General features: G+C 42.4%; 5 protein-coding genes and 1 non-coding gene across 8 annotated transcripts; 3 read left to right on the top strand and 3 right to left on the bottom strand.

The window, feature by feature from the left end:
• Window positions 1-74551: 74551 nt before the first annotated feature.
• LOC145342994 (zinc finger protein GLIS3-like) lies at window positions 74552-668156 on the bottom strand. The gene is made up of 11 exons (XM_080188697.1): window positions 667842-668156; window positions 662929-663434; window positions 522235-522430; window positions 502976-504011; window positions 268073-268234; window positions 262353-262463; window positions 214359-214500; window positions 187330-187495; window positions 165347-165528; window positions 102077-102259; window positions 74552-78108 (listed from the first exon to the last, which is right to left on the bottom strand). The coding sequence occupies exons 2-11, from the start codon at window positions 663320-663322 to the stop codon at window positions 77972-77974; spliced, it is 2709 nt and encodes a 902-aa protein (XP_080044823.1). The 5' UTR covers window positions 663323-663434; window positions 667842-668156; the 3' UTR covers window positions 74552-77971.
• On the bottom strand, window positions 101843-102041 carry LOC145343574 (U2 spliceosomal RNA). Its single transcript, XR_013886733.1, has one exon. It is a non-coding gene; the product is annotated as a U2 spliceosomal RNA (small nuclear RNA).
• Window positions 668157-755825: 87669 nt separating the features above from the next.
• On the top strand, window positions 755826-819918 carry slc1a1 (solute carrier family 1 member 1). Its single transcript, XM_080188696.1, has 12 exons — window positions 755826-756003; window positions 783310-783450; window positions 787212-787304; window positions 787702-787816; window positions 790016-790058; window positions 793659-793727; window positions 800756-800940; window positions 801565-801672; window positions 803181-803303; window positions 803987-804181; window positions 810580-810714; window positions 817196-819918. The coding sequence occupies exons 1-12, from the start codon at window positions 755874-755876 to the stop codon at window positions 817437-817439; spliced, it is 1581 nt and encodes a 526-aa protein (XP_080044822.1). The 5' UTR covers window positions 755826-755873; the 3' UTR covers window positions 817440-819918.
• Window positions 819919-853336: 33418 nt separating this feature from the next.
• LOC145343426 (spermatogenesis-associated protein 6-like) lies at window positions 853337-922743 on the bottom strand. The gene is made up of 13 exons (XM_080189654.1): window positions 922656-922743; window positions 919231-919368; window positions 906445-906496; window positions 902532-902573; window positions 896643-896767; window positions 892422-892514; window positions 891758-892006; window positions 886424-886535; window positions 884233-884264; window positions 865022-865179; window positions 863690-863789; window positions 860882-860958; window positions 853337-854142 (listed from the first exon to the last, which is right to left on the bottom strand). The coding sequence occupies exons 1-12, from the start codon at window positions 922701-922703 to the stop codon at window positions 860923-860925; spliced, it is 1185 nt and encodes a 394-aa protein (XP_080045780.1). The 5' UTR covers window positions 922704-922743; the 3' UTR covers window positions 853337-854142; window positions 860882-860922.
• A 2436-nt stretch (window positions 922744-925179) lies between these two features.
• Window positions 925180-966444, top strand: plaa (phospholipase A2-activating protein). Its single transcript, XM_080188695.1, has 14 exons — window positions 925180-925372; window positions 932403-932596; window positions 938737-938837; window positions 939192-939312; window positions 940487-940654; window positions 942678-942813; window positions 944975-945144; window positions 952567-952724; window positions 954728-954947; window positions 956460-956528; window positions 960227-960298; window positions 961978-962094; window positions 962310-962477; window positions 965511-966444. The coding sequence occupies exons 1-14, from the start codon at window positions 925230-925232 to the stop codon at window positions 966077-966079; spliced, it is 2406 nt and encodes an 801-aa protein (XP_080044821.1). The 5' UTR covers window positions 925180-925229; the 3' UTR covers window positions 966080-966444.
• Window positions 966445-975658: 9214 nt separating this feature from the next.
• caap1 (caspase activity and apoptosis inhibitor 1) lies at window positions 975659-1010230 on the top strand. Of its 3 annotated transcripts, none has more exons than XM_080188694.1 (6): window positions 975659-975769; window positions 979759-979947; window positions 980636-980720; window positions 984995-985076; window positions 1002069-1002142; window positions 1008367-1010230. In XM_080188694.1, exons 1-6 carry the CDS (start codon window positions 975665-975667, stop codon window positions 1008723-1008725), a joined length of 894 nt encoding a protein of 297 aa, XP_080044820.1. In that variant the 5' UTR covers window positions 975659-975664; the 3' UTR covers window positions 1008726-1010230. The 3 variants fall into 3 exon arrangements, with proteins under 3 accessions (XP_080044820.1, XP_080044819.1, XP_080044818.1); XM_080188693.1 differs by having other exon boundaries at window positions 980633-980720; window positions 1008370-1010230; XM_080188692.1 differs by having other exon boundaries at window positions 980633-980720.
• Window positions 1010231-1030943: the final 20713 nt, after the last annotated feature.

Below are 1030943 nucleotides of genomic sequence, written 5' to 3'. Positions count from 1 at the left end.
GGAAAGGGGAGGGGGGAGGGGGGAAAGGGGAGGGGGGAGGGGGGGAAAGGGGAGGGGGGGGAGAGGGAAAGGGGGGAGAGGGAAAGGGAGGGAGGGGGGGGAGAGGGAAAGGGGAGGGGAGGGGGGGAGAGAGGAAGGGGAGGGGAGGGGGGGGGAGAGGGAAAGGGGAGGGGAGGGGGGGGAGAGGGGAAGGGGAGGGGAGGGGGGGAGAGGGGAAGGAGAGGGGAAGGGGGGGGGAGAGGGGAAGGAGAGGGGAAGGGGAGGGGAGGGGGGGGAGAGGGAAAGGGGAGGGGAGGGGGGGAGAGGGAAAGGGGAGGGGAGAGGGAAAGGGGAGGGGAGGGGGGGAGAGGGGAAGGGGAGGGGAGGGGGGGGAGAGGGAAAGGGGAGGGGAGGGGGGGGAGAGGGAAAGGAGGGGAGGGGGGAGGGAAAGGGGAGGGGGGGAGAGGGGGAAAGGGGAGGGGGGGAGAGGGGGAAAGGGGAGGGGGGAAAGGGGAGGGGGGAGGGGAAAGGGGAGGGGGGAAAGGGGGAGGGGGGGAAAGGGGAGGGGGGGAAAGGGGAGGGGGGGAGGGGGAAAGGGGAGGGGGAAAGGGGAGGGGGGAAAGGGGAGGGGAAAGGGGAGGGGGGAAAGGGGAGGGGGGGATGGGGGGAAAGGGGAGGGGGGGGAAAGGGGAGGGGGGAGGGGGGAAAGGGGAGGGGGAAAGGGGAGGGGGGGAAAGGGGAGGGGGGGATGGGGGGAAAGGGGAGGGGGATGGGGGAAAGGGGAGGGGGGGATGGGGGGAAAGGGGAGGGGGGATGGGGGAAAGGGGAGGGGGGGAGGGGGGAAAGGGGAGGGGGGGAAAGGGGAGGGGGGGGAAAGGGGAGGGGGATGGGGGAAAGGGGATGGGGGGAAGGGGAAAGGGGAGGGGGAAAGGGGAGGGGGAGGGGGAGGGGGAGGGGGGAGGGGGGAAAGGGGAGGGGGAGGGGAGGGGGGATGGGGGAAAGGGAGGGAGGGAGGGAGGGGCAGGGGAGGGAAAGGAGGGGGAGGGGGAGGGGAGGGAGAGGGAAAAGGGGGGTGGGGAGGGAGAGGGAAAAGGGGGGTGGGGAGGGAGAGGGAAAAGGGGGGTGGGGAGGGAGAGGGAAAAGGGGGGTGGGGAGGGAGAGGGAAAAGGGGGGTGGGGAGGGAAAGGGGAGGGAGGGAAAGGGGGAGGGAGGGAAAGGGGAGGGAGGGAAAGGGGAGGGAGGGAAAGGGGAGGGAGGGAAAGGAGGGGGGGAGGGGAGGGAGGGAAAGGAGGGGGGGAGGGAGGGAAAGGAGCGGGGAGGGGAGGGAGGGAAAGGAGGGGAGGGAAAGGAGAGGGAGAGGGGGAGGGAAAGGAGAGGGAGGGGGGGAGGGAAAGGAGAGGGAGGGGGGTTGGAGGGAGGGGGGGGTGGAGGGAGGGGGGGGTGGAGGGAAAGGGGGGGGAGGGGGGAGGGAAGGGAGGGGGAGGGGGGGAGGGAAAGGAGGGGGAGGGGGAGGGAAAGGAGGGGGAGGGGGGAGGGGGGAGGGAAAGGAGAGGGGGGGGGGAGGAGGGAAAGGAGAGGGAGGGGGGGGAGGGAAAGGAGAGGGAGGGGAGGGGGGGGAGGGAAAGGAGAGGGAGGGGGAGAGGGAGGGGGGAGGGAAAGGAGAGGGAGGGGGAGGGGGGAGGGAAAAGGGGGGGAGGGGGGAGGGAAGAGGGGGGAGGGGAGGGAGGGAAAGGAGTGGGAGGGAAAAGGGGGGTGGGGTGGGGAGGGGAGGGGGAAAAGGGGGGAGGGGGAGGGGAGGGAGGGAAAGGAGTGGGAGGGAAAAGGTGGGGTGGAGAGGGGAGGGGGAGGGGGAGGGAGGGAAAGGGAAGGAGGGAAAGGGAGAGAGGGGAGGGACGGGAGGGAGGGATAGGGGAGAGGGGGAGGGAGGGAGGGAAAGGGGAGGGGGAGGGAGGGAGGGAAGGGGGAGGGGGGGATGGAGGGAAAGGAAAGGGGAGGGAGGGAGGGAAAGGGGAGGGGGAGGGAAAGGGGAGGGGGAGGGAGGGGAGGGGGAGGGAGGGGAGGGGAGGGAGGGAGGGAAAGGGGAGGGGGAGGGAGGGAGGGAAAGGGGAGGGGGGAGGGAGGGGGGGAAAGGGAGGGGGGGAAAGGGGGGAGGGAGGGGGGGGAAAGGGGGAGGGGGGAAAGGGGAAAGGGGGGAGGGAGGGGGGGAAAGGGGGGAGGGAGGGGGGGAAAGGGGGGAGGGAGGGGGGGAGGGGGAAAAGGGGGGAGGGAGGGGGGGAAAGGGGGGAGGGAGGGGGGGAGGGGGAAAGGGGAGGGAGGGGGGAAAGGGGAGGGAGGGAGGGAGGGGGGAAAGGGGGAAAGGGGAGGGAGGGGGGAAAGGGGAGGGGGGAAAGGGGAGGGGGGAAGGGGAGGGGGAAAGGGGAGGGAGGGGGGGAAAGGGGAGGGAGGGAGGGGGGAAAGGGGAGGAGGGAAGGGGAGGGAGGGAAAGGGAGGGAGGGAGGGGAAGGGGAGGGAGGGAAAGGGGAGGGAGAGGAGGGAGAGGGGAGTGGAGGGTGAGGGAGAGGGGAGTGGAGGGAGAGGGAGAGGGGAGTGGAGGGAGAGGGGAGTGGAGGGAGAGGGGAGGGTGAGGGGAGGGGAGTGGAGGGAGAGGGGAGTGGAGGGTGAGGGGAGGGGAGGGGAGTGGAGGGAGAGGGGGAGGGGAGTGGAGGGAGAGGGAGAGGGGAGTGGAGGGAGAGGGGAGTGGAGGGAGAGGGGAGTGGAGGGAGAGGGGAGAGGAAAGGGAGGGGAGGAGGAAAGGGAGGGGAGAGGAAAGGGAGGGGAGAGGAAAGGGAGGGGAAGGGGGGAGGGGAGGAAAGGGAGGGGAAGGGGGGAGGGAGGAAAGGGAGGGGAAGGGGGGTGGGGAGGAAGGGGGAGGGGAGGAAAGGAAACGAGGTGGTGGGGAGGGGGGGAGAGAGGGTAGGGAGGGGGGGAGAGAGGGTAGGGAGGGGGGGAGAGAGGGTAGGTAGGAGAGGGTAGGGGGGAGAGACAGGGTGGGGGGGGGAGACAGGGTAGGGGGGGGGACAGGGTGGGGGGGGAGAGAGGGTAGGGAGGGGGGGAGAGAGGGGAGGGAGGGGGGAGAGGGGAGTGGAGGGGGGGAGAGAGGGGAGGGAGGGGGGGAGAGAGGGAGGGAGAGAGGGAGGGAGGGGGGGAGAGAGGGGAGGGAGGGAGAGAGGGAGGGAGGGGGGGAGAGAGGGGAGGGAGGGGGGAGGGAGGGGAGGGGGGAGAGAGGGGGAGGGGAGGGGGGAGAGAGGGGAGGGGAGGGGGGACAGAGGGGAGGGGGGACAGAGGGAGGGGGACAGAGGGGAGGGAGCGGGGGAGAGAGGGGAGGGGGGGAGAGAGGGGAGGGAGGGGGGAGAGGGAGAGGGAGGGAAGGAAGGGGGAGGGAAAGGAAAGGGGAGGGAGGGGAGGGAAAGGAAAGGGGAGGGAGGGGAGGGAAAGGAAAGGAAAGGGAGGGAGGGGAGGGAAAGGAAAGGGGGGAGGGGAGGGGAGGGAAAGGAAAGGGGAGGGAGGGAGGGAGGAAAGGAAAGGGGAGGGAGGGAGGGGAGGGAAAGGAAAGGGGAGGGAGGGGAGGGAAAGGAAAGGGGAGGGAGGGGAGGGAGGGAAAGGGGAGGGAGGGGAGGGAAAGGAAAGGAAAGGGGAGGGAGGGGAGGGAAAGGAAAGGAAAGGGGAGGGAGGGGAGGGAAAGGAAAGGGGAGGGAGGGGAGGGAAAGGAAAGGGGAGGGAGGGGAGGGAAAGGAAAGGAAAGGGGAGGGAGGGGAGGGAAAGGAAAGGGGAGGGAGGGAAAGGGGAGGGAGGGAAAGGGGAGGGAGGGGAGGGAAAGGAAAGGGGAGGGAGGGAAAGGGGAGGGAGGGGAGGGAAAGGAAAGGGGAGGGAGGGGAGGGAAAGGAAAGGGGAGGGAGGGAAAGGGGAGGTAGGGAGGAGGGTTGGGGGGGGGTAGGGTAAGGGGTCAGAGGGAGGGAGGGATGGAAAATAGGTGGGCGAGAGGGAAGGTAAATGGGAAGGTGGGGGAAGTGGCGAAGGGGAGGGGGGAGAGAGAAGGGGGAGAGAGAAGGGGAAGGGGGAGAGAGAAGGGGGAGAGAGAAGGGAAGGGGGAGAGAGAAGGGGAGGGGGAGAGAGAAGGGGAGGGGGAGAGAGAAGGGGGAGAGAGAAGGGGAGGGGAGAGAGAAGGGGGGAAGTGATGGAGGGAGAGGGAAGGTGGAGGAGAGAGTGGGAGAGGGAAGAAGTGGTGGAGGAACGGGAGACGAGGAAAGGGAAGGGGGAGAGAGAGAGTGAGGGAAAGTGGAAGGAGGGAAAGTGGAAGGAGGGAAAGTGGAAGATTGGAGGGGAAAAGAAAGGGAGGGTGGGGCGAGCAGGAGAAGGGGAGGTAGATAGTGAGGGGGAAAGGAAAGGGAGGAGGGCAGCGGGAGGGTGTGGAAATGGGTAGGAGAGAGGGAAGGCAAGCGATAGGCAGGCAGGTAACGATGTGTTGAAAAGGGGCAGGAGAGGGGAAATTGGGGAGGGAGGAGATAGAGGGGAAATTAGAGGGCATGAGAGTGGGGAAAACTAGTGGGCAAGAGGGACAAAAGCTAGTGAGAAGGAGGGGTAGACTAATGGGAACAGAAATGGAGAGGCAATTTTGTGGGAGGAATGGATGGACGAAAAGAGGGAGGGGGAAAATCTGGATTGCTCGCAATAAAAAAAATCTGTGTTGGATTTTAAATTGGAATAGAGATAGGGCTTGACGTTAGAGAGAAGAAAAGGGAGTCTTTTACTGCTTTATTGGCCGATTTTTCAGACTGCTGTTGCATTAAGTTGATCTTTCTCTACACCCTAGCTACGACTGAAATACTACATTCTGCACTGTCTTGTTTTCTTCTCTACGAATGGTATGCTCTGTCTGTATGGTGCACAAGAAACAATACTTTTCACTGTATGCTAATACATGTGACATAATAAATCAAATCAAATCAAAATCAGCTTTATTAAAAATACAATCAGCTGTATTAAAAACGATTTCATAAATGGTTATTCCAGTTACATGATCTCTCTCCCTATAATGGCCTCCTTCTGCACTATGTTAATTCGTGATTCATGATAATGATTCCAGAATTGCTGATATCTGGGCATGTCTTTTGTTTATTGGCTGAGGACATTAGATTCCCAGCCATTAGCTCCTGATTATCTATTGTTCAGTTTGATGAGATAGGAAGAATACCTCTCCATATGGCTATTTTCCTAATAGACTTTCTGTCTCCACTTGAGAAAGAGCTTTATAGAAATAAAGATGTAAAGTCCAGTTTCATAAATCTTTTGAAGTCGTCATTAGCATCAGAAGGTGTGAAATTGCATGAGAATTGTATGGCATGTCTGAATTATAATTTACATTGGAACAATCCAAAAACTGGTCGGCACAATAGCACAGTGGTTAGCACTGCTGCTTCACAGCTCCAGGGACCTGGGTTCAATTCCTGGCTTGGATCACTGTCTGTGTGGAACTTGCACATTCTCCTTGTGTCTGTGTGGGTTCCTCTGGGTGCTGTGGTTTCTTTCCACAGCCCAAAGATGTGTGGGTTAGGTTGATTGGCCATGCTAAAAATTGCCCCTTCGAGTCCTGAGATGTGTAGGTTAGAGGGATTAGCGGGTAAATATGTAGGGATATGGGGCTGGGCCTAGATGGGATTGTGGTCGGTGCAGACTCGATGGGCCAAATGGCCTCTTTCTGTACTGTACTGTTTCTATGATTATTTGGTCAACTTGCAATACCAAACATCAGCTGATGTGTGGCAGCCATCTTAAGCTAGTGTCATTTCTTGCTTTTAAAAAGTCCTTTCTACAAATGTTCAAGAAAATTTGATCAACCAATGAAATTAGAGATTGATATCACTTTTACAAAAAGTCACATCACTGTGATACCTTCACCTGACAAGCAACGAAACACAAATTTTATGAACATTATATGATAATGTTCCAAATGTAAGAACTAAAAATAACACTTGCACAGTAATTTACACTTTTAATCTGACTGCATCCATTCTACTCCACTGTGGTTTTGATACCCAGATGATCCTGAACTGCATTAGATTCTGGACTACATTGCATTTCAAGTAGTCTCACAACACCAGGTTAAAGCCAACAAGTTTATCTGGTCGCACGAGGTTTCAAAGCGCTGCTCCTTCATCAGGTGAGTCACCTGATGAAGGGGCAGTGCTCTGAAAGCTTGTACTACCAAATAAACTTGTTGGGCTTTAACCTGGTGTTGTGAGACTACTTACTTTATAGACCTACTGGACATGCTTGTCCCAGATCAGGATACCCCCAGTCACCAATCACAGATGCCTTCAACTAATTTAAGGACAAGAGGATGTCCTGATTACCAGCAATGACATAATGTTCATAGTGACAATCGCTGTGTGTATCTCTGCTGAACATTATGATAGAGGATGCCAACCAAAAATGTCCAAGTCATGCTATAGGATATGGTGTTGCTTTGTTGCAACACGACAGGCAGTAACTATGATTACTTCCCTACCAAAGTCCCAGATTTATAGTATCTCCCATAAAGCAGGCAAACATTTCCAGTTGGTTGGGCAGAGTTGCCTGACAAGCTGGGCCACTAGGGAAGTGAAGGCAAAAGCATATTAGGTTGCAGCAGCCCAAATCTCCATTATACCGACAGAATGAAAGATGCACACTTAGCAAATATCCCCTGGTAGCCATTGAGGGATCTCATGGGACAGAGCAATCTCAATCTACCACTCGCGAATGAGTCTAATACCCCTTATAATGGATGGATTGATGTCGTCTTCCAGCTAGCATCGAACCCAATATCAGGATCACTGTCCCGTTTGTGGAATCTAGAATTATTTATTAGTATCACAAGTAGGCTTACATTAACACTGCAAGTTGCCACGCTCCAGCACCTGTTTGGGTACACTGAGGGAGAATTTAGCATGGCCAATGCACCTCATCAGCAGTCTTTCAGACCGTGGGAGGAAACCGGAGCATCCGGAGGAGGTCCATGGGAAGAATTAGAGGACCTAGTTTAAAAAGTAGTCGTCTCGCATCTAAAACTGAGAGGAGTAGAAATAATTTCTCACAGGAGATTGTTATTCTATGGAATTTGCTCCCCCAGAGACCAGGAGGCTGGTTGAGTTGGATAGATTTTTAATCAATAGGAGAGTCAAGGGCAGGTAGGAAAGTCCGAATCAGATCAGCCATGATCTTATTGAATTTTGGCAGATTGAGCTCAATGACCTACTCCTGTTTCTACTTCTAGTGCTCTTGTGTCCTAATTCTTGTGACCAAATCAAAGACGTTCCTGTTATTGGCTACAATGTAATAGAAAAGGTGATAAGGAGAAACACCAGTGAGTTACAATCAATTCAAATAGTCAAAGCAGCATTTCCTAAGACGAGAAACAAAGTAGCTAATGCCCTGGTCTGGCAAGAGCCTTCTAAAAATCCTAGATGCATATCAGTGAAGGAGAAGAAAGATGTCACCATTCCAAAATGCAGATCTGTTGCTATGCCCTGCAAAGTTCACTCAACCCTCTCAGTTCAAGACTTCAAAACCATGTTCACATCAACAGCGCCTCTGCCATTAGCTGGAGACCTACATGTTGTATCTTCACTTGCATGACTGCAGCAAAGGGAATGTCCCTTGGCATATGTCTCTGTCCTTGTGCCAAAGAGAGCCAATTGTGATGTAAAATACAAACCCCCATTAGGCTCTCTACAAATGGTTGATGCAATCAAAGCATTGCAACCCACAACAGCACCAGATAAGCTGAATTCTAACACTGCTTCTCTGAAACTAGTACAGGAGGACAGGACTGTAATTTGGATTAATTCTTAAAACAGAAGATGAACGTTAAGGTGTCACCTGGTTGTTGAGAGAAGAGGCAGGAGAGGTGAGCATGACCTTCAGACACATATTTGCCTCAGAGATGATCAGCCTGTGCAAGAAAACGTACATGCCTATGCCCACATCACTGGATAGGCAGGGGTCAGAGCATACTTCAAGACTTGGAAGTATAGCATCAAAGAGTTCTACAGTTCAGAAGAGGCCACTTGGTTCAACAAGTCTACACCAACTCTGACAGATTATCTTACACAGGCCCACCCCTCCACTCGATCACTGTAACCTCACACACATTTTCTATAGCTGTTCCCCCCAGCATATACATTTTGGGTCACTAAGGGGCAATTTACTCTGGCCAATCCATGAAACCTGCACATCTTTGGGGTGTGGGAGGAAACCAAAACCCCCGAAGGAGACCCACGCAGACATGGGGAGAACGTGCTGACTTCAGAGTCACCGAAGCCCCTGGTGCTGTGAGGCAGCAGCGCCAACAACCATGCCACTGTGCCACTTGGTAAATTGAATGGGATTACGAATCTGAATCATCCTGTTCGTCCCCAGTCATGTGTCTGGAAAAACATGAGACCCTTCACCTCTATACCAGACCCAAAAGAAATGTTGGCTTGAATTTTATGTTCCGAGGTACAAATGAGCCGAATGAACATAAAATTGCGCAAAATGCTGTCAGGCATGCATTCTGACATCATTGTGCACAATGCAATATTGAGGTCAGTGAGTGCGCAGGAGCAAGAGACACACTCGCTGACAATTAATGGGCCAATTAAGGCATTCAAAAAACCTATTGACTGAGATTTTACGTTGCCTGTGCGATTTCGTGCTCATCACTAGGGCAATACTGGCAGGCAGGCAGCATGTTTTATCAACCTGTCATCCAAGAGTGGGATAAAAGGCCCCTGGAGCACAAGCACTTTCAGTTTATTGGCAAGTTTGCTGCTGTCATAGTTCAGAGTTTTGCCAGGTTTCCTTTCGATTGCTGTTGCTTTTTAAGCCTAACTGGCTCTATTTGAGCTCATTCTCTTCTCGGGAAGCTTTATCTGAGGATTGCAGCACAATGTATCCTTAGTTACAAAGCACAGAACCTTGTGTATCTCATCCAATGGGGATAGTAAACTCGGTGAGATCTCCTCCTCTGAATAGGAAGCGAGGGACAGGAGGAGAGGAGACCCGGTGAGCAGTGGCAATATCCCAGGGAGAGGCCTTTGGTAGGAGTGACAAGAGCTTAGTTGGTGCAGTGCCACCAGAGAGGCCAAGGCAGTAGAGTCAACAGAAGCCACCATTATCCTGTGTCTAGAGTCCACACGCAATGGTCTAACTATTTCAACATGTCTGAGGTCCAGTGGCGAGAAAGACTCTGTCTCTTTAGCGACACAGTGACAACCATGTGCCAGATGATTGGCCTGTAAATCGCTTCCAACTGCATGGGCACACACCCCATGCCAGTGGATTTGAAGGTCACAGTGGCTTCAACTTCTACTCCACCGATTCTTTCCCAGGTGGGTGTGGAGGCGGGCATTGGTGAGGTAGGATCTGTGTGGTGTGCACCAATTAGCAGCCATTTCTGGACCGGACAGACGAGGCCAGCCAGGCTGAGAGAGTCAGAGACTTTGCAGTGATTCTAGGGTTATCCCATATCCAGAGTGCCATAGTTTGTACTCATGTGGCCATCACGGCAGCAGGTAAGTTGGATGCTTTTGTCAACTGAAAGGGCTTTTATTCAATGATCGTCTGTGACCATAGGACAGAGATTTGCACGACTGTCCCCAATGTCTTAGCGACTCACATGTGCTTACAACTTGCAATACCACATGTACCAAGGCTGTTTGTGACTCCTGCAAGATTGGATGGATGGTTCCTGGGTGACAAGGACCAACCCCTCAAAAGGTGACTCATGATCCCACTGCAGTACCCATGATCAGAAGTGGTAGAGTCATGCTCCCATGAAGGTAGTGGAGGAAAGGGCCATTGCGCTGCTCAAATTGCACTTTAGATACCTAGACCAATAGAGGAAGCATTGTAGTATCCTCCAGAGTGCGTCTGGCTTATAGTCATTACATCGCTGCACAATCTGGCTCTGGCATGATGGGGATCCATTGGAGGCTAAACGTAGAGAGGCAACTCCACAAGGCACAGAGGATGATTGTAGTGATGGGTCTGAGGAGGAGCCTCAGGGTGATGATGTGGAGGCTGATGGGAAGAACCATAAGGGAGGCAGGGACACCAGGATGCCTTAATCTTGAGATTCTTCAGCTAGGCCTCTAAGATACTGATGCTTCCTCATGCCAATGGCACAGTCTCCTTACCAAACCATCATGATTTGCTAGACCAGCCTCAACTTCCATCTGCAGACAATGCAATTGAGTTACAAGCCTGTGCTGCATCCAGCACTTATAGTAACGACCAAACCAACTTAGCCTATTAAAGCAAAAATCAATGTTTATGTCATTTTCAATGCACCAAAGGAATTCTGGCATACAGAAACATCAAAATATTGAATGCAAAGATTGTCACCCATCAGAAGCCTTTGTTATGCTCAAAATGCTTTACATTTGAGGATGCTGCAATTTGGGAGGATGCATCTAGCCCCAAGGTTGGGCATTCCTCTGTCACTGCGGCACCACCAGATGCAGAAGTCACTGGAAGAGGGCAGAGGTGAGCATCCTGAGAGAAGCCCACTCAGAGGACAGGCCACCATGTATGATGGATCTCTGGTGATGGTGGTGGTGGAGGAAGGAGGGAGGTGGGTCAGATTGTTCTCTGGTGGGGCTAGAGGGGGGTCCGCTGCCATTCTGTGCGCAAATCGGTGAGGGGAAGTGAGGCAGGGGGCTGCGATCGGTCTGGGTAATGGAGGGATGGGTGGATAAGGGGGGCAATTATATTGTGGGGCGGGGCAATGTCTATGGGGGACATCTTCATGCGGCCCAGAAGCAATGTGGCAGGAGAGTGTTTTTTAATTTTTTTTTACTACGCATGCTCAGTTGAAGGCTCCAATTGGAGCAGCAGCGTTTCAGCCATGTTAAGCCCTGCCCACAGGCTTCTGCAGCACAATTCAGAATCACTGCTTTTTTTTCAAGCAGAGTGCGTAAGGGGTCTCCGGAGAACAGGTTTACAAGTTGGATCTGAAACACACCCGGATTCAGCATTTAGAATCAAAGTGGTAAAATCGGGCCCTTTGTGCAGGCAGGGGTCACCAGCCTGAATATCATTAAATTTCAGAGGGGTGGGGTGGGGTGGGGGATGGCGGGACTTGCTGGAGAAGCAGAAATTAGCATGCTGAGTGGGCTACTGCGCATGCACCAATCTGTCAGCATTGAGATCGGCCCATGTGCATTAGTCCCGCACTATTGGCCTCCCAATTGTTGGATAGTTTGGTTGTTGGCCAGTCCCGTGACCCCCACAATGCCGGCACTTTGCCCCTCCTAGCCTGATTGCTGGTCCCCCAACCATTGCCAGACCCAGCCCTGACCCCCCTCCTCCTGGCCCGCCACGATCACCAAGCCTCCCTGACAGTAAATCACCCTCCTGCAGTGCTGACCACACCACCCCCCCAGCAGGCTGACTGCCGCGCCCCCCCCCCCCCCCCCCCCCCCAAGGCTTGCCCCGATCGCTGGCATCCCTCCTTCCTTGACCAATCCCGACTGCAGAGTGGCAGTGGGACCCCTCACTCCCACCTTGGCTCTCCCCCAGCAACCCCCCTGCCCTGCCTTACATAGGCCTTGCCTCCTTGGCAGTGGCGCATGACCAACGGGCCAAGTCACCCCCTGGACTTTGGCACTTTTCCCCTTGGGTAGCGGCAGAAGGCACAGGCCCATACTGCCAGGTAGCCATGCTCGTTGTGGGGGGGGCAGGGGGGGGGGAGGATGATGTTGGCACCATTCCCACATGTGTGCAAACAACATACACGCGCAAACCCAACAAATCGGCTGCCGTAGGATTCTCCAGGCCCGCTGAGCTTATTTCATTCGTGTAGTGGGAAGGGAGAATTGCGGAAACAATCATAGAATCTCTATAGTGCCGTTTGGCCCATTGAGCCTGCACTTACAACAATCCCAATCAGGCCCTATCCCCATAACCCCATGTTTTTACCTTGCTAGATTTACTCTGCTAATTTAGCATGGGCAATCAACCTAACCTGCATGTCATTGATAAAGCAGGAGACATATATATATATCAGCTGAAGTAGAATAAAGGAGTGGCCTTTGATTTAATACACAATAGTACAATTGCTCATGTAATACAAGCTCATCAAACAATCAAGTAGATACAATAATGCAAACTCATTGCAGTGTACCTTTACACATCTCTGTAGCAAGTCAAATGATCCAAGCTTCAATAATAAGTCCAGCTTCACATTAACTAATGATTATAAATGTGTGTTGATGCTGAAATAATTATAGTTATGGCTTATTGAACTTTAAGACTACGTCCCAAGGATTATCGTAAACGAAGCACTAAATAAGCATTCTAACATTGAATTCTATCTTTACTACATCTGTTATGCTATCCTAATCACTGGAAATAATAAAATTGCAACTTGGTTCAATGCGTGGAATAATACCAGGTTTTTTAAGTAAGTCAATGTGAATCATAGTTAACAACCGTCCAGAACATCTTAAACATAGTCAAAATTACACCACTTGTAAGCATCTTTCATTATTTGGTTATAGAATACAGCAATTTATAAATAAAAATATATTAACTTACCGAAAACAAAAGAAAGAACTGGACATACTTACACAGGTTGAAGTAGCACAAGGGACTGGCAATCTGACAACAGCACAGTATCTGAGCAGACTGGTCCTTGTGTTTATGGGGGTGATTGTCTGCGGAGAAGAGGGTTGTGCAATCACACAGCCTTGTTTGATCCCAATCCAGACTGAGAGTCGATTTGTGCTGGTAAGGATCACAGCTCACATATCATCGTGGTGACAACTCAGTGAGGATGCTGAAAGATCCTTACAAAACCATTCCAGTCTATTGAAATTAAAATACAAATGATTTGTAAGTAGCACAAATATTATTCAATTAAATAAAAAAAAATCAGCTTCAGCAATGTCATGATTAGATCAAGGATTTGCTATGTTAGACATTCCATTTCCCCTAGTATTGATGTAAGTGTACATAATTGATTGACTGTACATTCATTTTCTTATTCACTCTGATTGCGTTCGAGATAAATTAATCTGCTTTGTGACAAATCAAATGACATTTACTGGTAACCCTATCAATTGGGTTTGTGTGAGAGTGTGGCACTGCAGCCATCAAGAAATTCCAGATTTCTTGTCTCAGATTTTTTTCAAAAATCCAAGGCTGAACTACAAAATTTACTGCTGGTGAAAACCTCCGAGCGACATTAAAAAGTTAAAATAAAAACAAAAAAAAGCTAGAAAAAACGTGCAGGTCTGTCAGCATGTGTGGAGAGAAAGAGTTTGGAAAATTGTAGGTGAGGGGAGATGACTTGGTGTTGGCTCCCCAGGACATGGGATCTCCACTGAGGACTCCTGTGCAGAAGCCACAGAATGCAGCCGAGACTAAATACGGTGAGGGTAAGGAAACTGACCATGAGGCCACAGCTCTGTCCAGATGAGGAAGAGGAACTTGGGATGCATTCATTGCTGCCAGATATATGGAGGTTGATGAGGATATCCAGTGAGACAACTCCATTATCTTCATGTGACATCTGTGAGCATTGTACTTGCAATTGACTGATAGCAGCACATATGTGAGAAGGCTTCTGTCATGCAGATGCAGCAGATGTCCATAGTCACTGCACCGCAGAAGGATGATGATACTGATGGATGCCAGCAAGTTCCTTAGCCATTGAGTACAGCCTCTGCAGTATTGAAGGATAGATGTCCTAGACCAAGGTCTCCATGGTGGCCAACACACCACTAGTATTGACCTCAATCCACTACTATGACAGTGCAATCATCTCAGTCTGAAGGTGGATGGAATCATCCATTGTGCATTGCAATCCGAGGAGTGCAGCAGACATCTCTTGCCGATGTTCCTGAGCTTGTCTTTGCAGCTCCAGCAACTGAGGTCTGATTGAGTCCAGAGATCCCTTATCTGATTTGGACTCAGCAGATTCCTGGCCTCCACAATTCTTTGTGTGCTGTCTGTCAATATGGATCAGATAGTGAGTTATACTCTCCAGATTGTGACCTGAGGCATCTCTAGAACGAGGTTCCACCAAGGAGTGTGTAGATGGAGGGTGTGGATGAGCGCTGCGACAGTTCTGGTGGAGGGAGCAGGTGAGCGCTGCTACAGTTCTGAGAGGGTCCGTGAATCCCTCTTCTGTGCTGTTATCAGACTGGAGTTCAGGAACTGTTTGTAGCCGCCCTCAGTTGATCCCACTATGCCTGTAAGAGAAAGGAGAGGTTATTAGTGCATGACAGGAGTCTGAGAAACCTGACATATGATTCCCAACATGGCTGTCTGGTGAGTGCTGCAGTCTGGATCCTCATTTGGTTGAGCAACGTTGACCTCACCATCAGTACAGAATGGCCCACATTCTCACCGGCCAGCTGAATGGCTGGCTCTCCAACATTCATGAGGACCTTGAGTTCTAACATTCCTCTACCCATCTGAGATTTCTCTCTCTTGTGAACCAGCTTGTCCTGCATGAAGACAAATGGAGAAAGTATAAGCAGGGCATATGCAAGGGCAGACGATAAGGATGCCTGACATATGTGGATGGTGAGTGGGACCAGCGAGATGATAAGGACATGACCTGTAGGGGAAATAAAGATGTGTGTGGGAGATTTAGTGATGGTGTCCATTGTGCTGACATTGATTGAGATCTCTGTAGATGTGTGATGGGCTTTTAAGTGGTAAGTGATGAGAAGAGTGACTAACCCTGACTGAATGGAGAGGGAGATCATTTATCCTCTTGTTGCACTGGATAGTTGCCCTCTTTTGCTGGGCATTTGTGCTGACTGCCACTGCCTCCCATGCTGGATTAGTGACCCTGCTTATACTCTTCATCAGAGTGTGGGTAGTGCAGTTGAGGGCAGTCCTCCAGCAGGTGCTCAAGGGAGGTGTCAGTGCACTTGGATGCCAAATGTTTCCTGGGACTGGTACCCATAACTTCCCAGCTGCTTCCTAAGTGTGCTAGCTGTGCGCAGGGTGGCTTTTAAACATGGCGCCTGGATCATTGAAGCACTGAGGTGATTGCAGGGCAGACAAACAAAAGGTCAGCTTCCAGTGGTGTGGAACCGTGCCTGCTCATTCTTTGAATTTAGTGCCATACGATACAATGGAAAAAGCCACTATTGCCGTCAACTGGTTCAACTCTACTTTCCCTGCCTGAAATCGGACTTTGCCAATTTCTGGGATGATTCTGCCCTGTGTCTTGGGTGATATCGCTGAGGGTCAGAATGTAAATGAAAACGAGGAGGGGGCCAAGCACTGAGCATCGGGGGACATCAGAGGTAATAGTGTGGTAGCAGACAGAGAAGCCATTGCACGGGGATACTCTAACTATGACTGGACAGATAAATATGGAACCAGGTGACAGCAGTCCCAACCAGCTAGATGATTGGGAGGCATCGGAGGAGGATGGTGTGGCCAACCATGCCAACAGATCGAGAAGGAGGAGGAAGAATAGTTTACTATGTCACAGTCACATAGGATGTCACTGGTGACTTCAATATGGAAGAGGAAATACAAAGTGAGATCAGAGAGAGCATGAGGGGCAATAGAAGTGAATATATGAACATACGAACTACGAGCATGCTCCACCATTCAATGAAATCATAGCTTATCTGATTGTAACCTTAACTACATATTTCTCCCCACCCCTGATAACCTTTCATCCCTTGCTTATCAAAAATATATCTACTTCTGCCTTAAAAAATATTCCAACACCTTTTGAGGAAGAGTTCCAAAGATTCACAACTAAGAAAAATATCTCCTCATCTCTCTATTAAATGTGCAACACCTTATTTTTAGACAGTGACCCCTAGTTCAGAAGAAGAAACATCCTTTTCACATCCACCCTGTCAGACCCCTCAGGATCTTACATGTTTCAATCAAGTTGCCTCTTACTCTTTCAAACTCCAGAAACTGGCAAAAGGTTTTGAATTCAGAGCTAGGGACAGGGGGATGCTTTGGTGGAAGTTTGGTTCAGATGGTCAGTGGAAGGGAAAAACATGATAAAGCTGATTGGATGATTTTGATTTTCGTCAAGAAGATATCCATGACTCTATCTCACGTGTTATTCGAGGCGATGGTGAAGGAGACAAAACAGAGGGATTTAAAACACCATGTTTTTTAAGCTCTTTCATGGGCTGTGGGTGCCACTGGCAAGGCCAGCATTTATTACCATTCCTAATTGTCCATGAGTTGAGTGGCTTGCTGGATCAATTCAGACAGCAGTTAAGAATTAACCACATTCCTGTGGATCTGGAGTCACATGTGTGCCATCCCAGGTAATGATGTCTTTCCCGAAAGGACAACAGTGAACCAGATGGGGTTTTACGACATTCACTCATAGTTTCATTGTCATAGTTACTGCGACTGGCGTTTCAATTCCAGATTTCATGAACTAAATTTAAATGCTATGGTGCAATTTGAACCCCAGCTTCCAGAGCATTAACTGGGGCCTTTTGACTGTTAATCTAACGATGTTACCACTGCATCATCATCAAGACTGCAAGAAACTACAAGAGGTTGTGAATGTAGTCCAATCCATCACACAAATCAGCCTCCCATCCATTGACTCTGTCGACACTTCCTGCTGCCTCGGAAAAGCAGCCAGTATAACTGACTCAAGAACAGCTTCTTCCCTGCTGCCATCAGACTTTTGAATGGATCGACCCTGCAACTAAGTTAATCTTTCTCTGCACTGAAGCTATGACTGTCACATTACATTCTGCACTCTCTCCTTTCCTTCTCTATGAATGGTATGTTTTTTTCTGTATGGCGCATAAGAAACAATAGTTTTCATCGACAATAATAAGTCAAATCAATTTATTTTGAAGAGTAAAAGAAGCCAGGGATTATGAATAGATTCTGGAGTAGTAAGAAGCTTAGCAGATGAGGATAAAACTTAATAGTGCTTGTAGTCCAGTCCGATTTGGTGGCCGATGGCTAAACCAGTTGTCCGTTATATCCTTTCAGGTTTGTGCGAGTTGAACGTAGAGGAGTGAAGATAAGGGCCATGCCAGGAGGAATGGTGTGGGTGAAACAGGGTAATGCTGTTACCGGAAACTATGGCGTCAAAGATGGAGGTGAGGGTGCCATTGAACAAAGCAGCAGCTTCAGAACCGTTGCAGCAAATGGAGAACCAACTGAGAGAGGCAACTGGGAGTTTGAAAGTGCTACTGTAAGTGAACTGAGGGATAGTTTTTTTTAAAAGCTGAGAGGGTAAAAATGGAACTAAGAAAGATTAACTGGGAAAAGAACTCTAAAAGAGATAGAACAATAAAGTTTAAATTAATATTTTAAACTTTGATCAATTGTTGATTCAAAAACCAGCCCACAATAAACATCATGGACGAAGGAGTAGAAAAAGCCAACATTAAGATTAAAAAATGGCATAAGGTGTATAAACAAAAGGAGAGGATAAAAAAAGGGAATACAAAGAGGTGGAGCAAGAAGATAAAAAACGTTAAGAAAGCAAAGATAAACTGCAAAATATATTATTAATGAATACAGAAATAAATAATAGAGTATTCTGCAGGCAGATTGGCAGAATAAATAAGAAAAGAAAAATCGTGATGCGTTTAGGGCCATACAATAAACACATAGGTAACGACAATTAAGTGGTAATTTAGATTAACACGTCAGAGCTGGAATTGAAAACAGCTGAAGTTAGGACATTTAAGACAGAAACAAGACAGTTCATTGATAAACCAATTAAATTCAGAAACAACCAAACCCCTGATCTGGAGGGATTCCACCCATGCATAGTAAAATAAGATAAGGAAAAGACAGCAAAGGCACTATAATAAATTCATGAGAAAAGGGAATAGTGTGATATCTGATTTCCTATGGGTACCTTTTCGCTTTTGATTATTGACATTTCTCCCCCAGTGACTTTCAATTCAACCTGTAGAATTTAAATTACACCAGTCATTTTTATCACACAATGAGCAAGACGTTTCTGGTTCCAGAGAGGAGGCTGGGCGATGGAGTTGGGAACCAGAAAGTCGTGAGTGGCCATGCCGGGTCATCTCCCTGAGGCAGACCCGCCGCCACCAGGGAAGTTTTCCAGCAGAGGGACTGGCACAGAGATGGACAGACAATTTAAATAAGGAAAGGCCCTCCTAAGGGCATTTTCATCAGCTGTACAGGGGTCCCGCCAGGGGAAAGCCATTGCCTTCCTGTTGTCAGCTTCCCTGCGGACATCACGCTGTGATGGGGGGAGGGGAGGGGATCAGGTGGCCTCTGTGAGGAAGCCAAAGGTAGGGAAGGCTCCAATGGACCAATTGGAGGGGCCTATCTGAAAGTGCCTCTTGTTTTTGATCTTTGACTTACCTAGAGCATCTCAGAATTGAGACATCTTCTTGATCCTGACCTACCTCAGCTCCACCCACCTCTAGTAAGGACGCTGACACTTCAAGGTTGTCAGCTCTCTGATTAGGCCAGCAGCATCTATATCCTCTGGAGCTAGGAGGCCACCTCTGGGTAAATTGCTGAGCTGGTCCTGCTGCTGGCAAGGTTTGGCTCAGGGCACCCACAGAGTCCTGAAGCCTGTGGTAAAATCCAATAACTCAAAGGGCATAATTGTACAGTTCCCTGCTGATGGGTTTGCATGCAGTGAAGCCCATAAAGATCCATGGGTTGCCTTCTATGTTAAGCATGCCCTGGGGTGTGGCTCAATAGGCTTACACTGACCCTGCTACATTTTCTGTGGAGGAAGACAGTGGCTAAGAAGGTGAATGATTCACTGGCCTCTATTTACTCTGGGCCCACCACAACAGTTGAGGTTTTTAAAATTTCTGTTCATCTCTTCCAATACCTTTCCAAACAGTAAGCCTCTAGAGGTCATGATTGTCAGTAACTGTCCTCCAGTGGTCAGTGTCAGTATCTGACATCTTCATATCTTGCTGGGAGGTGACATTCTAGTAAAGATATGGACATTTATGAGGTTGTGATCCAGTGTCCAACTCACTGTACGTAAGTCTTTGCATATATGGCAACCATCCATCTGATGAATATGGCAGAGCCAGCAGAGACATCATTGGCCTGAATGTAATGAGCGTATGCTGAAAGAGTTAGCATGTTGCAGGACCTCCGAGATGGTGACCTTGTCCTGCCAAGAGATGCCGAGGATACAGCTGAGATAAAGGCAGCACGGGTAAATACTTCTCCCACAACGTTCATCAGGGAGATGCCTTGATATTTGTTGCAATCACTGGGATCACCTTATATTTATTATTATAAATGGTCATCATTTTTAAATTGTGTCTATCCTGGGCACTGCCACCTCCTTATAACAGGGATAGAGCAGTTCATGCAAATTCTGCAGGAGTGCACATTTCTCAGGCTTGATAGGTTCAGGCAGTATAACAACAGCACTGGAGCTTTCCCCATGGCTAGTGATTCCAAAGCTTTAGAAACTCCTCCACTGCAAGTAGCCAGCTCTGCCACGACAGGTTAGCATTTTATAGTATCTGGAGCTTCCATGGTGACAGTGTTCTCTGCAGAGTGCAGTTCAGGATAGTGTTCCACCCATTTCATGAACTGGTGATGACTTCCCCACATTTGTTTTTGATGGAGACTTTTTTTTTTGCTGGTCCCTTCACATATCCCTGACATTCCCTGTGTTGAAGGATATCTGGATATTCTGGCAGAACTGAAAGCAGTAGTCATTGGTGCACCAGCTAGCAGTCTGTGGGAGTTTACTTTGATTGATTCTTGGTGTGTGCAGAGTTTTCTCACACTGATCGGTCTGGTAGTGAATAGACTGCTTGGTTTCAGTGATATTTTCCATCAGAGTGGTGTTAACCTCAAACTACTCAGGATTCTTCTCCTCTTTCTTCCTTTGCGTTGGGAGTATGGTATTGTAGATGGTGTTGAAGTTTGCATCTACACTCTGTAATGGAGTGCGGGAGAGCGTGTGTTGAATTGAGTAACGGAACTGTTGATCGTTGTCTGGGTAGGCAATTTGGCTGACACTGATAAGGAGTACAGTATCTCTGCTTTGAATGAAGAACCTTCCAATGTATGCCTGAGAGTGACTTGCATCATACTCAGCACTGTGATAGCTGTGTGTGTTGTGATTGCTGTTCAGAGAGCCCACTCTGGTGATGATTAGATCCAACTGGTGCCAAGGATCTTTCTTGGACATCTCCAGATTATAGTGTGGCATGACTTGTTCTAAAAGAAAGTGTTAGTCACATAAAGCTCAAGTAATAATGTAAGCGTACTTGTGAAACTAATAAATAAACTAAACTCGTCTCGAGTTACGATTATCATTTGTAACTTGTGTCTCCCATGTTGTATTAACTCTGTAACAAAACTGGAGTGTTCTCTCTGGTGCTCAAGCCTGGGCAAAATTTAGACCCTGGGTTGCCTAAACATCAGGGTCTCCATCTCGACCTTCCTGGTTGAGTCCAAAGGGTTGCAAAGCATTGCCTTTGACACTGGTTGGTGGCAGGAACTGCTGGAAAGATGGCACATTCAGACATCAGTATGCCTTTGGGCTCCTGTACCAATTTTTTTTGTCAGGGTTTACTCTCTTAGCCTTCAACTCTCCTGAGGTGACCACAAGGCAGTGGAACTCATTGCCCAGAGCTGGGAGTTTATTTCATGAGTATCTGATGTGTCCAAAAGCCAATGGGCCTTCACACTGCCAGTCTGGAGGCCAAACCTCCTCCAGCTTCCACTGAAGTTTTAACCAATGACTGTGGGGGACTGTGAGGGACACACGCAGTCATGAGGAGGCACAGTTGAGGACTTGCTGATGGAGTGGCTGTGAACACATAGAGGAGGCTCTCTGTTTTCATGTTGCTGCTGGCAGCAGTGTGGGCTGAAAATGAGAAGCAAACTAGCACCAAAAGCAGAAAGCATACTAACCCTCTTCACTCACACACCAGATGCTTCACATTGACCTTTTGGGCATACAAGTGGTATTGGCCACATAAGAGCCCCTTCCCACCAGGCCTTAATTTTGAGGCTAGCAGGAGCAGTGCAGGGACAGGGGAAAAGCTTGGTAGGTCATCCTGCTCAGGTCTTGGGTAGGAAGTGTGTTGGATGGCTCAAAGGCCTCCTTTCCACATTGATGCCATTCCCTCCAAAGGTCTGTCTCTCATGGTGCTCCCTCCATCCCTTGCCTTTTCATCAAGGCCCACACCCCTACATCCCACTCGGGCTCCAATCTATCTGGCCCTGGATTCCACAACTCCTATTCTGGCAATTACTTGTAGTTCCAGTCCTAGTCAACAGTGCCACAGGCACTATTAGGACTACAGAAAGCAGAGTAACTCCCTTCACCCCACATGAGACATATCACATTAACCTTTCGGACACACAAAGCTGCAGAACAACCATTGGTGATAACTTTCTGAGGCAACATTTCTGCTTGAGCGATATGCAGAAGTCTTATCTCCAGACAAATTCAATTGATCTAGGGCTGCTATGATCACCAGGAATGTGTTCGCTGACAATTCTTCAGGTGATAGGGAAGATAACCCCCACCCATCCAAAAATGTCCTGCCCCAAATCCTACTTTACAATTGAACAATATGTACAATGATCTTTCCACATCTTAGCCCCTTTGCACCTGGTTCCTCCCTCTACTTGCAAAAAGTTTCACAGTTACTGGCCATCTCTGATATCTCACACAAAGGACTATTCTTCTTGTGTTAACCTAGGCAGCAAGGATTGGTAGATTATTCAACTTTATGGAGCATTTTATCCTAAATCAGTGTTCACAATGGCATTGTGGGTAAATCCACAACTCGTGGACCGCAGTGTTTCAAGAACACACTCCCCACATCTTCTCAAGGGCAACTAGGGATGGGCAGTAAATGCTAACCAGCCAGTGACACCCATGGCAGTATGGTGGCACAGTGATTGGCACCAGGGACCCAGATTCGATTTCTGGCTTGGGACATTGTCTGTGCATTCTCCCCATATCTATGTGGGTTTCCTCCAGGTGCTCTGGTTTCCTCATACAGTCTGAAGTATGTGCTAGTTAGGTGCATTGGCCATGCTAGATTTTCCTTCAGTGCACCTGAACAAAAGGCAGAGTGTGGCAAATAGGGGATTTTTGCAGTAACTTTATTGCAGCTGCAATGTAAGCCTGCTTGTGACACCAATAAACAAACTTAAACTTAAACCTGTCCCACAGCTGAATAATAAAAAAAACAAGATCTCCAAATCAGGGATTGACAGTAGGGATCCTCATCTTTAGCCAGGATGTTATTGCCAGCTGTGAAATCCTCACTATTATCTTAGCTGAAATGGATTAAGTCAGTGCTGAAGACAACCCACCATTTTTGCATTTATATAAGAAAAATTGAGTTGTATCAAACGGAGGATCTATGAAATAAAATATAATTCTGCAAAATTATTAACTTCAGATTTTGTCTCTCCTGTGTTAACATATCTCCACATCCTGCATTATCCAGTCGCTCTCCCCATCGAGTTTAGAAACATAGAAAACAAGAGCAGGAGAAGGCTATTTGGCCCTTCAAGTCTGCTCTGCCATTCATTATGATCAGGGCTAATCATCCAACTCAATCCACCAGCTCCCCCCCCTCCATATCCTTTGATCCTCTTTGCCCCAGGTACAATATCTAACTGCTTTTTGGAAATGTACAATGTTGCGGCCTCAACTATTTTGTCTGGAAGCAAATTCCAAAGGCTGACCACTCTCTGAGTGAAGACATTTCTTCTCATCTCTGCTAAATGGTCAACTCTGTATCCTTAGATTGTGATGCCTAGTTCTGGACACCGCCACCATCGGGAACATCCTTCTTTCATCTTACATCTATCTAGCCCTGTTAGAATTTTATAGATTTCTATGAAATCCTCCCTCATTCTTCTGAACTCCAGTGGATACAATTCTCAAAGCATCCAACTCAATCTCTCCTCATACATCAGTCCTGCTATCCCAGGGATCGGTCTGGTAAACCTCCTTTGCACTCCTTCTAGAGCAAGAACATCCTTCCTCAGTTAAGGAGACCTAAATTGCACACATTATTATAGTTGTCGCCTCACCAAGGCCTGCATAATTACATCAAAACACCCCGCTCCTGTACTTGAATTCTCTCACTATGAAGGCCAACATACCGTTTGCCTTTTGTAATACCTGCTGCACTTACATGCTTATCTTCAGTGTCTGGTGTATAAGAACACCCAGGTCTCATTACACATTCCCTTCTCCTAATTTATGGCCAGATAGTAATCTGCCTTCCTGTTTTTGCTACCAAAGTGAATCACCTCACATTTATCTAAAGTATACTGCATCGACTATTCATTTGCCCACTCACTCAACTTGTCCAAATCACACTGAAGGATCTCAGCATCCTCCTCACACCTTACCCTCCCATCAGCTTTGTGTCATGTTTCCACATGTGTGCCATGGACGTTCACTGTCAATGTCACTCTGTATTCATTTCCTCAGGAAAGCAGCTTAGATGGAGTTGACAAACTTATTTTTTCTCATCTTTATTTGTTCCTGTGCATCATTTTTTAAAGATTTTGGAAAGTCTCCATGTGAGAAATGAAAGGACCTAACATTTGGCTTATGAACAAGCATTGCAACAAATGCCATTACTGTAACATAGAATAGAATCATAGAATCATAGAATCACTACAGTACAAAAGGAGGCCATTTGGCCAATCGCGTCTACATCAACCACAATCCCATTCAAGCCCCATCCCCTCAAGCCCACATATTTACCCTACTAGTCCTCTTGACACCATGGGGCAATTTGTCCTGGCCAATCAAACTAACCCATACGTCTTTGGACTGTGGGAGGAAAGTGGAGCATCCGGAGGAATCCCACACAGACAGTGACCCAACCAGGAATCGAACCGGGTCCCTTGCACTGTGAGGCAGCAGCGCTAACTGCTGTGCCACATCTTTTCCACAATCCTTCCTTGATTTATCTTAGTACTGTTTTATTGTGTGTATTGTTTTAGCTGCTGTAGACACAAAACCTCTGATTAAAAGTTGAATTCTGTGGGATTGCTCATATACCTCTGAGCCAGCCAGCACCGTCAAGCTTCCCATTTTCAGCAATACTTATTTCCTTCAACAGGTGTCACTGAAGCTCTATTTCTTACCTTACATTTAATGTTATTGAGCAGTCAAGGTTAGACGGAAACACCATTCATTTCAAAAGATTAACATTTCTCTATAATGTTCACTACGGCAGTTAGTTTTGCAGCAGAGATTATCCAGGGAATGTGTGTCCTAGGTTTGGTTACAGCAGGAACATTTACATACCTATTGTACACTGAGCTGCCTCATTAGCTGATTGCAATCGGCTGTGTACCTGACAGAGATTAACGTGTCGATTTCAAGGAATTGATTTGTTCAAAATTAAATAAGCCGCTCCTCTCAACAGGATACATTTCGATATATTTTGCATAAACGTAATAATAACTTCAAGGAGACTCACTTTCTCTATTTCTTGCATTACGTCAGTTTATTTAAAGTTTATGCATTAGTGTCACAAGTTGGCCTACATTAACACTGCAATGAAGTTACTGTGAAAATCTCCTAGTCACCACACTCTGGCGCCTGTGCGGGTACACAGAGAGTTTAGCATGGTGAATGCATCAACCAGTCTTTTGAATTGTGGGAGGAAACGAGAGCACCCAGAGGAAACCCATGCAGATATGGGGTGAACATGCAGAATCTGCACAGTGGGCCAGATATTATCGTTGTGTTGTGCCTGTTTTTGGGCGTGAAAACTTGGAGATGATCTGTGCCCACCTCTGCTCCAGTTCCCCCTTTACCAAAACCCGAAAATGGCTGCAATCGGGACCATGCTAGAAATGGCGCGATGGCCATTTAAATTTAAATTTACTTAATGGGCTGCACGCCCAACTTTACCGGCACTTCCCCCTTTATCACCACGTTCAACCATCCAGAATCGGTGCAAAACAGACATGCTCCATAGAATTCCGTTTCGGGTGCTCCAGTTAGTGAGGAGATAGGTGCCTAGTGTCTGATGGCTTTCTGCTCGAGATGGGTGGAGGGAAGGGGGAGTCCATTGCCACTTTGCTTGAAATCGGTGGGGGAAGGCAAGGAGGGGTCCGCTGCCACTCTGCTTGAGATTGGTGGAGGGAAGGGGGTGTCCACTGCTACTCTGCCTGAGCTTGGGCGGGGGGGGGGGGGGGGGGGGCACAGGGAGAGAGGGGACCGCGATCGGTTTGGGTGGCGGGCGGTGGGGGGACAAGGGGGACGTAATGTTGTGGGGATGGGGCAATATCTGTGGGGGCCAGGGGGAGTCATTATCCGGCTTGGAAGGATGTGGCAGGGGAGCTATCATTTTGTTTTCCATACATGCGCAGTTGGAGGCGCCGATCGGAGCTGCAGAGTTTTGGGATCGTTAAGCCCTGCCCACAGGCTTGTGCAGCACGATTCAGAATCACTGATATTTTTTCCAGGCAGAGTGTGCATAGGGTGCCTCACAATGGGTCTAAAAGTCGGATCTGAAACACTCCCAGTTTCAAGACCACCCGGAACTTACAGCACTATGTCCCAAGCCGGGAATCAACCCAGGTCCATTGCACTGTGAGGCAGCAGTGCTAACCGTTGTGCTCCTATGCCTTGTGTACTTAGTTTTGAATGCATTTCATTTCAGTTTAACTTTACACCTGAATTGCTCAAGAACTCTTGACAGAAAATATAGATTTGCTCGTTGACTTAACAAACACTGGCCTTTACGGACAAATGCATTCATGTTAAGTGAGAATACCTTTTGCAAGCAATAATTAAGGGTTACTTAATTAAGCATTGGGAGCTGGATAATCATTCAGTGGGTTTAGTACATTGAACCGCATCCACTCAAGAGATTTTTTTTATTGGATTGTGTTTGGACTAAGCACTGCTTACATTGAAGTGAAATCAAGCAAGCAGCCATTCATCTTAAATGAGCAAAATTGCCCAGTGATTATCATTAACAAAAAAATGATATGGAATGCTTTTGAAAAGTATAAAACTGAGCACATCATCATGTTTGCTAAATCAGTCCAGTGAACCATTGCAAAATGTTACTTACCTTGCCACTGAAGTCTTTTAATGTTTTGTTGTTGGTTAAAATAAATTACAAAATACCACCAGATCATTTATTTAGTGGTTTTGTTGCAAACATAGAATCCCCACAGTGCCTGTGAGTGAGGCCACATGGCCCCGAGAGTCTGCAATCCCACCCAGACTCTATTCCCGTAACCCCACATATTTACCTTACTAATCCCCTGACACTAAGGGGCAATTTATCATGGTCAATCAACCTAACCCACACATATTTGGACTGTGGGAGGAAACCAGAGCACCTGGAGAAAACCCATGTAGACATAGGGAGAATGTGTAAACTCCACACAGACAGTGACCCAAGGGCAGAATTGATTTTTTGAGTTTGATTTATTGTCACATGTATTAACATAGTGAAAAATATTGTTTCTTGTGCAGCTTTACAGACAAAGCATACTGTTCATACAGAAGGAAGCAAGAGAGTGCAGAATGTAGTGTTACAGTCATAGCTAGGGTGTAGAGAAAGATCAACTTAATGCAAGGTAAGTCCATTCAAAAGTTTGACAGCAGCAGGGAAGAAGCTGTTCTTGTTGGTTGGTACTTGACCTCAGACTTTTGTATCATTTTCCCCAATGGAAGAAGGTGGAAGAGAGAATGTGTGGGATCCTTAATTATGCAGGCTGCTTTGCTAGGGTAGCGGGAAGTGTAGACAGAGTCAATGGATGGGAGGCTGGTTTGTATGATGGATTGGGCTACATTCACAGCCTTTAGTAGTTCTGTAAAACCTGGGTCCCTGGTGCTGTGAGACAGAAGTGCTAACCATTGTGTCACCCCTATCAATCATGCCCCTTATCAACCTTGATAAGTCCCACTTTTTCCTTGCTGGAGTGAGTTGATTTTCAAATATTTTTGTATAGGTACTCAAATATTTAAGCATAAAGCCTCAGTTATTACTTGCATTATGGTGTTTCAGTTTTTAAATAGTTTTGTTTTCCAATGGGATTTGGGATATTGTTTGGTTTTTGATTATGTCTGTCTACTAACCCTTCACTATGTGGTGTGCTATTAAATCAAACATGGATGTGGTGACAGAGTGGGTTAAAATCCTGGAACTCCCTTCCAAACAGCAATGTGGATGTACCTACACCACATGGATTGCAGTGGTTCCTGAAAGTGGCTCACCACCACCTTATCAAGGGCAGTTAGGGATGGGCAATAAAATGCTGGTCGAGCCACCGATGCCATGATATCCCATGAATGAAAAAATGAAGACAAAAGCTTGAAGTAGGAAGCTGTAAGCATGCTTACAGAGTACTGTAAATAAAGAGTACTGTAGATAAGAGTACTGTAAATAAGAGTTTTAAGAGTACTGTAAATTTTAAGAGTACTGTAAATAAAGTTCCTATTTAGAAATAGAGACTATTGTATCATTTCTACTTTGAGGCAATGCTAAGAATACCAGCATTTATTTCCCATGCCTAGACCCAACACTTCGAGTTACACGGTCTAACTATTGTGAGCGTTAATACAACAAGAGCAATTCATTGGTTATTTTGTGTAAAATTGAAAGCAGTAATGGATATTGATATAATATTTTTAAAAATATGCTTTTTGCCAATTGAATAGCAAGACAGTACACATGCCTAATAAATAAAACATTTCCAAATTGTTGTAATAACTGCTTATAATGTAGTTGGAACACACCAGGCTGCAGATGAATGCAAGAGCTTGTACATTTTTACTCGGTCCCAAAGAACACAGAGTTAAAATAATGTAGAGAGAGTTAATGTGGTGGCTGTTTTTCCTTCTACCTGAGTTGGGCCCCCATGTATTTGACAGTTCAATCAGTTCAATTCTTTTTGTGCGGCTGAAATAGATTAGAAGGTCCTGTGAACCAAAACTATTACCATATTGCAGCTTTTTAAACAAAACATTGGAAGAGAATGAGAATATTTGGTGCTCAGTGCTCCGTTTGGTCAGATCTCCACTCACCAAATAATGATTCCGAATACTTCCTCCCTAATTAATTTTGGTTAATTTGTGTCTTTTGTATGAGATGTGTTGTATTGAATATTTTAAGGTGGCACAGTGGTTAGTACTGCTGCCTCGCAGCATCAGGGACCCAGGTACAATTCCTGTCTTGGATGACTATTTGCTTGGAGTTTGCACATTCTCCCTGTGTCTGTGTGAGTTTCTTCTGGGTGCTCTGGCTTTTGCCCACACTCCAAAAGATGTGTCGGTTGGGTTGATTGCCCATCCTAAGCTGTCCCTTATTGTTAGGGGGACTAGCAGAGTAAATATGTTGTGTTATGGAGATAGGATCTGGGTAGGATTGATGTTGTCAGTGCAGGCTCAATGGACCAAATGGCCTTCTTCTGCACTACAGTGATTCTATTTGATGAAAAAAATTAAAACTTGTATTTTAAATATTATATTATTTTAAAAATGAATACAGTGACAGAGATTTAATTATAATATAAAAGATAGATTTATCACTCCATCAGAGTGAGGAGAAGCAACTTAGGCCCTCCGGATAGAAGAGCATCAAGCCGGTTACTCATGATTGCACCAAAGCTCTTGAAAGCAGGCTTCATTCAGTACTAATTCACAAAACTCCATTCAGATACACTGCAGGGTGAGACTTAATTTTCTATCATGATTTTCACTCCAGTTAAGCGAATCTTAATTAGTTAAGTTGCATATCAGATCAAAACCTACCCTCCACATGGAAATAATGGCTGGAATTTTACTGCTCCAGCCACTATGGGAATTGGGACGGGGGCGAGGGGCGAACGATGGAAAGGTCCATTGACCTCAGGGGGGCACTTTATGGTTACTGGACGAGCGAGGCAGTAAAATCCCATCTCAGCTGGAGAATTTTGAACAGAATGGTCACTCTAATTTGTCACCTTGGCTTCTCTTTGCAGTTTTATTGGAAATCTCACTTTGCTTCAGGAGGGCTGATTTATTTTAAAAGGCCAGCTTCCAAATAAAACCTAAAGTGGTTACACTTTGACAGTTTGGGACTGTACTGGAAAATTGCTGCGAGGTCCCATGGAAGTGTTCACTGATCCCACTGGAATTGTTTAACTGTAAACAGAGTAAGTGAGGAAGCCGGATCTGAGCACGCTCAGTTGCTGAGGCCTGCATTGTTTGAGTCAATTGAGTTGTCTCCTTGTTTGCAATGAAACTTCAAAGAACAGGATCAAACTTTAAAACATTTCTGTGACAAAAATCACAATCAGCATGCCGTGCTTCCCTTTGAAAGTTTCATTTCAGAAAGCAAAAGAGAAAAACACTGCATTTTAGTCATCCAGTAGCAGCAGTGTTTACTATCTACAAGATGCACAGCAGCAATTCACCAAAGAACCTTAGACAGCACCTTACAAACCCTTACATTTCCATCTAGAAGGACAAGGGCTGTACATATATGGGAACACCACCACCTGCAAGTTCCCTTCCAAGCCACTCACCATCCTGACTTGGAAACGTATCGCTGCTCCTTCGCAATCGTTAGGTCAAAATCCTGAAACTCCCTCCCTAATGGCATTGTGGGAGGATTTACAGAACATGGATTGCAGCATTTCAAGAAGGTAGCTCACCACCACCTTCTCAAGGGCAACTAGGAATGGACACTAATTGCTGGCCAGCCAGTGACGCCCATATCTCGTGAATAAATAAAACAAAACAACAAAAAGATAGTAGCAGATCGCCAAACACCTTCCTCCCTGAACAGTTCTCTTCACAGCCCAGCAGACAGAATGATTTCTAAATGGTAGATTTTTGTTAAGGTTTAACCGTCTTACAAAGACCCAGTGGGCCCATCTACATTTTAACAGTGTTCTTTGGGATCAATGTATGTTGTAGGTAAAATAATACCTCAGACAGTTAGTCAAAATACAGTATTTTTATTTCAAAATGCTGGGGTCTATTCCAGAGTTTTGGGAGAAGCAGGGATACCAAACTTCTCATAGAACACAAACACAAATAGGCATTTATACATTACGAGTCTTAGTGTCAATCACGATTCCAAGTTTCCCATTCAGGCCAGAACTCCAGGTCTTCCTTCCTTGGTCGTGATACAGCCCCAGATTTAATCACAATTCACAGTCCAGCTGCAGTCATGATGCAGGCTGAATCCGGTCAGACCCCTTCTGCAGCAGAATCGGCATCCCTGTCTTTGAAGTTACTTGTGCGATCATGACTGTCCCAGCAGGACTCTTCCTGTTAAAAGCCGGTATTGCTATCTGCCGTCAGCAGCTGTTAAAAGCCAATATCGTAAACTACCATCTGTGTAACGATGTCTAACTAACACAAATAGGTGAGATTTGCAAAGTCTACAAAATAACAGCCACATTAAACTATCTGCCTTTAACAAAATGAGTGTTAAAGCATGTAAGACATGAACAAATAAATTTTATTAATGCCAGGAGCAGCATAGGCTAAAGGGGATCAGTCATGATGAAGGGTTAGGTTTGTGACATATTCAAGGTACAAAATCCATTAACTCTTTCCCTATTTCAATGTAGAATCTCTTGCATTCAATTGCAGCCTAGTGTATTAAGAGCAGATGTTAGAACAATTTTAAGATGTTTTGTATAATAGGCATGTATACTGTCCAGCTATTCAACTGGGCAAAAAGCATATTTTTAAAAACATCAATGAAGTCACTGTGAAAATCCCCCAGTTTCCACACTCCGGTACCTGTTCAGATACACTGAGGGAGAATTTAGCATGGCCAATGCACCTAACATGTGTGCAGGTTTCACAGCCTTTCACTGCAACAGATTCCAATTTGCAGGCTTGCCAGCAAGGAAACATTACTGGTGACTCTGGCAAAATCCGTATAAAGAATAAATCTAAAGTGAAACTCAGGGATAAATTTTCTACTCCTGCCCGCCATGTGATTGTCACGGGCAGGACGGACAATTTAACGGGTTATTAAAAGGTCCATTGACTTTGTGGGGAATTTCTGATTGCCGAGTGGACGGGACCGGAAAATTCTGCCCATATTTTCGGAAGATTTGCCAGTCTTTTAAGGGAATTTTGTCATTTCATACTTGTGCTTGTGTTCTCAGCAAGCTCCTTCAGAGTAGCAAGGCATGGACAACTTATGCAAGCCAAGAAAAGCGGCTGAGCCGCTTCCAACTCTGTTGTCCTGGATGAATATTGAGCATTGCCTGGCAAGGAATGACTCCAGTGTGTCAGGAACATCAGCATGCCTGCCCGCTTGAGTCTGCAGCCACCCTGTTGGCTGGGTCGTACAAGCTGAATGCGTAATGGCTGCATCCCCATAGACGTACTCTCTGACTTGCTATCAGCACAAGATCAACAGTTTACTCATGTTTATGACACAACGATATCTGCAAGTGAGATTTTAAGTTCTTCCATCCTGCCATGCTAATTTTCCAGCATAGCGTGATGGGAGAATCTTGCATCCAGGCATGCGTGGGATTCGCACATGCGTTTTTGTCGTGCTTGCATCTCCCATGGCGCCATCTGATTCGCGCTGGAAATCAGCAGGAATACCAGGTAAGTACTTTACACCTTATTACAATGACCGAATTCTCCGGGCCTGCTCGCATCTCCCACACTGCCAATTTCACTTCAGCTGTGAGGTTCAGGCTAGCTCCCCACTTTTGGGGAATTAGCAGCCTGACTCCTCTGGAGTGAAGGAGGGGCAATTGGAATCCTCCAGGGGATCAGGCACTGGGAGGTGGTGTCCCTTGGGCATGAGCACTTTGGCAGTGCCAGCCTGTGCCCTCTGGCACTGCCCAAGGGGCAAAGTGCCCATGCCTCAGGGGCACTTTGACACTGCCACTGAGGGCAGGGCCTGGTGGGGGCAGTGCTTAAGGGGATGGGGGTCCAGCTGCCACTCTGCACGGGTGTTTGAGACTTCTTACTCTGCATGGAGATATTTGGGGGCAGGAGGGAGGCCAGAGAGCTTCAAGGGGTGGGGTGAATCTGTTTTGCATCAGGTTGGAGATCAGGGCAGACTGGGGAGGGGTGCCAGCTGGGGAGGGGGCTTTCTGTGGAGGGGTGCTGGGGGGGGGGATCACCACTGCTAGGAGGATGGTACTGGAGGTCAGGGCAGTCCAGGACAGGGGGCGGGGGGGATCCAGGCTGGCCCAGGAATGGTCCTGGAGCTGCAATCAGGCCATGGGGGGGTTTGGTGGGGGCAGCACTATGGGGGTCCTGGACTGGCTAGCAATCGAACTGACCAGCAAATGGGAAGGTTGACATTTCGGGGCTACTGCATATGTGCAGAGGCCCATTGATTTCAGCCTCTCCAGCGTGTACAGGCTCCACCCCCTGAAATCTAATGATCTTCACGGTGGTAGCCTCTGCATTGCACAGAGTGTGGGAGATTCTGGTGTAAATTTGCATGAAAGAAACCAATGTGATTTACTCCAATTTGTCCATGAATTCAACAGTTAGAACTTTTTTGGGAGAATTCCACCCAAAGTCTCATTGCTGACTGGAGTCTCTAGAGCCAAGCAGTTCAGAAGGCCATGGGAAAAGCAGAGGACAAAGGAAATGACCAAGCAGCAGAAAAGAGAGCTCGCTGGAAGGAAAGAAACATCAGTCAACCTCTGTGTCAACTGCAGAATGGAACGCCACTCACAAATCAGCCTCAACAGCTACAAGAAACAATCTTCAATCTAGAAGTCCTGGGAGCAGTCCATCGTTTCCCGAGCTATATTTTCAATACCAGAGAAGTTGCTTTGCAGCAATTAACAATTACCATATTGTTAAATGATACATGGACTGGAATGGGCAAGACATAACGTTGTGTGAAAAATTTAGTCCATATCTACAAAATCAGGACAGGAACTTCATGATGTTAAAGACACTTGAATGTGGAGACAACACCTTTTTCACACAATTTATGAAGAAACTCTACATCTAAACAGCAACTTCCAGCTTTTCATGTTGAACTGCCCGTCTGTGTCCTTTGGAATTTGCTGCCAATTTGTGCGTAAACAATGGTGAGCACTGTTAGCCTCACTATTATTTTCACTGTAAAATCCAGTGGACATTGTCCTTTTCTCAGTTTGATTTTATAGCTCTTTCTTTAAAATGTAGTCATTGTGCTTAGTTTAACAGCAAATTAAAACAAAACTCATTGTCACATTATCCTGATGTGGTAAAAGAAAGAAATAGAAACTTCAATTTATATTGTAATGTTTATTAGCACCTATCAGGTAGAGGTAGGTCAGCATATATTTTGCTAGGATGTATGGACATGATAACTGGTTCCAATTATTTTTGACAGTCTCTTTTTTGAAATTGTCTGCATGGCTACTTTTCATGCTCATCGAGCCCCATTAATTATTCTGCCAGCACAGTAACTGATAATCTCCGAAGAAACATTTTAAAAACATCAGTGAAATCATCAGATATTTTTAAAATTTGAATTTAAAATTAAAAGATGGATAGTCCTGAAGTGAACTATTCTCTAGATTTAAATGTTATGTATAAAATTTAATTGAATTCATTGAGTTGTCATCTCTGACATTATTTGTTTGAAGAGTTGTTACCACCACTTACTTGCAGCTCACCACCATTTCCTCAAAGGCCAGAATGGAAGCTGGCTTTGCCAGTGACACTCACATTCCAGGTACAAATATTAAAAGGATAAAACATGCTGTACTTCATTGTATTTTTACCACTGTGAAGTTGTTAATTCATTTCTTGTTCATTTAATAAATTTGCTTGCATTTTAAACTTTTAAATTGCATCTGCTATGATACTCTATAGTTCTGAAAGATTTTGAAATTAAATTTTATAGATGTCCAAGGCAGTCCCAAAAAGTTACCTGAAAACGAATTAGGAATCAAGGTCTGCTATTTTTTTCTTTACTGTGGCACTTTACCTGAATCCCAAATTAAAGATAAACCTGCTTGGATGAAAGTTGGGAGTCATCCATGAAATTGCATTAAGATGGGAAAGCCAAATTAATTCATGGTAAGAAGATTTTAAAACACTCAGAGAAATTCCTATTAATTATTATATGATTTGAGCTGGAGATATTAAGCAATTTAGACATTCGGATTGAAAAATGGTCTGGAAATGAGGGAACAGGAATCAGATTATCTGGTATTCAGAGAAAATTCAAACAGGAGAAGCCAGGAGAAAGAAATATAAATGGAACTAGAGTTGAGGTGCCTGGACTTCACTGACATCATTGCTAGAATTGAGGGACTATAATGGCTCACCAATGTTTTTTAATTCATTCATGGGACATGGGCTTTGCTGGCTGACCACTATTTACTGCCAATCCTAATTGCCTTTGAACTGAATGAAATGGCTAGCTATTTCAGAGGGCACTTGAGAGTGAACCACATTGCTGTGGCTCAGGGGTCACAAGTAGACCAGAACACGTAAAGATAGCAGATTTCCTTCTCTACAGGATAATTACTGAACCAGATGGGTTTTCCTGACAAGCGACAATAGTTTCATGGTCATCAGTAGACTCTTAATTCCAGATATTTAAATTCCACTATCTTCTGTGGTGGGATTCGAACCCAGGTCCCCAGAACATTAACTGAGATTCTGGATTAACAGTCTATATACAATACTGCTGGGCCATCACCTCCCTATAGATTGGACTTAGCAGTCGATATCTTTTTGAAATTATGCCTTTCTACTCAAGGAGCTCGGTAAACCACGTCAATACAAATATGTAAGAGTTAAACTCAACAATGATTGGTGAATCTCAACCAGAGCTGCGTTGTTTTGAGTCTGACTTTGGTCCTATAGTGAGTGATTTTTGACTGTGGAAGCAACAGAATGATATATTACTTTACAGTATGCTCACTGAGTTGTGAGAATTGACTGGACTTTTAAAAACTTGTGATTGAGCAAATGAAAAAAATACAATCCATATTTTTTCATTCCCCTAATTATCCCATAAAAAGGATTTAAAAGTTGGAAAAGTTCCTGAAACATTTGAAAATTGAGGAATTCAACTCTGAAGTGAAGGCAGTGAAAGGAGATTGAAATTGACAGACATTAGGAATTTGCTAAAATAAATTGGGAATAAACATGTGGAATCTTTTCTTGGTGCACTTTGTCAACATCTCCAGTCTGATTATGCTTGGTGTTACAATTGTTAGATTTGTATGAGTAACACATTTTGTGAATGTAGCTTTAAATTTAGGCTGAAGGAATGACCTGTTCTGAAGTCTGCAGGACAGTAAGCCAGTGGGTTAGTTTGAGATCAGATCGAAACATAGACGTTTTTGTGAGAGGATAGTGCATGGTATTTGTATTCAGAAACAATTGGGCTGAATTTAATGGCCCAATCATGGAGGGACTGGGGCTAGAAAATGTGGTGAGCCATTCGAAAGTCCATTGACTTTGGTGGAAGCAGAAAATTCCACTGGTGGAAAACTCCACTCAGTGGCAGCAGATTCTGTTTACAATGCGCAGACTTTGAGGGAGCGATCTTACCTCCTTGTCCCGCCAGTCAATGGGCAGTGTGAGCTGGTAAGATTGTGAGACAGTTGCAAATCCTGGCTTTCACGATCTTACTGACACCAGATATCGGGCAAGATCAACCTCGTGCCAAAGAAGGGCATGAAGGTGATCTCAATATTTAAGTTCTACGTAAACTAGAATTTAATTATTATTAGTGAGCCCAGGATAGCATCGTCTGGGGTCACATGCCTTAGCGGCTGCGCCGGTGATCGACTGAGCCAAACCAACGAGGCTGATCGACCAGGCTGGGGTTGGGAAATCAACTGGCCTGTGCAGGAAGTGGGGGACAATTGGCCATGGAAGTCAGCGATAGTGGGCGGGAGGCAATGATAGAACTCTGTTCTGTGTAACAGCACAGAACAGAGGGATCTGCGCATGATTGATTGTGTGCTCCGCTGTGAGCTCCCGGCTTTTGGGTGAGTTTAAGCCCCACCACCTTCCCCTGCTGGTGGGAAACAGATTTTGCTTCTTTTTTTTGCTCGGAATGTGATAAGATTGGATTTTTAAACGGCCAAAAATTTGATACGATTCACTCCCGTTTTCACGCCTGTTCGATGCTTAGAATGTTTTTGGTAAGATTGCCCCCCGAGTCTCCCAAAGTCTCAGAACAGTATTGTACGAATTAGGTTGTAAATAGTTGTGCTGTAAACTGTCCATTTACTTCGAAGAGGAAAGAGAGTTGGGATCAAAAATAGCTAGTCATCATTTCTACCTAGGTGCAAGCTTAATGTATTTCACATTGTTGGGGGGAAAAGGACAGAGGAAGGCATTTTTGAGATCAGGTTGCAGGTTTCCCTAAAAATCAATGAATATCACAGACAGACAGAATGAAAGTATATTGCTGTGGATACTGGAATCTGAAACCAAAAGAGAAAACGCTGGACAATCTCAGCAGATCTGACAACATCTGAAAGGAGAGAAAGAAGTTGATGTTGAGTCCAGATGACCCTCTGTCAAAGGTCATCTGGACTCAAACATCAGCTTTTATCTCTCCTTACAGACAGACAGAAGCTTGATGTGGTCAGCAGAGAATAGAGGCTGTTTGACTTTGAGTTGCCACAACTAGATTCAGGAAACAGACAGCCTCTAGCCAAAGATATACATCCTACATCCAGGAGAAGGTTCCAGGAGATTTGTCCTAGCATGGACATGGTGAAGAAGAATTAATAGAACAGACTTTGCTGCTACTGGTGGTTTTAAAGAACTCTCTGAAAATGGAGGGAGGCGCCCAGAGATGGTCAGTCAATGTTAGTACTCAGCAAAATGAAGATATGGGAACCTATTGGAAACAGAGAGCAACAGTGGACTGTTTGCTAAAATGACTGTTTGCTAAATTCCATGGTGTGCGCAGCAGGTGCTAAGTGTAACAGGGAAATGCTCCTCTCTATAATTTGAAGTATAGGTTGCCTTATTTATTCATTTGTGTTTTTTTAAAGTCATTTGTTACAGTAAAAATTTTAAGCTGTGAAATCTTGTTGTCTCATTCTTTCAGCTAGTAATTAGAAGCTCAAATCGTATAAAATATCATTAGTCTCTATGGAGATTGTTACATTGGCTCTTGATTCTTTTGGAAACGTTTTTCACACTGCCCATCTCTTTTGTTGAAGGTGTTAATCTTATGGGATAAATTTTATTACCCTTGTCTGACATTCTTGGGTAGAAACTACCTCAATGGGAGATTGGAGTGTTACTAGCCCATCAATGCTTGCTTTGTAGTCAGCTTTACTTTAACACACGGCTACTGCTGCACCTGCCTGATTCAACCAATAGGCCCTCTTTATATATAAATCAGGGCTTCAGACATGAAATGTATTGATACCAACGGCCAGTTTAATGCAGCGTAATAAGAATATGCTGCGACAGAAATAAAGTGGGCACTGGACCAACAAAGCCGATTTAATGGTGGTAAAATTGTCAGTCAAGACTAGGATTGGTACTCAGTTTCCTCATTGAGGGTCCAATGTTGTAATAAAATCATAGTATTGTGCTTATTCAAGCTGACTGTTAAAATTCCTTTATTTGAGGTAATTTATTACATCTCATTTATATATAATCAATCAGGTATAAAGTAAAAAGGTCTGGCAGCAATTGGTTGAAGCATGCACAGCATAAAATGGAAGAGCTTCACCATTGCAATAGATGGCCCACCAGCATACTCTGTTAACTGGCTACCAGAAAGTCAAAATTAACCTCCCTGCTTAATCTGCACATGGCTTCTAAAACCTCACCCAAGTAGCATTCTTCCTATATGGATCCATACAGCAAACATCAGTAGCTAATTATTAGCTAAACCTGATCCTGTTCTCAGCTGAGATTCCCGTACACATATCTAGTGGGAATCACTACACATAGTGACCAGGAGCCATAATTCTTAGCCCACTTTCCCATTCTAATGATTGTTTAATGGTCATCTGGCAAAACGCTCTCTAAGTGAAGCCAGACTGTAATATCTCATTAATATTGCCTCTCTGGGATCAGCGCTTCAGACATGAAATGTAATGATGCCAATGGCCAGTTTAATGCAGCGTAATAAGAATATGCAGTGACAGAAATAAAGTGGGCACTGGACCAACAAAGCCAATTTAATGGTGGTAAAATTGTCAGTCAAGACTAGAATCGGTTCTCGGTTTCCTCATTGAGGATCCAGTGTTGTAATAAAATCATAGTATTGTGCTTATTCGAGCTGACTTAAAATTCCTTTATTTGAGGTAATTTATTACATCTCAGAGGAATTTTAAAACTGAAATAAAATGGGCATAAATTTACTGTTAAAATTCAAAGCATGTAGATAATTTGATTATATTTGTACACAATGAAAGCCATTTTTGCAAACATCTCTTATCTGAACTGACAGGTTATTGAAGCTGGCTGCACTCCAATTATTCCCTGTGTAATTGATTATTTCATTACACTATATTTAAGTAGCTGTACTGCATATGCTTTCATATAGTCTGCAGTAGAAATAGTATGTAATTCATTATGCAAATTATTCCCTGATCAAAAATGTCTGAATAAATGGTGCTCCACTGTTCTGGCTTTGATGACTTTAATATTTATTGAATATGTCTGTGAAGGAGAAATAGAATTAAAAATATATAGTAATAACCTCAATTAGTCTTGTAAAGAAACTCACTGTTCTTACCTCTGCAATTTAGATTTGCACCCAGCCCAAACTAATTAACACACATACAAACATATAAATCAGGAGCAAGAGTCGGCCATTTGAATCCCCTCCCCCCCACCTAGTCTGCTCCACCTTTCAACAAGATTATGGCTGATCTGATTGTGACATGAACTGCACATTCCCACCAAACCTGATAACCTTTGACTCCATTGTTAATCAAGAATCTATCTTAAAAATAGTCATTGACTTCTCTCCACTTCTCTCTGCAGACGAGAGTACCAAAGATCCGCAACCCTCAGAGAAAAGAAAATCCTCTCATCTCTACCTTAAATGGGAGCTTCCTTCTTTTTAAACTGTGTCCCCTAACGCTAGTCTTTCCCACATTGGAAAACACCCTTTCAGCAGCCACGCTGCCTAGTCCCCTCAGGGAATGAAATGCTATAATAAGACCATCTCTTGTTCTTCTAAGTGACGCATTGGTATAATGGTTAGCATTGCCACCTCACAGGTCCAGGAACCTGGGTTCAATTCCTGGCTTGGGTGACTGATCTGTGGAGTTTGCATGTTGTCCCATGTGAATTTCCTCCAGGTGCTCCGGTTTCCTTCCACACTCCAAACACGTGTGGGTTAGGTGCATTGGCTATGCTAAATTGCCCTTTAGTGTCACAGGATGTGTAGTTTAGAGGGATTAGTGGGGTAAATATGCAGGATTATAGGGATTGGCCCTGGGTGGGGTTGTTGTTGGTACAGGCTCAATGGGCTGAATGGCCTTATTCTGCATTGTAGGGATTCTGATTCTTCCAAAAGCATATGGATACAGTCCCAACTTCTCCAACTTTTCCCCATTAAAATAACCGCCCATCCCAGATATCAGTCAAGTGAACTTTCTCTGGACTGCTTCTGACACATTTATATCCTTTCTTAAAGACCAAAATTGTACACAGGACTCCAGAGGTGGTCTCACCATTGCCCTATAAAACTGCAGCAAACATCCCTATATTTCTCTTGCAATGAAAGATAACATTCCACTTACCTTCCTAATCACTTGCTGTATCTGCATACTAATGTTTTATGATTCATGTACCAGGACACACAAACCCTTTTATACCTCAGAGTTCGATAATCTCTTTCCATTTAAATAATATGCTGCTTTTCCATTCTTCCTGCCAAAATGAACAATTCCACATTTTCACTTATACTCCAGCTACCAAAATTTTGCTCACTATCTTAACTTACCTCTTTTCATTCTTTGATTTCTGGAATTTTCTATTATTTTACTTCTGGGACTTGTTTTCTGCCCCTCTGTATTGTCCCACCTGTACTAGCAACTACTGGGGAAAACTTGTTGCTCCTTAGGTCACCTGGTTACAATTGAACTCAAATGCTTCTGCTTTTCAGTGTGAGCCTCTGGTTGCTAAGCAACAGCATTTTTTTTAAAACCTGTAATTGCTTTTGCATCAGAAACCTTCAATTATAAAGCAGACAAAATTTAAAGTGGAAAAAAAGCATAGAATTGCAGGCACTTTTGTTTAACACAAAGTAAACTAAAATTTTAACGTTGTTAGCATGCAAATACAGAAACACAAATTAAGCTTGAATTTAAATTTATACCTTATTCCTAAAATCCACAATATAAGTATTCATTACTTAAACTATCACTCTTTCCTATCAACCTCACTGCAAATTCCTTACTTTCTCTTCACAAAACCTTGCTATCTATCTTTCTAACATCAACATATTCAGCAACCATATATTCAGTCTCTTCATCCAAGTCATTGATACAAATTGTAGGTAGTTGAGGCCCCAACACTGATCCCACTTTGTCACATCTTGCCAGCAAGAAAAGGCATCATTTGTGGCTACTACATTTTCTTATTAGCTACCCAATCCTCTAAATTACTAATATATTACCACCTGCACCATAAACATTTAATTTGCATACTAACTTTTAATGTGGCACCTTGAAAACTGTCTTTTGGAAATAAAGTACAGGAGATTCACACATTCTCCATTTTCCACATTGCTTGTTACTTCTTCAAAGAAACCAATAAACTAATCAAACGTTATTTTCCTTTTACAGATCCATGTTGACTCTGTCTAATTGTATTGAGAACTTTGAAGTACCCTGCTACAACCAACTTAATAATCGATTCCAGCATTTTCCCTATAACAGATGTTGGCGTTGATTTTCCTGGCCCGCTGCACTACTGGAGTAGCACAATGGACCAGGAGACATCAGTGGGAGGCCTGTAGCAGGACTCGCGACTGGCGAGTCAATTATCAATTCTGATCATTTTCTTGGCAAGGCTGATTGTAATTGTGTTAAGTTCCTGCCTTCCTTTCATCTCCTAATTCTTTTCGCCTCCTGATTATTTCTGGGATGTTACTATCCTCCTTTACAGTGCAGACACAAAATATCTGTTCAATTCATCTGCTATTTTCTTATTTTCCATTAATAAATTCCCAGAGGACCCAAAGGTTCTATAGAAGACTAACACTCATTACTTTTCCTTTTCAAATATCCATAGAAACTCACTCTGCTTTGATTTTTTTTTGCTTTTTTTGTGATTATTTTTGTGAATTATTTTTGTGAATCTCTTCTGTCATGCTGTCCAATGCCTATTGTTCCTAAGCATGGTGACAGAACTGGACGCAGTACTGCAGATGAAGCCTAATTAATGTCTTGTGTAAGTTCAACATGACCTCTTAATTCTTGTACTCAATGCCCCTATTAAGAAAGCATTAGATACAATATGCTTTAATAACTACTCCCCTGTCCTGCTATATTCAATGTGCTGTGTACATACACATCAAGATCCCTGATCCTGCACTTCCTTTAGAGTTTATTATTGCTACCAAACTGAATGACATCACATTTCTCCCCATTGATCTTCATCTGCCGGCTGTCTGCCCAATCCAGCAACATGTCCAACTCCTTTTGAAGTTCGAGACTATCCGTACCACAATCTTCGTGTCATCTGCAAACTTTGAAATCGTGCCCTGGTGCCACAGTCTATGTCATTGTCATATATCATGAAGCGCAAGGGTCCCAACACTGACCTCTGGGGAACTCCACGACAAACCTCGGTTTTCTGCCATTCAGCCAACCTTCTCTGTTAATTCTTCAAAAATCTCCATGCTGGTTAGTTAAACATGGTTTTCCCTGAATGAATCCATGCTGGCTTTTCTTAATTATCCTGCACTAAGTGGCTACTGATTTTGTCCCAAACTATCGTTTCCAGAAGTTTCTGTCCCACTGAACTCAAATTGACTGATCTGTAGTTGCCAGCTGTATCCTAATACTCTTTTTGGACAAGTGGGTAACATTCACAATTCTCCAGTCTTCTGTGTTGAAGGAAGACTGAAAAATTATCATGAGTGTCTCTGCAATTTTCACTATCCCTTCCCTCAGTACCCTTGGATGCAACTCATCAGGTCCTGGGATCTCATCTATTTCAAGTAAAGATGACAGGTGGAATTCTCTGTTTTTGAGACATGTGGTGGCCGGGGGCTCTGGTGGCGCCTTTCCTGCTGGCCAGAATGGCAGGATCCCATTCCAGGTTCTGCACTTGGAACATTCAATTACATTAAATATTTCCTCTCCTATCTCTGGAAAAATTGGTAGAAGCATGCACAACTCTACTAAGTGTTTGAGGTTACCTTTAATGGTGTGGTGACATTTAACCAGATTCAAAAACTTTCTAGTCTTATCTAATCATAACTTGCCTGTTCAAATATTACATTGATTACATTAATTATGCACAAGCAAACTCCCTCTGAATTTTATAACTGTTTGGAAGCTGATTTGTCCACCCACCATCAGCTGGTCGGTTTGAATGTCCCATGCCCAAGTCCAGCACAGTCATATCACTCTCTCTAACCCATCGGTCTTCACCAGATCATACAGGATACCAGAAATCCAGAGGAAAAAGGTTAGCAGCCTCAAGAACAAACTTGTTCCGCAATTCTGAATTGCAATTATCAGGGAAATCCAAGAAACTGGAATATATTCTGTGGGTTACATTCTGGGGATATATTTTAAATTGTGGGGATATGTGAGTAAGATAATTAAGGCAGGAACAGAATGACTGTGTGAATGGAAGGAATGCATTTGAGATGTTAATGAGCTGAGCAACACAGCAAACAGATATTTACCCATGGCAATTTAGTAACAATGGATACAAAGCATGAACAGGTAGTTAACAATTCACAGGAAGAGATGCAAGTTGTGAAGAAAATATGTCATTGGGAAAGTAATTAGAGTGAGTTTACTTTGCTTTAAAGCTCTAAAAGTTAAAGTAGAGAGATGAAGGTAAGTAAGTCTGGGAGGGGGTAGTTCTAACAAGTTAAGTCAGATAACGGAGAGATCAAAGGGGAAAAAGTATGTGGGGACACTGAAACATCTGCAAGAGAAATGTTTTTAGATCTCAGCCAACAACAGGAATGACTGTTTACCTCCAAGAAAGCAGTATGTGTGAAGGAAACCTAATATGAAAAGAAAGCTGCTGGATTACCTTCAAGGCAACAAGAGACGTAAAAGCCATGTGTGGTAACAGTTGCTAGATTTTTATAGATCTTAAATTCTGTAGGTGGAACAGAATGGGGAGAGTTAACTCTGAAGGTAGTTAAGATTGTTTGGAACTGTGTCAAGCATTGTCTTATTTCCATTTTACTTTATTGTTTTTCTTCTATTTTGTGATAAAGGTTTACTTTACTCAAGTCATCACAATGAGTCATCACTGGTACCATTCCCTGAATTCCAAACATCTCCTCATACTTGGGATATTGAGGCCCTGGTTAAGAAGAAGAAAGGGGCACAAGACATGCATAGGCAGCTGGGATCAAGTGAATCCCTTGAAGAGTAAAGGGGGTGTGGAGTAGAGTTAAGAGAGAAATCAGGAGGGCAAAAAAGGGACACGAGATTGGCAGATAAAGCAAAGGAGAATTCAAAGAGCTTCTACAAATACATAAAGGGCAAAAGAGTAACAAGGAAGAGAGTAAGGATCAACAAGGTCATCTATGTGCGGATCCAAAAGAGATGGGTGAGATCCTAAATGAATATTTCTCATCAGCATTTACTGTTGAGAAAAGTATGGATGTTAGGGAACTTGGGGAAATAAATAGTGATGTCTTGAGGAGTGTACATATTACAGAGAAGGAGGCGCTGGACGTCTTAAAGCACATCAGGATAGCTAAGTCCCCTGAGGAAGTGTATTCCAGGACATTGTGGGAGGCTAGGGAGGAAATTGAGGGTCTACTAGCCGAGATATTTGAAGCTTCGATAGTCATGGGTAAGGTGCCTGAAGATTGGAGAGTGGCAAATGTTGTGCCCTTTTTTTAAAAAGGGCTACAGGAAAAAGCCTGGGAACTACAGACCAGTGAGTCTCATATCTGTGATGGGTAAATTGTTGGGAGGTATTTTGAGAGACAGGATCTACAGGCAATTTGAAATGCAAGGACTGATTAGGAACAGTCAGCTTTGTGAGTGGAAAATCATCTCTCACAAATTTGATTGAGTTTTTTGAAGGGGTAACCAAGAAGGTAGATAAGGGCAGTGCAGTTGATGTTGCCCACATGGACTTTAGCAAGGCCTTTGACAAGGTACCACATGGTAGGTTGTTGCATAAGGTTAAATCTCATAGGATTTAGGGTGAGGTATCTAAGTGGATACAAAATTGGCTTTTTGACAGGAGCCAGAGGGTGGTTGTAGAGAGTTGTTTTCCAAACTGGAGCCTGTGACCAGCAGTGTGTCTCAGGGATCAGTGTTGGGTCCACTGTTATTTGTCATTTATATTAATGATTTAGATGATCATATAGGAGGCATAGTTAGTAAGTTTGCAGATGACACTAAGATTGGTGGCATAGTGGACAATGAAGAAAGTTATCTCCAATTGCAACAGGATCTTGCTCAATTGGGCCAGTGGGCTGATGAATGGCAGATGGAGTTTAATTTAGATAAATGCGAGGTGACGCATTTTAGTAGATTGAACCACAGCAGGACTGACTCAGTTAAAGGTAGGGCATTGGGGAGAGTTACAGAACAAAGAGATCTAGGGATACATGTTCATAGCTCCTTGAAAGTGGAGTCACAGGTGGACAGAATGGTGAAGAAGGCATTCAGCATGCTTAGTTTCATCGGTCAGAACATTGAATACAGGAATGGGAATGTCTTGTTGAAGTTGTACAAGACATTGGTAAGGCCACACTTGGAATACTGTGTGCAATTCTGGTCACCCTATTATAGAAAGGATATTATTAAACTAGAAAGAGTGCAGAAAAGATTTACTAGGATGCTACCGCGACTTGATGGATTGAGTTACAAGGACAGGCTGGATAGACTGGGACTTTTTCTCTGGAGGGTAGGAGGCTGAGGGGTGATCTTACAAAGGTCTATGAAATAACGAAGGGCACAGGTCAGCTAGATAGTCAAGATCTTTTCCAAAAGGTAGGGAAGTCTAAAACTAGAGGGCTAGGTTTAAGATGAGAGGGGAGAGATACAAAAATGTCCAGAGGGGCAATTTTTACACACAGAGGGTGGTGAGTGTCTGGAACAAGATGCCAGAGGTAGTAGTAGAGGCAGGTACAATTTTGCATTTTAGAAAGCATTTAGATAGTTAAATGAGTACGATGGGTATAGAGGGATATGGCCAAATGCGGGCAATTGGGATTAGTTTATGGGTTTTGAGAAAAAGGGTGGAATGGACAAGTTGGGCCAAAGGACCTGTTTCCATGTTGTAAACCTCAATAACTCTATGGCTCTATACAAATTGCAAATACACTTGAGGATAGTTGTTTCAAGTTTTCCTTATTTATCATCAGCCGTGCCCTTAACAATTCAACACCCCCCCTTTCCCTCCCCCACCAAGACCATCATCTGTGAGGCACCTTTGCCCACTTGACCTCCAACCCCGCATCTGGAGTCTTTGTGGTTCCTCTTTGTATAAACAATGTGGTATCCCTGTGACCCCCTTGTTTGTGGACTTCTCATGCATCCTTGTTGGGGTCCAGCTTCCCACTCTTCAGTCTTCCCTCTGCCTTCCATTGTTTATCTCCTTCACCCACCTCCTTGCCTCCCTACCTGCCATTATGAGTCTTTGCCCTTCCCTCACTCCTTGCTCAGCCCTCCTTTCACATTTCTCCCCTTGTCTTTGTCAAGCCATGTCCCCCCCAACCCTCCCGCCCTGGTCTCATCTTGCATCCCACCCCTGGTCAAACTTTGGACCTTTGTTAGCGTGGCTGCAAGGGTCCCCCCTCACGGTACTGTCCAGATAGACACTGATGTGTGGCAACCGTGAAAAGGAGATCCCTGTATTCCCCAATCCCTGACAAATACTGAACTGAGACGGTGACATAGGAGGGTCCATGGGTCCAGCAGCTGCCTATGAAGACCAGCCCCCAATATGGAGATGGAGGTAGAAGCCAATCTGGCCTAGCAGAGTGGCATACAGTGCATCAGGAGCAATGCGGCACTATAGCAGAAAGACTTTGTTGCACTCACCTTGATGCCTCTTGCCAATTAAGGACCATCTGGAGTACATACTCCTTATCCATCGGGTTTGCTTCTGAAGTGGTTTCCTGTTGGCGTGATCCAAGATTGGAAAGATTGATGGGGTTCCGGCGGGCAGCTGTTTTCATCAACATTCATGAGATGCAACTGAATGCAAATGGTGCTCGCGCCACTAGCCAGTAGTAAGACCAACCCACTATTAACCTGCCGTTGGGAGAATTGCAATATGTTTTTACGGCAGCAGGTTTCAGGCTTTATATCTCCTGCTAGATTTTCTGCTTCTGCCCGCCAAACCCACTCAGCTGGAATGGGAGAATTCTGCCCAGTGATTTTAACACCTTCTCCTTTTCAATTGTAAATCATATGAATGTACCAGTTATCTCCTCTCTTACCTTGGCCTGGGTAACATCTCCTTCCTTTGTAAAGACATATGCGAGGGACTTGTTTAGTACCTCCGCTATTTCTCCTGCTTCCACGTGCAAGTCCCTTTTCTAGCCCTAATTGTCCCTATTCTTTCTTTGATTGTCCTTTTATTATTTATATGCTTACAGAAGGCCTTGAGATCCTCTTTTATGTTAACTGCCAGTCTCTTTTCATGTTTTTGTTATTAGTTTTTCACTTCCTCTCCAGTTCTTCTATATTCAGCCTGATTCCCATTTTATTTTCTACCTGACATCTATTGTATACACACTTCTTCATTTTCATTATCATCTCTATCTCTCTCGCCGTTTATGATGTTCACTGTCCAACCTGTCCCCATTAGGCAAATAAACCTGAACATTGCCGACAATACCTTTTCTTTGACGGTGATCCATTGTTCAGCAGCCATCTTTTTTGCCAGCATTTGATGCTAACTCACTCGACTCATTTGCATTCTTATCCCATCGAAGTTGACTTTCCTCCATGTTTCTTGTCTTGTTCCGTGGCCAACTTAAACCTTATGATAAAATGGTCACTTCCTTTAATGGTCTCCTACTGATATATGATCCACTTGGGCCAAATCATTCCCCAGAACTAGAGCTAACAGTGCCTGCCTTCTCATTGGTCCAGAAACATACCACGCAGGAAATGATCTTGAACACATTCCTCGGAACTCTTGCCCCTCTCGTCCCTTTGCACTATTCTTAACCCAGTCTTTATCTGGATAATTGAAGCCCCCATTATAATTACTTCATAATTTTTGCAACTTTGTAATTTCTTTGCAAATTTATTCCTCTACATTACTTCCACTTCTTGAACAGTTCTCCCCTGCCCTAGAATTGATCCCAAAGCCTCAGAAATCTCAACATCTCCCTACTATTCCATTTCTCCTACCACATGTTGAACTGCTGAAGCTTCCTATTCTTACATTCACTACTGGGTGGTGCTGGGAGTAATCCAGCGTTGACTGCTCTTCAGGTCTTGCTTCTTAATTCCTTTTCTCTCCCTAAAATCTGCTTTCAGGACTTTATCCCTTTTCCTATCTATCTCACTGGTCCCAAAGTAGACCATGATCTCTGCCTGTTCACTCTCCCATATAAGAATGTTCTGCAGTTGTTGTGTGACACTCTTAACTGTGGCACCAGGGAAGCAACATACTATCCTGGAATCATGTCTACTCCCCTGACTATGGAATCCCATAATGCTATAGCAGTTCCTCTCCTCCTCCCTGTTCTGGTGCGGCTGTGTCACCCGTGGTGCCACAGACCTTGTTCTTGCTACAGTCCTCTGAGGAACCCCTCGCTCGCTAGTGTCCAAAATAGGAAATGCTTAGAGAGCCTCTTGCACTTCCTGTCAGTTTAACTTAAATATTCTGGTGGTCACGCATTCCCTCTGCCTCCTTAGCTGAGGTGTAACTATCTCTCTAATGTGCTATCCACACAATCTTTCTCCTTGTGGATGCAGCACAGTGACTCCAGCCACTGCTTGATCTTGTAACCCAGAGCTCAAGTTTCTGCAGCTGGTGACACTTCTTGCAAATGTAGTAACTGAGGGCACTTTGTGCATATACAACTTCCCACATCCCACAGGATGCGTATTCCCGTGCACTGACATATCTTAAACCTTATATAAAATGTTTACTAAAGTAGGGTATAATATAATAATCCACTTACCAATTGCCTCTGTCTGTGTCGAGTCTGGAAAGGCCTATAATGAGCAACCAATTTACAGGAGCCCTGAGATTTTAGATTTTATCCAGTCTTTCTCTCTCTCTCTGCTAATTTTTGGACTCTCTTTTTCTCCAAAGTCCCATTACATTATGAGTTCCCCACAAAGCAAAATAAAACTCAGATACTAGAGGCTGAGAAAAGGTGGAAAATGAACTGAGCACCTCTTGCCCCCCACCCCCTTCACCAAACTCTCTCACTCATCAAACTCCAACTTAACCACTCTATTGCAGTTCAAAGCATCGCTCTATCAGCACACAAGGTTGCACTGAAGGTGACTGTCGCAACATGTATACTGACCTATCCCTTAACCAAAGTTCCCAGTTCATTTTAGCTGAGGTGAATGAGATGAAAATCTTTTAGTATACCTGTAAGAATCCTAGATGAGATTTGTTTGGGCTGTTTTAACCTAAGTTAATGAGATAGAGAATCCGGTGAACTGATGCAGCAACAATAATCTCTCCCTCAATGTCAACAAAATGAAGGAGACTGTCATTGACTTCAAGAAGCGCAAAGGAGAACATGTCCCTGTCTGCATCAATGGGGATGAAGTTGAAACGGTCGAGAGCTTCAAGTTTTTACGTGTCCAGATCCCCATCAATCTGTCCTGGTCCCCCCATGCGGACACTATAGTTAAGAAGGCCCACCAACACTTCTACTTTCTCAGAAAACTAAGGAAATTTGGCATGCCAGCTACGACTCTGACCAACTTATACAGAAGCACTATAGAAAGCATTCTTTCTGGTTGTATCACAGCTTGATATGGCTCACGCTCTGCCCAAGACCGCAAGGAACTACAAAAGGTCGTGAATGTAGCCCAATCCATGACACAAACCAGCCTCCTATCCACTGACTGTGTCTACACTTCCCACTGCCTCGGCAAATCAGCCAGCACAATTAAGGACCCCACGCACCCCGGACATTCTCTCTTCCACCTTCTTCCATTGGGAAAAAGACAGAAAAGTGAGGTCACGTACCAACCAACTCAAGAACAGCTTCTTCCCTGCTGCTGTCAGGCTTTTGAATGGACCTACATTGCATTAAGTTGATTTTTCTCTACACCCGAGCTATGACTGTAACACTGCATTCTGCACTCTCACATTTTCTTCTCTATGAACGGTATGCTTTGTCTCTATAGTGCACAAAAAAATACTTTTCACTGTATGTTAATACATGTGACAATAATAAATCAAATCAAGTCAAAGTTTGAGCAGATTAAAATAAATAATATATAATTGCCCATTATTTGCAACCAGTTGCCAACCTTTGAGAAATCATCATTATTGTTTGTGTGAGAACGGCAGCATTTCATTGATGCTCTACTAAGACTGCTTCTGAGGATATGTTCAAACTGTTTTGCTAGGACAAGTTAAAGGTCATTTTCTCCACACTTAATAAACGTTACAGTTTAAGTTTAAAATTTATTTAATAGTGTCACATATAGGCTTACACGAACACTGCAATAAAGTTACTATGAAAATTCCCTAGTTGCCAAACCCCAGCACCTGTTCGGGTACACTGAGGAAGAATTTAGCATGGCCAATGCACCTAACCTGCATGTCTTTCAGACTGTGGGAGGAAACTGGAGCACCCGGAGGAAACCTACTCAGACACGAGGAGAACATGTGGACTCTGCATAGACAATGATGCAAGCCAGGAATCGAACCCAGATCCCTGGCACTGTGAGGCAGCAGTGCTAACTACTGTGCCACTGTGTCACCCCTAAAAACAATGACACCCAACATGGGGCTCGAATAAACGACCCTGAGATTAAGATTCTCATGCTTGAGCAGCTGAGATGGCTGGGCTGCTGTAACTGGGAAGAGATTGACACTGAGACCATTGGAAGGATATTGCATCATATCAGGAGCATAATGCACAAGGGAAAATAAATATAAACATTGAACATAGTTTGGTTAATAAGAATTATTTCCATATTTAGAAACTAAACTCTCAACCATGCTATGGAAAATACATAATTAGCACAAATATTTCTATGGAAACACATACAGTCCTTACTTTTGTCTATGGTTTCTTAATGGGCTCCTGGTTAGTTCATTACACTCCGTGATTTAGAGAACAAAATGTACCAACTTTAACCACCTTAATTAGAAAGTGATAGTTATGTCAATCGGCCTTGAAAAATTGAGAAGCATTTCTGAATTTGTTCAGGGGTTGTTAATACTGACAAGTTTAATTTTACATGTGTGACAGGTCTCATTCTAAAGTAAATTGTTTCAGTCTCAGCGATGGCAAAGACTATCTTCAGGCACACACATTTCAAATAGATGATTAAACCGTCAACTTTAATCTTAATTGCTTTTTGGATCCTAAATTTATTTAGATTTATTCAGATTTTGAAGGTTTCTGTCATGTTTAAAGCCCAAGCGTCCGATAACAGGCTCCTCCTTTAAACATGGTGCAAAAAACCGATGTGATTTGAAACAAGATTGTTTGTAAACTATTAGCACTGACAAATGCATTGTCATAATGTTGAATACACGAGGAGACTATTTATCCCGTAAGTCTTGTCTCAACGAAACACCCAGAGAGTGTGACATGGGGCTAGCATGCATTCATTGCGATGCCAGCTTTAGCATCAATAACAACCAACACAACAGATTAACTCTCTTCACTGGCATACAAATGGTGGCTACACTTAGACATTAGAATCAGCTAATGGTCCACTCTATGTTGACATTAAATTGAGTTAAAATTAAGCTTACAAGTATTCGAACATAAGATTGCAGCAAACCACAGGTGTAAAGAAATTACTCTCGAGAAGTAATTTGCAACAAATGCAACAAGACTGTCTCCGAGAACTGGTCTCCTATAATGTGGTCTGAAGTGGATCACTGACTTGTCTCTCAAATGGTTGGTTGGAAATTGGATATCCCATTTTGTACCTGGCAACACTCTCAAACTGTGTGCTACACTGCCATCACTTGCCCAGCAGTACTCTCTGACACTCAAGACTCAAGTCTACTATCCAAATACTTTACCTCAGTCTCTCACAGCTTTCTATGCTACCAGCCTCACACACATTTCTCGCTGTCTCCCAATATCTCCAGTTATTCAGCAATAGCAGGCGGATCACTTAATCACAGTGGTATACAACCATTGACATTCTGCCCTCTCTCCTGTAGGACGGCCTGATAAAGAATGGAAGGAAGCAGAACCATTGAGGGGGCAAGAAAACTTGCATCTCTTTCTCCTAATGGAGGAGATGGTTGTCTCTATCATGGAAACAGCTGCCCTGGGACTTGTGACATCCACTGGAAGCATTGAAAATGATGGCATGTTCCTGTTTTATGTCCCTTCTCAACTCCCACCTCAACCTCACTCATGATGAGCAAGCTCTTGATGATGTGACCTCTTCCTCTACACCCACCGCTCTTTTCTCAAACCAACACCCCTCTTCTGAATTCCTACTTTCAGATACCTAATGGAATGTTATCCTTCATTATGAAAGGAATTGAACATTACAGTAAGGATGCTATGCTTCATTTATGCAGGAAAATACATTTACAATACTGTGTGCAGTTTTGCTCTCCTTAGTTAAGGACGAAAGTGTGTTGAAGCTGGTTCACTGGTGACTTATTAGACTTGATACCTGGAATAAGCAGGTTGTCTTCTGAAGATAGGTTGGACAGACTGGGCTTGTTTCCACTGGAGTTTAGAAGAGTGAAGTGTGACTTGATTGAAGTAAGAAAGATCCTGAATGGTCTTGACAAGGTGGATGTGGAAAGGATGTTTCCTTTTGTAGGTGAGTCCAGAACTAGGTGGGGGGCACTGTTTTAAACTTAGAGATTGCCCTTATAGGACAGAGAAAAGGAGAAACTATTTTTCTCAGAGGGATATGTGGCTTTGGAAGACTCTACCTTGGAAGGTGTTGGTAGTGGGGCAATAAAATATTTTTAAGGCAGCGCTAGATAGATTCTTGTTAGGCAGGGGAATCAAAGGTTATTGGAATAGGTGGGGATGCAGAACTCAAAATACATACAGATCAGCCATGTTCTTATTGAATGGTGGAAAAGGCCTGAAGGTTTGAATGGCCTATACCTGTTCCTATTTCATACGTTCATATGTTAATTGCTACCTGCCCAGACACAATAGCCCCAAAATTTTATGTAAACAACACATCATTAATGAAGAATCCCCCATCACTTGGTCTGACATTAACAGCCACCAGTTCAAATACCGATGATGTACATACTTTGGGGGCTACTATCAGTTTGGGATCAGCACATGGTAATACAAGAGGGGCCTGTAACCAAGCAAGGTAAAAGATGGTTTATTTGTAAGCTTACTGAAAGACAGGGTTTCAGATGCGTTACACTGCAGAGGGTTCAGAGAAGGGGTTCAATGGCACAACATGCGTGAAACCAGTGAGGAGTATGCACACTGTGTTCGCTGGGTACATCGACTGTCAACCTCTTGCCACTGTCAAGGCCCCAGCTTGGCAGAGGTGCAGAATTTTCCCTCTCCTCAGCCTCTGTGCCATTTCCCTATCATGTTGCCGGCACACAGGCATAACCATACCATTCCTAGTCTTGTTGTGTGGACAGCTCACCAACTCCTCTGGCCACCCCAGTGAGGATTAAACAAAACTCTCTGGAAAATCCAGGAACTCACTAAATATCTCCCAAAGCACTTCAGAGTAATTCCAGGCACTCAGCAATTTTTTAAAAGTTCCTGTACCTGAGAGTTGGGTGCAGGAAGACACTCCCTGCACGTTGGCGGACTAAACTTGGAATCCTGCTGATGCATCAGTTGGTTTGGCTGTATAACATCAAGTCAGCATCCTTTCAAGGTTTTCTCATGCATATAGGGGTTGCACCTCTTTGTGGTATCCATATCTAACATCAGGATCGGCTACGCAACACAAGAATCGGCTAACTGTGTGGGGAAGAGAGAGAGAGCAATTTATGGCCCCCTAAAAGTACTGCTGTAATTGGTGCTATGTGAGGCAACTTTTCAGGCCACATATCTGTTTTTGTTAGCTCTGCCACTGAAGATTGTCTATGGTCAGGATTTTTAGGATGGTAGTTTCCCTTCCTGCCATTCGAGGAGTTTGCAGAGAACACATCCCCACTGTTATTGCTAGACCTGCAGCCATTTAATGCTCCATAAAGCCTTAACTGTAGGAGGACATGTAGAGGCCAGTTCTTTGGTAGAGGGGAGGGGAGCGGAGGGAGGTGTGGTGTGGTGCTGCCAATATTAAAAGGAGGCTGCTGATGGAGCCAACCACCCCCTCCCCACCCCTCCCAACCTCCTGCCCAAGGCACGAACAGGATCAAATTTCCACTCAGCCCCTTCAACCAACCTGAAAATTGAGGCATGGCAGGGATGGCCCTTAAGTTGTCAATAATTGACCACTTAATGGCCTTGTTGGGGCAAGGGTGGATGAGCTGGTCAAGGCCTCACCAATCCCAATGTAAAATTGTGAAGAGGTTGGGGAAACACCCCCTGCCTACCAAACTGCTGGTGGGGGAATGGAAAATTCTGCCCCACCTGTCTGCAAACCAACACCGGGATTCTCTGGCCCAAGCACGTTATTTTTCTCAGCGGGGTAAGTGGTGAGCCATTGTTTGTTGTGGGATCTTCTGGTCCTGTCTCTGTCAATGGGATTTGCTGTTGATTCCACTCCATTGGTCTTGATGAGATGGCATCTCTTAATAAAGTGATTTCTCTTTTCAACTTTGTAATCATAGAGCATCAACCACGTAGGAAGAAAACTCAAGGAAGAGATGTATAATTTTAATAACATTAACACACAGTGGAGGAGATATGTGCTTTACTGAGTGCCCTCTCTACTTCTTTCAATGTGTGGCTGAAACTAACTTGCTTTGATGCAAAATTGGAAATTGAACAAACACTTTTAAGTATCATTAGGCTTTGGATGTAATTTTACCATCCTGTCCGCCATGGGAATCAGACTTGCAAGGGACAGAACATGGGATGGTCCATCAGGATTTTATGGTTTTGGGGAGAGAGAGGCCATAAAATCCCACCCTCTATGTCAGTTTGCAACAACAGAAAATCAGCGCCGGAATAGGAAGAAAAATGATATTGAAAAAATTCTCAATTTTATAAAGATTGTGAACATTAAATGGCTTCTTGATGATCATGAGATAGCAGTCTAGCATCAGAGCTCCGACAAACAACGTAATGTGGAGTGACTGGCATTGGACTGGGGTAGGCACAGTAAGTAATCTCACAACACCAGTATCACCTGATGAAGGGGCAGTGCTCTGAAAGCTCACGCTACCAAATAAACCTGTTGGACTTTCACCTGGTGTTGTGAGACTACTTACTGTACAAACAACATATGCTGCTCCACATTTGAGTTTGTGGTTTAAGGCATAATCTTGACCTTAATTTGAATTATCATCTTACATTTCGCAGATGGGTATCCATTAGCCTCCAATGAATTTTGGTCAGACAATGTACTGCACCTGGTATCTTGAATTTATTCTGAATATATTTTATATATGGTGAAGTCACTGAACTAACCACACCACTATGTCTGTATCTGCTCAGAAGTATTATACTTGCATTCTTGCTTTGTTACAAAATCAGGTGTGAAGAGAAATGAGCAGGTTTTATTTGGCTAATTGATTATAACTCATGTATAGATTCTAAATCAAACATTGCAAGCCAGCCCTTCATATATTCCAAGATTTCACAATGGTTTTGGTGATCACTTTGGTTTTGTTCTTGACTTTGTATTTCATTGAAATTCAATTATCCTAATTTTTACTGCTTGACATTCCTGGATACGTTTTTCCCCTTCCGCGATTAATTATTTCAACTAGCGTGACTCAGTGAAGCAGCTAACCCAGAATGGCTTCAGGGTACATACTGTGCATCACTGGCAATTGATCCAACTCAAAAACTATGGACAAGAAAGAAAATGGAGAAAGTTGGACACCTATTAACTTTCCGTATGGTACCACGTGTGAATAGGGTGAGTAATGATAAAACACCAGTGAAAGTAAAAGTTGATTAGAGTACTTCTAGAACCTTGCTGTGTACAGCATCTGTCTTTACTTATCAAAGACATCTGGGTAAATGATTAACATTTCATCAGTCAGGTGTCCTTTGTCCTACCTCCTCTCTCCTTTCTGATAATTGGTCATTACTCAAGAATACTGCCTTTGTGAAATACTTGCTGGGTGAAGTAACTCTAGGACAGTTGCCAGCATTTCTAAATTCACCCACTAGCAGCAAAAAGAGAATGTTTAGCCAGGAGCTTTGGTAGCGAAAGTGCATTTTTCTTTCTTTTGCGGTAAGTCAGCATATTTCCTCATTGCTCTTGACAATTTAGAACAACACATTTTGCTGAGGAAAGGATTTCTTATTCCAGGCTGTTTACTGTTACAAGGACAAGCCTCATCAGTCACTGGCAATGATGGTGTTAACAATAAATGCATCCTTGCATGATATTGGTATTTTCTGGTCACTTTCAAAAGTACGCTGTGAAACTTTAAAAAAAGACCATACTTTCATAAACTAGTCATTTACTTTGTGAATCATTAATTTCTTCCATTGGCAGATCAATTCATTGTATATTTACAAATGGCATGAAAGGATATGGTACACTGATTTTCATGGGTAGATTTAAGCTAAATTTAATTAAAGATGTATTTTCAATGATCAGCAGGAGGACGGCTATGAAGCTGTCTACTCTTATTTTGCCTTATTGATATTGCAGTTAACTGGTAATGCCACAACACAGTTTTATATAGTTCTGACGCACAAAGTTTCTGCTGAGCTTGCATAATGTTTAGCGATTTAAGTAATTGGTTAAAAGCAGAAAATATACGATTGGTTTATCAGCATCTGAAAAAGGCAATTTAGTTGGAACATTTATCAAACTAAAGTTTTTGTGGGAGTCATTACGAGCCCTCAGTAATGTTACATAAATTGTCGAGCAGAACGTAAAGATATAACGGATGGAGTAATGTTGTTATGAAGCTTCTACTTTTACTTTGACAGGTCACAAAAGAATGTGAATCCAATAATTAGGACATTGAAGGCTAAAGATATTTTCCCTGAGATTTCAGTCAGCCTCAATGTCAAATGAGCCTATGGTGAAGAACGAGGATAGATCACTCAATGAGATTGAGTGTGTAGCATTTGCTTAAAAAAACGATGACATTAAATTCTTCTGTATGCGTGAAGACAATGGGCAGAGTTTTCTCGGAAAAATTCTAAGGGTTTTCTCACTTCTAAACGAGAGGTTTTCTCACCCGCTTTTCGAGCAAGAATTCACTTCACTACAATACAGAGGCCATAATGTGATTCCCACCAGTAGGGGGGTACAGAGCCTATTCACGCTGGGAACCGGCTGCAGACTGCTAGGCATGTTGCCCCAATCTCCTAGTATAGTGTGTTCACCGTGTACACAGTGTACTGGGGGATCTGTCAACTACCCCCACCGCACCCACAAACATTGCCTCCGCCATCCTTCCACAGGCCTCCCCCCCAAACATCACACCAACCCACATGGACCGTTGACTCCCAAATCACCGGCCCCTCAATCATCAGCCCCTGATTGCCTTCTCAGGCAAGAGGCTGATTACACTGGCAGAACCCAGATGGCAATATCAGAAGAGTTAAGAAATCGGGCATGGGCCTGATTTTTCGCCTCTCCTTCCTATTTCCTGCCCCGCTGCACTACTCAGCCAGTACAGCAGAACGGAAATATTATATGCAATCATACCAAATCTTTGTGCACAGCTTATTAATTAAAGTTATAAATTGAAAATCACACTGATATATTTTTTGACTGCATTACTATTTGTAATGTGTTAAATTACACTATTTACCGAGGAACATTTTTGAATTGCAACCTGGAATGTTGTTGCATGTGGTCGAACAGACTGATGATCTTTATTTCCTGTGAGGTTGTCAGTTATTATCAGGGGGTGTAAATTTCTGCATGAGGGTCACATCATTCCATCTCAACATTGTACTTCATGGCACATGGACGCGGTGCGAGAAAGGGAAAGTAATTGCAGAGCTGTGAAGACATTAACACAGCTCCCTTTGTATCTTTTTTCATTAAAGCTGATTGGCTAGGCCTGATTTTGTTTCTTCGGGTGATTATTTCCTTGACTACAATACAGGAGTTCTACAATTTTAGCTGCTTTTAGAGCCAGAGAACTGAATTTGTTTACGAGCTGATGTAGGATGAATCTGGCTGGTCCGACGTCAAGCCCAGGGTAAATAAGTATTGGCCTCTCCACTGATGCAAGCATCCCATGAATGAGTGAAAAAATGCCGAGGGTAAGGACTATATAGTGTTGCATAAACTCAATTTGCAGGCATGCTGTGGGTTAAGTATTTGGCTGCTGATGTAAGCATTTCTTTCTGGACGGCTTGTGTGCTTATGGTTCATCTTGATCTTGAATTGCAAATTGATTTATTTTGTAGCCACCACTGAGATTGGGGAATGTGTTTAGATTTGGTTAAAATATTCAGATTTGACTTTTGCTTCATGCTAATCTCACAATTCCAAAATATTAATGATGCAGGTAAGAGCTGGAGAATTGTTAATGGAAAACAAGAGAATGGAGAAATAATAAAGAAAATGCAATGTGTCAGAGTGCTTCTTCAGGCTGACTTATTAACTATTTCACATTGTGTTAAGAACTTTACTTTTTAAAACTCAATGTTGACGTGTTGCAATAAATGAATGGAACTATGAAACTAAGGCAAATTACAAATACCAGTGATGCATAACCCAAGGTTATCTTACGCCATTGATTATAATTTAGGTAAAAATAATTCGAGATGATTCATGGGCTGGGATTTTCCGGCCCCATTGTGGTGGGACACACTACAGGAGATTCAACAGCCCAGCCAAAAGTCCACTGACCATCAGTGGGACTGGACAATCCTGGCAGTGGATAGGGGCCGACAATCCCAGCCACTATCCACAAATGTGGTTTTGTATATAGCTAGGTTTGGGTAGTTCATTGAGTTAGAACAACCTCTTTCCATCATGTGTTAAAATAGCCATCTCATCCCTTCACTGAATATAAATATTCAATGTAAAATAAACTCAAACAATCTCAAGTTATTTCAGGGTGGCCATGGAGCAAATATAGAATCAATAAAATTGGCCATGTATTGGCACTGAATGGATCATTGGGTTAAATAAGATTTTTAAGCAATGGGAAACAGCTTGCAATTCTAACCAAGATACTGATGAAGCACTTATATATTTCTAAATAGTTATATTAAGAGAGGAAACCCGGAGCACCCAGGGGAAACCCAGACCAACAGGGGGAGAATGTGCAAACTCCACACAGACAATAATACAACCTGGAAATTGAATCCGGGTCCCTGGTGCTGTGAGGTAACAGTACTAACCACTGTGTCACTGTGCCACTCCTGTAGTGAGGAGATAGAGTAAATAAGGTGTGATGGTTTATTTATTGGAGAACTTTAGCAAGAAAATTCTTGTGACTATAGAGGTGGATTAAAGGCAGGTCAAACTTCCCAATGAACAATATCAGGAAGCCCTTTTTGCATGCATTAGCAACTTACACTCGCTCATTAAAAGCTTACCTTGCTGGAAGTAAGCACGGTCTCCAAATTATATTCCCCACCAGCAAAGAATAGAGTGTTGGCATTTATGAGCTTGACTGTTCATGAGTTTGAAATGAATAGTCGCTGCTTTGGCTTTCTTGGCCACCACTCACAAATCACAGTCTCTTGATTCAGGTCAGACGCCAACAGGATAAGCTGCATGAAGGCTATATGTGGGAGGCAGGAGCGGAGACTGGACATGGGAGGCAGGGACGGGTGGTATGGAGCTGGACGCTGGAGAAAGGCTGAGGATTGAGTGGAGGTTGGGCTTGAGAGGCTGGCTCAGGGGGAGGGTAGGATGGAGCGGAGGCTGGGCACTGGAGGCAGAATAAGGGTGGGGCAGAGGCTGGACATGAGAGATAGGGGAAAGATGGAATGAAGATAGACACAGGAGGATGGCTAAGGGGCATAGGACAGAAGGGTTGACCGGAGGTGGTGATGGGAGGCTGGCTAAGGGTGGAAGTGAGGGAGGCTGCCTGAGGAAGGAAGACAGATTATCACATGGAGAATGACAGTGAGGGAATTCAAGGGTACAAGGGATGTGTGATAGATGGAAGTACCATGCTTGTTGAGGTGAGGATCCTTTGGTTGGATAGATGTTTTCTGGTGGTAAAGAGATAGTCCTGGTGGGTGAAGTTGGTTCTATCTACAGTGAGGTCCTTGGAGTTGAGCTGAGGGTACTGGAGCACTGAAGGTACTGGTAGTTGAGGATACAGGGGGAGTGAGATGCAGTAAAGTGGCAAGTCCAGGGTGATAGTCAGGTAGCTGAAGGTTTCATGGGGGTGAGATAGTCTTAGAAACAGTGGCTCAGCTAACAGGTGGTGTCAGGGGCTGGGTGGACATGCGGAGGGAATGAGTGCTACTTCAGAGGGAAGAGAAGACAATTGGAGGGTGATAGTTAAAGGTGCAAGGGTAATCGGAGGAGGTTCAATGGTGTCAGAAAGGAGAAGAAAGTTATATTGGGTGGGTCAAGGATGGGGGAAATTGGTAGCTGAAAGGGTTAGGGTAGAAGTTGATGGAGTGAGTTTTGAATGTGACGCACACACCATTTTGCAATTTCACAGCTACACAACGGCATCACTTTGAAACTGATCTCTCAAAGTGGGAGGAGAGTCTTTTTAGCTGGGCGGGATTTCAAGACCAGTGCAATTGGCCAACGAAAGGGGCATCCTAATAAACAGGAAGCATGAGAATCATGCTCAGTTGCAATCTCCTCTCTATGGTGAAGCCCATATGATCACGGGTTTGTTCCCTGATCCATGAGTCTCATAACATTGAGCTCTGAAGAAGAGTCATAGAGACTCGAAATGTTAACTCTGTTTCTCCCTCCACAGATGCTGCCAGACCTCCTGAGTGTTTCCAGCACTTCCAGTTTTTATTTCAGATTTCCAGCAACCACAGTATTTTGCTTTTATATTAGTAAAGGCTTTTTCTACATGATATTTTCCTCCTCACAATCACTAAACTTTTAACCCATCTTTTTGCCTTCAGGGGGTTATAAAACTTAATTTAAAAAGTATTTTACAAACAAATGCAAAAGACCTGACCTTTCAGTCAGCAGTCCATCCTGATTTCTCAGCACCAAGCTTCACAACGAAAACAAAATAAAACTGGAACCCTTTCACCTTACTTAACACACATACATATATTATATATAGTCAACTTAAAAATTATACATTGTTCTTAACATTAGATTGACATTTCAATTCGTGCGGAGATTCACTGAGGTCTAGATGATGCAGGGGGCAGGTAAGCATGTCTTTCTATTAGTTTTATCCAGAGCAGGAGGAGGTAGTGTGAGCAGCACAGGTTGGCACAGTGCCAGGAGCAGCAATGACCTGCAGCAAGAAGCTGTGGAATCTCAAGAAGGTCAGAATGCTTGTGACCAGAAACTGGAGTGATGGCGTGCATTGGCTTTACCCCGGGTATAATGCAAGGGTATCTGCAGATCAGCGAAATGCATAAGGTGTATTAGAACGTCTTGGAATTTGGCTGCTCACAACTGACAGCTTCTCCAAGGTGACTTGGGGTCTGAGTTTGCCGTTGTGTTGCGCCCGGAAACGGGTGCGAAAATTTAGTAAAGTCGGGCACGAAGTCTTTAACGCGATCCGTGCCTGCGTCTGCGGAGATGCCCACTTTACCGAGACCCAGAAATGGCCACGATCTTTGCACGCATTTAAATTGAATTAATGGGCTGCCCGCCCAACTTCACCATCATTTCCCCCTTTGCCATCGCGTTCATGCACCAGCTTCAGGGCGAAACAGACATGCTCGGCAAAGATCTGTTTCAGCTTCTGAAGAGGTGAGTTCAGAACTTCCAACAGCTCTCTGACTCAGATCGATGGTAAGGGGCATGTGGGTTGGGGGGGGGGGCGGGGGGGGAGAGGGGAGGGAGGGTGGCGTGTGAGGTTGGAGGGGAAGGAAGCCGGCCAGATCATTCTCTCATGAAGGAGAGGTGGGAGGGGAGGGAGGGAGGAGGAGGCCAGATCATTCTCTGGTGGGGGAAGGGGGGTGGGGGTGGGAGGCGGTTAAGATGTATCTCTGGTGGGAGGGGAGGCCCGATTGCTCACTGGTGGGAGGGGGGAGGGGAGGACAGATGGATCTTTGGTGAGGGATGCAGGGGGCAGGGGGGGACCGCTGACACTTTGCAGGCAATCAGTGGAGGGGGATGGGGGGGCGCGCAGAGAGTCGTGATCGGTCTGGGTAGCCGGGGTGGGAAGGGGTGGCTGGGAGGATAAGGGGGACAGTTATGTTGTGGGGGTGGGGCGTTGTCCCTGAGGGCCATCGCTCACGTTTTATCTGCTTTTTGCAGCCCGGGAACCATGTGACAGGGGTGCGTTTTTCAGATTTTTTTCTCACTGCGCACGTGCAGTTCAAAGCTCTGATCGGAATTACAGTGTTTCCAGTGCAATAAGCCCCGCTCACAGCACGACTCAGACTCGCAATTTTTTTTCAGTCTAAGTCCATACAGGGGGTGCCTGAGAACAGATTTCCAAGTCCGGATCTGAATTGCGCCCAGATTCAGCACTTAGAATCAAAATGGTAAAATTGGGCCCTTGGAGGAAATCCCATGACAGTGGCATTGAAAGTCACTGCTGCCTTTACCAGCGGCTCCTTCCAGACCTCCTGTCCTGCATCTCCCAGCCAGCGACATACCTGTGCATTGGGGAGATGATAGATGTCCTGTTCAGGACAGCAAACCAATGTTTCCAAATCTGCCTGAATTCCATCTGGTGTTGTCAGACTTTTTACTGTGAATTCCATCAGCCAGGCTGCAAGAGCTTTGGATTTGTTCTCGTTCTGGTGGACCAGTTTTCTGTTCAGCATCATACAATTCCCCCCGTACAGATGGAGTACATATTTGGCCCATCAAGTCTGTGCCAACTCTCTGAACAACATTTTACTCAGACCCACCCCGCTGCTCTATCCCTGTAACCCTGCACATTTACTGTGGCGAGTCCACCTAACCCACAGATTAAGGGACTCTAAGGGGCAATTTAGCATGGCCAGTCCACCAAACTTGCACATCTTGGATTGTGGGAGGAAACTAGAGCACTTGGAGGAAACTCCACACAGTCACCCAAGGCCAGGATCAAAATCAGCTCTCTGGTGCTGTGAGGCAGCAGTGCTAAACACTGTACCACTCTGTCGCCCCTCAGGCACAGTGGCACAGCGGTTAGCATACATTCTTCAGTTTATCCTGCTGGAGGAAATGGGACTACTGGCAGTAAGGAGGTGGAGCGGCAGGCACCCTTGAAGGGTGCTGGGGTGAAGATCTTGGGGTGTCTAGCTGGTGTTCCTCCTTGCAGTGGACGTCCAGTGGAGGGAGGCATACATACAGTGCACACATCCCATCTGCTACTGCATCCTGCAACCCTGTCCAACATCCCTATGTACTGGTGCACTCACAGTTCCTGAAGCCCTTATGGGTGTCACTTTGTAGTGAGTAGGATGTGCCACTGGCAAAGGACTGAAGATCATTCATTCACTTCCAGTACTACTGGGCACTTCTTTTGCCCATGGGTGCGAATCTCTACTGCCAAATCCACCCATGCCACAATAGTCAGTTGGATGGGAAGCCTTTCTGTTGCTGTTCCAACCAGCACCTCCTGCCTTTCCTGGACGAGCTGGTGAAGAAAGCCTTTCAGGAAGCTTTCAATGAACTGCGTCTGGTCTGCAACGTCCTGGCCTTGGCAGAATCCAGAGCTCCCAGCTGGCAGTGAATGAAAGGCTAACTAGGTGCCCTTTAAATATGGCACTGGCACCTCCAACTCAATGAAGTAACGGCGGGGACAGTGACTTCCTGCCTGCCTCGCCATGGCATTTTGCAAATTCCTCAGGGATATATATGTGATGAGCTGACCAGCGTGAGATTGTGCATCATTGGCTTTCTCACCCATGGAGAGAATCATTCTGACATCTGTGCCTGCCACCAAACACAGACTCTGGAACACAGGATTCTAGCCATTATTTCTCATTTAATTGCTTGAAGGAAAGCTCTGCAATTTTGTTTCCCTGATCTCGAAAGACATTTAATTGAAGATCTTATCTATCCCTATCATTTACATTATATTCAACCCTGTGATCACTTGCCTTCTATTGGTACTTTCATAGTTCCATTAAATCTGTACCCTTCTGGACCATTGATGTGAGACAGGTTCCAGATCTCTATCATGCTGAAAGGCAGGTCCATTTAATAGTCTAGTGATAATACAACTAGGCCATTGCAAACACCAAGCTAACATTAGATTGATAATTCCAATTCATTGAGAGATCCACTGAGGCCTAGGTGATGCAGGTACAGGTAAGCCCATCTTTCTATTGGTTTTGTCCAGAGGAGGCCTAGCGACGGCTGAGTGGTATTGTTGCCAGACTATGAATCCAGATACTCAGCTGAGTTCGAATCCCGCCACGGCAGATAGTGCAATTTGAATTCGATTAAAAAATATCTGGGATTACAAGTCCACTGATGGCCATGAAATCATTGCTGATTGTTGGGAAAACCCATCTGGTTCACTAGTGTTCTTTAGAGAAGGAAATCTGCTGTCCTTATCTGGTCTGGCTTACATCTGACTCCACAGCAATGTGGTTGACCCTCAACTGCCCTGAAATGGTTAGGCAAGCCACTCAGTTCAAGGGCAACTAGTGATGGGCAATAAATGCTGGCCAGCCAGCAACGCCCAAGTCCATGAATTAATTTTAAAGAACTAGCAGTATGATGATGATTCTGTCACTCAATTGGATATGAGCCATTTCTACTTGGTTCATGCAGAAAGCAAGCTGATACGACTTACCTTGTGTCATTTGATATTAATGTAAATCTGGATTGATTGCCTTGGAGAATGAAGTCTGTTTTTTTTTGTTTAGCTGTGTAGTATAAAGGGTTAACAGGTGAGCTATGCTAATATGTGACGTGGACGCTGATGTACCACTCACATCAGTCAGGCGTATGTGTTAGACTCTCTCACACCTTCTCTGTAACCTGTTTAGATGGAGCACTGATAAACAAGTATTAAGCAGGTACCAGAATATGTCTCCAGTCTGTCTAAGAGCGAAGTCACATGCTAAGAGTCCAAGTCCACTCACTCTCCTAAATACAGCTTCATCTCCCCTGTAGATCATCTCCTTATCATCTCACTGCTCCCACTCACCACCCATACATGCCAGGCATCCTTAGCGTCTGCCCTGGCACATGGTCTGCTTACACTCTCTCCATCTGTTTTCATGCAGGACAAGCTGATACATAAAAAAAGGAGAGGGATGCCAGATTGGTGGAGGGATGTCCAAGTGGAAAGTCCTTCCTGATTTTGAGTCCTCTAGTTGGCCGGAAGGAACTTGTCTCCTTTTGTGTCAAGTGAAGTGGATGGCGATAAACTCAATGAGGGTCCAGGATACCATCATCCATCACACAAAATTAACATGAGTCATTTTTCCTGTGTCTGAAGACCCCTGCCACGTAAGAATGAAATCTCCATTCTCTTGCAGGCACATCAGGGAGAAGCCCAGCCAGTCCACCAGCCAGGTCCAAGGAAGCTCTGAGACCAGCGGTGAAGATTTCTCTGAGACGGAGGTTGGAGACTGGTCGCAGTGTTCACCCACACCCTCCACACCTAGGTGGGATGTTGTTTTAGAGAGACCTCAGGGTCTTAATATGTTGAGGACCTCACTCTCTCTAATCCACAGCAGGCGGAAGCAGGAATGTCCCAGGGTGCCAGAACTTGGAGGATGGCTGGAGGCCAGGAATTGGCTGAGGTCCACTCAAATGACATGCCTCTGGACTCAGAAATGCCTCAGTTGCTGGAATTCCATAGGCAAATCAGAAGAGATTTCAGCTACGCTGCTTGGATTGAAAAGCATTCCGAGGCAACCTGGTCAACACAGTGAGGGTGGCAGCCACAAGGGATTAGTCGTGTAGTATAAAGTGGTGCAGGACTGCTGTCCCCCACCACTGCTGTCCTGCACCATGCACTCCGTGGTTCAGGCACTTATGGGCATCTCATAGTGCCAACACCAAAGGATGGCGGGACTCCTTGAATTCACTCCAGCTGCCCCTCTATCCTAGGATGAAGGCAGGGACATCCACAGTGAGGAGAAGAGGCTAGTGCACAGCCCAGGGCCACACACCCAGGGGACCCCAGGGGTATCCAGTTCATTTGAACCACCTCTTCCTGTGACCACTTCAGCTCCAGCTCCACAAGTCAGGGCAGGTGGCACTGCCACACAGCAGCACTCCGTAAACATCTCAGGGTCCTTCAGGACTCAGCCCTCAATAGGACTCTTGCTAAGGTCATCACAGACAACAGGGTGTGAAAGATCCACCACCGCTGTGGATCCTGGAGATACACCAAGATGTGGCAGGAATGGTTAGAAAGATTAAGAGTGTCTAATTTCACTGTGGACATGGGCATCAGGCACTTGTAGATAGCATCTCCCTCTGTAATAAACTCCCACCTCTGTGAGTAAACTCTCACATACTGCAGCATCTCTATGGCTCCTTGCTCGGATGAGTTGTCTTCCTGTTGAGTCACTCAAACAATGGGTTCCTGTATCACAGGAGCTCAGTCCAGTTCTTCCTCCATGTGCTTTTTGCAAGGTTACCAGTACATTAGTGGCAACCCTTCACAGAGACTAAACACGTCAGTTAGGCTATTTCTTATGGGGAATGAGAATATCTCCCACAATGTGCAATGTGGCCATCACTCATCCCAATCAGTGTGACTCTCTGCACATATTATTCTGCTGCTTGTCCCCATAAACTGTTAGTCTTGGCCTCCGTCAACACTGGACCTCAGGGGCACAGATCACTAAGGTGGACCTTAGATCAGGAGAGGTGAAAACCTCCACATCACATTGCCATGGTTTGACCCAAGATGCTGAAAGTAAACAAGCTGCCATCAGCCAGTTAGGAGTCAGACATTCATGATAGTTCTTTAAGGATCTATGCAATAAAAGTGGTTAGCACTACTGCCTCACAGCCACACAGGGACCCAGGTTCAATTCCGGCCTCAGTTAATTGTCTGTGTGGAGTTTGCACATTCTCCCCATGTCTGCATGGGTTTCCTCCAGGTGATCCGGTTTCCTCCCGCAGTCCAAAGATGTGCAGGTTAGGTTGATTGGCAATGCTAAATTGCCCCTTAATGTCAGGGGAACTAGCTAGGGTGTATATGTGGTGTGACAGGGATATAGCCTGGATGGGATTGTTGTTGGTTTAGGCTCAATGGGTCAAATGGCCTCCTTCTGCACTACAAGAATACTATAATTCAAAGTTATTGTTATCCTTCTGCAATGTAGGAACTATAGGCGACCTCTCCTCCTCATTTTAGAAGCCTTATGAATGCGCTGTCAGCAATCAAACAGGAGAGCAATGCTGATGGAAGGAATGCTAGGATGATGGAATGTGTTCAGTAGTTTGTGTCATCACATCCATGAATCAGGCAGCTATGAGCATGTCTGGAGCTTGTCTGCCCTATCGGCCATCACCATTGTCTCATGACTGAGCCCCTCACTTTCTAGGAACTCCTCTTCATCAGACACCTCAATGTCCTCCTCACCTGAGGAAACGCGCTGCTCCTCCTTTTCCTCCTCAGACACTTCTCCCCTCCCATTGCTGTGCGTGATTGTGTGGGGCCCAGCAGTTGATCACAATGAGCAGGACTCTCTGTGGATTGTATTGCAGGGTTCCACCAGACCTGTCAAGGCACTGGAACATCACCCTCAGCATCCCTTCTGCTCCACTGTGCGAGTTGCAGCATGAGGTTCATTGTACATTGTCTCATTTACACTCTGTGGCCTCCGTACAGGTGTCATCAGCCACCTCCTCAGTGGGTGTCCACTGTCCCCCGAGGGGCCAACCTTGGAGCCATTGTGGACTGGCAAAAATGGCAGGGATCTGACAGTAGCTTAGAACGTCTGATTTGTGCACAGTGCCCAGGAATTTCACCCACACCTGGAGGATGCACTTCATGTGGTTGCAGACCAACTATATATTAAGGAGTGGAAACCTTTGTGATTGACCCCTTCATGCCATGGAAGTCCAAGACCCATGTGAGTGCAGTTGATGGCACCCTGCCATCTATGGAAAGTCAGACATCGGACAAATCCCATGGCTCTTGCATCCTTGCTAGCCTGATCCTGCTCAAAATGGATGTAGTTGTGTGCCCTTACAAAGAGTGGGTCCATCATCTCCTTGATGCATGTGTGTGAGGAGGCTTGCAAGATGCTGCAAAGGTCGCCCTTGGAGCTCTAGAAGGAGCCAGGCATGTCAAAGTTGAGGGCAACTGTGAATTTCAACACCTCTAACTCCCTGTGGTACCAACGCCTGCAGAAAGCGCATAAGTGAGCCACCAGTTTTCTTGATGATGAAATCCTCATAAACACTGTTCCTCATCCGTTGGAATTTCAGCCACTGCCTGTACACCCTGGATAGTGGAAGGCACCTCTGACTGACTGCTCTCTGGGGTTCCTCGTGCCTGTGGTCTTGCCACCCTTTCCTCTTCAGGGTTTTGATCGTGCCTCTGGAGAGCCAGGCGCCTCTGACAATGTCTTCCCTCTCTATGTGTCAGAAGATTGATAGCTAATTCCACAGAGTCCATCTCTCTCTTGGGTTAATCACTGCAAAACTAAACAGAGAGTTAACAGTTAGTTTTTGCCTCCAAGGATTCACCCTTTGTCTATTCAGCTTCAGTCGCTGTATCTTGATGGCCAGTGATTCATGTGCTGGCCACCACATTGATGAGCAGTCCTTTATTTACTCATGCTACACCTTTGGACACTGTATCTCATCCAGATGTCATCTTAGGCAAGAGCATTTTCCCAAGCTTCACCCTAAGGCCTTGCGCACAATGTTATCAATAGGGAGCACCTGTCAAAACATAACTCTACACACATCTGATGGGTCAGAGTGTTCTCCTCAGCCAGTGCGTCCTCGTTCGTTGTCAGAGGGGATGTATGTGTTTTCCCACTTGGCCAAAAGTGCAGGGAAACCATTGCAGTAACTGAATATGGAGGTCAGTGCACCAAGGGATAACTTCTGAGCAGTAATCAGTGGCACTCTTACACATTAGTGGGCATAATTGGATGACTAGTCAGATTACAGGCATGTTAATTGAATTGTAGCTGAACAATTTCAGCTGCAACAGAATGTTTATTGCTGACATGCGGTCACCGTGATGCTTGCCTTTTCAGATATAAGCTCTCAGCATCCCCAAACCGCGCCCCCCCCCCACCACCACCCCACAAAACATACCAGTGAATCCACTAATCTGGCCACCCACCCTCCGCTCTAGCCCAGGTTTATCTTTCCAGTGTCAGGAATCTCTGAGAAGGCAGAGACCCAGCAACAGTAGATTGCAGCCTCAGGAAGGATCACTTTTAGATTTGGTTATCTCTCCTTTCTGGGCCTGAGTCCTCCCCCACACCTGGATCTAGCTCTTCCCGCTTCTGGCCCTGAGGCTTTTGCCACTGGTGCATACTGGCCATTAAATTCTTGGCCCTCATTGCTCACCCCCTCACAGTCACTGCTACCCGCTTCCTCCATGCTGCTACTCACCTCACCTTTGGTGGCATCCCCCCCCCCATCACCCACAAAGCCTCCATTGGCACCACATCTTCTCCAAGTCCATTGCTGGCACTCACTGAGCCCTCTGCTTGTACACCCTCACCTTTGCTGCTGCCCTCTCCCCCCTTGAAGCAGTGGCATTGCACAGTGAGCTGTGCGCCTACCCCCAAACTCCCCTGTGATGTGAACCCACTAAGTTCCCATCTTTTGAAAATCGTTGAGATTTGTGCCACCATGACATTGCACTGCTGTAGATGGATCTTGAAATGTGGGGGGTGATTTTTGCGGGGAGACCCAATAATGAGATGTAAATGAGGTTTACGCATTGCAAAGCATGAAACCCTTTATGTCACTGGCGGGGAGAGGGAACGATTGCGATGGGACTTCATGTGGACATAATATGCAATTTGGACCTCTTGAGATTTTCCAATCCCATTGCTAATATTGCCCGAATGGGAGTGGAAATTCCTGACCATTAGCACAGATTTTGCTACATTGTTTGAATTATTTAAAGAAAATTACTCCGAATTTAGTGAAGGAATGTTTAAAAGAATCGGTGCATAAAATGTCATAATACAGGTTTGTTCAATAAATTATAAGAGGTATTGTGAACCATTGGGCAGAACATCTGAAGGGTGCAGCCATATTTGGATTGCCACTCTGCTCTTTATTACTCCCTTTTTTGGAAAGTGAATTCTTCAACAAACACTTAAGATCTATTATATCTCAGCACGGGTCCTGAGATCTGCCCACAGTGGATACTGAGTGAGTGAGCAGCGTCGGTGAAAGGGCAATGGATGGTACTGGGAATACTGGGTTGGCATTAAATGCCACTGGGACTGTCAAGAGGCAAGGGAGATAGGTAGAGGGACACAGGATATCACAGTGGATATTGAGGGACCATGGGGGTGGGGCATTAGATGGCATGCATTGGCATGAATGGGGTATGGGGAGTGTATGGGGGCTGAGGGGCTGTAAGTAGAGAGGGATAGATGGCTGTTTTATATTTGGTTTTATTTAAAAGCTTTGGCACAGTGCCAGTGCCTGGCAGCAGGCCTTCTAGCAGCCTCTGCATTCCAGGGTCACCCGCCACAATTCCAATTTTAACCCTACAGTCCCCTGCACTAAAAATCAAATCTTCTGGGGGACCTTGGCGGAGTTGTGAATTGTCCTGACTCTGCACTCCCAACTCAGGAGGGAAAGCTTTGGCTGACGTTGGGCGGCACGGTAGCACAGTGGTTAGCACTGCTACTTCACAGCTCCAGGGACCTGGGTTCGATTCCTGGCTTGGGTCACTGTCTGTGTGGAGTTTGCATGTTCTCCTCGTGTCTGCGTGGGTTTCCTCCAGGTGCTCCGGTTTCCTCCCACAGTCCAAAGATGTGCGGGTTAGGTTGATTGGCCATGTTAAAATTGTCTCTTAGTGTCCTGGGATGTGTAGGTTAGAGGGATTAGTGGGTAAATGTGTAGGGATATGGGGTTAGGGCCTGGGTGGGATTGTGGTCAGTGCAGACTCGATGGACCAAAGGTCCTGTTTCTGCACTGTAGGGTTCTATGTTTCTGAATTATCAACTATAGATTAAGTTGAAAAGATATATAATAATTGCACTGCACATTATCACAGAGATGGGGGCTCTATTTGTTCCAATTTTAGCTTAAACAATAGTTGGAGTCAAAAGGCTGGAAGACTGTTTTAATGACAATATTGTGGCTTTAGAACTGGCTAATATTTTAAATTAGTTTTTTGCTTGTTCCTGGTGCTTCAGGTCATTGGTTTCCAAGGTGTCTAACTTGTAGTACAGCCACATACAACTTCCAAAACTGACAATATGGACCTTGAAGCTCAAGCAGGAACCTGGTCCTGTTTCTGATTATTATTGAGTTTAATTTATTTAGTAGTGTCACAAGTAGGCTTACACCAACACTGCAATGAAATTACTGTGAAAGTTCCCTAGTCGCCACACTCCAGCGCCTGTTCACATCCACTGCAGAGAATTTAGCAGGACTAATGCACCCAACAAGCATGTCTTTCAGACTGTGGGAGGAAACCAGAGCACCCGGAGGAAACCCATGCAGACACGAGGAGAATGTGCAAACTCCACGCGGACAGTGACCCAAATCGGGAATTGAACCTGGGTCCCTGACAACAAACCTATTTGCCCCATTTTGGATTTTGTGAGCTTGACAACCTGAAAAGGGCAAGTTTTTACTATTGCTTCACAATTGGATACATCTTAAATCAGAATGCTGAGACCTATTAGTATCAGAGACTTTAAGTATGTGCAGATTAATAGGGACACAGATTTAAATTTCATCCGAAGCTCACGACCACACTGATATGTAGCTGTATGGCTCATGAAGACAAACGCTTGGCTAACACCAATCCATTGTATAACTAACCACAGTGCCACATTTATGATATAGGAACATCTGAATGTGAAAAAGATGGAATATTTGAGATAAATACTCCAGGCAAATCCTGAGCACCATAAATGCAGCTTATTTTAATGGTTTAGCCTCATACAGAGTGATGGGTGATCTGTGGCCTGGAAAGAGGTTGGGGGGGGTGGGTGGTCACATGCGGTCCATCTAGGTTCTGAGTGCGGACCCTGGAGACATTTTGTTGACCGTTGCCCATGCATAGGGTTGCCACGTTCCGCTGATTTCCTTCCATGTAGTTTAATCCCTATCTGTATGACTGAAGTGATACATACATAAAGCAACAGCAAGTAAACTGAGGTGCATGCGGATGGCACACAGCATTGACCGTGTATTTTTACCCTTTGAAGTTGATGATCATTCTATTAAAACATAAATGATTAAGCAGTTTTTATAACTTGTTATGAAATAGCTGGTGCATATCATATTTAATCTTATTCATGGTGTCATAGGCAGTGAACATGCCCGATTTCAATCTTGCGGCCCACTGAGATAAAGGAGGGTCAGTCAAGTGGCCCACTCACCAGCCTAGGTTGCCCATTACTGCTCACACTGCTATGATCTGAGTGTAGCACAGAATCCCTACAGCATCTGCCTAAAGAGTAACCTTAAATGCTTAAACATCCCTGCTTTACTCCTTAAACTATTTATCAGGCATGCTTCCAGTACAGAAATCCTAAATTTAACAGATTTTGACGTGAAATAAATTTTGGTAAATTTTCACCTTGGTGCTGATCATTAACTTGACTCAAATCATACTGAGGCAGGCCAAGTCTCAACCTGGGTGAAAAGAGTTGAATTAAACAAACAAGAAACTAACATTAATCACTTTTATCCATTTCAAAAGTTTTATTTGGGGTAACTCCCATAGGGAAAAAAGTACAAAAAAATGTTCACTCCAGGTGCTGCAGTTTTATGACAGTTATTTCACAGCAATATAATCTACATTTCTAATCAATTCCAGTCCTAGAACTTTGGCCAAGAATAAAAACAAACCTCATTAGCAAAGACCTTAAAGCATTTTTTCTGTTTCTGATTATATAAAAAAGTAGCACAAGTACTCAGCAACAATAGTAAAACAAGTGAAAAAACTGTTTTATTTTTCAGTACATCCTTTAATTGTGTATTTCGGTTATTTAAGTGCTGACAGATTTCCAGTTTCAATCTTGTACCATTTTTAGGGAAACAATTCTGCAATTTATTTTGTGCTCAAAGTAGTGAACTAATATAGCAAATGAATAACATAAACTTAAGGGAAAAATAATTTATCAAAATAGTAATAAACCACAAGACTACATTATGTGTGTAAATGAAGATGTAGCCATTAACCTATCCTGTTGCAAACTCAAGCTCTAGCCACACAATTTACAGGATGTCATAAGCATGGTATTGGACAAGAAAATCAACCAAATATACAACCAAAATTGTTGTTAAAAATCTACAAGTGCAGATCGATGAAATATATACAAGCTCTACAAAACCATGCAAAAACATGATACATTTTCACATCATTTCCTATCAAAAGTGCTTCCAGAACTATAATTATGCAGAAAGCTCTAAGGTATGTACAAAATTATTTAAAAATGTTTTTAACATGCAATAATTACTGCATTTTATTATGCCATTAGTATCCTCAGTGGGGAAATACAACTGTCTTGCCAGTGAGGACAATGCAATGTCATCTAGGGGAAACACAGCAAAAGAACCATTTCTCATGAAATATATAAAATAATAATCAAAGCTATATAGATGAGCAAAGCAGCATCTGAGCTAATTTGAATTGCAACGTGGCATTTACAGGGGGCTGAAATCTCAACACAGCGTCACATATTATTGGGAATCGGTTCATATCTGACATTGACTATTATAATTGGGGAAATATGGCACACAATTCCTCACTTTTGATGCAACTCAAAATATTTTACGTTGGCTACTGTTGCAACTGATGTAAGAATGGTTGACGTCCTTCCAGGAGGACATGACAAAGATTGAAAATAGTGCAATAGAAGACGAAGTAGTGGTTAATACCAAACTTGCATTTCAAAAGCCTGCCAATTATACCAGCAAAAGGAAACAGAGGGAAGTAAAGACTTTGATGGTATTGAGGCCATGCCAAAAGGGTGAGTTAGAGACAATGATAATTTTTGATTTCAAAAGTCAAATAATTTGAGGCAACATCATGTGCTGAGTACTCGAGGAATAAGGTTCTGTGACAAGGTGTCAAGGTTTAGTCGACATTCAATCCTTGCTCTGCTTACTCCCTAATTTGGGCCAACACTAAGCAGTGTCTCCAACTTGAATGATGGTGAATCAGCAGGAAATCTGAACTGATCAACAACAGGAAGATTGGCAGGGAGAGTAACAGGATGAGTGCCTGCAGTCTCATCGGCAGAGGTGTGAAATCCAAGAGGACCTGAAGCTCAAGACTAACTTACAACAAAATTATTTGTAAAAGGAAACCTAAGAAATGATAAATAACCGTGCACTAAAATAATCTTTAAAACTGCAGAAATTGGTCATTAGTGGATGATGATTGGGCTGGACTTAATGGCAACTGTGGCCCCAAGGACAGGCTTGAAAGTCGGCTTGAAGGGAGGGAAGGAAGAGATTGGGTGGATGGGTGTGCGAGATAGTGGATCCACGGTTCAATGGTCATTGGGCAATTAATTGCCTGGTATTGGGGTTACCACCCCTTTAAGGGTGAAGATCCGGCCGAAAAGAACAGTTGTCTGGAGAGGTGACAATATTCTGGCGGGGTGGGGGGGGGGGGGGGGGGTCCCTGTCTGAAGAAATGGCCTTGCTGCTAGGGGGCACCTCCATGGGTTACAGGGTGCCTGATTAGGAGGGGGGCACCCAGCTCACAAAGAGTGACTTCTGTTGGGCAGCTTCCCGAAGTCGTGTATGATTCCCTACTCAGTACAGGTACTCTACAGCGGGATGAGGCCCTCAAGTGGCCACTAAGTGTCTCAACTGGCTTTTGGATGGGAAGGCCATCTTCATTCATGCCTGCCTGCCCGCCCCCTCCCCCCAAGCCCCCGACTATATCACAGGGCATCAGGAAGATAGAGGCACTCAAACCATGCCTACCCTTTGAATTAGATTGTACTCTTGCCTCAGAACACTCGCTATCCCCTAACCCCGAACCCCCCCAACACCCACACATCCCGCTGAGGGTTGTATTAAGTTCTGCTCATTTTGTGCAAGGTAGAGCATTTTGATATTTAACTCGGTGTGTGAGTCAGCCTTGCTCAATGGGTAAAATGCCCTCACTTTCCTTCTGCTACATACATAGTCATCCATTTCAATGCTCGAGTGATTTTCAGACCCTGTAAATAGAAGTCATACTTTCACATTGATGAATGACACAGTGAAATGGTGTCATCACTGCATGCTAAAGAATAGCATTCAATACTTCCCTGCAACTCTGGGCATTCGCTTCAGCCAACTCTGGCGTCGGATTTCAAGCTTTAGGGCTTCTCAATTAATTCAGATCGTCAATGGGAAAATTCTCACGAGAGTCAAAATCAGCACTGAAATCCTCAGGGCTTGCCTTTATTATAGGGCTCATGATCCTAGCACCTATTCTCTCCTTCATTCTGTGTGCTATCATAAAACACAGAACACACCATACAGAGTTGTTATGCATATTTTATTGTTACTTACTACGAAACTAAAAATCCTTTCACATAGATCAACCCCCATTCCATTATGCATCCTCTGTGTATTTAGAATCATAGAATCCCTACAGCACAGAAGGAGACCATTCGGCCCATTAAGTCTGTACTGATCACAATCTCATCCAAGCCCTCTTTCTGTAACCCACACATTTATCCTGCTAAACCCCCGACACTAGGATCAATTAAGCATGGCCAATTAACCTATCCCGCACGTCTTTGTACCCCATCTAAGCCCAAAAAATTGGAGTGTTATCCAATTGCTGTGCAGCAAGCAATTTTCTTGAAACTAAACAATGCCCTTGAATGATTTTTACTTCAGTTTCCTCTTGTTCTCTTTAGATGTGGAGTCACCCATCCAAAAGGAGAATTTTGCTGAATTGCTACACAGTCATAAATGTTACAAAGTGACTCGATTGGTTTTATTCCCTTCTTTTGGACTGCTGGTTAGTGGCAGGCTTGGTACAGACCTCCTGTGTAAAACCTCCTTTAACGTAATATCAAAAATTCTTTTCCATTACAAACGGGGACAATTGTAAGAATAAATTCCTGTATTGTCACTGAAGCAGAATTTTGTGATTGTTTGCCAGCGGAAATGTTAGACAAAATGTTTGCCCCTAGAATGTCTTGTGCAGGAAGTTTCAGTGATGCAGTGATTCAGGGAATTGGACTTTGGTAAGTGTACATATGGACCGATTGATCAGAATACCGTTTCTCTTTAAACACCCGTCGTAATTTGCACAAATTGTGGTGAACGTTCAAGTAAACAAGTCCTTAAGGGGTATAAAGGGAAAAATTCTGAATATTGTTCTATGCTAATATTTTTTCATTTCAAATAATGGAAGTAGCAATGTATGACCCATTAGGAACAAATTTGTATAGCACACATTCAGACTGTGGAGAATTAGAGTGTTATTGTACTGTTTTGAGCACAGGATTAGTTTAAGAGGATAGAACAACACAAAAGGTGGTTGAGATCATATGGGCGAACTGAAGTTACCACATTCCTCTCAGCAATCCTTCTCCATGCATATGTGATCCCTACATTCTACCACAACAGACAAGGTACTTAATTAAAATAGTGCAGTGTGTGGGATGCTGTATTACATCTCATTTCTTATTTTCAGCTCAGAAATAGAACAATATAATTAAAAATAAATAGATATGTGCAATTTTGCACTCTGTACAACACAATAGACAGGAACTTGCTGGACAGGGGCATCTCACAGTATACACAGCGAGACTTTCTGCTGTTTACAGCTTAAAAATATTTGCAATGCTGCACTTAGTGAAATAAAGGACCAAAGTCCATTCAGTTAACCTATGAGATTCAAGTACTGAGAAAGACACAAAGGAATGATAGAGAAGGACAGCAGATTAGAGTCAAATTAGTAACAGAATGAGAAATAAAAAACAAGATTAAAGGAGGAAAAGAAAATTGATGCTGATAGAGAGGGAAAAGAGACAAGGGAAAAGTAGGTTTCTTTTACATTTTTATAATAATAAAAGATTATTTTTATAATCTTTACCACAATAGGATTGAGTCGTTCAAATTGATCTTTGTCTGGAACAAAGCAGTTGATTGGTATTGTAGCAACACAGCTCAGTTCCAGTCTTAATCTTGATGGCAAGTTTAATGGTCAATTAATGTGTATATCCAGCAAGTTCTTAATAATAACAGGGAGGTTATGAGAGTGGCATAAATCAAGCAACAAGTTCTGGAGATTTGCAATTCATGGCATAATCCCCTATTTCTCTGAACCTGGTGGCCAATTTGCACATTAATAACAGCATGTGTTGTTAACATACCATTATTTCTCCAGCAAGATCCGGCCCAATATCTTTATTAGTCTAAGTTGGACAGTGATTTGCAGGTGTGTGTACATTACTGTACATATATTAGAGCAATAAAGGTATTAGGCTTTAGTTAAATTACACTTTCCATAGTGTTTTAGTAAAAGCCATAGCATACAACTTGCACACTGCAAATCTAAGGATGTTAGTTTTTATTTTATTTGCTCGCTCTGTTTTTAATAAAACAAACTTGTAAAAGTAGTTTGTGACACATCTTTGCATGTCGAGAAAGTGTAACGTTTGCCAAACATTAGGGGAGAAACTAACACATTCTAGTTAGTGTGCTTTGAAAAAGAACCCTGAAAAATGTAAATTTAATGGTTTGAAAAGTGAGAAAATAAAAAAAAAATTAAACATGTGAGATATGTAATACATATGTAAATAGAAGATTGTGTAACAACAAAATAAAAAAAAGATAACTGTTCTGGAAGCTTCTCTCCGCATGCAGTGCTACCTGCTCCACTGTTTTTAATGTTCAGGCTGCTTCAACACTAGGTGGTGCTATCATCCATTTTACCAGCATCCACTGTAAAAATAAATGGGTGGCTGGGGTGCACAATAGACAAAGTTCCCATTGTACTGTGGCCTTAGCTTTGGAAGCACTGTAGCACCATTCCTATAAGACTGATTGTGAAAACTCATCATTGTTTTCAAAACGTTCAAGTTTGAGGAAAGAGCAGAACAATGAAAGAGAAACAAGGGCTCTGCAGAACAACATACCACCATTCCTATAAATTCTGGTTCCCTTTTCTTTTTGAGTAGTTGTAATGTGGCCATGGGTAGATTAGCAGCACCTTGACTCCATGGACTACTTCCCTTCCGTGACACAGCTTCTGGGTTTCACTTTTCTCCTCTCTCCGGTACTGGGCTTCATGTGCAAAGAGAAACTAGAGGTGAACACTGTGCTTCTCTCAACTGGGAGAGGTAAGGCTGCAAAGTCTGAATTCACCAGAATAACCTCATTCAGAATCAAAACTTTTAAGGATTGGTTCAAAACAGAACAAAACAAAAAATGAGTGAGGAGTTGGGCTCCTTGTGGTCCATCTCTGTTCTCAACCCTCTGTGTAAATGGAAGAAAGCTGGCTGGGGCAGCGATCAATTGCATTAATCTGGAGGAAACTACTGTCCTCAGGACAATTCCGTACAGAGTCACCAAAAACCCCAGGAGAAGTTGCTTGAAAGTCGTAAGCTGCAAATTAAAAAGGAATATTGTTAATGCTTTGCATAAAATAAGAACACAAAAACTCCAAACTTCGGTATCTGGATCCACCATTCCAATTTCAAAGGGTTGTGAACATAGCCCAGTCTGTCACACAAACCAACCTCCCATCCATTGACTCCACCTATATTTCCCACTGCCTCGGAAAAGCAACCAGCATATCAAAAATCCCATCACCCCGGACATATTCTCTTCCACCTTCTTCTTTCGGGAGAAAGATACAAAAGTCTGAAAATGCGCACCAACAGATTCAAGAATAGCTTCTTCCCTGCTGTCATCAGACTTTTGACTAGTCCTTTCATATCATAAATCTCCTCTGTGGTTAGCACAGCTGCCTCACAGTGCAGGGACCCGGGTTCGAATTCTGGTTTGGGTCACTGTCTGTGTGGAGTTTGCACGTTGTCCCATGTCTGCATGGGTTTCTTCTGGGTGCTCTGGTTTCCTCCCACAGTTTGAAAGATGTGCTGGTTAGGTGGATTGGCCATGCTAGATTACGCCTTGGTGTCAGGGGGGCTAGCTGGGATAAATGCATGGGGTTGTGGGGATAGGGCTGGAGGGGATTGTGGTTGGTGCAGACCTGATGGGCCTCCATCTGCACTGTAGGATTCTATTTATTACATTGATCTTTCAGCTTAATCTACTGTAACAGAAACATTATATTCTGAACCCTATCCTTTCCCCTTATGTATGTTATGAATGATGTGTTTTGCCTGTATAGCATGCAAGAAACAATACTTTTCACTGTATCCCAATACATATGACAATAATAAATCAAATCAAAAAAGTAGAGCCCAGCTGAGTTCTTATGAAGGGGGGTCAAGTAAAATCTAGAACGTTGATTGGCCGTGAAACATCCGGGGCTGTGATTTTTTGCCTCTGTACATGGCCAAAAGACATGGTGGACTGGACCCAATCTGGGATTCACATCCGATCTCTAACACTGGCAATTTTAAGCAGCATGGGATAGTGGGTAGTTAACTTGCACGAAGTAGTCCTGGCCTTGCTGGCTTCACTGCGGATGTACGCAACGGGTGAGGGTTCATAGGAATTATAGCATGAGGACATGCGAGGAGAAGGAATAGAGGTGGGGAGGTGAGGATCGCCCACTTCTGCTGCCTCTGCCCGTGTCTTGAGCTGATTCCAGAAAAAAATGACCCCGACTCAATTCTGTCCATGCCACCCCACCACGTAAACAATATGGACAGATACTGCCAGGCAGGAGGCATGATCACAATGTTGGGAAACTGCCCAACTCACAACTCCCACCTTGAAACTGAAAATCTGGCCCCAGGAAGCTTCTAATCCGCATGGTTCCCAAGGGTGGGGAGTTGTGGGTCGGGCAAAGGAGAGGAAAATGCAATGTTAGCCTCCCTATTGCTTGCTGTGTGTGATGAGTTCAACAATGTGACTATATCTGTGGTGGAAGTGGGGCTCAGTTACAATCTTATCTTGTTTTCAGTCTTTGACGAATATCAGTCCACTTATAGAGGTGGTGTATTCAAAAGATGTTCTCAGCAGGTGGTGCTCAGAGGCAATGCGATTTCTTCTGTTTCCCTTCTCCGTCGGGCACTTAAAATGTGTTCACAGTGGTGGAGACATCTTCTCAGCCTGCATACAGGTGATCCTGCCCTGACTGTGCAGACTCTGGCACCGCTGGTGTCTGAAAGGGACCATGTTTTTTTTACCTGTGTGTTCACCATATGTGACATATGGAACAGACACAATTTTAAATACAAGTATCTGCACTTTCATTTGGTGCGCGCGAGTCTTCAGTAAGTTGCTTGCTTGCAGTCTATTTTAAAACTGGAAGGCATAGAATCATTGGAGGTATATGGCATGGGAAGAGGCCACTTGGCTCATCGTGTCTGTACTGGTTGAAAAACGAGCTACAAAGCCTAATCTCTCTTTGCAGCATTCGATCCATAGCCCTGCAAGTTACAGCATTGCAGATGTATATCCACACATCTTTTAAGTGAGTTGTTGGTTTCTGCCTCTATCACCCTTTCAGACAGTGAGTTCCAGACCTCCACAACCCTCTGCATGGAAAAAACAACCCTCATCTCCCCTCTAAACTTTCTACAAAACACTAAGTCTTTGCTGCCTATCCATTGACCTTATTCTATAGTAAATAAATCCTTCCCATACACTCTATCCAGGCCCCTCATAATTCTGTATGTCTCAATCAAATCTCCTCTCAGCCTCCCCTGTTCCAAGAAGAACAACCCCATCCTATCTAATCATTTCTTACTGTCCTGGTAACATCCTCATACTCCCTAATGCAATTAATTACATCCTTTTTTTGTAATGAGGTGACCAGAACTACATATAGTACTCAAGTTGTGGTATAACTAATGTTTTACATTGCTATTTCCAGCCTAAACTCTCTGTTCTTATATTCAGTATCTCTGTGAATGAATGAAAGTATTCCATATGCCTTCTTAACCACCTCATCAATGGCATGGTGGCACAGTGATTAGCACTGCTGCCTCACAGGGTTTGAGACCTGAGTTTGATTCCTGGTTTGGGTCACTGTCTGTGCAGAGTCTGTATGTTCTCCCCATATCTGTGGGTTTTCTCCCACAGTCCAAAAGATGTGCTGGTTAGGTTGAATGGCCACGCTAAATTGACTCCTAGTGTCAGGGGATTAACAGGGTAAATGTGTGTTTATGGGAATAGGGCCTGGGTGGGATTATGGTCAGTGCAGACTTGATGGGCTGAATGGCCTCCTTCTGCACCGTAGGGATTCTATGATTGCAGTGTTAGTGTAAGCCTACTAGTGACACTAAGAAATAAACTTAAGCTTAACCTGCCTAGCTACCTCAGGGATCTTGGGACAGTCACTCCAAGGTCCCACACATCAGTATCCTCACATTTATTGTGTAATCCTTTGCCTTGTTTGCCCTCTATAGATGCACTCACATCATACCTCTCTGAATTGAAATCTATTTGCCACTTCTCTGCCCACTTAATCAGTCTATTGTTATCTTTCTGCAGTTTACAGCAATCCTTCTTGCTATCAACCATATGGCCTGTCGTATTGTCTGTAAATTTATTGATCATTCCCCCTACATTTACATCTAAATTACCCAAGGGCAAACCTGGGTCCCTGCTTCTGTGAGGCAGCAGTGCTAACCACTGTACCTGCATGCCACAGTCCATTCTCAGTGAGAGGCCTTATTGGCGTGAACAGAAATGGCAGCCTACAATCAGGTTACCTCATGGTAGAGTCACATGACTACAGCAAGTCAGGTGTGACATGTGGACTGATTGCATTTCAAAACTCAAACACGTCCCACCTCCTGTCAAACCAGTCCCAATATCCCAGGAATCTGAATCCCCCCTTCCTACACCATCTCTCCAGCCATGCATTCATCAGACCTAATCCCCTATTTCTGTGCTCACTAGTGTGTGTCACAGGTAGTAATCCGGAGATTGCAACCTCTGAGGTTCTGCTTTTTAGTGCCTTACCTAGCTTCCTAAAATTTGCTTTCAGGATCTCATCCTTTTTACCCATGTCATTGGTACCAATGTAAATCACAACTTCCGGCTGTTCACCCTTCCCCTCAAGAATGTCCTATGGATGCTCTGTGATATCCTTGACCCTGGCACCAGGGAGGCAACATACCATTCTAGAGTCACGTCTTTGGCTGCAGAGATGCTGGTCTGTTCCCCCAAAGCTGCCAAATTCCCTTTCATTACTCCTCTTCCATTCTTCTTCCTTCCCACAATTGCACCCATGGGCCACCCATGATCCCAAACTTGGGCCTTGCTGCACTATCCTGATGAACCATTGTCCTCACTGACACCCATAATGGAAAACCCGTTTGCGAGTGCAATAAACTCATTCTGCTCGACATGCGGACTGCTCCTAGATTTTGTATTGTTCACCCACTCTCTCTGCCTGGACGCTCCTAAGCTGTGGTGTGACCACCTCCCTGAACACGCTATCCACATAGTCCTAACACTGCGGATGCGCCTCAGAGACTCCAACTGCCGTTTGAGTTCTGAAACCCAGAGCTCACATTTCTGCAGCTGGCAGCACCTGAAATGTCCCCGACTCCACAGAACTGTGAAACAATTCTCAATTTCTAATTAGCAGTGCGATGATAAAAAGAAGGCAAAAGCAACTGGAAATGCTGAAAATCTGAAATATGAAACAGAGATTGCTGGAAGTACAGGTCAGTCGACACTCTTAAAACTGAAAGATGCCTTAATGTTTAAAATGCAAGTCCTTAGTCAGAAATTGGCAAAATAGAAGCTGTGTCAAAGGGTCATCCAGACATAGAACATACTAGAACATTACAGCGCAGTACAGACCCTTTGGCCCTTGATGTTGCACTGACCTGTGAAACCAATCTAAAGCCCATTTAACCTACACTATTCCAAATCATCCATATGATTATCCAATGATCATTTAAATGCCCTTAATGTCGGCGAATTCACTACTGTTGCAGGCAGGGCATTCCACACTCTTACTACTCTCTGAGTAAAGAACCTATCTCTGACATCTGTCCTATATCTATCACCCCTCAATTTAATGCTACATCCCCTCCTGCTAGCCATCTCCATCCGAGGACAAAGGTTGACACTGTCCATCCTATCTAATCCTGTGATCATCTTATATGCCTCTATTGAGTCACCTCTTAACCTTCTTCTCTCTAATGAAAACAGCCTCAAGTCCCTCAGCCTTTCCTCATAAGACCTTCCCACCATACCAGGCAACATCCTGGTAAATCTGCTCTGCACCCTTTCCAATGCTTCCACAACCTTCCTATAATGCAGCAACCAGAACTGTCTGCAATACTCCAAGTGCGGCCGCACCAGAGTTTTGTAGAGCTGCAACGTGACCTCATGGCTCCTAAATTCAATCCCTCTACCAATAAAAGCTAACACACCGTATGCCTTCTTAACAACCCTTTCAACCTGGATGCCAACTGTTACTCCTTGCATAGTGAATCACTGCACACTTTCCTGCATTAAACTCCATTTGCCACCTCTCAGCCCAGCTCTGCAGCTTATCTATGTTCCTCTGTAACCTGCAACATCCTTCTGCACTGTCCACAACTCCACCGACTTTAGTGTCATCCGCAAATTTACTAACCCATCCTTCTATGCCCTCATCCAGGTCATTTATAAAAATGACAAATGGCAGTGGCCCCAAAACAGATCCTTGTGGTACACCACTAGTAACGGAACTCCAGGATGAACATTTCCCATCAACCACCATCCTCTGTCTTCTTACAAACTGCTAAATCACCTTCAATCCCATGCCTCTGTATTTTCTGCAATAGCTTACCATGGGGAACCTTATCAAACGCTTTACTGAAATCCATGTACACCACATCAACTGCTTTACCCTCATCCACCTCTTTGGTCATCTTCTCAAAGAACTCAATAAGGTTTGTGAGGCATGACCTACTCTTCACAAAACCTTGCTGACTATCCCTAATCAAATTATTCCTTTCTAGATGATTATAAATCCTATCTCTTATAATCCTTTCTAAAACTTTGCCCACAACAGAAATAAGGCTCACTGGTTTATAATTATCAAGGTTGTTTCTATTCCCCTTCTTGAACAAGGGGACAACATTTGCTATCCTCCAGTCTTCTGGCACAATTCCTGTAGACAATGATGACATAAAGGTCAAAGCCAAAGGCTCTGTAATCTCCTCCCTAGCCTCCCAGAGAATCCTAGGATAAATCCCACCTGGCCCAGGGGACTTATCTATTTTCATACTTTCCAGAATTACTAACACCTCCTCCTCCTTATGAGACTCAATCCTGTCTGGTCTAATAGCCTGTATCTCAGTCTTCTCCTCAACAACATTGTCTTTTTCTTATGGGAATACTGACAAAAAATATTCATTTAGTGCCTCTCCTATCTCTTCAGACTCCACGCACAACTTCCCACTACTGTCTTTGACTGGCCCTAATCTTATTCCAGTCATTCCTTTATTCCTGACATACCTATAGAAAGCTTTAGGGTTTTCCTTGATCCTACCTGCCAAAGACTTCTCAGGTCCCCTCTTGGCTCTTCTTAGCTCTCTCTTTAGGTCCTTCCTAGCTAAATTGTAACTCTCAAGCGCCCTAACTGACTTGAAACATTCATTCTGTTCTCCATCTTTGGGTGCTGCCAGATGTGCTAAGATTTTCCAGCATTTTCTGTATATGTTGTACAAGTTAAGCATGCTGCGGACTGAATAACTTGAAGGCTTTGGAGAGAAACAACAGATATGAAACCAAGAATGCTGTCCTCTGGATGTTTGTTCATTATTACATATTGTACACAATACAGAAACAGACCACTTAGCCAATTAACCCGTGCTGGGATTTATACTGCACACAAATCTTCTCCCATTCATTTTACCTCATCTCAACCTTTCAGCATACTTTTCTATTCCCTTTTCTCACATCAACATATCCGGTTTCCTTTTAAAAACACCTTTCATCTTTCAGATGAGATTTTAAATTAAGGCACCATCCCCCTGCTTGACTGGATGTAAAAGATCCAATGGCAGTGTTTTAGAGAAGAACAGGGGCGTTTCCCTGATGATCTGGTCAGTATTTCACCCTCACTCAGTGTCACATTAGGCAGATTTTTCTGGTCATTATCACCTTGCTGCTAGTGGGAGTTTGCTGAGTGCAAATTAGCTGCCACATTCCCTACATTATAACTGTGACTGCCACTTCATTGACTATAAAGCACTTTGAGACATCTGGTGGTCACAGAAAGCACTTTATGCATGCAAAGCTTTCTTTTTTGTAAGTTCTTTGCCTTGACTATTTTTGGTGATAGTGGGTTCCAAATTCTAGCCACTCTCAGAGTAAAGAAAATTCTCTTTATTTCTCTGTTGGAGTTACCTTGCATTTTCTATTATTCTTCTACATTTAGAGCCCCTAGTTTTTGATCCAACTAGTTCATTTTTTTCCCAAATGGCTGTAATCTCTCAGTTCTGTTATAATCTTTTTCTTATTTATTAGTGTCACAAGTAAGCTTACATTAACCTTGCAATGAAGTTACTGTGAAAATCCCCTAGCCGCCACACTCTGGCACCTGTTCAGGTACACTGAGGGAGAATTTAGCATGGCCAATGCACCTAACCAGCACATCTTTCAGACTGTGGGAGGAAACAGGAGCACCCAAAGAAAACCCACATAGACATGGGGAGAACATGCAGAATCTACAAAAACATTGACCCAAGCCGGGAATCGAACCTGGGTCTCTGGCATTGTAAGGCAGCAGTGCTAACCACTGTGTCCTCTAGTCCTTCATGTACTTTCTCTGATGTTTCAATGTCCTTTTTATGTAGGGCACTTTATATATAGGGCACAGTTACCACGCTGCTGTGCAAGTTTATCGAATTTTACTACTTTTGAATACCACTCTAGGAAATAAAATCTCAGTGATTCGCCGATATTTTTAATTGCTTCGCTGACATATGATGCTGCTTTTAATGATTTGTTGACCTGTATCCTTGGAGCCCTTTGCTTTTCCATCCCGTATCAGATTAGTTTTTTTGAAGATTTAAGTGATGTTTCTGTGTTTCCAACCAAAGTGCATAATTTCACATTTATCTCCATTAAAGTTCATTTTCCACTCAACTGCCCAGCCTACATGTTTCCTCTTGTCTTTTGTCAAATATTGTCTTTCCCAGAGTTTGTTTGAATAGTCCAAAACCTGCAGTACAGTTTCTGATCTTTACCATAATCCGACTGGAACCTAAACATACCAGCAATTACTGATCGCTATAATATGGAAAATGTACTGAAGCAATGCAGAACATAACCATTCCATAGAATTGTGTTTACTGTGGACACAGAGTCCGTACCAGTTTAGTCATACTCACTAGAATTCCCTGAACACTCAGTCTCACTATTACTCTGCCTCCTCTCCTCTTTGGATTCCTACAGTACAGAAGGAGGCCATTTGGCCCATCAAGTCTGTACTGACTACAATCTGACCCAGGCCTTATTCCTGCAACCCCACACAGTTACCCTGCTAATCTCCTTGACATTAGGGTCAATTTAGCATGGTCAATCAACCTAACCTTTGAATTGTGGGAGGAAACTGGAGCACCCGGGGGAAACCCATATGGAAACGGAGAGAATGTACAAACTCCACACAGGCATTAACCTGAGGCCGGAATTGAATCTGGGATCCTGACACTGTAGGGCAGCAGTACTAATCACTGTGCCACCTTGACCTTTGAGATCTTTGTTGATCTTCTTAGATCAACTTTTTGATCACCCATTGTGATCTTCTTCGGCTCAGTATTCAATTTCTATGTTTGTCTGTGAGTTAATATGCAATTATTTTTACTTTAAATGTGTTACCCTTCTGATAGCCTGTTACTATATTGTGACACTGATCTAGTCATATTGAAACCTTCAATTCCAATGAGAATAGATGAACTTCCTCGTGAAACACTGACAACATGACACATGACATGACTGTCAGCTTATTAAGTTGATTATTGGCACATATGTTGAAGCTGTCATTTGTGTATTATTACATTTGAGACAATCTCACTATCGAAAATCTCCAACAGCTGACACCTCGAAGAATAATCTTTGTAATTGTGCACAGACTGAATCTGGCTCCAATGCTCAAGTCGACATCATAGCACGTTATAGACAGCCAGTCATCTGACCCTGTACAAATAATAGACAAATTTCTGTATGATAAATAGGCTTCTATGGACCACACTAGTTTACATCTATTTCCTCTTTCTCTTAGAAAGGACGCAGGTGAGGTTATCTAGGATGTCAGCAGGGATGAGGGAATTTAGTTACATACTGCAACTAAAGAAGCTGGCTGGCTCTCCATATTGCAGGGAAGTTTAATGGCTATTTAATGGGGGTCTTCAAATTTACGAGTGATTTTAGAAGAATAGATAAGGAGAATGCGTTCCCACTGATAGGAGGGTGGCACAGTGGTTAGCACTGCTGCCTCACAGTGCCAGGGACTCAGGTTCAATTCCCGGCTTGGATCACGATCTGTGCAAAGTCTGCACATTCTCCCTGTGTCTGCGTGGATTTCCACTGGGTGTTCCGATTTGCTCCCACAGTCTGAAAGACGCACTGGCTGGGTGCATTGGCCACATTAAATTCTCCCTTAGTGTACCCGAACTGGCGCTGGAGTGTGATGTTTAGGGGGTTTTCACAGTAACTTCATTGTGACACTAATAAATAAAGCTAAGGTGAATTCGAAGACACAGATTTATGAAAATTAGCAAAAGAACCAGGGTGTGGGAAAGGGGGTGGTGTAGATGAGGAGAAACGTTTGAGCAGTAGGTTGTTGTGATCTGGGATGCACTGCCTGAAAGGGTGGTGGAAGCAGATTCAATAATAACTTTCAAAGGGAAAATATGTGAAATGATTATTTTTCAAGGCAGTGAGCAAAGAGCAGGATTAAGGAATTAATTAGATAGCTTTTTCAGAGTTGTCACAGGCACGATGTGTTGGATGGCTTCCTCTGGACATTTTCCGTGATCCTGACACAGATACAAACATATCAAAAGGAGCTACAACTCCCTCACCCTTTTCCAATGATCTGCCTTGTGATGTGGATTATGGCAGTGCATATTGGATGTTGTAGTTGCACAAGGATGAAAACCTTGACTCTCAAGGTGCAACTCACTTTATAGAAAGCAGAAATCCACAGCATCCAAGGCTCAGGTAAACTTTACAGGTTGAATTCCTAATGAGCAACCACTGGCTCTCTGAGCGGGATTTTCTGGCCACCTCGTCCCAGAACCAGAAAATCCTGCCCGAGGTCAACGGGCCTTTGCATGGTCCAGCCCCACCTGTTATGATTCTTGTGGCGGGCAGGATGGGAAAATTCCTCCCTCTAACTCCCATTGCCATTTCCTATAAACAGATTGCTGACAGCTCTTCAACCCACTTGGCATAGCACAGAAGTGGTACTGCAGAGCTCTGCCTGGGGCTAAGACCTGGGAACTTGGAGAATGAAAGCCCTCAGGGTCTGGGCAGGAAGGTAGGGGTTGCCTGGATGTGTTTGGGGGGGGGGGGGGGGGGGGGGTGGTAGAGGTGGGGGCAGATGATCACAATGTTGAGGTTAGGCCATGGGGTGAGGGGGATACGCTCCAGCACTTAGGGGAAGATGGCCCCCACTTTGAGGGGCCATCCACCCACTCCTGCTTCCCGCCCAAGATTGGGAAAGGGGGAAATGTCCATTTCCCACCAACCTAAAAATTGAATTTGCGCAGGATAAGGCCCTTAAAGTGGCCACTTAAGGGTGTTAATAGGTGAATGGGCCGCCTGAGGCCCAACTCAGCCAATTGTGAAATTGGGCAGCTGGTTTCAGGGAGAGTCCCATCCATTCAATATTATGCTCCCCCACTCTCGCTTCAGAACCTGCCTTGGAGGAGCATAAAATTCTGCCCTACGGATATCTTTAGCGATTTTTTCTTCTGTTTTTCTCATGTAACTGTGGCTATTGAATGCTTCTGAGTAATGAAATTAGTTTGTTGCTTTCCATTTTCCCACCACAAAAAGTATCCTTTCTGAAAACAAATAGATTCTGAATGAACCTTTTCCTTCACTATTTTTAATATAAAAATGCAAGAATTCTGTAGGCCCTGATTATATTTTTCCTTCAGGATCTATAAAATATTTATAGGTTTTTTGAACACATCTTACAGGATTGCTTAAAAAAAATACTGTATATTTTCCCATTACTTTTACAATGTGTACTAGGGTCCATTCAAATCTAATAGGCTGGATGATAAATTCTGCAGGATTTCTCCCAAGGGTCCTAGCACAGAATCTCTAGTGGTCTGTGGAGGTTTCAAATTGATGTTAACAATCTGGCCTTTGTACATCCTTCCAGAATCAAAAACAAGGATAGTTGGACTCAAAATAGATATTTGTACTATACAAAATCGAATGCCAGGGTAGAATATAAGATTCATGCTCCACAACCTTGTGTAAGTCTACAGCCATGGTACTCAGCTTGTTTATTTCTCAAATGAGAAGAATTAAGTTCCATATAAAAATTAGTGGCTGAGTCACCCTCACATGCTTTTATTCACCTCCAGCAGCTGGTCCCGGAGGGCTATGGTCAGTGGCTTGGGAGCTGGTCAGCTGCATCGATGGAATAGTTTAAGAATTTAAAACAAAAATTGAAAATTGAAAACATGTCAGAATGTGGGAAGGAAGAAGGATTACACAATGCACTCAACTCCTTCCAATATATTGTTATTAAATAGCATTTTTATTGAGTCATTTACTTTTTGTTTATCTTTTTATCTCCCTCTTTCTCTGCAACTCCTCAAGTCATATATTTTCCTTAGCTGAGAAAATGAGCTAAAGAGCTGCTTCCAGAATTCCATGACCTTGGAGTCAAATGTTAGGATTTCAGGAGTGACCCAGCATGCCTCAGACATTCCTTCACTCTCATGTGAATGAATGGGAAATCTCTAACTGGTGCTTGGTCATGGTGATACCTGTGGAAAATATGAAGCACTTGGGGTGGGATTTTACAGCTTCGCTTGTTCCAACACCACAAAATTTTCCCAAGGTCAACGGACCTCTCCACGTTCTGTCCCTTGCCCCCTCCGATTCCCATGGCAGGTGGGGCAGTAAAATTCCGGCACTGGTCCGAATTTTGTCTGTTTTTCATTCATAATCAGGTATGAGACATGAGATTGTAAAAAGCCATCTCATAGCCTCAACCTACTTTGTTAAATGTGCTCTAAAGTTTGTTTTGGTCTTCTTGGTAGCAGCCTTGAGAAATGCCTTACACATGATTTCCAATATAGATGGGCTTTATAATCCAGTTAGGAGTAGACCATGTATCTTTTACTTAAGTTTAGCTCATTCATTTAGTTTAGTCACAAGTGGGTTTACATTAACACTGCAATGAAGTCACTGTAAAAATCCCCAGGTCGCCACACTCTGGCACCTATTCAGATATACTGAGGGAGAACTTAGCATGGCCAATGCACCTAACCAGCACGTCTTTCGGACTGTGGGAGGAAGCTGGAGCACTCGGAGGGATCCCTCACAGGCACGAGGAAAACATGCAGACTCCGCACAAACAGTGACTCAAGCTGGGAATCGAACCTGGGTCCTGGTGCTGTGAGACAGCAGTGCTAACCACTGGGTCACCATCCTGGAAGTTATGAATTGTGCTTCTTGGCAACACGTTATGAATTATAAAAAGCAATGACCAGAGAACAGTCATTTGAGACTTGGGGCTTCATAGTGAGATACACAAATTTGTTAGAAGATAGATAATAGCATTTTGACTGTTATTTATATGTATAGAGATGTTGCATATTGGCTTGTGCGTTGTTCAATTGATGAACTTGCTTCACCATTTAAACATCATGCTGTACTATCATTTTAAAAATATACGGAGATTGACCTCATGGAGATAGAGAAATCATTTTAATACCTTAAATATAAGGAGCAGGCCAGCATGGGCTGTCTGTTGTCTCAGATACATTAGTGAATATTTACCCCAATAGGAAAGTTGCTGAAGTGTAGGGACTCACTGAGGAAAGTGATGTTAGAAGAGCCAAAACATCCCAGACAAAAAAGAACAGCAGCAACAGCTTGCATTCATTTGGTGACTTTTCCTGCTTGTTGTTGGAGATGGAGATGGATTCAGTTGGGGAGAGGGTTTTAAGGAAATGGTCAACATTAGAGAAAGGTAGGTATGGCTTATTTTTGAATTTCAGATTGATAATTGAGTAATGAGCATTTCCAGCAAAGGGGAGCAGGACCTAATTGTGGTTGAAGTCGCCCAGTCAGATCAAACAATGAGTATCAGTAAGCTTGTAAAACATCAGATACTTTCAGGTTTTTGCCCCTTGCCTGATGGAAAGGAAGGTGGGACAACTACTAGGCTGGGTCTCATAACTGAATTCCTGTGAGCTCACAAAGAAGTTCTTACAAATGTCAAGAACTGACTTGCTTAGGGCTCCTGAGACATGCAAGGGAGCATTAGTATGGGCTGCCAAATTGGCTTGAAGGATAGGGATAGTTGGACACTTTTAAAGTCACTAAACTAGTAATCTAAGGGTTAGGATAATGTTCTGGAGATACAAGTTCAAATCACACTATGGGAGTTGAGGGAAATTGAATCTAATCAATAAATTTAGTATTGCATCCCTACTCACTTTAATAACGATTAACAAACTACTCATTGATCATGAAAACCCATCTTGTTCACTAAGGAGAGGAAGTCTGCCCTTTATGGGAGAATTCTGCCATCCCTATTTGGTCTGAACTATATGCAGCAACATTGTTTGCTCTTAACTGCACTCTGAAATGGTCTAGCAAGCTACTCAGTAGTGTCAAACTACCACAGAAAAGTACCTTGGGAATATCTGTACGACATGGATTGCAATGGCTCCAGAGGTTGCTCATCGTCACCTTCTTGAGGGTAGTTAGGGATGGGTAATAAACGCTGACATGCCAGTAATTCTCACCTTCAAAGAATCAATGCAGAAAGAAACTGTTCCTGCTTCTCTCCCATGACATGCCAAAGTGGAAGATATTCTCCATCATTTCTAAGGTTTCATTTTAAACTTTGTCTTGCTTAAGCAATATCTCAATTTTAAAATTCTGATCCTGGTTTTCGAATCCTTGCTTCTCCTGGTAATCTCTTCCAACCCCACAATTGTCCAAAATTTCTGTGCCCCTGAAGTTCCAGCCCCTTAATTTTAATCACCCCTTTTTATGGCCATGTCTTCAGCTCTGGATTGCAGAGGGATATGGTCCCTGGAAGGTAGGAGGTTTTAGTTCAGTTGGGCAACATGGTTAGTGCAGGCTTGGAGGGCCGAAGGGCCTGTTCCTGCGCTGTAATTTTCCTTGTTCTTTGTTCTCTGGAATACTCTCCCCAAAACTTTCCATCTCACTTTGCTGCATGAAACCTACGCCTTTGACCAAGCTTTTGGTCATCATCCCTAAAATCTCCTTATTTGGCTCGGTGTCACATTTAGTTACATAATGCCCTTCAGGCGCACCTTGGGTATTTTACATTCTGTTACATTAAAGATGTTATACAAATACAAATTGCTGCTGTTTATATTTAAAGTGTAAGAATAACTAATTGCTTATACTTTGCAATCTTGCTGTCAACCTTCACTTTTACAGGCGCACCAATAGGGATTGTAACATACATGGGACAGACAGGTTCCTCACAAGGAGCCATCTCTTTTATCTGTGCTAAGCTTGGGCAGCAGGTGGCACAGTGGTTAGCACTGTTGCCTCACAGTGCCAGGTACTCAGGTTCAATTCCTGGCTTGGGTCACTGTTTATGTGGAGTTTGCACATTGTCCCTTTGTCTGCATGAGTTTCCTCTGAGTGCTCTGGTTTTCTTCCACAGTCCAAAGCTGTGCGGGTTAGGCGCGTTAGCCATGCTAAATTGCCTCTTAGTGTCAGGAGGAGTAGCTAGGGTAAATGCATGGGGTTATGGAAATAGGGCATGGCTGGGATTGTGGTTGGTACACACTCGATGGGCTAAATGGCCTCCTTCTGCACTGTAGGATTCTATGATTGATTCTTAAAAGGGTAGGTAGTGCAAAATGCAGATCATGCACAACAAAGGAAAACAAGAGAGAACATTTCTTGGTGTACAGAATTCTCGCTTACTTAATAGCTCTACTTTAAAAAGACAGATGATATGTATACCTGGCATTTGAATGTGAGTGGAAGTTAAAACTGAAAAAAAGTATTACTGGCAAATCTCCAAAGTTAAGTCTTGTTCTGGTACAATTGAATCCTGATAAATGCGTAACAAGTTTGCCAAGAAATGTTCCGCTTGAGTCAGGATTATGCTTCATCAGAATTTTTATCTAATTTAGATTAAAAAAAATAGCCAGTTGGCAAACTCTTGTACCACAACCCATTTAACCTTACAGCACTTGAGCTGAAACAAAAAGAAAATGATTAATAAGTTACATTTCACACAAAAGAGATTAGTTTTCTAAAATGCTCTGGCATCTTGTGGTAAAATATCACAGTTGGTTTGCTTTCATGTGATGAACATAAAAATAGAGTTGGATGAAACAGCCTGTTGAATAGTTTTGTCCAGAAGTGTATATGACAAAAATCAGTTAAACGAGCAGCAATTCTATACAATGGGAGTGAATTGGAGTCAGTTCAGTACATGGGATTCAATGCAATGTAGGTGATATGAATTTAGGGTCACATCTTAGCTGCAAGCTTTTAGTCAGTGGCACTCTTTAAGAGCTCATTTAGAGCTGGGGTTGACTCACAGTGTTCGGTGTCTATTTATATGATAGTGTAGGTCATGGGTGCTCTAAAAGCGTCTGTTTGTTCGACAACAAATTGAATATGCCAATCAATTTCTTACAAACATATCCATCTAACGTACTCAAAGGTGGGCAGAAAACACAGGGTAAAATGAAACAAGATATGAATTGTTAAGCTGCTTATGTCAGAACAAGTGAACATTCAAAGCAAGATGTGGTCAGTTTTAATCAGCACAAATTGTTTCTCTGCACTATTAAAAAATAATGATCATGCGAGGTTTTTACACATCAGTGAACTACCGTGCTTGATTTGAATTAAAATAACTCCTAACGATTCTCTTGTTTTCTGCTTCTGAGCTTGCCAAATGTTTGTCCTTGGAGCCTTCTGTTTTAAAACCTGACTGACTGCCTGTGTCTTTGTCTTTTATCACTCCCTGGTCAAAGTTAACTGAAGCTTGCCAGATGTTTGCTGCCAAGTAGCCAGGTCCAGAGTCTTCTGAGCACAATGTGTGTGAGGCGATAATGCAAACAGAATCAGATTAATCCATTTCTTATTGGGCAAAACAAGTGGATTTCAGCCCAGGCAAACGTGATGTCATCCATTTTGGAGCTAAGAAAGAAAAAATTGGGCACTTTCTAAATGGTGAGAAAATAGAAACAGCGCAGCTCCAAATTAACGACAAGAGGTGGGGTCTGGGGGTGGGGTGTACAGTGGGTGGCAGAGTGAGAAATGTTTATATGGGTATGTAGATAACTAAACTACAATGGACAATTATAGAAATCAAAGAGCTGTGGAATTCTGGTCTTATATCTGGAGGACTAGAATACAAGGTAGTAGAAGTCAAGCTTCAACTATACAAAGCCAAGGTGTGACAATGCCAAGGGCAGCATTTTACAGTTTCCCACCAGCACCTCTCCTGCAGGTGAGGCGGGGGGTGGGGTGGTCTGTAAAATTCATCGGGAGGCCTTCCTGCCTCATTCCTGCCCACCCCTGGCCTGTTCATAATTCTGGACGAAGGTAAGGGATGAGGTCTAGGATAACTGGTCTACATTTGTCCCCAGCCTATCATATCATAGGATCACTACAGTCTAGAAGGAAGCCATTCCACCCTATCATCAGAAACCCAAGGGTTTACCCTGCTCGTCCACCTGATGCTAAGGAGCAATTTAGCATGGCCAATCAACCTAATTTGCACATCTCTGGACTGTGGGAGGAAATTGGAGCACCCAGAGAAAATCCACACAAACAGGGGAAACTGTACAAACTCAACATGGGCAGAACGTGCAAACTCCACAGTCACCCAAGGCTGGAATTGAACCTGGGTCCCTGGTGCTGTGAGGCAGCAGTGCTGACCACTCTGTTGCCCAACCTCGACACTTAATTTTTAAAAATTCTTTCATGGGACATGGGCACTGTTGGTTGGCCAGCATTTATTGCCCATTCCTAGTTGCCCTTGAGGAGGTAGTGGTGAGCTGCCTTCTTGAAATGCTGCAGTCCAGTTGCTATGGGTTAACCCACAATGCTGACAGGGAGAGAATTCCAGGATTTTGATCCAGTGATTGTGAAGGAACAGCGACATATTTCCAAGTCAGGATGGTGAGTGGCTTGGAGGGGGAACTTATGTATTGCCAATTTTATGCTGCTTAGAGGCTACTTCCTACTCAGCTACAGTGTTTTGGCCAGTAATGGAGTTGGAGAGCCTGCTCAGGCCTAGGGTGGGAAAAGAGAGGGGTGTGTGGGACTGGCTTCATCACTGGCTTCCTTTCTACAACAGACACCCTTTCCCCAAGTTATATCTCCTGAGTGCTCCTTTCCCACCTGGCATTGCCATAATGACCTCCGCCATCCCAAGCTCTCCCCGCCTGCCCTGCTGCGAGGCCCCTCAGCCACCTGTACTTCAGAGCTCTAACATTTAGATTGCTGGGACTGCTTGTAATTCCAGCAGTTGACACCACTCAAGGTGGCGCTGTTGGGACTATGGAGCTGCTGACCAATCACATTGCCCAGCAGCTCTTTGTGGCACGACTTCCTCCTCAGTTAATGATAGAAATATGGCCTCTAGCCAATTATTCCTCCTTGGGGCAGTAAATAGCTGAATGGCTGCAGTGATAGAATCATAGAATCCCTACAGTGCAAAAAGAGGCCACTCGGCCCATTGAGTCAGCATTGACTCTCCGACAGAAGATTCCACCCAAACCTTTCCTGTAACCCCAGATATTTATCTCACTAATTGGCCTAACCTACACATCTTGGGACACCAAGGGGCAATTTATCATGGCCAATCCACCTAAGCACATCTTTGATAAGCTGAGTGCATTGTGGGCATTGTGAATGTGTGGTCAGCAGCAAAGGCAGGAAATTGGTTTTCAGTGGGCCACCTCTTCCTGATGTGGGTGCCTCAATGAGACACTGAGTAATTTGGAATGAGCAAGGCTTTGCTTGTTGTGCTCCCCGTGTGCCAAGTACCTCACCATTCTGACCACAGATGGGTTAATGCCAGCAATAGCGGGATGAGGCTCTTAAGTGGGTAGTGGTTGTGCATGTAAGGGACTCAATTGGTAACAGGGTAGGAAGGTCATCCACGGGCCAACCTGTCATGGACTTATTCAGAGGCAGGAAGGTGGTGGAGTGCCCACCAGCCACCCCACCCAATTAAATGTCCTTCACACCAAACTTGACATAGGGGGAAGGGGAGAATGTGGAAGGGCACAAGATTTCAGCCCTAGATTCCTTGGGTTAAATTATGAGGGAAGCTTATAAAATGGTTATAATACCTGGAATTTAGAAAGTTAAGAGGTGATTTGTTCCAAGCTATTAAGGGCAACAGATAGGATAGGTAGAGAAAAACTATTTCTACTGTTGGGAAGTCCAGGGCTGGAATGCATTGCCTAAAAATTATAGGCAGGCATTTTGGATGCGAGATCAGGGAACACTTTTATACACAAAATGTGGTTGAAGTTATGAACCCTCTTCCATACACTACCTTAGCGGCGCAGACGCACAGGGTTAAGCACTGCTGCCTCTCAGTGCCAAGGACCCGAGTTCGATTCCGGGCTTGGGTCACTGTCTGTTCTCCCCGTATCTGCGTGCGTTTCCTTGTGGTGCTCTGGTTTCCTCCCACAACCCAAAAGATGTGCTGGTTAGGTGCATTGGCCATGCTAAGTTCTCCCTCAGTGTACTCAAACAGGCGCCAGAGTGACGACACGGGGCTTTTCACAATAACTTGATTGCAGTGTTAATGTAAGCCTACTTGTGAAACTAATGAGTAAACTTCAAACAATCGATGCAATATCAACGGCAAATTTAAATCTGAAGGTGATAGGTTCTTGTTAACCAAAGGCCAAATGGAGATTGGTCGCAGATTAGCCATGATCCCATTGAATAACAGCAGAACAGGCTTAAGGAGCGAAACACAAGAATGCAAGAAACAGGAGCAGGAGTTGACACTGCTCTGCCATTCAATATGATCATGACTGATGCTGAGCGATGACTCTATTTTCCCAGTGCAAAGATGAGGGGGTTAGGTTGACTAAATATGCTCCCCATATTTCCTTAATTCCCTTGGAGACCAATAATCTGTCCATCCAGCCTTAAATGTATTCAATGGTGGAACATCTACAACTCTCTGAGATAGAAAATTCTCAAGATTCATAACCATTTAAGTGAAGTCATTTCTTTTCATCTCTCCTAAATAATCGGCCCCTAATTCTGATACTGTTGCCTCCATGTTTTTGATTCCCTGACCAGCAGAAACAATCTCTTAGTGTTTACCCTATCAAGCCCCTTCACAATTTAATAGGTTTCCATGAGATGGTCTCATGTTCTTCTAAACTCGAGAAAAAAGAACACCAATTGACTGAGCTTCTCATTATAGGACACCTACAGGAGCCTCTCACCTCAGGGGCCAATTTAATGAACTTTCGCTGTATCACCTTCAATGGAAGTGTATCTTTTTTAAATATAGAGACCAATACTGCACAGGGTATTCCAAATGTGTTCTCACCAAAGCTTTCTACAATTATAAGAAGATTTCTTTATTCTTTACTCCAATCCCTTTGCAATAAAGGCCAACATACTATTTGTCTTCTTAATTGCTTGCAGCACCTATTTCTAACTTTCTATGTTCCTTGGATGAGTACACACAAGTCTCTTTGATTGCAAGCAGAGACAAGTTTCACACCTTTTTAAAATATTTTGCTTTTCCATTCTTACAACCAAAGTGAATAATTTCCCAATTCCCTATGTTATACAATATCTGTCATCTTGCTGCCAACTCACTTAGCTCATCAATATCTCTTTGCAGCCTCTCTGCACATTCCCCATGGCTTATATTTCATCTACCTTGGTCCCATTAACAAACTTGGATACATTATTCTGTCTCATCGTCTAAGTCATTGATATAGATTGCAAATAGCTGAGGCCCCAGCACTGATCCTTGTGGGACTCCACTACTCACTGCTTGCCAACTTGAAAAGCCCTGTTTATGCTTCACTCTGCTTTCTTATCCATTAACCAATCTTCTCTACATGCTTATATATTACTACCAGCTCCATGAGCCTTATGTTGTCTATTAACCTTCTGCACTGTGTTAAATGTCTTTTGGAAAGCCAGGCATACGACACCTACTGTTTTTCTTTTATCTATTCTAGTAGTTGCATCCACAAAAAAAGTAATAAATCTATCAAACATTGGGGGTGATTCTTTGGGGGACGATAGCCCCTGGTGGGAATCACAATAACCTGTTGAATGGGTGGGATTTGATGCAGGTCCTGACAAGCATGGACCTGGTATATTGGACTCTGAAGGTCAATGCCACAGTGACATAGCCAGGGTGGCAGGGGCAATGTTGCCCACCTCTACTATGGCTGAAAGCCACCTCCAGTGCAGGCAAACAATTCCAGCTCGAGCGTTTGAAGACGGCTCACTATGGAAAAAAAGTCAGCCAAGGTCCTCACATCAAAGAACAAGCCAGTTTGTAAACATTGTGGTTAGAGAAGAGGAAGTGAAAGCTCCTGCTTGCTGTTTAATAGCCTTGACCTGTCAGCCAGAACAAGCACGCTTATAAACATTGCAGTTAAGAACAAAAACTCGAGATGCATTCAACCGTGACGGAAACAAGAACAAATAAAGCTCCTGCTTGCTGTGTAATGGCCTCAAGCTGTCAATCAAGACACTCCTTAAAGGTACTGAAGCATGAAATGGAATGTAAACCAAGTATTTCAAAGGTCTTGTGGTTTCAAGGATGGTTCATAGACCAGAAGTAAAAAACAGTGTTAAAAGAATAGGGCTGAGTGAATAATGTGGAAGAAAAAGAGGAAGTTAAAATAAAAATAACTGCGGATGCTGGAATCTGAAACAAAAACAGAAAATGCAGGAAAATCTCAGCAGATCTGCCAGCATCGGTGGAGTGAGAATGGAACTAATGTTTCGAGCCTGTATAACTTCATCAGAGAAGAGGAATTTCTTGAGGCTTACTGGATTATATCAACAATGAACTGCTTGATCTGCTCTGGAGCTGTCAATCAGAGCAGTTCAAAGTGGTCAGGCTGCATCTGACCACTTTGGTCATGCTGCATCATTTAGGCAAAAAAAGGGAATCCCACCACTGAAACTAACATCTCCTGTCAGTCAAAGACCTTCAAAGGGCCCCAGTCACACCTGGGGCTTCTGTGAGTGAGCAAAGGAATCCCTTCTGTAGAACTGACTGCTGCTATGTAAATGAAGGCTTTCAGGTGTCGATGGGGCATGGAAATTAAAGCGACCAGTCCACTTCATAAGGTTCATAGTACACAGAGAAGAATGAAGATTTTGAACAGAAAGCTGCCCGAGATCACCATGCCAAGAGCGATCTCCATTTTTTCCAGGGCTCAAGGGGGCAGTCCAGCCACGAGACCTCCATCCCAGGAGAAAGTCCTGAGGTCAACACCTTAACCTCCGAGCCTGAACCCACTCAACACCCAGGTCCCTTGTGGGGGGCCTTCCCTCTGCAGATTGGCAGTGGCACTGGGGTGCATGGGCACGTAACTTAACTCCTTGGCAACTCTTGGAGTCCAAGATGCCAGGTCAGGGTGTCACTGCCAGTGGGCAGTGCAAAGTTGGCACTGTCAAGGAGTGGAGCTAGAAGAGGGGGTGGGTGGGTGGGGTTTCTTCTTAAAGAATGGTGTAATTCTTGTTAACTTCTATTCTCATGGGACCTTTCACAAATCTAAGGAATCTGCTATCTATTTGCAATATGTTTATAATTTTATACTTCTGTGTTTATTTATGTATTCTGTGAATTTCTCTTGGATTTCTAAATCTTCCTTCACCCATTCCCCCTCCCCTATGCCCCCATTAGATTACAGCCCTGTCCAATGCCCTACACTTGTTCCCAGCCCGGTTCAAGTCAGCTCATCCTAATGGATTGGCTCACTCCTCCCTGAGTACTGCTGTCAATGAAACAAGAACTGAAGCCTGAAAATGCTGGGGGAACTCAGCAGGTCTGACAGCATCCGTGGAGAGAGAATAGAGCCAGTGTTTCAGTCAGGATGGCCCAGCTCTGATGAAGGGTCATCCTGGGTCGAAATGTTGGCTCTATTCTCTCTCCACAGATGCTGTCAGACCTACTGAGTTTCTCCAGCATTTGCTGTTTTTGTTTCAGATTCCAGCACCAGCAGTATTCTGCCTTTTTCTTAAGAACTGAAACCCCTTCTTCCCACACCACCGCCTGCACCCTGCATTTAATTCACTCATCTGTTTGACCCTCTGCCAATGGTATGAAAGACCTTCCCCTGTCCTTAGGTTGGGGAAAACAACCTAGTCATTCGCAAATTAACCATCTTTTGTTTCGGTATTTTCTTGTCCCCTAAACTCGTGGGAAACACTTTGGCTCACAATGCTGTAGAAGTTGCTTTCATTTCCATCTTATGCCTGTGTTTTTACTGGAGATGTGGCGGGAATCTTGTTTACGCATGGAATTGCGATTTACGCAGCAATTCCAGCTACATTAGGAAGGCACAGTGGGAGTCGCTCTGCGTGCCACTTGAAGAGCTAACATTTAAAGGTAACTGCTTTTCCAAACCCTTTGCATGGAAAAGTTGTCAAATAAATTCCCATAATGTCACAGGAAAGTATAACCAGCTTGAGTTTCTTGGCCATTTCACAACGTGGTTGGAACCACTTGTGTATAGTATGAGCGTACTAATGCACTTCCAATCAGCTTTAATTCTCTGTTTAATGGCCTTTGCCACATTTGGCCTCCTGTCTGATTTTGTAAAATGAAAAATAAACAAAGCATAAGAATGAAATAATAGCAACATTTTCATTAGTGATTCGGATATCTCCTGAGCAGGTGTTGAAGTGGTTATTCTGTTTGACCGCTTGAACCCTTGGGAAAAGAAAAGTCTCTTAGTTTAAAATAATAATGTTGATGCTGATATAGCTGTAAATGATGTAAAATTTGCTTGCATCATTAAAATGATAACACTGCAATTGAAAAATTATTCAGGGGCTGGACAAGCACCTAATTTTCAAATCAAAATTGCAACAAGGAGCAACACTGTATTCTTATTATTAATGATTGCTTAAGTGATTTAAACTTTAGTTCACCCTCCTTTTAATTCCCCCACCCAATTTCTTAAACATTTACACCCGCACCATACAATATTACAAGACCTCTCCCCACCCCCAGGACCCAGGGTGAGAATTTCTCAAAATTCTTTGACAATGTTCGTCTTTAACCCAAGTTTAGAGATAAAGTTTATATCACTTGACTCTCCCTCTTTTCCATCAAAGAAACAACTTAAACCATCAGACGTCGCGACTGAAGCTTCTGAGAATGAACTTTTATCTTTTATCTTTGATCTTTTCCTGCAGGCAACTGAAGGGTAAGCAGGGACGGGCAATAAATGCTGGCCTAACCATATCCCGTAAAAATGAATATATTAAAAAAAGTCATAAGGTCCATTCCGAACACTGAGGATAGTTTCATAACTACAGCTTGAAAAATATTTCTTTAACTAGTCACATTTTTATGGCTCATTATAGGGGAACTATGCTTCTGTTGCATTGAATGAAAATGGGCAGCAAGGCAGCTAGCACTGCTGCCTCTCAGCACCAGGGACCCAGGTTCGATTCCTGGCTTGGGTCACTGTCTATGTGGAGTTTACAGATTCTCCCCATGTCTGCATTGCTTTCCTCTGGGTGCTCCGGTTTCCTCCCACAGTCCAAAGGTGTGCAGGTTAGGTGAATTGGCCATGCTAAATTCTTAACAGGTGCCAGAGTGGCGACTTGGGGACTTTCACAGTAATTTCATTGCGGTGTGAACATAAGCTTACTTGTGACCACTAAATAAACTTTTTTTTAATTCTTTATTCCAATTCAATCCAATCAAATCAAATCCAATTCAGAGTCCCAACAAGTTGAGACATTCCCGATCCAAGCTGACAAGACAGGGCTCTCACCTCCTGTCTTGGGCTTGATCTACATGATCCAAGCTGATTGGAGTAGGTATAGCTCCTCCTATAAGACTTGATCTCATTTGCATCTTCACCAAAAGGCCGAGATGCCACTTTAAAAAATTGTTTTAAATGAAGCTAAAATGTAACCTAATGACTTCGACCAAGTACGGCATGTCAATATTACACTTGATCTTAGCCAAAAGGCTGAGAAGCAAATAAATAAACTTTACATTAAATAAACAGATATTTACCTGGAAAACTGGGATGGGCAGACAATGCTCTGTGGAAGGCATCAAATCCAGCTTGTCCCACTGTTGTAGGAAGTACACAGTCTTCAAATGAAGGCACCATATTGCGAGGACTAGCTTGGCATATATTTCTAGAAGTTTCATTATACTGGGGTGGGTAGAAAGTCTGTAGCTGGCCATAATAACCTATGAAGGGAAACAAAGCAATTAGGTAATTAATTAGACCTAATTGTAGAATTTTATTTTTGCTGCGTTACTTGTGACATTCATGTTGTTAATTCTGAAAGTTGTCATAACTTCCCTCACAATCAGACAAAGACAGAATTCTCCTCCTTGACTCTGAAAGCTTGACACCCTCTCGGTAGCTGCCAAATATTAAGAAAAATATATAAACTGTAATGTCAGCAGGTTAGCCGAGATGGAGGAGAAACTTGGAAAATAGTTTTGGGGGCATCAAAACTGACATTTTGCCACTCTTTGCACGAGCGATGGGCAAATGAATCGAAACTGAAAGTGATCTAAATTGACTAACGTGCATTTTCAAGTATTTACAAATAATTTAAACCAAATCAGTTTTCTAGCTCTTTTCTGCGCTCGACTCAAGTCGGAAAAATCACTGCAGTGCAAGTGAAGTCAATTTATTTTATTACATTATGATACACTATTACAAGATGACATATTGTAAATACTGAATTCTCTATATAAATACCTGAATCGAAATAAGTGCCAATCAACTTTAGAGACAACACTTCTTTGCACATGACTAAAAGCAGCTGTTCTCAATGTTCAGCAGAAAATTACAATGAATTAAGTGCTACACTTGCTGGAACAGGACTGTTTTGCAAAAGGTTACAGCTGAGTCCTATTACAAGAGAAAACTGCTTCTATCGAAGCCATGCCAGCTGGCAGGGCCAATCGGAACGCATACTCTACACATCTCTCATACTGCCTTGCCCTCATTCTACATGTTTGCACCCTTCTACAACTTCCTATTCACAAATCAGAGAATCCCATAATATTGTCTGCTGCAACTAATCATAGCTGAGGATCGAGAAACCTAATATTGTGGAATAAAAGTTACCATGTCCAATATCATGTCCAGTATGAAAAGTGCAGAATAATTTAATAATTTCAATAAGTTACATTGAACAAATTAATTAATAAAACAAAATGTTCCCTTGCCCCGTTCTTTCTAGTCAATGCTTTTGGTCTGTTTGATTGTTCTGTTACATTTATAAGGTTTATAACATTATATTTTAGAACTGTGGGCAAATGAAACAGGTTTTGTGACCTGTTCTGTAGTCTGCCTAACAGTAAGTCTAGGTGGTTTGATTGTTAGAGATCAAAGGAAAGCTTAGGTTGTTTTACTGAGCAAAAGGTACAAGCTATTTATGCTTGGAGACACAAGATGTGGTCTCTGAGTTTACAAAGTATAGACTCTCCCAAAGCCCGAGAAAGGTGTTGAAGGTACTGGGTTGTAAACAGTGGTGCTGTAAACTGTCCATTAACTTCTAAGATGAAAAGGAGTTGGGGTGAGGGAATTAGCATTTTTACCTAGATACAAGGTTGATTATTTCAAGTCGCCATGGGGAAGAGGGTAGAGAAAGTCATTTTTGCGATCAGTTATAGGTTTTCCTCCAAATCAATGACTAACAATGACAGCAAGAAGTTCTGCATGGTAAGCAGAGAGAAGAGGCTGTTTGGCCTTATGAGCTACACCTGCCGGATATGAGAGGGAGTTACCTCTTGTAGAAGAAACACATCCTGTGTTACTTATGGATTCTGGGAGATTTGTCCTGGCTTGGCCAATGGGAAAAGGAATTATTAGAACACACCTTATTGCTGATCACTGGGACAGGCTTTTCTACTGCAGCCAATCCAATATTAAAAAATTGAGCAAAGTGCCTGGAGATGGCCATTTGAAGTTACTTCTCAGAGAAATGGGTATACAAGAGTCCACTGAAAGCTGGGAGCAACTGTGGACTGCTTGCTATAATTTCCGTATTTCTGTGGGAAGAGTGACGTTATATAAGAAAAAATAAGGAAACAAGGAAAAGTATAAATAAGGAAGATTCCTCTCTGCAGTTTATAGTATAACTTGTCTACAAAAAAGTAGTGTTGAGTCATCATGCTTTTAGTCATTTGTAACAGTAGAAGTTTTAATCTTGCCATATCAGTCTTTGCACAAGTAACTGGAAATTCAAATTTTTTGAAGTTATTGGTCTCTATGAAGATTGTAACAAAAGCTAAAATAATTCAGGGTTTTAGCACAAAACAAGTACATTTTTACCATTATGTTATTGGTTAATTGATGATGGACACGAAGTCCAGGTTACAATGAAGAAAAGATAATTCAATTGCTGACGGTCTGGTTGTGGTTAATATAGAGAAAATGACATTTACTTCAATCTATGATACATGTATGGCTTTCATTATGCTGTCTTTTTTTATTTCCGTGTTATTTTCAATTAGAGTCATAGAGTCATTGAGGTTTACAGCATGGAAACAGGCCCTTCGGCCCAAATTGTCCATGCCGCCCTTTTTTTTAAACCCCTAAGCTAATCCCAATTGCCCGCATTTGGCCATATCCCTCTATGTTCATTTTACCTATGTAACTGTCTAAATGCTTCTGTACCCGCCTCTACTACTACCTTTGACAGCTTGTTCCAGACACGCATCACCCTCTGTGTGAAAAAATTGCCCCTTTGGACACTTTTGTATCTCTCCCCCTCACCTTAAACCTATGCCCTCTCGTTTTAGACTCCCCTACCTTTGGGAAAAGATATTGACTAGCTAGCTGATCTATGCCCCTCATTATTTTATAGACCTCTATAAGGTCACCCCTCAGCCTTCTACACTCCAGAGAAAAAAGTCTCAATCTATCCAGCCTCTCCTTATAACTCAAACCATCAAGTCCCAGTAGCACCCCTAACAAATCTTTTCTGCACTCTTTTTAGTTTAATAATATCATTTCTATAATAGGGTGACCAGAATTGCACACAGTATTCCAAGTGTGGTTGTACCAATGTCTTGTACAATTTCAATAAGATGTCCCAACTTCTGTATTCAATGTTCTGACCAGTGAAACCCAACGTGCCGAATGCCTTCTTCAACACTCTGTCCACCTGTGACTCCACTTTCAAGGAGCTATGAACATGTACCCCTAGATCTCTTTGTTCTGTAACTCTCCCCAATGCCCTACCATTGACTGAGTAAGTCCTGCCCTGGTTCAATCTACCAAAATGCATCACCTCACATTTATCTAAATTAAACTCCAACTGCCATTCATCAGCCCACTGGCCCAATTGATCAAGATCCCGTTGCAATCAGAGATAACTTTCTTCACTGTCCACTACACCACCAATTTGGTGTCATCTGCAAACTTAGTAACCGTGCCTCCTGAGTAACCATGATCCCTGAGGCTCACCGCTGGTCACAGGCCTCCAGTTTGAAAAACAACCCTCTACAACCACCCTCTGGCTTCTGTCAAGAAGCCAATTTTATATCCATTTAGATACGTCATCCTGAATCCCATGAGATTTAACCTTATGCAATAAGCTACCATGCGGTACCTTGTCAAAAATACCTACGCAATTACCTGTGCAAGCTTCCAGAATGACCACATAAGCATACATTCCTTCACCACCTATACAGGTATTTCAGACATCTCATCTATTACTCTCTGACTCAGCTTTAGAATCTTTCTCTTTCTTTCTCACTCTCATTATTTTCTGTCTCTATCCCTAGTATTTTTAGTACTTTTGAGGGCATTGTCCAAAATGCAATCTACGGTCAAATGTGATCTGCAAGATCCTTGATCTGGATTACAAAGTCTTTTCTGATTCTTGACATTTTTCTGTGCGGTGAAACAGGTAACCTTAAAAAATCTTTTAGCTCCATTGTTTAGTGGATGTCAATCAAAATAAAAGCTGCAATTCTGCAGGGCAATGTTTTCAGAGCGAAGTGTTTCTAAGACCATCAGAGAAAATGCAGAATCAAATTAAATGTGTCATAGAATCATAAAGTGGTTACAGCACCCAGGAAGAATTACAGCCCATCATGACAATACTAGCTGTCTGTAAGAGCAAGTCAGTTAATCCCACTCCCCCATCGTTCCCCTGTAGCCTTGCAAATTTTCTTCTCTGCATGTAATTATTCAATTCCATTTTGAAAGCTACAATTGAATCTGTCACCACCACACTCTCAAGCTGTGCATTCCAGATCCCCAAAATACTTGCAAAATAAATCTTCAAATCACTTCTGGTTCTTTGGTCAATCACCTTCAATTAGAGTGCTCTGGTTCTCAAGTCTTCCATCAGTGTGAACAGTTTTTCCCTCCACTCTGTCCAGACCCTTTATGATTTTGAACATTTTAAGTTCAGGATCTCATATGCCTTACTAATCACTTTCTGAACCTGCCCTGTCACCTTTAGTGATTTGTGGGCGTTTACCCCCAAGCTCATGTACCTTTCTACAATTGCACTATTTTATTCTTTCACAGGACATGAGAATCAGTGGAAAGGTCAGCATTTATTGCTCATCTCCAGTTGCCCTTGAAAAGGTGGTGGTGACCCAACTTTTGAACGGCTGCAGTCCATGTGGTGTAGGTACAGTCATACCACTGTTAAAAAGGGAGGTCGAGGTTCGAGACCCAGTGGCAGCGAATGTATACAATTCTAAATCAGGGCAGTGTGTGGATTGCGGGGAGGGGAGTGAGGCCTTTCAAGTGATGGTATTCCCATGTGTCTGTTGTCGTTGTAGAGGTTAAGAGTCATGTGTTTGGGAGGTGCTGTTAAGGGTGGGTTGGTGAGTTGCTGCAATGCATCATGTATATGGTACATGCTGCTGCCACTGTGTGGCAGTATTGGTAGAGGGCGTGAATGTTTATCAAGTTAGCTGCTTTGTCTTGAATGGTGTCAAACATCTTGAGTGTTATTGGAATTGCACTCATTCAGGCAAGTAGAGAATATTCCATTATGTTCCTGATCTGTGCCTGTTTAAAGACAGAGTCAGGAGGTGAGTTATTCAGTGCAGAATTCCTGGCCTTTGCCTTGTTCCTGTAGCCACAGTATTTATATGGCTGGTTCAGTAGTTCTGTTTCTAGACATTGGTAACTTCCAGGATGTTGTCAGTGGGGATTCAGCAATGGTAATGTCATTGAATGTTAAGGGGTGATGGTTAGATCTCGCGTTGGAGATGGTCAGAGTCTGGCACTTGGCTTTCCTCCAAATTAAGTGCCCTGCCAGTGGGACTTTCATTTTCACAACTGTAAAGAAGTGGAGTGCACCTGGTGAGATACACATCTTCCTGGACTTTGAGGCCAGTGGACACTGCTTTTGCCTTTCTTTCACACAGTCACAGAGAGATGTCAGCTGCCTAGATTAATGGGATGGTAATTGGCCAGATTGGATTTGTTTAGCTTTCTGAGGACAGGACACATCTGGGCCATTTCCACATTGTTGGTTAGATGCCAGTGTTATAGCTGTACTGGAACAACTTGGTCAGGGGCACAGCTAATACTGCAACTAAGATTTTGAGTATTACAGCTGAAATGTTTTCATTTCACTTCTGCAGTGGGAGCAGCGAGAGCGGAAACCCAGGGGGCTGTCGGGAAGGTAAGTTCTCCATTTAAAAACTTACCAGAGCGCAGAGGCTTCTGGGACTTTTCTCCCCCTACAGGTAGAGAAGTTGGGTGTTTGGTAAACCCGAGACCCTACGCTTGTAGGGTCTCCCACCCACCCACCCCACCCACCCCACCTACCTCCCCACCCCACCCACCCCACCTACCTCCCCACCCCACCCACCCCACCTACCAACCCAACCCACCCACCCCACCTACCTCCCCACCCACCCACCCACCTACCTCCCCACCCACCCACCCCACCTACCTCCCCACCCACCCACCCCACCTACCAACCCAACCCACCCCACCTACCTCCCCACCCACCCACCCCACCTACCTCCCCACCCCACCCACCCCACCTACCTCCCCACCCACCCACCTACCTCCCTCTCTAACCTTACACCACTAGAGGGAAATCACAAAAGCTTTCTTTCTCTTTTGTTTCTTAGTAAGGGAAGTTAGCAGGGATGGCAGTGCAATGCTCCTCCTGTGGGATGTTTGAGGTGAGGGACACCATTCATGTCCCAGCTGAGTACACTTGCAGGAAGTGCACCCAATTCCAGCTCATTGAAGACATTATCAGGGAACTGGAGCTGGAACTGGATGAACTCAGGATCACTTGGGAGGCAGAGACAGTTATAGATAAAAGCTACAGGGAGGTAGTTACTCCCAGAATGAAGATACTTGGGTGACTGTTAGAAAGGGTAAGAAGAAGCAGTCAGTGCAGCGATTCCCTGTGGCCATTCCTCTATATAACAAGTACACCATTTTGGATACTGTTGGGGGAGGGTAATGACTTACCAGGGGTAAGCCATGGGGTACAGATCTCTGGCACAGAGTCTATCCTTGTTGCTCAGAAGGAAAGCGGGGAGAGGAATAGAGCATTAGTCATTGGGGACTCCATAGTTAGGGGGACAGATAGGAGATTCTGTGGGAACGAGAGAGACTCGCGGTTGGTGTGGTGCCTCCCAAGTGCCAGGGTCCGTGATGTCTCGGATCATGTTTTCGGGATCCTTAAGGGGGAGGGGGACCAGCCCCAAGTCGTGGTCCGCACAGGCACCAAAGACGTAGGCAGGAAAAGGGATGGGGGATAAGAACATAAGAAATAGGAGCAGGAGTAGGCCATCTAGCCCTTCGAGCCTGCCCCGCCATTCAATAAGATCATGGCTGATCTGTCGTGGCTCAGTTCCACTTTCCCGCTTTCTCCCCATAACCCTTAATCCCCTTGCCTACCAAAAACCTATCAACCCGCGTCTTAAAAATATTTAGCGAGGCAGCCTCCACCACTTCAACGGGCAGAGAATTCCAGAGATTCACCACCCTTTGAGTGAAGAAGTTCCTCCTCAATTCTGTTCTAAACTGCCCCCCTTTTATCTTGAGGCTGTGCCCCCTAGTCCTACTGTCTTTTTTGAGCGGGAAGAGTCTCTCTACCTCTATCCTATCCATCCCATTCATCATCTTATACGTCTCAATGAGATCTCCCCTCATTCTTCTAAACTCTAACGAGTACAAGCCCAGTTTATTCAGCCTCTCCTCATAGCTCAACCCCCTCAACTCTGGTATCAGCCTAGTAAACCTCCTCTGCACTCCCTCCAAGGCCAAAATATCTTTGCGCAGGTGCGGCGCCCAAAACTGCACACAGTACTCCAGCTGCGGCCTCACCAATGCCCTATACAGCTGCAGCAAGACCTCCCTACTTTTATATTCAATCCCCCTCGCTATGAAGGCCAGCATCCCATTTGCCTTCCTGACCACCTGCTGCACCTGCAAGCTGGGTTTTTGCGACTCATGCACAAGGACCCCGAGGTCCCTCTGCACCGTCGCCTGCTGCAGTTTTTCGCCCCGTAAGTAATAGTCCTTCCTACCATTATTCCTACCAAAGTGGACCACCTCACACTTGCCAACATTAAATTCCATTTGCCATTTCCTGGCCCATTCGCCCAGCCTATCTAGATCCTTCTGCAGACTCTCCACACCCTCCGCACAATTTGCCGTTCCCCCAATCTTGGTGTCATCAGCAAATTTCGACACCCTACACTCGGTTCCCTCCTCCAGATCATCTATATAAATGGTAAAAAGCTGAGGCCCCAGCACCGACCCCTGGGGCACTCCACGAGTCACCATCCGCCAATCCGAATAGCACCCGTTGACCCCCACTCTCTGCCTCCTATTTGACAACCAATCCTCTATCCACACTAACACCCTACCCCCAACTCCATGTCCCTCGACCTTCTGCAATAACCTCTTGTGAGGTACTTTGTCAAACGCCTTCTGAAAATCTAGAAAGACCACATCCACCGGCTCTCCTCTATCCACCGCCCTAGACACATCCTCATAGAACTCCAGTAAATTTGTCAGACACGACTTCCCTTTAATGAAACCGTGTTGCGTCTGCTCTATCAAGCAATTCCCTTCAAGATGCCTCGCAATTTCCTCCTTAATGACAGACTCTAACATTTTACCTACCACAGACATTAAACTAACCGGCCTATAATTCCCCGCCTTTTGCCTGGCACCCTTCTTAAACAACGGCCTAACATTAGCCGTTTTCCAATCATCCGGCACTTCCCCGGAATCCAGCGACGTTTGGAAAATAACCACCAAGGCATCCACTATCACCTCCGCCATTTCTTTCAGAACCCTCGGATGCATTCCATCCGGTCCTGGGGACTTGTCCACAATCAGCCCCTCCAGTCTGTCGAGCACCGCCTCTCTAGATGTAAGGCAGAAATTCAGGGAGTTAGGGTGGAAGCTTAGAGATAGAACAAACAGAGTTGTTATCTCTGGTTTATTGTCCGTGCACGTGCTGGCGAGGCGAGGAATAGGGAGAGAGAGCAGTTGAACACATGGCTACAGGGATGGTGCAGGAGGGAGGATTCTGATATCTGGATAATTGGGGCTCATTCTGGGCTAGGTGGGACCTCTACAAACGGGAGGTTAACACCTGAACCAGAGGGCTACCAATATCCGGGGGAGGAAATTTGCTAATGCTCTTCGGGAGGGTTTAAACTAATTCAGCAGGGGGAGAGGAACCTGAATTGTAGCTCCAGCGTACAGGAGGTTGAGAGTAATGAGCTCAATAAGGTTTCAAGGTCGCAGGAGTGTGCTGGCAGGCAGGAAGGTGGTTTGAAGTGTGTCTACTTCAATGCCAGGAGCATCCGGAATAAGATGGGTGAACTTGCAGCATGGGTTGGTACCTGGGACTTCAATATTGTGGCCATTTCGGAGACATGGATAGTGCAGGGACAGGAATGGTTGTTGCAGGTTCTGGGGTTTAGATGTTTCAGTAAGATCAGGGAAGGTGGTAAAAGAGGGGGAGGTGTGGCAGTGTTAGTCAGGGATAGTATTACAGTGGCAGAAAGGACGTTTGATGAGGACTCGTCTACTGAGGTAGTATGGGCTGAGGTTAGAAACAGGAAAGAAGAGGTCACCCTGTTGGGAGTTTTCTACAGGCCTCTGAAAAGTTCCAGAGATATGGTGGAAAGGATTGCAAAGGTGATTCTGGATAGGAGCAAGAGTAACAGGGTAGTTTTTATTGGGGACTTTACAAATATTGACTGGACAAGCTATAGTTCGAGTATTTTAGAGGCTTCAGTTTTTGTCCAGTGTGTACAGAAGGGTTTCCTGACACAGTATGTAGATAGGCCAACAAGAGGCAAGGCTACATTGGATTTGGTACTGGGTATTGAACCAGGCCAGGTGTTAGATTTGGAGGTATGTGAGCATTTTGGTGATAGTGACCACAATTTGGTTATGTTTATATTAGTGATGGAAATGGCAAGAGTTATAGCTGGGGGAAAGGAAATTATGATGCGATTAGGTGAGATTTAGGATGCATAGGATGTGGAAGAAAACTGCAGGGGATGGGCGCACTTGAAATGTGGAGTTGTTCAAGGAGCAGCTACTGTATGTCGAAGGAGACTTACGTAAAGACGAGATGTGAAGGCTCAGTTCAGGTGCTTGAGAGTTACAAGTTAGCCAGGAAGGGCTTAAAGAGAGCTAAGAAGAGCCAGGAGGGGACATGAGAAATCTTTGGCAGGTAGGATCAAGGAAAACCCTAAAGCTTTCTATAGGTATGTTAGGAATAAAAGAATGACTAGGGTAAGATTAGGGCCAGTCGCGAACAGTAGTGGGAAGTTGTGCGTGGAGTCCGAAGAGATAGGAGAAGCGCTAAATGAAAATTTTTCATCAATATTCACACAGGAAAAAGACAATGTTGTCGAGGAGAATATTGAGATTAGACTAGACGGGATTGAGGTCCATAAGGAGAAGGTGTTAGCAATTCTGGAAAGTGTGAAAATAGATAAGTCCCCTGGGCCGGATGGGATTTATCCTATGGGAAGCTAGGGAGGAGATTGCAGAACCTTTGGCTTTGATCTTCAGGTCATCATTGTCTACAGGAATAATGCCAGAAGACTGGAGGATTACAAATGTTGTCCCCTTGTTCAAGAAGGGGAGTAGGGACAACCCTGGTAATTATAGACCAGTGAGCCTTACTTCTGTTGTGGGCAAAATTTTGGAAAGGATTATAAGAGATCGGATTTATAATCATCTAGAAAGGAATAATTTGATTAGGGATAGTCAACACAGTTTTATGAATGGTAGGTTCTGCCTCACAAACCTTACTGAGTTCTTTGAGAGGTGCCCAAAGAGGTGGATGAGGGTAAAGCAGTTGATGTGGTGTACATAGATTTCAGTAAAGCATTTCATAAGGTTCCCCATGGTAAGCTATTGCAGAAGGTATGGAGGCATGGGATTGAGAGTGATTTAGCAGTTTGGATCAGAAATTGGCTAGCTGAAAGAAGGCAGAGGGTGGTGGTTGATGGGAAATGTTCATCCTGGGGTTCAGTTACTAGTGGTGTACACAAGGATCTAGTTTGGGGCCACTGCTGCTTGTCATTTTCATAAATGACCTGGATGAGGGCATAGAAGGAAGGGTTAGTAAATTTGCGAATGACACTAAAGTCAGAGGAATTGTGGACAGTGCGGAAGGATGTTGATGGTTACAGAGGGACATAGATAAGCTGCAGAGCTGGGCTGAGAGGTGGCAAATGGAGTTTAATGTGGAAAAATGTGAGGTGATTCACTTTGGAAGGAGCAACAGGAATACAGAGTACTGGGCTAACGGTAAGTTACTTGGTAGTGTGGATGAGCAGAGAGATCTCGGTGTCCATATGCATAGATCCCTGAAAGATAGCTCCCAGGTTGATAGGGTTGTTAAGAAGGTGTACGGTATGTTAGCTTTTATTGGTAGAGGGATTGAGTTTCGGAGCCATGAGATCATGTTGCAGCTGTACAAAACTCTGGTGTGGCTGCACTTAGAGTATTGCGTATAGTTCTGGTTGCCGCATTATAGGAAAGATGTGGAAGCATTGGAAAGGGTGCCGACGAGATTTACCAGGATGTTGCCTGGTATGGTGGGAAGGTCTTATGAGGAAAGGCTGAGTGACTTGAGGCTGGTTTTGTTAGCGACAAGATTAAGAGGTTACTTAATAGAGGCATACAAGATGATCAGAGGATTAGATAGGGTGGACAGTGAGATCCTTTTTCCTCGGGTGGCTAGTACTAGGGGACATAGCTTTAAATTGAAGGGTGATAGATATAGGACAGATATCAGAGGTGGGTTCTATACTCAGAGAGTAGTAAGGGTGTGGAATGCCTTGCCTGCAACAATAGTGGACTCGCCAACATTAAAGGCATTTAAATGGTCATTGGATAAACATGTGGTTGATATTGGAATAGTGAAGAATAGATGGGCTTTAGATTGGTTAATTGTTTATTTATCCACTGCCATACATGATTGAAAGTGGCAGCACTGCAGAACTTCTTCTTAACAAAATGTATCACTTCACTGTTCCCTGCATTCATTTTTTGTTTATGCCCTCTTGAGGTCTGTCACATTTTAACATACAATATTTTTGGGTTTTGTGTCATCTGTCTTGTGCACACAAGTCTAAGTCAATATAGATGAAGAAAAGCAGTGGTCCCAATCCTTGAGGAACCCACAAACTCATTCCTCCAGGCTAAAAAAAAGCTGTTCAATCTAATCTGTTTTCTACCACTCAGGCAATTTTATATCCAGGCTGCCACTGTCTCATGTATTCCATGAACTCCAAATTCCTTTTGGACATCATATACACCATTTCAACTGCATTACTTCATCAACTCTTTACATTAACATATTGAACAACTCAATCAAATTAATTCTCCCTTCACAAAATCTATGCTGCTTTCTTTAATTGATCCACATTTTCCCAAGGGACTGTTATTTCTGTTCTGGCTCATTGTTTTTAAAAGTTTTCCCACCAACAAGTTTACACTAACTGGCCTGTAGTTATTGGTTCTACGTTTATACCTGTTTTTGAACGACAATGTAATATTTACTATTCTCCAGTCCTCTGGCGCCATCTCTGTATTGAAGGAGGAGTGGAAGATTATGGTCAATACCTCCGCAATTTCGACTCTTCTGTCTCCTCAGGTAGATTTCATTTTGTCTTGGTGACTAATTCACTAAGTACCAACAGTCTTTCTAATCCTTTCTCTTTATCAATTTTAACCCATCCAATGTCTTAACTACCCAATCTTTCACTATGACTTTTGCAGCATCTTAATTCTTTGGTTTGGATGATACTTCTTGGGTGTGATATCTGTTGGTGAGATTTACTTTAATGAAAATAGACTGTGTTCAACTAAACATAGATCACATATTGTTTTATTACTATCAGAAAGAAAAACTTAACAGGCATTTTCATGGTGCACGTTGATGACTTCTTGCGGGGTGGTTCTGTGAAATTTGAGAAATGTGTAATGAACGTGATTTAGAGTAGAATTTAAGATTGGAAGGAAAGTTTGTGGGGTTTTAAAATTTATTGGTTTAGATATTAAGCAAAGTAAGCCTTGAATAACTAAGTTGGCAATTCTATTCGGGGAGTGTCAGTCTCGTTCCGATACTCATCTTACATTCTCACAAAAAGATGGAACAGAGCAATAGCGTAGCTTGATTGTTCAGTTGAACTGCTTGGGCACTGAGACTGGATCAGATGCTCATGTTGATGTGTTGGATTCAAGTACAATAATAAAACACCATAAAGTTGAGAATGTTTTGAGGCTTTCTAGATCAGAACACCATTGTACGTTATTTCAGAAAAAAATAAACCTGGGAAAATGTACACTTAAACCTTTGGTAATCAAAAAGCCATGAACTAGTAATTTTAGTGATATGTCACCTTCCTGTTGGGTACTCTATTGTGGCTGGTTTCAGTACAGTTCGGATGGATTGAAATGAGAAATGCTATCCTTAGTTTTGGGAATTCAAAAAAATAAACGGGATCATTAAAAGTACTTTGGCTGCTGAAACACTCATTTTCATGGTGGTATCGGGTGTAGATTTCTATTTGTCAAATATATTTAATTCGATTTTATACAATGGACAGTGGAGGTGATGGCCTTGTGGTATTATTACTAGACTATTAATCCAGAAACTCAGCTAATGTTCTGGAGAGCTATGTTCAAATTCCGCCATGGCAGAAATTTGAATTCAATGAAAAATATCTGGAACTATGGATCTGCACAAAACCATTGTCGATTGTTAGAAAAAAAAGCCATCTGGTTCACTAATGCGCATTAGGGAAGAAAATTTGCTGTCCTTACCCAGTCTGGCCTACATGTGAATCCAAAGCCACAGCAATGTGGTTGACTCTCAACTGCCTTTGGGCAACTTGGGATGGGCAATAAATGCTGGCCAGCCAGCGACACCCATGTCCCACAAATGAATTAAAAAAAGGCATATAGAAAGTAGTATTGAGGGGAAAGGGTTAATGAATTTTGTACCTGGAATTTGTGCAAGAGCATTGCAAATCTTATCTATTTGTGCAGGCTTGTGTGCAAACTAAACATGGCTAAACAGCTGCAGATGCTGAAGCGCAATAATGGCTGTTTGAAAGGAGCTGCGATTGTGATTGGAGCCGGAAGAAGTGTGGTTGTGATAAGAGCCAGGAACTGCGTCATGACTGGGACTGGGAACCATAATGTATAAATACCCACACTTACTTGTATTTGGGGAAAGTCTGGCAGACCACTTTAGGAACTGACTTCTCCCAAAAGCTTTTGTAATAAAGCCACTGTACTTTGACTCATTCACCGTCCCAAAAGTATTATTCTACCAACAACAAATTGGCGCCATGAACTGTTTGCGGACCCAGTGAATGGCCACAACTGGGGCACCGGAATAGAACACTGAGCCTAATGGAGTGGGTCAAACTATAATGGACAATCATCTGTGAAGAGAGAATGTGGAAGTGGAAGACGTCGGAACTGAACATATGTGGACAAGGAGGCATCCGTGTCTAACCCACAGTCTTAGGCTGGTTGTTAAGAGGGGTAGCCCCCCCACGCGAAGGTCAGGAATTTGAAGTGGGTGTAGAGACTGGAGAAAGAGGTGCTTAGGAACGTGATGTTCAGACGTGAATGAGAAAGAAACTGTCTGCGGAGGGAAAAGGAAAGCCGGCTTTATAGTGTAAGCGGTGGTGCAGAAGAATTTGATCACCCTTAACAGGTATCACCGGACTCTGGTAAGAGCGACCTAGGAGTGGGGGGGGGCAAGAAGGGAGAATAGAAGACTCCAGGTGATGAGTATAAACTTATCGATAATATGGCGGAATCACAAGGGCAGTGGGGACCCCGGGGGTCCCTGATAAACCAGTACATGACTGAAAGAGACCGACTCATTAAACAGATAACAAAAGGCCGGCGGGGGGAGGACTCATCCCACCTTCTGGATCATCAGCGTAAGTTGTTGGAGAAAGAAAAGAAAGACAAGACCAAGAAAACTGGAGTTCTGTTGGCGCATCAAACGAGCCAGACTGATTAAGCAGGTCTCTGTCTTGAGTAAAAGATGGGCCGATGATAAGGAAAGAATCAAGATGTTAGAATCACATGTTAGAGAATTGGAAAACAGAGGTCAAATATTAGGGGACCATTCTTGGGGATCCCTGCCCTCATATCCCGGTAGCCGGATAATAAAGCCCACCGCGCTGGTGGGAGATTTTGACCCAGATGAGGAGGAGGTTCATAACTTAGCCCCTGTAGTTCGGGGAGGTGCTACAATGTAAATGCACACAGAGTGGCCAAAATTAGTGGGGAACTAGAAGATTGGGAAAGCTTTAAAAAGAACTACTAAGAAAGCAATAAAGAAAGGAAAGATAGATTATGAAAGTAAACTAGCATAAAATATAAAAACAGACGGTAAAAGTTTTTACAAATACATAAAGCGGAAAAGAGTGGCTAAAGTAAATGTTGGTCCCTTAGAAGATGAAAAGGGGGATTTAATAATGGGAAATAAGGAAATGGCTGAGACCTTAAACAAGTTTTTTGTGTCGGTCTTCACAGTGGAGGACACAAATAGCATACCGATAATTGACGGTCATGGGACTGTAGGGGGTGAGGACCTTAACATGATCACTATTATTAAAGAGGTAGTGCTGGGTAGGCTAATGGGACTAAAGGTAGACAAGTCCCCTGGTCCGGATGGAATGCATCCCAGGGCACTAAAAGAAACGGCAGAAGTAATAGCAGATGCGTCAGTTGTAATTTATCAAAATTTGCTGGACTCTGGGGAGGTGCCAGCTGATTGGAAAACAGCTAATGTAACGCCACTGTTTAAAAAAAGGAGGTAGACAAAAGGCAGGTAACTACAGGCCAGTTAGCTTAACACCCATAATTGGGAAAATGCTGAAATCTATTATTAAGGAACAAATAGCAGGACACTTCAAAGAATGGTTCAATCAAGCAGACACAGCATGGATTCATAAAGGGAAAGTCATGTTTGACTAATTTACTGGAATTTTATGAGAATATAACGAGTGTGGTTGACAGAGGGGAACCGGTGGATGTGGTGAATTTAGATTTCCAGAAGGCATTCGATAAGGTGCCTCACTAAAGGTTGCTGCATAAGATAAAGGTACATGGAGTTGGGGGTAAAGTGTTAGTGTGGATTGAGGATTGGCTATCTAACAGAAAGCAGAGAGTTGGAATAAATGGGTGCTTTTCTGGTTGGCAGTGACTAGTGGAGTGCCGCAGGGATTGGTGCTGGGGCCTCAACTATTTATCATACATACAGACGATCTGGAGGAGGGGACCGAGTGTAGAGTAACAAAGTTTGCGGGTGACACAAAAATGAGTGGGAAAGTAAATTGCGTGGAGGACACAAAGTCTGAGAGAGATTTGGATAGGCTAAGTGAGTGAGCAAGGATCTGGCAGATGGAGTATAACGTTGATAAGTATAAAATTATCCACTTTGGAAGGAATAATAGTAAAATGGACTATTATTTAAATGGTGAAAAATTACAACATGCTACTGTGCAGAGGGACCTGGGGGTCCTTGTGCATGAATCGCAAAAACCCAGTCTGCAGGTGCAGCAGGTGATCAAGAAGGCGAATGGAATGCCGGCCTTTATCGTGAGGGGGATGGAGTATAAAAGCAGGGAGGTCTTGCTGCAACTGTACAAGGTACTGGTGAGGCTGCACCCAGAGTACTGTGTACAATTTTGGTTCCCTTATTTAAGAAAGGATATATTAACTTTGGAGGGGGTACAGAGAAGACTCACCAGGTTGAATCCAGAGATGAGGGGGTTAGCTTATGAGAAGAGATTGAGTAGACCGGATCTGTACTCATTGGAGTTCAGAAGGTTGAGGGGAGATCTTACAGAGACATACAAGATAATGAAGGCGCTAGAAAGGATAGAAGCAGTGAGGTTATTTCCAATTACAATGGAAAGAAGAACAAGGGGGCATAGCCTCAAAATACGGGGGAGTCAATTTAGAACAGAGTTGAGGAGCAACTTCTTCTCCCAGAGGGTAGTAAATCTGCCCAATGAAGCAGTAGAGGCTACCTCGTTAAATGTGTTTAAGTCACAGATAGATAGATTTTTAACCAATAAGGGAATTAAGGGTTATGGCGAGCTGGTGGGTAAGTGGAACTGAACCCACTATCAGATCAGTCATGATCTTATTGAAAGGCAGAGCAGGCTTGAGGGGCTGGACGACCTACTCCTGCTCCTATTTCTTATGTTATATGTTATGTTATAAATGCCCCCACTGCCCTATTTAAGCCCTTCACCCCAGGGGAAAGACACCAGATCCTGATTTCGCTGGGGAATCTTCAGCCCCAGGGCGCGAATGCCAAATTTTGGTCAGAGTTGGACACAGTCTGGATTGGCCACGAAATATACATCAGTTGGTATGAGCCGCCTGCCCACAGGACAAATGGAGACTGGTGGGTGACAGGGCGGAACAACAGGACCCTGCCTACCGGCTTCGGTTTGATTACGGGGGAGGAAGGTGGACACACACACTCAAGTTAAGAGCAGAAGTGGAGACACAACAGAAACCATTTAATTGGTTAAGGCAGAAGTGTGTACTGCGTAATGTGCCAACCAATTGGTCTAAAATTACAAATACTAAACAACAGAAGGGTGAAGGGGCCTCCGAATATGGGGAGAGACTTCTTAAGGTCTACCAGGAATGCTCAGGGATGCCCGAAGCCACCCATATCGATAGGGCATTTATCCAGACATTTAAAGATGGGCTGTCACTGGCTCATCAGAAAATCCTTAAAATGGGAGTTATTAGTTCCTGGGATTATGACGAATTAGTGGAATGGACTTCTGGAATTAAGGACGGACCACATGAAAAGCAATACCCAAGAATAACGCAGGAGCACATAGCCTGAACTAATGGGACCAAACCTAAGGGGACTTGTCATAATTGTGGGAAGCCAGGACATTTCGCTCGGGACTGTAGAGCCCCAAAGGGGAGTAAGAGGAAAATGTTTACATGTCAATTTTGCAACAAGAGCGGACATACAGAAGCCACTTGTTGGAGCAAACATGGTCGACCTAACCCAGCCTCCCCCACCGCAATGGAGGAGGCTAAACTGATGGTTGGCAGTCCCCTTGGGTACGGATAATAAGGAAGGTAGGATTTATGTATCTGCACTAGTAGGGGCAGACAATGTGAGATGCTGGTGGACACGGGAACCTCCATATCCATCATGGACCTACCCCTACCCACAACTAATAAAATGATTTATGTGAGAGGAGTTAACGGACAGAAAACCCTAGCCTATCTTAGTGAGACCACTCTGGTAGAATTAAATAAGTTGTATATACCCATCCGATTTTATGCGTGTAAGAGCAATGAGGGAACAATTATGGGGAATGATTTAATGAAGGAACATGAAGTTTTAATGGATTGTGGAAAGGGCAAAATGATTTGGCCATGTCCCGATGGAAAAAAGGAAAAGGTGGGAGCCTATGCAAATCATTTGGGAATCGCCCATGCCACATCTGTGACAGGATGTGATTGGCGATTAGAGGACAGTGGGTTTGGTTGCATATGCGCCTCTGTCCCAGGGATGTGGGCAAAAACTAAACTAGATATTGGGCTAATTAAAATTGACCCCATAATAGTGGAAGGTCTGGAGCATAAACCTCACCGACAATATTCGATTGAGCCCGAAGCCAAGATGGTGGTCGAGGAAATTGTGAAGGGATTGGTGGAAAAAGGGATCCTGCGGAAGACCACCATTACCATCAACTCCCCGCCTTGGCCGGTGCCCAAACTGGATGGCAGTTACCGATTAACCATTGATTATATACTGCATTAAATAAAGTAACTCCTAAACTACATCCCATCGTGGCCAGCCCCTCCACTGTCCTAAACAGATTGTCACCATCCCATGTGATTTTTATAGTATTAGACATTGCCAATGGGTTTTGGTCCATCCCTTTGGATTTTAATTCACAGGGTAAATTTCCCTTCACAGTAGATGATAAGCAGTATACGTGGACTAGGCTCCCTCAGGGATTCCATAACAGCCTGGCCATATTTCACTGGGTAATGAGTAAGATACTGGAATAAATGGAACTCCCGAAAGGGAGCACAATTTTACAGTATGTAGATGACATCTTTATAGTCTCTGAAACTAAAGCAGAACATCAGACGGCACTGTACTCAGTCTTGAAGCTCTTAGAAGGTCAGGGACTGAAGGCAAGCCCCAAAAAGGCCCAAATAGGAAAACTACATTTACTATATTTGGGACATTTAATATCCAAAGAGACCAAAGAAATGCCCATAGACAGGAAAATGGCGATGCAACAAATGCCCAGGCCAATAACCGTCTGAGGGTTAAGGAAGGTTTTGGGATTGTTTAATAACAGCTGCAACTTCATACCAGAATACGCCAAATTAGTTGAGCCAATCCAAAGGCTATTAAAAGGGGGGAAACCCGCTCTAGAAGCTGTGGAGTGGGTATCAGAACAGGAAGAGGCATGTAGTAAACTAAAAGCAGGATTAATGTCGGCCCCAGAACTTGGGTTACCAGACGCTAGTAAGGATTTTCACATCTATTGTAACAACGAAGGAGGGTTCTATTTGGCAGTAATAATCCAAACAGTAGCCAGTGGGATATCATTCTACAGCTGAGGGCCCTGTAGTAATTGGATTACCCCGATGTATAGCCGTGCTGGATTGCGCGGCATGGGCGGTAAAAGTCACCAAGCCTATTGTAATGACGGGAAATATAGTCTTGCACACCAAACATACCTTGGTGGAAATGTTTAATACAGGAAAATTACGATCCGTCTCAAATATGAGAAGGGCGAAGTGGGAGGCAGTACTTCTTCCCCCCTCAATCACCATCGTATGAGACATGAGAGAGAACCCCACTGAAGGAGTGTTAGGTGAAGGGAAACCACACTCATGCAGAAACATAGATGAGGAGATAGGGGAAAATAGAATAAAGGATGTGCCCTTGGACGCACCGGAGAAGACCTTGTTTGTAGATGGGTGACCGTGAATGGGATGGGCGGTGGTAAACACGGACTTACAAGTGGTCCGAGCAGGAAGGATAGAGGGAGGTATGTCAGCACAAGTGGCAGAACTAGTGGCCTTGATCTAGGCTTTTATTGAGGTGGTGGGGAGAAGGATCAACATTTACACTGACAGTAGATATGCATTTGGAATTGTGCATGACTATCTGACCGTATGGGGAAGAAGGGGATTTGTTACAATGGGAGGCACTCCAGTCAAGCATGGACAGATAATCAAAGCCTTACTGGATGCCAGCGCGCTCCCTTTGGAAGCCATGGTTTGGAAGGTAAAGGCACACCAAAAGGAACTAGATAATCAAAGCCTTGAATGGTATATTTTTAAGGGAAGCCTGGTAGCCGACAAAGTGGCACAAGCAGCCTTAGGAACAGGAGAAGTGCAAGCCGTGTCGGCTGCCTCGGTTACAGTTGTACCCCCAACAGACATCTCACAGCTATATGCTGATACACCTGAAGAAGAGCGTGCAAGGTGGAAAGCTCAAGGAGCTACACCTGATAAAAAGGGTGTATGGAGATTAAATGATAAAGTTCTAGTGCCAGAATGTATCCAGCATACTCCGATGCAGTTACATCATGGACTGTCACATGTGGGAACAGATGCCATAACCAGCATAGGGAAGGAGTGGTGATGGAAAGCAATGGGATGGGACATTGCACGATATTGTTATCGGTGCGTAACCTGTGCCCAGTATAACCCAGGGAGGCCTGTAAAAATCAGGGTCGGGCACCAGCCTCGCCCTAAGGGTCCCTGGGAACATCTACAAATTGACTTTACAGGACTCTTCCTCAGTCACACAGGAGAACCTACTGCTTGGTCAGAATTGACCAATTCACCAGATGGGTAGAAACATTCCCGACTAAAAACTGTTCTACTATTACTGTGGCAAGAATATTAGCTGAGGAAGTTATCCCAAGGTGGGGAGTACCTTTGCAAATAGACTCTGATCAAGGCACACCCTTCACGGGGAAGGTAGTGAAAACCATATGTCAACTGATGGGATAAAACAGAAATTTCACATACCCTACCACCCTCAAAGTTCGGGAATGGTGGAGAGTATGAATAGAACACTTAAGACCTCCCTGGCAAAGGCCATGCATGACTTGGGAAAAAGATGGACCGAGGTGTTGCCCACCATATTAATGAAACTCAAAGCCACTATGAATTGAACCACCGGAATGACACCATATGAGCTAATGACCGAAAGGGCTATGCAACTGCTGGAGTCCATTATTACCGATGGCACAGATGTAGGCTCATTGCGTGATAGGATTAGACGATACATTTTAGAACTAAGTGCCCAACTGAAGGATATGCAAAAACAGTAAGGGAAAACCAAATAGTGAAGGACGAGCAAAATGAGCTAGAACAGACACCCGAGGTACCCCCAGTGGACAGCAAGGTTATGGTGAAGACGTTACCTGGAAAGCCTGGGTTCACCCCCAAATGGAATGGCCCCTATGAGTCATAATCAGTGGTGATACTTGTGCCTGCATAGATACGCAAGGCAGGGGCATCTGGAAACATTGGACTCAGTTGAAAGAATATACTGGCACCAATTGGAAAAATATGTAATGTACTCAATTCACAGGTCTATGGGATGACTGATCTCCAAACAAGCTGAACGGATGCACGGGAAGTTGCGTGCGGGCAATATAGCCTTTGGTCCATTGTATAATGGTCGTGCAGGTTATAATTAAGTGATAGAATGATTCTCTTGCCGCTTCTCATGACTCCTGCCCTGCCAGCCACGGAAGGAAAGTATAGGTGGAATTGTGTAGACTTGGGGACAGAGCATCGCAAGCATCTCTGTAATGATGACTCTGTCTATTGTAACCTTCTGACACATGGAATAGGCCCCTGAGAGGTAACCCATAGGGACTGCTGCTCGGGGTTCCTTAACCGTACCATGTTTCCAAGTCTGTTGGAGGGATGAGGTGATTGGGGTCTCCCATGTAATATAACGTGGTGTAACTGGAATTTCCGGTGTTTAGCTGAGGGACTGGATGGACTTTTGCCCGGCAACAGCAGAGGGCTCGGGGGAATGAGTACATTAACATGAGATTTGGCCAATCCAAGCGATCATTGCACCAATCCATTAAAATCGGATCCCATCATGTGTATATGCCTCACTTGTATGCATTACAGTCAAATTTGAGCAAGTGCTGGGCCTGGTCACACATTCCCATGCACAGAGGAAAGGGGGAGGAAGTCCTTTATTCCCTATCCCTTTGTTAACTCCGGAAATGGTAGAATGGGTTTTGAATCAGAATGGAACCCAGGATGGGACAAGGAAAGTGACATTTAAAACCCCACTATGCAAGGTACTTTCAATGTCAGTGATAGCAATGCTGTTTTGGGGTTAGGAGGCAGAGGGTATACTCCATCAGTCTTTAAGAACCATTACCGGCCTAGCAATAACAGATCAGACTCTCCTCCTCACTTCGTTGTGAAAAACCAACAAAAGAGGTCTATCTGCTTGGTAAGAAATGGAACCATACCTGTTGGCCGTAGCTACTGTACACAGCAGGGTAAATGTTATCAGTGATGCCTGAACTTTACAATCCGTTGCCCTACAGCTGATGTCCTTGTCAACCTCTCCTCTGCTTATGTGAGCAGTATGACTGCACATAATAGTACCTATATACCAAACCGTGGCTTCCATGGGATTGGGCAGGATCGTGTTATTTAGCATATGTGGTGCCCTATATTCACCATTACACTGACATACCGTACCACCCCGAGATACACCTGCTCAGGGCTAAGCGAGCCACTCGTGAGACAGCACGGTTCTTCATGATAGCCTACCCGCCTTATGGGACAGCAAAAGCAGCTCAGGAGCTCATACACATGGCCTCAACCTTAGAGAGAATTGCAAATGAAACTAGAGACAGGTTCGAGGAGGTGAGCACAGCCATCTCTGAGGTATCAACCGAGGTTGTAGCTTTCTGTTGCTTTACAGAACCGGTTGGCACTCGATTATGTGTTAGCCTCCCAGGGTTATAATTGGATCTGAATGCTGCATGTTTATCCTAGATGATTTGGAAAATATAACTTGTTTGGCAGATTATATCAAATGAAGAGCGAAGACAATACAAGATGAAGGGAGCCAATATCAGAATTATAACCCTCCAGGACGACTGGGGCAATGGTTCGGGTTGTGGGGATCATACCTGATGTATGGGTTGATTGTATTAATTGTCATTGTTATTGCTTGTTGTGTTTGTATTATTAAATGCTTGTTGTAAAACGGTAATAGCCCGAATTATGCTGAGTGCAAATGTACAGGCAGAAGGGGCAGACCTCCTGATGAAGGAGGTAGGCCCATATGCTGGTAACATTTGGCTCTGAATTGGTCATGGGGCCATGCTTGAACCTGGCCCTGACCAAAAGGGTGGGACTGAAGAAGGGAAAGGATTAATGAATTTTGTACCAGGAATTTGTGCAAGAGCATTGCAAACCTTATCTATTTGTGCAAGCTTGTGTGCTAACTAAACATGGCTAAACAGCTGCAGATGTGAAAGCGCGGTAACGGCTATTTGAAAGGAGCTGCGATCGTAACTGGAGCCGGAAGAACTGCAGTCGTGATTGGAGCTGGGAGCTGCGATCATGACTGGAGCCGGAAGAACTGCGGTCATGATTGGAGCTGGGAGCTGCGTCATGACTGGCACCAGGAACCATAATGTATAAATATCCACATTTACTTGTATTCGGGGAGAAGTCTGGCAGACTGCTTTAGGAACCAGCTTCTACCAAAAGCTTTTGTAATAAAGCCACTGTATTTTGACTCACTCAGTCTCAGAGGTATTATTTTACCTACAACAGTATGCTCATTGAAATCTATGTAGACTGTTCACTGTGGGATAATATACACGCTATGAGAAATGTGAGTGGCCGTAGGTTACAGATTGACCTTGGTGGCTCAAAATGAATAGTAAGGAGAAAGGAAATTTCTAACATTATATGGGTGGGTGCAAGTCATCAACTGTGCTTATTTTACAAAACTAAAAGCATAAATTGTTAGAGGTTCCAGAGGACATCTGCCTTTCAGTATGATGTTTTGCACTGAAAACTGAGGTTTTGATTTATCATTTCACAGTTTGAGCTGTGCACATAAACTCTAGTTTTTATTTAGATAAAGGGGAATGTGCTAATTGCAATTTAATGGTGTTTAGCACTCTGCAGGTGGTGGGTATAAGCAGGGGATTCATTTGGTCCCTTTAGACACAGACTGAAGCTGTAGTAGTTTGGATTAGAAGGTGATTGCATGTGATATACAGAATGTATAATTAAAAGCTTATAACAGTGTGTATAGATTGATTCCATTAACTAACTGGCTTTTTGGATCGAGCATCATAGTGTTATTGTTGGCGAGTGATACACAGTGCACTGCATTATAATGGTTTTTCTTCCTATTCTTTAAAGTTGCAGATTTCTTCCTATTCCAAATTCTCACTTTCAATTATTTTTGTAAAAAGCATTCTGTCTTTATTTTTCTCTCTTGCTTTAACTGTGACTATTTCTGTCTGCTTACTGCTACCATTTTTCAGTTCCCCCCCCCCTTTATTTTTGATGACTTTAGATGGAATTTTGTGGAGGTGATGGGTCCTGGCCGTTAGATGGAGAGCTACAGAGAGCTCCACGCTTCCTCTTTATAGGAAGGCCTGTTCCATCTTCTGCCACTCAGGCACTTGACAGGCCTTCTCCAAGACTCAAGGAGCCCAGGGGGGAGATGTACAGCTTGCTAAGAAGTGCTAGCCAGTCAGAGACCAGCAGCTCCTCTGCCTGAGGAGGCAGTGGCTGATGCTGGTACAACGCCCACCTCAAATCAAGGAGGGATCCAAGCACAGTTGAGTTTGGTGGGAAGAGAGATGGGGGGGTGGGGGTGGGGGCTATTGGGAGAAAGAGGGATGTGGGGTGGGAGTTATGAGAAGCAACGGGGTTGCCAGCGAAGGCAAAGGGGTGACGCAAAGCAGAGACCTTCCTTCCTGATGTTAGATTCCTTGTTCAGGCACCGAGTGCCTTTGAATGACTGACTCCCTGGCCCCTGGGAGCCTGCAAGCAAACATGCTAGGGATTGCAAGGTGTGCTAATGGATTTTCTCATTTTCCTGCTCATTCGGCACTTAGTTTCATTTTTGAGAAAATTGTCCTTGACCTATCCTTTATGAATCCATACTAGACTTCTTTGATTATTATCCATGCTAGACTTCTCTGAATATTTTTAAGGCACTCAGACATCCTATCCTTGATTATATACTCTCGTAATTTTCCAACAACAGGTATTAGATTAACTGGCCTATAACCCTCTGGTATTCCACTATCACGTGTCTTAAAATAGGGAAGTGAAATGCTTAATTTTCCCATATAAAGAAATAGTTCCTGAATTAAGAGTATTTAGGGAGAGTATAGTTATAGCATCTGAATTGTTTCACCTAATCCCTTTAAAACCATGGGAAGGAAACAAACTGATCCTGCTAGTTTGTCACTTTCGAGTGCCTTAATTTCTCCATTACTGTTACCTTACTTATACTCAAGTTGTTGAGGCCCTTTCCCTGGTTTGTTAATAATTTTCTTGGGAAGCTTGGTATGCTCTTCCTCTACAATTATTACTGATGCAAAATAATTACTCAACATGCCCATCATTTCCTTATCTTCCTTGATGACACAGCCATTATCAGTTTTCAGGAGGTCCATGTTATCTCCGACCGTTTTCTTTTTCCTAGTGTACTAAAACATACGTTCCATACACTGAACAATGCAGATTGTGCTGGAGGCCTGGAGATGGTGGAGTGGAGTTTTGAGTTAAGTAATGAAACAGCTTGTGGGCAAAGAGAAGAATTTTTAAATTCAGTTGTACTGGATAAGAGGGACTCGGTAAAAGGTTGGGCACAAGAGGTGTAACGGCTGAGCAGCATTTGACACAGAAAGAAGATTTGGGAAGTATAGTTTCTGATGGGTTTAATTTTGTGCAGGGCACAGTTGAGGTTCTTGCGAAGAAGTCACGACTGGAGATATAGGTCAGTGTTTCAGCAGTAATGGGGTGTGATTGGGACAGAAGTGGGCTGTGTTGCAGAGGTGGAAGTAAATGATTTTGGTGATGGAAAGGATGTGGGATTTGAGGCTCAGTTCAAGAAGACAAGAGAGGCTATACACAGAGGCAATACACCATCTGTTTCAATTTGAGAAAATAGCCAGAGAAAGCAGTATTTTGCATATGGGCTGTTTATTTCTGCATGCACTATAAAAATAAATCCTTAATAAATCAGAGAATGCCACTGCAATAGGCGATGACATTATTTGTGTTCTGAAACTCTGAATCCTCAGGGGAACTAGATGTAGGCCTCATAGACTCTACTGCCTGATCTTGAAAAGATCCAAAAGAGCTCAGAATGGATACTCCTTAGGGCTATTAGAAGTAGGAGGCCAACTAGTTCCTTAGTTATGTGCATAGCCAACCAGTTTCACCAGTTGTGTTTAACCATATTGCTCATTGGAGGATTACTAGTCTACATACTGTCACAGATATATTGAATGGTCTTATGAAACGAGCAATTACCTTCCTTTCAAATCCCTTGGGTTTGTGATCAGGGTGTCATAAACAGTACCTGTCAACTATGATGCTTTATCCTGTCTGTTGTAGTATATCTTCTGGCTTCTTGCGCCACAGGTACAAAATTACATCGGGGAGGCATGAAAGGCATAACTTTCTAAAGGTACAGAGGAAATGTCGGGGTAAGTTTTTTAGGGTGGTGGGTGAATGGAATCAGCTGCTGTCAGCGGTGGTGGAGGCAAATTTGTTAGTGTCTTTTAAGAGACTTCTGTATGAGTACATGGGACTTAATAGGATTGAGGGTTATAGATAAGCCTGGTAGGTAGAGATATGATCGGCACAACTTGTGGGCCGAAGGGCCTGTTTGTGCTGTAGTTTTTTCATGTTCTATGTTCTATTCCTAGTGTGTGAAGTTTTATGCTGGAAGCATAATGCCATAAAATTTATCACTATAACGCGGGACAGTTTCTTTTTCATTGCTCAATCTTGTGTAGATTAGATTTAAAACAGCATTGCAATGAGATCCTGTTTATTCCAATGGGTTTGGGCTGTATATGTAGCCTGCCCGTTAGTAGTGGCCTTTCAGAAGTATGTGATAAACAACAACACGCACACATACAGTGCCTCTCATGGAAATGCAGTTTGGGAACTCCAGCTGTGCTGTATGAAGTTTCTGTACGTTTTTGGAGGTGAAAGAAAATAATTCAAGTAATGCGAGGGAGGTTCTTTCGCAAAAAGATGGATAATCCAAAGCCTCCTTGAACCACATAGATATACGAAGAGAAATGGAATATAGGAATATAGAAGCAGGGCTGGGCCATTCAGCCCTTCCAGCCTGTCCTACCATTCATCTAAATCATGGCTGATGTTTTAAATCAACACTACCTTCCCACACTATCCCTGTATCCCTTGATGTAACTGGTATCTAGAATTTGGGCGGCACAATAGCACAGTGGTTAGCACTGCTGCTTCACAGCTCCAGGGACCTGGATTCGATTCCCAGCATGGGTTGATTGGTGAACAGATTAAAAACAGAGTAGGGATAAATGGATCATTCTTAGGTTGGCAGGCCGTAACTAGTGGGTGCTAAAAGGATCAATGCTTGGGTCCCAACTATTCACAATCTATATCAATAGTTTTGGATGGCGGGACCAAATATTTCAAAATTTCCATCCTGCCATCCAAAACTATTGATATAGATTGTGAATAGTTGGGACCCAAGCATTGACCCTTTTAGTACCCACTAGTTTTTAATCTGTTCACCAATCCTCTACCCATGCCAATGTATTACCCCCGATTCCATGTGCTCTAATGTTGCTTGCTAACCACTTGTGTGGGATCTTATCAAAAGCCTTCTGAAGATCTGAATAGACCACATCCACAGGTTCTCCCTTAACTATCCTGCTCGTAATATCCTTGAAAAACCCCAAAAGTTTGTCAAACGTGATTCCCTTTCATAAATCATGCTGACTCTGCCCAATCCTATCATTGTTTTCTAAGTGCCCAGGTATAATAGGTTCTGGCATTTCCTCTGTTACTGATGCCAAAGTGAACAGGTGTCTATTTCCCCATTTTCTCTTTTCCTTCTTAAACTATGGGGCTACACTTACTACCTTCCAACCTACAGGCACCATTCCAGAATCTACACAATTTTGAAAGATAATCAATGCACCCACTACCTCTACAGCCACTTCTTCCAACAATTTAGGATATAGATTATCAGCTCAATTTTCAGACTCATTAATTTCTTCAGCACTACTTTTTTTTAACCAAATACTAATTTCTTTCAGGTCGTGCCACAGTGGTTAGCACTGCTGCCTTACAGTACCAGAGTCCCGGATTCAACTCCCGGTTTGAGTGACTGCCTGTGTGGAGTCTGCACATTCTCCCTGTGTCTGCGTGGGTTTCCTCCGGGTGCTCTGGTTTCCTCCCACAGTCCGAGAGGTGTGCTGGTTAGGTGCATTGACCAGGCTAAATTCTCCCTATGTGTTCCCAAACAGGCACCGGAGTGTGGTGACTGGGGAAATTTCACAGTAACTTCATTACAGTGTTAATGTAAGCTTACTTGTCACTAATAAATAAACTAACTTCAATCTCCCTTGACTCCCCAGAATTTCAGGGAGCTTTTTTGTATTTTCCTCTGCGATGACAGACTCAAAGGGACGAAAATGCCACCAGTGATAGGAATCCCTTTAAGTGGCCCTCACTGGCTATTTAAGAGTATCAATTGGCCTCCGGTGGGAGGTTGCCCTCTACCTTCCCTGCCGCTGCTCGAATTCCTTGGCATTCGGAAGGCAATGGATAACCAACCCCACCTTTCCCATATGATTGTTTAGGCCCATGCTTCCCAACCATTCCCATTAAAATCTGTTCACCATGTGCACTTAATGGACCAAAATGGCTGAAATCATTCATCTAGCCGCTACTTCTTGGTTCCGCATTGTTGCTTTGTCCATGTTTTTAGACAACTATAACCCATAAAGTTTTGTACTTCATGAGATTGACGTAAGTTAAATATGGAGTCTGACTGGCATTCGGAAAGGTGGTGGTGGGGGCGGTGATAGGGAAGATTTAAATTGTACAAATTAGCAGGCATTAACAGATGAAAAATTAAAGTCATCAGTTCATTAATGGCTGAAAATGAGGCAACACTTCATGGGCCTCTAAAAAGCTCTAAATATTTTTTATGTATATTATGATTTTAACCATTGGTGCCACTGCCATCTCGAAGTCATGTGGTTGTGGGTTCAAGTTTTACTCAGGGACCTGAGCACAAAACTCAAGGCTGACACTCCAGTGTTGGACTGAGGGATCACTGCACTGTTGAAGGTGCAACTGTTTAGATAAAACGTTGAACTCATATTCTATTTCCCTATTCAGGTTGATGTAGAGGTGCCATGACACTGTTGCAAAGCAGAACAGGGAGATTATCCATTGTGTTCTGGCCAATATTCATCTCTCAATCAACATCACAAAGAAATACAGATTACTTCATCATTATGACATAGGATGGACATTTATTTCCTCCCCCAGCCCCCCATTACACCAGTGGGAGAGTGGGGGAGTGCTGGGAGTATGGTGAGGGGTGGCTTTGTTTCATCAGGTGGGAACATACAGGCTGCAGACTCCATTGCTTTTCCGACTCCCCTTTAGAATGTGGGGCAGGAAGGGGTGAAGATGGCCTTTCTGCTCGGAAGCCAATTGATGCCTCGAAGTAGTTAAAAAACTCATCCTATCACTGCAGGTATTCAAGACAATAATGCATGGGGGCCATGCCATGTGGGCAACCCATCAAGTAGATGCTGGTGGGTACGCCTATAACTTGTTAGGAGTGGTCTCTTCTATCTTGGCAGTCCATACTCAATGGACACATTCACAGGATGATGCCTTTGGGTGAATTCCCCCAGTTGTCCAAAATATTAAACCCCCTATTTCCCCTCATTGGTGCGTTTCTCTTAGCTGCAATTCTCCAGGCTCCAGTAATGACTCTGTAGCTTGGACCTACTGTAATACTAGTTGTGAACATTGCGGCCTGTGGCGTTGCAAGCATTGGACAGCTGCTGGCCTCTGATTGGCCGGCCGCTCTCAGAGGTGGGACATTCGCCCCCCCACCCCCGGGGCGACAACGATGACCCAGACTCAGCAAGTGCCTGATTGACATTAAATCAGGTCAGGGGTGCGTGGAATGTTTCTGGCAGGATTGCCAATGGCTGGATGGGTCCATTAAACTTTGTCTGCAGTGTTCGTGGGAACCTTTTTAGTGCAAATTGGTTGCCAGGTTCCCACATTGCACAAGTGACCACAGTTACAAAAAATGTACTTTGCTGGCTGTAAGATGCTTTGGGATGTTTGTATTCATGAAAGTCTTTGTACAAATGTAGATCTTCCTATTTTTCTTTCTATAATAGTCTTTTCCAATTATCGTCTGGTCAAATTCTGGTGGTTGACACAGTGGGCCATAGCTTCTGACTAGCATCAGAAAGTGATAGCCTGTGGAAATAGAAGAATTTCCTAGTCTTATAGAATTTCCTAGTCTTATAAAATGTGTTGCGCACTGTTAGAGGTTGGGGTGGCACTTGGAAGTTGGGATGCGGTTGGAGGTCAGGGAGTTGTGTCCTTGGGTTGGGGGTGGAGAGAAGTGTCAGCTCAAGTTTGTTCCACAAGTCGTGGTAGTGGGGAGAAGGGGGTGGTAGTAGGTCTGCTCAGGTTTGTTGGGGGGGAGCGGTCAGGTCCGTGGGTCAGGGGGAGTATCTTTGAGGGGGATGGGTCTTTGTGGTGAGGAAAATGATGGGGAGGAAAAGATGGTCAGTGGTAATTTCAGTGTGGGGGGATCTTCTGGTGGGGGATCAGGGGTTTGGGGACAGAGTCCTTTGAGGAGATTGGTCTGGCTGTTTACAAATAGTTACCCAACATTAGAAATGGTTTTAATTCTTCTAACTTTTTAGGTGTATTCCTGTTGGAACGATCTGATGGTGATGTTTTGAATCTCACTTTCGGATGGTTCCCAGCTGTACGATTGTCCCGAGGAAATTTGCACTTTTGGAATAACTGCCATGCAAACACATGAGAGAAATTCCCCAGTACATCTTTGGGGTAACCCCATATCTGACACTGGGGTGCTCAGAAGGTATGGCCCAATAAATATATAGCAAATAAATATAGTTTGTGACACGGTATGGAGTGGCTCAGAATCTACCTTCCCATACTGAAGAAGTGAAGGTTTTGCTATAAGGCGGCACTTTGTCCTATTTGTTACGCTGAGGCATTCTCCCCAGTGTTTGAAGTGCCTGGCCAACTTATATAATTCTGGGGATGCACAGGGACACATGGATGCATTCTCTGTGCAGAGCTTTTATTTCATTATTATTATAGTCCAATCTTTAGATAATAATGATCCCACTCCAAGAAAACTGGGCCATGTATAATACTGCATGTTGACTTTGCCCAGGTAGCAAGGGCATTGCTTTTGCCTAATTTTCTGAGTTTCTACCATGTGCAGGGAATCAAGTTCACGAGCTAATTGGCTGGCAACTAAGAGGCAGAGTGAGCCAGCAGCTCCTAAAGGTATACTCCTATCGCATAAGAACATAAGAAGTAGGAGCAGGAGTAGGCCATCTAGCCCTTCGAGCCTGCCCCGCCATTCAATAAGATCATGGCTGATCTGAAGTGGCTCAGTTCCACTTTCCCGCCTTCTCCCCATAACCCTTAATCCCCTTGCCTACCAAAAACCTATCTACCTGCGTCTTAAATATATTTAGCAAGGCAGCCTCCGCCACTTCAACGGGCAGAGAATTCCAGAAATTCATCACCCTTTGAGTGAAGAAGTTCCTCCTCAACTCCATTCTAAACTGCACCCCCCTTATCTTGAGGCTGTGCCCTCTAGTCCTACTGTCCTTTCTGAGCGGGAAGAACCTCTCCACCTCTACCCTATCCATCCCATTCATCATCCTGTACATCTCAATGAGATCTCCCCTCATCCTTCTAAACTCTAACGAGTACAAGCTTAGTTTATTCAGCCTCTCCTCATAGCTCAACCCCTTCAACTCCGGTATCAGCCTAGTGAACCTCCTCTGCACTCCCTCCAAGGCCAAAATATCCTTGCATAAGTGCAAGAACATAAGAAATAGGAGCAGGAGTAGGCCATCTGGCCCCTCGAGCCTGCCCCGCCATCCAATAAGATCATGGCTGATCTGCTGTGGCTCAGCTCCACATTCCCGCCCTCTCCCCATAACCCTTAATCCCCTCTCTTATCAAAAACCCATCAACCCACGTCTTAAAAACATTTAGCGAGGTAGCCTCCACCACTTCAACGGGCAGAGAATTCCAGAGATTCACCACCCTTTGAGTGAAGAAGTTCCTCCTCAACTCCGTTCTAAACCGCCCCCCCTTTATCTTGAGGCTGTGCCCCCTAGTCCTACTGTCCTTTCTGAGCGGGAAGAGTCTCTCCACCTCTATCCTATCCATCCCATTCATCATCTTATACGTCTCAATGAGATCTCCCCTCATCCTTCTAAACTCTAACGAGTACAAGCCTAGTTTATTCAGCCTCTCCTCTTGGCTCAACCCCCTCAACTCCGGCATCAGCCTAGTAAACCTCCTCTGCACTCCCTCCAAGGCCAAAATATCCTTGCGTAAGTACGGCGACCAAAACTGCACACAGTACTCCAGCTGCGGCCTCACCAGTGCCCTGTACAGTTGCAGCAAGACCTCCCTACTTTTATCTTCAATCCCCCTCGCTATGAAGGCCAGCATCCCATTCGCCTTCCTGACCACCTGCTGCACCTGCAGGCTGGGTTTTTGCGACTCATGCACAAGGACCCCCAGGTCCCTCTGCACCATAGCATGCTGCAGCTTTTCGCCATGTAAGTAGTAGTCCGTCCTACCATTATTCCTACCAAAGTGGACAACCTCACACTTGCCAACATTAAATTCCATTTGCCATTCCCTGGCCCATTCGCCCAGCCTATCTAGATCCCTCTGCAGACTCTCCACACCCTCTGCACAATTTGCCGTTCCACCAATCTTTGTGTCATCAGCAAATTTCGACACCCTACACTCGGTTCCCTCCTCCAGATCATCTACATAAATGGTAAACAGCTGAGGCCCCAGCACCGATCCCTGGGGCACTCCACTAGTCACCAACCGCCAATCCGAATAGCACCCTTAGCATAATGAGAAAGAAAGAAGGAACATGCATTTGTATTATGCCTTTCATGTCCTTAAAACATCCCAAAGTACTTTGCTCCAAATGACATTGTTTTCTTGTCTAGTCACTATTGTAAAGTAAGAAATTGCATGCAACAAGGTGCCACAAAGATCAATGACATAAACTATCAGTTAATCTGTTTTAGTGTTGTTGGTTCTGGGACACTGCCAGAACACTTGCTTTTCTTTGAACAGTACTGTAGGATCTTTTATAACTACCTGAGAGGGTAAAGATCCTGGCGTAATAACTCATCTGAAAAAGATGTCATAGATGTGTGGTGGTGGTGGTGAAGCAGCATACATGTGGAACCTGAGTAATAACGGCTATGACGAGATTTCTGGCATTTAACAGCAATGCCTTGAAGGTCCTGATGTAGGAACTGTGGTGAACCAAGGATGATTCTCTTAAAATACAGGATAATCATAGACATGGTTGGAATTCTTTGGGCAAGTGAAATCAGTGTCTCAGGTTCACCAGGAATGAGCAAAATAAATGAGGAGCAACATCAGCCGTGCCAAGTTAAATACAGGTACGTTGACATACATGTGTACCTGTATCCTTTGTTACCCTGTGCTAGGATTGGCCTTGTGTGTTATGGTTAGAGAGGTCATTTGAAAGGTTGTTATAAGATGTTGTCCTCTTCTTACAACACATTGCTCTGTAGAGGATGTATGGCACATTGTCTGTGGGAAATAATTATTCTATGCACAGAGCTCTTGGCAGGTCTGGCAGGAAGACCCATGCTCGGAAAGCACCATGAAATAGGAGAGATCTAGGCCAACAAGAGACTTTGTCGAGTGAAATTCATTGTGGGCTTTAAAACGGGAAAACCTCTGGTCAGAAAATCAGGTGCTGTGGGAATTCAAAGTTCATGTCTTGAGATACATCAGCTGCCACCGATGCTCTGCCTTGCATTCAGAACCCCCAAAAATATGCCCTTTAATTTAACTACTTAAGTCAAATTATTTGGAAGATTCACATTAGTTTAGAAACTTCTCAAACATTATATATGGAGATGGTCGAGGTTTTCAATGGTCTTCTGTTGTCAAAGCTGCAACAGTGCCAAGCCAAGCATGATTGAACCCAATGTACTGTTTCACCAGTACAAACAGTTCAACTTTACGGAAACATGCTGTCCTATGTTCGAGTTCTCCTCCTCTGCCAATTTTCACCTCTTTACTGCCACCAGTGTAACACATCACATTCATATTTACGTGCCAAGGAACTAATTTCCCCCACTTCAGCAATAAATTTGAATAATGTCAGCTCACATCTGACAGAAAGACAATCAGTGGGCCAGAAAATATAGTATTAATGACTCAGTTATAAGTGCATGTGATTGCTGCCAAAGAGCTGTCTACAGTGCCTTTTACACCCAACAGTTCAAGTATCTGTCACATACCCTGGGTTCATTTCAAAGAATGAATGGATGGATTCAAAAATGACAAAAGTTGTTGTTTCCATATAATTAGCGTAGCCATGTCGTTAAAAGTGAGGCACACTCAAGGGATGCGCAGATTGGGAATATTCCTGATTCACTGACCTGTGCTCCCTTTGAGCGTAGCTCCTCAATGAGAGTAATGGAGGGCAAAATGTGGGGGGCAATTAGTTTTATCTCAGTGAAGTGAATCACCTTTCAAGAGAGGTAAGCCCATGGTGTTGGGAGTGATATATTAGCACGGGTAGGAGACTGACAAACTAAGAGGAAACAGAGTTGGGATAAACGATAATCAGATTGGTAAACTGTGACCAGTGGAGTGCTGCAGGGATCTGTGCCGGGGCCTCAACTATTTACGATCGACATTAATGACTTGGATGAAGGGACTGACTGTACTGAAGCCAAGTTTACTGACAATCTGAAGATAGGCAAGAAAGAAAGTTGCGAGGAAGATACAAGAGGGGAAATTATTTGGGCCTGCCAGTAGCACAAAGCTTGGCGAGCGGGGAACATAATTTGGTGGGAGGCCAAACGTCAGTTACCCAGTAACAGGATGAACTTTGGCCATTCTGTTTTCTGGGCTTTAAAGAAGGGTTAAAGGCGGAAGGTACTGTGCAATCTGTTGGGTGCCCCTCAAATATGGCACTCGGACATTTGACCTCATGAGGTAATGATGGGAATGGGAACTTCCTGCCTGCCCCACCATGAGAATCAATGAGCTCATCACAGCTGCATATGTGATGAGTTTAGCAGTGCAAGATCGTGCATGATTCACCGTCCACCCCCCTCCCCACTGGAAATCACACTCGCTTCCACGCCCGCCACAAACCCAGGGCAGAATTCTCCATTTTCAAGGCCAAATGTGCTGGCGGTGCTTTTCCTGCTGGCGAGAATGGCAGGATTCCGTGCCAGATTCTCATTCATTCTGCACAGTTGAGTTCACCTCCAAATCTCCTGGTGAGCAAGCAGTAGATTTTTCCATCCGCTGTCAGCTGGTGAGTTTGAATGTTCTGGCACCGTGTTTAAACACGAGTCTGGCACATTCGCGTCAATCTCTCCAGCCCACCTGTCTTCATCAAACTGTGCAGGATGTGAGCATTCCAGATCGAAAAGGCGAGCAGCATCAAGAAGGCGGCAACACCAGTTTTCACTGCCAGGACCCTTGAAGCCCTCCTTCAGAGAGTCTAGGCCCGCTGTCACATGCATTACACCAGGAACAGATCAAAGAAGCACACCAACTTCACCTCTCCAGCTTGGGAGGTCATTGCCTAAGAGGTGAACTAGCCCAACTGGCTGCCACCCACCTTGAAGAGCCATGCAATGCAGAAAGTGAATGAATGATCCATGTTGCCAGGGTAAGTCCCCTCTCAGCTTTCATAAGATTATAAGATGTAGGAGTAGAAGTAGGCCATTCGGCCCATTAAGTCTATTCAATGAGATATGACTGATCCACTCCCACCACCACCAAACTTTCAGCCTGGCATCATATACTCCAATGGCTACCATTCCACGGATCAAACATTCAGCCGCGGGGGACACATATCACTCAATCTTTCAACAAAACTTTCATGACGTCACCATCCCATCTGTCTTGTTGCTCACACTTGATTCTCTGTGCCTTCTGGGTAGGGCACACCACACACAAGGCCATGTATTTCACCCAAACTTCTGCTCCATCCCCTCGGATCACATGTCTTCTATCTCCACACAGGACAAACCTGCGCACAACAAACGAGAGCAAGCCCAGACTGGGGATTGGGGGGGGGGGAGGTGGGAACAACAGGGAAATTCACCCTCACTGAGGTTGAGGAGGCTGCAGCAGAGCTTGCCAGCGAGCACAGGGCCTGGGGCTTCTTGCAACAACCTAGTGTGGATCATTAAATCCTGAAATTCACACTGAGCGCAATGTACTCAAACTAGCATCAGCTCATTCACTAAAATATCCTTTTGTCTTTTTCACGTTCCAGCAGACCACAGCCAGCTATCCAGTCTAGCAACTCTTAAAGACCCAGACGCTGAAGAGGAGTGGGCGCAGACAGGGTGGATTCAGAAAGAATGTTCCCAATGGTGGGGAAGTCCAGAACTAGGGGATCATAATCTGAGGACAAGGAGTAAACCTTTTAAGGCTGGGGTGAGGAGAAATTTCTTCACCCAGAGGGTGGTGAATGTGTGGAATTCACAACCACAGAATGTAGTTGAGTCTAAAACATTGTCTGATTTCAAGAAGAAATTAGACATAGCTCTTGGGGCTAAAGGGATCAAAGGAAATGGGAAGAAGGGGGGATTCAGGATATTGAATTCAATAATCAGCCATGATCAAGATGAATGGTGGAGGAGGCTCGATGGGCTGAATGGCCTACTCCTGCTTCTAGTTTCTATGTTTCTAACTGTCACAGCGCTCACCTGCACCCTCCACCAGCGCAGAGATACAGATTTTGGTGGGGTGTAGTTCGAGGCTAGTCTTGGTGATTTTCTGGAGAAAACCTCCCAGACATGTTTCTGCAGCAACTAGGAGGCAGGGACAGCCCACTCTGGCACCAGTAGGTGGAGACTGGCAGATGATGAGCCTCCAGGAGTGGCCGTCAGTTCACAGGTGTAGATGCAAGAGCAGGCAGTGAAATGTCAGGGTCTCTTAGCAGACTAGAACTCATGATGGAAGAGTCCCGTCTGCATTCTGTATGATGTGGTGGCTCCAACATGAGAGGGCCTCAAGGCACCATGGGAAGGTTGGCAACCACCATGGAGATGTTGGTCCAGCAGGTGCTGCAGGATTTGCAATCGGCCCTGCACTCCATGGCCACAACTCTGGTGGGGACCGTCAGAATGTAGGATAGGGCACTTTGACCTCCCTCCAGGTGCCCCATCTCCACCACACCAGGAATTGTGGGAGGATGAATGTCAGCCAGACACCCTGAGTGTCTCCACAGACCCATTATCACTTTTACCTCTTCCCTAAGATGATATATTAAAGATCAGAATGGTTAAAGGATGCTGAACAAAAATGATGTAAATGAGAGACCTATGGAAGAAGAGGGGTAGTTAACCTTTGGCAGCTTATATTGCTTTGTTCCTCATGTTATCTTATCCCTAGGAGTCGAACAGATGGAGTACAGTTTGGGAAAATGTGAAGTTGTCCATTTTTGCAGGAAGAATAGAAAAGCAGATTATTTAAATGGAGGGGGACTGCAGGATGCTATGGTAGAGAGGATAGTGGGTTCAGTTAGCATGCAAGTGCAGCAAGTAAATAAGACAATCGGAACGATGGCCTTTATTGCAGGAGGATGGAGTGTAAAGGGAGGGAAGGCTTACTACAACTGTACAGGGTATCGGTGATATGAGACCCAGAGTGGTATGTGCAGTTTTGTCACCCTTCTTAAGAAGGGACATACTTGCAATTCAGAGAATGATTACTAGGCTGATTGCTGGGATGAAAGGATTGACCGATGAGGAAAGTCTGATTAGTCTGAACTTATAGTTATTGGAATCTGGAAGAATGAGAAATTAACTTATTGAAACATGCAAGCTTTTGAGAGGATCTTAACGAGGTAGATGGTGAGAGGATGTTTCCCCTTGTTGGGGAATCTGGAACTAGGGAGCACCCTTTCAGAATAAGGAATCTCCTATTTGAGTTGGAGATGAGTAGAAATTTATTCCCTCAGAGGTTCATTAGTATTTGGAATTCTCTTTAACGGTGAACAGTGGAGGTTAGCCATTGAATATATTAAAGACTGCGTTAGATTTTTGCTTGACAAGAGTTAAGGGTTATGGAGGACAGGCAGGAGAGTAGAATTAAGGTTACAACAGATCAGCCATGACCTTATGGACAAGTGAATCAGAGACTCAAGGGGTTTAATGGCCTACTTCTATGTTCCCCTATTTTTTATGGTCCTATATTTGTATGTTTAAGGAGACCTAAATTGATTTATACATTTACTAAGTGCCTAAGTCCAACAGTGGTAAATATTACCTTTCAAATTGAGTTCTTTTATCAACGTCGAATATACCGTTATGAGAATGGTTTGGAGAGAAAAATACATTTTAGATCTATTTAGTCCCAAGATATTAAAATGAAACATTTATTGAATACATATCTGGATGATAACTGAACGATTCTGAAATGTTGACAGTTTGACTTGTCAGTCAGTCTTCCAGTTCACAGCTGGAATAGAGTGTGGGGGTGGTGCAGGGAAGCAGTGGACTGTTAGTGGGTTAGCTGTCTTGAATATATATCCTTAATTAGAAATAACTCAATAAAACAAACAGGGAAACACACAAAAATGTTCTCCCCTCTGGGGAAATTAGCAAAGATGGAGATGGAGATAAAACTGAACATGAATTGTCGGGGAAAGACTCCAATTTTTCCCAACCCCCCCCAACTTAGAGAAAACAAGCAAGGCAGATCTTGGAAGGGACAGCGAGATAGTTTAGAATTCAAGCTGGTTTTGCTTATACAACATTCGTGCTTTTTATTGACTTATAATCATATAATTAAAGTCTGGAGAAAATATCAGCGATCTGCAGAAACACTGGGACACTGAATGGGGCTGGGGGAATGGGTGAGATGGGTGATATTGATGAATGACAAAGGCAGGTCATGTAGAACAAAAAAAAAGCAGCTTTCTCTTCTAAGTTTGTAACTGTAATCTTACTTTAATATATGCATGCAATTTCAGAAAAGAACATTTTATTGTTATTGGTGATTCCTACGCAAATCCAACAATGTCTTCATGTTTCGCTCAAGTCTGGGCATGCATTTACTAAGCGGACCATTAGGGCAGCCATTTATTTAATTAAAACATTCTGAGATACAAATTTAAATTACTGCAGTGCTCCGAAAGGATACATAGAAAATACTGACAACGGGGAGATTCTTGTGTGGAAAGAGATTGATGCATTTGAATTGGCATAAGCCAAACGATCTGCTACATTTCAATATCAGCAGAAACTGATTGCCACATGTAACAGAATATTCCTAAAACTACAAAGGATTAATTGCTATCATGTTGCAAGTTCGCAACCTATGCGGCGAACACTAACTCCCAAAAGGATCGGGTGGCATATAAAAATATAAAAATCTGAAATCTGCTCACAGTGTGTTTACTTGCAGTTTTCACAAAGACAAGATGGGGTGAGGGAGTGGCAACCAACCCCCTTGCAAGAGGCAGGTATGAATAGGATAATTTAAATATCATAATGTGCTACATGCTTTACATTTAACTACCATTTAAAATTTAATCCTGTCCAATAAGGTTCCTCAGGTCTCAGAAAACCCACTGGCTAAGGGAGGCACAGGCTGCTGAATCTAGGAAGCAATGTCATTCCATTTATGCATTGGATCCAGTTTACCTGTTTTCAACCCCTGCAATCAGACACCCCTTTAACTCTTCTGATTTCCTCTACCTGACCCTTCTGATCTCCCACTCTTCCAGTCTCTCTACAAGGTCTCCGGTCTCCCTGTTGACCTCCAATTCAAACTTCCATCCCAACTCTTCCGGTTCTCCCCTCCTCTCCCAAACTGCCCGAGGACATCAGTTGATCTCTTTCCTACACTGCCCCTTCTCCTCCATGGTCGCTGGTCCCTCCATCCTTCCTCTTCTCTCTCACACCCTGGGTGCAACTTAGTGCTGAAGGCTTATCTGCCTGACAACCAGCTAGTCTCACAGTCTGGTTGACAAAGGAGAAAAATGCTGATTCAGGACTGGGTTTCCAGACCATAAAACAGCACCCCACAAGCTCTCCACACCTTTGAGCTAATATCCTGTCCTATGTATGAAACAGATATGGAGAACTGGCAGAATTGAAGAAAATACTTTTTGAAATAGCCATGTTAAATTTTACAATGTATCAAAGTATAAAACAAATACCTTTCCAATGTTACATTCACTACTATAAATAGCAAAATTGGGACAATAACTTCAAATGTCTGGTAACAGACCTCATACTTTAGATATCTGGCTTGGGTGTGCAGTGCACATGGTCTTCTAGTCTTTGTCCTCTGGTGAATCATGTGTAGTTTTGGAAGGGGGTGGGCATTCAAATGGGTGAGGATGGGAGACAAAAGTCCATATGAATATATATGGGAACATGTGAATTAGGAGCTCGAGTAGGCCATTCGCCCCTTCAAGCTTACTCTGTTATTTGAGACTATGGCTGATTTAATTGTAGCCTCTACTTTCCTGCTTAGCCCTGTATCCTTTAACTCTAGTGTCAGTCAAGAATCTAACTCAGCCTTAAAGTTATTCAAAGACCCTGCCTCCACTGACTCGTTACAGAACAGAATTCCACAGGTTAAGTGGCATGGTGGCTAGTACAGCTGCCTCATAGAGCCAGAGACCTGGGTTCAATTCCAGACTCGGCTCACTGACTATGAGGAGTTTGCACATTTTCCCCGTGTCTGTGTGGATTTCCTGCGGTTGCTATGGTTTCTTCCCACACTCCAAAGATGTGTAGGTTAGGTTGATGGGCTATGATAAATTGCCCTTTAGTGTCAAGGAATTAGTAAGGTAAATATGTGGGGTTACAGGAATAACGTCTGGATGGGATTGTTATAGGTGCAGCCTTGATGGGCCAAATGGCCTCATTCTGCACTGTCAGGATTCAATGATTCTATTATTAATGACCTGCAAAGGGGGAAAAAAAAATTACCTGAACTCTATCTGAGACACCACTTATTTTTAAACTGTGTCCCTGAGTTTTAGTCTGTTCCACAAGGGGAAAAATTGCTGTGGCCACTTTGGCTCTTTACTCAAGATATAACAGGAAACGTCAACCTGTGGATTCAGGTCCACAATGGAGGCTCCAACCCTGGGAGAGATAGGAATCTGAAAACAGCTACTGGTCTGCTGTAAAGTAATTGGGTAGTTGGAAATGTCACACCTGCTGAACAGAAGTAAGGAACCTTCTTGTAAATTCTGGTTCCCTTAATAAGCTTACCTATTAAGGCAATCTCTAGCAATTCGACTGTGGAAACCATCACAGCTGCAGAGGCAGCTCTACAACCTCAAGACCTTAATTTCAGATGAAGCAACACTTCAGCTTCAAAAAACATCAGGTCTGCATCAAATCCAGACTAAACTCGATTTACATTTCTAAGTTTTGTTTTACCTTCATCTTAACTAATCTTTGTTAGCAACGTAATCTTTTCTTAGATAACTTCCAGAGCAATGCACTGAAATAAACTACCCTTTCCTTTAAGTAAAAACGCTTTGCTGCTGGTTTTTCTTAAACTGAATTACTCTGATATACACATACGTTGTTCATGGGTGACTTTGAGAAAACACCTTTGAAGTGTCTGTTACACACATTTTCTCCAGGATAGAGGATAATCCCTCTGTACTCTGCTGAGGGACATTCTCATGCTTTGCTGGAATATCCTATTTTGTGGAAAAAGCGAAGTATCCTCATTACAGGGCTCTCTATGGTCCTTGCACTCACAAAAGCTGGGTTCCTGATGCAAAGTGCCTGAACAAGCTTTGCAAGAACTAGAGGATGTTTAGTGTTCACTGTGGGCATCAGAGCTTTGCTATTGCAGGAGCCAGGGTTTGGTGTATAGAAACTAAGCTAGGGAGCCATATGGTCTGGAATCATGATATGGATGTTGGTGATCATTTCAGACCCTATAATGTGGGCTATTTTAACTTGCAGTTCTCATTAAATTGATTTAAGAATAGCACTTGCCCAAACTCAGCAAGAAGGACAAACAGTGAAAACTTTGAGTGATAGCCATTGGAATACAGTCCCTGATTAATCGAATTTGATGGGCGTGGGGGAGGGGGTCCTGGAGACAATTGTGGCTAGGAGACGGGGTGGGAAGGCTGGAACAGAACAGACCAAAGGTGAGCGGCCTGGAGAAGGACTCCACCTCCTCCTCACCCAAAACCAAACCTGAAAATCATAAAAACTCTCAGTTCCCTGGGCTTCTTCTGGCCGGGGTCCTGTTTGTTGCCAACTTCCACTCGTAGCACAAGCACAGACCATCAGTGCTGCGATTGGCAGGAGCATTGGATCCAACTGACATCATCCTAATATTTAAATACAATTGAGGCCCCTGCCTGTCTGGTGGTGGGCAGCCCAAATAATGTCAAAAATCTTAAAGTTAAGATGGCAATGGATGTAATTAAGTCAGGAACATCATAGGTGGTATCCAAATGCCATTTTAACTTGCCATTTGCCTTACATTGAGCAGGCTGGGTTATAATTGGGACTTAAATGCCTGTCTTTCTTTCCATCTTTATTTTAAAGTACTATTGTTAAATTTACTATTGTTAAATCAAGTCAAAGGCTGTTGGCCTTCAGACTCTCATGCTGATATGTTTCTTTCTAACATTCGTAAAGCTTGTCTGTATTATCCAAATGACTGCTTTTACTTTAAAAAGAAACTTGGAAGAAATTTGTCTTTGACCTAATTAGCAGCAAGAATTTTTCTTAGAATAAGTTTCCCTATAATTCATCGTGACAGAGAAATGTGATGAAGGAAATAAGATGTGAATGTTAGGACATGTGTTCATCTTTCCTATTTTGATTCCATTGAATTAAATTAAATAGCAATTGGAAAGGTTCTGAAATGGGCTCGTAATCTCTTCCCTCAGATTACTGGGGATAGGGTGAAAATCAAAATTTGTATCATATGGTGTTGTTCTTGCTCATCTTGATCATGTATGGGTTTCTGCTTCTTTACCTGTTCCTCCACTGTTATAGACTTTAACTTTCATGTTTGAGCTCCTTTCACCTCATTGTTTTAGATTTTGAGTAGGAGGATATTGATGATGAATTGTGGGAAAATGAGGTAGCAAGAGACAGCATTGGCCATCCTTGGTATCAGTTGTGAAGTTTTCGGTAGGGGGAGAAAATAAGGTAGTACAATAATCTAGAAGATGAGAGGTCACACAACACCAGGTCATAAGTCCAACAGGTTTATTTGAAACCATAAGCTTTTGGATTGCTTCTCCTTCATCAGGTGCAGCGCTCTGAAAGCTTACGATTTCAAATACATTTGTTGGACGATAACCTGGTGTTGTGTGATCTCTCATCTTGTCCACCCCATTCCAACACCGACATCTCCACATCAATAATCTAGAAGATGGTGGATAGGGTATTTGAGTGTTGCTTATTGCACTTGTTGCCAACACCCTCTACTCCCTTCTCCCATGACGCCTCCCACTTCCTTGTAGTTTGCTGGGCCTTCCTGAAAGCAGGCAGTATGGATCTCTCATCAGTCATCCAGCCAGCAACTCAGGCACCAAATTCCAGACACCCACCACCCTCTGTGTAAAAAGGTTTTTCCTCATGTCCCCTCTAATCCTTCTGCCACATGGCTTGAAACTATAACCTTTGGCTTTTGAACTCTCTGCCAAGGGAAACAGATTCCTCCTGTCTACTCTATCTCCACCCCTCTCAATTTTGTATACCTCTATCCTGTCACCCTCTCAGCCTTCTCTGTTCCAAAGAAAACAGTGTAATCTCTTCATTCACTCCTTGTAGCTACAATTTTCCAGACCTGGCAAAATTTTAGTAATTCTGCACTCTCTCCAGACCAATTATCTTTCCTATGCTTTGACAAAAGGGTTATCTGGACTTGAAACATCAGCTCTTTTCTATTCTTAATGATGCTGCTAGATCTGCTGAGGTTTTCCAGCATTTTCTCTTTTGGTTTCAGATTTCAGCATCTGCAGTAATTTGCTTTTATCTCTTTCCTGTAGTGCGGTGACCTGAACTGCGCACAATTCTCCAGTTGTGGCCTCCCCAGTCCCTTTTACAGTTTCATCATTATATCATTACTTTTGTATGCTATTACCTCTGCCAATGAAGGACAGCATTCCACATCCCTGATTTATCTTATCTATCTGTAATGCTGCCTTTAGGGACCTGCGCACTTGCACATCAAGATCTCTCACTTCATCGATCTCTCTCTCCATTTTCCCTTTTATTGTTTACTCCCTTTCACTGTTTGACCTTCCTAACTGCATTACTTTATACTCGTCAGTGTTGGACTCCAATCTGCCATTTTCCTGCCCATTCCACCTACCCATCTATATCATATTGGGACTTACAGCTGTCCTCTATATTATCCACTACACGGCCAATGCTGCACATTTCCCATCATGCCTAAAGTTCACGTCTAAATCATTAATGTATAAAACAAACATCAGGGGTCCCAACACTGAGGCCTGTGGAACACCACTTGAAACAGTTTTCCATTTGCAAGGGCAGCCATCTACCATTACCCTCTGTTTCCTGTGAAGTCAACTTTGGATCCAATTCACTGCATTACCCTGCATCCCATGGGTTTTTACTTTGACAAGTCTGTGATGTGGGACCTTGTCAAATGTCTTATTAAAATCCACGTAGACAACATCCACTACCCTCATCAATCTTTCTTGTCACTTCTTCAAAGAATTCAATCAAGATTGTGAGGCATGACTTTCCTTTAGCAAAGCCTGACCATCCCTGACTAGTCCATGCCTTTCCAAGTGACAGCTTATCCGATCTGCCTGGATTGATTCTACCAATTTGTCCACCACTGAAGTAAAGCTAATCAGCCTATAATTGTTTGACATTTCCTTCACACCTTTTTTAAACAATGGAACCACATTTGCATTCCTTCAGTCTTTCCACATCTCACCTGTGTTTAGTGAAGATTGGGAAATAATCCTCAGAGCATCCGTTATTTCCTCCCTTCAACATTGTAGCAAACAATCCGTCTGGCCCTGGTGACTTATCCACTTTCAAGGATTCCAGCTCCTCCAACACTCCTTTCCTTGTTATGATTATTGTATCTAATATTTTACACTGCTCCTCTTGGATTACTATATCCGCATCATCCCTTTCCTTTGTGAATAATCATTTAAAACTCTTCCCATATTATCTCCCTTTTCAGACCAGTTCCCCTCTTCATCTCTGATAGGTCCCACTTTTTCCTTAACTATCCTTTGGTTTCCTTATTTCTTTCTTTACTTGATCCCTGTATTTTCTCTACTCCTCTATGCTATCTGCGATAGAGCTTTTGGTGACTCCCATGAGCTTTCTTTTTCTGTTTAATCTTTCCCTGTAGTTTTCTATACAGTCATGGGGGTCTCGATTGAACAGTACCATTCTTATTTATGAAGGGTACATGTCTGCTTTGTACCCTATGTCATCAAAAATGTAAGTTCTTATAACTGTTCACACTTCTGCTTGCTTCCATATATTTTTTAAAATTCTTGTGACACTTGGAATATTTAATAATAACCCAAGTCGCTCCTGAAGTAATAACTGTGTACATTACTACTAATGGAATCACTTTGGGTGGGATTTTCCCATCGGTGCTTTAAGAATGATGGCAGGTGGGAAAACTGGCCTCTCCTGCTAGTTGCAAAGATTGGTTTTTACGCTGTATTGTGCGCTGCCCACCATGTTAATAATGTGATCATGGGTAACACACCGCATCCGGTGTGGGCAGCCTCTGATGTACCTGTCTCGCTGTGAGTTTACCAGTCCCCCCGTGAGTTTACCAGTCCCCCCACTCCAGGCGCCATATTTAGAGAGCTGCTGTGCACAGAATCCCACCACATGCACTGCTCCACTGGAAACATAGCCCTGAAAGGCAAGAAGATGGCAGCCCTGAGGTTTAGTGGCCCCTCCCTGGGCCACCTATTGGACACCATGGAGGGCCAACACAGTGTCTTCCACTCCCATTTTGGCTGCAGGAGCTTCACCAACATTACCAGTCTGGCTCGGCAGGAGGTGGCAGATGCATCTAGTGCCAATGCTCCACAGAAGAAGTCGTCCATCCAGTACAGAAAGTGAATTTTGTTTTACTCATTCATGGGACATGGGCATTGGACTGGCCAGTATTTATTGCCCATCCCTGGTTGCCCTTGACTAGGCCATTTCAGAGGGCAGTTGAGAGTCAACCGCATTGCTGTGGCTCTGGAATCACATGTAGGCCAGACCAGGTAAGGACAACAGATTTCCTTCTTAAAAGGGTTTTAGTGAACCAGATGGGCTTTTCTGACAATATTTTAATGGTCATCAGTAGAACATAGAACATAGAAACGCTACAGCACAAACAGGCCCTTCGGCCCACAAGTTGCGCCGATCATATCCCTACCTACTAGGCTTACCTATAACCCTTAATCCTATTAAGTCCCATGTACTCAGTAGATTCTCAATTCCTGATTTTTTTTATTATTGAATTCAAATTCCACCATCTCCTGTGGCTGGATTTGAACGCAGGTCCCCAGAATATTAGCTGAATTTCTAGGTTAACGGTCTAGGATAATATCACAAGACCATGGCTTCCCATAACGGATGAATGGCCTCATCCATTCCACCAGTCTAAGTCAACGAGTTCATCAATTTCAACTCCCATACTTACAAGCCATTCACAAGATGAAATTCCACAGGGATTTCACATACTGCCACCTCAAGGGACACCACCACTTACTCACTCACATGTATCTACACACCTCCATCTGCTTGGAGCTCATGTTTTCATCTTGTTCATGGCTCTACTCAACACCGCTCACACAAGGCAGGCATCTTTATTCCCCTGCTCACAATCTCTCCATGTCTTTATGCAGGACACGCACACACAAAATTGGAGGGAGAGATCCCAGACCAGGAGTAGTGTGTCTTTCATTAAGTGTGTCTTTCACAAAGTGTATCTTTCATTAAGGGCCTCACAGGGCATGATAACAGAGCCATCAAGCTGGAAGAACAGAATGTAAAGCATTCCTCCATTGACGGAGAGGCCAATGACAATCAACCAAGTGGGAATCCTGCATCAGCTCAATCCTCAGGCAATCTCTCTATGGGTTAATTAAATATGTATCAAAGTACTTGGCTTGCACTAAACATTTCTACTTTCTTCCAGAGGCACCTCTGCGAAGTATACAATGCCCTCAACCAGCCGGGCTCTCAGCTTGAGCCTAGAAGACACCACAGATGAGGAAGCTGAGTACGGCACCCCCGTAGACTCATCCAGCACTCATCCACACCCTTGACCAGCACAGAGACACACACATCAGCGGGACCTAGAATCAGGGCAGTCTCTGGGTCATGATCTGCTGAGCACAGTGTATAGTCGGGTCCACAGTAGGTGGAGGCAGGGACATCCTGGGTAGCTGGCACTCAGAAGAGAGCTTGAGGCTGTCTCTTCAGCTTTACTGAAAGGTAAAGGTTTGGTGTACAAGTAAAGATGTTGGATCGCATTGAGGAGGTTCATATGTACTGGAATTCTATGTTCTCACTGTTATCCAGCAAGGTTTTCATTCAAGGAGCAGAAAATATCCTGATTAATGGTCAAATTACAAGCAATGGAATAATGTGTTTGGAAATTGATATTTGGAGCAGGATCTGCAATCGTGAGAAAGTCTGAAGTGGAGTAAGTGTGGATGATTAGAACACAAAGTGGGGAGTTAGCGAGAAGCTGGGTTGATATTTCTTATGGGGCAATTTTTAGAATGGATCTGCAGCAAAAACAACGCGGCCTGTAACAGTGGACAAGTCCTGATCTAGAGTTTGGAATGAAGGCCTTGCAGTAGTGGAAGTGGGAATGGTGGACCAAACAGCAAGAGCTGGGGCAGTGCTGGTTTTTGGGTGAGTGCAAAGGAGGAAGGGTGGAAGAAGGAATACAGAGAGTTCTACAGGAGAGCTGGGGAAAACGTAAACAGAATTATGTGCCAAGACAAGGCTCAGATGCAATGGTGGGCACTTGCGGCCCAGGGGACACATGCAGGCCATCTGGGTTCAGAGTGTGGCCCACAAGACATTTTCTTGACCATTGGCCATGCACAAGGGTTGTCACATTCCACGGATTTTTTCCTATCACTATGACTGAAGTGAGATGCATGCTGATTGCATACAACATTGACCGTGAGAGCCGTGATCTCCCTCTGTGTCCAAAATGTAAATATTTCTTTTGTCTTTACCTTTGAAATTGATGATAGTTCTATCAATATATAAATGATTAAGCATATTCGATAATTTGTTATGAAATATTCAGCATGTATTAAATGCATTTAATCTTATTCATGGGATCATGGTTAGTGAACAAGGCCAATTTCAGTCTCGTGGCCCAATGAAGTGAAGGAGCTCAACTCATGTAGCCAATTCACTAGCCTAGCTTGCCTATCACAGTTCAAAGGTGTGGGACACAAAATTCATTGGGTGGAGAAGGTACAGAAACTCAATAACTAAAGATTTGAAATGCCCTGAACTGACTTAATTCATGGCAAAAGGTGAAAAACGGGTGGGTTTGAATGAGATATCTTGTGCCATCAGTCAGGGAGGAATAAAAGAATGGTAGGTACAACATGAGAGATTTATTAACTTCTACTGAACAGCTGCTACATATACATACGTTAGACGAGCCCAGGGTTTAAGGGTGGCACAGTGATTAGCACTGCTGCCTCACAATGCTGGGGACCTAGGTTTGATCCCTGGCTTGGGTTACTGTTTGCGTGAAATTTGTACGTTCTCCCCGTGTCTGTGTGGGTTTCCACTGGGTGCTCCGGTTTCCTCCCACAGTCCAAAGATGTGCAAGTTAGATGGATTGGCCATACTAAATTGCCCCTTAGTGTCAGGGGGACTAGCCAGGGTAAATGCATGGGGCTACAGAAGTAGGGCCTGGGTGGGATTGTGGTTAATGCAGACTTGATGGGCCGAATGGCCTCTTTCTGCACTGTAGGATTCTATGATTCTGTACAGTGGTGGAGGATTGCCAAGCATATACAAGAAATAGGTTTCATGAGTTGTTGCTATAGCACTGAAATAAATTGGAAAATAAAACACCTTCCAAATGATTTTATTCACCAAGTCAAATTATAATTACAACGTTTAAAGGTTTTTCCTCAACTAGCACCGAAAATGGTGAGTAGTAAACGCTTGCTTCAAGATAGTTCAAAACGAAAAGAAAATGTGCTGACAGCAACAGCAAAAACTGTTTTCATTCTATTTTTGTGTTAAGTCCAGCAACACAACAACAGGGAAGAGTGAAGAAAAAAATCTCTAATTCTCGGTCTTTGGCAAGATTTACTTTAGAAATACTGAAATGTTGCTGCAATCTTCAGAATAACGGCACGTAAATGCGAGATAAGGCCTAAAAGTCCATGAGTAATGCCTTTAGAAAGACATTATGATCATTTGAAAGCCTTTTATTCTTATGAAGAAAACATAGCTGAAAAACACAAGTAGTTTATGGAGTACATAGGACAGTTAATCTTGGACTGATTTCATGACTGCTTGCTATTTAAGCGCTAACACTTGGAGATTCACATAGGCTTCCAAGACATCCAGTGTTCAGCAGGGAAACTGTTTACTGCTCTTTGTTGAAAAGGCATGTTGGCTATGGAACGTTCTCGCCTGGTACGGCCAATTTAAACTAAACTGACAAGTTTAAGACTGCACATTGAGATAGATAAATGTCACTATTGTTTGGTACCAGATTGAGCTGAAAGTTCAGTGACCATGGCTACAGCTCTTTAAATCATTCGAAACAAGCTGGAACAGCAAGGTAGTGAACTGCAGGAGATGGTGACTGTTAGAACTGGCTTCCCACAGCCACCTGATATTATGAAATAAACCAAAACTGATGAAGCAGCACCATTGTGCACTTTCTAATGCATTGAGATGAGACAACGAAGGATAATTAAAATTTTTGCCCATGCCTGGGTGGTGAAGTTCAACTTGAAACTAATAAACTGCTGAAAGTCATCCATCTTTCTCAGCTGAAAATGGTTAGATCTGCTGTGCGCAGGAATGGGAGTTTTGAACTTATTTATGGCCATAGTTTTCATGAGGCGACTAAAATGCAACGACTGCTTATAAAATAAAGACATACATAAAGGGTTTACCATTGTATCAGAAAGCACATCCCAAGTTATCCAGGCCAGAATACATAAGCAGCAACTTCAGCATCATTATGTTCTTATGTTCTTATTCAGGTAGTATAAAATCTCTTGTGTTTTTAAACTCACTTAAATTCTGTGCATCATGTGAAATTGAGTTCCCCAATGCCTCTGCGCTGATGTGATCTAATCTGCAGCTCTTCCAGCTTTGCATGTTGTGGCCTGAGTAGTACCCACACTGAGAAGGGTGCTACTGTGGACAAGACATGCTCTTGCCATAGAATTTCACAGTGGGCAGATCTGAATGCCAAGCAGCTGTTGCAGCTGATTGGACACATGTTCCGGAAACCACACAAGTCCATTGAATGCCAGTTCTATTCACGCACAGCTCCAGTCCCAACTAAGAACTAATGATTCAACTTTCAGGTGAGATGTTTGTGACTCAGTGCGTCTCTGGCGGAGTTTCTGCGAGTATTATGTTTGTATAAGTGTTGCGCCTTACCGAATTTAGCGGCAAACCCTACTGCATCCATACGGGGGCAGAGACATTTTGTCACCCGTCCCGAATAAAAATTGCAACAATTATGGGGGCTGTAGTTGCAGTACCTCTGATAAATGGAGCAAGGTGACAGGTGAGAGAGCACAGTAAGAAGTCTCACAACACCAGGTTCAAGTCCAACAGGTTTATTTGGTAGCATGAACTTTCGGAGCGCTGCTCCTTCATCAGGTGATTAATATTTGCTTGCCTGTAGAAGCTGTCCTGTTCATCCTCTCCTTGAGAGCGCTCACCTCACTCCAGTCCCTCAGATCCCACAACAAGGCCTCCAAATCTTATCTCCATTTCTGTGGTCATCGCAGCCTCAAAATTCCAACTGCTAAGTCCAAGTTTCTAATCCATGTCATGTTTCTTTGATTTGATAGCCTTCCTTTGGCAGAATGGATATGTATTCCGGCCTACTCTCCCTGATAGATCAAGGCACCTGGAGGTGGGACACTAACGCCATGGATAACTTAAAGAGATTCAGCAAAATTTGCCCCAACTGCCAACAGGCTCTTGATTGGCAAAAGGGTCCACCAGACGAAGATTTGAAAATTCCACCACTATTTCAGCTGAGGCCTTTATAAATGTTTATGATGAAGTCCTTATTTTTGTACGTGATGTTAACAACCCCCAGAATGGGTGTGAATGATTCAGGGTGTGGTGGAGTGGATATGAAAAATTAAAAATTGTGTCTGTGTTACTATCTTTCTGTCTCAGAGAGATTGGACACTTCTTCATTATTTTGTGGCTTGTCTCATGGCCATCATCTAAACTGGGAAGGCTTCCCTCTGCTCGTGTGTAACTCTGGTCTGCCTCAGGTAGGTTAATTCTAAACTACTTTATTAATGCTATGTACAGGACTGGCTACTGAGTCAGTATATCTTTCTTGGGTACAGACAGAGATTCAAGCACATGATTGCTGATGTTACATCAGCATAAACATGACTATCTCATTAGCATTACTATTAATTCATTATGCTACAATTATTATTTTAACTTCTGCTTAGATCCGGATGGGTTTTACAGGATTTGGGAAGCCCAGCGGCTAAAAGGAAACACAGGGTTGAATTAAATCCAGTCCCGCTCAAACAGGAATGGAAGCAAGGTCAAGAAAAAAAAGTGGCTACCAAGACAGGCTGCTGGAATTCCCACCTCCATTTTCACCCCTTTCTCATTTTCTCAAGGGCAGGGATGGGCATAGGCCCCACAAAGGCACTATTCCTGTTACGAGCTAACTCACATCATTGTGTGTTCACTGACAGCCTGTTCCCCGTAAGTTTTTAAAACTTTAAAATCAAACCAGCTGCATAGACACAAGAATCATATGAGGCAGGAAGAGTTTTAAAATGATTTTGCTTCCTAGAATTTATCATAGTCAGGAACTAATTCTCCCTGTGTTGCACTTTGCCTTTGATAACTGATTGATTTTATTCTCCCTACATGTAGTTCTCAAAGAAATAAGTGGCTGAAGTTTGTGACTCTACAATCAATATTGCATTCAAACGTAGGATAGAATCATAGAATCCCTGCAGTGCAGAAAGAGGCCATTCAGCCCATTGAGTCTGCATCAACCATAATCCCATCCAGGCCCTATTCCCGTAACTCCTTATATTTACCCTGCTAAGCCCCCGAATACTAACAGGCAATTTAGTATGGCCAATCTACTTAACTCCCACATTTTTGGATTATGGGAGGAAACCAAAGCACCTGGAGGAAACCCATGCAGACACAAGGAGAATGTGCAAACTCCACACAGACAGAGACTCGAGTCCGGAATTGAACCCAGGTCCCTGGTGCTGTGAGGCAGCAGTGCAAACCATTATGCCATCCCTAAATATCTTACATTTAGAATGGATAGCTCATCTTTTCAATCTGAAAGTACTGTGACTTTGCCTCAAATTGGGATGCAGCTGACCTCATATCCAAATTTAAACTGTTTGAACAACGTACAGAACTATGGTTTTGTGATTCAGGTGTATCTGACAGAGACCAGCAAACCATAAAAATTCACCTACCGATTGCTCTACACAGGCTGAATATGTCAGGATTAACAGCAAAAGAGCTAAAGGATCCACAAAAGACATGGACTATGTTGGAAGACTGGTTCAGAATCAGGTTAAACTTCTGTATTTGTTGACTAAAAGTCATTTTGACAACAGCCTACAGAATCCCTCGACTGCTTTGACAGCTGATGTAGAGAAGAATATGTACTATGATTTTTCAAATGCAGAGCTAGTAGACAGAATTGTTGAGTTTGTGATCACATCCATTCCCATAAAAGCACTCCAGAGGGATCTACCTGACAAGTCCAAAATGTATAGCATTGATGAACTATTAATGGGCGTATATAAGTATAAAGTGTTCCCTGCAGGTCAGTGAATGCAATCCCAGTTGCTGAGGCACTTACTTAAGTATTTAAAATGAGCAAGCCATGTGGCCTTCTGCATGTACCAAGGAAATGCTCAGTTTTCCATCAACAATATAAGGCATGTGGCAGGAAGGACCTCTGGCAGTGACAATGCACTAGAGTAAAGGTTGAAGTAGCCACAAAAACCCGTGCACTGATTCAAACAGACCATATACAATAGGAATTTTCAAGCAGTAAAAATAGCCATTCGATATTCCGTCAGGAATAGATACATGAAGTGATCAACAAACCACAAAAATGACAATAATGTGCACAATGAAACAAGAGTGGTGAGCACAGGTTTCACACTGTCAATCTCATTGAAAACACCATCCAAAATGTTTGCCAAGATTCAAATGATCTGCCTTCAGGAAGTGTGCAACTACTCATTATTGGCCAACATTGACATAGGGGTAAATGCCAAAATACTACCCCTGCAAACTCAGAAAGCCATGTACCCACAGCTTTGGAAGGCCATGGCAAAACCTAGTGCTGTGTAACTATCAGCGTACAATGGTTCACTAATGCCATATCCTTCTGGGTAGAACATGGAGACTAAACGTCCGGCGATCGCAAGTCTACCAGCATGCCTTGAACTCGCACTCGTGACAATCCACAGAATTAGTCAAATAGCAGATAACTTCAGGAACTATTCCTATCACCTCAGTTCACCTTGCCTAACATTAACACTTCCAGAATGTTTTAACAATATTGACAGTCTAATGTAAATTGCTATACTATCTTTGCAGGAGAATGCAAGTCTGTCCATTGATCTGGTACATTTTGTGCATCACAAATGCCAACAGCAATAAGAAGAAATGATGAACGGTCCCACACTACAGAAACTGTGGAAAATCATCATTGAAGAATGGGTTGATTCAATCCAACATATCTACGAATACGCAACACCACTTTGGCCTGACTGGGGCATGCTAGGCATCTCCCAGGGAGTCACTTTTAAAGGTGGTCAGATCAGTATACCAGAGTCTTTGCAACCTGACATTCTTGAACAACTTCATCACTTACACGTGGGCATAGATTGGATGAGAAGATTTACAAGGGAGTCAGCCTACTGGCCAGGTTTTAACAATGATGGTCTAGCCAGCGACACCCACATTCCAGACATAAATAAAACAAAAATTGCAGTTATCATCAAGAAGTGCGAGACGTGTCAGAAGTGAATGCCAAGTCAGTACAAAGGACAACTTATTCCACATGAAGTTCCTGCCTATCCTGGGTTCAAAATGTCATCCAGCCTCTTCCATGTCCATGACATTGACTCCATCATTATCGTTGACTACTTACCAAGTATCCCATTATTCAACAATTGCACAATATGTCAAGCACAATTGCCACATGCACTCTCAGTGCTATTTTCAGTTTATGTGGTGTTAGAGAGACCATGATGGATAACAGTTTGTAGTTTAATGGTAAGGCATTTCAGAATGTGTGTCAGAAGTGGAAAATTGATCACATACATCTTCTCCTCATGATTCACATGGTAGCATCCTTAGTTTTCAAATGTGGACAGACCAAGCAAAATCTACACATTGCAATGTTACATCTGACAGTGACATCTTTAAATGCATCTATTCCATCACCATCAAAGTTATGTTCGGCAGACCAGCACGTACCAATGTATCTACTCCTATCCATTCTACTCTCTCAGAAACTAGAGATCAACTTTTAAAAACCACACATGACAGCCAACTCACATGCTAAAAATGTGGGTATAGAATTAACAAGTTTACATTTAGCACAAAAGTTCGCATCCAGGGTCCCACATACGGTACATGGAGATCAACTGAGGTGACATGGCTTTGTTCAGAACCCAGGTTCTATGGAGTCTTTACACACAAAGGTGCAATGTGAGCTGTAAACGAGGACAAATCAGATCTACTTCAGTTCCTCAGTCACCATACAGTCCTATTGCATCTCGGACTCAATCCCAAATGAAACCCAAGAACAACATTCCAAGAATGACAATCCACCAGGTCACTATGAGCATGAATGACACCTCCAGACAAGTTTACCTTTACAAGATCTGGGTGTATCAGCAGATGACCTCTATGTTTTAGAAATGCATCAATTCATCAGTTCTGTGCACTCATGTAATGGTAACTAGACATGAACATGTACTGTGCGTAGACATACTTCTTTGGAAGAGGAAAATTATTAAGAAGGGGGATTTTGTATTCTGCCTTTAAGAGATAGCAGCATGAGATCATTAGAAGGGAAGTGTGTCATGTGATCCAGCCAGTGTGTCACTTTAAGCAGGAACAGGAAACACATATAGCCCTGCAGTTCTGATGTCCCCATGCTTTCTGTTCACGAATGTGTGTTAACATGTGCCTAGAATTAATAAATGGACCTAGGTGGTCTTTGCACAATCCCTTATGAACGATTCTTGCCTTTTTATCACACTACATACACAACACCATCTATGCCTCCCATTAAAACCCTATTCTTTGCTCTCTCTCCCTCTCACTTAATTAGTCCTGACATGCTTCTCCTATGCTCCTTCTGAACTTGTTAAGCTCTTGGCACCCTCTTAATATTTTCACTCCTCTTTACCACCCTGCCCACCTCCGAATGCCACTCTCAGCTTCTTCCCTTTTCATCCAAAGCTTAGCTTCAAACTTGTACCCCTTTCTTCTCTCCTTGCCATCCATGTTTTTTCCATTCAGTTCACCATTGCCATTGCCATCTCATTGCTTTCCTCACCACGTCCCTTCAATGAATGGTTCCTCTTTCATTTCATTACCAAATAAAATTTCTCCCCTGTTATGTTGGGGCATAGCCCCTTTAAGGGAACGGGTAATGTAATTTTGGGTGTGGGGTGAGCTGTTGGAAACCGCCCTGTGTCGGCAGTCAACATTTGGAGGGTGGAGCGAGTAGATATAATAAAGAGTTGTGTTCCCTGATGCTTGACTGTGGAGGCCTCAGTACAATGTATTCAACATCCAGCCTCTCCTCTTCAATGTTATCAATTTCCATTTAATTTCTATCTTCCCTCTCTTTATTCAGCTCTTATGTTCTCTCCACTTTCTATTCCATCACCTTCACTTATTTCTGCTACTTCCTTCAGTGCCGTTTCTAATGCTGTTGATCATAATGTAAGTGATGCTCGCCACTGCATATCGCAGGTGGCAAATCTTTTCCTTGCCTGAAGATTTGTCTACGCTGCATCAGACAAGAATCATTTGCATTAGCCACAGGGCAGTCAAAAATAATGGCACTGAGGAACATTTGTACTGATTTCTCTCCACAATCATTGACACGGTGACTGCCCACAACACCTCCCCGCCCAGCGCCAATCCTCCTGCATTGTGTGGAGGGTTTGTGTGGGAAACCAAACTGCTTTAAAGGATCAGGGCAAGAAGAAAAGGATTTCCTTTGTGGCAAAACTATGAAGGATTTTCATACTTTAAATGGGAAAAAGTACTGCGAAGGATCAAATTAATGAGTGGTTATATAAATATTAGTTGTTGATTTGTGTTACAAGAAGGGCAGGTGTTATATCAGAGAATAGAGTGAAGTCAGCCACCATTTCAGGCATGTGGAAGAAAGGCCAGTTCATGAGCAGTAACAGGAAAGCTGTGTGCTGCATTGGTGACAGGTCTGTGGTAAAGTGGAACTTGCAATGTGGACCATGCTAGCACTCGTCACCAGGCCAGTTACCAGGGGTGAGGGTAATTAGCAAGATTTGAACGGGTACAAGTGTTGTTGACATCCTGGCTGCAACCTCCACCTCGGACGGATAAGGGGGATTGCTACTGCATTCAGCTGCTCTGTACTGAGACTTTGCATGAAGATCGTCCTTTTGAAGCTCATATTTAAACTGCCCCTAAAATCGCAAAGCAAAAACCCTTTGTAGTAAATTGTCCTTTCCACATCTGCAGGGCTGCTGCCTGCCCGCTAGCCCATATCAATGATGGACACCAGGAATGTATTAGCATTCTTGCAGCGAGTGTTGCTGTTGCAAATTGTGGGAAATATGTCAGGTGACATATTTCCAATGTCCAAAAATGTGCGGGTTAGGTTGATTGGCCATGCTAAAATTGCCCCGTAGTGTCGTGAGATGCATAGATTAGAGGGATTAGCGGGTAAAATATGTAAGGATATGGGGATAGGGCCTGGATGGAATTGTGGTCAGTGCAAACTCAATGGGCCGAAGGGCCTCTTTCTGCACTTTAGAGTTCTATGATTCTCTGACATCATCCCATCATTTACATCTTACTGTAATACATGTGCTTGGATATCCAGGAAATGATAGTGCTAAACCAGAAGGAGGCCACCTGCTCTGATCCATCCCTGAAGAGGATATGAGATAAATAGGAATGTTATGCAGTGAAACATCTGCCTTAAGGTTTCGGAACGGTCCTTTCATCAGTATCATTCTCAACTGCCTCATTAATACCATTAAAATGACATAAATGATGTGGAAAGTCCTGCTCTGAGTCTCAGCAATGTGTCTGCCCCAGCATGAAGGAGGGACTGGTGTGCTCTGCCAACTTTGATGGCATGGTTTATTGTACATGAAGGAGAAGTTGAGGCAATCTTAGCTATGAACAAAGGGCACTGTGCAATAATATTTGAAACTATAACAGGCCCAAAATGATTGTTGTCACATCTGTGGATTAATATTTTTAATTCATTAATAGTTAAGGGTGGCACAGTGGTTAGCACTAGTGCCTTACAGTGCCAGGGTTCAATTCCAGCCTTGGGTGACTGTCTGTGTGGAGTTTGCATGTTCTCTCTGTGTCTGCATGGGTTTTCTCCAGGTGCTCCAATTTCCATCTAAAGATGTGCAGGTTGGCCATGCTAAATTGATGCAGGAGATTAGCAGGGTAAGTTTGTGGGGTTACGGGTATAAAGGCCTGAGTGGGATTGTTATAGGTACAGGCTTGATGGACTGAATAGCCTGCTTCTACAGTGTAGGAATTCTATGATTCTCTGATGTGATATTTCTGTGTTGTTATTTTAATGGTGTTATTAATCTGCTTGGGTCAAAACCTGAAGGCAGAGGAATGTCATACAAATGTGTTATGCATTTATTCACTAATACCAGTAACAGCAATTTCTCGAATCACGTATTTTGGCTTTCACTGAGAGATTTATGTGGGTTCGATTTTCCACCTATTGACTATTAATGGGTCAAAATCTGCTACAGCTGTAAGGGTACGAGGCCAATTTTACTTCAACTGACAAGAGCCAAAGCTGCAATTTTTAAAAATATGAGAATCCATAGTCAAGTGCCAAGGCTATTGTAGTGTACACCATCACATTTGATTGGCATGAAAGAGAAGAGGAAGTAACTCAGGAAATTATAACTTGATGATTGCAGGCTTAAATTTTATGTAGCGTGGAGAAGATTGCAATTGCCCTGCAAACAGCATGGAAATTATGTATATTGAAGCCATGTTATATAAAGGAAGTCAATGCAGAATTAAGTTCATCAGCAGAAGGGGATATTATTGACTGATAAAAGTGGAAAATGATTGAAAAGAATGGGGGAATAGAAACGTTGGAAGTCCGAGTTCATGGAGAAAGCTCAAGGGATGAACCACTAATATTACCACAGATCACAGCACAAAGGAGCGGAAGCTAAAAAGTCACGAAAACAACTTTGGTGAAAGGAAATATGATAAATAACACCACAACAGACCACATAATATATGGCAAATGTTGATTTTTCATGCTGATGGTTTGTGTTCTGTGAGCCCAGTATGTGGCCCAGATTTTTGTCACTTTGGAGGGGTTCTCTCGCCACTGTGGCAAACACCTGGAAATGGCTGAAATTTTACCTCCCAATCCTGAACGCAACATTTGCTATCTTTGTGTGGGGAGGACTGGAGTTGGGCCAGGGTTCATGCACACTCCACTTACAGAGGCAGCTGACCATTTAAATCACCAGTTGCTTCCACTGAAGTGGAATTTTGTATGGCCAGGAGCATGAAACACAGAGTGTGTTGTTTGGGCCAGGTAAGAGGATGTTTGAATCTTCTGGATTCATTTGGATAGCCAGGATACTCTTTGGAGTGGTAAGGTACCCCTTTGGATAGGGTCTTGAAATACCACTGAGAGATGTAAGGAATTCTTTGGGGGAGGTAATGGACCTTTTTGGATAGTTAAAATTAAACATGATGATGCACTTTGTATGCGCAAACTCACCGGAATTGTTATGCTTTCAAGATACTATTTAAGGATCGTCCAGCTGTCAAGGAACTGTCCAGGAAGTGTCCAAGGATATTAGGTGAGTTGGCATGGAGGGTGAAAGAGCAAAGGGTTTACATGTTGGCATCTGGGCATGGGTTGAAATAGGGTGTTATGAGGGACAGTGGGGCATGGGTTGGCAAAATAAGTATCAAGCCCTGGGGTTGAGTAAAGGGTCATGGTTGGCATGGAGTATGGGATGTTAAATGGTGAACTTGGGTTGGCTTGGATGAGGCATAGGAACTGTGTGACAGGGGATAAGGATGGGTGAGGGGTAAGAACTGGAGGGCTGTTATAATCTTTCATTTGTACTCACAGACAGGTGCCTTCCCCAGCCTGCCTCAACATCTGGAAGCTTCTGCACTTGTTTCACAGTTGTCCGTCCTCTCTCCTATTTTAGCCTGTTCCCCCACCCAGCCCAACTGAAAATCCAACTTCTGGGAGGACATTTTTTAAAGACGGGGTTTGTAGAGCGAAGCAATCTCCTGACTCTGCTCTCTTGACCTGGGGATGAAAACATTGGCTTGTGGGTCAGTTCTGTGCACAAAAATCTCTTTTGCATTCCTGCTGTCAATCAATGTGATTTCTGTCAATGCAAACCTCAGGGTGGTATGTACAAGAGTTATCTCCCACTGTATGCAGTAACCTGAGTCCCTCTCATTAGCAGCAAAACATGAGAAGGTCAGACAACGAAGGGTGAAGAAATTGACTGCACTGAAGAAGAATAGTCATTGTGATTTACAGCACAAGAACAGGCCATTCACGCCATCGAGTTCCTATCATTAAAAGGAAGTGAAATGGATGGTAATGGCTTGGGAGGTGAATCAAGAAAGTTAAGAGGGTCAGATAGTCGTGAGCAATGGTTTGTGGATGGAACAGCATAGAAGCTGGGACAGACAATCTTGAGGAAAGAAATGAGTGTTTGAGGAACAACTGAGGAAGTGGAGAGAGAGCTAAATAGAATATATACCACAAGACCTGGCCATTTGGCTCAAACCAGCCAACGCCAGCTTTTATGCTTCATTTGAGCCCTTTCCCATCCTTCCTCATTCTCTATCACTGTAACCTCCTATTCTTTCCTCCCTCATATATTTATCTACTTTCCTATTAAATGTACCTGAATGATATGCCACGTGGTAGCAAGTTCCACATTCTTACCATCCTCCAGGCAAATAGATTTCTTTTGAATCACAATCTGAAATAAATACTTTGAGATCTCCTTGAGGACTACAAAAAATGGGGCTGCTCCTCCTGCCCTCAAAAGGGTGCCCCGAGCGTCCCTTACCTTGAGCTCTGCCCTTTCCCTCAATTGTGGCCCTCTTGCCCTCACTATGAAGCCTGATCAATTGACAGCCACAGGCTCTCTGCTGTGGCCTTCTGCGACTGATCCCCTGTTCCCAATGTGGACCAGGTCATGGATATGGCTGAGTTCAGAAGGTTTTCCTGGGAAATTGACGTAAATCTGATCCAGCCACGTTAAGATCAGCTGGATTTCCTGGATTACTCATCTGCTTTTGAGATAGCATGCTCAGTTCTTATTCCCTCTTGAAACAGTGCCTCATGTGTTTGTAAATCAATCAATCTAGCCTTTTCTTTGTATTTCTCAGAAAAAAACTGCACCAAATATTGCAACATTCTGTTTTCAGTTATCATCAGAATTTAAAGGCTGCCATCATTATGTCATTACTGCTTCACTAATACTGAACTTTATTTCTGGCACCAGAAGTTCAACATTCTTAAAAAAATTCAAGGGGGTGACGGATGGGAAAGATCAATGTATTTCCGCGAGTGTTTGCACCGTGCTTGCATCTGCCTGGATTTCCAGCAGCGCCTGTGGACCTGGGATTGAATTCTCCGTGAATAGGCCCCACCCCCTAAAATTTAATGAGATTCACGTTGGTGGCCTCTGCAGTGCACAGAGTGTGGGAGAGTCTTCTCTGAACTCCCGCTGGAAAAAACAGCGTGAATTACTCAAGTTTTCCCGTGAATTCGACACAGAATTTCTTTGAGAGAACCGCCGCCCCCACAAACGCCCAAAGGCACTTGGTGGCATCTTTCTGTCTTGTGAGATGACAGTTTGCACCATAAGCGGCACAATGGTTGACACAGTGGCACAATGTTTGGCACTGCTGGCTCACAGCGCCAGGGATCTGAGTTTGATTCCTGACTTGGGTCACTGTTTGGGCGGAGTGCAGAGTTTGCAAGTTTCTCTCCTCCCCTCGCACCCTTCCCCCCACCAAATTCTCCCTCAGTGAACCCGAACAGGTGCTGAAGTTTGACGGATAGGAGATTTTCACAATAACTTCATTGCGGTGTTAATGTAAGGCTGCTTGTGGCATTAATAAATACATTTAAACTTAGTAATCAACTCTGTGTTAACTCCAGAAGCATAAGTTAAGTAAGTAAAGATACAATGGATTTGTCTTTCCCATGTTCCTTTTCATTAAATCTGCACAGAGATAGCAAAGTCAGTTCTCTCTTGAAAGCTGTCTGATGTTAGAAGCTGCTTCCAAATCCCACTGCAGCTGCCATTTTTGGTCCCTCTCAACGATGAGCTCCTGAAGACAAGGCAGCAACGCCACCTATTACCCACTGAAAATATGCATGGCTGTGGAAAATTCACTGGGTCAGTGCTAACGGCCTCAGGAAGGGAAAATACCTGACTCACCAATCTTCTGTGGATTGCACAGGGGGAGTAAAATCCCAGCTACCTCTTGTTCTGCATTCAAATGAACTGCCCTACTTGAGATTTTAAACAATTCACTTCAAGAAAATGTTGAACTAACCCTTGTTAAGAGCTGCTCAGTTGAACTTTGAAAAATTGGGAATTTTTCTTCATGTTTATTAATCTTGCAAGAATGGGGTGGGGTGGGTGGGGGGGAGTTGTATGCAAATAGATTTACCTTGCAGAGTTGAGTTTTGCCATTCTGACTATTAAAAGAGGACCATGGGAAAGTTTAGGGCAGTAATTTTCAGCTGTGCTTGCCCCAAAACTGGAAAATTCTACACAGAACATACAACATTACAGCACAGTACAGATCCCTCGGCCCTCAATGTTGTGCCAGGCTATGTCCAATCCCAAGATCAAGCTATCCCCTCCCTATAATTCTGGAGTGCTCCATGTGCCTATCCAATAACCATTTGAAAGTTCCTAAAGTGTCTGACCCCGCTATCACAGCAGGCAGTCTATTCCACACCCCAACCACTCTCTGGGTGAAGAATCTACCTTGGACATCCGTCCTATATCTCCCACCATGAACCTTATAGTTATGCCTCCTAGTAACAGCTACATCCACCCGAGGAAATAGTCTCTGCACGGCCACTCTATCAAACCCTCTCATCATCTTATAAACCTCTATTAAATCGCCTCTCCCCCTCCTCCGCTCCAAAGAGAAAAGCCCCAGCTCCCTCAACCTTTCCTCATCAGACCTACCCTCCAAACCAGGCAGCATCCTGGTAAATCTCCTCTGCACTCTCCCCAATACTTCCATATCCTTCTTACAATGAGGTGACCAGAACTGAACACAATATTCCAAATGCGGTCTCACCAACGTCCGGTATAGTTGCAGCATAACGCCATGGCTCTTAAACTCAAACTGTTAATAAACGCTAACATACTATAAGCCTTCTTCATGGCTCAATCCACCTGAGTGGCAACCTTCAGAGATCTGTGGATATGAACTCCACGATCTCTCTGTTCCTCCACATTCCTTAGAACCCTGCTGTTGACCCTGTAATCCACATTCAAGTTTGTCCTACCAAAGTGAATCACCTCACACTTATCAGGGTTAAACTCCATCTGCCACTATTCGGCCCAGCTCTGCATCCTATCAATGTCTCTTTGCAGCCTGCAAGAGCCCTTCTGCTTGAGGTCAATTGACCTTTGCATGGCTCCCCCCAACACCCACCCCTCGCCCTGCTCCCCCCGGCCATTACAATTCCCACAGCAGGTAGGCGAGATGAGAAAACTTCCCCCCTTAAGACTTTGCAATAGGATATTGCAGAACTTTGCATCTATCAACAAGATTTCCAGTGTGGATTTGACTGTGTTTTTGCTCTTAGTATTCCTTCGTTCTTACCTTGGACATGGATGCTGCTGGAGTGTGCTGAAGAGGCGGTGATTGGTGGGTAGGGTTTGAGGTGGGATCCTGAAAACTGCTGGATTTGGGGTGGCTGTGGTGTCCTTCTGTGCATCAGGGGTGGAGGTGCTGTAATTCTCCTGGGGCTGATGTGATGAGGAGAAGGATCTGAGGCTGCAAATCTGCTGGACAAATGGGAAATGACATCAATTTGACATTTTCACTTTACACAATTATCCCTTTCATGTGAGGGGTCCAATGCCCACTTACTTTAACAAGAACCATGGGATGTCTTTAATGCACGTAATTGTGGTGGAAGTCCAAAGATATCAAAAATAGAGCACACAATCTGAAGTATTTCACATTGGGGTTTAGCATCTGGGAAACAATTGCAAGTCATTTTGTACTACAAGAGAATGGTTTCACTTAACAGTACTTTCTGGCATTTAAAATAGTTCATGAATTACTTACTGAGATCCTGGCCTGCTGACATTGGTGACTATAGCCATTATTAAGAGTCCCATTTGCCTAATAAAAAGGGTATGTTGGACAGCTTTCAATCTACATCTGAATTTCTCCATTTATCAGAATTTTCCACTGGAAAACCGTAAACCTACTGCTGCTAAAATGAACAGTCAATAGCATTTGACACCATATGGATGCTGTTTCAAAAATGCTCATAGATTGCTCCCCTCTGTCCCTCAACAGTTAGGAAAAAATTGTGTTTCATATATCAGTATTAAGAATTTTCAGATTCATGTGACTACACAATGTGGTGGGATAGTGAATTGTTTGACTTGCCCCTTAACCATCTTTGCTGTTCTGCTTGTAGAATTGCCAGTTGAATTGGAAGCGACATCGAATGAATTGCAGCCACATTGGAAGCAGATACTTTGATATTTATATCAGATGTGTTCTCTCTTCCCCTATCTGCTGCCAATTCAGAATCCCTGTATTTGTAACATGCTAACAAGTAACCCCATCTCAAAGCCTGAACAATTCTTGCAGTAGATGTGGTAGGATCTGAAAGTATCCTTAAAGTTGCAAATATTTAACAGCTAATTGTAGACTTTAAGCTTTCGTAATTTAGTCTTCCTTATGTTATCATCTCATTCCATCTTCATTTTGACCTTCTTATGCTGTTTCTCAGGATAAGACTATATGACACAGGAGCAGAGTTAGGCCACTTGGTCCATCGAGTCTGCTCCACCATTCAATCATGGCTGGTATTTTTCTCATCTCCATTCTCCTGCCTTTTCTGATCAAGGATAACTTGCTTCCACTCTGGGTTGATGGGTTCCAATAAGTGATATGCAGAACCTGCCACATATAGGGCAAATGGTGCATGAAGCATTGGGCAGGTGGGTTGTTTGGAAGTTTATGTGCTCCCTCTGAGAGATTTTGTCCTGTTTGAATCTGGGAGATGGTATTCCAACTATAATTAAAGTTGCTTGGAACTGAGTTACTGTGTATGAGGAATTGTGCCTCGTGGGATGAGATTGATAAGATCACTATACTTTATTGTGGCTGGGGCAAAGGGAACTTTGCATTGCTTCTGGCCTGCACTGTATCTCATCTGGATGCACTTGACATTGATATACAATCACAACTTAAGCAGCTTTACACTCAAAGTACATTTTATTGGATGATGTGGATGTTTGGGCTTTATGCCTAAAAACTTAAATTCCAATCTATCATCAATTTCATTTTGAAATTTTTTGTTTTTAATTACAAACTTTGCTCACTTTTATTGTTCTGCTCTCAGGCCTCTGACTTTGCACTCCATGTCTGATTTCTAAAGAGTGTTCAAAAGTAACTTATTTCTCATCCTCCTTGTACAGAAATGTTAGTCTTCTATCCAACACCATCTCTGATGGGAAGCTGAGATTGAAAACTCCCCAAGTGGAGAATTGTGGACTCAAAATAAACCATTCTACGGTGCACCAAACCATTAGACTATTGGCACCACAGAGTAGAACAAAGATTTGCATAGTTGGTTTCATTAGTTTAGTCTGTTGGCGTCAAAAGTCTTGGCTGAACTGGGTTTGGGGAAATCACCACATGGTCCCTACAATCTACAAACATTTCTATTGGGGTGCAATTTGGGAAATGTTTTTTTTCACTCAGACAATCTCCCAGAAACCTTTCCTCTGTTATTTAAAGGATTACATCCCCAACTGCTTAAGCAACATTACAGTGAAAGGAGGGCGCAGGTTTGATATTATGGTATTCCCAGACAATGGATGGTTGTTCTGCCCTGGCGCACCCAGATTCAGGGATTTTGAAGCCTTTTTTGATAAGTGAGTGAAGAAACTCTTTAACGTTTGTACACATCCCAGAGGAATGGTGAAATAAATTCTGGAGAGAAGAGTTGACAGGGTAAGTGCTACCAGCTAAACCCAAGAAAACAAACGAGGAAGAAAATGGCAGACTTCAAGAAATTTACCAAATGAATCTATCCATCAAATAACTGGTTAAGTATGTCTGCTACACAGTGTTTCCTCATAATCCGTTACTCCTAAGCTGTTAGCCACAGAAAAACAGCTTTGTAAGAAAACTTTTCTGGACTGCATCGAGCAATTTGAGAGGCATCGGTACCTCAGCTTCTAGTGATATGATCCAAAACACATTGAGATATTCTCTCATGAATCTCAAAGTACTACTACAATGACCACGGGCTTTGATCTACAAAAACTCTATTACAACAAAAACAGAAAATGATGGAAACTCTCAGAGGGGAGAAAATAGAGCCAACGTTTCAAGTCTAGATGACCCTTGTCAGAGCCACAAAGGGTCATCTAGACTCAAAATATTGGCTCTATTCTCTTTGCGCAGATGCTGTCAGACCTACTGAGATTTTCCAGCATTTTCTGCTTTTGTTTGCAATTCCAGCATCCCCAGTATTTTGCTTTTATAAAAATAACTCACTTATCTGTTTTCAGCACATTGTAGGGTTGAGTTGAAAGAAACTCGAGTCTGAGACTCATGTTATTTGTTGCTCTCCCCCACCATGCAGATCACTAAATACGCTGCAGGGAAGCCCAGTAGCAGCAGCGTGGCCAGACAATAGCAAACATAAGGATGGCATGATGGCACAGTGATTAGCACTGCTGCCTCACAGTGCCAGGGACCTGGGTTCAATTCACAGCTTAGGTCACTGTCTGTGTGGAGATTACACATTCTCCCTGTGTCTGTGCATGTTTCCTCTGGGTGCTCCAGTTTCCTCCCACAGTCGAAAGATGTGCAGGTTAGGTGGATCGGCCATGCTAAATTGCCTTAGTGTCAGGGGGACTAGCTAGGGTAAATGCATGGAGTTACGGGAATAGGGCCTGGGTAGGATTGTGATCGGTGCAGACTCAGTGGGCCAAATGGCCTCATTCTGCACTGTAGAGATTCTATGAGATTCTTCTCAGGGCAAATGGCATATTCAGCCTTCCTGGCACAGTAAGTGTGTCAGAAAGTGGCTTATTTAGTTATAGCGCAAACTCAAAAGCAGCCCAAGGAAGTAGAGAGCTAACAGAATATCACATAAAATTTACTGAAATTTGAATTTGTATTTGGAATTAATCACTGATAATGAGTTGAAGTTGCACACAATACATGACAATTGAGAGGATGTATCATGGGAAAATATACAAACATAACTGGCACGTGACAATGAGAAGGGGAATAAATCAGTTACATTCTATTTCAACTTCCTCTCTATTTACTCTCTTTACAACAACCTGAGGTCACTATCTGCTTTAAGAAGACGACCATCATCCTGGCACCTAAGAAAAGCCAAGCAGCGTCCCCCAATGACTATCAGCCGGTGGCGCTGACATCCATCATTATGAAATGCTTCAAAAGGTTAGTTACGGCATGAATCAATTCCAGCTTCCTGGACTGCCCAGGTCCACGCGTTTGCCTACCGCCGCAACAAATCCACAGCAGATGCCATCTCCTTGGCCCTGCACTCAACCCTGGAACTCCTAGATACCAACGACATCTATATCAGACTCCTACTTATTGACTACAGCTCAGCCTTCAACACTATTCTTCCCACAAAACTTATCTTTGAACTCCATGGCCTGGGCCTCAGCTCCTCCCTCAATCAGCAAGGATAGGCAACAACACCTCCTCCACGATCATCTTCAATGCCAGTGCCCCACAAGACTGTGTTCTCAGCCCCCTAATGTACTCCTTATACATCTATGACTGTGTGGCCAAATTCCCCTCCAATTCGATTTTCAAGTTTGCTGATGATACCACCATAAGAGGTTGGATCTTAAACAATGATGAGACAAAGTACAGGAATGAGATAGAGAATCTGGTGAACTGGTGACAATAATCTCTCCCTCAATGTCAACAGAATGAAGGTTATCATCAATTTCAGGAAGCATAGAGGAGAACATGCCCTTGTCTACATCAATGGGGACAAAGTAGAAAAGGTTGACAGCTTTTAGGTGTCCTAGTTTCCCCATGCCAGCACTATAGTTAAGAAAGCCCACCAATGCCTCTACCTTCTCAGAAGACTAAGGAAATTTGGCATTTCAGCTACAACTCTTACCAACTTTTACAGATGCACCATAGGAAGCATTCTTTTTGGTTGTATCATAGCTTGGTATGGCCACTGCTCTGCCCAAGATCGCAAGAAATTATAAAAGGTCATGAATGTAGCTCAATCCATCCTGCAAACCAGCCTTCCATCCATTGACTCTTTCTACACTTCCCAGAAAAGCAGCCAGCACAATTAAGGTCCCCATGCACCTTGGACATTCTCTCTTCCACCTTTATCCATTGGGAATATGATACAAAAGTCTGAGGTCACGTATCAACCAACTCAAGAATAGCTTCATCTCTGCTGCCGTCCAACTTTTGAATGGACCTACCTTGCATTAAGTTGATCTTTCTCTACACCCTAACTACGGCTATAACACTATATTCTTCATTCTCTTGTTTCCTTCTCTATGAACGGTATGTTTTGTCTGTATAGCACGCAAGAAACAATACTTTTCACTGTATACTAATACATGTGACAATAATAAATCAAATCAAATCAAAACTTTGTTCAGAAGTTTATGTTTGATTGTCTAGAAAAAGGAAGCAGCATTGCAAATTATATGCCCCGATGTTAGCTGGGTAAATACAGAGGATGCTGTATCAGTTGCTCATAATTACTTTCTTGGCACCACGTGGCTAGTTTTTAAAGCTTAGGCATTAAGTTGAATGTCTCTCAAACACTGGATGCATCAGTCTTCCTTATCGTTTTATTGTTCTTGCAATGTCCCAATAATAGAGGGAGTAGGGGGCGTGAGTATGGTTGGTGGCGTTGCGGCAAATAGGGTCCAGGTGAAGGCTGGGATGAAAGCACTTTATCTGAATGCATGAAGCATTCGGAATAAAGTGGATGAGCTGGTGGCGCAGATCGACACAAATGGATACGATCTGGTGGCCATTACAGAGACGTGGCTGCAGGGTGACAGGGACTGGGAGCTGAATGTACAGGGCTATCAAGTGTTTAGGAAGGATAGGCAGGAGGGAAAAGGGGGGGGCGTAGCTCTGCTGATTAAGGATAGCATCACGGTGGTAGCAAGGGATGATATTGGAGCCAAGGAGCAGAGGGTGGAATCGTTGTGGGTGGAGATTAGGAACAGCAAAGGGAGGAAGACGCTGGTGGGTGTCGTCTATAGGCCTCCGAATAATGATCTGGAGGTGGGGCGGGCTGTTAACGCGCAAATAAGTGCGGCGTGCAGGAATGGGACGGCCGTAGTTATGGGGGATTTCAATCTGCATATTGATTGGTCGACCCATGTTGGACGTGGGGGGCTCGAGGAAGAGTTCTTGGAATGCTGCCGGGATAGTTTCCTCGAACAGTGTGTGTTGGAGCCGACGAGGGAGCGAGCTATCTTGGATCTGGTGCTATGTAATGAGGCGGGTAGAATTAGGGACCTTGTGGTGAAGGATCCTCTTGGGGAGAGTGATCATTGTATGGTGGAGTTTCTGGTGCAGATGGAGGAGGAGAAAGTGGGTTCCCGGACACGCGTCCTTTGTTTGAATAGAGGGGAGTACGGTAGGATGAGAGAAGAATTGGCGAATGTGGACTGGGGGAGCGCGTTGGAGGGAGGGTCTGTTGAGGAGCAGTGGAGGATCTTTAAGGAGATCTTTCTTGGTGCTCAGCGGAAATTTATTCCGATGGTCAAAAAGGATAGTAGGAGGAGAGGTAATAAGCCGTGGATAACGAAGGAGGTGAAGGAAAGTGTTAAACTAAAAGCGGAGGAATTTAGAGTAGCTAAGAGTAGTGGGCGAGAAGAGGATTGGGAGAGGTTTAAATATCAACAAAGATTGACAAAGAAGTTGATAAAGAAGGGTAGGAGAAACTATGAAGCTGGGCTAGCGCTTAATATAAAAAAGGATAGCAAGAGTTTTTATAAATATATAAAAAGGAAGAGGCTGGCTAGGGTGAATGTTGGTCCTTTAGAGGATGAGAAAGGGGACCTAGTGGTAGGGGATGGGGATATGGCTAAGGTATTGAATAACTTTTTTGTTTCTGTCTTCACGGAGGAGGACGTGAATAATTTGCTGGGTGTTAGCGATGGAAAGGTGGTAGGACTGGAGGGTCTTAATGACATTACTGTTACTAGAGAGGAGGTGCTCGACAGACTGGAGGGGCTAATTGTGGACAAGTCCCCAGGACCGGATGGAATGCATCCGAGGGTTCTGAAAGAAATGGTGGAGGTGATAGTGGATGCCTTGGTGGTTATTTTCCAAACGTCGCTGGATTCCGGGGAAGTGCCGGATGATTGGAAAATGGCTAATGTTACGCTGTTGTTTAAGAAGGGTGGCAGGCAAAAGGCGGGGAATTATAGGCCGGTTAGTTTAACGTCTGTGGTAGGTAAAATGTTAGAATCTGTCATTAAGGAGGAAATTGCGAGGCATCTTGAAGGGAATTGCTTGATAGAGCAGACGCAGCACGGTTTCATTAAAGGGAAGTCGTGTCTGACAAATTTACTGGAGTTCTATGAGGATGTGTCTAGGGCGGTGGATAGAGGAGAGCCGGTGGATGTGGCCTTTCTAGATTTTCAGAAGGCGTTTGACAAAGTGCCTCACAAGAGGTTATTGCAGAAGGTCGAGGGACATGGAGTTGGGGGTAGGGTGTTAGCGTGGATAGAGGATTGGTTGTCAAATAGGAGGCAGAGAGTGGGGGTCAACGGGTGCTATTCGGATTGGCGGATGGTGACTAGTGGAGTGCCCCAGGGGTCGGTGCTGGGGCCTCAGCTTTTTACCATTTATATAGATGATCTGGAGGAGGGAACCGAGTGTAGAGTGTCGAAATTTGCTGATGACACCAAGATTGGTGGAACGGCAAATTGTGCGGAGGGTGTGGAGAGTCTACAGAAGGATCTAGATAGGCTGGGCAAATGGGCCAGGAAATGGCAAATGGAATTTAATGTTGGCAAGTGTGAGGTGGTCCACTTTGGTAGGAAGAATGGTAGGAAGGACTATTACTTACGGGGAGAAAAACTGCAACAGGCGACGGTGCAGAGGGACCTCGGGGTCCTTGTGCATGAGTCGCAAAAACCCAGCTTGCAGGTGCAGCAGGTGGTCAGGAAGGCGAATGGGATGCTGGCCTTCATAGCGAGGGGGATTGAATATAAAAGTAGGGAGGTCTTGCTGCAGCTGTATAGGGCATTGGTGAGGCCGCAGCTGGAGTACTGTGTGCAGTTTTGGGCGCCGCACCTGCGCAAAGATATTTTGGCCTTGGAGGGAGTGCAGAGGAGGTTTACTAGGCTGATACCGGAGTTGAGGGGGTTGAGCTATGAGGAGAGGCTGAATAAACTGGGCTTGTACTCGTTAGAGTTTAGAAGAATGAGGGGAGATCTCATTGAGATGTATAAGATGATGAATGGGATGGATAGGATAGAGGTGGAAAGACTCTTCCCGCTCAAAAAAGACAGTAGGACTAGGGGGCACAGCCTCAAGATAAAAGGGGGGCGGTTTAGAACGGAGTTGAGGAGGAACTTCTTCACTCAAAGGGTGGTGAATCTCTGGAATTCTCTGCCCGTTGAAGTGGCGGAGGCTATCTCGCTAAATATTTTTAAGACGCGGGTTGATGGGTTTTTGATAGGAGAGGGGATTAAGGGTTATGGGGAGAGGGCGGGAAAGTGGAACTGAGCAGCGACAGATCAGCCATGATCTTATTGAATGGCGGGGCAGGCTCGAAGGGCTGGATGGCCTACTCCTGCTCCTATTTCTTATGTTCTTATGTTCTTATGCATGCTGATCTGGGTTTGTTTTTATTTTGTCATCCACCTCCACAGCTAGGCTATTTTATATTGCTATGTAGTCTGATCTTGTCGCAGATAATAATGATCTTCAAACTTTGGTGGGAAGGGTTTAAACAGGCAATTGCCTCATGATCTGTTGGCATTTGAAGAACTGCTTCAAGATGCAAAGAGCATACCATATGAAACTTCTGGTGGTGCTGGGGTGGCACATTGATTAGCACTGCTGTCTCACAGTGCCTGGGACCCAGGTTCAATTATGGCCTCTGGTCACTCTCTATGGAGTTTACATGTTCTACCCGTGTCTGCATGGGTTTCCTCCGGGTGCTCCCGTTTCCTCCTACAGTCCAAAGGCGAGCAGGTTAGGTGGGTTGGCCACAGTAAAAATTGCCTCTTCGTGTCCCAAGATGTGTAGGTTAGATGGATTAGTCATGGTAAATGTGTGGTGTTACAGGGATAGGGAGGGGGAGAGAGCCTGGGTAAGGTACTCTGACAGAGTCGGTGCAGACTCGATGGGCTGAATGGCCTCCTTCTGTACGAAGGAATTCTATGATTTTATGAGTCTCACTGCATCTGTCCTTTGCTTCTTTCCAAAAGTGTCATAGAATTTCCTTAGCCATGACTAAAGAACGTCTTTGAAGCCTGCCTTTGATGTCAAATAAATCGAATTTACCAATGATATGAGCAGATCATGAGACTTCCTGGCAAGTGATGACTGATGATGATGATGATGACAAAGATGCTACTGTTACATAAACAACATATACTTAGAGAACATTTTTAATCCATCGAATTTCCCAAAGGCAATTTACTGGAGAAAGAGGTCTTAATCAATTATAGAAGAGTTTAAAGAGATGACGATAGACCATAGATATGCAACCAGAGTCTTTTGACCTGACTTTCACCCTTAAATATAACCTTATGGGTTTTATACAAACAAGCAATCAAGTTCCAGAAATGACCGTGAATATGGATTTAATAGGTGGATTTTAAAAAGTTCTGATTCATGAGGAAGTAAAATGATAGCAAGTTACCACTAAAGGGAAATAACTATGCCCTGATTAATGATTTAAACTTTGGCTGAATTGAACTTTTCTTATGCCGACCTCACTTTTCTTTGGTTCACTCTGCACTTTAGTTGCGAGAATTCAATGTCTGAATAAATAAATTATGTTGAAAAGTGAAGAAGAAGTTCACTTTGACAGGATTAGCTCAGTTTCGGAAAATACTTCAGAAATATTAATCTGTAATCCTTTAAAGCTGACAGTTACACAAGTTATTTTACAATGCAGTGCCAATATCATCATAGCAATCTTTTAATATTGCTGGCTAGGGCAGCATGATGGCACAGTGGTTAACACTGCTACCACACAGCGCCAGAAACCTGGGTTCAATTCCCGGTTTGGGTCAGTGTGCAAAGTCTGCATGGTTTCCCCGTGTCTGCCTGCGTTTCCTCTGGGTGCTCCAGTTTCCTCCCACAGCCCGAAAGATGTGCTGGTTAGATGCAATGGCACCTCAGTGTACCCGGACAGGTGCCACAGTGTGTCAACTGGGGGATTTTCACAGTAACTTCACTGCAGTATTAATGTAAGCCTACTTGTGACACTAATAAATAAAATAAGGTTTTGATGAAATGGTAAGAGCAACAGTGATTTTATGTCACAGAGAAATGGGAGGCATTGCTCAATATGCCACATGCATGGAAAACAAAACACGGGTGCAGACACTAGGTATGGCATAGTGCTACCACCTTATTTTTTGGTGTTTATAGGACTAGCAACACATTTTGTCCTGTTACCCTGATTCTTGTGAAAGTTTTTCATTTTGTACCCTTTCCCAATCAGAAACTCATTTTAGGCCACAGTAGGTTAAGATAAACTGTGATTTTTTTTTCTACTTCAATTGCAAGGGCTCCTGTGGACCAAGAAAATCTCTATTTTTAATTCAGAGCTCACATTATTGGTAATGCGAATTCACCTGGCATAAGAGATGCTTTCCCTTGCCAGGCATTTTTAAATGCTGAAGTTTGCAGACAATATTGATGGTTCATGCTTTGGGGACCCTGTAACACATTATCTGAGTGGTTCACAGCTTTCAAAATAAAAATAAAACCACAAAAATGACATTTAGAAAGATGAGTCTGTTTTTAGCTATTTGATTACACAGGTTTGAGTAACATTACACACATGTAACCTAACTCAACAATACCCAGTGGTATAGCGACTGAATTCCTTTCTAAAACACCAGAATCAAAAGACAAAATAAAACATTGAACGCATTAGTGGTGACAGAAATACCAAAACTTTGCTGAGGCACTAAGCTTGCTCCCTTCTTTGGGAATATTGAAAATAATCAAGACATGGTGGATCAGGTCAACCAGCAAACCAGATCCTAGAATCCCTACAGTACAGAAGGAGGCCATTTGGTTAATCGAGTCTGTACCAACCATAATCCCATCCAGGCCCTATTCCATAACTGCACACATTTACCCTGCTAATCCCCCTGACATTAGGGTCAATTTACCATGGCCAATCCACCTAATCTGCACATCCTTGGATTGTGGGAGGAAACTGGAGTACCCAGAGGAAACCCAGGCAGACATGGGGAGAAAGTACAAACTCCACACAGACGGTGACCTGAGGCCAGAATTGAACCCCGGTCCCTGGCGCTGTGAGGCAACAGTGCTAACCACTATGCCACCCTTACTCTCCTTTAATCATTTTTGATTGATGTTGTCACGTGGAAGTTATACTATAAGTGCTTTTCCTTTTTTGGGAACCCATCTGAACCAGATTCTTCAATCTATAATCACAGGTCTAAAAGTTATTGAGTGTAGAAAACTACAGGTTGGCTGTCCAAGAGCTGTAGTTTAATTACTTCCAGCCCTGAAATGCTAAAACTGTTCTCTAAGCATTGCCTCGGACTTACTCTGATGAACAGTTCAGAGCATCTGTGCAAACAGAATATCCTTAGAACCATTCCTGACTGTAGTGTGGTAATTGAGTGAGAAAAGAGCTGCTGATTTCATAGAATCCCTACAGTGCAGAACAAGGCTGTTTGGCCCTTTGAGTCTGCAACGACCACAGACCCACTCCAGTAATCCTACGTATTTACCCTGCTAATTTCCCTGACACTAAGAGGCAACTTAGCATGGCCAATCCACCAAACACGCACATCTTTGCACTGTGGGAGGATACCGGAACACCTGAAGGAAGCCAGCGCAGACACAGGGAGAATGTGCAAACGCCGCACAGACGGTGACCCAATCCGGGGATCGAACCAACGTCCCTGGTCGCTGTGAGGCAGCAGTGCTAACCACTGTGCCACCTTGCCGCTCTGTGCCCACTCAATAACCATTGAAGAAGGAAATAGTTATCAGCTTAAAACCTTGGAAGATCTTTTTCTGGAGGTGAGTAATGAGTTGACTAATTCTGAAGTTTATGTATTAATATCACAAGTAGGCTTACATTAATACAGCAATGAAGTTACCGTCAAAATCCCCTCGTCACCACACTCCAGTGCCTGTTTGGGTACACTGAGGGAGAATTTAGAATGGCCAATGCATCTCATCAGCATGTCTTTCGGACTGTGGGAGGAAACCCATGCAGACAAGGGGAGAACGTGCAAACTCCACACAGACAGTGACCCAAGCCAGGAGTTGAATCCGGGTCTGGCACTGAGAGGAAGCAGTGCTAACCACTCTGCTGCCCCTTCAAGAAAGTCCACAATTCATAAGATTTTGTGGTGTGGTAATTATTTTTTTCCCTAAAAGTTCAGTTCAGTAAATTGTTTTAAAACTTGAGATCGGCTGACCTGAAGGGTTCTTTTAACTATGTAAAGTCACCCACATTTAGAAAGCAAGACTTGCATAATCCTGGGAATGAACATTCTGAATACATCCCCTCAGGCAGCAATTAATAGTCTACGTACACATGGATGTCCCTGTTTCTGTATTCTCTTGAATGACAGAACAAGAGACAAGAAATTAGGATGCATTTTCAGCTTCGCAGACCTCAGAACGGCATTAAATGCATTGGTCACAAGAGAAATGTCACCCAGTCTTTCTTCGTGATGAGTATTAGTCATATAATCCTTTCATTTTTGGAATTAAACACAAACTGAGGAATTTCATTGAGGCTTCAATTAACCACAAATTATATGTTGTTAGTTATTTAAGGAGTTATTTTTCTAGCTGTGCATTGATGGTTCAATTGGTACATCAGCAAAGTGACACAGGATGACATTTGTAAAATAGAGTCAAAGCCTCTTCATGAATTCATGATGGCTGCCACATCAGTACATCCAAAAACATGTTGGTACAAGATGTACAGTGGAATATACTTTAAAAGACACTGCAGGTTTTTTACTCTTTTTTTCAAATTAATTATTTCTTATATTTGTTGACAGTATGATGTCTAGGCAGGCTTCAGGTAGGGCCTACACTGGGTTTTACAGAATAGTTGTCATTGAAAATACTACCAAGGTATTTTGATGAAAATTAACCAAAATGAAGTGTGTTTGGGACGTATCCTTTCTCTGAAGATGTTAGCCTGGCTATCTCAATTCAACTAAAAGGTGAACATCCATCACCAAATCTCAAATAAACATTCCATCAATTTACTAAGTTTTGCTGAGATGCTAAAATGTAAACTTATCCATTTAGAATTTATCTCAACAACTTCTTCCAAAGGCTATTTACATGCCGACAATTACACCTCAGCACTTTCTGAACCCAGGTTATCTTTAAAGCTGGCAATGTTCTTCAGCATCTTAACAGGAAACAATTACAAATTGTATTGGCATATAACATAAGGGCCGATATATCTCTACTGTTTCTGGGTCAATAATGGCCCACTTGTGTCCAGAGAAAGAGTTGTGGTTTGTGCCCCATTGTGGACAGCCTCACTGAGTGGAGCAGTGGCTCTGAATACCGACTTGATATTGAGCAAGGGTGCTTGCTGTGAATGCCTTCCTCGCTCAACATCCCATCGTGAAAGGATAGGTGTAGTTCCTTAAATCTGGTTGCAGCCCATCTAAGAGAAGGTACTCCAATGAAAAAAAATGACAAAGGCAATGGGAAATTGCATCAGCCACTCTTCAAGAGTCACCGGGTCAAGAACCTCATGGCAGAAGCTTGAGTTAGGACTAGCCCAGAGGCAGAACAGAATGGAGTGATGGATTTCACTTGTGTAATGTGTTCTCCCTGGTTAATCTTCCTCTATGTTTAGTGTTCAGGCGATATAATGATACCCAGGTTGAGTAAGAGGAATATCTGCATTATGCAATCAAATAAGATACAAAACAATCAAATAAGTGACAAAAGAATGTCCTGCTGTGGCCATGGAATTGTTAATTCTGGAGCCTGGATTCTTTCCCACGCAGCAATCAGTCCCAGGTCTGTACTAAGTGTTTTTTTAAAGCACTAAATTTGAGGCAGCACAAAATTGCACTGTATGATATTAGAGCGTGTTCAAATAATTAGGTTCATGCCTCAACCGACAGAGGGTATTTCATATGAACATTTTAAACATTCATATGCATTTTCTCCTCAGTCGGCATTTGATGAATTTTGTCGTCATCAATATTTTGCAGAGTTCATGTGACTTGGATTGGAAAATTGCAAATATGACTTCCATCTTCAAATGAAGGATGAGCGATCAAAATATAGACCTGTAAGCCTTGCTTCTTCTATTAGGAAGGTGAGTGAGGGATTACATGAGGCAGCATCTGGAACAGAATAAACTAATTCAAGACAGTTAGCACGGCTTTAAGAGCACGAGGTCATGCTTTGCTATTTCTTTGAGAAAATGGCAAACCTAGTAGATTGAGGACAGACAGGAATTTGGCACCGTCACACATGATAAGCTGCTGCATTAAGTTCAAGTGCAGAGGATAGATTGGAAGGAATCACAATGGTCTGATAAATGTTTGGCTGATTAAGTAGCAATGCATTCCAATGCTCTTCCCACACCCAGTAGTGCACCAAGGCAGACTTTCATCTGTTACTATAGCTAGTAATTCCCAGAACAAGTCGTTAATCTGTCGCCAGGGGCTTATAGCTTATGGGATGCCACTCCACATCAAGCGTGGCTGACCAGAAGTCTCTCTCACTCTTACCGCCAACCAATGGCATGTTGGAAGGATCTGCAGGTTGATACTCAACCTGTTATTACGAACACACCTTCTTTAACCATCAAGTCCTGGGGTGGGATTTGAACCTGGAGCTTCTGGCTCAGAGGCAGGGATCCTACCCACTGTGCCACAAGTAGCAATGCTTGGAGACAAATATCTAGTTAACAGCTAGTTACCAGTGGAGCTTCTGTACTGAAGTCACTGTTGTCCATATTTTTTATATATGATTGAGAGGAAGAAATTGTGTCCCATTTGCTGATGATAGCAAAGTAGGAGTAGTGGTAAATAATGAATATCAATGTGCATAAATTCAAAAGGATTGTGATGAGATTGTTCAGTGGGTGAAGAAACTGTGGGTGCAGTTTAATGCATGGAAATGTATGATTACTAGGGAAAGCTGGTTTGGGTCATGTTCTAAAAGCAAATTACTGGAGAAATCAGTGCCGGTGAAAAATCTTGGAGTATTACTGGAAAGGTCACTAAAAGCATCGACACAAAGTTCCAAGGCTTTTAACACTGTTTTGGAATGCATAGCAAGAAGCATAATGCATAAATCCAGAGAGATCATTTTCAAACTACAACTGGCCTTGGGGAGTTCAAATCTGGACTACCATGGTCATATTTGGTTTCTCGATTTCTAAAAATGAGGGCACTGAGCTAATAAATGAGAGTGCAAGATTTTTGATCACAGAGTTTAATTGAATGATGCATCAGGATGAATTGATCCCTGTTACGACCCGAGTCTTTTCCTCATCGAAACACGGAGTCAGAGAAGAGGAAAGACAAGTCCTCAAAATTATGTAAGATTTGGTCAAAGAGATCCAAGTTACCTTCCTTGCTGTCCACAGAATACCAGCATAAGGTATCTTATTTACAAATTGAGGATAACAAAATAGCAGGCATAGAAGAAACATTTTTTTTTACCCAAAAGGGTGTTCAGTGTATGGGTAAGGAAATCTTAGTGGCCAGTATTTTCTGTGGGGCGGCAAACATGATTGGATTGCCCCTCTTCTCAGATCTTTGTCTGTCTCAATGCCGACCCACATTTCTTTCCGGCTCTTCAAGTCTGGCTTTTCCAGAAATGAGGAGCTCAGTGTCCTTCAGAGAACTCCATTGCAGCGCTGTAGTGTTGGAGAAGACAAGACACTATTGAATGAATGAACAAATGGGTGAGTCAGTGAATGATAAGGGTGGCAGGATGGGTTGGTGGATGAGTTCAGTGGTAAGTGGTTAGGGTGGTGAGATAGGTAGTTAATTGGTTAGGATGGGTGAGATAGGTGCGTAAGTGGGTTGGGTGGGTGAGATAACTGGGTAGTGGGTAGGGTGGTGAACAGAGAAGTTTGTAGGTGACTAAGAGGGTAGGTTGATAAGGTGGCAGATGGAAGCGTGTAGATGGCTGGGGTAGGTAGGTAGGTTGGGGAGGTTGCACCAGGTCAAGGGTTAACTAGGTTGGGTTGGGAAGGTACAAGCATGCTCCCCTTCATGCTCCACCCCTACCCGACCCCACCTCTGTACGAGCCTCCCTGCATGGCCACATCTGCATAGTCCCACGGCATAACTCCCATTCAGCTCCCGCATCATAGCCCCCACTCAGGCCCCAGGCACAGGGGGCAAACTGTGTCCTACCAGGCGGGAACTGCCTGATGGATACTGTCTGACCATGCCTCTGACCACACAGGGTCTCAATGGGCTCCGAGTTCTCAAGCTTGGCATCGCGAGTGCTGTCTGTGGAGACAGCAGTGATTCTCATTGTTCTTGCGCCACTCCCAAAGGTTTGGTCCTGGGATCAGACCCAATTTTTAGGCCTGTGTGCTATTTTCTGGGATTGGTGCAATCTGTGCCAGGCACGGTGAGGTCAGAAAATCACCCCACATGTTACAATGTTGCTATAATCAGGGCTCCAGGCCATTATATGCTCTAAAGGCATACAATCTAACATTCCCAGCAGTGTGAAGCCCTGTGTTGGCGTTACCATCTCTTCACAAATGTGCTGTAATTGTTAACTGGAAGCAAAACTTGAAGGTTTTGTTGGCCAGTTGCTGTAATGACCCATGTTTCACGAGATGATTGCTGCATAGCCCAAACATCAAATAAACCAAACATTTTTACATGTTTGTACAAATACCTAAAATATTACCGAATGATATGAAGAATCAGTATTATAAAGAAACCACGGCTAACTGTGAACCTATAAAACATTAACACAAACAGATGGTCTCACAAATGGGAAAGAAAAACAAAAATCAGATGCATTCATTCCTAAAACCTTCAAGGATTGGATTGAAGAAAGGCCTATGGCTCCATGCAGAACATAGAAACAGAAAAACTACAGCACAAACAGGCCCTTTGGTCCACAAGTTGCGCCGATCATATCCCTATCTACTAGGTTTACCTATAACCTTCAATTCCATTAAATCCCATGTACTCATCCAGAAGTCTCTTAAAAGACCCTATTGAATTTGCCTCCACCACCACCGATGGCAGCCGATTCCACTCACCCACCACTCTGAGTGAAAAACTTACCCCTGATATCTCCTCTGTACCTACTCCCCAGCTCCCTAAACCTGTGTCCTCTCGTGGCAACCATTTCAGCCCTGGGGAAAAGCCTCTGAGAATCCACCCGATCTATAACCTCTCAACATCTTATACACAAACAAACAAAGAACAAAGAAAAGTACAGCACAGGAACAGGTCCTTTGGCGCTGCAAGCCTGCACCGACCATGCTGCCTGACTGAACTAAAACCCCCTACCCTTCTGGGGCCCAAAAGGAAAGGAATGAAAATTAGAAATCGAACCACAGTGAACAGCTTTTGCAGACTTCCTCGCAGCTGGTTCAGGAGTTGTAATAGTAGAAGCCTCATAACACCAGGTTAAAATCCAACAGGTTTATTTGGAATCAGGAGCTTTCGGAGCACTGCTCCTTCATCAGGTGAGAAGGATGAAGGAGCCTGATGAAGGGACAGCGCTCCAAAGCTTGTGATGCCACATAAACCTGTTGGACTTTGAACTGGCGTTGTGAGACTTCTTACTGTGCCCACCCGAGTCCAACACCGGCATCACCACATCAGCAGCAGTAATGACAGACAAAATGCAAATTTTAACAAAAACAGAATCGCATCTTGTTTTAAACTGTAAAATCTCATTTTACATGAAGTGTTGAATAGACAAGTACATTATGAACACTGTTACCTGCAGAGTAATGCTGATGATGTATGAGGGAGAGATGGAAATCCTCGCTAATGAAGCATTAAGAGGTCAGACGTAAATTCAAATTGTCTTTTGAAGAAAAATTGGACAAGGCTCGGAAACAGGAATGGGAATTGCGATGCCAGTTCACTGCAATGTAGACAGCGTGCAAATCTCATGCTGCTGGCTAATATAAATGGCAGTAGCAGTTCTGTCCAGTGTTAAGTATGCTGCTGAGTGGCAGCACATCTCAGCAAAATGCCCAGGATGGTGCAAAGCTAGCACCACTTAAAGTTAGCCTGCACTTCTTAAATGGGAGGTACATTCTGACTGCAGCTGGTGTTGGGAGTGGCTGGAGAAGAATGTTTGACCTGCAAGGTGTGTGAATGTAGTGCAACAGACAGAGAGCTTGCTCCAAAGTTCTGTGACGCAGCGTTAAAGACCTTGATATAGTGGGTGGACAGGAGGGAAGAAGGCCTCTATCCACAGGGCTGGGGGGGGGGAGGGGGTAGGGGATGGGGTGACAGGAGGCCCTCCAGACAAAGCCTTGGGAGGATGAGCAAATAGCTCTCACAATTAAAGCCAACTGAGTAGCCCCAGAAGTCTGGATGCAGTGTTGCAAGGAGTTCAATGCTTTCACATGTCAGTGACTTCCTTAGAATTTATTTATGGGACGTAGGTGTCACTGACTCAGTCAGCGTGGTGCGTTTCCTGCCGCGAAAGCCAGCAGGAAAACATGCCATATCTTCCGGCCTTCACCTCGTTCATGAGGGTTTGTGCCATATTCCGTGGTGGACCAGACCTGATGACATGTAGTCTGCTGTTGTGTATGAGTGCCGCATTAAAAAGGCGCCCAACATCAGTGACCCATCATGGAAAAAAGAGACAAACCTCCTGAAAATGAAGCTGGATCTCCAGGAACATTCTGTGTCTGGAATATGGACCTCTTCCAGGACACTGAATCTGGAAGATCCATTTGTAGATGTTTCCTCCCTATCCACTGCTGTACTTCCCTGGAGCCCGGGTTGCTGGTGGCCTCCATTCCAGAGCTCCTGTGGGCAGCCCCCAGCATTGCTCAGGTGAAGTCCCAACAACAGCATGTCTGTTGTTGCAGGTGTGTTTTGGACTGTTGTGTTTTCCCACTGCCACTGTAGAAATCAAGCATGGGTGGTCGGGCCTTCTGCAACCTATTAATGGGATGCAAATCAGTTTCACACCAGTCTCCACGGGTTTCCAGATCCTGTGGCGGGAAAGGATCTCTCGGTACTCCCAATTCAAGGACTCTGTGGAAACTGCTCAGGAGGTGTGTACTTCCGGTGGGTAATTCCCCTGTTCCCTGAAAAAGTCGGACTTCAGGCAGTTCCACTTACTTACCTGGATAATTACCCAAGAAGTGTTAGACAGGGAGAACATCGTCTTGGGTAAATGTACAACTGATCCCCAATCACTCACAAAACTCCTCCTAAGCACCCCGAACCCCCGATTACACCCGATTCCCTAGTCTGACATGTCTAGACCTCACCTCTTAATTCCAGCGCTCTAAAGCCCCTGATCCAAGCTGACTAGCCCTCAACATCTGACTACTCCCAACCTCCAGTCTGACCCAACTCCCCGATCCAATTACCCACCTCCCCACTTACTGCCTGACCAACCTATCACTGGTCCACCTACTGCTCTCTCACTCTGTCACCCTTGCCCAGCCTACCCCCTTATCCATTTACCTTACAGACGCTACGTCCTTGCCCACTTTGCTTACCTACCCTATCCGCTTACCCATCTTACTCACCAGTCATCCTAACCATTCACCCACCCCAGCAACCTGCCGAGCCAACACCCTACCTACCTATACACCTCATACCACTCTCTATCCAGCTGCCACCCACACACTTGCCTTACACACTTAGTTTCTCTCCGTATCTGTTTTCTAAGCAGCTTTGGGGCATTTGAACCCTTTACTTATTGGAAGATGGCAGCCAGTGTGATTGGAAGAGGGCATGGTTTCTTGCATGGATTCCTCTGTGTGGTTCCATGTGTGGCTTGTCATACTGAGTCGAACAAGAATGCTTCTTCATCGAAAGCCCACACAGTAAAATTGGAGCAAGGTAACTATTTTTCTTTTTGGTCAGATCAGGGGCCGCAATACTTCCATCACTACCTACAACTTTTCTGGTGGGTTTGCGGTGGGAGATGTTCATCACTGGCCTTGTTCCGGGATTTGCGCAAGCACCGGGAAGCAGACATATCTCCCAGAGCCGGCAAACGGTCGCTGGCCAGATCACACTGGGGAGGGGGGGGCGGTCTGACTCTTTGAGGGGGGGATGCCCAGGACAGTGGGATGCTCTGGGGTGGGACGGGGGAGGGGGAGGGGATTGGGGCTGGCCTGGGAATTGCTGTGGGGGCTGCAATTGGACCGTAGTGAGGGAGGAGTGCTGCAGGGGCAGCACTGCAGAGGTCCCGGGCTGGCCAACAAATGGCAAGACTGACAGATTGCGCCTGCGCAGTGGCCCCAGAGTTCCAGAACTGTCAGAGTCCGGTGCGACTAGGCCCCGCTCCCTGGGTTTTAATGAGATTCACGACTGGGGCCTCTGCAGTGCACAAGAGTGCAGAGATTCAGGGGAGAAGCAGCACTGACAAAACAGTCGCGACCTAGACCAGTTTTCCCACCAATTCAGCATTTCTGGGAGAATCGCAGCCAGGGATTCCGATCCAGCTCGGGTGTCCTGGGGCGATGATTTACATAATATTGTGAAGGTTAATGCAAAAATTACATTTTGTTGTTGATTTCATGTTAAAACAAAATTGGCAGATAGTGGACAGATCTTGTAAAAGGATGTTTAAAAATCTCCTTAAGAAGATTGCCAGCTGAGTGGATCCTGAGGGTATTTGAATTCAAGTGATTGAGTTATCAAGCAAAATAAGATAAAGGCAAAATACTGCGGATATTGGAATCTGAAACCAAAACAGAAAATGCTGGAGAAACGCAGCAGGTCTGACAGTATGTGGAGAGAGAATAGAGCCATTGATTGCCCTGATGAAGGGTGATCCATTCTCGAAACATTGGCTCCATTTTCTCTGCACAGATGCTGTCAGAGCTACTGAGATCTTCCAGCAGTTTCTGTTTTTGTGTGAGCTATGTAGCAAGTTACTTTCATTTAATAGAGTATGAAAATGTTATAGAAAATAGTTTTATGATAATTGAGCTCTAGTATTAAATGTAAACCAAGTATTAATGAAAATAAAAATGATATCAAATAATGGGGGTGATTCTCCCATGATGCTGTGCTGTTTTTGTAGTGCAGGGGCTCGGGAGACTCAAGTAGAGGCTATTTCATGGCTTCCCACTGGGCGCCTCTGCCTCCTCGAGTCTCTGGCAGCCAGATTCCAGCTAAATAATTTATGTAAATTAACACTTCAATACTATTTAAGTATCATTAGTGGGCCTCAAATCTCGGGCTCACTAGCACCTCCCTTTCATTGCCAGAGTGGTTCACTCCAGCGGGGTTTACAATAGCTCACCATTTGCGGGTAACTATTGGCAACCTCGCAGGAGTGAAGGGAGGGCAACCAGGGGCCCCCTCAGAGAGTCAGGCACGGGGTGGGGGGGGGTGCCCCCTAGGCATTGCCATCTTGGCAGTGCCAACTTGGGTCTGGCACTGCCCAATTACCAATGCCCAAGGGGCACTTTGGCACTGCCGACTGGGCATTGGGCAGTGCCAAGGGGATGGGGCTTAATGGGGGCGGGGCCTCTGGGGCGATTGGTGGGGGTGGGGTGTCCTGCTGCCACTCTGCAGTCAGGTTGAGTGATAGAGGGAAGGAGGCTAGCCATCAGGGGGAGTCAGACTGCTGGGGGGGCGGGGGTGGTGCTGTGAGGTGAGGGTTGGGGCTGCCAATGGCGGCCGGGGGAGCAATTGGGAGATCAGGGCTCTGCAGTGAGTGGGGGGGAGCAGGGAAATCAAGGCTAGCCTGGACATGTTCCGGGGGGCGTCAGCCTGCTGGTGTGGAGGGGGCATCGGGGGCTATAGGAAGCGGGTGAGATTGGGCTGGTCCGCACCTGTCTGGAGATGCCAGTGATCGAGCTGTGTGGGTGTCGTGGAGGGCTACGGGGATCGGTCAATGATTGGAAGGCCAGCACTATGGAGCTATTGCGCATGCGCTGATCTCAGTGCTGACAGATTGGCGCAGGCGCAGTGGCCCACTCAGCGTTATGCTGCCGACCTCTCCAGCGGCAACAGGCCCCACCCACAGATTTATGCTGAGGCAGTCTATGACGCAGAGTGTAGGAGATTCACTTTGAAATTCCTGCTGAAAAAACCTGCAGGATTTACTCCAGTTTTGATGCTAATTCAACATTTGGAATTTTTTTTGGGAGAATCACCCCCCCCAATATCTAAATCACCTACCTCTCATTGCCTTCTTCCACCACAGGGAGTTGGGGTAGTTGTGTCTGTGGATTGTGCGGACTCCCTTGCATGTTATGCACAGGGGATGGATGGTTTGGAGGATGGGAGGAAGAAATGATGCCTGTTGCTGTTCCGCATCGGCTTGAATGTGTGCTGGAAAACATCCCTGGAGAGAGAAATAAAAATGTAGCATTAATGAATCCAGGCAGAACTGCTCTCAATAACAATACAGTCACTGCGATAAAATGAAATACTTTTCTCTCCAGAGAATAACAAATGTTCTCTTGGCATGAAAAAGTTCAGATTCAATTTCAATAATTGAGAAAATAATTTTGTAAATGTTCCTTTTCAAAAGAGTTATGAATTTGAAAATAGGGTTGCTAGCAGATTTTTGAAGAAATCAACATGGCTACCTTTCTCAATTTCTACTCGTCAGTTGAAGGATTTTCAATTATACACGTTTGAAATATCCTAAGAAAATTGAGTGCCTACTGCTTGGAAAATTCATCAATGTGTGTCGATTCCAGATTTGCAAGAGAACATATAAACTACAAACATCACAATGTATGTAGATTGCAGTATTAGCATATTTGGATTACAATGCTCAGATTACAGTGTAAGTGTGTATGGGTTATATTGTTAGAAATGTAAATAGATTCCAATGTGTGCAGAAAATTGCATTGATCTGTGCAGATTATAAATACATATTGTCTTGCTGAGAATGTGAAAAACATCAGTACAGTGCAAACACAGACTTTAAATTTTGGGTGGGATTTTCCAGCCCCTCTTCTCCCAACCCCCGTACCCGCATAACGTGTTTTCCAGTGGATGAAGCAGTTCATCATTGGCCACTGATCCTGCTGGTGGGATGAGCCAGAAAATCTTACCCTGTTATGTTTCGGGCTAGATTTCTGAAGGGAGTCAGGAAAACTCTGTACACCTTTAAAAATGGGAGTAGTCCCTGGATTTGTAAATTCAGTCCCACCATTTGCAATTGAAACCATTTTTCCCAGTATGTGATTTCCACAGGAGTGAATCGTGATTCTAATTGTCCATTTAGAATTGGTTGCGAATTCCAACAGATCCCATTTTGGCTGTTGCAAGGGTTTTAAGCTGCCGCACTGTGGGGAGTCACAAACTGAAGGAGTAGGAGAGCGCAGAATGTGTGCATGACTGTCATGATCTGAAATGTTTCAAATCCCCTGCTCTTTAAATTAGATCGTCAAACAGTTCAACAATAATTGAGCCAGGCAGAGGCCTGCACCTAATCTGCGCAACGACTGAACTACTGCTGACATGGTTAAGGCACTATGTAGCCATCGCTGGTGACCACCTGAAATGAACACAGTCCTCCTGTCCCCCATTGGAAGGCTAAGTCTGTTTCATCAAGTCCAAGCTTGCACTGTGCTGGCCCCAATTCATATTTGTTGGCTCTGGGCAGCCTAACTTGTATTCTCTGGAGACAGCCCAAAAAAACGGCCCTGAAATGTACAGGAACGTAATTTCTGGTGGAGCTGGGAGTAGCAGATGTGTTTGGCTTGGTTGCACAATACAACTGAGGACTATCACTGTCCGTGTGTCTTTGTCCTATGATGGGTTAGTATCCCAGACCAACCCGTGGGCCATGGCCTAGAAACTCACCTCAGTCATAATGTTAATCATTAATTTTATGGAAAAGCATATTGTAAAATAAATCATGTGGTGTTGTCACTGAAAAACAGTTGTTTCTTTTAATTCTACTCAAATGGTACCTCATTAGTGTTGTAAACCAATGGAATCCACAAATACAAATGTAATTATGTTTACATTTAAGAAGTTATTCACATAAAATTATTTCTGCCGCAGCATTGCTTCAGACAATGAGAGGTGAATGGATTTATATGTAACAAAATATACTTGTAACAACCTATGGTATGCAGGACAATAACGACAAGCATGCTGCAATACATTTACATTAAGCGCTGCCTTAGGGGGTTATGTTCATTGTCTGGATCTTTAAGATTCGTTAAAGTCACCCTTTTTTTCCTGCTGAATTGCTTTTAAGTTAGTTTTGAGACACTTAAAATGACTGACGGGTGGAACAATTGATTGGGCATGGCAGGAGAACATAACTGTAATTTTCATTGCTTGTGTGACTGGGAGATTTTGAGATTAATCTGGTGCTGGTACTTGTGGTATTAATAAGAATTTAAGATTATAGTATCTGGTTGTAGACCATTTTACCTTTAGACAACATTAATATCGGATTATTATTTCAACTGAAACAAAATACCCTAATACGGTGTTACGTAGTTACGCATTGTCAACTTCTACACAACTTTAAACCATACATATTATATATATATATATATATTTATATAGTTTTTTCAGGGAATTGCTTATTTTAGTTTTTTTAGTTTTATTAGTTTCACAAGTAGGCTTTAAGACTTCATTATTGTGAAAATCTCCACATCACCACACTCCAGCGCCTATTTGGATACACTGAGGGAGAATTTAGCACGGCCAATATACCTAACCAGCATGTCTTTCGGACTATGGGAGGAAACTGGAGCACCAGGAGGAAACACCGGGAGAAAACGCCAACGCTGTGCTGCAGTGATCCAAGCTGGGAATCGAACCCAGGTCCTGGTGCTGTGAAGCAGCGGTGCTAACCACTGTGCCACTCCATGCTAAACTAGTAAACTTACAGAGCCCATTGAGGGCCACTGCAGCATCATTTCTCATTATTTCAGAATTCAATTGTGGTCACAAAATATCATTTTATCACACAGATCTTTCATAAGTCGACTATTTCAAATTTGTACATGAGGTTTGATTGGTAAGTGTACTTAAAATAGTGTCAGTGGCATTTAAAAACAAAATGAAAACATGAACTTAATTTCCTCGTGTTTCTCCATGTTCAGATTGCAATAGGCACTGCATCTTCTGCCACTGAGGCTGGGTGATCTGTTCCTAGGCCTCGACAAGTCTACTTTGCAATCAGCTGCAAGGAGACACGTAACAATGATTTACACTGGCAAGATTTCATGTTGCAATTGTTCCCGAATCCAGCCAGTTACATAGCGGAGATCCCAATGGTCAATACGTTCATGCCTAACAGTCCCCCTCCATTAGATTAGATGGCGTGAGGGCATGACGATGTGAATGATGACAGATTTCCCACAGCACGTACTTGTGAGGAGCAGAACCTGCCACGGGAGTTCAAGCGAGTACTTGACCCAGGAGGGAGAGGGTCTTCTGGCACTGCCTGGGTATCACCCTCTTCTCCCTGTTCCCCCCGGCAATGCAGGGGGAGGGGGGTGTTCCTGGGAGGGAGATATTCAGTGTTTGGGAGGCATTCTATTTTTAATTTTTTGACCATTTAGAAACTAAGTTGCTCACGGGACAGACTCATTCAGAGCCCAGTCAGCCAGTGTGCTGAGGTGGGACCCATCCCATTTTTTTTATGGCAATGAGCCAAACGATTGGGGTAGGAAATTAGCCTTTGGAGTTGTTGTTGGTACATGCTGCATGCATTGAATGGCCTCCTCCTGCACTGTAGGATTCTATGAATGACACTTCACCAAAGATATTGACCACTTTCTTGCTGTTGTTGCTGGAAGATAATAAAAATTGGTCTCTATGATGAGAAGCAGAAAATCACATCGTATAAACTTTCTAAATCTCCTTATTAATGATGTGTAAGAACACAGATTGCAACATTAGTGTGGATGTTTAATTCACTCATTAAAATGACCAATTATTTACCTTTGCTACAGTTAGAGTCAGAAAAAAATTACCCGGGTTATCCTTGCTTCCCTTCGCCAGATAAATGCGAAGTGATGCATCTTGGTAGATCTAATGCAGAGGGAAGCTACACAATAAATGGCAGAACCATCAGGAATATAAACACAGAGAGGGATCTGGGTGTGCAAGTCCACAGATCCTTTAGGGTGGCAACACAGGTGGGAAAGGTGGTGAAGAAGGCAGATGGTATGCTTGTCTTTATTGGACGGGGCATAGAGTATAAAAGCTGGCATGTGATGTTGCAGTTATATAGAGCGTTGGTTAGGCTACATTTGGAATACTGCGTCTAGTTCTGGTCACCACACTACCAGAAGGATGTGGAGGCTTTGGAGAGAGTGCAGGAAAGGTTTACCTGGATGTTGCCTGGTATGGAAGATCTTAGCTATGAGGTGAGATTGAGTAAACTAAGGTTCTTTTCCTTGGAAAGACAGAGGTTGAGGGGTGACCAAATAGAAGTTTATAAAATTATGAAGGGCATAGATAGGGTGAACAGTTGGAAGCTTTATCCCAAGTTGGAAATGACAAACACAAGGGGTCACAAGTTCAAGGTAAGGACAGCAGTGTTCAATATAGATACGTGCGGAGTGTTTTTTAACACAGCGAATGGTGGGGGCCTGGAATGCACTACTAAGCAAGGCGGTTGAGGCAGAAATGTTAGGATCATTTAAGACTTATCTAGATAGCCACATGAACAGACTGGGAATAGAGGGATACAAACGAATGGTCTAGTTAGGGACACATGATCGGTGCAGGCTTGGAGGGCCAAAGGGCCTGTTCCTGTGCTGTATTGTTCTTTTGTTTGTTCTTTTAAAGGACTTCTTTCTATAATCTCAGAAAATACAACTTGCTTTATTAAAACAAGTTGCTAGACTTTGTTAACACACAGTATAATCATGTATCCCTTTTAAAAATTCCCCAGCATGCGCACACAAGCACAAATATGGGGGCAGAATTTTACGGCCTCCTTCAGGCGAGACTGGAAATCCCTGCCCTAGGTCAGTGGAGATTTCTGTTGCCCGACGCTTGCTCGCTTCAATTCTGTGGCGGGCAAGGTGGTAGAATTCCGGTCAGGATCTCTGTAGAAATGGGCAGCTGAAGGAAGACTTTATATAAAAAAATGAGAGTTTGCAATGTTTTGGCATTCTCAATGTAGAGCTCCCTTGTATGAAGATAGATTGCTAGTCCCAGTAGATGCCTGGAAGTTCTCAGAAGGGGAAAAGAATCAAATCAATCCTTCTTGTCTCCGCTTCTCGCTTTGCCAAATACAGGCAAGTTCCATTGTGATGAGGATTCCTGCCTGGACACTGGTAACCACACTGTTTCAGGCAAGGCAGAGATCGTGAATCATGCAGCTTTGCTTCTTCTCAGTTCATTCACAACTGAGTTTAAAAAAACAAAGCTCATCTTCATCAGGTGATTTCAGTAAATCACCAGGGCCTTCGTGTTTAAAATTGTTTTTTTCCTCCCAGCCGTTAAAGTAGTTACTGTTGAAATAAGCAAATAGCTCTCCCCCACAAGTACCATGCTGGGCAATGAATTTTTGGAAAATGCATTCATTCCTGCTCCCAGTCCAAAGACGATCATATGACCTATTTTTTAAAAAATCCATGTGTCCAAATAATGCAATTCCCTTACAAATTTTAAAAGAAAAATACAGTTCTTGAAGATATGGGCTGTGATGTAGCAGTCACACTAATCATGGGTGCAAATCCCAGAATGGCCATTAAATCTTGCAAGAGGCCAAAAACAGGATTTGCGCCACTGTGATTTCTAAACATCGTCTTCCCAACTCTTCCCTGATGATGGTTAATCAGGTTTATGCGCAGGAGAGGAACGGGCCTGATTAACACATACTGATACATATTTTAACATCCCTCGCAAGTTTAACACCACTACTTTGGGACGGCACAGTAGTTAGCACTGCTGCCTCACAGCACTAGTTACCCAGGTTAGATTCCAGCCTTGGGTGATTGTGTGTGTGGAGTTTGCATGTTCTCACCGTGTCTGCATGGGTTTCCTTCTGATGCTTTGGTTTCCTCCCACAGTCCAAAGATGTGCAGGTTAGGTGTATTAGCCAAGGTAAATGTGCAGGGTGATTGGGATAGGGTGGGTGGGCCTGGGTAAGATAATCTTTTGTAGTGTCATGCAGATTTGGCAGTCTGAATGGCCGACTTCTGCACTGTAGGGATTCTATGATAATGTAACTTCTGCCCTCCACATATGATCCCACACAGATGGCATGATGTCACGCCAGCACAAATAATTTCTGATTTTCAAAAATGAAAAGCAGTCACGATGACTATGCTGGTGTTGCACAGGTAAGCACAGCCCCTAAGGGATATACACAGAAAGCACCTTAGCACTACCCTGGCATCCTGTTGGGTGATGCATGAGAGGTGAGGGGGTAAGGAGGCAGAATGCCCTGATGCTTGCGTGGTCTGAGGGAGGGTCACCCGATGCTTGCACGGTGGGGGGCAGTTGCCCCGATGCTTGTGTAGGGATCCTCTGTGTCCATGCAGGGACTGGGGGGGGGGTAGCTTTGCCAACTCTAACAGGCCCTGCTCTAGCAGAATAATGGCACAAACCATGCCCCCCAGAGTCTCTGTGCAGTGAGGCCCACAAAATCTGAAGTGAAAACTCAGCTGTGCGTCTGGAGAGTTTCACATAGATTCAGACTGAAAACCAATCATTCTGACAACATTTGAGAAAATTCTGCCCATGCTCTCTCAACATTTCTGACAAGAGACAGAATTCTGTTGACTTTTAAAATTCCCTAAAAATATTATTGAGTGCTGTATCAGAATTGGTGCATCAATTTATTAAAGGGTAAATTGCTTCATACAAATTTGTTAAGCACCTACTTTGTTTGGGATGGAAACCAGCAAACAAAATGTGCCCTCATGACTTTGATGTTACTGGGTACTGTCATGCTGTAATTTTGGAAAAATTAAGAATATAAAACAAACCTGTTCTTTCATGAAATCCCTTAATTCTAATTTTTAGCATAGGTTTTCACAATACATAGTTGTCAACATTTTAGTCACTAACTATTTTTACAATTCGGTGAGAGGAGAATAGGTTTACTTCTCTCTATATTCTACGGTCTGGTCGAGGAAAATAGACAGCAGCAAAGCACCACACAACTCATGGGATATCGAATATCTTCGACTACCATATCTGACTGATAACCTTTACAGGATATTTGTGGAAAAAAAGTAATCAAACAGCAGTAATCCTCAAGCAACATCAGCAATCATGGATCATCATGTTCATTAGATAAATATATTTTGTTTATACGACTACTGCACCTTATGTGGTATATAGAAATCTTACAGTTCAGAAGGCGGCCATTTGGTCCATCAAACCTGCACTGATAACAATCCCACCCAGTAAGGCCATGTATTTATTATGCTAATCCCCCCGACACTGATCCCTGAGTTTTACTGCCCTGCCTGCTATGAAATCAGAGCAGGCAAGGGACGGGACAATGGAAATGTCCATTGTCCTTGGGCGGGATTTTCCAGTCTCGCTCAAGCGAGGCCGTAAAACATCACCCAATGGGTCAATTTAGCATGGCCAGTCAAACTAACCTCCACATCTTTGGACCGTGGGAGGAAAGTGGACCATTTGGAAGAAACGCAGATGGGGGAGAACGTGCAAACTCCACACAGACAGTCACTCAGGTCTGAAATTGAATCCGAATCCCCAGCGCTGTGAGACAGCAGCGCTAACCACTGTGCCACCTTATGTACAAGAATTAAATGGTGTGTTTGCTTTTAAACAAAACAAATCCATCAAAGTAAGCACACACAAGAAAATATGACAGGTTAGATTTTTGAACTTAGAAAATATAGCTATTATAGATCTCGATGTTGAGAGGAAAAATATAATTGGTGTTTGTCAGTAATGAAAAGGTGTTCATGAGCAAAATGGCAAATGTTGCGATCATTGTGGTTCAGGAGATGAAGAACAACAAAGAGGATGTGTTTCCCTAGTCCTGTGTTTGATTTTGGCCAATTCTGCTGCAGTTAAAACATCGTTAATAAGCTATATGCTAGGGCTGTTGACTGAGCGTATTTTGACATAAAGACCACAAATAATCAACGTAGTTGACTCTCAACTGCCTTCCAAGGGCAACTAGGGATGAGCAGTAAATGCTGGTCAGCCAGTGACACCCATGTCCAATGAATAAAAAAAAGTCCACCTCCGACCAAATCTAAGTAGCCCTGAGTACAGTTACAATGATTTGCGGACAACAAATGCAACCGATGAAGCACCTTCATTAGTGCTGCTGCTGCTGTTCTACTTTGCATTCTGCATATTCTCAGAAGGCTACAGAGGAGATAAAAGTAAGAATTTCTGTGTAAATTGTTGATGGTCTGTGACATCTTGTGTATTGAGGCAGAAGTTCCCAAGTGGCGAATATATTGGGTGGGCAGTAGATCATGCCCTCTGCCTCCCGATAAAGTTGTGGGGAGGCACCATTATTTTTGTGGTTGGGTCCCATTTGAATACAGCTGGTGTTCTGCGAGCACTAATCCGGCTCCTTATACAACTAGAAGGGCAAGAAAACCAACCTAAAGGGAACTGCTGCCATATAAGGAAGAAGGCACTTTCCCAAGGACAGTCAGTCCAGCACCACAAGTTGTTCAGGTGAAAGTCAGCATGACAAGGTCCCAGGACCCTATTTCCCGGAATCTTCCATGGAGGCGCTTGTGCTTTCCATATTTTGCTATATTGAACAGACTTGAGACAGACATAACTGTTAAATAGTCAATACAAAAAGAATGAGAAAGAACTGAAATCCCAACTCCTTTCCCTTACTGTCCATGGTTAGTGTGTTTTTCAAAAAGAAGTCATGTGTGTTTCTTAACCTTGAGTGTATGGTCAAATTGGTCAACAAGCGAGATGCTTTTCATGGATTAGAATCCCTACAGAATCCCAAAAATGCAGAAAAAGGCCACTTGGCTCATTGAGCCTGCACTGACAACAATCCCACCCAGGACCAATCCCTGCAACCCCACTCATCCACCCTGTTAATCCCCCTGATACTAAGGGCAATTTTAGCATGGCCAGTTAGCCTAACCCGCACATCTTTGGAATGTGGGAGGAAACCAGAGCATCCAGAGGAAACCTGTGAAGACATGGGGAGAATGTGCAAACATCACACAGATGAGTCTGGAATTAAACCCAAGTCCCTGGCATTGTGAGGCAGCAGTGCTAAGCACTATGCCACCCCTAAATGAAGATTTAACTGAACAGGATTATTTATTCACTGATGCACCCCGAAAGCCTAACTTTACATCACTAACTCAGCATTCTCTCTCTCTAACTTATGCACACACACATACAATACAACTAAAGAGAATAGTGCTCTTCTACAAGTCATAAACAAAATGATAGTTTGTAATTCACGTGTTTGGCTTGTCTTAGGATGAAGATGTGTTGCAGGCGCAGGAAAGAAGGTGTTACGTTCCTGTAGGATTGTCTAGGTGTACTCCATTAGTTGGAATTGTACATGAGAATTTTTGCAAGAACATAGAACATAGAACATAGAACATTACAGCGCAGAACAGGCCCTTCGGCCCACGATGTTGCGCCGACCAGTTACAAAAACAATGACCCACTAGCCTATACCAATCCCTTTTCGTCCATAAACCTATCCAGAGATCTCTTAAACGCCCCCAAACTAGACGCATTTACAACTGCAGCAGGCAGGGCATTCCAATCCCTCACCACCCGCTGGGTAAAGAACCTACCCCTGACATCCGTCCTGTAGCTACCCCCCCTTAATTTAAAGCCATGCCCCCTCGTGCTAGCTTTCTCCATCCGAGGAAAAAGGCTATCACTATCCACCCTATCTAAACCTCTAATCATCTTATATGTTTCAATAAGATCCCCTCTTAGCCGCCTTCTTTCCAACGAAAACAACCCTAGATCCCTCAGTCTCTCCTCATAGGACCTCCCCACCATACCAGGCAACATCCTAGTAAACCTCCTCTGCACCCTCTCCAACGCCTCCACATCCTTCTTGTAATGCGGGGACCAGAACTGCACACAGTACTCCAAGTGCGGCCGCACTAGAGTAGTGTACAGTTGCAACATTACACTGCGACTCCTAAATTCAATCCCCCTACCAATAAACGCCAAGACACCGTACGCCTTCTTGACAACCTTATCTACTTGATTCCCAACTTTCAGGGATCTATGTACACACACACCTAGATCCCTCTGTTCATCCACACTATTCAAAGTCCTCCCGTTAGCCCTATACTCGACACATCTGTTGCTCCTACCAAAGTGAATTACCTCACACTTCTCCGCATTAAATTCCATCCGCCACCTCTCGGCCCAGCTCTGCAACCTATCTAAGTCTCCCTGCAGACTATGACACCCTTCCTCACAATCTACCACACCTCCAACTTTGGTGTCATCAGCAAATTTACTAATCCACCCAACTATACCCTCATCCAGATCATTAATAAAAATTACAAACAACAGTGGCCCCAAAACAGATCCCTGAGGCACACCACTCGTAACTGCACTCCATGATGAATATTTACCATCCACCACCACCCTCTGTCTCCTATCTGATAGCCAATTCCTGATCCAACTTCCTAGATTACCCACAATCCCATACATCTGCATTTTCTGCAGAAGCCTACCATGGTGAACCTTATCGAACGCCTTACTAAAATCCATGTATACCACGTCAACTGCCTTACCCCCATCCACCTCTTTGGTCACCTTCTCAAAAAACTCAATAAGGTTAGTAAGGCACGACCTACCTGCTACAAAACCATGCTGACTATTTCTAATCAATTCATTACACTCCAAATAACTATAAATCCTATCCCTAATAATTTTTTCTAAAACCTTGCCCACAACAGAAGTAAGACTCACCGGTCTATAATTCCCGGCAAAGTCTCTGTTCCCCTTCTTAAACAATGGGACAACATTCGCTATCCTCCAATCCTCCGGGACTACACCAGAGACCAATGACGACCTGAAGATCTGAGCCAGAGGCTCTGCAATCACCTCTCTAGCCTCCCAGAGAATCCTAGGGTAGATCCCATCCGGACCAGGGGACTTATCTATTTTCAGCCCCTCAAGAATTTCCAGCACATCCTCTTTATCAACCGTAATACTGTCTATTTTACACCCCTGCAACCCAATGTCCTCCTCAGCTATATTCATGTCCCCCTGCGTGAACACCGAAGAGAAATATTGGTTCAATACTTCTCCAATCTCCTCCGGTTCCACACACAACTTCCCCCTGCTGTCTGTAACTGGCCCTAATCTTGCCCTGACCAACCTTCTGTTCTTGACATACTTATAGAACGCCTTAGGATTCTCCTTAATCCTATCAGCCAAAGTCTTCTCATGTCCTCTTTTAGCCCTTCTCAACTCACTCTTCAACTCCCTCCTAGCCAATCTAAAGCTTTCTAGTGCACTATCTGAGCCCTCCAATCTCATCCGAACATAAGCCTCCTTTTTCTTTTTAACCATCGACTCAACTCTTTTAGTGCACCACGGTTCCCTAGATCTACCAAATCCACCATGCCTGACAGGGACATACCTATCAAGGACTCGCAGTAGCTGCTCCTTGAAAAAACTCCACATTTCAGACGTTCCCAGTCCCTGTAATCCCCTAATCCAATCCATGCTTCCTAATTCACTCCTGATAGCCTCATAATCGCCCTTACCCCAGCTAAAATTGCTGACCCGAGGTTCATGCCTATCTCTTCCCATCACTAAGGTGAACGTAACCGAATTGTGGTCACTATCACCAAAATGCACACCAACTTCCAAGTCTAGCACCTGGTCTGGCTCATTTCCCAGCACCAAATCCAATATAGCCTCACCTCTAGTTGGCCTGTCTACATACTGAGACAAAAAACCATCCTGCACGCTTTGTACAAACACTGACCCCTCTAGCGAGCTAGAACTATAGCAACTCCAATCAATATTCGTAAAGTTAAAGTCCCCCATAACAATTACCCTATTACTTTCACTCCTAACCAGGATTGTCTCCGCAATCCTTTCCTCAACCTCTCTAGAACTTTTAGGAGGTCTATAAAAGACTCCCAACAGGGTGACCTCTCCTCTCCTATTTCTAATCTCCGCCCATACTACCTCAACTGACAAGTCCTCATCAAACTTTCTCTCCGACACTGTGATACAGTCCTTGACTAGCAATGCTACCCCACCCCCCCTTCTACCTTCTTCTCTACTCCGACTAAAGCATTTGTACCCCGGAACCTGCAACATCCATTCCTGACCCTGCTCTATCCATGTCTCAGAAATGGCCACAACATCAAAGTCCCAGGTACTGATCCACGCTGCAAGTTCATCCACTTTATTGCGAATACTCCTCGCATTAAAGTACACGCATTTCAAACCCTGCTCCGCCCCACCCCCACTATGCCGTGCCTTGCATTCCCCAACTATGCCCCCCTCACTTTCACCCCCTTTCCTCACTATCCCTCCCCCCCTCCGAATCAGTTTAAACCTTCCTGCATCGCTTTTGCAAATTTACCCCCCAGGATATTGATTCCCCTCTGGTTCAGGTGTAGACCATCCCTCTTATAGAGGTCCCACCTTCCCCAGAATGAGCCCCAATTGCTCAAGTACCTGAACCCCTCCCTCCTGCACCATCCCCTCAGCCACGAGTTCAAACTTTCCCTCTCCCTATTCCTCTCTAAACTATCCCGTGGCACAGGCAAGAGTCCAGATATAACTACTCTTTCTGACTTCGCCTTTAGTTTCCACCCCAACTCCATAAATCTTTGCTTAATATCCCCTTCCCTTAATCTCCCTATGTCATGTGTCCCCACATGAACTATAACTTGGGGTTGATCCCCCTCTCCCCTAAGAGTCCTGAATACTCTGTCCGATACATCCTGGACCCCAGCCCCTGGTAGGCAACACACCAGCCCAGAGTCCCTACCCTTACCTCCAACTCTCCTATCCGTCCCCATAACTGTGGAGTCCCCAATCACGAGGCCCAATCTCTTACCCCTAACCACCTGAGGCTTGCCAATAGGCTCACCCCCAGAGACCTGCTCCCTTTGGCTATCCCCAGTTGATTTCTCCTCAACTGTAGCCTCCAGGACCGAGAACCTATTTTGGAGGGGAACAGCCCCAGGGGATTGTCCCCCCAACTGCTTTTTGCCCCTCTTCCTGGCAGTGACCCAAGACTTATTCCTAGGAGTGACTATCTCCTTATAACTCCTTTCTATGTCCGCCTCCACTTCCCGAATTATACGGAGCTCCTCTAATTCCCCTTCCAGCTCCTTTACACGCTCCTCCAGAAACTGCAATCTAACACACTTCCCACAAGTAAAATCACCTGAAACACTGTGGGAGTCCCTCACTACATACATCCCACAGGAGATGCAGCTTACAGCCTGAACTGCCATCCCTGAATCAATTACCAGCAGAAAAGTAAAAATATAAAAAAAAACTTCCCTCACACTTATAATTAGGTTAGAGGAGGTGGAAGGGTGGGATTCTCTACCAGTGTAGAGAATCGGGAATCCTCTCTGCACTAATTTATAGTGTTAGGGGCACGAGAAAAAAAAAACTACAACTACCGGTAAGCGTCCTAGTGACGACTTCCGGTTTCTAACTAATTAAAAAAAAACCGCCGAAACTCGCGACTTAACACTAAAAATAAAAAGTTAAACGGAATAAACAGAAAAATATACCTTATTTTTGCCTCCTCGCACGCCCAAAAATCGCTGCCTCTCGACTCAGCTCCACAGGAACAATGAGGCCGAGACACGGAGGTAGGTGTTTTTAAACCCGAAAAAAAAACTACAACTACCGGTAAGCGTCCTAGTGACGACTTCCTCAAAGATTCCCTCAAAGAAATGGATTTTCAGCAGGCCTCGAAAATACTTATAGACTTCTTACCAGGTGGTGAGTTTTGGTCCTGGTGGATTTGAAAAGGAGCAGGCTTGGAGACTATAAGATGTTGTAAGCTTTAGTTTTTACAGATAAAGAAGCTGCTGCCCTTTTCATTGCAGTTTGTGTAGCCATTGTTCACAGTTTTCTCTCCAGCTCCTGGAGTAAAAGGTTTGTTATCTGAAGGTAATTTCAATCATATGATGAGTATTTATATTGTCTAGCTAGAATTGTTCAAATTAGAAGCCATCGTTCTATGATTACTTATGATTTAACTCATTTCGCAGTCGCTCTCATTTTTATGGTTTAAGCTCAGAGACAGTGGTCAGGAGTTTCTGTTAAGTTTAGACATGTGCCTGACCCAGAAGGGTGTAAAATTGCGAGACCAAGTGTTGGGGTGCATGTCCCAGTGTCATCACACCCTGCTGTAGTATTTCAGTTGGGGGGCACATATGCATGAGTCACCAAAGTGCCCAAGAAATCAATTTCAATTAAGCAGGCAGCAATTGAGTGGGATTTTACATTGCCCACCTGCCTCTATTGTTGGCGGGTGGGCTGATTGGCATGGCAACCTTTACGTTAAAGCTGCAACCACAATCCAGGGTGGATGAAAGGTCAGGGTTCAAATAAAATTAACAAACGTGTCTGGTGTCTGGGTGTGACAGTGCTGCCTAGAAACCCATTCATTCATACTTGTTTACAGGTCAGCAGCTCAGTCAGATAGCACGGTGGTGGCTGCCCCCTGGGGAGCACATTGGTACCCACAGCCTGCACGCTCCCTTTTCTTGCCACTGAATCATCCCTCCCTGGCGCAGCTCAGTCTTGATGTAGAGATGCCGGTGTTGGACACAGTAAAAGTCTCACAACACCAGGTTTAAGTCCAACCAGTTTATTTGATAGTAAACTCACAAGCTTTCAGAAACTGTGTTCCTTCGCCAGGTGTGGGACAAAGGAACACCGTTTTCGAAAGCTCGTGGGATTACTATCAAATAAACCAGCAGCTCAGTCTTTTACAGAGTGCCTTTCGCACCAGATGCCTGTTAGTTGACCAGCTGGCATGAAATTGCATTCTGAGGCTGGGAACATGTTTCACACCCAGTCCCGGGACTACCAACAGTCAACGGGTGAAAAAGTCAAGCCACTAAGTCTCAGGATGGAATTTTCCTATTTTTTTCCCCATATGATTCACGCCGAGATCTTGGTGGACTGCCTCTACTTTGCTCATCCTGGAAAAACTTTATCTGTGTAATCAGTGGAGCGCTCTCCAGTCAGGGGGATAGCTGCTAGGAAGATAATCACCACATTTCATGGAGGGAACTCTCACCAAACTCCTGGATGACATGGAGCAGAGGCGGGACATCCTCTACCCGTGACTGGGCAGAATTCCAGCAAGTCACCAACCCCGCCTGGGCCGTTCTGTAAGAGGACAGGGCAACAGTGCTGAAAGAAGGTGAATGGCCTTCTTCATGCAGCCAGGTTATGTCTACCTTCTCATGTCTTCTACAATACCCCTTAACACACCCTTCACACACCATGTTGATCTCTCTTCAAGCCATTTCATGGGGTCCCAGCACATGTCATGCTGCCCACTCCCCCGCCTCCCAGTAACTAATCTGCTCCTCACATGTCTGTTCCCACTCATCTCCCATGCAAGTTCGACTTCATCACCAACTGACCTTGCAGGACAATTTCAAGCACAAATGACTGAGTGGACACAACCTGCCAGAGTCACACCTGAACTGAGAACCCTTATACCCTTTGAGAAGAGAGCCCTTGAGCTGGCCAGTGAAGAGCAGAACTGCACCTGTGCAGAGGGCGAGATGGGGGCAAGAGGCAAAAGTGAGAACCCTCAACACATCCAGCCATAGTGCAAGCCTCACATGATGAACTTTCTCCTATAAATCTGTCCCGCAATGCACTAATCTTGCTACCCTTGCGAGTCAAATCAACCAACCAGAACATCCTTGCATTCTCTGGAGACCACAGATCAAGCAAATCTAAGAGACATCTCAGAGACAAGCATTGAGGAGGTATCACAACTCTTACTCGCACCAGCCCAGACACTCACATCTTGGTGAGAATAATTAGTAGGCAAGCTTCTAGGTCTCTCAATGCTGGGTATCTCATAACTGAAAATCCACAGCAAGTGGAGGAAGGAACATCCCAGGGATGCTGGAATACTGGACTCTGATGAGCCCAAGGCCAATGCAGTGTCCCTGGGTATGGTTATCCCAGAGATGTTGGAGTTTCAGAGACAGAGTCGCATCAAGAAGGGATGACTGCATCCATCCTCGGACACAAGGCCAACTGGAGGAGTCCCATCACCTTCTGTCTGAGAAGATGGTGCTGTCACTTGTATGCAATGAGGTCAACACTGTAAAGGGCAGCATCCATAATGGAGACCTTGGCGCAGGGCAAGCATTCTATGGTGGGAGATATCTGCTGCATGGTTCAGCTGAAGGCATGAACTCCATACTGCAGGGCTTCAACTACGTGGTACAGGGACTGGTGGGAATACACAATTGTTAGCACCAGAGGACAACTTGGCTTCTGGATCTCTCTCCAGCTGCTCCTCTATCCCATTGAGGAGCCCAGGGAACCCTGGGCACACCAAAGGACAAGGATCGGCAAGAGTACAGCCCTGGGCCCTCTATCCAGGAGAGCCTGGGGGTGTCCAGTCCTTCTGACACCAACCTCACTGTGAGTAACACCAAGAGAAATGAGTTTGACATTTGATTCCATTCAATGAACTTATTTTCTAACCACAAGGGGGAATGAGACCTTATCACTCATCATCTCCTGAAGGGGGCAACTGATGAGCATTTTCACCATAACACTTTGCACTGGGGCGGTGGGGGGGTGGTGATGGAGTCCAATGCTTGGGTTCCAAAGGGTTGACAATTGGGCGCCAACCAGTGGCACACTCACACATTGCAATGCTGACTAAAGATACCTCGGTTAGCAGGGTAAATATGTGGGGTTACGGGGTAAGCCTGGGTAAGACTTGATGGGCTGAATGGCCTCCTCCTACGATTCTATGAGTGGGTCTAAGACAGCGCTCTGGCAATGTAGATAAGCTACTATTGTTTGGCTTTGTGATTTCAGGATGAATTGCTTGATTGAATTAAGTGAATTGAATTTTTTGAAACTCATTGCCAACTATCCCAGAAACATATACTAACTCTCAATTGGAAAAAGCCTGTCAGGGACTGGAAAGACAATGTGTTGGGGAGATTGGTGGACTATGAAATGCTGTAATGCACAAAGATATTCAAGAACCCACAGGTTTCATTAGTCAATAACATTCAAAATAAGAAAGTAGAGACAAAAGATTTAGCCATTATGTGTCTGTGTTTCAAAGATTCATGTCTTGGACTAAATCCCTTTTGGTCGTAACAAAAATATTCAATTACGACACTGTATAAAGCCAAATTCCCAGTTTTGAAAATTCAGGCTTTTGTTATTAAAATATATTAATTTTACTTTCTTAGAAAGACAGCAGGATATTGATGTTCATTCTTCCAATGTCTGCCATATGAAAAACCAGCTGGCTTGAGGAAGTGGATTCACCATTTTAATCCCTTCATCATCACAGCATTAATAATGTATGGAAAATGTTATTTTAGACAAAAGCTGAATTCTTTTCAGTCCTTTGGAAGCTCTCGTTTATTATTATCCATGAGGGAGATGACGAGACAAGTTCTTCTGGCTGCATCAGATGCCCATCAGTGTGACAGGACAAGAGCTGGTTTGTCTTTAATGCCAAACTCTTCGCTAATTTGATGGCAAACAATAGCGCCTGCCACTTGCACTCCATTACTGGGAAAACAAACACTTGTTGGCTGACTGATTGCGACTGTGAATGTCAAACGTACAAATTTAGTTAGCTGTTCTATTAATTAAAATATATGACAAATAAGTGTTTCACTGAAATTTCCATTACATTTTAAGTCATAGGCCTGAATTTTTTCCAGGACAGGGAGGGTTTCTTGCTTTTCCAAAATGAGAGCCTGAATCCAGAATTCCCGCTCTGAATTTGGCACGCAAGGTTCTTACCAAGGGGAACGGCAGTGGCAGGAGGAGGAGGTGGAAGGAGGGTAGTGGTTTGCACATCTATGGTTCACAGAAGCAGCTGCACATGTTAAAGTGCAGCAGCCTTCAATCAGAACCAGTTTTCACTAGTGGGATGTCCAAAACATACGTCGTGTCTTTTGGATCTTTCAAGAGAAGGTCAAATGGTGCTAGGGTTCTGTGGAGTGATGTGCACCCCTTTGGATCAGTGCAAGGACATCTTTGGGACAGGTACGTTGCACATTAGTAGAGGTCCGGTGCCCTTTGAAAGAAGTTGTGTGCCTTTTATAGCTAAAAGTAGACACGAATGTGCATATAAAGTGGATAAACTCACTGGAATGTCAAGACTTTTAAGTTTTGGCCTTTAAATTTTTGAAAACAAAAACTGTCTGCAGTTTTTTAAAAAAAATTGGTTCTTGGTATTTTGCTCTGTCTGTTAACCTAAACTGGAAGGTTATCATTACAGGATTTGTTCAACATGACTGATTCCATAACCTACCATTATCGCAGTTGGGTACCTCTCAGTTCACAGTTTGACCGACAGTTCCAAGTGCTTATAAAGTCTTCAAAGTGAAACTATGTTTTCACAAAGGATTAAATAGCTTAAAGAAGTTAAATGTAATGAAACAGGTTTTTTAAAATCAATGAGTGTTTTTTTTAAAACAGTAAATTTATCAGTATACACTTGAGACAGGTAACTCCGATCTTGTTCATCCCACCACTGCTGCCAGTGAGTCTGGAGAATTTGGCACTCCATCAAAACTACATTCACAGCAGTGGGACCGGAGAATCCCCGTTGCAGGAAAGGTCAGAGAATTCTGGCCAAGAACTATTTCATTCACCTCAACTTGAGTCCCGACATCTGCCCATGGTGGGTACTAAGTGAGTTGACATAGAGGACGTAAGGGCAAAGAGTGGTGGGTGCAGGGACATGGTTCAGCACTCATTGACAAAATTAGCATAGGATCTTAGTACCTGATGAGTCATAAATAGTGCTGAACATCATGCAATAATCTGTGAACAATCCCACTTCTGACCCTATGATGGAAGAAAGATGAAGCAGCTCAAGATGCCACCCTGAGGAACCCCTACGGTAATGTTCCTGAATTAAGACGTCAGTCATCTTCCTTTGTGCTAGAAATGACATCAACTGGTGGAAGCTTCCCCTTTGATTCCCATTGGTTCCAGTTTGCTAGGGCTTGCAGAGCTGGGGCTTTTTCAGTGGTGGGAGCAGGTAGTCCTACAGGAATCCCAAAACATGGAAGACAATGGCCTGATTTCCCATTCCAACTGTCCCTGCACCCCATCCACCCCCACCAATGATGTAACAGGAATATCCCCATTTGAAGACATGCCAGTCAATCTGTACCCTTCCTATTGCCTAAATATCCTCTCTACAGTGTGGAGCCCAACATAGCATCCAGTATTCCAAGATGAATCCACCAAGGTACTAAGCACCAACTCAAGTACTAATACCATTAAAATGCTAATGAAATATGGTTTTAAGACAAGGGTAAATATTTTTTCTTTCCTTGCTTGGGTCATCATCTAGAAGAGCGATCACCTACCTGCTACAGAACCAGCCCAATTTTCATTCCATTAAAATTACAATTTCTCAGTGTGAGCTCTTAGCAGGCAAAGTTTCACAGCATCCATCAACATTCAAAAACAGGGAATTAAAATACATGAAATGGAAGAATGTATTTTATGAACCGTTTCAAAAGTGATGGAAATTTGGATGGAGTGAGCTTTAGGCACTATGTGGTAAATCTTTACTTTGTGTGATAGAATAAAATGGATGATAGTGAGTTAACAGCTCGTCTTACATTGCTCCTGATCTTTCCATTTATTTTGAGATCTGCTCTTCATAAAGTAATGTGAAGAGAATACAAATTCCCAGCCTTCCAGATACTTGATCCCATCCAGAACTAAAGGTAAGGAACCAGAGCTATATTTTATAGCCATGGGAAACTCTTCACACTGCCACATTTCTTAAAAAAATGCAAACAAACTGGAAGTTTAAGAGGTCATAAGATGTGAATGATCATTTCCCAAGTATATTTCTCTCAGGTAGATTTTCATGACTGAAGTAGATTTTCCCCTTGCCTCAGTATTCAGAGAGGTTATCTTCTCCAGTCTGTCAACTTACATATGTTGTTGGTTCAGCTGAGCTACTTCAACAGAAAATACTTTTATTTAATCAACTTCTGAACAAAAGTATAGACAGAGAAAATGAAAACATATTTTGGGTAGATGTTAATCACTGCATCGACTGTAAAGCGACCTGGCCAGTTAAATGGATTTGTTATCACTAACATAGAAATAATGGGAGTCCTTTAAATGTACAGCTGGCTGAAGCCATTTTAAAACTAATTATTGAATTTGCATCAAATTGAACAACACAAAAACCTAAGAATCCTTTTGCTTTATTAAATCCCTTACTGCTCTTTGCAGTGTTTTCTTTAAATCAGGTGACAAACATGATATGGGGAAAATATCACTGGGTTAATGATAAGCCATCAAGGTGCCTTGTTTAGAACATGCTAAAATGAAGGAATGTTCATGTGATACATTGCTCAGTTTCATCTGAATGAAATGCATACCTCAAATTGATGTACCGTTTGACAAGGTGGATTATGTTTGTAAAATAAAGCTTATTATTGTGAAAATACAGAAACCAGTATCATTGCAATGTACAGCCTATCATCTAATTGATTTTAATTCAAGTCATATTTGGAATTGCTCTTGGTCATGTAAAAGTACTTTCCCAATTAAGCCACCTTTTTGTCTCCGTTAAAGCTAAAATAAAAGAAAAATCATGTGTACACGAATGGGTAAAATCCATTAAACCGTTTCAATTCAGGAGTTTAAAAGGCAAAATAAATAGTGTCGTGGAAATGTTAAAAGATAAGATACTACCAGAATGTTAAAATCAAGATTTCAGCAATGCTTCTTTGCTTAAGAAAATGTGTTAATTTTCTGAATGTGAGTCAATGTGTCTTTTATGTATTGATAAAGAGGTTATATTTATCTTTTTTCCTGCTCTGGTTAACTTGTGCCATACTGAACCTGGCCAACAATTTAACAGGCAGACGACCAGCTCCAATTCTTGCCAATTGGAAGCCTTGTGACTTGCATCTTTGAAGGTTCTTCAAAGCTCTTGTATTTGACAGGATCAAGAGAAGGCTGATTACCTAAGGGGGTAATTTTATTATTGTCCACTGTAACTCATTCTTTCCCAGGACATGAAAAGTGTACAACTCCTTATCTCCCTCAGCCCTCCCTTCCATTTACAATTGGCATAATTTTAAAGCACAAGTTTGGTCATCTTCTGGCACTGACCTTTGGCTGCTGTCATATGCCTTCAGGTCAACTGCAGAGGGTACCTACTGAAAAAGTAAATCTGAAGGAAAGCTGTTTAATTTTGCTCACCTGAGATTCAAGAAAAGGGTATGCCAAGCCTGCATCAGAGAGTTGCTCGATGCTGACAATGTTGCACTAATGTTCCCATACTGAGAACCATCTGAAGTGGAAAACAGACAAACTCTCTCACACTTGTGAGGAGTTCACTTTGACCATCTGCATCAGGAAGACAAACTTCATGGTCCAGGATGTTGACATACTGTCACCTATCAGAACTGACAATGTGACCCTGGAGATTGTTGATAGAGTCACATATCTTGACTCCACAATCACCAGTAATCTGTCACTTGATGCTGAAATCAATACAAATATTGCAAAAGCTATAGCTGTTTATGTCTGAGATGAATAAGAGAGTTTGGAATAACAGCACCCTGACTGAGAACACCAAACTTGAGAGTCTACCAGCCCTCAGCAAACCCCTCTACAGTGCTGAGGCCTGGACAATGTATGCTAGACTGGAGAAAAGGCTGGACACTTTCCACCTTTGCCACCTCAGATATATTCTTGACATCACTTGACAGGGCAAGGCCACCAGCTCAGAGGTCTTGGGTGTGCTATGTCCATCAGCATACACTCACTACTGAACCAATGATGTCTATGCTGAGTTGGATCAGACATTTCAGCTGTACACTCAAATATCTTCTGTATGCTGAACTGTCCACTGGGTCATGACTGCTCAGGTGTCCATTCGCTTGTTACAAAGATAACTGCAAGCGAGATATAAAGATGGTGAATATTGATCCTGACACCCGGGAAACAGTTGTTGATGCCACAACCTTTTTAAATGGCTGACTACTTGGAATAACATTAAAGAGGTGAACAAAAATGAAACACTCAAAGGGGGCTGAAAGAATAGAGAGGCCAATGATTTAGTGCACTTTCTCACCCCAATGTCTTCCTCTGGATCAAAAACAGCAGAGGCTGTTACACCAGACTTGATGGGCTGTATGGTCTCTTTCTGCACTATAGGGATTCCTATATTCAACAGGAAACTTCCATGATTACAGGCAGAGGCCATTCAGTCCAACATACTGGGTGGAATTTTCTCAAATAAATTCTAAGTGTAAAATGAAAGGTTATCTTAAGATCCCACCCACTAATTCCAATTTTCTTGCCACACCTAGTGGTGCACTAAGGCAGATTTTTGTCACTTTATATAGCTAGTAGCTGCAGCTGGGCAGCATGGTGTCACAGTGGTTAGCACTACCACCTCACAGGGCCCAGAGTTCGATTCCTGACTTGGGTGACTATATCTGCGGAGTCTGCATGTTCCCCCACCCCTTGTTTGTGTGGGTTTCCTCCGAGTGCTCCGGATTCCTCCGAAAGACGTGCTGGTTAGGTGCATTGGCCATGCTAAACTCTCCTTCAGTGTACCCAAACAGGTGCCAGAGTATGGCGTCTAGGGGATTTTCACAGTAACTTCTTTGCACTGTTAGTGTAAGCCTATTTGTGACACTAATGAACAAGTTTAATTTAGTAATTCACTGGTCTGTCACCAGGAGCTTAGAGCTTGAGGGGCACCACTCCACATCAAGCGTGGCTGAACTAGGAGTCACTCTCACTCTTACCACCAGCCAATTGTCGGAAGGATTTTTAAGTTGGCACATTCAACTTGTTTGACCGTGTTAGAAACGCACTCCCTTGGTCATCAAGTTTGCAGGTGGGACTTCAGAGCTTCTGGCTCAGAGGCAGGAATGTTACCCACTGCACCACAAGACCTCCTCCCAGTGCTGGTGTGAGTTTAAAATTGGAATTAATTTTTCCAATCCAAATTCCTTGCTCTTTCCTCAAGCTTTTTATACGATTCTTTTAAAAGAGCATATCCAATTCTTTTATAAATGCTGATTAATTCTGCTTCGATAGCTGCACAATAAAGCATTCCATATTTTAATTATAATTATATTCTCCTGAACTAGACTACTCATTGTACAATGTTCATCTACATTTGAAAATTAAACTTGTATTTTTAGTCTAATTTTATTCAATCAAAAAATCCTTTCCATTTCCCAGGCTTCTGGTAAATCTATTTTGAAAGCTAATGCAGGCATATGACCGGGTGAGTTGTCTCTTCTGTTACCTTTTCTTAAAACTTGGTGCTCACCATATGATAAGATATGAATGTAAATTATCATCCTTGTCGATGCTACTTACTAGCAACCAGGTATAGGGACAAGGTGGCAAGCTGATGTAGTTGGTTAAGGAAATGGTTCTTTGACCACCAGGGACTGGCTTAATTTCAGCTCAGATTAATGAATAAAATGTCTCCTCTCTGTGCTGACCACTGTGGTTCCATGTAAAAATAGATTGGAATTGTCTCAAACCAGTTCCTACTCATTTGCGGCACAGCCTGATATTGAGTTTGTATCCAATTAGCAATGCTGTAGCGACCATAAGGATATCGCATGCAAAAACTGGAAAATGTCACATTGGTAAGCTGTAATTGGGGCTTTTCTAAAGTAGGATTTCAAGTATATTGTGGGGAAATTTCTCAGTCGGCTATTTGTAACAAAATTGGAAACATGCTTACTATACATTGATTTACAATTTTGCTATGGATTTTGAGCAGCATGGTTTTGGCAGATCAGGAGGAGTTTCACTCTGCAGCACTTTGCATTAGATTTGACTAGGGAATTCTCAATTTTAACTCCGGGGCCCAGATATTTACGAAGAGGCACAGAGGTATGTTTGCGTGAAGGAGGATGCAAACCAGAAACCTAAGGAAGGCTGGCAGAGTAGAATGCCAGTAACACATTTTCACTGTTTTACTGCCAGGCAGCTGCCCAAATGACCACTAGGGATGTACCTTGCAACTCAGAAACAACAGTGGGGAAATGAGGGGGAACCAGGAGAAGATAAGAATTGCCTTGATGGGGAGACAGCGACAGGTCATAGAGGTTTACAGCATGGAAATGGGCTCCTTGGCCCAACTTGTCCATGCTACCCTTTTTAAAAAAAAACCCCTAAGCTAGTCCCAGTTGCTCGCATTTGGCCCATATTCCTCTATATCCATCTTACCCATGTAACTGTCTAAATGTTTTTTAAAAGACAAAGTTGTACTAGCCTCTACTACTACCTCTGGCAGTTTGTTCCAGACACTCACCACCCTCTGCGTGAAAAAGTTCCCCTTCTGGATAACAGAGGGGCAAATGGTGGTGCGGCTGATGGGACAAAAGCTTCAAAGGTTTTGCCTGAGAGGTGTACCCTTGGTCCTCCTACATGGGAACATACAAACACGTGAATTAGGAGCAGGAGTAGGCCACACAGCCCCTTGAGCCTGCTCTGCCATTCAATAATATCATGGCTGATCGGATTGTAACCTTAACCCCACATTCCTGCCTATCCCCGATAACCTTTCACTCCCTTGTTAATCAAGCTTCTATCTAGCTTGGCATTAAAATATTCAAAGACTCTGGTTTCACTGCCTTTCGGGGAAGAGAGTTCCAGAGACTCTCAAACCTCTGAGAAAAACTGTTTCTCCTCATCACTTTCTTAAATGAATGACCTCTTACTTTTACACAGTGACCCCTAGTTCCAGATTCTCTGACAAGAGGAAACATTCTCTCCTCACCCACCCTTGTCAATACCCCTCAGGATCTTAACGGTTTTGATCAAGTCGCTCTTTCACTTCTAAACTTTAAGGGATGCAAACCTAACCTCTCCAACTTTCCCTCCCAAGACAACCTGCCCATTCCTGATATTAGTCCAGTAAACCTTCCCTGAATTGCATCTAATGCATTTACATCTTTCCTTAAATAAGGAAACCAATACTGTACATTAGGCTCCAGATGTGGTCTCAACAATGTTCTATACAACTGATGCATCACTGCATTCAAATGAATGCTGCAGGAAAGAGGTGTTTACCAAGCCATGAGTGGCTTCTGACAGTGCACACTCGTACTTTAATACATTCCAATCACAATATTGCAGACTTTCAACAGTACAACCTGAAAGAAAGCATTACAGGTAGAGCACATTTCTGGATTGGCTGTTCATACTGTCCATAATGGAAGCTCAACAAAATTCCACCTCTCAAATTGTGCTCACTGGACAAAGACCCAGGAAAAACACTGGGATAGCTAAATCAAGCACACAAGGCATTAGCAGATTACACAAGGTGATTATTCTTGTTAACTTTTAATAAAACTGTAAGTAAGTTGTTGAACGATTTTTGCTTTGTTCATTTGGTGTTGGTGTTCATGTTTGTCATGGATTGAGGGCAAGACTGCAACGTCCTGAATGCTATCAGGTGGAGGAACACAGAACAGAACTCTTGGTGTATTTTCTGTACAAAATGAGCAAGTATTGTGCACTGGGAAGGTGATGGCCTAGTGGTCTTATCAGTAGACTATTAATCCAGAAAACTCAGCTAATGTTCTGGGGATCCGGGTTCAAATCCCACCACAGCAGTTAGTGGAATTTGAATTCAATAAAAAATACCTGGAATTAAGAATCTACTGATGACTGCTTTAATTGGGAATGGGTTAAAGGGTTATAGGAGAAGGCAGGAAAATGGGGCTGAGGAGCATATCAGCCATGATCAAATGGTGGAACAGATTCAATGGGCAAAATGGCCTAATTCTGCTCCTATATTTTATGAACTTATGACCATGAAACCATTGTCACTTGTCAGAAAAACCGATCTGGTTCACTAACGTTCTTTAAGGAAGGAAATCTGCCATCCCTACCTGGTCTGGCCTACATGTGATCCCAGAACCACAACAATGTGTGGTTGACTCTCAACTGCTCTCAGGCAACCAGAGTTGGGCAATAAATGTTGGCCAGCCAGCGACACCCATGTCCCATGAATGAACAAGAAAAAAATGAAAACTGTTCTTTCTTTGTAACTTGGTCTGAACAATTCAATATGAATGGAATTCAGACACTTAGAAAGCCAAGAGGAATGAAAGTACTGCAACGAGATCCTCACTAGCAAACCAAGCCAAAGTGAGGGACGCGATATAATTTTCTGCTATGTGTTAAATGAAACACAGCTGGGTGGTCATTCTTAGTGTCAAGAATATGAGTGTGAACTAGAGCTCTAATGTGTTAGAAAAACACCTATTGTGAAGCGGGCACTGAAATAAGAAAGGCGCAGGGATAATTCATGGGTTGAATTTTTGGTGCGAGGGGGCATAGTGCAGTAGCTTCTCCCTCCCCCCAACATAAAAGTCACAGGCTAGCCCATCTGGACTTGGCCAGCTTTCCCCTGCAGCTGTAGGGCCATTAATTGGCTTGAAGTGGGACTTCCATCCCCATCGGAGAGTAGATCCCGAATCAGAGAGCTGTTGATCAATCAAATGGCTCGCAATAATTGTTCTGCAACAGTAACATCAAGAGTCCTGAAACAAAATGAGTGCTGCCCGGAATTGACAGGACAGGGGAAATATGATGGAGAGAAATTCCTTGAGGGTGAGGGGGCTCCAATGGGTATAGATGTCTGGCCAAGAAGACACCAAACTCCTCCATCCCAGCCATGATGAGCTAGGTGACTTATGGCACCAGTCTCCCTGACTCAGGTAAAATCCCCATGGTGGTGGGAGCAGGTTTAGGGCCTCAATTTGTCCATAGGTGAACAGGCCGGCTGGTGCCTCTTCTTTGGGTTAAAACGTGCACAATGGACGGAAGTGGGTAGACAATGCTAATGCCATGGTGCCAAATTTTACATTGGAAAATTCCAGGCAATACATTGAAAAATACCTACTCTAAAAGCTGGTGAATAATAAACTCTGAACTGTCTCTGAAATAAGTGCATCATTGGGTTTAACTTCTTGACCATATAGAAGCACAAAATACAAAAATATATATCATGTAAAGTACTTGGGAGGTTTTTCAAAGCTTACCTGAATAGATGTCATGGGGTGGGCCTGGTGAGCAGCCCATAGCGCTGTCCACAGCATCTTGCGGTGATGTAGCAGGCTGCAGTGGTTGAATAGTGAGGCAGTCATTGAGCATTTCCTGATCAGGCTCGTTGCTGGATCTTAACTGCATGCAGAATTAAAGCAGATTGAGTAAAGAAGAAAACAGTGCTCATACCCAAGAGGCATCAAAATAACCACGTTAAACATTATCAGATGGGTCACTGCCCGGTGAGTATATTCTTGAAATGGATCATCAGCTGAAAAAGACTGACATTACAAACCTCAAAATGTTTTTAGCACGACTACTCACTGTTCTATGCAGAAAAATTTGCAAAGTGGTTACACACTCAAGAATACATATGAAAGATTGTTACAAAGCAAAAATATTCATTCTAATTTGACCTATAGATTTGTTGTAATTTTTGGACAGACTGACATTTCCACATGGAGTCCGTGTGAAATGGGAAGGTTCATCTCTCTGCATGAGAAAACGCGGCTGTGCAGGTGGTGATAGGCCCTTAGTGCAGGAAGCCAGATCGGATGCAACATGTACATCTCCCATTCTCAGCAGTAAATCGTTATTAGGCCACTGGGAGGCCATATTAAAACACAGTGTTTTCTTTCTCTGCCACTGTACTGCTCAACTCTTCGGGATATGTACTCTGTGCATTTTGCAGGCTATGGCTCATCATTTTTGTGTCATTTTGTACTTTGCAGCTTTTGCAACGTTCCCAAAGCTGGTTTCAAAGATGTAAACACAGCAAAAAAATCATTAATAGTTAAGTAAGCTGCCCTTGCACTTCAAGGTGGTTTCTGAAATCCATTCCAGATTGGTGGAATGAAGCCTTAAGTGAGTTACACACAAATTAAAGCTCGGCAATGAGTAATTCAAAATGAACAGGCTAATTAAATTGAAATAAGTGGAATAGGAAATGGAAATGTCAGATTCGCGCAACAGGCTGCAGTTCTGAACCTGGGGTTGTGCAGATGAAATTTAATTTCTCACTTTTGAGTGGGAGAAATAAGAGTAGAAGAAGCAGTTGTGAGGATTCACAGATAATTTGGGGCAAAGGAGGGAGGAACAAAGTGAACATTTTTCTTTTGAAAATTAGCATTTACTGACATCTTGCAAGTGTTATAATTTAATTGTTTAAACAGGAAATACTGTCGAACTTGAGCATACAGAAGGGAACAATGAAACATATTTTATGACACCAGTGAGGATATTGAATAAGTTACAAGGTTTTTGCCTTGAGTAAAATCAGTCAATTTGTTATTCCACTGCTTAACATTATACATTCTATTTATACAATAAAAGATTTTATACAGCAGTTACGCTGCACATTTGTATCTTTATGACATGGTTTCAGATTCCCAGTCACGTACCATTTCTTCCATGTATTCAGAAAATTTGAACACCAGCTTTGAATGTGAAATTAACTTGAACAAGTATCACATCTTCCCTTTTCAGTTGGAAGGAACTGAGGCTAGTCAGAAGCTGGCCAGGGGCAATCTGTGCCTGCAATTAATAGCCTAAACATACAGTTTTGCTTTATTCTTTCTGACCAGACCTAGAAATATGAGGTGAAACACCCAAGATGGCAGAGGGGTCAGTAAATTGCAGTGAAAAACCTAAAGCACTCCCTACAAACATTTTACTGCACACACAGACAGCTATATTTCCCTCCAGTGATGTGAATAGCCATTCATGGAATCACAGATTCTCCACATGGCAGTGGCTGCATGGAGAATAATCCAACTGTGCTCTTTCCCACCTCTGCCCTTTTTAGAATGTAACCAATGATGACATTGGATTTGTTGTAGTGTGACCAATGGTCAGCTGACCCAGTAAACTATGTAACCAATGACAAAAAGATGTGGTGGTCGGCTGACCATTGTCTCAGTAGAAATAAGAACTTGTTGGGAATTGTGGAGAGCTTGGAATAGCTCAGGGTGAAGTCTCAAGTGTTGGAGTAATGAAGTTTATTAAATTTTTTCTTTGATTTATCAGTTGGACTAAGTTTTGTTTTATTGCCTACTACTGAAGGGTTCCTTCTGGAGAATCAACACTCTTGCTGGTTGGTGCCAATCATTCAGCCAGCCTAGATATTGCCCTCCATGCTGAGCTGTGCAGTCTACATCTAAGCCTTCTGGAGCTAGAACTCTGAGGTCATACTCCAACATCATTTGAAATTACCTTTACTGAAATTCAACAGCCTTCTACCTACCATGGTGCAGGCACCAGCGCAGTGCTGTATTGGAGCACTAGCACAGGCAAAAACATACAAAAAGACTGCAACTGAGTAGAGAAATTCAATGACCTCCTTTATGCAGTTGTGGATGGCAAACTGGGATATGCTGCAACTAACAAAAGTCTAGCCTGGAAGGAATCACATGCATAAAGGTTCATTGCCAAAGTAACCTTAACAGCTACTGGTAATTGAGTCCAGTAAGGAATGCAGATATCTCATGTTCTTTTTCAGCGAGGGTCAGGTAGGAGAACTGTTCGCTCAACACCAAAGGGTAGATAGGGCCTCCTGCTGATAATGTGAATGTTGCGAAAGCTCTCTCTCTTCTTCCCCCTTTTTTAGTCATGATCCTTGTGTTGTATATCTGCAGTTCAATCTCTACGTCATGTTGTATTCCAAGTGTACTCATGTCTGAGAGCAACTGATTTCTGCAGAAGACTTGAAGTCAACAAAAAGTCCCTTAACACCTGCCACACAACTCCTCTGGAGGCTTTTGCAATTTTATGCACCTATAGAAAGCCCCAAACTGTTGAAGCTCAGCCAGAAGAAACTTAACAGAAAATAACCTGTAAGTAGATGATGTTACCTTTTCAATGGCATTGGTGCAGAATCCTTCCTCCTTCAGCTATTAGTGGGGGATTGCTTTTAGCTGGAGCACTGAGGTCCAAAACAGTGCTGCAGATATCAAATCCATATTGTACACTGATTGGCTTCATGATTTTCCTGCCCTCGATACTTCTGGTCAACACTAACAGTGTGCACAATAACCCCCTTACCAATATGGTATCAGGTGTGATCTGCCCACAAGTGCATCACTTGCTCTATCACCATTTTGGACCTCTAAAGGCACCTTAGCACCTTTTGTATGGATCCACGTGATCCCAGTTTTTTGCCCCTGATGTTTTTAATATACATTAATGAACTTGAATTTAGAATGTAAACTGGTGAAATCAGTGCCATTGGTACCAAATTAGGAGTGGCAGTTAAATCTGAGGCAGCAGCTTAAGAAATAAAAAGAAACAAAGACTTTTATTTCTGTGACATCTTTTATGATTTCAAGATGACCTGAAGCACTCTGAGGGGGACTTTGGAAGTGTAGTGTCAAGAAATGCAAATGCCAATTGGTGACCAGCAAGATCCCACAAACATCAAGGAGATAAAAAATATCAAACCATCTGATTTTGTAACATTGTTTGAAGAGTAAATATTGGCCAGGACACTAAGGAGAACTTCTCTGCTGTTATTGTAGAATCCCTGCAGCGCAGAAAGAGGCCATTCAGCCCAATGTGTCTGCAGCAACCACCCAGGCCCTATCCCCTCATGTATTTACCCTACTAATCTCTCTGACGCTAATGGGCAATTGAGTATGGCCAATCAGCCTAACCCATGCATCTTTGCACTGTGGGAGGAAACCGGAGCATTCGGAGGAAACATGCAGACACGGACTTCAAATACCGTTCTGGAAACTTTTGGGAAGATGGGAATCTCCATTTAACTTTTCAGTTAAAAGATGGTATCTCCAACACAACAGCCCAGGAATCTCAGCTAGATTTGATGCTCAAGTATCTGGAGTAGGACTCATTTCTCATGAGGTGCTGAGATTTCCACTCAAAATGGCACACTGTGACAAGTTCATCAAAATGCATTATGCTATAAAGTAGGACAGCTCACTGCTCAAACCCTAAGCAGAAGTTGAATGCACATTTAAAAAGTAACGGTCAGAAAAGAACATGCACTGAGTATAGCCAAATTTCTTATGTTTCTGGTTGGGAACTCTTCCCGCTGAGAGTGCAAAGTTTGGAGTTACCCCCAGTATTTAAGTAGGCTGAACAATAGCAGATGAAATTTATTATGAACAAACGTAAAATATTGCATTTGGCAGAAAAAAATTGGCCACATGAATGGCGAGAAAGAGCTATGGAAGAAGTTAAAAGAGATCCAGGAGTATAAAGTATTTCATCACTCAACACATTCAATCACTGTAGAGAAATAGTCCACGATGCAAATAGAATACAGAACTGTATCATTGAAATGCAAGTTGAGGGAAGACATGCTCAAATTATAGCGTACTCTGGTCATCACATCTTCAGTCTATCACTGACCTCTGGGGACTGAGGCACAAGAAATCCAATCATGCCTTGAAAGCACTATAACAAGTCATGAAATGGATCCCTCCAACAATGAAGAAAGCAAAATGAGGGAACCTTTTTAAGCCTTGACAAAATGTAACTGAGTCGTGCTTCAGGTAAGAATGGTACAGCAAAGAAAACCCAGAGCCTGACTTAAAAACTATGTTGTGGCGGCAAGATAAGGAGGCACATGTTCAAAATAGCAATAGGCAAATTTGGAATCAATGTCATTAAACAATGAGTGATCAAAAGTGGAATAGAGGTCTGGGGCTAGATCTTCATGTCTCTGTCTGTAGTGGAATGGAAGTGGGTGAAATTTAAAGATGGTGGGTATGATCCAATTCTAACCCCCATTTTCATTGTGTGGAACTTATAAGGATGTAAGATAAGGTAAGTTGCAAGCTAATATGCCACAATCCTGCCTTTGCCTACTGCATTTCATGAGTGGGTATTTAGAACTCTATCTCCCACAATTAGTTAGGCTTGTTTTGGTAGGAGTCATGAACAATGGGGGAGACTTAGTCTGGGATCATGAACATTTGATAGGCAAGTTGAAAAGGCATTGACAACTTCACGTATCATAATGCAATAGCACATGATGAGCAATATATTTTAATATAGTGATTGATGACAATGGTTTGATTATAAAAGGTAACTGACCGTTAAATTGACTAGCATTGTGAAAGTAATCGAATTCATTAGAGTTCATCATCCAATGGATAAAATGATATTGTGAATTCAAAAGTAGTAAGATTTTAATGTGTTGTTTTTCCCATGATTTAATATTTTCTTTGATTGAGAGCGCAGCCATCTGAAGAGCTTTTAAAATACATTTTTGCAATTGTACCCGATTATGCATACTTGGCTGAACTCCAAACCCCACTAATGGATTCAGCTCAACAAGGGAGATGTGATAAGGCAAGATGGATGGGTGGAGGGGAAGGGTGTGAGTTGTAAGTGTTAGAGTGCTTAACACTCAAATTTACAACTGGTACAATGTCTGTGTGATGGGGGTGAGCCTTCTAAACAGCCCACCCTGTTTATATCTCAGCCCTGCTTTAGGTGATGGAAGATCCAATTCCAGCCAGTTTCCACAACCCTGCATGAAAATAGTATGGATAGGCATTTCTGGGCAGGAGGTGTGAACACAACTTGGGAAATGGCCTGCCAAATATCCCTCCTCAAGGATGACAATTTGGGTCTTGGTTTGGTCAGTAGAGCCAAAATCAACTCTGGAATCATTTAAAAAATAGCTGGATGAAGTGATGGGAATATATGTTCTTTATAGATTGTTGAGCGATGATATGTCTAAGGATCTAACCCACTTGCATCAATTATCCAATTCAATCTATTTGCTTTAGCTTCTTATAAGATATGTGTCTAAATATAACAGGGAGGAATTCTGTATTGGCCCTTCATCTCAATGGATTGACTCTGTTATTATGAACCCTGTGGGGGGTCTGTAAAACAAAATAACCACATTTTCTGAATGACCCATAACTGAAGAAATTACCAACAAGATTTCACTTTTTGTAACTTTTACTGTAACACAAATCAGGACCAATGCAAACTACACATGAATAAATGGGTAAATGATGATTCAAATAAAAAGGTCAATTTCATTTTAAATATTCAATACAACACTGAAACACCTTACGCAACCATAAGCACCCATATTATTCCTGTACAAAGTGGCATTGTATGCACTCTCAGGAACCAGCCCACCCACCAGGATTGTCTGGTTCTGCTGAAAGTCAATGACTTTTGGCTGGCCTGCAAAATCTCCTGCAGTAGGTCACCGCCATGATGGAGCTGGAAAATACCGACCTCATTCTTTTCAATTGAATTTATTCAGCCCTTGAGTTGTATTCACCGGCAGACACATTCCATTTGAGGTTCACAGATATGGTTAGCGCTAACATTTTTAAAAATTCTTTCATGGGATGTGGGCATCACTGGCTGGGCTAACATCTGTCACCCATCCCTAGATGCCCATTTCAGAGGGCATTTTAAGTCAACCATATTGCTGTAGGCCTGGAGTTACATGTGGACCTGACTAGGTAAGGATGACAGATTTCCTTCCCTAACAGACATTAGGAAACTAGGTAGAATCATAGAGACCCTACAGTGCAAAAAGAGGCCATTGGGCCCATCAAGCCTGCACCGACCACAATCTCACCCAGGCCCTACCCCCATATCCCTACATATTTACCCACTAATCCCTCTACACATCTCAGAACTCTAAGGGGCAATTTTAGCATCGCCAATTAACCTACCCATACATTTTTGGGCAGTGGGAGGAAACTGGAGCACCCGGTGGAAACTCACGCAGACACGAGGAGAATGTGCAAACTCTGCACAGACAGTGACCCAAGCCAGGAATCGAACCCAGGTCCCTGGAGTTGTGCTAACCACTGTGCTACCGTGCCACCCCATGATGGTTTCTTTTTCTTACGACAATCAACAATTGGGGCGGCACAGTGGTTAGCACTGCTGCTTCACAGCTGCAAGGACCTGTGTTCGATCCCTGGCTTGGGTCACTGCCCATGCAGAGTTTGCACATTCTCCCCGTGCCTGTGTGGGTTTCCTCCAGTTGCACCAGTTTCCTCCCACACTGTCTGCGTTAGGTTGATTGGCCATTCTAAATTGCCTCTTAGTGTCCTGGAATGTGTAGGTTAAAGGGATTAGCGGGATAAATATCTGGGAATAGGGCCTGGCTGGAATTGTTGATGGTGCAGACTCAATGGACCTCAAAGAACAAAGAAGAAAATTACAGCACAGGAACAGGCCCTTCAGCCCTCCAAGCCTGCACCTCCTTCTGCACTGTAGGATTCTATGATTATTGACAAGGTTTCATGGTCATCATTAGTTTTTTAATTCCAGATTTTTAATTGAATTCAAATTTCACCATCTGCTACGGTGGGATTTGAACCCGGGTCTCCAGAACGTTGCCCTGCGTCTCTAGATTACTAGTCCAGACCACCACTATGCCACTGCCTCCCCTTAAACATGGCATACACATACTAACCATCTCTCACTCGGGTCATTTCAGCTGATGAAGTAGCTTTACAGAGTTCCTTTTCAACCAACAGAACCTGGTTTACAATCTGATCGTCTGTTACAAACTCTCAGCTCTTTTGCACGCCTGTGCTATTCACATCAGTTTTTTGGAATTCACTCCCTCCCATTTAACTGGCTCATACATTGGCTCCCCAAAGCTCCTGGAATTCTATGTTTCTTCTTACTGCCAAACAGAAAACTGATCTTCTCAGAGAGCTTTTTTTTGGCTTCTCCTCGCAAGAATTGTGTGTCCCTACTTCTGTTTCTACCTACTTTCTCTTGGTACCTGCATGTGTGTACTGATTACCCACTGCCTCCTGCTCTCCGTTGTGTCTGCCAACCACATGGCTTTCGTATGTTCTATTCCTCCGTGTTGGCACTGCTTCGGAGTCAACTGTTGCCCGTCACGTAGACTGGTACTCACATTTTCACTATTTTTCCAGAGTTTTAGCGTTTAATCAGAGAATCCCAATAGTGCAGAAAGAGTCCATTTGGCCCAGCAAGTTTGCACCAATTCTCTGACAGAGTATCTTACACAGCCCCTCACCTCCGCCCTATCCCCATAATCCCACACATTAACCATGGCAAATTCATCTAACCTACACATCTCAGGACACGAAAGGGCAATTTTATTGCAGCCAATCCACCTAACCTGCATATTTTTGAACTGTGGGAAGAAACCAGAGCACCCGGAGGAAACCCGCGTAGACAAGGCGATAACGTGCAGACTCTACATTGAGTGTGACCCTAGGCCAAATCGAATCCCGGGTCCCTAGAACTGTGAGGCAGCAGTGCAAACCATTGTGCCATCTTACCATCTCTTGCCATTTTCAGTGAAATTTAAGAACACAGAAGAATGTTAAAAATAATCCTTGCAAGACACTCATCAGGATGTTGAAACAATTCAACATTGGAAATTCTGCGGACATTACATTCAACACAAAATTATTTCATTTATTCATAATTGTGTGGAATTGATACTTGTTTCCAGCTTTGTGATTGGCAGCAACTGAAACGATGATGCCATTGTAATTGCAAACAATATGTATTCAAGTCTTATTGAATAAAACATAAAAACTTCTCTGGCATAAATTACATTAACAATATTTGTTTGGCATGTTACATATATTCATTTAGAATATAAATATATCTGAGACCAAACTATTAAACTCTATTAGGAGTGTCATGTGAGATACTTTTAAATTAATAGTTAGGGTACATTGAGACTACACGTCTAAATATTAATCACGTTTAGTAGGAGAAATTTATAAGCTGTTGAAATAAACAGTTAGAAATGGACCAAATGACAACAGCTGTATTATTTTTAATGCTGTCATCTTGCATTTAACACAGAGACATTTTAAATCCAACAGACTGACCAACTTCAGACTGCCTGGCTGAGAGACCAGTTCCTGTTCCAATCCTGCAAAGTTGTTTTCCTGACACACCAACTTCAATTTTTGCAATGTCTGTCAATGAATGGCCCAGAAGCAGACTTATCTTAAAATTGTGGATGGCAGACAGGCTCACACAGCTCGCAAGGCAATGGGTGGCCCTCCAGCACTGGCACACCTACTGGCCTTGGTGGGAATTGCCAATTCATAATGCAAAGTGAGAAGTTGCCACAACATGGAAGTTCAGATTTTTTAAAATGTAAATGGCCACAGCTGCTTGGCTGTGATTGTGGAGGGGAAAAAAACCAACAACAGGGCAGATAGTGATATCATAAAACCCCTACAGTGAAGAAAAGGCCATTTGGCCCATCGGGTCTGCACCAACTCTCTGACGGATGATCTTACCCCGATCCTCTCCACCCGCCCTCTCTCTGTAACCCATTTACCATGACTCATCCATCCGAACTACACATCTGTGGACAGTGGGAGGAAACCGGAGCACCTGGAGGAAACCCATGCAGACATGGGGACAATGTGCAAACTCCACAGAGACAGTCACGGAAGGCTAGAATTGAACCCAGATCCTTGGAACTGAGATAGCAGTGCTAACCACTATGCCACGTGCTGACATCAGCTGTGGCCTGGCGACCTTGAAGTGTAAGGGTGGGGGTGGGGGAGTCCCTCGAGGGATTATTCATATCTCTCCCCCCCCCCCACCCCCCACACAATCTTTCTTACCACAAGGTTGCCTTAATGCACTGCCTGTGTTGATGTGCGAAGTCCATATGCCAACTGGAAATTCCAATTGGTACGGGAAAGGGGTCTTAACAAAGTTTTTAAAGTTTATTTATCAGTCACAAGTAAGGTTTAAATTAACACTGCAATGGAGTTACTATGAAGTCACCACAGTCCAGTATTGTTCGGGGCAATGCATCTAACCAGCACGTCTTTCAGAATGTGAGAAGAAACCAGAGCACCCGGAGGAAACCCACGCAGATACGGGGAGAAAGTGCTCACTCCACACAGACAGTGACCCATGCCAGGAATCAAACCTGGGTCCCTGGCGCTGTGAAACAGTAGTGCTAACCACTGTGCTACCATCCCTTAGTTGTGCTCAGTTGACTACCCACCACTTGTGGGCAGTCAATTTTGTTCTGACCCTGATCCAGCCTCTGTAAAAATGGCTCAGGGTTGGATTGTGATGTCTAACTGGTAAGCCTGCCGGAGGTGTAAGACAACAGGTCCACCCTCATCCAATTCCGACTCCATGGCCCATGGAAAATCCCATCTCCTATTTTAAACTGAATCTAAAACAAACTATCTAAATTAAGGAATGCACATAAGTAAGGATAAAATATGCATGAGCATTTGGGAGTTCAAATTCATAAGGAGGCTGTTCAAATACAAAGGAACAGAAAGTGGCTGAACCAGATACTTCTGAATTCACCTGGGGCCATTTCAGATCCTTAATTAAAATCAATAGCTGAAGTCATCAAACTGGATCGAAGTTCCTAGAAAACCCAACACACGGGGCTTGGGATGCACAATTACCTGTGTCGATATTAATAAATAATACAAATCGCTGACGCAGTTGAGACAGCAGGTTGAATTTTACCGACCCCTGGGTGACAGGATTGGAGGCATGGCCGTGAAGAGGGGGGAGGGGTTTGTGAGAGTGGGAACGGAGTAAGATAATGAGAAGACACACCACGATTTCTTTTCATTATTCTTTTCATGAGATGTGGACATCACTGTCAAGAGCACCATTTGTTGCCCATATCAAATTGTCCTTGAACTGAACGGCTGACAGACCACTTGAGAAGGCAGTTAGGAAATCAAACAAAACGGTGTGGGTCTGGAGTCACGCGTAGGTCAGACAGGGCAAGATTTTACTTCCTCCTCTGCAGGGCATTGATGAACCAAACAATCAACAATAGTTTTATGGTCATCATTACTGAAACTAGTGTTATATTCTGGATTTAGTAATTTAATTTAAATTCCAGCAGCTGCTGTGATGGGTTTTGAATCCATGTCTCCAGAATTTTTCCCTGTTCCTCTGGATTCCGGTCACAGTATCACGGCACCACAAGCTCCTCATTGCTGTCCCACTGGCAGGGAGGATTCCCAGTGACAGGCAGGAGGTGGACTGCAAGGCAGATTGTTACTTGCTCCATAAAGGTGGGCAAGCTGAGTTGCATTATTCATGGTTTAATTAAAGTCAATTTCATGGGGCTGTGGCATTATGCTAATGGCAGAACATCTCCCAGGATCGGCACGGAGGGACTTCCCTCTCCCCATCCTGTGGGAAGTATCGCCTTTGGTCCCCTAAATTTTAATTGTCAAATACCTGTCCAAGGGTGTTTCCGTTTTGAGGTTCCTCGTCTCAGTGGCACTGTTGAGGTTTCAGGGCTGTTGTTCCTCGGAGGGTCAATGGGCTTTAATTGGATGGTGGGCCTGCAAACAGCCTGTGGTAAAGTCATGGAGTCAGTCCTGCTGCCAGCCAGTGTGGGCTTGGATCCCAAATTTGCCCCAATGTCAGGAACCCAAAACTTGCAGGAAAATACAGCCCAACAAGTCAGGAAACTAATTTTTATCTTACAAAATATTGTTGTTTGGAAAATATAGCCTCAAACATTCCTGAATTATATAAAGAACCTGAATGGTAAAACAATGTTTATAATGTAACAAACAGTGAATCCAAAACAAAAAATATGTATTTTAGTGACTCTAACAGAATTCTGTGAAGTCACTGATAAACATATAAGTAATAAAATGGAGGTAAAAGAAAGAGGAGGACTGATTAGGGATAAAAAGGGGACTTGCATGTGGAATCAAGAGAAATAGTGGAGGTATTAAATGAGCACTTTGCATCTGTCTTTACAAAGAGGAAGATGTTACATGTGAGAGGGAGAAGGTGTTCAAAAGGCATCTTTACTTAAAATAGATGTGGTAGCAGGACTGGACAAAATGCATCCAAGGTTAATAAGGGAAATGTGAGTGGAAATTGCAGAGGCCCTATTGATAATCTTTCAGTCTCCCTTAAACACAGGAGTGGTGCCAGAGGACTGGAGTGTTGCAAATCTTACACTCTTGTTCAGAAAGATGCGCAAGGGTAAAGTCAGCAACTACAGACCAGTCAGTTTGACTTCTGTGGTAGAGAAAGTTCTGGAAACTGTGCTTTGTATTAAAATCAATAGTCACTTAGACAAATGCAGAATAATTAAGGAAAGCCAGAATGGATTAATTAAGGGAAAACCATGTTGAACTAACTTCCTGGCGTTTTAAGAGGTAGCAGGGAACGTTGATCAGGGCAATGCTGTTGATGTGGTGTAGGGGGGTTTTCACAAAGCATTTGATAGAGTGCCACACAACAGACTTGTGAGTGAAATTCCAGAATAAAAGGAAAAGTAGGCATTTGGATAAGAAATTGGCTGAGTGACAGGAAACAGAGATTAGTGATAAATGGTTACTTTTTAGATTGGAGGAAGATTTGTGTTGGAATTCTCCAGAGCTCAGTGTTGAGACCCTTAGTCTTCCTGATATATAATAATGGCGAGACTCTGGTATGCAGGGAATGATTTCAAAATTTGCTGATAATGCAAAGACTGGAAATGCTGTCAACTATGATGAGGATAATCTTGAACTTCAAAAAGACATAGGCATGTTGGTGGATTGGGCAAACAAATGGCATGTAAAGTTAAGTACAGAGCAGTATAAGTCAATTCACTTTGGTAGGATGAATATGGGGAAATAGTATAAGACAAAGGGAGGAACAGAGGGACTATGGTGTATATGTTCACAAGGCATTGAAGATGACAGGGCTTGTTGAGAGTAAGGGGGTCACACTGAATTTGAATAGGACAGCTGGTTAGATCTCATCTGGAGCACTATGTCCAGTTCTGGACGCCATAGTACAGGAAGGGTGCGAAGACATTGGGGAGGGTACAGAGGAGATTCACAAGAACAATTCCAGGGATGAAGAACTGTAGCCATGAGGTTAGATTGGAGAGGTTGGGACTGTTTCCCTCGGAGAAAAGGTGGCCAAGAGGAGACTTGATAGAGGCATTCAAAATACCAAAGGTATGTACAGGATAAATAGTGAGAAACCATTCCCATTCAAGAAAGCATCAAGAACTAGAAGGCACAGATTCAAAATAATTGTTGAAATGTAAAAGTGATGTGAGAAAATGTTTTTCAATTAGAGGGTGGTTGGAGTTTGGAATAAACTTCCTGAGAGGTCGGTGAAGGCAGATTTGATTAAGTTAGTCTAAAGGAAATTATATTGCTTTCTGAAAGATTATAGGGTTCAGGCAGGGAAGTGGGACCAGGTAGAATGCTCTATCAGAGAGCCAGGGCAGACTCAATGGGCCAAATGGCCTTCTTCTGCACTGTAAAGGTTCTGTGATTTGTTAGGTAACTCACAACTTCACCATTTTTCCATAACCCTTATTATCCCTTTGAGCAACCTTAAGTATTGGCTTCCAGACCTACCAGCAGATGAAAGTGATTCAACATTTTTTTAAAAAATGGTGGGACCCAGAGGAACACTTTTACTCCTCCTGGGCCCATGATGAAAAAAAATGCTGATTTCAGGTACCCCCCAATCCCACTCCACCAAGCAGGGATTGCATTCTTCCAGCCTACTTGATGTAGGGGGGGCAGCAGACTTCCTACTCTCCAATTCTGGTGAGCTGCAACATTGTGCCCAGAACTTTCTTGTGACAATTAATTAATTAATTAAAGATTGAACATTAAAATGGCTCAGATCTTGGAACTGATAAGAATAAGCACATAGTGTGGCAAATCCACTGACTGCACATGCATTTCAGACAAAAATTCAAAGACGTGTGGGATAGGTTGATTGGCCATGCTAAGTTGACCCTCATGTCAGGGGACTAGCAGGGTAAATTTGTGGGGTTACGGGAAAAGAGCCTTGGTGGGATTTTGGTCAGTGCAGACTCAATGGGCCAAATGGCCTCCTTCTGTACTATGAGCATTCTGTGATTCAAGATTGTCTCATTTGATGTAATTCTATTTTGAAGGAACCTTCCATTCCTTCCAGTACTGAGTACTTCTGAATCGAACCTGTAGAAGAAAACAATTATGCTGTGGTTTGTGGTCAACAGTGGTTAAAGGTTTAATTTCTAATATGCAAGCACAATGTTTAGACCTTAACAGGAATGTTAATGCTTAAATATATTCTAACTGCATTTATACCCAATCTGTGAGTGCTTAATAATGACAATGGACATCTAAAATGGAAAGTGCCAATGTTCCTCAGTTTCAATATACAGAAAACAACTGTTTAAAGTGTCAGAAAAAATCAGTCTGATATGCAAACATAATAGGGCAGTAGGACATTAGGGACTTACTGACTTGTAATTAACAAGGAAGATTGAAAATGCCAGGAAACAAGGCAAGATTGCACCATTTTGAGTAGTGGAAATACAAACTTAGAATCACAGAATTCCTATCGTGTAGAAGGAGGCCACTGACTTTGCACCAACCTTCTGGCACAGCATCTTACTCAGGTCTGTCCCCATAACCTCACAAACTTACGCTGCTAATCTCTCTAACCTACACATCTTTGGACACTAAGGAGCAATTTAGCAGAGCCAATGAACCTAACTTGCACAACGGTGGACTGTGAAGTGGAAGCTGGAACACCCAAAGGAAACCCATGCAGATACGGGGAGCGCATGCAAACTCCACACAGAGTGTGACCCGAGGCCAGAATTGAACCCGGGTCCATAGCAACATGAGGCAGCAGTGCTAGCCACTGTCCTACCATGCTTCCTGAAAGCCTTCCAAAACAGTTATTAACAATCAGAACAAGTTTCTATGAAGGCTGACTAAAGCCATGTTACTGGATTCATTAAAGAAGTAACTAGCTGTAATCAAAGCATGATAAAAATTGCTTCCCCATCAAGAAACATATGTTATTTGATAGGTTATAGCATCTTCCTGAAAAGCAAAAAATGAAATGGCATGAATTACCTTGAATGGTATTTTTGTTTCATATCTTTGTGACATTGTCACAATAGAACGTTATGCAGCTCTACTCCTTTCCAAGCAAAATATAATTTGCTAAGTATTTTTCCATGATGGCATGCACACCTATATTATATTACCTGGCTGCATATCAAACTCTCACAATCTGCAGTCAACCTTTTTGCTTGAAATGTTTTGGGAATGTACATTTTCTCAAAGCATTTAACTTAATTTTAAGTACATTTAAAATTATCTTGAAAGTCCAAGAAAGTGCCCAAACACTTTTCAAAACCAGATTAGACATCAAATTGGAATTATTTTTCCATGTAGTTCCAAGCACAAAACTGAGATTGCCTTCTACATTAAACAACGACAACGTTTCAAGTGCTCTTTATTGGCAGTAAAGCCCTTTGGGATATCTTGAGATCATGATAGGCACTATACGGATACAAGTCTTTTTTTTCCCTTCCTCCCTCTGGGGATCTCTCATCACAGGGATCTCAGGAGTCAAAACAGGCACCAGCTTGAAGGCTGAGGCTGGATTTTGCCATGAGCAACAAATGAATGACACCTCCCATTCTTCAGACGAGCATTTGCCCACAGACTTCCATGAGGTTACACATGACAAACTGCTATCAGCAAGCATCCTCTACAGGGTGGGCAACCATGAACTCCCTTAACCAGTCAAATTGAGGAATAGTTAATAAGCAGGTTCTGAACCAGGAAGTGTTTGCATTATGAATTCAATGTCGAATAAGGTACAAAGTAAAATAATGAGATGGAAAGTAAGATTGAACTGAGAAAGAGAGCAAAACAAGGCAGAGTGTTTCAAGGGAAGCGTGGCATCAAGCAGTATAAGTAAATTCAAATCAACCAAATGGACCAAACCTCACACAATGGAGGAGAGTTGTGGTTATTGAAGACCAATTATATCAGGCTCAGGACATTGCTGCAGGAGTTTCTCAGCGCAGGGTCCTTAGCCTAACCATCCACAGATGCATTTTCAATGACTTTCTCTCCAGTATAGTGCCAGAGATGAGGATAACACTGGTGCCCATACAGTGTTCAGTTCCATTTGCAATTCTTCAGATAATAAAGCAATCCATGCCCTTATACAGCATGGCATAGACAACTTTCAGGCTTGGGCAAATAAGTGGCTAATAATGTCTACACCAGACAAGTGTCAGATAATGATCACCTCTAACAAGAATTCATCTCTAACGCTTCTCCTTCAATGGCATAACTATCATTGAATCTCTGTGGATTGACATTCTAGGAATTACCATTAATGAGAAACTTAACTGAATCAGCCATATCAATACTGGAGCTCTAAAGGTCAGATGCTGGGTATTGTTTGCTAAGTGAGTCATCTTCTGACTCCCCAGAGCCCTTCCTCCTCCTTGAAGGCACAATCTGGTGGAATACTCTAAATTTGCCTGGACAATGGCAACTCCCTCAACACTCAAGAAGCTCAACACCATCCAGAACAAGGCATCCCACTTGAAGGACATACCATTCACCTTGTTGAACATTGACAGCACCATGGCAGCAGTGTATACCATCTATAATATGCAGTGTAACAACTTGCCAAGAGTTTGCCAACAGCAGCTCCCAAACTCATGACCTCAACCAGTTAGAAGGAGAAGGACAACTGGCACATAGGAACACAGTGATCTGCGAGCTCCCCTTCCAAGTCACTCATCATCCTGAGTTGAAATACATTGTCCTTCCTTCATTATCATTGAGTCAAAATCCAGGAAATCCCCAAAAAACAAGTGGGAGATCCTTCAACATATTGACTGCGGTCATTCAAGAGGGTGGTTCATCACCACCTACACAAGGTCAATAAATGCTGGTCTTTCCAACAATGCTGATATCCCGTAAATGAATCAATTGAACAAAAGGATTCTTAGACTGGAATGACCATTTTGCGGTGAGCTTAGTCCATATCTATGACATCAGAACAGGAACTTCACACTATTCGATATATTTGAATGGGGTGGCACATGGCAAAATACCATTTTTGCAAAACTAGCATTTCTGACATCTTGAAAAGCAACTTCTGGAATTTCGCATTTGCTGGCCCATTGTTACTTTCACTTTGTGCAGTGGAAACTGTCTGAAGTTGTTGCTGCTTTACTGCATGTCATGCATCCTTGCAATATTAGTTTCCCAATGGGATATTGCATACTAATTGCTGAACAATTGCTGAACTATCATTGGTATGTCGACATGCCTCAGCTGTGCAAATACTTAGAAGTGTCAAATCATGATAAAACCATCAATGATACAAAAGTCTGAGATCAGGTACCAACCGAATCAAGAATAGCTTCTTCCCAGCTGCCATCAGACTTTTGAATGGACTTACCTCGCACTAAGTTGATCTTTCTCTACACCCGAGCTATGAGTGTAACGCTACATTTTGCACTCTTTCCTTTCCTTCTCTATGAATGGTATTCTTTGATTGTATAATGTGCAAGAAACAATATTTTTCATTGTATATTAGTACATGTGGTAATAATAAATCAAATCAAAATGCAGCACCCTGGTTCCAGAAATCATATAAAAGCTACCTATTACACGTTAAAATTAAAGGCAGTTTGACATTGGAAGCAATTACTTCATGAGAAAGACTTTGATGTTTTTGCTGATAGAAACAATCGGCGACATGCTCAATTATTTTCTAAATTAGAAAAGCCACTGGTATATGGAGACTGGTGAACAAAGTTCCCATGCATTTAAATACAAATTTGCAGAACTTCACATTCTCCTAAGGTGAGGGGCAACAAAATGCAGAATGACTGTGCAACTGCTCCAAAAATAGGTACACTGGTTAAATATAATTTCAAAGCCAAAATTTGTTTTTCTAATCATAGAATTCCTACAGTGCAGAAGGAGGCCATTTGGCCTATCGAGCTTGCACCGATGACAATCCCACCCAGATCCTTTTCCACTATGCACATATTTACTCTGCTAATCCTCCTGACACTAAGGGACAATTTAGCATGACCAATTCATCTAACGAGCACATCTTTGGAGTCTGGAAGGAAACCGGATCACCCAGAGGAGACCCACACAGTCACAGGGCGAATGTGCAAACTCCACACAGACAGTGGCCCAAGACAGGAATTGAACCCGGATTGCTAGTGCTGTGAGACAGCAGTACTAACCACTGTGCTACCATGCCACACATATCTATGTAATGGTAGGGCAGAATAACTGACATAAACTTAATTAAAAATTCCTCAATTGAATAATGCATATATTGTCAGTCACTTTTAAATTCTGTAATGCTTCATGACAAAAGCTTTAAAACGCTGCTTAAAAAAAATTCTAACGTTGTAAATAATGTGAAATGCCAAAAAGTATGACAGATGCAACCATATGAGTAATATGTTTCTGCAGCCAATGAATTGTGTAAGATGTTGTCATACATTCATTCTATTCATTCAAGCAAGTTCACTTCCATTTTAGGTTTCGATTAATGTTACGTCCATTTCAATTTTTTCTTCAATTTAATTAAGATGACTATCAGACTCTTGATTTATCCAAGTTTTTTTTAACAGAGACAGCAAGAATTCATTTCATTTTGGCTATGGTCATCTTCAACTACCTCTCATATTGTGGATAATGTATTCCGGCAACAACACCCAAAATTCTGAAGCTGCAGCTTAAGCTTCATTTAATCTTTATCGCTTTCTTTATCATTTTAAAACATCCAATTTTATCCTACCAGAAAAAAACATGAAGAAGCTTGTGATTATTTCTGTAATGCTTAAGAATCCAAGTTGTTACGGTATCCACAACAATACTGGTTTCCAACAATATCCATAAAGGTGAAGGGCACGAGCTTAAGAAAAAAATTCTAAGTGACGAACGAGTGAGCAAATGGGAGAGAATTGCACTGTTTTTTTGGGTGAACCACGAATCGCAATCTTATGGCACTTTGAGCAAAAAAGTGGCAGGATGTGATTTTTGCCAGCAGTGAGGACGGAGCTGGCTGCTAAGCCATTGCGCAGGCACCCACCCCCCCCCACTTCCCAGTAAATTGGCAGAATTCCTTTTGCCACTTCCCCCGCCTAAGCCACAGATATCAGACAACCCCCCACTGCTGATTGCCCCATACCAGTCTACACCCGGTCGATCACCCCTGCCCGCAGAGTTCTCTTCCCTCCCCCTGCTGATCTGCAGAGTTCCCTCCCTCTCTTCCCGATCGCCACCCCTGCAGAGTTCCCTCCTTCTCTGATCACTGCCCTCGCAGAGGTCCCTCCTTCCCTTCCCTGCAGAGCTCCCCTTCTCTCCTTCCTTCCAATAGCTTCACCTCCACTCTGTCTCCGTCCCCTTAACACTGTCCCTGACAGTGCCCAGTTTCCACCTTTCACCCGATCATCCCACCTCGCCTCACCGAAAGTCGGGAGGAATGAGGTTGTAAAATCATGCCCACAGTCTTTTAAATAACACTGGAGTTGGAGAAATTAATCCATGTCGTTGTCAGGCTCGAGTTCTATTTTACTTTAAATCATTCATCTCTTCTTTTCTACTTTCAATGAGAAGTAACTTTAACTTGTAATTTTCTCCACTGTGGGGATTTAATTTGGCTTTCTTTGGAACTGGGAGTGTTCTTTTCCTTATGACATTCAGACCTTAATACTGTTTCAGGAAAAGTGCCAATGGCTTCATGTTCTGCAGAATTGTATCATTCAACACAGACAATTCTAATATTTACATTTATGAAAATTATGAGTTGCAAAAGGTCTGGGTGAACTTATTTTGTTCTTTATTTCCAGCAGTGTTCAACTCCATTCAATCATCATTGTTATACTAATTTTTTTTACAATGTACTGCAGATCACCAAAGTTAATTACTATAGTATTTCGACATAAATGCTGAGAGGAATTCTTCTACAAAATAGTTATGGACAAATCCTCGAGGAAGCACAATATATAGCATTACATTTTCTGCTTGTGAATGTTCCAAGCCAAAGTGCACAAAATATCACTCAGGAATTACTGTGCAGAATGGTAATTTATCCTTTTGGAAGAGCCAAGTGTCAGCATTTCCATAGTAACATGAGCACTATTTTCTCTGGCCTGACCATTATAAATAACTTTTTCCCATTAGTTGTTTGGTATGGTCGTATAATTGCACGAATGGCAGAATCACAGAATTATTATAGGGCAGGAGGAAGCTCTTTGGTCCATCATGTCTGCACCGGTTCTCCCAATGAGCATCCTGGCTGAGCGCCATACCCCTGCCTCCTCCTTGTGAATCTGCACATTGTTTCTATTCAAGTAATCATCAAAGCCCCACTTGAATGCTTTGATTGAATCTATCTCCCCAGACGCTGTATTCCAGGCCTGAACCTCTTGTTCTGCAAAGAAGTTTTCTCTCTCATCACGGGCTGCGATTCTCCCAAAAGCGCTAAATTGGCGGGAAAGCTGTTCTAGATCCTGACTGTTATCTCAGTTCAACTCCTTACTCGAATCTCCCCACTCTGTGCACTGCAGAGGTCCCAATTGTGAACCTAATTAAAAACCCGAGGGACTGGGCCTATTCGCGTGGGGGGTCTGATAGTTTCGGAACTCTGCGCATGCACAGAGGCTTCGATCTGTCTGACTCCCCATTTGCTGGCCAGCTTGATCGCTGGCCAGGCTGGGACCCCCCCAGTGCTGCCCCTCCAACACACTCACAGCTCGTTCATGGCCCCCACGACAACTCCCAGGCCAGCCCTGACCCCTGCCATCCTGGAGTGCCCCAATGTCCAATGCACCCCCTCCCTGCAGCGGCAAGCCCCCCCCCCCACTGACCTCACTCCCCAGGTCAGACCCCACCTGGGAGCAGGTCAGACCCCACCCAGGAGGGAGGCAGGCCCCCCTGCCCCAGCAGACCACCCCTTCAGACCCTCGACCTCCCCAATCGCTGCCCTCCCTCCATGCCAGACCTATCCTTTCTGCAGAGTGGTAGTGGGACCTACCACTCCATCAATCACCCTTAGGCGCTGCTTGCTGGGCAGTGCCAAGATGCCCCCTGGGCATGGGCATTATGTCCCTTGGGCAGTGCCAGTGGGTGCAGATTGGCATTGCCAGGGTGCCCAGGCCTAGTGAGCACCCCCCACCACCCGAAGGGGGGGGGGCCTTCATTCTGGAGGGGTCTCTCACTAGTTCCCCGAATGTGGGGAGCTACTCTAAACCCCGCTGGAATGAAGTACTCCTGGCAGGGTGGGAGATTCAATGGGGACTGATAAGTTCCCAATAACGAAAAACAAAAGCCAGTTAAAACATATTAAAAACAAATTTAAATTACATACCTGCCTTCCTGCCGGTTTCCAGTGTGGTCTGACTGATGACTGCTCGCTGGCTCTGGGAGATGCGCATGCATTCCCGGCGCATGTGCAAATCCCGGAAAATGGCTGGTGATGTGCATCTGCCACCCCGACCCACCAAAAAAGTTGCGGGTCGGGATGGGAGAATTGCACCCACATTTGTTTTTTTTTTGCCAATCACTAAATCAGTGTTAACTGTTAATCTTGATCCTTTTACCAGTGGGAACAGTTTCTCCCTTTCTACTCTGTCCAGCCCCTCATGATTTTGGTGAGTTGTTTGAGACTTGGCAAATTTCTGCAAAGATAACTATCTGATATGGAATTACACTCAGACTACAATTACACAAACGTACATGCTTTTGGAAATACCTGCAGATAACACAAATGGTTCAACACGAAACTATGCAGTTCATTGAGCACGTATATTTCCTGACCTTGATCTTGTTCTAGTTCTGTATGGCTAAAGTTCAAGTAAAGTATGAACATTGATTTTTGTATCTACTCAAACAGCGTATTAGACCTTTGTCTCTCAATGATGTTTTTATAAGAATCAGTTTACTGGTGACTCAGAGCCGAAACCAATTCTTGCGCAGTCAAGATTGCTAGAAGAATTTCTAAAAGGAAGTCACCAATCTGACTGATAATTCATAGAATCCCTGCAGTGCAGGAAGTCACTCGGTCTGTCAAGCCTGCACAACAATCCCACCCAGGCCCATAACCCGATGTATTTACCCTGCTAATCCCCTTGACATCAAGGGTCAATTTAGCATGGTCAAACAACCTAACTTCACATCTGAACACTCGTGAGGAGGCTTTTGTTTATGTAGCTGGTAAGTGACGTAGAGTTACTTTTATTACGAAGTATTGCTGCCTTGCACTGCTCTAAAGAAAGCATTAGTGTTTAAGCAACGCAGCAGTGACAGAATAAAAAATGATCGAAACATTACACTTTGGAATGCTTGATCAAGTGAAGAGTTGTTTGGTTATTTAGGATATATTTTATATATTATAGCAAACTTGTTTTTGTCCATAATGATACACTTTGATAACGTTTTAAATAAGAGTTTTCTCGGCTTTCAAAATGCTGCAGGAATAACATTACGTGACCAGGGAAATAAACTTAATAATTTTGGATGGTTTGATATACCTCAATGTAACACCAGTTAGTCTGCTCAAAATTTACAGATCTTTTACAATGTCCAGTGTTAGTTATTGTTCACATAAGTGGAGAACTATGGAATTACAAAAACATCTGAAACATATAATAACTCACAGGGCTGCTTGTAAATTGAAATCTTTAACAGTGGTCTTCCATTCCTTGACATTATGTGTTGTACAAACACTGAGACTGCCTGCTATAATTTCGAGCTAAGTGTCAGTCGGAACCAGTTTCTAATCACGTTCAAAGTGTGTTTTGTTTTTCTTCCTTGGCTGCACTAAAAAGAATTGGTCAGTCATGGCCTGAAAAGTTTTACAACAAATTGTGTGATTAAATTCCTTAAACACTTTTACCCATTACTAATCCTCTTTTGCCAACATCCTTTTCAGTAAAAATTGCTGCACACCACGGTGCCTGATTTATATTTCATTCCTGAACAGGAAGTAGGGGGGATTAAAGTTTCAGGATTAGAACACTTGCTCTTCATTGCATTTTTGCACAGAATGTATCCTAGATACCATATGCACTGTTCAGTGACCCTGAGCCTTTTAGTGCACCTCTTTACACATACATAAAATATTTTAAATTAGCTTTAGGAATGTTTAAATATCCTCAGTGACTGCAGTAGAACAAATTAGTCTTGTTTCCTTATGGCATTTTTTTTTCAGTTTAACAGCAACAATTATAACCCATTGTTGATTTGAGGAACAGAAAGGCAGAGAGAGAAGGCAATGAAAATACAGTGGGATCATTTTTCAGTAATGAGTTTCTTTTTTAGTAATCAGAGGATTAAACGATTAGTTATTTCCTTCATGAAAAAGATACGAATTTTAACTTAGGTGCAACATACTGCAGGAAAGCGTGGCCTTGATTTTCAATCGTGTGTGAGGGCAAGAATGCAAGTTAGTAGACTTTGAAAATAATGCTTCCGGATGGCGTGTCGGTATCCCGATGTCTCTGGGATGTGTTGTTCATTTCAAAGCTTGTCAATGGGCTGAGGAGGGCTAGGTGATTTTCAAATCACCAGATCACCAAACACAGTCTGGCGTACGTTACTACATAGCTGTCCTACGCGAGGCCGGAAGCCATCAAGCAGTGTGTTTTCTGATGAACAATTTTTGGCAACAAGGATTATAGTGTCATTTGGGTGCAATTGGGTCCTCTGATACCCTGCCTGCACCGTTCGGCAAGCTCCATCACGGCTGCTGTCTGCTTTTCAGGATCATCCTCAGCAGGCCGATCCCACCTTCTGGCAATGCTTGATGTCACTAATTGAGTATCAAATCCATTCTGGCCTAATTGGAGCAAGTGCACATGAAGATAGCACTGTGTGAGTGACACAGAAGTAGTACAGCGTTGGGATCCAGAAATTAGCCGGGCAGCAAGTGGGTCCCTGACCACAGGTGGAAAATCTAGCTATCGTTCGCCTTAAAAACATAAATTAGTAAAAGGACGATGTACCATTTCTGGGTTTCTGTCAGATTATGTACAAATGACCTCCATTTAAAAACTTAGCAGCTGATTTCTTATGTGAAGTGATGAAAAAAAACTATTTGTGTTATTGTTAATTTTTGAGCTGATAACCATGGAGCAATTCATTCAATGAAAAGGCTGAACATTTCTAGCCATGATGACTGGGTTGGAGCTGGAAAATAGCGGGGAATTGTGCTAGATGTCTTCCTGATCCATGGACATGGACAACCATTACACTGGTTATGGCTTCAATTAGAGCTGATTTTGTGGTCTCACTCGCACTGTGTTGCCAGCAGGGTGGCCCCCACCATATGTGGGTGCCTACAGCTCATGGTCTGCCTGGGGCAGAGGGTAGTTATCGGGGCCAGAGGCCCCATGATGTGTTGACAAGGCCACAAACATAAAACTTCACAATTGTGGCTGTTCCCAACCCAGCAGAGGAGTTGCCTGTCCATCTCAAACAGACTTGCCAGCCTAGATTATCACTTGGAAAGCCATCATGGCGCCACCCTGTTGGGGCTCCTTTTTGGATCTGACTTGCTTCAGCAGCACCAAGCTCCCAAGGTGAGGCTGTCGAAGCTCCAAAGCTGCTGGCACTCTGATTAGGCGTGTAGCTTTAAGAGCCCGCCCACCATCCTTAATAGGGTATTGAACTAGAGGCAGCCAATTAGGAGGTCATGACCTAGAAGATGGCTAAGCTTGTCTCACCACCATCAAATGCAAGTCCGAGGTCACCATTTAGTCATGACATCGGGATCCCAAAGCCCACGGGAACATCCATTCCAAAGGTTTTACCCAGCCGAAGTAATGCTCAGTAAATGCATAACCATAATTATATCACTAAATGTGGAAATATATCAATATGATTGCTTCCTATTTCTGAAAAAACACATCCATGAGTTCAATTTCTTCCATGTGCTTTTTTTTGTTGACTGGTTAAAATGTTTCCTATGTTTAACACAGTTATTAATGCATTTAGAATAACTTAAAATAGTGTAGACTCCAACATGTTAACTAGTCTGTTAAAAACAGAGGAAATTAAACCCAGAAGAGGGCTATTTGGAATTTTTAAATCAGCAGCATTGCTTGGACTTGGATGAATTCTGGCTATGATGATAATTAATCTTTTGAATGGCCAAACTGCACACACCCAATTTTGCGTACAAGAGGGGGTGAGATTTGATGACCTTTGTTAATTGTGGCCACTGGAGTCCAGTTGCAAAATGTGACAATTATGAAATTCTAACTTTTGCTCAATTGGCACAGAAGACCCTCCACAGTTTTGAAGGGCATTAAATTGGATAGCCCCTGTGCCCCTCTCAAATGAGCACGGGAATCACAATGTGTGATTACCCTACTCCTCTTTAACTGTAAAGTGGGCAGCAGGGCATTTTCATGCTACCTGCTCATTCTCATGATGTGTGTCCATGGCCAGTGCTAACTTTTTTATTGATTGGCTGCATGCATGAGCAAGGAGATGAGAATCAGAACTTGCTTCCACAAATAAGTCTTGCCTGCATCTCTTAAGAGATTGTGGCTAAAAATAGACTAGGGGCTAACGTCGCAAAGTTTGAACCACACACAATGTAGCCTGATGGTCAGGAAGAGTTAAAAGTCAGGGTCCACAATGTGCAAGCAACAATAAATGTTCCAGAGGTGAAAACTGCAGACTTGAGAAACAGAGAAGCTACAGCACATCACACAGGCAAACAAAATAACTTTTCTCAGAAAAGACCCGATGAGTGGTCAAGTTACAGATTTGGTTTGTTGACTGTAACTTCTGTTTCTTGTTAAATGTCCTGATTTACTGCACCAAATCATCTCCTGCTGCCTTCCTGGTTTGTCTTGTTGAATTAAATCCTGAATGAGCTATGAAACTCACATTGTGGCTGATGCAGCTGCTGAGAGTCTTTTGAGTTGAGTTGGGAAAGTGAGGAGAATGGCTGAACATAGAAGAATCAGGGCATCAAAGTTTTCAGACACTGTAATGGAGGTTCTGGTGGATGAGATAAAAAAGGAGAGATAACTCTACGCACAAGGGATACAAGGCCACACAGTGTTGAGGTACTGGGAGCGGATAGTCATGGATCTCAATGCCAGAAGTTAAGCCCCAGGAACCTGGATGCAGTGCTTGAAGAAGTTCAATGACCTTATGTAAGTAATCAAGGTCATTGAATGTATTTTCAAATGATGTATCCCACTGACTGCACCACTCGCCTCAAACACCATGCAAATCGCCACATCTCCATCATTCATCCACCAAAAATCTACATCAGGGAGGACTCATAACTAAAATTCATATGTTTCACCTCAATGTTTAGCACTGCTAAATGTAACTCGACCAGCCATATAAATACCTGGGCTGCAGGGGCAGGTCAGAGGTTGGGAATTCTATGGTGATTGAGTCATCTCCTGACTCCTTTAAGCATGTCGAACATTTACAGGCATACGTCAGGAATGTGATCGAATACTCTCCACTTGCTGGATGAGTGCAGCTGCAACAACACTCTAGAAGCTTGACACCATCCACAACAAAGCAGCCACTGGAATGGCACCACATCCACCACCAAAAATGCAATCCCCCTACCATTGGTATGCAGTGACAGCAGTGTATGGAATATACCAACATCCAAATTCAAAACTGGAGAAGGCCATTCAACAAGATCATGGCTGATCTGATTTCAACTCCACATTCTGTCTATCTCTAAACATTCACCCCCTTGCTCATCAAGAATGTATCTACCTCTGTCTTAAGGATATTTAAAGATTCTGCCTCCACCACCTTTTGAGGAAGAAAGTTTCAAATATTCATGACGATTGGAGAAAAACATTTTCCTCAACTTTGTGTTAAATAGGTGACATCATATTTTTAAATAGTGACCCCCTAGTTCTTTTTAGGCTCATTTCAATCACGGCTGATGATGAACTGTCAATGCTGGGTGTCAATGCAGACTTTGATACAAATGATTCTGAATTCCCCTCCCTTGTCAATTACCAGTGTGTTGTCTGTCAACAAGCACAAGCATTTGCATGTAATGACAGTTGCTGTCAAGATCGTCAACTCAATTCTTGTCAGAACTCTGCGACATTGCTTGTTCAAATCATTACTCAATGAGCTTGATGCCACCTACAGTGAGCTAATCCTTCAAGCAGATATGAGGTGGTAAATTCAAAGAAAAGTCCCCCAGAGATTTTTAGATCTGCTCTCTGAAATTATTACCTTTCTTGGATCAAGAAGTGAGGTGTAAAGCAAGCTGTCAGATAATGGGTGGTTGCAAGACTTGGCATTGCTTACAGACTTAAGTGCAAATTGAATGAGCTGAATCACGAACTGCAGGGACTGAGACTTGTCACACACGATCAGTGCAGTGAATGTGTTCAAGCTGAAACTGGGCCTATGGTCCTCCCAATTAAAGAAGAAAATCACTGAGCACTTCCCAAATCTGGAGAAAATCCAACAACAGGTCAAAGAGAAAAGCTTCCATCCAAAAAAATTCTGTGATCACCTCAACAAATTGTAAAAGGAATTCAACAGATGATTTCACGAGGTGAACAAAATGAACAAATCATGATGTTTGTCTCAAATCCTTTTCTTCAAGTGGACATTGGAGAAATAACAGCAATATTTCAGCATGTGTTCAAACAATGCAGTGGAGTTGACATGGCAATCAACACCATGCAAAATGACAGAGCTGAAAGCTAGGTCAAGGGACAAAGTCTTTTAGGGATTTGTAAACAGAGAGAAGTACCCTATTTTGACACCCTGTGTACTCAAGGTGATGGCTTCCTTTGGCTCCACACACCTCTGCGAGGTGGCTTTTTTCCTACATGAAAATAATCAAGTCAAAGTATTGCACTCATCTTACAGATGCCCATCTGATGGACTGTATGAGACTACCCATCTCAAACTATGACTCAGACTTCACAGCACGCTCAGATAGTTACAAGCACAGGTGTCACACTAGGAATAGGTGAGTTTAAGCACAGCATAGATTTTTGGGGGTTTTAGTAAAGTCAAATTTTTAAGAACTGATCTTGTGCAGCATTTAGAGTGCAAAAGTGATCTTGCGTTTAAAAGGGTTGGCGACCACTGAGATAGAAACTCTTATTATCTATCTTTTATTTCTAGCCATCTTTCTCTCAACTCTAATTGTTCCCTCATCTTTTTTTTGTCTTTGCTGTTGTTTTACATTCTGTCCAAACTTCTGATCTGCTACGCACTTTCATACATTATATTATTTCTCTTAAAATTTGATACTATCTTTAACTTTTTAGTTAACCACGGATGGTGGATGCTCCCCTTGAAATTTTTATTTCCTGCTGGGAAGTATCTATTTTGTGTATTCTGGAATATCCCCTTAAAGTTCTGCCACTGAATTTCTATTGACTGATCCCTTAACCTAATTTGCCAGTCCACTTTAGCCATATCTGCTTTCATGCCTTCATAATTGCACTCATTTAATTTTAAAATACTAGTCTTAAGCACCCCCTTCTCTCCATCAAACTGAATGTAAAATTCAATCATGGAAGATGCAGTGCAACAACTCACAAAGCCCGCTTTGACAGCACCTTTCGAACCCAGGGTAATTACCACTTAGGAGAAAGAAAACAGATGCATGAAAATATCACAGTTTGCAATTTCCCCTCCAAGTTACACACCATTCTGACTTGGATCTATACTGTTTTCCTTCACTATCAATGGGCCAAGAACCTTCTAATTGCACTACTGTGTGTCGACACATTGTGGACTGCAGTAGTTTAAGAAGACATCTCACCAGCACCATTTCAATGACAATTAGGGATGGGTGACAAATGCTGGGAATGCCAGTAATGCTCACATCCCATGAAAGAATAAAACAAAACAATTCCCACTGTCATGCTCAATATCAATTGAATGGCCAACTGATGCATCTTTGTTTGGGAGCAACTAATTTGTAAAGGTGCCTTCAAGTAAGCAAAAGGTCCTTCAGTTCACACCACACTATTCCCTGTGGATTTTTGAAACTTGAAACAACTATAGAACACATCAACTGTAGCAATTATTCTGAACCAGGACTGCAAGAAACTACAAAGGATTGTGAGCATAGTGCAGTCCATCATGCAAACTAGCCTCCCATCCCTGACTCAGTCTACAGTTTCTACTCCCTCGGAAAAGCAGCCAGCATAATCAAGGACACCACATACCCTGTTCCACCAGGAAAAAGAACGTAGCACAGAAACAGGTGCTTTGGCCCTCCAAATCTGCCCTGATCACGTTGTCCTATCTAGACCAACTACTGTATCTCTCTATTCCCCGTCTGTTCATATATTTATGCAGGTAAGTCTTAAATGTCGCTAATGTGGCTGCCTCACTTGGCAATACATTCCCGGCCCCATCACTCTATGTAAAAAACTATCCCCGCTCATCTCCACTGAACCATTCCCCCCTTACCTTGAACTTGTGCCCCCTTGTAATTGTCATTTCTGCCCTGGGAAATAGCTTCCAACTCTATACCTTATCTATACCACTCATAATTTTATAAACTTCCATCACGTTGCCCCTCAGTCTCCATTTTTCTAGGTAGAACAATTCCAGTTTATACAATCTCTCGTCATAGCTAATACCCTCCCTGCCAGGCAACATCCTAGTAAATCTTTTCTGTTCTCTCTCCAAAGTCTCCACATGCTTCTGGTAGTGTGGTGACCAGAATTGGACACAGTATTGCAAATGTGGCCTAACCAATGTTTTATATAACTGTAACATAATTTGCAAACTTTTATACTCGATGCCCTGTATAATGAAGGTAAGCATGCCATATGCTTTCTTCACCAGCTTTTCCACCTGTGCTGCCACGTTTAAGGATCTGTGGACCTGCACGCCCAGATATCTGTGTGTTCCTAATGGTTCTACCGTTTATTTATAGTTCCCACCTGAATTGGACCTATCAAAATACATCACCTTGTATTTGTGCGGATTAAATTCCATTTGCCATTTCTCCGCCCAATTTTCTAGCCTATCTACACCTTGCTGTATACTCTGACAATCTTCATCGCTATTCAAAACTCCAGCAATCTTAGTATCACCTGCAAACTTGCTAATCAGACCAGTTACGTTTTCTTCCAAGTCATTTATTCATATTACAAACAGCAGAGGTCCCAGGACTAATCCATGCAGAACACCAATAGTTACAGGCCTCCATTCAGAAAAACACCCTTCCACTGCTACTCTCTGTCTTCTATGGCCAAGCCAGTTCTGAAGCCATCTAGCTGGTTCGCCCCTGATCCTGTGTGATTTAATCTTTTGCACCAGTCTGCCACGAGGGACCTTGTCAAATCTTCACTAAAGTCCATGTAGACAATATCCACAGCCCTTCTCTCATCAATCATTTTTGTCACCTCCTTAAAAAAATCAATTAGTGAGACATGATCTCCCTGATACAAAACCATGCTGTCTGTTGCTAATAAGACCATTCAGTTCCAAATGTGTATAGATCCTATCTCTAAGAAGCAAGATACAAAAGTCTGAGATCACGAACCAACCGACTCAATAACAGCTTCTTCCCTGCTGCCATCAGACTTTTGAATGGACAAACTTTATATTAAGCTGATCTTTTTCTACACCTAGCTAGGACTGTAACAGTACATTCTGCACCCTCTCCTCTCCTTCTCCCCTATGTACTCTATGAATGTTTGTATAGACTGCAAGAAAGAATACTTTCCACTGTATGCCAATACATGTGACAATAATAAATCAAATCAAATCAAATCAAGTAAGAAAAAGAGGTCAACCTGTAACTATCATCTAAGGCACTAAGGATCCCTTTAATAGCATTTTGGTGTTGCAGTGGAGGGGGTGTGTATGGGGTGGGGGAAGTTATTCATGCTGCTTAACAAGTGTTGGACTATTGGGCCAAGTGTATGGAGTGTTAAAATGGCAGCAAATGAATGTTGCGTGCTGATTGAAGAAATGATCTGTCTGCTTACTATCCTTTTGACAGACTTTAGCTGTGTATAATGTGATGTACTTACCAAGAAGATGTCCAACATGTTTCAAGTCATGCATTACTATTTTTGGATACATAATGGAGCTTGTTGTGCCAACAGAATTTCTCTACCTTAGTACATCCGCACTTTTTTTACTGTGAGCAATATCTTTAGTCTGGCGATTTGATCCTCACGTGCAGTGATAACAATGCGCTAATGAATCCTAATCTAATTATTCATTTTATAATACATTTTCAAAATGTTCTCCTGTGCAATGACAATGAAGAACTCTACATAACGGGGTGTAATTCTTCCTTCCGTCTGTTAAGTTCCTGATAGCACCTTTTGATCAATCCAAAGTATTTATTTGTTATTTTCGGAAATTTCAAAGGAATGTTTACTGAAAAGTGGAAGTCAAATGGTCGTCAATTCATCCTAAAGAACAACAATTATATTTTGCAGCTAATTTCTCTTCTTAACATGTAAAATTAACATCTGCACTTAAAGACATAAATACTATCTGTATTAATTATTTTAATATTTTGGAATAAACAAATGTGGTGAATTTATGGCATTCACCATCTATAATCCAAGCTCCATAGAACATCTTCAACACGTGCTCTGCATCCTCAACTAAATTACCTTAGAAAACTATAACCCGATTGTGCATTGGTGAGTATTTTGAAGCAAACGGGATATTTGCCTCACAGACATTAATGGTGAAATGGGCAGCTGAATGTTTGCAATATGCTAACTTTGAGAAATTGCAGAGAGTATTGGGATAATGTTCATTACCTGAACCTTGAATTGAGTTTCATTATGATGGACAGCCCGACATGCGTTGGTGGGATGTCAAAAAGCTTTTTAAACTCTTCTTTACTCCATTCATAAACTTACAAAGCCAATGCTCAGAATGGACTGGGCAGACCCAAATCCATTCCTTGCCTGCTCCAAAAACCAAATTCAAGACGCAATTAAATCCAGTTCATGGTCCTCACAAGACAGACAAGCAAGGTCCAAGCTGACAAGATAAGTCATTGCGCCCCATCTTGGGCTTGATCCAAGCCAAAAGGCCAAGAAGTGATGCCCAAAATCTTTGACACAGTGCTGGTGCTTTCAGCTCAGGCTGCCTCTGCATTTGTTATAGGGTCACCCACCATGACTCCCATCTTGGAGGGAATCCACCACACCTCTGGATTGAAGATCTGATCTTCTAGGGCACACTTTCCCCTGGGTTGGGTTTGCAGACCTGATAATTGTCCCAATACTTTGTTCCTCACCCAAGAGCGACAATTAAGGCCCTTACGTCTGGTCCGCTGCTCTTTAACAATAAAAACGGGTTGCACATGCATTGTTTGTGTGTGTGTGTGTGTGTGTGTGTGTGTGTGTGTGTGTGTGTGTGTGTGTGTGTGTGTGTGTGAGAGACAGTGGTTAGCACTGCTGCCTCAGTGCCAGGGACCTGGGTTCGATTCCCAGCTTGGATTACTGTCTGTGTGGAGTTTGCACATGTCTGTGTGAGTTTGCTTCAGGTGCTGCAGCTTCTTCCCATAGTCCAAAGGTGTGTGTTTTATGTAGAATGATCATGCTAAATTGCCCCTCAGTGTCAACGGGATTAGCTAGGGTAAATGCATGGGGTTATAGGGATAGTACCTAGGTGGGATTGTGGTTGGTGCAGACTTGATGGGCCAAATGGCCTCCTTCTGCACTATAGGAATTTTATGATATATACTCTATGCACACACATACATATCACTCACACACTACCATTGGTCATGGGACTTAACTTGCAGTCTTATTGTAGAGTACAATAAATTTAATCTTAGATCTTTTTGACAGTAAAACCTGTTCTTCAAACATACATCTTTGGAAGTAACTTGAGAACTGCCTTTGTATATAATTGGTGACCTGAACCAACAACATACAGGTGACAACCTATTCTAGTTCGCTCAACATTGTGAATAGTTACACACTGTCCTTGTGCATTAATTGTACATACTAGGTCAGAACTGCAACCAGAAAGATTAATTGTGTTCTGTATAATTTTTAAAGACATTTTAAAAACCACTTCCATTGAAAGTAATGCTAAATGACAAATTAAAGAGCATTTGTAAACTTGCTATATAAATTAATCCATGACTAACAGGATGTGACAGCAGAGGTCTTTTATCCATTTGTCGGACTCTGGTAGCCTACTGCTGCAAAATTACTTCACTGAGCCTTCATCACCATGGAATTTTTATGGCGATTTTCGTTTTATGAATTTAACATTTTTGTATAAGGTTGCTTGGCCTCATGCCATTATTCAAGTTTAATTAAAGTCATAATTCAGTTTTGAGACAATTTATTGTTTCTTCAGCTTTCATTGTTATTAGCCGGGAATGTTTGTCCATGCCAAAGTGAGACTCAAGTTCTCAACTAAACTAAAACAACAAAGATGCCTCAGGAGCTTAGCATACTGATAGAGTCTGAGTTCACTGGGGCTTAAAATATTTGAACTTGTCTGCACTATCGAAGACAAGCCACTTAGTGTGCACTGCAGAAATTATTCCACGTATCTAATCTATTTTTAAGATACTGATGGTCTACACTGGCAGGAATGGAGTTCAAAAATAATTCATTACATTAGGAATTAACAAAATTGGAGCATTTTACAATAATGGGAACAAACTGAGAGGTTTGGACATTGAGACAGCGTAAGCTAGTTTGTACAATTATCTAAATCTTGACAACATCCTAAAGGAATGAGCAGTATTGACCCTTTTTGAAATTTCTAATTTAATGTTATATACCAGCCCTGAGTTCCTAAAGGAAAATGGATAAAATGAAGTTTCTAATCCTGGGGTTTAGACAGCAGGACTGGTATGCAGCAATTGATGTGCCTTATTCGGAATCCACATGCCCAGCCTGACTGGAAGTTAGAGGATTGGACTAATTAGATAGACATGCAGTGTGAGCTCCAGTGCAGAATGTGCCTCCTTCTGGGAGCTTGTCGAGTGACCTGTGAAGGGAAAATCTTTGTGCGGCTGCAGTCATATAAAACCGTGCAGAGCAACTTGAAGGATGCCTAGCATTTGGCTGGCCAATGAATTTTGGTGCTTAAAAAAAGCCAGAGGGAAATAAGTAATTGGCACAGAGCTTAAACTTTCCATCAATGTGCAGCGAGGTGGAGATGCCCCTACATGAGACAGGTGTCAGGAAGATGCCTTCATTGACACTGCAGAGTGCACCTTCCCTAAATAAAGACTGCAGTAGGAGGGGGAAGTGTTATGGATGATAACAAACCTTAACAAAAAGCTTCAACGGAATGCTAACCAACAGTTCCATAATGCCAAATGTATCACCCAAGGACACAAGCTACAAAGTGTTGCCCATTAACTTGCTACACATTTACAGATGGCTCATTTTCAGTCCTTAACTTTTCAGTTTCCCCATTGTTGATCATGCATGTTCATAATGCAGTATATTCAAACTCTGACTTACAACTAAAGCTCGAGAGAGCTTGATAACTGAAAAGAACTTCACCCGGTAAATTACTGCAGCACAAGTGCAAGGTGTTTATTTGTACGTAGGTCGAGCTATAGGCTGAGCACATGACTATTATGTATGTGCTCCTTAGAATATCCTGATACTCTTATTCTGCTTGTGGGTCATGATGGAGAGTAATACAAAATAGGCCTTTCTCCTACACCTGATTGATGATCAGCCCAGAAAATCTATTTTCAGCCACACTAAATATCCCAGCCTGTCAGAGCATTAAGCGCGGAGTGGAACACGTTACCTGAACCACATTCTGTCTTGTTTCCCTTCTTGCCTGCTACTATGTTGTTACTCATGTTAGCACAGATACATCATCCATAATGTTTTAGAATAAAGCTCGTTATGAATCAGCTTTCTGAAAGTATGTTCCTCTTTGGGTATTTTAGACTTGAAGAGCAGTCTGGCAGCACAGACAATGGCCCAAAATGCCACATGACTGCTGGCACCTTGTGTTACTCTCACCAACACTGTCATAGGCAACAAAGCTGCACACATCCTGGGGGATTCAGCTTCAGGAGGCATCACCGTGATGAGTCAGAATGGACCGGTAAGGGCAGCAAGTGACAGTGCAAGACAAAACAAAAAAGGGATTTTCCAGTTGCACTGGCCCCAGTGTTACCGGAAAAGTCAGTTGTTGCGTAAGCTATAAGGTACCTCTGTGCCTTCGAGAAATTCAGTAACTGTTGTAATTGTACTGTTGCTAGACAGAAAAGAAATGAAAATTTTGGAAAAATCATCAGTTACTTTTCTTGTTATGTATTGCACTTGTAGGATAAAAGAACATGGTGACAGTACATGGGGTAAGGTGCAAAGAACAACAGAAATGTATTTAATAGCTGTTCACTCTCTGATTTAGACTGTGACAATGCCCGTGAAGCAACAACATAACATCCCTCCCCCTTTACATCTAAGGTCCCATAACAAACAAACATAATACTTTTAAATAGTCATCAGCACATACACAAAAGGGCAGACAATGAATCGATACACAGTAAAATAGTTAAGACGATCAGGTGGGTGTCTATTCCACACTGGTTGCCTGTGCACTTCAGGGATTTTGTTGTTCTAATCCTCAGAGATACGTTCTTCAGAGGATGTCTCTATTCTGGAAAACATAACGATTTATTTCGAAGAAGGAAGGTCAATAGCAACAAAGGATTCTTCAAGAATCTCGGTTTCTGCTGATTGACCAGAAGTGGCAGTTACAATATCTTGTGGTTCATCCTGACGTAGTTCTGGCATAACCAATTTTGATACAATGGTGTATGCACATAATAACTGATCCACATGTCACCTCCATAATAGTTCATCTTCAATTTGCTAGTTTGGCATTGCTGCATGCCAAAACTTGCCCTCCTTGTCAAAAGAAATGTCTTTTCAAATCACCTTCTTTTCTCTTTAAATTTTTGACTGCTGATTGTGTTCTATTATCTCAGGCATCTCCTGTGGTAAGAGTAGATCAAATATAGTCCTCAGCTTCCTCTTCAGTGGTGGTAAAGCTGGGGAACTCTTAAGTAGTCGCGTGTGTGGTATTGCGATACGTCCTTGGAGGCATTTAACAAATGCTTCAAAACCTTTTAGCTAATCCATTTGTTGCTGGTGATATGGTGTTGATTGTGTGTGTTGGATACCACTCACCATTAGTCAGTCTTAAGTCATTTGTCATGGTCTATTATCACTCAGGATTTGTTCTGGTTTCCCAAATCTAATGAAAATCTTATTGGGTTTTTCAATGGTTTGTTTTGCAGTTGTTGACTTCATTTTAACAAATTCCAGTTCTTTGGAGTGTGCATTAATAACAACCATGTACACTTATATTGACCTGAAAAGTTTGTTTGTAGATGTTACCAAGGCATCTCAGGCAGTGGGGACAAGGATGGTGCATTCCTTACCCATGCACATGACTGGCACAGTCCTGCTTTTTCCTTGATCTGAACATCAAGTCCAAGCCACAAGAACTAACCCCTCGCAAGTTCTTACATTCAAACTATGCTTGAATGTCCTTCATCTAATTACTTTCATACTCCTTGTCACAAATTTGGAGTAACTATTACCCTCATCCCCCACAGCAGGCATCAGCCACCACTGTCAGCTCGAGTTTTCTGAAAATATATGGCTTTAATTTGGGATGTGTTTCCATTGTCCTCCCTTTTAACACCATTTCCAATATGTTCCCCAGCACAGGATCATTTCTGGTCTGTCGTTGGACTTGGCTTGTAGTCACTGGGATGCGTTCTATCTGAGAAGAATAGAAAATATGGGAACCACTTCTAGGTGATTCTTGACAGTAGGCAAAGATAATCATAACAATGCATTAGCATTGGCACGGCTTGTGGACTGATGCTACTTGATCTCGGTGGAATGTGCTGATAATATTAAAAACCATCATTGAAGTCTGCAGGTAGCAGATGATGGAATATCTTTATGTGGCCTAAACAAGTTAAGGGATGTGGTTCATCAGTAATATGTTGTGATGATCATAGGGATATTGGTGAAATTTCCACACTCCAAAGTTGCTCAGTGTTTCCTTCTTCAACTGGACATAATATGATTCAACACTTGTTAAGGTACGTGACGCAAAAGCTATCGGTCTTTCTACCCCTAATGGTATGAGGTATGACACTACCACTCCAACTCTGTATGATGAGACACCATAAGCAAGTTGTATTGGCAACTTTGGGTTGAAGTGTGCCAACACCTCTTACTTCCTCGGTTTTGTTGCACAATGAACTTTGCAATGGTTTCAGTAGGGTTGCTAGATTAAAAACAGATTTGCCATAATAAGTTACGAACCCTAGGAACAATCTAAACATTGTTGGTCATGAAGCCTCCATGATAGTCTTCAACTTCACAAGTGCCTTGTATAAATCCTTGCTATCCATCATATGATCTAAATAATGTATTGATAGTTGAAAGTTGTCTCACTTATCTTTCTTCATATGAATACAATGCACCTGAAGGCATTTCACTGTGGTTTCTAGGTTACATAAGTGTTCTTGCTCATTGGTACTAGTGATCAATGTGACATTAAGGTAACACTGTACCCCTTGTAGGCTGTTTAAGGTCTGGTCCATGGACTGTTGGAATAAAGCGGGTGCTGATGTTGTTCCAACAGGTAATCTCTTATAGTGGAATATGTATTATAATGGTGAGCAGGTGTTACAATTCAGCTGCAACATTAATTTGCAGGTAGATATGCGATAAGTCAATTTTGCTGAACTTCTGTCCTCCTACTGGGCTGGCAAACAAATCCTTAATCAAAGAAAGCAGATATAGATTTGCCCACAGAACTGGGTTGCTTGTTGTCTTGAAATCTCTACAAATACGCTTAGTCCCATCCTGCTTCATTACAGGCACAATTGAGGCTGCCCAGTAACGAGTAGTGATGGGTTTTAAGTCTCCTGTAGCTACAAGTCCCATTATTTCAGATTCTACCTTTGGACATATAGTATAGGGTCCTGTTCTTGCCTCGAGACTCTTTATGCTGATATATTTGATGGATTTTAAATGTCACTTATACTCCTTTCATTGAACCGAGGGTGTCCTTACATACACTATTGTATTTCTCCAGGATATTCTGTAGATCTGTTTCAGCATTATCTTCCCTAGCCAAGGCTGGCCAAAGAGAGCTGGAAAACCCCCTTGGACAACGTTAAGTGGCAGCTTCGCAGTTTTCCCACAACTTTAATTTGACTACAATGTATCCTCTTAGAGGCTCTATTTCCTTGGTGTAGTCCTCAGTAAAACATCTGCTGGATTTAATGGTAGGTGATTAAATTTTTGCTTATCGGTGGTCTTGGGGATTAGGGAGACAACAACCTGTGTGTTGACCTCCATTCTGATAGGCTGTCCTATTAGACCTATCAGAATTACCCAGATCTATGTGATTCACTTTGAACTGAAAGTACATTTAGTTTCGATTCCCTATGAGATTTGTGTGCTGTCTCTTCACTATTTGCATCATCTCTTCCACTCTGTAAATTACTTTAGTGCACTTCCTATTATTCTTCCTTTTTGGTGTGCTCTGCTTTTTTCTTTGAACAGTGCCTTCTGGAGAAACAGGTTTTTTCCAGGAAACTCGTGCTATGTAGTCAATTTTGCCACAATTTTTGCATTGGCTGGCCTTGATCTAGCATTTGGCCTGTGAAAGGTCCATTTTTGCACAGCAATGATATGTTGTTTCTGGGAAAACTTTCTCTAAACAGCAGCCATTTTATATATCCTCATGCCTGCTCCGAGATCTGAAGCAGCAAGCTCCATTGAAAAGGCTATTTCTGTTTTCACATGTAAGTTTCATTCAGTTAGCAATCTTTGCTGTATAGCGTCATGCCTCAGTCCGCAAGCCAGATGGTTTCTAATCGCATTATCCAGAGAGTCACCAAATTCTCAAAGCTCCATAAGTTGCATTAGGATTGCAACAAATCGTGCGACATTTTCTCCTTTTAGCTGATTTGTCTTATGGAACATAAAACGCTTCACAATAATTAATCGTTTAGGTGAATATCAGTCTTGTAGTATCTTACTAATTCCAAATGTTTTGCTACCGGGTTTCTTGGACTGGACTGAACTCCGGAGTAAATTAGAAGTTTTCCTGACAATGCTGCTGGAATACTATATCCTCAGCAATCTTGCTTGCTCAGATATAAGACTGAAATCTTTCTGCAAAGGACTTCCAATTCTCAATTTCTTCCTCAAATGGCACCAAACTGTCCCACCATTTTAATGATTTTGAGATCTGTTCAGCAATGTTCCTTCACCAGCTTCTCTTAATCTCAATGATCCAGCTTAGTTTGCAAATTGTAATAAGACCATAAGTCATAAGAGTAGAATTAAGCCACCCAGCTCATTGAGTCTGCTCCTCCATTCAATCATGGCTAATATTTTTCTCATCCTCATTCTCCTGCCTTTTCCCCATAACCCCAAATCCCCTTATTAATCAAGAACCTATCTATACCTATCTTAAAGACACTCAATGGCCTGGCCTCCACAACTTCTGCAGCAAAGAGTTCCACAGATTCACCACTCTCTGGTTGAAGAAAATTCTCCTCATCTCTGTTTTAAAGGATTGTCTCTTTAGCCTGAGGTTCTGCCCTCTGGTTCTAGTTTTTTCTACGAGTTGAAACATCCTCTCCACACCCATTCTACCCAGGCCTCGCAGTATCCTGTAAGTTTCAAGAAGATGCCCCCTCATCCTTCTAAACTCCAATGAGTACAGACCCAAGTCTTCAACCATTCCTCATATGACAAACTCTAATTCCTGGAATCATTCTTGTGTACCTCTTCTGGACCCTTTCCAAGACCAGCACATCCTTCCATAGATATGGGGCCCAAAACTGCTTATAATACTCCAAATGGGGTCTGACCACAGCTTTATACAGCCAGAAGTTGCTCCCTGCTCTTGTATTCTAGCCCCCTCGACATGAATACTAACGTTGCATTTGCCTTCCGAACCGCCAACTGAACCTGCACGTTAACTTGAAAGAACCTTGAACAATGACTCCCCAGTCCCTTTATGCTCCTGATTTTCTAAGCATTTCCCATTTAGAAAATAGTCTATGCTTCCATTCCTCCTTCCAAAGTGCATAACCTCACATTTTGCCACATTGTATTCCACCTATGTCCTTGCGCACTCTCCCAGCCTGTCCAAATCCTCTGCAGCCCCCCTGCTTCCTCAATACTACCTGTTCCTCTAATACCTTTGTATCATTTGCAAACTTAGCAACAGTGCCTTCAGTTCCTTCTTCCAAATCATTAATGCATATTGTGAAAAGCTGTGATCTCAGCATTGACCCCTGAGGCACACCACTAGTCACAAGCTGCCATCCTGAAAAAGAGCTCTTCATCCCCACTCTCTGTCTTCTGCCAGTCAGCCAATCCTCTATTTATACCAGGATCTTGCCCTTAATATCATGGGCTTTTAGCTTAATCAACAGTCTCCTAGGGTTTTCTGAAAATCTAAATAAATCATGTCTACTGGTTCTCCTTTTTCTAACCTCCTTGTTACCTCCTCAAAGAACTCTAATACATTTGTCAGACATGACCTCCTCTTGGTGAAGCCGTGCTGACTCAGTCCTCAGCTTGATCACGCACTGCCAAGTACCCCACAATCTCATTTTTAATAACGGAGTCTAAAATCTCGCCAATAACCCAAGTTAGGCTATTTTCCAGTGATGCGTGCCAAATGTATCAGCTTTTCTTAGATTTAATGCAATCACTCTCTGTCTTACTCTACTTCCATGCCCCAATCACTGCATGTGGTGAGCTTGGCAGTCTGAACCTCTCGGGCTGCCGGCTTCAACTTTCAGTATGGACCTTTCTTTGCTTCTACCCAACAACTGATGCAATGACCGACCTGCTGTTGATTCTGATTCAATGTCGAAAGTATTGAAATTTCCAGCTGGTAAATAAAACTCTGAATTTCTTTTTCCTCCTTTGTTTGAAAAGAATTTAACTTGCTCCTCATCGCCATATTCTTTTTCTCCTGTTATAATACTGCACTTGTAGGGCAAAACAATATAGCACCATTATCTTAAATCTACGTCCCCTGGTTATTCACCTCTTTGTTAAGGTGGTTAGGTCATTTATTTCCTTGCTGTATATGACCATAAATCCTTGAAGATAACAGGACAAAGGCATAAATACTACTTTCCTTTATGAGCCAATACGTAAGATATATAAGATTAGAGAAGTTATGCGACAGCTGTATAAAACACTAGTTACTTGTCAAGACATTACAGGAAGGATGAGATAACAAACGAAAACAGAGATTTATTCAATAGCTGTTAACTCTAGAAAGGCTTTATTTAAACTGCAGCAAACTTATGAAGCAGCTGATAGCATCACAAACTGTACACCTGACTAGACTCTTAAAATGGCAGCACAACAACACAATAATAATCCCAAATATCTAACATTTCCTGATGTATCAAAGTCCATCAAATTGTGAGAACATCAGATTAGAAATCCCTCTGCTAGAATGAAAGGTGGAGAAGCTGAAAGCGGGAGTTAACTGACTGCCACTGGTAATACTGTATCGTCATAATAGTGGAGACTGATTGCATCCCCCCTGTAGCACAGTGTTCGCCTAAAGGCACAGAGAATGCTTCTTCAGTTTTTGCCCAATATATTTGTGCTATAATTTAGAAAGGCATAACAGAGTGTGTGCCTCTGCTGACAGCTGACTGTCTTGATAGAAGATTTTTTAAAATCCTATCACTTCAGCCGATGAATATTGCAATTAAGGTGCATTAAAATAACCCCCAACACTAATTTTGAATTTGCCAAACAGAAAAGGTGGTAAATTGTATCCAAATTTGGCTTAGTGGCAGAAAGCAAAAGGGAATTGGTCAATGGAAGTCTTTGTGACTGGAAGGTTGTTTCCAGAGGGCTCCACAGGATTTAGAACTGGTTCTCTTGCTTTGCATGCTTTACATCATTGGTTTAGATAGAAATGTAGGATTAAGATTTTCATAGCTGATTCAAAGACTGACCATGTGCGTGATAGTGAGGAAGAGAGCTGTAGATTGCAGGAAGATATCAATGGACTGGTTATGTGGGCAGAAAAAAAATATCAGAAGGAATTCAACCAGAGACATTTGAGGAAATGCATTTGGGGAGAGCCAAGACGACAAGAGTGTGGACCATAAATAGACGGATACTGATAATTGCAAAAGAACAGAGAGACCTTGCTGTACGTGACCACAATTCCTCGAACAGGGAAAATGCATAAACACTACTTTCCTTTATTAGTCAAGATATAGGATATTAGAAAAGTTATGCTACATTTGTATAAAACACGTAACACCATTTGCAATCAGGACCCAGACTTTCCAGTCGCTTGCCACTTCAACACACCACCTTGCTCGCCAATCCAAATGTCTGTCATTGGCCTTTTGCAATGTTCTAGTGAACCCCAATGCAAATTGGAGGAACAGCATCTCATCTTCCGAATGGGCACTTTACAGCCTTCCGGACTTCAACAACTTCAGAGCATGAACTCTCCCCTTCACCTTAACCCCATTTCCATTTACTTTATTTCATTTTCTTTAATCTCATTCATCTATTTTATCATCCTTCTCTCTCGCTTCCATTTTTCCACTTCTCAATTCCAGCTCTCCTTCATTCACCTCCCCTCTCCCCCAAAACCCCTTTCAGGGCAACTGCCACATTCCCCAGGCAGTCTTTTAACAACCTGTACCTCTGTTCTGCCATTTTCACATTCTGATCTCTTAATGGACATTCTTAGCATCTTTTCAGCTTTCTGTATCTTATTTACATTCCCTTTGTCCCATTCCACCCCACCCTCGTAGTACAAGTCTCCACTGATCCTCTTTGCTCTCAGCAGTGATGAAGGGTCATCTAGACTTGAAACATTGGTCCTATTCTCTCCCCACAGGTGCTGTCAGACTGTTGAGGCTTTCAAGCATTTTCTGTTACTAGTTACTGATCTGGTCAGCTCACTACAGGAAGGATTTGATTGCAGTGGAGAAGTTGCAGAGAGGATTGACAAGGATGTTTCCAGGACTTGAGGATTTTAGCTCAGATTGGATAGGCTGGTGTTCTTTCTTTTGGAATAAGGGAGGTTGAGTGGAGGTCTAACTTAGGGGTCTTTAATTATGAGGGAGGGATGGGGGGCATATATAAAGTTGAAAGAAATGACCTAACCACCTTAACAGTGAGGTCAATAAACAGGGGATATAGATTTAAAATAATTGCCAGAAAGATTAGAGGGGAGTTAAGATCAGTATGTCAGTTATTGCGGGTTCATCTCAGGATTTGTTGGTTTCTTAATCTAGAAGAAATTTTGCTGGAGGCAATGGTCTTTTGTTCATTTATTTGCATGCTAATGATTTACAAAGGTTAAACAAGTTCAAGTTGGAGCTACCCTCTGACATGCTGCACACTCCTCTCAGTGAGTAACATCACTGTGACATAGCTCCTCAAGCACAAGATCAGTAACTGTCTTTAGTGTTAACCCTTCACTGTACCGTAGGGATTTAGAACTCACTGCCTGAAAGGGGAGTGGATGCAAATATCCTCACTGCATATACTGAGAAATGCACTTGAGGTGCCATTACCTATAGGGCTACAGGCCAAGAGCTAGAAAGTGGGATTCGACTGATAGTTCTTTTTTTGGCCAGGACAGGCATGAAGGGATAAATGGCCTCCTCCTATGCCGTAAGGTCTGTGATTACATTTGATTCAGAACTAGGTGAACTATCGTGTCACCTCCAAAGTTGGAACGAAAGTTCACATTTCAGGAACATTTGACATCCTCTCATCTTAAGAGAATCAAATCACTTCTCCAAAGTAAAGCAGCTAAAACAATCTTTAAGAAATGTCTTCCACACATAGCTTGCCTTTAATGCCCAGCACAATGCCATAGACAATGAGTAAGTCTTTTTTTAATAAACTTCAAATTTGTTCAATCTGCTTTCGGTTTTTACTTACATGTTGGATACAAGCTTAGTTAAGCTATTGCACATTCTGTAACCACTTATGTGACCATCACTGTTAATGATGTTCCCTCCTTCTTTGCCCTCCACATGCATGGAATGATGGAAACTGAAATACAGTTGTCTACAAAATGAGAGGACACAACAAGCAACTGACTTTACATCCACTACCATTTCACCCCTTTTGAATCAGTTCTCTGGAACGCATATTAGTGCCAGATGAAAAATTATTTCAACTACTGGGATTGATTACTGAAAAAAATGGAATCTTACAGCAAAACGTAACCATTTTCTAATACAAAGATCAATATTCTTTGTCAAACACAATCTAATATTGGCCAACGTGAGATGACATTTGAACAGGTGACCAAAAAGTTTGACCAAAAAAATGCTGGGAGGGGTAGTAAGGCAAGAAATGTAGGGGGGGATTTCAGAATTTAGGGCTAAGCTACTGAAGGCATGGACTGTAGTGAATAGGTGGATGTGCAAAAGGCCAGAATGGAAGGAGTATGTTGATCCTGGAGGATCTGGGCTGGCACAAAGTATATACACTTTGCTGAAAATCAGTTGCACAACCGTGCGGTCATATTCAATTGCAAACATCTCCGAGCACATCATTTGACTTCAACAGCAGTGACATTGCAACATGCATTATACTGCAGTGTTCCTCTCCATGTGACTCATGATGTGGACTTTTGTTCCATTGAATGAATCAAGAAAGCAAAAACTATCGTTTTTGATAATGGATACCAGGGAGTGGTTATATGATTAAAATCTTACTAAGAGGTTCAAACAATGTCATTAATTATTAAGGCAGAACAATTTATGGCAATTATCTCCCCAAAATGAAACTACAGCCTTGAAATTATACTCATTTATCTGTATGACTTACGCGACGGAGTTGATTAGGGAAGAGATTTGTTTGTTTTCAAAGTGGCAGTAAGTGTCTCAGTAGAATGCAAATGGTCAGTGTGTTTCACTTATTTGATTGTGTTGCTGTCATCTTGGAAGATTAATGATTGTTCTGCAATATTTGATTATTTCAAAATTATATTTACTCCCACAACATGAAGGATTAATGCCCTTTGTAACTTACCGATGTGTGGTCATTTCACCTTAGAGTTTGGAAACTTGACTAAGAATAGACGTAATGTTAAGTGGAACACTGCTTTTATTCAAAATCAGGTTTTGTTAAAATTGGCCAAGGAATTTCACCTCTTATGTTTCCAGAGTTTGTACATTTAACACGAGGTTGAAATAATGCTGATAAAGTAACTGAAGTAATTTTGTTGTTGTGAACTCGACTGTCTGATGTTCAAAACCACAAGATGCCCATCATTAGAGTTAGATCTATAGTTCATTCTGCAGGAGAGAGTAACTTACCACAACATCAGTCCATAGTGAGCTGATCATTAGCTCTTCAGACTCATTTTTAGCCAACTGTCAGAAATGTAAAGATTTGAAAGTGTAAAAAATATAACCACGTAAAACCTGGATGGGCTTCCATTGGATCAGTAGTGGCACAGTAAGCTCAATTATGGCCAGATAAGATCATTTATCAGTCTAGGCATGTGAGGGTGTTGTTGGGGTTGGGGAGGGAGTGTTGATTGGAGGGGTGGGGTGGGAGGGTGTTAATCGCAGGGGGAAGAGGCAATTGCCTAGGTGGTCTGCTGATTTCGATTGAAATGGGGGAACATAACAGGTTAAAGTAGGTGGGTGGCGGTAGGGTGCTGAGGGGTTGATAAGGATGGGGAGTTGGGGTGGGGGTCAGAGGCATTGTGATGGAATCAAAAGGCTCAGGGACAAAGGCACATTTAATCATTGCCCATTGAGTACTATACAGACAGCACATAAAACGTGCACTGCCTTTGATATTACATGATCGCATCATCCAGTCAGTACCCTCACTATTGATTAGCTGGATAGTGCGCCAGTTAAATCCTCAAAACTAACCTGTCATTGAGGCTGGTGCAAATGCTGAGGGTCCTTTGTGAGCTGAATCAGACAGAAAGCAGAAGAATGTGGCAGCTTAGCAGACAGATTTTCAGATGCTGTACTGAATGCCTTGGTGGAAGAGGTGCAAGGAAAGAGAGATGGCATGCATATATAGTGCATCAGTAAGGCCCTCTGGATATGTTCAGAAGACCATCATGGCTGTCAATTTCAGGAATGAATGCCTAAGGACCTGGATGCACATATTCAATGTGCTCACATAAATAGAGAAGGTCAGCGAACACATCTTTGAATTCCATATCCAATCAGTTCCACCACTGGGCTCAGACACCGATCAATTCAACACAGCTTCATCATTCATCAACCAACAATTTGCAGCAATGCCTTTTCCCTTTTTGCTTAATATCACTGAAAGGGAAATTCATGGAGGCAGTGTAATGGTGAGCAATTCACTTCTGCCTGTTACATTCTCTTTACCTACCAAAGGTGAAAGTTCAGGTAACATTTGTTAAAGTTATACTAGTCCTGAACCCATCTTTGTTTGGGATCAAGTCTTGGAGCAGCCAAATATTCCCGAAGTTCTCTATTATAGGCATTTCTACCGTCATAGTCATTGGAATAAATGAGAGATTCAACCCAAGAAAGTTGGAATCCACTTCTTTTCGAGATGTTAAAAAAAAGTGCCAATTTCAATATCCCAAAAAAAGTTTGCTGTTTCACTGACTGTTGACATAAGCCTGAGGATACCATTATAGAATTTGTATTGAATGACTCAGTTTACAACATATCATTCCACAGTTTGATAGCTCCAAGTTATGAAGTCCATGATGTAGCGTGTTGTTAGTAGAAATGCTTGTTGTTGTAAAGGATTTAGTGGTTGAAGAAATTTAAATGTAGTGAATGGGTTTTTAATCAATGAAAGTGCTTTTTAATAGTGTCGGCATGGGAGTATGTGGAACCATGGGGACTGTATGGAAAACATAGGTTGACATGGAAGGTATGGGAAGGCCAATGGAAAGTGGGTGGAGGACATGCAATAGCATGGTTGGTATGGATGGAGCGTGAGGAATGTATGCAGGGGTGAACACTGGAGGACTGTATTTGATTTTCTTGTTTTTGTGCAGGACCACTGAGTCTGGCCTTTCGCCTGGCCCATCTTTGCAATTAGCATCCCCTATGCTGCTTCCAATAGTTCTTCTGGGTTGTTGCCCTAACTCCTAAGTTTATAGCCAACCTGGAACAAAGATCCAAGTTTATCTAGTTTGCAGAGCCAGGAGGGCCCAGTTGTAGCATTCCTTCATAACCCTGACTCAGATAGCTTGATCTAACATGGACCAAAGATTGTAGCTAGATCCTTGCACACTGTCTGATTCAAGTTCACAAGGATTATGCTTATCAATAAGTTGATAGAAAGCCATTCTATCTGTTTTTGGATGTTGTGGCATTCGTGGGACACAGGCATCGCTGGCTGGCCAGCATTTATTGCCCATTCCTAGTTGCCTTGTTCAGAGGTCAGTTGAGAGTCAAACACATTACTGTGGCTCTGGAATCACGTGTAGGTCAGACCAGGTAAGGACAGCAGATTTCCTTTTCTCAACGACGTTAGTGGACCAGATGGGTTTTTCTGACAGTCGGCAATGGTTTCATGGTCATCAGTGGATTTTTAATTCCAGATTTTTTTTATTGAATTCAAATTCTGCTGTGGTGGGATTCGAACCCAGGTCCCCAGATTATTTGTTGAATTTCTGAATCTAGCAATGATACCACTATGCCATTGCTTCCCATGATCCATCCTTTCAGTTTGAAACCTGTAGTCTTATTAATAAATTTTGAGAATCTTGCACATTACTCCTCACATTATTGGTGAATCTAAATTCTCTTACTTCAGAATAAAGTAATCACAGGACACCAACTAAGGGTAATTTTCTCTGTTAGAACTGCAGAGACTTTTATTGCCCTACATTGCTGAGAATTTAATAATGTTAAATTAGAAATCTGTTCAGCTTCTTTCTATGACTAACCTAGCAATTAAAAAAAAGTCATCAACTGACTTAAATAAACTCACTGGATTAGTGTGGTATTTCTTATTTATAGATAGCAAGAGTTATGCATTCATTGCGTTCCTGAATATTGAGGGTCATAACTTAAAAATTGAAGATTTGCATCTTGCATGGAAAGTACCGTTAAACTTGCAATAAGAACTATGTTTTTACTATAACAAGAGAATCAACATTCTTTGTTGTTGCTGCTTCATTGCAATTCATTTCTTCAATCCCCCCTAATTAACTCACCTTTTTTCTAGCCTGCTGTTCTTTTGTGGAGTGTGCCTTCACATGCTTTCTGAGAGAGCTTGGGTCAGTGTACCGTTTTGTACAGCCTGGGATCTGACATGCATATGGTTTCTAAACAAAGAGAGAAAACAGCACTAGCTTTAGTGCAGTGAACGCTGGTTGAGGCATCGAATCAAGAGCTGGTTAGGAGCATTCTGCTGTACTGTCCACCAGTCTGATTGCAAATAAATTAACCTTACCTGGATCATATACTTGAGTACTTGCATGCCCTGGCTTTAGTGTAAGTCAAAGATTACTGAGAAACACCCATTTCCCAATTGTAAATGAATTTAACACACCTCATCAGCTGCATGCGAACCATTCTATTGATTGACATGCATTCCCTACCAAAGCAAACTGACTATTAAAATACAACTAAATTCTGTTCCTTTGTACCTTTTACCAGCTTTGTGAATTTAATTTATTTTTCAGTGAAAGCTTGCAGCTGACTTTTATAATTATTGTAATTATATACTTACAATTATTTCAGCCCCTGAGACTGCGGCATAGTCAGAAACGATTAGCAAGAGAAAGCATTTAGGGTTTCAGCTCAAGAAACAGCAGAAAGTTCCATGTAACAGTATCTGATCGCTACGAGAGAAAATAAAATCTGCTCGGAAAGACAGAAAACAAAAGGCAGAAATAAGAGGTTAGTCCCGACAAACACAGAAGGCTTAGAACCTTGGTCATGTTTTCCGAAGCAATTTAATTTAGTTAACTAACTAGTACAGTTGTCAAGAACAATTTAAGGAGAAGTAGCTGTCTCAGCAAGTACCATCTATGAGCTATTTCTACAAGAGGGGGCTAACTATGATTAGGTGGTTAGTACAGTCATGATTAATTAAAGGGGGAGTAACTCCTCACAACACAGGAGGAGGCTATTTAGCTACTGTTCTTGCACCAGTTCCTTGTAAAAACTATCCAATTAGTCACATTTTCCTGTTCTTGCCCAAAAACTCTGAAACTTCTTCATTTTCAAATATATTCAATATTCAATTCCCTTTTGAAGCTTACTATCAAATCTTCCAGATTATAACAACATGCTGAATTTTAAAGATTCTCTGCATTTTCCTTTGGGCTTCTCCCATACTTCCAACGCACCCCAGCTCTTTGGTCAAATGGTATAAATCTGTGCCTTTGGTACCAACTTAATTTCCTGTGGAAACAGTTTCATCTTACCTAGCTAAACACAGCACTTCTCTTACATCCACCCTTCATTTATTCTGCTCTGAGAAAAGTATTTCCAGCTTCTAGGTCTCACAGAATAGAATCATAGAATCCTACAGCACAGAAGGGGGCCATTCGGCCCATTGAGTCTGCACTGACCACAGTCCCACCCAGGGCTATCCCCGAAACCCCATGTATTTACTGGAGCTAGTCCCCCTGACACTAAGGGGCAATTTAGCATGGCCAATGCACCTAACCCACACATCTTTGGACTGTGGGAGGAAACTGGAGCACCCAGAGAAAACCCACACAGACACAGGGAGAAGGTACAAACTCCACACAGACAGTGACCCAAGCCGGGAATCGAACCAGGGTTCCTGGTGTTGTGAAGCAGCTCTGCTAACCGCTGTGCCACCATGCCTCTCAGCATAACTCAAGTCACTTATCTCTCTCTGCTTTCATTCTGGTAGATCTATTCTGCACCCTCTCCAAGGCCTAGACGTTCTTCCTAAAGTGTGGGGCCCAGAATTGTGTCCAAATACAATCAATTTTAAATAATTTGTGGAATGTAATTCTATGGTGAATGACACAAAAAACTTGTGCTTTGCTTGCTAGAGCAAATATGACAGAGCTGTTTAAAACTATGAAAGCATTGGACAAGATCAATACAAGTAGAATTGCTTCCAGTAGTTAAGAGATCAATAACCAAGGGTCATAGATATAAGATTAAATGTGGATTCAGAACAGCTTTAGAATGGAACTCAAGAGAGACTGTGGAATTCAGTTCTTCAGTTAGTGGTTGAGACAGAACGAATGTCAATACCCTGGACTAGATTGGACAGAGGGATGAAGGAAATGGGAATAAGATGGTTAAATGTAATTGAAGCTATATGATCATATGGATGGAAAACATTGACGTGAACTAGCCTATCTGTGTATTTTAATTTCTATCTATTTCTACAGTTAATTCTTCTGGCAACCAGCAGCCACTGAATAATCTCCTTAGACCCGTTTTACTTTCGAGCTTCTAAATTTTCTCACATATTCAGTCTGTTAGTGATGCCAATGAAAAAATGTAAGATGTCTCCATATTGAACACTGATCTGTACTAAATGTGAGAAGTGCAGGTTCTGCACCTTGCCCTGAATAACAAGGTAAGCTAAAAATCTTTTCAAATTCCTATATTCTCGAACATTGATGGAACAAAAATAATTAACATTAAATGAAAGAGATGGGAACGGCATTGGAGGTTGTGCTCCCAAACGTTAATAGTTTACATTAACAAATAAGAAAAGTAAATGAATTTCACAATGAAGAATTAGATTCTGGTGATTTGGCACATCTTCACTTTTTCTTTGATCCATTTCACAACTCCAAGGACTGCTCCAGCTCTGTGTGTTGTACACTGTTACATTTGGGAACATTGTCTGGAAATTATTGTTGTTGTCAGAAGGGAATGAACAATTGGAACATAATTTGGTATTCTTCATACTATTGAACACATGCATTTCTATTCCATTTCATGAGTGCTCTGCCCAAAGGAGATCCTTGGCTCATTGTCTATTAATACTTCATCCTAATGTTTTCTTGCCAGTGATGATCTGCTGTTGTCTACCACTCGAAGGGGAAAGGTGAAGTGGCAGGTCCTAAGTCTACCCCGGGTAAAATGGGAACCCATTCCATGCTGTTAGCTTGCTCACTATCTAGCCAATTGAAGTAGCCACACACATTAACTCATTTATTTTAAGATAGTAATGTGCGTCTGCTGTATTCCTAACCAAGATTTTGGAATTGTATTTTTTTCAGTTTATTTGTTAGGGTCGCAAGTAGGCTTACATTAACGCTGCACTGTTTCAGAAGGGAGGGAGGTAGCAGATGGGAAATTACAGGCCAGTTAGCCTGACTTTGTCATTGGCAAGATTTTGGAGTCCATTATTAAAGATGGGATTGCAGAATTCTCGGAAGTGCATGATAAAGTACGACTGAGTCAGCATGGCTTTGTCAAGGGGAGGTCATGTCTGACAAATCTGTTAGAGTTCTTTGAGGAGGTATCAAGGAAATTAGATAAAAGAGGATGAATGGACATGATTTATTTAGATTTCCAGAAGGCCTTTGACAAGGTGCCACATAAAAGACTGTTAAATAAGTTAAGAGCCCATGGTGTTAAGAGTAAGATCCTGGCATGGAGAGAGGATTGGCTGATCGGCAGAAGGCAGAGAGTGGGGATAAAGGGGTCTTTTTCATGATGGCAGCTGGCGACTAGTGATGTGCCTCAGGGGTCAGTGCTGGAAACACAACTTTTCACAATATATACTAATGGTTTGGAGGAAGGAACTGAAAGCACTATAGCTAAGTTTGCAGATGATACAAAGATATTAGAGGGGCAGGTAGTATTGAGGAAGCACGGGGGCTGCAGAAGTACTTGGACAGGTTAGGAGAGTGGGCAAAGAAGTGGCAGATGGAATACAATGTGGAAAAGTGTGAGGTTATGCACTATGGAAGGAGAAATGGAAGCAGAGACTATTTTCTAAATGGGAAAATGCTTAGGAAATCAGAAATACAAAGGGACTTGGGAGTCATTGTTCAAGATTCTCTTAAGGTTACCATGCAGGTTCAGTTGGCAATTAGGAAGGCAAATGCAATGTTAGCATTCATGTTGAGAGGGCTAGAACACAAGATCAGGGATGTACTTCTGAGGCTGTATAAGGCGCTGGTCAGACCCTATTTGGAGTATTGAGAGCAGTTTTGGGCCCCATATCTAAGGAAGGATGTGCTGGTCTTGGAAAGGGTCTAGAAGTTATATAAGAATGATCCCTGAAATGAAGAGCTTGTCGTATGAGGAATGGTTGAGGATTCTGGGTCTGTACTTGTTGGAGTTTAGAAGGATGAGGGGGGATCTCACTGAAATTTACAGGATACTACAAGGTCTGGATAGAGTGGACATGCTGAGGATGTTTCCAATAGTGGGAAAAACTAGGATGAGAGGGCACAACCCCAGGCTGAAGGGCCGAACAGAGATGAGGAGGAATTTCTTCAGCCAGAGAGTGGTGAATCTGTGGAACTCTTTGCCGCAGAAGGCTGTGGAGGCCAGGTCATTGAGTGTCATTAGCATTGGGGCGTCCCTGGTAATGTAAATGGGTATAGTATGATGATAATGTTTTTTGTCTTTTCATTCACAGGTTTTAAGTCGGTCCACCTCGTGTCCAGCGAGGGGCATACACGTGATGGGTCGTACCGGGGCTGCTCTTGGTTGTTCGAGATTGGCCTAGTGCTTCATGTCGTTAGTGTGTGCCTAAACTGGACAAGATACTGGGCAAGACGACAGCTCAGTGACTATCGCTGATTGCTGTGCAGACACATGGATTTGGGCCGGTGTCTGTGGGAGTTTGCGCATTCTCCCCGCGCTTGCGTGGGTTTTCTCTGGGTGCTCCGGTTTCCTCCCACACCCCAAAGATGTGCTGTTAGGCTGATTGGCAGTAATAAATTGTCCCTAAATCAGTTTCCCTCAATCTGGATGGCCATAAAACATTAGACAGGGGTCGTGGGTAGAGAGGTGGACTGGTGGTGTTGAGATGGCGGCGCGGGCTCGTTGGGCCAAAGGGCCTGTTTCCCAGGCTGATTTTGTTCTTTGTTTTTTGTTCTTTGTCTTTAATAAGGGGATCTGGGTTATGGGGAAAAGGCAGGAGAATGGGGATGAGAAAAGTATCAGCTATGATTGAATGGGGGAACAGACCCGATGGGCTGAGTGGCCTAATTCTGCTCCTATGTCTTACGGTCAATGAAGTTACTGCGAAAATCCCCCAGTCGCCACACTCCAGCGCTTGTTTGGGTACGCTGAAGAGAATTTAGTGTGGTTAATGCACCTAACCAGCATGTCTTTCAGATCTTGGGAAGAAGCTGGAACACCAAGAGGGGACCCACGCAGGCACAGTGAGAACATGCGGACTCTGCACAGATAGTGACCCAAGCCAGGAATTGAACCTGGGTCCCTGGCTCTTTGAGGCAGCAGTGCTACCCACTGTGCCACCGACACTGTGTCTCTTCTCCAGCAGAGGCTGAATGGGATGAGACAGAAAATTGGATTAAGGTATTCAACTCCTATGTAAAGATCAAATCTAAACAAGTTTAAATATTTAATTGAATAAATTTAAACTCACGTAATAACAGATGGAAACAATTAACTGTTATCAGTTATTTCGGGGATTTGTCCCAGCAAATAAGGCTAAATAGTCAATGTGCTACAGGTTATGTAACTTTAATATTATTTCCCAAGCAATGTTTAAAAAAATATTAAATAACACGGAAGCATTTTTGCAGGGCTTTTCGTGGATTAGAATTGCTCTGTTTTAGATACCAGGTGATGATTACGAAGAAGCTAAAAACTAAATTGAAGCAAGACCAGAAATACGATGACAGGATTATTTTTGAACAAGATTACAACATATTTATTTACAAGTTTAAAAGCTTTTATTTCTTAATAATAGAGTGCTGATTTCTGAATTAGAGACTCTTACTGTGTCTAGATGTGTTCTCTGGTGCTTGGCACGGTCACTTGAGTTGCTAAAAGCTTTTTGGCATCCTGGATGCTGACAAAGGTAAGGTTTTTCCCCTGTGTGACTTCGTAGGTGAATCTTGAGATTTTCCAGTCTTGAGAAAGCCTTATTACAGCCTTCAAACTACAGGGAAAGATGTGAGAAACTGTTGTTAGAAGAAAGGCTAGGATACAATTTTTAAAATCAGGAAACGCTAGCGTTCTGCAGACGTCCACTTCTGGTAATGGGTCACATTCAACAGATTAACTTCCTATCCTTTCCCTTTGGAAGGTAGCTGTCTTGCTGTGCATTTCCAATATATGACATCTTACCTCCAATTACCAATACTTGTAGGCTTTCTTGATACTCTTCAGACTTCCACAATAGGTATAAGTATTTCAATTCTTATTTTTAAGCTGAATATCTGGGTTGCCTTGTCAAAAATAACATAATCGTGGCAATATTTCTGAATATATCAGCAATGTGTTTACTTATAATATTTTTCAATCTTCTGTTTATCTTTAATAAATACGACTTATAGATAAAATGTATAGAAGCTTAGTTTTGACAAAAAAAATGAACAAAGCCGCTTCTTATGCTGTCCACCCCAGAGATACTTAACTTCATTCAAAAGGGATAAATTACAAATGGCTAAATTATGGAAAAATAACATTAATGAACGATGTGCACCATTATTGTGCAAATTGGCTATCAGGATCAGGAGATTAGAAGAAACACTGTGGAAAATGTATCTCCAGATTTGCTATCAATTTATGTTGTCCTTCTATTTGCTTGGTTCATACAGCATCTCAACCTTTGCATCTTCCTATATGTTTATCAACTTGCTAGATTTTCACAGTTTCTTCATTCCAAAAAAAGTTAACTCCATTGATTAATAGTATAAGTAACCTTTGAACAATCTCATTATTATTATTATTATCATCATGATACCACTAATCTGGCCTTGAAAGGGAATAATTTAATTTGTGGATTCCTTCAGGAATTGAATTCTTCTAAGAGATTTTGGGTCAATATAAACTTTTTCTGAATTTTTCTTTGCCTCTTTTTCTCTCTCAATCCAATTTTTCCTTCCCTTTATTTGCTTTTCTTGATTTGACTGTGATACATCTTGTTTCCTTCCCCGTTGTTTTTCATTTGTTTTGTTCTCAATCCTTAAATAACATTGGTTGAGGAGGTAAATCCATTGGTTCTATCATTCACCAAAGTCCATGATGCCATGTTGCCCTTGCTGCACTGTTGACAGCTTGCATTGCAGCAATATTCAGTGCAAATATTTTCAACACTTGCATTTAGCTAGCACCTTCAACATCATAAAAACATCCGAGGAACAAGCTGAATACGGAGAGAAAAAGCTCTAAAGTGTTCTGATGTGACCATCATGGTATACAGATGAAGAAAAAAGTGCCAAATAATATATTAAGGTTTCAGCAATAAGGGAGGCATTTATAGTTGGATTCAATGGGTCATATTTTTGTGCAGTCAGAAGGAGACTGAAGCCATTAATGATAGTGGGCAGGACCCAGTTTTCAGATTCCAGCCTCCATTCACAGCACCACCATTTTTTTAGTACTGCAGGATTAAGGTGAAGTAGTGAGTCCAGTCTCTGCACCCTTATCTAGCTGGCTCCATTGCAGGGGTAGGCATCTCCCAGCCCCTGCAATTTTCATGGAGTCAGCCCAGCATTGTTACTCACTGCTTATTTGCAGAGCAAAAGAGGATATAGATCCAATCTTTATTTAACATATTTATTCAAAGAATGAAGGAAGCTACAAAAGACCACCCACTGCTGCTACCACCAGCACTGTCGCCGCCACCCACACCAACCCACAGCCACACACAGAATAGATTTCTAGATATCAAGGTATATGGGGATAGTGTCCAAAATTACATTGAAATTGAAGATCAACCATGATCTAGCTGAATGGCAAAGAAGACTCAAGGGTTCAAATGGCCTATTCCTGTTCCCATTTCCTATGGTCATGTCCCTCACCATCCACAGTGGCCCCTCATATCATCTAGGCTAGAAGAGCAAATGATCCTGTTAGTAAAACAGCATGTGTGAAACTGCTGAGAACAAAACATTCATTCATAATTTCAAACAACTTCCTACAATGCTATAAAAGTGTCAAACAGACCATTAACATTTTAAAGTTTTAATAATAGAAACTTTAAGCACTCTTAACCCTGAGCAAAAAATATTGAGACACTGACAAAAGAGATCACATAAAATAACAATAAAACTCCGTAGAGATATCAATCAAGCAAAGTTAATAGTTCTCTGCGTCTGTATCAACAAACTCACTGCCACAATGCTTTTATAAGATTTTGGCCTCTCAGCCACGTTTTATTATTGAATGTATTAACATTGAGTTGGCGTGGAGGTAGTATGGGGGTAATATGATGTGAGAGGTGAGGGCTAGAGAGCCAAACAATGGGGATGAAGTCCAGAGAACCAACTTGGCTGTTCCTGTGGCCACTTCTGATCTGCTCTTGGCCTGTCATTCTTCTGCCCCTGCCTTCCAAGAGTGAAAATAACACATAAATGGTCACTTTATCCCAAGGTGGGTCTGCTGAATCGGAAAATTTTCTGAGTTGAGCGACCCATTTCGATAATGAAATCTGGCCTACAAGAAATCAGCAGGAATAGATCATATGATCCACCCAGCCTACTCAATACTATCATGTCTAATCTTGGGCTCCAACTTCAGTTTCCCCATATCGCCTAATTCCCTGAGAGACCAAAAACCTGTCTATCTGCCCATTATCTGCAAGTCTTTTCTGCTTAGTATAGAAATCAGTATCCTAGTTTTGTCTTCCTCCTCTGTATTACTCATCAGTAGCAACATCCAAAAAAAAGGCATCAACTTCTACATCTATATCAACAATGCCCACTCTACCTTTCCACCATCTTTCTCAACTCCTCTTATTTGCTTCCTATTGTCAGGTTGTTTATTTAGATTCTAACCATTCATCAGCTCCAGTTAAATCACTGGGAACACCAAAATCAAACTGCCTTCTAAACCTGTCACAAACTCCATACAATTGTCACTGATTCCATCCTAGAGCAGCAGGGTGGCGCAGTGGTTAGCACTGCTGCCTCAGAGCGCCAGGGACACAGGTTCAATTCCAGCTTTGGGTTTGTGTCTGTGTGAAATTCGCACTTTCTTCTCGTGTCTGTGTGGATTTCCTCCGGGTGCTCCGGTTTCCTCCCACAGTGAAAGATGTGTGGGTTAGGTCGACTGGTCATGCTAAATTGACCCAAGTGTCGGGGGACTTGTAAGATAAAAGAGGGTTGCGGGAATAGGGTCTGGGTGGAATTGTGGTCAGTGCAGGCTCAATGGGCCAAATGGCCTCCTTCTGTACTGTAGGGATTCTACGATTCTTTCTTATCCACCTTTCTGTCCAAAGGTGGATAGACCATTAACACCTTGGCATCCTGTTCAACCTCAAGCTGAGCTTCAAATCCCACATTTTCTATACAAAATCAGCCTGCCTCCACTTCTGTAACATCGCCCAATTCTGCCAATGTCTCAGCCTATCTGTTGCAGAAATCTTCATCCCCACCTTTTCCAATTGCAGTCTCCACCATTACGGTGTCTTCTTGAATGGTCTTCCAATTCTCTCTCCCCTACATTATATACTGCACTAAAACCTGCTCACCCATTATTTGGTGTCCCTGCTGACCTAATATGGCCTCCTGTCCTCATATCACCTCCAATTTCAAATAATCACAATTTTACTTCAACCTCTTTAACGTCTTGTCTTTCCATATCTCCGCAACCTCCTCCATTCTATGCTCCTCAAACTCTCTGTCCCTCTGACTCTTGCCTCCTCCACATCCCGTCGCCACTTTGTTCCCCCATTGGTAATTCTACTTTTAGTCATCTTGTAACCTCCCAGCCATCACCCTGTAGAATTTCTCCATAATCTATTCAATTCCTTCCTTGAATATCTTTGTTAAGCACTTCTCTCTCATCATGAACTTACGCAACCTTTTCATCAGGGCAGGATTCATGAACTGCTTACTCGTAAAAACCCCCATTAAAATGTTATTACTAAGCAGAGAATTGTTTTTTTTTGCTTTTGCTTTTAAAATTAAACTCAAATATATTTGACTGAAGTGACAGGAAAACCATTTGCACAAAATGCTCCTGTAGAACATTTTTAAAGGGCAGAAGCTTTCGCTTAAGAATACAATCTGATTGTAAGAAAGTGTCTTTAATTAATAAAAATGGTAAATTATTCAGGTGAAGTGGGAGCTAACACTATAAGTTGTATGAAATTGATCATCAAAAGTCCTGTAGTCATCTGTTGACTAATTTAAATAGGTTGGGGGAAATAACAAATGAAAATGCAAGACATGCCACGAAGCCAAGTATACAAACATCTGCCTGTGATCTAGCAATGCCTTGTGTTGGCTCATCAACATAGTGCACACATAGGCCAGAAGAAGGTTACTTCCTGCAAAGTAAAATTGGAGGGCAAGTGAAGTTGGCAAGTGAATTTCCTATGCCTCCTGGCAATCATAATGTGGAGATGCCGGCGTTGGACTGGGGTAAACACAGTAAAAAGTCTGACAACACCAGGTTTAAGTCCAACCGATTTATTTGATAGTAAACTCACAAGCTTTCGGGGTTTGCCCCTTTGTCTAGCGAATGGCGAATTCTCAATCATTCTCAATCTGACAATCATAGGCAGAGAAATGAGGATCACTGGCTCATTTCGTTCAATTGAGGAATGGTCTTTGAGGGAGAAGGAAATGGAATTTTAAGAGAAAAAATAAATGATTGGGGAAATGTAACATACATTAAACTTACTTAAACATCACGGCCGCGATTCACCCATCCCACTGTGTTAATTTTTTAGCACAATGGGCTGGGAGAATCCCGCTGATTCGAGACGTTTGCACGAGCATTTGTGCCCTGCTTGCATCTCCCAGTGCTGGATTTCCGCTGGTGTCTGCTCCATTCGGGAAATCAGCAGGGATATGCAGAGACCGCGAAACTGGTCACTTCAATATAATTTGAATCTCATTAGCACACCCAGGACTGAAGTCTCCGGGCCCGCGAACATCTCTCACCCCGCCAGAGTATTTCACTCCAGCAGGGTAGAAGAGCTCCCCACTAATGGGAAAAAAGCAGCCCAACACCGCTGAAGTGAGGGGAAGGGGGCAATCAGGGCCCTCCTGACTATCGGGTGGGGGAGTACCCAGCTATTGGCATCCTGGCAGCGGCAGCCTATGCCCCCGGCACTGCCCAAGGGGCAAAGTGCCAACCCACAGGGAGAACCTTGGCACTGCTCATTGGGCTTGGGGCAGTGCCAAGGAAGCAGGGAATAAGGGGACAGGGCCTGATGGGGCAGGGTCCAGGAGTGATGGGGGGGGATGAAGGGGTCCTGCTGACTCTACAGTTGGGATTGGTGGGGGAAGTGGGGTGAGGCCAGTGATTGGCACGAGCTGGGGTGAGATGGGGTGGGGTGTCAGCCAGGTGGGCGGTTAGGCAGCTGGGAGGGTGGGGCACTGCACGGGTTGGGATCGGTGGAGGGGTGGGGCTGGAGATCGGGATGGGATTGGGGGGGTGTTCATGGCTGAGCCTGGGAATAGTCGGGGGGGTCGGTCAGCGATTGCACTATTGAGAGGGGACAGAGAGTTGGCTTTGTGGGGCAGGCCAACAATCGGGAGGCCATCAGTGTGGGGCCGCTGTGCATGACCCAATCATGGCACTGACAGATTGGCACATGCGTGGTGACCCACTCAGCATGCTGATTTCAGCCTCTCCAGCAGGATTATGCCCTACCCCCTGAAATTTAATGATATTCACACTAGTGGTCTCTGCAGTGCACAAGAGTGTGGGAGATTCTTCTCTGAACTCCTACTGGAAAAAAGTGTTAATTACTCCAGCTTTCACGCAAATTCGACACTTAGAATTTTTTTGGGAGAATCCCCCCCATTTTTTTCTGTTCTAGGCAGTGGATGGTCACTGCTATGTGGCACAGTGTGTTGTTTTCATAAATTTAAGCGCAATCAGTCTTATGATACTAGGCATTTTGGCTCCAGTTATCATTCCAGCCTTTGCGCAAATATGGAGGAAAGACCGGAATCCCAGAGTGAAGTGGGGATGACTACTCTTCGTATCAAGGGTGATGGAATGTGGCATCAAGGAGCACAGGCAAAATTGGAGTCAATAGGAATCAGGGGGAAAAAAAACTCCGCTAGTTGGAGTGATACCTTGCACAAAGGATGATGGTTGTGGTTGTTGGAAGTCATTCACCTCAGCCCCAGGACATCACGACAGGAGTTCCTCAGGGGAAGTGTCCTTAGCTCAATCAACTTCATCAATGACCTTCCCTCCACAATAAGGAATGAAATGCAAGTATTTTCTCATTATTGTGGTATTCAGTCCTGTGTGTGACTCCTTGGATAATGAAGTAGTTTTGATCACCAACAAGATCGATACAACATTCAGGCGTGGGCTGTATTGGCAAGTGATATTCATACCACATAAATGACAGGTAAAGACCATCTCCAACAGAGTCTAACCACCTCCCCTTGACATTCAATGGCATTGCTATCATTGAATCCTTCACTATCAACTTCCTGGGAGTCAGGATTGAGTAGAAACTTAACTGGACCAGCCACATAAATACTCTGGTTACAGAAGTCACAAAATGGCTTTCTGCTTCAAATAACTCATTTGAACAATCCCCAAATCTTTTATACCATCAACAAGGCATGAGTCAGGAGTGTGATGGAATATCCCCATACTGGCCTGGCTTGGGTACTATGGTAAAGGTTTTCCTCTCTACATAGATGACCTGGTGCAAAAGCAAATAAAAAAGTCAGAGATGAGGCATCACCATTTTGAAGCACCCCCTCCCTTACCTGCCATCACAACCTGCTGCTCCTCTCAACCTGGGGCATCTTAGACAGTCCAGTTTTGAGATCAGTTGGCCACTCAGGAGAAAACACATTGAGTGACTGTTTCCCACACAATGTGCCTGATGGCACGATTAGAAGCCCAGAGGAAAAGATCCTTCCCTACATTCTGCTCCACATCTTCGATGGCTCATATTGCTTGACTTGAAGCTAATTCACCAAACTTCTTAGCCCTTTTTTTCTATCCACCTATTGGCCTTGTCTGACTAATATCTACTTGTTTTTGCAGCTTTGTTTTTTTTCTAAAAAATAGTCTGACTCCAGTACCAGTCTCAGATCAAGCTGATTACCTCCTCACATTAGAATCCATCAGTCTAACCAACAATGACCCATCCTGAGTTCAAACAGGCAGAATTAACCAGCTGTGTGAAATATCACGAGAACTGTCGACTTAATATTTCTTATCTACAGCCTGTTGTTTCAGCTGTCCCATCTGAAGTGCATTGTTTGTATAAACCATCTGACAGCAAGGTTTAGCCCAATGGTAACATTTCTTACACTAAGGTACCTTTGTATTTCAATGTTGTAGCAGCAGTCTGAATTACAATCACAGCAATCAATAGATTGAGATCAGACCCATTATTTAGATACAAATTATACATAACGGATCTACATAATTTATTCAGATTAATATATACTCGTCACAGGATGTCCACTTAGCTCCATCTACACAACATTGTCTGTCTCAGCTTCTCTGCCACTTATCCGTTCCTTTCCAATTTAATGGAATAGAGTTATTCCACTACTCTACAAAGTCTTCCACTTTGTGTAAAGCTTGGCTCATCCAAAGCTCTGCTGCCAATATCCAATCCAGCGCCAGTTTCAACTCACCTCTCGGTCCTGTTCCTGTTGGCCAAGTTGATGCTTAGTCCCCCATTATTTCAGTTTTAAAATTTACATTTTCACATTCAAGTCTTTCCATGGCCTCCCTAGTTGTCATCTCAGCCCCGGGACATCACTGCAGGAGTTCCTCAGGACAGTGTCCTGGAGCCAACCATCTTCAGCTGCTCCATCAATGACTTGCCTCCACCATCGGGTCTGAAATGAAGGTGTTTACTCATGACCGCTGTATTCAGTCCCATTGGTAACTCTTCCAGCTCTGTACCCTTTGGATGCTGCAGCTTCTCCTTCAAGATTCTCTTTAAAACCCAACCCTCTGAACAATACTTTGGTTATTTGTTCGAATATTCCCTCCAATTACGAATGACAGTGCTTCAGTGAAATGCTTTGAAGTGTTCTTCTATGAAATTTCATTATGCAACAGCATTATGTAAATTCCAAATTATTGATGTTTTATAATGTGCGTGGGAAATTAATACGGTAACTCATTTCTAAAATTAGAATGAATTATTTAGTATTCTTTTGCCATTTATGTTCAGCGTGTAAATGTGGGGGTGGCACAGTGCCTAGCACTGCTGCCTCACAGCGCCAGGGACCCGGGTTCGATTCCTGGCTTGGTCACTGTCTGTGGAGTTTGCAGATTCTCCCTGTGTCGGCGTGGGTTTCCTCTGGATGCTCTGGTTTCTTCCCCCACAGTCCAAAGATGTATAGGTTAGGTGGAATGACCATGCTAAATTGCCCCTTCATGACAGGGGGATAGCTAGGGTAAATGCAAGGGTTTATGGGGATAGGACCTGGATGGGATTGTAGTCAATGCAGAGTCAATGGGCTGAGTGGCCTCCTTCTGCACTGTAAGATTTTATGAATCTATAATCCATTGCTCCCTAATGTGGGATTAAAATGTTAATATACATAATACAGAAAATACACATTTATTTCAGTAATTGCAACATGGCATGGAGACGGCAAAAGAAATTCAATCTTGTTTTGCCTATTTTTTGGGTGTAGAGAAAGGGAAAACTCTCCAATGTCAGGCTAAAATCTTTCACACTTGAACTGCATCTGAAATTCAGTGACTGCTATTTGGATTGCTCCCAGATTCATGGTCCCTTGCTAGATTTGCTAGTCACTAGAGAGGGTTTAAACTAGTACGGCAGGGGGATGTGAACCATAAATAGTAGGTCAGCAGGAGGAATAGCTGAGGGAGAGCTACAGATTAAAGCCAGTATGATTAAGAGGAAGACCAGGCAGGGAGCAGTTGTGCAACACAGTAGGACTGTTGGTTTAAAGTGCATTTGTTTCAATGCGAGGAATATAACAGGTAAGACAGATGAACTTAGAGCTTGGATTAGTGCTTGTTGCTATTACAGAGACTTGGTTGAAAGATGGGCAGGACTTGCAGCTAAACATTCCAGGATTTAGAAATCTCAGGCAGGATAGAGGGGGATGTAAAAGGGGTGGGGGATTAGCATTACTGGTTAAGGAGAATATCCCAGCTGTACTGAGGGAGGACGCCTCGGAGGGTTCAGGCAGCAAGGCAATATGGCTAGAGCTCAGGAACAGGAAGGGTGCAGTCACAATGTTGGGGGTTTATCACAGTTCTCCCAACAGCCGACGGGAGATAGAGGAGCAGATGTGCAGGCAGATTTTGGAAAGATGCAAAAACAGCAGGTTGTTGCGGTGGGTGATTTTAACTTTCCTTATATTGACTAGGATTCATTTACTGCTAGAGGCTTGGGTGGGGCAGAATTTGTACGGAACGCCCAGGAGGGTTTCTTGAAAATCACCCACTGCAACAACCCTGCTGTTTTTGCATCTTTCTAAAATCTGCCTGCACATCCGCACCTCTATCTCCTGTTGGCTGTTGAGTAAAATACTGCAGATGCTAGAAGTCTGAAATAAAAACCAAAAATACTGCAAAAACTCAGCAGCTCTGGCAGCATCTGCGGAGGAAGAAATAGAGTTAAGATTTCAAGTCCATATGAGACATATGGACTTGAAACATGGACCCTACTTCTCTCTCTGCAGATGCTGCTAGACCTGCTGAGTTTATTCTGCATTTTCTGATTTTATTAATCAAAGTGTTCCTACATCCCATTTCCCTCCCCACCTTTTTGTTTTCCCTTCTCCATCTTCCCCTAGCTGGACTTACTTAGGAGCTAAGCAGGCATTTGAAACTGCTGATCTTCAGAAGTGTGGGATCAATTTACTACTGATTGGTGTCCGTAGTTCACCAAATCGGAGGTCCTACTTGTGGTAATAGCCTTGGGCTTCTGCCTCTTGTAGAATTATAGCACCAGGAGGAAACTCACGTAAACACAGGGAGAACATCCAAACTCCACACAGACAGTAATCCAAGGCCAGAATTGAACTAGGTTCCTGGTGCTGTGAGGCAGCTGCACTAACCACTGCACCACTTCTCGGTGTATATTTTCAACACATTATTGATTTCATGCCAGTGCCACATGAGAACGCAGTTTCTCCCCCAACGATATCTGAAAGGTGGTTTAACAATTTCAACAAATCATCGCGCAAAATGGTAACGCATGGATTTGCATTCTAAATCACTCATGTAGTGCAATAATGCCTGATCTCTGTGGTGCCATCCTACAATGAAGCAACCAGAGATCAATTATTTCTTTACAGCACAGTACTCACATATGGAAATTAATAAGAGAAACGTTTCCTGGGTCGCTGTAAGGATGCCCTGGTTATCATTCTAGCCTGGCAAACGAAAAAGTGCATGGCTGTTTTGACTACTCGACCTGTCAACTGTACATGAAAATATGGGAAAGGAGGGAAAAATATTGCTTCATTCTCACCATATATTCTTGGTGAAATATGATTATAAGGCAAGGCATAAACAGAGTATAAGTCTTCAGTAAACATATTAAAGAGGGAGATTCTATGATTTTGCTGACATAAGAACAGGGAATAGCCAATTCATAGAATTCCTACAGTACAGGAGGAGGCCATTCAGCCCATCGAGTTTGAACCGACCACAGTCCCACCCAGGTCCTATTCCCGTAACCCCACACATTTACTCTGCTAATCTCCCTGACACTAGGGTCAATTTAGCATGGCCAATCAACCTAATCCACACATCTTTGGACTCTGGGAAGAAACCTGAGCACCCAGAGGAAACCCACGAAGACAAGGAGAGAACACACAAACTCCATTCAGTCACCCAAGGCTGGAATTGAACCCGGGTCCCTGGCAGTGTGAGGCAGCAGTGCTAACCACTGAGCTATCATGCCACCCAATTGAAAAGGAAGAGATTGTATCTTATTCATGGAATCAGTATTTCTCAGAAGCATTTCATAGTCTACTCTTGAAATCTAACCACTACTTTTTTTTATTAATGGGATGTGCGCATTACTGGCTGGACCAGCATTTATTGCCCAACCCTGAGGGCATTTAAGAGTCAATCACATTGCTGTGGATCTGGAGTCACATCAGGTGAGGACATTAGTGAACCAGATTTTTTTTTAATGATAATTAACAATGGCTTCATGGACATCATTAGACTTTTAATTCCAGATTTTTATTGAATTCAAATTTCACCATTTACCATGGTGGGATTTGAACCTGCATCCCCACAGCATTACCCTGGGTCCCTGGATTACTAATCCAGTGACAATACCACTACACTACTGCCTCCCCATTGTAACAGAAGGAAAGACAGCAACCAAATCGTTCCCAGTAAGACTTCTCAAACGGTAATGGAACAATAGTCAGATCACTCATATTAGTGACGTTGGCTGAATGATGAATGTTGCCCAGAACACCAGGATAACTCCAACATACTCTTTTCTTTCCAAATACTGCTCTGGGAAGCTTTACGTCCATCTGAGTTGGCAGATGGAGCCTTGGTTTAACATTTTATTTGGAAGGCAGTACCTCCAGTGGTGCAGCGCTCCCTCAGTGGTAGCTGAGATTGTGTGTCAAGTTTCTAAAATGGGCTTCAATCCATAACCTTCTGACTGATGAGTGCTCCTGCTGTAACTGTAAACGGCAACTATTGTGAAAATATTTAACCCGAATGACGTTAAAGAATTATCTTTTGATTAAATACTCCTGACCTACAGTTTATCTTATCTATGTGAACCTTTAGAGTAATCAATTTTCAATTCTTATTGACAATCTTCTGCATTAGGTTAAAAAAAATAGTTGTCTCATAAGGCAACCAATGTGGAGTGGGATTAATTTCACATGTCCAATCAACAGTCACACGTGATCCCAATTCATCTTATTAATATGTTATTTCGCTGCCCTTGCTTTATGCATACACGCTGTTTAAAAGCTAACAGCATTGATATTCTTCAGATCAGGTTTCAGCACCATCTCCGGTGTCAGTGAAACTGAAAACATGAAGGATTGTATGTCAAGTAGACCTATTCTATACCATTTGACTTCAATTAGAAGCAGAAAGTACAAAGTCGGCCAATTCCATCAGTCAAAGTCCCACACAGCCCTATTATTAGACACAGGTCAATAAGAGATGCAGTCTATATAGCTTGACAGGCAACTTTATACCCGAGACTGTATTAAAGCGTCTGACAACTTAATTACATACATGAACAAACTTGGAAAGATGAAGTGTTTTGCAGTCCTACGTTAGAGTAACACTTGCAAAACTATGGAAATAAGTCACAGTTTCAAAGCGAGCTTCAGTTTCATATTTTCCCTCCACCAACCTTGAAGGTTACAAGTTAGATTGCAATTTATTATTCTTTTCATCACTACAGTTATAGGCCTGCCACAGTTTAATCATTCAGTCACCAACACATTTGTAATTATATTACCAAGCTGTCTGTGGTGTACAGGAGTTCAAAAGAGCTCCATATCAGCTCTGATTGAGAGTGTACACACCAATGCCAAGCTTTACTCCATGGGCAGGTTAAGTTGCATGGTTGTGGCACTATAGTCGGAGTTATTGCCACAGATTTAAAGAAAGCAGATTCTGAAATTTAAAAGACTTAATGTTAAAGATAATTAATTCTTCCCTTTGCCCTTCAGGATTATTTTTAATTAATAAGAGTTTTAATTTTGAGAAGACTCCTAAACTAAAGGGACTTGAACTCATAGAACATTGTAATATCTTAGAAGTGGTAGTGAGCACCAAGGAAAGTAATAACAAAACTACTAACTAAACATAATAACTGTTTACAGAGAGCGAGAATGATGATATAGATTGCTTTGACACAAAGACTTGGACTGCCATAAAGAGCTCGCATTCAGCCCAGGATTTGCTTGCTTCGGCCTGATTGACTGACCAGGTGACAGGACCCTCCCAAAACCCTTGCCCCTTAAAGGGGTTCTCTGCTGGACATGTTTCACGGTCATTGGATTTTTCAAAGCACTCAATGATGTATGTAGTCATTGTTGTAACGTAGGAAATGTGGCAGCCAACTTGTATTCAGCAAACTCCCCAAAACAACAATAGAAACATAGAAATATAGAAACATAGAAGATAGGAAAAGGAGGAGGCCATTTGGCCCTTTCAGCCTGCTCATTACGATCATGGTTGATCGTCCAACTCAATAGCCTAATCCTGCTTTTTTTAACTGATCAAATAATTTGCTTTATGTATTCTAGACTGAGGGGCAAATATGGCAAAGGCAGCAAGAATTACACCCCTGTTCTTCTTCAAAACAATGCCATGAGATCTTATACACTCATCCAAGGAGGCAGCTGGTTTAAAAAGAATTGAAGACAAAAATAATATCCAAAATAATGTTTTCAGTATTTTTCCCTTTGTGGGGAATGGATGTTGTTAGCTCGGTCAGAATTTATTGCATACGCCTTATCATCTTCAATAAGGTGGTAGTGAGATGCTTTCTTGAATTGTTGCACTCCGTGTGGTGTAGGTACACCCACAGTGCTGTTAAGGAGGAGGTTCCAAGATTTTGACCTAGCAATAGTGAAGGGACAGCGATACAGTTCCAAGTCAGGATAGTGAGTGGCTTGGAGGGGAACTTCCAGTTGATGTACATACTGCCCTTTTCCTTCTAGATGATCATGGTTGTGGATTTGGAAAGTGCTGTCTAAAGGAGCCTTGGAGTTCCTGCAATGCACCTTGTAGATGGTTAACATCGCTGCCGTTGTGTGGCCAGTGATGGATGGAGTTAATATTTGTTTAAGAAGTGTCAATCAAGTGGCTGCTCTGCCCTGGATGGTGTCAAGCTTTTTGAGTGTTGTTGGAGCTACATACATCCAGGCCAATGGAGAGTATTCCACCACTCCTGACTTGTGCCTTGCTGATGGTGGACAGGCTTTGGGGAGTTACGAGGCGAGTGACTCACTGCAGGATCCCCAGCCTCTCACATTCTCTTAGAGCCACAGTATTTATACAGCTGGTCCAGCTCATTTTCTGGTCAATGGTAATGCTCAGGATGTTGATAATGGGGAATTCAGCCATGGTAATACCAACTTATTGAATGTCGAAAGGTAATGGTTAGATTCTTGTTTGTTGGAGATGGCCATTGCCTGGCACTAACGTGGCACGAATGTTACTTGCCACTTGTTAACCCAAATCTGGATATTGGCCAAGTTTGGACATGGACTGCTTCAATGTCTGAGAAGTCACAAATGGCATTGAACATTGCACAATCATCAGTGAACATCCTCACTTCTGACCTTATGATGGAAGGAAGGTCATTGGCGAAGCAACTAATAAAGTTGGACCTACGACACTATCATGAGAAATTCCTGCAATGATGTCTTAGAACTGCAACGTTTGACCCCCGAAAACTAGAACTATCTTTCTTTGTGTTAGGTATGACTCCAAACAGCAGGGAGTTTCCTACCAATTCCCACTGACTCCAATTTTGCTTGGACTTGTTGATGTCACACTCAGTCAAAAGCTGCCTTGGTATCAAGGACAGTTACTTCTCACCTCTCCTCTGGTGTTCAGCTTTTGTGTCCATGTTTGAACCAAGGCTGTAATGAGGTGAGGATTGGAATGACCCTGGCAGAACTTAAACTGAGTGTTAGTGAGCAAATTATTGCTAAGCAAATGCCACTTGATAGCAATGTTGATGAATCCTTCTACTACTTTACTGGTGATCGAGGGATACACTGACGGGGCAGTAATTGGTTGAATTGGATTTGTCCTGTTTTTTGTGCACAGGACATAACTAGACAATTTTGCACTTTGTTGAGTAGATGTCAGTGTTGTTGCTGTACTGGAACAGCTTGGCTAGGAGCATGGCAAATTCTGGAGTGCACATTTTCAGCATTATTGCCAGAACAATGTCAGGGCCCATCGCCTTTGCAGTATCCAGCTGTTTCTATCATATGGAGTAAATTGAATTGGCTGAAGATTGACACTGGGGACCACTGGAGGAGGCCAAAATGCATCATCCACTTGGCACTTCTGGCTGCAGATTGCTGCAAATGCTTCAGCCTTACCTTTTGCACTGATGTGCTGAGCTCCTCCATCACTGAGGAGCTTTCTCCTCCAATGAGTTGTTTTATTGTCTCCCACCATTCACAACCAGGTGTGGCAGGACTGCAGAGTTTAGATCTGCTCCATTGGTTATGGAATCACTTCACCCTGCCTAAAACCATAAAAGTAATTTTAAGAATCCCACGTTCAGATTAAAACAACTATCATCAGCCAGGTCAGAAAGGATAGTAGGACTAGGGGGCACAGCCTCAAGATAAAGGGGGGGCGGTTTAGAACGGAGTTGAGGAGGAACTTCTTCACTCAAAGGGTGGTGAATCTCTGGAATTCTCTGCCCGTTGAAGTGGTGGGGGCAACATTGCTAAATATTTTTAAGACGCGGGTTGATGGGTTTTTGATAAGAGAGGGGATTAAGGGTTATGGGGAGAGGGCGGGAATGTGGAACTGAGCCACGACAGATCAGCCATGATCTTATTGATTGGCGGGGCAGGCTCGAAGGGCTAGTTGGCCTACTCCTGCTCCTATTTCTTATGTTCTTATGTTCTTAACTAAGTTGACATGTGGGGTCGAATTTTCCTATCCCGCCAGCCATCAGAATCATAGTGGGTGGGACACGGACTATGCAAAGATCTGTTGACCTTGGGCGGTATTTTCCAACGTTGGTGCGAGCAGGGTCGGAAAATCCAGCCAAAGGTTGCATCACCAAACCATTCTTAAATTCCTTTCCTTAACTTCCTTCATTTTGCAAGAACGAGGAAACAAAACAGAAACAGGATGAAAAGGTTGAAAAGTTTTGCTGTTGTTTAGCAATCAGGAGTTGATAATTCATGCAAACTGCTTTTTCAAGAAAAGGTAGGAATGGTGAAACTCAGTCCAACGCCACGGTGTTGGCAAAATAGAAGCAAATGATTTGCATTTTGGCATTAACTACAACCCAAACTGCCAGAGAGGGAACAGTAGTTGTACACACCTTTATAAAGTGCTGTGATAAGAACGGCGATGCAGTTTGTAAGAAATACAACACCTCTTTATTTGGGTCATCTTTCACTAACAACAATTACATCGGGCTGCAAATCATTTCTCTCCATGGATTTAACATAATTTCTAATGCGGACAGAGAAAAGGACCAACTGATCACCAAATGGCAACAAAAAGGCAATCCCGTTAAAGGAGCAGCATTTCTTCAAAGCAGTTTTTGAGCAAGATTTTCACTCTTTTGTGAAAACAGAACCTTTAATTAATACAATGGTAAATTAGCCATTTGTCAATTTTTCCATCTCTCCCTGCCAACTAAAAGATATTAAACCAATTTTCCTGAAACAGGTTATGCTTCAGATGAAATAATGGAAAGAAACAATTCATATAATGAGATCGACTTTTAGTGTGTTGGTATCCCAAAGTGCGATTTCAACACTGGATGCAATGACATAAACCACACTGCAATGACAGTGTGGCCGTCAGAAAACATGGTTGTATCATAGAAATTCCATAGCGACACTTTTGCATAATTTTCATAACATGCCGATTTGCTGATTTTAAAAACCTTCCTTCTTTAAAATGAAGCTGATTTCTGTTAATTGGCTTGTTTCAGCACAATTCACCGAAGGGAAACACAAATAATGGCAGAACAGACAAATCGAAAGTGTGTAAAAGTGTCTTTCCCCCTCCATTGAAAGGCGGATCTGGAATGGCATATTAGATTGCTGGGCTAGTTATAGAGAATAAGTACAGCTTCGGTGTTTTTGCACTGATTCACTGAAACCAGAAGTTTTCTTAATCAACAATAGAGATCCCAGCAGAATCATTTTATTTGTTCAGTAATGTTTTGTTAAGATTTTATTTGTCTTGTGGTTAAAAAATTAGATTACATGCTGAAGGTTTCACTTTATCCTAAAGCTGGTTTGTGCTACTCGTATTTGTGCAATCGCATACAAATTCAAACCATACAGAACCCCATAAAATGTAATTTCCTGACTGCATTCATTTCCTGTTTTCCTGGCTCTCTCTTAATGAGCCTCAAATAAAAGGATTATACCTATTTACATTACATGAATTGTGCTCAGAATATAAAGTGGAGACATTCTGAGCCTTTTAACAAGCTAAACATTTGATGCCAAATTAACTTACAACGAAATGCATCAGAAATTGTTTCAATCTATATGTCTGCCTGGGCTTCACCGCCCCCCTCCCCCACCCCCCGAAAAACAATCCCACTCTCACAATTTCAGTCTGCTTTATTGTTGATTTGCCTCAACATTGCAATTTAGTCTGGTTTTGATCAAGACAGGCTGGTATGATCTTTTCGTTTCTCTGTTGCATTGTCTTTAGGTGTTAACGTTTTTTTCTTTGCAAGCCTTCAATATTAAAACTAAGATACGATTTTTCTATTGTTGCACTGAGAATCTTGAATTTTAAAAAAATTACTTAAGTCAGTCAGTCCTTTCATTTTAATTGTTTGAACATTTCAAATATTTGTAAGTTAATTTTGAAAGGCTAACATGGTGGATTCCTATTATGCCACATTTGTACAGCAGACAAAAAATAGACAATAGATCAAATTCCTGTCGCCCCGCATGCATGTGGATGCAAAATTGTAGCCAAACAGGTTAGATATAAGCACATGTACTCTGCTTAAAAGTGGAAATCTGCATCAGATAAAATGGTTATGCATTCAGCTGACTTCACCAGTGTTACCCACTACATCTTTCCAGTATTGTGGGAATAAACTTGGGTTTTAGAATAATTCTACAAACTTAGGTCAATTTCTTTTTACTTAAAGAAACTTGAGAACATTTTATTTACCCAGACGTTCAGATATTTTTGATTTTAGAAATGATTTATTAGACATTTTGGACATAACTTTAACCTAACCCAGCCAGTTGAATTGAGTAGAATATCCACTTGGCTGCCTGTTCATATTACTCCCTACTGTTTTTAATAGAGATTAAATTGGGAATGGTGTTAAATCAGGATTCAATTTAATCCTGACTGTTTACTGTCATATATGAGTTAAGTTAAAATTGCCCTCAATAAGTAGGTAATTAAATGATAATTGTTATTTAGTAATGAACTCTTTATGCACAGATATGATTGACACATTTACACATGAAACTGTTCACATTTCTTTCAGGGCATTCCATACTTTTGCGAAGAATGAGATACTCTGTGAGTTTCAAGAGTAACGTGGAATAATCAGCATGTTCACAAATGCATTAAAATTATTACCTGTACTTTGCAAACATGCTTGATTACGGTGATTGAAAAAAACTGCTGTAGTAAACAAAGGAACCAATAAAATGTTTTCACTGTTAGTTTATGCAGACATATTAAAGAATACAATTCATCAATAAAGTTGTAGTAAAATAATCCAGGCAATGCTGGTTTCATCAAATGTAAACCAGATAATTCTGACTGCAGCAGACCTGACACCTTCTGAATTCAGGCAAACCAATTTCCGGTTTGGATCCTAAAACAGGCACTAGGTCTTTTATTAACATATTCAAAATATATTTCAGATAACTTGAACATGTCCGAACCAATGTGGTATGGAACATTTTTTTTGCTGATTCAGTTCACGACCAGGATATTGGCTCCCAAAATTGTATTACTTTGCACCTGTTTTCTATTTTGAATGCAGTGTGCCTTTAGAATTAGATCTGATGATTTACATCAAAGTACAAACTTAATCAAAAGTAGACCAAATGTACCAGTACGAGTGCTATACTCATTGAATTCTGCATTGTTAGAGATGCTGTCCTTCAGATAAGACATTAAACCAGAATCCTGTGTGCTCCTGTGTGTTGGATGAAGATCCCAAGACATTATAAAGAAAAGTGGGAACGTCTTCGGGAATTGTGTCTAAAGGATTCCTCCCTCAGCCACCACAACTAGAAATGAGCATCCATTTCACTCACTAATGACACCGAGTACCTGTCATGTTTGCCTACCTATTGACAGTCGCTACTTTTCAAAAATCACTCAGTGTGTGAAATGCTCTGAGATATTGGGCGGAATTTTACGGCCTCACTCATCCCAAAACAGTAAAACCCCACCCGAGGTCGATGGATATTTCCAGGATCCACCTCTCGCCTGCTCCGATTCCCATGGCAGGCAGGACAGTAAAAGTTGCCCCATTGTAACAATATAAAGTGACCTACAAATGTAGGTATTTTAACTGAGTGTCAGTAATATGAGGTCTCAATATAAGAAACGGTGTTTGAGAAACAATAAAAAGTGATGCCATATGATTGGAATGTAAATGCTAATCCACTGAAAAATCATCATGACCTCAGAAATAATTGACAATGGAAAATTCTTCCAAACTTATTAAATAATACTTACCATTGTATCAACTCCTAAAAGAATACTTCATTCATTTTTAAACTGAGTAGAAAGAGTAAATTTCAATTCGTCTAATCCATCAATTTAAATAAAGTGGTATTCAGGAGAAGTAAGGTGTGTGGATTGTATTGTTTTACTTATTTTCAGCCATTTGGCTGCATAGTTTTCACCATCAAAAGCCTTAGATTAAACACAATGCAATTGTGGACCTGTTCAACACATGGAACAAATCCACAAAGTAACTGTTTATCATGCAGAGCTTGAAAGGAGTCCCTATTACCTGTTAACCAAATCAAGGCACAAGTCCAGGCGAGGAATTAACAGTTTGGTTCTGCACAAGAAAATTCGAAAAGTACACACATGAAGAACATCTGTCATATGTTAGAGCAACACGGTGGCATAGCCCTGTTGCCTCACAGGGCCAGGGACCCGGGTTCAATTCTGGCCTGGGGCGACTGTCTGTGTGGAGTTTGCGCATTCTTCCCGTGTCTGCATCTCTGGATTTCCTCTGGGTGCTCCAGTTTCCTCCCACAGTCCAAAGATGCGCAGGTTAAGTGGATTGGTCATGGTATATTGCCTCTTAGTCTGTCCAAAGATATGTAGGTTAAGTGGATTAGTCATGGTAAATGCACAGGTTACGGTGATAAGGCAGAGGGGAGGGCCCGGGTGGGATGCTCTTTCAGAGAATCGGTGCAGGCTCAATGGGCTGGATGACCTCTTTCTGCACTGTAAGGATTCTATGAATGTAGGCCAAGTAGCATATTGAAGGATAAATAACACATCTATAATCATTAGCTTTCTCTTCATATCCATTTTTGATAATATTTTCTTTTGGCTGCAAATTATTTATTCCAACTCTCATATACACATTTAACCAGTCTAACAACATCTGTTACCAAGACTAAAAATAGACTTTAGCAGGGCAGAAATTAATGTTTGGAAAATGGGTTGTAATTTGCTATCACCCATTTTGCGCTCCCATCTACGCTTAGATTCTACTAAACAGTGAAGTATTTGAGCAGAATATTTTATTGTTTAAAATACAGTTTGAGCTCAGAAACTAACAGATTGAGAAATTCTTCCCAGTATTACCATTTTGAACCCGTATTGAGGGATGAGTTTGCTTTTGTTCAGATGAACCTTGATGCTGTCACTGTCACCAGTATGCTGAAGATTACTGAACCTTCAAACAACTGATCAGCTGTAACATTGAGGCTTTTTAATCTTGTGAAGCTTTTTTATATGAATGGCCCTCATTAAAGTTGTGGGAAATTGAAACTTTTTCACAAAATAAAGAGAATTGTCATTAAAATTTTATTTATGCTGTCTGCATTTTGAAAACACACTAATTTATGCTCTATAGGCCCAATTATAAATATAAAATTAAACACCAAAATAGGTTTGACTAACTTGAGGTACAAATTTCTTTTGCCAAAAGAAACAGTTCTAGCTAAAGGTAAAATCAAGGTCAGCCCAGAGTCCACAAAACCAATCCAGCTCCTATCAAATTCATGATGACATCTTGTGTGACTGTGACAAAGGTAAACCTTCCCTCCTTATTCTTCTCGACTTGTCTGAATCCATTAACTCAGTTGACTGCAATATCAGACATCATGTTCGAAGAAACTTTTCAACAAATCTTTGCAAAAGGATACTTGCCAATGGTGAATTCACGGGCAACGGTGTTCCACGTCAAAGAACTTTGTTTATTGATTCTGTGACATGCTTTTACCAATATTTCTTTATTTTTTAACTCATTTATGAGATTTGGGCATCACTGGCAAGCCTACATTTATTTCCCAACCCTAATTATCCTTCAGAAGGTGGTGATGAGCTGCCTTCTTGAATCATGGAATTCCTGTGGTGTAGCTACAGTGCTGTTAGGGAGGGAGTTCCAGGATTTTGACCCAGCGACAGTGAAGGAACGGTGATACATTTCAAAGTCAAGTGTACCCCTCGCAGCATGGGTGTACCCCTTGCAGTGTTGGATATAATTCCAGGAGAGTATCCCTTGTGGTATGAATGTATCCATTAAGATATTGAGTATAGTGACTTTCTTCTGACTCTAATAGTTGGAGGGTGATGTTCCAATGTGTCTGCTGTCCTTGCCCTTCTAGATGATGGTGGTCATGGGTTTGGAAGGTGTTGCCTAAGAAGCCTTGGTGAACTCCTACAATGCATCTTGTAGGTGATGCCACTGTTCATCATTGGTGGAGGGAGCAGATTGCTTTGTCTTGGATGATCTCAAGCTTCTTGAGTGTTTTTGGAGCAGAATTCATCCAGGCAAGTGGACAGTTTTCTATCATACTCCTGACTTGTGCCTTGTAAATGGTGAACAGGCTCTTGAGAGATGGAATAGACAGGAGGAAATTGAAACAGAGGTCATAGATTCAAGCTAAGTGGCAGAAGGGTGACCGTGGACATGAGGAAAATCTTTTTTCACGCAGAGGGTGATGGATGTTTGGAAATCGCTGCCTGAGTTGGTGGTGGAGGGAGAAACCATAAACTCATTTAAAAAGCACCTGGATCTGCACCTTAAGTGATGCACCTCAGGTGTGCAGGAAGTTGGGTAGAAAGGGCACCTCAGAATGGATACGATGGGCCAAATGGCTTCCTTCCACTTTTCCATGGTTCCTCAACCAACACAGTCCTATTACACAGAGGACAAGATCCCAAATACAATCAGGAATAACATCCAAGAACGATAATCCAACAGAATACTGTGAGCTATTAAAGAAATCTCCTGACAAAGTTATCATTGCAAGGTCTGGGCATGCCAGCTGATGACCAATATGCTTTAGAAAGTCATAGATTCAAGTTTTCTGCACTTATGCAACTAAACATGTATTGTGAATAGTTATACATCTTTGGAAGCAGGGTAAGTAACTTCAAAAAAGTTTTTTTTTAAATATACCTTTAAGGACTATTGGCATGACATCACCAGAAGGGAAATATGTCCAATGATCCAGTCTTAGTTTCATTTTTGCTTTGAGCAGAGCATGACTTTGAGCTTTATATCTATGTATAGCTGTTCCCATGTGCTGAGTCTCATTAAACAAAGCCACAGGGTGGGATTTTCCAGCTGTGCTCACCCCCAGTCTGGAAAATCCTGCCCAAGATCAGCCGACCTTTTCATGGTCTGTGTCCCGCCCACTATAATTTCTGTGGTGGGCAGAACAGCAAAATTCTGCCCACAACGTGTTTATCAAACGTCTCATGAGCAATTGGTGCCTTGTGCCTTATACAGTAAAGGGCCTTCAGGCATTATATCATTATAATAACAATGTTTTTTAGCTCCACCACATCACGGTAAGTTCTAATGTACCATATGCCGAATATTGCAGTGAAACTATTGAGTGTAACTAGATGGGAAAGCTGAACTAATGCCTTGAAACCGCTTTGTTATCAGTTCGGTCATATCAATAATGCACGCATTGAAATCTCTGATGGTATGACCCTGACAGCAACATTTGGTAATTCTTCACAATTAGATGCACAAACTCTTGCAAAAAGCATTTCTACTTTGGAGTCTGTAGTTTCTCTTATTGGGCAGGATCTTACAGCCTCGCTTGTCTTGTACCAGTAAAATCCCCCCAAGGTCAACTGACCTTTTCATGGTCTGCTCCGATTCATGTGGCAGGCAAGACAATAAAGCCTGGCTGTTGTGTGGGTGCCATTCTCTTTGAGATCAAAGTGACTAGCAAATGACTTCAGGCTAAGGAATTTCCAAAACAATGCCCTCTAGCAATTGAAAGAAACCAAGAAATTTCTTGTAGCCTGCAGGTACGACAAAGGGTTTGGTGGATGCACAAGAACCTGCTGAGAATTTTGAGATATCCACATACTTTGAATCAGATGAAGTCTATTATTAAGAGAAAGTAGTTCATATATTAAGCAGGCAATGAGCCTTTTCAGAGACCTAAGTGGACTTTTACCTCCTCGTTCTTGACACTGCAGTACAGTCAGTTGAAGAAAGATTCACACAGATGCATCAGATTAGTTCTGTATTTGGCTTCCTCTCTGCTGTTTGCAGTTTTCAGAAGACCACATCAAAGCAGATTATCGAACATTGCTTGAAGCTAGAGCAAGTTTTAAAACATGAAAACTTCATGATTTTGATGTTGCAGAGGTGTGCAGTGAATTGTGAGCCTTTGCAAGACGAGTTTCAAGTCCATATCGGCATTACCACAAGATAAATTGAATTATGTGTGTAAAAATAAACTCGAGAGATAATGTCCCCAACACGTTTGGATTGTTGAGACTCTGAATTGGACTTGATTGGATTTTAAAAAAACACGTTTATTGTTCCATGCACCCTCCTGACCTTCATTGTTTCTTTGGCCATTCATGAGCAAAGCTTTTCTGAGCTAAAAAATGCTCAGAGCAAACATTGGTTCTTCATGATGCAAGCATGATTTGTTGGACCTTCCACCTTGCAAATAGAACATGAAATTGCACAAAGCATTGGCCTGAAGGAACCTGTTTCTACATTTGCCAAACTGGAAGAACGGAAAGTCGAATTCTAAACCTTGAGCATGCTTTTTGCAGGAAAACAGAGAGGACTTGAATATTCACAGTGGGTATGGATCTAAATAATGGCTGCCCAGCAGTTTGAAACAGTTTTAATTCTTAAAGTAAAGTAAAAGTAAAAGGTAAAATTTATTGATTAGTCACAAGTAAGGCTTTCATTAACACTGCAATGAAGTTACTATGAAATTCCCCTAGGCGCCACAGTCCAGCGCCTGTTCAGGCCAATGCACCTAACGAGCACATCTTTCAGAATGTGGGAGGAAACTGGAGCGCCGGGAGGACATCCATGTAGACACGGAGAGAACGTGCAAACTCCACACAGTGACCAAGCTGGGAATCAAACCCAGGTCCCTGGCGCTGTAAAGCAGCAGTGCTAATTACTGTAATTCTTCTAACTCTGTATGACAGTCAGAAACATCCAAAGTTTGCAATTAAGTTGCAATTTTCAGATATTTCCATGTGCCGGACTGCAGGGCGATCGCTCATGGGCAGTTTGCACTTGCCAGACAATTGCATGAAATCCATATCTGGGAACCTCAGAGTTGGCAGAAGATTCCCCATTACATTGTTGGAATCGCCTCCCTTCCCCCACCCGCCACGGTGCCCTGAAGCTTGGGAGGTACAGCCCATTCATTTTCAATATCATGACATGCGAGCCATATTACACATTAGACACAACAATGAGATTGTACAATTAGCATTATAGTAGTCTTCGCTTGTAAAATAAATATATAATCTAATTAATAAATGCAGAATACTAATTCACATTAATGCAGAATATGTTAATTTATATTATCCGATGTGTTTGTAGAATGGGTATTGCCACCAGTTATCAAGGTTGTGTGTTTTCAAGTTTCACCATTCAGAAAATTCCTGGGTGATCTTGCTACGCAGGTTTATGTGTTGTGAGAGGTGTGGGAGCAGAGCACATGACCCTAATGAGTAGCAACGAGGGAGTATGGTACTGCAGAGGCAGAGCAATTGAGAAGCTGAGACTGGAGTGAGGGCTGAGGGCAGACTGTAGATAATAACTACGCGTGAGGTGACAATTTTTAGCAGTTATATGAAAGTGGGGCCATTTTTGTGTATTCGTTTCTGGAAGTTCATTACTGGGGATGGTGTGCATCAAGCTGAGGGATTGCCTAAGGTGTCAAATATTAACTGGGGATAGCAGACTGACTGAGATCATTTAGATGAAGCCTGAGAGTCAAATTTTTTTTGTGCCCCATGATAGGAAGGTTGGGTCTATTTTCCACTCTGACCCTCCTCACCCTTTCCATCAACAAGTTAAAATGAGGGCTCACGTCATTCATTTTGCTCTCGATAAGGTTCAGAACTTTTACTGTTATATCCATAAAGTATAAAATACGTTTTCATTCCTATTGATAATTTTTGTTCTGTCGGATTTACCGCACTAATTAGATTAACTACTCAACAAATAGTTTACACATTTCAAAACAAAAGGAATCAAGAAGAAGAAACTATAGTAACCTAATTTTGGTGTGAGGAGAGGGTATTGGTGCTGAAAAGGAGAAATGCAGATGGTTGAAGAAACATTTTTCCAATTAAAATGTGTCAATTATTTTGCAAAAAAATGTCTAGTTAAATGGGATTTAAGGCACATGAATGTGGCTAAATAACATTTTTGAGATGTTTTCATAGAATCCTACAGTGCAGGAGGCGGCCATTTGGTCCATCAAGTCAGCACCGACCACAATCCCACCCAGGCCATAACCCCATACATTTACCCTAGCTAGTCTCCCTGACACTAATGGTCAATTTAGCATGGCCAATCCACCTAACCCATGCATCTTTGGACTGTGGGAGAAAACCACAGCACCCAGAGGAAATCCACGCAGACATGGGGAGAATGTGCAGACACCACACAGACAGTGACCCAAGCTGAGAATCAAACGCAGTGGCTGTGCTAACCACTGTGCCACCACGCCACCCTTTTCTTCTGCTTAAATAAAACTCTCAACACCTACCACTAATGATAAAACCCATTCTTATTCAGTTATTTAGGGAGTGGGGCAAACTCTCGATCTATGCTGAATCTTCCACTCGTTAATAATTTTCTTTGTGATCACGCTCAATGCCACACGACAAACACACACGCTCCAGAGAACTGACAGCTTTCAACAGAACATGACTAGTTGAGGGTATGTAGAAGCAACTGACACAAAGCTCCATGTTGAAAAAAGCATCGGGATTTCTGAATGGCAGATTTCTGCAAATACTTTACGTAATTCATCTTTTGGCACAAGTTATATTTTAGTTAGGCCCAAAATTCTTCCTGAATTGCATTAACCAATATTTCAGCTTGCTCCTGTACTCCTGTACCAATCAATTCCATTCAGGTTTCTGCTAGAAGCTTCTGCCAAACACAACTCGGGTTGCACCTGCATCTTGTTAATTTAGTGCAGTCCAAAGGAGTTCGCATCTGTCTTAGACTTTATACTAAACACACATGAAATGAATGCAGTTCAATTCAATTAAATTCCAGCGAAGCAAAAATGCCTTCTAAGGTAATATTTGATTAAATTATTCAAAAGAGTAAATTAAATTAAAATACAAACTCATAACAAACTTATGTCCCAAATTTGATCAAGTGAAACTAGGTGGTTTTATCATAGGTGGTTTTATCATATCATATCCTTTTGAAACATTTTGATTTTTGTCCTACTCCTGAGCCTTTGTTTTTATTTGTTTGGGGCTGCCTGTCACAGATACCAGAGAGCCCAATTTTAACTCACTCAATACCCATTCATTTACACAGACTTAGAATCAGGCCCAAGTCTCTGGTTAAGTTGATTATATGTAGATTTTTAGAATGGCCAGAATCTGGTTCGCAGTTCTTACATGGACTGTAGGAAAAAAAAACAATGGACAGAGATCAGAGGTGGGATTTTTAGACTCATGGAGGTGAACTGCATGCCAGCATTCTCCACCGTCCCCCTGGACCATTTTCCAGGAGGTGGGATTGGGTAGCAGGGCTACCTGCAACAAGCAGCGGGTAGCCAAATCAAGGGATTTAAAGGGCAATTTGTGTTTATAGGCTGACTGGAATTTTCCACGGAGGCATCAGGGACTGGGCCAGCTGCTTGGAGGCTGCCTCCTGGCAGCGGACCAAGGTAGGCTTGGACACCCTCCCTGACTACCTAGTCACAGTTTAGGCAATAGGCTGCCCTGTCAAGAAATACCTCCTTAAAACACTGGCTTGGCAGCTGAGTCAATTTTCAATACTCAAAGATTTAAAAACCAGAGAGGACTGAAAAGTAACAACTGGAAAAAAATATAGTAGCAACTGGAAAAAAAAGGGACAACAGCGCTTCTTTTAAAAAAGGGGGATATTTAAAGATGCACAAAATGAGCATTCCATAATGTAACAATAATGCAGCCAACTATATGGATAAGAAAGTATTCAAAATAGAACTTTGCATTCATATGTGGCACATACTTTCTCTCTTATCAGAACTTCTAGCTGCTGCTCTACCCATGCAAGTGTCTCCTTAAGGCCCTCGAAATTAGAGCATCTGCCCACCAATTTCAACTGGATGGCATGCCCCAGGTCACTAATTGGCCAATTCGGAGGGGGCACATTTCTGGATGGCTGTTAGCCACACAGTGCGAGGTTGTGATACCCTTTAGACCCCAACATCAGTGCTGCAACTCCTCTCATACAACCACCAGCTGCCAGTGAGACAGCATTTCCAATTGATGCCTCATCTAGAAGATTGAATTTGCTGCTTTGGGGTTGGGGACTGAAAACTAACAAATGGAAAAATAAGGTTAAAAGTAGGAACAACATTGGGTTTTTTTTTTCAAAGGGAGCTATTTAAAGACTCACAAAATGAGCATTCCACAGAGTAACAATAATGCCACCAAGTATATGATTAAGAAAGAAAATATTCAAAATAGAACATTGCATTTATATGTTTCCCATCACAACTTCATTCATAAATATTTGGGGATGTAGTTACACTCGGAAATGGTGCAAAATTCCAAGTAGAAATAATCAGAAAACTAAAAATATTGGCAATGTTATAAAATACACTTCAGTCAATTTCAGAGATGAGTCATGATTCCAGTGATTGCCTCTTGATGAGCTGAAAATAAATTTTTCTGACATTTGCGAAATAGTGCACTGATTTTTTAAAAACACCTCACGATCTTTACTTTCTCTGCAACCAATTTTCAGAGGATTTCAAACAACCTTGATCAATTGAAATGTTGAATTAATAATGGAACAGTAATTGAAATTGTAAGGCTGATGATCTTAATTCTTTTATCTTACAATAGCGCATGCATTATTTTAAATTTGTTTTTTCACTGTCTCCTGCCCATGCAGTATGGCCACCTGCGCACATGCATTGGTCCATGCAGACATCACTGCGCCCAGTCTGCCAAAAAGCCTTTAAATGAAAAAATGTTTATCCTTCAGCAACAGTAAGGGAGAAGGATTTAGAGGATAGAGTTAGGGACAGAGCCAGGGTGAGTTAGGGCTGTGAAGATGTAGGCCGAAAAATTTCCACCTCATCCACTGTGGGAATCGTAGCAGGCGAGATAGAAAATTCTGTGACCGTTTAAAGGCCTATTGGTCTCGGGCAGGAATTTCGGTTTTGGGGGACACACAGCTGGAACATTCCACCTGTGCTCTCATCTCTCACTGATATTGTATCAGAGATAAACATGGTATTGATTCCACACTTTACAAATTGGGGGAATCCCCGGAAGTGACGGGAACTCTGCCTGAGGGACTGGGGGAGTGAGGGAGGATTGAGGGAACTCTGCCTGAGGGACTGGGGGAGTGAGGGAGGATTGAGGGAACTCTGCCTGAGGGACTGGGGGAGTGAGGGAGGATTGAGGGAACTCTGCCTGAGGGACTGGGGGGAGTGAGGGAGGATTGAGGGAACTCTGCCTGAGGGACTGGGGGGAGTGAGGGAGGATTGAGGGAACTCTGCCTGAGGGACTGGGGGGGAGTGAGGGAGGATTGAGGGAACTCTGCCTGAGGGACTGGGGGGGAGTGAGGGAGGATTGAGGGAACTCTGCCTGAGGGACTGGGGGGAGTGAGGGAGGATTGAGGGAACTCTGCCTGAGGGACTGGGGGAGTGAGGGAGGATTGAGGGAATTCCACCTGAGGGACTGGGGGGGGAGTGAGGGAGTATTGAGGGAATTCAGCTTGAGGGACATAGCGAGGGGGATTGAATATAAAAGTAGGGAGGTCTTGCTGCAACTGTACAGGGCACTGGTGAGGCCGCAGCTGGAGTACTGTGTGCAGTTTTGGTCACCGCACTTACGCAAGGATATTTTGGCCTTGGAGGGAGTGCAGAGGAGGTTCACTAGGCTGATACCGGAGTTGAGGGGGTTGAGCTATGAGGAGAGGCTGAGTAAACTAGGCCTGTACTCGTTAGAGTTTAGAAGAATGAGGGGAGATCTCATTGAGACATATAAGATGATGAATGGGATGGATAGGATAGAGGTGGAGAGGCTCTTCCCGCTCAGAAGGGACAGTAGGACTAGGGGGCACAGCCTCAAGATAAAGGGGGGGCGGTTTAGAACGGAGTTGAGGAGCTTCACTCAAAGGGTGGTGAATCTCTGGAATTCTCTGCCCGTTGAAGTGGTGGAGGCTACCTTGCTAAATATTTTTAAGACGCGGGTTGATGGGTTTTTGATAAGCGAGGGGATTAAGGGTTATGGGGAGAGGGCAGGAAAGTGGAACTGAGCCATGACAGATCAGCCATGATCTTATTGAATGGTGGGGCAGGCTCGAAGGGCTAGATGGCCTACTCCTGCTCGTATTTCTTATGTTCTTACCCAAATTTTAACCCTTTCTTGCCGGTTGTAGTCCAAAAGATGTGCTGGTTAGGTGCATTGGCTACGCTAAATTTGTCTTCAGTGTACCCAAACAGTCACTAGAACATGGTGATTAGGGGATTTTCACAGTAACTTCATTGCAGTGTTAATGTAAATCTACTTGTGACACTAATAATAAATAAACTTTAAAACTTTAACAGCTGCAGATTTCAGATAGAAATGTTTTTTTAAATGAATGCCTCTGTGATGGTACTTCTGAGCACAGTTATTCACTTAGGCACGGAGTCTACACGTTCTCCCTGTGTCTGCGCGGGTTCCTCCAGGTGCTCTAGTTTCCTCCCACAGTCCAAAAAACATGCTGGTTAGGTGCACTGGCCATGCTAAATTCTCCCTCAGTGTACCTGAACAGGCGCTGGAGTGTGGCAACTCATAGTAACTCATTGGGATTTTCATAGTAACTTCATTGCAGTGTTAATGTAAGCCTGCTCGTGACACTAATGAATAAATGTTTAAACTTTAAGTGAAAGTTGTGTGAGCAAGATTTCCAAGGAGAACAAGGACTTTGAATAGTGTGGATGAGCAGAGGGATCTAGGTGTATGTGTACATAGATCCCTGAAAGTTGGGAATCAAGTAGATAAGGTTGTTAAGAAGGCGTACGGTGTCTTGGCGTTTATTGGTAGGGGGATTGAATTTAGGAGTCGCAGCGTCATGTTGCAACTGTACACTACTCTAGTGCGGCCGCACTTGGAGTACTGTGTGCAGTTCTGGTCCCCGCATTACAAGAAGGATGTGGAGGCATTGGAGAGGGTGCAGAGGAGGTTTACTAGGATGTTACCTGGTATGGTGGGGAGGTCCTATGAGGAGAGACTGAGGGATTTAGGGTTGTTTTCATTGGAAAGAAGGCGGCTAAGAGGGGATCTTATTGAAACATATAAGATGATTAGAGGTTTAGATAGGGTGGATAGTGATAGCCTTTTTCCTCGGATGGAGAAAGCTAGCACGAGGGGGCATGGCTTTAAATTAAGGGGGGGTAGCTACAGGACGGATGTCAGGGGTAGGTTCTTTACCCAGTGGGTGGTGAGGGATTGGAATGCCCTGCCTGCTGCAGTTGTAAATGCGTCTAGTTTGGGGGCGTTTAAGAGATCTCTGGATAGGTTTATGGACGAAAAGGGATTGGTATAGGCTAGTGGGTCATTGTTTTTGTAACTGGTCGGCGCAACATCGTGGGCCGAAGGGCCTGTTCTGCGCTGTAATGTTCTATGTTCTATGTTTAACACATTGGACAACTGTCTGTCTCTGAGGTGAAATTTGGCTCCATGTTTCATGTGACAGAGAAACACTTGAACTCTGCACTTGTGGCGTTGGCAGCAAATGCACTTGCTCTTTTGGAGAAACCCTGCCTCAACTTCAAGTAAAGGAGGGGAGATTGGCATGAAGGAGGGGGTAGATGGGAAAGTGAAGGGGGAGATGACAGTGTGAAGGAAGGAAAGTGGAATGAAGGAGGCGGACATGGGGAGCGGTGAAGGAGGAGTAGGCAGGGCAGACTTAACTGCTTTCCCCCCCCCCAAATCCTCCCCCCTCACTCAAAACGCTCATGTTCCCCCCAACCCCTCAAATTTTCATCCTAAGGTCACACAAAGTCTGAGGCATTAAAGTGGGAAATATTTGGGAAGTACTGTCCTGGGTTCTAAACATATTCAAGATAAAGAAGTTTCTCCTGAATTCTGAATTGAATTTATTAATGATTATCTTATGTTTCTAACCTGCTACTGCCCCATTTATTCTGAAACAAGGTAATAATGGGATGAAATTTCCTTAGTACATCAAGTAAGCCATGACAAGCAATGATAATCTGATCTGGCATTTATAAATCATTCAGAAGTTGTACAGAAAATGGAATTTGTAGTATTCATGGGGGACAGAATCCAAGAGTCACAAATACCTAGCCTAAGTCAGGGATACAGATGGATAAATTTTAAAAAGCTAAATTTCTTGAGACATTGGAACAACTGATATCAATAAATAACTAGAGACTGCTCAACACATCAGCGGAAAAAAATGACATACCATTAATAATACAATATGTACAGGATGAATGCTTATACAAATGCATAAAAAACAATGGGAGCTACAAGAGGCGTTGACCTGAGCGTTCCCGTTTGGAGAATGCTGGGGAAGTCAGAGCATGGGGCATCTGAAAATGATATGCCACTCATCTTTCCAATTGCCCTCAGACCCTGAACTCTCCCTTGATGCACTGGCTCTCAGCTGGAGGGACCTCATTCATCTGCTGACTTCCTTTGCCACTTCCTGCTTGGTTAGAGTGGTTGGCCTCCTCCACCCACGCTTTGGAGAGTTCACCTCACTGCAACCACTCAGATAATGAATGATGACCTCCGAGTAAGTGACAGTGACCTTCCTAGATCTCCTTAACAGTCTTGTGGTTACTAGAGCCTCATAAGTTCAAGTGATGGTGAGCCCCAGTAACCCATGCTGAGGTCCATTTAATTAAAGACTTTTCCCTTGTCAGAATGGACCCATCCTCCTGCCTGCCCAAAGATGGATGCCAAAGTATTTGCTTCGGGAAAGAGCCTTGACAAAGCACACCCAATTAAGATATCGGCTTCCTGACCCAAAAGGAGGTCCATCATTCCGGCAGGGACTAAATGGACAAGATTCCGCGCTATGGGGCAGCTCAGTTAACTTTGATAGATACAATCGTTGATACACAGCATTTCAGTGACTTCAGTAAGCATGTAACTTAATTCAATCCAGAGTACAGAACCCAATACAGCCAATTTCCAATTATGACTCATTTTTCAATCCAAAATATTCAGAACAGAGCACATAGTCAGTGTTTCAGACTGAGACTCACGGTTCGCGCATTATCATTAAACTGTAATTTGGCAACTAAGATATTACACAGGTTTTTAATTTTGTAAATTATACTTTATATTTCCTAAACATGAATGAAATATGAAGTAGGGCCGTAACACAAGCAAAACATGAACTGGCAAGAAGGGTCAAATTAGACATCTGTCTCTCTGCCAACCAACATCTGCTGTCAAGTATCATCACTGCAACTCTTTGACATACTTGCAGCTTTTCATATTGACCAGAATGATTCAATAGATAATCAGATAAAAGATGGGCATATCAAACTTCAAAGGCTTTAGAAACACCATATGAAACTGGTTATGTGTAACACAATATTTTTAGAGTGCTGAAATGATCGGACAATTTACAGATAAGTGCCATTGTACATTAAAGTATTTGGAAGTGAAGTGCACAGATGTGCTCTTTAATTTATAGGAGCTGTTTGAAAAGGCCTGAATACTTACCTTCAATCTGTCATCTTTAAACTTTCAGTATATTGAACTTTCTCAAGAATATTTCTCCGTTTGAGGATAAAATGTTCCTACTGTTCCCCTCGTGCAGCTATGAGGAAAATAACTCAACAAAAGCATGCTGTATTCTTTTTGCCAATAAAACTTCAGTTTGTAAATGTAATTATGTAGGCAATCTTTTAGTGCGGACATGTATCTATTACTGTTTTATTGCTAAATGTGCAGGTGAAGTTATAAAGACTGACAATAAGCATTGGGGTGTTTAAATATTCAAACTCAAATAATACCATAATAACAACTTCCTGTATTTCACAGCCAGCTCACAATTCAACACAGGACATTACTTAGCCAACAATTACACATTCAACTCGAACAGTTAGCTGCCTCAGACCTGACTTAGTTATCCATAATTTAAACAGCACAATGTTAACGTTCAAATCATCTTTAAAAGGATCCATAAAGTACCATGGCATTAAATCAAACATGGGCTGGTGAAACCACGCACTGTCCTCCCTCAGTTGGTGAATTGGTACTCCTCCACATTGAATGTCACACAGAAATGAATGGTAAGAACTGAATACAAGAGGTAAAATGAGCGTTACTGCCCTTAACATCAAGACAGCATTTGAATGCAGCACGAAGGAGCCCAAATAAAATTGAAGTCAATGAGATTCAAGGGAGAGCTTTCCATTATCTGGCTTGAGTCCTATCTGGTACAAAGGAAGGTGGGTGTAGCTGTTTAAGATCAATCACCTTGGCCCCAGGACGTTGCTGCTGAAGTTCCTCAGGAGAGTGTCTTAGGCTCAAACATCTTCAGCTGCTTCATCAAAGACCTCACCTTCATTGTAAGTTCAGTGAGAAAGGTTTTTATAGATGTTTGCACAGTGTTCAGTAACATTCACAATTTCAGATACTGAGCAGTCAGGACAATTGATTTTTAGTTTTATGACTTTATTATACTAAACTGGTCTCTGCAAAACTGACACAGCAACAGTCAAGCAATATACTAAGGGATTTCAACAGTAATGGAAGGTTTGGAACTCTCTTCATAAGTTAGATAGTGACACATTGCTGTTAACTCTCAATTATACATATGACTAATCAATTGAAACATCTAGTGCTCAGACCTTTCAAACTCACGAGTTCCAAAATACACAATTATCTGCCCTCGTACTCTCGATCACATTGCTATTCAGCACAGCTATGGAATGACATTGAAAACAAAATGGAAGTTGGACAGAGCAGATGTGGAGAAACTGTTCCTGCTTGTAAAAGGATCAAGTACGAGAGAGCACAGGTTGCAAAAGAAACAAAGTTAACGCAAGAAAAAAAACATATCACATAATGCATGATTCAGGTTTGGAATGCACTGCCTAGAACGGTGGTGGGGGCAGGTTCAGTCGAGACATTCAAGAGGGTATTTGTTGATTACTTAAATAGAAACAAAGCACAGGGAAAAGGAAGTGGAAATGACACTAAGCCATGCTTTCGTTTGGAGAGCTAGGTCAGACATATCAGGCCGAATAGCCTCCTTCTATGCTGTAACAACCCTATGATTCTGTGATTGTTTCTTCATGCTTCTTATATTCCGGTTATTGTTCTACCCACAACCTTTGTTTAGACAAAGTTTAAACCTTTACAGCTAATGTATCTGCAGATATGTTTTACATATTTCCCACATTCCTTCCATTAGTAGATGTGATGCTTTTACCAACAGTTTTATCCAGTGACTTCTTAAAACTATCTCAGCGACAGAAAATATTAGCTGAAAATCCCATTTCCAGGATTTTTCACAACAGATGTTTCTCTGGAACAAATATGCAGTTCTTTATCTTGTTTTGAGTATTATCTAAAATCTTGTTACATTCAAAAATGAGCTGAATGCTTATGTCCTCTATTTTATAAAGCTATTACATTCTTCATGGCTTCTTCTCTTTTATGATTTGTACAATGGAGAAAGTGGAGGAATCAACTGAGCAGCAGGAAGGAAATTGAATGAATAGCTATAGATTAGCATGGATCACAGAAATAGCGCTTTCCAATTCTGCCCAACTGCTTAACCGTAAATTACATTTTGCCTGCAAAGTTATCATTCTGTGCATTTGAAACAAACATTTACTGCTGAAAAGGATAAGACATTTTGTGATTGTACTTGTTTAAATAAAAAACTATGAATAATGACTGTGATCTTAAAATTCAACTGGATGATGTTGTTGAGTGATCTTGTAAAACAAAACATTCTCATTGTAGTCTGGCTACTGTAATCATGAAGATACAATCTTGACTGACGTCTAAGGGATGAATTTTATTTCAGATGTCAGGGCGAGAGGCAGGTCCCAGGTCTGTGCTTATTGGCAGCAGGATCGGCTTCTTGGCTATATTACAGGGGGCCTCCTAAATATCTGCCTCCTAAATATCTAAGAATGGCAGGAAAGCTCTTGATGTTGTTGGCTCAGTAAGAGGACTGGCAGCTTTGCAGCACCATCGGGATAGGTGGTCATTGCCTCAGCATGCAGGAGACCTCAAGCATCCAACTGGTAGTGAAAGAAAGGAAAATAGCAGAGGAGAACCTCTCCAGGGAGGTGACTGGGGCCACAGGGGTTGTCATGGAGAGGCTGCCTCCGTGGTTCACCTTCTGGATACGCTGCGCATATTTATGCAGTAGAATCATGAGCCACATGGCCAGTAAGTGGTCATTATTGCTTGGTACTTTGTGTCCAGTAGCCACCGTCATGTTTATTGTGTGACAGCAGCTGTGGAGAGAGAATAGAGCCAAAATTTCAAGTCTGGATGTGCTCTGACAAAGGGTCATCTAGACTCAAAACATTGGCTCTATTCTCTCCCCACAGTCGCTGTCACACTTGCTGAGTTTTTGCAAATTTTCCGCTTTTGTTTCAGGTTCCAGCATCCACAGTATTTTGCCTTTATCTCATGTTCATTGTGGTAGCTTAAATGCAGATGGTACAATGGAAGGCTGCAGAATGACAGCATCATAGCTGCTATCAGAAGACTGGACACAGACCTTGTGACACACTATGTATGTTCGCAAACTTTAGATATATATATATATGAATTAGGAGTAGGCCACTTGGCCCCTTGAGCCTACCCCAGTATTCAATAAGATCACAATGTTCCGACTGTAACTTCAACCCCAAATTCTTGCCTACCCGATAACCTTTCACGCCTATTAATCAAGAATCTACCCAACTTTGCCTTAAAAATATTAAAACTCTGCTTCCACTGCTTTTTGAGGAAGTGAGTTCCAGACCCTCAGAGAAAACATTTCTCCTTATCTCTCTTAAACAAGAGACACTTATTTTTAAACAGTGTCCCCGAGTTCGAGATTCACTGACAAGAGAAAACATCATCTCCATACTCACCCTCTCGATATCTCTTAGGATCTTAAAGATTTGGATCAATTGCCTCTTACTTTTCAAAACTCTAGTGGATACAGACCTAACCTCGCCAACCTTTCCTCACCCATTCCTAGTGTTAGTCTAGTAAACCTTCTCTGAATTGCTTCTAACATTTTTACATCTTTCCTTAAATAAGGAGATCAAGATTGTACACAGTACTCCAGATGTGGTTTCACCAATGTCCTGTACAACTGAAGCATAACCTCCCCACTTTTGTAATCATTCCCCTCACAATAAATGATAACATTCAATTAGCTTTCCTAATTACTTGCTGTACTCGTATATTAGCCTTCTGTGACTCCTGCACCCACTCCCCTACTCAGGGGCCCCTCCTCATCCCCCTTCAACCACAGGCCCCTTCCCCCTCAGACCACCTAACCAGCCTCCTGTCAGAGCACGCGCCTTGTTAATGCCCATGGTGTACTGCCTCTGGCATCTTGGCACTGACACCCTGAGCCCAAAGGGAGCCAGAGGAGGTATGTCCAGTGGCCATTTGCTCCTCTGCTGCTGCCAAGATGCTCAGGAAGGGTGCGTCAGGGGTCCTCGGGATTGGGTGGGTTCAAGCTGGGGGGTGGGGGGGGTGCGGAGAAGGGGTTGATCTCGCCACTGTCTCCCCAGGATAGGGGTGTTGTGGCTAAGTGGGCAGTCTGATGGCTGAAGGTAGCTAAATGGGGTTGGGGGTGGGGGGGAGCAGGACTGAGTAGTGGTCTGAGGGAAGAGGGAGGATCTGGTTGGGTCACCCTCACTCCTGTATGATTTATGTGTGAGGAGGAATGACCTGTAATTTGAACGATGAGAGGGAATGCCCCTGTTTCCTCAGGTGCTCCCCTGGACTCTTGAGATCCAGTGACCATGACCCACTTGTGGCTATCAACTATAAAGTCTGCCTGGTGTTATTCCCATGGGGGGGGGTTGGATGGATGAATGGCAGGAGGCAGGTGAATGGCATGTCAAACCCACTAATGAAATTCCAGTTAGTGGGTTTGCATATTAAATCGGGTTGCTGCCTGCTCTGGGCAGGAACCTGATTGGGGGCTAGTGGAGCAGGTCAGGTGATTTTCGAGAATTCTCAATTGTCCCCACCCCCCCAAAACTCGGGAATCCCGATTTTTGGCCGATGCCCCACTCACTGGAGCATCAGGATTCCCGCCGGATGTCTGAAGAGGTCGGAGAATTGGGTCCTATACTCCATTTGCCAGAAATTTTACCCACTCATTTAACCTTTTGGATATTTACGACTGGAATCACTTCCAGTTGTGGCACATCTCTGAATTAACATGCGGTGTCCACTAAATAAGGTGTGCATAGATAGAAAACCTAAGATCATAATAGAGCAGTGTGCTCCCTCCGTCTGCTTCCCTCAGGGAAATGAGAGTTAGACGTATTCAGCTTTCTCTTAGCACAGCCCCCCTTGTTTCACAGTGGTAAGCACAGTAGGAGACATTGCAAATATTGCTTCCTGCAGCCCAGGAGGAGCTTAGTGCAAAAAAGCTCATGGCCCCTGTCACCTTCATAGCCACTGCCAATTCCATTCTCACCATGTTAGGGGGCTATAATTTTGTCTGCAGCAGGTTAGTATCTTCTGAGTGAAGCAGAGATGTCTATCACTCTGTGTCTTGCTAAGATTCAGGCAGGTGATTGGCGCATGCTGGGCTGGACATAGTTTCCTGCAGATATCCCTCTCCATCTTCCTTTAACTTGTCCTCCCCTGTTGACTCTGCTCATTCTCCTTGTCAAGGTGTGGGCCAAGAGCAATGGAAACAATAATACCCATGCCTAGGAGCAAATGGTCGATGCAGAATCCTTGAAGTCAGGGCGAAATCCTTGAGTTACATGACGCTCTGTAGACCTCAGCAACTTTAAAAAACAGTATAACCCACCAAACACACCTACAAACTCAACAACAGCCAGAGAAATCAATCAGCAACTAATTTATCAGTTGAGGACCTGTTTAAATAATATGTGGTTTGTGGGTGCATGCACATGCGTGCATGTTTGTTGGAAGTTCAGGGTTTTTTCCTACATTTCCAAGAGAGGACATTAGTTGAAGCAATGAGCTCCGTAATGACATTATTGCATTACATTCTGATTAATATCATAAGTTGCCTACTTTTGATATTTCTGCTACATGCTCCGAGGGCCCATGCCAATGCCCGACTCAAGATCCGGAATTTTGGGACCAAAGCAGAACCCATTGTACCAAATATGCTGGTGCTACAAATCCAAATTTTGTGGCCCGTGTCCAGTTTTGGATGCCTTACTTTGGAAAGGCTGCAGGACGTGTGCAGAGGTGATTCATCCAGGAGGACAGGCTTTAGTTTTCACCAGAGGGACTGAGACGTTTATTTCTTGGAGCAAAAAAATGTCAAAAGATGATCTGATACATGTGTTCAATATGATTCTTGTCAGTGGAGGGGCCATAAATTTGGGAAGATGAACACAGAAATAGATCATTTGGCATCTCAAGACGTTCAGATCACCAGCAAAAGAATACAGAGGCTTGAAGATTTTGTTTTAAATGTAGAGAGGTTAAGAAATGGAATGCCCCATCAGAAACAATAGTGACAGCAGAATGCAAAACAGCTATTAGAAGCCTACAAATACTTGAACTAGCAAAACTGAGAATGGTATGGAGAAAAAGCCAAGGAGTAAGACTTATGCACAACTCTTTCAAAGAGCTGCATGGTGCAATGTCTTGAATGGCACTTTATATGTTGTAAAATGATTCTAGTTTATTATTCTCGCTCTTCCTTTCTCTTCTCTACATTCCCCTTCTGAATCCCAACCCCATCAATATCCCAGAGCTAGGAGATTTCCAGAGTAGTCGTTCATTTGAGAGCACTACAATTGAGGAGAGATGGGCCTGAGTCCAGCTAATAAATAACACTGCTGCAGAACACGGAAATACAGACTGAAGTCTTATTACTTTAAGATACCGGTTTGTGTGGAAGGCCACTGTGATTGATCAGAAACTATACCTTGATCACATACTTTGTTTACTGATTTCTCTCAGGACTGAATGTTCTTATATTTAGCCTTATTTCAAAGAAATCATGACATTGTACTTTTCGAAACACATCTCTATAAGTTTCCTTATGAAATAATTAAAATTGTGATGAATATCCTATTTTGTCAATGCTATTCTAATGTAGAGAGGAAACAAAATCAAGAAGAAATCAAAATGGGAGAGATTCAGAAATCAGAAACTCAAAGAGACTTAGGAGTCTGAGTTCAGGATTCTCTGAAGGTTAACTTGTAGATTGAGTTGGTAGTTAGGAAAGCAAATGCAATGCTAACATTCATTTCGAGAGGACTAGAATACAAAAATGGGGTTAGGTGCCTTGGACATGCTAAATTCTCCCTTAGTGTAGCCAAACATGTGGAGTGTGGCGATAGGGGTTTTTCACAGTAATTTCATTGCAGTGTTAATGTAAGCCCACTTGTGACAATAATAAATAAACAATGAATTAGAATGTACTGCTGAGGCTTTATAAGGCTCTTGGTCAGGCCACATTTGATTGAGAGCAATTTTGGGCCCTGTATCTAAGGAAGAATATGCTGGCTAGAGATGGTTCAAGAGAATGATCCCGGGAACGAAAGTTTGATGTATGAGGAGCATTTAAGGACTTTGGGTCTGTACTCAATGGAGTTTAGAAAGATGAGTGGGGATCTCATTGAAACATCTCGAATAAGTCTGGATAGAGTGGACGTGGGAACGATGTTTCCATTAGTAGGAGAGATGAGGATCCAATGGCACGGCCTCAGAATAAAGGGACAATGTTTAGAACTGAGGTGAGGAAGAATTTCTTCAGCCAGACAGTGGTGAATCTATGAAATTCATTGCCACAGAAGGCTGTGGAGGCTAGGCCATTGAATTTATTTGAGTTAGATAGATAGGTTCTTGATTGATAAGAGGGTCAAAGATTACAGGGAAAATGGGGTTGGGGATCAAAGGTTACAGGAGAATGAAGTTGAAAAATTTATCAGTCATGACTGAATGGTGGAGCAGAACTGATGGGTTGAATGGCCTGATTCTGCTCCTTCATCTTATGACCGTATCTCCTATCAGTTTGCAGTACTCAGCAAAAGAACAGGACTGGAATGATTGCTGTCTTGTTAATTATTTTTGAAAGGAAAATTAAAATCAACTTAATACAAAAGGTTCAAACTGGCAGTGACTTGGATAGTTATAAGGGTTCCATAATTGGATTCTGATTTCAGGCTGCAGAGGGACAAATATTTTAAAATTCCTGTTCCTCATTGTTATCCAGTGACCCTTGCTGGAAAATAGGTGGGAAGGTGTGTAAGACACAGAGGATCAGGGTAGGCTATGGTGGCTCATAAGAATGTGTAGTTAACTGAAGCTTATCTCAACTTATGCACAAAGTTGACTTGAGTGAGATATTCCTTTTCGAGTGTCTCACTCCAAAACAATATTAATTCCATTAATTCAATGTGTTGATTTTTTAAAAAATCTGCAGATCTATGAATGCTAACTACTCTGTTTGATGTGCAATTGACCTGCCGGTGAGGATCTGGAATTTTAACACATTCCTCACTTGGCTGGGTTGACCAATTATTCTACCGTTTCTATCAACACCAGAAACTTTTCTTCTCTGGGGTCATTAAGCTTGTCAAAACTAATTTGTCACCACAACTGCGGACACTCGGTATATTTGACAGCAGTACAAGTTTCCACCTGCTCTGTAAAACAGCACTGGGCACGACAAGGAGAGCGAGTGACTGATTAGCTGCGGCATGTTATGTTCATAGGTCAATCTAGTCAACTTCAAAACCATTGGAGCAACAATAATCCAGTGCATGATATTGTTGTGATGATACAAAACCCCAGCTTAACTTTACCTTAAAATAATAATCCTAGTGCCTGTGGATTCAAAAGCCTTAGAAATGGGATTAGAACACTGGAAACAATCACTAGCTCCTGACTGACTCAATTATATTCATTCTTCGTTATCCATCTGATTTCCAGAGTTTTCCAGCTATTTATTGATGTAATGAATACTAACGGAAGTACTTTTTTTTCTGAGCAAAAGCTTTTTCAGAAAGGAACGGACTTCAAACTTTCCCAGTCCTATCCCTGCCCCCTTTTGTAATGATGTCATTGCTTCCATAATCTGTTGCATCAGCATGTTTTTCCCTCCTTTCTTTACTAATTGCCGCTCAAAACTTGGCAAACCCAGTCTTAATGGAATTTAGCCATTTCTCACTGCGCTCACAGCCAAAGCCTGCTGAGATCTGAATTTTAAGTTGTTTTCCTTTGTTTCTGCAATAGTTGATGTTATTGAGGTCCAGCAATGACTTATGCAGAGGTTATTCTCATATTTCATTCAGCCCCTGCTCTCTTTGCTCCTAGAATTCTTGTTCGAATCAATTGAGGTTTATTTGAAACTTCACAAATTTAAGATGTTGCCACAGCACACAGCGCAGAAATAGCATTGTACAAATGACCCACAAGTGACAAAAAAACTAATGTTTTGAGGCTACAGCATGCAACGTCAAGCAATTGCACAATTCATAACTGCTACAGAAAAATAGTCTTGCTTGCATTGCAATATACATACACTGAACTTGGATACATTGCAAATATTTAACAGAGCAGAAAAGAGGAAACCCAGAGGAGTGTAGAAAGGTAAAGACAAAGTTAATTAATTACTACAGAACGCATAGTTTCTGCGAGTGTAAAATTCATACTCATGATCTGTACTGTGGATAATAAAAGTATGAATGCAAGCATTCCCTAAATTTCCCTTGTGCCTACAATTTTCAGGCTTTAAAATCAATGCTTGGCGTGATCTAATCACTACTTTCTCATTGACCTCATCTTCTCTGATACCTTTCAATCATGATGTGGGTATGCCGGCGTTGGACTGGCGTAAACACAGTAAAAAGTCTGACAACACCAGGTTTTAGTCCAACCTATTTATTTGATAATATACTCGCAAGCTTTCGAGGGGTTACCCTCTTCGTCAGGTGAATGGAGAGTTCTCCATTCACCTGACGAAGAGGGTAACCCCTCGAAAGCTTGCGAGTATATTATCAAATAAATAGGTTGGACTAAAACCTGGTGTTGTCAGACTTTTTACTACCTTTCAATCATGACAGACACCAAATGCTTGCCTTTTCTCTCAAAGTTCTCAACAGAAAATTACCATGTAAAAGTGTTGAACAACAAGGCTAATGGAAACCTGGAAACATCTGTGAGTGACACAGTTTCCGCATTAACGACATAGAAGTGTATTCCGATACTGTATCCTCGATTGGCAGAAATATTGAGTGCTATAGAAGTAATGGTTTTGCCGGCTGTTTTGTAGCAATAATATTCTAGTGGATTTACTTAGATATCTGACACAGCAAAATCACTGACAACAGAAAAAACTTAAATAACAATGAGATAAAATTGTTTGAACATTCCACTTTCTTCATATGCAGTGACACAATGTTACTTTCATAGCTTATGTGATTTTGATATTGAAGGGTGTAAAAACTATGAGTGGAATTCTCCCCAAAAAATTCTAAGTGTCAAATTTGCGTGAAAACTGGAGTAATTCATGCTACTTTTTTTCAGTGGGAGTTAAGAGAAGGATCTCCCACAAGCTGTGCACTGCAGAGGGCATTAACATTAAATCATTAAAAACTAGGGGGTGGGGCCTATTCCTGCTGCAGAGGCTGAAATCAGCGCCCTGAGCGGGCTACTGCGCACGTGCCGATCTGTCAGTGCTGAGATCAGCACATGCGCAATGTACAAAAATGGCCTCCTGATTTCTGACCAGCCCCATGACCCCTGCCCCCCCATATCCCCACAGCTCGATCGCTGGCCCCACGACCATTCCCAGGCTCAGCCCCGACTCCCCCTCCTGGCCCGTCATGATCTTGAGCCCCTCGCCCTCTCCTTCCAAACATTCCCCTGACAATTACCTTCCCCCTTAGTACCTCTCCCCCCACCCCCAAAGTGCCAACCCCTCCGGCAGGCTGACTGCCCCCCACTCACCTCACTCCCCCCCCTCAACCCACCCACCACTGGCTAACCCCATCATCAGCCTGCCCCAATCGCTGGCCACCCTGCATCCCCCACCGACCCAGTCTGCAGAGTGGCAGCAGGAGCTCACACAGATTGCTTGTAGGCCCCACCCCATCAAACCCACCCTATGCCACTGCCCCATGCCTGATGGGCAGTACCATGTGTTGGCATTTTGCCCCTTGGTCAGTGCCAGGGATTACAGGCTGGCACCACCCACCCCAGTTGCCCAACCCCTTGGGGGTTCTGATTTCCCCCCTTCACTCCAATGGGGTTGGGCTTCTTGCTCCCCGAAAGTGGGGAGCTACTGTAATCCTTGCAGGAGTGAAACACTCTGCAGGGTGGGAGATGTTATCGTGCCGGAGACTTCAGTCCCAGGCCTACTAATCATATTTAAACTAAAGCAATCATGTAAATTGTCTTTGCACCTCCCCAACAATTTCTGGCTTGGGGCCGATGCAGTTGGAAATACAGCACTGGGAGATGCAAAAGGTGGCATGAATGCTGGTGCAAATCATAGAGTCATAGAACCCTGCAGTGCACAAACAGGCCCCTTGGCCCAGTGAGCCTGCACCGACCACAATCCCACCCAGGGCCTACCCCCACAACACCACACATTGACCCGCTAATCCCTCTAACCTACAAATCCCAGGACACTAAGGGGCAATTTTTTTAGCATGGCCAATCAACCTAACCCATACATCTTTGGACTGTGGGAGGAAACCGGAGCACCTGGAGGAAACCCACACAGACACGAGGAGAATGTGCAAACTCCACACAGACAGTGACCTGAGCCGGGAATCAAACCCAGGTCCCTGGAGCAGCAGTGCTAACCCCTGTGCTACCGTGTCGCCCACGACAATCTCCCAGGATGGGACAACCGTGGCCTATAACTATGAAATTAAAATTATGCTAATTACATTCCAATGGTCTGTTCCACAAAATGAGTCAGAGTCTTTCTTTAACATTGAAATGAAGCATCATAGAACCTCAAACAACAATGTATATATACATAGCACCTTTAACGTTACGGAACAATCCCAAGGCTTTTTACAGAAGCAATGATAAAACAGAGCGTGACACTGAGCCATGTAAGAAGGTCAGATGATCAAAAGATGTTTTTAGTTCTTCTAACTTTCTCTGAAAAACTATCAGTGTGAGCCTGGTGGAGTTTGTGATTTCACTCTCATTTTTGGACGGTTCACAGCGTGTGACAATTACCCAGAGGAGGTGTGCATTTCTGGGCAATTGCTGTGCAAATGCTTACTTGGACAGTCCCAAGAGCAGTGGTGGGCAACTGGGTACTGAATGCAGCAAGTGTGACATTTTGTTGACGGTTGCCCAAGGGCAGGGTTGCGACATTCTACTCATTTCCATCCATACAGTTTTCTTCCTACCGATATAATTGAAAGTTGATGTCTGAAGCAAAGGCAAGTGAAGTGAGGTGCATACCAATTGTACAGAACATTGACTGTGAGAGCCATGCATTCATTCTATGACTGTAAATATTTCTTTAGTTTTTAACCACTTGAAGTTGATGATATTTCTATCAACATATAAACGATTAAGCATTTTCTATAACTTGTTATGAAATGTTCGGCATGTATTAATGTTTCTCACCTTATTCATGGGGTCATGGTAAGTGAACATGCCCGGTTTCAATCTTGTGGCCCACTCCAGTTGAAGAAGTGTCTCTCAGGTGGCCCACTCACTAACTAGGTTGCTCGTCACTGTCCAAGAGGGATTCCCCAGCACATCTTTGGGGCAACTCCCAATCCAACACTGGGGAAGTTGGAAGTTACAGCCCCAGATAACTGTTCAATATACCTATTTTCTAACAGCAAAGTTTATTTACAGAAATAACTGAAGGATGTACATTTGATTTTTTACTGAAAACACACACACCTTTCTAGAACAAAAATGATTGATGCATTTCATAACAACAAAATAACAAGGAGAACTATACGCCAGGTAAATAATGTCACTGGGAATAAAGTTGCAAAAGGGCATTGACGGAGCAAGTGGGTGGGCAAGACTATGACATGTTCTTCAATGTGGAGAAGTATAAGGTCATCCACAGTGGACCCAAGAAGGATGGATCAAAGTATTTTCAAAATGATGGACAGCTCGGAACTGTGGAGGAGCAGTGACATTTAGGAGACCAGGCAGAGAAGTCACAAGGCTGATGAGCAGCTCCAAAAATAATTCAATAGGGTAATGGAACGAGAGCCTTAGTTCAAGGGGTTGGAATAGAAGCAACTACAAGAAGCTGCAGCAACTGAAAATGCATCTGGAAACACAAGGTTCTGTTTTTGAGCATTGCGCCCTGGAAGGATTTAATGACCAAGGAATGGAGGTAATGCTAAGTCACCAGAATGAGAATGGAGCGTAAAGAATTAAATTATGCAGAGTCTAGGGCTTGTATTCTCCTTAATATGGACGACTAAAGAGTGATCTAATTCAACTGTTTAAAATGATGAAAGGATTCAATAAAGTTGGGAGCTTTCCTCATAAGCACTCAAAACTAAAATTAATGCTAGGTAATTCAGAGAGCACTTATTCGCAAAGAGGCTAGTAGCAATCTGGAATTCCCTCCCACTAGAAGCTATTGAGACTAATTCAATTAAAAAATTAGAAACTGAGATGGATGGATTTTTATTGGATAAGGATATTAAGAAATATGGGGCAAAAATAGGTAGAATTGAGATCAGAGATGGGGACTTACAAGAAACACACTGTGCCTAATCAATGTATTTTTAAAAAATGTTCGACTCTAGTTAGCTATCTGTACAATAAAACCTGAGTTTAGGATCTTGACAAAGGAAGGTTTTGCTGCAGAAAGCCTTGGACTAACAATATTCTCCACAACACTCCAACTATGTCAGGTCAGACTTGCACAGCAGGCTCTGGAATCCTCAATGGATGTTTCCACAATGTACAAGCCACATAGAATGGTCTGAGATGACAAATGCTGATAATGAGCTACCAAAGAATATTTGTAATGAGGTTTTGTGAAGCCCAAATCTGCAAGGATAGCAGCTGAATTGTACTGCCACCTGGATATATTTATGTTTGCAATTGTTGGAATCGGTCACTGGGAACTGTGAGATGCTGGAACAAGGTTACACTGTTGGCTCTGTCATCCCCTCCTGCTGGGAACCCAGGCAAGGAGAAGAAACTACTTCAAAAAGCTTGTCATGCTACATACCTCAAAACTTCACTACTTGTTGAAAATGATTGAATTGTATTACACTGAAATAGTACAATTATGTCTGCTAAGGGTTGAGTGAATGAATGAATCTGGAAATAAGCAATGGAAAATAAAGATACTACCAATGAGCTTGAGATAAAATTCAATCATTTTCTTCACACTGTTGTCTTCATGTCCATGCCTGTGGGGAAAGTTTTGTTACGAGAAATTATAGGACATGGTTTTAGTAACCAAATGCCTCACCCTCACTTGATCTGCTGCTTCCTGTTATATGCAGCCTTCATAGAATCCCTATAGTGCAGAAAGAAGCCATTCAGCCCATCAAGTCTGCACCAACCATAATTCCACCAGGCCCTATTCCCGTAATCCCATATATTTACTCTGCTAATCCCTATAATTTATGCATCCCGGGACACTCAGGGGCAATTTAGCATGACCAAGATATAAGAAAGATATAAGAGAGGGTCGTAGAAGATGTTGGAGTATTAGCTCTATCAAAGTGTCAAGAACAAGCATGTTATATGAATATGTTAACATGCAGTTTTAAGGAACTGTTAAGTTTTATGCTTGCTGTTTGATGGATTTAATGGATAACACGGGCAACACTACGATAGCGGAGATCTGGCACAGCAGAACAGAAAGCAATAACTATATTTGTGTACTTACAATGATCAGGTGTTGGCAAAGTGCTCTTCATTCTCCTCTGTTTTGGTTCATCAAACTGATTATGTGAAGCCATAAAAATGCAATTTACTATCTTGGCAAAACTTGAATGGATCAAAAATGCTTTCTTCACCTGTACTCGGGTTCAGGCAAAAGGATTGATGTGCTGTTTGGTGAGGTGGGGATAGTTGAACCTGAATTGTGCTCATCAAGGTAAGAGATATTAGTGCTATTGGAGAAACCCTACAGTGCCGAAGGAGGCCATTCAGCCCATCAAGTCTGCACTGACAACATTCTCACACAGCCCCACATCCGTAACTCCACATATTTACCCTGCTAATCCCTCTAACCTATGCATCCCAGGACACTAAGGGCAATTTTTACCTTGGCCAATCAACATAACTCGCACATCTTTGGACTGTGGTAGGAAACTGGAGCACTTGGAGGAAACCCTTGCAGATATGGGGAGAATGTGCAAACTCCACACCGACAGTGACCCTAGCCGGGAATCGAACGCAGGTATCTGGAACTCTGAGGCAGCAGTGCTAACCACTATACCACCATGATGATCAGCAGTTCTTTTGCTCTAGCAGTCAAACGTGGAATGAAGGTTTAACTGTTCTGCCTCAACCACAGCATGATGTGAAGATGCCAGCATTGGACTGGGGTAAACACAGTAAGAAGTCTCATAACACCAGGTTAGAGTCCAACAGGTTTATTTGATAGCAAAAGCTACTAGCTTTCAGAGTGCTGCTCCTTCGTCAGGTAAGTGGGAGTTCTGTTCACGAACAGGGCGTATAAGGACACAAACTCAATTTACAAAATAATGGTTGGAGTGTGAGTCTTTACAGGTAATCAAGTCTTAAAGGTACAGTTAATGTGAGTGGAGAGAGGCTTAGGCACAGGTTAAAGAGATGTATATTGTCTCCAGCCAGGACAGTTAGTGAGATTTTGCAAGCCCAGGCAAGTCTTGGGGGTTTCAAATAGTGTGACATGAACCCAAGATTTTCGGTTGAGGCCGTCCTCATGTGTGCGGAACTTGGCTATCAGTCACTGCTTAGCGATTCTGCATTGTTGCGTGTCGTGAAGACCGTCTTGGAGAATGCCTATCCAAAGATCAGAGACTGAATGCCTGTGACCGCTGAAGTGTTCCCCAACAGGAAGAGAACACTCTTGCCAGTCGAGCGCCATATCCTGTTTATCTATCTTCACCGCACAGGACCTTCAACTGATGCTATACACTAGATACATCAATGACATTTTCTTCCTTTGGCCTCATGGTGAATGATCACTGAAACAACTATATGATGACATCAACAATTTCCATCCCACCGTCAGACACATCATGGACTACTCTCCGGAACGGGGAGCATTCTGTATCGGATCATCGACACAGATGCCATCATCTCACGTCAGAACGCCATCCACCAGGTACACGGCACGTACACTTGCAACTCAGCCAACGTTGTCTACCTGAGATGCTGCAGGAAAGGATGTCCCAAGGCATGGTACATTGGGGAGACCATGTAGACGCTATGACAATAGATGAATGAACACCGCTCGACAATCACCAGGCAGGAGTGTTCTCTTCCTGTTGGGGAACACTCCAGTGGTTACAGGCATTCAGCCTCTGATCTTCAGGTAAGCGTTCTCCAAGGCGGCCTTCACAATACATGACAACGCAGAGTCACTCAGCAGAGATGATAGCCAAGTTCCGCACACGAGGATGGCCTCAACCAGGATCTTGGGTTCATGTCACACTATCTATAACACCCACGACTTTGCCTGGGCTTGCAAATTCTCACTTACCATCCTGGCTGGAGACAATACACATCTCATTAAGATGTGCTTAAGCCTCTCGCCACTCACATTAACTGTACCTTTAAGATTTGATTACATTCCAACCATTATTTTGTAAATTGAGTTTGTGTCTTTATATGCCCTGTTTGTGAACAGAACTCCCACTTACCTGATGAAGAAGCAGCGAGTGCTCCGACAGCTAGTGGCTTTTGCTACCAAATAAACCTGTTGGATTTGAACCTGGTGTTGTGAGACTTCTTACTGTGCCAACCTCATCATTGTAGTCCATGGGTGCATTGTTATAACATTTGTCCCACTAGCTCCATCTTTCATTTTTCTGAGTGAAATGGTCAACTAGTAATAAATTAGGGACAGTTTTATGTGGTTGGCCCTTGCTGATCAGCAGATGGATTGAGAGCGCCCAAATCATTTTTTCAGAGGAACCTTCGGGACAGCACAAAGAGGAAACTTCCATCATACCAATCTGGGTTTATTTTTGAAATCAAAACATTAAACCCATAAAGTTCCCATGAAGTTCACTTTTAAAGGCAATTAGCAAACAGCTGCTTCCAAAGCCTTGGCACACTTCTGATACATCAACAAGTAAAGTCAGAATGAAGTCGTGAATTTACTTGACATTAAATCAATGATGCTCAAATGTCTGAAAAGGCAGTTCCAGTGGAACTGCATATTATCAGCCCATCGTTACAGCATCATAAGAATGAAATTGGAATAAATTGAAAATGTACGGACATTTTACAGAAGGAAGGAAATTATACAGTGCCTTTCATTACTGGACATCTCAAGGTGCTTTCCAATTAATGAAGTACTTTCAAATTTTGAGTCACCAATTAAGAGATGGATTCTGTAGTGTTGATTAACTGAGTGACAGAGGCAAGGTGATGGCGTAATGGTAATGTCACTGAACTAGTGATGTAGAGACCCAGGCTTAATGCTCTGGGGGTGTGGGTTCAAATCCAATCACAACAGCAGGTGGAATTTAAATTCTAGAATAAATCTGGAATACAAAGCTAATCTCAGTAATGATGACCACAAAACTATCATCGATTGCCATAAAGACCCATCTGGTTTACTAGTGTCCTTTCATGCAGGAAGTCTGCCACCATCTTTTTACGCTGTGACTCCAGGCCGACAGCAACTTTGTTGACTACTTGTTGTCCTCTGAAATGTTGAATTCAGGAACAGGGGCAATTAGGGACAGACAACAAATGCTACCTTTGCCAATGATCCCCATATCCCATGGAAAAATAAGGACTAATTGCTTAACGTTTCTGTAACTTATTTAGTCACATATAGTTCAACCGTCAAATAACAGATAACTTTTAAATTTTAATTTCCCTTAAGTATTACAATCTAAGTATCATTCTTAAGGAACAAACAGTTTGGTAGTCCCTCAATCAACAACATTACAAATACATTCTATGTTTTGTGCTTGACACATTGATGATACAATGCGTTGATACCCTGTGCCACAGAAATAGGTTCAGGTTTGTGCCTTGAACTCCCCGTAATGTTTTCTAGTATCAGATTGGTCTTTGCAAACCATTCTTCAGGAGTTCAAAGATGCCATGATTGTTCGCTTATACAAAAATCAATGTCTGACAACTATTGAGAACTAGCTGATTTCAAAAGTTGGCAAGACTTTTGCAAATGTTCCACTCAATAGAACTGGTAAGCTACTTGACAGAATGTACACTACTAAAGTCAAAGTGGCTCAGCAAAGGGAGCCACCTATGGGATCTTCGCCTGTTAGCAAGAGAAATGCCAGGAACAATAGATAGGACTCTGCTGTGCCTTTGTTGACTTCACAGAAGTTTTTGACGTGGCAATTGGTAAAGTTTTAGACAAATCTGGATGTCCGAATAGAGCTGTACATCTGACCCAGGCAGTTTCATGGTGGAATGAAGACCACTGTTACTGAATACACTGACCCCTGTGATGTAACAAGTGGTGTGAAGCAGGTTATGTCATGGTCCCCGTGCTCTTCAGTATATTCTTTGTTGTCATACTGAGATATTTGAAGCAAACGTTGCTGGAATATACATCCAATTCAAAACGGATGGCAATCTCTCCAACCTGAGACAACTGAAATCCTCAACTAACATATCAAAGATGACAATATGGGAATTTCTGTCTGCCAATGACTGTGCCTTTGTGTTGCACCGTAAATGCGGCTTTCTAAGGATCATGGACTATTTTCCAAATGAGGCTGAAGACTATGGACTAATTATCAGTTTAAGAAAGACAGGGATCCTTCACTAACCACCATCAAATTCAGACCATCCCCACTTACTTTAACTATCAATAACACAACCCTGAAGGCTGTAGATTATTTCACCTATTTCAGAAGCAGACTGTCCAGAAATGTCTGCATTGACAGCAAGGTGGCAAATATAATTGTCAGAGCAAACTCCGCATTTTCCTGTTTACACAAGAGACTGTTGAGGAAATTAGTTTTTTTTTAAGTTTATTTATTAGTGTCACAAGTAGGCTGATATTAACACTGCAATGAAGTTACTGTGAGAATCTTCTAGTCACAACACTCTGGTGTCTGTTCGAGTACACTGAGGGGGAATTTAGCATGGCCAATGCATCTAACCAGCACATCTTTCAGACTGTGGGAGAAACCAGAGCACCCGGAGAAAACCCACACAGACACAGAGAGAAGGCCCAGACTCTGCACAGACAGTGACCCAAACAGGGAATTGAATGCAGGTCCCCGGCGCTGTGAGGCAGCAGTGCTAACCACTATGCCATCGTGCCCCTTGAGGTATCAAACGTTCAGCAAAATTTCCAGCATATAAATAATATCTACCTTCCTATACACCCGAGAGACACGGACTACCTACTCCAAACATAAAGAGCAATCAGTTCCATGAGATGCATTTGGAACATCATGGACATTAAAATGTAGGACAAAATCTTGAGGTACTTCAAAGGGCAAAAATATCTGGATTGAAGTGTAGTATCTGAGAGTGTTTGTTTTCCTTTTCTGCTGCCCTCTCTGTTGGGGAGATGTAAATAAAATTAGTTCAACAATGTCTGCCAGCAGTTGATGTTTTCTGGTCTTACTCAGTGCGAGACATTATCATTGGAGCACAGGTCAGATGGAGTGCATATGTAATGTGCGTGACTGATGATAAAATTCCTAATACGGTCATATATTCACAACTTATATTTGAATACTGCCTACAGGGTAACTCAAGATTAAGTTCCGAGGACTCCTTGAAGACAAACTTCAGGAAATGTGGCATGTGCACTACAGAGCGAGAGAAAAATGCAGAAGAACCTGGGGAGCAATCTCATGGAGTGGAGTTGTTTCCTTTGAACAGCAAAGAATACAAGCAGCAAAGGGCAGGCTAGAAAGACCGGAGAGTCCTAACAAAATCCAATAGTTCATCCTTGTCTACACTGCAAACCCACAGGTCTGAAACATAGCTCCACAGCCACATTAGAATTCTATGTATGCAAAAAATGAACACATTTGATAATGAAAGCAAACCACTGCATTGCTGCCTCACAGCGCCAGGAACCCGGGTTCAATTCCAGCCTCAGGTCACTATTTGTCTGGAGTTTGCACATTCTCCCCATGTCTGCCTGGGTTTCCCCAGGTGCTCCGGTTTCCTCTTACAGCCCAAAGATGTGCAGGTTAGGTTGAGTGGCCATGCTAAATTGACCCTTAGTGTCAGGGATTAGCAGGGCAAATATGTGGGGTTACAGGGTTAGGACCTGTGTGGGATTGTGGTCGGTGCAGACTGTATGGGCTAAAGGCCTCTTTCTGCACTGTAGGGGTTCAATTAAAAAAAACTTCAAAGACAGAGACTGTGCAAACAACAACTCAACCAGTTGCTGGATTTAAGAGTTGTATTAAGCAACCTGGCAGTTGGCCATAGAAAGAATAAAAAAAAGCCCTGTGTTTATATAGTGGACCATTATATCCTTAGAATATCCCAAAATACCCTATGTCAATGAATTATTCTTTGAAATATATTTACTGTCATGTAGGCAAGATGGCAGCCAATTTGGACCAACAAGACTTTACAAGAATGCAAATAATTGAATGACTGGATGGATAAAACAACACACTACATACAAAAATCAAATAAACATCTATGTTCAATTTGAGTTAAATGTTGCTATAATCCTCACTCATATTTTGTCATCTGCAGCTGATTATTCCAATGCCGTCTTTGCTGGTCGCTTATCCTACAAACTCCAAGTTATTCAAAGTGTAACCATCCTTTACTGTGTCTAAAAATCATCCTGCTTTTGTGAACTATATTGACTTTCGGTCTAACATGCAATAATTTCAAAGTTACATTTGATTGCACAGTGCCTGTATCTTTGATCTTACAAGTGCCATTTCAGATCCAAAACGATATCCACTGTGCATTTACACTTCTAAGGCAATTCATGTTCCATACCCATCTCCATGCCCTCTTATACCCCTATGCCGCCCCCAGAGCCACTCTCCAAGTATCCACCAAAGGCAGGCCTCGGGAGCCACTTGGGAAATGAAAAGCTTCTAACAATCTAATTTGGCTGTCGCTTATAAACAGTTGAAAGTGAACAATTCTCCTATTCATGAAACTTATTTATTTTTAAAAATCACCTCAAATGATCAATCTCTTATAAAAACAAACTTCTATTCAGACTGAACATCAAGGACAGCTTATTCTTTAATATACTCTCAACTATCAATCAAACTGTGAACTCAAAACCCCTTGCTGAGATAATGATAGCTTTTGAAAATCAGCCAAGCATTCAAAATGACTTTTAGCCCTTGGAGAAGGGCCAACACAGACCTCTATTGAAATTGCATGACCATATCCCCAATGTATTCATAGTGGGTGGAGGTGGTGGTAGTAGATACCATTAAGCTGGAGAAGATGAGATGCACACTACATTGGCCCACTGCTAGATTCTTTAAGACCTGACAATCATTTACAGCGCATGTATGGACGCTGCAGTTGGAGCGGGGTAAATAGATACTTGATGGCCCCGGGTGCTCCCACAGAACGCTCCTGCCACCACCCCCCCGCCCAATTCATGGATACACCCTGGCCCTTTACCTGTATACCCGCCCACCCTGCCGACATGTGGGGACCAACATGAGAACTTTCCTCTTTTCCCTCACTCTCTTTCTTCCCTCTCCTTCGCTGTCTCTTTTCTTTGCTTGCTAGTTTATAGCCTGGGTTGTTTGGGCGCTCAGTTGGTTCTCCAGAGGCATTCTTCTGCCTTTTTGTTGTTATATTATTACTGTCATTACCGGTGCAATTAGATGGGACTAGAGCAGGGTGGTTGCCGGGGGTACCAGAGGCTTGCCCCCGGCCACAGGGAGACCTGTGCCCAGTCGTGTTGGAATATACACACAAGCACTGTGTGGATCTGTATCTAGGTTTGTTTCCTATGTAAAATAAGAAAATTTTCAAGGAACATATTAAAAAATAAATTGAATAATCAGATAGCAATGCTTTTTCCTAAGCTACATCAAATGCCTGACAATCAAAATAGTTCGGTAGAGGCTTATCCAACTCCCATTGATAGCTTCAATCTGCTTTTGAATGTATGAAAACTTCAGCTCATGGCACTTAAATAGATCACATCCATCCTTCAGGATGGTTTGTGTCGATTCCATCAATGTGTGACTCCCACATTGTGAATTAAAGCCATTTCAATAGTTAAAGTAGGATCAGCTTGAACTCAGCAATAGGTTCATTTGGCCTTGCTGAGTTTGGGTTTCCCTCCTGTGCGAATCATAACCTGCTTCTTCCCCTGCTGGCAAAAACTGGATCTGCCAGAAAGAGGGGAGGGAGGGTGTGAGTTTTCTGCATCTGTCTTGACCACCATTTTTAAACATCTGTGCAATCTTCCTGACTCCATGAAAATTCAGCCTCCAATCTCAACTAAAGGTAATGAATATGTATTTGGAAAGGCAATAAAGGTGAGATAAAATGTGGTCATTAGAATTCTGAAATATGCACTGAAAATCTCTGAGAAGCATAAATACATGTGTAATTCTGCACCTTCAATAAAGGAAAGCTATGATTACAACAAGACAGACCACCCATACTGAGGAAATACGTGAATCATAGAAAGAGATTCTCAGGGGATCTGATGTTCTCCTCTATGTTCAAAAGATTTGGTTTAACAGCTGCATAATGATCTGCAGTTGCAGTATTTAACATATGTTGTTATTTGGAAAATGCAATCATTTTTGCCTCAAAACCTTTAAGGTCATTGAAAAAGGCCACTGAGTCCAGTAGCTGTAGCAACTGAGCACTTGGACTCCCAACTAGACAGCCTACATTCGAGTCCCAGCTGAGGCTGACACTTGAACCTGTATGCACTGAATGAGTTTTATTAGTACTTGCCTTGCTAGATGCAGTGTTTTTTTCAGGCAGGGAGCACTCCATCTCAGAGAAAGGGAAGTGGAGGGAAAGGTGAAATGTTTAGCTAAAGATACGATACGAAGGTAGGTGGCAGTAGAGAGGAGTCGTGAATGGGGATAAAATGATAAAAACATAACCGGCTGAAAATTCATTACATCTCTTTAAAATCAGAAAAGTAGCACTGACATTGTACATTTAGTAGAATATTGAAAGCAAGATGTGCTTTGGCATTTTTAAAAAATTAAAGAATCTTTCATTAGGTTCAGAAATAAAAAGAAATAACACTTTGTTGCAGCCAATGTTGGCTGTGTGCCCTAACAATTAACACGTCCACATTCCAGGACTACTTCAGAATAAGTCAACAAGAACAATTCAATCAACCAACAAGACTTGACCTGTACTTGGTGACCCTAGCTTGAAACAATTCCACATCCCCGAAATGACGTCTTAATTCTGCATAGTTTCTCTTCAACATTGATTCGGCTGTCGTGAACAGCTTTCTCAGAAAAAGATTGACTGAGTTTCAATTTTAACAGAATGATTTATGTATGTGCGTGTAGATTTAATTTGGTCATTATAATGGACACAACAGTCAAATAAAACAAGTTACTGCAGTAGTTTTCAAAAGATCACAAAATATAAAGTAAAGGGCGTTTAAATAATTCTTTTTGATAGACTTTAGTAAAAGCCAATAAAAAGTTATTGAACCAGTGAAGATACAGAATTCCTTTACGCTTGCGTATTTAGCTGATATGAATGTTTTTCACTGCCTGCATCCAGCTCTTAAATCATTCAGCAGAAAAGCATTATTCTACTAAAATTGACAATATCATCACACCATAGACGGAGTCATCAAAATAATCTTTCTTAATAATGGTTTATACAGACAGAGAGTCAGAGTTTTACAGCATGGAAACAGGCCTTTCAGCCCAACTTGTCCATACTGCCCTAAACTAATCCCAATTGCCCGCATTTGGCCCATATCCCTCTATACCCATATACCTATCTAAATGCTTTCAAATAGTAAATTGTTTAACACAGAATTTAATTGCACGTTTGGGTACAGTTTGAGCAAAAGTCATTTCAAACTACTGGTGACAGTTACAAATTTCAGTTTTGGACTGGGTATTCTCTGTGGTTCAGTCTGAATAGTCTCTCTTTTGGAGCATCCTGCACTCTTTACACTTGGGAGTTTGCTGCTTAATAGCTGATTATATGTTAGCATGACCTGTCAATGCAACAAGTAAACCACTGTGCTACATGAACTGAAAATCATCAACTCAAACATGTCTCTGCATTTGCTTCTCAACTTTTGCTTATCTGACTAATATTTTTGTGACACTAGGCCCTGCTTAATAGCAGAGAGAAGAAAGATCTTGGAGTGGCTCATAGAGAAAGAGATGAATGTTCTATTCATATGTAAGAGCACAAAATAAAGAGAGAAAAATCCCCTTTTAAGTGAGGGGGTTGGGGTGGGGATGAGGGGGTGATAATATGCATGGAATTTTCATTGCTGTGCTGTATTTTGATCATCTTGAGGATCTGGATGGAAAGGCAGAGACAGAATAACACAGTCACAGCAAGTTGAAGAGAAATAAGTGCAAGAAATATCCTTGTTGGCATGGAGATAGAAAAAGAGAGAGAAACCTGTCAGAGAGGGGGACAGGAGAGAGGGAGATACGTACCTATCAAGTAGGAGTAGAGTGGGAATCTATTTGCAGGAATGAAGGGGAAAGATTCTGTTGAGAGAGAAAAACAAACATTGGGCACAATTTTCAGGGTCCCCAGGAGACAGGGATGGAGGTGATGATTACTAATATTACTGGTGCCAGGCAGCATGTCATTTCAAATCACTGCTCCTGGCACTGGAGATAATGAGCATCATAGGGGGAGGGCAGGACTGGAATCCCACTCTCTCTCTGTCATGTTATTATAGTGATGTAATACATTGGGCCTATTTACTGCACAAACCTCAAGACACCAATCACTCATAGGGGATTGGATAAACACATTGTGGGTTAATTTATGAAGCCAAGGCACATGAAAACAGTTAATCTCAAGTATAAAGGTTAAAGGCTTCAGAGCTGTGTGCGCGCACTGTGCTCAAAGCAGAAGTGAAACTAAGTCTTGATCATTTGATACATTTTCTTCCAGTGAATCTTTCAGAATCTCACAGAATTGTTATGGTACAGGAGGCAGCTATTTGTCCCAACATGTCTGCACTGGCACTCCAACCAAGTATTATGACTTTGTGTCATTCTCTCTGCCTTTTCCCTGTAACCCTGTGCATTGTTTCTATTCAAATAATCTAATGCCCTCTTGAATGCCTCATTTGAATCTGCCTCCACCACACTTTCCAGGTTGTGCATTCCAGACTCAAACCATTCACTGCATGAAAACATTTTTTTCTCACATCACATTTGCTTCTTTGGAAAACCATTTTAAATCTGTGCCCTTTCATTCTCAATCTTTTATGAGTGGGAACAGTTTCTCCTGATTTGCTCTGTCCAGTCCCCTTATGATTTTGAATATCTTTATCAAAGTCAGGCTGATATCCCTCAAAGACATATTACTACATCCTTCTGTCTTTTTAAAAGATAATTTTCCCCTTCCAAAGAATTATAACTATTTACATCCATGTTCATGTTTAGTTATCATTACATAAGAACATAGAACTGATGAAGGAGTTTCTAAAATATAATGATACAGAACTGCCATAACAGTAATCTGCTGGTATGCTCAGATATTGCGATGGTAACATTATCTGGATGTCTCTTTAATTGCTCACAGCGATCTGTGGGATTCTCATTTTTGGATATTGTTCCTGATTGCATCTTGGACAAAATTCCAAATGCAATCAAATGCAGGTTAAGGAGCTGGAATGGATTGGACTGGTCTTCAGTTGCACCTCATCATTGTACCTTTGTGTGTGATTACTTCAGGGCAAACACTTCGGACGGAGAGATGTATTTATGTTCTCCAAGAAATGTGCTCACTGCAGTTTGTTTTGTTGTGCACATGATCATAATTTACTGGTTTGCTGATCACCTCAAATATATGTTCGTGACAGGAAACTGGTTGACAATTCTTCCTGCCTGAAGATACCCATTGAGTATGGTTTATTTTGACCAGTGCATGGCTGTTTGTAGCTGCATCAGCCTTTGTCTGGTGCACTGTTGCTGTCACATGTCTTGCAAAGTTGATGAAAGGCTGGGCATTTCCTTGGTGCATGTAAAGGTTCACACCTTTCAACTGTTTTGCTCGGTTTGGGTGTTCTTGCGAGCGTGCCAACAATTGGGATAAAATTTAGGACTTGTAAGCTTTGTCAACCAATGAGGATTATCTCATATTTACATTGATCTTGGAGTAGCTCTTCATGTTGTATGTTTTGAGCTTGTCTAGCAGGTCATCATGGAGTACTTCATTTTGAATAGAAGTGATCATCAACTCAACAATTCTGTCGGCCAACTCTGCGTTGGCAAAATGATAGCACGTACCATTTTCTAAATCCGATGAAGTGGATTCTGTTGGTTGCTGTCGAAATTACACGAACTCCAATTGATGAATATGGAAGTTTAATCTGATACTGAACTAATTTCCCAATGTAGGACATATCTTCTGGGGATCCTCTCGCTGTTCTTCAGTTAATCTTGACATGTTCAGTCTATGTAGACTTTGGTTCCCAATTGCTAGGCAAAATTTTAGGGCTTGCTTGTCTGGTTCAGATATAATAAATCAAGATACCATACCTTCGGACATAGAACACTACAACACAAACAGGCCCTTCGGCCCACATTGTTTAAACATTGTGAATTCATTTAAAAGGTCAACTGCATCCCAATTCAAATTGGGGAATTATGTGGACATTCGTAATGTCATTTTGACCTTCCTTCTTCTATTATATCTGGGTGAGTGTCACGGTAGCCACTTTTGCATGCTTTTCCAAAATGTTGTGTACTAATACATGTTGTGGTGGGAATGCGCCAGGGAATAATGGCATCTTTGCTTTTTATTCAATTTACTGGGCAACATCTCCCAAAGGAGGAAGTGGCTGAAGGCATTGGACACGATAAAGGCTATGGGCTCCGACAGCAATCTGGCAATAGTACTGAAGGCCAATGCTCTAGAACTAGTTGCACTCCTAACTAAGATGTTCCAGTACCACCACAACACTGGTATCTACATGGCAATGTGGAAAATTGCCCAGATATATCCTGACCATAAAAAGCAGGCCAAATGCAACCTGGCCAGTTACCACATCATCAGCCTAGTCTTGATCATCAGCAAAGCAATGGAAGATATCCTTGACACTGCCATTAATTGGGACTTAGCAATAACCTGCTCACTAACACTCAGTTTGAGTTCCACCAAAATCACTCACCTCCTGGTCTCATCCTAGTCTTGATCCAAACATAGACCAAAAAAAAGTTGAAAACTCAGGAGGGGAAGTGAGAGTAATTGCTCTTAACATCAAGGCAGCATTTGACCGAGTATGGCATCGAGGGGCCCCAGCAAAACTGGTCAGTGGGAATCAGGGAATAACCCTCCATTGGTTGGAGTCATACTGAGTACAATGGAAGATGAGGGCTTTGGGGAATCAGGAGGTGAATTACTCTTCACAGAATTCCCAGCTACTGATCTGCTCTTGCAGCCATAGTGTTTATACGGTTGGTCCAGTTCAGTTTCTGTTCAGTGGTATCTACCAGAATGTTGATAATTGTGCATTCAGCAATGGGAATCCCACTGAATATCAAGAGGAGATGGTTACATTCTTTCTTGTTGGAGATAGTCTTTGTGTGGTACTTGTACAGCGCGGATGTTGCCTGAATTTATTGCCCCTCATTGATTGCTCTTGAGATGGTGGCGGTTGGAAGTTAATCATCTCAGCTCCAAGACATCACTGCAGAAGTTTGTTGGGGTAGTGTAGTAGGCCCAACCACCTTCAGCTGCTTCATCTATGACCTTCCTGCCATCATAACTTTAGGAGTGAGTATATTGGCAGATGCTTGCACAATGTTCACACCATTCACCACTCTTCAGAAACTGAAGCATTCTTCCAGGTTTCCTTCCAAGTCACTTACCGTCCAAACTTACAACTATTGCCAGTGCATCATTATCAACATTCTGGTGGTTCCCATTGAACAGAAACTGAGTTGGATCAGCCTTAGGAATACTTTGGCAACAAGATCAGGTCAGCAGCTGGGAGTTCAATGAAGAATACCTCACTTCTTGACTCCCCAAAAACTGTCCACCATCTACAAGTCTCAAGTCTACAATGTAATGGAATACTCTCCACTTGCTTGAATGATTTCATCTCCTAAACACCCGAGGAGCACAACACTGTCCAACACAAAGCTCTCTGTTCAATTGCACCTCACCCAGCACTTTCAACATTCCATCCATCCACTACCAATGCACAGCAACCAGAAGCCACATTGCAGCAACGTACACAAACTCCTCCAACAGCATCCCTCGCCAAGCTGCTCCAGTATAACTACAACACTGGCATCTACTTGGCAATGTGCAAAATTGCCCAGGAACATTCTCTTCACAAAAAAAAGACGAATCTAACCCAGACAATTACCATCCCACAGTCTACTCACGATATCAGTAAAGAGATGGAAAGACTTGTCAACATGCTATCCAGTGGCTTAGCAATATCCTACTCACTGACGCTCAGTTTGGGTTTTGCCAGATTCACTCAGCTCCTGACCTCATTATGGCCTCAGTTCAAACACGAGCAAAGGATCTGAATGCCAGAGGTGAGGTGATAGTAACTGCCCTTGACATCAAGGCCACATTTGACTGAGTGTGGAGTCAATGGGAAGTAGTAGGGGAGGTCCTCTTCTGGTTGAAGGCATACCTGGCAAAAAGGAGGATGGTTATTGAATTATAATGGTTATTATAATCTCAGTTTCAGGACATCACTGCAGGAATTCCTCAGGGTAGTGTCCTCAACCCAACCATCTTCAGCTGCTCGATCAATGTCCATCCTTACATTGTAAAGTCAGAAGCGAGGATGTTTGCTGATGATTGCACAATGTTCAGCACCTTTTGTGACTCCTCAGATATCAAAACAATCCATGCCCAAGTTCAACAAGACCTGGACAACATCCAAATTTGGTCTAACAAGTGAGAAGTTACATTTGCATGTGCTACACATGTGGTAGGCAATGACCATTTCCAATACGTGAGAATCAAACCGTTGCTCCTTGACATTCAATGATATTACTGAAACCCAAAATCAAAACTCTGGAGGCTACCATTGACCAGAAACTGGACTGGACTAGCCATATAAATATCGTGGCTACAAGAGTAGATCAGAGGCTAGAAATTCTGCGGTGAGTAACTCACCTCCTGACTTCCCAAAGCCTGTCCATCAACTACAAAAGACAAATCAGGAGTGTGATGGAAATGTCTCACTTGCCTGGTTGTGTGCAGCTCCAACAACACTCAAGACGCTTGATACCATTCAGGATAAAGCAGTCCATTTTGTGTGCATCTACACCCCATGGACTGCAGTGGTTCAAGAAGACAGCTGGCCATCATGTTCTCAAGGAGATGGACAATAAATGCTGGCCTGGCCAACGATGCCCACATCCCCATGAATAAATAAAAATAATCATTAGCGACAGCACACTACTGCAATAAGGCGGTCACCGATTCTCTCTTTGCCAGAGCTGTACAACACATTTTGCTTAATGCCAGCTGTGGCATTGCAGGGACAGAGGCACTGAGTTTCATCTTCATCGCCTGGAGAAATTCGGCACAGGACATAAATTGCAGCCATGTGGCCACAGGAAGGGTCTTCACTCCCTCTTGTCCAACCTTTGTGCAACCACAGCAAGAGCTTCCTCCATGTTTTCCCATTACTCCTTAATTTGCACCAGCCCAAGCTGCCTCAGATCTTCACTTGAGTGCCCAAAATGCGTTGATGGGTTCTCGGGGGAAAAGGAAACTGCCTTGAAGAGATGACCGTTGCCCCCTCAACAGGAGCTTCAGACAGAGGCACAGAGGCTTACAAGCAAAGTCACCTGCTCAGCATGACATCGGGCTTCTGAATGCATGACCGTGGCACCTGGACCACATGAGTGTTGGTGAATTCCAATACCCTCATGCAAGGGTCTGGGTCATTGTGGTGGTCTGCTACACTCCACAGTGGTGTGGACCCAGCTCATTTGGGGAGGTGCACAAGCAGGGAAAAAGTGAAGAAGAAGAGCTGGTGGTAGATGGAGATGGCCCTGAACAGAAAGATGCTGCTGTTGCATGATGAGGTGGCCTCCCCCCTGCCCTTTACTCAAGAAGAGAACCTTCTTCAGCTCCTTCGCCTCCAGCGTTGGATCCAGTCTGGCATCAATAAAGCAAGAGGCTGCTCTGCTGAAATGCCAGGCTTCTGGCTTCCCTGTGAAGCCTCATTCCCCTCTGGTGAACTGGAAAGCTCTGACAAAAACCGGAGATCGCTCCCTCAGGACAGGCAGCAGGTTCCGTGATGGTTACCATGGGATGCCTAAATTAATCTCAAATTCATCTGAGCCACCTCCATTCCTGACTGCGCTGGCTCTAATGGACAGCAAACCTGTTTCCATAATCAACAGAGGGACACCAACGCAAAAATCTGAACTTTAAATACTTTCCCACATGAGGTGGATTTCTGGTTCTAAAACAGGTTTGGCTTCTACTTCCTGCCCCTTCCCAATTCAGTTGGTCATGTTGAGCTGAATGGGACAGAGAAGGTATCCTTGGATCTGCTAGCAATGAAGGGGCAATTGCAGTTGGTGCTTACTGAACACATGAGATCAATGAAACAACATCACTCAAATCACTATCAGCAATGCTGGGTAGAGGTCATATATCACATTCCTACAGAAATGGATATTTGCAGTTTGCCTTCTGGTATTTGGCTAAAAGTACAGTAATAGTGATTGAGGAAGCAGACTCTTCACTCAGCTTAGGTGTGGGAGGGGACATCACAGGGGAAATATTACAGGAAAAGCAGAAGTTCACTTTCATTAAACTAAAGCATTCAAAACAAACACAAGTCAGAACAGCACTGCCATTTATAACTATTCCAGTGTATCAATCACAGAACAATCATTCACCACTTTAGACTTTAAGCTATTTGGTCATTCCCAATTTAAATTTGGTTGTTATCTCCTATAAAAATGTTTTTTGTTTTTGCACTTATTCTCCTCTTCAAAAGCAAATGGTCCTTTGTTGACATGGTGATTTGAAATGTATATGAGTGTTAACTTAATCAGCACCACCTTCTCAAGGGCAACAAATGCTGGGCAGCCAGCGACGCCCATGTCCCACGAATGAATATAAAAAATGTAAGCGATTATAATTTAATTACACAGCCGTAAAAGATTGTCAATAAGCATTAGGTAACTATCTGAGTCCAGACAATTGTTTTGCATCATCGTCTGTTGTTACATTCCTCTCTAGAGAAATCAAAGAACCACATGGTGGCACAGTGATCAGCACTGATGCCTCAGTGCCAGGGACCTGGGTTCAATTCCACTCACGGCTCACTATCTGTATGGAGTTTGCACATTATCCTTATGTCTGCGTGGGGTTTCCTCCCACAGTTGAAAAATGTGTAGTTTAGGTGGATTTGCGATGATGAATGTTTGGGTTTATAGGGGTAAGTGGGAGAAAGGGCCTGGGTAAGATACTCTGTCAGAAAGCTGGTACAGACTCAATAGGCTGAATGGCCTTTTCTGTACGGTAGGGATTTAATAAAAATCTAGTGACCTATTGAAGATGTGTTCTTATCGTGAGTGTCAGTGAAAAAGGTCATTCTCACGAGAAAAAACATGTTTTATCTACCTATTCCCAGGCTCTGCTTGTTCCACGGACTTTGTGGGTGAAGGTTTGCACTAACACTGGAAAGCAACATGCCGAACAGCCATTGATCAATATCTTTATCGGTTTTTGTTTTCATTAACCAAAATTACTCTCATATACTATCAGTAACTATTCTGGAACCTATGTAATGCAAGCCAACATACGATCAACTGCAAATTCCAGGAGTGTTTCCTCAAATGGAGCGTTACAACATGAAAGAGAATGTTTCAATGGCACTCACGAAGAGATTTCTTCTAAATTCTCAAGCAGAATCTTGCACTATTCTCAGCAATACATTTACATGCTCTGCAACTGAGTAACAAAGCATTGAGTTAGAATCATAGAATCCCTACAGTGCAGAAGAGGCTATCCAGCCCATCGAGTCTGCACTAACTTACCCAATATCTTACCCAGGCCCTATCCCCGTAACCCGACGTATTTACCCCACTAATCCCCCTAACCTACACATCTTTGGACACTAAGGGGCAATTTAGCATGTCCAATCCACCTAACCTGCACATCTTTGGACAGAGGGGGGAAATCTGAGCACCGGTAGGGAACAGATGCAGGCATGGGAAGAATGTGTAAACTCCGCACTGACAGTCACCCGTGGCTGGAATCCTTACTTAGCACTGCTCACCCTAGTTAACACTGCTGCCTCTCGGTGCCAGGGACCCGGGTTGAATTCTGGCCTCGGATCACTGTCTGTGTGGAGTTTGCACATTCTCCCTGTGTCTGCATGAGATTCTCCTGGGTGCTCCGGTTTCCGCCCACATTCCAAAAACGTGCAGGTTAGGTTGACTGGCTGTGCTAAATTGCACCTCAGTGTCCCAGCATGCGTGGGTTTGGTTGATTGGCTATGCTAAGTTGCACGTCAATGTCCCAGGATGTGTGGGTTAGGGGGATTAGTGGGGTAAATATGTGATGTTACGGGGATAGGGCCTGGTAGGATGATCTGTTAAAGAGTTGGTGCAGACTCAATGGGCTGAATGTCCTCCTTCTGCACTGTATGGATTCTATGATTTACAAATGAATGTTTTACTTATTGGCACCTGATATCTGGCACAAACAGGAGATATGGATTATGTACATTTGCAACACTTGTATAAGACAGTTCCATCCTTTGCATTCAATGCTGATGACATTTCAAAATGGTGACCACCCACACCCACCCTCACGGTTCATTTTATACTTGGCATATAATCCAATGCCAGTTTTGGAGAAATTACATACAAGATTGTGGAGGGACTTTAAGAAGCTTCAAAAGTCTATTTACATGCTGGCATCTATGGTATGTGATATTTGTCAGTACCTCTCTTTCACAGCATGGTTTAGATTACAAATTCAGCAAGTGGAGACTCAATGGCAGCTGGGTTCTGAACCGCTGCTCATCTTTCTTTGCTCCATTTTATTAATTATGGTAATCACAGAATGTACGGACTGAGAAAGGCACTCCTCAACACTGGAATTCGCTCTCAAAATTTATTAAGAGGACTACAATTGGAGAAAGTCAAAGGTGATGGAATGAGAAATGCTGGAAGCAATCTGAATTAATTAGAGATGCACAGTATAAAAGAATCCTGTGAAATAGGTGGAACAGAATTGAAATGAAAGTCAAGAATAAATCACAATGCTTCACAATGGAATCACACCGAGTTAACCACTGGAAATATATGTGTACTAATCTTGTTCTCTGGATGTTGGCGAGGGGGTTCTCACCGAAGTTTTGCTACTGATGCCATCTAATCTGCACAATTAAATAAGGAGCCCCACTAACGAAACACATTTGTCATTCTGAATAGTACAGACTGCTCACCAAACACCCACAAAACCTTACAATGAAGAATTCATTTCCAGCATACATTTTAAATCAGCCATTTTACTACTCTCAAATACTGTTGGTTGTGCAACATAATCCTACTGAGTTAGGATGCTTAAGCAGTGATTTTTAATCGCTTCACATGTTACTTTGTTACAAACAGAACGGCTCAGAGTTCATTCAAAATTCTGGCTCCAAGAGTGCAAATTAACCACAAAAGGTTTACTTTGGAAGGGACCATAACTCCAGCAATTACAACCTGTTTGACTTGGTCCGGACAGTGCAGGAATCTAACAAATAAAAGCCAGATTGGATTCTAGATTCCACATTGATAATACATTAAACACTGATTTAATGATCGGATGTGTCTTATTAGTTTAATCATGCTGTGTGCCTGGGGCAAACCATGCTTAAGATGGAAAACACTTCTCAGCTTTTATCAAAGCTACAAATATTAAATTAAAGTCCATTTTTTTCATTCTAACTGGAACTTTATACATTCCAAGCACCACAATTAGACTCACCTCATAACAGGAATGAATATGCCACTGACTATAAAAGGGTTTTCACTCCATAGGTATTTTGTGACCTTATCCCTTGCTTCAATTCATCCTTTTTGCTTTCTATCTTGAAGCTATTTATACTGATTGTTTTCTGTATCTCACTCAAATTGTCTGATTGGCCCTCGACAGAAAATCTTGGCAGGCCTGCAGATGATGGAGATCCAACTCAGTTAAGCCTCTGATGAAGAGTCATCCAGACTTGAAACATTAGTTCTGTTCTCTTTCCACAGATACAGTCAGACCTACCGAGATTTTCCAGCATTTTCTTTTTTTGTTTCAGACTCCAACATTCACACTAATTTGCTTATGCATCGGTTCAGCTTCATCCTGGTTTAACCAAACATTCATGTGCACACACTTTCATAGGCTTGTAAAGGAACCAACAGAGGAATACAGATGCCTTTTACTTTCCCTATCTGGGGTGAATTATATCCAGTCATCGGAGCCCTACTGTCACCCTGACTGAGATAATCTAGCTTAGTACAGATCCCAAGACTAGGATCTTCAGATGACCATGGCTAACTTAGATACAGCAAATGAACAATTGGGATAGATCAGCATGGTATCATTTGGCAAGTGATGACATAGAGTGAAATCAGATAGAAATCTCAGGCAGTTCAGTAGAGATCAATGTACCTTCTTTTTTGTAGAGTCTATTTGTTTCAGTATGAGGGCCTATATTTCTTTTTGCAAGGCCCATGCATGTGCAATAACTCACCGGAGTTGAAATGTAGACAGGAATTTTTGGGTTGTTGCGTGGTAATGCAGCTTAGAAGGAACATTAATAGGGGAATTGCTCAAGCTCTTAATGACTAGCAATATGTATTGTATGACATTAGTACAACTAAAACCCCTTTCCTGGAGATCCTGTGGCATAGTGATAACCTTGTCTCTGACTCAGAAGCTCTGGGTTCAAGTCCAACATTGGAGTAAGCCATTTGGCCCACAGACCCTGTTGCGCTACCCAATTAGAGTAGACCATGGCTGATTAATTACTTCCACACCATTTTCTTATGCTATCCCCATTTCCTTCGAATGAAGTTAGTATTCAGAAATCTATCAATTTCTCTTGAACATATTCAATGTTACTTGCCACTTATTAGCCAAAGCCAGATTATGGTCCAGATCTTGCTGCTTTATGAACATTGATTGCTTCAGTATCTTCGGAGTCACGAATGGTATTGATCACTGTGCAATCAGCAGCAAACATCCCCATTTCTGACTTTATGATGGAGAGAAGGTAATTGATACAAAGAACAAAGAAAATTACAGCTCAGCAACAGGCCCTTAGGCCCTCCAAGTCTGCACTGACCATGTTACCTGTTTAAACTAAAACCCCGATTCTTCTAGGGATCATATCCCTCTATTCCCATTCTATTCATTTATTTGTCGAGGCATCCCTGAAAAGTCACTATCACATCTGCTTCCACTACCTCCCCTGGCAGCAAGTTCCAGGCACCCACCGCCCTCTGCGTAAAAAAACTTGCCTCATACATCTCCTTTAAACCTTGCCTCTCACTCCTTAAACCCATGTCCCTTAGTAATTGACTCTTCCACTCTGGGAAAAAGCTTTTGACTATATTCTCTGTCTATGCAGCCCATAATCTTGTAAACTTCTATCAGGTTGCCCCTCAACTTCCATTATTCCGTTGAGAACAAACCAAGTTTCTCCAACTTCACCTCATAGCTGATGTCCTCCATACCAGGCAACACCTGGTAAATCTTTTTTGTACCCTCGCCAAAGCCTCCAAATCCTTCTGGTAGTGTGGTAACCAGAATTGAACATTGATGTTTGAACTGCAGTCTAACTAAGGTTCTATAAAGCTGCAACATGACTTGCCAATTTTTAAACTCAGTGCCCCAGCCAATGAAGACAAGCATGCCATATGCCTTCTTGACAACCTTCTCCACCTGTGTTGCCACCTTCAGTGACCTGCATACCTGTACAAGAATAGCTTCTTCCCTACTGCCATCACATTTTTGAATGGATCTACCTCGCATTAAGTTGATCTTTCTCTACACCCTAGCTATGACTGCAATACTACATTCGGCACCCTCTCCTTTCCTTCCCCATGTATGGTATGCCTTGTCTCTATTGCATGCAAGAAACAGTACTTTTCACTGTATACTAATACATGTGACAATAATAAATCAAATCAAAACATGATGCAGGAATGTTTAAGCAACACTAAAACTGACTATATGTTGAGATGGGCTGGTCATAAATCTTGGACTGATAATGGATTGTTTGGATTTACTCGCTCTTGTATAATGATCAACAGTTATACTGATGTTATTGCGTCCGTAACAGTGTTCTCAAGTGGTATTTAAATCGCATTGTTTGTGGTCACCAACGAAATTGTGGTTTGTAAGAATTCCTTTGAAATTGTGTGCATTTTAAACAGAGTGCAAGATGGACAGAAGTATCCTTACATTTAACTATAGTGGATATTTCATTGTCTAAAAATAATGGAACGTCGAAAGGGCATAAAACAAGGTTCTGACAATGCAGCAGGTTTTACCCATCATCAATTGACTGTATACAGTGCAATTAGAGTAATACACCTCCAGGCCATCAAGGGGTCAGAACTAGTTTGGAAACTAATGTATTCAGCCTTCAGTGTGTTGGCAAACTAAGTTACTCACGGAGATGCACTTTTATTCTTGAGGTGGTTGATAATGTTGCTTATTTATAATAATGAACTGCAAAAAAATGAAAAGATTGATCCGGTTGCACCATGTACTTACTACAATATGTGAACTCAAAACTTGCCAATAGATCTTCTATTTGTGGAATCAGAGAAAATGTAAGGGTTAATAGTTCAAGAATTATTGTCACTACAAATACAACTATTATATATTGTCTTTAACATGGTAAAGTGTCCTTGTCACTTAAGGGTGTCTGATTAGTTGAGGAGTAGGGATAATCAGCAGTAAGGAGCAGTTAGGGAAATAATTAGAGGGAATGTCTAAAGATATGGTTGAACAGTTTTTTTTGTTCATTCCTGGATCAGCTTTTGTTGTTCTTCCCGAATTGCCTCAAGGGGATTAAGGTGAGCCACCTTCTTGCGTTGCTGCAGTCCATGTGGTGTAGGTACACCCACACTGCTGCTAGGAAGGGAGTTCCAGGGTTTTGATCCAGCAATGGTGAAATAGTTCCTTGGCCAGTGACTTGAAGGGGAACGTGCAGGTGGTGGTGTCCCAACGAATCTGTTGCTCTTGTCCTTCTGGGTGGTAGAGGTTGCCGGTTTGGAAGGTGCTTTACAAAGCATCAAGGCAATTTGCTGCACTGCATCTTGCACTAACTCCTGAAACTGTGTGCCAGTGATAAAGTTGTGATTGAGGTGCCAATCAAGCCGACTGTTTTGTCTTGGATGATTTCCTGAGTGCTGTTGGAACTGCACTCAGTATTTTTCATCATACCCCACACTTGTAGATAGCGGAAAGGCTTTGAAGAAGCTTTACAAGGTCAGGCAAAATACAATGGTGCAAATTAAGTTAGGAAACCGCTTTCAAAGTGTGGTGGTATAACGGTTAAAAGCGCTGCTAGAATGTACGCAAAGTTTTGGAAAACGGATTTTGTGTAGGATAGCTAGGGTAGCATTTGGAAAATCAGTGCGGAAAGGTTTGAGAAAGTTGAGCTTGTAAATGATGAATGCATCAATGACGGGAAGGGGTAAGGGCAGAGGTGAGTGTTTTACAAAGGTGTGCACCATAGGTGGCCATGGTGATATACAAGATATAGTACTGACTATTTCGTCTATGGACATGTACACTCGTGGGCTGGGAAGCAGGTATGCAATGCGTTTCTAGCCGCGGTTGGCTCTGGAACATGATTTTGGCCAACTCACTGGCAGCCAGCATGAAAGGTGCCCTGAGAAAAGCCCCGTGTTGCCAGGGAGGGTGGAAAGAGAGCAGACGGTGAGCAGAAAGAGCATGCAGGCTGGCACTTTTAATGTGCTGCAGCCCTGTAAAATAGCGACTCAAAAACGATGCAGAGTGTCTCGGCAGCACATACACACACAAACTAAAAAAACCTAAAAAACCGTCTTTAATTTTATTCCACCTCGGATCGAGGTTGAAGCTGAAACACAAAAGCTGTCGAAGCAGATGGGCCATGTAAAATTGCGTTCCGTTCGCTCTTCAATGGGCTAAATTGCCTGTTGGGTCACCAGCGGATTTCCAAACGCATCCGCTGACCAAAATACTGCTCAATTACACAACAATGTCGGGACCCGCAGCCGAGGTCTTCTCACACGATTTCACACACACTGCTGGGCTGGGTCGGGGTGTGCGGCCGCCTGAGCAATGTAAAATTCTGGCCTTGAGGTTTGAAGGCTCGTTCGGGATTGACAGGACTCTGAAATCAGCAGTCAAAGCAGTGACTGGAATGGGAGCTAAATGCAGAGTCAGTCAGTCACTGTTAAACATGTGGAAGTTACTGTCAGCTACAGATAGGCAATCTGTCACATCCCTGCGCCATCCTAAACTAAAGCAATAATATTCCTTATAGATAGTCTTGAACCAGGAGAGCAGTTTTTGATATTTACTGTGGTTCCTGTTGTAAACGAGAATCAGCAGCAGTTGCACATCATTGTGGTCACTGACACATCTTTTACTGCAGCAACCTGAATGATATAAGCTATCATATATCTTGTTGATGCAGTTGTTTTAGATAGCGTATTTACGACAAAATTTACTTCTCACTTTATAAAACTTGCAAAACCACCTCCTTTTTGTTAAATTATTTATTTTTGGCTTGGCTTTGTTTTCTATGCTGGATTTATATTATTTGTTTCAATGCAACAAGTTAATTTATTTCTATGTTTATTTTTCCCTTTTCCTCTCTGAAATCTTCCTTCTTCTCAGCTGATTTCCAAATGTTCAACTGCTGCCTCACAGAGCCAAAGACCCGTGTTCAATTCTGGCCTCAGGTGACGGTGTGGAGTTTGCACGTTCTCACCGTGTGTGTGTGTGGCTTTCCTCCAAGTGCTCCAGTTTCCTCCCACAGTCCAAAGATGTGTGGGTTACATTGATTGGCCATGCTAAATTGCCCCTTGGTGTTGGGGTATTTGTAGAGTAAATGTGGAGGTAAATACGCATAGGGTAAATATACGGCAGTGGGCAGCACAGTGCCACAGTGGTTAGTACTACTGCTCACAGGGACCAGAGTTCAATTCCAGCTTGGGCGACTGTGTGGAGTTTGCATGTTCTCTGTGTTTGCATTGGTTTCCTCTGGGTGCTCAGGTTTCGTCCCCACTCTAAAGATGTGCAGGTTAGGTTGATTGGCTATGCTAAATTGCCTCTGAGTTACAGGGGATATGCAGGGTAAACGTGCGGGATAAAAACACGTGGGGTAAATACACAGCACGGTGGCACAGTGGGCAGCATGGCTACCTCACGGCGCCAGGGACCCAGGTTCAATTCCCATCTCAGGTCACTCTCTGTGGAGCTTGCATGTTCTCCCAGTGTCTGCATAGGTTTCCTCTGGGTGCTCCAGTTTCCTCCCACACTGCAAGGTTAGGTTGATTAGCTGTGCTAAATTGACCTTAGTGTTGGGGAAATTAGAATGGAAAATGCAAGGGGTTACGGGGATAGGGCGTAGGTGGGATTGTTGTTGCTGCAGGCTCGATGGGCTGAATGGCCTCCTTCTGCACTGTAGGAATTCTATGAAGCCCAGCTCACTCAGAATTTCACTACTTGGTCCCTATCTCACACTCATCTATATCACTCTAATCCCTGATGATCCTCATGAGAATCATTGGATCCTCATCTTCTAGCACATAAATTCCTCATCAAATTAATTCAGTTTCCTTCTCAATATCTTTACATCTCCTCTAGCTCAGTCTTCATCCTCTGTTCCCCCAATGTGATATCTTTCCATTGACCAAACAGCATCAAAGCATTTGGTAAAAAAATCATGACTTTCCCTCAACAGCACCAAAAATATTATTCAAATAATGTTAAATTGGATTTTTAAAAATTTCTTAGAATGTCAAGAAACTGAAATCTTTTATATCTTTGTTTTTTTCTGCTGGTTGCACCTCGGTTGCTTGTAAGTGTTCTATCTAGTTATTACATTACATTTTGAATGTTGGTAATTTCACAAGAATGGCACAGCCACATGTACAATTTCTCCAATTCCACATGACAACTTTTGTAGCTAAGAGTAGTGGGTGAGAAGAGGATTGGGAGAGGTTTAAATGTCAACAAAGAATGACAAAGAAGTTGATAAAGAAGGGTAGGAGAAACTATGAGGCTGGGCTAGCGCTTAATATAAAAAAGGAGAGCAAGAGTTTTTATAAATATATAAAAAGGAAGAGGCTGGCTAGGGTGAATGTTGGACCCTTAGAGGACGAGAGGGGGGACTTAGTGGTAGGGGATGGGGAAATGGCTGAGGTCTTGAATAACTTTTTTGTTTCGGTCTTCATGGAGGAGGACGTGAGTAATTTGCCGGGTGTTAGCGATGGAAAGATTGTAGGAGTGGAGGGCCTGAATGACATTATTGTTACTAGAGAGGTGGTGCTCGACAGACTGGAGGGACAGATTGTGGACAAGTCCCCAGGACCGGATGGAATGCATCCGAGGGTTCTGAAGGAAATGGCAGAGGTGATAGTGGATGCCTTGGTGATTATTTTCCAAACGTCGCTGGATTCCGGGGAAGTGCCGGAAGATTGGAAAACGGCTAATGTTACGCCGTTGTTTAAGAAGGGTGGCAGGCAAAAGGCGGGGAATTATAGGTCGGTTAGTTTAACGTCTGTTGTAGGAAAAATGTTAGAATCCGTGATCAAGGAGAAAATAGCAAGGCATCTTGAGGAGAATTGTTTGGTAGAGCAGACGCAGCACGGTTTCATTAAGGGGAAGTCATGTCTGACGAATTTATTGGAGTTCTATGAGGATGTGTCTAGGGCGGTGGATAGAGGAGAGCCAGTGGATGTGGTCTTTCTTGATTTTCAGAAGGCGTTTGACAAGGTGCCTCACAAGAGGTTATTGCAGAAGGTCAGGGGGCATGGAGTTGGGGGTAAGGTGTTAGCGTGGATAGAGGATTGGCTGTCAAATAGGAGGCAGAGAGTGGGGGTCAATGGGTGCTATTCGGATTGGCGGTTGGTGACTAGTGGAGTGCCCCAGGGGTCGGTGCTGGGGCCTCAGCTATTCACCATTTATATAGATGATCTGGAGGAGGGAACCGAGTGTATGGTGTCGAAATTTGCTGATGACACCAAGATTGGTGGAACGGCAAATTGTGCGGAGGGTGTGGAGAGTCTGCAGAAGGATCTAGATAGGCTGGGTGAATGGGCCAGGAACTGGCAAATGGAATTTAATGTTGGCAAATGTGAGGTTGTCCACTTTGGTAGGAATAATGGTAGGAAGGACTATTACTTACGTGGTGAAAAACTGCAGCATACGACGGTGCAGAGGGACCTCAGGGTCCTTGTGCATGCGTTGCAAAAACCCAGCCTGCAGGTGCAACGGGTGGTCAGGAAGGCGAATGGGATGCTGGCCTTCATAGCGAGGGGGATTGAATATAAAAGTAGGGAGGTCTTGCTGCAGCTGTATAGGGCACTGGTGAGGCCGCAGCTGGAGTACTGTGTGCAGTTTTGGTCGCCGCACTTACGCAAGGATATTTTGGCCTTGGAGGGAGTGCAGAGGAGGTTTACTAGGCTGATTCCGGAGTTGAGGGGGTTGAACTATGAGGAGAGGTTGAATAAACTAGGCTTGTACTCGTTAGAGTTTAGAAGAATGAGGGGAGATCTCATTGAGACGTATAAGATGTTGAATGGGATGGATAGCATAGAGGTGGAGAGGCTCTTCCCGCTCAGAAAGGACAGTAGGACTAGAGGGCACAGCCTCAGGATAAAGGGGGGGGCGGTTTAGAACGGAGTTGAGGAGGAACTTCTTCACTCAAAGGGTGGTGAATCTCTGGAATTCTCTGCCCGTTGAAGCAGTGGAGGCTACCTCGCTCAATATTTTTAAGACGCGGGTTGATAGGTTTTTGATAGGCAAGGGGATTAAGGGTTATGGGGAGAGGGCGGGAATGTGGAACTGAGCCACGACAGATCAGCCATGATCTTATTGAATGGCGGGGCAGGCTCGAGGGGCTAGATGGCCTACTCCTGCTCCTATTTCTTATGTTCTTATGTTCTTAAATTAGCGATACGCTGATGGACACAAACATTTTAACAATGTGGATGTTAATACAGTAAAAACAATGGGAGTTAAAGGTGCAAAATGTGTATGTAGTGAATTCATTTAGTGTCTGCAGTGCTGGGAAATAAGTCTTATAGTCAAACATGAAGTGGCTTGGTCGTTGTTCAACTTCATACACTTCAGCCGTAAAATTGAATCATAGGACCCCTACAGTGCAGGAGGTTGCCATTTGGCTCATGAGTCTCCACCGATCACAATCCCACCCATGCCCTATCCACATAACCCTAGCTAGTCCCCCTGACATTAAGGGGCAATTTAGCATGGCCAATGCACCTAACCCTCACATCTTTGGACTGTGGGAGGAAACCCATGCAGACAAAGGGAGAATGTGCAAACTCCACAAAGACAGTGACCCAAACCAGGAATCGAACCCCGATCCCTGGCACTGTGAGCCAGCAGTGCCAACCACTGTGCCACTGTTCTGCCCAATGATGATGATGAAAATTGATAAGATCAATAAAATCTGGATAGGGTGAGTTAGACTCCTGGGTAGAAGCCCAAAGCTTAAATTCTATTATCTGCTCAAATTGCCTGACTGAAAGGGTGGTGGAAGCAATTTGAACAGTAGATTTAAAAAGGAATGTATTTTTGAAAAGGAAAAATTTGTCAGACTATGGGGAAAGGGGTAAATTGGACTAATTAAATGGCCATTTCAAACAGTAAGCATCAACATGATAGAATGAACAGGTTCCTTATTGGGTTTTCAACTCCATGTTTGAACTTCTACTTTAGAATGAACTTCAACTTTAGGGTGAACTTCACCAGAAGTCACAGGAATCATCTGAAGGAGGGCAAAATACCTAGGGAACCTTAATTTCTGCTATTTACAAACATTTCCAGCTAAGCTAATAGCATCCAGGGAGATGTTTATAGGAATATTTGGATGATGCAAGAAGAATGAGGAATGAAATAAATCGCAAGGCAAAAAGAAACATATTCCGATGAGAGGGAGGGAATAAAGATAGTTGTACCGAGAATTTCTGTCAATCTTCTACTGAAGATGGACACTCCTGGAAATTCTACTCTTCGTTCGCTCGAACACTGTCATCAAGATTTTCTGATTGGTGTTATTTAATATTGGTGTCAAAATATTTAACAAAAATTGGTTTACAAAGCCATCAATGGTATGTTCAAAAATTTTCACTCGTGTGTCAACACAGAAACTTGATTTTCTTGAATTGTTTACATCTCTTAAGTAGGTCTATAATTGTACAATTGGTATTGTGGTATACTGTGGCCCCTCAAGGAAGACTCTGCCAAGTGCTAGTCAGGCTATCATTTTGGTCAGCTGTATGGTAAGAAACAGGTTCTCAAATAATTAGGACCTGCTGTTAAATTCTGCAGGATTGTCCTTTCTGTAGCCTTTTGTGTTCTTCAGCTAGTTCTGGCCTCCTTACACCCTCTCTATAATTAAATGGGCCAATATTTCAGTGTGGAAATAACATTACTTGATCTCATCCTTCACAAGCTGCCGGCTGCAGATGCATCTGTCCATGACAGTATTAGTAAGAGTGACCACCGCACAGTTGTTGCAGAGACAAAGTCCCGCCTTCACATGGAGAATAACCTCCATCGTGTGTGTAGCACTATCACCATGCTAAATGGGGCAGACTTCGAACCAATCTAGCAATTCAAGACTGGGCATCCATGTGGTGCTTTGGGCCATCAATAGCAGTGGAATTGTACTCCAGTGCTATCTGCAACCTCATGGCCCAGCAAATCCCCCACTCAACCATTACCATCAAACTAGGGGATCAACCCTGGTTCAATGGAGATTGCAGGCGGGCATGCCAAGAACAGAACCAGGCATACCTAAAAATGAGGTTCTATCTGATGAAGCTACCAAACAGGGCTACTTGCATGCCAAATGGCAAAAACAGCAAGTGATAGACAGAGTTAAGCGATCCCATAGCCAGTGGATTAGGTCTAAGTCTGCAGTCCTTCCACATCTAATTGAGAATGGTGGTGGACAATTAAACAACGCACTGGAGGAAGAGACTCCACAAATATTCCCATCCTCAATGATAGAGGAGCCCTGCACTTCAGTGCAAAAGTTATGGCTGAAGTATTCACAGCAGTCTTCAGCCAGAAGTGCCAAGTGGATGATCCATCTCTTCCAGTGGTCCCCAAAATCTCAGATGCCAGTCTTCAGCCAATTCGATTCACTCCTCATGATATCATTGAGACATTGGATACTGCAAAAGTGATGGACCTTGATAACATTCCAGCGATAGTACTGAAGACTTGTGCTCCAGAACTTGTCACTCCCTTAGCCAAGTTCTTCCAGTGCAGTTACAACACTAGCATCTACCCAACAATGTGATATTTCCTGTACACAAACAGTAGGATAAATCCAATTCGACCAATTATCGCCCAGTCTACTCTCGATCATCAGTAAAGTGATGGAAGAGGTCACTACAGTATTATAAAACAGCACCTGCTCAGCAATAACTTGCTCAATGATGCCCAGTTTGGGTTTCACCAGTGTCACTCAGCTCCTGACCTCATTACAGCCTTGGTTTAAATATGGACAAAAGAGCTGAGTTCCAGAGGTGAGGTGAGAGTGACAGCCCTTGACATCAAGGCCGCATTCGATCAAGTGTGGTGGAATCAAGGAGCCCTAGCAAAACTGGAATCAATGGGTATCAGGGGGCAAACATTCTGCTGGTTGGACTCATACCTGGTACATAGGAAGATGGTTGTGGTTGTGGAGGGTCAGTCATCTCAGCTCCATGACATCTCTGCAGGAGTCCCTCAGGGTAGTATCCGAGGCCCAACAATCTTCAGCTGCTTCATCAATGACCTTCCCTCCATCATAAGGTCAGAAATAGGGATGTTTACTGATGATTGCATAATGTTCACCACCATTCGCGACTCCTCAGATACTGAAGCAGTCCATGTTCAAATGCGACAACATCTGGCCAATATCCAGGTTTGGTCTGACAAGTGGCAAATAACATTCATGCCAAACAAATGCCAGGCAATGACCATCACCAAAAAGAGACACTCTAACCACTGCCCCTTAATATTCAATGATGTAACCATCACTGAATCTCCCACTGGAAGCATCCTTGAGATTACTATTGACTAGAAACTCAACTGGACTCACCACATAAAAAGTGGCTGCAAGAGCAGGTCAGGGGCTAGGAATACTGACTTCCCAAAGCCTTTCCACCATCTACAAGGCACAATTCAGGAATGTGATGCAATATCCCCACTTGCCTGGGTGGGTGCAGCTCCAGCAACACTTGAGGAACTTGACACCATCCAGGACAAAGCAACCTGGATTGGCACCACATCTACAAACATTCAATCCCTTCACCACTGATGCTGAGTGTGTACGATCTACTAGATGCACTGCAGCAATTCACCAAAGATCCTTAGACAGCACTTTCCAAACCTACGACTACTTCCATTTAGAAGGACAAGGGCAGCAGACAAATGGGAACACAACCACCTGCAAGTTCCTCACCAAGCCAGTCACCATCGTGACTTAAAAATATATTGCCATTCCTTCACAGTTGCTGGGTCAAAATCCTGGAATTTCCTCCGTAACAACATTGTGGGTCAACCCATACAACATGGTGATTCAAGAAGGCAGCTCACCTACACTTTCTCAAGGGCAATCAGGGATGGGCAATAAATGCTGGCCAGCCAGCGATGCCCATCTCTCATAAATGAATAGAAAGAAGTGTGAGTGATTAATCTATGGAACAGACTCCACAGAGAGAACCCACGGTTCCTTGTGTCTGTTGCAGATGTATGCACGGGAATTTTACCACCCCGACTACCACAGGAATCGGAGTGGGCGAGGGGCAGACAATGGGAAGGTCTGTGGACCTAGGGCGCGATTTTACAATTTTGGGATGACTGAGGCTGTAAAATCCCACCCATGGATTAAAAGGCAAATGTGTGTTAATAATCAGCAATTCCATTAACATTTGTATGTGATCACGTTGGATTATCGAAGGCAAACTAGATGGACTTTGATCTTTTTTCATCTAGTAATTTTAAAGTTCTTTTGGACTGGTTAAATATTTTAGTATTTCAACTGATTGAAAAATACAAAGTGGTCTATTTATCTTTCTCTTTACAATTTTTGCTTATTTTGTAATGCAAAAGATGAATGAATAACACAATAAGTTGAACCTTTTTTTTCCCAGTGGGTGAAAAAACACAATTGGTTCACATTGCAATAAATGTGCTCAAGAGTTGGCCGTAGTTTTTATAAATAGCAGGAATCAAAGGTCATTCAGTGTTTCTATCTGTTTCCATATTATAGTTTAAGTAACAACAGATTAATTTGGAGTAAATGTGCAAACTCTAAACCTTTTCCATCTGTAAAACAAAAAGGCCCCCGCTGCCAACTCTTTCTCAGTTTGTTCACTGTGAAATCGGTGCACTGGTGCTGAGTGCCAGAACACTTTTTGTATCGCATATTTATTTTATATTGCAAATTCTTTTGTTGGCTTTCTCACTGAAACAATTGTAATTACCCACTACCACAGTGAATGGATGAGAACATTAGTTTGCCATGTTCTTCCTCCCCTGATTTGCTCTGCATTAAACAGCATGTGGCAACTTTATACCACCAATTTAGAAACAGCTGCATAAATAATCAAATACAGCAGATTTATTAGCATCTGTTAAAAAAGAAAGGTTTTAGCTGAGGGCTTTTCAAAAGTACAGAACACCTAGGATAGTTTTTGGCCTAGATTCTGTACGTGAAGTCATGTCCATTTGTGCCAGCTACTTACAAGGATCTTTGTCATGGCAACTTTAATAAGTCAGTTAAAATGCTGTAATGTACAGAAATATTATTACCTGCTGGGTCACCTTGCACTAACAAGCTACTAATTTTGGAGTTAGCGATACCTTCTTAAACAGTATTAATTGCATTTAAATAATTTGTCTGCCTTAATGGCAAACGGAGTCTTTCTTTTCGGGCCCAATGCAGCTTTCGTGATTAAAGGGTTATTAGTCTTTGGAATTCTCTTAAACAAAGCAGTGGGACATGGGTCACTGAATGTGTTCAAGGCTATGTTAGACAGATTTTTGATTGACAAGGGAGTTAAAGGTTATGGGGACAGGAAAAGAAGAGTTGTCATAACCAGATCAGCCCTAACTTTATCATGGTGGAGCAGGTGCTACTCCTGCTCCTATTTCTTATGACCTTATGAAGCAAACACCATAGGACCACAACATATTTCAAAACGTTAGCAAAGTAAATGATGCAATGCTCTTAAATCTATTCAACTTCCAGCAATGCTAAATAGATTTAACAGCATGCTGAGAAGCAGTTTTATTTTTAATCCTGGCAGAAAATAGTTTTGGACTCCATTCTCACCGACACCATTCGCACTACCCCTCCGCTGCAGATCCCACTGCCCCCAGACTTGCCCTCCCACCTCAAGCCCAAACCATGCCTGAAAAAGTTCTATGTATACCTGTTGGAAAGACTGTGTTGTGAGAAGATGTACATGCAACTTGAAGGAAGCATATCTTAAATGACTGTTAATCAATACCACCTCATCAAGAATGATGTATCAGCTCCGTGACTTGCAGGTAGTCTGTAAGCAGCAGTGGTCGAGGTTATACATGTACCTCACAGCCTACCAAGTGAACACTATCGGTATTTGGTCTTATCGTCAAGTAAACAACCTGCATTATTGTTTCACTAATTCTCAAGTATGAATGGTCTGTTTATGTTGAAGAACGTAACAGGCTGCCGTGACAAAAAAATCCACGTTAGTGAGCATGGTGGCAGAGAAAAACGATTTTCCAAATTGGGTGAACTGAAACTAAGCCAATGAGTCTGATTTGGCTTCTGGACACAAAATTGTAGGTCAGCAAATTAAAAAATGTAAATTTCCTTTCTCATCTCTCCCTTCCCACAGCTCCCCCCCCCATACACTTTTATTTTTAGACATTTTGTTATAATGCCCTCGAGAGACTTCTTTCTCCATTTTTCTATTGCAATGTAATCACTCTTCAAACTGCATAAACTATATGGTAAGGAACCGATCTAACCTGAATACCTATATGTGGTTCTGCTTCAGATATCCAGCACACTGCATGAGTTATGCATTAATAGCACTGTGGATTTATGTAAATGAATTGTGGATCAGAGCCAGCTCATTTGTGTGCCTCTATGGTCCATACATCAGCAGTAAAATGTTGGTGACACTGTGCAATGACTGCAATTGAACTTTGTGTTACTCAGCTTGTATTTTCTGGAGATTAACTGCCATTGAGTTCACTCTTACTAAAGTTTCTGGCAACTCCCTTCAAATGTTCTTCAATTTCTGTATGTATTGACAGAAGAAGTCTCAAATTCAACCGTACTCAAACTCTACAATCTTTGCTTATAATTTACATTTTGTTCTATGTTCGAGGCTATTTCGAAATCCAAGTCCTTACTTTTGCAAGAGACTTGCTTCCACATCATACTTTCAGAGGGCATGAAATCGTCATGGTATCACTTATTGATTGGACATTATGAGTGCTGATTGGGATCAAATTCTACCTATGCTCACTTCTGTCGCAAGTTGCACTGGGCACCACCTTTGTAAGGGTTTCATTCTCCGTGCACCTAATGTGTGCTAGATGAATGCAGAGCAGACAGATCATGGTGTCAATTAGGGTGCAAAACTGATTGGACTCCAGTGGTGCCATTTTGGAGCTCAATGCTCCAGCTGATACCCTTTATTAAACTTGCACACCTAAGCAAGCTTCTGGCAGCAGTCCATTCCAAAATTCAAAGGGATCATCAACTATTTACAAGTTGGTTGCAGATTGAATTCTTTTGGCTGTTGTCATGTTCTACAATTTTTTTTAAGTTTGAAGGACACTTATTGACTTTAACATGTCAAAGGTTGCAGACAAGGTCGAGAGAGACAATAAAGGAAAATTTACCTTTGATGCACTCTCATGGGATATCACTTGTGACTTTGACAAGAGATGTTTTGGTACTGTGGAGCGGCTGAAACCTGAATGAAAGCATTCAAACACGAAGCTCAGGGAAAGATTAGAATGGATTTAGGAGATGAGAGCAAGCTGGAGGACATTGAAAAGGAGCGGGAGATTAGAGATGGGAAATTGTTTGGTTTTTGAAGAGGGGGCGATGGTAAAATATTTAAAGAGAGGGACAACACCCGAGGAGAGAAAACCGTTAACAATATCGGCTAACATGGGGACCAGAGGGAGAAGTTGGGCGGTCAGCAGTTTAATGGGAAAAGGGTAGAGGGGGTACATGTTAGATGCCCTTGGATAAGATGAGTTGGGAGAGGACACAAAATGAGATAGGAGAGAAACTGGACAAAGATGCAAGTTCAAGGCTAGGGCACACAAGGAGCTTTGGATGAGGTTTGACTCAGTGAACTAGTGGAGGGGTGGAACTCAGCAGTGGCAGCTAATATCATCTCCATCTAAGTGATAAAGAATTTCATGAGCTACTGACTTTTATTGTTGGAACTGAGAGTGGACAAGGCAGGGACGAGGAGTTTAAAAGGATGACTTGCAGTAAAATAAGAAGCCAGGGATTATTTTTGCATTCCAGGACAATAACTGAACAGTTTTAGCAGGCCAGAGCAGGATTCAAACACTGAATTATGTGCTCCAGTTTGATCTTAAACTAGTTGTCTGCCACTGTCTGTAAATTCTGCATTCCTTGGGCTTAAGTCAGCAGTGATGAGGACCATGCAGAGGGGGGATGGTCAGGGCGAGAGAGAGCAATTATTTTTCTGGGGAGTATATGGCATCCAAAGTGGAAGTGAGGGTATGGATGAGCAAATCAATAGCTGCAGAAATGCGGTAGCAAACAGGACCATTGGGATTTTGAAACTGCAATTGGAGTGAATTGGAGGATAATTCTTTCCAGGGATGAATACAGAGGGAGGCAAGATTGGAATATGGAAGCAGGATTTTTTGGTGCAGAATGACGTAACAAAGTGATTAGAGATAGCCTCATCTATCTATCATTGATATGGTGGTATTTGTAAGACCACAAGGTGGTCAAGGGAGTGACCGGGACTATAGATTGGGGAGTTTACATGGAGGGAGATACTTCAGGAAGATGAGAGATCAGCGAACACAAAGGTTGGAGATGGAGATTGAATTGACAAAGGATGAGAAGTCATTTGGTGGAGAGGTTGAGGTAGCAAAGCAGTGAAGGTGTCTAAATGGGGAAATTTTTCTCATACTTAAGAAGGTAAGAGAAAATGAGGACTTTAAACAAGAGATGAGAGGAGTGGAACAGGTGGTATGCTGAAAGAAGGTGAAACTGCTAAAAGAGTACGGGTTCAGTCCAAGGGTTGATGTGATATTGACCCCAAACTGTCATCATGCTGGTCTTGAAGGAGCAAATGGCATGGCCAGGTGAGGTGGATTCATAAAGGGTAGCGTGTCGTCACCCCTCTGCCAGATTTCCATTAAGTCAATCCAATCATTCAGTGATGGTCATGTCCCATGGACAAATGATAAAAAAGTTGATTATTCAATGGCAAGGGTTTCTTCCATCTTTCAATCTGAGCCAACTGCCTGAGTTTCACTCATTTTGACTGTTTCAATTCATTCCTGACAACAACCTAAGCTTTTGGCAAAGAGAATTTCCACAAAGGCCATATAGACAGTGGGAATGGTGCATTCCATGAATAACACATACCTGAATTAGGTATGTGGCAATGAGCTCCAGCTCTGGATCAGAATCCTATAGAATGAGCTCCCAGAGTGATCTGAATCAGCTGGGAGCTCACACCATTGGAGGGTGCAGGAATTCCTGCACAATTTAAAGGCTGCGCCATGATTTTTATTTGCTGTGAAGTTAAATAGAGTACAGATTGAAGCTGCGATGGATCCACATGAAACAAAATCTGCACATTTCTCTGGAATCAGAACAGCAGTTATAGTTGCAAGGTGTGCGCCAAATGAAAGTTGCTCTGTTACTCCTCAGAGCCAAGATGCACAAAAGTTATGGTAAATATGTTGAACAGTCTATCATATTTGTACTTTATTCATATGGTGGCATTTTCTAAAGCTGGATGTGTGTAATTCTTCCTGGCACAATCAGGATTATATATTAAAAAAAAAACAAATATCCCCCCTCCTTTTCCCATTAACTTTCACCACTTTTTCTCTTCCCTTCCCTTCCTTCTCTTTCCAATGGATTGGGATGGCACAGTGGCACAGTGGTTAGCATTGCTACCTCACAGTTCCAGTGATCTGAGTTCAATTCTCAGCTTGGGTCACTATCTGTGTGGTGTTTGCATGTTCTCCCTGTGTCTGCGTGGGTTTCTTCTAGGCGCTCCAGCTTCCTCCCACAGTCCCAAGATGTGTGGGTTAGGTGCATTGGCCATGCTGAATTGACCCCATAGTGTCCCAGGATGTGTAGGTTAGAGGGATTAGTGGGATAAATGTGTGGGATTGTGGGATTGGACCTAGGCTGCGATTGTTGTTGGTGCAGAGACGATGAGCCAAATGGCCTCCTTCTGCACACTTCATGTGTGCCAGCTGTTCTCTGGCATCTTGTCAACTGACATTCTTCAGATGTGATACTAGAAAGTGAGTGCTGCCAACAATGGCAACATCACAATGGAGGCCAATCCTACCCTTGTGTGATGTGCATGTTTCCAACAGCAGACAGTCAACGCAACTGGGAGTAGGGGCCACGGTCAATTTTTCCTTTTTTAGCTCAGCAAAGTTGTAACCACTTTGAAAGCCACTAAGTGACATCCTTGGTTAACTCTACATAAATTGGAGGTTTGACTTGAGATCTTCCTGGTCTGTGTGATCTGGTCATTCCTAATGTTAACTAGCTTAAGTCATTAGCTGCCATTTTTGAATTAAAATAGGAAATGCTGTGGTGTCAGACCATTAGCTTAACAATCTGAGAATTTTGTCAGCAGTGCCATTCACAAGGTAATGTTACAAATAGTTTTACTCTGGTTGTGGGAGTAGTGGCATCTCTGTGTGCTCGTTTCAAAAATACAACAATATTTTTATGGATTGTTCATACCACCGTCCTCCTGCTTATAGAGCACATTTTGATAAGAAGATTACGGCACACTAATGAGTGGATATAGTAAAACAAATGATGGAATGACTGAATTGCCAATCTGATGACTGAGAAATGTATGCTGCATTAGCAGATCTGCCAGAGGTTCTGTTCTCACTATTAAGGGACATATAAGTGTCTTGCTCCAACTTGGCACAGGGTATCATGCAGAGCTCAGAGTCCATCTGTTCCAGCATGGGTTTGGTGGCCAACTCCAAGGGAACACTTGTGAACCTAACAGTGATACAGTGTCTGATGCCCGATGTCTCACTTTCCATTGTAGCATGGGTAGAATCCAAGCAACAACTGAAAGTTGCAATGTAGTTCAGAATAATGTGATGAAATCTCTGCTTGTTGGCATGCAAGGCTAGCATGCTGCCAAACAAGCTCAGGCTGCTGCCATTATAGCTGTGGATATTAATGCCTAAAAAAGGGGCTTCCAGCATCTCACGGCAGTCCAACAATCCATACTCCAACAGTTTATGATACAATCCATGTACAGACCATAATTTCTAAAAGGAAATTCCAACTTCCAATGGCCCTACAACAAGATTTCAAGTTTTAGTACCGTTACTGTAACAAACAACCAAAAGCAACATTGACTAAACATTATTTTAATAGAATCCCACAATGCAGAGGGAGGCCATTCAGTCCATTGAGTCTGCACCAACAACAGTCCCACTTACCCACAAATCCCTCTAGCCTATATGTCCTGGGACACTAAGGGGCACTTTAGCATGGCCAAATCAACCTAACCCACACATCTTTGGATTATAGAAGGAAACCCACGCAGACACAGGGAGAATGTGCAAACTCCACACAGACAGTGACACAATCCTGGAATTGAACCCAGGTCCCTGGAGCTGTGAGGCAGCAGTGCTAACTACTGCACCACCATGTCGCCCATAGGCATCTTATACTCAACACTGCAGAAAAGGTCCCATATTTAACTGTTACAACAACCAAAACTCCATGGTTATATATTAATTTGTTCCTTAGGTGGACAAACAGTCCAAACTATTCTCTGCTCCTTTTTCTTTTCCAGCCAGATAACTTCTACTCCCTTAACTTAATTTTACACCGAGGGACAAATTGGAGATCCCTCCCTCTAAGCATGAGCTGAGACCTGCATCCTGCGTGGTGAACAATCGAGAAATGCTGCCCATATCTCTCTGTACTCTCTCCCTCCCTCGGATTCTTGCAGACTGACTCCTGCTGTGGGGTTCAGTGATAGTTACAGAAACCTGCAACCAAAGCATATAATGACTTCCCGATGGACTCTTCCCCTCTTAAGGCCCATTCCCATGACAGTGTGAATCACACGTGTCTTGTACTCAGGTAAAAATGTTAATTAACTAAACTCTGGACTTCCAACGCCATTCCAACTTCTACTTAAATAGACAGTTTAAAGCATAACTGTTTATAAAACCTTGATTCATAACACTTCCCTGGAACTTGCAGACTAACAGTGCACCTGCCATCAGTACAGCTACCCGAATCATTGTTTACAGGTGTAAAATTCTTGTATGTTCTTCCCTATAAAATAACCTGGGCTTCCCTTTAACCAAACCATTCATGCTTGCTGCCTGGCAGAATGCAGAACAGGTCGCATGACCCAGTTAGCCCTCCATATTACCCTAAATTAAGGAGACAATTACAAATCACAGCATTCTTATAAACCTCATATTTGTAACAATTCAGATAGCATGCCTCCACCCCAGAGTGTGGTAATGCCTTTATGGTTTTTAGATCTCAGAATGACAGCATTTGTGCTCACATCACTTCACCAATGCCTTTTCTATTCTCCCTCTGGTCCTCAAAGTCCAGAATTGCTTGAATGCATCCTGTAAGGCCATTTAGACTCTCATCTATTCATCATCTTCCACCGCTGAAGACACTGGTGGTGTGCTGCATAGGACCACTTGGACAGGCAAAAATACTTTCAAGACAGGAAGCAACAGAAAGTACAATGGTGAATATTTGAGTGTTGCACATATTACTAGAAGTGTTATTGGCAGTGGCCATCAAGGATACCGTGGACTTCCATGGTATCATTGTTGGATAAAGTTGGTATGGTTAGTTTGTGGTATCTTTCGTTTCAATATTTGGCTAAGAGGAAACTGATGATCATGAGCACTGGGGTAGACAGGTGGGGAAATGTGAAGCTATGATGATGTTGGAATTTTTCTTGGGAATCCTTGTCTGATAGGATATTTAAGACAACTGTCTGGAGTAATGGGCATTCTGGCTGCTCCTTCCTTTCTCCTTCTCAGGTGATTATCAAAGACACGATAGAAATGCTTTCACTAAGATGCCAGTTATAGAAGACATAACCAATTACAACACATCACAAGACACCCTCTTGTGAGCAAGTCCCTCAATGGCCCAGGCAGTGGTCTTAGGATGCTGATAGTCCACTCCACGCTATTCCAAGATGCAGCATGACTCTTGTTGCAGGAACAGTGTCCAGGTTTGGTAAATGGCAGACGACAATCATGATCTATAAGTACAAGCCCTTGCCATCCAGCAGCCACTGTCTGGTTCAACATGGTGATGCAGGAATGGCTGGAATGACTAACTGGCGTAGAATATAAGCATTATGACTCCTGCCAGGATAGTGGGTATTCGCCAACATGACAGTCCTTGTGGATCCAGTACATCTCCCTCTTGAGATCTGGAAATCGTAGACGCTTGTGAATGAGGTTGATTATTCCCTGCATCAGTGAGAAGCCCATAACCCCAGTAAAGCCATATGCCCTTTCCTCTTTGTTTAGAAACAACAAAGTCCTCTCACCTTGCGCTCAGAGCGACAGTGACCTCCCTATTATTGTGATTTGTGACAAACTAAGAAACGTTGACAATGTCACCAGGTCCAGCCTGGAAGTTTCTGACACATAAAAATGGAGGTCCAAGGTATCCTTGATAGCCACTGCCAACCCTGTTCACCCTGCTCTAATCTGCAGGTCATGTTTGCGGATGTGGCGCAGTTCAGTGACCAGCTGCTTGGTGATGTGTAAGATGCAGACACTGCTGTTAGATGAAGTGGAGAGGTATGAGAGGTGCTCTGTGAAGATGCTAGGTGGATATGGATTTAACCTCTTCTCACAAACAGCTTTTTCTCTCTGCTTTATGGATTTTATCACTGCCCCCAAGTGGAACTGCATTCACGGCTCAAAGTACATTTGCTGTTTCGAGGCCTTTCAAACCATACCATTCCTTGCAAACGTTTAGCACCACTCTCTGCTGACTGAAACAATTTGTGTGAACTCCTCCAATAACCGAGTGCAAAGTATTTGCAAATACAGCAGCAACATAAAGACAAAAGCACCTCACCACAGATTTGCAAGGTGATCCCTTTGAACGAATGGTCCCTTCTGCAGTTAAACACATGTTCAACTATGCATGCTTAACAGAGGCCATTGACTAGACATGTCGGGCTAAATTTGCAAATAGTCTAGGACACTCCATGGATCTTGGCAACCGAGACCTGACTCCAGGATTTCTGGCATCACCAACTTTCATCAAGGTGGGTAAGGGTGCAGGTTAATGTGGGTTGCGAGCCCTACACTCCCTACCTGCCTGATGCCATTGTAGGGTAAAGCAACCCCTAGCCCTCTGCAATTTTCATGGAGTTGGTTCAGCATTTCAAAGAGTTGTGCTTCATTACCCCTCAGAAATGTCATAAATCATTGTCTGGAGGAGGGAAACCTTTGACAGGTATGTACAAAAATCCATGCCTCTTCTACCAATTTATGCCCCTGCACTCACCCCAATGTCCCCTTATACTCTATGCAAACCTATAACATGTCAATGTCTAATTACCAGTACACGCAGTACAGACAGCTGACGAATCCTAAAATAAACAATGTCATATATGGAAACACTTTTTAAAAAGTCATTAATTTATAACTTTCTTACTAAAGACTCCTTTTACTACAGTTCTATAAATGTGTCAATTAAGCAGCCTTTTAAACTATCAATAGCAGAAACTGCAAGCACTTGAAACCTCTTTATCTTGTGTAAATAAATATTGTACAATTGAGAAATACATCCAAGTCAGTGAGCTATCAATCAAGCAATGGTTTCCTTTGGGCACAACCCTTTCAACAGACTTTTGGATGTTGGGCTCTTAGCCAATTATGTATTCTTGGCTAAGAGATTAGATATCCTTTATTCTGATGAAACAGCTGTGCCCAAGGGAAAAACATTCTTGATTGACAGGTCTTTCTCTCATAAATCTCTTTCTCAATTGCCTAATATTTATCTCCACAAAATAAAGGGCTTGCAGTGTCTGCCATTGATAATTTAAAGGATTTGTTAATTGACACTTTTTGCGTCATAGTAAACAAAAAAAAATTTTTTGCAAGAAAATTATGAATGAATGACTGATTTTTAAAGCTTTTTTCCACATGTGACATTGTTACGATAGAGTTAATTGATTCTGTACTAAGTGCATGCTGGGTAAACGTATGTTGAAGTGCCATAAGTTGGCATGGAGAATATGAGGGGCCATTTGGGATGGGGGGCATTGGTTGGCACGACGAGGGCATGGGGAATGTCTGGGATGTGAATTGGTGTGAGATTTGAAGGCTAGAGGGTTATTTTCTGTATTCTCTTTATTGTGCTTGGGTATAGTCCCAGAGCACTAAGATGAGCCTTTTAAACAGACCATTTCTGCACCTAGCAGCCTCTCTGGTTGCCTTCAAACTCTTTCCCAGGGTAATGGGCCTGACTCCAGCATGCCCTGGAACAAAAATTACACCTTTTTACCCGCTTTCTCCCAAGGCTGAGCCACAGGCAATTTCCCAACTCCCACTACCCACCTCTAGGATGAAAGTCCAGCCTGTGAAGTGGTAGATCAGGTGACAGGCCAGCCTCAGATGCTGCCTAGTGTCATAATCTCCCCACTCTACACATTTCCAGTGCAGTCGGAGATACTCATTCTGTTGCCCTTCCTACAGAGCTAAATTTAGTAGCCCATATTTAACAACTACACATTCGTTTTCACTGCACGTCCATTTCTGTACACTTTTGCCATCTCGGTGTCCTAATAGCTGGTGTGCATCCAACTCACTAGTTTACAATTGGGAATGTATTTGATTACTGAGATCATCGTAAAATTTAATTTGGTTTCTTAGTGGCCTCATGAATCTTGCTTTATGATCTGCTGACTATAAGCTCAAAGGTCATTTGTTTATACTTCAAATCTAAACTTGAACAATCAAAATGTTCAATGTTTTTCATCCAAGTTAATTTTAATCTGGAATTCAGGCTCTGAATTGTATCTAACCTGTGGAATTCTACAGTACTTGAAACGCAAGAAAAATGCTTGTCTTAGATAAAGAAAGCAGCTTATTATGTATGCTTATCAATCAAGTGGTAAAGTTTGAATGTCAGATTGGCTGAAAAACATAAGTAACTTTTGTGCTTTGAGCATTTAAGTGTATAAATGCCTGAAGTCATGATTTTTTTTGATGGGTAAATATAGGGTGTGCATCAACATGCTGGCTTTTTTTCAGAGGGTGCAAATCCCTTTACATTTTCCAGAATTTTCCTTTATCTCACAGCAGTGCATAAGACCATAAGATGTAGGGGTCGAAGTAGGCCTTTCGGCCCATCAAGTCTGCTCAGCCATTCAATGAGATCATGACTGACCTGGCATGATAATTCTCACCTCCACTTTCCCACCTTAGCCATTGATTCCCTTACTGATTAAAATCTGTCTCTCTCAACCTTAAACAAACGTACTTAGCAGCCCAGCCTCCACAGCCCTCTGCAGTAAAGAATTCCACAAATTCACTACCCTCAGAGGAGAAATTCCTCCTCATCTCTGTCTTGAATGGGTGACCCCTTACTCTCAGATTATGCTCTCTGGTTCTCAGCACTCCCATAAGGGAAAATGACCTCTCAATGTCTCCCGTGTCAAGCCTCGAGAATCCTATATGTCTGAATGAGGTTGCCTCTCATTCTTCTAAACTCCAATGAGTACAAGCCCAACTTACTCAAGCTCTCCTCATAAGAAACCTCCTCCCTACCAGGGGTCAACCTAATGAATCTTCTCTGGACACCCAATGCTGATATATCTTTCCTTACGTCGGGCACCAAAACATTCACAATATTCCAGATGTGCTCTAATTAGTACCTTGTCTAGATTCAGTAAGGCTTCCCTACTTTTATATTCCATTCCCTTTGAAACAAACATTCCATTTGCCTTCCCTATTACCTTCTGAACTCGCATGCTTGCAATTTGTGATTTATGCAGAAGGATCCCCAAATCCCCCCTGTGCTGCAGCTTTCTGCAGTCTTTTTCCATTTAAATAATATTCAGTCATAGACCTCTACTCAAAGACATGGATAGAAAACTTCCTTTGACATTTTCCAATGCTCTATGTAGTATCACTGTGCACAATAATTGCACGGTTACGATAGCTCTTCATTTGTTTTGTTTAGTTCACCGAGCAACAACATTGTATTTTGTAAATACAGTGTGATAAGCTTTTGTAGCTGTATCTCTTGACACACTATTGCTGCATCTTGAGGAACTGTGCAACACAGCATTTGTGTTGATATCTTCTCTGGAAATCAAGTAACTCAAAAGGTTCAGGTATATTTCCAGAGGATAGCTAATTATATAGCACTAAAAATTTTTACTTATAGAAGAAGAACAGTACAGCACAAGAACAGGCCTTCGGCCGACCAAGTCTGTGCCAACACAAATGTTCCTCTAATCTAATGTTTTCTTGCCTCTACGTGGTCCATATCCCTTTATTCCCTGCCTATTCTTTAATCTATCTAGATACCACTTGAACATTGTTATAGAATCCGCTTCCAACACCTCCTCTGGCAGTGCATTCCAGGCATTCACCATTTTGTGTGAAAAGCTTGTCCCTTACATCTCTTTTAAACTTTCCCCTCTCACTTTCAACCTATGCCCCCTAGTAATTGACCCTTCAACCTTGGGAAAAAGACTCTGACTATCCACTCTATCCAAGCCTGTTATAATCTTGCAAACCTCTATCAGGTCCCCCCTCATCTTCTGACGCTCCAGTGAAAACTATCCGAGTTTGTTCAATCTTTTTTCATAGTCCATATCCTCCAAACCAGGCAACATTCTGGTAAATGTCTTCTGCACCCTTCTGGTTGAGTGGCAACCAGAATTGGACACAATGCTCCAAATGTGGCCTTACCAAAGACTTATACAACTGCAACATGAGTTTCCAATTCCTATACTCAATGCCCCAACCGATGAAGGCCAGCATGCCATATGCCTTCTTGACCACCTTATCCATCTGAGTTGGCACCTTTAGGGAACTGTGGATCTGCATGCCTAGATCCCTCTATATACCAATATTTCTAGAAGCTGTACCATTGACTGTATACTTTTCTTCTGCAGTAGACCTTCCACATCTCATCAGCTCACATTTGTCTGGGTTAAATTCCATTTGCCTTCTTTCGGCCCAAGTCTCCAGCCAATTTGTATCCTGCTGTATCATCTGACAATCCTACTTAGAGTTTCTATGTAAATGTTATTTGGTTTGAGACTAGTCTCTGGTAAACGTACACCATCTAAAGGATTACTTTCTCCAAAAACTACAATATGAATAAATAAGTAAATAGTTAAACTGAGCAAAGAGCATCAGACCTAATAATTTCTCAGTGTCTCAAACGTTATAAAATCAACACATTCTGAAAAATCCGGGAACATTCTGGAATCTAGCTTAGCACAATGCTGGCAGCTTTTGATCTCGTGAGATGATAGTTTGCACCTTGACGATCAGCTCTGTGTTCATCATTGCCTGGTGTGGCTCAGGAACCCAACATTGCCCTAAGAGGCTCTGCTGCACTTGCACAGGGGCTGTGCTGAATAGATGCAGGAATTTCTGGTCTCTAAACACATTTCTTGGTCCTAAGCAACCTGTTTCTCCAGATCCATTCCAATGCACCTCCAAACAGTCAGCCAGAGTCCAAGCTGCCAGCGACTGTCCAAGAATCCTGTGTTGATGTCCACCACCTTAATATTTCACTTACATTGTCTTTGTAGTGCAGGTGTGGGTGTCCAGCAGATCCTGATTCAATGACCAATAGGTCCTGACTCAGTGACCAGATCACCATGTATACATCCTTTGGTTACAAGGCCATCATTCAACCGATGAGTAAACTTTGTTTTTCATCTTTAACTGTATTGATATAAGGTCTTACCATATATCATTGTTCGCAACAGGAATAATGTTAAACATATAATGGTAAACCCACAGAAATGATCCAGGAAAGTGATGTATTCAAGGGGTTCAGGTGACACAATAAGCTGCAGGTCAGAATACAAATCTTAAAATCACATATTTGTACTTGTTTCTATTAATAGCATATAGATTTTTTTACTCTGAAGTTGTTTGTAGGTGCAGAGATACTACAGTTTTTTTTAGCTTCATCAGTTTCAGCTCATGCCCAATAATAAACCTGATTTACTAAACTACCAATGTTAGTAGATATAGGTATTATAGAGATGGCACGGTGGTTAGCACCTGGGCTTTGATTCCCGACTTGGGTTATTGTCTGTGGAGAGTCTGCACTTTCTCCCTGTGTCTGTGTGGGTTTCCTCTCAGTCTGAAAGTACTGGTTAGGGGAATTGGCCATGCTAAATTCTCCCTCAGTGTACCCCAACAGGAACTGGAGTGTGGTGGCTAGAGGATTTTCACAGTAATATCATTGCAGTGTTAATGTAAGCCTACGTGTGACACTAATAAATAAAGTTTTAAACTTAAATCAGTATTAACAAAGAACAAAGAAAATTACAGCACAGGTATAGGCCCTTCGGCCCTCCAAGCCTGCACCGAACATGCTGCTGGACTTAACTAAAACCCTCTACCCTTCTGGGGACCATATCCCCCTATTCCCATCCTATTCATGTACTTGTCAAGACGCCCCTTAAAAAGTCACTATCATACCTGCTTCCACGATCTCCCCTGGTAATGAGTTCCAGACACCCACCACTCTGTGTAAAAAAGCTGACTTGTACATCTCCTTTAAACCTTGCCCCTCACACCTTCAACCTATGTCCCCTAATAATTGACTTCCACTCTGGGAAAAAGCTTCTGACTATCCACTCCATCCTTGCCTCTCATAATCTTGTAGAATTCTATCAGGTCTCCCCTTAACCTCTGTTGCTCAAGGAAGAACAAACTAAGTTTCTCCAACCTCTCCTCATAGTTAATGCCCTCCATACCAGGCAACTTCCTGGTAAATCTTTTTTGTACCCTCTCCAAAGCTTCCACATCCTTCTGGTAGTGTGGCGACCAGAATTGAACACTATATTCCAAGTGTGGCTTCACTAATGTTCTATAAAACATGACTTGCCAATTTTTAAACTCAGTACCCTGGCCGATGAAGGCACGCATGCCACATGGTTTCTTGACTACCTTCTCCACCTGCATTGCCACTTTCAGTGACCTGTGTACCTGTACATCCAAACACCTTTGCCTATCAATACGCTTGAGGGTTCTGCCATTTACTATATATTTCCTATCTGTATTAGACCGTCCAAAATGCATTACCTCACATTCGTCCAAATTAAATGCCATTTCTCCGCCCAAGTCTTCAACTGATCTATATCCTGCTGTATCCTCTGATGGTCCTCATTGCTATCCACAAATCCACCAACCTTTGTGTTGACCATAAACTTACTAATCAATCCAGTTCCATTTTCCTCCAAATCATTTATATATATTGCAAACAGCAAAAGGTCCCAACACTGATCCCTGAGGAACACCACTTGTTACAGCCCTCCATTCAGAAACGCACCCTTCCACTGCTACTCTCTATCTTCTTTGACCGAGCCAGTTGTGTCCACCTTGCCAGCTCACCTCTGATCCCATGCAACTTCACCTTCTGCACCAGTCTGCAGTCCCATGAGGGACCTTGTCAAAGGACTTATTGAAGTCCACGTAGACAATATCCACTGCCCTACCCTCATCAATCATATTTGTCACATTCTCAAAAAATACAACCAAGTTCGTGAGACATGGCCTCCCCTTCACAAAACTATGTTGCCTCTCAGTAATACGTCCACTTATTTCCAAGTGGGAATAAAGCCTGTCTCAAAGAATCCTCTCCAATAATTTCCCTATCACTGATGTAAGGCTCACTGGCCTGTGATTCCCTGGATTACCCTTTTTAAACAAAGGAACAACACTGGCTATTCTCCAATCCTCTGGGACCTCTCCTGTAGCCAGTGAGGATATAGAGGTGTCTCTCAAGGCCCCAGCAATTTCCTCCCTTGCCTCTCCTTGGTATTCTGGGGTATATCCCATCAGGTCCTGGAGACTTGTCTACCTTAATGTTTCTCAGGAACCCCAATACTACTTCCTTTTTAATCTCAACATGATGCAAACTATCTACACATCCTTTCCCAGACTCATCATCCACCAAGTCTTCTCTTTGGTGAATACTAAGGCAAAATACTCATTTAATACCTTACCCATTTCCTCTGGCTCCACGCATAGATTCCCTCCCTTGTCCTTGAGTGGGCCAACCCTCTTGCTCTTTATATATCTATAAAAAGCCTTGGGATTTTCCTTAATCCTGCTGGCCAATGCTTTTCCTAAAACATTAAGAATAGCCTTATTACTGTAGTATTGAACTAAACTTCAACTGAATTTGCTTCAAAAATGTTTTTCTAATTTTCCTTCTCTACTTACCTCCAACCTTTCTAAAGTACAACTCTTTTGTATGCTTTCTAACTAATATTGTGGTTATTTTGTTCATTTTTCAAATACAGCGTTATTTTATGAATAGGGAAATTCAAAAGCAGATGAAAGATGCTAAATTGAAAGAGACATGGTAAAAGCTTTCAGAGTCTCCAAGGATGGTTGCACCATATTTTGTTACAGGCATTTTAAAAGCAGCTTTTAATTGAATTTCGATAAGTATGAGTTACGGCTGAAAAAAAATAGTAGAATTGAAACATGCAAAACAGTAAATAAATCTCTTTCCTCTTTTTCCCAGAGCTCAAAGCATTGATTTGGCGATCAGTTTGAATAATAAGAAAATGTAAATATTTAATATCTTCCAAAATGTTTGCTCATGTTGTCCAGCTTCTACCACAGTGATCTCGGGGGATCCTTAGCCACAGCTCATCTGAGCCAACACAAGTTACAGTTAAAAGAAAAATTGGCAGAAAACTTTTCTGATGTATTTTCTTCTGCGCATTAGAAACCGCCACCAAAGAGAAATGCTGGCCGTGGGCTACACTGAACACCCTCATTAACATCCTTAGTGTTGGTGCCATCCTTCATGAATAATGCTTTCCAGTTCTGATGCAAAATGATTGACCTGAAATGCTGGCTCTGTCTCTCTCCCTCCACAGATCCGGCCGAACCTGCTGAGAGTTTCCAGCATTTTGTTTTAATTTAAGATTTCCAGCAACTGATTATTTTCCTTTTGTTTTAGAGATCCTTACAAGCTAATTCAACAGTACAAGCATAAGTAAAATGCCAGGAAAAAGATATTGGCAAGACTTTTGGCAATACACAATAGCCTGATGACTCAGGGCACTGACTGATGAAATATATGGGGGGGGGGGGGGGTGCAATTCGCCTAATCCGCTGCACATCAGGCTGGGAGACTCAAGTGGAACCAGTGCAGCGAGCTTTGAACTGGGCGCCTTGGTCTCCGCACGTCTCCAGCTGCAGGATTTCTGGTGTCATCAGCTCCGCGCCACAAATCAGCATGAATTATATAAATGCTGCTTTTAATCTAATTAGCGGGCCCAGAGACTGAAGTGTACGAGTCCACTAGACTCTCCCGCCACACCGCCATGAGTGTTTCACTCCAACAGAGTTTATAACAGTTCCTCAGTAACGGGGAACTGGTGGCCCGACCCCACTGGGAGTGAAGGGAGAGGCCAATCAAGGCCCTCCAAGAGGTCGGGGTTAAGGAGGGGTGCCCCTGGGCATTGCGAGTCTGGCAGTGCCAGCCTCAGTTCCGGCACTGCCAAAGGGCAAAGTGGCAATGATCAGGAGCACCTTGGTACTGCTCACCAGGCAGTGCCAAGGGAATGGGGCCAGAGGGGGTGGCTGTCCTGCTGCCACTCTGCATTTGGCAATGACAGAGGGAGGCAAAAAAAAAGTCAGGATGGCTGAGGGTGGGAAGAGATCGAGGCGGGCCAGGGGAGTCAGGGCTGGCCAGCGATTGGGGCATGGGATGGTCGGAGGGGTAGCGATGTGGAGGACGCGGGGCTGGCCAACAATCAGGAGGCCAACAGTGCGGGGCTACTGTGCATGTGCCAATCTTGGCGCTGACAATTTAGCACATCTGCAGTGACCTACTCAGCGTTGTGCTGCCGGCCTCTCCAGTGGGAATAGGCTCCACTCCCTGATTTTTAATGAGATTCATGCTAGTGCCCTCTCCAGTGCACAGTGTGTGGAAGATTCATTTTGAAAATCTTACTGAAAAACTTAACTTCAGTTTTTACGCAAATTCGACACTTAGAATTTTTTTGGGAGAATGGCACCTATGATTCCTCACGTTTTTAATATTAAATAAGTTGTCTGGAACAGGCACAGCGTTTCCTCAAAGAGGAAAGGCAAAAAATAGACGGCATATGCATTTTGCAGCATGCATTGCACTATTTACTGTGCAAAGAGAATGAATTACCTTGATTGTCAGTTGGGAAATAAATTGCAGTGTAGTTCAAGTGTATTCTTACCCTTTTAAAGTTCATTCATGGGATGTGGGTGCCATTGGCTCAGCCAACATTTATTGCCCATTCCTAATTGCCTTTGAGAAGGCGCTGGTGAGCTGCTTCTTGAACTGCTGCAGTCCAGGTGATGTAGGTACATCCATTGTGTTGTTAGGGAAGGAGTCCAGCATTCTGACCCAGGGATAGTGAAGGATATATTTCCAAGTCAGGATGCTGAATTGTTTGGAGGGGAAATTCCAGGTGGTGCTGTGGCATGTGGATTCAAGCTTAAAATATGATTTGTCTCAACAATGGATCAGACACAAGTGGAAAGAGCATGCTGCTATGATTAACTGGCTAATTTTTATGGTCTGGCTTAACTAGCATACTGGCAGCAAGTTGCTTTGACACTTGTTGAAGTTGTTTAGTCATCGAACTGCAGCACCACTTGAAACCCTAGACAATAATCCTCCTGATTCCAAATAGAATTTATAAACCCCATTTAAAACATTTTTGAGAGGCCCACAGCTGTGCTTTTGAAGCCACCTTTTGACCCTTTTTTAATATTCATTCATGGGACACGGGTGCCACTGGCTGGCCAGCATTTATTGCAAATCCCTTGTTGCCCAAAGGCAGTTGAAAATCAACCACATTGGTGTAGCTCTGGAGTCACATGTAGGCCAGACCAGGTAAGGATGGCAGATTTCCTTCCCTAAAGGACCAGATAGGTTTTTCTGACAATTGACAATGGTTTCATGGTCATCAGTAGATTCTTAATTTCAGATATTTTTATTGAATTCAAATTCCACCAACGGCTGTGGTGGGATTTGAACCCAGGTCCCCTGAATACCAACTGAATTTTTGGATTAATAGTCTAGTGATAAATAACACTAGAACATCTCCTTCCTAAGTGTTCAACTTTGCATAGAGGTCCCCATGGTATCATCGGCTATCTTTTTCATGGCTCCCATTGCGATGGGCACAGCACTCGGGAGCAAGTGAAACAGAGTGCTTGTACTGTCATTTTAATCTGTTACCACCTCAATTCTGTGCACCTGTCATATTGCAAATTGGCCTAATTTCTTCAGGACAATGTGTATATTCACTTCAAACATGGTGGGAAAGTTTCATGTTCCCTAATTCCACAAAGATCGGGTCATATTCTTCACAAAACATGTTGCACAACATTTCTGCAAATAGTAACATATGAAATCTTCTGGCTGTACTTAGGTGTTTGTTTCTAACTGTGAAAAAAAATTTCTGTCTGAATCTAATTCATGTTATTATAGTCTTGAAGTAATTTGATGATGACACTAGGAGCTTCAAGTAGAAAAGCACTTCTGTTATCTGGCACCAACATTAAGTTTTAAAAAAATGCAACATCACTGTTTCTTTTGCTTTCAACAGAGACTTTTCTAAAAAGCGACATGTATCAGACACGCTGTCAATGAAATTTAGATACAAATATTAGATGGCTTTGCTTCGTAGAAAGTATTTAAAAACTTGGGAAAGCCTGCCGACTTGTAAAGATTAATCAAAATGCTGGCTTTACCTACAAAATTAAACTGAATACTCTTTGCACACCAATGTCAAAAGGATCCCTTGTTTGTTCTCAGCAATTAAGATTCCTTTCCTTGTCACATCGGGAACCTGTCATTATCTCTGTCACTGTACTTTCTGTGTCTGATCAAATTGTTAACTAAATACATATCAAAGGGCAGATAATAATTAGCTCAAATTGATTCTGACAGTGACAGTTCCAAATCATCACCTAACACCTTTCAGCTAAATGCTCTTTATGGAAAGAAATTTGTGTTTCAAAGATTAAAGGTGTAACGTAATCTTTTCCCTGTCAGATCAAGAAACTTTCGCAAAGAAATTCATTTAAGCGTAAATTGTCTTTCAGGTCAGATAGTAATCTTGGCAGTACACAGAAAACAAAATGTATCAGTGACCAGCATGGTCTTTGTCTGCAATCTGCATATAGAGCAATTCAGATATATCCTGTAATGATCACAGATGTTCTGTTTTCACTAAAGTCACAGAATAAATAAAAATATGCATTTTACAAAGGGATCATTTTTCAGGTGTGACAGGCAGCCATACAAAAGGATATCTGGGAAGGAGGTGATGGCAGAAATTAAGACAAAGAACTTGCATTTTTAAAGCAGCTTTCACTAGGAAGTGTCAAAATGCCTTGCAGATACTTTTGAAGAGCACTCACCTTTACAATGTAAGAACCCAAACAGCCAATCTGCAAACTACAAAGTTCCAAAAATAGCAATAGAGTGAGGTGATGGCTTCTTGGTATTATCGCTAGACTATTAATCCAGAAACTCAGCTAATGTTGTAGGGACCTGAGTTTGAATCCCACCATAGCAGCTGATGGAATTTGAATTCAATTTTAAAACTTTGGAATTAAGAGTCTACTGATGACCATGAAACCATTGTCATTTGTTGGAAACACCTATCTGGTTCACCAATGTCTATTAGGGAAGGAAATCTGCTGTCTCTACCTGGTCTGGCCTGCATGTGACTCCAGAGCCACAGCAATGTGGTTGACTTTCAACTATCCTTGAAATAGCCTAGCAAGTCACTCAGCTGTATCAAAGTCTCAAAGAAATGAAACTGGATGGACCGCTTGGCATCAGCCGAGGCACTGGAAAAGACAATGGCAATGGCCCCGTCAACCCTGCTAAATCCTCCTTACTGATATCTGGGGGCTCGTGCCAAAATTGGAGGAGTTGTCTCACAGACTAGTCAAGCAACGGCCTGACATAGTCATTTTCATGGAATCATACCTTACAGATAACACCCCAGACACAACCATTACCATCCCTGTCCTGTCCCAGCAGCAGGACAGACACAGCAGAGGTATTTAGTCGGGAGGGAGTTGCTCTAGGAGTCCTTAAAATTGGCTCCAGACCAACGGGCCAAATGCAGGCAATTGGGACTAGCTTAGTAGTTAAAACAAAAGGGCAGCATGCACAAGTTGGGCTAAAGGGCCTGTTTCCATGCTGTAAACCTCTATGACTCTATCCCATGAAGTCTCATGGCTTCAGGTTAAACATGGGTAAGGAAACCTCTTACTGGTTACCACGTACCATCATCCTTTGGCTGATGAATCAGTACTCCTCCACGTTGAACAACACTTGGAGGAAAGCACTGAGGGTGGCTGGTACACAAAACGTACTCTGGGTGGGGGATTTCAACATCCACCACCAAGAGTGGCTCAGCAGCAGTAGCACTACTACGGAGCTGGTCAGGTCTTAAAGATATAATTGCTAGACTGGGTCTGCAGCAGGTGGTGAAGGAACCAACAAGAGGAAAAAACATACTTGACCTCATCCTTACCAACCTGCTGGCTGCAGATGCATCTGTCCATGACAGTATCGGTAAGAGTGATCACCGCACAGTCCTTGTGGAGATGAAATCCCGCCTTCACATTGAGAATAACCTCCATCATGTGTGTGGTACCGTGCTAAATGGGGCAGAGTTTGAACCAATGTAGCAACTCAAGACTGGGCATCCTTGAGGAGCTGTGGGCCATCAATACCAGCTGAATTATACTCCAATACAATCTGCAACTGTCTGGTCTGGCATATGCCCCACTCAACCATTACCATCAAGCCAGGGGATCAACCCTGGTTCAGCAGAAAGTGCAGGAGGGCATGCCAGGAGCAGCAGCAGGCGTATCTAAAAATGAGGTGTCAACCTGGTCAAGCTTCCAAACAGGACTACTTGCATGCCAAACAGCATAAACAGCAAGTGATGGACAGAGCCAAGTAGAACCAGTAGATCAGATCTGAGGTCTGCAGTTCTTCTATATCCAGTTGAGAATGGTGGTGGACAATTAAACAACTCACTGGAGGAGGAGGCTCCACAAATATCCCCATCCTCAATGATGGAGGAGCCCAGCGCATCAGTGCAAAAGAAAAGGCTGAAGTATTCACAGCAATCTTCAGCCAGAAGTGCAGAGTAGTGGTCCCCAAAATCTCAGTCTCCAGTCAATTCGATTCACTCCATGTGATAGCAAGAAACAGTTGGAGGCACTGGATATTGCAAAGGCAATGGGCCCTAATAACCATTTGCGACTCCTTAGATAGCCAAGCAGTCCATGTTTGCTACAAATGCAATAGTACTGAAGTTCCAGAACTTGCCGCTCTCTGAGCCAAGCTCTTCCAGTACAATTACAACACTGGCATCTACCCAACAATATGGAAAATCGCCCAGCTATGTCCTGTACCCACAAAGCAGGACAAATCTAACCAAGCCAATTACCACTCAGTCTACTCTCAACCATCAGTACAGTGATGGAAGGGGTCATTACAGTGCTGTCAAACAGCACCTGCTCAGCAATAACCTGCTCATTGATGCTCAATTTGGGTTCTGTCAGGGTAACTCAACTCCTGACCTCATTACAGCCTTGGTTCAAACATGGACAAAAGAGCTGAACTCCAAAGGTGAGGTGAGAGTGACAGCCCTTGACATTAAGGCCGCATTCGACTGGGTGTGGCATCAAGGAGCCCAGCGAAACTGAAATCAATGGGTATCGGGGGCAAACTCTCTGCTAATTGGAATCATACCTGGTACATAGGAAGATGGTTGTGGAGGGTCAGTTATCTCAGCTCCAGGACATCTCTGCAAGATTCCCTCAGGTTAGTGTTCTAGGCCCAACAATCTTCAACTGCTTCATCAATCCTTCCCTCCATCAGGTCAGAAGTGGGGATGTTCACTGACGATTGCACAATGCTCAGCACCATTCGCGACTTCTCAGATACTGAAGCAGTCCATGTTCAAATGCAAGAAGATTTGGACAATATCCAGGCTTGGGCTAACAAGTGACAAGTAACATTCGCACCACACAAATGCCAGGCAATGACCATCATCAATCAGAGACACTCTAATCACTACCCCTTAACATTCAATGATGCAATCATCACTGAATCCCCCACTGTCAACATCCTTGGGGTTACCATTGACCTGAAACTCAACTGGACTCACCACATAAATAGAGTGGCTACAACAGCAGGTCATAGCTAGGAATACTGCAGCAAGTAACTCACCTCCTTACTTCCCAAAGTCTGTCCACCATGTACAAAGCACAAGTCAGGAGTGTGATGGAACACTCCCCACTTGCGTGGATGGGTGTAGCTCCAACAACACAAGAAGCTTGACACCATCCAGGACAAAGCAGCTCACTTGACTGGTACCACACCTGCAAACATCCACTCCCTCTGCCACCGACGCTCAGTAACAGCACTGTCTACTATCAACAAGATGCACTGCAGGAATTCACCAAAAGATCCTTAGACAGTACCTTCCAAACCCGTGCCCGCTTCCATCCAGAAGGATAAGGACAGCAGATACCTGGGAACACCGCCACTTGTAAGCCCCCTCTAAGCTGCTCAGTGTCCTGACTTGGAAAGATAATCGCTGCTCCTTCGCAGTTGCAGGGTCAAAATCCTGGAGTTCTATCCCTAATGGCATTATGGATCAACCCATTGCATGTGGACTGCAGCGATTCAAGGCGGCAGCTCATCACCACCTTCTCAACGGCAACTAGGGATGGGCGATAAATGCTGGCCAGCCAGTGACGCCCATGTCCCAATGAATGAAAAAAAAAACAGATCATTTATCTTAGGTGTTCGTTGAGGATGATGAATAAATACTAACCAAGATTGAGTGGGATTGTCCAATTTCTTTTCAAAGTGCTGTCTCAGGTGGGAAAAGTGGAGGGCAACCCGCCATCTGCCTTGCCGGGTTTTCCAGGCTGCTGTAATTTAAAACACTTTGGGGGATAAAAAGTGAAGAGATGGTTCCTGCGACGTCGCACTGGCATCTTGGCTCCCGACAGAACAGTGTGCCATTTTGAAAGGACACCCCGATCTAGAATATTTTTGAAAAAAGAACGCAACCCCCCCTCCATCAGACATAATGGAAATACCCCTCGGAACTCACCCCCTCACCACAGACGCTGAACACCCCCAGATACATCGTGTCCAACCCCCCGGGAACCCCCCCTCCAGGGAACCTACCCCCAGCAGGAGTGGAATTCCCAACATGGGGTGGGGGCCGGGTATGATACAGCAAGGAGACCTGCTGAGTATATGTTCATATACTTAAACAGAGTTCCCACCACTGCATGGCAGAATTTAATACATCACTGTCGAAGTTGGGAGGGGGGCCTTGAGCAGAGAAATCCCTCTGGTGTGAAAACCTCCTAGCTTCATTCTCCGCTCTCACAGCCATTCCACCCACCAAAACCCCTCAAAAGGAAACAAAACTACCCTGCTCTGATATAACCCCGTGGGATCTCAGATGTCCACCTGGGAGGTTTAATGTCTGAAATAGTGTAAGGATATAAGTGGGAGCAAGAGAAGTCAATCTGTCCCTTCAGCCTGCTCCATCATTTATCCCAATCTGAAGAAGAGTCATAAGGACTCAAAACATTAACTCTGTTTCTCTCTCCACAGTTGCTGTCAGACCTACTGAACTTTTCCAGCATTGTCTGTTTTTATTTCACACTTCCAACAATCGCAATACTTTGCTTTTATTAAGATCTGATCCTCAGCCTCAACCTTACCTCCATGTCCTATCCACTGACCCTTTAAAATCTAAAAATCTATGGATCTTGGCCTTGGACGTGTTAAATGACTGAACATTCACAGCTTTGTGTAGCAGAGAATTTCAAAGATTCGCAATCCTCTCAAATCAGACCGGAATTGTTGTCCGTTTATCCTGACGCTATCTCAATGGTTCAAGATTCCCTTCCCAAGCAGGGGGAATATCCTCTCAGCATCTACCCTGGTAACCCCGCTATGTTTCAATGAAATCACCTCTCGTTCCTATAACCCCCAAGGAGTATAATCTCCTTCTATTCAATTTCTTCTCATAGGACAATTTTCGGATTAATCTAAACTTTTCTGCATCCCCTCCAAGCTAAGTAAATCCTTCCTTAGATATGGAACCGAAACTGCATACAATACTCCAGATGTGGTCTCACCAGAGCCCTGATGGCTTCTGCAATATTTCCTTATACTTGTGCTGCCACTCCTTTGTGACAAAGGCAATACACCATTTGCCTCCCTTATTGTTTGCCATACTGGCAAGTTACCCTTTTGTGTTCTTGGTTAAGGACACAATAATCCCTATGAACATTAACGTATCATTTCTCATCATTTAAAAAAATGCTCATTTGTTCTATTCTTGCGACTATAGTTTATGACTTTACATTTTCCACACAATACTCATCTGCTACTTCTTGCCCACTCACTTAAGCTACCTATTTATATCATTTTCAGTTCTTGGGGCACTGACCCTTGTGGCATCCCACTAGTAAAAGCCTGTTACTATGAAAATACAGTTAGAAGTCTCACAACACCAGGTTAAACCAACAGGTTTATTTGGTAGCACTAGCTTTCGGAGCACTGCGCCTTCATCAGGTGAGTGAGGAGCTGTGTTTACAAACAGGACGTATATAGATACAAACTCAATTTACAAGCTAACGGTTGGAACGTGAGCAACCAGCAGCAACCAAGCCTCCCCTGGTACCACAGTAGAAAACAGTACTGCTGCAGGAAGTCTATTGTCAACTTGTCGGACTACACACTTCAACCAGATGAAATGGAAGTTCTCAGCTGAGGGCTCAATTTCTGCCTTGCTACTAAAATAGAACCCATCTATCTCGCAGCAGAATCAAAGGAATTCATCAGGCGAATGAGGTTGCGGGAGCTCTTCCACAAACCCCAAGAGGCTAACAGTGAACACAATGAGACAACCAATGAACTGGAACAGCCAGAGAGATTGGCAGTGCAGCAACCTAAGAAGAAAGAGTCGAATTAGACTCCTCCGGAAGGCTGCTGCTCTCGACTTGAGATGTATGCCCAAGCCGTCAGGAGGTGCATAGATGCCAGATTCATCAGCCGCACTCAAGACTGCCGCGAACGTCACCCAAGCACAACGCAATGCCGTCCAACACTCTCAAGACCAACCACAACATTGTCATCAAACCAGCCGACAAAAAAGAGGGGCCATCGTCATACTGAACAGAACAGATTACACAGACATGTACTGACAACTGAACAATGAGGAACACAAAACAGTTACCCGCAGATCCGACCAAAGAACACACGCGTCAACTCAACAGACTGATCAAGATCTTTGATCCAGACCTTCAGAGCACCCTTTGTGCTCTCATCCCATGTACTCTCCATGTTGGAGATCTCTACTGCCTTCCAAAGATACACAAGGCTAATACACCCGGCCGTCCCATCGTATCAGGCAATGAGACCCTGTGTGAGAACCTCTCCAGCTACGTCGAGGAGTGTCCTGAAACCCATTGTACAAAGACCCCCCAGCTTCTGTCACAACACTATGGACTTTCTATAGAAACTCAGCACACATGGAGCAGTTGAACCAGGAGCACTCCTCGTCACAATGGATGTCTCGGCATTCTACACCAGCATCCCCCACAACGATGGCATTGCTGCAACTGCCTCAGTACTCAACGCCCACAACTGCCAATCTACAGAAGCAATTCTCTTCTGCTTCATCCTGGACCACAATGTCTTCACCTTACCATTTCTTCATCCAGACACATGGAACAGCCATGGGGACCACATTCACACCTCAATGTGCCAACATATTCACGCACAGGTTCAAACAAGACCTATTCACCGCACAGGACCTTCAACCAATGCTGTACACTAGATACATCGATGACATTTTCTTCCTTTGGACTCATGGTGAACAATCACTGAAACAACTATATGATGACATCAACAAGTTCCATCCCACCATCAGACTCACCACGAGCTACTCTCCAGAATCGGTTGCATTCCTGGACACACGCATCTCCATCGAGGACGGTCACCTCAGCACTTCAGTGTACTGCAAGCCCACAGATAACCTCACAATGCTCCACTTCTCCAGCTTCCACCCTAAACACGTAAAAGAAGTCATCCCCTGTGGACAAGATCTCCATATACACAGAGGAGGAGGATCGCAACAGGTACCTCTAGACGCTGACAAACGCATTCATAAGATTGACAGTTCCGACCCACCACAGTGAAAAACCGCACTGACCTCCTCAGAAGACAAACATGGGACATGGTGGACGGAGTACACTTCGTCATCCAGTACTCGCCTGGAGCAGAGAAACGACAACATCTTCTCTGGAATCCTCAAAATGTCATCGATAAAGATGAACATCTCACCAAAGCCATCCCCACACACCGACTCCTTGCCTTCAAACAACCACATAACCTCAAACAAACAATTGTCCGCAGCAAATTACCCAGCCTTCAGTGGAACAGTGACCACGACACCACGCAACCCTGCCACAGCAACATCTGCAAGACGTGCCGGATCATCGACATGCATACCATCATCTCACGTGAGGACATGGGAGCGCCAGAACTCCCAGCCACCTGACTAAGGGACAGGCTGTCCCGAAAGCTTGCGGCTTTTGCTACAAATAAACCTGTTTGGACTTTAAGCTGGTGTTGTGGGATTTCTATTATATTCTTCATCATTGTTTACAATAATTTCTTAAAAACATAGAAAGTAGGAACAAGAAGAGGTTATTTAGCCCTTTGAGTCTGCTCCACCATTCATTATGATCATGGCTGAACATCTAACTCAACAGCCTGATCCCCCCTTCCCCCCACAACATTTGGCCCCCTTCGCCCCAAGAGCCAAATCTAACTCCTCTTTGAAAACATGCAATGTTTTGGTCTCAACTGCTTCCTGTGGTACAATTTCCACAGGCTTGCCACGCTTTGGGTGAAGAAATTTCTCCTCTTTTCAATCCTAAATGGTTTACCCTGTATCCTTAGACTATGACCCCTGGTTCTGGACACCCCCACCAATGGGAACATCCTTCCTACATTACCCTGTCTTGTCTTGTCAGAATTTTATAGGTTTTTATACAAGTCCCAATCTCTTTATTCGTCAGTCCTGTCATCCCTGGAATCAGTCTGGTAAATCTTTTCTGCACTCCCTCTCTAGCAAAAACATTCTTCCTTAGGTAAGGAGATCTAAACTGCACACAATATTCTGGATATAGCCTCACCAAGACCCTATATAATTGCAGCAACGCATTCCTGCTCCTGTACTCGAGTCTTCTTGCTATAAAGGCCAACATACCATTTGCCTTCTTTACCACCTGTTGCACCTGCATGTTTGCCTTCAGCAATTGGTGTATAAAGACCCCCCGGTCTCGTTGCACATTCCCTTATCTTGATTGAGCGCTATTCAGATAATAATCTGTTTTCCTGTTTCGCTATCAAAATGGATAACTCCACATTTATCACATTATACTGCATCTGCCATACATTAGCCCATTCATTCTGCTTGTCAAAATTACACTGATCCTCCTCACAGCTCACCCTCCCACCCAGCTTTATCTCATCTGCAAATCTGGAGATATTACATTTAATTCCCTCATCTAAATCATTAATATAAATTGTGAACAGTTGGGGTCCAAGCACCGATCCCTGTGGTGCCCCACTAGTCACTGCCTGCCATTCAAAAAAATGCCCTGTTTATTCCTACTGTGTGTCCTGTCTGCTAACGAGTTTTCTATCCATCTTAATACACTGCCCCCAGTTTCACGCTCTTTAATCTTATATGCTAATTGTTTATACGAGACTTTCTCTAAGTTCAAATAAACCATACCCAATGACACCCCCTCATCAGTTCTATTAGTTCAATTCCAGTAGATTTATCAAGCACGATTTCCCTTTTGTAAATCCACACTGTCTCTGTCTAACTCTGCCACTTTTTACCAAGTACCCTGCTAGAAAACCATTGATAACTAACTCTAGGATTTTCCCCACTACTGACGTCAGGCTGATGGTCTATAATTCCATTTTCTCTTTTCCCTTTTTAAATAGTGGGGTTAGCTACACTCCAGTCTGAAGGAACTATTCCAAAGTCCATCAAATCTTTGAAGATGACTACCAAAGCATCCACTATTTCAAGGGCCACTTCCTTAAGTACTCTGGGGTGTAGATTATCAGGCACCAGGGAATTTATCAGCCTTCAATCCCATCAATTTCCTCAATGTCATTCCTGTATTAATGCTGATTTCCTTCAGATTCTTAGTCTCACAAAACTCCCCCTGTTTCTGAACACTTCTGATGTGTTATTTTGTGCTGTCCTTTGTAAAGGCCACTAGTAAATTGATTAGTGACCTAACATCACTGATTTTGATTTGATTTATTATTGTCACATATATTAGCACACAATGAAAAATATTGTTTCTTGGGCGCTATACAGACAAAGCATACTGTTCATACAGAAGGAAAGGAGAGAGCTCAGAATGTAGTGTTACAGTCATAGCTAGGGTATAGTGAAAGATCAACTTAATTCAAGGTAGGTCCATTCAAAAGTCCAATGGCAGCAGGGAAGAAGCTGTTCTTGTGTCGATTGATATGTGACCCGAGACGTTTGTACCTTTTTCATGATGGAAAAAGGTGGAAGAGAGAATGTCTGGAGTGTTTGGGATCCTTAATTATGCTGGCTGCTTTGCTGAAGCAGCGGGAAGTGTAGACAGAATGAATGGGTGGGAGGCTACTTTGCGTGATGATTGGGCTACATTCACAACCTTCTGTAATTTCTTGTGGTCCTGGGCAGAGCAGGAGCCATACCAGAAAGAATACTTTCTACAGTATATCTGTAAAAGTTGGTGACAGTCGTAGCTGACATTCCAAATGACAGAACCAAAGTAAGTATTTACTGCTGACTTCTGAAGTCAGGCTAATTGGCCTGGCGGTTACTGTTTACACTCTCCTTTCTCCCATGGATAGCAGTATTATATTTGCTACCTCTCAATCCACTGGGACCATTCCAGAATTTAGGGAATTTTAGAAGATCACAACCAATACATCCACTTCTTTTAGAACTCTGGGATATAGACAGTCAAGTCCAGGGCATTTGTTAGTTTTCTTCCCATTAATTTCTTGGAATTTTTTTTCTTTGCTCATGTAAATTACTTTAAGTTCCTCATTCTCATTAGATCATTGATTCCCCACTATTTCTGGTATGTTTTTTGGATCTTCTGCTGTGACTACATGCACAAGATATTTGTTTCATGTCTCTGCCAATTTTTTATTCCTCACTGTAATTTCTCCTGTTTCAGCCTCCAAGAGAGCTATGTTTACTTTGGCAATTCAGAGAGAATTCAGAAAGCCATGAGAAAGGCAAAATAGGAATAATGAAATTAAATTATCAAGGAACATGAAGCAAAATAGTCAAATGTTTTCAAGGCACGTTGATAAGCTAATGAAGGCCGGGGTGAGATTAAGACCATTGGCTATCCAGGATAATATTATAGGCAATGATAGAGAGATAGCAGAAGTATTTTTAATAACTATTTTGATTGATATTTACCCGGGAAATGTGACATGGTGGCACAATGGTTAGCACTGCTGCCTCACCACGCCAGGGACCGGGTTCGATTCCTGGCTTGAGACACTGTCCGTATGGAGTCTGCATGTTCTCCCCGTGTCTGGGTGGGTTTCCTCTGGCTGCCCTGGTTTCCTCCCACAATCTGAAAGACGTTCTGCTTAGGTGCATTGGCCGTGCTAAATTCTGCCTCAGTGTCTGAAAAAGCGCCGGAATGAGGTGACTAGAGGATTTTCACAGTAACTTAATTGCAGTGTTAATGTAAGCCTACATGTGACACTAATAAATAAACTTGTGACATTAATAAATAAACTTTAAATTTTAGCCTTAGGTAAATGTGGCAGTGAATAATGAGATGCATAATAAGTGCAATTAAAGTAAAATAAAGGGGATGTATTTAGTAAACTAAAGAAACTCATTAAAAAACCCTGGTGTAGCTGAATTGCAGCCACACATTTTATAATAATCTCAGGCAGAGATGGCAGGGACATTGCTACACATTTTTATTAATTAGTTAGAAGAATGTCGTGTGGTTGAGGTCTGGCGGACAGCTAACATATTTCCTAAATTTCAAGGGGACAGAACATGCCCAGGAATTTTACGAGTCAGTTTAATGTTTGTGGTTGGAAAAATAATGGAATCACTGCTAATGAAGGGAATAAAAGAAGATCCCCAAAAAGATAAATATAATTGTGAATAGTCAGCATGGATTTCAAAACACAAAATCATGCTTGACCGACATTGTTGAAATTTTTTGAGGAGGTCACAGAGAGTAGACAATAAAATGGATATAATTTATGTGGACTTTGAAAACACTTTTGATGAGATGAACCAGAACAGACTAATGAATAAGATCGAAGAACATAGAGTCAGGGGACAAGTGACAGAATAGCTTGAAGTCAACTGCCTTCAAGAAAGAAAACAGAGAGTGGGAGTAAAGGATGTTTATTCAGAGTAAAAAAACGTGAGAAGTGATTGTCAAGGATCAGTGTTGGGACCACTGTTGTTGACAATTTAAATTAACCATATGGACTTTGAGATCAATAAAGACAGGCCAAGCATGTAGGCCGGACTCCTCACAGGCAAAACAGTACATTCAGAGAGACAGTCAAGTGCCCATTGACTTTGGGTGGAAATTTCCAGTTCTGTTACAGGTGGAGTTGGAAAATTCCAGCCTCAGTTTCTAAATTTGTGATTGATACAAAATTGGGAGGGGTTAGTGGGAGATACTGAATATCAAGGGAGGACTGTGGAGGGCGCTGATAAACCTTTGGAATGGACATTTCATTGGCAAATGAAGTTAACACAAATATACGGGAGGGAGCTCATTTCGGTAGGAAGAATAGGGAAGTCTCTTATTTGGAAGGTGTAAGTTTGATGGGTGCATTAAGGGTGGAAGAACAAAAGAATCTAGGCAGACAGAGACACCAAACACAAAGTGTCAATCTCATGTCAGCAAGGTCTTAAACTAAAAGAGTGCCAGGCATTAGACTTTATTTCTAAACGGATAGAATTGAAGAGTTGGACAATAATGCTGAACCTGTATCAAACCTTGGTTCAATAACATTTAGAGTACTGTGTGCAGCTCTGGTGATCATCATAAAAAGAATGTCGAGGCACTGGGGAGTTGCAGAGGAAATTTATAAACATTATACATATTAGGAAAGGATCGACAGGCTGGCCTCTTTCCTCTTGAGAAGTGACCAGAGTGGATAAAGAGAGAATATTTCCGCTAGTGGGGGCAAGCATAACTGGAGTCTATTAATATAAGATAATCACCAAAGAAACCTCATAGGGAATTTAGAAGAAATTTCTTTATCCAAAGAGTGGTGAGAATATGGAACTCTGCAACAAAGAGCGGTCGAAGAAACTATTATTGATGCATTTAAGAGAAGCTGGACAAGCATACGAGAGAAAAATGGAGTAAAAGCCTACAATGATTGATTGAGATGAGGAGGAAGCTCAAGTGGTGAATAAATGTGGGCACGGACTGGGTGGTAAAATGGACTGTATCTTATATATGTTTTATAATCAAATGCACCAACTTGCCTGTTAATACTTTTGTATTTGGCTTTATTTAAATCCAACACTCTAGCATCACCACTGTTTGACACAAGGCAAACAGCACTAGGATTTTGCTGTCTATGTTTGATGTTGGCTCAGAATGCCCACGAAGTGGCAATCACTATCAGATCACCACTTTACTCCTTTTTATCTATGCAGACTGCACATTTCTTGCCTGATCCTCTGACCCAGGCTTGGTGAGAAAAGCACAGAGCAGCAACTCCAGACTCCTTCCAAAGCGAGGCAGCAATGATGGGGGAACTGAGGCCACGCTCCCTTTTTACAGCACTCGCTGCCATAAAAAGGAGTGGGGTAAGTGGGCAAATAATCAGGAGGGATTGAGAGGATGGTTGAGGAGTTGGGAGGGTGGGAGAGTCGTCAGCGATTGGAAGGATAGACAGGGATGGGGGCTAGATTGAAGAGTGGGAGGGGGAGTATGTAGAGATAGGAATGTAGACTAAATATAGGAGGTAGTTAGAGGTTTGAGAGGGTGGTGAGGGGTGTTGTGGATTGGTATCATATGATCTGGTGGTTTGGTGGAAGGTGTGGGATGAGGGCAGTACCATATAGTTACACAGGAGTTAGAAGTGATTTTAATCCTAAATTTTCCTGATAACCATTCTGCTAAGAGGGCCAGAACCAGCCAAAGTCACGGGGACACAGTGACTAGCATTGCTGTCTCAAAGCACCAGGGATCCAGGTTCAATTCTGGCCTTGGGTGACTGTCTGTGTGGAGTCTGCATGGGTTTCCTCCCACAGTCCAAAGACATGTAGGTTAGATGGATTAGCCATGCTAACTTGCCCCTTAGGTGTGTAGGCTAGGTGGATTAGCCATGGTAAATGGTTACAAAGGTAGGGTGGAGGGGAGAAAATTCCTTGGTGCAGACCCGATGGGTCAGACAGCCTTTTTTGACACTGCAGGGATTCTATCATGTTATGGCTCCGGGTGCAAAGTAACTTCTTATTGAAGTTTGAACAATTCCATGCATTTACTGCCTGGGAACTTCTGGGGGTCCCCCAGTGCATCTTCTGGATACCTCCAGGCCATACTTTGCGCTGACTTTGATCTGGTGTGAAATGGTTACTCGCCCATAGATATTTGTACTAGTTTGCACCTGAAGATTGTTTTAGTTATTGTATAAAGCACATTATGTAAAGATATTGTCAGTGATGCACTGTAATAAAATCTAAAGAATGGAAAGTTTGGTTATGCAGATGAGAATTTCAAATTTATTTGGCACGTTAGATTCCTCTAAAAATGTTATTGCATAATCCATATCTGAATCTAGCTTTTAAAAACACTTCAATAAGAGGGAGTCAACCTTCCTGGGCATGACAAGAAACCACATTCCTTAAAGTCCAACTCACTGACCACTGGGAAATGAAACATTTACTTGTTTAGGTGCCCCCAACCCTCCCACAATCAATCATCACAAAAGTTGTCATTTTCAATATACAGTCTTCAGTGGTTACATATATATTGGACCCATGACAATTAGAATCAGTGCTATGTGTGAAGATAAAGAAAAATGATTTTATGAAACTGGGAAGGTTTATCCTCAGAGCATAATCTATCCACTAATCTCCATGGAACCTAAGTAGATCAGAAACTTTAGGATACAGAAAGTAGGAAAAAAATAAACAAAAGATACTCCATGATCCACGTAATTAGAAATACAGAAAAATACAGGTCCCCATAAACACCACATGCCTTATTTGTAAGAAGGTGTTGCAGAATACATGTCGCAGTATGAATGTGTCATCCAGCTTTCCTAAATATGATGTGATTTGATTCTTAATTCAGAACATTTCTGATTTCAAACTCATTGGGCTGAATTTTTAGGATGACAGAGGGCCTTTCCATCATTGCAAAAATGGAAGAGGACAAAATATAGGAGGTCTCACCCCTGCCTTCTTAGCTGAAAGCCCAGACCTCCATTAGAGCAGTGAAATACCCAAATTCTGGGGGTAGGCAGGGGTGGGGGAGGAGGCGAACATCACTTGATTGGAAGCTCTGGCTCTCTGATCTCGTGTGAATAAACTTTCTGAAATTGACAGAAGGTAGGAGATTTCTCAAGTGCTTGTAGTTTTAGCTATTGATATTTTATGGGCTCTGGAAAGCAGAAACTTTTATTGACTGGTAGTAAAAATGAGTAATTTTAAAGAAGTGGAACAGTATCAATAAATGACTATTTTGTTTAAAGCTTTTTTCACACATCCTATTTTCACTAGTTTCTTTAACAGCATCTTCCCAGTTGTAGGTGGGCCTGCAACCATGCGAGGACTGATTGTCCCCCACAGAGGTGACAATCCATTAGATGCCACCCCCTCCCTTTGCTAATGACCCCTGGGCAATCCTCCCCACCCCCCACCCCTTCCCAACATTACTTACCTGCCATCCGAGTTGTTAGGTGATCCCTTGACTTGGTGCCTGTCCTTCCAGAAACAGCTATGGCCTCCCCAGTGGCTGGCAGGTCTCTAAACCTCCTCTAATCTCTCCCATGGTCCTTTATAGCCCCATGCCAATGTCTCCCATCAATCATCTTTTACCTTTATACATGTCTCCTAGTATTCACACTGGGCAGATCTCCCATCAACCAGCCTTCCATCCATTAACTCTCTCTACACTTCCCACTGCCTTGGCAAAGCAGCCAGCATAATTAAGGACCCCGGACATTCTCTCTTCCACTTTCTGTCGGGAAAAAGATACAAAAGTCTGAGGTCACATACCAACTGACTCAAGAAAAGCTTTTTCCCTGTTGCCATTAAACTTTTGAATGGACCTACTTTATATTAAGCTGATCTTTCTCTACACCTAGCTAGGGCTGTAACATACATTCTGCACCCTCTCCTCTCCTTCTCCCCTATGTACTCTATGAATGGTATGCTTTGTTTGTATAGAGTGCAAGAAAGAATACTTTTCACTGTATCTCAACATATGTGACAATAATAAATCAAATCAAAATCAAAATCTCAGGGATCATGCGGAGGTAAAATAAAATGAAGTTCTATGGGGGTGATTCTCTCATCCTATTGCATTGCTTTTGTAGTGCAGGGGGCCAGGAGATTCGAGCAGGCTCCCTGCTGAGTGCTGGGACCCCCCCTCTTCACTTCAGAGGGATCGGTCTACCATCTCCCCACAAATGGGGAACTATACTAAACCCTGCTGGAGTGAAGCATTCTTGGCTGAGGGGAGAAGATGCTAGTGGGCATGAAGATTTCAGACCCAGGCCCACGAATGATATTTAAAAGAAATGTAAATTAACATTTGTATAATTTCTTCAGCTTTGCATCAATTTCTGGCACGGAGCTGAACGCACCAGAAATCCGACTGCCGGAAAACTGAGGCGGCTGTGGCACCCACCAGGGTGCCTGTGAAATGGCCACCGCTCAAGTGTCCTGGTTCACTGCACAGCAGGATGGATGAATCGCCCCCATAGATCTTCATTTTATTTTACCTCAGCATGGCTCCTGAGATCTGCCCAAGGTGAATATTGGGTGGGTTGGCATGTGGTCTTCTTGCCTCCTGGGCCTTTTTCTTCTTGTATGAGAGGGTGAGGGAGTTTCAGGGGTTAGGACTAGTGGGCTGTTTTAAGTGCCGGTGCACCGAAACAGGCAGTCTGTCGAGCCCATCTCTACACCCAGAAACCTGTGCACTGCACTCAACCTGGCCCAACACCCAGAGAACTCCGTCCTCCAGAACAAAATAGCAACTTCTGGGGCACTTTCTCCCAGGTCAGATCAGCAGAGGTGGAACATATCCTGACCTGGGAGCAAAAATTCACATCATTGTCTTCATTTCAGCTCAAACTTCAAATCCGATTTCGAGGTAACCCACAAATTAACACAAGGTGAGATATTTTAGTTCAGATAAATATATGTGTTATGTCGGCTGTAACCCCTACATAATATCTGGACAGTTTTAGTATTAATCATGTATAAATGGTACAATTGTAGCTATTTTCCTTAACTATCTTCTGAAAAAGTAATAGATTGTAAGAAGGACTCTATCATCGCCATGGCAACAGTCTTATGATTTCATCCCATTTTTTGCTTTCTCTTAATCTTCAATGGTTTCTCCTCTTAACCTGTGGATCACCTCCTGCACTCTTTGTTTAGTCCCTCTCTTCATTATTTACATGTTGTCCCATTAACTACATCATTAGTAGAGTCTGTTTAACTTGTGCAATGATGAAACAAATTTTACCTCTCCACCACTTCTTTCCCCACCAGTACTATTTCCTTCCTTTTCAACTGTACCTTTGAGACTATGTTTGGGGTGAGGTATGACTTCCAACAGCTTGATGTTGGTACGGTCAACTTTGGCTACTGGACAGATCTGTACCATCACCCTAAATTCCACCAGTCTACTACATTGCATCTCAAGGTTCATAAGAACATAAGAACATAAGAAATAGGAGCAGGAGTAGGCTATCCAGCCCTTCGAGCCTGCCCCGCCATTCAATAAGATCATGCCTTATTGTCCTGCTTCCTTCCTGACTTCTGATCTATCTCTGAAATATTGCCCTTTATCTTTGCCTATAATTGTCAAAGTCTTAGTCCATAACCTCATCATAGGCCTGGGCTATTGACTAGCTTCACTGTTTAGCATCTGTCTCCAATCTCTGCAACCTAACTTTTCAAGACTGTAACAGCCTGCAACCTCTTGTACATGAAACTTGGCACGCTGATTAGCTCCAACAGTATCCCCGTTTTAAAAAAGATTGATTGTACACTTACCACTTTGATGATCAAATTGGTTCATGGCCTAGCTCCACTTATCTTGAACCTCAATGAGAGGTATGTTCCACACACATTCCCTCCACTAATCAAGCATCAGTCTACTTCTCTATATTCACTGTCTCTGCTCCACAGGCAGCCACTCCTTCAGCTGTGTTAGACCATCCTACGAAACTCCTTCCCGACATTTCAACAGCTAGGTAACTCCTTCTCTGCATTCAAAAACCTCTTCAGAAGGCTTTGGTTGTACCAGTTTATCACCTTTTCCAATCCTTGATTTCCACTTTTTCTTTCTTTACTCAATGTTTCCTTTTCCTGTAAAATCCTGCAATTTGTTCTAGATGAGAAGTATTCAGTCAGTGTAAATTCTAAACATGATTACCTTCCTACTTGAGGTAAAAACATTTTAGCAGCAAGACATCACTAAATTTGTTTTTGAACAAAGCTGCTGTTTTGAATTAATTGCAAAATGGGTGTATGTAGATAAAAATAAATTAACCTATGTGGCTATCTTCCTAGCGGAGAGAGAAATTTTGTTGCAGTAGTGAGCATCTTTAAGGGGAGAGGTTGAGGGTCACCTGATCCAGTAGGCGAATCGGGCCAAAGTGTGTGAATCCTGGGGCTGAGTGTGGGCTCCCACAGAACCATACAACACTGCAGCACAGAAACAGGCCTTTTGGCCCTTCTTGTCTGTGCCGAACCATTTTTCTGCCTAGTCCCACTGACCTGCACCTGGACCATATCCTTCCACACTCCTCTCATCCACGTACCTGTCCAAGTTTTTTTTAAATGGTAAAAGTGAGCCCGCATTTAGCACTTCATCCAGCAGCTCATTCCACACTCCCACTACTCTGTGTGAAGAACCATGCCCCCCCCCAAACAATATTCACTTTAAACTTTTCCCCTTTCACCCTTAACCCATGTCCTCTAGTTCTTTTTCTCCCCTAGCCTCATTGGAAAAAGCCTGCTTGCATTCACTCTGTCTATACCCATCATAATTTTATACACCTCTATCAAATCTCCCCTCATTCTTCTATGCTCCAGGGAATAAAGTCCTAACCTATTCAACCTTTCTCTGTTACTCAGTTTCTCAAATCCCGGCAACATCCTTGGAAACCTTCTCTGCACTCTTTCAACCTTATTAATATCCTTCTTGTAATTAGGTGACCAAAACTGCACACAATATTCTAAATTCGGCCTCATACAGCCTCACCATAACATTCCAACTCTTGTACTCAATACTTTGATTTATAAAGGCCAATGTTCCAAAAGCACTCTTTATGGCCCTATCTACCTGTGACACCACTTTTAGGGAATTATGTATCAGATCCCTCTATTCTACTGCATTCTTCAATGTCCTACCATTTATCTTGTATGTTCTACCTCGGTTTGTCCTTCCAAAGTGCAATACTCACACTTGTCTGCATTAAGCTCCATCTGCCATTTTTCAGCCTAGTTTTCTAGCTGGTCCAAATCCCTCTGCAAGCTTTCAAAACCTTCCTCACTGTCCACTACAATCTCTGTATCATCGGCAAATTTGCTGATCCAATTTACCACATCATCCAGATCATTGATATGGATGACAAACAACAATGGGCCCAGCACTGATCCCTGTGGCACACCACTAGTCACAGGTCTCCACTCAGACAAGCAATCCTCCACTATCACTCTCTGGCTTCTTCCATTGATGTGGATGTGCCAGCGTTGGACTCGGGTAAACACAGTAAGAAGTCTGACAACACCAGGTTTTAGTCCAACCGACTTATTTGATTAGTAAACGCACAAGCTTTCAGGTTAGTCCCTTTCGGGTTAGTTCACCTGACGAAGGGACTAACCCGAAAGCTTGTGCATTTACTATAAAGTCGGTTGGACTGAAACCTGGTGTTGTCAGACTTTTTACTGTGTTCTTCCATTGAGCCAATGTCTAATCCAATTTACTACCGCTCCATGTATACCTAGAAACTGAACCTTGCTAACTAACTTCCCATGCGGGACCTTGTCAAAGGCCTTCCTGAAGTCCATGTAGACAATATCCACTGCCTTCCCTTCATCCACTTTCCTGGTAACCTCCTCAAAAAACTCTAATAGATTGGTTAAACATGACCTGCCACGCACAAAGCCATGTTGACTCTCCCTAATAAGTCCCTGTCCATCCAAGTATTTGTAGATCCTATCTCTTAGTAGTCCTTCCAATAATTTACCTACTACTGATGTCAAACTTACCAGCCTATAATTTCCCAGATTACATTTTAAGCCTCTTTTAAATAACGGAACAACATGAGCTATCCTCCAATCATCCGTGGATACCGATATTTTAAATATATCTGCCAGGGCCCCTGCAATTTCAGCACTAGTCTCCTTCAAGGTCTGAGGGAATACCCTGTCCGGTCCTGGGGATTTATCTACTCTGATCTGCCTCAAGACAGCAAGCACCTCCTCCCGTTTAATCTGTATAGATTCCATGACCTCCCTACTTGTTTGCCTTATTTCCATAAAGTCCATGCCAGTTTCCTTAGTAAATACGGATGTAAAAAATCCATTTAATATCTCACCCATTTTTTTGGTTCCATTCAAAGCCAACCAATCTGATCTTCAAGAGGACCAATTTTATCCCTTACTATCTTTTTGCTCTTAATATACCTGTAGAAGCTCTTAGAATTATCCTTCACCTTGACTGCCAAAGCAACCTCATATCTTCTTTAGCCCTCCTGATTTCCTTAAGTAATTTCTTCACTTTTTATACTCTTCAAGCATCTAATTTGTTCCCTGTTGTCTATACATGTCATACATCTCTGTCTTCCTCTTTATCAGAGTTGCAATATCCCTCGAGAACCAATGTTCCTTATTCTTATTTACCTTGCCTTTAATCCTGACAGGAACATACAAACTCTGCAGTCTCAAAATTTCTCCTTTAAAGGTCTCCCACTTACCAATCACATCCTTGGCAGAGAACAGCCTGTTCCAATCCACACTTAAGATCCTTTCTCATGTCTTCAAATTTGGCCTTTTTCCAGTTTAGAACCTCAACGCGAAGACCAGATCTATCTTTATCCATGATCAAGTTGAAACGAATGGCGTTATGATCACTGGAACAGAAGTGTTCCCCTACACACACTTCTGTCACTTGTCCTAACTCAGTTCCTAATAGAAGATCTAATATTGCATCCTCTCTAGTTGGTACCTCTATATATTGATTTAGAAAATTTTCTTGAACACATTTTACAAACTCCAACCCGTCTAGACCTTTAACAGTATGGGAGTCCCAATCTATATGTGGAAAATTAAAATCTCCTACTATCACAACCTTATGTTTCCGGCAGTTGTCTGTTATCTCTCTGCAGATTTGTTCCTCCAATTCTCATTGACTATTGGGTGGTCTATAATACAATCCCATTAATGTGGTCTTACCTTTCCTGTTTCTCAGCTCCAGCCATACGGCCTCGGTAGACAAGCTCTCTAATCTGTCCTGCCTGAGCACTGCCGCAACATTTTCCCTGACTAGCAATGCCACCCCCTTTTCCTTCATCCCTCTGCCTCTGTCATGTCTGAAACATTGGAACCCTGAAACATTGAGCTGCCAGTCCTGCCTCTCCCATAGCCAAGTTTCACGAATGGCTATAATGTCATAATTCCATGTGTCAATCCACGCCTTCAACTCGTCCGCCTTCTCCACAATACTTCTGGCAGTGAAATAGACACACCTTAGAAGGTATCACCATCACACACAACCCTTCTATGTATGATTTTGCATGAACTGGACAGTCTGGAATCAAAGTAATTGGTAGCATCTTTCCCACTCATTGTATACAGTTACTCCTGTTAGTAAATAATTCTTTAGATATTCCACTTTGTGACCACCACTCTTTCCAAGATATTACAATTGCTTTCTCAGATTAGATCAAGCAAGATTAGTTTAATTTGTAAATGGAATCAGAATTTGCATAGAGATGCTTAAAAAAAGCAATGTTATTTTTTAAAAATCTATTTTTAACTCAAAAAATAACATTGCAGTGGAACAACTATTAAAGACTGCATTGGTAAAGGGATGTTTTCTAGCCAATTCTGAAAGCCTCATATAAAACCACATAATTGGTAAGCACCTGTAAGCAGTTACTGGTGTTTTTCTTCCCCCTTTCTCAAACTTTTAATGTGCAGGAGGAACAATCACAAAAATGTATTGGATGCTTGAAATTCTTCGGCAGCCCTTCATTGTGTGAATCTATTGAAGTGCATGACGCTACAGACTAGTAATCCATTCAATGTCTCTTTGTCACTTATCTTGACAACAGTAGGGTAGTTATTATGCTCAATTATCTTTGCTATTGCTTCTGAGAAAGCTGCATTAACAGCTGCATTATTCTGCTAAACCATGACTGAATGGTATGTTCACACCAATGCCAATTGCATCAAGCTTTTACACAAGGATCAGGCCTTTTATAGACAAACTGAAATATACTGAGTCTAAACTGCATATTTGACAGCTGAAAGATTTTGTACGAGACAAGATTAATGAGAATGGCCAATTTTTGGGCTTTATTTTAATGAGACAGTGAGCACAAATTCGGCATAAAATTATTTATTCAGGCCAATCCTAGATGCAAGGAGTAATTTTATTAATCTGCTCTTGACAGGCAAAGCTCCGTACTGCGAGCATAAATTTACAAAATTGTTCTTGTAACTTCAAACCCAGAATCAAACTGGACATCTTTGAAAGATTCGCTTTGCTAAAATGACCAGAGATCCTGAAATGGCACCATGGAATAGGAGAAAATTAAAGCTCAGTGCATTTGTCCGAAATTGCACTCTCTGCCATTTATTTCAAATAACTCCACTAAATGAGTCAGTAGAAGAATTCCAATTCATATGCTAGCAATTTCAAAGCCTACAGATTTTGTTTCTAATCCAACTGTAAGCTTAATATGAAACTGTCATGTTAAAAATATCCAAAGCTTTCCAATTAATCAGTTGGTTCACGTAGTGCAAACCTGTGCCGTTCAAGTCAAGAAGGCTTTGTATTTGCTTTTGAGTTATTTGATCTCCATTAGCCTGTATCTTAGGTTAGGGAGGAGGATGCAGTTGATAATTATTATCCAATTACTTCTGCAAAAATGCATGATTGTGAAGATCAGGTGAGGGAGGTTTGGAGTTGGCCTTGATTCTACAATTAAATATCCTGTCAACAATCATCCCAGGCTCATAAAAAATGGTCACTATGGCGCCCAAGCATGGAGTTGACACCTTAAAGACAAGGAGAAGATCGACAGTAAGAAGAAAAGAAACAAAATATGTATGGGTAATCCAATGATACAGAGTAAAAGCCGTGACTCATGGTAGTAGTTTGGAATCTTAGCATTTGACGTTTAAGGGAATTAACTCATCCCTCTCCTCACTCTGCCATTCCAAATTCAATTTTCATGGCGTCAACTTGATCCATTATTTCAAACGTTTATCGCTCCATAACTAAAGAAGCCTTCCTAATTTTTTCAGTTTGCTTTCAACAATTATATGTTTGTACTTTTGTCTGACTGCCCTTGCTCAATTTGATTTATTGTCACATGTATTAATATATAATGAAAAATTTTTTCTTGCGTGCTATACAGACAAACTATACCGTACATAGAGATGGAAAGGAGAGACGGCAGAGTGTAGCATTAGCCAAACTCAGGTGTGGAAAAAGATCAACTTAATGCAAGGTAAGTCCATTCAAAAGTCTGATGGCAGCAGGGAAGAAGCTGTTCTCAAGTTGGTTGGTACACGTCCTCAGACTTTTGCATTTTTTTCCCGGCGGAAGAAGGTGGAAGAGAGTATGTCCAGGGTACGTGGAGTCCTTGAGGCCATGGATTTTGGAGATGAGTAATATTCTGAGTCTGCCTGGTCTCAATCGTTAACTATTCTATATTTCTCAATGAGGTTTCTCTCAGTAACCTTTTGTCACAACTCGAGGCTTCCAAACTTATTTTACTGAGCTGCACTTCAGAGATTCTCTTTTCACACATGCTTCCCCTTTTGAAGGAACAGTGAGGGAGATAAATTGACAGATCTCCAACTTTGGGCATGGGTACCATGATGTCCAATTACCCCGCACCCATTGTTAAATTTGTTGGCCGGGTCTGGAGATTGACTGTGCCCCTAGTTAAAGCCGGAGAGGAGGATTCCACTAGCTATAATTCGGGCCAGTTGTTCACACCTTTTCCTTTCTAAATTTAATACTCCTGCTTCTTACTGACTCTTTGGCAGGTGGGGCATCTTCTTCACTGTTTCTTTACCTGTTGGAGGACTTTGCAGATCCTTACTCAGATTGAGGTTATTTGGAGAAGCTATTTCAGATTCTAAGGATCTTCTTGGGAACCTGTTTCATTTTATTGGCCTGGCTTTGACCTAGCTACCTTCAAGCAACCCTTGCTGAGGTCTGTCAGGGCAATTCCACCCTTGTGAACCTTTTGCTTTTCTCTAGCTTTCTGCCCTTTGGCTAATTTCTGTTGCTTGGCTTCAGCTTCATGTCTTTTCACTGGCTAACATCTGTTTTCGAGGCAAATCGTTTCCAAGAAGGAAATCACTTCTTGCCGCTGGTTAGTTGGGCCTGGAACAAGGGCTGTGATTCTTCCATCGCGACCTGCAACTTTTCTTGCGGGTCAAGGTGGGAGTTGCGTCTCACTGGCCTTGAGCCAGGATTTGCGCATGCACTGAAACGCATGTGCATCTCCCAAGGGGCAAAGTGCCCATGCCCGGGGGGCACCTTGTTACTGCCCATCAGGCATTGGGCAGTGCCAAGGGATGGGACCTATTGTGGACAGGGCCTAGGTGGTCCTGCTGCCACTCTGCAGACAGGATCAGTCTGGGATGGAGGGAGGGCAGTGATTGGGACAGGGAGGGATATCACCACTGCTAAGGGGTGGGGGAGGAGGTTGTGTATTGGAGCACTCTGGGATGGGAGGGGTGGTCAGGGCTGGCCTGGGGATTGCTGTAGGGGGGCTGCGATGGGCCATGAGGGAGCTGGAGGAGCAGCACTGCTCTGGTCCTAGGCTGGCCAGTGAGTGAACCGGCCAGCAAATAGGGAGTCTGACAGACCGGGGCCACTGCACATGCGCAAAGTTCCAGAACTGTTAAACTCCAGTGCCAATAGGCACCCCCTCTCCCCCCGGGGTTTTTAATTATATTCATGACTGGGACCTCAGCAGTGCACAGAGTGCGGAGATTCAGGTGAGAAGCTCAACTGACAAACAGTCAGGATTTAGAATAGTTTTCTTGCCAATTCAGCACTTTTCAGAGAATCACCCTCAGCGTTGCACTCTAGGTGGACATTTTTAAAAAAATCTTTTACAGCATGTGTGAATCACTGGCTGGGCCAGCATTTATTGTCCATCCCTAATTGTCCTTGAATGGAGTCCATTCCAGAGGGTATTTAAAAATCACACTGTTGCGGGTCTGGAGTCTCATGTAGGTCAGATCAGGTAAGAATGGCAGATTTCCTTTCCTAATAGGACATTAGTGAACCAGATGGGTTTTTACAACAATTGACAATGGTTTTGTGAATTTCATTAGACTTTTAAGTCTAGATTTTTATTGAATTCAAATTTCACTATCTGCCAAAGCCCCCCAGAGCATTACCCAGGGCCTCTGGATTACTCATCCAGTGACACTATCACTACATCACCACCTCCCTCCCATTTCCCACACTACCTCATGGGAGGGTTGCAAGCACAGATCCTCCTCCAACTCCACTGATTTGTCCTGGGTGGTGTTGAGCTCCTTGTATATTGTTGGGACCACAGTCATTCAGGCAAAGAATATTCCATCACATTCCTGACTTGGTCTTTGCAAATGGTCAATAGATTTAGGGAGTCGGGAGGTGAATTACTCACTGCAGAATTCCCAGCCTCTTGTAGCATTCATATGGTGGTCTGGTTCAGTTCCTGATCAAGTATAACCCATAGAATGCTGATAGTGGGTGTATTCAGTGATGATAATGCTGTTGAATGTCAAGGGGAGATGACTGGATTCCCTCCTTTTGGTGATGGTCATTGAATGGCACTTTTAAATGGCACTTATTAGCTGAACTCTGAATGTTGTCTAGGTCTTGCTTCATATGAAGATGGACTACTTCAGTGTCTGGGTAGCAGCATATTGTGCTGAACATTGTGCAATCATCTGGATACATCTTATTTCTGATCTTATGATGCAAGGAAGGTCATTGATAAGACAGCTGAAAATGTTTGGGCGTAGGACATTACCCTGAGCAACTTATGCAGCAATGTCCTGGGACCGATTGGCTTCAAACAATGACAATCTTCTTCCTTTGTGCCAGGTATGACTCCAACCAGTGGACAGATTTCCTCCTTATTCCCATTAACTTCAGCTTTGCCAGAGTGCCTTGATGCTATACTCAAATGCTTTCTTATGCTCTCACTATTACTTGGAACTTCTGATTGATTTGGAGAATTTTAATTGCAAAAATCAGCGTCTACATTCAAACACTTCAATATCTGGTTTTTTTTCAGATAACGTCTTAATCCACCCTGATACACTGACGCAAAATGGAGAAGTATTTCAGCAGCACTTTGGAACAGAAATGCTTTTATAATTGAGAGCCAGAAGTGATTAAGAAGTGCAACTTCAAAATTGTCCCTTGATTCACCAGCACTGAACAAATTCTATTCTTGCACATCATCCCACCATTGTTGACAATCCCTTGAGTAAATTCTGTCCACGTAACCTCTTTTCCCTTCTTAAAACCTACCTCTTCGACCAAACTTTTCGTACTTACTGTAGTATTGCCCTATATGCTTCGGTGTCAAATTTTGTTTTGTAATGTCTTTTGTGGTGATTGTAGTGCAATTGATATATATTTAGTATAGTATTTTATGTTTCTGCAGAAGGTTTAAAATTTCAGCTTTACTCTGCAGGCAGTCGGTGTGTCTGGTAGACATTTAGGTCAAGGGTTGTAAAAGCAAATTAATTACTCATTTCAGGAGGGATTTATTGCTTTGATAGAGCTAATGGACTTTTGTTTATACAATCTATTCCTTGGGAAGTCAACTGACAGGTAATGTGGTTACTATGCAGAGCTGGGTCTGCGATAGAGAAAAATGAGCTTTTAGAGTTTCAGTTTGTGCTATGCTAAAATAAGAGGCATGTGCAGGCTATTCCTAAGATCTCTCTCTCGCTGCGAAATTTCTCTCTAAAAGCTTCAAGACTGTTAACATAATTTATAGCAAGTATGTCTGGGTTCATTAGCTGTATTTATTTGAAAGTGGTTTCGATCTATGCACAAAATGGGACTTATTTGGAACTGGAACAGCATTAAACTCAAAAGTGGAGTCGCTTTCTTTCATTTTGAAATATTGTTTGACTGTTAATGGTGAAGCTGATTCATTTATTAGAGTTATATTTAAGAACATAAGAATATAAGAACATAAGTACATAAGAACATAAGAAATAGGAGCAGGAGTAGGCCATCCAGCCCTTCGAGCCTGCCCCGCCATTCAATAAGATCATGGCTGATCTGTCGCTGCTCAGTTCCACTTTCCCGCCCTCTCCCCATAACCCTTAATCCCCTCTCCTATCAAAAACCCATCAACCCACGTCTTAAAAATATTTAGCGAGGCAGCCTCCACCACTTCAACGGGCAGAGAATTCCAGAGATTCACCACCCTTTGAGTGAAGAAGTTCCTCCTCAACTCCGTTCTAAACCGCCCCCCTTTTATCTTGAGGCTGTGCCCCCTAGTCCTACTGTCTTTTTTGAGCGGGAAGAGTCTTTCCACCTCTACCCTATCCATCCCATTCATCATCTTATACGTCTCAATGAGATCTCCCCTCATTCTTCTAAACTCTAACGAGTACAAGCCCAGTTTATTCAGCCTCTCCTCATAGCTCAACCCCCTCAACTCCGGTATCAGCCTAGTAAACCTCCTCTGCACTCCCTCCAAGGCCAAAATATCTTTGCGCAGGTGCGGCGCCCAAAACTGCACACAGTACTCCAGCTGCGGCCTCACCAATGCCCTATACAGCTGCAGCAAGACCTCCCTACTTTTATATTCAATCCCCCTCGCTATGAAGGCCAGCATCCCATTTGCCTTCCTGACCACCTGCTGCACCTGCAAGCTGGGTTTTTGCGACTCATGCACAAGGAGCAGGAGTAGGCCATCTAGCCCTTCGAGCCTGCCCCGCCATTCAATAAGATCATGGCTGATCTGAAGTGGCTCAGTTCCACTTTCCCGCTTTCTCCCCATAACCCTTAATTCCCTTGCCTACCAAAAACCTATCTACCCGTCACTTACATATATTTAGCAAGGTAGCCTCCACCACTTCAACGGGCAGAGAATTCCAGAGATTCACCACCCTTTGAGTGAAGAAGTTCCTCCTCAACTCTGATCTTAACTGCCCCCCCCCCCCCTCAATCTTGAGGCTGTGCCCTCTAGTCCTGCTGTCCTTTCGGAGCAGGAAGAATCTCTACCTCTGCCCTATCTATCCCCTTCATTATCTTATACGTCTCTGTAAGATCCTCCCTCATCCTTCTAAACCCCAACGGGTACAGACCCAGTCTATTTAGTGTCTCTTCATAGTCCAGTATCAGCCTAGTGAACCTCCTCTGCACTCCCTCCAACGCCAAAATATCCTTGTGTAAGTGCGGCGACCAAAACTGCACACAGTACTCCAGCTGCAGCCTCACCAGTGCCCTATACAGCTGCAGCAAGACCTCCCTACTTTTATATTCTATCCCCCTCGCTATAAAGGCCAGCATCCCATTCGCCTTCTTGATCACCTGCTGCACCTGCAGACTGGGTTTTTGCGACTCGTGCACAAGGACCCCCAGGTCCCTCTGCACCGTAGCATGCTGCAGCTTTTCGCCCTTTAAATAGTAATCCCCCCTACTATTATTCCTGCCGAAGTGGATAACCTCACACTCACAATTTAAATTGTGTTATTAAACAAAGTTTGTTTTACTATAAAAGATCCCCACTTTATCAATGGAATCAGTCCCTGAGAGAAATATCCTATCCTCATATTTATGCCAAGAAGAAAAATTGTTGGGATCTAGTCTGGCTTCCTAATGTAACTTGGGGTTCTGATCTCGAACTTTACTATGTTAAAAATGCTCCATGAATAACGATTGTTATTCTTAATGTCATTATAGATTCATTGCAACCCTGAGCTTTGCTAAAAAATCCTCTGAAAATACATTTTGAATCCAGGCAAAATCGTGCAATTCATTTGATTCTGAGTAAAATATTAACAGAATTTTGAGTAAAGCTCACATTAGTGCTCCAGAATTGCACCTTTATCGTCACTTCATGTTCATCATGACAGGAGACAATGACTTGCAGCACATAATTATTCCATAAGTAAAGCTTCTTGGTGAAGCTCTATACTTCTTCATGCCTGATGAAAAGGCTGCTCTTCTTTGCAAAGAGAGGTTAAACTTCATTGAGTCTGTCAACTCCACTGCTCTAATAGCCGAATAAAACCTGAAGGCTTTGAATGAAGAAATGATGGTGAAGCGATCACTCGGAGTTGATTAAAAACAGGCAGTTCTCCTCCTGAGTTTACAGGTTCTTGCAGCAGCTTTACCACGAGATAATCATCACATTTTTGTACAAAGTGAACTTGCCAGTGCAACAACCCCACCTCTCCACACAGCAAGAGGAAAAGGCAGGAGTTCAAAAGCAAAATACTGGAGATTCTGGAAGTCTGACAGAAAAACAGAAAATGCTGGAAATACACAGCAGGTTTGGCAACATGTACAGAAGCTGAGAGGGAGAGTTAAATGTTTCAGATCGATAAAGTTTCAGATCGATAACCTTTCTTCAGAAAGGAAACAACATAAAATCTTAATTCTATTTCACCACCAAAGCACAAGGTCATTCATTAAGCTTTTAAATGATTTGCAACCTTGACAGTAGAATTCAGTATACATCTTGCAGCTTTTTTTGGGGCAATATTTTTGTGGCTAACACCTCCCTTTATACACACGTTGACACTTAATGCCACATGATGCAATAAATTTCACCTGAGCAGCCAATCCACTCAACATCCTAATTCCATGAGCCCCATTAGTTCATATCTCAACAACAACAATTAGCTGGACACAATAACCCATTTATGTTTTAGTCTGTCACGAACCAGTTTTGAAATGTCCTCATCAGTAGTGTTGGTTAACAGTGAAATCAAAATTCTTCTTTGATCTCAAACGAGCTGATGTAACAAACATAAAGAAACCTGCCATTTTTCCTGCATTCTTCAATTGCTCCTGTCAGGACCAGGATTTCATCAAGCCTATGAGATTCTTCCACTTCTTGCCATTTGATACGAGATTGTGTAGTGTGATTCAAGTACTTTGGCAGGGATAGCACTCTGTTCTTTGATTGCATTCATTTTGTCATTTCAGCTGAAAGAGCTTTTGTTTGAAAAAAAAAGAAATCCCATGCTTTATTTTTGAGGGAAGGATGTTTGGTGTCCAAGTGACGTTTTAGTTTGCTTGGCTTCATACAATCCTGAGCAAGAACTCCAGCACAGACAACACATTACAGTTGATGATTTTTTGCAGAGCACGGAGGATTGCATTTCATCTTTTCTGTCTGCTTGGCTCTCCTCGTTTCTCACACAAACTCAACACCTTCGACTCTTTATTTCAAAATCTGATCCATTCCTGTATATTTATCAATGCCAGATATCATACTCATGCCAGTTCTATCACACACTGGGGGGCGTGTGTGTGTGTGTGTGTGTGTGTGTGTGTGTGTGTGTGTGTGTGTGTGTGTGTCGGGGGGGGGGGGGAGCGGGGTGGTGGGAGGGGTGGCTGCTAGGGGCACTGGTGAAATACTTCCACGTTAAATGGCAGATTAATGCGGTTATCAATCATGCAAGGATGATCTTCAGTTCTCTGCCCAAAATCAGGTGTGACTTCTACCATGGGTAGGGCTTGGAGGCAGATCCCAAATCTACCCCAACCGGAATGAAGAACACACCCTTTGCTGTTGGTACCAATCTAACCTAATCCTCACTAACTGCCCAGCCAACTCGGCCACACAGCTCCCCAAAGACTAAAAGTTGCAATGACAACACGTAATTTTTTTACAGTGCAGACCTACAAATAGAAATAGTAGGGACCCTAATAGTCTTTCCATCACATGGCTAACCAGGAATCACTCCCACTATGACTGCCTGCTGTTGGCAAATGTTGGAATGATTTGCAGATTGCCAATCAACCTATTTGACCTTGTTATGAATGCACCTTCCTTGGCCACTAAGTCCTGAAGTGGGACTTGAATCCAGAGCTTCTGGTTACATAGGAGCATCAAAAATAGCAGCAGGAGAAGGCTGTTCAACCCTTCAAGCCTGCTCCACCATTTATTTTGATCATGGCTGATCATTAATCTCAATTTCCTGATCCCATCTTCCCTCCATACCCTTGATCACTTTAGCCCCAAGATTTATGTTTGATTTCTCCTTGAAATCAGACAACATTTTAGGCTCAACTACATTCTGTGGTAGTGAATTCCACAAATTTACCACCCTCTGGGTGGAGAAATTTCTTCTTACTTCAGTTCTAAAAGGTTTACCCCTTATCCTTGAGCTATGACACCTGGTGCTGGATTCCCTCACCAAAAGGAACATTCTTTCTGATTCCATCCTGTCTAATCCTGTTAGACTTCTTTAAATTTCTATGAGAGGACCTTTTGAGACTGGGTCACAAGACATCTGTTGCAAGGATGATATGGACTAGTAAAAGAAATGATATCAAAAGACACTGCTCACCTTTGAGGTGCCTGTATCTGCCACTGGTGCAACCTCAAAACCTCTTACATTATTCTAATCAAGTGGCATTCAAAACGCTTAATTTTTTTATATTTTAAATTAAAGCTTACTTCCAAAGAGGAAATAAAGATCACCTTGCATTGGATAATCGTTCATTACTTTCGACAAATGTTTTTCTTAGCCATTGTGCAATACTTTGTACTTAGATATCATAAATTTCATTTCACAATTGTCTGCCTTGTTGGATATCCACTCAAAATGTTCCATAAATCTTTTGTTCCATCTTCTGTACGTATTACTCTCACTTGTTATCAAATTTGACGAGCTTACATTTGGTTTTGATATCCAGGTCACTCATGCGGAATGAAAACCAAGAGGGCAAGATACTGTATTATTCTTCCACATTAAAAGACAGTGTGGTGGACTTTGACACTGATTCACTACTGTCCATGGTGGGGAAGTCAATGTTCCAGGATCTGTGTCGCTATCATTATTTGGTGGGCTCCTGGCTGAATTCCCACCTGCAATAGAGAGCCTGCCTCAGCGACTGAAATAGCTGTTAACAATTTGAAAAATTGTGGAATGTGGGAGAATTGTCAAACCTTTTAAATGTTAAATCCCTTGCTGTTTGCCAAGGCAGTACTGGAGGCCAGTAACATGCAGTCCTGTCCCACCCAAATCCACTCAACACTGGGCAGGAAAGGAATGGAAAATCTTGCACCGCGTATCCGAGCACTGATGCTTATAAAACTTCATTTAAAACTTTTCCTCTCTCTCACTCCAGGGGCTGAACTTTCAGCCACAGAGATGGGAGACAGGAGCTATGTCTGTTTTTGGGTCAGGGACCTGTCTCTGGTTGAAGATCAGGAACTGAGCATTTAATTGATACAAAAAAAAAGGGTTTTTTATCCTCTTAAAAAGTGGAGGAACAGCAATGGGTCGGATGAGATTTGGGACTCACTCAAACAGCAGTCATCACTGATATACTGTTAGTTGTCTGGAGGGACAAAACTTCTCATTGTGCCAAAGCCTTCCAGTTTGGTAGAAGGAAGTGAGATGCCACCACGGAGGAGGCCTGGCACCGAGGACAAGCTAGATCCTCATGTCATTCCTGAATCAAATGATGGTGATCATGAAGCAAAAGGGAAGGGGTCCTCTTCTCAGAGGGTTTCAGGAAGGGAACATGCAGCCATCTCACTGTGCAGTAGGGACACCTTTTTGTTTAGCGTTTTCTTTCTTCACCTCCAATACCTCCTCCGCTCTTACATCCTGCTTTTCCCAGACAACTTGTCTCCCACCAGGGTCTCAGTACTCTCAAGGTCCTTATCTCTCTGAAGAATAATGTTACAAAGAGCACAGCAGACTGCCAGACCCTTGCAGAAGAGTACTCAAGGCCACCACCTGACTGGCCCAGGCATTAGAATTGTATCTTCAGAAGTCTGACAGTTTGCTTAATGGCTGTCCTACTAATAGGAGTTATTGGTTTTGTTGCCTGTCTCTGTGTCACGAGTGCCAGTAGGGGGATCACTGTCCATCTCATCCAATGATGTCCTTTGTCCCTCAGGATCCATCTGCTCACTTTGGGCATTTAGAATGAAGATCTGAGGCAGCCTGGACTGATGGAGGATATAGGAATCAGGATCGCTACTTGGAAAGGAAGTGGCATCCACGGTGCCACTGAGGACTGCAGCTGATTAGTGAAATGAGAAGGTCACAGCGTGACAGCAACGGGCACGGCATGGCATCAATAGCTGTAAGATGCAAGATTTTCAATGATGACGGCACATGTCTGTGACCATCTGCCAGGAGAGTCGTAGCCTCCAATGGCACTGGCTCTGGGTCTGGGTCATCTCAGGGTAACTCCATCTTTGGCAGTCAATTCTGCATTGAGGATTTTACCTCTGTTGTCTTCCTGCTGTTCTTTCCTTTCCCATGCCCTCCTGATGCTAGAGGTTCTGCCCTTCCTGTGAAGTGCATTGCCCCACATTGCGCACTGACAGTTGTGCCATGCCCATCTGGACCTTTTCTGCTGGGTGGGTGAGCAGCCAGTCATCTTTGGCAGCCATACCTACCGCAACCTCTGCCCTCGGTGCCAGGGAAGTGATAATCGTTTTAGAAACTATGGTGCTCAGTGCCCATTCTCCCTGCCATCTGTACAGCACCAAGACAGCCAATCAACACTGGCATCAGTGCCTTGCAATTGCTACGCTGCCTGATGCCGCTATTTTTGCAGCCTCCCTAGCTTTCATTTCCATCTTCTGGGGCCCTGTAAATTCAACCCCAAGCCTCACACATTTTCCTACTTAATCATGTTCTCACTCAGTGTGTGTTTTACTTTGGATACTTTCAAGTTTAGCTTAATTAGACATTTTACAAGTAAAACTTATTGATAAAGATTTGACATTCCAAATAAACAATTCAATATATAACAAAAGTTTGTAATAATGTCACTGAATTTGAATATCAGATCGACAGCATCAAGCTATGTCACTGAGTGAATGGAAAGTTCTCTTCGCCCATTGATCTGCAGGCGCTAATTCCTGACACGTACTTTTGCTGTACTATGCTCTGCACCAGAGTGAAAATTGTGTAAAGTTTATCCTAGTAATTCTGAGATGACTATTAATGACATTATCTAAAACACCTTCAAAGAAGTCAACAAAGTTTGTCAGATGGGATCTTTCCCTGCGAAATGCATGCTGGTCATTTATTATCATTTCAATTCATACAAACCACACTTTAAAATGATGCCATAGTTTCAATTGTTGATATTTGCCCTTATTCACTTCATATTCTAACTCTTTTATCTTCTTCAGTTTCAAGATTTGTATCTTTATGTATAATTCTAACTTGTTTTCTAATCCCCATGTGGAGCAATAGATACTCTAAATTCCTAAATATTGGAAAGCTGCACCACAATTGGGAATTGTGATAGACCTATAGGTTTGCTATTGCATTCTGGGAAACAGCTTTCTGAGAAAATATAGTTAGAACTGAATCCCTACAGTGCAGCAAAGGCCATTTGGCTGATCGAGCCTACACCAACAACTTCACCCAGGCATTATCCCAGCATATCCACGTATTTACCCTGCCAGTCTCCCTGACACGAATGAGCAATTTAGCATGGCCAATCAACCTAATCTGCACAGCTTTGGACAGTGGGAGGAACTGGAGCACCCAGAGGAAACCCACACAGACATGGGGAGAATGTACAAACTCTACACAGATAGTCATTCAACAATGAAATTGAAGCCAGGTCCCTTGAGCTGTGAGGCAGCAATGCTAACCAGTGTGCCAGAAACTTTACTCAAATATTATACCAAATGGCTGAGAAAAGGAACACAATTACTATCGGCACCCTATTATGAACTAACATCTACCTTAAAAATGTTAACTGGGTGAGTCAATTTGGCTGTAAGCTCGTCAAGGAACTCAGAAGTGATAATTACCAGGAAATAAAAGTACTGATTAATGATTCTAGTTATAATCAACAAGGTGTGCTTTGTTAATAGGCAGGGATTGATGGTCATAGCACACTAAAGTTAACCATCAATAATTCCTAAATAAAATCCTTTCAATTTGAATCGTCACATTTGAAGGGACTACCCCATAACCCAGTTCATTCTATTTAACTGGACATTGAACTGTGTCAATAAAACTCAAGATAGAGAAATGCCACTTTTAACTGTCTCCTCAAAGTGCACTTAAACTCATCCAGAAATATTCTGCTGTATTCTTTGCAGAAATTGATATTTCTGTTATTGCATTTGCCAGTTTGACAAGCTTACATTTGACTTTGATGCCCAGGTCATTAAAGTGTTTTGGAAATAACAGGGGCAACGTTTCCCACTTCAGTGGAAAATTCACATAAATATTGTACTATGGACTTTACTTCCTGACTCACCTGTCACTGTTCATGGAGAATGTTTCCAGATCAAAGCCATCACTACAATTTTGGTAGGCTCCTTGGTGGATTCCTACCAGAGGGAGGAAAAGGGGAAAAAAAAGTTTTAAAAAATTGAGCGATGAGGGAAAATCCACCCTAAACTGGGCAGAATGGGAATGGGAAATCTTCCTTGATGTAATTGAGCTGAATATATTTGGAAAGGATATTAGTCAACTCTAGTTTTGGATCTTGAAGTTTTTTGATTAGGAGGAAAGTAGTCTGACATTAACAATACCAAACCGCTTCCCTCGGCGATCTACAACTAAAAATATTTAAACTATTAATTTTTGCTTTGACCTTTTCTATTTGCTCCTTTGACAGGTGAACATCGAATCAGATGACATGTCAGAAAGCTTAGACCTCCCAGAGAAACTTGCTATGTTGAATAATTGAATAGGTGCACCACAATCTTGAAAGGGTCAAATGACATTTGCCACAGAATTGAATTGTCAGGTGAATTAGTGAAGAGTATTTGGTAAAATAACTCACATTGTCACTATGTCTGACATCGACAGTTGCAGAAGTCAATCTTTTCATGGCTGTCAGGTCATAGGAGAAGATTGCATTAACATTCAGACAATTGATAGTCAGCTGGGTTATCCATTGAACATCACAGTTCAGAGTTTGGGGCTTGGGTGCCAGGGTACAGGAAGTGACTTGACATTAGAATAATACAATCACATGTTTTGGCTTGCGTCATTCCCATGAGGTATTATAAAAAGAGCACAAAACACACGAAGTCACATTCCTTCTCTATTTCCCTGTTTATTTTTGCATCTAAATAGCTCTTGAACCAAATGGAACAGCACAGCAGACAATTCAAAGGTATTGATAGAGAATTGAACATGTGTAGGAAAATATGGATATCAGTGCAAAGCCTGTTAAATCTCTTAGTACTGAGATGTCTCCTCAAGAACTACTCCACAGCCAGGCATTGCTGATTTTTTCCTGACACATTCCATAAGGATTGAATTGAAAATTGTACACAGCTCATTATTTTCAGAATTCATGCTGCCTTAGTACAAATTAAACACTCGCATATTCCAGAACACAAAACTCAGCAACAAATGCATGAGTTGCTATTCATTAATTGTTTGAATTTGATTCTAATAACTAGAAAAATCATAAACTCTAGAGCGTCTTTAAACAGTTGTTATACTTTTATGTGGTAAGCGGCAAGAACAAAGAAGTGAAATTGATATTAAGTTACTTATTTGCTCAGCCTTAATGACTGGCTTCCCCCTATATTTGTAACAAATGTTCTAAACACATTTTATCAAGATGTTATTTTGCCTCAAATGCACACATTTTACTGGAAAACAGTAGGTGGGGAATGTGTATTAGTTATACAAATGTAATGGAAAATATGAAATTCAAGTATGGTTTTAATAAGTCAGCTACCTTAATTGAAGTGGTGTATGGAACTAATTATATTTTTTCAATAGTTCTTTACAGTAGTAACATTGGCTTAGACTATAAGATATAATTAATTTGGGGTTTTATAACCAAAGCATTTTTTTCAATGTCAGAAGCAATTACAAGTTCAGGCCTCAATCCTCACATTCATATAGTGAGCTCAAATTTTAAATGTTATAATTAAGTGGGCTTTATAAGACGAAGTAGTTTTCATTGGTTCAGATTCAGAAATCTCGTGTGATTAAGTGATGCTTGAAGGCATGCTCAGTTGTGACAAAGATCATTGTTCCAAATTCTTTTGATTGCTTCTGAAAACACTTGAACTGCTATGACAGCTGCCACATTGATGACCAATTGCTGTGTATTTATTTCTATGAGCAACTGTTCTTGACCTATAATATTCCCATCAATTTGTATTTCTTTCTTCTGTTGTTGAGGCTCCCCACTTTTGCAGTATCGTGTTTGCTTTCTTGATTTGCAGGCTGTATCAAACCCAGCCAAAAGTTTCACTTCTAAAACTCTACTTGACCACCCTGCGCGAGTCAAATTGGGAACTTGGTTGCGCAGCTATTGTTGTTGAAAACAGTGACTATTCTGTGGCACAATACTTGGGTTGTGGCTCACTGCATCATCACATTTTCTAACATAACTTTCAAAAACAGATTTAAATAATGACTCAGTAAATGTAGCATTAGTGGGACCACAGGAGATGGCACGGTGGCACAGTGGTTAACACTGCTGCCTCACAGCGCTAGAGACCAGGGTTCAATTCCCAGCTTGGCTCACGGTCAATGCGGAGCCTGCACATTCTCCTAGTGTCTGCGTGGGTTTCCTTCCACAGTCTAAAAGTGGTGCTGGTTAGGTGCATTGACCACACTAAATTCTGCATGTTATCATGCAGAAGAATTTGTACATTTGAAATTAAATCAAGATTTTAAGCTCTTTTAGTAAAGAATAAAACATGAGCTAATTGTTTTAATAGATTTTATTTCTTTTTAAGGAAAGTGTTCTGAGATAGTTTTTAAAGCAAAATTGATAGTTGGAAATCATTGTTTTGTTGAATCCAGGTGAATACTTTCAATTTTGTGGATTTAACGCATGCAGCAATTCAGACTGGGTAATTACTGCTATTTAGTCAATGTGCACAATTTCCTTCCTGTGTCACAAATCTAATTCATTTTAAAAAATATTCCATTAACTGGAAAAAAAAACTGATTACTTAAGACTTGGGGAGTATAATACAGAGACATAAATCCAAGTTTGCCAATGACAAAAGATGGATGGTATTGAAAGAAGTGTGCAAGGGAAGATTAAATTACAAAGATTGTTAAATTAGTAGGCAAAACTGGTGGATGGCTGTCAATTCAGGAAACTATGATGTCATCTCAATTTGGATCAAAAGGGAATAGTTCAGAGGACTTATCCAAGTCTACTTTAAGCAGCGTAAAAAGATAGGTACAGTGGCAATCCAAAGAGACTGAGGTGTTCATGTACACAGATCATTAAAATGTTATGGTCAGATGCTATAAGTAATAAAAATCGCGCCAAGGATTAGCTATTATAACAACAGGGTTTCAATAGAAAGAGAAAGAAGTTTGCAACAGCTACACATTGCCCTAGTTAGACCACATCTGGAGTGTTGTGCGCAGTGCTGGTCACCATATCTTTGAAAGAATATAATGGTCTTAGGAAGGATTACAATGTAGATTCACCAGAATGTAACTACACTTCAAGAATTAGTTTATGAAGAGAGATTATATTTACTTGCCTTGTATTTGCTGGAATATAGAAGTTTAAAGGATTATTTAATAGATATTCTTTGGATTTTGAAAGAGATTAATTTGCCTTTGAAAGACAGTGAATATTATGTGTAGTGGCCAGTTAACGGCTGTCCTGTATCTTCTTCCACTGGTAAGCGAGTTTAGGACAAGGGAACGTAACCTTAAAATCAGAGCCAGGTCAGTTAGGATAAAAATTTGAAAGCATTTCTGACATGTGGGTTGGTAGAAGTGTGGACCCCTCTCCCACAAAAAACAATAGATGTTTTGCAATTAATCATTTAAAATCTGAAATCAATAGATTTTTGCTAGTAAAGGGTATTAAGAAATATGGAGCTAAAGTGGGTGGATTAGTGTATAGATTAGCCACGATTTCACTGGATAGTGGGTTGGGCTCGAGGGGTTGAATGTTATAACCCCCCCATTTCCTGATGGATACCTTTTGCTGTAGGTTAATTTTGTGTAGAGACTAGTTTAAAATCTTGGCTGGAATTCTACCACCCCTCCCACCATGGGAATCGGTGCAGGCGAGAGGCGGACATTGGACGTTGACCTCGGACAGGATTTTATGGTTTTGAGATGAGTGAGGCTGTAAAATCCCACCCCTTGTGTTTCTTGGTTGGATTCCTTGCAAGTCAGGATAAAGTACCAGATTATACATAGGTTACATTTTCAAAGATGGTGATGACTAGGATTGGAATGATAATGTGGGGTTATTTAACAACACTGATGAAAAATAGAATGTTTTTAAAACTAACTTTATGCAGAGGAGGTTCACTTGGTTATTCAAGGGCAATTAGAGTGCTCAAAGTTTTTCCTCTTCCTTTGCTCTCCGCACAGGTAGTGAGGCTACGTGGGGATGCAATATGGCTGATGGTATGTGTACATTATACGTTGTTGGGATGTAACAGGAATTATTGGCCAACTGAATTTTGCTTGGTCTTTTTTATTCACTGAAAATTCACAATAATGGTCGCTTTAAGATCAGTAATTCAGCACGCAGACAGTAGTGCACTTTCTACTATGGGCTGTTTTACTTCCATCCAGCTCTGATCTGTGTAAGTTCTAGATTCAGCGGATCATTGACTCCTGTCCCTGTCTTTGGGAGATGATGAGTAATCTATGTAGCAGCCCATTAATGGCTGCCCGACAGGCAGCCGGCAAACAGCATTAGGCAATGCTGTGCCTAAAGGCGGGATGTCCAAAGATAGAAGCACAGGTCATGATGCGAAAGGAGGTCACAGCCACTCATTTAAAGGCACCCGGCTATAGGATTGTGGCAGATGCACCAGGAAGCATTATTTGGGCACATCAAAACGTTTTGTTGAAGATTTAGATAAATCATTGAAGTTGGCAAGTGCTTATTTTTAAATACTTATGATGATTCTGGTTGGGAAGTATTCAGGACGCTTGGCAGGGAAGAAATAACATCGGAAAGTACATAAGCTATAACCCTGAGGAATATCAGGTGTTTAGGAAGACATAGAACGTCAGACTGTTAACTCTCAGTGTCTCTCCAAAGATAGCCGCACATGGTCTCAAGAAGGTGCAACTGTGCTTTGGAAACCCATCTGAGCGTATCCCTGCTCAGACAGAATTTCACATTGCTCATAAACCCAGACTCTCCTTCCCGGTTGGACGTCTCAAGGAAATATCCTTTGCCATTGCATGAAGGGATTTCCTATATGCTGCACACCTTTCATTACCAGGCCCTTGCCGATTGTCCACATACACCTTGGCGGACCTTGTTGCATTCCAGCGGCAGAGGTACCCAGTGGATGTCCCGCTGTGGAGGGATCGTCCCCCACTATGTCAGGGACCTGGGATAGAGGCTAGTGAACACAGCAGTACCATACAACCGTAAGCTGTACCAATTCATGGGCACGCCAGAAACTTGCTCCTTTTGTGGTCTTGTGGAGTCCGCGGACCATGTCTACGCTGAATGTTACAGGTTGCAGTCTTTTTAGTCATCTAAAAAATCTTTTACTGATGTTTTGTTTGCATTTCAGTCCCACGCTGCTGATTTCCAGGCACTCAGTGTGGAGGGGGAGTGGTGGGGAAGGCAGAGTACCTCCTTGTCAACCTGCTCCCGGGCCTGACCAAGCTTGCATAAATAGGTCCAGGCAGCGGGCCTCATCTGACCCGACTGTCTGCCCTACCTCTGTGGACTTATTTGCAGTTAGGTGTCCCTGGAGAGGGAGCATGCAGTATCTGAGGGCACTATCGAGGTCTTCCGTGCTCATTGGGCACGGCAGGGACTGGGGTGTGTTACTGACCCTTTAACCGCATTTTGATATAATGTTTAAATTTCCTTTCTGCTTTGTTTTTTTGGTTCTGACATTTCCCTTGTTATTGGGGCCCACCCTTCTTTCTTTTTCCCTTAGTTTGTTCAATTTGGTTGGCATCAAAGGGTATGTAACTTTTAATGCCACTGGCATTAAATTGGAGGCAATCTCAGGCACAAGCATGTCACACAAGGATGTGATAGTCTCTTGTGAAAGGCAAAGTCTGCAGAGACACTTGAACTCCATTTTCTGAAGAGATAACATTTGCACCCGGTAAATTCAGTTGGCAGGGTCCACAGCTTTTGCATTTGTCAAAATGCCTGCTCCTGCTATTGCCCTACAGCCCCTCACTCCCAAGTAGCTTACCCATCTTCCTTCACTCATTCCATTCCTGATCGGATGGCCTTCTCCTTGCCTCCTCAGTGGGGAGGGAGCTCCCACAGTGTATACAACACCACACTGCATACACACACACACACACACACACACACACACACACACACACACACAGTGTATACAACACCACACTGTATACACACACACACACACAGTGTATACAACACCACACTGTATATACACACACACACACAGTGTATACAACACCACACTGTATACACACACACACACACACAGTGTATACAACACCACACTGTATACACACACACACACACACACACACACACACACACACACACACACACACACACACACAGTGTATACAACACCACACTGTATACACACACACACACAGTGTATACAACACCACACTGTATACACACACACACACACACAGTGTATACAACACCACACTGTATACACACACACACACACACACAGTGTATACAACACCACACTGTATACACACACACACACACACACACAGTGTATACAACACCACACTGTATACACACACACAGTGTATACAACACCACACTGTATACACACACACAGTGTATACAACACCACACTGTATACACACACACACACAGTGTATACAACACCACACTGTATACACACACACACACAGTGTATACAACACCACACTGTATACACACACACACAGTGTATACAACACCACACTGTATACACACACACACAGTGTATACAACACCACACTGTATACACACACACACACAGTGTATACAACACCACACTGTATACACACACACACACAGTGTATACAACACCACCATTTCTCAAAGATGACTTGAGCACCAGTATTTTGTACCCTTCCTTGAGGAATGGCCCTGCTTCTGATCAAAAGTATATGAACAGCAATGATTTCCAAAATAAATATCAGCAGCCTCCCCTGCTAATATTAGGCATTGACTGAACTCCAGCCTTTATACCCACCCTTTCATAATATGAAAATAATAGTGCTTCTCACCAGGCATGTCTCACGTACACCCATCTTAAATTGTGTTGAGAGTCAATTGGACTATGACCTGACTTAAATGACCTCTAATTAATTATTTCAAAATAGTGGGTGGGCTGCCATCGTATTATTGTGCACCAATGTGATGATACAAGTTTCATGGCCCACCGTCATTATGCTGGATACTATGCTTCTGGACGATATGTCAGTCCCACTTTCACAATGTAATATACTGTCTAATGTGTTTGACATGGCAGACTCCAATATGCCACTCTATCAATTTGCCCTATTTATTCAAAAATGTTATTTCTCCTCTTCTCCACTACTGACAATTGACAGAATTGGAAGGACGATCTATGTTACTTCTAATCTTTGAGGAATCATCATAAGAATTCATCTTCTGCATTCCTTTTACTCTGTGGGCAGCACGATGCTACAGTGGTTTGCATTGCTCACTCACAGTGCCAGGGACCCAGGTTCAATTCCAGCCTCGGGTGACTGTGTGGAGTTTGCATGATCTGCCCGTGTCTGCGTGGGTTTCCTCCTAATGCTTCGGTTTCCACCCAGAGTCCAAAGATGTGTGGGTTTGGTGACTGGCCACGCTAAATTAACCCTAATTTCAGGAGGATTAGCATGGTAAATATGTAGGGTTATGGGGTAGGATTGTTGTTGGTGTAGGCTCGATGGGCCGAATGTCTTTCTCCTGTACTGGAGGAATTCTATGATTCTAGAGACACAACACGTATCTTATTTATCTACCTACTGATGTCGGAATAATGTGGGGGGGGTGGTGGTGGGGAAATGTGTAGTCAAATGTCAGCATACATGATATACTTGTTCACCAGATGGTACAATGTATTAAAGCATCATTGCAATGCACCAATTAGCTCCTTGTAAAGAAATTACTATATGATTAAATCTCTTGAAAGTACACATTTTATCCTGTGTAAATATGTGCACAAGACAAATTCTGAGTTATTTCCATTAACTGTCCTGATTAGAAAAAAAGATAAACATTGATAGCTCTGTACACAACTTGTGTGTTTTTCACATGCTTCTGTTTTGATTGTTGGCTGGTGGATCAATAAGTTTCATGAGCAGAATGGGGAAATGCTCATGAATGTTTCTGCTACTTTGGTATTTATTAAAATCAATCTCTGAATTGTGGTGGTTACCACTGAACAAACCTGTATGACCTTGGAGAAGATCTATAGTTTCAGATTGGTGAAGATTTTTTCCCTTTAATACCTGTGCTTGTCCTGTTAAAGCAAAACCACTGCAATTATCTAAAAACTATATTTTTTTTACAATACTGTGTTTTTTTAAAAACTTTTATTTGACGACAATGCTACTCCTAATATTATGGAATAATAGAATCCCTACAATGCAGGAGGAGGCCATTTGGCCCATTGAGCCTACTCTGACAACAATCCCACCCAGGCCCTATCGATGTATTCCCACATATTTACCCTGCTAATCCCACTGACACGAAGGTGCAATTTAGCATGACCAATCAACCCAACTCACACAAGTGTCACTAACAGTATGGAGTACGAGAGGAAACCCTCACAGATATGGGGAGGAAGTGTAAACTCCACACAGTCACCCGAACTGAACCCGGGTCCTTGGCGCTGTGAGGCAGCAATGCTAACCAATGAGCCATTGTGTTGCCCTAAGATTTCATGGCCATCCTCGTTAGACTTTTTAATTCTGGATTTTTATTGAAAAATTTCAACTTTCACCATCTGCAATGGTGGGATTTGAACCCACGTCCCCAGATCTTGCTCCGGATCTCTCAATTACTAGTGCAGTAACAATCCCACTCTACCATTGCCTCCCCATAAAAACTAGTGCAAAATTCTTAATTCAAATTTTTTTGTTATATGCAGTACAAGGAAGATCCTTGAAATGTCACAGTCTAGAAGTCACTATTAATAACAGTGAGCAAAGCTTAATACAGTTGTGCAGCAGTGATTTTCTGCTGTTTGGTGACCCAAGTTATTGATGCCCTTATTTTAAATGGGTCAGTCAAAATAACAAAGGTGTATGATACAATAACATTCTTTTTGTCCACAAGTATCACTAACAGTGACAAATACAGGCAACGTTGAATCTATGGCTACATCTATGAGCAGTGTTGACATTTAAAAAGTATTACAATCCAGATATATATGTTCACATAAACAATACTATTAAATGCTTAAAAGAAATTATGCTGCACACATCACCCACAACTTTTGGCAGTCTAATTCTCCACAGTTTGGCTGAAACAGTGACCTAGTTTATGGTAAAAATAACGATGAGTCCCACAGAATTCATCATTGTTAAGGAGTAAATCTGACAGCAATATCTAACATTTGCCCTGCAGTTTAACATGTTCAACTTGCCTTGCTCTTTCTCAAGCGTTGTTACAGCAGTATTGTACTTAGACAAAAGCAGCAGCAACTTTTATCAAAATAAAGCAGCCCAAGACATTTCACCAAGTCATGAAAGAATATTTGGCACTTGAGATGTTTGGATGGATGACCAAAAGTTTGGTCAAAGAGGTTGCTTTTATGGAGTATATGGAAGGGAGATAAAGCAGCAGATGCTTTTAGGGAGGGAATTCCAGACCTTAGGGCCTAGGCAACTGAAGGGACAGCCACAAATGCTGGACTGATTAAAATGGAGGTTGCTCAGGAGGCTGGAATTAGAAGAGTGTCTCAGAGGGCTGCAGTGCAAGAGGAGATAATGAGGAATGAGGGCATGTAGAGATCTGAAAACAAAAATTCAGTGAGTATGGGAGGAATGTAATCATATTGTTTGGTGCAAATCAGGTTAATGGAAAATAGAAGATGGGAGGATGGCCAGGTGTCCAATAGAACAGTTAAGCCTGGAGATAACAAAGATACGACTGTATGTTTCAATCAGAAAAGCTGAGGCAGAGACAGATAATAAAAGGAGACGGTGGTCTTAGTGACACAGTGTAAATATGTGTTTGACATCTCATCTCGGGAGTCAAATATGACAAGATTGTGACTAGACTGATCCCCATTGCCCTCAGTTTCCAAGGCGGGGGATAGAGTCAATGGCTAGGGAATGAAATTTGAGCCTGGGCTCAAGCACAATGAAACAAAGACTTTAGTCTTCCTCATATTTATTTGGAAGATATTTCTGCTGCTCTAAGGAGTAATGTGCAGAGGAGAAATAGGGGTGATCCAAGGATAAATCTCTCAGGGACAGCTGAGAGATCTATCCCAACCTATGGGAAAGTATGTGAATGAGAAGAGAAGCCATGATGACGGTCTCCTGGCTACAATGAGGTAGAGAGGAAAGGAACCAGGTGAGTGCAGTGTCACCCTGCTGGATGGCAGTTGCGAAGCATTAGAGAATGATGCATTTAACAGTGTAAAAGATTGCAGACAAGTCGAGATGGATGACAAGGGTGAGCCTGTCTTTGTCGCAGTCACGTAGGATGTCATGTGACTCTCATTCACCGTTTCTTCCTTGCAAAAAAAAGGGCAGATAATCACAGGTGTGAATCAAGGAATAAGCTCTTTTGGTCTCCATCCATAAAGTAAACAGCTGGTTGCAGGCAAATTGTGAACAGAAATGCTTTTCATTATCGATGCCTCCAGGCACTGCTTGGCTCCCCTACCAGCTCTCCTGCTTCTGCATTCCAGCTCAAGCCTCAGCATCCACAAAATTCCTCCTGCCAGCAACCCACTCTTTACTCTGACTCCAGGCACTGCCCTTCCCCCATCCCAACTCCACAGTCTCACCAAACTCTGTTCCCCTCCATCGAGTGCTTTTGATATTGGTGGGACGAGGAACAGGGTCATTTGGAGAAGAAGTGGGGGAGGCAGAGAAAGGAGGGAGATGGAGTGCGGAGGCCAATCTTTGGAAGATTTAGGGAGGGTAGGATGAACCAGAGGAGTGAGGGAGGGGGGCTGAAGATGCCAAGTGAGGCAGGGGAGGCTGAGGAAGAGGAACTGGGATGTCAGCGTTACGGGCTGAAGAGAAGTATTCATGTCCAAGGGGATAGACACAGCAACTTTCAAAAACTGTTACAAAATTAAGTATTTAAATATAAGGTTTTTAAAAACACCATTATACTTTTAGAAATACTTAAAAAGCATTAAAAGAAATACCTGCCATTGAGCCGAAGGATTGAGGTCAGCTTGTGATGAGGAAAGGGGACACAGTTTTGCCAGCAATATGCTACTCTGGAACCCTTACAGTTTGTCCCATGTGGGCTCTGTTGCAGGAAAAAGTTGACGCTTTTGTTGCAGTTTATAGACAAGGTAAATATGGATTTTTTGGTTGTCAGCAATGAATACTGCAGATCCGCCAAACAGAGGGAAATCCAAGCCTAGTTATCCTCTAAACATGATAGAAAATCAAGCTTTGCCATGCAAACCTCAACGCATTGTTAACAGCATTACTATCAAATTACTATCAAACAACTTTGCTGGCATTGAAAATTTATTTACACAAGTGTATCATTTTTTCAGACTTTAATTATTGTTGGAGATATAAAAAAAAAACTCCAGTCTTTATGCACTGATTTCTCCTTTCCTGACATTAATTTCATCTCGGCGTCAACTGTAGGAAATCGCCAGATCCAGCAACAGTAATATCAAACAGGCTAAGCAGTAAATGACATTGAAGCTTTCTCACAAACTGCAAACCAGGAAGCAAAATGCAATTATTATCCTTCACTTTTTAACCATTTTACAAAGAGTGAAATGAAGTTTGGGATATACAGATGTGATGAAGATCAATGTTTAAAAATCATAAACAAAACTTTTAAAAAATACTTTAGTATGTTAAAGACTAATGGAATATTTATCAAAATAAAATGATCATTTTACACGTGTTTTCCAGGGCCCAGGAGTTGTTCAGCAATAATTATGCCGTTTGTATATTGTTGAAAGCCCAGTAACTTTTCAAGGGTTTCACAGCAAGGTTAATAGCATAAGAGTTGAGGTTTATGTCAACTGAACTGATTTCTAAGATTTCCAACTGTGAGGACTTGAGCACTCTGAGGTGGAGTTGAAAATCACTGACAGCAACTTCTGAATTTTCAATTTAATTACCCATATGTCGACACCAGGAGTTGCTATCAGTTTCACAACTGTTATGACAATGAACATTGATACTTTTGCTGTCATTACAAATGCAGAATATAGACAAAGTACTAAAATCTCTTAACTCTCTCTCCATTTCATCTTTCTTACCCTCTCTTATTTTGCTTTCTTCACATGATTTTACATTTAAATGTTTCAGCTTGCATTTAGACTTTCCATTTCGCACTCAGGGTCTTTTCAATAGCATTGACTGCTCTGTTCCCAAAAGACCCACATCCACAGTACAGATTGCTGCCTGGTATTAGACTCTTGGTAACCATAAGTTGATGTTCAAGGACTAACTATAACCTGGGCAGACAGCTCTTAAAATCGGGCTGTAAACACAGAAACACTTATAGAAATTGTATTGCTATCTATAGGCAAGGAACACAATTTTCAACAGCATATCCTACGAAATGTAGCTGCAATAATTCTTACCATTAAAAATGTTGAACAACGTTAATTTTGGAGGTGCTGGTGCAGTGGAATTGTTACTGGCCTAGTAATCAAGAGATCCAGGATAATGTTCCAGGGATCTGGATTTGAATTCCACCACATCAGATGGTGAAATTTGAATTGAATAAAAATCCAGAATTAAAAGTCTAATGGTGACCGTGAAACCACTTTCGATTGTTGTAAAAACGCATCTGGTTCACTAATGTCCTAGAGGGAAAGTAATCTGCCAACCCTTACTTGGTCTGATCTAAAAGTGACTTCAGATCCCCACACAGCAAGCCATTCAGTTCAAGGACAATTAGGGATGGGCAATAAATGTTGGCCTTGCCAGAGATGCCAATATCCCATAAATGAATAGAAAATATTAGAAAATTGGGAATATTCTCATTTGTTTAAAAAAAGGTCTTAAACCTTGACCACGCTTTGTCCTACTGATTAATATTTGATATATGAACAGAGCTTTTGTTACAATCCTTAATCTTTTAGTGTGGAGATCAACACATGAGCACACATCAGTTTCAGACAGCAAGCTAACTACTGCAGTCTGCTTTAACACAAAATGATGCAAAAATCACACACAGCAATCTGTAAAATCACTCATGCAATTCATAGCATATATTAAAAAAGTGAAAATAAAGCACAGCAGGTATCGGAGGTTCGTAACACATTTTAGGGACTCAGGTGAAGGTTACAACAACATTTGAATTCTTCAGTAAAATTATTGCCTCAGAATCATCAACAGGAATTGAACATTTCCTTTTTAATTATGAAATATATTAGATTCAATTGAGTTGTAACAGACACATGTGATTTATCCTCCTATAGTTCTTCAACAAATTTTGCTATGCAAAGCAGGAACGTGGCGTCGGCAAATCTCAAAATGGTTGCTACGGGGAATATTCTGCTTATGCAGAAGTTTTGAATTCCTGTTCACATCATTTATATTGAATTTAGCTTGACATTTCTGCTGCACAAGTATCACAGAGAAGTTATGCCTCCATGTTTGACACTACCTCTGCAACACACTATTAATGGTCTTGCCCCAAGGGGAAAGAGTGAAATATTGTTTGGTAACCACAACTCAACCTGCTCCCAATTAGAAAAACTGACAGGATCCATGTAACACAGGTGTGCTAGATTTATTCAAGATGCCTTAATTTGGCACCACTTGAGAATGAGTAACAATGCACTGCAGGTACTGTTGCTTAAATTTAATATGAAAAATAAATGTTATCTAATGAGGTAAGTTTCAGTTTTATTAGGTGTGTTAGAAACATAGTTAACTTGCCAGCTGAAGAGAAACTAACTAGCACTAGTAACATCTGGTTCAATTTCCAGAACCGATATTTCCACTTAGTCAATAAATTCAGCATTTTGTTTTATCAGAGCTGTTTTATTTAATTTTCAACCATGAGGTATACCTGGCAATTAAGGCTTTTAGGATAAGACTGTCAATGCAAAGAGTTTAAGAACTAATCACTGCATGTTGCAGCTAAGCAGCACAGAAGCCCCTCATCTTTCCCTCAGGGATCTGTCTGCCACCTGTGACTCAGTTGGTCGCACTCTCTTTTTTCTGAGTCAGATAGCAGGAGTCCCATTCCTAACCTGTAGCATAAAACTGAAGGCTGAAACTCCAGTGCAGTACCAAAGAACACCATCTTTATATGAAGCACCTCTTGTTGAAAGTGCTGTCTTTTGGATGGGATGTTGAAGGATGGCTTCACATGCTCTCTCATGTAGATATAAATGTACCTTGGCACTGTTTTGAAGAAGGGAGCATTATCCCCAAGCGTCCCAGCCAATATTTATCCCTCAAATCAAAAACAGATGTTTTATTATTCACTCGTGGGATATGGGCATCTCTAGCTGGCCAGCATTTATCGCCCTTCCCTAGTTGCCTTTGTTTAGAGGACAGTTGAGAGTCAGCCACATTGCTGTGGCTCTAGAGTCACAATGTGGATGTGCCAGCGTTGGACTGGGGTAAACAAGTAAAAAGTCTGACAACACCAGGTTTTAGTCCAACCGATTCGGTTGGACTAAAACCTGGTGTTGTCAGACTTTCTAGAGTCACATACAGCCCAAACCAAGTAAAGATGGCAGATTTCCCTCCCTAAAGGACATTAGTGAACCAAATGGGTTTTTCTGACAATTGACAATGGTTTAGTGGTCATCAGTATGTTCTTAATTCCAGGCATATTTTATTGAATTCAAATTATCTGCTGTGGTGGGATTCAAACCCAGGTCCCCAGAACATTCACTGAGTTTCTTGGATGAATAGACTAGCGATAATACCACTAAGCCACTGCTTCCCCTAATCTGGTCATTATCAAATTGCTATTTGTAGGAACTTGGCGAGCACAAATTTGCTATTGTTTTTCCTATATTACAACAATGAATATACTTGAAAAAACAGTTTTGGTCTCTTTACTTAAGGAAGCATAAACAGTACTTTCATTAGAGGCAGTTCAGAGAAGGCACATAACATTGATTCCTAGGATGAAGGTGCTGTCTTATTTGGAACAGTTTAGTAGGTTGGATCTATACTCACTGGAGTTGAGAAGAATGAAAGATGATTTTATGAAATATATATGATCCTGAGGGGACTTGACGGTGTAGATATTCCAAGGATGTTCCCTCATGGGGAAATTTAGAACTAGGCAGCACAAATTCAGAACAAGGGGCCTCTCAATTAAGAGAATTTCTTCTCGCAGAGGTTCAATAATCTTTGGAATTCATCACTCCCGAGAGCACTGGAGGCTGGGGACATTGAATATAATCAAGGCTGAGCTGAACAGATTGCTGATCTACACAGCAGTCAGAGGTTACAGGGGGCAATCAAGAAAATGCTGTTCAAGCCATAGTCAGATCACAATCATTTTATTGCATGGTGGAGAAGGCTTGAGGGGCAAAATGGCTTACTCCAGCATTGACTTCTTGCATTCTTATCCCTGAAGACCCTCAATTAATACAAATCCATCAGAGTTTGGAAAATTTACTTCAGTTTCCCAGCATTTATGACCTTTTCATAGGATCACAGAAGCATACAGAATGAAAGGATATATCTGAACTACTTTTTTAAAAGAGCCATTGTGTTTAGTCCTAAGTCCCTGTTTTCTCTTTCTCACACAGGTAACGATACCCACGACTTTGTGGCCAGACTTCCCTCCAACTCGATCTTCAGATTTGCTGATGGCAGCCCTGTAGTGGGTCAGATCTCAAACAATGATGAAATCAGGAAAGAGATAGAGAATCTGGTGAACTGGTGTGACAACAATAATCTCTCCCTCAATGTCAACAAAATGAAGGACACAGTCATAACTTCAGGGAGCGTAGTAGAGGCCATGCCTTGGCTACATCAATGGGGACATGGTTGAGAGTTTCAAATTTTAAAGGTGTCTAGATCACCAACAACCTGTCCTGGTCCCTCCACGTTGATGCTATAGTTAAGGCAGCCCACCAACACTTTTACTTTCTCAGAAGGCTAAGGAAATTTGGCATGTCCGCTATGACTCTTGCCAACTTTTACAGATGCACCTTAGAAAGTATTCTTTCTGGTTGTATCACAGCTTGGTGTGGCTCCTGCTCTGCCCAAGACTGCAAAAAACTACAAAGGATCGTGAACCATCCACTGACACTGTCTATGCTTCCCGCTACCTTGGCAAAGCAGCCAGCATAATTAAGGACCCTACACACCCCGGACATCCTCTCTTCCACCTTCTTCCATCAGGAAAACGTGACAAATGTCTGAGGACACATATCAATCAACTTAAGAACAGCTTCTTCCCTGCTGCCATCAGACTTTTGAATGGACTTTCTTTGTATTAAGTTGATCTTTCTCTACATCCTAGCTATGACTAACACTACAGTCTGCACTCTCTCGTTTTCTTCTCTATGATCGGTATGATTTGTCTGTACAGTGTGCAAGAAACAGTACTTTATCTTAATATGCGATAATATTAAATCATATCAAGTGAATCCCTGATCACCAGTTAACCTGAAAATAACTGATGATACCTTTAAATAGTGTTAGTGTGCGTTGGGGAGTCTTCTTCCTGCTGTTGAAAGCTGTTCAGCTGTGCATTAAGACTCTGTTAGTCTCAAAAATAGCTTCACTGTTGAAAATGGTGCTCGAAAATAACTTCATTGGCACCAAATCAGCAATTCACACTGACTGGCATCACAATTTATAACTTACACGCTTCCTGCAGGCGTATTAATACTTTCACTGAAAGGATGTCTGGTGTAGCTAGCATCAGAATTGTGCGTGCAGGCGGCCAACACCAGGTTTGAGGTAGCTGCAGTGATGAAAAACCACGTGCTATCAAGTCCAATTTTGTGGCTGCTGTATTGTGCTTCCAATTTCCATTCCTGCACACTGCTATTTGGTTGTAGAATATTACACTCCCATCTGCCTTTAATCTGCAAGCTTGTAGGCAAATTAATTTGAAGATATTATGCATTCAAATAAACAGACCTTGCACAGGAAAAAAAAAATGTATTGCGATCACTGCTACTCACGTCACAAAGAGTGGACGTTCATGTGCAAACTGTAATTGTCTCATGTCAGGAATATTGCACCCTAGCCCCACCCCATGCTTACCATTCCTCTGTCACACTTTATTTATTTGTATCAAATTAGGTTTACATTAATACTGCAATGAAGTTAGTGAAAATTCCCTAGTCAGGGCCTGTTCGGGTAAACTGAGCGGGAATTTAGCATGGCCAATGCACCTAACCAGCATTTCTTTCAGACTATGGGAGGTAACCAGGGCACCAGGAGGAAACCCACACAGACACAGGGAGAATGTGCAGACTCTGCACAGGCAAGGAACCAAGCCAAGGATTGAACTCGGGTCCTTGGCACTGAAAGGCAGCAGTGCTAATCACTGTGCCACCACATAGTTCATGGTGTCAATTTATTCTCCATTTTCTACTCAATCACATGGTTCCCTTCCAAATGCCCAATATGGTCAATGTTTCTTGTTTTCTTTGCTAACTCACTTGTCAAAAATAGAGAGAATGGACAGATGCTTCTCTGAACCAGAACAACTTGACCATATTGTAATGTGTGGTTTAGGCACACAGACTGCACAAAAATTAAAAAGCAGGTTCCTTTATTCCAGCAGCATTAAAACTGTGGAAACCAGGAAGGGAAAGCTTAACTCCAAGAAACAAAAATTATAGATTATATCCAGACAGACATGTTCCGGATATCTGTCCCAGTTGGGGCCTTGATCAGCTCCTCAGCACAGCAATCAATAAGCATGTTTGGGCTTGTCTCGCTTCCTCTCTCCGTGAGACATCTCAGACTCAGGGGTGCTGCCAGTCAGCCTGACTTGGCCCCAATTTCCCCATTCTGGCTCTTCAGCCCCCATCAGGGTGGGGTCCAAGCTGCCCAAGGATTCTGCCACACTGCCATTCAAGTTCTCGCTGCTTTCTCTCTCCCATCATGGCCTCTGGCTCCACCCCTCTGCCCATCAAAGACACCGTTCCTTGCACAGAGGGGCTCACGGGAGCTGGGTGTTTGACCAGCACATTGCTCTGCCCACCATTGCCACCTGCTATCAGAGGTCCCACTACAGTATAGATTGTCTGCCAGAGTTTATCAGATAACATCATAGTTGGGCACTTTCTAACTACTTTCAAACTGGAGAATACACCTCAAATTTCCCCTCTGGAGCCTTTGTGAGCCAGAGCTGTGGACAAACATGATCTTGTCAAAAATAGATGTTCACCCACCACATCTTAATGAGGACAATGTGGAGGAACTGGGTGACAGAGGAATGGTAACCTTGGGACAGGGTTAGGGTGCAATATTTCTGACACAAATGTGGACAATTTTAAACCTGTTCTGCACCGCTCTATCATGATAATTACATTAACAATCTATCTAGTGGTCAATGAACTTTGGATGATAGCAAGAGTGTAAGATAGCAAGATTTTTCTGTTGAAACTGCTGCATTATAAATTAAATCCAAAGCACAATAAAAAAGAGAGAGTTTGGGTCAGAAAATCATTTTTTTAAAAGTATGTGCTGACATGCTGCCATAGATATTTATCAACACAGCACACGTATTGACTAGGCAACAAAATTCACCCTTCTTTGGGTTAATAAGTAAAACATTAAACCTGCTAAATTAATCATTATTTTTCATTCATAGAGGTAGATCCACAGTAAACAAACACATCACATAACATGAAAAATGACACAAAATGAGGAAAGGACTGTTCCTTTCCCAAACCAAATACAAGTTGCTGTCTCATTGACTCTGCCCCATTTTAGCTCCATGTAAAGTTTATGCAAGTTTTCCTGTGCACCAAGTCTATTAAAACAATACTTTAAAGTAGCATTCTAACCTGTGTCAAAAGGGCTATATGCTGGAGAACTGGTATTTCAAACCCTCACTCCTCCATTTTCAAGTTTTCATCTGTCCCTCGCTCAACATGGCTGCTGTGTACAGCCATTCCTCACACAAAATGGCTACTGGTAATCCCAGAAGGAACTAGTTACTGTCAACCCGGAAGTGCTTCCACCTCAACCTCAAAAGATGAGGTTCAACTGGAAACCCTTGGATTCACTGTAAAAGTAGATAATTGAGCAATAGTGAAATATGGAAATCTTAGGGAGGAAATCCTAGAGTAAAACCAAGGAGGGTGTTAGAATCCTGTGTGGATTGCTTAGTCTGTGCAATTTGCTGTGTGCTTTGTTTATACACCCACAAACTTGGCCATCTTTATTAAAAGACTGTCTCTTTTCATTATCTGGGTCAGTATGTTTCCTTTCTTTCGTAAGCAGACTAGTTGCCCAGATATAGTTAGGGAGTCATGAAAAAGTCAAGGTAGGTTCAGTATTGAACTAAGTGATTATTTGCTTTGTTTTTGGCTAGGTGCCCTCGTGTGCTAATCAATAAATTGTTTATTGGTTTGACTTGTCTGGTTGCTGACTTTATCTCTAAATCCCACCTGTATTGTTGCCCAGCCATTTGCAACGTCGTAAATCCTGCAATGAACATTATATATTATTGATCAAGTATTTTCTTCTTATACTCAACAAGCCCACTTTTCTGTGGCCCATTACCTAACTCATACCAAGTCTCATTAATCCATCATCCCAGTGCTCATTAAAATTGGTACCTCCTCGTTATTGAATCTCTCCCATGGGTTCATCCCTCCCAGTGGAATCTCCTCCAGCTCTGCAAACCCGGTGATATCTAGATTGATCCAATTGCACATTCCTATTGTAATTGCTTCACCAATGGTATTCAAGCTTTCAGCTGTCAGCTCCCTGAGCTCTGAATCTCATTCCTTAACCTCAAACTACAGAGAAAGCCAATGGTTACAAACAGCAAAATTCTTGATACATTGGCAGGCCTGCTAGAAAGTTTCAAGGAGCTTGGAAAAGACTGAAACTAACTTAGCATGGGGCCTTAATCAGACCTGGAGCCTACGCTTTTCAGCATGAAACTGATGATCAACTCCATCAACACATCTGTCAACCCAAGCTTGACGCTGCGGTCAGTGTATCAGTTTCCACCGCAGTGCTAGCGCCTTGCACCAAAGGCCTGAGTGCTGCAGTGGAAGCTAAGATGGCAGTTAACACTAGGGCAGCTTGCTGTCATGCAAATGGCATGGTGCCACAGTGGTTAGCAATTCCAGCCTCGGGTCATTGTCTGTGTGGAGTTTGCACATTCTCTCCGTGTCTGCATGGGTTTCCTCCAGGTGCTTCGGTTTCCTCCCACAGTCCAAAGATGTGCAGGTTAGGTGGATAAATGATAGATTGACCCTTAGTGTCCGAGAGGGTAAATATGTGGGCTTGCAATGATAGTACATGGGCGGGATTGTTGCTGGTGCAGGCTTGATGGGCCGAATGGCCTCCTTCTGCACTGTAGAAAATAAACACTCACCTTGTGTGGCTGTAGATATTAATATTCAAAGGCATTTGCAGATTGTCACAGCAATTTGTTATTCAACAGATTAGTATGGTTGCTGTGGTGCCAATTGGCAATGGTAGCAGGGAGCACAAACCGGCTGACCTCTCTCAGGATGACAGTATTCATGATCCCACCCCTGCCACTTTACGCTTGCTGTCGCCCGTCAGCCAAGCAACTCGGATGCTGTCAACTACACCATTATTATGCAGTCTGAAGCCAACATTCCAGACTCAGAGATGCATGAGTTTATCCTCCTAGTTTGATTCCCAGCTTGGATTACTGTCTGTACATTCTCCCCGTGTCTACATGGGTTTCCTCCAGATGCTCCGGTTTCCTCCCACAATCCAAAAGATGTGCTGGTTAGCTTCATTGGCCATGCTAAATTCTCCCTCTGTGTACCTGAACAGGTCGTGGAGATGCCGGCGTTGGACTGGGGTAAACACAGTAAGATGTGTTACAACACCTGGTTAAAGTCCAACAGGCTTATTTGATAGTAAACGCAACAAGCTTTCAGAACGCTGTTCCTTTGTCAGGTGAGTGGAGAGTTCTGATCAGAGAAGGGCATATAAAGGCACACACAATTTATAGAATACTGATTAGAATGCAAGTCTTCATAGCTAACAGACAACTCAGACGCTGAAAGATGCCCTCATAAGAGCAGGATATGGCGCTCAACTCATCAAATCGACAGTTCCAACGTGCCACAGCGAAAAACCACATCGACCTCCTCAGAAGACAAACACAGGACACGGTGGACAGAGTACCCTTCATCGTCCTGTACTTCCCCAGAGCGGAGAAGCTACGACGTCTTCTCTGGGGTCTTCAACATGTCATTTATGAAGACAAACATCTCACCAGGGCCACCCCACACCCCTACTTCTTGCCTTCAAACAACCGCACAACCTCAAACGGACCACTGTCCGCAGCAAACTACCCAGCCTTCATAGGTGTGCATGCTAACCCCTGGATCACTATGGCGTTGGACATGTTTCATGTCAGTAGTATGCTTTTGTACAGAGGACCACATTTTAGAGCCCAATTGGCCCTCAAAAATGGGTAAGACAAATCTCGACTTTGCCCCCAACCTCTCAAAATTGAGAGCCATTCCTTATTCATCAGTAGGTGCATAAGGCTCGGCTTTCTGGTACACCTGCCTATCCTTCCCTTAACACAAAGTCACATCCAAAGTGTGGGAAAAAGCGTTGTTGTGCTGAGGATTAATGTCTTCAGAGAGTAAAAGAAGGTGAAAACATCAAAGCAAAATAATAAGCAAATACAAAACTTGTTCAGTTCTGACGGAAGATCACCTACCTGAAACTTTAACTGTTTTTAGCTTCACAGATGCTGCCTAATCGGCTGAATATTTGCACCGTTTTCTCCTTTATTTCATAATTCCAGCATTTGGAATATTTCTCTTTGGCAAAACATTTGTGTGTGTTTCAAACTACTTGTTATTGGGACTATGCTGTATTGGTTTATCCTTTGACTTCACAGGCTGCACATATGGGGAGAATACTCATGCAATCTGTGGCTGTAATACATTTCATAGAATTTTGGGTCATACAATCATTACTAACGGCTTTATTTATGCAGCATGATTCTTAGGCATGGTTTTATAAGATAGTAAATGGGTCATTTTCAAATCAATAGTTTATTCCAAATATGTTGGGGGCTGGGCATGGGTGGGGGGGGTGGAGAATCACCAGCCTCAATTTTGGGTGTAGAAGGCCAGATCTGGGTTACATGTCAAGAGGTGGTTCTTTTCCCAGAAAATAGTGGATCCCTGGAACAGACTCTCAGCTCTTGCACTGACTGCCAATTCTCTCAAACAAAAGCTGGAGCTCTTTCTGGCGAGGGCTGAGATCATCTCATATAAAAAGGTAGATACTGTATAGAATTATCAAGGCATGAGTGACCCCTTAGAGAAATGTTCCAGATTTATTTTCCCCAAATGGTTTGGATTGTTTTTTAAAAATTTGGCTTTGTGCCTTTCCCAGAGCAGAGCACATGCGTGCGGTTGGAAGTATAAAATATATGCATCTAGTGATGGGCAGTGTATTATGAAATGTGTGGTGTAACCTTTTCCTGTCCATCATTGTTCAAACGTTTCATAGCAAAACTTTAGATCACAAAGTTAGAGGCACTAATGTCATTTCCTAACAATGCAACATATGCAAACACACCAATGGTATCACCATGTCAATGAAAAGAATTACTCAGCAATGTGCAATTCTGCAGACATTGCACATAAGTGAGTATGAACTAAGGGTGGAGTCTTGTTGAAACATTGGGGCCCCACCTACCAGCTGGAGGGCTGGCAAGAGTCCCATGTTGCCTGTTTTTTGGAAGGCTCATTATGCCACATATCAATCAGGCAGTGGTGAGGCCAGTGATGGACTCAGCGGTTCGCGCTGTTGCCCCACAGTGCCAAAAACCCCGAGTTTGATTCCCAGCTTGGATTACTGTCCGTACATTCCCCCCGTGTCTACATGGGTTTCCTCCAGATGCTCCGGTTTCCTCCCACAATCCAAAAGATGCGCTGGTTAGCTTCATTGGCCATGCTAAATTCTCCTTCTGTGTACCTGAACAGGTAGTGGAGATGCCGGCGTTGGACTGGGGTAAAAACAGTAAGAAGTCTCTCAACACCTGGTTAAAGTCCAACAAGCTTATTTGATAGTAAACGCCACAAGCTTTCAGAACACTCTTCCTTTGTCAGGTGAGTGGAGAGTTCTGATCAGAGAAGGGCATATAAAGGCACACACAGTTTACAGAATACTGATTAGAATGCAAGTCTTTATAGCTAACAGACAACTCAGACGCTGAAAGATGCCCTCATAAGAGCAGGATATGGCGCTCAACTCATCAAATCGACAGTTCTGACGCGCCACAGCGAAAAACCACATCGACCTCCTCAGAAGACAAACACGGGACACGGTGGACAGAGTAGCCTTCATCGTCCTGTACTTCCCCAGAGCAGAGAAGCTACGACATCTTCTCTGGGGTCTTCAACATGTCATTTATGAAGACAAACAGCTCGCCAGGGCCATCCCCACACCCTACTTCTTGCATTCAAACAACTGCACAACCTCAAACAGACAAGAGTCCGCAGCAAACTACCCAGCCTTCAGAGCAGCGACCATAACACCACACAACCCCGCCACAGCAACCTCTGCAAGACATGCCGGATCATCAACATGGATGCCATCATCTCACGTGAGAATACCATCCACCAGATACACGGCACATACTCTTGCAACTCCGCCAACGTTGTCTACCTAATACGCTGCAGGAAAGGATGTCCAGAGGCATGGTACATTGGGGAGACCATGCAGACGCTACAACAACGGATGAATGAACACCACTCGACAATCACCAGGCAAGACTGTTCCCTTCCTGTTGGCAAACACTTCAATGGTCACGGGCATTTGGCCTCTGATCTTTGGGTAAACCTTCTCCAAGGCGGCCTTCATGACATACGACAGTGCAGAGTCACTGTGCAGAAACTGATACCCAAGTTCCCCACACGGGGATCTTAGGTTCACGTCACTCGATCTGTAACCCCCATGACTTGCCAGAACATGCAACATCTCACTTACTGTCCTGTCTGGAGACAATACAGATCTCTTTAACCTATGCTTAATACTATCTCCACTCACACTGTCTGCACCTTTAAGACTTGAATAGCAGATTAGCTGTAAAGCTTTACATTGTAATCAGTATTCTGTAAACTGTGTGTGCCTTTATATAGAACATAGAACATAGAACACTACAGCACAAACAGGCCCTTCGGCCCACGAGTTGCGCCGATCACATCAACACCTACCAACCTACAGACCTATCTATAACCCTCAATCTCATTAAACCCCATATACTCATCCAGAAGTCTTTTAAAAGACCCCAGCGAGTTCGCCTCCACCACCACTGACGGCAGCCGATTCCATTCACTCACCACCCTCTGAGTGAAAAACTTACCCCTAACATCACTTCTGAACTTCCCTCCTTGCACCTTAAATCTGTGTCCTCTCATAGCAACCATTTCAACCCGGGGAAATAGCCTCTGAGAGTCCACCCTATCTATTCCTCTCAACATTTTGTAAACCTCTATCAGGTCGCCTCTCAACCTTCGTCTCTCCAGGGAAAAGAGTCCCAGCTCCCTCAACCTAACTTCATAAGGCATGCCTCCCAGTCCAGGCAACATCCTTGTAAATCTCCTCTGTACCCTTTCAATAGCTTCTACATCTTTCCTATAGTGAGGCGACCAGAACTGCGCACAATACTCTAAATGAGGCCTGACAAGGGTCTTATAAAGTTGCAGCATTACCTCCCGACTCCTAAACTCAATCCCTCGATTAATGAAGGCCAGTACACCATAAGCCTTCTTGACCACCTCCTCCACCTGCGAGGCTGATTTAAGAGTCCTGTGGACCCGGACCCCAAGATCCTTCTGCTCTTCAACACTACTCAGACTTCTGCCCTTGATAGTGTACTCGTTCATCCCGTTGGTTCTGCCAAAATGGACGACTACACATTTATCCGCGTTGAAGTCCATCTGCCACTTCTCCGCCCAGTCCCCGTTTCTGAGATATGTATATGCCCCGTTTCTGATCAGAACTCCCCACTCACCTGATGAAGGAACAGCGTTCACTATCAAATAAACCTGTTGGACTTTAACCTGGTGTTGTGAGACTTCTTACTGTGTTAACCTGAACAGGTGCCAGAGTGTGGCTACTAGGGGATTTTCACAGTAACTTCGTTGCAGGGTTAATGTAAGCCTATTTGTGACACTAATATATAAACATTAAACTTCCTCTGGAATCAAGACTCCAGGGTGGAATGCTCGTCTATGGTGAGCTGCTGGCTAGGCAGAGGTTAGCAGCTCCTGTGCTTAGCAGCAACACTAGGAGGCTGTAATTACTGCCAGTAGGACAACCACAGGAGTCTCAGGATCACAGAGTGACCCTGAAAACAAGTAACTGACCACAAGTGTAGATTGAGTAGATTGGGCCTGTACTCGTGGAGTTTAGGAGGCCAAGGGGGGATCTTATAGAGACTTACAAGATAATGAAGGGGCTATATAGGGTAAAGGTAGAGAGATTCTTTCCACTTAGAAAGGAAACCAGGACTAGAGGGCACAGCCTCAAAATGAGGAGGGGGGGGGGAGCAGTTCAGAACAGAGTTGAGGAGGAACTTCTTCACTCAAAGGGTGGTGAATCTCTAATTCTCATTAAAGTGGTGGAGGCTACCTCATTGATCATGTTTAAGTCACAGGTAGATAGATTTCTGATCGATAAGGGAATTAAGGGTTATAGGGAGCAGGCGGGTAAGTGGAACTGATCCACTTCAGATTAGCCATAATCTTATTGAATGGTGAGCAGGCTCGAAGGGCCAGAAGGCCTACTCCTGCTCCTATTTCTTATGTTCTTATAAGTGGGGAGGAGGGGTTTGTGGGGAGATGAGTGCAGGGAGATTGCAGCAAGGGAAGAGGTGTGCCTCTCAGTGAGCCCTCCTTTATCCTGCTGTCGAGTCCTCGATCAGCCTCTGATGGAGGGACCCGCCCTCCATGATCCCCAATCCCTCCTTCCCCATTTTTTGGGAACTTCATGAATCTAAAGTCCCCGAATTTGCATTTAGACCATACGATGCAGAAGCAGAAATGGGCCATTTGGCCTACTGAATCTGATCATGGCTAATCTGATGTCATAATCCTCAACTCTACTTTCCTGCCTTATTCCCAATACTCTTGATTCCGTTACTAATTAAAAGTCTATCTATCTCAGCCTTGAACATACCTTACAACCCAGCCCCTACAGCCCTCTGCCAGCTACAGTATAATACCAACATATCTCTCTCTTTTAGTTCTGATAAAGAGGCAAACAGACTCGGAACATAACTGTTTGCTGTCCCTGCAGATGCTGCCAAACCTACTTCGGTTTTCCAGCATTCTCTCTTCTTGTTTCAGCCACAGCAGTTTGCTTATTTTGGCTTAGCAGCACCCTGGCTTCTGAGTCAGAGGGTCATGGATTCATGACCCAAAACCCAAGGCCATGAGCATTTAACCTCAGCTAACTCCTCAGCACAATACCGAGAGTGCTGACCTGCCAGAGGTACCGTTTGTCTGTAGGGTGATAAACCAATGCTCTAACTAGCCCTACAACTGGACAGAAATTAATCAAAATAAGAAACCAAGAGTACCACTTGATGAATAGCAGAGTAGTCCTGATGTCTTGATGAATAATTAATACCAGCAAAGCAAATTATCTGGCCTTTGTTATCTCATTTCTCTGTGAGACTTAGTTGTGTGCAAACTGTTTGCCAGATTTACCTACATTATTTCAAGTGACTACATTTCAAAAAAAATACTTTCACTAAGTATCACAGAGTTGGATGTCCGGAGGTTGTGAAAACCACTATATAAATGAGAGTTTAATGGCAATGGAAAGTCAGAGCAATGTGCAATGACAAAGCAACTTTTCTCCAAATGTGCACCATTGCATCTGCCAATGCAGAAAGCATCCCATTTACTTATTGTGTGAAAAATGAAAATTCTCTCTGACTCTTGAATACAAAATAGATCTATTTCGGTTTTGTATCACTCCAGTTTCTTTGAAAAAGATGCATATTGCAGTTAGAGACCATTAGGCTTACAATGATCATCTCCATTTAATCAAAGAATGTATTCCACCTCCTTGTTCCTCAAGCTAAAGTAGTTCCTATCAACATGTCAGTAAATCAGCAATTACTACTTGAAAAATTTGCTGGAACAGAATTCTAAAGAATTGAAAACTTTGTTCACTTTTTTCAATAAAATATACACCACTGTTAGAATTCACACGTTTAAATGTCACCTTTAATCTGTTGCTGGAATGTTTATCTACTGTGAGTATTGGAGAAAGTGACCTTCAGTAACAGAGCTAAATTCTCAGGTTCACCGATGAGCAGAGTTGTGGAGAAAGTGAGCAGTTAATAGTTTAGTCACATGTAATGGATACTTGTGAGTGTTTCCAACACTTCAGTAAAAAATCCTTTCAGTGTGGTAAGCACAGCTCTATAAATCTAAGCTTCTCTTGATTCATATTCAGTGTTAGAAAATGAATAGCTTGGCCATATGGCCAAATCATATGAGAATGTTTATTTTGTGGTAGTTTTTTTTATTTTTGCATTATGGTCAAGAAAATGTTGTGATTGCCAGTGACAGGCAAAAGGGAAAGTCTGTGAAAGCTGTTCAAATGTGAACTAGAGTTGCGCTCACACGCAGAGTAAATCACTGACAGTCTAGGACTATCTCGGGTGCCTCCTCCCCATCTTCATATCCACAGCCCTCCGCCATAGAGCTGGTAGTGAGGATTATGCATTGATGATGCACATTGTGCTGTCTAGAGATGATTAAGCTTAAACACCTTACCTGGTAAGTACTGCAGGGTTCGTCCCAGTGCAGTGCAGGTGGTGGAAGTATTGTTGCAACATGGCAATGGTACACGAGTGCGGAAAAGATTTACTAGGATGCAACTGGGACTTGATAGTTTGAGTTATAAGGAGAGGCTGAATAGACTGGGACTTTTTTCTCTGGAGCATAGGAGGCTGAGGGGTGATCTTATAGAGGTCTATAAAATAATGAGAGGCACAGATCAGCTAGTCAATATCTTTTCCCAAAGGTAGGGGAGTCTAAAACGAGAGAGCATAGGTTAAAGGTGAGAGGGGAGAGAAACAAAAGAAGTGTCCAGAGGAGCCATTTTTTCACACAGAGGATGGTGAGTGTCTGGAACAAGTTGCCAAAGGTAGTATTAGAGGCAGGTACAATTTTGTCTTTTGACAGTTACACGCCTAAGATGGGGATAGAGGGATATGGGCCAAATGCAGGCAATTGGGATTAGTGTAGGGGTTTTAAAAAAAAAGGTGGCAAGGACAAGTCGGGCCGAAAGACCTGTTTCCATGCTGTAAACTTCTATGACCACATTTGGTGTGGCAGCATGGCTTTAATTGTATGCATGCTGTACATGGGTATGTGGGTTGTACACTGGAGTCACCAGCTATACCAACATATAGAATTGCAAAGTAGCCACCCTTTGGTTTGCCCTGATGGCTCAAATGCAGCTGGCACACTAATGCTGCAGAACGAAGGCACCCTGAGTGTTGCCAGGCATTGGCTCTATAATCCTCTGCATGTGGTCAGTCACGCACCAATTGGTTACTAAAGAAGTAGGATCATGCAAACCAGCCTTCTATCCATCGATTCCATCTACACTTCTCATTCCTTTAGAAAAGTAACCAGCATAATCAAGGACCTCACTTAGCTCAGACCTACTCTTTTCCACCTTCTTCCATCGGGAAAAAGATACAAAAGCCTGAGCTTGCATACCAAACGACAGAAGAACAGCTTCTTCCCTGCTGCCATCAGATTTTTGAATGGACCTTCTTAATATTAAGTGGAACTTTCTCTACACCTTATCTATGACTGTAACACTACATTCTGTACCCTCTCCTTCCCTTCTCTATGAACAGTATGCTTTGTCTGTATAGCGTGCAAGAAACGATACTCTTCACTGTATATCAATACACGTGACAATAATAAATCAAAATCAATGCTTTTTTGTCTGATATAGGGCAGAGTTGCCAGGAGGTAGCCACACAGCGATTGCTTCATCAACTTGTCCAATTGAAGACCAACTGACGTAGTTAACTGTGAATGAATAGTGACAGTGATCTCCCTCATGCAGCAGTAGATGGTAAACTGCAAGATATGATAAATAGCTCCAGCTTGAGAGGAGCCAGGCACATCAATGATCGTCACCACGTTCAACTTCCCAGCCATTGACAATGTTGTCCTCAGCCTGTTCTGTGCTTGCAGCAGGTGGCAGCTTTCAGTGAGGATATCCTTATCGAAACACAAATGTCACATCAATTTGTTTTTCACTGAGGTTCAGCTAGATACATTACTTTCAGAATACCATGGACATATATGGCCTCCCTCTCGGAGCCCTTCTCTATGTACTCCACCAGCTTGTCCTGCCCTGCATGACTTTTTCCTCATTCTTTGATTTGATTTGGTTTATTATTGTCACATGTATTAACATACAATGAAAAGTATTGTTTCTTGCACGCTGTATAGCCAACACATACCTTTCATAGAGAAGGAAACGAGACAGTGCAGAATGTAGTGTTATAGTCATTGCTAGGGTGATCAACTTAATGCAAGGTAAGTCCATTCAAAAGTCTGACAGCAGTAGGGAAGAAGTTGTTCGATAGTAGGTTGGTACGTGATACCTTGTGTATCTTTTCCCTGATGGAAAAAGGTGGAAGAGAGAAAGTCCAGGGTGCTTAATTATGCTGTCTGCTTTGCTGAGGCAGCAGGAAGTGTAAACAGAGTCAATGGATGGGGGGCTGGTTTGTGTGATGGATTGGGCTACATTCACGACCTTTTGTAGTTCATTGCGGTCTTGGGCAGAGCAGGAGCCATACCAAGCTGTGACACAACCAGAAAGAATGCTTTCTTTAGTGCATCTGTAAAAGTTAGTGAGAGTCATAACTGACATGCCAAATTTCCTTCGTTTTCTGAGAAAGTAGAGGCATTGGTGGGCTTTCTTGACTATAGTGTTGCATGGGGGGGACCAGGACAGGTTGTTGGTGATCTGGACACCTAAAAACTTGAAGCTCTTGGCACTTTCTACTTCATCCCTGTTGACATAGGCAGGAGCATGTTCTCCTTTACGCTTCCTGAAATCGATGACAATCTCCTTCATTTTGTCAACATTGAGGGAGAGGTTATTGTTGCCGCACCAGTTCACCAGATTCTCTATCTCATTCCTGTACTCTGCCTCATCATTTTTTGAGATCCGGCCCACTATGGTGGTGCCATCAGCAAACTTGAAAATTGAATCAAAGGGGAATTTGACCACACAGCCATAGGTTTAAAAGGAGTATAGTAGGGGGCTGAGAACATAGGCTTGTGGGGACACTGGGGTTGAGGACGATCACGGAGGAGGTGTTGTTGCCTATCCTTACTGATTGTGCTCTGTGGGTTTGGAAGTTCAGGATCCAGTTGCAGGGGGAGGTGCCAAGGCTCAGGCCACGGAGTTTGGAGTTGAGTTTCATGGGAATAATGGTGTTGAAGGCTGAGCTGCAGTCAATAAATATTCAGTAGAGCTGAGCTGTAGTCAATAAATCCCAGTCATGCCGTATTCTGAGGAGAATGCCGACAAGTGTACCAGTTCCTGGGAACAACTGAATTGTGCAGAAGCCTTTTCTGAGCACTTGCTACACCAATCTATGTAGATGTTGGAAATTTTAAACAACTGTAGAAAGCATCAGACATCAGTAGGTTCAAAGCTATTGCCTGAACCCGTAATCAGCTGATGGTTTTTTTTTAAGTAGTGCTGTTTAGGTGGGGTATAATATACACTGTTGAACCCATGTGCAGCTGTGTTAGGTTAGGACAGGGCAATAGCTGGAGCACTGAGCTCCAAAATAGGAGTGCTGGTATTAAAATCAGTGTGAACGCCTTCATCAGCCTGCTTGGCAAACTTCCAGAAAATGTTCATTTCATGCACTATGATGCTCCCACTAATTGAGCGCATCCCACCTCAGAAGTATGCATGTGTGCCGTGGTCCCCAATTTGAAAAGAAAATGACAGCGATACTGTGCATATAACAATCCACTCTGCGCATTCAATCCAAATTTTGGATCAATAGCATTAAAACATTTTGTCACAATTCCTGAATTCCAATCACTTTAATAGATACACCCTTGCAGTAATCATTATCCTTTTGAAAACAAGGATTTGTCAAAAGTTTAACTCTGCATTCAGGATTTTTAAGATGGTAGGCTTTCTGGAGGGAACATGGAAAGATGCACTTTCAGAGACTCCATTAGTAAACACAAAAAAGATTTATGAATAGGAACTGTTTAGCAGCCTTATGGTTGCAGCTTGCTCCCCACGTGTCTCCTGCCTAAGAGAGCTCCCAAAATGTCTGTTTGCCTAGGGGATTCCACCCTCTGGGGTGATTCCCTACTCTGCGACCCCACTGGTTTCCCAGGCCCAGTAATTTGCTGTATTGCCCTTAAAGGGACAATCTGTCAGGAAAAAGATGCAAACGTCGCAAATCACCTATCAACCGACTCAAGAACAGCATCTTCCGTGCTGCCATCAGATTTTTTGAATGGATCTACCTTATGTTAAGTTTATCTTTCTCTAGACCCTAGCTATGACCGTAACACTACTTTCTGCATCCTCGTCTTTCCATCTTTATGAATGGTATGCTTCATCTGTATAGCATGCAAGATTAGTCAACACAAAAAAGATTTATCAATAAGAATTGTTCAGCAGCTTCATGGCTGAAGCTTGCTCCGCACATATCTCCTGCCTAAAAGATCTCCCAAGTTGTCTCTTTGCCTAAAAGGCCTCCACCACCGAGCAGGATTCCCTACTCTGAATCCCCACTGGTCCCTTAAACACTTGATCTGCTGTTGCTATCCTTAAAGAGACAATCACCGCAGAACACATCCCTGCCAACATTGTCTGTTCCACAGCCCATTTCACACCCCAAAAAGCATTAAATGGCTGGAGGCAGGACTTTCACCCTTTACTCAGGAGGAAGGAAGTCCTTCGGTTAACAGACCTTTTCAAAAGGAGGCTGTTGGTGCAGGCACCCTCCCCCCACAAACCATCCTGCTTGAGGCTAGAACCAGAGATTTATTTGGGGCTTCCCCTATCCTCTGAAATTCCTCCTGCCATCTCGAAAATTGAGGCAGGCGGGAAACCATTGGTCACATAAGGGCCTCAACTGGGGCAAAGGTGGATAGGCCAGCCAAGGACTCGCCAGCTCCAATCTAAAAATGCAGAGAGTTGGAGTGGGTGGGAACCCTACAGGAAGCCCATACGAGGAATTATATTCTCAGCCGTCGGCCTCAAACCTGTCAGCGGAGAAGAGCAACATTCTGCCTGATATCTTAAGGCATTTGTTAAATTCTAACAAACCTGCTTACTGTACTTGACCCAAATTACATTCACTTAATTAGTACTAACTTAAATGTTATTGACCACAACTGTAACTGTAAAACAAGAATCCGCTACTTCACTTCTCTGATCAGGCTTTTTTTGGGTTAGTTGCCTGCACATATGCATGAAAACATGCAGGTAATATTCAGTTTATACAGATTGTACTTCACTTATGTCTCTTCAAGTTAAACAAATAACATCTGAGGTTATGTTCTGGACTCATCATTCATGTTCCTGATCATAATAGGATTGAGAATGAGACAGCACAGATTTAAAGTGATAGACAAAAGAAGCAAATATGGTATGAGAAAAAGTATTTCCACACAATGAGTGATTCTGGTCTGAAGTGCACTGCCTGATGTGTGGTGGAGGCAGGCTCAATCGAAACATTCAGAAAATATCAGATAATTATTTAAACAGAAACAATGTGCAGGGAGGGGTACAGGGAAATGGCAGGGGAATGGCTCCAAGATGGTCATCTGGAGAGCCAATGTGGACACAATCGCCAGAATTTTACTGCCCCACCCACCACGGGAATTGAAGGGGAGGAGAGGCAGACAATGGGAAGGTCCGATGACCTTCAGGTTTTTACGGTTTTGGGACGAGCGAGGCTGTAAAATCTTGCCCAATGGGTCAAATGGCCTCCAAAAGCAGCATAACAATTTTGTGATTCTGTGAAATGGAGTGGCAAAATACGTGGGCTGTAATGTGCAGCAAAAATAATGGTGAGGTGAACAGGTCTCCCCTATATTTATACACAAATCAGAATGCAACTTCTGGTTGATGCTGACTGAGATGCGCCACTTCCTATAATTTGTGCTAATGTTGCATTCGCTGTTTGGCTCTCCACTCAATCAGGAAGATTCTGCTTATACAGACTACATATGGGCCTAGGTCACCAAAAAAAGTTAGGCCTTGCCATTTCAGTTAAAGTACCTTTTAATATTCATAATTCTGAATTATTGACAGGCAAATTCTCTGGCACTGAAAATTAACTTTTACAAGTACAAGAATCCAACAGGTTTTAATTGCCGGATATGGAACAATAATTTAAATATTATGTTTTAAAAAGCCTTTTTTATTCTGTCCCTTTTTTAAATTTTAACCCATTTTTTTCTTCCCTCTCATTGGCTGGATTCTCATGGAGTTGGAAAGACTCCACAGAAATGCCACTTGGTGCCTGCTCCTGCGAATTGTGCCCCCATTTCTTATGCCTTCAATTTTCACTTGCACAGGAGGAGGACATGAGCAGTGGAGTCTGCATCCTGCATTCTCAAATGTGTCTGATTCCATTGCGGGCGTAGGCATCTTCTAGCCTCCAGCGCTCAAGGATTAATGGTTCACAACCTCTTCGATGTGTCACAAACTATAGTCTAGATGCAGGAATCTTTTGAAAGACAACTTCAAATGATCTTACCTGTGTCCCTCATGTCAACTCATACACCCATATCCATCTTCCAATGGTCCCTCGTATCTGATATGCCAACCCATGTCCCTTTCCCAGCTCCAATCGACCCCAAACCCCTCAATGCCAACTCATAGCTCATCCATGCCCAGTATATACGTTGTACAGTATCAGTGAACCCTGTAGTAACAATTTCATGTATCTAAATACTCAAAAAGACATTCATAACTTTCTTAGAAAAAATCAGTTGTTATTCCAACGTCATAAATGTGTCAATCTACTTTAAACTATCAATTACAGAAAATATAAGTGCTTGCCACTTCTTCGCCTTGTGTAAATTAATATGGAGCTGTGACAAGACCGATCAGGGAAAACACCATTGTAAACCTAATAATCAAATAATACTTTCCCTTGTATGCGTCTGTTTCACCTTGAGGGAGAACCCAGACCTCCATTCATTTGTGGAAACAGGCGTAAGAGAGGAAAACATTGAGGGTAATTCTCAAGCTCTGTACACCACGGTGCAAATCATGTTATGGCTGAAGAATAGTGAGACAAGGGCCAAACATGATTGTCCTGACCCCTCCATGGTGATGTAATCTGGTCCCATTGCATGCAAATTTGGAATGCCAGGTGTTAGCTGGATTCACCTGGCTCCCAGTATTCACTGATCCACTGGCGCAGTGGGATGCCAGCGGGAATCATTGCTAGCCTCCACAAATGGAGCCTATGTGTAATGGCCATGCCAGAGTTGGGGCGGGGGCAATCATAATCAACAGGTAGTCAGGGGCATTGCTGAGCAGTGCATTAGCACTGCCTCCTAGCACCCTAGCAGTGCCAACCTGGGAATGCCAAATTGGCACGTGCAGGGTGCCAGCATAGTACTGGCAAAGGGTGGAGCCTGACAGGGGTCACTGAAGTGGGCAGGGTCCTAGGTGACTCCATAGCAGTTTCTGAGGGAGATAGTAGGGCCCGATGCCCTGTCGCCAGCAAGGATTGATAGAGGGGAGAGGTGCAGGTCAACATGATGCCTTCATGGTGTGAGGGGTTGGTGTGGGGAGTGGGTAGACTCGGACATTTTGTGATGGTGTTGGAGGTTGCCCGTCTGGCATTAAGGGTTGGGGATGTTCCCCATATCTGATCTTCGAGGAGCCAGCTTTGCCAGTGGGAATCTGCCCAATCTCCAAAAAAAAATGATTAAGTATGGGGGAATTGTGGTCTGGATCGTGCCAACACACTTGGTGGAATTCACACCACTTTTCCCGCCAGAGGTTACATGTTTTTGGGAGAATCCAGCCCATTGTTTGGTTGTTTCTTTGTGATCTATTTTTTTCTGATTTAATCAGCTCCCGGGGGATCATTAATTGTGCCCTTCTATTGGTAAAGTGAAAATGCTGCCCCAGAGAGCTGCCCGCTAATCAGTGCCACTGAGAATGGTGGGTACTGCCAATAGCTCACTTAGGCTGCTCCAGCGATCGTCAGTAGATCTCCAGATAAAGTAAGTAGGAGCAGGAAGGGGTCATGGGGAGCAGCAAGGTCAGAGGATTGGGCAGAGAGATGGCTCTCAGCACTTTCTCCATCAGATGCCCAGTCTCTCGACCAGGCATTTAGTATCTTCGAATGAGAGGCCTTACCTACTAGACCATAATGGGTTTGTTTGTTAATTATCCTATATAGCGTGACATGGTCTACCACTGATTGAATACCAGAGGCAGCAGGATGAGGGCCTCCACAGAACCCTTACGGTGCAGAAGGAGGTCATTCAGTTAATTGAGTCTGCATCAAAGGAACATCTTACCCAGGCACAAACCCCCACCCTATCCCTGTAACCCCACACATTTACCATAGCCAATCCAACTAACCTGCACATCGTTGGAGTGTGGGAGGAAAGCTGAGCACGTGGAAGAAACCCCACGCAGATACAGGGAGAACGTGCAAACTCCACACAGATAGTGACCCAAGGTTGGAATCAAACATGGGTCCCTGGCTCTGTGAGGCAACAGTGCTAACCAATGTGCCATCCTGCCATCCCATTGGTATTGAGATGGGAAGCTGTCCTCTAGCCATCCCACCCAGGACTTAATCAGAGGGAGACAGAATCCCTTACCCACACCCTCCCACCTGATCAAACTGTCCTTCCAGCCTGGGAACAAACCTCCGGGGGGGGGGGGGGTATTTGTTGAAGGTGGGCAGTAAATTCCATCCTTTCAGTGCAAAAGGCCATAGGAATTAAGAAACAAGGGGAAGTCTAATGAAAGGATGCTGCCAATCATTCATCAGCTTCAGAAAATTTTGACTACTCTATTTACAATTTCAACACGGGTCCATTGATAAATATGTCCACGCTGCTTCCTTCAACTTGAATCAAAACATTTACATTTTCTCACTGGTATCGCGTGTTGGATGGATAGATGCCATACATATATAAACTGGAAAAGCTGTTCAGGAATATCAAAAAACCCTAAAAACAAAAGCTGCTTCTTTTTATTACACTTGGTTTCTGCTTTTTATTGGTGTTTTGGGATCACATTCTATCATTTAGAGAAGGAAGATAGATTTGCATTTATATAGCATCTTTCAGTGCCCCAGGGGAGTTCCAAAATGCTTTATAGTCAATGTTGTACTTTTGAAGTGTTGTAATGTATCAGGCAGTGTAAGGTTGATTTTGATTTGCCCCCAGCTGTCTCCCATTCCCGGCACGATTACTCAATATCAAATTATTCCTCCACATGGATTTCGATGGATAACAGCTTCAAGCTGGGAGATAAATCTCAGTAGAGAAACAATATGAAGAGCTGCATACAGCCAAGGACAGCAAAGAAGATGTAAAAGGAAGATTCTCAACTACAAACTCACTGCACAAAACACAAAAACATCACAAACTCGCAAAAGTCATCATCACAAATGGAGCCTAATGCACATATCGCTACTGATGCATGTAGCTCAGGATTCCATTTGACCTAGTTTTCACTCTGAAGTGACAGGGATGGAATTGAGCTGGGCCTGCCAAAGCCAGAAGCATTTCCCAAGCAGTTCCTGGAGCAAGTAATTGACAAGGCAAGCTTATTTTCTGGGGATTTGTCCCAGTTGTTTGACATGCTCTTAGACTCCTCACACTTCCAGATACCCCAACCTACTACCCCCCTTCATAATCCCCCATGCAGGTCATGTCCCCTATCCACTCACCCCATGCACTCTCATATGCCCATGCTCTCTCATACCCCCCCATGCCACCTCTCTAATGACTCACCCAGTACCCATCATGGGCAGATCTCAGCAGCCATATGACAATGAAAAAAAACTCTAACAAGCTAATACAGCTCTGACTCATACATATTTGATTATGAAAGAAATTCTCATTCAAGAAACCCATTTAAAGATTTTAAATCTCAATGTGGGATTTGAATAGACCTTTTTTGGTTTTATTAAAAATTGACCACTTAAGGATGGTTAATCCTTTAATAACTTATTTAAACTGTCAATCAATTTTTGAACTCAGAACCCCCTGTTGAGAAAGTTTTTGAAATTCAGACAAGCATTCAGAATGACACAATAATATTTGGGGAATTTCAACAAAGATTTCCACTGAAATTGCATGCCCAGATAGGAATGTTTTGTTCTAACCTACACCCAGGTGGCCTTTCAATCAATGCAGCCTTGCAGAGGGTTGAAAATAAACTCTCACTGATAGCTTAAATCCATTTTTTCATATCTAATGAGCTGGAGATTTAAAAGAAAACATCAGATCATAATATTTAAACAAGTCTCCCTGCCCTTTAGAGTATTTAGATATACTGCATCAATTCATTACTTCTACACTGTAAGTTTAGGCCCTTGTAACAGACAAAATGGTTTTCTTTGAACTCACCATGAAGTTTGATTAGCCCTACTATGTTAGATTTCCCTCCTGTGTGAGTGAAATCCTGCCCCCCTTTCCCCTCTGGCAAAAATTGGAAGTGTCTTTTTTTTTCATTCATTCATGGAATGTTGGCATTGCTGACTGGGCCAGCATTTATTGCCCATCTCTGAAGGCACTGAAGTGTCAATCACATTGCTGTGCATTTGGAGTCACATGTAGGCCAGATAAGGATGGCAGATGTCCTTACTTAAGGACATTAGTGAACCATTTTTTTAATGACAAAAGACAATGATTTTATGTCATCATTAATGTTTTAATTCCAGATTTTTATTGAATTTAAATTTTGCCATCTACTGTGGTGGGATTTAAACCCGGGTCCCCATAGCATTATCCTGGATGTATTAGCCCAGTGACATTACCACTAAACCACTTTCAGACAAGGGGAGACAAAGGGGCAGGACTTCTGCATCTGGGTTTAAGTCAAAAGTTTATTTATTAAAGTTTATTTATTATTCGTGAGTCGGTTTATAGTAACACTGCAATGAAGTTACTGTGAAAATCCCCTAGTTACCACGCTCTGCGCCTGTTCAGGATATTGAGGGAGAATTTAGCGTGGCCATTGCATCTAACCAGCACATGTTTCAGACTGTGGGAGGAAACCAGAGAACCTGGAGAAAACCCACACAGACACAGGCAGAACATGCAGACTCCGCGCATACAGTGACCCAAGCTGGGAATCAAACCCAGGTCCTTGGCACTGTGAGGCAGCAGTGCTGACCACTGTGCCACCGTACCGCCAACCTTTTTTTTTAAATAAGGTCCACTTCCTTCCCAACCCAATGTTAATTTGGCCGTTTCTTTTTCACGAGCTCGGTTTCTCACACTTTCAAACTTTTAACAGTATAATACTGAAATTAGTTCTGGCATTTAAAAGTTTTAATTATAGAGTCTTCAAGATTCCAGAATCAAAATAAGAAACCAATAAACGACACGCTTTAAATACTACATTCCCTCGTTTGAAACTGTGGTCGATATGAAAGTCCCTGTGACTGCCTGACAAGAGGTAAATGCATTACGAATTCCAACTTGGATAATGCATGTGGTTTAGCTTTTTAAATGTAATGACATATACAGCCCTGATTATTAAAGGCCTCAGTTCAATGTTTATAATGTCCCTCAGCAAAAAAAAACATTTAACAAAGCAGGATATCATTCCGACTCAAGGGAAAGCAGCTCAACAGTAATATAATTATAAGTAAGGACATCTTTCAGTTTACCTTAACATCATTTGAAAAGGTTCTTTTCAGCACTCTGTGGCAAGAACTGAGTCTTCAAATATTAAACGTGCATTCCTGCTTTCTATCATAAAGTAGCAAAATCTCTTTCAATCTGCAAAAATGATTGCTAAGAGGAAAATATTCCTTAAGATAAAACTTCCCACATTTTTCACAGAATGCACACCTCCCCCCCCAACCCCACAATAATGCCTCTGATTTCATGTGAAGCCAGGGTAAAAATTTACAGGGTATGAGTGTTATTGAGTGGGAGGGATGTGGGGGGGGAAAGGCTTCAGTTAATGAGAAAGCAGAAAACAGTAGAGTCTGCCCCATCCCCCCCATTCTTCAATCCCCATCTGCCCCCCCCCCCCCCCCTCCATCAACCAGCGTCATCTGCCCCTTCCTTCAACTCTCATTTGCTTCCTCCTCCAACACACATCTTCCCACTCTTTCACCACCTCAAAATCTCATCCCATTAGCCCTGTCCAGAGAGAGTGATGTCAGGTCAAATTGCCATCTCCAATTTTCTTTGGCTGTCCAACAGGAAGGTAGAGGATTCAGTTGCTCCCAAAAACGAGCCTGTGCTTTGAGATGCATGAACAATTTGTGTCTGTCCAAAATAATGCAGGAAGCAAGCGAACTTTGTTCTTCCTGATATTTGAAATGACAGTAATACGCAGCTAAATATGCTGTTGAGTGCCCGCACACGTCTTGGGGATGGGGGGGATGGTCAAGTTCCTGAAGTTAGCATCACTTAAAGCTAGCCTGCGCTACCTCAACATGGCAAAGAGCGAGGTCCCAGATTTTCTGAAACAGTATTCCAGGCCCTGATGCAGGGCACGAACAGGAGAAAAGAAGTTCCCACAGAGGCTAGGAGGCGAGTGTTTACACGGCGGTCAGTGTAAACAGTGTCACTCTGAGAACTTGGATTCACTGCAGTCGTCAAATCCAGTAAATTCATTTTCAAGTTCCATATCTTTACAAAGGAACCGGTTGTATTACACACTGCTCAATTCACTTTATCTCCCTCACTCACCAAAAATCTCTACTAAGCATGGCTAATGCCACACATTCATAACTTCAACCCACCCTCACACACGAGGAACTGCTGCAAGCCTCCACATCCACATCTCGCACGTTGCACACATTGCCAATTATTCAGTCATGAATCTAATTCAAAGCCTATTGCCTGATCATATGGCAGACATCAGCAGAAAAACTAGGAATGATTAAACAGGAAATCCAAAAATGTGCAATACCTTTCCCGAACAATGTCACTCCCTTCATAGCAAATGTCTGGTGAACTGTAAATTATTTTTTACATCCTGAATGATCTCGTACCTAAAATTTTGACCATTTACATTTGAGACGCATGAACAATTTGTGTCTGTTCAAAATAATGCAGGAAGCAAGCAAACTTTGTTCTTCCCAATATTTGAAATGATAGTAATACGCAGCTAAATGTGCTGTTGAGTGCCTGCACATCTTGCATTTTGATAGAAAAAGTGAACTAATTTTCCAGGAACCAATCTGTCCTCTTAAAAACTGGAAACTGATTAAAAATTGGAAAAATGTATTACTGAGTAAGAAATATGTCATGCAATTACTGAAATTCTGTATCTTGTACAAAGCAACATCAGTTATATCAAATTACATTAATAAATACTTTGGCTGATTTCCATGTGAATTTATGCGCATCACTTCTAAAATTAATCCTTTTAAATCTTTTAATGCAAAATATCCAGACTGGCAGCGTGATCCCTGATACAAAATACCTCCTGCAAGTCAAGTGTTTTTGTATTAAATCAAACTTGACTCAATATCTTAACCCCCATTGATAATACATTATTTTTAAAATAGTTAATTGTTGAAACTGTCAAGTGGATTTGACAACAATGCACAGACGTGCACAAAGTTTGCATTGGACCAAACTATTCACTAAAGTTGCAGAGGAGTTCCACAAGCCTGCGATATTGTAAGCTTTTATCATCAGAGCCAACCCTGAGATAGCAGTCTATCAGTTGCCCACTGTGCATTGGATGGTCTGTTTTGAGTGATGGAGTTTGGAAATAATTGACAAATGGATTTGTTTCCAAAACATATTAGATCAATAATGCAAACACACACTACCTATTTCAGCCTATATCTGTCATCTTTATTTTATGACAGATACATTTTTAACTTTCTTTATTCTTGAACATTAAAATGAAGTATGTATATATTCCAGAAAGTGGGAGTTAAGTTCATCAGGATGCCATGGAGGTTGGATATTTTACGAGCCCTGTAAAATCCTACAATTATTGACATCTTTGCTGATTTTGTACCTTTGGAAGGAACATGAATTAAAAGTTCCATAAAAGAAGTGCAAAGTCCTATGCTAGGGATGGATTTCTTCAGACTTTCTCCCATCCTGCTTAGTTTTAAAAATATACAATTGAAATGTGGGCATTGAAGGAAAGGTGAAGATCTTTTAGCACCAAAAAGGTGGTGGGGTGGTCCTTCTTCTTAAACCGCTGTAGCACAGTGAGGTCATTAATATATTGAGCAAGCCAGGCATCTGTAACGGCACCTCATTGACATCTGACACAATACAGCCTCTGAGACTGTGGCAGTCTCCATCTCTCATGGAAAAGCCAGTGGTTTAAGAAGAAGGACCACCCCCACCGCCTTCTTGAGGCTAAAAAATCTTTGCTTTTCCTTCAATGCCCACATCTAATTATATATTTTTAAAATTAAGCAGGGTGGGAGAAGGCCTGAAGAAATCCAACCCCAACAACTGGCTCCATCAAAATGGCTGAACAGTAAACAAGGTGGTCTCTTGCCCGCAGTCAGAAACTGGAACAAAGGATCAAACAAACAATTATTTGATATAAATGAAGTCTTCACATGCTAGTTGCATGATTTCATTTTGGCCACAGAATTGTCCATTGGGAAATCTTCATGATGCAAATCAAGCATTTTTAGGGCTCCCTGCCTGAACTTAAGAGCCCTAAAATTCCAGCCTGGGCCAAGGCAGAGTCTCAGAGGATATCCAGAATGAAGATTGGAAAAAAACTATTTTCTGGTGACGGTGATGCTGGGGGTTGGGGAGAGTTGCATGGGTGGATCTTCAATGAAAGAGCATGTCAGGAGTGGGGATTCCTACACTGCCATGGGAATTGTGTCCTTTATGCATTAAAAGACATGAGTGAAACTGAACAGCAGCAAGCTGGCGTGAGTGGATCTAAAGCTTCTTGAATGATCCCAAAGCTGATTTGGGTTAAGGATATTAGAGATTATTGAATATCTTCTATCTTGAGGCAAAATGGCTTTTCCATGGGAGATGGAGACTGCCACAGCTATTTGTCTCAAAGAGGCTGCATTGGGTCAGATGTCAATGAGGTGCCCTTGCAGATGCCTGGCTTGCTGAAGATATTAATGACCTCATCCCCACAATTTAAAACAGGGTTAACAGCCAAGTATCTGTACAAGGGAGAGTTTTAATCTGCTGCTCTTTTGCCAGAAGCAACCCCTGTGGAATTTTAAGAGAGGGGTTTAGGTTTCACTAACAGATGACTAATATAACTTTGTTTCATGTTAGGTCATCCTCAGAATTCTGTCTGTATAATAGGCCAATTAAGTAACTTTGGCAATCATTGAATCCCTACAGTGAAGAAGAGGCCATTCAGCCTCCAATTCTCTGGCAGAACATCTTACCCAGGCCCTGTCCCCATAACTCCACACATTTCCAATGGCTAATCCATCTCCTACACATCTTTGGGACTATGGGAGGAAACCAAAGCACCCAGAGGAAACCCATGCAGACATGGGGACAATGTGCAAACTCCACATAGACAGAGTGTCATCCAAGGTTGGAATTGAACCTGGGTTGCTGGAGCTGTGAGGCAGCAGTGCTAACCACTGTGCCGCCCATTTTTAGAATTCTTTAGCATTCTATTAATATAACAACTATTTCATTTGGTAGAACGTGCAGATTAACCGCAGTAAAATCAAGGCAATTTCTTGACGATAAAATTTACTGAATACAGCAATGATTGGCATCTCATAGCATCAAATGGCTTGAGATTTTGGAACTAATATTTAAGTTATTGGTATACAAGCAAAATTCTGCAAATGCTGGGAATCGGAATAGAATTAGAAATGGCTGAAGGTGCTCAGTAGGTCATGCAGCACCTGTGGACAGGGAAAATATTTCAGGTGAATGACCTTCCACCAGAACAGTTGTTCAGTCTATCATAGCTGTTGCACATGTGTGACTGCACAAAAAATATTTAAGGGATTGTGCACTTAAATAAATTACGAGTGCACCACAAAAAAAAAGAGCAAATGTATTGAGAGGGTGGGGGATCGGGATGGAATTTATAATATTAAAAGATTACAGTAAACAAGGACTGGGTTAGTTGCAGACAGATACCTAACTATAGACACATTTAAAGTTTGTTTATTACTGTCAGATGTCGGTTCACATTAACACTGCAATGAAGTTACTGTGAAAATCCCCTAGTTGCCACACTCTGGCACCTGTTCGTGTCCACTGAAGGAGAAGTTAACATGGCTAATGTACCTAACCAGCATGTCTGTTTATGCATCTTGATTAGCCTATATTAGTTGTCATGCTTTTAATATTTCCAATTAAAGAGCAAATGTTGTTGCACTATTGATTATAATTCAAAGATCACTAACAAGCTGACAAAGATTCATTTGGATATGCCAGCTGGTGGAAGGAAAATGCATTGTTATTTTCTTTTCTCAAGTCTTCTTGGTGACAAGTCTCAAACCTGTTTTGGGGAGAGATGGGAACTGCAGGCTCAAGTTCAGAGTGGAAATGTGAATGAACATTCTGGAATCTGACTTATATTCGCAAAGAATTTCAGCTACAGTCTCACAAGTTGACAGATTCCACAACACGATAGATTGCGTGAGGTTTTTGAAAGCCTCAGGCTTAAAGCACCAATGGTACTTTCTCATTTGATGTCTTCTTTCAATTTCTTTAACATAGTTATTGCTTCTTTTCCTAACAGGGCACAGGCAAAAAGCATTTGTTGCACCTATGACCAAGTACCTCCCCTCGAAAAAGCACAGTTTAAAATGAAAAATAGTTGCCAGGAATATTAACATAATTCAGTCCATTGATCAGAGACATTCCAGACTCTTTAATGATGTCTGGTTGAAAAATCAGACAGATTTACATAGCCTCTGGATTCTAGCATTAGGTAAATGGTTTTTGGAGTGGAATGCCAGGGTTTGCAAGTGGCTGCTGACTTTAGTTACTAAAAACCACCTTCTGGTTTGCCAACCTTTTCTAACTGATTTAAAATATAAATATTCCACAGCAGAACCTCCTTGAATAGGAGGTTTTGTTCATCTGCACACCCCCCCTCTTCCTTACCCTCTTAAACCATCACACCCCTGTACATGAACTTTACGAGACAAAAGCTTCCTATTGACATTAATGAACTCAATCAAAGCATATAGAAATTTAGAGCATGGAAGAGCATTTGGCCCACTTTGTTTATGCCACCACTTTGTAAGGTGATCCATTAGAATCCCAGTGTTCTGGCCTCATTCCCTAGCCATGTATCCTTTTTTATTTCAAATGCCAATTTGCTCTTCTCTTTAAAAATGCAAAGGTCTCTGCCTCAAACATTCTGACTTTGCACATTGGTACCAAACACATTCAGTTCCAGATAATACAATTCTAAGATATCAAACTTTTATTTCCTATTAAATTGACAATGTCATTATTGAATATTGTTGAAAAAAGACATTGCTATCAAAGCTTTTCATTGTGCACTCATCAGGGTAATTCATAAGAATGCCAATGTCAGGGGAAAACAAGAAATGTACACTTTCTGAGAAGAGAGTTCTAACTGATTGGCAAATAGACTGTGATTGGTAGAGGCATTGCAGTGGAGAATGCAACAGTTGATGGTGACAGACAGTTAACTGCCAAGCACCGTTTAAAATTTAAACCAGGCAGTTTGACTGTAATTGATCAAGGCATTGTCCTGAGGAATGAACCAATAAATAGCTGCCACTTATTTTGTTTAGATGAAATGGGCACAATATGTGTACATGTTCCTTCAATCAGCAAAAAACAGGGTCCTGTGTATTTATATGTGCAGCTTCTAGTACACACAAATGTACCACGCTACGAGCCCAACTGATGATCTTAAATTGGTTATCAGCATAATTCATGTAATTATTACATAACATGAAAATTATTGATATTCACTTTGACATATTTAAGTTGAATTTTCCAAACCTCTTTCAAACATAATCTGGCAATGCATATATTGTTTACAGTTAATCATGTGTGGTCTGTAAATCAATTTGCCTTTATTATTTCAATTTGGTCTATTTTTAACTATTCTTAAAATATTCCTTTGCATTTTAAATATGCTGCAGATCAGTTGGGCACAATAATGGATATATTGTCCCATCAGAAAGAGCACTTCAACCAAGAATTGAAGGTACAAAATAAATATTTAATAGCATCTCCTTTAAGATGATGGTAAATAGTAATACTTAGAATAAGAATAATGGATTTTAATGTGGCACATTGTAAGATTTTGTCACAGATCTGTGGTGGTTAGAAACAGAGACAATTGCAAATGACTGCAATCCAGTTCTGTAAGAAATACTATATATTGATGAATGAAGCATGAACTCTATTGAGTAGACTTTTGTAGTTTAAAGTTTATTTATTAATGTCACAAGTGAACACTGCAATGAAGTTACTGTGAAAATCCCCTAGCTGCCACACTCCAGCGCCTATTTGGTTACACTGGGGGAGAATATAGCTTGGCTAATTGATCTAACCACCACGTCTTTGGAACGGTGGGAGGCAACCTGAGCACCCGGAGAAAACCCACACATGCATGGGGAGAACATGCAAACTCCGCACAGACAGTGACCCAAACCAGGAATCAAATCCAGGCCCCTGGCGCTGTAAGGCAATAGTGCTGATCATTATATCACTGTGCTGTGCATAGTTGGGGGAAGTTAAGTATAAGATTATATTTACCATTAAATAACTCCTGGTTTGTTGTACATTGAAGGATCAAGATGAAGTATAGTATTCAGGTCAAGCAGGTTCAGAAAGTAAGCAATTGAACCCGGGGACGGAAATGTGCAACAGAGAAGGCAAATGAAAAGGAGAGGAAAGCAGAATGGAGGTCAAAGGAGGAAAAAGTGATGGAGTACAGACAAGAGTGGGAAGAGACATCAGGAGAGAGAGTCAGAGAGAAGAGATTCGAAGCGGAGAGGTAGAGGAGGAAGGAAGGAAAAAGAGAATATAAGAGAATGAGAAAGATGGAGTGTTCAAGTGAAGGAGGAAACATGGAAAGGAAGGGGAGAGGATTAAATGGGAGATGGGAAAGACGAGGATGACAGAGCACAGAACAGTCAAGGAAGTTATTAGAATAGGTACAGAGGCCCATTTGAGCTGGGGGAAAACAGCTAAACTTCCTTGCTTACACTTAAAATAATCTTCCCAACAGAGGTTAAGTGGACAGATTCACTTCACCAGAAACTGGGTTGTGGGGGAGCTGAGAGGTATTGCAATCTTCAGCCCTCACAGTAGAGGAGGCAGGGTGTTAGTGGTTAGCACTGCTACCTCACAGCGTCAGGGACCCAGGTTTGATTCCCAGCTCGGGTCACTGTCTGTGTAGAGTCTACACGTTCTCCCCATGTTTGCATGGGTTTCCTCTGGGTGTTCCGGTTTCCTCCCATATTTTGAAAGATGTGATGTGCTGGTTAGGTGCATTAACCTGATCAGGCAGCGAGTGGATTGTGGCGACTAGGGGAATTTCACAGTAACTTTATTGCAATGTTAATGTAAGCCTTACCTGTGACTGATAAATAAACTTTAAAAAAAGGACGGTGTACAAGTTGGTGGGCATTGCAGTAGATTTGTTTCAATGCGCTGAAACTTTTAAACATTTAGTGGTCACAATGTCAGTGGAGATGTCTCAAAATTAATATCTACAGAGAAGTAGAATTTAAAGGTTTCAGTAAATTTTATGTATAAATTTCAACATGTGGTGAAGGTACTAATGTTCAGATACATTAGATTAGATTTAAAAAGGTGTCACTTCTATGGAGTACTATTAAGGATGGTGCAACTTTGGTAGTGTAGGACATTGTTGAAAATTTTATCTCAAGAACATTTGCCACAATGGGTGAAACTGTAATAAGTGTAAAGATAATTTGTAATTGAGTGACAGGAATGTCAGCAGGTCATTGCTTTGTTGAGTTCACAGACCAGGCAGAGCGATGTCAATGAAAAAATTCCAGGTGCTTCACCTTCCAGAGGTGGTGGTACAGGACAAGTGTCTAAAATTTGACCATGATAGAACTTAGGTTTAAAACCCTATCCACATAATCAGAATCACTCATCAAAATCTTGCTGGTGTTTATGGCAGCGGGATCTTACGGTCCTGCTGATGGCGTACCTCCACCGCGGGTTTCCCATCGGCGAGAGGCATGTTCAAGAGGAAACCCGGTTAACAACGGTGGGACCACAAGCTCTCTGCTGCCAGCAAGTGCACACTGCCTCCTGCCACCGCAAAATACTCCACAGAGAGGGAGGAAAATCTCACTCACTGTACCAGACACTAGGCTGGGTGAATCTGTACAACTCTGATCACAAAGCCTCCTGCGGACACAAATTATACAAAAAGCAGTTTTATTGGTTTTCCCAAAGTCGCTGTGAAACTTCTTGATGAACTTACACCCCTATACACCGAATTTAACATATAGGGTGGGATTTTACTCCCTGTCCATTGATGGGAGGTTGCCCACTGGTCGCTGGCAGCAGATCTTATGGTCATGCCGTTTTCCATTGGGGTTCCTGTTGAATACACCCCTTGCTGCTTCGAAACCTACAGTGGGGGTGCACCATTGGCAGAACCGTAAGATCCAGCTGAATTAAACAGCAGCAAGATTTCAGCGATAATAAATACGCCACCTTTGTTGCAGTTATTAACCTCACAATCTCATCACATTTTCTTGGTAACGCATTATTGTAAATCATTGCAAAGCTGCTTACGCTATGGTAATTCTGACAGGAGGCAGAAGGTATGTCGGCCAGAAGTGTACTAATGATTACCACAGGAGTTTGCAGGAATATTTCATCGCAATATTGACAGGGGCAGCATGTACGTAAAAAGCAGGCAGTTTAGGAGTAGTGTTGCCGTGAACAGATCTTAAACATAGCTTGAGTAGTTTTAAAGCATTTCCTAATCTAACAGTTACATGAGGCTCTCTCGTGTCTGCACAGTTAATTACCAGTAGTCAGATATGTTTAGCACTTTTTTGCCGTATGGCAACAAAGGTTTCTGTGGAAAGTTCTGCAACTCTTCCACAGAAAACAAACCAATTACACTGCTCATCACCCTACTCAGAATGCACTGCAGGAAAGAGAAACAATGCTGTCTCCTTGGTGATGAAAGAAATAACTGTATTGTGAGCTGGATTTCCCGACAACAGTAACATGTAATTTACCACGTGAACCGGAGGATTGTCTTTTACAGTAAACTGCTGAGAATTACAATACCTGTCAAATAGAGTTTCCCCAGAAGCATGTTTCTGTTAAAAACTGCATAGAAATACAATTCCGTATTGTATTTTATACATTATCTACACAATGCATTTTCATTCAATTGCATTCCAAGAAATTATTTCCAATCCTTTCTGGAGGATAAAACTCAATTTAAAAAAAAGGCATTGCACCATATCAACTGCCACAGCTGGACTTGCACCTGTGTACACTGAAAAACTGATTTTATCCAATTTTTGTGGCTGAAATTTAACCACAAACCTCCTTTAAATTACAAAGAGTCATACTTGCTATGCATTGACTGAGAAATTTGCCGCAGTATTTTACATTGTGTTTGAATATCTCGAGGTCATGTAAAAGTTAATTCTTTTTGGCTCGGGTTAGATCCAAGAGGGTCTTTTTTTTTGCTTTAAGGAATCAATTATTTATTGATTTAGGGGATGGCACGGTGGTTAGGACTGCTGCTTCACAGTGCCAGGGGCTAGGGTTCAACTCCGGCCTCAGGTAACTGTCTGTGTAGAGTTTGTAAGTTTTCCTTGTGTGCATAGGTTTCCTCAGGGTGCTCTGATTTCCTGCCACAGATGTGTGGGTTAGGTTGATTGGCCATGATAAATTGCCCCTTCGTGTCAGAGGGATTAGCAGGGTAAATATATGGGGGTTCAGGGATACAATGTGGGTGGCACTGTGGTCAATGCAAACTTGATGGGCCAAACAGCCTCCTTCTGCACTACAGGGATTCTATGATTTATGCAACAAGAATAAATGGTTTGATTTTGATTTTTTTGAGTGGACAGTGTAATTTTAAATATCTTTACATTTTTCCATTTCAATTCTTGTTTCTGTTAACAGTAGTAGAGGTTTTACATTTGAAACTGTGTGGATCTAAGGCATTTGTGATGTCCTCAAATATTCAACTAATTTTTAAAAAAGGCTTTGTTAAGAAGTAGTTTATCCAAGTTGATGCCAGTCCCATCAGGGGGGTGGGGCCTGATGGGCAGAACCTCAGGGGCAATCAGAAGGGATTGGGGGGGGGGGGGGGGGGGGGTGGGTTCCTGCTGCTGCTCTATATTTGGGCTGAGCAACTGAAGGAGGGAAGCCAGCGATCGGGGCTGGCCCGGGCATGTTCGGGGGGACCAGTGGTCGGGCCACGGGATGGGGCTGGGGGGGGGGCGGTTGGAGTCACACAGCCAGCAATGGAGGCGGGGGAGGGGGGGGTCAGGGGCTTGGCCAGCGATCAAACAGGCCACTGCGTATGCGTCAATCTCAGCGTTAACAAAATGGCGTATGCACAGTGGCCTACTCGGCGTTATGCTGTCAGCCTCTCCAGTGGGAACAGGCCCTGCTTTTTGGACTGATTTATGCTTGTGCACTCAGCAGCGCACACAACGTAGGAGATTCATTTTGGAACCCTGCTGAAAAAAAGCAGGGTAATTCACTCCAGTTTTTACAAAAATTTGACACTTAGATTTTTTTTGTGAGAATCGCCTCCATAAAGTTTTCATACTTCCTCATCCAGCATTAAAAAAAGAACCTAAGAACCAGGAGCAGGAGTAGGCCATCTGCTCCTTGGAACCTGCTCCACCATTCAATAAGATCACGGTTAATCTTTTCTTGGACTCAGCTCCACTTACCTGCCTGCTCACCATAACCCTTAATTCCTTTACTGTTCAAAAATATATCTATCATTGCCTTAAAAACATTCAATGAGGTAGCCTCAACTACTAACACAACTTTGTGATAAAAATGGTTATCTAACATTTGACTTAATGATAAAATGGTGAAGCTTCCTCCCACACTTGTACTCTTTACCAGATCTGAGTCACATATTAATTTTCTTCCCTCGGCACCGGTGAAGAGCCTCAGGGGCCATGAGTGGCTTTGGCAAACGCCGACCATGCAGATGCCCGACTGATAACTTCAAAAGCAAAAATGTCACTGCACTAGCTTATAAAGCACAGGTCTCAATTGCATCTCAGTTTTATTTCAGTTAGTTTTACTTGCAAGTGAGGAACCACTCTTGAAATTATGCTTGTTCATTTTAAACATGCATATCAGATTTTTTTTTAAAAAACTGATACATCCAGAATCTATTTGTTTCATACCTTTTGATTTGTGTTGCCTCAAGCATTATTTGACATTTTTAGGCATTCTGCCACTTGAATTTTCTTTGCCAATTTGCCCTTCTATACAATTTACAGTGTGTCATTTTAATGACAATGAGCATGGGCATTCTTTGCTGTGTTCCAAATCCACTGGATGTTTCAGGTTAGGAGAAACAGTTTGTGGGGGGGGGCGCTGATGTCTGCTGCTGTCCTTATCATGGGAATTGAGGAAGTACCTGGTCTGGAAGCCTGAGCATCCGTTTCATTTCCAACACTCATCACCTCTACTTGCATTGGAAGCATGCCCCGCAGCTTTGGCAGAATGAAAGAGCATGTGAAAACTGACAATGACTCCATGCAATGTGTTAAATGGCATCTTCCAACAAGTTTCCAGGTTCCATCTTAGCATACTGCCCATTTGTAACCAGGTGGAAGAGACTTTGGTGGCTGCAAAATCAACCTTCCTCAATGGGGCTTTTACTTTTTGGGCTGAATTTAATGCAGCCCATTGTATTGGGAACCAGGGAGTCAGGTCCACTTAATCATGATGGTAGGAGACCCTTCCTGATTAAGTTGGGGCTGACATGGGACTCCTGGTTTCTACAGTAAGAAGTCTGACAACACCAGGTTTAAGTCCAACCGATTTATTTGATAGTAAACTCGCAAGCTTTCAGGGTTTACCCTTTTGTCAGGTGAATGGAGAGTTCGCTTGTGTAAACACTGATTGTCTCCAATCAGACTTCTTACTGGGTTTACCCCAGTCCAACGCCAGCATCTCCACATCATGACTCCTGGTTTCCAGCAGTGGAATATCCATCAGACTCATTAATGAGGCAACTGCACATCGTGGTGGCTCAGGGATTTAATGGGAACTCTGTGGCCTTCCTGCACCTCACAAAGGCTGCCCAGCAAATCCTATTGTGATTGCCAGCAACCTATCAAGGGCAGCAGCGAGTGGGCTTCACGTTATGCCTGATCAGCGGATCCTGAATAGCTAAGTGTGTGGTGGGCATGGAGTTTCACCCAGTGCTCTTTCCTATAATCCCCCTGTTCCCTGTCATCCATCTTATACCCCCATCCCACTCTCACATTGGATCTGAGATCCCTCGACGTTCCTGGGTCTCTGTTGGGTGCAGCGCCACCAGAAGCCAATGCTGGTGCTGGTGATGACAAGTAGCTTCCGGCCTCCGCTTGGCTAACACCTCTTGTGGGTGGAAACCCCACCAATAGGCTTCCCTCGTGACTGAGGAGGGCACATAAAGAATTCATCAGGCAAACCCTGTGGAACTAATGAGGGTTCTCCAGTGGGGTGAGATGCCATCAGCTCCACACATCCAGCCCATCGGTTTACTCAACATACTATTTAGCCCAAATAATTTTTTTTTAAGTTTTAAAGTTTATTTATTAGTGTTATAAGTAGGCTTACATTAACACTGCAATGAAGTTACTGTGAAAATCTTCTAGTCACCACATTCCGTCGCCTGTTCGAGTACACTGAGAAAGGATTTAGCATGGCCAATTCACCTAATCAGCACGTCTTTCAGACCATCGGAGGAAACCCACGCAGACATAAGGAGAACGCACTGACTCCATATGACAGTGACCCAAGTCAGGAATCAAACCAGATCAAATCTCTGGCACTGTAAGGCAGCAGTGCAAACCACTATGCCACCGTGCTGCCCTGTTGTGGTGTACCACCTGAAGCAGTACATTCAAGTAACACATATGACTTCATCATACAATTGCTGATCAATTCTCCACTCTTCCGTTTGGACTTGGACATCCTCTTTAATAACTAACAAAAATCTTTAAAGAGTTTCTCCATCACTGGATTTTCCAAACTGCATTCTATGTTCTTCTGGCCAAGCTTTGGTCTGCTCAGATTAGTGGAGTGCTTCCTATTGAAATAGTTGCCTTCTAATCACACATGTTGGACTAACTTAAACTTTTTTTAACCATTACTTGGGGCGGGGGTCAAAAGACTGGCACGGGATATATACTCTTGACAGCTGGCAGGATACATTGGAATAACTTGCATGATTTAATTTCTTCTATTGGAATTTAGCTGGTTTTAAAGGAGCAATCTATAGGAGGAGAGAGAAATAAAGAGGTGGAAAGGTTTAGGGAGATACTTGCAGCGCCTAGGACCTAGGCCGCTTCAGGCACTGCAATTAAGGTGGAATAATTAAAATCCTGAACGCTCAGCGGGTCAGCGTTGGAGGGGTGCAAAGATCTCAGAGGGCTGGATTAGCTTACAGTGGTGGGGAAGAGAAAAGTCGGGGAATAATTTGAAAACAAGGATGAGAATTTTAAAATTGAGAAACTTCCAGATGTGGAACAAATATTGGTCAGTGAGCACAGGGATGGATGATTGGTGAAAGGGACTTGTTGGAATTAGGATATTGGCAGCAAATTGGAGGGAGAGCTAAAGCTTACCTGTGTATAATGTGGGAGACTGGTCAAATGTGCATTGGAATAGTCAAGTCTGCAAGTAACAGAAGCATGGGTGAGGGTTTCAGCAGGAGATATGCTGAGGTGAGAAATAGTTATGGAGCAGTGCTGGGGAGGCTTCCAATGGGGAAGGCGTTTTTCCCCATATCTGGGGCGGCATGGGAGAGGGTTTCCTGTGTTCGTTGCAGGGGAAATCCTTCCACATTCATGGAGGGTTCTTGTGTCCTTGGTAGTGGAGGGGAACCTCTTTCTTAAAGGGTGTCCTGATCTCTTGAAGGCTGATATTGTTGGCAGAGAAGGCTCATTTAGAGCCTGCCTTGCTAGCGTGATGTCATTGGACCCAACTCTTAAGATATTTTTTGATGAGTTTTTTTTTGACCGTGGTTATCCACTTTGGCAGGAATAATAGTAGGAGGGATTACTATTTAAAGGGCGAAAAGCTGCAGCATGCTACGGTGCAGAGGGACCTGGGGGTCCTTGTGCATGAGTCGCAAAAACCCAGTCTGCAGGTGCAGCAGGTGATCAAGGCGGCGAATGGGATGCTGGCCTTTATAGCGAGGGGGGTTGAATATAAAAGTAGGGAGGTCTTGCTGCATCTGTACAGGGCACTGGTGAGGCCGCAGCTGGAGTACTGTGTGCAGTTTTGGTCGCCGCACTTGCACAAGGATATTTTGGCCTTGGAAGGAGTGCAGGGGAGGTTCACTAGGCTGATACCAGAGATGAACGGGTTGGACTATGAAGAGAGACTGAATAGACTGGGTTTGTACTCGTTGGAGTTTAGAAGGATGAGGGGGGATCTTATAGAAACATATAAGTTAATGAAGGGGATGGATAGGGTAGAGGTAGAGAGATTCTTCCCTCTCAGAAAGGACAGCAGGACTAGAGGGCACAGCCTCAAGATAAGGGGGGGGGTGCAGTTTAGAACAGGGTTGAAGAGGAACTTCTTCACTGAAAGGGTGGTGAATCTCTGGAATTCTCTGCCCGTTGAAGTGGTGGAGGCTACCTTGCTAAACATATTCAAGACACGAGTAGATAGGTTTTTGACAGACAAGGGAATTAAGGGTTATGGGGAGAAAGCGGGAAAGTGGAACTGAGCCACTTCAGATCAGCCATGATCTTATCGAATGGCGGAGCAGGCTCGAAGGGCTAGATGGCTTGTTCTTATGTCAGAAAATAAGATGGGAAAAGTCTGCAGTGGAGCCAGAGGGATGCACGTTGCTTTTCCCGCCTGAGCTGACTCTTAGTCAAGAAAAGGGAAATTTCCACTCAGTGGTTTCTGCTGTGCCTGTATTTAGTGGGAGGAAAATCCTGTTCATCCAGTACTGGATGTCAGACCAAGAGTTTGACAATTTGGAGGTAGTGGAGGGGTTGAGAGAGGTGGTAGTGAGGTAAACCTGGATGTTTTCAGCGTCCATGTGAAAACTAACACTTTGCTTTCAGATGATGTCACCAATAGGCAGCAAGTAAGTAGGAAGTAGAAGAGCTGGAGTTGGGGGGGTGGGGGACAAGGATTTTGTGGGATTCATGAGGTAATGGTGCAGGAGCAAGAAGAGAAGCCACTGCAGGTGGTTCCCTGGCTATGACTCGAGAGATAAGAATAAAATTGGATAAGGGTCATCCTACTCAGCTAGATGACAGTGGAGAAGCTCTGGAAGGGAATGGTGTAGTTAACAATGCCAAAAGCTGCAGACCGATTGAGATGAATGAGAAGGGGTAATTTACTATGGTAATGGTCAAATAGCATGTCACATATGACTTTGATGAGAGCATTTCAGTATTATGGCAGAGGCAGAAGCCTGATGGAAGGGATGCAAAAATAGAATTTTGAGATATGAATCGGAGAAGTGACAAAGACTTAGGAAGGAAAAGGATAATTTGAGCCGAGCCATAGTTAGCAGAACAAAAGGATTAAGGGTGGATTTTTTTTTGAGGAGGGGGCTGTTGATGGCAGTTTTGAAGTGGATGCTCAACTTCTAAGGAAACGGAACTGTTCATAATATCAGCTAACATAAGGGCCAGGAAGGGAAGTTGGGTGGCCAGCTACTTGGTGGGAATAGGATCAAGAGAGAGCAGTATGTTGGTCCCATGGACAAGATGGACTTGGAGAGGAAATGACAGGAGGGAGAGCAAAGAAAGGTGAGAGCTTTAGGTCAAATGGATGTTTTGGAGATGCTTGACCCCGTGGCTTAGTGGAAAGGAGGCAAGTAGCAGAAATCAGATAGTGCTAATCTTTATGACAAGGACATCCATGAGCTCTTTGTGATTGTTATTGGAGCTAAGGATAGAGAAGACAGAAGGGATTAAGATGTTGGTTTGCAGTGGTGAACTGATCCAGGAATAGTGCATAGTTTTGGCAGAGGAGAGCAGTATCGTACTTTATGTGGTTTAGCCAGACAAACAGTTAAACTAGTTATTGGTCATTGCCATTTAAGTCTGCATACCTTGATCTTAAAGGAGGGAAAATGGAATCTTTGATGTATCTGAAGGGAACAAAGATATCAACAGCGGAAGATTGGTGATGTTTGAGTCGAATGTTAACTACAGAAATGTAACGGTGAATGAATTGTCAAAGGTTAGACAGATGTCAGTGATTCTACATTAGCATCAATTCAACAGAGGAGATTTAATGTACTATTTATTGGTTTCTTTCAATTGAAATGTATTTTTTCTCTATTTATATCACCTAACATGCCATTCAAGATTGTTCTACAACTATTCCACTGGCTTGGAGATATCCAAAAGCAGCTTCTAATTATACATCTTTCTATGTTTTCCTGTTCCTACTGCAAAATGTTTTGACTCCACTCAATGTCCTCTTCCCTGGCACAGCCAAGATCAGGAAATTATTGGATAGAGAATTGGTTCCCACTATTCGAGTGTAAAATAAGTCGGATCAATGAGGCAAATGCCTGAAAAGAATTTTTCATTGAACTTAATTTGGATCTTAATTTGATATCTGAAGGCTGAATAGATTTTTTTTTTCAGTGCAACAGATGTAATTAAGTTGATACTTTTTGTTTTATAAAAAAGTATAGTTGGGTGTTTTAATCTGATGTACTTGCACTTTTAATAGAAGGCATGGCTTCTAGGGTCCTGCCAATTCCCAATCATTGTTCACTATCGAGAATCATACATGCCTTAGCTGAGATATCGGTACACATATAACTTTAATCTTAGTTTACTTGAAAACGAATTTTGCCTTGATCTCAATTCAGGTGAGCTTCTCCTCTAAGTATGTAGATGATATCAGAGACTGTGCTGTTTTAATGATTGGTACAAGAGGTGAATTGGTGAGTTTAAATTGGTAAGTTGTGTGCTTAGTTGCAAGAGGAGGCCTGAAACAAATTTTGCTTGTACATTCCCTTTGCAGTTATGAAGATTCAGGAGTTTGGGCCTTCCCTGCCTCCTGCAGATTTCAGATGTTATCTACCACAGGTTTCAAAGAGATTGCTTGCCATCTGAATATGGGACCAGCGAGAGTGTGAGTGTAAGCTAGAAGAGTGTTGGGCAACCTAGGCTAATGAGTGAGCTGCACGAGTGGCCCTCCTTCAACTCAGTGGACCTCAAGATTGAAATCAGGCTTGTCCACTAATCATGACCCCTATGAATAAGATTAAATACATTTTATACAAGGTGAATATTTCATGAGTTACAGAAAATATTCAATCATCCATATGTTAATAAAACTATCAACTTCAAATGGTACAAATAAAATAAATATTTATGTTTGGATGCAGAGGCAGCGTATGGCTCTAACAGTCAATGTTGTGTGCAATCAGCTTGCACCTCACTTTACATGGCCAGGCTTTCCCAGTGGAATCTGGCAACACTGCACGTGGGTAGTAGTCACGTAAATGTTTCATGGGCGACCCTCAGAACCCAGATGGAGCTGCATATGACTCCCAGGCTGCAGGGTGCCCACCACTGGTCAAGAAAATGTGGTAAGAAGTCTCACAACACCTGGTTAAAGTCCAACAGGTTTATTTGATAGTAAACGCCACTAGCTTTCGGAGCGCTGCTCCTTCGTCAGGTGAGTGGAGAGTTCTGATCACAAACAGGGCATATAAAGGCACCCACTCAGTTTACAGAATACTGATTAGAACGTGAGTCTTCACATCTAATCAAGTCTTAAAGGTGCAGACAATGTGAGTGAAGATAGCATTAAGCAGAGGTTAAAGAGATGAGTATTGTCTCCAGACAGTACAGTAAGTGAGATTTTGCAAGCCTCGCCAAGTCATGGGAGTTATAGATAGTCGTGCCCTCATAAGAACAGGATATGGCGCTTGACTCATTGATTGACAGTTCCGACGCGCTACAGCAAAAAAACCGCACTGACCTCCTCAGAAGACAAACACGGGACACAATGGACAGGGTACCCTTTGTCATCCAGTACTTCCCCGGAGTGGAGAAGCCACGACATCTTCTCCAGAGTCTTCAACATGTCATTGATGAAGACAAACATCTCACCAAGGTCATCCCCACACCCCCACTTCTTGCCTTCAAACAACCATCCAACCTCAAACAGACCATTTTCCACAGCAAACTACCCAGCCTCTAAGAGAACAGTGACCATAACACCACACAACCCTGCCACAGCAACCTCTGCAAGACATGCTGGATCATCGACATGGATGCCATCATCTCACGTGAGAAAACCATCCGGCACATACTCTCACAACTCGGCCAACATTATCTACCTGATACGCTGCAGGAAAGGATGTCCCAAGGCATGGTACGTTGGGGAGGCCACATTGACGCTACGACAACAGATGAATGAACACTGCTCGACAATCATCAAGCAAGACTGTTCCCTTCCTGTTGGTAAACACTTCAGCGGTTACAGGCATTCGGCCTCTAATCTTCAGGATAAAGCTTTCCAAGACGTTAAGAAGGCGTACGGTGTCTTGGCGTTTATTGGTAGGGGGATTGAATTTAGGAGTCGCAGCGTCATGTTGCAACTGTACACAACTCTGGTGCGGCCGCACTTGGAGTACTGTGTGCAGTTCTGGTCCCCACATTACAGGAAGGATGTGGAGGCTTTGGAGAGGGTGCAGAGGAGGTTTACCAGGATGTTGCCTGGTATGGAGGGGAGATCCTATGAGGAGAGACTGAGGGATTTGGGGTTGTTTTCACTGGAAAGAAGGCGGCTAAGAGGGGATCTTATAGAAACATATAAGATGATTAGAGGTTTAGATAGGGTGGATGGTGATAGCCTGTTTCCTCGGATGGAGAAATCTAGCACGAGGGGGCATGGCTTTAAATTAAGGGGGGGTAGTTATAGGACGGATGTCAGGGGCAGGTTCTTTACCCAGAGGGTGGTGAGGGACTGGAATGCCCTGCCTGCTGCAGTTGTAAATGCGCCTAGTTTGGGGGCGTTTAAGAGATTGGTGGATAGGTTTATGGACGAAAAGGGATTGGTTTAGATTAGTGAGTCAATGTTTTTTTTTTAAAAATAAGACTGGTCGGCGCAACATTGTGGGCCGAAGGGCCTGTTCCGCGCTGTAATGTTCTATGTTCTATGTTCTATGTTCTAAGACGGCCTTCACGACATTCGACAGCGCAGAGTCGCTGAGCAGAGACTGATAGCCAAGTTCCCACACGAGGACGGCCTCAACCGGGATCTTGGGTTCATGTCACACGATCTGTAACCCCCATGACTTGCCTAGGTGTGCAACATCTCACTTACTGTCCTTTCTGGAGACAATACATGCCATTTTAGCCTAAGCTTAATGCTATCTCCAATCACATTGTCTGCACCTTTAAGACTTGATTAGGTGTAAAGTCTCGCATTCTAATCAGTATTTTGTAAACTGTGTGTGCCTTTATATGCCCTGTTTGCAATCAGAACTCCCCACTCACCTGACGAAGGAGCAGCGCTCCGAAAGCCAGTGGCGTTTACAATCAAATAAACCAGTTGGACTTTAACCTGGTGTTGTGAGACTTCTTACTGTGTTTACCCCAGTCCAACACCGGCATCTCCACATCAAAAAAATGTGGGGCACACAAATCTTCGAGCAGTCTACTCTCGTAACTCCCCTCCCAAGGAAGAAGCATCGCATTACTCTGGAAGCTTACTATGTTTGTTGAGTGAATACTGAAAGTGCTAATGAGGACATCTGGCATTTAGAAGAGAGGCATAGTGAGGGCAGACCCGCAGAGTAAAGGTACAACCCCACACCTCAGGCGATGCAAATGTGTAACTAGAACCTCGATGTCATTAGCTTTAATAAGTATCCTCTAACTTGTTATGTGTTGTGAGTGTTGGCTTCCTGCTTCTGTGTCGGAACGTTATAAGTTTGATTCCCACTTTGAGCAGAAGGGAAATGCATGTGGAGCACCAACTGGGAAACTGGAAAATAGAATGGAAGCTCATTCTGCCAGATTCTGTTGTATATAGCAATACAACAAGGCATGCAAATTCAGAGTGTAGAAGGTGAATCTTGCCATCCATCCTCATGTGCCACATCTGAGAGAGTCTAAGCTTATCTAAAGAATTCCACAAATTATGTCCTAATGGCTCATAATCCTCAGCAACTAAAGATAACGAATTGACTCCATTGCAGCTTCGAGAGAGAAAAAAACACTTTTCTCTTAGGCTAGTCTATTCTCAGAAGTTAGGGACACCTCTGGATACTCAGGGTTCTGTCAGGGTAGTTGTTATTGAGACTTTGTATACAGTTTAATCACAAGTTTGTTACACATACTCTATGTTGACTATCTTAGTCAATAGTCGCTTTCTGTTGTACTTGAGACTAAAATTCTTTCAGCTTCATCCTTGATTCAACACAATTCATGCAAAGTATATATTATCCATTTTTTCTTCCTATGCACAAAGTACGTCACACTTGTTTACATTCATTTTATTTGTTATTACGTCTCTCGTATTTCATCCAATTCATTTTGTACATTTTGAATGCCTCTATCCTTTCCAAACAGAAATGTGTGGACTAGTTACTGATTATTCGTGAAATTTACTTTGTTCTTATGCCTTGTGTCAGTACAATAAAGGTAATTCTCTTTAAGAGTGACTGAATTTCGGCCCAATGAGGGAATTTCAACATTGAGTAACTAGCTCCTTTTCAGGAAACTAGTCTACTAATAGCAAAGTGTCTAGCCTACACTAGCCAACCTGAAATGTTGCCCAGGCATGTCCTATCCTTAAATTAAATAAACCAGCCCTTCATAACCATTTTAACCTCATCCCAATTATCAATCAAGTGATAGAAAGAAGAAAAGCAAAAGGCTACGGATGCTGGAATCTGAAACAAAAACAGAAAATGCTGGAAAACCTCAACATAGCCATCTGTGGGGAGAGAATAGAGATAATGTTTCGAGTCTAGGTGATACTCAGGTCCATCTAGGCTTGAAACATTGGCTCTATTCTCTCCCACAGATGCTGTCAGACCTGCTGAGATTTTCCAGCATTTTCTATTTACGATAGAAATAACAACATTGGTGTAAATTTAGGAACACCAATGCAATAATAACTTGCCCATCTATATGTAGTTCAGATTTTGCCAGAACTGTTTGGCTTCAGACATCATTACCATCTTCATCCAAGAACTGAATGGCAGACAAGAGAGAGAAACTGCCTTCAATATTAAGGCAATATTTGGGAAAAAAAGAACTTCAGTAAGACTGATCTCAATGGAAAACAAAGAGGAATCCCTTCCAAGCTTGAATACACCTGATAAAAGCAAAAATGTTTGTAAATGTTGAAATTATCACATCCTTAGCAGATCATTGCAAGCATTCCTCTGAGAAATATTGAGACCATTTCAAGTGTTTTAACAACTTAATTCCCTCATAAAATCAGAATGAGACTGGAACCTGACAATATTCAGCTGAATTGATGATTCCTATAATGGAGCAATCCATGTTTACATCATGTTTTAAACCAGAAGACAATTTGAATTAATAACTGTTCAGAAACACTTGCACTAAATAAGTATAAATCATCAAGGAAAAAGCCCAACAATTTATCCTGGCCTGTAATGACACCACCACTGTTGAGATCCCCCCCAACAAGTGGAGGCCAGCTGATCTGTTCATATCAACACCAGTGACTCAAGGACAAGGCAGCGGCTATGATGAGTGTCTCAGCTCATGGACCCTCAAAGTTTTTTCTGTCATTTGCAAGGTTGAAGCCTGGAAGACTTTGGCATGATGGTAATATCACTGGACAAACCCAGTAGGTACAATGAATGCAATGATAGGTGAAATGTAGGTACAAGTCCCACTACTGCAGCTGGTGGAATTTAAATCCAATAGATTAAGAAAAAAAAACTGGAACTGAAAGGTAGTTTCACCATGAAACTATCACAGCTGTCGTAGAAACCCAGAAAAATATAGAAACTAGAAGCAGGAGTAGGCCATTGGCCTTCGAGCCTGCTCTGCCATTCATTTTGATCATGGTTAATCATCAAAATCAACATTGTGATCCTGCCTTCCCTCCATATCCCTTGATCCCTTGAGCCCCAAGAGCTATATCTAATTTCTTTGTGAAAGCACAATGTTTTGGCCCTAATTCCTTTCTATAGGAGTGAATTCCACAGATTCACTGCTCTATGGATGAAAAAATTTCACTGACATCCTTTAGGGAAGGAAATCTACCATCCTTAACTGGTCTGGTCAACATGTGATCAAAGGAATGTGGCTGTCTCTGTCCTCTAGAATGCCTTGCAAGTCATTGAGTTGTACCAAATTTCTACAGGAAAGTCAAAAAAGGCATTGAACCAGATGGAGCACCCGGCACGCACTGGAAATCCATCCCTGTCTACTCTGAGCAGCCTGAAATATTCATACTCACTGAATCATACTTTATAGGCAATGTCTCAGACACCACTGTCACTCTCTGCAGTCATGAACAGTGGTGAGCAATTAAACAAATAACCGGAGACAATGGCATCTCCCAAACAAAGAGGGAAATTGTCCTAGCCAAAAAAGCCTAGGACCTAGTCAAATTTGCCCACTTAATGCTGTTGCTTAATTTGTCTATGAGACACCTCTCCCAGTTTTGGCATAAGCCCCCACAATTGATAAGGAGGACTTTGCAGGGTCAATAGGACTGGATTTGCCCTTGTCATTTCCGTGTCTAGGTTGATGCCAGGTGACCCATTAGATTTCATTTGTTTTTTATTAACTTTGTAGCAGTCTGATACTGTGAGTGGTGTCCCCAGGCCATTTAAGAGTCATGGAATTATAGAATCCCTACAGTGCAAGAGGAGACCATTCATCCATCTAGTCCATACCGATCCTCTGACAAAATATCTAACCCAGGCCCTATCCCTGTAGCCTCATGTATTTAGCTTGCTAATGCCCCTAACCTACACATCTTGGGATACGAAGGAACAATTTAGCATGGCTAATCCATGCAACCTGCAAATCTTTGGATTGTTGGAGGAAACACATGCAGACACAGGGAGAATGTGCAAACTCCACAGTCACCCAAGTTTGGAATCAAACCTAGTTCCCTAATGCTGTGAGGAGACACTGCTAACCACTGTGCCCCTCAAGCTGCCATGGTGAGATGTGAATCCATGACCATAGAGGATTAGCTAGGGCCATTTAAGTATTAAGCTAGTGATATTTCCACTACATCACTGTCTATCGAAACCACATTTCTGTGGATCTGGAGTCATATATAGGCCAGATCAGGTGAGGATAGCAGGTTGCCTTCCCTGAAGGACATTAATACCATTCACAATTCCTCAGGTACTGAAGCAGTCCATGCCAATATGCGGCAAGATTTGGACAATGTAGCAGCGTGTATCATATACAAAATACACTGCAGCAATTCACCAAGTCTCCTCCAAATTTCCGACCTCTATCACCTGAATTATGGCAACATCACTACCATCTGCAAGTTCCCTTCCAACTAACACACCATTCTTACTTGCAAATGTAATTTCATTCCTTCATGGTCACTGGGTCAAAGTACTGGAATTCCCACCTTAACAGTAACAGCTGGTAGCTCCACAGCACTACTGCAATCGATGAAGACAGTTCGCCGTTGTTTTCTCAAGGGCAATTAGGGATCAATAATAAATGTTGGCCTTGCCAGTGGTGAACAATATAAAAATAAAATCTTTAATCCTCAAGCACTATAATCAAACACATAAATACAGATGTTTCTTCTGAGATTCTAAGTTTTGATCCATAGTTTATTCTTTGTTATTTCAATAAATTAAGAAATAACCGAGTTGTCTCTAGATCCACAAATATTTTATGGTTGACTGTTTAAAAGGATTTCAGACATTTTAATACCCTCCTACATTCCTACTGGTCATGAAACCATAGTTTCATCAAACAGTGTTGAAAGGACTAATCGCAGTATCTGAATATTTATCTCAAGCTGGAATGCTGTCTAATTATTTTGCAGGTCTATAGGTGGGAGCTAATTAAAACATTTTATTCTTTAGCACATTAGTTCTGAAGTTTTCAATGAGTAAATCAACAATGTGCAGATGATATAGTCTTACCAATGTCTGCTTTTCATTACTGGTCAATCGTAGAGACTAAACCAAGGGGGTTATTAGTCGAACTCAAAGATATATTTATAGAATGCTGTATCCAAGCAACATGTAGTTATTCACTCACTAATTTGAACTGCCACTCCAGTGGACACTGGATAAGCAAACTGGGTACATGTTTGCTGGAAATGTTGTTATTTGAGTAAAAATATTTATGAATGTCAAAATTAAGACAGTATTTTTTTTCCACAGGGAGCTCCTGAAATATAGCTAAACAGGGATTTAAGGCAAAATCCTCAAGTGTACAGGTAATATAACTACCAAAGCTATGAAGAATAATTCAAAAGAAAGACATTCAAACTGACATAACACTACTTACACAACATCAACAGCTCATTCTTGTGTAGTGCCTCTAGTGAAATAAAATGTCCCACAGTCCTCCTCATGAACCTTACAAAACAAAATTTGACACCAAGGTGCAATGATTCAGCGAAGCTTACGAGGTTGGCCTTTTGGATAGGCAATTGGGCAGGCAATTATGACCTCAATCAGGGAGCTGCTCTTTTAAGACATCAAACAAGTAAACAAACTCAAATTAACTTAGGGACAAATTAAAAGGGGCAGCCCCCCAAAAAAGGAAGGGGGATGGCCTGAACAAAAAACAAAGTTGAAAGGAAACTTAAAATATTAAATCATAATGTGACTTTCGGGGTTTATAATACACCCCAGCCCCTGCGGTACCCAATGGGCACGGAAGGCATCAACTGCACCTGTGGACACTGCATACTCCCTCTCCATGGACATCTAGCCGGGAATATAGCCGCAGTAGAGATCACAAAGTCAGGACGGACGACCACGTCAATCACCCACTGTCTGGACCTGTTGATAGCTCGCCTCGGCAGGCCCAGGAGCAGGTTCATGAGGAGGTCGCCATCCCAACCTGCCCCTCTCCACATCAGGTGCCTGTAATCAGGAGCTACCTCAATCAGGGAGCTCTTTTGCATGCCAAACAAGTAAACAAACTCAAATTAACTGAGGGACAAATTAAAAGGAGCAGCTCCCCAAAAGGGAGGGACAACAGCCCGAACCAAAAACAAAGTCAAAAGGAAACTTAAAACATTAAATCGCAACGTGATTTTCAGGGTTTACAATACACGCCAGCCCCTGCAAAGCCCAACGGGTGCGAAAGGCATCAACTGCGCCCATGGACACTGCATGCTTCCTCTCAAGGAACATCTGGCCACGAACACAGCCGCAGTAGAGGGGCAGACAGTCAGGATGGACAACCCCATCGATCACCCGCTGCCTGGACCTTTTGATAGCTTGCCTCGTCAGGCCCAGGAGCAGGTTCACTAGGAGGTCACCATCCCGACCCGCTCCTCTCCACACTAGGTGCGCATAGATCAGGAGCTACCTCAGTCAGGGATCTTTTACTCCAAGAGGCCCACCTCGTGTGCCTCATTGAAGTCAATACACCAGCCTCAACAGGAGATATTAAAATGAGATGATCAAAAGCCTGGCGAAAGAAATTGTTTTAACATAAGAGATAGGTGCTGGGCCAGCTAGCCCTTTGGGTCTGCTCCTCCATTCAACTAAGACATGGCTGATCTTCCTTCTACCTCACCTCCATTTTCCTCATATTTTCTTTATTTTCTTTCTTGGGGTACAGGTGTGACTGGTAAGGCCAGCATTTGTGGGCCATCCCTAATTGCCCTTGGGCTGAGAGGCTCGCTGAGCCATTCCAGAGGGCAATTAAGAGTCAAACACACTATTGTGAATCTGGTGTTGCCTTTCAGCCAGACCAGGTAAGGATGGCAGGTTTCCTTCCCTCAAGGACATTTATAAACCAGATTCCAACAATTAATGATATTTTTATGGTCACTCAGTTTACAGTCAAGATTTATTCATTGAATTTAAATTCTGTCAGGTGCTTTGGTGGATTTCAACCTGTGACCAGGTCATTAGCCTAGGCCTCTGAATTACTAGTCCAATGATGTTACCAATGTAGCACCATCTCCAGAAAAATCTAGAAACCTTTCTCAAACATACTCACATCTACAACTCTTTGGGGTAAAGAATATCAAAGATCTATAATCCTTTGAATGAAGAAAGTTCTCCTCATTCCAATTCTAAATTGGAACACATTATTAACTTTCCCACTGAATTTGGGCAGAAGTCATGTTTTCATCCCTGTTTGTATGTCTGTGAGTTTGTAAACAATATATTCCAAAAAACTAAACTGGATTTAAACGAAACCTGATACATTGATAGGGAATGGCCCAATAATGAGTCAGTTGGTTTTAGGTGATGATGTGGAGCTGGATCCTGGAATTTTTACAGGATCTGTTAATATTGGGAGGTAGATCACATTGACCTTTTATAAGGATACTGTGAGTTGTTTTATTTAGAATTGTTGATTGTTTTGGAATGTTGTAGTTCGTCTTAGCTGCTGTAGTGGAATTTGTTACAAGTGTCACAATTTGAGCAGAGTTTTCAGAGCAACTTGTTGGATGTGGATTGAGAACCCTTAGTAGATTTATTTTTCATCTTTGTACATACATAACAGCATAAACTGGGCAAGGAAAAGTCACGAATAAGAGCTGCTCGAGTTAATACAGGAAGTATGTACTCCACTAAGTGTCCTTGTCACTTGTTCTGAGACTATGACCCAACACCTTGCATTACACAACCAGAGGGAACATTTTCTCAGCATCTCCCAAATCAAATTTCTTATGATTTTTATAAGTTTCAATTAGATCACCTCTAATTTTTCTGAACGTCATGGAACGTGGACCTATGCTGAAAACCTCCAACCTTGCCCGCGGCAGGGATTCACCAGTGCTGCAACAGCGATTGGAGTTTTGGCTAAGCACCAAATTCTCCATTCTTGCTGGTAGAGGGGTGGCTATGGACAAGGTCAGAGAAGCCTACCCCAAATCCAGTCCCTTCACTCCAGGAATCAGTCTAGTGAACCTTCATTGCACTAAGGCAAGTATGCCCTCTATATGACACTAATAAATAAACTTTAAACTTTATTTTCCATACCAAAGTAGATAACTTCATGCTTGGCCACATCATATTCCATCTGCCATGTTTCCGCCCATTCACTTAACCTGTCAATTATCCCTCTGCAGCCTCTTTGCTTCCTTCTCACTACCTACTTTCCACCTAATTTCATATCATCAGCAAAATTTGATAAGTTGCATTCAGTCCCCTTGTCTAAGTTATGAATATAGATTGTAAATAGCTGAGAGCCAAATACTGATCCAGGTGGGGCACTGTTAGTTACAGCCTGCCAACCTGACAATACCCTGTTTATTGATTAATCACAGCCAATCAATCTCTCTGCACCGAGAATGAACTATAACAAGTGTAGATTTTCATTCCTTGAGATTTTAATTGTTGAGGATTTAAAATTAATTTTTATTTACTTTCCCATTCTGTCTCTGTGAATGGCATGGTGGCACAGGGACTCGGGTTCAATTCCCGCCTCGGACAATGTCTGCGTGGGGTTTGTATATTCTCCTTGTGTCTGCGTGGGTTTCCTCTGGGTGCTTCAGTTTCCCTCCACAATCCAAAGATGTGCTGAGCAGGTTGATATGCCATGATAACTTACCCCTTAGAAGTCAGGGGGATAAGCAGGGTAAATATGTGGGGTTATGGGGAGAGGGCCTGGGTGGGATTGTTGTCAGTGCAGACTCGATGGTCTGAATGGCCTCTTTCTGCACTGGAGGGATTCTGCAATCCTATTCTATGATTCTTTTCTCTTTGAATCTTTCAAACTAATTTTTACTATAAAGTTATAAAGCCAATGTGTAGAGTGGGCCGGGCGAGCCATTAATCCATCTCCTTTCTTTCTCCAGAGACCAATTCAAATTTAATCCAATTCATAATACACAAAAAGGAAACACACAAGATCGAAGCTGACAAGAAGGGGCATTGCACCTGATTGTGGGTTTGATCTGGTGCTTAATCTTAGCCAAAATGCTAAGAAGCAGCATACCCCTGCCAGGTAATCATGATTTCGCCTCTGACAGGTAAATATACTTCTCTTTCTATAACTGATGTGATACTGAATTCACTGCCTCTGATTTACACTTCCTTCTCAGTCTTTGTGCTGTTAATTTCCTAATTACATTATCTGATTGTTAAAGAGATACATGGTTCCTCTCCCTGTTCACTCAGGTCCTAGATGGCTGATTTCTCTTGCTGTGATGTTATCAGCTCATGCTTTTAGCAACTTGCCAGACAAAAAGAGATTTAAAACCTATACATGCAAGGGCATGTCTAATTAAGGCAGCCCTGCTCCAGAAAACAATTGCCCAATATAGTCACTAACTCTTTCTTCACTCTTATTCCAATTTTTAAATTCCAGGTGCTTCTAAATAAATGGTTATTCCTGACGTGATCTGCCATTCGCTGGCTTTGATGCATTCAATCTCTCATTCTATTCAGTTAATTTGCCTGCTTTGTTTCCCCCAGTCTAAAATTCTCAACTCAACACAGCAACACAGATGCTGTTATAACATCACAACATCTGTAGCTGTTGGGTATTGACATCCAAAAGACAATATTCATGCAATAATATTTTTCATTCTTATATAAATGAACCTTTAATTATTGGAAGATAAGAAGGCATGATATGAGAAACTTACCTGCTTCATCTACAAACTCCAAATAAATCAGTTTATTGTGAGTATTAGCGAGTTTACCATCTTGTAAAGTTTATTCCTATATCCCAAGGTAAATCTGACAAACATTCAAAATGTCCATCTAAACTTATATCTGGAATGTTATGTTCTTGCCCAATTACATTCACAATTTCTATTATCTCATCAACCAGTTGGTTCTGTAAAATATACATTGAATCTCTACTGTTTTGTAAGTTTATGGTCCTAAATGTCTGATAAGATGCACATTGGGCCTTTATTGAAAAAGACTTTGTTGTTGCAATATTAACTCTTATTGCTGGGAAATTGAATTCATTTGACTCATAGGACTAACTGCTAAGCATTGGAATTCGCACCAACTCCTTGCTATGTGCAGCTATTCTGGAACAATTGAAATCTTTGCTTTTTCTCCATGAGGCCTTTATTATTCTTGCTGTGCCCATAGTTTCTACGAGCCTTGGCTGAGAAGGCAGAGAGATAGTCTGCTCTGACTTATGACTGGTAGCACTGTTTTATATTTATGGAATCACAGAACATAACTCAGAAACAGAACTTCAGGCCCGCCATGTTCAGACTGGTGCTTTTCTCCATGAATCATTCATCTAATATTCTTCTTTTCTGCAGCTCCTCCTAAAATTTCAGAGTATTGGAAAAAGTGCCAATGGAAATTAATCTCCTCGGTCCTTATCTTCAAGGATTAAGTTTTTTTTTCTTATGGCCTTAACTGTGTGCATTGTGGTAATTATGTCATTGGGTAAGTAATCCAGTGGTTTGGATTCATAAGGCTTGGCCCAGAGACCTGGAATAAAAATGTGAGCTGAAATCCTTCCTTGGCCATTTGAGAAACTGAATACAGTTAAAATAAATTAGGCATGTAAAATTATTGGTTAAAAAGTCACAAAGAAGCTATTTGATTGTTGAAAAGGCTCTAACTGTTCACTGAAGTTTTCTAAGAAAAAGAACAAGCTGTCCTAGCCTAATCTGGCTCTATATATGAATCCAACTTCATTCCAATTTTGTTGACTCTAAAGTGGCTTAACAAGCACTCAGCTATATCAAAATACTTAGGAATGGGCCATAAGAATTGTCCTTACCAGCAACCTTCACATTCTGAGAATGAATGATGATCAGTACATTTGTATTACAAACGCTGTCTTTACTATATTTAGAAAATACTTATTTCCTTATTCCTCCTTTGTATTCCAGTCCACTAGCCAACTCTCCCCGTGTCTGTGGGTATCCTCCGGAGTGTGATGTTAGTGTACATTTAAGAGATTTTTTTAAGATCATGCTCACAGCCTTAGGTGATGTCATTGTTGGGAGGAAGAAAACAACTGTTGGCAGGTCAGGTGACAAGGGTTGTTTTTAGTTTCAGTTTTGATCTGAACATTTTGAGTTGAGTTTTAGAAGGGACAGCAAGCTTAATGAAGCGTTTTCTCTCTCTCCCTGTTGTTTTGAAAATTCTGTTGGTTAGCTGAAAACAAGATCTTGTTTTCCTGAAAAGGTGAAAGTTTGCTGTTGTTGAGGGCTGATCTTTGGGAAATCCCTCTGGTGCTTTGGGAAGCTGTCTTGTCTTCATTCTGTTTGGAGTGAATCCAGAGAAGTACAGACTTCAACCAAGAGGCTCAAATTTCCATTATCACATGAGCAATAGCCTGATGTGTTAAGCTTGTGAACAGGGCTTTTGTTGTCAATGGGTTTTGGTTTTAACTGAAACACATTAGCGATAATATTAAGAGTTATTAACTCATAGCTCGTTAACAGGTCCAATTATAATGGCTGTTTTGTTTCTTGTGTATAATTGATAAAAGTTCTGGCTAAATTTCTTACTATACATGTTAACTATATTCTTAAATAAACTTTGTTTGATAAAAGCTCCTAGTGGGTCACTTGAATCATACCTGACATGAAACATCTCATGCCTATCCTAACCAAATTCAAAATGCAAAACCTATGATTCAGGCGGACTTCATAACACACTTTGGAGTTCCTGACGTGAAACATAACAGGATGGCCTGGGTAAGATGTGCTGTTGGAGAGTCGGTGCCGACTCAATGGCCTCCTTCTGCACTGTAGGGACGCTATGATTTGTCTTCCTACCAGTCTGACAATGAAATCTTTCACAATTTGTCACATCCTTCAAATTGGTATAAATCAGAATTTTAACATTGCTCAATTCCTCACATCAAACTACTTTTTTTGTATAGGATAAACAACAGTGGCCACCCCATGGAATATCAGTCAACATAATTTTTTGTCTTGTTTTATTACATATTGTATATTCTGTGGGGGAGGTGCTGTCACCATGAGTTCCAGATCTGTTATTTCTCTCCCCTTCCCGTCCCATTTGGAATGCAGAACAACATATGACAACCTTTGGAAGGGAAGCTGGATCAGCGACACATTCACAGAAATGCTAAAGATTATTTTGGAGGATCTAAGAAGGATAAGACAGAGTCACAACAGACTCTAGTGTCATTCACAGTGCTAATATTGGAGTAAAACTCAACATAATGCATCAATACTTTGAACAAATGGCAGCATCTGAAGCATTTACATCAGTCAACAACTCCTTAAATTTACATAGTACAGTGCAATTGCACAACTTAATGTAATGAAATGTTCCAAAGTGTCCCACAGAAGCATCACATAACTAAGCATGACACTGAATGACAAAGCAAGATACTAGGTCAGGCGAATAAAAGGCCAGGAAGTTTAGACAGAAAATTAAAATTGACTTCTAAGAGCTTGAAGGGGTCCCCAAAAATACCATCAGGTTTGCCTCCTTGTTGATCAAGGAGCACTCAGACCCAGACAAACGACAGGTACAATCTACATTCATGATGCCAGCTTCTCACCGGATGATAGTTTTATTTGAATATTGCAGATGTCTGTTTATGTTGGTAGCAGGATACAGGACCGGGCAATCTACACGCCTGTAAAGCCAACTCAACCAGCTGAAGAATACTCCAATGACTCAAAAGTCCTGAGAAATCCTACAACTGTCCCAGTTACACAACACACCGGAAACCTAAAATGATTCATACATGGCATCTCAGATAATCAAGCCGGTTATTTTCTTAATATCTTAAACTGCATTATGATAAACACTGTCATTGATAGCAAAAGCCTGTCCTTTTAGCTCTCACTAACCAACATCTCGAAATTATTTCAGCAATCATTTTTGGATGAAGTTTTCTCAGAAGGGACTTCTCAGTGGCCAACTTTCAGCAGATAATAGTTTCACAACTCAGTGACACACGATGCACATAAATGCACTGCTGGCTCAATAAATGATGCATGATGTTCATGCTTTCCTGAACAAACATAGTACCACTTATTAACAAGTATGTGATGTCTGTTTGCCAAATTGTCATTAAACAAATATCTGGAACATGTTTAGACAAGTGCTGTTGAGTCAGTTAGGTCATAACAGAAGAGACTTTCCATTCCCAGTAACCAAAATGACTGCAAGTCCAAGTAAATTAGCAATTAAGAAAACAACAGTACCATTGTCTTCAATCCATCACGTAGAACAGACCTGATTAGAATCAATGACGCTCTATTATAATGATAAAAGTGTGCTTGTGTAGCTGGACTTTTAAACATTTTTTGAAATACAGAATGAGATGTCAAGAATTTTATCTGACAAGCATAAATTATGACAACCTTGAACTTTGTCCTTACATCTTATTTTACAGACATTTCCTGGTGATTTCAATTGCTAAACCAAGCCATTTATGTCGAGGGGGAAAAAAGACACCATCAGAAAGTATGAATGTCATAACCTGATAAACAAAATGAGTAACATTTGTACACAATTGTTTAACATGCTGTTATGAAAATCTTGTATTTGCTATTTTAATAGAGACGTTGAAAATGAACAAGTTAATCCTGTTAATGTCTAAAACAAAGGAATTCCATAAGAGTGTGTCAAACATATTTAGATCAATACTTGTACAAGATGATTATTCGACTCTCACTGGTGCATTGCAGATTGAGAAATACAATACCCATGGGTTCACCTCCATGTGACCCAATGTCCACCACAATAAACTGATGCTATTTAAAAGAGGAACTGAGTAATACAGTGTCTAATATATTACTTCCTTAATTGTGAAATCAATTTCAAACCACACCTAGATTGCAGGGCTGAAAAGGTCCTTTTTTGCTAGCCTTCATGAAATCATAGAATCCCTACAGTGCAGAAGGAGGCCATTCAGCCCATCAAGTCTGTACCAACCCACTTTTTTCATCTTACCCAGGATTTATCCCTGTAACCCCATATATTTACCACGCTTTGAACAAATGGCAGCATCTGAAGCATTTACATCAGTCAACAACTCCTTAAATTTATATAGTACAGTGCAATTGCACAACTTAATGTAATGCATCCAAGGGTTCTGAAGGAAATGGCGGAGGTGATAGTGGATGCCTTGGTGATTATTTTCCAAACCTCGCTGGATTCCGGGGAAGTGCCGGAAGATTGGAAAACAGCTAATGTTACGCCATTGTTTAAGAAGGGTGGCAGGCAAAAGGCGGGGAATTATAGGCCGGTTAGTTTAACGTCTGTTGTAGGAAAAATGTTAGAATCCGTGATCAAGGAGAAAATAGTGAGGCATCTTGAGGAGAATTGTTTGGTAGAGCAGAAGCAGCACGGTTTCGTTAAGGGGAAGTCGTGTCTGACGAATTTATCGGAGTTCTATGAGGATGTGTCTAGGGCGGTGGATAGAGGAGAGCCGGTGGATGTGGTCTTTCTTGATTTTCAGAAGGCGTTTGACAAGGTGCCTCACAAGAGGTTATTGCAGAAGGTCAGGGGGCATGGAGTTGGGGGTAGGGTGTTAGCGTGGATAGAGGATTGGCTGTCAAATAGGAGGCAGAGAGTGGGGGTCAATGGGTGCTATTCGGATTGGTGGTTGGTGACTAGTGGAGTGCCCCAGGGATCGGTGCTGGGGCCTCAGCTATTCACCATTTATATAGATGATCCGGAGGAGGGAACCGAGTGTATGGTGTCGAAATTTGCTGATGTCACCAAGATTAGTGGAACGGCAAATTGTGCGGAGGGTGTGGAGAGTCTGCAGAAGGATCTAGATAGGCTGGGTGAATGGGCCAGGAACTGGCAAATGGAATTTAATGTTGGCAAATGTGAGGTTGTCCACTTTGGCAGGAATAATGGTAGGAAGGACTATTACTTACGTGGTGAAAAACTGCAGCATGCAACGGTGCAGAGGGACCTCGGGGTCCTTGTGCATGAGTCGCAAAAACCCAGCCTGCAGGTGCAGCAGGTGGTCAGGAAGGCAAATGGGATGCTGGCCTTCATAGCGAGGGGGATTGAATATAAAAGTAGGGAGGTCTTGCTGCGGCTGTATACAGCATTGGTGAGGCCGCAACTGGAGTACTGTGTGCAGTTTTGGTCGCCGCACTTACGCAAGGATATTTTGGCCTTGGAGGGAGTGCAGAGGAGGTTTACTAGGCTGATTCCGGAGTTGAGGGGGTTGAGCTATGAGGAGAGGCTGAATAAACTAGGCTTGTACTCGTTAGAGTTTAGAAGAATGAGGGGAGATCTCACTGAGATGTATAAGGTGTTGAATGGGATGGATAGGATGGAGGTGGAGAGGCTCTTCCCGCTCAGAAAGGACAGTAGGACTAGAGGGCACAGCCTCAAGATAAAGGGGGGTGCGGTTTAGAACGGAGTTGAGGAGGAACTTCTTCACTCAAAGGGTGGTGAATCTCTGGAATTCTCTGCCTGTTGAACTGGTGGAGGCTGCCTCGCTCAATATTTTTAAGACGCGGGTTGATAGGTTTTTGATAGGCAAGGGGATTAAGGGTTATGGGGAGAGGGCGGGAATGTGGAACAGAGCCACGACAGATCAGCCATGATCTTATTGAATGGCGGGGCAGGCTCGAAGGGATAGATGGCCTACTCCTGCTCCTATTTCTTATGTTCTTATGTAATGTTCCAAAGTGTCCCACAGAAGCATCACATAACTAAGCATGACAATGAATGACAAAGCAAGATACTAGGTCAGGCGAATAAAAGGCCAGGAAGTTAATTCTCCTAACCTTCATCTTGAGGCACTAAGGGACAATTTATCATGGCCAATCCACCTAACTAGCACACCTTAGGACCGTGGGAGGAAACCCATGCAGACACAAAGAGAATGTGGAAACTCCACACAGATAGTGACCCAAGGCGAATGAATTTGGGAACGCTTAGTCCAGTTATTACTTTGCACAATGTCACAACAGAAAATGCCTGCAATCTGAAAATAAAACAGGCATCTTTCCTCATAATGCCCAGAAGGATGACTGCTGTGGGATATTTTAAAAATTACAAAACAGCAACACAAATTAATTCTGGTAATTAATTTCAAGTCACTCCTGGGATTATACCCCTTTAATGAGTCTGTGCAGAAACATTGTGAACAAGTTGGATGAAAATTTTGATAGTGCCTGATAATGGCGGTGAGGATCACACGCATCATTAACTTGCACCCATTTAATTGCTTCTTTGAGGAAGAAACATTGTCACTTTAACTGTCACTCACAGGCACCCATTCAGATAATGATACTGTGCCTATGTTAAAGGGTGTATAAAAAACACCCAGTACTCACGGTACCCTCAATGCTTTTTCCAAAAGGTCTTATGAGGAAAGATTGAGGGAGCTGGGGCTTTTCTCTGTAGAGCAGAGAAGGATGAAAGGCGTCTTAATAGAGGTTTATAAGATGATGAGAGGGATAGATAGAGTGGACGTGCAACGACCATTTCAGCCTGGAGGAATTCTGACTCATCAGCTGGGGGAGAGCAATAGGTGGCCATCATTAGCTCATATTTGATTAGCACCTTTTGCCCTATGATAATCTGGTAGCTTTATTCAGAAGTCTCACAACACCAGGTTAAAGTCCAACAGGTTTATTTAGTATCACAAGCTTTCGGAGCGCTGCCCCTTCATCAGGTGATTGGCCCACTCATCTGATGAAGGAGCAGTGTTCTGAAAGCTCGTGATATCAAATAAATCTGTTGGACTTTAACCTGGTGTTGTGAGACTTCCGACCGTGCCCATCCCAGTCCAACGCCAATATCTCCACATGATGATAACTTTATGGATGCCCAAACTGATTCTTGCTTTCTGTTTCAAATGTACTTACTTCTTAAATTGCATTTAATTGTTCTTACTTGTGGAATTTTCCACTGCAAATATTTTCCTCCACCCCTCCCCAACTATATGCAAAAGTATTTAAAGGTGACATCATGTGATATATGTTTGATCCTTATTGTCATCACAATATAAGGAATATTAGTTAGTTCTTGAGGCAACCAGCATTCTAATCAATGACACTGCATTAAGCTGAAATCTCTCCTAAGGGAATGCAGTCAATTAAACTATCAAACCCACCAACATCATTTTTTTTCACAAAGCTGATTACTGTTTAGCTGCCATGTAGTCGCTAATCATCTTCTCCAAGGAGAACATCCCTCATCAGGTGGGAATGCTAACTGGTGCCACCAAAACAGGGAATTGGTTGAAATCAGAAAAAAAAATGAAGTCAACATTCAGGCAAACCAGAGGCTGGGTGTCCCACTGCTCCAGATATAGCAGGAAATTTGCCGAGGCTAAATAAAAAAGACTCTGAATGTATCACAGAATTGGGCAGGCTTTGAAAAACTGCGTGAACTTTATTGTTGCAGTATACAGCATCATTTCAACATCTCCCTGCATCACTGCTTTGTAGCACAGTTCCTCCTATATGCTATGCCCTGCAAATACAATTAATTCCTTGGTATCATCTGTTAATTAGAACTTAATAAGACTAAGGAAATTTGGCATGTCAGTGACAACTCTCACCAACTTTCACAGATGCATCACAAAAAGCAATATTTCTGGTTGTATCACAGCTTGGTCTGGCTCCTGCTCGGCTCAAGACTGTGAGGAACTACAAAATGCTGTGAACGTAACTCAATCCATCAAGCAAACCAGCGTCCCGTCCACTGTCTCTGTCTACACTTCCCGCTGCGTCGGCAAAGCAGCCAGCATAATTAAGGATCCCACGCACACCGGACATTTTCTCTTCATTTTCTTCCATCTGGAAAAATTTACAAAGGTCTGAGGACATGTACCAACCATCTCAAGAACAGCTTCTTCCCTGCTGCCATCCTGCTGAATGGATCTACCTTGCATTAAGTTGATCGTTCTCTAACCCTAGCTATGACGGTAACACTACATTCTGCACTCTCTCCTTTCCTTCTCTATGAATGCTGTGCTTTGTCTGTACAGCGTGCAAGTAACAATACTTTTCATTGTATACTAATACATGTGACAATAATAAATCAAATCAAATTAATACATTTGTAGCAATTATATTGCTTTGTTTAGTTTAGATCTCATCTTGAATTATCAGCTTAGGGTATTGTTCGTACTGTCAGTCACTGCTGAGAAACAATTCATGGTTGAATAACATGTTCCGATAAGCAGTTGAAACATTCACCCTGTTTTGTTCTCTACAGGTGCTGCCAGACATGGGGAGTCTTTCTAGCATTTTCCGTTTTGATTTCAAAACTGAATAAGTTGAGTTCATGTAAAACAAAGACTTGTGAGTGAATTCAGGACATGAATCTAATTTCACAATTCAGAGGATGATTATCAACCAATTCAGTTTACAGCAGGTGATATTATCTGAATTGCCTTGGTGTGATCCCATATCCGGGCCTCATTGTCACTCTCAGTTATCTGTGGAATATCAAAACAGGCATCTATTGTACAATTAAATGAAAAATACTGGAACAACCCAACTACTCAAGTGGTGTTTGTGGAGAAAGCAAAACGTTTTGGGTGTGGATTCTTTGTCAAAACTTGGATGCTCCATTCCTGTAACATTTCCCTCCACAAAAGCTGCCTGATTTAACATGTGGTTTCCGCACATCTGGGTTTTTGGTTTACATTTTCAGTTTTCAGGTTTTGCTCAAGTTAAATACTGATATATCTCAAACCAACTTCAGCAAAGTGTCAAACTGAATTTTGTTGAGCACAACAGTTTACAAAATGCCCCTGTTGATGGCAAATAACTCATATTTTGCATATTTGTCACATTTTAATGGCAGTAAAGTTGTCAATTTTTTTTTATTTGTTTATGGGACATGGGCATCGCTGGCCAGCCATTGTTTATTGACCATCTCTGAGAGCACTTAAGAGTTAATTACATTTATGTGGCCCTGAAGTCACATGCCGGACAAATCAGGTAAAAACGGCAGATTTCCTTCTTTAAAGAACAATAATGAACCTATTGGGTTTTTATGACAATCGACAATGGTTTCATGGTCATCATTAGACTTTTTTTAAATTCTAGATTTTTTTTATTGAATTCAAATTTCACCATCTGCCATGGTGAACCCCTGCTGACAGGGGGATCAATTTAACATGGTCTGACCCCTTGGAACAGAGGGACTTTCTTCCTCACACCATCTCACACAGGCATGAGGTTGACTCTCACCCCCTCTCCCCCATGAGAAAACACTCTGAGATGGGGTCCCCTCAGATGCTCCCTTCAGCCCTGCTCTATGGCAATGCCAATCTTGAACTGCCCCCTGACACTCTGGAGCTACTGCCTTGGACTCTGAGAAGGATCAAGGAGGGAAGTGCTTTGCCCATGTCCCATCTGTCACTACCAAGATCCAATGTCCCAAGGGACCTGGGGTTGGGTAGGCTTGGGCTGTGAGAAAGGGGTTGATCTTGTGTGTCTCCTCCTGGGATGGGGGGGGCACTCATGGCTGGACTACCCCTGGGAAAAGTGGAGATCGGTCTTAACATGGTGATCTCAGGCAGCTTTCAGTTCAAAATCTTCATTCTTGTCTGTGCACCTTAAAACCATTGAAGTACTTTAATATCCATGCCCCCTGGACACCCGGAAGCCTTCAAAATCACAGCAGCATTCCATTCTACAGGAGGATTGCCCGTTCTCTCTCTCAGAAACCTCAAGTGTTAGAAGACTCTTTTGAAATCCTCAGACTGACAGGAGATGTCAGTTTCAGTCGGGGCAATTCCCTTTAGTAGCCTGAATGAGCAGCAGATGCAGCCTGGCCACTTTGATCTGCTCTGATTGACAATCATGATATGGAGATACCGGCATTGGACTAAGGTAAATACAGTAAGAAGTCTCACAACACCAGGTTAAAGTCCAACAGGTTTAATTGGTAGCAAAAGCCTCTAACTTTCGGGGTGCTGCCCTTTTGTCAGGTGAGTGGGAGTTCTATTCACAAACAGGACCTTTATAAAGACACAAACGCAATTTACAAAATAATGATTGGAATGCGAGTCTTTACAGGTGATCAAGTCTTAAAAGGTGCAGACAATGTGAGTGGAGAGAGCATTAAGCACAGGTTAAAGAGACGTGTATTGTCTCCAGACAGGACAGTTAGTGAGATTTTGCAAGTCCAGGCAAGTCATGCAATCTCCGAAATCGGTTGCATTCTTGGACACATGCACCTCCATTAAGGATGGTCACCTCAGCACTTCACTGTACCGCAAGCCCACGGATAACGTTGTGACATTCCACTTCTCCAGCTTCCATCCCAAAGGAGCCATCCCCTATGGACAAGCCCTCCGTATACACAGGATCTGCTCAGATGAGGAGGATCGCAGCAGACACCTCCAGATGCTGAAAGATGCCCTCATAAGAGCAGGATATAGCTCTCGACTCATCAGTCGACAGTTCCGACGCGCCACAGCGAGAAACTTCACCAATCTCCTCAGAAGACAAACTCGGGACACGGTGGACAGAGTACTCTTCGTCGTCCAGTACTTCCCTGGAGTAGAGAAGCTACGACATCTTCTCCGGAGCCTTCAACACGTCGTTGATGAAGATGATCATCTTGCCAAGGCCATCGCAACACCCCTACTTCTTGCCTTCAAACGACTGTACAATCGCAAACAGACCATTGTCCGCAGCAAACTACCCAGCCTTCAGGAAAACAGTGATCACAACACCACATAACCCTGCCACAGCAACCTCTGCAAGACGTGTTGGATCATCGACGTGGAGGCCATCATCTCACGTGAGAACACCATCCACCAGGTACATGGTACATACTCTTGCAACTTGGCCAACATTGTCTATCTGATACGCTGCAGGAAAGGATGTCCCGAGGTGTGGTACAGTGGGGAGACCTTGCAGACGCTGTGACAATGGAATAATGAACGCCGCTCGACAATCACAAGGCAAGAGTGTTCTCTTCCTGCTGGTGAACACTTCAGTGGTCACGGGCATTTGGCCTCTGATCTTCGGGTAACCATTCTCCAAGGCGGCCTTCATGACACATGACAGAGCAGAGTCGCTTAGCAGAGACCGATAGCCAAGTTCTGCACACATGTGGACAGCCTCAACCGGGGTCTTGGATTCATGTCACACTATCTGTAACCCCCACAACTTGCCTGGACTTGCAAAATCTCACTAACTGTCCTGTCCGGAGACAATACACATCTCTTTAACTTCTGTTTAACGCTCTCTCCACTCATATTGTCTGCACCTTTAAGACTTGATTACCTGTAAAGACTCGCATTCCGATCATTATTTTGTAAATTGAGTTTGAGTCTTTATACGCCCTGTTTGTGAATAGAACTTGCACTCACTTGATGAAGGGGCAGCTCTCCGAAAGCGAGTGGTTTTTGCTACTGTTGGATTTTAACCTGGTGTTGTGAGATTTCTTACTGATTGACAGCTCCAGAGCAAATCAGGCAAATCATTGTTAATACAATCCAGGAAGTGTCATCAGTCTCTTCATTCCATCAGACCTGCTCACTCAGGCCCATTCTTTTAATACTACTACATTTTTTAGGTCTCTGAACCTTCCTGGAAAGCTGACATCATGGAAATCATTGTGTTAATTTGATTTCATGCTCCAGTACCTTTAACTAGCCTTTGATTGACAGGTTGGATCCATGACCCACCAGGGAGGGGCTTTTTTGACTTTATCTTTCATGATTGATTAAATGTCAAGGCTTGGTTTTGTTCCTAATTGTAATCTTTATAAACATTCTTCTTCTGATTGACAGGTTAGATCAATTACACAACAGGCAGGAGGTTTCACTTCCTCTTTTCTAACTGCAATGTTGTTTATAATTAGTGCAAAACAGTGCCACTGGCCTTAAGAGTTATTTTAGATTCCGTTTGACATACTCTTAACCTTTTTTCAACAGGATATTTTAGTTACTGCTTCAATCCCATGTGTTTATCCCAAACATTTATTTCACTACTTGTAAAATTTTTAAAATACGTGTGAAGGGATTCAATGGTTTTTACTTCCTGATTTGCTGTCTGAGAGAATACTTCTATATGATTGGCTGTCTGATGACAAGAACATAGAACATTAGTGTAGTACAGGCCCTTCAGCCCTCGATGTTGAGCTGACCTGTGAAAACCAATCTAAAGTCCATCCAGAATTTTCCAGCCGTTCGTGCCTCACCACCACTGCCAGCGAAGATGGACAATTTGGTGCTCAACCAAATCTCCATTCACTGCAGTAGGCCCGGAAAATCCTGCTGGTGTGAAAGGTCGGAGAACCCCGCCCATTATCTTTTGATGTCACTTCTCACCCAACCGAATGTGATCCCAATGACCATACCCACAACAATCGGTGGCAGATTGAGGAGGTTACTAGGGTTTGGTACTTGAACTGAGGTAGTTGGACAACAATGAGCTGCTCAGAGAAACGCAGCATGGGTTTGGTATGGGGGAAATATGCTTAACAATCTAGCTGATTTTTTTTTCTGGAGGGAACCAATATGGAAAATTAAAAGTGTCAATGGGCGTTAATTTTATGGATTTGAAGAGGATCTTGTACAAAGTTCCAGTGAAAATACTTAACAAAAATGAGAGCACATGGAATTGGAGGTAGCTCATTGACTTTCAGAGGGAATTGATTTTGAGATAAGAGACAGAGGGCCTGATTTTACCATTTGGATTCTAAGCACCGAATCTGGGAGTGTTTCAGATCTGACCTTTAGACCAGTTCTCTGTTTAGACCCATTCTCAGGTGCTCCCATATGTATTCTGCCTGAAAAAAAAAGCAGCAATTCTGAATCACGCTGCAGAAACCTGTGAGCTTGGTTTATTGTGCCCAAAATCCTGCAGCTCCGATCAGAGCTTTCAACTCCACATGCACAGTAAAAGAAAAAAAAATAGAAAAATGCTCCCCTGCCACATCACTTCCGGGCCGGTTAATGCCTCTCCCCTGACCCCATCGACATTGCCCCATCCCACAACGTAACTGTCCCCTTATCCCCGCCCCTCCCGCCCGGCTACCCAAACCGAACGTGGTCCCCTGCGCCCCTTTACTCCCATCGATTGCATGCAGAGTGGCAGTGGACCCCCATTCCCCCCACCAGAGAGCCATATGACACCTCCCTCCCACCCACCAGAGAGCAATCTGACCCACCTCCTTCCCTCCCCACTGCCACGAGCAAGTGATTTGACCTACCTCCTCCCCCCCAACCAGAGACTGATATGAAGCACCTCCCTCTCCCCTCCCCTCTTCTCCCCCACCACAGAGCAATTTGACCCACCTCCCCCTCCCCACCACCACCGATCTGAGCCAGAGAGCCACCAGAAGCTCTGAACTTATCTCCTCAGAAGCTGGAGCGTCCAAATTAGACTTTTGTAGACCTTGTCTGTTTCACGCCAAATCTGGATGGGCGGATGCAGTGGTAAAGGGGGAAATGCCAGTAAGTTTGGGCGTCCAGTCCATTAAGTCAATTTAAATGCACGCAAATGTGAAATGGGCGTGGTCCCGATCGCAGCCTTTTTAGGAGCTTGAGGAACAGGTGTGGAGGCGGTTGTGGATCGTGCTACTCGTCTCAGGCCAGATTTTACCAAGTTTGTGCACCTGTAAACGGGTGCAACTTGATGGTAAAATTGGGCCCAGAGAATAGGGATAGTGGATGTTTCCAAATTATGTTCCTCCAGGGAACTGTACTAGGGACTACAGTTCTTCATTGTTTTTATAATGACTTGGATGGAGGAATAGGAAGCTCTAATGGCTCAACATGAAACAGCACAATAAATATAGCAGATGGGATTAAAAGGCTGCAAAGGGACATTGACAGATTAGGTGAGTGAGTGAAACTATGGCAGATGAAGTTCAACATGAGAAGTGCAAGGTCACTCACTTTGGAGACATAGACCAACGTATTGGCCAAATGATATGAAGCTTGGAACCATAGAAGACAGAAGCATTTCAACATGGAGATGCCCGCTCACGAGCACTGGTATTTTTGGACCCCCTCGTCCTCGGTTCCCACCTATAGCAGGGCCCAAAATTTCAGCCAAAGGTCTATCCTGTGAATATGGAAGATTAAATGGTGATCTAATTCAAGTACCTAAGATAGTTAAAGTATTCAATACATTTGATAAGTAAACCATTTTTAACCGGCGTGAGAATCCAGAATAGGGAGGCATAACACTACGAGAATTTGGATGTTCAGGCCAAGTGCCAGACATTACCTATTCACACAGTGGTAGTGGAAATATGGAAGTCTCTCTCCCCTTTGAATCTAGGTCAAAAACTGAAATTGATAAATTTTTCTTCGGCAGGGGTATTAAAAGTTATGGAACCAAGGCACGTTGATGGAATATTTCAATCTCCATAAATAAATAGAACTTTTGAAAAATAAAGGAACTTCGTGTAGCCAACAGAAAGAAAACCAATGGACAAGGTTTCATTTCTTTAAACCTTGACTGTACCAAACCAATTAAAATGAAGAGTAATTAACAGGCAAAGGATACTTCAGATAAAAAGGTAACACTTCACTTTAAATACAACAAAGATATGTCTTACACAGTTACAAATGCTCGCATTCCTTCCTGCGCAGTGGAACCACATGCAATCCCTCAAGTTTTTCCAACCCAGCCTCCATTATGTGGGATCTCTCACTCCCCATTCAATCGTTTTGGTTCTTGGGTCTCATTCACCAGTAGCCATATTCCATCCAAGTCTCTGGACAAGGTTACCACCAACAAGATGCATGTCCCTGAACAGTCCCTCACTCAGATCGCGACAGTCCTAAAGGCACAGAATCTCTAGAGAATCCCTCCTCTGACAGCTTTAAGTCATCCGGTGAGTCTGGCAACACCGAAACAGCAGGAATGGCATTTGTCCAATCCATAATCCCTCACCCTTCCTGTTTTCATTGTACTTTCCAACTGAATAATAAACATAGCAGCACTGTCTCTGCTCTATTCCCAAAACGTTGCTTCAATAACAATTGTATTTGTCCATTCAATATAAATGTACCAAACATACAATATGGATTGGTAATGCAATAAAGTGGATTCATTATTTGAAGATAAGACTACATGAAGATAAAGTTAACTGGGAGACTATCAATAGTAAATCAGTCCTTGGCCATTGCTGCCTATAGACTGAAACTATTACATATTCTGCAGAGGTGGTAGTGATTGACAGCAGTTTAAGATATGTTCCTTTAAAGCTCCGTGTACCTCACATCACCACAATGCCAGGATCTGTTCCAAAACTGCCAAACAGAAAACTGTTCTATTTGTGGAGAACTTAGCATGTTTCCTCTTTACATGAATTTTTAGTGTGTTCCAAACTGCTAAATAGCACAACACAGGCCAACTCACCCCCCACTGCTATTAGCTTTCCATTTACAGTTTGCTTCTTAACTGTTCACCCCGATGGCAATTTCAGGTCACTTTGAAGAGCTTGAATTTAGAAATGGAGGCACTAAAACAAAGAATGATTAATGCTGTCTTAACAGTTTTACCAACATTCTATGTCACCATAACTGTCCCATACAGTACTGGTGGCTCCTGTAAAAATGCAGTACTGTACCAGATATGTTCCACTGAATTAAAAAGTCCCTATTGTTGCTATAGATTGGAACATATTACAATGTTTATTTTATACCACAATATGAATTGACTTGATATAACATCTTAAAACATGTTTTTTCATTCAAAGAATGTGGGCTTCGCTGGCTATGCCAATATTAATTGCCCATCCCTAATTGCCCTTGAGAAGGTGGTTGCGTGTTGCCTTCTAGAACTGCTGCAGTCCATGTGGTGTAGGAGCAGCCATCGTGTTGTTAATGGGGACACTTACTTAAAGATAACAATGCCTCATTTTTGTCAAAGATTGAGCATTATATTGGCTTCTATAATTGTTACTGTACATATGGAATTAAAAACCAGCTTCTCTCACAAAAATCATGATACTGCTTATCTTGATGCAACTGTTACACGATTAGTCTATTTGTTTGAGACTGGTTTCTGAAAGAAGGGTTAAATCATTTAGTCCAAATACAGATATATTGTGAGATTTATTCAAATACAAGTTTGATTGATAGCTTTTGTTTGGAAACAAAAATGATATTTAAATTGACCTGGATAACCATTTCTATGTGACCAATGACAAACTTCAAACGTAGGAAGTTTTTAGAAGAACAGGAGTATGATCTGGAGGATCAGTACAGGCCAAGCTGTACCAGATGTATTCTAATCCATCCCAGTTCTCTTTCCGCACCTCATGGTGCACTAAGGAAGACTTTTGTCTGTTTCCATAGCTAGTAATTCCCGAAACAGATCGGTAATCTATCACTGGGGCTTATAGCTTGAGGGGCAACATTCCACTCAAATGCAGCTGACCAGGAGTCTCTCCCACTCTTACCAACAGCCACTGGCATGTTTAGAAGGATTTGCAGGTTGACACATTCAATCTGTTTGATTGTGTCATGCACGCATCTTCCTTGGCCATCAATCCTGGGTGGGATTCAAACACGGAACTCCTGGCTCAGAGGCAGCGATGCTACCATTGCACCACAAGACCTCCAAGTGTTCTATAACCATCCTCAAACCCAGATCTACAAAGACAGGTCCAGGTATTTAACTTTGTCAGAGAAATAAAGCTTGCTGGAACTCTTATACCAAAGAAAATGCTGTGTCAGGGGATTGAATGACACAAATATATGGAATGTCTGATTAATTATAATGTTGAATACATCTTTGGAAGCACCCAATCAAGATATGTCATGCTTGTAATGCAAGGAGATTTTAAAAAAACCTTGGAGTCTTGGAGTATGACCACTGCAATCATTTCCACCTTGAAGAGAAGGAGATGAAGTCATAGAATTGGACTTGGCTGCACCCATCAAATTGTTGCCCAGCATTATACGTAGGCATTAATATGACTACCTACAGTGAGCTTGAGAAACTTTCTACACAGGGTTCACATCAACAGTGAGGCAAATGCAGAACTGTGCCAACCACTGGCATGAAATTGATAAACAGTATGCAGCCAGCAGCTGTGGGCTTCTTACTTGCCATCTCTCATTGCTTCCAGGTGAGTTGCAATGTTGAGCTAAGGGAATGAAAGCTTAATTAGGCAAAAGGGACCATCAAACAACTTTCTCATGCAATATTAAGGCTACATAGCAATTTTCAAATGAGAACTGGTGCTATGCCACACTATCAGGACTACTTCCCTTTTAGCTTTGCCCATCACTTCTTCGCTATCTCTGCTTTAAGCTTGGAAATTGTTGACAATGGACAAGGTAGCCTTTTGAGCTGTTTCCCCCAATCTGGCAATTTCCCTTAACTTACAATTCACTACTTCCACCACTATTGTCTTCCTTGCGCGTATCCAATTTTGTACTTATAGCTGTGAATAATTATCCAAATGGTACGGCCCACAAAAATTGAGTCCTACGAGCACATTACCATTCTGGTCAGATTTGGCCCATATGCTTCTTAGATTGTTAATTTTGCAATAATGATGACTGGATTCCTTAACGCAAAATCATTGACCCCAAATAATCTAACTGTTCAATTTACTTGATTACAGTTACTATTTTGCACTGGTGCTCAAAAATAGATGGAGTTTTATTTTCCTCTTCAATCATCATGACAGGTGCTTCTATGGTTGGGAAATTTTTATAAACAATTGAAATTATTAATTGAAACATTTCTTAAAAAAATACATGCCTGAAGATCCATTTTTAAAATTCATTTATGGGACATGTGTGCCGTTGGCTAGGTCAGCATTTATTCCCGATCACTAGTTGTCCCTGAGAAGATGGTAGTGACTTCTTTCCTGAACTGCGGCAGGGTAGGTGCAGCCATTTGTGAATGTCAAAGAGTGATGTTTAGATTCTCTCTTGTTGGAGATGGTCATTTCCTGGCACCTCTGTGGCATGAACGTTACTTGCCACTTGTCAGCCCATGCCTGGATATTGCCCAGGTCTTGTTGCATTTGGACATATACTGCTTCAGAATCTGAGGAGTCACAAATGGTGTTGAACATCTCATTGTGCAAACGTCCCCACTTCTGGCCTCATGAGAGAAGGAGGATCATTAACGAAACAGCTGAAGATATTCAGGCCTCAGGACACAACCCTGAGGAATTTAGAGTTTTCCCTTAGAAGCATTGTCTCAACATAAATGCCACCATTCCAACACGTATTTTGACAATAGTCTCAGTTGCCAGACATGGGACTTAATGCTGCAAACTGAGTCTTGTGTTTGACAGTAAAATTGGGATTGATTTTATATTAGCAGTTTATTCTTTTCTTCCAGAACTCTTTGTGAATTATGCAAGTATTTGAACAGAGAGACATGTTTAATCGTACTTCTGTCATGGCCTTGCCTATGATAATAATGTCAATTTAGCATCAAAGTTTTGTTCAGTACTACTCTTGAAAACGTATATCCAACGTCACAATATAATTTCATCTGATATGAATGAATCTTTGAAAATTCTAAATATAGATTTTTTAAATGCCAAGTGAATATTTTCCAGTGACCCAAAGGGACAAGTTAAATTTAACTTACCTCACAGACTAATTACAGAATTAGAAGCATTACTAGTTCTATATCTGCTTGATTTTTCTTCAAATTGTATACAATCAAGAGTAATAATGGATAAATTGTCGACCTCAGCCTGTCTGTTTCCCACCTGGAGAGTTAAGTTCAAATTGCGCCAAATATTTTGAACCAAAAGTAGCTAAGAAGTCTGGGTTGAGCACTTCTCAAGTTTCATCACTTGTCTGTACTAATTTATCTGGTCTTAAGCAGAACAACAGGATTAATGTTACAACTGCCCTCCAATTCAAACATACTGTATAATCATATTGTGGCCATGTTCTTGTGTGTTTATTGATAAGAGTACCAAATGCGAAATTTTTTGAACTATAGTCTTAGCATAAGATTTCCATTAGAAAATAACACTAGTTTTCCTTTGGATTCATTTGGATACCTTTTAGATCACATGTACAGAGGAAAAGAGTTTAGAAAAAAGACCAGCAAAACAAATAAATGTAGTTAATCTGTACTGATGTTAAGAATTAATAGGAGAAAGTATTTCAATTAGCAGCTAAAATGTTAGTTCTTTTGTATACTTCAGTTAAATATCAGGGGCGTAAGCATTCCTTTCTAAGTTTTTTTCAATAAAATTCTACAGAGGTCGTTAAATCCATTAAAAATTTAAATGATAATAGCTTGAGCTAAGGTCAACTATCTGGAGAGTTTGCTTTCAATGGAACATATACATTTTCGTGAAATAGTCACAAGGGATGCAATTTGATAGCAAAATATTTTGTGGCAGGATCTCTAACAATAGCTTAAAATCAATAATAAATGTCAAGGGGAACTGGTTAGGTTCAATCTTCGAGATTGTCATTACCAGGCATTTGTGGGGCATAATTGTTAATTACCACTTATCGGCCCAAGTCTGAATGTTGTCCAGGTTTTGTTGCATATTGCAATGGACTGCTTCAGAATCCGAGGAGTTGTGAATGAAATTGAACACCGAGCAATCATCAGTGGACATCCTGACATTTGACCTCACAGTGGAAGAAAAGTCATTGGTGAAGAAGGCAAACATTGTTTGGCCTTGATCACAACCCTGGGGAACTCCTGCAAAAATGTCCTAAGACTGAGATAATTGACCTCCAGTCATCACAACCACTTTCCTTTGTGCTAGGTATGACTCCAAGAAATGGAGGGCTTTCCCTTCTGATTCCAAATGATGCCTGTTTGGTGCCACACTTGGTCAAATGCTGCATTGATATCAAGGACTGCAGTATGTACTATATACAAGATATGTTGCAGCAACCCATCAAGGCTCCTTCTGCGGTATCTTCCAAACCCATGAACCCCTCTATACCTAGAAGGAAAAGGGCAGCAGATGCATGGGAACACCACCATCTGCAAGTTCTCCTGTAGGCCACACACCATCTAGACTTGGAAGTATATCGCCATTCCTTCATTGCCACTGAATCAAAATTATGGAACCCCTTTCCCAGTAGCACTGTGGATGTACCTGCACTACATGGATTGCAGCAGTTCAAGAAAATTGCCCTTCTCAAGGGCAATTAAGGATGGGCAACAAATGCTGGCCCACATCTCCTTAGAGATTGTTTTTAAAGTTGGGTGTGGATGGTAATGGGTACATTAAGATAATATGAGATTAATAGCTGACAGCAACACCATAACTCTTGAAAAAGTAACATCAATTGATTTATGAAATATTGTAACAAGTATTTATTTAAGTTAGTAAATAATTTACAAAAACTGAGAAATGATGAGGAGGCTTAAAACAAAATAACTGATACTTTTAACAACTATTGCAATCCCTTATTTTATGGAATAGATTACTCGTATTGAAGAGATCCTGCCAAAATATCAGCTGCATATTTCTTAGGCTATGAATTGTCTGCCCTCTTTAGCGGGCAGAGTGACATTTATTAGAGAGGAAGGGTGGCATAAGCATTCTGTCAACTTCTAACCATCATGCTAATTATGTCTGAGAAAGGCAAGCTCATGGTTGACCTTGCCACCCGCTGCCATTTGAGGTCCTTAAGTGAACAAGTATTGACCATGTAAAGGTCTCATCCACTACTGCTCGTATTAACCCAACTGTAGGTGGGCCTGTCACCATCCAGCATGCATAACAAATCACCCTACCATCACTCCAATGGGTAATCTCCCCTTTAAAGGCATCCAGTGCCTGATTTAAGGATCTAATATTGAAAATGAGGGTAGGTTCATTAAGAGCATATTAGTTAAGAGCATATAATCCCATTGTTATGAATCACCCCCTCCCTACCTCACACCCTGTGCATCCTCTGACACCTTGGCTCCAACAATTACTAAATTGTGGCCTGGGTTGCTCTGCAATCCTTGGCCTCCAGTGTGTCTCTTTCCAATGCCTCTCCTCTGGTGCCACTGAACAAAAAAGCTGGCTTCTGATTAGTCAACATCTCTCGGTAAACAGGACCCCTCAATCTCAGTAGAACTCCTTGAGCCTCTAGGATTCTAACTCTGTGGAAAGCCCTGTTACTGACCTCTCCACTGCCTGATTGGTGAGCGGTTTGGCAAGTTTTTTTAAAAATTTGACATGATGTAGCTGGCTGCCCAGCATTTATTGCCTAACCCTGGTTACACTCGAGAAGGTGGTGGTGAAATGCTGCAGTCCACGTGCTGTGGGTTGACCCACAATGCCGTTAGGGAAGGAATTTCAGGATTTTGACCCAGCAACTGTGAAGGAACAGCAATACAATTCCAAGTCACAATGGTGAATGGCTTGAGGGAACTTGCAGGTAGTGGTATTCCTATGTATCTGCTGCCCTTGTCCTTCTAGATGGAAGTGTTCATGGGTTTGGAAGGTGCTGTAAGGATCTTTGGTGAATTGCTGCAGTGCATCTTGTAGATGGTACACACTGCTGCTACTGAGCATCGGTGGTTGAGGGAGTGGTTGCTTGTAGTTGCGGTGCCAATCAAGTGGGCTGCTTTGCCTTGGGGAGTGTTAAGTTTCCCCTAAGGAGGTATCTCCTGCCAGCTCTCCAGGCAAAATTTCCATCACTTGCACACAATTATGTCCTATGTTACAGAAAATGTTTAGATACCACAACTCAACACACATCAGAAAATAACTTCCTAGGGCTGAATTTTCCCATTGGAGGTGGAAATTGGAAAGTGGGTTTGATTCCGGGCACCTTGCCCCCAAAGCTAGCATGGTGTGAAGCATGGTTTTCATGGGATAGAGGTCTGAAATAACCTAGAGATGGGTCAGCCTCCCATTAATAGCCAAGGGAGCAAGAATTGAGATAGTAACCAAAGAATTAGGCCAGGTTCTGGCCAAAATCATCAGCCATCATCAAAGCCACTGTCTGTAAAGGAAAGAAAGAATACCTTCATGTCCAAAGTGACTGGGACAAATGGAGAGCTAGGGTTTGAGATAGAGCAGGGAGACTTTGGTTATGAATATGCTATTAGTGCTCAGTACTTCTTTTTGCATTCAATGAAACAATTTTGGCATTGCTGTCCCTTTTACCACCAGGCTGCAGCTGGTCAACTTCAGAAAATTCCTAATGGTCACTGCCCCATGAAAATCAACTCTCTAATGACTTCAATCCCTAACTTTTCCTGTGTTCCACTCTCTCCCACCCTTAGGAAAATTGGCAGAGTCAGGAACTGTGGCACAACCGGCATACAGACAGTTGGTGCCATTTTTTTTTGAGCTGTCCTGAGTGGTTCTGTTCCAAATGGGCAAGGAAAATCAGTTCCCTTCTCTTTCTATGATAAATGTTTGTTAAAATATGTGTTTATATATATGCAAACAACAATTGTAAAAGGGATAAGACTCCAGTAAAATGTGGAAAAAAGAGAACTGGCAATAAATGAATCGATGAAAGAAAAATTGCTTGCAAGCAGCAATGTATCTAGTTCATACTTTAAAAAGAGCGATGAAAATAAAGGGAGACAGAGGCACAATGGTAACATCACTGTATTAGTAATCCAGAGACCCAGAACAAGATCTGGGAATCCAGATTCAAGGCAGTCGGTGAAATTTGAATTCAATAAAAATCTGGAATTAAAGGTCGAATGATGATCAAGAATGACCATTGTTGATTGTTGTAAAAACCCCATCAGGTTCACTAATGTCCTTTAGGGAATTAAATCTGTCATCCTTTCCGGGTCTGGTCTACATGTGACTCCAGACCCACAGCAAAATAGTTGACTCTCAAATGTCTTCTGAAATGGAGGGCAGTTAGGGACAAACAATAAATCTTGGCCTGGCCAGCGATGCTCAGATCCCGTAAAATGAAAATTATTAGGTATTATGCCTGACTAAATTATTTATTTTCTGCGAACAAAGTACAACTTAATTCACCCAGAAATCAATATACCCAGGATAGTTTTGCCCGATTATTTCAACAAATGTCACTCAATCACATTTTTATCATATTCAATAACAATTCAATAGAACAGGAAAACATTGTTGGTTGTACTCAGTCACAAGGCTGCATTTTCTTTCTAATGTGTGCAAATCAAATTTGGAAATACACAATGCTACAAATCATATAAAGCACATCATTGTGTCGGTGTGTCAATTTTCATTGTAACTCGCAATGAAGCCTAGCTATTATGGTTCCTCTCTAGAACTAAACAGTGAGATTGGTCAAACAACTGGGGGTAGAAATTCACCTTGGGTGGTTGCCTGAACAGGCGCTCTCGCTTTGGCTGCCTTTTCAACCCTCTTGTCATGTTTTCACCTCTATTTAATTAAACTGAACTGTGTACCTGGTCAGGTATAACAGGTGCCTGATGTAAGATGATCATTTTATACAGGTGCCCAAGAAAGATTTCTATGTTTTTTTTTCCCCCCATGATGACAATATCCCTTTAAAATCTATTTTGCTCCCTGATCCAAGCCAGCGATGTTTCTCTGACACAGGGAAACTACGTTTTCGAATTTAAAAAAAAAATCAAATCTGGTTCTGATTTTCCACAGAAAAGCATAGTATAAAACAAGGCCAGTTGCTCAGGTATGCTAGATTGCATGCCACCTCATGGGAAATGAAATTAAAATTACTGAATGACAGATCTTAAATTGTGCTTTCTGAAGTAAAATAGTTTCTGGCAGGTATTCTTACTGACTGCTGCCAGTAGAACATCTGGAGAGGATTTCTCCCCTCTGTTTAACTTTTTTTTTTATTTCCCATCCTTCCAGCAAATGTCATTCAAAAATTTCTGAAGATCATACTTCTATCATACCTGTTAAAGAGTTTGATATACCAGATGCCTCATGGGATTCATGCCAATGGCTCAGCAATGCTTCTTCCCTGACATGGCTAAACTTCCCCAGATGTTGGCAAACAGCATGTTTTCATTTTTAGTTTCCAGTAGTCGTGGAGATGTTACCATTCGTCATGTTTGTTTAAAATGATAGCACGCCGCACTGTCAATTTGATCAGAGGAAACTTCATTTTGTCTCTTTATGCGATTCAAAGACACCGGTATTAGCAAGAAAACTTGTGTTTGGTTTTTTCCTTAATTTAAATCTGGAAGAAAATGTTTCATTTAGGCATGAGACTCAGAGTTACCCTGATCCACCTATATGAAATCTCATTGGTGATGTAAATCGAATTCAGACTGTGAAATGTGGTTTCCTGGAACCACATTTTATTGGCTATCTTACTCGATAGCCACTTACAAAAGCTTCATATTTCAATGAAGAGGGTAACACAATATAAAAAAAAACTGAGAGATGGATATAATTCTATCCATCTGGACAAAAATTAGATTGCATTCAGATTCACTAAACATGGTTCTTATGACTGGTAAAATGTCATTAGAGGAATTCAATTCTAATTCAAATCATGAGCAAATGTTGCTTCTGGCTGTGCAGTGTTACCAGTTCCAGATATATCAGGAATAACTGAAGAACTAAATAATGACAGGGAATTTAAGAAGAATTTTTGTGTTACTCTACTTTTATGCCAGTTTCAACATACCAAAGGATGAGTGGGTGGCACTGTGGGTATAATGTTGTCCTTTGCCATCTGATATCCAGTTCAAATAAAGATCAAATGGGATGAAACTCTTCTCTCATGACAGTAAGGAAACAAGTTTAAGGATTCTCAGCCCCACTTTTTTTTTTAAATCTTTGTCCACAAAACTAAGCTGCCTCAAATACTTCAGGAATTTCGTCTGAAGATACAAGATTGAAGGTTCAAAGATTTGAGATTGGAGCCAGCATTTATTGCTCATCACTGGTTATTCTGAAAAGCAATGGTGAGACTTTTCTTGAATCACTGCAGTCCATATGTGGCAAAGATGCTCCCACAGTACTGTCTTATAGGGAGCTCCATATTTGTCAACTAGCAGTAGTGAAACAAGGGCAACATTTGTCCAAATCAGTGCAGTATGCAAGTTTGAGGAGAACTTGGAAGTTATGGTATTCTTATACCTAGATTATGGTAACAGATTTGGGAGATAATACCAAGTAGCTTTGGCGCGGTGCTATTGTACATCCTATGATTAGAACACGCTGCAGCCATGGCACATCAGTGATGGAGGGGGTGGATATTCATGCCTGTAGGCAAGATGTAATCAGCAGACTGTTTTGTCCTGGCTGGTGTTAAGATGCTCGAGTGTTGTTGCAATCGCACCCATCCAAGCAAGTGGAGAGCATTCCACCGCTCTCCTAATCTGTGCTTTTGTAACTCGAGGAAATGGTTTGGTGTGTCCATTTGTTTTGGAACACTAAATACTAAGGGTTCACTCCAAAGATGTGTTCAGGACCAACCCGGACATCCCCAGGTAGAGATTGACTGGCAGTTCTGCACTGTAGGCTTTCCATAATTCTACGAATTGTCTGGCAAATTCAAACTTCCATTGGAAAATTGCTCTGCAACTGAAACTATCCAAAATTTTCTTGTGATTTGAATCACAAACTTCAGATGGTTTCAACTGTCTTACAGCTATAGTTACCTGGAAAATGTTAGAATTAAAGCCATTGATAACTCCTGGGCAAGCATCCCCTATGGGATGCCTCCCCCCCCACCCTTCAAAACCCCAGATTACCCCACTGAATACTCAAACCCACTAAACTGATCTCCCAAATATTCCGGACCCTCCCAATCTAACCTCACTGACCACTTGCCCTCCATGATGTGGAGGTGCTGGCATTAGACTGGGGTAAGCACAGTAACATGTCTCACAACATCAGGTTAAAGTTCAACATGCTTATTTGGTAGCACAAGCTTTCGGAGTGTCACTTCTCCTTCAGGTGAGAAGAACCTGAAGAAGGAGTGACATTCTGAACGTTTGTGCTACTAAATAAACCTGTTAGACTTTAACCTGGTGTTGTGAGATTTCTTATTATACCTGCCCACCTCCCCTCCAATTTGCCTCCCTCTAAATATAAATCCACTCCCCACTGTTGCTGATCCCCCTACTGACAACCAGACTTCCCCTCAGAGAGTGACTGACACCCGAGCTACCTGACTCACCCAAACTGACCCATCCACATTCACCCTTCAACTGACTCCCAACTGCTCCTGACTTAACCCCTACACTGACCACCTGACCTGCATCCTCCCTCACTAACCACCAGACTCCAATAGCCCCAGTTGACACAGTGGTTAACACTGCTGCCTCACAGCACCAGGGACTAGGGTTCAAGTCCTGACTTGGGTTACTGCCTGTGTGAAGTCTTCATGTTCTCCCTGTATTTGTGTGGGTTTCCTCCAGGTGCTCTGGTTTCCTCCCACAGTTCAAAAGATGTGCATTTTAGGTGCATTGGCCGTTTTAAATTTTCCCTCAGTGTACCCGAAAAAGCACTGGAGTGTGGCGACTGGGGTATTTTCCCAGTAACTTCATTGCCGTGTTAATGTAAGCTTACCTGTGACTAACAAATAAACTCCACATTAATTGAACCCCAGCTGACAAGCTAACTCCTCCACTGACCACCCGATCCTCTAGACCCCCCACTGCTGACCACACAACCCCATCCCATCTCCCACCTCCCCCCACCAAACCCCTCACATGCTCACACACAATGCTACTCACTTACTTTTGAAACCTACCTTCTCTCTGGCTTTTGCAAGCAACTGGATATTCATACTTACTTGCTTTATGGCTGTTGTTGCCCTTAAGAAATGGGGGCATGTCTTCCTTACTTCTAGCTCTCCAGCCCATGACTAAAGGCCTCAGGAGTGCACTGCCATAGATAGTTGCTGCCTGGCCTGAGTTGGAAGATTGGGAGAGGAAGGAGTGGCTGGATATCCAGAAGCAGAGAAGCAATCCAACTCTGCCTGCCATTCTGTGGAAGTTCATGACCAATCACATTTCTCGTCGAAGATAGCGCTCAGCATGTTGATGGTGAGGGTCTCTATAAGTGAATATTAAGGGAGGTGGCTAGATGACCACCTGTGAAAGCTGACCAACACTTGTGTAATGCAGATAGTACTTACCATTCATGTCGAAAGCACGGAGGGTGTTTCGGCTTTGCTGCATATGTGCACGGATTGCTTTATGATCTTAGGAATGGCAAATGGAATGAAAACTATACAATCAAATAAGAAGGACCTCAATTCTGACCTTACGGAGGAGGACAGTTGATCGACAAAGTTAATTGAGTAATGAGACTTGGAGCGAAGTCATTCTGGCAGAACCCAGCATGGTGAGCAAGTTATAGATAAGTAAATGTCTCTCAATAGCATTGATGTTCACTCTTCCCTTAAATTGTCATGTTGGAGTGTTCTTTTCCAAAGTTGTTTTTGTAGGGCATATCTCAAGAGGGGTCGGATATTCAATTTTATTTACTATCTACATGGTTTGCAGGTAAGGTTTGGTCACAGATCTCCTTTGTCATGTTAAGTCTAAAATGTTAACATCACGGGAGACAAGATTACTTTACCCCCTCTCTTGAATACAGCTAACCGATCCACTCAGCAATACATGCACATTGCTGGCATCTCAGTTCTTGTAATACAAACATTCAAAAGTAAATTCTCGATTGCTATTCTGGAATAATTTTAAATAAACATATGGATTTTGCAAACAATTGATTGTTTCAGAAAACTTTGTGGCATTTCTATTTTCCTTTCTGTACTAGTCAAAGGGAAATAAAATCAGTCTGGAGGCTGAATTGACTGCTTTGCCAACAGAAATGTGTAAAATAGGATTGGGTTGCTCGGTTTTAAGGGGTGTTGTTTGAGAAGCCCAAGGGGTAGGGGGGAAACCTAAGAAGGAGAATACTCTATTCAGCCCAGATGACCTGCAAAGGAGGTCCCCCCTCTTCTTGCCTGACACTGGCTTGCCCAGCTAAAACTGCCAACTTACCCACCTGATGTAGGCCTCCCTCTGCCCTGCATGAAATAGTGGCCCTTAAACACCCATTGATTGGCTATGCACTTAAGAACCTCAATAGGTCCAGGAGTGTGTGGATGGGTGGCATGATGACACAGTGGTTAGCACTGCTGCTTCACAACACCAGGGGCCCAAATTCAATTCCACCCTGGGGTGACCATCTGTGTGGAGTCTGCACGTTCTCCCTGTGTCTGTGTGGGTTTCCTCTGGGTTCTCTGCTTTCTTCCTACAGTCCAAAGGTGTGCTGGTTTGGTGGACCGGCCATGCTAAATTGCCCCTTAGTGTCCCAGAATGCGTAGGTTCGGTGGATTAGGTGCCATTCTGTGGAAGTTCAGGTCCAATTGTGTTTCTTGTCGAAGACAGCGCTCAGAATATTGATGGAGAGGGACTCCATAAGTGAATATTAGGGGAGGTGGTTAGATGATCACCTGTGAAAGTTGACCAGCACTTGTGTAATGTAGATATTACTTACCATTCATATCTAAAGCATGGAGGGTGTTTCGGCTTTGCTGCATATGTGCATGGATTGCTTCAAGATCTGAGGAATGACGAATGGAATGAACACTATGCAATCAGATGAGAAGGGCCTCAATTCTGACCTTAGATGGATTAGCCATGGGAAATACGTGGAGTTACATCGAAAGGGTCTGGGTAAAATGCTCTTTTGGAGAGTCGGTGCAGACTTGATGGACTGAATGGCCTGCTTCTGCACTGTAGGAATCCTATGGTTCTCTGAGTGACCCGATGTTGATGAGGGAATCAAGGGTTATGGGGATAGGCGGGAACGTTGAATTAAGGATGATCACATCAGATCGGTCATGATCTTATTGGATAGCAGAGCAGACTCGATGAACCGAATGGCCTACTTCTGCACCTATGTCTTATGGCTCCAGCATCCCAGGTCGGGGCAGCACCCAGCAACCTGCCCACTGCATTTTATGAACCCCGCACCCCACCCCACCACTTTCAAATCCTTTGGCAAGGAAGTGTAAAATTCAGCCCACCGGTTAGACCTCACCTCCTTCGTGATTGCTTAAATGAGAAGATGTGAAATTCTTGCTGGGAAAGTATCTCTGAGATTAAGGGCCAATTTTGTCTGGGGAGGTAGGATGTGAGAGCTGGGTTCCTTTCTGGTCGCAAATCCTCTCCCCAGTGGGAAAAAGAGAACGATTTTGGTGCAAGAGAGGGATCAATTGGTGAGAAGTCAGAATTGGCAGCTAATTAGTGGCCATGGTTCAGGGGATGAAGAGTAGCTGAGCAGAACCAGGGAACAGGCCACATTCTGACTTGGCAGCCATTGCTTTGTTTGCCAGCTGTGCATGGTTTAAAAAAAAATGAAAGCATCCAAATTGACCAGGGCAAACGGAGAGCTGTAACCTGGGATAGGATTGGAAAATGTTAATGCTACTAAAATGGAATAGATTTGCTTCAAAACTTCCACTTCTTTCAATTCAATAAAACTTTTCCCACATTGTTGTTCCTGACAGGCTACTGCTCTTCAGCTTTACACAGCTCCCAATGGTTGCGAAAACAGGCAAAAACTGAGACCTTAGAAAGGGAACTCTAAAGAAGTTGCTTAATTACCTAAATGCATCCAATGACATGGACCTCTTCACTTCCCCGCTCTCCTCTCACTCTACTTATGCTCTCATAAGAAGTGGCAGGATCAGGAATGGAGGTGGGGTGTCTTCACGCACAGTGCCAGTGCCATTTTCTTTCATTGCTTATCTCCATTCCAATCCGATCCAAGCAACAAATATCCAGCCCCTAAAACAGGACTGTAATCTACACCAGACACCACAATCTTTATAATCTATTGCTCACACCATATAGAGGTGGCAATGCAATCACAAACACATGGGACTTAAAAAAAATAACAGGGCACAATAATATTACTGCAACCATTTCAAAATCTGTGTATCTACTCCGTTCCTGTAGAAAATTCACATTTGCCTCCAAACTTTATCGCTTTAATTTTAATTACTAACTTGACTTGTACTAGCAATAGGATTCACATACAACGGTTATGACCAAACCTTAATGACAGACTGCAAACTATCAGGTGTGGATATGGAGCACATGTCATATCCATAACTTTTCATCACAGTTCCTCTGCAAAGTTTGACAGAATTGAAAAATACAGCATTTGAAACAATTTTTAATTCTCAATTGTTTATTTTCATAGAATCCCTACAGTGCAGGAGGCCATTCGGCCCATCAAATCTGCACTGACAACAATCCCACCCATGACCTATCCCCGTAACCCCATGCATTTACCCTGCTACTCCCTCTAACCTAAGCATCTGGGAAAACTAAGGGGCAATTTAGTTTGACCAGTCAATCTAACTCACACATCTTTGAACTGTGGGAAGAAACCGGAGCACCTGGAGGAAACCCATGCAGACATGAGAAGAATGTGCAATCTCTACACAGACAGTGACCCAAGCCAGGAATCGAACCCTGGCGCTGTGAGATAGCAATGCTAACCACTGTGCCACCCTGCCACTCCAATACTATCCTAAAAAACATTACACCAGTGTTTTTAGTTCTTCAGTAACGATAATATAGAATCCTTACCATGTAGAAGGAGGTCAGTTGGCCCATCAAGTCTGCACTGGCTCGCTGAAGGAGCATTCTATTTAATCCTAGTCCCCTGACCTATCTCTGTAACCTTGCACATTCTTTCTTTTCAGTTAGAAATCCAATTCCCTTTTGAATACAATGGTTAAATATTAAAGCATTTGTCAATGTCTGGGCTATTCTGCCTTTACCATATTTCTTGCATTTAAAAAGTCACCTTGCATTTAAGGGGCATTGCACAGTACATCATTCAGTTGGGAGAGTATTTTAGGAAACTGTGGACATGAAATCTATGATTTTTTTCTTTGCGAACATGTGCTCCGTATGAGTTCTTTGACTCACAGATCATTCCCAAATGCAAACATTCCTCGTACATTTCCTGCATCATGAATCAACTTTGATCAAGAGGGTTAGAGCAGCTAACACCTTACACCAAATCTATTCTTGGATCTGTTGCTTTCATTTACATAATGCCATTCTGGTGATAACTCTCCCTCTGATTATTCTTCAGCCTCCTTGCCTTTCCATGGGGAAATGCTATGGCTTCCATTAAAATGTCTCCTTATGAAGAACGATTCAATAAAGTGGCAGCTTTTAAATCCGGAAGCCATCACTGCGTGGTATAATGCATCATTAATGGGGCACTGCTGTCCTATCCTGCCTACCCTTTAAACTTAAAAACTTGTGCAGTCTTTCCCTTTATGCCCTTATTGTGAAAATAATGTTTGCTGCTCTTAGTAACTAGGCTACTGCTTGATTTTATGCAACTGTATTAGAGACAATAAAACTGAACGTTCAGGTTTGGCGTCATATTTGTAACCACTTCTGCACAAAAGAAATCTTTTGGAATGTTAATCCTTCATTGAATAAATACATTGGAGTTGTTTTCTTTGCATTACAGCTACGTTACGTTTGAGATACCCTGAAAATTGCTAAGACTGGCAGCACTCCATTATATTAGGTGTGCAAAACAGACGTTACTTTATTTTTGAAGGATCCTTTGCAAGAATCAAGATGGCAACTGAAACTAGATACGATAAACATGACCAATTAGCCTGTAGTGCCTTATAATGCCTGATGTCAATAAAATAGTTCATTTGTATGCAAATACAAGAGTTTACAGAACATTGCTTTGTCACCTACCGTACACTTGTTTGGCTTTTCTCCTGAATGCACCCTCATGTGGATCAACAGTTTGTAGCGAGCATTAAATGGCTTGTATCTGCGTGGACAGCCAGTCCAGAAGCAAGTGAAGTCCTCTCCTTTACGCTGGTCTATGTGTGCCTTTTCAATATGCCGCACAAGCTCCTCCTGTTCGTCATACAACGCACTGCAGTCTATCCATCGGCAGCAGTGCTTTCCATTCACTCTTGATGGCTCGCCGTCCTCATCCAGCTGTGTCCCTTGTGGCGACGGCTGCCCATGTGGATGGGAATGGGTCATGAGATGCTGGTGGGCGTGGTAAGGTGGTGGAGGGCCCTGGGGCAGTGTAGGAATTTCCATGCCTGAAGAGAACTCATCCAGTTGATCGTTTTTAAATACATCATACTGCTGATTACCAATCACTGAGATACCCTGTTGAACAACCATGTTGTTCATCACCATGGGATGCACAGACGACTGCTCCAGCTGTTGCATCCTCTGGTACACCCCATTACTGGCTTCGAGGTCAGTGAGTGTGAAGAGGTTACGCTCTTTACCTGTTGTGTTGTAGGCCTGAGGGATGCAACTACCCCTGACTCCGAGGAAATGTCCACACACTTCAGGCTGAGGAGAAACGTCAGCCGGAGACCCTCTAGATCCATTGATGTACGCGACTAATGACGTCGGAGATGTACGGATAATGAGGTCGATTCCAACTCCGTCTGAAAAGGGTGAGGTGGAAAGACCTCTTTTTCTTGATCGAGCAGAATTCGATCTGGCAGAATTGCGAGAGCTGTTCTCATTCCCAAACAGATAGGACGGTAATGAATTTGAGGTGCTGTTATTTGACATGGCAGTTCCAGGCGGGATACTCAACACATCCCCGAGTTCGCTGCCATTCTGAGAACCTTGATTCGATGGGAGTGATGGAAGGATTGGGTAACCATGAGGCCACTCTTGCTTCACATTCAGTGTTGACTGGCTTTCTATGAGGCTTAGTGCAGTTGAGCCCAGTGATCCACCTGAGGTAATGGATCTAAAAAAGTAAAAATAAAAACAAGCCAATGAAAAATAAAATCGACTTGGTCACAACATTTTCCTTACAGGTGACGAAACATCAGCAATCATCTGAAATATCTGTTTCTGTGGAAAATGGTGCTTTGGAGTTGCCTTAACCTAACCTAATTACACAGTTTCCTTTCAGTGGGAAGGAGCCTAGTTGTTGGAGATTGAAAGTTCAAATTTCATAAAGCAAAGCTCAATTCATTTGAAGAAATCAAAAAGAGCTTAAATGTTGGATTGTGTGCCATCCCCTCCATTTCGTACAGGGGCAGAACACAACTGATAAAACTGCAAGGTTTATTCAAACTGAAGACAGATCTGGAGCGATATAAAATGGAAATTAAAAAGAAACATTCAAATTGGTTCCTTTATGACGTAAGATAACAAAGAGGCAAAATGCAATCACATCCAAGAACAAGCAAGGTATGATGTTGCTCCATTAGCCACACCCCTGTCTTCCAATGCAGGCAATATGCAAACTCCATTTATTTGGACAATGGTCATGCGCAACGGTGCTAAGCTGAGTGGCTGCATGCCAAAGCAGGGGAAACTGATGATTTAGTGGAGATGTCACTGGAGTAATAATCAAGAGGCCCATGCTAATGCTCTGAGAACATGGGTTCAAATCCCATCACGGCAGCTGGTGGAATTTGAACTCAATAAATAAATGTGAATATAAAACTGGTCTCAGTAATGGTGGCCCTGTCAATAATCATTGATTGTTCCAAGAACTTATTTGGTTCTCTATTTTCCTTTAGGGAAAGAAATCTGCCTTTCTATATAGTCTGGGCAAATGAGGCTCCAGACCCACTGAAATGTGGTTGACTTTTAACTCGCCCTGAAATGGCCTAGCACGTCACTCGGTCAAAGAACAATTAGGGGTGGATAATAAATGCTGGCTTTGCCAGTGACAGTCACATCCTATGTAAAAATTAAAAAAGCAAATATTAGTTTAAGCTAGGTTGTGCTAGTTTAAACCAACCTTTTGTCTGGAGAAGGTGTCGGATATTATTCCAGCAGTCAGTTTATTCTGGGAAAGATACAGGAATGGCACAAGTGTGGGCTCTGAAGTTCACTAACTGCACTGGAGCCCTTGGTGCAGGAGGTGGAGAGGAGGAGGGGTATCCTCCCCTCCCCAGGGGCTAGGAGGCTCCTCAAACAAATAGAAGGCTGAGTGAGACCAGATTGCTGTGCCAACCAATACAAAAAATGTAGCCCCTGTATCCCAGATGCATTACTGAAAGTAATTTCATGATCTCACGCAAATTGTCAAGATTAGTGAGTGTATCTTCAAATGTCATATCCTACCAACTACACCACGAACTCCACACACTCCTCGAATTACCACATCACTCTCCCAATAACAATCTCTGTCAATCACATTCAAAGCTTCACCTCACACTCACACACTTTGTACTGCTTCAAGCCTCATACCCACAGCTCACAACCTGAACACACTACCAGCTATTCAACCATGTTAGGTACATCAACCCCACTGCACCACACTCACTAATACACTTGCCTCTCCCTTGCAGGACAATGTAGAGCATAACTGAGGTCAGAAGCAACAAGCAGAGTGAACAGTTACAAAGGCATGCCGTGACTGAGGTCTTGGCTAACAGGGAGATGAAAGCAATGAAAATTGCTTTACGCTCCTACCTTATTCTCCTTCTTACATCGCACTTCCCCCTCATCCTACAATCTCTTCTGATTTACAAATTATAGATGAAGTAAACATTGTTCTTGCACTTCTCTCCCCTTCCCTTGTGCTAACTCTACTGCTGTGCTTTTCTTCTTTAAGGCTCCCTAAGAATTGTAACTTGGCCAGGCAGTGGTGCAAGAAGCATGATGTGCAAAAGAAAGCAGAGGTTGCTGATGATGAAACATCATTATTCTGTCTCCCACTTGTAGATACCAACTCAGATACTTGCACTGTATGTGCTTTAGAAGTTGGCTGAGAGACGAGATCTACATGTAGTGTGTCACAGGAACAGAGGACCTGTGGTCAGGGCGGGGAGTAAGGGTCGCACAAATACCAGCTCGCCAGAAGGTGGTAAGAAGGTGATAACGGCAAAAGACTGTTATAGGTAAGCACACAGAAATGCTTGGTACATTATGGGGCTGCCTTTGGTCACTGCCGTGGAGCACAGAGGAGGCTAGCACAAACTTTATGCCCAGATTTGCACAAGTCCATCAGCCTGGCAGTGATTTACAGACAGCTCGTTTACAGACCAAGCCATGATGGCTGATGTCTCAGCTTCCACTGCAGCACAACAGGATACATCCAATGTCTAAGCGGCAGGGGAAGACTGACCCATGCAGGCTCAGCTTGTTACCTTGCAAACTCAGACTGCTGTCACATGTGGTCAAATGTTTGCAGTGTCCAGCACCATTCCAATAATGTGTCCACTGATACAATAATGGAGTACCTCCCCAGAAGAGTAGCAGTGGCTCTGTAAACACAAACTTGCTGCCTTTTCTCAAGGAGAGCATTGATGTTCTCAGCACTGCCACTCAGATTGTGGCCTTGCTGTTGCCTGTCAGGTAGACAGGCAGCTACCGCTCGTTGAGGTGCTGCAATCTGAAACTTGACCTTTTCAGGCCAGGGGTCAGCCTCCAAAGCCACCAGTCATCTCCCCATGCTGCAAGTCAGCAGTCTTTTGCCAACCTTGCTGTGTCACTGGCATAGCTTCTGGCACCATGAGGAACCCAACTACCCCGATGTAGCCACATGCATGCTCCATCTGCTTCTCTCTGAGAAAACAGAAGGCAATGTATCCCTTCTATTCCCATGCAGTGTATCAGTTGCCACCCTTATACAACTGAGGGGGTGGACACGTCCCCTGTTCCACACTAGAAATACAACATGGGAAGTTAACTGCACAACATTGTTCTCATCTGTGCTGAGGCTGTAGGTCTGTCTGTAACAGGTGGTGGATTTGAGTGAGCACCAGTGTAGTGTTAATGAGGCATCTACTGCTTGCTGAATTGGAGGTAGAATAACTGCTACCTGTGGACCCTGGGTCGATATCATCTCTTGCTGAGCCCATCCGCTCTTACCTCTTCAAACAACCTATCCTCCTCTATGATGCCTCTGCTCATCCTTTCTATTATGCTAAGGAAAATGAAAACTTATGTTTGGGAAGCAAGTGTTTGCAACTCAAAGTCAGAATCAAGGCCCAAACCATGTGCCACACCACAGCTGAAATAAGTCAAGTGGAGGCCAGTATCCCTTCACCAGATTAAATTTATTTACACTTACTATTTACAGTCCCAGGGTGTTAACAAGATCTGAGTCAGCATTCAAAGTGCCAGGAGTCCTGTCACTCCCAGTTATATATACAATAAAGGCTCTGTGATTGGACAAACAATAAAAAGCTCAATCAGAGAACTCATCTTGTGTGCAACCAAATAAATGAAATCAAATTAACTTAGGGACAACTCAAAAGGGGAAGCTCCCCAAAAGAAGGGGAACAGCCCGAAACAAAAAAGAAAGCAGAAAGAGTTCAACCAGAGACATCTTTTGATGGGATCCTTAATCAGGGAACTCTTTTTTGTGTTTAACCAAAGAATTCAATCAGGGAGTTCATATTCTAATGGGCCAACTTCAAAGTCATTCCAACTCCCTTTGGATTTCCCCAACAATACATGGCTAAACACTTCTACTAACTTGGCAGCAATCAGTAGAAATGAATCAACAACTAACCAGAGAATGGTTGATGACCTCTTTCAATAGCACTGTGCTGGAGACTGTTCTGCTGCTGAATGCATGTTCAGTTGTGCAATGTTAACAGAGGCATTAATTGGAATCTTGTGCTTGAAAACATCACAACTAAAGTTAAATCAGTTTTACATACTAAATGGCAAGAACGTTCCGACACTACATACTTCCAGTTCACACCACGAGCGCAGGTACTATTGATTCACCCAAATGGTGTCTGCCACAGCCCCACCAGAAGCACCTGAACATGTCACTTTGGACAATGAGTAGCACCAATAGCACCAAAAACATGGCCATCATGGAACCCAGTTCTACAGTGCATCAGGGAAATCTGGCAGGGGATAAGGTGTCAGAAGGAATTACAAGAAGGAGGCTGTAGCCTTTCAAGAGAAGTACCTTGTGCCATTTAAAGGAGCAGTTTGCAATTTGTTCATTTGGTTCTCCCTGGCATTAATGATTTTGTGAGCCTTGTTGTATAGTTGGGATTATTTACTTATTTGAATTGCCTCAATTTCTCTTCATTGGGGTCAGACAGTTTGCCACTAATGAAATCTCTGAGAATCGTCTGAATTGACAAAGGAATCTATGGACATATGCCAATCTGATTACGTTTTCCAAAGGGTGTCTTTAATCTCCTGCCCACCTCAATATTCAGTGACATTCTGACATAATGAATGAGTCAAGTTTTGCTTGAAGGGAACATTTTGCAGCACATAACATTAGCCTTTTCCCTGCATCCTTTATCTTGTAACTATTCCTTAATTTGCTGGAAATGAGAGCTGGTAATGGCATGGTGAGAACAGAAAATCCATTTGGGCATCTCCTTAACCTATGAGTCTTAGGGTTGAGAAAGAAACAGCGAAACAAATGAAAGGATGGTGAATTGGAGTCAAATCAGGAACAGAAAGAGAAGGAAAGAAAGTTTGGGTTGAGAATGGGAGAAAGAAAACAAAGATAGTGAAAGGAAAATTAAGAAAATAAATTACATATCTCACAGCCATAGTTTCTGATTTAAATGCCCTGACAAAAGCTGAAATTTAAAGGACTGACATGGTTGGAATAGCACAGTAAAAAGTCTCGCTCCTTCCCTGCAGAAGGAGCAGTGCACTGAAAGCAGGTGCTGCCAAATAAACCTGTTGGACTTTAACCTGATGTTGTTACTGTGCTTCCCCCAGTCCAACGTGGCATGGTTGGAATAAACATACTTGGGATTGGACTGAGAATACTCTGATATAGGCTTTCTCACACATTTTGTCCTGGCCAGCGACATGTTCACCCACAGATCCCTGGAATGTCTTGGTGCAACTTAGGACTGAGCAAGAATAGGCATCGATAGGTTGTACTTTGTTTGCTCCATCCAGCTGCCTCAAAGTTTAACAACACAGCATCTTCCTTTCTTAATTTAATTGGATATTTGCCCTTTAGGAATTAGGTCATTTTTGTTTCCCTCAATGTTCATTCATGTAACTTGTTGCTAAGCTGTCTAAAAAATTTCAAGTTTGCCAGGCCCTACATGGCATTTTGTAATAGTAGAACTTCCCCATATATGGAAGTGCAGAAGTGCTAAACCAAGACCATCAATATCTCCAAAAATGCTAGAAAGGCTGAGCAGGTCAGGCAGCATCTGTGGAGAGGATCAGGGTTACCATTTCAGGTCAAGATGACCTTTCATCACGTTGCTTTTACCAGAGCTTGTTGTGAGCAAATTAGCTTTCGCGCACATTACGTTACAACAGTAACTACACTTCAAAACTACTTACCTGTAAAATTCTTTGGGTTGTTCTGTTGTGAAGAAAGATGCTATATAAAAGCAAGTCTTTTTTTTCTGTCTGGGGTTTGGTGGCCTTCATATCCAAGCTCCAACAATATCCAGCTCTATGCAGGAATTGCAATATTAAGTAGGAACTGAGGACAATTTCTAATCCCCTTGGATGTGCCACTGAGGTCAACTGAAATGTCTCTCCCTGACTGATTTAAATTAATTCATATAAACCGATGATTGAAACTGGAATACTTTTGGTCTTACCAACTGAGTCATCAAGAAAATGTTTTCTTGGTGAGCCATAAAATTCTGAATATTTAAAGTGGGTAAAAAGATGAATATCTTTCCAATTAATTTTCAATCCAAATCATCTAAAATTGAAATGAATTTTATTATTTGTCCAGGAGTTAAGATGAACATCACTGCAGATTGAGAGTACATGAAATAAAGAAATGTTATGTATTTTTCAAAATTAGATATATATTTCACATGTACTTCATTACTGGAGCAAACTTTGGTTTTAGAAGTTATGCTTGTTGCATTTCAGGACCAAAATTTTGAAAGCAATTTTAATCCGTCAATTATAATAAAACATATTTTAAGATTTTGTTTTTAAAAAATTGTTTTGCAAGCTATGAATGTATTAGCTGTTTCTGAATGTGTGTTCACACATGAATTTGATGAGGATCAAGTCCTGAATGGTCTTTGATATTATGCCAGGACAGTAAGGCCCAAATTTTCACAAAGGCAGAAAAGGTTCTATTCCACAGCCAAAATAGCACTTCAGCCTCAAATCCAGAAGTGCTGCCCCTGTAAATGGCACCTATTATTCCTACTGGAGGTGGGATGTTGGGGAACAGGGCAGGATGGCTTTCACATGTTCATCATTCATGGAGGCAGCGCCATATTTAAAAATGGATCTGCCTTCACTCAGAAGCAATTTTCATCACCCAGATTTCTGAAACATGACACACAGTCTTTACAAATTTGTGGAAAATGGCTAAATCTACTAGAGAGATTAGGTACGCTGTGGGGATTTTTAAGAGTAGACATGAATGTGCATAAATGGATGGATAAGAAAAGTCGAATTGTCAAGCTTCTAAGTCATTTAAATTCGCTGCTCTTTAAACTTTAAAAAAAACCTTCTCTGTCTCTCAGTTGAAGAAAGAATAAGTGCTTGCAATTTCAATAGATATTTGTTGACATGAACCTGAAGGCTAGCATTCTCACATCAATACCGCTTAACAGTCCCACACTTATCATTATTACAGTAGGAGACCTGAAAATCCATAGTTTAATTGGCATCCTCAAATGGTTACAAAGGGATTAGCTGTCAATGATGTGCAGCTATGTGTACAATATTTTTAAACTTGGGAGATTAAATATTTGAAGGTATTTAAATATATTTAATGACTTTTTTTTACGATATTGAAGTCAGTAATAGATACTTAGAACTTTTAGCACTAAAATATATCCCAGAGAGGCAGAAAGATGGTAAGGGGGGTAAAAAACATCCCTAGCTAAACAAGGAGGTTAAGGACAACATAAAGACAAAAACTAAGATATACCACATTGCAAACACCAGTGGCAGGTTTGAAATCGGGAAACTTTCAAACATAAACAAAAGGATACTAAAAAAGTAATAAAAAGATCTAAGGTAAATTATGAAGGAAAACTAGCGCAAAACATCAAGAAGGATAGCAAAAGCTTCTATAGGTATATAAAAAGGAAGAGAGTCGCTAGGGTGAATGTTGGCCCCCTTGGAAGATGAAACTGGGGAGTTAATAGAGGGGAACGCTGAAATGGCAGACATGCTAAATCAATACTTTGCCTCAGTTTTCAAGTGAGGGACACTAGTATCATTCCTATAAGAATGGGCAAATCAGAGGTAATGGAAAGGGAAGAACTTAGAACAATCTACATTGATAGGGAAAAGGTACTCCACAAACTACTGGGATTGAGGGCAGATAAGTCCCGTGGGCCTGCTAGCCTATATCCTAGGGTATTAAAAGAAATGGCAGCAGGGGTAGCGGATCCATTGATTACAATATTCCAAAATTCCCTGGACACAGGAAAGGTTCCAATGGATTCAAAAAATGTTAATGTAATGCCCTTATTCAAAAGGGAGAGGCGCAAAATGTGGGAAATTACAGACAAGTTAGTTTAACATCTGTTGTCAGGAACGTGTTAGAATCACTTATCAAGGAAGCAATATCAGGACATTTGGAAAATCAAAACACTGTCCATCAGAGTCAGCAGAGTTTTATGAAAGGCAAATCATGTTTGACTAATTTGCTAGAGTTCTTCAAAGATGTAACAAGCAAAATGGATAATGGGGATCCTGTAGATGCAGTATAACTGGACTTCTGCAAGGTGTTTGATAAGGTGCTGCACAAAAGGTTAATTCACAAGGTTAGATCACATGGGATTAGGGACAATTTATTAGCTCGGATAGGTGACTAGCTGATGGACAGAAGACAGAGAGTCAGGATAATTATTTTTTTTTCTGGATGGCACGAAATAACCGTGGGGTGCCACAGGGTTCTGTCCTTGGGTCCCAGCTATTTATAATCTATATTAATGACTTGGATACAGGAATAGAAGACTCTATAGCCAAATTTGCAGATGACACAAAATAGGCAGGACAGTAAGTTGCAGTAAGGAAATAAGAACTTTAAAAATGAACATAGATAGATAGCAGAACAGATTAACATCTGCCAATATCTGGCAGAGTGAGTTTAACATGGATAAGTGTGTGGTCATGCATTTTAGTTGCAAAAATGGGAAAGCGACTTATTATCTAAATGGGGGAGACTTTGGAGCGCTCCAGTGCAGAGGGATCAGGGTATTATCATTCACGAGACACAAAAAACTAGCATGCAGGTACAGTCGTTAATAAAGTGAATGAAATGTTGGCATTTTTAGCCAAAAGAAGAGAATATAAAGGCAAGGAAATATTGTTGCAACTATACAAGGCATTGGTAAGATCGCATCTGGGGTATTATGCACTTGTTTGAGGAAAGATGTAGTGGCATTGGAGGCAGTTCAGAAGAGGTTCACTAGATTGATTCCAGAGGTGAGGGTTTTGTTATATGAAGAGAGACTGAACAGTTTAAGACTATATTCTCTGGAACTTAGAAGAATGAGGGGAGATCAAATTGAGGTATCCAAGAGGATAAAATGTATGGGTAAAATAGATGTGGAGCGGATGCTTCTGCAGGTGGGCATTCCAGTGTACGAGAGGTCATAGACTTAGGATGAGGGGTGGCAAATTTAAAACAGAGTTGAGGAGAAATTACTTCTTCCAAACGATTGTGAATCTGTGGAATTTGCCACTCCAAAGTGCAGTGGATGCTGGGACAAATTTAAGAAGGAGTTAGACAGATTTTTAATTGGTAATGGGTTGAAAGGTTTTGGGGAGAAGGCAGGGAAATGGAGATGAGGAGCGTATCAATCATGATCGAATGGTGGAGCAGACACAATGGCCCGAATGACTTAATTCTGCTCCTATATCTTATGAACTTTATTTTACTTTGTCTCAGCATGGAGCCTGAGGTCAGCCTATAGTGGATACTGGGTGAGTTGACTTGGAGGCTGTAAGGGCAAAGGCTGGTGTGTTAAGGAGCATGGGCTAGCATTAAGTTGGAATGAAGGCCATAAAGGTCAATGAATAAAGTGGATAGCATGTGTTGGCATGGAAGGCATGAGGTGCCTCAGGGGGTCAGTAGACATGCATAGTTGGCACAGGGGAGCCATAAGTGGCCAGGGATGTGCATGCAAGGTATGAGGTAGTATGAGTTGTAATGGATGGGACATGGGAAGTGTCGGATGTTGGTGAGGGATTGTCCAAGAATGAGGGTCTTTCTGTTTCTAAATATAAATGGGGCAAAGTGTCAGAGCACTGAGAACTGCTTCAGCAGCCCCTCTGGGAGTAACAGGCCCAAATCCAGATAGCATCGGTTACCCCCACACTTACCCATTCATGGAAGTTTCTCCCAAGCCAGGTTTGGGGAGTCAGGAAATTTCCTGACTCTGTGCACCCAGTGGAAGGAAAATTGTAGCCTAAATGAGCACAATGTTATCATGCAATGCGGTCATGGCAGAGGAGGACTTGGAAAAACAAGGAAGTAAAGTAAGGATATCATTTATCATTATCACCTGATTTCACCCCAATTTTATTTTAGTAGAGGTGACATTTAAAAGCTTTCTCGGTGGATTGGCGGTGAGAACAACACATCATTAAATAGATTTTACTGCTGACCAGGAGGGTGTACAGACTATTCTTCTATTCATGAGTCCAAGAGCCACAATCATTAAAGGAATGTGGATGTCAGCATATTCTTCAATGTTAATGGGCAGTAAGTCTTGTCTGACCTCCACAGCTGAATTTCTAGTATATGCTCATGATTCATCAATTCATAAAATTAACCATTATATCTTTCAAATGCTGATGCCCTAGAAATAGCTTTTATTGACTATCAAGGACATAGTTCTGTTACAGCAAGTACACATGAATTAAATAGCTTACACTTAGTCCCAGCATGCTTTCAATAACAATGTGACTAAATCGATATAGCACATTTACAGCAAGGCAAAAAAAACTGAGGTTCTGCATCACGTCATGGAGGTACGGTGACTAATGACCAGTTTGTTGGAAGTTTTTTACAAGTGCATGCCTACACGTGAGCTCTCACACACATACATACAACAGTTCTGCAGAATTTCAACTGGGGAAAAATGTGGAGGGCATATCAAAACCTGGGATATTTCAAGTGCCAAACAATAACCAAAGAATAAAGTAAAGTTTACAAATGACGCAGAACAATATGTTGGCCTTGACCATGTTTGTATCTCAGCAAATCACCTTAGAAATTTTTGAAATTCCTTCATAGATTAGCTGGGTCAGTAAGAGAACTGTAATTAGTCGTGCAAGTGTCAGAGAGACAACTTGAAACAATATCCTTGCTTTGTTTCGCAGCCATCATGTGACTTCAAGGTACATAAATTTTGATTTTTCTCCCCTCCCGAAGATAACCATTTGCTTTCATTCTGTCAATGGATAACTGAAAGAAATCGAGTAAACTTGGGGAGGTTCTTTCCTGAGGGTCACTTTACGATGAAACTTTTATAAATTGCAATAGAATTTTAGTTTAAAAGAACAATAATCACATTTTAAGACATCATTTTGCTGTTATGGCTTTTCTTTTGGACTAAGGGGCATTAGTATCCCCAAGCTCAGGTCAGGACCCTGAACTGCTCATTTCAATTCATTCACACTGGCTTTCTTACAAGTCAGAAACTTGTGATTGTGTCCACCCAAGACATGCATCTATAGCCAACTCATGCCCAGTGGTTAGCGCTGCTGCCTCACAGAGCTAGGGACCCTGGTTAGATTCCCAGCTTGGGTCACTATCTGTGTGGAGTCTGCAAGGTAATTATACAGGTATTTACAGGTAAGTTTTAAAGGTACAGACAATGTGAGTGGAATTAAGACTTGATTACCTAAAAAGACTTGCATTCCAACCATTATTTTGTGTCTTTTTGTGAGTTTGTGTCTTTATAAGCCCTGTTTGTGAACAGAACTCCCACTTACCTGACAAAGGGGCAGTGCTCCAAAAGCTAGTGGCTTTTGCTACCAAATAAACCTGTTGGACTTTAACCTGGTGTTGCGAGACTTCTTACTGGGTTTCCTCCCACAGTCTGAAAGATGTGCTGGTTAGGTGTATTGGCCATGCTAAATTCTCCCTCAGTGTACCCGAACAGGTGCTGGAGTGTGGCAACTACGGGATTTCAACAGTAATTTCATTGCAACGTTAATGTAAGCCTAAAACCTTCCTCACAACCTTTTCTCATGGGGATCCAGAACATGCCCATACTGACATGAGTGCGGATGAAAATATTTAATAAAGTTGATGAAGCCCTGACTCTAAATAGTCTGGTTGTTGGGGAGGGAGGTGAAATCGATAGCAGAGCAGGAACTTTCCTCAGCATCATTCAAATGTTGTGAAGAAGAAATAAGGAGTAGTTTACAAATGGATCCACATAGGTTGAGTGAATGGGAAAAATCTGGCAGATTGAACATAACGTGGGAAAATTTAAACCAGAATAAAAAGGCAGTGTATTATTTAAATAGGAAAGACTATAGAATTCTGAGCTGCAGAGGGATCTGGGTGTTCTCGTACACAAGTCACAAAAAGTAAGTATGCAGATGAAGCACATGAAAATCAAGGCGGCTATTCTTTATTGTGAGAAATTGATCATAAATGCAGGGCATTGCTGAGTCCACACTTTGAACACTGTGTGCATTCTGGTCTCCTTATTTAAGGGGGAACGTTAATGTATTGGAGACATTTCAGGGGAACTTTATTAGTTTGATATCTGGATTGAGCAGGTTGTCTTATGAGGAAAGATTGGAAAGGCTGGGTTTGTTTCCACTAGAGTTTAGGAGAGTGAGAGATGAATTGACTGAAGTAAATAAGATCCTGAACTGTTGTGCCAGTGTGAATATGGAAAGGATATTTGATCTTGTGGGTGAGGTCAGGATTCAGGGACACAGTTTGAAAATGAGGGGTCATCCTTATGGAACTGAAAAGAGAACTATTTTCTGTTAGAGGTTGTGCGACTTTGGAACTCTGCCTCAGAAAACAGTAGAGGTGGGGTACTTGAATTTTTTTTACTGCATGTCCTATTGATGACCTTGCCTAACAAAAATCTAAGGTTATTGGAGTAAATGCAAATGCGGAACTCACAACACAAGCAGATCAGCAAGAATCTGATTGAATGGTGGAGCATATTCAAGGGGCTGAATGGCCTACCTCTGCGACTATTTTGCCTGTATGTGTGTTTGTATGTTAGAGCTGTGTTATTTTGGGCCTGTAAAGTTTACATAAGCATGACGCTAATAAAATAGTCAATTAATCCAAAATTTTGAAAACAGAATTGATACTCTATTTTTGAATACTAAGAAAATCTTGTTATATAATGTTTAACCCTCTGCTTGCAGATCACTGATATTCTTTGATATCTAACGCTGGCTTTAACATGAATGGATATTAGGGCCAATTTCAAGTGTCCTCAAGAGGAAATGGGAAGATAGTTTGTTACAGGGACAAACATTCACAAATCGTTAACACAAGAGAACAGCAATGCAGTAGCCCTTCCTCCATTCTCAAAACACCCATTTTCAGCAGCATTGAGAACATCTTTTGGGCCTCTGCAGAGCCCATACCACATTGGTAGTTCTGACATTGGGCAAACAGCAGGAAAGTGGAGCTATTGAAAGATAAATGGACATTTCTTTTGCAGATCCCCAGAAACATCTTCCCAGATGGAGACTATGTTTTTGGAAAGCAGTTGGAAAGCCCCACAAGAAACAAATATTATTCTGGCAGATTGTATCAGGCATGCAGCTGGATTTCCACTTTTTCCGTGACACAAGGGGCAAACATAGGCTGAGCATGCCAGTCATATCTCTCAAACCCACAAATTCAGGCCAGGTCAGGTAGAGTTCACATGTTTGCCTGATCTAAACCAAGGTAGATTGGGATAATTGAGGTGAAGAAAAGCAGCTCCATTATCTAGAGAATAAACTGCAGGACACAATCATTTAAGAGAATTGATTAACCTCTTCTTTCATTTAATCACTCACAAATCATTCAAATTTGGTGAAGCTAAAGATGGCAGTGTATAGTAGAATAAGTAACAAAAGAATGAAAATGTCATTGGTCATGCCTGCCATGAAATTACACTGTTAAACATTCGTATATAGTTCTGTTTATGTAAAATATATATATTTGCAACAAAATTATGAAAGAAAACATCTTAGATTCACAAGGGCATTTTACATTGGATTTTCTTCCATTCCCCACCTGGAATTATGTTGTGGGAGACTGGTGGTGTATTCCTGTACTTGCTGTAATATAAATTTACCAATCTCACACAGGATTGGTTAACAAAACATAAGTTGGGTTTACTTGAAAATGTGGTACAGGATTTACTATAAAGATTCAACAACTATTGTGGACATGAAGCTACAGCTCCTTCAGGCCACATACTGCTTACAAAACTGAAACTGACTCTGAGCAATGGCCACTGGTCACATGGTCTACATCCTGGCTACTTCCTGATTAGCATATTTTCTCTTCAAGCCATATGACAAGTGGTGGTGAAAGAAAATAGCCCAAGCTTGGATTTCCTTATCCTTGGCAGCAACCCTGACAGTCACCCAATAAATATAAATGCATTTGGAGAATTCCCATCTGACTTCTCTCTTAGCCCAGTCATCTGGATGGTACGTGCATCTCCTGTATGCCCTCTTACCACCTAAGGCAGGCATTGGATAGTGGCATAAGGATCTAGTAAATGTTTTCTATCCCTCAAGTGTGGTTGCAAAGCATTAATTATTGCAGACTTCTTCCCTCTTCAGGACTTTTTTCAAGATCCCTTATCAGTTGGAAAGACAATGGAATATACAATTAATTTCTCTTTAGTTCTTGTGGGTTTGCTCCAGGTGATGAGAACCCCAGTATGGACTAGTCCTGTATAGTCAGTAGCCCATGACCAAGAAACTTGGATCAGAATTGCAGTGGAGTCAGAGGGTCAGGTAGAAGTACCCTCTCTCACTCTGTGAGGAAAATTCACTCCATTATTAACATCATTGCCAGAAATCAAATATCTAATACTGACATCCAACAGAAATATACTTTGACTCAGAGCCAAGGGTGGCACAGTGGTAAACACTGCTGCCTCACAGTGCCAGGGACCCGGGTACAATTCCGGCCTCAGGTGGCTGTCCGTGTGGAGTTTGCACATTCTCCCCGTGTCTCCGTGGGTTTTCTATGGTCGCTGCAATTTCCTCCCATAGTCCAGAGATACGTAGGTGAAATTGATTATTGGCCATGCTCAATTGCCCCTCGGTGTCGAGGAGATTAGCCGAATAAGTATGTGGGGTTCTGGAGATGGGGCCTGGGTGGGTTGCTGTTGATAGAGGCTTGATGGGCTGAATGACCTCTTTATGCACTCTAAGGATTCTATGATTCTAGGAAGGAAGTGGCTATCTATCTATAAGGGCCACAAATAAGTGTTATAATTTTCACGGGAGTACAAGTAGTACTTGGGAAAAGGAGGAGAGAAAAGATATGTAATGGTCCATGATGCATAAGTCACGGCAATCTGCTGGAAGTGGGAGTAAGGTAAAAGAGTACATTCTGTACTCTGAAAAACACAACAGTTTTGAATAATCCCCTTATTCCCTGTGATTTTCAAAGGATGAATGGACAGAGAATTCTAACCATAAATACACTCAAGTAACTAAGGACTGTACTGCACAGGGTATCTGCTGAATCTTTGAAAAACCCAGTATCATAGATGGGTAGAAACTGCAGAAACCAGTCACTCTGTGCATAAGTTGTGTAAACCTAATTGTATAAATTTATGGTTTAACAAAAGGCACTAATTTGCTGAAAATAATGTATAATAAATCTTATTAGGCTTTGATATTGAGACCTATAAGAGTGACATGGTGGCACAGTAGTTAGCACTACTGCCTCACAGTCCCAGGGACCTGGGTTCGATTCCTGACTTGGTTCACTGTCTTATGGAATCTGGATGTTCTCCCCGTGTCTATGTGGGTTTCCTCCAGGTGCCCTGGTTTCCTCCCACAGTCCGAAAGACGTACTGGTTAGGTGCACTGGCCATGCTACATTTTGTACCCGAACAGGCGGTGGAGTGTAGCGACTAGGAGAGTTCACAGTAACTTCATTGCGGCGTTAATGTAAGCCTATTTATGACATTAATAAATAAACTTTATATTGAATTGCACTTTTTGAAATTTCTGTTTTGCATGTGACGGGCGTAATCTCACACAACTTCCATTTCAAACAACACCGAACCAATACCAAGTGCCATTCATCTCTTTTTGGTGACTTTAGAAATCACACCAACATTTCGTCGCAGTTAGGAGAACATTGAACACATGATGTAGGAGAATCCATGTTATATAGGAGAGCAGAGAAACAGCAAGTGAAAACAATGCAGATGAGAGTAAAGTATTGTCTATAGGAAGAGAAAATAAGTGACACATGACATATTCCATGGTGTTAAAATAATGAAGGGTGAAATTGAGTCACTGAAGTGCCTCAGGGCAGAACCATCCCAGATATCGACAGAATCCAGTTCTGGGTGGGGTAAACAGTGTTTAACCTGCTGACAGCAATGGCAGCTTTTTCCAATGAATTGTGCAGCATTTAGTGAAAGAAGAGCAGACATGGGTTTTCACGTCGGATCACTAGCAGGTAGCTCTGATTCATCTGTCCCACCATCACCTCAGTGTTTCAATAGTCTGGACGCCATATTTAAAAGCCGGCCCTGCACACAGCCAACATTCTTCAAGTCAAAGGAAACCACTGGGAAGTCATGGCTGCCAAACCCAGGATATTTATTGCACCCAAGTTTACTGACACCTCCCTCGGGTGTCTGTTGGATGCACTGGAGGCCTGCTGTGATGTCCTATACCCACACTCTGGGCAAAGACCTGCAAGCAATGTCACCAGTTCAGCATGGCAGTGGTGGCCAATGCAATTGTCCTGAGGAAGAGGACAGCCATCCAGTGATGGAAAAGGATAAAAGCAAATTACTGTGGATGCTGGAATCTGAAACCAAAAGAGAAAATGCTGGAAAATCGCAGCAGGTCTGGCAGCATCTGCAAGGAGAGAAAAGAGCTGACGTTTCAAGTCCTGATGACCCTTTGTAAAAGCTAAAAGCATAGAAAGTGGGAGAGATTTATACTCTAGGGTGAAAGATGTGTCATAGCCACAAAACCAAGGGGAAAGGCTGCTCACCCTACAGTATAAACATCTCCCATTTTCTATGCCTTTTAGGGATCACTGTGCCAGCTGAAGGGACACCATCAATAACTCTCCCACACACATCTTCATCTCCCCTGAGGGTCATATCCTCATCATCTCACCGGTCCCAGTCAGCATCCACAGATACCAGGCATCCTTTTCAACTGCCCTGACATGTGTTCTACTCAAACCCTCTCCATCTGTTTTCATGCAGGTCAAGCTGGCTCACAATAGAAAGGAGGGAGATCCCAGATGGGTAGAGGATGTTAGAACTCAAGATCCTCATAAACATTGAGGAGAGAGCCATTCAGCTAGATAGGTATATTGTATTACGCTGTTGCCATTATTCCATTAGAAAATGGATGGAAGTGTTCCTTTGGCAAATGGAAATGTCACTTGATGGGGAAAATGTTATTGGTATTAGCTTGGAAAGATTGAATCTCGTAATAAAATACTGCGGCAACTTGGGGCCAGTTAGTTCAGTTGGCTAGGCGGCTAGTGTACGGTTCTGATAAATATCAACAGCATGGCTGTGATTCCCATTCTGGCTGAAGTAGACTTGAGACCAGTCTCCTCACCCTGTCCCCTGAGCTTGGAAGGCAATGGCAAACCACTGCAGACAAAAACTGCTAGGATGATGGATCAGCAGGGAATGAACCAAGACTTTTGAGCAGAGCACACATACCATGCTATATTACAGTACTATTCATAGCTTCAGGTGAGGCTCCCAATGTGATAACATTTGTGAGAAGTCAGAGATATTCTGGTCCCTCCTACTGGCAGGATCTTCCAGTCCTGCCAAAGTCAACCCTCCACGGTGAAAGCTGGTGAGCCAGGCAAAAAAAAAACATCGACTTCAGTGGGCTTGGAAGAGCCTGCTAATGGCCAATGGATCGCCACATCCACTATGGACAATTCGCCACAAAGGTTTAAGTAGTGAGGACTGATCCCTTTACATTTTCCCAAGTAGGAGCACTTACATGGGGAGATTTGGCTCATGCAATGAGGATGAGTGGATATGTGGCATCTGTATTTGTGTGAGTTCTTCCTTTTCAATTCCATCATTGATAATGAAATACTAAATCTCATGCTTTTGCGAGTCGCTGGAGTAATTACTGTCTGCAAGTGCACTGCAGGAAAGGTTCATGCTGAAAATCCCTAGAACAAATAATTCTAGAATCGTAGAATCCCAACAGGTAGGAGGCCATTTGGCCCATTGAGCCCACACTGACAACAAATCCCAGGCCCTATCTCCATAGTTCCACCTATTTACCCTACTAATCTCCTTGACACTAAGGGTCAATTTAGCATGGCCATTCAACCAAACCTGCACATCTGTGGGAGGGAACTGAAGCACCAAGATTATGTAGATACAGCAATGTGAAAGCTAAGAAAAATCATTTTAAATCTAATATAAATTCCCTATCAAAATCTTACATCAAAAGTAGCAAATTGCAGAAATACCCACTTTAGATGGGTGTGCAGTACTGAAAAAGTGAATTGATGAAAAAAGATCATTGATTCTGGCACAGGATCAATTTACAAAGGTCAGTACAAAATTCACAAGGGCGAATGATATCCTTAATGTTCAGGCAAGATATCCAAAAATCTCACCATTTGTACCTCACGCAAGTTGTGCCCAACAAACCAGATGTTCAGACGTACTAGCTTGACTTAGTAAGATCCCAAAATGCAAGCAAATAAAACACAGCAGTTTCATATCTTCTTGTTTTGCTCAATGTTATCAAATCCCCTTTCTCATTCCATGCCTATTGTTTGAAACTGTATAAATATGAGAGATCTTCTAATGATTAGGATTGAAATCTGGAATAAAAAGTCAACAAATTAAAATCAAAAAACACGACCAGACCTTGTATCAGAAGCAGGAATGTTTAGATTTGGGTGCATCTGACGATAGATGGTGCGATTGAGGTGGTTGTTGTGAACAATTGCTTGGTTTGATAGAAGTCCGGTTCTCTGGAGTGCCATGGGACTGCTTGTAACCACTAAATTGTTGCTGGTGCCTTTCCCAATTGCTTTGCATTGTGGTCCAAACCCAGGATTCCCTGAAGTGAAGATAAAAGAAGATGTTAGTTAGTCTTACAACAGAACATACCAAAATCATATAAAGTTCCACGCAAGTGCTGCGCACAGAAATGAATAACACCTAATATCTTCAATAACGGTATGCTTTCAGCTTAGACACACAACAGTGTTGAGGCAATTTCCTCTGAAAGAGTTTGCTTCAGAGCTGACAATGTGGATGCTGGAAAATCCAAGCACATCATTTCCACAACTTATAAACTAGGTTGAGATGATTTTTATTCAAACTGTAACTTCACTTTTAATGATGCTTCCATGCTTTTCAGCTGCTGAAGATATAGTTAATAATTATGCTTATCATGTTCAATAATGATACATCATTGCTGCACTGATCATGACAATGTGTACTGTACTTGTGTTTACAATTCTGGTGATGAAGCATATAAGTGAATCACTTCAGAAGAGTGCTGCCCATTGCTGTATGAAAGTGAGTCCTTTGTTAAATGAGTCTCAGTTTATCTCTATGATTGTAGACCCATATGAGAGCAGTGCCTTTTGGTCTGTCTGGTTGTTGCAATCATTGGTCACGTTATAGACAAAAACAATTTTAAAAAGCAAGTGTGTTGGGGTAACTCTTAACCAATTAAATTAAGTAATCTAGAATGGAAGTTCTAACTGTCATTTTATCTAACTTGAAGACCAGCCTCAGAGAAGCTTAAAACCCATGACTATAAACAGAGGTTAGCATGTAATGTTTACAAAATTCAATTCTTGTTTTATGGGACATCAATGAGTTTGTATTTTTTTTTAAAAATCTTGATAGATGACAGAATGTCTCTTCTTCATAGCTTACATTTCACTCCATTTTACATCACAGTGAGATTCAAACCTGCATTTATTTATGTGGCAGTGCTAATTTTACTAGCCCTCCCCTCCCCACCTCTAACCCCACTCCTTGCTGTGTGTTCAACCAGTGGATATGCTTGATATGTTAGACAATGCTGACTGGTGAAGTTGCAACACAGAATACATGCATGTTGAACAACATCAGCAACGTGCTATTGACCAAACTAAAAGATCCATGAGATCACACTAAAATCCCCAGACCAGCGATGCAGATCAAAGCAGTCCTGCCATGTATGACTATGAATGGTTGGAAAATTAAACAACCCTGAGCAGGAGGAGAAGAACCCATGAATCCCATCTTCAATGATGATGGAACCAACTATTTGAATGCAAAAGACAAGACTGAGACATTTGTACCCATTGTCAGCCAGAAGTTTCTAAAAAGATGATCCATCTAGGCCTCCGCTGGGCTTATAGCACACTTGCCCAATCCTTTTTGCTTGGGTTGTCACATTTCCAATTCTTTCTCACTCAAGGGGTTGATGACCAAATTTCAGAAAGATAAGTTTTGACACAACATTAAATTGAATTCCAAAAAGAACAAGTTGAAGTTCAGAAGAAAAGGCAATTTGCTGACAAAAAGTAAAGCAATGTCAAAGCAATAAATTATAAAGTGAAAAAAAAAGAGTAATTAATAAAAATTATCATTAGAGTGCGAGAGGGTTAGATTGTGTGTGATTGTGTGTCAGGTTCATTCCAAGTCTCAGAGTGTTCAATCACTTACCCTCACCCACACTCACTCTCACTCCCATAAACACACATACTCACTCTCTCACTCCCATAAACACCCTCATTCTCTCACTCCCATAAACACACACCCTCATAATCTCAATCCGGCAAATGCACGCACTCACTCTATCACTCCCGTAAACACACACACTAACAATCTCATTCCCATAAACAAGCACACTCACTCTCTCACTCCCGTAAACACACACTCTATCTCATTCCCAAGCATATATACATAAACCTCGTGTATTTATCCTGCTAATCCTGATACCAAGATGCAATTTATCATGCCCAATCAACCTAACCCGTACACCTTTGGGGTTTGGGAAGAAATTGTAACACCTGGAGAAAACCCTTGTAGACACGGGGAGAACATGCAGTCTCTGCACAGGCAGTGGCCTGAGCTGTGCTAACCGCTGTGCCAATTTAATAGAGGTCTTTAAAATTATGAAAGGTTTTGTTTAAGAAAGAGTAGAAACAAAAAGAATATACCTTCTTATGGAGGAGAGCATAACTAGAGTTCATTAATATGGGGTCCTTGTGCATGAGTCGCAAAAACCCAGCTTGCAGGTGCAGCAGGTGATCAGGAAGGCGAATGGGATGCTGGCCTTCATAGCGAGGGGGATTGAATATAAAAGTAGGGAGGTCTTGCTGTGGCTGTATAGAGCATTGGTGAGGCCGCAGCTGGAGTACTGTGTGCAGTTTTGGGCGCCGTACTTACGCAAGGATATTTTGGCCTTGGAGGGAGTGCAGAGGTGGTTTACTAGGCTGATGCCGGAGTTGAGGGGGTTGAGCTATGAGGAGAGGCTGAATAAACTAGGCTTGTACTCGTTAGAGTTTAGAAGAATGAGGGGAGATCTCATTGAGACGTATAAGATGATGAATGGGATGGATAGGATAGAGGTGGAGAGACTCTTCCCGCTCAGAAAGGATAATAGGACTAGGGGGCACAGCCTCAAGATAAAGGGGGGGCGGTTTAGAACGGAGTTGAGGAGGAACTTCTTCACTCAAAGGGTGGTGAATCTCTGGAATTCTCTGCCCGTTGAAGTGGTGGAGGCTGCCTCGCTAAATATTTTTAAGACGCAGGTTGATGGGTTTTTGATAGGAGAGGGGATTAAGGGTTATGGGGAGAGGGCGGGAATGTGGAACTGAGCCACGACAGATCAGCCATGATCTTATTGAATGGCGGGGCAGGCTCGAAGGGCTAGATGGCCTACTCCTGCTCCTATTTCTTATATTCTTATGTTCTTATATAAGATAGTCACAGAGAAATCTGATAGGGATCTTTTTACCCAAAGACTGGTGAGAATTTGAGACTCATTATTATAGGGATTGGTTGAAGTGAATAGTATAGGTGGATTTAGGGGGAAGCTGGACAAGCAGTTGAGGAAGAAGGGAATAGTTACGTTGGTAGATTGAGACATGAAAAATCGGAAGGAGGCTCAACTGGATCTTAAATACTAGCATGGATCGATTGGGCCAAATGGCCTGCTCCTACGTTGTATAACCACTGTAAGTTGTAAAAAGATTAGCTAGTCCATCAGGCTGACTCCACACCATGACGGCCAGAGTATTATGGCAGAACACTTCTGTCCCTCCCACTCCTGCTGCCATGTCATATCGGTAAATGCAATTCAAGATGACAGACTGGTGCAAAGAGCAGACTTGTTTCTATAACATATCTCACTACAAGTCAAGTGTAAATCCTTTATACTGGTTTGACAACTTTAATAAGATGAACTGATATAAAGACAAAGCTTTTGACCAGAATCTTACCACCATTAGTGCGATTTTCCCATCCCGCTGCAGAGAATGGAGATTTGGCTGGCTGCCAGATTCTCTGACCTCACTCCAATGGGAGCGTAGCATGAAGGGCAGATAAGAGCATACCATTTTTCCTTGATTCCCATAATGAACCAGTTTGGTTTGTGTAATTGTTGAGGATGAATCATTAATAACTGGTTGTGCCACTAACTTATTGGGTGGGATTTTCCAGCCATGCTCGTTCTAAGACTAGAAAATCCTGCTTGAGGTCATCGATCTTTGTATGGTTTGTCTCCTGCCTGCTATGATTCCCATGGCGGGTGGGAAAAGTTCCGTCAGTTGCTCAATATGCATTGCTAATTAAAATGTTGCTCATAGCTATAGCTGCACCTAAAGTTGCGTAAATCAATGTGAATTGCAAAAGTCCTTTTGTCCAAAGTGCATATGTCAACCATTGTGTATTATCTCTTAAAAGTAACTTTTGTATCACAAAACATGGGAATATCATAACATTTTCTTTCTATTAATCAATTTTTAAACACCATTAGAAATGGAATAAATATATCTGACCAACTGACTATATTTTCAATTTTTCTTGGTTCAGCTGGCGGTGAGCAACAGAACGATTAGCTAGTTTCGAGTGAGAAAATGCAAGGATAAATCCATTTCCTGCCTAACATTAGTGGAATTAAACACAGCTAATTTGCTAACCACTGTGTCAGGTGATATCATCTTGATAAAACCAGCGGACATGTACCACTTTTTTAATCATGTCCTTTGTTTCGTAAATGCAAAGACAGCTTTAGAGTAGTTAAATCAGCAATACCTGAACCCTGGTTGATCTGCCTTAAAGTTTTTACATCACAATTAAGAAAAATGTTAAAATTCTCATAGCTGAAGATGTATAAATCATGGTTGAACTGTTCTAGGCTGCATACTTTCAATGATACAGCTGATGTATTGAGTATGTGGAGTTAGATTTGGCAAAGCAAAAATTTGAGGGCTCGAATTCTCCGGCCTTGAGAAAGCAATAAAGAAAGGAAAGATAGATTATGAAACTAAACTAGCACAAAATATAAAAACTGATAGTAAAAGTTTTTACAAATATATAAAACGGAAAAGAGTAGCTAAAGTAAATGTTGGCCCCTTAGAAGATGAGAAGGGGGATTTAATAATGGGACATGAGGAAATGGCCAAGGCCTTAAACAAGTTTTTTGTGTTGGTCTTCACAGTGGAGGACACAAATAGCATACCGATAATTGACGGTGATGGGGCTGTAGGGGGTGAGGACCTTAAAATGATCACTATTACTGAAGAGGTAGTGCTGGGTAGGCTATTGGGACTAAAGGTAGACAAGTCTCTGGGTCCAGATGGAATGCACCCCAGGGCACGAAAAGAAACGGCAGAAGTAATAGCAGATGCGTTAGTTGTAATTTATCAAAATTCGCTGGACTCTGGGGAGGTGCCAGCTGGAAAACAGCTAATGCTGTTTAAAAAGGGAGGTAGACAAAAGGCGGGTAACTACAGGCTGGTTAGCTTAACATCCGTAGTTGGGAAAATGCTGGAATCTATCATTAAGGAAGAAATAGCAGAACACCTGGAAAAGAATGGTTCAATCAAGCAGACGCAGCATGGATTCATAAAGGGAAAGTCACCTTTGATGAATTTATGGGATTTTTATGAAGATGTAACGAGTGTGGTTGACAGAGGGGAACCAGTGGATGTGGTGTTTTTAGATTTTCAGAAGGCATTCGATAAGGTGCCTCACAAAAGGTTGCTGCATAAGATTAAGGTACACGGAGTTGGGGGTGAAGTGTTAGCATGGATTAAGGATTGACTATCTAACAGAAAGCAGAGAGTTTGAATAAATGGGTGCTTTTCCGGTTGGAAGTTGGTGACTAGTGGCGTGCTGCAGGGATTGGTGCTGAGGGATCAACTGTTTACCATATACATAGGCAATCTGGAGGAGGGGACCGAGTGTGGAGTAACAAAGTTTGCGGATGACACAAAGATGAGTGGGAAAGCAAATTGTTTGTTTACGGGAATGAGATTGAGAGAGATTTGGATAGGCTAAGTGAGTGGGCAAGGATCTGGCAGATGGAGTATAATGTTGGCAAGTGTGAGGTTATCCACTTCGGAAGAAATAATAGTGAAATTGATTATTATTTAAACGGTTAAAAAGTACAACATGCTACTGTACAGAGGGATCTGGGGGTCCTTGTGCATGAATCACAAAAACCCAGTCTGCAAGTGCAGCAGGTGATCAAGAAGGCAAATGGAATGCCGGCCTTTATCGTGAGGGGGATGGAGTATAAAAGCAGGGAGGTCTTGCTGCAATTGTAGAAGGTACTGGTGAGGCCGTACATAGAGTACTGTGTGCAATTTTGGTCCCCTTATTTGAGAAAGGATATATTAGCTTTGGAGGGAGTGCACAGAAGGTTCACCAGGTTGATACCAGAGATGAGGGGGTTAGCTTATGAGAAGAGATTGAGTAGACTGGGCCTGTATTCGTTGGAGTTTAGAAGGCTGACAGAAGATCTTATATGTCTCTATAAGATAATGAAGGGGCTAGACTTCCCCAGAGAGATTATTTCCACTTAGAAAGGAAACAAGGACTAGAGGGCACAGCCTCAAAATAAGGGGGAGCCAATTTAGAACAGAGTTGAGGAGGAACTTCTTCTCCCAGAGGGTAGTGAATCTTTGGAATTCTCTGCCCAATGAAGCAGTAGAGGTTACCTCGTTAAATGTGATTAAGTCACAGATAGATAGGTCTTTGACCAATAAGGGAATTAAGGGTTATGGGGCGCAGGCAGGTAAGTGGAACTGAAGCCACTATCAGATCAGCCATGATCTTATTGAATGGCGGGGCAGGCTCGAGGAACTAGATGGCCTACTCCTGCTCCTATTTATTATGTACTTATGACCTTGCCTGCAGCAGATATTCTCCAGTCCCACTGCCGTGAATAGAGATTTGGCTGAGCGCCAGATTCTCCATTCATTCTTGAAGCAGGGCAAAAAAATTTTCCGTTCTCTCTGGCAGCGGCAGTGGGACATGAACGGCTGGAAAGTTCCAAATTGGAGCCATGATTATCACCAAAGTCTTGTCGCTGTTCATGCCAGCAGGATCTTACAGTCCCACTGACAGCACACCCCTGCCACAGGTTTCTCACAGCAAGGGTTGTGGAGGGTCAATGGGGAACCATGTTGACAATGACGGGACCATAAGAGGCCACTACCAGCAAATGGTGCACTGTCTCCCAGCACCACAAAACATGCTGCAGAGAGTGGAAAAATCCTGTCCTGTATTTTGAATGCAGGGGGCAAACAATGGACCAGATGGATAAAGATGACTAATTTAGATAAATCAGGCCCACCCCACAAAAAATTCTACCAACTGTGACATCTGACCGAGAGATTGGTAGGGAGCCACATAGGGTTGAATGGAGATGTGATGGCCTTGTGGTACCATCTAAAGAGTAAGACAGATTTGCCATGCTAAGTTGCCCCTTAGTGTCAGGGATACTAGTTACAGTAAATGCAATGGGTTATGGATGGGATTGTGGTCAGTGTAGAATGGCCTCCTTCCGTAATGTAGGATTCTATGATTATCACTGAACTACTAATTCAGAAACTCAACTAATATTCTGGGAACATGGGTTTGAATCCTGCTATGCCAGATGGTGGGAATTTGAATTCAACTAAAATATATCCGGAATTAAGAATCTATTGATGAGCGCGAAACCATTGCCGATTGTCGTAAATACTCATTTGGTTCACTAATGTCCTTTAGGGAAGGAAATCTGCCATCCTTACCTGGTCTGGCCTACACGTGACTCCAGAGCCACAGCAATGTGGTTGACTCTTAGCTGCCCTCTGAGGGCAACTATGGATGAGCAAAAAAATGCTAGCCAGCCAGCAACTTCCATGTCCCATGATTGAGTAAAAAAATACAGTGAAAAGTATTGTTTCCTGTGTACTATATAGACAAAACATTCTGTTCATAGAGTACATGGGGAGAAGGAAATGATGCCCACGTCCCACAAATGAATAAAACAAAATGGAGACTTCAGCCATGAATCTGTGAGAATAATTAACAGCAAAACAAGTGAAGCGGAGGGTGTGTCTAATGCAATCGGAAAAGCCTAGAACGGGGATCCTATGATTCCTTCTGGGCCTTGAGAAGCAACTAAAACCAAGGTTTTGGTCTATCATTTTTGCTGTTGTAACAAACATTGAGCCCTTTATTTTCTCCTTTTAAATGATAATCTCCATCATCCAGAATGTGCTGGCAAATTACAGAAGTTTGTGTTTGATTTATTACCTAGCCTCTAGACATTTATCACGATTTCAAGATAGTTGCAAACCAAGGCCCAAAAACAGAACAGCTGGGGCGGGGCGTATTTGTAAAGGAAGCTTTACTCTGCATGAACTGAAATGTCTTTAAAGCTGACAGCAGATATAGAATTCTTTTGCACAAAAAGCTCACAAATTTACCAACAAATATAAATCGATGTAACAATGCACTGCATGGTATTTTTGGACTTGCCATTGTGAGGAGGAATTACAGAACTGCTTATATGCTCCAACATTATTTGGAGTCTTCAGGTTTGCTGGAGCGATACCTTGAAATTGTACAATAGAGGAACATAAAAACATACTTAGGGAGAACAAAATAACTTAACTCTCAAAAAGTTCCTTACAAAAAGTCTTAAGAGGTACTGTACATTGCAAAAAAATGGGCACAAAAAGGTGTCTGAGGGATTTACTTTGTTTCCATTCCAGTCATCACACAAGGAAAAGAATACTTAACCCAGAAAAAGTCCATACAAACACTTTCCTACTGACAGCAGTGATTAGCAATTTATAGTAGTAGTCTCCTCCTCAATAGACCAAGGGAGCTAAGTACTATGGCAATGCCCCCCACTGCAGCCAAAATCAGCTAGCTCAGCACAGATCCATGATTGAGTCTCGGCACTTTGGTGGCTCAGATACTTCCTGGTTTCATCAACCGAGGCATTGTGGGAATCAGGAATCTTTTTCTTGCATATTCACTCATGAGGTGCAGGCATCGTTGGCTAGACCAGCATTTATTATTCATCCCGAGCTGCCTTTGAAATGGTGGTGAACCAACATCTTCAACTTCTGCAGTTCACTATAGGAATACCCAGTGTTGTTAGGAAGGGAGTTACAGGATTTTGACCCACTGACAGTGAAGGAACAGCGATATATTTTTAAGTCAGGATGCTGAGTGGCTTGGAAGGGAAGTTGCTGATGGTGTGGTAAATTCTCTTGCATTTGTTGCCCTTAATTTTCTAAGTGGTAGAGGTCGTTGGTTTAGAAGGTGCTGTTGAGAAATGCTTGGCAAATATCTGTAGCACAACATTCTGTGCCAGTGATGCAGGGAGCGAATATTGAACATGGTGGATGACATGCCAGGCAAGGGCTCTTTGCACTGGATGGTGTTGAGCTTCTTGAGTGGTGGTGGAGTTTACTCATTTTGACAAGTGGAGAATGGAGCACACTCCTGACTTGTGCCTTGTAGATGGTGGACAGACTTTGGAGAGTCTGGCTACTCTCCATAGAATCTCCAGCTTTTGATCTGCTCCTAGCCACATAAGAACATAAGAACATAAGAAATAGGAGCAGGAGTAGGCCATCCAGCCCTTCGAGCCTGCCCCGCCATTCAATAAGATCATGGCTGATCTGTCGCTGCTCAGTTCCACTTTCCCGCCCTCTCCCCATAACCCTTAATCCCCTCTCCTATCAAAAACATCTATGTATGGAACATCCAGTTCAATTTCTGTTCTATGATAATCCACAAGGTGTTGATAGCTGAGTGGCGGGTGGTTTAGCAAAGGTAATACCATTTATTCTATGATTCATTTGTGAGATATGGGCATTGCAGGCTGGCCAGCATTTATTGCCCATTCCTAGTTACCTCAGGGGAGTTGAGAGTCAACCACATTGCTGTGGCTCTGGAGTCACATGTAGGCCAGACCGGACAAGGACGGCAGATTTCCTTCCCTAAAGGACATTAGTGAACCAGATGGGTTTTTCCGTGAATCGACAATGGTTTCTTGGCTATCAGTGGATTTGTAATTCCAGGTTTTTTTTTAATCAAATTTGAATTCCACCATCTACCATGGTGGGATTTGAATCCGGGTCCCCAGCGCATTATTGTCAAGAAAGGATTGTTAGATTCTCTCTTGATGGAGATGGTCATTGCCAAGTACTTGCGAAGCACAAATGCTACTTGCCATTCATCAGCTTAAGTCTGAATATTGTTGAGGTTTTGCTGCACATGGACATGGTCTGCTTCAGTATCTAAGGATTAATGTAGGTGATGAACATTGTGCAATCTATGAATAACCCCACTCATGACTTTATGATGGAGGGAAGGTCATTGAAGAGGCAGCTGAAGAAATCCTGCAGCAACGTCCCAGGACTGAGATGTTGACTTCCAATAACCACAACTTCTTTTGTGCTAGGTATGACTCCAACCAGCAGAGGGATTTTCCCTGATTCTCACTGGCTTTAGTTTTTAGGTTTCTTTAATGCCATATTCGGTCAAATGCAGTCATGGGCATTCACTCCCATTTCATTTATGCCACTAAAATGCATATGGAATTAAGGAAATGAACAAGACAAATATCTGTCAATACACAAAGCCAATGAATAAAAGTTTATTTAATCTATTGTTCCATGTTTGTAAGAGGAATGCTAGGCTGACGGGTCTGTTCCTGTGCTGTATATCCAAGTCAATTCACTTTTTAAAACTGGCTTTTTCTCCGACAGGTCCCCATTCGAGTGTAGCAATACATAAGACTGACAGTGCTTTCAATGGAAAATGCCTGTCCCAAGTGAACGGCTTTGTTTTGTTTAATTGGCTTTGTCCAGGGCGAATTAAACCATAAGGTTGCTTTGAGGACTCAAGCCTATTTAGAATGCTAAATTATGCAGATGAATAAACGGCAGACTTAGAGACAGATTTTCCCTGCGTGCTTCATAAACCTGCCATCAAGGCCAAATTGGGGTCAGAATCCTGCATTGTGTAGGGCCATGATTTTTTACGGATTGGCCAATTAATGGATGTTGGCCAGGCTGTTGAAGTTGGAGGCCCTCCAGTTCATCAGAAGCAGCAGGATGTCCAACGGGTAAGTGAGACACAGGGCACTCTGAGATTAAGGCATCCTCGGTCCAGCACTTCTAACTTTGAAGGGAGAAAATCTCCTTAGCAGCTATCACCGTGGAGGGAAGCCCTCAGCAACCTGTAGCTACAGCTGAAGCCAAGCAAGTATGGCTACCAAGCCTGCCGGGAGCATAGGCCACCTGGTTCGCTGCTGCAATGTCTCTTACAGGCAGCTAATCTGTAATTTGGTGCATGCAGGAATCCAGAGGCTCACTGAAAGTCAGCCATTTACTCGCTGAGTTGGCTACTGCTACTTGTGAGGGGATAGCCCTGTCATTCCTACCTCATCCAGCCTCTGGTAAAAATGGCCTGCGGTGGGAGAGGTCAAGGTGCTGCCAGGAAAATAGCACACTGGCCAGCAGTGTGAAGTTCTGAGTCTAACCACCTCCATGCCTGTCCATATCAGACTTCAAAAGCTTAGCCCTTTATCTCAAATTATAAAGGAAATTTTTTGATCCAGAGAGGAGTCCTTTAGACTCAGATCATGTGTCCCTTTACCTCTCAGCATGGGTCGTATCCAGTCCCACATTAACTCTTTCAGGCAGTTTAGAAGCTTTATCATTCTTCCAGGTCTTGTCTTCACAGCACTGCAGGAGTGGTCGATTCTGTTGTACTGGATATACCTTGGTGAATAGGAGTTTGTTTTGAATGTAATCAGTTCTTCCATTTCTTTCCAATGTATAGTGAAGGGTCAGCTCAAGGGATGAGGAGAAGGCTCCTTCTGATACTCCTGAGCGTACCATTAGAGCATTGAGAAGGAATGACTGTGGCTGACGATAACACCCTAACAAGGTCCTTAATCCAGACTCTGTTGATTTTGTGTGTGTGGTAGGAATGGTGTATAACCTTCTTGTTGCAGATAGAAGCCTGCTTCTGCCTGTGAGACTGCTCTCTGCCCAAAATGCTTTGATAATCTTTGGCTGCCAACACTGGTATTAGTTCCTTTGGCAGCATAGGGAGCTGTATGCAGAGATTTCTGCCCATCAGGTATTCAGATGGAGCTAAGTTGCATTGTAGTGGGATGGTCCTGTCGGTTACCAATGCTGCTGAGAAGGCATTGCTTTTCCTTTGGCAAGCTTCTATGGTGTGGATCCCTCTTTCTGCCTCACTGATTGATTGTGGGTTTGTTGGGGGAGCTGATGTGGTGCTGGAAGCTGTACATGATGACAAATTGGATGAAGCATTCATTTATAAATTGGGAACACTATCTGGTCTGGATGTAATGACGTATGAAATTTCCTTCAACAGTCTCACCACTGTCTCTATCTTGTCCAATTGCTTCACCTCAATCCATCAAGGAGAAATCGTTCACTACACCACACAGAGATCTGCCAGTGAATAAATCGATATCCAGGTAGTCAGGAACTGTGTGGCGAGAGAAGGAACCCCCTGGTCCTATGATAAAAGCAAATGACTGCAAAAGTTGAAATCTGAAACAAAAACAGAAAATGCTGGAAAATCTCAGCAGGGCTGATAGCATCTGTGGAGAGAGAATAGAGCCAGCACCACACCAGCTCCCCCAACATACCCACAATCAGTGAGGCAGAAAGAGGGATCCACATCATAAAAGCTTGTCAAAGGTAAAACAATGCCTTCTCAGCAGCATTGTTGACCGACAGGACCATCCCACTACAATGCAATTTAGCTCCATCTGAATACCTGATGGGCAGAAATCTCTGCATTCAACTCCCTGTGCTGCCAATGTTGAGTCTGAATGGCAGAGCTCTGACGGAGGGTCATCCAGACTAGAAACATTAGCTCTGTTCTCTCTTCCAAGATGCTGGCAGACCGACTGAGATTTTCCAGCATCTTCTGTTTGTGTTGCTCTGATCCTGCTCGTTCAGCGCACACATCTGCCAATTTGTTATCATGTCCTTGATATACCTGGCCACCACACTGTGGATTAGGCCTGTGTTTACAGATGGCAGTGCCCAGAAGTCCCCAGTGTATTATTTGGAGCATCTGTAGCTGAAAGGGAGATTGGAATGTTCAGCAGATCGCTGAGGATGGTAAAGTTATACATGATGCTACCGCTCGGTCTTTGTTGCGGCTCACCTGATGAAGGAGCAGCACTCCGAAAGCTCATGATTCCAAATAAACCTGCTGGACTGGTGTTGTGAGAATTCTTATTGTGCCCACCCCAATCCAAAGCTCTCATCTCCACATCATGGCTACAAAATGAGGTGAATTATAGAGATAGCAAGAAGTCACAGAAGTGACAGCACGGGGACATTTGACCGAGTGTGGCATCAAGGAACCCTCATAAAATTGAGGTTAAAAGCAATCATGGCAAAACTGCGGCTGGAGTCACATCCAGTACAAATGAGTTCAAAAGTCTGAGAGACGTGCTGGTTAGGTACATTAGCCACCTTAAATTCTCCCTCAGTGGACCCCAACAGGTGCCGGAATGTGGCGATTAGGGGATTTTCACAGTAACTTCATTGTAGTGTTAATCTAAGCCTACTTATGGCACTAATAAACAAACAAACTGAAATGAAAACGCTGTGCTTGTTGAAGGCTAATCATCTCAACCACCACCCCCCACGCCCCCAGCCCCTCCCTCCTCCCAGGCCCGGGATATCATTGCAGGGGTTCTTCATGGCAATATCTGGGTCCAAACATTCTCATCTGCTTCAACGTCCTTCCCCCCCCCACATCATGGGGATGTTTGTTGACCATTGCTCAGAATTGAAGCGCAGCTAAACTCAGATAATGAAGCAGTCCACATCTGCAGGCAATGAATCCTGGGCAACATTCAGGCTTATCCTGACAACTGCAAAGAAATATTCTTGCCAGATAAGTTCAAGACAATGACTATCTCTGACAAGAGAGAGTCAAACCATCTCCCATTGGCATTCAATGGTATTACCATCATCAAATCCCCCACATCAACATCCTGGAGAAAAATTTCATTGACTGCTGGAATCATGGAAATTTACAGCATGAAAAATAAGCATCCTGCTGGCACTGGCTGACAGGAAACTAATCAGTATAATTCTATTTTCTATCTTTTGGTCTGTAACTTGTAGGTAATAGAACTTCCTTTTTTTTATACTATGAGATTCTGTCTCTACCACGCTTTCAGACAGTAAGGGTGGGATTTTCCAGTTGCGCTCACGCCCAAACCAGAAAATTTCGCCCAAGTACAATGTCCATGGTCCAACCCCCTCTCTCCACCCGCGATGATTCCCATGGCGGTCGGGATGGGAAAATCCCTCCCTAAGTGTCACATCTCTTCCATCCTCCGAGTGAAACTATTTCCTCTCAAATCTCCTTTAAATCTCGTCACCCTTATCCAAAAGCTATGCTCCATGATTACAAAATGTGTTATGAGCCCAGTTGATGTTATAGCTGCCCAGGAAGATCTGAGAGTGGAACCTTGGCTCAAAAGTCCATAACTCACTTTTGCTAATAAAATATGGAGCAGCAGAGTTACAGGGCCACTTTTTTTTTAAAACAACAAGAAAAACATCGTGTATTAAACATGAAAAAATTATATCATCATAATACTCCTTTACTCCACCCTTAGTTTAATAATTACTCATAGGTTTTAAGATTAACATGGATTACAAAGTGCATGTTAAGCTACAAAAACAATGATCTCATGAACACACAAAGGCCGGAATCTTACCACCTCTATTCAATTAACTGCAGGCTGCTTGGAAACTTCTCTTCATTTCTCTAGTTTTCTTAAATAATGGATTTTAGATTTCTGACGTCTGCTCTCGTAACCATTACTCCATAGTATGGGGCTTCACTTACAGCCAGACTGAGAGAGATGTTCTCTTTTAGTCGTTTGAAACCAACTGCTTCTAGCAGAGCTGCAAGAGCTGCCCTCTCTCTCACTACCTATCTCCAACTGCAATCAAATTAGCCAAACTAAAACTCAAAAACTTCACTACTTTACGAGGCCCCAGCTGCTCTTCACACCATAACCCTTTTAATTGAAACCAATCCTGCCCCCCCAACACACAAATACCTTTGCCCAGCCTGAATCTAACTATAGGTTTTTCTCCAGGCACAGAAACATTAAATTAAATCTCATGTAAAATTATACCTACACCTTATTTCTAATGTTTACCAATATAAATACCTTAAAAAATCCTTGGTTTTCCTAACAACTGCTCAACAGAGGGGAATAGGAGCTTGCAATCCAGTCAAACTAGACTCCTCATGATATTACACACTTCTATTAGGTTCTCCCCATCTCTCAATTCCACAAAAACACAACTATAGCCAACCCAATCTTTCTTCACAATCTAAAATTCTACAGCCCAGGCAACATCCTCAGAAATTTCCTTTGTACCCTCTGCCAAGCAATCATATAATTTCATTAGCACCATGGCCAAAACTGCATGAGGTACTCCAGCTGTGACCTAGTTAATATCTGATACAGTTCCTCAAAACATCCCAGCCCTTACATTCTCTGCCTTGGCAAACAAAGGCAAGCATCCCATTATGTCTTCTTGATGATCTTATCTATCTGTCCCGGTATCACCAGAGATCTGTGGGCACGCACTTGAAGGACCTTCTGCTCCTCTGTACCATTGGTTCCCAAACATTGTGTCCGGACCTCTAATCAGTTCCTAGAGATCACATTTGGGGTTGCAAGTTTCCCCCTCCTCTGAGCAGCAATGGTGACTATGTAGAAAAGATAATCCAGTTTGGGGGAATCTGTGGGACAGTTATTGATCCCCGCTGGATCAATGCTATCAAACAGGAGACAGGTGATGAATCCTTTAACATTAGCAAATGCTTTTAGAGGTGAGTTGAAGCCTACCTGGGGTGATTGTGCAGTGGTTTAGTACAGGCAAAGGCCAGCATGTGTACACCGGTCATGGACTCAGTGCAGGAAAAGCATGAGGTTGTGCAGCTGAGCCAGGAAGTTGAGTGGTAACTTCAAATTTTACTGTGTTTCTGCTCTAGTTGACTTCTTATCTACAGATTCTGTATCCCAGGCACAAGAAACTAGATCAAAAGGAGAGTGGCTTGTGGGTGGCAATGTTTGTGTGGGAGGGAGGGGGAGGAAAGAGACTTTTGAATGAGTGAGTTAGTAGAGGGGATGGCCTAGGAAGAGGAGCTGCTGACTGATTGTCTAGGCGGAGGGGGTTGGGAATAGGAGCTGCTGAGTGAGTAATGGGAGGGGGTCGGGAATATGGGTTGCTTCGTGAGTAATGGAAGGGGGTTGGGAGGAGGCGCTGCTGAGTGAGTAATGGGAGGGGGTTGGGAGGAGGGGCTGCTGAGTGAGTAATGGGAGGGAGTTGGGAATATGGGTTGCTTCGTGAGTAATGGAAGGGGGTTGGGAGGAGGCGCTGCTGAGTGAGTAATGGGAGGGGGTTGGGAGGAGGGGCTGCTGAGTGAGTAATGGGAGGGGGTTGGGAGGAGGGGCTGCTGAGTGAGTAATGGGAGGGAGTTGGGAAGAGAGCTGCTGAGTGAGTAATGGGAGGGAGTTGGGAAGAGAGCTGCTGAGTGAGTAATGGGAGGGAGTTGGGAAGAGAGCTGCTGTGAGCGTGTGTGGGACAGGTGTGTTGAGAAGGGAGGCCCTTCAGTGAGTGAGTGGATGGGAAGGGATTTAGGAAAACTGAGTGAGTGAGTGAATGTGAGGCTGAGTAGCAGGAAGACAGGCTGTTGAGTGAGTGAATGGGAGGGGGTTTGGGAAGTGGGGCTGCTAAGTGAGTGAGTAAATGAGGGGAGTGTTCGGAAGGGGAGCTTTTGGGTAAATGGATAGGGGGAGGGTTCAGAAGAAGGGTTGTTGAGCGAGTTAGAGAGGGGGGGGAGATTGGGGAGAGGGGCTGCTTTGTTTGGAGAGGTGGAAGGGAGGTTGGGGAGATGGGCTGCTGAGTGATTGTGAGATGGGACAGAGAGGATTTTGTACGGAATCACTCTAATGATGGAATGATATATCATTGATAGTATGATGAACCAACTGTCACAATAAAGTGTGTCTTTAGTTAATCTGTAAGAAACAAAAGCTATTTGACCAATAGAAGCTCAATTTTCTCAGACCACAACTCTCCCTTCTCAGTATTCAATTGCACGCTGAACGTCTACCATTCCATCTCCATTCTCCCTTGCAAATTATTCCACACTTAATGTCACTCTTTGCGCAATGAAGATCCTCACAAATGTGTTTTAAATTTCCTTTTCATTCATAATTTATGTCACCGTCTAGCTCTATTTCCTGTTAACTAATATTTTTGGTAAGTTCCAGGCTCTGTGACCCATCACTGGAAGAATGGTGAAGCAGACATGATGCCCACCCAGTGGCCTTGGTTGCAACCACATCGGAAATCATAGGGTCAGCTCATGTTAATAATCCTGGCTGGGACATCGACCCAGTGCCCACTAACAATTTGACAGAAGCTTCGGAAAACACGTAAGAGGGTTGGGAGGGGAGCTTGGAAGGATTTTCGAGGTCACAGCTGCAGCATTTAAAGCTGGACAGTTCTGAAAGCAGAACCAGAGTGCGGGAAGGTGATGGCAGGAGTCCAGCAGGAATACTCCAACAGGAAAACTGAAGAAGAAAGCAGCAAACATCCGTTGGAGTGCACAAAAATTCTTCTGACTGAAATTAAGCACAGGACGAATGCAATAGAGTCCTCCCAACACAGCAAAGGGGACCATACAGAAAGGAGAGCATAGGCAATCGATCCCTAACCTGGAAGAAGAGAAAGCAATCGTCATATTCAGATTCTAATTAGCTGAGACAACGGGGGAAAGAGTTAGAAGATCATTTGTTCAGAATAATTGCTCCAAAAAAGTTTTTTAAAAAATTTCACTTTTCTGATACAGATTTCAAGGACACACTTGCAGATTCAGGAAACTGCAGCTAGTTGGAAGCTCATTTCTGTCGTGCCTTGTTGTCTATCCATCAGAATCGGAAGTAAGGAAGAAGGACCATGAAAGGTGTGATTCTGAGCAACAGAGACACTGAACAGAATGCTGCAGGCGATATATGATCCTACTATCCCTCAATACAGCATCATCAGAGTTTCCCTGGATCCTGAAAGAGCACATGGATATCAGACTGCTGAAGAATGGAGTGAATAAAATCATAGCAGTTTCCTACATATGGCATTTTAACAGAAATTGTGCCTATAGTCTCGCACACTAATTGGACATTGAGAGAATGAACATAAGAACATAAGAGAAATCCTTTTGGTTGCTGTAATGAAATGGATTAATGGTGAGAGTTCCTACATCCCCATGAGTGAAACATCTAAATCCAAGAAATTATGGGAACCTAGAGATCCGTTGAAAATTAAAGGGGCACCTCAATTATCTTATTAATGTGTCAAATGTTGTGAACTGGGTTAAAGTAGCAAGGACGGCATTAAGTACTTCCCTAATGCAAGAATGAACCTGGCAGATTTTGCCTATTGCCCCATGGAATGGGCCAATGGCCAAGGAATTAAACACCATAATGACTTTCTGGGACAGTTAGAGATGTCTTGTTTCTCAAAGTTTGAGGACCCTCTCCCTGTAGGATGGTTTCAAAGTTCTTCCAAGACTTCTGTTGTGAAATGCATGCATGTTCTACATAACTCAAAGGCATTATTCATTTCAGATCTTATAGAATTACACATTCTCACTGCTGGGAATATGTAAGAATGTGGATCTCTTACAGTTCTGCCTTATGAGGCACTTTTTCTGCATTTTGTGCTATTCACTATTCTGCACACACACGCACGCATGCATACATATGCAGAGATGTGGCCACAATCTTCCAAATCTCCTCAGATACAGTGGTGGTATCAAAGGATTAAAAGATTGCAAATTTTATACCCTTGCTTAAAAAAGGAGAGAAAGAGAAAGATTTTAGTAAGACGTTTGATAAGGTTCCCCACGATAGGCTCATGAAGAAAGTAAGGAGGTGTGGGATAGAAGGAAATCTGGCCAATTGGATAAGTAACTTACTGTCTCATAGAGGACAGAGGGTGGGTGGTGAAGGGAGAATTTTCAGACTGGAGGCCAGTCTGAGCAGTGTACCACAGAGTGCTGGGTCCTCTGCTATTTGTGATTTTTATCAATGACTTGGAGGAGGGGGCTGAACGGTGGGTTAGTAAATTTACCGATGGTACCAAGATTGGCAGAGTAGTGGATGAGGTGGAGGGCTCTTGTAGGCTGCAAAGAGACATTGATAGGATGCAGAGCTGGGCAGAAAAGTGGCAGATGGAGTTTAAACCTGATAACTGCGAGGTGATTCATTTTGGTAGTACAAACTTGAATGTGGATTACAGGGTCATTAGCAGAGTTCTGAGGAATGGGGAGGAACAGAGATCTTGGGGTTCATATCCAGAGATCTCTGAAGGTTGTCACTCAAGTGGATAGAACCGTAAAGGAGGCTTAAAGTGTGTTAGTGTTTATTAATAGGGGGTTTAAGTTTAAGAGCTGTAGGGTTATTCTGCAACTATACCGGACCTTGGTGAAACCACATTTGGAATATTGCATGCAGTACTGGTCACCTCATTATAAGGAGGATGTGGAAGCATTGGAGACAGTGCAGAGGAGATTTACCAGGATGTTGCCTGGTTTGGAGGGTAGGTCTTATGAGGAAAGGTTGAGGAAGCTGGGGCTTTTCTCTTTGGAGCGGAGGAGGATGAGAGGCGACTTAATAGAGGTTTATAAGATGATGAGGGGGATAGATAGAGTGGATGTGTAGAGACTAGTTCCTCGGGTGGATGTAGCTGTTACTAGGGGGCATAACTATGGTGGGAGATAGAGGAGAGATGTCCGAGATAGATTCTTTACTCAGAGTGGTTGGGGCGTGGAATAGACTGCCTGCTATGATAGTGGAGTCAGACACTTTAGGGGCTTTCAAGCAGTTATTGGATAGGTACATGGAGCACATCAGGATGATAGTGAGTGGGGTAGCTTGATCTTGAGTTTGGACATAGCTCGGCACAACATTGAGGGCTGAAGGGCCTGTACTGTGCTGTACTGTTCTATAAACTTGGCCACTACAGGCCAGTCAGCTTAATCTTGAGAATATTGGAAAGCTTTTTTTTAGAAACAACATTATGGGCAAAAATTAACAGCCACTTGGACAAGCATGGGTTAATCAAAGAAAACAAGTACAGATCTGTTGAAAGCAAATCATGTTTGACTAGTCTGATTGATATTTTTGGTGAGATAACAGAAGGTGGAAACAGTAGCAGCATGGACAAAAAAAAGGCTAAAAAAGTTAAAAGGCAGAGTTTGATGTTTTTTTTCAGATTGTAGGAAAACGTACAGTGGTGTTGTCTTCTGCTATGTCTGTTATACATTAATGACTTGCAGGCTCGAGGTGAAATTTCAGATGTGGCAGATGACAAAAAGCTGGTGGTAAACAATGATTATCCTCCTTTAGTTGCTCTTAAACAGTGACATAAACTAGGTTGGCACATCCACGAGTGAAGATGATGGCATTAAGTAGTAATGATGCCTTCTTGGTCTAACCGATTGTTTATATAGTTGTACCATTGATAGGACTACAATATTATAACCCCTCCTTCATTTCAGCAGCACTTAAATAGTGCAATAAATTAGTGGTTCCTTTCCTCCTTCACACCTCCCCCTCCCCCGACCCCATATTGTGCAAACAAACTAGTATCATTTGAGGTTTGAAACCTTATTGTTTTAAATCTTACATTCTCATTCTGGATCTATCACAGAATATACAAACATACAAACAAGGAACAGGAATAGGCCATTCAGCCCCTCAAGCTTGCTCTCTACAATTTAATAAGATCATGGCTGGTTTGATAGTAACCTCAAATCTGTATCCTGCCTACACCTGATAAGCTATCACCCTTTTGCTTACCAATAATCTATCTACTCCATCACCTTTTCAGGAAGAGGGTTCCAAACACTCACTACCCTCTAAAATGAAAGAAATTCACCTCATCTCCACTTTAAATGGGTGACCCCTTATTTTTAAACAGTGACACCTAGTTCTAGAAGAAACATCCTCTCCATACCCACCCTGTCAGTGCCCCTCAGGATCATATATGTTTCAATCAAGTTGCCTCTTACTCTTTGAAACTCCAGTGGATAAAACACAAGGCTGTCCAACCTTTTCTTACAACGCCAGGTTAAAGTCCAACAGGTTTATTTAGTAGCAAAAGCCACTAACTTTTGGAGCTAGTGCTCCAAAAAGATCTGCAGTCCATAAGGAAAGAGAATAAGGTGAGCTTCACCTATTCAATATCAGCTCCACAAGTCTAGTAATTTGCTGGAATGTACTTTTGACCTTGTCTTTTAAAAGGTTCCCTCATCCAAACTATGGTCCACAAGACTTCAGAGGGGTGAATGAAAATCAAGTTATTATTACTATTGGGTTAATTGATTCTGTACAGGATCTAATGAGATTTAATGAGCATGGAAGTCCCATAAGTTGGCATGGAGAGTTTGAGGGGCCATTGGAGGTGAATGGAGCGATATAGATTAAATATGGAGGCTACGAGGGGCCATGAGGTAGGGTGGAGGGGCATAGTTTGGCATGGGGAAATGATGAAGGAGCAGCCCTGCGAAAGCTAGTGGTGTTTGCTACCAAATAAACCTGTTGGACTTTAACCTGGTGTTGTGAGACTTCTTACTGTGTTTACCCCAGTCCAATACCGGCATCTCCACATCACAACTTTTCCCCGTCAGACAACCTACCCATTCCAGGTCTTTTTTAGTTAAACTCTAAAAAGAAATTAGTTACATTCTATCAATGTCAGCTCTTTTCATCATTTATTTGTTCTTTGTCCATGGACAATTTCTCTTTTTCAAATATATATATCAACTTCCATTTTTAAAGCTCCTATCGAATCAGCTTCCAACATCTTTTCAAGTAATCATTCCAGATAAATTCTGGAATATTCTACTTTTTTTTTGTTCCTTTACCACATCATCTAAACTTTAAAAATGATGGAATAAAACTAATTCTCCAGTCACTTTTCAAATTTCCCTCAGGCAGGTCAGGACATTCTTGATTGATATTGCACATTTTGCAAACAAATGGCAATAATTTGTATTCATTACTGCATTTCTGTTGACATTCCTACCCAACAATCACACTCAAAGAGTCTAGAGAATGTGAATATACTCAGCCTTTTCAGTGAGCAAGTTCGAGATTTGCACAGCTTCCTGATTTCACTGAAGTACTGGGGGGATGGGCAGTGTCATAACAGATCAGGCCTCTCGCCCCAGGCAACCGCTGAAACTACTTGGCCCATTGAATGGTGGAGCAGACTCAATCATGGCTGATAATTTTTACGTCCCTATTCTGCTGCCTTTTCCCCATAACCCCTGATCCCTTTGTTAATTAAGAACTACCTATCTCTGTCTTAAAGACACTCAATGACCTGGACTCCATAGCCTTCTGCAGCAAAGAGTTCCACAGATTCACCACTCTCTGGTTAAAGAAATTCCTCCTCATTTCTGTTTTAAAGGATCGTTCCTTTCGTCTGAGGTTGTGCCCTCGGGTTCTAGTTTTTCCTACTAGTGGAAACATCCTCTCCACATCCATTCTATCCTCGCAGTATCCTGTCAGTTTCAATAAGATCCCCCCTCATCCTTCTAAATTCCAATAAGTACAGACCCAAAGTCCTCAACCGTTCCATGTACGACAAGTTCTTCATTCCGAGGATCATTCTTGTGAACTTCCTCTGGACCCTTTCCAAGGCCAGCACATCCTTTCTTAGATATAGGGCCCAAAACTGCTCAAAATACTCCAATGGGGGAGGGTGGGGGTCTGACCAAAGCCTCATACAGCCTCAGAAGCAAATCCCTGCTCTTGTATTCTAACCCTCTCAAAATGAATGCTAACATTGCATTTGCCTTCCTAACTGCCAACTGAAGCTGCACATTAACCTTAAGAGAATCTTGAATAAAGACTCCCAAATCCCTTTGAGCTTTGGATTTCCTAAACATTTCCACATTTAGAAAATAGTCTATGCCTCCATTCCTCAATCCAAAGTGCATAACCTCACACTTTTCTACATTGCATTCCATCTGCCATTTCTTTGCCCATCTCCTAGCTTGTCCATGTCCTTCTGCAGCCCCCCTGCTTCCTCAATACTACCTGTCCCTCAAATATCTGTATCTGCAAACTTAGCAACAGTGCCTTCAGTTCCTTCTTCCAAATCGTTAATGTATATTGTGAAAATTTGTGGTTCCAGCATTGACCCCTGAGGCACACCACTAGTCACTAGCTACCATCCTGAAAAAGACTCCTTTATCCCCACTCTCTGGCTTTTCAAGTCAGTCAATCCTCTATCCATGCCAGGATCTTCTCCTCAACACCATGCGCTCTTAACTTATTTAACCATCTCCAGTGCAGCATCTTGTCAAAGGCCTTCTGGAAATCTAAATAAATCTTGTCGACTGGCTCTCCTTTATCTAACTTCCTTGTTACCTCCCCAAAGAACACTAACAGATTTGTCAGACATGACCTCCCCTTGACAAAGCAGTGCTGACTCACTCCTATTTTATCATGCACTTCCAAGTTCTCCGCGATCTCATCTTTAATAACGGACCTATAATCTTGCCAATGACTGAAGTCAGGCTAACCGGCCTATAACTTCCTGTCTGCTACCCTCCCTCCCTTCTGAAACAGCGGTGTTACATTAGCTACTTTCCAGTCCCCTGAAGACCTCCCTGCCTCCTGAAAGATCACCACCAATGCCTCCACAATTTCCTCAGCTATCTCTTCTAGAACCCTGGGGTGTAGTTCATCTGATCCAGCTGGTTTATCCACCTTCAGACCTTTCAGTTTCCCCAGAACCTTCTCCTTAGTGATGGCCACTACACTCACTTGTGCCCCCTGACATTCCTGGAGCTCTGGCATCCCACTGGTATTCGCCACTGTGAAGACTGATGCAAAGTAACTATTCAGTTCCTCTGCCATTTCTTTGCTTCCTATTATTGCTTCTCCAGTCTGTGGCCAAACAGGCCACCTAAAATGGTGATTTGTAAAGCACTCTGAGACAATTGGGCAAGAACTAAAACAGCAGGCTGCAGCCTAAAAGACAGAGATAAACAGGGTGCAGCTCAGACGAGTGAATACACAGGATATGGGCCATCTCCAGGACAAAAAGGGACTTTCTAGTCAAACTGGGTTCTTCACCAGACATATGGGTGCCATAGCCCCTTACTTGGGAGGGAGATGTGTGTCCTATGTGCCCTAACACCTACAGATATAGCCATTGGGGACACACCCAGAGATTGGTGTGGCAATACCCGATTGGATTTTATTGATCAGGGTGATCAAGTCCTGATCAATTGATTGGCAACGGCCAAAAGGAGTGCAAAACCCAACAAGGTTTTAAGGGTGCTGCACAACCAACAATCCCTCTCTTTTTCTCTCTGACACCATGAATGGGTGACAACAATGGCAATCATCACCAGCAACAACCAGCACGAGGAGAGCCACCACACCCGAGAAGGAAGGAAGACCAGAGCTAGAGTGCCAGACCAGACCAAAGGACCAGACTGCACAGAGGACTACAGATAACAGTGCACAGATAAAGGCCAATATCTGCTTGGGTGCTTGCCAGTCATGCAAAGTTAAGTCGAGGTTTAGTACTGGACTTGAACTTTAGTATTTTCTGTATGATGACTTATTGTTGATTGGGTGGGTGATTATTGATTGTGTGGGTTTAAATAAATATTGGTTGTGCTAACAAGAAGTCTATGCGCAATTCTTTGTCCGCCGTATAAGGGTTAAAACATTCTGTGCGGCAGAAACAAGTCTCATCTTTCAATGGTCCAATGTTTAGTTTTGCCTCTCTCTTACCTTTTATATATTGAAAAATACTTTTCCCGTTTTTTTATATTTTACTAGCTAGCTTACATTCATATTTCATCTTCTCCCCCTTTCTTGCTTTTTTAGTTGTCTTCTGCTCGCTTTTAAAGGCTTCCCACTAATCCTTGCCACCTCAACCAGTGGGGCTGCTGGTTACTGAATACTACTTGGCCTTCTATTGCTCCCTGCCCAGCATTGGAAGACTGCCCACTGTCCCTAGTTGGAATTGAGCTTGCTCCCTTCCCTTCAATTGCCAGGGGCATTGAAAATTGGCGAACACAGTCTGAGAGATTGGGACCTGGATCTAACTCCTATTCCCAGTTCCTGACCCTTGATTGAAAATCTTGCCTTCTGGATCTGCCAGAAAGCCCATTAAATTTTGGAGCCAACAGTTCAAGTCCTCACAAGCTACTACTAGGAATTGGATCCAAGTGTTCTTGGGACTGAGTCCATACAAAGAATGATGCGTGAGATGCTTCAGCTCTGAAACACAAGTTGTTTATATTTTACTTCTTCTCAAGTTGAGATCAAAAAGGAGGAGCTATTGGGGTTCTTGAGAAACATTAAGGTAGACAAGTCCCCAGGCCCTGATGGGATATACCCCAAAGTACAGAGACACACAAGGGGCCTCGAGAGAAATCTTTGTATCCTCACTGGCAACAGGGGAGATACAGTAAGGAGTCTCACAACACCAGGTTAAAGTCCAACAGGTTTATTTGGTCATAAACATTACTAGCTTTCAGGGTCTGCCCCTTCATCCGGTGTTTACCCCAGTTCAACGCCAGCATCTCCACAACAGAGGAAATCCCAGAAGATTGGAGAATAGCCAATGTTGTTCCTTTGTTTAAGAAAGGTAGCAAGAATAATCCAGGTAATTACATGCCACTGAGCCTTACGTCAGTGGTAGGGAAATTATTGGAGAAGATTCTTCGAGACAGGAATTATTCCCACTTGGAAATAACTGGACATATTATTGAGAGGCAGCATAGTTTTGTGAAAGGGAGGTCATGTCTCACTAACTTGACCAAGTTTTTTGAGGAAGTAACCAAGATGATTGATGAGGGTAGGGCAATGGATGTTGTCTACATGGACTTCAGTAAGGCCTTTGACAAGGTCCCTTATGGCAGACTGGTGCAGAAGGTGAAGTCACATGGGATCAGAGTTGAGCTGGCAAGGTGGATACCGAACTGATTCGGTCATAGAAGACAGAGGGTAGTAGTGGAAGGGTGTGTTTCTGAATGGAGGACTGTGACAAGTGGCGTTCCTCAGGGATCAGTGCTGGGACCTTTGCTGTTTGCGGTATGTATATATATAAATGATTTGGAGGAAAATGTAACTGGCTTGGTTAGTAAGTTTGCAGACGACACAAAGGTTGGTGGGTTAGCGGTTAGCGATGAGGACCATCAGAGGACACAGCAGGATATAGCTCGACTGGTGGCTCAGATAGAGAGATGGCAGATGGAGTTTAATCTGGACAAGTGTGAGGTAATGCATCTTGGAAGGTCTAATATAGATAGGAAATAAAGAGTAAATGGCAGAACCCTTAAAAGTATTGATAGGTGAAGGGATCTGGGTGTACAGGTATACAGGTCACTGAAAATGGCAACGCAGATGGAGAAGGTAGTCAAGAAGGCATACGGCATGCTTGCCTTCACCAGCCAGGGAACTGAGTTTAAAAATTGGCAAGTCAAGTTGCAGCTTTATAGAACCTTAGCTAAGCCACACTTGGAATATAGTGTTCAATTCTGGTCACCGCACTACCAGATGGGTGGGGAGGTTTTGGAGAGGGTAAAAAAGATTTACAGGTATGGAGGGCATTAGCTATGAAGAGATGTTGGAGAAATTAGCTTGTTCTCACTGGAATGATAGAGGTTGAGTGGCGTCCTTATAGATCTACAAGATTATGAGGGGCGTGGCAGAATGGATAGCCAGAAGCTTTTTTCCCAGGGTGGAAGAGTCAGTTACTAGGGGGCATAGGTTTAAGTTGCAAGGGGCAAGATTTAAAGGAGAGATATACGAGGCAAGTTTTACTTGCTACCGGGGAAGGTAGTGGAAGCAGATAGGATAGTAAGTTTTAAGGGGTGTCTGGACAAATGCATGAATAGGATGGGAATGGAGGGACAAGGTTCCTGGAAGGGTAGGATATTTCAGTTCAGTCAGGCAGCATGGTTGGTGCAGGCTTGGAGGGCCGAAGGGCCTGTTCCCGTGCTGTAATTTTCTTTGTTATTTGTACTGCTAAGCAAAACCATGACAGAACAATGACATTTACACATCTATTGATCTGTCGATGTACACATCTACAGATAACAATTTGCATTCAAAGCATGTCACACTCTCAAAGTATGATATAAAGATGCAATCTGGCTGTGCATTTGGGTGACTACAGAGTTTTTGGTAGAATCTAAAGATCATCTAATTTTGGCAGCTGCTTTTCTCAGTCAATGTTCAGAAAGTCTTTGTTAAAATGGGATAAAAGTCACAATCTAGATGCTATACTTTTTTTTTTACGGTGACAAAGTAATATTTTATAAAAATTAACAAAATGCAATCATTAACATAAGGGCTTGGAAATTAAAACCACCTTCAACTGTCTTCTCAATGACATCTTGAGCAATGCCTTAATTGGCAGGCTACTTTAGGAGCTAACCATCAGATCCATGCACAGGCAACCCACTGCATGGGCAAACTTCTAGTGACTGAAAAGTATTGACCAAAACATCAATATTTCCATTGTCATTAAATCAGGAAAGTTCATAAGGACTATCTCATCTTGTCTGCTGGGGAGAAATGGGCTGTCTGTTCCCTATCCATAGCTAAAATCGACTCTCGTATCTCATTTTAATGGAAATTTTCAAACTCCACCTGAAAACACATGTAGTTGTTCTGGACAACTATTCGTATTGATAGGGCATTTCCAAACATTTTGGTGAGGATCCTGGGGTAAAATAAACGTTAATTACATTTTGATTCCATCTCTGGTGTTATAAATGTCTCAGCACTTACGGTCAAGCATTGATAGAGTCTATCTTCTATAAACTTAAGTTCATCCAAAGTTCTGCTGCCCAAGTCCTAGCTCTCACCAAATCCCATTTTGTCCAAACCTCTATGCTTGTTGACTGATACTACAACAGTTTAGATTCTTATCCTGGTAATTTTTTAACACTCCTAACCATTCCAACTACTGTAACACCTCCAGCCCTACAACTTTGAGATATCTGCACGCCTTTAATTCTGCTCTCAAGCAATTACTTCACCATTGGTGACTACACCTTCAGTTGCCCAGATCCTAAACCCCTATCTTCCCCAGCATTCCTTAAAACCTCCCTTTTTGACCAAGCTTTTGATCATCTAATTTAATGTCTAACGTGGCTCTGTGTCATATTTTGTTTTACATACCTCTGTGAAGCATCATGAGGCATTTTAATACATTAGATGTGTTATATCAATACGCATTGTTGTTACATAAATAAGGAATGTTTGAAGAAGCTAATGTCATTACTGGAGAATCAAAATTAGAGAATAATGCTCTTGGCGATTGACGCATTTAACCTTTGAAGATACTCTTGGCATCTAATGAATATTATGACGTGATGACATGGGGTATAGAAAACCACAACAAGCAGAATTTTCCACCTGCGGGATTTTACGACCCCTCCTGCCAAAGTCAATGGGCTTTGAATGGTTCATCATATTTTGTGGCCCTGCTCTGCTGAAATGGAGCGGACAATTTCTGTCCAATTTGTTTAAGCAAACTGGAGCTGATGGGAAATCAAGTTTGACAAATTTGTTAGAGATTTTTGAGGGCATATTTTGAGAATAGCACAACTGTTGCCTCACAATGTCAGGGACCCAGGTTCGATTCTGGCCTCAAGTGACTGTGTGGAGTTTGCATGTTCTCCTCGTGTCAGTGTGGGTTTTCTCCCACAGGCCAAAGATGTGCAGGTTGAATGGATTAGCCATGCTAAATTGCCCATTACTGTCAGAATAAATATGTGGGGTTATGGGGATAGGGCCTGGGTGAGATTGTTGTCAACGTAGGCTCGATGGGCAAAGTGGCCTTCTGCTCTTAGGGATTCTATGATAAACGGGAGGCAGTGGATATATGTATCTAGATTTTCAAAAAAGCATTTAATAATCTTCTGTATGGCACCAGTTTATTACACAAAATAAGCACTCATTAGCTGAAGTTAATATGTTAACATTGATTGACTTCTCTGTCTCTGTTTCGGGGGATAAGAAATCAGCCAATATATACAAGCCCACTGACACCCATAGTTAGCTTGACTACACCTCCTCGCACTACACCTCCAACAAGGATTCTAATCCATTCTCCCTGCTCCTCCATCTCCATTACATCCATTTGGAGGATATAACCTTCCATATCAGGACTTCCATAGTATCTTTCTTTATCGTCAAACCAGGATTCCTCCCACTATGATTGACAGGACCCCTGGCAGCAACTATTCTATTTCACCTATTTCTGTCCTCATCTCTTGTTCACTGAGGATCCTGACAAGGTTCTCCTTGCCCTCATCTTTTGCTCCACCATCCTCTATATTCAATGGATCATCCTCTTTTAATTCTGCCATCACCATCTTCTCCCCCCACTTCCAGAATTCCAAAGGGATCGTTTCCTCCATGACACCCTGGTCAATTCTTCAGTCACACCAACATCCCACTCTATCTAATGGCACTTTTCCATGCAAACCGTTTTACCTCCTGACTTATGACAGCCCAAGGGCCCAAACGCTCCTTCCAAATGAAACAGGGATTGGTTACTGAATACTCACACAGACAAATGAACTAAGGAAAGTTAATCATAAAAAGCTGCTGCATGTCAGTCTTCAAATGAAATCCCTTTAACAATACTGATCAATAAGCTGCAGTGTGTTTAGATCCACTATTACTTATCTAAATCCCCATTTGAAGTACTTTTGTTTCATTCATACAACAACAGGAAATTAGAACAAGCACTAAAGGTTAAAGGTAAAGCAATGGGAAAGGCTCGGCAGAGTGAAATTAGTGAATCTACTCTTAACATCCTTAACCAATACTTTGCTTTCAATTCAGAATATTCAGAACAGCAAATTAATCTCATGCCTGTGTCATTATACAGTACATTTGAGATTATCAAGGTAAAAGCTGCCTTCCTCTAACTGGACTGATTTGGTCTATTTTTTATCGATTGATTCATACAGCATTAGTATTCATACATAAGGAAGTACAGTTTCCAAACAAATACAGAATGCTCAGGAGACCAGTCGCAAATGATAAGCCTCTCAGTTGCAGTCCAGTAATAAAAGATGATGTTAGTCCAGCTTCTTCATAAACTCATTTTATTCTCTTTTACAACTCCACATACACACACCCAACACCCAGTGCCACCTGTAACCCCTTTATATATGCCAGTGAGTACTATAATTAACATACAAATTAGGTCTGAAGTGGAAGATAGAAGTTAACCCATTCGTGACAACAAATAAGCTATTAATAAGCTTTGAGGATGAATATAATAAGACAAGATTCAGGTAATAAATTCACCACATTCAAATAAAGAAAATCAAATTTATATTACCCACTGTAGTATAGCATGCAAGTGAATCCAAATTATTTTTTCTGACACTATAAATAAAACACAAATGTGTAAACATTTCAGATTCAGGAGCCAAAGAAAATATAGCAGAGGTGACTAATAGTTTGGTTAAAGAGATAGGTTAATAGGAAGGTATTAAATGGGAAGAGAGAGGTGGAGAGGCAGAAAGATCATACAAGCGTTCCAGAGTGTGAAATGACAATAAACACAAGGCACAAACAGGCACAAAAAGGTAAAGGAAAAGAACTTATACAGGGAAGTTGTAGAACTGTAGCAAAGGGAAAAGCCTGGAAAAGTATTAAACATGAAGGCTAGAATTTTAACTTAGAAATATTGGGGAATTGTGAGCCAACATAAGTTGGCATGGACAGGAATGATTGGTAAGAGAGACCAGATCTGCTATAAATTACAGGCAGCAAAATTTTGTAAGTCAAAATTTAGAGAATAGAGAAAGGGAAGGCCGGCCATGAGAACATAGGAATAATTGCTTGGAGATGACAAAGACTTGGATGACTATTTCAGTTACAGATGGACTCAGGCAGAGGTTAAGGTGGATGTGCTATGGAGGAGGAAATGGGTGGCCTTTGTGACCAAATAGGGTCAGAAGCTCGACACAGGCTCAAATAGGATACCGTGAGCAGCCTGTCAGCCTAAGACAATGACTAAGAGGAGGAAGGAATTAATAGCACGGGTATGGAATTCATCACCTAGGCCAAATACAATGGCCTCAGTATGCCAACTATTTCATGAGAGGAAAGTATGTTTCCAAGATGAGAAGAAACAGGAAATGGCCAATCTTGACAATTCCAGAGGTAACAATGTGAAAAGAAACAGAGAAACCATTGTCACATGTATGCTGGCTATGATTAGATAGGTTAAGAATGGAACAAAAAAAAAAGGTAATCCCATTCAGTTAGCCAATGAGGAAAGGCACTGGATGTGGATATTGTGATTGATGGTATTGATGGCTACATTACAAAATATCACAAAACACTGATGTGGTGGATCTCAGCATTGAAAGACAGAAGGTAGGAAAGGGTAAGCATCAACTTAAAAAGTACTTATGGCACAAAAACAGGTTATTCCACCCAACATATTCATATTGGGTATTTATTCTCTTCACAGGTGTTCTCCCAGTCTCTGCATCTAACTCCATGGATGTATTCTTTCACCACTGTGTGCTGATTAACCATCTATGCCACCCATCTCAACTGTTCCCTGTGGTAGAGAGTTTCATATTCTAACGATTCTCTGGCAAAGAAGCTTTGCCTGAATTGCCTGTTTGATTTGTTTATGATCATCATATAGTTATCATTCCAAGTGCTGGTGTCACCCTGAGTGGAAGTATCATCAATAGTGGTTGCATCTTATTTAAGACTGAAAGCACCAAAATAAATTTGATGCAAATTAAAGGACTAACTTACAAAATAGACAATTCTTGAAAAATTTGGAAGGCAAGAGAGTCAATATTTTGGGTCCGTATAAGTTCTTCAGAGCTAAAGAGAAGGGGAAAAGTGATAGGTTTTATACTGTTTAAGAGGGGGCGAAAATAGGAGCAAAATAGAAGAAAGGATGCACTTTTGGACCTAGTTCTTAGAAATGAAATGGGCCAACTAGATCAAGTGTCAGTGGGGGAACATTTAGGAAACAGTGATCACTGAATTATAAAGTTTAGGATGATGCTAGAAAAGACAAATAGGCAATCCAGAGTAAAAATAATTAATGCAGGGGAGCCGACTGCAATGGGGCAAGAACAGAGCTGGGCCAGTTAGACTGGAATGAAAGATTTGCAGGAAAAAACATAGCTGAACAATGTGCTTATGACAGATGTCAGATAGAAAATACAGTTGAGTACCAAGAGGAATACAGAAAGTTCAGAGGGGAGGTGAAAAAGTACATTAGAGAAATAAAGAGGGACTATGAGAAAAGACTGGCAACCAACAAAATGAGGAATTCCAAAGTCTACTACAGGCATATACATAGTAAAATGATGGTGAAAGGAGGAGGGGAATCAATTAGGGACCAAAGCAGGGATTTACACATGGAAGCAAGGAGCACGGCTGAGGTATTCAATGCATGATTTGTATCCAACTTCACCAATAAGGCTACACAGGACATGGTGATAGTTGAGGAAATCCTATTCCTAGAAAGATTCAAAATTGTGAAATAGATTGTTAATATGAGAAGTTGGCAAGGCTATATGAGGTGCCTTCCTAGGTTACTGAAGGAAGTGAGAATGGAAACTGTGGGGCCACTGGCCATAATCTTTCAGTCTTCTCTAGACTAAGGAGAGGTCAAGAGAACTGGAGAATTGCCGACTTTATGCCTTTGTACAAAAAAGGATGTAGGGATAAGCCCAGCCCAGGCCAGTCAGTGTATGATGGTGAGTTGAAACTGCAAGCAATAGGAAGGTTGGAGTCATGATTGCGGATTGAGCGAAGATGCACACACGGAACCAAAATGTTAACCCTGTTTCTCCGTCCACAGATGCTGCCAGACCTGCTGGGTTTTTCCTTTATTTTCTGTTTTTATTTCAGATTTTCAGCATCTGCAGTACTTTGTTCCTGGCCGCCAAGGTTTACCTGCTTGTGGAGCCCTCCCAATGAGGGCAATAATTCCCTCAGAAGCTGGAAGTGACCCTCATTTTTCCACTTAAGTAGCTTAATCAGTCAACCAGTTAATGACCAGGCCGCCATGCTTCCTGCTCCTAGCAATATGTGATGGCCGGATAATGCCGGGTTCCCTTCCCCCACCATTCCACAGCCCTCCCAGCCTGTCTCCAATGAGAAAATTCAGACCATCGTATGAGACAATTTGAAACTTAGTCAGCCAACATATTAAATGTAACAGAGCATGATATGACAATTTGAGAGAAATTATTATTTTCCAAAATATAGTCACCTTAGAATTTGACATATCAGCAAATGGTAAATAATATAAAGATGTTTAGGGTTCATTATGTCATTTAGACTAAAAACTTTCTGGTGCTTTCAAGCACAAGTAGTGACTGGTTCTTGTTAATATATCTAGAGCAAATCTTAAAGACTAGAATGGTTAATAACAGTTCCACCACAAGAAGGAATACACAGACAGCACTGATTAATTAAAGACCTATAAATATAAATCAATCATTTTGGTCAGTTTGAAGCTTAGAATTCATGTTACAAGTCATAACAATATTTCAGTAGAAGACAACATTCAGACAATGGAGGAAAGCATAGAAGTTTTAGAAGTGGTATCCAATTTTTGGTAATAGAAAACATGAGCGAGGCAAAAAAATGTTAATTCTGAATTCAATAGCAGCAAGATGAATCATAATGTCGATCATAAAATAGGCTGAATGAAATTTTTTTCAAAAAGATTCATTTGATTGCCTAACCTTTTCAACAATATTATTGCCAAGTCACCCAGGATTATTTGATTTCTCAAGTCCTTAGTTTCTTATCAGTGGTTTGCTGTCTACCTTTGATTCATATTTCCCTTCCTTTTCATTTCTGACTTACTTCTGTTTGAATGAATCAAAACAGTATTATTACAAAAATATGATTGAAAGAATACGATTGAAAGAATTTGACAAAAACAACATTTCTACAAGACTATTATTAATGTAGCATGAGTAATTCTCCTGTGATATAGAGTACAGAGAGCAGGGTCAGTTAGCTCACTTGGCTGGATGGCTGGTTAGTGATGCAAAGCAACATCAACTGCATGGGTTCAATTTCTGTACCAGCTGAGGCTATTCATGAAGGGCAAAGGTAGGGGAGTCTAAAAGTAGAGGGCATAGGTTTAAGGTGAGAGAGGAGAGATATAAAAGGGTCCAAGAGGAGCATTTCTTTCACACAGAGGGTAATGAGTGTCTTGAAGAGCTGCCAGGGGTAATAGTAGAGGCAGGTACAATTTTGACCTATAAAAAGCATTTAGACGTTTACTTGGGTAAGGTGGAGCGACAGCAATATGACCAAAATGCAGGCAATTGGGAATAGTTCAGTGATAAAAACTGGGCGGCATGAACAAGTTGGACTAAAGGGCCTGTTTCCATGCTGTAAACCGCAATGACTGTGTGGAGTTTGCACATTCTCCCCGCGTCATGTGGGTTTCCTCTGGATGCTCCGGTTTTCTCTGACAGTCCAAAGTTATGCTGGTTAGGTTGATCGGCCGTGCTAAATTGCCCTTTGGTGTCAGAGGGACCAGGAGGATAAATATGTGGGGCTATGGGGAATGGGTCCGAGTGGGATTATTGTCTTTGCAGGCTCGATGGACCAAATTGCCTCTTTCTGCACTGTAGATTCTATGACTCTATGGCCAGAATTTCCCATTGGAAATTTAGCGGGCGAATAATGGAGAATGCGAAACCCCATTGACAGTCAGGCAGGAAATTTCGGCTTTTAGATCAGCATGACCAGAGAATTCCACCCTATGACTCTAAATCACCACCAGTCAGCTCTCCCCCTCAAAAGGGAAGAATAGCCTATTGTTATCTGGGGCAATACACCTTTATTGAGTAGGGGAATGTTTTAAATATTTATCTATTTTGTACATCCCAATGTAAACCCCACACACACACAGGGCAATCTGCCACTTGTTCTTAACTTTTGCTTTCACAGAGCGCTGATCTTTGTTCTGCCATTAACACATTCTGCTATCTTACCTCTATGCCACTATCAGCACCTTCATTATTGCATGTAATCATTAACACTCCCTTTGTCCTGTGCCATAAAAGGTGAAATCTTATCAAAAAAATGGCAGTATTGGTTCTGGTGTGAGTTTTTCCTGCTGAAAGCACCAGCCAGTGTGTTTTCAGGTCAAATCTTATGTCTCACTAGTAATTATTTCTCTGCCCATGAGTATTCCCTGTGATTCGCCCACATCTCAATGACTTAACTGCTACAAGTTCTATATGTACAGTGCCCCAACCACTGCAGGAAATCGCAGCCAAAGTGCAGGAAATCCCACCCATTAGCTCTGACAGGGCAGCAGTCCCTCAATACTGGGCAAATGACAACCTAATCTAATTTTCAAAACAAACATTTTTTTAAAAACCCACAAGAGAACCATGGAATATATGCCCTATTTCCATTGTAAACAAAGCTTTACCTTCATCCCTTGATGCATATAGTCAGCTAAAAGACGAAAGGACCAAGAGAATGGGGGAAAGTATGAGATACCTTCTTTAATCCACTCACCTCTCTGGAGTGATGCATGAACCCATGACCTTCTGTGTCAAAGAGAATGTTGCAAACAAGCCAAAACTGACACTAAAGGACATACAAGATATCGATCACACTCACAACTGATTGGTTCAAAAATCTGTTATTTTGTTAACTCTGGTGAACCATGGATTGACACTAAAGATATCAATCTCAAACCAGCAACTGGTGAGGCAAAGCTGCCAATTGAATATCAGCAACATATGCAAAAATCACACAAAGTGCTCATTTCTTCTTTGAAGCCACAAATAATGATTCACCAACAGAAGAAGATTCCCCATACTTTTTCCCCATTTTCTTTGTCCTGGCCTTTTTTAGCTGACTATGTACACCAAAGGGTTAAGGTTGTTGACAGTGGAAGTAGAACATAAATTCCATGGTTCTGTTGTGGTTTTATTTCTGTTTTGAAAGTTACACTCGGTTGCTAAAGAGCACAATCATTTAATTACTGTAATGCAATTTACTGTTTTAGGAAAACAGATATATATTGACAGAAAAGGCTACGATACAAATAACTCCTTTATACAACTAATCTGTATTTTCAGTGAAATACTTCTTCTCCAGCAAGTATATAAGAGCATTTTCCAATTTTGGCAGAGGAGAGAGACAATTGCTGGCTCCGTATAAATGGCTGATGTGCTTTCAGTGGTTTCACGCTCAGTTAATGAGCTTAACTATTATTTTCATGGTTCGTTTAAAAGTTTATGGCTCATTAAATAAAAATAAGTATGACAGAAAATGTTTCCATTGGGATGATATTTTTTCCTAGGCTAGTAGAAAACCCTGATTATTGAGTCAGATAATGTTTACATAAATTATGTTTTAAAGTTCACGAAGTATGTGTGCATTACTGCTCACATACATTCTCACAAATTAAGATAAAACTTAAAATGATCTCCTTTAGCTATTTAGAAAAAAATAATAATTTCATTCCTTCCTAAGAGCCACAGTTGTGTAATTCACAGACCCAAGCAACTTAAAAACTGGATATTAAAATCAATGCATTCAATATTAAACAGCATTTCAAATAACAAGAATATATTCTAATATGGCAAGAAATGCACTGAAGGTTCAAACATTAACATTGCCACTGTGGGCCTGAGTATTTGTAAAATCAAAGGCTGCAAATTTGCTCAATTGAGACAGTTTTCTGCAGGACCCCTCTTCATGTTTTGCCCGCCATCGCCAAGGGGTTGTATGGACCGATTGTTCTCAGGGAACCCACGGTTTGAGTTCTCCATCAGTGGGACTGGAAGATACCTCCAGTTAGAACGGCCAGAGAATTCTGTCCAGAATGATTTCAACTCCGGAGGGAGGTAGGAGGGTGGGGGGCATGAAGCTGGATCCAGCACAATTCCCTCCTGTTTTGAATGGATTGCGGGAGCATTCCAAATCAAGGGACGTGGGGGAAAGAATTGCCCAAGTTCTGTTAGGGAATTTCTCCCTTTACATACTTGAAAGGCCTCAGCTGAACTCACATCAATTAAAACTTGGATGCAAATCATATGTATTTCAAACATTTACTGGAATCTAGTCCCAAAGGGATTGCTTTGTGTCAGGGAATTCTACGTTCTTTTGCACACTTCACACTCCCAAATACTTTATTTCTGACCCGCCTTCATTCTAAATTTTAAATTTATTTTAAAGTTATTTTAAACTAATGCTCTTTGGTATTGTCTTGCCCACAGGTCTCAATTTGGATTACGTTATCCTCCATACATTTGAATACTTCAGTCACATCTCCCCTTGACCCCCTCAGCTTTAATTTTTAAAATTCCTCAATCCTGAAGTCTATTTACATAACTGTAATCCTTCATCCTCGGTAACATACTTGGTAATGGTCCAATGAACCTCTGTAACACCATTTCCATTTCTGTTAGATCCTCTATATAATGGGTGCCCAAAACTATGCTAAATGCTCCAGTTATAGCCTAAGATTTTGTACAAAGATTTAACATCAACACCTTGCTTTGTGCTTTTAGTAGAAAACAAGGATATTGTGTGTCATTTTATGACTGCATTTACTGAAACTTTGATGATGTGGCCAAGTGGCCAACGGCCTGAGCAACTAGGCCCGACACAGAATTGGACAATCTAAATTAACTGACTGTCAACAGTCTATACAGCCATGCCTGATGGGAGTTCAGACAGGACAAGTTTAAATGCAGACATAGATCAGAGGTGATCAAGAAGGCTGGTACCAGAGGTGCTCAACCCTGCCCGAGTAAGGACAGTATTTGTGTATCCCCCAGTTTCAGCCAGACTCTCTGGCACCTCACATTCCCACCTTAAACTTATATGGAAAAGGTGCATCCCATTGGCAATGGACATCCAGGGGACGCTGGCATTCTCCATATAGAGAATCGGTAACGCCACTGGGTGTAGTGACTCCTGCTCAGCGACTTCATTGGCTGAAAGCCAGAGAATCTTCCAAGAGGGCGTGAAGTAGGGAATAAGTAGAGACATTTGGAGCCACACCCAGTGAAGACTCGACCTACAGCAAAGAATAGGCAGAGATGGAAGAGGGCATGTGAGACTAACCTTCGTGAAGAAGACCCTGCGTTTGATAATGAGAAAGGACAGAGCTCAACAAACCAGACCTGGCAGCTCGGTCAAGTCCATCAACATGGGTAGTGTCAGAAATCTCAACCAGATGACATAAAGCACTAAGGTTGTTCTTGGAGTTAAGAGGGGTTTTTGAATAGAGTTTGCATGATAAAGATTTGTTAATGATATTTGGCTTGATCAGTGGACTGTCCTTTGCCTAGCTCATGAGTAAGGCTACCTGGATAAAGTATTTCAACACGGACTGGTCGAAATGTCTGCCTGTTCCCAGACAACAATGACCTATAGATTTGTGCAAGATCCACCTGTTCTCTATTCCATTTAAAACCTTAACATTTACATGCGTGTTTCTTCCCTATTCTTCATTTAAAATACTATTTCGTACTGTTTAACATTGAACTGTCTTTGCTATTTATTAACCCGTAGAGTTAGCTTATCTCCCAGAACCTTCAAAACAGTGGGTGGAATTCACCAAAAAAAATTTGTAAGTGATATATCAGTGAGAATAACGGGGTGATATGCCAATCTCTCAGGTGCGCTCCACATGGCAATCCTCCCATACGCAGTCGTGTTTTTGGAGAATTTTGCATCGGTACTGGACGGAGTGGGGGAGGTACTTCAGAGCACTCTGGCGCTGTTTTGCAAGAGTGCCCCGATCTCACAGTGCACTGGGAGACCCCTCCTTCTCCCCCTATGGACATCAGGAGCACCCCCCCCATATTGGCTGCATGTTTCTCCACCCCCTCCCTGACATGGGGTGCCAGCAGCAAGGCGCTCCCAATGGGTCCCACTGTCCGACCCCTGACATACCCCTCCATCAAGACCTCCCAAATGCCCCTGCAGCAAGACCCCTCATTTGCTCCCATCCATCAAAACCGCTCCACCAAGGCCCCTGACATGCCTCTCCATCAAGACCCCCCACATAAGAACTCGGAGCAGGAGTAGGCCATCTGGCCCCTCGAGCCTGCTCTGCCATTCAGTAAGATCATGGTCGATCTTTTTGTGGACTCAGCTCCACTTACCCACCCACTCACCATAACCCTTAATTCCTTTACTATTCAAAAATTTATCTATCTTTGCCTTAAAAACATTCAATGAGGTAGCCTCAACTGCTTCACCGGGCAGGGAATGCCACAGATTCACAACCGTTTGTGTGAAGAAGTTCCTCCTCAACTCAGTCCTAAATCTACTTCTCCTTATTTTGAGGCTATGCCCCCTAGTTCTAGTTTCACCCGCCAGTGGAAACAACTTCCCTGCTTCTGTCTTATCTATTCCCTTCATAATCTTATCTGCATCCATCAAAACCCCCCACATTCCCCCCCTCCACCAAGACCCCTGAAATGCCTCTCAACCAAGACCCCCAACATCCTTTCTCCATCAAGGCAGCCCAACAGCCCCCATTATGACCAGCTTCATGATCCACTCCTACATGACCACCCCCTCAACACTGTAGCCCCCCTGTCATGGCTCCACTCAGCCCCTATCCCCTTAACACTGCCCCAGCACATTGGCAATGCTCAAATGGCACACTGGTGGTGCCCAATTTACACTGGTTGGACGCTGCCAGGCTATCTAGTGGCTACTGCCAGGCTCCCCCATTATTCTAGTCGGGCATCACCAGTATGCCAGGTGGGCCCTGCTGGGTGGGTACTGCCAGATGGGCATTGCCTGGCCACGTCCCCGACCATCCTGGGTCTGACTGCGAAACTATTTTCATACGTTCACACGATTCTTCAGAATCGGTGTCACAGTTCCCTAAGTGTCACCGTGTGTGAGAAAGCCGGTGTGAGTCACGCCGGCATGTCCAGTACGAATCAAATCACAATTTTCCCAAATTTAATCATTTTCTGTGAGAAGGCCTACCTTTGCACTGCTTCTGAGAGGGGTGGAGCCTAAAGATATCAGAAACCCAAAATCACAGATAGGGCTCTGTTTTCAAAGGGCACCCAATCTCAAAGTGAAGTTGAAGATGTCCGTCTCCCCTCCCACAGAATCAAGGACCACTCTGCACTTCGAAGGGATGTTTCCCCATCCCTCGCCCCAAAAAAGACCGTCAGCATCAGGGCCCTCGCCATTGCTCCCCTTCAGGATTCCTTTTGTGTCTCCTTCAAACCGCCCCCGTTATGACCCCTCTCAGGCCCCAGACCCCTCAGGTTCCACTACCTTGGCACTGCCACCAGCATCTTGGCAGTGTCACCAGGCAGTGCCAACCTGGCAGTTCCAGGGTATCAATTTGCACTGCCCAGACCACCCCAGGACCTCAACAGCCTCTGAGTCCTCCCACATGGCCATCACACCTCATCTCCATTTGTGTAGACCAGTCGTGATTCTCACTGGGTTTCTGTTGCACCCGAGGTTTGGAAAATCCCAAGAGCAGGAAGAATCTGGCCTCAAACAGACTCAGCATATTTAAATACGTATTCAGATAAGCCCTTTTACTGGGCAGGAACCAGATTACATCCAGGCACAGTGGTTGGAAGGGATCCAAGGGGGATTTGCACTAGCACTGAATGTGCTAAACCCCTCATTCAGGATTCTCTGGCCCTACTGTGCTCTAACACGATCTGCCCCGGCTGTGACACGGCTGCAAAATCATGACCTGGATTCAATTCCAGTCTTGGGTCACTGTCTGTGTGGAGTTTGTACATTCTCTCTGTGCCTGCGTGGGTTTCCTCCAGGTACTCCGGTTTCCTCCCACAGTCCAAAGACGTGCAGGTTAGGAGGATTGGCCTGCTAAAAATAAAATGATCCTTAGGGTAGAATTTTACTGGCATGTCCATCCGAGTTTCCTATGATCCCTCCTGAACCCATTGGAGGATGCTGTTCCCCAAGCCTCGCCTGCCCCCAGAATTGGGACAGGTGTGCCGGTAAGATTCCAGTCTTATTACTGGGGGGAGGAGGGGTGGGGTTAGTCGAGTAGATACATGGGGTTATGGGGATAGGGCCTAGGTGGGATTGTTGTCGATTGCAGACTCAATGGGCCGAATGGCCTTCTTCTGTATGGAACAGATTCTACGATTCATGGAAGAAATAACTTTTAGAAATTTACACCAACTTGATGGAGCACTAATGTGCAACTCGTAAATTCTGCCAGGCAGTGATTCGCCCCACTCTCCTCACGCAGAATTCCTGTTGTTAGCACGTTGTCAGCTGACAGGTGCCAAGCCACTTGGCAAGAGAAGTACAGAAATGTTGACATTGAATTATGGAAGGTTGCTCCCATTTACCTTTCAGTCTTTCCGCCAATATTGCGCCACTGGCTCACAGAACGGTTTGCCTCAAAGTGACGGAGTTTATTTCAGAACCTTCATTTACAAACACGTGAACTTAAGTGCATTGGCTTTTTATCGAAATGACTATTAATTGACTGTGACCAGGTACAAAGAGAATACGTACGATGAACTAGCTATGTATTTATTTTATTCTGACATTTCAAGTAACAGCATTGTTCTGTCATCACAACGTAAACAAAATCATCCATTTGTCCATTGCTTCTCACTGACGATACTTACAGGAGGGAGAACCCTGAGAAAATTATACAAACGGCCACAAATATTTAAAACCTGCATTGCTCTTGTGTGCTTACATTCATCTCAGACCTGAAGGCATTTCTCTTTTCAGTTTTATTCTTTCATTTGCCTACAGCATGCTAATTAATTGAAATTTTCCAGTGCTTTTGTAGCACTGACAAAAACTCCGTTCCTTCAACTTAAAGAGGTTCTATACCTTCCAAAGGGCAGCACAAAGCCACTGGGAATAAGAGGTAGGATTAAGCCCAATTTGAATGAGTCAGTCCCTGTAAAGACTACTCCAGTTCCTGCCCCTAGCCTTCAGTCTTGCCAAATCTGATTTAATGGGGACTGACATCTTAACCACAGCTATTCTTTCTTCGAAGAGGAGGCTATTTTGTTAACGCTGTTTCAGATCAGAAATTAGCCCTTGTACAGACTGGCCTAGTTTAAAATGGGGAAACAAAAGCTGATTTTGCTTTTGATACAAAGATTTGGCTGCCAATGAAAGTATTTGTACCTAACACTGTTTCTTGTCCATCTCATTGTTTTTCAAATATTTGAAATGCACGTGACATTGTATGGGCATTATATATGTTACAGATTATAATCGGTTTAGCAAAAGTAGTAGGAAATCTTCCTAGGTTATGTGTTGGAGTAACCGCATGATAGCCAGATGCTATTGCTATTGGATTCCATGCAATACAATGGTCTGGCTCCAAAACAGACCCATAAAAAGCACAACATACTCAGCTGAACTTTAACTTCACTGAATATTTACACGCACAATTTAGTTCTGCCACATGACACAAAGCTTTAATTGTGCTTTATGTCCAGACACAAAAAGGCAGTGATTTTGTAGTAGCTAGCTAATTAGAGTTTCAAGTTTGTACTACTTTAGAAGGCAATCAACAAGGACAATTTTAACCCTGCCCGCATGGTGGAAACCGAATGGGCATGTAATTAAAAATCACATGCTATCTTCTATTTTAACCTAATGCCCTAAGTAGGTAACAAGAGTACTAATGATGTCTTTATTTAAATATGTAAATCAGGCTTGGATGACACATGTGAGCACAACCACAGCTTTAACTGGTGATGTGAGCAAAGATACCATTCTTGCCTTCCCACTCGGTAAAGCTGCTGCAAAGAAGAGCTGAGACGTGGGCTTCTACAATAAAGAGGTGGAATAACTGGTCACATCTATACTGTTTCTGCTGGAAATTCTGTACCATTGCCTACAAGATTGATGCTCCTCTGCATGCCTATCTCATCTTGTGAAGTCAACGCCACCAGAAAAAATAATTATCCAGCACCGGTTTTCAACCTTCATTAGACACTGGTTCTAGATTTTGGGACCCACATTAGACCTTTTTTGTCCTTTGCTCTCTGTCCTGTCAATCTTTCTTTTCTCTACCCCTCTCTTCACTATTTGAATGTGAGGGGAAAACTGCAGCCCTTTTTTTGTGTTTTGAGTGTATGCAACTAAACTAATCTTTTGAGTTCATCTCATCTCGAGTTTATCATGGGGTTATTCACAGAAAATTGGATCTCACAAAAAATATTGAGGAGTTGAGAAATAGACCATCGTTTATAAAGGGACAAATCAAAATACCTTTGTTTTTATGGATAGGTGGCGAGAGAAAGAATTTGCACTGTTTAAGTTAATCCCCCTCCTGCCCAGTATTGAATGCCAACTTTGTTTATTTTCTTTGGTCTTGGATTTGCGTGCAGTATGTCATGGCTAAATGTTACCATTATAAGCAAAGTAATTAAACTTTCTGAAGGGGTTCTATGGGGATATAAAAAATAAAGTAAACTACTTTCCTAAAAAAAAGACCAGATTTTATACGTTGAATATTTTCTTCATAAATAATCATCTAGGCACATTTAACTTCATTCCCATAATAAAAAACAAGGTGAATTAGATTGCCTCTTTACTGACCTTGCAAGAAAGCAAGAAGCCATGCTACAATGGGCAAGATATAGTTAAAGTGAGGTTACCAAACATGAAGGCAGGCATCATTTGTCTGTTGACTAGAACGGAGGACAGATTCATGTATTGTTTCTTTAACTGATGCTATTTTCTGGATAAACAAAGCAGACTTGGCGTATGAAAGCCTTCCAATCCTATACTAGGATGTCTTAGCAGAGCAACATTTTTTGATGCTGCTGACCTGGAGGTCTTGGTTGAGATCATGAAGGAGAGGAGTAATGTTATTTTTACCCCGAGGCTAGAAAGAGAATGCCAGCTGCCCAGAGTAAGAGGGCATGGATTAAGATTGGCAGCATTGTTTTACGCTTCTAGTGCTCACAAAGGACATGGATCCAGTACAGAGAAAAGTTCAATGTCCTCTTATATTCTGACAAGGTGAGTACTACCTCCAATCAATGGGATAGGCAGCCGGGAAATAAGCACTAACACACACAGCAGTTGAGGAGACACAGGACACATGCATGTCCTGAACTGTGGAGGAGCATGTACCTAGGACACTCTGGGGACATCTCACTACTCAAACATGGTTTTCCTCCATCAGTGCCAAGTGTAGAATGGCAGTGAGACCTCCCCACCCCCACCGATCTCTCCCTCTCAGAAGCCCTGCTCCGCTGAAGGCCCTGTCACCTCAGGCTCTGCCCCCTTCACACTGAGGGGCAGTGGCAAGCTGCCCTCTGGGCATTGTTACCTTGCTCCTTGCGCAGTGCGAGGCCAAGCTGGCACTGCCCAGGGGGCACCACCCTTCACTCCAGTGGGGTCAGGCCACCAGCTCCCCGCAAGTGGGGAGATAATGTAGACCCTCCTGGAGTGAAACATTCCTGGCAGGTGGGCGGGACAGCTGGTGGCGGGGGGGACACTCTTATACAACTCCATGTCGGTTTCTACTGAAGCAATGCAGTGGATTGGGATAATCACCTCAGACTGGTTGATTTGGAGCAGTTGACCTTGTTTATTTGTAGTGCATAATCTCTCTTTTGTCTTGGCAGTACAAATTGTCATGTAACACTACCTACTTCCAGTGAAGGTCACTGAGTCATAGAATCGTTACAGTGTAGGAGGCGGCCATTTGGCCCAACAAGCCTACACTGACAACAATCCCACCCATACTCTTTCCTGGTATTTACACTTCTCGAGCCCCGACACCCTGGGGCAATTTAGCATGGCTAATCCACCTAACCTGCGCGTTTGGACTGTGGGAGGAGACCGGAGCACATGAATAAATGCTATGCAGACACAGGGAAAAGTGCAAATTCCACACAGTCAGCCGAGACTGAAATTGAACCCGGGTCTTGGCGCTGTGAGGCAGCAGTGCTAACCACTGTGCTATCACACCGCTCAAGAAGGAAACAATTGAAATAGGTAAGGCGCTATAGCAACTTCTTCCCTGACTCTTGAATGTCTCTATTTCATATTAAGTAGATCTTACTCTACACCCTAGCTATGACTGTAACACTACATTCTGCACTGTCTCCTTTCCTTCTCTATGTACAGTATGCTTTGTCTGTATAGCGCGTAAGAAACAATACTTTTCACTACATACTAATACATGTGACAATAATAAATCAAAATCAAAGGAGGAAGTTGGAGGAAGTGGGACTGCAATTCCAGGTGCAAATGTAAATTTAAAAGGCCATGTAAGTAGAGTATCTGTTGACTGATGGACATTTAAAACTACATTAAATTTCTACAAAACATTCACATCAGTGTGTAAACAAAACAATAACTCCTCGCCAGCTATAATGATGATTTCAGGCTGTTGTCCAGCTCTCTGCGACAGCAAGATTTCAGAGTGTAGATTTCTGCCAGTGCGTGTTGCAATTTATTTTTTCATTCATAAATTACTCTATATTTGGGATTGGATTCAGAATAAATAGCATTGGACTCTGAATCATGAAATCTGTACAACTGCTTTTATTTTCATATTTAACTTTTCTCTAATTTGATCTTCAAAATTGGATAACATTAGCAAGGTTGCATTTATTGTCTCTCTTGTATTGTTCTGGCTAGTGATTATTTTGAAATGCTTTTACCCCTTACAGGATATATTCATTTTCAATAAATGTATCAAATGGGATGTCAGACATTTTGCTAGAAAATACTTCAAGTTCTTCAATTCCTGTTAGTATTTTCAAATCCTACAATAAAATTGACCACATGTTGGAGATATCTGCATATCAAGTCATAATAAACTTGTATCCATTAAAATTACAGTCTAATTTCTTGACCTTTAGGTTTGTTTATTAGTGTCACAAGGAGGTTTACATTAGCACTGCAAAGAAGTTACTGTGAAAATCTCCTAGTTGCCACACCAGCGCCTGTTCAGGTACACTAAGGGAGAATTTAGCATGGCTAATGCATCCAACCAGAGCACCTGGAGGAAACCCAGACAGACATGGGGAGAATGTGCAGACTCCCACAGACAGTGACGCAAGCCTGGAATCGAGCCCAGGTCAATGGTACTGTGTGGCAGCAGTTCCACAATGCCATCCATCTACATCCTCCAGTTGCACACACAAATTACCACTGTCATCCTTAAAAGGCCCTACTCTTCCCTATTTATCCTTTTACCCTTATAGTATTTGCAAAACAACATAATATTTTCCTTTATTCTACATGTCAGTATCTTTTCATGTAGCCTTTTTGATCTCCTAATTTCCCTTTTAAGTTCCCTCTTGCACATCCTACACTCCTCTAGATCTTCTATTATTTTGAGCCTTCAATATCTACCATAAGCCTCCATTTTACTCTTTATCCAATGCAATATATTTCTTGATATCCAGGCATCCCTGGATTTGTTGATCCCAGCCTTTTTTCCTTTATTGGAACATGTTGGCCCTGTACTCTCATAATTTCCTTCTGAATATACTCCACTGTTCTATCACAGATTTACCTAAAGGTATCTGCACCCATTCTACTCTGGCCAAATCATATCTGATCTTATTTTAAAACTATGATTTCAGGTCTATTCTTGTCCTTTTCCAAACTTTAATCTAAGTGAGTTATGATCACTGTCTACAAAATGCTCCCCTACTGATACTTCAACCACTTGCCTGGCTGCATTACCTAAAATTAAGTGCAGGACCACCCCTTCACTTGTAGGACCTTCTATGCACTGGCTTTAAAAAGTTAGCTTGGATGCATTCTAAGAATGATGTTCCCTCTAAACCTTTTGCATTATGACTACCCCAGTTAATGTCGGGAAATTGAAATCCCTGACTACACTTTCCCATTACGTTTACTCTTCTTTCAAGTTTGCCTATGTATCTGTTTCCCTCGGACAGTTTCCTCCCACAGTCCAAAGATGTGGGGGCTGGGGGCTAGGTGCACTGGCCATGCCAAGTTGCCCCTTAGTGTCCTGGGATGCATAAGTTAGGGGGATTAGTGGGGTAAATATATGGGGTTACAAGGATAGGGCCTAGGTGGAATTGTTGTCGGTGCAGACTCGATGGGCCGAATGACCTTCTTCTGCACTGTAGGGTTTCTATGGCAGGGTTCTAAATAATACATTGTGTTGGTGTTCACTAGTGAGAAAGAGAATGTGGGTATAGCAATCAGGGAGAAGGACTGTGATACAATTAAAGAAATGAACACAGGCAGAGAGAAAGTTCTGAGTGGTCAGGCAGGTTTAAAAGTAGATAAATATCCAGGGCCAGATGAAATGTAACCCAGTTTGTTGATTGAGATAAGAGAGGAAATAGCAGAGCTGCTGGCAATAATTTTCAGTTGTTCTCTAGCCACAGGAAGGGTGCTGGAAGACTGGAGGATTGCTAATATAGTACCATTATTCAAGAAGAGAAGAAGGAATAAACCTTCCAAACCATTGGACGCAATTTTGAAAAACCAATTGATCTGTATTTGGAGAGACAGAAATCAATCAAGAACAGTTTGTACCTTTTTCCCGACGGAAGAAGGTGGAAGAAAGATTGTCCGGGGTCCTTAATTACGCTGGCTGCTTTTCCTGAGGCAACGGGAAGTGTGGACAGAGTCAATGGATGGGAGGCTGGTTTGCGTGATCGATTGGGCTACATCCACGACCTTTTGTAGTTCCTTGCGGTCTTGGGCAGAGCCGGAGCCATACCAAGCTGTGATACAACCAGAAAGAATGCTTTCTCTTGTGTTTGTAAAGCTTGGTGAGAGTCGTAGCTGACATGCCAAATTTCCTTCGTCTTCTGAGAAAGTAAAGGCGTTAGTGGACTTTCTTAACTATAGTGTTGGCATTTTGAGGGGGGGAACCAGGACAGGTTGTTGGTCATCTGGACACCTAAAAACTTGAAGCTGTCAACTCTTTCTATTTTGTCCCCGTTGATGTAGACAGGGGATAGGGCCCGGGTGGGATTGTGGTCAGTGCAGACTCGATGGGCTGAATGACCTCTTTTTGCAGTGGAAGGATTCTATGATTCTATTCAGTCAGCATGGTTTTGGGAAGGGGATATCGTGTCTGACCAACTTGATAGAATCTTACTAAGAGGTGACCAGGTGTGTAGATGAGGGCAATGCATATGAAATAGCCTTCTTTGACTTCAGCAAGGCTTTTGACATGCTCCCACATGGGAGACTGATAGTGAAGCAAGAGTCCATGAGATTCAAGGAAATTTGGCAAATTAGATCCAGAATTGGCTGAGTGCCAGAAAGCAGCAGGTGATGTTTGAGGGGTATATTTTGGACTGGAAGGCTGTGTCCAGTGGTTTCTGCAGGGATCGATGTTGGGCCCTTGCTGTTTGTGGTTTATATAAATAATTTAGACTTTAATGTAGGAGGATTGATCAGTAAATTTGGGGATGATATGAAAATTGGTGGAGTGGTAACTAGTGAGGAGAATAGCCTTAGATTACAGGAGGACACAGATGGCAGATCAGATTGGCTGATCTGCTGCAAATTAATTCAATCCAGATACGTATGAGGTGGTGCACTTGGGCAGGACAAACAAAACAAGGGAATACATGATAAATAACAGGATCCTGGAAAGCAACAGGGATCAGAAGGAGCTTGGTGTGCATGTATACCAATCCCTCAAGGTAGCAGGACAGGTGGAAAAAGTGGTTACAAAGGCAGATGATTTACTTACCTTTATTAGTCGAGGGTATAAGGGCAGGGAGTTAACGCTGGAACTATGTTAAATGTTGGTTAGGCCACAGCTAGAGTATTGTGTGCAGTTCTGGAATCCACATTATAGAAAGAATGTGATAGAACTGGATAGGGTGCAGAGGAGATTTACCAAGATGTCATCTGGGCTGGAGAGTTTTAGTTATGAAGAGAGTTTGAATAGAATGTGGTTGTTTTACCTTGGACCAGAGGAGTCTGAGTGGGTACATGATTGAGGTGAATAAAATTATGACGCACATAGATAGAGTAGACAGGAAGAAACCTCTCCCCTTAGTGAAGGTATCAATGATCGGAGGCAGAGACTGAAAGTGAGAGGGAGGAAGTTTAGAGAGCTGTAAGGGTGAACCTTTTTACGCAAAGGGTGGTGGGAATCTGGAACTCATTGACTGAAAAGGGTGGTGGAGGCACAGACCCTCACAACATTAAAGAAGTATTTAGATGTGCACTTGTGATGCCAAGGTACACATGGCTATGGACCAAGTGCTGGAAAATGGGATTACAATAGTTGGGTTGTTTGTCTTTAACCGATGCAGATGTGATCCGCCAGATAGTCTTTTTCTGTGCTGTAGGACTCTGTGACTCAATGGTGAAACACTGTCTCTTTTATTTACCTTCCATTACAGCCTGCTGCTTTTTTCAAGCATGGAGGTTCAAATTGGCACTCGAGCTGCAGGAGCCTGCCCACCACCCTGAATTGGATACAAATCTGGCCCCTGGCCATCAACTGGCTGACCCAGGATTACAGGTGAACAACTAAAGAGAAGGTTTGGGATTCAAAAAGAGTCCTTTTATTTCCTGCCCTGGAAGGAAAGTGCAATCCTGTCGCTATGACCAATGAAATTTATGCACAGATAAAGAAACAGAGGCATGCATGAATTCCAATAAATTTAGATAGGGGAAGACAAGTACAGAGATGTGGAAGAAAGACTGGATTAAGAAAGAGGAAAAAGAGTCAAAGAGAAAGTAACGCTTAAGTAAAACTTAAGTAAAATTTTTAAATGGAACAAACCTCTAGGGGCAATTGATTACTTGCAGAAATGAGATTCCAAAATTTATTTTCTGGGTCAGGTAGGTCATATGACATAAGCATATGAAGCTTGTAATTAAAAGGGTTCTTATATCACTAATGAACAGCCCTAACTTTCCGTGACAAATTAGTACACTTTCACAATGAAAATGCAGCAATTTCTTCATTGATGGCGAGTTCCTGTTTTCATGGGCATAAATCATCCAGCAAACTAACATTTTGCAACTTACACTATAAAGTTTCCTTACTACAAATTGGTGGATTATTTATGTATACATTCATAACAGCGTACACATTGTCAAATTCTAGGCCAAAGCACACCCATTATTTATAGAATTTGGCATTATTTTGTAAATTATAATGACCAGTTGTCTTGAATCAGCAAACTAAACATTTGCTCTGTTGATGAATTGTGCAGTGATGGTGTAATTTTTAAAAATTGAAATGTCTGTTAAATAATGACCAAACAGCTGAGGAATATTTTAATTTGAGATGAAATTATTGATTTATTAAAATATTTAAAACCAATGATTGAAAAGTATTAGCTGATTATTTTATAATCACACCGAGATGTAATGAAAACACATCATGCCCTATTTATCTAATGTTCTAATATATTTAACCTGAACTCTTTTTAAAATCACTAGGGTGGCACAGTGGTCAGCACTGCTGCCTCACACCGCCAAGGGTCCCTGCCTTGGATCACTGTCTGTGGGGAGTCTCTCGTTCTCCCTGTATCTGCATTGGTTTCTTCCGGGTGCTCCGGTTTCCACCCGCAGTCTGAAAGATGTGCTGGTTAGGTGGATTGGCCATGCTAAATTCTCCTTCAATGTACCTGAACAGACGCTGGAGTGTGGCAGCTAGGGGATTTTTCACAGTAACTTCACAGCAGTGTTAATGACTTGCAACACTAATAAAAATAATAATAAAATTCCCTCATTTTTAAAGTTATCTTCTCTAGCTTTGTGATGCTTCCACCTTGCACAGTGTGTCATTTACAATGAAACCAGCATGTTTTTTTCAAGCAAACATTAGGTCATTCTGAACTGAAGCTGAAGGAGTTGATTGAAAACTGTGACCATTGGCTCAACGACTGTTCTCTTACTCTTACTGGAAGAATCTAATGGCTGCCAGCCTGCTGAAGATCACAAGTACTGTTTGTGGGAGCCTTGAGACTGTTACCAGCTCATGAGTGTAACAATAGTTTCTCAGTTAATATTAGAACATGGAACATAGAATGTGCTGTACTGTTCTATCAGAGATAGGATGACCAACTTAGAATACTGGAAAAGAGGTGTAAAATTGCTGAAGGGCTTGAAGTTAAATAGCAGTACAAGCTTCCAAGTTTCAATATTTCAGAATTTAATTTTTTTTAAAAGGGATAAACCTTTAAAAAAAAGAGTGGCACGGTGGTTAACACTGCTACCTCAGCGCACCAGGGACCCAGGTTCAATTCCAGTCTGTGTGGAGTTTGCACATTCTCCCTGTGTCTGCATGGATTTCCTCTGGTTGCTTCGGTTTCCTGTTAGGTTAGGTTGATTGGCCATGCTAAATCGCCCTTTAGTGTTGGGGCGATTAGAATCTAAAATGTGGGGTTACAAAGATAGGGCTTGGGTGGAACAGTGGTTGGGGCAGACTCGATGGGCCCAATGGCCTCCTTCTGCACTGTAAATATTCTATGATTCCATGAATTGCATCTTTGTTCTAGCCCATCTCTTCACTGAGATATGGTCTGTGGTGGTTCCACAACACTCCCCCTCATTGATTAAGATTCATGGTGAGATCCTGGAAAATGTAGGCTATGTTCCAAAACCAAACAGATTGGGAGGCTTCATCAGGAGCACATAGATGTGAAACCGAGGCATCAGTGATGGAACCCATACCTCCAACCACCTCATCTGTCTGACCCTTCAGGCATCAACTGGCCCACATATGAGAGAGTCTGCAGATCATGCATTGGACCCATCTCAGAAGCCACTGAACTGGAATGGAAGCATGATATCCTTAACTCTGAAGGACTGTCCAAAAAAGATTAAAGAGCACTTTGCATATGCCTTTACTAAGGGATAAGGCGTTGCAGTGTCACAGTAAAGGATGAGGTGATGAAGAAATAGGACAGTATAAAAATGCAGAACATGGATAAAAGTAAAAAATAATCACTAATGGATGCATCTTAATTTGCCAAGAGAAGTAAGGATGGAAATTGCAGAACTGCTAGCCACAATTTTGAAATCTTCTTTAGCTATGGGGACAGTGCAGAAAATTAGAGGATTTCTAACATTACATCTCTTTTCAAAAAAGGGTGATGGGATAAATCTGCCAAGTACAAGCCAGCCAGCCTCAGACATATTGTCCATGCTGACCCAAAGACGCCAAGGTGCCCTTTCTAATCCGATCTTCCTGTACTCAGCCCATAGCCCTGCAGCTTACAGCACTTAAGGTACAGATCCGGGTACATTTTAAAAGAGTTGGTGGTCTCTGCCTCCACCACCAACTTAGGCTGTGTATTTCTTACACTCTCTACCCTCTGTGTAAAAACATTTTTCCTCATGTTCCCTCTGCCACACAGCTTGAATCTATGACCCTTGCTATGAACTCTCTGCCAAGAGAAACAGGTTCCTCCTGTCTACTCTATCTCTATCCCTCACAATTCTGTACATTTCAATCATGCCACCCCTCAGGGCACAGTATGGTGAAATGGAACGGATATGTTCCAGTTGCCTTCTAGAAACAGCCTCCTAACCCAAGAAAACAGTAATGTACCCAATCAAGTCTAAGGGATTATCTACAGGTCTCAAACCACTGATTCACTCCAAGAATGAAGAGGATCCTTTCTGGTATGCTCATAAAATTGCCACAATAGTTGTCTGTGAAAGAAGACGACCTAAGAGAATGCAACATGATTAAAGACTGCAACACACCAGAGTTTAAAGTTTCTTTGATCTTCACAACATAGCAATAGGAATCAGATGGGAAATGTAGTGTAATGTCTTGTTCTGGATTGTTAATGGATTATTAATTCTAATCATTCAACATACCAGTCATATAATGTGTACATCATAACAGGAAGTGATGCAGCATCACGTGATTGAGTTTCTCCAGTAACCTCCTGAAAGATGCAAGCCAGAACAGCAAAATACAGTCCAATAAAACTTTGCTTTCATACATACCTGTGGCCTCGTTAATTTTTTTGTGTTGGTCTATTGATACCAAGAATATTTTACACTCAGGTTTGCTGTTTTTCCCCCATTGAATGCATGTCAGTTGCAGAACTCAATGGCTTCTTGTCGTACACTCACCTCCTCTCAACTGGCATGTTCCAGACACTTCCAGTGACCCCTCACAACTAGCCATTGCAGGTACAAATTGCAGTACTTCCTGCAATTATCTTCCCACCATTGACACACAGGTTTTGATCCAACCCCTGAAATAGGCTGATGGGGATAGGAAGGTGATTTTAACCCCCTCAATTTTCCAAGCCCTTCATCTTCAAACATGGTTGGGAAAATTTCTCCAATTTCTTTTTTCTTTGACAATGTTAATTGTATACTTTCAGTTCAAAACCCAGAGAAAAGCATAAAATTGCCATTAATTAAGATTCATTTCATTATGATTCAGCTGAAGTGAAAAGACTGCATTTTGTAAGTAAGTTTAAATGTTGGAAGGTTTAACAGCTTTGAAGTAGTTGTGTCTGCATGTTCAGGTCCAGTCACAGCTAACATGTTAAATTTGACAAAAGCAAAATACTGTGGATGCTGGAATCTGAAACAATAAACAAAGTGCTGGAAAATCTCAGCAGGTCTGAATATACTTGTGGAGAGTGAATAGAGCCACCATTTCAAGTCTGGATGAGCCTTCGTCAGAGCGAAGATCAGAGAAAATTTAAAAACATTTATACTATGAGGGTGGGGCGGTGGTGTCTGTAATAGGACAAAGGGAATGTAAATGAGGATGAAGGAGGCCAAGAGCGGTTGCTACAAGTGTCAAGTAAGTGATCGGAATGTGTGAGTGGCAGAACAGAGGTACAGATGGTTAAAGGAGCTGGTCTGAAAGGGGTGGGTAAGAAGGAGAAGAGGAATGGAGAAGTGGAAAAATGGAAGTGAGAAAGAAGGATGATAATAATGGATGAATGAGATGGAAAGAAGAAACAGAATGAAATAAAATACATGGAAATAGGGTGAAGATAGGTGGGATATTTCATGCTCTGAAGTTGTTGAACTCAATGTTCAGTCCGCAAGGCTGTAAAATGCCCAATCAGGAGGTAAAGGAAGATAAGGTGCTGCTCCTCCAGTTTGCATTGGGGCTCGCTAGAACATTGTAAAAGTCCAAGAATGAGCAGGGTGGTGAGTTGAAGTGGTAAGCTATCGGAAGGTCAGGGCCCTGCTTGCAGATGAACCGATGTTCAGCAAAGCGGTCTCCCGGTCTACGTTTGGTCTCTCCGATGTAGAGTAAACCGCATTTGGAGCAGTGAATGCAATAGATCAGATTGAAGGAGGTGCATGTGAAGTGCTGCTTCACCTGAAAGTATTTAGGCCCTGGAATGGTGAGCAGGGAGGAGGTAAAGGGACAGATATTGCGCCTTCAATGATTGCATGGGAAGGTGCAGTGGGCAGAGGATGAGGTGTTGGATGTGATGGAGAGGTGGAGCAAGGTGTCCCGGAGACAATAGTCCCTGCGAAATGCTGACAGGGGGAGTGAGGGGAAGATGTGTTGAGTAATGACATCATGTTGCATTTAGTGGAAATGGCAGAGGATGACCCTTTGAATGCGAGGTTGGTGGGGTGAAAAGTGAGGACGAGTGGGGCTCTCTCCTGGCTCTGGGAGGAAGGGAGTGGAGGAGGAGAGAGTAGTTCTCCAGGGAATGGGTCAGATGTGGTTGGGAGCCCTGTCAATCACATTGGGTGGAAAACCATGATTGAAGCAGAAGACAGACCTATTGGCACTACTATTTTGAAAGTGGCATCATCAGAACAGATGTTGGCAGAGGCAAAGGAACTGAGAGAATGGGAAATGTTAAATTTGAGCTGAGAACATATTAAAACAATTCAGTTGTGCAGTATCACCTCATTAATCTGAGTCAAATGTTCAGCCAGTAAAGAGACCAAAAATAAGAGTTGGCCAGCAACCACAAATGCGACACCAACAGCTAATCTGTAAGTAGTGAGTCAGTGCTGATTGAGCAATGTTCCTGCCTATTTCTGGGAGTTTATCATTTGGTTTGATTAATATCAGAAAAATGGTCCTGCAATATATATTGGATATTTTGTACATCCTTTTAAATAATCCTGGACCCTTTACAGAGCACCCCAATCAAACAGAACAAATGGTACACTTCCAATTGAAAATAAACATGCACTTATAGCATATTGACAGGCTAAGTGCCCATTTTGTGTCTGATATAAAGGCATTGCACTATCAAATTTCCAGGACTTGATCTGCAGCCTGTTTTGAAGCTATCAGGTGATTTCCACAAAAGCAGACAATTAAAAGTCTGATAATCTTCTCATGAATTCAAGAGTGCATTCTGTATAGTATTTATCCCTTAGTAATTTTAACTTTGATAAACTACTTTTAAAATCTTTTCTTTTTAGTTCGAGGATTTGGTTTAGTCATGGTTCATTATGTTGGCCTGGATTCTACACAATTCAACAAAGCCTAGTGCTTCAAAAATATTTTGAAACAAAACGTAATGAGATGGTGATTACTTTTTTGAATAATTGCATGTACATTTCTAAATGTGTCACTGTGGATAATAAGTCCTTAGAGATAGAAGTCCCTTCACCAAAAAAAAACCTCCATTATTTATAAGTCTGACAACAGCATACAGAGTGCTTTCAGTTAGCAGTCCACAATAGGAGTCCTAGAGGGGCTGACACTTCTGGTTAAATACAAAACAACAGGCACCCTAATTGGTTCATCAATTGGCCCTTAATCAGGGAGTTCATATTCTAACAGGCCCACCTCAAATGCCTGATTAATGTCATTACACTGTGGAAGACTGTTTTGTGCAGAAGATATCAACTTGAAGTTTATCTGCATTAAAATTAATGTTTTTGAAAGAAAATTTTGAAAAGAAACTCATGGACTTATCAAAATTCATGCAAAATAGATTATTCATCTTACCATCAACAGAATGTACTTAATCTGAAACATAACTCATGCTCAAGATATTGTTGGTCTTTCCTCAGATATAATTCATTGCAACAATTTTATCAGAGTGTCCACTGTATCCACAATCGATGAAATCAGAGTGTCATGAAATTAATTATCCAAAATCTAAGTCCAGTGGAGCTTGAGATTTTCTAGCATTAATTCTATTTCTTTAAACAAGAACTTTAGGCATTTAGCATCAGGTTCTCTTGTAACAATCTGTTTATGGAGTGTTGATGTGAAAGATCTCATATAAAGTTTCATCAGTTGAAGTCTTTCTTCTGTTGGATTGTGATACTTGCCTATTGAGTAATGTTAATACGTGCAAAATGCTACCATGGTGTTTATAACAGCAGTATTATACTTCCGACATCATGCAATTGAGGCACCATTAAACCATGCCGCATTATTTGCACTTGCCATATAATAATTACTTAGAACTCCAATTTCAGTTCAACTTGGATCAAATAAAAAGGGCCTGCCAACTTAATTATCAGCTTGAGTCTGCAAGCCTGCAGAATGGCAAGAACTGTGCTGGTTACCAAGCGAACTATAACTTATTCATAGTTATAATTTCCAATTGTCATTCTGGAACCCTTATAGCATTGGTGCAAACTCAAGCCACTTGTGCTGATGGATCATAGAACCCCTACAGTGCAGAAGACGACCAGTCGGTCTGTCGAGTCTGCACTGACTCTCCGACAGAACATCTTACCAGGGCCTATCCCCATGACCCCATATATTTACCCTGCCAATCCCCCAACCTACATGTCTTGGGACACTATGGGGCAATTTAGCATGGCCAATCCACCTAATCTGCACAGTTTTGGATTGTGGGAGGAAACTGGAGCACCAGGAGGAAACCCATGCAGACACGGGGAGAATGCGCAAATTCTACACAGTCACCCATGGCCGGAATTGAACCCAGGTCCCTGGCACTATGAGGCAGCAGCATAACACTGCGCTGCCATCAAACAGGGATTTCAAAAAAAAAAATCAGTACATGTAGGTCTTACAAAACCAATTTACCACCAGATTTATGTCACTACATTTGTGACTCTGAAATAGGCAGTCATAATAGATTGAAGAAGTTAAGGCAGTTTTCCTTGGAGAAAAGAAGGCTGAGAGGAGTTTTGTTAGAGGTATTCAAAATCATCAGGCGTCTGGACAGAGTAGGTCAGGAGAAACTGTCCCAATCATGAAAGGATCAAGGACAAGAAGGCACACATTTTACATAATTAGCAAAAGAGGCAAAAGTGACATGAGAAAGAAACTTAATCATGCAGAGAGTGGTTAAGATCTGAAATGCACGGCCTCAGAGAGCGATGAAGGTAGGTTCAACTGAAACATTGAAAATGGAATTAGACTGATATCTGAAATGAAAAAAATATGAAGGGTTATGAGGGCGGCCCAGTGGTTAACACTGCTGCTTAACAGCGCCAGAAATCTGGTTCGATTCCCGACTTGGGTCTCTGCTTGTGTGGAGTTTGCACATTCTGCCCCTTTCTGCATGGGTTTCCTCTGTGTGCTCCGGTTTCCTCCCACAATCCAAAAGACATGTTGGTTAGGCCATGCTTAATTGCACCTTTGTGTCAGGGAGAATAGCTAGGGTAAATGCATGGGGTTATGGGAATAGGGCCTGGGTGGGATTGTGGTTGGTGCTGACTCGATGGGCCAAATGGTCTCCTTCTGCACTGTAGGATTCTATGGTTACAAAGAAATGGGAGAACGACACGGGCTGCCATTCAGTGAACTTATGCAGACACGTTGCCTTCTTCTGCACCAGCACTGTGGTGCTGTGAAATTGGGCAGAAATGATGGGACAACTAGGAGACGATGAGAAAGAACAGTGAAATCCATCAGATATATTAAGAACAACTGATAAATAAAAATGTGAGCTCATTAAAGACAAAAAGAAGTTATATTGTAATGGATAATAATAAGCACATGGTAAGCATGTTTTCACAGTGTGTCTATTTTCACAGTGCAGGAGAAAATATCAGCAGTAGAAGAAAACCTAAATACCAGTTCATGGGAGAATGTTAATGTTAAAAAATAGGCATGGAGAAAATAATGGAACTTAAATCTCCAGAAAACTGATGATATTCTCCCAAGGTATTAAAAGGAATAAGTGGTAATACTGACAAAATTGTACAAGTTGGTCATAACTTTTCAAAAGTCTCTTACCTCGAGAATTGTGCTTTTGAACTGTAAAATTACAAATCTCATTTTATTATTTATGGAGAGGAGGAAGAAACCAGATAACTTCTCTCCCATCTATTTAGTAATTATTATGAGGATCATAGGGAACTTACCACAGAGTGACTAACCACATAGACAAATATATGCTCATTAAAGAAGAGTGGCATTTAATTGAAGTATAAATCATATCTGACTGATCCGTTGATTGAGGATATGGCAGATATGAAAGTACGGATGTTGTCTGTGTGAATTTTTAGAACACACTTAATAAGGTTTAGTCATTCGCAAAATTAAAAGCACACAGAATGGGAGGCAATCTGAAACATCAGTTGGTAAAAGTTAGGTAGGTAGAAAACAGAGGGCAGGATTTTCCAGCTCTTCCCTCTAACAGCATCTTCTGGTACCGCTGCAGCAGTGGGTTCCTAGGCAGCATGGCTGGCGAGTACTTAAAACACTAAAGAATTTGGTGGGACAGGAAGATCCAATGGTGAACCCTCTCTGCTGCCATGGAACACATCCATCGGATGGGGGGGACTGGAAATTCGTACAGAGAAAATCTCAAGTCCACCAAGGCAATATGAATCGCATGGACCATATATCCAGGTAAAAATATTGATTAGCTATCCCTGAAATGGCAAGCCTGTTATCTTGGAAGTAAATGGAGAGTTTAAAGCTTAACTATTTACAATCTGACGTTCTCAACACCTTCTTAGAATAGGAAGAAGTGAAGAGCTCTTCAGACTGTTGTGGGGGAGGATGGAGGCTGAAATGATTGATCTATCCAGGAGTGTCATGTTTATGATTTCAGGAACTTATCCTAGTTCTGGCAAAAAGGTCACTAGGCTGAAACATTAAGTCTTTTTCTTTCTTGCAGATGCCACCAAACCTTGCAGAATTTTCTGCTTTATTTTAAACTTGAGAGAGTTCCCAGTGCCTACATTCCGAATACATTGTACTTAACATTGTGCAGCATTAAAAATGCAGAGGAAATTTGCTAAAGCAGCTGTGAAAGAAACACATTGCCGAAAAGGTAAACGTGGCCGTGAGTATAACTAGAAACCCCAGTGGTGGAGAAAACATATTGCTGAGGAAGTAATCATGGCTGGGGGTGTAGAAGGATGGCAGAGAGAGAAACTAAATGGGGACCTGCAGGTTCTCTTATTGATAAATACATGGTAGACAGACATGCACTGATTAAGAAGTGCGGAGAGATGGCTGGGATGTTTCTCAGACCTTAGAACAAGAGCGAAAGTGGGTAGATGGAGAAAAGAGAGACAAAACAAAAAAGGCAGCGGTATTATTAGTATATCAATTAATTGAACGAGTAGTAGGCTCCACTAAAAAGTGGAATGAAGATAAGGATAAGATTAAAAAAATTAGAATCCAGGGTAAGGGAATTGGAGAAAAGGAATTGAGTATTAGAGGACAATCAATAAGGAAGGGAAACTCTTCCTTTGCTCTCTTATGAGTCCACACAACAGGGACCAACCACCCCTCTACAGGATGGGGAAGCGCTAGAACAAATGCTCCTACTAATTGGAGCAGAATCACAACGACCAAGCAACAAAAGGGGGAAGGAGCTTCTCAATATGGGGAACGGTTTTTCCAAGTATACCAGGAATGCTCAGGGCAGGGAAACCGAGGCAGTGGGAATCGAGCTTTCATCCAGGCATTCAAGGATGGGCTCTCCAGCGCTTGCCAAACCATCCTAAAAATGGGAGTGATCATGTCCCAGGATTATGATGAACTAGTGGAATGGGCTAGTGACGTACAGGGGGCAGGGAGAGAAATCTCAGACGAGGATAAGACAGGAAAGTGTAGCTGCCTATGGTAGCGGGAGCAGAACTAAGCCCCAACTGATCTATCACAATTGCGGCCGACAAGGGCACTTTGCAAAGGAGTGCTGGGTCCCAAGGAAAGGAAACAAATTTGAAAACAGTGGGAGACATTGTAATTACTGTAATAAAAGTAGATACCCGGAAGCAATATGTTGGGACAAATATGGGAAACCCCCACCCCGATCCATGTCCACAGCAGAATCGGAGGAACCAAGGAACCTCCAAGGTCAGCAAGACTGAGGGCCTGCAGCCCCCATTCACAAGGATAAGAAGGAGGGAAGGATCTATGTGTCTGCACTAGTAGGGGGCAAGTAATGTGAGATGTTGGTGGACACAGGAGCATCCATATCTGTCACTGACCTTCACTTACCCACTACAAGTAAGATGATTTATTTAACATGGATAGGAGGGAACAAAACACCCACTTACCTGAATGAGACCATGTTAGCAGAAATAAATAATTTGTATATACTTATGAGATTCTATGTATGTAAAAATAGTGAGGGTACAATAATAGGAAATGATTTAATGAAGGAGCATGTCATTTTGATTGGCTGTGGGAAGGGAGAATTAATCTGGTCAAAATGGGATGGCCGTAAAACAGGAATAGAAAAGCTCACAAGTTACCTCGAAACTATCAAGATGGCCACAGCCACCACCAGAGACTGGTGACGAGAAACAGAGGGGTTTGGAGATATCTGTGCCTCCATTCCCAGGGTATGGGCCAAAACAAAATTAGACACTGGCCTAACCAAAACTGACTTGATAAAAGCTGCCCGGACCAGAGCATAAGCCCCATCGACAATACCCGATAAAATCGGAAGCAAAGGCAGCTGTAGTAGAACGGGTTAAAGGGTTAGTGGAGAAAGGAATCCTGAGGGGAAACTGCGAGTACCACTAACTCCCCAACCTGGCCAGTGAGCAAACCCAATGGAAGTTACAGGCTCACGATAGACTTTACCGGCCTCAATAACATCACATCCAAATTGCACCCTATTGTAGCAAGCCCCTCAATAATTCTGAATGGATTGACTCTGGAACATAAAATCTTTGCCATATTGGATATAACCAATGGATTCTGGTCTCTACTTTGGATCCCAAATCCCAAGACAAATTCGCATTTACAGTGGGAGGCAAACAGTACATTTGGACTCGCCTACCACAGGGATTCCAGAATAGCCCTACTATCTTCCATCGAGTAATGAGTGACATCCTGAACAGGGTAGAACTACCAGAGGGTAGCACAATTCTACAATACGTGGATGATATATTAATAGCTTCAGAATCTAAGTCAGGACATCAGGAAGCACTATACCTAGTGTTGAATGAACTGAAAAATCGCAAGGTTAAAAGGTGAGCCCCAGAAACACACAAATCAGGAAAGCACAAGTCCTGTACCTGGGACACTTAGTCTCACAAGGGTTTAAAGAAATGCCAACAGACTGAAAGAAGGCGGTACAACAAATGCTGCAGCCAGTCACCATAAGGGGAGTCAGGAAGATGCTGGGAATGTTTAACTATAGCTGAAGTTTTCTCCCAGAATTCACGAAATTGGCAGAGCCTATACAGAGACTAGTCAAAGGGGGAAAACCAGCTTTAAACTCCGTAGAATGGGGGAACCTGAGCATGAAGAGGACTATAATAAGTTAAAGGCAGAACTGATATCAGCCCGGGGACTGGGATGAGCAGATTCCGATAAAGATTTCCACTTACACTGCAGTAATGAAGGGGGGGGGTTCTACCCTGCAGTCGTAACGCAAGGTCATGCCAATAAACAGAGACTCATAGGCTACTATTCAACAGCAGAAGGGCCAATAGTAACTGGACTGCTAAGGTGCATAGCCGCCTTAGATTGTGCTGCCTGGGCCGTAAAGGTTAGCGAACCTATAGTAATGACAGGAACCTTATCCAAACACACCTTGGTGGAAATGCTAAATAGAGGAAAGTTACGGTCCATCTCAAACATGAGAAAGGCTAACTGGGAAGCCCTCCTCCTACCTCCCAGCAAATCAGTTAGAATAGTAAGGGGCACAGGAGATAACCCAGAAGGAATTTTGAATACAGGAGAACCACATAACTCTGGAGTCGCAGATATGGATGTAGAAGAAGGTAGGGTAAAGGATGTAGCTTTAGGAACAGCTGAGGAGACCCTTTTTGTATAAGGCTCACATAACTACATGGGAGGATCACCCCAGGGTGGGCAGTAGTAAATGACAAATTAGAAACGGTAAAGTCAGTAAGAATTGATGGAGGTCTATCTGCGTAGGTGGCAGAACTAGTAGCACTCAGAGGCACTAGAATTGTCCGAAGGAAAGACAGTAAACATATATGCCAATAGTATCCTGACAAATGCGAGGTGATGCATTTTGGAAGGAATAATGCAGAGAGGAGCTACGTGATAAAAGGGAGACCGATTAGGAGTATAGAAATACAGAGGGGCCTGGGAGTGCAGGTTCACAAGTCTATGAAGGTTGCGACACAAGTGGAGAAGGTTGTGAGGAAAGCTTATGGAATACTAGCCTTTATAGGAAGGGGTATAGAGTATAGGAGCTGCCGTCTAGTGCTTCAGTTGTACAGAACGTTGGTTAGACTGCATTTGGAGTACTGCGTCCAGTTCTGGTCACCTTACTACCGGAAGGACGTGGAGACTCTGGAGAGGGTGCAGAGGAGGTTTACCAGGATGTTGCCTGGCATGGAAGGACTGAGTTACGAGGAAAGGTTGGAGAAACTGGGACTTTTCTCCTTGGAAAGACGGAGATTGAGGGGAGACATGATAGAGGTATATAAGATACTGAAGGGAATAGATAGAGTTAATAGTGAGAGACTGCTCCCTAGACTGGGTACAAATACGAGAGGGCATGATCTAAGGGTGAGGGGGGAGAAGTATAATTTGGATGTGAGAGGAAGGTTCTTCAGGCAGAGGGTCGTGGGGGTACGGAACGCGCTACCGAGTAGGGTGGTGGAGGCAGGAACGTTGGACTTGTTTAAGGTTTACTTAGATAGACACATGAGCGAAACAAGGATGGAGGGTTATAGTAGGGGGTATTAAATAGGGTCAGAGCCTCGGGAGACACCGGAAATGCAGACTTATATGTTAACGTTTTTGTCTTTTTGTTCCGCAGGTGGAGGTCCACCTTGTTGTCAAACAAGGGGCATGCACACGGTAGGTCGTGCGTGGGCTGCTCTTGGAGGTTCCGGGAGTGGCCTAGTACTTCGTGTCGGTGTGTGTGCTTGATCCTGGACCGGTAGACGGGCGCCGCAACAGCTCGGTGACTAGCACTGCTAGCTGTGCAGATACATGGATTTGGGCCTATGTCTGTGGGAGTTTGCGCATTCTCCCTGTGGTTGCGTGGGTTTCCTCCGGGCGCTCCGGTTTCCTCCCACACCCCAAAGATGTGCTCTTAGGCTGACTGGTGTACCAAATTGACACTATTCTCCCCTGAATCTGGCTAAGTTAGGGGTTCCACTCGAAGACACGCAGGGCAGGGTAGGTGTAGGAGGATGTGGTGGCGCGGGCTCATTGGGCCGAAGGGCCTGTTTCCCACGCTGGGTTGTTCTTTGTAGGTATGCATTCGGGGTAATACACAAATATATGACAGCATGGGGTAGAAGGGGGTTTGTAACCAAGGGAGGAACTTCTATTAAATACCAACAAAGGATCAAGATGTTACTAAAAGCCAGTGAAAAACCCTGAGAAACGGCAGTAATAAAAATTAAGGCGCATCAGAAGGAACCAGAAAGGGATAACGAAGATTGGTTAAATTAGAAAGAGAACCAAGCCACAGAGAGAGCAGCGCAGTTAGTGTTAGAGCAAGAGGCAGTAACTGGCCAGACAGGAGATGAAATAGAGATTTGGAGCTTACAGGAGGATACGTCAACAGAGGAAAAGGGTAAGTGGGAAGCACAGGGTGCGAGCAGAGAGACTGATAACATTTGGAGATGAAATGACAAGGTAATGGCACTGGAGTGCATACAAAACACCCTCTTGGAACTACACCATGGACTCTCACATGCGGGAAGAGAGGCCACAGCAACTAGTATAGGAAAATAATGGTGGTGGGAAGGGACATAGTCCGACATTGTCACTGATGCGTGACATGCGCGCAATACAACGCTGGTCGACCCATAAAAATTAAGATGGGACACCAGCCCCGATCAAAGGGACCCTGGGAACATCTGCAAATAGATTTCACAGGGCCACTACCACAATCTCACGGTAAAACCTATTGTCTGGTCATTATAGACCAGTTTACCAGGTGGATAGAAGCATTCCTTACTAGAAATTGTACTGCTACCACGGTGGCTAGAATATTGGCGGAGGAGGTAGTCCCTAGACGGGAAATACCCAAATAAATTGATAGGGATCAGGGGGTGCGCTTCACCAGGAAGGTGGTAAAAACATTGTGCCAACTGATGGGAATAAAACAAAAATTCCACATCACCACTCGCAGAGTTCTGGAATGGTAGAACCCATGAACAGAACCCTTAAGAATGCCCTGACAAAGGGCATGCAAACTTCAGGAAAAACGTGGACAGAAGTATTATCCACTATATTAATGAGGTTAAGAGCCACCACAAACCAGACAACTGGATTAACCCCTCATGTACTGATGACAGGAAGGGCAATGCAATTTCCAGAAAGCATCGTAACAGGTGGGGCCGATGTTGGTCCACTAAAAGACAAAATTAAACAATATGTTTTGGAACCAAGCACCCAAATAAAAGGGACGCGTAAATTAGTAAAGGATAATCAGGAAGAAAGAAATGCACAGAGGGAGCTTGAAATGCTTCCTGACGTCCCAACAGTGGGAAGTCGCGTCACGGTAAAAACATTACCTAACAAACCAGGGTTTGTACCAAAATGGAATGGACCATACGAGGTCATGATTAGTGGAGATACCTGTGCCTGTCTAGACATAAGGGGGAAAGGTATAGGAAAACATTGGACCCAGCTGAAATTACACAAAGAAATGAATGGGTGATATTAAAGTGACCGGAGTGCTTTCCCCAAAACAGGTAACTACTACAAGCAAGATTAACTGCGCGTTTGGATTGGCAATACAGCCTTTGGAAAATTGTTAACAGAGTGATAAGATTGATACTTAACTGTTGCGAACATGTCTAAGATCGCATACATAATTGCATTACTCTATGTTGTTGCGATTGTCAGATTGACAGGGCTAGAGGTTAACTTATTGTACAAGGCTCATGTACATTTACACGGCAATCGAACCGTGTGTTACCCGCTAGCCCAACCTGTAGAGGTCCTATTTGTGGCCACCCCTGGGTGGACCCTCCATGACTTATATAGGACAAATACCTCGGATGCAGCTTGTAATAGGAAAAACAGGCAAATATAAAAGGGGTATACAGGGAAGATGTGTGGAACTAATAAACTCTGCAGATCCTGTGTGCGGGGAGTTAGAGGAAGAGTAAGCTCAGATGATGCAAGCTACCCGCTTTGCTTCTTGGGGCAGGGACGGGGATGTGCACATGCCTTGGTCCCCAAGAATGTTTCCTGTATACAAACACAGTGCACCCGTCAGCACTGTCGGGTAAACAGAGATCAGTTACTTGTATCTGTAACGAGCAAAGATGCCTGAAGGTAACCATGGGGAGGCAACTCATTTGTGGTCAGTGCAATGGGACTCATATCAACTCAGACGAATGGACATACCCGTTTCTCACTTACCAATTAGTAGGATCGGACAGACAGTCAAGTGAACCGAGCAATGGGCAGAGTATACAGTTCGTACAGAATATTAAATGCTACCGAGCCAAGAAGGGATTTGTGCTCCTCCTTAGTGGCACCTTCAACAACACCAACCCTCCTGCCCCTTTTTGCAGTAGGAACAATAGGACCACTCACTGTTCCATGCCCTCAAAAGGGGTATATCTGGAGAAAGATAGTGACCCGGGCCATCAGCAAGGAATTCTGTGCCGATTGGGAGATCCCGGTCACACTGGGATCGTCACTCGGCTACGGGTTTGTTGGAGCCCTGTTTCTGGGGGGAGCAGCAGGATTAATTAGTGCCAAAAATAGAAACTCTGTTATCTGTGGATTAACCATCCTGGGAAATAGTGCGTCCAGGGCACTGAAGGCCGCCAACCAAAAATTGGCACAATTAAGATTATAAGCACAGCAGACCTGTTATGCTGTAGACTATCAGTTAGCCCAACGCGGGACAGTATATACAATAATAGGAGACAAATGTATAACACATGTTACAGATGAATCCTACAATAATCACCCAAGTCATTAATGACATAAGAAAGCAGTTCGATGACTTTAGACAAAGCCCCGAGAAGGGGAATAGCTGGCTCGAACGGCCATTGGGGGATCCTGGGAATTCTATTTAACGCATGGACTAATTATTCTCGTTACAATAATAATTGTCTGTTGCCTAATTGTCGGGTGTCTTAATGTCTGCTGTAAAGTCATGATGACTCAGGTTGTGCCAGGGGCCAGTGTGACCACCGAAGTAAAACACCTGATGGGAACTCCCAAAGACACCGAGGACAGCGCCAATGAAGGAAAGGATGAGAAGGTGGACATCTACCTGTGAATGCGTGACCTGTTGATTGCGGGTCAGGCATATCAATTGCCAGACCCACAATGCTGTTATTGTTGGTCCATCGGATTATTAAATCATAATCCTGACCAAAAGGGGGAGTTGTTGGAGTAAAATCAAAATTAAAGCATACAAAGATGGTTACCTGGCACAATATGGACTCTGGGAAAAGACATTAAGACGTGCTAACTTGGGCACAGACATTGCGCAGCGAGTTAAAACCTATTAGTGTCTAAATTACTGCAGGAAATAGATCAGACCTGAGGAACCTTACCTTGAGATAAAGCAGGATATAGTTGAGAAGGTGACTGTATGCACGGCAGAGAGCCCAGCACTTCTCCCAAAGCTTTGTCTAATAAAACTGTGTTTTGAATCTCAGATCTGACTCCAAGTGGTGATTTTCCCACAACAATCCTTTAGGCCTCTACTCCAAGAATTACAAGCGCCATGGCACAACTCAGATTTTCAGGAGTGATGTCTGAGCAGATACCATGAGTGTTCAGTTGCAGGATCTGGCAACTTGCGTCCTACGTACATATAATCTCAGCTCCAGAATTTGAAACAGGGTCTAATCCTGTCCAGATGCTAGTAGTCTAGCATTGATAGAATGCCCTACAAAAATTCTGGGGTTTACATTTATCTTTTTCATTGTGAAAAGGTGTTGTAATTGAGAATACTCCATGGAAAGAATGGTCACAAATTGTGACCAATCATGGTTATTAAGTTATTGAAGATATTGTTTTACTTTTTCCCAGCATAATCATCTTTCAAGCTGATGACAAATCATAGTGAAAATAAAGTCACTCCTGAGAAAGTATATGGGCCAGGATTTTTAGAATGGCTGAGTTTTCTGTCCCACCATCTGAAGAATTAATGCGTAACACATTCCCGAACGACACTCTCTGCCTTGCAGCTATCTCCTGCCCAAATAAGTGTTAATTGGGGCAGGCAGGTTTCTGCCCCTCACTCCAGAGGAAGTTCCACAATAGACAGCTGCCAGTTAATCGGATTGGTCGGCAGCTCTCTGGACCCTGCAGAACCAGAAGCTACAGTGGACACGGCTGGTACTGAATGCAGTCCCCAGAGTCTCAGTCCTGGGATTCCAGGACCAGGTAAGCTTTTGGGGTCTTGGAGTGGGGAGGATAGGAGAGGTCTTGCCAGCCCCAGTGTGAGAGATAGATGCAAGAAGAACTTTCCCGATAGTGGGGGTTGCAGATTAAGAATACATGGTAGATCTTTTAGGACAGAGATGAGGAGAAATCTATTCACCTGTCAGCCTCTGGAATTCACTACCACTGAAAGTAGTTGGAGGCCAAAACATTGAATACTTTCGAGAAGCCATTAGATATAGCACTTGAGGTGAAGGAGATCAGAGGATATGGAAGGAAGGCAGGATTAGGGTATTGAGTTGGATGACAAGCCACAATCACAATGAATGGCTGAGCAGGCTCGAAGGGCCAATTGGCCTCCTCCTGCTCCTATTTTCTAAATAAAATTGCAAAGGTTGGAGTGGGCACGAAACCCATCACTTCAGGCTCACCCCTCCCCACACCTCCAAACCCGTCAACAGGAGAGCATAAAATTCAGACCATGGTTTCGAGCTGAAGTCACTGAACAACTGTAATAGGTTTGCCAGCAAGTGCTGTGAAAAGTATTTCTTGCTTCCTGGTGGTGCAACAAGAGATTAAAGATATTTTGTTTCTATTAAAGTAGTAAATTGGATTGTAATATTTTATCCTGAATTTGTTTAATATTTTTGTAATACATAACTTCAGTTTCCATTCATTTTCTTGGAGCTTTGCCTCTTCAATCCTAACCTTTACAGAGGACAGAATAGTCAGACAGTTCTTCCCAACTGCTCGACACTGGTACTTATGCTGTCAATGCATCTCCCCCCCACTCAACATGATCTATTCCCATCAGCGAATCTTCCTATTCCTTTCTTTTTCTGCACTTATCTAACTTTCCCAATAGTTCATTATTTATTCTTTATAAATGGAAAATCAGTGATTTCTGAGATCTGTGCTTGTTGAAAGCTTCTTCCAGCTGATTAATATTTTATGCATAATGAAAGCATAAAGTGTAATAAAACTATAAATCTCTTCCTTATGATACATAATGTCCAAAGTCACATTAAATGTACAGGAACACTTGTTCCCGATAGAGCGAAAACCATAAATTTTCCCAAATCTTCATTGTGATCAATCTGTGTATTTATTTGATGATGCTGGACAGTAATGCTACCAAGCTCTCATACAATCATAGAAACCTACAGTGCAGAAGGCGGCCATTCGGCCCATCAAGTCTGCACTGACTACAATCCCACCCCCATAACCCCCTGCATTTACCCTAGCTAGTCTCCCTGACACTAAGGGGCAATTTAGCATGGCCTGTCCACCTAACCCGCACATCTTTCAGCCTGTGGGAGGAAACCCACGCAGACACAGGGAGAACATGCAAATTCCAGACAAACAGTGACCCAAGCCGGAAAACGAATTCAGGTCCCTGGTGCTGTGAGGTATCAGTGCAAACCATGCCACTCAAAATACTTAAATGCATCTATGCAATTCAACTTCACAACTCCATGTAATAGCAAGTTCTGCACTCTCACCACTGACTGGCTAAGCTACTTCTAAAATCCTTTCCAGATTTAATGACTATTTTATACTTACTATTTTGATTTGGATGTCTCCACAAGTGGAAACTTCCTCTCTGCATCTACCTTATTAAACCCCTTCAAAGTTTTAAAGGCCTCTCTTAAGTCAGCAGTCAGCCTGAGAGAAAAAGCCCTTACCTATTACAGCTTTCCTGATAGTCGAAACCGCAGACCACCACAAGAAGAATGAACTAAATTGTTCAAAATGTTTAGTTTGAAACTTAAAACAGGGTACTGAAGATTACTTTAGACAGAAGATATTAAAACAGAATAAATACAAAAGTACCAGACTGCCAGTTTTTGTGTAAAAGAACAGCTGTGGATCCACTACTTCAAAGAGAAACATTAATTATAATCAGAAAACTGCACCAAAATATAAAATAACCTAGCATTTAATCTGTCAGACAGAAAATAGATTTCAAATGGAAAGACAGAAGTCTGAAGATTATAAAATTTGTTTTCATTATCCAGTGAGACTTTGTTGATGTGATATTATGTCTTTACCTAGACCCTGCAGGCTCTTTTGGAGACTGATGGTTGTGTTTCCTTTCACATGAGGTGCCATGAGTAGCTTGCTACATCTAATAAAACAGGCTAATCATTGAACTGGAGCGCCCATAGTACAGATTGTCATTCAAACTTCATTTACCTTAATGGGTGGGTTGTTTGGTGGATTCTGTTAAAATATGGCATGCTGTTTCTCAGTAAATGTTGCGGGGTCCTTTAATGGGTGATTGGAAAGAGGGAAAACCTTAACTGCAACAGATTAGCCTTGGAGAAGTTAACATCCCTGACCTGTGATTGCAATTGACATTAGCTTTGCACATGTCTATGTCCATCATGATTGTTAATGGGCTTCCCACATTAAGTAGTGTCAGGGGGATTAGCAGAGTAAATGCATGGACTTACGGAGATGGGGACTGGATGGGATTTTGGTTGGTGCAGACTCGATGGGCCAAATAGCTTCATTCTGCACTGTAAGATTCTAAATTGCTTAATTTGCAGGCTTTAACATCTGGTGGCATCACAAGGATAAGGTGGCATACTTGAAATATTTTCAGAGAAGGTGAAGTTTCTATGTCAATTTCTATTATCTTGCACAGTGAAAGGAGAACACATTTGCTTTTGTCACAAGACATTTTATTGAAACAGATTTGGACAGGAATGTGCTTGTGCTACGCTTGTAAGATGTTCCCTGTTTGTTTCGCGGCACACAAAACCCAAATAGTGACTCTATGGGGATCCTGTATAGCTAAAGGGGATCAGACTGTTCCTGTTACTGGCAATGACTCAGTTAACCCTGCTACTGAGGAATTGACATTTTCACATCCACAAATGATAAATGCTCTGTTTTGTAAAATAGTGACAATTACAATAAAACAGTGACTTTGAAAAGAGAAGGAACAACACGCTGCCAACATCACAGCATGCTATCATCACTGACACTTCTGGTGCCCGGAGCAAAAAAAAACAAGACAATTAATCATGACAGGTGAAAACTTTTCACACATGGATAATATTTAAATTAACAAGGTGAGACAAGTAATGTCAATTTGTCCGACTGCATACGAGGAGAGCAATTTTCAGCTGCTGGCCACATGTTTAGCACAGAAAAAGCTGGCAATCAGTAACTGGGATTTAGGATGGTAGTGTGGAATTGGGAACCTCCTTTCCCCCATTCACACTCGAGCACTGTCTGTTAAAACTTTCAGCTAGACCTATAAATGGGCGAGCAACCCAATCAGCAGAAACAGGCAAGAGGTTGAACTCTGTAATTTGGGGCTGTGTGCTAATTTCAAATCCTGAATGTAATTTTCAGGTGTAAATGGGCAACACATTTAATAGCTTAAGCAGTTCTCCTGAAGGGAATCTCGAAACAAAACATGTTTTTTTTCCTTTACATAGATTGAGGAGGAGCAGGAAGCTCAGGGCATGTGCCTGTCCTGCCGAAGCCCACCTCAGGATCGGCTCCATGCCCTGCCTGAGGCTTGCCATGCCATCTGGTTCAATTTGGGTACAATGTAAGGGCACTCCAGGCATTGTCATTAGACTTCTTTAGTCTGAAGTCAAAATATTCAAAGATATTTATTGATAAATATTTGGTACAAGGATCTGCAGCCCCAGGCTGCCTTGGTACCATGCTTCAATCTTTATTAACTTAGTTACATGGCTGCTGGGTGATTCTGCCCAGAGTGGACTCCATCCTCTGGGGCGATCACTTACTCTCAGAATGGGGCATGGGGTGAAGGTGGATACCCCATTAAAAGCCCCCTTCTGATGGGGTAGGGTACCATCCCTTAAAGCTTGGTGACCCCCAGAGCTCCTTCCCCTTCTGGCCTGTGCCCTGAGATTCTGATCTGAAAGTGTGTTTGGCAGTTGATATTTATTTCTTTAAAAATATTAATTTGAAACATTGGGATGAAGCATCAAGAAAAAAAAAAACATGTAAAAGAATGGAAAAATGCACTTAAGTGCAGAACTAACACATGACTTGCAGAATGAAATAAATTTCAATTGCTTTTAATGAGTGTACAATTATAAATCTTTTGCATTATTAACAGTAAAGTCCAAATTGTAATATTCAGACTAGAACAAACAAATTTATGAAAGTGTTGCAAACAAACTTCTATTGTTCCAACCTGCCATTGATCTTCATAGAATCATAAAACCCTACAGTGCAAAAAGAGGCCATGTGGCCCATTGAGCCTGCACCAACTACAATCCCACCCAGGCCCTATCCCATAAACCCACATATTTACACTGTTAGTCCCCTGACACTAAGGGCAATTTTGCATGGCCAATCTACCTAATTTGCACACTTTGGACTGTGGGAGGAAACCAGAGCACTTGGAGGAAACCCATGAAGACATGAGGAGGTTGTGCAAACTCCACACAGACACAGTGACCCGAGGCCCAAATTGAACTCAGATCTCTGGTGCTGAGAGGCAGCAGTGCTAACCCATTGTGCCACCATGCTGCCCCAAAGTCGATCCACTTATGTCCACTTAGAGCTGTCACTGAAGTTCAAAATCTTGGCAATTGGTTTTAAAATTGCTTATTGCCTTACTGAAATGAGATCCTGAGAACTGAGAAATGGTCAAGGCCGGTGGAGACCTCCCAGACTGTGTATCCTGAGCCCTGAAGTAGAGATGCCGGCATTGGACTGGGGTAAACACAGTAAGAAGTCTCACAACACCAGGTTGGAGTCCAACTCGTTTATTTGACAGTAATCTCACAAGCTTTCGGAAATGGTGTTCCTTCGTCAGGTGTGTGGAAGGTTGTGAGCCTGGTGTTGAGAGACTTCTTACTGTATCCTGAGCCCAGCAGAGGCAGTGGCCCTCGAACCAGTAGATTTGCAGGACAGCCACAAATTGATGTTAGAAAAACAAGAGTAGCATCACAGAGAGAGAGAGAGTGAATGAGTTCAGGGGCACAAGGATGCTTCTGGGCCACAAGAGGTCTAGTGTTCATGTGTCCACCACTCGAGCCTCGCATCCGGCATTGTTGGGATGAGCAGATGAGAAGCCTTTAACCTCAAAATGTCTGTAATCACTTGTGCTGGTCTCAGGAAGCCTGAAAAATATGTAGCTGGAGAGACTGAGAGCCATCCATTCACCTCGGAGGAGGGGGGGATTCTCAGATGTTGGAGCATTACGTCATTCCTCTGCACCATCCACCAGCATAGCTACTCTCATGTTCTTTGTGATTAAATTTCAAGGTCACAACATGTTGAGTTCATCACAGACATGCCAGAGCAGCTATTAGTGGTATGACTGCAGGAGGCTAGGCCCACACAGAGCCTCAGGCTGGTGATGGGCCTGTTGGTAACACAGCGCCTGCTGGAATTGCAGCAAAGTGGAGGAGCAATGCACACTCATGCACAGATAAGGGAATCCATTCATGCCTGTGCATGTGTGGCTTTCTCCATCCAGAAGTCGCCAACCCTCGTGGGCACTCTAGCAGCCCACTCAATAGCTGGTGGAGATGCACACAGATCTGCACACCGTCACCTTGGCCATGAGCTGTGTGCAGCAAAAGCAACAAGAATGGGACAAAGCATCTGGAATCTCCCCAGTTCCTTGTCTTTCTCAGATGAGCAGGAAGGTATGTGCACTTTGTAAGCGAGGAGGAGCTTTTTGCTTTTTGCATCTGAATTCTCCTCTTAGGGTGTTCCAAATGTGCATAGTGCTCCTCAGACCCTCTACCGGCGACCCCAGTGCCTGCAATTGCCATGAAGATAGCATGTCCTGCGTCTATGCAGAAGTTTTCTAGCATGTTGGGACCTATAGGCCTCAGGCAGTATGAGGATGGTCACCAAGGTCATCTCAGACCATGAAGCAGCAAGGTCAGTAATCTGCACCCACCTCAGTTGTAGCCCAGGCATGACACCTCATAGGAGCAAGTTAGGAAGAGAACATAAGAACATAAGAAATAGGAGCAGGAGTAGGCCATCTGGCCCCTCGAGCCTGCCCCGCCATTCAATAAGATCATGGCTGATCTGTTGTGGCTCAGCTCCACATTCCCGCCCTCTCCCCATAACCCTTAATCCCCTCTCTTATCAAAAACCCATCAACCCGTGCCTTAAAAACATTTAGCGAGGCAGCCTCCACCACTTCAACGGGCAGAGAATTCCAGAGATTCACCACCCTTTGAGTGAAGAAGTTCCTCCTCAACTCCGTTCTAAACCGCCCCCCCTTTATCTTGAGGCTGTGCCCCCTAGTCCTACTGTCCTACTGTCCTTCTGTCCTTTCTGAGCAGGTAGTTGTACTTGGGGTTGAAACTTCTTTATGTTGTGTCACTCAATAAATGTTAGAATTACTACTATTGGTCATCCCTTCCAATCTTGCCACCCTGATAGATGCCATCTACATTGTTCCTCCTTTAATGGGCTGTGCTGGAGTGGGCCGGGTCTAGTCAGCTCCTCAGTTTTGTTATTGCATGCTCTGAACCAGAACTAGGGGGCATAGTCTCAAAATAAGAGGGAGCAGATTGAGTTGAGAAGGTACTTCTTCACCCAAAGGGTTGTGAATCTATGGAATTCCCTGCCCAGTGAAGCAGTCGAGGCTACCTCATTGAATGTTTTTAAGTCAGAGATGGATAGATTTTTGAACAGTAATGGAGTTAAGGGCTATGATGATCGGATGGGTAAGTGAAACTGAATCCACAAAAAAAAGCAGCCATGATCTTATTGAATGGTGGAGCAGATTTGAAGGGCCAAATGTCCTACACCTGCTCCGAGTTCTTATGATCTAACCTGGACAGAAGGTGGTGGAGTGAGAGATGATGGAGGTCACCGCAGATCTGCATATAGCACTAGGTCATAAGAAATAGTTCTGTATGAGTTTGCCCTGAACCACCCTTGTCCACCTCTCATTTTCTTTTGTTTCTGATATAAGGGATTCCTCATTCTGTGCCACCTGTTCAGCAGTCTTGTCCACACCCAGTCCTTGGATAAGAAGTGGCAATTGATGATATCCTCATTGTGCAAAGCAAACTTGTGAAGAGCAAGGCAGACCTCAATGATTCTCATGAACTTCACTGAGACACACTGAGCCCCAGATTGACCCAGGCACCAGGATTTCATCCTCAGCAGCCAAACAGCCTGCTAGATGGTCACTCAGATGGACTTGTGCCAGATTTTGTACTTCTTATTGCAATGCATAGGTTCCTCAGAGGCAGGAGGAATCCATCCCTGAAGATGCAGAGGTGTCCAAAAGTGCTTGCAGTGCTTGTGAACCACTTGTACATTGATTGAATGGAAACCCTTCCTATTCATGAAGTTTACAGGATGGTCCATGGGAGTCTTGATGGCCACATGTTTGCAATTGATCACATTGTCCATCTGGAAGAATCTAGCGATGGTGTAAAGTTGATGGATATTTCTGCCTGATTGTCAGTGGTGCAATAGAAATAGCCACCGTGCCCTTGAACAGGGCATTGGTTACCTCCTTGGTGCACAGATAGGCTGCAGCCTGTGAGATTCCACACATGCAGCAAGTGGTAAGTATCTGGAATGCACTGTCTGAGAAGGTGGCGGAGGCAGATTCGATGGCAGCTTTTAAAAGGGAATTGAATCTGAAAAGGAAAGATTTGCAGGGCTTCAGGGAAAAGGTGGGGGAGTGAATTATTCTTGCAGAGAACAATTCACTGCTATCAAAGCCAAACAATGTCCTGCATTCCCTTCAACCACACACTGGCTCACTGGATGACTGGCTGACTGAGACAAAAATAAACTCCTATCTCCTTGCTACGTCCTTTAGCCAGGTGTGGTTCTGAAGCTCTGTGGTTCTTGTGCGCTATTTATAAAATTCTAAAAACACTGCAACTTTAATTGATGCTCCACCATATCTTAGCAAGAATACACATATCGTACAATCCAAAAGTGACATCGCAGAGTCAGACTTGCAGTCAAACTCATCCCCACTACGTTTTATATTCCCCGCCCCACCCCATTGCCAAATCCAGTCTCAGCAGACCAGGCAGATCCCAGCCATAGAATATTTGTAACCTAGGTGTCCGCAAACAGTCACAAAGTCTAGTGGAAATGTAACTGCCTAGAAAATAGATTGCAGATTTTATAAGGCAGCTAAACTGACTTTAAAATGGCCTCTCCAGAGGTGAATTGTAAAAGACGTTAAAACCTATAAAACCATGTTCCTCAGTATGTGTTAAACCATAGCAAGTTCTGTTCAGCTCGAGTGAACAGTGACTTTACTGACGTAAAGAATAAAGTAAAAGACCTCTGAGGAGTGTACACAATGAATCATTTCCACTCAGAAGAAATGATTCACAATGTTTTTGGTCATGAAACAATTGGGTGAATCTCGAAAGGCATCAGTACTTGGCATAGAGGCAAATGTGTAGAGCTTCAAAAGATAAGTGGCAGGAATGAGAATTAACACATTTGAGGACTCCTCAAAGAAAGAAAATTGTAAATATTTCAGATTATTCACAGATCACACTAATCTGCCCATTCCTTTGGTACATTCATCAAGGTTTGTATTGCAAACTTAAAGCTGGAATACGGGTGTGCAGTTAAAATATGTTAATGAGTCATCATGAACTCACTTCAATGGGGTTGAAAGTTTAGTCCTTTCTGGCACACTCTTGCATAACTTCAGTGGGCGGAAGTCCAAAGATGGCAGGTTCAGGGGATTGGCCATGGTAAATAGTCCCTCACTGTCCAAAGATGTGTAGGTTTGGTGGAGTTATCATGGTAAATGTGCGGGGTTATGGGGATAAGGCATTGCAGGGGGCGGGGCTGCTGTTTGGAGAGTCGGTTCAGATTGCATGGGCTGAATGGCCCTCCTTCTGCACTTTAGGGATTCTATGGTTCTTACAAGTGTTGAAGAAACTTGAAAATAGACTCTAACCTGTTTAGGCCAGGATCCAGCCTAACATCAGGGTTTCCAAATGATCTGGTGGATTGGTGCCTTCTCTTGACCATCAAAACCATTAGCATGGCTAAAAGGGGGTCTCCTTATGTGGTTAGTTTCTGCACTCCCAGCCTTCAGTGGTATGTGGTGTGTAGGATCAGTGAGGTACACCTGCCCTTGCACATGTGCTGAAGGCCAGCTAAAAGTGGATGGATGCACTTTGATCCAGGTTGGGGGAATGGCTTTGAAATCTGAAGGGAACATGTATTTAAAAGCAACTCCATTACAACAAAGCCCTCAATGAGCAGTTACTTCCTCTTTTCCAGGAGGTACCCAACTCCTCCCCAACAACACCAGTCAAACTGGATCTCCGGCTGGGAGTGCCAGGTGTGAGCTAGTGCCTTCTGACAGAATGGGAACTGAGGAATCGTTCAACAATGTGAACATTGGTGAGCTCATCTGCAGAAATCCTGGCAAGTGTATCTTGCCCTTTCCCCACATTCTGTCATGAAATTTTGGTCTTATAACAGCACTGATGTAGAAAATAATGTTCTGCAAATGCTGCTAATGCATATTTGTTGGAATGTTTCTTTGAATTTAAACTATTTACATGTAACTTACAATAGTTTCGTATGGAAATTAACACACTATAGACATGGATCATTCTATCCAATGGAATCACTGGTTTTACTAGCATTTCAAAGCTTAAATGGAAATAAGACATAAATAATAAGTATTAAATAATCAATATTTATTGACAATATTTCCATTCAAGACTTCAAGAAATTTGGTACTTCCTTTTTTAATCCTCAAACCGTAGAATCCCACAGTGCGGAAGGAGGTTATTTGGCCCATCAAGCCTGTACTGACAACAATCCCACTCCATCTCTGTAACCCCACACATTTCCTGGAATTGAGGATTTAAAAAAAATAATAATTTACAGGATGTGGGCATTGCTGGCCGGACCAGCATTTATTGAAATCCCTAACTGTCTTCCATTTCAGAGGGCATTGAAGAGTCAACCACATTGGTGAGGATCCGGAATCACATGTAGTCACAGACCAGGTAATGACAGCAGATTTCCTCCCTCGAAGGACATGAGTAAACCAGTTGGTTTTTAACTACAATCGACAATGGTTTTGCTCGGCTTCTAATTCCAGATTTCTTTATTGAATTCAAATTTCACCATCTGCCATGGTGGGATTTGAACCCTGGTTCCTGCATCTCTGTATTATAATCCAGTGACAATATCACTTTGCTACTGGCTCCCCATGCATCATCTGACCTTTGGTTGGAGCAAGGTGGGGCAAAAATTCTAAATGTGCCTGTTGACCATGGTTCCCGAATCTCAAACAGTGGTAGTTTGTTCTTTACCTATTCCTTTTTAACTTATTGCAGCTTTCCCCACTGCCAGCCCTGAATTCTTCAGTGCCACCCTGTGCACTGTTCACCTAAAAGAGCTACTTCAGCATCATTGGTCACTTAGTGGCCTTACTGTTCAGAAAGCTCTTTCACAACAGGTAGAGAATTCATCTGAGTGCAGAAGAAAGATTATGTGCTATTAAATTATAACCAAAACATCCCCCTGATGTAAAACCAGGTGCAATGTTATCACTTGCACCCACCTTTCCTCGTGACAAAGTTGACCCCCTCATCGCACGAGGTTTATTTATTAGTCATAAGTAAGGCTTACGTTAACACTGCAAGGAAGTTACTGTGAAATTCCCCTAGTCACCACAGTCCTGCGCCTATTTGGGTTAATGCACCTAATCTCAATGCACCTAATACCATGTCCTTTGTTGAAACTGGCCCTGGCCCCATTGGAACTCACTATCTCACTTCATACTAAAGAATTTGTATGTCCTGAACAGTTCATGACTGCACCAATGCTAAAATCTCAGAAATACAACCAACTGGACCGAATGAAAAGATCTTCGTTTTATCCTCTAAACTTCCAATCTCTGTTATATCTTTACCTGTCTACCAATTGCTGCAGTATCATTACAGTTATAAAGAACAAAAAACAAAGAACAATACAATACAGGAACAGGCCTTTTGGCTGACTAAACCTGCACCTATGCGCAGTTTCTATCCCTTTCTTTCCCTCCCATTCATGTATCTATCAAGAGACACCTGAACTTTGCTAATGTGCCTACACTCTCCACTCCATTGGCAATGCATTCCAGGCACTCACCACCCTCTGCGTGAAAAATTTTCCCTAAACTTAGCACCTCTCACTTTAAACCTGTGCTCTCTTGTAGTTGACTCTTCCACCTTTGACTATCCACCCTATCTATGCCTCTTATAATTTTGTAGACTTCTATCAGGTCGCCCTTCAGTTTCCATCTTTCCAGAGAAACCATTGGAGTTTCTTCAACCTCTTCTCACACCCAAAACCCTCCAGACTAGGCAATATCCTGGTAAACCTTCTTTGCGCACACTCCAAAGCATCCATGCTCTCTTTCTTTTCTTTTCTACATTCTAGGCACACTTATGTGCTCTTTCCCCTCTCTGCGCCCTTCATGTAGTGAAGATAAACATAACATCTACACATTTAATAGGGCATATGCCTTCAAACTGAAGCAATTTGATCACCAAGCTTTCTGAAACATGACTTGTCAGAGTTATGAAATTGATTGAAAGGTTTAAACCCATGAGAGTTATATAGAGAGGTCAAGTATCCCCTTTGGGATTGTTATCAGTAGATAACAATTTGTGTAAAAAGTTAATAAGATCTGTGGAACTGTCAAGCCATTCAAATTTACTGCTCTTTAGATTTTGCAAAAATAAGCCATCCTGTAATTGAATAAAGAAATGAGTATTTGCAAATTTAATAGATGTTGGTGTTCATAAGTCTGAGTACTATCATTATAATATTATTTATCTTCAACTGCTCCCTAAACCTATCAATATCATGGGGCTGGGGAGTTGAGTTCATAATATGATTGACAACTCTAAATAGTTATAATGATTTTGGGGCTATAAGTACAAATGTTTGTTTCGATACTGGATTTAATACTTGAAGTGATTTAAGTGTATTGAATCACTGCATTTATCAATGTGTCTCATCAGCACAAGTGTTCTTTTTAATATGGTAAGGTCTGTAATATAGTGCAATCTGAAATAGAGCTTTATTTTATTTCATCTCATCATGGCAGATGCTGGGTGAGGTGACGCAGAAGGTGTAAGAGCAAAGGGTCATAGGTCAGGGCCTGGGTTGGTGCAAGGTGGAACTAAACTGACAAAAAGGCTATAAAGGGCCAGGGGAATGAACCATGTGTTGACATGAAGATTTTATAGCCATGGGGAATGGTTGGGGAGGGGTGGAGGTGGTGAGACTTGTTTTTTGGTTGCACTATTACTATTACAACTGGGGAAAAGTCCCAATGCAGTGAGATGGTCCTTTTAAACAGCCCACATCTGCACTCAACAGCCCATGTAGTTAGCTTTGCATTGTTTCCAGGATCGGTGGGTCTGACTCCAGTTAGTACCCACACTCCTCTATAATGAAAACCCAATGGATTGAGGAAACTTCTCCCAAGTTTTATTTGCAGAGTGAGGGGGTTGCCCCATCTTTGCCTACCAAACTATGAAGCAAAATTTCAGGCCTAAAACAAAATGGAATCCAATGTTTCTGAAATATTTGGCAAAGTTCTGAGATATGGCATCATAAGGTCAGATGTTTGATAATAAAACATACAAGACTTGGCAGCATTTGTTACACTTTGCCAGGGGATGGAGTGGTGCTGGGGGTGCAACCAGGCCATTTGAAAGAATTAATCACTAAAATTGCATGCCCATTCACAACGGCAGGTGGAAGGAGAACTGGAAATTCATCGACTTAGATGGAAGAATAATGAACATATCAGACCTGTATTGGCATTAAACTACATCCTTCCAAGGCTCCTAAGTACTTAATCAATTTACGTTCTTGTTATACTGGTTATTATTGTGAGAAACATTTGACACAAGAAATATATTACAGAATTATGCCATCTCTTTTAAGTTCAGGTTTTTCAATGAGCTCAAGCCCAAAAGCTGGAAATCAAAATTAAAGCACATTGCTGATGTTGTGATGCAACAATTTCCTCAACTTGTATCTATTTACTGGTGCAAATCCAACTCCTCTAGCTGGGATTTGCACCAGTAAGTTTGTACAGCTGGACTATGTCCACTGCACATTTTGGGTCTCTGGTTTTTGGGCCATTGGCTTATGGACCACATGCAGACACATATGAATAACAGATGACAAAGTCCATATGCCTTGGTGTATGTGTCGCAGTGCTGTTTGAAAACCAAAGTGTTGCTCTGTGTGAACTGTCGGCTATGACTGAGTCAGAATTATTATTGCTGAACACTGTCATGAGCATCTCGATGAGCAGACAGATCCACACTCCTCTGTAAATCCAACAGGAATCTGAAATCAGGAGCGAACGGGCCCTCATTTTTCATTTTATATCTTTTTTTAAATCAACAAACCAAAATGAAGATGAGGACCTCTGGTTCAAGCTTGGGTTTAAGAATTCTGTAGGATCAAGGGAATAATATTTTCCACTCTGCCTGCAGTTTAAATTCAGATCATTTGCCAGAACAAGTTATGTATCCCCCGCTCTGCAGATGTGGATGTGTGGTATATGTGCACATACCTCTTCTGGAGCCTAACCTGTTTGCTTTTCCTCTGTTTTTTCTCATTGTTTTTCTGAAAGCTTAGATAGATGGATTCCCATTGGGGTGCTGCTAGCAGGCAACTAAAACTAAATCAATAAGCACAAAAGCTAGTGGAAATCTAAATACCAGCAGAGAGAAATCAGTCAGAAATTGCAAAAATACATTAACCTCCATATAATGCATAGTCATCATGATTTTTGGTGTGTGTGTTCTCACCCAGCAAACCTCAAACTCCATTTCAGTGTAGGGATTACAAATGAGTGTCTTGCATGCCCATTAGAAAGTAAAACTTCTGTCTCTTCGAAGCATTCACTTCTTCCTCTGGGTTTCTCGTCCACATATGGGTCACCAGCCATGTTCTGATCAAAAATCATCTGATTTGTCCCTGTAAGCCAACCCATCCAACTAAACAAGCCAGACTAAAGAATTCCACAAAAATTTAAGAACCTAAGAGGTATAAGTTGGACTGGAAATAATTGATTATCAAGTGATAACATTTTTTTCCCTGGTATTCGGTCTCCAAACATAAATGAGGGACGAGAATGATCTTCGTGGATCTGGGAGCAATTTTAGATGAGTTTTATTAAGAGTAACAAGTACTTGAGAAAGAAAAATAAACATTTGGTATGTGAGGGGAAGCTAATCCTTTTGAATGCAAGATTGACATTAGGGATGATGTAGGTCTTCTTCTTGGGGTCATATGAGGTAGTGAAACCATTATAAATAAATGAAGGTGATAGAACCATTAAGTAATAAGCAGTAGCTTTTGGCATAATCTTATTGAAATTTACCACTATCAGTGCTTATTACTCTGCCTACAGATGCAAAAACATAGGCACCTTCACTTCACTGTGGAAGAAGACCAGTTTTTCTATAGATCCCCAGAAAATAGGAAACATGATATTTGTTCTGGTTCTGTATCAATTGTGGTAAGAATATATAGCTCCTGCTGTCAATTACAAGACTATAACAACAAGAAAATGAACTCTGAAAATGCCCAGGGCTTGATTGTTCGTGAATCCTGAGATTTGCGTGGTGGTGAGCTCCCTCTGTAGAGGAAATCACCACTGCAAGACCACCCGGTATACACAATTAACTTCAAAGTAGGGGCAAGGTCAGAGTCATGACAAGTTCAGGGCAGCAGGTGGAAACTGCTCCAACCCGCTTCTGGCAATAACATTACTCTAGAAGAAAATCATTACTGATATTGCGATGACTAGACTTTGAAGAAGTAGAAAACACAAGCTTCTTTCTATTAGCACTTGAATAGAGAATGTTTGGACAGAGGCGAGGCGCAATGAGAAGAGAAAATAGCACAAACAAAAGCCAAATGATCCTGGCTGGAGAATGGAGTTCCGAAGCAAAAATGAAGTGCTCATTTCTATAATCATTTGTCAGCACTGAAAACTCCCTCTTAAATAATTTAGTTTCTGTAGGTGCAAAACAAACAAAACTAAATTTATATTTGTGGAGCTGTTCCTGTGTGTCCTGGGATTTCAACTGAACCAGAATCAGAGTGAAATCATCCCAAGGTGATTCTTGTTGGTACTAGTGCTGTATGAGTTGTATAATTGAAACTTTAAAAAGCATTTAATAAAATGCCACACACCAGACCTATTCAGAAATTAGGACAATTAAAGAATTAAAGGGGTAGTGGTAACTTGGGCAGATAATTGACTCAGAGGCAGAGAGTAGTGGTGAATGGATTTTTCTCTGACTGAAGAGAAGGATACACTCTCTGGTTCCTGGGCTGTTGTGAAGACCATTGCTATTCATGTTATAGTTAAGTAATCTGGATTTAATGTCGGGAATAGTTTGTAGGGAGTACAAAAATTTGACAACACAATAAATAGTGAGGTTTGTAGTATGGATGAGGGACTTCAGTTCTGCAAAGAGATTGGAAAAGTTGGGACTATTCTTCACAGAGCAGAAAAATGTGAGAGGAACCCGAATTGAGGAATTCAAAATTATGAAGCGTTTTGGTGGAGCAAGAAAGGACAAACATTCCACTCTGGCAAGTGGGCTCCAGGTAGATTAAAAAAAATTTGGGAAGAAACTAAAAGGGAAGTTAGGAGAACTTTCTTTTCACATAGAAGAATCTGAAACACAGCACTTGAAAAGGTGGTGAAAATAGATTTTATAGGAAATATTGAAGAGGACAAATCTGCAAAATTCTGGTATGAATGTCAAGTGCAGGACTGATCCAGGGAGCTCACTCAAAGAGGCAGCTAGGGATCAGTGGCTGAATGTTCTACATCTGTACTGTGCAGTGACACAGTAATTAGCACTGCTGCCTCACTGCACCATGGATCTGGGTTGCATTCTGACTTTGGCTGACCGTCTGTGTGAAGTTGGCAAGTTCCCCCTGTTGCATCATTGGTTTCCCCCAGGTGCTCTAGTGTCCTCCAACAGTAAAGAGGTGCAGATTAAAGTTTTAAAGTTTATTTATTTATTAGTGCCACAAGTAGGCTAACATTAACATTGCAATGAAGTTACTGGGAAAATCCCTTTGCCACCACAGTCCAGCACCTGTTCGGGTACACTGAGGGAGAATTTAGCATGGCCAATTCACCTAACCAGCACGTCTTTTGTACTGTGGGAAGAAAACGGAGCACCTGGAGGAAACCCATGCAGACATGGGGAGAATGTGCAGACTCTGCACAGACAGTAACCCAAGCCAGGAATCAAACTTGGTCCTTGGCGCTGTGAGGCAGCAGTACTAACCACTGTACCACCGTGTCGTAGGTGGATTGACCATGCTAAGTTGTCCCTTAGTTCCCCAAGATACGTAGGTTAGATGGATTAGCCGTGGTAAATGTGCAGGGTTATGGGGATCGGGCCGAGGGAAAGGCCTGGGTGGAATGCTCTTTCAGACAGTCAGTGCAGACTCGATGGGCCTCTTTCTGCACTGTCGGGATTTTATGATTCTACATCCTATTTCTTGTAGCTCAGCTGAGTTATATTGTACATACTGAGATTGCTCTTTTACTCTTGCGCCCAGCATCATTGCCATCCTGCTTTGTCCTAATGCATGTAAATAATGGTAGTGGGCAATGCTCGACTTGATTTCCCTGCCTCCCTACTGCTGTGCTGCTGACCCTGATTAAGAACAGAATGGTAATGATTCTGACTGCAGCAGCAGGATGACTACCAGAGCCACTGAACTATTCTAAATTAAGGATAATAAGATTTTAAGTTATCGTACTGGTAGCCTTCTTCAGTTCCTCTAATTTTATGTTATTTTAAAATCCAAGAATAGCATCATTATCAAAACTTAAGAGAAAAGACAAACGCATCTGCAGTTGATTCTAGCAGAAATTTGATTCAAAGTGAATGTTGGCCCACAAAGGAACTGCAGTGGACAGCGAGTAAAAGATAGAGTTGTTGTTACATTTTAAATCTAATACAATGCTATAACTTTGGACATAGTGTGAGAAGAGCAGGGATTACTGACTCACTTGGCATGAAGCCATTTGCAGGAACAACATTTTTGTCAATAGTTTCTAGCCCTGGATTTTTCTCTGCTATTCTATCAGCAGCAACATGAGGAAAGTAGGATGGAGAGGTCTAGAGCTAAAATTCCATGCCTAAATACACTGGGCGGCACAGTGGTTAGTGCTGCTGCTTCACAAGGCCAGGACCCGGGTTAGATTCCCACTTGGGTCACTGTCTGTGTGGAATTTGCATATTCGCCCCATGTCTGCATGGGTTTCCTCTGGGTGCTCCAGTTTCTTCCCACAGTCCAAAGATGTGCGGGTTAGATAGATTGGCCATGCCAAATTGCCCATGCCAAATTGCCCCTTAGTGTCAGGGGGGCCAACTAGGGTAAGTGCATGGGGATGTGGGGATATGGTCTGGATGGGATTGTGGTCAGCGCAGACTCGATGGACTGAATGGCCTCTTTCTGCACTGTAGGATTCTACGATTCTAAGCAAAATGTTCTTCCTGCTCCCTGCAGGAATCCTAGCTTTGATTGTGAGCCATAAAATATAGCAGAAAGAGTAGGAGTGAAAGGCAGTGAAACAGGTAAATGTTTTTGCCTGTCTGCCCACAGCAAGAACACACGGTGATAATGTTGACTGTCACACTAGGAACTGCAGCAGTATATGTCTGTCCTCTCTCTCTATTATATCAATCTGATATTGGGATATGAGATTTGTGTTCACTTGGAACACTTCTTACAAAATGTCGTTCAGAGTTTTCTGCACCTTCACGTCACCTCTTTCTTCAAAGTATCCTGCTTCTGATCTGTGAGATCTGCACAGTGATGGGTTCTATCTGCAGAAAGGGGTTTCCACTGTGCAATCACCCTACTTACATAATTAACAACAAGAAAAGGAAAAGAGCCAGAGACATGTATTGTTCGGGACGGCAGGTGAAAACTTTGTTCTTAAGTCAGCAATACTGCCTCAGAAGAAAATCATTACCCCATGGGTTTTGCTGACTGGTCAAAGGGATAAATTGATACAATGTTATTATGGACATTGATTATTCTTATTCTATTGACAAAACCTGCAAAGATTTAGACAACGTCCCATCCCACTCATCTTGATATGTAGTTAGTAATTTAAGAAACTTGCCCATACACTGACTGATATGTTTTGACTGGATAGTGATTTGTTCATCACTTGAAACTTTTCCTTCTTTTATGAATTCAACAACTGGATTTGAATTCCCAAAGTCTTCTTCAGGTTGATTGGAATTTTCCAGTTGACCTTTTGGACCTCTTGAGGCATCAGGAGTGAAGACAGCAACCTACAGACATTCCCCCAGCAGTAGATTGGGTCAACACTCTGCCCTCCCCTACCTGCTTGACCATAGCTCCAGCCACAGGCCACATTGGCCCTGCTACTTGTCAATTAAAAACTTTTAAAACATTGTAGTTACCAAATATCAACCATATTAAAGAAACTAAAAAAAGGAGGCACCCTCCCTTTCTCTTACCTTAATTGAATGGTGAGCCCACGCTCTAGCCACTAATTTTAGTCAATTCAGGGAAATCAAATGACGATTTCCCTCGGAGACTGGGGTCATGACTTCATTTGACCCCGATGTCAGGGCACTGACATCAAACCAAAAATCTTGCTCTATTTAAGAACATTGAGAATGTTTCTGCACTATGAGACACGGATCGTTTCCCAAAAGAATCGCTTTTATTTTCAAATTTAAACTTTGGCCTTTCTTCAAAATAACTAAGCTGTCCAATCGCACAATAAACAGACAGCACTTTGAGAAATCTCAAATGTGTCAAAATCACTAGAGTTGCCAGTGCACAGTTTTGTTGATGTGAATCAGGCCAACACTAACTTCACGATCGATGGTAATTTTAAAAATAGTCATTTTTCAAATTTATCAATCAGATTTCATGCAATCAAAGAAACCAACATCTGTTAACACTAGGTAAATAAGATGTTTTGATTTAAAGATATGCTGACTGTGAAAGAGTTTAATGCTGAGTATTTACCTTACACATGCTGATGAAGAAAGGAGCCAGATTTCTTTCAAGCATATCAAACACTTGCCCAAATAGGCCATTCATTGCTGCCAATAGTAGTAAATGTTTAAATGGAAAACAGCAGATCTCATATTTAAGTTATATAACTAATGAAGTTGGTAGTAAAAGATGTCCTTTGTTCTAAAAATGCTAATTGCCTGGCAGAAGGGACAGATGAAACTCTACCATGAAACTGTTCCTGTAAACAAAAGCACAAGCTTGTACCATAAAACTACAGGAAACACAACAATGAATAATTTAAACCACAACTTCACCTGGGAATTAATGGTTAACTTGCTTTTATTTCTAACTTTCCTTTCGATAAAGAAAAGGAATAGATGAAACAAAAAACTTTTTTTTGTAGGAAATATGCAAGATCTCTGTCAAAATCAGCAGACTTTGTAGCGACACAGTGGTCAGCTCTGCTGCCTCACAGCTCTAGGAACCTGGGTTCGATTCCCGGCTTGGGTCATTGTGCAAACTCCACACAGACATTCTCCCCATGTCTGTGTGGATTTCCTCTGGGTGCTCCAGTTTCCTCCCACAGTCCAAAGATGTGCAGGTTAGGTTGATTGGCCATGCTAAATTGCCCCTTAGTGTCCTGGAATGCAAAGGTTAGAGGGATTAGCGTGGTTATGGGGCATGGGTGGGATTGCTGTCAGTGCAGACTCGATGGGCCAAATGGGCTCCATTGCACTGTAGGGATTCAACGTTTGTTTGGAACAATAAACTGCAGCAAAAAGAGCAGGTTTTTTTCTTTTTATTTTACTCCACTCTGAGTTACAAGCCAATGTGCAGTGTGGTCAGGGCAAGCAAACCCTTAATCCTTCACCCTGCTTGCTCCAAAAGCCAATTCAAACTGAAATTGAATCCAATTCATGGAGATATACGAGATCCAAGCTGACAAAAACAGGCATTAGACCTGATCTTGAGTGTGATCTCATTCGATTTTAGCCAAGTTTCTAAATTGTGGTTTGACTCCAGTTCTTCCACTGCTGGTGACACGGATAACATTGTTAATAAATGTGAAATCATACATTTGCTTGCACCTCCTTAATGCCACAGTCACATATTTTCTTTCCCTTACAAGATTTGGTCGTGGCAACTATGGGGGAATGGAGCCAAGCTTCAAATTTGTGTTAATGTTACTTGACCTGGTTATGGGGTGTCGCTTACATCTTGGTAAGCTTGATGAAATCTTTGTAAGTGCTTAGCAAGTTGATTTTAAGTCTTTATTAACTACTAGAACTATTTATAAATATACAGAAAAGGATGCAAGCTAGGAGATTTCTCCATGCTTAGGTGAACACATGGCTCTATCCAACACCATACTGTGTCAGGTATATATACTATACAGGTCATCTTTTACATCACACTGCGGGTGATGCTATACTCGGTTCCACATAAATCATGTGGCTGGGATTTTACGACCTCGCTCGCGGGTGAGGCTTGTAAAATCCTGTCCGAGGCCAACGGAGAATCCCATTCTGCGGGCCTCGACTATGTACCGGTAAAATTCCGGCTTATGTGTGCCAGACTATAAATCTGACCTCACTTTTTCCTCAATTTCATCAAGAACTGAGCCCTCATAACCCTCAAAATCTCTATATGTCTCAGTCCAGCTATTTTTCCCAGTGATGGGAATGCCTTCAGCTACTTGGGCCCATTTTCCAGGAATCCATCACAAATTATCACCTAAAGCTCCAGCAACAAAATACTCACATAAATCTCAGCCCCCAGAAAGATTCTTGAGTGACAAATTTTGCCACCGATAAATATTCAGCGTACTGGGAACTTGGAGACTGTGTTGGGATGAAGTGAATTAATATCTATAATATATAGATATAGCTTTCAAACTGTAATAGTGAGCTGGGAGGTCAGCAGCATGAACGTAAAAGGAGTTCAGGGAGTAGCAGAGCAGCCGGAGATATTAAAAAGCAATTAAGCTTTGATCTGAAGGCTTGGTGTTAAGGACCATTGATGGAAAGGCGTTTGAGTGTGGAGCTGCAGACTGGAGGGTGCTTGATTGTCATAGAACCAGGTTAAAAAAGGTATCAGCACTCAAGACAGTCCCAGGGTTTTGACCCAGTAACACTGGAGGAATGGCAATGTAGTTTCAAGTCAAGATTCTCGGTCAGGGGAATGAAAAAAAATTGGCAAATAAAATAAGGGAAAATCCAAAGATTTTTATAAATATGTAGAAAGGAAGAGAATAACTTCAGGAATAGGGTCTGTTAGGGGGTGATACAGGTAACCTGAGTATGGAGGTGGAGGATGTTGCTATGGTTCCTAATGAATACTTTGCAGCTGTTTTCACAAAAGAGAGAAGCTACACAGGCATTCCAATGGTGGGTGGGGGGAGCTTTTAAGTTTTTTTTAATGGGTGTTGCTGATGGGGTCAGCATTTGTTGCCTATCCTTAATTGCCCTCAAGAAAGTGCTGGTGAGCTAGTTTCTTAAATGGCTACAATCCTCACGGTGTAGGTACACGCACAGTGCTGTTAGAAAGGGAGTTTCAGGATTTTGGGTGGCTTTCACCCAACGGCAGTGAAGGATCAGCAACACAGTTCCAAGTCAGGATATTGTGTAGATTGGAAAGAAACTTGCAGGTGGCAATGTCCTTGTGTATCTGCTGCCTTTGTCCTTCTAGGCGGTAGAGGTGGCAGGTTTGGAAGGTGCTCTTGAAGGAGGCTTGGTGAGTTGCTGCGGTGCATCTTGTAGATGGTGGACACTGCTGCTACAGTATGCCAGTAGGAAAGCCAGTGATTGTTTAAAAATATGTATAATATCAGATGAAATTAACACAGAGAAAAAGTGCTCAGAGTTTAAGATTACAAAGGTGCACTTTCACAGACTTCATTTGTGAATACAAAAAGGATTTGTTAAGAACATAGAACATTACAGCGCAGTACAGGCCCTTCGGCCCTCAATGTTGCGCCGACCAGTGGAACCAATCTAATGACCCTCTAACCTAAACTATTCCAATGTTATCCATATGCCTATCCACTGACCATTTGAACGCCCTTAAAGTTGGTGAGTCCACAACTGCTGCAGGCAGGGCATTCCACGCCCTTACTACCCTCTGAATAAAGAACCTACCTCTGACATCCATCCTATAATTACGACCCCTTAATTTAAAGCTATGTCCCCTTGTGTTAGCCATCACCATCCGAGGTAAAAGGCTCTCACTGTCCACCCTATCCAATCCTTTGATCATCTTGTATGCCTCAATTAGGTCACCTCGTAACCTTCTTCTCTCCAATGAAAATAACCTCAAATCCCTCAGCCTTTCCTCATAAGACCTTCCCACCATACCAGGCAACATCCTGGTAAACGTCCTCTGCACCCTTTCCAATGCCTCCACATCTTTCTTATAATGCGGCAACCAGAACTGTACGCAATACTCCAAGTGCGGCTGCACCAGGGTTTTGTACACTTGTAACATGACCTCCTGGCTCCGAAATTCAATCCCTCTATCAATAAAAGCTAACACACTGTACACCTTCTTACCAACCTTATCAACCTGGGTGCCAACTTTCAGGGGTCTATGCACATATACACCGAGATCTCTCTGCTCGTCAACACTACTAAGAGTCCTTCCATTAGCCCTATATTCTGTACTCCTGTTATTCTTACCAAAGTGAATCACCTCACACTTTTCCGTATTAAACTCCATCTGCCATCTCTCGGCCCAGCTCTGCAGCTTATCTATGTCCCTCTGCAAACTGTAACATCCATCCTCATTGTCTACAACTCCTCCAACTTTGGTGTTGTCAGCAAATTTACTAATCCATCATTCTACACCCTCATCTAGGTTATTTATAAAAATGACAAACAGCAGTGGCCCCAAAACAGATCCTTGAGGTACACCACTTGTAACTGAACTCCAGGTTGAATATTTCCCATTAACCACCCCCCTCTGTCTTCTATCAGCTAGCCAATTCCTGATCCAAACTGCTAAATCACTCTCAATCCCATGCATCTGCATTTTCTGCAATAGCCTACCACAGGGAACCTTATCAAACGCTTTGCTAAAATCCATATACACCACGTCAACTGCCTTACCTTATCCACCTCTTTGGTCACCTTTTTAAAAAACTCGATAAGGTTTGTGAGGCATGACCTACCCTTCACAAAACCGTGTTGACTATCCCTAATCAATTTATTACAATTCCTCAGATACTGAAACAGTCCATATCCAAATATAGCAAAATCCAGGTTTGGGCTGTTAAGTGGCAGTACACAACTGCCAGACAATGACCATCTCCAACAAGAGAGAATCGAACCATCATCCCCGACATTCCATGGTGACACCATGACTGAACCCCCAACATCAACATACCATTTATCAGAATCTTAGTGGGATTAGCAATATAAACACCATGGTTACAAGAGCAGATCAGATGTTACAAATTCTACTATGTTTAACTCACCTCCAGTTCATGTTTAACTCAGCTCCAACAACACTCAAAAGCTGCAACACCATCCAGGACAAAGCAGCTCCACTCTACCGGCACCCCAGGCACAAGCATCCAGTCCACCAGTGACATACAGCAGCAGCAGTAAGCACCATGTCCAAGATGCACTCACCGGTTGCACCTAGCTCCCTACGCTCTCCTGCCTAAAGGATTCCACCCCCTGGGTGATTGCCCACTCTTAGTCTCCCAAGCTAGGTGGCCCTTACTCTGTTGTGTTGCTCTTAAAGGGTCAATCACCACATCGGCATAAAGTTAAGACACAGAATATGTCACTGGGATAACAAAAGTCGACGTTCGGTGAAAACGTAACTTAAGAACAAATGATTAATGGCAGTGTGGGGGAGAGGGGTTATTTAGGATTCAAAAAAAAAAGGTCAAGATGGAGGAGAAAGTTCACAAACCGAAGTTGTTGAACTCAATGTTGGGACAGTACAGGAAGTGGGTTGTGAGGAGCTAAGGTAACAGAAGTAGACAGAGGGAAACCAGTGGATGTGGTGTTTTTAGATTTCCAGAAGGCGTTTGATAAGGTGACTCACAAAAGATTGCTGCAGAAGGTTAGGGTGCACGGAGTTGGGGGTAAGGTGTTAGTGTGGATAAAGGATTGGCTGTCTAATAGGAAGCAGAGAGTTGGTATCAATGGGTGCTATTCTGGTTGGCGACTAGTGGAGTGCCGCAGGGATCGGTGCTGGGGCCTCAACTGAACCATTTATATAGATGATCTGGAGGAGGGGGCTGAGCGTAGGGTGATGAAATTTGCTGATAACTCGAAGATGAGTGGAAAAGCAAATTGCGTGGAGGGTGTGGAAAGTCTGCAGAATGATCTGGATAGGCTGAGCAAGTGGGCGAGGACCTGATACATGGAGTATAATGTTAGCAAGTGTGAAGTTATCCACTTTGGCAGAAATAATAGTAGGAGGGATTATTATTTAAAAGGCAAAAAGCTGCAGCATGCTACGGTGCAGAGGGACCTGGGGGTCCTTGTGCATGAGTCGTAAAAACCCAGTCTGCAGGTGCAGCAGGTGATCAAGAAGGTGAATGGGATGCTGGCCTTTATAGCGAGGGGGATAGAATATAAAAAGTAGGGAGGTCTTGCTGCAACTGTACAGGGTACTGGTGAGGCCGCAGCTGGAGTACTGTGCGCAGTTTTGGTCGCCGCACTTGCGGAAGGATATATTGGCCTTGGAGGGAGTGCAGAGAAGGTTCACCAGGCTGATACCGGAGATGGGGGGTTAGCCTATGAAGAGAGACTAAATAGACTGGGTCTGTACTCGTTGGAGTTTAGAAGGATGAGGGGTGATCTTATAGAGACGTATAAGATAATGAAGGGGATGGAAAGGGTAATGGTAGAGAGATTCTTCCCGCTTAGAAAAGATAGCAGAACTAGAGGGCACAGCCTCAAAATAAGGTGTGGGGGGGGGGGTGCAGCTTAGATCGGAGTTGAGGAGGAACTTCTTCACTCAAAGGCTGGTGAATCTCTGGAATTCTCTGCCCGTTGAAGAGGTGGAGGTTACCTTGCTGAATATATTTAAGTCATGGGCAGGTAGGTTTTTGATAGACAAGGGAATTAAGGGTTATGGGGAGAGGGCGGGAAAGTGGAACTGATCCACTTCAGATCAGCCATGATCTTATTGAACGGTGGGGCAGGCTCGAAGGGCTAGATGGCCTACTCCTGCTCCTATTTCTTATGCTCTTATGTAACAGTAGGGGTCAGTGGGTTTATAATGAATATTGGTGGACAGTCTATCACCAGAAATGGAGACAGAGAAGTCAAGGAAGGGAAGGGAAGTGTCTGAGCTGGACCATGTGGGGTGAGAGAGAGAGGTGGAAATTGGAAGCAAAAAAAAAATACATTTTTTCAGTTCTAGTCTGTAAGACCATACCCAGTGGAGCAGTGAGATTCACTGACAGCAACTTCTGAATTTACAGGTGGAATTTTCCAGCCCTTCCTGTCAGTGGGATCTTCCAATCCCCCATGGCACATTCCCTGACAGTGGCAGTGTAAATTGCTATTGGCTTCGGTGGGACTGGAAGATTCTGCTATTGGCTGATGATCAGCTGCTTCCACAGCCGGAGTGAGGGGGGTGGGGAGGAGTGGTTTGCTGTCAGTTTTACTTTGATTTGATTTATTATTGTCACATGTATTAGTGTACAGTGAAAATTATTGTTTCTTGCATGCCATACTTACAAGACATACTGTTCATAGAGAAGGAAAGGAGAGAGTGCAGAATGTAGTTTTATAGTCATAGCTAGGATGTAGAGAAATTTCAACTGAATGCAAGCTAAGTCCATTCAAAAGTCTGATGGCAGCAGGGAAGAAGCTGTTCTTGAGTTGGTTGGTAAGTAACCTCAGACTTTTGTACCTTTTTCCCGACAGCAGAAGGTGGAAGAGAGAATGTCCAGGCTGCATGGGGCTTTAATTATGCTGGCCACTTTGCTGAGGCAGCAGGAAATGTAGACAGAGCCAACGAATGGGAGGCTGATTTGTGTGATGGATTGGGCTACGTTCATGACCTTTTGTAGTTTCTTGTGGTCGTGGGCAGAGCAGGATCCATATCAAGCTGTGATGCAACCAGAAAGAATGCTTTCCATGATGCATCTGTAAAAGTTGGTGAGGTTTGTAGCTGACATGCAAAATTTCCATACCAAATTTCAGAGTAATTTGGTGACAGGTACTGAGAGTTTCAGCATCATTATATCAGCAAAATCTGACCAATATAATTAACAACTGATTAATAGTTGGGTGAAGTTGCATCTAAATTAGAATCAGTGCCATTAAATTATTCTTAGTTCAAATAATTTATATAAATCTAATATTTTTATATTCCATTAACTTCTTTTTAAATTGGAAAGATGACTTCTTTGCATTGTTTCTCAAAGAGGTACACATACAAATTTATTGAGTCATGATACATTAATTTAGTCATTTGTATGTTTGTCAATGCAGATATACATCATAAAGCCATTGGCCTAAAATTTCACAAAGCGGTTTGTACACTTTTACAGATCTTTTACAAATCAGATGCCTTGCTGCTCTTTGGCTCCTCCTGGAATAGCCAGAAGAGGCAGTGTAGGGAACTGCCTGGAGCTGATTGCCAAGAACCGGAGAAGATGTAAGTGGCAGACGTTCCAACATGGGGAGGATAGGGAAGGCCAAGGAGCATGAGGGGAGAGGATCAGCATCCAGGGGGACAGGCCTGTTGGGGGAGGGAGTTGTGAAGGTCACAGGGTCTAAAGGAAAGGGCAGCCCCAGTTAGGAGAAGCTTTCTGCTGGATTCCCACACCACCACCACCCCCCGCCCCCCCGCCCCCCCACCCCCTCCCCTTCAGTCCAAAACTTCGTCTGTAAAAATTTTGGCCAGAGGGTTTTCTGCTGGTGTGCGGGGTGGTTTGCATGGGACAGCTGCCTTTATGTAATCTTGTGCTGGTCAGCTAATTACTTAATCATGATGACTCTCATGACAGGGGTGGGCCTCCCTCACTGTTACATCTTGGGGTCAAAGTCTGAACAGCATATTTATAGACATCTGGACAGCCTCCCTCCTTCCCCCCGCCCCCAACCCCCGCTCTTCGTCTGTTTCCCAGGTCAAACCTCCGTTCTACCCCTCCACCCAGTTTAGTTATTCTACTGATTAAACGGAATCCAGGTTCAAGGCCCTGCAGAATGGTAATAGATGCTGACCTGCCAGATACTGCTTTCTCTTCAGACAGCAGCACATACCGGACCTCCAGCCTTTCCCCTCAGGTATAGTGTGGAAGACCATCCCACAAATGAACTGTAGAAATGCAGCACTCTGGCAGGAAGAAAGATACCACAAGAAATGGACCAAACTCAGGTGGCCCTTCTGCTAAAAGTAATCAACCTAAGATTGTATCGAGGAGAAGCACAAGAATGTATGAAAGGGAGGCTCATGTAAACACCCAGGAGAACTAATCTAGAAATAGATTAGCTCCAGTTCACTTTAAAATAGAATGTGCAATAACATTCAGCTTTGGAAGTTAGGAGTCATACAGGAAAATGTACATTTACTCAGCCCAGAGTTATTCACTTAGGTGATTATTATTAGCATATTCATACATGATTTGTCATATTATAGGATGGTTAGTGGGTTAAGGAAGTGTTGCTTTGTTTGAAAATGGGCAAGATAAGGTTCTGGTGTCAAAGATAAACTTTGTTATAAAATGTATCTGATTGGATACCCCTTCTAGCAATCCCTTAAGTAACAGCCAAACTAATATTCTCTTTCTAGAGTTCTGGCTCCAATGAAGCTGGAGACCTCCCGTTAGGAATATTAAAATTCAGTTTTAAGTTGCAAAATATACAGCAGGCTATGGATGAGTGAGAGTGAAATTTGTTGGTGGTCACACCTTGTCAGAAACAGAATAAAAGAAACTTTAATTCTGTATAAGCAGAAAATCCGCAAGGAGACAGTCTGGCATCCTTTCTATTTTTCATGGAAAACTATGTAATGAGAAAAGCGACAAACTGCAATGAAAGCAAACGTGGTATAACAATCAAGACAAAAAAAGAGTCAAAGTATCCAACTGTGCTTTTGCAGTTCACAGGATTTTGGGCGGCATGGTGGCACAGTGGTTAGCGTTTCTGCCTCACAGCGCCAGGGACCTGGGTTCGATTCCCAGTTTGGGTCACTTACTGTCTGCGTGGTGTCTGCATGTAATCCCTGTATCTGCATGGGTTTTCTCCCACAGTTCAAAAGACTTGCTGGTTAGGTGCATTGGCCATGTTAAATTCTCCTTCAGTGTACCTGAACAGGCGCAGGAGTGTGGTGACTAGAGGATTCATTTATTTATTTGTGTCACAAGTAGGCTTACGTTAATAATTAAGTTACTGTGAAAATCCCCTAGTTGCCACACTCTGATGCCTGTTCGGGTACACTGAGGGAGAATTTAGCATGGTCAATGCATCTAACCAGCACGTCTTTCAGACTGTGGGAGGAAACTGGGGCACCCAGAGGAAGCTCCACGCAGACACGTGGCAAATGTGCAAACTCCACACAGACAGTGATCCAAACTGGAAATTGAATCCGGGTCCCTGGCACTGTAGGCAGCACTGCTAACCATTTCACAATAACTTCACTCAGTTAATGTAAATCTAGTTGTGACACTAATAAATAAAATTTAAACACATTGTTTTTTGTAGTAACAGTAGAAGGTGGACAAAAGCTATTAACTAAGGTGAAAAAATGCACAATCTGGGGTTCGAATGAATTGAGAGAAAATCAAATAATGAAAGATTTTTGAATTTAAATAGTTAATCAAATCAAACCTTCTTCTTGGGCACATTTTAAAATTACTTTGGGTGTAGAACTGCATTTATGTAATACACAGGTCACATAACTACATACATTATCAGTTGAAACATTGAAAATGATATTTTGCTGTATTGGCTCAATCTGCAAAAGAATTACATAATAAGTATTAAAATTGCAGCTTGTTATTGAAGCAAATATTCAATTTTGAATTACAAAGTAGGTTTGGCTACTCTGCTGTTTATGTTATGTGCATTCTATCTTCCCATGTTTCAATTTCAAAAGTCAACAATTATTGGTGTTTTTGGAAGAAAATGATGGTTGTTGGACAACCACAAATTTCTGCATCTAATTGCTCAGCATTAAAGACTTTCGAATATGTGGATCCAAGATCTCGGAAAAAGTTCTCATATTCTCATCCAGGGAAATGAACATGTCATAATACTGTACTTTCAAAAACATGTCAGATTCTTTGTGTCACCATTACTTTAATTCAGAAAGAATATATATTTTGTTTAAGTTTGGAGATCTTAGAGCAAATTAACTTTGTAAATTGCAGGAGCAAGTGATTTTGGAGATCATTGTCCTTACATCAGAAATTGATATTATGACTATCCAACACCAAAGTCTGAAGAATTTCATAAGACAGAATTTTCATTTATACGATTATGAAAATTTGTTTTTTTTAGTTAAAACTTTCATACATGTAACATAAGTCAAAAACTTTGCATTCTGTGTCTTGGTTTCCCATTACAGTGTGGTTTTATATTCCGATTTATTCTTAGATTGCATGCAAACATCTTGGGAGGAACACAAGTTTGCCAAATGTAACTGATAACGCAAAATCTAATTTGAAGACAGTTCTCACTGAACGTTTACCAGATCTGCACATTTACCATAATTTGTGTTCTATCTTCACGCACTTCCATTCTATCCTGCACACCACCTAACAAATCTGATTTTAAATATTCTTTTTTTCTTGACTGTAACTTGTGGTTTGTAATATTTAGGATGATTGTGATGCTTGGGACAACATATGGTGGTCACAGTGAATGGATCTGCTCTCCTTCTGAGCTAAGTCAGACTTTTAAGAACGTAAGAACATAAGAAATAGGAGCAGGAGTAGGCCATCCAGCCCTTTGAGCCTGCCCCGCCATTCAATAAGATCATGGCTGATCTGTCGCTGCTCAGTTCCACATTCCCGCCCTCTCCCCATAACCCTTAATCCCCTCTCTTATCAAAAACCCATCAACCCGCTTCTTAAAAATATTTAGCGAGGCAGCCTCCACCACTTCAACGGGCAGAGAATTCCAGAGATTCACCACCCTTTGAGTGAAGAAGTTCCTCCTCAACTCCGTTCTAAACCGCCTCTCCTTTATCTTGAGGCTGTGCCCCCTAGTCCTACTGTCTTTTTTGAGCGGGAAGAGTCTCTCCACCTCTATCCTATCCATCCCATTCATCATCTTATATGTCTCAATGAGATCTCCCCTCATTCTTCTAAACTCTAACGAGTACAAGCCTAGTTTATTCAGCCTCTCCTCATAGCTCAACCCCCTCAACTCCGGTATCAGCCTAGTAAACCTCCTCTGCACTCCCTCCAAGGCCAAAATATCCTTGTGCAGGTGCGGCGCCCAAAACTGCACACAGTACTCCAGCTGCAGCCTCACCAATGCCCTATACAGCTGCAGCAAGACCTCCCTACTTTTATATTCAATCCCCCTCGCTATGAAGGGTTTTGCTTTTGCTTTTGCTGTTGAACAGCAGACAGTAATAGTGGTTGAGAGCTGGGGTGGTGGAGGGGACATGCACAGGACAGCAGCAGGCTGGTAGCATTGAGGGAGGCTTGGCAGAGCTACCTGCTGTATTCCTGTTAAGGTATGTTAGTCAGGCTGCTAGACTAGACCATATGAGATGCATACTCATGATATTTTAATATGTCTCAGGTAAAAACCAGACAACAGAAGACATACTTTCAAGGCCACACTCAGCCTCCCTATAAAACAAGATATCAATCTCATTGAACAACTGGAAGCTGATTCACAATTAACAAGGAGACCCTTGTTCACTGACCAGAAGAAAATTCCAACAGATCTGCCAGGAACAAATGCGTGATGAGGATTGTGCTCACTTCCATAGGGAGCAGAGGGACTATGAATACTTGGTTTGGAAAATGCTTTACGATTATAGATAGCTTGCTGCTCTATGATGAGCAGCTGGTCATCCCAGCCTCCCTGCAGCTGGAGATCATTCAAAAAAAAATGTACCAGACCAACTGGGCATCACCAAGCACAGAGCACACCCCAATCTGCTGTCTGGTGGCCTGCCATTTCCAAGGTATTGAAGACATCTTTGCAAATTGCCAGGTATGTGCATTGCACAGGCAGGACAAAAGAGAACCCCTTTTCCCCACACAGTTACTTACCAGGTGATAGAAGGGGCTATGCATTGACCTGTTTATCATCAACAAAAAAAAAATCATTCCTTGTAGCGGTGGATGACTTCTCTAGGTGTGTTGAGATGAAGCCACTTTATATGAGTACAGAGGTAGTAATTAAGAGTGGAATTTCCTAATTTATTTTGTCTAAAGCAGGAATTTTACTGGTGCGTCCACCCCAGAAGCAGAATGGAATTCTCCATTGGCCTCAGGATGGAATTTTACAAGTCTCACTTCAGCGGGGTCGTAAAATCCCACTCTAATATCAACTTGGGCAGGAAAAGCCGCTGTCGGCTTTTCCCACCAGATTGTTAGACAATATCACAAAAATCCAAGGGGCAGGTCCCGCAATGACACACCGACAGGTCGGCTCTGAGTAAATCCATCCCACCAGCAACTTCAGCTTTGCCCCAGTATAAGAAAATTTAAAGTGGAAATGGAAACTCCCCTTTCCCCCAACACATCTCCCACAGAACTCCCCCTACCCCACTCCCCCATCCTACACAACAAAACGTCCTCCACGCAACTCTCTCCCACACAGAATATCCACCTTCCCCCACACCTCCTCCACAGACCACCCCTGACATTGGGCCGTTTCAGAGTACTGCCTGGGCGTAATCCTATGCCCCCTGGGGGCTATACCCACCCATATGTCTCTGATAGGTTCTGATCGCCAGGTACACATTGTGGGGGATCTGTCCTGATCTCCATCGGTCTGCCCTCACACCAATGCAAATGGACATTTTAACATGAGGGGACTATAAAGTCCTGATATGCATAATTCAATAGATGTAAATTGAATCACAGCTTTTAAAGTCAGGGTTTCTGTTAAATCGCCGGTGGAGAGGCAAGGAAATCCCACCGGTGGAAAAGCTATTTTGGGATTCCCACTCGATTATCCACCCCCTCCACCATTCCCACCTCCCAAACAAACTGGAACGGAAAATCATTCAAAGGGACTAAAAGAGATGTTTGTAAGCCCACAGTTTCCCAATGTGTACTTTGTGCACTTTTCCACAACATTGGCTTTCACCACTGCACTAGTTCCTTGAGATACTAATGAGGAGGCAAATGGGGAGCTGTAAGAGGGGTCTGTACTGTAAAAGCCATGCTAAACAAAAAATTAGGGCTTCCCCACCACACTGCTCCTGTACAGGTCCACCCCATTACAATGCGGCCTGCCCCATCTGAACTCATGATGTTTAGGATGCTCCACACACAACTTTCAGTCCTGTTGAAAAAAACTTATACCAGGGTTAATAACCAAGGATTGCCAGGATATCTTACCAAGAGAGCAGTCTTAAATGCCGAAGCTTCTGCCCATAACAGACAGTTGCCAAGATTACAGAAAGGTGAGCAAGTATGGATTAAATACATGGCTGTGGGTGGACTTTCTTATCCCACCTACCAAGGGAATCGTATTGGATGGGGTGGGGATGGTGCACCATGGAAAGGTCTGTTGACCTTGGGTGGGACTTTCCAGTTTTGGAGAGAGTCCACGGACAGAGAAGGTACGGTCATTAAGAGAGACAAGGACGAACCACATTCCTACCCAGATAGCACAAACCTACAGAAGAAACTAGTGGTGGCAGAGCACACCATTTCTCTAATAGTAGTACGTATGGAAAGGTTAAAAGGCCTCTAAATCACCTGAAACTTTCATTTCAAGGACATGAAGTGGGGAAATGTGATGATGATAATGTAGAAACGACAACATATAAATGTATGATGGTAGCAACAACGTTAGGCACAAGATAAACTTTCAGTACTTAAAATACATTGGATAAAAACTTGGGGCAGTGAAGTATAATGTAAGAGCTGGCATATAGAGGGTAAATATGGGACTGAGCACAATAGTGTCCATAATGTGATGTAAGTGAGCACAAGACCTGCATCCAGGGTCTAGTGATGGACAGAGTCACGTGCACCGGCAAGCATGGAGACAGTGCCTAGCTTGTAACTTTTATTGTATAGTTGTAAATAGATCTAAGAGTCATGACAATGAAGACTTCATCAGACTTACTAAATTGTAGCCAGTACACTAAGACTGGTACCTTAAAAGTACATGGCTCTATAACCAACAAGGGATCCTGATTTGCATGTTGCAAGCAGGTAGGTGCCTGGACGACCCATGTGAAGATTTTGGTAGAAATGTTACCTGGTGCTACCTAGTGGAGTCAGAGCAGTCAGCTCAAACTTGCAATTTAAAGCATTGTCCCATTCAAGAAGAGGCTTTGAAAATTCGGGTCCTATTTCAATCTCTTCTCAGGTCTACAATGAATTTTCCTCGCCTTGAGTTCTAGTTAAGATATTTGTAGATAATAATCTGAAGTCTACAGTAAAGATAAATGGCAAAGTTCAAATAAAGTCCTTTAGAGGAATAAGGCCCAGTTCATGATAAAAATCTAAGATGTTAACAGCCATGCTTTCAGAGGTTTTCATTATTACTCAGGACATTTCCTCTTGCATGTAAATTAGGTTGGTTAGCAGGAACAAATAAACTACGCCTTACAATCCTGTACATGTATGCTCAATATATCAAGTTACTCAGCCTTTCTTTGTTATTCAGTAACTCTTACACTGCTGAAACATTGTCTCGAATTTTAAAGATTATTAGACTGTAGATTATAAAGAAATCATTAATTTCAGTGGTAATAACACTAAGCAGTTTTTTTTTAAATCAAGAGTACAGCAAAATTGAAAAGCTGTTTGAAACTCAACTTGAAAAAAACTTGTAATACTTTAGATATTTTTGTATTGAATGTTAGGGAATTGAGAATCATAAAGCTAACACAGGAGAAGTTTATGGAGAAAAGCTGACTGTCCAGGAAGAACAGATCTGAACTATGGCCCATGTTGGAAAACATTTTGGCCAGGAATCTACAGGGGAAATCATAGTATCCCTACAGTGCAGAAGAAGGCCATTCAAGCATTGAGCTTGCACTGACTCTCTGAAAGAGCATCTGACTCAGGCCCGCACCCCATTTACCATGGCCAATCTACCTAACCTGCACATCTATGGATTGTGGGAGGAAACCGGAGCACCCGGAGAAAACCCATGCAGACACAGAGAGAATGTACAAAAACCACACAGTCATCCAAAGCTGGAACTGAACCCAGGTCCCCGGCACAGTGAAGCAGCTGTGCTAACCACTCTGCCCCATTCTTCAGGAAGATGAACATGAATAACTTCAGAAGATATCTAACAGCAGCTACTCAATAACAACACTGATCAAGTAAATGGTATAAATAGCATAATGGAACCTAAGGTTGATAGACCTGATTTTTTGATACTGACACTGAAGCATAGCATTTGCTGATATCACACAGGGCTATAACAACATAAGAAATAGGAGCAGGAGTAGGCCATCTAGCCCCTCGACCCTGCCCCACCATTCAATAAGATTATGGCTGATCTGATTTGGATCAGTTCCACTTACCCGCCTGCTCCCCATAACCCTTAATTCCCTTATCAGTCAGACATCTATCTACCTGTGACTTTCACTACCCTCTGTGAGAAGAAGTTCCTCCTTAACTCTGTTCTAAACTGACCCCCTTTTATTTTGAGGCTGTGCCCTCTAGTTCTAGTTTCCTTTCTAAGTGGAAAGAATCTCTCTACCTTTCCCCTATCTAGCCCCTTCATTATCTTATACGTCTCTACAAGATCACCCCTTGGCCTTCTAAACTCCAACGAGTGCAGGCCCAATCTCTCCTCATAAGCTAACCCCCTCATCTCCGGTATCAACTTGGTGAAACTTCTCTATACTCCCTCCAAGGCCAATATATCCTTTCGCAAATAAGGGGACCAAAATTGCACACAGTACTGTAGTTGCAGCCTCACCAGTGCCTTATACAGTTGCAGCAAGACCTCCCTGCTTTTATATTCTATCCCCCTCGCGATAAAGGCCAACACTCCATTTGACTTCTTGATCACCTGCTGCACCTGCAGACTGAGTTTTTGTGATTCATGCACAAGGACCCCCAGGTCCCTCTGCACCGTAGCATGTTGTAATTTTTCACCATTTAAATAATAGTCCATTTTACTATTATTTCTTCCAAAGTGGTTAACCTCACATTTGCCAACGTTATACTCCATCTGCCAGATCCTCACCCACTCACTCAGCCTATCCAAATCTCTCTGCAGATTTTCCACGTCCTCCATGCAATTCGTTTTCCCACTCATCTTCGTGTCATCAGCAAACTTTGTTACCCTACACTCAGTCCCCTCTTCCAGATCGTCTATGTATATGGTAAGCAGTTGAGGCCCCAGCACCGATCCCTGTGGCACGACACTAGTCACCAACTGCACCAATTTACCTATGGGTTTTCCTGAGGTCAGTCAGGTTATTTATGCGCAGTGAGATTTTGTGCTGGCATTGGGCTGCCAGCTAGGAGTGGGAAATAGCATTCAGTTGAGGTACTTAATGATTGGATGTGCCGTTTGAAGGTATGTGGGGCAGGGCAACCTATTTGCGACTCTGAGACACCCACCCCACAAATGTGTAGAGTGTGCGTGGCTAGAGGTTAGACCATAGAGTGTGTGTTAAATAGCCAAAGGTTATAGCAGATGAGAACAAAAAAAAAATCTATAAGCCTCCAAAGACTGGCCAAGAAAAAAAATAGTCAAAATTTTATATTAATTAGATGGTCAAACTTTGTATCCAACAAAGAATTCTCCTACCCCAGAAAACAAATCTATCAATTACCTGGGAAAAGGGTCCATCAGTTAAAGACATTTTAATAGTCTACTATATGCTAACAGCATGTCTTTATAAACTACTTTTAAATATGTACATATTTATATATAGATGTAAATATAGGGGACAAAAATCTCTCCCTCAATGTCAACAAATCAAAGGAAATAGTCATTGACTTCAGGAAGCATAATGGAGGGCATGCCCCTGTTTACATCAATGGGATGAAGTGGAAATGGTCCATAACTTCAAGTTTCTAGGTGTCCAGATCACAAACAACCTGTCCTGGCCCTTCCATGACAATGCAATAGTTAAGAAAGCCCGCCAACGCTTCTACTTTCTCAGGAGGCTAAGGCAATTTAGCATGTCAGCTATGACTCTCACCGACTTTTACTGATGCACCATAGAAAGTATTCTTTCTGGTTATATCACAGCTTGGTATGGCTCCTGCTCTGTCCAAGACCGCAAAAACCTACAAAGGGTCATGAATGAAGCCCAGTCCATCATGCAAACCAGTCTCCCATCCATTTACTCTGTCTACACTTCCTGCTGCTTAGGAAAAGCAGCCAGCATAGTTAAGGACCCTACGCATCCCGGACATACTCTTTTCCACCACCTTCTGTCGGGAAAAAGATACAAAAGTCTGAGGACACGTACCAACCAACTCAAGGACAGCTTCTTCCCTGCTGCCATCAGACTTTTGAATGAAGCTACATCATATTAAGTTGATTTTTCTCTACACCTAGCTATGACTGTAACACCACATTCTGCACTTTTTCTTTTCCTTCGCCGTGTATGGTATGCTTTGTCTGTATAGCATACGGGAAACAATACTTTTCACTGTATACTAATATGTGATAATAATAAATCAAATCAGATATACAGTAAAGAATATAGATAAGATGCTATCTCCATGTCTAGCTCTTAACAGAGTTAGACAAGTGGCAAATAACATTTGCATTACACAAATACCTGGCAATAACCATCACCAAAAGAGACACTCTAACCATCACCCCATAACATTCAATGGTGTTACCATCACTGACTCCCTCCACTGTCAACATCCTTGATGTTACCATTGATCAGAAAGTCACTGGACTCACCACATAAACACAGTAGCTAAAACAGCAGGTCAGAGACTAGGAATACTGCGGCGAGTAGCTCATCTCCTAACTCCCCTGTCAACTTCTACAAGGCAAAGTCAGGAGTGTGAAAGAATACTCCCACTTACCTGGTTGGGTGCAGCTCCAACAACACTCAAGAAGCTTGACACCATTCAGGAAAAGGCAGCCTGCATGATTGGCACTACATCCTCAAATATCCTTTGCTGTCTCCTTTTTACTTCCAACATTCACCTCCCTATTCTTTCCCCTTCCAAGTCTCTTCTGCTTTTACCCACTTCCATTTTCACCTCTCTATCCATATCTATCTCCTTCCCTGCCTTGGTGTAGCTGACAAGTGACAAGTAACATTCATGGCCACACAAATGCCAGGTAATGACCATCACCAATAAGAGACTCTCTAAACACCACCTCTTGACATTCAATGGTGTTATCATCACTGAATCCCCCACTGTTAATATTGTGGGGTTACTATTGACCAGAAACTCAACTAGACTTGCCCCATAAACACAGTGTCTACAAGTGCTAGGAATACTGCAGTGAGTAAACCACCTCCTGACTCCCCAAAGTCTGTCCACCATCTACAAGGCACAAGTCAAAAGTATGATGGAATATTCCCCACTTGCCTAGATGGGTGCAGCTCCAACAACAGTCAAGGAGCTTGACACCATCCAGGACAAAGCAGCCCACTTGGTTGGCACCACTCCCTCCATCAACGACGCTCAATAGCAGCAGTATGTACTATCTACAAGATGCACTGCAGCAATTCACCAAAAATCCTTAGACACCAACTTCCAAACCCATGACCATTTGCAACTAGAAGGACAAGGTACATAGAAACACCACCTCCAAGTTTCTCTCCAAGCCATTCACTATCCTGACTTGGAAATATATGTCCATTCCTTCACAGCTGCTGGGTCAAAACCCTAGAATTCTCTCCCTATCGACATTATGGATCAACCCACAGCACCTGGACTGCAGCGTTTTTGGAAGGCAACTCATCACCACTTTCTCAAGGGCAACTAGGGATGGGCAATAAATGCTGATGTGGAGATCCTGGCGTTGGACTGGGGTAAACACAGTAAGAAGTCTCACGGATGAAACTCACCTGATGAAGGAGCAGCAGTCCGAAAGCTAGTGGCATTTGTTATCAAATAAACCTGATGGACTTTAACCTGGTGTTGTGAGCCTTCTTACAATAAATGCTGGCCAGCCAGTGACACCCATGTCTCACAAACGTACAAAAAGCAGTCTCTGGCCAACACCATACTGGTTTTGGGGCTGGATCATGTGCCTTCTTACATCATTGTGTGGGTGGGACAATATTCAGTTCCACATTAACCCTGTATATCCCAGAGCCTTATACTATAGTGGCTGCATGCTAAGTCAACTCTCAACACTGCTTCTTTGGAGCATCCCCATACTGTAGTGTCCATTTAATACTGCCACTTCAAACTGGAATTGTAATCACATTATTGTTCAAAAAGCTGAGCCCAGAAATCAATCTGACAAAAAAACCTGACGAAACAACCTGCTAACTCACTGAAAATCTCTTGTGAATCCTTGACTCACAAAGTTGTAAATCAATTCCTCTTTGACTTTTGTAGGTAAATCCCAAGGACCATCACTAATTCCCCTGGTGCCAAGACAGCATTCAACATCACCCAACATCATTCACCCTTTTCACTGTAAGCATTAGCACAAGTGTATAATTGGAGAGATTTCCCCAGATATCGAGCTCAGCGATTCAGGATTCATGTCGCTTACATTTCAAACTGCTACTTGAACACTAACTTTGCAGTTTTATTAGTAGTAGAATGCACCAAGTACCTGCATGGCTGAGAGGACAAAGTGAAGGAGTATTACACACAAGTTCAGGACTATTTAACAAAACTGTCACCTAAAATGTAGTGTGGCTAAAGTTGGGACTACCTGCCGTAGAGTCTCAGTGAAAGAAGCTGGAATATTTTTCACAAAATTAGTTGTTTACTTTGAGTTCCAATCCTCAAGAGAATTTACTGTCCAAATTGAACATGCCAAGAAATGGAATAGAAAGATTTAACATGCAGGGGTCATAGTCCTTATCATTAACAGGAGGTTTCCCTCATGCAGCTAGCTGGGCATGATCATGACTACTGGAGCTCTTACGGGCATTGTTAGAATAGTCATGGTTGAGGCATCGGACTCTGAGGATGATGGCTCAAATGGCTGTTCCAGCACTTCATCCCACACTCCCTCCCTCCCCAAACATACACACAGACACTCTTAAATGACAAAATTAGAGCCAGAAAGTTGGGAGGAACGGCCAGCTACTTCAAGAGGAAGTACATATTTGTACTGAGAGAGCCCGCCTCATGACATTTATACCTGTGGTGATACTTTTTCCCCAGCAGCAATACCTTCTGTCTGATTGTCAATGAGTTGCTCTGCTCTTCATTGCGCTTGAGCCACTTAGGACTGTACAGTTGTACGATGTGCTGAAAGCATTACGACCAGTGTTTGAGAAATGGATACAGGCTGCTGAATCTTGTGCTGTTGGCATTGATCAGCTGGAAACTGATGGTACAAAACCCCTCGGGACTGGGGAGGGGGTGACAAAGGGGTCACTGTTCTTATCATAGGCTGTGTACAGAACCCAAATGGCACATGAAGTCCTGAACCGCAGAGGCATCTCATTCTCCTCGGAAACCTGAGTTTCTGAGGAGAATTTTCTATTCACTTCCCTGTAGTTTGACTGTTGTTGCCAATATCCCCTATGGTGATTTGGAATGCATCTAAGGGCTCCAGACTCTGATCATCTTGTCTGTCACTTTAGAAACACAGAAACTAGAAGCAGGAGTGGGCTGCTCGGCCCATCGAGCTTGCTCCGCTATTCATTACGATCATGGCTGATCATCAAATTCAATATCCTGATCCTGCCTTCCCCCTGTATCCCTTGATCCCTTTAGTCCCAAGAGCTATATCTAATTTCTCCTTGAAAGCATGCAACATTTTGGCCTTAACTATTTTCTGCAGTAGTGAATTCCACACATTCACCACTCTCTGGATGAAGAAATTTCTCCTCACCTCAGTCCTAAAAGGTTTACCCCATATACTTAAACTATAACCCCTGGCTGTGGACCCCCCACCGTCAGGAACATTCATTATGAATCCACCCTGTCTAATCCTGTTAGAATTTTATAAGTTTCTGAAATCCCCTCTCGCTCTTCTAAACTCCAATTAATGTAATCCTAACCAACTTAATGTCTCCTCATATGACAGACCTGTCATCCTAGGAAACAGCCTGCTAAACCTTTGCTGTATTCCCTCTGTAGCAAGGACATCCTTTCTCAGATGAGCACACAAAAACTATACACAATAATCCAAGTGTGGCCTCACTAACCTATAGAATTGCAGTAAAACATCCCTATTTCTATACTCAAATCCTCTCGCTATGAAGGCCAACATACTACTTGCCTTCTTTACTGCCCGCTGTACCTGCACGCTTACTTTCGGCGACTGATGCATGATGACATCAAAATCTCGCTGAGTATCCACCTCTTCCAATGTACACCATTCAAATAATAATCTGCCTTCCTACGTTTGCTACCAAAGTGGATAACCTCACATTAATCCACATTATATTGCATGTGCCATGCATATGCCCACTCACTCAGCCTATCCGAATTACGCTGAAGTATCTCTGCATCCTCCTCACAGCTTACCCTCCCACCCACTTTCAATGACAGTTTTACACAAATTTGATTTCAATATATTTCCATAGTAAATTAATTGAAAATGAAACCCTTTGGAGCATTCCAAGAACACAGTAAGATTGCAGATAAAATGTGTCCACTCCTGCTGGATTATATTGCATACTTTATATCATTGGTCTCCAAACAGGTACACTGCCACTTGCATCTTATATTCCAATATCAATTGAAGCAAAAATATCTTCTAAACAGCAGGAGTACAAAAATGGAAAATTCTCCACATATTGCTGCTGAAATCAAAATACAGTAAGCACTGTTCTCAGTTCTGCATTCCTCAGTGAAACACAATATACTGCACCAGCAAAATTGAATAAGGCAGTCTACATATTTTGTCCCAAATTGGATCAAGCAACATAATTCTTGAATGTAAGTCTATCAGCTTTCATTCAAACTGTATCATAATAATTTTATAAATAGCATCTTTATCATAGTAAAATGTCCCAAGGGACTTCAAAAGAATGTATCACACTGCAAAAGCACAGAGTCGCAGACAGGGATATTTGGACGTGGCCTAAGGCTTGGATAAAAATTAGGTTTTACAGACGGGAGTGCAGATACGGGAGGTTAAGGTTAATATTGCCAGGGTCAAGAGTTGAGACAGCTTAAGATTCAACTGCCTATGGTAGATGATGGTTTAATCATGGCTGATCATCAAATTCGATATCCTGATCCCGCCTTCCCCCTATATCCTTTGATCCCTTTAGCCTCAAGAGCTATATCTAATTTCTTCTTGAAATCACACAATGTTTTGGCCTCAGCTACCTTCTGGGGTAGTGAATTCCACAGAGTCACCACTCTCTGGGTAAGGAGATTTCTCCTCACCTCAGTGAAGAAAATAGGGGATGGAAAAGAGGTCAGTGTTACAAAAAAGAAACGTTTTCCAAAGGTTTTATGGTTAGAGGAGGTTGTAGAGATTGGGAGAGGAGAAACCATGACAGGACTTGAATTCAAAGCTGAGAATTATAATCATAAGGCAGCAAAGGACTAGGAAACAATATAGGTCAGAAGGACATGGATGATGGCTGACCTGGACAATACAAGTTGACTTCCATGCCACAGAGCTTCAGATGAATTTAATTTATGGAAAGTGAAAGATGGAAGTCAGCCAAGAAAGCTTTGAAATGTTCAAAGCTGAAGGAAACAGCAGGCACAAGATGTTGGATCAGGCATGCACCCACTCAAACCACACTTGTATGGTCGGTAGAATGTAATTTTGTCCTGATGGCATCATCCTGCTGGTTGACAATACCACTCATGTTTCGACTACATGGTAGCAGCATAAAACACTGGGAGAATAATTGTTACCTGATGCATTTTCCACAGCAATGCCCTGACCAGAATCAACTTGCAACCAATTGCACCCATTTCTCATGCAGTATAAATTGTTGTTTTCTTTGAAATTGCTATTCTTGTATTTATCTGTCTGATGAGTGCAAGACAAAAAGCTTTAACAGCGTGTCACTTTTTTCAGCAACACCAAGTGACCATTCACAATATATCTCATCATTTTTGTGAATGCATATTAATAAATTTCCTGCATACTTTTTCATGTTGACCTACACTTTAAAATGTTTGTAAGAATAAAAATACTTACTGTAAAAGTTTTCAGGTACAACCCAGCCTGATTACCAATTAACCCATTTTCACATACATGGAGATTCCAGCCACCCTAGGGCTCCTCCATACCTTCAGAACTTTGTTCCTGACAAAGTAAATATTTGATAACTTGGGAAAAATGTTCCTTTCTGACTAATTTCCCAGTTCTCACATATTTGAACAGTTAGATAGTTGCTGCTTTTCCATTGCCCAAAAGGGACTAACATTATTAGCAACCAGAATTACTCGGGTATATCATAGAACCATAGAATTGCTACAATACAGAAGGAGGCCATTTGACTCATCGAGTCTGACAGAGCCTCTTACCCAGACTCACATCTCGCATTATCCTCATAACCCCATGCACTTACCCTTTAATGCCCCTAACCTACATATCTTGGAACACTTGGTGAGAGTGAAACAGCATGCTCCTAAAGCCACCCCCCCTCCCTCCCCAGCTTACTCCTTGCAAATATCCAGTCTCTGGAAAACAAGCTAGACAAACTTACAGCCAGACTCACTCTCCAAAGAGAACTGAGAGACTGCTGCGTACTCTGTTTCACGGAGACGTGGCTCAATCTGGCTTCACCGGACAGTGCCCAACAACCAGAGACTTCTCAATCCACCGTAAGTGGCCTCAGGCAAGGCTAGGGAAGGTAGAGTCTGCTTCCTAATCAATACCTCATGGCGCCTAGATGCAGCAATACTGGCAACTTTCTGCTCAGTAAGAAGTCTCACAACACCAGGTTAAAGTCCAACAGGTTTATTTGCTGGCACAAGCTTTCAGAGTGTCGCTCCTTCTTCAGGTGAGTGAAGACTTGTATTCACAAACAGGGCATATATAGACACAAACTCAAATTACAAGATAATGGTTGGAATGCGAATCTTTATAGGTAATCAAGTCTTAAAGGTACAGAAAACGTGAGTGGAGAGAGGGTTAAGCACAGGTCAAAGTGGCGTGTATTGTCTCCAACCGGGACAGTTGGCTGGAGACAATATACACCTCTTTAATCTGTGTGGAGTTTGCACATTCTCCCCATGTCTGCATGGGTTTCCTCCAGGTGCTCTGGTTTCCTCCCACAGTCCAAAGGTGTGCAGATGATTGGTCATGCTAACTTGCCCCTTAGTGTCAGGGGGACTTACTAGGATAAATGCATGGTGTTACAGGGATAGGGCTTGGGTGGGATTGTGGTTGGTGCAGTCTCGATGGGCCGAATGGCCTCCTGCACTGTAGGATTCCATGATTCTATGATTCCTTGCACCCTCACATCTAATCATACCCCAAGGATCAGGCTTTTTTGATCAGTGTATACAAAGAAAAGGTTAAAACGAGAACTTTTCATTAATACTCTATTAATACAAACATGCACTTTCTAACTATACAAACATTACCATGAGAGATTGAGTTGGAAAATACCAAAGATTTGTCACACCAGAAGGTATGCACTTTTGATCACTGAACAATGGAAAAGAAAAGAGATGAAGGATGATGTACACAGATAAATTAAGGAGGTTTTTTTTAGTAGGAAATTTAAGTTATCCAAAAATAGATTGGATTGAAGAAGAGGTTTGTACTGAGCAAAAAAGTCTTATTTTACAGTATTCAGAATTTTTTCCTTGGCTAATATATTATTGTTACAATAAGGAAAGAGCAATACCTGACCAAGTTATGAATAGTGAAGCAAAAAATAGGGGAACTTTTGAGGAGCATTGATCACTATGGACAGGATTCTCCAGCCCTTCCCATCAGCGAGATCTTCTGTTCCCGCCAAGGTTGATCTACACTGCGGCTTCCCCGACAGTGGCATGAGTGAGGAATATAAATCACCATTGACTTTGTCGGGGCTGGAAGATCCCGCCAGTGGCTGATGGTGGATAGAATAGAATAGAATCCCTGCAGTGCAGAAAGAAGCCATTTGGCCCATTGAGTCTGCACCGACCACAATCCCACCTAGGCTCTATTCCCATAACCCCAGTATTTGCCCTGCTAATCCCCTGGCTTTCAGGGGCACTTTAGCATGGCCAATCAACCTAACGTGCACATCTTTGGACGGTGGGAGGAAACTGGAGCACCTGGAGGAAACCCATGCAGACACAGGGAGAATGTGCAAACTCCACACAGAGTTTGAACCCGGGTCCCTAGCGCTGTAAGGCAACATTGCTAACCACTGTGCCACATGCTGCCACCTTTGCTGCCAGAAAACCTGCCATTTGGGTGTAGGGCTGGAGAATTCAGCCTTATATAATTCAGTTCTATGCATGAATAGAGTTCAGGATAAAGGCCAAGAACAAGGAAGCTTTACACAAAAACAAAATCGAATTAATACGAGATGAAAATGAAAACCTTGCCAAGATTAAATAGGAGGAAAAGTTTACAAAGAAAAATCATAGTTCAATGATGAAAAATGTTTAAAATTGGAAATGCAATGGATACCAATGAAATATATTCCAGTGAGGAAAATGGAGAACATATGAAAGGAAGTTTCAAGGACAAATATGACAAATAGATCAAGTTTGATACTTGAAAGCAGTTACTCGCTGAAGACACTTATAAAAAGCATTTTGCACTTCAGAACAGATAAGTGGAAAATTTAGACAAATGTAAAGAATATCGGAAAGTTACAAAAGGAAGATTAGAAAAGGTGCAACAGTTTGAAAGAAAATTAGCAAAGCATGAAGAAGATGCATGTTAATCTTTTTATAGGCACACTCGTGTTCGGATCACTAAAAGGTGAAGGAGATGAGTTTGTACTGGTGTTTGATATTGGCAAAAATATAATGTATGCTGTTTGTCTCAGTTTTCAGAAAGGGAAGAGATGCTGTGATCATAGATTTTCATAGCTAGATGTGTTGCAGGTCATGGTGGTTACTGTTTAATAGGAACCGTATTAAAAGGATTATGGCCACACACTGTTTCTGTGGTTTAACATTCCATCATTTACTTATTCTTTTTATTATTTGTTCACAGTAAGTAGACATCACTGGTAAAGCCAGCTTTTGTTGCCTGTCCTTAATTGCCCTTGAGAAGGTGTTAGGGAACCACCTTCTTGGAACCTCTGCAGTTCATGTTGTGAAGGCAGTTCCATTGTGTGATTAGGTCGAGAGTTTCAGGATATTGATCCTGAATGATGATGAAGGAGCAGCGATACACTTCCAGGTTAGGAATGGTGTGTGACTTGGGAAGAAATTGCAGGTATCTTCTCCTCTTATCTGGGGTCTACAGAACCTCAGGGATTCATGAAGAGTCTCTCATGGAGCTGACAGCTGCCACCTGACCAGCAAACACCAGTTCTAAAGGAGGAACCAACCTATTTCAAAAATAATTACGGCAGTGAAATAGGCCAAATAGGTCAGCCTATGAGAATCCAGTCATTCAAAAGACATTTCACTGACTGCCGCATTTAATTTATTCCATCTTGCTGTTGCTGACAGTAAGGCCCATGGCCAACAGCAAGGCTTGATCCTGAGAATGGAATCAGCAGTAAAAGAAGTGGCAAAAAGCAGTGAGATGCCTTGGAAAGGTGCATGTGAGAGAACAGGGGGGGAAATCAGGCCTCAGGGAGAATCATAGCATCCCTACAGTGCAGAAAGAGGCCATTCTGCTCATCGAGCCTGCACTGATAACAATCCCACCCAGGTCCTATCCCCACAACCCCATGCATTTACCCTGCTAATTGCCCTGACACTAAGGGGTACCTGATCATGGCAAATCAACCCAACTAGCACATCTTTGGACCGCGCGAGGAAACCAGAGCATCTGGTGGAAACCCACACAGTTACAGGGAGAACATGCAAACTCCACAAAGAGTCACCCAAAGCTGGAATTGAACCTGGGTTCCTGGTACTGTGAGGCAGCAGTGCTAACCACTGTGCCACATGTCTGAGGTGTGTCTGAGAGAGCTGCGGTGGTGGTGGGAGGGGAGGGGGGAGGTTACAGATGTGTGTGAGGGTTGGGGGAGTGGAGGAAGTGGAGTTCAGGGTCTTGGAGAATTATGCTTGAGAGAGGTAGGGGTTCCAGGCTTCAGAAAGGTATATGTGAGAATGTAGTAGGGGGAAGGGAGGAGGTGGTTGGGGAGTGCTGTATGAGAGAGAGGGGTGAGTGTGTGTGTGCATCTGTGTGTGAGAGAGGGAGGTGATTGTATGTAAAAGAGAGAGGGGTGTGTGTGTGTGTGTGTGTGTGTGTGTGTGTGTGTGTGTGTGTGTGTGTGTGTGTGTGTGTGTGTGTGTGTGTGTGTGTGTGTGTTTGGGAAAGTGGGGAATGAGTGTGTGTGTGTGTGTTTGAGAGAGGGGAGTGTGTAAGACAGAGGAGAGTGAGAGAGTATGTGTATGTGTGTTTGTGTGTGAGAGAGAGATGAGTGTGTATCAGAGAGAGGGAAGTGATTGCATGTGTAAGAGAGAGACATGGGTGAGTGCATGTGAGAGAGAGATTTGAATGTTTCTATGTGTGTGAGGGAATGAGGAAGAGAGAGGAATGTTGTCCAATTTGTGAATCAGCTTTCCAGCATCATCACTCCCATCCCTGCATCCCTACAGACAGTGTCAAAATGGAGGCCAAGATAGGAAGTGGCCACTACCTGGCCATGTAAGGGCCTCAGGCCATGTGAGGCCAGATAGATCTTGCCTGTTTCCTCTAAAATTGTCAATAGGGAATGGATGGGAGGGGGGGTGGGATGGTAGAAGGCAGCCTAGGGAATTTTACAGTTCCATCTGCAAACATCCCATTCCCACAATTGCAAAGACCTGTAAAGTTCTGCTCTAGATCTGTCAAAGGAAGTTGTAAATAATGAAGTCAGATCACACAATCTAGGAAAAATGTGAGGGAAATTCCCACTGAACCATTTGAAGAAATAATTGAGGAAGTCACTAATTGTAATTCTGAAAAAAAAACAATATTAGTTTGGAATATATGCATGACCTAATATTCAAAGTCCTTGTGAAAACAAAAGGGTATAGATTAATGAATCAATTTCAATAATTTTATTTTGAGCACATTTTGCAAGTAACAGAATAGGGAATATAATCACAATATGCATTACCCAAAGCAGAAACCAGAAAAGTAAAATATTTCTAAGGTAACATCCAGACATGTAGCAATTTGAGAATTAAGAGAATTAGCTTGACCATATCAAATTTATCCCTATACCCAGAAGTACAATGTCCCTTGTGGAATGATTCCAGATAGTTGTAGTAGTGCATTTAATCAGACGAAAGGCAATGGAGCAATATTCAATGTTTTGTCAAGTTAGCATACAAGTGGCCATGTAAAAGCAAAATTCCCATGGAGGTATAAAAGCAAAGCAAAAACAGTTCACATTGCTTAGTTGGTAAATACATTGACTCATATAAACCAGAAATTCCAAACTTGAACTCTGGTCCACGCTGAGTTAGCTGGTTAATGGGTGGTAGGAAATGTGTCACAATTAGTTTCAATATAGAATAGCTAACAAAAATAAGTTTTGTTGTTGATATAAACAAGAACAAAATGAATTTCACTTTCATCACTTTGGGAGACCATTATAATTGGGCTTCAAAGCAAGTGCTATATCCATTAAATATGGTTTATTGTCCAATGCACAGCATAAGATTGAAGACAGCCTCTCCTTAAAAAAAATGCTGAAATGCAAAATATTTATTCCATCTGTTTCACCACTTTCAACTTCTATCCAAGTAGAAAGTGATGAAAGAAACCAATCCATGGAGATAGGAGCTGGAAACACTGGCAAATGCATGACCATTGCGAATGAACTATAACATGTACTAGTGCTATAATTCTGACTGTTTCCTAAATCTTCCTTCACTCCCCGAATTATCCCACCCTCTCCCACATTCTCTTCAGTGCACTCTTCTTGATAGGAAGGCTCCCACTGCTCCCAGCTTTTGACAATGTAATTTCACTTTAGACTTCATTCTATCTGACATCAATATCTTTGTATCCACTGGCACCAACCCTACTTCCTTCAGTACTATGCTCACAAGAACACATAAGGAATTTCGAATTTTGTAAATGGTTATACTTGTGAACTGTCTATAATTCCAAGATGAGGTGGTGTTGGGCATCTATAAAATAGCTAATTAGAATGTTTACCTAGATACAAGGCCCATGTGATTCATTATACCATGGAAATGGACTTGAGAGGTGAAGAATTCATAATTCCTATCATTGTATTGGGTTGTATGGTTTCCTAAGATATCCTTGAACCTTGCAACATAAGTCAGTCTGCAAGAATCTAAGAGGGAGCAAGAGATTGAAGCAGCTGATGCTCAACCTGAAGCAAAGAAAACACTGCCCTTATTGTTCACCATACAGAATGCAGGTGGAACCTTGTGCTCAGATTGAAAAAAATACAAATTTATGAGAATGGAAAGGGAGCTGGACAATTTTCCAGAAAGTGAAAGTCAGTTCTAGAAGTAGAAGTTATGCTCGGCTGCTAAAGGCAAATGGAAGCAGGTCATTGGGAGCGGAGAATGCCTTTGAACTGGTTCTGGGGAAAGAAAATGCTTACTTACATAGAGGTTTACAGCATGGAAACAGGCCCTTTGGTCCAACCTCTCCATGCCACCCTTTTTTTTAAACCGCTAAGCTAATCGCAATGGCTCGCATTTGACCATATCCCTCTATACCCATCTTTTCCATGTAACTATCTAAATGCTTTTTAAAAGACAAAATTGTATCCGTCTCTACTACTACCGCTGGCAGCTTGCTCCAGACACTCACCACCCTCTGTGTGAAAAAAATTGCCCCTCTGACACTTTTATATCTCTCCCCTCTCACCTTAAACCTATGCCCTCTAGTTTTAGATTCTAGTACCTTTGGGAAAAGATATTGACTATCTACCTTATCTGTGCCCCTCATTATTTTATAGACATCTATAAGGTCACCCCTCACCCTTCTATGCTCCAGAGAAAAAAGTCCTAGTCTATCCAACCTCTCCTTATAACTCAAACCATCAAGTCCCGGTAGCGTCCTAGTAAATTTTTTCTGCACTCTTTCTAATTTAATAATATCCTTTCTATAATAGGGTGACCAGAACTGCACACAGTATTCCAAGTGTGGCCTTACCAATGTCTTTTACAACTTCAACATGACATCCCAACTCCTGTATTCAATGTTCTAACCGATAAAACCAAGCATGCCGAATGCCTTCTTCACCATTCTGTCCACCTGTGACTTCACTTTCAAGGAGCTTTGAACATGTACCCCTAGATCTCTTTGTTCTGTAAGTCTCCCCGTTGCCCTATCATCAACTGAGTAAGTCCTGCTCTGGTTCAATCTACCAAAATGCACCACCACGCATTTGTCTAAATTAAACTCCATCTGCCATTTGTCAGCCCACTGGCCCAATTGATCAAGATCCTGTTGCAATCGGAAATAGAGTAAGCTTAAGAAATAGCATAAAGTATAACCCACAGCAGAAGATTTTCAGTCATTTTAAAAGTTTAATTGGGAAACTTGTTTGTGCTTTAGAGCGTACATTGCCTTCAAAATAATGATTAGTCAATAAAAACAGAAGATGCTGGAAAATGTAGGTCTGACAGCATCAGTGGAGAGAGAATAGAGCCAACATTTTGAGTCTAGATGGCGCTTGATGAAGGGTCATCCTGACTCAAAACATTGGCCCTATTCTCTCTCCACTGATGCTGTCAGACTTGCTGAAATTTTCCAGCATCTTCTGTTTCTGTTTCAGCTTCCTCCATCTGCAGTATTTTGCTTTTATCTTAATGTTTAGTCAATGTTACTTCTAGTTTGCTTGTTACAATCAAAGTCTTAAAAATTGAAACCACATTGTTTATTCCTTTCAACTATTCATAAGAATGGTTTCTAATTTAATGCTATTTACAGAGATCAAAACAAACAGCAAGGTGGTCTCCCTTCATCTGAACTTAAGCAAGTTAGTGTCCATGCCCCCCAGTGTCTCAGTCTTTACGATAGTGGTTCAACAATATATTATTATAAGTTATAATCTGGACCGTAACAATTAATCTACTGTGTAAATTGAAATACCGACATTGCGACCCTCGAACTAAATGTCATTACTAAGAAAAAAACTGCAGTTTAAACAAATTTCAGGTGAAATTTGGGTAATCCATTCCATAACACCAGTTAGTGGTCAAAGTATAGAATTACAGAATTATGGAAAATCCTGCTAAAAACATGATATTACCAGATGTGGACACTATATTGAAAAAACCCAAACACTGTTAAATGGAAAGTTGACAGAACATGCTATTTTTATTATATAGATATTAGCCAAATGTAATGAGCCACAAAGTAATGATGTAGCTTTGGTTTTCAGCAAATAAACTGCTCCAGTTCTGCTCAGTTAATGACATAATTTGGACTCATTGCATGATTCATTGCACAGCTATCCAATATTCTCCACGTATTCCTCTGTGCCACGTAACTTCTTTTTAAATAATCAGCCCAGAATATTGATGACTATATTTAGAGACTCTTGTTTACGCAGGAGAAGTATTCAGACATCCTCAGAATATCTAAGCAGCCAGTTGTCCAGTGGTTGCTAACTGCTGACTCATTGCATGCTTGTTGTTAACCTAAAGTGCTATTGCTGTTCTCTCTCAAGAGGGATATTGATTAAAAGAATGTCTAGCTGAAGAGAAAACACTGATTCTCTGTAATTCAAAGTCCCATTTGCCCAGAAAATTTTGCTGTTATTCCAAAAGTCATTTAAAATCTGATCAACATAGATTGAGAAAATGATTTTATAGATATGTGAAAACAGTCACTGGTGAAACTTTAGTTTCTTTTTTGGATTTTGGTATTTCAGTGCAATGATAAAAATATTTTAATTTGGAGTACTGAAACATTTTTAGAATGGCTTTATAAAAAAAAGAGGCAAAACTTAAAAGCTAATCCTTGTCATTTTGGAAAAGTATCAGCAAGTCTGCACAGTGGCACAGTGATTAGCACTGCTGCCTCACAGCTCCAGGGACCTGGATTCAATCCAGCCTTGGGGAATTGTCTGTGCAGAGTTTGCACATTCTTCCAGTGTCTGCATGGGCTTCCTCTGGGTGCTCAGGTTTCGTCCCACATTCCAAACATGTGCAGGTTAAGTGGATTGGCCATGCTAAACTGCCTCTTAGTGTCTCAAAATATGTAAGCTTGAAGGATTAGCAAGACAAGTGAATGAGCTTACGGGGATAGAGCCTGGGTAAGGTTACTCTTTCAGAGAGTTGGTTCATACTTGATGGGTTGAGCGGCACAGTAGGGATTCTATGATTCTAAGGCTCAGCTCCTGGAACTAAAATCCCTTTTCTTCTTAGGCAGTCTTTGGAGATGAGGATGACTTAATTCTACACTAAAAGTAAGTTCTCAGGAGTACAATCAGTGACCCACAGGCTCTGTCATTGGTGGAACAGACAAAGGTTGAAGGAACGATGGCTAGGGTACCCAGGTTGCCACACACTCCTTTCATTGTCAAGGCTTCGCTTCAGCTTATTCTTGGCCACTTAACCCGAGGTGTTCAGCTCCTTCCGAGAAGCTTTGCTTCCACTTCGGGCAGGTTTTGGTATAGATTTTTCAAGAAGGCTTTGAGGATGTCCTTGAAGAGTTTCCTCTGCACACCTGGGGCTTGTCTGCTGTGTTGAAGCTCCAAGTAGAGTACTTGTTTCGGGTATCTCATGCCAGGCTTGTGAACAAGATGGCCCACACAGTGGAGATGATTGAGTATGGTCAATGCTTCAATGCTGAAGATATCGGTCTGTGTGGAGATGGGGGCAGGTAGCATGCTGCAGGGTGGCATCAAGGACACTCACATTGAAGACAGGTCGAAATTTTACCAGCCCATTCACCACGGGAATCGGAATGGGCGAGGAGTGAAGATTAGGAAGGTCCACTGACATTGGGCCGGAATTTCTGACAGCACTCGCCCCCAAGACCAGAAAATTCTGCCCGAGGTCAAAGGACATTGTATGGTCCAACCCCCTGTGCCAGTTCCAATTCCCTTGGTGGGCAGGAAGGGGAAATTCCACTGTCTGCATCTCCGGGTCACTGGGAGTTATCAGGTTGGCAGTGAGGAGTTGGCTGGAGATGGTTGTCTTATTGAGGTCTTGGAATGCCTCAGCGTTGATTTTCCTGTGGCACTGTTTCTGCAGTGGACACGGCTTTAGGGTTATATTGATGTTGATGACAGAGATGATTAGATGGTGGTCTGTCCAGCAGTTTTATTGTTCATGGCGAGGGTGATATGCATGTCCTCAAGCAGTGCCAGTGTTCAGAGCAAGATGGTGTCCCTGAGGCCTCTCTGATGAACAATGGTCGAAATCCTACCACTTTGTCCCCCCCCCCCCCCACCAGCGAACCCCAATTCCAGGGCCTGTTGTCAGGCACAGGGTTGAATTGATGTTGGATTTCTCTGTCCCCCTCTGTCAATTACACCTCCCCAAAGTTCTGTGTCCTGTCCAACTCTAGTGTTAAATTCACCAAGGAGGATGAGCTTGTCACCAGTTGGGACTCGGGCCAAGGATTGTTTGAAGCCGGAGTAAAATTCTTCTTTGAATTCATTTGTAGCTTCAAGTGTTAGGATGTACATGCTGAGGACTGCAGCATACTGCCAGGTTCTGGGCTAGGCTGAGCTGCAGAGTAATAAGACTTTAGTTTATCCCACAGGGAAATCTCTGAAACTGCCAACTAATTTGTTTTTAATGATGAAGTCAACCCTGTTGAGGCAGGAATCTTCTTCCAGTTTACCTGTGCAGAAGAAGATGTAGCTGCCTCTTTGTTCCATAAGCTGGCCATCCCCTTTTGGGTTTTGCTCAGAGTGGCAATGCCAATGTCAAATTCCTGAGCCTTTGGGCACTGTTAGCAATGTGCCATTCTAGTCTGTCACTGTTTGGCTTGTCCATGAGGGTTCTGCCGTTCCATGTCTCGAACTTCATTTTAAGGGGTAGAAGATTCCTGTGCATAAGTTCTTTTAATGTAAGATGGCTGTTGCACACTAGCTACCACATGGCTTGGCGGAGCAAGGCCTGGATCCCATGGAAGTGGGGGGGATTCAAGATGACTGGAGACCAGATTCCACTGCATAGGCCGATAACATACAAGCGAACCTAATCCTTTCTTGTTTCCACAGGACTTCTCTCCCTGGGATATGTAAAGTATGGTGGTGACCTCAGGAGGGTGGCACTGGTCTGTGGGTCCATTTTGAAAAATATAATTCCATTCAGCATGTGCCAGTCAAAGTGCTGCTTTATATTGGCTTTGCTGCACTCTACCCTTTCTTTGCCTGGTCACTTCTAACCCCTGTTGCTTTCACACTGAAATCCCCCTCTGTCTCTCTGGTTTTAACCCCCTCTGCTTCTCTCACCAATTCTCACACCCTTATCCCGCTATATCTCCACTTTTAGCCCCCACTGCTGCTCTTACTGATTCTCATACTAGACTCTGATCTGCTTCTCTGCTTTTAGCTCCCGTTAATCCCTAATCTATCTTTTGTTGCATGTTTGAGGCATGCTGGCTGGAATTTTACCACCCTGCCTGCAACAGGAATTGGGCGCAGGTGAAGGGTGGCAGTGGGAAGGTCCGTTGACCACGAGCGGGATTTTACACTTTTGGGATGAATGGCGTTCGTCCCAAATAGCTCACTATTGCTTTACTAGTTTATTATGGTGGAGTTTGTTAAAATAAAATACGCTGGGTGGGATTTTACTTTTTTGGTATGAGTGAGGCCATAAAATCCCATCCAGCTTATTTTACTTTTACAAACTCCACCATAATAAACTAATAAACCAATAGTGAGCTGTTTACCTGCACTAGTTCATGATGATTGATGTTAGTCACTAACTTGCATGTATACCTAATTTGTCTACATGTTGCAGCTTTAGCCAACTCTTTGTGGTTTCCAATATGTTATGGTTGGCAAGTTCTTTGGGGGCTACTAGCAGCATGAACACAATAATTTGCAATGCCTTAATGAAACAATTAAATGGTCTAGAAGAAAACTACTTACAAATAAGTGCCCACTTACTGCATAAAATAAAACTCTACACCAAAAATGTTCCCAGTTAATGTAGTGCATTCCTTTTACAACTACGAGAAACAATCTGTAATTATCAGCAACCCCAGGTCCACAACTGGAGGAAACCTCACTAAAAATTAGTCATTTGTTAGCATCAATTTTCTACAATACTATTCTATATCCTTTTGTACTCACTCTTACATTATTGTCTCTGCTTAATGAAACTCAGCCAATAAATTGACTAACTTAGTTGTACATTTTCATTCTGCACATGCAGTTCAATGACTCAGCAAAGTATGTTGTAAAAGGCGCGAGTTTCTTCTATGAGTGGGATCCACATCCAGTGGTGTGCTTGAGGTTGGTTAGTATCATAGAAACCTGATAGTGCAGAAAGAGTCCATTCAGCCCATCCAGTCTGCACCTACAATATTTCCATCCAGGCCCTATCCTGTTATCCTATGCATTTACTAATTTGCTAATCCCCCTGCCACTAAGGGGGAATTTACCGTGACCAATCAACCTAACCTGCACATCTTTGGGGTGTGGAGCAAAACAGGGCACCTGGAGGAAACCCACGCAGACAAGGAGAGAACAGATAGTAAGCCGAGGCCAGAATTGAACCCAGGTCTCTGGTCCTGCGAGGCAGCAGTGCTGCCCAATAGGAATGAGATCTACAATAAATACGCATCTCAAGACTGGATTAATTTACACTGGATAAATCTTATTTTTTTAATGGAGTTCTCAATGGAACTAAGTGTCACAAGGTCCTGAGTTTGATCCTTGTTTATGTAACTGTTCCAATAAGGATTATTGACCTTGATGTGTGCTACGTGTGAAAATTTAGTCAAGGATCTAGTGTGATCATCAACCAGTCATTCCTGCTGAGAAGTACTTGTGTATAGGTATCAGCTATCTTGGTTATGAAGTTCCCCAGTCAAATCGCATACAGAGCAATTTGGCTAAGTTAGAAACCCCTGTCCAGAGTCAAAAGATGTCAAGCTGTACCCCAATATTTCAGCACCTTGGTCATTTCAAGGCTGGGGCTTCACTAAGTAGTCTCTGACAATTACCTGCTGCTATTCATTGAGTACTGAAAACACTAAATGTGAAGCATGTATTCTGCAACTGAGCAATGTCCCAGTGCCAACCTAATTCTTGTTCCTTTTCTCTTTCCTTTAGGTCCTTTTCAATAGCTGAGCCCTCCAAGATGACACCTCAGAGGAAGAGAATCTTTCTGAATGAAACTGTCATACGTTCCATCATTACCAAACTCAGAAATTAACATTATGACCAGCTTAGAGTGAGACATAGGGATTGGCATGTGGTGATGTCCTTAACACTACAGCACAATACTTATGCAGAGGAACAGCTAGTGATAACGGAACAGTCCTTTCCTAGTTGAAATAATGTTGTGATCACAAACATATCACAAGATGCTGATTTGCAAGTATTAGTAAGCATGAATCTTTTGCAATGGGTGTCTTTCTAATTATTTCAATGCTTCAGTTAATAGGGCATTCCAAGGTTTCCAGCAGGAATAGGGCAGTAAGACTACTTTTGTCATTTTAACTGCCCAATAGCCCTACTCCTGCTGGATACACAAGATTAAGATGACGAGGAATCCTGTTTACATTTAGAGCATGAGTAAAAGACATAAGGTGGAAGTTCATGATGGGCTAAAAATTGCCCCTTAGTGTCCTGGGATGTGTAGGTTAGAGGCATTAGTGGGTAAATGTGTAGGGATATGGGGATAGGGCCTGGGTGGGATTGTGGTCGGTGCAGACCCGATGGGCCAAACGGCCTGTTTCTGCACTGTAGGGTCCTATGTTCTATGTTCCATGTTCATGCTCCTGCGCAGGCAGGAGGCACAGTAAAATGCCATGGCATCTTTCCTAGTGCCTATCTGTCTGCCCCGTCCTTGTTGCAAAGTGACAGGGGAGGTGCTGTGCCTGGTCTAGTACCAATCAAGAATCAACACCCCCCACCCCCACCTTCTCTGTCCAACCAGGCCCCTGAACCCCTTCATGCCAGCTAGCCTGGCTCTGACAGTACTCTATACCTTGCCCCATCTGTCACCCCCCTCATCCACCCTCGACACTTCCCACAATGTAGCTCTACTCATCACCCTAGTTGGGATCTGCTGCAGTCTCGGCTGTGGCCAGTGCCTCCCAGTATTTTGCTGGGGTTAGGGAACTGAGGGGCATTTGATTGGGTAGAAGCCTTTGGAGGTGGGACTTCCTGCCCAGCTGGGGGCAGAATTCTCACCACGAGGAAACTTACACCCCGACTGATATTAATTTGCTGTGGGGCAAAGGGTCTGGGCCAGATAAGGTGAAACACCCACTTCTGCTTCTGCCTGCAGCACCTGGGCACTCAATTTAAAATCCAGCCCATAGTAATGTGAGAGAATAGGAAAGAATAAGCAAGATCTTTTGAAGGGATATTCCATTCTTAAAACTGAATAGTCTAGGACCTTTTGTGAGAGGCAAATATGCAAAAGTTGCATTTTGTGCCCAATACTATCAGCTTAAGAATTTATATTTAATGCTTATGATACTTAAGAGTGGAAGAGAATATGGGTTCAATAGCTGAGATGCAGAAAAGTTTCATAATACTACATTTCTTCTGCACTGACTCAAATAACAAGTAATATTATACCATTATTTATTATAAGTTTAAACAGAATATTGGAATCTCCTATAAATCTTTTGGCACCTTTCACAAAGTGTGATTATTTAAGGTACAAATTTTCTACCTAACTGAAAAGTGTGTGAGCAAGAAAGATAAACTAGATCCTAGCTTACTGCACAAACACTGGATTGTATTAACTGTGAGAGCAACAAGGGGGTTGATTGTGATGAGAAATGAGTCAATTATCCAGCTAAAATTCAAGAATTAAATTCAATTGTGTAGTTAAGAAACCCATAGAGGACCAAATGCTGTAGTATTGGCAGATACAGATCAAAAACCTCTGATGTTTCCATTGACCTCTGTTGAATTAATAAACTTGAACTGTAGAGCTTCAATTCTGTTTGTTGTATTGTTCTCAGAATAGGGAATGGAAATACAGCCCTGATTGTTGCTCACTGTTACCTTGCTGAAAGCACGTGTGTATGGATGTCAATAGAGGACAGGATATTGCTCAGCTTTGATACCTTTTCTATTGAATGGATATTTGTTTAGGTATATCGATGTAGTATGAGAGGGCTGTTGGCACTTGTGAAACTGTATACTTTTCACTTCTGTTATGTCCATAAGACATGAAAGAGACTATAAACTGTTTAAACCTGTGATAAACCCCATGGAGACTCACCAATTGATCTCCCTATGGGCTTGTTGAATATGAATTCTCTTGATAAACGGCAATTGCCCACCCTGCTGGAACTCATCACCTGAGCCCTTTATAAGACAGACATTGGGAAGGGTCTGCAGAACTGTGGCCTGGCTGGGACTTGTGTATGTATGCCATGGAGTAGAGAATTAATGTTGTGTTTAACTGTAAATATCATTCCTTTCTAGTCAGGCTTCTTGAGCTATTATAAAAATCAAACCTTACTTTCTGCTTATTCAAAAATGGACTTTGCTGAACCAAAAATCTGACTGCTACGGTCACATGATTTAAAACTTGACTACAGTTCTGAAACTAGCTAATAATTATTACAAGCCAGAGCTCAACTCTCATCCTTGTGGAATCTTACACCTATCATTGTGAGGATCCATTAGAATCAATGAAACAAGAGAGCAGCAGTCTGTCCCTTCTGAACTTATCAACAAAAAGAGCCTATGTTATACTTATGGAGGTGTTAATAGTTGATTTACATTACGTTGCTCTTTCTCTACACCCTAGCTATGGCTGTAACACTACATTCTACACTTTCTCATTTCCTTCTCTATGAATGGTATGTTTTGTCTCCAGAGCTTGCCAGAAACAATACTTTTCACAGTATGCTAATAAATGTGACAATAATAAATTAAATCAAATCAAATCCAATGGTCACCACCAATCTCCTAAGGTGAACAATGGATTATGACCAGAGATAGAAACTGATTATCAACCAGAAATTGACTCATCAATGCCAGATGACCGAAGGTCCTTTAACATTTGGAACGTTTTGCGGTTACATTCCTGCCTTCCCAGGTCAGTCTGTTGTTAACTTCCAGCCGATCAACACTAAGGCAGGGTTCCAGGCTGAGAACAAAACCTGTGTCAAGTTTAAACTTCCTCGAAGTCTGGTTCTCCAAAGGATTCCTGCCATCCTCAGTAGAACAAATCAAGCCTCTGTGTACCAATCTCATCTTGTTGTGTCATTGAAGGAATTCAGCGGCTTTTGCATTCAGCTAGATGAACCTGCCTGAACGTTAACCCCTACATGAAGGAACCCTCGCTGGATAGACTCTGACATTCTGGACTCTGTAAAAAGTCTGACAACACCAGGTTTTAGTCTGGACTCTGGCATACCCATATTTTATTTTAAAGTTATTCTGAGTTGTAAAACTTTTATTCCTCTCTCCCTTTTGTGTGCTTGTGAGTGTACGTGGTTGTGATGGCGATATCCCAAGTTTGAATGTATGAATAAGCATAGAGCAGCACTGCTGCTTCACAGCGCCAGCAATCTGGGTTAAGTTCTGGCCTCGGGTGACCTTGTAGAGTTTGCTCATTCTTCCTGTGCCTGCTTGTGTTTCTTCTGAGTGCTCTGGTTTCCTCCCACAGTTCAAAGATGTGCAGGTTAGGTGGATTGGCAATGCTAAATTATCCCTTAGTGTCCCAAGGTGTGCCATGATAAATGTATGGCGCTATGGGGATAGGGCAGGGGGAAGAGCTTGGGTAAGGTACTTTGTCAGAGAGAGTCGGTGCAGACTTGATGGGCCAAATGGCCTCCTTCTGCACTGTAGGGATTCTATGATTCTGATGTAACCATAAAGAAGTTTACTGTGAGTCACTGTAAACTGAGGGTTTGGGAAAACGCCACAGTTTATTTTAAAAATTAGAACGCCTCTACTTATAGACAGGTGGCCAGAAAAATTTGTCTTTCTTGTGTGACTGTAACACTTCCCAGAGAGAAGAGGTAAATTAAATAAGATTCTCAAGATAATCAATGAATCAAGTTTACTCATGAGATGCTATTTTCATGAGCTGTGTACCAATTGCGAAACAAACTTCCTCAACTCAACCACTGTAACCACCTGGCACCATAATTGTGTAAAAGATCCAAGCATTAGAACGAATATAATTCGAGAACAATAGTTTGAACTCATAAAACTACTTTTCAAGTTTATTTGTTAATGTCACAAATAGGCTTATATTAACATCCATCTGGTCCGGGACCTAATCCACCACTCCCAGAGGGCTGATCTGTCGAGCACTTTCTTGTCTTTAGATCAGGAGAAGGTGTTCGACAGTGCCGTGAACGAGTATTTGCTCGGAACTCTGCGGGCATTCGGGTTCGGGACACATTTTGTCGCCCGGATCCGATTACTGTCTTTCTGCCGCAGAGTGTCTGATCGAGGTTAACAGATCCCTGATGGCCCCCCCTGTGCTTTGGAAGAAGAGTATGGCAGGACTGCCCCTTGTCCAGCTAACTATATTCTATATGCGTTGAACATTCCTGTGCCTCCTGCGGAGAAAGTTGTCGAGTTTGACTCTGCGCGGCCCGGACGTAGGGATGGTCCTGTCTGCTTACGCCGATGACGTGCTCCTCGTGTTCACAGACGCGGCTGACCTGCAGAGGATGCAAAAAAATGCCAGGCTGTGTACTCCGCCACGTCCCCTGCCAGGATCAACCGGGCCCAGTGTTCCAGACTCCTGGACGGTCCATGGGAGATGGACCCCCTTCCGGAGGAGCTCAGGCCTTTCACCTGGAGCAGGACCAACCTCCTCTACCTGGGGGTCCATCTCTGCCCAGCCGAGGAATCCTGGCCTGAGAACTGACAGGAGCGGGAGGCCAAAGTCTCCGCCCGCCTGGGTCGCTGGGCAGGACTGCTCCGAGTGCTGTCCTACAGGGCGCGAGTTCTCGTCATAAACCAGCTGGTCACCTCCATGCTGTGGGACCGGCTTGTCACAAATATGCAGTAAAGTCTCGTGCGGTTCTTCTGGGACAACCGACTGCACTGGGTCTCTGCCAAGGTTCTGCACCTCCCGCTTGAGGGGGGCTGCCGAGTTCTGGTGTGCCTTAGCACGCAGGTAGCGACCTTCCGCCTCCAGATCCTGCAGGGAAACCTTTACTTCGAGCCTCCTCCACGATGGCGTGCCCTGGGGATGTATTTCTTCTGCCAGTTGCACAGCCTCAATTACGATATGCAGCTCCCGCATATCAATCTGGGGTGTATTCCAACCTCCTTGCGAGAGTTGCCCGTCTTTTACCAGGACCTCTTCACCGTCGGGAACGTGGTTGCGACGTAGCTCTCACCTGTCAGGACTAGCAGCTCTAGTGCAAGAGCCACTGCTCAGGAATTCGCACCTCCAGCCATACAACTCCAGGCTGGCGGAGAGGAGGCCTGTGGGCGCCGGGGTGACCAGGATGGGGGACGTACTGGATGGCAGAGGAGCGGGATGGATGAGCACCCACGTGCTGGCTGAGCGCACGGGGGTGGCCATCTGGCGTGCGGCCAAAGACATCCAAGACCTTAGGACGGTCGTGCTCAGCCCCGAGGGCACATGCGGTCTAGAGGTGGCGCAGGTGTGCATCTGCTTGGACAGAATTTCACATTGGTCCAAAGACTAGACCACCCCCCGGGTCAGGTGCCCCACTACAAGTGCCGCCTCGCGGAAATATCCTCCGTGCCCTTTTCCACTGCACGGAGGTGTTTCCTGTACAAGCTGCTGCTGCACACCTTCCACTACCACATCCTCTGCTGTCACCTAGGTACACCTTGGCGGGCCTTGTTGACGCTGGGCGGCAGAGGTCCCCAGTGGAGGTCACGCTGCGGAGGGATCTCCCCCAGTTACATCGGGGACCTGGGCTGGAGGGTGCTGCACACAGCAGTGCCATACAACTGTAGGTTTTTCCAGTTCATGGGCTCCCAAGACTGCCCCTTTTGTGGCCTTGTGGAGTCCGTGGACCATGTCTGAATTCTATGTTATAGATTGCACACCCTTTTTGGTTTTCTGAAACACCTTTTACTGATGTTTTGTTTGCACTTCAGTCCCACGCGCCTCATCTATGGGCACCTGGTGTGGAGAGGGTCGGGTCGGGATGGCGACCTGCGCCTGGACCTGAGACACGCTATCAATATGTCCAGGCAGCGGGCAATCGATGGGGTCACCCATCCCGACTGTCTGCTCCTCTATCATGGCTATATTTGCAGCTAGGTGTCCCTGCAGAGGGTGCATGCGGTCTCCATGGACGCAGTGGATGCCTTCGGCGCCCGCTGGGCACCACAGGGGCTGGGGTGTATTATAAACCCCGACAATCGTATTTTGATTTCATGTTTTAAGTTTCTTTTCAACTTTGTTTTTTGTTTGGGATATCCCCTTCCTTTTGGGGGCTGTCCCTTTTCGTTTGTCCCTAAGTTAATTTGAGTTTGTTTATTTGCTTGGTGTCACTGCAATTAAGTTACTGTGAAAATCCCCTAGTGGCCACAATCCTTCACCTGTTTGGTTACACTGAGAGAGAATTCAGTATGGCCAGTGCACCGAACCAGCATGCCTTTTAGATTGTGGGAGGAAACCAGAATACCCAGAGGAAACTCACACAGACATAAGGAAAATCTGCAGACACTGCACAGACTGTGATCCAAGCCAGGAATTGAACCCAGGTCCCTGGCGCTCTGAGGCAGCAGTGCTAACCACTGCGCCACCATGGCGCCCACACCAGAAAGAACTTTGCCAAGGCTGAGTTGATTTATTGTAAACTGACACATTTCTCAATTCTCCAGAAGACTCAAAATAGCAGCTGATGGGGAACCAGTCATGGAGCCCAGTTTACACGTGTGCTGTTGACTTTGAGAAACAGTTTCCAGTGGTTATAATCTGATTTTTGACTTTGATGATGTGCAGTGTGGAGTCAGATTAGATTGAACTGAACCAAAAAATCAAAATCATTTCCACAGTTTGTTCTGTGCTAACAACTAACCTACGTGATAATATTGTGTACAAAACCTCTGTGCGTAATGGCATATCGATTTAAACAAAAAGCTCTGAAATCGATTTATATTAAGTACATTATTAAAAAAATGACGTAACATGCCCATTTATGTTCTAGTGCTTTATTTCCTAGTCCCTCATTATTATTTTAATAACCCACAACCCTTGAAAAAACACATTGCTCATTGTTTTTTTTCTCTAATAGAAACCAGATAAGACTGCAATCTCTCCCTAAAACAGGCTTCTTGTTATAATATTTCTTGTCTACCTTCTAAAAAGGATTTTGCACTGGCCTTGCATACATTAGTCCTGATTGATCTGCATGTCTCTTGCATAGGGATTCTAGCCATGTGATTTGTTTAGCACAGGTGCAGGAAGAAAAGATTACGAAAGATTAAAGAGATTTGTCACCAACAATACTTGGTATTTTTTTCGACTAAACTGTCTTAAAGCTCCGGATCGTGCTATAATTACTTCTTGGGACAAGTGCCAGAAGTGCATATTTACAGTTCACAGGGGTCAAGGTTGAGTAAATCTATCATATTTAATTAGCTAATACTTCACTCAGTCTCTAGGGTTAACCAATTAAACAGTATACAAAGTATCACACAAAAAGACAATCACTCAAAATATCTGTGGGGATGTGTTGAGATGCATCTGCCTTGGCCCTCCACAACTCACCCCCTCCCCCCATCATCTGATGGGTCCAACCTCCCAGAGGAAACATGCAGATGCTCTTGCAACCTCTTACAAATCTTGTAAAGCAAACATTGGCCAGATGGAAGGTTGACTTGGGCCTCACACCTTATCTTGATCAGTCAGTATATCTGGTCATAACTAGGCATACCTGTGCTGACTATATACTGGTCCCAAAGAAGATCCAGGTTGTAGGAACTCGAACATGTAAAGGTGTTTGGCTGTACTTTCCTCTTAGTTTGCAAGTTGGGCCATTTTGTAGCTGTGTGCTGCACTCCTGGCTGATGCGTGACTTTGGCCAGGATTCTTGGCTTTCCCTGCAGGATTTGGGTTTCAGTTTGTAAACCTCTTGGGCAAAGGCACATATGAAGGCAGCTTAGTGAGAAGGCCCACCTCAGTTCCCAGTGACAGCAGCATGACTCTTAACCTTGCTTAAAGACTCCCTAAATGTTACCCTTCATTCTACCCTCCTCCCCCACACACCCCTTGCCATCTCCTGCCCCCCTCCATGCAGTACCTCGCATCCTCCATAGCCACTATTTTCCGTCCTTGGATTCAATGCGATATTAATGGAAAATTCCTTGGAGAATAAATAAACCTCCCACAATCTTCTAGAAACCTCCATCAAACAGACTGTTGCCAATACTGGGAAAAGAATATATTCTGCCATGTCAAAACAATTTGCAATACTTGCAGTTCGATTAGTTTTTATCAACAAATAAGAAACCATTGCAGAGGCATTATCTGTTTTTATAGCCTCTTAAAAATGCCATTCTTTCACGATGAATGGAAGACTTGCAGTGTTGAAACCACTGGTACTTGAAACTCAGCTAAGTAGTTATAATGGGCACAGCTGTCTAAACATTACATTGCATTAAGTTGGTCTTTCTCTACCCTAGCTATGACTGTAACACTACATTCTGCACTCTCTTGTTTCCTTTTCCATGTTTGGTATGTTTTATCTGAAAAGTGCGCAAGAAACAATACTTTTTACATGTGACAATAATAAATCAAATCAAATCAAAAATAGAATATCAGAGATGGAATGAACAGAACTTGCTCATCTCAGTTTCACAACAGTGTGACTGTTAATTAATTTACAGTTCACAGGGGTCAAGGTTGAGTATTTTTTCCCCCAAGTGTCAAAAACAGAGGGTGGGATTTCTCAACTGGGATTTCCCTCCCTCCCCCCACACTCCCCATGGCATGTTTTGTGTTGGTGAAGGTAGCGGCTGTGTATACTTTGAGTTTCAGCTAGAAATGGCAGGACTTTCACAAATGTGCATTTGGTCAATGTTGATGCTGAGTTGCGTTTTGCAAAATGAATATATCACAATACCAACTGCTGTTAATTGTCCACCCTTATGTAGAAATGTAACTGTTGTCGAATTGAACAGCTAATTTACAAAGCAGGAGAGATAAAAGTAAATGTATTTGGCATTACTTTTAAGAATTTGTGACTGTGAAATCACTTCTATTATAAATGCTTAAGTTTCAATGCTGATATTACTACTGGCAATAACTACCTAAGCCAGTGTGATGGTAGCTTGGCAGTAATGTCACTAGACTAGTAAAGTCATGGCCCAGCTTGCTACTTGGTAACATGCGTTCAAATCCCATGGCAATTTGTGGAGTTTAATTTAGAATGTGGTTGATTCTTAACTCTCCTCTAAAATGGCCCAGCAAGCCACTCAATTAAATATCCAATAAAAGAAGAAATTAAGGCTGGAACTCTCCCACCCTGCCCGCCACTGGAATTTTAGCAGGTGGGCTGCAGACAATGTGAAACCCCATTGACAGTTGGGTGGGAATTTCCGGTTTTTAGACCAGCATGACTGGAGAATTCTGCCCTAATCTCCAGTGCCTGATGTGACTTGAAGGGCAGTGTTTTCATGTTCAATAGTGGGGGTGATCAGTATGAAATAGAGGGTCATAGATTTATTTGCAGCACAGAGGGTGACCTTTCAGCCAATCGAGTCTACTCTGTCTCCATATGGACTAATTCAGTCAGTCCAATCCCTTGCTCAAATGTAGACATCTAAATTAAATGTTTTGCACATTATTATTAAATTGTCAGCAACCCACTGAAATGTGATGTTCAACTTTATGGGAGCAATTTGGGAGTGGTTTCATTGCTACAAATCAAAAAGGGACCGGTGGATTCTGTCAGAAGGTATTTTCTCCAGGCTACATAACCAAGACTTCACATGACTGCTATCTTCTCCAAAGTGCTGTGTGTGATAGGCTGTAACGATAAAAATGTGAGAATTGTTGATGTACACCTGTAAAAACATCTCATGCCTCAATATGCTAGTGAACTGTGCTAATCTGGAAAGAGTCCTTTGAGTGAAATGCAGTATAAACCCTCATCTATGATTATTCATGTTGAACCAGTTAGATGTTTCAGTCATCTGAAAAAATAAATTCAAGGCTGTCAATTTTAGAAACAAGGTTATTTGTTGAAATTGTGGCAATGGCAATGATAACTAGTCTCCAATACAAAATAACAATGAAATGTAATTTGTATGAGAGACATGATCCAACTTAATTGAATAGAAAATAAAAATGAAACATGTTGAATACACTCAGCAGATCAGGCAGCCTTTGTGGATGAAGCAAAGTTAACATTGCTTTTACCCTTCAATGGAAGGGGAAGAAGTTGCAGATGGATAGCTTGTAAAGAGAAACTAGAATAAAATAGAATAAAATCCCTACAGTGCAGAAGAAGGCCACTTGGCCCATTGACTCTGCACTCGCCACAATCCCATCCAGGCCCTATTCCCATAACCCCACAAATTTACCCTGCTAATATCCTGATATTAGGGTCAATTTAGCATGGCCAATCAACCTAACCTGGACATCTTTGAACTGTGGGAAGAAACCAGAGCACCTGGAGGAAACCCATGCAGACATGGGAAGAATGTGCAAATTTCACACAGACAGTGACACTAGGCCGGAATTGAACCCAGCTCCCTGATGCTGTGAGGCAGCAGTGCTAACCACTGTGCCACCATGCAAAGGAAAAGATGAAGGTAAACATGCTTTATAGAGTGTTAGATGGGTTAGAAGAGATGCGACATAACAGATAGCGTAAAACAAAATGAGACGTGCCGAGAGAAATGATACATATGTGTGACCCAAAGGATGCCTTATAAAGCAAAATAGCAGATCTGGGAAAGCAGGGAAAAACTGTTAAAAGTAAAATGGATTCTCGTGGCCCAGGACTGGGATGAAGTTAGTGCACATGGGATAGAGATTTTTGTTGGTAATGTAGAAACACTTACTGTAATGTATTGTATATTTTGTAATACCACGGTCTCTGTTGGATAAATAAAGCCTTCTACGCAGCTGTGTGCAATGAGTCCACCTGGTGAGTCTCTTTTCAGTTCAGTATATATTTTCTGCCATTTTAAAAGGATTAAAATTGCAAAGAAAATTTCAGTGCATGTGTGAAAAATATTGGTTTCATAACATTCTGGATAATATAATGTAAGTAGTAGCTCAGTAGGTAGTATTCTCACAATTGAGTCCGAAGATTGTGGATTTAAGTTGCATTCAAGTGATTTGAGTTGGCTTTTTAGCCCCTATGGGGGTGTGGGCATATTGGCAAGTAGGTGGGGATTTCAAACTGGTGGCCTGCATGCTGGTCTCCCAGCTCCAGTAAATGTACACACTCCAGGCCATTTTCCAGCCAGTCTTCAGGTGTAGGGAACAGTACAGCGGCCTCAAGGTAGCCTGCTGACTAGCAGACGAAGGAGCCAGCTGCCAACTGCAAAGGCCATTTTTAATTATAAATGTGAAAATGTTGGAGTCGATGGACTCCATTTTGTGGTGCCCTCTCCCTCATTTACCTCTGGCCCTTCGCTTTCAAGAGTTGACGTGGGTTTCCTCCAGGTGGTCCAGTTTCCTCCCACAGTCCAAAGATGTGTGGGTTAGGTTGATTGGACATAGTAAATTGCCCTTTAATGTCATGGGGACTAGCAGGGTAAATATGTGGGGCTACAGGGATAGGGGCAGGGTTGTGGCGGGTGCAGACTCAATGGGCCGAATGGCTTCCTTCTGCACTGTAGGAATTCTATGATTCTAAATGTGGCAGAACACCAGAGAGAGATTTTGCCAGTGACATGGAGAGAAGGAGAAAGAGAGAGGCAGACAGAAAAAAACATTGGGGAGCAGCGGAGAAAATGTCACGAGGAAGAGACCAAAAAATAATGCTAAAGGGAAAGGAAAGATTGAAATTAGTTCAAGAACTGGTGAAAACATACATTTACTGAAATAACAGCTTAAGGGCAATTGAGATAATTGTGGCAGAAATATAAACATCTTCAAATAAACCAATACTTCTCAGACCATCAAATGTCAGACAATGGTTTAGTTACAGGGGGCCCCTAGTTTTCTTGCCCCATCTTCACAAGTGAGTTATGGGTGTATTTCATCAGAATGAAAGAAATTTGATAGCACGCCATATCCAATTCAGGATTTCATGTCAACAGTTTTTCTGTTCTAAGCACTATTTCTGGGCTTTTATTTCAAATTGTTTCAAAGTGCCAAAATACTAAAGCTGGGGATCATTGCTATCTTCCTTATCAGTAGAAAACATTACGATGCAGGACAGTAAAAGTTTCACTGATACTCACAAGTTAAATAATCACATGCCCAGATATATGGCAACATTTGTGCTTATGTACACTGATCCATGTAATAATAGCTGTGATTCTATTCACTTATGCACAATGCACAATAGGCAAAAGAGATCAGTCAACAAGAGTAAACATTGAGAATCGATTTAAATGCCATGATATAGTAATGGCAGACTCTATTCCCTTCTATTACACATATCTATGAAATACTTGAAATCCTTAATTTTAAAGTCAGTTTAACCATGGGGCTTTTAGTATTTTTATTCTTTCCAACAACATAAAGTTACCTTTGTAGAGTTCCTTAAACATAATAAAACATCCCAAGATGCTTCACATGAACATTGTAAACAAATATGACTCCAAAACACATAAGGAAATATTAGGTCAAATGACAAAAGCTTGGTCAAAGCAATAGTTTTTAAGATGTGTCTGAAAAGAGGAAAGCAAGGTAGAGAGTCTGCGGAAGGAATTCCAGAACTTAGGACAGAGGCAACTGAAGGCATTGTCACCAATAGATTAACAATTAAGAGGCTAGAATTAAGGAAGTACAGAAATCTCAGAGGGTTGTGGGACTGGAGGAAATTACAGAGATAGGGAATATGATGTTGTGTAGCGATCTGAAAGAAAGGACGAGGATTTAAAATTGAGATGTTGCTTAATGGATGCCAATGTAAGTCAGCAAAGACAGATAATGAAAAAACTTCTTTACCAAAAGTCAGAAAATAAGCTTTTTTTAAAAAAAATTACAGTTTAGTAACATCATAGTTTAAAAGTGTAGCTTTTCCTGCCCCATTATTTGCATAAAGTGCAATTAAGTATCTTAATTTCTCATTAAAAGAACAATATTTCCCACCTTAAAAACAAAGCAAGATATGGCAGGGGATTGTTTGGCAAAGCAATAGGTTTAGGTGAATTCTGAAGTGGATGGGTAGGATGGGAATCAGCATCAAAACCTTGGACTTATCCAGCACTTGGAGAAGTGGGCAGAGAATGGGGGCAAGAGAGGGAGGGAAGAGGAGAAGTACAGGTCAGATGTGGGAATATTTAGTGTATTGCTAGGAAGCAGATTCAAGATTGAAATGCATTATGTCTCCTCATTATTCACCAATGACCAATGATACAGTGAGTCCCAGTTTTTAGTTGCTTAATTGTAAGTCATTTTGCTTTAATGTCAGTTTATTAAGGGGACCTGTATTTTCATTTAATGCTGCGGGTTTTTTAAAGACGTTTCAGACTGGGACTGGTGATGTGAACCGATCAGTACCATTTAGAAGCAATCTTTCTGCTCCCCAGGTCTCTATGTCATCACCTTCAGTTTGCCATCTCTACTGGGCTCTTATCCTCTTTACTGCTAGTGATTCACAGCATCTGCCACTTCCTAACCCTCACTCTCCATGCCCTCAAACTCCTGATTTACCATTTGCAAGTTAAATATGCTCTTCCAGCATCTCACCATACTTCCACAGAAGACTCTCCACTTGCCTGGATGAGTGTAACTATAACAATACTCAAGAAGCTCAATACCACCCAGGTCAAAGCAGCTCCATACATTAAACATGCATTCCCTCCACCACAGATGTACAATGGCAGCTGTGTGTACCATCTACAAGGGGTGCACTGCAGTAACGTGTTAAGGTTCTTTCAATATCAGCTTCCAAACCCATAAAGTCTACCACCCAGAAGGACAGAGGCGACAGATGCTTAGAAACACCACCACCTGCAAGTTATATCACCTTTCCTTTAACATCACTATGTCAAAGTCCCGAAACTTCTTCCGTAACAGCAGTATGGGTGTTCTTGCCAAACATTGACTGTAGCAGTTCAAGACAGCACACCACCATCTTCTTAAGGAAAAATAAGGATGGGCAATAATGCTGGTCTAGTCAGTGACAGGCACATCTATGAATGAAATCAAAGTAAAATGGTAATTGTTTGAACATGGTGCTGCTGAGACTGTGGAGTTGCCAGCTAAGCAGATTGGTGAGCAGTTCTCTAAGGCAGGACTCCCTCCACTGCCTCACACTGGCCCCCCGGTTGGGAGCAGAAGTCTCACTCTGAGCCATTTAACTAAAACAGCTGCAGGGTGGCCAGGTATTTTCATGGGGGGGTCCTTTCAATCTGTTTTCTAGTTGCTAGGGAGAGGGGAGGGGTGGACAGGAGCGATAGCAGGGAACACATGGTGCCCCGTCAAATCCAGGCCATGTTTTTGGATACATACCATCACAAAATTAGTACAGGAGTCAAGTTGGTAATCTTACGTAAGATTTGATTTATTTGCATGGCGTGTGGTATAATTCCAGCTCAGTACAGCACTAATTTTTAAAAATACCAAAGGAATCCAGTATTAATTTTATAAAGAAGATTGTTTTGTATAACTGAACAAGGCTTCCTGCTGGCCCATGTGGACAATGGGCCCCAGGAAAAATGGCAGTGAGTCAACCAGTTCTACTTTCAACTCCATCACTGCCCTGGTTCCATTAGGTGGAGAGGTTGAAGTCTCCCTCACTGTTTCATAGGATTAATGCTTCACTTCCTGCTCTTCCCCCTCCTTCACCACCCCACCCCAATGAACAGCAACATCACTTTGCCACATTACCTTTCAGAAAATACAGGGGATCAAGTATAGCATCCATCTGGCCATCTTGCAACCTTTCCTGTGTATCAGTAACTGAATATGCCTCATGCAGCTGGAATGTGTTGGCAAGATTTGCTGTGTGACGCACTTAGGATTTCAGTACAATAGTTCCAAGTATAACTTATTCTCTGTTTGTGGGCCATGCTGCTTTATGACCATGCATGCTAAGCATTCAAAGGACTACAAAATGTTCCAACAACTTGGGAGCATGAACAGTTAAAGAATGCAGCTCTGATAACCCATTTTGTGGCATGTTTATATGAGAGACATATCTGCTTTATTTTGGCATCCCTCCTCATTTCAGCCATATTTTTCTCCATTTGTAACCAGGTCCATTGGATTTGGCAGAAATCAGTTAGCCAGTTTGTTATCTATTGTTAGGCTCTTTCAAAAAGTTGGGGCTTTTAGTGCTTTCTTTAGTAACTTCCTCTTGCTTTACTGTACACCACAACAATCACGACAAATATGCCCACATATTTTCAGGAATTTCCATTGATGAGAATGTGTCAATGTCAAAACGTCTTCTATTAAATGGAAATGTAACTCACAGAATGTACTTGAAATTCAAAATTATCCTTTGAATTGGTATACTTTAGTTGTACACCTTTAGGGAAAATCTTACTATTTCAGTTGCACTTTGCTCAGCATTGCTTTTGCAACCAGCTGGAGGTTGCTTTGAAATAATATCTCACCATTTTACAAATCTCAGATCAAGGTAGACTATAGTTGAGTGCAAAATGCAAAATAAGTTAAAACGTTGTGAGGTTTAAAAATCTCAGTATTCTTACAATGCAAAATGCCTGAATTCACTATGTTCGAAACCTTATAATGTTCCACTTTTTAATCCTAGGGAAAAATATTTAATTTCCTTCTGCATACTCAAGCTCTGCACTCTGTACATTAGCTGCAATCTCATTTTAACAAATTAATCCAGAGTTTGTCAATGACTGAAATTATGGGAGAAAGAAGAAGAATCTTTTAGTCATCATGCTGCCATAGTGTTCTAAAATCTCACTTCTGTGCCCACAAACTCCTGGGGCTAAAACGTGGGAGCTTGTCATATACAATTAGGAGTCAAATTTAATATCCAGTATGACAGCAATATCAAACCATTTTTCCTCGATAGAACCAGCAGTGGTCTATTATAACCACTGGCTGTCTTGGCAGCACTCATTATGACATTTATGCTTTCATTTCTATAGCATTGCTAAAGCCTTGAAAAATGCCAAACATTAGTGACCTGGAACACAGGAACACTTATAAATTGATCTGCTCCACATTTCTCTAGTTCAGTTTGAATTTATATGCAATTAAGTACAAGCTCTTTTTAGTATCATAAATTCATACAGCTTTGTTCTAATTCACTAAACATGGAAGAACTTAATCATGTGATGTGTTGAAATATCTTTATTTATGCAAGTTCCTGTTCAGATTCAACCAATAAACTAAAGATACGGTATAGGGCTCCTAACAACTGTAAAGACTCAAAGCGGATATAAATATTTGGTCATTTTTGCACTAATGAGAAGCTAGAAGAAAAAAATGTAACTTAAGGAGTGTACTTTAACCTCCTGGAGATCTGGATTATAAACTGTAATATTGGAAACTGATGTGATGAGTTGGATGGAAGACCAGTGAAGAAGGACAATCACATTGTAACTAACTCATGCCATTATTAAACAGTCACTTCAGTGCAAAGCAGAAACATATTGGTGAGAAGCTAGCAACATCTACAAGGACTGCTTGTGGAAGCGAACAATCTCAGTGCACACTTACTTTCAAAACATTGAATTCTGAACTATGCTGCTTGCAATGTACACCCCCCACCTCCTCCTCCCCCCACCCCCACTATCCACATAGTCAAGTTCTGATTATTCTAAAGAATGCCTAGTAAGTACTGTATATGTATGAAACAATGATTCCCTGTTTAACTTCTTTGTAGGATATACTGTCAGCTACAGAAGGAATGATCATTGTGCAAAATACTAACTCTGAGATCTCAAATCAGTCTTTATCACAGTGGGAATGAATTCAAGTAAAGAGTAACAAGCAACCAAAACAACCAAGGAACTCAAGTGATGTAATAATAGGAAGCTATTTATAACCAGCATTATAACTTTAAGACGTAATCACTCTCATGTATTTCCACGTATTCTTCATTTCATAACATATACTGAGGATAATTTTATTCCACTGTTTTTGTTGGTTAGTGTCATGGTAGACATCAACAGTCAAAATATTCCATGCAGTTAATACATTATGGTGTATGTTGAATGATTAATAATCATGGTATAATCAGAGTGAGTCATCAAGTTGTAATTTGCAGTTCAATTCCTGAGAATAATAAATCACCGTATTATTATAAAACATCACATTTAGAAGTGCTGGTTATTGATTCACTGCATGTACTGTAGGAGTCCTGTGCTACAGTTACCAAGCAAAAGGTTAAAAAAAAGGCAGGCAGTAATAGATTAGCAAGGGTCACTTACTATTTAACCAAGCATATTTTAACTTGCTGGCTGTATGCTGACATCACCACAAACATGCAAAGGCATGCTTGAGGCAGTGGATCAGGACAGGTCAGTTAATTACTAATCAATCATCCATTTATTCACATACCCTTTACCCAACGAACGAAGTATGATACTATTTGGGAAAGTAGTCACAATATACATAAACCAAAGATATATTGTCTGTGTATATAAATTCCAACCTTAGCTGAGGAACACACCAGACGTTCATCAGCTAATTTTATCGGTATAGATTAATCCAGTCCAGGGTATTGAGGTTAAAAACAAACCCAGCAAAATCCATTTTAGTTAATGAAATCCATACCTTTTACAGTGCTGTTCGAAAAAACGCCTCCAAAATCCATGTGTTTTGGTTTTGAGGAGAGGGTCGTTGAATGCCCAAGTGACTGGGGTACTTGAAAAGTGTGTTTTGTTACCACGTGCCTTCTCGGACTTAAAGCAGGTAGATGGATGGCATTGTCGGGCATGTTGCTGTTTTGGGGTGTCACTGTGGCATGCTGGCAGCCATTCAGGAACAGTTTCGTGTGCATGTTGTTTGGCAGCATGCCAGTGGCGGGACTTGGTGTTGCGCTGTTTGAAGTTGGGCATGGTGTTTCTGTTTGAATGATGATGGGGGGAATCTGTTGTCCGTTGATCAAAGCTGGCCCCTGAGGAGTACCTGTACCCCTGTGGTTAATGTTACAGGGTCTTCCATTCATGTTTAAGACGATGCTTAGGCAACAAAATGCGCTTTAATTATCCGCAATGGTGTCGATCCAGAAAGAGTTAATAACAGTTCACTACATTATCCAAACCATGTCAGAGAATCTCCTGTTAAAAGAACAGATACAACTATAAAAGCAGAAGTTACCAAATAAAATACTGGGATATTTATTGTCTGAGAAAAGACATCAATTGTTATTATATATAAGGCTATTATCCTATTCGAACGAACAATCATTGCTACTGTGTTCTTGATGCTTGATGTTTCTGAAAATGCCATCAAATCCGTTTAACTAATTTCATTTTTTTTATCGGAAATTAACGCGAATTGTTTGAGTAACGGTGCACGTATCCGGACTGAACTAAGTATTGTAAACGAAATAACAACATCATGAACGTGAATCTAACTTAAATTGATTGTTTAATTATTTTTATCCCAATGCATGGATCAATTTTTTTCAGTTTTTATACATAGCAATAGAAAGCAATCAATAGTCGGATCTTTGTATTTTTATTTTCCAGGCTTGGTATAATATCTAGTCGAACACACTCTTTGTCGGAACATCTGCATGGTTAAAACATGAGGTTGGTATCAAAGGCAAAGAACCACTGACTGCGCCTCTGTGCTTACCTCACTCATTTTACAATTTGCAACATTTTTCAGCCGATTTAATCTTTTTTAGTTTTGGATCGATTGCACCATTCATCTTTTTGGAGTCTCGGGAATGAGGGCAGTAGAAATAACCAGGCTAGAAACATGGGGATGTCTAATATTGGTGCTAATTATTCCTATTATTTGGGATAGAATTCGGGGAGGCCATCCCAAGCTGGTTCTTCTCTCTGTAAACTTTGCAAAATGTCACCCTAGTCTTTATGCTTCGGGAAAACTCGGCTTTGTGGAATGGTGTCACTTATTCCAAGGGGGATGGACGATTAAAGTAAGGATGTTTTTGCTACAGTTGTGCAGGGCTTTTGTGAGACCAGCTCTAGAGAGCTGTGCAGAGCTTTGGTCCTCTGATTTAAGGAAAGATACAAACACGTTCCAAGCAGTTCAAAGCAGCTTCACTCCGATGATACCTGGCATGGGAAGTATCTTATGAGGAAAGGTCAGCACCCTCAAAACTTTCATCTGAAGAGCAGAAGTAGGCCATTCAGGAACCACCCCGCCCCCGCTCCCCCAGCCTGTTCTGCCACTATTAAGACAATGGCTGATCTGATCGTAACCTCAAAACTGCATCCCGCCATCCCTGAAAACCTATCCCGCCCCTCCCCAACCCCCTTGTTTACCAACAATCTCTCCACATCTGCCTTTAAACTATTCAAAGACTCTGCTTCCATCATCTTTTCAGGGAGTCCCAAACACTGATAACTTTCTGAGAGAAAACAAAATCGCATCAACTCCGTTTTAAATCAGTGACCTCTTATTTTTAAACAGTAAATCCAAGTTCTAGATTCTCCTCTCCCACATTCGCCCTGTCACCATTCCTCAGGTTGGATGGGCAGGGCCTATCCACTGGAGTTAGAAGAATGTGTAGTGATCCTATTGAAGCATACAATATCCTGAGGGAACTTGATAGGATGGATGCTCAAAAGATGTGTCCCCTTTTGGGAGAGACTTGAACAAGGGGAGTGAGTTTAAAATGGTCTCCCATTCGTCTTGGAGATGAGAAGAATGTTGTTCTCCCAGAGGGAACTGTCTCTCACAATAGCAGTGGAGGCTGGATCATTGATTATTTTTAAAGACAGAGATAGATAGATTCTTGACAAACATGGGAGTCAAATGTAGAGTTGAGACCACAATTAGATCAACCATGATCTTAATCGGAGAGATACTGAAGTGTCCAATTGGGCAACTTGTTCACACAGAGGGTGGTGAGTGCCTGGAATAAGCTGCCAGAGGTAATAGTAGAGGCGGGTACAATTTTGTCTTTCAAAAAGCGTTTAGACAGTTACATGGTTAAGATGGGTATAGAGGAATATGCGTCAAAAGCGGGCAATTGAGACTACCTTAGGGGTTTAAAAAAAGGCAGCATGGACAAGTTGGGCCGAAGGGCCTGTTTCCAATCTGTAAAGCTTTATGACTATAATCAATGGCAGAACAGGCTCGAGGACCCGAATGGTCTACTCCTGCTCCTGATTCGTATGTTCGCATGTGTACACCTTAATATGTTACACTTCAGGAATTGGGTCTTACTTTTGCAACTGTGTATCAGCCTGCAAGGGTGTGCTAGATGATCTCCAAGAAGCATCAGACACAACTGCGTGTGAATCTAGCTTAGTTGAGTTAATGTGGTCAGCATTTAAAGATAATCCGCTAAACTTTGCAGTGTGATTCTGTTATGGGAAAGGGGAGAGCAGGGCCGAAATAAATCCAAAGGTTGCCATGTATCCTGTGAGCAGCAACAGGCGTTGATTTATGTCAGATTTGTTTAAAGGAGGCCAAACATATATATACAAATAATAGTACCGGGAATACATTGGACCTGGACGTCCTACTCCTTGTGTTGAAGACACAAGATCGTGCCTAATATAGAAATTCAATTGAGCGAGTGATTCGCAGAACCTCATTGGAAAGTGAAATGTGAATTAATTGTGTCAGAGGCACTATTAGAGCCAATTGTGTAACCTACCTGACGTATAAAAGAGGGAAAAAAATGAAGGCAAGGGAAAGAAAGGGGGGAAAAGGCAAATAGAGTTAAGTTCACCTTCTGTTTTCATGTAGAAAGTTTGGACAAGATTCAGGTAGCTTGCGAATTCTTTGTCAAGGCTGACATATGTCAGAGCTCAATCGCAACAGAGAAGCGGAAAAAGAAGCGACTTAATACAAAAACATAACCAGAATGACACACTTCATACAGACTGTGTTGTTTTGGTAGGAAATGTTGCCCAAAGATCAGAATTTCTCCAGGAGGTGTTTCTGAAACGGAATACGAGGTTTGATGAAGTTTCCATTGTGAGAGAGAGAGAAAAAAAGGCATTCAATAAACCGACCGCAACAACAAAGCAACGGAGTAACCAGTGCACTAAGAGGTCAGTGAAAATAGATTTACTCTAATAATAATCATATTTTTAAAAAAATTTAAATGGTTTCAGGTTATCTTCTTGAAAATAAAACACACACACACAATACAAATGACATTAACGTGCATCAGAGGAAAACATAGGAACTTAGCATTCATGAAAATAAATAGAATTGAGGTTATTGATTGAAAGTGAAGTGGCGGGAGTCTGTACCTGGCGGCGGGAGCTGTAGTGAACACCTTCAGGAACAGGAAAGCAGCCAAAACAGGCAGCGATCCATCTCACTGTCCTCTCACCTGACCGGCTATTGGGGGAAAGGTCATCCCCTCGCATTCAAAAGGTCAACAATATGTATTTATAATCAAAACTCATTATTTTTAACAAAATACTTTTCAGTTTTAATATCCATAGTAACCCTACTTGCGGCTATTGATTATTGTCATTTAGGTTAAATTGTTTTAAATGCTGCAGTGTTATGGTGTGTGAAACAGCATTCGCTGAAGAGATGAAATAGTATATATATAAAACATTTAACTACATTTTCTGCATACAATGTTACACGCTGATTAAGGGACAGAAAGGACAGACTGATCTCGCAGTTTGAAAGCGGTGGGTGTTATTAATAGATGCTTAAGGGAACAACAATACTTTTGTCACTAATTCTGTTGCTCGCCTTCATTCCAAGGATAACAAGCAAATACTTTTAAAGGATTTCTCATATCAATATACAGACACAAAGGGCATTTCAAGTATTTGATCCATCGGCATCTGGTGGATTTGGGATTTCAATAAGAAAGTTTCCTGTTGATTGGATGAGGGGCCATGACCGTCTTGGACAACTCGATCAGAGGGGAAGCAGCGGAGAAGCGAACCTTTGGCAGCTGGTTCCGCACACCTAAGTTCAATTTGATCCCTGCGTCAGGCTTCCCGTGCCTCCAAAATAGCTCATGACACCTGAGTGTATTCCCTGCTAAAAACCCAGTCTTAAAAAATATATACAATACTTAAAAGTAAACAAGTTGTGATTGGCATTTAGTCACCGACAGGCTGAGAAGTCCACCTGTCGTAAATACACAACTACAACTCGACGTTTGCTTAAGAAGACAGGTTTTGCAAACAGTGGTTGATTATTTATCCGAGAGTTTGGCAAAATATTGATCAGCCCTTTAATTCCACGTCGATTCTACCGCTTTATAACAGAGATGGTGTAAAATAAACCTGCCTGTTTGAAGCAGCCCACATTCGCTCCTGTTTGTGGGCGTTCGGGTAAGTGTTGCTTTCATTAAACCAAACTGCTACTACTTGTCACCTGTGTTTCGAACCCACAAACAGGCCGGCAATTGCAACGTATTGGGGATACTGAAATCCATTACATCTATCATGACAGCTGACAGCAGAACTTCTTAAACATTCACGTTAGCAACTGCGGATCACGCTGATATTAAAGTCTTGAGGGGGTTATTTTGCAACTTGTTAAAATCAAGAGCCACTTACCGGCTACTTAAAAAAATTGCACAGCACACCGCAAACACCCTCATGACAGTGAGTATCTCTGGATCCAGGCGAATATATTCCCCAGTGAAGTTAGTCGGCGTTCAAAGATGGAGCTGTGTCGCCAGTGAGTTTTCCCAGCAGATCTCTCTCTCTCTCTCTGGCCGTACAGAAGCTTTCCCTTTCTCTCTCTTTTTGCAGAGGGGGAGGGGTTGTATAAGCTTTGGGATCACTGCGAGATACTCGGTTCTACTGGTGATACTTGGTGTTATGTTGTGAGCGTGGCTGTATCTATGCCAATGACTGGAGCTATGTGTGTATGTGTGAGTGTGTGCAACCCGACTCGACTGCGGGGGCGGCTAATTGGTGACCGATTTGTGGAAGCTCATTCAACCAAGGACTGCACCAGCCATTCGCTGAAGGAACTTAAGCAGGTCTACCCTCCTGCATACTATCGAGTATCGAACAGCGATGTTATTTACAGATACATTCCGCGTTGGAAAGTTTCTTTCGTTTATTCGCCGTTTTAATAAAAACAACTTTCATGTGTTTGTGCTGTTGAATAATTGGCATGGACGCAATATGCTTACTGATATCCACATACTCGCTGCATTTAGGTACGCACGGATATAGTATCGCCGACTGAATGAAAAGCGGGTTAATCCCACTCCCCTAAACTTTGATCGACACTTGAGTACACTCTGAGTTGACAAGTTAGTGAGGCCCTTGCTCTCGACCTGATTTAAATACGCGATAGCCGCACTTAATTTGCTGCATTCACTGGAAAATTGTTTTACAAGAGAAAACGATCACAGCTTGTGTTGTTCAATAACCCTTGAAAACTGGGAGAACGGGGCAATAAGAGGGCTAAGCTAAAATACAAGCGCACTACCAGTTGCTCACCCTTGGCGTTGCTCATAGTATATACACAAATTAGGTATTGTCCCACACTCAGATGTTTTGCTTAATCATTGCCCACATTTGTGTAAATGCAGAAAGGTACCGACACACTCTAGTGAAAGGGAAAAACATGTTGAATCAGCATCCCCTTCCAACGTATGACCTTTTCACTGCATTTTTGAAAGGCATTTCTGAAGTTCAAGAACGGCTCCCTCAACCCACTTGTTCATTGTAACCAGGAATGACACACTCGCTTGGTTACCAAAACCCACTGAGCAACGATTACCTTGGACCAATGACAGATGAAATTCCTCACTTGCATTGTAACCATGCACCAAAGTACGACTGGTAAAACTCCACGACTATGAAAACCCCATACTAAGAGTCTTGTAATTAATCACGACTGGTAGGAATTTTAGAAAGAGGCCCGATCAGTTGAATTGGTCGTAATTATTGGTGGACATGAATGTACGAGAAAGTGTGAGTAGCAAGTTCGCAGATATTCGCATACCGAACACACTCTCTTCCAACTTCTTCCTTCAGGAAAAACATATAAAGGTACCAACCGATTCAAAAACTTCTTCTCAACTGCCATCAGATTTTTGAATGGACTTACCTTATATTAAGTTGATCTTTCTCTACACCCTAGTTATTACTGAAAGACTACATTCTGCATTCTCTCCTTTCCTTCTCGATGTACGGTATATTTTGTCTGTATGGAATGCAAGAAACAATACTTTTCACTATATACCAATACATGTAACAATAATAAATCAAATCAAATCGGATGGCACGGAAATTGGTACTGTGGCAAATAGCGGGCAGGGAAGCTTTAAATTACAGGAAGAAATAGACGGACTGGTCAGATGGGCAAAACAATATCAAATAAAATTTAACCCTGAAAAGTGTGAGGTGATTCATTTCAAGGGCACTAACAAGCTAATGGAATACACAATGAACGGTAAGATGCTTGGAAGTACAGAAGATCGGAGGGATTTTGAGGTGTATGACCATAGATCCTAGAAGGCAGCAGGACAAGAAGGGAAGGTGGTTAAGAAGTAATATAGGATACTTGCTCTATTAGCTGAAGCATAGAATATAAGAATAGAGAGCACAGGAGCACAATAGTTAGCACTGTTGCCCCTCAGCGCCAGGGACCCTCTTGGAGCCTTGGGTGACAGTGTGTGTGGAGTTTGCACATTCTCCCCGTATCCACGCAGGTTTCCTTCGGGTGCTCCAGTTTCCTCCCACAGTGCAAAGATATGCAGGATAGGTGAATTGGCCGTGCTAAATTACCCCTTAGTGTCCCGTTGTGGGTTAGGGGGATTAGCGGGATTACGGGAATGGGACAGATTGTGGGACTGGGTGGGATGCTTTTTCGGAGCATCAGTGCAGACTTGATGGGTCAAATGGCTTCTTCTGCACTGTAAGGATTTTACGATGGAATTGTTTATAACACTGGTTAGGCCACAGCTACAGTATTGTCAGTAGTTCTGGTCACAACACAAAAGAAAAGATGTGATTGTGGAGCGTTTCAGTTGGTTAGGATGGGGTTGTTTCCCTTTGAGCAGAGAAGGCTGAGAGGGACCTGATAGAAGTATTATAAAATTATGAGTGTACTCAAGTGTCGATCAAAGTTTAGGGGAGTGGGATTAACCCGCTTTTCATTCAGTCGGCGATACTATATCCGTGCGTACCTGAATCGACAGGGTAACTAGGAAGGCACTTTTTACCTTAGTAGAGGAGTCAATAGCCAAGGGGCAAAGATTTAAGGGAATGGGTGAGAGATTTAGAGGGGATTTGAGGAAGGGCTTCTCCATCTAGAAGGTGGTGGGAATCTGGAACTCACTGCCTGAAAGGGGAGTAGAGGGGGAAACATTTACAACCTTTAAGAAACGTTTAGATGAAAGGCCTTAACATACAAAGCGACGGAGCAAGTCTATAATACATGGATGCTTGATGGCTGGCACAGATACCATGGGCCGAAAGATTTCCTTCTGTGCTGAAAAGCTCGAAGACTGTTCATGTTACTCTTCTTTCCGTAACTCTTCCCCGGCGTTTGTTTTCAAGGAAAAGGGAGAACTGGTTGTTTTGTGCCTGTTGGACACGGGGAGAATGCAGTTTGCAGGATTCCTATGGTTCTAAACCCTACTCCTGCCTGTCATAGCTTCTGGTTCAATGAAGGAGGATGGGCGGCCGATGCAGGCGGGATGTTCAATGGGAGCGCCCGGGGGTATGGGGCAGAAGCACCAGCGTTGCTGCAGCAACTGGGAATATTGGGGGTGCCTCATAATGTATGAAATCTTCAAAAACAAAAGTCAAAATAAGTTTCCAGGCCATCATTCTGTAACTCTGCAAAGGGGGTGGCAGTAGAGGAGAAGGGAACAGGACTGCCAATGCTATACGCTCTCCAGGCACCTTCTTCTGCCTCAGCTGGGAGTTTGTCTGTTGCCAGTCAGATGGCTGGATTGTCCTTCAGTGGGCAGTCAATTGACAGTTGACCTTACACTGCTAGACGGGTGCTGGAATGACACCTCTTGCAGCAACCTGGCTCGGAGGCAAGATTATGCAGCATAGGCAACCCATTCGAACCTTTCGAAAATCCCCCCTCACCTCCAACGCTTTCTCCCCAGGTTAGTAAGATGTTGCCCATTAGCCAATCTCATTTTTACTATTACCACTGCTCATTTGGTTCACACAGCTTGCTCGTTGCCATTGTCACACGGATTCCTTGCACTTTGTATTGTTACTTACACCTCGGATGCTCTCTCTCTCACCTGTTACCACACCTCTCTCGCCCCATTTCTTATACCCTCAGTCCCCTCCCCTGTGATTGCATGTCAAACTCCTCTGTACTATTTACTTACCTTTCTTTTCATCAATGAGCCTTTAAGGTCCATTCCACGGCACAGTGGCCAACAGCCCCTCAGCTCACCTTCTCTGTCTCTTGCTCCTTATTCCCATCGTCCGCCTGTCACAAACCGCGGCTAAAGGTAAAGATAGAGACTTGGCCCAACAACTGTGAGGAGATCAACAGAAGAAAAAACTGAGACCATGCTGGAATTACACTGGGGTAGAGCGGCAATGACAATAATTGATTCCGCAGTGGGGCATTAATCTGTAAGAATGTAGATGATGTATCCCTACGGAAGAAAAAAATAAAATGAATGAAATAAAAGTTGAGTCTGAGCAGCGGGGAAAAATGCTGATTGAGGGGGCAAAGCTTGCACTCTATAAATACAAGCAAAAGTATACGGATGCTGGAACACTGAAATACAAACACAAAATGCTGGAAAGTCTCAGCAGGTCTGGTAGTATCTGTGGACAGAGAAAAACAGAGAAACTGAGATCCTGCATGCCAACTTTTCAAAAGTAAAATGCTGCGAATATCGGTGAGGCTAGAGTAAAGTTTGGGTTAATAGTGGTTAGAGAAGCTGGAAGAACTGGATATTGGGGTTGGGATGTTTAGAATGAACTAGGATAGAGCAAAAGAGATCCAGATGCAATGTTGCAGACAAAAGAACTGCTCCAGAGACCAAAGCCTCACAGAGGAAGAGAGGATGGAAGATGAGAACAGGAGCTCCACTTGTGGCGGAGGTCCTGCGGTTACACTGTAAACAGATAATTATTTGTGCAGAAAGTGCCATTGTAAGTGATTGCATTGCCATATTCAGTCAGAAATATTGGCACAGTGGCATTATTCAAATATAATAACAGGAAGATATAAGGTTTGTGAAAGAATGCATGCTTGGCAATACTTTAAATGATATATACATTATAGACATACATACATAGGCATACAGTCTTGTCAGGGCGGCATGGTGGCACAATGTTTAGTACTGCTGCCTCACAGCTCCGAGGACTGGGTTCGATTCCCGGCTTGGGTCACTGTCTGCGTGGAGTGTGCACATTCTCTTCATGTCTGCTTGGGTTTCCTCCAGGTGCTCCAGTTTCCTGCCACAGTCCAAAGATGTGCAGGTTAGGTTGATTGGCAGTGCAAAATTGCCCCTTAGTGGCCTGGGATGTGTAGGTTAGATGGATTAGTGGGGTAAATGTCTGGAGTAGTGGGGGTAAGGCCGAGGTGGAATTGTTGTCAGTGCAGACTCGATGGGCCAAATGGCCTCCTTCTGCACTGTAGGGTTTCTATGATTCTATGAATGTATGCATAGTCACGTGCCTATTGCCACCAATATATAAATATATTTAGGTTTAAACAAATGTTATTTTACATGTATCTGCACAGGAACACATTAAATACAAATACATCAATAGTTATAAATGGACACATTTATTTGGTTAGTTGTATATAGATAATTATGTATCTTATTTCATTATAGATAATTATAATTATCTATTAGTTGTAATAGATAGTTATGATAAATGCTTTACCAGGCTTGAATAAAGTCTTATAACCAATGTGATTTTTGAAGTACTGTATGATCTTATTTTAGCCCTGCCAATTTTATGTTGAAAATAATTTTGTTCTTCAACTGGCAACATGTTTAGACAAATACCAGATGGTTTAGTTTCTAATGCAACATGTTATATCTGTTCAGCTCATTCTTTAAGCAAAAAAAATATAGTATTTTTGCCCGGGGCGGGGGGGGGGGTGCATTTTCTAAGTCCAACAGTCCATTAGCTGATAAAATTAGTTTCTGATTGGTTAATCGTGAGTTCATGGCTTTAACAATCAAACAATTAAATCCTAGAACTACTACAGTTGGCATTGTCTCATTGCAAGTATAGCATCATTAATCTTTAATTGTAAGGATCAAATTTAACTATTTGCACTAGACTAGATGATCCATCTTGGCTTTAGTGTCAATATTTCAATTGTTCATAGATAAGACATGCATAGTAGATTGACGCTAATACTGTTCCTGCCTTTATGTGAAATTACTTTTCAAAAGACTATTCATTTAAAACTTCACTAATAGCTAAGAATCAAAGAATGGTGGGCATCCACAAACAACACTTCAATAAGATTCCACATATTCAGTTTAAATTTCTATCTCTCCAGCTCTAAGGTAATGCTGCTATAATAAATGGTGTCACGTTGTCTTATTGATAATTCCCAATAAAACTGTCTCTCCACTTTAACCCTTTTACAAATTGACAATATATTTGTGACTATTTATCCACATGACAACAGTCACTGTATTCCAAAGTCAATTTACTGCAGCTTAAGTGTGTTGGAATGTTGTGAGAATTGTGATAAAACTATTATATAAATGCAAGATTATTTATTTTGTAGGGGAGCTCATACATGAAGAAACACCACTAAGGTAAAGTTTTGAGGCAGTGTGACTGCACACTGAACGTAACACAGGGTAGAAATGTAGACTAATCTATGACGGATTGTTAATTATATTATCATTTTAAAGTATTAACTGAGTAAGTTCAGAAGATTAAGTTGATGTGAAATTAGTTCAATTTTCTGGACCTAAAATATTGGATAATAAAAGAAAATATATTTGTTGCATGATCTGGATCCAGCATTAGTGGGATTAAAGTATTTATATGTATGCAGAAATTATCACTAATAGCATCGTGATAATTAATATTTCCTTTACACAGCATATAAAATTATTTCAATGCAAAATCATATTTTCAGTGGAACTACTGCCAATAGAAAGCAGTTGGAGCTTATTTTAGACTCTGGCAAAGACACAATAAGCACCGTCTGTGCTGTTAATTTTCTGTTACTAAATTTTCTGTTTGTATGAAACAATAAGGTACATGCTGACAAACATACATATAATTTACACACACACATGCATAAATATGATATATCAAACAATTCAAGTACGTGCTTCATGTACATGAAACTTTCCATCCCCTTTTTTACACCTCTACATCATCTGTTTCTATTGTAACATTGAATGGACAAGTTTCATGCAACAAATGACACTGTTAAAGTTTATTTATTAGTCACATTCCAACACACTTTACCCGCAGTGAATTGACTTTGGAATACCATGATTGTTGTCACGTGGATAAATAGTCACAAATATATATTGTCAATTTGTAAAAGGGTTAAAGTGGAGACAGTTTTATGGGGAATTATCAATAAGACAATATGACACCATTTATTATAGCAGCATTTATAATACCAAACAGCTGGAGAGATAGAAATTTAAACTGAATATGTGGAATCTTATTGAAGTGTTAGTCACAAGTAGGCTTACATAAACACTGCAATGAAGTTATTTTGAAATTCCTCTAGTTGCCACTTTCCGGCACCTATTCAGATCAGTCCACCTAGCCAGCACATCTTTTGGACTGTGGGAGGAAACCGGAGCACCCAGAGTAAACCCACACAAACATAGGGAGATCGTGCAAACTCCACATAGACAGTGACCCAAGCGGAGAATTGAACCCAGGTCCCTAGCGCTGTGCAGCAGTGCTAATTATTGTGCCACTGTGCCACCCACACTGATAGATGTTGACTCAAATAAGCATATTAAAAATTATGACAAGACATAAGTTGTCATGGGGCAGTATAAATACTGATGTAGACACCGTATCATCAGAGTTGGCTTAACAGTTGATGAAAATTCACTAACTATAGTTCTTCATTTAATAGTTTTTCAGAAATATTGGGATTCCACATCTTATGAGAAGAATAATTAACTTGTGTGGCAAAACATAATAATAATATGATTTTATTTTCTTCAAATGCTTTCCATTTCACATGTTTTTACCACTAAAACGTCTTCCTTTGAAAATGTGTTACATACGAAATGTTGCAAGTGTAAGCTAATTACACGCAACAAACGTATAAGGCGTCTAATCATCGCTCTTCAAACTCCAGCTGCACTGTAAATAAACAAGGAACACTGTGCACTCTTAAACCAATCTATTTCTTTTATACCTCTTTGCCTGACTAACTTCGTGTTTTTTTTTACAGACTTTTTTTTACAAAAAAAAGAAAATCTTTTGGTTATATACTCGTCCTGGGATTTATGTATTCCCAAACTTTTCCTGATTGCCTTACATCAGCTTTGGGAAATTGAGTGTATTTTTTACATGTTCTATATATTCCATTGGTGTGTAATTGGTTGCTTTACAGTTTCTACCGATTGCAATGTACTAAACTTGCAAGGCCAACAAGGACATGCCACATTAATTGGATACATTTCTTTAACCAATCCGTTTCAGAAAACATCCAAAACTCCACGAAATAAATATTGCCGGATTACGGCTAAAAGACAAGTAGGCATAATCAGACCTGATTACTAATTTGCGACTCCCACGTTCAGTTGAATTTTGGCACAAATGGAGAGGTAATTTAAAAGTTCCTGGAGAGAAAGTTTTGCGCGCGGGCGCATTGCCAGAGTTCTGACCAAGGAAAATCCAGGTTTGATGCCGAGTCCGCGCCTCAAACGTTAACAAGCCTGTTCTGTACGTGGATGTTGCTAGATTTGCGGTTTTAATTTTATCCAGTGTACCAGTGCTTTTGTAGAATTATTTAGATTATGAAATATTTTGTGCTTATGATGCAAAACTATTAAACGTGAACGCAGTGGATGTGGTGTTTTAAATTGTTCACCAAGCTAACAAAGGCTATTCGTAGTGTCCCTTAAGTAAGTTACTAATTAAAATGACGGTTGATGTATGCATCGGGCTCCAATTAGCTTCAAGTACACAATTTCCTATAAAGTTTTAGAATAAATGATGTAACCCATAATAACATTCATGCGTTGTATATCCAGTTTAAGCGCTGCTTGTTGAAATGAAGCCCTAGTTCTGAAGCAAGTAACGCCGCTGGAGTAGGTAGTTCTGCGCCAAAGCATCTTACACACAAAAATTACCATTGATGGTGAATTAATATTTTGAACACAAATAATTGCAACACGCAATTGTATCAATGGAAACAATGAGACAGATGAATTGGTATGTTTTTGCTTTAGGTACAGATATCTATTTGAAATTGGATTACACCTGTAAATGAATCAATAGTATTGTCATTGCAATTCAATACATGATGTAGAGGTCAATTGGTCAGCTCAATTCCAGAGAGATGATTTTCATTGTTTCTTTTTGGTTCATCTATTACAGCTAGTTGGAGCTCGAAGCCCTTTGCTGGGTTTCCAATTTGCTTACAATAAACAATATAATTCATTCACATGTGCTCTGCCGGAAGGGTAGTCCTTGGCTCATTATCCGCTGATTCATCCTGAGTCGCCTTCTCGGCTGTTTTCCACTGATGGCTTGCCATTGCCTACCATTCTCGAGGACAAGGTAAGGAAACAGTACTCAAGTCTACCTCAAGCCAACTGGATTGAATCCGCGTTGTTACCGTTGTTCTGATCTACACGCTAGTCATCTAGAGTAATAGCATCTTCAACAGAAAGATGTGAAAAATAATTTTACACATAAGGACAGGTGAACACAACTTCGATCAAAAACAGGTTATCTGGTCATTCTCGCATTGCTTTTTATGGAAGATGTTGTCTACAAATTGCTTGCCACGTTTCCAACATAACATCAGTAACTAGGTTCAAAATTTGCCTGTATAGTGCTTTGGGACATCCGGAGGGCATGAAGGGCCTTAACGAAAATACAAATCTTTCCGCCCTTTCTTTTTCTGAAAGGGGAGGGCATCGGAGGTTGGCCATGAGTGCATTGGAATAGTTAAACGTAGAAGTCACAAAGTCATAAAGAAGAAGGTTTCAGCAGAAGATGAACTGAGGCCCAATACAATGCTTCATCAATGAGTTTCCCTCCATCGTGAAGGTCAGAAGTGGGAATGTTCACTGATGATTGCAGAATGTTCAGCGCTATTTGCGACTCAGCAGATACTGAAACAATCCATATCCATATGCAGCAAGATCTGGACAGCATTTAGACTTGGATTGATAAGTGACAAGTAATCTTGTATTATACAAGTATGAGATAATGACTATCTCCAGTACAGGAGAATACAACCATCTCCCCATGACATTACTATTGCTGAATCTCCCACTACTAACATCCTGGGGGTTACCATTGATCTGAACCTGATCTGGAAGGTGGCTATATGAGCAGGTCAGAGGCTAGGAATCATGTGGTGAGTAACTCACCTCCTGAGTCCCCAAAGCCTGACTACCACCTACAAAGTACAAGTCAGGAGTGTGATGGAAAACTTCCTGCTTGTCTGGATGGGTGCCCCACTTGCCTGGATGGGTGCAGCTCCAACAACACTCAAGGAGCTTGACACTATCCAGGACAAAGCAGCTTGCTTCATTGGCACCCTTTCCACCACATTCAACATCCATTCCTTTCACCACTGACACATACTGGCAGCAGTTTAAAACATCTACGTGCACTGCAGCAACTCAACAAAACTCTTTTGACAACAACTTCCAAACCCATGACCACTACTACTTAGAAAGACAGGGGCATCAGATGCATGGAAACATCACCACCTCCAAACCCCCCTCCAAACCACATACCATCCTTCCTCGGAACACCATTCCTTCATTGTTGTTGGATCAAAATCTTGGAACTCCCTTCCCAAAAGTATTGTGGATGCAGCGACACCACATGTCCTGCAATGATTTAATAAGATGGCTCACAAGGGCAATTAGGGATAGATATCAAAATGCTGACATAGCTAGTGTTGCCCAGGGCATTCTGAAGACGTGCAGGTTAGGTAAATTGCCCCTTAGTGTCCCAAGATGTTTAGGTTAGGAGGGTTCACAGTGTATATACGTGGGGATAGGAGGTAGGGCCTGGGTAAGATCTCTGTCGAAGAGCCGGGTGCAGGCTGGTTGGGCCAAACGGTGTCCTTTTGCAATTTAGCGATTCTATGGGAAATATATAACATATTTTAAATGGGTCATGCCATGAAAATAGGGATTGATAGTCTTAGTGGTGGCACAAATCTATGACCTGAAGTTCATCTCGGGGTCAAATATGACACAATGAACAGGTTGGTTCAGTCTAAGTTGCTTGGGAAAGGAATGGAGTCAGTGACCAGGCAACAGAGTCTGTGGCATTATTAAACACAATTAATCTTTATTTATAAAATTTAACAGTGATTCTGAGGTCTGTGCGTACATCATGTTTGAGGAAAACGAAACTCTGAATTATTGGACGTCGTGGATGATTATAATTAATTTGATTTTCAGGCAAAATCTCACTTCAAAAATGTACAGTACCTCAATAAGGCAATCAGTATTAATAGCAATGGAGAGGTAGACAGGGGCAGACTGATTGATGGTAAGTACTATATAACTGGGAGAGATTTCAGGCTCACACGTTGTCTGAATTGGTCATGACCGCATTGTGCGTGTTGAAATCCATTTTGGGTTATCATGTGTGGGGGGAATGATGTACCTCAGTCATTTGGCAGAACAAACGTTTGGAGAGACAGGCATTATCAGATGGAAGGGAATGTAACTGCGTCTGGGAATTCTAGTAATTTTTAACTTTTGAATAATCTGAGTAACAAAAGCTTGTCAGTTTGACGTGAACTTATGACAAGAAGCTAGTTCCTGTAAATCGTTCGAAGGTGCTCCCCCCACCCCCCTCTCTCCCTTCCTTGTTCGCTTTGACGCAATCACTCCAGCTTCAGTTTCTAGGTGCTTTTATCGTTCCTGGAACTAAGCAGGAAGCCGCTGGAGGGACTGCCGATTCTCTCTATTCTTCTAGAGTGAACGTCTCCTGTAACAACTCAGAAACGACCCGCGGTTATAACTCCCGACAGACTACAGTAGCTTTAGCAATCGTCTGAAGTATTTATATTCCCATTTAATATACTCAAAACCACTGTTTGGATGCTATAACTCAGTTGCTCAGGTGATTATTTTATTTTAAATGCCCAGATGACAAATAATGATCATAAGATGTAAGAGCAGGATTAAACCATTCGACCCATAGAGTCTGCTTCCAGTCAATCATGGCTGAAAAGTTTCTCAACCCCATTCTACAGTCTTTCCCGTAACCCTTGATCCCCTTACCAATCAAGAACTATCTCTGTCTTCAGTACACTCAATGACTTGGCCTCCACAGCCTTCTCTGGCAAAGAATTCCACAGATTCAGCACCTTCTGGCTGAAGAAATTCGTCCTAAACAGTTCTCCCTTTATTCCGAGGCTGTGCCCTCGGATTCTAGTCTCTCCAACCAACGGAAACATCTTCCCCACGTCCACTCTATTCAGACTTTCTCACCTTCACGATATTTGAAAGGGGGTTTTTAATGTACAATGCAAACAATTAGGCAGGAATGATATATATTGCCTTGATACTAATTGTGAATACCTGACACGTTCCTATAAAATGCCCCTCTCCTTCGCTCTTTCAGTCTATCTTTTAAGGGCATCTTTATATAGCAAGTTTAGCATCAGCACCGATCACTTTCGACTTCACCGTAACATTAGGATGGTCTGGGGTAAATGGGAGTCAAAAGTCTGCCATAAAAGTGACTGTCATACAGTTTGCCCTCTTGCCAGTTTGGGATGTGACTTTAGATTTAGATTTAAATGTGTCCTTATGCTGCACTACTGATGTGAAGCGAATGATCGGATGTGAAAGCTCTCTTCAAATAAATGGGTTAACATCTGCTAAAATTACACTTGAAACGAAGGATTTAAGCTGTTTTACACAGAGGGCAACTTCAGGCCACACCATGTTTTAGATACCTTTGGCATGGCAAAGAAAAGTAAATTATTTTTTTAAATCAGTTTTTTTTAGTTTTAAAAGTGTAGTTAGTAGTGTTATAAGTAGGCTTACATTAACGCTATAATGAAGTTATCATGTCCAAACAGCGGTTTTGTTCTCTCGGGATTAAGTATTTGTATCTGTGTTAAGTATCAATATTATGTCATTCTGGTGGGCATGCAGCTAATTAAAGCCATGCATCGCTAAAAAGCATAAATTAAAAATAGGAACTGAAATGAGAACTTCCATTTTGCAGCAAGGTGAAGAGCGAACGGCTCAGGGGACTTGTCCCGGCCACAGTCACAACGATAGGATTACATTGGGTTACACTTTCCCAGTAACTTCATTACAGCATCAATGTAAGCCTACTTGTGACACTAGTAAACTTTAAACTTCAAACATTTTCTTGGAGGACACAGTCTCTCACATCGCCTATCCCTACTGTAATGTCAAGCTTCATTCACTATCTGACAAAGTGTTCTCCGGGGGCTCCCTTGTGTTTGCAAGCAGAGGGTTCTGCCCGACCCAGATCCTCAGAATTCACCTCGCAGCCAGACAACACCAACAGGGTTGCAATCCATCAGACCAAGTGGCTACGGCACAAACGCAGCCTGACGAGGCTGGAGGACTGAAGACTCTATAAATGTCCGTCTTGTGAAAGGGGGAAAAAAAGCCCATTCTTGGCAGCCAAGATTCCTGCTTAAAATGTAAGCCCACGTTTCTTCGCACCGCACGGCATTGTGCCATGCATGGGCTTTAACTGACTTGCCAGCTGATTCTGCAGCAGTTTTATGACTGCCCCACTCATCGTTTATTCCACAGAGGCAATTATGGGTGAGGACGCAATGAAGAAGGGATGGGGGAGGAGGAGTCGAGCGGTTTGAATTAGAGGGACTTGTTTCCAGCCACTTGGCGGTGTTTCCGTTTCTGCTTTGTAACTGGGATTGTTGGATAGCTGTTGAAGTGTGTTTGTTCGCTGCATTGACACAACTAACCCCGCTTCAGCGAGGCCATGGCAACGCCATTGTTTATATCTGGCTGACGTGGGGAAGGTAACCTAGGAATACTCGGACAACTAACCAGAGAACTGCCAGTGACTTTTAAATATGTTTTAAGCACACCTCATGCATTAAAAGGCATTCCGCTTTTCACAGTGGAATCTCACGTATCAATTTTGACTATCAACTTAAATTTAAAAAGGAATTTCCCACACTGGAAATCACACCAAAATTGTTCTCAATTTTGATTTTCTGTTCTTGTCAGAAAAAAAATCAAACAGCCAGACAATAAAGTTTGCTTATCAGTGTCATAAGTACGCTTGCATTAACACTGCAATGAAGTTACTGTGAAAATCCGCTTGTCGCCACACTTGGGTGTCGGTTTAAGTGCACTGAGGGAGAATTTAGCGTGGCACCTAACCAGCACATCTTTCCGACTATCGGAGAAAACTCATGCAGACACGGGGAGAATGTGCAGGCTCCACACAGACCGTGACCCAGGTCAGGAATCGAACCCGGATCCCTAGCGCTGTGAGACAGCAGTGCTAACAACTGTGCCGCCGTGCTGCCCTGCGTCATGTGAAAGTAGCCCATTTTCTTCCCACAAAGACTTGAACTAACATTGTATGACACGTGTGGGAGTACTTTGTATAAATTGTCCTTACTAATAACCCCATTAATTTTCATTCAACCTATGCTAACGTAAATGTGAGTAAATCTTATAAATAATCAGTGGTCCCTTTGTTTTAGCTTCACAGAAAGAAGTGCTGATTCTAATTGAAGTAGCCAAAAGAATAATGTGGCACCACAAAGCAAACCAATATGTACAATCAAAAACAATAGTTTTACATCCTTTTAGTTATTATTTCTGTAAAATGTGTTGTGAATTACAATTAATGTTTTGGACAGTTCTTTCACAGACATGACACCAGCCATTTGCTTTTTTGCCTTTCAGGTAAAAAAAAACCCAAGATAACAGTGATATTGCAATAAAACACTAACATGCAAGTGCAAGATGTTCTCCAGGTGAAGAAGAAACCACACCATCAGTTACTTAACTATTTTGAAATCCTATTGAAAAATAGTCCAGCATATACAGTAATTTCTGAATAAATTGTGGCATTTAGAAGCTTTCAAATTTTACACAAAAAATGTTTTGTAACTGAACAGCATTTGTTTATTTTGCTGTTTTGTGTCGGTATTTGGTAATTTGCGTCCTTGGTTGTTTCTTTACTGAAAGCGTCTTCCCTGTTTCCTCTGCCCTCATTTCCAATAATAAATGAGAGGTGCTCATTGGCTTCCTTCTCACTAAGCTGAGACCACCAACCGTAGAAACTCTACAGTGCTTAAGAGGACATTGAGCCTGTCATGTCTGCACCAACTCTGACAGTATCCTATCCAAGCCCTTCCTCCTGCCCTATTCCCATAATCCCACACATTTCCTCATGTCTAATCCATCTAATCTCCACATCTTGGGACACTAAGGGGAAATTTAACATGGCCAATCCACCTAACCTGCACATCTATGTTTCTATCTTTGGACTCTGGGAGGAAACCAAAACACCCGGAGGAAACCCACACAGACATGGGAAGAACATGCAAACTCCACACAGCCAGTGACCCAAGGCCAGAATCGAAACCGGGTCCCTGGTGTTGTGAGGCAGCAATGCTGATCAATGTGCCACCTTGAAGAAGAATTGCACCTCCACACATGATAAAATACCTATCGAGAGTGAAAGCCAAGGCAAAGTGAGGCATGTGCTGACCAGAGAACTTCTATATGCTTATGCTACTACTCTAGTTGTCCAATCAGAAGACCAGTTTAAGGCACATGGATTATCTCATACCTGTGAGGTGTTCCAACTCAAATTGGAAATAGGAAAACTGCAATTATAAGGCAGGCTATTGCATCTCTGCCTGTGATCAGACTCAAACGCACATCACTGGAAGTAGTCAACACTTTCTGCTACTTGGGAACAATTGTAACAGGTTAGCTTCTCTTGAAAAACAACCCAGAACATACATTGGAAAGCCAGCCATTAACTTTGGCCAAATAATAAAATGAGCATGGAGAAACAATGAACTGATGAACAGAACCAAGATGTATATCCTTTGTGCATGCCTGTGGACAAGGAAGTCTGGATAACTTAGATCCATCAAGAAAAAATGGCATCACAATTTCTATCTCCAGTATTTATGATGCACCTTGGCATCAGAAAGAAAGATAACATCATCTGTGTCTTTAAGAACTGTATTTTAGTCCTGTTGCTTGCTCTATCACTTGGAGCTATTTTGTCTGAATCCAACAGCACTGAATTACTGCAGCAACATATTTTATCTTAATTGACCCAATATTTGTTTAGCATGGACTAATGCAAGGATCTGTTATTTTGTGTTTTCCTCTGGGATATTTCAGAGTGGGATAATGATTAGGTTGATTGCTAAGGAAGGTCATATGACTGGGGGGGGGTAGGAATTCATAGAGAACTCAAGATAGACCACTTTTTAGGATCTTTAGAGAGGTCGCTTTCTCTGTATCTCTTGCCCCCTGTCATCTGGGACTTGAATCTGCTCGGAAATAAGCATTTCCTTCTGAGATTCTGCTGTCTGGGGTGGAGCTTTCTCTGGAAGTGGCTGCATGAGAATTAGAAGACAAGTACCTGTCTGGATCACTTACCAGAGCTGTTCAAAGGCCAGAAACCTAGTACCCACATAAGCATCTTTGATTTTCTGTACTAACTGGTTCTAAAGAAAGGATGTATGTCTATGTGAGGATACTGCTAAATTGGAACAATAGAGATAGCTAACTATTAAGAATTATACTTTGTCATGTTTAAGTATTTTAATTAGCAAAAGTTATGCTCATTTTTGTTATATTCAAACTGCGTCCTTAAATAAAGTTTTTTTTGATAAAAGCATTGTAGCGGGTCAATTGAATCCTACCTGGAGTGAAACACCCAAAATGCCAAATTAAAATGTAAAAGTTAGAGACTAGGCTAATTTCGTAAAGTACCTTGGAGTCTCTGATATGGTCCTTAACAGCAGTCTTTCCAGGAAAAACACGTCAAGTATGCTAGTGCTAGTGCGAATCAAACAAAGGTGACTTCACTGACTTAGGCAAGTGTGCAAGATGGAAGATGTGAACATCCCCAAGGATATGCTATTTGGGAGGTAGTCTGTGCCAAGAGATCAGCAGAGTGCCCAAAACTCCAATCTGGGATGCTAATAAAAGAGACATGAAAGCCCTCAACATCAATCATGACAAACAGGAAACTCCAGCTGTGGAACAACATGAATGGCGACATCAGCTGCGGGCGACAATCTGTCACCACTATGGTTTTAAATGCTCCAAATAGCCCTGCAAACAAGACTTCAGCAGAGGCCACCCCGCACTAATAGTAAGGGACAGCTTGATGTGTGGCACTTGTGGCAGACTTTGCCTTTCTGAAGTTGGTTTGTTGAGTCATCAAAAGAAATGTGACAGGTGTTCTCACCTGGTCTTACTGATGCTTTGAGGCTGCATTCCCATCATCTCTTGCAGATGGACGGATGCCAATACATCATATTCAGAGTATCACATGCAATATCTTCTCTTTCTGCTCCTGCAACCTTAACTCTGATAGGCCACAAAGAATCAATCATAGAACCCTAAAGTCCAGAAAGAGGCCCTTCGGCCCATCGAGTCTACACCGACCATAATCCCACCCAGGCACTACCCCCATGACATTTACCGGCTACTTCCTCTAACTTACACATCCCAGGACACTAAGGGGCAATTTTAGCATGGCCAATCAACCTAACCACACATCTTTGGACTATGGGAGGAAACTGGAGCACCTGGAGGAAACCCACACAGACACGAGGAGAATGTGCAAACTCCACACAGACAGTGACCCAAGCTGGGAATTGAACCCAGGTCTCTGGAGGTGTGAAGCAGCATGTTAACCACTATGCTACCGTGCCACCCAAAGATCGATCTTTGGGCCCTTCTATTTCTTACCTTCATGCTGCAGCTCGGTAACAGCTTCTGAAAATGCAGCAATAGTTTTCACACGTACACTGACATCACCACCTTTCTTACTCTTCCACTGTCTCAAAATTATCAGACTGTTTGTCTGACATCCAATATGGCAGCAGCAGAAATTATTTCCAATTAAGTACCTCCTGTATGGGTATGACCAAAGGCATTGTCTTTACTCCCACCTACAAACTCCATTTCCTAACTATCAATTCGCCATGGTCATTATCTGTTACTGAATCAGAGAGTTCATAATCTTTGGTGTCATGTTTACCCTTGAGGTAACAATCCAACCATATACCTGCTCCATCACGAAAAACAACCTATTTCCACCTCTGCAATATTTCCAAACTCTGCCTTTACCTTAGGTTACTTGTTGCAGAAGCTCTCATTAAGGCCTTTCTATGTTTAGGCTTGACATGCTCCTGGCTGGCCTTCTACATTCTACTCTCTATAAACTTGAGATCATCCAAGTTTATGCCTGTGTCCTTAGTCCCAACTAGTCACATTCGGTCATTACCCCTTTGGTTACTGACCTAAACTAACTCCTAGTTAAATAATACCCCGATTTTAAAATTAGCATCCTTGTTTTCAAATCCCTCAATGGCCTTGCTACTTCTTATCTCTATTATTATCTCCAGCCCCACAATCCTTTGACGTCTGTACTTCTGTAATTCTAGACTCTTGAGCATTCTGATTTTAATTGTTCCATCATTGGTGGCCATTGCGTTCGATTGCCTAGATTCCCAAAACTTTTCAGCCCTGTCTTTTCACCTTTAAGATGTTCCTTAAGATGCCTTTTGGACATCAATCTTTATATCTCCTTTTGTGGTTCGGTGTAAAATTTTTTTTGTAACACTCCTATGAAGAATGTGGAATGCTTTATTACTTTAAAAGTCCTGTAAAAAATACAAATTGTTTTTGTTGTATTATGTGGCCTGACCCAAATTCTTCCAATGAGAAATCAACCTGACCTGCACAATTGATTCCCCCTTCAAAGGGTGTGAACCTTCTATTTAAACTTTTTAATTGGATTCAGTCATGTTAAGAAAAGCATGGTTCACAAAATCAAATGATGGTCATTCTCATCCAACTACAAGTTATTTTAAATCTTAACTATTTGGATAAAAATGTAGATCAACTTTCAAGCAGCATCAACACATTCTTCAACTTCTCTTTTGATACATTTTGTGTTGTTATAAATTTCTCTACTTTGAAACTGACTCTGTGGCCAGTAACTATTGAGCTCTGGGGCACTGTAACTGGGAGAGAAACCCTAAAGATGTGCTGGGAACCCCTTGGAAGCCCCCTCATAACCTCTTTTGGATAATTGCCCTGCAATAGGAATGACCTGAAACTACAATATAAATCACTAACTTTGGATATGTCCCAGTGTCTTACATGAACAATTACCCAGAATAGGTTATAAAAAAACTAGACCATAAGATATAGAAGCAGAAATAGGCCATTTGGCCTCTTGAATTTGCTCTGCCATTCAATGAGATTGTGATTGATCCTTAACTCCACTTTCCTGCTTTATTCCAATGATCCTTGATTCTCTTACTGAATAGAAATCTGTATCTCAGCCGGCTGTTCCCAGCCTCTACGGTAAAGAATTCCACAGATTCACTACCCTCTGAGAGAAGAAATTCCTACTCATCTTTGTTTTAAATGGGTGCCCTCTCCTCTGAGTTTATGCCTTCTGGTCCTAGCCTCTCCCACAAGGGGAAACAACCACTTCTAACCGCGGGGTATGATCCTTCTAACACCAGTTTAGAAGAATTTAAACCATTTCTGATTTGTTTTCTATGTTAGAAATATTTGAAAATGGAAAAGACTGAAACAACAGGTTTTACCATGCAACCTGCCATGTATCTCTTGGCTCTTGTCGATAGGGCTTTCTGTTTAAGTGCATCTTCACCGCCTTGAGATCCCGCTGGCATGAACAGCTGGAAAATTCCAGCCAACAGCTGTAATTCCATTCCTTGTACCTTTTACAGAAATACCTATATGCAAATAACAAGTAATGGGTGGTACGTTTGCACAGTCGTTAGCACTGCTGCCTCACAGTGCCAAGGACATAAGTTCGATTCCTGGCTCGGCTCATTGTCTGTGTGGAGTCTGCACGTTCTCCCTTTGTCTGCATGGGTTTCCTCCAGGTGCTCCAGTTTCCTCCCACAGTCCGAAAGATGCGCTGGTTGGGTGCATGGGACATGCTAAATTCTCCCTCATTGTACCCGAACAGGTGCTAGAGTGTGGCAACTAGGGAATTTTCACAGTAACTTCATTGCAGTGTTAATATAAACCTACTTGTGACACTAATAAATAAACTTAAACAAAGAAAGGAGTTGTGCTGCTCATTAAACTTATGAATCAAGGAACAAAGGAACAAAGAACAAAGAATCACTTGAGCTTCTCTCCCTTGAGTTTATGAAACAATGAAAGCTGATTGAGTGAGGTACAGCAATGTAATAAAGAGAAATAACTTGCATTTCTATAGCGTCTTTCACAACTTCAGGACATTCCAAAGTGCTTGACAACATTTTATTATCTTGTCACTGTTGAAATTGAGAAATATTTTCTCTTCCCTCTTGTGTCATGAATTTGCATGTTTTTTTTTCTGTTTGGTAGTCTGAACCAAAATGTAATAATTCCGGAGTATGCTTATAAAAATACTGAAAAAATTACACAGCGTGTCACAATTTTTTTTAAAAAAACATTATGAACTACTTATAAAACAACTGGTAGCCACCCTGTGTCTAATATAAATAAGACAGATGATATTCCAGCAAAGTATCAATAAAAACCTTCCGATACTTCGAAACACACAATACTATTAGCCCTAACTTTATCTTTGGTGGGAAATGCTAGGGTGATAAAGAATCTTACTCAGTGAGAAACACCCTTTATTCGCCGCTGCTACCACTATTGTTCATATTAGTTGGGAGGGATTGGGCGGGGAAGGATCCAGTTGTTGTGGTTGATTTACCAATAATTTAGATAGGGCCAAGGAAGAGGTTCCATTTAGGAAGTGTGAACAGCTAGGAGATAAATTGAAAAGGAGAAACTCAAAGGCAATAATCTTTGAATCATTATCTGAGCCATTAGCTAATTGGCAAAGGGCAAACAAGATAAGAATGATGGCTTAAAGATTGGTGTGGGAAAAATGGGTTTCAGTTCATGGGGCCCCAGTATTGGGAAAAGTCAGAGCTGTCGCAATGGGACAGTCTTCACCTGAACTGCGTTGGGGGCCAGTGTTCTCACGGTTTTTATAATCAGGGCAGTAGAGAGGGAAGTAAGCTAAGTAGTGGGGGGAATGGATCATGTGAGGGGAGATTTGGTAAATGACAAGACAACAGAACAGGATTGTGATTTAAGTAATGATAAGCATTGCGTGACAGGAAGGGACAGAGCATATAAATATAAGAGTGCTTCAGCCAGAGTTTGCAAAAATGTTAAAAAGGCAGAGTTAAGGTTCTGCATCTGAATGGACACAACATTCATAAAAACATGGATGAATTGTTCGTAGTGATAGAAATAAATGCGTATGATCTGATAGCCATCATAGAGGCTTCGTCACAGGGTGGCCAGGGTGACCTAAAGAGTGAAGGGCATTTGATATTTTGGAATGAAAAGAAACCAGAAAAAGCAGCTGGGACAGTTCTGTTAATTAAAGATGACATGATTACAATAATGGGAGATGAACTTAACTCAAAAGAACGTGATGGAGAATCAGTTTTATAGAGATGTGAAATGAGAAAGATAAGAGGTCACTTGTAGGAATAGTTTATAGCCCTCCGAACAGTAATTACAATGTAGAGAGAGTATACAGGAAGAAATAAATACAAGAAAGCTTCTGCAACAATAATGGATAATTTTAATTTTCACGCAGATTGGACAGATTGGCAAAGCATCCTGAAAAATGAGTCATCGATTGTACTCAGGAAAATTTCTTAAAGCAGTAGTTTCTAGAGTCAACCAAGGGGCAAGCTATTCAAAACATGGTAATGTGCAACGAGACAACATTAATCAATGGCCTCATGGTAAGGGAGCCTTTGGGGACAACGATCATAATATTATAGGATTTCACATTCTGTCTGAGGATGAGAAGACTAAATGATGTCTTAAACCTACATAAAGATATTTATGTGCATACAAATGTAGAGTTGGCTAAAGTGAACTGGGGAACAAGGCTAAAAGCTAAGACAGTACTGATGCAATGGGAGATTTTTAAGGAGATGCTTAATAACTCTTGGCAGAGATTTATCCCAGTGATAAAGAAATATTCTTTGAGAAAGATGCATCAACTGTGGTTAAGTAAGGAAATTTAAGATAGTATAAAGTTACAAGGAACATTCTAACATTCTGAAAAGCTTAGTGGTAGATCAGAAGATCCAGCAGATTTTAAGAACCTGCAAAGAAAGATTAAAAATCTGGGAGAAATTAAGGTGTGAGAGCAAGTTAGCTCGAAATATAAAAATAGGACCATAGTAAGAGATATACAGCTATTTAAAAGGAAGAAAGTAACTAAAGTGAGTGTTTGTCCTCTGAAGGATGAATCTGGGAATTAATAATGGAAAACAAGGAAATATTGGAAGCATTGAACAGCTATTTTGTATCTGTAGAAGACTTAGAAAAAACTTCCTTGAGATACTTGAAAATCAAATGGTGAACAGGAAGGAGGAACTTAAAACAATCACCAGGGAAAAGGTACTGGAAAAAGTACCTAAAGGCTGAAAATCCCAACCTTTGGTAGATGTTAACTTTAAATCAAGGGACATCCAACAGCAACTGTGACCATTTTGCTAACTGATAACTTGCATCCAAAGGTTTTAAAATAAGCACTTGTAGAGAAAGCAGAGGAATTGGTTATAATCTTCCAAAATTCCTTAGATTCTGGAAAGGTCCTAGTGGACTGGAAAATAGATAACATAACACCTTTATTCAAGGAAGGAGGGAGACAGAATGCTGGAAACTAGAAACTAGTTAGCCTAACTCCTGTTATAGTGAAATTGCTAGAATATATTTTTAAGGAAGTTGCAACAGGATATTATGGTAATCATAATGGGATCAGATAGAATCAAAATAGTTGACTCAATATCCCTTTATAGACTCTTTGCATCGTCTTGTTAATTTTTTTTTACCTATCTTGGTGTCACAGCAAATTTAGCTCCCATGCAGAGTCAATGCAGGTTGTGAAAGACAAATCATGTTTAACTGATTCATGAGAGAATCTTTGAGGAAATACAATGGTTAGTCTGCATTGGAATATCTTCTTCCTTTGCAAATATTTATACTAATTACATTGTTTTGGGAGGAAAATGAAAATGGTGAATATTCTTTAACTGATGTTAATTAGCACAGTGTTACTATCAAGAGCAAAATGGTCACAGTTGCTGTTGGATGTCTCTTGATTTGAGGTTAACATCTACCAAAGGTTGAGGGTTTCTGCCATAGGTTTTCATGTGATTGAACAGGCCGATTCTCAACCCACAGATCTTTGGTGTCAGTGATCTACCTATCAACAGCAGTGGTAAATATTTGAAAAGGCATGATAAGATGTAATCTGTCCAGCAACAAGTAGAAATCTGGCCACACAAAATCCAGATATGACCTACAGAGAACTATCAAAAATGCAAAGAGATAGTACTGGACCAAGCTACCATCCCACACTAGCCACACAAATACCCATTGACTATAACAAGACATAACAAAATGAAGGCATGTAGCATTGCCGGTGCCAAGACACACTTCCCTGATGAGCTCAATGCATTCTATGCCTGTTTTGAGCAAGAGGTACCCACTTGCTTCAAGATGATGACCATCATCCCTGAACCAAACAAAAGCCAGGCAGCATGCCTTAATGACTATTGTCTGGTGGCTTTGACATCCATCATTATGAAGTTCTTCGAAAGGTGAATCATGGCATGGATTATTCCAGCCTCCCAGACTGCTTGGATCCACTACAATTCACCTACTTTCACAACAAGTCCACAGCAGACCCATCTCCCTGGCTCTACACTCAACCCTGGAACAAAGAAACTTATGTCAGATTCCTATTTATTGACTGCAGCTGAGCCTTCAACACCATTATTCCTACAAAACTCATCTACAAACTCTGTAGCCCAGAGCTTGGTTCCTTTCCCTGCGACTGGATCCTTGACTTTCTAACCCACAGAGTGTAGTTAGGAAGGATAGGCAACAATACCTCCTCCACGATTAATCTCAACACTGGTGGTCCACAAGGCTGCGTTCTCAGCCCCCTACCACACGTCTTATACACCAATGACTGTGTAGCAAAATTCCCAACTCGATTTTCAGGTTTGCTGATGACACTACCATAGTGGGTTGGATCTCATACAATGATGAGATGGGGTACAGAAAAGAGATAGAGAATCTGGTGAAATGGTGCAACTACAATAATCTCTCCCTGTATGTCAGTAAAACAAAAGAGATAATCATCAACTTCAGGAAGAATAGTGGAGGATATGACCCTGGGAACCAAGTAAAAATGATCGAGACCTTCAAGTTCCAGGAGACCAGATCACCAAAAACATGCCCTGGTCCCTCCATGCCAATGTTATTGTTAAGAAAGCCCACCAACACCTCTACTTTTCCTGTAGGCTAAGGAAATTTGGCATGTCTGCTAAGACTTTCATCAACTTTTACACTATAGAAAGCAGCCTTTCTGAATGTATCACAGCTTTGCATAGCTCTTGCTCTGACCAAGACCATAAGAAACTACAAAGAGTTGTGAATATAGTCGAATCAATCATGCAAACCAGTCTTCAATCCATTGACTTTGCCTACACTTCCTGCTGCCTCAGAAAAGTAACCATGCATCCTGGGCATACTCCATGCATCCTGGGCATACTCTCTTCCACCTTCTTCTGTTGGGAAGAAGATACAAAAGTCTAAAGTCACGGATCAACTGACTTAAGAACAGCTTCTTCCCTGCCTGACATCAGGCTTTTGAATGGACCTATCTTATATTAAGTTGATCTGTCACTACATCTGAGTGAATAACACTACATTCTGCACTCTCTCCTTTCCTTCTCCCTTATGTACTCAATGTACGGTATACTTTCTTTGTATAGCACGCAAGAAACAATACTTTTCACTGTATACCAGTACAAGTGACAATAATAAATCGAATCAAACCAGAAGCCAGTAGTCTAAAAGGCATGATAAGAAATGATTTGCCCAGTAGCAAGATTAACAGGCCTCTAGACAGAATCAAGTGTAAATTGCCCTGTTAGTAGAAACAGCCTAATTAGATAACTGAACGAGCATACAAATGCTAATTTCTAGAATCAAGAAATTTGTGAGATTCAGCTAGCCAAATCGGTGAAATGAAATATCAAAGGGGCTAAATGGTATGATTGCCAGCACCCTTAGTGGGAAGTAGACTGGTTTACATCCAAGGCTCATTTCCATCTAACAGCTCGTCAAGCAAAACATTTTGGAGAGGCCTGTGCCATTTAAGGTTTACAGCCACAGCAGAATGCAGACATTCTCCTCCGCAGGACATAATTTCATATCTTCACTGAAGCAGTAATAACTGGTTTCCCAGACCTGGTCATCTAAGTTGTATTATGTGGTAACTATGAGCTGGATTTGTTTTATAGACTGGAATTTTACCGTCCCGCCTGCCTGCAATGGGAATCAGAGTGGCTGAGGGGTGGACCATGGAAAGGTCTGTTGACCTCAGGCAGGATTTTACGGTTTCGGGATGAGTGAGACCATAAAATACCAACCATAGAGTCACAAAATTACATGTAATTTGGGAAAAGGGGTGTCTCAGTGAGTTCAAGAAACATGGGTACAATTTGGGAATGAGAGGTAATCTCAGGGAAAGAGTGTGTGTTTAATCATTCTTATACTTAAATGTCATAATGTATTATAGTCTTCCTTGTCATGTATTTTTCATCATTTCTTTTACTTTAATATATAATCTTTATCAATTGTTCACATAAAGACTGGTCTGCTAACTCACTGGGTTGTATGTTGTCCTCACATTAATCCAAACACATTTTCACCACGATGAACCAGTATTTCAAATTGGGACACTCTTGAATATAACATCAGTGATGTTCATAATATTGGACATATGGGGCTGGATAGCACAGGAGGCAGTTGGATCCAGAGTGCAGGACTTACTTCCTTTTCTTTCCCTCTGCCACTGTTGTGCCACATCATTAAGATACTGTGACACAAAGAATAATGCAGCTTGATGTATTATTCTGAACAATTGGCAGCAAGCTTTATCCAGTCATTAATATCAATGGTATTACTCTTCAAGGAGAGCTTGAGAGCGTCTTTGAAGACAATGGCCATTTAAGAGTTGAAAGAACAGGATTGTGCAGGGGAGATGCTTTTCTACCAGTCAGGCATAGTGTGCAGTCCATCATAGTTAATATTGCAGGAGTTTTCCCTGCATACTTGTGGAGTTGACTTCAGAAAGGACACCAGCATTTGGTTGATGTTCCTTCCATTGGATTCCAATGCAATGGAAGCATTGTTGATGTAATTTCTCCAGCGCTCTTATGTGTCACTGATACACAGTCCAGGTCACACTGCATACAGGACTGTGGTGACAGCAACAGTGCTGTGCACTAGGACTTGTATTGAATTGCAGATCACTTTGTTGTCAAACACTTGCTGCTGTAGCTTGTAGAAGATTGAGCCGGTACAGCTGATCTAGCGCCGGATCTCCCTGTCAATGGTGGCCTTTTGAGATAGGTGGCTGCCAAGGTATGGGAAGTGTCCAACATATTCTAGAGTCTCTCCTTCAATACATATGAGGAGTGTAATATTTGGCTGACCAGCTGTGGGTTGATAAGTGAGTTCTATTAACATTCAAGGACAGGCTGAGTTTCTAACATGCAGAATTGAAAAGATCGTGAGCGGAGCGGAGAGGGCAACAACAATGCAGTCATCTGTAAACCATACATCATCTACATCTATGGTGGTCAGTTAGTTTTGACACAGTGGAGACAAAGCTTAAAGAGCTTTCCATCAATAAGATATTTAATACTGATAGTAGAGGGCAGTTGATCTTTCATGAGGTCAATAGCCATTGTCAGGTGGATTGTAAATTGAATGCTGACTGTCAAGCAGATTTGCTTGAAAATGACCTGGATTTTGAAGGCCTCTATTTCAGATCTCCCACTCAAGATACTAGCAGTCATATTATCATGAAGCAATTGTAGGATTGTGGTTATGTTTCTCGGATAGAGTCGGCTACAGTGGAAAGGGAAATAGGTTAAAAGGTAAAATGGTAGGTATACAGCGGCAGACATTTAAGGTGATACTTCAACAAAGGTGTATTACGTTGAGAAAGAAAGACTGTTGGGGAAGGATGCACCATTGTGACGCACAAAGATAGCTTTTGGAGTGGCATTCATCTAGACAAGTGGACAGCATTCCATCATGCTCCTGACTTGTGCCTTTTAGATGGTGGACAGGCTTTGGGGAGTAAGGCAGTGAGTTACTCATCACGGAATTCATAGCCTTTGATATGCTGTTGTAACTGGTCCAGTTCAGTTTCTGGTCAATGGTAGCTCCCAAGATGTTGTTCGTGGGGGATTCAGAAATGGGAAAACCATTGAATGTAAAGAGGAGATGGTTAGATTCTCTCTTACTGGAGATGGTCATTGCCTGGCACTTATGCAGAATGAATGTTACTTGTCACTTCGCCAAAGTCTAAATGTTTCTCTGCAAGTGGTCATAACTCCTTCAGCCCAGGGAGTTGGAAATGGTGCTGAATGTTGTGCAATCATCGATGAACATCCCCGTGCTTGACCTCATGATAGCAGGAAGGTCACTGGTGAAGCAACTGAAGATGGTTGGGCCCAAGACACTATCCTGAGGGACTCCTGCAGTGGTGATCTGGGGGCCTCCAATCCATCTTCCTTTGTGCTAGGTATGACTTCCCCTGATCCCCATTGACTTCAATTTTTCTTGGTTTCCTTCATGCCACACTCAGTCAAAGTACCTTGATGTCAAGGGCAGTCATTCTCACTCTCACCTCAAATGGGCCTTGGTAGAAGACTGCACATGATTTTGTATAATATAGGAAATATCATTGTTCACATGACCATGATGGTTGTTGTTTGGACTTTGATGACATGTTAAGTCACAAATACTTCAAACACCTTGCCATTACAGACTTCAGAGCTGCTGAAACGTACAATCTTCTGCCACCTGTTCTGCCCTTCAGGACTTTTTGGACCACACATTTATTTGGCACCTACCTCTGAACTTGCAGCCAAGGATGACTCTACCAGGAGCAAGGAACTCCTAATGGCATCATTCAAGAGATCATTGGGGCACACAAACCTCTCCATCACCCTGACCACATATGATCTAAGGAGATCGATCAAAGATGCCAAAAGGCAGTAACTGGACCAAGCTCGAGTACCAGGCTAGCCAAATAGACTCCACCAACTATGGCAAGGTCTGCAAGACATAACAGGCTGCAAGATGAAGGCATGTAAAATCGCCAGCTCCAACGCACCCCTCCCTGATGAGCTTAATGCATTCTATACCTGTTTTGAGCAAAAGGTCAGGGAGGGCATGCCCTCCACCCTGGAAGTCCTGGATGAACCTGTAACCTGGGGTCACCATTTCAGATGTCAGAGCAGCTTTCTCGAAGATCAACCTACGAAAAGCGGCTGGCCTAGATGGGGTATCTGGACAAGCACTCATGTCCTGTGCAGATCAGCCAACAGGTATGTTCACGGATATCTTTAATCTCTCTTTACAACAATCTAAGATCATTATCTGATTTAAGAAGATGACCATCATCCTGGTACCTAAGAAAAACCAAGCAGCGTGCCTTAACGATTATTGACCGGTGGCTCTGACATCCGTCATTATGAAGTGCTTTGAAAAGCTAGTCATGGCATGAATCAATTCCAGCCTCTCGGACTATCTGGATCCATTACAGTTTGCCAACCTCTGCAACAGGTCCTTAATTATGCTGACTGCTTTGCCGAGGCAGTGGGAAGTGTAGACAGAGTCAGTGGGTGGGAAGCTGCTTTGCATGATGGATTGGGCTATATTCATGACCTTTTATAGTTTCTTGCAGTCTTGGGCAGAGCAGGAGCTATACCAAGCTGTGATACAACCAGAAAGAATGTTTTCTACGACGCTTTTGTAAAAATTGGTGAGAGTCGTAGCTGACATGCCAGATTTCCTTAGTCTTCTGAGAAAGTAGAGGCATTGGTGGGCTTTCATAACTATAGAGTTGGCATGGAGGGACTTTGCCATCTCCCTGGCCCTGCACTCAACCAAAGAACCAAGATAACAAAGACACGTATGTCAGACTCCTATTTATTGACCAAGTTCAGCCTTCAACATAATGATTCCCACAAAACTCATCTCTAATCTCTGTGGCCTGGGCCTCGACTCCTCTGTGATGGGATTCTGAATTTCATAACTCACAGATCACAATCAGTATGGATAGTCAACAACACCTCCTCCACGATCATCCTCAAAACTGGTGCCCCACAATGCTATGTTCTCAGCCCCCTACTATACTCCTTATAAACCTAAGACTGTATGGCCAAATTCTCTCCAAATCAATTTTCAAGTTTGCTGATGACACCACCATAGTGGGTTAGATCTCAAACAATGATGAGACAGAGCACAGGAATGAGATAGAGAATCTGGTGAACTGGTGCGGTGACAATAATGTCTCCCTCAATGTCAACATATCAAAGGAGATTGTCATTGACTTCAGGAAGCGTAAAGGAGAACATTCCCGTGTCGACATCAATGGGGACGAAGTAGAAAGGGTTGAGAACTTCAAGTTTTAGGTGTCCAGATCACCAAACTGTCCTGGTCCCCCCATGTTAACTTTATAGTTAAGAAAGCCCACCAATGCCTCTACTTTCTCAGAAGGCTAAGGAAATTTGGCATGTCAGCTATGTCTCCTACCAACTTTTACAGATGCACCATAGAATGCTTTCTTTCTATTTGTATCACAGCTTGGTATGGCTCCTGCTCTGCTCAAGACTGCAAGAAACTACAAAAGGTCGTGAATGTAGCCTAATCCATCACGCAAACCAGCCTCCCATCCATTGACTCTGTCTACACTTCCCGCTGCCTTGGCAAAGCAACCAGCATAATAAAGGACCCCATGCACCTCGGACATTCTCTCTTCCACCTTCTTCCTTTGGGAAAAAGATGCAAAAGTCTGAGGTCACATACCAACTGACTCAAGAACAGCTTTTTCCCTGCTTCCATCAGACTTTTGGATGGACTTACCTCGCATTAAGTTGATCTTTCTCTACATCCTAGCTATGACTGTGACACTATATTTTGCATTCTCCTGTTTCCTTCTCCATGAATATTATGCTTTATCTATGTAGCACTCAGGAAACAATATTTTTTACTGTATGCTAATACATATGACGATAATAAATCAAATCAAAGTCATGTCCAGGGGTCACCCATGAAGATCATTTGGCTATGTTGTCATGCATCAAGAAGGCAAAGGTAAAGGCTGTATTCATTATAGTAGAACCTTAGGGGTATTTTTGAAACAACTGAACAATTTTGGTTCAAAAAGCAATGTTAATAAATTGTATCTGCTTCAATTCTTAATTTCAACCTTTGTACAGCTAATTGCTTTTGGCCTAATTTCGATTTGTTGAATTAAATAAATTGATTCACACAATTCACAACAAAATTGAACTTACTTTATAAATCTATCAGCCATATAGATATTAACCTTGGGACATATGTGATGTATAAAATGTATTATGTCTGATAGAAGCTATGCCTTTAGGTGGCACTGTGGTTATAATTTTCAATACTAAGACTATACAGTAAAACTTTGCTTGTTATAGATTCAACAATCCTGATGTACCACTGTGGTTAATTAGATGGTGTTTCTCATGGCACAAGGCAACCTATTTTTTCTACTCTCCATGACAAGATATTTCACTTCAAATAGACTATGGTCATGTCTTATGTCACTGGGGCGGCATGGTGACACAGTAGTTAGTACTGCTGACTTATCGTGTCAGGGACCTGGGTTCAATTCCTGGCTTGGATCACTATCTGTGCACAGTCTGCACATTCTCCCCATGTCTGCATGGGTTTCTCTGGCTGCTCCAATTTTCTCCCACAGTCCAAAAAACACGCTGGTTAGGCGCATCGGCCCTGTTACATTCTTCCTAAGCGTACCCGAACAGGCACTGGACTGTGGCGACTAGGGATTTTCACATATCTTCATTGCAGTGTTGATGTAAGTCCACTTGTAACACTAATAAATAAACTCTAAACTTTACATACAGCAGATATTGGTTTATCACAGTTGGTGTTTATATTTATACATATGTAATGTCTCCAAGTTGTCAATGTAATGGAAACATTTTTACATCAATAGGCCTGACTCATATCCCTTCAAAGAGGGCCAATGATAAATTGGCCTTCATCTGCTTCATACCTTTCACCCCCATTTAACATACTCCCACCTGCAAAGCTCTTAGGATCATGAAACACACTAACATTCCCACAACGTTAAGCCAAAAAGAAAGGTTCAATATTATATTGACTTTTATCACCAAGTTATTTCACCGAAATGCATTCACAATATGAACTTTATATCCACTTATTTCACACAGATTTTTAAATCTCTTAAAATAAATGTAAATGTTTAATACGTCTCTTGGTCTTCGGCTTTTCCCCTGTTCTTCTCCTCTTTCCAGCACTACTTCTCTCCATTTGTATTTATGTAACACCCAGGTGCCTGTTTGGGTACACTGAGGGAGAATTTAGCATGGCCAGTGCACCTAACTAGCACATTTTTTAGACTGTGGGAGGAAATTGGAGTACCCAGAGGAAACCCATGCAGACACTGGGAAAATATTTATGTAAGTACAACTCTATATGATATCTCTGCTAAATCTTTCACTTGCTAAAATTCATTACTTCACTTACATTCACCAACCCCACAGATACCTATTGTCTTCTCATCAACCATTTCCCAACACCAAACTATTTGGCTCTCCCAATCATTCACCTCAAATACATAGGGGGTGATTTGATGAGAAAATTCTAAGTGCCTAGCTAGCAAGAAAACAGGAGAGTTTTGGATCTGTTTTTCAGTGATTCAAAATTGCCTATCTTATATACTCAGAGTAGGAGAAAATGGACTAGACTGTTTCTAGCCACTAGAGGGAGGGGTGGGGCTTAATTCACCTGTTTGCACCATTGATAGAGCCAAACAAACATACAGCTTGCCTGGAAGACGAGATTGGAGGTCTGCTTAGGAAGGTGATTCCATGCAGCATCTTTTTTGATGATACTGTTGGCTTTCAGGGACTATAGGTAGGCCAGATGCCATTTAAAAATGATGCCCAGACCTGTGACACACTAACTCTAGGCATGGCATCTTCACGCTGGCCCCAATCACATAATTAGCTGAAAATTTTACTTCAGCCACATTATTTGGCTGGGTGCTCTCTAATCACATCTGGCCAGCCCTTCCTACCCCTAGCAACAATTCTACCCACTTTCAGGTCCATCATTGGCCCAGTAACATTAAATTCTGCCTTCTTGCTCCCCAAATACTTCTTGCTACACCATCCTATCTGTTGGAAACTCAGTAGCATAACCTACATACACTTACCAATTGGAAAAAAGCAAATTACTGTGGATGCTGGAATCTGAAACCAAAGGGAAAATGCTAAAAAATCACAGAAGGTCTGGCAGCATCTGTAAGAAGGGAAAAGAGCTGATGTTTCGAGTCCAGGTGACACTTTGTCAAAACTAAAAGGCATAGAAAGTGAGAGATATTTATACTGCAGAGTGAGAGAATGAAAGATGAGTCATAGCCACAAACACAAGGTGAAAGGCTGCTAATGGCAATCCACAGAGAGAATGGAAGCTGTGAATGGCTAAACGGCAAAGAAGCTGAAATTAGATGGTAAACTGTGACAGATGAGGATGGGGAGTGGGGGTGATGGGTGGGAGAGAGATAAAATGGAGAGAAAAGGGAAGCATAGGGAAAGAAAAGGCAATGAAAGGGGGATAAAATAGGGGGGAAGGGGGGAAGGGTGGAAGAGGGGAGTGAAACTCAACATAAACTGGAGGAACAGCACCTCATCTTCCAGCTAGGCACACTACAGCCTTCAGGTCTCAACATCAAATTCAACAACTTCAGAGAATTAGCTCTATCCCACCTCGATCCCTTTGTTTTCACTTGATTTAATTTTCAACTGTTCTCTTCCTTTTACTTCTTCATTATCTTTCTTTATTTTAATTCTCCCTGCCCCTCACTCTTCCCCCTATTTTAACCACCCTTTCCTTACCTTTTCACCCCCTTTGCTTCTCCTTTTTCTTCATTTTATTTCTCTCCCACCCATCTCTCCCTCTCTCAACATCTTCATCTGTCATAGCTTACCCTCTGATTTCAACTTCTCTGCCGTTTGGCCATTCACACCTTTTATTCTCTCTATGGACTGCCATTAGCAGCCTTTTTCCCTGGTTTTTGTGGCTAAGAATCATCTTTCATTCCCTCAACCTGCAGCATAAGTACATTGCACTTTCTATGCCTTTTAGCTTTGCCAAAGGGTTATCTGGATGCAAAACGTCAGCGCTTTTCTCTCCTTACAGATGCTGCCAGACCTGCTGAGATTTTCCAGCACTTTTTCTTTTGGTTGCACAACTATCTTGCATCCCTTACTCTCTCCCAAGATTACTCACAATCTCATAAATCCATAAGTCCCTAAAATTACATTTGTATAATTTTCCAAATTATCTCTTAACCAATATCTCCTCAATATTATTATTATCAAGAGTAAATCATGTTCATTTCCATAGATCAAATAACCCATTAAATCTGCAGCGACTGTCACTGAAACCCCACCCCACTTCCCTATCTACATAATCCCCATACATCTACTATCCTATGCATTTTTGGACACTCAGGGGCAATTTACTTAGGCCAATCCACCTAACCTGAACATCTTTCAAACAGTATAATCTGACATTAAATCAAGTGGAGATTACACCTGATAACACCTGATTTTCACCGCAGAAAGTAGGCCAGAGGTGAATGGTGAATTTATCCAAAATCCTAAGAATTGAATAGGCCTTGTATTTGATGGAATGACATTGCACACTGGAACTCCTGCTGCTCCTGACTTACCTTCCCCAAAAAAACAGACAGCAGAATCTAGTTAAGCGAAGTGGAATGATTGAAGTCCACAGGAAGTCTGGAACACCTCAGAAGATAGAGGGCAACCAAAGTGAAATCAATCCCCCTTTAACTGGCTTATTTGGTTAGCTCGTTCAAGTTTAATTACATGAAGGATCATGATTACCTACTAATGACCTGGAGCAAAACAGTTTCCTGTATGAATTTTTAAAATCAATGGTATGAAAATTATTATTCACAGAGGGAGTTTACCAGTTCATCTTCTGCAAGCATAGGACAGGTGAAATGCTGTAAGAGGAGCTGGTGTTTAAGCTAAACTTGGAAGAGTTGCTGCAGCTGAACTCTAATACTTCATGGAAATGCCCATGTGGGAATGCCAACACTAAAAGTTTCATGCATCATTTCTGTTGTTTAATGGCCTCATCATTATTGAGAACTCTATCCCTTTGGTCCAAATGTTTAAATTAAGGTTTTGTCAGTGCTTATTAGGCCACTTAAAGTATGGGATTTTCTGGCCACACTCACCCAAAACTGGAAAATCCCACCCGAGGTCAATGAACCTTTTCATGGTCTGCTCCCCTGCCTGTCACAACTCCCATGGTGGGCAGGATGAGAAAACTCCCCCAAACTCTGTCTGATTTCTCCATGATCATTACATTAAAATGCTTGGGCTGTTTTGTGCTTTCCACAGTCATACAATCTCATGCTGGGCGTACCAGGGCTGTTCCATTTCAACCTTACAATGGTTTATATCTGAAGAACATGTATGCAGAAAACATGAAAGTACAGGCTTTGAAAATATCAAAGTTCTGAGTTTGACTCGCACCTACAACAACTATTTCTGCACAACTTTGATGGGCCAAATGTCCTCCTCTCCATAGCCTTACCCCTCCCTGTCTCCAATCCCCTTCAGCAGCACAACCCTCCAGGATATCTGTACTCCTCTAATTCTAGCTACTTGTGCATTCTCCGTTCCAATTGCTAAGCCTTCAGGTTGCTGAGGCCCCAAGCACTGGAATTACCTCCATACACCTCTCCATCACTTGCTCCGCTTTCCTTCCTGATTGTTAAAACCTGACTCCTTGACCAAGGTTTCGGTAATCTGACTTAGGATCTCCTTATGTAACTCGGTGTCACCCTAATTTTCTAATGCTCCATAAAATGCCTTGGGGTGTTTCATTATGGCAAAGGCACCAAATAAATATTAAATATTGTTGTATCATTCTAAGTCACTATGAAATTTCATGAAACAGCTTTCATGCTCACAGTTGCAATTTATTACCCCAGGCATTCCATGATCACTCACTGCGGCAGATAAATTCAAATGGAATGTGAAACAGCATTTAGTCCTTGTCGATGTACTCAGGTTGGTATGAAGTGGGCTATCTGCCCAATATGAAAAGCAACACAGTGATTAGAAAGTTGAAGAGGCATTTACTGCACATGGCTTTCCCCAGAGGATGATGGCAAACAATGCTCAGCAATTTGTCTCCACAGAGTTCAAGGACTTAGTGCACACGTAATAACATCAGAAGTAGCCCCCTCTACCCACAATCGACTGGCTCGGCAGAAAGGACAGTATGTTCAGCAAAACATCCCCTCAGAAAATGCCACTGTGACAACATGGACTTCTATGCCGCAATGCTCATTCTGCAAAGTTTGCTGAGATGAGGCCTGACTTTGTCAGCACAGAGAATGTTCTGCAGACATTTGTAGAGAAGCCTGTCGCCATGGCCTTTCTGCAGCCCAAAGCGGAAACAACTGGGGGTGCAGCCCTCATAAAACGGTAACAAAGGTGAACCGCAATGCCGTTCACAGTCAGCTTGAAGACCACATGTGGCCATGGCAGTGGTCTACAGCCATGCCCCCCCCACCCAACATTCAACCAAACTGATACGTGGTTGCCTCAGATGGTGCTAAGTCAGGAGTTGACGTCACTTATTACAGATATCTAAACCAGCTTCATCAACAACCATAGAGTTCAACACCGAGTCTGCAATCTGTGCACCCTAAACTAGTGGAGATGGAGGCTCCTGCAGTCAAGCACTGCAGCCACTGTGCAACCCCAGGAATTCCTGATGCCATCCACCAGGTGGATAATAACCCGAGTGTACCCAATTGGCATAATTATACATTTGATACGCCTGAGCAGACAAAACTCCAAGATCAAGGACTTAGTCTACATATGGGCCATTATTTTTAAAAGGGGGGGGGGAAGGGCCACAATGGACTTTGCGTCAAGTGTAACAGCCTCGGTCTGCGTTCTGTATATTGTAAATAGTTAATGACCTGTTACCGAGGTCCAACATTGTCAGATGTCTATAGTACCAATTGTCCCAACTAAAACTGGGAAGATGTAGACTGGGTGGTCATGTGTAGATTGTGATGATGCGTACACAGGAAGTGACACATGGGGAGTGCGGAGTAGCACAGGGGCAGAAACACAGCATGTAAAAGCTGCTAACATCTTTCAGTAAATGGATTAACCTGTTAGTCCTTTGTCATCATTTCCATACAACTCAACAACTGTACACTCACTACCTCCCCGTCTATCCCTGAGCTCACCTCCCCAAAACATTAGGTGAATTTGGAGTGAGGGGCTGCTTGTTATGAGGTGGGGTAAATGGCTTAGCTCCCTGGAAGCAAAGTTAATGGGAAGTGACTTCACTTAATGCCAGACCACCCTGAAGTGATAACACACTGTGGGCAGGCTAGGTGGGTGCAGTATGGGACATCCCCCTTTCTGTGAGATACTTTGATCAAATTGCACAAATAGATAGAATGTTGAATATTGTTCCTAAACTGTGATGTAAGGAAATTAAAATAAAGCAGCGACATACGTTAAAACCATTGGCAAAAAATTGATGACAAATGAGATGACAATAAAAAGATTTAATGAGGGACATAAAATGATTCAGACAAGAGAGAAAAAAATACAGAATAAATAAATTTTACCTGTGCTTAAGATAATGCTTGCAAAGGGCAAACTCTTTGGAGTGCTAATTCCTTATTGTCCACATGGTGGTGCTTTTCAAAGGTTTACAGCATGATGGCAAGTGGCAAGCATGAGAGGCCTTCTTCATGAAGTTAACTTAACTAACATTAAAAAGAAAAAACTTACAATTTTTAAGCTGTTAAAATGATAGCCTTATATAAATGCTTAAAACATATGGATTTTTGTTGTTTTTTTTTAGCTCTGAGTTTATAGCAGAAAACACTGAACTCCTGCTTATGCTGATATCACAGTCCAGATCTCAGACAGATGTTCCTCTGATCAACAAAGCTGCAGCATTGGCCACTGACTGCACCAAGAAATCCGTTCTTATCTTGTCCGCAGATTGCATTGAAAACTTCCTCTTCTTCCTGCGGCAGGGTTTAACATCACAACAGTGAGATCTCCCTGTGTGGTGTATTTGCCAGCAAAACCCGGCTCCCTAGCAATGTCACATGCTGAAGACATGCCCCATTGAGATCAGCTTTCGACTCAGTGACATATTAAATGTTTTTTTGAAATATTTTCAGGCAAGACACTTTTTAAAACTGTTATAAACTTTTCAATATTTCTGTAACAATTTTTAAAAGTTTGCCAGGGTCTGTCCCTCACAGATTAATGCCAGTGGGGTACAGGGGGAGGCGAGGAGCCAAGGGTGCCAGTGGTTGTGAGATGGAGGTGCCCACATGGGAAAGCAGATAAAGTGTAGCTGCCTGGAGTGCCGTGGAGAGGGCTGCGGTGGAGGGGGCGGGGGTGCAGCTGGGGTGGGGAGGCGGCACTGATGGTGAGGGGGAGGGGAGCTGCTGGGAAGAAGAGGTGGGCTGCCAGTGAGGGAGAGGGGAGTTAGGGGGGAGGTAGAAGGGAGGGGGCCAGTGTTCTGAGGGCATTTGTAGAAAACCAATGGAACCAGGAGAATCATGAACATTTTTACTATTTAGTTAGTGTAACATTTTTAACACTATCGACATTTTAATATCAGTAGACAGGAACAAAATTCTCATCCACCCTGACTGTTTACTGACTATGCTTATCAGCTCGCACATTTTGTTTGTAAAAATTGGTTGAAATTATGGGCAAGGAAGACAAGTTTTTGCACTAACATCATGTGCCGCAGAATGGCAGGGCAATCTTCCTGAGGGCGTTCAGGTGCAGCGTAGCCTCTGGATTTCAGCATAAGTGAGCTCATTGGAAGTTATGATACTGTCGCAGCTCCCAATAGTGGTGAACACATGAACTCACTGCTGTTGAGGAAGGAAAATCTGGGGCAAGAAATTTTTAACTGATGTGATTGCTGTGTTAACTGATCAAATATATACTATAATAAATTGACATTCTCCATCCTATTTGTACAATCAGTGGTATTAAACTGCACCATACTATATCAGATTATTCATCTTCAGTATACATTTTTATCAGCCTGAAGATGCAATGCTAACGGCTGTAAAATCACTTATCAGCCTCATCGGGAAGACAGAAGTGGCCAAGCTGGGATCCTGGAGAAGATTTTCAAGGGGAAGATAATTAAAAAGCCCAGCAGACCATCCAATAAAGTATTTCAGATAACCGCTGCAGCTAGGAGTGCTAATGGAATGCTTGAGGCTCTGGATAGCTGGCAACACCCTCTGGAAAGCTGGGTGCTGCTGTTGTAGGTGGGAATTAGTGAAGGCGCTTCAAGATGGAGGCACCCTCTAAAGATTTGTAAATGGTTCAAAATGTGAGCAGAGTTCTCTAGCTGTTCATGTGGGCGGATTCTCCAGTCCCGCTGGCAGCGCACCCTCGTCCGTGGGTTTCCCGCCAACAGAAAGCACACAGCTGGCAGGCTGGAGAGTCTTGCCAAGTCTGTGGCCACAGCTGCTGGGCCATCACTACACAGAGGGTACCTGCCCACAGGATGGTCTGCAGCTGTGGCCCCTGCAACCCAGTGTACCTGTGCTGGGATCCATTGCAGCTTACAACTCTGGCCCCCACAAGCCTATTACAGGAAGGTTGCCACCATTCCTCTAGGGATTCTAGCCAGACAAGGAGGCCCGTCCACCTCCTGGGAAATTCAGATGGTTTGTGAAGGCTGTCCACAATTGGCACTTTGATTGGCCTAATTGGTGACCAACTGCTGGTGAAAGCAGCAACTGTCACTTCCCAGAATCCATCACTTTGAAAATAGGGAAGCAGACAAACACGATGGCTGGTAACCATGGTAACGAAATACTGCCAGCAAACCTGCCTTCGAACACTCCTCTGCCTCAGGATGAAAAGTTTGCTCAATGAATCTTTCTCATTTGTGTATTATTGGACTTGTTTTACATAGAAACTACAAGCAGGAGTAGGCCATTTGGCCCTTCAAATCTGCTCTCCCATTCATTTTGATCATGGCTGATCATTGAATTCAATATCCTGACACCCCCCCTCCTTTCCCCCATATCCCTTGATCCCTTTCACCCTAAGAGCTATATCTAATTTCTTCTCGAAATCAGACAACATTTTGGCCTCAACTACATTCTGTGGTTGTGAATTCACCACCCTCTGGGTGAAGAGCTTTCTCCTCATCTCAGTTCTAAAAGGTTCACCCTTTTGTGATGTGCATGACATTTAGAAGTCAAAACCTATATAAAAAAAGTCTTTCAATGAATGGAACAAAATTGCTATCTGATAAATTCTACATTACAAAATGCCTGCATACGTTTTCCTTTCCTCTTAACCCATCCAATTTAGGCACAGGAATGCTAAAGTATTTATAATACTGATGAGCTATTGTTTAATCTCTGCTGAGAAAATCAGAACTTTTCTGTTAAGCCATCCTTCACTGACATGATTTCACACCTTGAATGCTAAACAATTATTAACATTACAATACATTCATCTGGGGGTTATAATAATTTACCAGACCAAAAAGTCTATCCAAAGTCAATTTGTACACTTAGTGCCAATAGAAATAACCAGATCATGATTATTTGGTTATTTTTCTGTGGTGTAAGCCATAAAATTGTGTTCATTTTGTTATAAACCAAACATTGCCAAGATTTAAAATTCTGATTTGTGTGATTCACCGTAATGATTTTGCAAATCTCTTTGGAGTTACTTAAATGTTGTCAGCTTTGCTAAAAAAAAAGTTCTAATCTTGGTAGACCAAAGCCTTTCAGTATTTGGATTAACATATGCATCTACAATAGGTGGAACTTCCCAGTCTCCCTCGTGGTGGGTTTAATGGTGAGCGATGAGGGATAATGCAGTAGAAGCTGAAGAATCAGTTTTCTGACATCCCTGCCTGCTGTTCCTCCACCTCTTACTGCCTCTCTAGCACCTTCTGGGAGACATCCAGGGGCCTGTCATCAGACTCAAACCTTGCAGATGCCTCTTCCCCTGCAGCCCTCCAAGTGCTGGTGAGCTAGGTGGATCCTGCCTCCTATTGCTGCAGACACATGTCCATGCAATGACCACCAGTATGTGAGACCCTTCCAAAACTAGACTGATTACCCTTGTGTTGTGTGGCTCTGGGTTGGTAGAGGATTCAGGTGACTCCTGTGAGGCCTCTACAGGTGCACTTTCTTCCTCTGCAATATCTTTGGTCTTCTCCAGGTTTGCCTGGGTGCTGGACAGATTTGCATCTCTTTTGGGCATTGCCTTCTTCCTGCTGGCACCCGTGAGGAGAGAGACTGCCTCCAACATGAAGGAACGTGCTTCCCTTAGACTTCAACGTGAGTTTCATGGAGCATTCCTTATTAGATCGAAGCTGTCTGTTGACCTCTCCATCTCTGCAGCCTCTGTCTTGCTCCACTCCTGCCAGCTAAACTGCCCACCTCTCGAGGTCAGTGAGCTTTTTGAATTGTGCCTGGCCTCCTCATGTCTTCTCCCTCTCACTCTTAACATAACTTATCCTCCACAAAGAAAGAAGGTGGGGTTGAGAGCATGAGTTTCATGTACCTTTCTCATGCTTCCAGTCTTACAAATGACTGGCTGGATTGTGTGGCATGTGGTTGACACACTGCAGCTCATTCACAAGGTTCTGGGGAAGCACCCTCCAGAGCGGTGAGCATGTGCAGTTTTAAGGATAAGGCTCACAGACAACGTGTCCTTAGTGATGTTTATGGATGCCTAACACCTTTCCACCCTTCTCTTCTAGGCAGCATGTGAGCTGTATGTGTGGAATGCTCAGGGACCCATAGTGGCCTCCTTACTTTAAGAGTAGATGGACTGCAGTGGGGCGTTTAGGCATCACCTTATCATGTTGCCACTGAGGCCCATGTCCCCTGTAACATCCAGTGACCTAAGTGTGAGCAGTTCACTTATGCTGGCATAAAGTCATTCATCTGCTTCCTGCACTGCAGGGCAACCCTCTGATGCATACCTTGGTCGCGGACCGCCCTGGAGACTTCCTTCCATGCTGGGTTCGTCACCCTGCTCGGCCTCCCCCTCCCATCCTCGGAATGGAAGACAGCCCTCTTGGCCTTCACTTCATTGTGCAGAATGCCCGAGAAGACATTGTTAAATTTGCATGTTTGAGCTCCCTGTCCTCTTCAGGCCATGTCCTCCCTCAACATTGGATAAATTGCTTTCCAGGTGCCTTTGAAAAATGGTGGCCATATACGATGGTGGGACACATGTCAACCAGCCCACCTCGCTACATAATATGTGAGGAAACCCCTCCATCCACCACTGCAGATGTAATGAGGCCAAGGTCACACAATATGGCATGAATTGTCAGCAACCTCTGCAGTGGGAAACACTCTACGTACCTGCTCCTGCCATGGGATATACACCAGAATTCTACAGCCCTGCCTGCCACAGAATTAGAGCAGGTGAGGTGCGGACAATGGAAATGTCCGTTCACTTCAAGTGGGAATTTCTAGTCTCACTCAAGCGAGGCCCCAACATCCCACCCAAATATACATATAGTCCCTGAATGAAAAATTCTGCCCAATGGCTCAATGCAACAGTGAATCGAATGTCAAGGTAAACAAGCCCAATGTCTGTGAGTCCATGCTGTAAATAGTTCTATTACTTCTTGGTCCCATTTTTGACAATCACTTGGCCCAATCACTTTTCACATTTTGTAGATCATTTAATAACGAATGACCTTTTCCTTATGAGTTAGCCAATGAACATAACAACGTTGATTTTATTCCTCCTTCACTGATGGGATCAAAGGTTATGGGAAGAAAGCAGGATTAGGCTATTGAGTTGGATGATCAGCCATGATCGTAATAAGTAGCAGAGCAGGCTCAAAGGGCCAAATGGCCTCCCTTTCTCCTATCTTCTATGTTTCTATAATAGAAAGGGGGGAGCTATTCTACAACATTGAAATTGCAGCTGTATCAACATGCATGCATCCTGATTTATTGAAATGGAATTACCATTGTGTAATTTACTTCTATGTGCTAAAATATCTTGAAATTCAGGACTTTTCTGTCAATCTGCAATCTGCTGTTCTCACAGGCATTTTTGGAAAAGCATAAATGGCTCATTTTGATCAAGTCAACAGATAACCTACCCATATGAGTAAAGTAAAATCAAAGGCCAAGAAACAGGGATTCTACAGTTGGCCGATGCATTTCAGGATTAGGAATGGGATAAGTTATCCAGTTATCTGGGTGGTGGAATACATGGTGAAGAGAGGACCTGGCTCTGATGTGATGTTAGAATAGCCCACCCACCACTCATATACGGAGCCCTGTATAAAGCAAGCTTCTGAATGGGTCCATGACTGTATCGTCCCAGATGGGACCTTTTTGTGTCCACCACAACTTGTGATTTTGTTTTGCTTTGTTTTGTGCAATGAAGCACTGTTCCTTTACAGCTGACTTCTGGAGTCATTATAGCAGTAAAAAAGGAAGATTGAGTAAAAACAAAGCAAAATAGCTTTCAACATTGGCAAGGGTTAAACCAGTGTTCTCCAGCCAGTGCTTGAAAATTAACATCAAAAATGATCTTTGATTAATACAAATTAACTCAGTTCTCTGGACATTTGACCAAGTATGCTAAAGTGCTCTGTAATAGCATTAGTGTCACATTTTAATAAATCTGATTTAAACTGAATTGCTTGTGCATTCTTAAACTGATTTGGTTTAAATCACTCCTTTTACAAATGAGCATAAATCCCTGTCAAAAGCAAAAGAATTTACACAATCCCTGCATCCGTTCTTCTGCTTTTGGAAGAATAAACAATGAAGTGGACTTAGAAAAGATTGATTGAGATCAAATCATGTTCTCGTAATATTTAAAACTATTGATTAAATTGCAAATGTTTTAACTGCTATTTCCAATCCTGAGTGAAAAGCCTATGGCAGCAAGGTTTGGCTTCTTAGTGCCAGTTCAGTGCCCTGAATACTGTTTTAACTTCAAAATAGCATCTACAGTGCATACTTACACTTTTGATGTGAGTCGCACTGCACACCATTTGGTGAGAATGTTGGTGCACATTCATGGACCTTTGAACAAAGTGTACAGAGTAGGCAGATAGTGATGTCAAGTACTGTGCAATGCTGATTAGAAACCAGGCCTGCCATTTTCCAATCTCAATGTTCGTACTAATATCCTCTCTTAAAATACACACGGCTGAACAGACATTCAGAGGCAGAAAGGACTCCCACCAGCACTATTTAAAGGGATCATCAGCAGCTTGGTTGCTGATTAAATTATACTGGCTGTTGCTGTGATTATAGAAATGTTGGATAGCTGTTGGAATTCTTCAAAATTGCTAAAGTCTTCAGTGAATGTGGCATACACTGAAGGTCCCTGCCCTGATTTCACGGATCCTGGGTGTCTCACCATGTGCAAATCCTGCCTCAGGTCTTTTCTCTAAAATATGCACAGAGTTAGGTATCTGAGCTGGTGTGGCTGAGATTGTAAAATCAACTGGTAGCATTGCTTACTCGTCACTGACTTGTTGCACTTTCACCTCTTGCTCTTCCAGCATCGCCTGGCCAGATCACTGTCGCTGGGTATTAGAAAGAAGAAAGGCGCAACAGTAAGTTGAGGGGATTGCGGGTGTGGATAGGAGATTGGGGGGCGGTGGGGTGGTGCAGAGTGAGGAAGCAAAATGTATATCTTTATATTATCTGCTGCTTGCAAATTATAAGAGTTTCTAGGTTGAAGGGGAAGTGGGATTTGAGAAAGAAGGTTACGTATAAAGATGCCATCATCCTTGATGGTTTCAATACACCATTACTGGCCACAGCCTCAGCAATGGCCATTCATGTGATGGTGAGCACTGGGTAAAGATGCAGAGCCATGTTTGTCCCTTGTCAGTAAGTTGCTGCTGCCTCCAGTTAAAAACTAGCTTTTTTTTCTTTATTTACAGGATGTGGGTATCGCTGGCTCAGCCAACCATCCTATCCCTAGCTGCCCTTGAGAAAGTGATGGTGACATGCCTTCCTGAACCGTTGAAATGTCTGAGGTGCTGATACACCCACAGTACTGTTGGGAAGGGACTTTCCAGTGACAATGAAGGAACAGTGATATAAAATCCTACAATGCAGAAGGAAGCCATTCAGCCTGTTGAATCTGCACCGATCACAATCCCACCTCGGCCCTATCCCTATAACCCCATGCATTTACCCTAGCCTAGTCCCCTGACACTAAGGGGCAATTTAGCATGGCCAATCCACCTAACCTGCACAGTCTTTGGACTGTGGGAGAAAACTGGAGCACTCGGAGGGAACCCACACAGACACAGGGAGAATGTGCTAACTCGACATAGACAATGACCCAAGCTGGGAATCAAACCCAGGTCGTTGGCACTGTGAGTCAGCAGTGCAAACCACTCTGCCACCATGCCGCCCTATTATATTTCCAAGTCAAAATGGTGAATAACCTATAGGGGAAGTTGAGATGATAGTGTGCCCAGGTATCTTCCGCTCTTGTCCTGAAAGAGAGAGGGAAACGTGTCAGTAGGTACAGTGCATTTGACTGTCATGGATGAACAGCAGATATTGTATGCGGGCTGTGAGATGTTGGTGTGAGACTTGCAGCAGTGCTAAAGTGCCTGAGGAATGAGATGAAGTTCTGAATGTTAAGTGTGAGTCGTGATTGATAGAGTTGCTGGTGAGTGAGTGATGGGGTGAGGGATATTGAATAGTTTGTGACAATACAGCATGTTAAGATGTTCACTGACCATGACCACTTGTGTGAGATAATTGAACCTTCTTGCAGAAATACATCTACCCTCAGGGCATGACTCTTGGTGTTGACTGGAACGTCTTCTCAAAATTTGTCATGGGACCATCTCGCCTTCTGTGTATACATCGCATCTCCCTTCCTCTCTGCATCCCCCACCAAGGTCTCCAGTGCTACATCAAATAACTTTGAAGCAACCCTCCTCTGCTGCACAATAATTCACTTTACTTTCCGCTCAGATTCTCCCGCACAAACAGTTTCACAATCTGCCCTGGCCCAGAAAACATCTCCCAGAGGCTGCCTTTAAGTCGTGCTGGCCTCGTCCAAGAACGGGCCCCCTGCTGAGGTGTGCAGTCACTCAACACTGCATTTAGTCACATCTACACGCAGCAAGCTTGCAAATTAGCAAACAGCACAAAATTGGCACGCTGCCTGCATCAGAAGCAACAATGTTTGGCTAAATACTTTTGTACACTGTGGCTTGCCATACTCAAGTGACCTCTGATGTCATGATACATCAATAGACGCTCTAAGTCATTTTACACACCAGATGGAACATGGTGCCAGAAATGTGAAGCCTGGATCAGGATGACAAATTCTGAGGAAAATAAGTAAGGGATACTTTAAAGCGGGGTTGCTGGTGAGACCTGAGACCGGAGACTGGGGGGTGGTTCTGCAAGACTTTGAAGAAAGATGAAAGATACTTAAAGTCTGTCTCCTTGATCCCAATTAACACCGTGGATGCTGCATCCTTGCAGATTCATGTTGCTCCCCATACACACACACACACACTTAACTCTGCCAGACTCCCCTCCCTCTAAGGATATAGTCAGCAGCCCCTCCCTTCAATATCTACCCCCACTCACTTAGACACTCCTCTCACCAGCCATCAACCCTTGGTCATCCAGCAGCCCCCTCTACCTGACATCCCAGCCCTGCCTGAATTGCCAACCTGCTGGATGCCAGATGTCCCACTGGCCAGTAGATTCCCCCTACCCCCAACTTGGGCCTTTTGCTAGATGCATCTCCCACCCCTTGACTTGGGTCTGCTAGTAAATATCTTCCTGATTTATGCTTGCCATTGTCAGATCTCTCCAGCTGACTTGGAACTGCTGCCGGATCCAGCCCCCACTGACTCAGACCTGCCAGCCACCAACCCGGACACAACATCCTGCAAGCCTGACGAACCTGGTCAGAGCCCCACCAGAGATGCCCTCCCCCCCATCCCAAACTCTGATCCACCTTCAGAGCCCCATAGTTTGGAACTGGAAATGAATTCATCAATAATCAAGCTGGCCAGTCCTCCTGTTCCTCATGGCCAGTGGGCTGTCCATATGTAGCAGCATAGTGCACATGTACAGACACCAAGGATACTTGGACAACAGTAAGGGCAGACTCTGAGCAGTCTCATTCACTGCCTGGGAAAATACAGAACAAATAGCATCTCAGGAAGTCAATAAAAGGTTGGCAGGACAAAATGGAAAATTATAGGAAAATCCTGTAAAACATGGGATGGTTGGTCACTCCGGAATTGGATGGATTTTGATAACAATAAAAGACCCAGCAGAAGTAAAAGAAAAGAAAATTCAATTTACAACTTTGTCTAGGATATTGACCTGAGTGAATCATTATGGCTTTGAATATTCCAGTATCTGCCTCTGTGGAGAAGAAAGGAGATTTGAGATGGAATTGGCAATTCTTCCAAGATGGAACTGACAGAATTATGAGATTGCCGCACGGTTCAATTCTGTGATGCTATGATTCAATGGAAAACCTGAACAAATAAGAGCAGCAGTTCTATTATTAGTGGTGGGGAAGGAGAACATAAACCTGTAGTGCACCCGAAACCTTGCTGAGGAATGAAAAAATGAGACTTTTGAAATTTTACAGCCCTTGAAAATCCACTTTTTACTGAAATTGTTTATGAATGCTACGTGGTTAACACAAGCTCAGAAAGAGAGGGAGAATATTAATCAGTACATGACTGCACAGAGACATCTAGCTGAAGTTTGTGAGTTTGGACAACTGAAAGATAATCTCAGCAGAGTTAGCATTGTCTTAAGAATAAGATATCCTGTGGTGACAGCACCTTTGCTGAGAGAAGAGACACTTACTCTCAGGAACATTATGGGTATGTGCAGAAGCTCTGAGGCGGCTGTTCATCAACCAAAGAGTATTGATGAGAGAACTGGCAAGGTTTTGCATTCTGTTGGAAGGCAGCCCAAACCTTCTAGGCACCATCAATGATTAACAGGAAGGACATTTTAAAGATGGATTAGTAGGAAGACCAAGGCAGAGTACTAGGCGTAAATTGTGATGATGCTGTGCCTTTAAAAAATGTATTTTAATCATTTTTTTTCAGGTTTTTCAAGCAGCTCTGAGCATTTTAATTTTGGCACCACTTTGTCTGTAGTCAGTGTCCTCTATAATTGATGCTGAATCAATATAATGGGCATCATTGTTTGTTTTTAATCTGAACTAATGCAGCGTCCTGGGGTTTTAATGATCCCTTGGGATTGCTAACCAGGGCTTGATCTGAGGCTGACTGACAGGTCAGGTGATGCTTGGATGGACAGTCTTTTTTTCCACAGAAAAATCCAAGGTTTTAGTTCTATTTTGCTCAGAAGCTGTTTGGACTTGATACAGGAAATACTATTTGTTGTTTCCCTCTCTCTGGAGTTGAAAATTCTGCTGTCTGTGAGTTGCTGTTAGAAGCTAGTGGGGGAAGATAGTGTGTTTCTGTCTCTGTCTCCCGAAACGTGTGCTGAAAGTTCTGGGACTGGGAAACCTCAGCGGTTTAATTCAATATTCAAAGGATTAATTCACAGAAGATGTCAAAAAGCTACATCACGTGAGCATACTTGTTTTTTTGTGTAAACTTGGAAAGCGGTGTAGGTTTGTGGGCATTGCTCAATTTAGAACAGTGTAGTAGGCTGTTAAGACTTATACAATATTATGGCCGTTTTCTTGTAATTGGTAACAGGTACGCTTTTTTAAATTATATTTTAACTTTGTTCTTAAATAAACTTTGTTTGATAAAAGCTTCCTAGTGGGTCACTTGATTCAGAGCTGGAGTGAAACACCTTATGCTTACCCTTTCCAAATCTGAAAGTAAAAACTTATGGTTTAGGCTGTCTTAGAGTTTCTAGCCTAGGTCATGACAAAATGGAGATCATCGAAACATCAGCTGGGTTCATGCATGTAAGGTGATTTTAGAGTGGAGAAACACAGCTACTGCAGGCATGGAAAGTAGTTCAATCCAGTGACTAACGTCATGCTGCGTCCAGATTACTCTTCCAATTACTAAAAATCTAAAGTCAAAAGTAGCAACAGAATGACCAAATCAATGTGAAATGACAAAAAGCCAAATTTCACTTTGATAAACATGCCAAATTATGAGAGTTGAGAGCTGGAGAGCTGGTCTGTGAATGACCATATATGTCATTGCAACTACAGACTACTACTTCAACTGGAGAAGCTGTAGCTTCACAACAGACTACTGATGAGGCAAATCTGACTTTGCCAACTGAGTAAGGAACTGTAGGAAATCTCACAACACCAGGTTAAAGTCCAGCAGGTTTATTTGGTATCACCAGCTTTCAGAGCGCTGCTCCTTCATCAGCGCAGTAGCCCCGCACTGCTGGCTTCCCAATCACTGGCCAGCTCGATTGCTAGCCAGACCCGTGACCTTGCAATGCTGTCCCACCGATCCCCCCACAGCCCGATTGCTGGCCCTCGATCTGTCCAGGTCGGCCACGAATCCCCACCAGCCAGCCTCAATCTCCAACCCCGCATTCTCCCACGTCCTGAACCCCCCAGCAGACCAAACCCTCTTCCACCCCAAAGGCTAGCCCCAATCGGTGGCCTTCCTCCCTCTGTCACTGATGCCAATGTAGAATGGCAGCGGGATCCGCAACCCCCAACAACCTCTTTCCCAGAGGCCCCACCTCATAGGCTCTGCTCCCCTCTGGGCCCGCCCCTTGGCACTGCCCAGTGCCGAGTGGGCTGTGCCAAGGTGCCCCTGGGCATCATCACTTTGTCCCTTGGGCAGAGCCAGGGGGCCAGGCTGGCACTGCCATGCTGGCAATGCCCAGGGGGCATATCCCCTTACCCTGATCTCCTTGATGACACCCCCCCTTCATGCCAGTGGGGTCATGCCGCCAGCTCCCCGCTAGTGGGGAGCTGTTGTAAATCCCTTTGGAGTGAAACACTCCTGGCGGTGGGGGAGAGGCGAGCAGGCCTGAGACTTCAATTCCGGGCCTGCTAATAAGATTTAAACAAGCATTTGCATAATTTATTCAGCTCTGTGACAATTTCTGGTGTGGAGCTGACAACGCTGGAAATCCAGCAGCCGGAGATGTATGGAGGCAGTGACGCCCAGTGGGAAGCACGCTACACGGCCTCTGCTTAGGTTTCCTGGTTCGCTGCACTGTTAGAGCAGTGCAGCAGGGTGGGACAATCGCTCCCATTATGTTTGGCTGGTCAAAGCTGATAAGGGCTGGTAAGTGAGGGTGACAGAAAGAGGGTAGCAGTTTTGGAAGTTTGCTTATACCATATGGAGGCATATGGAAAAGGCACCCTAGCATGCAAGGAACATGGATGGGAGTGGAAAGAGCCTCTTGGGCGATAGAGTTTTGGGTGTGCTACAATTCTGGTTAAAGCAATTTGCTAATCATTGGTTTAATGGACGAAGACCATGGATAAGCATGCTCTTTACACATTGCAATTACTGCTCTAACCGTGAAACACGAAACCAATTTGTAATAAGGTGGGAAATGGGAAAACGTAAGAGAGCAGAAGTGGTGCACAATTCCTGTTCTGCCATCGGGAATAACACACCATTCATCAAATATGTGCAATGACAAAAGTGGAACAAACTAAAAAGAAAAACATTCTTTTGTTCATCGCGATCATTTATTGGGTGGACTTTTTGTGTAGGGTAACTTGCAAATAATGGTGCATGCAATATATTTTATGAAAGAGAGATGTAGAGACAGTGCAAAAAGGATTCTTAAGAATGGTTCTAGAAATAAGGAAGCACATTTATGCACATTGAGGTTGTTTTCCATGAAAAATAGACAGTTATGTTTAAGAGAGGCATTCAAATCATAAGGGGGTCTGGACAAAGTGGACGGAGATAAACTTCCTACTGGTGGAAGGATTGAGAAGCAGGGGGCACAGAGTTAATTAATTGGCAAAAGAAGCAATGGAAACACAAGGAGATATGTTTTCAAGGAGTGAGTGGGTAAGATCTGGAATGCACTGCCCGAGAGTGTGGTGGAGGCAGGTTCAATCGAGGCATTCAAGAGGGAATGGAATGATTATCTGAAATGAAAGAATATGCAAATTTCATGGAGAAAGTAGGGGAAAGATGGGTAGTGTTTCTGTGGAAGTTAAATTGTTAAAATTAAGGTTCCTTAAATCTTTGTCAAGCAATGAAAAACGCTTATCAGCGTACAGGTCTTCAATGGGATCAACACTTGTGTGTAGTTAGCATGGACGACTCATCTTCACCTGCCTAAATCCTGCTGTTTTCGGCCTTCACCAGAGGATGAGAAAAATCCGAGCTGCCCACAACAGAATACCAAAGGCAAGATATAGGGACATGCTATTCAAATGAAGGATGAGCAGGAGACAGATTTTCATTGAATAAGAAAGGGCGAAAAGCTAGGGTATGATTGGTGAGTATGTATGCAAATGAAGGCTCCGAAAAATTGCTTGTTTCTCAGTTTCTGTAATTAATTATAATTGCCAAGTTGTAACTTCAGAAACACTCTGCAGAGGGCGCAAATCTGCTTCTCCTTGTGCACAAGTAATCAAAATCTGTAAGATTGAGTACTCATCATGCCCAGCACTATTTGCTCCCAAGATGACAACCCTACTGAAAAGTGCCTAATGCTGCTGGAAGCCGAGATCGTCCACACTTTGCTCATTCAGAGAGCTGGTGCAGACATATGGATCAAATTGCCTCCTTCTGTGCTGTAACAATTCTGTGGTTATTTGGATATATATTCTTTTATATACTGTGGCTTGCCATTACAACGGTTTTAGGGCAGTAGCTATTTATCACACCACAGTCACAATCCTTGAACCTGTTTTATTTTGAGACGGCTAATAAATTTTTGCATCAATGACATTCAGATTACATACTGTGATACCCTGCAATAAAATCTTCATGTGTTTACCTGGAGCCATTTTCTCTATTACTGTAGTCAATTTTAAATAAATGAACAATTTTAAATAAATGATTGAATATTTGCTAATATTATGGCCAAAGGAAGTTCAATAGAATGCAATTTTATCCATGTGCTATTATCTGACAACACAGTTTCAGGGCCTAAACATTTTTCCCAAGCCTGCGTGGATTTCATTTGGATGCTCCGGTTTGCTCTCAGTCTGAAAGACACACTGGTTAGGTGCATTGTCCATGCTAAATTATCCTTCTGTGTACCCCCAACAGACGCCGGAGTGTGGCGACTAGGGAATTTTCACAGTAAGCCTACTTGTGACGCTGATAACATTTTTAAAAATGTGTACTCGGAATGTAAAAACTCAATTTTACAACCCACAGAATGGAAGTTCAGCCATCAAGAACGCACATCTACAAATTAGGTGTTCTGCCTCTGCAAATTTCTGTTCATTGACTGTCAGGGCCTCTCCTGGCATATAAAACGCTGTCCTGAAAGACTGCACTCAAAAAACAAGTCTGTAACCTTTCCTTACAAATGAACCTATGAACGTGTTAAAATATACTGATCCTCAAGAGGGCAGACTTGCACAACACTGGACTGAATCATACATGAAGGCCCAGATCTTCCAAACAGGGTCGGAAATCCTATTTTTATAAGTGATCTTCTGAGAGCAGCACAGAGCATCCATGCAGAAACCATGCACCCCGTTCCAACATTAGCTGCCAAGGGGCAGCATGGTGGCACAGCTGCTGCCTCTCAACGCCAGGGACCCAGGTTTGATTCCCAGCTTCGATAACTGGCTGTGTGGAGTTTGCATGTTATCCCTGTGTCTGCATGGGTCTCCTGTGGGAGTTCTGGTTTCCTCCCACATTCTGAAAGACATGCTGGTTAGGGGCATTGATCCAAATATTAAGTTACTCTTTCTCTACACCCTAGCTATGACTGTAACACTATGTTCTGCACTCTCTCGTTTCCTTCTCTATGAATGATACGTTTTGTTTGTATAGCGCGCAAGAAATAATACTTTTCATTGTATGTTAATACATGTGACAATAATAAATCAAACCAAATCAAATCAAAAAGGCGCCAGACAGTGGCGACTAGGGGGGAATTTCACAGTAACTTCATTGCAGTGTTAATGTAAGCCTCACTTGTAACTAATAAATAAACTTTAACTTTACTTTAACATATTTTGCTTAATCATAGAGTCATAGAAATTTACAGCATGGAAACAGGCCCTTTGGCCCAACTTGTCCATGCTGATTTTTTTTTAACCACTAAGCTAGTCTCAGTTGCCTGTGTTTGGCCCATATCCCTCTATACCCATCTTACCCATGTAACTGTATAAACACTTCTTAAAAGACAAAATTGTACCTGCCTGTACTACTGCCTCTAGCAGCTTGCTCCAGACACTCACCATTCTCTATGTGAAAAAATCTGGACCCTTCTGTACCTCTCCACTCTCACCTTAAACCTATGCCCTCTAGTTTTAGACATCCCTACCTTTGGGAAAAGGTATTGACTATCTAGCTGATCTATGCCCCTCATTATTTTACGGACATCTACAAGATCACATCAGCCTCCTAAGCTTCAGAGAAAAAAATCCTAGTCTATCCAGCCTCTCCTTATAACTCAAACCATCAAGTCCTAGTAGCATCTTAGTAAATTCTTTTTGCACTCTTTCTAGTTTAATAGTATCCTTTTTATAATAGGGTGACCAGAACTGTATACTGTATTCCAAGTGTGACCCTACCAATGTCTTGTACAACTTCAACAAGATGGCCTTACTCTTGTATTCAATGTTCAGGCCAATAAACCCAAGTATGCCAAATGCCTTCTTCACCACTCTGTCCACCTGTGACTCCACTTTCAAAGAGCCATGAACATGTATCGCTAGATCTCCTTGTTCTGTAACTCTCCCCAAACCCTACCATTAACTGAGTAAGTCCTGCCCTGGTTCAATCTATCAAAATGCATCACCTTGCATTTGTCTAAATTACACTCCACCTGCCATTCATCACCCCACTTGCCCAATTCATCAAAATCCCACTGCAAGGAGTAAAGTAAAGAGTTTAAATATCCAAATGCTGCTTTGAAAACAGCTACAGAGACAAGGTAAGCAGATATGGTGGGTAAGGAAAATGGTAATGGTGGATAGGGGCAAAAGGGGGAAGCTTAGTAGCATGGCAGGTGGTTATGGCGTTAGGTGGGTGATGTGAGTGAAGGTGATAGGCTGGCAGGTGGGTGAGATGTGTCAGGTGGCACATAGGTGATGCAGATAGCATGGGAGTTGGGTGAGTGGACTGGTGGATCAGGGCCATTGGGTCTCAGGGGAGTCTGGTCAGATCAGGCTGAGATATGGTCAGGTCGGGTTGGGAGCTGCTCAGTTTGGGTCAAAATAGAGTTGGAGAATCAGAATGGTGGAATTAGGGAAGTGGGGTCTTAGTCGAGGGTGGTGAGTGTTGGCAATGTGGTCGTGGAATTCAGTGTGAGTGACTGAGGGTCAGTTGTGTAATTAAGAAGGCATTAGATTAGCCTTCTCTATCCTTTCTCGGGTTAGTATCCAGGTATATAAGTCAGAACTGTCTGAGATCTCCGATTCTAACAGGAGTTAGAGATTTTCTCGGAGGGTTCCGGGGAGCAGGGGAATTGCCCATTGGAAGTTCAAACTTCCCAAGCAATGCTACAGAGTCCCATAACACATTTTCCAAGGTACACTTTGCTTCTGACTCACACGAAACCAGAAGAATTGCATGTGGCCAATGCAATTAATTTGCTGTATCATATTGATAACACTTATAAGTTCAAATGAAAATTACATTTCATGTTTGCATCAATATAAAAGCAAAACATTAGAAGGAAAAAGTGCCAATCATCTAATGGAAAATATACATTCATTGAATTGATCGCGGCAAGTCCTTGGATTAATAAATGAGTATTTTACAACAGGCAATGTTTTTCCAAATATAATTTGAATTTCAGATTAAATTTTTAAATTAGTTAGAATTGTTCTCATACGTATATAAGATGATGAAAGTCTTAGATAAGTTCGACAAGGAAAATACCTTGCCATTGGCAAATTGTACAAAGACTAGAGGGCACAGATTTAAGATTTGCGGTCAGAAATGCAGAGGAAATTTGAGGAAGCAAGTTTTATGCAGAAAGTGGTAATGAGCTGGATTGTGCTGCCTATGGATACAAAAACAATCAATGGTGTGTCATGATATTGTGCTATTTTGCTATATTTTATGTTTAAGGTTAGGCTGCTTTAAGAAGCAGTGTTTTGTTATAAGAGTCAATTTGTCTGGGAAAGCTTGGAGTTCACATGCTGAGAATGCACGCTAAAGCTGATTTTAGATCAGAATTTTAGCTTACTCTGTAGAGTTAATGAACCTTTTGTTTCCTTATATTCTCCTGGGATTTTAGACTAGGTTTGCAGAGATACATGAGTTTTTGATTAGATTGACTGATGGGACAGATTCATGTGGTTAATGAGGGATGCTGGCCTTCATAGCGAGGGGGATTGAATATAAAAGTAGTGAGGTCTTGCTGCAGCTGTATAGGGCATTGGTGAGGCCGCAGCTGGAGTACTGTGTGCAGTTTTGGGCGCCGCACCTGCGCAAAGATATTTTGGCCTTGGAGGGAGTGCAGAGGAGGTTTACTAGGCTGATACCGGAGTTGAGGGGGTTGAGCTATGAGGAGAGGCTGAATAAACTAGGCTTGTACTCGTTAGAGTTTAGAAGAATGAGGGGAGATCTCATTGAGACATATAAGATGATGAATGGGATGGATAGGATAGAGGTGCAGAGACTCTTCCCGCTCAGAAAGGACAGTAGGACTAGGGGGCACAGCCTCAAGATAAAGGGGGGGTGGTTTAGAACGGAGTTGAGGAGGAACTTCTTCACTCAAAGGGTGGTGAATCTCTGGAATTCTCTGCCCGTTGAAGTGGTGGAGGCTGCCTCGCTAAATATTTTTAAGACGCGGGTTGATGGGTTTTTGATAAGAGAAGGGATTAAGGGTTATGGGGAGAGGGCGGGAATGTGGAACTGAGCCACGACAGATCAGCCATGATCTTATTGAATGGTGGGGCAGGCTCGAAGGGCTAGATGGCCTACTCCTGCTCCTATTTCTATTTCTATTTCTATTTCTTATAAGCCAGTATGACTTGTTTAGCTAACTAATTTTAAAGAGGGATTTAAGTCTCTAAGAGAAATATTGTTTGATTGGAATTAGTAATGAAAAATTAGCAGTTAGTACTTATATATTGTCATGCTTAAGTATTTTTCAACTGTTAACAGTTAAGCTAATTCATTTTTATAGTTAAACTGCATTGTTAAATAAAGTTTGTTTTGATAAAAACTCTCTAATTTGTCACACATGGAGGGAAACATATTATCTTCACATTATTGCTAAGATAGAAACATTTTGAGATCTAGTCTGGCTTTGTAAAACACTTAGAGGCTGGAATTTTACCGGCACACCTGCCCCAATTCTGGGAATGGCAAGGCTTGGAGAATGGTATTCTCCGTTGGCCTCGGGTGGGATCAGATGAACCTCTGGTGGACGTGTCAGTAAAATTTCATCTAGAGTTTCTGATCTGGTAGCCTAACAGGTATCTAAAAGAATGTATGAAAATTTGAAGGAAATAAACTTGCAGAGCTACAGGGATTAAATGGGCAAGAGTGACTCAGTGGATCAGTCCTGCATGGGAGCCAGCACAGACTCCATGGATTGAGTGTGTTACAAATGACTCTATTAATCTATGTTTTGAAGTGGCTGTATTCTTTTGACTGTAACAATCCAAGACCAATTCCAAAGAAAAATTAAACTTTTTTTAAAGTTTATGTATTACTGTCACAAAGAGGCTTACATTAACAATTCAATGAAATTACTGTGAAAATCCCCTAGTCGCAACACTCCGGTGCCTGTTTGGGTACACTGCATGGCATGGCCAATGCACCTAACCAACACATCTTTTGGACTGTGGGAACAAACCGAAACACCCGGAGGAAACTCATGCAGACACCGGGAGAACCAGCAGACTCTGCACAGTCAGTGACCCAAGCCAGGAATCAAACCCATGTCCCTGGCGCTGTGAGGCAGCAGTGCTAACTACTGTGCCACCCTTTTGTGCATTGTTGTCCTTTACTAAGTATCACTTACAAATTTCTGATTTAACTCAAACATGTTCAAACCTCAGAACCTCAGTAACAAGGTACAATTTTTTTTTAATGGGCATAGACATATAACATGATTTCAACAGGGTTTCCTGTTGTTTGTACTTTCTGCTGCCAGGGAACCCTTGGCATGTGGGTGCTAGGGAGCGGTCACCATTGGTGGGACTGGAAATCCCACCCAGAGAGACAGCAAAACTCAAATGTAGATAGCGAATGTAGATAGTGTCCAATGGCACACTTGAGGCAGTTTGAAGAAGGCAGAGGCTAGATCTAGAAGCTGAGAATAAGCAAAGCTTTAGGGCTGGATTCTCCTGCCTCACTCGTAGCCAGGATTCTCCTGTCCAACTAAAGTGAACGGAGATTTGTCTGAGAGCCAAATTCTCCATCCTCGCTGGCAGCGGTGACATGGCATAAATGGCCAGAGAATTCCAGCCCTGGTCCCTGCAGCTATGGCAGATGTAAGCATGGCTGGTAACGATACAAGCAGTGAGTTTCAGACAGGAAATAAAACAGAAATCTGTGCTAGCATACCAAGCCCTGCAAGTAGTCCAAGTACAAAATCGGTGAATGTGAGTGTTGACCCTGTTGTGACTGAGGGAAATGGATCTGCTACTAAAGTTGCCCTTACTTTCACAACAGCCCCACAGCAAACGGAGACATTGGGGAAGATAGACTCAACTGCTACTGATTCTAGACATGAAACGACAGTTCAACCAGCAACATCACCTACAACATCTTCTGCCCAGAAGGAATCAAAAGCCAATGTCACGCCAACCACACAGCCTCCAGTGTTTGAAACCGTGCCAGTGCAAACAACTTCTCAAGATTCCAAGAGCACACCAATTACGGTGACATTGGTGGCTCTAAAGTGATATCCAGCACAACTGTGGCTGTGCCCACCAGAGCTATCACCACAGTGAAAGTAGCTGCCCCAAGTAGCACAACGATTGGCAAAGCAGCCACATCATTTTCTGTGCAGCATAGCGATGAGGATTTGGCCAATACCAAAGAGACGGTGAATGGGAAGCCGGTTTATAGCCCAGTTGGAGCCAAAGTGGACCCTCTTGTTGTAGCAATGATCACATTTTCTTTACAATTACTGGTGTTGTTTCAATTCTTGGATTTCTTAAGTACCGTCAGAGAAACAACCAACCAGAGTTCTGGCGCCATCATGAGTTTCCAATGGACGGCATGATGGAAGAGGATACTCCTTTATCTCTCTACTAGAAAGCTGCTGCCAAAAAAACTCATCAACTTGCACAACATTGCCACTACTGTGTTTTGTAGTATTGTTAGTTGGCATGTTAAGGACTTTGTTTTTACCATCTTTCTTTAGTGCGAGCCAAATTTGCATTTCAAAAGTAAAAAGGGTGGTGCGGTAGCACAGTGGTTAGCACTGATGCTTCACAGCTCCAGGGACCTGAGTTCGATTCCCGGCTCAGATCACCGTCTGTGTGGAGTTTGCACATTCTCCTCGTGTCTGCGTGGGTTTCCTCCAGGTGCTCCGGTTTCCTCCCACAATCCAAAGACGTGCGGGTTAGGTTGATTGACCATGCTAAAATTGCCACTAATTGCGTAGGTTAGAGGGATTAGCAGGTAAAATATGTAGGGATATAGGGGTAGGGCCTGGGTGGGATTGTGGTCAGTGCAGAATCGATGGGCTGAATGGTCTCTTTCTGCACTGTAGGATTCTATGAGCTACTTTTGCTATCTGTGATAACATTACTGGATCTGCACCATCCAGACCATCATTAGGCAGAGATGAGGAGGCTCTGCAGACTTGTGCCATTTTAAGTGCAGCCTTGCCCGTGGAACTCAGGTTCATCGTGTGCCGTTGTCAGCTAAAGATCATGTTACATCCCAAAAGAAGAGCTGAAATTCTTTGTGAGGAATATAGAATTTTGAAGGTCTTTGTGAATGAGAATAATGATGTATTGCTGAGTTGACTGTTGAGCCAATTCATAAGATCTGTCTGAGTTACATCTGCCATTTAACGTGCAATTTCTAGTTTATAATTGAACATAATTTGCCTGTTAATCCATGTTTATCTGAAATTGATTCTGGATTTTAGAGTGATAGGGGGTTAGCTCTGTTTGGCTCCTATATGGTAAAAATTATTTTGTTCAAACACTGAAATTTTGTAGTTTCATTCTTTCAGTAATTAACTGGCATTTTGGATTTTTTTAAAGTTATTGGTCTCAAAGGCGACTGTAACAATGAAAAGGCACGATGACAATATATGATGTTAAAGTGTAATATCCTATGGACAAATATGAGCCAAACCTTTTACAGATTACAGACTTAATTATCTGTAGAATTGTGGAAGAATGTTCCATGAGGTATTTATTGCATGATTACCCTCAGAATGAAATAGATATCAGTTAGACTACCAAAGTGTGATCCTCCATAGTATTGGCCTCAAGATCTTGAGTTGAGCGGGGTTTTGGACTCAGATATTACCTTAGCATGATTCAGGAGCTGGAAATGTATGTCTGTGTAGCTTGTCAGCAAGGCAAACACTCATGCAACTGGTATCTGGTGATAGCATAAAATATTCGACAGGGAACCATAGATCATAATATTGCAGTTGTGGGCAAAGAAATTGGTTGGCACCATACAAAAGGAGTGCCCAACCTTGCAACCGCTGCTTCATAGATGTACAGGACACATGATGGGCCTTGAACTACGTTAACTTATCATTAAAATATTTAAATAAGAATTTGAAGCCTGAGGTAGAAACCCAAGCTTAATCGAAACACCGTGTCATACATTTACTCAGTACTTCATTATGCTAAAAGACATGATAGAACTTTCAGCAGTGCTATTTCTAAGATCATTCAATATGCAAGTGTTGGTGGCTGGTTTAGCCTTTCATGTCACTGATTAACGTCAGACATGTAAAAATTAATTCTGGCTTTTGGCAAAGTTGGTTTTGGTGTTCTTCAGTGTTTTTGGCTATCTTAGAAAGAATTTGACTACAATCATTGCTGGTTTGGTAGGGCTGCTTTCAATAATAAAGGATGAGGAAGAGCAGCAAGGAAGACAGGAGAGAACAGGAGAAGTTGGAAGAAGAGATAGGAAGAGATGGACACTGCCAAGATGTTACAGCCCCATAAGGTGCTCAGAGTGCACTTCTCCTACCTAAACGTCACTGAGGATGAATGTATCAACGTATTTTCAAATCTGTATATCTGTATGTTTGTCTTACCTTTGCTTCAACAAGGAGGCTATCATCGGAATATGCCACCTGCTGCAGCTGCACCTTTGCCAAAGTCTTGCTGCCGTTCATGCCGGCAGGATCCTATGGTCCCGCCAATGGTGTACCCCTGCTGTGGGTTTCTCACTGGCAAGGGGTGTGTTCAATGGGAAATCCTAATCCCAACGGTGGGACTGTAAGATCCCACCGCCAATGAATTGTGTGCACCTCCTGCCACTGGCAAATACACCATGGAAAGGGACAAAAATCCCACCCAATGAATCTGGAACCAGAACGTGGACTGTACCGATTGTGGTTGTTAATGCCACCATGACCAGTTTTAAGTGTCACAAAAGTTTCTTAATTTGCAACAGTGATTACACTTCAAAAGTACTTCAAAGATTGTGAAGTTCTTTGAGATGTCAAAACATGTTCTTTCCATTCACCACCCTATCAGAAAGATTACCAAAACTCTCTGCAGCAGAGGTAATAGGTACTTTTCCTTCTATATGGATAGAGTAAACTAGGACAAGAGAGCATGGGCTTTGGCCACGCACCATGGCCATACCATTACAGTATCAATGGACATTGTACACTGTGTGCATGGACAGCAAATGTGGAATACAAAGATGCATAGAAGGTTTACACTGTAGATGGAAGCCAATCAGCCCATCGAGTCTGCACCAACTCTCCAAGTCTGCACTAACAGACTTTTAGAGGCAGTACAGTGCTGTCTTATGGTGCCATGGACCTGGGTTTGATTCCAGGCTTGGATCACTGTCTCTTTGGATTCTTCCCCTGGCTGCGTGGGTTTCCTCCAGGTTTCCTCCCACAGTCAAAAGATGTGCTGGTTAGGTGCATTGATCCAAACAGGTGCTGGTGTGTAGCGACTAGGGGATCTTCACAGTAACTTCATTGCAGTGTTAATGTAAGCCTACTTGTAACACTAATAAATAAACTTTACTTTAACCTTTCGACCCTCCACAATCACATCCTACCTAGGCTTCCCCTCCACCTATCCCATGCATTTACCATGGATAATCCACCTTACATTCACATCATTGGACACTAAGGGGCAATTTAGCATGGCAAATCCACCTACATTGCAGAAGAAGGTCATTTGGCCCATCAAGTTTGCACAAATTCTCTGACTGAGTATCTCACCCAGACTCTATATCCTTTCCTATACTTATAACCCCACACATTTACCATGCTAATCCAGCTAACCCACATATCTTGGGATACCAAGGAGAAATTTAGCATGGCCAACCCACCTAACCCACATCTTTGGACTTTGGGAGGAAACCGGAGGACCTGGAGAAAACCCACGCAGACACAGGGAGAATGTGCAAACTCCACACAGACAGTGACCCAAGGCTGGAATCAAACCTGAGTCCCTGGTGCTGTGAGACAGCAGTGCTAACCACTGTGCCACCGTGCTCCCCTCAGGATAGAAATAAATAAAAATCTCAATTAGGAAGGTAAACAGGAACAATGAAATAAAATTTTCAAGGGACATAAAACTAAATAGTTAAGGGTTTTACTGTCGCAAATAATAAACGAAACTCCAAATAGAAATAGGGCTACTAAGGAATAGGCAGGATAAGATCAGCAATAGTGAAATTGCTGAAATACTAAATTTTTACTTTGCTTCAATGGGTCAGATGAACATGACATTGGAAGATGAGATTAGTAATGTATAACTATTTGAAATAGAAAGAGAAATTTAAATGAACTAATGAAAACTCAGGACTATTAAGCTCTTGGTCTGCGCAGATTACATCCATATATTTTAAAATAATCCAGGGAAGAGATAGCAGAGGCACTATTACGCATACTTCATGATTTATTGGGAAAAGATGTAATTCCAGAGAACTGGCAGTTATCTAATGCCGCACGTAGGTTTGAGAAGAGCGATAGAAGATACATAGGGAACTACAGACAAATCAGCTAAGCATCAGTGGTGAGAAAGGTAATGGCCCAGCTAATTTGTGATATGAATGACAGCAAGCATATTAACATTTGTAGAAGTGACAGACATTTCTCAGAAGCAGTTAAACATAGGAATCTAGCAGTTGCTGTCTGTGATTACCCCATTCTGCGCAAGCTATGCTGCTGTTGCAATTACTATGGAGATCACTATTGTAGCATTAACTTGGATTATTCGTCCATCTTTTCTGAAGTATAATCACGGAAAATTTAGGTCTTGTTGAGAAGCCACAACTAGCCAATTGCTGATTGAAGCCAGGGTTCAGCCATAAAGAGATTTTTACATGGGAGAAACTTATATACAATGGCTGAGAAAAACACTACTTTCTGATGTTCTCAAACCTTACTGGATACTGCGAGGTCTGGATAGAGTGAACATGAAGACGATATCTCCACTAGTAGGAAAAACTAGAACCAGAGGGCACAACCTCAGACTAAAGGGAAGATCCTTTAAAACAGACATGAGAAGGAATTTCTTCAGCTAGAGAGTGGCTAATCTGTGGAACTCTTTGCCACAGAAGGCTGTGGAGGCCAGGTCGTTGAGTCTCTTTAAGACAGAGATATATAGGTTCTTGATTAATAAGGGGATCAGGGGTTATGGGGAAAAGGCAGGAGAATGGGGATGAGAAAAATATACTATGATTGAATGGCAGAGCAGACTCGTTGGGCTGAGTCGCCTAATTCTGCTCCTTTGTCTTATGGTCTTTATAGTCTTTTCACCTTCTGTGGCTTTTTCAAATTTTGTTTACTTTTTAATCACTTCTTCAATTTGTTTTCAAGCTTATCTGCTTTTTTCAACTTCTTTGCACATTTTCTGGAACTGCTCAGTGAGGAAGCCTGTGAAGGAGAAAATGCCCTCTACAACTGTAGCCCCAGTTTTATATGCTCTGTATGCAATGCGAGTCTGATGCAGGAAACAGCAAAGAAGAATCAGGTGCCTTGCCCATCAACTGACCAGAGGAAATTTTAACACAGGAGAGTTTGTCTTTTGGGGATGAGTCGAAGGTGGTGTGTGTGAGTAGGCTGAGCTTCAATAGGAGTCAGTTGCCTATCTCTGTTGAATATGAAGGACATCCATCACAATTTAGTCCTTCCAATCCTTGCCAGTAGCTGTCAAGGTAACCGTGGCACTCAAGTTTTGAAGCATGAGGCTAATTTCAGTCTGCTACCTGTGCAAAATCACTCAGAGCATTACAAGGACCTACATTTGCCATATCTTGGATGCCATATTGTTTGAGGCCTCAGAGTTCATTGATTTTGACGGGTCCCCTGCAACAAAGGGAGAGGCCCATCACATTCCAAGGTAATCATTGGCAAAGTGCTAGGGACCTTCCATGGAACTTAATGAAGGAATTGAATGAAGCAACTGTCAAGTACATCAACAGGAAGGCATTTCACTCATTAAATATTACCATTCTTTTTGATGTCCATTCATGATCCTGAATACAGAAATCATACTTCCAGTCCTTAGGCAGGTTAAGAGTGCCTTTGCAGCATTCACTTATCAAAGTAGCAAGGATTGTGGTACTCTCTTGCACTGTAACCCCAGTTTTATATGCTCCATATACAATGCGGGTCTGCTGTAGGAAACAGCAAAGAAGAATTAGATGCTTTATCCATCAACAGACCAGTGGAAATTTTAACACAGGGGAGGTTATCTTTCGGAGATTTGTCGATGGTGATGTGTATGAGTAGGCTTGTGGAAAGAGCTGATCTTTAGCCCAAGAGCCAAGATTCTGATGGAAATGGACGGTTCCAACATGGATGTCACTGAGGCCATGCTTTGTGGACTACCCTGGGAAACCATGACTATAGCCAAGAGTAAAAAGTCTGACAACACCAGGTTTAAGTCCAACCGATTTATTTGATAGTAAACGCACAAGCTTTTGGGTTTGTCCCTTCATCAGGTGAATGGAGAGTTCTGGCCTCAGACAGAGCATATAAAGCACAGACAGTTTACAGATTACTGATTAGAGTGCGAATCTTTACACCTAACCTGCTGTTCGAGTCCTAAAGTGGCCGACAATGTGAGTGTACACCCCCGTGACTTGCCTGGGTTTGCAAAACATCACTTACTGTACTGTCTGGAGACAATACACATCTCTTTAACCTGTGATCAGTGCTCCTTCCACACACATTGTCAGCCACTTTAGGACTTGAACAGCAGGTTAGGTGTAAAGATTCGCATTCTAATCAATAATCTGTAAACTGTCTGTGCTTTATATTCTCTGTCTGAGGCCAGAACTCTCCATTCACCTGACGAAGGGACAAACCCGAAAGCTTGTGAGTTTACTATCAAATAAATCGGTTGGACTAAAACCTGGTGTTGTCAGACTTTTTACATTATAGCCAAGAGGACAGGTTAGAGAGTAGCTGTTTGATCATGCTGACAAGAATTGCAAAATGACTCCTCCTTCCCCCATCACCCCACCCAGGAAGAAAAGGCAATGGATAATAAAACAGTGAACTTTCATTGTGCTAGCAAATACTCAGATAGCTAATGTCACAGTATTTTTGAGAAGAGAGATAAAACATATCTTGGGAACTATAAACAAGTCAGCTTAACATCAATGGTGGAAAAGGTAATGGCTCAGCTTTTGTGATAAGAATGACAGCAGACAGGTTAACATTTGTAGAAGTGACAGAAATTTCTCAGAATCACACATGCAGGCTGGGATTCTCCCAAAAAAATTCTAAGGTCCCAACGTGCAGGAAAATGGGAGTAGATCCCTTTGTTTTCTAGTGTGATTTCCAGAATGAATCTTCAACACTCTGTGCATCACAGACTTCACTTGCATAATTCATTCTGGAAATCTGGGGGTGGGCCTATTCCTGCCTGAGAGGCTGCAGCATAGTGCAGAGCGAGCCACTGCACATGCACAATCTATCAGAGCAGAGATCGGCGTGTGTGCAGAGGTCCCCCCCATTGCCGGCCTCCCAATCATTGGCAGCCTTCAAACTGCACCTCCCCCACAATTGTTGGCCTTCCGACACCTCACCCCACAATCACTGGCCTCCTGGACCCCCCCTGGGCCAGCTCCTACGTCCCCCACTCTCCTAGCCAGCCCCTCTCTCCCCAGTTCTCCCCATCGGGACAGTACCGTCTCTCCCTTCCCCTCCAACCGATCCCAATGACCAGCCTCGATATCTCCCCTGACAGACCTATCCCCGTCCCCTCCCCCCATGACCAGTGCCAACCCTCCCCTCACCTCATGACCAGCTTCAATCAGCCTCTCTCCCTCCCTCGCCCACCGATCCCAGTTGCAGAGTGGCAGCCGGTCGCTCCCCATTGATCCCCTCCTCAAACCCCATGAGCCCCTCCAGTTAACCCCATCCCCTCTGGCCCCACTCCTTGGCACTGCCCAATGCCCAGTGGGCAATGCCAAGGTGCCCCTCGTGCAGTGCCAGTTTGCCCCTTGAGCAGTGCCAGGGTGCTAGACTGGCACTGCCAGGCTAGCAGTGCCCAAGGGGCACACCACTTTGCCCCTGACCTTTCAGTTGGGCTTCAGTGGCCTCTCTTCCCTACAGCAGGGTCAGGCATCTGTTACCACTGGGGAGCAGTAGTAATCTCCGCTGGAGGGACCACTCCCTGCTGGGGTGGTTGGGAGGTGGTGGGGAGAGACACTAGCTGGTGCAGAACTGATTATGTCTGGAATCTTTGCCTGGGAGACTCGTGGAAGCCGTGACACCCTTGGGAAGCTTGCAAAAGTACTGATGTCTCCCAACCTGCTGCACTACTCGCCCCCGTGGAGTTAAACAGGAAAATCTAGCAGTTGCTGCCTCTCAGTATAGGGTTTATGAGATAGCTATTACTAAATCTTACATAAATATTGAGGTACCAAAATCAATTTACCAGGAAAAAGGTGTGGGAGGGGGCTTGAGTTAGATTGGAACAAGGACTGTTCTACGTGTTCCAAAAGAGGGCAGGCATAGCTAGCTCCCATACACAAACCTACAGCAATAAGTTATATATCGAGGAAGTAAGTGGAGTTAAAATGGAAAATGTTAAACATCAGAACAAAGTCATCTTACATCACTTCTACTCTCTTTCAGTTTTTGCCATTTAATGTATGTTTATCCTTCTTTCCACTCTCCTATACATACCTTCACTTTCATTCCATCTGATAACTGCACCATACTAATCTACCTGTGTCCTCTTGAAGTTACTTTCACTCTTTTCACAGATATCTGTATTCCTTATTTTGCTATCACTTGCAAACTTTGCAACTGTGCTCTTTTTGGGGGAGGCCAGTTAACTTTGAGGAGGATACCCCTTGAGAGGGGTAAGGTGTTCCTTAGGGTTGTTAAAAGCAGGCTAAAATGTGCTTAAGAGGTGCATAAACTCATTAGTTGTCAAGGTAATTGGCACTGTCAAAACAGTCAAAATAAACTATCAGAAGCAACTGTCAAAATTTTCAAAACAAACTGTCCAAAACAATTGTCAAACTGTCAAGGCACTTAAAACTCCTGCACTTTAAATCTGTGAAAAATATGGCTAGAATGTTAAAAATGCTAGCTATTTTATTCTTTCTGTTGGAACAAGCCTGGTATTTGCTGAAACCCTTGCTTATTAAGGGTTTTTTAAAACAAAGTAGACTAGCCTAAAATAGGGACCATAATGTGCCTTATATATACCAAAGGTATCATGATGTGCTCCCTACATATATTATACAAAGGCCTTAACCAGATATATAATCAATAGTAATGAATTTTTAAGAAGTGTTGTAACTTTGAAATGTAGTTTAACGGTTTCGCCAAAAGCAACTGCCCCACTGCATATGGGAAAAAGCAGAACAAGACCACATTCAAACGGAACAATGAACTATAGAACTTAAGCAGTGAAAGGCTTCGGAAGACCTTGCAACTGGGATGTACTAGATAATGAAACTAGTAGAAGGATTCTACTACTGATTAAAATGAATAGGAGCATTCCTCTCCTCTCTTGGCCTGATAACATTTAACTAGTTCAACAGGATAACTCCCTGACTGCCTTTTAATTCTCATAGTATGCAGGTGGCAGGAGTGAACCTTGACCTGTCAGACGTGCTTAAATAGGTTGTTAAGCAATGGAGGAATGACCTTTGGGTCCAATTAGCCAATGAATTCCTAATTCTGCCAGGAGATAGAATGCTGTTGGCCAAGGTAAATAGTATGTATTAATGTAATTGGACCATCCAGTTTGTGTGAAAGATTGGGTGGGGAATACACATTTTCAATAATAGTATATCAGATGTGTTCATGTGATACAATTTTAGAGAGAAGTTGGAATCCATCCAGTGTCTCTCCCAATGCATATTGATCAAATAAAAAGCTTCTTTAGCTGTATACTGTCTCTCACAAATTTTGTATTAGCTGAATTTGGCTCAATGCAGGACCTCAGAGGGAAGTCTCCAAAAAGTTCCCCAAACGATACTGAATGGCTGATTTTACTACCTTCCCTTTCAGAGAAGGGTGACTTCTGTTTCACAGTTGGCTTGACAGATTCAAGTGGTTAAAGACTCCTTGAAGTAGCACTATGACTTCCAATATTTGTTTTAATAGAGGGTTAAGCACTTGAATTAAATGTTTATTTTTATAAGGATATAGTTGAATGAAGGTAAATACAGAGGGAGTAATCTTACCAGGATTTGGCAAAGTGTTGGTTTGGGCAAGAAAAAGGGTGTGTTTCTCTCTAGAGAAACAAGCCATTTTCTCTCCAGATTATATGACACTGTAGTCAAAAAATAACAGATGGGCATGTTTGCTTGTAGGCTCTTGGGATATACGTGTTTCTCGTTCAATGGAAGTCCCTGCCTGATCAAGTAACCAGTATTGAGAAGGAGGGATATTGCACTAAGAGGTCTCCCCACTGCCCTTGCTACTTACACCCTCCTCCCTCTCGCCTTGTTGTGAGATAGTGTTCAGCGGTGTTATTTTTTTTTGGGGGGGTGGTGGGGGGAACAATTAACTCAGTTGACTAGGTAGCTAGTTTGTTGTTCTATAAAACACCAACAGCATGTGTTCAATTTCTTTTCCAATTGGGGTAGACTTTTGGATCTGTCTCCTTGCCCTGTCCATGAGAGTGCAATGTCATCACTAACAAATAAGTTGCCGAGCAAACAGCTCAGGATGAACATTAGCAGACAATGAACCAAAGACCAACTCTTAGGCCGATCTCACATGAATGTATTTGCTCTTCAATTGCAATCTCTGCCCAATACCGGAACACAATTTTTCCCTGTTACCCCTTCCATCTCCCATGATGCTCGGCCAAGAGGAAACATTGCACTTCCCCTTGCTTTCCATGTTCCTCTCCCAACCAAGATGCCCTCTCAACCTCCCTGCTGAACAGTCACCTCACTTCTGCTGATCATTACTCTGGCCATTTAAACTGACCCACCTGTCAGCTAATATTTTGGTAGGAGGCAAACATGATCCGTGTAGATAAGAACCAGGAATTCAAATGAAGTAGGCACTGTGGAAGGCAAGATTGTTTCTGTTCCAGCTTGAACACCTGAATACACATGTTGTACCTGTTAATTCTCAGATACTTTCCACCAGTTTGCTTACTCCAAGGTTTTACCCCGGTGTCCTTATTTGCAAGATGGACAAAGGACAAACATAAGTAAAGGTTCAACAGGTTTATTAATAGTAACACTATTAACCCTTAAATTATCCACATAAAACAAGAGGATACCTCAGATTCAAGTATACTATCCGCAAAGATGGTTTGGTTAAACTGCAGGCTCGATTCTCTGAGTTCCTCTGGTCTGTCGTCACGAAAGTGAGTCTCAATCGCAGCTTCTTTCTTCCTTCCTACTCTGTTCAGTCTTCCGAATGGTCAAGGTTGCCTTCCTCATTTAGTCTTTGCTGCTGGTGTGTTGGAAATGTGTCCCTTTTCTCTCCAGCCCCTTGCCTTTCCAAAAACTTCTCTGGCTTCTGGCCAATGAGGTCTCAGGAGGGAGTTCCAATACCCAGTGGGTTTCTTGATGTCTGCCTGACAGGACATGGAGATGCCGGCATTGGATTGGGGTAAACACAATAAGAAGTCTCACAACAACAGGTTAGAGTCCAACAAGTTTCTTTGATAGTAAATCCACAAGCTTTCGGAAACGCCGTTCCTTTGTCAAGTGTGTGACGAGTTCTGATCAGAGAAGGGTATATAAAGGCACACACAGTTTACAGAATACTGATTAGAATGTGAGTCTTTACAGCTAACCTGCTATTCAAGTCTTAAAAGTGCAGACAATGTGAGTGGAGATAGCATTAGCATAGGTTACACTCTTTAACGCATGCTTAATGCTATCTCCACTCACATTGTCTGCACTTTTAAGACTTGAATAGCAGGTTAGCTGTAAAGACTCACATTCTAATCAGTATTCTCTAAACTGTGTGTGCCTTTATATGCCCTTCTCTGATCAGAACTCTCCACACACCTGATGAAGGAACAGTGTTTCAGAAAGCTTGTGGGTTTACTATCAAATAAACTAGTTGGATTCTAACCTGGTGTTGTGAGACTTCTTACTGCCTGACAGGACACCAGGGTCCGCCCCCAAGTGTCCATCTCCATGCTGTTGTTTACACGTAACCTGTTATCAGATAAGCTAACTACAGGAACTCTCGGTGACAGAAAGTCTGGCCTGATCTGGGCTTCTAACAATAGGCCGATGTATTTCAATGGGGTGCAATGGTCTGTTAAGTATCAGTAGAATGCAACAACCTTTTATGGTTGATTGATAGGTCAGGTCCAGACATGTTTGTATGATTTGTACAATTGGCCTGCCTGAGGTTTAACTGTGTTTGATTTTAATATGCCCAATTTTTTAATTTAGGATACCAATTTTATCAGCCTTAAAAGTAAGTCCTGATTATATTACCACACACCATTCCCTCTGGGACTTAAAGTCCAATCAATGTAATTAAAGCCAGACAGTGTCCATAAAGACCAGCTTTCTGTCCCTGCAATGAAGACAAAAATGTACCCATTTGTTTGATAACCTTGGTGCTATTTGCCTTTTGCACAAATTAAGAGGACAGATTTACAGTAATGATAGAACAGAAATTCTTAACATATAAAGAACCTTAGCAAAGCATTCCAAACGGGGGGAGATCTAATCTCCAAGTATGAATTAGGAGTAGAATGAAAGGAGGTAACTAATGATCAGATCTAAAAAGTAGGTTTTCGTAAGATTTTTATAGAAGTGAACCAAATAGCGGGGGTTTGAGAAAAGAATCCCATAGAGCAGAGTCATGATCGTTGAAAGGTTGGTGAAAGGGTGGAACAACATAAAGAAGTCCAGATTCAGGTGAAATGAGTGACGCAAACTGGGACACAAAACTGGAGGAGGTTACAAAGATCAAATAGATAACACCATGAAGGGATTTATATACAGGAATGAGGATTTTGAAGACAGTGCAGTTAAGGACGGGAAACCAACAAATAACAGCAAAAAGAAGTATGATTAAAAAAAACTGGCACTTCACTTGTCAGCAACAGGGGAATAGACATGGTTTAAAAAATGCCAATTGTAATTTCTATTAGTTTTACTCATCTATTTACTGAAACTCATTTTATTAAAAAAATCTTGTCAAAGTCTCAGCAAGCATAAACTTCCGATGGACGTTGTTGAACAACTGCCTCAATCTTAACAGCTTAACGATTCTGCTTAACATGGATGATTTTTGAAGGGAACCATTACTGTCTACAAATGGAAAGTATCCAACTTGCAAATCATTGGCTTTTAATATGGTGAAGCTGTTAGCAGATCCCTTTCTCCAGACAAATCATTAGTATTTAAGTCCACACACATGGCAGAGTTTCAGTGCATTGCTGAGGTGTGGGTATGCAAAGATCACGTTACATTATGAATATTGTTGCATTCCACAGTCCACAGTGACAAGGAATGCCGAGGCTGTTGACAGCTGCACAATACTCTATCTGGTGAGTTCACTAACAAATCTTAAAGCAGGATTCAAGGGAAAAGGACAAGGTGAATAATTAATAGATGGAGGGTGAGGCTCAACTGTAACACTGGCCCATTTGCTGCCTTTTATTATTTTTAGTTTCCTTTCAATTGATTCTATCTTGGTCACCATGCTAGAACTGTTCACATTGCTGTTTTTCTACAGCACAGAAGCAGGGCATTCAACCTAACAGATTGTTGCAGGTGTTTAAAAATTACAGTACAGGAACAGGCCCTTCAGCCCTCCAAGCCTGCACCAAACATGCTGCCCATCTGAACTAAAACCCACTACCCTTCCGGGGACTATAACCCTCTATTTCCATCCTATTCATGTATTTGTCTAGACGTCCCTTAAAAGTCACTATTGTATCTGCTTCCACTATCTCCAGGCTCTCACCATGCTCTGTGTAAAAAAACTTGCCTCGCACATCTCTTTTAAACCTTGTCCCGCGCACCTTAAACCTATGACCCCAAGTAACTGATTCTTCCACTGTGGACAAAAGCTCCTGACTACCCACTCTGTCTAAGCCCCTCATGATCTTACAGACTTCTATCAGGTCACCCTCAATCTCTGTCGTTCTAGTGAGAACAAACAAAGTTTCTCCAACGTCTCCTCGTAGCTAATGCCCTCCATGCCAGGCAACATCCTGGTAAATCTTTTCTGTACCCTCTCCAAAGCCTCCACATCCTTCTAGTAGCGTGGCAATCAGAATTGAACACTGTATTGCAAGTACGGCCTAACTAAAGTTCTATAAAGCTGCAACATGACTTGCCAATTTTTAAATTCAATGCCTGACTGATGAAGGCAAGCATGCCGTATGCCTTCTTGACTACCTTGTCCAACTGCGTTGCCACTTTCAGTGACCTGTATACCTGTCCACCCAGATCTCTCTTCCTATCAATACTCTTAAGGATTCTGCCATTTAGTATATATTTCCCATCTGAACTAGACCTTCCAAAATGCATCACCTCACATTTGTCTGGATTAAACTCCATTTGCCATCTCTCTGCCCAAGTCTCCAACCAACCTATATCCTGCTGTATTCACTGACGGTCCTCATTGCTATCCACAATTCCAGCTCACGAGCCTTCTGCCATCCCACTTCATCTAACTCTACTGACGTATTCTTCTATTCCAGTCTCCTTCTGTTACTTATCTATCTTTCCCTTCAATGCATCATTGTAATGCCTACTGCCTTTTTTCAGATTCGAATTATGAATGAGAGATACTATTTTCATTTTTGGATTAGTATTTTCAAATTGGAATACTTACTGTAGCTCAAGAAATTAACCTATTTTTCTCCACAAATAGGGAAAGAATATGAGAAAAAGGGGAACAGATGCATGGGGCAGAGTTTTCCCCAAAAATTACTATGTCATAACAAAGAGAAGTTTCCATACCAGTCTCTTAGGCGCGATCTGCATCACAATCTTTGATACTTAGTGCAATGAAAGAACCTCCATGTGTGACTCGCCCAAAGTGGCAAGGGGGAGTTCTATTTAAACACTAACGATGTACCCACAGTCAATCATGCCAAGAAGATAGCACCACATAGAGCTTCTCCATGATAGGAGAGCTGGGACACCATGGAGGACAGGAGGACCATCTTCTACCCCAGAGACAATCAGCGGCCCCCAGGGGTCAGGCCAGCGACGTGGCCTGGAAAGCGGCAGTGGCTGTCAGTACCCATGCACTGGTACAGAAGAATGGGGACCAGTGCAGAAAGAAAATGAATGGCCTTATTCGGACTGCAAGGGTGAGTGTCCATCCTATCCTGGCATCAGTCCCATCTGTCATACCTGGAGTATCCACATTGATGCACTCCCTGACACCCTGCAGCCTCCCAGCACCCGATCGCCTAGCACCTGCCTCCAACCCCTCCAGCAACCCCTGTCACAACCCCTGCCAACCAAGGCATGGTCCTGACATATACTACCCAATTGCCTCCACCCCCAACACCTCAATATCCCATGCCCTTCCAGTCACCAGGCTTTCAATTCCCCCCTTTGTCCCCACAGGAGAAGATGGCCTATAATCGCAGGAAGTGGGCAGAACCCAGAGGTGGGGTTCCTGAACTGCATAACTTTACTGTGTTCAAGCACTGAGTAAAAAGTCTGACAACACCAGGTTTTAGTCCAACCTATTTATTTGATAATAGACTCACAAGCTTTCGAGGGACACCCTCTTCGTCAGGTGAATGGAGAGTTCTGGCCTCAGACAGAGCATATAAAGCACAGACAGTTTAGAGATTACTGATTAGAATGCGAATCTTTACACCTAACCTGCTGTTCAAGACCTGAAGTGGCTGATAATGTGAGTGGAAGGAGCACTGATCACAGTTTAAAGAGATGTGTATTGTCTCCAGACAGTACAGTAAGTGAGGTTTTGCAAACCCAGGCAAGGTTAGGTGTAAAGATTCGCATTCTAATCAGTAATCTCTAAACTGTCTGTGCTTTATATGCTCTGTCTGAGGCCAGAACTCTCCATTCACCTGACGAAGAGGGTGTCCCTCGAAAGCTTGTGAGTATATTATCAAATAAATAGGTTGGACTAAAACCTGGTGTTGTCAGACTTTTTACTGTGTTTACGCCAGTCCAACGCTGGCATACCCACATCATGACTACTATCGTTCAAGCACTGAGCCATGGAGCTGTTGGGGGAGGGCAAGGACAGCCAGATCGGGATGCACTACGGAATTGAGGAGCCACAAAACATTTATAAGATCCATTTCAAGTAAGTTGCAATCTGTCCAATTATTTGCCCCTCATTTCCCCACGTGTCTTGTTTTGCAGGGGGACAGCCCCGATGAGACGTGCCCTTCGATTCGACAGCCCATCACCGGCTCCTGGCCCTCCAGAGGATGCCTACCAATGGCATCAAAGGCCACGGGGCGCGGAAAACAACAGGCCACCTAAAACTCTGATATTCATCCTGGGGAGACACCTCGATGTAGGGTTAAACCATGCAAGAAATAAAAGGTTTAGGAGAATTGAGAGGGCATGGGTAATGGCAGACACCACAGTTAGGGATAGGGTAATTGGCAATGTGACTAATCAACATTAAAGAATATTGCAGCTCAAAGCTGCAGCTCCTCCACCTTTGTCTCCTTTCCAACAGAGAGTATAACTCCCCATCTGTGCTCAGAATTTCCTACCAGCCCCCCCAAGCAATCCCAACAGTGAGAGCCACAGAGGCTCATGCTGATAGACATCCTGGAATGACACTCATCACTCACTGAACTGTAGACTTGGCACCCCCCTATCCCCCAAACCCCTCACCCCCCCTCTCCCCACCCTTCCCCCCACCTCCTGCGCACTGGGCCAAACAATGGTGCGCCCGACCCTCATTCAACATGAATCTGGGAGCCTCTGTGCAGAGATAAGACAAACAGAAGTCAGACTTCAGAAGCACCAGAGCAGCATCAGCGCTTGTCTCACAGTGAGTTGTCATCACCCTTCTGCCTTGACAAGTCACCTGCTGACACAGTCAACCCAGGCCCATCATCCTGGTAATGATGTCAATTGTCAACGAAACTCTTGGAGGGGGGAAGTAGGAAGTTGGAAGTGGGCAAGGGTTCTGGAAGGGTAGGCAAGTGTCTTGGAAGAGTGGGCAGGGTCCTTGAAAGAGGGGGGTGTGGTTGCAGTTTCTCCTCGGCATGGCTGGGGCAGGAGTCAGATGCTGCTGGACACCAAACCTTCTAATTAGAGCATGTGGTGGCAATGAGGCCCTCTCTGGCCTGACTGGCAAATGGACACTTGCCACCGCCATCTGTCCTCTATCCTCGGGTCCTCCTGGTGCTCTCCATCCACTCCTTCCTGGTCTGCCTCCTCCCCATAAGAATACGCATGGTCCACCTCCTCCAGAATGTTGCTCCTCTGCTGCACAATGTGGTGGAGGGTACAGCAGACCACCACGATGCAGAACATCAGGGGACTGCACTGAAGAACACCGCCAGAATGGTTCAGGCAGCAGAACTCCCTCTATCAGCATGCCAATGCAGCGCTCAATGGTAGATCGGTTAGCAGGGTAGGCTTCATTGTAGCGGGTCTCCACCTTGGTCTCTGCTCCGCTCATCAGCCATGATCTCAGTAGGTAACCCCTGTCTCCCACGGGCCATCCTAGCAGCTTGGGATGCTTCACATGGACCCTGGGGATATCTGAATGAAGCTGTCATTCTTTCATACTCAATGCACACAATCAGTGTATGGACTGTGACTCGTAGCCTAACAGGAAGTCAGAAGTTAGCCTCCTTTCTCCGCCCTGAGGATGGCTGTTCTGACTCCTCTCTCTGAGTGACATACAGCCAACCCTTTGTTTTGGTATATTTCAGTCATGGAAGTCCCTCCCGCCCAGAAACAGACGCCTGGCACCCCCAGCCACTGGCAGCAGCTGCCAGACCTGACGCTTGTCACTGTGAGTGAAACCTGGGATGGAATGTCAAAATCAACCACAGAGCCTTTCGAGCAGGGTGGGCACTTACACCACTGCATTTTACACAACTGGATACGATTATTCCTCTCTTCCCCAGTGAGGAAGTTTGTCAGCCTGTTCACATAATACCAACCAGGTTAAGTTCATTTATTCCAATAAGGAGAGTTTGTTGGGCTCCTGAGGAGTTACATGTTAATGATCATGCGTCTTTGTACCGAAAAGCAAAAGACATTGCCAGTGTTGTGGGGATATCTATAAATGGTATCTGTGTAAAGAAATATGTGGCATTAATGGCATTGGCTTTGGGTGATTAACGGATATCTTTGGCAGCCAAAGTAATAAACACTGGTAGAGGGATCCATAAACAATAATTTAGAAATATAATGGCTAATAGGCCTATTCTTCAAAGTAGTTCAGAACAGTTACATCAGCAAATTCTGGTTGAAGCAAGTAGTTTTGGAGTAAACAATTACCCTTGTTTACATGGATGCCTGCTTCAAAACAATTTGGCAATGGATACATCATGAGATCTTACCTGTGACATTTGCCCTTGATGTGATGCATAAAGGAGTTTTCAACAGTTGCTCAAAGCACTTGAAAGATGTAGAAATCCAAAAACTGCTCTCGAACACTGTGTGTATCAGCAAAATCTGTTCAGTATACGCAGTCATCAATTTTTTTATGAGGTGTCTCCGGCGAGGCCAGAATTTATTGCCCATCCCTATTTCCCTTTAGAAGTTGATGTCTCAGGCTTCTCAAGGTGTTGGTTGTGAATTAGAGAAGGAAGGTAGGTGAATTCTAACATTGCTGGCCAAGAATACAGTTATAACACTGCGGTACCTTAATTCACAACCCTTGGGAGTAAATTTCAGCACTTGTCAAGTGGGCATTAACTTCAACTGTCTAAGCACTTGTTCTTTTTTATTATCTTTACTCTTTCATGGGGTGTTGCTGGCAAAGTGAGCCCATCCCTAATTGCTCTTAAACTAAAAGACTTGCTTGGTCATTTCAGAGAATGATTTAGAGTCAACCATATTGCTGAGTCGGGAGTCACATGTAGGCCAGATCAGGATAAGGATGACAGTTCCCTTACTTAAAGGACATTCGTGAAGTGGATTGATTTTTTACAATAGTAAATGATTGTTTCATAGTCATCATTACTAAGGCTAGCTTTAAAGGAGAAAGGACAATAATCACTGAAACAATGCAAGTGATCATCACCCTCCTGGCATCATGAGGCATAAGAACATAGGGCAAGGCTGCCAGGAATAATTGGACAGCCACCTTACCAGGAAGAAGGCAGCATCTGCCAATGGGGGCACCTCTCATTTTAGACCCACTGGCGATAGGGAGCAACTTGGAATGGCATAGCATCAGGCATCAGTAAGAAAGGGGGAGGGACTAGATCATATGTCCATCATAGGAGCCACTGGTGAAAACAGAGCTACCTGAAAATGACCAAGAACCAGTACCACAGGAGACTGCAAATCTCCAGGCTGAACGTTACAGATATCTGCGCCCTCGTTGCTAAAAACTCTTCCACACAACACTCCTTACCATGCCCTGCCTGTTGCCACCTGCCTGCCTGTAGTCAATTTGGCCTTGAACTTCTGGCTTGTTCCAAGGATTGATCAGTTATGGACATTGATGGACAGCAGCAAACCACAGCATCTCAAAACTGATGCCCTATATGCCAGAGCTGGACAGTGTATGATAGACATGCCTCACTGGCACAGAGGTATGTGGGTTTCATCACCATCACTGGATTCTCCCAGGTATAGATTATCATCAGTCATCCTCATTTGACAACCAAGTCACCCAGTGAATACCCACTCAGATTCATCCTCAAGGTGGATTTTGTGCTCAGTGTTTAGTTGCTCTGTAAGAACACCCAGAGTTTCCTCCATGAGTGCACTCAGTTACCTCACAGCTGCCATGACTCCTCCTCTGCCAATCCATCTGCCGCAGCTCTTCACTCTGCTTCCAAGACTGCATGGATAAATATAGGGAGGCAGCGGCCTGGTGGTATTATCACTGGATGAGTAATCTGGGGACCTGGGTTCGCATCCCACCATGGCAGATGGTGAAATATAAATTCAGTAACAATCTGGAATGAAAAGTTGAATGATGACTATTGTCAATTGTTGTAAAAGCCCGTCTTGTTCAGTAATCTGCTGTCCTTCCCTTGTCTGGCCTACATGTGAATCCAGCAATGTGGTTAACTCTTAACTGCCCCCTCAAGAGGAATGATGAACAAATAATGGCCCAATAGTAACACCCATGTCCTAAGGGACACCCCATGAAGAGATAATTGCTAACACTTCAACAAGAACCCTAGAAAGAGACACAGTGGCAATACAACCATAGTCATTTCTGCTCAGAAGGACCACAATTAAGAAAGTAATGGCACTAGCTGCTGTTTGGTAAGGTTAAATGTCCAGTTTGTGTGCTAGTGAATGGATGAGTGAATGAATATTAGTGAATGTGTGAATGGATGAGTGAGTGAAAGGAGTGGGAGGACGGGTAAGGTAAGTGACTCACTGGATATGGTGGGATAAGATAAGTGGATGTGTGAGGAGGGTGGATGAGATGACTAAGTTGGTAAGGGATGAGGTGGGCAGGGTAGGTGAGGTGGTGGGTGGGTTTGATGGCAGGTGGGTAAGGTAGTGGCAGAGGTGGCAGGTATGTGAGATGGTAGGCGGATGAGGTGGTAAGCGGTTCTGGTGGTATTTGGGTGGTTGAGGGGGTAGTTGGATCTGATCAGGGTGCTAGTTGGATGGTTGGATCCAGAAGCCAGAAAAACTGGGCTTCAAACGCATAGTTTTTCCTTGGACTAGGCATAGTAGGAGTTAGATTGCTGGTGCTGAATCCTATAAATAGCTTTCAGTAAATAGCTTTTCTGCTTGTAAATAAATAGTTTATTGCCTTATTCCCTGGTGGTCACCTGGCGGTTTTGTTAGTACACTGACACTTCAATGATATTATCTGCCTCAGCATAAATGAGAGCACAACATTTGAATTCTGTGGAGACTATCAATGGTCTGATATTAGAGACAGCTGCAGCTTCCAGTGACACCTTAGCATTTAGTTGCATGGTTGCAGATATTCAACAACTGATCTTCCGGACAATCCACTGTAAAGGCATCACTCTGGAGTCAAATAAAAGGGAGGAACAATGGCATATTATGACAAACTGTAAATTGCAACAGAACAGATAAGAATCAGCCGCATATACCAGGTCTCCTCACTCGCACATAGGCATATTCTACACCTTGTTGCACCAGTGTGTCATCATAAGCAGATTTTGTCCTTCACTGAATCTAACAAGGAGCAAATGTATTGTAATGGACAAGCAGGAGTGAAATCAGCCATCTTACTAAACTACTCGTGATTACAAAAGGAAACCTGTGACTATCAAGCTAAGGGGTTTGAAAAATAATTCATAACTTACTTGTATCCAAAATCATTTTATGAAATTGAGAATTTAGGCAGAATGTGCAAATTGCATCAGATGTTAGGATCCTTAAAAATGTCTAAGAACTGTGGAAAATACAAGTGTAATGTGGGGGAGTAGTGGGGTCCTATTACTAGTTGATGTGATTGAGCAGAGCATACAATTCAATACATAAAGAAATTAGTCATCAAAGTGAGACAAGAATGTCTTGTCCATGTCACATCATTATCTGAAACTTCAGAATCTTCTTCAAATGTGTTCAGTTCCATCTGAGCTGCATCTCTAGGTGTATTGCAACCCATCTTTGCAATATTGATCACCAGGCAATCTGCTGCTATCATTGTTCTGGCTTAACATAGAAACTAGAAGCAGAAGTAGGCCATTCAGCCCTTCAAGCCTGTTCTAGCATTCATTTTGATCATGGCTGATCATCATTCCCCCCAATATCCCTTGATCCCTTTAGTTCAGGCCAGGAGCATCCTGACTGGATGAGGCAGCTTTTGCATTGCTTTAGGTCTTTAAAATTCTATCTGTCATGATTTTGGTTCTGATGTGTTTTCCAATTATCTACTCTTCACCGCAAAATATTCGGGAGTGACATTAGCGACTTTAACGCAACATAACATTGTATGCCTAAAATCATTCTTACACTCTGCCATCTAGCTGCAATAAGGTATTCTCAATATTGTGACAAAGGAAGGCATCAGGTAAATTGCCAGGAAATTTGTAAATTACGTGCCGGTGGAAGTAAACATCTCAGTATATGTTCTATGTTTATTAAAATCAGCAATTGGCAGCCACAGCAAAGGGAACTTTCATTACTTTCAATTGCCAGAATATTTCACAGATTGAACAGTCATTGAGGGGAAGGGTACTGATCTATAGACACGTATCATGAGGCAGCATGGAAGAAAATGCCAGAACTTCACACAGTGTTGAAAAGATTTTCCTACCTCGATGATTAAATACACAGGGTCGCTTGGACACTGGAAATATCAGAAAATCAGACAGGTAACTCAAGTGCCTGACCTTGTGATGGCTATCAATCAATGATGGCTATCATGTTAAAATGAATCATTGTGGTGAAACGCCACAAACTGTAAGATTTTGAGGCTACGGAACTAAATGGTGAAACCACAGCCAGTTTCAAGCATTTGTAACTTTTCATTTTATCTTTATGAAAAAGCAGACCATTTTCCAGATGGCCACACCCAAAATTATGCCATGAACCCTATTTATTTGTAATGGCACAGAAGGAGGCCACATAGCCCATCGTGTCTGCACCAGCTCTCCAGATGAGACTTAGCGCCATTTCCCTGCCTTTTCCCCACATCCCTGAACATTGTTTCTGGTCTAGAAGTTATCTAATGCTCTCTTGAATGTTCTGATTGAACCTGCCTCCACTACACTTCCAAACAGTGCATTCCAGACCCGAACCACCCGTTGTGTGAACACGTTTTTTATCAAAACATATTAACTCCTTTTGCAACTCTTTAAATTAATGTCCTCTTGTTCTTGATCGTTTTACATATCGCTACACTCTCTCCCTGTGCCCGCTCCCTGCCCAACCGCTCCAGTCCCAGGAATATTCCCCCTTACCCATATCTGCAAACCCTTATGTATCCACCCAACAGTTACCATGGAAACTAGCTCTGCAGATCCAGATAAGGAAACAAGTTGTGGATGATTGGCATGTGCTGTAAGGACACACGCAGCAAACTTGCATCTTTGATAAACTTCCAGTAATGGGGCCTATAAAAGCTAGAAGTTCACCAGAACTTAAATCAAGAGAGCTGACCTTCAAAATCCTGGGAATTCAGTCAGGCAAGAAGTTGGTTTCTATTATATTCACTATGAGCCAGGCTTGTCACCTTAGCATTTGAATTTGAATATAAATCCCTCAGTATCAGTAGACTATTTAACCAACTAAAAATTGGGGTGTCTATATATACATATATATATATAGCAATCCTAAAAAAAATTCTTATCTCAATTTGCCTTGAATGAAGAACAGGAATTGCAACTGAAACTTTTCATGTGTAACACCATATGGCACATTACCCTAATGGAGCATAAATAAACATGGAGTGTTAATGTCTGCTGAGCATACTGTCTATATTACTACACTTAAACCTTTTAAAAATCTTTCTCAACTGGCCCTTCCATCTTCAATGATCTGCGCACACATAGCCCACATCTCTCTGCAGAACCCCTTCAGAATTTTACCCTTTAGTTTATATTGTCTCTTCTCCCACCAAAATGTACCACTTTGCTCTTCTCCGCATTAAATTTCATCCATTCTGCCAGCCTGTATTTGCCATTGGGAAGTCTATCACTCTTTTCCTCAATACTTGTGAGTTTTGTTCCACGGCAGATTTTCAAATTGCGCCCCAAGTCAAGGTCATTAATATAGCTCATGAAAAGCTGTGATCCTAATACCGAAACCTAGGGTACCCCACTACAAACTTTCTCTAGTCTGCAAAACAATTATTTTCTTTCTGTTTCCTGTTACTGAGCCAATTTTGCATCCTAGATTCCTATTGTCCCTTTCGTTTCATGTTGCTGGCAAACTATCATGTGGCACACTATCAAACACCTTTGGATAACCATACTTCACCATCGCCTGTTCTTTTTCAGGGTCAGAGAGGTCAACTGGTGTTCCATTAACAATCATCACATTGTTTTAAAGGCTATTAATTGCCAGCGCAATTTTTCTGTGGAAAGTTTAATGAACAATTAGTGTGCTACAACAGTAAATTCCTTTAAATAGCAATGAGGTGAAGTGTACAAAAGCATTTGTGTGAAGCAATCCCTCCGATTCCACGTCAGGAGCTCCAGGTAAGAGTGAGAAATCCAGGGAAGCAGCATATCCAGGTTTTCTTTCCATTTTTGTACTTGGTACAGTATCAGTAATCCATGTCCAGCTGACCAGAGCAATACAAATTGACCAACAAGTTCTGGAGGTTTCAACTCACAGTGTGGACAGAATTTCTAAATATGATGGATTGCACTGAAATGACAGGATCTCTAGTGGGTTAGGAATCCATTGAAAGCTGCACTGGGCTTTATTGTGTCTCACTATAACTACCACAGCAATAGCATCCATTTCTAGGCCTCCCAAATGATCAGACAGGGCAGCAGGAATGGTGAGCCAAATCTGCCCAGGGCTCAGAATAGATCAAAGTATAAAAACAAATTACTGCAGATTCTGGAATCTGAAACCAAAAGAGAAAATGATGGAAAATCTTGACAGATGTAGCAGCATCTGTAAGGAGAGAAAAGAGCTGACGTTTTGAGTCCAAATAACCCCTTGACAAAGCTTTGACAGACGGTTATCCGAACTTGAAATGTCAGCTCTTTATTCTCCTTACAGAAGCTGCCAGATCTACTGAGAATTTCCAGTATTTTCTGTCTCAGAATAGATCAATTGGACATGGATTACTGACACTGTAACAACTACAGGAATGGAGAGAAGACCTGGGTACACTGCTTCCCTGAATCCCTCACTCTTACCTGGAGCTCCTGATGTGGAATTGGAGGGATTGCGATAAGGTGATTTTTCCCAAGGATAGGAGGATGCTGCCAGCCTCTCAAACCAAGCTGGCAAGCAGGGAAGAGTCTCAGGAAATGAGCAGCAGGAGTATGGTCCCTCCTGTCTGGAGACAGTGCACCAGGAGAAGCCAGGACTTTAAGCCAACACGACAGGTAAGCAGCATAACATAGCCAAGCCTCGCAATGCAGTATTCAACAACACATGTAGCAGCTTCACCCATTCCCCTCCAGCCAGCTGGGCAGCCCAAAACTCACCTCATCCTATTAACCTCTCACAAACAGGACTCATGACCACCCTTGCCCCCTCGAGAAGCCATTTAACATACAGGACTCTCAGCTTTCTCCCCTCGCAGGGAAGACAGATCATGCAATCTATTGTGCGCCTATACTGGGGAACAAATGAACAGCAATAACAACAGCATCAGAGGGAGCGACACCAACAACTTCAGGAGAAGCTGAGACTTGGGTTTGAGGGGGTATGGAGTGGGGTGGTAAGGTAGGCTTGCAATGACAGCCAGTTTGATGGGTGCAGCAATGTGTGCCCAGATGACCCATTGGGACAAGGTCTTATATTAGGAGGCTGCAGATGTCAACATTGATCTGCTGTGAAAGGGTAAGTTTCTTGAGTCACAAATACTCATACGTGAGAGGAGAGATGACTCTTTCTGCCTGTTGACACTGAGTTGGGGATCTTGTATCGCTGGAGCTGGGTCTCTGTGTCCCACTGCCTCTGAAATATGGAGTGGCTGAGGAAAAGGCAGCTCCCTCTGATGCTGTTGTTATTGCTGCTCATGTGTTCCCCAGTATAGCCGCACAACAGAGTGGCATTATTTGCTCCCATTTCACAGTGAAGGCTGGTACAGAAAAAGGTGGGTAATGTAGAAGATAGGTGAACTGACTAAAGGACACTAATGTCCTTTTGGGGAAAGAAATCAGCCGTCCTTCCTTACTGGTCTTACTGACATGTGATGCCAGACCAACAGAAATATGATTGACTCATAATTTCCCTCTGAAATGGTCTAGGAAGCCAATTAGTTGATGTAAACTGTTACAAAAAAGTCAGAAAGGAATAAAACCAGACAGACCACCCGACATTATGCACTAGAAATGACAATGTTACTCAGCTCTGCCAACCCTTCAAAGTCTTCCACTACCTCATGGGAGCTTGTGCCAAATTGTGAGGGCTGTCCCACAGACTAGTCAAAAAACAATCTGACATAAACCTTAGAGGAAATATCTTGGACAGCATCATCACTCTCCCTAGATATGTCCTGACCTACGAGACAGACCCATCAGAAGTGATGGCATGGTGATATATGTTGGGAAGAAATTGCTTTGGGAGTCCTCAATATTCACTCTGGGTGAAGGTTTACCAGGCTGATTCCTGGGATGGCAGGTCCGTTATATGAGGAGAGACTAAGTCGGTTAGGATTACATTCGCTGGAGTTTAGAAGAGAGGGGATCTCATAAAAATTTATAAAATTCTAACCGGGTTAGACAGGATAGGTTCAGAAAGAATGTTCCCACTGATGGGGGAGTCCAGAACTAGGGGTCATAGTTTGAGGATAAAGGGTAAATCCTTAAGAACTGAGGTGAGGAGAAATTTCTTCATCCAGAGGGTGGTAAATGTGTGGAATTTACTATCACCGACTGCAGTTGAGATCAAAACGTCTGATTTCAAGAAGAAATTAGATATAGCTCTTGGGGCTAAAGGGAACAAGGGATATGGGAGGATGCAGGAATCAAGATATTGAATTCGATGATCAGCCATGATCAAGATGAATGGTGGCGCAGGCTCAAAGGGCCAAATGGCATACTCCTGCTTCTAGCTTCTATGTTTCTATGTAATGCTCATAGCATCTAAGTCAAACTTGGACAAGGAAATCTCCTGGATGATTATCACCTACCACCCTCCCTCAGCTGATATATCAGTACTTCCGCATGTTGAACACCATTTGGAGGAAAGACTGAGGGTGGCAAAAGCACAGAATGTACTGTGGCTGAGGGACCTCAATGTCCATCACCAAAAGTGGCTTAGTAGCATCACCACACACAGAGCTGGCTGGGTCCTGAAGAGCACAGCTGCTAGACTGGGTCTGGTGTAAGTGGTGAGGGAATCAACAAGAGGGGAAAGCCTGCCTGACCTCGTCCTCACCAGTTTACCTGTCCCAGATGTAGCTGTCCATGACTGTATTGGGATGAGTGACCGCTGCACAGTCCTTGTGGAGATGGCACTCCATCTTCACACTAAATATGCACGTCATCATGTTATGTGGCATTACCACAGTGCCAAATGGTATCAAAACTGGGCATCCATGAGGTACACTGAGCCAGTATTGAGATCACCTACAATCTGTACCCTTAAGGCCCAGCAAATCCCTCATTCTGCCATTCCCAGCAAAGGATTAAAACTGGCTTAATGATGAAGGAAGGAGAGTCTGCCAGGAACATAAACATATATACATGAAAATGAGATATCAACCTGGGAAAGCTACACCTCAGAACTACAGGAATGTCAAATAGAGGAAGCAATGTGCCATACATGGAATTAAGCAATCTCACAGTTAATGGTTCAGATCTAAGGTCAGCAGTCCTGTGATATCCAGCCATGAAAGATGGTGGACAATTAGACGAGAAACAAGAGGAGGAAGTCCAACAAATATCTCTATCCGCAGTGATGGAGGAGCCCAGCACATCAGTGCAACAGATAAGGCTGAATCATTTGCAATAATCCTCAGCCAGTTGTGCCACATGGATGATCCATCTCAGTCTCCTCCAGAAGTCCCCAGTATCACTAAGGCCAGTCTGTCAGCCAATTTGATTCACTCCGCAGTTATCAAGAACTGGATACTGCAAAGGTTACTGACACTGACAATATCCCGGCAATAGTACAGAAGACATCTGCTCCAGAAGAAAGCTGTGTCCCTAGCCAAGCTGTTCCAGTGCAGCCACAGCACTAGTAACTACACGACTATGTAAAAAATTGCCCAAATATGTCTGGTCTACAAAAGTAGAACAAATCCAATCCAGCTAATTTACCACCACATCCAATCCCTCTCAAAGTGATTGAAGATGTCATCAACACAGCTACCAGACAGCACTCATATAGCAATGCTTCAGTTTGGGTTTTACTAAGAACATAAGAACATAAGAACATAAGAAATAGGAGCAGGAGTAGGCCATCCAGCCCTTCGAGCCTGCCCCACCATTCAATAAGATCATGGCTGATCTGTCGCTGCTCAGTTCCACTTTCCCGCCCTCTCCCCATAACCCTTAATCCCCTCTCCTATCAAAAACCCATCAACCTGCGTCTTAAAAATATTTAGCGAGGCAGCCTCCACCACTTCAACGGGCAGAGAATTCCAGAGATTCACCACCCTTTGAGTGAAGAAGTTCCTCCTCAACTCCGTTCTAAACCGTGTCACTAGTGTCACTCAGCTCTTAAGCTCATCACCGCCTTGCTCCCAACATGGACAAAAGAGCTGAACTCAAGAAGGGAGTGAGAGTGACGGCCCTTCATAATAAGGCAGCATTTGACCGGATGTGACATTAAAAAGCCATGGCAAAATTGAAGCCCATGAAAACCAGGGGAAGCATTCACTAATGATTGTAGTCATATTGAGCACAAAGCATGGTGGTTATGGCTGTTGGAGGTCAATCATCTCAGTCACTGGACTTTGCTCCAGGAGTTCTTGATGGTAGTTCCCAAGGCCAACCATCTTCAGTTGCTTCACCAATGACCTTCACTCCACGATAAGTTCAGAAATGGGGATATTCGCTGATGATTACATAATGTTCAGTGCAATTTGAGACTTCTCAGATAATGAGGCAATCTATAACAAACATACAGCAAGAACGGCTTTCAGGCTTGGACTGGTAAGTGATAAGTAACACTCATGCCACACAAATGCCAGGCAATAACCATCTCTAGTAAGAGAAAATGTTACTACCTCCCCATGACAGTTAATGGCTTTGCACCACTGAATTCCTCCTCTATCAACATCCGGGGATCTATCAAACCCACAACGTTTACCACCTAGAAGGACAAGAGCAGCAGATACATGGGAGCACCACCACCTTCAAGTTTCACGCCAAGCCACACACCATCCTGACTTGGAAATATATCACCATTCTTTCACTGTCACAGGATTAAAATCCTTGAACATCCTTCCCAGGAGTACCATGGGTTTGCCTGTACCAGACGGACGACAGCAGCTTGAGATGGTAATTCATGACCTCCTACTCGAGGGCAAATAGGGATGGGTAGCAAATGCTGGAGTGCAGGATGAAGCATCAGCAGACATGAGACAAGGACCTACTGTTTGGCAGACCACTTTTGAAGGAAATGAATGAACCAATGCTGACCTTAACAGCAACAGCCATATCCCGTGGAAGAACATAAAACCTCCAAGAAGGTTACAATCACTTATAAAACAATGAAAGCACATTTGGAGAATGAGAACTGTGAGTAGCATCCTCTCACCCTGGGCATGGCTACAGCTCTTCAGTTTCATCATTATGAAGCCCTCTCAGGCTGTCCATTTCACTGAAGAAGTACTCCCCTCTGTGTACTCACCTGCTTGAACATAGTGAGCTGCTCAGAGTTCAAGAAATAGATGCGTGAGCTGTTAAAGCCAGAATGTTTAAGTTTATGTTTAACTTTATTTATTAGTGTCACAAGTAGGCTTACATTAACACTGCAAAGAAGTTGCTGTGAAAATCCTTGAGTTGCCACATTCTGACACCTGTTCAGGTACACTGACGGAGAATTTAGTATGGCCAAAGCACTTAACCAGAGCGTCTTTCTGACTGTGGGAGGAAACTGGAGCACCTGGAGGAAACCCACTCAGATATATGGAGAATGTGCAGACTCTGCACAGACAGTGAGCTGAGCCAAGAATTGAACCTGGGTCCCTGGCACTGTGAGGTAGCAATACTAATCGCTGTGCAACAATGCCCCCCTGAAACAGCAGGTAATGATCTGAATATTTGAATATTTTAACAACCCGCGGCTTCAAAGGGAGAAGCTGCAAACCCATCCGAGTGAAACTTAAAAGTGAGTGAGATGATGTCCAAATCCCAATCCCATATCACTTCTAAGGGATTTTATTCCCCGCACATTTCACAAACGTCTTCCCTTGCTTGTTAAAAATCACCCTTGTTTCTCTACTCTCCTGGACTTGGTTGTTGGTCTGTGTGCAGTGTGCATCACTACATGCCATTATTTCTCCAGCTGTAATTGGCCTAAGACTTCACGACTCGGATTGAGAACTATTTACAAATGTCCAATTGAAGCAAATAAGTGGAATTGACAGGCAACCTTCTAGCTCAGAATTGTTCACCTTCTGCTAAGAAGGCAGGTGCTCCTGTGTTGAAATGCCTGTTTTATTTTTACTACTAGTGAACAGCTTCTCAACATTGGGCCATTTTCTGATGCTTGCAATTGTGATACATCGCCAAACCCCACTGAGTCTAGACACTTAAGACGTGTAATTTGTTCGTGTTTTGAAACCTTTTGACATTTATTGGAAAGTAAGACCTTCACGAACAGCAGTTCTGTCAAAAAGCTTTTCTTAATGTCAAGTGAGTCGATTATTGGTACATCACATGTAAACAGGTTCAGGACTGATGATTTAATTAGGTTTTGCTTTCAGTAGGAGAGGGACAATGTAAATTTGAACAAAAGAAGATTCCAAAATTTAAATTCATTGGGATTGAGATTCACGAATTTTGGCTTAAACACATAACCCACTCCAGCATCACCGTTGCATTAATGAAAAGGACTTGAGATCAAACTTACCACTTTAAATCATAAATATCACATTTTTCCAATGTTGACACTTCTTCAAACACGTCACGTTGAGTATGGCAAGTAAGCAGAGAAAATCATTTTCCCCTTCGAAAGGCCCATTTAATATTCAATGCAAAACATTTTTTTAATGGAAAAGGAATGTTTATGCCAGTGGCTGAAGGCTTGATTCTACCAATTGTGGGAGGGAGTTGCAGCATCCGTGGTTTAATGCTGGACAGGGCATTTTTAAAAAGCGTGGTTCAATGTTTTAAACGTAGCCATTGCTAAGTTCCTCTCACTGCATTCAGAGGGGGCGGTACTTAGTTACAACTGAGTGCATGAAATGGCCAGATCATGTATTTGTCTGCAGTGACGGAATACAGTGCAGTGGAGTGAAGGCAGCAGCATTTCACATCGATATCAGCATTCCCTTTTTACTGTCTGAGTGTGTGTGTCTCCTGCGTGTGTGTGAGCAATGCCTGTGTTTCCCTTCGGCTCCGATGATCAACCAAGAATGGGGAAGAAATTCTTTGGAAAATGTGACTATAAAGCCATCATGAAGAAGAACTGGTTGCTCTTATGCACAATTGCCGCTGTAGTCTTAGGTAAGCGTTGAATCTGTAGATACTGAATCCTTTTTCTTTTTTATTCGATGCTCGTTCCTTTCTGAAAAAACGGGATTAGTTCTGGTAATTTAACTGGTGATATTGGTGTGTAGAATTATGCATAAAATTGTCTCAAATCTTACCAGTCTTAAGATCTCTGTTTTTATATTAACACACTTCTAGCATATCTGATTGTGATTTGCATACTTAAGTTGTAGGCTTGCATATTTAAGTTGTAGGCTTTTAACAAAAGAATTCTATTGTCCTAGTCTCTTTTAAACCTGCATAATAACAAATGCCTGAAAGCAATTTCTTATCATGGAATGTCACACTGGAATTAAAGTACCCTGCACAGGTCTGTAAATGTAAGAGTTGTTAGACCCAATAAATGGTTTTTATTCCCCCCCCATTTAATTTTATTCCCCCCCCCACACTATTTTATTGGATTACTTAATGTCACTTACTATTGACAAGGTGAACAACCTTCTTTCTGTCAAACTTGGTGCTCCAGGAGCTTTGCATGATTTTTATGGAATAAGATGTTTGTCTGATTAACATGTGGAATAGGTTTCCACACAAGATAGTGAAGACCATGGAACCACTAAAGAAATTGTTGGGATTTATTGTGAAGGAATGTACTGCTGGCTAAATGAGTTAAGATGGGTTGGATGGCCTGTTTTAGTAGTACCTTAGTTGCGGAATGACAGCATATCTACGCTGTTAGAAAAATAAATTTTACCTTTGTTGAGTGTTTCCACACAGAGAGAGGAGACAAAGCCCCATCTGAGTTCAAGAGTTTGCCCCAAAGGGGATTCGTAAAGGCCGAGAGTTAATAACTGAAATATATGTTCATTCAAATGGCATATAATTCCCTAATCAAGTTCAGAAGATTCTACAGGGACCTGGAATGAAAACACATAAATACGAAAATACGTAACAGATTTGACAGCATCAGTGGAGTGAGAAACAGAGTAAACATTTCAGGTTGCTGATCTCTCATCTGATGAAAGGTTGTTGATGTGTGAAACAACTTGTGGGTTTGCTTTTTAAAAATACGATAATTTATAACTCCATCTGTAATTAAACTGAAGTTAACATCAAAAAATCTTGAATGCTTTTAAGTGTTGCAAGTTCTTCCCTAGATGTGGCAAGTAACATTTGAAAACTTTGTGCATTAGGATGTTTCATACAATGTGATTGTGCAAAAGTGATTTGCGAGGGTTAATGTTTTACATATAATGTCCCTTCTCTGTTATGTCAATCATTTTCTGACTAAGTGGACCAATCATCATTCATTATTCACCCCTTAACCAATCTACTTTCTTCTAACAACGGATCCTTTCTACTACATCTGTTAATGTCCGTCATTCTGTAGCCTCTGTTTTCCATGTATAGATTATCACCAGCATCTCTCTAAAATATACAGATGTACTCAGTCATTGTATAAGCAGTACACCAGCCAAGGCTTTTGACTGAAACGAATGTAAGATTCATTATGGTGCATTGATCCCAGTTCCCCTCAATTCTTGTATTGTTTACATAAAGTTAATTTACTGCCAAAGTCATATTGGTATCAGCATTAACCCAGTATTCTAATATTGGTAAATGACTAGAGTGAACTTGTCTTTTAAAATCAGCATCCGAAACCACCTCTAAACAGAGCCAGACTAACATTCTATTCCAACATTCACAGTAATTTGCTTTTATCACATTCTGTTGCCTCAGATGGATTCACTCGTGCTTTATTTCACTAAAGCCAAATGCATGGCTGGTATGTCTCAGTGCCTGTACCTAGCCGAAGTGATTGGCACACACTGAACATTCACTATATGCAGTTACTGTCTGACTTTTGAAGGCAATTGGAGGTGCAATCCTGCAGGCATAAGTAGAGGAAGTTTCTCTACGAATGATATTGCCAAACTGAGACTTGGGGCAGTAGAATTGATGGGTTGTGATAGTACATGTGCTTCCACAGGGAGAATGGGATATCATGTTTGACAAATTATGAATTTTTAAGACTGTAACAATCGGGGTGGATAAAGCATATGTCATGCACTTAGGTTTCCAAAAAGCATGGGATAAGGTGATACTATGACAAAACCATTTTTTCCATGCATCCCTGTGCAAGTTAGCAGTGCATGGAGATGGTAACATTTGAAGTACAGGATGTTCACAACACTTGTTACATTTGTTCCTGCCTAGTCACCTAGTGCGTGAATAGCAATAGGTTAATAGAATGCTACCGAATTGAATGTTAAAGGAGAGAGCTTATGCTCAGTTGTGCAGGGCATTGATCAGATAACATCCGGAGTACTGTGTACAGTAGGCTTGTATCTGCTGGATTTCAGAAGAGTGAGAGGCGACTTGATTGAAAGTATTTATAGGATCAAGAGAAATCAGAGTATACTTTATTGACATATAAGATGGGTTGTAACAGGGTGGATGTGGGAGAATGTAGAATGAGGAGGTCACATTTTGAAAATAAGGGGTCACACATTTAAGATAGAGATGAGGAGGTATTTCTTTTTCTCAGGGGGCATGAGTCCTTGGAACTCTTCCTCAAAAGGTGGTGAAAGCAGAACTTTGAAACATTTTTAAGGCAGAACTCGATAGATTTATGATACACAAAGGTGTGAAAGGTTTTTGGGGTCATTGGGAATGTTGATTTGAGGTTAAAATCAAATTGGCCATAATGCCATTGAATGGCTGAGCAAGCTCAAGTGGCCAAGTTGCTCCTAATTCTTATGTTTGTAGATATCAAGGGTAAGACCCTCTTTGGTGTTGTGATAAAACACCAGATAAGTTCTGGGGCCAGTAGTTCTGATGCAGTCAAGTTTGGTGAGTCAGTTTTAACGAAAGCCAAGTAAGTGTCCCAGACTTCAAGGAGAGGTTCCAACATGAAGTCTAAGGTAGGGGATAGAGACAAGAGACAGAGACAGCTCCCAGTTAAGGGAAAAAAAAGAGGGAGCAGAGAAAGAAGATCCAAAAAAAAATTCTGGGGCAGCGGACTTTAAAGTAAAGAGGACACAGGAGAAGTCCTGAATTTCCAAAAAGTCAGGAGAAAGTTGGTGAATCTATGCTGTGGGCTGTTGGAGGAAAAGTACTGCTTTGGAGAAGTAGATCAAAACCTTATCACCTTCTGGAATCGGGATGGGCGAGGTTCCCAGAACAGGAATCTCCGTTGGCCTTGGGTCGGATTTTACGATCTTGCCCGAGTGAGGCCGTAAAATCCTGCTCGTAGTGTTCTGTTCGGCACAGCAGAGGAGCTGAAATTTGGCTTGTGAGTTGGTGCTTGAGCACATACTCAGGAATTCAGGGAAATGGAATCTCATTACACAAAGTTGGAATCCTACCATTGCTATTACCGCCTGCAACTTTTGGAGAGAATTCCAAAGCAAAATATTCAAAGCTGAATACCAGAATATCTTGTGAGAGAGGTGAAGTTTCAGCAAGACTAATTGACTCACGGGGCGGAATTTTCCCGTCCAGCCTGCCACGGGAATCATAGTGGGCCAGACAGGACCATGCAAAGGTCTGTTGATCTCGAGTGAGATTTTTCAGTCTTGGGGCGCGTGCAGCCGGAAAATCCTACCCACAGTGTCTACTGCAGTCTGAGGTGGGATGTTGCAAAGTCTATGGACTCTGTCTTGGTCACATCTGTCATTTGTTGTGCAGTACCATAGAATCCCTACAGTGCAGAAGGAGGTAATCCGGCCATCGAGTCTGCACTGACCGCAATCCCATCCAGGCTCTATCCTTATAAACTCACATATTTACCTTGCTAATCCCCCTGATACTAAGGGGCAATTTAGCATTGCCAATCCACCAAACCCGCACATCTTTGGACAGTGGGAGGAAACCGGAGCACTTGGAGGAAACCCACACAGACATGGGGAGAATATGCAGACTCCGCACAGACAGTGACCCAAGGCGGGAATTGAACTCAGGTCTCTGATGCTGCAAGGCAGCAATGCTAATGATTGTGCCACTGTGCCACCCAGTATGATGTGTTCAACCACAATTTACCTATTTACATGTAGCTCATATGTAGCTTGAATATTAAAATGTAAGAAAGATTTATAAATAGTTTTATCATTCTGGCCTGTATAGTAAAGCTTTTCCTTGCTTGTTCAAAACCTGTGAAATCTTCTGAGTTCATAGAATCCCCACAGTGCAGAAGGAAACCATTTGGCGCATTGCATTACTACTGACTCTCTGAAAGAGCATCTTACCCACGTCCTTTCCCCCGTCTCCCTGCACATTTACCATGGCCAATCCATCTAACCTACACATTTTTGGACACTAAGGGGCAATTTTGTAAGGCCGATCCACCTAACCTATACATCTTGGAGTGCGAGAGGAAACTGAAGCATCTAGAGGAAACCCACGCAGACCTGGGGAAAATGTGCAAACACCACACAGTCACCCAGATTCAGAATCGAACCCAGGTCCCGGGTGCTGTGAGGTAGCAGAGAGTAAAAGATAGAATTAGAAGGCATGCTGGGCAGAGTTTGCAAGAAACCTCGCTGTGGCGCCATCTTGGAAAAAAAACTAACCACTAACAAAGAGCTAAACACTGTGCACCATGCCACTCATCTAGGATCATATCAGCTTATGAAAGGTTACTGCACAAGCTAAGAGCACTGGGTGTTGGGGGTGATATATGAGCATGGATAAATTTACTACCTAACAGGAAAGAGAGGGTCGAGCTAAATAGATCATTTTCAGGTTCATGGTATCATAGAACCCCTGCAGGGCAGAATGAGGCTATTCGGCCCATCGCGTCTCCATTGACCACAGTCCAACCCAAGCCCTGTCCCCAAACCCCATGTATTTACCCTAACTAGTCCCCTGGCACTAAAGGGCAATTTAGCATGGCCAGTTCACCAAACGTGCATATCTTTGGACTGTGGGAGGAAATTGGAGCACCCATGTAGACGCAGGGAGAACATACAAGCTCCACACAGATAGCAACCCAAACCAGGAATCGAACCCCGGCCCCTGGCGCTGTGAGGCAGCAGTGCTAAACGCTGTGCCATTGTGCTGCCAAACTGTAACGTAGTCCAGCACATCTCAAGTATTTACGATCTACATTAATGGTTTGGATGAAGTGACAGATGGTGTTGTAACCAGACCTGCTGATGATAAGTAGGAAGGACAGTCATGGGAAGACATAGGGGCGATGGACAAGTTAATCGAGAGGGCAGGAATTTGGCGGGTGAGAATATAATTTGTGAAAATGTGAAGTTGTCTGTTGGGAAGAAAAAGCAAAGTATTATTGAAATGGAGAAAGAATACAGAATGCCAAGGCACAGAGGGATCTTGGTGCCCTGGTACATGAATCACAAGAAGTTAGCAAGCAGGTACAGCAAATAACCGAAAAGGCAAGGGATATGAAGTATAAAAGTATTATTACTGCTGTACAGGACAGATTGGGTCGATATTCATTGGAGTTTAGAAGAATGAAAGGGTGATTTTATTGAAACGGATAAAATACTGAGGGGGTTTGACAGAGTAGATTCTGAGAGGATGTTTCCCCTCCCAGATGCATCTTGAAGTAGGAGGTCCACCTATATTTTGAAATAAAGGATCTCTAGTTAAAGAAGAAAATGAGGAGGAATTTCTGTAAGAAGTTCATGCTCCCTTTTCCCCTTACTGATAGTTCTTGACTTCAGGGTTTTATAAAGGACAAAATTACACAGACCCATGATTTGGCTCAACCACAAACTCATTATTTCTTTAAAAACCCCTACCACAAAGAGCTCTAAGCTTGTGTAAATGACGCTACTTAACACTTTGTCCCATTTAAATCCCTCCACAATTTAAGCTCAGCTTCTGCTTAAACACATAATATCATCATGACATATTAGAAAGCCTCTACTTAAAACCCAGAAGCAAAATCCCACATTTCTGCCCAAACTGTCCTCAATTCATACTTAAATCCCGCAGTTTAAAAACTCATGCCCAATTCATCTCAGATTTATAAGGATAACATAACTTCCCGTGAGGGTGGTAGTTCCACCAGCCAGGTTCACCATTCCTGACCCTCTATCTTGACTGCAGTGCCAGACCCTTCAATATTGTCCTTTTCACAATGATTCTTATTGTAATATCATAAACATATTTCTTAAGGTCATCCTGCTGGATGGTCAGTTCTTAACATTTTTCAATCTCTTTAGTCTGTTACATGCCCTGGTTACTCAGCGCTGATGTTATTTCCACAAATGGACTTTATTAAACTGAGGTATCTCAGGCTACAAACAGATATGCATGTAAAAGTTCCTCTTCTTCCTCAACCTTGTGAATGCTGTTTGCTGGTTGTTGTCTGGTGCCATTTGTAACAATGGCCTTCTCAGTTTCTCAGTTGGGTTATCTGGTGGCAGCCGTCTTTGTTTCTTGGGATCAGAATTAATGGGAAAAGAAGCCTTGATTTGTGAGGAAATTTGGCTTTGATTTTCTTCCAACACGGATCTGTTGGCTGAGTTAGCAAAAAGCGGAGGAGTCAGATCTCGCAAAAAAAAAGTTGTACAGATGCCAAAGATCAAGAGAGTACAACTACCAGAAAAGTCTCTTTTCTTTATACTGTGAAGTGACCTGATTGCGGTTTTTAAGATTATGAAGCAGTTCAATAGAGTTGACACAGGATAGATGTTTCCAGTTGTCAGGTCGTCCAAAACTAAGGGGCAAAAATACAAAATAGCCAGAAAAGAAATGCCATTAAAGGAATAATGAGAAACCTCCTCACTGACTGGAGATTGTTTAGAATATGGAACTTATTACCACATGGAGTGGTTGAGGTGAGTACAGATGAATTTAAGGGGATCTTAGATAAACACATGAGGGGAAAAAGGAACAGAAGGCATCTTTGGCAGGGTGAGATCAAGTAGGGTAGGATGAAGCTTATCTGGATCATAAGCATACACCAGTTGGACCAAATAGTTTGTGCTGTACATTCGATGTAATTTGATGTAAAATGCTAACTAACCACAAAAGGAAAAAGGTACGTTTCTTTTTTTGACATTTCTTTTGAGGAAGTGGGCTTGCTTGCATTATGTCTATGGAATTTGTTTTAACTATTACTCTGTCTAGTTCCTTGCCCCCTGTGAAAAAAACATTTAACAGCCTGTAACATTCAATCTCCGGCTGGTTTAATGCTGCAAGTATATCAGTTCACCTTTGAAAAGATTGGAAAAATGCGCCTTCTGCTGGCCGGCTGTCCAATAGCTAATATCAACCCAATTCCTTCAAAGTGTGTCAGACTAAAACTTAAGAACAGAGGACAAGAAGAAGAGTCAAACCTCTTCTGAAAAATACAGAGATAATTTAATGACACTGCACTTCCATTGCGACCCCTCTTCTGCCTGAATTAAGGATGCATTGAAAATTAATAACTGCAAATCAAAGGGAAGGGTCATCAAACTGCCTCTAACAAGTAAGATCAAACTAAAATTCAAGATTCAGTGTGAAGATTAGAATTAAAGTTCATCTTATTTTTGTTGCTGCCACAAGGGAACTTTGTCAGCTATCATTGTGTGATATTACGAATAGGCCTGGAATTATCTACCCACTTAGTTTGATTTGTCCATGGGATATGGACATCACTGTTAAGACCAACTTTTATTGTCCTAACCTTAATTGACTTTGAATTGAGTGGCTTGCACAGCCATTTTTGGAGTCAGCTGCATTACTGTGGACCTGTCATATGTAGTCAGGACAGCAGATTTCCTCCCTTAAGGGCAGTAGTGAACCAGATGGGTTGTTACAGCAGTCAGTGATTGTTTCAGGGTTATCAGGTCCTTTAACTTAATTTACATTCCACTAGCCGCCATAGTGGGATTTGAACCTGTAACCAGAACATTAGCGTCTCTGGATTATGAGTCCAGTGACATTACCACTAATGCCATCATTAGTGACGGCATGACATACCATCTTACTTTGTGTAATGCATGACTCCACCCAGTGATGAGGATTTTCCCCTGATTCCCATTGACTCCAGTTTTGCTCAGGCTCCTTAGTGCCACACTTGGTCAAATGCTGCCTTATTGTCAAGGGCAGTAGCCCTTACCTCAGCTCAGGAACTCAGCTTTTTTGTCTATGTTGGGACTTTGTTGGTGATGAGGTTGGAAGCCAATCGAAACCAAATTAAACGTCAGCGTGCAGGTTATTGGTAAGTGAATGCTGTTAGTTAGCATTCAATCATTTTGTCGATGATTGAAAGTAACCTAATGAGGTGTCAATTAGATCAGTCCTCGTAGAATCCTTACAGTGCAAAAAGAGGTCATTGGGCCCATCGAGTCTGCACCAACTCTCAGCTGCATATCTTAGCCAGGCCCTGTACCCTGTCCTATCCCTGTAACCCCATACATTTACCATGGCTAATCCATCTACCAACACATCTTGGGGCACTAAGGACCAATTTACCATGACCTAACCCGCACATCCTTAGAACATAAGAACTTAGAAATTCGGAGCAAGAGTAGACAATTTAGTCCTTCGAGCCTATTCTGCCATTTTATATGATCATGGCTGATCTCCATCTCATCCTAACTCCACTTCCCTGCCTTTTCCCCATAGCCCATTATCCCGCTTTTGATCAAATACTTATCTATCTCTTCCTTGAATCCATTGATTGATTCTGCGTCCACTGCACTCTCAGGCAGTGGACTGTGGGAGGAGACCAGAGCAACCAAAGGAAACCCATGCAGACACGGGGAGAATGGGCAAACTCCTCACAAAGAATCGCCCAAGGTCAGAATTCAACCTGGGTCCTAGGCGCTGTGAGACAGGAATGCTAACCACTATGCTAACATGTCACCTGTTTGTGATTTGGACAGGATATGTCGGGACAATTTTGCACATCGTCAGGTAGATGCCAGTCTTGTAGCTGTACTAAAATTGCTCGGCTAAAAGTGTGGCTGGTCCTGGAGCAATGTTCAGCAGGACAGCTGGGATGAATTTGGGCCCATAGCCTTTGTTATATTCACTGCACTCAGCCATTCCCTGATAACAGGTAGAGTGAATCACGCTGACTGAAGACTGGTTTCTATGATGGTGGAAATCTCAACAAGAAGCCAAGATAGGTCACCCACTCGGCACTTCTGACTGAAGATGGCTGCAAATACTACAGTTTTGTCCTTTGCATTCACTTGCTGAGTTCCACCGTCAGTCAGGATGGAATGTGTCAGGACTGCAGAGCTTTGATCTGCTCCATTGTTTATATGAGTGTTTCTCTCTGTTGCATTCTGCTTTCACTGTTGTGTACATGTGGCCCTGAGCTACTGCATCAAGCTGATACCTCATTTTTAGGTATGCCTTGTACAGGTCCTCCCACACTCGACACATAACTTGAGTTGGTCAACTGACTTGGTGCAATTGAGAGAGTAAGGAATACGCTGGGTCATGAGGTTACAGGTTGTGCTTGAATACAGTTCTGCTGTTGCTGATGCCTACAGCTCCTCAAGCGCATGCCACAATATGCCAGATATATCCTTCAGGATTCGACCAGCTTAATCAGTAGTGATGCTATCAAATGATGCTTGGCGATGGACAGTGAAGTCTCCCATCAAGCCTACTTTATGAGCCTTTTCTAGGCTCAATACTTCTTCCAAGTGGTGTTCAGTGTGAAATAATATTGGCTGATTGATTGATTGAGGGAGTGGTAGATGGTAATCAGCAGGCGGTTTCGTTGTCCATGTTTGACCTGATGCTATGAGGCATTATGAGAACCGGAGGAGTCAACACTGAAGTCTCCCAGCATCACTCTGTCCCCACTATGTACCATTGTCCTTGTTCTGATCTCCAAGTGGGACAGGACATACCCAGGGATGGTGATGGAGAAGTCTAGCACATATTGTCTAAAATATTTTATTCAATGAATGTGGCTATATCAGGCTATTTCTTGACTAGTATGTGAGACAACTCTTCCAATTTGTATACAAGATGTTACTAAGGAGTGTTGAATTTGCAGGATCCTACCATTTGATAGCTTCATGGTCATTATTGCTAAGACAAACCGAGTACTCCATATTTGTTGATTCAGTTCTGTTGGTGAACACTTCAGAGGTCACGGGCATTCGGCCTCTGATCTTCCAGTAAATGTTCTCCAAGGCGGCCTTCATGATACAAGACAGCACAGAGTCACTGAGCAGAGACTGATAGCCAAGTTCCGCACACATGAGGATGGCCTCAACCGGGATCTTGGGTTCATGTCACACGATTTGTAACCCCCATGACTTGACTGGGCTTGCAAAATCTCACTGACTGTTCAGTCTGAAGACAATACACACCTCTTTAACCTCTGCTTAATGCTATCTCCACTCACATTGTGTGCACCTTTAACACTTGATTAGCTGTAAAGACTCACATTCTAATTAGTATTCTATCAACTGAGTGTGTGTCTTTATATGCTCTGTTTGTGATCAGAACTTCCCACTTACCTGACGAAGGAGCAGCGCTCCGAAAGCCAGTGGCGTTTACTACCAAATAAACCTGTTGGACTTTAACCTGGTGTTGTGAGACTTCTTACTGTGTTTACCCCAGTCCAACACCGGCATCTCCACATCGTTACTCAGCCAATAACATAATCATTGTACTTCCATCTCCAAGCTTAAATTCTGAAACAGGTGCTTATCTGTATATGTAGTGCCAAGTGATATCAAGTTGTGCATGGTCATTCTGTGCTGCTAACCTGTCCAGATCTATGTCTTGTTTAATGTTCATTAAAAGCCAGACCACCTTTTAAAGTTCAACCTTAATCATGAAGTCAATTATAAAAAATGCAAAACGAAAAAAAAGTCGGTAAAACATTTTTGCATGTTGTGTTTGATTCAGTGAGTCTTTAGAGAGTATTGCTGGAATTTTACTGCCATGCTTGCTTGAGGCTCATAAGATCCCACTGGAGGCCAACAGAGAATGCTGTTCTGTGAGCCTCCCTCGCCTCGATTCTGGGGCAGGCAAAGTCATAAAATTCTGGTCTATGGCTGTATCATTGGGCCATAACTTCCAAGCTCCCCAGTGTTGTATTGGGGATGTTGCGCTGGGTCAAGCCATTTACAAGTTCTCAGGTAAAGTTTACAGAGCAATTTTCCAGAAAAGCAAACCTTCTCTGGGCAATTGCACTGCATGGGAACTGTCCAAAAATCTGATTTAAATTGCAAGCTCTGTATGATTCAGTCTGCGTTACATCAATAGTTACCCAGAGAAAGTTAAAAGGATTAAAACAACTTTTCATTTTTGGGCAACTGTTGTACATACACAGACTGACATCCAATGGGACTCTTCTTGCACCCTCGATTTGCCCAGAGGACACTTCCCATCCCTGACGACACTGCACCCTCCCCCCACCCTGGCACCCAATACTAGCCCACCCATGGGACTCCCACTGCATCCCAACTGCTGCAAAGGACTCCCCCTGCTCCCCATAGGACACACCACTTGTCTGACCCTCCAGGAATCTCCCCCAACCTCTAACTATGTTTCCCCGCCAGAGGATTGACCCTACGAGCATGTCAGATCCAACTCTCACCCCCAACAATCCCTTGAGGACCAACAATCCTTCCCCCACAATGGTTCCCCCGCTGCCCTGAACCAACCTGAACTAAGGTCCGCCCCAACCCAGAGACCCAATACCTTCCATCCTACCACCCACCAGGATCCAGCCGACCCAACTCAAGACCAACCATCCTGCTAATGCGAGAAATCCTCCCCCAGCCCCTCCAATCCTCAACCAACCTGACCTAAGGCCCATTCCCCTCACCCCCAGCCCACACAAGGCCTGACCCTCCCAACACTCCCTCCATTCTCTGTCCCCTTTGACTTCCGACCATCCTAGCTCTCCTGATCACCCCCCAGCTCATCCATCCTCACACTAGTTTTCTCTCCTGAACTCACCCCCCACAAACCTCCTTCCCTCCAAATTCTCACAACCTCCAACCCCCTGAACTCCTCACTTCCGAGCCACCCTCACAACTTACCTGGTATCTTCAACCCAACCTTTCTCCAAGACCTTCCTCCCCACAACCCCCTCCTCTGAAACCCCACAACCTTCAATGCCCCGACCTCCAAGCCTCTGACCTTCAATCGTACCCATCCCCAAATCCTATCCACTTACTTTAAATGCTTAACTTCCTTCTGACCTGCCTAGGAGCTTTAAATATCAGCGGACCCTTAAACATATCTGGTTTACTGTAGCTAGTGCTGTAAAAAAGGGAATATGGCCTCCTTTTTGATTCAAGAGGAAATCCATCTCTCTTCAACCCTCAATGGATGGGATTCTCCGGCCATTCCCGTCAGCGGGATTTGCTGGTCACGTTACAGTGAACAGAGATTCGGCTGAGTGACAGACGCAGCGAAGGCAGGGTGTGAATGGCCAGAGAATTCCAGCCATGGGGTCAGAAGTGAAGATAAAAAAGATTTTTGAATCCTGCGAAGGCTGCAGAAACCAGACATACGCAAAATGGTTGAAATTTGTCCAAAAAGCTGCTGAAACAAGGACAAAGGAAAATAAAACAACAGCTACTAATAAAATACTGGCTGCAGAAAATACACAGCTAAGAAAATCACACAGAAAAGCTCAAATCTACAGAAAGCCACAGCAAGAGGACAAAAGAAAAGCAAAGATAAAAAGACAAAAGGAAAGCAGACAAAGGCTGAATAAGAAGTATTGCGTGAGTACAATGGCTAAAGCAAACTTTCCAATCCCAGCTCCAGCAAACATGTAATGCCAAGAAGGAGGATCTAGCCTTCCAGGTCATAGATAGGACACTCATTTCGGCGAAAGCAAGTCTAAGGTTTGAACTGGTAATCCTGAATGTGCCATCAGAGATTCACAAAACGTCACAGCACACAAACGCATTGACAGCAGAACAGATCTTAGAGCAGTACAAACAGAATCATAGAATCCTACAGTGCAGAAGGAGGCCATTCAGCCCATCAAGTCTGCACCGACCAAAATCCCACTCAGGCCCTATCCCTATAGCTGATGTACTTATCCTAACTGGACCCCCTTTACGGTAAGGGGTAATTTAGCATGGCCGATCTACCAAACCCACACATCTTTGGACTGTGGGAGGAAACCGGAGCACCCGGAAGAAACCCATGTAGACACGGCATGTGTGGGTTGGGATGTCCAACAGGAAGATATCATCTAGAGGTGGACTAGAGAGTAAGACCAGTGCAGCATCTGCCCAGAAGAGTTCACAGTAACTTCATTGCAGTGTTAATGTAAGCCCACTTGTGACTAATAAATAAACTTTACTTCAGCTGCCGTCTTGTCAAGCCTAAATGCAAAATCTTTGTCTAATTTGTCAGCAGAGTGTGAACTATTACACAAGCTTACTGCTAAGGAGGTGCTGTGGTATTGGGAAACAGAACAAGAAGCAGCGTTCACTAACATCAAGCAAGTAGTGACAACAATGCCAGTGCTGAAGTACTCCAATGGCAATAGAATCATAGAAATGCTATGGTGCAAAAGAGACATTCAGTGCCTTGTGTCTGTGCCAACCACAAAAAAGAATAAAAGGAACTATCCATTCATGTTAATGCCACTTTCCACAATCTGGTCCATAGCTTTGCAGGTCACAGCACCTCAGGTACAGATCCAGGTGCCTTTTAAATAATTTGAGCATTTTAGCCTCAACCAGCAACTTAATCACTGAATTCCAGAGACCCACTACTTTCTTGGTGAAGCTGCGAATTCTAGGTGCCCACCACCTTCTGGGTGAAAAAGCTTTTCCTCATATTCCCTGTACTTCTCCGACTGATCACCTTAGATCTATGTTCACTGGTAGTCAACATGCCTGCAAGGAGAATATCATCCCGAGGTGGAACTCTTCTTAGTAGATGTTGAATGGGCCTTACACTGTAAGGGAAGGGAAACACGTCCTTTCTGTCTACCCTGTCTAGACTCCTCATAATTTTGTACCTTGTAATTAGGTCACCCCTTAGCCTCCTTTGTTCTATGGAACACAACCCTAGCCTATCCATACTCTATTCAATGAGGAAGTCACCTTGCAAAGTGACGCCAATGGGGAATGTCCGGAAGCAATTCTGATGCCACATGGACAACCAGTCACATTTATATCCATTGTAAACACAATGATGCTACACTCAGATCAAGAAAAGGCACTTGGCTATTGTTCTTGTTTCTGAGCATTTTCATCAGTACCTGATTGGGGGAGACAATGTAAAGTGGAGTCCGACCACAAGCCATTTCAAAGCATTCTTTGCAAACCGTTACTAACTGATCCAAAGCACCTTCATAGCATTTACAAAGATAAACATCTGGACCTGACGTACAAGCAAGAGAAGCAGATGTGCATCACAGAAATGCTGTTGAGAGTAGCTCTCCTCATGAAAATTGAGAATGCTTCAACAGACTGTGAACTCTTCCAGTTTCAACATGAAGCAGCAGCTAGACATGTTGTATAAGTCATCAACCCAGCAGAGTCATTCACTGGAATTTTCCCGTTTTGCCCGCCATGGGAATCGTAGTGGGCAGGAAAATGTCCGTTGACCCCCGGGTGGGATTTTCTGCTAGTGGGGCAAACACAGCAGGAAAATACCTCCCATTGAAGCAGCTGGACAAGTAACTTGCTCAAATCAAGCAAACTATTCAACAAGATGTAATTCTACATAAGAACATAAGAAATAGGAGCAGGAGTAGGCATCTAGCCCTTTGAGCCTGCCCCGCAATTCAATAAGATCAGTTCCACTTTCCCGCTTTCTCCCCATAACCCTTAATTCCCTTGTCTGTCAAAAACCTATCTACCCGTGACTTAAATATACTTAGCGAGGTAGCCTCCACCATTTCAACAGGCAGAGAACTCCAGAGATTCACCACCCTTTGAGTGAAGAAGTTCCTCTTCAACTCTGATCTAAACTGCCCCCCCTCCCTTATCTTGAGGCTCTGTGCCCTAGTCCTGCTATCCTTTCTACAAGTGCTACAAGATGTAGTGATTAAGGGCTGGCCTGAGAGCATCAATGACATACTGTGGTCACAAGAGTTTATTGAATTGAGATGAATTGATGGCTGAAGATGGCATCTTATGAAAAGGAAATAGAGTCATTGTCCCTAAGGAGAAGAAAGATGCTTAAATGCTTGCATGCAAGCCATCAAGGAATTGAATCAACTCTGAGAGAGGCAAGAGATGAGCTCCTCTGGCCAAACATGAGCCAGTGCAGTGTTTGTAATAAATGCCAAGATAATCAAATTAGAGAGCTATTGATGACACGTGACACTTCAGACAGGCTAAGGATGAAGCTGAGAGTAGACCTTTTCAATTTTGCAGCAACTAATTTTTTTGCCAGAGTGGACTACTATTCTGAATATTAGGGGTTAGACCAGTTGACTGAAACGATGATAGAAGAAATATTAGGGTGCCTGAAAGCACATGTTGGTCAGTACAGCATTCCAGGCATTGTGGTGAGTGACAGTGGCCCTCAGTTCATGTATGAGGAATTTAGCCAATTCACAAAGGATTTGGAAACTCAGCACCACACATCATCTCCACGTTATCCCCAGTCAAATCAAAAGGCTGAGGCAGCAGTGAAAATTGCCGAAAGACTCATTAAGAAATTGATAGAAATTATCACGGATATACACATGGCAACTTTGATTGGAGAAACAAATCAACTAAAGGCATGGAAAGTAATCCTGTCCAGAGACTGATTTCACGCTGCATGCAAGCTACTCTTCGAATAGCAAAAAAACTACTGAAACCAGAAATAGCAACAGACATGAGTAAAAAGATCAAGGTGAAACAGCAGGAAACCAAGTGACATTTTGACAAGACTGCCAAACCATTACGAGAGCTAAACATTGGAAGCCAGTCAGGATGCAATTCTTCAAAGCTGTCATCAGGAATCGGCCCACATAGAAAATTACACTATGTGTGCAATGGCAAACTGGTAGAACAAACAATGCATGAGAGCAGTGAATGTACAGTGGGTAACTTGAGTAACTCAGAGCCACATAGGATCGTGTATGCAAATGTGTCTTTTGTTTGTTAGGAATAAGGGAATATTTGTATCTTTCGTTTAATTTGAAAAGGAGGATGTTTGGGTTTTGGAGTGTAAGCAACCTGGTATCACATCTAGCTTTCCATAGTCATATGCCTCTACCATGAGGCTGCCTGTTGTAAGCAGTCATTTTAAGATCAGTTCAGTAAAGCTTCTCATTGAGAAGACTCTGAGAAAGCTTACTGTCATAGAATCCCTGTAGTGCAGAAGGAGGCCATTTGGCCCATTGAGCCTGCACCGACAACAATGTCCTATCCCCACAACCCCATGTATTTACCCTGCTAATTCCCCTGACACAATTTAGCATAGCCAATCCACTTATCTGCACATCTTTGGACTGTGAGAGGAAACTGGAGAACTTGAAGGAAACCCACGCAGACTCGGGAAGAATGTGCAAACTCCATTCAGAGTATCACCTAAGGCCAGAATTGAATCTGGGTCCCTGGTGTTACAAGGCAGCCGTGCCAACCATTGTTCCAACATGCCACCTGGTGCTGTCCTTAAACTTGAAACAATTGCCACTCCAAGGAAGCTCAGATGGAAATTATTTCTCAGCAGTGGCCTTGATCCCTCGACTTTAAATAGTGTACCAGTGATATCCAGAAGAACGTGTTATCTGTAATGTGGAAAACAATGTCAGTCGCATTGTAGAACAGTGGTTAGCACTGCTGCCTCAAGCGCCAGGGGCCCAGGTTCAATTCCAGACTTGGGTGACTATGCAGAGTCTGCACGTTTGCCCCTTGTGTGCGTGAGTTTCCTCTGGGTGCTCCAGTTTCCTCCCACAGTCCAAAAGATATGCTGGTTAGGTGGATTGGCTAAATTGCCTCTTTGTGTTCCAAGATGTGTAGGTTCAGGGGATTCGCAGGGTAAACGTGTGGAGTTATGGGGATAGGCTTGATGCTCTTTTGGAAAGTTGATACAGACTTGATAGACCGAAAGGCCTCCTTCTGCATTGTTGGGATTCTATGGGATGAGTGAGAGAATGGGTTAAAGGAGTTCAATGACAAAATGGCTACTGAATTTCAGAGCAGCTGAGGATAAGGTGGGCAGAATTTTCCCACTTGCTTCAGGATCCCAACATTAGGGTCACATGGGATTTTGGAGCCCACACTTACTAACAGGGAGTTAGTTGAACAATTTCCTGGAGAGAGCCTATTAATCACAAAGAACAGACTCCTGATGCTGCTGGCACAATTACAGGGCCAGCACCTCATGAGCCTCGTCCACCCCAGTGGGAGAGGTGAGCATTTCTGAGGGGGCAGAGAACTCAAAGGCAAAAATTAACATCATTATTTTAGAGGAACCAAGCAGGCAGGCTCATTGATTTGGCAGGCCCTCTAGTGGCAATACCTAGTCACAGGTCTAACCTTTCCCACTGGTGAGTCCCCTCTTGAATGCATGAAACCCTCATGGCTGGGGGAGGGTTTTCTGTGAGGAGGCTTCTTCCATGCAGCTGGTGGCCTCAGCATGTGGTGGGGTCCGGTACGCTCTTCACTGCTGACAAAATGTTGCCATTGCCACAGAATTGTCCCTAATCAGGGCCTTAAGTATTTAAGTTGGCTTTCCACATTCATTCAGAGGGCAGCAGATCTGTTCTCTGGGCTTCCTCTGGGAAACGTTCCCAGCAGTCGGAATGCTTTGGGAAGTCATCTGGATGTGATTTCCCCCTCCCCCTGCTCATTCACTTCCCAGCCTGTTACTGCAGTGCTGAGGAAATTCAGCCCCGTTTTTCAGAGCTCTTATGAAAAGATGTGTCAAACAGATAAATGTCTGGTGATGGTTAATTTATAATAACTTGTTAAATTCCCATCCATAAATGTCATCTTGACTCAGCCTGTAGCATTGCTGTCTCTATATAAGATTGTAGACTCCTGCTTCATTAAGGATTTGATTAATTAATGAGATATTCAAGCAAAGATTCCAGCATCCGCAGTAATTTGCTTTTGTTCAAGTGAAGTTTTGTCTGTCTTTTCCTAAAAGATCCCTTTGAACCATTTAAGAACACTTGCTGAATAACTGCCTCTCATTGCACGTGTTGGTCTGTCATAGTAGACGTCGGCGCATGCACAGTAACCCCGCACTGTCGGCCTCCCAATCACTGGCCAGATCCACAACACAATCACTACCTCCCAGACATCTCCCGATGTCTCCCCCGACCAGCCCTGATCTCTCCAAACCCCCCCAACTCATCCACCCCCCGGAGTCCCAATCTCCCCCCACTCCTGGCAGCCTCCCCTTCCCTGGGGAGCTCCCCCTCCCGTGCCGATGGCCAGCCCTGATTAGACTCTTCCCTCCCTCTGCCACTGATCCTGACTGCAGAGTGGCACTGGATCCCCCATCTCCACCAACCTTCCCCCAAAGGCCCCTCCCACTGTGGCCCTGGCCCCTTGACACTGCCCCATGTCAGGTGGATAGTGCCAAGGTGCCATGTGGGCATTGCCACTTTGCCCCTTGGCCAGTACCAGGGTGCCTGGTCAGCACTGCCAGGTTTGCAATCCCCAGAGTGCACACCTGCTTATCTCTTGGGGAGCCTCCATGGTCTCCCTTCACTCCAGCAGGGTCAGACTCCCTGTTAATAGGGAACTGTTGTAAACCCTGCTGGACTGAACCACTCCTGGCTGGGGTAAGGAGGAGAGGCTAGCGGGCCCGAGACTTCTGTCCCAGGCCCGCTAATGATATTAAAATGAGAATTATAATATGCCGGAAATCTCCCCGGAGATGCACGGAGCCCGTGGCGCACAGTGGGGAGCCCACTAAATGGCCTCAGCTAATGTCTTCCGGCCTGTAGCAGTGCAGTGGGCTGGGGGAACCGCCCGCGATATATTCCTTCCAGACAGATGTGATAGCTGTGAACCCTTTCATGTAAATGGATCTGGTGACTGCTTTTGGACTTATTTATGTACACAAAGTGTGGATAATGAGGTATGAGAAACAGAAAGGACACCTTCCCAAAACCACCTTGAACAAATGGAGAGGGCATTCAGTAGAGCGCATACTCGCACCACACTGTGTTAATTCAGTGTTTCTAGAATTACACAGCTCTTTCTTAAGATCTTTCCCTGCCTGGTTGATGCTCTGCAATTGCAACGCTGAAAAAAAAGTATCTTCCTTCCATCTCATTGATGACAACTAAGTTTAATTCATATCAAACAACTTGCTCTGAAAACTCTACTCACTTTTTAACGGCTGTGGCAATTCTACCACAGCAGCTGAGATGATCCACAATCTTTTAAAACAATCAAAAGCATTCTAAATACACCAGTACACAACATTCTAAACAAAAAGCCAATTTGTACTAACTCCAAATATTAAGGATTTCCTTAAAAAATTCTAGGATCTGGATCTGCATCTTCACAAAAAACTAATCAGTTCTTCCTTGGGCCATACACAATCTGTGTATCAAGTTTCACTGAAATCCACCCATTAGTTTCCAAGATATTATTTCCAAACAAGCTAACAAACAAGCTGCTAGCTCTGTAGTGCCATTACAAATTGCAGAGATATGAAGGCATTACCATCTTGCCACAGATGTGGTGGATAGTCCCTCCCATCCAGATGCTAATTGAGACACATGAATGGTCACTTTCTATCTCTGCTGGCACTTATCCAGTGGAGCAGTGGGTGACCCACTGCTTTGTCAGGAGACCATCAGGTAAACCATGGTAACCTCTGACCAGCTCCTGGGGGACCCTCCAATTCAGGCACTTTTTGACCTATGCCAGGTACTTCAGGTACTAATGGTCACCCCATTGCAATGCACTGCCTGCCCAAGTCATCGCCTACCACCTCTGGGACCTACCCAACTGGTCCCTTTCCTAAGAAGATGGGAAGGCATCAGAGGAGAAGTATGAGAAATGGGAAGATGTGGAATGGGCACCATGAAGGACCCTGTCAGTCATAGTGGAGGGGGTCCACAATAGAGGGAAGTGAAAGACATAGCAGAAGCATTGGCATGGAATGTGGTTTCAGAGAACATATACTTTGGATACACAGAAACTGGATGAATGGAATCATAAAAGCATAAATCCTACAGTGCAGAAGGAGGGCACTTGACCCATCGAGTCTGCGCTGACCACAATCCCACCAAGACACAATCCTCATAACTCCATACATTTACCCTAGCTTGTCCCCTTGACACTAAGGGGCAATTCAACATGGCCAATCCACCTAACCTACATACCTTTGATGGTGGGAGGAAACCAGAGCACTCGGAGAAACCCACATGGGCAAGGGGGAGAATGTGCAAACTCCATGCAGACAGTGACCCAAGCTGGGAATCAAACCCAGTTCCCTAGCGCTGTGAGGCAGCAGTGCTAACCACTGTAAGAAAATAAGAAGTCTCATCAAAACCCTGTAACAGGAAGCAGAGTGGAAAGAAGTGAAGTTGAGATATTTGTGGGAGTCATTAGCTTAACAGTGGATTTAGGTGATAGCTTATCCCCAGAAATGGAGGTGGAGAAGTTGACGAAGGAAAGGGAATGGACCAGGTGACCATGGACAATGTGAAGGTAAGGGAATGATTGGAATTGAAATCAAAGTTGATGACTCAGGGCAAGTGCAGGAAACAGCACCAATGTGCCAGAAAAAGATGGTCTGAGTGAGGCTGGAGTAAAGAATGTTCAACATCTCCCACACAAAGCCAGACATGATTAGGACCCATACAGGTTCTCTTCACATGAACTTGTATCTGGAGGAAGGGAGTGGGGTCAAAGAAGGAGTTGTTTTATGCAAGAACAATTTCAGCCCAGCGGAAGAGGGTGCCGGTAGATAAGAAATGTTGACCCTCCATCCAATGAAGAAACCGGCAACTCTCACAGCATCCTGATGGTGGGAGGAGGTGACAGAGGAATTGGATGTTCATGGTGAAAATGAGATGGTCAAAACTGGAAACTCAAAGTGGCTGAGGGCTTTGGAAGACTGGGAGATGAGCAGGGGCTGGTCACAGAACAGGAAAGAATAGTGTAGAGATGGGAATAAGTTCCTTTCATGGGGCAGGGACAGGCTGAATCAATGGCATTTTATTCTCTCAGTGGCATCTAGCAGGAGTGAGGTGATGGTGTAGTCACTAAGCTAGTAATCCAGAGGCCCTGGGTAATGCTCTGGGCGCCCTGGTTCGAATCCCACCACAGCAGATGGTTAAATTTGAATTAAATAAAAATCTGGAATTAAAAGTATAGCAACAGCTATAAAACCGTTGTTGATTGTTGTAAAAGCCCATCTAGCTCACTAATTTTTTTATGGAAGGAAATCCACCATCTTTAAGGGACCGCACAATGGTTAGCACTGCTGCCTCACAGTGTGAGGGTCACTGCCTATGTGGAGTTTGCACATTCTCCCATGTCTGTGGGGTTTCTCCTGAGTGCTCCGGTTTGCTCCCACAGTCCAAAGATGTGTGGGTTAGGTGGATTGGCCATGCTAAATTGCCCCTTAGTGTCAAGGGAACTAGCTAGGGTAAATGCATGGGGTTATGGGAATAGGGCCTGAGTGGGATTGTGATCGGTGCATACTTGATGGGCTGAATGGCCCCCCTTCTGTACTGTAGCGTTCTATGATTCTACCCTGATGACTGGTAAGAAAGCCTCAGCCATTGTGGGACTGACGGTTGTGTTTTACAGGTGTCAGGCAAATAATTAGTTGCTTTGGGGGCTGCCACTCCTTGAAAGGACAACAGGTTGCCACCCAGGAGCTGCTGGCCAATCGGTGGGTTGGCAGCTTGATAGTCTCAGCAGCATCACTTGGAGTATTGGCCACTACTGGGATAGCACCTGCTGCCATCCTGCCCAGGAAATTGGAATCTGCAGGCATTAGGTCCGGTCAGGCAGAACCCAGTGAAAGATGTGGAAATTAGTGAAGGCAGGTGACTCTGGCATTGTTGTCTCACATTGCCAGGGGCCCAGGTTTAATTCCTGCCATGGACTATGTGGAGTTTGCACATTCTCCATGTGTCTATGGGTGTTTCCTCTGGGTGCTCCAGCTTCCTCTCACAGTCCAAAGATGTGATGGTTAGGTGGATTAGCTATGGTAAAAATGGCCACTTGGTGTCCCAAGATGTGTGGATTAGGTTGATCAATAAATGTATGGGGTTACGGGGATAGGGCAGGAGAGAGGACCTGAGTAAGACACTCAATCAGACAGTCGGTGAAAACCCAATGGGTCGAGTGGCCTCCTTCTGAACTCCAGAGACTCTGTGATAGGTAAACCTGACAGCCAACCTGTGCATAGAGAGGTCCCGCAAACAACAGATGGATGGAGGGCTAAATAATATAAGCTTTACTGTTTTACATGTGTTAGGTAAATGCAATTTGTTACTTTGATTATCGTTTAAGAGTTTTGAGATTGAATTGAAAATTTCTGTCAGAGAGATACGTGACTTGGAAGTTTGCACGGACATTGCCAGAGGCAAAACTGTGGAGGATTCCATCAAATATGTGTTTCCTGCAAGTCAAGAATATAGCTTGCAGACTGGCTAATGGATCTCTTGTTTGCAAACAATGTGGTCTGTAGCCTCTTGCCAGACATCTCAACAAAGACTTTGTCATCTCTTTGTTTTCCTCTTTTAAACCTTGGAATAATTCCAAGGATGTGCTTGCAACAGCTGGGGAGATGAAAGGATATTTATGTTAATTGATTTTTAATCATACATGAACGGCAGGTTTTTAACACAAGGCCCATCTAGATGACAAGAGGGTTGAGAATTAATGCATCTGCTTCACTCACAGCACACAATTATGGGCAGATTACATTATTCATGGGAAGGCAATTTATTACATATCATCGCTCAACTGGCTGTGAAACATGATAAAACAGTACTCATGTGATATTATTTCTTATTCAACAGTGTTGAAAATTTTTATGTCTGTTCTCAAATCAGAAGTGTCGGAACGGATGGGGGCTGCAGCTTTGGACATTTGAGGGAATGTTTAATGGATGCAGGCTGAAGGCTGGCGTGGTTCAAATCTTCCGATCAGCAATGAGACTGTGAAACTCACCACTCATCAATGCACCCATTCCATTTGGTCTGATGAACCTTCTCTGAACTTCTTCCAATGTATTCACATAATTACTTGAATAAGGTGATAAATACTGTACACAGTTCTCCAAGTGTGGTGGGCAATTCTCCCAGCCTGCTGAGCTGCTTTTATAGTGCAGCGGACCAGGAGATTCTATGTTTTGCAGGCCTCATGCTGGGCACCACAGCCTCTACTCGTCTTTGGCAGCCGGATTTCTGTCGTCAGCAGCTCCCTGCCAGAAATCAGAGCGGAGCTGCAGAATGTATGTAAATGACAATTTAAATGTGCTTTACACCTCATTAGTGGGCCTGGGGCTGAAGTATTCGGACGTGCTAGTGGCTGCCCCCACTGGCCAGAAGTGGTTCATTCCAGCAGGCTTCACTATAGTTCTCCATTTGCGGGGAGCTGGCGACCGGACACCGCTGGAATGAAGGGGAATTCTTGAGGCTCCCCCCCACCGCCAGAGGGTCAGGTGCCAGCGGGGTGCCCCCTGGGCATTATCATCTTGGCAGTGTTAGCCTGGGTCCCCAGACAATGCCCAGGGGGAAGGTTCTAATGGGGGATGGGGCCTCTGGGTGGTGGGCGAGGGGGCGATAATCATTGGGATAGGTGTCCCACTGCCACTCTGCAGAGGGATCAGTGACAGAGAGGCTAGCGATCAGGGCTGGGCATAAGCTTCAGCCTAATTTTAACCCAACTGGCAAAGTTGCTGATGCTATATGAGGGTGCTGAGGCAGCTTGCAAGATGGGAGCCACAGAATCTTTGGTAGTTTGGAGTACCGGTAGCAGCTGCAGTTAGCTCCTTGCACAGGTCACGGCGGGTGAAATATGTTTGGAACCAGAAGAGGACTCTAATCACTTGTTTCCTCACACGAATAAATGCAGGCTCTGCGGGAGCCATTTTGGCTGGACCTCCAACTGACAGTGGACAAAGCAATGCTCAGTCTACCAGTGCTCTCCTAAATTATACTTGGGGCCTTATGTATGTTGTTGAACATGTGCATTTTCACTGAGTTCTGAAGAAGTCATATCTGACTTGAAAATTTAACTCTGTTTCTCTTGTGATAAATACTGTCAGACCTGCTATGTATTTCCAGTACTTAGTGTCTATATTTTGCATTTTTACTGACTTAACACCTGATTTAGGACTCTTTCCACAGCCCATTGGCACAGTCAGGGGGAGTGTTCCCAAGACCACAGCAAAGATTATAATTGGGGTGGGACCTATGGGCTGGGGAAAAGGTCTTTCTTCATGAATTTTGGATTGCTCTTCCCTCATTCCTGAATAGCTGGAGATCTGAAAATTCAGTCCTTAATGTTGGTTCATTCTTTCCAAATGTAGTAGAGCCCTTAAGAGTATTGATAGGCAAAGGGATCTGGGTATACAGGTTCACAGGTCACTGAAAGTGGCAATGTAGGTGGAGAAGGTAGTCAAGAAGGCATATGGCATGCTTGCCTTCATCGGCCAGGGTATTGAGTTTAAAAATTGGCAAGTCATGTTGCAACTTCATAGCACCTTAGTTAGGGCATGTTCGGAATATAGTGTTCAATTCTGGTCACCACACTACCAGAAGGATGTGGAGGCTTTGGAGAGAGTACAGAAAAGATTTACCAGGATGTTGCATGGTATGGAGGGCATTAGCTATTAAGCGATATTGGAGAAATTGTTCTCACTGGAGTGACGGAGGTTGAGGGGAAACCTGATAGAAGTCTACAAGATTATGAGAAGCATGGACCGAGTGGATAGTCAGAAACTTTTTCCCAGGGTGGAAGAGTCAATAACTAGGGGACATAGATTTAAGGTGCGAGGGGCAATGTTTAAAGGAGATGTATGAGACAGCGTGGTGGGTGCCTGGAACTCATTGCCGGGGGAGGTAATGGAAGCAGATACGGTGGTGACTTTTAAGGGGCATCTTGACAAGTACATGAATAGGCTGGGAATAGAGGGGTATGGTCCCTGGAAGGTAGGGGGTTTTAGTTAAGTTGGGTAGCACGTTCGGTGCAGGCTTGGAGGGCCAAAGAGCTTATTACTGTGCTGTAATTTTCTTTGTTCTTTGTTGTTTATTCTTTGTGGTGCACTTTGATAGTTGCAGTATCAGTGATTTATTTGGTTAATCCTGCTCCCTTTAATTGTCAATAATCTATCTGTTTCTTACCCGCCACTTTAAAGCTCAAAGTATACTTGAAGTCACCGATTTATTTTAAGCCATCTGCATCAAGTTAGAGATCAGAAATTGTGTTGTTTTCACAGATAGAAAAATGAATTTTGACCTTCATGAATTGCTTTGTATGACAACTCCATGAGTCAGCTCTAAACAAACACTGCTTTTAATACACAAAATTAAGTAAAACAAAAGCCACAAGTCTATGATGAATACAACTGGTCCTAACCGAGACAAAAGGAATAACGGACCCACTCATGGTCCTGTTTTATACAGAGCTCGATGCACAAGTTTCACCTGGTTGGTTAATTACCAATTACCCATCCCGCTCACTATGACATTTGTAGTGGATGGGACATGGACCATGCAAAAGTCCATTGATGTTGGACAGGACTTTCTGACCTTGGGGACAAGCATGGCCAGAAAATCCCGCCTTCGGTAATCTTTTAAAAACCTTTTGCTAATCAATTAATATAAATTACACAATGAATCCTACAGGGAGATCAATCAGTGATTCCCCATGCAACTCATGTGGGTTACCACAATTTACTAATATAGATCCAACTAGTATTAAAATGACTTCACTGTACAACTTTTTTGCTTGCCTTTGACTCAGATACAGGTATTGGGTCAATGTGTTAAGATGTCTGAATACCTTGTGTTCTGAAATATGCTGATGTCACACAATATCTAATGCTACAATAGTCTAAACCAGGGACATAACAATATGACCTCCTTGTGATCTGATTATATGTTGTGGCTTTTGCACTTGACATGCACATTTGCCCAATGGTTTTGAAAGTTGCCTTGATAATTCCCTTTGTGAAATATAGCAGCCAGATATAAATCATGTAGCTGCTTAATGTAACAAAATAAATAAGTGTACAAAGTAAGATATTCAAAGTAGATTATACTTATTTAGCTCAATTTAGTTTCTCGTCTCAAAAATAGGAACACCAAAAATATATTTGTGAGTGAAGTTATATTTGTCCTAGATAATTTCTAGCTGCAAATTCTGACCCCCTGCATTTTAGCTTCCAGCTCCAGATAAAGAAAAATGTTATCCCATTCTTTGTTTAAAACCAGTCTGGCCCCAAACTTCTTTTCCATCAATTCCAGTCCAAGAAAACAGGGGGATTGTGATAATAAAGCACGTGTTTCCTCCGGGTGCTCTGGTTTCCTCCCGCAGTCCAAAGATGCGCGGGTTAAGTTGATTAGCCATGCTAAATTGGCCCGAGTGTCAGGGGATTAATATGTGGGGTAATGGGAATAGGGCCTGGGTGGGATTGTGGTTGGTGCAGACTTGATGGGCCGAATGGCCCCTTTCTGCACTGTCGGGATTCTATAAGCTACAACATTAAATTAATGGGAAGGAAAATATTTTCTACTTTAGGGCCTGAACCCCAATACCTGTTTCATGTTCCAGCAGTCAGTTAAACATTAGTGCATGCATATCTAGAATGTCATGGCTTCAATAAATGGCACTATTTGATTGTCTGAGGTAAGATGTTTAACATTTCACTGATTCTGGCTAATAGACCTGGGAAATTACAGTAGAGCCTTATTTGAAATATATTGTGGGATATAACACTCCTAAGAATATCCTGTTTAGATTGTGACATCCCTCCAGTGCAGAAGGAGGTCTTTCAGTCCATCGAGCCTGTGCCAACAACAATCTTACCCAGGCCCTGTTCCCATAACCCAAGTATTTGCCTTGCTAATCTCCCTAGGGGGCAATTTGGCATGATCAATTACCTAATCTGCACATTTTTGGACTGTGGGAGGAAATCAGCACAGCCAGAGGAAATCCACGCAGACGCAGTGAGAACATGCCAACGCCACACAGACTGTCAACCGAGGCCAGAATTGAACCTGGGTCCCTGGCACTGTGAGACAGCAATGCTAACCACTGTGCCACTGCGCCGTTAACATAAATCTTCAATTCTTATGGCTTGTGACTATTATTTAAACAAAACTTGGTGAACTTACTGTGCTTTGTTGTGAAGTACATCAATCCCAAAAATCTTTTGGAAGTCCCATTATGTAATAAGTTTGAAATGTCTCTCAATGTGATAAAGAATCTTGAATGCTGTCCTTAATGATGTCCTACTTTCCAGGTATTCTGTTAGGATTTCTGGTGCGTGAATATGCTGTTTTGACAGCCCTGGACAAATACTACTTTGGGTTTCCTGGAGACATCCTGATGAGAATGCTGAAGATGATCATTTTACCTTTAATCATCTCCAGTATAATTACAGGTAGATAATCTTATTAAGTTGCATTACTGAATGAGTGTATTGAAATCAGAGAGAGTGACTCTTGGAATCTTTGATTTTTATTGCAATACGTGTTAATTGGAATGAAGGTAACAATATTTATGACAAATGATTTACTGTTGCAAATTTTCTGTTCCCACACTTCTGTTCCCCTTTTCTGTTCCCACACTTAAAGCCATCAAGAGCTTTCTGTTGCATAAACTGATCAAGTTCCATTTCTATTGAGTTCAATGGCAGTTGCTATACAGGCAACCAATCTACAATGCCAGAATTACAACTGGCAGTGATTCAAGTGATTCAAGGGATAGGCAATAAATGCTGGTCTAGCCAGCGACACCAGCATCCCATGAATGAATAAATTGAAAATCGCTGAAAATTTGAAATAAGTCTATGGGCGGATGTTTTCCATCCTGCCCACCGTGGGAATTGTAGCGGGCGGGACATGGACCACGCAAAGCATCGTTGGCCTTGAACAGATTTTCCGGCCTTGGGGGTGAGTGCAGCTGGAAAATCCCGCCCTCTGAAATATTTTGAAAAAAACATTGTTAACCCATTAATGTGAAACAGTGCACAAAGGAACTTTATATGAATAACATGGTGCATTTGTTGTATCTCAGGACACAATTTTACCCCACCCAACTATTGTTATGTAGATTATCTTTCATTAAAATTGCAAGGAATTGAGCAATATAAATTCTCAATAATAAGCATAAAATTATTACTAATATTTCACTGTGAATGTCTGATATGAGAATTCCTTACAAATAAATTACAATTTTTGACAGATTATTCCCTTAATTGGAATTGATTGCATACAATAACAATCAAAATAAGCAACATGCATTTATACAGCACTTTGTCCCTTTCTGAAATGTTCCAAGGGCCTTTCTTGATAGAGGGAGTTAGTTCCTGGATGATTTAATGGATGTGTTTAAAATTATTAAGTGATAGAACCTAGTCATTGAAACAGATCCAATTGGTTTCAAATAGATGAGGGGTCTAGAATAAAATATAAGATTAAGTTCAAACAATTTGAGATGGGGAGCGGGAAAATACTTTTTGTACAGAAGTTTGTGAGGTTGTGGATTACATGGCCAGAGTTAATGACTGAAACATGGCCTGTTTATTTATAGATAGTGTAGGTGACATAAGGAAAGAAAAATTACATGAGCAAAAGATGGGTGTTTGGGATGAGGACTATTGCTCATATAGAAAACCAGTCAGTATAGACTGGTTGAGCCAAGCAACCAACTTCCATGTAATTCAGTGTAAGGGATTTCACATAAAATGAAACACTGGACAGTGACTGTGACCAGACCAAATATTTGCATGCAACAAGACTTGACAATCAGCAATGAGATGCATTAGTAGCTGCCCTGTGTTTGATTTTATTCACAGAATGATCAAATCATACAGTGCAGAAGAGGCCCTTTGGCCCACCAAGTCTGCACTGACACACGAGAAACACCTGACCTCCCACCTAATCCCATTCACCAGCACTTGGTCCATAGACTTAAATGTTTTGATGTGCCAAGTGCTCATCCAGGTGCTCTTTAAAGGTTGTGAGGCAACCCATCTCCACCACCCTCCCAGACAGTGCATTCCAGACCATCACCACCCTCTGGGCAGAAAGGAATTTCCCCTCATCCCCCCTAAACTGCCCACCCTCACTTGAATCTCTGTCTCCTTGTGACTGACCCTTCGGCTAAGGGGAGCAACTGCTCCTTATCCACTCTGTCCATGTCTCCCATAAATTTGCATACCTCGATCATGTCACCCCTCTGCTCCAATGGAAACAACCCAACCTATCCCACCTCTTATCATAACTTAAATGTTCCATTCCAGGCAGCATCTTGGTGAATCTCCTCTGCACCTTATCCAGTGCAATCACATCCTTACCAAATTGACCAGAACGCCGGGAAAGCTCTGTTTTCCTTTGGACCACTGAATCAGGCAGTTTGCATCTCAATTCATTTATTTATTCAATCATGAGACACAGGCGCCACTGGCTGGCCAACATTTCTTGATCATCCCTCATTGCTCTCGAGAAGGTGGTGGTGAGTTGCCTTCTTGAAATGCTGCAGTCCACATGCTGTTATCTAATTTGAACCAGCCTCTGTATTGCACTAATTTGTCATCTTACACTGTATTGGTGTTTAATATTTGGAGAAGAGCTTGAACTTAGAAATCAGTGGTGTAGGTCCAACACCAAGTCCCTCAATGGTGTTGATGACATATCTCAATTAATTATCTTTCTAATTTTGCAATTATTTTAAAATCGTCTCCAGCCTTCATTACACTCAAACCCTGTGGATAATCTAACGCTTCACTGCAGTATTGGGAGTGCTAAATTTCCAGTTCATGATTAAACTGAGGACCTGTCTACCCTCTCAGGTGCATCTAAAAGATCCCACAACACCCTTCAAGGAATTGCATGGGCATGGACAAAAATGGCATCCTAAAAATACTATCTCTCAACCAACACCAAATGATCAGGTTAATCACCTCTTTCCTGGGACCTTGTGGGACTTGGTGGGACCTGGGTGGCATGATAGCACAGTGGTTAGCACTGCTATCTCACAGCTCTAAGGTTTGATTCCTGGCTTGGATCACTGTCTGTGCGGAGTCTGCACTTTCTCACTGTGACTGTGTGGCTTTCCTCTGGGTGTTCTGGTTTCCTCCCGCAGTCTGAAAGACTGCATTGGCCATCTAAATTCTCCCTCAGTGTATCCGACCAGGCGCCAGAGTGTGGCAACTAGGGGATTTTCACAGTAACTTCCTTGCAGTGATAATGTAAGCCTATCTGTGACACTAATAAATATACTTAAAAACTATTTGTTTTCCTGCAGTGTAATCATGATGATTTTAACTCTGTAACATTTTGCAATGTCCTCAGGTCATGAAAAACATTATGGGCCCGATGTAACCAATTGGACACTAAGGGCCTGATCCGGACGTAAAACGGATCCGAGCCCAGAATCATTTTCCCAGGCTCGGATCCGTTTTACGCCCGGATTTTTGCTGGCTCCAATCCGGTCCGCGCTGTGGGCAGGGCTTAGCGCAGTTGGAAAAAATGTAAAACAGCGCGCTCGGGTGTGAAAGACAAAAACAGCGGGGGGCGGGGGAAGAGTCACAAATGGACCCCCCTGGGAGACAGGCCCCCTGACAGACCCCCCACCCCACAAAAGGGAGGTAGGCCCCCTCCAGCAGATTCCCCCCACCTTCCCAGTTTAGATACCCCCCTGGGAGGCAGGCCCCCCCCCAGCAGAGCACATCTTCCTGGCCTTCCCTGGCATCTGCTGGGGGGGGGCGGGGACATGGGGGGCTCAGATGGATCTCTGGTTGGGGAGGGATGGGATGGTGGAGATTCTCCCAAGTCGGCACCCAAATTGGGTGTCGGTAAATGCACGATCTGCTTGGATTCGGGTGCAGATCGCGTTACAGGCCCGATGCCCAAATTTACCGTGATTTCACGCCCGAAAACGGGCACGAATTTTTGGCAAAATCGGGTCCTATATGTACACAAGTTATTCCTTTCATTTATAAAAATAACTAGTAAATTATTATTTTGAGAGGTTTAATCAATGAATGAGTGGTGTAATAAATTGGAGTATTAAAAGATGGTCAGCAACAGATATGCTTTTACATACTTTAAGTAGTAAATGACAGCTTGTTTATGAAATCTTTGCACCAGATTTAAGTCTGGCACAGTGCTAATGAAGTTCCTGAACTTTCCTCCACAGGAGTCGCTACGTTGGATTCAAGTGTCTCTAAGAAAATTGGAACACGGGCAGTAGTATATTATTTTTCAACCACCATAGCTGCTGTAATTCTAGGTAGTACATTATGCTAAATAGTATTATGTATATGATAAAACCTTCTATTGTTTTACTTCCAAGGCTTGGTATTCTGGTCATTCTATGCAGTAACATGATAAATGTGTTTTTAAAGAATCTTGAAGTAGATAACAATTTCCCCATTGATTTAATCCTGCTGCCCAGTAATTACTCGAGTGCAAAGTAACTCAGCATGTTAAATAACTGCTTTTGCAGTAAAGCACAGATACAAGCATGCCTTGGAGTTCATTACTGGCACTAAATCATGAGATTTGCATTTAATACGCAATTAAATGATGAGTGCACCTCATTCCATCAACATTCATTTCCTCAACAAGGTTTAAATGTGTTTCATTAAAGCAGGCCTCTCATATAATATATATTTTGTTTGTACAAGGAATTGTGTTGGTGATGGCCATCAAACCTGGTATCTCCCAACGTGCCGAAGACATTGGCAGGCGTGGAAGTTTGCCAGAGATCACCACTCTCGATGCCATGTTTGATCTCATTCGGTGAGTAAATCACCTAGTGCGTTCTTTTTTTATTTACTCATTCGTGGAATGAGGGCATCACTGACTAGGCCAGCACTTATTGCCCATTCCTCATTGCCCCTGAGAAGCGTAGGTAAGCTACTTTATGAACTGGAATTTTCATGTCTCATCGACGCAATGATTGGTCCTGTTTCATTTCTACAGATGTTATCTACGAGCAACACCCACATTTTGCATGGGAACGGCGTAATCACCCTTCGCTCCATCATGGCACATATGAAAGTGTCACATTATAACTCACAAATATCACTTTTTAAACAGCTTGGCTTGTTTGTGTGTTTTTAAAATTACCCTCGGTGGTAGATAGAAATTGTATGTGGGCATTATCTTTTATTGATTAGACATTTGTTTTGTGCTGAAAATGCTGGATCATCAGCAGGTGATTGAATAAATATGATGTGAAAATTATGGAACAGATAATAAGGGGCTGGATTTTCCGGCCAAGCTTGCCCCAAAACTGTAAAATCCCATCCGTGGTCAACTGACCTTTGCATCCCCCTGCCCACTGCAATTCTCGTGATGAGCAGGATGGAAAAATTTCAGCCAAGATTGGTAACCATCAATCCAAGCTCAAACAGTTCCTGATTGGGGAGTGGTTGTTGCGTGAGGGGTTGTCCCATGGGGGGATGTTCAGAAGGGGGGAGTTCAGTTGTTGGGGGGGTGGCGGGGGGAAGGGTTCTGTCTTTGATTTTCATTGTGTGGGATGATCTTCAAAAAAGGCGGCCGATCTTTTAAATCCAAGTTGCCGGTGGGACAGGCTCAATCAGAGCCTGCCACACCATGTCCAGGATCTGTCCCTTGGATATTTTTCTCTCCATGTTGCTCGCAGTACGGCAGAGGAAGTTGCTGTTGGGACTGGTGGATTTCGTGTCGAATTTCCTGCGTGCCACTACACTCTGCAAAAAAAAAGGAGAAAATTGCATCCTTGGTTTGCAACCTGATTCTGGGAGACTAAAGTTGTGTAAATCAATTTGTGATTCTAGAATTCAGAGCGTGCAAAGAAAAGCTTACTTTTGTTAACTAACAATGACTCACTTATAATCTTACCTCTCTTATTGCCCTTCTTTGGGGTAACTTTCCTAAGAGCTCTTGGTTCTTTTCCTGCTTCTGTTTGACCCCTTTTGCAATTTTACTGCTTCAGGAAATCTTCTGTTTTAAAATTAATTCACTCAAATTCTCCCTTATTGTGTTCTTTTTTTAATTTTTAGCTTGTACCTTTAATTAGCTATTGATTCTGTTGGATACATCTGCTTTAGTTTTGCTTTTACCAACTCTCACCTTTGACTTTTAAGAAATTCAACTCCAGGACTAACATCTATATCATGTTGTACTGTTACAGGCGCGACACTTGCTTCCATTATTGAAATCAGCCTAGACCCAAAATTTGACTTGGGGTCATGGCCAAGTCAAAGGTTAGGGTGCAGATTCGAGCTGCCATACTTCCATTGATCCATCAGAAGCACTAGGCCCTGGCCTCCCTGCTGCCTTTAAGCATGTTGATTTGAGGCCCATAAATAAATTGAGTTAATTCAGAATCTGAGTCCAGTTCAAATGTAATTTGTTGATGATATATTCTTCCAGAATGGCTTGCAATAAAGTACAGTGTGGTAGCATAGCGAACGTAGGATTTTGTGAGTCTTAAATGTACAAAGCCTTTTTAAGAGCAAGAAACTGAGTAATTTTTTTAAAAAATATTTTTACTCCATTCTTAAAGTTACAAAGCCAGTGCTCAGAATGGACTGGACAAATCCAAGTCTATGCTTTGCTTGCTCCAAAAACCAAATTCAAATTCCAATTCAAGGTCCCCACAAGAGAAGTAAGCAAGATCCAAGCTGACAAGATAAGACATTGCATCCCATCTTGGACTTGATCTGATGCTTGATCTTAGCCAAAAAGCCAAGAAGCAATACGACTGAATGAATAATTAGGAACATGATCTATGCTAATTAGAAATATAAAGATATAGTTGAAAGAAGAAATAGCCCACTCTAATAGCCATGCTTACATTAAACTGGTAGCCAGTTGTTAACACTACTCACCTTTGTTCAATTAATTTTGTAAACTAGTCAATACAACGTTATTACTTTGACTGGGAGTTGGTTCCACATATCCAATTCTTTGTGACATACTCTTATAACTCATGTTTTTTTTTACACACAGGAATGCAATCCCAGAAAATCTGGTGCAGGCTAGCTTTCAGCAGGTAATATAACTGTTGTTTCTTTTTCTCTTGAAAAAGCATCATTTTCTTTTTGTTTATTGGATGTGGGCTCACTGGTAAGGCTGGCATTTTTTTCCCATCCCTACTTGATCTTGAACTGAATGGCTTGCTAGATTATTTCAGAGGACAGTTATGAGTCAACTGCATTGCTCTGGGTCTGGAGTCACATGTCGGTCAGACCAGGTAACGATGGCAGATTTCCTTCCCTCAGGGATATTAGGGAACTAGATGGGTTTTTCCAACAATTGACAATGGTTTAATGAGCATCATTAGACTCCCAATTCCAGATTTTAATTGAATTCAAATTTCAACACCTACCATGATGGGATTTGGACTTGGGATCCTAGACCATTACCTTGGGTCTCTGGATTACTAGTCTAGTGACAATACCACTGCACCACTGCCTCCCCAATTATGTTTAAAATTGCTACCAGATAATTGAAAAATGGAAAATTACCAACATTAAAATATTGCAAAATCATGAAACCATCCTTGCCACTGTTTCCAAATAAGACATAAGTAGTATATCAGGAATAAAACATAAAACTTCTGGACCTGGCAGATAAACAAATGTTACATCCTTAAATATCCCTTGCATATTGATACCTGCTGAGACAGTGCAAAGTAATCTGAAGTCTGAACTTATATCCTTGTGTCTCCAATCCAAACGTCATTTCAATGGTGTTGCCAACATTTTCCTCAGTGGCTCTGGAGCTGCTCTGAAGTCAGTCAGGAGCCATGGTCTCTCATTAAATTCCGACAACTGTGATGTTCCTTTAAAACATTTTTGTGCTGGTGAAAGCAACCTCTCTCAACTTAAGAAGCCTCACAACACCAGGTTAAAGTCGAACAGGTCTATTTGGGATCACAGGCTTTCAGAGTGCTGCTCCTTCATCAGGTGACTTAGCTGATGAAGGAGCAACACTCTGAAAGCTCGTGATACCAAACAAACCTGTTGGACTTTAACCTGGTGTTATGAGATTCTTACTGTGCCCATCCCAGTCCAACGCCAGCATCTCCACATCATGGCTCTCATCCCAGAACAGCAAAAGCACAACCAGCTGCCCTATAATGTAGGTCTGATGAAAGGTCATTAAATTGAAACCTTGGCCTGAATTTTCTGGTTGTTCATGCTGGCTGGGTCTTCTGCTCCTGCCAATGGCTTGCCCCCGCCAAGGGGCTCTCAGCTGCATGGTGAAATCCCAATGATGTAGCAGGACCAGAAGATCCCGCCACTGCAAACAGCATGCTGCCTCCCTCCATGAGAAAGATGTCATGGAGAGGCCAGAGAATCCTCTCTCCATCCCTTAATCCTGTTTCTCTCCACAGACACTGCCTGACGTGCATTTTTCCAGCATTTTTTTGTTCTTGTTTCAGATTTCCAGCATCGGCAGTATACTGCTTTTTCATTGTAAAGTACCCTTGTATTCATTCCCGCAAAACATGACCAGCTTCCAATTGGAGGAGATACGCTCGCTGCAATCACATGGCATCTCAAAATGAGAATATCAACTATTCTCATACATAAACTATTCATAGTTTAAATAATTTATATTTGTACCATGTGTGTTAGAGATAAGGTACAGTTTTAAGTTTAACCTTAATTTGTGTTTCTGTATTTGAGTGTTAAGAAATAGTTAAAACTTTAGTTAAGCTTCATGTTGAATGTAGATGCCTACAGGTCTATGGGCGCGATCTTACCTGCCATTTACGCCACACTCACACAGTAGCAAAGCTGGAGAATTTGGTGACAGCTAAATCTATGTTGTCTGTGGTGGAATGGGTAAAGCCCGTTGGTATGAATGGTGGTGAGATTCCAGCTTCTGTGTTTTAATTTCACTTAAAACTTTGCCTGTATTGTAATTAAGGGTTTACAAAGTAAGAGCAGTCACAGGCTTTAAAAAATCTATGTTGTTGCTCGGAGGCCCACACTTAAAGTCAGAAACATTTGAGATCAGTTGGAACCAGGTAACTGAAACAAAAGCAGCTCTCACAGAAACTGCCAGTACATTACAGGGACAATAAAGCAAAGGGCAGATAATAAGTCGCAGAAGCTAAAAAAGGTAGTTCCAGAAACCAGGGAACAAAATGAGGAAGGCGCAGGAAGATTGAAATCAAAGGGACAAAGAACCAATATCTGACCAAGGTTCTATTCACTGACTAAGAGACAGAGAGAGGCTCCCAGTTAAGAATAGAGTTGCTGGGTGCAGATCTGGTGAAGTCAGATCTCAAAAAGCCAGACATCTGAAGTAATCCTGAGGTTGGTGACATCCTAGTGACTGACTACATTAGTCACTAAAAGCAAGCCTGCAGGTACAGCAAGCAGTTAGGAAGGCAAATGGTATGTTGGCCTTCATTGCAAGAGGACTTGAATACAGGAGCAAGGATGTCATACTGCAGCTGTACAACACCTTAGTGAGACCACACCTGGAGTTTTGTGTGAGGTTTGGTCTCCATCTAAGAAGGGATATGTTTACCATAGAGTGCAGGGAAGTTTCACCTGACTGATTCCCAGGATGGCAGGGTGAGGAGAGATTGGGTTGACAAGATCAGTATTCACTGGAGTTTAGAAGAGTGAGAGAGGAAACATTAAAACTTTTGACAGGGCTCGACAGACTGGGTTCAGGGATGCTGTTTCCTTCAGCTGGGTGGGCGAGTCTACAGCAAGGGCTCACAGTTACAGGATGCGGAGTTGGCCATTTATCACTGAGATGAGGAAAATTTCTTCATTCAGAGTTCTCTATCACAGAAGGCTGTTATATACTTAATAAGGAAATGGATGAATTTCTAGACTCAAGGGGATGCGGAAGCTGTTGGAGTTTGGTGTTGTAGTAGAGGATCAGCCATGATCATATTGAACAGCGGATCAGGCTCCAAGAGCCAAATAGCCAAATCCCACTCCTATTTTCTATGTAATACAGCTTGTCAGATAGGGATGTCCTGTTGGCATAGATGCATACCTGTGAGATTGCATGGAAACTTGAATACATGTGGTTTTCCAGGGCAGTGGCATACTGAAAGGAGAGGTTGAAATACTGGATGTGGATCCTTGATAAAGGCATCTGACAGAAAGCCTTATTTGGGACAAATTTTAAAAGCATATCCTTCGAGAGTGACGATTAGAAATCCTGGTGTGAAAGCCAGAGTTCCAATGTGACAAATATCTGGGGGGATTTGATGAGAAATCCACAGAATTTGTTTTGGACACTTGCTTTCAGAGTGTGGTGCGTCTGACTACAGTTCGTCGATTGGTTTACAATGGACTGTGTAACTACTGAGAATATTAGAGCATGATATATTCTGTAAGTCGATATATTCTGATATATTCTTGTATATCAGCATATAGATCTATAAAGGTATGGCTGGGTTGAAGGAGTAGCGTGTTACAATTTATCTTTTGTTTAATAAATGTTTTGTTCTTTCATTAAAAGTTAAACGGCAGTCCTGCGACTCTGTCCATCCATGTCTCTAAACAAAAATTAAAGGTTACAATCTATAGCGCCAGGGTTCCGCTCTGCGATCTGACTGTCCAGTAGTGATGTCAGCTGGATCATAACATCTTTTATTTTGTTTTTTTTCCAGTTTAAAAGCAAACGAGTGGAAATTAAACCTGCAACTAATGCCTCAACCGATGGCGCGGCAGCAAATGAGGTAACATAGAACTGTTTTGCTGAACAGTCATCTTGGCTTGGAATGTCAGCTCAGTTTCTCCCTCTGAGATGCAGTCTAACCGGCTGAATGTTTCCAGTACTTTTTGTTTTCCTGTTTCTGAGCATTTCGCTTTTTGTATTTGTTGTAGAATAACTTCCTCGCCGCTCAGTGGCATCGCAATAGTTCCCAAGCCATTGTTATGAAATATGAAAGTAAGGTCCAAGCTTCTGAACGTGCTCAGCCTGCATTGAATTAGAATAACATCACAGAGCATCAATATACAACATCACACTGTGGAGCAAAACGCCTTCAATCGCCCAGTCTCAGAAAATCAATGTACATCATCATAGGGGGCATCACCTTACACTCCTCCCTACCCCAAGGCAGGTTTTATTGGAGGAGGGGAGGGTGAATTGAATAGACTGGATTCTTCCAAGGACACCGCCCACCCAAACCCAGATGTAGTTTTACATTTGAGCAGACAGGTCCTTGGCCAGATCCAGCCCTACACCTTCTTAAGCCCTTAAGTGACCATTTAATAGTAGTTAAGAACCTTATCCTGCTCAGTCTCAATTTTTAGGCAGTTGGGAGCAGGTGCATATAGGATATGAAAGTGACATTTGAACTTTCCCTCAACTCAGAGGAAGGGCCCCTCAGAGCTTTGGCCTCTCCCCAGGACCCTTTCATCCTCCCGCCTACCTGCCAACGCCATGGTTGCCTCCCTTCTGATCACGTCGAGCCTTTTTAAAGCCTTTTTAAAAGTAGAGCACTGCAATGTTTCCGGCCACTGTAGCTCTGTGCCTGGCCAGGATGAACAGTTGCTGGCCAATCAGAAGTCCTGCCTACTGCCAAGCTACACTCAAGTGAGAGTTCAAGTCAGCAGCTCTGAGTTGAACCAGCTCTCAGGATGGTGAACACCGATTACTCATCACCCTTGAAGTTCTACCTAGAATCTCCAAGCATCTCAGAGCACCTACACTGTACATCATTCTACAAAGTGAAGAGAAATAGCTTCCACTGTTTGTTTTCTCAGCAGCTTTGTTTCCAACTGCAGGCGTGGAAAGTATATGATTTGGTATGACTATAGAAGGAAAGAAGAAAAATGTGGGGCGGCACAGTAGCACAGTGGTTAGCACTGCTGCTTCAGAGCTCCAGCAGCCTGGGTTTGATTCTTGGCTTGGGTCAGTGTGTGGAGTTTGCACATTCTCCTCGTGTCTGTGTGGGTTTCCTCCAGGTGCTCCGGTTTCCTCCCACAGTCCAAAGATGTGTGGGTTGATTGGCCGTGGTAAAATTGCCCCTTAGTGTCCTGAGATGTGTAGGTTAGAGAGATTAGTGGGTAAATATGTAGGGATATGGGGGTGGGGCCTGAGTGGGATTGTAGTCGGTGCAGACTCGATGGGCCAAATGGCCTCTTTTTGCACTGTTGGGTCTCTATGATTCTATGAAATCAATTTTTATGTTCTACTTTTTAAAAGATCAATAAGGATCACTGAAATGAATTTAGCATTGCCATGTAAAACTCAAATTATTTTTATTGGTTGTCTAAAAAAAGGGAGAAAATCATCAGGGAAACTAATTGGACTGCATACTGTCAGTAAAAGTTAGTCTTTGGTTTGAACATTGTACATAGATCCATAACTAAAGAAGACTCAGATCTTAATGAATAATTCTTCAGGCAGAATTTTACATGTAATTGGCAGGAAGTGGTCGCAGGCAGGAAAAGCGCCGTTGAAGCCAGCAGTGGCATACTCTGTCATATTGCTTGGACGTAGAAGGAAAAAAGTCAAGGGGTGGGTCCCATGATGAAATGCTGGTGGGCTACGTTCTAATTGAGCCTAAAGATTGGGATGCCATTTTTAAAGGCTGCCCTGGTATACAAAAGTTCAAACAGACACTCCTGCACCCTCACAACACCCATCACCTGGGACGTAACACTGCCCCACGGCATGGCCTGAAATAGTGCCAAGGCAGTGCATAGGTATGACCTCTCACCCCTGTGCAATGCACTCACCTGAGATCCTCTGGGAGTTCTACCTGCCAACTGCATGTTTTAAAGTTCTTTTTAAAGGTTTATTTATCAGTGTCACAAGTAGGCTCACGTTAACACCACATTGAAGTTACTGTAAAAATCCCCTTGTCTCCGGCGTTTTTTTGAGTACACTGAGGGAGAATTTAGCATGGCCAATGCACCCAACCTGCTTTCTTTTGGACCCCGGAAGGAAACCGGAGCATCTGGAGGAAACCCAGGCATGGGGAGAATGTGCAGGCTCTGCACAGATGGTAATCCAAGCCAAGAATCAAACCCGGGTTCTTGACCCTGTTACGTAGCAATGCTAACCACTGTGCCACTCTGGGAAGCCAGTCATAATTCACACTGGCCTGCCTACATACCAAAGTGAATGGATTACTTTACAGGTAGAGATGGTACAAGCGTAAAGACCTGATAATAATTTTCAGATTTATTATGATGGTGTTCCTGACATGGAACTTTTGGATTTTCTGATATGTCACTGCTCAATTGCAGCAAGATTTCACTCTGATATAAAACACGATTCGGGCCTTTCATGAGATTTTTCACTCCTATCATCATACTTGTCTGAAAAGAAAGGGAGCGGAAACTTCCAGTCATAGAATCCCTACAGTACAGAAGAAGGCCATTCAGCCCATCGAGTCTGTATCGACCATAATCCCACCCAGGCCCTATTCCCGTAACCCTCATTTACCCTGCTAATCCCCCTGACACTAGGGTCAATTTAGCATGGCCAATCAACCTAACCCGCACATCTTTGGACTATGGGAGGAATCCCACGCAGACATAGAAAAAAGTGCAAACTCCACATAGACAGTAACCTAAGGCTAGAATTGAACTTGGATCCCTGGGGTTGTAAGGCAGCAGTGCTAACCACTGCACCACCGTGCCACAAGCTGATTCCTTATCTGATTTTCTGCTGAAAGTTAAATCTAAAGATAAGCATACTAATGATTGGCTGCAGCACAAAACATATGTCCTGAATCAGAGTACAATGCACACATACCTGCAAACTTGAACTCTGTTAAGAAAAGTGAGCATTTTCTTTTTTCCCTCAATTCCAAGAGGATTTTAAAAATGGACTTACTCCCAAATAATTAAAACTATATCAGTGGAAATGATTAAAAATTTACTTTGATGAAGACTAAATTTGCTTGAGTAAATGAATAAAATTTGCTGTAATAAATTAAGTGGTTTTCATGAGTGAGCACATCACAGCCTTGGTTCAAACATGGGCAAAAGAGCTGAACTCTAGATGTGGAGTGGGATTGATTGCCTTTGACTTCAAAGCAGCGTTTGAATGAATGTGGCATCAATCAGCCTACTAAAACTGGAGTCAATAGAAATCAGAGTAAAAACATAAACATGGTTGGAATTATAAGAACATAAGAAATAGGAGCAGGAGTAGGCCATCTAGCCCTTCGAGCCTGCCCCGCCATTCAATAAGATCATGGCTGATCTGTCGCTGCTCAGTTCCACTTTCCCGCCCTCTCCCCATAACCCTTAATCCCCTCTCTTATCAAAAACCCATCAACCCGCGTCTTAAAAATATTTAGCGAGGCAGCCTCCACCACTTCAACGGGCAGAGAATTCCAGAGATTCACCACCCTTTGAGTGAAGAAGTTCCTCCTCAACTCCGTTCTAAACCGCCCCCCCTTTATCTTGAGGCTGTGCCCCCTAGTCCTACTGTCTTTTTTGAGCGGGAAGAGTCTCTCCACCTCTATCCTATCCATCCCATTCATCATCTTATACGTCTCAATGAGATCTCCCCTCATTCTTCTAAACTCTAACGAGTACAAGCCCAGTTTATTCAGCCTCTCCTCATAGCTCAACCCCCTCAACTCCGGTATCAGCCTAGTAAACCGCCTCTGCACTCCCTCCAAGGCCAAAATATCTTTGCGCAGGTGCGGCGCCCAAAACTGCACACAGTACTCCAGCTGCGGCCTCACCAATGCCCTATACAGCTGCAGCAAGACCTCCCTACTTTTATATTCAATCCCCCTCGCTATGAAGGCCAGCATCCCATTCGCCTTCCTGACCACCTGCTGCACCTGCAAGCTGGGTTTTTGCGACTCATGCACAAGGACCCCGAGGTCCCTCTGCACCGTCGCCTGCTGCAGTTTTTCGCCCCGTAAGTAATATTATACCAAGCACAAAGAAAAATAGTTATTGCTATATGAAGGGCAATCATCTCAGCTCCAGGACAGTACTGCAGGAATTTCACATAGCATCTATGCTCAACCATCATCTCCTCAGATACTGAAACAGCCTATATCCAAATGCCAGCAAAACCCGGACAATATCTAGGTGTGGGCTAATAAGTGGTATGTAACATTCGCATCACACAAGTGCCAGGCAATGACCATCTCCAACAAGAGAGAATCTAACCATAACTCCTTGACATTCAATGGCATTGTCATCATTGAAACTCTCACTATCAACATCTTGGAGATTCCCATTGACTAGAACTGGACTAGCCATATAAATACTGTGGCTACCAGAGCAGGTCAGATCTTGGAATCCTGTGGCGAGTAACTCACCTCCTGATACCCTAAATCTTGTCCACTATCAACAGGAGTGAGATAAAATACTCTCAGCTTGCCTGGATGATGCAGCCCACCACCATCCAGGACAAAACAGCCCATTTCATTGGCACTACATCAATAAACAGTCACTCACCACCATGGATGCACAGTGGTGAAGGAAGTGTATACCATTTACAAGTTGCATTGCAGCAACTCGCCAAGGTTCCTTTGACAGCACTTTCCAAACCCACAGCCACTAGCAACTAGAAGGGCAACAGACACATGGGAACACCACCAGCTGGAAGCTGATCATGCTGACTTGGCATTCCTTCACTGTCACTTGGTCAATATCTTGGAACTCTTTCCCTCACAACACTTGGGGTGTACCTACACTACATGGACTGCAGCGATTCAAGGAGGCAGCTCGCAACCACCTTCTCTAGAGCAGTTAGGGATGGGCAATACCCCATGAATGAATAAAATAATAAGCCTGTGCTACATTTGCTAGAATACAAATGAACTACATAAATTTAGGATGTGGAGCCACTGTAATAAAATTTTCACCAGGTGAACTTGGCGGATGAACTATATTAGCTGAGAAACGTGGTAAACAGAAGCTTGGAAATTCCCTTCTGATAGTGAGACATAACGAACCTTTCTGGGATTCCCACTGACTGGAGACAGGATAACAGTGATAGAAGCCACAGGGAAGGTTACTTCACTTGTACTGCCTCTTGCTCTCTTGAACACACTCAGATACAAACTTCTTTTGTATTCTGACTACACAACAGGCATTATTAGGCACGCTGATAAGTGAATTGAAAGAACAAATGCCTAGGAGAAAAATACCAAAGCCCATATCTTCCATAATTAATATAGACAAATGTGTCCTCAAGGCATCTGAACAAAACATAAAAAAGAAAGGCCTATATCCTTTAAACTAGTGCCACATTTTCCTTATAGTAACTTCTTAAGACCTGATAATAGAGAAAACCTATTAATTTTATCAGGCTTGTGAAAAAAATTATCTATATATAATGCAGAGACTCACAAGGTTTGATTCCACAGCATGTAGCAAGCATCTCCTAGTCACCAGCCCTTCCATTTTCCACTCCGTGCCAATAATTCTGATAACATGTGTGTAATTTGTAAAGATCAGTCAATTTTTCTGCATCTGGCAATTAAATTCTCTACCAACAATCTCTCCAATGATGGTTTTCCCACTGTTCTGTATCTCTAAAGCCATTGTTGTGGCAATGAAAGGATGTCATTCATGCCACACAGCAAAAGTGTTAATTCCCAAATGGTTACCTCCCTTAGAGAGTAGGGACTGAGTCATACCGAGCAGGAAGATTCCATATTTGATATCTGACCTCAGTTGGTATGCATTGCAGTCATTTTCTGTATCATTGGGTTAGACTAGGAATTCAGTCCCAGACTTTAAACTCCATAAAATTATTCAATGAACTTCCCTTCAAAAATGTCGAGACACTTTTTACACTTGAAAACTTGGCTGTGCTACTCTGTAAATCGCTGAAACATCAATGTTAAAATAAAATTGTGCACCCGTGGTAGTTTGTCCTTGTCAGGTTCTATGCATGTGATCCCTCTTTACCATGGAAGCATACAGTGCAGAAGAGGCCCTTCATTCCATTGAGTCTGCACCAACGCTTTAGAAACACCTGAACTCCCACCTAACCCCATCTGCCAGCACTTTGCCTATAGCCCTGAATATTATGACGTGCCAAGTGCTCATCCAGATACTTTCTAAAGGCTGTGGGGCAACCTGCCTCTACCACAGCGCATTCCAGATCATCACCAAGCTCTGGGTTAAAAAAGTTTTTCCTCACATCCCCCCTAAATCTCCTGCCCCTAATTTTGAACCTATGTCCCCATGTTAATGACCTTTCAACTAAGGAGAACAGCTGCTCCTTATCTACTCTGTCCATGCCTCATTATTATGTACACCTCAACCAGGTCGCCCCTCAGTCTTCTCTGCTCCAATGAAAACAACCCAAGCCTAGGCAACCCCTCTTCATAACTTAAATGTTCTATCCCAGGCAGTATCCTAGTGAGTCTCCTCCACACCCCCTCCAGTACAATCACATCCTTCTGATAATGTGGCAACCAGAACTGCAGACAGTACTCTAGTTGTAGCCTCACCAAAGTTCAATTCCAACATGACTTTCCTGTTTTTGTAATCTAGTCTTAACTGATAAAGACAAGTGTCCCATATGCCTTTTTCACTACCCTACTAACACGCCCTTCTGCTTTCAGAGATCTGTGGGCAAACATACCAAGGTGCCTTTGTTTCACTTTGTTTAAACATATTACATTTATGTGCCCTGGTGATTGGATGAATGTCAGTAAAACTAAATACACAGAAAACGTATTGAGCCATTGAAAACAAATCATATACAAATAATATAAACAGGCTACAATTCTCATTTTAATCTGTTCAAAAATCTTTTTAGACTAAAGTCAAAGACTACAAGGTGGTTGGCGTATATTCTGATGGACTCAATGTACTGGGCATCATAGTCTTCTGCCTCGTGTTTGGGATTGTCATTGGACAGATGGGTGAAAAAGGCAGAATTCTCTTTGACTTCTTTGAGGCATTGAATGAAGCTACCATGAAAATAGTACAGATCATCATGTGGTGAGTAGGATATGGCACCAAATAATTCTCCACATTATTTCAGCACCATCCTTCTTATGATAACTGAGAGAACGCTGTGACTTTGCTTTCTTCCCTGACCATAACAAAAAATGTAAAGTGCTGTCCGGTCTCTGATTCCTTCTCCTCTAGCAGGGAGTAGATTCATCTCTGAGATCAGGGGATTTATAACTATTTTTGTTGTTTATGACCCAAATTTCTCCTTTGATAGCTGTTTCCATTGTTTATGGAGGCACTGTCAGTGAAAAAGCTCCATTTAGCTCTTATCATGGTCCCTGGAGTCAGGGTCCTTTGTAGTATTCCACATGCTTTGTAGCATGCCAACTATATTTTGGGGGAAGGGTAGGCAAAGTATTTAAAAGGCAAACAAAAAGCTCCTTAACCCCTCGGCCAAGACTTAATCTATTGCAGTATAGTGCCATTGGCAATGCATATTTAAATATAGCTTTACTATCATAAAGGGAACTTTCCTACTGAAGTATTTGAGCTGCAAATAAAATAAAATTAACTACTATTTTTGAAATATGTGTCAAAAATGATAATGTACCAAAATTCACTTGAAATTACTTTTTCTAATATGATGACTTGTCGATGTTTTTCTTTTAGCTATATGCCAATAGGTATATTATTCATCATTGCTGCAAAAGTTGTAGAAGTGGATGACTGGGAAATTTTCCACAAACTTGGGCTTTATATGGCTACAGTATTAATTGGGTACGTATCAAAGACCTTTGAAGTACCTTTGGAGCGAATTTTGAAAAGTTACTCAAGCAGTTATAATTTAAATTAAGTGAGTCCAGGTTGTTGACTTGTTTCAAAAAACATATATGGATTAAGATTGCTTTATAGAGTTATATATCAAACGTGGATTCAAATCTTTCAGTGGTGAGGCAGGTTTGAATCTTCCAGGATTGGGTGTTTCTGTTTGTTTGTAAGCTGCCCCATTATCAGACCTATAATTACATATATAGCCCAAGGACAGGATAATAGTTGTTGTGGTGTACATATTAAATAGGCAGAAGCAGTTTTAATCCACATTGCACTGGACAAAGATTCAGAGAGTAAAACTGTCTTCAAATTCATCACTAATTCAAATTGGTTTGGGTGCCTCACCCTATAAAACTATGACATGAGGACTGAATACTTGATTGTGGTTTAAAGTTTAATTTATCAGTCAACAATAAGGCTTACATTAATAGTTCAATGAAGTTACTGTGAAATTCCCCTAGTTGCCACAGTCTGGCACCTGTTCGGGTTAATGCACCTAGCCAGCACATCTTTCAGAATGTGGGAGGAAACCAGAGCAACCGGAGGAAACCCACACAGACATGGGGAGAGCATGCAGATCCACACAGACAATGACCCAGGCCAGGAATCAAACCCAGGTCCCTGATACTGTGAAGCAGCAGTGCTAACCACTGTATTACTATGAATAACCTGATATTTGTTGGAGTGCACTTTTGGGTTAAGGAAAGAGTTGTATTGTAAAATAAATGATGTACATGTGTTCCAGGAGCATAAAGATGTCCGTTCATTGTCTTTACTACATTAGTGCTGTTAGTCTTTGCCTTGCTGCGCCCATAGACTGTAAAGCTTTTAGGCGAAAAGACTTAAAGGTTGACTGCAACAGCAATTTACCAGCCCTTCCCGCCAGTTCCACCAGAGGTGACTCCCCCCACCCCCGTGGTGGATTCCCCACTGGCACTGCTAGTGAGCAATGCAAGCAGCCGTTGACTTTAGCAGGACTGGAAGATCTCGCTGGCAGCTCCCTCTGCCATTGGAAAACTGACTACAGGGGGATGGAGATGAGTTGGGGGAGGCTGCAGGGTGGTGGCGGGGGTGGGGGGGGCAGTGGATAGTCCCACCCAGTGCCTTTCATATTGTAAGATATCCCAAGATGCTTCATAGCAACACCTCTCAAGTTGTTGTTTGTAACATAGGCTGGGGATCGTCTTGCATATTGCCCTACTATTCTGTGTATTACTGGATCTTCTGAACTCTATGATGTTGGTTAGTACAGGGCTATCAAAGTAGAGACAAAATGTTGGATAATGCAATTATACCTTTGAGGTCCTCAACAATGAATTAATAAGTAACTGGGTGGCATTTGACTTAAATTATGCCAAGTAGAATGATTCTATATTGGATTTTATTAGTCTTTATTGGATGCAATGTAACTTAGACCTGATTAATTTTAACTTGGCTTTAATTTTCTTTTGCAGATTGGCCATCCATAGTATTATTATTCTACCCACGATCTATTTTGTTATAGTGCGGAAAAACCCCTTTGTGTTCATTGCAGGAATGGCTGAGGCATTACTGACTGCTGTTATGATTTCATCCAGGTAACAGGACATACTTCAGTAATGCAGTACAATCCAGTAAGGAGTGATTCTTGGATAGCAACTCATAGAGTTACAGATTGGAGAGCACAGATATTCTTTACACAAAAGAAAAAGGTTACTTTTGTTCCCCAACAAAATGTAATTCGGAGATCTGCTCATCAGAATCCCATTAAAATTCAAAATGCTGGGTCTCTGAAGACTTATTGAGTTAATGCAATTCATGATCTGTTGCTGAACCACGTAGGCTGCAAGTTTAATTCCTGCATGCTGATTTACCAGCACTCAGGTAGAGCTGTAATAAGCATGCTAACTTTAACCAGGGAGGTGTTATTCATCTGAGGATCATTCCTCTGTTTGCTATTTAGCAATCCTGTTGGAAAGCGCATTTGGGTAACTGTTGGACAAGTACAGGCTTGGTTGCAGTGTTCCTTGCGGCTGCACAGGTTACCAAATATCCCGGTCTGTTCACTCATTATTTTCCACTATGTGAAGTATCAGAGAGCTGTTGAAGTCTTTAGAATCTCATTTCCTCAGGAGCTGGTCAACAGTGAATCTTTTGTAGAAATGAATGTGAAGGCTTTCTGGAGGAATCCTTATTTCTCAGTATAATAGTGCTAAAATGATCATTTAAATTCTTCCAAAGAAACTTTTGCTTTGGCAATAACATGCATTCTTCCATGCAGCTCCGCGACTTTGCCAGTAACATTCCGATGCGCAGAGGAAAAAAACAAAGTGGACAAAAGGATCACAAGATTTGTGTTGCCAGTGGGTGCCACAATAAACATGGATGGAACAGCTCTGTATGAAGCAGTCGCTGCAATATTTATTGCTCAGCTTAATGACTATCCATTGAATGCTGGACAGATAGTCACCATCAGGTGAGACTCCGACTCAGGCATTAATCAAAGTATAAGGAATTTTGCTGCGTTTTTTCAGGCCATTAGAAATAAAATACTGTGTTGCTTGAATTGAACCATTTCTTAAAGTTTATTTATTAGTGTCACAAGTAGGCTTACATTAACACTGCAATGAAGTTACTATGAAAATCCCCGAGTCGTCACTCTCCAATGCCTGTTCGAATACACTGAAGGAGAATTTAGCCCGGCCAATGCACGTAATCAGCACGTTTTTCAGACTGTGGGAGGAAACCGGAGCACCTGGAGGAAACCCATGCAGGCACAGGGAGAATATGCAGACTCCGCACAGGCAGTGACCCAAGCCGCGAATCGAACCCGAGTCCCTGGTGCTGTGAGGCAGCAGTGCTAACCACTGTGCCACCGTGCTGCCCTTCATGCCACTGTGCCTCCCATTTCCCTCCATTTTTCTTGCAAAGTGCACTTGAATGAATGATCATAAAGTTATAATCTCGATGATAGTGTTAATTATATCTGCCAATCTCAGGGGGACACAGCTCCAAGTGTCCTCTCCTTCCAGTCACACATACGCTTCTTTGGTAGATTTTATGTTCTATTCCAGATGGCGGATCTGGAAGTGAGAACCATTTCCTCTTTCCTGATCTTTCCCTATTTCTAACGTGATTACAGCAGCAAGAATTTTTGATTTGATTTTGATTTGATTTATTATCGTCAAATGTATTGGGATACAGTGAAAAGTATTGATTCTTGCATGCATAGAATATGGAATCATAGAACCCCTACAATGCAGAAGGAGGCCATTCAACCCATTGATTCTGTACAGACTACAGTACATAGAGAGAAGGAAAGGAGAGGGTGAGAATATAGTATTACAGTCACAGCTAGGGGGAAGAGAAAAATCAGCTTAATATATGGTAGGTCCATTCAAAAGTCTGATGGCAGCAGGGAAGAAGCTGTTCTTGAGTCCATTGGTATGAGATCTCCGTCTTTTATCTCTTTTTCACACTGGAAAAGGTGGAAGAGAGTATGTCTGGGTTTTGTAGGGTACTTGCTGTTTATGTTTCCGAGGCAGTGAGAAGTGTATACAGAGACAATGGATGGGAGGCTGGTTTGTGTGACGGATTAGGTTACATTCACTTTGTAGTTTCTTGAGGTCTTGGATAGAGCAGGAGCTATAAAGGGAGTGCAACAAAGGTTTCCTAGACTGATTACTGGGATGGCAGGACCAACATATGAGGAGGGATTGAATTGGTTAAGATTACATTTGCTGGAGTTTGGAAGAATGAGGGGGGATCTCATAGAAACCTATAAAATTCTAACTGGACTAGATAGGGCAGATACAGGAAGTATGTTCTTGATGATGGAGAGTCCAGAACTAGGGATCACAGTCTGACGATATGGGGTAGACCTCTTAGGACGGAGATTAGGAGAAATTTCTTCGCCCAGAGAGTAGTAATTCCTGTGGAATTCACGACCACAGAAGATCATAGAATCTCTACAGTACAGAAGGAGGCCATTTGGCCCATTGAGCCTGCACCGAAAAATATCTCACCCAGGCCCTATCCTCACAACCCCATGTATTTATCCCACTAATCCCCCAACACTAAACGGCAATTTACTATGGTCAATCAGCCTAACCCACACATCTTTGAAGTGTGGGAGGAAACTGGAGCATCTGAAGGAAACCCACACAGACACAGGGAGTACATGTAAATGCCACACAGTTACCAAGGCCAAAATTGAATCCAGGCCCCTGGCCCTGTGAAGTAGCAATGCTGTGCCGCCATGCCAAAACATTATATGTTTTCAAGAAGGTGTTGATATAGCTTTTGGGGTGAAGGAGATCAAAAGACACATGGGGAAAGCAGGAACAGTCTATTGAACTAGATGATCAGCAAGAACATAATGAATGACAGAGCAGGCTCAAAGGCCTGCTTCTATTTTTTGTGTTTCTATGCTGTCCTTCTGTGGTTGCAGGGCTGAAGTTTTGTCTACTAAGAATTCACAGCATTGCAAGTCACATAACTGTAAATATTATACATTGACTTACTCAGCAATACAGGTTGTTTGTAAATTAATTAATATTCTCTCTGGGTTCCTGGCTGGACTAATTGAACTTTGTCAGGTTTATTATTGTGATGACGTGATCCCTTCAAAGGGCAATCCTTTGTGGGCCTCATGATTGGGCCAGACTCTATGAAATGGAAGCGTGGGAAACTGGGCCCTTTGGGTGTAAAGGTGCTTATCCTGGTGACTGGGAGGAGTTCAGTTAGAGCCAGAGAGGAGATGAGAGTGGACCTGTATGATTGTTCTGTCACACCCTAAAATGTAAAGAGTCATCATAGTTTAAAAATTCTTTCCTTGTTGAAGCCACACTCCATTCTCTCCAGTCTTGTCAGTCGTCAAGCGATCACCACGCGCAGTTAGAGGGAGAGGAAATGTTCATTGAAGCCAAGAGGAAAAGGGTACAGGTACTGTTCAGATGCGTTTAATGTGAAGATAAAGTTGTTTGACCCAGAGGTTGAGAGCTAGAGGCAATATATCAAAAAGCTGCATTATTTCTTCATGACTAACAAAACCACTAAGGAGGAAAAACAAAAGATGATATTACTCACAGCCTGTGGCCCATAGACTTGCAGCCTGGTGAGGAGCCTATCATCTCCTCAAACTTAGTACACAAAGTTTTTCAATCAAATATGGGACTGGCCAAAGACCATTTTAACCCCCAACCTTAATCACCATGTTAAGGTATAAGTTTCATTCTGCTTTGAGGGAACTAGGGGAGCCTCCAGGTCCATGGTTAGATTGCCATATTCAGTAGAGCACTGTGAGTTTGGTCCAGCTTTGGGGGAGATGTTGAGAGACTGTTTGGTCTATGCAAAAAAAGCTGCTGGCTGAAACTAAAATCTCCTTGGAGAAAGCCACAGAGATGGCCCAGGCAACACGAATATACTGAGCAGGACGTGAGTGAATTAGTAGGAGGGCCATTGTGGTGAAACATAAGAACATAAGTAATAGGAGCAGGAGTAGGCCATCTAGCCCTTTGAGCCTGCCCCGCCATTCAATAAGATCATGGCTGATCTGTCGTGTCTCAGTTCCACATTCCCGCCCTCTCCCTATAACCCTTAATCCCCTTGCCTATCAAAACCTATCAACCCGCGTCTTAAATATATTTAGCGAGGCAGCCTCCACCCCTTCAACGGGCAGAGAATTCCAGAGATTCACCACCCTTTGAGTGAAGAAGTTCCTCCTCAACTCTGTTCTAAACCGCCCCCCCCTTTATCTTGAGGTTGTGCCCCCTAGTCCTACTGTCCTTTCTGAGCGGGAAGAGCCTCTCCACCTCTATCCTATCCATCCCCTTCATCATCTTATATGTCTCAATGAGATCTCCCCTCATTCTTCTAAACTCTAACGAGTACAAGCCTAGTTTATTCAGCGTTTGTGGTGGGAAGCGGCTGCTGCGAGAAACAGACCGAGTCAAGGTGCAGCAGAGCCCAAGAGGGGTGGTACAGCACCAGAGATGGAAGTATGCTTTTGGTGTGGGGGGAAGAGTACTCCGAGGAGACATGCCACTGCAAACATTTTACATGTTTTCGCTGCAAGAAAAATGGTCACTTGCAGGCTTGGTGTAGAGCAAAACAAGCAGGACTGATTGTACAACAAAAGGACGGTTAAGCTAACACTGTTAAACCAATGTCTGAGGAATTTCATAAGGCAGCTAAAACTTTCATGTTAAACGAGGTCCAACTCAGTAAAGGTACCTATCAAGATTGTCCTGATGGTCACCTGCAGAGCCCTAAAGATGGAGCCATCGGTCACAGGTGAACAAGCATTCTGATACCTCCAGAAAGGGCTGTGACCCATGAGGTTGAGTCATTCTGAAGCCATTTTCTCAATCTATACGGGAGAGGTGCTGAAGACCGTAGAGTCAGTTGCAGTAACGGTATCCTTTAGGAAGCAGACAGCACAGTTACTTGACCTGTGGTGCATCACCATATGGAGTGGAAGTGGTCCTTTCCTACAAGATCTCACATGGAATAGAGGCCATCTGAATTTGCATCAAGAACCTTATCTGATGATGAGGAAAAGCATTCTGAAATTGACAAAGCGAGCCCCGCGATAATCTATGCTGTGATATATGGGGGCCACTTCACCATTGTATTGGATCACAAGGCACTAGGGCTTATTCCTAGAGGATAAGCCTGTGCCACTGATTGCCACTGTGGGAGTGTAGAGATTGTCTTACTGTTGGCTGCATACAGCTATTCCTTCTGGCATCGACCATGGACGCAAACTTCAAATGAGGATATACTCAGCTGCCTCCTTCTGCTGCACAGAGTATCCACAAAAAATATTGTTGGCATTGCATCTTCTAGAGGCATTGTCAGTCTCAGCTAGCCATATAAAGTCGTGGAACGATAGAGATCCATTGTTCTCCAAAATTAAGAAGATGGTGCTTGGCACAATGACAAGTCGGAGCAGATCAGATTCTGTCTATAATGTAGGAAGGAGATACATGTGAGGGTGGTGTATTATTGTGGGGAGATCATGTTATTGTGACAGAGGGGATGGCCTTTACTACAGGAGCTGCATGATGCGCACCCTGGGTAGAGCAGGATGAAGGCATTGGCCCAAAGCCATGCTGAATGACCTGGTATCCACAAGGAAATTATCAGCCAATACCCGCACTGTCAGACCCAGCAGTCATTGTTGCCCCAAACAAAATTTGCATCCATGGGAGTGGACAGGCTGGCCATGGTCCCAATTACACATAGATTTCACTGGACCTTTCATGGGAACTATGTTCCTCATTGTGGTTTCTGAGCAAGTCCAGCAGCAGGCCAGTATTGACTGAATCAGCAATGCCTGTATCTCCAGCCTCCAGATTGGTTGAGGCCCTTCATGATATCCAGGAGCTCAGGTGTTGGTAAGACTTCCTCTCTATCTGTTGGTACTTGGATTTGGCTGTGGAACTCCAATAACAGTTAGTTGCTCCAATTGATGCTGTAGGCATTTCCCAAGTGTGCTCTGCCAGGCCAGTGGCTTTCACTGCTCCCTCCTTTATCAGCATTGACAGGGATCTTTGGTAAACAGTTCACAGACTGCTGCCACCATGTATAATAATGTCACAACAAGGCTCTGGATGCTTGGATAGAAGAGAGCTGGAAACCATGCTGTGGAAAGTGATGAACATTCATTGACTATCTATGGAGACAGATTTTAGCAGAACTTCATTAGAACTTCCTTGTCTCAGGTTCCAGTTGCATGTAATCTGCATTATCAATGATGTGTTATAACCAATAGTATAATCGCTATTAACACATTATACTACAGTGGGTTTCGTAAAATTTCACCCCACCCCCATTTTTTAACAATTGGGATCATTAACAGTTTTCAGCTTCTGTCTAGTAGCAACTGCCAATCATTTCCACTTGTAAGTGTAAAAATGGTGTCAGTGTCATGTTGATACTATAGAATCACAGGTTCCATATTTCGAAGAGGCTCTGACCTACTTTGGGCAGGCATCAAGGCCACCCTTGTGAGGATACTGTGCAAATGGTAGCAGAGAGGATCTGACTGGGAATGAGGCAGAAAGGGCAGCACTGAAATGTTAGAGATACTACTGTCTCATCCCCAATGGCCTCAGCAAGTTCAAATCACCCCATGATACCATAGTTACTAACTGAAAGTTGTCCAACTCCATGATTCTTAATTAAGAAACAAAATATGGCAATCATTGTTCTCTATCTTTTGGCACAATAATTAATGATTATAGAATCTACAACCTTCTTGATTTATTTGAACTACCCTAGGGTAGAGTATAAACGAAAAGGTAACTAAACCTTTCAACTGAAATCGTAAAACAATTATTGTTTTAGACAGAAGGATTTTTGTTTTTGCTCTAGTATTTCCTCCGATTATTCTCCCCAGTCCCTCTTCTTATGCTCTGGCACATGGGTACCTAAAAGAAATGCCTATTCTTCATGCATAAGCCTGAACAATGAGTGCTAATGAACCATTGAACTAAAGGGATTATTGATCCAAAGAAACAGATGGCTGAATAATGGAATCTTTATCCAGTTCCCGCTTCCAGTGAAATTACTGGATAGGATTGGGAACAGCAACCTTAGACATTTCTCCTCATTATTCTAAGAACCCTTTGGGCTAATAATGACAGTCCCATCTCGTTTCCCTGGCTGACTGAGCGCCACAAATCAGTCGCAATGTCGTATCGGCCTGTGTAATGACCCACCGAGTCCCTCAGGGTAGACGGGCTATGTATGGATAAACTGCAACAGCATTTTACATTTTTTCTGGCAGAGATAAAAGCAACAAACAAGGTAGAGAACAATCACAATACTGTTTCTCTATTAACTTTAAAATGTCTTATTTCTTTCTAGTGTTACAGCAACGGCAGCCAGTGTAGGAGCAGCTGGAGTTCCTCAGGCTGGAATGGTCACCATGGTGATTGTTCTTACTGCAGTTGGCTTACCTGCTAATGACGTCACTCTGATCGTCGCTGTAGATTGGCTTCTGTAAGTATCCATGAAGATAACAAAATCCTTTCTTTCAGGAAAAGTATCTATTTTAATCATAATTCTGAAATGGAAAAGAGAATTTTTTCAGTGGTCAAGATGCATGTTATTGATGGTACAATTTTTACTGATTTTTATTTAAGGTAGTACTGTTTTTACTGTTTCTATTTCAGATTTTATTTCAGATTCACGGTGGCACAATGGTTAGTACTGCTGCTTCACAGCGCCAGAGACCCCAGGTTCAATTCTGGCCTCGGGGCACTGTCTGTGCGAAGTCTGCATGTTCTCTGTGTGCGTTTCCTCTGGGTGCTCTGGTTTCCACCCACAGTGCAAAGATGTGTTAGGTTGATCAGCCATGATAACTTGTCCTTTAGTGTCAGGAGGATCAGCAGGGTAAATACAGTGGGTTCTGGGGATAGGGCCTGGGTGAGATTGTTGTCGGTCAGTACAGGCTCAATGGGCTGAATGGCCTCTTTGTACAGTATAGGGATACTATGAAAATAATTTTAGTGTGTGCAGGTCAAAAATCATAACATTCAGTGTGAGGCAGTGTGTTTTTGTGATCAGTATTTGTGTTAAATTACTGTTGTGTCGTGGGATACTCTAAAATTAGTCAGCCTCCAATATGGACAAGCATTTTTCAGGTGCCGGAGCCACTTTACACAACAGGTAGGGAATTCATCATAGAAAAGCAGCAACCAGATAGGGCCATCCAGGTTTTAGAAGTTGCTGCCTATAGTTCAACACACAGCCAATGGTGCCCACATTGATTTGCAAACTTCCTTAAAAAGGAAGGTCTTCCTCTTCATCATTGTACAAGGGCAGCATGGTAGTTAGTACAGCACCAGTGACCCAGGTTCAACTCCCGGCTTGGGTCACTGTCTGTGCAAAGTCTGCATGTTCTCCCCGTGTCTGCATGGGTTTCTTTCAGGTGCTCCAGTTTCCTCCATCCAAAGATGTGCTGGTTAGGTGAATTAGCCATGCTAAATTCTCCCTCACTGGTAACGAATAGGTGCCAGAGTGTGGCAATTCAGGGATTTTCACAATAACTTTATTGCAGTGTTAACGTAAGTCTATTTGTGATGCTAATTAATAAATTTAAAACATATAGTATGTGCCCACATGTCAATTTGAAATCTGCTCAGAGTTATCATGGTGCATTTATCTATCAACTTTTAGCCATTCTGCTCCTGGGGAACCAAATATGCCAACACATAGCTTCACAGCTTCTGGATGACAAAGTTTACCATTGTCCCATGGTTAATGTATAACAGAAGGAGAGCAGCACTACCACAAGACCTCCATTAGATTTGAAAGCATGGTCTTAAAAGAAAGCTGTTGCTCCATAGATAGGTTGGCCTGCCAGATCATATATATTTGTATCTTGTTGCACCTTTGCAATGAGTCCATTCACAAAGATCTGGCCTTTAACATTTATGGGGAGGTAGTTCGAGCTTCGTTGCGTGCGTAGTTAATAGAGTTAAATGTCACAGTAACTGGCACTTGAAATGTTCAGCTATTGTTCCACAGGGCATGAGGGCACATTTCATTACGAAACTCTTTTTTTCTGAAAAATAGTGGTGTTGACCTTTGACATCGTTTTTTTGTTAACTGCATCTTAATTGTATTTAATTGTATGCAAGTGGTTCTCCCCACCTCCAACTAAATGATAATTTCCTCAGTCCACCACAGATTTCGCAACATGCATGAGCATGTCAATAATCAGTGTCTGATTTATGAAGCCAACATCAAATAAATGTACCATTTCCCAGAGTGACTCAAACTGCAATGAATAACAAAGCCCAATATCAGTGTACATTCTATTTCAACAGTCCTCGATGACGTACTCCAAAAAGACAGGTGGTGAAGGATAGAACAGGAGCCAATCTTTATGTGTTTTCATAAGCCTTTATTTATAGAGATACATGTTACAAGCATGGACCTCCTCACCCAACAATCATAATTTCAGTCTGTTCTTTATTATGGGACCACTTAATGCCACTACCTGCATACAATTAAATACAATTAATATACAATGAATACTAAGTGAACAGAAACCAATATTTTCTAAACTGTGCTTGCCCCTGAATAGTTGCATGGTCCTTTATTTTACCTCTTTACTTCTTAATTTTCCCAGATGTAGACTGATGGCCATTCGAAAGGGTTGGCTACTCATCTACAAAATGGGATAGAGATGGCCTTCTTCTCAGAAAGGTTTGCTATCAACTGCCTGTCTGGTGCTGGTTTCTGGATAGTCTCAGATCACCTGTTAGGTTCTGTAAAGTGTGGCGCTCCAAAGGAAAACTCATCTGATGTCTGCAAGTAACCATACCCTAGCAGGCAACACACAATGGCATTTTGGACCACGGTACGTTAGTAAAATAGGTGAAGGCTGGCACTTGATGACTGCATGCCAAGAGGCAAAGGAGAGTTGAAGTCATAGAGTAACGGTATCAGCTTGTTAAAGTGAAAGGAGGATATTTTATAGTTGTCAGTAATTGCAGTTAGAGAAGTGGGTAGTCACTCTCTAAAATTCCACATTAATGCCCTTATTCTTTGTGCAAAATTCGATGTATTTTACATTTAGAAGTTAAAGAATAGTGTGGTAGTAGGAATGCTCAAGGGAAAAAAAAAGAGGATAATGACCATAGTGTTACCTTGTCTGTCCTGGCCAGACAGTTGTATTTTTTGCAGCATTGGTTTGCAATCCTGGGGGTGAGGTGGTGACTCTTAAGTGCTGATTCCACACCCCTAGAACTTGGCAAGTATGACATTTGGATAGATTTCTAACACTAGCAGCCAACAGCCTGCATCTTCTGGGTTCAATCTCATTGAAGAAAGTGGGTAGTCCTTGAATTTGTGGCATCTTCTTTCCCTCGTCAAAGGGCCTAGCAGGGCTGAGCAAAAAATTCACTCCTAAGCCAGGAAAAGCTTGTAAAGCTTCAGTGCTGAAACAGAAAGTCAGACTGTTTCCGAAAACACCATATCCAGCTCGGGGCCAGAATTGGTATCATTCCACATAGCAACTGAGCTTGTTGTCAGAAAAGTATTTAATTTAGTTTGATTTATTATTGTCACATGTATCAGTATATAGTGAAAAGTATTGTTTATTGTGTGCTGTACAAGCAAAGCATACTGTACATAGAGAAGGAAAGGAGAGGGTGCAGAATGTAGTGTTACAGTCATAGCTAGGGTGTAGAGAAAGATCAGCTTGGTGCAAGATAGGTCCATTTAAATGTCTGATGGCAGCAGGGAAGAAGCTATTCTCGAGTCAATTCATATGGGACCTCAGACTTTTGTATCTTTTTCCCGACGGAAGAAGGTGGAAGAGAGAATGTCTGGGGATGCGTGGGATGCTTTTCCAAGCAGCAGGAAGTGTAGTCCAATGGATGGGAGGCTGGTTTGCACAATGGATTGGGCTACATTCATGATCTTTTGCAGTTTCTTGCAGTCTTGGGCAGAGTCGGAGCCATACCAAGCTGTGATACAACCAGAAAGAATGCTTTGTATGGTGCAGCTGTAAAAGTTGGTGAGAGTTGTAGCTGACATGCCAAAGGAGAAGGAGAATTTTTAGAAATCTCAGTCAAAGCCAGGAATCAACTGTACAATTCCCGAAAATCCTCCAATATAGCAGGGAAGACCCCAAATCAGTAATTTGCTCGTCACTGCAAAAGAACTAAACACCAATGATGTCAGGACCGCTGTCACCATGGGAACATGACCAGCACAGGAAGACTCTGAAAAAATGGCTTCTGCAATGCCAACTTTAAAATCTGCACAGCATTTAAAGCTCCACTCACCTGAAGTTTAAAACAACCATGGGCAATAAATCAACATTCACAGACTAAACACAAAGAGGGTGATTCTCACACCCCGCTGTGCTAGTTTTCCAGCATAGCGAGGTGGGAGAATCTTGCACTGCGTGGAATTTGTGTGTGCATTCCTGCCGTGTGCGCGTCTCCCAGCGCCAGACTTCTCACTAAACAGTCCCCTCACTGACTTAAAATTGGACACAGGAGCCAGTGTTAGAGTTCTGTCAGATAAGGAACCACAACTGAGAGTCCTCTGGATACAATTGATATACAATCACTGAAGGAACCTGACTTCCAATTATAGGCATAATTTCGAACAACTGAGATATGGTGACAAGCAGATGTTCTCTATGCATGTCATCAAAATCAATGCTTTTTCTCTCTTGAGCAGTGGTGCCTGTGTTCCCCTTAATCCTCTAAAAACAGCAAAAGATGTCAAGACATCCTGTCATCAACTACATGGAACTGCAAATTCCTAAAAGGCCAACCAGTAAAGAGACTGTCAGCTGGTACAAAGAACAAAGAACAACACAGCACGGGAAACAGGCCCTTCGGCCCAATGAGCCCACGCTGCCATTTTAACATTATGAGTGCCCTCCTCTACCTATGACCTTTGTCTATGCCTATTGGGGAAGATTGAGGGAAGACTAATTTAGGGATAATTTGTTACACCAGTCAGCCTAAGAGCACGTTTTGGGGTGTGGGAAGAAACCGGAGCACCCGAAGAAAACCCACGCAATCACGGGGAGAATGTGCAAACTCCCGCAGACACCGGCCCAAATCCATGTATCTGCACAGCTAGCAGTGATAGTCACTGAGCTGTCATGTCGCCCGTCAGATGGTCCAGTTTAAGTGTGCAATACGACATGCTTTGGCTCTGAATTATTTTCACTCTTCAGAGTGAGTTTGTCCAATTTCTTTGCAGGCGACAAAATGGTCAGATCAGCCAAATTTTCAGATAATTACCATTGTACCATGAGTGGAAGACATGCAGTAAAATGACCAGCAACAGAAGAATGGGGCCCAACCTCAGGTTCCAATGGCACACTACCTGTAAACACCATGGCACATTCACTGCAACCTCCAGTCAATCTACAATGCTGGAGCAACAAACTTGCAACCACCAATTCTCCTGAGCTTACCTCAGCTGAGGCACAGGAGACACATAGAAGAACACAGTGTTGAGATAAAATCCAAACTGCGAGGTGAGCCCATTGCAGAGGAACATTCAAACGATGGGGAGAGACACCTTGGACTCCCACAAAGATCACAATGGGCTACACAGTAAAGAAAAAACAGGTTCCTACCATGAATGAATGAATGGAGTGAACACACTCTTTGGAAAGAATGAGACAAGCTGAGGGTCCCCAAGAAGGAGCAGCGCTCCGAAAACTAGTTGCTTTTGCTACCAAATAAACCTGTTGGACTTTAACCTGGTGTTGTGAGACATCTTACTGCATCCCCAAGTATAACAGATGGGGAGTCGACAAAGAGAAATTCAATTCCAAGCAGTGGGAAAATCATATTAAAAGAAAGTCACAAAAGGCTGGAAATACAGACTGCAACCCAAACTCTGAATCAACAAAGATTTCCCAAATCAACAGAGTCTACCACTCCTCTGTATGACCAGGCCTAGGTCTGGAAGAATTGTCAAGGTTCCAGACTGTCTGAATTTATAAAGTTAGGGACTTGACAGGGGAAGAAAGGGTAGCACAATTGTAATGTACATTGGGTAAGTACTTGGTGAAGGTGTATTATAAGGGTATCAGGCATAGCAATAGCTAATGTGGGACTGGAAACAGTAACATCCACAATGTGATGCAAAGAGACACATGAACTAAGACTAGGGTTAGTTTTGGACTGGACAGAGACCTGTGTAGAAGCAAGCATAGAGTTAGCTCGTAGCTTGGGCTACGTTTTGCATATATGTACATAGTTGTGTGTTAGCAATAAACATTTACTTTTCAACCATACAAGACTCAGAGTGTCTTTGTGAGGCCTACTGAACATATACAACAATTATCTTCTTTTCTATACCAGTCTCTTGGGCAGATTGGGTACCCAAGCCCATGGAGTTTACAATCAAAATGGAAAATTATTTAAGTTGTTGATTAATAGGCTTCAAGATTTCATTTTGGACAGGAATGTCAATAAAGTGTACATTCTTTTAATTTCCATGGAACAAAATTTGTGAATCTCACTGTGAGAACTGTGTTCTAGTTATATATGGTTATATGTAAAATAAAACCTATCTATTGGATTGCTAGGATATTTTCCTGAAGGTATGTAAATGTACATGGAGGTGCGTGGAAGATTGCAGTAGCAGTTTATTGTTTAACTAATTACTAAGCAGCGGAAAGTGCAATCCAATCATTGAAAACCTGAGATTCACTTCTGGAAGGGGCTAGCGATTCAAAAGAATAGCAACTCAAAGTCAAATATTTGTAAAAATCTCTGTTTGTCAAAGAGTGCTTTTGGAAACTGAGAAATTGATAGCGTAAACGAAACAGAGAGAATTATATTTCAGAATATTTTGCATCAGTTATTCCAAAAGATCATGGATGTTCAGATTACTTCAAGAACGTACCCTTTTAAAGACAGGATGGTCAACAGTATACAGCTTCATTGTGTGCAAATACTCAGCCTGTCTGCTCTTTGTGTTTCTTCAGGGATCGGTTTCGGACTACAGTGAATGTACTTGGAGATTCTTTTGGAGCTGGAGTTGTGGAGAAGTTGTCCAGGAAAGAATTAAACCAGGGGGATCCCCAAAGTGGCATCAATATTGTGAATCCATTTGCTGTGGAAACTTCTACATCTAAAAGTGAGACAAGGATGAAAGAAGCATATCTCAATGGGGCATTTGACGCTGATAAAGCAGACTTTGTAGTTGTCACGGAAACATCGCAATTTTGATCGAGTAAGAATGAGTTGAGAATGACTATGTGTGAATAAGGTACACATAAGGATTACCTTGCAAAACTGTAAATTTGAATCAATTCATAAATTTATTATCATCAATAATGAGTACCTTAAGATAAACATTTGAAACTATAATATACACTGGCCATTGAACACTCTGATAGTCAACAGCAAACTATTCCTTAATTTGCTTGCAAGCAAGGTAGGTTAATACTTCATTCTGAATGTATGGAATGAGCTAGAACAGTCATACAAGATAGCTGTTGGAATTGAAACAAAGCCAAGACTGAATAAGCTCGCCTTGAAATTGAAACATTACATTCTGAAAAAAAAAATTAGATGTCCAGAATTAATATTGAGTAGCAATCCTAAATCATAATTCAGATAATGATTCTTAAATGTGTGCTTAAGCTTATGCTGTTGTCTTATCTCTCAGTTAGTCTATCTCATAATCATTCTAGGTTATCAATATGTTCTAATGTTTCAAAGAGTGCAAGTATAGCCTTTAATGTTAAAAGGAAATAATGGTTATGGTATTGCACATGCAGTGAAATTTGTCTGAAACCAGCCTTAAAGTCTATCTGCCTATCATGACCAATTAGCTACAGTTTACGATAATAGGTGTCACACCTATAATGCTATCAATACAACATACATTTCCTGACATTGTGAAAACCCTAGGTCAGGCAGATAAATTCAAAATGGCTTTGACTGCATTCACTCCTCCAAGGACTGACCAAAGTCACGATATGACAGTGGAATAACATTTGGCATAAATTCCCTTAGAGGATTCTGCTTCGCCAACTTTGGCAGAAGTTTGGTGGAGGCCCAGTTTGCGTTCATTAACAGAACTTCTGACAGGTTTCTAATGACACCCTGGCAGCAGAGTGGAGAAACCCCCAAGGAAATTCACTTACATTATGTTGGCTGCAATATGAATAAAGAGCTCCAAAATATCCAATTTGCTTCATGATTTTACCACGTCACTGTTCATGGAGTACTATTAATGCCGACATACAAATGACAGCCTGAATTAGGTTATACGGATGTTCCAACCAGATATTTGCAAATGATGCACCAATATTTAGTTTTATATCTTTAGGTGGCCTCATTACATTGGCTGCAAACATAAAGTTAACTGGCATCTTCCAAAACGTAGATGCCATGATATTTGCCTACATATATACATATATGTATATATACATGTGCCATACAATGCAGGGTCTATGTACGTTGCTGCTCTTGGCAAGTTGCTACTCCAAGTTTATAAAAAGATAAAGTAATCTGTATGACATAGTTGAGCTAACATTAGTCAATGCATCTCAGCAGTTGTGATTTGCATTCATGATTGGAAGAATCAAGTGTGAATTATTTATTCTGGTTCGTGTTTTAGGATCTGACCCCAAAGACCATCTCAACTTGAGATCTTATAAACTAGCAATATTTCGATCTCTGGCAACTGCATTTCTGGAAATTGATCTTGATTTTACTGTAAATAACTGACAGGAGAAGCAATGTGTGTGTGTGTGTTATGCGAAAGTCTGATATGAAAAGAGAAATTGCTGGAAATACTTAGCAGATCAGGCAGCATCTGCAGAGAGAGAAAAACAGAGCTAATGTTTCAGGTCAATGGCATTTCATCAGAATTGGATCAAATGGAGCTGCTGTTCGAAGAAACTGAGAGCAGTTACAATGATCTAAAGCACTAAAACTCAATAGTGAGTTCAGAAGGCAGCAAGGTGGCGTAGTGGTTAGCACTGCTGCTTCACAAAGCGAGGGATCCGGGGTCAATTCCAGCCTCGGGTCACTGTCTGTGTGGAATTTGCACGTTCTCCCCATGTCTGCATGGGTTTCCTCTGGGTGCTCTGGTTTCCTCCCGCAGTCCAAAGATGTGCAGTTAGGTTGATTAGCCATGCTAAATTGACCTCAGTGTCAAGGGGATTAGTGGGGGGAAACGGGAATAGGGCCTGGGTGGGATTGTGGTTGATGCAGACTCAATGGGCTGAATGGCCTCCTTGTGCACTGTCAGAATTCCATGATTTTAAGCAACTGGGCTTCATTTAATTGCAAGCTGGAACAGTCAGATGCTGCACGTTGTTGGATCCATTAAACTAAGAACTGTTTCTCCCAATCCATCAGCTGCAGTGCTCAGGAAATCAGTCATGAAATCTGGTAGATGATGAGAATGCAATACAATAATGCTCCACAATCTGCCAATGATTTGATTTTTTTTAAAAATCTAACTTCAAAAATCTCCTTATGCTCCAACACACATTCATTACACAACAAATTTAACAGACTACTGAATTTCTTCCAACTCCCTACTATATATCTTCATGATCTCTCCCAAAAGCTAGTCAATGTACAGATTGGGGTACAAGAGCAGTAGAAATTGCCTGGGTGTAGATCCCATAAAAATTCAAAGTAACTTGGCCATTGTTGGAATTGCACCTGGTCTTCAGCAATGATAGTCACTGGACCCAGATGGGACCCTCTCCCTCCCAACCAAAGAGACCTACAGGGATTCAAACTTGGTTCCTCTTCTGTCTCTCATGCTTGATTAAATCTAGGGGATTGTCAAGAAATAAAGAACAATGCTGAAAGGCAACAGCCATTCACATTGAAGTATTTGCGCAGAATGGCCGAATGCCTCCTTCTACACTGTAGTGATTCTATGATTCTATTCTATTCTAAGGCTGTAAGGTTCTGAATTGAAAGATAAGATGGTATTCTTTGAGCTTCCTTTGATTTCACTTAATATCATTGGGGGCCGAGGACAGAATGATCAGAGTGGGAATGGTAAGGAAAATTAAAACGATGGGCAATCGGAGGTATACGGTTATTTATGCTTGTCAGCCAAGTGGAGGTGTTTCGCCATGCAATTACCCAGTTTCTGTTGGATTTCCTTGATGTAGATGAGACTCCATCATTGGCAGCAGACACACAGGGTGGGATTTTCCAGTCACACTTGCCCCAAAACTGGTGCTCGAGGTCAATGGACCTTTCCTTAGTCCGCTCTTGGCCCCCTCCGATTCCCATCATGAGCGGGATGGTAAAATTCGCCCCACAATGTGTTAATTTGGACGAAGTATATGTAAATCTTTGTTTCATCTGAAAGGGGTGTATGAAGCCCCAGGCATTGAGAAGGGAGCGTGTGAAACCTGCTGAACTGAGATGTTGATGCTGTTCTCTTCTCTCCACAGATTGTATCTGACTTGATGAGTATTTCCAGCAATTTTTGTTTTTGTCCCAGATTTCCAGAATTTGTGATATTTTGATTTTTGACTATATTTTCATCTTTTGCATCTTTTTGATTTCTACCATTCTCTTTTTCAAATTTCCTCTAGGCTTAAGAGAGTTTTTCTTTAATTTAGCTTTGAAGAGCATTGATGTTCTGGCAGAAAGCATCAATACTGCTGAAAATGGAAATATTTTGGGGCGGCACAGTGGTTGGCACTGCGGTCTCATAACACCAGGTTCAATTCCAGCCTCGGGTCACTGTGTGGAGTTTACATGTTCTTCCCATGTCTGCCTGGGTTTCTTCTGGGTGCTTCAGTTTCCTTGAGCAGTCCAAAGATATGCAGGTTAGGGGATTGTGCTAAATTGACCCCTACTGTCAGGGGATTAGCAGGGTAAATATGTGGGGCTACGGGAATAGGACCTGGGTGGGATTGTTGGCAATGCAAACATGATGGGCCAAATTTTTGCTTGATCTTTCTTCCAGAAACAGAACTTACTAATTACTTGTTACTTTGTTAAGTAATATAGGATTCAACAAGAATAGCAAGGGATGTATAGAGTGATCCAGAGCACAATGCCAGGTTGATTTTTAATTTTTTTTATTTTGTATTGTAAGGATCTCATTATTGATTTAGAGCATTTTATACATTAGATTTACTAGCATACCTCAGAGTTTTAGGTTCTAGGGTTTTAAATGTTTGGTAACTTGGATAGGATTCAAGAAGGGACAAAAAGGAATGGATGGAGAATATGGGCAATTATTTACTGAATGGTAAAATGAATTGGAAGGCTTAAAGATTGTTCCAAAGATTTTCTTAAAATGCAAGAATGAAAACAGCAATGAATGTCACTCCAAACTAATACAAAATTAGGCATTGTCAGAAAACTGCTGGTCATATCTTAAAAATTCTGAAGCAACAGTCCAGTAGAATTCTGCCAGAAAATATTTCATTCAGTTTTGAAAAACCTAGGCTACGAAATTTGATTGCCCAATTAGTGTCAGGTTGACAGAGCAATTGCTCTGCTCTTTGGTCCACACTAGTCCCCTGAAGCCAGAAGTGAATCTCATTTACACACAACTCATGAGCTGTTGATGCTCTGTTGCAAGTTACCAATCTGGAAGGGTGGGAAATGAGCTGGTTTGCATGTGGTGCAGGCTGGTAAGTAGGAAAGTTGTAATATCTGGAGGAACCTTGGACGTAGTGCAGCGGATGAAAATTGTTATGGCCCCAGTACAATAACACACACCACAGATGTAAAAGTTAAGGGTTTCCTTTGTTTTGTTTCGAGAAACACCTACTTAAGGACCACTAGTTAGGCCACAAAATGCTTTGGACGTCTAGGCCACTCGTGACCAACATAAGCTTTCACCTATCTGTACCTGAAGTTTGTAATTGGGACCTTACTCTCGCCTTAATCTGCATTTTCAAGCAGAAATATCAACTGTAGCTCATTGCGTAACAGTTTTTTGGATTGAAATCCCACTCCAGGGCTCGAGTACTTAAATCAAGGCTGACACTCCAGTATACTACTGAAGGAACACTGCACAGTTGGAGGTGCTGTCTTCTGGGTGAGACATTAAACTGAAGTCCCACTTCCCCTTGGGTGAATGCAAAAGTTTCCGATCATTATTTTGAAAAAAAGAGTAGGGGCGTTCACCCTGGGTTTCCCAGCCAATTGTTATCCCTCAAACAACATTACATAAATAAACAAATTATCTGGTCATTATCACAATGCTGTCCATGGGAGTTTGCTGTGTGTGTATTAACTGTCACATTTCCTGCATTGCAATCGTCATTACATTTCAAAAGTAATTAATTGGCTGTAAAGCACTTTGAGACATCAGGTGGTTGTGAGAAATAAATGTAAGTCTTTCTATTTTTTTGTTGCTTGCTCCAGCTGACCATGTGTTACATTAATACTGCATGGTTAAATAATTTAATCATTGGGAAACATCAAATTTGACCCTAACATTGACAGAGTTTCATTTTCTAAAGATAAGCCCAATCCAAGCTGATACTTTTCCTCTCGTTGCCCTGTATCACCGTTTGCTGCACCAGACTGCTATCCTGGGTGAATTCAGTTGACTCAGCATAGATTAAGGATCAAGGCTAGGAAGATCCGAAAATATAAGAATCACTAATACACAATGCATATTTATCACATTTTCTACATCGTGCACCAATGCATGCAATTTCTATATTTGTAACAGATTCTGTTTGCATTTTGTATGTTAACATTAAAACAAAGTCAGTGAGCTGGAATGTTACAAACATCCACATTGGTGGGATTTTCCCATCCCACTGCAGTGAATGGAGATTTAGCTGGCCACCAAATTCTCCGACCTCACTTCAATGAAAGTATGGCGTGAATGGCTGGTCAGATCGCGCGCAATGTTGTTATTTATCTTTGGCTTCTTTCCAAGGTTCTGAAAGGGAATGGCACTGATTAAAAATTGTCGACTTGGCAAAATCAAGCCATGCCATTTTGAATGTGGCATGTGGAATTGCCGTTGAGTACCAGAAGGAGGTTGGCAATCTTACACAGGACTGAGCCGGCTGCTCAAGCACCTCCGATGGAAAGTAGCAGCTAGCCAAAGTCAGAGATCAGGCAATCCGGAGACCATGCAACTGTATTGAGAGAAGACTGATGGCAGCAAGGTTTGCGGTGAAATGGGGTTATGGGAGAGCATTGCAGTCAGCTGGTTAGCCTAGACCCTGGCAGAGCATCTTCAGCTGGGGTAAAGGGGCAGGGGGGAGGTTTACGGTGGGAGGCTGATTTGGCTGTGGTTGGTGCTCCACTTAGAAGAGACTGAAGTTTCAAGAGGGTCCCATCCATACCGAAAGACCTTGATTTCCAGCCCCACCTTCCACCAAAATCAGCAGTGATATGGGAAATGGAACTGCTCCATTTGAACGATTCTTCTGCACCATTGTGGCAAATTGGGGAGAGTTAAAATTGCCCCTTTTATTGTACATAAACACTGTCAAAGGGTTGGAGTTTTACTAATCACATTTTAATAAAGCATATTCAAACCATGCAATGTTCAATTAACATTTAATCATTGCAAAGACTTCTGTGTAAAACAAAAAGTTGTAAAAAATTTTACAAACACAAAATTGACATTTTCTCTTGAACCTTGGAATATTTTTATGGTAGATAAAAGTGTTGCATTTTTGATAAAAGAATTAAGTAAGCTTTGTTGTATTAATTTGTAGTACGGAAATATTAATGCAAATGTGTCACCGGGAATAACAATGCATGTACGGTTAATTCAAAGGTAACTTTTGCTTGCAAAAGTCCACGTGAACGAGGTGTTAGTCCTGACCACTTGAAAAGCATTTCAGCTGTTACTGGAGCTTTATGGAAAAAGATTATTTGTAGATGCTCTTGCTTCACTTCTGAACCTTACCTGAAGTTTGCTATGAACAATCCATGGTAAAGTATCTGAGCAGACCAAACTTATGATTAGTGGAAACATTTGAAATAATTGTAAACTAAAATGTTCCAGAGCTTAAAAAAAAAGTGGAATCTGTATTGAAGTGTAAACCATTGTAAGAAATGCATTGAAGCTAACTTAAACAGCAATGAGAGAATATTGTGGAATATGAATGGAAATAAACACATTTAAAAATATTTCCTGTGTAAACTTCAATGGATTGATTGTTGTGTTAGAGCTGGAGATCATCAATTTATTTGTAAATCTTGTTTTTTGCTAAATAAAGACCTTACTGTATATGTGCACAATGACTATTTGTGTCAACATGGACCATAATTTATCACTGACAATAATCTTTATGCACATTATGACCTATTAACCACACGAGCTGCTGCAATGCATTTGAATTCATGTTTCCCTGAGCATTAGTCTGGGCTTTTTGATTACTAGTCCAGTGACATATTCACAGCACAAACATCTGCCCTAGCTGCACACCTTGCACATTATTCTAATGCAACTAGAACACTGACATTTAGCTGGCAATGTGGAAAATTGTGCAGATATGTCCTGGCCACAAAAAGCAGGATAAATCCTACCCAGTTAATTACTGGCCCAAGAATCTATTCTTGATCAACAGCAAAGTGCTAGAAGGTGTCATTAACAGTGCTGTCAAGTAGTATTTACTCTGACCTGATATGCTCACTGATGCTAGTTTGGGTTCTGCCTGAGCCATTTGACTCCAGATCTCATTATGACCTTGATCCAACCATGGACAAAAGAGCTGAACTCAAGTGGTGAGGGGAGAGTGACTGACCATCAAGATAGCATTTGACTGAGTGTACCATCCACGAGCCCCAGCAAAACGGGGATCAATGAGAATTGGGGAAAATAAAGACATTTGCATGCACAATCATCATAGAATCCCCACGGTGCAGAAGGAGACCTTCCACATGCATTTACCATGGCTCGTCCACCTCATCTATACGTCTTTGGACACTAAGGGGCAATTCAGTATAGTCCATCCACCTAACCCACACATCTTTGGAATGTGGAAGGAAACCAAAGCACCTGAATGAAAGCCATGCAGATATGGGGAGAATGTCCAAACTCGATCAGCCCACACTGACAACCAAGGCCTGAAATGAACCTGGGCCCCAGCACTGTGAAGTGGCCGTGCTAACCATTATGCTACTGTGCCACCTGCTGTGTGTTACCTAAATTATCCACTATACACCCACTGTTCTCATACAGTAACAATTGCATGTTCTAGTGGTCAGTCTCTGCACCAGCATTGTATATATAGTCTTAAATCATGCAAGTGTCTTGTAATGCTATATGTGCACGTTGTCACTGGCTGCTCATCTGAATGATATTCCTTGCCTGGGAAGTGTCATCCCCATGGTACATGTTGCACATATTATCATGGTTAACTTGTCCATTACCATTTTTGGGGATAAGTGGACCTCTGGGATTCATAGTAATTCAATGCTCAGTACAACTGGTGAGATTGCTTCTCCCTGATCAGCTGACTGGTGCATAGGTTCCGTTTAAATATGACATGTGGAGAGAGGGCGTGGTAAACTCACTATGAGATGGGTGACTCTTGGACCACCCTCCATCTAGTGCATTTCCCATGCATGCATGATTGACGAGGATGATATCTCGCAAAAACCTGCCATCGCAGCCAATGGATACAACATTGATTTTGATGCTCTTTCCACACTTACATCAGAATCTTACAGCCATTCACGCCAGTGGGATGTTCTGGTCCCACAGCAGTGAATGGAGATTTGGCTGAGTTAGCCCTGACAAAGCCCCGACTTCTAGACTCGAAACATTAGCTCTATTGCCTCCTTGCAGATGCTGTCAGACCTGCTGAGATTTTCCTGCATTTTCTGTTTTTGGTTCAGATTCCAGCATTCTTTGCAGATGCTTTGGAGCAGATATGAAGAATTTGAGAGAAATGCTTTGAAGTGGTTTGTGGTTGGGCTTCACTGTCTCTGTCTCTCTCAAGCAGGTAGTGATGGAAATGCTCACAAACTATAACCACGCATTCTTCCTCGATCTGAGTGTAGCGTCATTCAATCTGCACTGGTGCCCTAGCTGCAAAAGTGATTGTCCTCACTGTGCTCGGCTTACCCCAAGACCTGTCTTATTGGCCTCATGAATGGTTTCATGGCGACCATTATAGAAGTTAGCTTTTTTTAATTCCGGATTTATCAATTGAACAGGAATTCTACCAGCTGCCATGGTGAGAATTGTGACCTCAGTCCGCATTGCATTAGCCTGGATCTCAAAGTTGCTAGTCCAATGGCATTACCACCACTCCACCACCTGATGTTTTTTGAAGGTGAATGTGAGCATGCATGTTCGAAATGGTCAGACGAGATCATGGTTGGCAATGAGATACCAGCTTTGGCCTCAAACAGAGCTGTCCGGATGATTCTGCAGACAGTTACATTTATTCATTAACTCCAAAGACCACTCCTGAATATGAGCTGAGCTTTCTTTGCCGTGGAAGCTGTGAATCATTTGATTAGCTACTTAAAGAGGAACCTTACTCTTTCGTCGCTTCCATCAAATAAATTCTACTTCTCTTAGGATTCTTACAGTGCAGAAGGAGGCCATTTAGCCCATCAAGTTTGCACCGACCACAATCCCAGCCAGGTCTTATTCCCATAACCCCATTTATTTACCCTGTGAATCCCCCTGACACTAGGGTCAATTTAGCATGGCCATTCCACCTAACCCAATATATTTGGACTGTGGGAGGAGACCGGTGCACCTGGAGGAAACCCACGCAGACACAGGGAGAATGTGCAAACTCCATGCAGACAGTGACCCGAGGCCAGAATTGAACCTGGGTCACTGGTGCTGTGAGGCAGCAGTGCTAACCATTGCACTATCATGCCACCTCCACATACATGTGCTGCCCTCTTGTTCACGAAACGTTTTCTTTTCCATTTTTTCCTATACTCCGATAATGCTTTTTTGTTTTATCTAAATTGTTCACGGGTGCAAATTAACAAAGAGATCCAGGGCAGGATTTTACAGCATTGCTCATCCCGAAACCATAAAATCCTGCCTGAGGTCAGTGCACCTTCCCATTGTCTCCTCATCACCTGCTCTGATTTCCGTGGTGGGTGGGGCAGTAACATTCTGGGGCCAGAAACAAGGCAAAAATCATATTTTGGCATTCTATTTTTGTGATAATAAATAAACATGCAGTTCTGCCTGGCTGAGAGTGACGCACCTCATTAACTTATTCATACCACTTCAAAGAATTCCACTGATTCACTGATATAGGTCCCCAAACTCATGTCAAATTTACAACCATGCAGATGCAATCTCATATATTGTTGATTCTATTTGGCTCATTAATGAAAGGAATACATTTTTTGGGAGTTCTGAAATAGTGATGGTTTTACTAGTCTCCCATTGTAACAACATTGATAGAAGCCCAGAGGATAGCAGAAATGTTGAGCTGGTATTCTTTTGTTATGCAAACCTATGAGTTTTAACTTCTAATAGCAAATAAAGACATTCAGTCGATTTTAATTATATACACACAAATTACTTGATTTTGTAGCTACTTAGAAAATAGTCAATACTTATAATGTATAAACTCAGTACTTACTATCTGTTACCTAACTTAAGACTGATTTCCATTTGCGCATGAAACCTGGCCAGGGTTTTGCCGCATGGCTATCAGTCTTTCCCTTCTTCCTGATGTTGTCTTCTTCTGTGAATGTTAGTCCTGGATTTTCACTCAACGCAACTTCTTTGTGTTAGCATTTTTATACCCCAGAAGTGCCTTGACAACCGGTCAACGAATTGATCAGAAACTGATTTGCAACGTTCGATTAGGCCAACCAGATAGAGCCCGCACAGATAGGGTCAGAATCCTTCAGACCCCATCATATTTACAGCACATAGCCCATGTTCTAATGCCCATATAAGGAAATACTGGCTGCAAAAAGCCTTCAGCTGTTTGTTTTGGAACAACCTGTAACCTGGTTTCACACCTTCGTCAGAATTCACGCACTCACCCTGGAATCAGAATAAGTGAGAGGCGGACAATGGAAATGTCCATTGACCTCTGACGGAAATTTCTGGTCTTGCTCGAGCAAGGCCCTAAGATCCCGCTCCTTGTCTCCTTTGATATGCCTCAGGCCAGCTTGGCCACAGGGAATCCCAGCATACTTAAAAAAAATAACTTGGGCCAAAAATTAGGCTTGCTTGATTCAAGATCTTTCGGTATATTAAATCTTAAATCTCTGCAGGCCATTTGGCCACAGTTTTTAACCAGTTGTCCATTGGAGTTACAGCAAAAGACTTGTATCGTTGTAAAATTTCCAGGTTTGGAATTCCCATAGGTATACATTTAAGGACAGATTAGGAACAATTTTCTTATTTGAGGAGGTAACCCAGTTGCATCCAAGAACCCCTATGACCACACACACGCACACACACTCTCCATAACATAGGGGAGTGTGTGAAAGATCTGAAATTCAAACAACCAGTGCAACTGGGGTGGAATCGAGCTAGAATCAGGTTCCATCCCAAAGCCCTGCATTCGCACAAAGCAAAAAGCAGTCATTGTGCCTACTTTGGGCCCAGGAATTTTAGGATTTATGATTCTATGAGGCAGACAGCTATAATTACCCCATTGTAAGAAATTGATTTTTGTTAGAAATCTAGCTATGTGATCTCTCTGGCCTACCCCCGTAGTTGGCCTTCGAGATTGTATTTTACAGATGTGATATCACTTCAGAAAGCTTAAATTTACTTTTTGACTAAAGTGATATTTTTTGCTGGAGGTAAAGTTGTTTTGATTGTTCTTGATGGCCCATTTCTACATTTCCATATGAAGTATATCAAGAAATATTCAGGAAACCTCAATAAAATTCTACTGACAACTTTCAATGTTTAGAAGAACCTTTCGGCAATAGGTAAAGAGTGGGGCTATTGCATTTAGAAGTCAACATCTGAAATGGATGTATTGTATGCAGCCAGTTAATTTATTTACAATACATTGGATCAGCTCCATTTCAGTATTTCAAGCATCTAACAAACACAATGATTATGTGCAAGATGTTAATGGCCATCAGACCATACAATCTGCTGTAATCTTTGTAATCATTGCCAAACTAAAATTGCATAGTTCCACATAAAAAGTAAGTAGGGGTGGCACGACGGCACAGTGGTTAGCACTGTTGCCTCAGCACCCAGGACCCAGGTTTGATTCCTGGGTTGGGTCACTGCCTGTGTGGAGTTTGCACGTTCTCCCCGTGTCTGTGTGGCCTGCCTCCAGGTGCTCCAGTTTCTTCCTACAGACCAAAAGTGTGCTGGTAAGATGGATTGGCCATGATGTGTCCCAAGATGTGTAAGTTAGGATGAATAGCGGAGTATGTGGGGCTATGGAGATAGAGCCTGGGTGGGTTGCTCTGTTGGAGAGCCAGTGCAGACTCAATGGGCTGAAAGGCCTCCTTCTGCACTGTAGAGATTCTATGATTCCTCCAGTTGGACCTGGAAGTGATTGGAAATTTCGTGGATTGGGAAAAGTTATTACCAGCAACAAAGGGATAGAAACAAATTAAATCAAGGAACAAAGAAGAAATCTCATAAGGGATTTCAAAATTTATTACTAAACATTTTATTGTAAGGTTGCTCAGTGTCTCACTGAGAAGCCTGGAAGTTTGTGTAGTTGAACATAAACTGTTTATTGTTAACACACAACTATATACAAATCTCCAAGTTATAGCCCAATCCAGATGCTTTCTTCCTGCTGACTTCTCTCAGGTTCTCTTTACACTGTCTACCATCATGTGGCTCTCTACATCATGATGTGGGCAGAGCTGTTCTCCAGTCCCACATTAACACTTGTTAAGCCCAAACCCTTATACTACTTCTCCCACAAATCTTTACCCAACATATTTACAATACAATCTTTCTTTATGTACTATCCTTTCTACCCGCGCCCCCCCCTCAAGTCACAGACTTTATAAATCAGATGAGGTTTAACCATTCTCCCAGGTTTTGATCTTACATTTGGAGGAGTGGTGGGCTCAGTTGCTTGAGGCAGCCCTTGTTGGTTTGGAGTTGACGTGTTGGATTCTGTGTTCCTGACACTTGGTTGCCTCCATCAGTTTCCCTTAAATGTATGCTAGGAGGTTCGCCTTGGGAGATGAGGAGGAGACTCATCTGATTGTGCCTGCTGGGTAGGTATCAGGTATGACCTGGGTTGATCATCATCTCTGCAGGCCTTGATGCCCTTTCTTTCAACATCCCTGATCCAAACTTGTCACCTTTGTGCACTGAAGCAGGTTTATAGTTTGGTAAATCCTATTGCATTGTTAGGATTGGGAAATCGCTAACTTCCTTCATTTCGTACGGGTTCACACGATGCCTCTGCTGCTCACAATATGTTCTAAAAACTAGATCGAGGTCTTAGACTCCTCACATTTCTCATTTACTGGCAGCCCCGCTTCCTGCAACCATTCTAAGAAAGCTGTGAGCCTCCTGTCAAATTCCTCAGTGGTCGTATTGAGGACCAACACGTAAGCTGTTGGGTAAATCTCCGGATCTGGTAAGATGGCCAAAATTGTGCATTGAAAAATCTTGAGTGCAAGGTAATGCCAAATGGCAAGTGGTCGAAACAAAAATGGCCAAATGGGGTGATAAACATAGTCAACAATCTGGACTTTCATCTCATGGAGGTTGCTAGAAGCTACTTGAGCTTTGAACTTCAAAAACACATTGGGGGCGATTCTCCCATCCTGCTGCAAATGGGTCGATTCACGGGATTCCTGCGGGCTTTTGCATCACGTCTGTGTGGCACCAGAAATCAGCTGGGAGCTGGGGCTAGTATTTAAATAATATCATATACTATTTAAATGCTATTAGCTGGCCCGGAGCTGAACTCTCTGAGCCCGCTAGCATCTCCCACTCCATCAGAGTGTTTCACCCTAGCAAGGATTACACTAGCTCCCCACTTTCAGGGAGCTAACAGCCTGACCCCACTGGCGTGAAGGGGCGGGGGGCCAATCAGTACCCTCTAAGGGTTGGGCAGCAGGTGGATAGTACCCCTGGGCATAGGCACATAAGCAGTGCCAAAGGGGCAATGTTCCCATGCGCAAGGGGCACCTTGGCACTGCTCATCAGGTATGGAGCAGTGCAAAGTGTGGGGCCTGTTGGGTTCTAGGGGGCAAAGCCTGTTGAGGCAGGGCCTACGGGCAATCGGTCAGAGCAGGGGATCTTGCTGCCACTCTGCATAGGGATCAAAAGAAGGAAGGAGGCAGGCCAGAAATCAGGAGAGGCTGGGGGTTTGGGAGGGCAGCACTGCAGAGATCCTGGACCAGCAAACAAGAGGATGGTAATTTGGGGCCACTGCACAGAGGCCTGCTGATGTGAGCCTCTCCAGCGCGAATAGGCCCTATCCTCTGAAATTTAATAATCTTCACACTGGTGACCTCTGCAGTGCACAGAGTGTGGGAAATTCTTCTCTGAACTCCCATTGAAAAATCAGTGTGAATTACTCCAGTTTTCCTGTGAATTCGACACTTGGAATTTTTCTGGGAGATCACATCACCCACCTCCCCCCCCACCATGCTGTTGGAGAGCTTTGTCATACTGTTGATCACCAAGAACATTGGATTGATTTCTCACACCATTGCCTTATTTAGTTGCATCAGGTTGACACAAAATTGAATGGATCCATTTGTCTTCAGAAATGGGACCACCCCAGGACACCATTCTATCAGCTGAGTGACAGGGCAGCTAAGCCCAGTGTTGGTCATCTCATCCAGTTGTTGCTGCACTTGCTTGATATGTGGATACATGGTGTTTTTGAAGCTCAATGCTAAAGCAGCTTTTGGCAACTTCCACTAGATGAGAAGTCCAGATTGCTGACAATGTTTATCACCCCATCTGGCAGTTTCTGTTTCGATAACTTGCCATTTGGCAAAACCTCACACCCAAGATTTATCAGTGCACAATTTTGGTCATCTTACCAGGTCTGAGGTGGGTGGCATTTACTCAATAGCTTATGTATTTTCTGTTGTGTGAAGAGGCACACCAGGTTTGTCATCCTTTCTCACTGTAATATTGTATACGATCTTCACTCTGCCCAATCCAGTGTAAAGATTTAGAAACTCTTTTACAAGACCGGAACCAGGTTCTTGCTGGCTAACCTCATTATTTTTCTAAAGGAACTTGAGGTCAACACAGACTTTCCTGCTTGAGAGAGAATGTTCTTGATTGTGGAGTACAAAGGCTATCTCCCATATTTGTATTGGAAGTATGGCTTGCAACACACTTTTAACTGAGTGTTTAATGCCACCTACTCTGTACAGACATGTTATGGGTGGCTGTAGCTATTGCTTCACCAGCAATGATTCCTTCCCTGAGAGGACCATAACACTGGCTTCTGTGTCCAATTTGAAATTTGTGAGGTGATAATTTTCAGAGATGTCTGCATTCCAAAAGGAGAATCCATAAGCATTAATCTCGCCCAAGAAACACAGTTGGACTTCTTCATGGTGTGGTACCTCAATCTTGTGGATTGTTTTGAGATCTTCCATACGTCTTGCGGTCTTAGACTTACACATCTTTGCAAAGGGAGGGTGAGGCCTAATGGTATTATTGCTAGATTATTAATTCAGAGAAACACGGCTAATGTTCTGGGGTACTGGGTTCAAGTTCTGCCTCAGCAGATGGTGGAATTTGAATTCAATAAAAAATATCTGGAATTAAGAATCTACTGATCACCATGAAACCATTGTCGATTGTCAGAAAAAAACTACCTGGTCCTTTAGGGAAGAACATCTGCTGTCCTTACCCAGTCTGGCCTATACGTGACTCCAGAGTCACAGCAATGTGGTTGACTCTCAGTTGTCCTCTGAAATGGCCTCGTAAGGCACTCAGTTCAAGGGCAGTCCTATTAAAAAGTGGATAATGGAAGCATATTTTTCCTCTCAGAGTCAGAGCAGCAATATGCTCTGTAGTCTTGGTGCAGTATGCCTCATATTACAGATCTTAGAGTAGGGGAAGGTCCCAGAATGTACGAGCAGCCCTTATAACGCAGAATCTTCACCAACACTAGAAATTCATCCAGGATCAACAGTGGAGGTCTCCACTGGACAAGATCCCAAAATAATTGCCAGAGCCGCAAGTCCATGAATTTTCCGGGCCATTGCCAAAATAACCCTGCCTTAATCCTCCCTTGCTGCTTGCAAAATCTCTTTGCAACTGATCTGCTGGCTAACACCTTTAAACACACTTTGTTCCTGTCCACTCAATGTCTATTCCGTTTTCCAATCTATAAAATGATTTCTGTCATGTTTCTGTGAGAGGGATGCTATCTAAATACAAACTTGTGTTGATGCACTTCATTGCATCATGTTACTGGCACTGGTGAGTGGAGCAACTGCCTTAATGGCTCATGTGAGAATAGGTCACGAGGCAGCTTTTCATTAGGCTATCAGTCAACTCAGGGAAAGACAAAATCAATTCTAATCCAGTATCAGCCAAAAGTTAAAGACTGTGGATCTGGTTTGATGGTCTGGAAAATTATCAGCAATGTCTGCACAATTGGTGGAGCATTCAGCAATGTATTTCATTTGACAAGCCATTCATCTTCACCTTAAACAGCACCTGCAACATCAGCGATAACATTTCCTTTTTTCTTTTCGCTGGCACAGCTTTCATGAATACACCTCAATGGAAATCAGGTTCAAAGTTTTTTGAGGTTCTACAAGCTTTTTTTGGTTCTATTTCATTAGCCATTTACCTATTTCGACTATGTTTTTCCAGCAAAGGGGTTTTTATTATTTACTGCAAACAACTCACTGAACAGGTTAAAGGATTCTTCCTCTTTGGAGCAGCTCCAACCTTCTTGCTAACCTTCAGAAATACTCAGCTTGGTTGGTTTTGACTGGTCATTAAATCCAGTTGACTACGTGCTTTTTAAAGTTTACTTATTAGTGTCACAAGTAGGCTTACATTAACACTGCAATTAAGTTACTGTGAAAATCCCCTAGTCACCACAGTCGTGCATCTGTTCAGGTACACTGAGGGAGAATTTAACATGGCCAATGCACCTAACCAGCACATCGTTTGGACTGTGGGGGGAAACCAGAGCAAATCCATGCAAACATGGGGAAAAAGTGCAAACTCCACACAAACAGTGGCCCAAGCCAGGATTTGAATCGAGGTCCCTGGTGCTGTTAGGCAGCAGTGCTAACCACTGGACCACTGTGGAAGATATGTTGAATGCAACAATATTCAAAAGATAGGTTTGACTGTTGCCAATTAATGCAAACTACTTTCATGCAGTAAATAAGTGAAGAGACAGAGACCTGTAGGTGTTGATATCAGGCATTTGGATCAGTTATAAGATTAGGGATCAGATTGGCGTGGCAGTGAAAGCAGAAGCGTTCATGTACTTTCATGTGAGGCCAGGAGTGCACTTTCGTTCTTCCTGGCTCCACTATTTGGTAATTTACTAACATTGTGCAGGCAATGCTTAGGGTTGCAATCCCTAAGGAATGCAAAAGACCAAACAGCTACTTCAGACATTGGTAAAGGACTCCTTTTGTTTATCATGTGTGGGTCCACCTCTAGTTTTCAACACCACGTGCACTGCAATGTTCCAATACACCTTTCCCCATTTAACAAACAAACCTCCCATTTCACTGCTCCCATGCCACTTGATACACACCTATTGACTCAAATACTAGATTTACTGACCTGTTTTCATGAAAGTTTGTCCATAATGCCAGGGCTTCCACACCTTTATATTGCTTATCTGCTTTGAAGTCAGGGCAGGACAGCTTATGGATAAATATTCAGTTCTTGTTGTGGGAGACAGTGAGTTTAGTGGCACCTTGCCACCACTTGGCTACTGACTGACCGATAACAACTTCCCCATGAGCTTCCATGGTGCGAAAGTTTCCAGCACAACGAATGTATGGAATCAGCAAGGAAATTCAACGCACATTGTTGTTTAGATTGATACTGTAATCTATTCATCATAAATTCTATTCCCTTGCCATCCTTCTCCTTGAAATTGTTTGAGACTGAAATTGTTCACAGCCATGGTGTTATGTTTGATCAAAGCATATGTTTCTTACCATATATCCACCATCGTCATTACAACAACCTACTTCTGTCTTCACATCACTTGATTCCACCTTTGCTTCAACCTCTCTGCTGCTGAAACCCTCATCTATGTTTTTTTTAACCATTATATTTGACTATTCCAATGCAGTCCTTGGTTTATCCTCCACAAACTTGAAGTCGTCCAAAATTCAATTGCATGTATCTTAATTTGCACCAAGTCCTATTCACCGACCTCCCTTGTACTCACTGACCTACAGTGGCCCCTTTATGCAACAATGCCGCAATTTAAAAATTCCAGTCTTGTTTTATATTCCTCCACGACTTCACCCATCCATCCCTGTCTCTGATATCGCCTCCAGCTTGATAAGCCCATGCTGTCCAACAATTGTGTACATTCCTGATTTCAACTGCTTCACTGGTGGTAGCCAATTTTTGAATTACCATGGCCCTTAGTTCTTGAATTCATTTCTTAAATTTCGCCCATGCTTTATCTCACTTTCCTCCTTTTAGGCATGTCTGCAAACATATTTCTTTGACCAAGTTTTTGCTCATCTGTCCTAAGACCTTTATGTGGCTTGGTTTCAATTTTTGTTTGATAATGCTTGACACTTTGTTATGTTATGTGAATGCAAGTTATTGTGATTGTGTCACCACCATCTTGGGCTAGAATGTTTTACATGGCAAAATGATGTTGGACCATTATTCCTCTTTATGGCAATGATTTGATTTGATTTAATTTATTATTGTCACATGTATTGGTATACAATGAAAATATTGTTTCTTGCACGTTACACAAACAAACCGCATCATTCATAAAGTACTTAGGGGAGAAGGAAAGAATAGGATTCAGAATATAATGCTACTATTATAGCTAGGGTGTAGAGAAAAATCAACTTAACATAAGGTAGGTCTGCAGCAGGGAAGAAGCTGTTCTTGAGTCAGTCGGTACATGACCTCAGACTTTTGTATCTTTTTCCCAACAGAAGAAGGTGGAAGAGAACACGTCTGGGGTGCATGGGATTCTTTCCAGTTATGAAATGATACAAGCTAGATATCATTTAATTTGTTGGGTAAGTAATACATTTGATGATGTTTAAAAATAAGTGCAGTGCCCAGCAATCGGTGTGTAGGTGTTCTATTTTATCATCAGATTAACTTGTCACATTATTCTCAAGGGCACAATAAACACCAACAAGCTACATTTATCAATGAAAAAAAACAAGCTCTCATGGGCTCACTCTGCTAACAATCTTAAAATGGGTGCATGCTATAGATCTCCAAAACCTGCACAAGTCTTTTTGTTCCAATCCATCGTATATATAAACTGTTAATTATCATGCTTTAGATATAAGACCTGATGATGTTTACAGATTGGATTGTAATCCAGATACAAGGAAAGATACAATCTGGTGATTGTTCACACTAATTAAAAAAGAGATGATGGATTATAACTTCCAAGCTCACCAGTGTTGGATTGGGGGAGGGTATCCCAAAGATGCATTGGGGATGCCCTCTCTGAACATACAGATAAGTGTTTGCATAGCAATTGCATAGAATTGTAAACTTCCTCTGGCAAGTACCATGCATTGTGAGCCTTCCAAAAATGTGATTTAAATTGCAAACTTTGGATAGTCCCAACAGGGGTTACACCAACAATCACACTAAATATTAGAAGAATTAAAGCCTTTCCTAATTTCTCGATAACTATTGTAAAGATCCAGACTAACATCCCCCACAGGATTCCCCCCACATGCCTTATCTCCATAACACATGATTCCCTTATTGATTAAAAAATCTATTTTAGCCTTGAACATACTGTAAGAACCAGTCTCTACAGTAAAGAATTCCACAGAATCATTACCCTCTGAGGGAAGAAATTCTTTCTCATCTCATCTTAAATGGGCAACCCTGCACTCTGAGATTATGCCCTCTGGTCCTGGACTCTCCCAAAGGGGAAAACAACCTCTCAGCATTTAACCTGTCACTTCCCCTGAGAATCCTCTATGTCTCAATAAGGTCTCCCTCTCATTCTTCTAAAATCCAATGAGTACAGGCCCAACCTACTCAACCTCTCCTGAAAAGAAAATTCCTCCATAGCTGAGATCAACCTAGTGAACTTCTCTGGACTGCCTCTAAATCCAGTATATATTTCCTTCGATAAGGGGACCAGAACTGTTCACAGTCTTCCAGGTCTGATCTAACTAGTGCATAGTTTTAGCAATACTTCTCTGTATTTATACTCCATTCCCTTTGAAGTAAAGGTTAACATTTCATTTGCCTGTTCTAGTACCTGCTTAACTTGCATGCTAGTTTTTTTGTGATTTATGCACCGAGACACCCAAATTCTCAGTGCTGCAGCTTTCTCCACTTAAACAGCATTCAACTACTTTATTCTTCCTATTAAAGTGCATAACTCACATTTTTCTACATTGTATCTGCCAAGTTTTCGCTCACTCGCTTAACTTGTCTATCCCTCTGTGATATTTCGTGTTACCCTCACCATTTGCCTTCCAACCTCATTTTGTGTCATTGCAAACTTGTCAATAGCACATTCACTTCCCTCATCCAAGTTGTTAACATATATTGTAAATATTTGTGGCGCCAGCACAGATTCCTGTGGCATTCCACAGGTTGCTATCCAGAAAATGCCCCTCTTATTCCAACTTTCTGTTTTCTATCAGTTAGTGAATCCTCTGTCCATGCTAAGATACAACCCCCGACACCATGGGCTCATCTCTAACTAAGCAGCCTTTTGTGCAGTACCTTATCAAACACTTTTTGGAAATCCAAGCATTTTATATCTACTAGTTCTCATTTATCTATCTTGCTTATTGCCACCTCAAAGAATTCTCATAAATTTTTTCAGGCGTTATTTCCCCTTCATAAAACCATGCTGACTCTGCTAGATTATGTTATGCATTTCCAAATGCTCAGCTATTACATCCTTTATAATGGATTCTAATATTTTCCCAATGACAGATGTTAAACTAACCGCTTTTTGTCTTCCTGTCTTTTTTAGTGAGGCCACTATATTGGCAGTTTTCCAATTCTCTGTGACTTTTCCAGAATTTAAGGATTCTTGGAAGATTACTGCCAATGCGTCCATTATTTTTGTAGCAGTTTCCTTTAATACCCAAGGATGCGACGCATCAGGTCCAGGGGATGTGTCAGCAATAGCCCCATTAGTTTCCCTACTTTTTCTCCAGTGATATTTATTCTGCTTATTTCTCTTCTTCCTTTTTGCCCTTTGAATATTTCATATTTTTGGAATGATATTAGTGTCTTCTACTGGGGAGACTGACACAAAGTATTTATTTAACTTATCTGTCATTTCCTAGTTCCCCATTATTATTTTTCCAGTCACATTCTCTAAGGAGTTTATTCCACTTTGGCCTCTGTCATCCTTTTTACATATTTAAAGAAGCTCTTACTATGTCTTTTGTATTACTTGCTATTTTACCCTCATATCTTCTCTCTCTGTTTTTTTGATCACTTTTGTTTTTTTTAAACTTTCCCAAAGCTTTGCCTTACCACTACTTCTAGCCACATTATATGTTTTTTTTTCAGTTTAATACTATCTTTAATTCCTTAGTAACCATGGTGAATTTATTCCCTTCTTAGAATCCTTCTTCCTCACTATGATATTTTTGTTCTGAGTCATGAACTAATTTCAAAAATGTTTACCATTGCTGATCAAATGTCTTTTCTGCTAAACCCCTGTGCCAGTCCACCTCTGCCAATCCTTCTCTCATTCTTTTGTAATTACCCTAATTTAAGTTTAGTACAGTTGCTTCCGACCCAAGTTTCTCACTCTCAAACAGAATGCTAAATTCTACCATGTTATGATTACCGTTTCCTAGGGGATCTTTTACTATGTGCTTGTTTATTAAACCTGCCTTGTTAGACATTACCACATCTAAAATAGTCTGAACATTGGTTGGATCCATATCATATTGTTCCAGGAAACTGTCCGAAATACATTCAATGAATTCTTTCTCATAGCTACCTCTGGCAATTTGATTTTCCCAATCAATATAAAGATTAAAGTCACCGATAAGTAATGCACTGCCGTTTTTACATGCCTTATTATCTCCTGATTTATTCTCCATCCTACAGTATAATTACTGTTAGGGTGCCTACAAATTACTTCCACTAATGTCTCCTTCCTCTTATTATTTCTTACCTCAACCCATATAGATTCAACATCTTCTGATCTAACATCATTTCTTGCTATCACACTTATCCCATCTTGTATTAACAAAACTATCCCACCTTTTCCTTCCTGACTGTCTTAGCAAAATATCACGTACCCTTGAATATTTAGTTTCCAGCTTTGATCTCCCTGCAATCACATCTCTATTATGGTCATGAGATCATATCCATTAATCTCAATTTGTGCCATTAATTCATTCATTTTGTGCCGAATGCTTTATTTTTTGGATTGAAGAGCCATTAATTTTGCCTTTTTACCATTTTTGATCTTATTTACTGGTTTTTAATGTTTGTACCTTCCTGTCACACTGAGTATCATTACCAAAATAGCTGCCTTGCAATGCTTTGTAAATCTACATATCCCTTCTCCAGAACCATCCCCTCCCCATGCCCTTCCCCTTTTTTTTTAGTTGAAAGCCTCTCCACTTTCTTGGTTTTGTTGTTTTCAAGAACATTAGTCTCAGTGCAATTTTGGACACAGGCCATCCCAGTGGCACAGCCCCCACTTTCTCCAGCACTGAGCCATGTATTCATTTCTCTCATTTTATGTACACTATGCCAATTTGCATGTAGCTCAGGTAATAATTCTGAGATTATAATCTTGGAGGTTTTCTTGTTTAATTTCGTGCCTAGTTCCTCAAAGTCTACGGGAAAAGTTGGAGCTTAGCAAAAGACTCGCTAGTCTGGAAAACATATCATTTTGTTCAAAAAGTGATAAGTAATTCTCAATGTGAGGCTGATCATGCACAGCACCACCTAAAAATACGAGTAATTAAACGTACAGCAGGAAAGCTATCTGTAAATCAGAACTGGATTGAAAGTTTAGGATATGAAACAAAAGAATGGGCGCAGGGTAGTATCTACTGCCCTGGTTTGCTAAAAGCAAACTGGCTTATTGCATATCAGAGATAGTGCAGGTAGTTGGGAAGAATCGTTAGGCTGTAAGGAAATTCAAATAGCCCATCATAAAGCTTAAGAATGTGCGACTGGATTGTTGGTGAAAAGAAGCTCAAATTGAAACTGTTACTGGAGCTGGTGGCCAACTCAGCTGCCGTGTTGAGGGAAACAAACGCAGCGTAATACCTGTCTGTATGGATCTCTTGCACTTCATCGTGTTAACCAAACCAATCAAATCACCAAACTGTGGGATAAATTAAAAATGCAGTTCCTTAAAGGGATGTCACATTGAAGTAAAGAGGACCTCAGGGCCCAATTTGGGCGCAAAAATTTGATAAAGTCAGGCGTGAGGCGGTTCCCTCTTTACCGAGACTCGAAAACGGCAACAATTGGCACCATGCCCAAAACGGGGTTAACAACCATTTAAATGTATTTGCATGCATTTAAATTGACTAAATGGGCTGCATGTCCAACTTTACCGGCACTTCCCCCTTTACCACTGCTTTTGCCCATCCAGAATCGGCGCAAAACAGATATGCTCCATAAAGGTCTGATTCGGGTGCTCCAGTTATTGAGGAGGTAGGTGCCTAGCATCCAACGTCTTTCTGCTTGAGATTGGTGGGGTGGGGAGGGAAGGGTGGGTACCGCTGCCACTCTGCCTGAGATCAGTGAGGGGGGGGGGATTCGCTATCACTCTGCCTAAGAACAGTGGGGAAAGGGGGTGAGGGACCCTTGATTTGTCTGGGTGGCGGTGGGGTGGGGGGGAATAAGGGGGCCAGTAATGTTGGGGAGGTGGGGCAATGTTTGTGGGGGTCAGGGGAAGGCATTATCCATCCTGGCAGGGATGTAGCAGGGGAGCTGCATTCTATCATTTCTTTTTCTGCGCATGCACAGTTGGGGATGCTGATTGGAGCTGCAGGATTTTGGGCATGTTAAGCCCCACCTACGGACTTTGATAACGCAATTCGGAATTTCTGATATTTTTTCAGGTCGAGTGCTCATGGGGGCTCTGAAGAACGGGTCTAAAAGTCGGATCTGAAACACTCCCAGTTTCAAGTCCGCCCAGCACTTAGAATCAAAATGGTAAAATAGGGCCCTCAGCGTTTCCCTTGTGTGTGAGCTCAGTGTTCTGTGCCACTGAATTGTGGTACGGCCTTGCATGTTCAAAGCATAGAAAGATACAAACTAGATGCAGGGTAGGCCATTTGGCCCTTCAAGCCTACACCGCCATTCATTTTGAACCCCTCTAACCCCATATCCTTTGATCCCTTTCACCTCAAGAGCTACATCTAATTTTTTCTTGAAATCACACATTTTCCAGTTTTGTTATTTAATGCATGTACTGTATATATTCGTATTAAAATTGATTGAAGTGAGGAGAATGAGAAATGTAACTTTGTAGTGCCTGTGTCTTTAAAGATCTCCCAGTAATTGTAATCCCTGCTGCTTGAAGTATTACGGGCTATGCAAGGGCTGATGGGTGGTTTTCTTTTTGGGTGAAGAATGCTGAATGTTGTTTTTTGTTTGTGTAATTAACCTTTCCTGTAATTTTCAATTACAGGCATTTATAAAAGTAGCTGACGATAGAAGACAAGTCATGCAATGTTTTTCCCCTTTTGAAAAGCATGTACTATTCAGTCCTGTGTTTACTGGATAAGGTGTTGGTTTGACGTAAGTTTTATGCTCTTCAGGTTAAAACTACCCAGTGGAGCAATTGAAGTGCGGTGAGAAAAGGATAAGGTATGTGTCTGTGTAAGTGGAAGCTTACTGATTTGTGAACAAAATGATTTGAGTGCAGTCTGTGCTGCACATTTTAAAAACCTGCTCAAACTTTAACTTGTTTTTCCCTGGAACTTGCAATGTGCGATACTAGATTTGCCACTTTTGAGTTAAATATTTTAAGCATGGTCTAAAGGGATGTGCAATTAATAAAGTAATTTTTTTTAAGTTGTGAAAACTGGTATTGTATTGGTCAACACAGTGATATTCCAGTTACTATGATAGAACACATGGGAACTTCAACACATATACAAATTCAGACCTCTAAAGAATGGGTAGTATCTCAAGTTTAATAGAAGTGTGAATTTGAATTCGGGATACTTGAAGTGATTGTTCAATCACTTAGCTTGGATCATTGCAGAAGATAAAAGGTTTTAGGGGCAAATTTTAATTTAAGATGTTCTGATCCATTTTGCTTCAGGGGTTTTTGTTCAGATGCAACTAATTTGAACTGGTGCGTGCACATGGCTTGGAGAAAAGGAATAGTGATGTAATTCCATCCAACTGAGAGCTTTCACTCCATCCTATTTTTAAACTAACAGAGAAAATTAACCCTTTCAGCAAGCTCGGCACAGAACTTTTGGTTTGTTGAACTAAAACTTATGTACAACATGTTGGGTATTATGAAGTTTTAAGTTTCTGAGTTGACAGATCTGTTTGAATGAATTAACCCATTCAGCTTGGACCAGAATGGGTCTTCTGTGTTTGCTTTTCTAAATAGATGACAGTGGTATCCGATAGTGCAACAACATTTCCATCATTCAGGAACTCAATTATTTTCAATGTCAGTGAATCCACTCATTAATTCTTACGAGCATTTCCTACTTGAGTTATTTTAGAACAATTCTCAGGAACTTTGGCTTTCATAGGGCAAGCTCTTTTTCCCTAAACCCTTATCGCATTATTATACTTGACCACATTTCCTTTCTTGCACCTAAGGTGGGGTGATCTGCAAATACCTTTTCACAAAAGTATTTTCTCTTTTAATGATATTGGTTTCCTTTTTCATTGACCCAAGATGACTACTGGGGATGAAAGAATTTCAGAATTTATTTGCAAACTAAATGTCATGGCACAGTCACGGGCAAAAGGTTTTGTCTTACAAAAACAATTGAAATCACTACATTATAAAAAGCCCAGAACATTACAGTGGAAGTCAGGCAAGTGCAGATCAGACAAGTCATTTGAAAACTCTCTCTTGGAAATTGTGTCCTTGCGGATCTTTTTAAGGAAAGCTGTAGTTGATAGATTGGCTGCTAACCAAGGGATTGAGACCATGCAGGGGGAGGAAAGCAAAGATGCTGCAACAAACACTCCCAACCCACCCACACAGTGTAGCACAGTGACACAGTGGTTAGCACTGCCACCTCACAGCGCCAGGATCTGGGTTCAACACCCAGCTTGGTCACTGTCTGTGTGGAGTTTTGCATGTTCTCCCTGTGTCTGCATGTGTTTCCTTCAGGCGCTCCAGTTTCCTCCCACAGTCCAAAGATGTGCAGGTTAAGTGAACTGGCTATGCTAAATTCTCACTCAGTGCACCTGAACAGGTGCCGGTTTGTGGCGATGAGGAGATTTTCACATTAACTTCCTTGCAGTGTTAATGTAAGCATACTTGTAACTAATAAATAAACTTTAAAACTTTTTCACATCTTGATGATTTGATAAGATCACCTGAAAATCCAGAAATGGATTATATCAGATGGATGAGTGACATGACTTTATGCACAGACAGGATTGTCACAGGTCAGGGCACCCTTTAAAGATAGCTGGGGCCAGCCTTGTTGGCTCTATCAGGCCCCATTCCACCAAAATGATAGTGCAAACCACACCCCAGATCCTCTGGGCACTGAGTGCCGGAGTAGTGAAAGCTCAGCTGTGCATTTGGAGAGACACATGCACCAGTTTTCAATCTGAACCTGAGAATTTGGGAAAATTGCTTCCATTAAGTAATGATTGATATATGTTTACCACTAATTAAGTAATGATTGATTGGCTAGATTGTGCAGTCTAGCTGCATTTCATCCTTGAGGATTCGTGGGTTTTATTTTAAATTATTTTTTATGTTTTTAATAATTCTTTTGCATAGCATCACTGTTAACCTCTGACACAGCTTGAGCAAAGTGTTAATGGAAGGCAGAGTGGGCAGGGAGAGACAGCTTAATGATCATTCACACTAATCACAGAAAAAACAATATATAAATGAGACAATCTAACAATTCAAGTGATAAACAAGATATGAAAGGTGAGGTGATACCTGATCAATTAAGTGGGAATGTTGGAACATGGTTAAATATGATGTGAAAGGGACTCAAAGAGGGATATAAAAAAAGAGCTGGAAGGCATTGTAGGCATAATTAGAAGACAGGGAAGCAGCAGAACAAAAAAAGCAGGAAAGAGAGGCCAATGTAGACATTGCGTGTGCTAAGACAACTCATGGAGCAAGGACTGAAAGTGATTGTTAATCACCATCTTTATTATGATTTTCATTATTGCTTAATAAATTTTACTTGATTCATTATACTCATTATTCTGCCTGTATTTGGGTCACAAACTAACGCATAATTTTTACACTAGGATGTCTTTTTTCTTCAATCTGGCAGGCACGCTGCTGTTGCAGAATACATACACACATACTGCTCAGCTTATTAGACATGTCGGTGCCATTTTAACAAGTGTAAAATGGATGTGATATCAATCAATTTCTCAGATAATGTATTTTTGGAAATTTGTATGGAATTGTAGAAAATAACGAACTCAAAGAGCTTTTCTCATGAAAATTAACATGCTGATGAGATTCTGGGTTCACTAAGTGTATGACAGATTCATGTCTGAAATATTCCTTAGCTGTTTTTAGTATATTCAAATTCAATGAGAATTATGTTTGTACTTGGTAAGTGAGGGAGATCTCACAGTAATGGTCCAGGCAGACTGAAAAATGAAAGTCGATGATGTAGCTTGAATAGAATACACTATCAAATAAAGGTTACAGAACAGAACTTTGAACCCCCTACAGACAATGATAAATTGTGTAAATAATTAATAATATAAATGATAACCCCTGGAGTAAAGCCAACTAAACAGTTATTATAACTGCTGGAAAATATTTTTTCAACTGTCATTGACCCAGGCTGGCTGCCTTTTCCCAATTTAATAAAGGTCTGGGGATTTAAATAACTTCCCAGCTTGAGTTTATTAACTGCACTGAACACAGGCAGACTTTTTTAATCTTTAAAGGGTTGGGGATTTAAATCATTTCATAGATTGATTTTGCTATATGCCTTATTCATTCTTTGTGAGCATTTATATCTCCTCTATAAATTTGTGATTCCAAAATTAGAGGATAAGAAAGTTGCTACAGCAAGAATGGGATTTATATGAACTTGGCAGTGAGTTCAAATGGTCCTCAGTCTGGGTTCCCCTGCTCTGTGAGTCATGCCCAAACCTCTTTCATCTATGAATGAAAATCGGATCTTGTGGAAATGGGAATCAGATTTGTGTCCCCTCGGCCATTTGTAATGGTCTATGGAGTCTCCATTATTTCTCAAAATCCATCTTTAGGACTTTGAAACAGCTGTTTTTGGTGAATATTAGATCCTCACATCATAACTGCCAGTCACTCCCCATGTCCTTTCCCTGTCAGTTCGGGTCTCTACGCACTCCCATGGCCTCTTGTATGTTCCATAACCACTCGTACTTTACCCATGATTCATCCATGCCAACACATGTCCCCCACTTGCTCCCATGGGTCATTTTAGTCCCCCTGTGAACCCATCCCAATGGCCCCATATACCTCTATGTCAACTTAATGCCAACTAATGCTAACCCATGCACCTCACCAACCAATCATTTCTCTTATATCCTCAATGTCAATTCACTCAATATCGACCATTGCTCAGACTCAGGTTGAAATGGGATTATGTTGGGAAGAAATAAACAAAGGTCAAAATATCTACTACAGCCTTCATTACGTGGAAAAAATATTCTCATTCATGAAAACTTGTTCAGAACTTTAAAAGATCCTCAAATTCATAATCTCTTATTAAAATAAACAAATTTATATTCATATCCCCACATCAAATACAACAAATCCCTTACTAACCATTTTGAACTGTCAACTGTGAATTTAGGTGGTTGTAGAAAGCTGCCAACCATGAATAGTAATATACTTATAGTCCTGAGAGTAATGTTAACAAACAGTTGTTGTAACTACTAGAACAAATTTGTTTTCAAGTCACTGACACAGACAAGTTGCTCTAAATTTTTAAATTGAATGGGGATTGAAATAACTTCACAGCTTGATAGCTCTGTATACCTTATCCACCTTCCATGAGCACTTACATCTCCTGCATAAATTTATGGCTCTCACGCTGCTCACCTTGCTACTGTAAAAATGGGGTCTGTTTGAACACACAATGGAATTCATATGGCCCTGCTGAGTTCGAGTTTCCCTTATCTGTGAGTTATGAAATGCCTGCTTTCCCCTAGCATGAAATTGGGATGTGTTGGAAATGGGCAGGACTTCTAAATGAAGGTCGTTTCTGTGACTTGCAAAAATCCATCTTCCAGTAACGTGATTGATCCCTTACAATTATTCTCTTCAGTTCAAAGGGATTCCGTTTAGGCCACTAAATCAATTAAAATAATTGCAATAATTTAAAAACCAATCAAGAAAAAGAAAACCTTGGAATAAATACTATTAGCCAAAAGTGGCGCTTTGCACAATAACATTTATTTTATAAATATATACAAATCCAAACTGACTGATATGAATATTTTGATTTGATTTTAAACATAAGAGTAAATTAAAACCAAAATTACAAATAATTAATAAAAGAAAGAAGCAATGATACATCTTAAATCTTGAATATTCACCTGGTTTGTCTTGTAGGTGAACATTTTTAATATGATCCTGGACTATATTAATCATGATTACAAAGCAAATGTTAAATACTTACTTGATCTCTACCATTCAAACACACATACTACTTCTGCAAGATAGTAACTTTTTGAGAGAGAACTGTAACTCTTACATAATAAACAGAATACATGAAAAACCACATAATACAATGATTTGAGAAAATGAAGTAAGTAATTAAAAGATAGTACAGCAGGGAATACTGAATCTCCACTAATTGTTTAACATTTTAGCCATGTTGAATTTTGTTAACAGCCTGTACTAGTTATTGCAAGTACAAAAAGACAAATTCTACTGTTAAAAATGCATTTCCTACCCAAATGTTGCATTCTAATGTTATATTTATATATGAATTAATAGACAAGTATAATGGGAACAAGAAAATTTAATGACAATGGCCCCAAAGTCCTGGGAGCTCTGATCTGTTGACGTATTACAAAATCAAATCCCCAGCCATCCATGGAGTTTTTCTGGGGAGATTAGCATTTGTCATGTTGGATATTAATGTCTATCAGAGGACTTGCTGTCAAACTGAGTTACTTTGGTTTTTCTGCCTCAGTTACTGCTAACATATCCTGTGCCTACTTTTGCTATTTGGAGCAAGTGAAAAATGAGCCAATGGAAAAAGGAGACAAACTTAAGAAAAGAGAGATGCTAATATTGCTGAAATTTTAAATTTTCATTTAATATTTTCCTTTGTCATTTTGAAATATTTCCTCACTATGGAAACAGAGCATTACCCCCAACATAATACTCCCCCTGGCAATAGTGCAAGAAAGGGACCATTCGACTTCAGTTCTGTTTTTATTTCAGATTCCCAACAGCTGTAGCATTTTGCTTTTTTAAATATAGAATCCCTACAGTGCAGAAGGAAGTCATATCGCCCATCAAGTCTGCACTGACCACAATCCTACCCAGCCCCATCCCTGTAGCCCATGTATTTACCCTGTTTGTTCTCCTGACAGTAAGGGGCAATTTAGCATGGCCAATCAACCTAATCCGCACATCTCTGGACTGAGGGAGGAAAGCGTGAGGAAACCCACACAGACACAGGGAGAATGTGCAGACTCCACACAGTTGGTGACCCAAGCCAGGAATTGAACCGGGATTCCTGACACTGTGAGGCAGCAGTACTAACCACTGTGCCACCGTGCTGCCTCTTATTCAGCTTCAGTGCGTGACAGGACATGCATAAATACATGGATCCAAATATACAATATTTTATGAGAAATATTGGCTAGAAGGATTAAAATATCGTGGAAAGTTTCAAAATTTGTGAAACAATTTTTTTTAAAATTTCTGCTCATGAATTTTTCTCTCATATAAATGTTTGGTATTTTTACAGTATTTGACCAGACAAATCTCCAAAACAACTTCTGATTGCTTTTGGTAACTTTCCAGGTTGATAATGACATGTTTTTCTAGGGCTGACAATGGTGCAAGACCTTCTGCTGGATTTGCAGAGAAAACAGCTAATGTTTCAATATTACATAAAGCCAGCTTCTTAAAAAAAATCTGCAAATGGCACCTAGTCCTTGTTATGCATTGCAAAGCAGGCTGGATTATGGACTGCAATCTTGCTGCACAGCTATTAGGAATAACTATAGGGGGATGGTCACTTAAAGCTAACATGAGTTCACTGCAGGGACAGGATATCCTTAATTATATAATTTAAAAATATATTATTTATAGCTTTTCATAAGTTCATAGCTTGGATTTTACCCCAACTCATGCAGGTGAGAAATTGGCATGTCTGGGTCAAGTGCCCAACTTACATTTGTTTGATCTCATGTCCCGTTAATCTTAATAGAGCTGAACATTGTGTGGGATGTAAATCGGACATCCAAATCTAACTAGGCTTGTTGTTAGTAGGTGGTCTAGTTAAGATTGAGCTTCTGTGTGGGATAAAGGAATAAAATGGTAGGGTAAATAAAATCTTAAGAGATAAAAAAATGAACATAAGAAGTAGGAGCAGGAGTAGGCCATCTAGCCCTTCGAGCCTGCCCCACCATTCAATAAGGTCATGGCTTATCTGAAGTGGCTCAGTTCCACTTTCCCGCTTTCTCCCCATAACCCTTAATCCCCTTGCCTACCAAAAACCTATCTACCCGTGACTTAAATATATTTAGCGAGGTAGCCTCCACCACTTCAACGGGCAGAGATTCACCACCCTTTGAGTGAAGAAGTTCCTCCTCAACTCCGTTCCAAACTGCGCCCCCCCCCCCACCCCCCCCTTCTTGAGGCTGTGCCCTCTAGTCCTGCTGCCCTTTCTCAGCGGGAAGAATCTACCTCTACCCTATCCAAACCCTTCATTATCTTATACGTCTCTATAAGATCCTCCCTCATCCTTCTAAACTCCAACGAGTACAGACCCAGTCGATTTAGTCTCTCTTCATAGTCCAACCCCCTCATCTCCGGTATCAGCCTAGTGAACCTCCCCTGCACTCCCTCCAAGGCCAAAATATCCTTGCGCAAGTACGGTGACCAAAACTGCACAGAGTACTCCAGCTGCGGCCTCACCAGTGCCCTGTACAGTTGCAGCAAGACCTCCCTGCTTTTATATTCTATCCCCCTCACTATAAAGGTCAGCATCCCATTCGCCTTCTTGATCACCTGCTGCACCTGCAGACTGGGTTTTTGCAACTCATGCACAAGGACCCCCAGGTCCCTCTGCACCATAGCATGCTGCAGCTTTTCACCCTTTAAATAGTAATCCCTCCTACTATTATTCCTGCCAAAGTGGATAACCTCACACTTTCTAACATTGTACTCCATCTGCCAGGTCCTTGCCCACTCGCTCAGCCTATCTAGATCCCTCTGCAGACTTTCCACACCCTCTGCACAATTCCAAAACAACCTGAAACCCAAGGTGTCCAGCCGCCCAGCGCCACTCCTACCCTGGAGCTGCCCAGCGCCACTCCTACCGTGGAGCCGCCCAGCGCCACTCCTATACCTTCTACCCATAACCCTGCACATTCATCCTTTTCAGATAACAATCCAATTCCCTTTTCAATGCCTCAACTGAATCAGTCTTGGGCAGGGCATTCAAAATCTTAACCACTTCCTGTTTCTCTTGTCTCCATTGAAAGATATCTTAAACCTTGACTCTTGAATCAGCCTCACAGGTGGAGGATGTGGTCAAGAAGGCGTATGGTGTACTGGCCTTCATTAATTGAGGGATTGAGTTTAGGAGTCGGGAGGTAATGCTGCAACTTTATAAGACCCTTGTCAGACCCCACTTGGAGTACTGTGCGCAGTTCTGGTTGCCTCACTACAGGATGTGAAAGCTATTGAGAGGGTACAGAGGAGATTTACAAGGATGTTGCCTGGATTGGGAGGCATGCCTTATGAAGTTAGATTGAGGGAGCTAGGTCTCTTCTCCCTAGAGAGACGAAAGTTGAGAGGCGACCTGATAGAGGTTTATAAAATGTTGAAAGGAATAGATGGGGTGGATTCTTGGAGGTCGTTTCCCAGGGCTGAAATGGTCGCTACGAGGGGACACAGGTTTAAGGTGCTGGGGAGCAAGTACAGAGGAGATGTTAGGGGAAAGTTTTTCACTCAGAGGGTGGTCAGCGAGTGGAATCGGCTGCTGTCGGTGGTGGTAGAGGCGAACTCGCTGGGGTCTTTTAAAAGACTTCTGGATGAGTATATGGGATTTAATGGGATTGGGAGTTATAGATAGTTCTATGGCCTGGTAGGTATGGATATGATCGGTGCAACTTGTGGGCCGAAGGGCCTGTTTGGGCTGTAGTGTTCTGTTCTGTGCCCACTCATCCTTGACCTTCCATCAGTTTTTCTCTATCTACTCTGTCTGGAACTCTCATCATTTTGAATACCTTTATCAAATCTCCTCCGAGTCTTCTCTTTGATTTACATCCCTGGAACCATTCTGATGAATCTTTCTGCATTCTCTTTCATATCTTCACATCTTTGTGGTGCCCAGAACAGAACTGAGGCCAAACCATTGCTCTGTGCAAATTTAACATAACCTCCTTGCTCTTGAACTCTATACCCCAATTAATAAAGCCTAGGATATTGTATACTTAAGACACCTTTAATGATTTTGCAGATATACGCCCAGGTTCCATTCTTCCTGTATATCCTTTGGAATTGTTGTAATCCTTTGTTTTATATTGTCTCTTCTCATTCTTCCTACAAAAATGAAGCACGTGATACTTCCCTGCATTGAATTTTGTCTACTCTTTGTCCACACATTCCACCTACTTGTCATTTTGAAGTTCTACACTAACCTCCTCACAGTTCACAATGCTTCCAAATTTTGTATCATCTGTAAATTCTGAAATTGTGCACTGTAGACCAAGATCCAAATCATAAATTACATATCAGGAAAAGCAAAGATCCCTGGAGAACTCCATTACAAACCTTCCGCCAGTCCAAAAAAACATTTATTAACCACTGTTCTATTTCTTGTCATTTGGCCAATTTCATAGCCACGTTGCTACTGTCCCCTTTATTTGAGCTAAAACTTTGCTCACAATTCTGATATATAGCCTTTTGAAAGTCCATGTACACCCCATCAACAGCATTACCCCCCGCCGCCCCATCAGCCCTCTCTGATTCTTCTACAGATAAATTGAATACTCTAAGCAACCCTGTAATGTTACATGAATCAACAGTGTCAAATACAACATGATGGCACAAGAGTAACAAAATGATGCCTTTCAGCCTGATTGCTTGCTTCAGTCATGTTCTCAAAAAAATTTACAACTTTTTTGCACATCGTGGATGCCAATACTTCAGCAAGTTACACACTTCAGCTGCAACTTACAATGAAAATTTGAGCACGACACAGTTTCCAAAGAACTTTATACATCAACCCTCTTCACACCATTGAACTTGGGTACTTTAAGCAGTATGGTGACATTGAACACCTTCCCAAGATGTTCAGTGGGAAAGACAAAAACTGTAGATTTGTTATGCCTGTTAACAAATTGTTGTTAGGGGAGGCCACAAATATAAAAATTAAGGGAAGTGCAATTCTATGCAAGTATTTGCATGTAGCAAAGTTGAGTACCAGGCTCCCATTCGACCCACAGGAAGTTGAGGCTCATTGATAGTTGCCAAGGTTTGTACAGTCAGTCCATAGTGGATCTATGGCAACCTTCTTTCAGTTTGTACAACCCAAAACTCAAAATGCTGTAACTGAGGTCCTTAAAAAATTGTACCTTGGAAAATAAATAAAAATATTTTGCCACCCACCTGGCACAAAATAGGGCAGAGAACAATTAAAATGGAGTGGAGGATTTACTCACTTGCTTCCTACTCTAGTCTGACCAACTGCAGCCTGACTGCTACTTTTTACCTGAGGTCTGACTGAGCACAGCAACATGCTGGGATCCCAATCGAGACGCAGACAAATCTAGCTCAATGTAAATCATGTGAGGCAGGAGGAGCTGGTTCAACAAGACAATCTTAAATCTTTCCTCTGCCCCAATTGAATTTTCTTTCTCGAGCCTAATGATCCACTGACATTGTACCTGGAAGCAATTTCCTGCGTCTCTAGCCACTGTCTCCATGCAGTCACACCTTGTCAATTTCAACTTCCTAACCATTTGGCTAAAACTTTATTTTCCAAGTTTTAACTTCAGGAGGACCTTCCTGTTGATCTTCCTGCCTGGGGGCAAAAATCAACTGTGATTTTGCACTAAAAACATTAAGAAGTAAAAAGACCATTAAGATTTGTTCATTTTATGAACTCTTTCACTCATGGGGCTTCTTTTGCTTTTATTTCCAATAAAGTTAAAGAAACCAAGAACAAAGACAGCCTATAGAATGAATTAAGAACATTATGGTGCTAGGTGCTCTTTTAAATTTAGTTTTGCATGATATCTGAGGCTTTTAAGAGTTCTTCTCATAATTTGTGTACAAGAACTCATCACCACAGCAGAAGAATGGCCACACTCTGGCTAATGTCCTCGACAATGGGATGAGTCAGTACTTGCAACAATATATCAATATTGGAGCTCAGTAGCACATTGCTAGCTCAGGGTTCTCAATATCCATCTGAATCACCTTTTTTTCTGCAGCCCACCATAAGCTGCTCTGACATTTTCAGCAATAAAATCTCAATACTGAACATAGTTTTTAGTAATTGCACTTGACTTATAATTTTGTTTGTATTATTTCAAATGTGCACAAGAAAATATTTAATTTTCAGTATATGATAAAATTAAATATTTGGAGAATAAAACCTTTTGATCCCTTAAAAATGTCACTTTCCTTCAATGGATGGAGAGGGAGATGGTATCCTTTAACATTATAGCCTAACTAAATTAACCTACGCAGTAATACGAAGTTAAAATATTATTGTTTGTAATTTCAAAGTTCTGCCTAGTAGTACAATATTCATAGCAAAACTAGAATTGAGATAACAGAAATTGGATAGTCAGCTTTTCAGCTAACTGCAGATGCTGTAAATTACTTAAGGAACAGGGGAAGAGATATTCTTAGCTATTGATACTGATGTGAATTAAACGAGCTACCCATACCATTCCTTTTCTGACAGACCATAAGTAAGCATGGAATGTGTGCCCTTGTGTTAAGGAGAACTGCTGAAAAAGAAAAGCTATGCATTAAACTTGGCACATTAAGTCAGCAAATCATTTAGTTAGAAAGGACTTTGTATTGAGTTGCCCCTTGAACAGTGCTGAGCTGACAATCTACTGCTGCTTTATTCTGTCGTCTTCTGTCAAGTGACATTAATCAGTAATTGGGGCTTTTGAGGACACAAATAATTTTCTTGTGTTGGCGCACCATTAAATTGTACTTCCTGAAATTGCACATTGATACAGTTTATGCTTTAATCAAAAGTAATTAATTGCAGCAAACCAAAAATCCATTTAAGAATTCATTTGATAAAAAAGCAAGTCAGTCAGCTACAATATGGTGCACCAGTGCACTGCAATGGTCTTTATGTTATTAACACCAGCTATGTCTGAATAATTAAGTTAAATAACAACTGATAAGAGAATTACATTACACATCGTTGAGACATTTATTCTTGCTTTATTTTCCAAGTTTTGTAGCACCAGTAGAATCCAGGAAGGTCTCATTAGTAGTTTGTCCAAAACATGCTGTTAAAAGGATTAAGTACTAAGTTTAATATCAAATGATGATGCTCAAGATTTTAAAAAAACAAATGCATATAACTATTTCACTTGCATTATGAAGTCAGTTTGCTTATCTGTAAAATTTGACTTGGTGGAACTCATTACAGTTGAAGATGTATACAAACTCCACCTGAAGAATACCCAAGCAGCAAAGAGCATCCTACAAAAGGTCATGATTAAAATAATAATCCTAGAAACAACTGACACAACAAGTAGCTAATCTTGTACGATAAGAATGAGTTTCTTTCTTGGGTAGAATTATTTACTTACTGTTTTCTATGTGCAGCTTTGACATACAGGGCACGATTTACCCGAATTGGTTCTAAGAGTTGCCACCAGCTGGAAAATCAGAGTTTCCTGCTGGTGTTAGCAGTGCTGAACAGGCCCTACAACCAATATAAATGGGCCAGCTCTCCCTCGTGAGAATCAAGCTGATCTTCCAACGTCACTGGTACCTGATTAGCTGGAGTCTGGGAATCACCCATTATCCCTTTACAAGCGAGAGCAGCATATAAGCACTCCCTTCAGCACCTGTTCTCATTTCAGCCAGCAACAGAACTGCAAGAAGAGCTGCCCAAAGACTCCTGGATGCAGATGTAGACTCGATGCTGTGGAGGAGAGGAGTGTCACCCTCTGTCCAAGGGTTGTATCAGGAGCCTGAGATACGGTGGCAGAGGTAGTCAGTTCCAGCAGCATCACCAGGAGGACCGGACTTCAATGCTGGAAGAAGATGAGTGACCTCCCCCAAGCTGCAAGGATGCCTATCCCAACATTGGTCCCATCCCTAACCTCTGGCATCTCACCCTAAACTCTTACAACCATCAAGCACTACCAGCATTTCCCTCACAATCCACCTTCCCTTCCCAAGCAATCCCCATCACAAACCCTGGTAGGCTAAGTGCAGTGCCGACATATGCCATCTGCTTTAATCATCTGCATACTTGCTAGACCACTATCTCACAATGTCCTCGTTTGCCTCAGTGTGGAGATGCTGGCGTTGGACTGGGGTAAGCACAGTAAGTAGTCTCACAATACCAGGTTAAAGTCCAACAGGTTTATCTGGAGCAAAGCCACAAGTTTTCAGAGCTGTTCCTTCATTAGGTGAGCAGGAACCGTGTTCACAAACAGGGCACATAAAGATACAAACTCAATTTATAAGATAAGCTTGGTTTAGTCACAGAGGACAATGGCTGAGGGCTTTGGCACCATGGTTCAAACAATGGTGGACCAGATGACATTGAGGCTTTTGGAGAGCATTCCAGTTGCTCTTCTGTCCCATACAGTCACCTGGGAGCCCCCATGCACCTTGAGAGAGGAGAAGGCACTGGAGCCCATCCTGGAGTCTTCAACCAGAGAGACTCTGGCAGTCTCCAGTGTTTCTGACACCAGCACATCTCATAGGCAGCACCAGAACAGGGTGGCATAGCATCACCTGTGACACCTGCAAGTCAGCCAGGTCCTCCAAAGGATGCTTGTCAAGTCATCACAAGCCACAAGCAATCTGGGAGAACACCGAGAAGGAATGGGAGGCCGCAGAGGGTTAGGAAAATGCAGGACAACTGAGTTGGCATAGGTTCAATCACACAGCTTTGCTCAGGAGAAGTGACCATTAAATGTAAAGTATCATAATTGAGCAATTTTGACAACCAGACCGACTTGGTTCTCATTCTCATTGCTTTCCCTCAGCTGTGACAGGGTGGTGGGGAGGTGGGGGTGGGGCTGGGGGAGGGGTGTTTCTGCCTGAATGCCTGACTTTGATCTTTGCACAGACCCTGCAAACTCACTCAGGAGTGGGAGGCCATAAGGGCACCAGTCTGATATATCCTCAAACAGTAGCATCACCATTCTATGAGGCTGAATCTTACTCCCTCTCCCTGCGCCCCTATAGTGTGGCACAGAACAAAGTGCCCCCAACGCACACTCAGGAATGAGCTGGGAGGTCAGTGCTCCACCACTAGAAAGACAGGAGTCAGACTTCCTCAGAATTTGAGGAGCACTACGGGTTTTCTCACAGTTGGCAAGGTTTTTTGTTTTTGTTTTTTGTTTCTGTCTTCACGGAGGAGGACGTGAATAATTTGCCGGGTGTTAGCGATGGAAAGGTGGTAGGACTGGAGGGTCTTAATGACATTACTGTTACTAGAGAGGCGGTGCTCGACAGACTGGAGGGGCTGATTGTGGACAAGTCCCCAGGACCGGATGGAATGCATCCAAGGGTTCTGAAAGAAATGGCGGAGGTGATAGTGGATGCCTTGGTGGTTATTTTCCAGACGTCGCTGGATTCCGGGGAAGTGCCGGATGATTGGAAAACGGCTAATGTTACGCCGTTGTTTAAGAAGGGTGCCAGGCAAAAGGCGGGGAATTATAGGCCGGTTAGTTTAACGTCTGTGGTAGGTAAAATGTTAGAATCTGTCATTAAGGAGGAAATTGCGAGGCATCTTGAAGGGAATTGCTTGATAGAGCAGACGCAGCACTGTTTCATTAAAGGGAAGTCGTGTCTGACAAATTTACTGGAGGTCTATGAGGATGTGTCCAGGGCGGTGGACAGAGGAGAGCCGGTGGATGTGATCTTTCTAGATTTTCAGAAGGCATTTGACAAAGTACCTCACAAGAGGTTATTGCAGAAGGTCGAGGGACATGGAGTTGGGGGTAGGGTGTTAGCGTGGATAGAGGATTGGTTGTCAAATAGGAGGCAGAGAGTGGGGATCAACGGGTGCTATTCGGATTGGCGGATGGTGACTAGTGGAGTGCCCCAGGGGTCGGTGCTGGGGCCTCAGCTTTTTACCATTTATATAGATGATCTGGAGGAGGGAACCGAGTGTAGGGTGTCGAAATTTGCTGATGACACCAAGATTGGGGGAATGGCAAATTGTGCGGAGGGTGTGGAGAGTCTGCAGAAGGATCTAGATAGGCTGGGCGAATGGGCCAGGAAATGGCAAATGGAATTTAATGTTGGCAAGTGTGAGGTGGTCCACTTTGGTAGGAAGAATGGTAGGAAGGACTATTACTTACGGGGCGAAAAACTGCAGCAGGCGACGGTGCAGAGAGACCTCGGGGTCCTTGTGCATGAGTCGCAAAAACCCAGCTTGCAGGTGCAGCAGGTGGTCAGGAAGGCGAATGGGATGCTGGCCTTCATAGCGAGGGGTATTGAATATAAAAGTAGGGAGGTCTTGCTGCAGCTGTATAGGGCATTGGTGAGGCCGCAGCTGGAGTACTGTGTGCAGTTTTGGGCGCCACACCTGCACAAAGATATTTTGGCCTTGGAGGGAGTGCAGAGGAGGTTTACTAGGCTGATACCGGAGTTGAGGGGGTTGAGCTATGAGGAGAGGCTGAATAAACTGGGCTTGTACTCGTTAGAGTTTAGAAGAATGAGGGGAGATCTCATTGAGACGTATAAGATGATGAATGGGATGGATAGGATAGAGGTGGAGAGACTCTTGCCGCTCAAAAAAGTCAGTAGGACTAGGGGGCACAGCCTCAAGATAAAAGGGGGGCGGTTTAGAACGGAGTTGAGGAGGAACTTCTTCACTCAAAGGGTGGTGAATCTCTGGAATTCTCTGCCCGTTGAAGTGGTGGAGGCTGCTTCGCTAAATATTTTTAAGACGCGGGTTGATGGGTTTTTGATAAGAGAGGGGATTAAGGGTTATGGGGAGAAAGCGGGAAAGTGGAACTGAGCAGCGACAGATCAGCCATGATCTTATTGAATGGCGGGGCAGGCTCGAAGGGCTAGATGGCCTACTCCTGCTCCTATTTCTTATGTTCTTATGTTCTTATGTTATTTTAGGGCTATCAGTCTTGAAGTCAAGAGTGATCATCTGTCCTGAGACATTTATGCAAATTTTGACTCAGGCACATTGTACTTGAGTTAAATCAGGAGACTCCAGTATCGAGAATACTGATTTATCTATCTTGCGTGTCAGTATTCAGCCCCTTTACTGTAGGTAGGAACTGTTCAGCAGTGAAGAACTGAACTGTGTGTGAGGTGGTGATTCAGGCTTTGTAGGAGAGGTGTTGAAGATGAACAAGTGAAAAATGCCCTGGCAGTATGCCTAGTTAAGGTGTTAATGTTTATAGAAAGAAGTAATTTGGAGATTTGAGCTGACTGTATTCTGGAAAACAATTAAGTACTCAATAGGCATTGTTATAAAAATTGATATGTGCATTTTACATGCTTTTCATGAGTAAAAATGGTACATTGTATACCAATTTCTTGGCATGAAGTCCTGCTCCTGGTTTTGTATGGCAGCTCATGCTTTTAGTCCCTGCGTCATTGCTTGAAAGTCAAATGAACCAAATCTAATAAACAAAGAATGGGTACAGTTTCAGGACATTCTGTCACTCAATGGGCACTCTGTGCAAGTTGACACCTAAAACAAAAGTCCTCAAAGGGTCTTCTGTGGGCAATAGAAGAAACATAGTATCTTTGCCTTAGCAAAGTATTAAATTCTTCCTGAATGTGGAACCAGGGGAAGCAGGACGACTCTCCATGGTTCCATGTTAAACTTGTCATCGCTGTGACGTACTTCCACTCAGCACTCTCACCATCTGCTCCCCAGAACTCAAATTTATGTGACTTCAGCTGATGCCCAAGTTGGCCAATTTTATATCCCTGTGATGGGAACTATCTCTGAGGCATGCCTATTGTTCACAGCATGCAAGTCCCTTTTTGATAATGCAAGAGGACCAATATTGTGTGGTCCTCCTGTTCATCAGCTTGGTTGTTTCCTCTGTTTGCTTCACACCCCAATAAGTGCACAAAATGGATTCCTAAGCTTTTGTTCAATGTAGACAATCTTCAGAAATTGAGGAGCAGTGTCCGTTTGCATTTTTTAAGAGAGATCTAAAAAAAATCAGATATGCACTGGCTGATTGGTGTAGGTTGATGACAGTCATGATGTAGAGTAAGCCCATTGGTCAGAGGGATGAAGAGCTATACCACCACTGGGCACAGACAGAAGGACAGGTAGATGTCTTCCATCCTCCAGCAACTGCAGTTGACAGGGTGGGTAGATGACTGGTGTCTAATCCTTTATCATTTATGACTGAGAGGGTAGGAAGATATCGAATGTCCAACTTTCCATCATCTTCAGAATGAGATGTTAAACCAAGATAATCTTTCAGGTGGACATTAAGTTTATGTGTCTATTTGAAGCAGTGCAAAAAATGACTGATATAGTTGACAATAGCTATCCATCAACCAGTGTCACTACAACTGATTATTTGGCCATTAACCTCATTGCCCTTTGTCAATCCTTGTTGTTTCCCTCCACTAGAACACTTTCTGTTATATATCAGCTGCAAAGCCCTTTGCAGTGTCCTGGAGTTTTGGAAGTTGCCAGACAAATACAAGCTTTTTTTTTCTTATTAACAATGTTTTGTGATAAATGGGTTAATTATCATGTTTTTATGTTTGTGACAGATACCACATGATTGAATTCAGAATATCAACAACAAAGTGTATTTATGGAGTTAACATAGAAAAATATCTCAAAGTATTTCAGAGGCATAATGAGATGGACACCGAGGAAAAGGAGATAGTGTATTCAGAAGCATGACCTAACGTTTAGTCAACAGGGCGGGCTTTAAGGAGTAATTTAAGAGATAGGGAGGAGGAGGGGCGTAAAGAGGGAATTTCAGAGTAAGGGCAAAGCAGATGGAGACACAGTCACCAATAGTGAGGTAACAGAATACAGAATACCTAACGGTTGTCGTCAGAAGAAGTGAAATTTTGGAAAGAGTACTGTATGACTGCAAGAAGTTAGAGAGATATGGAAAACAATGTTATGGAGAGAAGTAAATGCAAAGATGAGAATCAAATGTGGGGGATTGGAACCAAAGCAGGTCAATGAGCACAGAAATGATGAGCAAGCAGGGTTTGGTGTAGGATCAAATATGAACTTCAGTGTTTTGGATGAGCCAATATTAATGTAAGTGAAGGTTAGGAAACTGGCCAGGAATAATCACTGGGACATGACAAAGATGTGCATCAACACTGATGTTATTATCCTGCACTAATAAACAGACACTAAATAGTCTGAATCAGTAATGGTATAAGATCCTTACAATGAGACAGAGAACCCAACTGCAGCAACTATCAACTCTGCCATATATTTGTGAGTGAATAGTTATGAAGTATTAGGGTAAGTGTTCATCTTGAATATCTGGCTGAGTAGATCACCTACCTCTTCAATTTTGAAACCATGCGTTTCATTAAATTTTCCACTGTAAGACTTTCTGACCTTGCAATCGAACACAAAAAGATTCATGTTGGTCTTTTCATTTCGCAGAATCACTTTTTGAGTTTCCTATTTTTTCTTTTGTGCCAAATGTTGCCACCTTCTGGACAATGGTCTCCTCTCAACTGCTCCCTAAAGCAGGACTTCAGATTTTTCTGTAGCATTTATCTGCATTTTCCTAATCAGCTGTGAAGTTCTTAGTCAGTGCATAGTCAGTGCACTACTTTATAATGTTATTTTCTTGCTAAGATACTAAGCTGTAAATATTTTAGCTGTGCGATCCAGCAGCTTGGTTTATTGTTTTAATTAAGATGCCATAATTTGAAATTTGTAGTTTGGGCAATATGTGAAGGCAGTTAATGCCTTAATACCATGAGCTGGGATATTGTGCAAGGCAATTTCAATCAATTTATTTACTTCTGATTCCATAAATATGACACATTAGATTATAAATATTGTAATAAACATACCTGTCCTGATTAGAAAATGTTGCATTTTCTCTCATTGAGTCTTATAAGCATGGCGAACAGTTGAAACTACAATTCCTCTAAGGGATAGATAAATTTCACAATCATTAGCAGTGTTAAAAATTTTCTTTCCTTGATTCCTTACAATTACTATGCAACAGTCAAAACATTACTTCCCATTATTACAGGTTTTATTATTGCATTATCAACGCTCATATGTAGGAGCATTTTTATTTTTCAGAGGCAAGAATCAACATGAATTTGATGAGAAAATTTTATGTACCTTAACTCACGAAAGTGAAGCTCGCTGAGAATTAATCAACTAATAGATGGAATGGTCTTAAAATTTTCATGTGTGTTTTCCAATCATTCCATGGTTTAAGCCCTCCAAATTTCCATAATCTCTTCCAACCCTCTAATCCTCCAAGATAGTTGTACTCATCTATTTCTGGCCTCCTGAGCATCTCTAATTTTAATCACTATTTGCCTCCCCTCTAATTTTAAGAATTTGCTGTATCTCTATATTAATTGACCATTTAACTTGCTATCAGAAGTTACAGTTGCAACTTAAGAGGGTAAAATACATTTTTAACAATGGAATTATTCTTAATGCAATGCCAATCAACTCTCTTTTACAGAAAAGTAACAAACTGAACACAATCTCAATTCTGTGTTTTATATTGTTGTTCGAAATTTTAAAAATGTCATTTCTCTTTACTGTTCTTTCTATACTTAATTCTATACCTAATTTGACTATTTCATCCATTCTGATCCACTCGTCTTTTCCATTATTCCTGTGCTTTTTTTTGTAGTGGTGATGGGGTGTTACAGTTCATTCAGGAAGCCTGATTTGCATTTTTACATGTATTTTGGAGCCATGGATAGAGATGATAGAGGCTCTAACATGGCTGACAAGAAATATCTCCTTCTTTTATGTCCTGCCATTGGCATCTGTTGGAAGATTTAAAGGTTGATTCTCATTGACACAGTGACACAATGGTTAGCAATGGGGCTTCACAGCACCAGGGAACCCTGGGTTCGATTTAGGTCTTGGTTTACTTATGAATGTTCCTTTCTTGGTCATCAAATCCTGGTGTGGGAATTGAACCCAGGGTTTCTATTTCAGAACAGGGGTATTATCCACCATTCCCAACAAGACCTCCTACCTTTTTTGTAGTCTAGGGTTCATATTACATAATCATTTACTCCTCATACACAAATGATTTTGTTATTATAAATTAGAAATAGCTCAATGCTGTAACATTAGGGATTGTTTACTCCCTGCAGCTACTCCTGAATGGTAACCCTGAATTCTATATTTCTTTACATAGTACGTTTGAGGCTTCAGGTAAACATATTAGGAATCCTGAAAGCCCTTCGCTTGTTGATTGCAACTCCTTGTTTTCCTTCTTGGGGTTCATGTGTTCATTAAGATGCAAAATAGGCAACTAGATAATTGTCCACTTCAGTGCATTAAATGTTCCAAGGATAGGAACAACAGGGTGGAACAGCAAAATATCTTACAGCATCACTCCATTTTACAGACTATTTGCCAAATGCTGATTCCTGTTGGTGGAATTCTCCCATCTTAGGACTAAGTCCCACAAGTGGGGTGTGTGTGTGTTTAATGTGGATTGTGGAATGTTTCCCACCACAGAGGCCTAAAAAAAGTTTAGCTACCACTGGTGACTAAACACGTCAAATCTTCTGGACCTGACCTGATTAATTATGCAATTGGCTGTTTTGTGCTGTACTCGGTAGTGGGTCAGGCCTGATGGTGCATAGTCCACTGTCCTATCTAGCAGCCATATCAAAAAGGTACCCAACATCACTGACCCACTATTGGAGATAGAAAGTGGACCTCCTGAAAATGAAACTGGCTCTTTGGGGACACTGAGGCTAGAATGTGCATCTCTGAGAAAGAAGATGGATCTCCAGAAACATTCTCAGGCTGGAAGATAGATCCCCTCCAGGATATTGAATCTGGAAGATCCAACTGATGATGCTTCCCCCAACCCACTGCTGTGGTGTTCCAGAGTTGCAGGCAGCCCCCTTCCTGGACTCTGAAGGTAGCCCTAGGCATTGTTCAGGTGAGTCGCGACATCTGCATGCTCCATTGTTTCAACATGTTTCACAGCGGCTGGCAATGCAGAGAATCGGGCATGTGTTGGACCATTGTCTGCATCATATTAGCTAGATGCAAATGAGTTTCACACCGGTCTTCAGTGGCTTTCCTGATGCATCATGGCAGGCACAGGCAGAAGTTCCTATTGTAAATTCATGCTGATTTTTGGACCTCCTACCGAATTTTGCCACCAGCTCCCCCCAACTCCTCCCACCAAACCTTCAGCCATTCCCCACCCTCCCAGCCATCACTGAAGTGCTGACAGGGGCTTAGGAGAATGCTGCCCGAAGAGTTTGATGGTTAAATCAAAAGAAAATATTGTGCACTGATCTAATGCTTTCAAGAAATTAACTGAAATTGTCCACCTTAAATCCATTTACTGTAATGCTTATTCATCACATATCTATTTCTGCATTCTTTGATATAAATGTTGCTTTAGGATTAAGACTATGTTCCAAGGAGGAATCATTCAACTGAAATGTTAATTCTGAATCACTCCCCACAGATGCTCCCAGACCTACTGAGTTTTTCCAGCACCTTGTGTTTTTATTTAAAGTACAGCATAGGCTTGGAGGGCCAAAGGGCCTGTTCCTGTGCTGTACTTTTCTTTGTTCTCTGTTGTAGGATGTTTTAAAATACAGTTATATTTCGTTTATTGACATTCATAGCCAACTACAGATATTTACCGCTGAAGCCTTTTCCTGTGCATCAATACTTGCCAGTAGCTTTTGGACTCTCTCATGTATTCTATCCCAAGCAGGGTGGCTCACTGGATCAAAATAATACCTATTTAACAAACAAAATACTTTTAATACAGAGACACATTTGCAAGCCTCATCATGATTTGTCTACTTCATGATCATTAAATGAGTGGAGATATCTTGAAAAATCTTTCTTAGGTTTGTCCTTGCAAGATTTACTTAAGTTACTTCAGAATTTAATTGTAGGGTCATTTCCTCCTCCCGTGCTCCCAATGCAGAGCTATGCTCAGACAGACCATCAGCTTCCCAGTTGCCATGTTTGAAGTCGGGAGCCCTCAAAATCCAGAGTGACTTGCCCGCTACGTTCCTGCCCGCCCCTGATTACCCATTTTACAGGGGGCATCTCCATCCTCCATGTTGACTGCCATTGGTAAATGTATAACCAATGTGAAAACATTTGATGTCGTCTGTTTGGATTTTACTCCCCCATCTGCCTTTGAATCTTTTCCAAACTTCTATATATAATTCAGTCCCCTGTGCCCTTGTATAAGTCCCTCTGAACAAACTAAAAGCTTCACGCCTTTTAAAAATATTCTGCATCTCTATTCTTACTACCTCACACTTCTCCCCATTATCTCCCTTTAGCCACCTGTATGTTCATTCATTTAACTTGTTTGGCTCTCTTTCCAGCCTCTTTGTGTCCTCTTCACAACTTACATTCCCACCTAGGTTTGTATAGTCAGCATTCAATACACGCCTCTCAGTCTCTCCAGCTAAGTCATAAATATAAACAATTAAAATCTGATTCCCCAGCACTATTATTATTCTCATTGTCCGCATAAGATTCCTGTTCTAACCTACAATTATTCCTGATGAATTTAAAAATGTCGCCCTCATTTTAAATCCATTCACGTTCTCACCTCACCCTATGTCTACAGACTCATCCAGATGTTTACACTCTTTATAGTCCCTAAACCTAACTTGTTGTGCATTTCCTTTGCCCCAGCATTTAGGGCACAAACTCTGCTTCCCTCAGCTCAGCTCAATGGAAAATCCCTCCCTAAAACATCTTTCCCTCAATACTTCTCTTCCTCTATTAATACCCATTGCCCATTTCTTTATTCTTAGGGTCCATTTTATATCATTTCTCCCCTATTGTAAAACTATAATGTTTTAGATGTTAGAGGCATCTATAGATGCAGATTGATGTTGTGCATGAAACAATCTGTACAAGGATATTATGCTTTATAATTTTTACCCAAAAAGCTGGTCTTTTATCTGCAAAAAGAACAATGCAGTTATTAGTGCTTTCATTACCTGTTGGGCTGACATGATGATTTTTTCCTTGAACAAACAGAAGTTGAGCAGGGATCACTTGGATTATCACACACAGTGGAACTCAGTGGATAACTAATAAGTTCGTCTGCTTCACTGGACAGTTCATCCCATGTAACTGGTTCTCTGACACTCAGATTCTAGGATCCAAACAGGTAAAAGTATTAGTTCATTTGAAAATTAAACATCAATGCTGTCAGAAAATGTTTATCCCTATCACTTGGTTTGTGTAGATTAAGTTGATGCAAAATTCCTTTTCTAAATTGAATTGGAAAAATTACTAAAAGTGTAAATGAGGATTAAATTTTTCCCCATTCTTAGTGTAGTTAAAGAGATGAAACCTGCAAATGCAGTGCAAGCCCCTGATGATTTCTATTTCTGACTGTATAAATGTTAAGTAAGAAACCCAATGAAAAGGGCAGCACAGTGGCACAGTGGTTGGCACTGCTGCCTCACAGCACCAGAGACATGGATTCAGTTATGGCCTTGGGTCATTGTCTGTGTGGAGTTTGCATATTCTCCCGTGTTTGCATGGGTTTCCTCCAGATGCTCCAGTTTCCTTCCACAGTCCAAAGATTGGCTATGCTGCATTGCCCCTTGGTGTCCCACGATGTGTAGGTTAGGGGGATTAGTGGAGTTACAGGGGATTGGGTCTGGGTAAGATGTTCTATCGGAGAGTCAGTACAGGCATGATGGGCCAAATGGTCTCCTTCTACACAATAGGGATTCTATGATTCTATGAAAACTGGGAAATTCTACTGTACTGAAACTGGAAACAGGCATGAACAGAATCTAATTTTGCCCAGCCAATCCAGTGTGAGCATTCCTTGTCAGAATTTCTAAGGTTAGTCTAATTTAAATATTTGGAGCAAGCTTCAGGCATTCAACAACACTACTGGCAAATGGTTTTACCATTAGTGGAGAGAAACTCGTATTTTACTCCAGGAATTAATGACCTCCAGCAGCTCAGAGAGACATACAAGAGCATAAGAACTAAGAGCAGGAGTAGCCCCTTGAGCCTGCTCTGCCATTCAACACAATAGTGTCAGATCTCACCTCAATCTCATCTCTACCTTCCTGCTCACTCCTATAAACCTTCATCTCATTATTTATTTAAAAAACTATCTATTTCCTCCTTAAACTGGTTTCGTGTTCCAGCATCCACTGCACTCAGGGGTAGAGAATTCCACAGATTCACAACCCTTTGAATAATGTAATTCCTGCTCATTTCTGTTTTAAATCTGCCATCCATTAGCCTAAAGCTATGGCCCGCTCATTCTAGACAGTGTTCAACAAGTGGAACCATTCACTCCATATCGACCCTATCAATCCTCTTTAGCATCTTAATTAGATCTTCTCTCATTTCTTTCATTCAGGAGAACTAATTGGGAAAAGAGTGAAACATGTTGGTTAATAATATCTATGCGTTCTGCAGGAGGGTAGAGAGTTGTGATACTCACTAATTAAGTTTTCAAATTGCTTAAAGTTATACAAGTTAGATGAGTAGAATATCCTACTTGGAACAGAGTTGGACAGGTCACTAAAAAAAACTGCCTGAGCCAGCAGAATGATTGGCTAGGTCATTCAATTTTAAGATCCCATACACATCATCTCATTGTTGTTAAAAATGTAACAAAACCATATCAAGTCAGGCAAAATAACAGCAACACTTTCTTTCCAGGAATGCACAAGCAAAGTATGCCTGTCAATTACACTGGCCTTCCTGTTTTTTAAGCTTTCCTATCCTTTTCATCCAAGATATATTCTTAGTGTTTGTCTCAGCCTACTCTTGCAAATTGTTCCAATTTGCTCTGATGCCTAGATACATTGATATTGTGCAGGTAAACTTGTTCAGATTTACTAACTATGCCTCTGAAGGGGGTGGGGGGGGGGAGGCAAAGATAATGTCTTCATGCCTTGTTTGTCTGTAAACAATATAAAATGTGATTCATGGATAGGAAATGGTCTAAGGAAGAACTGATTACTTTTAGATAAAAATGTGGATCCAGACCTGGATCTTGGTTTTTGTTAAAATAAAAACATAAGAACTAGGAGCAGGTGTAGGCCATCTGGCCCCTCGAACCTGCTCCGCCATTCAATAAGATCATGACTGATCTTTTTGTGGACTCAGCTCCACTACCTGCTCGCTCACCATAACCCTTAATTCCTTTACTGTTCAAAAATTTATCTTTGCCTTAAAAACATTCAGTGAGATAGCCTCAATTGCTTCACTGAGGAGGGAATTCCACAGATTCACAATCCTTTATGTGAAGAAGTTCCTCCTCAACTCAGTCCTAAATCTGCTTCCCCTTATATTGAGGCTATGCCCCCTGGTTCTATTTCACCCACCAGTGGAAACAACTTCCCTGCTTCCATCTTATCTATTCCCGTCACAATCTTGTATATTTTTATAAAATCTCCGCTCATTCTCTGAGTTCCAATGAGTATAGACCCAGTCTACTCAGTCTCTCTTCATAAGCCAACCCTCTCAACTCCGGAATCAACCTAGTGAATCTCCTCTGCACCCCTTCCAGTGCCAGTATATCCTTTCTCAAGTAAGGAGACCAAAACTGTACACAGGTGTGGCCTGACAGCACCTTATACAGCTGCAACATAATCTCACTGTTTTTAAACTCCATCCCTTTAGCAATGAAGGACAAAATTTCATTTGCCTTCTTAATTACTTGCTGCACCTGCAAACCAATTCCTTGAGATTCCTGCACAACAACATCCAGGTCCCTCTGCACAGCAGCATGCTGCAATTCTTTATCATTTAAATAATAGTCCATTTTGCTGTTATTCCTAATAAAATGGATGACCTCACATTTACCAACATTGTACTCCATCTGCAAGGCCCTCGCCCACTCACTTAGATTATCCATATCCCTTTGCAGACTTTCAGCATCCTCCGCACACTTTGTTCTTCCACCCTCTTAGAGTCATCTGCGAATACTTGATCCCCAACTCCAAATCACTAGTCACTGATCGCCAACCAGAAAAGCACCCACTTACCCCCACTCTTTGCCTTCTGTTAGTTAACCAATCCTCTATCCATGTTAATACATTACATGTAACACTGTGCACCTTTACCTGATGTAGCAGTCTTTGGTGTGGCACCTTGTCAAATGCCTTCTGGAAATCCAGATACGCCACATCCACAAGTTCCCCATTGTTCACTGCACGTGTAACGTTCTCAAAGAATTCCACCAAATTAGTCAAACATGACCTGCCCTTCATGAACCCATGTTGCGTCTTACCAATTGGACAATTTCTATCCAAACGTCTCGCTATTTCTTCCTTGATGATAGATTCAAGCATTTTCCCTACTACAGAAGTTAAGCTAACTGGCCTATAGTTACCTGCCTTTGTCTACCTCCTTTTTTAAACAGTGGCATCACATCTGCTGTTTTCCAATCTGCAGGAACCACCCCAGAGTCCAGCAAATTTTGGTAAATTGCCACTAGTGCATTTGCTATTTGTCTCGTCATCTCTTTTAGTACCCTGGGATGCATTCCATCAGGACCAGGAGACTTGTCTACCTTTAGCCCCATTAACTTGCCCAACACTACCTCTTTCGTGATAATGATAGTTTCTTGGTTCTCACCTGCCATAGCCTTCCTGTCATCAATTTTTGGCATGTTATAGCAGAGGTGCTCAATGAATACTTTACTTCGGTATTCATGGCGGAAAAAGAGCTTGATGGTTGTAGTGCAGGCTTGCAGCGGGCTGAAAAGCTTGAGTGTGTGGACATTAAGAAAGAGGATGTGTTGGAGCTTTTGAACAGCATCAAGACAGATAAGTCGCCGGGACCGGATGGGATGTACCCCAGGTTACTATGGGAGGCGAGGGAAGAGATTGCAGAGCCTCTGGTGATGATCTTTGCACCATCGATGGAGATGGGAGAGGTTCCGGAGGACTGGAGGATTGCGGATGTGGTGCCTAAATTCAAGAAAGGGAATAGAGATAGCCCAGGAAATTATCAACTGGTGAGTTTAACCTCAGTGGTTGGTAAGTTGATGGAAAAATCCTGAGAGACAGGATTTATGAACATTTCGAGTAGTATAGTATGATCAAAAGTAGTCAGCACGGCTTTGTCAAAGACAGATCATGTCTTACGAGCCTGGTTGAGTTTTTTGAAAATGTGACTAAATTCACTGATGAAGAAAGAGCGATGGATGTGGTTTATGTGGACTTCAGCAAGGCATTCAATAAGGTCCCCCATGCAAGACTTATTGGGAAAGTGAGGGGGCATGGGGCCCAAGGGGACATTGCTTTGTGGATCCAGAACTGGCTTGCCCACAGAAGGCAAAGAGTGATTGTAGGTGGGTCTTTTTCTGCATGGAGGTCGGTCACCAGTGGAGTACCCCAGGGATTTGTTCTGGGACCTTTGCTGTTTGTGATTTTTGTAAATGACCTGGACGAGGAAGTGGAGGGATGGGTTGGTAAGTTTGCCAATGACACAAAGGTTGGAGGTGTTGTGGATAGTTTGGAGGGATGTCAGAAGTTGCAGTGTGACATAGATAGGATGCAAGACTGAGCAGAGAAGTGGCCGGATAAATGTGTAGTGGTACATTTTGGCAGGTCAAATGGGATGAAGGAATATAATATTAAGGGTAAGACTCTTAGCAGTGTGGAAGATCAGAAGGATCTTGGGGTCCAGGTTCATAGGACTCTCAAATCAGCTTTGCAGTTAGAGGATGCGGTTAAGAAGGCGTATGGTATACTAGCATTCATCAATCAAGGAACTGAGTTTAGGAGTCGGGAGATAATGTAGTTGTATAACACCCTGGTCAGACCCCACTTGGAACAGTGCTCAGTTCTGGTCACCTCATTCCAGGAAGGATGTGGAAGCCATTGAAAGGGTGCAGAGGAGATTTACAAAGATGTTACCTGGATCGGGTGGCATGCCTTATGAGGATAGGTTGAGAGAGCTCGATCTTTTCTCCTTAAAGAGACGAAGGATGAGAGGGGACCTGATAGAGGTGTATAAGATGATGAGAGGTATTGATCAGGTGGACTCTCAGAGGCTTTTCCCCAGGGCTGAAATGGCTGCCACAAGAGGACACAGGTTTAAGGTGCTGGGGAGTAGGCACCGAGGAGATGTCAGGGGTAAAGTTTTCACTCAGAGGGTGGTGGGTGAATGGAATCAGCTGCTGTCAGTGGTGGTGGAGGCAAATTCATTAAGGTATTTTAAGAGACTTCTGGATGAGTACATGGGACTTAATAGGATTGAGGGTTATAGGTGAGCCTAGTAGGTAGAGACAAGATCGGTGCAACTTGTGGGCTGAAGGGCTTGTTTGTGCTGTAATTTTCTATGATTCTGTTATTTGTGTCTTCCACTGTGAAGACAGACACAAAATACCCGTTCAATGCCTCAACCATTTTCTCATTTCCAGTTATTACATCTCCTTCTCATCCTCTAATGGATCCATGAACACAGGGAGACGGGGGAATTTCCTTTTCTTTAGAACGTTGTGGGTTGTTTTATTTAGAATGTTGTGGATTATCTCAGCTGCTATAGTAGATTTATCACAGCTGTCGAAATATGAGCAGAGTTTTCACAGCAGGTTTTTGGGAGTGGCCTGAAGCCTCCTCAGTAAGATGGAAGTTCTTACTAACAAGATTTATTTTTTCAGATTTGTAGTTATAAAAGTCAACCAGGCAGGGAGAAGTCTCAAGGAAAAGTTGCATAAATGAAATAACATTGACTTAATACTGCCTGGTGGAAACATGTACTCAACTAAATACCTTCTTCACTTGTGTTAGCTACTGTTTCTGTCTCATTCCTTTTCACACAAAATTCTTTATATCTTTGAGATGTATCAGAATGACACAACATCAATACAATAATTTTGTTTGGTTTAACTGCCAATTGACTTAGTATACCACTGAACGAGCAATTGAATAGAAGTGTATAGACTATTTATATATATTCAGTAATTACACATTATGGTAACTTTTCATATATAATGTATGATTTGCAAATTTACAGTCAACTATATTTCATAATTAACTTTAACACATGTAGCTCATTCTCACCACGTAGTGAGCGACTGGTCAGCTAATTTACAGTAAGAAGTCCCAGAACACCCGGTTAAAGTCCAACAGGTTTACTTGGTAGCAAAAGCTACTAGCTTTCGAAGCACTTTGCTGCTCCTTCATCAGTACACTCACCTGACGAAGGAGCAGCAAGCGCTCCGAAAGCTAGTGGCTTTTGCTACCAAATAAACGTGTTGGACTTTAACCGGGTGTTCTGAGACTTCTAACAAAGAAAGCAGCTAATTTATATCAGAGATCCTATTAAGGCTACCTCTTCACAGGTCCAGATCAAAATTAAAGGGGTACAATTGTGTGTCCACTTTATGAACAGTGGGATCATCATTTGTGACCTGACCATGTCGCTTCTGAACAAGGCAAGAAGCATGTCAAACTGGTATGCCCATCACAATTCCATGGTTGTAGCATGGCTCTGAGTGCCCCTATATTGCTCTCTGTCGTGCTGTCGGCAGCCTTTGCTCATCAAAAGAGGCCAAGTAGTATTGTGAGCAAACTATGTGATCTAGGAAGTGTTCCCTTTGTAAAGGGGCTGTTCCTATAAGAGAAGCTATAGCAATGTATTGCAGAGTTATGGATATCACTTTGGAACAGTAAGACAGCAGTTTTCTGGCCCCTCCCACTGCTGGGTTCTTCTAGTCCCGAAGTCAATGTAAATGTAAATGGATCGCTACAGCAGGGCTGGAAAATCTAGCCTCAGAATCAAATAATTGGAGATAATAATTGAATGTTAGGGAAAGGGTGTCCTGTTTCAGTGACACTAACCTGGAGTACAGGTGAGACAAACGTAGGCCAGGACAGACAACAGGTACTGGATTTCCCTCTGAGGTCGAGGACCTGATGCAGGAGAACTTCTGGCTTCCGACTCCACATCGTGTCGGAAGTAGACCCCACATCACAATTTTTCAGTGCCAAGCCTAATAAGCTTATTAATGGCCTGAGAACAATTTTCAAAAGGCTGGATCAAGGATAGAATGGCAAACTGCTTGGGCAGGCTGCCTAAGTTGGAAGGCCAATAAGAGACCTCTGACAATGACAAATCAACTGTCCCACCATCCAAGATAAAAGCTGCCACTATGTGTTGGGGGGAGACAGAGAGATAGAGAGAGATGGAGAGAGAGGGCACTTCCACTTTGAGCCTCCCATCACTTCTTAAAAATACATTAAAAATGCAAAAGGCCCCTACTATCGATATACTACATCTCACCGATGCACACTTTCCAATCATAGCTGTCACCTTCCATGTTGAACATCATTTGGATATAGTATTATTTGCAGCAAATGTACAGTGCATTCTGGATGGAAGACATTAATGTTCATCACCAGAAGTGGCTTGGTAACACCATTACTCACCGAATTAGCCAAATCCTGAAAGATACAGCTGCTAGATAGGTCCTGTGGATGGTGGTGCAAGGAAAAAATTATCTTCTCCTCACCAACCTACCTACTGTAGATGTATCTGTCCATAAGATCTTTGGTAGAAGCCTGAGGGCACTCACCAACATGTATGTAGCACTTACCATTATGCAAAATAGGATAGATTCAGAATGGATCTTGCAGTTCCAAACCATCATCCATGAAGCATTGTGGCAATTGCCAGTGTCAGAAATCTTTTCCACCACAATCTTAAACTTCAAGGTCAAGAATATCCCTCATCATTACCATCAATCTGGGGGATCATCAGTAGTTTAATGAGGAATGTAGGAGAACAAGCCAGCAACAGCATCACTATACATACCTATAAGTGAGATGCCAACCTGGTGACACCAGCCTTTTTGCATGTTAAACAGTGGAAACAGTAAGTGATCTTACAAACAACTGACTAATTCAAAGATCTGCAGTCCTACTACATCCAGTTATGAATGGTAGTGATTACTAAAACAACTGGAGGAGGCACAGGAATATTTCCACACATCAGTACAAAAGTCAAGATTGAAGCATTTAGAACATAGAACATAGAACATTACAGCGCAGAACAGGCCCTTCGGCCCACGATGTTGCGCCGACCAGTTACAAAAACAATGACCCACTAGCCTATACCAATCCCTTTTCGTCCATAAACCTATCCAGAGATCTCTTAAACGCCCCCAAACTAGACGCATTTACAACTGCAGCAGGCAGGGCATTCCAATCCCTCACCACCCGCTGGGTAAAGAACCTACCCCTGACATCCGTCCTGTAGCTACCCCCCCTTAATTTAAAGCCATGCCCCCTCGTGCTAGCTTTCTCCATCCGAGGAAAAAGGCTATCACTATCCACCCTATCTAAACCTCTAATCATCTTATATGTTTCAATAAGATCCCCTCTTAGCCGCCTTCTTTCCAACGAAAACAACCCTAAATCCCTCAGTCTCTCCTCATAGGACCTCCCCACCATACCAGGCAACATCCTAGTAAACCTCCTCTGCACCCTCTCCAACGCCTCCACATCCTTCTTGTAATGCGGGGACCAGAACTGCACACAGTACTCCAAGTGCGGCCGCACTAGAGTAGTGTACAGTTGCAACATTACACTGCGACTCCTAAATTCAATCCCCCTACCAATAAACGCCAAGACACCGTACGCCTTCTTAACAACCTTATCTACTTGATTCCCAACTTTCAGGGATCTATGTACACACACACCTAGATCCCTCTGTTCATCCACACTATTCAAAGACCCTTCTTCAGCCTCCTTCCGACTTGAAAGAATAACAGATGTCAACTTTCAGCCAATTTGATTCACTCCACCCGACATGAAGAAACTGAATAGAGCAAAGGCTGTGGGCCCTGTCAGCTTCCTGTGGTGCTGAAAACGGCTCCAGAAGCAACTGTGCCCTCAAATGAGCTGTTGCATTACAACTGCAACACCAGCATCTGCTGGCTAAGTTTAAAATTGCCCAAATATGTCCTGTTCACAAAAAGCAGGAGAAATTCAATCTGACCATTCACTGTTCTAGGCACGGTGGCACAGTGGTTAGTACTGCTGCCTCACAGCGCCAGGGACTCAGGTTTGATTCCCAGCTTAGGTCACTGCTTGTCTGGAATTTGCACATTCTCCTCCGGGTGTTCTGGTTTCCTCCCACAGAAAGACGTGCTGACTAGGTGCATTGACCATGTTAAATTCTCCCTGTGTACCTGAACAGTTGGTGGAGTGTGGCGATTAGGGGATTTTCACAGGAACTTCATTGCAGTGTTAATGTAAGCCTACTTGTGACACTAATAAATAAACTTTCAAATACTCTCAATTGTCAGCAAAGTGATAGAGGATATCATGGACAGTGCCATCAGATATTACTCACTCACCAATTACCTACTCAGCGATACTCAGTTTGGGATCATTCAGAGCAAACACCTCTAAACCTTATTATGACCTTGGATCAAACAAGAACAAAGAGCTGAATTCCAGAGGGGAGATGAGATTGCCTTGTCTTGACATCAAGGCAGCATTTAACAAAATGTACCATCAAGGAGCCCCAGCAAAACTGAAGCCATGAGAATCAGGCAGAAAAAAATTCTCCACTGTTTGGTGTCATACTGAGCACAAAACAAGATAGTTGTGATTTTTGAAGCCAATCATTTCAAACCCAGGACACCACTGCAGGAGTCCCTCAGTCATAATCTAACAGAATGGCAGAGCAGGCTTGAGGGGCTGAGTGGCCAATGCTTACTGCTAATTTGTGTGTATGTTTGCAACTTCAATCTGTAGTTCTTTTCAATCTTTGAGACATGGTGGTTGAATGGTTTCCATCCTTCAGTGTTGAATCAAGGGAAGCAAAGACTGTTAATGATAGGGTAAAGACAAAATACTGTGGATACTGGAATCTGAAAAAAAAACAGAAAATGCTGCAAACTTTCAGCAGGTCTGACTGCATTTGTGGAAAGAGAACAGAACCACCGTTTCAAGTCTGGTTGACCCTTGGGCAGCAATTTCACACTCTGTTTTTTTCTCCCTCATGTACTTGCCTAGCTTCTCATTAAATATAATTGTGTCATTTGTCTCATTTAGTCTAGCGCTGAAATTCTACTGCCTTGTCCACACAGAATCTGAGTGGGCGGGGGGTGGACAGTGCAAACGTCTGTTGACCTCTGCTGGGATTTTCCAATCTTGGGTCGAGCAAGGGCGAGCTCCACATTCTAAGCTCTTTCTGGGTAAAGAATTTCTTTGGAAAGCCCTATTCAATGTATTAGCGACCATCTTACATTTATGATGCCTAGTTTATAACATCCTCACAAGTAGAAACATTTTGGGGGCTAAACTGGAGAACCTCCAGAAACAGTGCAATCATAGGGATTGTGATGCATAATTAACCTGTTCTTATTGATTGCAATATAGGCAGCATGACAACATTGTGCTGCCTATTCATTTGAATGATCTCTATCTCCAAATTACATTAACCACGTGGTTCATTGGCCAGATTGGTACCAAGATTGTGAATGACTATTCTTGTTTAAAGTTAACTTGCACTATTTGCAGCCAGCCTATATCTCTTTAAAGGCAGATATGCATTGTGGCTGGAATCATTGTGATGGGAGTCCTGGTTGAAAACAATCAAACTTGGAAAAGGAATGGCACAAAAGGGGAGAGCACAGACTTTCAGGATATTGAACTAACATTGCAGGTATTGGTGGCGAAATGGAAAGGAGTAGAGTTGTTTTATTTCTATAGCAGGGAAGGAGGCCCAGAGGACATCATTATATGTAAAGTATATTCAAGTCATTTAAATGCCCTGAAGAACTTAAATTCTTATTTAAAGTTTAAACTTTATTTATTATTGTCACATGTAGGCTTATACTAACAGTGCAATGAAGTGAAAATCCCTGAGTCGCCACACTCCGGCGCCTGTTCGGGTACACTGAGGGAAAATTTCACATGGCCAATGCACCTAACTAGCATATCTTTCGGACTGCGGGAACAAACCGGAGCACCCAGAGGAAAACCACGCAGACATGGGGAAAAAGTGCAGACTCTGCACAGACACTGACCCAAGCCAGGAATTGAACCCGGGTCCTTGGCACTGTGAGGCAGCAGTGTTAACAACTGTACCACTGTTGTATCCATAGTCCTACATCAAAGCGAGCTAATCCTTTAATAACCAAAGAAGGCAGGAATTAATAATGACACTTAGAGTCATAGAGGTTTACAGCATGAAAACAGGTCCTTCGGCCCAACTTGTCCATGCCGCCTTTTCTTTTTTAAAACCTCTAAACTAATGCCAATTGCCCGCATTTGGCCCATATCTCTCTGTACCCATCATACCCATGAAACTATCTAAATGCTTTTTAAAATACAAAATTGTACCCACCTCTACTATGATCTCTGGCAGCTTGTTCCATACACTCACCAGCCTCTGTGTGAAAAAATTGCCCTCTGGACACTTTTGTATCTCTCCCCTCTCACCTTAAACCTATGCCCTCTGGTTTTAGACTCCACTACCTTTGGGAAAAGATATTGACTATCTAGCTGATCTGTGCCCCTCATTATTTTATAGACCTCTATAAGATCACCCCTCAGCCTCTTACGCTCCAGAGAAAAAAGTTCCAGTTTATCCAGTTTCTCCTTATAACTCAATCCATCAAGTCCTGGTAGCATCCTAGTAAATCTTTTCTGCACTCTTTCTAGTTTAATAATATCCTTTCTATAATAGGACACAGTGCATCTCAAAAGGGTTAGGGTGATTACTATAGTGGGGATGTTTGCTCGTGTTTTGTGAAATGTTTAAACTAGTTAGGCAAGGGTTTGAAAACCTGAGCATAAACTCAGAGGGAGAGAAGCAAAGCTGGAAATGAAGGCAGGAAGATAGTGAGCAAGTATGGAAGGTAGAGAAAACAAAGGCAAGAAAACAGCCACTACAAGTCACTACAAGTATCGGAGGCAAGAAGCAGCACTTCCTTCGTTTCTGTATTAAATTCCAGTTTCTACACGCTTGTTTAAAATACATGCTATCCTGCGACCTGTCTGCACCATCAGCTTAAACCTGTTCAAGGTCGTCCTCAAGATCGGTGAAACCTCTTTCATCAGAAGTCAGCAGCCTTCTATCTGTCATGCTACAGTGATTTGCACAGTTCTGCAAAGGGACACTATATCAGATAAAGGCACAAGGAAGACAGGCACTAAAGGAATGCACGGGGTGATAAGTTGACTTTTATATTCAGTATGGCATGTTTTAATTTATAAATTTGGTTTGGAATATTCATTTTGCAGTTGCTTTTATTTTTGCCTTGCGACCACGTGAATGTTGTGATGGTCAATGACAGCAGAAGGTAAGGTGGGTAATTGTGGTTACAGCTACTGATATTGCACTTGAGGAGTTCTTCATGGACATCCTTGTCAGAGAGATGTTTTACAGGTTATCTCCTTCCTCCCTCTTTTTCCTCCTCCGAATGCTTCTCTTCCTCTCCCCATGCATCTGCTCACCATACTGCTGCAAGCCAAAGCTGCCTCTGAAGATGTTGAGGCTATACAGACGGCAGCAGACCACCACAAATCTCGACACATAATCTGCCAGCTACTGCAGGATTCCACCAGAGTGGTCCTGGTGGAGGAATTATTATTTCAGCATGCCAACGGTCCGCTCTGTCACATTTTGTATGGCAGCATGACTTTCATTATACGCATGCAGTGTTCATGTGTGATAGTTGCAAACTAGCATTATCAGCTATCTTGTCAGCTGATGGACTTTGCACTCCATTGTAGCTCAAATGCAACTCGGACAGTGGACTGCTGCGGAATGAAGGCAATATGTCTACAGCCAGAACACTGGGTATCGACCTGCATGATTTGCCTCCTGGAGAAATGTGCCCCACCTGTTCAGTCTTTCCTGATAATTATACCCTCTCTTTCTGGCATCATGCTTATAAACATTTATTATCTCTAGTGCTTCTATAACTTCTGTAAAATGGAAACAGGAACTGTACATTGTACTCTGAGTGGTCTAGCCATCACTCTATCCAAATTTAGCAATTTTTTTTGTTTTTGAATTCTATTCCTCTGAAGAACTCTTATTTTTTGTTTACATTTTATGACTTTGTTAATTTGTATTGTTATTTTCTATGATTGTGAAATGTGTAAATCTAAATCCATTTTTTCCTCTAACTTTTTCAGACTCTATGGCTGGAATTTTCTGGCTGTTCAATAAGGCTAGTCATGAAAAACCCTTCACTTTTGGAATTTTTGTTTTAAAATCCCCCCCATTGCCTTGCCCCAAAACATCCTGAGATATCAACACTCTAATTCTGGCCTTTTTTACTTTCCCAAACATTATTGCCCCACTGTTAATGGCTAGGCCTTAATTTGCCTGTGCCCCAAGCTCTGGAATTCTCTCCTTATACCTTTCCACCTCTCTTTTGCCCTTTAAGATACTTATTAAAAACTTATCCCTTTGCTGAAACTTTTGGGCATCTGACCGAATAGCTCCTCATGTTACTTGGAGCCATACTGATTTTACAAAGCTACTGTGAAGTGCCTTGGGAGATTTAATTTCATTAAAAACCTTGCTAAAATACAAGTTTCCATTGTTGATGATGACTAGTCTTTGTATATTTTCTGTTTCTAGATGTTCTTCTGCTATATCTTTGACTTAAGATTTGGTTGTCCTTCCTATCATCAACATTAAGCTAAGTGGGCTATAGGTTCCTAGATTTGTTGTTTGTCTCTACTGAATATAATGATCACATTAGTCATCTTCCAGTCCTCTGGTACTATTTTTTTTAAAATAGATTTATAGTACATATAAAATAGTACCACTTCTCTCATTTCCTTTGTTTATTTTACATGTGGATGCATCTTATGTGGCCCTAGGTTATTATCCTCACTTTGACTAGTTTATCTGCCATCTCCCTTTTTTAAAACTTAAATGTCATGATAGTTGTTCTTTTTTATCCCCTGCTACTGTCATGCCCACACTATTACTCATCTTGGAGACCACTGGGGCAAAGTAATTATTCAGTACTTTGTTTTTATTATCTGTAAGTTTGTCTTGTGGCTCAACCCCATATTGATTTTCTTTTTCTTGTTTATATGGAAGCGATTCTCCCACCCCGGCATGCTAGTTTTCTAGTGCAGTGGGTGGGAGAATCCCGTGTCCATGAATGCGCAGGATTTGCACATGTATTCCTGCTGCGTGTACATCTCCCAGCCCTGAATTTCTGGCACCGTTAGGTCCACGCTGGAAACCGGTGGGAAGACAGGTAAGTTATTTTAATTTAATTTTAACGTATTTAACTGTGATGAGTGGGCCCGGAACTGAATTCTCCAGGCCCGCTAGCCTCTCTCACCCTGCCAGAGTGTTTCACTCTAGTGGGCTTACAGTAGTTTCCAGAAAGTGGAAAGCTATCTGGAGGATCCCACTGAAGTGGAGACAATTGGGGGCCCCCCCAAGGCCCTTTGGGCAGTGGAAGGGGGTGATGACCCCAGGGCATGGACACCCTGGCAGTGCCAGCCTGTGCCCCATGGCACTGCCCAAGGGGCAACGTGCCAATGCCCAGAGGGCACCTTGGCACAGCCCACCAGGCATCAGGTTGTGCAAAGGGGGTGGGGCCTGATGGGGCTTAGGGGGAAATCAGTGAGGCTGGGAATCCTGCTGACACTCTGCATTGAGGCAGAAGAGAGGCCAGCGATGGTGGGGGGCGGGGGGTGGTGGGGGAGAGAGAAGGGTATTGAGGTCTGCCTGTGGGTGTGGGGGAACTGCTTGGGGAGACCGTGAGGCACTTTTGCGGGGCAGCACTGCAGGGGTCCCGGGCTGGCCAGTGATCGAGCTGGCCAGCAATCTGCAGGTTGACACTGCGGGGTCACTGCACATGCGCAGAGGCTGCTGGTTTCAGCCTCCAAGGTGGGAATAGGCCCTGTTCACTGATTTATAATGATATTCACACTGGTGGCTGCAGTGCACAGAATGTGGGAGATTCTAATCTGAACTTCCACTAGAAAAACCAGCATGAATTACTCCAGTTTCCATGCGAATTCAACACTTTGAATATTTTTGGGAGAATTCCACCCCATATCAGTAATATACTGTTCTATTTATTTTATATTCCTCGATAATTTAATTTCCTAATTTTTTTCAAGTTCCTTCCTAACTTCTTTGAATTCTCCATTGTCACCCTTTTCTTTATTGTTGTGTTTCAGAATATGCCCTTTTCTTTCGCTTTAACTCTTAATCACTTACAGTGATTCATTATTGGCCATTCTATTTTTTAGTGGAATGTATTTCTCTCAAACTTCATTGGATCGTCAGTTCAAATATTTCTTACTTCTATTCTCCTTGTGGGTATTTTTCCACTCTCTCATCAACATTTCCATCCTTATTTCGCAAAAATTAGCTTCCCATCTCCTGAATCTATTACTTTGATCTTTATCTTAATTATGTATTTTTCAGTTATGATCTTACACTTTATCGTGGGCCTGAATTTTTCGCTCAGTAGCCAGCCAGTGCAAAACGTATGGTGTGAAAGTCTGGGTCCTGCTGGATAGAAGGCGGGTCCTGAAAAAAGGGCAGTGCAGGGAACAGCCGCTGTAGAGCTGCGTCAGGGAGATGTTGACCCATAAAAAATAAACTAGGCAGCACAATCATACTCAGACTTTAGCCCCGAGGCACATTTGTTAATTTTATTTGAACCTGGGGTCGGTGTTGCAGCCTAAATATAAAGGTCACCTTGCCAATTGGCTCACTTGCCAACAGTAAAGGCAGGTGGGCAATATAAAATTTTGGTCAATTGCTGGTTAACTAATGTAAATTAGCTTTTTGGTTGTCGGCAGCCGTGCTTCCATGGGGTAGCAGCAGGGGGCAGTGCTGGGTGGCTTCTGTTGGAGTGATTCAGGTTAGGGGTGGGAGGCTCCCATGTCTGTGGGGCATTCTTTTTCCTTTTTTTTAAGATTGAGGGTGCCCTGATTTGTCGAGGGGCGGGGTTGCTGGTGGGTAAGGCTCTGAGTGAGCCAATCTGATGTTGTAGGACCCTCATTCTGGATTTTTTTACTATCTGCCAAAAAATGTAGTGGGAAAGCTGGCAATGCAGCCGATCAGCTTTTCCCGCCTGAACTGACACATAGGGTTGGATTTTACAGTCTCACTCATATCAAAACCATAGAACCCTGTCCAAGGTCAACAAATCTTCCTTTTGTCCACCCCTTGTCCATCTGATTCCCCTGGTGGGCAAGGTGGTAAAATTCTAGCTATAGTCAAAAGAAGAGAATATTCCACCCAATGGAGATAAGCTCTAGCTAACCATAAGTGGTAGGTTCTATATAATGTTTAAAGGAAGGAAGAAATGAAACGAGGTGGGGAGGTTTAGGGAGGGAATTTTAGAGCGTTAGGCCTTGACAGCTGAAGAAACAGCCACCAACGCTGGAACAATTAATATCAGGGATGCTTAAAGGACCAGAATTGAAGGAACATAGATTGTGCCTTGAAGGGTTGAGGGGTTGGAGAAATTTACAATGTCTGGGGAGGGCAAAGCTATGGATGGATTTGAAAGCAAGGAATTAGAATTTTCAAATCAAGGTAATGTTTAACTGGAAGCCAATGCAGATCAGTGAGTACAGGGTGATGAGCAAATGGAACTTGGTGTGAATAAGCACAAGGGTAATACAGTTTTGGATGACTTCAAGTTTGTAGAGGATAGAATGTAAGAAGCCAGACAGGAATGCATTTGAATAGTCAAGTCTCAGGACATGGATAACGGCCTTCTTAGCAGATGAGCTGAGAAAGGGGTGAGGCAGATGATGTTACAGAGGTAGAAATAGACGATCCTAGTGATGGTGGATGTATGGTTGGCAACTCAACTCAAAGACATATATAACACCAATATTGTAAATAGTGTGATTCAGCTGCTAGGAAGAGCAATGGACACTGTGACTGGGGTACAGAGCAATGTTCTCTATAATTTTCTTTTGAGCTTACAAATGATTTCTTTAAGCGTGCTGCCCCTTTAAATTTTCTTGTACACACCAAATCATTTAGCAGGGTTAACTTGTAAACAGCCTTATGTGGGGCCATGTGGGTTGTTGTGCCGTGCAGGCTAGAGGAAAATTAGGTATAGACTTAATAGCTGGGACTGACGAATTGGAAAATTAAACTGCTACTCACCCAGTACTAGAAGCCAAACAACCAATCTGATAATTTAGAGACAGTGGATGAATTGAGAGAGGTGGTAATGACTCAGAGCTGAGTGTGGTCAGCATACATGCAAAAATTGAAGCTGTATTTCAGATCATATCATCAAAGGATAATGTGCAATGAAAAATCGGGTTGTTGAGGGTAAAGATAGTTCCTTGAGGAATGGAACTAGACATGTGCAGCTCCATTCACCCATGCAGTGGGGAGGGGTTGGAGGAGGATGGTGCCAGGAAGGATGACGGCAGATAGTTTATCTTTGCATAGTGACACAGGATGTCATCTTCATTTTGATAAGAACTGTTTCAGTGCAGCAGCAGGGGAGGAAACCTGATTCCAGGGGTTCAAACACAAAGCTCTAGGAAAGGTGGGATTTGGGAGACAATAAAACTTTCAAACATTTTGGAGAGGAAAGGGAGGTTGGGGTCAAGACTGTTTTCGGACAGGAATGAGTGATAACAGCAGATTTTGGGGGTGGGGGGGGAAGGGGCAGTGACAGAACCTGAAGAGAGAGAATCAATAACAATATCAACAAACACAGAAACTGGGAAGGGAGGGTTGGATGGTTAGCAGATTAGCAGCAATGGGGTCAAGGCAGCAGAGGTGGGTTTCATGGACAAGACAAAATCAGAGAAGACATGAAAGGAGACAGGAGAAAAACAGACGTGTAGTCAGGACTAGGGCTGGGGAGGGGTATGTTTAAGAACATAAGAAATAGGAAATAAGAACATAAGAAATAGGAGCAGGAGTAGTTTAAAGGTTTAAAGCTTTAAGTTTACAACAACAATAACAACAACTTATACTGAAATGATCTATTTAACATTTTAAAATATTGTAAGGTGCTTTGTAGGTGCATTATAAAATGAAATATGACACTAAGTTACATAAGAAGTTTTTAAGGCAGATGACTGAAAGCTTGTGAAAGAGATAGGTTTTAAGAAGTGTCTTAAAGGAGCATAGCGAGGTAGAAAGGATAGGATAGCAGGCTATGCCGGGTCCTAGGATCAAGGCAACTGAAAGCATGGCCACCTATGGTGAAATGATTAAAACTGTAGTTCCTCAAGAGGTCAGAATTAGGTGACACAGATACCTGAGAGGATTATGAGGCTGGAGGAGATCACAGTGATATGGCCATGGAAGCATTAGAAAACAAAAATAAAAATTTCAAAATCAAGATGTTGCTTGACCAGGAGCAAATATAGGTCAGCAAGCAGTAGCATGGATAGGTGAGTGAGACATAGTGCAAATGAAGACACATGCAGCAGAATTTTGAATGACCTCAAGGTTACAGAGGGGAGGATGTTGGAGAAAGCTCAAAATGCATAGCAATAGACAAGTCAGGAGGTAACTAAGGCATGGATGAGGGTTTCAGTAATAGATTAGCTGAGATTAGGGTGAAGTTAGACAACATTAGAGCTGGAAATAGGCAGTTTTAATGATGGTGCAAATATGAGGTTGGGAGCTCAACTCAGGGTCAAATGTAGCATCAAGGTTGCGAAGAGACTGACTTAACTTCAGTTATGGGCCAGTGGGACAGATTCAGTAGCTAGGGAATGGAGTTTAGAACAGGAACCAAAAACAATGGCTTCAGTCTACTTAGTATTTAATTAGAGAAAACTTCTGCTCATCCAGTACTAGATTTCCAGTAAGCAGTTGATAATTTCACAACAGTGGAAGAATTGAACAAAGCAGTGGTGCAATGGAGCTGGATGTCATTAGCGAGCTTACAAAACTAACATTTTACTTACGGATGTTATCACCAAGGGACAGGATGCAAATGAGAAAAAGGATGGTGCCAAGGATTAATTCTTTGGGGAACATCAGAGGTAATAACGTGGAAACAAGAAGAGAAGCAATTGCAAGTGATTCTCTGGTTTCTATTAGTTAAGAATGGGACCAGGTGAGAATACCCAGTGGAAGTTTGGTCCAGTGGACTAGAGGAAGGGAAGGAAGTTGCAGACACAGTTGATTGAAGGGTCTCAATAAGCATATTCAAAGATCTTTGCGCAAATGTACTGGTAATTATAACAAAAATTTAAGTTCTACTCACCTGGTCTACTTCAAATCGTGATCTGCAACTATCTAAATAAGGAAACAAAAAAAAGCTCAAGAGCACAAGAAAGCTAAAATAAAGCCATATATCAGTCACGGCACTGCGACCTTGAGAAAATGCTGTGTTTTGGTTTTTATCCCGAATCTACCTATTAAGCTTTCTTTCACTTGTAAGCCTTCAAATTGATAACAGAAATATTTTTATCACTCCTCTGATATCTTTATAGTTAATTAAGAATTTAACACATTTTCTGCAGCCTCTTTATATAATCCAACAGTTTAATTCCTACACAATTGCCTTATAACTTTCCCGGCTTTCATTAGTGTGACACACACAACTATTTCATTCACATTATACATCAGCTGGAAAGATGGACACATTAAAAACGCAATAACATAATTTTGATCACACAATTCCAAACAGATATTTTGGCACTTGATATTAGCACTCCATGGTCCACTTTCTTTTCTTGCTCATAATTCATCTTTTTATTTCCTTCTGCACAGACCACATAAAATGATTTTAAGTACTTCTCCAATTATCTCTACCTCTAATTTTAACACAGCATTCTCTGGCCTTGAAATTCCACCCAATTTTCAGGGGCCTCCAATTAGGGCAACCCACTTGATCCACAAGCATTTTGGCAAGTAAGTCATTGTGTCAACTTTCATTATAAAGACAAAATACCTGAAGTTCTAAATGTGACTGTACCCTTTCTGCTATCCAGCCACTGATTTGCCATGCATTGAATGACCAAATATTGAAATGAGAATTAGTGACTCAGTTGTAGATTCCTGGATTTATGCTCATAATGTATAATTGGTAAGTTAGAAAATATAGAGCACAAGTTTGAGAATGAATCGCTGCAACCAGGAACAATGTATTGCAGCATTTCTGTTACAGCTTGAGTTGCAAAAGTTAAGTTTGCAGAAACCCTCGACAAACATAAATCATAGAATTGTAGAATCCCTACAGTGTAGAAGGAGGCTATTTGGGTGATTGAGTCTGCACAGAACAGAATCCTATTCAGACCCTATCCCTAAACCCAAGTATTTACAATGCTGGTCCCGCTGGCATTGAGGAGTAATTTAGCATGGCCAGTCAACCTAATCTGCACACCTTTGGAGTGTGGGAGGAAACCGGAGCACTCGGAGGAAACACATGCAGACACTGGGAGAATGTGCAAACTCCACACAGACAGTGACCCAAGGCCGGAATTGAACCAGGTCCCTGACGCTATGAGGCAGCAGTGCTAATCGCTGTGCTACCTTATAAATGTAGAAACTTTTACGATGAATCTAAACAAATAGTGGAAAGCAAGTTTTTGGCTTCCCCAGATCAAGGACAGCTACTCATTGGTTCAATCAGTATTTAATAGTAAATAACTCCTGTCATTTTGATTCACAATGAATCTGTCACTATCAGTTAACCTGCATCAACAAAAACTAAGCAACCATTGCCTTAAGCAATTATAAAGATAACTTCCTAACAATTGTAACAAAAAACTCAATCCATCTGTGCTTTACTAAACTCTAAATTTTTAGATATTATTTAGTTTACTCTATGAGAAAAGATATCCTTGGAAATGCTCAAAGTGCTTCATTTGCTGATACTGGTTACAACCCATGTTTTACATAATGCCATTCTGGCACACTCCAGTTCATTAAGTTCCTGTTTATTTCTGTTCATTGGAATGGTTAGGTATAGGGGTAAATTTTCCAGTCCCACCCGCCGTTGGAATAGTAGCAGGTTGGACAGAAAATTTGGTGGACCATTTAAAGCTCTTTTGACTTGGGGCAAGAATTCCAGGTCTCGAGACACATGCAGCATGAAAATCCCGTCCAGATACTGGAAAATGTCAGGTATCATTTCTTCACTAGATCCAAATCCAGAGACTCCCAACCTAACAGCATTATGGGAATAATCACCACAGGGACAGCAGTAACTCAAAAAGAAGGGTCACCATCACCTTCTTCAAGAGTAACTTGGTATGGACAATAATACGGGTCTGGCTAGTATTGCCCATATCCCATAAATTAACAAAAATATTTTAAAAACCTAGACATTTGATTTAACTTCTTTTAACTATCTATATCATGAGTTAATTTTACATCTAAACTAGTCTTTTATACAGCTACACAATTCATTTTTCTATTAATTATCATAATGTGCACATGTAGAATCTTACCAGGACAATAATTCAACAGAGAAGCAGTTCTTGACCTGGCCTTTGCACTTCTATCAAATGCTGAGCATGATAGTGATGATGTGTGCTTTTTCTCAGGCTGACATCTGTCACTCTAAAAGAAAACAAAATATATTTTGAAATTATAATGCTATAGTTTTATATTATGTATCCAAACATTTTCAAACAAAATATCTACAATGCAATCAGGCGAATCACCATTTCAAATTTCATGCCTAGAAATAAGGAACTCTATTGCTTATGAAACAAGATTGTGGCCTGATGAAATGATTGATAATAAAGTAAGGGTTAAAATACAAGTACAACTTCTACTACCACAATAATTTTATTTTATAGTTCTGTCTCTCAAAACAGCAGCAGCATCAAAACATTATCAGAAAACATATTGCTCTGGTCAGTAAATCTTTCCCACGCATCACAGACCACCTTTTCCTCCCTAGATAGAAACAGGAGCCAGGAAATTTCCTAATGATAATATGCTTCGGATGGGAGGATTTCACCCTGTGGAGGGGGCATGCGGTCTGGAGTAGGGCCCACCAGCCCCGAAAACAGTTCAGAGTGGCCACAGGGTCCACCAGGTGCCAAATTGGGTGGTTTGAAAGAACTGTCTCAATTCTCTGGGCTTTGTTCCGGTTGTTTTCTTCAACATTAGGTGCTCTATCCCTCATCTCTTACACCTCCACAACATTCTACCCACTCTCCATGCCCATGATGCCAACCCATGCCCTCTGCCCACACCTATGTCCTCAATCATACCCATGGCACATTTATAGCTCCTTTGTCAACTGCCAATTTATGAAAGCCCATGATGAACACACCCATTCCCATGGCCCGTGATAGTTTCTACGCCAACTTAGTGTCAACCCATGATCCCTGCCCATCTCTGTGGACCTTATAAACCCCCAATGCCATCATAGTGTCAATGCATGCCAATTCATGCCACACCCATCTTCCTCTGCCCATATATCTTCCATGCCAACTCACCCAGCATCCACTATGCATAGATCTCAGGAGCTACGTTGGGGTGAAATAAAGCTCTAAATATCCATTACAAACTTCATGATAAAAAGAAACACTCATTCATGAAAATCTTTTCAATGCATTTGAATCCCTCAAGTAGTTGATCCTTTGTTAAAGAAAAGCATTTTATTCATAACACCAAATAAAAGACCGCTAATACTTTATTAACCTCTTCAAGCTGTCAAACGGTGAACTTACAATCCCCCAGTGTAATAATGATACATTATGGAAAATAGTCAAGCAATAATAATGACATATGCTAGGAATTGGATTAATATCAACAAACAGCTATTGAAACTGCATAAACAGTCTTTTTTTCAAATCACAGACACAGGAAAGCAGATTTTTTTCTTTAAACATTGGCTTTTTAATCATTTGACAGTTCAACAGATGTTGCCCAGTATTTTCCAGCTCTGCCATAGCAGGACCCGCTGTAGGGATAGGGTGGGCCAGCCAAAAGCCCATTGACTTTCGGGGGAACCAGAAGATCTTAGCGGTGGACGGGTCTGGGTTGTTATTCACCCCTGAAAACCATTTATATCTACTCTAAAAATTTATAACTGGAGCAAGAACCTTATCTGACAGTTTAACTGGGGTGTGTTTGAAATCAGGATGGCCCTCCTGCATTTGTGTTTTCTCCCCGTGAGACTCACTTGCTGTCCCAAGCCCCAATCCACCACCCAGTATAATTTGTTTCTTTGGGATATTGGATATGGGTCAGGGCTTCCAGATCTGGAGTCCATCCGCCATTTTGGATATACAGTGGAGTCTTCACAGCTCCATGGAAATACTACTTCTTTTCCAGGAGATAAGTGAAATAATTTCTTCAGGTAAATATTTTTGTGTTGTTTTCATGACACATTCTGGACTCCACATGTTAGGACACATGTCAAAGTCTTGCAAAAGATAGGGAGAAGATTTACTAAACTCAAAGCGGGGTGAGGATTTCAGTTTTGTGTAAACACTAGAGAAAACTAGGAGTACTCTCCTTTGAGCAGAGGCATCATGAAGGGTTTTTGCAGAATATGTAAGAAAGAAGGGCAGAGGGTCAGTAACTAAAAGTCACAGATTTAAAGTAATTGACAAAAGAGCCAGAGGTGACGCAGCAAGTTATTATATCGATTGCACTGCCTAAAAGGTTAGTGGAAGCAGATTCAAAATTAACTTTCAAAGTGAAGTTGATAAATAATTGAAGAGGAGAAAATTGCAGGGCAATGGAAAAAGAGCAGGGGAATGTGACTGGCTGCTTGCTGCTGTGAAAGAGCTGGGACAGGATGATGCACTGAAATGCCTCATTCTGGGCTATAAGTTTTTTTTGAGCACAATTATGCCATGGGCTTCAGCACCCTGACATCAAGACAAAATGGGGGTTCTCAGTTCCCACCTACTGCGAGCTAGACCAGTAGAGTGATTTTCTCCAGAGATGGCCCCTATGTGCCACCCCCAAGCTGGTAGCTTGGCAGGCTCCCAGTGCCCCTAACCCAGAGAACCAGCAGCTCTACAGGTGCCTTCAGAGACACAGAAGTAATTAACCATTTTAAATCAGGGAAAATCACTTGGAACTGACCAGAAGCATTATTGGAGCTGCAGGGTGAGCTAGCAACCTCCAACTACGCCATCAGCCTCATTCTATGTTTGGCAGGGTGGACATCTCCTTCCACCCTCTGGAAAGAGGATGTCCCTCCTCTCTTTGTAGCCTCCAGGAGATCTTGAGATCAGCAGTCAAGGGGCAATAATACCCCATGTTCCAGGCATCTGTCCCTCTTCCTGAATACCTGTATTATTTTCTCTTGGACGATGGCACATTAATGGAACTCATAATGTCTTTAAATGGAGCCCGCACTTAGAGTCCCATCTCCATCTGCACCTGCGGCCATTAACTGTCCACCAAACCTGCCCTCCAGCTAATTAGCATTCCACCCCTCCAAAAATCACAGGCTGTGGCTATTTGCTTCCCCGGATGAGGTCATGACCCAGCAACGATTGCAATGTCAGTTTTTCTGCTCAAGGCTTAACAACGTGAAACATCGATTTATATTAGAAAAATCCTATTGAAATATCACTTTGGGCTATGAATTCTAGCCTTCACTCAGCAGCAGCACTTTCACCTCTGAATCATACAGTTGAGAATACACCATTTCACAACCTTACAGTAAGTAATACGGTCCTGAGTTTGCCAGAATCTAGACCATGGGCAGAATTTTACTGGCTTGTCTGCCCAAATTTCATCTGATCCCACTTGAGGCCAATGGAGAATGCTGTTCTCTGAGCGTCACCCATCTCAATTCTGGTAAAATTCCGGCCCCAGACATATGGGTCACAATTCGTAAAAGTGCACAAGATTACTGCTCATAATAATAGATTATTTTGCATTGAGATTTAGAGTTAAACAGACTTCATATAATTATATTTTTCTGGCTGCATGGAGATGGGACGTTATGTTTTCCAGGAGGAGAACGGGATCAGCTACCCTCTACATGTGGGTGGGCAAGCAATGAAAATAGTAAGGTTTTAATTGTGGAAATTTGGCATGTTTGTTGGCAATTTGGTGGCAGTAGAGCAACCCATTGCCTTGTGTGGATGTTTCCAGCCTCTCTTCCCCCTTCCCTTGCCAGGAGTATTTCACTTTTATAGCTTGCTATAATTATAATTCCCAACTTGTGGGGAGCTGGCGGCCCAACCCCCTGGAGTTGGGGGGAAGGGGGGCAAATCAAGGAACTCTAGAGGGTCAGGTGCTGGAGGAGGTGGGGAGGGGCATTGCCACTATGGCATGGCTCAAGGGGCAAAGTGCCAATGCCCAGGGGACACATTGGCACTGCCCATCGAGCACTGAGTAGTGTCAAGGAGACTGAGGGGAGGCGATCAGTGGGGGTGAGGGATCCCACTGCCACTTTGCACTTTGGGTGAGAGACAGAGGGAGGGAGGCCAGCGAGCAGGGCTGGACAGCAGGGTATGGGGGGTGGGGGTGACATGGCGCGGGTGGGTCTGCTTGCTGGGGAGCAAGGTGGTGAGATGGGGGATGGGGAATCGGTGAGTGCGTCAAGGCTGGCCTGGGCATGTTTGTGGGGGGAGAGCAGCAATTAGGCCAAGGGTGGGAGTGCCAGCAATGTGGGCTCATGGAGCTGGCAGCAACTGAGGTGGCCAGCAATCAGGAGGCCAGCAGTGCAGAGTTACTGTGCACGCGCCCATCTCGGCGCTGACAGATTGGCGCATGCGCAGTGGCCCACTGAGTGCTATTCTGCCAGCCTATCGTGTGGGATTAGGCCCCTCCCACTGATTTTCAATGGGATTTACGCTGAGGCACTCTGTGATGCACAGCGTGTGGGGGATTCATTTTGAGACTCCCACAGAAAAAAAGCAGCGAGATTTACTCCAGTTTTTATGCAAATTTGATACTTAGAATTTTTTTGGGAGAACGGCCACCTTGTTTAGGATGGGTTGTCAATTACAGATGGCGGGTAGCAATTAATGGTTGAAGATGGTTCAAGGAGGGGAAGACAGATGGAAGCCTGGAGAAGATTAGACGTTTTGCCTACATGAGATTGACAGCAACATTTCAAGAAGGCAGCTCATCTCCATTTCACAAAAGCAATTACGGATGGGCAACAAATGCCGGCCTTGCCATCACATCCCATGCAAGAATATTGAAAAAAAAATTGCATAACAAAAGTCACTGGGCACGATTTTACCTGCTGATTATGCCGTGCTCCCGTTACAACGAGGTTGGGGAATTCAATGGCCAGCCAAATCTCCAGTCATTGCAGCAGGATGGGGAAATCCTACCGACATGAATGGTGATAAGATTCTGGCCACTGCATTTCAAATAATTTGATGTATGCGAAAATTGAGATTTTTTAAAGGAGATGTGAAGAGACCTGTATAGAATCATTTTTCGGTGCTTAATTAAAAGCAAGCTTCATTTAAGGATTGGTCTTGTATGTTGGTCCTTTTTTTCTTTTACTTTCAATAATTTTCAATATTTTTAGATTTGTGAGAGATATAGAAAGCATGGGTGAAACTATGCTGCAGATACTAATGCATGGATACGTAACGGGTTTTTAAAAAATATATCTTTGCTATTTTTAAGGGAGGCATTAAACAATTTTTTTTCGAAATGAAATAGTCTCTTTCAAGAGCATTTCAGTATTATTTGACGGAACATGTTTTCTCTGTTAAGATAAAACTACAAACGTGCGTGATAAATTTGAGCTTGTTACAGTGAGAAGACAATCATCTTTTATTAAATTCTTAAAGCATATTTCTATTGAGCATTTAAATCAATTCAAGAATACTCACACAGCGATTCACAAAAGATGTCCTGCCAATAGGATCTGACATGCGTGGGGAAGAATATTGCAAATCATCTAAACAAAGCTCGAGTAAACACCTCCTACAGTAGGGAGAAAGCGATCTTGATCTGTTCACTAGTACTGGTTTCTTGCATTCCTTTTCACTCTTCTTTTCACTGTACGATTTTCCTATCAGGTTAAATGATTTTGCAGACCTTGGTCTTCTGAATTGATTCTCCTTTCTTCCACTTTCTGACTGCGTTAAATAAATAAAGTTTGACAAAACCAAAGCTGTGGCTTTATAAAATTTATAAAATGAACTCTTTAATCTTGCTTTTCTTCTTAAGCCCTGAATACCTCTGGATTTTTTGCCTTTGCAATGCCACAACTTTAGTCAGAGGTGTGGCAGGAACTCTGTTTACTTGCATATAGACGCAGAGTTTTACACGCACATCTGACAAAGTTAGTCGCAACTAATCCAATAGAAAATAGATTTTCTGCATTATAAAATAAAGGCACAATAACTACAAGAAATCACAAAGAACGTGTTATTAAATATAGCAATATTTTTCAGTTTAGATTTACTTCTAATTCAAGAATGGCTTTAAAAGTGTGATAAGCACAATTTGTGCAATATGGAATTTCCTGGAATATTTATATTAAAGACTTACCAGGCATAAACTGGAGGAAATTTTCTTTGCTGATCTAGGAGAACACTCTGTAATTGTTGTTATTGTAGAAAATTCCAATTTAGGTGAAATCAGCTGAAATGATGAATAAAATATTGCATTACCAGTTTAATGTACTGAACTACCTTAATGTAGAATGGAGGTATGTTGTACAATCTAATACTTGTAAAAATACATGTGCTGCAATGGGAAGCCTCAACCGTAGGCGTGCACAGCAGAGATGTATGCATAGTGCTCACAATTTTCTGGCCAAAATGGTGGGAATTTTTGGGGAAGAATATGCTTGAATTTCTAAGAAGATGTCGCTGGTGGATGAGGCTCTCTGCTGGTAGGGTGGACTCATCAAATTATTTGTTATCAACAACACATTTTACTGTCATGCTATATGTAATATAGCAGTAAACACTGGGGCTGAATTATGGACACAGTTTATTGGAACCATTACTTGGAAAGCCAGTTTGAAATAGGAAGTGTTGGTGTCATGATCCCAGCTCATGTTAATACTGGACAAGTCAGATCCTATATCCTAACATTTGATTTTAGAAACTGAGGAGGAAAGGTGCTGAATAAATTTCCAGGAGTCTGCTGATGAATTTGTCCTCAGGGTAGACACTTTCTTCCACTATGTCAGGAGTACTCATTGCCGATAATGCTTCTCTCTTTCCACCTCCCCAACCCATCCTCACCACTAACCATACAAAATACTGTGACTGCAATCCAGGAATCTCAAAAGGCGGGATCAAAAAGGAATACCTTTTGAAGCCATCCAAATAGGAATGACATTTGGGGAGAATTCCAAGGAAATTTCTTCAAATATGGAGATTGGAATTTTTTTATTCATACCTTGAATGTGGATATTGCTGGCTAGGCCACAAATGTATTGCGCATCTCTAATTTCCCTTCACAAGATGGTGATGAGCTGCCTTCCTGAACTGCTACAGTCCTTGTGGTGGAGGGAGTTCTAGGATTTTGACTCAATGATAGCGAGACTAGAAATTCTGTGCAGATTTGCTCACTTCATGACTCCCCAAAGCCTGTCCATCATCTATAAGGCAAAAGATATGAGTGTGATGAATTCTGTGCACTTTGCTGGTCAAGTGCAGCTCCAACCACACTCAAAAAACTTGATGGTATCCAAGACAAAGTAGCATGCTTGATTGGTATCCCATCAACAAATATTCACTCCCTCCACCACTGATGCACAGTGGAAACAGTGTGCACCCTCTACAAGATGCACTGTAGAAGCTTACCAAAGCTCTTTAGACAACTCCTTTCAAACTGTGACCACTACCATCTAGAAGGACAAGGGCAGTGGACTCATGGGAACATTGCCATCTGGAAGTTTCCATCAAGGACACTCACCATCCTGACTTGGAAATATATCACCATTCCTTTGCTATCACTGGGTCAAAATCCTAAAACTTCCTCCCTAACAGCACTACATGACAGGGACTATAGCAGATCAAGAAGGCAGCTCATCACCACCTTGTGAAGGGAAATTAGAGATGCGCAATACATTGTGGCCTAGCCAGCAATGCCAACATTCAAAGTATGAAGAAAAAAAGTTTCCAATCCCCATATTTGAAGAAATCTCCTTGGAATTTTCCCCAAATGTCACTCCTATTTGAATGGCTTATAGATCCCCCCTTTCCGAGATTCCTGGTTTTCTGATCAACCTCAAACCTCATCTTCCAAGCACTATTTCAAATCTTTGGCTATGCCAAACAGAACATTGCTGCTCCAAAAGGGTTGTAGTAAGGAGTCACCAACTTCCAGCTGGTTGCATCTTATAGAATCCCTACAGTGCAGAAGGTGGCCATTCGGGCCTTTGAGCCTGCACTGACCACAATCCCACCCAGGCCCTATCCCCGTAATCCAAATATTTACCCTGCTAATCCCACTGACACTAAGGGGCTATTTAGCATGGCTAATCCAGCTAACCCGCATATCTTTGGAGTGTGGGAGAAAACTGGAGCACCTGGAGGAAACCCACACAGACGCAGGGAGAACGTGCAAACTCCACATAGACAGTCACCGAAGGCTGGAATCGAACCTGGGTCCCTGGCACTGAGAGACAGTTGCTAACCACTGTGCTACCACACTGCCCTTAAGGGATTCTTTCCAATCAAATTCCCTTCAAATCTGCTGTTTGCAGCTCGCTCTTTAATTTGGGCTGTGTTGCGCTGCTCCTTTCTTTCATCCTGACTTCTGGAGCCTCTGTCTGCTCCCTGTCTTTTTCCTTGCTTGGGACTTTCTTCAGGGATCTTTCTCTCTTCCCTTCCCTGTGTTCTGATCCCTGGGATATCTGCTCTGATATGGCATTCCTGTTCAAGTCACTAGACCTGCTTTTCACACTGTTTGTTCTTCCTGGCTTCTGCGCAAGCACACAGGGCGGATTCACGGCCTGGAGGTGTGGAAACATATGAGCTACACATGTGCACAGTCACTTCCCGGACAGCACTTGCACAGGGGACCCAGGTTCCTGATCTAAAGTTAGTAAAAGACACCAACTGAATATATGCAGCCACTCCCAGCCAGCTCATGCACAGAAAGCTTGAGGCTCACTGGGAACTTAAGTTTCCAACCTCCAAAATAAGTATTTGTTTCATTACAGAAGGGCCTCAGCCATTTTTAAGGACTGGGTCTCATTTATGTGCTGGTAGTGTGAAATTTGTTTCCAATGGAGTAATGCAAGCTAGCAATTCCACCAGGGCAGTTGATCTTGAAGAGTCGCCTATGTAATTGTGAAGGAAAGGGACAAAAGTTTCATGAGTGAAAGATGCAGTAGCTTTCAGGAGCCAGCAAAATCTTTGTGGTAGCCTGAACAGGAAAGATATTAAGCATGAAGGCTTTTCCCTACCCAAAACCTTTCATATCATTTGACATCATTTACTTTCAACAGCTTTCATCTGACATTAACTGCACTCCATTGCAATCATTTTGCCATCACTTGATGTCAATTGTTCTCAATTGTTATAATTTTGTCCAAATTCTATACCATTTGCACACACAAACAATCACCTGGTTAGCATTTTATTTCATTTGCACTCACAACTGACCAATCTGGCTATCATTTTTACACTGAAACATATTTGCGATGACAAGTTATAGTTAACAGACATCACTGTCATCAATTACCACCCTGCAGTGATCACAACAAAAGGTAACTAAATGCAGACAAATTTTTTCTAATGCCCAGCTGATTATGCATGCAATGAGTACGGTCACACTCCGCATCCTGCATATCCCCACCCAACCTTTCTCTCTCTCCCACTTATGCCCTTCCCCCAAAACCATCTTCTTCCCTTGAAACTACTTTTTCCCTCTTCCTCCTTTTCCTTCCTCTTCTTTCCTCCATTACCTCCCTCCACCTCCCCTCTTGTCTCAAGATATTGAAACCAGTTGAAAGGCCTTCTGCCCCTTTCCCCTCCCCTCCCCTCCCACTTCCCCTCCCCTCCCACTTCCCCTCCCCTCCCCTCCCACTTCCCCTCCCCTCCCCTCTTTTCCCCCTCCCTTTCTGTCCACTCTCCATTCCCATCCTCCCTTGTGTGCGTGCCGCCTGCTTCCTTCCCCTCACCTCCCTCTCCCCTCTATTAAACTTGACAGATGCGCAAATGCCCAAACTGGAAGTTAGCATTTCAACCAGTTTCAATATCTTGTTTCCACTACTGTTCCCTATATTTTATGTATCTAATTTAGGTACATGGAGTAAATGGCTTCCTCCTCTGTTATAGATATCAGGAGACATAGAGCAGAGGTATCCCAAGTTGTTCTAATTTTAATACAGCCGCTCACATAAGCACACATGCCAAATAGCTATTACACATGTGGGACGCTGCTCACACACTACAAGCTGACTAATTAAATGTAGGATTCATGTGCCTAATCAATCCGGTGTAGAGCTTTTTCAAAGGATCCCTTGCCCCTCTTGAAACTGTGACACTCATATCAGACTGGTTTTGGTACTATTGCAGTTTCCTGGCTTTAGTCTTGTCGTGCTGTTTAGCTTTTGAATTTCGGGTATTGCTACATTTATCCACAGTTGTGGCTGAGAGTCAAAGTATAACGCTAGTTCATAGCAATACAAATGCAATTTTTTAAGTATGAAATTACTTAACTTTATAATGCACAAAGTATAATAAAAACACAATAACAAACCAATCACTAAATTCTGAATGCTATCAAATAAAAATGTTATCTTACAAAAGCTGGTGTGCATCTTTTCATCAGCACTTCTCTATCCACTCCAGGGTACGAGGGAGTCAACTTTGGTTCAGGGAACAAAAAGTTTCTGGTGTTGTCTTCATATTTTGCTAAGACTTCATCCACTATAAATAAAAAAGATGAAAATACCATCAGTCATTATGTAAGTAAATAAGCCACATAACTTACTCCCAGGGTCCTCTGCAATCAAATGTTCAAATGCATCGCAAAATAAAATTTGCAATATTTACCAGAAAAGTTTTGAATCACAGGAACTTAAATGACATAAAAGCTAAACTAATGCAACGTAATTGCATATTCAGAAATTAAAGATAGAGGCAGGGTATTGTAATTTGGAATAGTGATTTCTTCTAAAAGTTTGATCTTACGTAATCCCCCTCATTTCTGTTTGCTATCACATATTTGTCACTGCTTACATCCTGTGTAAGGTGGGGAAACTCCAGTCCCGTTACAAAGAAGCATATGCAGTACCAAAGGCTGATATCTGTGTGGACTGTTAGGCATTCATCATTGATATTATTGAAGAAACCTATGCAACCTGTGATGCTCCCTACTCTGGCTTATGTGGTCACAATAGAAAGCACCACATGAGCAAATTTCTCCCTCTAAAATTATAAATGGAAATTCAGGTCAATATCCAAAGTTGGACAGTTTTATTTGCCATTCATGGTATTCAGCATCTGTGGCAAGATGAGTATTCATTGTCCATCCTAATTGCCATTGTGAAAGTGGTGGTAAGCCACCTTTTTGAAGCACTGAAGTCCATGTAGCGCAGGTACACCCATGGTGCTACTAGGACATGGGGGACTTCACAGGCTTTGACCCAGTGATAGTGGAGGAACAGCAATATAGTTCCAAGTCAGGACAGTGTATGACTTGGGGGTGGGAAGGCAGGGATGGTGGAACCTGCAGATGATTGTGTTATCATGAATCTGCTGCCCTTGTCTTTTTAATTGGTAAAGGTATTTTGTGCCAATTCACACTATGCAATTGGGAATTAAGGTGCAGTTAAGTGGCATAAATACTGGGTCACATATCCTATTACAGTTAAAGCCAATCAACTGAAACTATCAAGTTAACCAACTATGAGAATCAGATACAATTAATTCCCTACATGAATATACAAACAACAAATATGTGAGCACTTGGCAAAAACACTGCAATCAAAAGCTTATAACTGATAAAGAAAAGTGTACATGATTGTAGCCACCTCTCCCATAGATTAATGTTTATATAAGTAGTGAGGCCTTGTCCACAGCCAGCACCCAATCAGTATCACATATTGATGGGTGAAAATTGACTGGCGGGATTTCAGGCAGCAGAGGCAGTTCACCATTGGCCTCTGACCCCACTGGTATGAAGGGCCAGAAAATGCCACCCATACCTGACATCTTCTGATGTGACTCCCACCAGTTCTGAGTACCAGCTTACCAATTTATCCTTACAAAGAAAAATCAAGAAAAACATGCAACACAAATTAAAAGTTTTGGTGCACTTTATTAATTTTGCCAATGTGGTCAGATTTTTCCCCAGTCCAATGAAAGCAATTTTGAAGCCGGCGTGGAGAAATTCTGAACGTGTATCAGGCTGGCTTACACCTCCCTTGAGCAGAAGTAGGCAATTCAGCCCCTTGAGCATGCTCTGCTGATTTCATCTTGGCCTCAACTCCACTTTCCTGCCCATTCTCCATGACCCTTAAACCCATTACTAATTAAGAATCTTGTCTAAATCTTCCTTAAATTTACTCATTGTCCTGGCATCTACTACGCTGTGGGGTAGTGAATTCCACAGATTCGTGCCCATTTGCGACAATTTCTCCTCATTTCTGTTTTAAATCTGTTACGCCTTATCCTAAAACTATGACCCCTTGGTCTAGATTTCCCCCATAGGAGGAAACATCCTCCCTATGTCTACCTTGTCAATCCCTTTATTATCTTGTATACCTCAACTAGATCTCCTCTCATTGTTCTAAAAGAGTATAGGCCTAAACTGCTCACTCTCTCTTCATGAGACAAACCTTTCATCTCAATCTAGTGAACCTCCTCTGAACTGCCTCCAATGCAACTACATCCCTCCTCAAGTAAGGGGATCAAAACTGTACACATTACTCCAGGTTCAGTTTCATAATACCTTATATAGTAGCTGCAACACTTTACTACTTTTATATTATATTCCTTTAGCAATGAATGTCAAAACTGAATTTGCCTTCCTTATTATCTCATGTACCTGCATACTAGCTTCTTGTGATTTATGCATAAGGTCACCCAAATCTCTCTGCACTGCAGCACTCCGAAGTTTCCCTCCATTTAGATAATAATTTGTCTTTGTATTTTTCTGATCAAAATGTATACAAAAACCTTACAGTTATCGACATTAAACTCACTCTGCCACATTTTGGCCCCCTCATCTAACCTATCCATATCCATTTGTAAATTTCTTATTCCTTTATCGCAACTTATGACACACAAATTCCACTGCAAATGTGGTGATAGTGCCATCTATCCCTGCATCCAAGTCATTAACATAAATTGTAAATACTTGGGGCCTGAAGATCAAACCCTGTGGCACCCCACTAGTTACATCTTGCCAAACAGAAAAAGACCCATTTATCCCGATTCCCTGTTTTCTGTTGGTTAACCAATCCTTTACCAAGCTTATAAATCCCATGTGATCTTACTTCATGTATTAATCTTTTTTGCAGCACCTTATCAAATGCCTGTGGCTCACTACCTGGCCCTAGCGGCAATGAGCAGCTAATTAAGGCAGTTGAAAGATCAAGTCACCCTATTTTGTGACTTCAGTTATATTTTCCAAACACCTCATGGCTCTTGACTGTATCTGCTGCTTCTCAGCTTACAGTAGACGAGAGCAGTATGGGTGGTCAGTGCATCATGGCAAGGATATGCTGATGTTACTTTAAAGGAGCCGCATTGTTCTTTGCAACAGGACCAGTGAAAAATGCTTTCAGTTGGAAACATTTCTCCTGTAGATGGATCGACTGTATCATGCTGGGTGACAGGATGTGGCTGCTAGTTCCAGCATCAATCTTGCCATCTCATGCTGCCCTTTACTCTACTCGAGCAAGCCACAACATTCTCAGTGTTGTTGCTGGCTGCCATTTCTTTTGGCTGCTCTGAATGACCCTCCCAATTCTGTGCCCACCCGGTGTTCCGAACTGGAGGCCATATGCAGAGCCAGCCTGTTAAAAGATTGTGCCTGATAACTGATTGCTGATGTGAGCAGGGAAAAGGGGGAGAAACAGTAAAAACCAGGAACTCTATATTTGGTCTGAACTGGTCTTACCTCAAAATGGAACACCCCTAAAAATTGGGAAATAAGAATACTGGTCCAAACTGTTTTTTCGCATTGGAGTACAAATGCTAAAATAGTCCCAATGAGCAAATATATTTTAAGTGGAGAACATTCCATCCTATATGAGCACAACATGCAACAGTAGATTAATGATTAAAGAAAATAAATGTTTTAATTTATGTTGGATGGTGTAGGACTTCAACTGTACAACATTTCTAATTTGGGTCTGCATTGCTTCAACACCTGCCTAAGTCTCAAGTACATAATTCTGCTTTCTCAGCACATCTTTTGTGAAAGGCAAATCATGTTTAACCAATTTATTGGAAATCTTTGAAGGGGTAACATGTGCTGTAGATAAAGGAGAACCAGTGATGTACTATACTTGGATTTCTAGAATACATTTGATAAGGTGCCACATCAAAGGTTGTGTGGAAAATAAAAGCTTATGGTGTAAGGGATAACATGTTAACATGAATAGAAGATTGGCTGGCTGAGGATACGCATAAATGGGTCTTTAATGAATAGATTCCTGCAGAGGTTTGTGCTGGCACCTCAACTTTTCACACTTTATATCGATGACTTAGGTGAGGGAAGTGAAGGCACGGTAGCTAAGCTTGTAAATGATGCAAAGATAGGTAGAGAAGTATGTTGTGAAGAGGGCACAAGGAGATTGAAGATGGATATACATAGGTTGAGTGAGTGGGCAAAAATGTGGCATATAGAGTATAATATGGAAAATGTTAAGTTGTTCAGTTAGGTAGAAAGAATAAAAGATCAGAGTATTACTTGAATAGAGAACAATTATAGAATTCTAAGATGCAAAGGGATCTAGGTGTTCTAGTGCACGAGATAGAAAATGTTAATATGCTGGTACAGCACATAATCAAGAAAGCTAATGGAATGCTATCATTTATTACAAAAGGAATTGAATATAAAAATAAGGATGTTATCTTTCAGATATATAGGACATTGATGAGACCACATCTTGAATACTGGGTGCAGCTTTGATTTGCTTATTTAAGGAATAATTTTATTTTTAATTCATTTATAGGATGTGGTGTCACTGGCTAGGCCAGCATTTATCACCCATCTCTAGTTGCCCTTGAGAAGATGGTGGTGAGCTGTCTTCTTGAACCGCTGCAGTTGCTGAGATGTCAGTACATCCACCATGCTGTTAGACAGAGAGTTCCAGGATTTTGACACAGCGAAAGTAAATGCATTGGAGGTGATTCAGAGGAGGTCTACTAGATTGATAACTGGAATGAGCGGGTTGTATTATGAGGATAGGTTGGACATGCTGGGCTTGTTTCTGTAGGAGATTACAAGAGTGGGGCTGACTTGATTGAAATATATAAGATTCTGAATGACCTCGATAAGGTGGACACGGAAAGGATGCTTCCTCTTGTGGGTGAGTTCAGAACTAGGGGACACTATTTTATAATTAGACGTTTGGACAGAGATGAGGAGAAAAATTTTCCCTTGGAAGGTTGTGCGACTCTGGAACTCTCTGGCTTAAAAGGTGGTGGAGGTAGGGTCATTGAATATTTTTAAGGCAGAGATAGATAGATTCTTGTTACGTGAGGGAATTAAAGGTTATTGCAGGTAGATGGGAATGTCAGATTTGAAACGTAAACAGAGAAGCCATAATCTTATTAAGTGATAAGCAGGCTCAAGGGGTAGAATAGCCAACTTCTTCTCCTGTTTCATATGTTTGTATGCTTGCATGAAAAGGTGGTAGAATATTCAATGGCAAGATTCAATAGATAATTGGGTAAATACTTCAAAGGAAAAAATAACAGTTATGGGTAAAAAGCATGGGACTAAGATTAATTAGTCAGCTCTATTGCATGCCTGACGGTCTGAATGGTTTCCTTTTGTACAGTATCACACTGTGAGTCTATGATTCATGGATAAACAGCATGTTAATTGTTTTGAAGTTATTCTATTTTTATACCCAATGGATTATGCTATTGCATAGTTAGATATTGGGCAATATAGGCAAATACCCAAATGTAAGACACTCATTGTGCCTACAGTGAATACTAGCACAGCTGTATTCAAGTGAACATCTAAGGCAGGATCCAAATTTGTAATACTCATTCTCATATTCATCAGCACCGAAAAGAGTGATAATAAGTACAAGTATTAATATAGATCATTATTTAAATTTCAGTTTAATCATAGCACAAGGGGATTTAGATATAATTTAGCAAAAGGCAAGTTCAGAGATGATGACAAGAAGCACTTCATGCAAGATAACCTGGAATAGTCACACAGAAGTACTTATTTTTGTGATCTTTACATGCACTCTGCTATAAAAATGGTCAGTGCGACTTCTGCAACAGAGAATAATTTTTAAAATTACAGGGTACAACTATGGACTGACATCATATATAATTTATGCTGGAAAAAGTAACAAATACAATGTTAATGTACAGCAAGATCAAGTGACTTGTCCCATTTTGGTGAGTAAGTAAACAGGAAATAAAACAAATTGAATTGTGAATAAATTGCAATTGCTTTATAAAACATGTTTGTAAAGAATGATGGCAATACCTGAAGAACAATATTGCAACAGTTCAAACTTAGTACTGTCACCTAAAAAAGAAGAAAAAAATTCCATCAGCAAAGTTTTAGTGTCCAAATAAATAAGTATTCTTACTTTAAAATAGCAGGATCATTGTATTTTTGTCTTCAAACATGCAATACTAATAAAAGCAACTGCCTGTTTATGTGGGAAGTGTCTTGCACTTACATAGCATGTGAATGGCATTGTTTACTGTATTATTGCTGTATCGAGATTCATAATTTCATCACAAATTAATGAAATTACCAAGATGAAAATGATGCGGAGTTTCTTTTTAATCCAAACAAAACATGTTTTCATTGTTGCCTTACTGAAAAAGGCTATTGTCATCTCCATTTTAAGAGTTAAAGATTAGGTTTAAAATTAATGGCTGCACGATTCAGTTCTATAGCACCCATATACTCAGTGCTATGGGTCACATTTTGCATATAAAGTAGCATTGTACGACATGCATTCACATCTGTTGTGGTCCACGACTGATGTCTTTTTGGAAAAGGCTGTGTGTCATCACTGGGAGCCTGCACTGGAACTATGCAGAGATGGCAGTTTATGATGTCAGTCAGTACGTAACGTCAACTTTATGTCAGCAGTGGCATTTTTGACATGCAAGTTCCAGCTAAAATCCTCTCTTAACCTTGCACAGCTGAACATGAATTCAGAAACAGGGAGTTCCACTTAGAGATGCTATTTAAAGTGATCATCAATTACTTTCATGTTAATTGCTGATTGATTTTTATTGGTTGTTATTGAGTTAATAGAAGCTTTTGATTGTTTGTGCTGAGGTCTTCAGGAAGTGGTGTGGCATATAGTGAAGGCGTTGGTTCTGAGTTCAAGTTATGCTCCCAGACATGGGTATAAGTATGCATCAATACCAGATGGACTGCAGTGTTTCAAGAAGGCAGTCCAACACCACCTTCACAAGGGCAACTAGGAGTGGCAATAAATGCTGGTCTAGCCAATGATGCCTACATCCTGTGAACAAATATATCTTTAAAAAGTTATTATCCCTCTTTTCCTGTAGAATGACAGGAAGAATGAACAGAGGTGACACAGGTGGGGGAGTTTCTTGAAGGAGGAACAGGAGGAAGGGGAAAAGGGCTCTTAGCAAGAGGCCATATCTTCCCAGGATCCTCAGTGATGCAATTCTGCCATCTGAACCTCAGTGTTGAGCAGTACAATACACACTGCTGCTTCAGTGGGTGCATCACTGAAATCTGCTACCTTTGTAGCCAAATTATAGCTTCATAAAAGGGTGAGGTCAACATCACAAGTGGCTATGTAGGTGACTGTGGCCAGGAAGTTTTATGTGTCTGGCTACTTCCAGCTGGTCATCCACTATTGCATAAGGGAGGTGACTCAGGTTCTGTAGGATTAGAACTCTGACCTGGATGGCTTATGAGCAACATCAAGGGCATTGACACAGTGACAGTGGTAGGGAGGACAAATTTTATCATTTTGAGAGAGGATGCCACTATCTCTCTAACAGGAAGTCATTTCCCAATCCTAACAATCTGCTGGAGGATAGATAATTGGATTACTGTAAAACCCTGCAATCCCATTTACACACTGGTATTTGCAGCTATGATGTTGGCACTCTGAGCAAAAGATGGGGTTTTCACCGGTGACATTCTATCAGTGTACTGGGTTATTTTTGTGTGACAGTAAAATTATGTTCCTTTCTTGCAACTATGGAAAATATAAATCTAGATTTTGTTTCAATGGCCTGAATGTCCTTCATGTTTTCCAAAGGGTGCAAGCCTCTTCAGTACCATATGGTAGATGGTGAGAGCAGCAAACCTCATTAGAGGTTATGAACCATCCTTGGGGTCATGGGATGGCCTCCTCAGAAATGTGTGGTAAGGAGCTGGCACCCTTGCATGATATTTAAGCCATGCCTTAGCAGTCTAGCTGTAGCACTGAATCCAGGTCACCTTCTTGTCTCTGCCCCATGTCTTCACGCTGTGCCTGTCCAGCTTCTCATCAGATCAATCAGTATAGTCATCCTCTGAGGCCTCTGGATCTGCCTCACTATCCTCATCCTCAAGTGGGTACTTCCTTGTCACTGTTAGAGTGCAGCAGACGATGACTATATGCGATGTGCATTCTGGAGGACACTGCAGTGCACTCCCTGATCAGTCCAGACTTTGGAACCTCATCTTCAGAAGCCCAATGATCCTAAGACGATATGAGATAGGAGCAGGAGTCAACCATTTGGTCCCTTGAGCCTGCTCCGCCATAAAGTAGAATGACAAGTCCAACATTCCTCACGTCCATTTTCCTCGTAACCCTTGATTCCCTTACTGATCAAAAATTCATCTATCTCAGTCTTTAGTATGCACAAGGACTCTGTCCCATAGCTCTGTGGCAAGGACTTCCAAAGACTTAACAACCCTCAGTGAAGAAACTCCCCTCTCATCTCAGTCTTAAATTAGCATCCCTTTATTCTGAGACTATGCCCTCTGCTCCTAGATTCTCCCATGAGGGGAAACACCTTCTCAACATTTATCCTGTCAAGTCTTTTAGGAATGCCATATGTTTCAACGAGATCACCTCTCATTCTTCTAAATTCCGGTGAGTTGGATCCCAATCTGTTTAACCTTCCCTCATAAGACAATCTCTCCATGCAAGGGATCTTCCTAGTGAACCTTCTCTGAACTGCATTGAATAAAATAGTATCTTTCCTTAAATAAGGGGACCAAAACTGCTCACAGTACTCCAGATGTGGTCTCACCAGTATCTTGTTTAGTTGCAGCTTGACTTTCCTACTCCTTTCCTCCAATCCCCTTGAAATAAGAGCCAATATTCCATTAGTCTTTCTGATTACCTGCTGCAACTCCTAACAACCTACACAACCAATACTCTGGTCTCCCAGTATCCTGCCTTTGAATGAGAAACATGAAAAAAATGGGTTGGCTGCCTACCTGTAACAAGCACTAAACCACACCAGCAACCCAACATTCTAATCAGTTGGATTGTTAATAGGCTTAATTGTCCATTTAATTGTCAGCGGTGCTGTAGGATGGTGGACAATGACAACTTTAAGGACGTGATGGGCTGGGGCAAGGTGGTGTACTCAAAGGAGGGCAGCATAGAAGAATACGAGGAGAACCAAATACGAGAATTTGGTATTCAGAACAAATCGCCATCCTGGCAATCTTGTTAGGGTAGAGGATGGAAAATATATATTTTTTGGGATGTGGGCATTGCTGGCAAGGTCAGCATGTATTGCACTTCACTAATTCCTCTTCAGTTAGCTAGGTTTACATTACAGTTGGCAGGTGTGCACAGGAGTTGAAAGTTCAGCCATTGACAATTAAATGGGCAATTAAACCCATTAACATCCCAACTGATTATAACGTTACATTGATTTAATGCTCGTTGCATGAGCAACACAGACAGATGGCCAATCCATTTTCTCACATTTCTCATCCAAGGGCAGAGTATGGGGGGGACCAGAGCACTGGCTGTGTAGGTTGCTAGTAATTCAGGTGAGAATTTGCTGACATTTATGCAAGCTCTTGGTGCAAGGTGTGACATTATGACTTAAAGACCAGAGTGCTGGTGATCAAATCAAACTGAGCTGTGATTAATTTAAACTTGTGCAGTCTTACTTTGCGATTAGATTAAATTATTGTTTATTTTCTTCTGAAAGAAAATGGTTCAATTTGAAGTAAGGCAATACTTTTCATAAAGCTTATTACAGTTCAATATATTAGCAGTTAATTTTGATAATTCTTGAACTTCAACAAGGTATTGATTTTTTTTTGCAGGTACTAATTACAATCAAGAGTAATCATAGATTTTCCATTTATTTATTAAGATTTTGGTTTGAAATTACCACTAGTCTGCAATTATTAAATAATTTGTAATTTTTGTACATACATTCCAAGAATGCAGCAACATCTGCAGGGTCAATAATTTCTTTTCCAAAAACCTGTTAAAGAGAACACCGATATATGAAATAATGACAAAGAGATTACACAACAATCTTGTACAAAACAATATGGTGGAAAAAAAACAAGAACCAATTACAAGTGATAATCTGCAGAGAACGTAATGGCACAGGGAAAAAAATAATAATTCTGTAGAAATGCACACAACTACGCAAATTTGGGTAGAACTAAATAAACCTGAAGAGGGTAGTTTTATCTTAACACCATCCAATTTTACTTAAATGTTTTCCTGCTGATGTTATACTCCCAGAGGCAGTCAGAAGCATGTATGCTTGCAGGCTGAATGCAAAAACACTTCTGTTTCCAGCTGCAGTAATTACTACTCAAACTTCAGCAATACTCTGGCTAAAAAATAGCTCACTTCTCACAGTCATAGTTGATTCTTGAAAGAGCTGTGTTTTTTATTTCTCTTCCCAACAGAAACTATAAGCAAGAAACCATTTGAAGCTTTCAGTATCGATGGCCCCAAAGTTAGTCCAGGTACGATTCTGATGATAGCTCTCAAGACAGATGGGGTATTTGTTGGATTCCATGGATTAAACCCATAAATCAACAAGAGTCTTCGATCACAATCCAATTAAGTTTGAATTTCTGGATTCACTTGTCCGAGCTGCGCACTGAATATTATGTAAACCATATGACATGATCTCAGCAGTATTTAAGGGGAAAATGCGCAAATGGGAATTGCAATTTGTTAACAAGATCTACAATGATTGATGCAGTCAAAACTAAGAAACAGTGCCTTTCCTTGTTGAGAGAATTTATTAACTTTGTTCAATGCCAACACTCTTCACATCCACTCAACCTATTTCCTATTTACACATGTTCAGATGTCCATTATATTTCCTGTAACAATGCAATAGATAGTACCAAATGTAACAATTTAATTGATTAGATATTGATAGGAATGTACAAGATCAATGGTGGACCTAGAATAAGAATAACATCCAGATACAATGATGCATCACTGGAAATACTGGTAAGTACAATCAGGGGCAGAAAGGGTATAAATTTCTCCATCAATGGGAGGAAGAAACCTGTGACTCCCACCAAGGTGGTGCTGTTGGCATTAAAAGTATACAGCATGAACTTGTTCCTTGATGTTGGACACAATGTCCTAACTAAGTAAGGAAGACCGAGTACATTTATTGATTCGACTACATCTGTACTTTAAGCTCCCCCTTCCCACCTCCCACCCTGTCCAGCTAAACATTCACCATCACATTATTCATTAAACTCACTCAACTTCTAATACTACCAAGCTTTTACTTTCTATTTTCTTTATCCCCTCTGCAGTCAAATTCTTACGCAATGCAATGTACTCTCACCAAATGTATTGTACCCATAGAGTGAATACCTGAACTTCATTCACTCACAGGTCTGTTTCATTGCCTCTGGTAGAAGAGAGGGCAAACTCGAAACAAAAACAGAGGGCTGTGAGTGGATCACCATAACTAGCCCGGTTCACATATTCAGAGGAGATAAATGGCAAATCTGTATTTCTCTCAGTCAGAAATGATGAGGCAGAGAGCTCACAAATACCCACTAACAGAATTACAAATATCTATGACGCACATGCTGATATTATGTCATTGATAGATTAATAATGAGAAGACAGATTATAGTGATTGACAAGATTGTGATTTTGTCACAGTTATATATTGGATTTTGTTCTCTTCCAAGGTCTTCATGTGTGCTGGAAGATTCACAGCACATTCATGAGGACTTTAATCCTTCTGAGTGTGCACAATCACAGGATATACAGACACCTAGATATACTTACTCTTTGGTGGAGCCAATTAGCTAGTTACAGTAGTTGGTTATTTAGCTGGTGATCCACATCTCACAAGAGAGCACAGCAGACCCTAGTACTACAGAGAGTTGTGGAGAGATCAATCAAATCTCCAAGCTCTGCTCAGCTGGGTGCAGATGCTGAACCCTGGGGGCTACTGTTGAGAAGAAAAGTGCTGGACATGAAATAGTAACATAACTAGGAGCTGAAAGGCGTACCACACGCAATCTGTACAACTCTACAAAGAGGATGGAAGGTCCAACATAATTGCTGGCTGATTGGTGTAGCAGCTAATGATGAGACAGTTTACTCTGGAGAGAATGTGTGCCTCCAAGGAGCTTCAAACATGACTCTTAACTGAACCCAAAAAAAAACAAAATGTTGAAAATTATATGTAATTAAGGAGCCAGAACACTGTCTGACAATGCATCAAGGAGTGCATGAGCAAACGCTCTTTTCCAGACTCTATTCTTGTAAGTGAACCATGCATTGTTCAAGGATTAAATGAAGCCAAACTGCTCGGCAACAGTAGCCATGAACTTCAAGCTGACCTTGGAACATAAGCAGTTTCAGACAAGAAAATACAGAGCATGATAGTCTACAGGAACAGACAAAATCTCTGCAATTCACCCCACTATCCCCAACCCTAAGTTCTTCTGTCTCATTACATCTTCCCCCACCCTCAAAAGCTTCCCTTTAAAATCACACTGTTTGGCTGCAATCTCAAGCACCTACTAGAAGCTTCTCTTCTGCTCGGATCTGACATTAAAATGTGAAATGCCTTTGGATCTTTTGCTGCATTAAAGTGACTATATAAATGTAAGCTGTTATTGTTCTGTTGTTTCATGCGGCACATCAGTGCAATAAGCTCGCATATCAAACATTTATTCTGACTGGACATGAATTCAGTATATGTTTATGCTGATTTCCTTTTCCTGCATTACTTTTGAGGCAGTTCATTTGAAGAGATGACTCACTGAAAGATGATTACATAAAAATTTTAATTTATTTTGCTTTATTCACCAGTTTCATCCTGATATGTAACAAGATAAAATACAACTTTAATGTCTCTGAACATTAAAAAAAGTGTCATACGTCACCATCTGTTATATCCATCTGAGTTTATAAAGCACATTGGTGGTATCTAGTGGTAGCTAAGAGGAATTGCATGGACATTGATTGATATCAACTCCGAGGAAAAATCCACAACAAAACTCTGTCTGCTTGCACATCGTTCAACACAGAAAGATACTTTGAGGTTGGGGCTTGAAATTCCTGTTTTGGGGAGGACAGGAAAGTTTTTTGAAGAGCAGGAATTTTGGACAGAATGCATTTTTGTAGGGATTCCACCCTATTTGTATTGTCCTTTTAATTTCCTGTGGGAGGGACTGAATAGGTAATAACAAATTAGCAGGTTGGAATTGCAAATATATATATTTTAAAAGTAATTCAGATGGAAATTTTTTCATCAATTGCATCAAAAGATCCTTCACCCCTGCAAACTTCACCACCTCGGAGTATCCTCCTGGCTTTCAAGCTTTTGCGTGATTTTGTCCACGTATCCACTGGTTTTACCCGAGTGAAAGCCAATGGCATCATTGTTTAGGATTTCCTAATCTTGCACTACTACAGCACTCTGGGTTTGACTGAGATGTATGAAGAACAGCTATTATGAGGATCACCTGATCAAGAGTTTATCGTCTTGAAGATTTTGGCATTCAGTTGGAGAAGTTTCTGCAATTTCTCTCCAGTTACCATGTTTCACAAATGCCAATAGATGATTCTCACGGCCTCTCACAGGCTAAGCATTCCAGGGTAATTTAGAATCCCAATCTATCACCAGTCACGTTATCATGCTTTACCTGTGGGTATATTGCTCGATACTCAAGTATCTGCAACTATGATGGCCACAACTAGTGGGGATGGCAGGACTGTGCCACTGCTGAGGTTGCTGAGTTGCTGGACCTCTGGGCTGGTAGCCCTTGGGGGGTGGGCTGCAATCCTTAATTGGACCACGGACCTGGCAGCAGTCATTTAATGAGCCACTGCAGGGAATATGCCTTCCCAAGTTTCCCAGTAGGAGGTCCAACTGGTTTTGAGCCTGGTGGCAGGACACTTGTGCCATCACTGTAAACTCCATTTCATCAAGTCAAACATATTCACAAAAAAGCATGTTAATACTGATAAATAGACGTGTAGAGATATGATGTCAGAAAGAAGCTCTTCAAGTAACGCATGAAAAACACTTGGAATGATCAAATAGGTAATGCAAGCAATTAGTTTGGCATACAGTTTGATGACATAAAAGGGGATTGTATATTTTGCCCTCAGATGCATTAATTAAAAAAGATATATTATAAATGGTAAGTGGTCTCAAGATTCCAAACACATTGACCATAAACATCAGTTGTGTAATACCCAAATTTTCAAAGCTCCCGATGCCACCAAATACTATCTTCAGTAGGACAATGGTATGAGCTCTCTCACAAAGTTCCAGAAGTATGCTATGAAGACAGTCAACATGTAATGCTGCTTTGACTCATGATGTGCCATTTCAACCTCAACACTCCAGCTAATCCATCTCTTAATGTTGCATAGCTGAACCTTCCATCAGCCATATTTGAAAGGATCATCAACTTTCAAGTTAGTTGCTAATTGATTTCTATTTGCTGTTGAAGTAGTGGAAGTACGTAGGGGTTTGTTTTAAGTTGATAATATTTGTATTTCATTGTATGCAATAGTGGGCATTAACTGGACATTTGCTTGAGCTCTCAATTGATAGATATAGACAAAAATTGTGATTGATGGGTGGGCAGTGCAAATAAATATAGTAGTGTGTAAAGATATATTCCAGATCTAGCCTTCACCAACTGGCATTCCTATGAGGCAGCACCTCTGCAATCTTAATAATGGGTTGGAGGACAGGTTGCCAGATCTGTTATGCTCTGACACCCTCTGAAATCCCAAATGAACATCAAAATCTACAGCCATGACCATTCATGGTGTTGTGTATGTGGTGACTGTCTCTTTTAGACAGTACTGCAGAAATGAGTCACCTGACTTGAGTGACCAATGGAAACAGAGTGAGTGATCATATCAGAGGGTGGAGTCCTCTCTTTCAGGCAGAATCATCTGGTAACCATGCAAGGACTGGAGTTCTACTCCAAGGCAGCCTACAGCCGCAACCTTCCTGTGCCAAGTTTCTCTTATCAATAAATATCTTTTGTTCCAAACAAAGTCTGAAATCTCCTGATGATGACATAACAGCCACAACATAACATATTGACAATGAGGCAGATCAACTGGATGGCATGATCTACCTGTGAATATCCCATTTAATTGAAACTGGAAAAGAGGGATATATTTGGGCTAATAGACTCAACTAAAGTTGTTGAGCCAGTGCCAGACTCTGAACAGCAGATTAAACATCGAATCTGGTGTGGCTGGTGAGTAAAGAGATTTGGAAAGATATTTTAAAAATTAAAATGGAGAAATTAGCCTTCAGGAGCAAAGAAAGAGAATTTTTTTTAAAAAGTTTTTTCTTAAAGTAAAGGGAAGATATAACCAGTTGAAAGAAAGCTGTGTTTCAGATTTAACAAGGAGAAATAGAAAGCAGAGATTTGCAGCACTAAATAAGTTCAGAGACTAACAAGAGAAAAAGGGGAAGAAAAACCTCAAAGTCTGTCAATCTGAACTGTGTTTAATCTGAACAGAACCTATGGAGGGGGGAGGGGGGAGGGGGAGGTGGCCCAGGAAGAGAGAGCCCGTGCACTGAAAGACTTCCAGCAGACAAGTTCTGAAGTTTTTAGAAGATAAGTCCTTTAGCTGCTAAAAAAAATTTAAAGTTAATAGAAGATAACGTGCTTGAAAGGACAGTGCCGATGTCTGAGTGAAATTACTTAGTGAATGGGGCACTTAGAGAAACAAATAAGCTGCAGAAATCATAGAAGTCTTCCCCAGCTGAAAAGAGAAATAACATAGATTACAAAGGGTCCAAAAAGGAAGAGCTGTAGTTTCCCACCAATACTGCAGAAACGCAGGAAGAAACGTTGAAGGTAAAAGTAGAATTCGATACAATTACAACAAAAGGAATCTGGCACTTCTCTGAAAATATGCAAAGCAGAAGTATGAAGAGATCAATACCAAATGTTGTACGAAGGGAATGATGGATTCATCTTGGAAGAAAATCAGAAACAGATGAACTGAATAGATTGCAAAAGCAGATACCTGGAATAAAGAACTCGGGTTTAAGCATAAGATTGGTTGATATGGAATACAAAGGGAGATCTGCTACAGAGAACTTGACAAAACAGCAATTGAAATAGAAAAGGAAACAGATTAGGTGCCAGAACAAGATGGCTGAAATTGTCAATGGATAAGATGCCAAATAGAAATAGAAAGAAAGGAAACTGTCACGTGACCTAAGTACCAGAAATAGACTACCACAACCACTTCCTTCACAAGTGAAATCCAAGATTGTAAAATAACTGTCAAGATGTAAGACTGTGTTGTGTTGCAAGGACAGTACCTGCATGTGTTGTAGAGTAAGCTGCTTGATAGAGAAAAGAATGCACAGTAAATTGGAGACTGACTACATCCACAGATTAAAATACGTAGTCCTGATCAGTGCACAGACCAGGACGGAACTCCAAAAGCAGCAAGCTTGTATGGAAGAATCCCAGACAAGACTATATATGGAACTATATATAGTTAAAGTTTTCTAGAAGTATTATGTTAAATGCAAGCCTTAAGATACCTCAATAGAAAAATCACTACACTGATTGATAAATGTCTAACTTGTGTGTATAATGTTTACTTAGAATGTGGGTTGAGTAAATTGATTTTGCAGATTGTATAAGGAAGTTTGAGGGGGAGGGATGATCCTGTCTCTTTAGGATAATATAGCAGAAGTGAGTCACCTGACTTGAGGAACCAATGGAAACAGAGTGAGTGATCACACCAGGAGTTGCTGTCCTGTTATTCAGGCAGAATCATTCAGAAGCCATGTTCGAAGAATGGAGCTCTGCTCTAGGGCAGTCTAGAGTTGCAACACTCCTGTACCCAAGTTTCCCCCATCAATAAATACCTTTTGTTTCTAACAAAGTCTGAAATCCTGTGACGACATCATAACAGCCAGAACGTTATGCACAGCAGCAAGCTGAGCTTGAATGACTTCAGTCTGAATTTCCACTGTAGCACTCAGAGCTTGGGCGATTTCTACTTGTGTTACGATGAAAGCTGAGGCGTCCAATGTTGCATTATGGTTGAGTTCACAAGTGTGGAAATAGAGTTGTTTACTAATTCCATGCTGGAAACAATGGACTCCAAGCTCTGCAGAAAGCCATGTGTATAGTTCGTGTTGGACTCCTCCACACTTGACAGAGCAGGCTTTTGGGCAGCCGTGCCAATGCTCCAAGCATTTCTATGTGCACACCCATCACCATTTTTCTTTACACTGTCCCAAAGTCCAGACTTGATTTCTCTGGAGCAGAATTTGAGAGCAAACTCACTCTCTAGCTGGCTGCAGGCCACTCATAAATAACTAGTTTCACATCATGTAAAGATCCTGTCTCGAAGTACCCTTTAACATATATGGTTTCAGTGTCTGAGTTGCTGGATGCGAGTGTGTGAGCAAGGAACAGTGTTTTATCTTCATCCCTGTCTCCCTCCTTTTTCACCACCACCTGTTCTAGGGGAATATAAAAGAGAAAGAAACAAGGGTTGATTGCAATGATGTGAGGGAGGTGGAGGCTACCAAATTGTACAGCTGTGAAAGAATTGAGATGAAAGGTAAATGGATGGTGAGAAGGAAAATTAGTGACAAGTGTACCATCATCTTCAATGTTTTCAGTCCCACCACTGCCAGAACCTCAGTCATGGCTCTTCCAATGATAGTGACTACCATCTCCTTCACTGAAACCATGCCTTACAGGTTAGTTTCTGCTATCTGCAATTGACGCGACCTTGTCCTGTAAGAGACAGGGAAATGTGTCAGTAAGTGTGGTGTAATGCATTTGGGTTATGTGACTCAGGACTGGATAGCTGGTAGTATATGCAAGTTATGAGATGTGGGTGTGAGGTTTGCAGCAATGTTAAGTGTGTGAGCATGTGGTGAAATTCTGAATGTGAGGTATGAGTTGTGACTCATGGAGATTATCTTTATTCACTGATCAATGTGTTGTATTGGACAGTGTGTGAGGGTAGTAAATAAAGCTGGTGGGAAATGGAGTTTGAAGATGCATTCACTAACCTTGACTAATTGGTGAGGTGATTGACTTCTTGAGGCACTGCATCCAGATCACTGGCCACACCCGTCCATCATCTATAAGGCATAGGTCAGGAGTGTGATGAAATTCTCTCCATTTGCCTGGATGGATGCAGCTCCAACAACACTGAACCACAAATCAGCCCATCTAAAAAATTCACTCCCTCCAACAGTGATGCACAGTAGTAGCATGTGTATCATCAACAAAATTCACTGCAGGAACTCACCAAGGCTCCACGCACAATACCTTCCAAACCTACAACTACACTATCCAGAAGCACAGGAGCAGTAGAAACATGGGAACACGATCACCTGGATGTTCTCCTCCAAGTTACTTGCCATCCTAACTTGGAAATATATCATCATTTGTTCACTGTTGCTGGGTCAAAATCTTGAAACTGCCTTCCTAACAAAATTGTGGGTATACTTACACCATATAGACTGCAGCCTTTCAAGAAGGCAGTTCACCATTACCTTTTCAAGGGCAATTAGAGATGGGCAATAAATGCCAGCACAACCAGTGACACACACATCCACTTAATTTAAAACATTGTCAGCATTGAGTACAATGGCAATCTGCTCCCAGCACCATGTATTGTCTGTTTGGTCCCTTGTGGTTCAAGAGCCCCTCTCCTCCTGTCCAGCTCCTGTGCCAAGACCTTCAGAATTGTGGAGACTGGTGATTCTTGTGTTGTATCAGAATCTCTCTTCTTGCAGGCCAGATGCTCTTCACCAGCCACTATCAATACCTGCTCAAGTCAAATTGCACTGCTGCTTTAAGAGGTGTAAGCGAGCCTGAACTTGTGCTATTCTCTCACAATTTTGCAGCTTCGGCTCAGGCACACTTAACACTGGCTGCATGCTGCAATTGTGCACACCAATAGGCAATGTCAAGTGTGCACTGTTTCCACTGGAATCCACAAGCACGATATAAGCAGGCATCGCGATCCAGATGCCTGTTTTCAAACCTCCTTGAATTTCACTACGTTCGTTAATGGTGATGTGATTGTAAAATTACCTGAATAATTCAGTAAACTGGGGCAACATGTAACATTAAATGACATTGCTGTACTCTCCTTCAGAAATCCCAATAGACCCAGTTCATGCCCTGGATGCTTATGATGTATATGAGAATAAAAAAGAAAGTTTTTAAAGTGGGAAAGTCATCAGGAAGCAATTGCCAATAGATACAATTAAAGTAAGCTTAGAACAGCATGTCTCATAATTTTAAAGGATGCCCACCTGTCAACTAGAATCAATTTGCACATAAGGATGCCTGAGAATGAAAATAAAACTGCTGCCAGCAACAAACATTGGATTGAAAAGCTGAATTTAATTTCAAGGACTATTCTCATTGGCAGAAAATGAATAGAACGGCAGGAATGGAAGCGTTGAGCAGATGAAGAATGGTAAAGGTTGGAAAATCTATAACTTCCTTGTAAACTCATCGACCACCTGAACATCACATTAATAACAGTGAAGCATAAGGTGTAAAAATCAAGGGAAAACTAATCACAGTTTCATTTCTACTGTAGTCAAATAGTAATGCCAGCAAGTTGGCACCAAATCATGGAAAACAATTGTTATATGCAGTTTCTTCCATTTCTTTATTCCTCTGCCACTAATCAGATTCTTGTAAGCCTGTATAATACCAAGAAATGAGAGTTCACCATGCCCCCAGTCCAAATTCCCTTCTCTACTGAACTCATAAAGCTTGTCTTCCCACTGAACATTGCAAGCGCTGAAAATTTCCATTATATTTCTCTGCTAAAAAGAGTTACTCTTCTTATAAAATAGTCCCCCAATTGGCACTATGACTTGTTGAAATTGCTATTATTTTTTGTTTCCTGTGATATCCCCAATTTCTTTCTTCCCTCCTTCTCCTGGTTTTGTCCCTCCTGTTCCTTTTTCCTCCTCTGCCTTTTCACTTTGTGTTCTCTCCTTCCCGTTCTTTCTGCCTCAGTTTCTTCCTTTTCTATATTTCCTTCCACTCATCCTCTCCCATCTTCTCCCCCTGCCCAATAACATTCCTTTCCTGTCTGTTCCAACTTTCATCTCCTCTCTCTCTCTCTGCCTATCCTCTATTGTCTCTCCCTTTTTCTCTATCTTCTCCTCCCTATTCTTTCCCCTTCCAAGTCTCTTCAGCTTTTACTCACATTTTCACCTTTCTATCCACATCTATCTCCTCCCCTGCCTTGGTCTAACTGACAAGTAGCAAATAACTTTTGCACAGCACAAACGCCAGACAATGACTATTACCAATAAGAGACACTCCAACCACCACCCCTTGACATTCATTGGTATTACCATCACTGAATTTCCCACTGTCAACATTCTTGGGGCTACCACTGACCAAAAACTCAACTGGACTCGCTACATAAACACAATGGTAGGAAGAGAAGGTCAGAGTCTAGGAATATTGCAACGAGTAACCCATCTCCTGACTCCCCAAAATGTGTCCACATCTACAAAGGCACAAGTCTGGTGTGTGATGGAACACTCCCCACTTGCCTGGATGGGTGCAGCTCCAAAACACTCAAGAAGCTTGACAACATCCAGGACAAAGCAGCCCGCTTAATTGGCACCACATCCATTCCCTCCACCACTGACGCTCAGTAGCAGCAGTATGTATGTCAACAAGATGCGCTGCAGCAATTCATCAAAGAACCTAAGATAGCATCTTCCAAACCGATGGCCACTTCCATCTGCAAGGACAAGGGCAGCACATACGTGGGAATACCACCTTCAAGTTCCGTTCCAAGCTGCTCACCATCTTGACTTGGAAATATATCGCCATTTCTTTGCAGTTGCTGGGTCAAAATCCTGGAATTCCCTCCCTAACGGCATTGTGGGTCAACTCACAGCATGTGCACTGCAATGATTCAAGGAGGTGGCTCACCACCACCTTCTCAAGGGCAACTAGGGACAGGCAATAAATGCTGGCCAGCCAGCTGCAGCCATGACTCACAAATGAACAAAAAAAAGTGTTTCCCTGAATGATATTTTGCCATTTGTAGTCCAAGTGCCAGGTGCCGTGGAACTGGGAGAGTTCCAGATCAGCTTTTTGGGTGTGTTTTTATGACCCCCCCCCCCCCACCCCCCCCCCCCACCCCACCCCCCCCCCACCCCACCCCCCCCCCACCGCCCCCCCCCCACCCCCACCGCCCCCCCCCACCCCCACCCCCCCCCCACCGCCCCCCCCACCGCCCCCCCCCACCCCCACCCCCCCCCCCCACCGCCCCCCCCCCCCCCCGCCCCCCACCGCCCCCCCCACCGCCCCCCCCAATATGCTCTCTGGCTGCAAAATTTTGAGCAAGCCTGTTGTTCACTGTAAAAGCCTATGGATGAGATTTAGTGCATTTGAAAGCCTGCAGAGGGAGATAGCGCGCACGTGCAGGCCTCTGATGCTGCATTAGCAGTAGCAGGAGTCTGACAAAGAGAAAGCTGTCAGGCCTCTGCCACTGCAGGCAGCCTGAAGCAGCTCCCACCTGCAATCGTGAGGGCCCGCAGCCACAGATGCAGCCTCCGCCAAACCACCCCCACCATCCAGATTGATTGCTGCAGAATGGCCCCCGCTGTCCTCCCCCCCCACTGAACGCTACAGAGTGTACAGAGTGGCAATGGGGCCTCACCCCCCCCCCCCCCCCCCACCACTCTTGGCCCCTCATTGCCATTACTGCGTTCAACCATTAGTTCACCATCTTGCACTGCCAACTGGGCATTTCCCAGGTGCCAGAGTGGCACTGCCAGTCTGTCTCTGCCAAAGGGTCACCTCCTTGGGTGCCTCAATGGCCTCCGGTTCCAGCAGCGAGGCCAAGTTGACTGCTCCCCATTAATGGGAAGCATATCTATTCCTCGCCCAGTGAGAACCTTTCCTGGCAAAGTCATAAAGGCAGGTGAGCCCGGTCGATTGAGCACCATGCTCACTAATGATGTGTAAATGCTTATTTAAATAAATTTCAACAAATTAACCTGCCTCTTCCCATTCCCGGCGAGAAGCTGATGACGCTGGAAATCCAGTGCTCGTAAAATGGTGCCGGTTGTGAAAACCGGTGCCAATCGCACTAATCACTTTACATCCCTCTTTATGACCATGCCGTACCTGAAAATGGGTGCAATCCTGGCCCTGTCTTCTAACCCTGAATACAGTGCTTGGTTTCAACTTCTTGTGTGTTTTTTGAAGACATTTAAATACAATGTAGACCACAAAAGCCCAATTCAAGCACATTTGAGCATATGAAAAAAAACGTGCATTTATAAAGCAACCTCCATGATCACGGAACATCTCAAAGCCATTGAAGTACTTTTTGAAGTATTGTCACCATTGTGTAGAAAATGCAACAGCCAATTTATGCACAGCAAACTCCCACAATGAGCAATGTGATAACTAGATAACTTATTCTTGTGATGTTGAGTAAGGAATAAATATTGGCCAGGACAAGTAGTGAGAAAAGCTCCCTTGCTCTTTCCAAAATAGTGCCATGGGATCTTTTATGTTTACTTAAGGAGGGCAAATGGGTCTTGGTGTAGTATTTCTTTCAAGTGAAGGAACCTCTAACAGTCCAGTGTCAGTCTTGATTTTTTTGTGCTCAAATCCTGGAGAGGGATGTGAACCCTGAATTTTGTGACAACAGAAATAATTGTTACTTGGCACTCACCTTTTCAAATTGCAGTCTTTCATGAATAAGAAGTGGGAATACTGGCATAACACACTTTGTCTTCCAGAACTGTCCGAGCATTCTAATATTGACATAGACGTCATCTCTCCTTGGTAAAATCACACCCGGACATGTTACCTTAATAAGGAAATAAAAGTACAGTAATAGCTCAATTACTATCTTGAGTTAACAATTTTTAAAACTGTCTTTTTCCTGTTCCTTAGTAAAGCAAGAAAGGGTACTGAAAATCCATTTGAAATCTATCTACATATAAGTTTTAAAATCTTGAGACTGTGAGTTAATTGCAATGCTGCCAATTTTGGGACCTCGCTGAGGATGGCCGAAGGTTTATTAATCTTTTTGGATCATTTTGATACTGGATATTGTGGAAATTGTTGTAATGAGTTCTGACTGGTGTGTGATCTGTGTCAATCACTTAACTGCTGTCCCATCATCCTGATTAAATGTTGCTAAGGTCTGTCACCAATTGAGGACCCACAAGGAATGTAGTGTTGCAAACGTACTCGAGTAGGATTTGTTCTTCATGCTATTGTGCAGCAGACTCTTCTGGTATAGATATCCTTCCTTCCATTGCTTAGAGTCTACAAATGTTATGCAGATATTTGAGCAGGTAGAGCATGAGAAAGAAATAGATTGTCTTTATTGCCCAATTCTGGATTAGTTGCTGGAATGAAAGATAAAACCCTCAGGCACATACTGTTGCTATCTACCAGGATGGAAGTGCAGCTTGTGGTCTAAGACAGTATGCTTTTTATCTGTGCTGTCAGGCAACCTCGCAGTCCTCAGGGCATTTTGTAGGACAGCTGCTGGCAAAGACATCCAGTCACAGGGAACCCCACACTTATAGATAAATACAAAAACTTTTTGAACTCTGGCCAGTACTATGTGATCACATAATATTAGATATCACAATCAGGTGTCACACAAGCAGATGTTAGGTGATTAATTATTTGTGAACAAAATGTTATGTGATGAACTTTCCAGAAAATGTCCAACCAAAGCTGGCAACCCTAACAAAGCATCCACTTGGAGGCCTTCAAATGCAACAGCAAGATGTATTTTTGTCAGGCCAGCAGAAGCAAACTTACCCAAACTCTATTCCTGAGCTCATTCCCAACTAAATATATCCCAAATCACAACAGGCAAAACACCTATCTATTAACAGAAAATTAAACACAATTGAACACTTATGACTGCATCATTTTCTGCTCTTCAATGTTGGATCTATGCTCCCTCCGGTGGTTTTACACTTAGCCCTTTCTTTTTATACTCAATGATCTAAATTTTCCTCATTACAAACATGGTAAACTTCACCAAGTCGTACTCCAAGAATTCCTCTCCTGCCTGTTGTATCTCATGTTTCCCAAGCTCAGTAGGTCTTGACTCATGCCTCAATCTCAGCCTCCAGACACAGACAAACTGAATGCTGCAGTCTCCGCAGTGCTAACATCCAAAGGAAGTGACTTAATGATTCTCAGGAAATTAACATTAAGGCAAATCACTGAGCACTGTCTGATTATTTGAATGTTTATAAATGTTAACTTTGGCTAAATAAATGGCTTGTTATATTTCAAAAGAAATGATAGCTGGACACAGAAAAGGAAAAAAAAACAGTTGTATTCTATCTTCAACACCATTATTCCTACAAAACTCATCTCCAAAATACATGGCCTGGAACTCAGCTCCTTCCTTTGCAACTGGATCCTAGACTTCCTAACCCACAGACCACAATCAGTAAGAATAGGCAAAAAAAACCTTCTCAATGGTCCTCCTCAACATCAGTGCCCCACAAGGCTGTGTCCTTAGCCCCTTACTATACTCCTTATACACCTGTGACTGTGTGGCCAAATTCCCCTCCAACTTGACTTTCAAGTTTGCTAGTGACACCACCATAGTGGATCAGATCTCAAATAATGATGAAATGGAGTACAGGAAAGAAATAGAACATCTGGTTAACTGGCGTGACAACAATAATCTCTTCCTCAAAGTTAAAAAACAAAAGAGATAGTCATCAACTTCAAGAAACATAATGGTCGACATGCCCCTGTCTACATCAATGGGGACAAAGTGGAAATGGTTGAGACCTTCAAGTTTCGAGATATCCAAATCACCAACAACCTGTCCTGGTCCCTCCATGCCAATTCTATTGTTAAGGAAAACCAATCCACGTACGTAAGATCCTACAGACAGCAATGTAGGTAGGGGAATCTAAAACTAGAGGGCATAGGTTTAAGGTGAGAGGGGACAGATACAAAAGTGTCTAGGGGTCAATTTTTTCACACTGAGGGTGATGAGTATCTGGAACAAGCTGCCAGAGGTAGTAGTAGAGGCGGGTACAATTTTATCTTTTAAAAAGCATTTAGATAGTTACATGGATACAATGGGTATAGAGGGAAATGGGCCAAATGTGGGCAATTGGAATTAGCTTAGGGGTTTTTTAAAAAAGGGCAGCATAGACAAGTTGGGCCGAATGGCCTGTTTCCATGCTGTAAACCTCTATGACTCTATGTCAATAAATTTGACACACAGGTAAACAATGATTGAAGCATTTTTCTACATCTGTAGTGATACTGTAATTAACATAAGTCATAAACAGTTAGAACTTGGGCTGGCATAATTACTAAAAACTTGAATGTGCGGGTCTGTCGCTTGATTTGGATCATGCTTGACTTGGAATGTTTGTATTGTTTACATCATTTACATGTAACCAGGGACTCTTAATCTTTGTTAAACTTATCAAAAAAAATTGAACTGGACTATCTCTGTGCATTTTGCCTGTTACCTGGTTATAATCAGCAATCATGAAAGGTTAACTTTTACTCATCTTAGAATACATTGGAACTGATTTTCCTTTTTACATGTATTGCATTTACTTTTCTGAAAAACGTATTTTTCAATAACTTAATGAAAAAATGCAATTTTCACAAGCTTGCAATAAAAGGGGGTTGCCACCTATAGTACTACATCATTGACAGCCTCGACTTTGTGTATAGTCCTCAACTTCAAGGACTTCTGGAAGAAGGTGCTTAAAGAAAAATGCAAACATGAAGCACGGATATTGTTGTAAAGGCGAATTCGCACACAAAGAAAAGTTATAATTGTGAATCATACAATAAAATAAAACAGCCGTTTCACTAATATCGAGAAAAAGATTACGGAGAAAAAGCACGGATCCTCCCTTTCTATAAAGGGCGTTTTTTCTTGGAATAATCACTGTTTTCGCTACCTTAGCAACACAAGTCACAGACCGAGTGCAGTTCATAAACACTGGCTTGTTTCAATGCATGTTATTAATTAAACGTCGAATGCAATGTAGAGATTACCACTAGAATTTATATTTACGGTGCATCTGTGTTATTTTAAATACGCATTGAATTTAATGTACAAAAGAATGTGCATCTTACCGCGTGGATGTCAAGTTGAATAACACACTTGAGAACTTTTTGAGGCATTTTACAGATTCACCGGTCTGGAGGGGAGAGAGTAAAAAAACATAATGATGTTGGTATGAAAATAAAGTTACTTGCTGATCACAAACTGCTTGTTGTACTCACCTCCGCTCTGGGGAAGCGTCACGTTTCCTTGGTGATTCAGTGAGTGAGTCACGCCTGGTTAGAGTCTAAACATGAAGAAAATGAAGCACCACTTCAACACATCATTAAAGGTATCATTTATTTTTACTTTAAAAAAATGACTCGTGTGTACAGTCTGGCGGAGGTTCTCATTAATACCGCCTCACTACCACCACAAATGATACACCATCAATAACAAGTTTTGGATGGAATTAAATTTGAAGGCGTACAATGCTGTGAAGATTGGTCATGATGTGGGGATGCCGGCGTTGGACTAGGGTAAGCACAGTAGAAAGTCTCACAACACAAGATTAAAATCCAACAGGTTTATTTGGCAGCACTAGCTTTCAGAGTGTCAAGCTCCTTCATCAGATGAGTGAGGGCTTGTGTTCTCAAACAGGTCATATACAAGCAAAAACTCAATTTACAAGATAATGGTTTACAAGACTTGCATTCCAACCAGTATAAAATCAGACAGTAAGAAGTACCACAAGTATATAAAAAGGAAGATTATAGCGCTGGAGCAGCACCGTGGCAAAGTGGTTAGCACTGCTGCCTCACAGAGCTGGAGACTCAGGTTTGATTCCCGGCTTCGGTGACTGTCTGCTTAGGTAACTGTGTAGAGTCTGCATGCTCTCCCTGGTTTCCTCCAGGTGCTTCGGTTTCTTCCCACAGTCCAAAAGACATCTGGTTAGGTACATTGGCCATGCTAAATTCATCCTCAGGTGTACCCAAACAGGAACCAGAGTGTGGCAACTAGGGGATTTTCACGGTGAGTGATTTCATTGCAGTGTTAATATAAGCCTACTCGTGACACTGATAAATAAACTTTAAATTTATCTCACACATCAAAAAGACTACTGAAAATTAAAGTAGTAAGAATATAGATAATTTGTTGGGATTTATAAAGCTTGCAGACAAACCAACAGGTTTATTTGGAATCATGAACTTTTGGAGCGCTTCTCCTTCATCAGGTGAGTGGAGAGATAGGTTTCACAAACATGACATATATAGGCAATGACACAATTGCAAGATAATGGGTGGAATGCAAGTCTTTTCTGGTAATCAAGTCTTTACAGCTACAGGTCACAGACTTGATTACTTGAAAAGACTCACATTCCAACCATTATCTTATAATTGTGTCTTTGTTTATATATTCTATGTTTGTGAAACCTACCTCTCCACTCACCTGAAGGAGCAGTGCTCTGAAAGCTCATGATTCCAAATAAACCTGTCCACCATCCCTGTCCTACGCCGGCATCTCCACATGATAAAAAATAGGAATAGGTTTGGATTATTTGGCTTGTAGATTCTGCTCCTCTATTAGTAAAATCCTAGTTGATTTATTTCAACTTCACCTTAATCTATCTCCTTGCTTAAAGCTTATTTATTAGTGTGGGAGGAAACTGGAGGGCTTGGAAGAAACCTACGCCGATACGGAGAACATGCAAACTCCGTACCGACAGTGACCCAAGCCGGGAATCAAACCTGGGTTCTCAGCACTGTGAGGCAGCAATGCTAACAACTATGCTACCATGCTGTCCTTGGGCTCATGCCAAAAAACAATTCAAATTGAATCCAATTCATGGTCTGCCACAAGAGATGATGTGGAGATGCTGGCGTTGGACTGGAGTAAACACAGTAAGAAGTCTCACAACACAAGGTTAAAGTCCAACAGGTTTATTTGGTAGCAAAAGCCACTAGCGCTGCTCCTTCGTCAGGTGAGTGGGGAGTTCTAATCACAAACAGGGCATAGAAAGGCTCACATTCAGTTTACAGAGTACAAGAGAGGCATACTAGATCCAAGCCGACAAGAACAGGCATTACATCTGATCCCGCCCCTGATCTTAGCTCACTGGCCTTATGCATTGAGTGCTTTAGAGAGAAAGTTCATGGACATTGAACTGGAGCGGCTACCTGTGTTACCTGTCTGACTCAAGTACCAGGACCGGGACGCTGGCTTCGACTTGGTCATCCGAACCTCTAGATGTCGGTGTGGTTCCCTCTCCCACAGCCGCCGCCCCTCCCCGCCCGTGAGTCCGCTCAGTAAATCCGCCGACCGGAACAAAAAAATTCTTAACCCTTTTTTAAAAAAACAAAATCCCCCCGTTAATTTGCTTTCTAACCAGAATTAAATGTGTACCTTTGTCCGGGCCCCGGCTAATTATAATATCAGCCTTTGATGACGGTTACCATGGCTACGCACCCTCTGACCCGTCCGTGGCACGTTGATAATTGTTAACGTATACGTTTATTTTTTAAATGTTATGATTTTAAAAGTGTACCGATGGTTGTGAGTTTTGGCGGCAGCCGCATGTTGGATAATAATTTTGCAGCCGGGGGAGGGTGCTGGCTTTGCTGCTCCCAGGGTGCCGCCATGTTCCCGGCACCCACGGCCAGGCCGACATGGCGTCGTCCGGATTCAGGCTCAGCTGCTCCTTAGCCGGCCACCAAATGGATGTTAGGGGCCTGGCCACCACTTTATTCCCTGTGGGGGCCTTCGTGTCCGTGTCCAGGGACCGCTCTGCTCGAGTGTGGGTACCCAACAGGTAAAAAAATCATAAAGTTCGGGAGCTTGGCCAGAGGCCTCGCCACAGAGGGAGAGACAGGCGCCTTTGATGACTTGACAGCTTCAGCCCTAGGGTGGGGAAAATTAGTGAAATGGGGAAATTAGTGCAATATCCCCACTTTTAATACTTGGATCTCCATTCTACGCTTTTCTATACAATTGGGTAGCATCTGGCGATCATCTGTATTGAAGGCAGATTTTTTTTCCCTCTCTTGCGTTTTTCAATAAAGGAATTTAAGGCCCTTGTCTCAATTTAGCAACAACTTGCATTTCCATAGCACCTTAAATGTTCCAAGGCCCTTCGCAGGAGTGTTTCCAAATAACATTGGATCCTGAGCTACAGGAGGCAGTATGATGGAACAAGATTGACTATAGAGATAAGGTTTTAAGACGTGGCTTTGAAGATAGACCGATACTTTCAGGGTTGGAAGAGATCACCGAGATCGAGAAAGGCACGACTATGCAGGATTTGAAATCCAGTATGAATGTAAGAGCATAAAAATAGGAGATGTAGGCCATTTGGGCCTTTTGAGTCTGTTCCTCTGTCAGTAAGATCCTAGTTGATTTATCTCAACTCCACCTTCCGGCACTAACATGTTTTTCTTGATTTTCTTCGTGTTCAAAAATGTATTGACCTCTATCTTGAATGGACACATCAGCTGAATATCCACAGCTGTTGGGGCTAAAATATTCCTTTGAAGAAATTTCTCCTTGTTCTTCATTTCAGGATCATTTTTTAAAACTCACCCAAGTTCCAGACCCCTCAGCCAGGGCAAATATCCCATGAGCATTTATTCTGCTAAGCCATTTAAGACTTTTGTACGTTTCAATGAGATCACGCTTGTTCTTCTAAATAGATTAGAAGCAGTTCAGAGTTTATTGGTAGTAAACTAATACCAGGAATGGATGGGTTGTCTTGCGAGGAAAGATTGAAGAGGTTAGGTTTGTATCTACTACAGTTTAAAAGACTAAGCGGTGACTTAAAGCATCATGCTTGTCATGGATTGGAGGGCTGAATTTGATTTGATTTATTATTGTCACATGTATTAGCATACAGTGAAAAATATTTTTCATTGTTCTTTGACTTAATCAAAACCTTTAAGTTCTTGAGGGGTATTGACAAGCTGGATGTGGAGAGGACGTTTTCTCTCTTCAGAGAATCTAGAACTGGGGGTTCACTTAAGACAGATGAGAAATTTTTTCTTTGAGGGTCATGAGTCTTTGGAATTCTCTTCCACTGGAAGCAGAGTCTGTATAGTTTTAAGGTAGAGCTAGATAGATTCTTGATTAACAAAGAAGTGAAAGATTACCTGGGTAGATAGGAATGTGGAGTTGAAATTACAAGCAGATCAGCCATGATCTTGAACGGTGGAGCAGGTTCAAGGGGGCCTACTACTTCTAATTTATAAGTTTGTAGCTCTGAGGAATGTTGACCAAGTCTCTTCAAAGGACAATCCTATTATCCCAGGAGTCAGTTTAGTGAGCCTTTGTTGCCCCCCCTCTAAGGAAAGCATATCCTTTCTTAGGTAACAAGACCAAAACTATACATGGGTCTGATTTTACCAAGACACAATTGCAGTAAGACTTCTTTACTTTTTTACTCCAATCACGTTGTATAAAAATGTTATTTGCTTTCCTAGTTGCTGCTGTATCTGCATTTTAACCTAATGTTCATTGACATTCAAGTATTTCTGAAAACAAGCGTTACCCAGTCTCTCTCTTTTTAAAAAAAATCTGCTTCCCTATCATTCCTGCCATAGAGTGTCACTGAACAATTTTCACTACGTAATCCATCTTCAATGTTCTTCCCCACTCACTTAATTTGTCTATATCCCTTTACAACATCTTTTCCACCTACATCTGTATCATGAGCAAAATGTGATAAGTTCTTATTCACTGACATGCATCATAAAAATCTGAGGTCCAAGCATAGATACTAATGGTCTCACACTTGTTGTGATCATAAATTTTGAAATTGAGATGTTTAATCAGGAGCCAGTGGAAGTCGGTGAGCAGGAATTGGTGTAAATTAGCAGTAGAGATTTGATTAATCTTAAATTTATGGAGGATAAAAGACTGGACACGATCCAGAAATGCTTTGGAATAGTCAAGAGCAGAGGTGTCAAAAGCCTAGATGAAGGAGGGCTTGACCAGCAAATGAGCTGATACAGGATTGATGTCACGCAGTTCTCCAGAGGTTAAAATCGATGATCTTGATAATGGCACGGATATGTGGTCAGAAGCTCATCTTAGGTTCAAATATGACACCAAGGTTGCATAAAATGTTGAACTAAGTCAAGGGGTCAATAGGGGTTGTGCGGTGAGGAAGAGTTGGGTGCTGTAAACATACAGGCGAAAACTGATGCAGTTTTTGTTTTAGATAATGTTGCTGAGGTGGAGCAGCAGCATTTAACTGATTGTTCTCTGTTATCTTTTGGTGCCTTAGTTTTGACCTTAAATGAGAAGTCTGAGCAAACACCTAACAGAAAAAGTTCTTGGAAAATGAATACAGACACAGAGCAGAACATCCTCATTCATTTTCAACAATAATTCATTTGGGTAAATTGAATATTTATACCATTGGTAAAGAGTAAACTAAACAATCAAAAATCAGTTTTGATCCCACATTTGTGATAATACAGATTGTTTGCTAAGCTGTAATTAGATCGAGCACGTTTTTGGAGGGTCAAAACTTGTTAGGATTCCTGTTGGTAGTTATTCTGTGATCCACTGTTCAGAAATGTAGACGGGATGAGCCCATATTGACAGCTCTTACTTTCCTTTGCAAGTGTAATTTGGGTTTGGTGCTTTTCTTTAAAATCCTTGAATTGTGGTTCCTTAATATGCAATGATGTCAAGCAACACAATATTTAAATTCTTTCCTTATAGCCTTGCATTGTTTAACATCATTGCATATTTAAGCACAGTAGTCCTGTGAATTTTGTGAAATTATTAGCATTGTTGAGTTTACAAAGAAAAATGCTGCATTTAGCTTGTTTCTTTAGTTATTGTTGCTGCTGAATCCTACCTGCATATCCTGGACGCGGGGAATAAAAGCATAAAGTGCTGTATGTGAATCTGAAAAAGTTAGTATGCAGGTACAGTAAGTGGTTATGAAGGCAAATAGAATATTGTCATTTTATGCAAGAGGAATGTTGTGTAAAAGTAGGGATGTTTTGCTACAGTTGTACAGGGCATTGGTGAAACTACATATGAAGTGCTGTGTACAGTTTTGATCTCATTTAAGAAAGGATATAAATGAAAGGTTGGATAGGCTGGGCCTGTATCCATTGGAATTTACGTTACTGAAGCATGTAAAATCCTAAGTACGCTTACCTGGGTGGATGCTGAAAGTATGTTTTCCCTTGTGGAAAAGGGTAGAAATTAGAGACACAGTTCAAAAATTTAAGACGGAAATGAGAAAAAATTTTCCCTGTGAGAATTGTGAACCTTTGGAACTCTTTCCCAGAGAGCAGTGGAGGCAGGGTCATTTAATATTTTTAAGGTCCTTGGCTAACAAGGTAGTCAGGGTAGGTGGAATCTGGAGTCAGGCCATAATCAGATCAGTAATGACCTTATTGCATGGCGGAACAAGCTTGAGGGGGCAAATGGCCTGCTCCTCCTCTTAATTTGTATGCTAAAATGGGGAAGAGAAAAACATTGATATTTTCAGAGACATTCATCTTCATCCAAACAGCAGTTACTATATTTATTCAATCTCTAGCATTTAACTGTTTAAAAATCTGATGTGAGACAATTGAAATGGATTATGTTGGCATGAATGTAGTGAAGTGCATTAGGTTTCTGAGTATCTCTGTTCTATCCACCCTGTTGATTCACTTTCTAACATTAGAACTGCATTATTGTGGGTTTTTTTTAGAGGACTATAGCTGTCTCTGTAAATATGTTCCTGACTTGCTTGTCCTTTCACTAGTCTCCTCCATTGAACTATATGAAACACTCATGAAGATGGCCTTCATGTAACAGCCCAGTGAGAAGAGGTCTTTCTTGTCACTCTAGACCTGCAATTATTTTAATTGCCTTTCTCTTGTGATTTGCCAATCTAGGTAGAACGTTTTCTTATTGACTCAGTGCAAATGCCTGTGGCCTTCTGTACAAATGCTTTTAGCTTTATTGAGGATTTGAAATAGAGGATGTTGGGTAATGTGCATTTCCAATTAGTGTTTGCATCACCTCAGAACCCTGCCCTTAGTCTGGTTTCCAGTGAAGCCAAGTTTGTTTTTACAGCTGAGAGGTTGTATTTGTATTGTTATAGGAGAATTTTTGTTTTTAATTTGTTACATATTTTGCTCTTACCATCCTCCGTCAGGTTGTCTTTTCCTGCACTATATCAAACTTGCTTCCATAAGTCCAAAATGCTTAGAGTTAGTGGGAAGGGTTTAGATTTTTGGTACTTGCCCAAAACAAAATACTAGAGCACTGAGTACTGAATCACTTAAATTTATATTAACAACTGGAAGGGAAATTGTATTATCTTGCCTGACCTTGCAGCTCTTGTTTTAAATATTGGGAAGATTGAAGCAATTGTTTTCAGTTCCTGCTCCAAACTTTGATCCCTAATTCTCCAATTCCATTCCTTTGCTGCAACACCCTGAGATCAAACTTGCTTCTTTCCAATCTTGATGTCACATTTCATCCCAAAATGAGCTTCCAATCCCATATTTGTGCATTCATTAAAACTGCCTATTTCTTCCTCTGTAATGTTGTTCAACTGTCCCTGTCTCTGTTGATGAATACCTCACTTGTGTTTTTGTTTCATCGAGACGCGACTATTCCAATACCCCCTGGATGGTCTCCCACATTCTATATTCTAAACTTAAGATCATCCAAACTCTACTGCCTGTATTTTAACCCTCAGCAAGTCTTCTTTCTTTGTCACCCTTATGCTTGCTGACCTATCTTTGTTACCAGTCAAGCAAAGCTTTAACTTTAAAATTATCATCCTTATTTTCAATCCCACTGTGATCTCACCTCTCACTCTATCGATGATCTTTTCAAGCCCCACAACTCTGAGGTACTGTGATCGTCTAATTCTGGTCTCTTTAGTATCCCTGATTTTAATTCCCCCAACATTGATGGTTGAATCTAATCTTCAGGTGTCCTTGGCCCCAATCCCTGAACTACCTTGCTTACACGTTAGAGCCTCTCTATTTTGCTTTCCTTCTTTTAAAACATTCCTTAAAACCTATCTTTTTGTCCAGGCTTTTTAATATTTGACCTCATGTCTCCTTATGTGCCAAGGTATCATGTTTTGTTTTATAATGCTCCTATGAAGTGCCTTGATAGGTTTAGCTCAGTTAGCTGGACAACTGGTAAGTGATGCACAGCAATGCCAACAGCATGGGTTCAATTCCCAGCTGAGGTTAATCATGAGGCCTGCCTTCTCAATCTTGCCCCTCTCCTGAGGTGTGATCCTCAGGTTAACCTATCACCTGTCAGCTCTCCCACTCAAAGAGGAAAGCAGCCAAGAGTCATCTAAGACAATGGTGACATTACCTTTACCTTTTTATTAACTGTGAAGATGCTATATAAATATAAATTGTTGATGCAGTAATTTAGATAGAATTTGCCTTATCCCCAAAGTGTTTGCAGTTACCCCTTTGTGCAAATAGAGGCATGCTAATTATTAATCTTAATACCACCTATCATTGGTTCATTCAAAATGTCATAAAGACCTTAAACATGCCATAATTAGTTCACTCGTGTCCAACAGGTTTGTTGAGAAATCAACTTTGGCAATCTTCAGTTGTCTTTAATGGTGAATTAAAGGACTGCTTGCCATTTTCTGGAATGCAAAACATTGGGGATTTGGTTTGCAAAACAAAAGTGTAAATTAGATGGTTGAAGTGTGCAGTGAAACTAAAAATGACATAGGGGAACTTTTTTTATATTCACACATACAACTTTTTTTAATATTCACTCAGGACATTGGCATCACTGACTAGGCCAGCACTTTTTTTCTGCCCATCTCTAATTGCTCCTTTGAAAAGGTGATGGTGAGCCACCGCCTTGAATCGCTGCTGTCCATGTGGTGTAGGTACACCCATTAAACTGTTAGGAATATCTGCTTGGGCAAAGTATTGACAATTAGAACAACACCTTGGATTTGATTTGTTTAAAAATAAAATAGAAATAACAAGCATATATCCCCATTATAACAGAAATATCAGGATTTAAGTTCATGCTTTAATGATTAATCTGAAATAATAAGGCATGATCTTGGAAATTTAGAGGCCAATTTTTGTTTTACCAAATTGCAATTAAAAATAAGAATGGGATAGAATTCAGCACCTTGTCAAAGTTCATAAAATTTAGGATGAAGTTGTGCATCAAATTTCAAGCAGGTGCATGATTGCATAGAATTGATATAACAGCAAAATAATCTTGTAGACTGGAAAATTGAATGACCTACTCCTATTTCTTAAGATCTTTAAATCCTAGATTAGATGTCTGATCTTTTCTGAAAGTGCTGGTTTTAACCACATGATAGGTGAGGTACTACACAGATTAGAGAGGGGAAATCAGTCAGGCTGCCTTCAGTTTATGAAATGATTTCTAGCAATATAAGTTGTGTAATCCTTATTGGTCATTATGTTTTCTAAGCTGGTTCCCTCTTTCTAGAGGAGCATACCCACTGTATTCTAACCTGGACTTTATGTTGACCAATTTTTGTCTATATAACCCTAACTCCTGCACTATTTAGTGACAGTATACTCCACCTTTCAATGACCATAACAGGAAACAGTTCTATGTTGCAGGCGCTATCGCTGTCTTTTAGTAATTATTATTCATATTATAAATCTTGACATGTATGTTTTCCTTATTGAAGAAGTAAGGCTATCCAGACTGACAGACAGTAGGCCAACAACTTATATGATGAATATAGTAAAATTTTTTAGAAGGCTCTGTTTGATGCAATACTAATGTTTTACAGTTTGAAGCATTACCTCATTCTGGTGACAAAAGTTAACTGGATTGTTTCTATTTAGTCCAAACAGGGGTTTTACAGAGATGCACTGTATGAATGGACATTCAAATTTTGTGTCTTGTGTGTGCATCATAGCACCCAATGACACGTACCCTCGTGGACTGATTGTAACTGGAGGCAATGACCATAACATTTGTGTTTTCACTTTGGATAGCCCAGCACCTTTGTACATTCTAAAGGGACATAAAAATACAGGTAAGAATTCAGTATTCTATATATTGGTTTCCTAAATTGACTAACGCTAATTTGTAGTGACCCTTTAAAATGCAAGCATTAGGGTGAGATTTTACAGTTATCAAGCTGAAAGTTAGGATTATTTTTCACTAGAGCTGAGAAAGTTTAAGGAGTGACTTTATATAGAGTCAACAAGATTAAAAGTAATTATAATGGAATTGATAATGACGGATTGTTTACATTGGTAAGCAAAATGTTAATGAGAGGCCAGATTTAATCCAAGATGATTTGCCTCCAACAATCTCAACCTTGCGCTAGGTATGACTCCAAACAGTGGAGAGTTCTCCCCCTCTTCCCATTGACTTCAATTTTGTTATAACTTCTTGATGCTAAACTCTTGCCACGTACTGCCTTCATGTCAAGTGCAGTCCCTCTCACCTCACTTTGAGTTCGGCTCTTTCGAAAGAAATTCTACCAAAAACTTGTCAAACCAACATTTGCCAAATGTTTTTAAAAGGAAGATGGATAGTTGCTTGGAAAAAGAGGTGCTTTAAAACATATGCCACAGATTTAATTAGACAAAAGGCTTGTTACTGTATCATGTATCATATTAATTTCAGTTACATTGCCATTGCAGGTTATATTTAGTGAAATGCACTGAATTTTTATGAATAACATGCACTTTTTGGAAAATTGTATTTTATGTACACTTGGCAGTTAATATTGTTGAATTTTGATTATGCTTCATGGTGGAGCAATGTCGGTGGATAATGGAAATTGAGAGAAGAAAGATTTTGCTTTCACATCTCCATGATATTCCAAAGTGTTTTGTAATTAATTTTGAAACTTGGTCTCTGGCTGTCATACAAATGTACACAACCAATGTGCTCTCAACAATATTCCATTTGCAACAGTAAAGGTGAATGATCAGTTAACTAATTTTTGGTCATATTAACTGACACTGGGAGAACTTTCTGCTTTTCAGCAAAAGAGTATTGTGGGATCTTTCAGCAAACACTAGTAATATTGAATCTGAAAATTAAATCTATGACATTGTGGTGCTTAAAACTTCACTGAAGTGACAACCTAGTTTATGTGCTCCAGTCCTGGAATAGAGTCGTAGAATTCTACAGCACAGAAAAAGACTCTTCGACCTATAGTCGACCTATGGTGAAAGATACCAACTTAACTATGCCAATTTAATTTTCCAGCAGTTGGCCCATAGCCTTGGCATCACAAATGTCTATCTAAATACTTCTTAAATACTTCTAAATTTTCTTGAAAAGAAGTATCGGGATTTTAATGTCTACTGTTTTCTTATTTGAATCTGACTGACTTGTGGCTGAATATTAGAATATCTTGGAATTGAATTCTACCAAATACTGAATGTTTTGACTGGACCTAGAACATGTGCAAAATCAATTTAAAAACCTGCATTATGTTGCCTGCCGCACAGTCTGTTTTAACCCTTATACAGCGGACAAATAACTACGAGTACACGTCTTATTAGTACAAATAATATTTATTTAAACCCACACGATCAATAATCACCCACCCAACCAACAATAAGTTATCTTACAGAAAATACTAGAATTCAAGTCCAGTACAAGATCTTGACTTAACTTTGTGTGACTAGCAAGTACCCAAGCAGATATTGGCCTTTATCTGTGTGCTGGTCTTGGTAGTCGTCTGCGTAGTTTAGTCTGGCGTTCTGGCTGTGGTCTGTCTTCCTTCCTTCTCGGGTGTGGTGGCCCTCCTCTTGCTGGCGATGTTCACCATTGTTGTAGCTCGTTCATGGGGTCAGAGAGAGAGAGATGCCTGGTTGTGCAGCACCCTTTATACCCCATTTGGTTTCACGCCCTTTTTTAGCCATTGCCAATCAATCAATCAGGACTTGATCACCCTGATCGATAAGAGTCCAATCGGGTGCTACCACACCGATCTCTGGGTGTGTCCCCAGTGGCCATGTCTGTAGGTGTTGGAAGCACATATGTCACATACCTCCCTCCTAAATAAGGATTCACGGTGCCTTTATGCCTGGCACACAACCCAGTGTGACCAGAAAGTCTCTTTCATCCTGGAGATGGCCCATATCCTGTTTATTCACTCATCAGGGTTGCAGCCTGTTTGTCTGTGTCTTTAAACTGCAGCCTGTCGGTTTAGTTTCTTGCCCAATTGTCCCAGAGTGCTTTACAAAACACCATTTTAAATGGCCCGTTCGGCTACATCCCCCCCTTTGATCCGGAACGCAAAGCGTGATGGATCACAAACTCAAGACCGATATCTGTCAGGAATTCCGCAGTCACTCAACAGTCAAGCAAGGCCCACGTATTGACATACACAGTAATAATACGTTTCTACAACATATTCCAGAAGCTACAGGCAACAACACTCTACAAATACAAACAACCACATATTCTAAACCCCATTATTACAAAAAGCTAGTTACCCACAAATACAAACAATCAGATTTTCTAAACACCATTTTAGGTTCAGAGTTATGCACAGGACAATAATAAATCTTTGATAGAGATGCAAAAGGGAAATAACATTTAAATTTGGATTTTGGAGGCTCATGCACCCAAAAGTGCTGAAGAGGTAGGTTTAACTCTCCAAAGTATTTGTTATTTAAAAATGATCCAAATTTGCATAATAAACACATTTTGTCACGGTTACCATTTTAGACTTAAACTTCCACAGTCACAGTTTAAAATCAATCTCCTAGCATACACATGCCATGTTCTTTTTTGACCCAAAGTACAAGTTTACAAGTAATTCAAATGATTTTCTTCCAAGTTTAACAAATTATAGAGGAAACTCCTCAATCATTCTGTCTGCAATTTTATTTATGAATAACATGCTTTGCACAAATGGTTTATTTGTTCCCTTTTAAGCATTTTAACTCCTGTAACCCCAAATAACTAAATATTAGGAAAAATCCTGTCATCTGTTGTAAAGTCATTGACACTCTCCAGAGCCCTTAACTTTTCAGAAAAAATAACTCCCAACACATTAGTATTTACATACATTGAACCAAACAAACTTTACATGTGAACATGAGGATTACCACAGATAACACTTACTCAGTATAAGGAAGTCAAACAAACAGATATTACTTTGTAAAATTATCTCATGTTCAAATGGTTACATCATAAACTGTGAATATGTTTCAATGCATCCCTCTTTGAAACACAAAACCCATACAGACTCTTTTTTCATTACCCTTAATTTGTCAAAATTAAACTTATTTACCTCTTTAGAATTTAAGCAACTTCCCATTTATAAATTGGTTATTTTGTGCTCTCAATTTACTCTATCAATTAAATGTTGCAAACTGTAACACTTAAGCGTAACCAATCACTTTAGTTTGAAAGTTAACAATGAGAAAATCTGAATGAACCAAACTCTTCAAGTCTCTGTTTATCACAACCTAGTGATAACTATCTTGCTTGTCATTCACGAGCCATCTACTTAAAACAAAACTCCAAAGCTACATTTGGCTTGGAGCCAAATGAATTAATTTGGTCTCAACTGTCAAATTAAAAACAAAAATAAAAATAAGATTTACAACCTCCAATGTATAATTTTTAATTGCCAAATTAGGAACAGAAGATGGTGAAATCTCTACCGGTTTAAAAAAACCCAAGAAATAAAACATTGCAATGTGATGATGTCACGATTTCTTCAAGACAAAGGAAAGAGCACATGGTTCCCTCCAAGGTTTAAATCCTTAACAAAATTCAAACTCAGGATTATTCAAAATTCAAACTGGTTATTTCAAAGTTCAATTTATGTTCTTTTGATTTTGAAATTTAAATTTACTTTCCAAAAATTGTGTTCAAAGTAACATCCCACATATATACATATTATTTATGTTCTATACCTTTTAAGCACAATCATGGCCATTGATTATACTCAAAAAGCTAAGAAAATTCCAGAAATTTATTTCAATTTAATCCAATCCAATTTCCAATTTATATTTAAACTCTGTATCAAAACCACTTGTAAAATTACAATTAGGGAAAGAACATTAAAACATTAAATAAACAACAAAACAAAAACATTGATACAACCACTTTATCAAACAGACACACATGGAAGCTTCCAACATTCATTTCACATTACCTCTCATTCAAATCCAACATTTCAAACTGGGATGAAAATAAAACATCGAAAGAAAATAAAGGAAATAGATTAAGACAGTCGTCTTCATTCTTATTTCTTCCAAACTTAATTAAACTCAAAAACAGAAGTAAATTCAAGAAATCTTGTACTTAAATTTAACAGTTGTAACACTTTTTCAGTTCCTTTGAAGTTAAACCAAAGTGTAAAGCATTGTATTTATTGCCCACAATAAATACTCCACAAAACAAACAGACTTGTAACAACTCCTGTTATCGATCTAATACAACAACAAGCAACCAGACCACACAAACACACTGAAATACAAAAACTACTCAAATTATTAGCTCAACCTTAGATTTTCTCTAATCAATTTTCTGTTTTGCCAATTAATTTATAATATTTCCATAGTAAATTGAGAGAACATAGCTCCTCTTTCTCAAAATTCTGCAACACACACTGCAAACTCCCTCCTGTTTAAAAAAAACAAAGGACCACTTGGGTATATACAGTGCTAAGATTCTTTAAAACATTCATTCACTCCCAGTCAACATCTGATAATTCCATGCCTTTCTTACAACGAATAGTCACAGAATTCATCAGACCAGGGGAAAATTCTAAACTTACTGTGGGATCAGGTGCCTCTGGAAAAGGAGGTGGGAGTCCCCAGTCACTGCCACAACCCAATCCATAAACACCATCTCCCGCAGACTCAACTGTCCCAAACACAGACAACATCCTTATTTGTATCGACAACTGAGATTTTAATTGATTAATCTCCTGCTGGAACTTGGAGTAATCAGAACTTGGATTCTTTCACTCACTTGATATGCTTTAAACTGACTCGTAGACAATATATTTACCTCATTGTTTTGTTCCTGCTTATCTACTTTTCCACAAAATTACTTATTTTCTTCTCTTAACTTCTCAACTAACTCTCGTAATTTCTGACTCTTTTAACTTAATTTTCCCTGACTTCTCACTCTGTAACTCTTCTAAACTAATAATCATAATAACTTTACTCAGTTTCAATAAACATTTTCTTTATCTCTGTTTCTCTCATTAAAACATCTCTTACTCACGGATCCCAGATCCAAAAACTCACTATAGTATTCTACCCGTTTCTCTAGGCATCGTCCCAGGAGAACAAGAAGTGACTGAAAGGGTACAGTGCCTGCTAATTTACCAATCAGCCCCTCTAAGTCAGTTAGTATCAAGGGTATGATGAACACCCCCTCTCGACTCCAGAGTTAGGTTTGAGCCTTGCCTCATGGTCGACAATAGAGTTCACTCTTCCCCTTGACTAGCCTTACTTCAAAATCTGCCCTAGGGATTCCAGTCCCATCTCAGTATTAGCACAAGATTCTGGCCATAGGGGCCACTCTTTCTTCGTAATATGTTCTCTGATTCATTTCCCCCATATGGGACACTTCTCTGTCTCTATACTGTTTCCTGCCATTCTATATTTAACAACAAGGAATAGGGAGGTGATCAGACTGCAGGTACGGCTTTACGCTGTGTTCCGGTCCTAATCCCTCTGGGTTCTAATACAAACCTACAGAGTTTACCTTATCCTCCTTGTTAGTAACAATACATGCACAATAAACACTTTCCCAAAAGCAGTTATTTGTCCAATAAGGAGTTTATCCCTGTCGGCTCTAAGTTTTAAATAACCATTCAATTTAGAGTCTGCGGGGTTCGATATCGGAGCAACAAAGTTACTATTTATCGATGCCCCACGTTGGGCCCCACTGTTGCCTGCCTGCCTGTCTGTTTATCCCGATGATGAGTCCGATGAGAGAGATTGTAGGTCGCATCTCTGTCGTCCATCGCTGTCCTGAGGTGATCAATGTAATTTCTGCTATTATCACATCCAATATTTGATGTATATACATGCATTTAAAGTGTCCATGCCCCAACAATTGTGTATAGATAGCTTATTCAGAACTAAATCCAACCTGTGCCTCATCTTTCATTATTTATTTAAATAATCCAGGTTCCACACTACACAATTTTTCATGCATTTTTCTTTCTTCTAGTCTGTAGTCTATCTTCTGGAAAATTTGGGACGTTACTTAGTGGATCTTGGGACACAACCTCTAAAGTCTGGCTAAATGAGAAATGTTTGATGACTTTACAGGTATATCTTACTTTCTAAAGTAAAAGTTTATTTATTAGTCACAAGTAAGCTCACATTAACACTGCAATGAAGTTACTGTGAAATTCCTCTAGTCGCCACATCCCTGTGCCTGTTCAGATCAATGCACCTAACCAGCATGTCTCTCAGACTGTGGGAGGAAACCCACACAGACACTGGGAGAATGTACAAACTCCACACAGACAGTGACCCAAGCCAGGAATTGAACCCAGGTCCCTGGTGCTGTGATGCAGCAGTGCTAACTACTGTATCAGCAAGCTGCCCATATCCCTTTAATAAAAATGGTTAAGTACATTCTTTTGCTGTGCAATTATTTTGAACATGTTTTGCTTTTAGGGTCACACAGCAGCAGTGTGGGCAGTAAAAATACTACCTGAACAAGGTTTCATGCTGACAGGTTCTGCTGACAAGACGATTAAGATGTGGAAAGCAGGTCGATGTGAGCGTACTTTTACGGGTATGTCTGTTTATCTTGGACAGATGCAACTCATAGTTTCAAGCATATTTGCTGTTGAAATAAAGTGAATTTTACTAAATGTCTCTGAATTCTAAAATCATGAAAAATGACCGCTGATCTTTAAAATAATTTATCTCTGTTAAAAGATAAGCCTTTTATATCACCTCAGCAAGAAAGCCTTTAAAACCTTAACTAAATTTTAATGTGCTTTTCTATAAATCTTTTTAAAGAAAGGAGAAACATTGGGTAAATGCACTGCACTTTTGGACCATACAACAGGCTTTCTGCTAAATTAATTGATAGGTATACAGTCCCAACATAATCTGATTTCGAATTGAAGCTAGACAACACAGTTGAAATGGAGTATGCATAAAAATGTTTCTGAAACTGTGTGCCCAAGTATATTTGCAACTTTACTAAACCAGTCTCTCAATTGGATTATGGATTTCTTCCATAAAAATATATTTTCCATTTATTTAAGATTATCAATGTCAAATGTCCAACATAAATTAATGTTCCAAGTGGGTAAAACAAAATTAATCTATCAAAATTAGACTGATGAATTATTAGCACAGTGTTCATAGAACAATAGAATCTATACAGTGCAGAAAAAGGCCATTCACCCCATCGGGTTTGCACTCTCTCTTAAACAGCATCCCACCCAGGCCCATCCCTCCACCCTATCTCTGCAACCCCACACATTTATCATGGTAATCCACTTAATTTGCATATTTTTGGACACTAAGGGGCAACTTTGCATGACTAATCCAAGATAGTCATGAAAAATTAAATGGTGAATTCAGAGGAACTTCCTTAACTCGGGTAATGATGAGAACGTGGAACTCACTGCCACATTGTGATAGAGTTGATGCATTTAACAGAACTTAGAGAAACAACTGAGCATGAATGAAATGGACGAGGATGGTTGGAAGGAGACTTGAATGGGCATCAATGCCTTCATGGAGTAGCTGGCTCAAATGGCTTGTTTTACCACTGTCTCTTTTATGGTATATGACATAATTGCATGCAAAACCCACTCTTAATTATCATTCCGAAAGAATTTACTGTTTTTAACTTTGGGTTCCTGTTCATGTTTTTAGAAAGACTTTTCTGTGACAGTTGATGGAGAGCATTTCTCAGTTATGTTTTTTATATTAACTTTGACCTTTTTTAGGTCATAACGACTGTGTTAGAGGACTGGCCATTTTGAATGAATTAGAGTTCCTGTCTTGCAGTAACGATGCCACCATTCGCCGATGGCAAATCTCTGGGCAATGTTTGCACATTTATTATGGACATACAAATTATATCTATTGCTTATCAGTCTTCCCAAATGGAGAAGGTAAGTTTTTGTTTTAAAAGTAACTCCACAGCTGCTCTCATTTAGGGTGCATTTAAATTTAACTGGCCAGACTGCAAGAGTTTGCAGGATTGAATTATATATTTGGAGCAATTTGTTAGCAATTAAATGGTAGGTCTGACCAGTTGAATTTGTGCCAAGATTTGTTGTGCTCTTTAGATGCTTTATTCTCAGGAGCTAAAAGTTCAAATGCAATTTTCTGCCTAATAGTATTCATCTGTCTAATATGTGCACTTGTATCCATCTTGAATCCAATCAAATAATGTAGGTAATGTTACTTTTGGACAAATTGGAGACTGTTTGGAACTAGTGTTCTTACAGCAAGGGAGCGAAAGTGTGCAGCACTTCAAGATTGCTTTGCATCAATAGGAGAGCTCAACTCTGGAGGTAGAGGTTAGAATCACTACTGCTCTGCAGTAGCACGAAGCAGGTGCCATGGCCACACTGGGGGGATTGTGGACACCTTTGAAGCCGCTGGGTGTTAGGGGCATGGAAGGGCAATGCCAGGCTGGCTATGCCCATCTGGCATCTTAGCATTGATCATCTGGCACCCTGTCAATGCCCAGTTGGGCACCATAAGTGTGCCAGAGCAGTGCCATGGGGGTGCGGCTATGATGGGGGAGGCTTATGTAAGGAGGGTAGTTCTGCAGGGGGGATCTCTGCAGGTGGGTTGGAGATCCTGGTTTGCTAGCAGATTGCACCCACCCGGACTCATAGCTCCCAGATGTCAGGGAAAACTGACGATTGCCAGAAGATTGCAGTGCTGAATTTGTCCGAAAGGCCGACGTGGAGGACTCACGTTTTCACACTGTTATGACACTTTGAATATTTAGGGAGAAAATTACGCCCATGGTTTGTTTTTTGAATCTACTTCATCATTTAATAAGATTATAGTAAATTTCCAAACCTCGACTCTGCTTTCCTGATCAATCCTTACATCCTTTGATTCATATTGATCTTAAAATTGAATGTATACAATGATTGAGCATCTACAGCCCTCTTGGATGGAGAATTCCAGAGATTCAGAACCCTCTCAGTGAAAAGGTTTCTTTTCTTAAAGTTTGTTTTAGTGTCGTAAGCAGGCTTACCCTAACTATGACTGTAACATTACATTCTGTACTCTCTTGTTTCCTTCTCTATGAACAGTATGTCTGTCTGTATAGCGCAAATAACAATACTTTTCACTATGTTAATACATGTCACAATAACAAATCAAATCAAATACATCACTGCACTGAAGTTACTGCAAAAATTCCCTAGCCACTACACTCCAGCATCTATTTGGGTACACTGAGGGAGAATTTAGCATGGTCAGTGCACCTAACCAGCACATCTTTCAGACTGTGGGTGGAAACTGGAGTACCCAGAGGAAACCCATGCGGGTATGGGGAAAACATGCAGACTCTGCACAGACCTAAGCTGGGATTGAATCTGGGTCCCTGGCACTGTGGGGTGGCAGTGCTAATAACTATGCTATCGATCTCAGTCCAAAGTGGCCAACATCATACTCTGGGACTACACCCTTTAGTTCTACAGCCTTCTAGTCTCTACCCCCTCAATTTTTTTTATACTCAATGAAATCACCTCTTTTTCTTAACTTTAAAAACATAGGTCGATTCTACTCAATCTCTCCTCATAAGACAGCCCTTTCATCCTCAGAAACCTTTGTTGCAGCCTTGTAAGACAAATTTATTCCTCCTTGGGTATTGAGACCATAACAGTATACAGTATTACAGATGTGATCTCACCAAAGCGGTAAACATTAACTGCCTTATTTTGTGAAATACACCAGGAATGCCTCATTATTTTAGTACTACTGGGAATTAACTTCACAGCAGACCAGCTAACCAAATCTTGGTCTGTCATTTTCACTTCATGAAGTAGAACGTTTTCAGCTTAAAATATGTTCTCTTAGATCTTTCGGCAGTGAAAGCAATTTTTAAATTTTTTTTATGAATACTTTTCTCCAATTGTGATTTTGAATTGGTCTCTTTCTTCCCTTCAGATTTTGTTACTACAGGGGAGGATCGGTCTTTAAGAATTTGGAAGGATGGAGAATGTTCTCAAACCATCAGGTTGCCAGCTCAATCTATCTGGTCCTGCTGTGTATTGGATAATGGTGATGTTGTTGTGGGTTCAAGGTAAATTTACTGTACAACTATAAAATCTTATTATTTATAACTATTGTAAAACTCAGTCCTTCAAAGCTTCTTTCAATAGAATGTTGATAAATTCCAAAATTGGTCTGCTCAAGTTTTTAGGGCCTAGAATCTATCTTCTCTGTTTCTTGCTGCTTTTCTCTATCCCAACTCCCTGTCTTTATTGTTGTTGGTTTCCATCGTGAACAATACTTTAAGACTTAATTTCTTCAGACAGCAAAAGTATAGGGCTGACAATGTTAGATTTCTATCTGCTGTTGAATATTTTGGAATATTCAGGTGGTTGCAAATTAATTAAATTGAAAACTTTTTGTATTGGAAGTTCTTGTCAATATTTGAACCTAAACTCTTTAAACCCTTTTACTATTTCAGTTGTGTTTTTACTGGATTGGAGAATAATTGTAGCTTTTTTTTTACATCTTCCCTACTCTTCCTTCTACAAAATAGACTTTTTATATTTTGTATTTTTTCTTTTCGTATGACTGATTTGTTGGCTTTTACTTAAAGAGCATTTTACTTCATAACTGAGGCCAGATGCATTTTAAATCCATTTTGACAAAACTACTCAGCCCCATTACTTAATCTAATACGTTTCTGTGCATAAAAATAAGCTGTCCAAAGTAGCAATCCAGATTATTAATTAGACTTCAAGAGTGTGCAAGTTCAACTTGTCTTTTTCTGATCCTGCACACCTGTTTTTTGTCCTAATGCTTTGTATTCCGTATAGTTTTTTTGTCCTAATGTTTCATAATTTCTGATCTCCTTAAACCTTTCACATTTCCATGCTGTCCAATACATCACTATTTTGTGTTGTAACATGTTAAGATTTGGACTTCCCCTATCACTTTTCTATTTTGAGTTTATGGAAATAAAAAGCCATTCCCATAAGTAGCCCACATCTCCAGATTACACAAATCTGAATGTTATGCATGTAATGCGTTGGATCACATCACACAAATCACAATTACACCAACTGTGATGTAGTGCACTAGCAACCATGTGGGATGGCTACCACACTGTCTTGTCAATTTTGGAAGGTAGTAAATGCTGGTAAGGTAGCCCCATACATTCAGACCAGAACTTAGATTTATTAACAAGGTAGAAACAATAAGACCCAACAAAATACTAATGACTGCAGATGCTTAAAAAATAATCAGTTGAAAACATTTCCAGAACACATTTCTGCACTTCTGATTATCTGTAAGACTTTTGTTTAGGTATAAAGCCTTTATGAAGTCTAATTCCTAAGACAGCCTTTGACATTCAAGCACCTGTTTCAGGAAATGGACTAGATTCTTTTTTAAATTTAGATTGTTTTCTTTAAAGATCTGAGCTTTGTGAAAAATTTTTATTTGATACAGAAGTAATGTTTTAAGCTGAAATTTTAAGATGGGCAGACATAGCTCGGTTGGACAACTGGTTAGGGATAGAGTGATACGAACAGTGTGGGTTCAATTCTCATACCAGCTGAGGTTATTCATGAAGCTTTGCCTTTTCAGCCTGAGTTGTGATGATCTTTAGGTTAAATCACCACCAGTCATCAGGGACTGTGACTGGCGACTTTTAATGCTAGGCAGTTAGATTTGTGTGCATAACTTTTCCCAGGTTTTGCAATTACATTTATCAGCCATCCAATTATATCTGATTTACTTTCAAGCTGAGTTTAGATGATTTCATATCTGTATCCTAAATAGCTCAAGCCCCACATACTCAGCACTCCTGTTTTGTTTAGCTGCATTGGCTCCCAGTCTAGCAGTGCCTCAGATTTAAAGCTCTTCCTTTTGTTCAAACTGATCTGGCCTTGCCCCTCTTTACCTTTGTAATCTCTTACAGCCATACAACCCTCAAATTTATGCACTGCTAAAATCTTAGCTTCCTGTGCATTCCTGAATTGCTTTGATTTGCCATTTAGCCACAGAATACCTCCCCAAACCTAGTTAGCTTTCTCTCTCTGCCTTTAAAGTCTATCTCTGTGACTTGGTCACTTGATGTAAAACCTCAGATCGGTGTCAAATTTTGTATAGCTCCATGCATCGTTCTTTTGAGTAGGTTTGAGACATTTTACTACATTTTAAAGCACTATATAAATGCAAACTTTTGTTTCAGAAAACTTGTGTTGCTTATACTTTTTTTTCTACTGCAGTGATGGCATAATAAGAGTGTTCACTGAGGCTGAAGAGCGGATGGCCACTGCGGAAGAGATCCAAACTTTTGAGAATGAATTATCCAGTGCAACTATTGACCCTAAAACAGGAGATTTAGGAGATATAAATATTAATGAACTTCCAGGAAGAGAACATCTTGATGAGCCTGGTATATGATGTAATTTCTCTTCAACACAGCTAAGAATGGTTTTGCACTAAACTGAAATATAAGTTTAGCAGCACCCCTGCTTATTTACAAAATGGAAAGATTATTATTTGACTTGCATCAAATGCAAATCATTTGTTTTTATTTGGAATAGTTTGGAGCTGATAAAGTATATTTATCCCATATTGATTGATAAGTTAAACCTGACAATTTGATAACATATCTTTTACAGATCATGACTGATTTACGTATTTCCAGTGTTTTCTGTTTTGAAGTACAGCATTTGCAATTTTTTTCCTTATGCGAATTTATCCTCTTGATACCAGGGAATGATTTAACAACAACAAAATGTGACTATTTACTTCTAATTTGCAACTCTCCATATGTGCAGCACAGTGATTACCACTGTTTCCTCATCCAAATCCAGTCTTGAGTGACTGGAGTTTGTACATTTTCCCTGTGTCTGTGTGTATTTCCCTGGGCGCTCCAAAGATTTGCAGGTTAGGTGGATTGGCTATGGTAAATGTGCAGGGTTACGGGGATAGGGTGGCAGAGGGGGCGTGGGTAAGATAGTCTGTCAGTCGTTGCAGATTTGATGAGCCAAATAGAATCCCTACAGCGCAGGATGCAATGATTCTAAAGGGAAATGCATGTATATTACCTTTTAACCAATTTATTTGGAATTCGCTGATGAAGTTACATGTGCTGTAGATAAAGAAGAACTAGTCGATTTACTGTTCTTGGATTTCCAGAATGCAGTTAACAAGGTGCCACATCGAAGGTTGTTGCAGGAAAACAAAATCTTAGGTGTAGGGGATAATACAAAAGCATGGATAGAAGATTAGGTAGCTAACAAGAAATAAAGTAGACATAAATGAGTCTTTATCTGGTTGGCAGTATGTAATGAGTGGAGTTCCACAGGAATCAGTGCTGGGCCTAACCTTTTACAATTTAGATAAATGACATGGATCAGCAGACTGGAGGAACGGTTGATAAACTTGCTGATTACACAAATAGATAGGCAAATAAGTTGTAAAGACATCAACAGGCTACAAAGGAACATAGCTGGGTGAGTGGGCAAAGATTTAGCAAATGGCGTATGATGTGAGAAAATGTGAATGTCAATTTTGACAGGAAGAATTAAAACTAAGCATATATAAATGGTCAGAGATTGCAGAGCTCTTGAAATTTAAAGGAGTCTGGATGTCCTAGTGCACGAAACACAAGGCCAATATACAATTACAGCAAGTAATTAGGAAAGCTAATGGAATGTTATCATTTGCTGTGACGGAAATTAAACATAAAAGCAGGGATGTTATGCTTCAGTTGTATTGGCCTAATGAGACCTCATCTGAAGTACTGTGTACTGTATTGTTCTCCTTATTTAAGAAAGGATGTAAATGCATTCAAAACAGTTCAGAAGCTTTACTTGGTTAATACCAGGTAAGAGTGGGTTGTCTTATGAAGAAAGCTTGGACAGATTGGGCTTGTATCCATTGGAGTTTTGAATGGTAAGAGGAGACTTGATGTGGGTGTGGAAAGAATGTTTTATTTTGTGGATGAATCAAAACTAGGGATCATTGTTGAAAAATAAGGGGTCACCCATTTAGACAAAGATGTGGAAAATTGTTTTCTCTGAGGGTATTGAGTTTTTGAAACTCCGTTCCTGAAAAGGTAGCAGTAGTAGAGTCTTTGAATATTTTTAAGGTAAAGGCAGATGCATTCTTGATCAGCAAGGGTGAAGGGTTATCCGGCAGGTGGGAGGTTATAATCAGATCAGACATGATCTTATTGAATGGCGGAGCAGTCTCAAAGGCCTACACCTCCTAATTCATATGTTTACATGATTGTTAACTTCATGTTACATGGAGTTGGGCAATATTGATAGTAATCTGTCAGAATCGTTGCAGATTTGATAGGCCAAATAGAATGCTGAATAGAGGTAATATTCCCTCAATATCTGGGTATGATGAATAATCATGTGATTGGGTGAAATCATTGCAGTGTACTAAGTTCATAATTGCTGCTAAGTAATCCCACTGGCTTTGAAAAGCAATTTTATATTTGTGGAATATTAAATTTCTCCATTAGGATAAGACTTTTTAATTAACCTTTTTAAAGTTTGCTTATCTTTATTTATGTTGATCCTGTTCCAATTATATTCATTTACTTTGTAATCTTTGCTGATGACACCAAAATTGGTGGAAAGGCAAATTGTGCAGAGGGTGGGGAGAGTCTACAGAAGGATCTAGATAGGCTGGGCGAATGGGCCAGGAAATGGCAAATGGAATTTAATGTTGGCAAGTGTGAGGTGGTCCGCTTTGGTAGGAAGAATGGTAGGAAGGATTATTACTTACATGGAGAAAAACTGCATCAGGCGACGGTGCAGAGGGACCTCGGGGTCCTTGTGCATGAGTCGCAAAAACCCGGCTTGCAGGTGCAGCAGATGGTCAGGAAGGCGAATGGGATGCTGGCCTTCATCGCGAGGGGGATTGAATATAAAAGTAGGGAGGTCTTGCTGCGGCTGTATAGGGCATTGGTGAGGCCGCAGCTGGAGTACTGTGTGCAGTTTTGGGCGCTGTACTTACGCAAGGATATTTTGGCCTTGGAGGGAGTACAGAGGAGGTTTACTAGGCTGATGCCGGAGTTGAGGGGGTTGAGCTATGAGGAGAGGCTGAATAAACTAGGCTTGTACTCGTTAGAGTTTAGAAGAATGAGGGGAGATCTCATTGAGACGTATAAGATGATGAATGGGATGGATAGGATAGGGGTGGAGAGACTCTTCCCGCTCAGAAAGGATAGTAGGACTAGGGGGCACAGCCTCAAGATAAAGGGGGGGCGGTTTAGAACGGAGTTGAGGAGGAACTTCTTCACTCAAAGGGTGGTGAATCTCTGGAATTCTCTGCCCGTTGAAGTGGTGGAGGCTGCCTCGCTAAATATTTTTAAGACGCGGGTTGATGGGTTTTTGATAAGCGAGGGGATTAAGGGTTATGGGGAGAGGGCGGGAATGTGGAGCTGAGCCAAGTCAGATCAGCCATGATCTTATTGAATGGCGGGGCAGGCTCGAAGGGCTAGTTGGCCTACTCCTGCTCCTATTTCTTATGTTCTTATGTAATCTGATTTTTTTTTTCTTTCAATTCAAAGTGAAGCAAAAGATGTTAACTTTCTGGCTTTGTTTCTGTGAGAATATTTCAGTGTGAATGGCTGCTTGTCTGTTGCCTTTCAGCACTGTCCTTTACTTCATGGAGATACCCTAGATTTAAACAAGCGTGAGAGACAGAGAAGGAACCAAGTTTGAATCCCTTTAAGAACATAAGAAATAGGAGCAGGAGTAGGCCATCTAGCCCTTCGAGCCTGCCCCGCCATTCAATAAGATCATGGCTGATCTGTCGTGGCTCAGTTCCACTTTCCCGCTTTCTCCCCATAACCCTTAATCCCCTCTCCTATCAAAAACCCATCAACCCGCGTCTTAAAAATATTTAGCAAGGCAGCCTCCACCACTTCAACGGGCAGAGGATTCCAGAGATTCACCACCCTTTGAGTGAAGAAGTTCCTCCTCAACTCCGTTCTAAACCGCCCCCCTTCTTTCTTGAGGCTGTGCCCCCTAGTCCTACTGTCTTTTTTGAGCGGGAAGAGTCTCTCCACCTCTATCCTATCCATCCCATTCATCATCTTATACGTCTCAATGAGATCTCCCCTCATTCTTCTAAACTCTAACGAGTACAAGCCCAGTTTATTCAGCCTCTCCTCATGGCTCAACCCCCTCAACTCCGGTATCAGCCTAGTAAACCTCCTCTGCACTCCCTCCAAGGCCAAAATATCTTTGCGCAGGTGCGGCGCCCAAAACTGCACACAGTACTCCAGCTGCGGCCTCACCAATGCCCTATACAGCTGCAGCAAGACCTCCCTACTTTTATATTCAATCCCCCTCGCCATGAAGGCCAGCATCCCATTTGCCTTCCTGACCACCTGCTGCACCTGCAAGCTGGGTTTTTGCGACTCATGCACAAGGACCCCGAGGTCCCTCTGCACCGTCGCCTGCTGCAGTTTTTCGCCCCGTAAGTAATAGTCCTTCCTACCATTCTTCCTACCAAAGTGGACCACCTCACACTTGCCAACATTAAATTCCATTTGCCATTTCCTGGCCCATTCGCCCAGCCTATCTAGATCCTTCTGCAGACTCTCCATACCCTCCGCACAATTTGCCGTTCCCCCAATCTTGGTGTCATCAGCAAATTTCGACACCCTACACTCGGTTCCGTCCTCCAGATCATCTATATAAATGGTAAAAAGCTGAGGCCCCAGCACCGACCCCTGGGGCACTCCACTAGTCACCATCCGCCAATCCGAATAGCACCCGTTGACCCCCACTCTCTGCAACCAATCCTCTATCCACGCTAACACCCTACCCCCAACTCCATGTCCCTCGACCTTCTGCAATAACCTCTTGTGAGGTACTTTGTCAAACGCCTTCTGAAAATCTAGAAATACCACATCCACCGGCTCTCCTCTATCCACCGCCCTAGACGCATCCTCATAGAACTCCAGTAAATTTGTCAGACACGACTTCCCTTTAATGAAACCGTGCTGCGTCTGCTCTATCAAGCAATTCCCTTCAAGATGCCTCGCAATTTCCTCCTTAATGACAGATTCTAACATTTTACCTACCACAGACGTTAAACTAACCGGCCTATAATTCCCCGCCTTTTGCCTGGCACCCTTCTTAAACAACTCTTAGGTCTCTTTGGTTGGGAGGCGGAGGAGAAGAGGGGGGCTGGGCATAAGAAGTAGGTTCCTCTTTTTGTCCCTCAACCTATTGGAAGCATTATCACCACTCCTAGTTTCCCCCTCATCGGACTCTTCTAATGTGGCCCTGCCAGAACCCCTCAATCACCTCCCATCTGGGTCCAGTGACTATCATTGCTGAAGACCAGGTGCAATTTCAACAATGGCCAAGTTACTTTGAATTTTTATGGGATCTACACCCAGGCAATTTCTGCTGCTCTTGTACCCCAATCTGTACATTGACTAGTGTTTTGCAGAGATCATGAAGATATATATTAGGGAGTTGGAAGAAATTCAGTAGTCTGTTAAACTTGTTGTGTAATGAATGTGTGTTGGAGCATAAGGGGATTTTTGAAATTAGTTTTTTTAAATCAAATCAGTGGCAGATTGTGGAGCTATATTGTATTGCATTCTCATCACTTACCAAATTTCATGACTGATTTCCTGAGCACTGCAGCTGATGGATTGGGAGAAAAAGTCCTTAGTTTCATGGTTCAAACATATGCAGCACCCTGACTGTTACAGCTTGCAACTAAACGAAGCCCAGCTGCTTAGAATCATAGAATCCTGTCAGTGCAGAAGGAGGCCATTTGGCTCATTGAGTCTGCACCAACCACAATCCCACCCAGACTCCACACAGACAGTGGCCCGAGGCTGGAATTGAATCTGGGTCCCTGGTGCTGTGAGGCAGCAGTGCTAACCATTGTCCTGTCCCTCTCCCCTCCATCCTGAGTGCACCGCTTAATTTACTTTATTGTCACAAGTAGGCTTATATTAACACTGTCATGACGTTACTGTGAACATAAGAAATAGGAGCAGGAGTAGGCCATCTAGCCCTTCGAGCCTGCCCCGCCATTCAATAAGATCATGGCTGATCTGTCGTGGCTCAGTTCCGCTTTCCCGCCCTCTCCCCATAACCCTTAATCCCCTCTCTTATCAAAAACCCATCAACCCGCGTCTTAAAAATATTTAGCAAGGTAGCCTCCACCACTTCAACGGGCAGAGAATTCCAGAGATTCACCACCCTTTGAGTGAAGAAGTTCCTCCTCAACTCCGTTCTAAACCGCCCCCCCTTTATCTTGAGGCTGTGCCCCCTAGTCCTACTGTCTTTTTTGAGCGGGAAGAGTCTCTCCACCTCTATCCTATCCATCCCATTCATCATCTTATACGTCTCAATGAGATCTCCCCTCATTCTTCTAAACTAACGAGTACAAGCCCAGTTTATTCAGCCTCTCCTCATAGCTCAACCCCCTCAACTCCGGTATCAGCCTAGTAAACCTCCTCCGCACTCCCTCCAAGGCCAAAATATCTTTGCGCAGGTGCGGCGCCCAAAACTGCACACAGTACTCCAGCTGCGGCCTCACCAATGCCCTATACAGCCGCAGCAAGACCTCCCTACTTTTATATTCAATCCCCCTCGCTATGTGAAAATCCCCTAATCGCCACACTCTGGCCTCTGTTCGGGTACACTGAGGGAGAATTTAGCATGGGCAATGCACCTAACCGGCACGTCTCTCAGACTGTGGGAGGAAACCAGAGCACCTGGAAGAAATTCATGCAGTCACGAAGAACATGCAAACTCCATACAGACAGTGATCCAAGCCGGGAATTGAAATCAGGTCCCTGGCGCTGTGAGACAGCAGTGCTAATCATTGTGCCGCTGTACAATGAAAATTACCTCAAAACTCCAAAATCCTGAGAGAAATAAACTGGTGGCAAAAGAGAGAGGGAGATAGAGAAACACAAACTGGACTGACAAAGAGAAAAAAAAGACACAAAGTGGGAAAGAGGGAGAAAACGAGTGGAAGAGAGGGAAATGAAATGGGAAGAGTGGGTGAGGGAGTGCAACGCAAATATAAAGTGGGAGAGACATGACAAAGGTATAATGGTTGGAGAGACCAGAAGGGTAGCAATAGAAGGAGCGGGAAAAAAAACAAAGGAAACCCAAACCGGAGTGAGATGGAATTCATGTCAGCCTGTTATATGTGTTTTTTATTACAAAAGTTGAATGGTTATGGTGCTTCTCACTGAAGACTCCACCTTGTCTCCCTGAAGCTGAGCTTTGTAGGCAGAGTGTGAGAGTCAAGTATTTGAAGTAGGTTTATTACTTCTATAATTTGTCATAAAAATACTATTTATTTCCATCAATAATTCTGATGGTATTAACTTGTTATTTTCATTATGATTGAAACTATAGAAATGTTACAAAAGCAATTTTTATTTAAACTATATCTTTCTATTATGTGTTATTTGTCTGATAGTGAAATAAGCAAGTTAATAAAACAAAGGTAATATTTCATTCAGAGCTTGGTGATACCGATGAACTCAAACTGTCCAAATCCACAAGTTTCATTCCACCACAACAAACTTGCACTTTATGATGTTTCAATTGCTCAAGAAGCAACCTTAATATAATTGTGTTGAGGGAAGAGAAACCTCTTATCTACATAGGATTGGCTGGCTTACTCAGTTCCCAAAGCTGGGAGTTAAGCACAAAAACTTTTACACAAAACAATTTGTTTTGTATTTTCTGATAAGTCCAATGTCACTGCATTAAGCCCAAAGATGTATTCAAAAACAAGGTCAAATTTCAGTTGCAGTATTCAATTTTTGAACTTTCTATTTTTTTCTTGTTTTTAGGCACAAGGGAGGGTCAAACACGGCTGATCAGAGTTGGAGATTCTGTTCAGGCTTATCAGTGGAGTGTTGTTGATGGGCGATGGATTAAGATTGGTGATGTGGTGGGTTCATCAGGAGGAACCCAGAAAACTTCGGGAAAAGTTCTTTACGAAGGCAAAGTATGTTTCACGATCTGTATTTTTACCTTAGTTTTTACAAAACAAAAAATTGGAACATCTCTGTTACAGTTTAGAAAATGTAATTGTATCTAAAACTGGTGATTTTCTCTAACATTTGTTGGCTGTAATATAAATTCACTTCTGTGAATAATTAACAAATAATTTGTGTAGTTTCACAAGTTTCGTAAACAATGTCAAAATATATCTGGAAGAGTGCCGCTCAAACAACACTCAAGAAACTTGATACTATCCAAGACAAAGCTACCCACTTGATTGGCACCCCGTCCACCATCTTAAGCATTCACTCTCTCCAACACCGATGCACAATGTCAGCAGTGTATGCCATCTACAAGATGAATTGCAGCCAAAGTTCCTTTGGCAGCACTTACCAAACTCGAGACCTCTAACTCCTAGAAGGGGAAGGGCAACAGGCACATGAGAACACAGCCACCTGCAAGTTTCCCTCCAAGCCGTCCTGACTTGGTACTATATTCCTGTTCCTTTACTGTCACTAGGTCAAAATCCTGGAACTTCCTTCCTAACCGCATTGCTGTTGTACCTGCCCCACATGTACTGCAGTGCTTCAGGAAGATGACTCAATATCCATCTTCTCAAGAACAATTAATTAAAATGGGCAACCAATGCTGGCCAAGCCAGCAACACCAGTATCCTGTGAAAGAATTTAAAAAATGTTTCCCAAAATAAATTGAAAGTAAAATGCTATTTATGTAGCTTCTGGAACATTCATAACTGCTAACTTTATCATACTTAGTTGCTGCTGTAATGTCATCACATCATTGCAAAAGTAAAAATCAGCCATAAATTCCAAGAAGCTTCACCCTCAGCATTTATAACCAAATAAGAAATACATTTAACAGGAGCTCAGTACTGGAAAGCTTACCGATTCCTTGTGCACCCTCAGACCTGCTGGCTGGCATAGCATCCTACCCAATCATTCTGTTCCTCGGCTTATCCCGCCTCCAAATGCACATTCCATATGTGCGTCCCTGTGGCTGGTTGCCTGAGCTCATCAACCTAACCTCTTCCACCCCTGAGTAACATGGTGGGAATTCCAGTATAATGTGTGTCCAACAGATCGATGTGATGTGTCTACTGTGAGGGTGAATAGAATTAATATTCTTTTAGTCTATGCATGTTAGTTTGCTTCTCCTTTTCAGCCTATTCTGTTGGTTAGCAGCAATGCAGAAAAGAGACCCAAATATATAAGTCTCGCCTTGTCGGTGCACATCCTCTCCGTTGGCAGGTCTTCAGCTGTACCTCTTTCTGGTGTTATATTCTAACTGGGTCCCTTGTGGCCCTAGCCTAAAGCTTACGAGAAACCCCGACCTCCAGATATGCAGTGTGTAGGCCTACCTGCATGTGGACATGCCCTGATATTCATGAAACAAATTCCTAGCAATGAGTGAATAGTTCCACTGCCTTTTGGATATCCCCAGAAGATCAAAGGCTCAGGGAATAAACCTGAAGTGGAGGCCAAAGACAGACTCGTGTCTAAATATGTCGTATTTCTAGTAAGTCCTGCAACCCATCAGGGCCAAACATAGTGCTTTCCATTCCTTTGGACTCTGCTGGGAAGGTTGAATTGGGACCCTGATATTTGGGCAGCCCTGGTCTCCATAAGTTTTACCCAGGCATGCTCCCTGGAGAGGTCACTCCAGTTTCGCTGCAGAATGTCAACAGCATAAGGGAGACTGGCTAAAACACAAAGTTGACCACCACTCTGAAAATCGCTGTTTTATATGATGGAAGGCTGCAACTATATTAAAATTAATTTAGCAGTCCACTCAGCATTATTATTGAACAGGGAGTTTCTGTAACACTGTATAATGCATCATCTAATTTGTTTGCTACCAACCTGGATAGTCTGATTTGACTTTATCACTATTGTCACATAGTTAGTGAATATGCAGTTGTATTATAGTTTGAGGCTAGCTGAAGTTCAGACCCACAACAATAACTTTTCTTTGTATCTCATATTTTAGGAGTTTGATTATGTGTTTACTATTGATATTAATGAGGGTGGACCTTCAATGAAACTGCCTTACAATATCACTGATGATCCATGGCTTGTTGCCCACAATTTCTTACAAAAGAATGACCTGAACCCAATGTTTCTAGATCAGGTTGCGAATTTTATTATTGAGAATACAAAAGGACATACACTTGGATCAACAGGCACAGGGTTTTCAGATCCTTTTACAGGTCAGTGAGGTTACTGTACTGTAAATGTATTTATCTCATTTTTTAATTTGCAGTGAACCCATATATTCTACTCCACTTACAAAGTGAGAGTAATAACAGTGTACAACCAATTTGTGGTGGAGTTGAAAGAATATTCTTGTACCATAGTATTTTAAAAGATACTTTTATTTATGATTAGTGTCACAAGTAAGCTTACAATGAAATCACTCCGGAAATTCCCTCGTGGTCACACTCCGGTGCCTGCTTGGGTACACTGAGGGAGAATTTAGCATGGCCAATGCACCTAACCAGCACAACCTTCAGACTGTGGGAACTGGAGCATCCAGAGGAAACCCACACAGACATGGGGAGAACATGCACACTCCACACAGACAGTGACCTGAGCTGGGAATCGAATCCAGATCCCTGGTGCTGTGAGGCATCAGTGCTTGGCGCTGTGAGGCATCAGTGCTAACCACTGTGCCATCGTGCTGCCCCCTAGTTTCTGATTGAAACCCAAATATATACTGCCATAATACATTGAAATGCATGTAATTCACAACATAGAAATGGGTAGTTCACACAAGCAGTCTATTTATTCCCCATATTAGCAAATAGACCGAATCACGCTTGTATACCATCTTCTCATATCCTTTACTCCCCTTTTCTCTCATCTACATATCAGTCCAATTTTGAATGTTGACACAGTTTTATGATCTTTATTCCTTTTTGAAAGTTATCATTTAATCTGCTTATCCAACCTTTCTGGCAGTGCATTCTAGGCCAAGACAACTTGCAGCATTTAAAAAAACAAAATTTATCTTGCCTCTGGTTCTTTGTTTCTGGTTACCGATATTACTTCTATTGTGAACAGAGCAACTAAGGAGAACCATAGAATCCCTACAATGCAAAAGAAGGTCATTTGGCCCTTCAAGTCTGCACAGACTGTCCCAAAAGAGCATCATACCCAGGTCCGCTCCCTGCCCTATCCCCAAAACCCTGCATATTTACCTGGCTAATCCACCTAACCTGCAGATAGCCCTTATGATTTTGAAATCTATTAAATCCCCCTCAACTTTCTCCGCTTTAGAAAGAACAACCTAGCTTTTCTAGTCTCTCCACTTAGCTCAGATGTGGGTATGTGTTGGACATGTCAGTTTATTATTTTGGAGTGGGAAAAATACTTGTACAGCCTTTGTAATTTGATTTTGTGAAGACAAAATTTATTTTTTTTGATTTCATTGATAGCAAGGTTTCAGACCAGATTTAGACTACAGCAAATGCAAAATACTGCAGATGCTGGAAATCTAAAAAGAGAGCCATAAACAGCTGAAGGAGCCTGAATCTGCCTCACTTATTGGGCAGATTTTATGACTGGGGAGGTGGGGGAGAAGAACTGCTTGTTTTTACATAATGAAACTTGAACTAAAATTTCTGGTCAACAAATCCTGGGTAAAACACGTGGAGGAGTTTTCTCTTGTATGATGAAATGAGACAAATTCAACAATTTGTAATGTATTTAATACTTTGCAGGTTCAGGCCGTTATATACCAGGGACTGGTTTAGGCACTGGAGGTACGAGTGGAATAGATCCATTTACAGGTAATATTTGTCTTTAGGAAAGAGCCTTTTTTGAATAAATCTTATAGCAACTTTGTTAAAAATTACTGTTTTGACAAACATTTTCATGACTTTAAACAATAATAGATGACCTGGCATATTCCTAAAAATCTGAAGCTTTAATGGGATTTTTGCTTCATTCCAGCCTTTGTGTGCACCAATAAGCTCAGTTAAGAATGTATGGTCCTTAAAGAGCAGTCTGTTCTAAATTTATATTACCCAAATAAGTTTTCGTTATTATGCTGTATCACAGCTCTTCTCCAGAAATCTCAACAGTTTTTATTCCCCCCTTGTTTTATTTCAGTTGAATGAACACTTGTGCTGCTCTTGGGTATGCAATACTTTGTTTTCATTTCAGCAAAGTGTTACTACTTCATTTTTTTGGCTATAGATTGCAAGTTCCTCTCCAAGTCACATAACATCCTGACTTGGAACAATATAATTGTTCCATCACTGTCACTAGGTAAATATCTGGAACTCCTTTCCTTAATTGCACTGTGGACTGCAGTAGTTCAAACGCTGTGGCGCACCAGCAGCTTGAAGGCAGTCTGAGCAATAAATGTTGGCCTTACTGCAGCTTTTGTATCCCATGAAAAAAAAACATGCACCTCTCCAACTCAACTCCACCTCAAATCAAGAATCCATCCAACTCATCTCACTTAAAAATGTACAATGACCCTGCTGTCATTGCTTTCTGAGGAAGGGAATTCCACAGACTAACAATTCTGAGAGGAAAGAAAATCTCCATCTGTGTCTTAAATAGGAGAATCCGTATTTTTAAACCGTGTCCCCTAATTCTAATCTTTCCCATCAGGGGAAATATGCTCGCAGAAATGACCATGCCATGTTCCCTCAGGATCTTATTTTTCAGTAAGGTAACCTTATTCTTCTAAACTCTGATAGATACAGAACCACCCTTTTATTCCATTTCCTTTATCCAAGAATCTGCCGAGCAAACCTTCTCTGAACAGCTTCCAATACAAATATAATCTTCTTTTAAGTAAGGAGACCAAAACTACATAATACTCCAGATGTGATTTCACCAATCCTTTGTTAAGCTGTAGCAAAACTACCCATACTACTTTATTCCATTCCCCTTGGCATAAACAGCAATATTCTATTTGCATTCATAGTCACTTGATGTACTCGCACACTAACTTTTTGTGATTCACACACCAGGGACATCCAGATCCCTCTATACCTCAAGAGTTTTATAATCTTTGTCCATTTAAATAATGTGCTGCTTTTCTATTCTGCCAAGGTGAACAATTTCACCTTTTCCCATATTGCACTCCATCTGCCAGATTTTTGCCCACTTACAGCCTATCTAAGTCCCTTTGTAGACACTTTATGTTCCTTTTAAGAACTTATATTCCTACCCATCACTGTGTCACCAGCAAATTTAGGGACCATGTATTTGTTCCCTTAATCCAAGTTATTGATCTAGATGATAAATAGTTGAGGCCCCAGCACCGATCCAGATGGAACTCTGTTCATTACCGCATGCCAACCTGAAAATGACCCATTTATCCCTACTATATGTTACTTGCTAACATCTCTCCATACTAATATGTTATCTCCAACATTTCTTATCGAGTTGAACATTATTCTCCTTTCACAAAACCACGTTGATTGTTACCTGACTGCATTAACATTCCTAAGTGTCCCTCTATAATCTCCTTAGTAAGAAGTTATAGCATTTTTGGTTTGACAGACGTGAAATTAGCTGGCCTGTAGTTTTTTTATGTTCTTTCTTAAACAGAGGTATTATATTTGCTATTTTCCAATCTGCTAGGATCTTTCCAGAATTTGGGGAAATTACAATGAATACATCTACTAGCGCTGTAGCTAATCACTTCTTTTTAGGACCCTAGGATGTGGGCCAACAGGTAGTGGAGATTTATCAGCCTTTAGTTCTAACAATTTTCTTTCCCTGATGATTGTTTTGATTTCCTCCCTTTCTACCATTTCCTCATATACAAGTATTTCTAAAATGTTATTAGTGTATTTTACAGTAAAGACAGACACAAAATATGTGTTCAATGCTTCTGCTATTTCTTTATTTCCCATTATTAATTCCCCTGACACCACTCCAGAGGACCAATGCTCACTTTTGTTATCTTTCCTTTTTAAATACTTGTAGAAATTCGGTCTCCCTCATTATTTTTAGTCATTCTTTGCTAGTTTTTAAATTCTGTCCAAAGATCTGTCCTGCCACTAACTTTGCAGATTTGCACAATTTTTTTCTTTCAATTTGATACTATCGTTAATTTCCTTTGCTATAGATGGTGAGTCTTTCTTTCTCACTGGAATGTATTGAGCCCTTCTCATAGAGTCGTTCTCACGGGTATATCTTTGCTGAGAGTTACGAAACATCTTAAATGCCTGCTGCTGCATCTCTACTGCCGTACCCATTAATTGAAGCTCCCGTTTCACTAGCCAGCTCTATCTTTGTACCCTTTAACTGGGAGTCAATGATCAAGCAGGTTGATCTTCCAGGGTGGGGCTATTCCATTGCACTTGGGTGTCTTTATGGCTGTGATGTCCCCAAATGCAGGATATTCAACTGCAAAATGGATAATTGCCTTTATTTACTTTGAGATAAATCATGTTAAATGATTGCTAAAAGCTCCTTTATTATATGGTAATTAATTAATCCTGACTCACTGCACATCACCAAGTGTTCAATAGTCTACTGTATGGTTGGCTCTAAAACATGTTGCTCTAAGAAATTGTCCTCAATATATTCACCTTCCAGGTTCTCTTAGCCAATCTATATATAGATTTAAGTCACCCATTATTATTGCAGTATGTTTCTTACAAGACCCTATTATTTCTCCCTGTATATTCTGCCCTACATTGTAATTACTGTTAGGGGACTGATAAACTACTCCCACAAGGGACTGCTTACCTTTGCTATGTCGTACCTCTGAACATGCTGGATCAATTAATATTCTCAAGACTGAGATTGATGACTTTTCTTTGATGTGGATATTGTAAGATACAAAAATAAAGATGTGTAAATGGAGTCGAGGTACAGACTGGTAATGGTCTAAGCGAGTAATGGAACAGGTTTGAGGTGGCAAATGACCTACCCCTATTCCTGTCCTCACTGATAATGAGAGAAGGAATTCTGTTCAACTCAAGTTTTAACGATCTTAGCAGCACTCCCATTCGACTTTCTTTCAATTCCTAAGCTCTAAGTGAGCCAGTCATTTTTAATGCCTCTAGTATTAATGCCTTGGTCCTGGGTGGTTCTCCATCTGTGGCTACCTATTCGTCATAATCTTCAATATTTTGGGGACTTTTCACTGTCATCCACATGCCTTTTTGGGGCCATTTGTGGCCTGTAATCTAAGTCAGGGTTGGCATTGATGTGCCCAGTTTTAACTGCATGTTGCACATTGCACTTCATTGTACACTAATTCTGATCTGCAGATCAGAAACCAGAATAAATTTGGAAGATTATGCATTACTAGTAAGGTTTAATGAAATATAAATGTATAATATTCCCTAGTAAATGTGTGAAGGATTTTTCCATGTGAAAAATAAACCTTAATTGGGGGGGAGTCTTTGTTGACATAATATCAACAAAGAATATGTAATGTGTTTTTAAGATTGTGCAAAGTATATGTATTTTGCTGTTCATATATCTGTCTGTCTGCCCATTGTTATTGCAGGATCTGGACGCTATGTACCTGGCTCTGTACCATCTAATCTGGCCCCTTCTGCAGGAGGTGATCCCTTTACAGGTGGAGTTTGAGAATTAGATGGAGAGAAATTATGCAATTTTTTAAAATCCATATTTTCCTGTTCAGTGCTACATTTCCTCCACAATTCATTGAATGCTGTTTTGTAGATGACCTTACTTTCTTAATCAAGAATTAGTTGCTGCATTTGATGTAGTTTATGCACCCCAGGAAAGTTTAGAAAGGATTATTCTTCATTGCTGGATAAATCATAAATTAGAAATTTAAGCTCAGTTAGTATTAGTCTTGGAAATTAATTGAATTAGATTGTTAACATGTGACCATTAGTATGCACTTAGAATAACCCACAAGCCAGGTGAATGCAAGCCTTTGGTTTTTTGAGACCAATGATTTTTTTTTTGCCCTTTAATGGAATGTAAATGCTTTTGAAGCAATTCAGAGAAGATTTACTTGATCAATACCAAGAATGGACATGTTGTCTTATAACAAAAGCTCGGATCAGCCATAATTGAATGGTGGAGCAGACTCGATGAGCAGAGTGACCTAATTTTGCTCTTGTGTCTTGTGGTCTTATGGATCAAGTTTAGAAGAGTAAGCAGTGACTTGATTGAAACCTTTAAGGCCCTGAGGGGTATTGATGAGGTGGATGTGGAGAGGATGTTTCCTTTTGTGGGAGAATTTAAAACTAGGGGGCTCTCTTTAAAAATAAGAGGTTGCCCATTTAAGGCAGAAGTGAAGAGAAATATTTTCTGAGGGTACGAGTCTTTGGTACACTTTTTTTCTCAAAAGGCAGTGGAAGCAGAGTCTGTTGAATATTTCAAGGTAGAGGTAGGTAGATTCTTGATAAACAAGGTGTTAAAAAGTTATTGGCGGTAGACATGCGATTACAATCCAATCGGTCATGGTGTTATTAAATGGCAGAGTAGGCTGAAAGGCCAAATGCCTACTCCTAATTCCTGCCTGCAGAGTTGCAGGGGGAGAGTGGAGAATTGTATTAGGTGATTTGCTCATTTGGAGAGCTGGTCCAGACATGATGGGCCAAGTGGTCTTCTGCGCCGCAACAATTCTGTGAGGACAGTTAAGAACCAACCACATTGCTATGGTTCTGGTATCATATGTAGGCCAGACTGCATAAGGATGGTAGGTTTCCTTCCCTAATGAACATTAGTGAAGCAGATGACTTTTTACAACAATTGATTATTTCACTGAAAGGATTGCAATGAATCTTGGGTACTTCACTCAAAGTGTTGGGAGTCTTTGGAATCCTCTATCCCAGATGGTTGTAGAGACTCCATTATTGCATTATTGAATGCACTTAAGCGTGGGGCCGACATATGCTGGGCCTCTCCAGGAATTAAGGAATATGGGGAGCAGGCAGGAAAATGGATTTGAAGTTCAACATCAAACATGATCCTATTGAATGGCAGAGCAGGATCGATGGCCAATGTGGTCTAAAACTCCTATTTCTTAATTGACTTTCATGGTCAGAATTAGCTTTGTATACAAAATATTTATTAATTGAATTTTTAAATTGCACTAGCTGGGCTTTTAAGCTGTGACCCCCCCAGAGGTTTAGCCAAGGTATCTGAATTACTAGTCAAGTGACATTAACTGCATACCACCATCTCCTTCTGATGTCTCTATGGTATCTCATTGAGTAAAAGAATTTTCTTAAAATAAGCAAACTACTTCTACATCATAAAATTCCTTATTGTTCACAGGAGGAAATGCCTATGTTTCTGCTGATGGGCGTGCAGCTACTAAACCCATCAATAACCCTTACTTTCCCAAAAAAGACCCTGTCACATTTGATCAAGCAAATATAACCCAGATAATAGGTAAGTATTATTAATCTGTCCTTTGTAGGAACCACACTGTTGCTTCCTTTTCACGAGAGTTTTGTTTTCATCACTTTTTTGTTTACTCATTATGAAAGTGCATGTTAAAATTATGACAGTAATCTGTTTTTCATGTTCATATTGCTGTGCAATAGGACATTCTGAAAGGTATTTTTGAAAATATGCCAATTTGTGAAAGAAACAATGTGTTACAGGAAAACTAAAGGAACTGAATGAGAGAACATCTGCTGAACAAAAATTATCTGAAGATGACCTGCAAATGCTTGAGAAGTTTCTTTCTATTGTTTCTACTCCCTCTGCACTAGAAACTCCAACATCACAACAGATGGAGATTTTATGGAAAGCTGCTCATTGGCCTGAAGGTGGGTAAATGACTACACAAATTAACTATTTTTACAATTGTCTTGAGTTGATCTTGAAACTCAAGTAATCACACTGAGCAACTGAAAGAATCTGAATATCCAAGTATCATTTTAAATGCCTACAGTAAAATATCTGTGCAGCAGAAATGTGTACCAATTAGTGCTACCATTTGATTTTCTTCTTGTCAAAAATAGTGGTATATTTGTGATTAAAGAAAAAAAAATTTACTTCTTTCAATGTACTATTGTATAATATGATGATGGCCTTGTTAGTTTTGTTAGTCAGTTTGTATGAATTGGTTATTGCAGGATTTAATTGGTAGAAAGCAGAGGAGAGACCTTTTTTTTACTGAAAGTGTATTTAACATGATGTTGAAATGCAGTACTACAGGATATTTTCTCCACTTTGCCCTAATAGTACTCATAAACTGTTTTGTGGGATTTGTTTAAAAATGCTAACTTTTTGCTGCCCTAATAGTTCGCTCGTATTTTGTGGCGTTATATTCAGTGAAACCAGCTTGGATTTCTGCACCTGGTTGCATGTGTTCACTGGGTGAGGAGAGGATGAGACTCACTTTTTATGTTCTTGTCGATGAATAATCTTAATGTTTGCTGTTGCTACGGTGAGGTACCAGGGAGGAGTCAACCTTAGGAATGGCAGCTAAAATAATTAGTGAAGGAGGAATAAAATGTGTTGCGAAGCAGGTTACTCACAAGTGTTTGAGTAAAGGATATCTCTGTCTACAATCATATGTGCCCAAAGGGTTCTCTTCACAGTTACAGGTCTTTTTAAAATTTAAATTAACTTAGACTTTTCTTCCTCCTATTGATTGTACAACACTCATGGGTGGCACAATGACACAGTGGTTAGCACTGCTACCTCACAGTGCCAGAAACGCAGGTTCCATTCCGGCCTTGTGTGACCGTGTGGAGGTTGCACATTCTCCCTGTGTTTGCAGGGTTTCCTCGGGGGGCTCCGATTTCCTCCCCCATCATCCAAAGATGTGCAGATTATATGGACTGGCCATGCTAAATTGCCCTTTAATGTCCCAAGATGCCTAGGTTAAGGTGTTAGCAGGGTAACTATGTGGGGTTACAGGGATAGGGCTGTATTGGAGAAAAGGTGCAGACTCTGAGCCAAATGGCTTCCGTTTGCACTGTAGGGATTCTATGAACATTTAGAATACCCAAACTTGTGTCTTTGTGCAGCGTGATTTCTTAATTAGCAACAACCAAAATATTGACCAAAAAAAATTCAAAATATGACAACCCTGCAAAGCTAATTAATATTACACAAAATGCAGTACAAGATAATTAAAATCACAAAAACACCTCCAGCAGAGTACACTGCCCATTTTAAGCAGTCTGATCAAGCAAATCTTGGCACTTCTTTGTCCAACTCTTTAATGGTTGAGAACATTTTTGGCAGAGGTGTAAGTACTGATATGAGATCTAGTATGGAACCCATTTTTACATCTTGATAATTTTTTACCCCTTTATCCTGAGGGTAGCTCCCTGGTGTCTCTATTCACGTATGAACTAGTGAACTGATATTTTCCGGCAGCTACAAGAGTTTTTATGTTGGTTTGTATTGTGGGTGCTAATATCGGGCAAGAAATATTTGGAAAAGTAGGAATCCCAAGTTTGCCTTCACATTGCTTCTGATACTAGCAAACGTCATCTTTGAATACAGACAGGTACAAGGAATTTAGGTGATTGTCTTAATGATCTTTGAAGTTGGTGCTTCTGATTTTATTGGATAATGCTTTTTGGCCCTAAATACAACACCTAAAGTAGGCTCATTAAATTTTCAGTAATAAACGACAGCAATGTTAGGCAAGTTTTGCCCCCGTCGTTGGGTGTAATTTTTGCAGATTTGGAGGTTGGCTTGGGAGGGGTGAGGGGGTGGGGGTGGGGAGACACAGTCAGACAGTTGAGTGCTGGGTGGGGACTCTGCCATCTTCCTATCTCTGCCCCATTCAATTCGGGGGCAGAAAGGCTTGTGGATGGCCTTCCTGCCCTGTGCCATTTGAGACCATTAGTAGGCAATGGATGCCCAGTTAAGGGCTAAATCCAGCCACTACTGGTATTGAAGCATCAGTAGACAGGAAGCCCAAGAAGCAAACCTGGCAAGGGGGATGGGTGTCCCTCACTCGTCAGATTCCCAATGTCTAATCTAGGGACCCAGCATGGGAAAAGGTGGATGGCTGTTGAGAGCAACCCCTCATCCTTTCTATCCCCTGCATTGGTGGCATTGAGAGGCTTCTGGATACAGGAGAAAAGGCAGCATTTCTGCCCCTGAGTTCCTTGTTCCCATGGAAAATCCGCCACTGGCTAGTTAAGTGCCTGACTGGTACTAAGTACAGTGGGTCTTCCCCAGAGGGAAGGATATAGGTCTCTCTCTGGCAAGTGAGACCCCTGTCACCTGGATTAAATTCAATTTCCCTGCAGTCGTGGCGAGTTTACATTTTACGGCAAACTGCACTATAAGAGCTGGATTTTGTATTCCCCAGTCTGTGCGCTCTGGGCAAACTTTTGTTGTCAGCGTTTTTGAACTTTGGACGATACGACCAGCCACCTTGGTTGCTTTGGCCAGCGTAATTTGTTTGTGACAAAATCAAGGCTACTTTCCATTTAATATCTGAGAAGCTGTTATCCATATCTGATGAAAATGTAAATTATTGCATAGCATTTGTTATTTCTACACTTAGTGATTTGTTGTGGCAAGAATTGAGATTGTTAAACTAAGTTTATTGTTTTATGTATTTTTATTAGTGAGTGAATTAGCAACAAAAAGTAACTTGCTAGGTGCAGAATTGAATTATTTTTGATAGTTTTAAAAAAGCCAAGCCTTAAACAGTTCAGTAATCACTATTCAAAAATCTCAGCTTTATGAAATATCATCAATGTTTTAAAGCTTGCATCTATGTATTCATTCTGGATCTCTGATAGCTTTGTGCTTTCAATATTTTATTTGGTAGTTGTCAGTGCTATGTAAATTTAATTTGTGTTAAATCTTTTTCCTAATTTCAGATATTGTGTTTCCTGTGCTGGATATTCTTCGTCTAGCTATGAAACACCCAGCAGTAAATGAACACTTCTGCAGTGGAAACTATAGCACACAGTTCAGCAACTACCTCTTAAACAAAATCAATCTGCAGGGAAAACCAGCAAATCAAATGCTTGTTCTTCGAACAGTCTGCAACTGTTTTTCTAGTCCATCGTATGGTTCAAAGCTCATGATGTCTTTGAGAGAGAGAGTACTTCCCCAAGCAATTGAAATGAGATCAACCAGCAACAAGAACGTTCATATAGCACTGTCCACTTTGATATTAAATTATGCAGTAAATCTGCATGCCGGAAATGATATTGAAGGTAAAGCAAATTGTTTATCCATTATTAGCGCAGCCATAGAAGCTCTCCAAGACCATGAAGCTATTTTCAGACTTTTGGTGGCACTTGGGACAATTATCAGTAATGATCCTAATGCCTTGCAACTGGCTCAATCGTTAGGAGTTGATTCACAGATCCGAAAGTACTCTTCCGTATCAGATCCAGCTAAAGTTGGCGACTGCTGTAGATTTGTTCTGAAGATGCTGTGATTGCCAATTATAGATTTTCATGGGTTACCGCTAAGTGATATTAATTTTGATTACATTGTTCCATAAACTCTGACAAATGCAACATGTAGTCGGTAAAGAAATGCTGGAGTGTTTGATTCTCGTGATGGAGCTGTCACAGAGGAAAAGTACAACATATAAATAAAATATTAAGAATAAATGATTTGCAAAAATGTGATTGTGAATATTTTACTTGCTGTACTTCTGAGACGTTTCCAGTAAATTTGAACAGTTGAATTGTCATTTTATATGTAAAACTGTAAATGGAAACATTCAGATTTCTCTCAGAACTATTCTTTTTATTGGCCACTGAATAATTTCTGAATTAAATTGCTCTTTTAATTTCACAGACATTTGGGAAGGATTATTATCTGGTCTCGGGGCTTCTCCAGTATGTTGCCACATTCTTGTTGTCAATTCAGTTCCTTTTTGTAGGTAACATCTTCGCATGTTTGTTACACTATGGAAAACAGCCACTATCTGTCTTTAAATCCTCCATTGTGGTGGGAACATTCATCTTGCAGTTTCTCTTCCACCCTCTCTCTTTCCTGTTAGCTGGAATTTGCCAGATAATGGAGAGTTGCAAATTTTGGTCTTGCATGTGGAAGACCACATTACTTTAGCTGTGAAGGCCATCTTGTGTGAGGATGATCACACAGTGGGTTGCACTTTCATTCGTGAAATCAGCAAGCTAGATATCAAGGATTCTACACAAGTAAAAATTTGTCAAAATATTGGGCCAGTTTCAAACCAGTATGAATATTTTTATGCAAATTCACTTTAATGTTATACGCACCATTTATTTAAACCGTGAAGCCAAGGAAGGGAAAGCAGAGAAAGAATACTCTTTTTATATGCAAAACTCTCAACATGGTATTCCTAGAATCAGGTTATTTCACTATGAATAGAAAGATGAAAAAACATAATTTTTTTTAAAAGGAATGAAACTTCTTTAAATGTCGCTGTTCAGAGAGACTTGGGCAAATTCAAAGGAACTCACAATTAGCAGGCAGGTAGCAAGTACATAGGCAAATTAACAATGTCCATGAATAAAGAAGTCTTGCTACAATTGTATGGAGCTCTGGTGAGACCATTCCTGGAATACTGTGTGCAGGTTTAGTCTATATTCAGGGAAACATATTCTTGCCTTCAAGCCAGTATCGCCTAGATTCACAATGGTTTTGGGGATAAGATACTTGTCCTATGATGTATTGTAGAGTAAACTGGGCTAAATTCCCCAGAGTTTAAAAGAATAAGAGGTAACCCCATTGAAATATGCAAGATTCTGAAGTGTTCGGGGTAGAAACTGAGAATTTATTTCCCCTGGCTTGGGGATTTAGAACACGAACACAACCTCAGAATAAGGGATCAACCATTAAACACTGAAGTAAAAAGTTTCTTCAATAAAAGGGTTGTGACTCTTTGGAACCGTCTATCTCAGGATACTCAGTGTAGAATATGTTCAAGACAGATTTTTGATATCTCGACAAATCAAAGCATACAGGGATTGGGCAGAAAAGGGGAGGTAGAATATCAGCCGTGATTGTCTTGAATGGCTCAGCAGGCTTGAGTGTCAAATGGTTTACTCCTGTGCCTTTATAATGTGTTGCACATCAGGTTCATTGGAAGCAATGGAGACCCCAGTGTTTAATGGAATTGTTTTAACATGTCCATGTTAGTGACACTGAGGCAGCTTAATCAAGAGATTCTAACAGACGAGTCTCCAGATATGAATATTACTACAGCCTATGAATATTCATACATGGTCAAGTATAATGGGACAGTACTTTTGTACAAATATATACATCCTCAACTACTTCTTTCTAACTTGTGATAGATGCAAGTAGAGCTTAAAAAAAATGTGAGGGAATTAAACACTTAACAAGGAAGAATATAAATAATCCAATAAACGTGTTAAGATAATTAAACTTTCTTTACATTGTTCACAGACTGCTTTTGCCAAACTCTACAGCTACCATTCAGTAGTACCTGTAATTCAACAAGCATATTTATATTTTGCTATTCATAAAGACCCATTATCAATTGGCCATTTTGTCTTATTGTTTAGTCCTATGAGGTCCAGTTGATTTTATTAAAACAAATACAAATAGCATTGTAAGACCCCGTGTTTTACTTAAGTTTATTTGTTCTTCATCTCATTGTAATGAGAACCTGATGCTAGAAATAGGTTTAATCGAGTAAGAAGCTTGCTTTGTTTTGCCAAATACGAGCCTTCTCTACACCGCAAGTGATGTAGTTTTAGCAGCTTCGTTACAAAATGTAGAGTGAGGATAACAAAAGAAGTGGGGGTAGTACTTGACTGATTAGGGAGAATTTAACCACTATACTGAGGGAGGATGTTTTGGTGGGATCATGCAATCAGGCCAAATGGATGGAACTCAGGAACAGGAGCAGTGCAGTCACACTGTTGGAGTTGTGCTACAGCCCTCCCAACAGCCAGCGTGAAGAGGAGGAACTGATATGTCAGCAGATTATGGGAAGATGTATAAACGACAGGGTTGTTGTGATGGCTGATTTTAACTTTAGCTGCCATTTGTCTTTTAGCTGTCCCCTCTTGAATGTCCTATACCATGGTGCAGTGGTCGGCCAGCTCATCCTTCCTATAACCCTTTTCCTCATTCTCACAGGGAGCAGTACTTGTTGGACTAGATCAAGAGCTGAGGCTCATCCATTCCTGAATTCAGGATCCCTCTACTTGCCTCACTTGCAGTTACACCCTGCTGTCCATGATTACTGCCCGAATTACAGGCACTTAATCTACTGGATGTGACCGCCTCCTGAACTTAAGGCTCTCTGTTCCAGTATCCACTTTAAAATTATACTATTATTACCAGGTAGTTGTAGGGAATTCTATAATTGGGGTGGGGGGGGGGGGGGGGGGGGGCGCGGGGATTGATAGCATCCTTTGTAAGCAGGATCAAGAATCCCGGTCCAGGGTGAGGGACATCTCTGACTGCCTTGAAAGAATCGAGGGGGAGGCTTTATTTGTGGTTCACAATGGAACAAACAACATAGGAAAGAGGATGGCTTTGGAAAATATCAAGCACTAGAAACTAAATTAACAAGTTCTCAAGGGATATAATCTCTGGATTACCACCCAAGCAAGATTAAGTACTTGTGAATTGGCATAGGGGTGAGAAAATTAGGGAAGTAAACTCATGGCTAAAGGAATGGTGCTGGAAAGAGGTGTTCCATTTCATGGGGCATTGGCCTCAGTATTGGAACATGAGGGATCTGTACCATTGGGACAGTCTTCACCTGATCCGATCTGGGACCAGTGTTTTAACAGAAAGGATAAATAAGGTGGTCACAACTAGCAAGTGGGAGAGAAGGGAAAGCCAAAACTACGCTAAGTGTAATGGTTAATGGGAAGCAAAGCAGCAGGTTAGCACGTGAGGGGGGGTCAACTATATGGAAAATTATGAAAAAAGTTAAAAGGGGAACTCAAGATGTTATTGATAGAGATGTTAGGATTCAAAAAGAAGGTATAAAAACTAGCATAAGGGCTCTTTACCTAAATGCTCATAGCATTCGAAACAAGGTAAATAAGTTGTGACACAAAAATCATTGCGAATGAGTATGATTTAGAGGCCACTACACAGACATAGTTACAGGGTGGTCACAATTTAGAGTTAAATATGCAGGGTATCTGACTATTCAGAAGGAGAGGCTGGAAGGTAAAGGAGATGGTGGAGCTCTGATATTTATGAATGACATCAGGGCAGTAGTGAGAAATGATACAGGTTCTATGGAGAGAAAGGTTGAATCCATTTGGGTGGAAGTTAGAAATAGTAAGGAGAAAAAATCACTGATAGGTGTAGCCTGTAGGCCACCAATTAAATCAGGGTGGGGTGGGTAATAAGCAAAGAAATAATTGATTCATGTAAAAATGATATGGCAATTTTGGGGGATTTTAATCTCCATGCCAATTGATCAAACCAGGTCAGTCAAGGCAGTCTAGAGGAGAGTTCATAGAATGTATCCTTGTTAGTTTCCTGGAACAGTATGTAATGGAACCTATGAGAGAGCAAGGTGTAATGAGACAAGAATAATTAATGATCTTACAGTTAGGGATCTTCTTGGAAGAAGCGATCACAGTGTGGTTGAATTTAAAATACAAATGGAACATGAGAAGAGAAAATCCAATACCAGAGTCTTGTGCTTAAACAAACAAGACTACAATGGAATGAGGGAGGTATTGACTAAGACTGGGAACAAAGATTCTATGGAGGGACAATTTGAGGAACAGTGGAGGACTTTCCAAGTGATTTTTTTTTCACAGTGCTCAGCAAAAGTATATACCAGTGAAAAGGAAGGACTTTAGAAAAAATGGATTATTAGCCATGGATATCTACGGAAATAAAGGAAGGTATCAAATTGAAAGATACTGCATACAAAGTGGCAATGATTAGTGGGAAACAGGAGGATTGGGAAATCTTTAAAGGCCACAAAAAAACTATAAAGTAAGATAAATTGAGAATAAAGTAGCTCAGAATATAAAAACGGATAGCAAAATTTTCTACAAGTATATAAAATGAAGGAGAGTAGCAAAGGTAAAATTGGTGAGGATGAGAAGGGGGATTTAGTAATGGCAAATGAGGAATTGGCCAAGGTATTGAAGAGGTATTTTGTGTCAGTCTTCAGAGTGGAAGACCCAAATAACGTGCCAAAAATTGATGACAAGGAGGCTATGGCAGGTGAGAACCTGGAAACGATCATTATCGCTAAAGAGATAGCCACGGGCAAACTAATGGGACTAAAGGTAGACAAGTTTCCTGGCCCTGATGGAATGCATCCCAGCATATTAGAAGAGCTGGCAGGGGAAATAACAAATGCATTAATGATTATTTTCAAAATTCGCTGGACTGTGGGGTGGTTCCCACAGATTGGAAAACAGCAAATTATGGCACCAGTGTTTAAAAAAGGAGGTAGACAAAAGGTGGATAACTATAGGTTGGTTAGTTTAACTTCTGTAGTGAGAAAAATACTTGAATCTATAATCCAGGAAGAAATCATGACATCTAGATGCAAATTGTCCCATTGAGCAGACATGAAAGGCTGGGCAAGTTTAACTAATTTACTGGAATTTTTTGAGAACATGGTGAGCAATGGGGAAGCTAGTGGATGTGGTGTATCTGGATTGCCAGAAGACATTCGACAGGTGCTGCACAAACGGCTGCTGCATAAGATAAAAATGTACATTGTTATGGAAAATGTATTATCACAGATAGAGGATTGATTAACAGAAAGCAAAGTGGAGATAAATGGGTGCTTTTCTGGTTGGCGATCACTGACTAGTGGTGTGCCTCAGGATTCAGTGTTGGGATCACAATTGGATGATTTGGAGTTGGAGACCAAGTGTAGTGTGTCAAAGTTCACAGATGACACTAAGATGAGTGGCAGAGCAAAGTGTACAGAAGACACTGAACATCTGCAAAGTAATTTGACAGTTTAAGTGAGTAGGCAAGGGTCTGGCAGCTGGAGTACGATGTTGGTAAATGTGAGGGCATCCATTTTGGTAAGAAAGCAGCAAAATGGACTATTATTTAAATGGGGAAAAAAATTGCAGCATGTTGCTGTGTAGTCCTTATGCATGAATTGCAAAACGTTGGTTTGCGGGTAACTAAGAAAGCAAATAGAATTTTGACCTTCATTGCTAGAGGGCTGAAGTTTAAAAACAGGGAAGTAATGTTGCAGCTATATAAGATGCTGGTGAGGCCACACTTGGAGTACTGTGTACAATTTTGATCTCCATACTTGAAAACGGATGTACTGACACTGGAGGGGTACAGAGGAGACTCACTAGGATGATTCCGGACTTGAGAGGGTTGGCTTATGAGCAGCGACTGAGTAGACTGGGATTGTACTCATTGGAATTTAGATGAATGATGGGGGTCCATTATGAATAGAATAGATAAGAAAGAAGCAGGAAGGTTGTTTCCACAGGTGGGTGAAATTAAAACTAAGAGACGTAGCCTCAAAATATGGGGAGCAGATTTAGGACTGAGTTGAGGAGGAACTTCTTCACCCAAAGGATTGTGAGCCTGTGGAATTCCCTGCATAGTGAAGCACTTTAGGCTACCTCATTGAATGTTTTTGAGACAAATCTTTGAACAGTAAGGGAATTAAGGGCTATGGTGAGCAGGTGGGTAAGTGGAGCTGAGTCCACAAAAAGATCAATCATGATCTTATTGAATGGTGGACCAGGCTCTAGGGGCCAGATGGTCTACTTTTGTTCCTAATTCTTATGTTCTTATGGGTGTATGCACCCATAAGTTTAAAGCTGGCAATGCAAGTTATGAAGAAATTGGGATTCTTAATTTTAAAAATAGAAGCACATGAGTACGAAAGCAAAGCAGTTGTGCTAAATCTTTTTAAAGCACTGGTTAGGCCCCAGCTGTAAATGTGCCAAATTCTGGGCAGCACACTAAAGAAGAATGTCAAAGCCCTGGACAGGATGCAGAAAAACCTACGAGAGTGACATCAGTATTTGAAACTCCATGTTACTTGAAAAATTGGGGAAAAACTAAGCTTGTCCTCAGAGTGGGGAAGGGTAAATGGAGATTTGATGAAGAAATTCAAATTCATGATGAGTTTTTGGCAGAGTAAATGAGAAAATTTACAATGGCAGAAGGGTCACACAGTGAGAGAACACAGATTTCAGAGTTTGAAAAAAAGGGGACAAAATTAAAGGTTTTTAAAATAGAGCAAGTAACGTGTAATTTACTTGAAAAGATGATGGAAACAGATTCAATGGCAGATTTCAAGAACACATTGAATAAATATTGAAAAAGGAAATACTTAATAGGCTAAGGGGAAAGAGCAGGGAAATGATACTATTTAGATAGCTATTTCAGACTTGACAGCCTTGATGGGCCAAATGGATTTCTGTGTTGTATTATTTACTCAACTTTAGTTAATTTTTTTCTCTCATTGTCTGCATCTCATTGTTCCAGAAAAATATACACCAATCTCTCTAGAATGCTTAATATTTTATTTAATAAGAAGTTTTAATCAAAGGGTTTGACATTCAAAAAATGAAGCTGTTTGAATGAATGATGGTCGATGAACCAACGTATTTTTCTTTTTGTGATAGATATAATGTGGTGGACAATAGGTTGTGATGTGTTAAAGTTATATGTTGTATAGGCAAATTAGTACACTTTAGTAATTAGTTTCATCAGTCCTTAATTTGAAAAATCTCATGCAAAGAACAATGTAGTTTATATAATTTTTAAAAATCTAAAACTTCTGTCTTCATGGGATGCACTAGATTGTTCAATATTTTTCAGATATTTCTGAGAATGAATGTTTTTATTGGAAATAAAACATTGTTTTCAATTCTGATTTTATCTCTGATTTGAATGTTGTTTTTATTGGAAATAAAACATTGTTTCAATTCTGATTTTATCTCTGATTTGAATAATTACACAGTACTGCTCCTGTTGTATTTTGTACAAGACGTATTTGCCATAAACATGAATAATTATTAATGCAAAACGACTACACTGTATATGCTTCATCACATTGTCAACATGTGGATGTAATGCAACTAATCCAGTGGAAAAGGTAAACCATATAGTTTAATACAATGGGATGGTAATTAGCTCAGGTGGCTAGTGTGTGGTTCAGAATAATGCCAACAGTGCAGGTTTGATTTCTGTTCCGGCTGAGGAAGGAAGCTTGTGACCAGCTTCTTCATTCTGCCGCTGAGAGTAGGAGGCAATGGCAAAGTACCAGTGACAAGAACTGCTGAGTTCAGGTTAGAGTATCAGCAGACAATGAACCAAGAACCTGCCTTCGAACAGAGCACTCGTGGAATTAAATTAGGGGCAGCATGGTGGCACTGTGGTTAGCACTGCTGCCTCACAACAATGTGCCTCACAACGCCAGGGACCTGATTTTGATTCCTGGCTTGTGTCACTGTCTGTGGAGTTTGCATGTTCTCCTGATGCCTGTGTCAGTTTTCTCCGGGTGCTCTACTTTCCTCCCAGTCTTGAAGACATGCTGGTTAGGTACATTTACTTGAACAGTTGCCAGAGTGTGGCGACGAGGGGAATTTCACAGTAACTCCATTGCAGTGTAATGTAAGCCTTACTTGTCACTAATAAATAAATTTAAAAACTTTGAATTTAATAACTTACTACAGAAAACATTTATTGTGTGGTAAAGCAGGCAATTAGTTTTTAGGAAGGTCAGGACCATTTTAAGGTATTTTCTCAGATTTTCATACATTTGAGAACATAATGGAGTCCTTTCAACATCTACAGGTTGGAAAATGGCCAGTTTAAACACAACTTCTTTTATCCTCAAATTCATAGAGTAACTGCACACAGAAATAACATACAATTAAAATACCAAAAGGAACAACAAAATAGCCAGATGCTGGATTTTAGTTTATGTACAGGTAAATTAATGGCAATAAGAAGCTGGAATCAGTCCCAGCAAAAATGGCACCCCCATCACTAACACAGGCAGGACTGTAATTGATCAGTCAGCTTCTCCAGGAGTGGTTGCTGGGGACAATCAGCCCCTTTCCCACTGGTCAGACCAGGAAAATCAGCCCCTTTCCCACTGGTCAGACACTGAGACCAAGACAATCAGCCCCTTTACCATTGGTCAGATACTGAGATCACGACAATCAGCCGCTTTCCCATTGGTCAGATACTGAGCTCAAGACAGTCAGCCTCTTTCCCATTGGTCAGACACTGAGACCAGGACAATCCACCCCTTTCCCATTGGTCAGATACTGAGATCAGGACAATCCGCCCCTTTCACATTGGTCAGACACTGAGACCAGGACAATCAGCCTCTTTTCCATTGGTCAGAACTGAGACCCGGACAATCAGCCCCTTTCCCATTGATCAGACACTGAGACCAGGACAATCCACCCCTTTCCCATTGGTCAGATACTGAGACCAGGACAATCAGCCCCTTTCCCATTGGTCAGATATCAAGACCAGGACAATCAGCCTCTTTCCCATTGGTCAGACACTGAGACCAGGACAATCAGTCTCTTTCTCATTGGTCAGACACTGAGACCAGGACAATCAGCCCCTTTCCCATTGGTCAGACACTGAGACCAGGATAATCAGCCTCTTTTCCATTGGTCAGACACTAAGACCAGGACAATCAGCCTCTTTCTCATTGGTCAGACACTGAAACCAGGACAATCAGCCCCTTTCGCATTGGTCACAAACTGAGTCCAGGACAATGAGCCCCTTTCCCATTGGTCAGACCCTGAGACCAGGATTATCAGCCTCCTTTCCATTGGTCAGACACTAAGACCAGGATAATCAGGCTCTTTCTCATTCGTCAGACACTGAGATCAGGAGAATTAGCCCCTTTCCCATTGGTCAGATACCCCAGACCAGGACAATCAGCCCCTTTCCCATTGGTCAGATACTGAGACCAGGACAATCAGCCTCTTTCCCATTGGTCAGACACTGGGAACCCGCCCTGAACGCTAAGCTCGCGGCCGCTCCGTGAACCCGGAGGTGAAAGGTCACAGGAAGCACGGGGTCATTTCCGGTCCGCGGGCCTGTCATGGCGGGTAAGAAATCGGCTAAAGACAAGAAGCGGAAACGTTGCCACGGAGAGGAGAGTCACAGCGAAAGGAAATGGTTCCCCTCTGACTCAGGAACGAATGAGGTGAGCGACCAACTTAAAAAGCAGCGTTGGAGGAGGGATCCCGCGGAGCGACCCCGATTTAAACCCACCCGATCCCACTGACTCCCTGGTGTCCCCCCCCCCCCCCCCACTGTCCCCCGGCCCCTTGTTGACTCTTCGCCCCCGTCCCGAGATTTTCCAGCGCTGAAGAAACTGCGATGTTCTCAGTCAGGATGATTTGTAGAGGGGAACTTGCAGATGCACCAACTGGCCTTGTCCTGAGTCGGGAGAGATAATGAGTCTGTAAGGCGCTGTCAAGAAAGACTTGACAAAGAGTGTAGTCTGTGTGTGTATATATGTGGGTGGGTGGGTGTGACGCTCTCTCTCTCTCTTTCTTACATATTCTCTCCTCTTGCCCATACCCACCGGGCTGGAGAAAGTTTAGTATAGCTGATGAGATACTGTAAAACCGCCAAAACTCTTCCTCTCTGCACCGTCTTAACACTCCAGTTATGTCAAGTCCCACTGTTGCTGTGTCTGTCACTTTACATCTTGACTGCTGTGCTCCTTTAGAAGACCTAGTATCCACTCCTCCCTCCGGCAGGCAAACTCTCACCCTCTGTGCCTGCCCCTAATCTTGGCAGGGAGTTGTGGAGTTATACAACGCAGAAAAGGCCTTTCGTCCATCGAGTGTGCACCAACAGTAACTGTCACTAAAGTGCTAATCCCATTTTTCTGCATTTGTCCATTTCCTTGACTGTTTGATTTGATTTATTATTATCACATGTTTTAGTATACAGTGAAAAGTATTGTTTCTTGCGCACTATACAAAGCATACTGTACGTAGAGAAGGAAATGAGAGTGCAGTCTGTAATGTTACAGGCATATAAGAATATAAGAAATAGGAGTAGGCCATCTAGCCCTTCGAGCCTGCCCCGCCATTCAATAAGATCATGGCTGATCTGTCAGTTCCACATTCCCGCCCTCTCCCCATAACCCTTAACCCCCTCTCTTATCAAAAACCCATCAACCCACGTCTTAAAAATATTTAGCGAGGTAGCCTCTTCAACCACTTCAACGGGCAGAGAATTCCAGAGATTCACCACCCTTTGAGTGAAGAAGTTCTTCCTCAACTCTGTTCTAAACCGCCCCCCCTTTATCTTGAGGCCATGCCCCCTAGTCCTAAGGTGTATATCTAGGGTGTAGAAAAAGATCAACTTAGTGTGAGGTAGATCCATTCAAAAATCTGATGGCAGCGGACAGGGAAGAAGCTGTTCTTGAGTTGGTTGGTATGGGATCTTAGACTTTTGTATCTTTTTCCCAACAGTAAAAGGTGGAAGAGATTATGTCTGGGGTTTGTGGGTTCCTTGACTATGCTGGCTGCTTTGCCAAGGCAGCTGAAAGTGTAGACAGAGTCAATGTATGGGAGGCTGGTTTAAATGATAGACTGGACTTCATTCATGACCCTTTGTTGTTTCCTGCAGTTTTGGGAAGAGCAAGAGCCACACCAAGTGTGATACAACCAAAAAGAATGCTTTCTATGGTGCATCAGTAGAAGTTGGTGGGAGTTGTAACATACATGCCAAATTTCCTGAGAAAGTCTCCTGAAAAATTAGAGATGTTGGTGGGCTTTTTTAACTATAGTCTCTGTAGGAAGGGACCAGGACAGCTTGATGATCTGGATACCTAAAAACCTGAAGTTCTCAACCATTTCTGTTTCGTCTCCATTGATGTAGACAGGGGCAAAATGTTATGATATTTCTAGTGCTCATCCAAATATTTTTCAAAACCTTTGCAAGGTTTCAGGCTTCCACTAGCTTCCCAGCTGTGCTTTTCAGATTCCCACCACCCTTTTAGTGCCTCTTTCCCTTTCTCTCTCGCTCTCACCCTTCCCCCAAAAGTCCCTCTTCTTTTTGACATCAGCTGAATGACGCCAGACACCTTCACAGTTTTCTGCTTTTCCAATCCAGATTTTCTCTACTGCATTTGCTGCTAATAGACTAATTAGTGATAGATCTATAATTTGAGAAGCAGCTCCTTGCAAAATCTTACAATTAGCTGTATTTTGAACTGTGAGTCTGCAAGCCAGATTGTGACCTGTGGGCTGTGTTGGACAACCCTGTTATACATAGTAAACAGTGTGACCGCTGTATTTTAGTGATGGAGGGAGTGAATATTTGAGATCTGTCGGTACCAATCAAGCTGGTTATTTTGACTTGGATAGCATTGGTCTCAAATGTTGTTCAAGCTGTGCTCGAGACCATAAGCGAGCATTAGGGAGTAAATGGTATGCCATCATCCATCGTAAGAAGTCTCACAATACCAAGTTAAAGTCCAGTAGGTTTATTTGTAGCAAACACCACTAGCTTTCGGAACTGGCTGTTTCTTCGTCAGGTGGATGGGAACTCCTATCCACCTGAGGAAGGAACAGCCAATTCCAAAAGCTAGTGGTGTTTGCTACAAATAAACCTGTTGGACTTTAACCTGGTGTTGTGAGACTTCTTTCTGTGTTTACCCCAGTCCAACGCAGGCATCTGCACATCGTGACTACCATCATCCATCCACAGGGAAGCTCTAGGAACAATCTTTTTAAAAGTTAGGTGTTTTGTCGCTGGCTTGTCCAGTTAGTTTTCTCTGCCATTATGCAGATGAGTCTTGTGAACTTGAGTTTTATCTTTTTCCCTAGTCAGTGGAAGTTTTCATTATCAGACAAGGAAAAGTATCTTTTCTTTTTCACACTGTGAAACAATATATTTAAATTATTGCATTTGGTAAGTTTTTTAAAATTTTTGTTGCTATGTTTTAAATTGTAGAATTCTGTTCAGAGCATGGTTTTGTAGTTTCGGTGACAGTTGACATCGGCTACCTCCAGCCAGATCTGCACATCTGTTTTCAGTCCTTATCATTCATTTTAGGATCTGAAAAAGTTGTTAGGCGTATTTTTATGAATCCTTAGACTCATTACTAAATATATAAGTAGCTAAGCAAGTCATAGGGGTGAATGTCTGTGGGGTTCCCTTGCCAATCAGTAAATGTTAAACCTCATTTGACAAATCGATATAAAATTTACAATTCCATATAAAAAGGTGGGATATTTTTGCATACTTTCACCAAGCGTTATTGTTCAGTTTGATTAGCACATTGATGCAGTTCCCTGTCAAACTGGTCTGCATGTGAAGAGTCATCTGCTTTTACTGTACTGATAATTACTATTTGTGCGCATAATTTTCCCTCATATTTTCATTGTCTTAAGAGTCAGAGGGTTACAGCATGGAAACAGGCCCTTTGGCCCAACTTCTCCATGCTGCCCTTTTTTCCCTAAGCTAATCCCAATTGCCCACATTTGGCCCATATCCGCTCTATACCTATCTTACCCATGTAACTGTCTAAATGCTTTTTAAAAGACAAAATTGTACTCACTTCTACCACTACCTCTGACAGCTTGTTCCAGACAGTCACCACCCTGTGTGTGAAATCAGTCCTCGCCTGTAGATTCAGCCCTGCGTATGTCCTTGTTCAATGGATGTAATTTTATAGAAACATCCCTTGTCTTTTGTTCCCTTGTTTTTTTCCCCCTCAACTTCTTATTTTGCATTTGTTAAAATCTGGTTCAGTATGTTTCTGCTTGAAGGATTTGAAATAGATTTGGAGAACATCCGCCTTAATCAGTAGTATACCTCCAGAGTTGCATGCAAACCTTGCTCAATTGTTCCAGACATGGCAGAGTAATTGGGAGGTTTCCCTACAACATTGGGAGTTTCAGTTGTTTTGTTTTTCCAATGTTTTGGTACTCTGCTCTTACAGTTCAGAAAGTTATGTAAGTGTGTCATTTATTTGTGGAGAGTAAATTGCATTCGAAGAATAAGTAAATAAAACTTTTTCAATATTGTGCAGTGCTTTCCTATTCATATTGTCATATTTATATAAATATATATAGAGCATTAGAATTCACTTCTTTTAAAGTTAGACTTTTTTTGTGTGTGCATTATGTTTTGAAATTCTAATTCTGTAACTGTTTTATGTTCTTAAAGTCAGGAAGAATTGCTTCGGAAAAAGAGATGGTTAATGAGACCAGTGACTTGGAAGAAGGGGGCCTTGACCTCAATGTTATCTTGAAACCAATCAGTTCATACGTCTCTGACAGGAAAGAAATGTTAGAACAGTGCTTCAGAGTAATAGGAGAGAAAAAGCTTCAGAAAATGCTCCCAGATATTTTAAAGGTACTGGAACAACAAGAGCATCACACAAAATATGCCAATGTACTACATTGGACACGAGTTCCTTCTCCTGTTCTGGTTAAGTGAAAACTATAGCTTTCCCTAGGGAAAATAAGGAATGGATTTTCTTGTCCAAGCACCTGCTTTGACTTTTTAAATTTTAATTGACATGTATCGCAATTCGTACTCAGAAGTCGAAAATAAAATTTTAACAACACTTAATCTTTGTAATATGACCACCGATAATCCACCTGAAATAAAAAATAATGTTTAGGTGGATCTGGAAGAGCTTGAATGCAAGTGAACTAAGAAGACAGAAAATTAAGGCACTGAACAAATCCACAATCAATTTTCAGTAATGCTAGTCGACCTCAGATAGGATTGTTCAGAACTTAGAAAATATTGGAATTGCATGGTCATGGATGCACAAAGCTCTGACTGTGTTTGGCCATAAAGGGACCTTGAGGCTTGTCCAGTGGCCAAGTCATTTCTTTCATGTTCCATATGTTTTGTTAAATGTCAGTGATTTCTCCCTTTTAGGATTGCCTAAATTCTTTAATCAGCTTAATTGCACGAATTGTAATCCAAATCAGTTGTATTGGTATCCACAGTTGTATGATATTAGCTTTTACTCAAATAATACAGGGGGATTATTTCTTGCAAGACAATAATTGTATTTTGTCTCCAGCAGAATTGTTCTGTAGAAGAAATTAAGGCACTCTGTTTGGAGCAACTGACACTTTTATCTGATAAGAAACTTCTCCAGATTATTGAGGGTAAGAAATAGGATTTCTGTTTTACTAGTGAAGAAAGAACCAGCTGTTTAGAACGTAGAACACAGAACACTGCAGCACAAACAGGCCCTTCGGCCCACAAGTTGCGCCGATCACATCAATACCTACCAATCCATAGACCTATCTATAACCCCCAATCCCATTAAATCCCATATACTCATCCAGAAGCCTTTTAAAAGACCCCAGCGAGTTCGCCTCCACCACCACTGACGGCAGCCGATTCCATTCACTCACCACCCTCTGAGTGAAAAACTTACCCCTAACATCACCTCTGTACTTGCTTCCCTGCACCTTAAATCTGCGTCCCCTCGTAGCGACCATTTCAACCCGGGGAAATAGCCTCTGAGAATCCACCCTATCTGTTCCTCTCAACATTCAGGTCGCCTCTCAACCTTCGTCTCGCCAGGGAGAAGAGTCCCAGCTCCCTCAACCTATCTTCATAAGGCATGCCTCCCAATCCAGGCAACATCCTTGTAAATCTCCTCTGTACCCTTTCAATAGCTTCTACGTCCTTCCTATAGTGAGGCGACCAGAACTGCGCACAGTACTCCAAGTGGGGCCTGACAAGGGACTTATAAAGTTGCAGCATTACCTCCCGACTCCTAAACTCAATCCCTCGATTAATGAAGGCCAGTACACCATACGCCTTCTTGACCACATCCTCCACCCGCGAGGCCGATTTAAGAGTCCTGTGGACCCGGACCCCAAGATCCTTCTGCTCTTCAACACTGCTAAGATTCCTGCCCTTGATAGTGTACTCGTTCATCCCATTGGTCCTGCCAAAATGGACCACTACACATTTATCCGCGTTGAAGTCCATCTGCCACTTCTCCGCCCAGTCTTGCATCCTATTTATGTCCTGCTGCAACTTCTGACATCCTTCCAGACCATCCACAACACCACCGACCTTCGTATTGTCGGCGAACTTGCTAACCCATCCCTCCACTTCCTCATCCAGGTCATTTATGAAAATGACAAACAGCAATGGTCCTACAACAGATCCCTGGGGCACTCCCCTGGTGACTGACCTCCATGCAGAAAAAGACCCATCCACAACCACTCTCTGCCTTCTGCAGGCAAGCCAGTTCTGGATCCACAAGGCCAAAGCCCCTTGGATCCCATGCCCTCTCACCTTCTCAAGAAGTCTTGCATGGGGGACCTTATCAAACACCTTGCTGAAGTCCATGTACACCACGTCCACTGCTCTTCCTTCGTCAATGTGTTCAGTCACATTTTTGAAGAACTCAACTAGGCTCGTAAGGCACGACCTGCCCTTGACAAAACCATGCTGACTATTTCTGATCATGTTAAACCTCTCCAAATGCTCATAATGGCAGAAAACAATTTCCAATTAGGATCAAATAATATGTATACATACTGTTTTTGTATGGTGACCTTTATTGCAAGGGAAATGGAGTACAAAAGTAGGAAATCTTGCTTCGACACTGTGGGATATTGGTGAAACCCCATATGGAATACCGCGTACACTTTTGGTTCCTTATTTAAGGAGGGAAATAGTTTAAAGTTTATTTACTAGTGCCACAGATAGATTTACACTAACAATGCAATGATGTTATTGTGAAAATCCCCAAGTCGCCCCACTCTGACGTCTGTTCGGGTACATCGAGGAAGAACTTAGCGTGGCCAATGCACCTAATCTTTCGGACTATGGGAGGAAACTGGAGCACCCAGAGGAAACCCATGCAGACTCTGAACGGACAATAACCAAAAGCCAGGAGTCAAACCCAGGTCCCTAGCATTGTGAGGGAGCAATGCTAACCATTGTGTCGCCCCATATGCTCTCATTGGAAGCAGTTCAGATAAGGTCCGCAAGCCTGATTCCTGGGATAAAGGAGTTGGCTTAATGTTGAAGGGTTGGACTTATACTAATTGGTGTTAAGTTGCATGAGAATTAATCTTATTGAAACATGTATGATTCTGAGAAGAATTTCCCCATGTGGAGAAATCACAAAATAGGGAGAACTGGGGGTGGCAAAGTGGTTAGCATTGCTGCCTCACAGCGTCAGGGACCCTGGTTCCATTCCTGGCTTGGGTCACTGTCTCTATGGAGTTGACACGTTCTCCCTGTGTTTGCGTGGGTTTCCTCTGGGCGTTCTGGTTTCTTCCCACAGTTTGAAAGGCATGCTGGTTAGGTGCATTGACCAGCACAGGCATGTGGCGAATAGGGGAATTTCACAGTAACTTCATTGTAGTGTTAATGTAAGCCTTATTTGTGACTAATAAATAAATTTTTACTTTACATTTTCAAAATGCGGGTTCCCCCAACTAAGATGGAGATGTAGAGGAATTTCTCCTCTCAGAATTCTCTTCCAAAGAGAGCAGTGCAGGCTGTGTGATTGAATATATTCAAGGCTGGGTTACACTTCCAGATTTTTCATCACCAGGAAGTTGAGGATTTTGACGGGGTTGGACAGTGGGATGGGAGGTGTGGGGAGGGAAGTAGGAAAGTGGAGTTAGGGCCGCAATCAGATTAGCCATTCTTATTGAATGGTGGAACAGGCTCGATGGGTATTTCCCTTAAGTAAGGAACCAAAAATGGCCTACTCTAGCTCCTAATTTTTATGGCTTCCTGTTCTTATCTGATTTAGAGAAAGTTTGAACATTGTTTAAAGTATTATGTCTTCTCTCTTTCCTCACACTAATAATTTGAGTAAGAATGAGTTTCCATTGTCTTTTAACAACTGTACATATAAAATGCTAAGTTCCGGAGGGGAACTACAATACTGACCACATTTAAGTTGTATATTGATTTATTCTTTTGCACACCTTGGAAATCACTACAACGTTATCATATAAATTCATTGAATAAATTAGTTAATAATTCCAGTAACATAGTGAAGAAAGTAACATCACCCAGAGTAATTTCCAGGCATAATACAGCATAATAACCCAACATTGCAGCCAGCCTAGTTTGGATTCAGTTGCTGAAATCTTTTGTGAACATATCTAATCATCTAAATGTGACAAGTTTTTGGAAGTATAGATGTAACTGCTGAATATGAAATAGATGTATTTACCCATGTCAAGGAGTATACTTATCATAGCATCCCACAGTGCAGAATGAGGCCACTCAGTCCATCGAGTCTGCACTGATCACAATCACACCCAGGCCCCATTCCCATAACCCCATGCATTTACCCTAGCTAGTCGCCCCGCACGAGTCAATTTAACATGGCCAATCCACCTAACCTGCACACTCTGAACTATGGAAGGAAACCAGAGTACCTAGAGGAAACCCATAAGAGGAGAATGTGCAAACCCAAGCTGGGAATTGAATATAGGTCCCTGGAGCTGTGAGGCAGCAGTGCTAACCACTGTGCCACCATGCTGCCCATCTATATTATTAATAGTAGTTCGTATGGGATGAAGCAAAGTGAGAAGGGATGACATACAAGATGCTGAAAAGAAATTAAGAAAGTTAAATGATACAAAGGACCATGAGAAAGACATTTTTCCTGACATGAATGGATATGATGACAAACCATTTTCTAGATGAATTTAGGCATAAGCAATTTAGGATGTTTCGCTGCTTTGGCAACTTGATCAGAAACACCATGTGAGAATTGAAGTCTCAATTTGGGAATAAGTTGTCAGATCAGACTCTGCCACATGCATCCAATCAATTGTTTTTGCTTTATTCACACTTGCATGCATATTGCTGTAAAGGAAGCTGTTTCATTTAACCATTAATTTTACTTGTTACACTTTAACTGGCAAGTGCAGTACTAGATACCTTGTATGTGGATAGTATAATTTTTTTCTTAACAACTATATGGCGCATAATTCCCTTACCCTGCCTCTAGTATAGAAAGAACATGAAAGTCATAAAGAAAAGATAGACGTTCACCTGGATGATACTAGGGAGGAAAAACGATTATGAAGGGAGGCTTGAGATTTTGAGATTATTTCTGCTAAATGTGTGAAATGTTCACCTATTATATTGACTTCTTAATGTTGAGAATTATAAACATTTAAAGGTACCATCATAACTATTAACATGACTTGGACAATGCAGTAGAAGCTGTTGACATGTATTACTTGATCTAAACATGAAAAGAATTAACCCGTAATGAAGGTCAGAGTGATATTAATTCTATTGTCTGATAAATACTCGTTTTGGATAAAAAATTCTAAATCTGACGATGTATTTTAAGTTTACAAATTTAAATTTTAAATATTCCAACACAGCTGCAGGCTCCCAAATTATATTGTAATATTTCAAACAATTATTTTAGGTGATGACTTTGGTTCGTCTGATACTGAAGAAGAGGTAGGGGAGAATGACAAGTTCAAGAAGAAGCTGGATGCAGAAAGTCAGTGAGTATGGTTTTTATTGCTTCATTAACATAGTTTGGTTGTTCAAAGGTGCCTGTAGCATACAAAAATACCCTGATTTATTGTTTTCTTTGAAGCACAATAAAATATAAGTGCCTACATATATACCAAATTAATTAAAATAAATTTATTGTAATGAAATTGCAATCTAATTCCCTTTTTGAACTGTTTCTCAACATGGGTTAAGTTAGCCTTGGATTGTATTATCCATATTTTGCATGTTGTAGGCTTGTTAGCTGTAAAGGTCTGATTTACTACACTGCTTCTTGTAGCTTATATTTTAATAATATTTTATAATTGTATGAGACCACTGGACAACTTGATGTGCCTTGGACATTTGGTGGAATGTTTTATGATGGTGATACTGTTTTGAAAAATGCAGTGTTTTGCCTCTCTTTGTTAAGGAGAACATGATAAATGTGGCCACACCACTCGAGCGGGATTGTTCAAAACATCTTTCTCACATATTGGTGATGGGCCTTGGGAATCAAATCTACAGTTGAAACAGATACCTAAATTCTTGGGTGAGCACAGTTCCCTAGTTGATTGCTTGTTCCTAGAAAGTAATCTTCATAGAAAGGGATGGCACTCAATGCTAGCCTCAAAAAAGGCTGCCTACAGAGGTTCAATGTATTGTAGGACATGGATTTTTACAGTGTAACTTTTTAATGTGGCATGATCTATAGTGAATCTCTGGCATTCAGCAGCAGTGAGGCTAATCAGCCAGTTTGCAGAATTCTTGTACAGTAAAACAGAGTAAAAAGTAGTGATTTTGTTTCACATTTTAATCACTCAGAGAATGAAATGAAGATTGGGAAGTACACGTAGTAGCTGAAATATCTTAAACTTTAAAAATAACTTTAAAAAATAATGGATTTTTAAAATATTTTTACAGACAAAGAAGACTTCACACTTTAATTTTTCAAGGCAGAGGGATTTCAGCAATAATTATGACATGATACACCATTTAAAAACACAGTATCACCTCAAACCAGCAAGGCTTAATATTTTCAATTGATCTTACAGTGCACCCAATGGCTAACACTAGCAACAACTTCTAGATTCCAATGTTTATCTGCAGACATCAAAAGCTGCACAGAAACGACAATGGCACTGTTTCGCCATCATGACAACTGCAAATTCGGAGACATGGGTTTAATTTCCATCACAGAACCTAGAGTATTTAAATTCAGGTAGCTAAATTAAATCAGGAGTAAAAGACTGGGATCATAGAATGGTTACAGCTCAGGAGGAGGTCAGTCAGCCCATTATGTCTGTGCCGTCCCTTTGCAAGAGCATCTCAGCTAGTACCACTCCCCTGCCCTTTCCCCATACTTCTGCAAGAATGCCCTAGGCCCAATGATCTTCATCATAAAGTCAATTAGGGATGTTTAAACAGTATTTAGTTCTATTTGCAACTATTCAAATAATGAAGTAGTTGGTACCAGCAAGCAGCAAGACCTGGACGACAGGCAATCTCAGACTGATAAGTGGCAAGTAGTATTCATGGCACACAAGTGCCAGGCAATGGCCATCCCCAACAAGCGGGTCATAAGAACATAACATAAGAAATAGGCCCCGCTATTCAATAAGATTATGGCTGATCTGAAGTGGCTCAGTTCCACTTTCCCGCTTTCTCCCCATAACCCTTAATTCCCTTGTCTGTCAAAAACCTATCTACCCGTGACTTAAATATATTCAGTGAGGTAGCCTCCACCACTTCAACGAGCAGAGAATTCCAGAGATTCCCCACCCTTTGACTGAAGAAGTTCCCCCTTAACTCTGATCTAAACTGCACCCCCCAACTTTCTAATTACCTCCCTTGACAGTCAACAGGATTATCATAGAAGAATCCCTGCATCATCAACATCCTGGGGGTCATCATTTACCAGAAACTTGGACCAGCCTCATAAATGCTGCAATAACAAATTAGAGATTGGTGACTTAGCCTATGGCAGAATACCCAAAGCCTTTTTGCCATCCACGTGACCCAAGTCCGGAGTGAGGTGTGCTATTCTAAACTCGTCTTGATGTGTGAAGCTCACAGTACTCAAGTGCCACAGTCATCTTGGCACAGAAGGAGGCCATTCATCAGATTGAGTCCATGCTGCTCAACACCGTCCAAGATTGTGCAACATGCTTGATTAGCAAGCCAGTCCATCCATCAACTTATCATTCAGTCCCTCTATCAGCTGCACTGTAGCTGCAGCATGTGCCAGACAAGAAAGACCAGGCCAGCAAGTGCTTGGGAATACGTTCACCTCCAGCTTGCACACCATTCTCAGTTGGAAATATATTCCTGCTCCTTTGTTGTTTCAGGATCAAATTGCTGGAACTTCTTACAGCACTGTGAAAGTGCCATCACCGCATAGATTGTAGTGGTTGTAGAAGGTGGTTCAGTGCCACTTGTGGTTAATAATTACCACTAAATGCTAGTCAGTGAGGCCCATATACATGAACAAATTAAAAAATAAGTCCAGTTGAAACTGGCATTGTATCTTTAATTTATTGGCAATTGAATAACCTTGTTTACCATTAGATGCAATAAGAAGTCTCACAACAACAGGTTAAAGTCCAACAGGTTTTGAGTTTTCGAAGCCCTGCTCCTTCATCACGTGAGTCGATATGTATCATTGAACCTGAAATATTAATACAAACAGTGTGAAGAATTGCAGCAGATTGCTGTTTTCTTAATATTAGAGCTGATAGCGAAGCTATTTTCATTTTGTTCATAAGACTCCTTGAAAGGCATTACAATCTGCTATTGCTCAGCAATCTCTAAACTATTTGAGATCTCACAATATAGATGATTAAACAAAGGTGTGCAGGTACCTTGACTAGAACCTTAGTGAAGTTATTTAAGCTACATTTTCTTGTTTTAATAGCAAAATCATGATCAGTGTCTGTCTTCTGTCACTGTGTGAAATATTGTTTTAAAACCGGCAGTTTAAAAAGTTCATCTTTCATAAGCAAGTCATGGCAAACAATTACACTTAAATGGACCTAGCATTGCTTGCCATCTGTTATGCATTTTTTTCCCACATTAATTACATGGGTCTAAATGACTAGATTCCATATTTGTGAAAGTGAAATGCCAGCGGCAGCTTCTGTGTTCTTGTTCTCCCAGACTACATGGAAGAGTAAGGAGGGCTAACATAAAAGTTCAAAGCCATTTAGCCGTCAAAATATGCTGCAGTTTACTTTAGTTACATATGCAAACTGCTAACTTTGAGAGAACACTTTTTCGCTGAAAGTTATTTACAAAGGTTGAAATTACTGCTGTCATTTACAAGAAGCATGGTTTCTATACCTGAGTGTGTATGTACTGTATAAAGTATAATCTGTATTCTTGAATTGACATTGCAATTTATTCTGATACAGCATTTGTGCATCTCAAAAAGTGATGTAAATTAAAGAGTGCTGTTAAAATAGTGAAAGGAAGTGAAAAATTCAAATGAAATAGGCAACTACTGACATGGTCTTCAACATAATTGTTGCATAATTGGCATAAGGGAAAGAGTTAAGGAAGCCAGTACAGTATTACTGCAGCACAGTTAGAGAAGAACTTGGAACTATAGAAGATAAACTGAAGAAGGTAAATTTAAAAAACCATACTTCTATAGAGTATTCTGCAGGAGATAATTTGCTAGCCAACTTTCTGGATGATTTTGAAGTCAGTGTGACAGAGGTACTTGCTTAGTTAAAAATATTTAAAACACACGTTCCCTGAGTCAAGTTGGCATAAGTTCTAAAGTATAGAGTTTTAAATGAGACCAAGGAGAGAATTAGCTAATGATAAAGGAAATGTTGGATCTTAATGGGGTTTCCCATTACTGAAAGCAAGCAATTGTACCTATGTGCTCGACCCTTAGCAGTATATTTAAAGGTGGAGGGGCGCGGCTTGTAAAATAAAACACATGGCAGTCCTACTGCCTTCCCACCCACCCTGACTTGTCTCCCATTTTGCATAAAATAGAAGAAGAACTGGGCTATTTGGGCCTTCAAGTCTTCTCTGCCATTCATTATAATCGTGGCTGATCATCAAATTTAGTATCCTGAACTTGCCGCCCTTTCCCCATATCCTGTAATCCCTTTAACCCCGACGGCTATATCTGATTCCTCCTTGAAATCACACAATTGTTTTGGCTTCAACTACTTTCTGTGTAGTGAATTCCACAGTGGACAGGTAGATGTCAGGCAGCCTACCTGCCCTCGGGACTACTGAGGCCCTCAAATGGCTAATTAAAGGCCTTGTTTCACTTCCACTACTATTTTACCCCGGCAGGGGAAAGTGGCCCAAGAGCATTAACTGTATGCGGACCCTTGTTGGGTGAGAAGAGTTTGGGAAGGTGGGGAGCGATCCTCTTGTGGGGTTCCCTTATGACTACTGGAGACACCACCCACCACATCCAGCCCCCTGCATTCCTCAAAATTATATCCCCTTTGCCTGTCCGCCCTCCGTGATTTCTCAAACTCATTCTTCACCCCTTGCCGTGGTCCACCAGTCAAAGCCCCAGACCTGCCTTGAAGTCCGGGCTGCATCACTGCTTTGGGACTGCCTGTAGTCCCAGTAATGGCTGCTGCTCGAGCCTGATGCTGCTGGAACTGCAGAGCTCCCAGCCATTCTGAAAGACTGGCAGCTCTCTGAGGCAGGACTTCCTCTCAGATGGGTGATTGGGGCAAGGGGGTTGCAGAAATCTCACCTTGAAACAATTAAGGCTACTCCCAGTGTAAAATGACTTTGGGGTGGATGTTTTGGTCAGGGGTGAGGGGAATAGAGTGAGCTGCAAAACCCAGGTTTATATTTCTAAAACAGAATCCAATGATGCCACTATCAGCAGCTGACCATCGTTTCAATGCTATTGTATGAGGCAGGCTGAGGAAGCATCTGTATAGCAATAAGAGGAAGAAGCTGTGATGCTTTCCAAGAAATTTCATGTTAAGTAGATAATGGAATCTCCATTGGTGTAGCCTATTTAACCTTTCAGAATGCTTTTCACACTGTTACATGTGAAAGGCATATAATTAAACTAAAAGTCCTTGAGTGGAATATGGATTTTTTTAAAGGAAAGTAAGTGTACCAGTATAAGTTACAATGACAAGTTGGGAGTTTGTGTTGATTGGGGTCCCATGAGAGCCAATGCTGGGACCCTGTTCTAATTTAAATTCATGACTTGGGTATTGAAACCACAATATAGCTGACAGCAGTAAAACAATGAGAGCCATAGCATCAAGAGGATAGAGCAGAAGATTTGTAGGGCTTATATTGGTTTTGCAGTGGAGCAAACTAACAAATTAAATATAAAAATTAAAGCGTCACATGTTGGTCAAAAATATTTACACATTGAATGGAATTGAATTAATAGGAGATTAGAAAGTTACCTGAGAATAATATTTATACACTGGAGGGACACAGTTTTAAAAAGTGACATAATGCATATATATTAAAGCTGTGAAATCATTACAGTTTATGCTCAAGGTCTGAGATGCATTATTATGACCAGACTTGACAAACTCTGTTCTTCTCACTACATCTTAAAAAGCATGTGTACTTGGGAGATGGTGCAGAGAAGAGCACTATGCTGGATCCCAGATGTTAAGAGTAGAAAATATTTGATATAATTACCAATTTTCCAAAAAGAAGGTATCTAAGGGTAGACCCTCCTCTGGGTAAATGTGGCTGTCACTGTGTATTTTTACATGTTGTGGTTTGGAGCTGTGGTTAGTGATGGCAGATGCTCCATTGTTCTTTCCCTAACACAGCTGACCAGAGATCTTCCCTGCTCTTAACGCCTGCCATTGGAGTATGTCAGAAGGATTTTCCAGGTAGCCATCAAGTCCTGAGGTGGGACATAAATCCAGAGCTTTTGACTCAGAGAGATGATACCTACGATCACAGTTAGATTGCCACTCCACTCCTTTGTACTTACCCAGGTTAGGAGCTGCACATTTCTTGTCCCCTCTTCCCACCCGACCCTGCTGAGAATTGTTCAGTGTACCTTGTTTCCAGATCCCTCCAGTGCAGGACAGCAGCCTCAATGGAAGGGGAGCCGTACCTCGCTTTTTTTATGGCAGCAGATATATTAGAATCTGTGTGTTTAAATATCGTTTCCCTGCTTTCTCAAAATGCATGTGGGGAGGGGGATGCAGGGGGGTATTGGTTTGTGTGGAGTAGCTTAGTTCAGGGTGGGTAGGATGGGTTACAGGAGTGGGGTCAGATGGGACAGGTGGTCAGTTGTGGGGGTAGTCAGGCTGCTTGGTGAGTATTCAGGTGGGAGGCAGTGGGGTTGGGAGGGTAGCTATAGGTAGTCATGTGGCATGGCCAGAGGGTGGGGATAGTGAGGACTGGGAAGGGTTGAGGGGGTAGAGGTGATAGGTTGGCAGGATAGTCAGGTGTTGTGGGGGCATGTTTAGAAAGGAGTACATGGGGGTGAAGTGGGGCTATTGGATTTGGGGTGATTGGGACGAGGAGGTGGGGATTGGTGTCAGTACAATAGTTATGCAGATGTTGGTAGAAAGATTAAACCCACTTGAGAGAGTCATAATCATACGAACAAAGTCTCTGATTTCCATCTCAGTGCTGGGTGATTGCCCTTCAGAAGTTTAAAGTTTCTGGGCATTTCCTGTACAGTCTTGCATGCTGACCTCTGGAGTCACCCTGGGAGTTCTGAGCCTATTATGCTCACGCACATAAACAGTCAATGGGAAGTGTAATGTTGACTTTTACCTGGTTGTCCCTAAGAATTGTAGTTTTGTTTTGAAAAGGCAATGTTAAATGCATAGCACCAGCAAATGCAGCCAAATATATCTTAAACTTCTGCAGAATAGCATTTCTTAGGTTACAAATAACAATACAAATCACGTTGTATTTTGAACAGGCATAATAACATTAGGGAGTTGTAACCAGAAGAAACATAAATCTCAAAATGTTACAGTAACTACAGTAATGCAGCTGTGTTCATTACCGTCAGAAGTAAAAAGGAGTAAAATAAATCAAAGGTGGAAATTTAATATGTTTTGTTTTCCTCTGTTATCTCTAACTTATCCAGATCACAATTACATAACATTTATTAGAGCATAGATGATAACAGTAATAAGTAGATTTATCTCCACTACTGAATAAGTAGAAATATTTTGTGTAGTTTAATACTTTTGCATTGGTATGAATAAATTAAAATAGCATTCAGTAGGAAAGAAAGTTAGAATAAGTGTTTGTATGTTGTGTGTTTTTAATAAGATAAAGCAAGATGGAAATACAAGTGGTATTTCCTAAAATAATAAAAAAACATGAAATGAGGGTTAAACACTAGGGCCCATAATTTCTGATCTCTGGAGTGTCATACTGAAGTCCCCATGTAAGGATTGCATTGCAGTTGCCCAGACATTCAAACTTTCTTTGAGCAATTGGCCTGCATTGGGAACCATTGATAATCCAATTTAAATTACTTTGGATGGTTTGACTGACTTAAAGCAATTACCCAGAAAAGGCGAAAGAATTAAAACCACTTCTAATTCCCATCCCCAGTGTCCCCTCATTCTCTAAGCCAAGCTCTGCCCTTCCAAGCCCATTAACCCACTGCACACTTTCTAAAACCAATGGGCATGGAAATGCCAGAACCATTGGGGGGCATGAGGAGACATGGAATGGAGTATTGGGGGAGGAGGGCAAATGGCACGGGAAGGTTTGAAAGGTAGAGCCTAGCAAAGGAGGGGAAATACAAGTGGTATTACCTTTTGCACTTACAAGCCCCTTTTGTGCACTGGGACTCTCGGCTCTTCTAATGGGCCGTAACCCATGAATCTTCAGAAGCTCAGCCAGGCACCATGAAAATTGCAGAGGTGCAGGAGGTTCCTATCTCTTCAATGGAAGCGGTCAGGCTGGTTTCCGACAGCATCCCATACCCTTTAAATCACTTCCAAAAATGGCACAGCCTGAGAATTGGGTCAGACATTAACCTGCGCATCATTTTTAAAGGTTCCCAAATCAACCTGACTCCATGAAAATCTAGGTCCACATGTCTTGAGGTGAAGCAGTGATAATTAAACCAGAATTAAAACTTATTTTAGTTCCTACCTTTAAAAAAATCATATAGTGTTATTTTTATATATCTTTATTTTAAATTCCTATATTCATATTTTTAATAAGAAACAATATCATTACAGGGCAACTTTCTTTACATATGCACCCAATGTATTGATGTTTCTTTATTGATTTTTCTCTACTGTGCAATTTTCTTTGAAGCACAAGTCAGTGGCCCATCTGCAAGCTCTTGTCATTGATATATTTTTTAAGGTTTTCACTCAGAGGGTGGTGGGTGAGTGGAATCGGCTGCCGTCGGTGGTGATGGAGGCAAATTCGATAGGGTCTTTCAAGAGACTTCTGGATGAGTACATGGGACTTAATAGAATTGAGGGTTATAGGTAAGCCTAGTAGATATGCATATCATCAGTGCAACTTGTGGGCCGAAAGGCCTGTTTGTGCTGTAGTTTTTCTATGGTCTATATTGATGTAGCCACTAGGGGGTGCAATTCAGTAACCCAAGTCAGCTTTTTCTGCTTTAATTCTGGAGAAAGACAATATTCTCCTCAAATGCTTGGCATGGAGGAATTATGTAAACTTGCATTGCTTCACTTCAAGCACACTATATTGCAGTGCCAGCACACTATTGCACTCACTTTTTAAAAACTTGACATTTTCATCTGTTTTGCAAAAAAACACTTCAGTGTAGTTCCTTTTAAATTGTGCTGCACTTTTCACAATAACTGCTGGACTGATAGAGCAGGATTGACAAAAGTGCTCAACACACAGCTGTCTCAAAAATGGTCACACTTTGCAAACTTACTCTTAGCAGACTACAGGACCTTGGAGTCTCTGGTGCAGCTAAAATCCTCTTTTGAGGTACTGGCTTGAATGATACAATGTAGGAGATTTTGAATTGAAAAGTAACTATATTCCAATATAGTATTATTGGAGTTTGTATTCTCTTCCTGTGTCTGCATGAGTTTCCTCTGGGTGCTCCAGTTTCCTCCCACAGTCCAAAGATGTGCAGGTTAGGTTTATTAGTCATGCTAAATTGCCCCTTAGTGTGAGGGGAATTAGCAAGACAAGTATATGGGGTTGCGGGAAAGGGCCTGGTGGGATTGTCGTCAGTGCAGGCCAAATGGGCCCAATGGCCACCACCTGCATTGTAGAGATGCTATGATTGTATGAATATCTTCACTGCCTCCAAAGATCATATTCTTTCAGGTGATTTGTTGTACATTTTGTAAGATTGTTATAGCATCTCCTTTTTTGTTCTGTTGATTGCCATTATCCCAAATATTGCACCTCTGGACATGCAGTAAAAATTGAAGATATCCGATATGCATGTTTCAAATAGCTTTTCCATAATTAAATAAAAATGATCTTCCTACAGTGATATTTTTCTCCCCCCTCCCTGCCCCTTAAAAGTAAGATTTCAAAATTCCACTGCCTTCCATTGTTTGCTGGAGCAGACGAGTGAAGGAGCAGAGAGACAGATAAGAAATTACCTGTTTAAAAACCTGTTTAAATAAGTTTAAAGCACTTTCGTAGTAAGAACTTACCTTGTAGAACTGTTTAAATCAGTTAAAAGCATTTTTGCGGGCTTTTTGTATCTACCGCTTTAAGAATTCTAAGGGAGTGGATAGCAGGGAGTTGTGGGGGAGCAGGCTTTAAAACAGCACCAGGTTTAAAAGGAGGCCTGGTGTAGACAGCGGGCAGCGTCGGAGCGGGCAGCGGAGTGAGTGGGAAGCAGAGCGAGCTACTAGGGCTTAGGAGCAAAAGGGCTGGGGAGAAAAAGGGCCAGGTAAGTTCGTGTGGAAATTTTCAATATTACTACAGTGAATAATGGAGGGGCATGTGATGTGTTGTTTCTGTATGATGTGGGAGCTGGTGGACCCCAGGGTCCTTCCCAGTGACCATGTCTGCAGTAAGTGCAGGTTGCTGGAGGAGCTCCAGCTCAAGGTAAATGAGCTGGCCTCTGAGCTACAGACACTGAGGCTCATCAGGGGGAGAGAGGGTGCCATTGTCAATGGGAAGCAAGTGACATCCACCCCCCCAGACTGGCTAACTCTAAGGGTCAGGAACAAGAGGGGGCTGCTGAGCGGAGGAAGGGGGGTGGGGAGCGGATGCCTCAGCCTCTCAATCTGCATAACAGGTTTGAGGTTCTTGCTTCCAGTCTGGACGAGAACGAGGGAGGTGAGTTTGGTGAGCAAACTGCACACAGTACAGTGATGCAGCAGGACATAGGCAAAGAGAAGGTGAAAAGGAACGTAGTAGTAATTGGCGATAGTGGGGTTAAGGGTATTGACACTGTCCTTTGTCACAATGACAAAGTGCACAGAAGGGTGTGTTGTCTGCCTGGTGCTCGGGTCCGGGATGTCACATCTGGGCTGCAGAGGAACCTGGAGTGGGAGGGTGAGAATCCGGTCGTTGTGGTACATGTGGGTGCCAACGACGTAGGCAAAATGCGAACTGAGGATCTGGGGAGGGAGTATGAAAAGCTGGGATTGGAATTAAAAAGTAGAACCGACAAGGTGGTTATCTGTGGGCTACTGCCTGAACTGAGTGCAGACGGGCATAAGGTTGATAAGATTAAGGAAGTGAATGGGTGGCTCAGGGATTGGTGTGGGAGGAATGGGTTTGAATTTATGGGGTATTGGCATCAGTATTGGGGTAGGTGGGACCTGTTCAGGTGGGATGGGGTTGGTCTGAACCGTGCTGGGACCAGAGTCCTGGCGAATCGTATAAATAGGACTGTAGACAGGGCTTTAAACTAATTGGGGGCGGGGCGGGGGGGCGGGCGGGGGGGGGGGGGCGGGGGGCGCGGGGGGGGGCGAGGGGGGGGGAGGGGCGGGGGGGGGTGTGAGGGTAGGTGACATTACGGGGTCTAAAGTTAAGGAGAGGGTACAGGTAAGGGGAGAGGCCGAGGATGTCCCAATAATAAAGGGAGTAGGGAGCGTGAGTATGGTTGGTGGCATTCGGGCAAATAGGGTCCAGGTGAAGGCTGGGATGAAGGCACTTTATCTGAATGCACGAAGCATTTGGAATAAAGTGGATGAGCTGGTGGCGCAGATCAGCACAAATGGATATGATCTGGTGGCCATTACAGAGACGTGGCTGCAAGGTGACAGGGACTGGGAGCTGAATGTCCAGGGGTATCAAGTGTTTAGGAAGGATAGGCGGGAGGAAAAAGGGGGGTGCGTAGCTCTGCTGATTAAGGATAGCATCAGGGTGGTAGCAAGGGATGATATAGGAACCAAAGAGCAGAATGTGGAATCGTTGTGGGTGGAGATTAGGAACAGCAAAGGGAGGAAGACGCTGGTGGGTGTCGTCTATTAGGCCCCCGAATAATGATCTGGAGGTGGGGCGGGCTGTTAACGTGCAAATAAGTGCTGCGTGCAGGAATGGAACGGCGATAATTATGGGGGATTTCAATCTACATATTGATTGGTTGACCCATGTTGGACGCGGTGGGCTCGAGGAGGAGTTCTTGGAATGCTGCCGGGATAGTTTCCTTGAACAGTGTGTGTTGGAGCCGACGAGGGAGCGAGCTATCTTGGATCTGGTGTTATGTAATGAGGCGGGTAGAATTAGGGACCTTGTGGTGAAGGATCCTCTTGGGGAGAGTGATCATTGTATGGTGGAGTTTCTGGTGCAGATGGAGGAGGAGAAAGTGGGTTCCCGGACACGTGTCCTTTGTTTGAACAGAGGGGAGTATGGTAGGATAAGAGAAGAATTGGCGAATGTTGACTGGGGGAGCGTGTTGGAAGGTAGGTCTGCTGAGGAGCAGTGGAGGATCTTTAAGGAGATCTTTCTTGGTGCTCAGCAGAAATTTATTCCGATGGTTAAAAAGGACCGTAGGAGGAGAGGTAATAAGCCGTGGATATCGAAGGAGGTGAAGGAAAGTGTTAAATTAAAAGCGGAGGCGTTTAGAGTAGCTAAGAGTAGTGGGCGAGAAGAGGATTGGGAGAGGTTTAAATGTCAACAAAGATTGATAAAGAAGGGTAGGAGAAACTATGAAGCTGGGCTAGCACTTAATATAAAAAAGGATAGCAAGAGTTTTTATAAATATATAAAAAGGAGGAGGCTGGCTAGGGTGAACGTTGGACCCTTAGAGGATGAGTGGGGGGACTTAGTGGTAGGGGATGGGGAAATGGCTGAGGTCTTGAATAACTTTTTTGTTTCGGTCTTCACGGAGGAGGACGTGGATAATTTGCCGGGTGTTAGCGACGGAAAGGTGGTAGGACTGGAGGGTCTCAATGACGTTATTGTTACTAGAGAGGTGGTGCTCGACAGACTGGAGGGACTGATTGTGGACAAGTCCCCAGGACCGGATGGAATGCATCTGAGGGTTCTGAAAGAAATGGCGGAGGTGATAGTGGATGCCTTGGTGGTTGTGGATGCCTTGGTGGTTATTTTCCAAACGTCGCTGGATTCCGGGGAAGTGCCGGAAGATTGGAAAACGGTTAATGTTACGCCGTTGTTTAAGAAGGGTGGCAGGCAAAAGGCAGGGAATTATCGACCGGTTAGTTTAACGTCTGTTGTAGGTAAAATGTTAGAATCCGTCATCAAGGAGGAAATAGCGAAGCATCTTGAGGGGAATTGCTTGATAGAGCAGACGCAGCACGGTTTCGTTAAGGGGAAGTCGTGTCTGACAAATTTATTGGAGTTCTATGAGGATGTGTCTAGGGCGGTGGATAGAGGAGAGCCGGTGGATGTGGTCTTTCTTGATTTTCAGAAGGCGTTTGACAAGGTGCCTCACAAGAGGTTATTGCAGAAGGTAAGGGGGCATGGAGTTGGGGGTAGGGTGTTAGCGTGGATAGAGGATTGGTTGTCAAATAGGAGGCAGAGAGTGGGGGTTAATGGGTGCTATTCGGATTGGCGGTTGGTGACCAGTGGAGTGCCCCAGGGGTCGGTGCTGGGGCCTCAGCTATTTACCATTTATATAGATGATCTGGAGGAGGGAACCGAGTGTATGGTGTTGAAATTTGCTGATGACACCAAGATTAGTGGAACGGCAAATTGTGCGGAGGGTGTGGAGAGTCTGCAGAAGGATCTAGATAGGCTGGGCGAATGGGCCAGGAACTGGCAAATGGAATTTAATGTTGGCAAGTGCGAGATGGTCCACTTTGGTAGGAATAATGGTAGGAAGGACTATTACTTATGTGGCGAAAAACTGCAGCAGGCGACGGTGCAGAGGGACCTCGGGGTCCTTGTGCATGGGTCGCAAAAACCCAGCCTGCAGGTGCAGCAGGTGGTCAGGAAGGCTAATGGGATGCTGGCCTTCATAGCGAGGGGGATTGAATATAAAAGTAGGGAGGTCTTGCTGCAGCTGTATAGGGCATTGGTGAGGCCGCAGCTGGAGTACTGTGTGCAGTTTTGGTCGCCGCACTTACGCAAGGATATTTTGGCCTTAGAGGGAGTGCAGAGGAGGTTTACTAGGCTGATACCGGAGTTGAGGGGGTTGAGCTATGAGGAGAGGCTGAATAAACTAGGCTTGTACTCGTTAGAGTTTAGAAGAATGAGGGGAGATCTCATTGAGACGTATAAGATGATGAATGGGATGGATAGGATAGAGGTGGAGAGACTCTTCCTGCTCAGAAAGGACAGTAGGACTAGGGGGCACAGCCTCAAGATAAAGGGGAGGCGGTTTAGAACGGAGTTGAGGAGGAACTTCTTCACTCAAAGGGTGGTGAATCTCTGGAATTCTCTGCCCGTTGAAGTGGTGGAGGCTGCCTCGCTAAGTATTTTTAAGACGCGGGTTGATGGGTTTTTGATAAGCGAGGGGATTAAGGGTTATGGGGAGAGGGTGGGAATGTGGAACTGAGCCACGACAGATCAGCCATGATCTTCTTGAATGGCGGGGCAGGCTCGAAGGGCTAGATGGCCTACTCCTGCTCCTATTTCTTATGTTCTTATGAACTTGAAGCAATATACTGCAGATGCGGGAAATCTGAAATAATCTGAAGTGCTGAAGAAACTCCACAGCATCTTTGGAGGGAGAAACAGCATTAACATTTCGACTTGAGTGACTCATCACTGAAGCTGGTCAATTTACCTTGAAGTTTTAATGTTTTTGTAACATAGTGGTCTAAATCTGTGTTAGTTTGCACCAGTGATTTTTCAAGCTTTCCAGTGTTAGTGGTCCCAGAAATGTTAATACATTACAAGGTTTCAAGGTTGCAAAAAATTGAATCTAATTGCTCAAAATAAAAAGTATTATTGTTACAATTTTTTTATTGGTACACAAGACAATTACTTCAAAAAAAATACAAAAATCTAATAACCTCAGAGGTACTGTGTAATTTGTTTGGGGAAACCTCTTGCAGCAACCCTAGTTTAGAAACCTATGCTTTGTACATTTGACAAAATTGAACAGCAAGCGGATCAGTAACAAACATTGCATCTGATTCCTAACCACAGATTCATTTGTCACCTGTGATTCTGAGGGTGAAAGTGGGAGCTAGAACAGGAAAAAGTAACAAAAGGTTTCTTGAATGAAATTAAAGCTACTGTGGATCTGGAAATCTGAAATAAAGCAGGGCATGCTGGGAAAACGCAGCAGGTCTGGCGGCATCTGGAGAGACAAAGTCGAAGCTTCGAGCCCCTGACTTCGTCAGAGTTGGATTCTTGAAGATCGTACAGTAACTCAGACAAACAGTTGGGGACTGGTTTAAAGAGTGTGTCTGGATGTTCCACAATTGATATAAGGCAATGGTTAAAAAAAAGAGCTCAGCTGTGAGTAGCTGATGGGTTGTAAAAGTTAGCACCTACGCTCAAGCTTTGGCTGTCGCTAGTGATCCCAGCGTTTATTGCCGATCCTTAATTGCTTCTGATGTGATGGTGACAACTGAGTGGCTTGCTGGCTCAGTTCGACGGCACTTAAGAGTCAACCATATTGACGTAGGTCTGGAGTTACACGTAGCTCGGACTGGGTAAGAGAAGCAAATTTTCCTAAAGGACGTTAATGAACCAGGTAAATTTATAAACAAGCCAATAGTTTCAAGCTCTGCAGCTTTTTAGTGCAAACTTTATTTAGTTAACCGAATTGAAATTGCTCAGCTGTCGTAATGAGATATAAACTCCTGTCTCTGAATTTTCCCTCGGTTTCATAATCAGCATGTTACAGTTCCCTATCTGGGAGCTAATTACTGAAACAATAAAATATAGGAGCAAGTGAGTTTATGTTCATTCAAGAAATGTGAACTAATTTTCACCAAGAACTCAAGTAATTCTTTTGCTGCCCTTGCCTTCTGGAAAGGTGCTTAAGCTGTTGGCATCTTCCTGGTTTAGCTGCAAACTAATGAATCAGCGGACTTTCAGGCTTGCACTTTGTAGCACTTTTGATGCACCAAGCCTTTTAAGTGAAGTCTGCATCTTCCTTGATTCAGGGCCATTCATGAAGTTTGTAAGCTGCTAAGAGATGAATGCATTTACCAAAATGTATATACTATCCTTGCATCACTTTCAAAGAAATGTGCAATAGGGATAAAACAAAGCAAGGTAACCACAGAATTGTACAAAACAAGGGTGGGGGGTGGTTGGTGGTGGTGGTGGTGGTGACCCAAGATAGTTATCTTTGAGAGGAATTTGATAAATCAGGCCAGAAGAAAAGGAGCAACAAAAGATGTGCCTAGAGCGGATGTGTTGTCTGAAAGCAAAAGTAGGAAAAAAAAACCTGAAACATGAAAGGAAATATAATGGGGCAGAGATTACAATTTTAAATTGTTGAACTGTGTTAAGTGTGCAAGGCTGTCAAGTGCCTGAGCAAAAGATGAGTTTTCCTTGAGTTTGTGATGCAACAGCCAGTCAGTGTTTGAACTGAAAAATGTTCTCAATTTTTGAAAGCTTAATTGGTCATTGATAGGTCTCCACTTCCACCCCTATCCTGTTTCTTTTCCAATGAGAGAAATTACCAATTTTCAGGGCCTGTTCAGTCATTTGTTTCTGGTGTTTATTCGGTGAATCTCTGTGTACTCTTTTTGCATTGCTGATGTCCTAATGTTTGGGTTTTTTTAAAATAAGAATTATTGAAGAAAATTTGGGAAACATTAAATTCTGTAAATGGCTGATTGCAATGTAATTCTGCATAATTCATTCTGAACAATAGAATCATAGACTCCCTACACGGCAGAGGAGGCTATTCGGCCCATCAAGCCTGCATTGACTCTCTGACAGCATATCTTGTCTTGGCTCTCTCCCCAGTCCTATTCCCATAACTCTCACATTTCCCATGGTTAATCCTATATGACCTATATATCTTGGGACACTAAGGGACAATTTAGCATGGCCAATCCACCTAATCCACACATCTTTGGACTGTGGGAGGAAACCGGAGCATCCAGAGCAAACCCATGCAGACACGGGGAGACTCTGGAAACTCCACACAATGGACTTTGCACATTTATGTATTTCACCAATTTAAGTATTACGCAGCTCTTAAAAGCAAATTAAAAGATCACGGACAATTGATGGAGATTAATTGATGAAACGTTTGTGAATGTTTTTAATGTATACCATTCTCAGGGACCAAGTAGTTGGTATTGCTATTGCTTGCAGTGCACAACAGGTGGTAGAATTTGAATTCAATAAAATATCCTTTAGGGAAAGAAATCTTCTGTCCTGACCAGGTTTGGGCCACATGTGACTCCAATGTGATTGACTGTCTGGGCCTTCTGAAATGGCCTGGCAAGCCAATCAGTTAAGTGGTGACTAGAAATCGACAATAAACACTGGACTGTCAGTGATGCCCCATGTAGTTAAAATAACGTTACTAAGATTTGTAACATGCACTACCTCAAAATGGCCACAAGATGGCAGAAGTTATCTACTTAGAATTTTTCTTTTGCTCTCATTGAATGCTGTGATTTCTAAATTTGTTTATTAACCTGTGTAATTAAATACATTCTAACAAAATAACATGCTCTGAAGTTTTTGACCTTTTTCTCCAGACAGGATAATAATATTGATTCCACATCTTCTTACAAAGAGTGCAATGAGCAAGAGGCACCTGAACTGAAACAGGGTAGGTTAAATTGTCAATGGAATGCTGTTTAATTTTTAAATATCTTTTTTGTGAGACTCGGGTGTACATTTTTTTAAAAACTGACTTAAAAAACTTTTTTAAATAAGATCAAGGAAATTATTTTAGCTTTGCTTAAGGTCTAACTTCTCAATTACCTTAACTTCTGTTTCTATCAAAATAGATGTCAGTTACTGACAGTATAACACATCTTTACAATTAAATTATTGCAATTTTCAAAATTTTGTTGAACTGTTGTTAGAATGGCCATTTTGTTTATGTACAGATGAGAAATCAGAGAAATGAAAAATTATATGAAGCTTCAAGGTTAATGAACACTGGAGGGTGCCCTTTCTCAGGAATTTCTTTAGTGTCGTACACTGTATAAGTTGTACTGTAGATTCCATTCCAGCGATTCCTTCCGATTCCTGGTTTTGTTTCATTATAAACTGTTTAATTTGTTGAACCATAACAAATGAGGAGTTGAGCAATTTTGTCTGAGTTAATTCTATTGTAAAATTAATGAAAGGAATTTCCCCGTGTCAATTTAAATAGGAGTAAGACAAAATATCCCCCTCTTGAGTCCAGAAACCCGAGAGAACTTCTGTTTGAAAGGCAGGATATTTGTAAATCAATGTTTTATACTATTTTTTAATTCATTCTTGGGAGTTGAGCGTTGCTCGCAAGGCTCATGTTTATTACCCATCTCTTAATTGCCCCTGAGAAGGGTAGTGAGCTGGTTTCTTGAATCACTGCTGGTCATGTGGTTTAGATACTCCCACAGTGTCATTAGAGAGCATGTTCCAGGATTTTGATATGGCAACAATGAAGGAAAGGTCATATAGTGATAAGCAGGGATGGTTTGTGGCTTGGAGAAGAGTTTGAAATTGTGGTGTTCCTAGGCATCTGTGCCCTTGTCCTTCTAGATGACAGTGGTCATGGATTTGGAAGGTGCTGCTTAAAAAACCTAGGTGAGTACTTGCAGTGCTTCTTGTAGGTGGTACACACTGCTGCCACTGTTTGTCAGTGTTGGAGGGAGTGAATGTTTGTAGAAGCGCTACCAGTCAAGCAGCCTGCTTTGTTCTGAGTGGAGTCTAGTTCCTCCAGTATTGTCGGAGCTGAACTCCTCTAGGCAAGTGGAGAGTATTCCATTACACTCCTTATGTGTGTCTTGTGGCTAGTGGACAGGCTTTGGGGAATCAGGAGGTGAGATATTCACTCAAATTCCTAACCTCTGATCTCCACTTGTAACCATAGTATTTATATGGTTGGTCCAGTTCCGTTTCTGATCAATGGTAACCCCAAGAAGGTTGATGGTGGGGGGTTCAGTGATGGTAATGCCATTGAACATCTGTTTGAAAAGGTCAAATACTTGTCATCAATGATTCCTTTCTTTTTTGCTGGTGGTGGTAAAAAAGGGATTAACAGAAGGAAACGAGTGGCAACGAAACATCAAGAAAAAAGTTGGGGAATGATGGCAAGATAATGGAGATACATTATCATAAAGAGACAAGGGAAAGGCAAATAACTAAGAACTGGTTTGAATTTGAGGGAATGAAGAGCAAGCTTGGCTGGAAATGGCAAAAATATTGTCAGTTTGAATATATGTTGTGTGTAGGGTGGAGGAGAGGGAAAATCATGTTTGAGCTAATTTGGAGGGGGAAAACAACGTCTAGTTTATTTGGAGCTGGGGGAGAGGGGATTGCCTGAACTGTGGAAAGAGACATTAACGCCGTATTGTTACATTGAGAGTGAGCTCTGAAGAACATGGCCCCGAGACAATTCAGCCAATCGAGTCTGCACCTACTCTCCAAAGGTACACCTTACTCAGCACCCCACCCCCTCTCCTTCTGCCCGATTCCTGTGCATTTACCATGGCCATTCCACATAACTTACACATCTTTGGAAGTGTTCCAGAATGATCCGAGTGTGAACTGGAGCATGTCGAGTTTGATGTAGGAGAATGAGGTAACTTCTGGGAAAATGATCTGGTCAGCCTGTATTAAATTTTCTAAAATCCTTTCTTGATTAAAAATAAATGGTCAGATATAAATGTGGGAAAAGGTTTTCCAGGATGTATCACTTCAGTGTGAAAATTCACAATATTTCCAAGCCAATCCTTCTATTAGCGTATCACTGATTTTGTGTCTTTCCCTTTAGACTTTCATGTACTTGTTTCTGTTAATTTGTACAAGTGAAGGGAGAATTGAGAGTACCAACAGCTTAAATTGCACATTTCTTTGCATCTAATTGCTTCTTTATCATTAGCTTATTAGAGTTTTTTTTTGCTTCACTAGCTTTTTGGGAGCTGTCAAATGTGGTTAGTTTTCAGGTTTATGTACCTATCCAAAATATATCATTTTCGGTGAAGTAGAGTGAATACTAGGTGTTCTTCAGCAGCTGTGATTAAAGTCTGAAATCTTTGATATAACCACTTCAAGAAAGCTGGAGGATTATGTTGTTGTTTATTGGGAATTTGCAGCATGTAGACTTGATGGACCACTTTTCAAGAAATGGAACCTTTGTGCTTGACTGTTTACCTGTACACTATCCAACTGCCACGTATACGTACACTAGCTGTTTACCTTATTCCCTGTGCAGTCAGCAGAAAAGCTTGTGAATTGTATCATTTCAGGGTACAAGTAGCAGAAAATCTTACAGCAACCATCACGATATTATTAGTGCTCTTACAGCTGACGTACTGCAGCAAGTTAAGCATTTAGTTCGCCACAGTCCTTTAACTTGTTTACACCATTGCTGCATTACAGTGTTTGAAATGGAAGTGCTACAGGTAAAGTAATGCTGTAACATTTGCCCTCTGACTTCATACATTCTCAACAGTAATGATTTGAAACTGTTCTCAATTTAGTGATTCTGTGCTGTTCTTCTTTATTAAGTATATGTAAATTGGATACTTCTAAAGTAAGCAAGTTAAATTTGGTGCTGTGTTTCAAACTGTTTGGTTTTTATTGGCTTTAGCAATCTGAAATGCACAAAGATAAAGTTGGTTTGTTTTAGTGATGCTAGACCATGCCTTGTATGCAGCGAGGATTTTGTTAGTTTGAGAAGACTATTTCTTTCTGTAATCAGCATCTTGTCTTGCATGAGCAGAGGCAAAGGCTTTTTCAAAATTGACATCCAGAAGAGTGGTAACCTTGAATATCAAAATAGAGATGACCAATACATCTCTGGGTACATTAAGTACTGGAATATAAATGTCAGCCTAGCTCAGTGACTGACTGTTCTGAATGTATTCTAACTTAAGCTGAGACAATACTTAAATCAATTTTTCTGATTTTAATTTAATTTTATTTTATCTCATTCATTTGATTCCTTTCTATCCACTGTATAGTTTGTGCAACTGTAGTTGCCGTGGATTTATCTCCTGAGATGAATACTCAATAGTTGAAACTCCAGAAAAACTGAAATTTTTTTTTAAGCCAAGCAAAACTTGAGTTTAGTATGCTTTATTAGTTCTATCCTGATGAAATATATTGCACAGATCTTTCCAGAGATCCAAAAGGACTGAAAATTTATTGTGCATTGAATAAAATTATTTTTGTTAATGGTTTTATATAAAATTTGTTTTGGAAAGAACATTGTTGCCCTGAGGAGTTCCTTTTAAAGAACTGATATTTTTCAAGCAGCATATTCTATTTGTCATCACCGTCAAACAGTTCCTCCTGTGTTCAAGTATGTGTTTTTTTTGTATCACCAACTTGTAAATTTTATCATCTTAAACCACCTTTGAGTTTTACTTGTATCAGAAATAACAGCTGCTTAACAGGTCAGTGGAGATGGATGGGTTTTGTCTTTTTATATTGCTTGATAAACTTGTGAAGTTAGGAAATTCCATTTCTGGTTAGCATGTAAAATATTTAAGCTATTGTACATTGTCAAGAGGTGTTAATAGGGACAATTGTCGCCATATTTTCTCAGTATTGTTTCACAGTGCAAATTAAATAGCTCTTCAGTTAGAGGAAGTATCTCCATTGTAAAAGCAGAGATGAGTTAATGGAGTGAACAAAGGACATGGGAGGAACATTCATACTCTCTATTCAGGTATTTACAAGATCACATAACATTCTGAAACATTGATCTAAGAGACAAATCTCTGATAACAGCCTTGCAATACCTTGTTGCAGTGCCCTTAGAGACTGATTCTTTCAAAAGAGATTCAAACTCAGTTACTCACAGAAGAATAATGAGGCAAGATTTGACATTTTAAAACCTTTACTGTAACAAATGACTAAAATGACTGTTGACTAAGAACTTTAAACTACAGATAGAAATGTTCCCCTTTTATATTTCTCACGCATTGCATTCTCCACGTAATTACAATCCATGTGGCAAACAGTCCACAGTTTCTCCCAGCTTCCAATGGATTCCTGTATCCCTTTTTTGCCAAGTAGTAACTTTAATCATCTCCAGATATTTTCCTCAGTTTTCAGAGTTCCTTGAATCCAATGATTACTTTCCCCACCCATTGCACACCCTACCCCTCTGCCTGAAGTCATACTGGGACAAATTTCTAGGAATCAGTATCGCTATAGGATGCAAGGTTTCTGCAAGAGACTGTTTCCTTTCCACATTTGACTCTGGTAGCTCGCAAAACCAAGCAGCTTCTCTCTGCTGACTACAGCAAACAGCCTTTCATTGATCTATAGGGATGTCTGGAATCTGATCTTTAAAAAAAAATGGCTTCCTCAGCCCTCTTCCTCAGCCCTCTTCCTCAGCCCTCTTCCTCAGCCCTCTTCCTCAGCCCTCTTCCTCATAGCATGTGAAACACATTAAATGTACTCAGAAACGATTGTTAGCTTTCCTTGACACCCCCCTCCTCTCCCCCTCCGCCTCCCCCTCCCCGTTCCCCCCTCCTCCACCCTCCCCCCCTCCCCGTTCCTCCACCCTCCCCCCCTCCCTCCCCCCCCTCCCTCCCTCCCCTCCACCCTCCCTCCCTCCCCCCTCCCCCTCCCCCCTCGCCCTCCCCCTCTCCTTCCCCCCCCTCCCCCTCTCCTTCCTCCCCCCCTCTCCTTCCCCCCCCTCCCCCCCTCTCCTTCCCCCCCCCTCCCCCCTCTCCTTCCCCCCCCTCCCCCCCTCTCCTTCCCCCCCCTCCCCCCTCTCCTTCCCCCCCCTCCCCCCTCTCCTTCCCCCCCCTCCCCCCTCTCCTTCCCCCCCCTCCCCCCTCTCCTTCCCCCCCCTCCCTCTCCTTCCCCTTCCCCCCTCCCCCCCTCCCTCTCCTTCCCCTTCCCCCCCTCCCTCTCCTTCCCCTTCCCCCCTCCCCCCCTCCCTCTCCTTCCCCTTCCCCCCTCCCTCCTCCCCCCCCCTCCCTCCCTCCCCTTCCCCCCCTTCCCCTTCCCCCCCCTTTCCCTTCCCCCCTCCCTCCCCCCCCTTCCCCTTCCCCCCCCCCTCCCCTTCCCCCCCTTTCCCTTCCCCCCCCTTTCCCTTCCCCCCCCCCCCTTTCCTTCCCCCCCCCCTTTCCTTCCCCTTCTCCTCCTCCCTCTCCCTTCCCCCCCCCTCCCCCCCCTCCCCCCTCCCCCCCCCCCTCTCCCCCTCTCCTTCCCCCCCCTCCCTCTCCTTCCCCCCTCCCTCTCCTCCCTTTCCCCCTTCCCCTTTCCCCCTCCCCCTTTCCCCCTCCCCCTCCCCCTCTCTCCTCCCCCTCCCCTCCTCCCCTCCCCTCTCCTTCCCCCCCCTCCTCCTCCTTCCCCCCTCCTCCCCCCTCCTTCCCCCCTCCCTCTCCTCCCTTTCCCCTCCCCCTTTCCCCCTCCCCCTTTCCCCCTCCCCTTTCCCCCTCCCCCTCCCCTCCTCCTCTCTCCTCCCCCTCCCCTCCTCCCCTCCCCTTCCCCCCCTCCTCCCCTCTCCTTCCCCCCCCTCCTCCTCCTTCCCCCCCCCTCCCCCCTCCTCCCCTCCTCCTCCCCCCTCCTCCCCCCCCCCCCCCCCCCCTCCCCTTCCCTCCCCTTCCCCACTACATTTTAGTTCAACAATGTATCTTTAGTTAGCAATGCACTGATTCATACCTGATTCCATTAGGGTGTGTTTTTTTTCCTCAGCTTAAATGTTACTGCATAAATATCCTAATTTGTAGATTGAATTATAATATCAAGAGTTTATGTGCAATGTTACCAGTTAAGTAAAATGATGATACAACAGGAGGATTTTCCTGGTGTATTTTTTGGCAATTGACATAATGCATTTACTTGGTAAATAATATGGATTTGTCCTTTCTGAACCAGGTGGAGCGTCTGGAGATGAAAGTGATGCCCTCAGCATAAATGCAGAAGCGTATGATAGTGACATAGAGCAAAACTGTAATGACCAAGAAGGCAGTACAAACTCGGTACCTCAGAAAGGTACGGCAACTCGCACTGGCGTTGAAGATGAAATACAAAAGGACATTGAAAAGAGTGTAAATGAGATTCTTGGCTTGTCAGACTCCGCTGCAGGAAAACATCAATCTGCTGGTTCTCCCAATCCTGACGGGGATGGTCTTCACCCTTCAGCACAGCAACTGGAACTACTTGAACTCGAAATGCGGGCCAGGGCAATCAAGGCTCTAATGAGAGCTGGTGACACCAAAATACAGTCTTAACTGGTGCACAAACATGATTGTTACTCTTAAGAAAAGGTGCAATCTAGCCAACACTATAGGCCAGATAAAGAATTGTCTTTAGTTTCCACTCTCCCAGTATATCTCCCAGTCCTCTAAATTGCAAATTTACTTGCTTTGTCATCCCTACCAGGAAATATTTTTGCGTTTACTCATCAGATTTGAGCTCCATTGGTAATTTATTCAGTTATAAATTATGGATCCCAAATTTACTGCTGCAGCTATTTTCAAAAATGCTGTAATAATGGGTAAAGATATTTTGAATTGGGCAAATTGTACTTTATAATCACTTGTATTCTGTATGGCCTGACAGTGAAACGGTAAGTGACTTTTCCTTGTTTAGTCAAATGTTTACATCCTGCTGCTGGTGTAGATGCGATAATGTTTATCAACTTCTAACTAATGGGGAAACAAATGCTTATCTTGCCCTCTGTGTGGAACCATACCTGTTAACTGGAGTCAGCACGTTGGGGGAGTCTTCACAGTAACTGAGGTTAAGTAACAGAAGGGAAGTGTAATGGTTTAGCGAGTAAAGCACAGTGATCAGATGTGTTTTAGTGTAGTGCCTTGCAATGCTGAGCACTAATATAAAATTGCAGTGATTTTGAACGTCATTGTAAATAGTCTTTGAGGCAGCCCTTTTCGAAGTTGATAAAATAGCTCGAAATTGCATCCATCTAAAATTGTTTTAACTAGCGCTGTTAGCGTAGTAATCGGGCACATCTGTAGAACATCAAGCTCTCAAATACAGAATTTTTAGAGATTGTACCTGTTATATCGAGGTAAATCTGTTCAGTTAAGTTTAGTTTGCAAAAACTAAATTCTGACAGTAAAATTAGGCTGAAATTGTTACGGCCAGAATTTTATTTACCTATGTTTTTTTTGTTAACTTCAAAATGTGATGTCATTGTATGCTGACCTGTGGTTGTTTTGATTCTATTCAATTTAATTAATGAGTTAATGATAGATGTTCTTGAGTAAATTGGAGCACGTGTAAAACATCTTCAGAAGAGCTTTTGAAAATAATATTCTGCACCAATTCAGTTTAGATGTGAAAGCATACTATGTTTATGGAGAAGGAGATTGCATTATTTTAAAACCATAGCTTGCAAACGGTTGTTGGTATTATTTATTTTAGGTAACTTATCCTCTCCTGTGATTGATGAAGCTGATTTTTTTTAAAAAAGTGACTCCCCATTGCTTTTAATTTTTGGAAAACCCACAAGCAGTTTTCTACTTTGCAGTCTGCATCAGCTGAAACACACTCCTTTAAGGAGAATGAATTATAGAATTTGCTCAGGTGAAAGTAGCCACAGGCACCTATCTAAATTCAACAGAGCAATTATTCCACATGCTGTTCAGATTTCAGAATATTCCTTTGGAAAGCAGAATGGCATTTTCTACTGTTTACTGTTATATTAATTGTGGGTCTTTGACATCATCTCGGTTGTCTATATTCAAATGTAATTAAACCACAATTTTTCCAATTGCTTGTATGTGTCTACTTAATATTGAGTTGGTTTGACTCATACAGACTTGCTTTACTTAACCACCTAGCAATTGTTAATGAGTTGGCATTTATACTATGAGTGAATGTTGACAGAAGTACTAGCTTGAAAGTGTATTCACAGTGTTGTGTTTTTTTAATAAGATCAACAATTAGCATAAATTTTATTAACCTACAAAGATCATGTTGAAACAAGGGCATTGAAAACCACTAGTTTCTGGAAGACTTTGGCAATATAGAGATGCCACTGAACTATAAATTGGATGCCAAAGGCATCAAATCAAAATTGAATAGAATATTTTTATATTTCAATACATATTTGAATTATTTTTGTAACAAACTACCCACCCAACCATTCTGGTATCACTCGATGCAGTGTCTGTTAGAAGATGTCCCACTGATCACTATCTCATCATGAATGTTGATGAGAACTTACAGTAATATTTCAAAAGAAAATATGCACTTAACAATTCTTAGTTTGTGAAAATTAGAAATATTGGCTTTCCTTCCCCAGGATGTCCCAAAGTATTTAAAATTACTTTTTTGTAGTGTAGTCACCATTTTCATACAAGGAAAATTTATAGTTTTCCTGTTTTTTTTGAGTTCAGCTTAGCCCCAGAATCAAAAGTAAAGTACCTGGATTAAATACACTGGCATCAAAATTAAATGTTGTAAACCCAATAAAACAAGAGTGGCAGTGGTTAGCACTGTTGACTCACAGCACCAGGGACCCAGGTTCAATTCCGGCCTGGAATCACTCTGGAGTTTGCATACTCCTCTTGTCTGCATGGGTTTGCTCTGGTTTCCTCCCACAATCCAATGATTGACCCTAGTATCAGGGAGATTAGAAGGGCAAATATGTGGGGGGTTACAGGAATAGGGTGTGAGTGGGATTGTGATCAGTGCAGAATCGATGGGCTGAATGGCCTCCTTCTGTACTGTAGGGATTCTGTGATTCTATGAATTGAGACAAAAAAAATATTGTAATTAAAATAGATTTTGGAAAGAAGAGCGCTGTTATCTACATGAGTAGGATTTATAAAGCCCGTGTATCTTTCTGATTTGGGTACTATAGTTGTGTTCAGTACTTGTCTTGCATTTAAGGGCGGAGTTTGAAAGCAACACATTAATAAAATGCAACAGTTAATAATTCCCTTTGTTGATTGTAGGGCCATATAGAGGTGATGGTGGTTTAGTGATATTGTCACTGGACTAGTAATCCAGAGTGACAGAATGCTGCTCTGGGAAACCGTGTTCAAATCCCACTGTGGGAAATGGTGAAATTCAAATACAATAAAAATCTGGAATTGCAAGTCAAATCATGAAACCATTGTTGTTTTAAAAAAACCATCTGATTCATTAATATCTTTTAGGGAAGGCAATTCATGATCTGTACCTAGTCAGGCTGACATACAGGCCAAGCTTTTAACTGCTACTCAGTTCAAAGGCAATTAGGGATTGGCAACAAATACTGATCATGAAAGAATAAAAAGAAATTCTTTAAGTGGCTTCAATCCAGTTCCTTAAGCACATAGCACAAAGCTATCATTGACAACTATCATAACATTTGTATAGAAAATGGAGAATTCACATTTGTCATGTAGTATATGGGGCCCTCTGGGGTTGTGTCTAAAGCTCATTCTTTAGACAGAGAAGAAGGAATTGTCTTAATTTGATGCAACACTTGCTGACAGAAGTAAAAAAAAAAATCACCCCCTTTTGCTGATATCTTTTGACCACAAAATTTAAACTTCAATCACTTAGATAGAAAAGGTTTTAATGCAGTAATTTGGTAAAATTGCAGGAGATAACAGCAAACATCTTCAGAAGCTGCCTTAACATCCTAATAAAAACAGATGTTAACATTACCAATGATTACATTTTAAGATATTGGAACAAAAAATGAATTGCATCTTCCATTCAACATGCCTTACCACAAACGCCTCAAAGAATGTATTCAGGAATAATATGACTACGCTGAAAAGCCCAACAATATAAATTGGTGAATTTTTTCAAACGGTTGATAATGCTCACAGATCCTAAAATAATAGTCATTTGCGTATTGCTGAAAAATGATTTTTCATCAAAGCTTTTTGTTTTGCACTCATCAGAACAACACTATCCTATTTGAGTAGAGAATGCTAATCAGTGGCAAATGGAATCAGTAAAGGCGATGCCATGAAGAATGAACCAGTTGACAGTGACTCTGTTAACCAGGTAGCTTAACTGTGGTCAAAACATTGTTCTGAAGAATGAATGAGTGATAGCTGTTAATTACTTTGTGCATCTTGTAGAATAAATGGGTACCTTGAATGGATCATTTTGTGCTGTGTAACAAACTCATGAACTAGCCTAAGGTTGTCACTTTTGGCCCTGAAAAGCATCCATTCTACCTTAGATTATCCCAAGAGAGAAAGGTATCTCAAGCATTTGAGCAACAGATGAAGCTAGCAGTTTCACACTATTGTATGCAGTAGAAACAAAAGTTGTACTTGCCACTAATAGGATGTTGCCATCAAGCTAAAAATGCATTCTGACTGTCACACACATTATGGCATATTGTGGCATATGAATTTCAGTATGAATGAGATGCTAGCTATGTAGGCCACACATTCCAAAGATGTGCAGATCACAGAAAGTTGGTTTCATAGAGCCCCTACAGTGTAGGAAGAAGCCATTCAGCCCATCGAGTCTGCACCAACATTCCCTACCCCCATATCCCTACATATTTACCCACTAATCCCTCTAACCTACACATTTCAGAACACTAAGAGACAATTTTAGCGTAGCCAATCAACCTAACCCACACATCTTTGGACTGTGGGAGGGAATCGGAGCAGCCAGGAGAAACCCATGCAGACACAGGGAAAATGTGTAAACTCCACACAGACAGTGAGCCAAGCCAGGAATCAAACCCAGGTCCCTGGAGCTGTGAAACAGCAGTGCTAACCATTGTGCTACTGTGCTGCCCCAAACAGGATGCAGCAGCTAATTAAGAAGGCAAATTAAATTTTAATCCTTCATTGCTAAGGGAATGGATTTTAAAAACAGGAAGGTTATGTTGCAGCTGTATAAGGTGCTGGTGAGGCCACACCTAGAGTAATGTGTACAGTTTTGGTCTCCTTACTTGAGAAAGGATATACTGGCATTGGAGGGGGTGCAGAGGAGATTCATTAGGTTGATTCTGGAGTTGGGAGAGTTGGCTTATGAGGAGAGACTGAGTAGACTGGGACTATACTCAATGGAATTTAGAAGAATGAGGGAAGATCTTACAGAAACATACAAGATTATGAACAAATTAGATAAGAAAGAAGCAAGAAGGTTGTTTCCGCTGGTAGGTGAAACTAGAACTAGGGACATGGCCTTAAAATAAGGGGGAAGCAGATTTAGAACCGAGTTGAGGAGGAATTTCTTCATCCAAAGGGTTGTGAATCTAGAATTCCCTGCCCAATGAAGCAGTTGAGGCTACCTCATTGAATGTTTTTTAAGGCAAGGATAGATACATTTTTGAACAGTAAAGGAATTACGGGTTATGGTGAGCAGGCGGGTAAGTGGAGCTGACTCCACAGAAAGATCAGCCATGATCTTATTGAATTGTGGAGCAGGCTCAAGGGGCCAGAGTACAGGCCTACTCCTGCTTCTCGTTCTTATGTTCTTACACCCAGCTGTTTCACTCTGTATTCAGTAGCAGGGAAGGCCTGGATGGTACGTATTCTGCTATGTTGTCCAGGTGCCATATTGAAAAGGTGCCTAGCATTTAAATAGTTCATTTTGCTGTTATTTCTATTAAAATGGATGACCTCACATTTACCAACAATTGTACTCCATCTATCAGCACCTCACCCACTCAAACTATCTACATCCCTTTGCAGACTGTGTGTCCTCTGCACACTTTGGTCTGCCAATCATCAGTAGCATCTATAAATTTTGCCACACTATACAGTCCCAACTTAAGACCATCTGTGTAAATCATAAACAATTGTGGCCTCAATACTGATCCCTGAGGTGCACCACTAGTCACTGATCACCAAGCTGAAAAACACCCATTTACCCCTACTCTTTACTTCCTGTTAGTTAACCAACCCTCTATCCATGCTAATATATTACCAGTTACACCATGCACCTTATCTTATGCAGCAGTCTTTGGTGCAGCCCTTTGTCAAAGGCCTTCTGGAAATCTAGATATGCCACATCCACAGGTTCCTCATTGTCCACTGCACATGTAATGTTCTCAAAGAATTCCACCAAATTAATTAAACATGACCTTCTCTTCATGAAACCATGCTGCATCTTCACAATGGGACAATTTATATCTAGATGTCTCACTATTTCTTCCTTGATGATAGATCCAAGCATTTTTCCTACTACAGAAGTTAAGATAACTGGTCTATAGTTATCCACCTTTTGTCTACCTCCTTTTTTTAAAGCAGTGGCATCACATTTGCTGTTTTCAATCTGTGGGAACCACTCGAGTCCAGTGAATTTCAGTAAATTACTAGTAGTTCTTGCTATTTGCTATTTCCACCACTATCTCTTTAGTGCCTTGGGCTGTATTCCATCAAGGCCTGGAGACTTGTCTACCTATAGCCCCATTAGCTTGGCCAACACTACCTCTTTCATGATAATACTTTCTAGGTCCTCACCTGCCATAGCCTTCCTGTCAGCAATTTTTGGCATATTACTTGTCTTCCACTGTGAAGACCGACACAAAATACCTTTTCAATGCCTCAGCCATTTTCTCATTTCCAATTACATCCCCCTTCTCATCATCTAAAAGACCAGTGTTTAGCCACTCTTTTCCACTTTATATATTTGTAGAAACTTTTGCTGTTTTTATATTCTGAGCTACTTTACTCACATAATCCATCTTACTTTTCTTTATAGCTTTTTTCATGGCTTTCTGTTGACTTTAAAGATTTCCCAATCCTCTAGTTCCCCACTAATCTTTTCCACTTTGTATGCATTATCTTTCAATTTGATACCCTCCTTTATTTCCTTAGATGTCCATGGCTGATTATCTCTTTCTACAGTCCTTCCTTATCACTGGTATATACTTTTGCTGGGTGCCATGGTGGAACAGTTGCTGAAGATTGGCATGCAGGTGAGGAAAGCTAATGGCAGGCTGGCCTTCATTGCAAGAGGATTAGCGTACAGGAATAAAGATGTCTTGCTGCAGTCGTACAGGGCCTTGGTGAGGCCACAACTTATGTATTGTGTGCAGTTTTGGTCTCCTAGTCTGAGTAAGGACATTGCTATTGAGGGAGTCCAGCAAAGGTTCACCAGACTGATTCCCGGAATGGTAGGGCTGATATGAAGAAAGTCTGGATCAACTGGGCTTGTATTCACTGGAATTTAGAAGAATGGGAGGGGATCTCAGAAACATTATAAAATCCTGATGGGACTGACAAGCTAGATGGGGTAAGAATGTTCCTGATGTTGGGAAAGTGCAGAATTAGGGGTGGTAGTCTCTAAGAATAAGGGGTAAACCATTCCAGACTGAGATGAGGAAGAACTCCTTCACTCAGTTGTGAACCTGTGGAATTCTTACCGCAGAAAGCTGTTGGGGCCGGTTTGTTAGATATGTTCAAGAGGGAGCTGGACGTGGCCCTTGCGTTAAAGAGAGTATGGAGAAAAAGCGGGAGTGGGATACTGAAAGTGCATGATCAACAATGATCATAATGAATGGTGGTGCAGGCTCAAAGGCCTGAATTGCCAACTTCTGCATCTGTTTTCTATGTTTCTATCCCACCTAGATTTGCAGCTTCCAAGTAATCTCTCTCGAGCATGGAGATAAGACAATCTTGTCTTCTGCTGTAGAGTGCTGCAGTTTCAGAAGTATTAACGATTCTGCAGTAGTTTGTGCGCTGACTGCCAGTTCTGGAGGAAAGACGACTCTCAGCTGGGACTGAAGCATAGGCTTCCGCAGAAGATACTTTGCCTGAGTCCAGGTTAGAGTCAACACAGAATCACACTGCTAAAGATTTGGTAACTTTCCACTGTGAAAGTCAGTTGACGGGACTGAAGCATGGACTTTCATAGTGGGAAGTTACCAAATCTTTAGCAGTGTAATTCTGTGTTGACGCTAACCTTGACTCAGGCAAAGTATCCTCTGCGGAAGCCTCTTCATGGGCAACAGGAGATGAAGTAAGCTATACTTTGGTGGATTCAATGGAACAAAGATCTGAATGTTGCTCGACCACTGAGCGCAGCTGAATCATCTAAAAAGACAACCGGCTGCATGAGGTATGTCCATCAATCAGAAAGATTGTTTAGGACCTCAAACCCCACAAAGATTACTCAGTACTCCCAGGGATGTTTCCTCATCGCTCTCTAGGATGAGCTAATTCAAGTTCAGCAGCTTTTCCTGGGGTTGGTTACTGCCTTCAGCGTGCTTCACCTCTGGATTTACTCTGTGAAGAACTGAGTCACAACTCTCCCATAGCACGGTGGCACAGTGGTTAGCACTGCTGCCTCAGTGCCAGGGACATGGGTTTGATTCCCAGCTTGGGTCACTGTGTAGAGTTTGCATATTCTCCCCGTGTCTGCATGGGTTTCCGCTGGATGCTCCAGTTTCCTCCCACAGTCCAAAAATGCACTAGTTGGGTGAATTGGCTCTGCTAATTCTCCCTCAGTGTACCCGAACAGGAGCCAGAGTGTGGCAACTAGGGGATTTGCACAGTGACTTCATTGCAGTGTTAATGTAAGTCTACTTGCAACTAATAAATAAACTTTACCTTAATTTCAATCCAGTGGATGGTGTCTCTGTAGAAGAGCAGAATTTACCGCTGAGTGTATTAACTTCCTCAGCTTCTGACAGTTGAATTTCCATTGCTTCAAAATGAAAGGCTGAAGATTGTAGCGTGAAATACAGTGAGCTATTCAAATGTTAAGCATTACCTGTTTTTTCTAGCATTCTTCAAAGTAAGTCACTTAATAAGGATCTACATTGACTGTTAAGAACGCAGAGGGAATAACAATCTGATGGATAAAAGGTCATCTGCTAATATGTTAACAGCTGCTTCAGTGTCAATTTTATAAGTAGTATCAAAGCCTTGAATTTGGACTTTGAGCAGTAGTCTGGATTAAGACCATCTGCTTCCTCTATGAACCCTACAAGGTTGTCATTTTCTGAATTTTCCATTTCTTTGGTGGTCTGAGGGTTTAATTAAAACTTCTGGATTTATAGAAACATTTGAAATGTCCAGTAGGAAGCATGCAATGCACCTTGCTGGACAATCTTGGCATCTATGCTGGGTTTTTGCACCACAATGCCAACATCTCAAAATGACTGCCAGCACAGAGTTTCCTGCCCTTTTGGTTTGTTTAGCAGGCTATGGGGTGAGTTGGGCCAATTGCCCATGGGCCTACCTAATCGATGGAGTCATGTGAAGCCTCGGAGTTGCCATAAATTATAGCCCATTGAAAGATTCTCTAAGCCTAGCCTGTCTCGTGCTTGATCCAATGAAAGATCGTTCTTGCTCTACAGGGAGTTGGAGAACTTCTGATCCCGAACATTCATGGTTATACTATCATGGATTAGCTCCTCCTCCAGTGCTGTGTATCAGCAAGAACTAGCTAGGTGGTATAGGCCAGTTAGGAATAATTGACTTGATTTCCCAGGTCATTGAGAGAGAATTGGTTAAATCGTACTTTTCAGTTGCTAAATTTTGCTTCAGGCTAAAATAGACGTCAAAGACTTTAACATTGGAATCAAAATCTGGGGTGGACTCCTGCACTTTTTACCTTGGGAATGTAATCTGCTACTGGATCTACTGCATAAAGAAAGGAGCTTTGGCTCTTTATCGTAAAGACCTGACACCAGAGAAAATGTCATTTCCATAATTCCCACTGCTGGCATTTCTGCAGGCCTTCAAGGCAGTCAAATTAGTAGAGAAATGGTCAAGAACTGCTCATTAGAAACAGTCATCATTACATCTCTCCTGTGTGCCTCCATCTACTGCCAAAGTTCAAGCTGATTTCAAATGTTTCTTCATTATGTGGTTGCTTTGATAATACCAAATGTGTCTTTTACATCAATATCTCCATTGCTGCCACCATGTTCTGAGATTGGGTCCTTCTGCTTTGGACTCTAGGCATGGGAACTGGTTCTTACATAGACTGTACATGTATTATGTTATCTGTTTAACACTTAGTACTCCAGGTTACAAAATAGGCATGTTGTTCTTAGACATGATTCCAGAATCTTTACCTCTTGAGAGAGTCAATCACATGGCTGCCTAGTGTCAATGTACACCCTCATTAACATCATATGTTATCTTACCTCTTCTCTTAACCCTTTAAACTACAATTATGTGGAGTAGAACTTGGATCTTTTGACTCAGGCAAGAATGCTATCACTGACTCAAGCTCACATCGTCAGGTTTCCTGGCAACAGATCTGTGATTTATCTTGAATTTTAAATGCAAAGCCTGGATGCTTGAAGTGTCTCATTTAATTGACTGTTGTTGCTTGTATTTTAATTTTGCAATGAAGTGCCTTGTGTTTTGTACAAGGTTTTACCTTGGTCATAAGAGAAATTTCAGATGCAAATTAGATCAATTTTCCTTTTGCATGCAGATTAGGCACTGCTGTAAATTAGACAAGCCTAGGTTAATTTACATATACAATTAAGCTCTTCTTAGCACACCAAAGATTGGTGTTATTTTCATCCTATAATTCTGTGAAATCAGGGGACCCATCATAACAGAACTAATAATACTACAGGTGGAATTTTGAGCCTGTGTTAGCCGTCAGCGAGAACAGCGACGTAGACGCGTTGAGAAAAGCGATTCTCGCCAGTGAGATCACATTTCCCATTGTTTCCACGCCCTTACCGATAACATAATAATGTTCCCACCCGGAAAGCATGGGAATAAATAATTTTATAATATCATTAGTGAGCCTTCCCACTGTGATTTACAATGGCTATCTAAAAACAAGAACACAGCAAACTCACCTCAGAAGTCATCACCTTCCATGGGTGTAAATTGGAGAGGACGCACTGGAGAGGCCACCCAGATATGTGCAACTTAGGGCTGACAAGGACAGCTGCGTCTCAGCCTTTCAGAGGGGTTGGGGTGTGGGTGGAGGAGGAGCAGCAGTTTTGCTCCCAAGCCTTAGTGGCCCTTCGCTATTTTGGTCTCTCAGGTCTCAGGAGGACTGGCGGTTAAAATCATAGGATCCTACAATGCAGAAGGAGGCTATTCGGTCCATAGCGTCTGCACTGACCACAATCCCACCCAGGCCCTATCCCCATAACCCCATGCATTTACCCCTCGCTCATCCCCCTGACACTTAAGGGGTAATTTAGCATGGCCAATCCACCTAACCTGCACATTGGAGTGCATGCTTTCGCTTCTTGTGTCCCCCTTGCTGGGCTTGTGGCCATTTTTCTGCTCAAAAATTGCCCATTTAAAGTGGGAGCTGGAGATGGGTGAAGAGTTCAAATCAGTAGATCAGGTTGGGCAGGGGCGGGCTAGTGGGCAAGTGAGGTGCCTGGGCAGCATCTCATCAAATGCCAGACTGCATAGGCAGAGTGGGGAAATCTGCTGGGGGTGGGGGAAGATCCTTCTACTCTGACTACACCAGTGAAGTCAGAATAAACCTCAGGATTTCAGCTGTCAGGAAGGGAAAAGGCACAAATAATGGAGGCTAGGCTATTAAGGAATAAAGTCAGGGTGACTAGCTGATCAAGGTGGGAGATTCATTTAATCCACAGCCAATGAGAACTAGGAAATGGGGGTGCCACCTAAAGATGAAGGTGACCTCAAATTGCTGCCCTCATGTTATTCAGGTGGGCCTCACCTACCACATGGGGAAGCCAGTTAACTGATCAACTCCCTGACCTTTCCTTGATGACTCAATTGTGCTAATATATTCAGTCCTGGAATCCTTGAGTGCGCCAATAATAGATGGCCAGTGGTTAACCCTTTGGGAGCTGAGCCCCAGGCATTGATCACCAAGGCTTATACCCATCTCACCATGAGGGAGAGGTGTCACACACGGTGGTCCTAATGTAAGGCCTGAGGGTCGAGGCAATCATCAATCACCCAGTTCAGGATATGATAGCTGGCATGGTCTCGTTCACCCGGGAGGTTAGAATACAGGTCGATTGGATGCAGTCAGCTGCCCTCAGTTCTCATCCTTGCAGGAGACGTGGCCTGCTGAGGCTTTGAATAGTCAAAGCATTTCTGTCGGGCAGGATTGAGAGGGGCAATTGTTGGCGATGAGCTATTGTGTGAGTGAATAAAGCTCATTGAAAAAGAGCTCACACAGAGGGATGTGCATGGGAGCACATTCCAGATCCTGAGAGGGCTATGGGTCAGGGCATTGTCATCCTCATCACTCACTTTTATGTTCTCTTCCTTTCAGTTATTGATTTGAGAGAATCATGGAAACAGTGGAGCTGGATACCTATTGATAGCTATTGAGTAACGGCAGTAATATCAACTTGCTGTTGTATGTGGGCAGAACCAATGTCTTGCAGAGACTGGGGAGGCTGGACCTATTGATCAACTGTGGGGGAGCGGGGAGGTGTAGGGTGTGATGGAGGGTTCTGCTTTTACCTTTTTGTATAGAGGCGGTTTTTAAAAATGGCACCCCAGTCTTTAAAAAAATATTGAGTTCAATCTTCCAGCGTGATGTGGTGGGACCTGCCCCTTGGAGTTTTTTTTCCATCAGGCTAATGATAAAATGGAGAAAGTTGCCATTGTGGCCAGCTGAAGCAATACCACTTCTCCCACCTGCTACAACACTCTGGTAGGAAAAACAGAATCATAACGGGGGAATTTTTTTCCATTTTCCTGCAAAGTGGATATTCCCACAGTTCTCCATGTTATATTCCATTTGCCAACTATCTGCCCGCTCACTTTGTTTCTCCAAATCCCCTTGAAGATTCCTTGTATCCTCCTCACACTCACACTGCCACCTCGTTTTATGATCTTCAAACTTGGAAATTATACATTTATCCCCACATCCAAACCATTAATTGCATATTGTGAATAACTGGGGCCCAAGTATTGATCCTTGTGGTACACCTGCCAACCTGCCAATCTGTTTTTTTGTCCATTAACCAGTTCTCAATATTTGCCAGAATATTCCACACACACCTCGATTCCATGTGCTTTAATTTTGCTCACTAACCTCTTATGAAAAGCTTTCTAAAATCTAAATATAGCACACACAATGTTCTCCCTGACCATTCTGCTGTTTACATCCTCAAAAAACTCCAACAGGTTCACTTAAACCTCCTTTCCCTTTCAGAAATCCACGTTAAATACATTTACTTTCTCTCAAGATAAAGTCAGTAGCACATGAGGATCTCATTGCACCCAGTTTGTGCTTTTTTTAAGTTTGGTGTGCAACAGTTGTGCAGTTGTGGTTGGCAGCTTTCCTTATTGAACCTGCAGCTCAGGGAGGGGAGTGGGAGAAAGGCTGTTCGCGTGGAGGCTTGGGACTGGTAAAGGTGAGTCAGTGGTGAGGTGGGGAAAGTGAGGGAGGATATGAAGTGGGGTCGATAGCATGGAGGAATGAAGTGGGAAGGGCTTGGCATTCTTGGGAGTGGTGAGAAGAATCAATTAAGGTAAGAAAACTAGGGATCATAAGTCATATAGACTCAAAATAGAATCTCTTTCGCTCTCGACAGATACCGCCTGACCTGCTAAGGTTTTCCAGTATTTTTGGTTTCTGTCTCAGATTTGCATGTATCGTGCTTTTATTCAAGAAAATGAGGGATTCTAAAGGGAGGTGTCAGCATTGTGCACATGTGGGTCCATCTCAGGGTGTGGCCTGGCAGAATTCTTCAAAGGCTTTGAGTTCACCCATAACAAAATTACCCCCGCTGAGCGAGCTCTTAGACAACATCCTTTACAATACATAGAAGGCAAGGGCAGCTGAGCTTAAAAGTTCAGCAGTGTCCTACAGAGTGGCAAATACAGCACTGGACATGAATGTTCTGTAAACAGTGATTATAAAAATACATTTATCCACAATAAAGCACACGTTTCTAACTCACCTATAACCAGGATGCATGAGAACTATGAGCTGTGCCAGTATGTTCAGCTCTCCGGCTAAGCTAGTCTCAATAAATAACAATGTTGTACGTATGAATCAAGCAAAACCAATGTAAGTCAAGTGAAATTTAATTTTGAAAGACACCAGAAAAGTTGTGGCCATGATAAAAGCTTCCTGTTTGACAAAAAGGCTCTTTCATATTTTCCCCAGGCCTGCTGCATTGTCAGCTAATGGCAAGTTTCACTAATAAAAAGATTTCCCCACTGCCTGAATGCACATGTCTCCTGTCCACACAGCCAGCACTTTAAATTTTAGTTGTAATCGTGTGGGAACCAGCAAAAATCAAGACACTGGAAGTGGCATCCGCTTCCTGTTCCACCACAGGTCAAGTTCCAGCCTAAATCTCTCATCAAGTTGTCTTTTCCTCTATCTTCCCACTGTTTCTGAGTGAAGTAACTCTTCAACCTTAGTTATTTTCATATCCATTCAAGTCACTCTCTCAGCTAACTGTACTTACCTCACTTTCCTCCCCAAACCTCTCTCTGCATAAACTCTACGATATTCAGAGCCACTCCCTCACTCCTACTAGCTCCCTTGGCCGCTCTTGATCTTTCTATTCCTGTGGTCTCGTTCATACACAAGGCAATCTCTGAAATTATCCCATTATTGCTTATTCAATCCCACTTCTTTTTAGCAGGCTTTACCGGCACATTTAGGCCATGCCCCTCAAAGTGACAACATGAAACATGCTCCCTTGTTTTTCATGACAAAGTGCCACAAGATCTGGTGAGAAAAACCTGCCTTTTTCTCTGGAGAGAAACTCGCCGGTTTTCAGTCAGATCCTGACACCTTGGAGGGAATATTCTTGTCCCACCCACCATGGAAATCATAGTGGGTGGGGAGTTGACCATTGACCTTGTGTGGGATTTTCAAGTTTTGAGGCGTACACTGCTGGAAAATGGGCTCTCGGCCATTTTTTGGTAAGATTCTGACTTTCAGCTCTTACCTCAGTGGAAAAATTGAAGCCACAGCTCAGATTGGGTAGAGTAAAAAGTCCTGGATTTAAGAATTCTGGCAATCTCTTACTGGATGAATTGCCTGTTAGGGACTTTTCATATCTCACTGCTTTGAGCACACTTACCCAGTCTTTGTCTTGTCCGTTTGAAATTGCCATTAGCTCAAGTTCTGCTGCACTCTATTATTACAACTGCATCTGTTTCAATTCATTTGCAATTGTTCAGGTCTGGTTTGGTTGAAAATTTTGCAACGTTTGAAGATGTTAGTAAATTGTTGATATGTTCCAGTGTATAAAGAAGCTAAGAGAGCTAAGGATATATTTATTTTTACCACCTCTTGGTGTTTACAATAACTCTGTCAATGTTGTTTCTACCTTTACATGTTACCCCTGAAGTTCACTTTACAGTTTCGGCCTAAACCTATGTAACTTACTTACATGTATTTTTTTGAATTTGACTCCCCGCCTTCCTAAAATCTATTAAATATTCAGGGTGAGTTTGAATTAGTTTTCTTCCCTTATAGCCAGATAGGCAGAATTTACAGACTCTTTAGACACAGCATTGTCCATTCTTACTTCCCTGTCCCTCCTGTGAAGAAATACTAAGAATACAGGCAATGTTAATTGTGTTTAATTGTAGGCAAGTGGTAAGCATTAACTTGAATCATACAGGCAAACACTGACTGAAACTGTGGTTGTTGGGTTAGGAGGTGTATGCTTATAATGTGTGACACTGTAAGTAAATATAAAAGTGAACTAAGATTGGCTTCAGCTCTGTCCTTCACTCAGCTTTTGGATTACAAGAGGCAGGTAGTATGCATCCTGGATAAGGTATAAATAAGAACAGGAAAATATGAAGTACACCGGGTGAAATGTATCCACTGGCAAATCCTCTAGGTTTAATCTGTTGGTAGGACCGTGCAAGATAAAACATTTCTTCTGAAGGACAATATTACATAAACTGTGAAGTAGTTGAAATATATGTTGTCAAAGTCTCTGAGGTACAAATACAAAGTTGCTTCCTGTTCTTCACTTAATGCCAGATTGTGTTCCTCTAAACCTCTTGAGAATCTTCAGTTGAAACTTGCTTTTTTTATTAAGGCAAAATTCTTGAAGAACATGTTTGAGCAATCCTGGAATTTCTTAAGAAAGTCACCCAGCAAACAGAAATGGCACTCCACTCAAGGGGCAGCCAATTTCATTTGCGTTAGGTAATGGACATTTAGTCATCCTATTTCCTGCTTGTGAATAAAACCATTGTTTATAATCAGTGAGATGCTCTGGGGATTTCTACTCAGTCTGGGAAGAAATAAACTCCAGAAATATTTGCAATTCAATTCTTTAGATCAATCAAAGAGTCATCTTTTTTGACCTTTCTGGATTTAGTTAATTTAACAACTATTTCTTTCTCCCCCTACCATAACCTGTATCTGTGGTGAAGACCTGTCATGAGAAATTAATTACTAAAATAATGGCTCTTATAATTAATTCTGAAACAATTTCCTATTGGAAACTTGAAAACTAGGCAAAATATTTTTAACAAAGAAAGACCTTATACCTGTTAGGGGATTTGTACCTTCCCTTAGTATGGATGTATTAGCAGATGGTGTACTCTTGTGCTTTCCTGATCTTTCTACATTAAAGACCTCTAGGAGTTCTCTCAGAATATCGTTATTCATCTTCTGATTTCCTTGCTTCTTTCTGTGGCCTTCTTCCAGGTTCTGCACAGTTCATTTCCATTTGTGACAAAGATTGTCAGCTTGACACAAGGGAATTACAGACAGGAATACACATCCCGCCATGGGGTTGTAGCATGCATTGTATCAATGCACTGTATCACCGAGTCATTCTTACACAAATTGTACTTTGGGTGAAAGAGTTACAGCTTTTCCATCATTCACTGTGTTTGGAAGGTGATAGTAATTGTTTGCATCTGCCAGAATGCTATGACAAAAATTAGAATACACCTTTTTTGTAATATGCTAAACAGGGGAAATGCAGGAGGAGATGATGCTAGTGGTAATGTCATTGAGCTAGTAATCCAGAGAACCAAATTAATGCTCTGGGCGTATGAGTTCAAATTTATATTCAGTTAATAAATCTGGATTGAAATTTAGTATCAGCAACGGTGACCATAACAACTATCAATTATTGTTGTAAAAACTTATCTGCCATTCTTGCCTGATCTGGCCTACATATGACTCCAGACCAACTGCTATGTGATTGATTCTTAACTGCCCTCTGAAATGGCCCAGCAAGCCAGCCAGTTCAAGGTCAACAAATACTGACCTTGCCAGCGACATCCACATCCCATGAAAGAATTAAAAAAACACTTTCCTAAAACACATTTTCTATAGCAGCTTTAGTTTGTATTTGATGCAGCAAGATGTCTCAGGTTTCTTTAGAGGTATAAACAATAAGTGGAAGGTATTCAAAATCTTGGTTAAGAGGTTTTATTTTTGGAAGCTCTTGGAGCAAGAGAGGAAGGTAGAGTAATAGCAGCTGAGAATTTCAGATTATGGGGCTTCAGTGACTTATGCATGGCACCTTGTGGTGGGACAAAGACACAGGGATGCAAAAGAATTAAGAGGATTGGCGGTTTCAGCGGGAAAGATTATAGAGTTGGAGGAGAGGGATAGCAATAGGTGATTTAACTACTTGGATGAGAATTCTAAATTTATGGCACCCAGCAAACCAGGGTAAAGGAATCAAAGAAAGGGCTGATGGCAGGTGGGATTTTGTACAGGACGGGATACCTACCCCAGAGGGTTAACTGAAATTTAGAGGGTGGAAAGATGGAAAATTAGCCAGGGACGTATTCATATACTTGAGCTTGTAAATAGTAAAGACATGAGTGAGTGTTTCACCTGCAGATGGGTTATGGTAATAGTGAATCATAGAATCCCTACAGAGTGGAAGGAGGTCATTTGGCCCATCGAGTCTGCACTGAGTCACTAACAGGGCATCTTATCCAGCCCCTATCCCCATAACCCCCCCCCCATTTACCCTGCTAATCCTCCTAATCTACACATTTTAGGACACTAAGGGATGATTTACTATGGCCAATTCACCTAATCTGCACATCCTTGGACTGTTGGAGGCAGCTGAAGCTATGGAGATGTGATGGAGGGGATATGGAGATGGAAACTATGCTTAGGGTCAAACAAAGGGACACGGTGGCACAGTGGCTAGTACTGCTGCCTCACAACGTCAGGGACCCGGGTTCAATTCCCGGCTTGGGTCACTGTCTGTGTGGAGAATGCACGTTCTTCCTGTACCTGCATGGGTTTCCTCCGGGTGCTCCAGTTTCCTCCCATAGTTCAATGATGTGCAGGTTAGGTGGATTGGCCATGCTAAATTGCCCCTTAGTTTCAGGGGGATTAACTAGGGTAAATGCATGGGGTTACAGGAATAGAGCCTGGGTGGGATTGTGGTCAGTGCAGACACTGATAGGCCAAATGGCTTCCTTCTGCACTGTATGGATTCTATGTGTTCTAAAATGCTCAGGTCATGAACAATCAGATTCAGGTTGGGGCAATGGCTAGTAAGGAAGAGACTGCACTCAATGGCAGGCATAGAGTTTCTGGCAACAATAGTCAGAAATTGTAGCTTACCTAGACAGCACAAATACTGACATTGTCAGGTATGCTGAAAGCTGCAGGGAGGTCGAGGAAGATGAGGTGGGACAGCGCACCCTGATCAAATTCAAGTGTCGTTTGTGACTGATTTGAAACAGTTTCAATGCTGTGGGAGAGGCAGAACGTAGTGACAGAGATCTAAATCTGCAGAAGTAGACATGGATTTGGGTGGTGACAACATGTTCAGTGACATTGGAGGGGAGGAACAGGAGGGTGGAGATTGGACAGTAGTTCACACTGAGCGATATTGTACGTGGATTTTTTTAAGAAGGTGGCAATGATACTGGTGTCTTCACGGAGGAGTTGTGATCATTTACATTGGGGTCTAAGAAGGCAACCAGGTTGTCAGGGGTTCAGTGGGAATATAGCTGAGAGATCAGGAAGAGAGTCTTCATGGATGAAATGGAAGAGAGAGAGAGAAGGGGATTTGAGGCTGGCCTTGGGGTGAACAGTTTGATTTTGTGTGAAAGGGTTAAGTCTAGGGCAGCAACCGAGCCAAATGAGCCCTATTTAGGATTTAGACAATACTCAAGCTTTCTTGTCAAGAACATTGAGCACTTGGATTTAACTGGTGGAAACTTCTAAGTTCTGCTTTTCCACTAATCACCATGGAAAGGTGGCACTTATTTTCATTTAATAAATACAACTCTATTTTCAACAGAATTAATTGCAATACGATATGCTATTAGTGAGACAAATTATTGCTAACAAACTAATGCTTAATCATGGATTTTCTATTAAATAAATTAAAATAATAATGCAACTTTCTCTTGGCAGGTTTTACATGATTTTGTTTTGATTTGACAATGTTTACGTTGCATTTTGCAAACTAAACAGACTTTGTGCTTAGAGTCTTAATTAAACTGAAAGGCTACATTTTAATTTCAAAATGACTGAAGTATATTTTTTTCATAAAAGCATAAGAAATGGCAACAGGACTACATCGTTCATGCCTATGAACTTGTGCTGTCATTCAATGAGATCATGTCTGATTTTCCACAACTTTCATGTGGTATGTCCCTAAATTAGTCTTCCCTCAATGTGGAATGCCATAAGCATAGACAAGGGTCATGGGTGGAGGGAGGACTCATAATGTTAAAATGGTGGCGCGGGCTCGTTGGGCTGAAGGGCCTGTTTCCCGGGCTGTTTTGTTCTTTGTCCAGCCCTTCCCGCTTTCCCCATATCGCTTGATTCCCTTTGGAACCAAAAATCTGTAAATCCATCGAGAATATCCTCTGGAATACAGAATTCCAGACTTTCACATGCCTTTTTAGTGAAGAAATTTCTACTCGTCTCAGTCCAAAATGTCTGACCACTTTTAACATTGAATAAACTTAGAATCCTTACAGTGCATCGAGCCTGCACTGACAACAATCCCATTCAGATCCTATCCCCGTAACCCCACTAATCCCTCTAACCTACGCATCCTGGTAACCAAGGGGAAATTTAGCATGGCCAATCAACCTAACCTGCACACCTTTGGACTGTGAGAAGAAACTGGAGCACCTGGAGGAAACACACACAGACATGACAAGAATGTGCAAATTCCACACAGGCAGTGACCCAAGCCGTGAATCAAACACAGGTCCCTGAAGCTGTAAGACAGCAGTGCTGCCACTGTACCACCTGGGACTGTGACACACCTTAGTTCTTGTCTCCCCACCTGGAGGAACCAGTCTCCTAACATCTACCGGCTAAACCTCTTAAGAATTTTATACACTGCCAGCAGATCATCTCTCAAGTTCTGGGGAATACAGGCCTAATCTACTCAATTCATTCCCCAGGAATCAGCCCAGTGAACCTTTGGTGCCTCCAAAGCAAGTGTATCCTTCCTTAGGTGAGGATGGCAAAATTATACACAATGCTCCATATGTGGTCTCTTCCAAGCCCTGTATAATTGTAGTAAGACCAAAATCTTCTTGTAGTCCAATCCATTTTTAATAAAGGCTAACCTACAATTTGCTTTCCTAATTGCTTGTTAACTTCCCCTGAGGTGTGTGCAAGGATACATAGAACATAGAACATAGAACACTACAGCACAAACAGGCCCTTCGGCCCACGAGTTGCTCCGATCACATCAACACCTACCAATCTATAGACCTATCTATAACCCCCAATCCCATTAAATTCCATATACTCATCCAGAAGTCTTTTAAAAGACCCCAGCGAGTTCGCCTCCACCACCACTGATGGCAGCCGATTCCATTCACTCACCACCCTCTGAGTGAAAAACTTACCCCTAACATCACTTCTGTACTTTCCTCCCCGCACCTTAAACCTGTGTCCTCTCGTAGCGACCATTTCAACCCGGGGAAATAGCCTCTGAGAATCCACCCTATCTATGCCTCTCAACATTTTATAAACTTCTATCAGGTCGCCTCTCAACCTTCGTCTCTCCAGGGAAAAGAGTCCCAGCTCCCTCAACCTAACCTTTTGAAAACTAACATTTTTCAATCTCAAACAGTTGTTGATAGAAACACTCTCTTTGATGCCTGTTTTGAATCCAACTTGAATCCAAATTTCCTTGGACCCATGGGCTCCAACCTTTCTGACCATCATGCCTTGAGACATCTTTTGAAGAGCCTTATTAAGAGTCACAAACTCAGCAGGTAGGATTTTCCAGTACTGCAGTGTGGTTTTTGGCAGCAAAGGTTGTCCACTGGCAGAATCTTCCAGTCCCACCGACGTCTACAGTGTTTTGCATAGCTTACCACCAGGGAAGTCGCTGTGAGGAGTCATCTTCGATGGGGCCAGAGGCTCCCACTGGTAGGAATGCCAGAAAATCCTACCCTGCGTTGAACACTCAACCCTCATTGACTCTCCTGTAACTTCAGAAAATTCAAGTAGCTTAACCAGACATGACCTTCCTTAACAAATGCTGACTGTCCTTAACTAATCTTCATTTTTTTTTTCACTGGGAAGATGGAGGCTGAGGAGCCACCTGATAGAAGTCTATAAAATTATGAGAGGTACAGATCGGGTGGACAGTCAGAGGTTTTTTCCAGGATGGAGGGCACAGATTCAAGGTGAAAGGTGGTAAGTTTAGGGGAGATGTGCGTGGAATGTTTTTCACACAGAGGGTGTTGGGTGCCTGGGATGCACTGCCAGTGGAGGTGGTGGAAGCAGACAGTTTAGCAATGATCAAGTTGTATCTTGATAGACACATGAATGGGAGGCAAACAGAGGGATAGAAATCTTGTATTGGTGCAGGCTTGGTGGGCTGAAGGGCCTGTTTCTGTGCTGCATTATTCTCTGTCTTTTGTTCTCTTTGTAAGACTGTCCCTCATAATATTTTTCAATAATTTGCCCACCACCAAGATTAGGCTGGCTGCAATTATACAGTCTATTCCTTACCACTTTCTTTAGGAATTGCATATTTACAATCCTGTAGCTGGAGAGGATTGGAAAATGATGGTCAGTGCTTTCACTATTACCCTCTTCTCCCCATCCCCTTGTTTTCCTGGGATATGTTTCATCCAGGTCTGGTGTTGATTTCCTTTCAAATATGTTAAACTGTTTAATATTTCCTCTCTCACTATGTTTGTCCCATCCAATATTTCACACTGTTTCTCTGAAGACAAATGTGAAGTATTCATTCGGAACAATTTCCACATTTTCCAACCTCACACACACACTCCCTGATAGGCCTTCCATTTACTTTTTTATTCTTTTGCTCTCATATGTTTCCAAAAGCATCTTTGTATTTCTTTTGAATTTCCATGCAAAAGATTTTCATGCCCTCTCTTTGCATTCCTAATTTATTTTTTCATTTCATCCCTGCACCTTCAGTACTCCTTTTGACTTCCTGCAGTATTGAACTATCTGACATAAATTTCCTTTTTTTGCCATATTGTACCCTGTATGCACCTGGACATTGGGAAAGCTCTTGATTTGCAAGTTGTGGGAACATATTGGTTCTGAATCCTCACCGTATTCTCCTTGAATGCCTCCCGCTGCTCTGAAACGGATTTACTTTCAAGTGGATTTACTTTCCAGGGTGGCAATGTGGCTCAGTAGTTAGCACTGCT

This window comes from Carcharhinus amblyrhynchos, chromosome 5 (genome assembly GCF_965287045.1).
Source record: "Carcharhinus amblyrhynchos chromosome 5, sCarAmb.v2.hapA, whole genome shotgun sequence".
In the NCBI taxonomy this organism is placed as follows: Eukaryota; Metazoa; Chordata; class Chondrichthyes; order Carcharhiniformes; family Carcharhinidae; genus Carcharhinus; species Carcharhinus amblyrhynchos.
This window is presented reverse-complemented; position numbering and strand designations above follow the sequence as displayed.

Coding starts and splice junctions, on each gene's coding strand:
- LOC145342994 (XM_080188697.1), bottom strand. CDS start 663,322: ATGAATGGAAGACCCTGTAACATTAACCACAGGGGTACAGGTACTCCT. Junction 214,501..262,352: donor AACAGCAGGCTAGAAAAAAG/GTGAGTTAATTA, acceptor TTCTGCATGCAG/TTAAGATCCAGCAACGAGCC. Junction 78,109..102,076: donor TGCCCATCCCAGTTTTCCAG/GTAAATATCTGT, acceptor TTTAATTTGCAG/CTTACGACTTTCAAGCAACT.
- slc1a1 (XM_080188696.1), top strand. CDS start 755,874: ATGCCTGTGTTTCCCTTCGGCTCCGATGATCAACCAAGAATGGGGAAG. Junction 756,004..783,309: donor AATTGCCGCTGTAGTCTTAG/GTAAGCGTTGAA, acceptor CCTACTTTCCAG/GTATTCTGTTAGGATTTCTG. Junction 801,673..803,180: donor ATGGCTACAGTATTAATTGG/GTACGTATCAAA, acceptor TTTCTTTTGCAG/ATTGGCCATCCATAGTATTA.
- LOC145343426 (XM_080189654.1), bottom strand. CDS start 922,703: ATGCCTCAAAAAGTTCTCAAGTGTGTTATTCAACTTGACATCCACGCG. Junction 886,536..891,757: donor CATCTTTTGTGAATCGCTGT/GTGAGTATTCTT, acceptor GTTTTCTTTTAG/AGTGACAGATGTCAGCCTGA. Junction 865,180..884,232: donor CACGATTTGAAGTAGACCAG/GTGAGTAGAACT, acceptor TTTGGATCCTAG/AATCTGAGTGTCAGAGAACC.
- plaa (XM_080188695.1), top strand. CDS start 925,230: ATGGCGTCGTCCGGATTCAGGCTCAGCTGCTCCTTAGCCGGCCACCAA. Junction 939,313..940,486: donor ATGTGAGCGTACTTTTACGG/GTATGTCTGTTT, acceptor GACCTTTTTTAG/GTCATAACGACTGTGTTAGA. Junction 962,095..962,309: donor AAATATAACCCAGATAATAG/GTAAGTATTATT, acceptor AATGTGTTACAG/GAAAACTAAAGGAACTGAAT.
- caap1 (XM_080188692.1), top strand. CDS start 975,665: ATGGCGGGTAAGAAATCGGCTAAAGACAAGAAGCGGAAACGTTGCCAC. Junction 980,721..984,994: donor ACTTCTCCAGATTATTGAGG/GTAAGAAATAGG, acceptor CAATTATTTTAG/GTGATGACTTTGGTTCGTCT. Junction 985,077..1,002,068: donor AAGCTGGATGCAGAAAGTCA/GTGAGTATGGTT, acceptor CTTTTTCTCCAG/ACAGGATAATAATATTGATT.